This window comes from Penicillium angulare (assembly GCF_028827245.1).
Source record: "Penicillium angulare strain IBT 27051 chromosome Unknown utg000002l_segment0_segment0, whole genome shotgun sequence".
Classification (NCBI taxonomy): domain Eukaryota; kingdom Fungi; phylum Ascomycota; class Eurotiomycetes; order Eurotiales; family Aspergillaceae; genus Penicillium; species Penicillium angulare.
In genome coordinates, this window is record NW_026623161.1 from 1,393,509 (window position 1) to 2,224,392 (window position 830,884).

The 830,884-nt window shown below is 44.8% G+C and overlaps 288 protein-coding genes across 288 annotated transcripts; 155 read left to right on the forward strand and 133 right to left on the reverse strand.

The window, feature by feature from the left end:
- Positions 1-4,439: 4,439 nt before the first annotated feature.
- nsdD (GATA-type sexual development transcription factor NsdD) lies at positions 4,440-6,408 on the forward strand (the record flags this gene model as incomplete). Its single annotated transcript, XM_056918198.1, has 4 exons — positions 4,440-4,471; positions 4,540-5,407; positions 5,645-5,965; positions 6,196-6,408. The coding sequence occupies 4 exons, from the start codon at positions 4,440-4,442 to the stop codon at positions 6,406-6,408; spliced, it is 1,434 nt and encodes a 477-aa protein (XP_056783809.1).
- An 8,471-nt stretch (positions 6,409-14,879) lies between these two features.
- On the reverse strand, positions 14,880-16,791 carry N7478_001985 (uncharacterized protein; the record flags this gene model as incomplete). The annotated part of the gene is made up of 4 exons (XM_056918199.1): positions 14,880-15,472; positions 15,522-16,154; positions 16,279-16,465; positions 16,522-16,791. The coding sequence occupies 4 exons, from the start codon at positions 16,789-16,791 to the stop codon at positions 14,880-14,882; spliced, it is 1,683 nt and encodes a 560-aa protein (XP_056783810.1).
- Positions 16,792-17,915: 1,124 nt separating this feature from the next.
- Positions 17,916-18,365, reverse strand: N7478_001986 (uncharacterized protein; the record flags this gene model as incomplete). The annotated part of the gene is made up of 1 exon (XM_056918200.1): positions 17,916-18,365. One exon carries the CDS (start codon positions 18,363-18,365, stop codon positions 17,916-17,918), a length of 450 nt encoding a protein of 149 aa, XP_056783811.1.
- Positions 18,366-19,115: 750 nt separating this feature from the next.
- Positions 19,116-21,493, reverse strand: N7478_001987 (glutamate--cysteine ligase; the record flags this gene model as incomplete). The annotated part of the gene is made up of 7 exons (XM_056918201.1): positions 19,116-20,126; positions 20,202-20,787; positions 20,841-20,966; positions 21,022-21,164; positions 21,229-21,294; positions 21,355-21,427; positions 21,483-21,493. The coding sequence occupies 7 exons, from the start codon at positions 21,491-21,493 to the stop codon at positions 19,116-19,118; spliced, it is 2,016 nt and encodes a 671-aa protein (XP_056783812.1).
- Positions 21,494-22,514: 1,021 nt separating this feature from the next.
- N7478_001988 (NADH dehydrogenase [ubiquinone] 1 beta subcomplex subunit 7) lies at positions 22,515-22,969 on the reverse strand (the record flags this gene model as incomplete). Its single annotated transcript, XM_056918202.1, has 3 exons — positions 22,515-22,619; positions 22,728-22,849; positions 22,918-22,969. The coding sequence occupies 3 exons, from the start codon at positions 22,967-22,969 to the stop codon at positions 22,515-22,517; spliced, it is 279 nt and encodes a 92-aa protein (XP_056783813.1).
- A 432-nt stretch (positions 22,970-23,401) lies between these two features.
- N7478_001989 (putative APSES transcription factor) lies at positions 23,402-25,704 on the forward strand (the record flags this gene model as incomplete). The annotated part of the gene is made up of 3 exons (XM_056918203.1): positions 23,402-23,443; positions 23,555-23,741; positions 23,822-25,704. The coding sequence occupies 3 exons, from the start codon at positions 23,402-23,404 to the stop codon at positions 25,702-25,704; spliced, it is 2,112 nt and encodes a 703-aa protein (XP_056783814.1).
- Positions 25,705-28,142: 2,438 nt separating this feature from the next.
- On the forward strand, positions 28,143-30,011 carry N7478_001990 (uncharacterized protein; the record flags this gene model as incomplete). The annotated part of the gene is made up of 1 exon (XM_056918204.1): positions 28,143-30,011. The coding sequence occupies one exon, from the start codon at positions 28,143-28,145 to the stop codon at positions 30,009-30,011; it is 1,869 nt and encodes a 622-aa protein (XP_056783815.1).
- Positions 30,012-35,087: 5,076 nt separating this feature from the next.
- On the forward strand, positions 35,088-37,718 carry N7478_001991 (threonine/serine exporter family protein; the record flags this gene model as incomplete). Its single annotated transcript, XM_056918205.1, has 1 exon — positions 35,088-37,718. The coding sequence occupies one exon, from the start codon at positions 35,088-35,090 to the stop codon at positions 37,716-37,718; it is 2,631 nt and encodes an 876-aa protein (XP_056783816.1).
- A 1,160-nt stretch (positions 37,719-38,878) lies between these two features.
- On the forward strand, positions 38,879-40,207 carry N7478_001992 (uncharacterized protein; the record flags this gene model as incomplete). The annotated part of the gene is made up of 3 exons (XM_056918206.1): positions 38,879-38,986; positions 39,349-39,912; positions 40,025-40,207. 3 exons carry the CDS (start codon positions 38,879-38,881, stop codon positions 40,205-40,207), a joined length of 855 nt encoding a protein of 284 aa, XP_056783817.1.
- A 587-nt stretch (positions 40,208-40,794) lies between these two features.
- N7478_001993 (Mis12-Mtw1 family protein) lies at positions 40,795-42,873 on the reverse strand (the record flags this gene model as incomplete). Its single annotated transcript, XM_056918207.1, has 4 exons — positions 40,795-41,404; positions 41,472-41,880; positions 41,973-42,530; positions 42,672-42,873. The coding sequence occupies 4 exons, from the start codon at positions 42,871-42,873 to the stop codon at positions 40,795-40,797; spliced, it is 1,779 nt and encodes a 592-aa protein (XP_056783818.1).
- A 931-nt stretch (positions 42,874-43,804) lies between these two features.
- N7478_001994 (putative phosphatidylserine decarboxylase Psd2) lies at positions 43,805-47,567 on the reverse strand (the record flags this gene model as incomplete). The annotated part of the gene is made up of 6 exons (XM_056918208.1): positions 43,805-44,002; positions 44,080-44,831; positions 44,887-46,828; positions 46,923-47,138; positions 47,238-47,282; positions 47,421-47,567. The coding sequence occupies 6 exons, from the start codon at positions 47,565-47,567 to the stop codon at positions 43,805-43,807; spliced, it is 3,300 nt and encodes a 1,099-aa protein (XP_056783819.1).
- A 2,758-nt stretch (positions 47,568-50,325) lies between these two features.
- N7478_001995 (short chain type dehydrogenase) lies at positions 50,326-50,656 on the forward strand (the record flags this gene model as incomplete). The annotated part of the gene is made up of 2 exons (XM_056918209.1): positions 50,326-50,354; positions 50,434-50,656. The coding sequence occupies 2 exons, from the start codon at positions 50,326-50,328 to the stop codon at positions 50,654-50,656; spliced, it is 252 nt and encodes an 83-aa protein (XP_056783820.1).
- Positions 50,657-51,484: 828 nt separating this feature from the next.
- On the forward strand, positions 51,485-53,088 carry ssn3 (cyclin-dependent serine/threonine protein kinase SSN3; the record flags this gene model as incomplete). The annotated part of the gene is made up of 3 exons (XM_056918210.1): positions 51,485-51,539; positions 51,800-51,956; positions 52,020-53,088. 3 exons carry the CDS (start codon positions 51,485-51,487, stop codon positions 53,086-53,088), a joined length of 1,281 nt encoding a protein of 426 aa, XP_056783821.1.
- Positions 53,089-53,428: 340 nt separating this feature from the next.
- N7478_001997 (putative metaphase-anaphase transition protein (Mlo2)) lies at positions 53,429-55,188 on the reverse strand (the record flags this gene model as incomplete). The annotated part of the gene is made up of 4 exons (XM_056918211.1): positions 53,429-53,436; positions 53,506-54,904; positions 54,983-55,037; positions 55,103-55,188. 4 exons carry the CDS (start codon positions 55,186-55,188, stop codon positions 53,429-53,431), a joined length of 1,548 nt encoding a protein of 515 aa, XP_056783822.1.
- An 855-nt stretch (positions 55,189-56,043) lies between these two features.
- On the reverse strand, positions 56,044-57,256 carry N7478_001998 (uncharacterized protein; the record flags this gene model as incomplete). Its single annotated transcript, XM_056918212.1, has 3 exons — positions 56,044-56,524; positions 56,623-57,115; positions 57,208-57,256. 3 exons carry the CDS (start codon positions 57,254-57,256, stop codon positions 56,044-56,046), a joined length of 1,023 nt encoding a protein of 340 aa, XP_056783823.1.
- Positions 57,257-57,535: 279 nt separating this feature from the next.
- Positions 57,536-58,507, forward strand: N7478_001999 (aromatic alcohol reductase; the record flags this gene model as incomplete). The annotated part of the gene is made up of 2 exons (XM_056918213.1): positions 57,536-57,571; positions 57,632-58,507. 2 exons carry the CDS (start codon positions 57,536-57,538, stop codon positions 58,505-58,507), a joined length of 912 nt encoding a protein of 303 aa, XP_056783824.1.
- Positions 58,508-61,390: 2,883 nt separating this feature from the next.
- Positions 61,391-62,634, forward strand: N7478_002000 (uncharacterized protein; the record flags this gene model as incomplete). The annotated part of the gene is made up of 4 exons (XM_056918214.1): positions 61,391-61,576; positions 61,642-61,761; positions 61,838-62,238; positions 62,310-62,634. The coding sequence occupies 4 exons, from the start codon at positions 61,391-61,393 to the stop codon at positions 62,632-62,634; spliced, it is 1,032 nt and encodes a 343-aa protein (XP_056783825.1).
- A 1,565-nt stretch (positions 62,635-64,199) lies between these two features.
- N7478_002001 (uncharacterized protein) lies at positions 64,200-65,851 on the forward strand (the record flags this gene model as incomplete). The annotated part of the gene is made up of 8 exons (XM_056918215.1): positions 64,200-64,303; positions 64,362-64,409; positions 64,495-64,624; positions 64,703-64,746; positions 64,805-64,904; positions 64,957-65,313; positions 65,369-65,447; positions 65,502-65,851. 8 exons carry the CDS (start codon positions 64,200-64,202, stop codon positions 65,849-65,851), a joined length of 1,212 nt encoding a protein of 403 aa, XP_056783826.1.
- A 794-nt stretch (positions 65,852-66,645) lies between these two features.
- N7478_002002 (uncharacterized protein) lies at positions 66,646-68,196 on the forward strand (the record flags this gene model as incomplete). Its single annotated transcript, XM_056918216.1, has 1 exon — positions 66,646-68,196. The coding sequence occupies one exon, from the start codon at positions 66,646-66,648 to the stop codon at positions 68,194-68,196; it is 1,551 nt and encodes a 516-aa protein (XP_056783827.1).
- Positions 68,197-68,988: 792 nt separating this feature from the next.
- On the reverse strand, positions 68,989-70,131 carry N7478_002003 (uncharacterized protein; the record flags this gene model as incomplete). The annotated part of the gene is made up of 1 exon (XM_056918217.1): positions 68,989-70,131. One exon carries the CDS (start codon positions 70,129-70,131, stop codon positions 68,989-68,991), a length of 1,143 nt encoding a protein of 380 aa, XP_056783828.1.
- Positions 70,132-72,046: 1,915 nt separating this feature from the next.
- On the reverse strand, positions 72,047-73,672 carry N7478_002004 (peptidase family M28; the record flags this gene model as incomplete). The annotated part of the gene is made up of 6 exons (XM_056918218.1): positions 72,047-72,121; positions 72,174-72,345; positions 72,403-72,545; positions 72,636-73,013; positions 73,081-73,247; positions 73,306-73,672. The coding sequence occupies 6 exons, from the start codon at positions 73,670-73,672 to the stop codon at positions 72,047-72,049; spliced, it is 1,302 nt and encodes a 433-aa protein (XP_056783829.1).
- A 2,995-nt stretch (positions 73,673-76,667) lies between these two features.
- Positions 76,668-77,642, reverse strand: N7478_002005 (SDR family oxidoreductase; the record flags this gene model as incomplete). The annotated part of the gene is made up of 3 exons (XM_056918219.1): positions 76,668-77,052; positions 77,102-77,540; positions 77,600-77,642. 3 exons carry the CDS (start codon positions 77,640-77,642, stop codon positions 76,668-76,670), a joined length of 867 nt encoding a protein of 288 aa, XP_056783830.1.
- Positions 77,643-80,421: 2,779 nt separating this feature from the next.
- On the forward strand, positions 80,422-81,844 carry N7478_002006 (putative monooxygenase; the record flags this gene model as incomplete). The annotated part of the gene is made up of 2 exons (XM_056918220.1): positions 80,422-80,668; positions 80,754-81,844. 2 exons carry the CDS (start codon positions 80,422-80,424, stop codon positions 81,842-81,844), a joined length of 1,338 nt encoding a protein of 445 aa, XP_056783831.1.
- A 1,029-nt stretch (positions 81,845-82,873) lies between these two features.
- N7478_002007 (uncharacterized protein) lies at positions 82,874-84,319 on the forward strand (the record flags this gene model as incomplete). The annotated part of the gene is made up of 2 exons (XM_056918221.1): positions 82,874-82,888; positions 82,946-84,319. 2 exons carry the CDS (start codon positions 82,874-82,876, stop codon positions 84,317-84,319), a joined length of 1,389 nt encoding a protein of 462 aa, XP_056783832.1.
- A 178-nt stretch (positions 84,320-84,497) lies between these two features.
- N7478_002008 (MIF4G domain-containing protein) lies at positions 84,498-87,080 on the reverse strand (the record flags this gene model as incomplete). Its single annotated transcript, XM_056918222.1, has 1 exon — positions 84,498-87,080. The coding sequence occupies one exon, from the start codon at positions 87,078-87,080 to the stop codon at positions 84,498-84,500; it is 2,583 nt and encodes an 860-aa protein (XP_056783833.1).
- A 234-nt stretch (positions 87,081-87,314) lies between these two features.
- Positions 87,315-87,801, forward strand: N7478_002009 (signal recognition particle 14 kDa protein; the record flags this gene model as incomplete). The annotated part of the gene is made up of 2 exons (XM_056918223.1): positions 87,315-87,341; positions 87,445-87,801. The coding sequence occupies 2 exons, from the start codon at positions 87,315-87,317 to the stop codon at positions 87,799-87,801; spliced, it is 384 nt and encodes a 127-aa protein (XP_056783834.1).
- A 398-nt stretch (positions 87,802-88,199) lies between these two features.
- On the reverse strand, positions 88,200-91,478 carry N7478_002010 (uncharacterized protein; the record flags this gene model as incomplete). The annotated part of the gene is made up of 2 exons (XM_056918224.1): positions 88,200-91,133; positions 91,185-91,478. The coding sequence occupies 2 exons, from the start codon at positions 91,476-91,478 to the stop codon at positions 88,200-88,202; spliced, it is 3,228 nt and encodes a 1,075-aa protein (XP_056783835.1).
- A 2,104-nt stretch (positions 91,479-93,582) lies between these two features.
- On the forward strand, positions 93,583-95,275 carry N7478_002011 (permease of the major facilitator superfamily; the record flags this gene model as incomplete). Its single annotated transcript, XM_056918225.1, has 3 exons — positions 93,583-93,776; positions 93,848-94,134; positions 94,185-95,275. The coding sequence occupies 3 exons, from the start codon at positions 93,583-93,585 to the stop codon at positions 95,273-95,275; spliced, it is 1,572 nt and encodes a 523-aa protein (XP_056783836.1).
- A 577-nt stretch (positions 95,276-95,852) lies between these two features.
- On the forward strand, positions 95,853-97,052 carry N7478_002012 (uncharacterized protein; the record flags this gene model as incomplete). The annotated part of the gene is made up of 2 exons (XM_056918226.1): positions 95,853-96,098; positions 96,192-97,052. 2 exons carry the CDS (start codon positions 95,853-95,855, stop codon positions 97,050-97,052), a joined length of 1,107 nt encoding a protein of 368 aa, XP_056783837.1.
- A 496-nt stretch (positions 97,053-97,548) lies between these two features.
- On the reverse strand, positions 97,549-99,158 carry N7478_002013 (glycosyltransferase family 31 protein; the record flags this gene model as incomplete). The annotated part of the gene is made up of 2 exons (XM_056918227.1): positions 97,549-98,900; positions 99,077-99,158. The coding sequence occupies 2 exons, from the start codon at positions 99,156-99,158 to the stop codon at positions 97,549-97,551; spliced, it is 1,434 nt and encodes a 477-aa protein (XP_056783838.1).
- Positions 99,159-100,617: 1,459 nt separating this feature from the next.
- Positions 100,618-102,097, forward strand: N7478_002014 (acetamidase/formamidase family protein; the record flags this gene model as incomplete). Its single annotated transcript, XM_056918228.1, has 5 exons — positions 100,618-100,692; positions 100,751-100,769; positions 100,840-101,128; positions 101,180-101,456; positions 101,519-102,097. 5 exons carry the CDS (start codon positions 100,618-100,620, stop codon positions 102,095-102,097), a joined length of 1,239 nt encoding a protein of 412 aa, XP_056783839.1.
- Positions 102,098-102,190: 93 nt separating this feature from the next.
- On the reverse strand, positions 102,191-103,581 carry N7478_002015 (NAD(P)/FAD-dependent oxidoreductase; the record flags this gene model as incomplete). The annotated part of the gene is made up of 2 exons (XM_056918229.1): positions 102,191-103,320; positions 103,392-103,581. 2 exons carry the CDS (start codon positions 103,579-103,581, stop codon positions 102,191-102,193), a joined length of 1,320 nt encoding a protein of 439 aa, XP_056783840.1.
- Positions 103,582-104,139: 558 nt separating this feature from the next.
- On the forward strand, positions 104,140-106,126 carry N7478_002016 (putative MFS transporter; the record flags this gene model as incomplete). The annotated part of the gene is made up of 7 exons (XM_056918230.1): positions 104,140-104,200; positions 104,259-104,347; positions 104,398-104,760; positions 104,820-104,975; positions 105,030-105,487; positions 105,559-105,817; positions 105,881-106,126. The coding sequence occupies 7 exons, from the start codon at positions 104,140-104,142 to the stop codon at positions 106,124-106,126; spliced, it is 1,632 nt and encodes a 543-aa protein (XP_056783841.1).
- Positions 106,127-106,727: 601 nt separating this feature from the next.
- N7478_002017 (dihydrolipoyl dehydrogenase) lies at positions 106,728-108,526 on the reverse strand (the record flags this gene model as incomplete). Its single annotated transcript, XM_056918231.1, has 4 exons — positions 106,728-107,567; positions 107,630-108,112; positions 108,214-108,293; positions 108,385-108,526. 4 exons carry the CDS (start codon positions 108,524-108,526, stop codon positions 106,728-106,730), a joined length of 1,545 nt encoding a protein of 514 aa, XP_056783842.1.
- A 2,210-nt stretch (positions 108,527-110,736) lies between these two features.
- N7478_002018 (uncharacterized protein) lies at positions 110,737-111,525 on the forward strand (the record flags this gene model as incomplete). Its single annotated transcript, XM_056918232.1, has 4 exons — positions 110,737-111,033; positions 111,094-111,172; positions 111,230-111,265; positions 111,323-111,525. 4 exons carry the CDS (start codon positions 110,737-110,739, stop codon positions 111,523-111,525), a joined length of 615 nt encoding a protein of 204 aa, XP_056783843.1.
- Positions 111,526-114,501: 2,976 nt separating this feature from the next.
- N7478_002019 (uncharacterized protein) lies at positions 114,502-116,442 on the forward strand (the record flags this gene model as incomplete). Its single annotated transcript, XM_056918233.1, has 5 exons — positions 114,502-114,898; positions 114,972-115,125; positions 115,179-115,653; positions 115,706-116,032; positions 116,107-116,442. The coding sequence occupies 5 exons, from the start codon at positions 114,502-114,504 to the stop codon at positions 116,440-116,442; spliced, it is 1,689 nt and encodes a 562-aa protein (XP_056783844.1).
- A 1,043-nt stretch (positions 116,443-117,485) lies between these two features.
- On the forward strand, positions 117,486-117,965 carry N7478_002020 (MGMT family protein; the record flags this gene model as incomplete). Its single annotated transcript, XM_056918234.1, has 1 exon — positions 117,486-117,965. One exon carries the CDS (start codon positions 117,486-117,488, stop codon positions 117,963-117,965), a length of 480 nt encoding a protein of 159 aa, XP_056783845.1.
- Positions 117,966-119,174: 1,209 nt separating this feature from the next.
- On the forward strand, positions 119,175-120,343 carry N7478_002021 (uncharacterized protein; the record flags this gene model as incomplete). Its single annotated transcript, XM_056918235.1, is given in 3 exon segments — positions 119,175-119,233; positions 119,250-119,525; positions 119,773-120,343. The coding sequence occupies 3 exon segments, from the start codon at positions 119,175-119,177 to the stop codon at positions 120,341-120,343; spliced, it is 906 nt and encodes a 301-aa protein (XP_056783846.1).
- Positions 120,344-122,778: 2,435 nt separating this feature from the next.
- Positions 122,779-123,519, reverse strand: N7478_002022 (uncharacterized protein; the record flags this gene model as incomplete). The annotated part of the gene is made up of 2 exons (XM_056918236.1): positions 122,779-123,028; positions 123,119-123,519. The coding sequence occupies 2 exons, from the start codon at positions 123,517-123,519 to the stop codon at positions 122,779-122,781; spliced, it is 651 nt and encodes a 216-aa protein (XP_056783847.1).
- A 3,403-nt stretch (positions 123,520-126,922) lies between these two features.
- On the reverse strand, positions 126,923-128,922 carry N7478_002023 (CNOT2/3/5 family protein; the record flags this gene model as incomplete). The annotated part of the gene is made up of 3 exons (XM_056918237.1): positions 126,923-126,983; positions 127,099-128,594; positions 128,668-128,922. 3 exons carry the CDS (start codon positions 128,920-128,922, stop codon positions 126,923-126,925), a joined length of 1,812 nt encoding a protein of 603 aa, XP_056783848.1.
- Positions 128,923-129,468: 546 nt separating this feature from the next.
- N7478_002024 (D-aminoacyl-tRNA deacylase) lies at positions 129,469-130,343 on the forward strand (the record flags this gene model as incomplete). The annotated part of the gene is made up of 5 exons (XM_056918238.1): positions 129,469-129,475; positions 129,544-129,722; positions 129,782-129,824; positions 129,893-130,119; positions 130,203-130,343. 5 exons carry the CDS (start codon positions 129,469-129,471, stop codon positions 130,341-130,343), a joined length of 597 nt encoding a protein of 198 aa, XP_056783849.1.
- A 319-nt stretch (positions 130,344-130,662) lies between these two features.
- Positions 130,663-132,056, forward strand: N7478_002025 (uncharacterized protein; the record flags this gene model as incomplete). The annotated part of the gene is made up of 5 exons (XM_056918239.1): positions 130,663-130,675; positions 130,762-130,829; positions 130,891-130,900; positions 130,961-131,047; positions 131,116-132,056. The coding sequence occupies 5 exons, from the start codon at positions 130,663-130,665 to the stop codon at positions 132,054-132,056; spliced, it is 1,119 nt and encodes a 372-aa protein (XP_056783850.1).
- Positions 132,057-132,262: 206 nt separating this feature from the next.
- N7478_002026 (cytochrome P450) lies at positions 132,263-133,902 on the reverse strand (the record flags this gene model as incomplete). The annotated part of the gene is made up of 4 exons (XM_056918240.1): positions 132,263-132,687; positions 132,747-133,506; positions 133,686-133,802; positions 133,861-133,902. The coding sequence occupies 4 exons, from the start codon at positions 133,900-133,902 to the stop codon at positions 132,263-132,265; spliced, it is 1,344 nt and encodes a 447-aa protein (XP_056783851.1).
- Positions 133,903-134,893: 991 nt separating this feature from the next.
- On the reverse strand, positions 134,894-136,057 carry N7478_002027 (uncharacterized protein; the record flags this gene model as incomplete). Its single annotated transcript, XM_056918241.1, has 3 exons — positions 134,894-134,919; positions 134,990-135,678; positions 135,741-136,057. 3 exons carry the CDS (start codon positions 136,055-136,057, stop codon positions 134,894-134,896), a joined length of 1,032 nt encoding a protein of 343 aa, XP_056783852.1.
- Positions 136,058-137,366: 1,309 nt separating this feature from the next.
- N7478_002028 (SRPBCC domain-containing protein) lies at positions 137,367-137,944 on the forward strand (the record flags this gene model as incomplete). The annotated part of the gene is made up of 3 exons (XM_056918242.1): positions 137,367-137,420; positions 137,498-137,650; positions 137,714-137,944. The coding sequence occupies 3 exons, from the start codon at positions 137,367-137,369 to the stop codon at positions 137,942-137,944; spliced, it is 438 nt and encodes a 145-aa protein (XP_056783853.1).
- A 229-nt stretch (positions 137,945-138,173) lies between these two features.
- Positions 138,174-139,438, reverse strand: N7478_002029 (uncharacterized protein; the record flags this gene model as incomplete). Its single annotated transcript, XM_056918243.1, has 4 exons — positions 138,174-138,738; positions 138,794-138,920; positions 139,003-139,117; positions 139,175-139,438. 4 exons carry the CDS (start codon positions 139,436-139,438, stop codon positions 138,174-138,176), a joined length of 1,071 nt encoding a protein of 356 aa, XP_056783854.1.
- An 834-nt stretch (positions 139,439-140,272) lies between these two features.
- On the reverse strand, positions 140,273-142,179 carry N7478_002030 (FAD/FMN-containing isoamyl alcohol oxidase MreA-like protein; the record flags this gene model as incomplete). The annotated part of the gene is made up of 3 exons (XM_056918244.1): positions 140,273-141,262; positions 141,313-141,839; positions 141,924-142,179. The coding sequence occupies 3 exons, from the start codon at positions 142,177-142,179 to the stop codon at positions 140,273-140,275; spliced, it is 1,773 nt and encodes a 590-aa protein (XP_056783855.1).
- Positions 142,180-143,265: 1,086 nt separating this feature from the next.
- Positions 143,266-144,507, reverse strand: N7478_002031 (YncE family protein; the record flags this gene model as incomplete). Its single annotated transcript, XM_056918245.1, has 2 exons — positions 143,266-144,165; positions 144,220-144,507. The coding sequence occupies 2 exons, from the start codon at positions 144,505-144,507 to the stop codon at positions 143,266-143,268; spliced, it is 1,188 nt and encodes a 395-aa protein (XP_056783856.1).
- A 2,382-nt stretch (positions 144,508-146,889) lies between these two features.
- N7478_002032 (uncharacterized protein) lies at positions 146,890-147,177 on the forward strand (the record flags this gene model as incomplete). Its single annotated transcript, XM_056918246.1, has 1 exon — positions 146,890-147,177. One exon carries the CDS (start codon positions 146,890-146,892, stop codon positions 147,175-147,177), a length of 288 nt encoding a protein of 95 aa, XP_056783857.1.
- A 42-nt stretch (positions 147,178-147,219) lies between these two features.
- Positions 147,220-147,567, reverse strand: N7478_002033 (uncharacterized protein; the record flags this gene model as incomplete). The annotated part of the gene is made up of 1 exon (XM_056918247.1): positions 147,220-147,567. The coding sequence occupies one exon, from the start codon at positions 147,565-147,567 to the stop codon at positions 147,220-147,222; it is 348 nt and encodes a 115-aa protein (XP_056783858.1).
- Positions 147,568-149,063: 1,496 nt separating this feature from the next.
- Positions 149,064-150,385, forward strand: N7478_002034 (uncharacterized protein; the record flags this gene model as incomplete). Its single annotated transcript, XM_056918248.1, has 2 exons — positions 149,064-149,467; positions 149,518-150,385. 2 exons carry the CDS (start codon positions 149,064-149,066, stop codon positions 150,383-150,385), a joined length of 1,272 nt encoding a protein of 423 aa, XP_056783859.1.
- Positions 150,386-151,509: 1,124 nt separating this feature from the next.
- Positions 151,510-151,860, reverse strand: N7478_002035 (uncharacterized protein; the record flags this gene model as incomplete). Its single annotated transcript, XM_056918249.1, has 1 exon — positions 151,510-151,860. One exon carries the CDS (start codon positions 151,858-151,860, stop codon positions 151,510-151,512), a length of 351 nt encoding a protein of 116 aa, XP_056783860.1.
- A 313-nt stretch (positions 151,861-152,173) lies between these two features.
- Positions 152,174-153,410, forward strand: N7478_002036 (uncharacterized protein; the record flags this gene model as incomplete). Its single annotated transcript, XM_056918250.1, has 2 exons — positions 152,174-152,589; positions 152,669-153,410. The coding sequence occupies 2 exons, from the start codon at positions 152,174-152,176 to the stop codon at positions 153,408-153,410; spliced, it is 1,158 nt and encodes a 385-aa protein (XP_056783861.1).
- Positions 153,411-154,575: 1,165 nt separating this feature from the next.
- On the forward strand, positions 154,576-156,550 carry N7478_002037 (tumor suppressor protein LOH1CR12; the record flags this gene model as incomplete). The annotated part of the gene is made up of 8 exons (XM_056918251.1): positions 154,576-155,037; positions 155,086-155,114; positions 155,158-155,230; positions 155,343-155,741; positions 155,807-156,091; positions 156,150-156,233; positions 156,280-156,306; positions 156,359-156,550. 8 exons carry the CDS (start codon positions 154,576-154,578, stop codon positions 156,548-156,550), a joined length of 1,551 nt encoding a protein of 516 aa, XP_056783862.1.
- Positions 156,551-159,285: 2,735 nt separating this feature from the next.
- On the reverse strand, positions 159,286-161,610 carry N7478_002038 (phosphoribomutase PRM15; the record flags this gene model as incomplete). Its single annotated transcript, XM_056918252.1, has 10 exons — positions 159,286-159,446; positions 159,531-160,207; positions 160,260-160,549; positions 160,602-160,782; positions 160,849-160,858; positions 160,909-160,927; positions 160,990-161,309; positions 161,370-161,448; positions 161,503-161,547; positions 161,599-161,610. The coding sequence occupies 10 exons, from the start codon at positions 161,608-161,610 to the stop codon at positions 159,286-159,288; spliced, it is 1,794 nt and encodes a 597-aa protein (XP_056783863.1).
- A 448-nt stretch (positions 161,611-162,058) lies between these two features.
- N7478_002039 (fatty acid desaturase) lies at positions 162,059-163,807 on the forward strand (the record flags this gene model as incomplete). Its single annotated transcript, XM_056918253.1, has 2 exons — positions 162,059-162,261; positions 162,331-163,807. The coding sequence occupies 2 exons, from the start codon at positions 162,059-162,061 to the stop codon at positions 163,805-163,807; spliced, it is 1,680 nt and encodes a 559-aa protein (XP_056783864.1).
- A 285-nt stretch (positions 163,808-164,092) lies between these two features.
- On the reverse strand, positions 164,093-166,186 carry N7478_002040 (ASCC2 family CUE domain-containing protein; the record flags this gene model as incomplete). The annotated part of the gene is made up of 1 exon (XM_056918254.1): positions 164,093-166,186. One exon carries the CDS (start codon positions 166,184-166,186, stop codon positions 164,093-164,095), a length of 2,094 nt encoding a protein of 697 aa, XP_056783865.1.
- Positions 166,187-166,547: 361 nt separating this feature from the next.
- S10a (40S ribosomal protein uS10) lies at positions 166,548-167,147 on the forward strand (the record flags this gene model as incomplete). The annotated part of the gene is made up of 3 exons (XM_056918255.1): positions 166,548-166,589; positions 166,761-166,984; positions 167,063-167,147. The coding sequence occupies 3 exons, from the start codon at positions 166,548-166,550 to the stop codon at positions 167,145-167,147; spliced, it is 351 nt and encodes a 116-aa protein (XP_056783866.1).
- Positions 167,148-167,663: 516 nt separating this feature from the next.
- Positions 167,664-169,342, reverse strand: N7478_002042 (FG-nucleoporin nup42; the record flags this gene model as incomplete). Its single annotated transcript, XM_056918256.1, has 2 exons — positions 167,664-169,185; positions 169,245-169,342. 2 exons carry the CDS (start codon positions 169,340-169,342, stop codon positions 167,664-167,666), a joined length of 1,620 nt encoding a protein of 539 aa, XP_056783867.1.
- A 1,830-nt stretch (positions 169,343-171,172) lies between these two features.
- On the reverse strand, positions 171,173-172,243 carry N7478_002043 (ELYS family protein; the record flags this gene model as incomplete). Its single annotated transcript, XM_056918257.1, has 3 exons — positions 171,173-171,724; positions 171,800-172,029; positions 172,090-172,243. 3 exons carry the CDS (start codon positions 172,241-172,243, stop codon positions 171,173-171,175), a joined length of 936 nt encoding a protein of 311 aa, XP_056783868.1.
- A 344-nt stretch (positions 172,244-172,587) lies between these two features.
- smc4 (condensin subunit SMC4) lies at positions 172,588-177,189 on the forward strand (the record flags this gene model as incomplete). The annotated part of the gene is made up of 4 exons (XM_056918258.1): positions 172,588-176,064; positions 176,133-176,885; positions 176,961-177,038; positions 177,094-177,189. The coding sequence occupies 4 exons, from the start codon at positions 172,588-172,590 to the stop codon at positions 177,187-177,189; spliced, it is 4,404 nt and encodes a 1,467-aa protein (XP_056783869.1).
- An 830-nt stretch (positions 177,190-178,019) lies between these two features.
- N7478_002045 (GH92 family glycosyl hydrolase) lies at positions 178,020-181,006 on the forward strand (the record flags this gene model as incomplete). Its single annotated transcript, XM_056918259.1, has 10 exons — positions 178,020-178,427; positions 178,490-178,636; positions 178,694-178,814; positions 178,876-179,391; positions 179,442-179,532; positions 179,586-180,127; positions 180,188-180,276; positions 180,331-180,401; positions 180,470-180,562; positions 180,634-181,006. The coding sequence occupies 10 exons, from the start codon at positions 178,020-178,022 to the stop codon at positions 181,004-181,006; spliced, it is 2,451 nt and encodes an 816-aa protein (XP_056783870.1).
- A 710-nt stretch (positions 181,007-181,716) lies between these two features.
- On the forward strand, positions 181,717-182,189 carry N7478_002046 (uncharacterized protein; the record flags this gene model as incomplete). The annotated part of the gene is made up of 2 exons (XM_056918260.1): positions 181,717-181,719; positions 181,848-182,189. 2 exons carry the CDS (start codon positions 181,717-181,719, stop codon positions 182,187-182,189), a joined length of 345 nt encoding a protein of 114 aa, XP_056783871.1.
- A 2,014-nt stretch (positions 182,190-184,203) lies between these two features.
- On the forward strand, positions 184,204-185,358 carry N7478_002047 (glycoside hydrolase family 16 protein; the record flags this gene model as incomplete). The annotated part of the gene is made up of 2 exons (XM_056918261.1): positions 184,204-185,006; positions 185,064-185,358. The coding sequence occupies 2 exons, from the start codon at positions 184,204-184,206 to the stop codon at positions 185,356-185,358; spliced, it is 1,098 nt and encodes a 365-aa protein (XP_056783872.1).
- Positions 185,359-186,675: 1,317 nt separating this feature from the next.
- N7478_002048 (bifunctional cytochrome P450/NADPH--P450 reductase) lies at positions 186,676-190,276 on the forward strand (the record flags this gene model as incomplete). The annotated part of the gene is made up of 6 exons (XM_056918262.1): positions 186,676-186,796; positions 186,867-187,112; positions 187,175-187,615; positions 187,677-188,663; positions 188,717-189,808; positions 189,894-190,276. 6 exons carry the CDS (start codon positions 186,676-186,678, stop codon positions 190,274-190,276), a joined length of 3,270 nt encoding a protein of 1,089 aa, XP_056783873.1.
- A 4,496-nt stretch (positions 190,277-194,772) lies between these two features.
- On the forward strand, positions 194,773-197,144 carry N7478_002049 (alpha-galactosidase; the record flags this gene model as incomplete). Its single annotated transcript, XM_056918263.1, has 3 exons — positions 194,773-194,872; positions 194,931-195,537; positions 195,602-197,144. The coding sequence occupies 3 exons, from the start codon at positions 194,773-194,775 to the stop codon at positions 197,142-197,144; spliced, it is 2,250 nt and encodes a 749-aa protein (XP_056783874.1).
- A 370-nt stretch (positions 197,145-197,514) lies between these two features.
- On the reverse strand, positions 197,515-197,892 carry N7478_002050 (uncharacterized protein; the record flags this gene model as incomplete). Its single annotated transcript, XM_056918264.1, has 1 exon — positions 197,515-197,892. One exon carries the CDS (start codon positions 197,890-197,892, stop codon positions 197,515-197,517), a length of 378 nt encoding a protein of 125 aa, XP_056783875.1.
- Positions 197,893-200,167: 2,275 nt separating this feature from the next.
- On the reverse strand, positions 200,168-200,413 carry N7478_002051 (uncharacterized protein; the record flags this gene model as incomplete). The annotated part of the gene is made up of 1 exon (XM_056918265.1): positions 200,168-200,413. One exon carries the CDS (start codon positions 200,411-200,413, stop codon positions 200,168-200,170), a length of 246 nt encoding a protein of 81 aa, XP_056783876.1.
- Positions 200,414-201,435: 1,022 nt separating this feature from the next.
- Positions 201,436-202,799, reverse strand: N7478_002052 (uncharacterized protein; the record flags this gene model as incomplete). The annotated part of the gene is made up of 2 exons (XM_056918266.1): positions 201,436-202,582; positions 202,657-202,799. The coding sequence occupies 2 exons, from the start codon at positions 202,797-202,799 to the stop codon at positions 201,436-201,438; spliced, it is 1,290 nt and encodes a 429-aa protein (XP_056783877.1).
- Positions 202,800-204,309: 1,510 nt separating this feature from the next.
- On the forward strand, positions 204,310-206,229 carry N7478_002053 (GMC family oxidoreductase; the record flags this gene model as incomplete). Its single annotated transcript, XM_056918267.1, has 1 exon — positions 204,310-206,229. The coding sequence occupies one exon, from the start codon at positions 204,310-204,312 to the stop codon at positions 206,227-206,229; it is 1,920 nt and encodes a 639-aa protein (XP_056783878.1).
- A 1,396-nt stretch (positions 206,230-207,625) lies between these two features.
- N7478_002054 (peroxidase family protein) lies at positions 207,626-209,135 on the forward strand (the record flags this gene model as incomplete). Its single annotated transcript, XM_056918268.1, has 3 exons — positions 207,626-208,043; positions 208,104-208,579; positions 208,632-209,135. The coding sequence occupies 3 exons, from the start codon at positions 207,626-207,628 to the stop codon at positions 209,133-209,135; spliced, it is 1,398 nt and encodes a 465-aa protein (XP_056783879.1).
- A 2,965-nt stretch (positions 209,136-212,100) lies between these two features.
- Positions 212,101-213,177, forward strand: N7478_002055 (RTA1 domain-containing protein; the record flags this gene model as incomplete). The annotated part of the gene is made up of 2 exons (XM_056918269.1): positions 212,101-212,269; positions 212,327-213,177. 2 exons carry the CDS (start codon positions 212,101-212,103, stop codon positions 213,175-213,177), a joined length of 1,020 nt encoding a protein of 339 aa, XP_056783880.1.
- Positions 213,178-214,419: 1,242 nt separating this feature from the next.
- Positions 214,420-216,772, forward strand: N7478_002056 (Zn(II)2Cys6 transcription factor; the record flags this gene model as incomplete). The annotated part of the gene is made up of 6 exons (XM_056918270.1): positions 214,420-214,571; positions 214,652-215,542; positions 215,594-215,660; positions 215,711-215,897; positions 215,952-216,108; positions 216,163-216,772. 6 exons carry the CDS (start codon positions 214,420-214,422, stop codon positions 216,770-216,772), a joined length of 2,064 nt encoding a protein of 687 aa, XP_056783881.1.
- A 1,060-nt stretch (positions 216,773-217,832) lies between these two features.
- N7478_002057 (Zn(II)2Cys6 transcription factor domain-containing protein) lies at positions 217,833-219,032 on the forward strand (the record flags this gene model as incomplete). Its single annotated transcript, XM_056918271.1, has 2 exons — positions 217,833-217,928; positions 217,992-219,032. 2 exons carry the CDS (start codon positions 217,833-217,835, stop codon positions 219,030-219,032), a joined length of 1,137 nt encoding a protein of 378 aa, XP_056783882.1.
- Positions 219,033-219,842: 810 nt separating this feature from the next.
- On the forward strand, positions 219,843-221,393 carry N7478_002058 (uncharacterized protein; the record flags this gene model as incomplete). The annotated part of the gene is made up of 3 exons (XM_056918272.1): positions 219,843-219,976; positions 220,035-220,626; positions 220,689-221,393. 3 exons carry the CDS (start codon positions 219,843-219,845, stop codon positions 221,391-221,393), a joined length of 1,431 nt encoding a protein of 476 aa, XP_056783883.1.
- Positions 221,394-223,340: 1,947 nt separating this feature from the next.
- Positions 223,341-224,201, reverse strand: N7478_002059 (uncharacterized protein; the record flags this gene model as incomplete). Its single annotated transcript, XM_056918273.1, has 1 exon — positions 223,341-224,201. One exon carries the CDS (start codon positions 224,199-224,201, stop codon positions 223,341-223,343), a length of 861 nt encoding a protein of 286 aa, XP_056783884.1.
- Positions 224,202-224,904: 703 nt separating this feature from the next.
- On the reverse strand, positions 224,905-226,142 carry N7478_002060 (uncharacterized protein; the record flags this gene model as incomplete). The annotated part of the gene is made up of 2 exons (XM_056918274.1): positions 224,905-225,036; positions 225,129-226,142. Coding segments are annotated over 2 exons (1,146 nt in total), but the record flags the coding sequence as incomplete, so codon positions are not given.
- Positions 226,143-227,605: 1,463 nt separating this feature from the next.
- N7478_002061 (putative C6 transcription factor) lies at positions 227,606-230,410 on the reverse strand (the record flags this gene model as incomplete). The annotated part of the gene is made up of 4 exons (XM_056918275.1): positions 227,606-227,677; positions 227,777-228,192; positions 228,267-229,545; positions 229,700-230,410. The coding sequence occupies 4 exons, from the start codon at positions 230,408-230,410 to the stop codon at positions 227,606-227,608; spliced, it is 2,478 nt and encodes an 825-aa protein (XP_056783886.1).
- Positions 230,411-231,808: 1,398 nt separating this feature from the next.
- N7478_002062 (sucrase/ferredoxin-like domain-containing protein) lies at positions 231,809-232,738 on the forward strand (the record flags this gene model as incomplete). Its single annotated transcript, XM_056918276.1, has 2 exons — positions 231,809-232,096; positions 232,151-232,738. The coding sequence occupies 2 exons, from the start codon at positions 231,809-231,811 to the stop codon at positions 232,736-232,738; spliced, it is 876 nt and encodes a 291-aa protein (XP_056783887.1).
- Positions 232,739-233,020: 282 nt separating this feature from the next.
- N7478_002063 (Peptidase S12 Pab87-related C-terminal) lies at positions 233,021-234,629 on the reverse strand (the record flags this gene model as incomplete). The annotated part of the gene is made up of 2 exons (XM_056918277.1): positions 233,021-234,448; positions 234,501-234,629. 2 exons carry the CDS (start codon positions 234,627-234,629, stop codon positions 233,021-233,023), a joined length of 1,557 nt encoding a protein of 518 aa, XP_056783888.1.
- A 560-nt stretch (positions 234,630-235,189) lies between these two features.
- On the forward strand, positions 235,190-236,943 carry sld2 (the record flags this gene model as incomplete). Its single annotated transcript, XM_056918278.1, has 2 exons — positions 235,190-235,337; positions 235,436-236,943. The coding sequence occupies 2 exons, from the start codon at positions 235,190-235,192 to the stop codon at positions 236,941-236,943; spliced, it is 1,656 nt and encodes a 551-aa protein (XP_056783889.1).
- A 194-nt stretch (positions 236,944-237,137) lies between these two features.
- Positions 237,138-238,283, reverse strand: N7478_002065 (RING finger domain protein; the record flags this gene model as incomplete). The annotated part of the gene is made up of 2 exons (XM_056918279.1): positions 237,138-238,030; positions 238,082-238,283. The coding sequence occupies 2 exons, from the start codon at positions 238,281-238,283 to the stop codon at positions 237,138-237,140; spliced, it is 1,095 nt and encodes a 364-aa protein (XP_056783890.1).
- Positions 238,284-238,556: 273 nt separating this feature from the next.
- Positions 238,557-240,514, forward strand: N7478_002066 (rRNA 2'-O-methyltransferase fibrillarin-like protein; the record flags this gene model as incomplete). The annotated part of the gene is made up of 5 exons (XM_056918280.1): positions 238,557-238,713; positions 238,778-238,825; positions 238,883-239,064; positions 239,121-239,389; positions 239,446-240,514. 5 exons carry the CDS (start codon positions 238,557-238,559, stop codon positions 240,512-240,514), a joined length of 1,725 nt encoding a protein of 574 aa, XP_056783891.1.
- Positions 240,515-240,967: 453 nt separating this feature from the next.
- N7478_002067 (MFS transporter) lies at positions 240,968-242,788 on the reverse strand (the record flags this gene model as incomplete). The annotated part of the gene is made up of 3 exons (XM_056918281.1): positions 240,968-242,156; positions 242,227-242,417; positions 242,477-242,788. The coding sequence occupies 3 exons, from the start codon at positions 242,786-242,788 to the stop codon at positions 240,968-240,970; spliced, it is 1,692 nt and encodes a 563-aa protein (XP_056783892.1).
- A 485-nt stretch (positions 242,789-243,273) lies between these two features.
- N7478_002068 (DUF4246 domain-containing protein) lies at positions 243,274-245,477 on the reverse strand (the record flags this gene model as incomplete). The annotated part of the gene is made up of 5 exons (XM_056918282.1): positions 243,274-243,900; positions 243,972-245,064; positions 245,136-245,228; positions 245,294-245,352; positions 245,406-245,477. The coding sequence occupies 5 exons, from the start codon at positions 245,475-245,477 to the stop codon at positions 243,274-243,276; spliced, it is 1,944 nt and encodes a 647-aa protein (XP_056783893.1).
- A 2,957-nt stretch (positions 245,478-248,434) lies between these two features.
- Positions 248,435-249,443, reverse strand: N7478_002069 (Fig1 domain-containing protein; the record flags this gene model as incomplete). Its single annotated transcript, XM_056918283.1, has 4 exons — positions 248,435-248,813; positions 248,874-249,201; positions 249,278-249,346; positions 249,413-249,443. The coding sequence occupies 4 exons, from the start codon at positions 249,441-249,443 to the stop codon at positions 248,435-248,437; spliced, it is 807 nt and encodes a 268-aa protein (XP_056783894.1).
- A 1,050-nt stretch (positions 249,444-250,493) lies between these two features.
- On the reverse strand, positions 250,494-252,488 carry N7478_002070 (putative exonuclease; the record flags this gene model as incomplete). The annotated part of the gene is made up of 1 exon (XM_056918284.1): positions 250,494-252,488. One exon carries the CDS (start codon positions 252,486-252,488, stop codon positions 250,494-250,496), a length of 1,995 nt encoding a protein of 664 aa, XP_056783895.1.
- Positions 252,489-253,153: 665 nt separating this feature from the next.
- Positions 253,154-253,801, forward strand: N7478_002071 (translation machinery-associated protein 16; the record flags this gene model as incomplete). Its single annotated transcript, XM_056918285.1, has 3 exons — positions 253,154-253,322; positions 253,381-253,465; positions 253,519-253,801. The coding sequence occupies 3 exons, from the start codon at positions 253,154-253,156 to the stop codon at positions 253,799-253,801; spliced, it is 537 nt and encodes a 178-aa protein (XP_056783896.1).
- A 411-nt stretch (positions 253,802-254,212) lies between these two features.
- On the forward strand, positions 254,213-255,250 carry N7478_002072 (MAM33 family protein; the record flags this gene model as incomplete). The annotated part of the gene is made up of 3 exons (XM_056918286.1): positions 254,213-254,390; positions 254,507-254,687; positions 254,758-255,250. The coding sequence occupies 3 exons, from the start codon at positions 254,213-254,215 to the stop codon at positions 255,248-255,250; spliced, it is 852 nt and encodes a 283-aa protein (XP_056783897.1).
- Positions 255,251-256,314: 1,064 nt separating this feature from the next.
- On the reverse strand, positions 256,315-257,960 carry N7478_002073 (DNA primase subunit PRI1; the record flags this gene model as incomplete). The annotated part of the gene is made up of 3 exons (XM_056918287.1): positions 256,315-257,449; positions 257,513-257,704; positions 257,767-257,960. 3 exons carry the CDS (start codon positions 257,958-257,960, stop codon positions 256,315-256,317), a joined length of 1,521 nt encoding a protein of 506 aa, XP_056783898.1.
- A 1,588-nt stretch (positions 257,961-259,548) lies between these two features.
- On the forward strand, positions 259,549-260,593 carry cspA (putative cell surface protein; the record flags this gene model as incomplete). The annotated part of the gene is made up of 2 exons (XM_056918288.1): positions 259,549-259,939; positions 260,004-260,593. 2 exons carry the CDS (start codon positions 259,549-259,551, stop codon positions 260,591-260,593), a joined length of 981 nt encoding a protein of 326 aa, XP_056783899.1.
- Positions 260,594-262,895: 2,302 nt separating this feature from the next.
- N7478_002075 (threonine synthase THR4) lies at positions 262,896-264,652 on the reverse strand (the record flags this gene model as incomplete). The annotated part of the gene is made up of 3 exons (XM_056918289.1): positions 262,896-263,944; positions 264,018-264,534; positions 264,599-264,652. The coding sequence occupies 3 exons, from the start codon at positions 264,650-264,652 to the stop codon at positions 262,896-262,898; spliced, it is 1,620 nt and encodes a 539-aa protein (XP_056783900.1).
- Positions 264,653-264,915: 263 nt separating this feature from the next.
- N7478_002076 (NAD(P)-dependent alcohol dehydrogenase) lies at positions 264,916-266,148 on the reverse strand (the record flags this gene model as incomplete). The annotated part of the gene is made up of 3 exons (XM_056918290.1): positions 264,916-265,206; positions 265,273-265,881; positions 265,972-266,148. The coding sequence occupies 3 exons, from the start codon at positions 266,146-266,148 to the stop codon at positions 264,916-264,918; spliced, it is 1,077 nt and encodes a 358-aa protein (XP_056783901.1).
- Positions 266,149-267,052: 904 nt separating this feature from the next.
- On the reverse strand, positions 267,053-267,340 carry N7478_002077 (Phenol hydroxylase C-terminal dimerization; the record flags this gene model as incomplete). The annotated part of the gene is made up of 1 exon (XM_056918291.1): positions 267,053-267,340. One exon carries the CDS (start codon positions 267,338-267,340, stop codon positions 267,053-267,055), a length of 288 nt encoding a protein of 95 aa, XP_056783902.1.
- A 467-nt stretch (positions 267,341-267,807) lies between these two features.
- On the forward strand, positions 267,808-268,165 carry N7478_002078 (uncharacterized protein; the record flags this gene model as incomplete). The annotated part of the gene is made up of 2 exons (XM_056918292.1): positions 267,808-268,012; positions 268,128-268,165. The coding sequence occupies 2 exons, from the start codon at positions 267,808-267,810 to the stop codon at positions 268,163-268,165; spliced, it is 243 nt and encodes an 80-aa protein (XP_056783903.1).
- A 207-nt stretch (positions 268,166-268,372) lies between these two features.
- Positions 268,373-268,579, forward strand: N7478_002079 (uncharacterized protein; the record flags this gene model as incomplete). Its single annotated transcript, XM_056918293.1, has 1 exon — positions 268,373-268,579. One exon carries the CDS (start codon positions 268,373-268,375, stop codon positions 268,577-268,579), a length of 207 nt encoding a protein of 68 aa, XP_056783904.1.
- A 103-nt stretch (positions 268,580-268,682) lies between these two features.
- Positions 268,683-269,060, forward strand: N7478_002080 (uncharacterized protein; the record flags this gene model as incomplete). The annotated part of the gene is made up of 1 exon (XM_056918294.1): positions 268,683-269,060. The coding sequence occupies one exon, from the start codon at positions 268,683-268,685 to the stop codon at positions 269,058-269,060; it is 378 nt and encodes a 125-aa protein (XP_056783905.1).
- A 517-nt stretch (positions 269,061-269,577) lies between these two features.
- On the reverse strand, positions 269,578-272,215 carry N7478_002081 (putative AP-1 adaptor complex subunit beta; the record flags this gene model as incomplete). The annotated part of the gene is made up of 7 exons (XM_056918295.1): positions 269,578-270,037; positions 270,093-270,454; positions 270,514-271,082; positions 271,137-271,774; positions 271,840-271,971; positions 272,049-272,069; positions 272,145-272,215. 7 exons carry the CDS (start codon positions 272,213-272,215, stop codon positions 269,578-269,580), a joined length of 2,253 nt encoding a protein of 750 aa, XP_056783906.1.
- Positions 272,216-272,533: 318 nt separating this feature from the next.
- Positions 272,534-272,932, forward strand: N7478_002082 (DUF5310 domain-containing protein; the record flags this gene model as incomplete). Its single annotated transcript, XM_056918296.1, has 3 exons — positions 272,534-272,632; positions 272,712-272,789; positions 272,846-272,932. 3 exons carry the CDS (start codon positions 272,534-272,536, stop codon positions 272,930-272,932), a joined length of 264 nt encoding a protein of 87 aa, XP_056783907.1.
- Positions 272,933-273,068: 136 nt separating this feature from the next.
- Positions 273,069-274,305, reverse strand: N7478_002083 (putative transcriptional regulator; the record flags this gene model as incomplete). The annotated part of the gene is made up of 2 exons (XM_056918297.1): positions 273,069-273,911; positions 273,991-274,305. Coding segments are annotated over 2 exons (1,158 nt in total), but the record flags the coding sequence as incomplete, so codon positions are not given.
- Positions 274,306-275,662: 1,357 nt separating this feature from the next.
- N7478_002084 (uncharacterized protein) lies at positions 275,663-275,908 on the reverse strand (the record flags this gene model as incomplete). Its single annotated transcript, XM_056918298.1, has 1 exon — positions 275,663-275,908. The coding sequence occupies one exon, from the start codon at positions 275,906-275,908 to the stop codon at positions 275,663-275,665; it is 246 nt and encodes an 81-aa protein (XP_056783909.1).
- A 2,806-nt stretch (positions 275,909-278,714) lies between these two features.
- N7478_002085 (uncharacterized protein) lies at positions 278,715-281,230 on the forward strand (the record flags this gene model as incomplete). The annotated part of the gene is made up of 4 exons (XM_056918299.1): positions 278,715-279,399; positions 279,467-279,491; positions 279,557-280,120; positions 280,174-281,230. 4 exons carry the CDS (start codon positions 278,715-278,717, stop codon positions 281,228-281,230), a joined length of 2,331 nt encoding a protein of 776 aa, XP_056783910.1.
- A 23-nt stretch (positions 281,231-281,253) lies between these two features.
- Positions 281,254-282,750, reverse strand: N7478_002086 (FAD-binding oxidoreductase; the record flags this gene model as incomplete). Its single annotated transcript, XM_056918300.1, has 3 exons — positions 281,254-281,907; positions 281,979-282,224; positions 282,277-282,750. The coding sequence occupies 3 exons, from the start codon at positions 282,748-282,750 to the stop codon at positions 281,254-281,256; spliced, it is 1,374 nt and encodes a 457-aa protein (XP_056783911.1).
- Positions 282,751-283,159: 409 nt separating this feature from the next.
- N7478_002087 (uncharacterized protein) lies at positions 283,160-283,405 on the reverse strand (the record flags this gene model as incomplete). Its single annotated transcript, XM_056918301.1, has 1 exon — positions 283,160-283,405. The coding sequence occupies one exon, from the start codon at positions 283,403-283,405 to the stop codon at positions 283,160-283,162; it is 246 nt and encodes an 81-aa protein (XP_056783912.1).
- A 968-nt stretch (positions 283,406-284,373) lies between these two features.
- Positions 284,374-285,125, forward strand: N7478_002088 (flavin-linked sulfhydryl oxidase; the record flags this gene model as incomplete). Its single annotated transcript, XM_056918302.1, has 2 exons — positions 284,374-284,513; positions 284,585-285,125. The coding sequence occupies 2 exons, from the start codon at positions 284,374-284,376 to the stop codon at positions 285,123-285,125; spliced, it is 681 nt and encodes a 226-aa protein (XP_056783913.1).
- Positions 285,126-285,623: 498 nt separating this feature from the next.
- N7478_002089 (coatomer subunit alpha) lies at positions 285,624-289,696 on the reverse strand (the record flags this gene model as incomplete). The annotated part of the gene is made up of 7 exons (XM_056918303.1): positions 285,624-286,966; positions 287,043-287,638; positions 287,695-288,661; positions 288,720-289,055; positions 289,120-289,439; positions 289,511-289,560; positions 289,667-289,696. The coding sequence occupies 7 exons, from the start codon at positions 289,694-289,696 to the stop codon at positions 285,624-285,626; spliced, it is 3,642 nt and encodes a 1,213-aa protein (XP_056783914.1).
- Positions 289,697-290,589: 893 nt separating this feature from the next.
- On the forward strand, positions 290,590-291,105 carry N7478_002090 (uncharacterized protein; the record flags this gene model as incomplete). The annotated part of the gene is made up of 1 exon (XM_056918304.1): positions 290,590-291,105. One exon carries the CDS (start codon positions 290,590-290,592, stop codon positions 291,103-291,105), a length of 516 nt encoding a protein of 171 aa, XP_056783915.1.
- A 260-nt stretch (positions 291,106-291,365) lies between these two features.
- Positions 291,366-292,699, forward strand: N7478_002091 (uncharacterized protein; the record flags this gene model as incomplete). Its single annotated transcript, XM_056918305.1, has 2 exons — positions 291,366-292,282; positions 292,336-292,699. The coding sequence occupies 2 exons, from the start codon at positions 291,366-291,368 to the stop codon at positions 292,697-292,699; spliced, it is 1,281 nt and encodes a 426-aa protein (XP_056783916.1).
- A 466-nt stretch (positions 292,700-293,165) lies between these two features.
- N7478_002092 (esterase-like/phytase family protein) lies at positions 293,166-294,819 on the forward strand (the record flags this gene model as incomplete). The annotated part of the gene is made up of 3 exons (XM_056918306.1): positions 293,166-293,425; positions 293,499-294,673; positions 294,731-294,819. 3 exons carry the CDS (start codon positions 293,166-293,168, stop codon positions 294,817-294,819), a joined length of 1,524 nt encoding a protein of 507 aa, XP_056783917.1.
- Positions 294,820-295,236: 417 nt separating this feature from the next.
- Positions 295,237-296,628, reverse strand: N7478_002093 (putative tubulin-specific chaperone c; the record flags this gene model as incomplete). The annotated part of the gene is made up of 4 exons (XM_056918307.1): positions 295,237-295,440; positions 295,506-296,222; positions 296,275-296,435; positions 296,511-296,628. The coding sequence occupies 4 exons, from the start codon at positions 296,626-296,628 to the stop codon at positions 295,237-295,239; spliced, it is 1,200 nt and encodes a 399-aa protein (XP_056783918.1).
- A 1,441-nt stretch (positions 296,629-298,069) lies between these two features.
- Positions 298,070-299,876, forward strand: N7478_002094 (S53 family peptidase; the record flags this gene model as incomplete). Its single annotated transcript, XM_056918308.1, has 4 exons — positions 298,070-298,330; positions 298,385-299,370; positions 299,430-299,558; positions 299,612-299,876. 4 exons carry the CDS (start codon positions 298,070-298,072, stop codon positions 299,874-299,876), a joined length of 1,641 nt encoding a protein of 546 aa, XP_056783919.1.
- A 334-nt stretch (positions 299,877-300,210) lies between these two features.
- On the forward strand, positions 300,211-301,152 carry rpnL (proteasome regulatory particle lid subunit rpnL; the record flags this gene model as incomplete). The annotated part of the gene is made up of 2 exons (XM_056918309.1): positions 300,211-300,777; positions 300,874-301,152. The coding sequence occupies 2 exons, from the start codon at positions 300,211-300,213 to the stop codon at positions 301,150-301,152; spliced, it is 846 nt and encodes a 281-aa protein (XP_056783920.1).
- A 247-nt stretch (positions 301,153-301,399) lies between these two features.
- Positions 301,400-302,761, reverse strand: N7478_002096 (uncharacterized protein; the record flags this gene model as incomplete). Its single annotated transcript, XM_056918310.1, has 2 exons — positions 301,400-302,450; positions 302,553-302,761. The coding sequence occupies 2 exons, from the start codon at positions 302,759-302,761 to the stop codon at positions 301,400-301,402; spliced, it is 1,260 nt and encodes a 419-aa protein (XP_056783921.1).
- A 1,070-nt stretch (positions 302,762-303,831) lies between these two features.
- N7478_002097 (Major facilitator superfamily domain general substrate transporter) lies at positions 303,832-305,473 on the forward strand (the record flags this gene model as incomplete). The annotated part of the gene is made up of 2 exons (XM_056918311.1): positions 303,832-304,720; positions 304,806-305,473. The coding sequence occupies 2 exons, from the start codon at positions 303,832-303,834 to the stop codon at positions 305,471-305,473; spliced, it is 1,557 nt and encodes a 518-aa protein (XP_056783922.1).
- Positions 305,474-305,993: 520 nt separating this feature from the next.
- On the forward strand, positions 305,994-307,043 carry N7478_002098 (uncharacterized protein; the record flags this gene model as incomplete). The annotated part of the gene is made up of 1 exon (XM_056918312.1): positions 305,994-307,043. One exon carries the CDS (start codon positions 305,994-305,996, stop codon positions 307,041-307,043), a length of 1,050 nt encoding a protein of 349 aa, XP_056783923.1.
- Positions 307,044-307,932: 889 nt separating this feature from the next.
- Positions 307,933-309,540, forward strand: N7478_002099 (epoxide hydrolase family protein; the record flags this gene model as incomplete). The annotated part of the gene is made up of 7 exons (XM_056918313.1): positions 307,933-308,153; positions 308,215-308,348; positions 308,403-308,675; positions 308,737-308,992; positions 309,031-309,151; positions 309,212-309,367; positions 309,442-309,540. 7 exons carry the CDS (start codon positions 307,933-307,935, stop codon positions 309,538-309,540), a joined length of 1,260 nt encoding a protein of 419 aa, XP_056783924.1.
- Positions 309,541-310,049: 509 nt separating this feature from the next.
- On the forward strand, positions 310,050-310,433 carry N7478_002100 (uncharacterized protein; the record flags this gene model as incomplete). The annotated part of the gene is made up of 1 exon (XM_056918314.1): positions 310,050-310,433. One exon carries the CDS (start codon positions 310,050-310,052, stop codon positions 310,431-310,433), a length of 384 nt encoding a protein of 127 aa, XP_056783925.1.
- A 1,402-nt stretch (positions 310,434-311,835) lies between these two features.
- On the forward strand, positions 311,836-312,750 carry N7478_002101 (DUF1917 domain-containing protein; the record flags this gene model as incomplete). Its single annotated transcript, XM_056918315.1, has 1 exon — positions 311,836-312,750. The coding sequence occupies one exon, from the start codon at positions 311,836-311,838 to the stop codon at positions 312,748-312,750; it is 915 nt and encodes a 304-aa protein (XP_056783926.1).
- A 331-nt stretch (positions 312,751-313,081) lies between these two features.
- On the reverse strand, positions 313,082-313,942 carry N7478_002102 (COG1/VPS51 family protein; the record flags this gene model as incomplete). Its single annotated transcript, XM_056918316.1, has 1 exon — positions 313,082-313,942. One exon carries the CDS (start codon positions 313,940-313,942, stop codon positions 313,082-313,084), a length of 861 nt encoding a protein of 286 aa, XP_056783927.1.
- Positions 313,943-316,445: 2,503 nt separating this feature from the next.
- On the forward strand, positions 316,446-317,216 carry N7478_002103 (OB fold domain-containing protein; the record flags this gene model as incomplete). Its single annotated transcript, XM_056918317.1, has 1 exon — positions 316,446-317,216. The coding sequence occupies one exon, from the start codon at positions 316,446-316,448 to the stop codon at positions 317,214-317,216; it is 771 nt and encodes a 256-aa protein (XP_056783928.1).
- Positions 317,217-317,407: 191 nt separating this feature from the next.
- On the reverse strand, positions 317,408-321,821 carry N7478_002104 (SKI complex subunit tetratricopeptide repeat protein SKI3; the record flags this gene model as incomplete). Its single annotated transcript, XM_056918318.1, has 3 exons — positions 317,408-321,359; positions 321,427-321,627; positions 321,706-321,821. The coding sequence occupies 3 exons, from the start codon at positions 321,819-321,821 to the stop codon at positions 317,408-317,410; spliced, it is 4,269 nt and encodes a 1,422-aa protein (XP_056783929.1).
- A 447-nt stretch (positions 321,822-322,268) lies between these two features.
- N7478_002105 (sterylglucosidase 1) lies at positions 322,269-324,637 on the forward strand (the record flags this gene model as incomplete). Its single annotated transcript, XM_056918319.1, has 3 exons — positions 322,269-322,652; positions 322,708-323,639; positions 323,698-324,637. The coding sequence occupies 3 exons, from the start codon at positions 322,269-322,271 to the stop codon at positions 324,635-324,637; spliced, it is 2,256 nt and encodes a 751-aa protein (XP_056783930.1).
- Positions 324,638-325,721: 1,084 nt separating this feature from the next.
- Positions 325,722-329,664, forward strand: N7478_002106 (karyopherin MSN5; the record flags this gene model as incomplete). The annotated part of the gene is made up of 4 exons (XM_056918320.1): positions 325,722-326,549; positions 326,614-326,802; positions 326,864-328,868; positions 328,988-329,664. 4 exons carry the CDS (start codon positions 325,722-325,724, stop codon positions 329,662-329,664), a joined length of 3,699 nt encoding a protein of 1,232 aa, XP_056783931.1.
- A 916-nt stretch (positions 329,665-330,580) lies between these two features.
- N7478_002107 (putative NADH-ubiquinone oxidoreductase subunit GRIM-19) lies at positions 330,581-331,314 on the reverse strand (the record flags this gene model as incomplete). Its single annotated transcript, XM_056918321.1, has 4 exons — positions 330,581-330,629; positions 330,758-330,910; positions 331,043-331,149; positions 331,264-331,314. 4 exons carry the CDS (start codon positions 331,312-331,314, stop codon positions 330,581-330,583), a joined length of 360 nt encoding a protein of 119 aa, XP_056783932.1.
- Positions 331,315-331,545: 231 nt separating this feature from the next.
- Positions 331,546-332,775, forward strand: trm10 (tRNA (guanine(9)-N(1))-methyltransferase; the record flags this gene model as incomplete). The annotated part of the gene is made up of 1 exon (XM_056918322.1): positions 331,546-332,775. The coding sequence occupies one exon, from the start codon at positions 331,546-331,548 to the stop codon at positions 332,773-332,775; it is 1,230 nt and encodes a 409-aa protein (XP_056783933.1).
- A 3,237-nt stretch (positions 332,776-336,012) lies between these two features.
- On the forward strand, positions 336,013-337,235 carry N7478_002109 (pepsin-like aspartic protease; the record flags this gene model as incomplete). Its single annotated transcript, XM_056918323.1, has 2 exons — positions 336,013-336,320; positions 336,386-337,235. The coding sequence occupies 2 exons, from the start codon at positions 336,013-336,015 to the stop codon at positions 337,233-337,235; spliced, it is 1,158 nt and encodes a 385-aa protein (XP_056783934.1).
- A 593-nt stretch (positions 337,236-337,828) lies between these two features.
- Positions 337,829-338,195, reverse strand: N7478_002110 (uncharacterized protein; the record flags this gene model as incomplete). The annotated part of the gene is made up of 2 exons (XM_056918324.1): positions 337,829-337,941; positions 337,997-338,195. 2 exons carry the CDS (start codon positions 338,193-338,195, stop codon positions 337,829-337,831), a joined length of 312 nt encoding a protein of 103 aa, XP_056783935.1.
- A 1,599-nt stretch (positions 338,196-339,794) lies between these two features.
- Positions 339,795-342,361, forward strand: N7478_002111 (uncharacterized protein; the record flags this gene model as incomplete). Its single annotated transcript, XM_056918325.1, has 3 exons — positions 339,795-339,813; positions 339,917-341,481; positions 341,540-342,361. 3 exons carry the CDS (start codon positions 339,795-339,797, stop codon positions 342,359-342,361), a joined length of 2,406 nt encoding a protein of 801 aa, XP_056783936.1.
- Positions 342,362-342,707: 346 nt separating this feature from the next.
- N7478_002112 (fungal specific transcription factor domain-containing protein) lies at positions 342,708-343,832 on the reverse strand (the record flags this gene model as incomplete). Its single annotated transcript, XM_056918326.1, has 1 exon — positions 342,708-343,832. The coding sequence occupies one exon, from the start codon at positions 343,830-343,832 to the stop codon at positions 342,708-342,710; it is 1,125 nt and encodes a 374-aa protein (XP_056783937.1).
- A 249-nt stretch (positions 343,833-344,081) lies between these two features.
- N7478_002113 (fungal specific transcription factor domain-containing protein) lies at positions 344,082-344,547 on the reverse strand (the record flags this gene model as incomplete). The annotated part of the gene is made up of 2 exons (XM_056918327.1): positions 344,082-344,331; positions 344,510-344,547. The coding sequence occupies 2 exons, from the start codon at positions 344,545-344,547 to the stop codon at positions 344,082-344,084; spliced, it is 288 nt and encodes a 95-aa protein (XP_056783938.1).
- An 820-nt stretch (positions 344,548-345,367) lies between these two features.
- On the forward strand, positions 345,368-346,385 carry N7478_002114 (aromatic alcohol reductase; the record flags this gene model as incomplete). The annotated part of the gene is made up of 3 exons (XM_056918328.1): positions 345,368-345,403; positions 345,467-345,880; positions 345,933-346,385. 3 exons carry the CDS (start codon positions 345,368-345,370, stop codon positions 346,383-346,385), a joined length of 903 nt encoding a protein of 300 aa, XP_056783939.1.
- A 1,460-nt stretch (positions 346,386-347,845) lies between these two features.
- Positions 347,846-348,376, forward strand: N7478_002115 (uncharacterized protein; the record flags this gene model as incomplete). The annotated part of the gene is made up of 1 exon (XM_056918329.1): positions 347,846-348,376. One exon carries the CDS (start codon positions 347,846-347,848, stop codon positions 348,374-348,376), a length of 531 nt encoding a protein of 176 aa, XP_056783940.1.
- Positions 348,377-349,371: 995 nt separating this feature from the next.
- On the forward strand, positions 349,372-351,382 carry N7478_002116 (glycoside hydrolase family 47 protein; the record flags this gene model as incomplete). The annotated part of the gene is made up of 4 exons (XM_056918330.1): positions 349,372-349,693; positions 349,788-350,408; positions 350,465-351,156; positions 351,221-351,382. The coding sequence occupies 4 exons, from the start codon at positions 349,372-349,374 to the stop codon at positions 351,380-351,382; spliced, it is 1,797 nt and encodes a 598-aa protein (XP_056783941.1).
- A 139-nt stretch (positions 351,383-351,521) lies between these two features.
- On the reverse strand, positions 351,522-352,857 carry N7478_002117 (acetylornithine aminotransferase; the record flags this gene model as incomplete). The annotated part of the gene is made up of 2 exons (XM_056918331.1): positions 351,522-352,319; positions 352,390-352,857. The coding sequence occupies 2 exons, from the start codon at positions 352,855-352,857 to the stop codon at positions 351,522-351,524; spliced, it is 1,266 nt and encodes a 421-aa protein (XP_056783942.1).
- Positions 352,858-353,956: 1,099 nt separating this feature from the next.
- Positions 353,957-355,665, reverse strand: N7478_002118 (MFS general substrate transporter; the record flags this gene model as incomplete). The annotated part of the gene is made up of 5 exons (XM_056918332.1): positions 353,957-354,244; positions 354,297-354,384; positions 354,448-355,332; positions 355,402-355,504; positions 355,584-355,665. The coding sequence occupies 5 exons, from the start codon at positions 355,663-355,665 to the stop codon at positions 353,957-353,959; spliced, it is 1,446 nt and encodes a 481-aa protein (XP_056783943.1).
- Positions 355,666-357,962: 2,297 nt separating this feature from the next.
- Positions 357,963-359,725, forward strand: N7478_002119 (cytochrome P450; the record flags this gene model as incomplete). Its single annotated transcript, XM_056918333.1, has 5 exons — positions 357,963-358,007; positions 358,072-358,222; positions 358,275-358,744; positions 358,794-359,037; positions 359,100-359,725. The coding sequence occupies 5 exons, from the start codon at positions 357,963-357,965 to the stop codon at positions 359,723-359,725; spliced, it is 1,536 nt and encodes a 511-aa protein (XP_056783944.1).
- Positions 359,726-361,668: 1,943 nt separating this feature from the next.
- Positions 361,669-363,334, forward strand: N7478_002120 (carboxylesterase hlo; the record flags this gene model as incomplete). The annotated part of the gene is made up of 2 exons (XM_056918334.1): positions 361,669-362,240; positions 362,299-363,334. The coding sequence occupies 2 exons, from the start codon at positions 361,669-361,671 to the stop codon at positions 363,332-363,334; spliced, it is 1,608 nt and encodes a 535-aa protein (XP_056783945.1).
- A 611-nt stretch (positions 363,335-363,945) lies between these two features.
- Positions 363,946-365,151, reverse strand: N7478_002121 (putative oxidative stress response protein Oxr1; the record flags this gene model as incomplete). Its single annotated transcript, XM_056918335.1, has 2 exons — positions 363,946-364,090; positions 364,154-365,151. The coding sequence occupies 2 exons, from the start codon at positions 365,149-365,151 to the stop codon at positions 363,946-363,948; spliced, it is 1,143 nt and encodes a 380-aa protein (XP_056783946.1).
- An 868-nt stretch (positions 365,152-366,019) lies between these two features.
- On the forward strand, positions 366,020-366,373 carry N7478_002122 (uncharacterized protein; the record flags this gene model as incomplete). Its single annotated transcript, XM_056918336.1, has 2 exons — positions 366,020-366,139; positions 366,185-366,373. 2 exons carry the CDS (start codon positions 366,020-366,022, stop codon positions 366,371-366,373), a joined length of 309 nt encoding a protein of 102 aa, XP_056783947.1.
- Positions 366,374-366,597: 224 nt separating this feature from the next.
- Positions 366,598-368,248, reverse strand: N7478_002123 (putative endosome-associated ubiquitin isopeptidase (AmsH); the record flags this gene model as incomplete). Its single annotated transcript, XM_056918337.1, has 2 exons — positions 366,598-368,058; positions 368,117-368,248. 2 exons carry the CDS (start codon positions 368,246-368,248, stop codon positions 366,598-366,600), a joined length of 1,593 nt encoding a protein of 530 aa, XP_056783948.1.
- A 760-nt stretch (positions 368,249-369,008) lies between these two features.
- N7478_002124 (uncharacterized protein) lies at positions 369,009-370,926 on the forward strand (the record flags this gene model as incomplete). The annotated part of the gene is made up of 2 exons (XM_056918338.1): positions 369,009-369,138; positions 369,215-370,926. 2 exons carry the CDS (start codon positions 369,009-369,011, stop codon positions 370,924-370,926), a joined length of 1,842 nt encoding a protein of 613 aa, XP_056783949.1.
- A 1,409-nt stretch (positions 370,927-372,335) lies between these two features.
- N7478_002125 (protein kinase domain-containing protein) lies at positions 372,336-373,553 on the forward strand (the record flags this gene model as incomplete). Its single annotated transcript, XM_056918339.1, has 1 exon — positions 372,336-373,553. One exon carries the CDS (start codon positions 372,336-372,338, stop codon positions 373,551-373,553), a length of 1,218 nt encoding a protein of 405 aa, XP_056783950.1.
- Positions 373,554-374,236: 683 nt separating this feature from the next.
- Positions 374,237-374,884, reverse strand: N7478_002126 (SRPBCC domain-containing protein; the record flags this gene model as incomplete). The annotated part of the gene is made up of 1 exon (XM_056918340.1): positions 374,237-374,884. One exon carries the CDS (start codon positions 374,882-374,884, stop codon positions 374,237-374,239), a length of 648 nt encoding a protein of 215 aa, XP_056783951.1.
- Positions 374,885-375,334: 450 nt separating this feature from the next.
- Positions 375,335-377,081, reverse strand: N7478_002127 (uncharacterized protein; the record flags this gene model as incomplete). Its single annotated transcript, XM_056918341.1, has 3 exons — positions 375,335-376,732; positions 376,792-376,962; positions 377,019-377,081. 3 exons carry the CDS (start codon positions 377,079-377,081, stop codon positions 375,335-375,337), a joined length of 1,632 nt encoding a protein of 543 aa, XP_056783952.1.
- Positions 377,082-379,079: 1,998 nt separating this feature from the next.
- On the reverse strand, positions 379,080-379,607 carry N7478_002128 (uncharacterized protein; the record flags this gene model as incomplete). Its single annotated transcript, XM_056918342.1, has 1 exon — positions 379,080-379,607. One exon carries the CDS (start codon positions 379,605-379,607, stop codon positions 379,080-379,082), a length of 528 nt encoding a protein of 175 aa, XP_056783953.1.
- A 1,172-nt stretch (positions 379,608-380,779) lies between these two features.
- N7478_002129 (SDR family oxidoreductase) lies at positions 380,780-381,823 on the reverse strand (the record flags this gene model as incomplete). Its single annotated transcript, XM_056918343.1, has 1 exon — positions 380,780-381,823. One exon carries the CDS (start codon positions 381,821-381,823, stop codon positions 380,780-380,782), a length of 1,044 nt encoding a protein of 347 aa, XP_056783954.1.
- Positions 381,824-383,410: 1,587 nt separating this feature from the next.
- On the forward strand, positions 383,411-384,763 carry pgxC (putative extracellular exo-polygalacturonase; the record flags this gene model as incomplete). Its single annotated transcript, XM_056918344.1, has 1 exon — positions 383,411-384,763. One exon carries the CDS (start codon positions 383,411-383,413, stop codon positions 384,761-384,763), a length of 1,353 nt encoding a protein of 450 aa, XP_056783955.1.
- Positions 384,764-385,061: 298 nt separating this feature from the next.
- On the forward strand, positions 385,062-386,447 carry N7478_002131 (uncharacterized protein; the record flags this gene model as incomplete). The annotated part of the gene is made up of 1 exon (XM_056918345.1): positions 385,062-386,447. One exon carries the CDS (start codon positions 385,062-385,064, stop codon positions 386,445-386,447), a length of 1,386 nt encoding a protein of 461 aa, XP_056783956.1.
- Positions 386,448-387,015: 568 nt separating this feature from the next.
- N7478_002132 (Zn(II)2Cys6 transcription factor) lies at positions 387,016-388,239 on the forward strand (the record flags this gene model as incomplete). The annotated part of the gene is made up of 1 exon (XM_056918346.1): positions 387,016-388,239. One exon carries the CDS (start codon positions 387,016-387,018, stop codon positions 388,237-388,239), a length of 1,224 nt encoding a protein of 407 aa, XP_056783957.1.
- A 162-nt stretch (positions 388,240-388,401) lies between these two features.
- On the forward strand, positions 388,402-390,329 carry N7478_002133 (uncharacterized protein; the record flags this gene model as incomplete). The annotated part of the gene is made up of 6 exons (XM_056918347.1): positions 388,402-388,846; positions 388,900-389,236; positions 389,295-389,566; positions 389,616-389,791; positions 389,844-390,126; positions 390,190-390,329. 6 exons carry the CDS (start codon positions 388,402-388,404, stop codon positions 390,327-390,329), a joined length of 1,653 nt encoding a protein of 550 aa, XP_056783958.1.
- A 181-nt stretch (positions 390,330-390,510) lies between these two features.
- Positions 390,511-392,010, reverse strand: N7478_002134 (uncharacterized protein; the record flags this gene model as incomplete). Its single annotated transcript, XM_056918348.1, has 5 exons — positions 390,511-391,147; positions 391,210-391,592; positions 391,651-391,718; positions 391,774-391,810; positions 391,882-392,010. 5 exons carry the CDS (start codon positions 392,008-392,010, stop codon positions 390,511-390,513), a joined length of 1,254 nt encoding a protein of 417 aa, XP_056783959.1.
- Positions 392,011-393,404: 1,394 nt separating this feature from the next.
- On the reverse strand, positions 393,405-395,539 carry N7478_002135 (NADP-dependent isocitrate dehydrogenase; the record flags this gene model as incomplete). Its single annotated transcript, XM_056918349.1, has 6 exons — positions 393,405-394,363; positions 394,441-394,579; positions 394,644-394,677; positions 394,755-394,765; positions 394,924-394,959; positions 395,255-395,539. The coding sequence occupies 6 exons, from the start codon at positions 395,537-395,539 to the stop codon at positions 393,405-393,407; spliced, it is 1,464 nt and encodes a 487-aa protein (XP_056783960.1).
- Positions 395,540-396,796: 1,257 nt separating this feature from the next.
- Positions 396,797-400,187, reverse strand: N7478_002136 (C-1-tetrahydrofolate synthase; the record flags this gene model as incomplete). The annotated part of the gene is made up of 5 exons (XM_056918350.1): positions 396,797-396,905; positions 397,024-399,551; positions 399,610-399,647; positions 399,719-399,739; positions 399,836-400,187. The coding sequence occupies 5 exons, from the start codon at positions 400,185-400,187 to the stop codon at positions 396,797-396,799; spliced, it is 3,048 nt and encodes a 1,015-aa protein (XP_056783961.1).
- Positions 400,188-400,808: 621 nt separating this feature from the next.
- tif34 (translation initiation factor eIF3 subunit i) lies at positions 400,809-402,012 on the forward strand (the record flags this gene model as incomplete). The annotated part of the gene is made up of 4 exons (XM_056918351.1): positions 400,809-400,835; positions 400,903-401,421; positions 401,483-401,599; positions 401,653-402,012. 4 exons carry the CDS (start codon positions 400,809-400,811, stop codon positions 402,010-402,012), a joined length of 1,023 nt encoding a protein of 340 aa, XP_056783962.1.
- A 1,029-nt stretch (positions 402,013-403,041) lies between these two features.
- On the reverse strand, positions 403,042-403,593 carry mbf1 (multiprotein-bridging factor 1; the record flags this gene model as incomplete). The annotated part of the gene is made up of 2 exons (XM_056918352.1): positions 403,042-403,374; positions 403,435-403,593. The coding sequence occupies 2 exons, from the start codon at positions 403,591-403,593 to the stop codon at positions 403,042-403,044; spliced, it is 492 nt and encodes a 163-aa protein (XP_056783963.1).
- Positions 403,594-404,973: 1,380 nt separating this feature from the next.
- N7478_002139 (O-methyltransferase) lies at positions 404,974-405,870 on the forward strand (the record flags this gene model as incomplete). Its single annotated transcript, XM_056918353.1, has 3 exons — positions 404,974-405,018; positions 405,086-405,769; positions 405,826-405,870. 3 exons carry the CDS (start codon positions 404,974-404,976, stop codon positions 405,868-405,870), a joined length of 774 nt encoding a protein of 257 aa, XP_056783964.1.
- A 750-nt stretch (positions 405,871-406,620) lies between these two features.
- N7478_002140 (SH3 domain-containing protein) lies at positions 406,621-407,550 on the forward strand (the record flags this gene model as incomplete). The annotated part of the gene is made up of 4 exons (XM_056918354.1): positions 406,621-406,677; positions 406,748-407,156; positions 407,212-407,442; positions 407,495-407,550. The coding sequence occupies 4 exons, from the start codon at positions 406,621-406,623 to the stop codon at positions 407,548-407,550; spliced, it is 753 nt and encodes a 250-aa protein (XP_056783965.1).
- Positions 407,551-408,082: 532 nt separating this feature from the next.
- On the reverse strand, positions 408,083-412,004 carry N7478_002141 (WD40-repeat-containing domain protein; the record flags this gene model as incomplete). Its single annotated transcript, XM_056918355.1, is given in 4 exon segments — positions 408,083-408,193; positions 408,208-409,911; positions 409,960-411,532; positions 411,589-412,004. 4 exon segments carry the CDS (start codon positions 412,002-412,004, stop codon positions 408,083-408,085), a joined length of 3,804 nt encoding a protein of 1,267 aa, XP_056783966.1.
- An 867-nt stretch (positions 412,005-412,871) lies between these two features.
- On the forward strand, positions 412,872-416,444 carry N7478_002142 (ankyrin repeat domain-containing protein; the record flags this gene model as incomplete). The annotated part of the gene is made up of 3 exons (XM_056918356.1): positions 412,872-412,964; positions 413,087-413,606; positions 413,659-416,444. 3 exons carry the CDS (start codon positions 412,872-412,874, stop codon positions 416,442-416,444), a joined length of 3,399 nt encoding a protein of 1,132 aa, XP_056783967.1.
- Positions 416,445-417,666: 1,222 nt separating this feature from the next.
- On the forward strand, positions 417,667-418,898 carry N7478_002143 (AIM24 family protein; the record flags this gene model as incomplete). Its single annotated transcript, XM_056918357.1, has 3 exons — positions 417,667-418,207; positions 418,272-418,621; positions 418,680-418,898. Coding segments are annotated over 3 exons (1,110 nt in total), but the record flags the coding sequence as incomplete, so codon positions are not given.
- A 2,017-nt stretch (positions 418,899-420,915) lies between these two features.
- On the reverse strand, positions 420,916-422,277 carry N7478_002144 (translation initiation factor eIF2 subunit beta; the record flags this gene model as incomplete). Its single annotated transcript, XM_056918358.1, has 4 exons — positions 420,916-421,191; positions 421,254-421,871; positions 421,952-422,051; positions 422,266-422,277. 4 exons carry the CDS (start codon positions 422,275-422,277, stop codon positions 421,025-421,027), a joined length of 897 nt encoding a protein of 298 aa, XP_056783969.1. The 3' UTR covers positions 420,916-421,024.
- Positions 422,278-423,058: 781 nt separating this feature from the next.
- N7478_002145 (uncharacterized protein) lies at positions 423,059-423,485 on the forward strand (the record flags this gene model as incomplete). Its single annotated transcript, XM_056918359.1, has 2 exons — positions 423,059-423,329; positions 423,382-423,485. The coding sequence occupies 2 exons, from the start codon at positions 423,059-423,061 to the stop codon at positions 423,483-423,485; spliced, it is 375 nt and encodes a 124-aa protein (XP_056783970.1).
- A 483-nt stretch (positions 423,486-423,968) lies between these two features.
- N7478_002146 (uncharacterized protein) lies at positions 423,969-425,940 on the reverse strand (the record flags this gene model as incomplete). Its single annotated transcript, XM_056918360.1, has 3 exons — positions 423,969-425,254; positions 425,311-425,383; positions 425,434-425,940. 3 exons carry the CDS (start codon positions 425,938-425,940, stop codon positions 423,969-423,971), a joined length of 1,866 nt encoding a protein of 621 aa, XP_056783971.1.
- Positions 425,941-427,474: 1,534 nt separating this feature from the next.
- On the forward strand, positions 427,475-428,227 carry N7478_002147 (RNA recognition motif domain-containing protein; the record flags this gene model as incomplete). Its single annotated transcript, XM_056918361.1, has 4 exons — positions 427,475-427,494; positions 427,624-427,696; positions 427,770-427,876; positions 427,948-428,227. 4 exons carry the CDS (start codon positions 427,475-427,477, stop codon positions 428,225-428,227), a joined length of 480 nt encoding a protein of 159 aa, XP_056783972.1.
- A 786-nt stretch (positions 428,228-429,013) lies between these two features.
- N7478_002148 (gamma-glutamylcyclotransferase) lies at positions 429,014-430,406 on the reverse strand (the record flags this gene model as incomplete). The annotated part of the gene is made up of 5 exons (XM_056918362.1): positions 429,014-429,553; positions 429,647-429,731; positions 429,842-429,989; positions 430,156-430,187; positions 430,312-430,406. 5 exons carry the CDS (start codon positions 430,404-430,406, stop codon positions 429,014-429,016), a joined length of 900 nt encoding a protein of 299 aa, XP_056783973.1.
- An 825-nt stretch (positions 430,407-431,231) lies between these two features.
- N7478_002149 (putative short-chain dehydrogenase/reductase family protein) lies at positions 431,232-432,346 on the forward strand (the record flags this gene model as incomplete). Its single annotated transcript, XM_056918363.1, has 2 exons — positions 431,232-432,133; positions 432,220-432,346. The coding sequence occupies 2 exons, from the start codon at positions 431,232-431,234 to the stop codon at positions 432,344-432,346; spliced, it is 1,029 nt and encodes a 342-aa protein (XP_056783974.1).
- Positions 432,347-432,977: 631 nt separating this feature from the next.
- Positions 432,978-434,305, forward strand: N7478_002150 (EF-hand domain-containing protein; the record flags this gene model as incomplete). Its single annotated transcript, XM_056918364.1, has 4 exons — positions 432,978-433,018; positions 433,079-433,097; positions 433,205-434,201; positions 434,283-434,305. 4 exons carry the CDS (start codon positions 432,978-432,980, stop codon positions 434,303-434,305), a joined length of 1,080 nt encoding a protein of 359 aa, XP_056783975.1.
- Positions 434,306-435,120: 815 nt separating this feature from the next.
- Positions 435,121-435,411, reverse strand: N7478_002151 (uncharacterized protein; the record flags this gene model as incomplete). Its single annotated transcript, XM_056918365.1, has 1 exon — positions 435,121-435,411. The coding sequence occupies one exon, from the start codon at positions 435,409-435,411 to the stop codon at positions 435,121-435,123; it is 291 nt and encodes a 96-aa protein (XP_056783976.1).
- Positions 435,412-435,782: 371 nt separating this feature from the next.
- N7478_002152 (arsenic resistance protein ArsH) lies at positions 435,783-436,735 on the reverse strand (the record flags this gene model as incomplete). The annotated part of the gene is made up of 2 exons (XM_056918366.1): positions 435,783-436,190; positions 436,256-436,735. The coding sequence occupies 2 exons, from the start codon at positions 436,733-436,735 to the stop codon at positions 435,783-435,785; spliced, it is 888 nt and encodes a 295-aa protein (XP_056783977.1).
- A 991-nt stretch (positions 436,736-437,726) lies between these two features.
- On the reverse strand, positions 437,727-438,794 carry cyt19 (uncharacterized protein; the record flags this gene model as incomplete). The annotated part of the gene is made up of 5 exons (XM_056918367.1): positions 437,727-437,758; positions 437,818-437,961; positions 438,016-438,358; positions 438,419-438,523; positions 438,594-438,794. The coding sequence occupies 5 exons, from the start codon at positions 438,792-438,794 to the stop codon at positions 437,727-437,729; spliced, it is 825 nt and encodes a 274-aa protein (XP_056783978.1).
- A 1,297-nt stretch (positions 438,795-440,091) lies between these two features.
- On the forward strand, positions 440,092-440,406 carry N7478_002154 (LMWPc-domain-containing protein; the record flags this gene model as incomplete). Its single annotated transcript, XM_056918368.1, has 2 exons — positions 440,092-440,267; positions 440,370-440,406. 2 exons carry the CDS (start codon positions 440,092-440,094, stop codon positions 440,404-440,406), a joined length of 213 nt encoding a protein of 70 aa, XP_056783979.1.
- Positions 440,407-441,269: 863 nt separating this feature from the next.
- N7478_002155 (MDR family MFS transporter) lies at positions 441,270-443,304 on the forward strand (the record flags this gene model as incomplete). The annotated part of the gene is made up of 3 exons (XM_056918369.1): positions 441,270-441,557; positions 441,673-442,135; positions 442,199-443,304. The coding sequence occupies 3 exons, from the start codon at positions 441,270-441,272 to the stop codon at positions 443,302-443,304; spliced, it is 1,857 nt and encodes a 618-aa protein (XP_056783980.1).
- Positions 443,305-443,470: 166 nt separating this feature from the next.
- N7478_002156 (endonuclease/exonuclease/phosphatase family protein) lies at positions 443,471-444,529 on the reverse strand (the record flags this gene model as incomplete). Its single annotated transcript, XM_056918370.1, has 1 exon — positions 443,471-444,529. The coding sequence occupies one exon, from the start codon at positions 444,527-444,529 to the stop codon at positions 443,471-443,473; it is 1,059 nt and encodes a 352-aa protein (XP_056783981.1).
- A 438-nt stretch (positions 444,530-444,967) lies between these two features.
- On the forward strand, positions 444,968-446,864 carry N7478_002157 (MFS transporter; the record flags this gene model as incomplete). Its single annotated transcript, XM_056918371.1, has 2 exons — positions 444,968-445,538; positions 445,600-446,864. The coding sequence occupies 2 exons, from the start codon at positions 444,968-444,970 to the stop codon at positions 446,862-446,864; spliced, it is 1,836 nt and encodes a 611-aa protein (XP_056783982.1).
- Positions 446,865-447,244: 380 nt separating this feature from the next.
- On the reverse strand, positions 447,245-447,731 carry N7478_002158 (uncharacterized protein; the record flags this gene model as incomplete). Its single annotated transcript, XM_056918372.1, has 2 exons — positions 447,245-447,477; positions 447,551-447,731. The coding sequence occupies 2 exons, from the start codon at positions 447,729-447,731 to the stop codon at positions 447,245-447,247; spliced, it is 414 nt and encodes a 137-aa protein (XP_056783983.1).
- A 777-nt stretch (positions 447,732-448,508) lies between these two features.
- Positions 448,509-449,813, reverse strand: N7478_002159 (putative aminotransferase; the record flags this gene model as incomplete). The annotated part of the gene is made up of 1 exon (XM_056918373.1): positions 448,509-449,813. The coding sequence occupies one exon, from the start codon at positions 449,811-449,813 to the stop codon at positions 448,509-448,511; it is 1,305 nt and encodes a 434-aa protein (XP_056783984.1).
- Positions 449,814-450,982: 1,169 nt separating this feature from the next.
- On the forward strand, positions 450,983-451,774 carry N7478_002160 (sulfotransferase family protein; the record flags this gene model as incomplete). The annotated part of the gene is made up of 1 exon (XM_056918374.1): positions 450,983-451,774. The coding sequence occupies one exon, from the start codon at positions 450,983-450,985 to the stop codon at positions 451,772-451,774; it is 792 nt and encodes a 263-aa protein (XP_056783985.1).
- Positions 451,775-452,732: 958 nt separating this feature from the next.
- On the reverse strand, positions 452,733-453,353 carry N7478_002161 (GFA family protein; the record flags this gene model as incomplete). The annotated part of the gene is made up of 4 exons (XM_056918375.1): positions 452,733-452,983; positions 453,070-453,133; positions 453,197-453,243; positions 453,302-453,353. The coding sequence occupies 4 exons, from the start codon at positions 453,351-453,353 to the stop codon at positions 452,733-452,735; spliced, it is 414 nt and encodes a 137-aa protein (XP_056783986.1).
- Positions 453,354-456,703: 3,350 nt separating this feature from the next.
- N7478_002162 (amidase signature domain-containing protein) lies at positions 456,704-458,631 on the reverse strand (the record flags this gene model as incomplete). The annotated part of the gene is made up of 8 exons (XM_056918376.1): positions 456,704-457,115; positions 457,153-457,279; positions 457,346-457,472; positions 457,523-457,897; positions 457,950-458,009; positions 458,070-458,129; positions 458,177-458,320; positions 458,374-458,631. The coding sequence occupies 8 exons, from the start codon at positions 458,629-458,631 to the stop codon at positions 456,704-456,706; spliced, it is 1,563 nt and encodes a 520-aa protein (XP_056783987.1).
- Positions 458,632-459,184: 553 nt separating this feature from the next.
- N7478_002163 (uncharacterized protein) lies at positions 459,185-459,896 on the forward strand (the record flags this gene model as incomplete). The annotated part of the gene is made up of 4 exons (XM_056918377.1): positions 459,185-459,517; positions 459,589-459,673; positions 459,736-459,738; positions 459,793-459,896. The coding sequence occupies 4 exons, from the start codon at positions 459,185-459,187 to the stop codon at positions 459,894-459,896; spliced, it is 525 nt and encodes a 174-aa protein (XP_056783988.1).
- A 2,664-nt stretch (positions 459,897-462,560) lies between these two features.
- On the reverse strand, positions 462,561-462,971 carry N7478_002164 (uncharacterized protein; the record flags this gene model as incomplete). Its single annotated transcript, XM_056918378.1, has 1 exon — positions 462,561-462,971. The coding sequence occupies one exon, from the start codon at positions 462,969-462,971 to the stop codon at positions 462,561-462,563; it is 411 nt and encodes a 136-aa protein (XP_056783989.1).
- Positions 462,972-463,883: 912 nt separating this feature from the next.
- Positions 463,884-466,886, forward strand: N7478_002165 (tetratricopeptide repeat protein; the record flags this gene model as incomplete). The annotated part of the gene is made up of 7 exons (XM_056918379.1): positions 463,884-463,922; positions 463,976-464,177; positions 464,462-464,833; positions 464,992-465,085; positions 465,543-466,222; positions 466,423-466,588; positions 466,856-466,886. The coding sequence occupies 7 exons, from the start codon at positions 463,884-463,886 to the stop codon at positions 466,884-466,886; spliced, it is 1,584 nt and encodes a 527-aa protein (XP_056783990.1).
- Positions 466,887-467,590: 704 nt separating this feature from the next.
- N7478_002166 (uncharacterized protein) lies at positions 467,591-467,953 on the reverse strand (the record flags this gene model as incomplete). The annotated part of the gene is made up of 2 exons (XM_056918380.1): positions 467,591-467,608; positions 467,663-467,953. The coding sequence occupies 2 exons, from the start codon at positions 467,951-467,953 to the stop codon at positions 467,591-467,593; spliced, it is 309 nt and encodes a 102-aa protein (XP_056783991.1).
- A 5,105-nt stretch (positions 467,954-473,058) lies between these two features.
- Positions 473,059-473,487, reverse strand: N7478_002167 (uncharacterized protein; the record flags this gene model as incomplete). The annotated part of the gene is made up of 1 exon (XM_056918381.1): positions 473,059-473,487. One exon carries the CDS (start codon positions 473,485-473,487, stop codon positions 473,059-473,061), a length of 429 nt encoding a protein of 142 aa, XP_056783992.1.
- Positions 473,488-473,756: 269 nt separating this feature from the next.
- Positions 473,757-474,215, reverse strand: N7478_002168 (uncharacterized protein; the record flags this gene model as incomplete). The annotated part of the gene is made up of 1 exon (XM_056918382.1): positions 473,757-474,215. One exon carries the CDS (start codon positions 474,213-474,215, stop codon positions 473,757-473,759), a length of 459 nt encoding a protein of 152 aa, XP_056783993.1.
- Positions 474,216-474,653: 438 nt separating this feature from the next.
- On the reverse strand, positions 474,654-475,517 carry N7478_002169 (uncharacterized protein; the record flags this gene model as incomplete). The annotated part of the gene is made up of 1 exon (XM_056918383.1): positions 474,654-475,517. One exon carries the CDS (start codon positions 475,515-475,517, stop codon positions 474,654-474,656), a length of 864 nt encoding a protein of 287 aa, XP_056783994.1.
- Positions 475,518-475,634: 117 nt separating this feature from the next.
- On the reverse strand, positions 475,635-476,036 carry N7478_002170 (uncharacterized protein; the record flags this gene model as incomplete). The annotated part of the gene is made up of 1 exon (XM_056918384.1): positions 475,635-476,036. The coding sequence occupies one exon, from the start codon at positions 476,034-476,036 to the stop codon at positions 475,635-475,637; it is 402 nt and encodes a 133-aa protein (XP_056783995.1).
- Positions 476,037-478,964: 2,928 nt separating this feature from the next.
- Positions 478,965-479,791, forward strand: N7478_002171 (SDR family oxidoreductase; the record flags this gene model as incomplete). The annotated part of the gene is made up of 2 exons (XM_056918385.1): positions 478,965-479,539; positions 479,620-479,791. 2 exons carry the CDS (start codon positions 478,965-478,967, stop codon positions 479,789-479,791), a joined length of 747 nt encoding a protein of 248 aa, XP_056783996.1.
- Positions 479,792-481,238: 1,447 nt separating this feature from the next.
- On the reverse strand, positions 481,239-483,113 carry N7478_002172 (GIY-YIG nuclease family protein; the record flags this gene model as incomplete). Its single annotated transcript, XM_056918386.1, has 1 exon — positions 481,239-483,113. The coding sequence occupies one exon, from the start codon at positions 483,111-483,113 to the stop codon at positions 481,239-481,241; it is 1,875 nt and encodes a 624-aa protein (XP_056783997.1).
- Positions 483,114-485,289: 2,176 nt separating this feature from the next.
- N7478_002173 (uncharacterized protein) lies at positions 485,290-487,688 on the reverse strand (the record flags this gene model as incomplete). Its single annotated transcript, XM_056918387.1, has 3 exons — positions 485,290-486,659; positions 486,715-487,102; positions 487,215-487,688. 3 exons carry the CDS (start codon positions 487,686-487,688, stop codon positions 485,290-485,292), a joined length of 2,232 nt encoding a protein of 743 aa, XP_056783998.1.
- Positions 487,689-489,085: 1,397 nt separating this feature from the next.
- On the forward strand, positions 489,086-489,886 carry N7478_002174 (uncharacterized protein; the record flags this gene model as incomplete). Its single annotated transcript, XM_056918388.1, has 1 exon — positions 489,086-489,886. One exon carries the CDS (start codon positions 489,086-489,088, stop codon positions 489,884-489,886), a length of 801 nt encoding a protein of 266 aa, XP_056783999.1.
- A 1,493-nt stretch (positions 489,887-491,379) lies between these two features.
- Positions 491,380-493,415, reverse strand: rlmA (SRF-type transcription factor RlmA; the record flags this gene model as incomplete). The annotated part of the gene is made up of 3 exons (XM_056918389.1): positions 491,380-493,029; positions 493,115-493,271; positions 493,360-493,415. The coding sequence occupies 3 exons, from the start codon at positions 493,413-493,415 to the stop codon at positions 491,380-491,382; spliced, it is 1,863 nt and encodes a 620-aa protein (XP_056784000.1).
- A 2,168-nt stretch (positions 493,416-495,583) lies between these two features.
- On the forward strand, positions 495,584-499,187 carry N7478_002176 (DUF1708 domain-containing protein; the record flags this gene model as incomplete). Its single annotated transcript, XM_056918390.1, has 6 exons — positions 495,584-495,773; positions 495,902-496,059; positions 496,155-496,248; positions 496,299-496,527; positions 496,600-499,040; positions 499,114-499,187. The coding sequence occupies 6 exons, from the start codon at positions 495,584-495,586 to the stop codon at positions 499,185-499,187; spliced, it is 3,186 nt and encodes a 1,061-aa protein (XP_056784001.1).
- Positions 499,188-500,059: 872 nt separating this feature from the next.
- Positions 500,060-500,946, reverse strand: N7478_002177 (type 1 glutamine amidotransferase domain-containing protein; the record flags this gene model as incomplete). Its single annotated transcript, XM_056918391.1, has 3 exons — positions 500,060-500,448; positions 500,535-500,763; positions 500,872-500,946. 3 exons carry the CDS (start codon positions 500,944-500,946, stop codon positions 500,060-500,062), a joined length of 693 nt encoding a protein of 230 aa, XP_056784002.1.
- Positions 500,947-501,466: 520 nt separating this feature from the next.
- N7478_002178 (putative sucrose transporter) lies at positions 501,467-503,615 on the reverse strand (the record flags this gene model as incomplete). The annotated part of the gene is made up of 7 exons (XM_056918392.1): positions 501,467-502,380; positions 502,434-502,549; positions 502,616-502,805; positions 502,867-503,005; positions 503,071-503,315; positions 503,387-503,412; positions 503,518-503,615. The coding sequence occupies 7 exons, from the start codon at positions 503,613-503,615 to the stop codon at positions 501,467-501,469; spliced, it is 1,728 nt and encodes a 575-aa protein (XP_056784003.1).
- A 3,313-nt stretch (positions 503,616-506,928) lies between these two features.
- On the reverse strand, positions 506,929-508,915 carry N7478_002179 (glucose-6-phosphate dehydrogenase; the record flags this gene model as incomplete). The annotated part of the gene is made up of 8 exons (XM_056918393.1): positions 506,929-507,041; positions 507,112-507,483; positions 507,543-507,827; positions 507,884-507,968; positions 508,030-508,227; positions 508,320-508,670; positions 508,743-508,763; positions 508,826-508,915. 8 exons carry the CDS (start codon positions 508,913-508,915, stop codon positions 506,929-506,931), a joined length of 1,515 nt encoding a protein of 504 aa, XP_056784004.1.
- A 2,870-nt stretch (positions 508,916-511,785) lies between these two features.
- N7478_002180 (60S ribosomal protein eL33) lies at positions 511,786-512,654 on the forward strand (the record flags this gene model as incomplete). Its single annotated transcript, XM_056918394.1, has 5 exons — positions 511,786-511,810; positions 511,951-511,960; positions 512,174-512,227; positions 512,295-512,437; positions 512,523-512,654. The coding sequence occupies 5 exons, from the start codon at positions 511,786-511,788 to the stop codon at positions 512,618-512,620; spliced, it is 330 nt and encodes a 109-aa protein (XP_056784005.1). The 3' UTR covers positions 512,621-512,654.
- Positions 512,655-514,076: 1,422 nt separating this feature from the next.
- Positions 514,077-514,653, reverse strand: N7478_002181 (uncharacterized protein; the record flags this gene model as incomplete). Its single annotated transcript, XM_056918395.1, has 2 exons — positions 514,077-514,511; positions 514,639-514,653. 2 exons carry the CDS (start codon positions 514,651-514,653, stop codon positions 514,077-514,079), a joined length of 450 nt encoding a protein of 149 aa, XP_056784006.1.
- Positions 514,654-516,454: 1,801 nt separating this feature from the next.
- N7478_002182 (DUF2406 domain-containing protein) lies at positions 516,455-517,990 on the forward strand (the record flags this gene model as incomplete). Its single annotated transcript, XM_056918396.1, has 4 exons — positions 516,455-516,644; positions 516,831-516,908; positions 517,013-517,293; positions 517,346-517,990. 4 exons carry the CDS (start codon positions 516,455-516,457, stop codon positions 517,988-517,990), a joined length of 1,194 nt encoding a protein of 397 aa, XP_056784007.1.
- Positions 517,991-518,823: 833 nt separating this feature from the next.
- Positions 518,824-519,505, reverse strand: N7478_002183 (DUF3602 domain-containing protein; the record flags this gene model as incomplete). Its single annotated transcript, XM_056918397.1, has 5 exons — positions 518,824-518,931; positions 519,041-519,163; positions 519,242-519,311; positions 519,377-519,407; positions 519,466-519,505. The coding sequence occupies 5 exons, from the start codon at positions 519,503-519,505 to the stop codon at positions 518,824-518,826; spliced, it is 372 nt and encodes a 123-aa protein (XP_056784008.1).
- Positions 519,506-520,247: 742 nt separating this feature from the next.
- On the reverse strand, positions 520,248-521,780 carry N7478_002184 (uncharacterized protein; the record flags this gene model as incomplete). The annotated part of the gene is made up of 1 exon (XM_056918398.1): positions 520,248-521,780. The coding sequence occupies one exon, from the start codon at positions 521,778-521,780 to the stop codon at positions 520,248-520,250; it is 1,533 nt and encodes a 510-aa protein (XP_056784009.1).
- A 1,040-nt stretch (positions 521,781-522,820) lies between these two features.
- N7478_002185 (S-adenosyl-L-methionine-dependent methyltransferase) lies at positions 522,821-523,471 on the forward strand (the record flags this gene model as incomplete). Its single annotated transcript, XM_056918399.1, has 2 exons — positions 522,821-523,184; positions 523,260-523,471. 2 exons carry the CDS (start codon positions 522,821-522,823, stop codon positions 523,469-523,471), a joined length of 576 nt encoding a protein of 191 aa, XP_056784010.1.
- A 291-nt stretch (positions 523,472-523,762) lies between these two features.
- On the reverse strand, positions 523,763-524,569 carry N7478_002186 (alpha/beta hydrolase; the record flags this gene model as incomplete). The annotated part of the gene is made up of 2 exons (XM_056918400.1): positions 523,763-524,472; positions 524,533-524,569. The coding sequence occupies 2 exons, from the start codon at positions 524,567-524,569 to the stop codon at positions 523,763-523,765; spliced, it is 747 nt and encodes a 248-aa protein (XP_056784011.1).
- Positions 524,570-525,702: 1,133 nt separating this feature from the next.
- On the forward strand, positions 525,703-526,536 carry N7478_002187 (uncharacterized protein; the record flags this gene model as incomplete). The annotated part of the gene is made up of 1 exon (XM_056918401.1): positions 525,703-526,536. The coding sequence occupies one exon, from the start codon at positions 525,703-525,705 to the stop codon at positions 526,534-526,536; it is 834 nt and encodes a 277-aa protein (XP_056784012.1).
- A 549-nt stretch (positions 526,537-527,085) lies between these two features.
- N7478_002188 (putative mitochondrial phosphate carrier protein) lies at positions 527,086-528,540 on the reverse strand (the record flags this gene model as incomplete). The annotated part of the gene is made up of 6 exons (XM_056918402.1): positions 527,086-527,161; positions 527,219-527,238; positions 527,297-527,642; positions 527,715-527,968; positions 528,030-528,194; positions 528,268-528,540. 6 exons carry the CDS (start codon positions 528,538-528,540, stop codon positions 527,086-527,088), a joined length of 1,134 nt encoding a protein of 377 aa, XP_056784013.1.
- A 615-nt stretch (positions 528,541-529,155) lies between these two features.
- Positions 529,156-529,756, forward strand: N7478_002189 (putative cystathionine beta-synthase (beta-thionase); the record flags this gene model as incomplete). The annotated part of the gene is made up of 2 exons (XM_056918403.1): positions 529,156-529,251; positions 529,328-529,756. The coding sequence occupies 2 exons, from the start codon at positions 529,156-529,158 to the stop codon at positions 529,754-529,756; spliced, it is 525 nt and encodes a 174-aa protein (XP_056784014.1).
- Positions 529,757-530,215: 459 nt separating this feature from the next.
- N7478_002190 (vacuolar ATPase assembly integral membrane protein VMA21) lies at positions 530,216-530,666 on the reverse strand (the record flags this gene model as incomplete). Its single annotated transcript, XM_056918404.1, has 3 exons — positions 530,216-530,352; positions 530,420-530,511; positions 530,572-530,666. The coding sequence occupies 3 exons, from the start codon at positions 530,664-530,666 to the stop codon at positions 530,216-530,218; spliced, it is 324 nt and encodes a 107-aa protein (XP_056784015.1).
- A 1,044-nt stretch (positions 530,667-531,710) lies between these two features.
- On the reverse strand, positions 531,711-533,081 carry N7478_002191 (tRNA-dihydrouridine(20) synthase (NAD(+)); the record flags this gene model as incomplete). The annotated part of the gene is made up of 1 exon (XM_056918405.1): positions 531,711-533,081. The coding sequence occupies one exon, from the start codon at positions 533,079-533,081 to the stop codon at positions 531,711-531,713; it is 1,371 nt and encodes a 456-aa protein (XP_056784016.1).
- A 441-nt stretch (positions 533,082-533,522) lies between these two features.
- N7478_002192 (uncharacterized protein) lies at positions 533,523-534,851 on the forward strand (the record flags this gene model as incomplete). The annotated part of the gene is made up of 1 exon (XM_056918406.1): positions 533,523-534,851. The coding sequence occupies one exon, from the start codon at positions 533,523-533,525 to the stop codon at positions 534,849-534,851; it is 1,329 nt and encodes a 442-aa protein (XP_056784017.1).
- An 882-nt stretch (positions 534,852-535,733) lies between these two features.
- Positions 535,734-537,008, forward strand: ipp1 (inorganic diphosphatase IPP1; the record flags this gene model as incomplete). Its single annotated transcript, XM_056918407.1, has 3 exons — positions 535,734-536,093; positions 536,184-536,303; positions 536,436-537,008. The coding sequence occupies 3 exons, from the start codon at positions 535,734-535,736 to the stop codon at positions 537,006-537,008; spliced, it is 1,053 nt and encodes a 350-aa protein (XP_056784018.1).
- Positions 537,009-537,511: 503 nt separating this feature from the next.
- N7478_002194 (mitochondrial 54S ribosomal mL53 domain-containing protein) lies at positions 537,512-537,829 on the reverse strand (the record flags this gene model as incomplete). Its single annotated transcript, XM_056918408.1, has 1 exon — positions 537,512-537,829. One exon carries the CDS (start codon positions 537,827-537,829, stop codon positions 537,512-537,514), a length of 318 nt encoding a protein of 105 aa, XP_056784019.1.
- Positions 537,830-538,426: 597 nt separating this feature from the next.
- Positions 538,427-539,690, forward strand: N7478_002195 (putative protein transport membrane glycoprotein Sec20; the record flags this gene model as incomplete). The annotated part of the gene is made up of 3 exons (XM_056918409.1): positions 538,427-538,743; positions 538,805-539,052; positions 539,113-539,690. 3 exons carry the CDS (start codon positions 538,427-538,429, stop codon positions 539,688-539,690), a joined length of 1,143 nt encoding a protein of 380 aa, XP_056784020.1.
- Positions 539,691-540,013: 323 nt separating this feature from the next.
- N7478_002196 (replication factor C subunit 2) lies at positions 540,014-541,384 on the forward strand (the record flags this gene model as incomplete). The annotated part of the gene is made up of 4 exons (XM_056918410.1): positions 540,014-540,138; positions 540,195-540,273; positions 540,332-541,150; positions 541,220-541,384. 4 exons carry the CDS (start codon positions 540,014-540,016, stop codon positions 541,382-541,384), a joined length of 1,188 nt encoding a protein of 395 aa, XP_056784021.1.
- Positions 541,385-541,593: 209 nt separating this feature from the next.
- Positions 541,594-543,692, forward strand: N7478_002197 (GMC family oxidoreductase; the record flags this gene model as incomplete). Its single annotated transcript, XM_056918411.1, has 3 exons — positions 541,594-542,125; positions 542,179-543,393; positions 543,463-543,692. The coding sequence occupies 3 exons, from the start codon at positions 541,594-541,596 to the stop codon at positions 543,690-543,692; spliced, it is 1,977 nt and encodes a 658-aa protein (XP_056784022.1).
- A 3,012-nt stretch (positions 543,693-546,704) lies between these two features.
- On the forward strand, positions 546,705-548,433 carry N7478_002198 (sugar transporter family protein; the record flags this gene model as incomplete). The annotated part of the gene is made up of 4 exons (XM_056918412.1): positions 546,705-546,785; positions 546,836-547,009; positions 547,076-547,268; positions 547,328-548,433. The coding sequence occupies 4 exons, from the start codon at positions 546,705-546,707 to the stop codon at positions 548,431-548,433; spliced, it is 1,554 nt and encodes a 517-aa protein (XP_056784023.1).
- A 714-nt stretch (positions 548,434-549,147) lies between these two features.
- N7478_002199 (aminotransferase class I/II-fold pyridoxal phosphate-dependent enzyme) lies at positions 549,148-550,570 on the reverse strand (the record flags this gene model as incomplete). Its single annotated transcript, XM_056918413.1, has 3 exons — positions 549,148-549,534; positions 549,597-549,739; positions 549,805-550,570. 3 exons carry the CDS (start codon positions 550,568-550,570, stop codon positions 549,148-549,150), a joined length of 1,296 nt encoding a protein of 431 aa, XP_056784024.1.
- An 892-nt stretch (positions 550,571-551,462) lies between these two features.
- On the forward strand, positions 551,463-553,346 carry N7478_002200 (alpha-keto acid decarboxylase family protein; the record flags this gene model as incomplete). Its single annotated transcript, XM_056918414.1, has 1 exon — positions 551,463-553,346. One exon carries the CDS (start codon positions 551,463-551,465, stop codon positions 553,344-553,346), a length of 1,884 nt encoding a protein of 627 aa, XP_056784025.1.
- A 419-nt stretch (positions 553,347-553,765) lies between these two features.
- Positions 553,766-555,673, reverse strand: N7478_002201 (uncharacterized protein; the record flags this gene model as incomplete). Its single annotated transcript, XM_056918415.1, has 4 exons — positions 553,766-554,424; positions 554,482-554,861; positions 554,921-555,233; positions 555,295-555,673. 4 exons carry the CDS (start codon positions 555,671-555,673, stop codon positions 553,766-553,768), a joined length of 1,731 nt encoding a protein of 576 aa, XP_056784026.1.
- Positions 555,674-556,565: 892 nt separating this feature from the next.
- N7478_002202 (glutamine synthetase/guanido kinase) lies at positions 556,566-557,918 on the forward strand (the record flags this gene model as incomplete). Its single annotated transcript, XM_056918416.1, has 1 exon — positions 556,566-557,918. One exon carries the CDS (start codon positions 556,566-556,568, stop codon positions 557,916-557,918), a length of 1,353 nt encoding a protein of 450 aa, XP_056784027.1.
- Positions 557,919-559,525: 1,607 nt separating this feature from the next.
- On the reverse strand, positions 559,526-560,419 carry N7478_002203 (transporter; the record flags this gene model as incomplete). Its single annotated transcript, XM_056918417.1, has 4 exons — positions 559,526-559,687; positions 559,742-560,072; positions 560,156-560,286; positions 560,354-560,419. The coding sequence occupies 4 exons, from the start codon at positions 560,417-560,419 to the stop codon at positions 559,526-559,528; spliced, it is 690 nt and encodes a 229-aa protein (XP_056784028.1).
- A 537-nt stretch (positions 560,420-560,956) lies between these two features.
- N7478_002204 (uncharacterized protein) lies at positions 560,957-561,577 on the reverse strand (the record flags this gene model as incomplete). Its single annotated transcript, XM_056918418.1, has 2 exons — positions 560,957-561,106; positions 561,311-561,577. The coding sequence occupies 2 exons, from the start codon at positions 561,575-561,577 to the stop codon at positions 560,957-560,959; spliced, it is 417 nt and encodes a 138-aa protein (XP_056784029.1).
- A 794-nt stretch (positions 561,578-562,371) lies between these two features.
- Positions 562,372-563,790, forward strand: N7478_002205 (uncharacterized protein; the record flags this gene model as incomplete). The annotated part of the gene is made up of 1 exon (XM_056918419.1): positions 562,372-563,790. One exon carries the CDS (start codon positions 562,372-562,374, stop codon positions 563,788-563,790), a length of 1,419 nt encoding a protein of 472 aa, XP_056784030.1.
- A 1,000-nt stretch (positions 563,791-564,790) lies between these two features.
- N7478_002206 (cytochrome P450) lies at positions 564,791-566,618 on the forward strand (the record flags this gene model as incomplete). The annotated part of the gene is made up of 6 exons (XM_056918420.1): positions 564,791-565,012; positions 565,065-565,181; positions 565,248-565,347; positions 565,411-565,479; positions 565,536-566,144; positions 566,200-566,618. 6 exons carry the CDS (start codon positions 564,791-564,793, stop codon positions 566,616-566,618), a joined length of 1,536 nt encoding a protein of 511 aa, XP_056784031.1.
- Positions 566,619-567,048: 430 nt separating this feature from the next.
- Positions 567,049-567,624, forward strand: N7478_002207 (GrpB family protein; the record flags this gene model as incomplete). Its single annotated transcript, XM_056918421.1, has 1 exon — positions 567,049-567,624. The coding sequence occupies one exon, from the start codon at positions 567,049-567,051 to the stop codon at positions 567,622-567,624; it is 576 nt and encodes a 191-aa protein (XP_056784032.1).
- Positions 567,625-568,997: 1,373 nt separating this feature from the next.
- N7478_002208 (uncharacterized protein) lies at positions 568,998-569,658 on the reverse strand (the record flags this gene model as incomplete). The annotated part of the gene is made up of 2 exons (XM_056918422.1): positions 568,998-569,114; positions 569,257-569,658. 2 exons carry the CDS (start codon positions 569,656-569,658, stop codon positions 568,998-569,000), a joined length of 519 nt encoding a protein of 172 aa, XP_056784033.1.
- A 1,348-nt stretch (positions 569,659-571,006) lies between these two features.
- Positions 571,007-572,188, reverse strand: N7478_002209 (uncharacterized protein; the record flags this gene model as incomplete). The annotated part of the gene is made up of 1 exon (XM_056918423.1): positions 571,007-572,188. The coding sequence occupies one exon, from the start codon at positions 572,186-572,188 to the stop codon at positions 571,007-571,009; it is 1,182 nt and encodes a 393-aa protein (XP_056784034.1).
- A 234-nt stretch (positions 572,189-572,422) lies between these two features.
- Positions 572,423-573,439, forward strand: N7478_002210 (ATP-dependent Clp protease proteolytic subunit; the record flags this gene model as incomplete). The annotated part of the gene is made up of 4 exons (XM_056918424.1): positions 572,423-572,596; positions 572,650-572,668; positions 572,772-572,939; positions 573,042-573,439. The coding sequence occupies 4 exons, from the start codon at positions 572,423-572,425 to the stop codon at positions 573,437-573,439; spliced, it is 759 nt and encodes a 252-aa protein (XP_056784035.1).
- Positions 573,440-573,717: 278 nt separating this feature from the next.
- Positions 573,718-574,934, reverse strand: N7478_002211 (DSC4 family protein; the record flags this gene model as incomplete). Its single annotated transcript, XM_056918425.1, has 2 exons — positions 573,718-574,564; positions 574,702-574,934. The coding sequence occupies 2 exons, from the start codon at positions 574,932-574,934 to the stop codon at positions 573,718-573,720; spliced, it is 1,080 nt and encodes a 359-aa protein (XP_056784036.1).
- A 286-nt stretch (positions 574,935-575,220) lies between these two features.
- On the reverse strand, positions 575,221-576,981 carry N7478_002212 (M18 family aminopeptidase; the record flags this gene model as incomplete). Its single annotated transcript, XM_056918426.1, has 6 exons — positions 575,221-576,209; positions 576,262-576,354; positions 576,407-576,542; positions 576,618-576,719; positions 576,798-576,859; positions 576,918-576,981. The coding sequence occupies 6 exons, from the start codon at positions 576,979-576,981 to the stop codon at positions 575,221-575,223; spliced, it is 1,446 nt and encodes a 481-aa protein (XP_056784037.1).
- A 1,083-nt stretch (positions 576,982-578,064) lies between these two features.
- N7478_002213 (WD40 repeat domain-containing protein) lies at positions 578,065-580,030 on the forward strand (the record flags this gene model as incomplete). The annotated part of the gene is made up of 3 exons (XM_056918427.1): positions 578,065-578,381; positions 578,495-578,622; positions 578,682-580,030. 3 exons carry the CDS (start codon positions 578,065-578,067, stop codon positions 580,028-580,030), a joined length of 1,794 nt encoding a protein of 597 aa, XP_056784038.1.
- Positions 580,031-580,901: 871 nt separating this feature from the next.
- On the reverse strand, positions 580,902-581,927 carry pdx1 (uncharacterized protein; the record flags this gene model as incomplete). Its single annotated transcript, XM_056918428.1, has 2 exons — positions 580,902-581,725; positions 581,849-581,927. 2 exons carry the CDS (start codon positions 581,925-581,927, stop codon positions 580,902-580,904), a joined length of 903 nt encoding a protein of 300 aa, XP_056784039.1.
- Positions 581,928-582,498: 571 nt separating this feature from the next.
- N7478_002215 (uncharacterized protein) lies at positions 582,499-583,401 on the forward strand (the record flags this gene model as incomplete). The annotated part of the gene is made up of 1 exon (XM_056918429.1): positions 582,499-583,401. One exon carries the CDS (start codon positions 582,499-582,501, stop codon positions 583,399-583,401), a length of 903 nt encoding a protein of 300 aa, XP_056784040.1.
- An 820-nt stretch (positions 583,402-584,221) lies between these two features.
- Positions 584,222-588,292, forward strand: N7478_002216 (cohesin subunit SMC1; the record flags this gene model as incomplete). Its single annotated transcript, XM_056918430.1, has 6 exons — positions 584,222-584,252; positions 584,309-584,402; positions 584,460-587,421; positions 587,475-587,782; positions 587,839-588,205; positions 588,275-588,292. The coding sequence occupies 6 exons, from the start codon at positions 584,222-584,224 to the stop codon at positions 588,290-588,292; spliced, it is 3,780 nt and encodes a 1,259-aa protein (XP_056784041.1).
- A 1,454-nt stretch (positions 588,293-589,746) lies between these two features.
- Positions 589,747-591,520, forward strand: N7478_002217 (glycosyl hydrolase family 79 C-terminal domain-containing protein; the record flags this gene model as incomplete). Its single annotated transcript, XM_056918431.1, has 4 exons — positions 589,747-589,927; positions 589,987-590,086; positions 590,141-590,653; positions 590,719-591,520. 4 exons carry the CDS (start codon positions 589,747-589,749, stop codon positions 591,518-591,520), a joined length of 1,596 nt encoding a protein of 531 aa, XP_056784042.1.
- Positions 591,521-595,153: 3,633 nt separating this feature from the next.
- On the forward strand, positions 595,154-596,919 carry N7478_002218 (DUF2841 domain-containing protein; the record flags this gene model as incomplete). Its single annotated transcript, XM_056918432.1, has 5 exons — positions 595,154-595,237; positions 595,315-595,516; positions 595,581-596,093; positions 596,159-596,344; positions 596,426-596,919. 5 exons carry the CDS (start codon positions 595,154-595,156, stop codon positions 596,917-596,919), a joined length of 1,479 nt encoding a protein of 492 aa, XP_056784043.1.
- Positions 596,920-597,523: 604 nt separating this feature from the next.
- On the forward strand, positions 597,524-597,992 carry N7478_002219 (uncharacterized protein; the record flags this gene model as incomplete). The annotated part of the gene is made up of 2 exons (XM_056918433.1): positions 597,524-597,667; positions 597,783-597,992. The coding sequence occupies 2 exons, from the start codon at positions 597,524-597,526 to the stop codon at positions 597,990-597,992; spliced, it is 354 nt and encodes a 117-aa protein (XP_056784044.1).
- Positions 597,993-598,020: 28 nt separating this feature from the next.
- Positions 598,021-600,453, reverse strand: N7478_002220 (arylsulfatase; the record flags this gene model as incomplete). The annotated part of the gene is made up of 8 exons (XM_056918434.1): positions 598,021-598,771; positions 598,848-598,935; positions 598,997-599,010; positions 599,096-599,407; positions 599,484-599,660; positions 599,759-599,925; positions 600,022-600,330; positions 600,403-600,453. 8 exons carry the CDS (start codon positions 600,451-600,453, stop codon positions 598,021-598,023), a joined length of 1,869 nt encoding a protein of 622 aa, XP_056784045.1.
- A 2,904-nt stretch (positions 600,454-603,357) lies between these two features.
- On the forward strand, positions 603,358-605,087 carry N7478_002221 (glycerophosphocholine acyltransferase; the record flags this gene model as incomplete). Its single annotated transcript, XM_056918435.1, has 2 exons — positions 603,358-604,286; positions 604,346-605,087. The coding sequence occupies 2 exons, from the start codon at positions 603,358-603,360 to the stop codon at positions 605,085-605,087; spliced, it is 1,671 nt and encodes a 556-aa protein (XP_056784046.1).
- Positions 605,088-605,712: 625 nt separating this feature from the next.
- Positions 605,713-607,476, forward strand: N7478_002222 (MRS7 family protein; the record flags this gene model as incomplete). The annotated part of the gene is made up of 3 exons (XM_056918436.1): positions 605,713-605,779; positions 605,847-606,343; positions 606,415-607,476. The coding sequence occupies 3 exons, from the start codon at positions 605,713-605,715 to the stop codon at positions 607,474-607,476; spliced, it is 1,626 nt and encodes a 541-aa protein (XP_056784047.1).
- Positions 607,477-608,627: 1,151 nt separating this feature from the next.
- Positions 608,628-611,075, forward strand: N7478_002223 (NUDIX hydrolase; the record flags this gene model as incomplete). The annotated part of the gene is made up of 5 exons (XM_056918437.1): positions 608,628-608,654; positions 609,212-609,368; positions 609,453-609,479; positions 609,834-610,232; positions 610,747-611,075. The coding sequence occupies 5 exons, from the start codon at positions 608,628-608,630 to the stop codon at positions 611,073-611,075; spliced, it is 939 nt and encodes a 312-aa protein (XP_056784048.1).
- Positions 611,076-611,864: 789 nt separating this feature from the next.
- N7478_002224 (uncharacterized protein) lies at positions 611,865-613,712 on the forward strand (the record flags this gene model as incomplete). Its single annotated transcript, XM_056918438.1, has 1 exon — positions 611,865-613,712. The coding sequence occupies one exon, from the start codon at positions 611,865-611,867 to the stop codon at positions 613,710-613,712; it is 1,848 nt and encodes a 615-aa protein (XP_056784049.1).
- Positions 613,713-616,367: 2,655 nt separating this feature from the next.
- On the reverse strand, positions 616,368-618,122 carry N7478_002225 (GMC family oxidoreductase; the record flags this gene model as incomplete). Its single annotated transcript, XM_056918439.1, has 1 exon — positions 616,368-618,122. One exon carries the CDS (start codon positions 618,120-618,122, stop codon positions 616,368-616,370), a length of 1,755 nt encoding a protein of 584 aa, XP_056784050.1.
- A 1,434-nt stretch (positions 618,123-619,556) lies between these two features.
- On the forward strand, positions 619,557-621,647 carry N7478_002226 (catalase; the record flags this gene model as incomplete). The annotated part of the gene is made up of 11 exons (XM_056918440.1): positions 619,557-619,590; positions 619,643-619,772; positions 619,843-619,866; positions 619,915-620,125; positions 620,182-620,274; positions 620,335-620,342; positions 620,394-620,517; positions 620,571-620,858; positions 620,911-620,995; positions 621,058-621,486; positions 621,565-621,647. The coding sequence occupies 11 exons, from the start codon at positions 619,557-619,559 to the stop codon at positions 621,645-621,647; spliced, it is 1,509 nt and encodes a 502-aa protein (XP_056784051.1).
- A 556-nt stretch (positions 621,648-622,203) lies between these two features.
- N7478_002227 (uncharacterized protein) lies at positions 622,204-623,941 on the forward strand (the record flags this gene model as incomplete). Its single annotated transcript, XM_056918441.1, has 4 exons — positions 622,204-622,630; positions 622,716-623,020; positions 623,078-623,199; positions 623,248-623,941. The coding sequence occupies 4 exons, from the start codon at positions 622,204-622,206 to the stop codon at positions 623,939-623,941; spliced, it is 1,548 nt and encodes a 515-aa protein (XP_056784052.1).
- Positions 623,942-625,759: 1,818 nt separating this feature from the next.
- On the forward strand, positions 625,760-626,832 carry N7478_002228 (Dynamin; the record flags this gene model as incomplete). Its single annotated transcript, XM_056918442.1, has 4 exons — positions 625,760-626,067; positions 626,122-626,313; positions 626,442-626,505; positions 626,641-626,832. 4 exons carry the CDS (start codon positions 625,760-625,762, stop codon positions 626,830-626,832), a joined length of 756 nt encoding a protein of 251 aa, XP_056784053.1.
- A 405-nt stretch (positions 626,833-627,237) lies between these two features.
- Positions 627,238-630,576, forward strand: ams1 (alpha-mannosidase; the record flags this gene model as incomplete). Its single annotated transcript, XM_056918443.1, has 1 exon — positions 627,238-630,576. The coding sequence occupies one exon, from the start codon at positions 627,238-627,240 to the stop codon at positions 630,574-630,576; it is 3,339 nt and encodes a 1,112-aa protein (XP_056784054.1).
- Positions 630,577-630,867: 291 nt separating this feature from the next.
- N7478_002230 (chromatin modification-related protein EAF6/MEAF6) lies at positions 630,868-631,805 on the reverse strand (the record flags this gene model as incomplete). Its single annotated transcript, XM_056918444.1, has 3 exons — positions 630,868-631,131; positions 631,226-631,447; positions 631,608-631,805. The coding sequence occupies 3 exons, from the start codon at positions 631,803-631,805 to the stop codon at positions 630,868-630,870; spliced, it is 684 nt and encodes a 227-aa protein (XP_056784055.1).
- Positions 631,806-632,142: 337 nt separating this feature from the next.
- Positions 632,143-632,982, forward strand: N7478_002231 (low-affinity Cu transporter; the record flags this gene model as incomplete). Its single annotated transcript, XM_056918445.1, has 4 exons — positions 632,143-632,220; positions 632,281-632,482; positions 632,622-632,799; positions 632,865-632,982. The coding sequence occupies 4 exons, from the start codon at positions 632,143-632,145 to the stop codon at positions 632,980-632,982; spliced, it is 576 nt and encodes a 191-aa protein (XP_056784056.1).
- Positions 632,983-633,220: 238 nt separating this feature from the next.
- Positions 633,221-634,921, reverse strand: N7478_002232 (putative F-box and JmjC domain protein; the record flags this gene model as incomplete). The annotated part of the gene is made up of 2 exons (XM_056918446.1): positions 633,221-634,406; positions 634,635-634,921. 2 exons carry the CDS (start codon positions 634,919-634,921, stop codon positions 633,221-633,223), a joined length of 1,473 nt encoding a protein of 490 aa, XP_056784057.1.
- A 528-nt stretch (positions 634,922-635,449) lies between these two features.
- Positions 635,450-636,979, forward strand: tif1 (putative eukaryotic translation initiation factor 4; the record flags this gene model as incomplete). Its single annotated transcript, XM_056918447.1, has 4 exons — positions 635,450-635,486; positions 635,667-635,741; positions 635,830-635,898; positions 635,967-636,979. 4 exons carry the CDS (start codon positions 635,450-635,452, stop codon positions 636,977-636,979), a joined length of 1,194 nt encoding a protein of 397 aa, XP_056784058.1.
- Positions 636,980-637,590: 611 nt separating this feature from the next.
- Positions 637,591-638,553, forward strand: N7478_002234 (uncharacterized protein; the record flags this gene model as incomplete). The annotated part of the gene is made up of 1 exon (XM_056918448.1): positions 637,591-638,553. The coding sequence occupies one exon, from the start codon at positions 637,591-637,593 to the stop codon at positions 638,551-638,553; it is 963 nt and encodes a 320-aa protein (XP_056784059.1).
- Positions 638,554-640,359: 1,806 nt separating this feature from the next.
- N7478_002235 (NRPS-like enzyme) lies at positions 640,360-641,971 on the forward strand (the record flags this gene model as incomplete). Its single annotated transcript, XM_056918449.1, has 3 exons — positions 640,360-640,492; positions 640,576-640,943; positions 641,021-641,971. The coding sequence occupies 3 exons, from the start codon at positions 640,360-640,362 to the stop codon at positions 641,969-641,971; spliced, it is 1,452 nt and encodes a 483-aa protein (XP_056784060.1).
- Positions 641,972-644,005: 2,034 nt separating this feature from the next.
- Positions 644,006-644,662, forward strand: N7478_002236 (cupin domain-containing protein; the record flags this gene model as incomplete). Its single annotated transcript, XM_056918450.1, has 1 exon — positions 644,006-644,662. One exon carries the CDS (start codon positions 644,006-644,008, stop codon positions 644,660-644,662), a length of 657 nt encoding a protein of 218 aa, XP_056784061.1.
- A 340-nt stretch (positions 644,663-645,002) lies between these two features.
- Positions 645,003-646,519, reverse strand: N7478_002237 (uncharacterized protein; the record flags this gene model as incomplete). The annotated part of the gene is made up of 2 exons (XM_056918451.1): positions 645,003-645,850; positions 645,904-646,519. 2 exons carry the CDS (start codon positions 646,517-646,519, stop codon positions 645,003-645,005), a joined length of 1,464 nt encoding a protein of 487 aa, XP_056784062.1.
- Positions 646,520-647,418: 899 nt separating this feature from the next.
- On the reverse strand, positions 647,419-648,820 carry N7478_002238 (aminotransferase; the record flags this gene model as incomplete). Its single annotated transcript, XM_056918452.1, has 2 exons — positions 647,419-648,054; positions 648,110-648,820. 2 exons carry the CDS (start codon positions 648,818-648,820, stop codon positions 647,419-647,421), a joined length of 1,347 nt encoding a protein of 448 aa, XP_056784063.1.
- A 396-nt stretch (positions 648,821-649,216) lies between these two features.
- On the forward strand, positions 649,217-649,657 carry N7478_002239 (uncharacterized protein; the record flags this gene model as incomplete). Its single annotated transcript, XM_056918453.1, has 2 exons — positions 649,217-649,381; positions 649,433-649,657. The coding sequence occupies 2 exons, from the start codon at positions 649,217-649,219 to the stop codon at positions 649,655-649,657; spliced, it is 390 nt and encodes a 129-aa protein (XP_056784064.1).
- A 74-nt stretch (positions 649,658-649,731) lies between these two features.
- N7478_002240 (fungal specific transcription factor domain-containing protein) lies at positions 649,732-651,369 on the reverse strand (the record flags this gene model as incomplete). Its single annotated transcript, XM_056918454.1, has 1 exon — positions 649,732-651,369. The coding sequence occupies one exon, from the start codon at positions 651,367-651,369 to the stop codon at positions 649,732-649,734; it is 1,638 nt and encodes a 545-aa protein (XP_056784065.1).
- Positions 651,370-651,382: 13 nt separating this feature from the next.
- N7478_002241 (FAD-binding monooxygenase moxY) lies at positions 651,383-651,667 on the reverse strand (the record flags this gene model as incomplete). The annotated part of the gene is made up of 1 exon (XM_056918455.1): positions 651,383-651,667. The coding sequence occupies one exon, from the start codon at positions 651,665-651,667 to the stop codon at positions 651,383-651,385; it is 285 nt and encodes a 94-aa protein (XP_056784066.1).
- A 707-nt stretch (positions 651,668-652,374) lies between these two features.
- On the reverse strand, positions 652,375-654,582 carry N7478_002242 (flavin-containing monooxygenase; the record flags this gene model as incomplete). Its single annotated transcript, XM_056918456.1, has 9 exons — positions 652,375-652,689; positions 652,744-652,813; positions 652,869-653,117; positions 653,165-653,552; positions 653,619-653,928; positions 653,983-654,189; positions 654,248-654,268; positions 654,330-654,339; positions 654,392-654,582. 9 exons carry the CDS (start codon positions 654,580-654,582, stop codon positions 652,375-652,377), a joined length of 1,761 nt encoding a protein of 586 aa, XP_056784067.1.
- Positions 654,583-655,318: 736 nt separating this feature from the next.
- On the forward strand, positions 655,319-656,701 carry N7478_002243 (alpha-hydroxy acid oxidase; the record flags this gene model as incomplete). The annotated part of the gene is made up of 6 exons (XM_056918457.1): positions 655,319-655,403; positions 655,478-655,511; positions 655,564-655,907; positions 655,958-656,179; positions 656,242-656,495; positions 656,549-656,701. The coding sequence occupies 6 exons, from the start codon at positions 655,319-655,321 to the stop codon at positions 656,699-656,701; spliced, it is 1,092 nt and encodes a 363-aa protein (XP_056784068.1).
- A 327-nt stretch (positions 656,702-657,028) lies between these two features.
- N7478_002244 (uncharacterized protein) lies at positions 657,029-657,977 on the reverse strand (the record flags this gene model as incomplete). The annotated part of the gene is made up of 2 exons (XM_056918458.1): positions 657,029-657,272; positions 657,337-657,977. 2 exons carry the CDS (start codon positions 657,975-657,977, stop codon positions 657,029-657,031), a joined length of 885 nt encoding a protein of 294 aa, XP_056784069.1.
- A 514-nt stretch (positions 657,978-658,491) lies between these two features.
- On the forward strand, positions 658,492-659,660 carry N7478_002245 (D-mandelate dehydrogenase-like dehydrogenase; the record flags this gene model as incomplete). The annotated part of the gene is made up of 4 exons (XM_056918459.1): positions 658,492-658,581; positions 658,636-659,055; positions 659,110-659,447; positions 659,507-659,660. 4 exons carry the CDS (start codon positions 658,492-658,494, stop codon positions 659,658-659,660), a joined length of 1,002 nt encoding a protein of 333 aa, XP_056784070.1.
- A 1,069-nt stretch (positions 659,661-660,729) lies between these two features.
- Positions 660,730-661,556, forward strand: N7478_002246 (FAD-dependent oxidoreductase; the record flags this gene model as incomplete). The annotated part of the gene is made up of 2 exons (XM_056918460.1): positions 660,730-661,347; positions 661,413-661,556. Coding segments are annotated over 2 exons (762 nt in total), but the record flags the coding sequence as incomplete, so codon positions are not given.
- A 24-nt stretch (positions 661,557-661,580) lies between these two features.
- On the forward strand, positions 661,581-662,122 carry N7478_002247 (FAD-dependent oxidoreductase; the record flags this gene model as incomplete). Its single annotated transcript, XM_056918461.1, is given in 3 exon segments — positions 661,581-661,726; positions 661,813-661,878; positions 661,891-662,122. 3 exon segments carry the CDS (start codon positions 661,581-661,583, stop codon positions 662,120-662,122), a joined length of 444 nt encoding a protein of 147 aa, XP_056784072.1.
- Positions 662,123-663,614: 1,492 nt separating this feature from the next.
- On the reverse strand, positions 663,615-664,205 carry N7478_002248 (uncharacterized protein; the record flags this gene model as incomplete). Its single annotated transcript, XM_056918462.1, has 3 exons — positions 663,615-663,796; positions 663,858-663,942; positions 664,017-664,205. 3 exons carry the CDS (start codon positions 664,203-664,205, stop codon positions 663,615-663,617), a joined length of 456 nt encoding a protein of 151 aa, XP_056784073.1.
- Positions 664,206-665,487: 1,282 nt separating this feature from the next.
- N7478_002249 (uncharacterized protein) lies at positions 665,488-666,083 on the reverse strand (the record flags this gene model as incomplete). Its single annotated transcript, XM_056918463.1, has 3 exons — positions 665,488-665,598; positions 665,646-665,924; positions 665,982-666,083. 3 exons carry the CDS (start codon positions 666,081-666,083, stop codon positions 665,488-665,490), a joined length of 492 nt encoding a protein of 163 aa, XP_056784074.1.
- A 9,581-nt stretch (positions 666,084-675,664) lies between these two features.
- On the forward strand, positions 675,665-676,007 carry N7478_002250 (uncharacterized protein; the record flags this gene model as incomplete). The annotated part of the gene is given in 2 exon segments (XM_056918464.1): positions 675,665-675,793; positions 675,804-676,007. 2 exon segments carry the CDS (start codon positions 675,665-675,667, stop codon positions 676,005-676,007), a joined length of 333 nt encoding a protein of 110 aa, XP_056784075.1.
- Positions 676,008-676,291: 284 nt separating this feature from the next.
- N7478_002251 (uncharacterized protein) lies at positions 676,292-677,942 on the reverse strand (the record flags this gene model as incomplete). Its single annotated transcript, XM_056918465.1, has 4 exons — positions 676,292-676,689; positions 676,748-676,933; positions 676,995-677,375; positions 677,750-677,942. 4 exons carry the CDS (start codon positions 677,940-677,942, stop codon positions 676,292-676,294), a joined length of 1,158 nt encoding a protein of 385 aa, XP_056784076.1.
- Positions 677,943-686,998: 9,056 nt separating this feature from the next.
- N7478_002252 (nonribosomal peptide synthase) lies at positions 686,999-701,347 on the reverse strand (the record flags this gene model as incomplete). The annotated part of the gene is made up of 1 exon (XM_056918466.1): positions 686,999-701,347. One exon carries the CDS (start codon positions 701,345-701,347, stop codon positions 686,999-687,001), a length of 14,349 nt encoding a protein of 4,782 aa, XP_056784077.1.
- Positions 701,348-702,960: 1,613 nt separating this feature from the next.
- N7478_002253 (uncharacterized protein) lies at positions 702,961-704,909 on the forward strand (the record flags this gene model as incomplete). Its single annotated transcript, XM_056918467.1, has 6 exons — positions 702,961-703,176; positions 703,262-703,347; positions 703,414-703,614; positions 703,681-704,206; positions 704,268-704,343; positions 704,407-704,909. The coding sequence occupies 6 exons, from the start codon at positions 702,961-702,963 to the stop codon at positions 704,907-704,909; spliced, it is 1,608 nt and encodes a 535-aa protein (XP_056784078.1).
- A 245-nt stretch (positions 704,910-705,154) lies between these two features.
- Positions 705,155-706,548, reverse strand: N7478_002254 (indoleamine 2,3-dioxygenase; the record flags this gene model as incomplete). Its single annotated transcript, XM_056918468.1, has 2 exons — positions 705,155-706,201; positions 706,252-706,548. The coding sequence occupies 2 exons, from the start codon at positions 706,546-706,548 to the stop codon at positions 705,155-705,157; spliced, it is 1,344 nt and encodes a 447-aa protein (XP_056784079.1).
- A 2,166-nt stretch (positions 706,549-708,714) lies between these two features.
- N7478_002255 (aromatic amino acid ammonia-lyase) lies at positions 708,715-710,947 on the forward strand (the record flags this gene model as incomplete). Its single annotated transcript, XM_056918469.1, has 2 exons — positions 708,715-708,952; positions 709,011-710,947. 2 exons carry the CDS (start codon positions 708,715-708,717, stop codon positions 710,945-710,947), a joined length of 2,175 nt encoding a protein of 724 aa, XP_056784080.1.
- An 82-nt stretch (positions 710,948-711,029) lies between these two features.
- N7478_002256 (uncharacterized protein) lies at positions 711,030-712,502 on the reverse strand (the record flags this gene model as incomplete). The annotated part of the gene is made up of 3 exons (XM_056918470.1): positions 711,030-711,818; positions 711,873-712,016; positions 712,080-712,502. The coding sequence occupies 3 exons, from the start codon at positions 712,500-712,502 to the stop codon at positions 711,030-711,032; spliced, it is 1,356 nt and encodes a 451-aa protein (XP_056784081.1).
- A 22,818-nt stretch (positions 712,503-735,320) lies between these two features.
- N7478_002257 (uncharacterized protein) lies at positions 735,321-737,799 on the forward strand (the record flags this gene model as incomplete). The annotated part of the gene is given in 11 exon segments (XM_056918471.1): positions 735,321-735,524; positions 735,543-735,601; positions 735,657-735,692; positions 735,838-735,871; positions 735,965-736,094; positions 736,137-736,287; positions 736,449-736,735; positions 736,787-737,027; positions 737,132-737,204; positions 737,230-737,515; positions 737,606-737,799. Coding segments are annotated over 11 exon segments (1,695 nt in total), but the record flags the coding sequence as incomplete, so codon positions are not given.
- Positions 737,800-763,696: 25,897 nt separating this feature from the next.
- On the forward strand, positions 763,697-765,777 carry N7478_002258 (uncharacterized protein; the record flags this gene model as incomplete). Its single annotated transcript, XM_056918472.1, has 2 exons — positions 763,697-763,721; positions 763,775-765,777. The coding sequence occupies 2 exons, from the start codon at positions 763,697-763,699 to the stop codon at positions 765,775-765,777; spliced, it is 2,028 nt and encodes a 675-aa protein (XP_056784083.1).
- An 8,124-nt stretch (positions 765,778-773,901) lies between these two features.
- On the forward strand, positions 773,902-774,768 carry N7478_002259 (uncharacterized protein; the record flags this gene model as incomplete). Its single annotated transcript, XM_056918473.1, has 1 exon — positions 773,902-774,768. The coding sequence occupies one exon, from the start codon at positions 773,902-773,904 to the stop codon at positions 774,766-774,768; it is 867 nt and encodes a 288-aa protein (XP_056784084.1).
- An 830-nt stretch (positions 774,769-775,598) lies between these two features.
- N7478_002260 (uncharacterized protein) lies at positions 775,599-776,404 on the reverse strand (the record flags this gene model as incomplete). Its single annotated transcript, XM_056918474.1, has 2 exons — positions 775,599-776,192; positions 776,252-776,404. 2 exons carry the CDS (start codon positions 776,402-776,404, stop codon positions 775,599-775,601), a joined length of 747 nt encoding a protein of 248 aa, XP_056784085.1.
- A 1,591-nt stretch (positions 776,405-777,995) lies between these two features.
- N7478_002261 (uncharacterized protein) lies at positions 777,996-778,253 on the reverse strand (the record flags this gene model as incomplete). The annotated part of the gene is made up of 1 exon (XM_056918475.1): positions 777,996-778,253. One exon carries the CDS (start codon positions 778,251-778,253, stop codon positions 777,996-777,998), a length of 258 nt encoding a protein of 85 aa, XP_056784086.1.
- Positions 778,254-778,395: 142 nt separating this feature from the next.
- On the reverse strand, positions 778,396-778,822 carry N7478_002262 (uncharacterized protein; the record flags this gene model as incomplete). The annotated part of the gene is made up of 2 exons (XM_056918476.1): positions 778,396-778,764; positions 778,811-778,822. 2 exons carry the CDS (start codon positions 778,820-778,822, stop codon positions 778,396-778,398), a joined length of 381 nt encoding a protein of 126 aa, XP_056784087.1.
- Positions 778,823-782,817: 3,995 nt separating this feature from the next.
- N7478_002263 (uncharacterized protein) lies at positions 782,818-783,518 on the forward strand (the record flags this gene model as incomplete). Its single annotated transcript, XM_056918477.1, has 3 exons — positions 782,818-782,846; positions 782,961-783,090; positions 783,150-783,518. 3 exons carry the CDS (start codon positions 782,818-782,820, stop codon positions 783,516-783,518), a joined length of 528 nt encoding a protein of 175 aa, XP_056784088.1.
- Positions 783,519-784,777: 1,259 nt separating this feature from the next.
- On the reverse strand, positions 784,778-785,347 carry N7478_002264 (uncharacterized protein; the record flags this gene model as incomplete). Its single annotated transcript, XM_056918478.1, has 3 exons — positions 784,778-784,955; positions 785,008-785,025; positions 785,091-785,347. The coding sequence occupies 3 exons, from the start codon at positions 785,345-785,347 to the stop codon at positions 784,778-784,780; spliced, it is 453 nt and encodes a 150-aa protein (XP_056784089.1).
- A 1,787-nt stretch (positions 785,348-787,134) lies between these two features.
- On the forward strand, positions 787,135-787,619 carry N7478_002265 (uncharacterized protein; the record flags this gene model as incomplete). The annotated part of the gene is made up of 2 exons (XM_056918479.1): positions 787,135-787,146; positions 787,206-787,619. The coding sequence occupies 2 exons, from the start codon at positions 787,135-787,137 to the stop codon at positions 787,617-787,619; spliced, it is 426 nt and encodes a 141-aa protein (XP_056784090.1).
- A 1,010-nt stretch (positions 787,620-788,629) lies between these two features.
- On the forward strand, positions 788,630-789,058 carry N7478_002266 (uncharacterized protein; the record flags this gene model as incomplete). The annotated part of the gene is made up of 1 exon (XM_056918480.1): positions 788,630-789,058. One exon carries the CDS (start codon positions 788,630-788,632, stop codon positions 789,056-789,058), a length of 429 nt encoding a protein of 142 aa, XP_056784091.1.
- Positions 789,059-794,328: 5,270 nt separating this feature from the next.
- N7478_002267 (uncharacterized protein) lies at positions 794,329-795,845 on the forward strand (the record flags this gene model as incomplete). Its single annotated transcript, XM_056918481.1, has 3 exons — positions 794,329-794,593; positions 794,690-795,049; positions 795,133-795,845. The coding sequence occupies 3 exons, from the start codon at positions 794,329-794,331 to the stop codon at positions 795,843-795,845; spliced, it is 1,338 nt and encodes a 445-aa protein (XP_056784092.1).
- Positions 795,846-800,535: 4,690 nt separating this feature from the next.
- On the forward strand, positions 800,536-801,297 carry N7478_002268 (uncharacterized protein; the record flags this gene model as incomplete). Its single annotated transcript, XM_056918482.1, has 4 exons — positions 800,536-800,641; positions 800,696-800,825; positions 800,858-800,948; positions 800,977-801,297. 4 exons carry the CDS (start codon positions 800,536-800,538, stop codon positions 801,295-801,297), a joined length of 648 nt encoding a protein of 215 aa, XP_056784093.1.
- Positions 801,298-803,459: 2,162 nt separating this feature from the next.
- N7478_002269 (uncharacterized protein) lies at positions 803,460-803,743 on the forward strand (the record flags this gene model as incomplete). The annotated part of the gene is made up of 2 exons (XM_056918483.1): positions 803,460-803,490; positions 803,514-803,743. 2 exons carry the CDS (start codon positions 803,460-803,462, stop codon positions 803,741-803,743), a joined length of 261 nt encoding a protein of 86 aa, XP_056784094.1.
- Positions 803,744-807,264: 3,521 nt separating this feature from the next.
- On the forward strand, positions 807,265-808,155 carry N7478_002270 (ankyrin repeat domain-containing protein; the record flags this gene model as incomplete). The annotated part of the gene is made up of 1 exon (XM_056918484.1): positions 807,265-808,155. The coding sequence occupies one exon, from the start codon at positions 807,265-807,267 to the stop codon at positions 808,153-808,155; it is 891 nt and encodes a 296-aa protein (XP_056784095.1).
- An 18,478-nt stretch (positions 808,156-826,633) lies between these two features.
- On the reverse strand, positions 826,634-829,774 carry N7478_002271 (uncharacterized protein; the record flags this gene model as incomplete). The annotated part of the gene is made up of 2 exons (XM_056918485.1): positions 826,634-827,637; positions 828,400-829,774. The coding sequence occupies 2 exons, from the start codon at positions 829,772-829,774 to the stop codon at positions 826,634-826,636; spliced, it is 2,379 nt and encodes a 792-aa protein (XP_056784096.1).
- Between the last annotated feature and the right edge of the window lie 1,110 nt (positions 829,775-830,884).

The following is an 830,884-nucleotide window of genomic DNA, read 5'->3' on the forward strand; positions in this document are numbered from 1 at the left end:
TTTTGCAGGAGAAAAAAGACCCATAGGAAAAGAAAAAAGAAAGAAAAAAGAGATAAAAGAGATAAAAGAAGAAAAAAGTACTAGTAAAAGTTCATCTCGCCAAGATTCCCGGTCGTACATAACGATAACATATTATCCAGATCAACGGGATGCATATTCAGTTCCGAAGATCTAACGATTACCTTTTCTCTATTTCCATGTCCAACCATGTACTCCGTACGTGTGGACTAAGGACCAAATTTTGCGTCGCTAGTGGACGTTCAGGACCGTTGAGCCAAGCACCCGTTATGGGTCTGGGAGTCTGTGCGCCCATATGACCAGTCGTGAATGGTGCAAGAAAGCCCACCTAGGCATTCATCTGCCGATCCAGGATTTGGAAAGGTACCGTGGACATGGAGCCGAGGATCTCCGAATTAAACTAGAGCTCTTGCGACTATGCCATCTTTGTGCAGGATAACTAGCGGTAGCTTTAGGGCAGGGCCATTGGACTGGGTCGGGTCGAGGGGAGAAGGTGTAGGGGGCGGAGAAATAATAGCGAATAACGGGTATGACATACCAACGGCTGTAGAGCGGGTCCACAGGGGCCAAAGCAACGGCGTAAGGTTTTCTAACGGGGAGGGGGGGCAAGCTTGGATACTGTCTGTAGTAGGAGGGAGAGGGGGGGGAGGGGAAGTTTTCGCACTTTTTTCATTTCAGTCTTCATGATAATAATAATTGGCACTCTGTATACTGTATACTCAGCTAAAGACTCAATTTTCCATCCCTATTTTTTAAACTCCTAATAATATGTATACAACAGACAAAAACAACGGATGTTGATCCCTGCCGAAGGATTCCACGCCCCGATAAGCTTAGGATGAGGACTTGCCACGCCCCGGAATCTTGTCCTTATTCTTGTTTCTTGTTTTTCAGGTTCTTTTAATTTCCATTATCCCCCTCGCTACATACTCAGTTCCCGCTTTTCTGGCATGGCTAACCTGACACATAACTCGCTAGTGCACGCGGCCGGGAAAGGCAACCGCCACCAGCCAGAACAGATTAAATAGACATCGGGACTTGATTCGAACTCCTACGTCACTGCTCTTGATAAAAACAAATGACAAGCAATGCGATGTGATGCCCTCGGGATTTGACTTGAACTGTGGCAGCACGATCTCGCCATTTATGCCCCCGTAGCCCGATCTCGATCTAAAGCTTAAGCGGTGCACAGAACATGAAGTGCAAGCCGCAGTGAGGTCTATTTCGGAGGCTGTACTTAGAGGGGAAATAAGCACCGAGCTGAGATGCTGATGTATGATGAATGGTGAGAAAGAGAGGGGTGATACCGAGTCATTATGGATGATAATCATCCGACATAGTTATGGCTAACCGGTTTTTGATCATTATTGTTTAAGAATAAAATAAAATTAGGAGGGGAAAAAGTGAGCAATTATGAGATTGACGGTTTTTAATTCGAGATCGGGACTGGTGGGCCTTAGAATTCATCCTGATAACCTTGGATTAGATGATGCCGAGAGTGACGTCGCAAGGGATGAACTACACCAATAACCCGGATAGGTAGGCGAATAGATGTATACTGTGTGAGAATCAGTGTACAAGTAATAACAGATTAAGGGATGAGATCTATTTATCATTTTACGGTGCGGCACTGCCCGAGATCCAGCAAGGGAGAAGGCGTTGAGACCATGGAACAAGATCCAACTATTGGATCTATGCAGTAGACAGGGTTGTTCAAGCGTTTATTAACAATTATGATAATAATAATTAGTGTACTCCCAGAATGAATCCAGATCTGATTGTACATGTACCACCAACGCGGCCATTTGCATGGGCAAGTCGATCCACTTACGATTTCAAGAGGAGGGGAATGGTGTGTGACAGTGGCTTTTCTCCACACGCCCATTCCTCAGATCGGAACACAAGCGACATTCCATTCCCCCCAGTCGATTACTGCCCTGCATCTGATCGTATGAGGCTTTTTCTGCTTGATTTGTTTTCTGTTCTTCTGTTCTTTTTCTAGCCCCTTTCGCAGGATCAGGATTCTACAATCTGATCTTATGTATTCTCCCGAAAAACCCTGTTGATCGGGTTGACATCATGGCACGTATGTACATGTATACTTGTCTTCCGACCTGAATTAATAGCTTGAAGCTGCGCCCAGGGGTCTGAACACAACTAAATACCCCTACAATGAATGGATCCGAGGCTGACAAATTGCGATTTGAAGCTTTGGACTGCCAGCACCGTAGATCCGCCATGTGACACGACTTAAGCAACATTGTATCATGATGTTCGATGAGTAGGTACTGTAAATGGAGAGGGATATACTAATGGATAATGTAATAGTATTGGTAGCATGTAGTAATAACTTGAGTAAAGTAGGTACATATAGTTTAAGTTGTAGTAGTATATATAGTAGAGTTTAAGTTCAAGTTAGTTCTGTGCTCCCCAGTTCTGTGTGTTGTCTCGGTCGTTTCTGCCACTTATAGCCGTCCAGGTAATTAAAGGCTGAGACAAGATTAACTTGTGGGATGATCGAGATGGAAAAGGGGAAGACAGGCTGATTGCGCACCGAACCCGGGGTGACCTCGATTGGAGCCGGCAGTTGTACCCGTACCCATGTGTTCCTGAGCGGGGTTGTACGGGGAATAGCTGCATGGAGTATGTGAAGTCTTCAAGGGAGGTGTTAATTAATATTTCAGAATAAGATCGGATGAGTAGAGCACACTCTATGCTATTAATTAGGTAGCTAGAGTACTAAGTAGAACGGCTGATTCATTTCTCAGGATAAACTCGAGGGATGCATGAATAAGAAGCTAATTAAGTGGTTAATAATAAATCAGTAATAATCAGAATCATGATTATTTCTATTCTTCTCCAACCCCTGTCTCCACCCCGATATCCAGCAGTGATAGGTATGATCCCACCACTCCACCTGCGCCGATCCGCAGTTCGTGTATGGTAATTTGCCTCTCAGTAAAACGGGGTCATGACCGATCTGGGTAATTTATGTACGATAGTTTACGATTTGTGAGGAAATGATTATCAAGTCTGAGCGAATAATATATTAATATCATTATTACAAAATATTCCCTATTAATATATTGTATTAATATCTTATTTACTGTATGTATCTGAATGCAATCTTGATCCATCTCGATCCACTTGATTCCTCCGATGAGCGAGACGGTTGGTGAATATTCCGATCTTTATTATTTTTATATTTATATTATTTCTTATTTATTCATATTTTATATTTTAATTCTAGTCTTTATGATAATTATATTTTAATTCCTCCCCATTCTTCTGCCATTCCACTCCAGGCCCGAAAGGACGTAGCCTCGATCCCCGGGGGGATTTTGGGGATTTGCACTTTTCTGATTTGATTTGGGATTTTAGCAGTATTTTATTATTTGATTTGAATTTAAATTTATTAATCATTTATTCCTATTTATTATTTTATTATTTTTATTTAAATCCATATTTGATTTTATTATTATTATTATTTTATTTACTCTCTAGGTCAATCTTCCCCCCCCTCTCCTTCCTAGTCTTCCTATTATTACTTAACTATATATCGATCGCTGGATCGAAAATCTGACTTTTATTTAACTAAATCCTCCCACCCCCATTCCCACCTCGTGCTCATATTTGGATTGACATTCCCTGTGAATTTATATCCAAATTCCCTCCCACGCGACGCAATTCGACCCATCCCACCCCTTGCGTTCACACTTTGGCCCCTCCCCTCCAAGATCGATCTCGACATTCTCTCTATTTTCCTATTCTATTCTATTTGATTTCTCTCTCCTGGACCAACATTCATCAATTTATATTATCTTGATACTGACGCCTTACACCTTACACCTTACTCTCTCTCGTTGAGTGGGTGCCTCCGCGTTCCCGGGAACCAGATAAAACCTAAATACTGCCTATACTTCCCGATCGCATCGGACTTATCTCGCTGAACACCGCCACCCATTTCAACTTCAATCTTGGTTCACCAGACTTGGTTTTTCCCCATCCGATCTTGCCGTCGAACCTGCTCGATTTCCGCCGTTTTAGTTCTTTGAGAGAACAGAAGCTACTAGTCTTTTATCCCCGAGAAACTGTTATTTCGGCCGGTTCTCTGCCTTATTTATTTGCCCTTGCCCACCACCACCACCACCCCCGGTACCTGGTCGCAATTCTACTGGTGAAGAACAAAACAACACAAATCGACAATTCAGATCTCAGATCTCAGATCGCAAAGAGCAAAATAAATCCACGGATCGCAATTTGAATATCGGTGGAATCAATTCGATCACAGATACTGTGCTCCACCCTTTCGCACACCACCACCACACCACTCCCGTTGTTGATGAGGTCAGGAATCCAAGCGTGACACTTTTCCCCTTCGTTTTTCTCTCTCTTTCTCCTCCCCACCTCACAGTTGCGTGATGGGGTCTTTGGAAGCCGCCCCTAGGCACAGGTTGGTTTGGCTTCTTATGTCCACCTACTAGTGACTCAATGCTGACGGAACTCTTTCCTCTTTTACAGAGACCCTTTACCTGCCATCGGTTTCTTAGGCAAGGACGGTTCAGGGTATACACCCAACCACTCATCGATCGCGTCTCCCTCCCCTCTCCTATCTCCCAACAACATGTACGCCGGACAACAGTTACCTTATTCCTACGCGCCGCCTGCCACCAATGCTCCCCCTCAACCCGGATACATTTCACCACCAGAGTCGCGTCGAGTGTTGGAGGAAGAAAAGGACAAGGCTGCCTCAAGACAGTCGCTCCCATCTATACACGAAGCCCTGGGAAAAGATCCTCACCTCCCATACCCAGCACCTACCTCCGCACCACCTCAACAACCCGGCCATGCTGCGCCGCCATCACACCTCATCGGCCGACCAGGCGCAGAGGGTCCCGCCGGTCCTCCCAATCCATTCTCCAACGGCCCAGCTTCAGGATCGCTGATGCGAGAACCAACATACCCTCACCAATCTCAGCTTCAGACGGATCCATCGCGCAACAGCCTCGTCTCGGTCAATACACAAGAATCCCGAAACGCGTCGCTTCACTCCCTCAGCACCGGCAAATCGCCCACCCAGAGCGCCAAAACCGGTATCACATCAGTCTCTGGGTCACAAAATTCCGCCTACGATTACAGTGCGCCTCCATCTGCTGGGAGCGTGGCTTCTCCAAATGGCTACAGTCATTTTCCTCCTAATTATTCCTTTTCGCAACCGAGTGGCCCGTCATACCCTCCCACGTCTTACGATAATCGCCCATACATGGGAGCGCCACGTGTGGAAGAAGTCAAAGGTGGATTTGTGGGTCGTCCCATGCCTGGTCAACCTCACAGTGACTCGGTGAAACGACATCTAGAAGTCTACGATGTGGAGACATCTTTGAATGAGGTATGGATCATCTTTCCTTTTTTTTATTTTATTTAAAATTGCCTGTTTCAATTTTTGAAGATATATTTTTTATCTTCGGGGTCTATTGTGTGTGGTTTTTTTGTGTTCCATGCTCGTGTTTATTTTGCCGCTGGTGGGGGGAAACAGATGATGGGAGATTGTCATCTGTCGATCCATTCGGCGAGAATTTGTGGCGCTAGTGAATGGGTGGGCTGACAATTTGCCAAATTTGAATAGATCGTCGAGATGAGCACACGAACATTGGAATTTTCACGGCACTACGCTGCCCGGGCTCATCAAACACAACGGTCTGGACCGGTCATGGGCTCATTGCCCTCGCTCAACGAAGTGGAGGACATTCTCCATATGCAGCGTCGGAACCAAGATGCTTTGATACGGATACGGACGGCCGTGGTGAACCAGGAACAGGCACTAGCAGAAATGGCCCAACGAAAGGCCTACAAGCCCGAGGACGAACACATGGCTGGAGGATTGTACCAAGAAGACTTCAAAGGTACGGGTGGGTTCGCTGGAGCGGACTCAAAGAAACGGCGTGGAGTAAGTTTTTCCTATTTTGAAGATTATTTCCCTTCTTTACCCTTATTTCCTTGATTTTTGTGATTTTGCTTCTATTTTTTCCTCTGGAATCCCAATTTTTGGGCTCCATTTTACCCGTTTATCCCCTCCCCGTCATATTCCCCTGTCAGTGCGGTTTAATCCGTGCCCATGGTTCTCCACTTGCCCTGTCATTGAATCTGAGTGGCTAATAATATTCTTCGTTTGAATAGAAAGCGGCCCCTCCTGGTCGTTGCCACAGTTGTAACCGAGCCGAAACACCAGAATGGCGTCGGGGTCCAGATGGTGCCCGAACGCTGTGTAACGCATGTGGTTTGCACTACGCCAAGCTGACACGCAAAATGGGCGCCAACAAGGCGGCAACCCTGGGATCGAATCTGAAGCCCAAGTCGATCCTTGATTCCGCCTCTCCAACCAGTCATTAAGCTTAACTTCTTAACTTTTTCTCATGTGGCGTTGGAACAAAGGTGGGAAATAGAAACGGGAGGCAAAAAAAAAGGCGTTGAGCGGCTACTTTTTTCACCTTGATTTGATTTGTTCTGGAATTCTTCTATTATTTCTCCTCTTTTATTCCTTTTCTCTTTTTTTTGGTTCATTCCTCCTTCCCCTTTGGATCTGTTATTTTTCGTTGGTTTTCGGGGATCTCATGAAGCATACTTTGATTTTTCTATTGCCCGGCATATTTTGATCTTTGCCTCTTCCTCCATCTCTATCCTTGTCACCCCCCCCACCCACTTCTCTCCCGATGTTATTTTGTCTTGCTTCACCTTTGCGTGGACCTTCTTAATCGGTGCTCTGCTCTTATATAATACCCTCGCAGCGTTCAAGGAGCTTGGCTTCCATCAAAGCATAGATTACCCTCGTTTTTGGATATCGGATTCTTAAGGCTTATGTTTCTCTGATCTGTCAAGACTGTTCTGATCTGTTACTGTTGCTGTTTGCTTCTGTTTTATGTGGTCTATACCCAGCATTTTCGTGTGTTTTTTGAGCTCTCTTTATCATCATTGCTGCGTGTCTGAGTATGTCCCTGTGATGTGTGTATGATCTTGATCTTGATTCCTAGCATCTTCCACGGTCTATATTGAATGAACGTCGCTGAACTCTTTTTGAATTGATTTGTTTTCTTTTACCAAAATGTTAGTTCAAATAGCACTGTTATATACGACTGATTCTTCTTCGCACTTCTGATCCGATTCATTATACATACCCGTCACTCTGATTACACTGGAACTTACTTGCGGGTGGCGACTATAGTAAGAAAACCATCATCCCCATAAAACTCAACTCATATTAATTAGACCAGAACAAAAAATCAATTCATCATGCCGAGTTCCGCGATCAGAATCTAAACTTGTATACTGTACAGAGATAATCGCCACGCGAAGAATACCATGTAGTCATAGTTCCTTCGGCCGAACAACATCATCGGCAACCTCCGAGCTTCAAAATCCGGTTCGACCCAAAGATTCACTTAACCGAACCAAAAATAACCATCTAGAAGAATCTAGTACCTACTACCTAGTAGATACTACATCTACATCTACATAATACGTTCTCCTACCCTGGACTTTAACAACTCATACGACACGTGGGGTGGGAAAAAGGATAAAAGGCATCTGATATCATTATTCTTGTCCGTAGTTTGACTCGGGGCACATAGTGAGTTAAGTTAGTGGCGAAGGAGCGAAGGAAGGCAAGGCCAAGACCGGAATCCGTGGTCGTGGCTCAAGTTGTGGTCAGTTCTAACACAAAAAATGCGCTATAGAGTGTACCGGGGTGATGGGTGAACTAGTTAATATATACGTATGTTTTAGATGAATGGTTCGTTAGAGAGATCGGGTTCAGATCCAGATCACAGATCGAGATCGGGATCTAGATCGGCTATCGGGGATGATGCGATGGCGTTTTTTAAGTACAAAGTACAATGAACACTATATTGGATAATTTCAAGTTTGTTGATAGAGAAGAATGAACTTAGATTAAATAATTAATCAATATAGTATAGTGTATAGTATAAGTGAATTGATAATTATACATGCATTAGATGATATTAGACTCGCATTAAGTCTGATCATCTGAGAGGACGCACATGCACTCCATAGAGAAAAAGGTAGATTTGTACTCCGTACATGTACACAACATAACACAACACACGCTACGTGTCCATTCTGATCGCGCTATACATTATTTGAGCCAATCTCGAATAGAGACCCTTTATCTCCACACATACATGAAAATATCCCAAAAAATCAAGTTAACCAAGTTAATCAAATTCAAATCCAAATCCAAATCCCAATCCCGTTTACGGATAAGTTCCACTCATTCAAGTTCCCATCAGACTAACCTGAGTCCATACCTAGTTCAGTAGGGAGTCCCATCCAGTCCAGCGACTCAAGTCTCAAATCTCGAATTTCAATCTCAAATCAAATCTCAAAATCTGATTCAAAACGGAAAAATAAGCCCCCTCCACCGCGAATCAACTCCGCGTCCATCTCCGCGGGTCCATCGGGATTTGTCATGCCCCATGCCCCATGCCCCGTTATATTGTAGGCTTACAGGCGGGGCTTGACAGCCCGCTCGGTGGCGGACTATATGCACAACGATGGGGTAAGGTTGCTCGAGGGATCTGACCGATAAAGGAGTAGGAAGTATACTTTGGACAGGAGTGTAACCTAACTTATTGAGTAGGATAAGGACATGGGATACCCCTGTTCGGCGGGGGGGGGGGGGGGGGTCCGATCGACATGCCCACATGTAGGTATGAATCTGATTCATGTTTAAATTTTACGTAGATGCAGGCGGCGATCGGGGGTACATGACATGACAGATGGATAAGCGCTGCAAGCGTACGGAGAACCCCGAAACAATAATGTAAGTATAATTGGCACTTGAGGTAGTGTACATGTACATACATATCCAAGATACTTTGTACAGGAGCCACCATGTCATTATGTATCCATCGATTAAATCGCCATTTTAGGAAGCACGAAAACAAATTCAAATTCAAGACTAGAATTTTGGAACCCAATAATAGATACAAGATCTCTTTTCCATCCCAGAGCAAAAGCGAGAGCGAAGAGTGAACCCCTTGCCTACGCTATGATCGACAGGATTTTCATTTTCAACGACTAGGAATTGGAAATGGAAAGAACGGTGTACCTAATTGTCCCCAGAACTCGGTAAAGGATGCGCTAGTGAAGACGCGATCGATCAATGCAAGATCGATCAAGTATTTGAAATTATCTACGCTAACCTGAAGGATGCGAGGCTATCCTAATCGGTATGGTGGATACCTGTTCAAGTTCAGTTCCACAGGCATGTTCCATACACACGAATTTAAATTTTCTGTCATGGTCGTCTTTCATTATTGTTTGGGTTTGGTCTACTTTACCATCTGTGTGGTTCGTCCGTGCCGTTGCGGTGATCTATTGATCGATTTGGGGTAATGGTGTTGATTGAGTTCCAACTATCGGGGATACAGCGTTTTTGTATATTACCCGACCGAGGATTTAGGTAGATATAGACATGTAGATAGGCTCTGCGATAAACATTCCAAATATGAAGGGGAAAAGAAAGGAAAAGAAGCAAATAAAAGATCGATCTATACCTTGTTTAAGGCCCTTATCTCAGTTGTACAGCGACGCCAGCATGGCCTAAAAGGGAAGAACAAAGACTTAATCTAGCAAACGCCTGCTTAGGCAATAGAAGAAGGATTCATGTGCAGATCCACAGAGTACAACATGTCTCGGGTACTCTGTACAAGTCATGTTTTAACAGTACAAAGACAAAACAAGATATGAATTTACTCATTATTTCTTCCCAAAAACAAAGACCAATTTAGTCTTGAATTTACTTTTTCCTGACAAATCTTGCCATGTGCTCCTACCTAAGATGATCTCTTAGCCTTAACCTTTTCCAGACAGATCCATGGATTGGACCAAAACTTACCCTAATCGCGGGACCTCAAACCCAGATTTTGGAAGAAATCCATAATCGAAGTTGGCGCGGAAATAAGTGCTATAATCACGGAGTAGGCTTCACTTTTCGTTACGTTCCTATTCTTGATTATTTGTAGATACATGATTGGAAATTCAAATAGTGGACTTTCCTATCAATGGGCCTGACGTAGTGTATCGGGAATCGACGAGATCCTTCCGAGCCGCGATCTCCGTCGTTTCCGTGGCTCTGGCAATATAGCGTGGGGCAAGGTGTGAAAACGCACAATGAGCGTTAAGAGGAAATAATAGCCAGAATGAAGAGAGAAATGATAGGATCAGAAAGAAGTGTCGGGATGACTATTGTTGTTGATCTGGGGTCGATCGGATTCCTCGATGGTAATTGACGCCACGTTCGCACTTCAGGATCATGATATCCGTGCATTTTGGTGATGGCGTATATAGACTTTCATTTGTGTTTATAGGTGGCTCTAGTACTCATGTAGCGTAATCCTGTTGTATACGACCAATTTGATTAGCGCGCTGCCTGCGAAACAGAAGTACACCGAAAATGCGACCATTCAACAAAAAGTCAACAAAAGCGATCGGTATACCAAAATAAACAACAACGACAGACGAATCAACTAGGGAGTATAGTCTCCGACTCTACCAAAGAACAACATAAGGTGAAAAAGACTAAGTGGGACCAAGTGGCGAAGAAGCGGGCCTGCTACGGCACGTCACGAGTCAACTCTGCGCGTCTGTACAAGCTAACGTCGTGTAGTACATCTCGATGGTCGGCTAATATGGACTGAAAAGATTGCCGAGAGACTAAAATGCCATCAACTTCACAACTTTCACCTTTCATTTCACTCATTCATCCCCCCTAACATGAAAAAGGAAAGAGGGGCGTGAAAGAGTATCAGTTTGGAAGTACGGATCGGCCATGCGGCACACAAGCCTCGGGATCCGTGCCTATTACAGACCCTATCTGGAACTAGAGGGGTCGATTGGAGTAAGTAAGTTGGTTCGCGCGATCGTCCCAAGATTTCTATTATAGATCGTACGTCAAATTACCAGGTTCATCCTTGTTCGTGGTGAGATCTCAGGCCCACCATACAACCCCTTTTCGAGGCTGAGTATGTACCTATACGTATTTATTATAGGTCAATACGTTAAGGCTCCGAAAAGTCGGTCAAAATCTTTCATTTATCTTTATCAAGCATGAACTAAAATATCTCTAAAACAGTAACGTTTTAAAAATCAAATCCTAAAATGAAATTATCGATCATCCGAACCTTGTAGTCTTTCTCCAACTCTGTGATCCGTACACGCGGGATATCAAACGAAATGAAGATTGCAAGGGCTAAACTCCGTAGATCAATATTTTAATCGGGCTCTCGGGCCTCACATCAAACCACTCTGGGGGCGAATCGACATTCGAGGGCCGTGCGACCATGCAGTGGATCTCAAAGTTTTGTTCTGTGGACGTTCTTCTGGTCTTCTCTGCGTTAATAGTTCGCTTTTAATTCGCGAATACAGTTTAGCTGAGAATAATCTTGGAAAACCCCACTCAATGTACTTCGTAATTACCCTAACTATCTTTGTTCCCAAATGTGCCCCATACTCCCTATTGGGAACTACACGGGACGATTTGGGTACTTGCGCTCGTGCCTCGTGAAGAAACAGACGATCCTCTCCACCGGATCTACCCGTTCAATTTACCCAAACCACAGTCTGTAACCAGCTAAGACAAAGGCGTTACTAGTTCATGTTGAATAAAATGAATTTCCTAATATCCTTCCCCATGTATTCCGTGTGTTATATGTTATATTCGTATAGGACCCATAAGAACCATTAAATGAGGCATGTGTGTAGGTCACTAGAATAAAATTGCTTCGTATTCGCCTAACATTATACGCCCCTTATTTTTCCTGCATTGTAACCATACCACTGCGCGGCACTGACTCGACCTAGCCATCCTAGTTCAGATCGTGGACACCGTACCCGCATACAAGAATATAATTGGTTTTTTCGGCAGACAAGCGGGGGAACCATTGAAATCATTAGGGGGTCGGGACAGTTCGCTTACATTCAACGGTGATTCAACGACGAATCTCCGAGGCAAGATGGGTTCCCAGAACGTGACTTAGTGGCGGCTGAGGACCATGGGTCGAACAGAAACTGGGCAAAAGTCTATCTGAAAGCTAGCAGGACAGGTCCAATCGAGTGGGCTAGTGGCGCGGCGGTGGAGATGAAATCGATTTGCCGGGATCCTAGGTCGGACTATTGATTTGATTTTCCCTTTTGCGAGGCTTGGACTTGCAATCCACAGTGCGGACGGTTAAAGCATCGAGGGTGGACTGCCGCTAATGTGGGTTTGCCTCGCTGCCTTTTTTTTCTTCCATGTCTAGTTGACTTTATTTTATTTTATTTTCCTATATTTTGCTTTGTTTTTCTTTCCTGTTATGGAGTAGATGCCGTTACGCTGGTAGCGTACATGTATGAGACTACTGGAAACCGTCGTCTTTCAAGGTTGTATCGATCGTTATTTTGGGTGCGCGATTAATATTGTTAATTTCATCATAATTTCTTGAATCATCTAAATGAGCTAGTAACCCAAGACTACGGTGTATATGCAATAGTAAATGCAAGATAGCATCCTGTTTCCAACTCATGCCCCAAGGCTCCAGGTTCCGAGATCGAGCCAAGCCTTGCTATGTACTGTATTCTTCCTCCCCGACTAAAGTAGATTGAGCAATACTCATTCGTAAACCTCTACGGAGTACAGTTCCGTATGGGGTACTGCAAAGAGTGTTCTCATGGCATGCATCGTGCATGAAAGTATCCCGCGCGACCGTGATCGCCCATCTACAGTACACTGCCCTACAAAGGGTATATTCATTTTTTGATCGAATATTTTAGTTTACGTTTACGGAGCAAGTACACCGCATGTACTCTGTACAAATCCCGATGTGTCTCTGATTGGTATCCTGGTCGGGATTTGATCTTCGCGGTGCATCAATCTAGTCAATCGTTACTCCATCTAGGACTCCGCTGGCTGACGTGGGATCTTAGATCGGTTCCTAACAAACCCACGCGCAGGATGCAGGCAGTGCTGCATAGCGGTGTGAGTTCAGGTATGTTAAATATTTGTGAATGGTTGGTTTTCGACCATTTTCGACTAAATTAACACGTTTACATTATTTGGAATCAAATTCGAATTTTCTTCTTACTTTTTCTTTTTCTTTCTTTAACAGCCTCGTACTTATGTCCGATTGTGCAGTAGTCTATTTATTCCACACTAAAAATGGGCTTTCCTGGCCACGTCACTAGTGCCATCGCGATCGGGATTTCTGCGAGTCAAGGCGCCCGAATCTAGCGATGGCTGCAGATATTCCATGCAACCTTGATGAGAAGATAATGAAGAAAAAAAAATGAATGAATCAATAAATTACAATAAATTAAAAATCTTACTCTTCTTGGCTCGGTCCGTTTACCATCGGTTTATTATCCTCTTTCACCCTGAGAAGCCTGAAAATAGGGTACATACCAGAATTGTCCAGCCTCAGCTTCAATTCAACTACACACTAAAACCATCTCGGCACTTTCAGTTGATATAAGATTGAACTCCGAGCTTCCTCAGCCACTCCGTAATGGATCCTACTACCGATCCACTCAATAAGGGTTCTCAAGACGATGGGTATAAGATCCGACCACTCAATCATACTAGGCCCACCTTCTAGCAACACCCACTAGCCCCCTTTGTCTCATTGTTCCCATCGCATGGCCCCAAAAAAGCAAAGAAGCGCAACAGAACTCCAATGGTGTGCGGGGTCTCTTCTTTAAAACTATTGAATCGGGCTCCATCGGGTGCCATGGAAATAAATAGCGGTGGAAGGCAAGTCGTGCGCGAACCCCACGCGAGATCTCGATCGGCATCGGTTTTCCGATCTGCATGGATTGGGTGTTTCTGCACACGCCCAACCCGGCAAATAGTCCTGTCGTACATCATCCGGGTATTTAGAACGTCCTTTTAATTTATTATAATATGATTTTTTTTCTCTGTATTCTATTCCGTATCAAATATCTTCCTAATTAGTGATAATTAAGGGCCTTGAGAAACCGTTTTGGTGTGCCCCCGTTAGGAAGACCAAGACCAAGACAAATCCCAAGACCGAAGACCCAAGCCCCGTCTTTGGTTGCAGTTGAACTGCATTAGTTCGTCCGAGATTTGCACTCCGTAGTGGAGAACGCTTGACAAATTGAGATTGGGATTGATTGAGATATGGATCCGTTCCGGCCGGAGATGGCTGAAGTATAACTGTGTGCTATTGAATCCATGATGTTTAATATATAAATAATATATGAATTTATGGAACTTATGCTCTAAGCACTCTCTGTGTTAGATTAGTTAGATTAGAATATATTAATTCCTCGGCTTGAAAATGACTAATCTGCAATATCGAGATGGGATTCTTTCGGCCCCGTCGGATCCGAATTTTGTTGCTTTTGAATCCATGGGTTTGTCTCAAAGCCACGTTGTTCTCGCGTGGCGCTGGAACCGCCCGAGGACCGATCTTGGGTCCAATCGTGGTGGATTAATATACATTACTCCGTGGATGACTTCATATTTTGAATGAGGCTTTTATGTAGGTGCCTTGGTAGGGAAAGTTACGGAATACAGTGGATGGTATTACTTTCGTCTTGAATGTTTAATACGTAGCTCATATTTCACTCCATCATTCAAGTTCCACTCTATTAGTATGCCAGACTCCGATTAGAACCGAGAGCCTTGCCAAGGCTTACTACGCCTGGGCAGTAGTTAAGGTTGAGTGATCTCATGTACGGAGCAACATCGTGACTATATTCATACGAGGTAGCGATGGAAGAACCTGGAATGCCCCTATACACTGTAACACTCGAGGCTATTCACATCATGTTGTTACCAATCCACAAAACTATCGCCAGAAGGCTTTAGCCACCGAGTTAATATAATCGATGCCCTCCTTGCGCCATGTATCAGCCTCCATATGACTGGTCGTATTGGCGTTGAGAAAGAGGTCCACGGGCTTTTCTTTCGCATAGGCAGTCCAATGCACCGATTTGTTGACCACCCCCGAGTTAGGATTTAGATCATGAATAAAAGAGGCCCACATACTTGTCATCATCGAGCTAAGATCGTAGTACGACCGCGGAACTCCGGCGAACGGTTTCCCGTAATGGTACCCAAGTCCGTCGATATTGTTAAACACAAAAGAAACTTCCTCGAAATGTGTTGCTCCACTTATTACCGGAGTATCGGCTGAATGGACATTAAACCGATAGCAATACGCCGGTGTTGAGGTTTCCGTCCACGCCTCACACTGTCGACGCCGGTTCGCATGCATAGTGAAATCACCTGCAAAGGCACTAGTCCGTCGCCACTCATAACCCATGGAAGGAACTCGCTCATCGCCGAGAAATTCCGGGATGCCCAACGAAGGGTCATCGGGATACAACTGCAGAATTTCCTCCGCGACAGACGGTGGAGTTTGGAAATCGAATCCGCCATCTAGTCACCGACCGACCAGATATCATTCACATCGTTAGCCATTGATTACCCATGTAGAACCGAAAAGAGGTAGACATTTGTTTGAATCCAAGATACCACATACTGGTTAAATATTCATACCACTGTTCCGTAGTATTTATCCCCGTAGGACCAAATGCAGTCCCCTCATCTGTGTTACTACCAGCAAGAATCGGAACCTTAACAAATTCATGCTTGTTCAACTGGATACTGCCCCAGTTCCGAATCAAATCGCCGTCCAGCACGGGCGAGAAATTATACTCCGAGGACCCGTCAGTCCCATTCAGAACAGCGTTCAAATTATCAAAGGGCACTTCACGTAGACATTGCATTGTATCCACCTCGTTGCTGCAGTTCACGGCAGAGACAAGCTCATCATAGGTTGATTGGAATGTAGTGTAGATTTCTGGACTGGCTGCGATAGAGCCGCCAGATTCCATTATTCCAGCCCGGAAGAGCTTGTCGTCTCGTCCTCCGTACGCTGTGAGATGGTAGCCCACTGACATGGCCCCTGCGGACTCGCCCCATATCGTCACTTTGGTAGGATCGCCGCCAAAAGCTGCGATATTCTCCTGGACCCATTGTAGGGCTAATCTCTGATCACGTAGGCCAAGGTTTGTATTTCCACTGCCCCAGACCTGACTTGAACTAATCCAGCCCCAGGCTGAGAGCCTGTAGTTAAGTGTGACAGCGATGAAAGGTTTTCCTGATTTCAAGGGGTAGATCATGAGCGATGAACCTGACTAACTTCTACAATTATCAGTGACGGGAATACAATATCAACATACCAATTTGTTCTGCATTGTCCACGATTCTCGACATATTATACCGCTGATCAGCTCCGGATCCCTCATAGAATCCACCTCCATGAATCCAGACTGCAACAGGAAGCTTGGAATTCCCCGTAACAGATGAGCTACGGATGACATTGATGGTGAGACAAGCCTCGGACTGGGGATACCAGATCGAGTCGGTCTGCAGCATGCAGTGTTAGAAGTATAATCGTAACCGGACAAAATTAAAACACCCACTCCATAGCCAACACAAATATCCGAGAATTCTTTCGCATCGCGTGTGCCGTCCCAGCTCTTATTCAACGATCGCGGCACCGTAAACCGCAGATCACCAACCGGCTGCTGGGCATAAGGCATTCCCAAGAAGTAATCCTGGTCATAATGTACATTGCGTGTACCCGCATAAGTTCCATTGAGAATCTTCACAGTAGGGGCTGACTTTGAGGCAGGAGCTGCATGGGCTATCGCGCATACAGCAAGAAAGCCGATCGGAAAAGTGAGCATCATCGGAGATTTCCTACCAGACAGATATCAAGTGTGTCTCACAGATTCCAGAGATTCTCGGAGTCAGGGATCATTCGAGACCCTTGCGATGCGATGCGGGGAGCAGATTTATATGTGCTTCACCCGGGGCCTTCAGGCTAATTGCTCTGCAAAAGGCCACGCCGAATATGTGCCTGATCAGCGTTCATTTGGGTGAGAATGCTATATTGCCGCTGTATGTTGACTTAGCGGACGGAAATGAGCCGACTAAGGTTTCGTCAATTGGCCATTTCGGGACAGACGGATGTTAAATGCGGGGATCAGGGCTGGGGAAGAAGCGGGGAGCGGCGTATAAGCCCAATCAAGTTGAATAAGTATAGATTGATTAGTGGATTTATAAGCGGAGAATTCATGGACATTGATCTTGGAAGGGTCAGATTCGCGGGGAATTGGCCCTTTCCGTGCTAGAGTCTTCAGAATGTTGGTTGCTCCCGAGGTTTATCCGGGGGAAGACGAGGGAAAGAGAGAGACCTATTTGGGTTACGATCTTCACTGATTCATAACTAATTGAAAGACCGAGGCTTAAACTTGGAATAATATGGGATGTTTATTCGCAATTCTAAGCAAATATCAAATGATGGCCCTGGAATGAGCTGTTTTTACTTGGACAATTGAGGTATACAACACATCGTAGGCATTGCTTGCGAGCCAACAAAAGTGAACTACTGATGGAATACTTTCTCATACTAGGTTAGTATTTAAATGTGAGATTCTTGTTAATCAATTTTGCGTCTTAAACCATTAACCGTTTTTGGTTTGGTGGCTTGGTTTCTAAACGAAGCAACCAAAGAAACTTCCAACTTCCAACTTCCAACTTACCAAAACATTCACATTTGCAAGAGTCGTTATTCCAAGCTCCGATACTGCATCAGGAGTATAAAGCTTCGGAATAATGACATTGAAACAGCGGAATATCGAGTCACCACCTGGCTGTGCTCAAGTTGGTAGACTTAATTTAATCTTAACCCCCCCAAAAGCTCAACCAAAAGAATATAACCCACCCATACTATTACTATGTATGATCAATTTGAGCCAACAATTCTCAAAGCACCAAGAATCTCAACCTCAACCTCAAATTCAAGGCTAAACTATTCCATCTCTCTCTCCTCTCCAACAGGCCTCCTACAAGAATCCGCCAACCCAGTAACCTTCCACTCCCCATGAATTTTATGCAAAATAAACAACTCAACCCCAACATGATCAACAACCTCATTAACCTTCGCCCGAAAAGGCGCCCAGACAGCCGCTAAATTCGATCCCTCCTGTACCTTGATCTCAGGGTCCCAAATCCGTTCATGAATATCACCCTGCAGTGCTGTCATGTATTCGATGAAAAACCCAATGGTGCAGAACCGAAGAGGTGTAGGATATGGCGGGGAGAGAGACATGCCACCTGCACTGATACAGTGCTTTTCAAATTCGTGGCGGCATTTGCTGTTTAGGGCTGAGAGGAAGCCGTGTGTTACTGCTAGGATAGAGTCGATTTCAATTGAAGGGGGTGGGAAGGTAGAGCTTGAGGTTTGTATGGCCCAGCACATGGTTCCGAGTCCAAGGTTGGGGTTTAGTTCAGGTTCAGGTTATTGTTGGACAGATTTAGCTGTGGGGTGTACGGGTTTGACTTGTAGGGATCGAGGAGCTTGAGGTCAGAGATTAGAGAGAATGAGATAAGGAGAATAGAATTTACTGGTGATATATGGCAGGACAAGTCATTTATTTCTTTGATTCCAAACATTTCTCGAAGATTGCAATTATGGTTCATTTTCTGTTTTGGGTTTTTGGTGATTATTGCTTGAATAGGAATTTTGGAAATGCTTCATCTAAGAATATCTTGGATAACCTTTGATCAGGAGATGGCGCTGTAACCGTTACAATATCCCCTGGTAAATTGCATGTTGTATAACCCTGTCGCATCCTAATCAGGGTCAGATCTGACTCTTTGTAGGACAGTTAATATCGATCTCGGCTTCCAGCATGATCTAAATTAGATACTCAGGTCGAGAGCGATACAAGCCCGATATTCGTAACAGTCAGAAGACATGCATGGATCATGATGTATTGAACTCAAATTGGATTTTACCCGAAACACTGTTTCGAAAAGAAAGTAGAAGAAAAGAAAAGAAAAGAAATACTGTCATGTATCAAGTAAGTAATGCCCAAAGACGTCTGCTTCTGGCTGCTGCAATTATGTGCAAATTGAAAATCATCATCTACTAGTAAAATGTAATCGGAAACCCCTGCCACCCGGAATATTATGTATCTATATGGGTGAAGGCACGGTTTCTTCTATCTTAATTCTTTTTCCCTCGCAGAAGCTCCCATCCAAGAGCACCATTTCGACCTTCCTTTTCAGTCACCTCCTCAACTGCCTTGACAAGATCGTAGCAAATCTCTTCAGACACAACACTGTCATGATTGTAGCTTGGGTGCTTGGCTACGAACTCGCGAATCCAGCGAGCTCCAGTCCAGAGAGTGCCATCAGCTCGTTTGCGGATGAGATCTAGGTAGGTAGCAAGGAAGCATCGTGTTTCGACATCCACATTGACGCTGTTCAAATATGATTCTACCAAGGGAATGAGACCGGGGAATGTCCCATCAGAGCAGCCGTTAATAATGTCGGAGATTGTCATCAGCTCGTATTCACTTTCAACGGGGCTGAGAGAGGGAGATGAAGGTGGTGAGTTGACCGCTGAAGAATTTGCGGAGGAGAATGTGCTACCATCAGGCGACTGTTGTGCAGAGCCCTTTGGCACCCGCTGAGAGAAAGGGTCTTTGCGGAAGTAGAACTTTTCATCAAGTACAGCATTGCGAGCATGAGCAGTCTCCATGTTCTCGGTGGTGCGTTGAATGGGAATGTAAAAGTTAAGGTCGAAGCTCAAAATCGCTCGGGTGATGAGGACAATGAAGATGCTGAAAGCTGCGTTCTCAAAATCTGTAATTTGAATCTCCATGGAGCGGAACTCCACTCGCCAGCCAATGTCGTCTTTATCGGACGGAGGAGGCTTGAAGCGCATATGTTGCCAATTAGTAGACTGGAGATTCTCAAAATGATCGCCCTTGTTCAGGTCAAGTTCCTCCAGATCTTCAGAGAAGATCACTAACGGATCGCGAATAAAAAGGTGCGCAAAGTGAGTGGCTAGCAAATCATCCATGCCGCCATCCATCAATCGCTTCTTAATGTCATGATCAACAACCAAATCAGGATCGAAATATTCTTTTCGAAGTCTAGGATCTTGTGAAAGATATGTCGAATTAGAAGCATAGCGGGACTTTGGAATTCTCCATCGATCATTTTCAAGAGGCTATTCGAATGTAAGTGAAAATTCCAACTGACAACTTTTCGATGGGACCAAGGGAGGCGCAAAACAAAAACTTACAGCTTCACCAAGCTCTTCGGGCGTTCTATCATCCACTGCTCCACCGATTTGATTCCATCGAACATCCGTGTCGACTAAGAAACCCTTATAAATCGGTGTTGCAGCCGTGAGAGCCAGAAGAATCGGCCCCAATGGACTAAGCTGATCATATAATTTCCTTCCTTCGGTCATATTCTTTGCCTGGAAGGTAATCTGCAAGCAACAGCTACCCATTCCAAAAGCCATGGCATCCATATAGACATGGTCATCCTTGGCAGCGCCGTTGCGAACATCGTCATCTTCCGGCCAGAGATGCAGATCATAATTGACTGTGGGGTCTTTGAAAGGCGAAGGCGTATTCTTATCTTTGAAGACTGGCACATTCAATTCAACCTTGCGGCCTCGACGTGAGCGAATATTGGCGGCTAGGGTCGGGAATCGAATGTGTGGGTTGGCAATTTCATCTGGAACAAATTGCGAGCGCAATGCCGGACCGGAAGGAGGGTAATAAGGCTGAATGTAGTCATCCTTTGTTCCCAATCGAGGGAATGTCGTGAGAGTAATGGGAGATTCATTAGGTGCCATGTGTGCCTTAGCAACCTCTCGTCTTGAAACTAATTAGTACCCAATATAATGATCCAAGACCGAAGAAAAATATACCGCCATTTCATATTAGATTCCACTTTTAGTAGATCTTTAAATCCAATGCCCCACGGGCTTCCCGGTGTAGCTTCCAGCATAAATCGCCCGAACTCGGGGTGGAAATGCGGTGGGTCCTCGTCGTCACTGATTCGCCGTTAAGACCTGCTGTAGAGTTTGATTCACATATAAGTCCACTCACTGCTCGCCATTGCTGTCGTTGCTGCCAGAACCGGATTTCCACAGAGCCTCGTCCCTAGCAAGCGATTTCAGAATATCGGCTTGCGCCAAAGATAACCGAGCCTTCTTGGCCTCATCATCGAGAGCCACCACTAGGTATTCGACCTATTTTCCAGGAAGTCCACCGTCAGCCGCCGCCAATTCAATGTATACCGATTGTTGATCGTACTTCGTCGCCCCAAAGAAGTGCATCACGTTCCTTGCCCTTTGCTCGCCGCCAGTTCGCTAAGAGTTGCTATACACATCCCCAGTTAGAAACCAACAAGCCAACCACTTCAGACAAAGCAGCGCATACCTCAATTCCCCACTCGCGCACCTTATGCGCCTTCTTCTTGGCCTCGGGCCATTCTAGTGCAGTTCCGAGAGCACTATACAAACATGTTAATTGAGGCTTATGCGCTACCAAAGAAAGAGATCCCATACAGGAGACCCATTGTGGAGGCGTCTCGAGGTAGCAATCACCGCGAACACGTGCCGATCAAAAGCCGATGAAAGATCCCAAAGCGGTCGAGGAGTAGATATAAGGCACGCTCTGAAGGTTTGAAGTCAAAATCGCGGGGAGGCGGGATTGCGTGATAGATGCAGATATAAACAAATGAATCTCGAGAACTAAAGAAAAGTCAGACAGCATGCATGGGGCCTATTCCGGCCGATTCTTTTGAGTTCTTGCATTGAGGGGGAATTTTCGTCCGCAACGGCTTTGCCGGCGGGGCACGATCTCGGTGATAAGCCGTTGGATTTCTAAGCAATCAGGTGATGTGCATTCCTGATTACTGATACGAACTATGTATAAGGTGAGATGGAAGTTATATATGTATACCAAGGTTCTACAGGAAATGATTTTGAAGTCCGTGTTGATTTCTTCATTATTAAGATGTGGGGGGTAGGAATATCCTCGATGCTGTCTATACATGCATATGCAATTCACACCCTTGGGGCCTTGTGAGATGGGCTTACCGGCGCCACTTAACAACATTCCCTGGCATATACTACGCTCTGGCCCGCAAGACTGAGAAACGGGTTACCCTACATGACCCAGTTGGATCTGCATGCCGCTAGGACAGTCCATGTCGCACTGTAACACTCGCTGACAAATTTAATATGGTTACCGCTGGAGCCGCCCGGTAGTCTGACTGAGTTTAACTGACCAATCCTCTGAGGAATGTGTAGTCAGAGCTCGTATAGCTACTCCAATATTCCGCGGAGTTGACGAGAGTTCCACTGAAAGGACACGGGGGTACTGCTGTCATTTGTAATATGAGACAGCCATGGTCCGCATTGGAGCAAATCAAGGATAGCTGCCTCCAGATCAACACGAAAAAGGCACAGGAAAGGAAAGTGGCCCAACTCCATAAAAGGAAGTTCAAATGAGTAGTCTCAGAATATCGTCTATGTACATAACATGCTGGTTGTTCAACAGCCTTCCAGAAAAACACATCAACAAATTCGGCAAGCTTAGTTGCTACGAGCACCGTCCTTAGCGGCCCGCAGCTCGTCCATCTTGGCCACACGTTTCTTGAACTCGTCATACTGGCACTTTTCGTAGGAATGGCGCTCATCCTAAGCAAACACAATAAGAGTTAGCCAATATTCTTCTGCAGGCAACATGCGACTAAGTCGTTCAATCGTGCGCGTGCGCGGGTGGGCCTGGAACAATCAAATTCGTACCTCGCACTTCCAAGGAAGGTAGTATTCAGCTTGTCGGCAGCGGTTCAGAGGGATCAAAAGGTGTGCACATGAGTCGCGGTATTGCATAGGAAGACGAGCCTCGGACATTTCCTGACGGGTGGCTGGATTGAAGATCGCGATTAGCTTCGTGTCAAGTTTGAGACGGGAGTCAATTGGAGATCATTCGCACCGGATGTGTCCGCGAGGCCGACGGCGCTCTTGACCGACTCGATGACAGTCATTATGATAATAATTAGAGAGGTGAGGAGGTGGCGGAGGACGACAAGACGGGGTCAATTCACGGATAGGTGGACCTAGCCTTCACTTTGAGGTATCTCTAGTTTGCTCCCGATATACGGTCATGTGATTTATATATCACATGATTGGACGAGTGAATGTGGATTATGTAATACACTCCTAAAAGGGGTTAGACTCTAAAATCCACTTAACGCGGTCACGTAAAACGCGTAACTGCGACCCTAGACTCCACTCAGCAAATCGTGTCTCTACGCTCTGGACCAGGCTTGTAAATTGCGTGCAATGTGTCAAATGCTGGAACATTCTTGATCGTAATTAGCCTCGTGGACGCCCTTGATACATTTTGCACCCATAAGTGCGCGCCATCTCACAGATTCAAAGGGTATATCGGGTGCCTGTGGCTCACGACATTCACCATGGCGGGGATGGAATCGATCTATTCTGCTACCTACAGTAGTGTAAGTCCTCTTTGATGGTGTGGATTGCTGCCTGGGATAATTATTTCAATTGATGGCAAACATTGTCCTCTCTTATCTTGCATTGAAGGCGCTAATACCTCTTTCATTCAGGTGCCAGTTTATGAATTCAAGATTGAAGGAGACAGTGTCATGAGGCGAAGAGGGGATGATTGGGTCAACGCAACACATATTCTGAAGGCTGCTGGATTTGATAAGCCAGCAAGAACTAGAATTCTTGAACGAGAGGTGCAGAAGGGTGTACATGAGAAAGTACAAGGTGGCTATGGCAAATATCAAGGTGAGCTTCAAATCCAGAGCAACGAGAATCGGCGAGAATGTTTTATCACAGTATTAATTCACTAACATATTTATAACCAGGAACATGGATTCCCCTTCCAGAAGCTCGCATGCTGGCAGAGCGGAACAAAGTCCTCACGAAACTCTTACCCATCTTCGATTACACTGCTGGGGACCGGAGTCCCCCACCTGCTCCAAAGCACACTTCAGCCGCCTCAAAACCAAGAGCACCTCGCAAGTCTAACAATCGCAATCTTGCATCGGCATCAGCGCCAAAGCCAGCACCACCGCCAGCAGAAGTATTTTCTGTCATGCAACCAAATCCAACGCGGAACATGGGACCCCCAACCCTCCCTCATGAACAATATGATATGAGTACCACCTTTGATGACAACGAGTCTATTGAACAAGCCACCATTGAATCATCATCCATGGTCGCCGATGAAGATATGTTACAAATGTCTCATCACGGTGGGCGAAAGCGCAAGCGCGGCGCGAATGAACCCCACGGCATGTCTCTCACTGAGCAGGAACATATCATGTATGGAGATCAGTTATTAGACTATTTTATGACCGTGGGCGACGCGCCGCAAGCAACACGCATTCACCCACCCGATCCTCCTTCTCATTTCCAAATTGATCGGCCTATTGATGACTCTGGCAATACTGCCCTGCATTGGGCTTGCGCTATGGGTGATCTTGCGATTGTACAGGATTTACTTCGTCGAGGAGCCAACCCCAAGGCGCTGTCTGTTCATGAAGAAACCCCACTTGTTCGAGCCGTATTATTCACGAATAACTACGAGAAGCGGACTTTCCCTGCTCTTTTGGATCTGTTGTTTGATACTGTTACTTTCCGAGACTGGTTTGGAGCCACCATATTCCACCATATTGCTGAGACGACCCGAAGCAAGGGCAAGTGGAAGAGCTCCAAGTATTATTGCGAGATGCTGCTTGATAAATTATGCAAGACGGCTTCTCACGATGAGGTGGATTTACTATTGTCATGTCAAGATGACAATGGTGATACGGCCGTTCTTGTGGCTGCACGCAACGGTGCCTTCCGTCTCGTAAACATGCTTCTCACCCATTGTCCTCGAACGGGCGACCTGATGAATAAAAAGGGTGAAACTGCATCAGGCATCGCTCAACGATCTCACATTGACAACGACATCCCTCCCCCTCCATCATCAGTTACTATGGCCAATGATCACATGGATGGTGAATTAGGCACACTGCTGCCTTCAGACCGTCAATCAATTGCTCCCCCTGTCGATTCGACCGCGACCTCCGATCTTCTCTCTAAGATCGGTACCATAATGGCAGATGCGAACAAGAAACTCGCAGTCACATACGGCAACTCCAGGATGAGTCAACAAGATTCCACCGATGTTGCCAACCCAGAAGCCCTATTTGAACAGCTTGAGTCCGATCGCGGAAAGATCAAGCAACAAACAGCAGCTCTTGCAGCTAAGGAGGCTGAGTACGACTCCAGTGATATGCAGCTCGCCCGCTATGAGAAATTACGCGCTCAATACGAGTCTCTTCTCGAGCGCGTACAATACGGCCGTCTCGTTCAGCAGTTGTCGGCCACAGCCATCAAAACAGAAATCCCTGCCACGGATTCATCCACACTCAGTCAAGAGGAACTGAGCGCCCGATACCAACTTGCTCGTGAATTATGCATTGCGCAAAAGACACGACGCAACGCAGTACGCGATCTAGCTCAACAAACCGCGGATGCAGGCGTGAGTACCAAGTTCGATGTGCATCGCAAACTAGTTGCTTTGGCCACAGGGCTGAAAGAAGAGGAGCTTGACCCGATGGCGGCTGAGCTGGCCGAAACGCTCGAGTTTGAACGAATGAATGGCAAAGGTGCGTCCCCCGAGCCAGGGCATCGACAAATAACTTCCCAGATGGACTCCGCCGCGCTACCTCCTGGGGCTGTTCCCGTGGATGCCTAGAGTGATATATGTCTTTGATGCCTCTAGGCTTGTCCTCTGTAATGACTCTCCTTGATGCTACTCCTTATTATCTTGTTCTTTCTACCTCTTGGTGTGTGTCTCTTACATGACCAGCAGATACCCCTGACGCTGCGTTTCTTTTCTCATTCTGTTTTTCTTTTTGTGTGTCTCATGCCACTTTCTTTTTATCTCATCTTCTGGTTTCGTTATTATCTTCTCTGTCTTTTTTTCATGATCATTTCTCTGTTCCTATCATGATCGCCACCTGTTTGTGTGTCTCAGGCGTACTGAAGGATTTTCGGAGATGGCGGAGAAGCGGTTCCAGCCACGATGTACCGGTGTACATACATAAATTATATTTGTTTATTCCGAATCCTGCTTAGCTTGTACATGCTTGTTTACAGGTAAAAAGAGACAAAAGGGGAAACAAAATAGAAATGACATATGCATGTAATAATGGGAATATATTCAAAAAGACCAGAGTTAATTCGGCCATGGGTTGTTCTGTACATAATGATTTCGGCTGACATGGTTCAGCAGCTTGTAGATCATAATCACGCTAAGGCCCCAGTCATCTCCCCCGTATCCAAACAAACCCCATTCAAGAACGCCTCCGATGAAGAGCAGTCCCACAATGGCCGTGTCCACCGCACAAATGACATATGAAAATCTTTACTTGCATTTTCATGTTCGGAGTCCACTTGTACAATTCCACCACTAGTACCAACACAACACCTGATTTACCCCTCTCTTGCCACCAGTCCACGGAGAGCCTCCGTCAGCGGTTAAGGTGCATCGATTGGCTGCAGGAAAGAGGCTTGGCAACAACGCCGGGCGGCTCCAGGGGCATTCTGAGACGAAGAAGCGGGCATGTCGGGCGGCGCTAGCGGCCCTTAGCCAATGACACGGTGGGGGATGTGATGGGAGGTTCTGGGCTGCGAATGGGCTCATCACGCTCTGGGCGTGTATTCGTTGGTGATTGGGTGCTGGACCCCAACTTTTCATGTATCCCAGCTCCCAGTGGCTTCCAATCCCATGAGGAGAAGGTCTCAGCTCTGGTAGCTGGGGTTAAACAGGAAGCTTCATTGTCGAATCGGACATGATAGATCAAGTAGGGCTGTCTTGAACTCGTACAAATAGAGGTGAATCCCAGAGCCTGACAATAATACTGAGTATAGCCCTGGAGGTTGGAGGTTACCTGGTAACAGTATACTGTATACATATACGTTGCGGTGTCCAACCGAAGTTCGGCCTCAGGCATCAACTCCCGCGCTCCTTCCCCACTGACTTTCAATCCGCACCGTTTCCTTCTTCCCTCTCTTCCTCTCTTTCTCTCTTTACTTCTTCATCTCTCTCTTCTCTCCCCTCCCCTCTCCCTCTCCCCCCCATTCTTCTTTCTTTTTCTTCTTCTTCGCACTCTTTCATTTTCCGTCGTTGGGACCATCAAAAAAGAAAAAGATTATTTTCCATAATACCTATAAAAAAATCCCTTCCCCACCTGCAAATAGTTCCGTCCGATTCGTTCCGCCCCTGAAGAAAAAGCGTTTGCTCGTGTTTGGCCGAGATCCGAAGATTCGATTCGACTATTTTCAACCCCCAAACTTCAAACCCACACGATCTTCGAATCCCGCATTTGTCGTTCTTGCATTACCTGTGCCTGGGGCCATTTTCGTTTCGTCCTTCTTGCCACCACTGCGAATCTTACCTTATCTGGGTTTGCCTTGGCCAGCTGGTCGTGTTTCAGAATCGCCTCCAGTTTCCTCTCGATACCATTACCCGCGTCATCTCACGTCGATTTTCCCTGGGATTTGCAGAGCATCTCCCTTCTATTTTTTCTTCCCTGGTGCTCTCTGAGAGGCCTCATTTCCCCAACTACTTTCTTAATTCCATTTTCATCCATTCATATCTGCCTTCCTTTGTGCTGGATTACCCCCCGGATTCTCGGCTTCTGCTACCGAGACAAAAGAGAGAAAAAGAAACAAAAAACCGAGAAAAAACATTTCTCCAACTACTATAACATCTCCACATCGCTATTGTACAGCTTGATAATATCGTCGTCGCACTTTTGTGATCTTCGTCGAGTCTGTCCTTGACACATTTTTTTGTCCTGCATACCTTCGTTTGTGGTCCGTGACCTTACTTTTTGACTGCCTGACGAACTTCGCACTGACGGATTCCGTGATTCAAGATATCGCGTCTCCATCGAAAATCCCTTCGACTCTACTTTCACCTCATCTTCCGAAAACTTCCCTTCGGTCGATCAGTGTTCACATAGATTATCCTAATCATCTAATCCCTCGGAAAAAGCTCGAAGCTTCGTGGTTGATCCCAAGCTCGCATTTCCCGACCTCACGGATATTTTCAAAAACGCGTCTCACTTCACACTGAAGTCTTGCACATACCCTCCCTGATACCCATCTCCCTCTCCTCCGCGAAACATGAGTATGGACGCTGGCGGTCTTGCTCAAATGACGTACAACAATTCTTTCAATAATGGCAGTTCCCTCGGGGTTCCTGGCTCTGGCTTTGCTTCCCGGGGAAAAGGCTCACACATCAAGCGCTTGAGTGTTCCTCCTCAGGTCGCGACCATTGATGAGTCTCAGGCATCCACCTCGGTCGCCACCCCACGTACAAGCCGGTCGCATCTTCTCGCTGGTCTTCGCACGGCACCCCGATCTGCAACAATTCCCTCTCAACAGCAACGCACCGCTATGGACAGTCTTCGAATGCCGACCCACCGCGAGTCCGACCGTGTTCCTCAAACCGCTACGGGAGCTGGATTCCCGCAGCACACCTACGCTTCGCATAATGGATCGCATTCGCAGCAGTACCAGCACCAGCACCAGCACCAGCACCAACATCATCAGCATCAGCATCAGCATCAGAACCAGCACCAAAACCAGCATCAGCATCAGCATCAGCATCAACATCAACATCAACATCAGAGGCAGCAACGTCAGCCTCAGCATCGGAATCAGAACCAGAGCCAAAACCCGAACCGCCCCGTGTATACTATGCCGGAACAAGTGCTTGCACCCCCAATGCTTGACATTGGTGGCGGTGAGGTGATGGATGAGAACCTTTACGCGGAGCTGATGTCAACCAACCTGTTCCTTGCGGCACAGCAGCAGCGTCTTCAGCAACAGCTGATCAGCGTCACAGCTGCAGCCCAGCAATTCCAGGGTCTCAACCTGGGAATGTCTCCTCAGCAACAGCAATTGTCACAACAAATGTCGCAGCAGATGTCTCAGCTTCAGATGGCGAGTATGGGACTTTACCAGCAGCAACTTCAGCAAGGTGTTCAGCCAGTCGTGCAACCAGTTCCTGGTCAGCCTGGCCTGTACTCTGTCTTCAATCCACTTACTGGTCAGCAAAGCTACCTTATGGACAACGGCTCTCAGGATGATGGCTTGGCAGCCTACGGAGGAAACCAGTCTATCGACACACAGGTGCCTCAATTCCGTGCTGAGATTTCCCCGCCTGCAGATTCCGCTCCGTCGCAGAATTACTTCTCCCAGCCAGTCTCTCCTCCAAGTGGTTCTCCTTCCCCACCCACTGATTCATCTGCGAGCGCTTTCCGTCGCAACCACCGCAAGACTCCATCGTTCAACCCAGCTCTGAGAACCAACATTGATACAAGCAAAGCAAATGCAGGAGCCGGTCCTCGATCCGCTGTCTTCCCTCCTACCCCCGCCACTGGAACTTTCGGCCCTGGCCAGGCGCGTGCTGGAGAACACCCAATCCGTCAGCCTCGTGGCCCTCCCTCGCTTGAGGATCTTGTGGCCAAGCCGACTTCTAAGCATGAGGGAAGCCAGAACTTTGCTACCCGCCAGCGACGTCGGGCAGTCCACAACCTGGTTCGTGCTGGAATTGAGCGCCGTGGTGATACTCGCAGCTTTGGCTACAACAGTAGCGGTGGCACCAACACTCCTGCCAGTGAGAAGGAGTTCACTTTCTCGGACGGTGACGATGCAACTGTGCGTAGCGGCAGTCTCTCTAGCAAGCCTAGTCTAGGCAGCCTTCGTGCGGCTGCCAATGGCGCCATCGGCTCTGAGCGCAAGGAGAAGACCGGTCGCAAATCGCTACCTGAGAGCCCCTTCACCAGTGTCTCCCCGACAAGCGAGGATGGATATTTCTCAGCCAAGTTTGCCGAGGTTCGCGCTGAACAAGTCTCCTCTGGTGAATCTTCTCCTTCTGTGGCGGCTGTTGTTGCTGGCCAGGCGCAGGATGCCCAAGCTCCTGAGCGCCGCAAGACTCCAATGCTTGTTTTGTCCAGTGCTGAAAAGCGCAAGACTCCCCTCATGTAATGCCGACCATCATGTGACAGCGACGTATGACTTTTCTTTTTCGTTTCTTCTTCCTTGGGAGGGCTTTTTTTATCTTCATTTATTTTCATGATGCCCCCCACTCTTTCATTCTATTCCATCGGAGATTAATAAGTTTCCACGAGCCATTGGCCTTACCATTCATTTTCTTTATCCTATTATCTTCCGAGCCCATGGCACCTTGAGTAATGCCAGTCTTGATGTGGATCAGTCTCGAATGACTTCTTTCTACAGTATCTTCTTTTATTCTCTTTCACCATTTTTCCTTTCTTTTCTTAGGTGTCTATTTCTCACCGTTTCTCTACTGCTCTTCCTCACAATCTCCACTTGACTGGTGGCATTGACGAGGCCCATCCGCCTTGAGATGCAATTCAAGAATTGCATTGTCCAAGCGCTGGATTGAAGCGGCGGGCATGCCCGCCGCTCATTACTTTCACTTGTTTAATTTTGGGTCTCGGACGTACATCCGGTCATGTACATTCTACCCACGAATTCCTGTAGCCTAGGGCCCCTACTGCAATTTAAGCATGGACTCTTTACCTGGATTTATGATGTTATTAGTCTTCAGCATCAGATACGAGTGTTTCCATTCAATTCTCTACAAAGTACAACCAAACCCGTAAACCAACGTGCCAAAACGCATCCATATATCCCTATAACTACCAATAACCCAAGTAGTCTTGAAACAAAGTCTCCCAAACACGTCCCACGAAAGGCAAACCACGTGGAGCCCAAGCTCAGCAACAAGCATGGCAAGCATGCTCGATTCGATCAGATCAGATCAGATCAATCTCCCCCGACCCGGAACCCGAACCTAGGCCCTTGGAATACACATGGCATGGGTAGATAAGGTCGATCGGAGGACGGCAGGTGCATGATGCAAGATTGCCAGATTCAGCGAGAGTCTCGGGTGGGAGGTTTGGGAGATTGCCGAGTCTTATGACGACAAGGGTTCACGGGTCTTTCAATGAGCGGGAGTCGTGACTTTTCGTCACGGTTCTGTGTACCTGGTACCTGGGTTTAGATGGATAAGGTAGTGCTGCTATCCGAGTTTTAGTGAGGAGCTAGGACCAGTAGATTGTGATAGGAAATTTTCAATCTTGGGAGGACTGGGAAGCATTGCATACCTATAGATCTCTATGTAGAGCCGCAATCGCTATGTATAAATTACTGCATATGGCTGCCAAATGATTGCATACCATGGCTAATAAACAATAACGTTAGAATCATACCATGTCAAATATAACTTGGAACTGAAAGCCCTTCTTTTACGCATTCTAGAATAAAATTGATCACAATGAGAAACTTGAAACTTGAAACACTTCAGCCCAGAAAGCGAGGCATACCCAGCCTACCTGAACTGAAAGCTGAAATGGAAATGAGTAACTATACAATAGCCACTCAAACACAAAGGTAAAAAGAAAATTAAACTCCACAATTCAACAAGACTCCTTCCAATCTGGGACTCTGGTGGTAAACCTATAAAAAGCTCACGATATTCAAGGATCCACACACACCAGCCCGATGTAAAAAGCAAAAGCAAAAGCCAAAAAAAAATCTAGACAGCCCGGCCAAGACCTACATAGACCCTGCATGAAAGTAAACTTAGAACCAGCTAGGATGTCTGCCAGTGTGGATTTAGTGTACATGATATGATATTCTCGATCTCGACAGAATCTTGAAAAAGGGCTATGTACCCGCTCATATGTAAGAAGTCAACAGAAACTTTTACAATTAGAATGATGGCGTTACTAGTGCTCACTCTAATACGACCTAAGTCTAATAGTTCCAAAGGAAAAAAAAAAGAGAAAAAAAAGATGAATAGCAATAGCTGACGTGCCAATTATGCAGTTCCAGTTCGGGTTTCAGAGATATGAATAGTGTTCAAGTTGAACGTCGGAGGACTCGGAGCACTACCTACATCTACATCTGCAGGATTATGAATATAATTATAATTGTGACTTGGGTGTTTATTTATTTGGGTCGCAGATCCACGGTCTGGAATAGGGAACAGCCATGATTGAATCCATGGTTCAGAAGTACTATTAAGTTTGGGAGATACATCGGAGGAAAAGGTCCTCAATGAATCATTGACTACCTAACAGGCTGAGACTCAGGTTGTAGAAACAACCTCCAAGTTCGCAGCAACATTCTAGTTAAATACAAACATAAACATCACACAAACAACTATGATTGAAACGGAGGTCTCCATTGATTTGAAAATCCTACTTTCGTTTCCAGCTAGACCGTTGTCCAGACCCGCCAAGATATATATTATCAAGCAAGGAACGCGCGTAAGACATTACTTATCACCATGACGGGAATCCGGACCAAAGCCACAGATTAGATATTGGTCCCTGCGTCTTTCCAGGTTGAACAGACATCCTCGGTCCCCCAGCTGGCGGAGGGGCTGTGTGACATGAAAAGAGGGTGAAAGGTAACACGGGGAGGTAGCGCAGTCACATTTCTGTAGTGAAGCCGGATAGAGGGGGTGAGGGAGCTTGCGTAGAGTGTTTTAGTAGAGTTCCAGATCTCTCTACGAATATAGCTAGAAATATTAACTGAGAAAGACGAATGTATACATCAAGTTACTCCAACTTGAATGTATTTGAGTGAAACGAGAGCGAAGGTATTAAAGGTACTATACTACATACTGCCTTGTACTCAGCATGCCGAGAATACATACACAATATTGGTACCTATACTGCGAAGGCCAACATGCATTCATATCTTGCAGAACTAATCGTTCTAGCCGTTGGCCAGGTCTGGAGGAATCCAGGGCCGCGGAAAGCTTAATCTGGTCAACCTGCTTCTTGCAGCTGTCACTGGCACTTCTGGCGTCTTAGTCTTGGCTTTGGCCCTTGCTGCGGGGAGGATTGGGAAGATTGGGTAACACAATGACGCGCAAGGAGGTTCCAAGGTTGTTATATGGTACTAGCTGACATCATGAAGAGTGAGAGTCTGTATTTTTCCTCTTCCCGTTTCTCGTCTGAAAAAATAATTTACAATTTGCGAATGTAGGTCATAGATAAGCCATGGGATTTTGGGAACGGAAAGAGACAGCAGATGATGTATATTCCAAGTTTTGTAATGAGTAGATCCTGGAATTCAAATTTAAGATTTGTGGGTAAGGTGGATAGATGGATATTACTATTTGTTTATTTATCTGGGTCACGGTCAAGTATATTGTAATACTACAGTAATCGTGTCTTCAGATTGTTATTTGCAGAGCCTGCCAATCAGGTATGCGGATCCACGTATGTTCGTCCGTGGATGGATTGGCTACATTTATGCACTGTATTTATCTACTGTAGGAGGTGTCGACAGGGTGAGATTCCTTCCGATGGTGTGATTGATTTCTCTACTTATCCACCTATAGGATTGATGAGGGGCGTACGCGTATACTGTGTTCGGAACACAGTCCTGTTCCTGATGAACGAGGCGTCGTGCATGCAGAGCATGCATCACTTCCCCTGTCGGTTGATTTCCAAGGTACTATAGTACAGGGATGGAGATCGAATTCGTGTCGTTGTCGTTGTCGATGTCTACATATACTAAAGTACTTTTGTAAATACTTCATACTGCGGATCTCTAGGTACATCATGTAGACAAGCGTAAGGATTTGATCTCCTAGCGCCGGCTCCACCCAGGGATCCTAAAAACCTTCTCTCAACTACTAAGGTCGATCCCTGAAACCCTCTAATTATTCCTTTTACCACCTAACACACTACCTACCCAACAATGATCATGATTTCAGGTCTTGTCTGAACCACTTGTGACTTGTGGTACCTCATAGCCTCTGTGAAACCAGCAAATAACACTGAGCCCTTGGGACAAGGAGTTCGGATTAAACCCGCTCCTAGGTTCTTTCGCCTTACAGCTGACTTGCTCTCTAGAGTGACTGTAATTTCTGAAAAGAATTCTGGAATTCTTTCAAGATTCCGTTGATTCGGAAAGCTTCGATAAGCTAATAAGCTACAATCCAGACTGTCGATCTTACTGTGGCGATCCAAATCGAGAGTAGATATGGGTCTTCCGTCTCGGAGCATACCCGGCTAGAAGAGGCACGATTCAGAGCTGTTTCGAGTCAGGCCTGTGCACTTGACCGTGCTTCGTGACTTGTCTTGTTCGAGGCTTATGAGACTGCCAAATCCCGGCGATTTATCACTGTGGCAAAAGTAAATCAAATCTAAAAGTAATACACAAACAATAATCATAATCATAATTAAATTAAATTAAATTAAATTAAATGGGAAATCGGCACAGACGGCTTTTTCCCCCTCCAACCCAAACCTCCTCCCCGGCCACATGTACATTTGCTCCTTGCTAGTAGAGGAAAATAAATGTACGGAAAAAGGGAAAAAAGAATAAAAAAGGCTTTTTCTTCATGTGCTCAGTATGCTTTGTTATTGATATCGTAATGCACTTATTTGTTTTTTCCTAACCATGTCTCTAGCCGCGTAAGAAGAGAAGATAAAAGCATGCACGGGAGTTCGGACCTCACGATCTTTTATACTCGCCCAAATTCGCAAGGTTTCTTTCCCTCTTGCTTTTGTTCAAAGTGTACAAAATCCATCATTTTCCCGATCTCACTTGTTTAATCTCGAATGATGTTGTCTGTGACATAATTATCATTCCTGGCAGCGGGCCTTCCCTTCAAACTAGTCCCCCTGTCCCGAAACTCCCAGCGAGAGACGTATGGGATAACTCCCTTGTGGCCACCACTTACGAGCTATAGCTTGTTGCATGCTGAATTAAAAAAACAAGCTTAGAAGCAAGCTTGACCAGTCATATATCAATAGAAGCTCATGTGGGTTCTCCAAAGAGATGATCGTCCCTTATAAAGCGTGATCTCACATAACTGAAGCGTTGCCAGGCTACAATATCCTCAAAACGAGCCCTACCCGATTGATAGATAGATTCAAAACCAGACGATTGAACTTTTACGCCCACAACTTGTGACAAAAAGGCCTTTCCCCTCCTAAACAACAAAAAAATCGCCTCAGGACATATGCAGAATATAGAAACAAGAACCAAACAAAGATATACACATAACAAATGGTGGGGGGCTACTTCGAACCATTAGTCTCCCGCCCTTCAAGCGTTTCTGATACTGGGCTAGGGTCAAACGAAATATCTCCAGTGTCACGTCAAGCATCACTGCCCCTGTCTGATGATGGTTCACAGGCCCACCAGACGTATCAGGGCTCGAAGGTGAATGAAGTTGGTGCACAGGGCAGGCCTCGGAATGCAAGCATTCTGAAAACCACCAATCGTGTCAAGTTTACTCTGGATAAACCAGAGCAACATGAACCCACTATCGGAGCTACGGTCGAATCCCGACTGGATCGAAGGGGCACTGTGCTCCCTCAAAGACCACAACCCACAGCCAACATTCCATACATTCAGGAAAAAGGGTCCGTGACCTCCCATGCCGCACCATCACTGGAGGAAAGGAGCTCTGGCGCGCCATCCGATGTCACTGGCCTGACGATCGGCTACCAGACAAGCTCATCGGGAGCCGGGAGAGAGGGGGAGCAGCTCAGCTTTAGTACAAATGACAAAGGGCAGGCGATAGCTTATGCACAGGAGAGAGCTCAGCGACTGACATCTATTTTCAGTCGCGGTCCAAAACCTCCGAAAACCAGTCCTCGGTCCAGCCAGAATTCATCGATTGCTTCTCTCCCAACTGAAGTAGTCTTTCCTTCCGAAGATGGGGATGAGATCACTGTGATAAGCTTCCCTGAGAAACAACAACTATTTGACGACCTAACTGCTGATGAGGATGATGCGGATCTCGTAAATGGGCAATTTACACCGCACACGTCCGAAGCATTCAATATCGTGCGACAAATGTCCCAACGAGACTTCTCCTTCTTGACTCGCGTTCGTCCTCCGTCTCCTGGCCCTCTCTCCGGCCAAGAGACACCGACCGAGGACAGAGACTCCGAGACTTATGTCGAACGGCCCTCTCGTTACCGAGGTGGCATTCTGTCCTCCCTACTTAAACTACACGACGGAGGTAGCCACTCTAGCCAGGATAGTCGATGGAGTTATTCCAGGAAAGGAAGCTCCTCAGAGTACAGTGGACGTGGATACTCCCCTGATCCTCTCTGGAAACCACATCGACCCCGAAAGTGGTACGAGAAATCACCAAGTCGGTCGAGCAGTACCTTAAACGGCTCATCGCCCAAGACCACATCCCCCATTGCTATGCTGAAGCGATCTCGAAGCAGCGGTGCAATTGGAGGCGTAGCGCGTCGATGGGCAAAACACGACCACTTCGAAGATGAGATCCGAATTACCGTCCATATCGCTGAAATCTTGTCACGCCAAAGATACCTGACCCGGCTCTGCAGAGCCTTGATGAAATATGGCGCCCCGACTCACCGGTTGGAGGAATATATGCGGATGACTGCTCGTGTGTTGGAAATTGATGGTCAATTCTTGTACTTCCCCGGCTGCATGATTATCTCCTTTGATGATGCCTCAACGCACACCACGGAAGTCAAAGTCGTACGTGCCAGCCAAGGAGTTGACCTGGGCAGATTGGCAGATGTACACGAGATCTATAAGGAAGTGATCCATGACGTGATTGGAGTGGAGGAAGCCATTCAAAGGTTGGATGAGACGTCGAAGAGGCCTAACAAGTACCACTTGCTGCTTCAAATTGTTGCGCACGGCTGTGCGAGCGCTTCCGTGGGGCCCTTCGCATTCAACGCTCGACCAATCGACATGCCCATCTCCTTTTTACTGGGCTGTCTTCTCGGTATCTTACAACTCATCCTCTCACCAAGATCGAGTCTATACTCCAACGTGTTCGAGATCACCGCCGCTGTCTTGACTTCATTCCTGGCCCGTGCATTTGGAAGTATAAGATACCAAGGCGACCCGCTCTTCTGCTTTTCCGCCCTAGCACAGTCCTCGATAGCGCTCATATTACCAGGATATACTGTGCTTTGCGCGAGTCTGGAGCTACAGTCAGGCAGTATAATTGCTGGATCAGTGCGTATGGTATACGCAATTATATACTCCCTTTTCCTTGGCTTCGGTATCACCATCGGTACCGCTGTCTATGGTCTTTTGGACTCGCAAGCCACAGTGGCATACACTTGTCCTGCCAGCCCAATAACAAACGAGTACCTCCAAAGATTTCCATTCGTACTCCTCTTCACTATATCCCTCGCCCTCGTGAACCAGTCCAAATGGAAACAAATCCCCATTATGATGGTTATTTCCTTAACAGGCTACGTGACCAGCTACTTTAGCTCGAAGCGTTTCTACGCCAATACTCAAGTCTCGAATGCCCTCGGTGCCTTTGTCATCGGTACAATGGGTAACCTCTACAGTCGACTTCGCCATGGTCTTGCAGCTGCTGCAATGTTACCTGCCATCTGGGTTCTTGTGCCCTCCGGCCTTGCAGCGAGCGGGTCATTGATATCAGGCATCACCTCGGCAGAAGAAATGACTCGCACCCCATCTACGGTCATAACCAACGGGACTCAGGGATTTGTTGATGCAGCGAAGAATTTATCAGCTGCCGATGCACGCAATCAGAGCTACAGTACTGTCTTTGACATTGGATATGGCATGGTCCAGGTTGCTATTGGGACAACAGTAGGCCTTTTCCTAGCTGCCCTCGTTGTATACCCTCTTGGCAAGAAACGCAGTGGACTATTCAGTTTCTAGCCTACAAGTCTTGTTCCTGTTCACTTCTCATCTTCCTCAACGTTGATACCGAATACCCGAACATCTCTCCTTGGTCCCTTTTCTTCCTTGATACTCTCTTTCATTTGTTCCTTCAGCGTCTCTCGATATCATCGGGTTCCTTGGACATTTCGCATCTGCAAATTTGACACCAGATCTTCTCTTGTGTCAAATCCGCATTGTTGCCCTTAATACCTCGAACAGCAACCGAGGCGGGGGCTTGATTGCTGTTTTACTTTCTTATTGTTATTTGCCTCCTTTATTTTATTTTTTGAAATTGTTGTATGGACGTTCGGATTTACCACGCAGGAGGGAGTACAGTCACACGCTCATTATCCTTTCCCTTTCCCTCTTCCTGTTCCTTTCTCTCTCTTCATCTCTACTACTTCTATTCCCATCTTTCGTCCCTCACCGACAAAGTCTGTATCGACTCCCGCCTTATTCGGACTACATATACCCAGCTCGTCCGAACATACATAGAAGATACGAGTCTACGAGTCATGACCAAAATCATTGAGGCCCCCTTTCTCACGTATTTGATCTGATCTGATTACCTGATTACCCTTTTGAAGTTTCGTTCCCGAGTTACTAGGCTTTGTTTTGACATTTGATCCCGAGGTCTTTTTGTGCTTAAACTTACTTGTTCGTTTGAATGTGATGTTGCGGGATTATCTTTATGTTACGTGTTGGGGGTCTTCTTGTTTTTATTGCATCAATGCCCGAATCTATGGTTGTCTTGTGTATTAGACCATCAGAAACTGAGAAACTGAGAAACTTAAAGCTCTATTTCTACTGTCTACGTATCAATACCTTGTCTAGCGATGAGCCCAAGGAAAAATAATACTAAGTAGCAACAATATACGTGAACAGAATATTCAAGCCTTGACGACAAAACCTGCAGTACCTGCATATAATTGGTCCAACAAATCACTTCATGCATACTTCGCCCCAATCAGCCTCACTCAGGCTGCGGGGTCATTTCAATGTTATTAGTAGGTGCGTCTCCCACTTCTCATCTTTTTTCGACACTTCGGATACAAATTACACTCAACAAAAACAAAAACTTTATCCCAAAACAATGTCAAACAAATCCCATCTCTAACACCCACCAAGTTTAGGCTAAACATAAACCTAGCCCAAAAATGTCCTTCGGTGTCTCCGTCGGAGACTTCCTCTCCGGCGCAAACCTAGCCTACAAACTCATCCGCGCACTATCAGAATCCAACGGCTCAACCATGGAATACCAAGAAGTAATCCAAGAGCTAAGCTGCATCCAACAAACATTCTTGAATGTCGAACTCATAAACTGTCGAAAGCTCTTCAGCCAAGCAACCATGAATGCAATCGCACATATTCTAAGCTCATCAATGGATATGATGTAGAGATTTCTTCAACAAACGGGGAAATATCGAAAAAGTCTTTCTGGAAATGAGAAGTGTATAGCAACTGAGAGCTGGAGAAAAATTGGATGGGGTTTATTTCAGAAAGAGGAACTTGTTGGTTTGAGGAATACGTTGCAGTTACGATTAATTGCAGTTAATACCTTGATTACTGCAGCTAATAGGTAAGTCAACGTATCTCTTGGGTAGAATTTGAACGGTGGAACTAACAGGCAAGCCAATGCCAAAATTATTATATCACGCCGCATGCTATTGAGAAGTTCCAGACCAGCAATCTGGACTCGGAATCATTGACATCTGGATCTGGATCTGGATCTACGCCAACAAATACATCATCTGGTGTCTCAACACATAGTACACATGCAGAGGAATGCGCTTTGGAGCCTAAAGTCTTACCTCATCTCCGTGCAGTACACGAAAGCGTCCCAAATTCGAAAGAGCTCGATGAAACCCATCATCATTCCAACGTCTCAAATCCAAATATAGACTCGGAAGCACTCGCAGATCCACCATATGACGCATATGAACCACCCGATGAGCCTGTATCCACAAAATACACGTATCACGATACTAGTATTTCAGAGCCAGACCGAAATGACAACCACGAGAAAATGCAACGCAAACAAGCCGAAAGAAACGCCATCCAAGCACTAACAAAACTAGGCCTAATTAAAGAATCTGCGCAAATCAAAAGGGAGAAGATGAAACCAATCAAATTCAAAGATGCAGTGGGTCGAAAGTTTGCTTTTCCATGGGAATTATGCTGGAACTGGCAGGTGAGTTGAGATTTCTTCTTAATTTCTTTTATCTGGACTCCTTATTGTAGAGTTTATTTTGTCATATCTGGCTGAGATGAGGGCTAATTTCTATTTCTATTTCGGGCATTAGGGAATGGAAGATCTCATCAAACAGGCCTTTCTTCATATTGAAGTTATTGGTCCCCATGTAAATAAAGGACATTATGATCTTGTAGGACCTAATGGGGATATTATTCTTCCTCAAGTTTGGGATGATGTTGTTGAGCCAGATTGGACTATTACGATGCATATGTGGCCGATACCTGAAGCCTAGCCTGAGACTTCGGGTCTGGATGAATCAAAGCATTTATATCATGTTTTTGACGGAGTTGGGAGTCTTCACCTTCCACCACCAGGCTCACGACAACTAGTGTCAGAATACATACGTTTTGCCCACGTCTCTTTGCCCTGGCATCACTAATTCAGTACGGCCATCAGAAAATGATCTACTTTATGTATGATTAAGGTACAAAAGTCGAAAGATGGAAGCTGAAAAGGAATATAAAAGACAAAGAAACAGATTCAATTCATTCAATCCCGGTATATTAGAAACATCCACCAAAACTCCATGCTTGCTAAAAGTGCAACTGCAATGCAAACCCAACCAACAAGTCAACCTCAACACCTTAACCGACTATGTAGGTACCCACATCATAAATGCGCACATCCCGGCCTTGAACTAGAACAAGAAGAAAACAAGGGCATCATCGTAGACCAACTGGTCCGGTATCCCTGAGCTTAAACTCAAACTCAACTCCTCGCTCAAGTCGAGAAAAAGAAAATCGAATTAACACGAGAAAGAAACGCTGAAAGAAACACTTCAAACGGTATTATAGTAGAATCACTATACAATGTTACCCATCACCGTCTCTCAACACGACTCAACGCCCCAAGAATGATACCCAGATCTTCACGAGGCCGCTCAGGATATTTCCCTGAACGCAGTTCATCATGTTCCCCTTCAGTCTCGCCTTCAATCTCAAGACGTTGTCTCGTATTAAGCGCATCACGTTCTTCAAGACGCTCAGCGCAAATCCGAAGTATTGTTGATGAGACCGAATCGGCACTTGAACGATATAGTTCGATATCATGGATTCCTGCTGCAAAGGCATCGAGAGTTGGAGCGAGCTTTGTTGTGATTTTGGAGAGGCGGGATGAGACTGTAGAGGGGGATAGAGGGTGGTGACTTGTTGTGGATGCGGAGGGGGGTGATGTGTTGTTATTCGATTGTGATTGGGATTGGGGTTGTGACTGGTTTTTGGAGGGAGCGGAGGATAGTAAGGATGTGAGGATTGCTTGTTGGGAGGGGTCGAGAAGAGAGGAATCGATTTGGTCGTGAGGTGAAGAAGAGGATTTAGGTTGTCGTTTTGGATTGATTTTGGAGGATTTAGGAGATTCAGACGCGACATTAAGAGGTGGAATTGGTGGTTGTTTTAGAAGGCCGTTAAGAGCATGTCTCTCTTTTTGAAGTCTGCAACGAAAATATTAGCAAAGGTTCTTGTCAACAATAAACCTGAGTCCCGGATTGATCGTCATACTTTTGTATTTGCTCTTCCAATTCCTTGATCTTCTCTGTGTTTTGCACATTTCTCGGATTCGGCTTTTTAACAACCACAGTAGGTGGATTGACATCTTCACGATTAAACCAATTTGAAAGATCTGCATTTGACGAGAAATCCTTCAATAGTTCATCTTGAATAACACGAGCTATAACCATATCTGTATCAGTATCGTCACCATTGAAATAGATTTCTCCAAAGAAGAAGATCATACCTGCTAATCGCGCACTCTGATCCTCCTGGGAATATTTCGAGCCCATAGGCTTATCTCCCAACGCACGCGTCGCGCACCAAATAAGAAGTTGGCGCATTCGCCTCGGCTCAGAGAGTCCCTCATCAGCAATATGCTTATAAAAATCCGCAGTCCCAACTTCTCGATGAGGCAATGCTGAAGAAGGAAGTTAGCTCAGTACGTTTATTATTCACACTCGCATTCAAGCCCAACCCAGAAAAAGCGAAAAGACAAAGAAAGAAACTCACCATTAGATGCCCCCGAGTCAATCAAAGAACTGGCTCTCCTTCCACGCATCCCCAAGCTACTCCGTCGCCGTCCCTTCCCCTTCGCACCTCGTAATTCCTTATTGCGCTGAATAACAGGTGTATCAGCCGCAGGCAACGGTATAGTTTTACCCGCAGACGGTTCAGGAGATCTAAATCCATTCGTTTGAGTCTCAACCTTCGACCTAGCAGGCCGTCCTCGTTTCCCTTTTTTCTCATGTGTCTGCGCAGGCGATTCGTAGTTCCTTGAGCGCGTCGGTTCCGGTTCCGGATCAGTCTCTATACTCTGTACAGGCCTTTTGTTCGTTCTCCTCGGTAATTCTGTAGACTTTCCCTTTCCGTTTGACCTTGTCGCAGAATCCCCACCATTCAAATTCGCATCCTCGACTCGTTTCTTCGGTGGTCGCCCCCTTCGCGGTGTAGATTTAGGAGGCGCATTTTCCACATCAGATCCCTCCTCAGCAACGGGTTCAATAGACGGTCTCGACTTCTTTACTGGTTTTCGCGAGAATCGGAATCCCTCATCGTCTTCCTCGTAATCTGTCATAATAGCGCGATTAGTAACTGATCTGATCTGGCCCCCGTTTCCGTTTCCGTTTCAGTTTCCATTCCATGTCCTCGCGAACATGGACAAACAGAAAACAAAGAAACACCCCCCTTCGCTCGAAAAGAATCACTCACTCGCTTTACGTTTCCCCTCATGTTGATGCTGGTGTTGTGTAATATCATCTAACCCCTGTTTCGAAGCACTGAGTCGCGTAGCCGGTCTCCCGCGTCCAGATCCAGAACGCGCCGTCTGAGCATGAGCAGCCATTCTAATCGTCCCCAGCGGTTCACGGCGCTTTTCTTTCGTGATCGAAGTCGCCAAGACAGCGGTGGTCATTTCACTTGACTGACTGATCTATCTGGTAAGGTTCGCAGTCTGAGTCGGTCGGTCGACCCCACGGTAGTGAGTTGAGTTGAGAAGTGGTGAAGCGAAGGTCGAATTGCGCGTTATTCTTCACAATCGTATTAAAGTGATCGTTATCACTGAAAGAATTGTTTCGTTTTCGCGATCTTGTTTTGAATGTTTGTTGACACTGGAGCCGTCGTTTAATGGAATTACGTCGTGCTGCAGTCAACCCGCTCGGCACGTGTTGCTTCGTGGAGTCCCCAATTAGACTTGGCGAATTAGGACGTGACGTGAAGGTCGCTTGAAGAGAATGATTCAGTTGAATGCGCTGGTGAGAGGAGAGTGATTAGCCCGCAATGAAGTTGCTGCGGGCGGCAAGGAAGCGCAGAAGGTGGGTTGGAGGGATTCGGGCACGCGGTTGTTTTGGTCGGGGCGCGTGGGGCGCTAGTCCGTTTTGGGATTCCCCTCGACGGGCCGTTAACAAGGTTGGAGATAGTACTACACATACTACATATGCATGTTATTACGGGATAGTATGTTTAGTTGAGTTCTTATTTCGGTGCATTGTGATCTGATCCCAGATCTAATATTCAGTTCATTAAATTTACAGGAATTACGTACCAATCCTCACTTCAGTGTCACCTCTCGTCCATTTCGCCTCAACGGCAATGGAATGCAATGTCATTGAAAGCTGCCAGATTCTCCAACTGTGCAGATGCTAGATGAGATAAGAAAACACGCTTTGTAGTCTCGAAGCGACCAACCCAAAATTCGCACACATATAAGTATTCAACATGTTCAGAGAAAAGAAGAGAAGAAGAGAAGAAAAAGAACATCAATAAACCCATTCACAAGAACAGAAATAGGAGACTGTCACCTCGACAGTCCAAATCACACAAATCACACAGTTCCAACAATACTTTTAGTATGCTTCTGTTTCAATGGCATCTTCAACTGTCGGCAACGTGTCCATACTGTCTGGAGGTGGTTGTGTACTACCACCAATACGACGTCTGGCTTCTTGCATCTCCTCAGCAGTAATATTTTCTGCTTTCTTAGGCATATCCGGTTCATGTTGAGGGATATCCGGACTGTGACCGACAGACATGCCAACTCGGATCTATTAAAGAAAAAGTTAGCACAAATCGAACACACAAGGCAAGTAATGGCACAGGCGCAGGGGTTAGTTAATCTTACCAGTGTCTCCAAAGGTCCCTTCGAGTTATCCACCAAATCACTATCAAAATTGATAACTCCTTCCTCAAACAATACAAGAAGTGTACTACCACCGAACTTGAAGTATCCAAGCTCTTCAGCCCGGCTAACCTTCTCACCGGCCTTGCGTGTAATAACCGTACTACCAACCATCATGGCACCAACACAAACAACCATAACACGCCCATGAGACACAGAGTCAATGGGAACGAGGATTCGAACATTTTCACCATAAACATCCAGTGCCGAGCGAACGGCCATCGGATTAACCGTATAATATTCACCTTCAATAGTCTTGGGCTCGCCAACAATTCCATCAACAGGGATATGGAATCGATGGTAATCCTGAGGAGCCAATCGGAATACACCTAGAGCGCCATTTTGGTATCTTGCTGCGTCTTCTGGGTAGGCGTTTCCGAGAAGTCTCGCGATGGAGAATTCACGGCCCTTCACCCAGATACCGGTGGCTTCAGTGATTTGATCAAAGACCACTGAACGGCAGTCGGCTGGTGAGACGACGACTCTGGGATCGTCGGGAGCTGAGCATGGTCGAGCCTCGGGTTTGAGTGCACGGTAGAAGAACTCGTTGAAGTTTCGGAATTTCTCAATGGGGAGAAGAACTTCGGACATGTCTAGCTGGTGGAAGTTGATGAAGTCCTGGATTTGACTTGTAGAAGCTGGGTCATCGTACTTGTTACCCTGTTTTATACTCAAGGAGCGGAGAATGCGACGAACTAAAGAGATTGGTTAGAAAAAATGGATGTTGAGTCAAGATAAGACAAAACTTACTTCGTTTCTTCTCCATCTCCTTGCTTTTGAGACCCTTATAGAGCAGTCGAATTCCAAGACGAACATAGACACTCATGCGCTCCTCATTAATATGACCAGTAATTCGATCCTGCACAAGAATATTGGCCGAATTGGCTCCCAACTTATAACCACCGTATGAGAGTTTAGTGATAACCTTGGAATACCATTTCCTCTGGGCCTGACTCGCAGTTACAAATCCACCCATAACGAGGTTATCAACCTGTCGCCAGTCACGACTAGCACAAGTGGCGATGTGGGTAATAATATCGGCATCTGATCGTTTGGCAAATCGTGGCTGATGGCACAAGGGACATTCACGGATTTCAATAACATGCTCCTCACCTCTCTCGTCTGCAAGGTCGTCGGCCTGGATTCCTTCATCGTTCGAACTAGTCTGTTCCTGCTCCTCACTCGAGATAGTCGGCACCGCTGTTGAAGTCGTGTTAGCATTGTATTGATTGACGGTGCTGGGTTCTAAAGCGAGCTCGTCGCCGCTGGATGGCGCCTCACTGTCTTGACTGCCGACGGATGATGGACCGAGGGGTCTTCGGGGGACCGCGGCGGCGTTTTTCTTTTGTAATTTTTGGAGCGTGTCCTCGAGGGAAACTACGGCCTGATCAAAGGTCAAGTCGGCGACTTCGTCGGTTTCATTGCTGGCTCCTTTGAAGAAGCTGGAGATAGTCGATTCTTTGAGTGTTGAACCCAGGGTGTCAAGCATTGTGGTCAGCTCAACCTTATCGATGCGATCGTTGTCATCAGCATCGTATTGCTTTAACATGAGTCTCCAGAACTGTTGTCGGAGAGCGCTATAGGGCAAGTACTTGGCTTTAACAAATAATTCAGGGTTATGCTTAGCTTCCCAGCGATCCCGGTTCTTGAGGGTTAGAGGAATAGTATAAGGACGCAGACCCTCCTCATCAGCAGGAGGAATATCAAAGGGGACCGGGTTTACCGGGACTGTCGATGATACCAGAGGTACTTGCAGTGTAGTGCTGCTGTCAGTCTGGGATGCAGTTTCTTCTGGGACAGAGGTAGCTCCAGCCCTATTGACCATCTCCAGTACAGAGTTACTGGAAAGCGATGTAGCAGAGTCACGCGACTTCAAGGTGGGTCGTGACATTTTGGAAAGACTGGATGATGAGGCCGAAGAGGTGATCCGAGAATTAGGCTTGGCTGGTGGCACAATTTCTTTTTCTACAGACTCAACGAATTGATACAAACCCGTCTCAGGGTCTGCTTCTGGGGCGGCTTGAATAAGAGCCTGCAAAGGGAAACTTGCAGAGGCAACAAAATCATTACCGGAGAACTTGTCTCGGTCCATTACCGTAAAGCCAAACTTGTATGATTGTTCGTGTCGCATCACTTGGAAGACCATTTTCTCGTTGTATATAGGGTTCAGGTTGTGACGAATAACGGGGGTTCTGAGTGTTTTTCGGCCAAGGGTGGTCACAACAAAAGGGTCCATATCAAATGATGTTCGTGTCACGTTTTTCTCTGGGGGAAGATCTGTCACCCTCATGATTTCCATAAAGACAATGCCTTGCACACCCGTTCCTGCACCGGAGAATTGATAAGCTCTCGCAGCAAGAGACTTCTTCCTCAAACGAGCCAAGCGAAGCCGTCGTCGGCGTTTTTCAACAACCTCAGGCTTTGTAGGATCATCAGTCTCATCGGAAGTCTCTTCATCACGGTCAAGGTCATCGAAATCGGCCGCCGGTATCTCAATCGCATCGTCCTCGTCGCCCGCACAGACGGCCTTTTTAAACTTGCGGTATGTATCCGATGAGGAAGCGGAGGGGTTCGCAGAATCAGCCAGTGAGAACTGCATCAAGATCTCCCCGGAGACATTACTGTCCTTTTTGCTTTTCTTCTTGCTCTTGCGACTTGAGACTCGTTTTGACTTTAGGGTGTACCATGTGGGCTAAGAAGAGATTATGCGGTCAGCCATTGGAATGCACCTTGGGGATGGGAGAGTTCGTAAGGGTATTCGTAATTCTCCAGGTATAATTGCATACCTCTTTTTTGATTTGTCCATCCGAAAATATATCCTCCAGTGCGATATCGAATTCACCCAGGTAGTCCTTGCCAAAGCGGTCATGATCCCAGCAAATACATTCCAGCAGTGGGACGCCCCTAACGGGCATCTCAAACGACACGTTCCATTCCGGGTTTAACGTTTTAAATATTGTCGGTGTAGACTGGCGTCCTTCTCCTAAATTGACGACGAGATACTATAATCACAAAAAAAAAGAAGATGTTAGTCAATTCGTCTAATCCGGGGTCCCCCACAATCCACCAATGCAATACCAGGGTCCACGCAGTAAACATACCGGATCACTCGTACCACCTCGATCTTTCGCAGCAAGGTTTCGTCCCTAAGTAAATAGAAGCACGCGCCGGTCAGCCTATGTCGTCGAATTCGAATTCGGTTCCAATCTGGAGGGGTAAGGCCAGGTGTTTTGATCACAGCCTCGCGGACCACGACCGAGACGGAATTGGGGCCATTGCCTTACCCTGATGACGGTGACTTTGAGTAATAAAGGTTTTGGTTCTGTCGGGGATCTCATGGGACTTGTACTCCTACTCTGGCCGGGTGTTGAACTCGCGCTTCGTGTGGACAGGTGCGAGCTCAGTCGCTGCGGGAGCGGTAACCGGACCATGGCGGCATGTGAAGGGAAATGGCGGTGGTGGAGGAGGAGGAGGAGGAGGAGGGAGAGAGAAAAGGAAAAGAGAAAAGAAGGGGAAGTTTAGACACTAAGCCCCGGGAAATCAAAAAAGGTTTGAGCAAGCGATGAGGAGTGGCTCTGTCTAGGTTTCTTCCTTCTCCTTCTCCAGAGTCGATCCACGATCTGCTTCGGGTCGATCCCACAAGAAAAAGCCAAGACACGGTACCACAAGTACCAAGTACCACAGGGACTAAACAAGATCAGATCAACAGATCAACAGATCAACGCAGAGAGTATACAATCATGCACAGAATAATAGATAAATAAAATTGAAGTTGCCAGATAGAAATTGTGGGAAGTCAAAAACAGAGGTCCGGGAGCCAAAAGGGGAGATTAGTCTGGAGGCTACAATAGCCTGAGCCTCCGTGTCTCCGTGTCTTGCTTTCTCTCACCAACATCCAGGGTTGTCTCGAGACTCCACTCCGTTCCCCACCTTCAACAAAACTGGTGCCTACCGTGTTCTACGAAACTAGGTTCAAAAGAGAGACAGAGACAGAGCACGGTCGCTTGTGCCCCAACCATACTAGTGCATTTTTCGATGCTCTGTACACCTGGTATACATCCATGGGCACTGGTATACCACAGGGCGACAGGATCTTGCAAGGGTTATAAGGCTACGTCAAGATCGATCTTTACTTTACTACAATTCATGTAATTCATGCAAGGCGTCCATCCATCTCATACCCCGCACTACACCTGGCCATACTGGAATGCGCTATATTCACCGGGCGCACTATTGTGATGTGGCGGTCAGGATGAACAAGAATCGGAATTGATTGAATTATAATATTCCAAGATTTCATGCTTGCTTTCTCAAGATTGAGTTCAGTTCGATTTGATTTGATTCAATGCTAATCCTGTAGAGCAATGTTGGCTTTGGCTTTCTTTGTGATACTGAGTCCGAATGGCGTAACTCCATTAACATTCCACTAAGTACCACCCCTACTATACCATCCCACTATACATGGACTACTATGGAGTCAATAGATAAGCTAGATACGTCAAGGCATAGATTGATGAGATAACCATGCATGTCATCCCACTTTGGTACTGTTGACGCGTCCTCGGCACCGTTGAGGTCATAGCCCGGGGTTATAACTAGAATGTGGGTATGCCTGTCACTGCCCAGGTGGATACGTTTTCCGTCAGCACTATCCTGAGCCTTTATATGGTCAGTTATATTTTGCAGTTATTATGATCAGTTAACCATTTTAACTGTGGAATCAAGTTGCTCCCTGACTGCAGCTATAATTATCCCCAGTCAAAACCAGTATAGCCAGTATAGATCGAAACAAATAACCCCACTAAGAAGCTGTCCCGAGGTCCACCGATGCAAGCATAGATGGATAGCACGGAGATGAACCTCCGCTTTTTGAATCCATTCATTCATTTTATCCATCGCAAATTTTACACTCCAAAGTAGGACAAAATGTGCTTGTAGTTCACCCACGTTGGACGAGTGACACTCAGGCTTTTGCATCGCGGAAAGAAAGCTATTATCTACGATCTGTGATAGAATTGCCGAAACCCTAAATTTAGACCAATGGCCTTGTTGTTAAATTTGATTACGAGATATACAGGAGTATAACTTATCTCCTGGATCATTCCATATACTAGACTCATGTGACTGTGACTAGACGTTTCGGACCGAGGCAGATCTTATCATGATCTACTGAAGCTAGCTACAAGCAGCTGCTTGGACCCTGTAACTGAAAATGACCAAGACTTTAGAATAATAAGTCAGTTGGAAACTTTCAAGCAAAACAAAGAAAGAGATATTATGGCTATACGACGGAATTTCTAAGGACTTTCTGAATTATCAATGCGGTTTTAAAAGATAATTGCTCCAGTATTTGCTAGAGACCTGACTAGATAAGTTGAAGTCCTTTGTCATAGTAAAGTGAAATTAGCTATTGAATTAAGACCTTGAATCTGTAGCACTGGGGATAACCTGATGGTTGACGAAATTGAAGCTAGGATACCGGCGCGTAACTTATTCTTGGAGCGTAGATATTTGCTGCTTGTCAAATAATCCAGTTACTAAGTTAGGTGTCTGGCTCTAAGGCAGAAAACCGTCAATGAATCTTCTTATTGGGGGTAGATCCAGTGTCATAGACAATTATCTAATATTGATCTTCGTCTTGATGGTTTTGTGAAAGCCGGGTTGTTGAAGCTTTCAAGAGCTCCAAAAGATTCGAGTTATCAGTCATGCCTGGAAATTAGACAGACCCCCTGATTGACCTAATTTTTTTTTTCCGGTAACATTGCAAATTAAAATCAATTGCAAAAGATTCCAGCTATTCCACATATAGCTTGTCAGATAGAAGGATCATAGACATATTCTATGTCGCCGTTTTAGATCCATGGCTTGCCGCCGTTGTCTTGTTCAAGTTCAATTTGAAGTTGGAGAGAGATGTGGATGAGAAAAGCCAAAGACGAGATAAACTCCGTGTACATAAATCCTCCGAGCTAGACCAGTAAATGTGAATTGAGTGGTACTAGTACAAGTTGTCTTTTCAAAGTTGTTCCTTCATATGAGCTGGGGAGCACATTACTTTCCGCCCACCTAGGCAGTAATATCTACTAGCACTATGTAGTATGAATATTTCAAGTTGGTATCCGAGTACTTGCTCTGCGACCGGGGTGTGTTGCGATCAACTTTCATTCGCAGCGTGTTGGACATGATCAGAAGATGTATAATGAGTTCTTTGAGGGATTTGAGTATGTGAATCTCTGCGTTGCCGTGAATCGTGGTAGATCATGGTAGTATGCTCGAATGATTACTGATTTGTACATTTAGGCCACTTATTGCTACTGATATTGCACAGGCAGCTATTTACATGCTCCAGCAGCCGCTGAATGTGTCAGTGAAAGCAATGGATGTTGTTCCTTCAGGTATGTATTGTCGAGTCCAGGTTCTTGTCTTGTCTCGTGGTTCTAATGATGCCTTTCAGCGCAACGATCGATTAACGTTTTCGATCGAACATGGAACGAGCGAAGGGGATGTATATATGGATATTTAAGAGCCTCGAAGTAATAAGCAACATAGTGTTGCTTTTTTTTTGGATATCTTTTGTTATATGTTTCGGAGTTGCTGGAGACCTCGGCAGACTCGAAGATTGTATAAAGGCATTGTTTGCCGAGGATGTTCTCTCTTCGCTATCACTCTGTTTGAGAACTAAAGAGAGTATTAGACAACAAACATATTTTGATTAGCGACTTGATCTTATACATAAAAGTAAAAGCATCGTTGTATCTTGCATTGATCCAAATGTTGATCAATGTGTCCTGCTGATCTAATCGTCCTCGGAATCCCGCGCCTCGAATACCCGCTTGGATCGTCGGTCTCCGCCATTTCCCCCCTCTCTAACCAACGGGCACCAAGATTTGCCCCAATAACCTCCAGTGCTCCAATCCAATAAACCCACATCTCCTGATCTCCTTCCAGCGCAATCGGACCTCCGCACAACACCAATATCGCATCGTGCCACCCACCGCTGACTAAGACCGCCTCCGAGCCCCGATATATCCAAACCTCCCGTGTACGCTGTCCGAAATCGCTGTTGGTGCTTCCATATGGACCAGTGACGCTCCAATGAGCTTGACAAACCCTCCCTCTTCCGGTTCGCTCTCTGCCCGAACGAGGACGGTCGGTCAAAACTTGAAGCGGAGCTTGCAGGCTACTGTCGACGGTAATTATATATCATATCCTTTCTTGGATTCTTGCTTCGTCGCATGACTCGCCTGCTCTTCTCTCCGCCCTTTCGTCTCATTTCTCGTCTGTTTTTGAATGTGATTTGATTTGATTTGATTTCATCTGATCTGGTTCACTGTTTTATCCCTACTGCATCATGTTTGGCAAGGGCTTTCCCTTCTTGAATCCTTCCGGAGGCTTCTATCCTCGGGGTAATTTCTTTTCTTTCCTATTCAATGCCTATCTTTGGGTATTTGATCTTTGTTTGTTACTCGTTACGGAACTTTGTCTGAGTGGAACTGGAAGAGAGGGAATCCGGCATATATCTCTGGTTTGCGATCTTCATTATACAGGGCTGGTTTCCTATCCTAAAGACGCGTGCATCCGTTGATTTGTCCCCGCTGCCTTCTTTCCCCGCAACACCGTGGCGATCCGTGCAAAAAGGCTAACCTATTCATTTCTCTCTCCACAGAAGCTCTAGACGCATCACGAAGACCCGGCGCATACGTCAGCAAAGTTCGAGTCCGAGACCGGTATCATATCGTGGGATTCATCAGCAGCGGAACCTATGGACGGGTATACAAGGCGATTGGCAAAAATGGCCACAAGGGAGAATTTGCCATTAAAAAGTATGACGCCGGAGAATATAATCAGGTTTAGAACTGAAATATCTGACAAGATGCGCAACACAGATTCAAACCCGACAAGGAAGGCGAAACGATCCAATACACAGGCCTCTCACAGTCTGCCATTCGAGAAATGTCACTATGCACCGAACTGTCACACGCAAACGTCGTTCAATTGGAAGAAATCATCTTAGAGGATAAATGCATTTTCATGGTCTTCGAATACACAGAACACGACCTACTCCAAATAATCCACCACCACACCCAACCACAACGCCACGCCATCTCAGCCCCCATGGTCCGATCCATCCTCTTCCAACTACTAAACGGACTCCTATACCTCCACACAAACTGGGTCCTCCACCGCGACCTCAAACCAGCAAACATCCTAGTCACATCCAGCGGCGCAATCCGAATCGGCGATCTAGGTCTCGCCCGCCTATTCTACAAACCCCTCAACTCCCTCTTCTCAGGCGACAAAGTCGTCGTCACAATATGGTACCGAGCACCAGAACTCCTCCTCGGAAGCAGACACTACACACCAGCCGTCGACATGTGGGCAGTAGGATGTATATTTGCAGAACTCCTCTCTCTCCGCCCAATATTCAAAGGCGAAGAAGCCAAAATGGACAGCAAGAAAACCGTCCCCTTCCAACGAAACCAGATGATGAAAATTATCGAAATCCTCGGTCTTCCCCGGAAAGAAACCTGGCCTGGTCTCGCCTCCATGCCTGAATATCCTCAGCTCCAGTCTTTAGTGCTACATCGGCAACCGGCACATTTCCATCGTGGTCCTAATCTTGAGGGGTGGTATCAAAGCTGCTTGAAGAATGGTGCGTACTCTGCTTCGTCGAGTGTGGGTACACCCGGTGCAGATGGGTTTGATTTACTCTCGCGTATGCTGGAGTATGATCCTATCAAGCGAATTACGGCTGAACAAGCGTTGGAACATCCCTATTTCGCTAATGGCGGGCCTATTAGCGGAAATTGTTTTGAAGGGATTGAGAGTAAATATCCACATCGTCGTGTTACTCAGGATGATAACGATATCAGGACTGGAAGTCTTCCTGGTACTAAGCGGAGTGGGTTACCAGATGATTCAATGATGAGGGCTTCAAAGCGTCTCAAGGAATGATATGTCTCGATGCTTCGGCATTGTCATATCCCCTCTATATACCTGGCTTTTTTGAACCTCAGCCATCAGGGTGTTTCGTATTCTTGTAATTATCATAGCATCGGCGTTTGGATCAGATCTCGCAAGCTTCTACAGGTAGCTTTTCTTTTTGGAAATAAATGTACATATTTGATTTGGATTATTGTCACTAAGCGCCATAAATCATGTTCACCAGCCCAGTGCCGAATCCACAATCCCGTCATTCTAGGTTCATGACCTATCTCAGTCAAGAGAGGTGGGGAAAAAAGCGTGAAAAGAAAATAAAAAGAAGCTAGAATACATCCAGTCAAGCAGCACGTTTTCAGTAGCCTACAGCAGGGGTTAGCATCAAATATTCCCGATCAAAAGTGTCGAGTAGAATTAGTATGTCGGACTCACCATTCTGCTCGCGTCGATTATCCTCTGAATCACCACCCTCAGCCTCAGCCCGACTAGCCGCATCCTTAATACCATTCTCATCACCTCTCAATCTCTCAAAGTACCCCTTAACATCATCCGCGCTAACAGCAGTCCCAGACTCCGCAAACGGACGTAAGAAATCCTTAACTTTATCACGAAGGTGGTTATAAATCATTGCACCTTCAATAGCTTTCACACGATCAACATTGCTGAGCGCCGCCTCGCCACGTTCAAGAATACTACCCGTCCCTGTGCTACCTGGACCAGCATCCCCATCTTCAGAAAGTGGTGGTTCGTAGGTATCTTCTTCTTCACGGAGTTGTGGGTAGGGAACTAGCTTGGGAAAACATTCTGCACAGCGGCAGAAGGAGTCGAGGAATCCTTCTTTCAGGAAGAGGGAGAATGATTCAGCTGGGGCGGAAGTGGGGAGGGAGGTGTGTTTCGGTACGGTTTGAGAGGGGATGGTGGATTCAGGTTCATCTTTGGGTTGGGTTTCCTCAGAGGATTCCTGTTTCGTCGATGGTTGTTCTTCAGGGATAGATGCAAGACTTGAAGGCTCGGCTTCAGCCTTAGGAGATTCTTCCTTGGTGCGCTTTGCATTTGACTCTACGGCAAATGGCTCGCCATCAGCGTCATCTTCAGCTTTACGCTTCTTGCTGTTCTCCGGATCTTTCTTAATCTCCTGAGATGTGTCCTTCAAGCCTCCATCTTGATAGACAGGCGGCATGAAGCCCTTAGTTCCGGCATAGCGCTTCAGCCAGGGATTAGAGTCGATACACTTGAAGCAAATGAGGTGCTCGAAGTCATCCTCAGCAGGGAAACCAGGTGGCAGGGGAGTTTCATCATTCTCATCAGCGGCAGCATCACCGCCACCTAGGAGTTCTTGTTTCTTCTCACTCTCCATCTTCTTATACCAGTCCCTGGGGAGACCAATAAGACACTCAGGATGCCACCAATCTTCACCACAGCCACCTGACTCAACAGATCCAAGGCCCATGCACTGAAACATAATACCCTTCTCTTGGTTTGGGTCGTACTTTTCGCTGCAGCCACAAAATCGATTCTGGAAATTCTGGTTGTACTTGTTCCCCTTAGCGGCCTCTTGAGAGTGGACGCCCTTCTGATTTGTCTTGAGATCTTCGCGCAGTGTGCAGGGTGATGTTGCGGGCATACGGGTGGTTCCACAGTCACAGATAAAATCCCGCTTATTGAAAAGCTCTACCAGAGTGTGTTCGCCATGGCAAGCGATGGAGCAAGAGTAGCATACGGCTGCGGTTTTGTATTCTTCGTTTTCGTTTCCGGGGGGAGGATTGCAGGTTAAGCAGGCGAAGAGGATCTGGCGTAATGGGCCTAGTTCATAAGTGCATGAATCGAAAGACTGGGATCTGGTCAGTACTGCTTCAACAGATGGACGGAAAGAGTCAGGAGTCAAGAGGTAGGACAGTTTGTGACTCACGTAAGGAAGGGCTTCGCGCGCGTCTGCCTCGAGTCGCAGTTGATCCTCGAGGAAGCTATTGCAAGACGTCAGTATGTGTGTTTATGTGAGGTGAATTAAGTATGAGACAATGTGACGTACTCTTTGGCAGTCTGAGAGTTCTGCGATCCGAGACTATCGCGACGAACGCCTTCGAACTTAATCTGACTATCCTTGTTTTGCTCCATTGTGGGGTATTTGTTGTCGAGTCTTAGGATTGAAAGCTGTGTAGCTCGAGTCAAGTGAGGTTACCTCACAAGTGTGTGATGGGTCGGGACGTGAATGAGCGTTGTGACGGAATGTCTATTTCAATCGTAGTGTCAAGACAAGATTTTGGATAGCACAACACGAGTAGATTTATGTCAGACGAAACTGTCCAACGGCAATATAGACCACGTCGAACGCAAATGATGTTTGAAGGATATCGAATTCGAACAGATATCTCGCAGATTCGACAGCGAGATTCTCTGTCAACGGCAAATATGTCGGACAAATTGTTCACTGGATGTATATTTCCGGGTGTCGTATTTCAATCTAAATAGAAGCTTCTTCGAAGGAGTGTGTTTGCGATGGGAATCCTCGGATGAATCGGTCACGTCAGAGGCCGCTGGTCTGTTCAATCGGTGCAGGTTTGTTGTCACAACTCCGTTTTTGGAGAGATAACCGCAACTTTAGGAATATCGAGCCTCGTTCAAGAATCAAATGATACTATCAATGCGATTTCACGTTGATAAGAACTTGCGATGTTGGTCCAGAGTTCATGATGCGGCGAATCGCGCAAACGCGATGCGCGTTGTTTGGACTGTTTGCACTCGTGTGGGGAGCAATTAAGTTTCCCCTTTGGGTTTAGCCCGATAGCCATTCTTATACAAAGTCAAGTCAATAGATTTGATAGATTACAATCAAATATATGTCTGAATAAGAAAATATGTCTAATTTTGCATTGGTCTTAAGAATGACTCTCTAAATAATATCCCAGAGCCTTAAATATACCGATTGATTCAAGGTTGAATACTGGCGTTTACGAGGGTCTGCACATACCCTCACGCTGAATACCCATCCGAAATCCCTTTCTCAATCTCCAACCGTTGCCTCCCTCGATTAGCTTCCCACCACCACCTACTGGGCTCTTCAATGTTCTCCAAAGTGTCAGAGGGCTGAATATCCTCTTGCCAAGGCTTTTGCGCAAAGATATAGTGCACAGCTTTCACCTCTTCATCCCGCCAGATATCCGCATGCACTGTCTCCCAGCGCAATGTCTTTAAAGCATTGTAGACATAAGGAATCGCCACCCATCGGCCCTTGAATACGTCCGAGAGTAGATCTTGGTCTGGAAAGCTATACCCCTCTATGCGCGCGGTATCTTGCAGCGCAGATGTGATCTCGCTGTAGGCCTTCTCAGAGGGCGTGATGACGAGGACGCCACTATTCAATAGACCAACTCCAGATGATGGGGGAGGGGCGACTTTTTGGGCATTTTTAGGATTTTTATGCTGGGATGTGTAGGCACAGTTTTCCGGAATCCTACTCTATTCATTAGTAAAGAGCATTTGAGGCGTTGATATAGAAGCGATCAAGGGTGAACCAGGACACGAAGGCAATAAGAGAGAGATAAATCGTACCAATCATCGGGATAATGTGGCTTCTGCATTGGATTGCACGCACAAGCATGCGCAGCTGCGAAGACCCTCGTAGCAGTTCCTTTCTCTAGCTTCTCCTTAGAGTCCAACTCTATCTCCATTAACTCGTCCATATTGCGACGAACAACAATATCCGCATCAAGAAGCACCACGCGCTCATACTGCCCCAGAGAAAAGACAACCAACTTCGTCCAGGTATCAGCGAAGCGTGGGTCCTGTGTATATTCCCGTGTGCTAGCTGGCATCACAGCGGACACCAATTGCACCGGAATCCCACGTTTTCGGAGTATATCCAAGCCTTCTTCTGGGAATGCGGACGTATAAAGAGCGACAAATTGATAGCGTGAGGGTTCGTTCGGAGGCGTGTCGTTATTCGCCGCATTGGCTTTTGTATCGGGCGTTGGGTGGTAGAGAGAATGGTGGATGGTTAAGAGACCCGGGAGGTAGTTCATGTTTGTAATAAGAGAAGCCCAAACTGTTTTGCTTGTGCAATGCGTTAGCATTTGTCTCGTTTCTCTGCTGTCCTTCGTCCCCGCACACCAGGGGTATTGTGAGTTGATTACTTACCCCGCTTCGGAGGAGAAGGGGTTTGGCTTTGAGACTGTAATTGGGTCATGGTGAACGTAAATTTCGCATTCAATCTGTTCTTGAGTTCTAAACCGACTTAATGGCAATGCCTGGGTGGATTGTTGGAGTTCCCAGCGAGATGCGATATCGGGAGTTGTCCAACCTGGAATGCGTGCGGAGATAATTCCCTTGCGATTATGTGGATCCGCATTGGCCATATAAAACCCCCGCCAAAGCGGGGCAGACTGTTTCCCATTGAATTGGAGAATTCCGCTTTATCATCATTAATATTGACAGGCCAATTTCGACTGGATTTCTTGTTCTCACAATGTCTCAACCAATCAAGAATGTCATGCTCATGGGTGTGGGTATACTCTCCTTGTCGGCATCAAATCTGGCACCGTGTACTAACACAACAAAATAGGCTGGAGGTCTCTTCGGCACTGAAGTTCTGCTCGCACTTCAAAAAGAAGGCCAATTTAACTTGTCAATTCTTTCACGGAAATCTTCAAAATCAAATTTCCCGTCTAATCTGAAGGTTTATAATGTGGACGATGACTATCCGATCGACCAACTTGTTGACGCCTTCAAAGGTCAAGATGCCCTAGTTTCGACACTCCCGGGTAGACCATATACCGTTCATATACGGATGATCGATGCTGCGATTGAAGCAGGTGTTAAGAGATTCATTCCAACAGAATATGGAAACAATACATGCGCTGCAGCTGCCGAACTCGTCACACTGTACGAGGACAAGGCCAAGGTTGCCGCGTACTTGAAGAGCAAGGAAAGCACAGGGTTAACCTGGACAGCTGTTCATACCGGACAGTTTTTCGATTGGGGGCTGGAGGCTGGATGGCTCGATTACTATATTAAAGAAAAGCGGACTACGATATACGATTCTGGTGACACACAGTGGTCGACTTCGACGCTCGAAACTGCGAGTGCTGCTGTAGCTAAAGTGCTATTAAAACCAGAAGAGACTAAGAACAAGCCTATCTTTGTGGCATCGTTCACCGTGTCGCAAAATCAGGTTCTGAAGGAACTTGAGAAAGTAACTGGTACTACTTGGAATGTCCAGAGAATGTCTTCAACGGATGCGATAAAAAAGGCAGCAGGGCTTAGCGACAAGGACTATTCCGATGGCTTGAAGCTGTTGATTCTCATGCTACTTTACGCAGATAATGCGGACAGAGGAGCAAATTTTGAGAAGTTTGGATTGTCCAATGAGCTCCTTGGGCTCCAGGAAGAGAGCCTGACAGAGGTCATCGATCGAGTTGTGAAACAACAATCTTCCTAATTACGGTGGCGGTTGCTTGAGGCTTCTCTTGACCGAGGTGGTAGCTATGCCCACCATAACAAGTGCATGGGAGTGTGCTCTTCGCCCCTTCAACATAATGGGAGTTAGACTAACGGCAGTTGGCTACCCATTCTTGTATTACTACTTGCTGCCACTATTATGGCCAGTTGATTGGTTACGACCAGTAGCTCTAGTCTAGTCTGATTGATGAAACTCTTCAGGGGTACATGCATATAAGCACTAAAACACTATTACGAGGGGAGGCAAATTGTATCGTTCTTACCAGGAACGCTCATCGTAGACAGACATAGATCAGTAATATTCACCTCAGGCAGGCATGGATAAGGCGCACTCTTGGCGGGAGTGGCTTGGAGTGGAGTTGATTCCAATGTTTGATAGACTAAATAAATTCTCAAAGTTCAGCAGTTTCCCTTCAAATTCGACTTCATGTGAGATAGTGAAATTCGCTGAGTGGAATGTGATTTCTTTTGGTTCCAGACAAAACAGGATCCCCAACGCACTAGATGGACTACGACTGCAACATTGGATACATCATCCTATCAATCTCGGAATACTCTTGGAATGACACAACCCAGAAGAACGCGCACCGCAGTGAAACGGTTAGAATGATTGGTCATTGTTCAATCACATTAACGTATGTACCTGCTTTTCAGCGCCGCTTTTATTGCGGCGTAATCAACCCAAGCCAGCAGATTCCCACCTTGCAGAATAATATGTACTCACTAGGCTACTTACAGCAGGTGGTGCAATTTACCAATTTAAACGGAGTGATTTCAACAATTCTTGCTATTTACACTTTACAGATAAAAGATATTCAGTGCTTTCCCTCTGATTGGAAAGAGAGTAAGCTCCTCTAATTGGCAAGAAAGTAGGCCATGACATCACTGTATTATCGGCTTCACCGAAATTGCGGGGTGATGTTTCAAGTGTTCTCTGGTTTCCAGTTATGCATTTAAAAAAAAAACTTAATGCCAATGAACTGCTACTTATCTAGTGTTGATCATTATTTCAAAATCAAATTGTATGACACTCAAATCACAAAATGCAGCTAGATACAGTACATTCTGTCATTTAATGCTACCCATGGACCTCTTCACATAGAAATAGCATTCAATAACGCGAACGTCGAGCCGAATTCCCGGGTCTTGCGTGACTTGGCCCGAAACTTATACTTTCTAGTCATATGCAAGAGGAAACTCCTCACCAATATGAGAGGAGACCAAATTCTAAGTCTGTTCGTGCCAAGTCGGGTTCCTAGAAAAAAAGCATCAGATAACCTTGGAACCTATAAGGTTTGACCGTCTATCCTAAGACTGAGTATCTTTATCGACGACAAAGCCGTACCCATTGTGCAACCAATTTAATTCAATATGCTCCATACCCTCTATTGTAGGAAGATAACGGCACATCCGAACTGGTGGCGTACCTCCCGCGTAGGTATAACAGCAACCAAATGCAGTAATATGGACCACTTTTTAAATGAAAGTATAACTAGTTTGAATGTGGTAGCCAAAATGCGCCATATGGATATTGAGAAATTACAGGGACCAATCGGTCGCCAAGAAAAAAGATGTCGCAGATTCATTAGTACAGTATTAATCATATTCTACATACGGAAAGCCAAGTGCGGACTAAAAATAGCACATCAGCCCTGGAGGAATCGTATACAGCTTTTACGCAAGAGTTAGTAAAGAAGTACTCTAATCTCAAGCAACAGACAACAAGAGAATTTTCATGCTGTTGCAACACGGAAATGTGATATCCAGAAGGTGGGTTTTCACTACATTTCCCCAATATTATTCGAACAGGATAATCCCATGTCGGTCGGGCCGGTCGCATATTCGCTCCAAGGCTTCCCCTCTTCACATCATCCCTGCGACGACGCGGGCGTTCGATTGGGCCACTGTTCTCAGCCCATTCGCCGGCAATCCCGTTGCAGGATCCATGACAAGAAGCATTCACATTGCTGGGCGCTCAGTGATTGGAGTGAGGGGAAACAATTGCATAATTGGGGGCCTGAAGGATGGGCAAGCTTATTTGTCGTGGGTCGTCCTGCAAGGTGAAAAAGAGGTTCGAGTCTTCAGTAAAATGCAGCCAAGCCATCGCTGATTGGTGATTTTGTTCTTATCCCAAGAATGCAGGGGCCCTGAGTGGGGGCTTTTTGGGGGCCAATGACGAAATATTCCAACACGGGAAAAGAGGCTAGGTAAAAGAAACTTTTGCCTGTGAGTTAGACTATCTTCAAGGCGTAATAAGGATGGATACGAATCCTGGTACTACAGGTGATCCGACATGGGTAGGTGGGTACAAGTGGTGTTACCCAATTTAGATGGGTATCCGAGTTTTACTGAGGGGTTGGTAAACTTGATAATATGGCCCCCACGACTATTAATCTGTAGGCGCCTCTTGCAGCATAATCAAACCATAATCATCACCCTAATTTGAGCCACGTCACACGTCATCTGCGATCCGTGCGCTTCAGATTCATCATGTAGGGTTACATGACACTACAGTTGAATCCTTCGAGGTGTGCAAGTATATCGACCTTTTACAATGAATTGTGAATGAAATCAATAGTAAATCTTGGGGGAACGAAGGATGATCATTAATATTTATTCCATTTGCGTCAATGAAACCATTAATTATGGAGCATGTTGATTTTTGTCGGTATCTGGCCCCCGTAAGCAGAGCGCAGTAATATGCAGAGTGGCAACAATGTGAGCTGCTAGCCCCATCGCCCTGCAGATATGCATGACGGCTTTTATCCTATTGATCGTCAGAGCAATAACAGCTAAAACCGTGAGATCCCCATCAAGCTGGCCCGGGCTCCTTTTGGCATCTTACACCCTGCAATGCACTACAATGTCTTCTGCTCAACTTAAACAAGAAGAGTTGGCCTTATGGCCTCAAGACAGACGACCAGCAGTCTATGGTGTCTGCGCTACGATGCTCGTCTTGTCTAACACAGCGGTCCCAGGGCGTCTTTGGGCACAATATAAGATTCACAGAAAGATTTTCATCGAGGATTACTTCCTTGTCGCTGCATTAGTAAGTTAGCTGTTACCCATACATACAGTGTGGATTATGAAGGCTCATATTAACGACACTTCTAGTTATTTACCAATATTGTCAACATTACAACGATAATCGCAGGAACTAAAGGCTTGGGCTTACATACCTGGCGTGTGGTGGCTGATGATCCTTCTTATAATAATCTCGTTGGAGTGTTTGCTGTGAGTTAGAGGCCTCGATATCAGAATATCGCCTCAAGTTAAAGATACATATGCTAATGGATGATCGCTTCCACAGAGTATCTGGGTGACCGCTCTCTTCACCGGTCCATCCCTCTTCTCAACAAAGATCGCCCTTTTAACTTATTATCGTCGCCTGTTTATTGTGAACCAGACATGGATCCGGATATTTTGGTGGATCAATCTGGTATTCGCAACAATGTGGGGAATTGGTAGTACCCTTTTCTATATCTTCCAGTGCTCGCCTGTCGAATACTACTGGGCAAGAGGCAACCCAAATTCCGGCGCAACAGGCCATTGTGCCGATAGCGGATCGCTGGCCGCAGTCGCTACTCCTCAAATTCTGAGCATGGTGTCAGACTTCTTTATTCTCCTTTTGCCCATCTTGACTATTCTGGGTCTTAAGATGGACATGAAGCGCAGGCTTGGTCTAATGGCTGTATTCTCCGTGGGTTTCGTGTAAGTGATAAACCACACAATATACAATCGGGATGATCATTGAAACATGTGACTAACGCGGTTCTTTTCAGATCTTTCGGCTGTTCAGCTGCACGTATCGGAGTAGCATTGGGGGGAACTGAGATGGTCGGCGACGATACATGGTCTCTTACAATCTTTGAGATCATCAGCGCAACCGAACTCACCTCTGGCATTCTTTGTGCCTCTGCTGTGCCCATCTTCTCATATCTGCGACTTACTATTCGTGGAGCATCGACTCAAAATAGTCAATCCTCTTTCGGATTTAAGGAAATGCCTTCGCCAGTGCGTCGAAGGGATCAACATGATCCTTTAGCTTCAACAAGTGAGGAGCATCTTCGTGATGAATATACAACAAACGACAAATTAAATGTTTAATATGAATTTTGAACGATCGTGATACCATATTTTTCTTTTATCTCAATACATATGTTATGCACGAAAATACACTCATTTCATTTATATCAAAGACGAATCAATTAGTCACTTATACCTCGTATGCAATATCGTTATAGATGCAAGCTTCCTGGAGGAGATGAAAAAGGTTAAGAAAAATCCACGACAAACATCTCCAAAATATAAAATACGTGGCCAGTATTATAAGGAGGGCGGATTTTCTTAGCCTTTCATCTCCTCCAGAAAGCTTGCATCATCACTGGCCTTCTTCCATCACCCCCCTCTCCATCACGCAGGAATACCATGTAGACACAGTCTCAGTATTCTCCTCTCGCACCTTCAAAAGAAACTCTATAATACTGAGTTATATTTCGTATTGCCTCTCTTTAGGAAGCTTCTCCACGGCTCTTCGTGCCCTTTCAATGGTAAACTCTCCTCCGGCACCATCCTCTATGCTCAAAGACAGAATTGATTGCGATAGACATCTTGTTTCCGCAGAAAGCTCTACAGATGAAGCTCTGTAGATGAATCTCTGTAGATACTTTCCAATCTCATGGAATTCTTCATCATCTTATACCTTTTTGACCATAGAAGATTTCCACACCCTTGCCGGGCAGTAGAAGCAAAAGAAACAAAAAAAATGGTTCAGAACAAAGAAAAAACTGCCACCCAGGGCACCCACTCCTATCTCTCGCTTCAAATGCTGGCTGGATTTGGAATAGATTAAATAACTTGAACCCGCAACCATGACCGAAAGAATTTATTTACACATCGCCTTCTGTCAATTGCCGAACATTCCTTGGTTGAGCCTAAGTTTGTGAGGAGCCATCACCTAACCCACTATAATTTGAATCCGCCGGTAAGCATAGCGTTGAACTCTGAGGGTGCGCCCTCGCATACGACTGGCTTAGGACAAGTAGTTTAAGTACTTGTCCTGGTTTTAATGTTAGAAGGCTATTGCTTTGATCATTGGCAAAGAAAAATCCATGTGATGAAATCATTACCACGACCTGTTGACATAGATGATACAATTCGTCACGACCACTTAAAACCATATTGACAAGAATTTTCCTGCAACCCTCTGCCTCTCCCCGCATGATGCTTTTCGAGGACTTGTTTTTCCTCCGCGGTCGTGCGTTGTGATTGGTTTTATGATTTTCAACAGACCCACCGGTCAAAAAAGCCGACCAGTTATATGCCAGAAGTGCCGATCTACATGACGAAAGAACTAGTTCTGGTTCAAAGAAACATCGCGGATTTCGATCCGAAACTTTCCAGTCTTGAAAATGCACATCTTGTTATAACCTGAATTGTAGATAGCCACTTATGTCACAACGAAATCAGTCCACCTCAGCTGAATTTGTTGACTGATTGTACTACTTAAATCAGCGTATATTCGTTGAGCGCCTTCTAGAAGGCAATCTCATACCATTTGCATTTTCATACATGACTGTAGAAGCCACCTACACATAGTTTATCTTCATACAAATACCCTTCCAAAATATATATCTCTCCTAAGGCTTGAAGGCTAGCCAATCAAAACCATCATGCCCGTTCCGGATACTATTCGCCAGTCGCCGACTATGGGAGAGGAGATGGCTCAGTTCTCAGAACAGAACATAATGGGCATGAAATTCGAGACCCCTGAAAGGTTCGTTCAGTTATCATTCTATATTATAATATTATCAATGATATTTACTTGCCTGCAGGTATTACGAGCTTGAACCAGTTGGTATTGGCGTCTCTGGACTTGTATGGTATGTCACCCATAGATAGTCCGAATAATTCGGGCTTTTGCCCCCTATGAAACCCAAGAGCGTAGCTGACTAGTATATCAATCAGCTCTTCTAAAGATATGTTTACACGAAAAACGGTTGCCATTAAGAAACTGGCAGAGCCGTTCAAGTCCGCGGTCGTTGCAAAGCATATGTTTCGGGAAATAAAGTTGTTGAAGCATCTTCAACATGACAATGTTCGTTCAACTCCTCACCAGCCTCTTTATGATACTAGTACATAACTGACTTGTCATTTTCTTCAAATTTCAATGTAGATAATTCACTTGAAAGATATTTTTGTTTCGCCATCAGAAGAAATGTAAGTGCATGAAAAGCTCCCGTCGAAGAGTAATGAAGATTGCTAACATACCTTTTAGTTATTTGGTAACGGATCGTTTCGCTGTTGATCTGCACACACTCATAAGATCCAAAAAACTCGAAGATCAATTTACACAGTATTTGCTGTATCAGATCATGGTAAGTCTTGTGGAAATCCGCCTTCTCACTACTACGACTTACAGTCTATCAGCGAGGTCTAAAATATGTACATTCTGCGGGTGTCATTCACCGTGACCTGAAGCCAGGGAACATCCTTGTCAATGAAAACTGTGATCTCCAGATCTGTGATTTTGGACTGGCTCGTACTCAAAAGGCACAAATGACCGGCTACGTCGTCACGAGGTACTACCGCGCTCCTGAGATAATGCTTACTTGGCGTCGGTATGACGAGAAGGTGGACATTTGGAGTGCTGCTTGTATCTTTGCAGAGATGATAATCGGAAGGCCCCTCTTCCCTGGTAAGAACTATATTGATCAATTCAGTGTAATTACACAACTATTGGGAATGCCGCCAGAAGAAATAATGTCAAAGATAACAAATGATAATGTGCGTATAACATGCTTGATGGACACTGCGGCCATTTACTTACATACTCTTCCAGACGATGAAATTTGTCCGCTCGCTTCCAACGCGAAACCGAAAGCCTCTCTCATATTATTTCCCGAAGACTGGCCACAAAGGTATCGAAATTCATAACACGAACATATAATTTTCGATTTTACTAACTGGCCTAGCTTTGTCACTCCTTGATTCCATGCTCCAATACAATCCCAGATCACGACCCTCCGCAGCTGAAACGCTTACATCTTCATATCTTGTCCCTTACCATGACCCTACTGATGAGCCAAGTGCGCCCGAAAAATTCGATTGGAGCTTTCTGGAGTCGGAATACCCTCTTGACCTTTGGAAGTCTTTAATGTATTCTGAGATTCTAGACTTCCACAAGGGCAATGTTGGGAATGGTAATGAAGTACCTAGTAACATTGCATCATACTTAAACTCCATGGAGTTAAATCCTCCAACTAGCCCGGATATGGATAAAGAAGCTTCAGTCTCACCTAAGAATATCTCGCATTCAAATTGAATAGATCAATGAAGCAGTCCGCTCTGCGGTTTATTTAATCCCTTGAAATTGATCCCCAGCCCAGGTTTTCTGTATTAAATTTTCAACAAAGCTATAAAACTTCAGGGTGGTATTTATGTGAAATCACCCAACTTTCAAATCAGGGAAATAAAAAGCCAAGCCTTGTTTATCTACTTTGAGACTACTTCTGCCACCCTAAGTCTGAACTCGACGGTCTATCAAACCCTCCCAGACCCGTTTTCCATCAAGAAATATAATCTTTTCCCCTCATACTTAAGCGGTGCAACCCTGGAAGGAAGAATCCAGGGTCTTTTACGCTCACTAGTTCCAGGGTCCTGCGAGGCTGTAAACAAAGCTCCGGCTATGATACTGCGCCCTCTTCTCAGTGCTGATCCATGACTGGCTGCTTCCGACCCTCTACACCACAAATCTTCTCGCTAGCGGGCAGATCTTCATTAAAGGCTAAATATGTAAAAGAATCTTTGCACAATACTTAATACTCTTTCAGGTAAAAAAGCTACAAGCGCTCTAAAAAAAAGAGTGTGGATACGCCGCGCCGGCATGATGACGCGTCTTCGTCATTCAAACAGCCCTAACGCCATTAGAGATAACGACATCTCTTGGCTCTCCATACGCGCGGCCATATGCGTCCTCGGCCCTCTTAACCTGATTTAGTTAATCTTTCTCCGGGCTAGATAAAAGAATGAAAATCCCCTCTTTACTTTACTCTCATCAATATTGAATCTTCTTCATCTCAATCCTCAAGGGGAAATACAGCATTTACTCTCCTCGAAATGCGGCCCCACACCACCTTATTTACGGCCTGTTCCTTGGCCTTATCAGCAGCGGCTGGTACTACTAGCGTTGATCCCACGACGAAAAATGCCAACCATATCTTCAACGTCATTCACGATTCCATGCGACAATGGGGATCCTCATTACATCATAACGGCGTCTCCTTTTTCCTTGCTGTTGTTCCAGCGGGCACACAACTTTATCACGGTACTTCTTTGTCTTCACCTGTGAACGGGACGGAGTGGTTAGCCTTTGAGCCGGAACATTCGTTGGTGTTTGCTCGACCGCATCGAGGACCGCCTTCTCGTCAACCTGATGAAGGGGAAGATGGAGGGGAGGGACGTCATGAGGATCTTCGCCGCGACCGTCATAATCGTCGTGATGATAAATCAGATGAAGACGCAAAGGGGTATTTGCATACATATGCGGCTGCTAAGCATCTCCGTCTGTTATACATTGACGGTATGTCAGCTGCGAAGACAGATAAGGGAACTCTCGACTCGCAGGATGCGCTCCTGTTCGACAACACCATTGATATGAACCAAGATGGCAAGCCTGGCGGACCGCTTGGGGAGAGGGAGCGAGCGATAAGGGCATGTGAAATGGCTAAGGACGAATTCGCCGATCGAATCGATGGAATTCTGCGCATGGAAGCTGGATTCGAAATTATCCTGTGTGATTTCGAACGTGATTTGGTGAACGTCGAAATTGTCGAGGTTGCTTCTCAGTCTCGCGAACCGGGTAACGAACAAGGGGATGGAAAACAACGAAAGGGTCCCGGTGGTCCTGGTGGCCCTGGTGGCCCTGGTGGTCCAGATTCTGCTGGATGGGCACGCGCCGTTGCCTCTCGCTACGAAGGCATTGGAGGAGGCCGTGTGAATCTGAACTACGAGCACTTCGTCACAGCCTTCTCATACGACCTTGATCTCTTCCCTGAGGGCTCAGCTCACCCCCGTCTCAACCATCTCGCACACTCAGACCTAGAACGCATTCGCAAAGATATCACCTCGACACTCTTAACCCACGACCCCCGGGAATTCACATGGAACTGGCAAGCAACCACAGACATGATTGTCCTTCGATATAGCGATGAACTCTCCTACCTATCCTCCGACAAAATCGAAACAACCGAACAGCTTAGCAAACACATCAACAAGCTCATGGCACCATTCACCGATTTCCGAGAGCGAAACGCATCTGCCGAGGCAGAGAAATGTGCTTCCCAATTCATCCCATTCACGCTCAAAGATAAACAAGACATTCCTACCCGGGCTGTGCTTGCAGTTGCCCACAGTGTTTGCTCGACTCTTATTGAAGCTGCTGCTGAGCAGGATCTGGTATCCGCTCAGAAGGGTATCAAAAATCTCATGGCATATCTTGATTGGACTACCTGGAAAGAGTGCCGTGGGTGTCAAGACAATGAGATTTGTGCGGTGCCTATCTGGCCTATGGGGAGTATAGAAGATTATGAGCAGCCGCAGTGTAGGGATGCTTCGAATCCATATGGCAATGATGGTGAGAGTTATTGGGGGAGAGAACCTCGCCATTGAGGTCGTACTTTCGCTTTTTTCTTTCTTTTTTTTCTACTTTTTGAACATTCTTTCGGGGCATGGATAGCTAGTTTTCTTTTATTATGATACCTTGTCGTTTAAATTATTTTGCAATGAAGAATATACGAGTCGCACAGCACAAGATACCCAGCTGTGGCTCATCCATACAACATCTATGACTTCAGACAATTACATCTCCTTTAACAATAAATATAACTCCTCTCTCGCCCGCCTATACTTCCATCACCTCGCGGAATCGCTCACGTAGCGGACGTCGCAAGCACGGTGAACCACACTAAGGAAACGGCCGATTCATATATACACGCAGCCAAATAGGCACTATCTTGCGCTCCGATGAGCATTAGAGTATTTCAAGTTTCGACAAAGTGATGGCGATTTCTCGGGGTCAATTGAGTTAGTGATATATATTATACACCGCCGATGGGAATAGCTTAAGCTCCGCCACCACTGCCAGTCGCAAAATCTACTATGTACCACCTGGGCAGCCAATTTCTACAATTTATTTACGATTCAAACACATGCTCTAGGATAAATGGTGCACACATTGTTTTAAACTTTCTTGGAATGAAATGCACGCTTTCAGGTATAATAGGTACAATTGAATAGAGGACGTAAAAGAAAACTGGGAACACCTCATGTTCAGTCGTTGTGGATGCGTTAGCTCGAAAGCCACAAACAGCTCGACTTTCGAGACATATTAACAGAGGGCCCATAGAAGCGAATGATCAAGTCCCTTCGAGGGCAGTCGTCATGTAATGGGAAGCGACATGCTTAGGCGGAGGTCACAACGGTACCGACGGTCTTGGTAAGGTCACCAAGGCCGAGGGTGGAGAGAAGACCACTGACAAGGGAGGTGACCTCACCACCGAGACCCTCAACCTTGACGAGAAGAGCGGAGCCAGTAGAAGTAGCGACACCAATCAGCTGGGTGGGGTTCTCACCGAGCTCCTTGGCCTTGGAGGCGAGGGAGGAGACACCGGGAACCTCAGCGAGGACGGAGCCAGTAACGGAGGAGAGGTCGACGTTGCTCAGGAGACCCTCAGCCTTGACGAGGACGCTCTGGCCGTTAAGGCCGGTCAGAGAGAGGAGGTTGGAGGTGGCATCACGCTTAGCGCTGGAGGCAGCACCCTCGACAGTGGAGACAACAGTACCGACGGTCTTGGTGAGGTCACCGAGGCCAAGAGTAGACAGAAGACCGCCGAGAACCTCAGTGAGCTCACCACCGAGACCCTCAACCTTAACGAGAAGAGCGGAGCCAGTAGAAGTAGCGACACCAATCAGCTGGGTGGGGTTCTCACCGAGCTCCTTGGCCTTGGAGGCGAGGGAGGAGACACCGGGAACCTCAGCGAGGACGGAGCCAGTAACGGAGGAGAGGTCGACGTTGCTCAGGAGACCCTCAGCCTTGACGAGGACGTTCTGGCCGTTAAGGCCGGTCAGAGAGAGGAGGTTGGAGGTGGCATCACGCTTAGCGCTGGTGGCAGCACCCTCAACGGTGCCGACAACGGTGCCGACAACGGTGCTGACTTCGCCGAGACCAAGGGAGCTGAGGAGACCCTCAACAGTGCCGTCAAGCTCAACGAGACCGAACTCAGTTCCGCTAAGAGCAACGGTGATCAGGCCAGTGGCACCGCTGGGGGAGACAAGGTCCTTAGCGTTGGAAGCGGTGTCAACGATGGTGCCAACGGGGCTGGCGACAGATCCCAGACCAGAGCCAGTGAGAAGGCCAGCAGCCTTCTGTGTGAGCTCAACAAGCATCTTCTGGTTGGTGACACCGTGGGTAACGGTCAGGACGCTGTGGACCTCGCTGGCGACACCGCTGGTGCTGGACAGGGTGGAGGAGAGGACGTTGCTGGGGGTAGGCAGAGCAGTGGCAAGGGCTGCCATCATGGCAGAGATAGCAAAAGTGGCCTTCATTTTGATTGTAAGGAGTGACTGTGCTTGAAAAAGCGGTAATGAATGGACGGTATGAACCGGAAAAAAAGATTGACTGGAGTAAAGAACGAGATGCAAAAGCTTCTTGGGTTAAGGAAAGAGAATATGAAAGTCAATCAAGGTGTGCTGCTCTTTATACATCGCCATCACTTTCAGGGGAAATGAACTCTATCCCCCATCCATTGTCCACGGGCCTGACGTCGAGGAAGATAGTATGGTCTCCACCTCAGAATGGAGTACTCCATACACAGCCATCCATAGCCATCCAAGATGGCGGTAACCTCGAGAGTTCCAAATCAAGTTCCAATCAGGAATGGCCCTTTAATAGGGGATCCTATAAAATCAAAGAAGAGTTGCCCCACAAAGTGAGGCTAGTGGATTAAATCCCAGTTAATAGCGGAATTGAGACTCGCGGACGAGCCTGAACCCACAGTAAACTTCGAAGGAAGCCCATCATCATTAACCACTCCGCAGATCTACCTCACTGCTCCGCTCGGGGTCTGAAAGTTTGGGGGCATTTAAGTCGTTTATGGAGAAGGGATACGCCATGCGACGAATCACCGACTTCACGACTCCTTGACTCAGATTTGACCGCTTGGGCACCAAGATCCATGATAATGGTATATCCGTTATGCACTGTACGAAAGGAATCAGGGTCCAAAGGTACTTCAAACATACAGGAACGATATGTGCCACATGGTTCCCATCCAAATGCCGCACTGGGACGGTAATTTGACTCTTTTAGGCCCAAGCACACCATCCCACTGGGTTGATAAAGGCTGCAAGCCGTTTGACTGAGAGATCGACATTGGTACCTTCCTGGCCCCGCAAAAATGCACCAATAGTGTGCGGTCCTAAATGCTCAGGCGCAGACGATCTGCGGTACTGTTTACCCCAAGTAAGCTTGGCGGAAGCGTTGACCCCACAACCCGGGAAACATGAATGATGATTGCAATCAAAGTCTTTGGTTGCTAGTGAAAACTAATGTTGCTAACAACAAATAGTGCCGGACAGCGGGCCACGGTGCGTTTTTCCCGGAGTGGAGTGGATCCGCCCTACGTATTATATCCTCCCAAGTTCAAGCCCATAACCCGCCCATTGATGGCAGGATTCAGGGATTCAATCTTTGAGAGCTATTGCATCATCGATTTTTCTTCGAGGGATCTCCAATACACTAAGTATTTGCCCCAAAGATGTGGTTCATTCGACCCCCTCCACCCTCCCCGTTAGCGCAATTTTGGTTCATGAGATGTATCGATAAGTCGTTCAGGGGCTCTTGGCGGTGTGTACCTGAATGCGCCACAGCGGATAAACAGACGTCAGGCTCATTCGAAACATGAACAGGAGGTGGTGACAACCTTCTGCCGACAGGTGGAGAGCGGCAGGAACCCCCCTGAAAATCACTGGGTTTCTATTGCTGTGATGTGAATAAGCTCCGCTAATTCCTGTCAAAACCCAAATTCTGCCTAATAAAGAAACTTTACTATGGAAGTTTATAGGTGCGGGGGTTGAAATCAAACTTGGGAAGTTTCTACAGAAGGAAATACGACGTGTGGCTATGCCTGCCTTCTATGGACGAACAACCTGTGGGAGATACCTGCCGTTCACGGGTGTAGTATGAATTTCGGAGTGCCCCGTTGTTACAGGGTAGACATAAAATATCTTTAATGGACCCTGATTAATTACAAAAGTCCAGTTTCTGCAAACAGAAATTCAAAAAATTATTTACTTGCGTTCAAAGTTCTCTAGACCAGCCCAGGGGGGTAATCATTCGACAATCTCAGCTAAAGCGCCAAGCTTTGAAGCGCGCCTTGTTTTTGCTTCTTTATCTCTACAGACCTTCAATTCGACCTCGGCACGTGTGAATTTCTCATATGGCTCAAGATCCCTTAGTCTCTTAGCGCCAGGCATTATTCCAGCCTGCCTGTTCAACAACAAAGGCGAGGGCCAGCTCGGTGAACCGTGCCATGTGCTACCATTATGTTTAGCTAATGGTGGCTCAGTCAGGGGGTAAAATAACTCACATCCACAGAGAAATAGCCTGTTTCATCATCAACCCACATGGTGTCGTGGGACCCATGGACATACGGATCATACTCACCTGGGAAGTTGCCTCCAGCTAGGGGGTTTCCCTCCGACGCAAACGCAGCCGGGTAGTTTAGCTGCGTGTACGACATGTAATCAGAGCCAGCGGATCTGTTCCGTCAGTATACCCTGCATGCACAAAAAGATCCATTTTGTCGACCAACTTACGGTCCAAGGTCATAGACTTTAGCGGGAATCGAGATGTATTTTTCACTCAGATTCACCGTCCAATTCGTGAGGGCCTCATCAGCTTGAGTGGAGATGAAGCCGATAGTCTCGGTTGCGTTGCGGCTAATGTAGGCAGTCATATCCTATGAATAGTAAAACCCCTGCGTCAGCACTCTCGCGGCCAGCGGAGTCAGTGGACCCACAAAATGAGGAAGCGGTGCTACTATACTTACAAACTCCATCATAGCTCCAATTCGAGCCCCCTGCTCTTTCTTGTAACGAGCAATCGGCTGGCTGCCGAGCAAGCCGCCTTCTTCCGCGGCATACCAGTGGAACTCAACTGGGCCATTCAAGGGGGTGTATCCGCTCTCGGCCAGAATGCGGAAAGCTTCCAGAATACTCACTGTACCGGAGCAATCATCATCCGCACCGGGAGCCGGCAGCAGAGGGAAGAGATAGTTGGCGGAGTCTTGATGCGCTCCGAGAATCGTCAGTGGGGCCGAAGCATTGCGGACCTTGGGCTCAAAACGAGCAATGATAGATGACTGAAGGAAAGGATGGGTAAAGTATTCAAGCGAAATGTGAGTGCGAAATGGAGAGTCGGCGATTATCTTAATTCATATCAATCCGGTCAGCATCTATGTTGTGTCTTTATCGGTTGTTTCAAGACCACTATACCTGCGCAATATGGTTATGTAGCCACACAGAGCTCAATTCGCCATGAATATCTCCAAAGTATCGATTGTAATAGCTTGTCATATGGTGGAGCACACCTTTCATTCGCTCCTGGTCAACTTTGGGGAAAAGCGGCCGAACAAGGCTCTCATGGACCAAAGCAGGAAGATCTATCATATGGCATGTCAAAAAGACGACCCAATGAAGAGTTAGCAAGGAAACACTTACGAGGCTTTCCAGCCGCCATATCGTGGACCTGATCAGCATAGAAATCGGCATGCTCTGTAATATCTACGAATTTCTTGCCCTGTTTACGAAGCCGCAGCTTGTCTCCTTCAGTCATCCATTCTGCCTCTGCTTCACCCCCTACGCGCAAAAGACGTGGTTCGGAGAGAATAGACCGATGATCCGGACGCAAGTGGATCATCGCTGCGACTGGGTCGGAGAAAGCTTCTATCGCGTCAAGAATAGCCTTGTCAACATTGTGCTGGCCTTGCTCGTATTGTCCGCCATGTGGGGCCAGGGCCACTTGCGACTCAGTCGCCTGTGCAATGTGAGAAGTGCCTAGAAGCAGAGCCAAAATTGGTTTCAACATTGTGGATATGGCTGAAGAACTAGAATTGAAGATCGATGCAAAAAGAGAGTTGGTAAGTTGCAGCCTTGCTTCGATGTTGATGTGATGTTGTCCGTGCGGAGACCGTCGGTGCGGAGATAAGGTGAATGCGTGATAACCCGAGGAGGATCTTGGCATTCGGCGGGTAGTCAGACTAAGTATAGACGCTTTACCTGATGAGGTAGACTATTTTAGTGATAAATCAAATGCTGGGGCATCTCTTTTATAAGTCGAAGGCTGTATATAACGCAGTATGCTTGTATGTAAAATTAACCCGTTCCGCATTATTCTCTCCAATATAGCCCCGAGTCGTAAGACAGGTCTAAGGAGCGTAAACACAACTGGACCGGCGCGTTTCTCAATAAAGTATATAAAGAAGGCCCACTATCTAAGTGTCGGTACTCATCGGGTTTCCAATCGTCACCTGGAGTCCAGGCTGTCTGTGTTGTCTAACCATCTCGGATAGCTTTCTTTGAAGACCATGGCTAGAGGATGGTTTGAACAAATTTTTTATACGAATCGAGTGAAGGCGATGACTGAGGAACGATGGTTAAATTGAACTCAAACTGATTATTCTCTCTAGCGATTAAATTTGTCTTATATCTCAGTTCGCAGAGTTGCAGCGAACGTTCTGAGCGTTTTTCAATTTTTCCTTCAGAACCTCTTGCTTCTTTGATTGGCCTTTCACTAGGATACCCACCCTGAAATTGATGAAATCAAGTCAATAGTGATGAGGCTGTCTTCGCCAACTTGGTAGCACAAAAGGTATTGTAAAATTTGCTCAGAACGGCATATGGAAAATCATTGCCAATGAGGCCATATGACTCATGATGCACTTTCAAGGTTTCTTCATGTAAACGGACCCAAACAGAGCCCCTTCAGCGTTCTGGCCATCTGCCACCAAGCATATATTTTAAGTGGAGTGCTAGTAGGAGTAAACATATTGAGCGCTGTTTTGGCAGAGCTCGGCGCATGCTTCAAGTTGGGCGGAGCGGAAGGGTTGGAGCTCCATGGTGGAGTTTTTGACATATTGTAGATGGTTTTACAATTGACGTGGCAAGATGGACTATTCAAGCTACTCTTGGAGACCTACGTCATCAAACATGAATTAGACGATGTTTCTACAATCTATTTTACCTTGCAGTCTCCAAATTCTGCAATGTATGTGCCATAATTGCAATAAGGGCCACTCTCTTCCAACAGAAAATCGAACATAATATATACTACTACCTAGTGTTTCCATCCCTTTCCAGCGTAGAACGAATATTGTGCCAGGACCAGATTTAGATCGCTAGCTTTAATAAGTAGTAATAATCTTCCCCAAAAGTATGGGATCTATCATTGAAAATTATATGTTAAGGTTTGCTATCCAACGTGAGCGTTTAGGGTATCCAATGAGAATACTAGGAGCTTCGTGCCCAGTGCCGCATGATTATCGAAGATTTTACAGATTATCAGACAGTCGAAGTCTGTTTATATTTTTACAAGTTGCCGTGAGTAGAGAGCGTATCTCCATGTGACTTAGCATGTCACCTACTGCCCTATAAATATCGAGTTTATGCCCCCTCCTTCCACTTTCCCTTCCACCCATCTGAGCACTCTTACTCTTTAACCTCAAGACAATCAAATCCTATGAGCCTTTTGAATTCGCAGAAACATTTGAACCAATACTCCTACCAAAGCACCAAGGTAACAAGCAAGAGGTAAGTGGAGCAGAGACAGAAGAACCCAGCCAATGACTCCTTGACCTGCGAATTTCTCTCTCAGGGCGAATGTTCCCCTGGGTCTTGCAACGAACCTCCTACAAGAAGATATTGAAATACTCTTTACGAGTTGAACTGACTGCAGGTATGATAGATCCTGGTACTGAAGCCACCACTTCAGTGAATACATAGCCAGCACTAATCGAAGTACACAATCGAATCCCCCATCAGTCTACCGGTCCTCAAAAACACGACATGACTAGTCAACAGCGCCAAAACTACCGCATGAGCCAAGAAGAAGTTGACTCTATCGTGTCCAGATGGGCAGCGTAAACGGGGCATAATTATCTCCCACGTCCCCTTCCAGAGGAGGTACGTGAAGATATGGAGATCATCAATGATTACACTATCACCGCTACCAGGCTTCAGGGGGCCATTAAACGCCTCAGAGATACCGACACCGAAGCGAGGAAACTGATGCAACAGGCTTGCCAATTAGCCACCCAAGACCCACAGAAAATGGGTCTTTTAGGTGACTACCTCTTTCAGGCCTTTCGTGCCCAGACCGCCTTGAAGAGTTGTGAAACAGGGATCTCGTTCTTGGTTGGATACTCAAGCCTAATTTCGAAGAATCTGGATCAGCAACACCAGTAGAAGAATAGGCCGCGGCGAGGAGAAACTAAATCGGCAAGGCGCGCGGAACCAAACCAAAACCCAAATACGACAGCGAAGAGGATGAGATGGGCAAAATCTCCTAGAATGAAGGCATATCAAAGAAACCAGGGAATGGAAAGAGATTACTGTTGTCGGAATTAAAAACCTTCAAGAGAAATGGGTTTGAAGCTTTGACAGACTCTCTAACTCTTTCAGTTGGGGGGAAGCGAGTTTCCTCTTTCTCTCTTTCTTAGGTTGAGGCATTGGAATATCTTCGCTCATTGAATTAAATAGTAACTTGAAGTTTCAAGTTGATATGAAATCAAATCGAGGTAGCCAAACCAAGAAACTTGAGACAGCGGCCTGCAAGTTTCTAATTCCTAGGCATCTGGATGTGGAGGGTCGAGACTACTCGGGATTAAAAACCTGGTATCTGATGCTAACAGGAAGCCGGAAATGAGAAGGAACCTTTAACTAACTCAAGATTGAAGGTTTTTTCTTTGTCACAAAAACTAGCTTCATCGAAATAAACGAGTCGATGTCTATCTACAGATATAGCTCTATGTCTGGGTAAATCTCAACTTTGGAAAGACGCCCATACACTGGCAGAAGGTAACTTCTTATGAACACTTGGAAGTCTCTGCTTCCCAATCTCCCACCTCCTCCAATATATGCTTGATCTCCTCCCTTATATATGGAATAGTTTCAGATCCCATGAGTAGACGCGTAGGAAGTGGTCTCTCATTTTGTCGCACCACACAATCAAAAAGAACACGAGCACAGTTATCTGGATCACTCCAGGTTGTTTGAGATTGTATATATGCAACTAACTGACTGAACGCCCCGTCTGGGAGGTTATATGCCGCATGTCGAGGCGGCGAGAGGAGGCTTGACTCGGCGAAGTTCGTGCGTACTCCTCCCGGGGAAAGAGTCAAGAAGTTGATGTTCCATTCTGGGCGGACCTCCTTTGAAACGGACTTTGTAAATCCCTCCAAGGCGAATTTACTTTATCCTGTTAGTAGAAAACCCGAAGACGGAATGTTCCATCACGAACCTGGCATGATAGAAAGAATGGCCAGGTGCAGTCAAGAAGCCTCCAACGGAGGATACTTGAACTATTGTACCGCCTCTTCCCTTAGGATTGATTTCTCGAAATACCTTGAGGGCTTGTTGAGTTACGTGGACAGGACCCCAAAAATTGGTCTCTAGTTGGTGGCGAGCATCCGATTCAGTGATTGCCTCCATGTCCCCCATAAGACCATATCCAGCGTTGTTGATGACGACATATATCTCATTGAACTTTGCCAATGCCTCCGTAAAGCCATTCTCAATAGCTTGCTGGGATGTCACATCTAGCTTGATCTTCAGCACGGTAGGACAATCTGGTAGGTATGAGAGCGATGTAATATCTCGAGCGGTGGCCACAATACGATGACCGGCGCTATAAATGGCCCGCGCGAATGCTTTGCCCAAACCGGATGAACAACCAGTCACTTGTCATTTGTTAGCTACTAGTATACTGTGATGCAGAAGACCTGTCATAGAAACCTACCAAACCATACTGTTTGCTCGCCCAAACTTGTGGGGGGAGCCATTTTCACCAGCCGTGTGCAAATTCTTTTCCAAAAATGAAAGTTTTAAAGTAATCCGATTTCCATCATCTATCCCTTTATATATCCTTCTAAAAAGCACCACATCTTCGAAGCTCTCGTATGTAAGCACAGAAAAGGATAGCTACAAAGGCTTATCATTTTGGCATTCAGCCAATAAAAATGAGCGATATAATGCGCTAAACCAAAATTAGAAGGTACACTAACGAGAAAAAGTGGGACTGTGCATCGCTTATTCATGAGGCGTCTCAGTCGCCGAATTCGAGCTCTTCATCTTTTCCATGATCCGAGAGAGTTAGTGCACTTCCTATTCTAGGAGTAATTTTGAGTCCTAAAACATTCGGAAACAATGAGTCACAGGTCTGATCATTCTACTTTTGTTGTATTGACCGGGAATCCTGAACAAGGACACGGCAAGCGACTCAGCCAAATACGCTCACATACTGCCAAAAAGCAGCATCTGCGACGGGCCACCAAAACCTCAAAAAGTCATTTGAAATATGGCATACGGGAAGATACTCTGCCGAAACTTCAAGCGTCATTACAATGTATAGACCAAGGGGTTCATGTTAAAATTGTTTCCCCGCCTTTAACCTCATCACCGACGGGGTATAATAGAATGAAAAATTGTAAGTTGGATGGTCTTCAGATGGAGTATTACAAGGTTGCTAATTCATCATTTTGTCTCCAAGTTATGCATCAATACGTACTTTATAGCCACCATGTGCATCCATTTTTCTCAACGGTGATACGAGCCGCTGTTTCTCATCCAGTGCTTATGAGCTCCAAGATATTAAACGCCTCGGCCTGGGATGATCTTAGCACCCACGGCAAAATCAGTGATATGACATTACAACAGTGCAATACCACACGGATCTTATTGTCCCGAGCCTTGCAGAGCGGGAAAGATTCCCTCAGCGACGCGAACATTGCCAGTATGATAGCACTTCTGCTCTTCGACGTCAGTATCCACTGCCTTTTGATTAGCTTGAGTTAGGCTAACGGGTGGTCTCTATAGATTGTCGCGGACGATCAAAGGCTTTTCCAGTCAGATGAGCAAGGACTACAGCTTCTAGTAAATGCTCGAGGGGGAATTCAATATCTTGGATTCCAAGGTCACTTGAAAAATAGCGTCTTACTGTGAGTACGCATTAGATACATTTCTGTTTTCGATAAATCACCCTGACAATTACTCAAAAGTATTGAGGAGATGAAACATGCTTTCAGGGCTTCAAAGACGCGAGTCTTTTCACTAACTGCGAATACCCAGCCATGGCCTCTACTTGATATGTCTCTATTCAATTTCAAGACTAAAAATAATGTATCCACATTACAGAGAGATATTACGCCAATTTTCTCTGCTTTAAGTGATCTTTATGCCCTCGTGATGGGATTGAGGGAAGACTATCACTGTTATTCGACCAAATCGGATGGGAATTGCTTGTCCTCCACTGCTCCAATGATTATTAATACACAGTCTCCATTTTCAGCTTTTGACGATGAAGAGTACCCACTTTATGACGCCAGGATATCTGTTCTCCTCCGAGCAATTCAAATCTTGAAATGGTCGAGCGGAATGCCCTCCCATCCTATGGAAGACTTCCACCACGGCTTAAATGATTTGAAAAACTTCTTAATGATGACTGATCTAGTCGGATTCTGGTCAAATTTCTCTGGGGCATTAATTTGGTGTCTTATCATTGGCGTGCGATCATCTCCGGGATCTCTACGTAAATGGTTTATGATGCAAACTGCAAGGGTAACTTGTACGATGACCATGCATTATCCCGGGGCAGTTCTGAGAAGCCTTCGGTTTATTTTGGAGGGGTTGGATGGTGCCGAACGACGAATCTGTGGGGTAGATGAATCACAATGATTATGCGTACATTCAGTAGGGTTATACATTTTCACGGCTCTCATTTCTAGTCCCATGGGCATGGAGGGGACAACTGTTCCCAGCGTGGAGAATCAGCGCTACAGAATTAGAGTGTGGCGAACCCAGAAACCTAGTAATAGGTCGGCAGTTCCATTGCAATACAAGAACCAGACTTACTCCGACCAGCTCCGCAGAGTCCGGAGAAAGCGGGATGTGGGGAATGTCTGGGGCTACTAATGGCGGGGCAGACTCCAGAGATTCCAGAGAACCGCTAAGAACACAGGTAATCTTTGTACTGGACTCTGCGTAATGAGATGAGCAAAGATTTGATTATAATTATTTTAGTGTCTATTGTGTTACACTCACTAATATGCGTCTATTCAGTAGGACTGTAGTTTAGCCCTACTTCAGCCCTTTGATGCGGTTAAAATCTCTGACCGCTGATTGGCTGGGGTTGGAAGGCCGAACAATATCACAAATGCCCCAAGTTCTCACACACGCTGCTAATATTTTCTTCCGTGTAGCAATATTGCATAGCCAATGTGTGGCCACGGAAATCCACAGTCGGATAAAGTCCAACCAGGCCCATTCTCAGACGTCCAGTGGCGCGCGCTGTAGCCCACCCACCCATAGAAGGCATGTGGGGAGCTGTGGGAGAAGCGGGAAAAATCTCATCCGCCCTCGTCATGCTGAGGGTGGCCGAATGCGACGGCAAAAGCCCTCGGTGAGAGATTTTTAAATTTAAGACTCGCGTGTCGTCGACATTTACTTTAACTTTTTGCTTTTCTTCCATTTCTCCCAACCTTTTGACTCCCACTGTCTGCCTGCTTTCCTTTCGCAGCTATCTCCGCCACCTCTCCCACTATAACCCACCTTATCTCCGGCACAATGGCGAAGGCTCCTCAAGATTTGCAAATCGCCATTCTGGGCGCTGGCATGGGCGGTCTTACCTGTGCCCTTGCTCTTGCCCAGCGTGGTTTCAAGAACATTGATGTTTATGAAAATGCGCATGACCTTGGCTTCGTTGGCGCTGGTATTCAGCTTGCACCTAACATGGCGCGCGTCCTTGACGGCCTTGGTGTCTGGAAGGGCATTGAAGCCGAGGCTGTGAACATTTTAGATACATCCGTCCGTGGTATGTACAAAACACGAGACCTATCCCACTATCTATTGAAGATTCAACCCTCAAAATGTACCCGCTAACAATTGGTATTGAATAGTTGGCGCTGCTAACAGCGAGCTTGCTCACGTTGATTTGAGATACGTCGAGGAAACATATAAATACCCCCATATGGTCGGTCACCGTGCCTCTTTGGCCAACGGGCTCTACCAAGGCTGCTTGAAAGAGTCTGCTATCAAGTTCCATTTCGCTACCACCGCATCAAACGTCGACTCGTTCGGCCCCCGTCCCTCCTTCACCGCGACACCTCGCGAGGGCGAAGTCGCTTACAAGGTTGAATGCGATGTGCTCCTGGGCGCCGATGGTATTAAGAGTGAAACTCGTGAGGCCATGCTCAAGCGCCTGGGCGTCGAGGTTGGCATTAAAGATACGCAGCAGGCTGCCTACCGTATCATGATTCACAAGGACCAAATTAAGGACGACCCTGAGCTGCTCGCTTTGATTAATAGTAACACTGTGACTCGCTGGATTGGTGAGAAGCGCCATATCATCGCCTACCCTGTTTCCAACAACACCATCTATAACCTCTCTACCGCCCAGCCAGACACCAACTTCGCCGCTGCTACCAACGGCACCTACACTACTAAGGGCTCCAAGAAAGCCATGCTGGAGGTGTACTCCGACTTCTGCCCTATGGTTCAGCGCATGCTCAACCATGTCCCTGAAGGCGAGGTCTGCGAGTGGAAGCTGCGTGTTCACGACCCCATTCCTACCTGGATTTACGATCAAACCGCCCTAGTCGGTGACGCTTGCCACCCTACCCTTCCTCACTTGGCTCAGGGTGCCGCGCAGGCAATTGAGGATGGTGCTGTCATTGCCGTGGCTCTGTCCCGTCTTCCCGACACTACCCCCGAGTCTATTAACAAGGCTCTCCGCGTCTACGAGAAGGTTCGCAAGGTTCGCGCGGAGACACTCGTTGACATTGCCGCTGCCTCTGGACGTGCCTTGCACCTCGGTGATGGTGCGGCTAAGGCAGAGCGTGATCGTCAATTTGCCGAGCTTAAGAACAAGGGTGGCAAGGGCCCTGTACCAGATAGGTGGGCCGATGCTGATACCCAGCGTCAAATCTACGGCTTTGACTGCACCAAGATCACCGAGGATAACTTCACCGAGTACTTCTCTCAGATGTAAGCGGTTTTGTCTATCTTTCTTTCTCTGCATAAACTTTGGCTTGGCTGCTTTGCTATTGGCGCACGTATGTGAAACTATTGAATTTCACTTCTTGAAATGTACATCTTTTTATTTTACTTATGTATTTCAACGATCTTGACAGAAATGAGAATTTATGATGATATGTTCATTCCTCTATGAAAAATTTATGATATATTCCTGTACTAAGAGTTTTTCTCTTTTAGGGGCAGAACACCACGTGAAACTAAGTTAGCATAAATTGCAACGTTGGACGTATAAGTGTATTCGCAAGTACCACGATACATTTACGACATTTTGGTCCGAGGGGCGTGACGCGAATTCTATACGTAAATATTCTGACTATTGTATATAAATTCAAACCGTTATCTGTTGGATTTACAGCTCAGAAGATAAAAAATATTCATAAATTCACGAGTGGACCACATATTACTTAATATTTCTAGGTACCGCTCTGGTGCATTTAACTCCAAATAATTGATAGAAGAAAAAGACCATAGACGATCGTGGTCAAATTTGCCATGCTGAACAGTTGACTCTTAGAAGCCTTGCTTTCACTACCAGTAGGTGACTGATCCTCACAGCTCACTGAGCCTTGGACTTGTCGAAAGGTAGAGCTGGACACTTCAAATGGGCCTGATTGTATTGTTCTGTCAGCGAAATTGTTTTGATATGACAGAAGAACTCCCTCAATGACTTCAATCCCATCTAAATTAATTTGCGGAATCGTGGTTTCAGTGAAGGGGCCAATTTTAATGCTGCAATTGACTGCTGAACAAGTTTGACGTGAATTTATTCGAATTCGAGGGTGGAATTCTGGCAGGTATGTAATATGGTGCAAGGATAAGAGATGTATAGTTGCGCGATGGCCACTGATGATCGCCACGTTTCTTATCTCCGATCTCCGACCTGCAGCTTCCCGTCTCAACACCAAGACGCGTCCGCGACACGGCATGCGACATATTGGAGACTTCTATCCAACAAATACAGGGAGTATGCCCAGCCAAATAAATGCCTTACCCGGCTGTATGTGCCCAATTTCAAAAAGTCCACTTATCTCACGCACTCACTAATAGGTTACAGACTCCCTCACCATTCCGACTATCCCGCCGCCAACCGTCCACGCGCCGGACTGCTGGTCCCCAGTTCGCTAATTCCCCACGATTTCTGTTCTCACAAACCACACAAACGACAGATGGGGACTCAGACATAGCAGATGATGACTTTCCACCATCAACAGCACCGGTGGGACTGACACCGAGGACGCACCAAGACGACATCCCTTCTCGTTCTCGGCGTGATGTCATCGTGGACTGGGATGATGAAGATCTTCCTAGAAGTACTTGCACGCAACGAAAACCGAATAACCCGGCATGCGATATTATAGACAGCACGCCACCAGAAGCACTAGAGGGGCCGGGAATCTTCGACGCAGGCGACGAGGACAATCCCGAGGTTCATCAAGATAGCAACAAACGCCGACGCATATTGGAGGAAAATCTACCATTCCCACAAAATTTGGGAGAATCTATCGAGGAACAGTCCGAGTCATCACCAGATCGCCCGCATAATGTCGTTACCGCTCCCCCTGCCACACCCGCAGCTCATCCTCCTCCCGACGCAACGACGCAGATCTCTTCCATGCAAGCCCCAATAGGCGGCCCAGCCGGGTTAGGAACGCCAACGCCAGCCAGCACTAGAACTCCATTTCATGTCAAACCTCGGTTCATTCTATCAGCAAAAAAGCCACCTGCCAGCCAGCCGGCATTTAGAGCCGAGACCCCAGCGCCATCATACCCAGCCTCAACTCCGGCTGAAAAGCGCAAGCCGACATTTGTGCTGCCGGCGTCACCGTCACCGAAAAAACCGGTGGACGATATTCCGGCTCCTTTTTCACCTTCTTCCCGCAGTCTACGGCGTCGTGGACGGCCTCGCGCAGGCGCATCGGGCTATACGTCTGGTGGCATGGCGGCAGAGGTACGAAGCTGGGTCCTTGATATGGGATCTAAACGGGAACAAGCAAGACATACAAATGCGGAGCTTGATGAGGTTAGCAAGAGCTCCGATGAGTTTAGCCAATATGTCCTGGCTGCTCGAGTTCTTAGTGTGGCTCAGGGGAGCTTGAGCAGTTCTGGCCCACTGGCATTCATTCAAGTAGAGCGCGTGAAAGACTCATCGGGAAAAAAGGACGACTCGAATGTCCTTAATATATTGGCTATGGGAGATCCCAGGTCTAAACCACAATCATGCTCTAGATCAAGTCCGATCATGATCCAAGCTGGGGATTGGCTTGGATTTCACCGAGGTCTAGCATGGGACATGGACTTAGCAAGCCCCAGAGGATGTGAATCTACCGAAAGTATGCGGAATTTATTGCGTGATACAGATGGCATTGAGAATTGCAAACAACACTGGCTTGTAGCTATGGAGTGGGACCTTATATCCGAAGCTACTTGAGATCATGGATGTTTATGATTATGAATAATGCCAGCAATGAATAACATGCGATATGCATAAAATGATAGTATCTATACACACAATATAACTTTTTATTATTATGTTCATGACGGGTATATTCTAAATGCGAATCCAAAGTGATGAAAACAGGGAAATGTACAAGCTTATCTCGTACTGATCAGTCGCGGATCGCTTTTAGCGCGTCAATAGCCACATTGCAACCCCAACGAATCATCTTTTGGTCGCTCTCTGATTCCAAAAGATCGCTCTTGGATACTTCTTTGCGAAGGAAGAAGATAATCCCCTTGGCGATATGTGGCGTTTCCTGCACGCGCATAAAGATCTTCATAAGAGACTCCTCGTCTCTTGGGAGCTCGCTTGAAGCAGATTTGTCTTCCTTCTTTTCCTTTTTCGATTTTTTGCTCTTCTGAGACTGCTGGATGATACTGATGAAGAGTAATTCAGCGAACATCTTCGTTTTCACTTGGAGATAAGCGAAGTTAAGATTCTTAAGCACACCAAGCGTCAGAGACCCGTCCGCAATAAGCATCCCGAACATCTTGGCCAGGTTAACGGCAGCCTTCATGCTAATCCCGTTTTCCTCGTCATCGGGATCGAATTCATCCTCGTCATCCATATCGCCGCGCTCGCCCATCTTCTTGAAGATATTCCAGAGAGCGAACATGAAGGACATTTTAATACGGCGTCCCATCTCACCACAAATCCGGCGCGCGATGAGAGTGTAGTATGGGTTGTGTGCGTCTTCTTCCATTGCACAGTGAAGAAGAACACGGGGGATCTCGAACTCCTGGGCACGCTTCAATCGAAGCTTCATTAATCTGACCTGCGCATCTTGGTAGTCCGTGGCAGACATAATGGCCACGAAGATTGAGCGACGAATATCGGTATTCATACGATGAGCCCTAGCCAGATCGCCTAGGTCAGGCTCAGCTTCGCTATCATCCTCAGCTTGGGCAGCTTGTGATGGGACACCGGCCAGTTCCTTGCGGGCTGATACAAGCGGGTCCTCCTTCCAGCTGGCACCAACAAGCCACCATTTTCCCTTCTTAGAAGAGTTGAGAATATCAGCGCGTGTGATGCTGATGGGCTCCGAAGCACGGATGACGCGAGAGTTATTCAAAGATCCCAAAATCTTGCGCATCTTGGTAATATGTTCAGAGGTGATATTGGCACCAATGGCATTCTTCACCTTGTTGTTCTTGAGATCCGTAATAGTTTCAATCATAAATTTCGTGCGAACGGAGAGACGATCTTCTCCAATCTTAGCCACGGCAGGCTGGATCATGAGAACAATGTCCTTTAATGAAGATGGATCATCCTGACGAAGTTGAGGTCCGGAGTTGCGGATAACCTTGAGGAGAAGTTCTGTATTGTCTTCTGTAATGTCTGCAAGGAAGTCACGGACATAGTCAAACATCAAGGGGCTTCCGATCACATGGAAGTTGTAGAGTTGCGAGAGGAGTGAAACCAGATTGACGACTTCCTTGCCCGCGAAAGGGCCTCGTTCATCACCACCGGCATCCAGGGTTTCCACGATTTTTTGCACAACTTCAGCACCAAAGTCCATACCCATGAGTTTGTACAAAGCCGCAATGAAACCCGCGTGAAGGACCATGAATGTGTCTTGAAGCACAGCTCTTTCACAAATAAGTCCAAACAATAGATTGATTACGGTGGATGTGACATGTTGGCGTGGGTAGTCGCGGTACAGCTTTTCAAACTCGGATACGATTGAAATCATGTTGGCCTCTGAAAGCTTGTTCAATTGACCCTGAGCTTGGCGCTTCAAACGAGTGAGAGATTCGCTCTCCGAGCCCGACAGAGCTCGTAATGAGGGAGGAATATACTTCTGAGGCAAGGCGTTTTCGGTCTTGGATACAGGTGCCACATATGGATTTTCCTTTTTCTTCGGCGGAGCTTTTTCTCCCTCGTCGAAGCCCTCAAAATCGCTTCCTTCCCCGCTCTCGTCATCTTCACTGCCAAATATCTGATCGTCGAGATCATCCTCATCCTCGTTGCTATCCTCTTCACTATAATCTTTCTCCTGTTGGGCCTTGAGATTTTGGGCTTTCTGTCGCTTGCTTTGGAGCCACTCGTCCGCTTCCCGTTTTCGCTTTTTGCCCTCGTCCTCGGAGGCATCGCCCAATTCACCTAGGATGTCGTCTAACCCATCCTCGGCGAAGGCCTTGGGGAGCTTGCTTCCCTTCTTCATGCCAAGTTTCTTCTCGAGGGCAGCAATCTCAGCATCATCTTGTGCCATTTTGCTCTTGTCTTTGGCAGAGACATGGGTCGTTGATTCGTCTTCGTCGTCTTCAGGCTCGTCAAGGTCAAAATCACTTTCGTCCTCTTCCTTATCGTCATCTTCATTCAAATCGATTGACATATTATCGTCGTCTGACTCCGAGTCTTGGTGTTTTTCAGGCTGAGCCTTTTTCGTAGTTGTCTTCAGCTGAGATTTGCCCTTGGCTGCAGCCTTGGGTTCGTCATCGGATGATTTCTCATCGAGGTCAAAATCATCCGAATCCGAATCCTCCTGCTCATATCGCTGGTTGTTCTTTTTAGGGGGCCCCGTGGGCTGCTTAGACTTCTTTCCCGTTCGCTCGGCGCGGCGGCGATCTTTGCGTGTAGCAGGCCCATTTTGTCGCCGCTTCTTTTCGCCGTATGTATCGCGGATTCCTAGTTCCGATCGGAGGTCCCGAGGCAGGCAGGTTGTCTTGTGCTGAGGGCGTGGGCGACGCATTTTGACTGATCTTTGGCAAACCAAGTGTCTGGGGATTCGAGCATCAAAAAAAGACCGATAGTGAGCGGGCGGTCAGCACACTTTTTCTTCGGTGGCCTTTTCTGCCAGCCAAACCGGAAGGCGGCGAGCCCAAACCCACAGCGGAGTTTCTTCCCCCACGAGACTCTCTTCGGATTGCGTGTTGTCTTGATACAGCTATTGAATACCCCGAGCGCATCGAGAATTGATTCAAAAATGGCTCCTCATCTCAGCCATGAAGACGTATGTCTAACCCCTCCCAGTTGCACTATTCACAGGTTCCATTTGTTGGCCACGCGACCATTCCAATCCTCGAATAGTTGTGCTAATCATCTATCACCGCTAGTTCTTCTCAGCTCTCACAACCCTTCTGGAGAAGACCACTGGCAAGGCACGGGGAACAGTTCTGCTGACCCAGAAGCCTTTGCCTACCTCCGAAGCCAATGCCTCACCCTCAGTCCTTATCCGCGCCACGGATGCAAACAGCAATGCGCCAAACCCCAAATCCGCCGACAAGGGCAAGATCACCAAGGACAAATCCACAAAAGTCAAAATTGGCACAGTCGTCAAGTCAGAAGAGCTGGAGCAATTCTACACACGCTACGCTGAAATTTGCAAGACTCGCATGACTGGATTGAAGAAGCGAGATCGCAAGCGTAAGGCCAAGGCCAAGGGTGGAGCTGCGAAGACTGCCAAAGCATGAAGCTCGGATTATTTTATTGCTTTATAATGGTCTCGTGCCACTTGCGCCTTCATTCCTCTTTGCATTTCTAGGCGTTAATCGGGGGCTCTGTCTCAAAACAATCGCAATGACTATGAACGATCTATCTACTTCATTGGTGTACATATCTCCTCATAAAATTACACTGCACAATATCGAATCGTCTCATCTTTAACTCCAAGGCCAGATATCTACTTACCATCATCCTTTTTATGGACTCAAGTGGTTTCTCCTTGTCCTCCGTGCGCTATAGCCCAGGCTTTTTGCAAGTACTCAGCCCAGAAGGTGTTATCACGACAATAGAAGGTCTGGTCTAGTGGTCTTTGCTTCCAGAAAAGAGTCAAAATTCGTGCAAATTTATGAATCTATCTAACTGTATATTATACCTTCCAGGAAGTCATCCATGTGGAGATGTATCTATCAACCAAGCCGTCCAGCACCGGATTTCCAACAAGAGCCAACGAAGGGCAGTCCCTTGTGGTACTATCAGTCCTAAAGGAAAGGCCCGCTGTTTCTTCCTGCTGTGCACTCTGGCCCCCATACTTAGACTTCCAGAAATCAATCAGTTTGATACTGGGATTTGTCTCCGGGTTCTGGTCGCTCTTCGATAGTCTTTCCAGCCACTCCTGTGGACTAACAATTTCAAACTCCGGTAGAGCTGATCCTTGCTTGAGAGATGGAAGCAAATCATCTTTCCAGCTGAAAGTTAGCGGATTGACTAAGTGATAGACCAAATCAACTTCTGGTCGGAGGGAGGAGGTATTTAAAGAGATTTCCGCGATTGCCTCGGCACATTGGTCGACTGGGAGCCAACTTGGTCTTTCATTCAAGGTAGGCAATGCACCTGTTGTCAATGCGCTGCGGAACATGAGAGCTACAGCCTCTGTCTCATTCCACTGTGCACTCTTAGTATCGCCACTCAGCTGGCCAATTCTCAATACTCTAGCATGGAGACCAGCATCGCGCATAGCATTGTGAGTGATATGTTCGGTAACCAGTTTGGATCTTCCGTATCCCATTTTCTGCGCGTGGGACAGCTCTTCGATCTTCGACTCTGAAATTGATGAGGGCTTGGGGGTATTGCTGGCAGCGCTTACGCTGGAGCAGAAGAAGAAACGCGAGGGCCTCGGCAACTTCGACCGCAGACAAAAGTTGATTAGATTATAGGTACCACGGATATGTTGCTGCTCGAATGATCGTACGCCAAGATTGAAGTTGACTGCCCAAGCGCTGTGTATGATGCTTGTAGTGCACGAGAGCAAATGCTCAACTACATAGCTATCTAGACCCAGGTTCTCCTGTGACAAATCACTAGGGACTGCGTGCAGCTTTGCAGACTCTGCGTCAGCGAGAGAAATTTTCCGATCGGCCAACGCTTTCCAGAGACGAGCTCCTGCGGCCACCTGTCCAGGTGCGCGGACAAGTGCCCAAACTTCAGATACACTTGGTCGTTTCAGCAACTCTGCAATTATAAATGCTCCCAAATTTCCCGTTCCCCCTGTGACAACCACGACTTCTGTCTCTGGTTGCTTTTGGATTGTGGGATAGTGGTGGGTGAAATTCGAGTATTTGTCAATCAGTTCACGCATAGTTTGCACTTCATCCTCAGCGGCTTCAACTTCTTGACCAGTGCGAAGTTGATAGAGGTGCCGAGAAAGTGCCCTGACTGTCCCTTTCTCAAAGACGATATTTTGGGATAAGTTGTCACCTTGTTCACCGAGGTCAAGATCACGCACTATACACCTCCATGCTCGTGTGGTTTGCAGGCTATCCACTCCAGCAGAGAAAATATCGGTCTCGGCTGTCTCGAGTGGAACATCCAACTCATCCCGAAAGCAAGATAATAGCCAATCTTCCAGTTCGGGGACACTGAGTGCTAGTGTGCCCCTTCTCTGTCCAGTTCCTTCAAACCCGGCGTATGCTTTCTGTATATCATTTTCGAACTGCTGATAAACTTGAGCACGAATGCATGTTCCTTTATCGGTTTTCGCGTATGGAACATCGGCACCCTTGATGATAACCAGATCCTTAGGAATGCGGGAAAATGTTTCAGCACGAGCATTGGCTGCCTCCACAGCTGGCCAAATCCTTTCTAAAAAGTCCTCGTCGTTCAAATGAAGTGCCTTTTCAGGGGCACGGAATATGAGAGCGCCTGGCACCGTTCGCTGGAAGCCAAATACCACACATTCTCCGACAATTACCTCTTCTCGAACACGACCTTCAATTGGAATCGGCAGTACCTTCTCGCCGTTCACGAGAGTGATTCTGTCGTCAAGGCGGCTGAGATACTTATAATGGTTGCTTTTCTTCGGGTCGGGATGTCTAGTGAACAAGTCGGCAGTCCGAAAACTGTTCTCTGGATTTTTGTCGCTGAAAGGTGGTTTCGAGTTCGAAGGTCCCTTGCTTGGTAATCCATCCAAGGCAACACATTCAAAAACACCTGGTGATATTTCGTCCATTAGAGTGTAGTCTGCAACAGGGCGATGCAAGCGCATATACTGCCACTCGTTGTCACCCTCGCGTCGGAAAGAGGTCATGATTTGTCCAGTCTCCGTGGCGCCATAGTTAGCGACAAGATTGACACCCTGCGCGACTAACCTGTCTCCCAGGTCATCTGGGCAACTTGATCCACCATAAATTACAAGCTGTGGTCTGGCAAGCGCTGATATACCTTCTGGCTTTTCCGCCAGCAATTTGATCACGTATGGTACAGCACTGATTTGACGTGGCTTCGCTACCGCTAAGGCGTCGATGAGGTTTTGATACGTGATTGGCATTGAATGATTTCCAAGAAATGCCGGGGCACGGGTATAAAATGCTCGTCCTAGTTCCATCAGAGCATGCGAATGAAATAGAGGGCTGATGTTGAATAGACGCAGACCGAAGCTTTTTCTGAAGTTGGCTAGAGATTGATAATTCGTTAGAAGTATAGGCTTAGGGAAGCCCGTACTGCCGGATGAATGAAGTATCCAAGCCATCTTGTTGGTCTCCCGTGTTGGGTCCACATTCACTCTCCGAAATTGGGGACTCCTCGCGGGTCTGTTGAACCAGTCTTCACGCTGGAGAATTGGGAAGCTACCACAGCCGGGGCGGTCTTCGTCAATATCATGCACCGTTTGTTCATATTGCTTTGCAATAATGATCTGGGAGCAATCTACCATACTAAGTAGTCGTGCATATGCTGGTGCTGTAAGTCGAGTAGACAGGAATAAAACAGCATAACCTAGGCGATTCAGAGCGAAAAACGTCAAGATGACTTCGAAACTTGACCCAGCAAGCATAGCAACAACTGGTGCTTTTTCAGCCGTTGGATCCTAGAAAATATTTAGTCCAAGTTCAAGAAGTAGGTCAATTGTCAAAATTACCGCTGGTTGCAGTCCTTTGTCCATATAATAATGAACCGCAAGGTCCGTATATTGGTCCAGATCACCAGCTGTATGCTCTTCGAAGTCCGCAGACCCTCGGACTGGGTAACATATCAATGGTTTCTTTGCTTGATCTGGCTGGGCCGCGTGGGATTTGAGTAAACCATCGATTGTCATGAATTTTTCAATAGGAGGATAGCTAGCATGGAGAGTCCCGTTCAATAAGCGGGTAGCGATGTCCTCGCCTAGAGACGGCAGCGACGCTACCGTCGTCGTTGTTGTCATGGTCGCCATTGGTAATTTCGTCAGAGCTGGTTTCATTCAATCCTCAAGGGGAAAGACTCATTTAAATGAAGTTCTACGTGGAGATCTCCAACTCGCCGCCTCCTCCGAGAACCGAGAAGTGCTTTCTCGGACAATTATCCGGCGGGTGTGGCCAATGTGCCGGAAAAACCACAAAAGTGTTTTCCACCTCACTTTGGCGTGATATAACATTACAACCAGTAATAGCGGCGATCGTTTCTATTTGTCATTCTCTTTTTTAAACATAACATGCAGTTTTCTGGTGTCCATGAGTCCTTTGTGGATTTCCGGGCCTTCAATATCGCACGGAAATGCCCCACATCCACTGGCATTTCCCCGCAATGTTGAATGGGCCATACAATGCGGAGACACTGCCTAGAAGAGCCTCTAATTTTATTTCGTTCTTACTTCAAGTTTTTCTCACACAAGACCAGGTCGTTCAACTCGAACAAAATTAGTATATTCTGTTCGAATGGGAGCGTTCAGATCTCCTTGAAGACTTCAAAGTTTCATTTACGGGCTCGGAAATTCGTTCCCGTTGTAATCAGGGAACTTGAATTGATACATAGTTCTTTTTCACAGGAAATCTTATTAAATACGACTGTCCATTGTTTACACAGTGAGGGAAGGAAATAGAGTTCGTTATCCCCGAAACCGAGAAGATCTTTGTCATCGGTATAGCTCTAAGCTAGGGCTTTATAGAGATGTCTGCTATTTAGGAACTGGGGTCCGGGGCAAAGGAGAGGTGCACGTCCAGATAGATTGACTAGTAACTATTTCGACCAAGTCAAGATGGATTTGTTTGAGATATTTCAGAAAGGCATTTTGAACTCTACGGCTGCAAGGAGTGTTGTCTCTCGTTCGTGTAGCCTTTACAATGGTGGTTGTGAACGGAGAATGATCATGATTAATACTACTACGATGGGCACCAGATTAAGACGAATTCATGTAGAATTGCAAAGAAGACATCTAAAAGCAGCAAGTTATTACCCTCATCCATCAACAAATGATTGGATACTTGTGATATTATGCGGTGAAGAGTTGAGATAGTCAGACCAGGGAAATCTAAAATAAGGTTACAATCCTCCATCTAAAGAGATTATTCTTCCCGAACCTCACTGAGATATTGTGTAATGGCTGCTGGGTGCGAGCCTTTGGGCAATTCATTCTTGATTCTTCATCACCGATCTGCTGTCACGATAGGATCCTATCCTAGGTGGCGAAGAAGCCTATCTTCACTTGAATCCTAGATCATTATCTAGGGCTTGACAAGTCTAGACAAATATTGTAAAACCATGTTTGAAATTTCATCTCTTTTCAGGCGACTGTTTCCCTCATAAGCCGTTATGGCTTCCATTTATTTGTCGACGAAGTCAATTGGGGCATATTAGATAGCCAGACCATTGGCACTCAGTGATAAAAAGTGGGAATACAAAGCAGGTTGTATCAAAAATGTTAAAGTGCTCTGATAAAAGCACGGGGAGCAAGACCGAGGAAATAACTCTATCAATCAGTCTCTCTCGTGACGTACCATGATATCTATCGGAAGATATCCATTTCAAAACGGGAATTTTGTCTACACGCAGCCCAATCTCAACCTCCTGTTTTCCACCGGAGAAGCAACCGGACATCGCTCGGATATGGAAAACAATCCGGGCCCAAACCTTCCCTCGAAGATTACCCGCCCATTATGTGGTGACACAGCGATGATCTGCATAACATGCTCATCTTAGTGGCTACAACATCAGAAAATCAAGCCTCAGGATGCAAGATGACGAGCTTTCTTCACGAATTATCCACGAATGAAGCAATATGTCCACTTGGCAGGATGCAGCCTCATAGAGCATGTGCTTCATAGTATTGGCTTGACGGCTCGTCCTTCTCCACGACCCCGGCGTTTCCCCAGAATTCCCAGATTCTGTACTCTGCCCATGAATAGCTATGCCCAGAAACTCTATTCCAGCTCATTTTAGTGTGGTATGGGGGGGGGGGGGGGGGTATGCATTGCAAACTAATATAAGCTCAACCAGTGCCCTCGTGGGGTGAATGTGCAGAATACTGACCTCGCATTTGAGTGAAAAATTCTGTACTCACCATGGAGCGCGCTGGAAATACTATCTCAGACATGGAGCTGATGGGGGAGAAGGCGGAAATGACGCATGAAGAGACGGTTCACCTCGCTGAGCTGAGTACAGAGGAGAAGGTGATTGAGAAAAAGCTTCGCCGTCGCATAGACTTTTTGATTATGCCACTCGTTATTCTAGTTTATTTGATGAACTACATTGATTGGTAAGATACTCGAGAGTTTTCTCATCGGAGGTTTCAACAATCTCACGGAATCACAAGTTGCTAAGTACTAGTACTAATCACCTCACCATTCCTAGAAATAATTATGCCGCTGCAAAGCTCCAAGGGCTTGAGACCGATCTTAATTTAAACGGCCAACAATACCAGACCGGTCTTTCTATTTTATTCGTTGCCTACATCCTCATGCAAGTCCCGTCGAATCTGCTTCTGAATTACATGGGCCGACCATCAATTTACCTCGGATTCTTTGTGGTCGCATGGGGGCTTGTCTCAGCCTGCACCAGCCAGGTCAAAGGCTATGGCAGTATTGTTGCTTGTCGATTCATTTTGGGACTTGTTGGTAAGGTATTTGCCTCTCAATATCGCTTTAGATATTAACCTTCTGCTTAGAGGCACCTTTCTTTGCCGGAGTTCTATTTTATCTCTCGAAATGGTATACCCGAGGCGAACTAGCCTTTCGAATGAGTCTCTTCTACTCAGGCTCCTTGATAAGCGGCGCATTTGGTAACTTGATCGCTGCTGGAATTTTAAGTGGTCTTGCTGGTGCACGAGGAATGGCAGCATGGCAATGGCTCTATATAATTGAAGGTGCAATAACTGTCTTCATAGGCATTATCATATGCTTCATCCTACCAGACTTCCCCGATACGTGGCGAATACTTTCGCCTGAAATGCGGGCTGTTGCTGTCCGAAGACTTGCAATCGAGGCAGCCGAGGCAGATGTTGATGACCAGACCAATGCTGGTTTGAGCCAACTGAAGGGATTAAAATTGGCCTTGACCGATACTAAGACCTACGTCTTCGCCTTTGCATACATGTGCATCGCCGGAGGTGGTGGTTTTCAATATTTCTTCCCAACACTAGCAGAAACCCTAGGGTACAACAACACCATCTCCCTATTGTTGGTCGCGCCACCATATGTCTTTATGGTCTTTTATAGTCTCTTTCACAGTTGGCTATCAGATAGACTTGGTATACGTTTTTGGTTCTTCTTCTATCCCATCCCAATTACAATCATCGGATTCATTATATTCATGACAACGGACTCCTTTGGTCCTCGATATTTCTCTCTGTTCTTGATGAACTTCATATTCGCTCAGAATAGCTCTATCTTTTCTTGGTTGGCAACCTCTATGCCTCGACCGCCAGCAAAAAGAGCCGCCGCGTACGCGTTCTTTAATTCCATTGGAAATTCAGCGACTATTTGGACACCGTACACATACTATGACTCTCAAGGGCGCCATTATCCAGTTGCACTTGGAATTTGCATTGCATTGCAAGTTCTCGCAGGGCTGTCTGCTATTTTTATGTATTTCCATCTTCGTGCGCTTAACAAGCGCCAAGAGCGACTTGAGAATGAGACTGGAGAGGTGCAGCTCACTGAAAAAGAATTAAGGAGGCTTCAAATTACGGCTGAGTATGAAGGAATTGATATTGCTGCAGCTCGGCGACTGCAGAAAGGCTTCCGATATATGCTTTGATGGCAAGGAACTGGTTAAATAAAGCCTATGCTACTATGAAAGTTAAATAAAGCCTATGCTACTATGAAATGTACTACTTCTTTCGATCATACAATCCAATACTTCTATTGATTTGAAAGTTCCACCTTTCTATCCGCTACTGATACCTACTAACCTCACCGACCTACCTTGAATGACATCCCAGGTGCCATGACTCAAGTGCTGGGAATGTGTGTGATTGGGTAGAAACCTTTCGATTACCCACAACTTTTTCAGGCAACCAATCAGTGCTCGGTAAATTTCCCTGAGGGGCGGCGGCACATAAGGTGCTTGGCAATTGTTGGATGAGCCACATCTCATGAATTAATCCACTTCAAGCCCTGCTATGAGTTCATCTTACCCAAGGGACACTAGAGATTGTAAAACGCGGCGGAGAACAAGATTTGGCTGCCGCAATTGCAAACTCAGAAAGCTCAAGGTGGGTGCTCCTAGCTGTCCTGGATCGTATCTGACTGATCGAATTCTCTTGACCTCTTAGTGCGACGAAGGCAGGCCACATTGCAAGAGATGTATCTCATTTGGAGTCCTATGCAACTTCATGTCCAATGCATCCGATTTACAGCCCATTGTTGCAGACACAGGGAAGCCATTAGTGATCCCAGAGAAAACATTGCTTCGTTCCCCTATCACCAGCGCTGTCTGGACAGCTGACGAATCGACATCATTCCAATTGGATGCAAAGTGTCAAAATTTTATCACACGATATCTTGGACTAAGTCTGATCACGCAGAATGACCCTTCTATGATGAGCGTTAATCGTAAACTGTTGGAAATAGCTTTCACCGTAAGTACTCCACCACATCTACTGCCCACGCCCACGTAGCAAAAAGACATAATTATCGACTGTGTCATGCCACATCTGACTCGAAACCTTCAGTGCCCATTACTCATGCACGCCTCCCTGGCCGTGGCATTTGCATACGATCGTCATCTCAATAGCGACCCTGGCTCTCGTCGCAGTCTAGAAGAATGCTATCACGGGTCCCAAAGCATAGCTCTATTCAACAGACGATTATCAAAGCCAATAGAAGCTAAAGATAAAGATCCAATATGGGGCACAGCAGCCTCTTTAGCAATTTTGGCATTCTCATCCCTTGATACATGCACGTCAGATGAATCCTGGCCTTTAAAGCCCTCCGGATACTCTGATCTAGCATGGCTTGATATGATAAATGGTAAGATGTCGTTGTGGAATACGATAGATCCGCTACGACCGGATAGTATTTTTCACGTGATGGCGGCAAGCTTTACAGACATGTTTTCACCGTTGCCGACGATGGGTGTGGATGGAATACCAGAGGCCTTGGCTAATATGTGCCTCCTCAACGGCTCATCTACGCCGGAAAATAATGGATATTTTTCTGCTGCTCACGCGATATCACGACTTATATGTCTTCCAGATTGTGGGGTTACAGCGGGCCAGGTTCAGCTTTTTGCCAGCAGTATTCATGGTCCTTTCAGAGAATTGCTCCAGGGAAAGGATCCCGTTGCACTTATACTGCTATATATGTGGTATTGCAAAGCAGGTCGTTGTATATGGTGGATTGAGCTTAGAGCGAGAGTTGAATGTCCGTCTATTTGTAAATACTTACTGCTGTATCACGCCGAGAATACTGCTGTAAAAGATTTCCTGTCAGGAAGGATCGATACCGGAGAATGCACCTCTGGACCTGAAGGTCTTTTCGAAGACTTTTTCGAAACAAAATTGACCATGTGTTCATCTTCGAGCGGACTTTAGGCTGAGACTGGAGATGTGCAGATTCCCGGAGAAGAATTCAAGCGGGTGAGATGGGTACGACAAATTGGGACTCATTCTGCACAGACTATCGGATAAATAGTCTGCGGTTCTTTCATTCCCGCTAAGACCCGAATTCTTTTTGAATGTTTCCCCGCAAAATAGTATCTACTAGATGAAGTGAACTATTTTTTGTGACAAACCCGACGTTAGACATAGTTGCTCAATTTAGCGATGCAAGCAATATCGATATTAAATCTCTCACTGTCCACGTCAACGCCGTTTCAAACATGATGTCGTCAGATCTATTCCAATAGAACAATACATAATCATCCATAAAGCTTACTTCCACGCCACAGTACTTCGGTGGTTACAAAGTTTCTTCTACAATCTACATGAAACGCACTACCAATTAGGTTAGATAATCCTTGCTGAATTTCAAGTCAAATCTTTCTTCATAATTCATTAATGGTTGGTCTATATGCACAAAATGACACCACTAACTAGTCAGCGTCCAAACTATCTCCAGCACCTGCGGATTTTCCAAATCGTTCCCCCAATCCGGCTCACGGGCGTATATTTGCCGGACTCGATTTTTCTCCGAAACAGCTCCAATAAGTTGATACGTCAATTTTTTGTTGTCCCGCGGTCTTAAAGGCCCAATGCTAAACCCGTACTGATCATCTTCTGTCCACCGGTAATATTCCCACGTTTGTTCTATACTAGCCAGATCTTCCGGCGACATCGGAGATGAATATTTGACCAAAGAGAATCCGTTGATGAGAAACCATTCGTCGGTTAGCTTCCATCGTCGAAGTTGACATTCGTCGCCGCAGATATCGGAAATTTTGCTCATGTTGACTATGTCGACTGGGTACCAATCGGGAGATTTCCAGTGATGCACCGACAATGGAAGGGGGCGTCCGGACTCGTAAAAGCCCGACCCATCATTTGTGAGATCAAGTTGGAAAAGGCGTCGGTCCCATGTAAGCTTGGTGGTTGTGTATGTATAAACACACCAGGCAACACGTTTATCACCAGTGTCTTTGTTATCATAGCAATCATCGTAGTGGACATCAATCTCTTTCAGGAGAGGGATAGATAGAAAGACGCCTGCACCACCGTACGCCATAAATGTGAACGAGGCCATTTGCTGTAGGCTTTCAGTAGGTGCTCCGATGTAATATGGTTTTGTATGATCGTATGAAGTGAGGTCATTGACGAGTCCCTCCATAGAGGGAAAGAATGTATCGTCATCGATGATCACAGCCCATTGCGTGGTATCGTCATGCAATTCCAACAAAGTCCTCGTGAGCATGTAATATCGATCCAAAAACTCCTCCTCGCTCTCAATGATATGAAGACGAATATCCAGTTGTTCCGCATGTTGTAGGACCTCGGTTGCATTTTGAAACTCATCGGGTTCAACGATCGAGACAATCCGGGCTTTCGTACCGCTTGCCCAGCGAGAAAAGGCATCTAAAGAGCTGTCTAATCGTTCGATCGTGGTTGCGACACCGAAAATTATGTGGGAGGCATCGACAGGTGGTTTAAGTGGGGGTGCTTGGATGGTGATCGGCGGAGAACATAGAGCCTGGTCTAACCTCTCGACGTCTTCTTTTGTATCCAGTCGAATAGGATTAAATGTGGGTGGTTGGATGTCCATTCGTTCGGAGAATTCCGTAAATTCCTTCGACTGCATGACTTCGATATTCCATCGCGCATAATCTATAGTCCCGTTGTATTCCAGAGATCTTAAAAGTCCAAGATCAACATCACAATTAGACTCTTTGGGGTAGTTCACAATTTCAATAGAGGCCTGCTCTGTTCTTTGATATAGGAAGATGCATGCTAGCGAAAGCAGCACCAGAGCACCGATAAGTGACCTATATTGTGGGTATAATCGGGTCATTGCGCATGACTCGGATGATGCATGGGAAGGTAAAAGTAAAAGTCGAACCCATTTTCATGTACTATCATGAGGTTTTTGTTAGTTGCAAATTGAAACGATTTGCGCAGGAGCTTACGCGGCGAAGATGTGGAGGACCCGATTTCTGAGGGGCCAACCGAGGGCCCAAAATAATCACTGCGACGGACCACGACCCACATCGTTCGATTTATAAAGAAGTTAGTCACGCAAAATTCCGCAATTATTTCCCTATTGTTTGCATGTCTGGACCCTCGCTAGCAGCAACATCCTCGGAGAAAAACTAGGTCGAGTTCTCCCTTGAACTTTTCCAGCAAGATCCGGGGGAAATCTCACAACACCATATACATAAGCTGAGTGGATATTTTAGAATATCCCCCAAGACTATTGTATACATGATGAAGAAGGCCAAGCCTTGATAATTATAGAAACCCAGCTCGAAGTCTCTAAAATCCAGATGTTGGCTGCGTCACGCATCCACGAAGGGACTTGGCCGACCCGCACGCCAAGACATCGCACCGCGTCATTCGCCACTCTTACAGGCTAGATCATTGAAGATCGCATTGAGGGCCACATCATCCTGCCTTTCAGGGTCAATGGCGAGTCTTAGGTCAAGCCAGGCAGGCCTTCAAAACGAATGGGGTTTGCACTATTCTGTAGGCTGGGATCTGCTGCCGACTAACCTGCTAACCAATATAATCGGCTAAATACAGCGTAAATAGCCGACAACCGTGATGCTTATGTTTGGGCCCTTGTAGTGATCCATGTGAATCGTTAACTCATGCTCCTGATAATGGAAGGAAACTGCTTTTGGAGTTCAAATTATGAGGCTCAAAGACTACCCAACTTTTACTATTATAAGCACGGGCGCTGCACCACGAGCATCGGAGTTACCTCCTTCATCTTCGGTGTTCTAATCGCCTAGGAGTGTACATCGTATGTATAATGGGCTATAAATTTGGAAAATAGTATAAATTAATTTTCAGCTCGAACATTCTCAACCTTGCAAGGCTGAACTTCGAGTTGAAGTCCCCGCGCTTCGAGTCCCCACAGTTCCCGAGCTACCTCGAGTTTCATGTCATAGACTCATAGTTATACTCTCATGAAAGAAAAATGAAAGGAAAATGGAGATGATTTTCAACTTGAACTTAATCGCTTCGTAATACGTGGAAGCAACCATGGCATCGCGGTCAGGAGGAAACAAGCCAATCCCACACTATTCAACACATTGTCCCGACTATACTTGTTGAAATATGGGATAGAAAGCTTTGACCGACCGGTACTTTAGTACTTCGAGCTACGTAATACAAAGTGAGAAGGTAGTATCCATTATCAGGAAAAGTGTCCCTATCTACATCAAACGGCCAATTAAAAGTGTTAATTGCCCGGAATTGGGGTAAACGGCCGAGGGATCAAGGTTTATCTTGAAGTGATAAAGCTAGTACTATGGGGGGCTTTACCCCTCTGCGGAGAAGTGAGCCCATGCGCTTATCTCCTCCTCGTTCACTTTCCCTCAATCGATAACTCGTTTTCCTGGAAATTATATGTTGAAGACTTGCATCTAGCTTGAACAAGACCATTGACAGGATTCTCAGAAAATACGTGACAACTAGCGACTAGCTCTACTCAGCACTTATCAGTATGGGTATCAAAGGAATCCGAACAGCTTTGAAAGTCGACTTGGACAAACATGCCCGTGAACAGCCCGGCTTACATGTATGAATTCTCCTGTTTAAATACAGCTGCTTGCAGTTTATTGACTCACATTGATTAGAACCGATGGCATCCAGACAGTACGTTGAAGCCAAGCATCTCCGACAATGGAATACCCAGTTATCTGATGATGGTCTCACTTCATAACAGTTCCGGCCTGTGGCAAAATTGCCAACAATGAAGTCGTGAAGATCGAATGTCTCGATTGGACAGGCGGGCAAATCAAGAACAATGACTCCGCCGACGACATTCAGAACGTTGATCTAACCGAGATTCACTATCTTTCCGGCCCATTCGACATTGAAACTGCCGAGCCAGGCGATGTCTTAGTGGTTGAGATCCAAGATGTCCAGCCTTTCCAGGATCAACCATGGGGATTCTCTGGCATTTTTGCGAAAGAAAATGGCGGTGGCTTCTTAGATAAGCACTACCCAAAGGCGTATGTTTTCACGCCCGAAAAATAGTATAGATATTAACAGAATTAATACAGAGCAAAGGCAATCTGGGACTTTGAAGGGATCTTCTGCTCCTCCCGCCACATTCCGCACGTCAGATTTGCCGGATTGATCCATCCTGGTATTTTAGGATGTGCTCCTTCAGCGGAGGTCCTGGCCGAATGGAACCGACGAGAAGGCGAACTGATTTCCGCAAATACAGTTGAAGATCAGATTGTTGCGCAGCCACCAAACCCCACGAATGCCCATGCCGGTAGCTCTGCCGAAGATATCAAAGAAAGAGTAGCTAAGGAAGGAGCTCGAACTATCCCGGTACATAAGCTTGATCATTGTCATCTAAACGTGGTGCATAGCTAATCTAACGACTTTTATAGGGTCGCCCTGAACATGGAGGCAACTGCGATATCAAGAATCTCTCTCGGGGATCCAAAGTCTATCTCCCCGTTCACGTCCCCGGAGCGAAATTTTCAGTTGGCGATCTTCACTTCTCCCAAGGAGATGGTGAAATTTCATTCTGTGGCGCCATAGAAATGGCGGGTGAGATTACCTTGAAATTCAGCGTCATGAAAGATGGCATGGCAAAGCTTGCTATGAAATCACCCATTTTCCAAGCTGGTCCAGTCGAGCCCCAATTTGGCCCCGGGCGCTATCTTACATTCGAAGGATTCTCTGTTGATGAGAACGGTAAGCAACATTTCATGGATGCTACGGTGGCTTATAGGCAGACTTGTCTGCGTGTGATTGAATATCTGCGCCGATACGGGTATAGCGATTATCAGATTTATTTACTCCTCAGTTGCGCGCCGGTGCAGGGGCATATTGCTGGCATTGTTGATATACCTAACGCATGCACCACTCTCGGGGTACCCATGGATATCTTTGACTTTGATGTAAGGCCCGAGGCGGATATCGTTCAGAGGGATATGGGCACGTGTGCATTTACGAGTCAGTGAATTGCGGAATTGATATAGGGCCTGCCTTGTCAAACTGATTCTCGAATAAATATTCATTCAACCGAGACATTCTGTGCGTCGCCTTTATTTACCTTATTCTATCTGAGTCCACCCATCATCTTTCACATTTTGAAAGTCCATAATTTCGTTTGGCCCTCCAAACCGATTCTGCGTAGAATGCCAATCCCGATCAACTGCTATCTCAGGTCTCCACCTTACTACGTCTTTCAGTTCCTTTTGTAGTTTTCCTTCCAACGCATCCGAAATAAATCCACCAATAGTAGGCATCTGCATTGCTCCATTACCAGATCCTCCCACAGCAACGAGCAGAGAAGGATGATCAGGATGGCGATCAATCAAGAAGGCACGATCCATAGTGTCTGCATCCCAACAAATGCGCGCGAAGGCAAAAGGTCGATCAGCAAGATGCGGCATTGTATCTCTTAAGAAGTCTCTCGCTCGAGCCTCAGCCTCAAGGGGAATTTGGTGCTTAGCAAACGGCACACTTCGTACTTCCCCTCCAAAATACGTGGGTTCTTGAACAAAATTGCAATACCCAGGATGCTCATCGCAAATCTTTAGTTCATGTTTGTCCTCATCTGGCTCCATAAAAAATCCTTTCGCGATGTTGAACAGGACCGGAAGGTTTCTGTAATTGTCCGCCTCCTCTGGCGTCATCTTGATATGGGACAATGTCCAAGCAGTTGGACGTAATTGCTTCTTGAAATCTAGCAGACGATCACTTCCAGCCCCGGCGGCAAGAATTGTATGATCTGCCTTATGGGATATGCCATCCTCCGTCTGTGCACCAATAACATCGCCATTCTCATAACTCAAAGTCACAACTTTGCCAGGTGTTCCTGTGATAAAATTGACACCCAGTCTCTTAGCCTCTGTATAGGCAGAAACCATTGCTTTGCGTGCATGAATCCAGCCAGCTCCTTCCTTGCTAAACCACCCTTTCCAGCCTGGAAACTCTCCTGTGAGGACACCCGGTGGCATGGTACGACGAAAGTCGTCGGCAGTCTCAAGTAGAGTGTACTGAGCATTAGAAGAATCAATTTCGTCCTCTTTGATATGCTGAATCAGAGCAGGGGTATGGCCTGAGACGATGAAGCCGGTCTCATGAAAATATGGCTGGAAAACTAGATCCGTCTGCCAGCCCTGTAATGCTGCTCGGGTGCAAGTCGCAAAGGCGACACTGATCGGGTCAGGATTCTTATCTGTATTCATTGTCAGCTTTTATTCTTTCTAGAATGCAATTCGGTAAAATATAATGCAACATGAGACTTACTCCTCAATTCCTTGTGCTCCATAATTTTGTTTACATCATTACCGGCCGCAATGGGCGAAGGTACTGAGTAAGGGTCCAGCACCTTGACATTCTTGTATCCACGGCGAGCTAAATGGAGAGCAGTTGAACATCCCCAAGTACCAGCGCCAATGATAAGAATTGAAGAGCAATGGTCAAGTGATGGTGACATGCTGATATCCTTAGGCTCGGAACCCAAGAATGAAAGAATGATAAGTGGAAAATATGAAAAAGAATGATGGGATCCGCAGGGGTAAAATGAATACTCCCGTCAAGTTATCAAGTCAACTTCCCACTGAAGAGACTAACGGGATAAATCATTCCGACGGCTATCCGACTAGCCCGACGCTTATCAAGAGATCCATCGCGTGGACCTTCCCGCCCCCAAAAACCCGGGGTAACCAAGCTTCTCCGCACCACCCAACACGCTTGTCTTGCCAGTCCCGCAGTCTTGGCTAACTTCGGCTACAGTCCTATCTAGATGAATCGTTTGTTTTGCTGTCAGTGCTGTCGCTTGGAACTTCCATCTCATTTTACCCCTCACTGTTGCCGAAGCTATACCAGAGTCAGAATGATAGTCGTATCTGAGTCGGCTTGTTCCGACCAATCGATCCTACTTGTTCAGCCGATCACGAGTCAAAGCTCGGGTACGAGATAATGAATGATCGAGTATACATAAGGCACTTGTCCCTTGTTCTGGAGCAATGGAATTGAAGCGAGAATCGACAAAATGACTCGTTCTAATGATGATTTCCTTACCGACGTCCCTGGGACCGTTTACTTGGTTGATGGTAAGATCAATACAGCCATTCTACTATCAAGAAGGCCCTTAATTGATACCGTTTGCAGCATCCCATACACTGCGAGATGCAGCTCACGCTGGGAAGCAAGATATCATCCTCCTACCCCAGCCATCCCATTCCTTAGCTGACCCACTGGTAAGTTACCAAACGGACCTTCACCTCTCCAGCTAACTAACCAGACATAGAACTGGTCACGAGCAAAGAAGTTCTGGTCACTGTGTCTTATATCAGCGTATGCATGTATCTTTTCATTCGGCGAGAATAACACAGGCGCAAGTTGGACTTTGATCTCCGAAGACACCGGAGTTAGTATCAACAATATGAACGGTGGATCTGCACTGAACTATCTGCTTTTGGGATTTTTCAACATAATATGGATCCCCTCGGCAATGAAATTTGGTCGCAAGATTGTCTTTATTTTGAGTTTGTTGGTCCTTTGTGCGGGTAGCATATGGGGAGGACTATACCATGGTGTTGCTCAATATTTTATTTCATCGGCTCTTCAGGGAATGGGAACTGCTGCCTACCAAGCATTGATTCAACTTACGGTCAGTGTCCTGAGAAAATCCTATTTTTATGACTGTACTCATTAATTGTTCTTGTCTAGATTTTCGATGTCTTCTTCGCCCACGAACGAGGTCGTATGGTCGCGTTCTATATCTTCTTCCAGCAACTTGGATCTATTCTAGGATTGATATTAGGTGGATACATTTCGGATGGAATTGGTTGGCGTTGGTGTGCCCCAATAGTAGCCATTGCTTGTGTATGAATTCATGATGTTCCCAGACACCTTACTGCAATACACTAACATCGCCAGGGCATCTTAATACTTCTTTTCATCTTCACATTCGACGACACGATGTTCCCACGGTACCGATTTAACGGAATACCTATCATTGAATCTGCAGATACCGTAAAGCCCACGAAAAGCGACGTTGAAGCCAAGACAGACAACTCGCTCGAGAATGAGGTGTCCGAAACTGGAAGTACTACTATGGGCGAGGAAATCCCTCCTCGAACATATAGACAAAAGATAGCCTTGGTTCATTACTACGAAGACGACCATACAACATGGCTCCAATACTTCCGCCGACCATTTTACCTCTTTGCCTTTCCTAACATTGTCCTTGCTGGCATTCAATTCGCATTTGGATGCACAGCAGGTATAGTGACATTCAACACCATCTCCGAAATCATGACAGAAGCTCCTTACAATTGGAGTGCCGGATCCGCTGGCTTAATCTTCCTCGCTGCCCTTGTTGGAAACATAATTGGGTACGTATCTTCTTTTTGCACCGATCATCAGTCCTCCATGCCTAGTTCTACATTAGCTAACTTGGATGTAGTATGGGAATCGGCTCATTATCCGACTGGGTAGTCCTTGTTCTTGCAAGACGAAATAAAGGGTACAAGGAGCCCGAAATGCGACTTTGGACATATATCTTCCCATTCATCTTTGGTGGAATTGGATATTTCACTTATGGCTGGGCTGCTACGAATGGCGATCACTGGATGGCGATTGCAGTGGCGTTGTGCTGTATGATTGCTCAACAGGTGTCACTTACTAGTATGGCGACTGCGTATGCAATGGAATGTTTCGATGGGGTAAGTTGCAGATTCAGCCTAATGTTACTTTTTGATTCTAACAAGTTGATGTTTGACACTTAGATCTCTGGCGAATTAGTCGTTGTACTAGCCATTTGTTCCTCATTGATCAATTTTGCCATCTCTTATTCCGTACAACCATTTATCGATGCAACGAACTACGGTTGGACATTTACATTCTTTGGTATTCTTGTTAGTATTGCTGTGCTCATGGGTATTCCGATGATTATTTGGGGTAAGACCTGGCGTCGAAATTGCAAGGCGCGATACGAGAAGTTCTTGGCAGAGGCTGGTGCAAATGCTCACTGAAATTAAGGCTGCATGAGGGCTCAAATATTGAAATCAAAGACTGAGATTCATATCGGATAGCAAATAATGTCACATTGAAATTCTTTCCTGGGGCTTTTTGCAACGGACCTCTCGTACCGGATTTCATGTAAGACCCAAGAGGCCAGCAAGAACATCACTGGGACGGACCTTGACCAGATGTCAAACGATATAGTTCTCTACTTTAGCTCCATGTCAATTTGACATGACCACTGTCGACGCCAAAACGACTATGACGTAGACGGTATACCAAGGAGAGAGAAAATGAGCAAAAACCTGCCACTTTTGGGGTCATTGTACAGCATCATAATCATGTCAAAGCGCTCAACAGAATGGCACTTGGCGTGAAAAATGCAAAATTTGGACGGATGTTACCATATGATGAATCAAACAAAAGCTCGGCCAATTTTTGGTTCAAAAGGACTGTTTTATTTGTAGACAGAGCGAACCTAAAAGAAAATGATTACATGAAATGCTACATGTAGATTGATAGCGGGGCCAGATGGCTAGTCTAACAGTCCAAAATAAAGTAATACATGGGAACAGAGGATATCAGGAACACAACCACAAAGCGAGATTACGCTTAGAAGTGGATGGGCTTGGAGTAGGTGGCCATGGCGGCCTCCTTGAAGGCCTCAGAGAGGGTAGGGTGGGCGTGACATGTACGGGCAACATCTTCACTGGAGGCACCGTACTCAATGGCAAGGGTGGCCTCAGCGATCATCTCACCGGCGCCAGGGCCGATGATGTGGACACCGAGAATGCGGTCAGTCTCGGCATCAGCAATGAACTTAACAACACCCTCGGTGTCAAGGTTGGTCTTGGCGCGGGAGTTGGCGCTGAATGGGAAAGAACCGACGTTGTACTTAACGCCGGAGGCCTTGACCTCAGCCTCGTTCTGGCCGACCCAGGCGACCTCGGGGTGGGTATACATAACAGAGGGGATAGCAGCGTAGTTGACGTGTCCGTGGCCGGTCTTGATGTACTCAATCGCGGCGACAGCCTCCTCCTCGGCCTTGTGGGCCAGCATAGGGCCGAAGGTGACATCACCAACAACACGGATGTGAGGAACCTTGGTGCGGAACTCCTGGTCAATGACGAGACGGCCACGGTCGTCCTTGTCGATACCAACGTTCTCGATGTTAAGACCGTCGGTGTATGGGCGGCGACCAATGGCAACCAGGACAACATCGGCGTCAAGGGTCTCCTCCTTGCCACCCTTAGCGGCCTCAACGTTCAGGCTGACGGTAGCACCGCTGTCATCACCCTTGACGACCTTGGTGTTGGTCTTGAATTTAATTCCCTGCTTAGCCAGGATCTTCTGGGCCTGCTTGGCGATCTCAGCATCCATACCGGGACCACCGATCTGGCCAAGGAACTCGACAACGGTGACCTCGGCACCAAGACGGGACCAAACGGAGGCCTAAGAGAGAGAAATTGTTAGGACTAGACTTCGACTAAAATTTGAATGGAGAGTTTTCATACCATCTCAAGACCGATGATACCACCACCGATGACAACCATCTTCTTGGGGACCTCCTGCAGCTCAAGAGCACCGGTGCTGGTGATGACGCGCTTCTCGTCGATGTTTAGTCCGGGGAAAGGAGTGGACTCAGAACCAGTGGCAATCAGAATGTTCTTGCCGCGGACGGTCTGCTCACCACCGTCGAGCAGGTCAACCTTGATGGTGTTGGCATCAACAAAGGAGCCAGCACCCTTGATATAGTCAACACCGTTCTTCTTCAGAAGGAACTCAACACCCTTGGTAAGACCATCAACGGAGGTCTGCTTGGCCTTGAGCATCTGAGCAAGGTTGAGCTTGACATCGCCAACTTCGATACCGCGCTTCTTGGTGTCGTGGAGAATCTGGTGGTATAGATGGGAGTTGTTAAGGAGAGATTTTGAGGGGATACAGCCGACGTTCAAGCAAGTACCACCGAGGGTACCGCGCTTCTCGATACAAGCAGTCTACCAAGATGACCAAATTAGTTTATGTTATGATTTATGGGCCACGCTTCACTCTCAACGTCTCAATGGAAGCGTGAATGATAAGAAAGGCCAATATATACCTTCAAACCCTGTTGTCCAGCCTTGATAGCAGCGACGTAACCAGCGACACCACCACCGATGATAACCAGATCGTGGTCTCCTATTATCCGGTGAACCGGAAATCAGCAATCAAGTCCGGGAAAGACCAAAACGCAGACTGGGTAGGTTGTGAGAGGCTGGACAGCAAGAACTCACCGGAATCAGAGGCGTAGCCGCGTTTTGAGCTGCCAATCCAAAGCATTGGGGGGAGATGAATGTAGAGGAAACAGCCTTAGGGCCGCAGGCGCGGAGGCTGGCCCGCGGCGCAGCTCGGGGGAGGGCGGCGCGAAACATAATAATAAACGAAATTAAAGAAGGATTACAGGATCCGGTTGAACCTCCAACAAGAACGGCGAGGAGGGAGAAAGAAAGGGTGGGATTGCGCAAAGCACGAGTGGATATTCAAGGTACGGGAAAGAAGAACAGCTTTTGCGGTATTTTGAGATTGGCAGGGTTATGTAAGCGGATCGGGTCGACTCGGTAATGTCTGTGCCACTTTACCGGGATGACGATGCCGGTCTGTTGAGGCTTGTTGAGGCTGCAGGCGAAAAATTATATGGAGGAGTTGTATTTTTCTTGTAGTCAAGTGGGATATTTTTGTTTAATTGCAGTGAGGGCTATTGGAAAAAAGACCAAAGAACGACCACAAAAGTTCTCCGATGGATCCCCCCATATTTATACTGAAACTACGGAATAAGCCACCTGGTGTGACGGGAACCTGAGAAGGCGAAGACCTTTCCCGCTCCACCTATCCGGCAAGATCCATTCTACCCCGGGGAGACCTACTTGATCCCTAGCGCTTGTTTTTAGCGTTGAGATACAGCCCCGGGACCCAGAAGATCTCGAATATCCGCGGGTTTGTTGAGGATTGGGTCATGTTTGCCGGCACCGGCTATACTCGGCGGCTCTATCCACCTTGAAAATCTCCCCGCCTTTCTGGTTGCTCAAAGCCTTTATATGGTATATGAAGAATTGGATCATCTAGATATATCTCCAAATCTCGGAGGGCGCCGATACCTGTATGTATCCCTTGGCCATCGGCATGGGGTCATGTCGCCGACGGGTGGTCACTGATACCATATACTATAGACTGGGCAAGCAGAACATTTCAATGTACCCAACAAATTAACTGAGCTTCCAAGGTTCAGTTCCCAGGTGGCAACATTATTACAAATCCATCCAGGACATCTATCTACTCCGAGTCGGAGTTGGGATTGCGTTTCAAGTTCAAGCTGCACGTAATGGAACTCTTTGGAAAGGGCGCTTGAGGCAAACCCTGGACTCGGAACGGTTGAATGAGTGGATGGTTTGTAATGCGGGTTGTAATACTAGTGAGTTCTCAGGCCGAGGAAGATACCACTCTACTCCCGAGTGAATCTTTCAGCACATATAACCTTGTCGGTATCTTCTCAGGTAAGCCTCGATCTCGCCTCCTACCGTGGAATATCTCCACCATCTTGAGCCGAAAGGTGAGGATACGAAATAGACTCAAACTACGACATAGAATCCATGATATTGTGACCTCTGAGTGGCGGCGGTGTAATTGGCTGGATAAGCTGAACAGTAAATACAGCCTATTTTGGTGGAATGGGGTTTTCTTTATGCATTCATATCAATTACTGAAATGCCCACTGAGGCTTGCAGCTGCATTGGTGGTCTTTAAATGTAGCAGGTATTGGAATGGCACAAACGTCTGGCTGATGACCCTCGAAGCTTCACTCACCAACCCCGCTACTACAACTATTAACACTGCACATGTGGGCAAACATTATTTACATACATCATGATGATCGTCCTAAGGCATTAGACCCACCCACCCCACCCACATGTAGTCTCTGAATGCCTTCAGCCTTTTGAACACTATTATTTTTTTTTTTTATCCTCTTGGAAACTTTTTAGAATGTGATTCTCACGCTCAAATCCCCAATTTTCAGCTCTAGTCGGTGATTTTGCACACCGATTCCCGACAGCGGGACCGTTTCACCGATGGTTGCTGGGAGTGGGGGCTGTTCCTGAGAGCCTGGTCTGAGAGCCTTTTCTGACTCAATCAATCATTATTTTTAAGTAAGCGAAGACAGCGACTCCTGATTAACGTGCAAATTCGAACGACCTCAAACTCCGAAGGCATTGGATTTTAGACTGCTTTAGACAATGGCTTCATCCGGAGAATGCCGCTTCATATGGATCTAACTATCCAGACCTGACAGATACAATTTCAGTTTTTAAAAAGCTTCAATTCTGCTATGGATACAATATCGAGTAAGATAATTATCTCCGAGTCTCGGGAAATTCTTATATATAGATGAATCGAGACAAGAAAGCTTAGAAATGGCCCCTGGGTCTGCCGTGTCAGACGGAGACGGAGCACGCTACTCCCGACCGTGAGGCTATACTGACCAGATCTATGAGTATAAATACGCAACAAATTCCCTTGAATTGTTTAAATAAAACATTCTCATTTATAACATACAAAGAAGTTCCAGTCTTTCTTCAACACCATCAAAATGCCCAATCTTGCCTCTTCTCTGATCGAAGGATTCAAGGGCCGCCGCTCCATCTACGCCCTGACCAATGAATCCACAATCTCCGATGCCAGAATCGAAGAGCTTCTTTCCGAAGTCGCAATCAACACACCTAGTGCCTTTAACAGTCAAACTGCTCGGATAGTTGTGCTACTGAAAGAAGACCACGAGAAATTATGGGACATGGCTCACGACATCGCCAAAGCTACATTCCCTACTGAACTATTTGAGAAGCTTTACGCGCCTCGTACTGCTATGTTCCGAGCCGCATATGGCACAGTAAGCAAGCCCTTGGTTAATTGAACATATTCAAGGATATCATCCTAACAGTTTCATTAGGTGTTGTTCTATGAAGATCCTGCGCCTCTGCAGTCCCTCAAAGAGAAGTGGCCAATGCTCGAGAACCAACTCCCTGACTGTATGTACACAACCAAGATCAAGAGTCTTTTGACTTTCAGAACTAACATGAATGCAGGGTCTAACCATTCTAGCGGAATGCATCAATATGCCGGTAAGTTATTGCCCTCAACAATATCAATATATTCATAAAAACTAACCCTTCAAATAGCTTGGACACTCCTAGAGGCCGAGGGACTCGGATGTAGTCTCCAGCACTACAGTCCACTGATTGATGCCGGTGTCTCAGAGAAGTGGAATGTCCCAAAGGAATGGAGCCTCAAGGCACAGTTGGTATTCGGCAAGCCGACTGGGCCTCCTAAGGAAAAGACATCCGAGCCTCTCAGTACACGGTTATTCGTTCATGGAAAGTAATCAATCTTTAAATCCCGAAAAGATTCACATCGCATGTCGCATGTCGCATATAATAGATATATATGATATTCTAGATTCATTTTGTCACATAATGCTACAGATGATACTTTAGAATTCCTCTGATTTGTAACTTGAGTATTGAAAAGGCGTCGTAGTAGTGATCGGTTGCATTACCCTCAGTGATATTTGGAGCATAGATTCGGATTTCAAAGGTACTAGTCATAGCCAAGTAAATATTCATGTGCAAGGCAGCCTTAGGTCTTACATGGGATAGATGAAGCTCGCAGTTAAAGATAAGGAGAATTGGAATTGATAGGACTAAATTTGGATATAGACTAAGGCACGCAGATCGTTACCAGAATCAGAATTAAGACCAGGATAAGAGGTAGGAGCGTGACCAGTTATGAAATAGAAAAACGGGCCAGAGCAGAGGAAAGCAAGCGAAGAAGCAAAGTAGTATCGCGGAAGGAATAGAAGAAATAACATCATTCAGACAAAGAACATAAGATAAAGATACATAAGTGTTTAAGAAAATCAGCTACACATGCTAGATGTTCCATACCTCTGTTGCGACTTTGATCAGTGATTGTACCGGGATATTAACGTCAGTTTCTGGCGGAACGGGCGCACGGCGGAGTACTTCTTTCGCAAGATACATGTAGAGGTTCGGCCGGCACACAACTAACTGGCATTATTAAGCCGCTGGGAGGACGTGAAACCTCAATTTTTTGGTGTGTAACTGGCTGAAATTGGGGCTGGCCATTGCGCAGAGTTATGATCAGTTGCGAATTAATGATACTCTTGAAAGTAAGCTTCGCTCGTTCTTAGTCAACAAAAATCAGAATTACAACTTTCACCTCACCCTAGGAGTTAGCAAGCCACCAGCTAGAGTCAAGATGGAGTCTTCGCGATGATTCAGAGTATGCAACTTCCACTACAACAGAAGGCCATGTATCGTCGGTTGGGGGAGGAGTTGATGAGATCCATAGCATATGGAAGATTGAAACGGTCATTATTGATCCTTTGGAGTTCAAGATCGAACATTTCCTGTTCTGTAGGGGTTTGGTTTTGGCCGGTTTGTGGTCTCAGTGGGGTAGTAGCTGTAGGTATGATGAGGTGCCTACGATCTACCAGAATGGAGAAGGTACAAAGAACAACAAATAACAACGTTAAGGAAAAGGAAAGAAGAGAGAGAGCTATGCTACATACATGTAGTTATACTACATCAGGGATGGGCGCGATATCGTTTGGATGACGATATCGCAACACGATATCATTATCGTTATTATTATCGTATCGTAGGGCTTTTGCCTAGCGATATCATTTATCGTACGTCTTTGGTCGTGATTAAAATAATGTACTATACAAGTGCTGTGCCGTAATTATATATATCTGTACATAGTATATATATATACTAGTAAGATGGTGTATATCTATAGATATAGCTATAAAATCTCTTCGTATGATTAATAAGTATTAAGACAAATCTTGACAAAGAGGCTACCCTGGTGTTCAGGTTGGGGGGAGGCAAATATATCTTTATTCATAGGATGGGCTAGTGAATTAAAATCCGTCCATGGACGTGTGCGAGTGATTTAGGTGGACAGAGTAAAGGAACCCCATAAGAGCTATCTGCTATCTCTCATCTCTCATCTCTCATCTCTCATCTCTCATCTCTCATCTCTCATCTCTCATCTCTCATCTCTCATCTCTCATCTCTCATCTCTCATCTCTCATCTCTCATCTCTCATCTCTCATCTCTCATCTCTCATCTCTCATCTCTCATCTCTCATCTCTCATCTCTCATCTCCCATCTCTCATCTCTCATCTCCCATCTCTCATCTCCCATCTCCCATCTCTCATCTCTCCGGGTCCTATAGTACCTAGCAGTAACATATGGTGGGATGTTAGGTAGCCAAACGCATAACAATATAATTAAATTAATATAATATACCTGGTAGCCAGTCGTTCAGATTGTATACTAAATAGATCTAGATCGATCAAGCCTTACAGAATGGATTGTTTCCCTTATTTTTCTTATTTCTCCTATAGCTTGCACTCGGCATAACTCCGATCCAGCCAAATTCCATCCAAGTCTAACCCGAGAGCCTCACAGGCAAGCAAAACACTGCATGAAGATTTACTAAACAAAATAATTAAAAATAGCATCTTCCATTTATTTCCCAATTTTCTGTCATCCGCATTATCCAAAGTAACTTGCGGCTTGCCGAGTACGTGAAAGCAGTGTCATACAGTAGGGTCGCCCAATCTCCGAATGGCGGGGATCAGCCAAGCTCTTCATTGGCCACACAAGATGTCATCAATTGTGCAAACACCATGCGAATCGCCTTTCTCCCGCTGATGGACACATTCAATCCCCTCTTTCGGCCAACAAACTCCAAACTTAGGCCCACTGGACTCCTATAATGACGACGTGGAGGCACATCCAGCCCAGATCAAACCAAACCATCATCTCAGGTGGTCTTGAACCTGACCAATTTAACCGGATGAGGATCAACAAGAACGCCATACCCGGATTCAATCAGGTACAACCAATGAAAAGTACCAGATGTTTCTTCGGATTGCCGAGTTCATTCACGGCTAAAAGCCAAAGAGCTTATTCCGTCTCCGGATCCATTGTCCAGACCCGGTTTTTTCTCTCCAGATTGTGGAGATCCCCAGTCCCCAAAGTCGAAAAACCACCACGTCCCGCCGGGATGTAACCATAACTAGATCGACTTCCCACATGACTTTCTGCTGTAGGTCCAATCGCGGCCGATCCTCGTGGAGAACTTTCCTTTCCGTGCCTATGATAGTACATGGTCTTGGCTTGCTTTTAAAAGACGGCTTGCCCCGCTGATATGTCGCGCGACTTGGAGACAAGTTTCTTACCCCGCGGGCTGACATTTACCTGAGTGAACTGCTTGTGCATACTTCCCCACCATCCTTCGCAGCCACCTTTTGGAACACGTCAATATGAGTGACCGTATTCCATCATGGAATATCGTCCACAAGCTAGAGAAGCGAAAGCTCCTCGTCGCAATTAATTGCGTCGCAGCGCTATCAATTCTATTCTTCGGATACGACCAAGGAATGATGTCCGGAGTCAACAATGCAGAAGACTATATCAAGCTTATGAAATTCGGATACACGAAGATGGAAAACGGCGAAGCCACTCCTGTCGTGACAAACTCGCTCTTACAAGGTGGTATTGTCGCTGTTTATTACCTGGGCACGCTATTTGGTGGTCTATTCGGTGGATGGCTTGGAGATCGTGTCGGAAGAATCAAGACTATTGCGGCTGGTGCTATTTGGGCAATCGTGGGAGCGAGTCTGCAGTGCTCAGCTCAGAATCACGACTGGATGATATGCGGTTCGTATTGGCACTGTGAATGAATAAAGAAGTCAATAGAGGACAAGAATACTGATTTGATTTCTACATGTAGCGCGTTTTATCAACGGAATCGGTACCGGAATCCTGAACGCTATTGTTCCTGTCTGGGCAACAGAGACAGCAGAACATACGTCTCGAGGCCAGTTTATCGCTATCGAATTCACTCTGAATATTTTCGGTGTCGTGCTAGCCTATTGGCTTGAATTGTATGTTCCCTTCTACCAATCCAACAAACAGATCATTCATCTAATAACTCCAGTGGTCTCTCATTCATCGATGCCGGAAAATCCGCCTTCCGCTGGAGATTCCCCATCGCATTCCAGATTATCTTCCTCCTAGTCCTTTTCGGAGCGGTCTGGTTCTTCCCCGAATCACCAAGATGGCTCGTAAAAGTCGGTCGAGAGCAAGAAGCCCGATACATTTTACAACGTTTACGTGGAAGTAGCCCGGAAGACCGAGTCCGCGCTGAAGCAGAGTTCCTCGATATCCAAAGTATCGCCGAGATGGAGAAGACAGTTGTTCATGGAAATTCGTACCTTTCTATGCTTTTTGGATGGAAATCTGGAGATCTACATATCGGTCGTCGTGTACAGCTTGTTATCTGGTTACAAATCATGCAGGAGTGGGTTGGTATTGCGGGAGTCACAGTTTATGCACCTACTATTTTCAGTATCGCCGGTTTCGATTCGACGAAAAGTCAGTGGATTAGTGGGTTGAATAATGTTTTCTACATGGTATGTGACTTTGTCTGAACTTAAATATATTGACTGACTGACGACTGCCTAGTTCGCTACGCTTGTTTGTGTCTTTACGTTGGATCGCATCGGACGTCGATGGACATTATACTGGGGCTCGATAGTACAGGGTATCGCCATGTTTTTGGCAGGTGGTTTCTCTCGACTGGCTATCAATGCTAAGGCAGCTGGTAATACGGGACAAGCATCTTCATACGGTGCAGCTGCGGCTTCAATGATTTTCATCTTCACCTCGACATTTGGCGCAACCTGGTTAACTGTTCCATGGCTGTATCCTGCTGAAATCTTCCCACTTGCAGTTCGCGCTCGTGGAAATGCCTGGGGAGTAGTTGGATGGAGTATCGGCAATGGATGGCTGGTAAGTGTATCCCTATTTTTCTATCCCTCTCCTTTCTACTTTGGGGGAAACAGTATTAATGATAGGCTGTATAGACGCTGTTATGCCCCGTTATGTTTAATGCTATCGGTGAAAAAACACTGTACATCTTCGCTGCCAGCAACGTTATCACGATCCCGATGGTCTGGGCTCTCTACCCCGAGAGTAACCAACGTACATTGGAAGATATGGATCTTTTGTTCGCGGCTAGTACGCCTTGGGCCTGGGATGCGGAGAAGAACTTTGCTCGGCTGAAGGCTGAAAATCCCGGTATGGTGCAGGCTGTCAGTCGCAAGGGGAGTATTCTAGATCCGGAGACGGGCAAGGTATTAATGGCTGCAGCTAAGACTGATGAGAACGCTAGTGGTGTTGAACATGTAGATAACCCTTGATTTGATTTGGATAATCTGCAGCTCTTTACTAGATAGACCTAAAATGGTTATATAGACAGGGGATCGTGAACTTAAGACCATCATGAATGATCATGCTAGAATCCTGATTAAATGACAATCAATGAAATACGCTATACATTTATGAACCAGTGAAACTTAATCTGGATTCTTAATCCTGTTGAATTAACCCGCGCGTGCACATGGAGCTGCATTCAAGTTGATTTTGTACTTGTGTTTGTCCTTGAATTACTATATCTATCTCATGACTTTTTGGTAGGCAAAAAAAAGAAAAAGAAACGAACACCAACAGAGGGAATCGAATCCTCGTTTTCTAAAATTTCATACCTGGCATTACCTTGGATTTGACCAAAGTTCAAGACCAAGGACAACCAGGGCCATATGGAGTAGACGTCTTACCACTAGACCACGTCGGCGAATCTTCGGGGAAACCACGATTTCTCAGCTTAACTGTTTATCCGTGTTAGTATAGTATGGATACTAATACTAAACTAATTTCCAATAAGACTCTAAGGTTAAAGTCTCTATATTATGTGATTTTGATTGGCTATATAGGAAATATTTAGGCTGGAAAACCTGTATCCAAAATCCATTGCGACTAGCTGTAGTATAGCTGCATGGAGAGGCTGTGGCGGAGAGGGATGTTTGTCTGGTTTGCAGCCCCTCGCACTTGAGCACTTGGAGTGTGGGGGGGAGGACTCTGATTGGTCATTTCGAGAACAACGTTCCAGGCTCCAAACGTGCTGGTGACTCCTTCATCTACAAGCTATTATAAAACCCAAGAATTCGCGTCAAATAATCCAATATACTCTCCATTCTTCACACTGAACTCACCACTTCACTCGAATTTCCAACCATAATTGCCAGTAAGTTCCCGCACCGCACCGACGCGAAAAAACGCGTAAAACATATGTGCACCACTTTAACAACTCAACCAGAATACCTAAAACACCAAGAACCTACCTCAACATTTAGCTAGCCTAGCTAGTCCAGGGATCAACCACAAATCAAAAACCACAAACAAAATGAACACCCTTTCACCACAAAAAGAATCAACCTCACCCTCAAAACCAACACCACCAGAACCCAAAACACCCTCAAAGATAAAACAAAAAGAATCTCAAATTCAACAAAAATACCTCCACCGCATATCAACCCACCCAACCCTAACCCCCTACCGCCGCCGCGTCTACCGAACCCTCCTTTCCGTCCCACCAGGCCGCTGGACAACCTACTCCGCCATGGCAAAGTATCTCAATTCCAGCGCTCGAGCAGTCGGAAACGCCATGCGCACTAATCCCTTTGCGCCGGAGGTGCCGTGTCATCGGGTTCTTGCTGCGGATGGGTTTTTAGGTGGGTATAAAGGGGAGTGGAAGGTTGATGGGACTTTTCGGGATGAGAAGAGGGTGCGGCTTAGAGATGAGGGGGTGGTTTTTGAGGAGGGGCGAGCTAGGGGGGATTGTTTTATGGAGTTTCAGGAGTTGGGGGTGAAAGTGAAGAGGTGATTATGTTTAACTTGGAAATTGTGGTTTGCGGATTCAATGGTGTTTTCTGGGTGTCCAAGAGGAGGAGATTGTTGGTGTTGTGCTTGATGCCCGCTAATTTTATGACTTAATGAATATGATATTTTTCTAAGTTATTTTGGTGGCTATCTTTTATATTTACAGATTTCCATGTTTGGACCAAGGCTGATTCGGGTTATTACGTAGTAGAATTTATGGATCTTTACCCGGGTGAAAACCACCTATCCAATATTAACCATTGACAAGCTAATGCTTCAATTTTGACTATTTGACTTCAGTTATAGAGGAGATTGTTGGCCAATCGATCCCCTTGTCTAATTCTATACCTTTGCTGTCGAATCCTCGTTGGCGGCTACGTGCAGTTAAAACGATTCTATGGATATACCCGTCTCCGTATACCTAGCAACTTGAAGGCGGGAATTTCAAATGATCGACTGGGTATTAATTCTCTGCCAGTCGGCACTGGTATCCTCAAGCGACTAGGCTACTCCCACATTCAAGTTAGCCTGCATATTTCCAAGCCCAGGGGGCTCAAGTTGGTCATCAGGACTCGTATTCCAACGCAGCAACTAATGCCGACCAAGCCAAGCCACGCCGCATGATCAAGCCTTGGAGACGTCTCTGCCAATTATCGCACTGCTTTACACCGCAAACAAATTGTATGTGAAGACCTAGCGGGCAGATTATAGTCACACGGAGATACGTGGACCGAGTTAAGATACTCCCTCAACTGAGCGTGCATGGGTATATGCAAAGGCCAAATTCAGGCCATGGGACGATGATCTTTGTCCGAGGGCCAGAGCCGCATATAGCGATCGATAATCCGGCTTGTTTGAGTAAAGCCCTGGTCCTCAAGACTGGTTTCGAAATTCATAGTCTAATGAGCATAAATTCGATGGATTCCATTACTTTGACACGTTCAGCCCTTGGAGAAGTCGCTAGTATCGGAGACATTTACGAAGCACGATGCGACAAATTTATTGCGGTATCTCTTTTCCACAAGTCACCGCCGCTTTCTACCGTTACTCCTGTGGTTATTGCGACTACAAGTACTGGACCTTCAGATGCCTATGTTTTGGACTGAAAGAGTTGGAGGCATTCGAAGAATGTAACATACTCATTCTGGGTTGTAATGGCGTTTGCAATTCGACCTGGATCAATGCGCTGGTTAATTATCTCACTTATTCTACTATGGATGATGCTCTGGAGGCCGGTTCGCTGTCATGGATTATCCCATTTGCCTTCAATGTGTACGATGCTAATGAGAGGGGAGACTAAGAATGGACCAAGGTCCAAGTTGGGCTCGAGAAAAATTCCCTTCATATGGCCGGCACCAAAAACTGTGAATGAGGATGAGATGATCACATTGGAGCAAAGCAAGGCGAGCAGAAAGGAACTCGAAAAGAGCCTTAAAGCCAAAGTCAGTACAATAACTGCTAAAGATCTTTATAGGCCAAGGACTACATACAGTCGTGCGGATTGCGTGGTTTACACGGTCACCGGAGTCTTGGGTAGCGATGGAAAGAACGACCTCGAGGCGATGTACGTATCTAATTGCCACAAGCCCTGTACCTTTCAAACGTTGTAATCAGCGATGTCGGCAACTCAAAACTGCGAAGATACAATGCCATGTTTTTGGGAACATGTAAAGTTTGCAAACACGACTGCTCAACGCATCTTCATCAGTTCCATGAACAGGTAGAAGGAAGAGCCGAGGTTGACAAACCCGAGATCGTCGCGTTGCTCAACGCAAATGCCGACTTTAAAGAGCAGAAAAAAGCAGCTATAGCGGCAAAAAAGAATACGTTCATAAGCTTGAATGTGAACTTCAAGAGCTCACCTCGGCAGCAGCACAGTTCAGCAACTTCCTCAAGCGAAACGCCGTGATGACCTACAATGATGCGACGCTAGATTACATCGACCGGAACATAGAAGAGGAGAGAGATAAAATAATGGCTGGTGGAAGCAGAGACAAGTTTGAACGGTTGACTCAATATCGAAAGCAGTATCAGCAGGAGATCAGAGCTTTGGATGAGCAGATGGCCAAGGGAAAAAACAGCAAGCTTCTCGAACAGCCAGATGTTGAGAATCTAGTTCTGAAATTGCACGCGTTGCCGCATTATGGCAAGATGCTGAAGAATCTTGGGAATGTTTTTGAGGTGTATTCTTTTTGTGAGCAGCGAGAGAAATCTCATGTCATAAAATCGAAACCGCATTTCGCGAAGGGGAAAGTGCTGGTGAAAGTCCCTCAGAGTGTGCCCCTATCTAAGAAACCGTCCAACCAGGTGGCAAAAACAAGCAGCAGTGGCAGCATGGGTCTATTTGGAAAATTGCCTTTCGTAAACAGTGGGAAAAAATGATACATCATGGAATTCCAGAAGAGGTGCAGAAAAAGGGGGAGGGAAAGAAGAAAGCGCCACAAGGAAGGACCACATGGCGAAACTTTCAATAATTACTCTACAAATAATGCGACTCAAGTTGCAATTCCGGAAATAAAGGTCTCTTCCACGCTAGAAGGGTTGGAAACTTAATTCTCTACTAAAAGTATCATGAGTCAACAAGTATAATCTGCTTATCTATTCCACAATAGTCCGACCGACTCTGAGGAGCCAACTACCAACCCAAGCATGGCACTGTAATAGCTCAGCAATCAATATTGCAACATGACACGAGTCAAGAAAAATATAAAAGAGTTTTCTTCTGAAAAACAGAAAAAGAAAAATCGCTGACACCTCCACACCAACTAAGTCTCGTAGATCAATTCGTAGATCCCTAACCAAGCACACACCAACAACAATTAGTGCCACCAACCATCGGCAAACCAGAGGCGACATTGTTTCAAATGTTAGAAATTTCGACAGCTAATCACCTCCTGTCATCATCATCATAGTTTCTATTCGTAACAATAGACATTGTTTCAAACGTTCAAGCTTATTCTCGCCACGTTGATCTGTGGCGATAGCCGTTAAACGCGATACGGCGCTTCAATAAATTGGGCTTCCACCAGTGGATCTTTAGTTTACAACTACTACATTGGGAATAGAGACTAACTACTACTGTATAATCGTATATAGTACACTGACAAAAAAAACTTATTTCTCAATCCAGTAATAGGTCGTAGTTCAAAAAAAAAAAAAAGAAAAAAAACTCACCCTGGATTGTAGCCTACCATTGGGAATCCATTCTACATACGCCAGGATTTGTGGGGGACTTTCATCTCCTGTGAGTACTATTAGTAGGTCAGTAGCGGATAGACGATATCATATCATATCATATCGCATAATAAATACAACGTTCGAAAGTAAGTATCTCTCATAGTAACAGTGACATTAATATTAACGGCTAGCGCCGAAAATCGCTATGAGTTATTTCTTTCACACTAGCACCTTTCAGCAAGAACAACTAATCCCATTTTGACTGAGATTACTACTTATCGAGCGATCCACCGACCGATGCGCTGTTTGTTTCGGTGGTGGGTCTGGTCTGTGTCTGTTTGGGTTCAAAGGTGTGGAGGATCCGATGCGATCGACAGTCCCGGTAAACCATTATGCACGAGCGGCGCAGAAGGATCACACTAGGCCAGGGCAAGAGGGTAGGTCCGAGGACTAGGCGGCATCTGTGCGCGACCCTGGTCATCCTGTCTTGGCCTTGGTTTTGGACAGGTTGCAGGGTTTGTTTCTTCTTTGTTTTAGATGAATGTGCATGGTGATGGAGATGGAAATAGAACTAGAGATAGAGATGGAAATAGAAACAGAAACCAACCCACTGAAACGAAACGGACGGTCGGCACTTACTCACTTACTTTGATCACCCCACCTAATCCAATGATCGAATAAAGAAAAGAAAATCATTATCCCTGGAGTGAGCATGAACGTAGCCGTTATCCTGTGGAGCATGGGCACACCACAAGGAAGGATTCTCGACTCCCAATCTCAACCAAGCATCTAACATTCTCAAAGTTTGGCTAATATTCCTATTTCTCTTTGTGAATTTGCTTTTGCTGTTCTATGGCCAGAATCCTTGGCGACTGTCTTGGCGCATACGGAATCTGCCTTCGGTATGCGTCGGCCGAGGCTGGTTATGCAGACGTTCAGGTTGTACAGAGTGCGTGGTGTTTTAGATAGGATATGGTTCGCATGACATACGTATAAGATACCTATTTTTGTCAAGAATGCGAACCTTTTCATACAGCTTAATAATAGTTTTCGGGGTCTTGAGAGTGTCAGACAAAGTACAGTGCGGAGATCCATGTATACCTCCACAGCTACGAATAGTATTGTTCTTTTCAGATATGCAATGGTGTATTGTGTATGTTACTGGATGAACCGTAGTTCGTCTATCTGTTCTGTCTGTCCTGTCCTGTCCTGTCGTAATAGCTCTAACTCCACCGTCTAACAAAATGCGAAAAAAAAAGAGGAATGAGAAGGGTAGGTAAAAAGGCTCGTATCTTCTATACATGGAAATGTAAACCAGTGCGATCTATAACAATGACAAGAGAAGAGCGAAAAACAAAGAAAAATCGCAATGCTAATGATATCGCGCCGTGACCTAGAAGTGAAGCGACCGAATAATTGGGAAGAATGGGAGGAAATTGAAAATGAAAAGGTACAGAATACACAGGGGATGAAATGTGGTGAAGTCGAATTGAATCGTGATATCGTAAAATCGGGGGTAACATGTAGCGTGTAGCATGTAGCATGGTAGGTAATGTAATGGTAAGGTGAATGAAGATAAGATGAAGGCGTGGAAATAATTGAAAAGTGTTCGAGTTGTCGCACAAACATGGACATCCCATTTAAGCCATATCCTTGGCGGAGCGTTTCAAGGCGCGTCGAGGACGTTTCGGCACATCAAGATGGTGGTAAGAACGAAGATGCTCGACCAGGTGGTCCTGGCGGGGAAAGCCGTTGCTGCCTTTACGAGAGCAGTGTTCAACAGGACAGTTGCGAAAGACAGGGAAATGGACAGAAGTCTGGTGACGCTTTAGATCTGCGAAGCGCGTGAAGGTCTTATGGCAGTTGTCGCATCCAAAGGGCTTAGCAGGCCTAGACAAGAAAAGAAAAATGTTAGAAAATGTTCTATTCTTTGTTTTGGTTCACGGTCGCATGAGTTTGACTATACTAGACTGGACTTACTTCGAGGCAGTGGGTGGGGACTCAGGGCCCGAATCCTCGCCCGGGGCGCTGGGGAACATGCCTGCGGGAACGGGTACCTCGTCGGCCATATTCATACTTCCATAGCTACTTCCGCAGCTGCTACTCGCGGCTGGACTGGGGAGACCGGTAGCCAAAATGTTCGCATCGTAGATGGAAGGATGGACATATGGAGCGGGGGCGCTAGTGAAGCTATAGCTCATGGGCTCTGATACGAACTCCGGGGCAAACTCTGGGGTGGAGAATGGGCTGGCGGCATCTATGTCGTAGAGCTTGTCATAGACGGATGGACCGTAGAAGAAGAAATCCATGTCGCCGGGAGAAGATGAGTAGGAGCCTGAGGAGGAGTAGGAGGAATCAGGATAGTTGAAGGAGGACTGCATATCGAGTGGAGGGGCAAAGAAGGCGAAGGATGGAATTGAGACAGGAACGGCAGTCTAAATAAAAGGATTCGGAATCAGCACTCTAGTAGATCTAGAACCGAAAGAAGAAGGGGAATTTAAAAAGAATAAAAAGAATAAAAAGCAAACACGAATTAAACGAATTAAAAAAAGATGGCAAAAATGGACAGAAAAGGTCAAAATGGACCAGAATAATTCAAAATAATCCAAAAATAATAAATCACAATAATAGAATTGGATCAGCAACAGGGGAAAGACCAACCATGGTGAGACGACGGTACGAATCCTTCTCAAGCTGGCTTCCTAGTCAAGAAGTGGTAATAGCAGGTTTGGTCGTTGGGGGCGAGATGCATGGAAGGTGGAAAGGTGGAGTGCGTGAGTGTATCAAGTCTGAAGATCCGGAGTTGATTCAGAAAAGAATAGAATAAAATAAAATAGACACTTTCTATCGAAATCGAACAAAATAATAAGGTAAAAAAGAAATTAAATCCTCAAATCCAGAGGGAAAGTCTGATTCTTTTATGTCGCAACACTGCACACTAGGAACGGTGAGCCAAGAAGTAACTTCCTACTCCTCTCTCTACCTAGTGATGCAACTAGCATGAAAGGAATGAAATAAAATAAATAATAAAATAAAATACAAAATAAACGGAACCACAAAAAAGCAACTAAACACGAACTCAACTTACTCAATCCCGATACAGATCACGGGTAACAACATCACATCTCGAATCGAAAGAATGGCTTCAGCGAGAACATAACAGCAAGCACACGGTGACGCTGCACAACGACTGGTGGAGTTCCACACACAGCCCCCGCCCTCGAACAGCGTCATTAAGGAGATCAATGCGGGAATTTCTGCAAACCCACGCGGATCCTCGACCAGGTGCATTAGTCTGTTTGTTCTACCCAATCTGCGCAATGCTGACTTTTTCTCGGTGTCTCTTAGCGTGGAAAAGAACATTCCATCTTCCTTCTAGCGCGAGGCCTTAGCGTTTCTTGTTGGCTTAGCTTTTATTGGTGTCCACTGGTGGGGAGGCTGGGTACACACAACACGGACAACAAAGAAAGTACGGAGACATTAACCAGTTATGTAGAAGGAGGGTTTGACGGGGATTACATTATTGGCCGCGATAAGCTGTGGGTTGGATTTCTGGAATTTGGGAATGGTATTTAGGGATAATGCTCCGGATGGAGGAGCATTGGGTTTACTGGGTTTACGTAGTGTCATGTAAGTACAGAAGAAGATGGACAAGGGCAGGGACAAAGTACCTCACTAATACTGGCACTACCAACGCACGCTGAATACATTATGTAGCGTGAACTTGAACTTGAACATTCCAGCGGTCAGACGGGCGCTCGACCCTCCAGTACAAAAAGATGAACTAGAACCACTGGCACTACCACAATTATTATTGGATTACGATTTAATATCCATTATTTAATAATTATGAGATTTATTATTGACTCTGATTAAATTAACTCGTTTTTTTCTTTTTCTTTCGCCTCTGAATCCGAGTGTAGTCGATCTTGTCTTCTTCCGTCCTAGCCCTTTTCTGGAAGACTTCTAGCGTGTCAGCATCCTTGTTCTTTCCTTGCTCTTTGGCCCCCTCTTCTTTTTCGGTGTCGTTTGGTCGTGTTTGGCCGTTTCAGGTTTCGCTGTTGTGGCGCTCGAAGATGACTGCGTACAGCTGATAGTAAAATGTACAGAGTATATTTCGTACCTAGGTAATTCAGGTTCAAGGCAGACTAGTCTCTAGACTAGATTTTACCATATCCAATTCATTGATTATGACTAGATCACATCCATGTAGCGTATCACTCGGCACCCGCGAGCCGAAATGAAGTCACCGATCTACGATCAAGGCATAAAGTGGATCGCCAAGGAGAGCGAGCAAGGGGAGCAGTTCCCTTTTTAATCGTTTAATCCGGGGATGCGGGATCGACGGAAGAGAATAATAATAAAAATAGTAAATAAATGAAAACAAATGAGAAATCCTAGAGAGTAATAGTGTACTAGGACATGATTCATGATTGCCTACTTCCAGGACTACCTATTCACCACCGCCATAATCACCAATAAAAAAAACACAAATAACAAACAACCCACAAAAAAAAGGAGCAAAAAAAAGAAGCAAAACGCAAAACGAAGTCAAAAAAAGCAAACCCACACAGCCCCTGGAACGTAACCTTCTAGAAAACGAAACCGACAAAAAATCCCGCATCAACTAGTGGCCTAGCGCCGCCAAGACACAGCTGAGAGCAACGGGTTACCTAGTGTACTCTCGTGCTGTACTGCACTCCGTTCCTACATGTGAGGCAACTTGGCAACCTGGGGTTTAGTGGCATATGACTGGTCAATAGAGTCTGGGTATCGAGCCATTTCATGCATCGGAGTGGAGAGACGGATGCACCTTGGCAAAAGGGTACGGAGTACAGTAAAGCACTGTCGTAGCCATTCCACTTCCAGACCGATAAGTCGTGGATCCCGTCATCTGTCCCGTGCAGGGCCGAGATAAGTACACCCAGAGAGCTGCGGAGTATATGTACTGTAGTTCAGGTATTTTATTGGTAGATCGGATCGTAACTAATGTGCTGTCGGGCGAACGTGGTTATGTAAAGTGTTTTCTGTAATTCTTCCTTTCTCCGCGGGTTGGGCTGGGTTCAGGTCAGGTGGTTTATGACGGAGATTATTGGATTGTAATAGAATAGGGACATATGAATATGTGCAGTGTGGTAGAGCTTGAAGGGTTCCTATTCCACCCTCTTGGTTTGGGAGTTGACTACTGTAGGTACCGGGTACCTGAGGAAAGGGGGGTAAACCGGGCACGAATACCCCGGATCCTGCATCAGCTACTGCATCTACAGTGCATTTTAGTAGGTATTGGCATTAGCATTAGCGGTTCATGATTCATGATCTATGGTTACATTACTGTGCTTGCTTTTTCTACAATACTGTCTTTCAGGAATCAAGCTTAGAACTAAAACTCGAATCCACAATGACATCTGTAAAGCCTGGTTCAATTCGCGAACAGCCGGGGATAACTCAAAATTGCACTGAACTCCCGTGTCCCAGAGACCCATTCGTTGTGCTCGTTGCCCGATGCCGTGTTCTGGCATCCTGGAAAACAAAGGATGAAAAAAAAAAGAAATTAGACAGAAAAAAAAGACAGAGAAAAAACCAAATCGGGAATACAAAAACTCCCGAGCCTCAACCCACTCCATGACACATCTATTCCTGATTTGCGGGAAAGCAGAAGAAAAAGAAAAAAAAGAAATAGAAACAAAAGTACCCTATTCTAGCCATAGTGTGAGCGGGACGGGGAAACGCTTCCGTAAACCTGTATGGTATTCAGCGTGACTACTACGCCTCATTCAGAACGAATTATAACTCGTCCTCGAGGTATTTGTACACGAATTTGAAATCTGCCTTGCGCCGGTTCATCCTGTCGGGCAAAATAAGTTAACACGTGCCCATTTCTAGATAACAGTGTGGATCTTTGTTGGATTGAATGTGAAAAGATCGGAGTGATCGACGACTGCGCTTGAACTTGAACTTACCATGTACTCTCATAGTCGAAAAACCTGTAGGTGCCCTGCTCGTACTCCTCGGTGATATTCTTGGGCTCCTCATGTCGTTGAAACCATGTTTGGTATTGCTTGTGGAAGCGCCAGCTCTGGTTCTTGAGGGCTTTCGCGGACAGATATTGCTGATAAGAATTTTGGCGGTAATAGAACAGATAAAACAGTGTGTCCGTGTCGATCCGGCCAGTATCGTACAATCTAGGGTCATCGAAGATGGAGAGGGGCTCTTGCGGGTAGTAGAGGGGGGTGTTGTATGGATTTTGAGGCTTGTAATGCCTTGGCTTTTCCGCGTCTGTGGGATCGGGACAATGTTGCAGGGACGTGGCTAGGAGTCTTTGAACGGCTGGTGAAGGATTGGAGGAGGCTCGTTGCTTGGTCAATTCAAACGACTGTACCAGATCTTGCAAGCCTGGTGGTAAGTGGAATATTGACTCGTCGCTCTCGCCGCCTTCTGTTGTCTTTCCATTCGTTGTTGGCTCTCTGGAGGGTTCTGTCGGAGGTAGAGCAGCTGGTGATGATGTCCCCGAGAGTCCTGGCGGAGCCATCTTTGATCGGAGAGCCTGGATAGGCTCATCTAATGAAGGAGCTGTTGTAGCCGTGGGCATTTTGTGTACAGGTAGTACTGAAGTGACATTTGGTGAGGCAACAGAGGGTGCTTTTGAGACGGGGAGGGCGGCTGAAAAGGCTGGGCTTGTTCCTGGTGGTGGTGGGAGAGGCAAGATACCAACTCCGCTCTTGTCACTAGCAGCAGCTGCGGCCGCGGCGGAGGCATACTTGAGGGTCTCGCCAGGTAAACGGGTAGGAAGAGGGGCGGGCTTCATGCCTGGTGTGGTAGAGGCTGAAGTAGAAGAGAGCGTAGCGAGAACTGGCAATGGTGATTTCATCTGTGTGGACGGTCGTCTCGTTGTTGGTGGCTCTGCCTTTGGCTTGGGCTTTGGCTCTGCTGGTTCATCATCCGGAATAGACTGGGCATCTTGTGATGATAGGTGATCGTTCTCAGCGCCCATTCCAAATTGTGCCTCGACTTCCTCTCCAATTTCCAAGTCATCATACAGCGTCTCGTCCTCCCCAGAGTAATCTACATTGCCGCCTTCCTCAACGTAGTACTTGATGCTCTCCTTAAGATCCACCACCGCGTTCACTTCCAAGTTTCCATTTTGCAACGAGCGATTCAGGAATTCGAGTTTGTTGATATGCCACTTATGTCGCTCCGATACCCGCACGATGTCAGCTAATCGGTTCGCTTTGGACGTATCTTTCTTGCTCTTCTTCATTTGCGCATGCAATGTCTCCTCCTCAACCTCCATAGCCTCGATCTTCTGTTGGAGCTCATCCACCATTGACGCTAGAAAATCCGAAGCCTCCACCTTCTCCTTTTCCCTCGGATCTAATCGTGAAGCGGCTGATAGCCCCTCTTTCGAGTAAGCTTTTGTCTTCATTTCCTTCTCGACGGCCTTGAATTGCTCCATGCACTGTGATAACGTCATTAGTCGCCCGATCATTTCGAGCCATAATGCCTTGGCCAATAGTTCAATCGCAACATACCGTTTCAATCGCCTTCCGTTGTTCTAACAACGGAGCTTTATCCTTGACTTCATTGCCGGCTGCCCATGATTTGATCTGATCACGAAACCTTTGAAGCTTCTTGATTTCCCGCTTCAGGTTTTCCTCGAGCTTGTCGCGCTGCGTGGGGTTATTGGCAGTCTTGATCTTTTCGTAGATACTCTCGAACGTTTGAATCCCTTCAGAAACCTTTTTGAAGGTCTTCTCAATCTCTTGTTGTACCTTTCTGGACGCCATGGCGCACTGGGATGTGGTCTGTGGTTTGTGGACTAGGCCGTTTCCAATGACGAATCAGGCGGACTCGGTGCGGGCGGAATCCGGGGTGCAGGGCTCAGCCTATCTCGGTCAACACTGCCCAATGGGGGAAGTGAAGGAACAGTATGCTGGTCGGGGAATTCCCTGGATTCAAGAACAAGGGAGAGAGCGGATAGCATGCGGATTTGAGGATCCATTTGCTTTCGCTCTCACAGCTCCAAGTATTGCCCGGTATAGTAGGCGGTGAATATGGGCGATAATGATACCCGGGGAATGAACACCTGAATTCTAATTACTCCAGCTCATTAGCCTTCACTTACTGCTTTTATTATTGGCAGGGATTGTTTGGAATCTTCATACGCTAGTTAAGCCTTTCTAGGCTCTGGTGGTATAATTTGAAGGGGTTGAAATACTGGGTTGATTGGGTTGACGGGGGAAGGTTCGTTCAGATGGTTATCCGGTTTGTATGAGGCAATCCAGCTAATTAACGTAAGGCAAACTTAGCTTCTTCCTCACTCGTCTCACAAAATGAAGAGTACGTGCACCATTCGAAGCTCGCTTGCCTTTGGGTCAGAGGATATGTACTTACTAATATACGTGCAGTTGTTATCCAAAGAGTTAAATCGGCTTCGGTGTCCGTGGATGAGGAACTGATCTCCTCCATTGGGAAAGGACTACTTGTTTTTGCTGGTATTGGTCAAGAAGATACCGAGAAAGAAGCGGAGAACCTCGTGAACAAAGTCCTCAAGGCCAAATTCTGGCCGGACGATAATGGAGTACAGGTAAGCATATATCAGGTTCGCCCAATACTAGGTACCAAGTACTGACTGCCCCTCTCTAGTGGAAGAAAAATGTACAAGAGATCGGCGGCGAAGTGCTCTGTGGTATTTTATTCTCTCTACTCATGCTCTGCCCTTCTGGGGTTTTACTCATACGATCTTTTTCTCTTTAGTCTCCCAATTTACCCTCTATGCCAAAATGAAGAAAGGCAACAAACCCGATTTCCACGATGCAGCCAAGCCCGACGATGCCCGCAGAATCTACGATCACTTCTATAATAAGATGCGCTCTTCATACGTCCCCGAGCGCGTTAAAAACGGCGTTTTTCAAGCTATGATGGAAGTCGAATTAAAGAACGACGGGCCGGTGGGTGTTGATTATCGCAGTGAAGACGCGGCGGTATATATTGCCTTCCTGGCTTTTAAGTCCTTTTCGCGTCATGACAAAATGGAGACTAACCGGGATTTGTTTTCATTCTCTAGGTCACAATCGAGATCAATACCAATCTTCCCAAGAAAGAACCCAAAGAACCAAAGAATGACAGGACGGATAAAGATCAAGATGAGGGGGGGCCAATTAACCGGACATTTGAATTCAAACTGCCTGCGGAATTGCTCCAATGAGAAAAAAAGATTACAAGGAATGATAATTGGATTATGACCATGTATATAATATAGATCTGGGATTATACCCGTGAGCATTGAAAAGGCGTTCAACTGGATGTAAATATACATGACTGCGGCATGGAAGCTTCCTGAAGCGCCGCAGTCAAATCTTCCCCACCTTGAAATGGATCAGCTAGAGCTTCTTCCTTTTCTTTCCCCTCCTCACCTTAAAGTTGATCTTCTCTCTACCTTCCAACCTCACTTTATCTCCACTTTTTCCAGACCATCGCTTTTCCTTATCCTTTTAAGAACTCACACATTCCACTTCCTTTAAATCATGGCGGAATCTCGTACGTTTCTCAATGCGGGGTTACTGCCCCGGTCTAGCCGCCCGCAGATATTGCATGGATTTGCCGACTAACAACCCAGGCAACAGAGCGCTCCCGTGTTTTCTTCGACATTCAGATCGGTGATGAGAAACCTGCTCGCGTTGCGTTTGAGTTGGTAAGTCTTAAAATTGACTATATGGGTCTATTTGCAGCAGCTAACATACTCCTTCGCACAGTTCGACGATGGTACGATCCCGAAGCATTTGCGCCCAGTCTCATAACAGTCAACTAACACCCAGCGATTAGTCGTCCCCAAGACCGCAGACAACTTCCGTGCCCTCTGTACCGGAGAGAAGGGTATTGGCCAGCAGGGCAAGCCATTGACCTACAAAGGTACGATTTCACACTCCAAACCCCCGCAATTACCAGGCAACAGCCCACTAAATCAATGCGATAAACAGGCTCAATCTTCCACCGTGTGATCAAGCAGTTCATGATCCAGGGTGGTGACTTCACGGCATTCAACGGTACCGGCGGCGAATCGATCTACGGCGAGAAATTCCCCGACGAGAACTTCGACCTCAAGCATGACCGTCCCTTCCTTCTTTCAATGGCCAACTCCGGCCCCGGTACCAACGGCAGTCAGTTCTTCGTTACTACCGTCCCTACTCCTCACCTTGATGACAAGCACGTCGTATTCGGTGAAGTGATCAACGGCAAGAGCATCGTCCGCAAGATCGAGAACATGCAGACCTCCTCCGACAAGCCCAAGGTGGACGTTACCGTGGTGGACTGTGGTGAGCTCAAGGGCGAAGACTTTGAGAACGCCAACAAGCGTATCCAGGACGCGACTGGCGACCCATATGAGGATTTCCCCGAGGACTTCCAGGGCGAAGAGCTGACTGCGCCTCTGGCATTCAAGATCGCGTCCGACCTGAAGGGTTTCGGAAACACTGGATTCAAGAAGGGAGAGCTCGCCTTGGGTCTGGAGAAGTACCAGAAGGGTCTCCGATACCTGAACGAGTTCCCCGACCCCGGCGAGAACGACCCCAAGGAGCTGGCCGAGCAGATGAAGTCTCTCCGTTTCATCCTGCACTCCAACTCTTCCCTGTTGGCTGGCAAGCTTTCTCAATTCCGCGATGCCCAGACCTGGGCTACATATGCTCTCCAAGTTGCTGAGGCTGCTAAGGCCAAGGACGCCGATAAGGCTAAGGTTCACTACCGCCGTGCTGTTGCATACATTGGTCAGCGTGAGGAGGATGAGGCTCTCAAGGATCTGCAGACAGCTCTTAAATTCGCTCCTGGAGATGCGGCTATTACCAACGAGATCAGCAAGGTTAATGCGGCTGTCAAGGCTCGCGAGGTTAAGGATAAGGCAGCTGCTAAGAAGTTTTTCTCTTGAGCTACTTTCATAATTAAGCTCATTTTGCTTCTTTGAATACGACTCATGAATTATTTGCGGTTTCGGTTATGAAGTATCATGCATGATATAGCCATCGTGCCTTGGTATACCCTGTAGCTACCACGTCTACAAATAGTACAAAATGGATTCTATCTTCCGGTGGTAACATTTCCAAAGTCAATACCATAGCATAAAGATTCAATGCATCACAGGTCCACCTTGCTCTGACGCCTTCTAATAGAAATCATGGCAGATGGATTAGCTTGGAGACCTATTCCCCTAGGACACGGCTTTCTTGGTAATCCATCCACAAAATTGAAGTCATAGTTAAGTAGGAAATGACACATGATAATTTTGATCTGGTTCGTGGCAAAGAAACGACCCGGACATGCATGTTGTCCATATCCAAATCCGACATGCTTCTCACTCGCAGCAGCAAATTGTGTCCACTGCTCCTGCGCACCAGACTGTCGAATATTATAGAATCGATGGCCATCGAATTCTCCAGCATTATCATAGGTCCCAAAGTTTTGAGTAAACATATGATGACACGATACAATGAGAAAGGACCCTTTTGGAATGAACGTTCCCTCCGACAGGACAGTATCCTTCTCTGCATACCGCTGGAGCCCTAGTATTCACCTCATCGTCAGACGAAATCCCAATTCATAAACGACTCTAAGGACTTACCAACAATACCAGGTTTCAACCTCTGACTCTCTTTCATCACACTATCAAGCAGCTGCAACTTATACAACCCCTTCTTACTCCATCCCTCTTCACCAAGTACAGAAATAATCTCATCCCGAAGTTCCGTAACTAGTTCCTCCCGCCCACAAAGATCATATATCAACTGAGTTATCATATCAGAGGTACTAGAGATAGAAACAAAAGCAAGATTCAAATGTGTCGCGGCAGGATCATACGTGCGACCCTTCGAGCATTCTTCAAACCAGCTCATAATACCAAGATTCTCTTGAACTGATTTCTCGCCCTGAATGCGCGTCTTATCCAATACAGAATGAAAAAGAGTTCTTGTTTTCACGACACGCTTACGGAGTCGTCTTACTGCTGGCGAAAAGTGCGCGGCGAAGGGTCTTAGATTCTTCGGAACAAGATGGAGAGCTTCAGAGGCATCGGAGGCATCGACTGTATATTGGAGGATATTTTCGATCCATTCTGGGTTTTGGGAGAGCTCTTTGCCTACGAAGACTTGTGATGATAGACAGGCGACGATGTTGAGGATTGGATCTGTGAGCGAGATTTCATGCCAAACTGTTTTGTATTTGTTAGCTAGAGTAGATGTAATTGAGTAATTGAACTTGAAGTCAAAGTTGGTATGATTTTCCATACCTTTATTATCCGTGAAAGTATTCCGAACCACGGAATCCGCAATTTGAATCATAGGATCGACAATATTTCCTGTAATCAACGTCAGACGGACTCGGAGCTGGCAATATCAAAGTGTAAGGACTTACCAAGTCCCCGCGCCATTTTCGTCTTAATCGTATCTCTGAAGACCGGTCCCGTCAATGACGAGTAAGCAAATGGCTCAAAGCCAGGAATCGTGCTATGGAATTTCTTATGCCGTCAGTACACAGTTTCGACTCTAAGAATGCATTCACTCACCTTCTTGACAACAGGCTCAAAACGTAGACTTTGGTTACTGCGGATTTCATTGAGGTATTTCGGGGCGAGGAAGAATTGCGTTCCATTGTCTGTGACTAGACGAAAGCCTTTGCTTGACTGTGCAACCGTCACATTAGAATCAAAATTATTCTTCGTGAATGTGTGGTTGTTGAACTGACGGTCCGGAATCCGATTTCTCGTAGACGAGCGATATCATTGAAGAATCTTTTCTTTGCGCGGGAAAATGTAAATTCAATGGGTCTTCTGGAGTTGATTAATGGCAGGCTAGATCCATTTTGTTGAAGAAGGATGTATACTCCGAAAAGCAGGGTGCCAAGGGTCAAGATGCCTAGGTACAGGGTTACTCGGCTAAATTGGGTGAGATCTAGCTGCGAGAGTCTTGCTGCTAGCTGTGTCATCTTTTCTTATTGCTGCTCTGGACACATTGAAATAATTCAGTAGGTGGAATGGATGTTGTGAGGGGAGGGAAATGATGTGAGTGCGGAATTGTAGTAGTTTAGCACATTTGTTGAGCTAGAACTTGATGAGGCAATTCAACTGCCTCTTAATTGACTCTATGTATTCCAAATCTAATTCTTATCAAGGGAAGAAGAATCATTATATCATTCCAATTGCGAGACCCCTTATCCCTTACTTAGGCATCAATTGCTACGGTAGAAGCATCTGTTATCCGAATACAGAAACTATTGATTTTCAACGAAGCTGAATGGTGGGGCTCATTCCAATAAATTGCTTCATGGCGATCAAATCCATGATCGGCTGTCGAAGGGCGTGTTTTGTCTTTTTTAGATGGTTACTGAAATTTGGGTTGAAAGTAATTCGTCATAGATCGATTCTAATCTAGCGGTGTGGAAATCGCATGCATGATGCATTAGATTATGCAGGCCCATCCAGAGTGTGTGACGTTCCACTGCAGCTCAAAGCTAATAATGCAGCGGGAAATCAATATTGAGATCTCATTCGATCTGACCTATATTACCCGCTATATTCTCAGCTCCCCAATACTAGTATCTCGCTCTCATCTTCAAATAGACTCCATTATGACGATATTTGAACAACAATGATAATTTCATGTGATTTTTCGCGTGCGGTTCTTTCCTAGCCCCCGAAAGTGGCAAGCGTGAATTTGGCGCTTGCGCCATCTCTGTATGATCGTATGTCAACCTACCCGGTCGACCTCTGATACTCTACTGCGCCCGAAGGATATGAATGCCTAAATAAAGTCGAATAAGTTAGTGGCGCGAAGTCAAATGCCAATCGATGTATCTTGAGTCTTGACCCACAATATTCTGACGAGGAAGAAGTCCATCGCTCAGCTTCCACTAAACGTGATTTTTCCCAAAGGTTGCACTTATCATCATCATCGTACTTGTAGCTTTGAACAGCCAAGACCTTCGTTTTTGCCGGGAGGTTTTGTCCCCCGACTTTGGTATCTTTCAATGCATAATAGTATTGATCGTGCGAACGCTGATTATCATTCCACTCGCCCTTAATTTCCCAATCGTCAAGTTTGAAGGCTTCATATCCAAGTAAATCGTTTGCCTTGAACAGCCCATTTCGAATGAATTCGTAATTCAATCCACCCGGGTCGTTATAAGCATCGTAGACTCGCTTTCCATCGGTGCACCCATCAAGGCCAAGCAGAAAGGCTGGTGAGCGGGTCCCTTCTCCTAGCTGCCATGTGAAACTTGATAGAAAGTCTGCGGCCTCTTCTCGACTCATACTGCCAATTGTCGATCCAAGGGATACAATGGTCTTGGGCCGCTCCTTTAACTCAGGTCGAGTTAGCCACTTCTTGCCGTCGTCGTAAGTACCCAGCAGTCCGAAGCAGCGAACGTGGGTAAAGCAATTCTTTGGCAGGAGTGATAACGTTCTTTGCAACTCTTCCTCGGAAAGATCGAGAGCAAAATAGTCAACCTCTTTTTCTTGATGGTCTAGAGCATCCAACAAAAGTTTGATTTTGCGCAGGTTTCTGCAAAGATCAATAAGCATGGCGGAATAAAAGAGTGAAGTGGGGCCAGCATTCTATCATACCCACTGCCTAGCTCTACGAGCATACTTCCGCTTGGAATATGACTCGCAATTTCCTGGCATGATCGGCGGAGGATCTCGATCTCGTCATTTGTGAGGTAGTAGTCTGTTAAATAGGTAATCTGTTCGAAGTATCGTAGGCCCTTTTCGTTCCAGAGAAGTAAATTTGGGAGAGAAGGCTTTTCTTGACGTAGTCGATGGATACTGTATTGGAGAGACTCTGTCAGGCTCCCTTCCAATGACTCGGAGCGAATGTCAATGATTTGAGGACTAGGAGAAGAACGAAGTTTCTCTGTGATGGTTACAGTCGTTGATCCCATCTTGGTGTCTGGGCTGGTATAAAAAATTCTTGTTAGGACAAACTGGTTTGGTCGAGAAGTTAAAGGCAGAGTTTTGAAGAAAGCACGTTATTTATTTCTCCTGGAACACGGGGCTTCACTAGTTTGAAGATAACTCAATCGGCAGAGAAAGTGACTATGTTTGCTCAATCGTCATTGACGTATGCATGCAACTCAGCTCAATATTGCATCATGTGTAGGTATAGAACGTATCAATTCATATCAATCATGCAGGTATTCCGCATGTTGCACGGGAAAAAGCAAAACCAACGCTACCCAGCCAGAAAAGTGTACGCTAAACGCCATTTCTTCTCGTCTCTGCACGCATAAACGTTTCCAAATGATATTTGCTAGTGACTAGAAGCCTTGTCGATAGATAACACGGAAAATCAATTCAATAGCTGCCTACTATGCTTGAGACGCTAATGCCGGTCAAGAGTCCACGTAACATGCTGGATTACTAAGAATAGCTGGGGTGGAATAATGAGTATCCTGGAAGCTTCGACCTTTTTTAGAAAGTTTATGTTCTTCATCTTATACATAATATTGATTCTGGACCTGCAGTCTACTATGCATTCTTGGAAAGCTAATTCACAAAATTCCCAATCGACGGTCGCATTCGATGGAGAAAGATGACACTAAAACATAGTCTACGAAAAGAATTGAGATGGAGAGTTTCTTCTCTTTTCGCATCCTAGCCTATTTCTCTTTTTGTTTTTCTTGGTTATCCTAAATATTTCCATGTGCTAAAGCCCACCACATCTCATACAGGGTAAAATAAATGAATGATGGCTTAGCAACAGTAAAGCTGTGCCACTTCAACGGAATCACTAAGGGGGCAGCAATGATGTCTGAGTGGGTTTCAGGACTTTCCATAAGATTCTTTGGAAAAGTTCCAGGGTATTAGAAATTATTTTATAGTCGTCATTAGGCTCTGTCAGCCTTGATGAGTACAGTAAGCCACGGCGTAAATAGATCAATCTTGAGGACCCATTTTTCAATTATACGAAACAGCCAATCAGTAACTGGCTTCCGGCAATTTACCATCGGTCATGTTCAGCCGTTCAGAGGCTATACCCGTTTGGGTTTGTAGATAACCCCACCTACGCTCCATTTGCTCCCTAATTTCCCCAAAGAATCCATCGTATAAATATGACGGTGAAACGTTGTATGATCATTCTAAATTTCTGCTTCAATTATTATACGTTCTTCACATTCACTCACTTTTCCCAAATAGGCAGCCTGGCATCTCGTATCGCTTTGTCCCTCGACGCGAGCCATCCAGGTGATCATGATTGAAACACAGACAGAGATCAATGCATCTCCGTCTCATGTGCGAGAGGTGGTATGTCAAATTCAAGTCTATCTAGTCTTCACTGACTACTTCCAATATATCGAACATCATTCTTACTAAGAAAATAGCTCCTTGATTTCGCAAATTACCCCGAGTGGCAGACCTCAGGCCTTCTTCGTCTGCTCGAGCCAGAAGACTCAAGTAAAACATTGCCAACCTTGCAACCAGGCGACAAGATAAAATGTGACGTTGATGGAATGAAGTTCACCGCTGAAATTAAGGTTATTTTATCAAACATACCCTTTGAGCCGTCCTATCCATGGCTAATTACCTGTCACCAATAGGAAAACTCCGAGAAACTCCTCCAATGGCAAGGACCTCCTGTGATGGGCCTGATTTCTGGCTTGCATACATTTAGCTTTCAATTCTCTTCCTCTGGGGGCACATTATTTACCCATTCAGAGGAGTTTTCTGGACCAATTTCATTTCTGATGAGTCCCTTGTTACTGGGACGAAAGATGCTTGGCCAGTACCGGAGATTCAATGAAGAGTTGAAGATACAAGCAGAGAAGTAACAGCCTCACTGAGGGTCTTTCAATGGCACTCTTTCTCATTCTATGTTTGCCATGTCTATATACCGAGGCATTATTAATTTTGTTTTGTATAGAAGTATGAGAGGCTAAATGACTATCATATCCCAGAGATACATTTCAAACGCGTATTTAGATATCTCTAATGGAACGAACCTTGGGATTAGACTAACATTTTGTATCGGGCCTCTTGGGTTAGAAAACGCCAAACTCTCTACAAAATTAGCATTGCACCAAAGAGTGCAGGGACAACTGTGTAGATGGCTAGACACCAGATACCAGATGTAGTGCTCATGGGCGATACAATGTTGTTTGCAGCTCCTGAACTAGTTGAAGCGGCGTTCTTCCCAGTAGCAGTTCCAGTCCCGACATCTGTTCCAGTCGCGCCATTAGTTCCGGTCCCTCCAGTAGCCTCTGTTTGAGCTGCAGTTCCCGTCCCTGTTTCCTCCGCGTTCTTCTTGTTATATGGCACTGGGGTAATGACGGTAATATAGCTTGGAAAGATCGAGAACGTATACGGATCTGGCGCACTGGTAAGGCTTCCCGCATCGGTAGTGGTGGATAGAGGTGCTGTTCCTGGAAACCCAGATGGAAGGTCACCTGGGTTGTACCACGTCGATGCACCAGTGTCCAGGCTGAAAGACGCAACACACTCTTTAGGATCGGAAAGAATGGAACACTGATCAGAGGCGGACTCATTGTAACCAATTTGAAAGGTTTCCACCATCGTGTCGATGGCGATGAAGGAGAGGTCGTTGTGGGGGCACCATTCGATAAATCTATCATCCAGTCAATTAATATATATTCGGCAAGGTTGCCGTTAGTATTACTTACTCGGATAGGAAAGATGAATCCCAGCAGCACTGGCAACTAGCCACCTCAGAGAGAACACCATCTAAAGCATAATCCTCACAAGGTGCATTGAGGGCGTAGGTTTCGGTAAAGTTTCCCCAGATATTGCCTAGATTGCAAACTGTGTTGAAGAAATTGTTAGTGGATGAACTCCGTCATGCAAGTCGCAACATGAAGGTGTTGCTTCTTACCACATCCACCAGGCGCGTTATCCGGAGCAGGGTAATAAGGTATTTGGGATCCTTGGGTCCGATCTGCGCCAATGAGGTATTGTAGGGCTGTTTCTTGGTATGCGCATGAATAAACCTAAAATCAATCCATGTCAGAGAGGAACTTCTTGGCTGGAGGGAGCTTGTCACCTACCTCATTCCAGCAGCTGGTCAACCAACATCCAATATTCGCAGCCAACTGAACATTTCCGCAGGCCAGAACACATATGCTGTACTCATCATCTAAGCAAGTCTTTTTCGCATCATCCATGCATGTGGCGAGAGTGTTGATATTGTCTTCATAACATTTGAGGTATCCACTCGGGTCAACGCAGCCGTCGCCCTTGGAGTTCAAGTTCGATGCATCGGCGGCAACCAGAGACCAAAGCAAAGATTGTCCCAAGAGGAATAACTTCATGGCGGCCATGATTCAATTTCAAAGGGTAGAAGCCTCCTTGGGAATGAAAGAGTTCAGCCTTCAAAATGGCCAAGGGTCCTGATCAAATACATAAGCACCACCCAGGGTTTTTGTGGCTGCTTATGGTACATGACTAGTACCTGTGAGGCTGACAGATGCTCCGTTGGAAGGAAAACGCAATCTGGAGTTATTCTACAAATGGCTAACTTAACCGACTCCACCGGCAGAAAGGACCCTGTTTTCATCGATCTAACCCAATATGACTGATAATGATAATCTAGCGTGAGATATTTCCGAACGGGACTACCGTATTGGATAATCCCATTGGGCCGAAAAGCCTGTCCAGGTGGTTTCTCAATCAGTGTCCTGAATTTACTGCTACATACCCCCTAAATCCAGGAAAATACTTCCTTGGTAAACTGGTAGAGGTGGATATTTTACCCTACTCTCGGTTATTCCAACTGAATCAATGCTCCGAGCAACACCCCAAGATTCCTGGCAGGGTAGGAAGGCCTACGTGCTTCTACTATTTCATATGTAACAAGGCATATATAACATTTGAAGTATCAAACTCGTATCCTCACCCGTCAAATTGCGGGTAGGGTATTGTAGGTTTGCGGGTTTGCGGGGGCTCCAAGCTTCGTGCCGAAGCTTAGTACCCTTGATAAATAACATTTGAAATAATAATAGAGAAACTACATGTTGCGGTTATGTGAACCAAGTCAATTTTCTAAAAAGAATATATAGAATTGTTTTTATGTTCGATAATTAATTCATCATTTATGGTATATAATCATGGATTGATAAGTTAACAATTCAACCCCAGGTCTAGTATTACTTCCGGCACAAGCCCTCGTTATCCCAGTCCTCGCTACCAACACCAGTCCGCACAATAAACAGACCTTCCGGGTCCCATTTCTGCTTGATCTGACGAAGACGCGGATAGTTAGGCCCCCAGAAAGTGCTCTTCCAATCTTCATCGTACGCATCAGCCTCGTTTAGGTATGCCCCACCTTTAGGTGCAGGGTCCAGCTTCTTCAAAATAGGAACTTCAACCTGAGTTAAGTTATTTTGAATTATCTGTTGCTCTTCAAATGGCGTATCAACATCCCAACCGCGCGCGATGATGAGATGCAATTGTGTCTCGCGCCAAATAGGATGCAACGCACTGTCAAGGTCAGAGTTGGCCCATACCTGTGGTCCAACTGTCACAAGACCTTGAATTCCTTCGTAACCAATAGATGTGTTTCCGGGAATTGTCTTCAAGCTGCGCACGGCATCTGTGACCTGCTTTGGTCCATCGGCTGATTTCAATAGATCTCTTGTTATGAGACGCGAGCCAAGAATGACGGGGATACCACCTCCGTCGGGGCCTTTGAAATTCGTGGTAAATAGGGAGGTCGCCTTCGGTGTCAAAGTCGCGGTATAGTTGAATGGGGAACCAGTGATTTCACCAAGCTTCTTGATGAATGGTTTCATCAGTTTGTTCACTTTCGCCACATCTGAGTGGTTTGCGAAACCGCCCTCAGCGTAGAACATTGATACTTGCTCGCCAGATACAGTGTAATCCGGAACTAAGTAGTAGTACATTGCACCACCAGCTTCGTTGAACTCAGGAAGGAACGAGTTAAGATACTCTACTGCGTCCCAATAGGAGTCCGAGCCAAAAGCACCGCCGCCGCTGAAGGTGAACCCGACAATGGGAGGGTCAGGGAATGCTCGCACTGTTACCGAAGTGACGACACCCCATGTACCACCGCCTCCACCACGGAGAGCCCAGAATAGATCGGAGTTCTGGTATTCATTTGCAATTACATGTCGGCCCTGGTAGCATGTTAGTGTTGGGATCGCTTGTAAATGAAAATTCTACTTACATCGGCAACGACGACGTGGAATTCCAGGGCGTTATCAGAGGCCATCCCAGCAACACCGGCGAACATTGAGTGCCCACCTCCTTGGATGTATCCTCCAGCGGCACCGACACCATGGGACGATCCGCCGACAGCCATAACACCGTTCTCACCGCAGAATGTGTACATATCAAACAGCTGCACCCCAGCATCGAGCGTCACTGCAAGAGGCTCAATCTTACCCTTGCCATTGTAGCCAGCGGGTTTAAAGTTCTTGTGCAAAGTCTTGTTCTTCATAAGATGGGTGTTGATCTGCAGTGACTCCGGGGCAGTGGATCGACCTTGATAACTGTGGCCTGTGTTGCGAATAGCAAGCCGCAGATTATGTGTTCGAGCGAAGGTTACGCCGGCTTGGATATCGTGGGGGGACTCGGCTTCAATAGTGTATAAAGACACTCGTCCCTGCCCGCATGGAATTGATCTCTTAGCGTCAATGTAGCATGACTGGTTCTGTTCTGGCCACATTTCCCAGTTCGAGTATTGCACGGCAGCTATTAATCACATCATCAGAAGATATTCATGGAGAGTGGCTCAATTTCCAAAGCTTCCACAAAAGCTTGAGCTGATCAACGTACCTGGGTGATCGGCCCTCCAGATGGAACTGCTTTCGTACTCTTTTGTGACATTGCATGCCTTATAGTTGTATGCGGAGCCATGACAAACAGCTCCAACCGGCCTCAGAGTATGCAAGCGACCTTGTGTTGTTCGATTCAAGCTCTCCCATTCCCTTTCAGCTGGCCAGCAAGATTCCTCGGGACGGCAGCGACAAGAACTAGCGGATACTAGACCTGTCGAGGCCAGAATCAAAGATGAAAAAATAGCCAAACGCATCTTGGCGTATTCTCTCGACGTCGAAAAAAATATCGACCTGATTATCGTGTCAAACAAATATTAAACTGCAACTTGAACAACTGAAGGACAACATAAGCAGAGCCCAGTGCTGTCTTCTATTTAAATACCACCCACGAGGCATTGATGTATGCCCAGGATGATCAGGGGCCGGTCAGCCTTGGCACCATACATCTTGTTTCATGGGCTCTTGACCAGGCTGTCAGATTATATTCATCACGTTCCTGATTATAGGGTATTTGGATCAGCACGAGGCTTGCAGACCTTGCTTAAAGCCGTATCGCTGTTTTTAAGCGTAAAATCTTGTAACCTAGTAGCCACTCCTAGAGGCCAAAGCTCGCCAAGTGCATGTAATGTGGGCCGTGGGGGCTTGCATTTCTTCGCTGTCAGCTCAGCCTGGGGGCTCTTTTCTCATCTGAGTGGGGGCCAATACGGAAATCGATACCTAAGGGGGCGAAGTTGTGGATTCTTTCGCCTCTCGAAATGCTCTCCTAGTAACAATTTCATTTTCAAGGTTATTTGGACAAATCCGGGGTAGCTTCAATTACTCCGTAAATAGAACAGATGTGCCCGCGCCAGTCGAAATTCGGTTGAAGACGCGTGTACCTCTACAATAGTACTATTGGGTAATTTTTTACTTAACATGAGTGAGGCTAAACATCTGTCAACAGAGACATTTTGTCCTACTAAATAACAAGTATATCGTATGTTATTTATTGAGGCTATTCATTGCTTATCGCAGCATGATTTAAATAGGGATATACCGTCCTGTACCCACCCTTTGTCGCTGAACAACACAGCAGAGCAATTTTCAAGCAAGAGCCGAGAATATGTTAGACAACCCAAAGTCTTCATTCAGCTAATTTCTTGCCCTAATAAAGACAGTACCTTTTCAAGTAGGATCGTTAGTGTTCCGTATTTGAATAGGTTCATGAATGGTGGAAGGACTTGATCAATGAAATGCTAAGAGATCCTAAGAAATTCTAATGCACAGTAGTATCTCATGCGTAGAATTGACGAATGCGTACTTATCATCCTCCTTTAGCACACTCCTTTCGATTCTCAGCATTAGTAAATTGCCAATCCCTGTGACCGCTGACCACCACCCAGCTTCTCCAGCTCAAAATGCTGAATCTGCCTCCCCTCAAAAGTGTCCACCACCGTAATTGAGGCTTCAATAGTGCCGTTTCCGGGGGAAAGAGCGTAGACAAAACGACCAGCAGCTTTGAGCTCAGTAAGACCTGGGTCACCATTTCTCAAGTTCAGCGTTGTCAAAGTTTTCGAGCCATCGGGTGTGATTTCGATGAGTCTGTCGAGCGCAGCATCGGTTACAAAGACGCTTCCTCGCGCTGGAGAGTAGGCAGCCCAACATGTAGCTTGCTGGTTCGCGATGACAAGCTTGTTCTTGAGTGAGACCTTATCGTTGACAGTGTCTAAGCTAAGAACAGTTGCTCCAAAAGACGCATCCGTTATGAATAAATCGGACGTGTGGGGGATTTCAACACCACCAAATAGTACTGCTGTACCAGGCAGTGAGCTCCGGACGTCATGGCTCTGAAACACCGACGAGTGCGAATCTTGGAATGCGAGGACAGAAATGAACCCGGTGTTGTTAGTGGTCGGATTCCCCTTCACTGTGGTGACTAAACGAGTATCGCTTGCAGCAAAGAAAACTTGCGCCACAGTATTTGTTGGCCCGACAGGAGGAGTGGTTTGATTAAGTCTGAAATCAAGTACTTGTGCCATTTGCTGCAGTCCCTGTTCTGTGAACCTAGCACAGGAGACACCGGACCTGGCCCCAGTGTATCCAACACAGGCTGTTTTGCGCTTCATTGAAGCGGCCACGGTGACTGGGAATTCGCCAGGAATGGTGGCCGGCTCTCCAACCATTGATATCCTTGTAGGACTGGATGGATCGATTCTGAACATGCTCAAGGTGTTTGATCCTGCGTTGACTGCGAAGACAACCTGCGGATTGAAATGAGCTTAGGAATAATGTGATAAATTGATTAAACAACTTACATCATCGATGACAAAAACGGAACTTTGCGATGAGAGAGCATCAGACTCAGCAGGTGCGTTGGTCATTGCGTTGATGATATCGCTACCCATGCCGCCTGACAAAGTCGCAATGCCGCCATAGAGCTTGCCATCACTTCCAATTGGGATAGATATGACGGAATTTTGTTGTTCATTTGATTGAAGATAGAGCGCTTTTGCACCAGGACGAACGGGACATGCGTCTAAATTGGCGTTGGTACCGCTGGCAATGAGAGCCACGATGAGGTGAATTGGAAAGGAAAAGTGCATTTTGAGAGAACAAGTAGACCACTGATAGAAAGGGACTGGGAAGAAAAAACTAATCTAATATTTGCTTGAAATGTCGAGCATATCCAGGGCCCTTAAATAATATTCCAGAAATGAATACTAATCATACTCATCGCAAGGGATGTTCAGATTCTACCGATTTAGGAAACTTTGATTAAGTCAACAATCTACCCCTAGGTTCCATACGTCGATCTGTTCCTTTAAAACATCATCATCATCAATAATTATAATCCCGCTAGTCTGAGAAATACATAGGTCAATGCTCTCTGCCCAAGTGGTTGTAAGTGCATACAAGCTGGAGGCTAACAAGGCATGATATATAGAGTTTGAGCTAAGCCTAATTGGGCAAAATGATCAGGTCAACAATCCGCCTGATTAAGGGTCCAAAGATTAAGTCAGCAACGAGAATCAGTACTATCGGTATTGGCGAATCTCCATGTTGATTTACAATTTCACATTCTAAGGCTACTCTATCTTCCCTTCACCTTGTGGCCGACCTCAGTGACGTGAACCCAAGCTCTGCATAGGCTCCGCTCAGGCTTCTTGGCGCCTGCTCCGCACTATGAAAAAAGCGTTTACTTTTCTTCCCGGCCTTCGGTCAGACAAGCCGGATTTACAGCCAAGTAAGCAGGATAAATATTACTGCCGGGATTATTTCTAAGCTTGAGAATCACAGAAAATCCCGGGTCGGCTCTCACAAAGCGCAGAGAACAACTTCGCAAAGCTCAGCAGTAAGATACATTGTATCTCTCCTTATAATGACAGGCTTATGCTGACCCGGCAAATAGCACACATCGTCAGCGTAAGGATAAATATTTCAAAGAACTTGAAAGTGAAGTCTTGCGCTTGCGTACGAGTGAAATGGCCTTGACGCTTCAAGTTCAAGAACTTCAAAATCGTGTCGAAGCACTACAAAACACGCCAGAAAGGCAGATACCAACTTCCTCATGCATATCGCATCATAAACCCGATGTATTCGAAGACGATGAATATTCCACTAATCTAGATTTCCGGGACATCCAATTGCCAATGCATCTGTGCATTCAGAATACGCACATTGAAGAACTCACCACTCCACCAGCAGAAGCCAATAACCAAACAATTGGCTTGATGGATATTCATCAAGAGGCTCCTTCATTTACCCCTGCAACCTCTTTGGACCCTTCACCAGCAGCCAATGCCAAATCACAGAGCATAAACATGATTGACGCAGGCATGGAGTTTGTTCTAGCGTATGTGTCCCCTTGGAACAGACCATCACTCTCTATCGTATCCGCCTAAAAACCCTTGAATAGACTTGAGCATCCGTGTCGCCCCCATCTGGAACTTCACGCAGATAAACCTAATGGTCATTGCCTCCTTGCCTCTTCAATTCTCATTGATCCGCACCAACAGCAAGCTCGGTCAATTGCTGGAAACAGTGCATCCTTGGATAAAAACGCAACCGCGATATTTGCTAGACTGTTAGTCTTATCCGAAGAGCTTGTTCTTGATCATGAGATTAGCCCCACTCAAGCTTGGTGTTACATCCTCCAGCAACCGTGGGCCCATAGGCTTGATGGAAATCAGCTAAAAAGGATGAGAGTGTTGCTAATGGAAACAATCAAATGTTACGGGTAGGTTACATTCTATGGTACTGGACGAGTATACTTCATCGGAAAAGTATTGACGCGGTGATATAGGTACGGCGCTGTGATGAGGAGAGATGTTTTTAACGATTGCCTGTTTCAGATTGCGGTGGATCTTATGTAGGATTGGAAGGGTTCTTGGACAAAGAATCATACCGAGCGTCAACGTCGTAAATAGAATGAATGTGCCCGCGCCGGTCGAAATATGTTTGAAGACGCGTGCGCCTCTACAATGGCACTAGTGTGCGAGGGCAACTTTATATTTACTATTGATAAGGCTCAATATCTGTCAGCAAACATGTGGTCATACTATGCAACAAAAATCTAGTATGTTAGTATTGTATTGGGTACGTCGAACTGAAAACTTAGGTAGAATAGAATGCACAAATCATGGAGGTAGCGTAAGAAAAACCTGATAGATTGCCTATTGATATGACTAAAATTTAGTTCAATGGCCCATAAGCACCTCATGGTGGCGGGGATAAAGCACTCGGGTATCTTCTCAAACATCCGAATTGTATATGTTGCCAGGGAGAGGTTCAATCAGTCGCTCGACCAACCTTGTTCTGGTTGACTCAAACTTCTTTACTTCCTGAGTTTGTTGACGCCTTCCCGCCATGTATTTCATGACGGAGTTACGAATACCACTGGTAAATGCTGTGGTTTGTGTTCGAAAGGCAAAGTGAATGTTCGTGAGTGCTGGAAACGAGGCTTCAATGATTGATGCTAGCTCATTATGGCTTTTTCTTACCTCTTCCATGGAGTTGACAGGATTAATAGGGCTTGGTTCAAAATAACCAATAACCCAACTTTGAAGGGCAGGCAGACCCAGGTTCTTAAAACCCCTCAGAGTCGAAAGGGTAAAGACCACAGGGATGTGAAGCTTAGTAATTGTTGGACAGTGGCGGGAGAGGGAGCCAAGAGATACGGCTGGGATGACGCTGACGCCGAAAAATGGGAAATGGAGCTGCTCCAAATTCTTGAGACAGGATCCCATTTCCTCGAAGAAGTCGAGTCGTCTTGAACCTCAGTGCCAACTTCATCAAGACAAAACCCATTCTCTATCTCAAAGCTTCGGAATAGGGGATATTTTGGCAAAATCCATGAAGCTTTGTAGAGGCATCGCAAAGTCCACACTCCCGGAAAGATTAAGCTCCTCTAGCCGTGGGCATGCCAAAAGCCAGCCTAGAACTTCGCAGCGAGAGAAACCCTCATCGGCAGCGTCCTCGCGCATGTCTCCTATCCATTGTAGATGAAGTCCTTGCAGTTTCTCCAGCTTTGAGAGAATGAGCTTTGCGGACTTCTTGTCCGTTAAAATGTCGAGGAACCGAATTTGGGAAAGGGCTTGCGCGTCTGAGTATTTGGTTTGGATACGTGACATTGCTGGCCAAAGTAATGGCGAGCTGACCTCCATATTGAGCATTTCCAGGTTAGGGCGAAGTAGAAGATGTCTTTGTACATCTTCATCAATAATATCCTTCCAGCCAGAAGAAAGCTCAATGTGCGTCGGGTCTGGCAGCCTCTCCAAGCTAGGTAGGAGTTCATCCGAGGCTATCACGTCGAATTACCTGTCAGGCCCATTATCCAAATGTAAGAGCTTTAAGTTGTGGGCCCTGTCCTGAGCAGAAGTTAGCATTTCAAAGCCAATACTGATCTCACGTATTCCCCATACCTGCAATTTTTTGAAAGAACAATTATGAGTGGTGGCGGCCATACAGCTGGAGGGCAATTAAATTGTACTGAGGAAGCATTGCCATGCAATCCGTTTGCATATTGGGGATCCCGAGATCAACCAAGATTGATTTGGCCTTTGGAAAGTCTATAGTACCTTTCTCAAGCATTCGTTTTATCCTGGCCAGGTTTTTTCGCGACCCGTTATAATTTTTCTTATCGCAACAAATCGCGTTTTCCGGGTGTACCTGCACATAGATTTTGCTTGTCAGCGAACCCCTACCAGTGAGGGTGCTCTCCTCGATGTGGATCAAGGAGCTCTATGAGAAACTCACCAGTTCCGTCGTTCCTGGTTACAAGATTACAGGGATATCATGGTGCCTATGTGAGAACATATGGGATTATCCCATGTACCCCGCCAAAGCCACTGAGGTGCCCTGTTAGTTCTTTACTTCATTTCAAATAGAGATAGAACACTTCAGCATCTTTAATCCCTCTTCTGCCCTCACGAATCGCCTAAATGATGTACGCCAAGTCGTAAAACACGTCAACTACAAAGACTCGTGCATCTCTCCCGCAAGCAGGAGAGGCGCGCTCGTTCACTTCGCTCCGCTGGGTCCACTTTCGGTTCCTCGAAAGATATCATCCAATGTCTAAACTTCACCGCTCAAAAGAAAACAGTTGCTGAGGAGTTGACCTCACTGGTAATTCATTGTGTCTCTTACAGATTCAATTGTCAATCTAACTTAGTAACTTGATTCCAACTAACCTTAGCGACAGGAATTATACAACCTGTCCCTTCAATCGCAGTCAATTGTTGATAATTCCAACTTCCAAGTGTCCCCAATCAACTGTCCAAAGTCACACCAGAAACACCACTTATCAATTACGGACCGCATACCACCGAGGTCCCGTCACGGTTGAATGAACATCTTTGGCGTGTCGTTGAAAATGCGTGACTTCCGCAAAGTTTTCATCATTAAAGGATCATGAAAGCATAGTGTACCATCCTCGGTCGTGATAGCGGATTGGTACTTGATCACATGACAGACATGTCAGCCACAGCGCGAAATCAACCTATCATATACGCCATATTGCCGCCTGCGACCTATGCTGGTCTTGGCTTTTCCCCCACTTCTCCTCTTTATCCTCTTTTCTCCTTCATCTTCCTCACCATACTTTGTTCTAGATTATACCACATCACACGTGTTACGAATAGAAGCTCGACGCCAACCCGCAATGGCAGATCCTTTAAGTATAACTGCTTCGCTGTTAGCTGTGATTACAGCTGCCGTTCACTCAACGAACAAGCTCCATGAAACCATCAGACGCTTCAAAGACCGCGACAAAACATTGGCCAGACTTCAAAATGAAATTTACGATCTTGTCTCTATACTGAACTCTCTGGAAAATTTGGTTGACACTGAGGTATCAATTCTGAAGCTTCTCAAAGGCCCCATTGAGAGGTGTACCCACATATGTCGAGAGTTTGAACAATCTATGGAGACCTTTGCCCGCAAATCCAAGACAGGTTTTCGAGATTGGACTAAATTGGAGTTCATGAGAGGCGATATTCATGAATTTATGGATACGATATCTGAGTATAAATCCACGATCTCGGTCGGCTTGGGTACCATTACTATGTTTGTCAGTCCTTCTCCTATTCCTTTAAATTTCACTAATATCCCTTCAGACAAAATGCCAAAGTCTCCCAGAAAGCTCTTCAGGATTATAACGAGATGATTCAGGACACGATGTATAACCTTGAAATTCACCTACAACGAGTTGATGAGAAACTTGCGCGATTGACCACCGATACCACAACTATGTCTAACTCAACTATTGATCTTAAAGACGAAAAAGAAGTAACTAGACAATGCCTTCGTATCTGCGAAGATGCGAGTCACTATATCGAATCTTTGGCGGATCGAGAGCCGGCTCTTCTTGGCCAGGGCCAACAAAACACGGCTGAGGACAATACAAAAAATCGGTTTGAAGCACAAATGCTCACACGCCAGGCCTTGCATGAAAATCAGGATAATTTTACTACGATCATCGGTCAACTTCGAAGTCGCTTAGAACACCTTTTGTTGAAAAATGACCCCAGTGACGATAATGAGAGATCGCGTTTACTGAGTGATATCAATACTTCTAAGCAATGCTTAGAAGTCTGTAAGGTCGCAAGCGAAGTTTCCATTCGAAAGGAATACAGAATCGGGGAGGTTGTTGCAGATGGTGATAGCGATCAAGTTGTGGTGAATACTTTAGCGGATCTATTTGATATCAAGAAAGCGTTATCTCTGGGTAACTCAGCACAGCTGGTTGGTTCCATGACGGATGAAGCACTCCGAGACTTGGCCGAAAAGCGATACAACAGCCGGTTTGGAGCTTTACCTACAGCCCCTTTAGCAGGGGAGACCCAAAACTTTAGGCAGCCTCGCCCAACTTCAAAAGGCTTTGAAGAGGAAATCAGCAGGCCGAAAATGAGGTACAACCCTACTTCCAATGAAGTGAGAAAACGATCTGCGCGAGAGGAAAACGAACAGCGTACATGTCAATAAAGCTACAAAATACAAATATTGAGGTATGGCATTCATATATAAGGCTCTAAAAAAAGGTCTTTAGTGGAGGAGATCTAGGTCCAGGTGCCTTAGAAGAAATTTCAAGCGTGGATGAGCAAGTGTCGCACGATAGAAGTTCAAGTCTACCAAATAAGTGATGGCTGGCATTGCCGTTGGTTTCTTTGGGACACTTCGTCTCCACCATCTCTCGACTTTGTTCTACCAGTATGATTCAGACATGAAATACCAAAAGCAGCGAAAATGAGTCTTGGCCATGGGCATTGACGCATCACTCGTGATGCGGCTGGGTACCTCGGATCGTCGATTATTCAATTTTCGGAAGGGTTATTTCAAGTGTGGCTTGTTTGTTGGAATGGACAATCTGAAACAAAACTGATTTCGCTCGCCTGTTTCATCGGCTTGTGGCAGACACGGGACCATGGAGTCCTGACGCCTACTCATAGAGGCTGAGGGTACAGAAATAGCCTGTTTTGTTGACTAAAGGCAGCTCGGATTACTTATGAAAGCCCTCGACGTGGTGGCGGGGCTGTAAAATACAGGAATGAAAAGGCTTTCAGATTGTTAATATTAATTTTTATTCCTATACTTGGCTTGTATATAATTGCCCAAATGCACATTCGTGTCTGTTCAAATCGGGAAAGCATCCTAAAGAGGGTCAGACAGTTGGAGCGTATCTCTCGTCTTGCTGACCGGCTGACTAAGCTCTAAGTAATTTTATCGAGCACCAAAATAGCTATCTAACTGAACTAAGGGACCAGTTAAAGTCTTATAAATATTAAACGCATGTCGTTAAAATATATAGGTTCGGAGAACTTCTTATTATAAATATTATATATAATGATGATATTTAAAGTAGTATTCCACACGACGGCAGGCGGGGCGCCATATCCCAGGAGTTTATTGGTAAATTCCACCACCTAAATTGACTAGTATTGACCTTGCAACTGCCTTGAAAGTTGGACCTATAGAAATCTCTTATTTCCAGCATGCTTCTCCCCTTCTTCACGTATTTTCTTTCTGTAATATAATTCGGTTCAGTATCTATGACACATATGACAAAGATATAGAATATTGTGGTAGCATACCGAGGAAAGTTCCGAATTCTAGTCTACTGTGCGACCGGGCCCTTGAAAAAGCTTTGTCTGCTGTTGGTGATTCGGATGTTCTTTCTTCACGGTGATTCCGCTGCGGTCTTTTGAAATCTGCTGAATCGTAGTCTCGGAGGCGTCTCCAAGACATTGAGTAGCGTATGCCTTAGCCGTGACTGATCGTGCAGTCGTTAAATGTCCGTTTGCAGAGCCAACGAATTGGAACACATTCTCCTCTGCAACGACATCCTCAAAGACGTTGCGACGTTCATCTTCTTGCCTCATAGTAGGAGTGATATATTCCCCTGTGATCGTGTCGGAATAATTAACTCGGTCGCTCATGGCTCGTGGAATATTTGAGGGCATGATCCAACTTTGGGTGCGGGGTAGTTAGTTCGTGACGGTAACTAAGTTAACTAGTTAACTAGTTAACAATGACCTAATGTCTCGATGACTCATTGATGGGCCATCACGTGGGGTGTTCTATTTTAGGCCTAAAAGGTCCGAGCGGAGTGACTGCGAGTCAGCCATTGGTACGCGTTTTTCCGTTATGTCCTAAAGAGTTAGTTTAAGGAGGTTAGACCTTCGTCGAAACTGGGCAGCTAAAACGGCTCCCGAGCTGACATTCCCTGACCATTGATCCCCCTGCCCAGCCCCGCTCCATTTCATCTCTTCCAATATGGCTGAGGTTATTGGTATTGCTTCGGGCCTTGCTGGCTTAGTGTCCTTAGCTCTCGAGTCGAGCCAAACGCTATTTAGAACTGTTAAAAGCCTTCGCAACCGAGAAAAGTCTATTAGGGATCTCCGAGATGCATTGCAAGACCTTGATGAGGTGCTAAACATCCTCCGGGAATCAATTAGCGCCGCCCCGTTCCCCAACAGCGGAATCCTTGAGCGGCCCCTGGGGAGATGTTTCAAAGCATGCAATGATTTTAACGCATTGATCATAAGTTGTTCTAAACATTCGAACGACGATAGCTTCAGCATCCGAGATTGGGCAAAATTGCGTTATATGGGCGAAGACGTTGTTGGCTTTCAGACTATGATTTCAGGCTACAAATCCACGATTACTATTTTCCTTGCCTACGCCAATATGTACGTTTTTCCTTTTTGTTGTCTTGTCTTGGGGTTCGAAGAGGCGTGTTTCCCACTAGACAGTTATTGACTTTTCCAGGAATTTGACCAAAACAACGAAAAATGTCATCGACGAATACAACGAACTGGTTGCAGACACCAAATGCGATCTCGAACTTCATCTACAGTCCATTGAAAATAGATTGAAGTCATTATCCACCGGGGGTGTTTCTTTAGAAGTGGAAAAAATCAATGTTCAGATGATGGAAGAGGAAAAAGAAAGCACCCAGCATGGCCTCGAAATTTGTGATCAATTTTCTGCTTATATAGAGCAGACAAGAGCCACTTCGCTAATGAAAATGACTCGAGTTCCTACTACTTCCGAAGTGGAGCCATCGTTCATAGAGCACAACATACCTTGGTTGATCCTCGCGCAAGCCTTGAACTCTGCAGAGAAGGAGGTCATTAGTTCTAGGTTAAGGTTACTACAACATCGCCATGAGCGAGGGATTCGGCCTCAATTGTTGAATTACCGAATTGCGCCGCTACAAAACGATGAAGCAGGCGAGCAGAATGAAAGTCAAGAAGAGGCCGACAATATTAAAAAATCTCTGAACTTTTTGGATCGAATATCCCAAGAAACAAGCGAAAGCCGAACCAATCATTTCGAGGATGTAACGACTGGCGATAGAAGTACCCAACTTGTTGTGTCAACGCTAAAAGACCTTGTCTCTGCAAGACGAATCACTTCGGGATCTAACTCGCTACAAGTGTTGGGACAGATTTCTGATGACTCTCTACAGCAAATGCTGCGAGAAGGCGATAAAACCAAAGAGCGCTGAGGGAGCCCGCAAATTAAACCAAGTGTGTAAATTTTGATTCTATGGCGGTTAAAATACAATGCAGACGGTGTCGAGAGAGTGGAGCTATCGAGGGGATGAAAGGGGGCGGATCGCCTCAGACGGGTAAGCCATCTAGGAAGCTCAACTGGAGAGAGTAGATAGGTGAGGAACTCACTGGAGAAATTGGATGCGGATGGATAGATTACACTATGATGAAGTGAAATCTAGAATCAGGAGTTCAAGAAGTCTCGGGGGTCCTAACTAGGAAGCGCTTGCACAAACAATGAAAAACAAAAAAAACACACATATATCAAGTGACAGGATTCTGAAGATATCAATAATTCTGTGGAAAGCGGTAGCAGCAGCCTGAGGGGGGTCACAGTAGCCGCGGGGGGGTCGCAGTGAATTGCGGGACTTTGGGGTTTTTCAAGACCACGAAAAAACCTGCAGCCAACTATCTTTTCTTTACTAACCGGCTTAAATAAACTAGGATATAATGTTGGTTCGTTTGACTAACGGTAGTAAAAACATAGATGGTTTAAAAATATATGTATTATTTACTAGTATCTTATCTATGACTTGAAGGGCTGAAAAAATCGTGTTCTCGGAAGGTTGCGTACTGAAGAACATCTGAGAGAATTTCCGGTATGGTGCCGTCCGTTATTGCCTTCCATGACGGATGTACATGAGAAGCCTTTTGCAACCCTAATCACATGATACTCTTTCCTGACTTGGCTAGTCAAGATATATGTAACAATGTTCCGATCCTGAACAGTATAGTACCAAACGCGTATAAAACAGGAGTTGGTGGTATGGTCGTGTTTAATTACAGCTCCAAAAATAGCCCCTCAAACATAGTTCCCTCAACAAACAGTGCCCTCAAAAAATAATTCCCGCAAAACGAGTTCCCTCTCTTCCCCTCGAATGGGATCGAGAGCTTCAAATGTTGAACTTTTGCTCGGAATTGCTTTTGGGGCACGTCCAGCTGCTCTCACCCGGGAGCTTTGTTTTTGCTTTTCATCCGGCGCCGACTTGAGCTGCGCGAAAGCAGGCTGAGTGATGGTAGGCTGAGTCTTTGGCGCCCGTAAAATGTGACTCGTCCCAGCTTTATTCGGTTTTCGAGCCTTGACATTTTTCGCTCGACTTCCCTCTCTACCTCTGCTCCATGGAGGCCCTAAAGAGGTCTCGCTCACCCCCGGTGCACTCTCTCCAATGGCGGAAATCTTTTTCTACCCGTCAGACGAGTATATACCGCTTGCAGGATAGTCGTCTATGCGTGTCCACTGGGGAGTCGGTGATCGATGAATTCTTTCGCAGTTTCGAACCAGGCCTCTCTCCGCCCCGCCGGCATGAGCTGCTGCGACTTTTTCTCGAGCAGACTGGAGCGCTACATTCATTCCTAGACACTACCGGGGGTCAATATCAACCAGTAAACAGACGGGTGCTCGCCGTGGTGGACGACCGATGTGATCCTTGTTCGCAATTAACGGATATCGCAGGAAGCGTAGCTTTCCTGCCTGTCCGACCATGGGAGTCTGAGGAGTACATGAGACGGCCTCCTGAGGGCTTATATACTCAGTTTTGCGGCGTAGATGCGGAAATGCTCTACAAACATCTTAATAGGGATGTATGTTATCCTCCCTTTTATGATATGGTCTCCTACTGATCTTTACAGAGAACAGGCCGGGCAGAACGCCGAATCATGTAGGTTACCTCTTGCATCGATGAGTAATGGCTAATTAAAAAGATATCTGGTCGATATGACACCGCTAGCGTGTCTCGCCTTGATCTCAACTGTCAATTATTTTCACCTTCCCCAAGTAAGGTCATTTCTCTCCCGATACGTGGCGTTTAACTCGTACATAGGGATCTCGCAGGTATTCTTACTCTTGGAGGAGGGACTTAGTATATGATAGCTGACATTAGTTCTAGATTCGCGGTTTTACCCTGGAATTTCATCTGCCTCATTATGTCCTCCGGCGAGAGGATGATCAACTCCGTGATGATCGACTCCTTCGGAAACACCGTCGCTTTCACCTCTCCGGCCAGGATGCTATCTACGAGGTACAACTGTCCCTAGTCGTTTTCGGGGTCGATGAATTCTTCTGGACTGCCTATTTTTGCGAAGACGCGTACTTCCGAGCCAGTAATCCAATCACCGAGCACCTTAAAGATAAGGGAGATGGGCCGTCATCGGGGGCGCGGATGTCCAAGTTCCCTATCTGGGACCCCCGGTACTATTTCCTCTCCATTTTAGTCATTCGCATGGGACAAATTACGATGGAATGGGCGGTCTTGATGGATATTATCGCCGGCCAACTTGACAAGCATGTATTTACACCTGCTCCAATACCCCTTGAAATATTAATACGTACACAATCTGAATCGCTAACCAGGATAACCTATTCCTGGAAGACGACCCGTCCTTGAGGAAAACGAAAGAATATACCTGGATTTTAGTCACCTTACGACAGCTTCGCAACCTACTAGCTCAAGTAATCGCGACGCTGGTCTCCTTCGATACGAACAATTCCGTCTACTTTGACCTTGAAGCTAAGGGAGCCCTGTACGACCGGTTCCGCGAGTGCTTCGACCAGGTACGTCAACTTACCGCTGAGTTGGCTTCTACTCGGATGATTCTAGAGCAACGTATTGAAACATTAGAAAAAATGTCGGATGTTGTATGTCAGTCCTAGTTTGCTTAACCCTTCGAGGAAAGTTTCTCTAATATGTTTCTAGCTGGTGAATGCATCGTCCTTGGCAGAAAGTATCACGGCCACCCGCCAGGGAGACAATATCCGGCTTTTGACGTATATTAGTATTGTGAGTTTTTTTACTCATTAACCAAGCGTGGCTAATGAAGCATCAGATCTATCTCCCAGTGACTCTGGTGACGGTGTGTTACGCGGTTTGATTTGCAGGTTTACATACTAAGCAACTGAAATTAGGGCATCTTCAGTATGAATCAAGTCAGCGGCGAGAATGCGTGGTGGAAATACTGGCTCTGTCTCGTTTGTTTCACAGCTGGTACTATCTCCATGGCTTTCGGAGTACAAATCGTCATGTCCCGGTGGAGATGTGGACAAGGCAAGCATGTCATGGATCACTTGAATGTCGTGCAGGCAGAACATACAAGATGATTGCAGGAAGAGCAAGTTGGTTCTAGATCATACAGTTTTGGACCAGCGCCACATTGACACTGAAAAGTCAGTAGTTTTCTCAAAATGAAATAGATTTTTGCTGTCTTACACAGATATACAGGTATGCCAAATGGGACATACCATATGTCGGAGCTTGGCATTCCGCGCACTTCTCATGTTGACACTTCTCACAGGTTTTTGCATTGGCGTTGTTATATGACTTGCAGTCCTCAATGCACTGGGCATATATCAGTGCTAGACAATATGAAGGAGCTGAGGGGCTGCTTACACAATACCAATCCTTCCCTAACTCGACAGGAAGATGGAGAGAAAATATAGCCATTGGAAGGAAGTCCATAACCAAGTGATCTTCTGTAGGAAGAGTAAATATGTAAAGGGTGTAAAAAGAGTAGAGGGGTAATAGGATGAGAAAATGGGAGGGGTAAAAATCCTTTGTCTGAAGTAGACGAGGTTAATCTTGTCAAGCGTAAATAGCTTGCGATTGGTGCATCGAGTATACAGCTGCAAGTATCAATGAGTTTTCGGTCATCAATAATGCGACATATGGCTAGCAGACGCATGAAGTCCAGGCTATTACGTGTCATTGCGACTATAGTCGCATCACTAGGGCGGCTGCAAATTTCAGAAATAAGGCTGAGAGGTTCTCTTGGACAATCTCACATGCAATACCTCGACCGGATCGAAGGTCATTGTAGGCATCCCTCCCCCCTCCTAGCACATAAGATAAGCCAATGAAGTCAGCCCTCAGTAGCATCATGTGGGTATTTGGCTGACCACCGCTGTCCGCTATCGGTCGCCCCTGACCTATCTCAAGGCTGGGTGAAATCTACCTTTCATACAAGTATCAGGCGAAGGCTCGGTATTGTTACAATGTAATATCAGAACGGTATTTGACGCTGTAATATTATTCAGCTCATCAGATCATGTGATTAGGGCTTGAAATAGCATCGCATATACCTCCGCTATGGAAGGCAATAACGGATGGCAATGTATGGCTAAAGCTGTTTGAGCCATCGAGTCCGCCATGGTTGTAAGGAAGGGATGTAAACTAAAGAGTAGGTAAACTTGATACCCAGGTTTGGAATAGCTTAGAGTGACTGCGAAGCGATGGGGAAATACCAACCATGTTGCTGCCTAAGGATCCTCAGTCTTATGGATCAATCTAGATACAGATACACAGTATCCATAACAAATATCACTGTTTAAGCCCCTATGCTGTCGTTGTTCTCATTGCATCACTATTGAAAGTTTTGACTGTCTGACTGTCTTGATGCCAGAGATATTATGCACAACAGAACCAATAAGACTTAAATTGAATGATCTAGGCAGGAGGGCTTTGTTAATCATTAGACAGTGTATCATTTCAACATTTGTGGGTACCTCTTTGAGCCATAATAAAGACAGGTAGAGGAGGCCCATAAGCCCATTTTGGTCCCTCTTGATTCTTTTCCATGCTGACGGTAGCTTTCACCTTAGGACGCGGAGATCGATGGAGAAGGCAATTAACATCGCCATTATTCAGTCTATCTTTTGTATGCCCCTTGTATGGTGGGTTTGGGCTGTGAGTATGCACCGGCTCCATGGGTACAGCATGACAACCCCTGTGACCATGATGTTGCGTTGGGGGCCTTGGCTGGCATTCAAGCTTGGGCTTGTTCACTCTGCACCTGACACCGCCATTACCGATACCAGCTGTGCCTGGAATATGTCGTTGGCTATGAGGATTCTGGTACGTCATCTGCGCATGGGAGGCTGTAGTATGGGAAGGGCAAGGATGTGCATGTCGTTGCTGCTGTGTGTCTGCTCGGTTATCGATTCTGGATTTGACCCTATAAATTTAAAATCCCACATTACCCACTGCGGAAACCAAAGATTTCGCAAGACAGCACTTGTACATACGTGTGATGGCCAGAACTAGAACAGTTATGTCCCCGATAAGCCGGGTGATTCTTTCTGTCTTGCAGATTGACCGGGAGGGGATTTCGATGCTTTTCTGTGGGACCCCCTATAGACCTTGTGCTTTCATGCTCACATAGCGTACGCGAACTATTGCTCGAGTGGGATTTAGAGTGCTCATGACAGATATGGTGCTGACTGTGGGCGGTTCTCATCTCTTTCATTGGTTGGTGTGCGTGTCTTCCGCACCTGGGTCCATGAGGACAGGATGAGTAAAACATACTGTGGTCTTGAGATATACAAAATTTTGTCCCTTGGCTCGACACTCGACTTCAACGGATCATCAGGTATCCGGATAAAGAACTTTGATTTATACTTCGTTTGCACGGCAGCCAACCATCTTGGACTGACCTAGGTGTAACAGTACATGCAATTTGACCTTAGTTCTCTAAGTATCCAATCTTCGGTTCCACGAATCAAGTGGCAACTGAGCAAGATCAATGGATTGCCAACGGGGACCTGCAGGTGTAAGTTACACTGAGCTTTTGCCTGACATGTTGCCCTACGATACCAGGATCAAGTCAAGGGTAGCTACTTCAAGTTGTTTTTTCTACTTGTCATTCTATTAAATTTTTTATTCAGCTATATAAAATTTACAGTAGTACAGATAACGGTATACTAGGTGACAAATTGATATAGACTGTGGTCTGTTCCCGTTGAACGGCTACCGTCTCTCGTAATGGAAATTGAAGATGGATAGTCACAGTCGCTATTATGAGAATGCCTATCTAAGGGTTCGTTGATGGGGCTTGAAACATTTATTCCATCTCTAGGACATGGCCGGAGGACGTGAAGAGTCGACTAGCATGAGTCATAGAAGGAGTATACTTCAGCACCCATTCTTTCAGGATTGCTAAGAACGTTTCACATACAGCTTCGATGGCATTGTCACGAGAATCACCGCAGCTTTCAATGTAGACTAAAGGTGTATGTTAGTCCGATTTGATATTGGCCGCTGTGTAGCAGAGGCGCAGGTGGGGAGGATGAGAAATAGTAAACTTACACTTAACCTTGGGCTCCGTACCTGAGCCTCTAATCGTGAAACGCACTCCACCGTCTAACCAAAGTGTTAACATCTGGCTGGTGGGGTCTTCGGGTAGATCAGGCTTATGATCAGAGGATGCGGAGTCATAGCCCTCCGTCAGATCTCTCCAGCGAAGGATTTTGAATTTCCCAAGCTGCATGCCTCCGAGGAAAGGTCCGCTGCGGATTCCGCGGAACAATTCAACGGTAAGAGCCGGGTTAGGAGACCGGAAATAATTGTTCAATGTTTCGTGGTGGCCATACGTAGCGAAAAGCTGCTGAAGCTTTGCATGCGCTGTTAATCCCTGGGCTTTCCACTTGGCGTATGCCGCTAGAAAGATAGACGCAGCAGTGATTCCATCCTTATCGTAGCATACTGATGGAAACATGTAGCCAAGCGCTTCCTCATAAGCAAAGGGAACTGTCACCCCGGTAGCTTCAAGATCCCGAGCTACATTCCCCATCCATTTGAATCCCGTCAAGGTTTCTTGGAAGCGAGCACCTTCGGACACTGCCATTTTGTCGAGCATACCACTCGACACGGTTGTGGTTAGAAAGACGGCTTTAGATAAGTCTCCGTTGGTCTTCAAGGAATCAAGGATATGAGATGCGAATAGGACACCGACATGGTTCCCGGTAAACAAAAACCACTCGTCGCTTTGACTAGTTGTAAGCGAAATATCAGTATGTCAGATAGGAACAAACATACTCGACTTTTTCTGCTGCAGCGAATCGATCTGCGTCGGGGTCGTTCGCAATAATCAAGGACCTCCCCTCTTGATCTGCCGTTTGTATAGCAAGGTCAAGAGCCCCTGCTTCTTCAGGGTTGGGAAACTTAACCGTCGGGAAGTCGGGGTCCGGTTTCGTTTGCAGTGGAACAGATACGAAATTGTCTACTCCTAGTGAGTCACATAGTTCTGGAAGCACTAGGCCCCCAACGCCATGAAGCGGGGTGTACACAAATGGGCTCAGGGGTTTCCAATCTGTAACTGTGGATCTCTTTCTGGAAGTCAGCTTCTGTCCATTTGACTTTGACTTGGTGGTGACAAACCGTATATTCTTTAATATGGCTCTTATAGGGCTGAACAAGATTCTGGTACGCATCGATATGCAAATAATCACTGGGCTTTAATTCTGTCCAGGCATTGGCCCACGGCTCTAGGTTTTCACGAATTGATTGGGCTATCTCATGATCTTCGGGTCGGTTGATCTGGGCTCCGTTGCTCGAATAGCTGCAGTCAGCAGTCAGCATCTTTCTGGGACAAAGTGAGTCTCCAAGTATAATCGACAGTTCTTACACTTTGTAGCCTATTTTAAGATTAGCAATGTGTTACAGAACATATCTCACAAAAACATACCATTATCTTGTGGTGGGTTCTTGCAACCTATTTGTTAGCACTCGTTCGCTGTTTCTCCGATGCCACCCATTATCGACGTACATGACTTGCAGTCACCATAATACCCCCCGCAGCTTTAAAATAATTTATGCCGAATGGAACCATTGGAGTCGGTGAGAATTCAGTGAAGAAGTAGACAGGAATTTTCAATGTAATGAAGGCAATGGCAGCAAGCTCCGCAAATCTGCGGGAATTGTGACGAGCATCGTGACCGATAACAACACCCTGCGATGCAATCTGAGGACGTGCAGTTTTGATGTAATTCGCCAGTCCTTGGGAAGCCTGGATCACCGTCAATGAGTTCATGCAGGAGAAGCCTGCTGCCATCCGGCCCCGCAAGCCCGCGGTGCCAAATTCAATACCTAATATTGCTATTAGATCTTTGTTTCAAGAAAGCCACAGCATACTCAGAGCTAACATACGATTGCGAAGACATAGCTCTAATGCATCCACATCATTGGTGCTCTGCAAATGCTCTATTTCCGTGCGTGTTTTGGGATCCTATATCCGATTCGGTAAGACGATGATCATACCATAAGTTATCGGCTTGATTACCTGGTCCCACCTGAGCCATGTCTCAACCAGTGAGGAGATAGATTCCTATACCGGTTAGAAGTGTTCAAGTCGATGTTGTGTTCATAGAAAAATCACCTTATCAGCCATTGTGCGTATGTCTTGTCGATTCCCTCGAGGCTGTCAGTATACTCCGCAGTAAATTGCCCCCAGAAACTGCGTGCACTAGTAATAGTCAGGCACCACACGGATATAACAGAGCTCGAAGGATCAAGAGGAACCCACAGACCACGTTAAGTGTGGCGGAGTTATGATAGGTGAGCAAGTACGTAACTGGGCAAGTGTAATCACGGGAATGTCGGTAGAAGGACCGCGGCCGATCTCTCGTCTCGTGTCCCCGCTTGTTGATCCACCTCCTTGATACATTTCATTTCTGCCTTGCCCCATTGCTTTTGGACTTCTTTCGTTTCATTCTTCCAGCGACTTTGAGCGACTTGCGACAACACCATACAATGTTTTAAATTGGAACCCTCTTTTCTCTTTTGTCGCCCTGAGATTCCCCCTACGCCAACTCTCCTGCTCACCGCATCTTCCTATCATGGAGAAACCCACTCCCCGACCGGCCCGGAAGGACACTGTCTTGAGTCGCCGGTACATTGAGGGTCAAATTGCGGAGGGCAAGCATGTCATAATCTTCGAGACTCGTGTCCTAAAGGTGGATGCATTTATCAAATTCCATCCCGGTGGAGAAAAGGCAATCAAACATATGGTGGGCAGAGATGCAACAGACGAGATCAATGCGTATGCTTCCCTTTCTTGATTTGGTCCCTTCCAATCTGATATTTGCTAACAAATGTCTTTCCGCTTTAGCTTGCACTCGAGAGAAGCCCGTGATCTCATGATCAAGTACCAAATCGGCAAAATCGAAGGAATCTGGGTCAACTTTCTGCCTCCAATTCAAGGCGGCAAGTTTCGCCTCTACGCTGAAGAGACATGCTCGAGTGAGGAGGACTTGATGAGCCAAGATAACTCGAGTCAAGACGGATCGATTCCTCCTTCTCCAATCTTCGATGCCGTCGATGCCAAATCCACAACCCGCGGCAAGACATCCGCCAAAGACCCAAACACAGCCGCTTCGACACCCCCGGAGACAGAGTTACAGCATAGGCCAGCTTTTCTGGATGTTCGAACGAAAGAAGATATCATCTTCGATACCACCAAATACCCGTCATTGGACCAGGCCAACCAGGAAAGCATCAAACAAAAATACCGCGAGTTGAATACCCGATTGTTAGCCGATGGATTGTTCGACTGCAACTACTCCGCCTACGGTATTGAATGCATTCGGTATAGTTTGTTCGCTGCTCTGTTTTTTATCTTCCTCCGACTAGGATGGTGGTCAACTTCTGCGTTCTGGCTTGGTTGTCTATGGCACCAGCTTGTATTCACTGCCCATGATGCAGGTCATATGGGCATCACACACAATTTCCACGTGGACACCGTTATTGGGATTATTATTGCCGACTTTATTGGAGGCTTGAGCCTTGGGTGGTGGAAGCGGAGTCATAATGTACACCACATCGTCACTAATGAACCTGAGCATGACCCGGATATCGAGCATATGCCTTTCTTCGCTATCTCGCACCGCTTCTTCGACAGTCTCAACAGCTCGTATTATGATCGCAACATGACATTCGATGCCTTCTCAAAGGTCATGCTTAAGATCCAACACTACTCTTACTACCCTATTATGATGCTAGCCCGTTTCAATCTTTCTCGATTGAGTTGGGAATACTTGTTGAAAGGTCAAGCCCCTAAGAAGGGAATCGCCTGGTGGCATGTCTGGCTGGAACTTGCTGGCCAGATATTCTTTTGGTACTGGTATGGCTACGTCGTGCTGTATAAGACCCTCCCAGATTGGAGCGCTCGACTTGCCTTCCTGATGATCTCCCACATCATACCCTCGCCCCTGCACGTCCAGATCACCCTCTCCCACTTCGCCATGTCGACCGCTGACATGGGCGTGCACGAGTCTTTTCCCCAGAAGATGCTTCGAACCACAATGGACGTCGACTGCCCCACGTGGCTGGACTTCTTCCACGGCGGTTTGCAGTTCCAAGCTATTCACCATCTTTACCCTCGCATGCCACGCCATAACTTACGACGTGCTCAAACATACGTTCTGGAATTCTGCAAGGAGACTGGAATCCCCTACGCCATCTTTACCTTTTATGATGGAAACAAGGAGGTCATTAGTCGGTTGGGCGACGTGGCGAAGCAACTTCGCCTTATGGAGGAGTGTCGTAAGTCAATTGCTGCGGAGGGCGTCTTCTCACACCAGCACTAAGGACAGAATCTACTCAATGTTTTTCTTATAGGCGGGCCTTTTGAACATCGAAACAAATTGCATTACAACAGATAGATAGCGATGACACCTCATGAGAACCACCAGGCGTGGATCTTTTGGTAAATTAATGAATGGAATATATTTACTTTTTATGCATCTGTGCTCGATGGGAAATAAATCTATCCACAGTAAATCATCTTCGCATAAGACGCTTCGAACAACTTAAAAAAGGTCCAGAAATAACCGCTCTCAAAAATCATGCAGTCTATATCACCTTTCAAATGATTAACCAGGTAGTCCACCTCCGCGCGCAATTTTTTTCGCCCGCTGTTGTCGACGATTATGGTTAGCCCGACTAGCTTTATTCTCTTCCTTCCTCCTATTCGCCGCAGGATTACTCTGTCCCTGCTCCCCAGATGGAGCTCCGCCTCCAGCTCCACCTCCACGACCACCTCTCCCACCACGGCCGCGTCCTGCTCCAGCTCCACCTCGTCCCCTCCCTCTTCCTCCCCGCATAGCAGGACCACCAGACGACTCGCCCTCAGAATCATCATCATCCCCAGCGCGCGGCTTCCGATAAGAAGTAGATGCGAGCGAAGGTTGATTCAACGAACCTCCAGAACCATCAGCATCAACAGCAAGTCGATCTTCAAGTTTAGCGAGACGTTTTGGATCCCGCGTAAGCATAACAGCCCATCCTTCAATAGCCTCATCTATCATATTAGTCTCTCGCTTGAGCTGAGCACGGGGCTGTGAGCGACGAGTTCCAGCATCCCGGGCAAAGATCGCAGGATTAGACTTGTAAGCACGGAAGAGCACCATGTCAAGGTTCTCCGCTGCAGCACGCTGGTTTCGAGATTCGGTGTCCGCATCTGTATCCGCTGTAGCATCAACTGTACCACCGACATCTGCAGCGTCGTAGGTATCATCGCGTTCGTCGTCGTCTGAGTCAAATGCTGCCAGGGCAGAAAGAATGGCAGCCTTATTAGTTGCGTGTTGGCTGCGATCTGCTAGGACTTCGTCGGCTGTGAGATCTTCGTCTGCGCGGCCGAAGCGTAATTTGCCCTTTGCATTTTCTGAGAGGCTGAGCTCGGCGATGTCGACGTCTTCGTCGAATACGTTCTTGCGTGTCGGGATGGAAGTGAAAGTCTGTGGCGAGTGGATTGCGGGTGGTGTTGGGCGTGGGGCGAGGTCGTGAAAAGGTTCTGCCGGGGGTGGAAGTTGTTCGGAACGATCTAGACTTTGAAGTTCCGGTGATAATGAGTTGTCTAAAAGGTGTGCTATTACTGTTTCTGGGCTGTCGTTGAAGGCGTCTAAGAGGCGGACGACGAATGCGGAACCGAGGTCCGGGAAAAGATCTTGGACTTGAGAGACCAGAGACATTTTGTGTGTGTGGAGCTCGTCTGGAATTTCGAGACCGGACGATGGTTCTTTGCCTTTGTCGAGTTTCTTTTTCCTTTGGTAGCGGCGGTGGAAATGCTTTGATTCGAGCTGGTAGAGTCGCAGACTGGCAAGGAGGTCTTCTCCTCGTTTTTGAGGATGACTTTGTAGGTATTTTTCGAGTCTTTGCAGTATATCAGTGCTGCAGATAAGATCGGAAAGTATTGTAGCTTCGTTCTTCATTCTTGGTGTTCCCAATCCTGCGGCTGCCTTGAGGCTGAATAATTGATCCAATAACAATGATAGGTTTGTTGATGGTTCTTTCAGAAGAGAAATTAAGCCAAGGTAAACATTGGCGACGAGCATCCTTCGGAGTTCATCTCGAACCTTGGGTGACTGGTAGCCTTCTGCTAATGTATCCAGATAATCAGAGCCTGCCATAAGAGCATGGCCGCAAGGTGGAAGCACTGAAGCTAAGATGGTCAGACGTCGAATATCACCAATGACTCCAGGTGATGTTAATGAATTTGGCGATGAAAATCGGCCCATAATAAATGACTTTGCTTTTTCAATGCTTGACAATATCTTTTCATGATGCAGATCCCATACTTCTGATAATGACGTCTTCAATGCCACGCTTGACGGATAACAGGAACACATATTCCCCAGTAGTGTCCAGCTGAAGAGCTCCGCGTTGGAATTTGACTTGGTCAACATATATCGTCTTGTCGCGAGAAAACATAATTTCCTAATCTTTCGAGCTTTAGGTCCATGGTGTAGACCCTGATCGCCCGCCGAGGCATGTTGATAGAAAGATTCCAAGAAAGAAGCAATTGACGCGTCTTCCGCAGCAGCAACTTCAAATTTCTGGTCATCTGCAATCAACCTAATACTCAAGAGCATTACCCATGCATCCAAACAAGCATCCCAGTCCTCAGATGGGATAGTCCTCCGCACTGCGGGGGACGGTACCGGAGCAAGTGGCGGGAACTCCGCCATTGAGACAGAACTCGAAAAGGGAAAGAAAAAAAAACTGGAAGTAATTCCGAAATAAAAGTATCAATATAACAAAAGAAACCGAGCTCCGCGAAGAAAGAAGAAAACAAAGCACCTCAAATCCCTATAAGCCAAGTGTAGATTGAGGCTGCATCTGGTCCCCGACATTATGATGGATGACTCAGCATAATCACCAAATCAGGACTAGCGCCGTGATAACCGAAGTGCCAAGATTTTTCCCACTAAAAATGTTCACATTTCTCGCTCCACACCCACAATCTCCATCGGCCAGCATCACCTTACCGAACACAGTTCAGGTCTTGTTTGGCAATTAGTCTCTTCCACAAAACACAAAAAACTCAAGATGTCTTTCCAGAAGCCCGAGAAGGATTTCGGCGAGGGCCCTGTACGTGGAATCCCATTTCTTGCTGTTCTACACTATCTATGAATGGCCACCACCCTCCCCGCCGTCGCAATGGATGCGCATTCGTCGTGACGAGAGGGGGTGAACGTTCAAGGATTAGATGGCTTTGTTCTGCTATGCTCTGTTGTGTGCAATTGCTAATACCCATTATAGAAGGTCCACAAGATCCGTATCACCCTCACCTCTCGCAAGGTCGCCGCCCTCGAGAAGGTCTGCCAGGAGCTGATCGACCGTGCTCGCTCCAAGACTCTCCAGGTCAAGGGCCCCGTCCGTCTGCCCACCAAGACCCTCCAGATCTCCACCCGTAAGACCCCCAACGGTGAGGGTTCCAAGACCTGGGACAAGTTCGAGATGCGCATCCACAAGCGTCTCATTGAGTGAGTGTCCCCCATCAACGCATAATACCAGCCAGATAGCCTGGCAGTTTGGCGAGCGTCTTACTGACTTATACACAGCCTCCTCGCCCCCACTGAGGTCGTCAAGCAGATCATCATCAACATCGAGGCCGGTGTTGAGGTTGAGGTTACCATTGCCGCATAAATGCGCTACCTTGGGTAGTTGCCAAAATGGCTCAGGGAGGGTCTTGGGCTGGCTATTTGGTCTAGAACGGGCGTGGGTATCAAGGCTCATGCTCAGGATTACGAAATAGTTGGCCGTTTGCTGTGAGCCTGAGAAGGAATTCGTGGTAGATGCCCGTTATACCTGATATTTAAAAAAAAATGGAAACATCTTGAGAAAACAATATGTCTTTCTTCTTGTAGATCTTGTACTGTTCGTTTGGGTTCAAATTTGCCTTCATTGTAGTCATGCTATGGCAGTGGTAGTAAGTAAATTGCTAAGTAAGACTATGGCCCCGCTAAACTCCGAATGCGCCCATTTTGATGGAGTTCTTTCAAACTCATGCGAAGTAGTGGCCCGAAAAAAGAAAATCAAAAATCCGATGCCCGAATCCCATATCCCAGATCTCAGATCTCAGATCCCAGATCCTTTGGAAGGTCGACGATTCGGTTCAGAAGATAAAATAAAACTGCAAAAACCAAGGTAGATATGCAAGTGTTAAAAGTCGAAGCTGACCCATTCTTTCTTCGGTGGTACTGCTGGGATGATGCCATCCTTGAAGTATCCATTGTTCAGAAAGAACTGATACATCTCTTCGACTTCCGGTGTGTATTCCTGTTCTTTGCCTTGAGAGTCACGGAGAGTTGCAAGAAATGGTGGTCCATCAGGAAAGTTGATGCGAACCAGAGTCTTGTTATCTTGGGGGTGTATATAGCAGGGATATTCGTTGTCAACGTATTGCACCCGCTGGCCTTTCCACAAAACAAGGCGATTGGACATGGGGTCACGTCTTGTTTCGCCCTGCAAACGAGGGAGGGGGTTCAGTTCATTAGGATCATCGATCTGCATTAATGCAGGCGGGCCAAGATCGGCCCGCACATCTTGCGGGGCGGCTGCTTGCTGGGCGGCTGCTTGGCCAAAGGAAGCTGCAGGTTGTTGCGGTGCTCCGAATGGGTTGGCTACTGCGGGGGCGGAGGGCTGTCCAAATGGATTGGGCTGAGCCGGCTGTTGTTGAGGTTGACCGAAAGGTGTAGTTGTCTGGGAAGGTTGACCAAAGGCGCCTGTTGATGGCTGACCGAAACCAGAGGGTGCAGCATCTGGCTGTTGAGCTGATGGTTGCCCAAAACCAGAGGGTGCAGCAGCTGGTTGTTGACTTCCTACTTGTCCGAATGGAGAACCATTCGCGGGTGCAGCAGGCTGATTGGTAGTAAACGGGGAAGGATTGGCGCTCTGTTGGTTCAGGCCACCAAATGGGGAAGCCGATGCTGCTGCACCACCGAAGGGTGCTGCTGGAGCCGATGTTTGCCCAAATGCGGTTTGTCCGAACGCTGGCTGGTTGTTGGCAGCCTGGCCGAATCCCGATCCAGATTGACCAAATGCTGGCTTTCCGAATCCACTCTGTGCTCCCACATTCGAGGGTTGTCCAAAGGCTGAGGTTTGCCCCAGGGCGGATGGCTGCCCGAAACCCGAGGCTTGACCAGAAGGTTGCCCAAGGGTTGAAGGTTGCCCAAATGCTGAGGTTTGTCCCAAGGCGGATGGCTGCCCGAACCCTGATGGTTGACTAGGTGCTGCAGGTTTCCCCCAGCCAGAAGAAGCACTTCCAAATGCATTAGAGGATTGGCTTTGTGAAGGCTGGCCGAAGGCAGACTGGGCAGGTGCTGGTGATTGATTTGTATTGGCACCAGTGTTCCCAGCGACGATTTCAATACGATTTGGGTGTTCATTGGCACCATCAACGATGTATTTGACTGCCCCATTGAGATCGTTCAATGCCACATCCATCTGGCTCACAGATTCCGTCCACAAGGCTTGAGCCTCCTGGACAGCTTGGTCCATGTTGCCAGCTGCTGTAAGCTGGTAGTGACGAAGGCGCATTTCTTCCATGCTCTGTTCACGTTGGGGACCTCCAAAAAGCTGACGCGGGAGATCGCGAAGGGGCGCGTATGCAGAGAAGACCCATTCTGGGCGACCCTTTCCAGCAGTGAGGTCTAGCTTGATGTCCTCGGTCTTGATATTGTAGCTGTTGTCATCGAGTTAGTTTCACAAGGATCCCATAGAACGTTGATATTCATCACTCACTCTGCTGGCTGGTTCTGTGAACCTTGGTCTACCAAGCGTTTCACGTTAGTGATTGTGACTTCCCGATAGATGTATTTGAACTTCAAGGCTCTTTTCATGACTCTCTTGGGTGGTGAAGTGGGATTTTGGGGGTAATCATATGTAGATGTGCATATAGATGGGAAGGGTTTGGAGCAAAGAGAGAGAAGGGTTAAAGATTCTCGATCGCCGAGGGAGGGCGAGACTGAGAGAAATGAGGCATAGGCAGAAACCTAACCCGTTGCCAAATTACAAGGACAAGAAGGGAATTCACTCACTGCCAAAGCCTCCAGAAAGAGCACCGAACCGATTTCCCGACGAACCGGCTGTGGCGCGACCAGGATGCTCAAATTTGCAACCATCTAGATATTCTCAGCAACCATCGCTTCAATTATTCAGTCTCGCGTGGTGTACTTACCGCCAAACTTGCAGCGACCCTGCTGGAAGTATCGACAGATTGCCATCTCTCACCCTGTGACTGCCTTGATGATAGTTTGCGGTTGTTCAATCCTCGATGCGATCACGTGTAGCAACGGCCTCGATTGTCCGCGAGAAGTAATGTGAGTAAGGATGAGCTGGTAGCAGCTCTCAAGTTGAAAGAAGGTCAGGGTTTTTGTAGAGGAGTAAGTTCACGCGTGCCAATAAGACGTGAAGCTGTTTTTCCGAGTTCCCAGTTGAGTTCGGCTCCAGAGCTTATCGCGGGTTCCTTATCGGTTATCGGGCATCAACCGTGTAGATCTGCGCATCCATATAATGAAAGAAAATATAGATTCAAAGATAAGATAAAACGAGGATATTTGAATGGATCAAATCAGATGAATAGTTAGGAGCTTTCAATCCCATATATAAATCTGCAGTGCAGGAATACCCCTGTAGTATCGATTCCAAAGTTGTCAAACATGGTCATGGGGTCGTAGTATTACGTGAAAGTTGAAAGACTCAAGTTAATATATTTCCGGTCATGGCATCACACCCATTCTGAGACAAACCAACAACTTGAAAAGGCTGAAAGCTCAAGATTGTTTCAAATTTAGCCAATCAATAAGTTTAAGCAGTAGTACACATAATATTATAAGTAATTTTCAAATGTCACCTACCCAGTTACCTGCCAGTGGTTATATAGGAAGACTCCAGGCCTTCAAATATTATAGAACAGGCATTGTTTAATTCCAAAAAGTACTTCATTTAAAATAGTCATTTAGTAAAACGGTAGAGGTCAGTTTACTAACAAAAGTAATAAAGATAGGGGAATAGAAAGAGGGAGAAATACCTAGGTACAATGGAAGAGAAAACACACGAAGATATATAAAGATGCTCATGCTAGGCCTTTCAGAGCTCCCTTTCAGCATAAACTGGAAACGAGCTTGACACTACAGACTCCACACCTTCACAATGAGAGTATTTTTATTATTAAAATCCTGGAGCCTTTGTACTATTCATACTACTACAAGTTCAACTAACTGGTGGCAGACGTCCATAACATTGAAATGTGCCTAAACACTCCAGCTATATGATGAACTTCAAACGTTCAACTTACCCGTCTACATTTGCCTTTCCACTTGTCTTTCCACTTGGTTTTCTATCGATGTAGAGCTTGCAGTGCAGGTAGCAGTGTAATAAACGAAAAGTCTAACTATGGCCAAATGGTTTCAAAGCTGTAAGGATCGCACACTACGGGGAAGAAATTAGGATTGATATGGTGTACTATAGACTGGCCATACTTATATCCGCATGAAAGAGGGCTATATGGAAGAAAGGGAATGCAGGCAAGCATAATCATGATTAAGAATTAGCAATAATCGTTTTAAGTTTGTCCATACATCCATACATACACCCAGGAAACAGTTCAAAATAGATTCTCATCAAAGCCAAAACTCCTATCATTTATCCAATTTTATTATCATCACACATCATTCCAACAGTTGTGTATGCTGCATGCTTTCCCGTAGATCATCCCAGTTGAGGCCATCCACTTTTTTACCGCCCAAGGCCTCCAGCTCTGTTGCCAGACTATCAACCTTACCAGTTGCCAGTTGGCGCATCATGAGCGTATCTTTAGCACCAGGGAGTGTGCTAGCGGTCCCTCTGAGCAAAGTCTCTTCAAACCATACTTCCTCATCGTCATCAAGCGGCAACCCAACCAATTCCATCGCGCGCCTGCCGCGATTTTGCCCAGCCGCAGTCTTGTGAATGAATTCGACCAGCTGCAGAAAGAAGCTGTGCCGTTGGGACTCGTCGTATCTTCGTGAAAAATAGAATGCTTCGGTGACGTTGGATCGGCATAGAACTTCGAAGAACGCTCGTTGTACCTTCTCAGTAGCTAAAGGTGGCGAAGCGGTAAGATAATAGGCGATGGCAAGACTGTCGTCATGTTTGGGAAGTTGTGAGAGAGTGAGGGCGTAGAGGATTTCATCGGGGAAGGTAGGAATGAGAGAAGGTTCGGCGAGGTTCTCGATTGCGCGCTGTTGGTACAATGTTTATTAGCGAGAGCTCTTCAAGACTGCGTAGTGGCCGTAGTGACAGGCAGAGCAACATACTCGGAACTCCAGACGATCCATATTCCAAAGGCCTTCAATGAAGAGCCGGTACTTCTCTGGTAAATGACATGAGCGCGCAAATGATGCCGCCGCATCTGGCGCACTGCGACAGTCCTTGAGAATGTAATAAATCAAGGCTTGTTTGTGATGGATGTCGAGTTCGGAAGCGACGATGTGGTCAACCAGTGACTTGAGGTCCGCATTGGTCTTCGGGGGATAGACCTTGGTCACTAAATATAGCTCCGAGGTTAGATACAGGAGCTCACAATTGGTCCTCAAGCTATACGAACCTCCTTTAATGCCTAGTAATCCCAACAAGCGATCAGCGAAGAGCTGGTTCTCCAATGCGCGGCGGTTGGAGGTGATCTGCTCAATAACTTTTGCATCGTAATGATATTTCTTGTTGAAGCTGAATATGTGGTTGAAATCCTCCCATGGTGCCATGGCTGCAAGGTTCTCCAAAAGTTTAGAGTAACGTTGGATATGTATATGAGAAGAGCTCCGCAGACCTGGCGCACTTGACTTTGGAAGATGCCGTGTAATATTTGTAACGTATTTGGTAATATAAACACGCAGATTGCTACGTTGGCGGTGAATGCTATGCAGCCGCTCGTGTTGAAGGGAAAAAGGTGTGTTGTGGCAGAACAACGGAGCTAAACCTATTTGGGGCGGACGTAAACAACCCACTTTCTAAGGTTCCCGCAGCTGCTGCGTCTGTCTTTCATCATCTCATCTCTTTCCCCGCCCCTCGCGCCTATGAAGCAGACCTCCCGACTGATCTGCGCATAATGGCTTCACTTGCAAAGGGTCGGCCTTCGCGTCGCTCTGCTTCCCGAAAGAGCTATGTTGTCGAAGAAACTTCCGAATCAGAGGATGCTGGGAATGTTACGCCCACGGCTTCAACACAGACTGATGACGACGAAGATGAATCCGAAGAACAGGACTATACCCCGGTACCCAAGAAGGCGAAACGAGTGTCGCGGAGCTCTATGAAGCTCGAACCAACTACGCCTTCCACTGTGCGACCGGCGCGCAGGTCTCGGCCATCAGTCGCGGCGTCAGTCGCAGACGAATCCGACGCATCGCAGGTTACCGATACGGACGAAAATAACGAGAACGAAGAAAGAGCTAGCATTGTCTCGGTTGAGGCTGACCCCGAGTCTCCCTCCAACAATGCAGCATTGAAAAGAAAAAGTGTCGAGGCTGTGGAGGCGGACCCGAGTTCCCCCTCCACCCAGGCTGCTTTGAAAAAACATAGTATGGCTCACCCCCGCAAGAGTCGTGGCTCAATTACACCTAAACCGGCCAAGGACTCACTTCCCACTCCAGAGCCGTCCGCGTCGCCAGAGTCCGAAGTGCGGGCTCATCGGGAAAGCGTACCGCCTCTTTCCGACATCACCGAGTCCGCCGTTAACCAATCGCAATCGCCATCGAAACAACCGGAGGAGCCCAAGTCCCAGGTTTCATATATCAATCCCAACTCTACTGTGCTCGAAAAACCCATGGATATTGTAATGAAGTCAAGGAATATGGCTGCTCCCACCGTAGAGGAGCCCGCTGAGGCCAAGCCTCGAATGATCATCCAAAACTTGATTCTCACCAACTTCAAGAGTTACGCAGGAAAACAAGTTGTTGGTCCTTTCCATGCTTCATTCTCATCAGTGGTTGGACCGAACGGCTCGGGCAAGTCCAACGTTATTGATTCCCTTCTCTTTGTGTTTGGCTTCCGTGCTAGCAAGATGCGACAGGGCAAAATCTCGGCGTTGATCCACAACTCTGCTGAACACCCCAACCTACCATTCTGCGAAGTAGAGGTCCACTTTGAGCAAGTTCTCGACCTTCCTGACGGCGGCCACGAAGTCATCGAAGATTCCCAACTGATCGTCTCTCGACGCGCATTCAAGAACAACAGCAGCAAATATTATATGAACAAGAAGGAGACAAATTTCACCGCTGTCACCACCTTTCTCCGTGATCGCGGCATTGATCTCGACCACAAGCGTTTCTTAATTCTGCAGGGTGAAGTCGAGTCAATTGCTCAGATGAAAGCTAAGGCCAGCAACGAACACGACGAAGGTCTCCTTGAATATCTTGAAGATATTATTGGAACCTCCAAGTATAAGACACCGATTGATGAAGCCGCCACTGAGCTTGAGACCTTGAATGACGTCTGTGCCGAGAAGAACAACCGCGTGCAGCACGTTGAGAAGGAGAAGACTGCGCTGGTAGATAAGAAAGACAAGGCACTTGCTTATCTTCGCGACGAGAACGAACTCTCTGAGAAGCAATCCGCGCTCTATCAGATATACATTGATGAGTGTGTCGACAACGTTCGTGTGACCGAAGAGGCTATTCTTCAGATGCAAGAACTCTTGAACATGGAGCTTGAGAAGCACGAAGGAAATGAATCCGGCATCAAAGAGCTCGAGAAGCAATACAAGCGTGGTGTTCGGGAATACGAGTTGATGGAGAAAGATGTCCAAGGATTGTTGAAAGAAATGGCTAAGTACGACAAGGAATCCGTCAAGTTCGAAGAGAAAAAGAAATTCTTGGTCGGCAAGCAAAAGAAACTCGAGAAAACCATGCAGACCAGCAGGCTTGCTGCTTCTGAGTGCCAGAGCTTGGTTGAGAAGTTCACCGACGACATTGAGAGGAAATCTGGCGAGACCACTGAGCTAGAGCAGGAGATGCAAGTAGAGGAGGAGGAGTTGAACTCTATTCGTGAGAGCCTGAAAGGAAAGACCCAGGGTCTTTCAGACCAGATCTCCGCCAAGCAAAAGTCCTTAGAGCCTTGGAACGAACAGATCAACAAGAAACAATCCGCGGTTGCCGTGGCACAGAGTGAACTCGATATTTTGCGCGAGAGAAGCAACGCCGGCGCCGTCTTGCTCGAAGAGGCCCATGGCAAGATCGCTTCGATCGAAGAAACTCTACAGACTAAGCAAACTGATCTTGAAGAACGCCAAGCTCAGAAGGAGACCTTGGAAGCTGAAGTTCAAAAATTGCAGCATGATTTGAAGAAGTATGTTGCTCGCGAGCCTGAAGTTCGTGCGCATGTTTCCAGTGCTCGTCAAAAGGCCGATGAAGCACGAGCAAGTCTTGCAAGCACCCAAAATCGAGGCAGCGTTCTGACAGGATTAATGCGACTCAAGGAATCTGGTCGTATCGATGGTTTCCACGGCCGCCTCGGTAACTTGGGTACTATCGACGAGCAGTACGATGTTGCCATTTCCACCGCCTGCCCAGCTCTCGACAATATGGTAGTAGAAACAGTGGAGGTTGGTCAACACTGTATTGACTATCTTCGCAAAAATAACCTTGGCCGAGCCAACTTCATTCTCTTGGATCGCCTCCCTCGCCGTGACATGTCAACTATCTACACACCCGAGAGTGTTCCTCGTCTGTTTGATCTTGTTAAGCCCAAGGATCCAAAGTTTGCACCGGCCTTCTACAGTGTTATGCAAAACACCCTCGTTGCCAAAGATCTTGAACAAGCAAACAGAATTGCCTACGGTGCTCGTCGATGGCGTGTTGTGACATTGGACGGACAATTAATTGATGTATCAGGAACCATGAGTGGTGGCGGTACTCGTGTCGCGCGTGGTGGTATGTCTTCGAAGCAAGTCGCAGACACCACAAAAGAGCAAGTTGGCCGCCTGGAAACCGATCTGGAGGAATTGGAACGCAAGTTCCAAACATTTTCAGACAAGCAACGAAATGTCGAATCTCAAATACGCGACAAGACCGATGAAATCCCGCGCGTCGAGACCAAGATCCAAAAGATCATGATTGAGATCGATAGTGCCAAGCGCAGTCTTGCAGATGCTCAGCGACGCATCACAGAGATCAGTGCCGAGCATAAGCCATCTAAGTCTGATGAAACCCAGGCCACCGCGCTGGAGGAGCAAATTGAGGCTATCAACAATGAGATCGAAGACCTCAACAGCCAAAAGAGCGGCATTGAAGAAGAGATCCAGACCTTGCAGAGCAAGATTATGGAAGTCGGTGGTGTACGTCTGCGTGGGCAGAGAGCCAAGGTCGATGGCCTGAAAGAGCAAATCAGCCTGCTGTCTGACGAAATCTCCAACGCAGAAGTGCAGAAGTCTAAGAACGAGAAGCTTATCACTAAACACACCAAAGCTCGTGACGGGTCTGAAAAGGAGATCGGTCAGATCACTAATGATTTAGAGAAATTGGAGGCAGATGTTGAAAACCAGACGACTGAGTCTTCTGGCTGGAGAGAGAAAGCCGATGAGGCCCAAGAGGTAAGACAATCTCATGAAGTGGAGGGAGGTAGATGAGTTTGAGATACTGATGCTAACATAATTTTAAGGCTCTCGAGACGAAGAAGGAGGACTTGAAGACCCTTAAGGAGAACCTTGACCAAAAGGTGGCTGAACTCAATGAGACTCGGGCCACTGAGATCGAAATGAAAAACAAGCTAGAGGAGAACCAGAAAGCCTTGGCCGAAAACCAGAAGCGCAGCCGCTACTGGGAAGAGAAGCTCTCCAAATTGTCCTTGCAGAACGTTAGTGACTTGGGCGAAGAGCAAGAGTCTACGGAGCTCCAGACGTACACCAAGGACGAGCTTGATGCGATGAACAAGGAGTCTCTGAAAGCGGTGATCGTTACGCTGGAGGAGAAGGTTCAGAATGCCTCTGTTGATCTCGCAGTCATTGAAGAGTACCGTCGTCGATCTGCCGAGCATGAAGCCCGGTCCGCAGACTTGAACACTGCTTTAACAACCCGTGATAGTGCCAAGGCTCGCCTGGATGGCCTTCGATCCGCTCGATTGAATGGCTTCATGGAAGGATTTGGTATCATCTCCCTTCGTCTCAAGGAAATGTACCAAATGATCACCATGGGTGGTAATGCCGAATTGGAACTCGTCGACTCTTTGGATCCTTTCTCAGAGGGTATCCTTTTCTCCGTCATGCCACCCAAAAAGAGCTGGAAGAACATTGGTAACCTGTCTGGTGGTGAAAAGACATTGTCCAGTCTGGCATTGGTGTTTGCTCTGCACCACTATAAACCTACTCCGCTCTATGTCATGGACGAAATTGATGCTGCCCTTGATTTCCGAAACGTAAGTGCTCCGGCGCATCCCCATCCCCAATTCACCATCCCCCCTCCCATCAGACGCTGATACATTTTTAAACAGGTTTCTATTGTTGCCTCATACATTAAGGAGCGAACAAAGAACGCCCAATTTATTGTCATTTCTCTGAGAAACAATATGGTAAGTCACCGACAAAGAAACACTATCCGAGCTTCTCAGCTAACGCAGTATGCAGTTCGAACTTGCTTCTAGACTTGTTGGTGTTTACAAGGTCAACCATATGACCAAGAGTGTCACGATCGAGAACAGAGACTATATTGAGGGTCGGTAATGATTAGAGGATAGCTTTGCATGTTTTCTTTCCCTGTTTCCTTCAGCATCCATGGATAGGCACCTGGCTGGATAAGGTTCCTTGCTCGTTTTGATGATATCATGGGTTAGGAGTATCTGGATTTTTGAATGAACATTTTTTCTCTCCTTCAAGTTCTTTCTTTTACAGCTGGACATACACATAGATAAGCGTGGCTTTGCTAGCGCTAGCGCTAGCAACTACATCAACTCAATACTAGTAACCCACAGACTCAGATCATTCCCCGAAGCTGTCGGGCTGGAATGTACCGACCCCATGTTTAGGCTAAGCCCCAAACTATAATTCTCATTGCACTGATCATATCGATCACCAAGCTCCACGAGGCCCACTTCTCGGCTCTTTTCCATTTCATAAGCATAAGCACCCATTGACTCCAAGGTACCATCGAGTGTTACATCCGAATTTCTCCAACCCTGCCGATCAAAAATGTCATGGCGTCCACGGGTTAATTGCCCCCACGGAGCACGGATGGCCGGATTCCCAACCCAGTCTCAGTCAATATACCATGCGCATGGATGCAGGATGCGGGGTAAACCGACAATCTACTACTACCTAGGTAACAAACAATGACATATAGTAGCTTTTGCGAATCTATTCCTCTATAGGAAACGAAGAATTACTGAAATTACAAGAATTCCACCAGCCCGGCAAGGATCGGAGGTCATCGCCGCGCCGGGGAATGTATAAGAACTGAAGTTGGAAGCCGCACTCCCTTGCATGTACCCTTTCCATCAATCTCATGGTGTAAGCACATAAACACTTACCTCACCCCATAGCATAGCATATATTAAATGCTGTGGAATTCTCGGCTCCCCTGGCTAGGCCTGGGTGTGAGCCTGATTCAGCTCACTGCCACCGTACAAGCAGAAGCTGCCTCGGTAGATCGCTCACAGTATGTGAATGCCTTCATAGGCTCCGAAGGGCCGGACGGTACAGGATTCGGAGGAGGTGATATTTTTGTCGGAGGTGCACGTCCATTCGGAGTTGTTAAGGTTGGAATTGACTCGACGGCTGCGAATTGGTCTACGGCCGTGCTTAATGGTGGATGGACGCCGGATGGAAATGTTACGGGTATTAGTATGATGCATGAGAGTGGGACTGGTGGTGCACCGAAGTATGGGTTGATTGCTCAGATGCCTTTGACTTCTGTTCACTCCCCGGTTAATATACTTGATAATCAGACTTATAGTCAGCCCAGAGTGAGTTTTTGTTTGTTTGTTCGTTTGGGGAATTTGGCTAATGGATGGATGGAATAATTTAGGTTGGCGATGATGTTGCGAGTGTGGGGTATTATAAGACTCAGTTGAAGAGTGGTGTTACTGTTGAGCTTTCTGCGTCGCGTCATGCTGGTATCATGGATTATTCGTTCCCTGCTGGTGAGAAGCATGTTCTTATCGATGTTTCTCATGTGAGTTGTGACCGGATTTCACTTCTCTACCTGAAAAATACTGATCATATTACATAGTATCTCCCCGGATCGCCTGGTGATTCAGGAAGCCAGTTCTATGTCGCTGGAGAGATCCAAATCGAGGACGATGGAAAAGCTTACAGTGGATATGGCACGTACATCGGCGGATGGAACAACGGTAGGTCTATCCAGTCTTTAACTACATTTCGAAAATAAGATGTACTGACACTATTTGTAAGGCGCACCTTTTACGGTTTTCTTTTATGGAGAATTCTCCCAAGCCCCAAACCAGGCCCAGACATTCAGCGGTGTCAACACAGACCCTATCCCCAAGTACCAGAATCTAGCAGATGGAGGCATCAGTCACCCTACTTACGGCAACAAGACAAACAAGGTCACATCGGGCCCAATGAACCGCCGCCTCGGTGCACTTATGAGCTGGAACTCCGGATCTGCTTCTCATGTTGTCTCGCGCGTGGGAATTTCTTCCATCTCAACGGAAAGAGCTCGCTCTTATGTTGAGAAGGAGATTCCATCTTGGAAGTTGAATGATACTGTGACCGACGCAGTTAAGGAGTGGAACACAGATGTCTTCAACAAGGTCCAGGTAGCGCTAGACGACTCGGCAAATATGACCCATGTTAGGTTGCTATATAGCTCCTTGTACTTCATTCACTTGATGCCATCTGATCGCTCCGGCGAGAATCCACTGTGGGAGTCGGAGGAGCCTTACTGGGATGATTTCTACACTATGTGTAAGTTCGTCTTGACCCGTTGCCACGAACGCATACTGACTATCTTGCAGGGGATATTTTCCGTTGTACTGTCAGCTTCTACCATATTTTCCAACCAGAGTACTACGAGTCTATGATCCGTTCTCTAATTGACATTTGGAGGTATGTTATATTTTCATCAAGACAATGTTCCTTTACTAACAAGGCCCTTATAGACACACGGGGTATATGCCAGATGGACGATCCGGAAACTGGAACGGCCTTGTCCAGGGTGGCTCGGATTCCGATAACGTCTTAGCCGATGCATACGTTAAGGGACTTCGAGGAGCCATTAACTGGACAGATGGATACGCGGCAATGGTCAAAGATGCCGAAGTGACCCCTTATAATACCTTCGACCCTACAGATTTCACTGCAAGCACCAAGGAGGGTCGGGGTGCCTTAGACGACTGGAAAGAGCTCGGTTACGTCTCTGAGGACCGCAACACACGCTGCATTTCTCGAACTGTAGAGTACAGTCTCAACGACTTTGCTCTGAGTCAAGTTGCGAAAGGCGAAGCACCGGGTGATGTACAGAAATATCTGAACCGATCGGCTGGATGGCAAAACATTTGGGATTCAAACGTGAAGAGCTTGAACTTTACTGGCTTCTTGGCTCCTAGGCTTTCGGATGGAACTTTCAATACTTCGGATTATGACCCGCGACTATGCTTTGATTGCGAGTGGAGCTCGTATACATATGAGGGAGTTCCATGGGGTAGGTTGTCTTGATGTATCCATAAAATTTGGGATGGAAAAGCTGACTCGTTGTCTTAAGAGTACTCATTCGTGGTGCCACATGATGTTAAGACATTAATAAAGCATATGGGAGGAGCGGACGGATTTGAGTCACGTCTTGACACGATGGTAAATTACATCCAGGTCCAGGGAAGATAGTCATTCCAAGCTAACCATCGGTAGTTTAAACCAAACATGTCCATTCAGAACCTCGGTGCGAACGGTGCTGGTATCACCACATTAATGAACATTGGGTACGTGTTTAAATTATGTTTAAGTCCAAGTTAATAAGTCCTAGTACTAACCAATCATTTCTTTCCAGAAACGAGCCCGATTTCGCCACGCCTTATTTGTACAACTATATCAACAAACAGCACAAGAGTGTCGCACAGTCTCGCAGTCTCGCCAATGAATAGTAAGTTCCTCCAATGAGCTGCCAGTGTTCATCGAATCATCAGACTCATCACTAATTAAATCCGACAATAGCTTCAAGGATGCCGCTTATGGTATTCCTGGTAACAGTGACGCGGGGGCCATGAATTCGTGGCTTCTATGGCAGATGCTAGGAATCTATCCAATTGTCACGCAACCAGTATACTTGATTTCATCGCCATGGTTTCCTGATATGAACATGACAATCAATGGAAACAACACACTGCGCATTTCAGCCACTGGGCTGGATGATGGATATTTCGTGCAAAGCGTGAAGATCAATGGTAAGCAGTGGACTAAAAACTGGTTTGAGCATGACGATGTCATGACCAATGGGGGAACCATAGAGTTTGAACTTGGTAAGGATGCGAAAGGCTGGGAAAGCGGGGATGTACCTCCGTCCCCTGGCCATGTGGAGTTGAATTAATTCCAAGCTTGAGCTGAGTTCATGGCAGTTTGTCAAAGAGATTGCTAGTATGCAAGCAGAAAGTCTAAGATGCATTCCATGACAATGAATTCAATCTCAACGATGTGTCACTTTCTCTTTCTCTTGTTTTCAGTAAATTGAGCTCGTTTGCCCCGCATCTAGTAGTTAACCGCCCACTTAGCTGTGACGTGCATAATAAGTCCACGGGTACATAACAGCATGTGGGTTACCAGTCAAGCGGGAACTGGAACTGTCCAGCGCAGGATCCCTCGGCAAGAGGATTGAGTTTCCTTTGATTGATCCAGTGGCCAATGACTGTTGATAAAGCCGAAAATTTCAACAAGGATTCCAGGTTTCTTTCCTTGGACAAAGCAGATCGCTGCTTTTCAAAGCTGCCAAGAACGACGATTCTTTGACGTCAGAGCGGGATAGTAGGAGGTTGGGACAATGAAAGCGATTTAGTGCGCCATAATAAAGGAATGAGTCTTTATAAGACGTCCAAGTCTTGTCTGGAGGTTCCAAGGAAATCGTTTCCTTATTTTTTCTCGGTCGGCAATTGCGATAATTGTCCCTAACCTCGAGGATCTGACATCTTGTTAGATCGGGGTCTCCAGTATCTGCACACTTCACCATCAAAGTCTGCAGGAGGGAATTTATTATTCACAAAATCAAATATTCCATTCTGATCTAAAGAAGTGTCAATAAACAAAATGGTTAGTACATTGTTTCCATGGTGCAGTTGAGACAGTCCCAGCGGATCTGCAACCTTTGAACCACGGCTCCAATCCTCAATGGGCGATTATGATTATTCTTGATCGATGACTGATTTTCCTCAATGTAGGCTCCAATCGATTTGCGCCTCGCTGCTCGAGCATCTGGGGGCGATAGTTGTCCAAGTACGATATCCGGTGGCGCCATAGCTGGTATTGTGATCGGATCTATTGCTGGCACCCTTCTTCTCATCTGGATATGGCATGTTTGTCGACTACCCGGAGCATTTAGTGGTGGCCGTGAACCAGACGTCGGATATCGTCCCCCAGTGACTCGCACCCGAGGCCGGAGAAGAAGAAGTACTGGGTCATACGTCGATGTTGTTGAGAAACCTATCAGCACGCGCAGTTCACGGAGATACCGAGATGATGTCCGACACCCACCCAGAGTCTATGTCAGTGACCGGGTATGAAGAAATCTGAATTTACGAACTGGATGAGTTATGTTTTGGGCGCAAGAAGGTTATATCTTTTTGATGAGGGATTTCTTCTTCTTCATTGCTGTCCATGAACTTCAGGGCAGAGAAAAAGGGTATGAGGAACATAACATGCAATGTTCAATTGGACCACGAGAATCTGCACGATATGCACGAATCACGATTGGAATTACAGATTCAGCTGAATGACTCGACGATTATAAATGATTGCCTGGAATTTTTAAATAATTTAATCAAATATCCTTTAATTGGAATATGTTCTCGGTTTAGATTGCTGATCGGAGTTTGGTCTCCGCCAACTATGTACTATATCTGTATGGGTCCCGAGGTCGCGCCGACGGTGAAAAAAGTCCGAAGGGTTTTTAGGGGTAAAGTGTACCCCTTTTTCTCAGGGACCAGGACCACTTTCGCCCCGAAGCGAGCTCAGATAAAGAGTGATGACGCGGACAAAGAGTGACTAAGGGTACTTAGGGATCGCACAAAACATCCTTGTACGCCACAACAACTCGATCTCTACGAATCGAAGATGAAGGAACGAAGCTAGCGATCCATCCACGTCACGTCCAAGAGCCGGCGTAGCGACGGCGCGACGCCGCAAAGCTTCGCCTGGTCAGATTTCGGAAAGTCCGCGAATAACGGCGTGTTTGCGCGATACCCCCTTTTCAAGTGGATAGATTTTTCGCTTATGGTCCAAGATCAAAGTACCTACGTCCCTTAAATAGAGAACCTTTGAACGATGTGGGCAGGGTCCGGAAAATTTCAGGGATCTTTTTTGGGCAGAAGATCTCCACAGCTTTGGTTTACTTTCCTTTTCTGTGATTTGAGTGGGGGTTTTTAAGCGGATAATGTCCACCGGATGTCTCCGGTTCGCACCATGGAAAACAGGATCCATTTAATTCTGCAATTGAATTGAATTGAAAAAGGGGGAAATGAGGATGAGTTGTTTTTATTCTGTATTGCGCCGGGAGTCATGCATGGGAAACCTGTTTCTATTGCCCCTTGTTCCTTAGTATTTTTTGGAAAGATAAGGACTGAACTTAGCTGGTGGATATCAGCTGGGATTGCTCCTTTGCTGGTCTAGACCAAGGCTTGGCCTCGGGGTTAATTTTATGGGGTTGTACCTTTTTGTTCCTGAACCAGGTCAGAGTTTGTCGATCGTGAACTCGAGCTCGGGAAAATGCAACGAACATGTACAGATGGGGTTTATGGAGTACATGTATAAAGGTGCACAGCTTGGCAAGAAATATTATACGTTTAAAAACCATCAGGGTGTTTGGGGATACACAAAAATCAAACTGACACAAGAGGGTCAAATCAAACAGGACTGTGTGTCTCCTGATTCTGCACTTAACCGTGGGTCATGGTCCAATCGGGAATAGAAGATCGGCCAATAAGCGGGATTTCTTATAAAGTAGGCTTGGATTGTGGCTGCTCACGTCCTAAATATGGCTAGACTATGATTATAAGGGGTTTAGTCTCAGGCACGGATCCGTTTAGCTTAAACCTGGTCCAGTCTAGCTTGACAATAATCGGCGTAATCTTCATGTACTCTTTCCCCTTACTGCATAGAGAACCAGGTGCGCTTTTGGTGCGGAGTACGAGGTACCTAAAGATACGGCGCACAGGAACCAAACAAAACAAAATAAAATAAATAATGTTTTTTTGCTTTTATCAAAATGAAAGACAGGCTAGCGCAGACAAACTAGTCTATAATGCGGGCATCCACACCTGCCGTGGCGTTTCTCCCCATTTTCCCTTCGATGCATTCGTTTTCTTAATATTCTTTCCCCAATCGTTTGCTGCCTGTGGACAGTCTCTTCCACTTCCTGTCATTTTTCTATCATTTTTGGTGCGCATAGTGCACATCCACTCTTTATTGCAAAGCACATACCAACTACGAGATATTGATCTCGTATCCAATCATTTATTAGATCTGTTTCCCCGGGTAAAATATCCACGATAAGGAGAAGCAACCGAACCAGTACTCAACATGAGAAACTTCTTCGGCATCACCGCTATTGCGGCTCTGGCCAGCACCGCTGTTGCCCAGACATCTAGCAACTGTAACCCGACCAAGAAATCCTGTCCTGCCGATGCAGCACTCGGTACCGAACACACCTGGTGGTTCAATTCGACAGTCGATTCGAAAATCTGGAACATCACCGACGGCTCACTGACCTATACCGATGAAGGAGCCGAATTCACCCTCAAAGACAACACCTCCGCCCTGCTCGTCGAGTCGAACTTCTATATTTTCTTCGGACGTGTGGAGACATGGGTGAAGATGGCCAAGGGGGCTGGTATCGTCAGCAATATCATTCTGGAGTCTGACGATCTTGATGAGATCGACTGGGAATGGGTTGGATATAACACCAGCTCAGTGCAGACCAACTTCTTCGGCAAGGGTAACACCACAACATACACCCGTGGTGAGAATTTCGCTGTAGCAGACGCGGACACCGATTTCCACAACTACACCACCTGGTGGGATCAGGACAAGCTGGAATGGTGGATTGATGGCTCTCTGGCCCGAACAGTCAACTACTCCGAGTCGGACACCGTGTACGGCAAGAACTATCCCCAAACTCCTTGCCAGGTCAAGATGAGTATTTGGCCTTCCGGCTTGGAGAGCGAGTCCAACGGTACTATTGAATGGGGTGGAGGTCTAGTCGATTGGGACGATGCCCCATTCACCATGACTGTTCAGCGTATGCATGTTCAAGACTTCAGCACTGGCAAAGAGTACAAATATGGCAACATGTCTGGTGATTGGCAAAGTATTGATATCGTCTCGTGAGTACCCCTGATATTTTTCCCGCTCCAATGGAATTAAACTGACTCTTTTAATAGTGGTAACTCTTCAGTTTTGAACGAACTTAACAAGGCGCCCAAGGAAACATTGGCTGAGAAGTGGGCTGATCTCGGCGAAGGCGCCCACATTGGAGTCTACGCCGGTGCTGGCGTTGCTGGTGCTGCCATGGTTGGTGCATTCTTATGGTGGTGTTTGCGTCAACGCCGTAAGGGCCGCCTCGAACATGCCCTGGACGACACTCGATACAACAGCCAGCGCGACGATGCACAGAACTTCCAGCAAGATTGGAAAATGAGTGAATGGAGAAACAGTGGCTACAAACAAGTCAGCTAGATTGGGAACTGTCCCATTAGCAACGACACCTGATATACCCTTGACCCCTTTCTGCAAGTCGCCACGAACTTGAACAGCTTCTCGAAGTTGTTCATTTTGCGATGCGATGCCGGTATCCTAAGCATCCATCGCCATCATGATGACCTGAATCTCCACCAGGTTCACGTCCCGACCACGCGCCGTGAGCGTCTGCAATGTGGTCACGGAATCTCTTAATGACCATTTTATTCCGCCTTGACTCGTATGAACCAAGCATCTGCCCTAAATCGTTTGGGCAACCCCTTCCTGTTGATATACGTTCTTTGGTCTGTTTTTCATTTCTCGGTTCGACTCCGCTGGCGTTGTTTAGGCCTGCAGCAACCTTTTTTTGCCTTCGTTTTGCGCTAGAAAGCCATTTCATCATATACGCATGACCTGTACATATTCTTTTTGCTTTCAAAACATTGAGTCTTTCTTTCAATATTCGTTCCTCACAATGATGCAAGGGTCTGCTAACTGTAATATCCAAGAAAGGGATACATCGATCACTCAGCCGAGCTGTTCTTCTTTCGCCCCACACTATCACGTGTAGCTCGCTTGACCTGCCATACTTCACCGAGTAAAAATATTGTATTTATGTGACATTTGGGCTTAGAGGTCTATCTTGCGCGTCTTGTCAGGTTTACCTTGAATTAAGTAGCTGGCACTTCTCCCAGTCCGTTTGTAAGTACAGCTACTAACTTGTCGCAATGCATGTCAGACACCCCGCACGCTGTAAGATGTGGGGGCTAGAACAACCGCATGATTACTTTGAACACTAATTATTGGCTTGTCAGATCTTTCTCAAGATAAATTGTCCACGGGTCGGAAAACCCAATAACGATGGGGCCGTGTGGGAGATCCTTCAGTCGAACGGATATTTTTGTCCCGACTCCCGCTTGGTATTCCCGAGCCAATAAAAACTTTCTCGAGCTTCGCAGTCTCGCTGGAATGGCCGGACTTTCAATTGTGTTGGATAGGTCGGAGTTTTAGTTTACGACTTCAGTGCGAGTTAGTGATTGGCCCTTGAGAACGCCGAGGCGTCCACAGCGTCCAAACGCGAGACAAGAGCTCGACGCCCTCCACTATGATAAGCTTCAATGAATGCTAGCCTGGCCCCCATGCGCTGCAGGAAGCAGGAGTCTACAGGATTGGTGAATGCTAGACAGGATGGCGGGGTTGACCGTTTTCTCACCTTGATCAGATGGGTTTACTCGGGTGCCATGCACTACATAAAGGCTAGGCCTTGCTGATTTCTTTCTGTTCTACTTTCCTTCTACGCCATTGTATCGATTGAAAATGAGCTCAAGCAAACAGGTTCCCATTCCAGGACCCAAGGGGTTTCCCCTTCTGGGGAACATTAATGATATTGACCCGGAGCTACCGATTAAGAGTATTGAATTAATGGCGGACAGCTACGGTAAATATTGACAAGTTGAAGTTCAATGCGCCCAATGCAAATTATGATGATACTCATGACACCAATATAGGTCCGATTTTCCGACTCACCATATTAGGGGTTCCCCGAGTGTTCCTCAGTTCTCACGAACTAATAAACGAAGTTTGTGACGAGGAACGATTTACGAAAGGGGCCTCCGAGGCGCTAAAACAAATTCGAAATGGAACAAATGACGGCCTTTTCACTGCTGATTACCCCGGGGAGGAGAACTGGGCTGTGGCCCATCGAGTCCTTGTTCCTGCGTTCGGGCCACTGGCAATTCGTGGAATGTTTGATGGTAAGCCTATCTGAACGAGTAATCATATACAAAAAATCCTTTGTGCTCACTTCCGTATACAGAGATGTATGATATTGCAACTCAGCTCGTAATGAAGTGGGCGCGACAAGGTGCCAGTACCCCGATTCCAGTCGCAGATGAGTTTACCCGTTTAACACTGGATACAATTGCCCTATGTGCGATGGGGACGCGCTTCAATTCCTTCTACCACGAGGAGATGCATCCGTTTGTTGAGGCTATGTACGGCCTGTTAGCTGGATCAGGGACTCGGGCACGTCGTCCGGCGCTCCTCAACAATTTGCCCACGAGTGAAAATGCAAAGTACTGGGCTGATATCGAGTACTTGAGAAAGCTCTCGCAAGAGCTTGTTGATTCACGCAAAAACAACCCCCAAGACCAAAAAGATCTTCTCAACGCCATGATTCTAGGTCGTGATCCTCAAACTGGACAAGGTTTGACAGACGACTCGATTGTTGATAACATGATCACGTTTCTTATTGCAGGTATGAATTAATTGATCGATTAAGAGGATAGTTGATCAAGTGGCACTAATTAGTGGGACAGGCCATGAAACAACATCCGGAATGCTTTCATTTTTGTTTTATTTCCTCCTCAAAACTCCACAAGCCTACAAAAAGGCTCAGGAAGAGGTGGATCGAGTCATTGGCAAGCGGAAGATCACGGTCGACGACATGTCTAAGCTTCCCTATATTAACGCCGTGATGCGCGAAACGCTACGCCTCAGATCAACAGTCCCCATCAATGGCATTCACGCGCACCCGACAAAGAACAAGGAAGATCCAGTAACACTAGGCGGAGGGAAATATGTTCTACACAAAGATGAACAGATTCTTCTTGTGCTTTCTAAACTTCATCGTGACCCCAAGGTATGGGGTCCCGACGCAGAAGAATTCAAGCCCGAGCGAATGCTGGACGAGAACTTCGAAAAGCTTCCCAAAAATGCATGGAAGCCATTTGGTAATGGTATGCGTGGGTGCATTGGACGAGCATTTGCTTGGCAGGAAGCTTTACTTGTCGTTGCGATGCTGTTGCAGAATTTCAGTTTCCAGATGGCCAACCCCAGCTATGATCTACGTATCAAACAAACTCTCACGATTAAGCCAAAGGGGTTTGAAATGAAGGCATCCCTTCGTGCAGGCCTTGACCCCACCAAGTTAAGCATGTCATTGAGCGGCACTCCGCACGCGGTTGAGGATCCTGGATTTGCTGGTCGGGAGAGAAAGCAGAAGCCAGTGCCTATAAGCAGTGATCTCAAACCCATGCATATCTTTTATGGTAGCAATACGGGTACTTGTGAGGCGTTTGCGCGCAGATTGGCGGATGATGCTGTTGAGTATGGATTTTCGGCATCGACCAACTCTTTGGATTCGGCTATGCAGAACATTCCCAAGACTGATCCAGTTGTTTTCATTACTGCCTCCTATGAGGGACAACCGCCTGATAATGCAGCTCATTTCTTTGAGTGGTTGAGCGCACTCAAGGGCAATGATCTGGAAGGTGTCAATTATGCCGTCTTTGGCTGCGGCCATCGTAAGTACGCCTCCTGGCTCTGAATAAGTCGCACGACCTAACTCGATATGCAGATGATTGGGCTACTACCTTCCATCGTGTTCCTAAGGCAGTTAATGATATCGCTCTAGAAAATGGTGGATATAGGCTTTGTGATATTGGACTTGCCGACGCAGCCAATTCAGATATGTTCACCGATTTTGATGGCTGGGGCGAGACACAATTTTGGCCCGCCATCACAGCCAAATTCGGCGGACAACAGGATAAGTCCAGTAAAAACAAGTCATCTCTCCAAGTTGACGTGAGCTCGGGAGTTCGTGCGTCAACTTTGGGGCTCCAATTGGAGGAGGGATTCGTAGTTGAAAATCAGCTATTGACCCAACCCGGTGTCCCTATAAAGAGAATGGTCAAGTTCAAACTCCCGACCGATATGACTTATCAATGCGGAGACTATCTTGCGGTTTTACCAATAAATCCCAACCAAATCGTCCGCCGGGCTATTAAGCGCTTCAACTTGCCTTGGGATGCGATGCTTCGTATCCAGAAGCTAGTGAAGAGTACAGCACCACCAAGCATACCCCTTGACACGCCTATCACAGCCTTCTCGCTCTTTTCTACCTATGTGGAGCTCTCCCAGCCTGCGTCAAAGCGTGACCTCAATGCACTGGCAGATGCAGCTATTGAAGATGCCGAGACCCAAGCTGAATTACGCTACATCGCTTCTAGCCCAAGCCGATTCACCTCAGAGATTGTTCAGAAGCGTGTCAGCCCTCTAGATCTTCTAATGCGCTACCCAGCCATCAATATATCCATAGGAGACTTTCTCGCTATGCTTCCGCCCATGCGTGCCCGACAATACTCCGTCTCTTCCTCACCCCTCGCAGACCCTTCCGAATGCACAATCACTTTTTCCGTCCTGAATGCACCAGCTCTATCAGGTCCCTCCGACCCCAACAGCGCAGAAGCAGAGCAATACATGGGCGTCGCATCCAATTACCTCTCCGAGCTTCAACCCGGTGAACGTGCCCAAATCTCCGTCCGACCATCAAGCACTGGCTTCAAACCACCCGTTGATCTACAAACTCCGATGATAATGGCCTGTGCAGGAAGTGGTCTAGCTCCTTTCCGCGGCTTCGTCATGGATCGCGCTGAGAGAATCCGTGGACGTCAGAGCTCCCTTTCTTTCCCCTGATATCGATCCTAGTGAGCAACCAGCCAAGGCTATTCTATATGCTGGCTGCCGAACCAAAGGGCTCGATGACATCCATGCTGCCGAGCTAGCTGAATGGGCTGAAATCGGAGCTGTTGATATACGTTGGGTATACAGTCGTCCGACGGACGGTGAGAAGGGTCGCCATGTGCAGGACCTCATGCGAGAGGAAGGCGAAGAACTGGCTGCCTTGTTTGGAAAGGGAGCGAATATTTATGTCTGTGGTAGTACTAGTGTCGGCTCTGCGGTGAGAGATGTTTGCAAGGATATTGCTATCAGGAAACGCCGCGAGAGGCTTGCTAGGGTCAAGGAAACTGGGGAGCATCCGGGATCAGATGATGATCTTGATGAAGATACTGCTGCCGACAAGTTCTTCGAGCAGTTGAGGGCGAAGGAGCGGTATGCAACAGATGTTTTCACTTGATGGCTATTTGCAACCCTATTTGGTCATATTGAACTTGTATATGAATTTATGAAGTCTTCCTCACTCGGTTCATCAAAAACAAATTGAGTGAACAACAAGACTCTAGTATACTAAATTGCCCATCGAGCCACATTGGCGTCTCGCCGAAAGATTGAAACGGGTATGGCAAACTGTCTTTATAAGCAATAAGATCTACAAATTTAGTATGCTTTTGGCTCTGGATCAATTTTCAAAATGATAGCTATTTATTATATACAAAGGAAAATCGTCGTCGTTTCGTGGAATTCAAGTTTGTTCCCATCATGATCAACATTAGGGATGAAGAGAGGATGAGCCCTCTTGATTTAACATGGGAATGTGCCTGAAAAGATAATCAGTGAAACTATTTTCTCATAAAACGGAAGCGGAAAGGCATACAGTAGAGGTCATTGCAGCTAGGGTCTTCAGTGCTGGTCACCGTGCAGTATTTAACACCGTCAATAATTTGCGTCGTTTCCCTCGGGCGAAGTGGAGCGGCATTTGCTGTCATGAAAGTCATGGCTGCCAGAACGAAAAGCGTGAACTTCATGATGGTGGTTTCGAAGAGTTTAAAAATGATTTTGTCAAGTGAAGGCGTTGATATTGAGCCGAGGTATTCAAGTTATTGTAGAGTGCTGATGTATGTAGAGCTGATGGAATAAAGAAAGGGATATTGCTCGTATTTATCTTCATCAAATCGACCTCACGTCATTGCTTGAGGATTATTCTGGCAAAAATCCTACAGAGCCACGATTTAGGATTACTCACTTGATATGACCGCAATAGGGATCTAGAACAAGGGTATGAAACATGGACATGTTAAACCTTCACAGAAATTGCTTCTAACCCCCACAGACTAGTCCATACATAGCCACGTGCCTAGGGTTTAGACCTCCGAGGTACTAATTGAATGTAAGCCGTAACTAGAAGCAGCATAGCCTCGCGATGCTAGATGAAATAATCCACTTCATGACTAATATCTGTTTCGGGATCTCAATCTTGAAGATGCCCTTCCCGATATTCCCGAGAACTATCAATGGCAGTGGTAATTCGGTCATGATAAGAGCAATCATACTCATATACTGAAAGAAGCAACAGGAAAAGAAATCGGATCTCCTGAAGTCCAAGCTTTGCTAAGAAAGCTTGGCTACCGATAATTTCTCAAATGGGGCGATATTTGAAGAATCACGCCCGAACGGCCCCATGCATATTCACCAATGTCCAAATAGAACCAATTCCACGCCTATGATGTTATTGATTAAAGTCTCATGATAAAACACGTCATACTCGCTGTTCACTTCCGCCCCTGGGCAGAGTTTTTAATCTACATAGATCCCGATCCGTACGCCCTTTCTTGAAACTCTGCCCCATCGGTCACCAACGAGATATTTAGGATGAAATATTGCCTTCAGGTCATTGAATATCGGTGAAATCGAGTTTTCGACAGCCGCCATTTTAATAGATAGATCTTATTGCTGAAATCTAGTGCAATTTCCTATCTAGATAATCCGAAACGTGATATATGGTTTTATTCGGTCCCACGAGGGAATGACGAGCCACTAGAACAGCGTCAACTAGAAAAGCAAATATTAGATATAGTTTCAAGATCCACCTGTAATGAGTATTCATAAAATGTTGGCTGTAACATTCGAAAAAAGGTGTGCAGTGGAAGCAATTTTATCATTTGCGCCCTGCTCATTTTCAGCCCCAGAAGGATTCCGCCAAGCACAAAGAGCAGCCAACTGAAGTCCCGCTTCTTTATTCTATATTTCCTCTTTTATCTTCACCTTTCCTGCTTACTTACCTCATTTGAGGAGTTATCAAGAATGCCCAGTAGTTGTTCACGAATCACTACTGATTATGGGCTAAATAGTCAAAATGCTACTCTAACTTGACTAGGAGAATCATCATAGACAAACTGTGCTCACTCTAAATTGCGAGTTGTTCACTAGTAAAACAAGAAAAGCTTCATGCGGTAGTAGCATTGACTTCCTGCACAAAAAGTAAGGAGGAAAAAGCCACGGTTATCTCAAATGACGCTAACAATGATCTCATTTCTAGGCCATTAGTAATGGTATCATAGCCACCGATAGATCTTCCATGAGCTCCGCCAGATCTACCTCTCTGCTATCAGCGCATCCAGACAACAATCTTATGGGATGGCTGTGATCCTGTCGAGTTGCGATCTCCAACGCGGTAAGTCCATCTTTATAACGAGGCTCGAGGTCAATGAATGGGACCCCCAGTAAAAATTGAACGACTTGAACGACTTGAACGACTTGAACGTGTCTTAAGCGTACAGCTGTAATTATTGGTGTTTCATTCCACCTATTCCGCCGGTTCGGGTCAAAATGAGGATGTTTTGATAATGCTTCAACCTCACCTTCATACCCACATTTTATGAAAACATCAAGAGCTGTCTCGTTCAGCAGATTTGGGATATTGATATCCAAATCCTAGTGTTTGCATACAGCTGCAACTGCGAGTGCACTGCCGGCTTCCATCAAAGCCGTATCACCAAAATAGGATTTGGCATTAACATCGATATTTGGCTGCTGTAAAAGCACCTTGATCGCTCGATGATGTCCCTCTTCTGCGGCAGACATCAGGATTGTCGTACCCGCTTCCTCAGCTGGATCTGGGGTAGAGGCGTGAAGTTGGTGGTTGATATCAACGTCGAAATGTTCCAAGATTAGTTTGATGGCTCGTACATCTTCCCTCTTGACAGCATTCAACAGATCGGAAACAAGCTCTTTTGCATCCGGGAGTTGCCATCATCTCATTTTACAGTAAATAAAAATCTCTCTGTTTCCAAAAAAAAAAACGCCGCTAATCCCAGTAGACTACCGTTTACATAGCCAAATGGGGATTGTGGTTGAATATGCATGTAACAGTCTCTCACCACCGAGCCTAAGGCTTCAAGCACACCGAAGTGACCTCCGGCAATAGCTAGACATTGGCAGCTATTGAAGATGGTGCCAAACTGATTAAACGGAAATTTCCAGGGTGATTCTCTGACAGACAGATCATTCATGTATTCTTCCTAAGCATTTCCCCATGTCCCTGTTCAGCTGCACAGATGGCACCTGCGCATCTTACATCGCTCAGTATTCTCGCAAATACGAGTGGATACCCATTATATGCTCCCTCGAGCCCCAAATCTTCATTGCTTCCTGTTCGGTCATTCCAGCACCCCTCCGCTCTGATTTTCCATCAGTGAGATATTTCGAACGTGATCGACCCATGATATACAGCTTTGAATCTGCTCGAATGAAGGCATATTTGCACACTCCCCCGTTTTAATCTTTCCATTGGCTAGAATTCCATCAAAAATAGTATTAAATCCAAAGAAAGACGCTACAAGAAAAAGACGGTCGTTCGCGCTAGTATATGCTCGAAGAAAGCCCAATAGCGTTCGAAGCCTGCGACTATGAGCACCGTCAGCTGTCTTATCTTCTAGAGATACAAAGATCTAAGGGTCAAAGGAGAATATAGAGATTACAAAGAAGTAATAACTAAATATAAGACGCCTAATACTCTTGCCTAATTCTCCCTCTGAGATTTTTGCAAGGTTTAATAAGATCGGAGCAGGGGATATAGGGCTCTATGTGCATTCCTGGCTCTTTTCATGTGCTACTGCACATCTCGACTATTTCATATGCCATGAACTGATGATCTTCGACCTTTCTAGGCTGGGGCAACAAGGTGCAATTGACATCATATATCTTGTGCACTGTGCTCATCGGCAATAACTTGAATTTATAAGTAACAAGCGGCTCAGCTACTTGTCCTATACCTCTTACGTCTCATCGGTGAGCCATAAATACCATGGACCACCTCGTTTGTAGCGTTTTTTGTACAGAAACTAACATTTGAGGAGGCGTCGAAAGATGCACAACAAATCCGGGGACTCCACAGCGGGGTATCTTCGGCAATTCTCTCTCCAAGGTTTACCATCATAGGCCGCAAAGTTTCTCGAATTACCTCTTTCATCTCTCTCAAGGTAATTAAAACCGCCTAGTAGGCTCCACATCAAATTTAGCCGACCTGTTTCCCCAGCAGAATTCAAAATGCCTCATCACCAAGCACTCCACAGCTTGCAGCGGACTGTGCTCCTCCACCTTGAGCTCTTGGCTTGAGACCCTTGGCAAAATTGTCTGTGCGTGACCCAATGAGACCAATGAGACGCGCTGCTGCCACGCGATGTGGTCCCCATTTACGGATCTACAGCGCTTGTTCCGTATTTTCAGGGTGTACCCCGAGGACCTGCAATGCCTCGCCGGATGCCGTGGCCCGTGGACTGCTACATCATGCCGTCAAATGGCGGGGAGAGGTCAATGTGATTGGACCCTGACGCGGAGCTCTATCGGCGCGATTCTTCACATTCTTCATATAAAGGCATGCTGTCGCCTGGGGCTGGATTTTTATCGTGCAATCTGGATATCTTGTTCAGCTTTCTTTCGTCGCAAAAAGCCAACATGTTCCGACTTGTAAATAGGGCGACCGTGATCGCTAGCGTGGTCTCGTTCCTAGGTCACTGCCCTGTCACTGCAGCTGATCAATCCTCAAGCACAGATCGTAAGCCAGTGCTCTAGTAGTCTTTTTTTCCCGATGCTAATTGCCTGGATTTATCTAGCTATTGTTGTGGATGGAAAAACATTTGCGCTCAATGGTGATCATGTTTCCTACCGCTTCCATGTGGATAATAGTACTGGGGATTTGCTATCCGACCACTTCGGTGGCAGCGTAACGGGCCCCATTCCCACTGAGATCACAGGCGCTGTCAACGGTTGGGTTGGGAGACCAGGTCGAATTCGAAGAGAATTTCCAGACCAAGGCCGAGGAGATTTCCGTATACCCGCTATACGTATTCGGCAGACCGAAGGATATACTGTATCCGACCTTCAGTACAGGTCTCATGAGACGAAGCGTGGAAAGCCAACCTTGCCTGGTTTACCGTCGACATTTGGAGACGAAGATGATGTGTCCACACTGGTAATACATTTGTATGATGACTATAGCGATGTCGCAGCAGCTTTGTCATACTCCATTTTCCCCAAACAAGACGCAATTGTCCGGAGTGCCAGCATAAAGAACAAAGGAAAGAGCAACATTACAGTCGAGTCACTTGCAAGTTTGAGTGTCGACTTTCCATATGAAGATTTGGACATGATTAGTTTAAGAGGAGACTGGGCAAGAGAGGCTCACCGTGAACGGAGAAAGGTCGAATACGGGATTCAGAGGTACCTAAGCCTTTGACTTTTAAAAACTACAATGACTTGTTGGCTAACCCTCAATGACATTTAGTTTTGGAAGCTTAACAGGCTACGCTTCTCATCTTCATAACCCATTCGTGTCCATTGTGAACCCAGAGACCACCGAATCTTCCGGCGAGGCATGGGGTTTCTCCCTAATTTACTCAGGATCGTTCTCCGTTGAGGTCGAAAAGGGCTCACAGGGCTTCACTCGCACTATGCTCGGACTCAATCCCAGCCAATTATCTTGGAACCTTGGTCCAGGTGAGAACTTGACTTCGCCAGAATGCGTTGCTGTCTACTCGAACAATGGAATCGGAGGGATGTCTCGCTCGCTGCACCGGCTATACCGAAACCATCTTATCAAAAGCAAATTCGCAACTGCTGATCGCCCAGCATTGCTCAACAGCTGGGAGGGACTTGGTTCGACTTTCAATGAGAGTACTATCTATGAGCTAGCCCGGGAGTCAGCAGATCTAGGTATCAAAATGTTTGTTCTGGATGATGGTTGGTTCGGCGACAAGTATCCTCGAACCTCTGATACCGCAGGTCTTGGTGACTGGGTGCCCAACCCACGACGATTCCCTGAAGGTCTCGCACATGCTGTGAATAGCATCACAGATCTCAAAGCCGCTAATACATCAACGAATCTGCGATTCGGAATTTGGTTTGAGCCCGAAATGGTGAATCCCAACTCTAGCCTTTATCACGAGCATCCGGATTGGGCACTCCATGCAGGATCTTACCCTCGCACACAAACTCGAAATCAATTGGTCCTTAATGTCGCCCTTCCAGAAGTCCAGGAATTTATCATTGAGGCTGTGTCGAACATCCTCAACAGTGCGGACATTACATATGTCAAGTGGGATAACAACAGAGGAATCCATGAGATGCCCTCCCCATCGACGGATCACCAATACATGTTGGGACTGTACCGTGTTTTCGACAACCTGACAACTACATTCCCCGATGTTTTATGGGAAGGCTGTGCGTCTGGCGGTGGTCGATTTGATCCAGGTGTGCTGCAGTACTTCCCACAAATCTGGGCTTCGGATGATACCGATGCCATTGAGCGTATCACTATTCAACTCGGAACATCGCTCGCTTACCCACCAAGTGCAATGGGTGCGCATCTCTCCGCTGTTCCAAATCAACAAACCGGTCGGACAGTTCCAGTTGATTTCCGCGGCCATGTTGCAATGATGGGGGGCTCATTCGGTTTGGAGCTCGATCCGGCAAATACACCCGAGGCCGACCGGGCTGCTTTGCCTGGCCTCATTAAACTTGCAGAAAAGGTCAACCCGATAATTCTAAAGGGTGACATGTACCGATTAAGCCTACCCGAAGATTCCGACTGGCCTGCTGTACTTTTCATTTCCGAAGACAGTAGCGAGGCAGTTCTGTTCTATTTCCAACTGAACCCCAGAGTGGACCAAGCTATTCCATGGGTCAGGATGCAAGGACTGGACCCAACGGCCATGTACAGTGTTGATGACAATGCTACATACTCTGGAGCAACTCTGATGAACCTTGGCCTGCAGTTCCCATTCGATACTGAATATGGAAGCAAGGTGGTGTTCCTTGAGAAGCAGTGAGTCTACAATGTATAGAGGATTTTTATCTTAAAGAACCGAATTTTTCGAAAGAAATGAGTATTTATCTCAAGATAGAAAACAACATGCTTCAATTGCCCAAGTCTATAGCGACATGCATATGAACAGAGTCACTAACCAAATGTGCTAAGATGCAAAACATTCCAGCTCCAACGCGAAAAACTCAAAAATAAGGACAAGAAATCCATAAACATAGGAAATACAGGCCCGGGAAGTTCATGAATAGTATGAAGAATGACGACCGGCGTAATAATTCGAACTAATATAAACAGACCCTTTCTATAATTGTATGCTTCTTTCAACCCGATTCGTCGTGAAAATGACTTTTAGTCATGGCCGCATGTAGAATGATCTAGTAAGTGCGCTTGGCCGGCAGGCTGGGGGTTGGGGTGGCATCAGGGCTGATAGCGTGGGTAGCCTCAGCACGGCCCAGGTTGTTCAAGTCCTTCTGGCACTGCTTGTAGAGCTTCTCCTTTTGCTCTCCAGTCTCGCGCTCCCAGCTGTGGTAGTCCTGGTAGTAGGTGTTTTGGAGGTGCTGGACAGGAACGGGAGCGTTGGGGTCAAGGCGAGCCTTAGGCGAAGGAAGAGCGGGCGAGGCAGTGGTTGAAGGAGCGACGGTGCCCGAGGCGACAGCAGAGCTGGTAGGAGTGGGAGTCACGGTGCCAGAACCAGCTGGCAGGGCGGCGGCAGCGCCGGCAAGACCAAGAGCGAGGATGGTGAAGAAACGCATATTGAATGATTGGTGTTGTTTAGAAGAAGATTGCTGAAAAGCGTTGGAGTGGAATTGTTTTGAGTTGTGAAACTGTGAAGAGAATGTTTTGATTGTTGTTGATGAAGAATGAAAGAGACAGGATATCAGGACATCTTTATAGGTATTGCTGCCCCTGATGAAGATCATGCGTGTGGTAGATGCGCATAGTAGATTTGCATTGATTGAGATCATGATATCAATAGTTTCCCGAAAGAGTCGACTGAAACCAAACATAGAACAATGTGCCACCGTAGATCGGTTTCCAAGTCTTGGCTTGGGCAAAAGGGTATGTGGGGCAGTGTACTTGGCTTCCTTCCTTGGAGGGCTTCGAAGGCAAAGTTATGGGTAGTCATGTTGCGGCAACACATTATTGTACCTGCAGTGAGTAAGATAGTTGATCCATCGGTTTTGCTTCTTTATTCGCCCATTGTTTCTATTGCTGTTTGAGTATTCAACGCATGAATTACGATAATTGGCCCCAATAAAGTGGCGGTGCTAGTCCACGCATACAGAATCGAAACTACATAGGCCACTACTGCTTTTACTTATTTCTACTCTCAAAATTAGATTGATCGCATTAAAAAAGACACTCGAGTTGATATAACCCCCCCGCCTATTCATGCTCAGACCCGGTGGCTCCTCAGTGCAAGCCTCCAGGATTGCGGATACGGAAACTAGGAACCGGTCGATCCCTGTACGTTCGCCACTAAAGGTTGAATTTGGGGGCCAGTATCATCATGATTGTTATGGGCCATTTGCTGATTAATCGCTCATAAACATCACAATTAAAATAATGAGGGCCAATCACCGCATGAATTTGTGGATTATGCACTTAATACACCCACGGTGATCTGGGGGCATGTTTCAAAACTTTGCCTTTACGCGGCATCGCGGCGAACCCGAGACCCTGAAACAACAACTTCCCCAGTTATTCATCCGCATATGCATCCACTAAATACGTCGTCCCCTGCCGAAGAGGGTTTCAAAGTTGCAGTAACCCAAACTAGCAAAATGGAAGAGCCCTACATACTGCATAAAGATATTAGTGCGAGGCACTTTTTTTGGAGGCATGATTACCTCTCTTGGCCTGTCGCTATCGGCCTTACCATCGGGTTTATCATAATCACTCAAAATATTTCACTGTTTTCTCTAGCTTTTCGAATTTATTGTGTATTGTTAGGATTAAAATCTTGGGATGCCGAACATGACATCATAAATAGAAGAGGACAACACCAGCTAAGTAAGTGCTACACATCGGAAGACAATTTTAAGACCACATTGCACACATTGCAACGTGTTCCTGGCTTACAAACTCCACGTGTATACATTGGAAGTTATTTTTGGATATACCCCTGAGTATTGATAGCCCGTCAATATGCAGGTTCAAATTCGCATGATTAAACTTATTCAGATGATGGTTGTAACTTTCTGGTTCATCGTGGCCGAAATCCGAATGAGGAAAAAGTCCCCCACTCAGGGTCTCCCGTGGCGATGCTCGTATACGCGTACCCGTATCTCGCATTATTGCTATGCTTTTCTTTCAGCTAAAATTAATCTAGCAACACTTCTTCAGCATGGCAGTGTTTTAATGTTGCGTCTGGCACTGCATGGTGCTTTCAAAACAAAGCCGGCCTCTATGGCCATGCGCTATCACTTGCTTGCGAAAGAGAAACGACACAATAACGCTCGAGATATCCATTAAATATTTGGTATGTCGCGAAAAATAATAAATCCTGAACGGAGATCATCAAGGTATTATTTTGACAGCAAAGTGTTGTGAGTACATGAATAAAATCAAACATTTAAAATCATTCAGTCCAGAGAGCTATATACTCCGTGAATTGTGTAGATGTGGTCCTAATAAACCTCGTAAAATATCAAACTCGATCATGCCACCATATTTCAAGTTCCCTGCCATTATTTCTCAACCCAGTCCGAGTCACTAATTGGCCAACGCAGACCGCAGCCGACATATGCGAACGATGGGATCGAGTTGGATTTTCTTGTGCTCTCGAACGGCACGTTATAGACATCAGCTGGACGACTCAGGCTGTTGCCTTGCACGCTCAGCTATATATTGTGTTCCAGTGGAACCAAAAAAAGAATTATGCAAACAAAGCTCATCAAAGAAATGAATTTGAAAGGTCAGATTTCTTTCGATAGAACAAAATTCGGGCGCTTGGCGGCTGCCTCCCTCAGGACATGCGCTCGGGGGCGCTGGCGTCTATGAGTGGTATTCGCACAAGCATTGCCGTTATAGTTCGCCTCGGATACCATCATGTTCAGCAATTTTGTCGAATGCCTCGTGAAGTTGCTCATCCAGGAGTGATGCTTTGTCAGGAGAGAGTTGCTTCATCTTGGCAACGAAATCGCCAAGTTTTTCGTGATCAATTTCAGGGACCCCGTTATCACCAGCTTTGGCAAATTTTGCGAAGGGGCATTGGGCAGCAAACGATACACCAGCAGCTGCTAGAAAGACAAAAAGGTATTGAAGATTCATATTGGCAGACTTGGAAACGAACTTTGGGTGGATCAAGAAAGGACAGTTGTGTGATGGGAGAGATTGAAGGACTTGGGTTCGATCATCGACTTTTATGACCTACTTGTGTCTTCTAACTGGATAATTCGTCAAATGTTGCAATTTAATAAAATTTTACTATTTGATTTGGCTTAGAATTTGCAAGTCTGTTACTGGATGGCGTGCGAAAGATACTTCGGAGCTAAGAACAGCGAGCAACCAGCTTATCGAGATCAAGGTTTGGCTAGTGTGGATCTCTGTCTCAATGCCAAAGAACTCAAGGAAATGTGGAGTTTTGGGGATGTGGAATATATTGTTTCCAGGAAATACTGTACCTGTGCATACTGGAAAGCAATGACCCGCCCATCTAGTAGTCAAACCTCCCCCTACTAGGATGCAAAGTTGATCACGAACTAGCGATCAGTGCGCTGTATTTTCATTCAAGTCACGCCTTTCTTGAGCTGTATGACGATGTGATTTACTTCTATGATTCGGAATTCATTCTACAATTTGCTTTTTCTCTGTATTATTTCAACTCCATCCCCAATGAAGGCGTGGGTTCATCCAACTGTAGATCATCATTTATGACTGCGATCGGCGATATCCAAAAGATTCACAACACAAAACCCCTGTCACCTCATCGGGCGAATACCACAGCTCACATATGTCATCTTTAAGTTATTGTATTACAGGTATCGTGATCCTCTGTCGGCCAAAAACAGGCAGAAACAGGTTTTTCTCCGATGATCGCTATCGGCCGCCGTAGATACGGTTCTATCCATCCTTCATATGGACCATGTGTTGACAGAAGAATAATATACTGCAAGAAATAGAGATTAAGCTGACAGGAAGTTGCTAAATATAGATTCCAAATGGTAAAAACAGAAAAAGTAGAATTGAGTAGTACTCCGTATACATAAAATTGAACTCAACAGGACATTTGTTCGCGCTAAATCGAACCTTGAGCGGATTAAACCAACGTAGTTTTTTCCGCATCAATGTGATCACTTCGCGCCATAGTTTCGGTAAAACACCCGGATCAACATTCGAGCTCCAGCATTCCTTTTTGCAAGCCTTTTCATGCAATAGCGAATATGCTGTCTCCGTTTAGATAAATCATATTCCGTGCTGCTCTTCTTAGTGTAAAGCTCCCATTCCAATTGTTCATCATCATCTAGCATGTCAGACAGATCGGCGGTTTTTTCCTCCCCAAATTCAAAAGACGTTCCAAAAAGCACAGTAGTGCGACAGATTGGGTGCAACTCGGAGGATCGCCAATCGATAGACCTCCAAACTGGTTTGACCTTCCATGGAAGACGTCGCTCCTTCATGCACTCTTCCCACCACGGTTGGAAGATGCTAAGGGCGTTGCTTCCGCTGACAGCGTGCACGGGCCCCGTTGTGCCATATGCCAGGTGAGCCAACAGTCGGTCTGCCACTACATCCACTGGCACTTCATCGCTTGTTGCTTCGAGCATAGGATTAGATGCTCGCGTGGCAAGCACCATTGAGCGAGAAGGTGTCAGCATGATGGCGGCGGAGAAGAGAGTTGAGGGAGTTGATAGCGGCATGCTATATCCCTCAAAAGGGTAACTTTGAGCTGGGCCAATGATGGACGGCCTCAGTATGAGAAGTTTATCCCCAAGCTTCTTTTTCATCAAACGTTCCGTTAAGTGTTTTGCGTAGGTGTACGCATATGGAAACTGCTCAACATATTCATTGAACTGACTCGGCTCGTCTTCCTTCAGGTCATCAAGCTCCGCAAGCTCATCATCGGTAGTATCGCCATCGCCGATAGGGTAGATCTGCTCTTCGATCCTCACGTGTGGGGTGCCGCGACTTTGATATAGGTTTGCATTCGAATAAGCTGTCGAAACATACACAAATCGCTCCAAGTTGGGGCACTTGGTAGCCAGTTCGGCAAGGTTCAGGCTGGCGTAGACTATCATGTTTTTGATTTGCTTCAATGGACGTGCAAGATTGATAGTTGAGGCACTGTGGATGATAATATCCAAATCAAGCTTTAGGCCATCAAGGGCCGAATTGAAATCCATTGTTTCAATGTCCCCTTGAATGGTGAGTATGTTATCCGTGTTCAACAACGCGTCGGCTTCAGGGCCAAGCCATTCTTTCCACTTCTTTTCCAGCGAGCTGTGATGATTAAACAAAAGGTTAATACAAGCAACCGATAATTCAAAATATGGGTTATAAGAATCATAACTTACTCGCGACCTCCTCTGCAGACAATGTATATCTTGTTCGGGGCAGCCTTTGTAACAAGCCTGTATACAATCGCAGTTCCAAGGAATCCTGAGCCTCCTGTAATGAGGATGTTCTTTTTGTAGAACCTGTTCCACAAAGATGTCATATTGAAAGATCACAGATTCACTGATCACTGGAATATTGTTGGTTGATCGTCAAGAAGAGCTGATATGCAGGGTAATTTGTGTCTTGAAGGCCGATTTTATAGTATAAAGCTTGAGATGACTCCGCCTATCATTTCATAAAAACTGTCAAAATTACCGACACTCTCAATCTAGCACGAGGAAGTAAAAGATTGCGCCATATATTGAAGATCTCGAATCATATCATGAGGTCTCTGGCTTTCACGGCTTTGTCTACAGCGAATACTCGCACAATATACGACCAAGATTTGCATATTTCACGCAAGTGGCCTGGTTAGGGACTAGGATGAAGATCAGATAATTCGAGCTATATCAAAGTTTTTCTATATTTCTTACCGTGTCGATCTCGATGGCGCCACGAACTGATGTATCATTGGCATAATATCACCTCATGACCCTAGATATGCAAGGCTTGCATGAGACTAAACCCGCCGGCTTGGGACCTGAAAGACCCTCTTGTGGATTCAGAGCCTTATGAACTACCGGGGTACATTGTCGGCCGAGACCCTACATGGAATTATATGTGACATGCCTCGTAGCTACTTGAATATTGCTCAACTTGAAGCCATTACCCACGGGGTATCGGCCGAAACCCCACAGATCATTGTGATGACCTCGGACCAAAGTAAGCGCTATTATACCCCATCGCTGGATCTAGTCACCATCTTTTCATTTTTGGTATCACTTGTTTCTGTGTGAAGTATGAACCATGCAATGCAGTTGACTAGAGACATCACTGGCGATCTTCTGTGTTCCGCAGGATTCCTTCGCCTAGCACTTTATTTTCGTAGACTAGTAATTGACGACGTAAACAAGAGTCTTATGAAGAATACAGAAACAATCTCCATGCATTCCGTGCAAAGCAGACAATAAGGGTAGCTCAACCTCCATTTCCTATAAGCAGACTCTCCACGGTATTTGCGAACATTCTTGGTTAACACACACTAGGGCAGAACTATCAACTAGGAGCTTTGGCCTCTTCATAATGTGACCCAATTTTGGACAGTGGTCAAATACGAGGGGGTTTTTCAATTCGAATTTTGATTCGATGTTTATCTCTATACCCCTCCTCTCATCTACCCTTGGATCTGTGACAATATCTCTCCCCGATGGTGTCAGCCTTCGTTCATGCAGATCAAAAGCAAAGGAACGGGCCTAGTTTGAGGCTAAGAGTGACTATCGTGCCGAAGGATCATTTCAGCCGTACGTAAAAAGTTTCAGTATTGCGCACATTCGCTGGGCACATTAAGCTCAATTCGTACATCATTCTCATCACCCGCAATTGTTGCATCGAGGGTATTTCCAATTTCGATTGGAATATAGCTCAAATCATCAGATTGGGTATTATCACGCAATATAATTTAGTTTTTAGAGAAGACAATCTATCTAGGAAATACATCTATAAGTAAAGGTTCGATACCTATGATGTTGAGAATCAGATAGTACTATCAATTTATTATTTAGCTCTTCAGCATGGAGCTCTTCCATTTCATTCTTCTATCAATACTCTTTCTAGGCTCAGCGCCTACTACCCGAGCGACTGATCTTGAATACGAATATATCGTCGTGGGAAGTGGAGCTGGAGGAGGACCTTTAGCTAGTAGACTTGCTAGAGAAGGACGCAAAACTCTCCTTATCGAAGCTGGCAGTGACCAGACTGGTAACCTGAACACTTCCATCCCTGGTTACCAAGCCGTCGTTACAGAAGACAAAGCACTTCGTTGGGATATATTCGTGAATCATTATCAAGATCAGGAGCGTGCACAACGCGATCCCAAGTACACATGGGAAACGGCTCCGTATGAGTACCATGTCGGCCCAAATCCTCCTGAGGGTGCCACCCCACGCGGCATCTTGTACCCCCGTGCACAGGCCCTTGGAGGATGTACTCCCCACAACGCACTTATCTGGATCACCCCACATGAGAGTGACTGGGATAACATCGCCAACTTGACTGGTGACAAATCCTGGGACCATGAGAACATGAACCAATATCTCCAGAAAGTCTACGAATGGCTGCCTACGGAACCAACCGATCCTACAATTCTCGTGAACGATCTCGCCCTTGCTCAACACTATGTTGCTGGCGCTGCTGCTGGGGGTATTGGCCCAGATCCTCTCGACGCTGTTACAGGTCTTGTCAATCTCCTCGCAAACGATCCAAATAGCGAAATCAACCCTGCGCGCGACTCAACCCAGGGATTCTTTCAAGTACCCTTGACTATGGACTCAGGCAATCGCACAGATGTCGCCTCGTGGATCAAAGCTACCGTCGCGGACGGGTTTCCATTGGATGTTCGCACAAATGCCTTCGTGACAAAAATCATTTTCGATGAGTCTGGGGATACTCCAAAGGCCACTGGTGTAGAGTTCCAGGATGGCGAATACCTCTATCGAGCAAGTCCCCGCAATCTCAACAGCAAACCTGGCACCCCTGGCTCAGCTCGTGCCACAAAGGAGCTCATTATCTCCGCTGGTGCTTATAACACACCTCAGCTGCTGAAACTGAGCGGAATCGGCCCCAAGGAAGAGTTGGAAAAATTCAACATCTCTGTTGTGAAAGATCTCCCAGGTGTCGGTACAAACCTAATGGATCGATACGAGGTTCCAGTCAATGTTCAGCACAAGGAAGACTTCGCTATTCTCGACGGATGCACTTTCGACGCCAAGCCACATGATGAGTGCCTAAAGAAATGGGAAGACAATCCATATATTCTGGGCCAGCGAGGAGCATATGCAACCAATGGTCTCGCGGCAACTTTAGCCGTACATTCGGACTATGCCTCTGATTCGAACATTGATCTCTTTATTTTTGGGGGCCCCATCAACTTCCAGGGCTATTTCCCAGGATGGGCAGAACAGGCTGTAGCAGACCACTCACACTTCTCCTGGTACACTCTCAAAGCGCATACACGGAACCACGCTGGAACTGTCCAATTACAATCAGCAGACCCATTTGACCAGCCTTTGATTAACTTCAACTACTTCGACACGGGTACCACTACGGGTGGTGCTGACGATCTTGACGCAGGTGCAATCGTGCAAGCAATTAATATTTCCCGTCACGCGCTATCCGAGTATTATAACTATGATATTCTGGGCGGCTCGTCATTTGTGGAGCAGAACCCCGGCCAAGATGTGGATGGCGATGCTGAGCTAGAGGAGTACGTGAAAGATGTGGCGTGGGGTCACCATGCATCTTGCACAGTTCCCATTGGGGCAGATGATGATGCCAATGCGGTCTTGGACTCAGAATTCCGAGTTCGAGGTGTGCAAAACCTTCGTGTCGTTGACGCTAGCGTTTTCCCTGATATTCCTGGTGTTTTCATTACCGCTCCGATCTACATAATCAGCGAGAAAGCGGCAGATGTAATCCTAAATGGGTCTGGCTGAAATGAACATTTTACTAAATTGCTATGGCCTGCTTTTAGATAATATGATATCATGATGAAGGGGCATGACTATCCTTTGAAAGGTGATCTCCAGGGCTTAGGTTATTTGACTAGTCTTCGTGATAGATCTTGGAATACAACTGATAATCATAATGCCATTTCATTAAGTCTCCTTCATATCCAAACTTGACTCTTATCAATTCTCCTCGTTAATAAATCGGGCCATCGTCATAGCTTCTCATCCATCGTGGTTCTGAAAGGAGTCTGCTGGCCAGACCAATTTCTCTCTACCATAACTATTGAGATGAACATTTTTTCCTAATCCCATCCTTGACAAAGATAGTTAGAAATGTCAAGAAAACTTTTCTTATGCCGCAAATTTAAGCTTCGGAACTCTATTAGCCAAGGAAATAAGATGTGCTGTAATGATTGCACCACCGAACCTATCAATGATGACCATGTCATCCCAGCTATGCATTGATCGCTTCTTGGCATCCGTTCGTCAGATGAAAAAGACAAATAGCCTTGGAACTTAGCTTCGTATTCTCATAACAAGCCACTAGAAAAATCAAGTAAAAATGATCATAATAGGTCCAAGATGCATTTTGTCAAGGTGGTGGCTGCAGGATTTGCGCTAGCGCGATGATCTGCACAAAAGTTATACTCCTGTCACGCACATCTTCTGCGTTTTCAATTGCGACATCAGACCCTCGAGACCAACCCGCACCAATGCCGGAATTCGGTGAAGGGGGTAATACATGGCCCCAGGTACAAAGTCCAAAGCGAATTACAAGTTTAGCTCGATTTAATTAGGTTAACACTGCAGTATACTGCAGATCCCCACCTAAACAGTGCAATGGAACCCTCCCCCGCCCAGCACGTCGATTTGATCACGATAGAACAATCATACTGATTTTTGCGCTGAAGATAATTGGCGATCGCAAGTGTTCTCTCGCCCGAAAGACCCCTTTACCCCAGCTGTGGAGCTATCAATCTCTTCTCATCTCTGATGGTATCCAATCAGGAGTAGCTTATGGTCATCTATCTAGATTCATGCGGTCGGTCTCTAGTAAAGTTGCGCAATAAAGCTTTGTATTGTGTTCTCAATTTTCAAGATTTGCGATCGAGCGATCGCACGAGTCACAAGGCGAAGAATCTTTTAATTGTCATCGAGGCGTTCGTAGTTCTTCGTCAGGTACAGGAACGGGCGGAGATAGTTCGAAAAGGCATGACAATAGTCAGTTCTGACGCGATAGCCATTAAAAGATGCTCATAGACTCAGGAACCGGATTTTCAAAGTCTATAGTAAGACCTGTTGATGTAGTATATAAAGAGGGTATTCAGCTGTAGCATCTCTTCAGTTTGAATCACTCGTGTACTTCTCTCAAACCGTCACTATGAAGCTTTTTTTTGCCTTCACTGCCGCAGTGACTGTTGTCTCCGGCTTCCCGGTCATCGATAATCTTCCTTCTGATGTTCATCTACGGGCAGCTGAGCTGGCCACGAGGACTCTGAAAAACCTCGAGGCACAAGCCGTTCAACCACACCAACCCGTCAAGCGTCAATCGCTTCCACTTCCCTCCGATGCCTTGGGCCTCAGCCGAGCAGAGACCAACTGTGGACCTTCAATCCCTTGTCCCTACTTCGATGAAGAGGAGCAAAAGATCTCAGTAGAGGGAGAATATGCGTATGCCTCTCCAGCTCCTGATCAGATCCGAGGCCCTTGCCCCGGTCTCAACGCCGCTGCCAATCACGGCTACTTGCCTCGTTCTGGAGTTGCCACAATTGAAGAGACTGTTAGCGGTCTTAACAAGCGTAAGTACCAGGAATCATGATTCACATCAAGAACTGTCTAACGTACCATTTTTCAAATAGTTTATAACATGGGCCTCGAACTCGGTGCAGTCCTTGCCGCGTACGCAGTTATTATCGATGGTGACCTGCTCGGTGGAACATGGTCTATCGGTGGCCCTCAACAAACCGACGCTCTCGGCTCCGTCCTAGGAAACGGTCAAGGTCTATCCTATTCTCACAACAGCTATGAGGGAGATGGATCCATCGGCCGCAATGACGCGTACCTAAACGATGGGGATGCTCACTCGCTCAACATTGACAAATTCGAAGCCGTCTACGCCGTTGGTGGCAATGATACCTCTGAGGATGGACTTGATCAACGATTCACCATCGACAAGTTCCGTGCCCGGTATCAGGAGGTTCAAGAACACTCCATTGCGACCAACCCGTACTACTTCACCGGCGCTTTCTCCACTGTTGTGGTTGTACCTGCTGCGTATAACTTTGTCATTAACTTCATGTCTAACCACTCCGAGGCAGAGCCATCTGGATACTTGGTAAGACACTATACCCATAAACATGAGAGAGATAAACTCTAACAGTCAATAGGATGGATACAACTTCAAGAAGTTCTTCGGTGTGACCGGTAGCCCTGGTTCTTTCGTCTGGAACAAAGGACAGGAACGCGTCCCTGAGAACTGGTACAAGCGCCCAGCCGTTTCGCCATATGGCCTTGCCGATGTCGCACTCGACGTTGGAATCGGATACCTTGCATACCCGGACACCCTTCGCTTCGGCGGAAACACAGGATCCGTCAATTCGTTCACTGGAGTTGCTGTCAGTGACCTTACCGGCGGAGTCCTAAATGCCAAGAACCTCTTTGAGGGAGACAACTTCGCATGCTTTGTTTTTGTACTTCTTCAACAGGGCATTCCTGATTTCCTCAAGGGGCCCCTGGCGGATATCAACAACGCAACCTCCTTCTTGAAGCCATTCCTGTCTCCTATCCTGGATAAGCTTGAATGCCCTGAGCTAGGCCAGTTTGACCAGAGTTTGTTCAACGACTTCCCTGGTTACAAGTATAGCCCAACCGGTCCTGCGACCAACTATTAATCGAGGCTATTTTCCCTGTCGAAAGGTCGTCAGCCCGTTCGTTGATTTAAATGACTCTCTGGCAAGAGAATCGTTTGTATACATATAGGAGAGCTTGGAAAGAACGACATTAGGGCACAAATGTACTTAATTCATCTATTTACTTCCCATGGTTGCCCATCGGGCCATCGTTCTAATTAAACAATCTGTCTTGTTATTTTTGACTTGTCTACCAGAATTACGGGATTAACTTGCACCGCCCAACAGTTGAAACAGGAGAAGCCCCTGCATACTAGAGAGCCAATGATGTGCGAGAAATTCAAACACACTATCTTGGCCCCGACCCCCGCTTTGGCCCCCAGTGCTGCCTAGTTAATTTCTCTGAGTACCCTGCGTAGGGGTTTGTCTACCTATCGACTTTTCCGGCCACATCAGTACTCACTCAGCCTCACTTAACCCTCAGCCCTCGGGTTCTGACGACATCGGGCATCTATACTCGGCATGCGTGTCGCGTTTTTTTGGGACCGTGCTCACCAACGAGTCATTTGGAGTTTTACATCCGATTTGGTAACAGCTTCGACCGGGATACTGAACCAACACCCCGGTCGCTGCATGTAAAGACGTCATCAGGATCTCGAATTCAATTGAAAGTCTAGGGACTAATACTGGGGTGAAAAAGAGAGAAAACCGCATTTTCACTGTTTGATTAAAAATTCCAATGTTTCAGAGCAAGGATATGAAAACACATTCATGGATACACAAAATGTACGGCAATTTGATTTTTTAGTTGATGTTCATATCGCTTCAATCAAAAACTTTCTCTGTACTCAGCAGAACATTGCTTTTGGCAAATGGTATTAAATCGTGAATCGATCTGTGATATCATATAAAGCATTTTCAACACATCCCCTGCCTAGAATTGACACTCACAGGCGTATTTGCCACAGTAAACGAGCCGGCGCTAGGCATAGGGCTGAGCTGTGGGGAGATGGAGCTCAGGTATATATGCATTGGTTGAGGGATGACAGGAGATCCGTTTCTTGTGGATTTGATAATTCTTGGCTTGCTTCATACAACAGTCCTGATGTTCATTTTCTACGTGATCGCGATACTTGCCACCATTGAAACTCCGGACACTTCAATCCACCTAATCTTCTGAGTTTCCCGGATCATGATACTGATTGCTCCTAGCTCATTCAACTGTGACAGGGGTAAATTTGAGCTAATGATGTCAATCATTTATCAAAGATGTGTGTCCGGAATATATACATTCGGATCGTATATTTCAAATTTTGATTTTTTCACTGCTTTTCCACATACGTTCAGGCCAAATGAATACCATAGTCTTTGATACTATTCTATATGAAAATCATATCAACAATATGGGGATTTTTGATGTGTCCACGAGTGTTGCGATCGGCCTCCGTAATTCCATATGGAAATGTGGGTATGCGACGGGATGCTTAGCCCCCAAAACATCCCCCTGTCTATTTAGCTTGGCACCTCCTGGGCAGACATCATATTTACTGGGGTCTTCAATTAAATGACACACACATGACATGTTCAGTGCTTCATACACATCTAGATGAATAATATTAAGTCCAAGAATGATCACATCTTCTTTGTTTACTCTCTATTTCGCATGACTGATACGAAGAATCTGTACAGAGCAGATTCAACGTTGAACGGTGAAGGAACGAACAACGCGGAAATGTCGAATTCTAATTTGGCGCTTACCAGGATTGGTAGGGGATGCGGAGAGCATCCATGCAGTGCGCAAAGCCTCAATCGCGGAAGGTTCGCAAGATACCTCCGAGCGTCTATTCGTACCCGTAGATGTTCCGCAGAACAGTTGTTTAAAATGAATCCACCAAGGCTTAGCCAGTTACAATTTAACTAGATATCGCTGAATTGAGTATCGACCGCGAATTGAGATCAAGGCTGAGCGGAAAGACTGAGTTTTTTGTGTGGCTGGTGCGGAACGGGATACAGTAGCTTAAGCTTGGCTATTCTTAGACACGAAGAGAAAAGCCCACAAGCCCACTTCTCACTCTAACTTAAAATGCCCCATTGTTGCGTCCCAATCATATTCCGCCATTGCATTTCAGTCCCGTCGTCAACCCCCGCGGTCGCAAAAATTGTCATTTCGAGCCCATTCTAATGTAACGAAACGGGTGTGATAGTGCGGCAGATATCTTGGCGGCTATATTATTTTTAGTAGGTAATTACACACTCCGCATGAAGGATTTTGCTTCTGATCAACGGTTTACTTGCTCCACTGAGCATTGATCTCGCACTTGGCAATGTCGGTCTATCTCGTGCTTTCTTTGCGAAATTTACGGGCGAAAATGTTACAGGGATTGGATGCACGCATACGTAGAAGGCAATCCTGCACATGAAAATCGGATACTTCAATTCTCTTCTCTGAAGAAAACGGGTGGACTTTCTAGTAAGAAATCCCCATACCAAATTGCGGAGGTTCTGCTGACTGGAATCGTTAAGTGGTGCCTGAATCCACCGGACTGTGCTGAGGTTATTCTCGAGATACTAGCCCAAGATAGGCAAACTGTTCGACCGGATTTGAGAAACTGAGTGGTAAGGCTGGGGAAATCTCCACTTATCTAACTAGTACCAGTTAGATCATAGCAATCTCTACTTTGGTCATAAAACCGTAGATCTCGGGTACTGGTGTCTTTAATTGGGTGCGACGTGAAAAAAAAGAGGGGACCCATATCATTGCGATGGCTATGCTGTGTTTGGGGCTTGTACATTCAGCTTTGGGTCAGAGCCTCTTGGCTGTTGGGGGCCGATTCTGATGACTCTGCCTAATTTAAAAACGTCAGATTTCCGGACATGAATACTTTTTTTTTGTTCATCTTTCTCAACATCATCGCCCACACATCACACGCTATTCTCCCATCCCCATCGTGTACTCTCGTCTCGTATTCTCTTTATTCACTGACCAGCGACTACATTCACGATCACGATGGCGTCTTCCGATGCCAGTGACCCCAACCCGTACTACGACTACAAGCCTTCCAAAATCGTAGCTGCGATCTTTGCGATCCTATTCATTATCATCACACTTCCACACATCTGGAAAACATTCCGAACACGCCAATGGTTCGGTCTCACTTTTATAGTCGGTGGACTATGTAAGTTTTGCTTGGAATCGGATTTTTGGATCAGAATGTCGCTAACCTATTAATTAGTCGAGATTTTCGGTCTTGCCGCACGAGCCTATTCAAGTGAACATCTGACAAAGAAGGGGATCTACATCGTCCAGCTTCTCTTGATTCTTCTGGCACCAATTGTCTTCGCTGCCGGAGTATACATGTTCCTCGGTCGCCTGATCCGTGCTTCAGGACACCCAAAGCTCTCAATCATTCGCATCAACTGGCTTACCAAGATTTTCGTCGTCGGAGATATCTTCTGCTTCTTCATCCAAGCCGCCGGAGCTACCATGCTCACAAATGCGGACAAGTCAAGCACCATCAAGACAGCCCAGAACATCATCCTAGCTGGGTTGGGACTCCAAGTGGCTTTCTTCTGTCTCTTCCTCATTGCTGCCGTTGTCTTCCACATCCGAGTCTCCAAGCACGGTCTCTCCAAGTCTATCGACCCCTCGCTTCACTTGCAAGCCATGCTCTTTTCAATCTACGCCTGCGGTATTTTGATCACTGTTCGAAACGGCTACCGATTGGTCGAATACAAGTCTGGTGATGGCAAGGGTGGATATCTTCTGGATCACGAGTGGCCCAACTACGGTCTGGATGTTGGCCTCATGTACATCGTTATGCTCATCTCTGTGTTCTGGTACTGGGCTGATACCAAGGCCCGGTACACTGCGCCTGACAACATGAATATGGGTGCTGCTTACAAGCTTCCTGACTACGATAACAACCGTCCCTATGATACGCCTTCTTACCCTACTCAGCCTGCTGGGTACGGCAATGTTCCCCACACCGAGCCTACCGAGTACACTCATATGGCTCCTGGTGTCAACGCCCCCGGTACTGAGTACCACGGTGCTCACACTTGGGCTCCTCGACAGGAGGTTTAAGCCGACCGTGCGGATGGTTTAAAATTTGATTAAGGTGTCATGCATGGGCATCAGGAGTTAACGTGGTCTATTTTCATGAATAATTTAATGTTCTTTAACGGTTCTGGAGATATGTTTTACTATTTACGATTTTACTTTGAGCGTACAAATTTTACTTCAACTGCTTACATTTATCTGATAATTATTCCAAGTACTTTCACACCCTAAAGATCCAAGTTCATCTCCTATACCACATTCTAGTCACAGGTGTTCTTCGTATCTTCCTCTGAAGCAAAAACACACCTTGCAATAATGCCTCCGGTGTAGGTGGACATCCCGGTACATAGATATCGACAGGTACGATGCGATCAACTCCCCGCAATACACTATAACTGTAATGGTAATATCCACCTCCATTCGCGCAACTCCCCATACTAATGACCCACTTCGGGTCCGGCATTTGATCATAGAGCTGTCTCAAAGCAGGTGCCATCTTATTGGTCACAGTGCCAGCAACGAGCATAACATCCGATTGGCGTGGAGAGGCACGAAAGATGATTCCCAGTCTGTCCTGGTCGTATCTAGGCATCGATGCACCCATCATCTCGACTCCGCAGCAGGCTAGGGCAAATGTTAATGGCCATAAAGATCCCTCTCGACTCCATGCGAGGATTTGATCCGCTTTTGTTCTGTCTTATGTGAGAAATTTGACTTTGGACAAGATGGGGTGACTTACAGGATGTAGCCGAGCGATCCTGGCTTTTTATCATCCCATTTTGCAGATTTATTGCCAGGCTGGTGAGTTTTTAATTGGGTTTGGGCGGAATGGTGGGATAATTGAGAATTTGATGGCCCTGAATGATGTAGAGGAAGTGTCCATTGATGGCTATTCGCACGGGCCAGTGACGGGATCAAAGCATTGGTTGATAAACGTGTAGACAGGCTCCGTTGTAAGAGAACCTTCGATGGGGTAAACATGTTACTATCATAGGTTGTAACACTTGCAAGCGACGTATTTGGAGCTATAATTGACAATATCTTCTCTTTTTTATGAAGACCCTTTGTCCATCTCCCATAATACGTGCTTCAGATTCAACCAATGAAAACACAACAAAATCGGCGTTATGGTGGGTCCTACGTAGAGTCCAATCATGTTGTGGAAAATTCGGCGACTTCGTGGGGACGGAACACTCCTTCATCCAGTCACGGCCCGATTCCACCTCAGCAACTAACGATCCATATCACCTATTTATGAACACAAATATGCCTCGAGCGGCCCCATCCAAGGTTGCCTGTCAGAGATGTCACGAGAAAAGAGTAAAATGCGACCGGAGTGACTCGGGTGAAGGAAGACCTTGCACCCAGTGTCAGATTGCTCGCCTGAATTGCATCCCTAAAACCTCACGCCGGGGAAGGTATGTTTGTCCCAAGAAGCAGTTGATTAAAACATCTAAGACTCATCACCGTCTCATAGACATCGGAAAATTCCTTTCAGTCCAATGATTAGTCTCACCCGACCCTTTAACAATTCCCAAGTCGATGCACCAGAGAGAAATGTCCAACTACACGCGATACAAAACGGATCTGTTCAAACTCGCAGTGAGCAGACACCGCCAACCCTTGACCAACTCTTGACTACCCGAGCTCAGGCCAATGCCGTTCATGAAGGATCCATATCCACTTTTCACAATTTCCAACGCGATCCATCAGAGAGGAATGTCCAGCCTTATACCGGATCGCGGCCGATACAAAATACAACTGTCCAAGCTCGCGATGAGCAGACGCCTTACATGGTCGACCCATCGAATATAAGCTATCTTATTCGAGAGTTTGGTCACCCCCAGGAGGCTTCAAATACCGAAGGCAGGCCAATAGGGGAATACCTACACAAAGCCATGTTGGACACACTCGACCAGCCGACTGTTCAGCATATTGACAACTCCCGAAACTTTACAATCGAGCGGCTGAAGCGTCAGGGAGCATTTGATCTTCCGGCGCCAGGCATCGTTAGTCCCTTGTTGGATACATTCTTCCAACACAGTTTCCCTTCAATCCCCATTCTGGATAAATCAGAGTTCATGACAAAAATCGAAGCAAACACTTGCTCGCCACTTTTGTTGAATGCGATATTCATGGTTGCGACTATATACTGTCCTGGTTCACTTATCAGCGAGGCTGGTTTTGTTTCTCGATTCGTCGCCAGCCTTACCTTTTACCATCGTGCGAAAGATATCTATGATGCGGGATATGAGACTGATGCCATCACCGTCATCCAAGCTACATTTCTTTTATCACATTGGTGGAGCGGTCCTCTCGAGCAAAAAGACCCTTGGTATTGGCTTGGTGTGACAGCCGGGATGGCGCAAGGGATTGGAATGCATCAGATGTGAGCTGGCCCGATCGGAGGTGGCCTTTCAGATGCTAACACACTGCCCAGGAAAACATACTCGCTTCTTCATGGTCAACGCCGAGCCTTGTGGCGAAGGATATGGTGGATTGTTTATGTACGTTTATCGATGAATGATTGAGAAGCTTATTTGCTAATGTTTCATAGGCTGCGGACATCCATATGTCCATGTGTCTCGATAGAGTGCCACATGTGTCAGATAGTTTCTGTGAGATACCGACGATTACGGAGGTCGATTTAGAAGATTTGTTGGGTGAAGATTTGCAGGGAGGCATTGGCACAGTTCGTGAGCAAGTGTTGTTCGTAATAAATTATGTTCAACTTGCTAGAACAGGTATGGTCTCTTCCGCCAATCTGAATGTTGTTATCACAGTACTAACAGTTACAGTGAATGCTTCTCACCCTTGGCAAAACTCGGAACTAAACCCTTCGTTACATAAGAAATTCATCGATCGGATTTCCGAATGGTCAAAGTCATTGCCGCTAGAGCTTGCTTTTCCGACAAGCAGGAGTCCATGGGCAATGTTAACCCAGATCACCAATGAGTCTGTATTCATGCTAGCCTGTTGAAGATAACCAGATTACTAATATTTGTGTAGCTTATATCAACTTTTATCATATCGAAAGAGCCCTGGTGCTGAGCGAAGCACAAAACCTGGATCCCCAGTATATGAGATAAGCACCAGGCTCTTTCGAATATTCGAGGACTTGATGACGAGCTGCCATTTCCTTTTCATCGCTGGCCATATGTTTGTTTGTTTCTATTCCTCGTGCTTGACGTCTGTGGTAACTCATTCATTACTATACAGTTTACCAGCCACTATGGCTACACTATGTATCCACATCGCGAACGTCAGTCAAGGGGACTCCCAAGCCAGAAAGATATCCGAGCACCGGGCGAAATTCTGCATGTTCATCCTCAAGGAGTCCGAGGAGTCATGGCCGATCATTGCTTCTGTTTACCCTTTCTTCGCTTCGCTTTTCAAGCGACATTCGAATGGTGCTCAAGAAGAAGCAAGAAATCCCCAAACAAACCAGAAGAAGGACGATGCGGCTCCTGGAAGTGGACACTTATCTGGTCGGGAGGACGATTGGTTATATGAGAGACTTCTGCTAGATGACGGTCCCGCAATGAGCAATCCTTCATTTCCGTTCTGTAATCTCTTCGACATTTTTCTGACACCACCCTCTGATGATCCTACCTTGTGATGTGGATCTCCGGTTTTATGATCAAACCTCAAAAATATGGGGCTAGTTCGACTATACTGAGGACCTGCACTTTATGCGGTGGTCTTGTTCTATCTCGAAGAAAATCTTTTAATGAAGCAAAGTTTCAGGGCCTGGGCGACGGTCTAGGAGATTTCATTGATCCATGATTAGGCTCGAAAAGTGAACTATGTTACGGGTAGAGAGACCTCGCAAATAATGTTGTATTTCAACAAAAGGTTCAAATTGTTTGAAATACACAATAGAACTAGAGATACTCCGACACACTCAAGTCATCCTTATTCCCAAAACGCCACATATACTCCATGAATTCCCGCAGCCAGTTAAGAACTGGACCTTCTGGAGAAAACGACTGGCTCCAACTATCAACGGGTTTACAATTTAAAGGGCAACCACGATAAACGGCCTAAATATTGTTCCCAACAGGATCCATCAAAAACGCGCCATAATAGTTCGAATGGTAGAACTCTCTCAGTCCAGGCGCACCATTGTCCTTCGCCCCAGCTGCAATACCCGCCGCATGGAAAGCATCAACGGTCGAGCGATCTACACTTTATCATTAGATCCGATTTCTTTAGTTCAGAAGGAACTGACTTACCGCTGCAAGAAAATGCGATATGGATCTCATCTGTGCATGTGGTTTTGGACCCAATAAGCCAAAAGTCTGCTCGCTTGTAGTCTTCGACTGGCAATCCAATGCTAGTGACAAATTCACCAAATTGATCTCGGATACCATATTTTGTCAGAATGTATAGGATATGGAGCTAACTGCTTTGGCTGCCCATCGGTATTTATCTATTTGTGACTTGAGCGACATAATTCCTTTAATAAATGCTAAACTTCCTTTATCCCATTTTTATTTCAGGAATATCATAAATAAAGCTCGAAATTTGTAGAATTCGGATATAATTGCGAAACTCCTTGCGACTCGTCGTCTTTCATAAACAAAGCTGACTAAGGACGCTGGGGCGCCGTGGCGTACGGTATCCCATTCAAACTGACCTTCACAACGAGTGGGACGGGAAACACAGATACAAAGAATATGTCCCGAAATGAAGCTGCCGCTGTGTCAGGTAACCGAAAATGGCACTCAAAGTCTCGAACCGGCTGCCAAAGTTGTAAAACGCGCAAAATCAAGGTCAGTCGCTTTATTATGCTTCTCTCCGAAATAACCTCACCGGGTACTAATATTTTGCGACAGTGTGACGAAGAGCGCCCCTCCTGTAGGAATTGTCTAAAGCGTAGTCTGCAATGTGGTTTTCTCCAGAGGGTTGACCACCCTCATCCCGCCCAAGCACCAGTCAATCTACAGCTTGAGCTTCTCCATCACTACACAGTGTCAACATGCTACACACTTGCCAGCGACCCACAAGTCCGAGATGTTTTCAGAGTCCTCGTACCACAAATGGGCTTTGAGACAGATTACATCCTCAATGGTATTTTAGCGCTTTCAGCCATTCACCTAGCGCGTTTCAACCCGTCAAGACACGATGATCTCATTGAACACGCCACTGAGTATCATGCTGTATCTTTGAGTAAAGGATTACCACTAGTGTCAAACATTACGCCCCAGAACTGCAGCAGTCTATTCATTTTCGCTCTTTTAACTCTCTTTTACAATCTCGCCAGACCAAGGGGCTCTGATACTATGCTTATTCTTGAAAATGGAGTAGTTCCAGAATGGCTATACCTGCTACGGGGTATTGACGGGCTCCGCAGAGCTGAAGAAACCCTAATGAACTCTCCGGTGTGGATTATCGCTCACGAAACACAAAGATCCGAGGACTTCTGGTTAGAACACTCTCCTCAGCCTAACAAGCCGCTTGATGAGCTCGAGGCCCGCATCCGGAAGGACCTCTCAGATGAACAGCATGCACCCACTGTTTTAATTCTTATTGACGCAATTTCAAAGCTCCGGCGCAGCTATACGTTTCGCGATGATCCTAATTTCAAAAATGACGATAAGATGCGAGGGCTCTATCAGTGGCTTTTCGAAATGGGAGACGACTATTTGTGGCTGCTTAAAGGTGGGAACAACGAAGCGTTATGCGTATTAGCCTACTTTGTCGTTCTTGTTCGAGAGTTAGAGAAATGCTGGTGGATGGAAGGCTGGGCGATACATCTCATCCGACGGATCCATTCCGTTGTCAATGATAAATATAGGATTTGGATCAGATGGCCGATGGAGGAAATTGGATGGGTGCCAGAAACTCCCATGCGGCAGACTGTTGGGGATTTGTAAAGCCAAAGCTATCAATTGGTAATTGGGCTATTTGCCCCTCACTGGCAGATTTATCCTCCAAGGTGCCTCACAAAAGCACTACTTGTATATAATATTTTGGGTTTCGGGCGACAATGATTGAATAGTCGCTGGGGCTAACACAAATATAAGAATGGTAGAATTTATGGCCTCAAAGAGCCAAAACTTATTAAACATGCATTTTCAGCGAATAAGCCAATTTCAAAGTTTATCTCCATTTCCAAACTTTAATTTAAATACACAACAACTGCTAAAATGCACTTGGAGAGGAGATGCAACTTAATATGTGCCTCGAATATCAGGCATACAATTAATCTGGCCAATCGCAATACAGTTCCTGATTCATCCACAACCCAACCAATCACAATCATTGGCTGCCCGTGCCGAACCCTGGAGACGCGGCTCGGCATTGCGCAATTTTAGATCAAACTCGTCGGCTACTTGAAGAGAAAAAAATCCGGGGTTTGATAACGAAGAAAATTCAACAATAGTGACAGGTCAGTACAAATACCCTACCCTATAAAGTTATGATCTGGGCCTGAATGTCTGAGATACCATATTGCGGATCTCAAGCATCCCACTCGATTGGCTCCTTTTATCAACATTCGTGGCGCAAAAATAGATCCGATGGCGTGACAGAGTCTAACTTTACCTCCAGATCATCGTCAAGTCTTACAGCTTAAATATTCAAGCTCCGCTCGGCCGAGAGATCCTCACAGTTTCTGGATTACATTGGCTACTCTAATCTAACCTCGCTTGGTCATTTTGCTGCTCTCCTGGACGTGAGTAACCATGTCGGCTGCTAGAAGTGTAGCCGTTATCGGCGCTGGCCCTTCGGGTGCTATTACGATTGATGCATTGATGCAAGAGAAAGCGTTTGATGTTGTTCGAGTGTTTGAACGTCAAGAAAAGGCGGGTGGATGCTGGTATGCTTGCCCTTACTTTTACGTGCAAGATGGTCACATAATCTAATGTTGGGAATAGGGTCTCTAGAGCTGACGAACCACCTCGTCAGCTTGACTTTGATGGTTTGGCGGCGCGTACAGCAGATGCACCGCTGTCCATCCCGCATCAGTTGCCATGTCGTACCCCAGCAGAGACTCAAGATAGATACACGGATTCTCCTGTTTACCCAGAGCTGGAGACAAACGTGGATGCAGGCGTAATGTCTTATTCACAGGAACCAATTCCTACTATTCGCTCCAAGTGGTCTATTGATCGACATGGCCCAGAAACACCATTCAGACATCACACCGTGATTCGCCAGTATATTGAAGACCTCATTACCAAGAAAGGCTACGGTGATCTCGTTGAGTATAATACAACTGTCGAGCGTGCGATCAAAAATCCTAATACTCAAAAATGGGACCTAACCCTCCGCAAGAGAGAGCTCCACAATGGAAGCCCTTCTGATTATTGGTGGAATGAATCTTTTGATGGTCTTGTCTTGGCTTCAGGTCATTATGCTGTTCCATATATCCCTGCTATCCCAGGGTTGAAGGAATTTGCAGCTAAATACCCACGCAGCGTTGAGCACTCAAAGCATTACCGTGGACCAGCCACCTATCGAGGAAAGGTAAGGATCTCCCATCCATCTCAGTGCCTTTTCCTACTTCCCGTCTTCTAACACACAAATAGAAAGTTGTCACCGTTGGCGCATCAGTTTCCGCAGCAGACACAGCAGTCAGTTTAATAGACAGTGCTCAAACACCCATCCACGCCGTAGTGCGCGGTCGTTACAACATCTTCTTCGGAGACGAAGCATTCAAGCATCCTAAGATTCAGCGCCGAGCTCCAATCTCCCACATCACACCCGATGACCGAACAGTGCATTTTGAAGACGGAACATCCGTCAGTGAAGTCGACAATATCATCTTAGGCACAGGGTTCACCTGGACTCTACCTTTCTTGCCTCAAGTGCCCACGCGCAATAACCGAGTCCCAGATTTGTATCAGCATGTCTTCTGGCGCCATGATACCAGCCTTGCGTTCGTTGGGGCTGTAGGTGCTGGTCTGACCTTCAAGGTTTTTGAATGGCAGGCTGTGGCAGCGGCTCGTATCCTTGCGGGCAGGGGTACTCTTCCGTCATTGGCGGAGCAAGAAAATTGGGAGACGGACCGGATTGCGCAGAAAGGTGACGGGCCTGCATTTATGGTGGTCAATCCTGATTTCAAGCCGTATTTTGAAGATCTTCGGCAGATTGCAGGGGAGCCACTCGAGGGGGCACCGGGACGACGATTGCCGCCTTTTGATCAGAAATGGGTGGATGATTTCGATTCGGGCCATGAGCGTCGGAAGAGGATGTGGAGAAAGGCGAATCATGAGGCTACTAGTAGACTGTGAGGGATTTATACTGCGTTTATATGCATGTACATGTTCGTTCTGATTTACTTCTTACATATTGCATCTGGAAACAATAATCAAGAGAAGCATGATTGAGTCTACACATTGGCATTTTATAGATATTTACACATGATATTTCATCGTTCAATTCTTTCGATATCCCCTAGCGATGAGTAGATCTTGCCATTGAATAGTTCAACCCAGTTCCACGCGCCAGTGGCCTTTCACCAAAGCTACCTATATTTTCCCGAGAATGTAGTACAGTGCTCCGAGGCTAAGACTTGCTAATATAGCGCCTGAGGTGACAAAATATGTCTGCCAACTAGTGTGCTTGAATCCTTCCTCCATCATATAGATATCCACACTTTCATTTTCTCCATGAACTCGAATCGTCTCAGTGCCCACAAGATTGCATCCAAGGTGCTGATATAGCGACTTCCCCATCGAACTAGCTATCACAGTCCACATCCAGCCCCCTTTTAGAGGCTTCTTCCCGTCCCCAATCACAAAGCATGGTTGCAGCCCCACGCCGTCGAAAATCGGGGTGTGTAATAAGCCACGCAAGATGAATTTATGTTTCTCCGTATCGCGCGAAGTACTTCTCAAAGACATAGACTGTCGTCGAAGCATATGCTCTCATGTGTCCGGGATTAGCATCACGGCGCTTATCGATACCTAGACCTACAAATCACGGTCAGTATTCTGTACTTAGAATAGATTGCTGGATCAAAATAGTATAAAATAATGACTCAGTCACCCCATCATCACAAAAGCTCCTCCATAGCCCAAATAACTTCCTCTCATCGAGTCATCTTTAATATACCATCCACCTTTTCTTTTTCTCCTCTTCAGAGGTTAATTTTCAAGTTTATCGGCGTTGTGTACCGTCAACCAACCCGGCTGACTGAAGATATCGGGGATGTTAATGCTGCGAACCACTGCAGAATTACCCCTCAGACCAGCAGCGCACGCTCTTTAGACCGTATGTCAATTTAACCATCAACCACCGATACATCGCGTTCACCACTGTGTCCGACAGCATGCGTGCGGCTGAATTCATTTCAACTGAAGCCAGTGAGCCGTAGCGCCTTGGCACTTTCCCTTCTGGCAAAAAGTCCAAGTTTAAAAAGGGTCCAGGTCCCCTCATCACAAAACTCCGCATTTCCCCCTCAAATTCGAAGATTTCCACATTCAAAGAGTCGAAATCGCATCAAATACCGAATACCAAATAGCTCTCCATTCTTCCCGGTGCTACTTAACACCATCCGAGCCTCACTCAAACTTACACTCGACGATCCATCTACACCCTGCATAAGGGATCCACCACAAAAAAGATTACCCGCGTTTATCCGAATACGATCAGCACCATGGACGCAATAGTGAATCTCGCTACAAGCACAAATACAAATTCCACTCAACCGGATTACTGCTACTACTCGCGCGACAGTTTTCCCTCCCTCCCCGATACGCCAAAATACTATGCCGAGGTCCCGCTATACCAGACAGTCAAGCTAAATGACAACATGTCTGAGATTCTACAGTCGTGCTGCCATTCTGAAATATGGCTGTATTCGGACCCGAGACCTTGCACTGCGGTTTGCAACTCGACTTCGGAGAAAAAAGCGCAGGATGTCGCTTATTGTTTGAATTCGAAAGGTATTGAATATGGGGGCCATTTGAAGGATTCTGCTGGGTCGAGGGCGACTTTGCCGATGGGAATATGTACGACTTTATTGGTTGGTGGTCTGGTCTTTTCGGGGATGTTTTTATAGATGGATTTGAAGTTTTTGTACTATACTCTGCTCTGCTTTTATTGTTCGAGATACCCTTTTGAGATTTCAGATAGCAATGCGATTGATTTCAGTTTCGGTTTCAGTTTTATGAATAAAAAGTATTTCCGATTTATTTAAGTTTGGAAAGTCAAAAGAATAAGACACAAACACAACATTACCCAACAAACTGAAACTGAGTAGCGCTATCGATGCTCTCAACACGCTCCAACTCCGCATAACTACCCTTAAGAACACTGAACCGATAATAGCAAAGCCCATCATACAAAGCAAACATACTCGGCAAGCCCTTCGGCACCAAAGAAAAGCACTCATCCGGCTCAGAGCTAAATCCAACAGACCAGCATATCATGCACCTGGAGCATCTCGTAGACCTCGTATGCCGCTTACACGCCTCATCCAGGTACTCGGCAACTTCATCCTCCATCATAACAGTCAAATACTTGTTATTCCCACAAAGAATCCGCGTTTTCCCTTCATGTTTCGAGAGCTGAAAAGGCATCCCGAAATTGTACGGATTTCCCGTAAAGCACAGCTTATCTTCAAACTCCGAGGCATCACCTAGCCAAAGTGAGTCTCCGGTGATAGCGTATAACGAGAACCATTTATCAGGAAGATAGAGATCAATTCCATTCGCAGAGATAGGATTGTTTTCGTCGATGATTGGATTGGAGATTTCTGGGGGAAGAGGTACTTCGGCGTCACCGTAGTCTTCTACGGGTTCGATTTGAACTTCGACGGCTTCTTCAATGTTGTCTGTCCATTTTGCATCCTTGGTTAGGTACTGCGTGTCCTTTGAGATGTAGAATACATCATCCTCGTAGTTTGGATGGGTGGAAAGGGTCCCAATATAAGTGTTCTGATGGATTATTTGTTCTTCGTCATCGGAGAGATAAAATATAGAGCCACTGCCGTGATGAGCCCTGCGTATCTCAAAGTCATTGCCGTTATAGTTGATTGCAAGATATTGGCCGGTGACTATAAACCAGAATGACCTTGAGGGGTCTTCATTCTCCATCTTCGGAATTATTGGACGTGTTCAACCAAAAATGCGTAGCAAATTAGGCTTTTCGATGTAATTAAGAAATATGTTTGGTTGTGATTAAAGCTCAAATTGGTGAGGTGGTGGAAACGAGTGGAGACTCCGCAACTCACATCGCATCGTCGTCAGAGACGGAGAAGGCGAGGACTGGGTATAAAAGCAATGAGAGGCGGGGTTCCAAATCGCTGGAACATTCTGCGAGGAGCATCTGCCTAGCACATTGCTTCACATTAATTTGAACGCTAAATCCAATCCGTGAAAAGATCCACGGGTGCCTAAGGAAACCATTGATGAATACGAGCCAGATGGGTCTTTGATCCAGTAACGCATTGCGGACTAGCGGCGACCCGAACCTAGTCGGGGTCTCGTCAACGCCGAGGCCCGTTCATCTTCATGGAAATCGTTAGGGAGAAGGAATTAATTTGAAATCGGAAGCTTAATGGTATCTGATAAGCTAAATGCTTCCTAGGTAATCCAAATAATTCAGTCCAGAATAAAACGCCTGTACTCGAACGCTGTCTATGTGCAAAATCGCTCGAAAAGAAAATGCAAGTCTATCCACATCAAGGAATGCCAGGATAAGGCATCTTTATGCCCATATATACAGCGATAAACCTGGTAAATATTAAAGTCAGCGATCAATTTGGTTTTTTGGATGTTGTACAGTGTGAAACGTACTCATTGATATCGTCAACGCTAACCACCTCGGAACAGGCAGGATAGATCCAGCACTACTTGAGATATCAATTCCATCAAGGACGACGGGCCATCCATCGTCGTATCTCAGATAGTTCCAGCCCAGGTGAGCTTCCTAGATAGTTGTCAGCTTCACAATTCTTCAAATGTTGTATTCAGAGCCCCGTCAGGGATCAAAATCAAAATCAAAACGAAAGACCAACTCACCCCATTCCTAAACCCAACAGTCGTGTTCAAATAATGATAATATAAAATATCCGGCACCGAATCATTCCCAGCCAACACACCAAGTCCACCAGGAGCATAAACCTCCCCGTGATTCGACGCATAAACAATCGTCCCACCACCATCAAGCAACTTATCACCATGTCTATCCAAAAACGGTCCCCTCACACTCTCAGATCTTCCAACCCGAATATCATACTCGTGTCCCCTCGCCGGGAATCCCCCACGAAACTGACAACACTGCCCATGACTGAACCAAGCATAATAATACCCCTCCCGAAAACTCATCCAAGACCCTTCCTCCGGCTTCTGCTTTTGCTCCGGAATAAAAGTCAACTGTTTCGCGTCCGGCGCATCCGAATCCTGTACAGAAAGTAGATTCTCCGAAAGAGGAACCTGCCAAATATCATGCCAGAAGCTTCCGAAATTGAGATAACTTGCTCCAGTCTCGTTATCAGTGATGAAGGATGGATCAATGGCATTGGTGATATTGTATGGCCAGATATGGGAATCAGTTCCCTTCCCGGTACGTATTACTGCGCCGTGGTCTGTCCATTTTCCTCCGTTGCTGTCGAGGGAGGTGGATGTTGCGACGCCTATTGCGCTGTCTTGGGATCCAGACTGGCTGACTGAGTAGTAGCAGTAGAAAGTACCGTTTTGTTGAATGGTTGTCGGGGCCCAGGGTCTGGATCTGTTTTTCATGTCGATTATTGAGTCTTGTGAGAGGACGGTGCCGACTTGTTCCCAGGGTCCGGTGAGGTTTTGGGTGCGGAATATGGGGATGTGAAAACCCCCTTTGAAGAGGTAGTAGTAGTTTTCCCAGAGGAGGATGTTGGGGTCGTGAACGGCTATATTCCCTTTATTTGGTAGGGGTAATTGATCCGTTGTGTCGTAGACTTGGGAGGCTTTGTGAATTGGTTGTGTTGATGGAGTTGCGCCCGATAACGGGGATATCAGCATCAGCGATAAAAGCCATAGATTGGTGGTTAGATGCATTGTGGCGATAGTTGGAATTATTTTCCAATGCTGGCGATGGCTTTTTGATTAAGAAGAAGAATTTTCGTCCCTGAGTCCCTTCGATGTCGTATATACAGAAACTTGTGGTGCAAATATTATACTGCAATTCCAGCTTTTCGCAGCGTTATTTTAGAGGAGAGGGAAGAAATAGGCACCAATCGCTATCAGGAGACGAAATAAGGAATAATCAAGGCGATCAGCGCATCTTGCGCATTAATTCCGTTCAGCAATTCAATTGAGTTCAGAGAAACTTGAAGAGAAGAACGGCCGATGATAAGTTATAACTAAAAGAGAAAGTTATCACAGGATCCCTTCCACATGGTAAACAAGTAAGGGATCAGCGAAGATGAAAGAGTAAAAAGAAAAAGAGAAAGAGAAATTAAAATAAAATAAAATAAAACAATTAACACAGCCATCGAGCCTTGTCAATCACCACAGGGTCCCACGCGATCGACACTAAGCAAAAGCCAAGTGTTTTAGGGAAGTTAGGCTGCCATTTTTGGGTGGATACATGTAGCTACCGACGATCAAGTATATGATGGTGCGTGAGAAGATGTACCTCGCATGTAGTATTCACTATCACTATCCCCACTTACACAACACAGCCTGTCACGGCTCGCGCTGGACTCACGGGGTTGAGTCGAGATTTAATCAAGCAATTGAGAAAAAGTATATTGGGCTATTTTAGTGGTTACTTTGTGTTTTCTCTTCAAGTTATTTTTGTCATCTGTCTAGTCCAACCATGTCTGGTCTCTCCAGCACTCTCTTTCGCTCAAGCTTTTGGCCCCAGCTTCACTACCTCCGTTATGCTGTGCCGTCCATACTGATCCAGACCCATTGATAATTCTCAGACTCCATAGGATAACCCGGGGGCCGAAAATGTGGAACGCTCTTCAAGTTCGAAACGCTTCCTGCTCTGAGCCCCACAATAAGTACCTGGCTCAAAGAAAGTTCAGAATCGCAAGGCTCATCTATAATCAGCTAATAAGTAAAACCATACTCAAAAACTAGTGCGTCGCTTTGTTTATTTACTATTCTTGTGCTGTAGCCCCAAACCCTGAGGCTCGCTGATTTCCCCGATCGGCATACCCTTGCAGCGCAGTCATGATCGTCACTTCCGAGGTCAGATCATGATTTCATGGTGGAACCCGCCCAGAGCTTGGAATCATGTTTTTTAATTTCTCTTTCTCGATTTGGCGAGATTAATGATGGTGCTCATTGAGGCAAGTTGGCATTGGCATTATGATGAGATCATCGTCATAGATAAGATACAGAAAAGAAAAGAAAAATGTATTCAAATCAATTCTTTATGGGATATCGAGATACTGTATGTACTGTAGACAAAAAGCAAAATAGAAAATAAAAAATAAAAAATAAAAGCAACAAACCAGATCCAATGAACAATCATCATACTTCTATCATACACGCGACAATATTTCAGATTAAATCGCCGCCATCCCAGCAAGATCATCCCAATCAAATACATCCAAAAAGGGGTCAAAATCCCCGGGCGGCTAGTGAATCAAAGATCAGCATATCGTCATCAGAGTCATGGTCAGGGGTAATCTGCAATGCAAAGCTGCAGGAACAAGAATAATAAAATCACAACTTACAGTAACCCCAACGCCAAGATTTGGCGGTGGAATAATTCCATCAAGATCGGTCGGAAGAGTCGGTGCCAAACCCGGCGTAGAAAGAAAAGCAGCAACTTGATTATCTTTGAAATTGCCCATTCCCGGATTACCCAGATGTTCACAACTTGCATGTCGCTGGAATAATGTTTGCGCGAACGATAGAACTCGCTCAACTACTTGCTGCTTGTACATGGCTGCTTGTAGTGGCCAGAGTTTGGCTTTTACTAGTGCGCTGATTGTTGAGAGGAAGAAGTAGTCTTTTGCTCCTTTGACGACGAGGAGGAATCGGACTTCTAGGGCGATGAGGGCGGATTCGGTGAGTGAGAGTAGGGATTCGGGGAGGCCGGGGAGGGTTGCGAGTTGGAAGAGAGAGGATGGTGGGAAGGGGGTTGTAGCTGAGGAAGTGTAAGTTAACTGAAGAACGAGGAGGGAATCATTGAGGGGGAATATTGAAGAGGGAGGGCCGTACCTGGATGGGGATCCAATGAATGTAATACCTGGCAAACGGTAACCAAGGCTTGGATAGTGCACTCGCCAAGGACGCACAGTGACAGCAACGGCGATGTCTCGTGTAATCGGCGCTGGGTAGAAAGAATCATAACTGCCGCATCCAAACGAGACCGTGCAGATGGAGCGAATAAAGCCTCTTCGCGTGCCTCAATGGCAAAAGGAGTGTGAAGGGAGAGAAGGGTTTGCGCAAGCCTATTTTCAATCAAAGCTTTCCATAGAGTCGCCTTTTCAAATGTCGCAGGCGATGTGACATTAGGCGCGAACCATGAAGGAATCTGAGCTACTTGACGCGTCAACTCCCAGTCAAGTCGTTGGATTTCCTCATATCGACAGCTAACTCTCGGGGAATTCATGAGCGAACACACTTTCAGCCGAAGTGGAAGCGACCGACCAAGTGCAGTTTGGTAGGAGCAATCAACCGCGCTGCTTAGGGGATAACCCTCCGGAGGTTCAAGGGTAGATTCATTAAGCTCGTCGTCATTGATATTCAAAGGAAGACGGGTATCGTAGTCCGAACAGTGGATAGTCGGTGGCATACCCCTATCAAGAGCGACCTGGAGATCCAGCTCAACAATAGTGTACCAGATGCGCCGGCGCATCTCCATGTTAAAGGTAGAAATCCCGGCATATTTGCTTGGGTCTCGATGATACCCTGACATCATGGCAGACTTAACCAAATGACTGGTAGCTAGCCATGCCTGGCTGCGCTTCATACCAAAACAGTTCTGGGCGGTGATTAACAAAATGTACAGTCGTAACGTATTGATTTCTGCTCGCTTGATACGCGCATTGTTGATCCATTTCTCGGCATGTAATACCCACTCCACTGCAGTGTAGCAACGGAGAGGTTTGGTACTTTTCTCTTGGAGAAGGTCTACATCGGCGTAATTCCATGCGCAGGCAAGAACCAGCAGTAGTTGTGAGATGAACGAAGCCGATTGAATGTTAGCATTGTCTGAAGTAGCCCAGAACTCGTCGACATCCCGGAGAAAAGTTGGGACGTGGATGATACGATGTGTGGACTCGACGAAGGTCAAATACACGCGGATAAGCTCGTCAGCGACAGCTCGCGTGGGGAGCAAAGCTATTAAGGACACGGCGGTTGGGTCTGGGAATGGTTCATTGAGTGGTCTCCTTTTCCAGAGTCCTCGTTTTACTCGTTCTAGATCTGGACGAACCCTTGAGAGGATTGGGTTTGTCAAACGGATGTCCTCTGCAAAGGCCTTGATGTCGGGGAACTATAGAGTTTTGTCAGTAGCCAAACTAATTGACACTTGAGTGTATTGGACGACAGCATGAATCAAATAAAGGAGCGAAGAAGAAAAACGAGAAGAAGAAAAAAAGCAAAACAGAACAAAGGAATGAACAAGGAAAAGGAAAGGGACCCCATACCTGTGTCACTAAATTAGCATATATCCCCGATCCACTAAACCTCGTCTTCGTCTCGCGACCTCTCATCATGATCCGAGGAGACAAATCCAACTGATTAGCCGGAGTCAACGAGTCCTCAAAGCCAGCCTCATCGACATCCTCATTATCCTGCGAAGAGAAAGTAGCGTCAATCTCAGGAAAAGGACGTCTCGGCCTTTGCAAAATTCCACCTGTCGTCGCAAACGGATCCTGATTAATAGCAGCTTTAGGAGCCCCCAAAACAGTTTCTAAGAAACAATCTCTTCTCTCCTTTCCATTCCCATGTTTTCCTCGGAATGGGGGGCCATGACCATTCCCATCCGTATTGGTAGAGGCTAATGTTATGGCCGAGCCGGCAGCGGGCGCGGTTGTCGAAACAAGACTTTCCGACCGAATCGACGGCGCTCCTATCCCCGAGTCCGGGGGCGTCTGGAGAGGCTGCTGTTCAGTCCGGGGGAAAGATATAGTGGACCCTCCTCTTGTTGAACTTGCTACAGTTGTCGGTTGTTGCCAGAGAAATCCATCTTCGTAGGTACATTTTGTGGGCGCTCTGCTTTTCAGGCAACGACCGCAAGTGGGATATTCTCGGTCGCAGCGTAATTTGCGGCTGCGGCATTGGGTGCATGCCATGGTGCGACGACGCCTTTTGCGCGGCCGGTCAGGCTGTGCGCTAAAGTTGTGGACTTCTTCCATTGCAAACAATTGGTAGTATTGAGAAAACTCTGGATAAGAAGCGACAACGACCCTAAGCTTTTCTCTTTGAGAGTTTGGGCTCAAGGAAACTGGGATGGCTTGCTTGTTGCTTACGTGGTAACTATGGCCCACAGTGATTTGGTGGTCAGGCCTAATGCGGTAAGTCTGTCCGATCGCGGAGATAATTCCAGGATGAGAATCTGAATACCTTGGCAACTAAGTTGATGGTGATAGGCGAGACCCTTCTGGATTTGTTATCTATCTGTTTTTTTGTTCAAAGTGGAAAGAAAACGGAAACATCGTCCGATCTTGCTTTCGCCCCTCCTTTTCAGGGTGCCCCCTCACGGATTCTTACTATGACCCGACGATCCGAAGCTTCCGTTGTTCAGGTTGAAATCCAGGTCGGATTATGACAGTTGATCATCAGTAACTAAATTGTAAAGAGTATAAGTTTAGAGTTACTGCGCCTTCATAAATTACGACAGGACATCCACTTCTTACTTCTGAGACGGGTATATCCCCTAGGCCGCATGTAGGCTACATACATGTACTATAGATGAGCTGACAGTAATACGTGTTGAAATGCCAAATTCCCTAACACACTCCCAGGATTCTTAATATGGCGTAATGCCAGAATTCAACTTCTTGCCGACTCCCGTGATCTGGGACCACTCTTGGTGTAGATTTTTGACCTGAATCTTTATTTAAAGACTCGTATTGCATGGATATACAGATAATAAGGAAGTTAAAAAAAAAGAAATGAATATATAGCATTGCCTGGTTTCGATCCAGGGATCTCCGGGTTATGAGCCCGGCGCGTTTCCCCTACGCCACAATGCTTATTAGAAGTTAGAGATCCATTTTTTGCATTCATATCCTCATGTCAAAACCCCCTCAGCCAGTGTCATGCTCTCAACCCTTTGCACTGTGGCCCGGGGCATTGAGACGTATTTCTAGCTCATATTGTACTAGTATAGGTAGCTCGGGCCCGGGAGTAGATGTTCTACCGAGACTTGGAAGAGTCCAGTGCTCATGGGCAGCAATGATCTAATTTATAGTGTACCCTACAGTGTACTTTTGTAGCTGCTATACAGTATGTACACACCGACTAGCAAGTCCACGAAAAAGGAAGCCCAAGAAAGGAAATTATCTCCTAAATACACCCTAATATTGCGAAATGACAAGGATCTGGAGATAAGCTCAAGACACCCGGAGATCCCAATGCGCATCGGAGTTGCGTCGGGATTAACGCTTCGGGCTCGCACCTCGGAGATACAGAGACCTTCAACGCTATAACTACCAGGCAACCACAAAGTCGTAGAACTAATATTTAACAACTGAAAACCACGACAGTCCTGAACACTATCCGCCGTCTGTGTTTCTTCAAGCGCCGCAAACATGTTAAAATCACTGCTCTCATTGGGTCGCACACCAGATTATTTATTCCCGAAAGTGGAACCCAAAGAAGATGGTGATCAGTGTTTGAAGGACTGCGCAGATTGCACGATTCAGTTTCCATCGAAAGTGAAAATCGAAACTTCAAGACCTTTATATGGACAGATTAAAGAGTTTCATTCCCATGTTCTTGTGGCGACGGGACGATCAGACTGGAAGGAGAAAGTCGAGCATGAGTCCGGATCACTAATGGAGGCGTTTGATCAGTCGTCCGCAAAATCGAAACTAGGCGTATGTGAACCCTCTGTCTGATTTACTTTACGAATCTCAACTAACTGCTCTCAGCGTTATATGGTCTCTGCTTCCAATATCCAGCCAAATGACCACTCAGCAGCTGAAGATTACACAAAGCCAACAACACTGCTTATTCTCCCATCATTCACATTCGTGGACTCAGTCTCCTCATCAAAAGTGTCAGACGTAGTACACAACTTTATCGACAACCCCTCACCAGAAAACAATAACGACACCACCCTTTCAACGTCCGGACTAACATCTCGTCCCTGTGAACTGGACTATGTCATCTTATTATGCTCTCATCGACGCCGCGACGCCCGTTGTGGTATTACCGCTCCGCTCATCAAACGCGAACTCGAGCGCCATCTCCGTCCTCTAGGGCTTGATCGCGACGCAGATGATACTCGACCTGGTGGTGTGGGTATCTTCTACGTTTCGCATGTTGGTGGACACAAGTTCTCGGCGAATGTACTTGTTTATCGAAAGAAGGAGCAGCAGATGATTTGGTTAGCGCGTGTGAGACCTGAGCATTGTGAGGGGTTGGTTAAGTATACGCTTCTTCAGGGGAAGGTGGTACATCCTGAGTCGCAGCTTAGGGGTGGATTTGATCGGGCGAGGGGATTGACGAGTTGGTGAGAAAAAACGATTAAAATCAGATGTGAGGGGTTATGTTCGTTGGCTTCGATCATATTTGCATTTCTAACTGCTCTCTAGCGAGAAGCTGTGAACTTATTACATGGTATATGATTTAATACCCGATAATGTCATTGTTATATCATTCAAGTGCATGATTTGAGGTTACTATTGTACATTGAGTGGAGATGACAGGTAGAGTTGAGATGTGTAAGTAGTTCATGCCAGTGGCTGGGGAGATCCATCAAGTGCCAGTGGACAGATCAGATCCATACCGATTGAGCCTTACGACTCCTTCCTATTAAACCATATACAATCACCTCCCATAGAAGGCTCCACAGTCAAGCCTACCTTGCTCACTGTCCCCGAGTGATCGACATAGAACTCCATCGGCAAAGGCGGCAGATCACTCAGTGCCGGAGCAGTCAGCTTCCCCAGAAAGAACTCACCACTAGCGTGTGTCAAGACAATCTGAGTCTCAACCGAGCTATGAGGTATATGAGCTACCAGAATATCATCATCAAGAGTTATTGTAAAAGAAGCATCCGCAGGATGACAGTATGTACCCTGATACTTTTCCAATGGCAGAACATATGGCAGTGGTGGATCAGGTAGCATAGGCATAATAAAAGGTTTCAAAACCGATACATCTGGTTTTGGAGACATCCGCATACTTCTCTCTCCAGCCAGTTGTCCAAAATAAGTCTTCATCTTCTGTTGATGACGTGAGTCCACTGAAGGTCCTTGTAACCTGTCCAATAAATGGATTGCTAGTGTCATCGAAGCGTGTGCCGCTGTACCAGAGTTACCCATCATCACGAAGCCGAAGTGTCTCTCAGGAACAAAGAAGACTAAACTCGCAAAACCAGGCATACCACCGGAATGGGTATATACAGTCTCGCCACGGTAATTCTCCACCACCCACCCTAAAGCATATCCATGATATGGCCCGGGTAGACTGGTGTCACCGGAATTAAAATGGATTATTCTCGGCTTAGTCAAAGAGTCATGATCCCTAAGAGGGCCGTTCCGTTCAATCAACTCGCGTATCCAGTGCGAATAGTCAAGAACATTGCTAACCATCGCACCGGCTCCTGTCATCGCCTCGAAGTTCGGTGGACTCGCCAGGAAATACTGGCCACTTCCACTTGGCAGATCCTGACCCGGGACGCATATATACCCCTTCACGATCTTTTCCCGGTTTGTAGAATCCGCTTCAGCCTCTGAAACAGAGAAATAGGTTTTGTTCATCCCAAGAGGATCCCAGACCCGCCTCTTCATGAACGAGCCAAGTGTTTCGCCTGTGCGTTCTTGTAACGCGTGCGTGACGGCAACATACATGTGGCTTGAGTATTGGAACTTCGTTCGAGGTGGAGCTGTGATGGGCATGTGTCTGAGACTTCGGACGTGATCTTTGACGGTTCCATCTCGGGGCCCTAGGATGTATTTCCAGAGGTGGTCTGGTAAGCCGGAGCGGAGAGAGAGAGCATCTTCGATAGTGATGTGCTGGGTTGCATAGTCATCTGATAATACGAAGTCATCGGGAATGATAGATGATAGAGGAGTATCCCAGTCGATGGGGGAATCTGTTCCTTTGCTATCGTCAATCAACATGGACATGGAAGCAGCCGTTAAGGGTTTGGTTAGGCTTCCGACTTGAAAGCTTGCATCTGTGGTCATCAATTTATCTGGGAGTTCTGCAAACCCGTAGGCCTATCGATACAATTTTAGAACTCTGCATAGGCGAGGGCTTCGGGATCCTTACCTTTGAGTGGGTATGAGGTCCGTGGACTACACATATAGATAATCCTGGAACTTTCCATTCTTCTAAGCTTTGTGCGACAAGTGTGTCGAACTCTGCATCGAAAGGAGGACGTTCAGTGGAATTGGCCATGGCGGTTTACCGAAGACATCCACGGTGTCAGCGCGGGGTTCTGGGCTAAGTCCTACATCTGCTTATGGCTTGGACTCTCTTTATATACGCATTCCGCACAGTCCTCCGAAGACATCCAAGGTGTCAGCGCGGGGTTCTGGGCTAAGTCCTACATCTGCTTATGGCTTGGATTCTCTTTATATACGCATTCCGCACAGTCCCCCGCACAGAGTCTCTTCCCCCCTCAGGCCCCCAAGTCCGCGGGGTGGCTTAGGACAATGAATACTTCATGGCGAATGATTGAGTTTTCAAGTCAGAGCTGGCTGAGAATAGATGAAAATTTTGCACAAAATAGATAAACATCTAAAATAATCTGTTCGTTACAAGCCATGCTGTTGGCCTAACATGCAGGTAAACGAGGTTGTAGTTGATAGAGATGCCAGCATTGCATGACTGCAGTTGTACCGCGGAACTGTAATCGGCGGGCCGAACACGCGACGTCACCGCGTTTAGTGGTTTCGCGTCTTCTCAATCTTCAATCCGCGTCCTGCGTGATCTAGAACGACCACGTTCTCGCAACAATGGTCGACCAGCCCAATTCTCGCGCAGAAGTAGCAGGACAGGCTGTATCTGTTCGATCAGAACTCAAAATATGGGAAAGAGAATTTGCAGTCACTCACGAAGGAAAAAAGGCCGGTCGGGACGATATCAAGAACAACCCAGAAATCGGTACGTCTGATCTAATAAGATACTGGAAAAGACGCACATAACCATGCGACAACTTGAGAGTATCAGCAATGACTGATTTCGTCTTATTTCAAATCTAGCTGCCAAATACAAAGAATATGGCCGACTTAAAAACCTCGAAGCCGCTTTGATTCGTCGCGAAAATCGCCAACAACAAGAAGTCGATTCTCAAGCCAAGAAACGAAAACATACCTCTCCTACCGGTCCATCGCATTCATTCCATGATACTACACCCCGGAAATCAGCTAGAGGAATATTTGCGACTCCAACCAACAACCGTACAGCGAAAATTCATCCCTCGCAACTAGATCCCTACGACTCCCCCTCTACATTTCGCCGATTATTCAGTCCCAGCACTCATAAACAAGGCTTACCAGCACCCTCGCCCCTCAAAGCTGCAATTGGACCTACACCCCAGCGCGATGGAAAGGCACTTGGACTATTTGACATGCTCTCCGAATCTGGTGGAAGCAACGCAACACCATCAGCGAAAAGGCAAAAGGATGCACTAGGAGCAGGATTCCGAACACCCTCTAAACCGAAGCGCTTTGAGCCCATCGCAGAGGATCCGGAGGAAGAGGTCGAAGAACCATCATCACGACTTTCACGAACACCAGCATCCTCAACGAAGCAGTTTTATCTTGCAAATCTCTTTGCAACACCTACTACGATGCGCTATGCAGCTATGGTAGAGGGCGAAGACCAACATGTCACAAATGGAAACGCCCAGGAACCAGAAGGGCCAGTATCTAGACATTCAAACCCGTCAGAAACGCCGTCATTTCTCCGTCGCTCGAATATAGGTCGTTTCCCTCCGCCTGTTGCAAATGAGAATGGGGGTCTCAGTCCTATTGCATCACGGAAACCGACTCAATTCGCTAGTCGGGGCTTGTCTTCTTTGGTGCAGGGTCTTCGGGCTATGGAAGAGGAACGACTAGAAGATGATTGGGATGTGCTTCGTGAAATTGAAGAGGAGCAGGATATGCTCAATTTTGAAGCTATGGAGAGTCAGGCAATTGAGACAGAGTACCAGCGTCCATATAAAAAGAAGGGCCAGAAACGAACTACGAGAAAAGTCAATATGCGACCGGTTATTTCTAAACCGAAGTCTAAAACTCAAACTCAAACTACTCCTGATGTCTCTGACGAGGAGAGTGGTGATGAGGTGACTGCAGTTCTGGAAACACAGATCCAGCAAGCACCGAACGACAATGCTGCGGATGATGACCATGAAAATGATATAGCATCTCTTCATTCTATATCCGAAGCAGGCTCGGATTTCGAGGGAGATACCGACGCCGATTCCGACGGTGATCCCGAGTATGGCGAGAGCGTCAAACCGCCACCTCGACCAAAGAGTTTCTCAGAGCGAATTAAAGAGGCTGTTGCGATGGTTAAACCAGCTGCTAAGGAACAGCCAGCTGATATCACACAAAATCAGCAAGCTGGGAAGAAGCCGGAGACTGAGAAGGAAGAGAAGCAACGCCCTGCTCGGAAACTCAACCCTCAGACTCATGCGAACTATCGATCTCTGAAGATCGGGAACAGAGGTGGTGGACGTGGTCGAGGACGGTTCCGCAAGCGATGAGGACTATAGGAAACCCCTCTATAGACCATTCACGACATAACGATTGCATTAATATAGCATTGGCACCTAGGTAGTTTATCGAATAGCAATTGAATTTTTGCATTGTCTCTTCTTAAATTCATAGCTCTGCAATATTTTGACATTAACTGATTAATCATGACGGGTCTATTGGACAATAATTAGATATCACTGTTTTAGTCTGGGATATATCGATCGAGAAGATATCGGGGCGGTCTAGAATGACGGTTATATGGTCGAGATTGCAAGCGAGCTCCCCTCGATGCTGTTCCTCTTCTTGTGTCAGGTCTTGAGATCCGATCAAATAAACTTCTATCACCAGTATCGCGAGGCCGAGCGGGAGGACGAGCTGCAGGATAAGCTGGACGACTAGAGCCTCGGTCGTTCCTATTACTAGTATTCTGCGCTTGCCTAGGGTATTGCACATGGCGATCCCAATCCTCTAATGAAATGTAAGGACTTCTCAACCACGCCAACAATTCATGCAGGAAAAGCCGAGCATTGTCGCGCCCGACAAAGTCCCGTAGAAGCTCCTCAGCTTGGCCAGCACTGCCTCTAATATCAACAGTTCGCAAGATTGCAATCACGTACTCAAGCAAGAATTCGGCATTATTCGCTCTGCGTTCATCCAATCGTTGATTCCCTGGGCGAGGTACTCGATCCCGGCCACGTACCTCATCCGTCTCTGCCTCCGGGTTCAAAAAGCTAAAGACTTGTAGTTCTCTGCGAATCCACTTTCGCGCGCGCGAGACTAAAGCTTCATCACGGTTGAAATCTCCTGGTGTCACCTCACTGTATTGCGATAGGCGATTTGACCCAACCCGGAGAGAGTATAATTGGTTCTGGTAGACGTTCCGCCGGACAGCGAGAGGGTCATCCGATACCGATTGCGGATGTGGACAGGACCGTGGATGTCTTGGCCTGGCTCGTCGAGCGCCAGGGAATCTTCCACGACCTAGCGCAGAGCCTCGAGATTGTTGTCCGGATCGTTCTTCGAGTGGCACTCTGTATATTTTTGGACCTTGCGCTGCTTTCAGGTCATATTGAACAGTTGTAAGTCGAGCCTTACCTATTATATCGTCAGCCAGAGTTTAGTAATGGTATGCATAAGTGTTCGTACATAAAGGACAGCTTGGTTGTTGCTCTAGCCAGCTGAGCAGACATAAGAAGTCAAAGTTGGTATGGTTGCATGGCTTTGCGATACTTGGTTCCGTGATTGATTCCAAACAAATCACACACGGATTACCCTCGGCCTCTTCATCAGCTACCTCCCTAAGGGTCTTTTGGAGTATTTCCTGTTTAACATCCCCATCGTCTGCCATGAAGTAGAAGAAAAACTAAGATTGAATTAGTTACAGACGAAGATGCGGAGAGGCATAGATAAGAGTCCACCGCCTTCCGCGCACGGGCAGAAAAACGGTAGAGTCGCAGCTTCCTATTTCACAAGCTGCAATTTGCTCAAGCTACGTCACTTCGAACCAGCGGAAAACTCCGCTAGGAATATTTCGCAGTCGCTATTGCTTATAACCACTCGCTCGGGCTGCGCGATGAACTAATTGACTCCGATTTACTTTTCCTCTACATAACACCATTCGATGCGTTCAGCGAAAGCTGTTGTGTCCGAGAACTTCGCTCGATACGGGAGAGGGGGCGCGAACATGCCTTATAGCACCGCTACTGGATCGTCGCAGTCACATCAACATACTCTGACGGCACTTAAAAGGTGGTCCGTCGCGAGCAAGGAGCTTCCAGGTATGGATATTGGCTGGGGAGACTAATGGAAAGCGACCAAGCTCACTATATCTTTTTCTCACAGCTACCTCTCAAATTCGGGCAGTTCACGTCTACGACTTTGATAATACACGTAAGGCCAGATCACACTGTTGGATAAATGTGCCATGCTGACCTACTTTGCCCATAGTGTTCCTCAGTCCCTTACCGAACCCACAACTTTGGCATGGTAGCACCATTGGTCACCTTCAATCAGAAGCGCACTTTGCAAATGGTGGATGGTGGCATGACCCCAATATTCTTTCGGCTACAGGAAAAGGCTTGGAGGCGGAAGAGCCCTGTGCTTGGGAGGGATGGTGGAATGAAAACATTGTGAGGCTGTCGTGTTTACTCAGGAGCGAGGGGTTTTGTTCACTAACCGATGCCAGCTCCGTCTTGTGAGGTATAGCATGGAACAGAAAGATGCCCTTACAGTGCTTTTGACCGGTCGAAGCGAAGCTGGCTTTGCTGAACTCATCAAGCGCATGGTTGCCGCCCAAAAGCTTGATTTCGACATGATCAGCCTGAAACCTGAAGTTGGGCCAGATGGAAGACGCTTTCCCTCGACTGGCGCCTTCAAGCATGCTTTCCTTGAGGACCTTGTTCATACTTATGACCAGGCTGAAGAGATTCGAATCTACGAGGATCGTCCAAAGCAGTAAGTAATTGTCTACGTTCTTAGGACTTTGTATCGTCTGATTGATTCGATATCAGTGTGAAAGGATTCCGTGACCATTTTGAAGAAATGAACAGGAAACTGCAAGCAGCACATGGTCACGCATCCCGGAGACCTATCACGGCTGAGGTGATCCAGGTATCCGAGGGATCTACTTATCTTGACCCAGTAAATGAAACTGCTGAGGTGCAGCGCATGATCAACTCACACAATCTTGCTCTCCGAAGCCCATTAGGGAAGTTCAAGGCTTATCAGCGATATATGCGTATCAAACGCACGACCATCTACACTGGGTACTTAATTTCCCAAAATGACTCAAACCGCATGATTGAACAAGTGCTAAGCCCACTTGTTCCTAATGGACTTGCTGAGTCGAATGATCTTAAGTATATGGCTAACAATATCCTGATCACACCTCGTCCTGCCTCACATTCCGTTTTGGATAAGGTTGGTGGCTTTGGAAAGAAAGTAAATTGGCAGGTTACGGGGACGGCGGCCTACGAGAATAGGGTTTTCGCAGCTCGTGTCTCCCCAATTCCTGCAACAGAACAGGTTTATACTGAAAACCCAGTGCCTCTCATTGTTCTGGCTGTTCGTAAAGGGGCTCGCCCCGTTGAAGCATCCAAGATCACAAATTGGCAACCCGTCTCACCAAACCAAGCTCTAGTATTCGAGACTGAGGTTGGAGAGAAAGTCATTTTGCGTGTTGACGATGATGACAAGGCTGGCCCCCCGCGTGGACCTAAAAATTACAAAAAACGTTATCTGCAAGATCGAGAAGAACAGCATGCTCACCCCAATACGGCCTACAGTGCCAGCCACGAGAACCAATCACATAGTTTTCATCCCTACCAGCGACCTGGTGGCGATAACCGCAGTTACCACGATGACAGCGGCCCCAAGAGAGGCTCGTACCGAGGCCGAGGTCGTGGTAATGGCCGGGGACGGGGCCAAGGCACACGCGGTGGGCGCGGTGGGCGCGGTCGCGGAGCCCGTGAAGGGGGCGCAAATCCATTCTACAAATCATTGGATGATTACAGCAATGCGTATGACGGCTCATATGAAAACAAAGGTCCGAACAATGGTGGATATCCAATGGACTACTAAGGTACATAAATACCAAGTCGTGTGATGCTGGCTGTGTTTCTCTTTGTGTCTCAAGTCAATCTATGGAGGCATAAATCTCTTTGTTGCATTCGCTCAGTGCATCTGGAAGGCGCTTATCATTATGGACTAGGCGTTGATATGAAGTCATGGTTTTTGGCCTCAAAGCGCCTGCGTTTATTTTTTTTAAAACTTGGTTCATGATCATGAATACATTATGCATTATTTCCATCGATTCATTAATTCGTACTCAAGGCATTTTGTCAAGATATTTATGGTGTTTAGATGGTACATCTCTCGTTAGTTCTTTCGGAATCAAGTTTTACATCCTTGGTAATCAAACTAGAACCTTGCAGGAGCCTTCAAACTTGAGAAATTAAGAACTTTTATTCAGTGGTATTATTTAAGGGTATCGATATCAAAAACTCCACCAGAAGAATTCCCACGCATAAATGGCTAAATATCATGTCGAGCATACTTACTCGCCAACCGAATTCTCCTTCCACGGTACAACAGGATGAAAGGAAAAGGCACAAAAAGTACGGTCAAGCAGCCTAACAAAGTACAGGCCCATCCAACGCCCAAATTATGGAACATGGCCGACGCAAAAAGCGGAAACCCAGCTCCAAACGACGAACGCAAGAAATCATTCCCGGCGAGTACACTGGCAGCGTACCGCGGATACGCATGTGCCAGATAACAAAAAATGCAATTAAAAATCAAGCATCCACCCACCGCAAACAACATCGAGGCAATAATTGGCACGATCCAATGCACGCTAGCAAAGTTGCCAGTCCAGCCAAACCAAAACAATGAAATGGGTAGCGCAAAAGCACCAACACAAGCAGGCGGCATCTGCCATTCTGGCGCGATATTCCCGTCCTTGTCGAAATATTTCGATTGATATTTCCATTTCCAATAGAAGTACCCAGGGATAGTAAGGCAGCAGGTCGAGACAAGAATACCCATGAAAGCCAGTCCACTTTCACCTGGATTAAAGCCGTGAATTTCTTCAAAGATGATCGGAAATGCTTCGAACCAGATATAAAGAATACCATAGATCAGAGCGATATAAAGATTGAGCAGAAGAACAATCGGCTCAGCGAAACAAAGTTGGAAAGGTCGAACAAGCGCCTCAAAGACAACGTCTACCGGCTTGATCTCTTTGATTTCAATCTCCGATTCAGACATATACCCCGAGTTCCCTGTTATCCGTCTTACTCGTCGTGCCCGTCTTGCAAGAATATTCGGCGCAAAAGTCTCCGGCAGACCGAAAAATAGCAAGACAAAAGCAAAAGCAGACACCCACATCAACTGCCAAATTGTCCAGGTCCATCCCTTCGCGGAGGACGCGAAACCGCCGAGCATGGGACCTAAAACTGGCGCTGAGATGGCAAACATGCCCCAGACACCGATCATGTAGTCGCGGATTCTGGGACTCCAGATATCTCCCATTGATGCGGCGCCTGTTGCTAGGGCAGGAGAACCGATGAAGCCGGTTAAAATCGGAAGGCAAGAAGCATGCCGAAGTTTTTGGCGTAGATGACGCCGAAGTTGAAGAAGACGAATACGAATAGTGTCAAGACGTATGTTGGGCTTCGGCCTATCATTGGAATTTCGGATAATGGGGACCATATCATAGGCCCTAGAAGGCTTCTGTTAGATTTAAATCTTTGGAGCGTGGGGTATATAGAATTGTGAAGCCTGAGGGTGACGAACCTATTCCGTAGCCGACCACGAAAAGAGTCAAACCTAGGGTTCCTGCAACGCTACTCACGCCGAATTGAGCTTGAACGCCAGGGATACCAGGCGTATATATTGCGGAACCAACATAGATTGCAAAAGTCAAAAGCCAGATGAGGCAACTGACAAAGAACTTCTTTTTCGTGCTCCAGTTTTGAGGATTCTAGAAATCAGCATTAGCGGCTTTTCTCGTTATGGAATGTGTCAAGTACGCCATCTTACCTCCGGATCATCAGGACCACGCCAGCTTATTACAAGCGATTGCTCTGGAGCTCTAATAGTAGACACAGAAGACATCCGTCGGGTCCGAGTCGAAGCTTGAGACATGACGGTATAGATCCCGCAGGCCTCTAGATCATCCGGGCTCTCATTCTCCGTTTCTGCTGTGGAAGTTGTTGTTTCTTCTTCCTTGTTTTCGGTTTTGAGATACTCTGTCCAAACTGATGGATCTTGTTCTTCTGGATATTGCATCCATCTGTAGTGAGTAGCTAGGCGGACTAGCTTGCCGAACGCAGTGTCACGTAAGGTCTCCATGTTGGAGGTGTGGGTATATATATGTTGTAGTGTTGCAGACCTGGAGTTAAGGCGAGAATTGTAGTTTTATGAGAAGAAATGCAAAAGAGATATTTGAAGCAGCTTATATCCTAACCAGACATTTGAATTGAGTTTTATAGTTAAAGTTGCTTAGATGTAGTTAATAATTGATGATGACTTAACCACTATATCCGTATCCGGGCAAGTTCTACACCTTTATCCGTAAAGCCGAAAAACCGAAAAGCCGGATTTTGTGGCAATGGTACTATGATTGTTTGGCCTACCTAGAGGCGATTTTACAAGAAAGTTAGACTCTAGCTAGTATTTTTTGGAGTCGGGGGATTGAATTAGCTTTCAATTTTCATATCTCGAGGAAACGTCTAGAATATTCGCCCTTAAATTGCGGAATTACAGTGCTTCCAAACCTTTCCTCAGTACTATATACTGGCATGTAATCCTTCAATTTTTGACTTCACCTTTGACATCTAATGCTCACAGAGACTGAAATGACCCTCTTGAAACTGCTTGTTCTGCTTCGCTGATTTGAGGCCACGCTCTTTCATAAGCTCAAGTCGGTACGCCTTAGCTTCTTCTAAAGACATAGCCGAACAGTCCACCGTTTCCGTTTCGACCTGATTGACCTTCTGCTTTTTCGCTGGTCGATCAGAGCTCTGACTCTCGACAGGCGTCTCATTCTCAGTAGAAGTCTCCTTACTCTTCTTCCAATTCTCTTGTTGCGGCGGCACATTGGCCGAAGAAATAACGCGTCGGTGCGGATCCACTAAGAACAACGCGAGAATCTTGCGATGACCAGGCTTGGACCGATCCTCCAGCGAAAATGGACTTACGCAGTGCTGAAGCGTATTGGGGAAGGTGATGAGTCTCCCCTCCTTGGTGACCACGCTGCCGAGTTCTTGCGTCGTCAGGCAGGGGCTGTTGTTTTCCAACTCGATGGAATAGCCATATACCTGTTGCATGAATTGGTGTTGGTCTTGTTCGTATCCGAGGTCGTTCATATGATCAGTCATTCCGCGATGGCGGAAAGCAAGCGAGCTGTCGGTGATATTATCGCTATCGTAGTAGTAGATTGCTGATGCCACGATGCGTTCGTTCTGTGAGATACAAGGTAAGGTATAATTCAGTGTATCGGGGGTATGGGGAGCGGGAGATAGAATCAACTCACGAGTTGGCCCTCAATATGCCAGCTTCCACCCTCGTACTCAGGTTTCCCGGGTGTCAGCTCAATATTCGCCAACTTGACAATGACCTGCAGTTTGCGATGGCAGAAGTCTGTTCGGAAATTAATAGGCTTCACCCGGTCATTCTTTGGATCGGGGATTTTGAATTCCCCCGGCTCGGGAATTTTGACTTTGCGAGTAGCCTCATATTCTTTCTGGCGCTTGTATTGGTCTTCAATATGCTTCTGATGTTCCTGAAAGTCACCTTTTCCGTCATACTCTTCCTCCTTTTCGTCCCATTCCGGAAACTCTCCATATCCATAGCCTTCTTCCCATTCGAAATCCTTGTACGAAATTCTCTGGGGGTAATTCTTTTCAGTAAGAGATGCCTCCCACAGGGGTACAGTTCGTGAAATGATCTTTTCAATAGATTGGTATAGCGCGCGGTGCTTGACTGGGTGGGCGTTGTTGATATAGGACAAGATGCGACACTCTCCATCCTTTGAGATGTCTATGTCACATGGCATCCACTGGAATTTCATGCTCAGCATAGGTAGTTTGGGTAATCCTCTCCTGCGGCGCTTGTCACTAGAATTGACCTCAGACTCGCTATCTGGAGGAGTAGGAAGGACTTCGCCTTCCCCGATATAGTCAAGGCAGTCTTCAATGCCGAGAATCTTATCAGGGAGGACTCGCGTTTTGCCGTAGAGAACCGGGAAGAGGGATGGGTGCACGAGGTCTAGTACCTTGTCATCAGAGCCGGGGTGGTAGTCCTTCTGGTCCTCGAGAACATCCTCGAGAAGGTTCACTGCCCCTTTCAACGCATCCTGAAGCTCTTTGGAAATGGCGGTATCCGACTTAATCACATTTTCAAAGACCTCGAGATATCCGTTTTTCTCGAGACAAGATTTCTTCCACTGCAGTTCTTTGATTACCCAGTCCATCATTTTAGGCGTAACATCTTGCCCACTCTGGGCGATCTCTTCGTGCCATTTGTTGGTGATGGTCTCGTCACAGACCTTTCGTTCCCATTCGGGCTTGTCAGTGATGGTATTCATTATTTGCATCATAATGATTTCTCTCTTAACAAGGAGCTTGCTAAATGAAAGGAGAAATATTATGTCAATATGAATGAGCGCATGTAAGCTGGATGCTAGTGATCAACGCACTCAAGTCTACTATCGTGCAGATGATTCGGGTCCAGCGCGTTGTAGAAGCCCTTGGAGATGTGAGTCAAAGTGGCCCCCCTCTTCAACATTTCGCTAGACAAGATAGTATATCAGCATCGCCGCTTATCTGTAGACATCCATTGATGATCGAGACCTACTCAATACTGCTTTCAAAATCAATTGGGAACCACGACCGGCGTAGCTCGTTGATGTTTGGCTGAGCTATTAGCATTCGCTAGTGAATATGGCGTGGGATATTATAAAGCTCACAGCCGGTGCAGCATTCAAGGGCACATTGAACCCAGGCATTTGAGTTTGGAACCATTCGTGGGTAGGATCCATTGCTGAATATTGAAGCCCGGATGCTGGGATTTTGCTAAACCTTCGTAAATTGCGGCCGCGGTGGCTTTTATCTCAATTTGTCTTATATTAGCGCCCAGGCAACGATCAGGCTGCTACTGAGGTTAAATAGACCGAAGATTGGCGCGGGAGGTGATTGGTACGGGTGCTTGCCAAGAAGAAATGGTGGGGGCTATTTACTTAATTTGTATTGGCGCTGTTGAAATGGGGAGATTAGGAGCTTAAAGAAAGAGGTGCATAGTTTGAAATCTTTCGGACAAGCTAGTTATGCATGACACAGCTATTTGCCGACTTTAATACTTGGAATATGGAAGTTCTTCCTGGTCTGACGAAGGTAAAGAAGCCAATAGATAGCGGACTTTCAATATGGAGTAATTACCTACATCCATATACGAGGATACCGTGTTATGCTTCTTGATAGTTTTGATGCCCTCGAAATTGTTGGTAATCTTTGTCTTTTGAAGTCAGACTTCGCTCTTGCAGTCAGAGTGGAGTGTTCCTATGTGCGGAATGAGGAGGAAATCAGAAGTCGGAAACGAGATTCTGATCTGCAGAATATGCTGCCTGATCTCAAAAGCCAAAGCAAGACGAGCAGCAGATCTTGGATTCAAACTAAAACTAGAGAGCTAGTAGACAAACGCACTGGATCACAGGTTTCCAATGAGGTATTTTCTTGGGCATCAAATGACCCTAATTCCCTTGGAATTCAACAGCCATCTATCCTTCATTCTTCTACTTCCACCCAATTCCAAACTAGCTAATACATTGGAATGTATTGCTTCTCAGTCCCAGTTCGCCATCATTCTGAGCTTGAGCATACAAAGCTCCCCACATAGAATGGCTTGCTAAATTTTCTAGTCACGCTGGCATCCTTAGAGGAGGGGATGTCATATTTGCCCAGGTCATCTCTACACTCCTCATCCCTACTTTTATTAGCTATGCTTTATTCAAAGGAATGAGATTGGCATACTTAAAGAAGGTGCATGGAGGTAGGGGCGCCGAGCCTGCAATAGTGACGCTGGTCACCTTTTCGTCTCTGTTGTATTATCAGTACACTGGCAGATATGTGCATCAGGAGAAAGGAGTCATACGGGGAGTGCGAGTTCACACACTCATCTCCAGAAGTTGGATAATCGACACTTCCTTCATTTGAGGTTAATGTCACCTGTATATCTTGGTTAATATCAACATTCTTTTGGAGTAGCATCATTTCTTGCATACAGTTAATTGATCAGCCAAAGCAGGACTGATAGACGCAAGTAGAGTGACAGCAAAAGGGAGTGAGAATTTCATATTGAATTAGATGAATGGAATGAAGATGGAATATACAGCAGCAGGGCGAGATAATCCCTCTTCTTTATACCTCGAGTAGTATTACTTAGTACAAAAGGGAGCATAAGCAATACGTCAGGTTGCATCGGATAGTGCATTTATGGATTTTTCTTGCATTCACCGCTACTCTATGAATTCGAAATTAACCACTAGCATCAACAAAAAGTCACTTCCACATACCCAAGTACAGAAGGCTGGCAATGTACATATAGCTGAAAATATGCACATTGTCGATCTATAGAGCAAAGGCCAATGAGGATCTGACCCTTTCAATAATCATGCCGATCAATAGCTTGGCTGAAAGTCTTGTACTACGCCAAATCTGCCCTTGTTTTGAGAACGAGGTCAGATCTGGAGCTGAGCTGATTTTATGCACATCATATCCCTACTGAAATGATCGTCTCTTGGATAGCCTAATACTCATATTAAGTTGTTCATCAAAAGGCATAACTCATTCCCCGCAGACTTGAACTTGAACCTCTCTATGAGTCTATCCTATGAGCCGCTGAGAGCTGTAGGTATTTCAGGGGGATATGAACCGATGAGGTTCTTTTTTTTTCTTGGTTGGGATGAGATTCGCGAGAATCACGAAGTAATTACGGGGGACCATAGCGATCATTGGAAAAATGCCCCTCTCCCCCCGGGCCCCCTTGGCCATTGACATATAGTAGTACTAGTAGGTGGTAGATGAGCTCCGAGTCTACCACTAGTAGTACTAGTAGTGGCCGCCTACTGTTACACTACTACATACTATACTGTAAGCTCTACATTGATAGAAAGACGAGTGGAAAGACGAGTGTAAAGGCAAATGGAGGAATTTTTTTCCCCAATTGTCGTAGACTATGCTAGTAAGTTCATTCAAAAATGGGGGGTTTCCCGATGATCGTGATGGGCCCCCGTCAGTAATGTAGGCGCCACATAACCGTTGCACGAAGGAGCCTCTAAGGGCTGTAGTTATTTATAGGACATTTAAAGCTGAAGTGACTAATATAGAGGTGGATAGATAACAAAGTTGTGCTTGGCGGTTTTTCTTCTCTGATTTGCTAGTTAAGATGCATGCAGTCAAGTTTGGAGCTCATTGATGAATGATATTGAAGCCACTGGTCGGTGGTGAGTTAAGATAAAGTTTGGAAAAAGAAAAGACAAATAAGTTTTATACAGGGAAACAAACGCCTCGGCAAAAATCAAATACAAGAAAAACCACAACACCAGTTGCAAAGCTGTACAAAATAATTTGGCATTCATTCTATGTCAGATTCCACATATTGATTTGATTTGATAAGGGGAACAGCCATTTAGATCTGCTTATGACTTTTTTTTTGAGTCAAGATTATAGGCAAGAGGATCCCGATCCTCTGATATGTTCAAGAGCTCCAAATTTCCAAACCCAATTCCCCTGAGACATCGAGTCCCAGTAGTATTCCATGTAATCCATTTGGCTCCATAAGTTATTGAGCAGTGCCGTGTGTTCGTAGGTATTAATCATTTCCCATTCGTGTCGTATTGTCGGATATAAGGGGTAGTAGTCGTATGTTGTGTTGATGGTCGCGTGAAACATGGAAAATAAACAACGCAAGATAAGTAAATCGCAGAAAATATCAGTTAACTCATTCATCATCTGTTAATTGCCTGATGAGTTTGATGCTGAGAATCATAACAAGAAGGCCGATGGTTACGACCACCAAAAGAACAAAGCCGAACCAGCCAAGAACCATGGCTGATGAACCGACTCCACTCTTGACGCTTCCGTTGCCCATATCTTGGGCGATAGTACTTGCTGCGACGGACGCTGTATGTTGCCATAACACGGACACTAGGACAAATACTGAGGAAACGAAGATGAGGGCGAGTGCTGCTTGTGAAACAGGGCGAGAGGGGAAGGGCTTGACTTCAAGCTCGGAGCCAGCGTCATCGCGCTCTTCGTGCCAGCCAGGGAATGTGGCAAGCAAAATGAAACACAAGAAAGCGAGCACAACGGCCACAATACTAGTTGTTTATTAGTTACTTTGCCAAGAACTTGCATGCATATATCAGAGATAAACTTACAGGAGGTATGGGAATACTACTGCATCCTTGAAGGTCGAGGCAACCCAAATAAGATTGAGTGGGTCTTGGTCCACTGTGACAACCTCTGCTAGCGCTGTGGCATTTGCATTGCAAATGTAGGAACCGTGGTCGGGTTGAATACAGATACCGAAGTATCCGACTCGGACTTCTAGTTCAGCACCGGCCACGATATGTGCGATAGCTGTTGTGACATCAGGTTGGACTTGTGACAGGTCGAAGTCGGGTTTGTAGCTTTCATAGTAGAGCGAGATCAAGAAGATATTGGGGATTTGCGGAGATGATGAGGAACACCCGGCCAATAATAATGCTGAATGGCCATTAGTTACATTCCTGACTCGCACGGGCGTTGAAATTAGGGTCGATAGCGGATGCCTCGAACTTACACAGTAAAATAATAGCAACTGCAATGATAATCATCAACACATGGTGGTACCCGATCATGGGAACGAATCCTGCGTTCAAGTTAGTGAATCTCTTCAATGTTGACTGATTGAAATAGGAAGGTTATTATCACATACGGGCCCATCCAGCAGCAAAATCAACAGGCATTGCGTCGAACGATGGCACACAAGTTGGCCCACCTCTTTCACGTCAACAGACTCACCCCTCGGGTCCCCGAGAAGGAGGTTGTAGAATCAAGTGCAGGAGCAAAACCTGCTGCCCAGTCGAGTTGCGACGTGCTGTTTCGTAGATCGAGGATCTCTATTAACGGACGCAGCCGACGTCAAGAATGGTTGGAATGCGGAGAAAGAATGTGGGAGACGATGTATGAGAAGACTTGACACTTCTTGCGAAGGTAGATGTTGGGCTCAACGGAGTACACTAAAGTACAGTCGGAGTTTTGGCAGGTCTTTCGATTCGAATCGCACCTAAATCACAAGAGTCGAATTTGGTCAGAAATGAAGCTTCTTGCACCACCTAGTGTTTAACACAGGGGAGTTGTAGAGAGAGAGGAATGTGTAGAAGGAATGGAAAGGGGAGGAGAAAAGATCGTAGCTGTTATCCAGGAAATCCACGTCAGGCTCAATTCCACACAATTGTCAACTTGGAGGCTGGGGATGGAGACCAAGTATGGGAATCTAGGAGGCTGGGCCAACCGCCTTTGTTTACTCTCCTGCTTCCCGGGAAACCAGATTTTACCGCCTCCCAATCAGGGTAATTCTGCCAGAGATCGGGCTCATCCAGGCATCAACACTAATCCGAGAACAGACTAGCGTGGATCAGATTTACTGGTAAGTTGGCTCCACAAGCGCCACTCGTGGGTTCATCCCCAGCCTCCACAGCACTTGAGTTAATTATCTGATGCACTCGCTCCATATGTCCGTACTCCGCAATTTGGTAGGATCGGTGGCCATATCAAGGAATCCAAGCGGCCAAAAGATGAATAAGAGTAATGCACGTTTCATTCTTAGACACTAACAGTGCAAGGTCCAATAATAAAATACATATCAAATAACGCCATTTACCCCACGCCATGAACAATAAAATATTGGGATCACCGATCCATGAAAATGCACTCCACAAGTGGGTGGTTGTGTCCATTCAATACTCCTTTCCCAAGACCCGAAAATGCATAACGCCCCAAATGCTTTGACAGTATCATTTGGCGGCAAACGAAAAGTGCTTCATGTCAAATGATGAAGTTTGTCCAAAGCTGGTCGATATTTCCTCTTCCGACTCGTCGCTGTCCGGGACAATAAGATCCTCACTGCCATGAGGTGTATTGGGCTGTGTAATAGCTGGCGTCTCATCTGATTGAGACTCCGAAGAATCCGCATGTCGAAGAGAAGTTGGAAAGTTGATACTCTGAGATCGTTTAAGGGCTGATTGGCCCAGTCGCTGCAGTACAGTGAGGTGTTGGCGCTGAGGGGTCCTGCTTGGCGTCGTGACGGTATAGTTTCGAGGCGACGATGGGGATGGGCCTGTGTTACCAGATTGAATCACCGGAACTTTGGTCGCGGGGGAGCGCTGGATTGGGGACCCAGGTTTGGACCCCGACTTGAATGTGAACCTGCTTACGAGATCCGAGTTCTGTCTTTGGACGTGGTAAGTTAGAGCGTCATTGAACTTGCAGTCTTCAGAGCTCTCAGGCTGCAATAAAGAAGTTTTATTTGATACGGCGTTGCCATCAGTTTCGCTAGCTGATCCAGCCTCAACAACTTCAGACTTAATAGTTTCTTCATGCTGTTCTTTGGCTGCATTTTGAACCGGCTCAGCCTCTGGGTCAGGATTGGGAATTTGGGAGAATATGTCCTCCGCCACCTCATCTGAAAAGACATCCAATGTCGACTTTCGTGGCTTCTTCGTTCGGGAAAATTTCTGTCCACTGGGGCTAGCTTGCTCTCTAGCAGCAAAAAACCGACTTTGTACATTGGGACGGACAGGAAGAGAATCATCTTCAGCTTCTGAACACAATCGCTGCCGCTTAGTCGATTGCAAGCTCGATACTCGTTTGCTCTGAGCCAAAGGAGTATTTCGCTCGACACTTCGAATCATGGGACTAGCACCCTGGTCGGAGAAGGCCCTTACTGGAGTGGACCTAACTGTGTTAGAGCGCAAGGGTGCGGAGCTCGCTTGCCAAGACATGTTCGAATTCCTCTCCAATAGGCGCTGCTGACTGGGGGATGGGGTCAGGCTGTTTGGATCCAGCTCGGCCAGAGGCCTCCGTTTCGGGGTGAAGAACGAGTTGATCGGCTTGCTGGGCTTCAGCTCTGAAGACGAACCCAAAGTTTGACGACGACTAATGCCCAGGGGCACTTTACCTGTAGCCAACGGTTTCAACTCAATCGGCTCCTTGGTCGTTGGGTCTAGATCCCCAGAAGCGACCCCAGCCGCAATCTCTGGCTCCACATCTGCCCCAATGAAGGGCATTTCCTCAAGATTGACACCATCGGAGGGCGTCAAGGTCACAAGCCGTTTAGCGGTGGGACAAAATACCCATTGATAAAGGAAAGTGTTCTCGGCCTGTATGAAGTTCGTCAGGTAGTCCGCTGGGACCTTAAACTGTCCATCAAATTGCATCATTTTTAGAGCCTTTTCCACAGTACGATGTTTGCGAATGCTGCGGTAGGCAGTCTTCAGTCCCATCTTCGGGATATTGGCTAGGTAATCACACCCACTGAGAATACACATCCGACGAAAATCTGCGTCGCTCCAGCCAACAAGGCTGACTTCCCGACATGCTGTGAAGTCTGCGCGATTTAATTCAATGCATTCGCCATGCTGATCCAACTTTGACAGCAGACGCTTTGCACCAAACACCAACAAATCCGAATCCTCGGAAATTATCCCTTGTACAATCCCCCTCTGTTCGAGAAACACCATTTGAGGATCTGCCTCGTATGGAGCCACCACATACTGTACATTCATTTGCTTCAACTCTTCAATGAGCTGTCGGGCCATGTAGGGTGTTACGTCGACGGCTTTCTGAAATTCTTGATAGGCCTCTGGCAGTTTGCCCTTCCGCTGCAACTCCAGTCCTAAGGCCTTGCTCTCTTGACGACGGCGGTGTCGGTCTGCTTCCGTAGCCGCTTTGCTGGGAAGATTGTCGCCATCGAACACTAGGTAGGGAGTTACTCCGAAGTACAGGAGCATGCGGACTCGGTGCAGGACGAAATCAATATGTCTATTATAATGAGTATTGGTGCCATGGTGCGTTGTGGTGCTTTCGCGGGGGGTTGGATGATCTCCTACTTCCTGGTTGGCCTGTCTAGGACCAGATCCACGGAACAAGCAACTGTTCCGCGGTGCAGCCAGCCATAAGCATCTATAGCAAGTGTTTGCCCAGCAAACTTCTTTAGATGACATGGTTTTTGAATGGATTTGAGAAGACCGTGCAATCCTATCAAAGGTTGTGTTAAGCTTGAACATACCCTCCCTTTCATCGAATAAATTTACCTTTGATACCCATAGCGGCACCGAGGGTCGAGGCTCAAGCGGGTCCTCGAGATCAGTCGAAAAACAATAACATGCGGATTTTGGAAAAGTGCAAAGACCAAAAGGGAGCAATCAATGTGCAATATGGTAAGAAGAAAGGACGGACACATGAATCACCAAGTAAATACCGCCATGGCTGGTGGAATGTTTGTTCACGTTTGTTCCCCTCTCGACGCGCAGACGCGATGGGGATGATTAGGGAAGGCGGTGGTGGCGTGGTGACCGCCTGATTCTGCAGGTGCCCAAAAAAATAATTATCGAATCTAATCTTGAAGCGGTGGATGAAGATACCAACTTAATTCACCCAACGATCTCTTGCCATAATGCCTCGTACACTCCAAAAAGTACACAAGCAAATCGCTAAGAAGCGCGGTGCTGTCGACGCCCTCCATGAATTCAGCCGTGATGCTCGACGTTTGCGCCGTGCAGGCGCCCGCGACGACCGATTGATCCGCCACACTTCAGCCGTGATGAAGGCTCGTCAGCCATACAGTGAGCATGGGAATTGAATCATGATCTAGGAGAGGCAATATTCTAATAGTGATATTAGTGGAGCGAATTGAATATTTCCACGATGCTGTTCAAGCTATCGAAGAACCGTTGACCGACTCTGGATTGGCAGAGGTAGTAAATAAGTATGTGCACACCGGAGCGGGACATTGCAGTACAATCCTAACCTGACACCTAGGTGTATCAACCGAGACGCAGAGGAGATTGCCGAGCTTCATCAAGAACGCCGCAAGGGCCGCCCACCTACCCGCCGAGAGGAGGCCTTGAAACAACGGACGCAGACAGAAGAGAAGGAATTCAAGACCGGATTTTGGATGCCAGATCTTGGCGAAGAGGATGCGTTATTGAAGTTAAAGCATTGGAATGGCGAATGGACAGCCCTGAGCTCGGCCAAGTTCATTCGATTGTGTCAAGATGGAAGCAAGCAGGAATCAAGTTTTCCGCCCAAGGGAATGTCATAATTGCAAATACTCTGTTTGATCTTTGATTTTAATCTCTGTTTCTCTTCGCCACTGCTTCAAGTTGGTGTAGTTGGCGCAATATGGGATATGCATAAAAGCTTGTTTTCTCACGAAAAGTACCAGTTGATACCAGTTCTTGTCTCGATGTGATGAATATATTGAATATGAATTTTGAAACGGAACACATCAACTTAAATAAAATATAATAACAACACATAAGAATATGTAACTATTGGCTTGCCCATTGACTACAGCTCTTTCTACCAATAATGACTGCGGCAGATCTGCACCCCGAATCGGCCGGAGCCAGGGAAGGCCCGGGCTTGGCATTAACATCATCGCGCTAGCTCTCCATCTTTTTCTTCAACACGTTTCCAGTTGTCACCATCACAATTCATCCTTTGATTCATAATGTTTTCTCTCCGTGCCTTCTCTCGCTCCATCCCGCGGGTTTCCCGCTCTGTCGCGCGCACTTCGCTGCGCCCGGCTGTTCTCCCTAAGCCAGCTCTCCAGCCTTGGAAGCAGGCTTCCAAGCCCATCTACGCTGCTTTCTCTACTTCCAGCGTGTTCCGCGAGCCCGCTGCTGAGGGTAAGTTAAATTGCAATTAATCTATGCTAATACGTGATCAGCCCTAGTTGGTGTTAGCATTGTGAGCTCTGTTAGATAGATTGCTAATGTTTTGATTTTTTTTTTTTTTTGTATAGGAGATGTCGAGCTTCTGGCCAAGCTTGACGAAGAAGTCAAGCACGAGAAGGCCTCCGGTGCTGAGGATGCCAAGGAGCAAAAGGCCAGCATTGATTACACCCTGCAGGCTGGTGAATGGCAGGTTAAGGACGTCGCTGGCGAGCAGGAGGTTGTTCTGACCAAGAAGTTTGGCAACGAGAAGTATGCAGCCCAATCGTATCCAGAAACAATCGGACCATCAAATAAACTGACATTTGATTCCTCCGAACAGCATCCGCGTCACCTTCACCGTCGCCGATATTAACAACCTCTCCGAGGACCCCATGAACGACCTGACCGACGACGCTCTGTCCGATGAGGCCGACTACCAGCAGAACCAGGAGGTCCAGTCCGAGGACGACATTCTGCCCCCCACCTTCCCCGCCCGCCTGAACATTGCTGTTGAGAAGGCCAACAACGGTGCTCTCCTGATCCAGGCTGTTATCCAGGACGGTGACCTCCAGGTTGAGGAGATCTCCCACTTCAAGGATGCCGAGCTCGCCCACTCCCAGACCGCTGAGAAGGACTGGTCCCGCCAGAACCTCTACGCCGGTCCCCCTGCCGAGAACCTTGATCCTGAGCTAATTGCTTTCTGGGGTCGCTACCTCGAGGAGCGTGGTCTGAACGTCGAGTTCCAGAACATGGTCACCGATTATATTGCTTTCAAGGAGCAGAAGGAGTACGTCTCCTGGTTGGAGAATGTTCGCAAGTTCATTGCTGCTTAAACGATATATTTGTCGTTGGCTTGAACTTTTTCCTCATCATGTTCCGACTCTTTGTACCTCACCCTCTACTCCCTGACGTTTTCATCACGCGTTTCCTTGCGTTGTAATAACCCTCTTATGTGAACTGGTCTGTGTTTGGCTAGTAGCCTACCTTTTCAGATATGTACCAACAATTACAAATTAAATATAACCCCAATCCTCACCGTTGATAAATGGTGGAGAGCTTTTAAACTATATAAATGATTTATTCTTTAAAAACCACGAGCATCCAATTCATATCGTATTATGTTCCAATTTTATTCAATACCAGTACTCATCTGTTCATGGTTCATATTCCCCGATTTATATCGACGGATAAGCGTGATAATAGGTACTACTGGGTACCAACTAGTACAATGTAACCAAGAGCTTGAATACTACCTCGGGAATAACTTGAAGTCTTATACATGTAGGATCCTATCCGTGCCCTAGATATGTACGAATGTATATAAAACATGCAGAAACAAAAGACGTGCATATGTGTGCGAGAGAGGATCCGTGGATATAGCCAACAATTTGAATGGGTAAAAAGAACGCTACTATATGTAGTAGGTACTAGATCTTGCATATACTACTATGGATATGTATAACCCAAGTTTAGTACGTATAGCAAAACTCCACTACCTATATTCTTTTGCAAAAGACCTCTGGATGGTATAAACTAGGTAAGCTGTAAGGTTTACTCTAGTATGTACTAGTAGTTTCAACTTTGGAATATTCCAAGGTTGACGTGGCCCCCGCATACTACGCAGAGGCGAGAGGAGGGCCTTTAGACGAACTAGATCAATTGATGACGATGGACTGGTTTTAAATCGTATAATGATGATTGATATACTATCGATGTATGAACAGAATTGAGGATCATGCAGTAACACCTCAAAACGCCAGCGCAAGAGATCCTGCGAGCGATAACTCTGATGATAAACAGGTCTCGGTAAATGAAACAGAGAAGACGGGGCATTATGGTCATAATTCACAAGAGAACAGGTAAAGGGGCAGGATGATTCAGTTCTCCGGCGTTGAAATTAGAACTCCATTGGATCAGCTTTCACTGCTGGACCAGACTCATCCCGCTCCCGCTTGACAGTCCGTTCCTCCTTAAGCAAGTTCGCAATAAAGGTTCGGAAGAAGTCAATGTAGGGCTTCAGACTAGTCTTCTCATAGTCATGCATTTTTCGAGAACCCTTCGTGTCAGAACCATTAGCTGCACTACCCTCTACACCAGGCATGTCGACCTCCCCTGTACCTGCCGGGTGTGTCGCATCATAAGTGTCAATTTCGCCAAGTAGTTCCAGAACTGTCGGAACAGAGAGAGGATCAAATTGTTCTGCTTTCTTGGGATCGATGGGAACACAGATTCGGCCAGTACCAGGATGAATAACAAATGGACTCTTCAACAAGTGAATCATTTTCTTGCTGACTTCCGCATCAAGACGCGGGTAGGTATATTCCAATACGATATCCTGCTTTGCATCACGCAGGATACTGGTGTTCAATGTGCTGCTTTTTCCTGTTTTCGCCAAAGAATCGATATCGGCCCATTTGTTGGTACTGGGGCGATCGGGAGATGAATCCCATTTCCTGCGCAGGGCGTCGTTGAGCGATTTATCTGGAAGCAGATTGAGAAGCTTCTCCGACTGCTCAGGACTTGCGAATGTATCTTGATCGACAAGTGTTGTCTGCCCAAAGCCGTTCTTCAGAATATCCAGACTGCGATTAATGTGAGGGTGTAGAGGGCGCTTCACATTGACCTTCTTGCCACTTGAAGAGCCTCCCTTTACAAGCTCAAGATAACCAGCGATAGCCCTCCTACGATCATCTGACATGTTTCGAGCGCGGGGATCACAGACCCACGCGTGAGCACCACGACGACCGGAATAGACCCAAAGGATGTGTTCGAAGCCGAAATCCTCCCGTAACGCAGCGTCGATCACTTTAATAGCCATTGTGACGAACGCCCAACATTTGGCGCAAATGCTAGCGCCAGAGCAACATGTTCGAATATCATCGTAATCAGTCATATCAATATCGAAAACCAATTCTTTAGAGACCGGTTTCATCTGCCCCCCGCGGAGGGTCTTGCGGTCTCGGGGGTTCGTGCTGTAAACGGGACCAATTTCGAAACGGGAGGGGTTCATTCTCAAGATATCTTTCCGAAAACTGTGAAAGATGATTAGACCACACGGGCGCCGCTTTTCAATGTCAGGAATTGCACGATCTCACAGGTCTGCGGTTGGGTATGACTGGTATCGAAGATATGCATCATTCTGGAGTGTCAATGCAAACTCGCGGTTGCCAAAGTCTCGAGTGGGCACAACTCCATGGTTGAGCCATTGAAAGAGATATCGGAAGGGGAAAAGGCGCTGGTAAAAGGCGAGCATGACATCCGGATCCACGCCGGATGAAGTTGGCATCCTGTTCAATGAACTGGTAAGCGGGGAAACATCGCGTTGTAATTATGAATCCATGCAACATACGGCTCCGGTATAGGTACTGGCGAGCTCTCCATTTTGACATCCTGCGCAGGTGCGCTTGACGCCGGAAATTCTTCATCATCGTCATCGTCAAACATGTCTTCTAGTTTAACTCCATTGCCCTCTGTAGGGGCATCGGGCATGGCCTCGTCGTCATTTCGGGGCGCTGAGCCGGGGGGAGATACTGAGTGAGGCATGACTGGCACTTTTCTGAAAAAAGGCAGCGATAGAAATTGCTGTGACTACCTATAATCGATTTGGTATACTTGACATACACGGGATCGAACTCGAACAGGCAAGCCTCACGCGTCGACGCGTCGTGCCCTAAGCCCTACATCACGTGCCTTTAATCTTGCCTATTCCGGACAGCGCGTCTACTTCTCCTCCTGCAGGCGCTAACAACTACATAGTATGGCCTTTACAGCATCCAGTACCTTCACAAATTTGAATATATCTCAATAAAAAAGCTTCAGCTTCTACTATTTCCGTTTGCATCCAAATTCTCTTCAAAATCTTCTGGAGTCCCCGCCACCCGTAGACGAACTGTGTTACAAGGCCCTCGTCTTGGCCAAAGCTGCTACCCAAGAAAAGAGGCTTTACACTGGATTGATTCGTTAGTATCGTTAGGACCCATGTACCGCCAAGTACCCATCCGCTTTCGGGTAGTGGTGCAAGATCTAAAATCACTCAGTGGAACATAATGATTTTTCAAGAGTGGAGAGGACTTCTCATTCGGTGCCAACCAGGATGTTTCTGTCATCGACAATAAATCGCTGTGTCGCATCAATGGTGCATCTCATATAGCATCCATGAATCAGCTGTCTTGATTTGGCAGTTTGTTCAGCTAGCAGATCCGGGCTGAGCCAGAAATCAGCTCATGATCCACATTCCTGACCCTGGATGTCTGCGAATCACAGAGGAAGGACCGAAGCCAAACCATACGGGATCTACATTCCTCATTCCTAGGAAACGCTCCGATTAGTACCGGAAGACCCTGGCCGTTTTTGATCGCCAAGTAGAGCCCTGTCAGATGGGTGTGCATTCCAATCGCAGGATTCCAGTCCAAACCAATGTCTGCTATTGGCTTGGATGAGATCTCCTCTGCTGTCCGCGTGTAGCTTGGTGGTGAATGCCACATGTACTGTTTCCGGCTTGGTGTTGGCTTTAATATTCTGGTTTACGCCTTGCCACGACGTTGAGCCCGCCTTATGATGATATTTGGGATATGAAATTGCAACAAAATCCTGTACTAATATCTCTATCTAGGATCGGGGTTTGAAATCCTATACTTCTGCAAGACGGTGATCTTGTTGATTGGTCAACCTCGTCAATCTAAAGACTTTTTTGCGGGTCTAATTGCATTACTGCAAAGCTCTTCTTGCTTTATTTCCGCATTTGGAACTCCTGTGGAGCTTAATGGGTCTGTCAACCCAGATGATACAACAGCATGTCACGTTTGCATCCGCAGTCATTAGATAGATGCATCATGACTTGTCTGTAGCCATCAATAATTGCTCATACTATCCGTGGCTCACTGTCACCGTACCTGCTTTCAGCCAAGAACAACATCGATGTGGATCAGGTCAACCTTTTTTCTCCTGAGGATAACCATGGCAGCCATATCCGGCACAACTTGCACGATGTGTCTTGGAGCAAGCATATAAACTGCCTCCTGCTGCCTCTTCGAGAGAGTCTCTTTATTCCTCCACCGACTTCACTCGTTTGACATTTCCAAGCTTCTTTTTTTCTTTCCAAGTAAAAAAAACCCCATTTCAATCTCTCGAAATGATCCAGTCTATTGCTCTTCTGGCCCTCGCTAGCCCAGCCTTCGCTGGTGTTATGCAGGCCCGTGGTGAGGCCGCTGTCGCTCAGCCCTCCGTTGCCCACAGCGCCGACAGCTGGGGTCACTCCTGGAGCCGCCCTGCTGATGAGCATGAGTCGTGGACTACTCCTTGCGAGACCAGCACGACTCCTACCCCGGTGCACTCCACCACCCACCACTCGGAGCACACCACCACTCCTTGCGAGTCTAGCACCACCCACCACCCGGAGCACACCACCACTCACACCCCGGAGCACACCACCACTCCCTGCACCACCCCTGTGAAGCCCACCCACACCCCTAGCCACCCTGGTACCACCAAGACCATCACCATCGTGACCACCACCTGCCCTGGTAAGTCAATGCCCGACTAGAAGTATATCATACAGTCGAACAATCATTAACATGTTATCTCTAGTCACCTCGTCCACTGTTACCTCTGGCACCTCCACCTGGACTGTTCCTGTCACCCAGACCAGCACTATCACTCTCACCAAGACCACTGTCTGCACTCAGTGTGATAATGAGAAGCCTGTCACCTTCCACAACGCCACCGTCCCCGCGACTACCGTCCCTGTCGTGCAGACCTCTATCGTTGTTCCTCCCCAGTCCTCTGCTGTTGTGCCTCCTCAGTCTTCCGCTGTTGTGCCTCCCCAGTCTTCCGCTGTTGTGCCTCCCCAGTCTTCCGCTGTTGTGCCTCCTCAGTCTTCCGCTGTTGTGCCTCCTCAGTCTTCCGCTGTTGTGCCTCCCCAGTCTTCCGCTGTTGTCCCCACTCAGTCCCAGAAGCCTGCTCCTTCGGTTGAGAAGACCCAGCCCGCTACTCCTGCCGAGACTCAGCCTGCTACCCCTGAGACCCCCGAGTCTACTTCTACTCCTGAGACCCCTGAGTCTACCCCTGAGACCCCTGCCCAGCCCAGCTCCACCGGTGTCTTCACTGGTGCTGCCTCCAGCGTCAAGCCCGCTGCCGGTCTCCTGGCTGGTATCGTCGGTCTCTTCGCTTTGCTGTAAATTTCAGCTTAGCGGATGAGCGAGAGGTAGCTGTCACCTACCTACTTATAGGTGTACTCTACTCTTCTCAACTTACCTAACTTCAGTGGTTCTTAGACCTTCGTGGTGGGGGTCTTAAGGATCGAGGAGTCGGGACCTTAATTTGTTGTGCTTTACTTGCTTGGTCTACAGTGCATCGATTATAGATCCGCTTGAGCTCCGCCCATACTGGGTTAGGGCATAAAAGTTGCTTGGTCATTTCGAGATTTTTTTATCGTTTCTGATGTCCAGCTAGTGATATATGGTAATAGTAATCAATAAATAGCTGTTTTGCTTGGATCATTGCTCCTTTGTATTATTGCCTTTGACATTTCATGAAGCTATCTATCTGTACACGAATACTTCATATAATACGAATTTCTTATATTCAATCGTTTAAGTTCTGTTTGTCTTTCCGTATGTCTTCCATTTTATGTATAGATTCCAGTAGGTAAGAATAATTTATAATCTTTTACAACATATATAATGATGCGAAAATTTTACAGGTCACCTTTGACAGATTGAATGAAACACTCGTGGACGTGTCACGCGTTGACATTGCCTCAAATCACCTCACTACTTCAATGAAATGAGAGTATATAGTAGTGAGAGTGTATACTACTAGTAGTGAGAGGACTATAAAATGATAGTCTCTACCTACAGACTCTCTTTTCTCTTTCTTATCCAACCTGAACTCCAGCGTGCCTACGGACATTACTTCACCCACGCAGACACGGCTAGTACTTCAAGTTGTTCCCTATCTAATTCCCATGTCTTCCTTTTCTTACTTCCATCCCACCCCTTCCCTCGCCATTTCCACGCGTCTCTCTTACTATCTGGATCTTATCTTGATATTGATACCTGATCACTCTTGAATCTCGCCAGTCTATGGACTATGGGTGCATCATGGGTAAGCGATGTCTGATCATAAACAATGGGGTGTCTAATCTGACATATAAACAGCCAATCCGGCTAAGATAGCCCGGACGAAGTGGCACCTGCGCTGGACAGAGCTTCTTTGTAAAGATGAAGCAAGAAGATTATCACTTACCCGAATCGGTTTGGAAACCCGATCATTTAACACTGGAGAACGAAGTTTCAGAACGCAACCCTCGCTGAGCCACCAGTTCGAGATGTAGATTGACGTAATCTTTCTACTATCAGCCCCCTTGCCAACAAGCCTATGTGGGTTCGTGCAGCGGTGATTCATCAAATCGGGTACATATGTGTGGTTGCATGCGATCACTGCAGGAAGAAGTCGGGCCCTTTTGGTACATGTGTTGTCGCAATTGTATCAAAGTATGAGGAGCCGCTTGCTTATTAGGGCTCTTGCACTAATTGCGGAACCGCCTGCAATCCCTCATGTTGCTCTTTCCGAGTGGATCCCATGGCTCTACCAGCAGAGATTCTTGATCATCTTGAGGCCCTTAACAACCAACAACCGATCATTGAGTAACGAAGAGGAAATATTTCTGCCCCTGTTGCTCCTAACTTCGCCGTTCTGGCCGGATTAACGATGAAGCGCAAGAGATAGGCCATTCTGATGCCAGAAACTCAAATAATTACTCACTACAAACTCATGATCTCCATTTCGCGGGTCTTCCAAGAATTGTGCGATCTCAGATCTTACAAGTATCTGATTCTCATGCGAGCCGTCCCATCTTTGAAAGACATCTGGCTGTACCGCATACAGTACCCGTTGGTACACATCGCCCTTGGATGACCCTGATGTATGGATGAGATTTGCCGATGGGAATCATGGTCCAGCCCAGGCTGCACATCGATTTTATGCAAATTGTAGAGCGGGCTAAAGAGGACCATTTACGGATCTCCAAATTCCTCTATCCCGCCAATCCCGCTAATAAAAAAAATCCTTTCGCTGATATTTGAATATTACATCCGTTTATCTTTTTTTTTTGAGTGGGATTGGAGGCTATTATGATGCATTCAGGGATTACGGTGAAAATGGCAGCTTCGAGATAGTTTCCTCTTCTTTCTTCATTTCATGAAGAATGAAACCAGTTACTCGGTTCATTAGGATGTGGTAACTAGAAAGTATGTTTGAAACTCTTAAACCGTCCTGCTATGGTATTAAGTGAACAAATTGAAGGAGCATAGGGTACGCCTGCCAGCTGTATGCCGTAAGTCTTATGTTTATATCGCATTTTTCTTTTCATCTATTCCAGTAAGAATATTTTGTCATGTCTTTTACAACATAATGACGGAGAAATTCTACTGGTCATCTCCCAATAATGAACTTTTCATATACTCAAGCTGGTATTACTTAACGCTGGCCCTGCAGCTCCTGGTCAACCTCTGCAATAACAAGATCACGGATGCCCTCCCAGGTAGTACCAGCAGGAACATCAGTAACTCTCGTCTCGCGCTTCTCAAGACCAATGAAGTCCTCAGGAAGGATCTCCTTGAAGCTGTAGCCCTCCTTACCACTCAGAGCCAGGTCAACGGCATCAGCGAATTTGGCCGGGTGAGCGGTAGAAAGAGAGATATGGTGAACACCCGGATTACGCTGGATAGAGCGGCGCGAAGCAGCAATACCCACAGCAGTGTGGGGATCAAGAACGTAACCACCGGTCTTGGTGCTCTTGGGGGAGCTCTCGCCAGTGTTGGTGGGGAAGCAAGTGGTGAAGGTGTCGCGGATAGTAGAGATGGTCTCATCGTTACTAACACGCTCACTCTCGAACTCAGCCTTGGCAGCCTCGAGGACAGCACTGGGAACCTGGAAACCACCCTTAGACTTAAGGTCGTTAAGCCACGAGCTGACGTTTTCGCAGGCGTGTCCGCGGCGCTCCTCGGCAGTGCTACCGTTGTTAGTCTGGTAGGCGAGGAACCAGAGGAGACGCTCGAAGTTGCTGCTGACGAGAATATCCATGGCGGGGCTGTGTGTCTCCTTGACATCCTCGGCATCGGCAGGCGCACCGATAGCCTTCTTGGTGTAGTGGCCGTCGCTGCGGAAGAAGCGGTCCAGAATATCGTTCTCGTTGGTTGCAATGACGAGCTTGTCGGCGGGGAGACCCATCTGCTTGGCGAACCAACCAGCGAGGATATCGCCGAAGTTGCCGGAGGGCACCACAATGCGGAGCTTCTCCTTATTATAGCCGGGGCTCTTCTTGAGCTGGAAGTATGCGTAGAAGTAGTAGGTGATCTGGGCGAGGATACGGGCCCAATTAATAGAGTTGACGGCGGCAAGGTGGTGCTCGGCGTTCATCTTAGGGTCGGCAAACAGAGCCTTGACCGTATCTTGGCAGTTATCGAAGGTTCCCTGGACAGCCAGGTTGTGAACGTTGGCATCGCAAACAGTGATCATTTGAAGTCCTAAGTAAAAGTAGGAGAGTTAGCAAGATATGCGACTTTATGGTCTTCGCAATAATTAGGGAATTGAACCTACTCTGAATGGGGGATGTGCGGCCCTCGGGGAACAGAATGAAGACGGAGCAATCCTTCTTTCCGCGAAGACCTGAGATAGCGGCACTACCAGTGTCACCACTTGTAGCTCCGACAACAGTGAGATGCAATCGGTCCTTTCCAGTCTTGCCCTCGTTCTTGCGCACAAGGAAATATTCGAAAAGGTTGCCCAGGTAGGCTAATGCGACATCCTTGAACGCCCGTGTTTGACCGTGGAAGAGTTCGAGGAGGTGGAGTTTATTTTCGCCATCGAGATCGACGAGCGGGGTACGTTGGGGGTGGTGGAAGGTAGCGTAGGATCGGTTGATGATATCGCGCAGGTCGTCGGAGGGGATCTCGGACTCGGAAATGAAGTTGCTCTGGAGACGGAAAGCCAATTCCTCGAAGCTGAGATCAGCCCACTCGGTCTCCCACGAGTCAGGAAGAGAGGGAATCTCCTCGGGAATAAAGAGGCCACCGTCCTTGGCTAAACCCTGCAAGACGACATCCTCGAAACTCAACTGATCGCATAGTATTAGAATATTTGCCACAATGGCGGGGAGGAAAAAGTTTTCCGTGACTTACGCCGTACTCCGCACCGCGGGTGCTCAAATACTTTTGCGATAAAGTAGGTGACATTATGAAAGGGCTGTAGAGAGCCGATTGAGTGCAGATGCTTTCAAGGGAGGAAGAGAAAGTCGAAGATGAATCATCGCGATAATCTTCTATAGAGACCGGTCCCTCATTCCCCCATTTGGTTTAGCGCGGGGTGCACCTCCGAAAGCGGAGTCACGTGGATAATGATTGGCTCGCGATAATTCGTGTCTCATTTCGTCTCGTCTATGCTTCTATGCTTTCTACAATATATTGTATGTCTATATGTACATGGCCGTATCCACCATTTACTCATTGCAAAGCACGTAGCGGTAGCGCGCCTTACCATCCTCCATATCCACAATCGCCTTGTTGGCATCCTTCATGGGGATCTCCTCAATCCATGGCTCGATGCCCTTCTCAGCCACCAACTCGAACATCTCCCGAATCTCGCTCGGGCTACCGACCAGCGAGCTCTGCATGTTCAGGCGACGCATCAGGGGGCGAACGGGGGCAAAAAGACCTCCCTCCTCAGGAAGACCGACCTGAACCATAGTGCCAGCAGTTCGCAAAAGTCCAATGTACTCGACCAGAGGCATCTAACAAAAACCATCAGCATAAGAATCGCATAAAACTGCATACGGGGAAACAATCCTCAAATTTACCTTGATAGAAGAAACGGTGCAAACAATAAGATCCAGAGAGCGAGAGTGCTTAGTAGCCCAGTCCGGCTCATCATCGGTAGCAATGTAAAGATCCGCACCCATCTTAAGAGCATCCTCGCTCTTCTCCTTCTTCCGCGAGATCGCAACAACCTGATCAGCACCCATAGCCTTGGCAAGGAGCACACCAAAGTGACCCAATCCACCAAGACCAATGATACCAACGCGCTTGCCGGGTCCGCAACCGTTGTGCTTCAACGGGCTGTACAGAGTAACACCACCGCAAAGCATGGGCGCCGCAGCCGCAGAAGAAATCCCATCAGGAATCTTAATGGCGAAGTGTGAAGGAACGCGGTTATACAGCGCATAGCCACCGAATGACTTGCTACCGTTGTAGTGGGTACCGTTATAAGTGCCGATGACCTGCTTGGAGCAGTACTGCTCCAAGCCCATGGCGCATTCTTCGCAGTCACCAAAGCGGCTTTGGCAGGAGTCACTCTGGGCGCCGACGCCGACGCGATCTCCAATTTTGATGTCGGTTACCTTGGATCCAACGCGGACGGCGGTACCAACGATCTCGTGCCCGACGCAGCAAGGGTAGCTAGCAGGACGCTTTATAGAGTTAGTAACGAATACTAATGAATATAGCAATTGATTTTATTGCAAGCGATTTCAGAAAAGGAGGAAACAACGAAGACTCACCCATCCACTGCGAAGAGTGTGCAAATCCGAGCCACAGATACCACAGTGAGAAATCTTGATATCAACATCGGTCTCTTCCCATTCCTTCGGCTGGAACTCCTGCCAGACCATGTTACCCTCAGCAGAGCTGGAGTCAAGGCCCATCCAGCCCTCAAACTTATAATCTGTCTGTGCCATTGTGTATGTTGGATATGTGTACTGTTGAGATTGCACTTCACTTTTCGCGGCCGAGATAAATTTCTGGGTCGGTCCCATTTATCTTCTTCGGCAAGCCGGCTTCCTCAGGGCCCGCGCATAACCGCATGATTGGCCGCGGACGTAGATCCACTGATCCATCGGATGTTAGGTAAAGAAAAAACGGGGTTTTATCCTGAAATGTCCAAGGAGTGGTGTCAGCAATGGGTCTAATGGCGGAGTTAAAAACCTGGTAATCTCCATAGTTGAGTTTTGGTTCCTGGAGTCCTGGCCATTCTGAGTGGAGGGAAAGGCTTGATTCGAGACGCATATCCTTATTGCTCCTCTGCGTACGTATAGGCTCAGAGAGATTCTACATTATTGATAAAAAATTACAATTTTTTTTTTTTCAATCTGTTCATGTGTAATTATCCCATTTATCTATTGACCATTTTGGGTTCGAATTTCTTTCCTTGATGACCATTTGGAGTAAGAGATAGTGGCAAGTGTATGCGGCAAAATTGAATGGAGACTTGCCTCTAATAGGAAAAGTGTGGCGCCACGTGAGAAGTTTAATTAGCAATCCAATTTTTCTCTTGGATTTGTAATCATTCCTAGACCCCACCACACCGGTTACCATGGACTTCTACACCTCGGCATACATCTTCTACTTGGGCACGTTGATGTGTGAATGTGGGAAATTATCTAGGTTTTGGTGGGAAAACCTATAAAACCGCCATTTTTTTTCAATTGAGATCAGATGGACGCTATCCATGAATGATATAATTCAACTTTTGAGCTGTGTGGTCTTGGATATCGAGATACTTCATGAAGATGGCCGTGCTAAGCAGTAGAATATGTGTTTCATAGACTCGAATCTATTTCCAAGTCTAAACGTCTATGTCCGTTATGCAGCAGGGCGGATACACCGTCTCAGATAATCATCCAAACTCGCCGTATTATCAAGGCGCGCAAGAATACCAACATACCCATCAGGTCTAATTACCGCCAATGCACCCTGAATTGGGTTTACACCATAGATTTTGTATGCATCATTCGCAGCTGATCCATCGTAAAAGCGCATTTCCGCCTGTTGTTTCACAAAGGCAGGTATGTCCTCCCACTGAAAAGATCGGTGGGGATGAGGATGCAGAACTATGTGTTCAACAAGGGTGGGTGGGAATTGAGCAGACATTCTAAAAGGTTCCCGCCATCACTCCCTGGTCCCCATATGGCAAAGCTGGATCCGGCTCTTTTAATTACGATGTAATGGGTCCATGGAGAATGGGAATTCCATATCAGAATCTCAGTGGATGTGAGACCTTTGAAGTGAGTCTCCCAAGAAAAGGATGATACCCTGTCGCCAAAGATGAGGATTTGCATTTGCTGAACAATATCAAGGGACTCAACCCAGCTGAGTGGTGCTCGAGGGGCTACGCAATTGTCGATATTGACGCTCGAGGAGCTGGTCATTCCGAAGGAAATCTAATGTTCTGGGGAGAACAGGTCAGTCGCGCATCTACAGTTTGAAAACTGCTCAATACTAAGTAATTGGTAGGAGGCAACGGATATTTACGATTCGGTGGATTGGATCATTCAGCAGCCATGGTGCAATGGATCTGTAGTTATGATGTTAGTCGCGACAAATGAGTACAATGATTGATGGCCGGTGGATTTTCTAACCGAAAGATTAGGGGAAATTCCAGGCTTGCTATCTCAAAGATCAATTTTGCATCGCGATTGAATCACCCCAACGTCAAAGCTTTAGCGCCCTGGGAAGGATTGACCGATATGCACAGCCAGCAAATGTGTCGTGGTGGGATTCCAAAGGCGTCTTTTGGAGAGATGATCCTTCATGGATTTGCAGGTAAGTCGATAATGAACATTAAATATTTCTTTTCGATTTTTGGCATTAAGAAAGTCACTTATGGCGCAAATGTCGCGAGAAAAGTTCACAATAGATACTCACTACTTTTTAACAGGCCTCGGAAAGGTAGAAAACCTTGGCGCTATGGTTTAAAAACGCCCATTATGTGATGAGTACTGGGAAGAAAAGCAAATCCACCCTGAAAACATAGGCGACATCCCTCTTTATTTGACAGCCTCCTACTCGACTGGCCTTCATTGTGAAGGCTCTTTACAGACATTTGAGAGCGCGAAGAGTTCTCGCAAATGGCTACGAATTCACTCGACCCAATAATGGCATGATCTCTATAGAGTCGAAGCTATGGACGATCTGCAGCAATTCTATGATTTCTATGCAAAAGGAATCCAAAACCGATGGGAAGAAGATACACCCCCTGTTCGCCTTAGTCTTCCCGGATATGAAGATAGTTTGGCTAAAACAATTGTTGAACGCCTGGAGCAGGCATGGCCTCCAGCACGCAAAAGAACATCCGTTACTATACTGAAATTTGCGGCCGCCCCTTCGTGAAGCTATACATGTCCTGCTCTGCCAAAGAAGAATCGATGTTGTCGTTCAAATTCGCAAAATATCCTCATCTGGAGAAATGCTCGAGTATCTAAATTGGTCACCAATGTGCAAACCGCAGCCAGAAGTGCCGAATGTAAATATTGCAAAGCGACTTGGTCAGCAGGGAATGCTTCGGGCTTCGCACCGTGTTAGCCTTCGGCCGCGCCGTGACGAAGATGAGATTCCCAACTATGACCATCGAAGTCGTGAACCTATAACCCCCGGATCTGTTGTACCCCTATTAATTCCCATATGGCCCGTGGGTGTGGTATTTGAGGCTGGCGAAGGGCTCGTACTTCGAGTTTCTGGTCATGATATGTCACTTCCAGAAGTGGAATCAATGAAGTTAACAACACCCGTTGATGAGCATGAGGGAGATCATGTTGTTTACAGCGGGGGTGATCATCAGAGCTTTCTTGTGTTGCCAATTATATCCGATTGAATACTCCTTCAAGCAGGGGATCTGGAATCGTTGAAGAATTGGATGTCTAGAGAAGTAACATTCAGTCGTAGTAGCCTTACTCCCCGCAGTGAAAATGGATAATAAGTCATCTGCATAGCATGAATGTTTAGTGTAGGTACACCGCCGGAATTATATTTTTCCGGTTCCGCACCTACGCTCAGTTGTGGAAGGGGCCTATATATAGCAATAGAGAAAGCATGATAAAGCAATCCTCATGATGATATTCATACCTAGCCAATACATACGGCAGAAGAAATAAAGAGAACTCGTTCGGATCACTTTTTTCCAGAGAAGAAAAGATATACATGCGAGCCTTTTGAACTCCGGCAGGAGGATAGGAATGCGGGAAAGGAGGAAAGACGACAAATTAAACACGTAGAAGAAAAAAAGAAACCATTCTATCTCGTTCTGTTCAGATCCTCGCTTGCAAACATATGGATATAAAAAACAACCAGCCTCTACCTTTTGCTGGGAACGGTATACCCAATAACAGGATCTAAAAGAGAGACAGGATATCCTCGTTTGTCTTCTTTCCCTGGTTGTTGTTAGGTGGAGGAGATGCCGTTCCGGATAGATCGAGGCCGGAGAATCCATTCATCAAGTCATTAGCAGCTCCGCTGCCGTTGGCGCCACTTGATGAAGGCTGAGAGGGTCCAGAGTCACCGAATACTCCGAGCAAGTCGTCCAGGTTGTTGCTGGCAGGTGGGGCGGGCGATGGAGTAGCCGCAGGAACTCCGACAGCAGGAGACTGGACTCGAACTGGTGTACCAGCGAGGCCCTCTAGGCCGGACATACCGGCGTCGTTGTTTTGCGCAGATGCCGGAGCACCGCCGTCGAAATCGATGTCCAGCAGATTCTCGACGTTGTTTTGCGCTTGTGGAGCAGGGGCGGTACCGCTGACGGCGGCAGCGGCAGCGGCGGCCAGTGGGTTTTCGCGAGCATTCTCAAGTTGTTCCCTGTGAAACGAATTAGTGACTGTGGAAAGAGAAATTGGAAGATATATGGACGTACTCAATAGCGGCTCTTTGGACGGCATCCGCACCGAAGCGGCCTTGTCCAACAAATTGCTCTGGGGGCTTGTGGTAGACAGATGAGAGAGTAGAGAGCTCTTGGAGAAGGCGCTCCAAGAGAGCAGGTGGTAATGAGGCAGTAGTTGTGACAATGGCAGGCTTATCGGACAGAATGATGCTCTTTGTGGCATTCTGGTCGGCTGTGGTGGATAACAGACGCCAGTAAATATAGGCTCGGTCACGGACATCAGGGTTGTCATTTTCAGCGGTAGCGGCTTGGAGTACACGCTGGACCAGGCCTTGAGCCTTATCAGGCCGCTTGAGGAAGAGCTTCACCACCGCGGTCAAGATTTGCAGCTGGGTCTAGCGAAGTGTTAGTTTCAATATACGTCAAGTATAGGAATTTGGAGATGTAAACAAACCTGAGAGAATTCTTCATTGAAGCCCTCGACAAAACCACCCAAGATGTCGCCGGCATTGCTGATCTTCTCAGCGTATTCTCCAACAATCCAGATCAATGCAGCGCGGGCATTAGGCTCATCCAGCTCATCAATACACTGGCACAGAGTTGGGATGATGCCCTCGTAACCAGGGTACTTTCGGAAAATATCTCTAATAACCACAATAGCCTCTTGGACGACGTAATTCACCTTCAGGTTAATTAAGTCCAGCAGTGCGTTCACGGATTTCTCGCTAGCACTCTCGATCTTGATAGCAACCTGGCCAATAGCTCTCACAGCACGTCGAACGAAGTCCATATCAACTTCGACTGCGTATTCCTTCAGCTCGGCCAGGAGCTGGTCGACATTCTTGTCATTTGCTATTCGCACCATGATTTCAAGTTTTTGGAATTTCACATATGGCGGGTCATTGTATTTACAGAAGAACACACGTAGCTCCTTGTTTAGGATATCCGGTTGCTTCTGGAGTAGAAGATCGATGTTTCGCAACGCCACATATTGCACCTCGGGTGCTGAAGATACCAATGTCACTGCTATCTGTTAGCGACCAATCCCCCATCCAATAAATCGAAAATGTAGCATACCTAGTGGGGGTGCCATCTTCTTAAGATATGTCTTGGCCAACTCCGGGCCGACATATTTCATGTGCAAGAACACAACCTTGACCGCCGCAAGAACGACACTGGCATTCACGTGTTGGAATTGAGGCGCAACTCGCTCGCAAATGTGCTCCGATTCCTTCACATCGACCGCTCTGTACTCAGCAAGAGTAGAGAGAATGGTCACACGACCCCATTCCGTACACTCATTCAATGCCATCAGCATCTTGCGCAGTGTGTTGTTAGAGATTTTGAGGGCTCCGGTCTCCGGTGCTGAATGCTGAATTTCCGAAAGTGCGGTGACCGAGTTGGCTACGACCATCGGGTTGGGGTCTCCAATCATCTCCTGTAGTGACTCCAAGAATCCATTCTCGAGGCACATGCCAGGGTTTAGATCGAAAAGCTTGGCGACGCAAATTGCGGCTGTCTTGCGGACATAGGGCGACTCATCGCGGAGAGTTTTGCGCAGCGGTTCTTCCATGTAGTCCACCATCTTCTCTACCCGAATACAACCCATGGTGCGGATAGCAAGTGCTCGAATGAGGGGGTTTGGATCTTCCGAGTCCTGGACGAATGTGTTGACAGCGAGAATACAGAGGTCAGGATGGGATTTCGCGTAGTTCCTATATGATTCGAGTGGTCAGCAAACGCCGTCCCCTTTTTGGGGGAGTTCGGGCATAATGCCTACATAAGGTAGAGGTAAACCAGCTTCTTCTGTTCCAGGTCGCCGGTAGCAATGTTCTTCAGGACATCGGGGAAAAGAGCAGAAACATCTTTGCCTAGTGTCATGGCCATGATGGTTTTCTGAATAGACTCTTTCCTGTGAGGGTGTCAGCCACGCTACACTACCTCCGAATAGATCATCCATCATATCTGCGAAATTGGCGAGCCACATACCGTTCGTAAGCATACTGGGAGCTATTCCACTGGTTAGTACAATCGGAACTCCAGAATGACCAAATGGCCACCTGTACTTAGAGGGGGTATCCATACACAAGACCAGCTCGCAGTTCGAATGTCTCTCCTTTTCGGGGCACCGCGAAGGCGCCGCGGATTTTGTTCATTGCCATACTGAGAAATCAATGGCTCCCACCACGGTCGTTGTTATCCCTTCTCGGAAAATATCGTGGAATCAAGCGTGGAGGTTGGGTGGTCCAGTATTCGAGACTGCGGGGAATCGCAAGCTCTCACCGGTCGCGCGACTTCGGGGGGTGGTAGATATGGAAAGGCGATCGGAAACAAAACTTAGACCGTTCCCCCTTCTCTCGCTAAAAACATTGAATGAGATAGAGAAGAAAGAGAGAGGATTCGGGGGTGAGTAAGAGGACTGACGAGGCGGAAGAGGAGAGAAAGGGTGTCAGGGCGATCAAAAGTTGTCCACAATGGCAAATGGCGGGCTCTGGACTCTCTCCCGTCCGCTTTATGCTTTGCACCTCTGGGGTTACTTCCATTACCACCACAGCTTCCTCCTCCTTGAAAAGGTCGTCTTCTGAGCTGGACAGAAAATGGTAATCAGAACTCTTCATTCTATCATTGATTTTGAAGCTAATTCACACACAGGCTAACCTCCCTAACTTACGGCGTCTCTTCGTCGAGGCCCGAACAGAGGTCGAGGAGAACGAGTACTCCCGGACAGCAGTACACCTCCCCTTAAACCCCGTGCAAAGCTGTATTCAGTGGCTGACTACGAAAAGTTCTACAACCTAGTCCTTTTTATCTCATCTGTCGCAGTCTTCAGCTTGGCCGCTCAACGCATGAGTGGATCCAAAGCCGGCCGGTGACGCATTATGAAGTACCCATAACAATGCCTCGTGAGCTAGTTCAACAGATAAAGATACATATAATTGGTCATTGCGGGATATAATGGCTATGTGATCGTTCGAATTGTATCGTCCATACAACACTCGCCAATCGTTATCAATCGGATTCCTCACCATCGCTCTCCAGAAACGCAAGCGCCTGTCGACCGCGGGCTACGCGTCGTGGCGGAGGCGCCTCGCCATCATTCTCGCCCTCATCCCCGCTGACCGCTCCCCATTGCTTCGCACCTTGCTGGATCTGCTCCAAGTCTGCCTTAAGCTCGCGCTCGACGCGGATCTTATTGGCCTTCTCCTGGGAATATCGCCCCGTCATGCCAGCATCTTCCAGCATCCCCTTAAGGTGCTTGATCTTCGCCTTTGCAGTATCGTAAGGTGCGAGCTCTCGAAACCACATCTTCCGAATACCACATTTGAGCAGCCACCCTTGTAATCGCTTGATCTCTGCCTGGTCGGGGTCCTCCCCATCTTTGGCCTTGGGTTTGGGTGCAGGCTTCTTTTTCTCTTTGGTTGTTGACTCGGAGCTCTTCCGTTTGCGAACAGCCTTCGGTTTCGGCTCCTCATCCAGTACAACGGACATTTCGCTTTCCGAGTCTGCTTTGACGTCGTCCATCGGTGTGTCTTCCTCTTTCTGGGCGTCCGACCCCTCTGCCGAGTCAGCAGGCGCAGGCTTCGACTTCTTCTTTTTCACAGGCTCCGCTGCACGCTTCTTTGGCTTTTCAACCTCTTCCTCACTCTCGTCGCCAGTGGGTTCAGGCTCCTCATCATCGTCCTCTTTGTCCTCTTCCTCCGAAACGGGTGTTTGTGTCTTTTGTCGCTTCCTTGGCTTTGGTACACTGTCTCGCTTGGCTCGTTTGGGTGCGGCTGTCTTCTTCAACTGCGGTGAGGCAGAGGGTGATTTTGTAGGTGGCTCTTCGTCGTTGTCGGCGTTCTCCTGTGTTTCCTACAGAGATTCCCATTTAGTTCCAGGTCTAAAGAGCGATGTCCATGCCAATCGGACATCAAAATTTCTCAAATCTCACCACTTCTGCCTTGATAATTTCCTCGCTCCGCGTTTTCCAATCCCCAGTCTGTTTAAAGTAGCCCTCTGTAAGACCAAGCTTCTTCTCGACAGAAAGTCGAACTCGTTTCACTGTCAACTCCTCCATGTTTCCCGACTTGAATATCCCGGCAACTTCATCGCGTAGACCTTTTTCTAGCACCGAATCAGATGGCGTAGTGGTTGCTTCGGCTTCTGATTCAGAGTCCGATAAATTATACGTAGGTGCCATGGTATATTGTGTGGAGAGTCGGAGATGTGTCTTGTATGGCGCGTGTTCGTAAGCTTCAACGCTGAGCTAGGGTCCAATTTACGCGTAGGTAAAGGGAAAGGGGTGCAGTAGGATTGTATAATTGAATTTCAAGAAATTTGACACGTCCAGTCGCGTGGTCCTGATTGAGTTGGGAGTTGCGATTGGTGGTGAACAGCAGCAGCGATGACAAAGCTTATCGTGATCCGCGCGTTTGTTATCAAAGCCGAGCGCTTCCAGGGGTTCAACAGTCAAACTTTAATGCAACTTCTTTGAGCAATCATGATATTTTGTGATTTTAATTCTATATGGGATCCCTTTTATTTTCACCCTCGAAGTCAATCAAGACAATATTATATCCCTATATCAAGGCGAAAACCCAAGGTATACTATACAGCGTGCCATATCATATGCTCCTTCAATTTGTTCACTTAATACACTGGCATACTATCAATTGATGGCAGGACCGTGGCGCGCTAAGAGTTAGTACTACAGCCACCCCGATAAATAACCCCACTCCTTGCTAGAAGCGATCGCTTTTGAATACGCGTTTAACCTCATATTACACTACACGGCTTCCTAATGGCCTTTCAAAACATCGGTCTAGTCGTCTCTCGTAACACCTTTACTAAGGTAATTCTAGAGGCTTCAAATGTCTGATCGTAGTAGTATGTATCATATCTAAGCTCTAAGACGTATATCTACTGTATTATCAACTATTATAAGGCCCCAATCAAAGCCAATAGGAGTGTGGTTCTAATGGAACTCGGAGATGGTAAGGTGTGTAAAATTTAGTGTGGTGAGATTGCAAGGGCACACTATCGCTTTTTTTTGTAGTTTCACATGAGCAATACAATTGGTTATGCCACTCTTTTTAGAAGGAGTGGGATTCTTTAGCGGGAGTACTGTAGTACATACAGACGTAGGCACCACATACTAATAAATCGAGTAACTGGTTTCATTGTTTATGAAAAACAAGAAAGAAAGGAAAAGAAACTATATTGAAACTATCATCTGCACCCTAACCCCACCTGATTCCCATCCGCAAGATCCGTCTAGGGAAGGTCTTCGTATTGAGTTGGGAATCCGTATGAACTTATGTCTGAACGGCGTGTACGGGCGATGATAGCGTCTTTTAGCAGACTGCTATATGTAGTATAAACTCCTTTTTAACTAGATATATGGCCGTACTATAGTAAAATGAATCCTGCAGACGACCTACCGAATTCTCCTGGGGGATTTCCAAGGTTGTTTCCTGAACTGTACGGATGGGAATCACCTCTCCACGCAGAGGCTAGATAGCCTTAAGAGTCTCTGAGATACTCATTTTGCGAACTGCGTTGGAGGTGGGATGACTGGAAGAAGTGGAGGAGGATATCGAATCCTAAGTTCCTCACAACTCCGGTTAACTATAGGCTGTACATACGATTGCATACCCAGCTAGTCCCCTAGATTTGCCTTTTTGTAGGGTATCCTTTACGACAGGAGCTGCGGCTTCAATAATCTTCTTCAAGATGCCGAGGAAGCTGATGACGTGGCCCTCGAAGTAAGCGGCGACAACTAGGACAGTGAGGACGACGATAGTAACAGCGATAGCCTTTATAATAGCCTTGAAGGAAGGTATCACGAGAATGGGCACAGGGGGAGACATCGCAGCCGCAGGGGCAGGTATAGAAGCGGGCGTAGGAGTAGATATCGTGATTCCAATATCATGAAATATTGTTAGTATCAATTTCGTAGCCTCGGGGGAGCTTATGTGTCATTGAGGGGTTCGTCGGGGGATGAGGCAGCAGCGGAGATCCTTCAGTTATCTCGAGACGTGAAGAGTTAGGAATTACACACTTAGAAGGATGGGAATGGACTTACTGATTTCTGGAAGGAAAAAAAGTGCAGGAATACTGTTTTCCATATCCCCATGAAGTGCAGAATATACCAATGATGCTTCCTATATCCCTTTTCTTTGTCAGGCATTTTAGTAGTACTCGGGCTTATCATGGACTTTGCATTTTTCCAAATACCCGAAGAACGAGATGACTGCTCACGGTTGGCGAAGAAAATGTGAGTCGATGAAGACGGTTTAGAGAAAGACGTGCTCAGTAGAAAATCTGTTTCGTGGATGACTGTTCACGGTTGGCGAAGAACATGTAAGTTGATAAAGCGGGAATTGATAAAATGAGTAGACCCATAGACTCTTATATTCAACATTTGAAGTTCTGTTGAATACCCGGAGAAGAATCCAAGAAAGGAGGAGGTGAGGAACGCAGGAAATCCTGACGTATAGTGCTGTGTACTCACGATCGAAGAAAAATGAGATGAATGCTTACGGTCGGCGATGGAAGGAGTTTTCGAGACGAGAAAGACAATCGGTGGTTCAAGTAGAGTCATGCGAAATCTTTTTCTAAGGCGATGAGACAACATCTATAACTGACTTGTATGGAGTAAACGTGTGAAGCGCTAGCTCCAAGGCTCTGGAATAAAGTCATCTGCCGGTAGACAGTAATTTCGAAAAAGCATAGGTGATGGTGATGAAGAAAGAATTGGAAAAGTGAGGGAATGATGGTATAGAATAAATAAGAAAAGGAAGACAGTATAAAGATTTAATTGATGTATTGAAGGATAGTTATAGTAGAAAACAGGAAGTAATTTAGTCAGAACTAACTCTCCTCCCTTTTTTATTTCTTCTGAAGACCTCGGAAACAATATTCAAAGCGGAGGGGTGTATAGGGTTTTACATACCCTTTTGGTCCAAGATTACCTCAGGCTATCTTAAATGGCCTCTACCCAAGGCTGATCAGATAGAGTATTTGACCAAACCGTCAAGACGTACTGTTTGCCTAGATAAAATCAGATGTGTGGATGAGGTTGTCCAAGAGTACACGTAAAGATATCATGGAATTCGTGCCAACACACATCCATGGATATGAACATTTACATTCCAAGTTTCGTGCATGCTTCATCCTCCATTCTTCCTGGTTACCTTCCCCATTGCTCGCACATGTATGGATGCCACAAAGTACAGATTTGCGATCAGAAAGGACTTCGCACGCGAAGAAGTCATCGTCTTGAAAATAACAAAAAAGAACCGAGCGACTTCTACCGCCGTGATTCACAGAAAGGGAACGGTACACGCATAAAAAAATACTCCATTCGAGAGTGGGTTCCCGGAACCCCCGTCAATACTTGTCCCATCCGCAGGTGGCTCCATTGTTCGAACGCAGTCTTATAGTGGTGCCACGCAACAAGAAGAGCGGCTCAATATTCATTCGCCACATCCGCTTTGAAAAAGACTTTCCACTTGCGGCTCGCCAATCCAGTTCGATTCGGCTCGATACGGCTCATGGTGGCATAATTCCCGGGACAACGTTCTTGAGGTTTGCCCTAGCACCCGCCTTATTGGAAGCTTTGTCCGCGGTGCTGGTCACCTTAGATTCAGGTGGCTGGCTAGGTCGGGTTGACAACCTAGAGGTGCTCTGCACGACGCGCTGAAGACTTCCCACAATTGACTACGCATACGTGTTACCCCGTTTTGCTGCTGGAACAATTACGTCCAAGATAAGTTCCCCCCAAGTCCAACTGCAGTCAATGGGCCCAGAGATTCTCCGGGGCCCTTTGAATTGCCTTCGCAATGAACACCACCGCTGACTGCTCATTTAGACTCATTCAGGGAAACCGACGACTTCTACTGCGAGACTCAGGGCGTTGTTAAGTTAGATCCTTGGTATCAAGGCCGCGTGGCGCTACTTGGAGATGCCGCCTACTGCCCTTCAGCAAGTACAGGCATGGGGACTTCTATTGCTATCGTTGGTGCTTATATCCTAGCAGGAGAAATGGGAATACATTGTGCGACGCTCGATCAAGAAGAAGAGGCAGTGAATGGGTGCCACATGGAGGCATTTCAGGCTTACGATAAAAAGTTTCGGCCTTTCATGAACCAAATACAAAAAGGTGTTGGGGATCCAAGTGTTCTTGATAATATCCAGCGGGGACCTTTTACCATTGGTGCTGTACATTGGGTCGCGTGGCTGGCATCATGTCTGAGGACATATCGGCTTGGTAGGCTGTTTAGCGACGAGCATGATATTAAAGGATGGGATTTGCTAGAGTATGACAGCCTGAAGAGCTCTACTGAAGCTGACAGGGATGACAAGTTGGTTGAAGGAGAAAGATCAACACTTCTTGGTGCTTATGCAATATGGGTTGCACTTGCAGATTCAAAGCGAAATAGTTTGATTCATGCGATTCTCATTTGTTTTGTCAAATTAATGATTTGAGTTGGTGTAGGTTGAACCTAGACCCTTAAACTAGATGTGGGTCCTCTAATTACCCCGCCTGTCGTTAGCGAGAAATAAGCTCCATATCGTCAGACGCGACCTTTGCTTCAATACGCCGACCGTTTTAGAAAGTCTGAAATATACTAAATCTTGACTAGCTGCCAATTACTCTCGGAATCGGTCGTTATGGATCCAATTTCGATCGCCGGGTTGGTCCTGGAAGTCGGCCACATCGTCGCCAGCCTAATCCAGTATACAAAATCAGTACAGGGGGCAAAAACAGAAATGAGAAAACTAAGCGAGGAACTATTCGCTTTACGAGGAATTCTCGATCATCTAGCAGCACAATCATCTTCAGAGCCCCCAGCATATGAGAAGATCGAATCTGAAACCCCAACACTCTTCAATGAAGAAGTCATGAACCGGGTCCTACAAGCAACGAAAGAATTCCTCGACACTCTCATGAAAGATCTAGAGCCAGCCGAAACGACATTCAAAGGCATCAAACAGAAGCTGAAGTGGCCATTTACTCAAGAAAAGATCGAGGGTCACCTTACCAGATTAGAAAGGGTGAAATCTTGGTTGATTCTTGTTCTGACTGCGGACCATGCTGCGGTCGAAAAAGATATTCAGAGAGAAATTGGAAGTTTGGCTCGGTCTTTGACTGAAGATATGAGAATTAGAGAGCAGGAACGAGATCAGAAAGCGAATCGGGAGCTTTTCCAATGGATAGCTCCTGTTAGTCCGGCTAATTCGCATTTGCGGGCAAATGAAAAATATCAAATTGAGTCTGGGAAATGGTTTATAGGAGGACATCTGAAGCATTGGCTACGTTATGGTGATAAGAATATCTTCTTCGTGGTTGGAAAGTGTGCGTTCCCCAGTTACTTTATACCCGCTTTGGAAATCTTTTTGGATGATATCTGATAATTTGCTAGCTGGGACTGGAAAGACCACCTTGTTGTCAGTTCGTTTCGTCTCGAATGACGATATACGAAGTATCATAAGCTGACAATTAACAATATTAGCGCGCAATCTGTCGATGAACTCGTCTCAATGGCATCAAAAGACAAAACGCTCAGCTTCGCATACTTCTACTGCTCGATGAGCAATGCCGCTTCTCAAATCCCACAAAATATTCTGGGATCAATAGTAGCACAGCTATCTGGAAAGGAAGACTCAATTCTTGACAAAATACGATCAGTATACAATGACATTCCGAAGTCCCAAGCACACAAGCGACCGGTGGACATCAGTGCTCTCGAAGAAGCGATAATCCAACATGCATCTGGAAAGACCCGAGTGGTGTTCTTCATTGATGCTATTAACGAAGGTCAGGATACTAGAAGAATTGAACTCATACTGTTGAAGCTTGCTAGACTTGCCCCGAATATTCGCATTGTCGTTACTACTACTTCGACAATTGTGTTACCTCAGGAAGTTGAGATGTTAAACCTCGATGCAGCTACAATGTCAGGTGATATTAAAGCATATATAGACTACCGGCTTCAGTCTGACGATGCAATGAGGGGACTGAAGCCTGATTTTAAAAAAGAAATCCGTACAAAGCTGCTCGAAAATGCCGATGGATCGTAAGTTGAACCCCCAATTTGAACGAGAAATCCCCAAGTCTAACGACTAGCAGATTTCGCTGGACACAGCTTTCGATAGATAATCTTTGCACACAGAGAACCGCGAGATCAATGCGTGAAGCGCTGCGCAATCTTCCTGGAACTTTGCGTGAGATGTACGCCAGCACTTTAGAGAGAGTCTCAATGGAAGATCGACACTTCGTGCGCGAGGCTCTGTTCTGGCTTAGCTTTGCTCAAGATCATCTCTTTGCAAATGAACACCTGACACTTGATGTTCTCAACGAAGTAGTAGTTTTAGATGATGATTGCACGACATTAGATGAGGATATGATGCTTGTTCCTGCTCATGTTCTTCTGGATATTTGTCAAGGTCTGATCACCCAAGATCAATCCGGCTACGTTACCCTCGCGCATTCATCCATCAAAGAATTCTTAACATCGGACTGGATCAAAGGATCACACGTTAGCTACTTTAGCTTGAACCCACACACTTCAAACGCTAGAATCACCCGAAAATGCCTCGTTTACTTATGTCTTGACAACTTCAAGAGCGGATACACTTCCAGACAAGAGATCTTCCGACGAATCAAACAATACAGTTGTCTGAAATATACAGCTTTCGTTTGGCCGAAATACGCCGCAACTTCAAACCTTGGAGAGACCGAGAGGAATTTGATAAGGAAGTTCTTTGATACTCGACATCTTCCACGGCAAGGAAACTTCGGTGCCTGGATGCAGACACTTTTACCTGGGATAGATGAGCAAATCATCGCGACAACCCATCCATTATACTACGCTGCCTCGTTTGGAATGGAGGCTGTCGTAAAGATGATTCTCGAGTTCGATCCTGATGTTGATATAAATGCTGCAGGAGGGCGTGTTGGAGCTACAGCTGTCTTTGCCGCTAGTTATCGGCAACAATTCGAGACTGTGGATTTGCTTTTGCGGGCTGGGGCAGATCCGACTATTCCTGACCCTGATACAGGATTTACTGTCTTTAGTTTGTCTAAGATGTCGAAGTGGTCTGGATTGAGGGAGCCTCTATCTCGCTGGTTATCTGAAAAGGATACCAAGCTTCAAGACGAGTATCCATTGAGATTCGGGTTGTAAAATATAGACAAAGACATTCATGTTCACTCCATTTTCAAACCGAGACAGCCACAGAGCCGATTCTGGGGATCCCATTTTTGTCGGATATCGATGAGTCTTTCGCGATGATCATCTTTCCAGTACTTTGCCTTCCGAGCCCTGGGGTCTAGCTCACCAATATATGAGCCCTTTGAATATTTTTCAAGCTTTGTTATCACATAATGAACGGCAGACTGGCATCGGGGATCGTCTGATTGATCATCCCATATCGCGTACATTGAAAGCCAATAATTAGATTGCATACTGAGTGCCATATCTGGAAGGCTTCTCTGGCTTCCTGGACGCATTGATTGCAAAAGAACTAAAGATTCCTTCGTCGGTAGCGATTCAAAGGCAGGCTGAAGTACTGAAAGGTCCGTGCCATCATTCAGCCATAGATTGTCCACGTAGTACCGATGATTAGTAGGAAATGCGGGCGCCGTTATCTCTAGTTGTCGCTCCATGCTTGTTGCCTCGCAGAACCAATGAGCAACAGTCCCATCTTGATGGGAATCCTCGGCCGGTTGCAAGGCTTCGATCACCTGCTCCACACTATCTCCATATGCAACAATGGAGACCGTAACACATAGCTGATTCAAACCCGGAGGATAGCTTCCCATAACCAAAACCTCGATCTGACCGCTTGTATGGGCAGAGAACTATCTCTGAATTAGCCACTTTCATTTGACTGCGAATTGTCCGAGACCTCTGATCATTTTGCCTATATTACCTTTGGTACCCAGCTTAAAACACTCTCAAGATTGCTGATAGGATAAACGTATCCCGAAGATAGCATGCATTTCACAGTTGGCTTTGTCAAGAGATGAAAACGCGTAACAATTCCCGGAAACGCTGGTCCAGCTCCCTTAGCTGCCCAGAAAAGGTCACTGTGGTTCTGGTCATCCGCTCTAACAAGCTGCCCAGCAGCAGTGACAACATCTACGGCGATGAGCTGCTCACATGCCCATCCCCAATTCTATCATTGTTAGCACCTATCCATATAGAAAAGCATCAATAGTAGAACGTACATTGCAGTTCCAGCCCATACCTCCACCAAGAAGAAATCCTCCAAGGCCAACATCATGGCAATGCCCCACTGAACAGACCCGTCCCTTTGGAGCCAGGTAATTTACCAATTCTGTTCCCGTCACAGCAGGCGGGATGCTGACAATAGACGTATCCTCATCGAAAGTGGGTCCTTTGGACATTTCTCCCATATCTATTAGGATAGCGTCATCACGGACACTCCAGCCTGCGTAGCTATGACCGCCCGCGCGAACAGAGACCTGACATTTCAATTGATGGGCGACATTGACCACTTCTACTATTTGCTGTGCATCTTTCACAAAGGCAATTGCAATAGGATAACGTTGTGGCTTTTGAGCGTTGAATAATCTTTTGGTACGTGCGTCTTCGTAAATTGCGGGGTCGGCGTTGTCGCGCCAAATGATCTTGACTCCTGTTCCGTCAGGCTTTGTATTGCTGCTATCGCCTGACTGCATGATGAATGAAACTCCGACGGGCTTAGAATAGAAAAGTCACTTTGGGCCTTGTGGCATCATCAATGGTCGAATGTGATTGAGCAGGGGATGTGATATGGGGAACCTATTAGTGCGATAATGAGGTGCATTTCGATGTTCCGTCATTCCGATGTTCCGTCATTCCGATACTAAACTCTCTCTCCAAGCGAGATATAAGACTATATTCATATTCTTATGTTATGGTTACTCTGATATATTCAAAATCCATAAAATCCATCGTAATAGCAACGTTATTTTATTAAGAGTATAGATAAAAGCGTCCGGGAAGTATTCGCCAGCACAGTGTCTACCGAGTACTGAAGCCATACCACAATTGCTAACACGGTAGTACTTATCCGGCATATTCCCTTGATAACCAATCCGTCGACGCCTAGACGTGAACAGGGCCAAGATCAACCAGGCCAGGGAGGAGATCATCTTCGGCAATGGCATCACGCTTCAGAATTCCACCGACGGCAACACCGCCCGGAAGAACGTCTATGTTCTCTTCGGGAATTGGGTCACGCTTGATAGCGACAATATCACCAACATTCACGATCTCGTCATTGCTTGGTACCGGTGCTGCCATGGCGGAGGCGGCTAGAGAGATAGCAATGGTGATGATTGAGAAATGCATATTGAGAGATCTGTTCAATGTTAAATAAAGGTGTAACTGTAGTATCAAGGAGCTTCGTCTACATACTTCCGAATCGGATATGATCTATCAGTAGAGTATTGGATGCGACCGGAGACTAATATGCAGGAATTGAAGATCGGGAGATGCGTAAGAAGAACTTAAAGGATACGATAGCTTCTTTGTAAGTAGCCCTGGTGGATCATATTGCGAAACAATTAAGCCTATAGTAAAAGTGGGTACCGATGTCATAGACTGACTGCACTGTCACCACCAAAATGGGGATTTGGCTACTATTTTCTTTGCACGGATAGGTCAAGTCAATCAAAATGTTACATTCTTTATCTTATAAAATTCATATTTTCTATATGATGGAATTTATTGACGATCTATACCGTTAGAGGGTGATGTAATACTACCCACTTTTAATTGGCCGGAGTTGGGTCCAGTAGTAGTTCCAAGAGCGGCTATACCAGGGTCTGTCGCATCGCTTATAAAGTTGGAGATATAACAGAACTTCTGTAGAGCGAATGATAATTATTCTTGATTACCTAGTACTCTCCCACACTACACATCTTTTATACACAATTGTGTACCTATAGAAAAGGTGTTATAATATGTGGTGATATCAGGTATACACCGTACTAGTCATCTAAGCCTCTAGAATTACCCTAGTAAAAGTATTATAAGAGACGGCTAGACTAATATTTGGAAAGGCCACTGGAAGGAAGAGAATGCTCCGATACATATCGAGTCCCATGATGTATATGTATAGTAACCAATAATTATATTGTGCCAATTAGATCTAGTCGCTCCCGACAGCTGGGCGGTATACTTAAGTGTTGCTGATGCAGTAAATGTTCCTGACACCGCCGACCCACTCCGCTCCGCGCTCCGCCGATCCCGCCGCTAAATTAGAAATCAAGAAACTCACCCCAATCCAACTTACCAACATCACCACCGCACAAAAAATGGCCAACGTCTCACCAGAACAACTAGCCTCCCTACGGGGCCAATACAATCTCTTCACCCAAAAGCCAGCATCCACAGACTCTGCAGAAGAAACAAAGCCACTCCCAAAGGGCGTAGTCCTCGATAAAGATGGAAAACCGTAAGCAAAACACCATGACTCCCAATCCCACCTCAATCCACCTCAAAAGAATAAAAACTAACCTTATGCAGCTGCCGAACCTGTACCTCCGTCTCCTCCTGGCGCGCACTCACAAAACAATCGCAATCGCAATCGCAATCCCAATCCCAATCAAAACCCGATAACTCTACCTCCCCTCTCTCCTCCCCAGCAGACAAAGTGACAGTATCAACCACTGGCCTCGCCGCGCCAGCCTCAGCCTCCGCATCAACAACACCCACCGACTGTCCTCCAGACGTTGAAGAACTGGGTCGCTCAACTTGGACCCTTCTGCACTCGATGGCAGCTACGTATCCTGAAAAGGCGGATACGGCACAACAAGCCGATATGCAGGGGTTTCTGAAGTTTTTCTCGAAGTTGTACCCGTGTTGGGTTTGTGCGGATGATTTTCAGAATTGGATGGCGCATCCTAGTGGGAGGAATCAGCCGCAGCTTGGGGGGAGGAAGGAGTTTGGGTGGTGGATGTGTGAGGCGCATAATGAGGTTAATCGGAAGTTGGGGAAGAAGGAGTTTGATTGTCGGTTTTGGGAGGAGAGGTGGCGGACTGGATGGAAGGATGGGAGATGTGATTAATTGATACGTTGATTTTGTGGATGGGGTTTTCGACTATTTACTCGATTTAGGCCTGGGGGGGGGTATTGTGGTGGATTGTGTGCCATGTGCTTTCTTTTGGTTCTTTCCTCTCTACTACTGGTATTGGGCATCTCCGCACTCTGTACGATATTCGATTTGATAGACTGTATTTTATATGTATACTACATTACACCTCGATAGACTCAACAATTTTGCTTGGAAAGATCCACGGTTCCAAAGTTTACAAGGATAGATGAATACACTATGAAAAAATAGCCATTTGCATAAATTGAAAGCCGCTAAACAATTATAATCTCGGGTACAAAGACATCTAGACAGGGTGGAAAGTAGGAGATTTTGTCCCCCCAAAAAGCGCCGCCAAACACACAACTTTCTCCACGTGCAAGAAGATGAAAACGAACCCCATTTTATACCTTCATGTCAGGGAGAAGAAAGAAAAAGCTGGAGGAAAACCGTCAAAACATCATGATGCTGAATTTAGTATTGCCCAGGGACGAACAAGCGAAGGCCGCTAGCCGGGGCACCGATCTCAGTAATATCGGATATCCGGCAGACGCTGCCCTTGTATTGTGGGTGGTACTTGGCGCCAGTGAACAGGTCAGCCACGTTGGGGGATCCACTGAAGATGGGGGTGTAGGAAGCGGCGCAGATGTCGAATTCAGCGAATTGGTCAAACTCGATATCAATCGCGTCTGATGGGTTGCGTTCACACTGGGCCTTGATCTTACGGGCCTGCTCGAGAAGCTTGGCAGCTCCACCATTGGCCAGCATGCGGTTAGCGAATCCCAGGGCGGAGTTGTAGTTCTTGTTGGCGAAGGAGAACTTCATGGCAGCCATCAAGGCGAGTTGACGGTGAGCCACTTCCAGCTTGGGGATGGTGAAGTAGGCGGACAGCTCGAGGCTTCGCTTGAGACCCTCCTCCGAGTCGGTAGAGACGCCGCGACGCTCAAGTTCGATAGACATGGCGAGAATGTACTCGCGGGCAGTCTCGATAACCTTCTTGGCCTGTTCAACCTCGGCTTCGGAAGAAACAGTGTTGACGAGGAGGCCGTGCAAGATACCCTTGAAGATCCTCACACCCTCTTCCAGCTTGTTGGCCCGCATGGCAGCGTAACCTTCTTGGAGCTCAGCGCCAGCAATGGTCTCCAGATCCCGGGGAATGATGGGCAGAACCTTGCGGCTGTCTGTCTCCTCGGTTGTCCTCCGCACGTAGTTGACAAGAGGTGGCAATCCAGCGGTGGCAGGGAGATAGGTTTTAGATGCCTTGAAAACTTCGAGGAATCGGCTCTTCAGAGGTGCAAACTGCACAGCACCGACCTGTCGGTTGAGAAGCTGCATGGCAGTGTCGAAAGAGCCAGCCGCAACATGGTCAGCCGCCAGCGGGGAGTTGCGGGCCCACAAATCGGCCTCTGAGCTGCCAGCGCCAGCCTCGGCACTTTCAACATTGACGAACTCGACATCCTCCTCGACATTAACATCATCACCCATATCCCATCCAGAAGCATCTTCCTCCTCGTCACCCAAAGTATCCTGAGCAAGAGCAGCCTCTGGCTCGGCGTCATCGAACTCGAAGGCATCGCCGGCATCTTCCTCATCAGCAGCACCGACCTCTCCAAGCAGGGCCTTCTCGAATGAGGAGTGACCCGCAGCCTTGACAGGCCACTTGGACTTGAATGTTGGAACGATAGGGAGGGCTGTCTTCAGGGGTTGTTCAACGGTGGGGAGAGTGATCTGGTCTTCTGTAAGGCCACAAGCTTCCAGAATAGACTCAGCTTCTTCGGTCAAACCATTGGACTTGGCAGTGAGATACGCCAGAGGATCTAAAATTGATTAGCATATAAGTACAATAAAATAAAATAAAGAAAAATGGTAAGTTGAACAGGGGTGTGAGCGTACATTGATCAACCTCCTTGAACATCTGGATTCTGTCTTCGACGTCTCCCCGGTAGATGGCGTTCTGGAAGCGAGAAGTGAAGTCGCCACGGTGCTCGGCGATCTTCGCCATACGGGCGAGCTTCTCTTGATCACCGGTAGCCAGATACAAGAAAGAGAGCTTATCGAAGTTGCGTTGCTTCTGGTAGGTCATCTCGACAGTTTGGTGGTTACCATGGGCCAAAGCTTCAGCTCCAAGGCGGTTCCAGAAGTTGGGACGGTCCAGCTCGCGAGCCATCTCAATAGCCACTTCCAAGTTACCACACTCGAGAGCCAAGTCGAATCTCGTTTGCGGGTCTTGAACGAACTGAAGAGCGATCTCTGGGTAACCCTTCTTCTGGAGGTAAGAAATAATGCTCTGACCAACTAAGCTTGAGTTCTTAATAATTTGCAGCATTTCGTCGTAGTTGCGCTTAACCAAAGCAAGCTTGAAGCGGTACTCAGTAGGGTCAATCTCAAGAACCCGAGGCGACGCGTTTCGGTCGAGGCAGTAAACGTTGCGGCCCTTGACACGCACAAGGTACACGGTCTGGTCCAGGGTGCGAATGATTCCATTGTCACTGGAGGTAAATATCAGTATAAATTGCGTCGTAATGAAAAATAATTAGGTACCTACCCGTTCAGCAAAGAATACTTGACGTGGTTCAAGGTGGAATAGATGAGGACACCGGTATCATCCCAGGTGGCGCTCTTGATGCGAATGGTCTCATGCAAGGTGCTAACTTGTTCCAAAGTCTTGGTGACAATAGTAACATTGTGCTTGCTGAGCAGAGCACAGTAGAGACCATCATTTGACCAAACAACATATTTCACGCCGCTAACAGTAACCTCGGCAAGTTGTTTCTTCTGCTGGATATCAAAGAGAGCAACAGTTGTGGGGGTGATGAACAGAAGGCAACCAGTGCCGCCGAAGTAGATGTCAGTTGTACCAGCAGGGGGCTTAATTGTCTTGGTGGTGGAGTTGCTCAGGTCCTTGATATCAACCTGTTGGGTCGCAGGGTTGAAGACGGCGAAGCGGTTTCGGGCAACAAAGACGGCAGATGTGGCCTGGCCACGCTTAACATCGGTGGGTTCGACTGCACCGGTCGCATCGCGGGGAAGGTGAATCAACTCGTAGGTTCCACTGTCGGCGGGGGATGTGACAAGAATAGCACGCTCGGCGGGGTTGTAGGAGACGGTTCGTGGGGGAACCCATGGGGAACCAAGCTTGCGCAATGAGAGCATAGGAGGAGACTCGACATTCTTGGCAAAGTCGTATGACTTAACATGCTTCTCCTTTGTAATGTAGAAAAGCTGGTTCTGGTGAACAGCGGAAGCCGGTCGCTCGCGCTCCAGCTTGAAGACCATGACACCAGTATCGTGACCAGCAGCAAACAGGTTGATCTTGGGGTGGGCAGCAATCACCCAGAATCGGTCCACATCCCTCTTGAAAGATTGCACTGAGGTTCGCTTATTGAGATCCCATACACGAATGGTCTTGTCCTCGCCGGCGGAGAGAATGAGGTCTTGGTGAGGGTGGAAGAGGGCGGCGGAGGCGTTCTGGAAATGGCCGCGGCAGGTATCGACCTCCCAAGCCTTGGTTTCTGTAATCAATCAGCAAGTTAGACGATATGAACTTTCAGGTGAAATAAGTTGACGAACCGCTCATGCGCCAAAGCTTGATCAAGCGATCATCGCCAGCTGAGACAATCAATGGCAATGTTGGGTGGAAGGACACCCAGTTGACACCCCGATCGTGGCCCTCCAAAACGAATTTCACAATAGCGTCTGTGTTTCCGAACATATCTGCTTGGTTGGGATTGGCTCGTGCCATCTGGTCTTCGAAGGAAACCGAGGTTGGGGCTGAATGCTTCTTCCGCAGGCCGGAGATGTCCCAGATGCGGACGGACTGGTCGAGCGAGGCTGAGGCAATCAAGTCCTCTGTGGGGTGGAATTGGGCGCACATAACATAGTGGTTGTGACCGGTCATCGTGCAGACTAAATAAAACAAAAAATGTCAGCAAAGAGGCCAGCTATGAACTCCAATCCAAGCAACACTTACTCAAAGATCGGTTCTGCCAATTCCAGATTCGGATCGTCTGATCATCGGAGGCAGACAGAATCCAAGGGAGCTCTGGGTGGAAATAGACAGTGCGCACATAGTCCAAATGACCATTTAATGTGAACAGACACCTGCGTGTCTGGTAGTTCCAGACCTTGATCTTGTAGTCATCACCTCCGGACACAAACAGGGGCTGAGTAGGGTGGAAATCAACGCCGCGGACGGGGCCATCGTGTTCTTCGAATCGGTCAATGAGGGTTCCCATACGATAATCCCAAAGCTGGATGGTGGAGGAGTGAAGCGAAACAAGGATCCATGGCCTGATGAAGATGTCAGTTGGAGATTCTCCAGGTTGTGTACATGTGTAGGTGTCCCCGCGGGACAGACTGACCGTGTAGGGTGGAAGGCGATTCCCTTGGCTCTGGACGATTTGGACTCAAACTGTACAGCAGACGGAAGTTAGTAAATCCAATTGATATCAGGGAGCACTGCTGAGCGAAGTCGAGATGCTTCTTCCGCCATCGGGGAGATCGAGGGGTGTTGTTACCTTAGTGAGCATGTTTGGGGAGGACTGCATCTTGAAGAGTTGGCCGGAGCCGCACTGAGCAGTTGCAAGCTCCGCACAATTAAAGCGATGGAAGCGACAGAATCAACCAGTGCATACACTTGCCAAAGATAACAAGAGGGCAAGGCAAGGCGCAACGGTGGTTAGATACCTATGTAGCGTAGCAAGAGCAACACGGTAAACTAAACGTGGACTTATTGAGTAAGCGAATGGCGGCAGCCAATCATCTTCGCGGGCGGTGAGCGGTCAGGGGAACAGGGTCGTGACGTCGAGTCTATATACATTAAAGTGCTATTTTAGAGTGGAATATGTTTATTCGTTTTTTAATTTTTAATTTTTAGATATTCTATTTGTTATTCTACTCGTCTCAAACGACAAGTAGCTAAATCTCCATTGGTGCCGGTCGTGGTGGCTCTTAATTGGTGATCTGGGGACGGAGACATCTCCCCGCTGCTAGAAACATCTGGAACACCATGTTGCGACGATCAACCTATAAAGCCTCTTGCTTCTCCTGCACCATTCCTAATATAAAATTTTGACCGTGCGCTCGCTCTTCTAGAACACAGTTCTTTTATGTTTGCCTCCACCAAATTTCCCTTAGATGGCAAGTTTACTGAGCAATTAGTGACGTGATGTTCCGAGAACTGTGGCGCATGGAATAGATATGTCTATGGAACTCCAATTTGAAGGTACATCATCAATGAAGAGTGATCTCAAGCTTCAGACTCAGGAAGAGAGCTTTAAATATTGAACTACTTAAATTAGAGGCCTCTAGATCCAAGAAACTTCTACAACTTAGCGACATACCCGATACTACTACAACATCCGACACTCCGACAGAAGGCAGTGGATATAGTCCGAACGAGTCGGGTCCACAGATACCTATGACAGACGGTGAGCCAAAAATGGCACCAGAACAACCAACCATGAAGGTTTATCAGCCATATGATATTGAGGAGCCTGATGATGATCTCGATTTCACTGTCCGCGGGTTAGATTTATGCCTACCAGATTCGTTCGAAAGGTGGCAGCGCGATTTTGCGGACCACATGGATGATAGTACGTCTGCACTTTCTCCTGTCGCCAAGCAAGTCAGTAGTCCCCGGAGAGGTCAGAAGCGCAAGTCATCAAGTGTACCTGCTGGGTCTGGCCATTATTCCGCATCTCCATCATCTTACAGGCCTAACGCAGGGTCCAGCCTTGCCGATGAAGCATTACCAGTCCCTGGTCTGAATCCAAAGCGACGCCGAAGACGCAGCAGACTCGCTGCCGATTCTGCAAAGGTGGTTCCCGTGGTTTCACTCGACGACTTCCGAGATCCCGAGATGAATGAGGACTCAAGTTCCGACGTATGGTCGACGGATGAGAGTGCTGATACTATGCATGACTCTTCCGTGACGGACGACATGGATCTCGATTGAACACTTGAAATATCTTACAATGATATAAACAATCCTACGTTCGGTGTTCATTAATTAATTTACCATAAAATGAACACGACGCGCCATATACGTGATGTGAGCAATCGTGACGTCACGTATATCTCATGCAGTTCTAGACGCACGAGTCTGTTCTCCGCCTTTGAACAATATTAATAAATTATTGCTCGGAATTTTAGAGCTATCTACCACAATTCATCATTGCCAGCCTCAAATCTATACTTCTGAGAAGGTCTTTCATCATGGCAACACGAGCATCGGCACGTCAGGCCGCCCACAAGGCCAAGGAAGCAATTTCTGGCTTTACACAAGGTAGCGCTGGACCTGATACGGATCGACATGGCCAGGATGGATCTAGCATCAAGCGTAAAGCTGCAGCTGAAAACCAACAAAAGCCAAATAAACAGAGAGATATAGAGCAGCTGGACAAAAAGCCTGTCGACTCTGCGGGTTCATCGCGGACCCCAGTCACTGAAACAAAGCCCAATGTTGAACAGAGGGCAGCATCCGGAGGTATCCTGGGCACCAATGCCCCTGTCGATCAGTCTCCCAAACTTGCTCAAGGCATGGAAGCCGGTGTCCACAGATCGGACGAAAGAGCAAGTTCCATCTCGTCAAACATTGTGGAAAAGGGAATCATCTACTTCTTTTTCCGACCACGCGTCAATATAGATGATCCCCAAAGCATCGGTGACGTTGCTCGAAGCTTCTTCGTGCTTCGGCCTACTCCTCTCGGCGCTGAATTCAACGGCAGCCAAGGCCCGATGGACAAAGATGCCCGATGTCGCTTGTTGATGCTCCCAAAGAAGAAGTTTCCCACTTCGCCCAAGGAACGGGATATGGCATTTGTGGAGAAAGCAGGGCAATCGGTTACCGATCTCCAAGAAAAGTTTATAGCAAGCAGTACTTACCAGACGGCAACTCGTGGGGAACGTACTACCGAAGATGCTAGACCTTATGCAGAAGGTGTCTACGCGATCGTATCAGCTCAACGATCATCTCATCTTGCCTATGAATTGACTATCCCAGCCGAATTGGGTGAAATTCAACAGAACTTTGGTCTTCACCAACGTGGTGACTGGATCTTGCAATCGAAAAACCCAAAGTTTCCCGGTCCCCCTCTCGGACAGTTGCCGCAGGAGCCGCAGTATCCTGAACAGTAAGTTTTGTTTGTCTCATATTGAAGATCTTCATGTTGATCGTTTTATGCAGTGTGTTGGAAAAATTCGGAGACCTCCGATGGGTTCCACTGCAGCCAGAGTTCATCGAATATCCAAACGCCCAAATCTTAATGATCGGACAAGGAACGGATACTTTGGGAAAAGCGGCCACAGCCGAAGGAGATAAAAAGCCTGGGGAAGCGGAGCCTGGCCAGGAGATTGACAGGCTTGCTGATGAGAATGAAGAGCGAATCCATTCTCTGCAGGGTGAGTACCGCAATGCAAATTTCATCAAATTCATCATGTACAAGATTTCTCTAATACTCATATATGCAGGCAATGAAACTGTATTCCTCGATCTTGGATTAGATGCAAAAAGGTACCGCTCCCTTCCGACTACCTGGAGTAGCAGCTAGTCGATCCTGTGGAGTCGGGTTTCAGATGTTCTTCCTTCTTGTCGAATATTATGTATTTCAAAACTTTTATTATTAAATTAACTCAACACAGCTGTATCAAAAACCTTGGCAATTAACAGAACTTGAAATAAAAGTCACCCCTCCCCCACGTAGTAATGAGAGGCTATACATTCCCAGGATGGTAAGGATTATCGTCATCCGACCCCTGGATTGACGATCTGGCGTAGATTGATAACCGACGCCCGAGTCTTGGCGCAGTGTATGCACCACCAACAAATGACGATCTTCTTTTCCAGGTTTATTGCATGATCACTTGTGTTCGCGCTCTAGTTTCGTTCTGTACTATGTCGTGCGGCAGTCCTGCAGGCAAGATCGAGGAATGGATATAAAGGGTCTCAAGACCCATCCAGAGACACAACGATTGTTCACGACCGCAGGTTATTCTAAACCAAGTCTTATTTTCACAATGAGATTGATATTTGCAACTACACTACTGGCAACCGCCGCAGCCGCCAACAATGTTGTCAACGAGACTACATGTGGCGGTACGACCTATCAATATACCGGCCTAGAAGGATTTGGCTTCATCCCTTCAAATCTGACAGATAAATACGGTGATACAATTGGAGGTACTGGCAGCTCTATCGCTATTGATCAGGCTTCCTGGCAAAAGACCCCTCAAGGCGCATACTCTGGTATTCTCTTCTCAGCCCCAGATCGCGGTTGGTATGTCACAACTCCACAAAAATCATGGATTCATGAATCAACACCATCGAAGCAATAAAGCTCACAACTCCAGGAATACAAATGGCACAATCAACTATCAGAATCGTATTCAGAAGTTCCAAATTTCTCTCAAATTGGCTTCCAATGCCTCAGCCGAGAACCCATCTAAGCCAAATCTACGCCTCAAATACCTTGACACCATTCTCCTAAAAGGACCAGACGGCGAACCAGTCACCAGTCTCGACGCCGACGTCACGGGTAACCTCTCTTATCCAGGATTCCCCCCTCTCCCCGTTGCAACCTATACAGGCGATGGATTCGGAGGTTCCGGTCCAGGAGGGAGACGACTCTCCCTCGATTCAGAGGGATTAGCACTTGCATCCGACGGCGGCTTCTGGATCTCAGATGAATACGGACCCTACATCTATAAGTTCAGCTCAAAGGGTCTAATGGAACACGCTATCCAACCACCTGAAGCATTCCTACCACGTCGTAACGGTTCTCTAAGCTTTAACTCGAACACCCCGCCTATTTATGATCCTTCCGCTGTGCCTAATCCCATCAACACAGAGACTGGACGCGACAATAACCAGGGTTTTGAGGGTGTGACAATTTCCGCAGACGGAAAGACACTGTATACACTTATCCAGTCTGCGCTTGATCAGGAGGGTGGACCGAATATTCAACATACGCGCAATGCTCGTCTACTCGCTTATGACATCTCGGGTAGAACACCAGAATATGTCCATGAGTGGGTTGTTCAACTTCCGAAGTATCGTGATTACACAGAGACCGATCCAAGTAAGGAGTGGAAGATTGCAGCGCAGTCTGAGATTCACCAGCTTCCTACGGGTGACTTTCTAGTTTTAGCTCGTGACGCTGGCTTTGGTCGGGGACAGAGCGAGACTAGATCTATTTATCGACATGCGGATGTCTTTTCTGTGTTGAATACGAAGTCTGTTTCGGATATCAAGGGGCAGAAAGATTATGATACGCCTTCTGGTGCTATTGCTTCGTCTGATGGTTTTTTGAAATCGGAGATCACGCCGGCTGAGTATTGTTCTTTCGTGGACTATAATGTTAACTCTGAGCTTGCGAAATTTGGTCTTCATAACGGTGGCCTTCCGGATAGAAGTCTGTTGAATGAGAAGTGGGAAAGTCTTTCTCTTGTTCCTGTCAATCCGGGAAATGACGACAATGAATATTTCTTATTCAGTATGAGTGATAATGACTTTATGACTCAGGATGGTAAGTTTGCTGAGCATTGCCATGATTCCTCGTGAACAAATGACTGATTACTTTTAGGGCACATGAATGGTGGGAAGCTTCACTATAAGGATACATCTGGGTATAGCCTCGACAGCCAGGTTCTGGTTTTCAAGGTCCAGTTTTAAGGAACTGTCTCGGTCAACTTGCTCGAGTGTATGCCCTAGGTATACGTACCCTATACTTCTTTAACATAATTGGCAAGCAATATGTACATTTCTTTGAGTGAGAACAATGCGTATTTCATGTAAAAACCTTGAAGCATTCAGATCCTGAATTCTGACAATAATATCGCCGACGACACTGTCCTGAACATCCCTGGTTTTGATTCGATTGGGAGGAACTCGCCTCTTCTTCGACACAGTACTTCAATTTGAAGAAAGAACAACACAAGCGCTAAACACTCGATGATAAACAACCATAAGCCCATTTGTGTGATAATTTTATTAAAAATCCATTATTGAAACAGAGCGGGCCATGAATCTCGCATATCAAAGGATAGTGGTTGATAGAAAGCGCATGGAAAGAAAACCTCGAAGAACCCCCTAATCTACAAGTTTGATAGCGCGTAAAATATCGTCAAGCGACCAACCCGGCCCGCCGGGCACAATCTCCGTCCACACTTCTTCTGGAATAGCATCGCTGGGGTCTAAAAGGCTCCAATTCGGACTAGGTTCCGGCTTGATCCATTTGAAATCTTCCACTTGGCTCCATTTGTCTTCGTTATCAAAACGGTCATTGTGCAGGCACTAAAGGAGATGTTAGTTTATCACAGTTTGACGGAAAGAGGGAAATGAAACTAAAACGAGCATACATGGGCTTTGGGGATTCGGCCGAAGCGGACATTTGAGCAATCTTCGATAATGGGATTGCTGGAGCAACTCAGGTACACGTCGACATCTTTGCAATTATGCATACGGAACTGGCGGCATGAGATGACTAGGATGCTCTTCTCAAGTCCGGTGATATGTGCGGGGCCCTGAACTTGGCTGCAAACTAGAAGACTTTGTTTTATGCTCTTGACAGTCAGACTGGCGTATGGCTTTCCATTAGCAGTTGGGATTGACATATCCACAATGCAGTGTCGAAGAGAAGTGATTGATGCCGGGACGGAGGATGTGGAACCCGAAGCCGGAAGCATGATGTGTAGGCCACTGTGGTTATCCACTGAGACTGAAGAGATGCCACGAGCTGCAAAGGTCTTCGCATCTGGGGAACCTTTCCCGTCATTGATATCTGGGAAAGCCGGTGGTGCAGAGGTTGGTGCGATCTCAGGTCTTTCCAGCAGTTGTTTATCAGGCTCGTTTAATGGGGTAGAAGGGTAGTTCGGTGTGTCATTTGCTGAGGATCCGACGGAGGATGCTCCTGGGGAACGATAGCCGGGGATACTTCGACGACCTTGGGAGGCTAATGTCGCTGCGTCGTTTATAGAGATGGCGGAAGCATTCTTTTTGGTTTTGAAGCTGAATTTAGAACGGGGCTCGAAGGCTGCGCGCGTTTCGTTCAGTTTCTCTTGTAAAGCTTTGATGGCCTAAAAGATGTTAATGGAAAGCTTCTTGGTTTTTTGAAGTGGTTGTTCTTACATCGGCGTAGACTCGTTGGTCGTAAGTTGGAATGTAACTCGCAGCATCTTTAACTTCGTTGGAGAGTCGTACGATGCCAGCGAGGCAATGGTCCGTTGCGTCTGCTCGTTCCCCTCCGACAAGAGAAGTGTCAGAGAGACGGTCCATTGATTGCTGGAGAGCTGGTCATTGAGATTAAATCTTAGATGATGCCGGCGACTTCGAAGTGAGGATCGTGAGTATAGATTGAGACATACCAGTGATCTCATACTGGAAGTACCGGAAGAAGCGTTCTTTCAGCGGGATATCAGCTTTCGCAATTGTTTGGTTGTCAGCTGAAAGCCGACGGACTTGCTGTATGCCAGACTCGTCCATGACGGATGAAACCTAAGTTACAGTGAGGTTGAAAGCGTTGGGGAAACTTGACGATGAGAATATGAGGATATCACGCGGATGTTATAGTGTAGGAATGACGTCGGTTCGATATTGAGCGAATCATGCCACCCCGCACTTCAATGTTTCCGATGTATCTCGTTTTGAAAGAGATCAGAGAAAAATTGAAGTTAAGCTTCTGATCAAAGCACAAGCGGGGTTAATAGGGATCTTAGTCCACGGGTCTCGGCAAGGAACTCCTCAAGCTAAGTAAGAGCTGTCAGATGCACAATCTCCACGCACCCCGCTGATGTGCCAAAAAAGCTGACGAACCACAACTCACCCGGCCAGAATTTGCGATTCACCAATTCCGAATGAACAGACTATTCAAAGAGACCTTTATCAATTATGCAGACAGATAACTCGGCCTTGAAATGTGGGGAGTAAATCGCAGCTGCAAGACAATTTCAACACTTGCGGTGACGTCGATCATCAGCGTCGGATCTAGGGATGATCCGCGCTTAATGTCCTCAGGCCACCAGGCATTAACTTTATCCCCACACTGTACACAGCGCTACCATGATGGATATCACTTGTGCAATTTTGAGGTGCTGTTTCGTGGATATTGGTATTCTAATTGCTCAAGAAATTTCTGTTCAGGGTGCAAAGTACGGAATCGCCTGAACCTTTGATCTAAATTCATTATGAACGCCAGACAGTGTTCCAAGGTTACACCCCTGGCGATATACATTGATGACAGGATGTCAAGATCATGATTATCAATCAGACCCTTAATATGCAAAGCTGCAGATTTTTTAATATAACTAGTACCTGCTAAATTCATGATCCAGATCTCACTGCCAAATTTGGAATCAATCTTACTTACGCAATTTGTACAAGTAGTATACCAGCAATTTAAGTATAGTATTCGGATCATATACATCAGGTCAGCGGTGTTCGACACCTTACGAGTGCGACAAATTCCAAATCTTAGAAGATCTAGCCCAGAATTGTTGCGTCCTACATCATGCCATAGATATAGGTATTAGCACTAAGTGTGTGTATCTCCACCTCGGTACATACTAGTGTTGCTAATGTTTGTGATATGGGTGGCACCCGCGGGAGTAAACTGATAGTTGTGCGCCACCAGGGTTGTGATTTACTTCAATTTACCTACAATATAGACCAGACCTTTAAGAAAATCCTTCCTTTGCAGGTAGTGTGTCTTGTGCGGAAAGTCAATGTTCAGTTCGTACTGCGTATTTGAACTACGAACATTGTACAAGAAACACCCAATCGTCTTCGTGCGACACATCACCATCTCACTTGTTTCTTTGATAGCCAAAAGAAATACTAGTATATTATATAACGATCGGAATACCATTCCTGAGTAGAAATGGATATCGTGCAATATTATAAATTTTTATCAATCATTAGATACACAATGTTCTTGAAGTTTACTATCTTGAGCTTAGCAGCGTTCGCGATCGGGGGGCTTTTAGCAGACAGTACTACCTACCAACTCGTTGAGAAGCTAGAAGAGGTACCATCTGGATGGCTAAAAGGAGAGAAACCGCTATCATCGGCTCTAATAAAGTTTCGACTTGCGGTAAACTCAGCAGATCTAGCGGCCTTTGAACAGAGCGTTATTGATCTGTCCACACCGGGAAACCCTAGGTATGGCCAGTTCATGAATCTTGAACAGGTGAGACAGTTGGTAAGTCCGTCTGCAGACGTATCAAATCAAATCCTTTCCTAGTTGAATTCCGAGAACGTCTCCTCGGACTCAATTGAACTGAGTGGCAACTGGATTACTTTCCAAGCAGCCGTGTCTCAAGCCGAACGAATGTTCAAGACAGAGTTCTTCTATTATAATAGTGATACTACCGATACCAGGATCTTGCGAAATCTGGAGTATTCTGTACCTAGTCAGATTCATTCTTATATCCAATTAATTGAGCCGAGTACACGGTTCGGGGACTTTCGTCCTTTGCGCAGCGAACAAAGCCAGCCTGTCCCTGCTACCGAAGCTGATTTTTCAGCTCCATGCGGAACAGTAATCACACCAGACTGTTTAAGAGATCTTTACGGTTTATATAACACAACAGCGTATCCTGATTCTCGGAATCGATTAGGAATAGCTGGGTTCCTGGAAGAATATGGTCGACATAACGACCTGTATCATTTCCAGAAAGTATATGCGCCCAACCAGACGGATGCAAGTTTCGACGCGGTCTCTATCAATGGCGGCCAGAATGACGGAAATTCTGCTCATGAAAGCGTGGAAGCTAGCATGGATCTCCAATATTCAATTTCACTGGCCTACCACACATACACGACCTTTTACACAACTGCCGGTCGGGGTCCCTTAGTGCCCGATGGCGACCGACCAACAGCGAATGAGTCTTCGAACGAACCATATCTCGAGCAGCTTCACTATCTGACAAATCTACCCGACAGGGATCTCCCTGCTGTTATAACAATGTCATATGGTGAATCCGAGCAAAGTGTCCCGCGAGCATATGCAACGGCAACATGTAATCTCTTCGCTCAGCTCGGAGCTCGAGGGGTGTCCATAATTTTTAGTAGTGGGGATGCTGGACCTGGAGGATCATGCCAAAGTAAAGATGGGTCATATCGGGCGAAGTTTCTCCCTGGATTTCCCGCCTCTTGTCCCTTCATTACATCTGTCGGCGGAACGTATCAGATTTCACCTGAGCAGGCAATAAGTTTTTCTGGAGGCGGGTTCTCTGAATATTCTCACGGCCTTCGTATCAGGATCGACTGATCCAGAATTACATCAGTACCCATGGGCCACAGCAATGGAGAGGAATGTTTAATGCTGGTGGTAGGGGAATTCCAGATGTTGCGGCACAGGCAAATCGATTCGTGGTCCGCGATCATGGAGTATATTTAACTGTGGGAGGAACAAGGTTTGTTCGATCGCTGTTCGGTTTAACAAGTAATTATGCTGATGTTTAATTAGTGCCTCTGCACCTGTTATTGCGGGTATTGTGTCTCAGCTAAACGCAGTTCGGTTGGCACATGGGAAACCTCGAATGGGTTTTCTCAACCCGTGGTTGTATACGTTGGGGCGGACTGGATTCATGGATATAGTGGATGGGGGATCGCGAGGGTGTGCTCGATCTCCAATTCAGAATGCTGGGTGGAATGCAACTGTTGGCTGGGATCCAGTGACAGGGTTGGGAACGCCATTGTTCCGGAGTCTAGCACAGTTGACATTACTATGAAGTTTCTTCTGGAGTTGATATTAGGTAGTTTGCCACTAGCACCCTTGGTCGATGTGAAAATCTAAAACAGACAAAACAATTCAAATATCTCTCGAGTTGTATATGATGAGCGCAAAGGCAAAGTAGAACCAACTGGTCAAAATATGGCCATAGTCACGTGTGGATACGCGCTGACCGCCCACGGCAGCTCCGTCATGTCATCAAGTGCTGGGCGAATCTCGCATCACCCACAGCTTTCATACGCCTCGCCTGTCCTTGCATTTCAGTCTCCAGATTGCCTGAATTTATCCCTCTAACCCATTACGCCGCTCTCGCATAATCCATCACCCATATAATGGCCGACCTCAAGACCCTCCTGCCAGAGCTCCAGAACGCTCTCGAGCGCCGACAGCTCGACGCAGCCAATGACCTTCTCAGCAAAGCCAAGCGTGCTCTTCTCATCCAAAATGCTTTGATACCCACACCTACTACACCCCCTCAGCTCGTCGTCCTTGCCAGACAGGTCCTTGAGCTTGGAGCCCTCGCTTCTATCCGACAAACCGACGCCCAGACCTTCACAAGATACTATCAACAATTGCAGCCTTTCTACGATCTTGAGCGACACGTTGGTGGGCCAAACCAGCCAAAAGCAAAGGTGGATGTTAGCACAAGCCAGCGCAGTAAGATCACAGGATTGTACTTGTTACTTCTCCTGAGCAGTGGCGATAGCGCCAACTTCCATACCGTGCTCGAGGGATTGGTGGAGGAGGCCAGCTTGAAGGATGCTCGTGTTGAGGATGATGCATACATCAAATACCCAGTTGATCTGGAGCGAAACTTGATGGAGGGTAGCTATGATAAGGTGTGGCGGGAAACGAAGTCGGAGCGTGTGCCGGATGAGGACTTTGGATTATTCTCCAACGTGAGTGATCCCTTTGTTCTTTTGTTTTATACCTTTTGTCCGCTTGACATCGCATTATGTCTATTTGAACTCGATTGCTAATTTATCTCTTTGTAGGTTCTTATCGGTACCATTCGCAGCGAGATTGGCGACTGCTCGGAGAAAGCCTATCCCTCCCTTCCTATCTCGAACGCCAAGAACCTCCTCTTCCTAGAGTCAGAGGGTGCTGTTATTGAATTTGCCGAGCAGCGCGGCTGGATCCTACGTGATGGACGGATATACTTCCCCGTTGAGCCCGAGTCAGCTATCAGGTCCGAGAAGGATATCTTGTTGGCCAGTGGCACCGTGATCGAGAATACACTAGGCTACGCCCGGGAGCTGGAGACAATCGTTTAAAATAAAGACATTAAACGTGGCATTTCGGCAATGGATATGAATGGTTACTCTTTTATTTGTTTTTGGTCTGGTTCTGGTCCTCGGCTGCACATGTACTTGTATACCTGCTGCTTGCATTGTGAAATGATCTAGCGCTTTTATGATAATATGTCCAGCGGTCCGGTACGTGGTAAAATCATGTAGTAAAATCTGTACAACCAGAAAGCCATGAGGCTGAAGTCAGCTTGGAAACCTGCTTATCGGCCTGCTATGACTTGGCTCGCCACACGCAAAGTCGACGATCATAGAAACTACTCGACACACAAAGCAGCTCGGAAGATGCTTGAAGCGAATCCGAGTGATCCGATCTCGCGCCCTTCCAAACATCACTCGCATAGTTCATACTCTCATGTTCTGTGAATTCGGCCAGAATCTCAATATCCCATACTGGATCCTGATCCTGTTGTCTTTGGGAAACGCGTACAATTCTTGTTCCGGCATGCATACAGCTTGCCAACACTAGGAATTGTCGCTCCAAAACTCGATCTTTATCATTGGGATTGCGACTTTCTGTTGACGAAAGTAGTTGTAGTCGCCAGACACCACCACCTAAACCCTGTTCGGCCAACACATCGCCTCGTCTCGTAGCATGATAGACCCGTAAACCCTCGTCATAACTTCCTGTCAACAGTATCGGTGCATCATCTAGCATATCGACTGGGAGGGGGAGGATGGCTGTAACACCAGCAGTGTGATGACGAGATCTATCATCATGCTCGAGAAGCAGTGATTTCAGTGGCTCGTCCACTTCATCTGGCTGTTCGCTGTGGTTTTCGAAGCGGCGCGTATGGAGTGATCCGAAGTCATTTCCAGTAAACATGTAAGGTATAATATGGTCGGAGGTTGCCCCTTCATCAATAGAACGCTGTTTGATCACAGTCAGAGCAACGAACCACACCTCGATCATTTGGCAGGCTTCAAAGGAGCCCCATTCTGTAACGCTGTCCGCGTCTGAGATATCCCCTTCTGTCCCAAAGACTGCTGTTCGGCTATCTGAGAAAGTAACAGCAAATCCATCACAGTCAGGTTTAGGAAACCAACTCCGAGGGGCCCATGCGAAAAAAAGAGCCGGGATGGAGGTATCCTCGTGGACCTGCTTCGTCCAGATATGACTTATGGTTGGTTGTACTGAATCACCAGAGACACTAAACAGGGCTGCATGCCCAGTACTGCTAACAATTGCAAACTTGTTCCTCTCCCTTGGATGAAAGTGGAGATCAAAGACTGCATAGGGAAGAGCTAGTCTATGTACTAAGGATCTAAAGAATGGGGATCGTCAATTATTTGATTTCGTGCACGGAGCTCGGGGGTAAACCCGATAATCCGAAATGTGTCCGTGTCTGTGGTCTGGCTCTACTTACAGTGCATTGGTGCTCGGGTCTAACTTCCAAAGCTGCAAACTGCCTGTTTTGGTTTGCTGGATGTCTCCACTCTCATTCTTTGTTTCGGAGAGGAGGTAAGTGCCCACTAGGAAATGGTCACGGATCTCTGGACAAAATTCGAGACAGCTGGGGGGCTGGTCTAGAAACACCGTTGTCTCGGATTTTGGCCGCTGGAGAATGCTAGCCATTGTGATCTTATTGCTACCTCACCAGACCACAGGGCTCAAGTGATTATTATCCTATCCAATCTCGTGCTTGATGACACGAGGGACAGGAGGTTGAATTGGAAATTGTATGTAATTGGACCAGGTCAACCCGGGGAATTGTCTTTGGGGGTATTATTCGCAAGGGTATATAAGTATGTTGATATCACCATTGAAGCTTGCTCCGATGTCCCGGAGCTTAATGGTTGGAGGTGTTCATGTCCGTTTGTTCTGCTGTATTGTCGATCTGATGGGCAAGAAAATTTATATGGAGCAAGTTCAACATAAAGTGGGGCGGTGAATGGCCCACTTTGTTCTTGTCGAATCAAGGGACAGAAAGCATCAAAACAGCAACATCTTGAATGTATACCAGGTATGTAACTCTTTCACCCTATGTGAGCGGTTATTGAACCAAGTGAGATATTAATGTGGATAATAGAAGAAAAGAAGAATCAATTGAGACATTTATCGTCAATTTGATGTCACCTGCTATTCTTCGAGAACTCAAGCATCTTCGTGTCTCCCCAAGCTTAAGCGCGATAGTTACATAGTTCACCCGCAACCAATCAAAACACGAGGCTTCAGCCCCGGGAAGAAACCCAGGAAAACATCCATGGACACACCTAGGCACATGGATTCGAATATGCCTCTAACAGCCTCTTAGTTTCCAAGTCAACTGACAAGAATGGTAAAAACCTTGCAGATGACCTTGACTGCAGATACACCCCAAGTGCTCTGGGCCGACCCTTGTGGCGGAAAGCCCGCACTTACATTCGCCCACCTTGCGGGAATTTACACAAGCATCTCAAGAATGGAATGCAAGGCTAGACAATGGGTCCCGTTACACCCGAGCTCCGAGTTTTCTAGCAATTGAGAAATGCTTGATGGAAACTGATAGACATCGAGTGGAATATACTTAAGCTTCTTGGGATCCACGTCTCAGCTGCCTTATTACGCGTCCTCAAAGTCGATCCCGTCGATCTATGAATTGATTCAGCTTTCTGTTCCGGGAACAAAAAGCTTGGCCTGGTGATCTGAAGCCCTATTCCAAGATTATGGCTCGATTTCTTGGCCTTCGGGGCAACCGCCTAACACTCGCGGCTATCCTGGGGGTGTTGATGCCTGCGATTTTGACGGTTGGGTATAATACAGCTGTACTTGGAGGAGTTCTATCTGTGGAAAGTTTTAGACAAAGCTTCCCCGAGATCGATGTCCTTCATGCCAAGGATCCAGACCATGCATCCACGTTGGAGGGCACAGTTGTGGCTGCTTACGCTGTAGGTTCGTTTCTCGGAACCTGCTGCGTTATTTGGCTGGGTGATGTTTTGGGACGACGCTGGACTATGATGACAGGTGCCATTATCCAAGTCATTGCATACGCGTTGAATGCCACAACATGCTCGTTACCCCAATTAATTGCATCGCGTCTATTGATTGGTGTTGGGACTGGTCTGCTACTGGCAACCGCCCCTCTGTGGATCTCCGAGACATCACCGGCCAAAAAGCGTGGTTCTCACGTTGTGACAAAGGGAGCTTTCAGTGGACTGGGATGTGCGAGTGCATTATTTTTGGATTACGGGATGTCATTCAAAAAGAATACCGACATGTCATGGCGTCTCCCGTTTGGGTTTCCCGTCATTCTCTCTTTGGCAGTTGTCATATTTGCATACTTACTACCTGAATCCCCTCGCTGGCTCATCCGAAAGGCGAGAATTGCAGAAGCCAGAGAGGCCCTTGCAGCCCTCTCAGATACCGATATCCATGATGAGAGGATTGACACCACGATCAAGGAAGTTCAAAGCTCACTGGATATTGCTGTTGGAAAGTCTTCATTCAAACGATTCTTTGAGATGGGAACACATCGAACCTTCCACCGAGCTGCCCTTGCTGTTGGTGCGATGATATTTTTACAGTTGACTGGAGCTACTGTGACTACATTTTATAGTAAGTTTTGCTCATCATCATTGTTTTTTCAGCATCCGCATCAGGAAGGGAGGAGACAGAATATCATCTAACTTGTCATCTATAGCCACCGCAATCTTCGAAACCAGTCTAGGCCTCGAAGTTTCAACCGCACGACTGCTGGCTGGTGTTTATCAACTAGCAGGACCTATCGGGGCTGTCTTATGTGTTTTTGTTATCGAGAAGGCTGGACGCCGCCGTCTAATGATTGGCAGTGCACTCGGTAATGCAATCTGCTTAGCTTGCATAGCTGGTCTTGGCTCTCTATTCGACGACATCAAGGCCTCACATGCAGCCGTTTTTTTCCTTTTCCTCTTCCACTTCACCTACATCCTTGGATTTGGCGGCATACCCTATCTCTACGCATCGGAGATTGCACCTTTACATTTGCGCTCTACCATCAACTCCGTCAGCATTAGCATATCAGGTGCATTCAGTATCTTAATCGCGAATATGACTCCACTCGCTTTCAATGCGATGGGTCAAAAATACTTCCTGGTGTTCGCAGGGCTTAATGTCGCCATGACACCGGTCATTTATTTCTATTATCCGGAGACCTCGGGGCGAAGTTTGGAAGAAATCGATGACATCTTCACAGTTTCTGAAAGCGCACTGGATGCTGTTCGTGTCGCGAGGCATCTTCCCTCTTCTCCTTGTCGACAAGAAATCGTGTCGCCTATCGATCAAAAGGACAAGAATGGAACTGTTTTCAAGGAGAAAGAGCTCCAGGTTTGAGCTGAAATTTTTTATTTTGTATCTATCATTCAACGGGTTGTTTGAGATGTCCAGGAGGCTATACTTTTTGTATCTTAGTTATAGGAGCGGGATCTTCGCATGAAGCAATATACATTAGATATCTATTTTATTTAGGATTTTCTTGCCACTTTTACGTGTAAATCTATATGAGCCTGAGACATTTACTATTCGTGTGTACTACATTCTTGGGATTATCTCGTCATTAAGCGGTCTGTTGCCTAAAGCCCTGCAGCCTAAGCCGTCCATCCCTCCTACGAGTCCTACCCTTATTGGCCGATCACGTTTACTAGCTCGATCGCGAACAGAAGGTTAAGTACCAGGGGGCTCAGATGTCATCCTCGAAATCAAATTCGACTTCGACTTCATATTATCCTCGTTCGTCAACTTCTCCCTGAATATGAACGTTGTTGGCCGAAGATTCCTTCAAGCCAGACATAATCCCTTTCCTGCTTTCCCCGCCCGTCGAGCTACCTGGAGGTTTTGCGCATATCGGTCAACGATGTCGTCACAAATAAATACTGGATTCCTCCAAACCCTCGAAACGATAAATGACAAACAAGTCATCATTAGAGATAAGATATATGGTGAACACACCATAACAGAACCTGTGCTCAGCCACCTCCTCCAAAGCCCAGAGCTACTACGGCTTAGCGGTGTTTGTCAACACGGAATAACTGCACTCCTTGGCTTTGGCCCCCGGGTGACCCGCTACGAACACTCAGTAGGTGCCTTTCTACTAGTTCGAAAAGTGGGCGCTAGTGTTGAAGAACAAATTGCCGCTCTACTACACGACATAAGTCACACCAGCCTAAGCCATGTAGTCGACTATGCGCTTTCAAAGCCCGGAGAAGGAAGCTACCATGAATTCCATAAAGCGCGCTACCTGAAAACAAGCCAACTGCCTCAAATCCTCACGCAGTATGGCTTTGGCGATCTCAAAGCACTCGACGAAGAACTATTCCCGCTGGTGGAAATGCCGGCTCCCCAACTTTGCGCCGATCGGCTTGACTATTCGCTTCGTGACGCTGTCGTATTCAACAAGCTTTCTCTCGAGGAGGTACAGAGAGTCTACGAAACTCTCAAGGCAGCACCATCGCCCGATGCACCGAATCGTTTACTTGTTCTTGATGATCCACAGCTTGCGTTGGCTTATGCCCGGGCATATCTGGCGACAGATCAAGACGTCTGGTCTAATCGAGCTCATGCGAATCTCTATCTAAGAACTGGTAGTATAATTCGCGAACTAGTCGAAAGTGGCCGTGTCAAAGAGGAGGTACTTTGGATTCTTTCAGATGATGATTTCTGGGCATTGCTGCGGGAGAAAGCGACTCCTGATATTTTGCGTGAACTGGAAAGACTTGAGACAGAAAGTTTGCCCGATGAGAAACAACTGCGACTTCCGCGGGGGACGAAAATTCGGACTATTGATCCGGAAATTTGTCTAGTAGGATCATCGCAAGACAAGCCTCTTCCGTTGTCGGTTGTTCTTCCGGAGTGGGGGTTAGAGCGTCAACAGTATATCGATAGTCGAGAGTCGACGCGTGAATAGATGCACTTTCTTATGTTCATAGTCCAGAAAGATATTTTGCATTGAGATGTTCTTTTTAAATAAATCACTATTTATACTCCCCATAAAGCCCAGAAAAGTCCAATTACTTCTCAACCCGCAATATCCTAACCTCTACATTTCTGTTGCGCTTTTTTCTTTTCTTTCCCTTTTTTTTTCTTTTATAAAGTATTCAAAATAGGATGCCACAGCCTATGGGTTTGACTCTACTTTTTTTAAAAAAAAAATAATAAAAAACTAAAATACGGCCCAATCCCCTTGGACTTTATATGAGGATGCAAGATATTCAGCTTGTTAATAAACGAGCCGATTTACTTCCTCATGGAGTAGCAAGCAAAGGGTGGTGCTATTTTCGCCCTCCATGCATGCCTCAAATATACGCTGAAATAAATTTGACTACGCTCATCTCAGATCTTCTAGCGGATATATCCTGTGATATTGCATATCGATGCGAAAGGTGTAATACCCATTTTCGCATTGAAATGAAAGAAATTGAGTCTCAAATCGCTCTCGTTCTGACAAAATGGGTCTGTCTAGGCTCCAATAATAGACGGGAAGATCCTTTATGGAAGATTCACGAGCTTCATAGTGACTGGTGGCAGTCTAACAGCCCTCAAGTTCCAAGAGAAGGTTCGATTTGCCGGAAGAACTATACCCTGAGATGACCAATAGCAGAATATCCCTATTTCCCATCAGAGCACTCCACTGGCAGTGATGGTTGTGCTTACTCGGCCCGGTGAAAAGGTTCCCCGCACTAACCACATGACACGGTACAGCATCGCATCGGAGAAAATCACTCTAGGGACGAACTTTTTGTTTTAAATTGTAGATTCTACGCTGCATAATTGAAATACATAACCCTGAATGAGTTATGTCTCGGCCCTACGCTACCTTGCCCTCAACCGCAAAGGTTGAGCCAACGCCGTTCATAGTCTCCGTGCCCAAACAGCAGCTTGATGAACTTGAGACACTGATAAAACTGTCCAAGTTGGCACCGCATACCTATGAAAACTCCCAGCTTGATGCCAGATATGGAGTCACTACAGATTGGCTGGTGGCAATGAAAGACCAGTGGTTGAGATCTTACAAATGGTTCGAGAGTTTTGATAACACTCTTTTCTACATGATCCAAGAACTAACGCAGCCGTGACAGGCGAGCGTCTGAAGACCGAATTAATACTTTTCCACAGTGGACTATTGAGATTGAGGACATAAATATGCATTTCGTGGGGTTATTTTCTGAAAGGCAGGATGCTATTCCCATCTTGTTGATCCACGGGTGGCCAGGTGAGATCGCTTAATATTGGACCCCAAAAGGCCTCTCACTGATTTTGGAAATAGGGAACTTCTTGGAGTTTCTCTCCATACTTCAACTTTTTAAAGATGAATCTACACCAAGCACTTTACCGTATCATTTGATTGTCCCTTCATTGCCCGGTTACACCTTCTCGTCCGGACCACCATTGGACAGAAACTTTGGAACTCAGGACATTGCTCGTGTTCTCAACCAGCTAATGATAGGTCTTGGATTTGAAAGAGGTTATGTTGCCCAAGGAGGTGATATAGGCAGTCGAGTTGCCCGAGAGTTGGCCGTGGACTATGAAAGCTGTAAAGGTAAGAACCCCCGAGTGATCTAATATTTTCGGCATTGCTAATTTATCTGACCCATCTGAAGCTGTGCATTGTAAGTTCTTTTCGAAATACTACTTCAAGAATGAGTGCTCACGACAAAAAGTAAATGTTGTTTTCATGAGACAACCGGCCGAAGTGACGGACGACCACTTAACTGAGATCGAGAAAAGCGGTATTGAGAGAATGGCCAATTTCAGGATGCTAGGATCAGGATATGCGACTGAGCATGGCACTCGGCCTAGCACTATCGGACACGTTGTCTCAACAAGTCCTATGGCTCTCTTGGCATGGCAAGTCTCGTCTTTCAAAAACGAAAAATCATCACTAACTTTTACAGGGTTGGTGAGAAGCTTTTGGAATGGGTAGATGACCCATTGACATCAGAGCATATTCTCGAGTCAATCACTTTATACTGGCTCACTGAAACCTTTCCTCGGTCAATTTATACTTATCGACAGGTAAGCTCTGCCATCATGTGTAAAGCTATTGATTTGGCGTGATTTTAATACGTGACACAGAACTACCCCCCTCCTCCCATTCCCGGGGCCAATGATCCTCGTTGGTATATTAAGAAGCCTCTGGGTTTCTCCCACTTCCCAAAGGAACTGGCTCCTCTTCCCAGATCATGGGTAGAGACAACAGGAAATTTAGTGTTCTGGAATCAACACCACAAGGTATGATATCTAATCATTTCCCTTCCAATAATTTCTCTTCAGACACACCAGTGAGTGCTAACTCGAGCTCTCAGGGTGGTCATTTTGCTGCTCTAGAACAGCCAGAAGCACTAAAGAATGATCTCATCGATTTTGTTCAACAGGTGTGGCCAGGGATTTCAGGTGCGAAATGAATTCAAGATATCCTTCATGTCGCATGGATCGTTTGATGCTGTGCATAGAGGTGGCCTGCGGAGAAACGAGACAGCCAAACAATCAAGGTCGATTGAGATGTTATACAACTTTGTCAATCAAGCATCGATACAGCTCAATATCTCCTTAATTACAAATTCAAGCTGTTCAAGTTTGTAATTCACTGATCATCCAAATACTGTCTATACTCCAGGGCTACAACAGTCCTTGAATGAAAAACTCGATAAAGGTTTCGAGTAATAAGTGCGCTTGTACTGCGAAGACAAACCCCCACAAATACAAATACATAGACCCTACCAAGCCGCCAAGCCCGCTACGCCCCTGGTATCGGGGCCGCATCTGCGGACTGCGGAGGCGAGGAAAGGCTAGGCCAGTAAGCTCCACTACCACACAGCATGCACAGACATAAGGTATGTAAATCCACCCTGTCAGCTAGAGCACTGAGAGTAAGAGAGACTGCCTCACTCCCAAGCAGCACTCAACAGCCAGGATGGAAACTTTGACTGCAATTAATCTGCGGATTAACAAGATCGGAAATTATGAGTTCAAACAGGCTCTCAACGGACAAAGCGTCCCCCGTGGTCTTGGGCAAGAAAAGATCGGAAAATGTGTCATTCGAGGTGTCAGATATCATCCTGGATTTGGAACAGAACTGCGAGGTCTACTTCCCGAATGTCACATTGCTGAAGAGGCGCGAGGGAGCGGACACAGCGCTATATATGACGACATTATGGGCGCGTCGGTGAGATACAACGCCATGAATGATTACACCAGGGAGATTTTCGCGCCTACTGAGGGCCATCTCATCGGGGATACAGTCGTCTGTAAGTATCTTGACATTCGGTTTACGTACAAGAGAGGAACAATTGACTAGTATCGCGGAATTCATTGGGCGATGAATCAATACTGCTTTTATATCACTGAAGATATAAAACTGTGCGACGCGAACTATAATCTACCGAAGCCCACTTTTGCAATTAAAGATAAAGAGGTCTTGCCCTTACTCTATACCCCACTCCTGAATAATCTACCTACCCTCAACAAAGATCTTCTCATCTTAACAACGGCTTACTACGGTGATATCGATCGCTATGTACGTCTTCGGCGCCCAAAGCCGTTAACTTAGATCGAAGATATATGTGTGGTGAGAGGTATCTATAATAACACTATATTTGCCAAATAGTGCTCGATACAAACAGAAAAGGGATTTGAGTTCTATAAGATTCAAGCCGCCATAAGCGCTCGCTTCATAATAAATAGCAACATATCGTATATAACGCTAGACACCCCACAAATAAATCTGCCTTACTGTATTTGGTATCCGTCTATTCCTCACCAATCGGCTCTTCGAGGTTCGTTCCACCGTCAACCCAAGATAAAGCTTACTATCGCTTAAGTATATAGTATAGCAGATTACGAAGTCGTATATAATCTTCTTGATGTAGACCCCGATACAACTCTCATCGAAGTAGCTCGGGATAGGCGAAATCCATATTACGCTAAGGATTTAGAAGCTAGGATTCCTTCGCGAGGTTGTAAGGATTCACGAAGTAATACCAAGTTTGATGCGTTGCCAAGGGCAGCGATGTTTGAAAATACAGCAAGTCATTTACAGGTTAACGTGGCAGATCGGCCTCCAGCAACTTACTGGGATGGGATATCATACATAACCATATCGTCAATTTTGGTGTGCTCAATTTGAGACTGTCTGCTTCGGAGTTATTCAAGGAAAACATCCCGCATCATGGAGCGCTTGATCTCAAACACTATTACGAGCAGCTTGAATGATCATCTATGGTGCGAGCAATCTCAAAGCTTCTCTTCAATCTGCGGGCAACATTGATCTAATTTCAAAATCGAAAGTCGATGTTGTTCTCAAGCTTGAAGTGTATTCATATCCCAAGAGCAAAGTACATAGTCGTTCTGATGGTCTTTTCAAAGATCTTTCAAAAATGATTCAGATTTTTTTCTCGAAGTATAACTATCAATCCTGGAAGGTGAACAATTCCATCGAAATCCAGATAATAATAATGTATGAATGAAGGAAATCTCATTCCGACAAGCCCCCGGTGTTCGTATTCTTAGGCTTCCGTTGCTTAGGCTGCCACTATACCCCTGCTTTCAATGTTGTGGAGCGGCAGATGACATCGTCCCCCACAGTGATAAGATGGGGCTCTGGGCAACAACAAGCAACCTTCTTTCTTTCACACCTCATGAAAAAATGCCGTCCACCAATATCTCCCCAGATGAGATATTTTCAGATGAATCTAGCTTCTATGGCAAGTCTCAGATCCTTGCTCCTATTCAACTCACCATTAACATCTTACCCAGGCAGTGATAACGAGAAAGCGCGCCTTGAAAACGAAGTAGCATCCTATGACCCAGAGCCATATTGGTCATACTATCACCCAAAACTCCTCTCCACCAATCCATTTAATCTTCTGGCATCTCCAAAACCAGAATTCCCATCCCAGAGTATCTCAGATCAAGACGGAGGTGATTCATCTACACGCTTACCTCCCCATAAAGCTGGCGCCAAAGAGAGCATATCTGCCTTTCTCTCCCGTCTACCCCCCTCAATCACTCCACTCTCAACAGCAGGCCCATGGATCTGGACGCGCGGACGAGCTGCAAAAAGTCTAAGCAAGAGTTTAGAGTCTCGCGAGGAAGCCAAGTTCGTGAAAGAGGGAACCGAGCTCCTCAGTGCATTCGACGAGAAAGAAGCCGAGCTACGTGCTGTGCACGATGAATCAGGCGCGAAGACTACCTCTGGCTTGACGCGCAAACTCAATGTTGCGCGCAAAGAGCTGGAGAGCGATATTTTATCTTTGGCCCGCGGTACTGGCATTACGGCGGGGAAATGGATGTTGTTCCCCTCTGTCCAAATGGTTGACTCGACGTGGAAGACTATTGTTAAGGCGTTGGATAAGGGAGATGTATGTGCGGATGCTAAGGTCGCTACGAATGATGGATCGGATCAATCACGCTTGATCTGCGTTTACACTGAGGATTTTGGCGATAAGGATGATGTCAAGCGGGTCTTGCAGATGTTAGCTCGCGAGCAGCTCTTTAACCCTCGGGAAAGACCGATATACTACAAAGCTGACGCTTATACTTTACTTGAGATTAACGCGAAGAATCGGTGGCAGCTCAAGGCAAGCATGTACTCGAGCAAGGATTTCAGGGTGTGAAGGGGGCTAGTTGGTATTTCAATGAGTTATTGATGTGATGTAATATGACTATTATGATTAATGATGATTGCTTCTGATTTTGAGACAGATGAAATGCTGGATCTATCAATGCAATTGCTAGGGTATCTTAAAAACAAAACAATATGTGCGTTTGTAACGCCACCTGGGCACCTTTTTAGTGCAGCTCATGATACTGCAGTCATCAATGCAATATATACGATCAAGACGAACAGTTGAAGCGAATATGTCCACTACCAAACGGCACGCGCGCCATGATTGAGGTTGAGAGAGAACTGAATGCACAAGGAGCTGGGTACCTTGTTAATCACTTTCAATTCTCTTGGTTCGCCTGACCCATGGCCCTCTGGCAGGCCTCACGAACCTCAGCAACACCCTTCACCTGGCCCCAAGCATCAAGCAGTCGTTGGATCTCATTCCAGTCTTTCTCCGCTTCCTCGGTTTTCCCTTCTTTCACAAGACTCTCAAGTCGCGCCGGCGCCGCAAGCACCCATCTCACAGTCTCCTTCTGATCCTTTTTATTATCTGACACTGGCTCCTGTTCCCGGGCCTCTTTGATCCGTTTCCGCTGCTCTTCGCCCTCCTTAATCAAACCACCAGCTGTCTCCGCTACAAACGCAATAGCAGGACCTAATGTCTTTGTCATAGTCAATGGCGCACCGCGCTCATCCATGCTCTTCCGCATCTTGCCAATTGTTTCGACAGCCCGAATCAGTTTAGAGTAGTTATCGTAGACGAGCGCTTTCCGTTCTCCATCCAATGTCCGAATATCCCCAACTAGTGTGTTCTCTGCTTTCAAAATTGTGGACAAGGAAGATGTTGAGAGGAGATGGTCCACATAGCCCTGTGGATCGAAATCGGCATTGTCGAGCTCCGTCCCTGAGGCCAGAGTCGTTGGGTTGGAGATGTCTCCTGCATCAGTATTTCGGGGTACACTGGGGGATCTGAGGGCGGGTGACTCGGATCCGGGAGGCTTGAGATTGTAGTAGTCACGTAGAGCGGATCGGTTTCGTCGTGGGTTTGGTGAGATTGCTCGTGTGGGTGTTGATGCTGCACTGAGATTGGCGCTGACACCTGTGTTTATGGGTTCGAGGGATGCGCGAGAGGATGGAGGGGCAGGGGAGTGGCCACGCGAGGACGCAATGGAGGGGCGAGGAGAGGAAATTGTAGACATGGTAGATGGTCAAGCCTGAAGGTGCGTGTGTAGTCGAGAGTTGCGGAGTTCGGGGTTGCTCATGCGTGAGACCAGATCAACGGCTTAAGCGGTGGTCCGTGCTGGCTTGGTTGAGCGTAGCATATGATGGGGTATAGAGACCACATGCACCCAGGCTCAATACGTTAAAGGAATTAGTTTGATCCAGTCCTCGTTATTGCGTCCAGTGGCTTGCTTTTAACTTAAGTTGTTAGAGAATCACTATCATAATTTGAATTAGAAATCCTATAATCCATGGATTTAGAAAGAGACCCGTCACGGTTTATACATAGCCGTAACTATGAGCCTTAACTTTTTTTTTTTTGATTCAACTATCAAGTTTCCTATATATTGCTCAGCATTTTATAGTACATGTATAACAGTCTATTTTCTATGATATTAAGTTAGCACTACGTACAACAGGAACTTACACGGCGATGTTGCGAGCGATCCATTAAGAGAAACAATCAGGCACCAAGGCACCAACATACTCACTAACGTATTCGGTAAGCGAGTGACGCATGTAAGCGAGTGACGCACCCCGCCCAAAACGCGTCTATGAATTAGCACTTAATTAATTCGACCACCCATTATGCCACCAATTCGCCTCCAAACCTCGAGAAACTCAATCGAGCAAGAGGGTAGGATCTTATTAGCTATTCAGGCTATAAAGAACCAAGAAATCAGCGCTGTTCGTGAAGCAGCACGTCGTTTTAATATGTCGGAGCCGACACTTCGCCGCCGTCTCCGCGGTGTTCAAAACCGCGCGAATTCACGCGCCAACTCACATAAATTGACAGAAATCGAAGAGGAAACGCTTCGAAAATGGATCCTATTGCTTAATGATCATAGAGCAGCGCCCCGGCCGACTACCGTACGAGAAACTGCGAATATTCTTCTTAAGGCTCGCGGAACAACCCCTATTCAAACAGTCGGGGAAAAATGGGTTTATAACTTCGTAAAAAGGCATCCTGAACTATCAAACTGGTTCTCGAGGCGCTATAATTACGAACGTGCGAAGTATAAAGACCCAAAAATTATTGGTGAATGGTTTAATCTTGTTCAAAAAACTATACTTCAATACGGCATCAATCCCGACGACGTTTATAACTTTGACGAGACTAGTTTCGCGATAGGATTAACAGCGACTACAAAAGTCGTTATAAGGGCTAAATACTACAGTCAGCGATTGCTTTTACAACCCAGAAATCGTAAGTAGGTAACTATAATTAAATATACAAATACTTCAGGTTGGGTCTTATCTCTATATATAATTTTTAAAGATAAGGTTTTTATCGAATCTTAGTTCGATAACCTCCCGGATAATTAGCGATTTAAAGTAAGCCCAAATAGCTAGACTTCCGATAAAATCGGTCTTTATTAGCTTGAAAAGCTCTTTATTCTGTCGACTTCTTCGCGGTTAAAGGGTCAGTATCAACTTTTAATACTCGACGGCCACAGAAGTTATTTAACCCTGAGATTCGACGAAATCTGTGAAAAAAACGATATTATACCAATTTATATACCTATATATTCGTCACATCTTTTACAGCCTCTCGATATCGGCTATTTTATAGTATTAAAGCGCTTATACAGTCAGCTTATCGAAATAAAGATGTATCTCAGGATTAACCATATTAACAAACTTGATTTCCTTAAGATATATCCGTACGCCTAAATTAAGGCTTTTAAACCTAATACTATTAAAAACAGCTTCGGGGTAGCCGGTTTAATACCTTTTTCACCCAATTAAGTACTCTTAAAGCTTAATATTTATCTTTAAACCTCGATACCCCCGGCGAGCCAGGATAGTAAATTAAGCCGAAATTTTATACTAAAAACTCCCTATACAGAGAAAGAACTACATCGATAGGCTTTATTAATTAAAGCTTTACTTCGTACACAGTCTTATAGTCCGCCTAGCCCGTCAGATCATATATTAAACCAGCTTATAAAAGGCTTCCAACTCCAGATACAAAGTCATATTCTACAAGCGTAAGAAATCAAGGAATTACGCGCCGCCAATAAGAAGTAGAAGCAAAAGCGGACTCGGTCGACTAGGCAGATAGCTTACGAAGGCAATATCTTAGTTCAAGAAGTTCGTAAACTACGTGCGGAGCTATTTGAGGCCTAAGTAGCCCGTATCAATACCTATCGTAAGCAGGTTTCAGAGGGTTTACAGCCACCTACGCGGGGCTAGCGAGGATGTGGAATATGTAGGAAGCCAGGACATAGAAGAGAAACATGCCCAGATAGAGAAGCTAGCTAGTTAAATTAATTTAATGGCGTTTTGGTTAAGAAAAATGCATTTAAAATAGATAATGTATAGTAGGTGCGTCACTCGCTTACATGCGTCACTCGCTTACCGAATACGTTAACTTAGCGCATAGAGCTGGGTGGGCCCTATACCCCGTCGTACTACCTGAACATTGAAGCTTCAACTTCCACTTCCACTTCTATCATACCCCCAAATAATGCCCACAAAATGTCTACAAACGACCAAATCCTCACTCAAATCCAGACCTCAAAAGGCCTCTGCGTCTCCCCAACCTGGCTCAACAAATTCCTAGCCTCATCCCCCAACATCCCCGCGCCAGTACTCATTAAAACAGCTCTATTCCGCGTCCTCGCCTCTGATATCCGTGAATCACTCTCCACAAACCCAACATCCATTTTACCAGTCGATATTTCCAATCCAAACATTCGAGAAAGCAGACTCCAAGGTACAATTCCAGTGCAAGTTCTCGATATCGAAGATATAGGTTCTAGTCTCTGGAGCCAGGTTGAAGCGATTGAACGCGTGGAACGCGGCGAGGCGATTCGCGGTCGCGAGATTGTGCGTACGATTTCTGTAGGCGAGGATCAGGAGGCAGCGGAGAATGGTTCAACGGCGGGTGCAGCGGGGAATTCAAATTCGAATTCGAATGCAAATCCAAACGCGTCGGGGAGTAGTGGCGCGGGACCGCATAGATTGATTCTTCAGGATGCGGCGGGTACGAAGGCTCTTGGGATTGAGATGCAGAGGATTGAAGGTGTTACGTTGGAAAAGCTGTCTATTGGAGCGAAGTTGATGCTTCGTGGAGCGACGGTTGCACGGGGTATGATTCTTTTGGACCCTGGGTGTACGACTTTGCTTGGGGGGAGGATTGATTCGTTGGATAGACCGTGGAAGGATGGGAGAAAAGCGAGGTTATTGAGGACAATTGATGCTATGGGAGATGAGGCACCTACTAGTGGGAGTGGAAGAGGAAGATGATATACCCTCTTTCACAGACGAAAAGTTACGATCGAGAACTTATGGATATGAACATTGTACAGGTGGGTTACTTTTTTGATCATGTTCTATTTTCATTACTGTATGAAGGTATGTTCTACTGCTCGTATCTGTTGAAACTATGCATCTCGACGCGATCCGCAACAACAACTCGTTGGTAAATTCGAAACTAATCACGCGGCTGTGCTCGATAGGGTGTGATTCAATTCATCCCAGCTATCTTGTCTCCAGGGTGCAACCATGATTGACCTGAAAGCATCACTCACCATGCCAGTTTGAGCATGAGCCTTGCTGAGATCATCGGCATCAAGGCTTCCGTGAGGAGGCACGCAACGCAAAGCTCGACTGATGGCCATTTCGGCTGGGTACGCAGATTCTGAGATGTCGGAGAGCTCCATCCAGCCCTGTGGTTGGCCAGGAGCCATCATAATAGCCGATGTAGCTTCTTTGACCAGGCGTGTCTCTTCAGGAAGCGTGGCGTCTTCGTTGAATCCCTTAGCCGAGATCATAGTTAAGAGCTTGAGCAGTTTGGCTCGGCCGTGAATGTCAATGTCATCGCGGGTAACCATATTTTGCAGATCGGACTCGACGGCTTCGATCACATCCTTATCGGTTTCCACAAGGGCAATAGCTCCGAGAAGAGTAATTGCGCCAAGATGATCTGGATGGCTCTCCACACAGTCGAAAAGCTGCTGGCGAGCGACGGACTTTTCTTCCTCACCTCCCTTTGCCCACAAAACTTGAGCAAGAAGGCAAACGACATCTGGTGCGTTGTTCGCTTCTTGAAGAGCATCACGGAACATGTCGATGGCTTGATCCATTGATTTTGTGAAGTAATACGCCAGGCCAGCTGTCAGGTGAGCGGAGAGACGAAGCTTTGTGCAAGCGTCGGGGTCACTTTTCTCAACATCATCGTCGCCCGTGAGCGTCAGTGCAGTTTCTGCTTTTTCTGCCGCCCGCTCATACTCATGTCGTGCGAGGAGAACACGTGCAAAGTCTGAATTGGCCTGGGCGAATCTCACAAGCGCATCCACAGACTCTGTTTCATCGTACTCGGTTTCCATGCCCGCGCACACAGCTTCCAAGCTAGATTCGGCATCAGCAGTCTCGCCCATTCTCTCGGCCAACAAAGCCAAAAGGTGCATGAAGGGCAGGTCTGACGGATTCTGGGCACATAGTTGATGGAGAGCAAAGAAAGGCTGGATAAGTTGGGAGACCTCATTAGAAGCTGAGGGGTCAGAAAGAAGGTGGTCGAAGAGTGTGAGAGCGTATTGACGCTTAGGGATTATATCAGATGAGTGTGAAATGTCAAAGGCATGCTCATAAAGACCGCGTGTCTCTTTCAAATCCCCATAGAGAGTTTCAGCCAAGATTCCTTGCCCAACCCATGCCTGTGAGTAGTCTGGATCAGTAGACTGGGCACGAGTAAAAGCTTCATTGGCGAGTGGCGCGTCATTGTTGATGAGATATAATGCACCGAGATTAGCCCAAACTTGAGCACTTCGGTCGTTCAGGTGCAAACTTCTAACGAACGCATGCTGGGAGACTCGGGGGCTCATTCTTGCTGTGGCGACACCAAGGGCGTTCCAGAACTCTGAGTTGCCTGCCTCCAATTCAATTGCCCTCTTGAAGCATCTGATGGCCGCCTTTAAGAATTTGCTAGGCTTCTTACTCTTGCTCTTTGGGTCTGGTTGAACACCTCGGTCAGCTCGGTATTCAGCCCAGCCAAGATTGTACCATCCCGCTGCCTGTGCATGTCTGTCATGGGCAGAAACATGAATGGATCGTTTGTATGCCAAGATAGCCAGCTGGTGACATGGACTGGATGAGGTGCTGTCGTCGTTATCGGCACCATCAAGCCACTCCTGACCTATTCCGTCAACATCCGTCATGATATCTAGCGCTGCCGGATCAAGGCGCGTAGCCAGTAAAGTCTTGCAATCAGATACAGGCAACTTTTCCATCTTCTTCTTGACATACGAAAAAGTGGCACAGGCGTCACCAACTGCCTTCCATAGATTGAAAATATTGCTGCCAACTTCCACAAGCGGACGAGCCGCAAGAATAGCTTTAGCTGCACGGTCTGCGGCCTCGTTAAATAACCCTGAGTGCAGACTCTTCCATGAGCTCTCGACTAACGTCTGAAGTAAAGCAATTGTGTTGCCAATGTCATGGGGTCGTACATTCAAGACGTCTTCGTACGCAGCGATCGCAGAATCATAGTCGCCAAGCTCGCGTTTCACGTTGGCCGTCATGTATCTTGCAAACCAAACATGCTCCTTGTCTTTGCTCGACAAAGTGCTTTCCAGCTCTTGTGCGTGTTGGAAAGCCTTGGTGGCTGCAATATATCGACCGGAGTGGTGGTAGCTTTCCGCTAGACCAACCCAAGAGTGGTAGTCACCCGGCGCGACCCGCAGAGAAGCTTGGAATGAAACAATACTCTTAGAGTATTGCTGTTTGTTGATCTGCACGGTTCCAAGAGCCGCATAAGGCCAGCTATAGCCTTTGCGCTTCGACCCAGGAGCGGGCTTAGCCCTGCCAGAGTCTACTACTCGCTGTGCAACAGCTTCAACGAGGTCCCATTCTTTGACGTCCGCAAACCCGTGAGCGAGGCGTTCTGCTGCTTCAGTCTCCAGTGGAGATAATTCGAACGCTTTGTGGAAACACGCATGTGCTCTAGCCTTGTCCTTTTTGTATTCAGCGTAGAAGAAACCAAGGCTCGTATACGCCGGCGCAAAGTTCATGTTGGTTTTGATCGCTGCAAGGAAGCTGGCATAAGCACCCTTGCGGTCTTTTCTAGCCTCAACGGAAGAATCTAGCTCCCATTGACAATGCCCGATACCGTAGAGTAGCTCGGCCTTGAATGTTTTATTTTCAGGCTGTTCTTCGTTCAAACGCTCGAGGGCATCTTGGAGGCCATTGAGACCAGTTTCAAGGTCACCATTTAATGCCTTGCACCAAGCCAGTTCTCCGCGAATCTTGATATTCGAGTTATCTCGCTCTAGGGCACGCTGCAAGAATCTAATTGCATCGGGGTAATCTTCGTCCACCTTCAAGATCAACCCGACACCGAGGAGACAGGTTGTTGAGGTTTTCTTTCGCTGGAGGATCTCTTCAAAAATGGACTTTGCCTCTGGATGGTGTCTAGGAGATTGATAGTGGATCAAGGAATTGGCGAGTATGATGTTGATGGAATCGAATGTGTTCTGGAAAGGTAGGTCATAACGTCTGACGAGCTCTTTAGCGTTCAGTAGACCCTTCCGAGCCACCTCAATTGCAGTCTCATGCTCTTCGATTGAGAGATAGAGGTCAGACATAATTCGGTGGGCCAGACAAGATGTGCGGGCCGATTCAAGACCTTCAACCATGAGAATTAACCTATCGGCAGCGGCATCCTGGCTTTCAATGACCTCTAATTCCTTCTTTGCTGAAGCATTTTCTTCGTCATCATCGTCCTTTTCCTCGGCTTTTTCTTGCGGGAAAGGGGATAGTTCACTGGTCAGGAAGCCTTTCAAAACCTTGCCCAAGCCAGAATCGGGGAAGAATTCAATGTATTTTCGTACAATGGCCACGTCCCACTCAGAATAGTTTCCTAAATCATTCCATTCTAGGAATATATCCCAAGCAGCCTGGAAAGGATGTTGAATAATGATCATATCATGCGAGGCACGAATGATTTCCTTCCTTTTTGACTTCTTGAATTTAACGGGCAGAACTTCAAGCTCGTCGCATCCGCGCAGGATCAGCTTCTCCTCGTACTCTCTGCGGACCGCATCTTCATTCGACCAGTCGATAATACCTCGGTATAGATCTTCTAGTTTGCTCTTCTTGAATGCTTCTCTCTTAACCTCCTGTGTAACCTGCTCAATTCGGGCTCCCAGGCGAGTTCTTCGTTCTCCAATCTCACGATTGACGTATTCTTTCTCTTCGGATTCAGTGAGCTCGATCAGGCGGAGGTAGGTATGCGAGGGGTGAGGTAGACGTCCTTCGAGGAAGTCGTAGAGAGGATAGGTCGGTAATTGTATCTCTAAAGCTTGCTTGTATTCGACTTTCGAACCGCATTTCTTGGCGAGCTTGGTGTATCTGTCCACCATATCTTGACAACGTTCTTTTTCATCACCATCACTACAATTGGAGTTTCCCATTAGACATTCCGGATTCTCTCATAACACTGAAATTTATTATTTCATACCTTTTAGCCAATATTTGGCCATATTCGAGAACCGCTTGGCGATAGTTGTCTAGCTTCTGACTGCCCGCTCTTTCATACAGCGAAATTAACCCTTGCCAGGCAGTGCGATCGGCAGGTTTAAGCTGTGTCGCAGCTAGATAAGCTGCCTCCGACTCATCAACTTTATTTAGTTTATCGTTTGCAAGGCCGAGGAAGACATGTCTGTCGGGAATCAAGTAAAGAAAACACCGTTAGCTCCAATTAATCATGATTTCCGCGCGATTGAGTTCTTCCACGTACCCATGGTAATTTTGGGGGTCCTGCGACACCAGATTTTTAGCTTGCTCAGCTGCATCAGCGAATTTCTTCGCATCTAAAGCACTTCGAACGGCCTTGAGCGCGGCTTTGCTCGACATTGTCGTTAGGCGCTGGTTAGGAAGCGGGGGAGGTTCTCGTGTGGTGGTGGAGCATGTCCGGAAAAGCAGCTGCCGATTGCGATTGGATGTACGTCACGGCCCTTACGATCATATCAGCCGTATCAGCTACCCCGGCTTAGCTCCTTCACCTCCTCATTCCACTTCAAACACATCCTTTTGCCCTCTACTCGTTTGCCTATTCTTATTCTCATCTTCTATCCTTATTCTAAGAGAGCATACTATAGCATACGCTGGGTGTATGCCATTAGGTGGGTAGTCCTGACCGCTGATCAATGCTGGAGCTAGTTAAGAGTTAGTTAAGCTCATCTGCTAGTTATCGTGCCTCAGTTAGGTGGTCTACCATCGTCAAAGCCTAATTTTCTTCCTTCCTTTGATGTAATATCAACTTTCACTCAACACCTCGCTACCCCCCCCCCCACTATCAACATGGGGTCTTTACGTCTACACATCGATGGCAAGTCATTTCGGGACCCACAAGGCCGAGAGGTCATTATGCGAGGCATCAACGTAGCCGGCGATGCTAAATATCCTAAGAATCCCGACATTCCTTCGTTCGAATCGGATAAATTCTTCGAGGGGGATGACGTATCTTTTGTTGGAAGGCCATTTTCTCTCGAAGACTCCCATATTCATTTCAAAAAGCTGCGCAAATGGGGATACAACACGATTCGGTACATTTTCACTTGGGAAGCCATCGAACATGCAGGCCCAAATATCTATGATGAGGAGTGGATCCAATTCACCATTGAAATTCTCAGAATAGCCAAGCAGTATGAGTTTTACGTATTCATGGATCCTCATCAAGATGTGGTAAGTCGCAATAACCAGAAAAGAAGCTATGAAGCTTGACTGATTATGTATAAAGTGGTCGAGATTCTCTGGAGGATCCGGTGCGCCTATGTGGACTCTCTATGCTGCCGGATTCGACCCGAAGAACTTCAAAAGTACACAAGCAGCTCTTGTCCAAAACACTTTCGACAATCCTGCCGAGTTCCCAAAGATGATATGGAGCACGAATTATACCCGATTAGTCTGTCAAACCATGTTTACCCTGTTCTGGGCTGGGCGGGATTATGCCCCAAAAGCCATAATAGATGGTGTAAACATCCAAGATTATCTGCAACGCCATTTCATTGCTGCATGTAAATATTTGGCCGAGAAAATTCACGAGGCTGGTGATCTCGAACATGATCTTGTCATCGGATGGGAGAGTATGAATGAGCCTCATCGAGGCTTGATCGGATTTCAAGATATTTCGGTCATTCCGCCTGAGCAGCAACTACAGCTTGGTACATCACCGACAGCATTCCAGGCAATTCTTACTGGATCCGGGCGAGCCTGTGAGCAGACCACATGGGCCTTTGGTAGCTTCGGGCCATATAAAACAGGCCGAGAACTTATCGACCCAGAAGGTATCAAGGCCTGGCTATCTACGGATCATATTGATAGCGCGTACGGATGGGAAAGGGATCCGGGATGGAAACTTGATGATTGCCTCTGGGCACAACATGGAGTTTGGGATCCATCTACTGACACATTACTGCAAAAAGACTACTTCTCAAAGGTGCCAAGAACTGGGGAAAAGATGGATTATGAAAAATTCACCAATACATATTTCCTGCAACACTATCGGGCATACAGAGATGCGATACGTGAGGTATGGCCGGAATCAATTATGCTATGTCAACCTCCAGTAATGGAAGTCCCGCCGGATCTCAAGGGGTCAATTGATGATGATCCGAATATGGTTCATGCCGTTCACTTCTATGATGGCCTTACCCTGATTACCAAACATTGGTGAGTATTTCACAATCTACATTTGTATGGTATTGTAGCTCATTAACAATCCTTTTAGGAACCGACTTTATAATGTTGATGTTATCGGTGTCCTTCGTGGTAAATATTGGGCCCCGGCCTTTGCAGTCAAGGTAGGCGAAACTGCAATTCGCAACTGTCTTCGTGATCAACTGAAATTTCTCCGTGACGAAAGCTTGAAGTATATGGGCGACCATCCAATGGTGTTCACGGAAATTGGAATCCCATATGACATGGACGACAAGCACGCGTACAAGACAGGAGACTACAGCAGCCAAACGAGCGCAATGGATGCCAATCACTTTGCCTTGGAGGGAAGCACATCGAACGGATTCACGCTGTGGGTTTACGAGACAGAAAACAACCATGAGTGGGGCGATCAATGGAATGGGGAGGATCTGTCTATATTCTCGCACGATGACTTGGAACTCCCAGCAGGAGCTGCTTCCCGGTCTCTCGACCCTCAATCACCCGCTTACTCGGAAAGCTACAGTAATGGCGGCGAGCCCGAGGTTAGCCCACGCAATCTCAAGGGTGCTCTATCAGCTCCATCTATTTCTAGCGAAGAGCCCACGCAGCCGAAAGGATACCGCGCCGCAGAGGCTTATCTTCGTCCCAGCCCAATCTATGTGAACGGAACCGTGAAGGAGCACGTTTTCGATCTCAAAGGCTGCACTTTTACGATGTCCTTAATGGCTACCCAAGCGACAGCAACTGATTATCCCACGGAGATCTATCTTCCTGACTTTCATTTCCCGGATGGACAAACAGTCATCGCTGTGAGCGGAGGAAAGTGGGAGATTGACTTTCAGAAGATCCAGGGTATCAAGCTCCAACGGCTTCGGTGGTGGCATGCGGAAGGGAAACAGGATATCCAAATTGAAGGGCTGAAGCGTCAGCCTGGGGAATTTTCAAACCCTTCTGGTGAAGATGTGACTTATTTGGAACAATGTCAGCGTGGTGATTGTCTTATTATGTGATTACGATTTAGTCTGCCGCTCTATATTTTCCAATTTCATAATGAAATATCTACAATTAAGCTTCAACTTGAATAGAGTTCCCACTGGTACCTATGAATACTAGTACTAGGCACTACTAATGACTCCTAGCGCTACTTGTACTATGTACCTGGAGTATATTACTAGTACTATGATAGTTCAAATTAGTAGGTACTATGTAGTATACGGGTATTTGTTCTCCCCCACGCAATTCTCCTACTTCGAGTTGCTCTGCCGTTGGGCCATGCATATCTTCTCCGGGTCCTACTGGGTTTATATTTTGCGATAGAATTAAGCATGTATAATACCGAATTGGATTTCACATGGGTGATAGTTTTCAACCTTGGAGGTTTCAATGACTTTACAAACATTGCAGAGTATAGTAAACCGCGTCTATTGGCGCTAAAACACCTCTGAAGCGTATGGTAGATAAGATAAAGATAAACAATGACGATTGAGGGGCAGCAATCTGACAAGTCAAACAGCCAAACTAAGAATATGCATATCTATAGAAATTTTTAAAAAACATGAGCCCAATACTTAACAGACTTAGAATCTTGTGTCAAATTGCTTAAGCCCTTACGGTGTTAGGGGAGCGGTGTAGTATAGAAGAAGTATTTGAGTTGGTTAAATTCTCAGCCCGGCAAATCCCAAACTTCCGGCTTCCTTCCCGCATTGCCTGAGTCTCCATCCGTAAAAACAACTTGCCCCCACTCCTCTCTCTCCGATCTCACTTCTCAAAACGCCTTCGAACCCCCTCACAACGAGCCAATTCTCCCATTTCTCCACTGGATCCTCATACTCGAATGGCCGTTGCTGCTGTGTCCGACTGCTAAATCCCACCACGGACCCGGGTCAACGGCCATACCAGAGACCAGCCTCCCCTCAACCTCATTCCTCTAATTTATGAAAACTCGAAGTCTGGAGTCTCATCTGGATCGAAGAAATCGGAATATTTTACTCTATAACAACCATCTTCCAGTTCACCGTGATTGGAAATAAACGTCGCGCGACACCGCCCATCCATACCGTATCGATCGTGTTTACAGTCCAGTGACCCGACAAAATGGCTGCTGAGGAGTTGTCAGAGGCCGGCATGGCCGACATAATTCGAGCTCTTGAAGCTATCCATAGTCCCACCTCGTCAAACGAGCTTCGGAAAGAGGCACTCACCTTCGTGGAATCCCTTAAAGACAGCGACGCCGCAGCCCGAAACGGTTTCCTGCTCGCCTCACGCGCCGACCACGCCTATGTAGTGCGATACTTTGGCCTAACCCTGCTAGATCACGTCCTCCGCCATCTTTCCTTCTCCAATGCCGAAGCATCCGCGAACGTACGCTCCATGGTCCTACAACTAGCCGAGAACATTCGACCCGAAGATCCTAGTTACTTCCGCAACAAAATTCCACAGTTATGGTCGGAGGCTGCGAAAAAGAGCTGGGGACTGGATTGGATGGACATGGATGCGGCCCTGGTAAAATTCTGGGGTTCCTCATTGGTACACAATGAGCTGGTTCTTGCTGTCCTTGAGACTTTGTCTGAGGACGTCTTCTTCCGCGAGGATACCGTTTCTTCACTTCGAGGAAATGAACTCAATCGCGCGTTAGTGGAGATTTTTACCCCTGCTGGAATTGTTGAACAAGTGAAGTCGGAGAAAAACGCGGATCCAGTGCTGCACTCTGGCGAGGAAGGATGGCTTGTGCGGATCTGCGAGTTCCTGGATAGCTGTATCCAGAATGCTGCCAGCTCTCCGCAGGCCCGCGATTCTGCGGTGAAAGCGCTGACGACCCTTCGCTCGGCACTTTCCTGGTCAATCTACAAGGCAGTTGTGGCGTCACAAGTTGTCTCTGCAGTTTTCAGATCACTGACCTGCCAGGACGAACAGGTTCTGCTGGTGAGGAAACTTCTAAATCCAAATACCCCGAAGAGAGTCTATTTACTAAACAGATGATTTCTAGGCCGCGGTCGAGGCATTGCATGCACTTTATGGCAGGACAAATATGGGCAACGAGGAGTCCCAGGCTCTTGTCTGCCTTATTTTTGAGCCCGATTATCTCAGTACTCTCCAGAACTTGTATCAGTGGTCAGTCGTTGGGCCGGATGATGTTGACGAGCCCAAGTATTTGATTTCTAAAAAGCTTTCCGAGGTAATATTTTTTTAACACAACTACCTATTTGAATTTGTATGATAACTGACAGGTTTGCTAGATGGTCTCTTATGTTGCAGGCTGCCTCGAAGATGATCGATTGTTAAGGGACACCATGCATCGATTAGATCTCCCGACCTTTTTCAGTTTTATGGTCAAAATTATGCAACACGAGAGCTTGACCGTTTCAATCCCTGTATTGCATCTGTGGTCCAGATTACTACCAATCAATAAGATTGCTCGCTCAGAATTTGTGCTGGCGCAAACTCCGGATCTATTGAACATCTGCACCCAGAGACTGATTCGCTGGGAATCTCTGCCTGCGGATTCCGATAACCCGACTGTGCAGTTCCTCGTGGATGATATCGACACAATTCCCGAGCGCCATGCTTTTGTTGGGAACTACCGCCGCTACTGTTCATCGATTATCGAATCCATTACCACGAAACGACCCCAGGAGGCAGTAAGTGAGATTCTGAGCAGGGTCGATAATAACTTGGACAACCTTTACAACGGCTGTGAACCGTTCAGCATGCAGTCTTTCAACAAATCATCAATTCCCCTCATGCGTGCCGATGCTCAATTCGCTGTAGTAGAGGCGGTCATCAAGGGTTACCATAAATGGATTGGGGCCCACGGGAAGGCGCCACAAGAGGATGAGCAAGAGCGGAGTGCCTTAGAATATGGTGTCGAGAACTGGGCCACAAACTTGATGCAAAGGTCCTTCGACGATCCGGTTTTGAAACAGCGAGTCATAAAGCTTGTGGTTGATGTCTCTTCTCGAGCTCTTGATAACCACCCAGCCTTTGCCCTGAAGGTGCTCGAGCATATTCTCATGACGAGACTCCAGGATCATCCAGAATACCCCGCTTATTCCGAGGCTGTCAAAGAATTGCATGGCCTGGCTAGTCACGAGCTACGCCGCTTAGCCATGCGCTATGCCGACTACTTCTCCACCTTCTACGATCTGCTTGAACCAAAGATCAGAGAGATCACACAGGCTAATAAAGTTGATGATAAACTTCAGATGGAACTCATATCAATTTTGCTTATTATCATGCAGCGAGCGAACAACATAGACCCGGAGTTGCGTCATGGTCGATTGGTTTCATTCCTTCAACCAATTAGAGAAGCGTGGCAAGATGATCAGTTTTGCGCTATGGGTTCATCCTTTGCAGGATTTTGCTCTATGCTTGGATTAGAAAATGTTGGATCATACATGCAGAACAAACAGGCACATAAGATGTCTGATTGGTCTACAGTTCCTCTAGATAATGAGGGCAAACTTGTCCAAGAGGAAATGACTAAAAAATTTCAGATGCTGCCGCTCCGTGGCACCAAAACTATGCTGGCTGTATCTACAGATAAGCTGAAGAAGTCCGCACCGGCTTACGGTGTTGCCTGTAATATGTGGCATGAAATTGTTCCCCAGATCCTGCGGACTTTACTTCCTCTTCTGAGCCATGCTCATGCTTTCCACAACCCTATCAATTGGGCGGTAAGCAATGAAATGAGGGCGGTTGTTGAGCGCATCTTGACAGATCGATTTTGGCAAGCCGGCATCTCAAGTGGCAGCCGGGATGAATTCTACGCTAAAATCACTGCCTCTAAGGCAACACTGGAGGGCTTTGCGTCCTCCGTTCGTGGAAAAATCAGAGCTGTGCGCGAATCGTGTTACTCAATGCTGTTTAGTATGAGCAGAATGCGCGACCAGTTTTACGGATACCCTGAACTTCCCGGGCCTCTAGCCGAGGCACTGTTTAAAGATGCAGAGCATCTCTCTTCACATCAGTACTCGGTCTTGCTCAACATTTCCCGTTGCCTGATTGACGACTGTCCAGTGCAGTATAGAAGCCAGTTCCTTCCTCCCATGCTTTCAACTCTATTCCAAAGTATCGACCGTAAGATTACAACAGAGTGGGAAATTATCGAGCAAAGAAAGAGTGGTGGTTCAGATGGCTCCGAGGGAGATCTTACAGATGAGATGAAATCCGAGAGTGTGCTCCGCCAGCTGACCTATTCCGCTGTCATTATGGTGGCTAGCCTGTTCGACCCACAGAGAGGAGGTAAGAACACAGGCCCTTCCCGCTTGTACTCTGCATAATTTGGCTTTGCTTTCTGCTTCTCCTTTCTTTCAAAGCCGCTTCTTTGGACTTGATAAGCTAACATGCTGATTTCCTTTTAGATCCTGATAGAACAGAAACGGATCCAACTGCGCCTCCAGGTACTCCGGAGCTTTCAGAATCGATCCGCCATTTTGTAATCTCTTCAGCAGAGATATTTGAACCAGTCATGCTATTCTGCACCCACGCTCTCCGTATGCGAGACACCCGGTGCTGCAGCATCATCACTCGGGTTGTTCGATCCATCCTCCCAGACTTTGCTCCCCCTCGCGAAAATCAAACCACCCAGACTATTCGCGAATTTATTTCCTCAGATGTCCTCAAAGCATGTATCACATCGGTCCATGAACCATACTTTGTCGATATGCAAAAAGACCTGGCACAGCTCATCGCATCGATTTGGGTGTTATATGGCCCAGCAACAAACACCCCAAGGTCTATATTTCTCACGTTACCAGGCCTGACTGAAGAGAAGGTCATGCAAACGGAATCTCAGCTGCATCGTTGCCCCTCCCCACGCCAACAACGTGCATTAGTGCTTGAGCTTCTTGAATCTCTCCGGGGTGTTAGCATTGCAGAACAAGGGAAGATTCTGGGTTCTCGCGAAGAGCGCCGCAAAATCCGCTCTGCACTTCAGGAACGGTATATGACAAACGAGATGGAGGCGCAGCAGTCAAACCCTCGCGTCGATATCAACGATGGACCTGATCTTTCTGGCGTGGCTGATATGTTTGGGTAAACTCCTGGCATCATAGCTGCATCCATACCGCAATTCTTAGGCCCTCGTCAGAGATTTGCTCATGCCATCACCGAACGGCCCTCATTCATTTAGACAAGAATGTGATCATATCTTGGATACATAAGCGCCAATCCACAGCCTGCCTCTGACCTATTCAATCAGTATCAGCTTCCTACGCATGCCTTACTCTCGATACCACGCATCGCCAGTCCTACACATCTGGCTAGCAACATTCCTTCAATTTCACCTCTCATCCAACCCATAACCCACATTATTCCCCAAATAATGCAATGCTTTGGCGCTGCACCGAGTTCTGTCCCATTTATCTTTCGCTCATATGTCGCCATGCTAATCTGTTGGGTCGAGGCCATACTATTAATCTTGGCGCGTTGCAATTCTTTCTCTTGGCAGTCTGGATGTGTTGAACTTGCATCTTGAGCGCACATTTCTTGACGATTTCTCTCGCATTTACTTTGCTCGCTTGCAATCTCACGGACTACCCCGGCGGTGGCGCTTTGAGTACATTTCAATAGACTGCCTCTATACTATTAGACGGCTTCAAAACAATATGAACGTGCTCGGCACATTACATATAAAGTTCCCTGCCAGTAATTTCAACTTAGGTATCATTTCAAGAATGAAAACTGATACTACATTATGCCGTCATTTGACGACTAATAGTTGTTAGTCTTCTAAGACTTTGAACGCGTAAAAAATGATATTGCAAAACCAGACTAAACCATTCTCAAAAATGTATATCTACAGTGTTATACTCGAACACCTCGAGTTAAGTAAGACCTTCATCACTATCAAACCCCACAAATGCAGACCTTGTAGACAGAAGCAGAGACTCAATTCATCCACACACCCAACAGATAAAAGTAACAAATCATGCCAAAGTCACAGTAGACTCCGCTTATTGGGTGAGTTTACCGGGGGTATAGGCGAAAGTAGGGCGAACGAAGCTATAAACAAAATAATCAGTAAACGAACGATAAGACGAACACGAACACGCATTGGCGGTAGTTTCCAAGGGTGGAATATTGGTATCGATAGGATGGTATTTATCGATGGGAAACGAGGTGTAACGTACCGGTCAGAGTTGTAGACCTTCTGGTCGTCACCGAAGAGCTCGTTGGCACGCGCCTTGTCGGCGTAGTAGCGACGGACCTGGTCACGGTCCTCCTCAGCCTGGAGGAGGGGGGTGAGGTACAGACGGGCCCACATCTTCTCACGGGCAAGCTCACTATAGAAAACAATATCAGCGTATGTTCATTCCAAGTCAAAAGGAATTCCGTCGTAAGGAACCGATTCTCCAATTGCAATAATCGGTTCCTCTGTTCGCCGGAATGAAGGGACAGCTTAGCTCAACACGTACCGCTGCTCACGAACACCACCGAAGTATCTGTAGAAACCGTACGCCATGATCGCATGCATACCAACCATGTACACCCATGGCTTGAAGCCTCGGGCAGGGAGATTCCGCTAAATATAGAACGTTAGTCGTTGCTTGTTGCTGTAGCTGGTGCAGGTGCTGCTAGGGTGGGTGGGAGTGCTCGGCTGACGCTCGGTGGCCGTGAAATCGTATCAATTGCGTACCTTGTACTGGACTTGGGCGTAGCCCCCTGTAGGGGGCATATCCTGAGGCATAATGGCGGTTGGTGGGGGGATTGGGGTTTCTGGAGATTGTAAAGTCGAGAAACGGAGAAGTTGATCGAGTGACGGATGTCACGTGAGAGGGAACAGTAATGAGGGCTACGGGTAATTTGATTGGTTGATGTTGAGGGATGGGCTTTTTTATCCGCTTCTCGGGATCTACAGTGACAGCCCACTCTCTGAATATTTTGCTTGGATCGTGTGGTGTCAGGTCCGCTACGAATTATGGACAACGACAACGAGGAAAGACCTAGGAAATTGGCTAAGCGGGATCACGACGAGGGAGAGGATTCTGCGCATTCTGAGCTTGTGCCCGCTATGACTGGTGCTGTGAGCGCTGAACCGCAAGTTGCGGCCGTTTCGTCGATTGAAGATGCGAACAAAGAACTCGCCGAAAAACCCAATATTAATACCGATACCAATACTATTCCTGGGACGGATGGTAATGGACCTACAAACATCGAAGCGACAGACGATGGCGAGCCGAAAATGTCTAAAAACCAGCTTAAGAAGCTCCGCCGACGAGAACAATGGGAACAAGGTCGCGACAACCGGAGAGAGATACGGAAACAAAAGATGGCCGAGAAGAAAGATCGTCGAAGACAAGCGGTCGCCGAAGCCCGAGAGAAGGGTGGTGAAGAAGCCGTGAAAGCACTTCTGAAAAGCTGGGAGAAGACCAAACACGAAGACTCTCAATTACTCCCGATGTCAATCGTCATTGACTGCGGCTACGACGAATTGATGCATTACAAAGAACGAATCTCGCTAGCCAGTCAAATGACACGCTCATACTCAGACAACAGCCGCGCACGTTTCCGAACCAACCTGATGTTCAGCTCTTTCGATAAACTACTCAAAGAGCGATTCGACACTGTCCTTGTTGCTCATAAGAATTGGAAGGGGGTCAAGATTATCCAGGAAGATTTCGTACATGCTGCTGAGATCGCGAAGGAGACTATGGCTTCGCCGCGTGGTGGAAAGCTTGTTGGTCATTTTGCTGAGATGGATCGCAAGCCTGAGGATGGTGAGGTTATCTACCTTAGCAGTGATAGCGAGAATACGTTGACGGAACTTAAGCCGTACGACACCTATATTATTGGTGGTCTTGTGGATAAGAATCGACACAAGGCTATCTGCTACAAGAGCGCGTTGGAGAAGGGTGTTAAGACCGCGAAGTTGCCTATTGGTGATTATATTCAGATGGCATCTCGTCAGGTCTTGACTACCAACCATGTTGTGGAAATAATGCTTAAGTGGTTGGAGTTACGTGATTGGGGTGAGGCGTTTTTGAAGGTTCTGCCTCAGAGAAAGGGTGGGAAGTTACTAGCCAAGTCTCTTGAGGCTGGAGATGGTGGTGAGGTGGAAGACGACGACGACGATGAAGAAAATGAAGAAGATCAGATTGCGGCTGTCGAGGCCGCATTGGATGCTGAACCTGCTGCGGAAAACCTTTGAAGTGGCCAGAGAGCGAGATTATGTACAGTATGCTCTCACATCAACGAAGTAAACGGCATATCCGCATATTATTTCCTTCAGTAACTGGATTACATTCCTTGGGATCTTGTTCACCGTCTTCTTCCAAACATTCGCTTTCTAAGCTCTGATATGCTACTCATTCGCGTCCTCCGTTCATCTTCCTCGCGATTCATTTCGATCTCTTTGTTTGAATCTGGAAGGGTTCTCCTTACTATACTGTCAATGCTAGAGCCATCAGGATTCGTAAACTTGAATTCAATGACGGAAACTCGCCCCGTCAGATGTGCCTTGATGAGAGTGTTGTTCACAACTAGCGCATCACAAACTGGTCGATATTCAGAGGGAATCCAGAGAGTTCTTTCCCCCTGTAGGCTTACCCATTCGCTGTCTTGATCTATGTAAATGTCGCTATTCACAGAACATGTGTGAGGTGTAGGAATGACGGGCGAGGATTGAGCTCTGGGTGCCCCTAAATGGGAAATAAGATATGAAGAGTCGGTAGAAAATCTTATTCTATGAACCAGTCGTACCTCTTTGAAGGTTTATGGCCTAACTTGGTGATCCGCGAGTATCTGATAAAAGGCCAAGCAGCCAACGACTGTTTTTGAAAGTTTTGGAAGCTCTGGATGTATGGTTACCTATTGAACATGCTGATAGATAGTTATAGACGAGTCCCTTACATCTTTTTTATTTTTCAAACGTACGAGAGGGAGTGCAGCTGAGAGAACAATTGAACAAACTTGGGGGGGACTAAAGTGTGGACACTTAGATCTTAGATGCCACCAACAAACAACCGACGTCCAAGCGCAGTCATTAGGTAGCGGTCGAGCCTATAGACATGCAGTGATGCTAAGGCTTTTTCAAAAGCTGCCTTGACTACTACTAGTAGGACTTTTAGCCCCCGTCTATCCCGTCTTTCGCAACACTCTCGCCCAACCTCGCTCAGCCTCACCCCATCCATTTTCAATTGCTTGAATCCATGGGACTAACTAGATCATGAGACTAACTAGGGAAACATTAAATGGAAAACTCAAGGAACTGCTTGGAAGGCCGCGTATTGGCGTCCCCATCAGACTCCGTCAGTTTGCCTTGCTTGCAAGATCAACATTCTAGAAGTCGTAGAGATTGTACATACCCAACACGGCAGCTATTCTTTGAGATGGGCTACCTACAATCTACAATGTTAAAAAGAGGAAAAGGTGCAAAATACAAAGAACAGCAGCCTTAGAGAACTCAAGGAAAGGCGTACGCTGAGGCTCCTATCTAGGTGAAGCCAGCCCCTCTCGAACTAATCTAATTAGTCTGATATGAGAGCTATAAACTAAATAAATGTGCCCTAATATAGTATCTCCATATAATAGTTATACTATATCACCCCTAGCTAAGATATGGGTTGTTCATTAAATATATGGATATTAAATATTATAAACAGAAAGATACTTGAAAAGATCACTACTAGTAGTATGGACACCTGGGCAGAGAAATCTAAAGAAAGATGAATATGATGTTCAAATGTTTCAAGGGTTTACGTGCACAAGATTACAGAGAAAGACCTCAACTGAATGTATAGAATATAGAGTTATGATGACTTAACTAGATTCGTTATTCTTTCAACTCGAACCTTGGAGATAGTAGTAGTACCCTCAATCAAATTTCCTTGTTCTGGCACAATACCCACTCATACTAGTTCCATTGGGCTTCTATAATATCACTCACTAAATATGTTTCGGCAGGGGCCTGATGTGATTTGGCCAATGAGACACCATCTTGATGCGCCCGGCGCGTACATCGTTTTCTCAGTCCATGCAGCAAACATGCACGCAATAACGCCTAGATAACGCAGAATATGAAGGATTTCACCCGCAGCGCCCCAGAATTGCAAGCACATCCAACTCAGTAAGACCTTTCGGATGCTACGGATGAAAGGGATTCGCACTGGAGAACGCATCCTTCTCTCCCCGATCACACGGGGATGAGTGCTGTAAAGAAGCAATGATCTGCAGGGAACGGGCAAGCCTTCCTTCTTTCGTAACGATAAGCGGTCGGACCACGAACCTTCAATGCTTCATCGTGATGGGCTACTTGGGAAATTACCTTAGAGGGTTCAGAATTAATCTGCCCCTGAAGAATCCCTTAGCCGCAATATGCTAGAAAGATGGTCGATAAGAGCGGGGGTGGCTTGAAGGGTCGCATCAAATGTGGATCTTTCCTCACCCAAAGCTCCATATTTTGCCCATGAATACTCCGAGTACGTGCCCCCGGAGTGCCCCCGGAGGGCTTGTCTCCTGACGAGAGGACCTGCAGCCACCCCATGCAGGGTTCAGCCGAGCATATAGGGGTCCTAAATTGGGCGCGGAATTCCGTCGGGCGGCTTGTGTTGATGATGCTATCCATCTCACTTATCTGTGACTATTCCTTGTTTCTGATATGCAATTAGTGCATCTGTTTATAAGTTATCTTAGTATGATCTTCCAGAAAGGAATGTTGCGTGCAGATCATGTCGATTCGGCCTTTTCCGACACCTGCATCCAATGACAAGTTCATTTTCGATGCCGCTTGCTTCCCATCCCCACCGGCAAGGCTGTTGATAATCCTTCTTACCCTGGTGATTTTCTCGGTAGTGGAATGCCGACTGCGTTAAGGTTTTCTAGGGTTCATCTCGGTAGTCTCATGTTGATATAGAATATGGGTGATCAAATATGTGAATGTTTACGTTTAGAAGTTGAAATTACGTTGCATCTTTTTCGTATTAGTGGCCTGCAAATAAGAAGCACTGAAGGCGCAACGCCATAATTGTCTTGGTGCGCTAATCATGTCTTAGCACTAATCTTAGGGACCTAAGATGTTAGCGTCGCTCCTAGTATTGCGCCACCAATGCTGTCTTTGGCCCTCTCTCCGCACTTCTACTTGGTATCTGCCTAGTGGATAAAACATAGTCCCAAGATGACCGATGGACTCCGTGATTATGTCCTAGTTTAGAGTTCGAAGTGTGCGCTTGCGAGGTCCGGAAAATGAGAAGTTACATCGTCTTAAATCGTGCGATATTGAGTATAGTTGATACCATTGGCCATATGTGCTTATTGCGAAATAGCAGGTCGATAATAGCGAGTTGAAGAGGTATACAGAATGCTATAAATTGATTCATATTCCGCGCCAGAGATTCGATTTTCATTCCATTCAGCATCAATCTTCCCTCCAGTTATCTAAGCTGTCATCATGGTTGTCATCAACAAGGTTCTCCCCGCCCTGGCTGGCCTCGCTGCCCTTGCCTCTGCTGCGCCCACCACTGGCAAATACTCTATTAAGCAGGTCGCTCGTCCGGCTACCAAGACCACCAGCTTCGCCGCTCAGTATGCTCGTGCTCTTTCTAAGTTCGGCGCTACCGTTCCTTCTCACGTCCGAGAGGCTGTAGCAAGTGGCGTCGCTACCAACGAGCCTACAACCGATGACGAGGAGTATCTCACTCCCGTTGATGTTGGTGGCACTACTTTGCAACTTGACTTCGACACTGGCTCATCCGATCTGTAAGTCAAACATTCTCTCGAGCTCGGGTTGAACAACGTCGAATCGATGGCTAATTTATTCAAAGTTGGGTGTTCTCCACTGAGCTTCCTTCATCTGAGCAGTCAGGTCACGATGTCTATAACCCCAGCAAGAGTGGCAAGGTCCTCTCCGGCGCCACTTGGGATATCTCATACGGTGACGGCAGCTCTGCCAGCGGTAACGTCTACACAGACGACGTCACTGTCGGAGGAGTCACTGTGAGTGGCCAAGCCGTTGAGGCTGCTAAGAAGATTAGCTCCGAGTTTGTCCAAGACACCAACGATGGACTGCTTGGTCTGGCCTTTGACTCCATCAACACGGTCTCTCCCACTCCCCAGAAGACTTGGTTCTCCAACGCCCAGTCCCAGCTGGCTAAGCCCATCTTCGGTGTTGCACTGAAGCACAACGCCCCCGGTGTCTATGACTTCGGCTTTGCCGACTCCTCCAAGTACACTGGTGATCTCACCTACACTGATGTCGACAACTCTCAGGGTTTCTGGAGTTTCTCCGTTGATGGCTGGAGCGCTGGTAGCGCCTCCGGCGAGGGCTTCGATGGCATTGCTGACACTGGCACCACTCTTCTCCTTCTCGATGACTCCCTTGTTGACGACTACTACAAGGAGGTTGATGGTGCTTCCTACAGCAACACCCAGGGTGGTTATGTCTTTGACTGCTCTGCTGACCTCCCTGACTTCAGTGTTACCATCGGCAGCTACACTGCTACTGTTTCCGGAGACTTGATCAACTACGCTAGCGTTAGTAGCAGCCAGTGCATTGGTGGTATTCAGTCCAACTCAGGTATTGGTTTCTCCATCTTCGGTGATATCTTCCTCAAGAGTCAGTATGTCGTGTTCGATGCCAGTGGACCTCAGCTTGGCTTCGCTCCCCAGGCGTAAATAAACACCTCTCATGGTAATGATTGACGGAATATTATTGGTGATATGAAGAAACTTCCGCATTGAAGGGATTGAAGCTGTTTCCCCGCGGCCAAATTATGCCTTAGATTTTGAATACTATGAACACTCAAGTACAGATGAACATCAATGGAACTTGCTGCTTTCCCGGGCAAAATCTACTCTCATTCCGATCTATAAACAACAGGAAATAGATATCAACGTTAACGGCTTAATGTGCCTTATCATGGATCTATTATTGCCTAATTTTGTACATAAATGAGGCCAAAAGCCCTTAGGAAAGTGTCGTGATCACACGCAAGCTTTTCTTCTTCTTGTAAAGTTTTTGCCTGACTGTTTATGTTACTTGCACATGTGGTTCCTCTCTTCGCTTCTTCAACTTGGTTATTTCAGCTACTATTAAAACCATGCTTGGGAATAATATATTTATAAATAAATATATAAGTCAAGAGAACGATTTATGATTCAAGTTTGAGCGGAAGAAATTCCAAGTTCTTCTGTTTGAAAAGAACCAGATTTCAAGGTTCTTGCCTCAGAACAGTTACTAGTGACGCGCGTAATGCGGCTTACTAGTACTATGCTGATGCTGTCCACGCTAAAGCTTGTGACGACTTGGCTACTGCTCGTGGACGACGCACTCCAAGATCATGGTCGAAGGCCTTGACAAGGCTATTGCCAGTTGACTTCGCTGATACGAGGAAGGTCCTTCTTGATAGTGTTGCCCGTCTTATGGAGTTACTTACTGATGACGCTCTCCATCCTAATATTAAGGCTGCGTGCGTCAAGAAGAGGGGTGATGACTACGCAAAGTACAAAACCCTGCTTACTCCAGACGAGGATGAGGACCAGTGATGCGCTCTCCCGACTTTTTCGAACATTTGTGATGTTTTTCTGGCGCGTAGTATCATCGCCCAGGTCAGATGTTTGGCTGTCTGAAGCCATTACCTATTACGGAAAGAGGTTTTCAAGTGAGGTGAGGCAAGACACTTTCAATTTTTCTTCTTCTCCTTGTCAACTTCCCAGCCATTTTCAGACGGCCAATTTGTAAGTTCTGATATGGCAGGCGTGATGGGTAAGTCGTGTCTGATTATTGTCTCACTATGTACACCTGATTGCAGCGGTTCTGATATATGTATAAACATTTGGTTCTCCCACTCGCAGGGCTCAAGTTTCCCGCGCTACATGGCACCACAGAGAGATGGTTATTACAGAAGAACGGGCAAAGAGCTGCGAGGACTCTCAAAGTAGCGTGAGTCTGGTTTTTCAATGGAAATACAAAGTCTTTCTACCACATAGTCAAAGAATCGTAATTTCCATCTCCTTCAAGAGGACAAAAAACAAGTCTTTGCAGGCTCAGTGGTGTGTATTGAGTTCTGAAGGAAGACTGTAGATGGCGGCGTGCTTCATATTGAACAGTGTTGCTTGGCGAGTGTTGATTGCTACACAAGTGAAAGGCTAGGATACCTGAGGCCAGAACCCGGGTCATATGACTGTAAATATAGGGGTAAATAGCTTGGCTGTATGTAAAGCATCTGTTTATTACGTGAACACTACATGCTAGATATAGTATCTAGGGGGGCTCCACAAAGAATGCTAGGCGAGAGTGCATAAGTGTAGCTGAAACCTAGTAGTAGTTTAAGGGAACTAACTAGTCAAAAACTATTTTCACCATGGAAATCCTAGACTACAAATCGACGTAGTAGAAGCATAGAGATCGGAAGACCAAGTCTCTTATTGAGGATACGCCGCGTGATATTAATTAGTAGTTTCGATTATAGGGAGATAAAGAGTTATATATAGACATTGAAGAATATCTTTTGTATAAGCGATATACTATACAGGTAGATATACATTTCTGCGACTTTCTTTACCCCGAGATACGAATCTCCGGGTTGGGGAGTGTCTTTTTTTAACTAGTAAAAAGAGTGTTTTTACTAATAAAAATATTCAAAGAACCTTGTAATAGTACCTAATATCAATAATAAGTCTATTGCCCTTACAGCTGCCAGCAATGATCCAACACATACAGCAAAGGTTTACTATATACCTACACTTCTAGAGTATTCTGATACAGATCCTAGAGGAGTAGCGTATATCGTCAATCTTCGTTATCTAAGTAAAGGGGGGAGGTTGGGTGTGTGTATGGGCGGCGTAACATATTAGATGTAAACAAAGAATCTGGTCATGTGACCCTCACTGGGAGCTCAGTGGGGGTCCACTGACATGTGTTCACGCCCGAGGCAAGAACACATACCTTCTGCCATATATCTCAGGCATCAAGGGGAGGGAATGACATAATCAACAGCCACGACGCCACAATTCGATGACGGAGATTATTTCTATGGTGATGGCTCTTTATCTTCCTTTTCTTTTTTTTCTTTAATCTTGCCAAAGCCTCTTTTGTGACAGTGGCCCTACTTCCGTTTCTTTGACCTGGGAAGCCTCTCTTCTTATTTTATTTCCCACTCCCTCCCCTACTTCCATCGCTGTCACTTCATCTGGCCCCCATTTGTTGTTGCTTGGTAGCTGCCCCTCGCAACTATGTTTATGCTCCGAAACGGTAAGCAACTCGCGCCTACCCCGCCAAACCCCCTCCATGCCAACAAGCGTATCTCGCCACTTTCACTGATAAAACACTTGCTAACCACGTTCACTCCCTCCAGTGAGCAAATTTGTCTTCGGAGATACTTCCAAAGAGTCGATCATCGAAATCCCACAAGGCCAGCTGTATTTGGTTCGGCCTTTGTCACCCAAAGGGTACTCAGAACTGATCTTCAAAGACGCCGCGGCCACTATCCGACGAACCGGTCAAGAGTTTCAATACCAGCTCGTGATCCAGAGAGCCTATGAAGAAGGAGAGGAAGAGCTTGCCGACGACGAGGACGAACAAGGTGCAGCGGATGGTTTAGACAAAGACGAAAAGGTGTTCCTTTTGGATCAAAGTCTTCATTTTCGTTCCGAAGTTCGCGACGGATCTGTTAAGATTCTTGCCTGGGACGATCTGAGCGGAGACGAAGGTGACCTTTTCGAGTTCATTTGTGATCCTTCGGTTCCATCCGACAAAGTTGCCACCTTTGAAATTGCTGCCGTGGAGTGTCAATACGAGCGCAAGTACCGTCGCAGTGCCCAGAAAGCCACCCAACAGGAGCTTGAAGAGTTTTCCTTCCAAGAGGAGAAGCCCATCCCCTCTGCGAGCCCGATCACCTCCCCCATCTCACACTCCCGCAACCAATCTTTGACTGCTGAAGAAACAGCCGCCGAAATGGCAAAGGACGTGAAATATGCCCAGTCCAAGGGACACATCAAGTCAGTTGCATTCGATGACCAGCCCACGACCGCTCCGGCCGCTGCTGCTCAACCCGAGGCCAAAGAAGTTCTCACAAAGGAGAAGGCCGAGCTTCACCTGTTTGACTTTGCAACTGGAACTTTCGTGCTCCAGGACTCTGACATTCTTGCTACTGTTTCGGAAATTGGGAACTGGCAGTACTGGCTACAGATTACCGGTAACGAGAAGGAGTGGTTGGGTCAGGCTGTCGTGGGAGATATCAACCCTGTTTTCAACTTTGAATACCTTTCTTTCATTTTCAACCACTACGCCGAAGATGGGTCCGCGTACTCATGGCTACTACGATTCAAGGATCAGCCTTCAGAGGAACGATTCCAAGAAGGTCTGATGCAAGCTCTGTGGGAGCAGCTCAATGAAATGAAGTGGACCAAGGTCAAGGAGAACGAGCGTGAATACGTTCTGGATGCCTTCCAAGATCTGACTATGGAAGATGCCGATGACAAACCAGAGGAGGAAGAGGAAGAGGAGGAAGAGCCTGACGAGACTGACGAAGACGATGGTCAGCGCAGCGAACACTACGACAGTGACGAGGAGGAGGATGATGTCGTCACTCGCGACGAGGATGGAAACATCAACTCGCAACTGGCTGTCGGCTACAAGCATGACCGCTCATTTGTGGTTCGTGGCTCAAAGATCGGTGTCTTCAAGCACACTCCCAACAACAACCTGGAGTTCTCAACTACCATCTCGAAGGTGGAGACTCCTGGCGGCAAGCTATTTAGCCCAAAGAAGGTGATGCTGCACGCGGAGGATCAAAACTTGATTCTTCAAAACGGCGAAGATCCCAACTCTCTGTTCCGAATGGATCTGGAGTATGGTAAGGTTGTCGATGAGTGGAAGGTCCATGATGATATTTCTGTTGATACCTTCGCTCCTGAGAACGTGAGTCACCCAGGAAAGTCCAGAATTTTCCATTTCAGCCTGCTAACAACTTTCACAGAAATTCTCCCAGATGACCGGTGCCCAGCCCTTCGTCGGTGCATCCAAGAATGCACTGTACCGCATTGATCCTCGTCTTGCCGGTACTAAGCTTGTCGATTCCGATCTGAAGCAGTACGCCAGCAAGAACGATTTCTCTGCCATGGCCACCACTGAGAAGGGTTATCTCGCCGTTGCATCCAATAAGGGTGATATTCGCATGTTTGATCGTTTGGGTATCAACGCCAAGACTCATATCCCAGCTCTTGGTGAAGCTATTATTGGTCTTGACGTGTCGGCGGATGGACGCTGGGTGCTCGCAACATGCCGCACTTACCTCCTGTTGATCGACTCTATGCAGAAGGATGGCAAGAATGAAGGCAAACTTGGCTTCGAGAAGTCCTTCGCTAAGGATTCGAAGCCCCAGCCCCGTCGCCTTGGATTGCAACCTGCGCACGTCGCACAATTCCAGCACGAAACTAAGAAGCCCTTGGCATTTACCCCTGCCCGCTTCAACACTGGAGTTGACAAGGACGAGACTTCCATCATTACCGCCACCGGTCCCTTCATTATCACCTGGTCGATGAAGAAGCTTTTGGCTGGTCGTAAAGACCCCTACACCATTAAGCGCTATGGCGAAGATGTCATGGCCGATAACTTCCGTTTCGGCTCCGACAAGAACGTTATTGTTGCACTTCCTAACGAGGTCAACATGGTCGCTAAGCGCAGCTTCCAGAAACCTACCAGAGAGAGTATTGCAGGCCCTGTCACACCTAGCCGTGCACGCAGTGGCAGATTCAGCAGTCACTTGGGCCGCAATGATATCGTCAACTCTCCTTATTAATTCACTGGCTCTATGTCTGATTGCCTGCCCCTCATTTTCTCTTTTCTTATCTCACGCTTACGTTTACGGTCTATCTTCTGTATCTTCTTCTGATCTTTGTACTATTACCCATACCCCCTGTTGTTAATTTACTTCCTTTACGTCGACTTTGGCTATAGTGTAACCTTCTTTGGGCTCTCGTTGAGGTTAATCTTACACTGCTATTTTCTTTTATTCATAGCGGTTCAAGTAGGTAGCCTAGCTAAATTATAAATAACCCACAAGCAATACATGACAAGAACAACACATTAACACATTAACACATAAATATCCTATCAATTGATGTAGAGGTTGTATATGATACCTGTCAAAGCCATGATAGTTCCATGTTATGATCCATGTCTAGGACTTGGAAATAACGATCGAAAAGCGCGGTACTCCACTGACACTCTGTTCCTGTCGTTGGTACTGGGACATCCAAGGCGTCAGCATTAGGATTTGGCTCCAGTATGTTTGAAACTAGTACAGTACTAGGCAAGCCCTGTTCATTTGGCTGGACGGTGTCCGGTCTTTCTTCGCAGCTAGACCTAGGCCAAGGTGGAAATGAAGCTGGGTTTTCTTGATACATCTGCTTCCCTAACAAAGCCTGCGACCGCAAATTCTCAATCTGTCTCCACCTATTATCAAGGACGACCTCACCATGACCTTTCCAGTATTGGTAGATATCTTCCGCTGCTATCCATGCACAGTTAACCGTATCACCTGATGGAACCAGAGATAAATTGATAAAGAGATATGCCAACGCGTCCCATTCCAAATACGTCTGAAACAGCCAAAGCCATTGCTTTCCATTCTCGTAAAGACGAAGCTCCCGCGTACTCTTCAAAATATCAACGCAGGTGCGTCGAAAGCTTTCTTGGGTAATTACATGTTGATTTTCTCTTGTCGTCGGCTTCGTCACGCTCAGCTTGAGCTTCGCGAAAACTAGTCGACTAGACGTTGCCGTGATATAATCTATTGGGATGTCTAGATTGCAGAGCGACAAGATCTGGTCCTCTATTTTTGTTCGGAATCTCTCGATTTCGTCACATTTCTCCGCAACAGATAGGATAGGGTAGAAATTTTGTTGACAAAATTCGTCAGAGAATAGTATCCGGCGTACTAGAGTGCTGATTTCGTGTCGGTCAAGTGTGAATAGCATCTCTGTTCTCTCTAGGCTTGATTGGGGTATTCTTCTCATTTCTGGATGGAGACTTATGTCGTTGATGCTGCGTGGAAGTCGCGGAAGTGTGTTGGCCCAGTGCTCCTGTATATAGGGGTCTAGGCCGTTGTCCTCTGCGTTTCGGACGTCAAGAGTATACAGCTGCCACCAAATTCGACGACGCATTTCAGTCTCAAAGGGCGGGAGTATACTGTCCGAGTCCGAGTAACTATCGATTTTATGCAGACCGTTTTTACGGGCAGTGTTGATAGCGACGGAGAGTAGGTCCATTACATCCGTGCCCTTCAAGCTTTTGTCGGATCTTCCACAAATCTATGTATCCTTCATTAGCTTTCTGATTGAACCTTCAAATTGGAAGCAACCTTGATGAGACCATACGATGCATAATACGAACGCCTGTAGAGGTATCATGTCTGTCGATGTGAGGTGCATTGCTGATGCCAGGGACTTCCCCACTGTGTCTCGATATCTAGCAAGCTTAGCAGGAGTTCTTTGCGGTACGTAGACGAGAGTAGGCTGTTACCCGCTAAGAAATTCTTCTCTTTCCTTGTTATGGAATCGTTGGCATTCCTCAACCGACATGGTAATCACCGCAGAGTAGCAGATAGCATCAATAAGAGTTTTAAATTCAACACTGGCAGAGACTCGACCTGTCACAACATCCATTATTTTTTGCTGGATAGTTGGGACATGTATTATCTTCAGAACAGGATCTACTCGCTCCAGAAATGTCTGCCATAGAGAGATTATAGTTGTACTAGTTGCACAGCTAGTATGTTTAGTATTGAAAGACATATCAATGCTTGTTGGCGGGTTGATCGGATTTGTCGAGGATGTCCTGTTGAGTGGGGAAGTCGGCACATCACATTGTGTAGAGCGATCAGTTCCCTAATAGTTATGTTACTATTCAACCCTTCTGTTGAAGAAAATCTACAACATAACCTTACCTGATCATGTTGCTGCCTTTGGACGTCAGCTCCGCCATGGTTTATGAGCTGTGATGGCTCACTCAGAATTGGTAGTACTAATTGGCTGATCTGAGACAAAGTCCTCTCAAACGACTCTAAGGTACATTCAATCTTGTTAATGCGAGAGATGACATCAACGTTTAAGTTGATAGTATCTCCTCGAGCAAAACCTTTCTCCGGGGGTCTTTTAGGCGGGGGATAGCGACATTCTATTCTGACCTTCACGCAGTATGAACAGGAGGGAAAAGACTTGTCACATTTGATCTTACGTCGATGACACTCGGTACAGGATCTTCTAGATGATTCGTCTGTCTGAGCCATTTTTTGTAAGGGTCATCAAAATCAGGAATGTAATCATTTGAACTGAGCGGGGGTGCGGACGTCTGGAGGGTGGAGACCGCATTGTGGATCTCGTTTTGTCATATATCATTGGTCATAGCGGACAAGATGGATAAAATGCCCGCGGGCCGCCGTTTCCTCATTATACTAGTCAATTATAGTTCCAAATATGAATTACGCAATGATGAAATTGAAGCTTTGTAATCCCATTTTGAGAACATTTGAAGCTTCCTATTAGTTATACTATCGGGGGACCTTTTATATGGATGTCTCTGATGGTCATGTGAGCCCCTATGATCGGGTCTCTTCTATATAAGAGACCCCAGTGTCTGGCATTGGCCATCATCTCAAATAACCAACTTGAAGCAGCACCACCGCCAGCCTGCTTTTCTTCTACCTGCCAGTTATTTGCGCATATCTTTCTCTCATTCTTTCTCTCATCCTCTCCATCCGTCATTTATCCATCCTCTTTTCCAAATACACAGACAGCAAACAACAATGTCCTTCATTCTCAACAACGTTGCAATCATCGGTGTAAGTCCAACTTGAGCTTTGATATTAAAAACCGTGTATCTCTCAGTATTGACGAGATTCCAGGGTGGCGGAAACGTTGGCAAGATAGTCTTGAATGCTCTTGTTTCATCGGGGAAATTTAACATCACTGCCATCCAGCGACTCGAAAGTGAGGCAACCTTCCCACCGGGTGTCACGGCAATCAAGTCGGACTTTTCCGACTCAAGCCTCGAGCAAGCCTTCAAAGGCCAAGATGCTGTCATCTCCACCGTGGGGGCCACTGGCCTCACTGAGCAGCAAAAGTTTGTTGACGCCGCTCTGCGTGCTGGGGTCAAGCGATTCATTCCATCTGAGCTGTCAGCCAGCAGCACAGACGAGGCTGTGATCAGCCTGCTGCCGCTTTTCGGAGTGAAGAAGAACCTCATCGACTACCTCAAGAGCAAGGAGTCTGAAGGACTTTCATGGACAGGGATTGCCACGTCAGGCTTACTTGACTGGGTAAGGGAGAAAGAGATGCCTAAATATTTAACAATACTAATGCGTTGTCTAGGGCCTTTCGAATGGCTTCTTGGAGTATGATCTTCAAAACCACACTGCTGTTATCTGGGATGGTGGAGACAAGATATTCTCCGCCACTAATGAGAAGGCTCTTGGACAGTCCGTCGTTTCCGTACTGCTGGGCCCACAGGTCACCGCAAACAAGTACCTACACGTCGCGTCAGTTGAGACCTCCCAGAACGAAATCCTGTCTGCCTTGAAGAAAGAGACTGGTGCCAAGTGGACGGTCTCTCATGTGGAGACCGATGAAGTGGTTAGCGCGGCCCAAAAGAAACTTGCTGCTGGTGATTTCACAGGGGCATTTACCCTGGTCCGTGCCATGATGGTTGGAGATATTCCTGGTCTCAAGGCAAACTATATTCAGGAGACGGATCTTGCAAATGATTTGCTAGGATTGAAGTTCGAGACAGTGAAGGAAACCGTCAAGAGAGTTGTCTCACAGTAGACTCGTTTCATTAATCCATGCAATAGTCTAGCTATCATTTGAAATTGACACTCTCTAGTACTCACGCACCAAGTTAACTTGAATGATATTGGCGGCGGCTATGCTACTGGATAGGGCAGGAAGGGGTGGATGTACCTTTCCACCCAACTTGAAGCCACCATAAACCTCAATAGAAAAAAGTATGTATGTACGTGGCCAGCCACGGGTGACACTAAAACTAGCTAGTAATGGTCATTACCGTTAATTATTGGGGGGGTGGGGATAGATGTAAGGCGCCGGGTTCATGGTGGTCCTGCGCCCCAATATCTGGAGGTCATATAGTCCCAACTGAAACTGATCGCGGAAAGGTTTGTTGCCCTAGTATGAACCTTGGAAATTGATATGTCTCAGGTACCTGTCAGGCGATATGCTTCCTAACAAAGAATGATTGACTCTTTATTCTGCTGTATATCTACCTAAGTGGCTATGCATGTTTGATACTAGGCACAACTTGAATGCCTCCCTACACGGCGTTGCAATTGGAACATGTTTTTGAACTTCTTAAAATTAGCACCCAATATAGATATTAATAGGCTCGGAATAGTTCCAGAATTTGTTAATACGCGCCGCAGGCAATTTCTGATGTTCTCGGTGTTTTGATCCAATAGTTTGTCCCTGACTCACCAGTGTAGAAACACACTAGTATTGATACCATACAGTAATCCAATTCAATTCGATCAACAATCATCGCCACTTCCCCAAATTCTTGTAACATACGAATATGGAGCTGTGTTATCCCATTACCGATCCAAGCCATGGAGGCTCAGCCCCACTCTCACAAGCAGTTGTATCGATTTAGTGGTATCTGTATCGATTGACAGCCGTTGGGTCCCAAGTCCAGGACTCGCTCTGCCAGGATATAAACAAAAGGTCAGTTACTCCACTTTTTGAGCCTTCTACAGCAACATCAGATCTGAATTCACTCCAATGCCTTCAAAGATGGAACTATACGACCTCCTCATCGTTGTAGACGACACGGCTTCAATGAGCATCACAGTGGAATCTCTCAAAAAGGTTCTTCCACAAATTATTCGTCTATCTGCTCTTACAGGAGCGTTCTCTCGAGTTGGACTCTTATCATATCGAGGCTTTGACTAGCCAAAGTTTGAAAAACCTGAGGTATCTAATCCGATACACTGGTGTGGTTGGATGGACGTGCACTCCGATGATGGAGATGCGGAAGTGGATTCGGTCGACTTTGTCGAGTTTCTTAGTCCAATGTAAGGTGACACAGAGAGGGTTTTCTCAGGTGAAGCTGCAAAGACCGCTTTTGCTTTCGCATACAATCAGATGCGAGCTGATGCCAAAACGCTCATTCTCTTGTACACGGACGCTGAGCCCCACAACAATACCAAAGACTTGACATCTTCAGACGCCTTATATATCGAGCACCCCAGCGGGAGAAGAATTATTTGAAGAAGATGGAAGTTGGCGGATCTACTCAGGACTGGGCCTCGGCAGCTAATCTGCTCCATTTCGGTGAAAAGAAAGCCCAAGTCATGAGCATTCTCCGTCCTACTTCGACGCGCTCATCTTTAGGATACTACGCTTTCATGTCTCTACTTACTGAAGGTTTTTGTGTCTACCTAAAAGATGATGATCCTCGAGAAGTTGGACTCATGACGATTAACATTCTCTTGGAATGGATGGGCGCTGATGAAGACTTGCTCGTTGTTATAGGCGCTGACATGGGAAAACGATCAACAGAGCTTTCTGCAAGACTTGTGAGATTCCAATGCACTCATGGAATCGAGAAATTCACAACCGAATATGATGGAGAAGTTAGGCTAATCTTTATTGACAATCGGAGCCATCAAAAGACAAATGCCAATGTAAGACTTCTGGGTCCAACTCTCACGCCGGGATTATCAAGCAATCGTTGCAGACGCGAGATCCTGCAGTCCAAGAATTCTCAAAGCAGTGGAATTGTGACGAAGGCTATCAGAATCTAGTTATAGAGTACCTTCTGAAGATCATTCGTTCTGATATTCAAGCTCTGACAAATGGGACTATCGTGCTGAGTCTTAGCTGCAGGGCTTGGTGGTTATTATCGCTATAATGATGATCATCATGATATTGAAGTTCTTCGGTTTGCGTATGATGTATTTACTCGTGTTAAGTGATCTGCTTGCTGAGGTTGGAAATTCTATCATCTTGTTCAAGTTCTTTGTCAATGATTCAACCTAAAGTTCTCGACAACTTCAATGTCTCCCGCTACTACTAATACCTCTAAATCATTCTTCTATGGGCATGCGCAGAACTCTAGTACTACTATAGTAATAGTGATAATAGTACCTGTTTGTTTACACGTTGAAATTATTTGAGACGAAACTTTGGGTTTATATCCGAGTCTGTCTCAATATATATATTCGACGTTTCATCTATGAATAATTCAGCCAAGGTGGTAGTACATGTATTAGGTCCTATTGTTCGAGTTTGAAAAGTTCTCACCACTCCACCCGTGCCTTCACATCAATCTGAATCATATCGTTCCAACATGAGCTAGAACTGCCACAAAATTCGATCTGGGCGGCATCAGCAGTGTCAGTTCGCGCCAGAGGTTGCAGCTGTAGCCCGAATTCGCGTATGAATGAATTATGACGCCGTGGTGGGTCCTGGTTAGGTTCAGCCGCTAGAGAACGCTAAGAAGAGAATAGCGCCACGCAATCACAATTCTCTTGCTCTCAATGTTTCGAACTTTGCATTCTCGAGATCTCTCAACGCCTAGTATTTTCATAATTTGTGATTCTGAATTTGAATGTATCCGATTGCTTGATGAACAGTGAAGGGGAGCTCCCATTGTGCACTGGCGAAATCCACCCAAGTTCTCCACATCCGAGCAGAGCCCCGCCCCTGATTTCAAGGGCCACGTTCCCAACAAGAGACAAGCTACCGAACTCTCTCGGGCGCTGATCAATGTTGGCGCTTTGATGCTGGTGCCGCCACTATGTCATCAAATGAATCTTCCCAAGAAGAACGACCCCAACAAGGAGGTTCCGCTAAGAGTTCTCGCTGGCGAGGATCCCTAGGACGCAGATGGATCCAGCGGTCGGTAATAGCGGGCTTGGCCGGCTTGTCCACAAGCTTGTACATGAGCAATGTGACCGTTGCCTCGGTCCTGGACTATTCAGATTTGAATAGTATAACCCTTGACTCAACTTTGGATCATTTTCGGCCTGTTGGCAAGGATTCATATTGGAATGATGCTCGAGAGGAGGTCAAAGATGCCTTCGTTGTCAGTTGGGATGCATATGCCGAACATGCATGGGGTAAGTGATCAATTTCAGTATTAAAAGCGTAGAAGCTCTTGAAAATTGATCAATGGTACGAATGAAATCGCTAAAAGCTCGAAATGGATTTTAGGACAGGATATCTATCATCCGATTTCTATGACGGGCGAACAAATGAGTCCTACCGGCTTGGGCTGGATGATCGTTGATAGTCTGGACACATTGATGATCATGAACTTGACAGATCAACTATCGGATGCCCGCAAGTGGTTAAATCGGGGCCTCTCCTACGACCAAGATCAAGATGTGAATACATTTGAAACGACGATTCGAATGCTCGGCGGGCTTTTGTCAGCTCACTACCTCTCAACTCAACTTCCAGACGTATCATCTCGGCGGGATTATGTTTATTTGCAAAAGGCGATAGATCTTGCCGATAGACTTCTCGTTGCATATGAAACTCCCTCGGGAATTCCCTATGCCAGTGTTAACATTGGCAAGCGAGAAGGTCTGCCCTCGCATGCAGACGATGGAGCTTCGTCAACTGCAGAAGCGACCACTCTGCAGATCGAGATGAAATATTTAGCCCAGCTCACTGGCAATGAAGACTACTGGCGCAGGGCTGAAAATGTCATGAAGGTGATAGACGATCAGGCTATGCAGGATGGCTTGCTGCCTATTTTTGTGCACCCTGATTCGGGCAGATTCCAGTATCCGGAGATCCGACTTGGCAGTCGTGGAGATTCCTACTACGGTACGCCCGGAATGAATTACTTTCAAATCTAACATGCGATTGCTAAACTTTCACAGAATATCTAGTGAAGCAGTACTTGCACACGGATGGCAATGAACCGATTTACAGTGAAATGTGGGAGGAGGCACTGCAGGGTATTCAACGAAACCTTGTCACTACCACCAAACATTCAAATCTCCAAATAATCGCAGAATTGCCTCAAGGTATCGGGGGCAGACTCTCACCGAAAATGGATCATCTTGTCTGCTACCTGCCGGGCTCGATAGCGATCGGTGTTACGGAAGGAAAAACAGAAAAGGAGGCGCGCAAGTTACCGACCTGGAACGCGCAAAAGGAAGAGCAGATGAAACTTGCGAGAGAGCTCATGAAGACCTGCTGGGCAATGTATGCCGTGACAAATTCCGGGCTCTCGCCCGAAATTGCGTGGTTCGAGGCAGATGAAGCGGACCTTGTCCCATTTGCTGGGCTTAAGCCTCGACCTCGCAGCAGCAACAATGTTAAGAATTGGAAGAAAGACATTAAAATTAAGCCTCTCGACGCGCATAACTTACAGCGCCCGGAAACGGTTGAAAGTCTCTTTTTGATGTTCCGAGTAACTGAAGATCCGATTTATCGCAAATGGGGATTGGAGATTTTCAAGGCGTTCCAAAATCACACGAAGCTTGAAGGTGGAAAGGGGTATACGTCCTTAGATGATGTCACGAAGAATCCGCCAACGCAGCGGGATAACATGGAAAGTTTCTGGCTGGTAAGAATTGCTCCATCTTTAGGCAAGTCTTTCACTTCTTCTAATTGCTGATGAATTTACTCAGGCCGAGACTTTGAAATATTTCTATTTGCTCTTCTCACCCAGAGACCTTCTTCCATTGACTGAAGTGGTCTTCAATACGGAAGCCCACCCGTTCCCACGTTTAAAGCATCCAAAATTCCAAACGGGCTGGACAAGAAAAGAGCGTCCCTCATTTCCTTTCTAGTGTTATGATATACGATAGTCATAGATTCTCAAGACTGGACAAAAATTTCCATTGGCGGGAAATGAATACCTACTTTGGAGGACGACCCTCATTTTGGAGAAATATACTCCCCATCTCTGTAAATGTCTATTCGACAGGTTCATTCAGCAATAAAACGCAGAAAGCTATCCACAGCTCCAAGCAATCGATCAATCGAGGCCTCGTTGTGCATCAAATTCAAAGACATAAATCCTCTTCGCCCAATGATGATCCCATTCGCAATCAACGAGAAATAAAAGGAATTCATCAAGTCTTCCGAATTTCCCCCAGAGAAATGTACCCCGATCGCACTCCCAAACCCAGTAAACCTCAACTTATGGAAAGCGGCTTTTTGAATAAGGAGCGCCGCCTGCTCGCGAAACCTATCACCCAATGCATTCAAACGCTTCAGCTCATCTGCAGTGATTAAGTTTGCGGCAGCAACGGCAGCAGTCATTGTAAATGTATTATTATTGAAAGTTCCTGAATGCTGAAGCGCGATTGACTTGTCCGTCGAATCAAACCTGTCCATGATTGCAGCCGAACCTCCAAACGCACCAAATGGAAATCCACCACCAAGATACTTGCCAACAGTTGTCATGTCAGGTATGATATTCCAGTAACCCTGGAGTCCATGATAATGCAGACGAGATGTGACAACCTCATCGAAAATCAACACAGCGCCCGTTTCACTAGCTGCTTGGCGGAGGAAAGCGAGAAATTCTGGAGTTGCGGGATGCATACCCCCGGCACCTTGAAGAGGCTCCACTAGGATTGCCGCGAGATCCTTTATCAAAGGCTTTGTAGCGGAAATGTTGTTGTATTCTCCGATTATGAATTCATGAGGAAGGTTCATCGGATTGTCTTTCATGCCGAAGTTTATAGTTCCACCATGGTACCCGTTTTCGAAGACGAGGATCTAGCTCCAAGGGCCATTCGTCAGTGTTTATTCATATTGTCGTTTGAGAACTGGGTGAATGTTCGCTCACTTTCTTCCGCTTTGTATGCGCCAAAGCAGTTGCTAGAGCAAATGTATTTGCCTCCGTACCAGAGTTACAGAATCGGACCTTCTCCAATGATGGAATCCGGGTAGTCAATATTCGTGCCAATTCCGCTTCCTTTTCAGTGATACCACCAAGGCTGAATCCGGTGGCCAAAGCTTTTTGAACTGCGTTGTTGATAACTGGGTGTGAGTGCCCATATATGCCCGCCGAAAAGTCTGATACAAAATCTTCGAATGTCAAGTCGTCGACTGTTGTGACTGTAGCACCCTGTCCTGACTTAATCACCAATGGAAAGGGCTCAGAGACGAGAACAGAGCGCGTACTTCCGGCCGGAAGTAACTTTTTAGCCTTTTCATGGGCTTGTTTAGACAATGGGTGAATTTCTTCATATTGACTAACAAGAGTCTTGAGCTTCTGGTTGATTGAAACATCATTAATAGTTTTCGTTGCCATTATGAGTTTCAGAACGTCCCGAGGAATAGCCAGCTGGCAATTGTGCTTTTGAGAATTGGATGTTTAGGCCAAATCTTGTTGCATGAAATAGAACGCCTCTGGTTCTAACCTGCGCTTGATATATATCAGGGAGGCACGCAGAGAGACACTGAAACGAGAAGAGAAGGAATGAAAAGAATCAAGCAACGCACAGCACTGGAGATGACTTAGAGTTAAGCTAGAGTAGTGCATTGGAGGAAGATATCTTTTCTCCAATAGATCTACCCATTATGACTTGAACTGATAAGTTGAGGGGTATCGGGCGATTGCCCGCACACCCCGCACACGCACGTCCTCCAAGTTTGAAGTATGCATTCCACAATTTCTGGATGCAACTATATTGTGATTTATTAGAAAAAGAAAGACCGAATCGTACGGGTATCTCGGTTCTTAAATTTGAAATTCCCTGCAAGGATCTTCCACAAAGCAAGTTCAATCTCGCTACATATAGCACACTGCTAAGGCAGGCAATAACCGCTCCGGGGCCGCTTTCACGTGATGCCTAAAATATAAGGCCACGTAGAGACACCCATCAAGTCCTCTTAATTCAGCAATTGACCAGATTATAAAAGCTCGTCAAATCACTATGCAATCAACTGCTTTTTTTAGCAAGGGAGAATGAGCAATTACTCGCTAGAATGGAGAAGAAAAAGCAAAAAAGGACTCGGTCAAGGCAGCAGATACCCCGTGAAAGAAGTCACCTGATTTGATGCCTGTCAACATCTCTATTTCCTGTCTCCATACCTCTTCTTTCCCTCTATCTCCTCCGTTGTTTTGGTCTCGAATACATCATATGGCCCTCATCTCACATTATTCCTCTGATACCCGCAATATTATTTGAGACTAACGAATATTATATTGAATAGATGCAGACGCCTTCCCGTCTATTAAGGTATTGCTTTTCAGGATCACATATCTGATGTGCCCGTGTGTTTGTGATCAGTCCTGTCCACAAATTTGGATTTGTCACAGGGAGGTTGTCGGTTCACTCTTTTTTTTTGCCAGCCACGGATCTCTCTGTGCATGTTCATGACCATGCAACAGGTCCATGCTAATAGTCTCACGCCGAGAGACTTTGCGAGCTATTGTCTTTATGCTTTGGAACATAGCGACTTCTGGCGCGTAGCGTGGGTCCATATTTCTGGAGGACCACGGGGACAGGTGCCAGAGCTAAGAGGACAAATGCACAAAGTGAGATGGTCCAGTTGAACCCAATCCGGTTGACCATTTGAACAGTGAAAAGAGGAAAGACAGACGAAAACGTGTATCGCATAGCGACATCGACTGCAAATGAAGAGGCTCCCAATTCGGCTCCATAAACCTCATTTTTGTACAGCGGGTAGACCAGCTATGCTTTGTTAGCAACTAATACGACAGAAGTAGATAGATCAAGGACGTACCTGTGATAGCGCAAATGCTAGTCCATAGAATGCCCCAGCAATGAGCGGACAGATCCAATGAATACCTTCTCGAGCTGTCCAAGCAAGCCTATCGATTTGTATTAGTATCCTCATCCAACGTTCATGGCATTTCCCTGGAAATTTGACATACCAAAACAAGCTGATCGGCAACAGAATGCCTGCGATAGTTGCTGCGGGCAGTGAATCTTCGGGCTGTGGGTTCGAATTCTTGTCTCTTCTTTTCATAACCATTGATATGATAGGCAGTGCAAACAGACTACCAATCAGCAAAGGAGTGAATGCCAACCCGACTTGGTAAGATGAAAACCCATACACTTCCTCAAGGACGACAGGATAGGCCGCATAAAACACAAATACCACAACCTGACCCATGGTCACAATAGCCGCCGTGGGAAAGATAATTGGCTCCATGATAAGCAGCTGGAAAGGACGCGAAAAGGCAGGACCGATGCAGTGCAACAGATTACGTCTAGGCAGGTTCAACTTCTTTCTCCGAATCTCAGGTCCATATGTCTCCGGCACCGTCACCAAGGCCAGGAAACATGCACCCACCAGCATGGCTGTGAGCCAAAAGGTCCAGCGCCAGTCACGGTCTCGGACAATTGCCTCTCCCGCGGTAGGACCGACTTCACTAGCAACTGCGCCAAATATGCCGTACACAGCGAAAAGGAGACCGCCAATTCTGTCTTCGGGCATTTTCCATAGATCGTTCAACAGGCCGGAGAAAACGGTCACGGAAGGGGACCCAACTATACCGCAGATACCACGGGCGACTGCGATTGTCCGAAATTCTTGGGCTGACCCAGCGACGCATGTGAAGACCACATGAAGAAGCAGGGAGATTTTGTAGATATATTGTCTGCCAAATTCCTCTGAGAGCGCAGCGGTGCACATTGGTCCAATGACGAATCCTATCGCGTAAAACGTTATAGGGGTGAGGGCCAATGTCTCTGAAATTCGAAATTCCATCATAATACCAGGAACACTCGCGATGTAGACTGAGGTTGCGAATGTACTAATTCATCATGTTACTCAAGCCCAACTTGACTATGGCCTCATCTTGGATATATTCAAGTTGACTCACATGAAGAAATAAGAAAAGATAGCACAGAATGAAACAAACAGTTTGTATTTCTTGCTCCACTGGCGTGCGTCGGGTACCTTAATGTCCTGGTCATCGGAACCATCTTCACTGCTATTCAAAACTCCCTTTTCATTCTTTTTTCTCGCCGTTGGAAGCGACATCTCCACCAACAGTGGACGCACCATCTTCAGTACCAACAGCTGGAGTCCCAGGCATTGATTCATTGACTCCGGGCGTCCGATGCTCTTGCTCAAGATCTGCCATGTTATGTGAGGAGTTGGTCTCCGAATACCCTTGAGATTTTCCCTGTGATAAAGAGCGAATGGATAGTATAAGGAATAAAACCCGTAGGGATAATGAAGAACAGTTTAAAAAGACATGTGGGCGGTCCTACATCAGAAAAACTCTTCCAAGACCAGGGAGTATTAACTAATAATATACGTATAATACCTGGCCATGCGATTTACACACTGCAATGAACAGCTGGACTACACCCTTGTTTGTATTTAAGTATTGTATACAGTATTGATACAAGGCTATTGAATGAGTACGTGGGTTCGATTAGCGGGAAAACCGAAGATCTTTGCGAAGTTTAGATTGATCGCTTGCCTGCACAGACCCGCCGTCGGAAATGAGACAGCTCCACACGCGGCTTATGTTCAGATCCCAGATCTGCTTCGCGACTCAGATTCATCCATAAACTCGGTAAATTAAACGTAGTTGTTAACAAAAACCCCATTTATATTTCCAAAACCCATTAAGCAACCCCTTAAGAATTATGTTTTTAGGTCAAAGATGGACCTGGTGTACGTCGGGAAGGGTGGTAATTTTGCAGCTTCAAGTTGGTTCTAGAGATATCTACATAAGGTAAGTTAATATTTTATAAGCTTCGGCATAGCTCTCTCTGTTCTATTAGCCTCAACGCATAGAAAATCCGGTAATGCGGCTGAATTTTCAGATGGTGTTGCCCCGCTGATCTGGATGGAAACCATGGAACAATCCAGGAAAAATTTGCCGGTGGGGAAAGAACCGTGTGTATTGATGCGAATTTGGTTTGATATCCTTAGTTTCGATTGCCGATCTACTTCCTCTGTTCGTCAATAGCCAAGCACATTCGATTAAGGAGGCTTTGAACCTTGGGACGTTCGACCCGTTTGATTTCGGTAATCGGGTCTGCCGAAAGAGAAACGTATGCAAGATCTATCAAGTGGAGTCTCGCGAACGAGAGATGGTTCACGAGCGGGATACATCTGATTCCACAACAATCGCTACTTATTCAGCCCTTACTTTGTTTTCCACAAATAATCCAATCAATTGTGAATACAGATAGATCTGTATGGCGGTGAGACAGGTTTCATATCGTGATCTACAAGGAAGATGATATAAACTTTAATCCTTGGAAAGGGTCAAATCTGGCAGAGGGTGACATTATTCTGATACCAGAAACAACCTTGGTAAAAACAAGTCAAAATAAATATGGCGTTGAGCCACGAGTACCAAGATAATCACGTACCTTCTTGAAGAGTGAAAATTCATCTTCATTAGGGGGTTCCATGAGAGCATTGAATCATGGTACAATGCCACAGCTGAGCTCAGCCCGAATTGTGGATCTTCTGGAAAGCTCCGACCCGCAAAGACGAATCTTGGGACACGGACTTGTTCGGACTGGAAACGCGGCTCCAAACAGAAAAAAAAAAAATTTAAGAAGAGGACTAAATACAAGGATGGAAATCATCAGAAAAGGCTTTTTCCTTTTTTCTGTACGAAAGATTTCGAGTAAGAGGCCTCAATAGATACGCTGCTTGCCTGTCTTAAACAATACTATGTCTCTCCCTTTGACGCTCATAATGTGAACATTAATGAAACTTAATTTGCTCACCTTGCATATTACGCCGTTTCCTGTTTTCTAGGTTTTTCTCTCTGCAACGTTCAATCCAGCGCTCAGTCCACCTGGGTGTTGTCTAACGGGTGATTGGCAGCTTCAGGGGTATAATCGCAGCTACGTAACAGACCTGTCACTATTCACTTTGTCGATATACATATATCGGCTAATGCAAGGGCTTGGGCGATCTGCAAAATAGTTCCACCTGTAATTACGTATAATATTATGGGTGGCAAGGCCTTATACTGGATCGCGGAATTTTATATCCACATATTCTGCCCGCCTTGTTCCTAACATCGTGTTCCACCTGCTCAGATCCAAGGATTCCAGAGGTCAACAACATCTTAGCTGTATCCATATTGTCGATCTATATCTCGTCTCCATAAAATATCTTCGTAAAATCGTGTGGATTTGGTGAACAATTCTGGAACTTCGGACTTTGACCGCAGCTGTGATCCTCGATCTCACCCGAACGACGGGGTCGAATTACAAATGATACTATTGTAAGTGATTGTATTAACCACAGTGCTGGGACGAGCTAAGCTCAAGCGACGTAATGCTGACAAAATAAATGTGCGATAGCTCGATGCAATAAATTTCCTTCCAGATATTGCAAAAAGAAGATAGAGTGGTACCAACATATTCCTTCTATGCGAAGCCTGCAGAATTCAACACCACGATGTCTAAATTGATTCTAGCTGTGGCTATTGCGTCGGTCGCATGGGTAAGTTTATCAATGCATAGATCCAGAAAAAGGAAAATCTTCATATTAACCCAATCTACTATAGGCAATCGGACTCGTTATTTACCGATTATTCCTCCACCCGTTGGCGAAGTACCCAGGTCCTCGTTTGGCAGCCATCTCCAATTGGTATTCAGCTTATCATGCATGGAAAGGGGACCTGCATGTTAAAAACCGTGAATTGCATGAGAAATATGGTATACAATGCTGCTTCTCGTTATCTTCAATCAATACTGACCTGCTTTACAGGAGATATCATCCGATATGGACCAAACAGTATCGACTTTAATACGCACTCGGGGATGAACACGATCTACAGTACCCGAGCCAATGTACGGAAGACAGAGACTTATGTTGCCATGAGCGCCAGTCGAAGGACTCCTAATACCATTTCGTCCACTGATAAGACTGTTCATGGGTTCAAGCGTCGCATCATGTCCCAAGTCTTCTCCGACCAGGGGCTCAGATCTGTCGAAGACCGCTTCTTGCCAAGAATCCATGATTTTGTTGAGTTGCTTTGGGACGGCAATGGAAAGGGTACCACCACAGAGAAAGAGGATGCATGGGGAACCCCAAGAGATATGGCATTGATGTGCGGCTGGTTGGCATTTGATATTATTAGCGATCTTAGTTTCGGCGAGCATTTTAATATGTTGAAGTCGCCAGAACTACGATGGTTCCCATCGGTCATCCAGAAGCTTGCCCAAAGAGTGACAATCGTATGTTATCCTATTACTACCACGTGAGCTCTACTAATCATCCATGCAGGGCATGATCCAGCCAAAATTCTTCAATTTGAAGCTTGATCGACTGTTCATGGCATCTCAAGTCAAGGATATCTTGAATGCCGGGACATGGATTCGCGAGCGCTCGGAAGCACGAGCCTGTCTCGGCAACGACATCAAACAGAAGGATCTGCTCTACAACATGATGAATGCTACTGATCCAAAAACAGGGATGAGCTTCAATCGAAAAGACCTTTGGTTAGAATCTATCATGTTGCTCACCGCTGGTAAGCATACTTCCCATACAAAGCTTACATCAACAATGAAAGCTAAATCGTGTGAATCTTAGGCTCAGATACAACCTCTGCCGCAATGGCCAGTACATTTTTTCTTCTAGCTCACGATCCCGAAGCGCTTGCGCATTTAACAGAAGAGATTCGTGTGACATTTTCAAACGAAGATGAAATCCGTATTGGTCAGAAGCTCAACTCTTGCAAATATCTTCAAGCCTGCATCAACGAGTCTTTACGTCTCCTACCATCTGTTCCCAACTCCCCTCCTCGATTAGTCCAAGAAGGCGGGATTCAGATTGATGGTGAGTTCATTCCTCCGGGAATCACTGTCGGTACATCCATCTACACACTTCAACGGAACCCAAGATATTTCACCTCTCCTAATGAGTTCCGCCCACAACGATGGCTATCCAACCTTAAGGACGGAGAAAGTATTATGAATTCCAATAGGGAAGGATTTGTTCCTTTCAGTTACGGACCTCGGTCCTGTGTCGCATGGAGGCTCGCATGGACAGAAATGAATGTGACCCTTGCACGGACGTTTTTCCGATATGACATGAGATTGGCACCAGAAATTTCTTGCTGTGGTGGGACACGGAGAGATTGTGATTACCCGTTGAAGGGCTTTATTACGGCGGCGGTCGATGGTCCTTGGTTACAGTTCCGACCTTCTCGAAGCTAACTCACGATTGGTGAAATGCCATTAAATCATTTTGAACATAGACAAATTCAGTGATATCACATTTGTATATACCGTTGTCGCGTGGATTTTTGATAGTAATCTAGGTGATCGATTTTCTCCCTTCTTCTAACATCAGACAAAGGAAATTTAAAATAGTGTCGATGATAACACAAATGAAGACTTTTTGGAACCTCAAGCCGATACCGTACGCAAATGGAGGATTTATGACCAGTTCTTAATTAGCTCTGTAGGTCAAAATGAGATCTTGGTATAAGCGCACCTAGAGTTGAGCTGTCGCGGAACGAACTTGCTTTTAGGGTTCCGCCTTTCGATGAAGTTGAGGTGACTAGATGAAAAGACTTGTAATGCATGCTACTAGTAGTATCAAGGTCCTCAATCCTGCTATATCAATATATCAATAGTGAAAGAATTTATTGAACTGCGCAGTGTCTTGATGTTTTGAATGCTAAATTCCGGCCATGTATCTTCTGGAAAGCGAGTTCAATATCTATAAACATAGCACACGGCGTCCTCAATTGTGCTAGTGGCTCGTGGCCAAGAATCTCGAGATATAGCAACATGGCGAACGTAGTCAACATCGTATATTGCCTCATTCATATAAATATGTCTAAAGTCGGTCGGGAGGTATAGTAGGTCCTGACCACGGAAGCTTATCCAAGCCAGAACAGGCATTGAATTGAAAGTAAAGCCTCGAGGATCCATAGTATGAGGTATGCGTTGTTGCTTAGTGCTTCTGCCTTCAAGATTCTGTCTCGGACGTCGGGTGGGTGGCATCAAGCCACAAGTTAAATCAAATTCGCAATTGACATCTGAATAGGCTCCGATTTGACGAATGTTGAATAGTGGCTGAGATTAGTCGTATCAATTTTCCATATTCGAGTTGAAGCACTATCCAAGTTCTGACAGTCTCTTTCAAGTGCTTTTCAACCTTGGAACGCGGCTATACATTCCCCTTCTGATTTGTCTTATAATCGACGGGAAATCTATCTGTAAATAAAAAAGCAATAAAACTGAATTCGAAGGTAACTTTCAATCATTCAGTTCTTTTCATATCAGTTGAATATTCATTCAATTATGATTAGACCCTAGAGGGATTATAAAGGAGTGAAGGGGATACGATACAAAGATAGTGAATGAATCTTAGATTAGTAAAGCCTAGCTAAGCCTGAGAAGTCGAAATTGCGCTACCGTTGATTATCCAGTTATCCAATCGTGGAGGAAAAGAGGATTCAATGATCTACTGGGCAAAGAGACATGCAGTTTTATGCCCGGTTAATTTATCCAGCCAGTCTGGAATTGACACTTGATGCAATTTGTAGATAGTATGGAGGCCGCATTACTGTAATAAGTTATTTGGCCCGCCCGGCCCCTTCTTGCTCCTGGCTAGGGGTGGATTCCTTTCTCCGTTGTTCACGGCCAATAAAGTGGCAATGATGTCGCAAGAATGGGCTTGAAATCCTGGCCCAATAAGGTTGACGTCTACGCCCAATGCGGAATAGGTACTCTGAACACTACAATTGATTGTCTCGTCATCTCCACTGCTCGCTACTTCCTCGCTCTGGAGTGGCCTGCGGCTCCAGGGATGGGATCCGTGCTCTATTCGGCATAGCCAACCAGATCACAATGGACTGCAAATGTGGATCTCGAAATATCCGTGTCTGTGGGGCGAAGGGTCGGATGTGTCGGTCCATCAAGGCAGTGCCATCGCGCTAGCCCAAAACCACGATGAGTGCGCCGGGTGTGGAGCTCGCAAGCTGTGTGCCGTGGAGCGAAAGATCTAATTTCCTTTCTAGTTGCGCGCGGCCATTGAACAATGGTGAAGAGTGTCTACGTTAGCCGATAAGTCTGTTTAACAAAATGTTGCTTAAAGATTCCGGGGCCGCCAAAATTCAATAATAGGTCGCAGGGGTGTCTGTATAATCATGATGTTCTATCCTCTACTTGGGGTTTTATCCGCAGCAAATCTGGGACTTGCGGCCATATGGTCAAGGTCAGCCTCTCTGCCAACGGCAACGATCGACTCGGGACCTATCATTGGGACAACGACTTCGTTCCCATCTTCGACGAGGACTGTGAAGAAATTTCTGGGAATTCCCTTTGCCAAAAAGCCAGTTCGGTTTACTCCTTCAGTGGCAGTGGATGGTTGGTCCAAGCCTTACAATGCCACAACATGGGGGGTTGCATGCAACCAGGAAATCAGCCAAGCCGCGGAATTGTTCTATGAAGCGATACACCTCGGTAATCCCTTGGGAGGAGAGGGTGAAGACTGCCTCAACCTCAATGTGTTCACACCTAAATCAGCCTCACGTGGATCTTTAGCGGTGCTGGTTTGGTTTTATGGTGGCGGCAACGCGAATGGTGCCACATCTTTGCATCAATACGATGGCTCGTACTTTTCTGCAATGCAAAACGTCGTGGTGGTTTCAGTCAACTATCGGACGAATGTCTTTGGGTTTCCAGGAGGTGATGTTCCTCTGGAGCATAGAAATCTCGGGTAAGTTATCCTAACATGTTGAGCTTTCTGGAAACTAACACATGTTGTTAAACGATAGACTATTGGATCAACGACTGGCCTTACGATGGATTCAACGTAATATTGCGACTCTAGGAGGAGACCCAGACAAAGTGACTATATTTGGCGAGAGTTCTGGAGCTGCAAGTGTTGATGCATTGCTCACCTCTCCTCCCGATCCTATGTTATTTCGAGCAGCTATCATGCAGTCAGGACAGAGTTCTGTTAAGCTTGACAACGCCCCCGACGATATCGGTTACTCTGAATCATGGAAACAGCTCCTGTCGGCCACGAACTGTACTTCTAATCCTATCCGCTGTCTTCGATCAATCCCTGCTGCCAAACTGGAAGACATAGCGACGAAGAATAACTACTCTGGAGGACCCGTTGCCGACAATGGTCAGACATGGGCAACCTCTCCTCGCTATGAACGCATTATATCCAAAGAGGGAAACTCTTCCATTGCACGGGTACCCATTCTGATCGGAAATAATGCTGATGAGGACAAGCCTTTCATCATTGGAATGAATGATACATTGTCAGCTTTGTTTGAAGCTGGACTAGGCGCATATGCACCCATAATTCTCGCTGCGTACCCGATAGGCGCATCTGGTGTACACACGGAGAATGACCGAATATCATTGATTGTCAATGACTTCGAAATGAACTGTCCAATCGGCACATTTGCAAATGATTCTACCAGAGTCGGTATTCCCACTTGGCGATACTTTTTCAACGCCAGCTTTCCCAACAACGAGCTATTCCGGGGAAGTGGAGCTTACCATTCTGCAGAAATTCCTTTGATTTTTGGCACCTACCAAAGAGAGAATGTCACTTTCTTTGAGAAGGAGGTCAGCCAGGCTATGCAAAAGGCATGGGGTGACTTTGCTAAAGACCCATATTGTGGTCCAGGTTGGGATACGGTCCCTACTGTTGGTGTCTTTGGTGATGGTGTGAAAGCTGGTATGAGTGCAATTGAGAAGAAAGCCTTGAGAAATGCCTCGGCTGGGGAAATTGATTCGAGATGTCACCTATATAAGTCTATATATGCAAAGACCTTGCATGATACCTACTGATAACGGTCAGTGATGACTAGTATCATCGACGTCGCGTCCGTATTATACCATACCTATTCAAATAAACACTTTCTCTACATGTTAACACCCTCTGAGTATATTAATAAATTCCGAGATTTAAGTGAGAATAGCTTTCATTGCCATCATGATGCCTGTGAATGATAGGAAAGCATATAGTGTTTCTGAACATGAATCCTGCCAAGTTAATTTAGAGTGTAGTGAAGTATGGAACGAGTGTATGTACTTCTCATTATGCTAGAGCGGCAAGAAGTATGGCAGTTGAGACTGAGCAGAGAAAACGTTTGACCTGAACCTTTTCGTATGAGGCTATAATGACTGACGACTTCTGTTCACAGACGCATAGTTACATGGGTATTGGAAAGCAAATGCAAATAGGGAGCGATGCGTCGAGCTAGAAAATTGAAGGTCTTCCATGATAAACTGCTTCCAATTTTCCATGGGAATCATTACCCAACTACCATCGATGGCTGGCTTTTCGTTTTTTCATTTGAAATTCTCAAGGGATATCAACTTCTTGATTTTGACTGTCTTCTTTTGATAAATCACGCCCTGTTGGTGGATAGGATTTGAGTGCAGAGTACGTTGGTAGTTTATGAACCAACATACCACACCTCGACCCCCAGAATGTCAAATTTAACACCTTCATCAGACAACGGCTCATTACCAAATGTCTGACTTGGCGCACTCACGCCCTTTTCAAGGCCAGAGTCTACCCATAGGCCATAATGTCCATCACTGTATTGAGTGTTAGCAACCAGCTTCTTTTCTTAGACACATTCATATAGCCAGTCAACTTACCCGCCACCAAGACTCAAGAATCCCGTCTCACAAAACATCATATAATCATTGACACCACTGTAAGGGAACGCCTTGAAGCGAATGCGCTCGGGAGTACTCGCCCCACTCCGAGATGTGTTGATCGATGATGGCGAGGGAGGTGCCAGAGCACCCCCGCTAGCAGCAGCAAGGTTGGTCTTGATATTCAGGTTGAGATTGTGCGCAGGGTTTTCGGCCTTGGACTTAGACTTCGGATCATTGCGTATGGTACTCCAGCGACCGGCGTGAGTTGTATCCGCAGACGGAGGAGGAGGAAGACCAGCGCGTTCCAATGCCTCCTCAGATTGAAGTCCGTCACCGGGAAACGCGAGACCGAGATTAATAGGTGGAGGAAGGACGCTAGCGCGCCAAAGGAAGCATTCGCCCGTGCCGAAGAACGAGGTATCAGGGTGCGGCGCATCGGTCATATAAGCGCCAAACACGGCGCCGGTAGACGAAGCATCTCGAATAACAAGAACATAGCCCGCCCGCGGGCTACGGTGAGAGAATTCTTGGCAATTATCGTAGAGGGTAGATAGGGATGCGCCGTCGCGGTCGAGACTATAAGCTAGACGCCAGTTTTCAACGAGTTGGAGGCGGGGAGGAACGAGGAGGCGGATTTCCTCAGCTAGGGCGCGAGTGAGAAGTTGTTGTTGGAGCAGATCTGCACCTTTGGGTATTGTGAGGCTAAGAGGTGTGAGGGGTGGAGGTTGGAAGGGGGAGGCTGTTCGGCGTGGGGTGAAGACTTCTGGGGATGACCAGGAGGTGGAGGAGGGCATTTCGGAGGCGATATTAGGATCTGTTAGGCGTCTGTATAGTCCTGAGACGACGTGGCTAACAGGGTAAGAGAAGTAAGAAGCGGCGGACTGGTAGCTGTTTGTGTTGGCTGGTTTTTGCTGGGGCGTGTGAGATCCGGACTTGGTGGAGCTGGAGGTGGATGGGGTGTCGGAGGGGGTTACCCCCTGAGGTGAGGACGACATACGGACAATTCGATCTAATTGGAGATGGAAGATCTGGGGTGAAACTGCGGGGAAGATGTATGGTACATGCAGGACCGAGGACAGGGTAGATGCAATGGAGACATGGGGTGAGGATGATACAAAGTTATCGCTTATCATGTGGGGGAAGCGGCTCATAGGTGCTAACCATAAATTTGCTCCGTAGACTAGACAGTCAACATTTCAACCTTTTTGTAGGAAGAAATATGGTCCTGATTGCTTTACCATCCATCTCCTTTTAATGACCGCGGCCAAAAGTCTATCATACGTAGGAAAATACTAGTCTTTATTCAATTCTCTGTAAGTCGCGGAGGAACTGTACGTTGGGCCTTAGATCGATTTGAATTGACTTTCCAGATCATACGACAAATTGAAGTACAGCAAAGGCATACTACTAAACTGGAGGCAAATTGGAATTACTAGTATTCCGATGGATAATTTGTGAGGCTCATCGTAATACAATACTACGTTGAAAAAAGACCTTAAGAAATAAATAAACGAGCGGTAAAAGTGGATCTCAAGCTAGGTGCACATAATGCCTATTAGTGCTGCTCAAGCTACTAGTAAGTGGTCAATTCAAACTTTACCTAGAGTCTCTATTAAGTGGCAAAATTAAATATGATATTGGTTCCAAGACACCGTATACATTTAGACGGGGAGGAACAAAGCCCCGGTTTGCCTCCCACTATTAGTGACGGCACAGTGGCGGGGAGGAGTTGTATAAATTAAGATCAAGTCTACTAGCACTAGATACATGCAACATTTTCCAAATATTGATGTTCTGATAAACACATTCAATTCCTAGTATTGGAATAACTTAATCCAGGTGGTATCATCGAATTGCACAACCATGTCTACCCGGTTCTCCCAAGACGATAAGTACCGCGACGAAATCATCCAGATGGAGGATGAAAAGTACGGCGCTGGTCACCACCGCCATGTCAATCATGATTTCGACTCGAGGAGTGAGGTATGAACACAATAGCATGGAGCTCAAATTTTAAATTTTGACCAGGAAGCTGACATGGGACAGGGTCCCTACCGAGTTGCTCACCGCCAGCCCCAAGGTCGTCGTTCTCCTACAACATCAAATAAAGCGAAGGGGAGCTCGGGCTCAGCGGCGAAAAGACATGACCAGTCAAAGAATACCCGAACAACTCACCATCATCCGCAGTCCGATGTGCCCGACGTGCCTGGAGAGTGAGAAGCTTGGAAATTTATGTGGCGATTAGATGAGAGGCGCAATGTGAGGTTGTACATAGAACTAAGTCTATGGAAGCACATTGGAGTTTTAAAGAACCCTTCCACGCCATTTAAAAACTAAAATTGAAATGGAATCAAGGGTGAATAACCGTGGACTTTCTGAGAAATGTAAAATAAATTGAGGGTATCATGTTCATTTGATTGACAAAAACGATGTATCAGATATCAACGTGCATCCTTGGGTCGTAAATCGACAGTCTCATATTCTAGGCCATTAACCTCAAAGACATGCCCTGGCCGTAAAGCGCCTGTATATATATTTTGTTCGGCATGGGGATGAAACAGTCCCGTCTGTCTGCAGTTGAGAACCGTCTTCAGGCCAGGAGGATCAGTCAAGCGGAAGACACCCCAGTCCGGGTCCTTACTTGGTGCACAGACAATAGCAATACTCTCTGGGAGCATCACTTGGTACCCGGAATGGGTGTGCAAGTCTCGAGAACTCATGAAACAGGTCTGCGATGGGTGTGTGTGAATCCATCCCAGCATGATCAGATCTTCAGAGTCGCAATAGTCAAATATCGCTGATTCATTGGTAGTTTCGCAGGTGTCTGATGTAGATATTTGCTCTGGAATAATAAGCCTAGATATGAATAAGGCGTTGGAGACTAGTGTACCGCAAAGAATACCACATGTCTCTAGGTTTTGGCGGGTGTTAGAGGATGCCAGAGACAAGAAACGACCTCGGAGACTAGATGGAAGAAACACGGAGCGCAGTGGACTTCCATTCTCAAGGTAAGCTGAGGGCTTGAAAGTGTAGCTTGAGGGGTCGAGGTCGGAGGAAGTTGATGTTTCTCCATCGTTGGATGCTGGTATTTTTGCAGATGCCGACGGTGCTGGTGACACCTTGGATGGAAGCGGAGGGGGCGAACCATCGACTAATGATGCTCTCTGCGGCTCAGTACGTTCCTTTGGCGGCAAGACCGGGGGTGGTTGTCGTTGAACATTCTTGTCCAGGATCGCGATTTGGCCTGGTAGAACAGATGGCTCAAACGTTTTCTGGCGTGGGACGCTTGGATAGTTGTAAGTGGCTGATACGGCAGGAGATTCGCGTATGACAGGGTTCTGTGCATAGCGTTGGGTCTGAGGCAAAGGCTGTGTGTGATCAATGTTGGATCTTATGTTCTGAATTCGCCGGCTGAGATCATCATCGGCGGGCGGCTTATCAGTCTTGAGCGCAGTTTCCCAACCGCCCCATACACCCGCCGCTCGGCGATTATCGTCTTCATTCTTTCGTACAGTAGCTCTGCGACTGAGTTCGGATTGAGCTAAACGAACGGCTAGGTCACGGTTTTCGCCAGCTTCCAATGGTTCCGCCACGCCACTCAGAGCAGGGTCCGCTGGTCTTTGTTGTCCAAGCACTGGTGTAGGTTCCGAAGGTAACTTTCGAGAATCTCGCTCGCGCATTAATTGGGTGTGCCGTTCATATCGCTTGTTGATTCTCGGTCGCAGAACTTCTAATTTGGCGAGGTTTTTCTCGACTTCTTTCTCGGCAGCCACCAAGGCCTGTCGCGTATCGTCTTTATTGGCATCGGGATGTTTTGACAGGTTTACCAGGACCAGCTGGGCGTGTCGGAAGAGTAAGAGATAGGCTTGCTCGTCGTGGCCTTCGCGCTCGTAGATTCGGGCCTAGAGGGATTGAAATGTCAGCGGAGTTTCCAGGCAGCAAGGTCGGAAATCGACTTACCTCGCGGATCAGAGTGGCCGCAGTCCGGAGCCAATATTTGAGTGGAACACCAGGGTTGTACTCATACTCCTGGGCGGTCTTGGTAATCTGGTTCACACTTTGTGGAGGGCTCCCGCCAGTACTTGGAGCCATGATGTGAGAGGCTATGGCGGTGCGTGTTAAAGGGAAAAGTTGAAGGCAGACAGTTTAGGATTAAGAGCCCCTCTTCAAGCAGTGCGGATCAGAATGGGCATGGTTGACGCAGATTGAGTGGGGCAATCCCCGATGGCTCATACAAAGACCAGAGACAGTTGACACGAAGGCAACCGCATTCAGGCGGCCAATCTCAATGGTAAAATCAACAATGAGAAGAACCGAGCACGAGACACGGAGAGTAAGAAAGCAATGTTGCCTGGTGGGGGGAGACAATGCGGAACCAGATACGGATGATGTGAGTCTGTAAATACGGTACGGGTTTCTACCTTGTTGAACGCGGGTAGGGGACTAAAATACGCGAAATGTCATAACCCGACTCGCTCTCATCTGTAGTATATCTCAGTTTTCGAGAACTAATCTAATGTTTACATAGACAAGGACGTTAAAAATAAGCCAGGAGTGGTGGGATGAGTTCTTACAGCTTATATATCTACGCAAATGAAAAAAAATAATCCAACAGCGTTGCAAACAAAGCTCTCCACTCAACTGGCACATCTATACAGTAGATTACATCGCATGCCGACGCCGCAAAGCTCTCCGCCTCAAAACGAAGGCAGAATAACTTTCTTCACAACCGAGCTACTCTCTGTCTTTCTACCTCAAATAGCCCCATATTCGATTTGAAATGACGAGAAGTTCATGAGAAAAAGTGCCATGGCGCCCAAACTGAAGCCACACAACCTCAACCCTCTTCAACATGCCGCCAGTCAGCAAATGGACGCCGATTGCGCGATTCCCGGTCACCAAACTTATCAGCCAACATGTTAAGAAGTTTGCGGGCAAGAAGATCAATGCGCAATCAGGATATGTGAGCGAGCAGCTATGCTGTAGGTTGCTAACTTCATATACATGCTTTCTACACGATTTGTTAAAGAGACTAATATGTGAATCTGTTCTATTTAGCGCACTCACTCCAACGCCTATCTCCGTACCTCCTCCGCAACAAACCACTGGATATCATTGATCTATGGCCAGGAGATGGAGTTTGGTCCTCCCAGGTCAACGAATACCTCCAGCCCCGTCGGCATATTATGATTGAACCAGACTTAGACGCATACGGACCCTTACTCAAACCATTGGCCAAAACAAAATCATCTTTTAAGCTCGCATCTGGAAACATCTACACTACAAATTGGACCGATGTATTCAGCAAATACCTACCAGAACAATCTCCACCAGAAAAGACCTCGGGAGGCAGCTTACCCAAAAACGACACTCTATTAGTCCTCGCCAAACCACCCATCCCCAATTCGCCCAAGGACCATTACACCCCGGCACGATGGTGGGCCGCAGTCATGGAAAGCTGCATGTTACAAACAGGACTAAATGCGTACGGCAGTGTACGAATCCTGGCTACCTTCCCCCTTCTCGAAATACAATCAATCCTCCCCCGGACCGTCTTCGATCGCAAGCGCCCTGCTCTCCTAACAGAAAATGTGGCATTACATGCCTTCGAAGTGGCCAGTAGCTACGAACCTGAGCCCTGGTATAGTCTTAAAACATGGGACTCCATTCAACACAACTTCCGGCGTGTAGCCGAGAGAGCTACAACCCAAGGCGTGGAAACTCCTCTTGGTCGCGAAGGACCTGCACTAGAATTAGCGCCCGATAGCCCGAAACCCCAAAAGGGAATCCCGTATCACCCCCGGGCTCGCACAGAAGGTCACGATCATTTCATGCAAATCATTGAAAAGCACGCGAAAATGGAGGCCAAAAGTACCCCTGATGATCCTAAATTGGTTAAATCCAAACGCGACGCGAGCAGAGCTATGACGTCACTAAAATTTGACAATCACACTGCGTTGATCCGAGAAAGCTTGACTTCCGACCAGATGGCGATTGACGGGCGAATGCGAGATCTGTCTATTGCCGCTGCAGATCCCAATGTTACCGCTACCAAGCTACAGGAGCTTGATAAGGAGGTTGGGGATATGCAAAGCGCCTTGACGGAGCGGATCTCTCAAATTCACTTCCGTTTACATCGTAGCTGGGATCGGAATTTGGATGATGCTCGAATTGAAGCTCGGTCTAAGAATTTGGATGACTCCGTTCTCCTCTGGGATAAGCGACCTTTTCAGCCTCTGCATATCAAGTCCGACGAAGTGTTCCCCGGCGCGGCGCGAACATTGGTGTATTTCGAAGCTGAAGAGAAACCCGCTTCAATTTACGGACTACGCAATGTCCCTGTTGAAAAGCGCCAACAATTGATGCAGCTCTTTGAGGCATTGTCCGGTGCTTTCGGCACCCGTCACCATATGACCATTGCCGAACTGACAGATGCCATTTTCCCCGGGCGCACGGCAAATGAGCTCGTCCAGTCCATGCCCGGCCTCATTAAATACGCAGCGAAGCGACTCAAACCAAACTGTGGACCCAAGCCACTGCCCGACGGCCACACCAACCCCGAAGAGTGTTACCAAGAAAACATCGATTACGATCTAAGTGACTGCCGACTACGATGCCTCCCAGCGCAAACATTATGGGAAATCGTGCTGGAATACCAGAAGGATGCGCTGGATCTCTCATCGCTTCAATTCCTTCGACTTCTTGGGGGAACTCTGACGTCCTTTCGGGCCGGGGACTACTCCGTATACGAGGCTAAAAGTATGCGCTAGATCCACTCCAGCTCAAAGTGGCTTAGATTTACATTCGCATTCGAATTGACCTGTATCACTACGTCACCCCTGTAATCATCTTAATCCTGACTGCATCTGTTGAGCTGCAGAGAGGATCCCCCAAGATCCTTCAGCGCGTCTTTGTCGGGATGTTTCGAAACCGCCCCAGGGACATCGGGACATCTGCATTGATGTTTACGTTCGCCCGGGAAGCAAATCAAACGGTGGAGCAGAGCACGGGTCACAGGGATTGGCCCCTGGTTCCTTTAATTGGAGACCCCGATTGGCTCGGGATGAGAGATTTGTATAGACTTTGTACCAATAGATGTATAATCACACTACTAGACTAGACAAGAAAGACTACATTAAGTAGTAATCAGCTAAATGAGGTTTATTGTACTATTGTAATTCATATTACTCCTTCAAGTATAAATCTTATCTATATTTATCTCCAATCCCACCTTGACTCATCTTCATAGCTGCATATCCCACCTTTACTACCGTAGTAGCGCCGCCCCGCATCCGCCCTCAAGCCTCCTCAACCCGTTTCCTTCACTTTCCGCCCCAATGTGCATGTCTATCAATCATGTCTATGAACTAATTTCCCCAATCTTCCCGTCCTATCTCCCTATCAGATAAACCCAATCCGCCCGAATGATACAGTACCGTGCACTGGGTTCGGCCCTTTGCAGGTGACCCTTCAAAGATTACCGGCGAACCTTCCGAGTTTCTCCATGTGGTTGGATCGTTTTTTTTTCTTTAATGAGGAGCCATCCACGGTTACTACGGTCGTATTGCACGTCTGTTGAACTGGTTTGCCGATCAACTAGTTTTTCCACTGTTTTTCCCTGTCACTTGCTGGTCGAGACTGATCTATCGCCCCGTTAGTGTGGAACTGGGGCCCTTTTTTCCCTTTCTTTTTCGTCTTTTTCGTGTTTCTTCCCGCTTTTTTTCTTCTTTAATCTTCCGGCTTTTTTACGGGACCACCCCCAACTCAATTATGGAGGACTTTTTATGATTTTTTGCTCTCTAGTTGTTTTGTTTTCTTTTATTCTCCGTCAATCATATTTACTTTTCTGTTTGATTTCGCTTTGGAGAACGCGAACGTTCATATTTTCCATCCTCGCTGCATTCGTCGCCTTTTCGCCGCTTCCACGTCATACCCGTTGCCCTAATCCGTGGATTATGAGACTGGATTGACCGCGACGCGCCTAGAGTCCTTTTATCCGGTGGCGCTGCTGAAATCCAGCGATAAAACTATCACTTTCGCAAATTTGGTCTTGCATTGTGAACGACTCGATTTCTCCCATCAACATCCACCGATTATTATCCTCCGCGGCTAGCTATACACTCGGAGTGTATACCGAGGATTCCCCGACACAATCCAATCCAACATTCCATAGACCACAATGGCGACCACCTCATCACCAATGCATTTGTCGCTAGAAACAAACCACAAGACACAGCCAATCGCGATCCAAACCCCAACTTCCGGCTCAAGTCTCACGCCCCCAGTAACGCCCATCGGAAAAGAAAATGATCCAAAAAACACCCTTCCAGACCTATTAATCGGCGCAAACCCCGCAGAGACATCTGCGCTGGTCAAACGGAACAATTGCACCCCGCTCCGCTTCACAGATGAACTAGAAGTTTGTTCTGATGCGGAGGAGCGCCCTATTGAATTCGGTCGCGGCGCATGGAGTATCGTCTACAAGGCGCGCTCAAGACCTAACGCCACAGTCGCAATCGCAATCAATACGCCTCCTAGTTCGCCTACCGCCACCACCCGCGTGTACGCCATGAAATCTCCAGTGCGCCGGGATGCGCGCCCAGTTTTACAGGCCGAGGCACTCACTTTAACACGTCTGAATCTAATTCCGGGCTACGAGCGATATGTTGTTCCATTCCATGGCTATCACACTCCCACTGAGTCTTTGGTTATGTCCGCTGTTCCTTTGGCACTTTCAACATATATCGAGGACCAAGCGGATCTTATGCGGAAAAGAGGCCCTTCCACCGCTACAATGTTCGATCCTGTTCAAGGTTCAGAGCCTTGGAAGAATCTAGCATTGAAGTTGATTAGTGGTCTGGAATGGTTACACAAGACAGCAGGTATTATCCACGGTGATATTAAGCCTCATAATCTGCTCTTGCGTCCTATGTCTCCAGATGATGAACTAAGCGCTAGTATCGATGCGTTTCCGTATGAGCCGCTATTCGCAGACTTTTCCTCTGCGCTTGATATCTCCCCTGAGAACGGGCGAGATGGTAACCAGAGTTCCATGTCTGCGTTTACGCCTCCGTTTACCGCGCCGGAACTTCTATCCCTTGCTTCTTTGAAGTCAGGTGATGTAGATCCTACTCCAGCTTCGGATGTGTTTTCGCTCGCTGCCACACTTGTTGCAGCTGCCACTGGTGATCTACTGCTATATCCTGGCTCAAGCAATATGCAGCGGCTAGCGATGGCGCGGGACGGACAACGAATTTTGGAATTCACACGATGTGGTTCTAATGGGAGTCGCGTGCCGAGAAATGGGTTCGTGGAAAAATTGATTCAGCCTGCTATTTCTAAGGATCCCGCGCAACGCATTGATATTTCGGAGTGGGTGACTTTGGCGAGTGTCTGATTTGGTCGTATTGCGATTTTCATGCAGATCTATTTTTTTCATTTTTGCATTTTCTTTTACTTTTTACTTTGACTTTGCATTTTGTTTGCGATACTTTGCATCTGGGAGCATTTTTGTTTTTACTTTGTATCATTACACTCGCTTGGCATATGAGATACCCTATTAGAAAGAGCTGACAAAAAAATCACAATAAGTTGGATTTTAGAAACACGTCATATCCTGTTTCATTCTGTATACTGCATCAAGACCCGAGCTTTACACTTACCACAAGGTATTCTCAATCTTCAACCCAGAATTTGGTTTAATATTCCAGCTTGTTGGAACTACGGCCGGTACAACAATCGGAACAGCACCATATAACGACTCCCTTATTCGTCGAAGAAAAGGAGCAGCATCAGCTTTGAATCGGCCCTCAGTAGAAACTTACATTCCTCATCTGGATCTCGAGGTAAAACCATTTATCAAGGAAATCCTCGAATATGGTCACGCGGGCACAGTTGCAGTTAATCCCGTCCCGCTCGTTCAACGAAATAAATAATTGATGGTGAATCACTGTAAATGCATGATAATCATCAAATTGCGCTTTGAAATGAATGGCCACGCTTCATAAACCAACTCAACTCCAAGGCCGAAAAATCAAATCACTGAACAGATCCACTAGACCGAATAAAAGCCTCAAATTCCTAAATCTCACCATCATGACCCTCATCACCCTCAGCAAACCTCTTCAATCCCTCAATCCACAACCCAAAATTAAAATCCAATTGACTCCCATACATCCACTTCACAACATAAGCAAGATACCCAATCTGATTCTCCCAATTCCTAACCTCCGATCCCCCCTCCACAGCTCGAATCTCATGCTCCCTCTCAGCAGTCAAAAGCCACGGCGAAAAAGTATCCTTAGCCTCAAAGTCAGAGCTCCACACGATTCTACCCGGCGATCCAGCCTCTGAATTTGGAGGCTCGAATTTCGTAACGACGAGGGATGTATCTGTGAATTTCTCCTTGGGGGAGGTAGGATCCATGAGCACGTGGAAAATCATTCTTGTGCCGTTTTGGAGGATGGGCGAGAGGGTTGTTGGTGTTTCAGATAAGTCGTCACTTGTGGTTGTGATTGAGGTTATGTTTGGTTGCGCGACTATGGTCACGCGGGGGATGAACTTGTTCCATGTAGGCCATGTTGAGGTGTTTATGAGCGCGTCCCAGATTTTGGTTGGGGGTGCGGTGATGAAGGTTGAGCTGCCGATTTGGCAGATTGCGTCTTCGGCTTTGATGTTAGGCGTTGCGCGGGTTGGGTTTTTGGGGTCTGATAGGGCGTGTTCAGCCATTGTTTCTGAAGTAATGAGGTTGAGTTTATAGCTTTGCAGGGGTGTAGGATGAGTGATGTCGGCTGATAATTTATATCCGTGCGGAGTGATAACCTTGACTGATAAGGACTGGGCCCCACTAGGACGCCTAATCGCAGGGGGCCTTAGGTATTGTGCATAAAGTTTATACTTTTCTTCACAATCGATATTTATGATTGTATCAATCGTTTGATAAGGGCAAAAGATAAACACAAACTACTGCGCTTGGAATGTCATTCTAAGATAAGAAGATACCGGTGGTGAACATAATTTATTATCGTGTATATTTGCAGTGTAAGAATGGAAGAGATGAACAATCCATCTGACCAGATTACAAAATATCAACCAGAAACCCTATGACATACATCGGGCATTTTCAGGACAAATACCAAGGACGATATGAAGGTATATACCACAGCACACGTTAGGCGATTAGAACAGAGCAATAACAAAACAAGCCACACCAAGAGCCCATAGGCTACCTGCAAACGCTCTGGATCCAGAGTTAGAGTTGATTACAGAGCTAGTTGGCTGGGCGCCAGTAGCGGTAGCAGAGGTGGACGCATCGCAAGCACAGCCCGTCGATGTCATGGTGATGACTGTTGTGAAGGAAGATTTGCATGTAGGCGATGAAGCGGGAACAGCGATGACAGATGTCACAGTAGAAACGGACGTGGCACTTGTCCAGCCACCAGGTGTTCCGGCACCAGTTACCAAGCCAACCACAGTGGTAGAGGGGCCAGTGCTCGTGCTGAAACCGACACGGGGAACGGTCGCTGTGATGGAAGACCAGGTAACGGTTGTGCATGGAGGCTCAGGAACTGAGGTGGTCGGGGCAATGGTCTCGACTGGGCCGGATACATATGGCTTAGTTGGATGAAGTGGAGTGCTAGCAGGGGTGCTGGTTGGGACGAGACTGATGATATCTGGGTTCTTTGGGATATATGATGCACAGATACCGGCAAAGTATGAGAGCGCAGAGTCGGTTTCCTCTTGAGAGGAGCTCCAAGCGTGGACACAAGACTTGAACTTGGCCGTGAACTCATTTGAAGGGCAGAAGCACGCGGCATCACTGTTCGAAGTGCAATGGGGAATGTCGAGCCAAGTGTTCAAGCACTTAGGAACGATGGCAGGGCAGGGGGGAGTCTCAGGTGGCCCGGGAATGGTGGGAATTGTCACTGTTGAGGTTGTCTCCGCTGGTGGAGCAATGGTCTGAGGAGAAGACTTGACAGGTTCGGTTACCGTGGGCTCAACAGGGCACACGGTAGTTGAGGAAGTGGTGAAAGTTGTAAGTACAGTCGAATGGGCAGGGCAGTCGGTGACGGTTGAATGGCACTTCGTCACGGTAGATACGACAGTAGACCACACAGTAGAAGTTGTCATAACCGGAGGGTTGGTTGTAGGGGTTGAAATATGCACTGGAATGGATGAGGTCGGTGTCCACTCGGCGGCAGGAGTTGACATGGTGTTACCTGGGTGAGAGTGTGATGGCGAGGCGACGAGAGGGCCAGGAGGCTTTGGACCGGCACCACAGTCAAAGCCGATTTGATTCAGCTCTAGATCAACATCACCATATTGATCGAACGCGGCCAGCTGGAATTGGACTGACACCGCACCACCACACTGGTCATTGGTAACATCAGAACCACCTGGAGAAACGGACGCTACCTGGTGACAGGAGCTACCATCTGCCAGGCCATAGGTAATGATGACATCGGCCTTCCTGGAGGTTGAGAGATGGAAATTGCGAACTGAGAATGGAGCTTGCTCAGCATCGATCTGGATGGCCCAGTTGTCATCTTGTGATAGTTTTCCCTCGATACATTTGCCCTTTGTTTTGGTTAGCTCAAGAATATCTAGTTTTTGAGGGACCGGGATAAATTTCTTACCCCCGAAGCACGGCACCCTTCTTTAGCTGAAAAGCCATTGAAATTGAAGCCTTCAAAGCTCCAGTTATCTCCGTTGGCCAGCTCCGACCAGTCGAAACCCGTGTGCTGGGAGGGAGAACACGAGTTATCGGTGTTGTCCGGGCTAGGATAACAGTAGTCGGTACCCCACCACTGTAATGTCTTGGTCAGGAATGTACCATAAATCAATAGATTAGAATGATACTTACAAGGCCCTTTGGGTGGGCGAGCGCAGTAGCGCTAAAAAGCAAAATAGAACTGATAATCTTCATTTTTCAATGATTGATCAAATGAATGACTTTGGAATGAGAATTGCAAAGTTTAATGACAGACGGCAATTGAAAATCCGTATTAAAATAAATAAAAGGTAAAAATTGAGTCTCAGCGAGACGAAAGAGAGACAAGAATTCGAAATTGGCGGGCGAGGTTGTCGACTGGTTGTTGGTTGGCGAATGATTTGCAAAGATGACTGGGTTAAACAGCCCTTTTAACCTTTGTCATTCAGTTGATGCATCCCCGAAGCTACAGTGTATACGTTTGTTTATTATTGCCTTGTCAATATGGAATGAAGACAAAAGCCCCGTTGGTTAGACTACCTACCTATCATTCCCTACGCCTCATGGCAGCTCCAGGTGTTCCTCGCTAGAAATTACCTCTAAACTATACAAGATCGTGGAGGCTTTAAGAAGAATGTAACTAATTAAGTCAAATCTTGCTTCGGATGCACAAGCTCACGCCAAGTAGGGACAGGAAGACCCCCTTGGCACAACGTGCATGTGTTGGTCTCAGTCCCATTATTTAGGAACTAGAACAGATCGGGAAGTCATGAAGATGGATAGAAGAAACATTTGTAGTTCAGGAACCAATCATGGGTCTTCGGAACTTTGAGCCCATTATATTGGCAGCAGGTCCCGATCATTCCCCCCTTGACGCCCGATCATTGTATATTCTACTATATCCACATTCCAGTTTAACCCTCAAATGTGGCACTTTCTAGCTTCTATTTTGGCCGAGAGAGGTTTTAGTTCCATATCAATTTTGACGCGAGTGGGCATTTGAGATATTGCACCCGATGTTGTGTTATCATTTTATCAAGTTTGGTTCATTCGGTTCGTCCCCCTCTCCTGCTCTTTTTCATCCTTACCTACTCGAAAGGGATTCCTAATCTTAATTTACATTCTGCATCTACCTGCAATATCCTGAGATATTATTGTTTATTATTTTTATCAATAAACTTGACCCAAAGCATATTCATTATGCACTCGGTTGATAAATATCCATGTGTTATGGATAACAATAATGATAGTGTACTACAATTAGTAGATTATTATACAAATGTGCTCTCTACCTAGGTAAATCCTATCCTAAATTCATAAATGCAAGATAGACCACATTGTGAGTTGTAGTTGCTCTCGATTTCGAGATTTCGAAAGGCCGTCTTTAGTCTCTTCCGAGGTTTAAAATATCTCCGCAGGCACCTCACTAGTATACTTCTACTACTATTTACCTCCACATGAAGATACGTCGTAGGACTAGTACTAGCTAACCTTGAGTGCACGGTGCCCTGGACTCGTAATATTCAAGCTTTGGAACCCCCTTCTTGGCGGGCCTTCCAAGTTCACGGTTTTCTGGGCACCATTATGGCTGTAATTATTTGATTAGGATGATCATCTAATTTCACAATCTTGGCTCTATGTTTCAATATCCATATGCCGTTGTAAGTCATCAGTAGGTACCTAGTAATCACTTGGAGCCTTTCCTTGATTCAGCTTCTCTTGCACTATTATGACGAATAGGCACGAAGAATGTTACAGCCAAGGATATAGTTGAATTTAAAGAATTTTGGAGAATAAAGTTCAAAAACACTAGCGTCGGGCCTGCCCAGTACCCACTAGTTTGTCTGACGTACACATGTGCATGAGCCAACCCGTAGAAAACAATTATAGAATAAACATATTTTGGCGACTGGTTGATGCAATTGTTAACTTCAAGCTGCTTTTCTCCAGGAACTATGTTAGATGGACAGATGAACATTGACTAACTTTTAATTTTGCACATCTTATTTTACAATATTCATATCCGAAGTGTAAAATTGTTGTCTGTCTTACCATATTCTGCTCTTTCTTTTCAATTTTACCTATCTAATTCATTAAAAATAAGATAAATCTTTCAGATATTCCAAACTGTTTCTCAAATATGATTCCCATTCAACATTGAATCCACTGACAATTTTCCGTCCACCTTGCATCAAGATCAAAGATTGAGCCATCCTACTCGTCACCTAGAGCAGCAGCCTCTTCTTCGCGCTTAATCTGCTCTTCCAAATCATTCAATTGTCTGCGTCGCAGCTTACTAGTGTCGTGTCCATTTTTCTCAGCGTCCGCATACTCCTCTTCGTGACGTTCCAGAAGCGCATTGGTCTGGCCAATAGCATTGGCATGGCGTTTGCTGATAAGACCTTCCTCGTAATTTCGCTTTCCGTCATTACGGCAGCAGCTTTCAGGGGCGAGGTTCGCAATTTGATTACCAGTGGAGCCACAAGTGCCGGCACCGGAATCAGCCCGGCAGTAATACCATAAGCCATTAACTAAGACATTGTCGACGGAGTGAGCAGGGGAACAGCCCCAATATGTACACTCGCAAATATTGTCGCAGTAGCCCGTTGCAACGATTTTACACGAATCGTCCGCGGTGTAGACCCAGCCGTTTACGTGGAAAAAGGCATAGTTATAGCCTGGGCAGATTGCTGAAGCAAGTGGGAGGATGAATGAAAGAGACAGGATGAGCTTTGAATACATTGCGGCGAAGAAAATTTGATAGCGTGTTGTGTGAAACGACTTTCGAAGATAGTTTAAAGTGATAGTTTGGAGAGACTTAATGAGGTTGAATTATACTCGATGGATTGGTTATTGATATCGTTTATATAGTATTTCAGGGCTGCCGTGTTTGCTATATGAAGCTCGCCCGTGCAGATGGCCCCTCAGGCGTCCCACTACATATGCAGGTATACGGCATCTATCAGCAAAACAACTGGGGAAGATGCACATAATCCGACTAGGCGTGCCAGAGAATCTAATTAGGCGTACCAGAGATGCAGATGCAGGGCAATCCATGTCAGCCACATACACTATATAAGAAATTCTGATTGTAACATGCAACTATTTTGATGCATTGTGGTACCTGCCAGCAAATCGCATCCCTGTCGCAACACGCATGACCACATATGAGCTTCAGAACACTGGAATATTTCTCTTGGCGTGTACGAATGGAGAACATCATTTTCATGAAGTCGCAGCCTAGTATTCAGACCCCACGCAAGCCTTCCGAGTATCCCGTCCACAAATTATCCCAGTCGGACTGGACACATGCATTCCATCCCGCCAGATGAGTTGCTGTCGTTGAAGCCGCTTTCTAAGAATTCTCATGTATCTCCCTTGACAACCAAATGGCATATCTTGCATGTGCTGATAGTACTTAGAACATTTTGCGGATACTGATGTGATTTCAGAAGTTCAAGTGGGCATGACATTGAATTGAGTGGTGCATAAAATCACATTTCCCAATCCACAGGTGGCTGCAATATTTGCAGCAAGGCGCAATTTCCAAATCATTATTCAAGTAACTATTCCCGAGGTCATAAAGCCACCGGATGCAAGGTCACAAATGATTGCCATTTCCCTCGGCAGGTGATGAGAATATCTCCACAATCATCCCGTAGCAAGCCATTGGAATGTTCTTGGGTCTTTGTTAGACGAACGTCTGCCATTGGGTGTCTGAAACTCTTTATTGGAAACTTTGAATCATGTCAAACAATATATATTGTAAGTTCTGTACAAGATATCGCGATATTTGATAAGGGTTCCCCTGAAGGGCCATCAGCAGAGCTTTAAGGAGAAAGTGTAGGAGTCTCTCAATGAGAGCAGTGTATGGTAGGGTGGAATACTTCGGTCACTTGTAAGCAGGCCATGGACTAACTTTTGACTAGCCCCAACTGCCAAAGAGTCTCTCCCGTAGCGACCACAGCATCGACATTGGAACGCGGCGTCCATCCGAGCAGATTTTTCGCCTTATCCACAGATGCTACGACACATTGGCCCAGCATAGGGACAACCAATGCGACCGATGGATCGAAGAGTGCCATGAGTTTGATCACGAAATCGGGAATACTCCGTGTCGGACATCTCTTGGCCTTATCTCCCAAATGCTCTCGCAGGGCGAGAGAAATCTCCTTCATTTTCAATTGCGGTGGCGCCATGCAGAGAAATCTTTCTCCATTCGCCTTGGGGCTTGTCATCGCTAGCAGATGTAATCCAACTACATCTCGAACGTCCACAAATCCAAAAGGTAAGTTTGGACAACCCGGCACAGCACCATTCATCAAACGCGATATCACCTCAATCGACAACGAGGTATCTGCTGCCAGCACAGGTCCCACAACCATACAAGGATTGATAACAGCCATCTCAAGCTCACCACCTTCGTTCTTGATGAATTCCCACGCTGCGCGCTCAGCTAATGTCTTGCTTTTGGAATACGCGCTAATCCCAGGAAGTTCAAGATTCGTCCAATCTTCCTCAGTAAGCGGCTTGTTTGGATCTTGCTTGCGAGTATCTCCATGGACAGCTGCGAAAGACGAAGTTACCACGACGCGTTTGACGTGCGCGTCTCTGGCGGCGCGCAAAACGCGCAATGTACCCTCTCGAGCGGGAATAATCAGTTCGTTCTCATCCTTAGGCTCAGAGGGAGGATATGGTGACGCGACATGGAGAACGTATTTGCAGTCTTGAACAGCTTCTTTCCAGCCGTCATCTTTGGTGAGATCAGCCTCGACGAAGGAGACATCCTCTAGGTTCGTGGCTTCACCGGTACGAAGCATTTCTCGAACCTCTCCTTCGCGTTTCAGTGACCGAATGGTCGTTCGGACGCGATAACCTGCTGCAAGGCATTGGATAATGCTGTGGCTTCCGATGAAGCCTGATCCGCCAGTGACGAGAACGAGTTCCTTGCTGGTCATCGTGACGTGGCAATGGCTTCAGTGAGGCTTGATCGAATTTGTTGACGTGAGAATATAATTATTCGTCCACCAAGAAGGCTTTTACCCGAACTTAAATGAACAGGAGCTCAGACCTAGTGGAGGGACCATAACACCGGCGGGTGAAAGATCGCGCTGTATTGGTGAAGACATTGGACAAGCTCAGGGTAAAAGTGGGGGCCTTGGCATCCTTGCTCTTTAACTAGTCAGCACTATGCCCGACACGGCAACAGAATCGTTCGCACGATTGGCCGTAGGAAAATTGATTGGGCTGTGGGGGTCATGGCGCTTTATCAAGCAATTGAGATCATTTATTACTATTATTAGTGTTGATAATGCTTGAAATAATTCCCACGTCTTGATAGTAATCGATTCGTCTAATCTTACGTTGACTGGCATTTTCGCGATGTCGAGATCCACTTTCGACGCATTCCCACCCATACTTAAACCTAGGAGTGTGCTCTTCGATGAAAGGTATATTCGGTGAATTATGTAAATACATATTAAAGACCTCTTCACGCTGACGTCCATATCATTAAGGAAATTTGTTGCGTCTCATGTGCCGTGCCGTTACAACTCAACTCGTCCCAAGGCCTAAGAGCAAGTATAAATAGATGACTTGATGTCGTAAACATTGAAAGCCAATCAGTTGGCCTCTTTAAGCGGGAAAACAATGCCATATCATTTAGATAGCACTATTCAAGGAGTATGAAACTATTGAATTACTTCAAGGTAGTTGACTTCTTAGGTACCTGAGCTTGATGTCAAATAACCGACTTCCCTTAGGAAGGGCAAGTAGTGACACTTGATGTCGGCATCCATGTTAATTGGCTTCTTTTTATAAACATTTGAAGCCCATAGAATATGTTAAGAATATTCAAAACGACCTTGGAAGGAGATACATACCCATGTGTAGTGACTATAGCTTTTTCAAGATTCAACGACCCTCGCAGCAAGTTTCTTTTTCAAGGCTTTCCGATTTATAGTTTTCACATCAATTTTCGAATACCTGGATTCATTGGATCTAGACTAAGTGCTTGTTCAATCTTTTTTCCGAAATGGGCATATTCCAGAAATCTGTGGATACCAAAAAGTGGCTGGTGATCCAAGTATGCGAACTTAGTCAGGTTGTGGGGGCATTCTAAGTGCTCAGAGCACACATTAGTATTCAAGACGGAACAAATCCCATCAGCCTTATTTTTTCAGTGTCATAACATCGGCATCAATCAATTATGTGTCTTGGGGTATAGGCACAATTGCGTTCATAGATATAGCCGATCTCGGCCTGGATGCCGATCTCTTTATTCTTCCACCAATCAATGCCGGAACTCCATCCGCCAAAATGAAAGTCCGTCCATACAACGCCTTATACGAGAGCTTTCTCCACGTTTGTGGGGAATGTATTGCTCATTTACCTGGGGTTGGGGAGATGTACTTGATAATAGTCCGGGGATGTGACATGGACTGAGCGCAAGGAACTGGTTATAAAAAGGTAGGTAATGGCAGATAAGTCTGTTTGATTTCTCTTTATCTGTATATAGACATCAATACAATCTTACTGGCACAATTATGTTGCTAACAAGAGCGGTTGTTTGGACTTTTCTGTCCTCGCTTGCGTTGGGCGCCCCTGGCTCCATCAGACGATCTTCCACAAGCCGTCCACATCGTTGCGTAATCCCGTCATCGAACGGAACAGCCGACGATTCCCCGGCTGTTCAGAGAGCTTTTGCCAAATGCTCCTCCGATTCTATCATTGTGTTCCAAGAAAGCTCGAATTACAACATTTTCACACCCATAAGTGCTACCAACCTCAGTAACGTTGAGATCCAAGTGAATGGCAATCTTCATTTGCCACAGAACATAACTACTGTCCAACGCATCGTCAATGGAACAGGCGGAGACCTTTATTCCAATGGACAATATTGGTTCGAGTTCAAGGGCCCTCGAATTGACTATACTGGCTCTTCAAGGGTCAACAATGGCTGGATCAACTCCTATGGTCAAGCTTGGTGGGATGCAAACCCTGTGAATGGCACTGGTATCGACTACCGTCCCCATCTGATCAGCTTCCACACTACCGATGGCTCTTTCAATTACTTCAAGTCTCGCAAGCCCATTGCTTGGAACGTACAGTTGCAAGGTGACAATATCACTGTAGCACATGCCTTCATCGATGCCGAGTCTACTGGATCATTTCCCTTCAACACGGATGGATTCGACGTGACCGCGACCAACGTTCACATTTCGGACAGTGTGATCTATAATGGTGATGATGCCATTGCAGTTCAATCGGGATCTCACAATGTTGTTTTTGAACGGAATACTATCGGATATCAAAGCCACGGAATGAGCATTGGTTCACTCGGTGAAGACCAGACAGACTTTGCTAATGTTTCTAATATCCACTTCGAGGATGTTACGGTTATTGATGCTGTATATGGTTCTCGATTCAAGTCATGGTCTGGAGGCCAGGGTATTGCGAAGAATATCACTTGGAAGAACATCCGCGTGTACAATGTTACTTTCCCGATCTTTGTCACTCAGAGCTATACCAATCAAGGATCTTCACAGACACAGCTGGGCAATGGAGTGACTACTGGGCGCCCTAATAATGCCTCTGTCATGATGGAGAATTTTGTCTGGTCTGATTTCACAGGAACTGTCAATACATGGCGCCCGGGCGATGGCTCTTGTGTCACTGATCCTTGCTGGTATGATGATGGACTGCCGGATCTTAAGCATACCGAAGCTGTGATCATTGAGTGCAATACCAACTCTTCCTGTAAGGACTTTACACTCAGTAACATTGCTATTATCCCACAGAACCTGTCCCCTCCCACAGTGGTCTGCATGAATGCGACAGCGGAACTGAACCCACAGCTTGGATTCAGCTGCCGAAATGGGACGTTCCTTCCAAACTGAAATGTCTATAGAGAAGCTAAACAAAGTACTTAATTGGGCAATTGCTGTCGCTCTTTCTGTTTAACTGTGTTTGTTGTTGTCAACAACGGAGCACATGAGGAAGGAACATTGTACACGGAACACAACAATACAAATAGAAACCCACCACCACTTGACTTCTTCTTCCTTCTTTCTCCCCCTCTGTAGTCCATTATATTCTCTCATTTTCCGAACTGTGATCCACAATCATTGTCGAAGTCATACTTTCATTAATTCAAACTCACTGTATCTTCAACCCATTTATTGTTTTATTGTCATCATGCAGTTCCAGCCAGTCTACCCTCTTCCATTCGTTCACGCTCAGCCCCGTCCGCGTTTTTGCGTCTTTCGCCCCGGTGGTCTTTTGGCCCCGCTGATACCGGTTGACGAGCTTCCTTCTTGGCTTCAAGTTTGCAACTGGTCCCCAGATATGTTCATGGGATTACAACCTGTTTCATTGAGCTATATCCCACGAGAGGGCGAATACGACGTGATATGCCATCATTGCTCGAGCAGTGTTGACTCGCTTCATCAAAGCATCTCGGAGCGAAACGAAGAGTCCGAGTCTCCCCCGTCCTCTGCAAGTCAACCAAAGAGTTGCCCTGGTGCTTTCTTCAATTCAGCCCCAGCTGGTGGCGGCGGATCTTCTGTTGCAAAGATTCCCATGGGCTTTCCCTTCCCAGTGCTTGGTCAACCACCATTCAGCGCAACGTTGCAAAGTCCTTTACTAGGCGTTTACGGGGCCAACTTTCCGGCTATGGCATCTCAGATGCCTTCACCTTCTTCTGCACCTCCCAAGTCCCCGAACATTCCGAGATCCAGCTCCTCCAGCTCTGAGGGCCATCTTCCCGAACTCAGGGGATCCTTAGAACAAGCCTCAGCAAAGATACCAGATACACCAGCAACATCTGTGCATTCCATCTCGAATTCGCATTCGCAGAAGGGGTTTGTTGAGTCCCACTCGGGAGATATCGTGACTGATATTTCAGGCGAGATTGGTGAAATAGAGGGTAATATGACGCCTTCAACTGATGATTTGGATATCAAGATAGCTACATCGATCTCAACAACTTCGTGCTCGGTGGAAGAAACAAGCGAGAACGGTGAAGCAATGGCGGGGCTGATGAGGCCTTCAACCGATGAGGTGGGTATCAATATAGCTGAATCGATCGCAAAAACTCTGTGCTCGGTGGACGAAACAAGTGCGGCATCTGTCATATCCCTCACGGCAGCTGCTGAGCGACTCAGAGAAAGAATGAGGCCAAAGTTTCCTACGGGACAAAAGTCAAGCGACAGTTACATGCAGCGTGGGGTGAAGCCCATTGATCCACCACCTTGGCTTAAATCCAGGAACAGATCAAAATCCCTCACCTCCAGCTGCTCAAAGGGTCGGAAGGTTCCTTCTCCAGCTCACCGACGAGCGAACTTTCGTCGACGTCGTCGGGCAGACAAGACGGGTCCGAAACGGACACTTTCTAATCACTCTAAAGTGTCGAAGCGCAGTGCAACAAAGCTGGAACAGCCAAACTCATGTACAAAGCGACGCGATCGACGCGAACGCTTGGCTCAACGTCTTGTTCATGGGGGAAAGGACATGGATACAAAGAGTCGTTATTGGCATATGAAGATGATTTCAAATTGGCGACCCACGAATTCCCGGCCTTGAAATGCAATACTTGAGTTTTGCGATTGCTGCGAATTGTCTTACGTTTTATCACTGGCGTATCTCGCTTAAATACTTTTTCTCACTCGGTGTATTGCGTGAATGATTTCTTTCGTTCCACAGTATCTTGCCGGAATGATTTCTCTCACTTGGCGTCTTGATTGAGTCTTTTTTCTCGTTCGATGTCGTGTTGAATACTTTCTTTCGATCGGTGCCTTACTTGTATATTTTTTTTTCTCTTTTTGGCAGTGTCTTGTTGTTTTAACTTCGGCGTTCTCCGGCCCAGATAATTCTGTTGTTTAGTCGCTCTTTTGATCTTCCGCACGCAACGCTCATTGCCTGTTTCAAAGTTATCACGCAGTTGTGCTACAGCTGTCTTTTTAATCAACACTCGTTGACTTTTATTATCAATTTTTCCTATCAAGTTACCTTTTTCGTCAATGGTAGATAATTCCAAAGAACGCGTCGTCATCACTTCCTGGCTAGGACCAAACAGGCAACTCGTCCTCCCCGCACGCTTATCTCCCGGCGGTCCTGCTCCGAGTCCCAAATCACTCATGCAATCAAGAAAATGGCCAGCATCAAGAAGGCCCGGGGAATTCGGCATGACCGTCATTGTCATCCATGCAGAGCCGAGGGAATTAAATGCGACTTGAATCGCCCTCGCTGTCACGCCTGTCAACAAACGGGAGCAACATGCAGCTATCCGCAACGGGTGGTCTGGATGGGCGACAAGAAAGATGGCCCAACGAAAAAGACATCTCCATCCCCCACACTAAGCACCGACCAATATTTATCAGCATCTAATACAACACAGGAAAAAGTCAACGACACGCCAGTAAATCTATACGGCTTTATAGACTTACTCTCGCATTTTTACCAGGAAATTGAATCAAAGAATAAAGATCTACCAGATGAAGCTGTTAAACTGATTTCTCGTACCTTGAGCTTTGCGCACTCGCGCCTCCAGGGATCAGACAACAAGCAATCGATCCAAACGCATCTCGGCGCGTTAACAAATCTGAGCAAAGTGATCGACTCTGGACACCCCATCGCATTATTTGGGATCGCTACATTCGCCATATTTGAAGTATGTTGCGGCTCCTTCGGCCAATGGCATCGACACTTGCAAGGCGCGCGTTCGCTCTTGGATCTCCATTGTCGAAATAAAACCGAACTTGATACCCTAGTTTCCGAAATTCCGGGACTAGCAGATGTGCTGGCTTATTTAGTCTGGTTTGACTTAACGGGCGCTCTAGTCGGAGACCGAGCATTGATCTTCGATGCTTTGCATCGCCAGGTCTTGAGTCCTGCTTTCTTCGATTCGGTAGGATGCCCATCGGATACTTTTGATCTTTTAGTGGATCTAGCCAGTCGCGATATCGGAAACAACAGTTTGGATCTTAGTAGCAGAGCTATGGAACAAATATTACAACTTGATACGAGTGACTCGACAGATCGTGGGCTTTCAGCTGCTGTATACAGATGCACGGGGGCGATTGTGGCATTTGATCTTGCGGGGATCCAAAATGAAACGTTTTTGAAAACCTATACTGCGGTGTTATCAAAAATGGTTGATCGAGCATGTGATGGCATATCAAGAGTTGTTCCATCCTCGCGGTTCTACGTGCATCTAGCCTCACCAGCCTATTTGACCGGGATGCATGCAACGAAAGCACAACAATGTGACAGTCTACGAGATTATTGGCGTAACTGCCAACTGTGTGACTTCCCACGATATCCAGATGCACAGGATCAATGTGAGCGGAGATGGAGAGATAAGATGATCGTTTAATGTGCCGTTAGTAGCGCTAATTAGATTGCCTTCCTAATCCGGAAGCCTATCTATTCTTCTCCGCACTTCATATCTATGCAACCTTCTACATCGTCAACATAAATATTAGCTTCGGCCGCTTCATTCTGGATTATATCTTTTACTATTATTTATACTCGCATCATGGCAACTGCTTCTCCCGCCCCCTCTTACTTAGACCTCGCTGCTCAAAAGCGCGATCGCCAGCTTGAGCTCATCCCGCCGGAGTGGCGCTTATCTTCGGTTCCCTCGGCAGAGTCAGCCCCCAACGCTCTAGAGTATATACGAAAGTTCCTTACGGCAGAGGAGCTCATACTGACAGAAGAAACGGATATCACTGTTTTAATACGCAAACTGTCATCCGGGGAACTCTCCTCATTAACGTTGACAAAGGCTTTCGCGAAACGCGCCGCACTAGCCCACCAATTAACAACATGCTGTACCGAGATCATGTTCGAAGATGCCTTCGCTACAGCGAAAGGAATGGACGAATACCTTTCCAAAACAGGACAAGTCACTGGGCCTTTACATGGCCTCCCAGTATCCATTAAAGACTTATTCTCCGTCAAGGGTGTAGATACATCTATTGGTAAGACACCCCCTCTGATCAATTACATTACGACCCATCGCTCACTTTTACAGGATGGGTTGGCCTTACCAATAATCCGGCTCAAGCCGATAAATCTGTTGCCAGGACCCTGCGTCGTTTGGGCGCCGTGCTCTATGTGAAAACCAACCTGCCACAATCAATGATGATGTCGGATTCATATAACCATGTCTTCGGACAATGTGTTAACCCTCTCAATCGCAATTTGATTTCAGGCGGTAGTTCCGGTGGCGAGGGGTCGATTCTCGCTGCGAAAGCTAGTCCTATCGGTATTGGAACTGATCTTGGTGGATCAATTCGTATTCCTGCTGGTTTGTGTGGGTTATATGGACTTTCGCCTAGCCCCGGACGACACCCGTACGAGCGGGGAAAGTAAGTCTCCATTTATCATATGTGTTTTCTTTTTCAAAGCTGACCTATTGGCTTTTAGTCCGGGACAGGATATCATTCGTTCGGTGGCGGGGCCTATGAGCTGTAGCCTTGCCAGTATTGAGCGGTATATGGAAGTTCTTCCTTCAGCGGCATCTTGGGAACTAGACCCGCAAGTTGCTCCTGTGGCTTGGAGGGGTAGTCTGGCTTCTTTCCGGGGTAAGAGGTTGAGAATTGGATATTTGATTGATGACGGTGTTGTGAGATGTCAGCCTCCAGCTGAGCGTGCTGTGAGAGATGTTATTGATGCATTGAAAGCTGCTGGCCATGAAGGTGAGTAATAAGTTAATTCAAATCCAGACTAAGCTAACTCCTGCTACAGTATTTGAATGGGATACATCCTCGCATAAATACGCTTATGAGCTGTGGGAGAAGGCTATCTTGTCTGACGGTGGCGAGGGATGCCAGAAGAAGATTGGAATGACTGGCGAACCTTTAATCGAGGGTATGCTGGTGGGAAAGCCGGAGCATATCCTTACAACCTCGGAAACACACCAGGTATGTTAACTGAATCTTATATTATGAAGAGAAACTAACGAGTCTTGGATAGTTGAATGCCGATAAGTACACGTATGAGAGCTCGTACCTCGATCGCTGGACATCCTCTGGAATCGACGCTCTTATCATGCCTAATACCCCATGGGTCGGATATAAGCCGTGGACCTGGGTGAAGTCTAACAACTATGTTGGATACACTAGTATCTGGAACTTGGTTGGATATGCATCCTTGACTATTCCCGCCATCACTGCCTCAAAAGACAAAGATATGCCGTCTCAGGACTGGATCAGTCATGTGCCTCGTGGCCCCGGTGATAAGTTCAATAAGGAACAATGTGAGTTTGATGATATTTCAGGGACGACAACATGTCTTCAGATGTCATGCTAACATTTTCCAGATGACGTTAATTTAGTTGATGGTATGCCAGTAGGCTTACAAGTTGTTGGTGGAAGATTCGGAGAAGAGAAATGCGTTTCTGTCGCGAAAGCAATTGAGCAAGCCATGAGATGGAAAGACGGAGTTCGATCCCATCTCTGAATATTTGATGCCCATATTAGCCTCAAGATCTCTAACAGAAACTTGAATTTAAATTACAGATTTAGATAAGATATCTAGTCATGAATCGTGTCGTGTATTTGCCCCTCGAATGATATCCAGAGTGAGCAGCTAAAGTATATACAAATAGAAATAAAAATAAAATAGTAATACAGAACCCATGCTAAATAGGTGCATTCATCCTCTCCTTGTAATCAGGAAACTCAAAATCATCAAGATCCCACTCAATACTCGGATTCGTCCCTTTAGCACTAGACCCAGATCCCTCCCCCATTTCACCAAGCTCAACATCCTCCTCTTTAGAATAATCATGAGCCCAAAGCTTCGGACTAGGAACAGTAGGAACAGCAGAGTCGGACTCCATCCTCAACTCCCTAACAACTCTAATACCCGCCTCATGTCCATCTTCCTTCTCCTCATTCTCATGGTCATTCATGTCCATCTTCGCAATGCTAGCCGTATAGCTTCCAGGCCCGGAATAAAACACGCCATTGAAAAATACACCTCCGTCTGGCCCGTGTGGCGGATGATCGTATACAGATGGTTTCCTCGATCCGGTGAGAACCGTCGTGTTAGACTGGAATTTTGGAGCTGGTGAAGAATGGAGTGGCACGGGTCGGAAACATAGTGTGAAGACCCGAGATATTAGGGGATAAAGAGGTAGTAGGCAGGCGCATATGATCGAGATGTTAGTTTCGAGAGAAGACCAGACTGCTGCTTCGGAATTTGTCTTTGTGAGATCGTGTCCGTCAATCATGTGACTTAGTTGATATACACGAGCAGAGCTGGTGGCAATGACACTTAATTCTTTTGTTAGAATAGATCATAATATTAATATGATGTTTCAGGAAGGAAGGCTTACAATATTCCAACGCAGAAGACGAGGATGATCCCCACTTTTTGCTTGCGGGGAAGCTGCAGCTTCAAAACGGGTGGTAAGGGAAGAACCATTATCACGATATCACTTAGGATCTGCATGGCTGCGTTCGAATACCAAACTGGTCCTTCGGGTAGACAGTTTTTCTTGTGGATTGATCGATCGAGTGTCCAGAAATCATGGATTGGGATACAGAAGACAAAGCCGCTGATTACCATCCATAGTCCTGCGATGATAAGACATCCCATTGTGATGTATGTTGCTAACAGAAAGCGTCTCCCGGGGAAAATGCGGATGTAGAGGAATAGAGCGGAGAGTTTGGAAAGAATGAGAGAGAGGTTGTAGAATGGGACGGAAAGCCATAGGTACTGGTTTGAATGAGTATTTGGTACCTAGACCGTAATATGCATGGTGAGATATACGTACATGTAGCTGGTTGATGATAACATCATCTGGTAGGTCTTTTCTAGGGATACCGAGACCATAATTTCGTTCTGATGAGGATGATATTAGGATTTATCTTGTTTGAAGTTGAATGGGTGATCATACCGACTAGAAGGAATGCGTAGAAGAGAAGTGAGGATAACTGGGACCGTCTATTAGTGATTGGATTCTTCGACATAACATGGAAACAAGATTCATAGGTAAAGAACATACCAAAGCGCAACAGATCAATAAATCATCCTTTCCAGGACTATGCACCAGCTTAAATCGAGTCCATATTCGAAGCGCCACGAACAACGTCGCCAAGATCGTAAAGATAGTACTGATGACAACAGCACGCATATTCAACTGGTTGAACACGAGATCCCGGTGCCATCAACTGAAAAAGCTAGTAGATGATCTTCAAGATTGAAAAATAAAAAATGTGAGACGGCTGTCAGGCCATGTGCTTCAATGTGAATGTCTCTACCAATTGCATCCGTAGTATGCCCAGGTAGTATCGTCAGTCCAAATCGGTATAACCAAAGGGTGTAGGCTTAAAACTTCAATTTCAACGAATGAATTTGAAAAGAATGCTGAATTAATTTGATTTGATTTGTTTCTTTCAATCAAACTGAAGGTGTAGACAAGTGGGAGTTGAGTCCAAGTTATAAAATGCCAAGGTTAAGTTGTTAAGGCAAGACCAAACCGTCAACCCCATACATTATGTACCCACCACTCTTCAGAGCACCTTATCTTCCAAAATCCAGTTTTGCCCTCACCAATCACTCTACAATAATTCTCGCCTCAGGCCTAGACATACCCATGGGTAGAAGGACAGAATCTTCAACAATTGGTGCGTCTATCTCCCAAATCGCCGGAATAGGCTAAAGCCTAGCCCCGATTGCGTCGACGACATCATCTACTCGTTACATGTAGTCTAGACGCCGCGAAACCACAAAAGATGATTGGAGGAAGTGTCTGAGGTGGGGAATACTTTCAAAGTCATCTCTCCCCGGAAAGCCCAGGCTCTTATTCTTTCTTTTCATGTTTGACTTTCGTTTTAAGGTGCGGTCTTTGCCATTGTCGGGTCGGTAAACCCCCTTGCTTCTCGGGGATCGACGTCGGCGCCGAGGAGGTGGGTAACGGGATTACTGCTTGATCCGGTGATGGGGCTCTGAACTCGCCAATGATGCGATATTAGTTGAGATTGGGTCTTTCAATCGCTTGTGTGTGTGGAGATATAAAATTGGTGATCGTCTGGGTGGCGGGTTGAAGCTGGGCATTAGGTTTCGGGGAGGCCGATGAACTCATATCCTGATATTGGGTTTGGCGGGTTCACCCGATCTTGCGTATCTAGCATGCTCTTAATCGTTCTAGAGATGCTAAAATATGAGAGGGAAATGTCGGGAAAGAGGTTACGCGGTTCAAGTTGGGTCTGTTGGATGACGATGATGCCCAAGCGTTGCTCATTCGTTGTACTTTGAACGAATACATGACGAATATGTGCGCTCGAGGTAGTGATCTTGGTATCGGGTCCCCACTTGTATACTGTATCAATGGGAGTTACGAATTCAATTAAATATAAAACGATGTTGTAAAAGATTTTTCATGTAAAGCGATCAATTTTTATTTGTCTGACAACTGTACATGTCAACAGGTTAAACCTGGAACCCCTGGAATCTAAATCGGGGAAAAGATATCATATCAAAATGGTGCGCGTTTAAAAAGAGACATCACAAAATGGGGGAATAAATCTAAAGGTTGGCCTTGAGGTTGGCCTTCAGGCGACGCTCAACGGCGGCCATGTACTCCTTGGTGGTAACCCAGGCCTCGCGGTTCTTGCGGCCAGCAGCCAGAGCAAGATCCTTGGTCATGATACCCTCATCGTTGACGACCTGAACACAGGCACGCTCAAGCTCCTCAGCGAAGGCAACAACGTCGGGGGTGTTGTCGAGCTGACCACGCTGGACGAGACCACGGGTCCAGGCGAAGATGGAAGCAATGGGGTTGGTGGAGGTCTCGTTACCCTTCTGGTGCTCGCGGTAGTGACGGGTGACAGTGCCGTGGGCGGCCTCGGACTCGAAAGCAGAGCCATCGGGGGTGACGAGGGTGGAGGTCATAAGACCGAGAGAGCCGAAGCCCTGGGCGACGATGTCGGACTGGACATCACCGTCGTAGTTCTTAAGAGCCATAACGAAGCCACCCTCAGACTTGATCATCTGGGCGACCATGTCGTCGATGAGACGGTGCTCGTACCAGATGTTCTTGGCATCGAACTCCTTCTTGTACTCCTTGTCGAAGATCTCCTGGAAGATATCCTTGAAGCGGCCGTCGTAGCGCTTCAGGATGGTGTTCTTGGTGCTCATGTACAGAGGCAGCTCCTTGAGGAGGGCCATCTTGAAGGAAGCGTGGGCGAAGCCACGGATGGACTCATCAGTGTTGTACTGGACCTGGGTGATACCACCACCCTGGAAGTCGTAGACCTGGACCTTCTCGGGCTCACCGCCAACGGGGGTGTAGACCAGCTCGAGCTTACCGGGACCGGGGATAACACGGTCGGTAGCACGGTACTGGTCACCGAAAGCGTGACGACCAATGACAATTGGCTTGTTCCAGCCAGGGACCAGACGAGGAATGGCGGGGATGATAATGGGCTCACGGAAGACGGTACCGCCAAGGATGTTACGGATAGTTCCGTTGGGTGAGAGCCACACTGGATTGAGGGACAAAAAATTAGTTCTCTAGTACAAGTTACACAACAGGACGCACGGTAAAAAATTAAGGACTTACTCTTCTTCAGCTTGAACTCCTCAACACGGGCCTCATCGGGGGTGATGGTGGCACACTTGACACCAACACCGTACTTCTTGATGGCCTCAGCGGCATCAACGGTAACCTGGTCATCGGTCTGATCACGGTACTCAAGACCCTATTGAAGTAATTTGCGTCAGTGGAGATCTTATTCAAGGCCATTGGTTCAGTTTCGAACTTACAAGATCGTAGTACTTCAGGTCAACATCGAGGAAACTAAGAGATGTCGAGTTTAGTAAACGAACAAAGCCAAGTATGGGTCAATTGAGGGGTCCTGGCTACGCAGCACTTACGGCAGAATCAACTATAGAGAGTATTGTTAGCTTCAAATCTAGACTCTTCGAAGTGATATGATGCATCAAGTATATGCAGCTAGCTGCAGCCGGGATCCCGGTCATGCAGGTCAACGCCGCATGAGGGGTATATGTGATTGGGTTGGACGATTAAGATTCCAAAACGTACCTTTTCCCTGATTTCTTGCCAAATAATACGGGTCATCTATTCAAGATCAACACGTTAGCATATGCCAATTCCCTCCATAGGACAGCCATTGAACCATCTCCATTGGTGCTCGGCGCAGCCTCGGGTCCCCTGTGACACATTCTCATGTGTTGATAGAAGTTGCCCCGTATTTCCCCGCGTTCGAGAACACACAAGACGAAAACCGAATTGCGCCGAACGAAAAAGGCAAAGCAGGCTTGTGATACGTGCCCCGCACCAAGGAGAGTTCGGGCTATAATATATATAAAGGAAGGACAAAAGAATTGTCAACTTTGGAAGTTTTTCCACATACCTCATCACCATCCAGCTCCACCACCGGGTTCTGAACCTTGATCTTGCTTTCGATAGCCATGGTGCGGGTTTGAGTGAAGTACAACGAAGGAGTCGATCCGGACCAGCGGGTAGACGCAGAGATTCTGTTTGTGCGAGGAAGTGAGGCAGAAGAAAGAGATCTCTGGGAAGAAGAGAAGGAAGTAAAAGAGGAAGAGAGAAGACGAGTAGAAGAGAGAGGGGCAACGGGCGGAGGGGTTGCCAGGGACCGGCGCGCGAAAGCGGAACCAGACCGAAGAGCGTTCATGGTGGGAAATCGCTCGCAATTCCTTGGGTGTAGGCTATACTCGGGGAAAGGAAAAGATGTCAGCAAGAGATTCGCAAGCTCTGTTTGGTTGAGAGCACCAGGGTCGGGCAGTAGTATTGCGGCGCCGAACAGAACAGCCGAAGGGACGATATTCGGCAGAAGGGAAATGCGCGGTGGAGACGGGGTTGACCTATGCCCGCGATCGCAACGTCACCGAGTGGTAGGGAATTCCTGGGGGAGGCCGGGGGAATACGGGACAACCGGGTAGCGGGATGGGCAAAGGGTAAGTGGAATGGGGGGATTTACCGAACGAAAAAGAGGACCTCAAGGTTGAAGGGAAGAAAGGAAAAAGCCTTGTCCGGATGGGCTGCTAGGAACAAGAGATTCGCGGATGAGCAAATCAGCTAAATGAGCCAAATGCGATCTTTCCTGTTTTAACCGTTTGCCGCTAATAAGAAGCGCCGAAGCCGGAGGGAAAGGTCACGAGAAAGTCACGAGGAGGTCACGAGACTGTGGGGAACCTGAAGAAGCCGATATGGCTGTAAGTTCTAAAGATTAATAGAACAGTTTTAAAGAAAGGGAAGAGAGTTTTAGAGTAGGAAATTAATCTAGATATATCCGAAATCTTTTTCCTTCAAATCCCCCTTGGTCTTCTGACCCCTTTTATGTCACATTCACAGGTTCATAGCTTCTATACCCACAGACCCGCTAACAATACACGGTTGGGGGAGGAAGTCAAAAAAACACAAAAAAAAAGCAGCGGTTCCCGGAGTCTCGGAGGGCAACTCCGTGCTCACCGAGGCATGTCCTTGTCCAGAATATTTAGCTTGACCCCCACTTTGAATCGCCGGGAAACGTTCACCCGAATAACACGATCTACATGGTATACGCATGACGCAGCTAATTGTACGAAATGGCTGGCTTAAACGAGCAGGAATCATTAATCTTATTTTACAATTACCAAACTTCAAGGCCTCAAGAATCTGAATTAAACATAGATTCATCAATATTCCATTGAAAACTACCTTGGTAGATCCTCTCAGTCGAGTCTGGCAGTGTTGAATAATTCTCCGCTCTAAATACTATACCCGCTTGCCCGTCGGACGCCAAATTATCCTCATGTTGCTATGTGTTGAAAAATACCCCAAACCCCATGCTCGATCATGGTTATATACATCATGTATCCATTCTATCCATCCAAATAAAATAACGATGAAAGAAAATAGATTTGAAAAAAAAAGTTGAAGAAATCAAGATCTAAAACAGACCGTCGATTTCGCCGGTCTCGGTGTCAATGTCTACATTAATGTAGCCTGGGGCAGTAGGCAAGCCAGGGATCGTCTGGATGTCGGCAGCCAAAGCGTAGCTATGAGTCAAATTAGTATCCGCAGCAATAAAGTAAGGAACAAAGCATTGATGAAAAAAAAATTAAAGAGGTGGATCCTCATGGGAAAGGGAAGGTCAGATAAGATAGGAAAACTTACAGGTATCCACCACCCACAGCCAATCTGACATCCCGAATAGGCACAGTGAATCCAGTGGGTGCGCCCTTCAGAGCTGGGTCATGACTGAGCGAGTATTGTGTCTTGGCGATACAGATGGGCAGGTTGTCAAAGCCTTGCTGTGTGTAGGTGTCGACCTTCTTTTGGGCGAGCTCGCTGAACTCGACCTTGTCCGCACCGTACATGGCCTGGCCAATGCGCTCGATACGCTCCTGGATGGTACCATTCAGATCATACAGCAGCTTGAAGTCCTTGGGCTTGGAGCTGGCGGCTAGAACAGACTTAGCGAGGTCAAGAGCACCTGCTCCACCCTCGGCCCAGTGGTTGGCGGGAACGGCGTCTTCAGCACCCGCTGCGATCGCCTCCTCCCTGATGACAGCGATCTCAGCCTCAGTGTCGGTCTCGAACTTGTTAATAGCAACAACAACCGGCACACCGTACTGGCGGGCATTAGAAATGTGCTTGCGCAGGTTGACACAACCCTTGCGGAGGATGTCCACATTCTCGGTGCGGTAAATCTCATGCAGAGCCCCGCCGGGGCTGATCTCGGGACCACCACCGTGCACCTTAAGAGCGCGGACAGTAGCCACAATAACCACGGTGTCGGGAGACAGTCCCGATGATCGGCACTTGATGTTGAAGAATCGCTCACCGCCCATGGTGAAGTCGAAGCCAGCCTCAGTGACCACAAAGCCAGTCTTCGCATCGTGATCCTCATCGGGCTCGGTTCCGGCCAGCTTCAAGGCAAGCTTGTCAGCAATGACTGAGCTAGCACCGATACTAATGTTGGCGAAGGGACCGGCGTGGACCAGAACAGGAGTTCCCTCCAAACTCTGCATAAGGTTAGGCTTAATAGCATCCTTCATCAGAGCTGCCAGGGCACCACCAGCACCAATGTCGTCACAAGTGACTGGGTCACCGTTTCTGGAGGTAGCAACGACCATACGGCCCAGGCGTTCACGCATGTCATCCAGGTTGTTGGCCAGTGCAAGAATAGCCATACACTCACTAGCAACGGAGATGTCGAAGCCAGTCTCGCGAGAAAGACCCTTTTCAGTAGGTGCAGTGCCAACAGTAACACCACGCAGGTGACGGTCGTTGACGTCCAGCACACGACGCCAGGTGATGGTAGTAGGATCAATATCCAGACGGGCAAATCGGTGGATCTCATCTTCAGTGAGCTCATCGGGGTTGGTCTTATTGATACCAAGCTTTTTCAGACGACGGAACATGATAGGCTGGAACTCGCGCTTGCCCTTCTTTGCTGGTACCAGACGCTTGTAGAGAGGACCGTCCTTCTGTGTGGTTTCGTGGAACATGCGGGTTTCAATAGCAGCAGCAAGAAGGTTGTTTGCCGCGGTGATAGCGTGAATGTCACCTGTCAAGTGCAAGTTGAACTCATCCATGGGAATAACCTGACTGTAACCACCGCCGGCAGCACCACCCTTGATTCCAAAGGTTGGACCTTGACTTGGCTGACGGACATTGGCAAATGTAATGCGGTTAAGGTGAGCACCAAGAGCTTGAGTAAGACCCAGAGTAGTGGTAGATTTACCCTCGCCCAGAGGAGTAGGAGTAATACCACAAACCAGAACGTATCTTCCGTTGCGACGGTGAGACAGGCGTTCAATAACATCAAGGCTAACCTTAGCTTTAGTGTGGCCGTATGGCTCCAGCTCGTGGTGGGCAATTCCAACCTCGGAAGCGACCTGGGAGATAGGCTTGGGGTACTGGGCACGAGAGATGGCAATATCCGAGGGGACGGGGTTCTGCAAGCGGATGGGCAGAGGAGTGATACGTCTGTCCCTCTGCTTCTCAAAGTATGACTTGGTAGCGTGGACCACATTCTTCAGAAGCATAGCGACGGTCATAGGACCGACACCACCAGGGACTGGGGTAATCTGCGATGCCACCTGGAAGGCAGCATCAAAGTCGACATCACCCACCAGACGCTCGCCAGATTTCTTAGTAGCGTCAGGCTTGTAGTTGATACCAACGTCAATCACAACAGCGCCGGGCTTCAGCCACTCTCCCTTAACATACTCGGTCTTTCCAATTGCGGCAACAACGATGTCGGCGGTCTTGACAATTTCGGGGACATTGGGACTTTGAGAGTGGCAGACAGTGACAGTTGCATGGGCATTCCGAAGCAGAAAGCTAACAGGGCTGCCAACGATGTCGCTGCGGCCCAGGACAACTGCCTGCTTACCTGCTGGATCCACTCCACTGGCCTTCAGCAGCTCCATCACAGCGAGCGGGGTACAGGGGGTGAACGATGGACGGCCACCACGCTTGGCTAACTCTCCAATGTTGACAGCGCCAAATCCATCCACATCCTTCTCATCAGCGACGGCTGAGGTGATAGCATGCTCGGACATATGGCCGGGGAGGGGCAGCTGGACTAGAATACCATGGACGGCGGGGTCATTGTTGGCTCTGGTGATTTCTTGGAGAAGCTCCAGCTCAGTGCTAGTCTCGGGGACATTGATCAGAGTACAGATAATATTGGCCTAATGATTGGTCAGTCTCAATGGTAGCTCAATTGGTTATCTATTGGATCACAAGTACCTCCTGGGCGGCCTTCAGCTTCATGCGCACATAGGTACCTGGTTGTGATTAGCTATATACAGTATACTTATTGAAGTCGTAGGTATCTTCTCGGGGCGTAGTGACTCACTGGAATCCGATCGGTTGCCAACTGTATATCAAACGCATGTGTTAGCTTTTCTGACAATCCCAATTATTGCCCCTCTATCTCTTCCATTCGCCAATGATAGCTCAAGACAGTACTAACCTTGGAAAATGACCAAGTTCGGCTTGAATCTTGGGTTGGTAACTTGAATCTGCTCAATCTCAGTCTTCAAGCCCTGGCGAATGCTTTTGGCAATCGCTGTGCCGTCAATCTTAGAAGCCATGATGGTGGAACTGGAGAAGGAGCGATAAGAAGCGGCCACCGGGTTTTTAAAAGCAACGGACACGGGAGACGGAGCCGAAGCCGATAAGGAGCAAGACTTGACAGAACGGTGAGCCCCTCGTGCGGAGGAAACGGTATGGTATAAAGAAAAGCACGAAGAGGTGCGGAGACGAAAATTGGACACTCGCGCCTGAAGAGAAGGAGGACCGCGGGGTACGGCGGGGAACGCCATGAATATTATTGCTGCTTTAGGGGCAGGAACCCTCGGAGCCGATTGTCTCTTCGGAAGCCCAAAAACTTAACATATGCAGCGCAAAGAGAATATTTCGGAATAAGCAGTAGAGACTGGACTCTTTTCCTCCTCGGGTCTCTTATAGATCCCTTCACACGGTTTATTTTGCAATCCCCCCCTTTTTTCTTCTCATCCCGTTCGTGATACTTCGGGATCCGAAAGGGAGCGAGTCGTACGGGTATTGATGGCCTGAGGCATCAATTGAGTAACAATGCCAAGAAAATTGAATTTAGAGTGTATGAGTCATCACGGTCACATGATGAGGCGAGGCTCGTTCTGGTCTGATCGACCCAAATAGGCAAATCAGGGCTCAGGGCTGAGGGGCAGCGAGTCACGTGTAGATACCGGAGAAACAGATTGTGCGGAAAAGCGCGATTCGATACGGTTTGTCAGTCTTGGCGCTTGGAGGAGTGTGCGATGAAATTCACTAGTCAAAGAAAGTAACGGTTGACGAGATTGACCCCCCTCCTCCGACAATAAACACCGCCACTTTCTACTACCATCTGCGACGATTGTAGTCGACTCCATCATCTCCGGTCTTTTCGTGTCTCTCCGTTCAAAATGAGACCTATTCTGCTGTCGGGTCATGTGCGTGCGATTCTTCCCAGCAGCTCGGGTCCACAGTGAAAACTAACATACAACCCGCTACGTATAGGAACGTTCCCTCAACCAAATTCGTTTCAACAAGGATGGCGACCTCCTCTTCTCAGTTTCCAAGGATAAGAATGTGTGCGCGTGGTGGACCGCCAACGGCGAGCGTCTCGGAACGTATGCTGGCCACCAGGGTGCTATCTGGACTGTCGACGTCAGCCCCAACACTGTGATTCTTGCGACCGGTTCTGCCGACAACACCGTACGACTTTGGAACATTAAGACTGGCGAGTGTGTGAAGACTTGGGAGTTCCCAACAGCCGTGAAGCGCGTCGCCTTTTCCCCGGATGGAAGCCAGCTGTTGGCTGTGACAGAGAAGCGTATGGGTTTCTTGGGTGCGATCGCTGTTTTGGATATCGCCTACGGTGACGGCGAGGGCAACAACTTGAATGTCCAGGCCGAAGAGCCAACCTTGCGCATTACTTGCACTGAGAGTAAGGCGACTGTTGCCGGGTGGAGTTTCTTGGGCCGTTTCATTATTGCTGGACACGAAGATGGTAGCGTCAGCCAATACGACCCCAAGGTATGACTGCCATCTATATCTCATAAAGATATCACCAGCGAATATTAACATCTGTTACTAGAGCGGTGAGCAACTGGAGACCGCACAGGTCCACGAATTCGACCACCAGATCAACGACATCCAATTCTCTCCGGACCGCACCCACTTCATCACCGCCTCCAAGGATAAGTCCGCCAAGGTAAGCATCCTTACGCAGGTTCAATGCGAAACTCTCCAGCTAACAGTTGTTAGCTCCTCTCTGCCCGTAACCTCGCCATCCTCAAAACCTACATCGCCGATACTCCTCTTAACTCCGCCTCCATCACCAGCAAGAAGGACTACGTGATTCTGGGTGGTGGTCAGGCCGCTATGGATGTCACAACTACCTCTGCCCGTCAAGGTAAATTCGAGGCCCGTTTCTACCACAAGGTTTTTGAAGACGAGGTCGGCCGTGTCCGTGGTCACTTCGGTCCCCTCAACACCATCGACGTTCACCCCAACGGTACCGCATACGCCTCCGGTGGTGAGGACGGTTACGTCCGTATCCACCACTTCGATAAGGGCTACTTCGACTTCATGTACGAGGTCGAGCGGGAGCAGCTGCGCAAGTAAAGGATGAAACGCCACGAATGAACAAAAGTATAGGAGAAATAAGATGAAGAGAGAGTTGTGTGTATGTGTTTATGATGCGAATTAGACTCGAGACGTTTGCTGTTTTTATTTTTTGGCCTCTCGAGTCCGGCATACGAGATGAGATGATGACCTTTCGAGGCACGGCTTTCTCATTTCTTGATTACTACATGATCAACCGGAGTTGGTACCCCCCTTTTTTATTGTTTTGATTTAATAAAAGATGGCTTGCTTCACATTTTGAGCTCTCGAGTCATATGTTCGCTTTTATGCTTGTGAGATATTTAGGTACTTGCAAGTAGCGGATGATGTGCATATAACGAAATAGACAATACGAAGCATCGCAAATTTCAACCAGTTCAGATAAAGATGTCCAAGTCTGCCTAGTCTGCCTAGGTAATTTTACTTATTCGATACAGTACACGTTTCATGGGATTCTAGAAACTCCATGGAAGGCCAGCTATGACGCATGAGGAATAGTGATATGTCCATCATATTGGGCATCATATTTCAAGGGTAGGGAAACCTTAACGCCCATACAGTTGTTAATATACTACCGGGGTGAGTATCAATAGGCACGTCATATTTAAGCTTAAAGACAAGTACTATTTTTTATGGATGGTGTCTACTGTGGTAGTGCAAAATTTGAGCCTCATCGGATGTCGTCTTCAGTGGTTCATTGCACATACGTAAGGTCCGTGGACTACGCTGAAGAATTATCTTCAAAATCAGGGTGACTAGGTAACAATATGCGTATCTCATTCGTACATTCTTATCCAAATTCTCCCTAAGCACATTCCATGCAAGGCCAGCGCTAATCCGACCAGCAGAAAAAAATATATTCACTCTCTAGAGGAAGTAACGTATCAGGAGGAAAGGACAACAAGTTCATCACATGGCGCAACTGAAAGGCCAGGTTGAACCTCAGAAATGGATTAAAAGACGGAGCTTTTTGTCGTCCAAAGTTCATTCCGAAAACGCAGCAGTGGCGCGTTCACTTCCGATCAGAGCTTATTTTTTGGCGGGGTTGTTGTTCCTCTTGAATTGTTTCTTCTCCATTACTCCACCGATGTCATTGCCTGAGAGTTTGACTTGTAGTGTTGATTGCAGCTTGTTCAAAAGAGGACTGAATTCCGTCTTCATGAGATTCCCTGACTCGAGCAGCCCGATAATTTCCGACTTAATATTGGTCTTTGTGGCGAGCTCTCTCTGTGTCTTGAAGCCCATTTCGACGCGGCGTCTCCTAACAATATCTGCAACTTTAGGGCCGACAGTATCGATTTTGCCGGTATCGTCGGTTCGATCAACCTTGGTGAGGTGCTGGCCCTCAACTCCCTTGCCGATCTGTGGGTTGTGAGTTAGTCATTGTTCGTGAATTATATCTTAAGTTGCGGAGTAACGTACAGCGTTGCCAGTTGCGTACTTCTTCTCGGTGGAAAGGACGGCGCCAGATCGCTGGGCGGCGTTCAGGGCGGACTTGCCCTTAATTGTGGACTCGCGAGGGGCAGCACCAGCGCCGCTGTACTTGCTGCCAATCTTGGTGGTGGTTTCCCAGTCAGACATTTTGGTGGTATAAGGGGTTGTTTTGAGGTTTTGAGGGTTGGTGCGTTATTGGGTGGGGATAGAAGAAAGGGTGAATGTGAGAAAGGCTCGCGTGAGTGATGAGGTAGAAGAGTGGGATTTATACTGCACAGAAGCTTCTGGAGAGTGGGAGCGAGGGGAGTCATGCGCTAAACCCTTTACGGTTCAACGGGGCTCCTAATATTGTGGACATCGTGGTACACTTCAACTTCGCCATGGTGGTATTTCAGATCTATATTTCTCAGCAATGGAGTATTTCAACATTCTTACATGATCAATGAGTTGATCTATGGATTCACTTGGTGTTATGATGCTCATAATGAAGCGAGCTGAAGATGTCCGTATTGAAAACTTGTGATGCTCTCGCCACACCGCGAATCTCTCCACGTACATAATCAATTCTTTATATGGCTATAAATTGAGATCCTTATGTATAGGTGACCAAATTTAATATCATCTGTAGACCTCCGTGTCTTTCTTCCTTTTTGATTAACTGTTCAGATCTACTGTATGAACCGCGTGTCGAAAGGCTATGATGTCTTCGACCCACTTGATGTCATAGGTAGTCGAAGGACTATTGATATCATCGTAAAATTCAACACGGTGTTAGGAGACCCATGTAACAAAGACCCCCAAATATTGACTCAGGTGCAGGTAATACTTGGTCATTTCTATGTGACCAGAGGAGTCAGCCATCCCTACTCGACCTACTTGGGACCCCGACTTGTACCCCACCACGAGGCTGAGTGTATCGAAATATGCATGATCTTCACGAATGCCCGGGGCTGTCATAAAGTGGTGCAATCGCCCACCACTAATTTCTAGCATATATTGGCCTTGGGCTCGATTTCTCTCGCCGTGACGGTCGCCGACCTAAGTGCCAAGGTCTGTGATATATGGAATAATAACAGACATACAATCCATAATCCCATGGATTAGCAACTCAAAGGCAACCTGCTGCCTAGAATTTGAAGTTTCCCTTTTTTGTAACATTATCTAGGCTGCAGGCGATGGATCTAGCAGATATGTAGCACATACATGTACTTTTGCTCGGTGCTTGGAAGGCAGAGCCTCTGTCCACCTCGGAGATGAGAATCAATCCGCCGCCAGGATTTCCGATACGCCCGACCGGCTCGGGTATTTCCTTGCTAGGCTATGTTGCTTAACTCCCCACACCCATAAACCCCATACCTCCGAGGCCGACTATATCCATAATTTCGTAGTAAAGAATGAACTATAAAACGGCTTTCAGATAACATTCTAATCTATAGAATTCTCAGGAACAACTCTCGATTGATCACTCAGCTCTCAAAGCAAAGACAATTCAATCTTTCGCTAACATCTCATATCCAACGAAACACGATGTCGAATAAGCAGCACGGACCCGCCCCTACCAAATGGGCTCTTGTAAGTCGGATTACAACCTTGAAACCTCATAAGGGTGGTTATGAAACCCATGGTCTAACATGAACAGGACGGACGCGAGCAAGACCTGCTCCATTACGTCTACGGGCGTCCTGATATCAAGGACATTAAGGGCCAACCCAGCAAAGTTCTCTCGGCTATAGATGATTACCACAGCAAATTCAACAAGCTCATGAATATTGGCTCTGCAAAGGGTCAGCACATCGTCGATGTGATCAATGAGCGCAAGCCATCAACTATGATCGAGCTTGGCGTATATGTCGGCTACAGTGCCATCTTGTTTGGAAACGCTGTCCGATCGCAAGGTGGAAAACAATACTTCGGTATTGAGAAGAACCCCGAGATGGCAGCTGTCGCCAACCAGCTTGTCGAACTAGCAGGACTGCAAGATATAGTGCGCATTCTAGTTGGATCTAGTGACCAGGTTCTCGAGGAACTCGTTCAGGACAAAGTAGTCAGCCAGATCGAGCTGATCTTCCTCGATCACTGGCAGGACCGCTACTTGCCTGATCTATGGCTTCTTGAAGAATGGAATGTGCTGAAGCCTAATTTTTCCGTGGTTATTGCGGATAATATCATCATGCCTGGTGCGCCTGAGTACCGGAGGTGGGTCGAGGCGACTACGGCGCAGAAGAGACAGATTGTGAGTAGCGATGGAAGTGGAGCTCTTAGTCCCAACCCAGACCTGGTATATGAGACCGTTCTCAGTAAATTTGACACTGATTTTGGTCCGGTGAGTCATAGTGGCCTTATAGTATTTTCAAGGAAAAATAGCTAATAACTGTATAGGATGCTGTTACAGTCACTCGTGTTGTCGGAGAGGATAAAGCATGATCATGATTGCCTTGTGCCATAGCGGCTTAAGCCTAGCCTTGCAAGCCCTGTTTTTCAAGTAAATCACTGAATAGTAAGACTTTGTTATTGTTTTGCCTTTTCAAATGTGCCGAGGTTAAGCATCATTCAAGTTTTGTCCAGTAGTATCAGATGTAGTAGAAGGCTCTTCAATACTATGTAGCTACCCAAAGCTGCGATTTGGAGAAGGCGGTACATATATTAGTAGTAATAGAGTTATAGGCATTCAGCATCCATATAAATATCCATTCAAGTTCAAGTTAGTAGTACTAAACTAGTAATGAAATTTAAATTATAGCGTACTAGTATATATATGGGTCGTACTACTAGTAGCACTAATTATAGTACCTCAACTTTAGGGTGGCCACCTGGGCACTGCACAAAGCATTCAACTCACAAAGCCTTTTTTAAACAATTATTCATTAACAGAAGCAGTTTTGTTTCCTACCAAGGATACCACTTCAAAAAGAAAGATTGCAGAAAGGCGAAAGGAAGGCATATAAACAATCGTAGAAGTTGGGTGTTACCCCTGGGGTGCTTGGAGTCTTGGCCAACCAGGCAGATGAGACACTCTCTCCACATAGCAACCTCACATAACAGTCCGTCTTCCATTACTTCAACTTTCCCATTCGCGACCCATCTCCCCCCCAATTCCCGACACTTAACCGTCCGAAGTCACATTATCTTCACACAAACAATAAAAATTACGAACCCGAATCTCGTTCATCCATCATGGCGAGCGACTTCTCTTCTGCCATGACCACCCGGTCGCTCCGCATGGTCCGAACCGTATGCCTCCCCCACAGCACCTCAAATGAAGTCTTAGATATGGCGAGGGTCGCTAATACCAATGAATAAGGAACTGGAATTTCTCGCCGATTCCTCTGTCATCACACGCCGTCAGCTGAACTCCATACTCTCACAACTGCCCGATGAATCTGAGGCTCGTCCAATCTCCAGGAACCAGCAGGCCACGCCAGTGTCACCAGCGCCCGTGCCCCTGCCAGAACCTGTCCAGGCACAGCCTCCCCCAGCTCCATACTCGCCTCCCGTGTCGCAGATGCACAATATCTCATTCAATGAGAAAGCCCCAGTGCACAACCAATATGCCTCTCCACCCCCTCAGATGCCACCGCCAGCCTACCCTCAAGTCCCTCCCATCCTATCTGTCGCCTCAGCCCTCTACGCATACACACCGACGGACGCTGGAGATCTTGCGTTGCAGCCGAATGACCGCATTCAAGTGACCGAGCACATGAACGACGATTGTACGTTGGTTTCACTTTAGTTGGTGTTATTTACATGCTAATGATTATGCTATAGGGTGGCGCGGTCGCAACGAACGCACCGGCCTAGAGGGTATTTTCCCTCGGAGCTATGTGAATCTTATTAATGAAAAGGGCTCTGTCGTGTCTCCTCCACCAACCAACTACGGAAATATGCCCCTCGAGGTCAGCCAGGGTGGACCGTCAGCACCAGATTCAAATGATCCGAACCAGAAGAACAAGCTCGAGCAGGGTGGTAAGAAGTTCGGCAAGAAGTTAGGAAATGCTGGTATGTGTTCTCTCTTGCTTGTGCCCTAGTTTCAATGACTAATTATGAGTAGCAATCTTCGGTGCTGGTGCAACGGTTGGTTCCAATATCGTGAACAGTATTTTCTAAGTTTGCCCTTGGAATGTATCGGAGCTACTCGCGTGATAATGGTTCTTTACTGTCGCAGAAGATATTTATGCCCACATATTTCTTTTCTTTAATCATGGAAACGGCGTCAATGTATTTGCTTTTTGCTTTTGAGGGGTCAATTACGGATTATTGATCTCGTCTATGGTGATTCGAGCATCTTTGCTGATATCAAATGTACACATTGCGACAGTCGAAACACCACCTTGCTTTTAGGTAGCTGTTTCAGCAAATGACAACTTTGATATACCTCAACTCGCTCATGACAAGCTGAGAATCAATAGTCGTAGACTTCCCTGAGTCTGGTCTGTGGAACCGGAATCCTGAAAGCAATAGCTGCTTGGCAATAATGCCAATGCCCTTCAAGATCATAATGCAGGGTAGGTGTCATGCCTTCTACGATAGGAACAGCCTGGATATTTCTTTTACCAAAAAAGCTTGAGCATAGGTCTGTTACATTATACCGGAAAAGAACTGAAGATTATGAATGGGATAGAATCATTTACCCTCATAGCTATGGATTGAAATCGATGAAGGAAACCAATCCAGATGAATGGCCTAGAGCTACCAATTTTCCATTCGCGGCTATTGTTGAGAAACGAAGCTCGGGGGGAGCCACAGTGCCCTTTGGTCGTTTACCGTAATCCATTGCGTTTGCTCAGTAGAGACTTCCCGACTCGTGCAGCTTGATTTAGAAACAGACTTTTCAGTTCCGGACTGAATATCGAGAACGCCATATGTGGTGATTAGACACGAACCGTCCCGAGAAAACTCGAGATCCATGCCTTCATCAGACTCAGAAACGAAGGCCTCTTCCAGTTCAATGATCTGTTGGAGTATCCCTGTTGCGGTGTTATAAAGACGTATTGCGACATCCCCACAATCACACGCCAGTAGTCGACCGTCAGGTGAAAATGCAAGCGAATCAATGCAATATACATTTGGCTCAATTACATGCCGCAGTAAGCCTGTACCTGTTGATAGGTCCCAAACACGCACTGTGTAATCCACGGAGCCAGAGGCTAATAGCTGACCATCGGCTGAAAATGCTACTGAGATAACGTCATCTGAATGGCCTTCAAGTGTCTGCTGCAGCTTGTTTGTCGGTAAATCCCACAGGCTCACTTTGTGGCCATATGAGCCAGTCGCTATCAATTGAGTGCTAGGTGAGATGGCTATTGACCAAACTGATTCTACAAGGTAATGCGAGTGACGCTCGAGAGGCACAGTGTCTATCGATAAGTCCCAGAGCCGAATGGCGGCATCACTGCAGCAAGACGCTAGAAGTCGACCACTAGGTGAGAAGGCCAAATATGTAGAGGAATGTGTCTTGCTCTCGAGCATCTGTCGCAGAGTGCCCGTCGATACGTCCCAGATCCTTATTTTCAGATCAGAAGAAGCAGATGCTAATAACTGACCACAGGGTGAGAACGCCACATATCCCACATCAAGAATATGACCTTTGAGAACCCTCTGGAGCACAGTTGGATTTTTCGATACATCCCAGATATATATAGTGTCGCCCGAAGAAGACGCTAGTAGCTGGCTATCGGGTGAGAAGCTTATCGATGTAACTTCTGTTTCTCCATGATCAAGGATTTGCACATATTCTGTCATCCCCGTCGAGAGATCCCAAAGGCGTACTGTTTTATCGCGGGAGCCGGAGGCTAGGAATCGGCTATTCGGCGAAAAGGCTACTGAGGAAACTTCATTCGAGTGGCCTTCAAGGAGGAAGAGTTCCCCAGTTGATATGTTCCAAACCCTCACTGTATTATCCGCGCCAGACGCCAATAGCTCGTTATCGGGTGAGAAGGCCACAGCAGAAGAATAGCTTTCAACTGATTGATCTTCGACATGGTCCTCAAGTATCTTTTCTAGTGTGCCTGTGAGAACATCCCATAGCCGCACTTTGTGCTCTATAGAGCCAGACGCGAGCAGCCGGCCATCGGGTGAGAATGCCACTGACAGAAAGGTCTCCGAAGGGCATTCGAATGTTTGTCGGAGCTTTCCCGTCGATGCATCCCAAACACGGACTGCGTAGTCCCATCCAGATGCCAATAGTCGACCATCAGGCGAAAATTCCACCGACCCAACTCCAGTTGCTGGATTTTGCGGGGCTTCAAGTGTCTGTAATTCCGCACCCCACCCTTCACTTTCAGGTAGACGGTACTTCCAATCAGGAAGATCTGCATCGAACTGCTTCCGGACAATTGAGTTTCGAGGCGCAAATATAAGCCCTGAATAGTAAATCTGGAGAGGCGCTCTATCAGCTATCTGGCTGTTCTTGAAAATAAAGCGTTTCGCGTCTTGCAGAAAGTGAGATAGGGTAGAATATGCGGTGTCCTATGCTCGTTAGCCGAGAAGATGTAGAAGAAACTTTTTAGAACGCACTTTGAAAATCAATTGCAGAAGATTGACCATCTCTATCATATCTGGTGCAAGCCCTTGTAGACTCATTGCTTCCATCCAGTGTAGAAAGTGGTCCTGCAGGAAGGACAATATGAGATCCATTACAGAATCTGCGGTCATTATTTCACTCTGTTCAAGATGGTATACCCAGTGCTGGCAGGCGTAATTCAACTCCGGTGGAAAAATTTGATGTAGGAACTGGGAATCAATGTCTGTTCTTTCTGTGCCTGCTTCCAAGTCGCACATGTTTCTTTTCAAATGATTTCGCATAACTTGGAGGCAACGAAGAGCAATCTCTCTATGCTTTTCTGGCTCATTCACTCGGAACTCGCTCTTCGATTGAACCAAGAAGTCTCGGAAAGAGAGATGAAGAGTTCTGACAGGTAGATCCGGGTCTTTGGGTACATTGAGCACAGACTGAAAGGAATCTAAATGATTGATAATGACATCAGGCTCAATATTAAGGAAACGTGAAAGTGTATTCACTGAGAATGGAGTATCCAAAAGAATAATGGTTCCAATGATCCCATAGAATTCCTGTAACAGTTCTTGTTTATCTTCATCGTCTTGGTCATCGACCAATTGCCTCAGAATTGGGAGATAAGTTTTGTCCATTTTAGTGACATAGTGAGTTTGGTCTTGGAGGAGCTCTTTTAGCCGCCTCATAGGTTCACGCTTTGAGTTTTCAATGTAGCGGCACATAGTAGCGGCAGAGATAAACAATGGAATCGATATTGAAACCATGCTCTGTATGACTTCGTAGTCAGGCCATTCCATGGCAACATTCCTGTCGGCTCTAATTTTCGCGAATTGGTCAATCAGGAATAAACGTATGTCGTGTTCTGTCACCTCTTCGGATATCTCATGGAGTGCTATATCTTGGTAGATATGGTCTCCAAGATCTGAGAATCCAAGGCGAGTAGGTAGCTCCGGTCTGCTTGTCATGAACACTTTGACACAGACCTTATGTGCGTCTTGTAGGAGCGAAAACAGACGAACTATGGTGCGGATATCGTTATTATGGTCACACTCGTCTAAAGCATCGACTACAACCACAACCAATTGGGATGATTGGCAAGTCTTGTCAAACTCGAGTAATGGCTGAAGAATCAGTTTGTCAAATTGATCGCCAAGCGACTTTGAACCAATCTCCGGGTCTTTGCGAATTGCCTTCTGCACGCCTGGGCCTAACCCAGGAATTTGAAGAACAAGTTGCTTGATGAGCGTTGGAAAGAGTTTCTTGGCGTTTCCCCTGTCCTTTTCTCCTCTTTTGAAGAAGAAACTTGCACCCAAGCGGTTATTGTCTTTGAGTGCCTTTGCTATTGTCCGGGATACGGTGGACTTTCCTGTCCCAGCCATGCCACTCAACAAGAAGATGATTTTTTGCTTCCGGCACGGTAGCATTGTCCATTCCATGATATCCTTGAGAAGCTCAGTCCTTGTGCCTTGAAGGCATTCTTCTTCCTCTCGATCGGAGAAGGAGCCATACTCAGCCTCGGCTGCAACCTCTAGCTTGCTAAGATCCGTATTTTGAGCATTATCAAGGATCAAGGATCTGTTCACCGATGAGCCAAAGATAAAAAACAAGGCAAGTTAAAGGGGATGACCTACGTCTGATCAACCTGCAATGATAGCACAAATGATGTTTTATATCCCTCAAGTCGCTGAATGAGTCCCTCTACCTCTAGACGCTTTAAGGGCCACTTCAAGGATCGCAGCCCAAATTTCCTCATCAGGCTCTTTCCTTTCCCTGCACCTAGCTTTTTCTCCAAATCCTGAAGATCACAGAGACACTTTTTAATGCTGTCAGCCAGGCGCGAAGAGGTTTGAAGAGCATTCTTGCCATCTTGAAGAAATTTCTGAAGATCTTGAACTATACTTTGAAGATCGGTGACTGCATAGTGTAAAGCAAGAATATCGTCTCGAGCATTGTGGACTTCTATGATGTAGCCTCCAACCACCTTTGCCACAGCCCCAGCAATTTGAACGATTGCGACCGCATTGGCTATACTACCAATTACTTCCATTCGGAGCAACAAGAGAACGTCAATACATCAATATTGTCTCTCCTGAAATGGAAGGAGGGTCACCAAATCCAAAGCAATGACTCAACCTTGTCGACCAGATCACCTTCGATAAGAAGCAAAGGAGGGGAAATGGGGTATGATCTGGTATGCACAATTCGTACTAATTTCTAAGCTAGCCTCCTGGTGGTGGGGGCCAGAACGAGGAGGGGAGTATGAAAATCCGAAGGTGATCTGCACTGTGTAGGACTCGCCTCCTCCACACCCCCCCCCTCAAGCAAAAGAGGGATTTAAATCTAAGCGGCTATTCCGGAGTATCGCATCAAACTACTTTGGTGAAGACCAATCCTGCTACCGAATATCTGGTATTTCGAAAGCGGCGACAAGGCAAAGTGCAGGCCTGCATCGCCCAATCGATCAAGCCACACAATACGCTAGCAAACAGTCCTTTCCTGAAAATGACCTTGTGCACGGCAATCATAAGCAAACCACAGAAGCACTTTGGCATTCGACGCATATGATTTATGGAAAGAGCAAATCTAGACCCACCAAGTGTGCCGCTGGAGCATGCGGGCCGAAACTACTGGCGTAGTGACAAGATTAGTACTTCCCGCAGTGCGGCGCTTACACGCTGCACGAAGTACTCTAGTGGTTTCAAGATTGCACAAGAATAGGACCGTGCTGTGACTGTGACTAGCCGGCGAACAAACCATTTTGGACCAAATTTGGGAAGCGTTAGCACCGTCTCCACTTTGAGGCTGACAAGCGCTTAGTGAAGAATTATAAGAAGAGCCTTAGAGGCCGTGCTATGATAACAAACGAACTATAGTGTTTAAACTAACGATTATTATGTGATACTGATATGCTATTATGAATCTTACGTTACTGTTAATATTGGGTCTTGTTCCTTTTGTTTTGGCTGATGATTGGGAGGATTTTACGAATAACCTTGCGACGGACTTGGTAAGTAAAAATTTTGAGACTTGAGAAAAAAACAAACTCTGTTTGAAGACGAAGAAGATTTAGTTTCTTAGAGGCCGAACTGGAGGATGTTGTTAAATATAGGCTAATACTTGACCCCAAAGGCCCCCTTAATTACCTTGTTCGGCGAACGTCTTACAAAACAATTCCTCTCCGAATCGATTAGCATATTAGACAATGTCATTTTCGCTCTTTCGCCACTCGGAGTATTGACTGCGGTTGTCTCCGTTATTCGAATATGCGGTAGTTCATCCCTTCGAGCATTTGTCGGTCGGGCGCAAGAAGGGCCCGCTGAAGCCGAAGGTGAACTTTTACCATGCGTTTCAGAATCGACAGCCGAATTATTCAACGATGGAGGAATTTCTCGAGTATTCGGACGCCCTCGTATCGTGGAGGTTGTCGCATGGGAAGAGGGGTCGACAACCAAGATTGGAACTCTGCGCGACGCGATTCGAGAAGGCGCGTGGTCTGTCAAAGGATCCGAGTCTCGCTCTGAGAAGACCGATGAGGTTGTTTCGATGCTAGAGCTGGACATTCCGAATTTGTCCTTGAATAAAGGGATCAAGCAAGTAGACCAGCTCTGGTTCTACGCGGCTGCTATACTGGGCGCCCTGCTGCAGATAGGTACGTTTGGCGACTGAAAGTTTGGGGATTCAAGAGACTGACAAAACAATAGGTGTCTTGATATATGCTGCCTTGACAGTTTTTGTGTTCCCCGATTCGTTCAAAGTGGATGACGGCGCTGTTGACAGTTATGCATTCCCATTGTATGTAATCGGGACCACATTCTTATTCATGGGGATGTTTTATTGCGCTGTGATTATCGAGCGGTCATCGAAAGAATATTACATCAAGCCAAACAAACCAAGCAAGTTGTACTGGCTTCAACCAGGAGAACAGACTGTTGGAGATCAGGTCTTCAATTCATTTCTCGCAGTCAAGGAAGAAGGCCAGTCATCCATGACATACATCAAGTCCAAGAGAGTTCAAAAATATGATGGCCGATTTGTCGAGGTCTATTCAACTATATTTCTCACGCTAATGGGATTCATATTTCAATTTATTGGCGAAAGAGGCCTTCATGCATCTGTCATCTTAGCCCAGCTGGGGTCCACTTTCATCATGTCGGTGTTGCGAACTTGTCTCCGAACAGAGAGGATGAAGCCAGAAGAAAATAAGTTGAGAGAAGAAAGAGACCTAGTATCGTACAAGCAACAAGAGCTTGACGCTTTTGCCTTTTACCTTGAAGGAATTGATTCTTTTAGCCTGGTCACTTCCCCAATTCTTTCCAACGTCAACTCAAATGGATATGTCAGTCAATCAAATGATTCTATGGTACAGCGAGTGCTTCGAACAAGAGCACGACTGGCAGAACTTACGAGTAAGTCGGATGATACTAGTTGGGACGATATTCCAATACGCAAAATGGCACAATCCCTTGCCCGGACAATTGAAACGACAATGGACATCATGTCCAGCTGGGGAATGGAGTTCAAAGATCACTTTGAATTTCCTCTCGCATTTGAGGCTACTCCCTCGTCAACGAAGACGTCTCCTGCTGACCTCGGATCATGGTCTATTGAGCTCACGAGAGGCAATGACGTGCTTAGATGGCGAGTGGATACAAACAAACTGGAAGCGATCATCGGTCTCTGGGCCTGGTCATTATACAGATCAAAAAATGAATGGCGCGAACCGCTTTATAGGATGGTTGGCATCAATCAAGCGCAGGCGGGCCAAGCAGAAAACTACCTCGACTTTCAAAAATGGATATTCCGGCAAACCGAGGCGAAGCTCGTGCCGGCAAAATTAGTGGATGAACCGAAGCGTTTATTTGGGTTTAATCCAAACATATTCCCGAGCGACAGTGAAGTTCTGGCTGTGAAGACTGAAAACAATCTCGAAAAGATGATAGCTCAAGATATTTATATCAGATTCTTGAAAAGTGTCTTCTCAACCATGAACAGTCTTGGGGGAGATGTTGATGTTATTCCAGGTCTCCAAAACCCCTGGGTAGCTCAAAGTACCCGAATTAATGATTTGGTTCAGTGCTTTGAGAACTGTCATATGGGGTCAAGAGAGGATGCGCTGGTTTGCATTATTCCTTCTCTAAAGCAAAGCAACATATTACCAGACCTCGCAGCAGACTGCCCTCACATAAGGAAGAGAATTGAAAATCATAGACGAAGTGGAGATTGGGCCAGCGCCTTTTCCATCCTGAATTGGATGTGCTGTCGGTCAGAAGGATCTGAATTTGAAAGATCTGTTTACGTTCTCGGTTATCTCTGCCGGCGGGCGATGCTCAGCAACAATAAAGCAGTCCGCGAGGAGGGATTCAATCAAGTATGTGTCCTGCTGGGGCCAGATGTGAGATATTCATTCTTCCAAACTCAGAACCAATCAAATTTTTTGAACTGGGTTATCTCACCATCACGAGATTTGTGGTGGCAGGTGTTTGGTTGGCAGCTTGGTTGGATCTCTTGGCAAATTTCGGTCGAGAATGGAGGTATGCATTGGATTCAAGCGAAGCTTGGATCTTTTGGTATATCTGAATGTCTAAAGACTCTAGAGGCTTCTCCTTTGGACCTGGAAGATACAGTTAAGGGTATCACTGCTATGAAAGACTGGCTTGCAACAAAACAAGTGGAATCCAAGCGCCAAATCATGGATAATGACGAGGAAATAGGATTTGAGTGGGCAGTGAAAACAAAGCAATTTGCTCTTGTGCATTGGTTCCTGCTTTATTATATCGAACTCGGAGACGATTCCCCATCCTTGATCGCTGTTGTATGGTTCTGGGCAGCGAAATACCAAGTCGATTGGGCCATTCAGATGTTGCATCGCCATGGAGCAGATATAAATTCAACCAACCCAGATGGCCATACCGCATTGTCAATTTGTATTGACTTTGCGGGATTTGAAGCCATAGAGCTTTTGCTTATCAATGGAGCGAACCCGGATGGCAATGACAAAGCCCCTGATGGTCGGCCCATTCTCATAGCAGCCTACAGTGGCAATATACGGCTTTTGGATACTTTGATTCGCCATGGTGCAGATATTGAGATAACCGATCGTATGGGGCTCACAGCATTGCGTTATGCCTGCGACAATAACCAGCCGATTGCAGCTCGTTTCCTTTTGTCGAATGGCGCAGAAATTGATACTACAGATGCACGAACACATACTACGCCCTTGGGATTTGCAATTACCAATGAGAGATTTGAATTGATTAAAGTACTCCTAGAATTTGGGCCAAACTTGAATATACAAGATTCCCACGGTCACACTCCCCTAATGCGTGCGGTAGCCGGTCAGTCAGCTAGAATCATGGGCCTGCTGTTAGAAAAGGGTACAGACATCACAGCCATGGATCACAGAGGACAAGATGCGCTGGCTATGGCGAGAGAAAACCAGTTTGTGGAGGGAGTCCAAATTCTGGAGTTGTGGATGAATCATTCCTAATTGACGAATAAGTGACAATTACTGAATTCTGTTGAAGGTAGAGACCATAATGAAATTTGACATCTCCTGATCCTTAAACTAATGAACTGTACTGCGTAAGGACTTAAACAAAGCAAACAGCGTCTGGCAGTGTCAAGCAAACTTGAACCATGCAGCCGTGGGCATCGATAATAATACACGGGGCATATAGTTGAGGCCAATCAGGGAAAGCATGTGGGCCAAGCAGTACCCCGCCAATGAACGGCTTGGCTGCAGGAATGCCATCGGATCAGCAGAAGTTATGAATGGCCCTGGAGGAGTTGATATATTTTTGATCTTCCTATTATAGATCGATTGCGGCAGATCTTTAGTGAGAAGGCTTTGTGGGCGGCAAAACATTCAACTGTCGCTTCGTATAGGTTTGTTTCTGTTCATGTCGGTTTGTCTTATCCCACTTTTGGCTTCCGTATCCTGCTTGGCTGCATGTCGAGCGGCCAATCACATTCGTGGGCCCACATGATGGAGCATTGGCCAGCCGGCCCATCATGTCGCTCAGATGGAGCCTGTAAGCGCCCGGCTGGGATGATCATGCAGTAGTCAAGTGTGATTGAGGAACTACCAATCCAATTCGTTCGAGCAAGCAGTCACGTTCCTCACAACTAATAATCCTAAGGTTCCTAATAATAGGCTTGGAGCTCCCTGTGCGGAGTTGCGAGCTTTTTTTTCTTTTCCTTCTCTTCTTCTAAGTAACTCGCTTCTTCTTTTCTTCTCTCTTCGCAGATCCGTGATAATTCATTGCAATTTTGAGCTGGTCCTCAACTGTCGATCGATTCATCAACGAAATTTTGTTTTATCTCATTGCTCATTGTTGCTAACAGCAAAGCGGCATTTATCAATACGTTTTTTACCCCACAATCCTTTTTAAGGAAATTGTACGCTTCTTCTTGCGATGGTTTGGGTACATTCACATTCTAACGACTGATTAGGAGATACTTTTCTTAATCGCTGCAAAGAGATTACATCTCACACCGTCAAAATGCCCTTTTGGGAACGAAAACCATCCCAATCAAATATCGTTGCCCCCGCTCCGACAAATGGTAAGCCGAGCTTTCCAGCTTCTCAGTCTATCTTTAATGCTAATAAGTTTCTTATGACAACAGCCCAGACGAGTATGTTCCGTTGCAATTTAGAGCCAGGAGAATGTTTTAACTCATAATATACAGTATTTGCTCCACCTCCAAAGGCATCTTTTGCGCAGTCGCCTCCTCCACAGGCAGCCCCTGCTCCGGCATATTCTCCACCTCCTCCACAGGCAATACCTCAACGGCCCTACACTCCACCAGAACAAGCATCTCCACCCTCTAATACCAACACATCACCGCCGAACTTTAGCCGAGGCGCTCCCCTAGCCCAACCAAGTGCCATCAATACTGTATTTCAAGCACCTCCCACGTCAGCTAGTCCACCTGCAGTCAGCCCGCCACCAGGCAATGGCTTTCCCCAGGAAAAGGCACCATACTACCAGCAAAATGCTGCCGCATTTCAGCAGAATGCTGCTATCTCAATTCAGAGACCAGTCTCCAAATCTCCTCCACCGTCAATGAATCCAATGGCCAGAATGCCGGGAGGAGCCCCGTCATACGGAGAATTCAAGGGTGCCACCTCAACATCCACCGACAACGTGGGTACATTCAACGGGGGAAGCTACAGAATAAGTCACCGCGATTCAAACTCTCTATTGACAGTTCAATTGGCCATGGGTGCCCCGCTCGTGGCTAAGCCAGGTATGACAATAATTTTATATATGGTTCTTTGCCGCAAGAAAGCTTTACTGATGTATATCTTCAGGTGCCATGCTTGGAATGTCCCCAACTATGACACTTCGCGGTGTGACGCACTTGACTTGGAAAAAGCTTGCGGCTAGAGGAGGAATAGGCATGTCTCATTACACTGGACCCGGGGAACTTCTCCTTGCACCATCTGTACTGGGTGACCTCATGGTCCTTCCAATACAAGAGGGGAAGGCGTGGACAATTGGAAGAGATGCTTTCTTAGCCCATACAGCTGCCGTGGAGCATGAGTACACCTTCCAGAGTCTCACAAAGGCGATGTTCTCCGGCGAAGGCCTCTTCGTATACCAAATAACTGGAAATGGACTGCTCTGGATGCAAAGTTTTGGGTCCATCATTAAGAAAGATGTCAGTTATGCTTCAAAGGAAACCCGATTTTATGTGCTAACTCGTTCGAAATCTACAGCTAGCTGATGGAGAGAAATATTATGTTGACAATGGCTATCTCGTTGCTTGGAATTGCGACTATAAGCTTGAACGCATTGCATCTGGTGGCCTGTTGTCATCGTACTCCTCAGGTGAAGGCCTCGCCTGTAAGTTCGAAGGACCTGGAACAGTCTATTTCCAGACACGAAACGTCAACACCTTTGCTATGCAAATGAAGATTAGCACAGCTAGTGGTTAAGAGATTTATGATGCTTTTTATCTGCAAGGGGCAAGATTCGTTAGGGCTCTGAAAATCATATCACCATTTTGGGTTGGGTCAAGTTATTGCACTTCCTTGTTTTTGATGCTGGCGTTTTCCGATTATACGATACGAATGGGTCTACTCTTCTATAGCCCTGGTATTTGAAATATTACTGGGATATGATCTTGCGCGGTGTGTACTTAGTTCAAACTGCAATTTCCCGGCTCGGATGAGGCCACTTTTGTTTTCTTGACAGGTTGATCAACGATTATATTTATATAAATTGATATTTCTACTTCTAAATGGTACCTGGGTCCCCTTTTACCCGAGAAATTACGTGAGAATTTTGAATCCCTATAGAAATTCACAGAATACTGTACCGCGATTGCGTTGAACACGGAAGCGATGCACCTTATTTTACTATCTGTATCTATGTTAGATCGGCTCGTTTTGCCTCAGCTTATTTTTGCTTGGGCTGGATTAATTTGGTAATACAGGACCGCCAAAAACGCGTGGAAAGCCTTCCATCAGCCCTACTGCGGCTGGACAAGAGACTTTTTACGTGTAAAATTGAATAAGGTATACCTTTCTAAATTTTCTTTTAGTGGATTTCCTTGTATTAAGTCTCAGGGTAGTATTAGGAGGAGGGTCTCTTCAGAAATAGTATAAATCATCAAGCTTCCAATAGTAGTTCAGGCGACCAAAACATGGGGCACAGTTTACTACTAGATCATGAATGTACATCCTTGCTTAAACAAGGAGAATTACTAGTATCCTTGAATGTACACAGGATTTCATTTAAGAACGCCTAGAATAGTTGAATCCATACTCCCTAGATCGTGGTAAGTGGCGGGTGATTGATCCCACGAACACACGATCGAACGCCCCGTCAGGAATGGTTCATGCTGGTCAAGCAAAGCAATGCTCATCAAACACAGGTCTCAGCGTGTTGGGTAACCTTTCTTACAATGTAAACGTGACTGCGCCAACCGTTTCATTTGGATCAGAGTTCAAGCTCAGAGCTGTGGAATGACGAGCCTATGGCCAAATTATCTCCATGCCACGCGATGGAAGTCCCATCACCAGCCGGCTTATTTTGGGATAAACAAATAAATGGTACCTTGACCAGAGACAATAATACAAACAACTTTTATCGCTGGTGCTTGAATCATACGTCGATCGAGGTTCGATGGGAGAATCCTGCATTGATGCAGATCTATGAGAATCAAAGCTTCACTGACACTATAGGAGCTTCTAACAACACGTCCACCAACATAGTTGGCACAAACTTGATCGACCTTCCAAACAAAGACGAGTAGGTTTATATTTACATCGTTATTGATGAAAAGTCGCCAGGAGGACATCCAATTCACCTACACGGTCACGATTTCTATATCATCGCCCAGGGTGATCAAGGGGCAAGCTTCAACGGGACTTTGTCACTCAAGAACCCCCCTCGACGAGATGCAGCCTTTATAAGATGGTTTCATATTTGGTTGTTGCATTCAAGACTGATAATCCGGGTATTTGGTTGATGTATTGTCATATTAGGTGGCACTCTCGAGGAGGGATTCGCACTTCAGTTCCTCGAGCAAAAGAGCGAAATTCCCAAGCTTATTGATTACGACATCTTAAGTAATACTTGTGCTGAGTGGATTGATACTCTAAGAAGAACAATGTAACTGAGTACTACGAGTCGGGTGTCTGAGCACTTCATCTATGTTGGCGCGAGTTTTTGTTTTTACCATGTCACTGGCTTTCCTTCAATACGATCTAGATCGCATGAGTATGAGTTGATCGAAAGTTCTTTTTGGGTCAGCTCCCGATCATTTGTCCATGGGTATGCGTTTCCTTTTATCTAGAGAACCCGGGGCATTACATGTAGAAATTGAGGCCACCTGCAACTTCATATAACAAAGAGTTAGTGGTCATATCAGTCCGATTCATGACAAACTATTTCTATCCTTCAAATCGTTTCCTCATCTCGGCCCCAACGGTAGAAAGATACAATGCCGGGGTCTAATTTTTCACCGACCACAATCCCATTTCGTGACACGCCATAAAGAAGAGAAAATAAAATAACTCCCTCCTCCACAATATGCCAAATCCAGTTGCTAACTCGCTTAACCAGTACGCTTGCGGCGACCGACTTGTCCACGGAAACCAGTCTTGATAGCCGCGACGGAACGGCGGGATCCGCAAGAGTTGCAAGTGATGAAGTACAGACGGTTCTCACCCTTGTTGAGCTCGGTGTCGGGGCTGCGGCAGGTCTTGCATGTAACGTACTCGACTAAAAATGTGTTAGAATAGTTAAGCTATTTCAATGCTTACTGCAGATGTAAAATAACATACCGATATATGACCTAAGGACGGACTCGATTTGTCGCTGGACGAAACGACCCTTAATAACCAGACGACGGCTGCCGTCGACACTGCCGCTAGTACCCAACTCAGCGAAGAGGAACTGCGTAACGTGGTCTTCGGAACGCTTCATGCGCTTGCAGATATCGGCAATGTTGGCGAAGACGGTACGACGGTTACCCTCACGCAAACACTGGGGAGGGGGAATCTTGTAGGACTTGGTTCCGCTGGACAAGAGGTCGGGGTGGTGGCTCTGGATGAGGGAGAAGAATCGAGAGACGAGAAGAGAGTAGGGGATGGTTTGGGTGGCATCGTGGGCCCAGATACCGGTGCCGGCCTCTGGGTCACCCTCAGGAATAACTTCTTCAGCGGCTTCCTCGCCAGCCTCCTCGGAAACACCAGCCTCAGCGAGCTTAGCCTCGAAGTCGCCGGCGTCGACCTTCCTGGCCTTAGAAGGCTTCTTCTTCTTTTTCAGGGCGGAGGGATCGAACTCGCCGTCGGCTGCGGGGGCTTCCTCGCCATCGGCCTCGGCATCCTTGGAAGACTTCTTAGTCTTCTTCTTCTTAGATAGACCCTTGAACATGTCGGTGACCTCGTCGACTTCCTTGTCTAGATTTTGATTCTATGTTAGCGGGTCCGGGATCAAAGACGAGTGGAACCGAAATTGAGCGAATGGAATCGTTGCGTACCGGCAGGCTGGTCGGCTGGGGGGGCCTCTGTGACTTGACCGTTGGTGTCCATGATGACTGAACCTTCGCTGAAGGCAACGGATTTGCGCTGCTTTTGTTCCTAGTGGAAATCCACCGCAAATTAGTGACCGGCGAAAAAATATATAATTAGGCGTAAAGAAGCTGTCGGGGAGAGTTTTCCAACGGGGGAATGGTCTTGGGCCCAACTGAATAAGTAGTGGCGTGCACGACTATCGTTGGTGTTGACCGAGGGGTATTGTGCAGGCTTAAAAGAAAATGTGGGTGCGGTAAAAACGAAATCAGGTGTGACATACGGCTTCCGCCATGTTGGGTGGTTTTAAGAGTCGCTTCGGTCAACCGCCGGCGTATTTTGGACGAGAATGAGGAGTTTCGGGGATCTCGGAGTGTCGAACAGGTGGATAATATCCAATTTGACGCTGAATCTGATATCTCAATATTCAAGAGGCGAGAGTCTGTTATCGCGGGACAACCACGTGACCTTCTCTAGTGAGTCACAGTCACGTGTGATACCATACTGAAGAGTGCTGCATCAATTGATCAACAATATACCTTTGTGAAAGGATGTAGGAGAATTTTGAGTGTGGAGAATTATCGAAGATTTGCCTTTACTCCCTCAATTCAAATATGCAACATTGATTCTCTCAACTTGAGAACATGCATGTCAGTATCCTGTTTCAGACACCACTATGTAGATAGATAGTGTGGTAGGGCGAACCCATAAAAGCCGGCATAAGATTAGATTTATAAAACTCCATGTATGTTTTGAGCAGCGTTGATTTGCATTCAAGTTCATGATCACCGACAATAGACCATTATCACACTCAATTGAACATGTACATGAGTCAGTCGTGGATTTTATACATAGATCATGAAGCCCCACATGATGGCTTAGCCGAATCAGAGGACGCTTACGTAAATCTTGCACGACCGCGGCGTTGACCCGCAACGCTCAACACTCGGTATCAACATCATCTACCGACAGCAAGCAAATGCTTTGATCACCAGCAGGGCAGCAGGCAGGCAACTGCTCCTTGAATCTATATTCCGCCATACCCATCATATCAAAGTCTCAAAATACCCGCAACCATGTCCTCCGCCTCACCTCCGCCGTCAAATCCCTCCTTCTCCATGTCCGCATACATGGTTCCCTCCAACAACCACTCATACGATTCTGACGATGAGATCGAGTCTCTTCCCTCCGAATCTACCACAGACTCCGATCTCGAAACTCTCTCAGATGACTCCTCCGATGCCGAGGCGGAATGGAGGGAAAGCATTGAACAATTGGAGTTGCTGTTGACCATGGTGCTTGTGCCTTTCATTGGCAAGTATATGGGGCGAAAATGCGCATATTGGAGTATGTTGATCTGCTGTTGAGATGGGTGGACTTTGCTAATGAGTATTTTTAGGTTGGACGCGATTCATGCAGTGGAATTACCCTGTTGAGGTTGTGGTGCGGAGCCCGGGGATCTTCAAAGGCATCGGTGCTATCGAGGCGGCTGCGAGCCTTTAATACCATACATCGTTCTTTTTCTCTGTCTTTTTGTCCTTTCTGTGTTTCGCATACATGGCGTTAAAAGAATGGCTGTTGTTGACTCGATCGGATAAAAGCGCAGCTCGGGTTTTCATTTATCTGAAATGCCTCTATCAAGGCATTGGATACATGTCACTGTTTCTATCTGGTCTTTTATGTTAATAGTGCTTTACTATCTAGATCGTTCTATACCCGAATAACTCATTTCACAATACTCTTCCCAGGGCGACTAGCTATTGATGTATTTGTGCTCAAATCTCAAGTCCACTTTCCTCGCATGTTTCCTCTACAAACACCTTGATCGAAAAGTGCACAGTTATTTATGGGTTCAATTAATCTTACATATAAGCGACCCAACTGTCATTATTGATGTAATAATGTACATGGAGGAGCAAGCGTAAATTTATACATGGAGTATGATGAAGAAAGGCGATGAAGCGGTTCGAAGATTTCGATCAGCCATCAATACAACCTATTCTGGCGCCAGAATCCAGGCGGAAGGGTGTTGGGAGCCGGACCATGGGTGGCCGCTGATTGTACGTCGGAATGTCTCGGAATTGATAGGAGACTGAATACATCCTCCCCTAGAAGTTGAGGTAGAAATTCCAGATTCTCAGCTTTCTCGCACATTTTGGATTGCCCTTCAGCGCCCCCACGGTCCCTCTCGCCTAGTAGTAGAGCGTGTTCAGCCGACACGGCTCCAGGTGGCTCGTTCACGGGAAATGCAGCAAGCAAATCTTCAGTAGTCCACTCGAACTCCTTCCAGGCGTCATCATCTTGAAACGCGAGCGGATAATTTTCCATGTCGTGGCTTATTTCCACCAGAAGGTCGGCATCTATGGAGGCGGAAGCAGTATATTCATGCCTATTTCCTAGGCTCACGTCAGGCTCCAACCCATGCTGCATAAACCGTTTGGTAGACTCTGGAAAGGACGAGGTGTCTCTTTGGTCATGAACTGTCTGAATAAATTCCGCTGTATTCTCCACGGCGCCGTCTGAGACGTGGAAGGATTTTACGTGCCCAACGGGATGTGGTTTCAGATCTGTCGAGTAGTTGGGAGCAGTTCCTTCTTCTGGACTTCTTTGGGTCTCCGTAAAACGTCTGTTTCCAATCCTTTGGGGTATTTCTTTTAGCAATTGATCATCAACTTGAAAATTCTGGTTTGTTTCACATTGCCAAAATGACTTGCGCTCTCGCAACAACTTTTGCAGCTCGTCAAGATCACAATAAGGTGTGGCCGGAACTCGTTCGACAGAGCAATCAGCGATCTCAGTTGATAGGAGACCCTTTAAAAGCAGCACTTCCAATTCATGACCGGTTTCCGATTTGTCATGGTGTGTATCAGACCATGTGTAGGGGATTGATGATTGGGCATCGTCGACGGGATCTTGCACCTGTCGCTTCGATTGTGGGAGTGTGTCTTTTGGGTTTTTGCAGGTAGCCGGGGCTAGTAATTCGACTCCAATTCGGGAAGACGGCATTGCTTTGTATGCATCGTTCGACGTCTCTCTCGCCCTGGATTCTGGATCATTTTCCTTTGGGGGCAGAACGGTTTCCACCTCGACTTCCTTAAGGGGCTCTGCAAATGTATATTTCTGACTCTTCTCCTGTCGAATGTGACCTTTCTTCCTTCGTTTCACTGTTTTTCTGTCTGCATCGTTAACCGTCGGCATATGGATGTGTCTTGTCACAGGCACTCCTTGATTCATAGAAAGCTCATTTGCCAAACCCCCGGAACCAGATAATTCTAAAGTGTGTCAGACGTTCTTCATCTAACACTAGTATAAATCGAACCAAACTCACTGCCATCTCGTAGTATGACCGGACTTGAAGCCTTCCCCTTGTTGAATATCCCCACATTCATATTGCTGCGCAGCTTTGAAGGGCATTAGACAGCCGAAAGCTATATCGTGAGCTGGTACTCACGGTCAATCTTTCCCGAGCAACATTCGATGCGTGGAATTCATCATTCATGTTATGCCACCTACTTGGCCGTTTCCGCTTTCTTGTGCGGAATTTCGAAGACGACTGCTGCTGATTTCCAACAGTAGAGCCCTTATACTCATAGAAATCCTCTCGTGTCTTGTGGCGAGGTCTGCGCTGGAAGGTGTCTTCTCTCTTGCGTTTTTTGCCCTTCGGTAGTAGATCTAGGCCTTCCTCAACCCCCATGAGCCCTTCTTGTGTCCTTCTGTCGTCAACCGCAGTAGTGCCATGGCCGGGGTCCTTGGTCGTAGCTTGATAAATCTTCGCAGCGATCGTGAAGTCTTCAACGAGGCCGGGTGCGTCGAGTGCGACTCTGTCGTCTATGCGGCGAGGGCCGGAGGTTTGTTGTTCGTTGAATTTTGTGTTTTGAACAAGCAAATCTTGCGGGAAATTCAAATCATTCGTAACATTCGCAAGCCATTCATGGATTAAATCATTACCAGGATCCATCGGGTATCAGTTCCGGCAAACAAGCCGACTTGCTGAACTTGTAGCGAAAAGCATGAAAGTTGGCTCAGAGAAGCTCAGGTGACTTGTGAGGTATGGGTGTACGCTTTGCTGCTAGTAAGGGAAGTCACGACCCTGAACCACCAAGTTTCTCGTCCTCCATATGTACCGGCCATCTCCTTCACAACTTCAACCTAACATCTCTTCATCACTGTCACCGCGATGCATATAGTATATACGGCCAAGCCACTTTTGAGACAACCACGATGTTTATCACAATTCCATCGCGTGAAATGGTATTTACTTATTTTCTCCGCTAACTGAATTCCTCCCCGGCCTTTCTTCCCCCCGTCAGCTGTTAACCTTTTTATCAGACTTCGAAGCCGGGTGTCCATTCGATCCATGCGCTGATCGTCTCTTCCAGTCTCCGGAGTCCTTCCGGCGGACGGCCCAAGCGGTATGTGGGTCCAGCCGCCCCTCTACCTCGCATAGCGTGGATTGGATGTGGATGATCAATGCGGTCGGACTGGAGCCCAAATTAGTTTGACAAAGGCCAAGCCCCTCGAGGGACTTTCTGCAGGCTGCATATTTTTGGGGCCAGACCACATCTTCAGCCAAGTATGGTCACGGGTTGACAATGCATATACGCACATCTCGCAAGTGCATGAAGACTGTGAGGTACAATCTGTACCTAAATTCAGTGAGACGGGTGCGCGTTCCACGGATACAAGTGCGTGGAGAACCCCGCCCAAGCCGCGAATCGCACCCAGGGTTCTTCGCAGTCGACCACGCGCTCCTTCGTGCCTTCGAAACCAGTCCAAATATAGAGAACTGCGATTCCTGCGTAACTATGCCTCTGCAACCGTTGTAGATCCAGCCCTGATTTCATTCTCTTTCACCGCATGAAACCAGGGCAGAAATAGACCAAAAAACCGGCTCTGGCCGTTTCCCGATACTAGGCTAGCGTGTCCCCTCCTTCTTCAATCTTCCTAGGTCCAGCCTCGGGTGACATCTGATTGACGGAGCGGAAAAAAGGAAGAGTGTCCGCTAGTCCCGAGAATCAAATGATTTACAAGGTTTAGTCTGGTGGGACTTTGTCTCTTTGAAGGAGGGAGGGGAATTAGCCCCCCACCTTGTCCTTGCATTATTCTCCTCTCTGTTTGCCCAACCTCTCTTTCTTACTGGTCCTTGCCCTCCAGAGAGTGCTAGATAAAAGACAAAAACTCCACCAAAAACAGAATAACCAGTCAGCAATATAACCTAATCTGTGACTGCTATTGGCGCCAGTCCAACTGGGAATTTTCCCAAGGATGTGGAAGCCCTAAAGCAGTGTGATTGTTACACGGATTTGACGGCTGACTCGTTTCGCAACCACTAGGATCTCCCTGCCCCGTTGCACTCGGCACAACCTTTCATCGTTTTCTTCTCTGCCTTCCGTTGAGTTGCCTCTAGTCGACTTTTCCTTCCAAGCAAACCAATCTAGTTGCAGTTGCGGTTTCTTTGACCCCTTTCCGACGTTTCGCAAACTGAGATCATAATGTCTAAGCTCTTCGTTCAGTACGTCTGTTTTTACGCTTTCTGTGCGCTGTTTTTCATTCCCGCTTTTTCATTTCACTTTCTGTCTCCGTGTGTCAAATTATCTGCTGTTATACATAGTAGGCTAACTATAATTGAAATGATTTAAAGCGGCCTGTCCTGGCATACTAATGATGATACTCTCCGTGAGGGATTCCAACAGTTCGGCGAGATTCAGGAAGCTGTTAGTATTCGTCACTTTCCCGGCAAATCAATACTCTGCTATGCGCGATGTAATCTCACTAAAGACCTCTCAGACCGTTGTCAAGGATCGTGCAACTTTGCGCAGTCGTGGATTTGGATTTGTTCGCTTCGCTACCGATGCCGAGGCTGACGCTGCGATGAATGCAATGAATAACGTGGAGTATGATTGTTTGAGGGATCTTCCCTCGTTACTTCATGTTTGAAAACACTTGGACTTACCCTTTTGAATAGATTCGACGGCCGAGTTATCCGTGTCGACAAGGCATTTGACCGTCCAGACCGCCAGAACCGACCCGACGGCGGCTTCCAGGGTCGTGGTGGATACAACCAACAGCCCGGTAGTGGATACCAGGGTGGCGGCTTTGGAGGCGGCGGCGGTGGTGGTTACAACCGCGGCGGTTATGGCGGCGGTTATAACAACTATGGAAATGGTGGTGGAGGTGGTGGTGCTGGCTACGGTGGTGGATACGGCGGCGGCTATGGTAAAGATCTCTCTCGTTTACAATTCTGATTCAACAACAACTTTAGGTAATAACATTTTATATAGGTGGCGGTCCTAATGCAGGATATGGGGGTGGCGCCGGTAAGCTTGGAGATACCTCTCCAACGGAAAATCTACGCGAACAGCATATTAATTTTCTATTTACAGGCTTCCGCAACAACCAACCCCCAGCTCCAGAGGGAAACTAAGGCTGCAAAATTTCCCATATACCCCCATTGACGTCTTTCTCTGCACACGCAAAATGTTCTTCGACTGCTCTTTCTTTTGGACAAAAAAGGATTTGACGAAATACGTCGGAATGAGATTTCATGCAATGTGGACCGGCCCTTAGAGGCTGCTGAATTATGCAATGACTGACAGCTTTAATCATTTGTGTTAATGGAGAATTTGTTGAAGGTAGAAGAGATTTGTTTCTGGACATTAATTTGCTTTTTCTTATTTCCTATCTATGATTGTTTCGTCTTTTCTACATCCGTCATGGGGCGTGCTGTCTGTATCAGGGTAGGATTTAGGATGTAGGATAGCCTTTTGATATGACACCAAAACAGCGCTTTCAATGAACACAACAGATTTGCGATTTGATTCAAGATGCTTTGATGCCAATTTGGACCTTAAAGCTTAAACTTCAAGTTCAATAGTTGGGTATTTCGTATTTCTCCTCTTCAATTTATCAGCAACCATACATCTCCCAACTTTATGTACTCTAATCTTCGAACTCTATGTCCCCCAACCAGTAAAAGAGCCCACATGGAACTCAACCCCCAGGTCTAAGGCCCACTGAAACCTTCAAACCTTCTACTCAATAGACCCCCTTCTCTCCCCCTCAGGCTCCCCAGCCAAATTCCTCTCAACCTCCCTCTCCGCCTCCTCCTCCTCCCTCTCAGCTAAACTCCTAGCCTCAATCCCCTTGACCCTCCTCACAAGATCCGTAACATGCACATCCGCACTCCCAAGCCCAATCCCCTCAAGCGCCTTCTCCAATAAGAAAAGATACTCCGTGTTCTTCCCGCTAGCTCCATGCCCCGCACTGATTACCTGCGCCACATCCTGCGGCTCGCGACGAGCATATTCACGCAGGAATTGCGGATTGCTAGGCTGTCCAATATACACCATGCAAGTTGATGATTGAGCAGAGACAGAAAGGTCTGTGATGGTTTCTGGTCCAGATTCAGATCCAGATGCTGAGACGGGGTAAAAGGGTGTGAAATGGGCACTGTATCCGTCTACTTCTCGCTCGTCGAGGTAATCATGTACTTCTTCTGCATGCGAAGCGGGGATATGATATGCTGCGCCCCATACCTTTGTGGATGCTGATTCGGATTCGGTTTTTGCGAGCTGCTGCGTGTTAGTGTCGGAAATAGAACAGAACAGAACAGAACAGAACAGCTTCGTTACAAAAGACTGGACTGTGAGTGTATGTGTAAATACCGGATCATCTAGCGTTTTCCAAAACTCCCGCTCAATAACCGTGACTACTCGACCTGGTTGCTCGGGAGTTCCGCGGTGATCGGTACTAAAATAGATCCAGTATTAGCTGATTCCTATAAGGATCTAGTAACGCAATGCAAATTAAATACAAAGACAGACTATTTAGGCTAGTCTGCTCCGAGGCATGGTGCATACCTAGCCTGATTAAAAACGCCACGGCTATTGTCAGCTGGCTTGTTCCGGGTGGTGATTGCTGTTTTTGGGTTCCCGGGGAAATTCAAGTTGCTTTCCGGTTTATTCTTGGGATTCAACCCCGATTCAAGTGTAGAGATCATGATCTTACCTGCCAGAAACGTCGGACGTAGCCACTAATGTAGCCGGGGACTCGTTGGTCTATGTGGCATTATTAACATGTACGTTTATGATCTGGAGCTGTCTCCAGGGCTGATCTGGTATGGGGTATTCCAGAATTCCAACTTGTCTCAGTATTAGTAGGTGTTGTCACATACCGTAGTGTGGGGGTGGCTTCCAAATTAAGCTCCTGTCATTTATTTAGCGAGTTGTTTTTAACAAGAGACAGAGTGTATAAATGAAATCGAACTATATCTCCCGACACTTGGTACCTAGTGGTAGTGGTTGTGAAGGGCCTGGTGGTATGTACTTACCCGTATCCAAATACCCAGAGATCCCCTTTAGGAAAATGAGTCTTCCACGTTCGTCCATTAGGATGGACCTGGTGTCCCTGCAAGCTTGCTGCCATCTTCAAGTTGATCTTGTTCAATCCGGTACGTATTTCTAAGTGGGGTTGATTGAATCAGACGGTGTGTTCAAGTTTTAGAGAACGTAATTTCCAGCTTTGAAACCCAATCAAGCCGGATGTGGGAGTATTCTGTATTCACTGGTACCAGGATACAGTTCAGTGAATGAAAATGGAGATAGCAGGTTTTATGTACTTTAGTTGGCGTATACAACTTGGCGATCTGTGGGCATCTCGCTGAGAAATCGAAGGTGTGTTTGCAGTGTTTGCTCGCGGCTCGCCATTTCTCTGTGGATGAGATCTTAGCTGTCACCTCGGGAGACATGGGGTCGGGGGGGGTATTATTAATGAGCTTGATTTGGTATTCCGGTAAATACCTAATTTGGATGATGGACTGAATAACTCATTATTAATTGAGTTGAATAGATATGCTGATTCAAGTCATTAGATGTTTGATGCACTGAATACAAAGCTTATAGATCGAGCATCGACACCTGATTTTTGAAATGCTGAGCCCATTGAAACTGAAAACGGAACTATAGTGGAATTCAATGAGTTATAGTGTCTCATTTGTGCGAATTAGGTCTGTCAAGACATTTAGTATTTCGTCAGGCACATTGAATTGTCCTGATGTCGCTCAAGATATAGAACATTGTCCTTGATTGGCCAATTCTGACAGCTTACATGACTCAGCATGCTGACATAATATTTCAATCCGTCTCCACATGCAATATCGCTCGAAACAAACAGGAGAATTGATATCTACATCCAACATCAAACATATCCAATCAACTGTCTCTTACCGGGATATCCTGGTAACCATCCACCATGGCAGGCCTATTCCGACTTCTGAAAATGCAATACACCCCTCCCACAGATCCCCGTGGAATCTCCCTCGCCGGCAAAACCGTCCTATTAACAGGCGCAACATCCGGTCTAGGCTACGAAGCAGCAATCAAATACATGAATCTCGGCGTGGACTCCCTAATAATCGGAAGCCGAAGTCTAGAGAGGGGAAATAGCACAAAAATCAAACTTGAACAGCTCACCAATCGACCCGGCGTCGTGCAAATATGGGAACTGGAAATGAACAGTTTTCAGAGCGTGAAGAATTTCGCAGCTCGCGCGAATGAGTTACCCAGATTAGATATTGCGTTGCTAAATGCTGGTCTTTGGAATCGGGATTATACGATTTCACCTCAGTCTGATGGGGAAGGGTGGGAGGAAGTTCTTCAAGTTAATGTTCTTTCGACTTCTTTGTTGGCGCTGCTGCTTTTGCCGAAATTGAGGGCGTCTGGTGCTCATTATGATTCTGAACCGGGGCATTTAAGTGTTGTTTCGAGTCAGCAGTTTGTGAGAGTTAAGGCTGAGAGTCTACGTACGGACTCGGAAGAATCACTGTTGGAACATCTCAATTCTCCGGAGAGGTTTCAGGGCCCGAAACAATACGGTATCTCGAAGTTACTAGTCGAGTATGTGATGAAGACTATTGCCAATGGGGTTCGAAGAGAAGATGGTTCATTGCCTGTTATTGTCAATACTATTAGTCCCGGGTTGTGTCAGACTTCTCTCGGTCGGCAGTATGATCGGTTCTATGAGCGATGGATTGTTTGGTTGTTGCATCGGTTATTTGCGAGGACTTCCGAGGCTGGCAGTCGGTCTTTGGTTAGTGGGACGCTTCAGGGCGCGGAGTCGCAGGGTAAATGCTGGCGAAGTGATGGGTATCTTGAGTATGTATCACTATGTCCATTTCCATGTCTACGTTTATGCTGAGATCAGTTTCCGCCTGCGTTTTATGCTGACCAATTCTATCTAGTGAGTCTAAAGCGCTTACCAACGGATCAGAAGGGAAGGAGTTTCAAGCCAAGGCTTGGAAGGAGATTGTGGGGTTATTAGAGAGCCAAGCGAAGGAAGTGCGTGATATTCTTGTATTTGAGGATTAGCCTTGTTTAGCTCGTATTCGTGTATAAGTACGGGATTGTACACCTGGGCATGGGTGTGGAGTTAATTTGATTGGACCACCTGTTATGGATATGGCTATGGGGATAGGGAGTGTGGAGCCAGCATAATATGCGAGTCAATAGGACCAGGGTTAAGGTGGAAGCAAGAACTAAATGGTGCTATTAAACTATGCTAAACCATGCAGAGATTAGGCGTCAGGTTATAGCACCAACCTAACTGGAAATGGACCGTAAGGCTGAGCTATTACATCCAATGGGGAACAGGGAACACAGCTTCATAGCTTCATAGCTCGTATTTTCTACTTGTTTAGTGGCTTTTTAGTGGTTTCTGGTGGGGATCAGGCAAGTGTTGCGACGCTGACTTTTTCTCTCTGGGCAAAGAACAACCACCGCCCCACGGCTCCGCTTTGACAAGAACACAACCCTCCTGGTATTTCTTGAGCATAAACTCTTTTCCCTCGCTTCTCCTTTTTTCACTCTCTGGATTTTGCACCTCTTTCGTTGGGATTATATCCCCTTTTACTATACACATCTCCCCTCAATCTCTTGTCAGGGCGAGATATCCTCGCCCTTTGACACGCGTCCTCACTTCGTGCCTCATTGCGTCACCAAAATGGCTTACAATAAAAGTTACAACCCGGACGCGCTGCCAGCGTAAGTCCAAGCTCGAAGACAAGATCAACGATGCCAATCGCTAATTTTCTACTTAAACAGCCATGCCGAACCAGAGCAGGTAAGAACAATGAATATGGACTTGGATCCAAATCAGAATCCGAATCCGAATCCTAGGCATTAACATAACTCAATGTAATGAATGCGCCGACTAACCATCAATCCCAGGTTGCGCAAATGATTGGATCAATGCAGGTTGGAAAACCACCAGGTCCATCCCCAAGTCCACTTCCATCTCAAAATCCAAATCAACGACCTCTTCCATCCCAAAAACAAAAACCATTACCTTCTCGCCCGCCCGTTCAACCTCAACCGGGCCCTCCAACCAGTGGCGTCCCCCCTCGCGTTCCTGTTGCTAGTGCTCCCCCGCAGCACAACCCATACGTCGCTCCTACCCCGCGACCAGAACCTCTCGCCTCCCAGTCTTATAACGGTCGCTCGTCCACTCAGCCTCATCCCACACCTACTCCAAACCAATACCCACCAAACCAATATCCCCCGCAAAACCAGCGGCCGCACCCTTTACACCCCTCCCCTCCACCCCAAAACTACGGTTACGGTCCACCACCACAACAGCCTCGCAATCGACCACCGCCTCAATCTCGACCTCCCCAATCACCCAACCCCCCACCACTACCAATCCCCAGCGATGATCCCCAACAACTATTTCCGCTATTCCGCGCCGCGAACTCATCTCACTCCGGCGCATTAACCGAACACGAACTCGGTTCTGCACTAGTAAACGGGGACTATACATCTTTCCATCCTCGAACAGTGAAGATGATGATTCGCATGTTTGATCGCGACGGAAATGGCATAATCAACTTTGATGAGTTTGTGTCATTGTGGAAATATCTAGCTGCATGGCGCGAGCTATTTGATCGATTTGACGAAGATCGCAGCGGGCGCATCAGTCTGAATGAGTTTGAAAATGCGCTGGTCGCATTTGGATATCGGTTAAGTCCGAAATTTGTCTCGGTGCTTTTCTCTATCTTTGAGAGTAAGACTAGACAGTTGAATGCGCCGCCGCGGAGTCCGAGTGGGATGAGCTTTGATCTATTTGTGCAGGCTTGTATTACGTTGAAGAGGATGACGGATGTGTTTAAGCGATATGATGATGATCGGGATGGGTATATTACTGTGAGCTTTGAGGAGTTCTTGACCGGTACGTTTCAATACTTAACATATAGCCTTGGGGGCACTATATGTACTTCAAGACAACAGACTGACTGACATGGTTTTATAGAAATTCTTCAACTCCAGGATTAGAGGAATACGAGATATCTGATGATATCCATATGCTCTGTATTTATTGCATTTGAGGGCTCTTTTATACATGGACTGGTCTTGGATTGTTTTCTTTTGTCTCTTCTCTTTTCTTGTTTTCGCTTGATTGCCCTTTCATTATACCCCTTTCCCCAACTGTTTCCACGATAGAATCACTTGAATTTTGAAACTGGGTTTATTTCATGCATGATGGGATCTATGTTTCACCCGCAAAAAGAAAATATGTTTACATGCGTCTGGTGAATATAGGTAGATCATTCCCAATTGATATCCGTTTTCGGCGTTTACTGCCCATAGAGTGCTCAAGTTTGCATTGCGTCATTGTCATAGCTTAACCTGTAATTGAGCGGTTCAGAGCTTAACGATCTGATATTCTGTTTCGTTTCAGGTTTAGATTTGCTTTTTCTAATTTCTTGTGATTGTCTACTATGAATTTAAGTTTCTGTGGGCGGACTTATGAGGCTGCCGCCCACAGCGCCATCGCATCAGGAATTAAATTCAATATTTCGGAGATTTATGTATAACATACTAACTTTATTATCTAGGGATAACTTAGAAATATCTAAGAATGTGGAGTCAAAGTCTGTTCTGATACAGCATAGTATAGCAGTAGTATTCATATGATCTTACTAGTATATACTAGGTTCTAGTGATTAGACTGTCCAGTCTGTCATACAGAACACACTGGTAGTAAGAACCGCATCTTGGCTGTGAGTCCACGGCAGACGCGCCAATCTCTATGCTGTAATACCCGGACCTGTGAATTAGTACATCCGGTTAGTCTTGCCTAGTTTGGGTTAGCGCCCCAATACTATATTTTGTAAGCTCTCTTGTTGCGCCGGTATAAAAACCTCGCCCTGCCCTTTCGACCTTTTGTCCCTCTCTTTCCTTTCCTTCCACTCCTCTATCTTGCACTCGTCGCCACCCCCTTCTTTCCCCTCTCGCCCCCACCGACCATTGCACGCACTGCCCCTTTCATTCACCGGATATGCTGCTCGATCTGACCCCAAGCCTTGTTCTCGCTCCTTGACCTGAAGTGGCAGCTGCGCAGGGTTAGAACTACCGGATGATTCAGCCCGCAGCAGCATAGTGTCACTATCTCCCCATGGAATGGCTGCGGCATGCTACGAAGCTATCTAGGTCAACCTTGAGCCTTGTGCGCCTCTGATTCCGCAGGCCTCCTGCAAATTGCTATCCTAGCATCGACGGCGCCTGCCCCGCTACATCCACCCCATCTCAGGTTACATTGGCGGGTGACAGCAAAGAGAAATCTCCACTGATTATGACAGGTTGGCGCGAATATTGTCCGCTACGATCGAAGGCCAGAAAAAAAAGGGTTGAGGACATCTGGGTGTTGTTGAACAAATCTAACTTATTCACATGCAGTGAAGTACATAGCCTAGAGCCTGACCTCTTCAATGCCACACGGCATATAACAATGGACACATCCACTACTAAGCTAGAGTTGTGTCGCTCGAGCCAGCCTCAGCTTTTCTTCCTTGGCCCTTTTCTCTTCCCGCTCACTGAACCGATCACCAAAAAGTTCTAAGTGAGGCCGCATGAGGAAGGTGTATTTTACAAACTCCTCCATGCAATCCACCAGTCGGTCCCGGTTACCACTAGGCATCATCCTCTGATCTCCCGGTTGACCCTCGTCGGGGAAATGTGTATACGCTTTCGGGATCGAAGATTGATTCGCAATAGTGAACATGCGCATCCACCGACCGAGAAGACGCAGAGAGTTGACGGCATTGAACGATTGCGAGCCGCCGCACACCTGCGCAATGGCGAGGGTCCGGCCTTGCGTCGGACGCACACTCCCGGTAGTCAGCGGGATCCAGTCGATCTGATTTTTGAAGACGGCGGTCTGTGGATGGTCAGTAATAAGCTACCAGGCATTTTTGGGGCGGGGGGAGGGGAAGAAATGCTCACTAGGTTCCCATGTTGTTCGGGGGATACCCAAACATGCCCGTCGCTCCAACTGCTAAGCTCTCGGAGCTCCTGCACCTTGGGATGGCCGTACTCGGTATCATTCTTCACTGGTAACCCCTCGGGATTAAACACACGCACGTCACACCCCAGATGGAAGAGAATCCTGCTGGCTTCCAGAGCCACCAGGCGAGAGTAGGATCTCCGACGTAGGCTGCCGTATAATACCAGCATCTTTAGACGGTTGTTTGGTTTTTGCAGTTCCTGCGCTGCCAAGCCCATGGCGGTTGTTAACTCCAAGGTACTGACCCAGTCCTCGGCCGCGTCGTCGAGAATGAAGGGGCGGTATTTTTGACGGATCTCGTGGTCATCCTCGCTCTGTGGTATAGCCAGAGATGGGTGTTCCGGGTATTGTATGCTCTCATGCCCAGTGACGAAGTCGGGAACAGTTGGCCCCGGCTGGGCAACCGCGGGATGCGCCATGGTGGTGTATCTGTAGGGCGACAGACTAGCCACTGAGTTGATGACCGGGGTAATTTTGCGTGCTAAGGGAATTCGAAAAGGAGCAATCATCAGGGGATTTTATATATTTTTTATGCGGATCTGGCGATAGCAGTTCTGATTGACAAATGCCTTATTTATAGATTCGAACAAATTCTAGATGGCCAGATCGGGGCGACTGAAACGCGGCGAGTAGATGTCATCCGCAGGTGTTGATTGGCTGGTGAACACGGAAAATTCTCAAACGGGTTAAGTGGATTTGGTTCTCGGCACTAAGCCTTGCTTAATGGCAGAGAGTTCAAGAATACTTAAGAGCACAAACAGCGGATATTTATCTTCCTACGTCGAGCTCGGAAGCTGTGTTAGTGGCACGATCGCACTCGAGGCAATCTCCCTGACTAAATACAGTGGACCCCGGGGGATAGAGTCCATCAAACTACGAGCACAACGATTCGTCACCTGAGAGAACGGCTACGGATCCTACTTCGTCGACTTCGATTTCGATTCCAGTTACTTATCAACAGATGGCTATATCCGACAGCCAAATTTCCGACGGGGACTCGGAGTTGGGTGTTCTGTTTGACTCTCCTACTCCTGATACTTCAACGTTACAACCACCCAGCAGGCACCAGGACTCCAGGCAATCAGGACAATGTACCCCGTGTGAAACTGCAGCCAGTATCATTTCATATATACGAAGTTACCCCGACACGCAGGATGTGCGATCAGAACTAGGGTGTCAGTCGAGCGCTAGCTGCATGGTAAAAAACATGGACATCTTCCGGCTGCTAAATGAATGATCACGCGATGAAATATTTAATTGATATTGAACTGGGCTAAATCTCACGGTCACCCCTTTGTACATACTCATCGTGAACCTATGGGGACTGCGCTTGTCCGAGCCATGCAATGCAAGGGCGTTCTCACCAAATTGGATTCTAGCCTCTCCATGACAGTTTTTAAGCAAAGTTATCTAAACCTTGATAGCATAGATCTGAAACGAGCCTGGAAAAATTGTCAATAGCGCAATCAAGCTTGAGTCAGGATGGAGGGTAATAACTGACCAACCCACTCATTAAAGTCTAACTCTGCAACATCACTCGTAGTCTCTTTCTTCGGACCCACACTGCTGCAGCAGGAGCTCTGAGACAAATACGATGACTGCTTGTAAAGATTCAGGTCCGACTTCGCATCAACGATGAGCACACCTACCGGCAGGTTAGTACAAAAAACTCAGGTGCCTTTGATAGCTGTATATTTACTGTCGAATCCGGCCTGCTCAAGATACTCCTCATACCTCGCAATCTCACTCGCACCGGCAACACACCCAACATACAGCGCCATGTTCTTAGTAATGTGGCCCGGGAGCGGCTTTCGGGCCAGAATATCACTGATGGCAACCCTTCCGCCCGGCTTTAGTAAGCGAGCAATCTCTTTAAAGACGGCCGGTTTATCGGTCGCTGGGACGAGGTTAACGACACAATTACTAATGATGCAGTCGACGCTGGAGTCGGGCAGTGGCACGGAATTGATAGTTGCTTCAATAAACTTGGCGTTGGAGACTCCCGCCTTCTGCGTATTTTTCTCGGCGAGTTCGATCATGCTCTGTGTCTACTATCAATCCTGGTCTCTATAGAGGAAAGAACTCGAGCTCGAATCACTTACCTTTGTCATGTCAACACCGATTGCCTGCCCATTGACCCCGACTTTACGGGCCGCCAGGAGGACATCAATGCCACTGCCGCTGCCAAGGTCCAGAATTGTCTCACCCTATATACTCGAAGGTTAGTATTTTCCATTCGTCACCGTCGTGCGAAGATACCAGTTAAGCACAACAGACTTCTTTCATATTGGCAAACCCCACTGGATTTCCACAGCTTAATCCGAGGTTGGTCCTCTCTGGCAGCGAACTGAGATCTTCCGCACTGTAACCAAAGGCCCTGGCGATCTGCTCTTCTTTCTCGTGCTGCTGAGTAGTGTAACTCTGCTTGGCGATGTCACCATAGCGGGACTGGACAAGATTGTAGGTATCGTTGGACATGTTGTAGATATTTCCAACTAGATAACACCAAAAAGCCTCAAGGGGATATTGTTGATTGATTTAGACTGAATGGGTCTCTCGTGGCTGAGACTGGCAGGATGATAAGTTTTTCGAGTGCAGACGGGAGATATCCGTGCTTTATCTTCACATACGGAGGAATGATCGGCCGTTTTTATTATCGATTGAATGTAAGCCTTGAGCTCTACAGTACGCTCGTTACTGGGTGAATTGTTTATCGTTGGTATGTCACCCACTTGGGCACGGACTATGGAGGGGAGAAAGTGTCCGGGGTAGTATGTCATCACATTTGGAGTGGATCCCGCCAATCCAAGTGGTTTTACCAATACAACGTAACGTGAGATCTGGAGATGCTTGTGGTATTCATATCTAGCACCAGCAGGTAAGGGTGTAAAATAGTAAGGGAAAACCGAAAAACATCCTACGAATCTCAACAGACAAACGTACTCGTTTGTACCTGATATTCTGTTTTGAGGTTAAATTGATGTGCTACTGTGCTACTCTACAGTATCGTACAGTCATGCTAAGGCGCTGTAGTTCTGATATCGTCAAGGTGGGCAATTTTGTATGACGACCAATCACATCAGATGAGTGACAGTTTGCTGGTATTGACCAATAATAACGAAGCCATGACTTACTGCCATTGCTCTAGATTTGTGATTTGTCAGTATGAAAATGGAGCAATTCTTCACCGAAATTTCGACCAGTCACAGTGTTAAAGTGACATACAGATTGCTGTCAATCTTATAGGCCCAGAAATATGTCAGTGTCAAAGCAATCTTCAAAGACGATAGCCTATCATCCTGTCGGTCTTATAATAAAGCAGGCCGCCAGCTGCCAGTCTAGATTTGCCAAGTGCTAAAAACCTCAACGCATCATTGATATAACGAGACGATGATGTCGACTCTAAAAGCATTGTAGGCTCTATTCTAGGTGTGATATCGTATGCACTGCGACTATACCTTACGAAAAACCCCCGTCAAATGGTCTTATATTGTGGGCCAAGTCCGAGTCATTCATAAGAATGTTCTAGATTAACGTTGAAGATGTTCCTTTGTAAAGCCAACACGTGATATATAAACTTCGACAACAGCCTCCTTTTGCCTCTTGCTTATAGAAAGGCATCCCTAATATTTCTCCATAGCATATCCTAGGGGCATTCACTCTTCACACCCACCAAGTTCTGCGATCGTGATAATCTCACCCCTCTCGAGGTCACTGGCACAATCAAGAAGCTATTCCACAACGAGCTCACCATCGATCACTCAAGACATATACGATGGCCAATAAACCCAGCGTCTTATTCGTCTGCGTCCACAATGCCGGTCGCTCCCAAATGGCCGCCGGCTACCTGAGCCACCTTGCCGGCGACACCATTGAGGTCCGTTCCGCCGGATCGGTCCCAGTCTACTCCATCAACCCTGTCGTCCTCGAGGCCATGCTCGAAGAAGGTGGGTATGCCCATTAGCAAACCCGCGTAATATCCGTCTCCATAGATTACTTTACTGTACATCCCTAATATGAGATTCTCACAAGCTACTATAGCTCTTAAATTAGATCGTTACGCGCGGTAACTGCATCTGGCTCTATTTGATCTGATGCTGATCTCCTTTTCTCGGACCGATTATAGCGCCACTCCCGCTACCAGGTGACACTCGTACGACATATATCTGCGCGGCAACTGTAAATTCGTTGCTTTGTAACCTGCCTGGTACATCATATGAAACGAGTAGAATTATGATCTACATCTTCTATTCTAGCATACTCTGCTTGAGTTCACTCTTTGAATAGTAGATACAATACCACTGTAAAAAGCCATGTTCTATCACGGAGATAAAAGTCGAAGCCGAGTGGAGTTTGCACCCGTTATCGCTGGACCCACCAGACCCCCTTACTTCAACACGAGGTATGACTCTATACCGCACACGCATGCCGAACAGCCTGAATAGCCGAATGCATCTATGGGAGCCTAATGACAATCAGATCCGAAAACAAACAAACACACACATCACAAAACAGAATTAAATCGACCCCAATAGTGGAGTCTTGCTTACTGTAGGATCTACCCTGTACACATAGATCGAGTGTATGTAAGTCTAGCTCGGTCTCGGTCTTTCGGCGCTCCCAAACTCCCGGAAACTCAGAGACCCACTTCTTGCTCTGGTTAACTCCGATCGTTTTTTCTTCACCTCTTTCTTCTTTTCTTTTAAAGGAGTCCAGAGCCCGATCATGCTGAGTTCGAGTTCTTTGTGAAATTATTCTGCGAGCAGTGAGTCGAGTCAAAGAACGGATCGGTGAGCTGAGTTGCGACCGCGCGTGCTATATACGAATCTCCGAATCGTCGACGTAATCTTGGAGAATTCCCCGATAGCTGCGATCGTCTGACTGCGCCGTTATTCAAATACGGACACTTTGACCTGAAAGCTCACTGCTATATTCTGATAATATCGTACAAAAATGTCGACAGAACATCATCAGAATGCCTCAAGTGGCACAAGTGTTATCTCAAAGGAGTTCTCTGAAAAGGCTCCCGTGGAGACCCCGCAGGACCATGAGCATGCATTCGAGGCACAGACCCCTCACGATACTACCGAACCGGAACCTGAAGCTGGCGCGGATATAGATGCCGAAGCTGAGAACAATGCTATAGAGAGGAAAGAGTCCGGCGCACCGCTGGATAGAACACCGTCTCAGGCACAGAAAATGGGCAAGAAGAAGATCATCCTGGTTATGACTGCTCTTTGTGTAAGCTATACGCTCTCGTTCCTTTCTTATACTACCCCATTCTCGACCTAGGTCTTGGCTTGGAAATGCGCATTTCATTTCGTCCATTCCAGAACTATACTCATTGTCTTCTTAGATGGCCCTATTCCTAGCAGCCCTAGACATGACAATCATCTCCACAGCCCTCCCCACAATCGCCGATAAATTCCACGCCTCAGAAAGTGGCTACTCGTGGATCGCCTCTTCATACCTTCTCGCCAATGCCGCCTGTATCCCGCTCTGGGGCAAGGTTTCCGATATCTGGGGCCGCAAATACATCATCTTGCTAGCGAACACGATCTTCCTGATTGGCAGTTTGATCTGTGCCCTGGCTCAGAATCTTCCTATGATTATTGCTGGACGTGCAGTTCAGGGTGTTGGCGGTGGTGGCATTATTATTCTTGCGAATATTAGTGTTTCGGATTTGTTTAGTATGAGGGAGCGTCCGATGTATTATGGGCTTTTTGGAGCTACGTGGGCTGTTGCGGGTGGGTTGGGACCGATTATTGGGGGTGCTTTTACGACGGATGTTACATGGAGGTGGTGCTTTTATTTGAATTGTGAGTTTGTTATCTATCGATCCCTCTTGTGGTTGAGGTTGAGTTTGGCTAATCTTTATATAGTGCCCATCGGTGGTATTTCATTGGTGATCCTCGTTCTTTTCTTGAATATTGAATCGCCCAAGACTCCTCTCCTCGCTGGTCTGCGCACAATCGACTGGCTCGGTACCCTGACTATCATCGGAGGAACTCTAATGTTCCTCTTTGGTCTCGAGTTCGGCGGTGTCAACTACCCCTGGGCCTCAGCTACAGTCGTCTGTCTGATCGTCTTCGGCGTCGTAGTCTGGGTCCTCGCCGGGATAGCAGAGTGGAAGATCGCAAAATACCCCATCATCCCATCCCGAATCTTCGGCCAATGGAACAACATCCTCTGCTTTATCGTCTGCTTCTGTCACGGCTTCGTCTTCATCTCCGGAACATACTACCTCCCCCTCTACTTCCAGACTGTGCTTCTCGCCTCCCCCATCCTCAGTGGCGTCTACGTTCTCCCCATGGTCCTGGGACTATCATTCGTCTCCGCGATTGTCGGTGTCCTGATGAAGAAAACGGGCCGTTATCGCGAATTTATCTCCGCTGGTCTTCTCTTCATGACGCTAGGATGGGGTCTACTCATCGATCTCAAGCCATATGCCTCCTGGTCCCGCATTATCATTTATCAGCTTATCGGTGGTATTGGAGTTGGTCCTAACTTCCAAGCGCCACTGGTAGCTTTACAATCTAATATTCGTCCTGCTGATATGGCTACCGCAACTGCTACTTTCGGTTTCGTTCGCCAATTGTCTACTTCTATCTCTGTTGTGCTTGGCACAGTCGTCTACCAGAATATTATGAGCCAGCAGGCTGGCAAATTGACAGCTTCCATTGGAGCAGAGCTTACGAAGGAGATCTCCACTTCGTTCGCGGGCTCTTCAAAGGCTCTTATCCAGAGCCTTAGTGAGTCTCAGCGTAAGGTTGTGTTGGAGTCTTTTACCTTCGCGCTGAGCAGAATGTGGATCCTTTATACTGTTGTCGCCGGTGTGGGATTCATTGCTTCTTTGTTCATTCGCCACACTGAGCTGAGCAAGACGCATACTGTTCAGAAGACAGGTCTTGCTGAACAAGAACGCGCCCGTCAAGAACTAATTGATTCTCAACGGAAGGCGGAAGGTAAGCCTGAAACTGAGGTTTAGGCTTGGCTTTCTTTCTTTGTTCGGATTTAAACATACATTTACTTGCTATATGTGAATACTTAATCTTCTTGTACTTAATTATTAGTTATCTCTACGAATCGTCTCTACGGAAACGTGCTACGAAGAAAAGTTATGCAGTCTAATTGAAAGATGCCGAATACATTAATCACAAAACTTCAAGTTCCACTTCAGCCATAACCCCCAAATGATCCGTAACCCACGGCTTCTCAAATCCCAACTCCACTAATTCATTTCCTTTCTCCTCCGGACCCTCAAGAAGAACATCATACCCAAACCTCCCAAACCTAGATACCCCAACACAACCGCAAAAATAAACCTTATCCATTCTAGAACACCCGAATTTCGCTCTCAACTCCGTAGCAGCCTGTTGTCCCCACGTAAATCCATCGTCTGTATCTTCCTCCCCACCTAGCTCAAGAAATGCATCTTTCAAATTATTATCACCATGTACATGTAACGTTCTATCAAAGTGCTGAATAGCATTGAAGTCTCCAGCAACTATACCTGCATCAACAGATGTATCATGCAAATGGCGTGCTATTATATTCATCTGCTCCGGTCGAAAAGGAGGTTCAAAAGCCATAGACTCAAGATGAGAAGTGCAGAGTCGGATCTTGATCTTTTTATTCAGAGCCAACGAGACATCGATATCCACGAAGAGAGCATCGCGATCCATACGCGTCTTCAAATAATGGACCCGGAATACATTCCTTATCACCAGACATAAGTCGATAAGCATGATAGTTCCGTAGTGTGTCGTAGCCCAGTTTGTGGTGTCGAGATCGGTTATATGGAACCGTTCCTGGATCCAGGGTGTATTTTTAATTATCTCTAGATCAGACGGAAGGCATTCTTGGAGATATATAACTGTTGCTGCGTTTGAGGTGTCTGGGTTGGAACTTATCAGGGTGTTTAGGTGGGATAAGGCTGTTTTCATCCGGGCTTCTGGGAAGGGAAGCATGAAGTCGATGTTCCAGGAGTAGAGAGCGATTTTGGTAATGTTGGTATTTTGCTCATTTTTATTTTTATTGTACATGCTTGTGTCCGTGGATGTAGATGGAGATGGAGATTTGATGATCCAGGATGAGCTCTTAGGATCAAAGGCGTGATAGGACTGGTTATATGGTTCATCGGGTATCCAGGGAACTGAGGACTTTCTTAACGCCGCGCTGTCTGCGATAGCCTTGGAGATGATGGCATCCATGATAAATGTACGGAATTCCTTCTTGAAAAAAATCCAAGTTGGTCGAGAAGTCTAGAGTGCAGTTGAACCGGTTTGAAGGGCGTGGATGATGATGGTAAACCGGAGCTCGGGATATGGTGGGGTTTACCCGATTATCAGCCCAGAACTATCACAACTTTTTGCGCAATAGACCCACCATTACGCAGATCCGGTAAAATGGCTCCGCTTATCCGTTCAACACAATGGAATGGATTTTTCAGTATCCACAGCTCCTATCTTTTCAATTGCCAAGTCTGCGTCTGCTTTTCTTCTCCTTGCCATCGCCTCCCTCGTGTTCAAATGAGCTGGTATACCCTCTAAAATCTGAAAATTGCGTCAATTATCGCGGCATAAGTCCGTTAGACAGCAGGGGGAAGGTTTTTGTCTTGTCTTGACAGGATCCACACAGCAGGTGCGAAAATGCAGTCATATCTGCAGTATCGGCGATTGGGAAGTGCCGTTAGTAAACAGCTGGCGGATTTTTCGGTGGATGATTATGAGAAGGAACAAGCACAGTACCATTATCAACAACAGCAACAGCAAGATGGTACTTCGGCTCCAAGCCAAGAACTTAAAGCTCAGAATGAAACTTCGGGGTCCTCGAGCGATTCAGAATCCGGTGATGAGTCTGCGACGAAGGATTTGAGGTCTAGCCAGGAGCAAGATATAGCTGGATCCAACGGGTTTTTGGCGAAGAGTCATACGCGAAAATCCGAGAAAACAGCGATTGCATACTCGCTTCCTGGTGTTACTGTTCGTGATATTGATGATGCGACGGATTTGCCTCGTCGAGTCTTTATTGTGGCTTGGGATGGTGTGAATGATCCTCAGCATCCGCGGAACTGGAGTATGGCCGCTCGCTTGTGGGCGACGTTCAACGTTTCTCTACTCGCCTTCATTGTTACGGCTGCTTCGTCTATTAATTCGGGCATTCTACCTCAGAATAATGCTGCTTATGGTGTCGGTGATGTTGTTGGATCTCTAGTGGATGGTAATTACTTATCCCTTTCTATTTTCTCATCTCAAATGTACAAAACTAACCTCTACAACAGGTCTCTACCTTATTGGCTTCGCACTCGGCTCTCTATTCAGTGGTCCACTCTCCGAAATCATGGGTCGCAATCTAGTCTACGCAGGTTCTCTAATCATCTTCATGATCTTCGTCATGGGCGCAGCTCTAGCTCCCAACATCGGCGCCCAGCTCGCATTCCGCTTTCTATCCGGTTTCTTCGGCTGTCCACCCCTAACCTGCGCAGGCGGCACAATCGCCGACCTATGGAATCCACTTGAAAAAACCTTCGCCTTCCCATTTTACGCCTTCATCTCCTTCGGAGGCCCTGTTCTCGGACCCGTAATAGCATCCTACATGGGCCAAACAGGTGTTCTATCCTGGCGCTGGAGCGCATGGATCATACTCATCGGTTCCGGCGCTGTCTTCTTCCTAATAGTCCTCTTTCAACCGGAGACATACGCCCCACTCCTACTCCAATGGAAAGGAAAACAGCTCCGCAAAATAACAGGAGACAAGCGATTCCGATCAGAGATGGATCTTCAGAAAATCGCCCTTTTCACTCGCATCGGCGGAGCCATGAAGCGACAATTCCTAATCACCATCCATGAACCTATCATCCTCCTTATATCCCTCTACATGACAGTATTGTACATTGTTCTCTTCACTTTCTTCGACGGATACACCTACATCTTCACAGATACCTATAATCTCTCCCAAGGAATGACAAACATAATCTGGGTAGCGATGTACATCGGTATCTCTATCTCAGCTCTCCTCGTCTTACCCATCTACTCCAAAACCAAGAAAGATTTCACTTCCGCCGCGAAAGCAGTCAATAGGCCCGACCCATCAGTTGACAGCCACGCATTAGATAACGTGCCCACTGAACCTGAAATCAGACTCTGGTTCGCTATCGTCGGCGCACCATTTATTCCTATCTCGTTATTCTGGATGGGATGGACAGATTACTCTTCTGTCTCGATGTGGTCGCCTATTATTGCGTCGGCGGCTTTTGGGTTCGGAACTATTTGCGTCTTTATCAGTTCGTATATGTATGTCATTGATTCTTATGATATTTATGCGGCGTCGGCGCTGGGATTTATGACTGTTTCGAGGTATTTGGCTGCGGGGGGGATGACGGTTGTGGGAATGCCGTTTTATAAGAATTTGGGGGTTCATTGGACTTTGACTGTCTTGGGGTGCATTAGTGCTGTGATGGTTCCCGTGCCTTATGTTTTTTATAAGTTTGGGCCTGTTATTAGACGGTGGAGTAAGTATGCTGTTACGAATGAGGTTGCTGTTTAGGGTTTGCTTGGCCCTGCTTCCATTTGAAGTTGGGGAAATGGTTGAGAATGGGAATGATATCATATTATACATAGACTGTAAACTGCGCTTTATAGATAGACTGCTCTTTTACTAATAGAAATTTCATATAATAATGCCATGTCATTTCATTCCGGACGCTGCATTTTTCTTCTCTTATTAATTCAATCGTAGTGTAAACATCTTGATTCAGATAGTGAGGGTGAAACTAATGCATGGAAGTAAGCATTATGTACTAAAAGCGATCCATGCAGAATGTATATATTAAGAGACAAGGCATCGATTGATGCAAAATGACTATTTAAGCAAGGTACAACGACAAAATGCGAACCATAACATGATCCCATGTATTCAGGGCCAATCTAGAGACCAGATGGCAAACCGCTGTTGGACCAGGTAATATCCTGAGTGGTACCAACAGTATTGATGTCAATGATAGTCCAAGCCGAATCATTATCTGCCGGATCAACGACGAAAGTGCCAGTACCCGCGCCTCCATATGGGGAATAGTACAAGAAGATGCCTGGGGGCATGTTTGATGCGCCTGCGGGTCCAGCAACAGCCACGGGGTAAGCGCTTGAGGAAGTGTCGGTGCCTAAAACAATTATATAGGTATCAGTATTGCTGATCTGCGCTTTCATGCTACTTAATTAATGTTTATTACTCACCGATGTCTGAGCAGGAGTTGGTGTCGGCGTGGTATATGCCGATTGGGCTCGAGGTACCTGACCACCCGGCGAAGTTTTCCACAGTGACAACGCAGTTTGTGCCGTCTAGACTATGGAGGAGAACGGTGCTGGCAAAGGCGGAGCTAGCGAAGAGGGCCGCGAGGGAAGCTTGGAAACGCATTTTGAAAGAGTGACGGAGTTGGTTGTTAAAGAGCGAATGAATGTTTCCGAGAATTAGGTATTACTTGGAAGTAGAGGTGTTTACAGAGCATTGAGGAATGGTTGGGTCGATATTTGTAGACCTTTTCTCATGACCCCTATACTCCTGACTTTAATGAAGCCTGAATCCTTGCAGGTCAATAAATATCTTGATTGGACTTTGATCCTTTTTGGGGCCATCGGACTTTGCAGCGGTTTGGTTTTGTTGTGGGCTCGGGCAATTTCCTCTGTTCGGTAGATTTGAACGCTGATCGAAATTATGGTGCTTAGAAATCTGGCCTGGGTAATGAGGCCAATGTTTTATGCAGCGGAATGAACTTTTGTAGAGTCGTGTATAACATTGAGATTAGGCGACCGCTAAGTGTGAATTAAGGTTTCAAGTGCGAGGAGCTCGGCAGACTTGTATACTTACATTGGGGCCAAAAGATCCCGAACTCAGGAGAAGATTAAGGAGTATGCAGTAATTCGTATGTATATTTTCGATTGATTTCAACACGTTCAAATCGAAATTCAAGGTTTAATGGGTCAGCTGCAGGTGCAAGAAACGTGGAGAATCTATGTCTAGCGTGCTTATGAGGCTGGATGGTGTCACTATCCACCCCACATCAATCCACCGTCAACTTCGACGTCAAACTTTATTCTTGAACATACGTTGACCTATTCTGTGCTCTTCATCCATTCATATGTGTATGATGTACTATATTCTGTTGAACATTATACACATATCTACCTGGCTCGTCTAAACAATCTCGTCCTGCAAAGCCGCGACAATCCTCTCAAGCGCTAGAACCAGATACTCCTTCGACTGGGTGAACACAATTCTGAACCATCCATCCTTCTCTGATCCAAACAACGCACCACTAGCCAAGAAAACTTTGTGCTTCAACAAGAGATCCATCACCTTATCTCCGACACTATCATTGTCGGAGACACTAGGATGAAGTTCACGATATCTCTTCCCTAGGTCAACCCACACGAAGAATGCCGCATTAGCCCCGGGCGCATATGTAATGCCGTGCTCTCTGAGGAAATCAACAGTAAAAGCATACGACTGAGATAGCCTTCTCTGGCTCTCCTGGATATATGCATCCATGAAAGTCGAGTCATCGAAAAGCGTTGCCATCAGATGATCAGCCAGTCCAGATGGAGTTGTGTAGAGTGATGCACCCCTCAGCGCGGAGTGCAAATCCTCATTCACCTGAGAGATAATAACACCCATTCGAAGACCATTCGCTCCAAAATCCTTACTCACGCCCCAAAGAACATGGACGAGGCGAGGATCAATAATCCCATTCAAATCGATGGAGAGTGCAGACTCAAACTTCACTGGTGGCGGGTACTCATCAACAGTATTCTCCCACACAGATAAGGCATAGATCTCATCGCTGATCAAATGAATCTGGTACTTCTGGCAAAAGCGCATCAACTCGATGAGCACTTCTCGTGAATAACACCGGCCAAGTGGATTATGTGGATGACACAGCATCAGCGATCGAACTTTCTTCCCGGTTTCTTCCTGGAAGTTCAACAGAGCTGTTTCATATTTGGCGACTCCTTCCAGACTTAAGGGATCACATTCCTCAAAGCTAACAGGGACAACTGTCGCTCTCGGTCGTGTCATCATATCAGGTATAAAGGTGCCGTAGTACGGTCTTCCAAGCAAGATTCCCTCACCGGGATCAGTGAAGGCCCACGACACATGCTCGATAGCAGGTGAAACGCCATTTGTGACGACCAGATGATCAGCATTCAGCGGAGTGAACGGCTTCAATTGTCGATTAAGAAAGCCAGCCATGGAAGCTCGGAGTCGATTGGATCCGCTATTTCCATCATTGTATGTGAGGTATTGGGCTGGGAGCTCTAATTTGTTATTCAGGAATGTGAGGAGCTCATTATGCATGAGCGAGTTTTCCGCGACCCCAACGTTGACAAAGCCGTTGGGATTTGTGGAGGCGCACCATGCGTCGCTTAATACATCCCATATTGGGGTTTGTGAAGCTTCTTCTGCGGCATCTTGTGCCCTGCGGGATATTAGATGCTGCATCCTGATGCTGGATGGGTTAATATTCAAGTTCCTTGTCGCTTCTTTTCTTGGTGGTGCTGAGCTTGAGTGGGTGGGTATTTCCGTTTTCGGATTTTCAACTCGTTTTAAGGAGCTTCCCAAGGTTAGAGATGGAGTATATCTCGATTTCCAAGGTTCCTTTCCTTATCGTCTTGGGAATGTTCACGGATAGCAATGGTTAGTAATCCAGCACGATGATCATGGAGCTCTGGAACTTTATACTGAAATAGGTGCGGAGTAAGGCGGGGGATTTTACATGAGTCTCTGTACCTGTCCATATTACGGCTACCGTCGGTTTTCTCTCTCTTTATTTTCCGAGTCCAAGCTATTGTTCAAATCGAGATGAAATCGGCCATACTGAGTACCAAGAATAGACTATAATATTGCCTTGCCAAAACAACATCCACCGGAATACGTGCGGCCGAGCGGAAGTTAGTCATCTTCAAGCTGGACATAACCTATTTTGGATCTAGCCTTATCTTTATGTTCACGTTCACCTATAGTATCTCCGGTGATTTTTGCGAATTTCCATTCCGTTCGCTTTTTCACTCTCGATTTCATGCACCTCACAGCATGGCTTATCACGCACTGACTTACTTTCGTGCCGATCTTGCGGTTACAACCGGTTTCATCAAAGGCCGAACTGTGGGTCACGCCTTTTACTGATATCTCGGTATGAGTTTTTGTACAAACACCGTTTAGGAGGTATCGGGCGCAGAGATAACCATTGCAGGACTTTAGCATATCTGTAGAACTATATGATGATCGCCAGTCCTATCTAATATGCGGCTGCATGTCATCGGCCCACTACAACCCACACCTCTACTAGAAGCTCACACACGTATGACAGACATGTCGCACATGTTCTGCGTATCAGCGCATCAACCACGCGGTTTTAGGATCATTTAACATAGCACTACAGAAAAAAAAGGTTATCGTCTTATTTTCTCTGTTTCCAATGATCTTACTACTCGATAATCACAAATTCATAACTCGTATAGCTTACTTACCTTGGCAGTAAGCACTAGCAATAAAATAAGCCCCATCCAAATTTAAGGCTCTCAAAAATTTTCTTCTATCTCATTTTCTAAAAAAAAAACCTCATACCTCCCTCAAAATTGCATATCCAATTCACATCCCAACACATCAACATGACTCAACCCGAACCTGCACAAGTTGAGCCCCCAGGCCTAAAAATAATAAACGCCTCTCTCTTCCGCAGCGGCACAAAATCAATGGCCCGCGCGTACAAAATTCTAGGATTCAACGCACACCATGGCCTCTTAGAATCAGTAACCGACACTCCATGGTCCTACCTGCTCTCCGCAGCAGAAGCAGCATGGCACTCCCCCAACTCTCCAATACCAACACCCCTAACACGCTCCGACTGGGACAAAATCTGGGCCCAACACAACGTTTCAACAGACCTTGGCTCCCCGTTCAGCCTAGAACTAATAAAGATCTACCCATCCGCAAAGGTAGTAATTGTGCAACGTGACTTCGAAACATGGTGGCCAAGTTACCGTCGCGAAGTCCTAGACCGCGTGATGATTGAGCCCTGGGCAACTATCAATTCTTTCATTGGAGATATGATCCGTCTACCTGCTGTGCGGGCTATGAGAAAGATTCATCTTGGATTCTTTGGTGCGAATGATAGAGACCAAATTCTTCTTAATGCGCGGAGAAGATACGAGGCATTTTATGACGAAATTAGGGATGTTGTTCCAGCTGAGAGGAAACTAGAGTATAAACTCGGTGAAGGGTGGGAGCCTTTGTGTGAGTTTCTGGGTGTACCTGTACCTGATGTGCCTTTTCCGAGGGAAAATGATGCTTCGGATCATGGGGATGAGGTGAAAAAGAGATATAAGCTTATATATGGGGCTCTGGGGAAGATACTTGTTCCTGTTTTGGCGGGTGTGGGTGTTTGGTGGTATTTAAGTTGATTGAAACTTGAATGTTTTTTGGGAGGAGGAAAGAGCCGGTGTGTCTGAGTGTGAGTGATCCCGGTGATATGAAATATCCGGCTTGATGAAAAGATCTCCAGGTACCTACCTATTCGAGTACCGTTACTCCCAATCTATATGCCCGAGAACAGTACAAATAAGTTTTAGAGCACTAATAAAGTGAAGAAAAGAAACTTTACTGAACTAAAGCCCATTTTTACTTTACTGGGAAAAAACTAAAACTCAAGCTCCAAGGAACTTTATTGGAGGTAAACTCTCAGCATAGGTAAATCTGAGAGTATACAGGATATAAGTGAACCAGACGATAGAGTAGTACTATAGCAACCCAATACCGAGGTCGTCACAGTTGTCATCGAGTTTACAATACAGATAGGCCAGTTAGCCCTATCAGGATAAAGAAGAACTTGAACAAGGTATTAAATGAATACAGTATAGTACTACTATTCATGCAATCGAATATCATATAATACGTATAGTCAACAGCCTGAGCCTGAGTGCAGCGCACTCAACCTTGGGGCTCCATGTGACCTAAGGTTGTGAGACTTGGAAGCCTAAGAACTAAATGAATAAATACAAAAATGACAAAATAAATAAGAAGAAGCAACAGAATGGGTTCATCTGGGTTACTAAAGCCAGGAGTTCACTGTGACCTCAGTCTTTTTCTGGTTCAAATGCACATGTTCAGTACCAAATTCACTCAATTCACTCGTGCTAGTTTGTTGTCTTGAGGCTTTGTGTCGCTTGTAGAAGTAGAACAGAGAACCGGCAATAAGAATTTGAAGTACTCGGAGATCAGACCATCGGCAAGCCACACTTCACCTGTCTTTATAAGTTCATGCCATCATCAAGATGATGAACAAGACTGAACTTTTAAGCTTTGTTATGAGAGCCTCAGGTATTGCCAATTCAACTGCTACTGACATTGAGTTCACTACATTTAACCGAACATAGGCTCCTGCTTAGCACCCTCCACAGAAGCAAGATAAGTAGGTCTGTCCTTGACGTAGAACTCAATATCGACCTTGCCGTTCATGTTGGTTTCTTTGTTATCCAAACCTCCAGCCTTGAGGCAGGTCATATCGGGCATGACCTCTAGCTCAGTGTAAAGGCTTGAACCGCAGTTAGAGCAGAAGAAATGCTTGTTGATCTTTCCGCTGTTGCCGACTGCGTCGTAGGACGATGGGGTTCCTGAAAGCATCAGTATTGATGATATTGAGTGGGTATAAGATACATAAATGCAATTTGTATCTGCCAGGGTAGGAAAAGAAACTCACCCTTTGTCACCTTGACGCTAGAGCGAGGGACAACGGCATTGGACGTGAAGGCACTGCCGGACCACTGGGAATGTTAGTTCCAAGATTGTTTCATTCAACTACTGTCTCGGGTACATGGATGATTTACCTTCTGACAATCAGTGCAGTGGCACAGAGCGGCGAGGTACTTATCCACTGTGTGAAGTTAGTAAATATATTTCATAATCGCAATTCAAATAATTGAAAGTCCTACCATCAGCAGAGTAGTGGACACCTCCACACATGCAGCTACCAGTAATTGCCATTGTTATAGATGGGTGCAGGTAGGAATGGGAAATAAAGTTGATCCTGGTGTACCTTGTGGGAATCGATTGAATTGAAAATATGCAAAGAATGCGGGGGGTCACCCCGCTTATCATGACGTTTTATAGTTTCGGTGATAGAAATTTCGGCGTCTGAGACATGCCGTGTTGTTCGGTCTCTGGCGTTTTCACCCCACTTCAAGTTGTTTTTCAAGAGGTTAGTGTTACTGTAGCGCTCATAGTGCCAGTTACAGCGGGGCTAAGAATGGTAAAAAACAATAAATTTATCTTGTGGGCCTCCGTTAACCATGCAACACGTCCGACTTCGCATCGTGGAAGTTGAAATTTGAGTCATTAGGGGGTAAGGTCCCTTAACTAACAAGTAGAATATAGACCACTATCCAGAACGGCATACTCAATGGTTATGACTTTTAATAGGAGTTTCAATTTTGCTAGCTATAATTACAGAGGCCTACCCAATCAGCTCGTACAACAACTCTTCGCATGTGCTTCGTACCATGTCCGTGCTCAACCAACAATTAAGCGGAGGACGGAGAGCTTTTTTTTTTGCTCGAGTCTACCGCGTCCCATATTGTTTGAAGTTGGAATTTCGGGCAATTTTCAATTGTTTCAATTGGAATATATCTGGCCTTTCTAGACGGACTCTGTGGTTTTAATAAAAAAAAAATGTTAGATCTCATTGACTGCGGGCCGCTGTTTCCTCCACCTCCACCTTCCAAACTTGGGGTAGCAAGGGGCTTAGCTGGTGAGCCCCACCAATACTGCATACAGTACTGTCTGCCCCTCCTACCCCGTCACACTCACCATGTCAACTGGCAAGATACAGGTGGAAGCTGCAAGGAGGTCGATGACAGGCCTCATGCACTAACAGCCGACCTAGTCATGGAACATTTAACTAGTCGTTACATTCCAAACAAGCATCATTAGCCGGCAGGCAAGTTGAAAGCTGGACGGGGTTTGATCGACGATTTTACAGGATTCAGCTTGATGAGAAACGTCAGGTGACTTTGGATAAAGAGTAACCTAAGTAGGATAGAGGGCTTACATCTAAATATTTTAAGATTATATTATGAATTCAGAATTGTTACAAATCACTTTTATCACCTAATTTCATTTAGATAAAGGGAGGTAATATAAGTAGAAGTTAACTATATGTTACCTATTAGTATTAACTATCTCGTTGGTAAGCACAAAATACTAAATGTGGTAAAATATTAGCCTAGTGTCTTTATTAGAGACTTTTTTAGCTCTTATCCTCCTCTTTTTATCTTGTTATCTATATCTTATAATATACAGCTATTACTCGGGCTTCTAGTCCAGTATTTGGATTAACGGTCACCTAAGATCTATTCCTCTAAGCCGTGGATTCGTAAACCTCCCCTGTGCGAGCTGAATTAAAGCAATATAATAGTATGGAGGCACTGGTTTGAACTCTTGCTCGATCAGGTAAGTTCTCCTAATATTCATAATAGCCTCGACACTATAACTAGGTCATTAAGATAGTAAGATCGTTTGGGGATAGGCTATCTTTGTCTGTTTCCTTCTCTGAAAGTCTGATCTTCCTCTTTAACTCTCCTAGAATGAACTGCGGGTATGTCAGACACTATAGTTTTTTTTAAGCTAAATATAAGCGGTTTAAACCTCTCTAAGCGTTGTGGATATATCCTCGGGGAATTCAAAATCCTTTTCATTCTTTATAGTGGCTTCGAAATCCCTACGGAATCCCTGAAGTGTTTCAAATGTGGGTATCGTGTTTACTTGACTATGTATTTCGTGGGAAATTTATTGATAAAAGCCTTGTATGTCTGAACATCGGGAGGGTTTACTGCCTGTGGGTGCTGAGTGAGGAACCTATATAGGCCGATCAATGACTCGCCTTTCTGCTGCCGCCGTGGCTGTGACTTGCGCATTAAAAAGTTTTAAGGGGTTGCTGTACTTCTTTGCTGTTCGCGGCAAGATCTCCTGTTTTATTTTGGTGTTATTATGTTCTGAAAAGTCTACTGTATAGCCTATACAGTTTAATGTTGGATTATGTGTCGAACTCCGCAGGAGAAGATTACCACCTTTCCTATTACAGATTGATGATTCAGCGCGTGTTTAGATCCTATATTACTGTTTTTGTATGTAAAGCACACGTAAGCGTACATATGGGCTAACTATACAACTAGCCTGTACGAATCAGGCAGGATCGCTCAACTCGATCCAGCACTCAGAGAAAACAACCCTCTTGCGATGGGATCCATGTTATACTAGTCCATACACGATTCGTTCCGATCCGACATTATGGTCTGTGTATATTTGCTGTCTGCTACACTAGATTGTGGGTATGTGAAAAGAAAAAAGCCTAATCTGTCTGCGGCGATTCCACCCATGACCATTCTGTCCAAAATGTTAAAAGATACAGTTTTCTGTCTAGGGTGAATATTCAGGTGAAGAAAATTTAGGTGGGTGAAGGTCCGCCCGGCTTGCCCTGAAGAGGGCTGAATAGAGTAGCGAGCCGCCCACGCCCGAACCGTGGGCGCTAGGTGACCACAGTCATACAAATACTGCTCTAAGATTATGCTCACCTAGCGCTGACGGATCAGGCGTGGGCGGCTCGCCACTCTATCCCGTCCCCTCCAGGGTGCTTCGAGCCCATATTGACCTACCTGAATATTCCACGCCTGAATACTGTGTGGAAAAATCGGTACGTTTTCCCACTGGCGCTCTTTAAAAGTTCATAGTTCTATAAGTGAGTTCTCCCTTCTTTATCCTCCGGGATACATATAGTTACAGTATATACCATATATAAATGGTAATTAGCTGAAAGTGCAACAGTTAGTACAGGGCTCATACAACAAAATAGAGATTATGCTGATCGAGGCATTAGTTAAAATTGGCTAAACAACTAGAATCACTAAAGCGGTAAGGGTTATTAAAGAGGGAAGAAATAGTCTTACAAAACCTAAGGGGGGCTCCTTCAAAAATAAAGGACAGCTATTAACTACTATGTTTAGTAGGCTGATAGAAGTTAGATAAGTAGTAAATTGATGATGAGGGGATGAACATCTCAGCCAACTAAGCTATCTAATGGAAATAGGCCGGCCTCCGATCAAAGGTAACAAGTTTAGAATTTTATTCGATTGAGAGAGGAACATTGAATGGACAGTCTATTCCTATCATCCCAGAGGAGATGAACATTTTGAATGCGTAGATAGAGCTGCCAGTGCTAGAGGTGTCTTGGGTACTTCTTATCATTCTAAATTCTGACCTCCGAGCTCCGCCCTTCCTCATACCCATTTTGTTTTATTCCCGATATATTCATGTACCTCCGTTCGCTATCTACACAGAGGCTACATATTCGACCACGTAGCTTCTTTTGGCCAATCTACCAACATTGGAGGAGGTTGGTGTGCATTTGGAAATGTTTCTTCCCAAGCACTCATCACTTCCAAAATGCGATCTTCCTCCTGATCTAGCCCAATAATATTAAGGCCAAACGCACGGCCGTTGAAATCCGCATATCCAAGGGGTATCGTCGCGACCGGGTACCCTGCGATAGACGCGACAGTTGCAATACGAGCATCTGCCGGTCCCATGATCACATTGATCCCATTTTCATTGATAGACTTCTTAATAGCCGCCCTTGTTAAATCTCTGGTTTTTTTCAAGCTTACTTCATAGTGCTCATCAGTCATATTGTTATCCAGAGACGCGATGAGGACATCTTGATTCGAGTGATCTTTATCAAAGTTAGATATGGTGCTGTTTACCATGTTTCATGAAAGCGAAACCCCTCAACCTACCAGGTGGGAGCTCAAGAGCAGGATTCTTCGCATTGAAGTCAACTAAATCTTTCAGGGATTTGACTCTGTGCGGATTGTCTAAGGCAGAGAGAAATTCGCTAATCTCACTCTGAAAATCATGGCCTAGGCATGTGTTAGTGACATAGTCCACAATTTTAGGGGATCTTCCTCTGACTCTGCCTCTCTTACCTATGAAATCATCAATATTAGTTCCGCCCTGTTCAAGAATCTCCGCAAGGGAAATGAGATGCGCGTTTTTGACCACTTGGGCACCTTGCTCTTCCACCATTTCAACGGCTTGATTGATCTCTTTCAACTAGCGTGGAGTTAATGGAAGCTAGAGTCTTTCAAGGTAGAACAGCTTACAGTCTGCTGGAGAAAGCCATCATTCGGTTCCACGACGAAATCCGCAGGTTGCCACAACATTGGATCCACAAGCCCAACTTTGATGTTTTTCCAGGACTTCGTGAGAGAAGACTTGAAATCTCGTCCAGGGACAAGAGTGTCGAGAAGGTTAGCAAGATCCTCCGTTGTTTTAGCCGCGCCACCAATAGAATCGAACGGCTTGGACAAAGGTTGTACCCCATATGTACTTATTGTTCCCACTGTCAGCTTGAGTCCGTAGAGAGCTGCCCTTGTACTTGGCTGTACTAATGATCCATCAGTCTCTGTGCCTACCATGAGAGGGGCGAATCCTGCTGCGACGCCGACAGCTGGACCAGAGGTTGAGCCACATGGTGTCTACGATCATATCAGATATATTGGTGACCTCGTTGATAGAAGAGATTCTTACACTGTGTCCCAAAAATGTCGCATTGGGAAGAACCCCTCCTCGAACATAGGGTGACTGAGTCTACGCCTCTTGTCAGTCCAAAAACTTAAACTTGGTGCAATGTATCGTGGTTCGTGATACCTGGCCACCTAACGCAGACCAGCCAGCAGTGATCAAACTCCCTTTATTTCCACCCCATTCCTTGTCCATGTTAGCGTTTGTCGTATTGAAATCATTGTCACACTCACAGACATGTTCCCTTTCCCAATGATAACCGCTCCAGCGGCCAGTAAAATGTCGATAACTTCGGCATTTCGGGGTGCTTTTGCCCCCCTTAAAGCAAACGAGCCGCAGGTAGTGTCCATATTGAGGCTCGGTGTCCAAAACACGTCCTAGATTCTTTCAGAAAATGCAGCTGAGTGGGGGCAGTTTTTACTCAGCCAACCTTAACCAGTACGGGAATCCCATGAAGCGGACCACGCAAGCCCTTTTCTGCTCTTTCCACATCAAGCTGTTCCGCGAGGTGAAGGAGCTCAGCCCGCGGTGCGGTCGTAATCACTGCATTTAGCTTAAGTCCATTTGTATTGTGGGCTTCAATTTGCTCCAAGTACAGCTTGACCAGATCCGTACTGCTGTACTCTCCAGCGACTAGCAGCTTCTGAAGATCAGCGGCACTTGCTGTCAATATGTTAATATCGTTCATCTTTTGTGTTGTGGTGCACTTCGGGCTTCCGCGCGACAGTCCAAAAAACGAATATAACACTGAAAATGGTCTCGTCCACATAAAAGACCTGAGGATGCTAAAGGTTTGTTGAATGTTAGGGCAAGATAGGTTCAAGTGTACCGTCACAAGTAACGCGATGATAAAAAAAATCGATATCTTCCATTTAAACCTCAACATTTCCCTAGAATGGTTGCGGCCTTAAGAGCGGGGTATAATCGTGTTGGAAAGCGGGTGACCTAATTTATTACTAGTGAAGGATGCGGCCAAGCTGGTTAAGGGCCACCTTTGGCAGAGCAGGATTTTGATTGCACCTAGATGAATGGTTCTGTCACACGCCTGAAATTACGTGACGAAACACGTTATCATCAGCGTAATCTCTGATTTTGTGTTCATTTTTCTGTGCAGCGCTCTACCATGCCAATCAAGATTTTGAATCTCACCCCTTTCTCAATATTCTTTATTAGTAGAATCTTCCTTTTCATCCCATTTCACCTAGATGAATCTAGCTTACAAATTTCATTGCAACTGCGAAATGGTTTGTTTTTCAACGTACTTGGATTTTATTGCAGACTCACCAATTTTCGAAGTTGAAAAGCCCTACACCGTGATTCGAGATACAAACCATGCAGGCAAAAGCAGAAAACTTTCCAACATCGCTTGGAGTGCCGTCGATGTCACTATAAATGACGTACGAGACCACACACAAGAATTCTCCCTCGAGAAGTCGGGATTTCAGATCGTAAATCATGCCTCTCAGGCTCTTCCGATCACTGATATCTCCAAGATGGAAGATTATTTGACAGAGACCAAAACCTATCTGAAAAGCCTTTTGGGGGCGGAGCATGTGGTGTCTTACGACTGTAAGGTATGTTTAGTTGATAGTGATCAACTCATGCTATTATAAAATTAAAATACATTAACATGAATATGAGACAGATAAGGAAGAATCAAGCATATGAAACACCCACAGTCGATATCGGCGATCCATTGCTTCCCAACCTTCCACCAGTAGGGCTGCACGGTATGTAAACATGGCTTCAGGTCCTTTGTCCCACTGTTATGATCCGCTGACCTTTTTTGTAGTTGGTATGTTTTGTTTGAACTTGAAAGGCTCAAAAAACTAAGTTTCAAACCTCCCAGACAGCTCTTTCGATTTCGCGCCCAGAATCATCCAGAATAGACTCAACGACGAAGAGCGGGCACGATACCTCACTTCTCAGTATCGATTCCGTATTATCAAGTAAGGATTAGCACCATACTGGAAGAACTTCTTGCTCATTATTTCCAGTACTTGGAGACCCCTTATTCCCAAAATTGAGGATCGGCCTCTGGCATTCTGTGATTTTCGATCAGTGAGCCCAAGTGATTTGATTCCAACTGATCGAGTGTTTCCCGATCAAGTCACTGAGAATTACTACATACGTCATAATCCAAAGCAGCGATACTACTGGCTCTCCAGTCAAACTATGAATGAACTTGTTTTGATGGTTCAATTCGATTCTCTTTCTGGTTCTCATGCCCGATGTATGATCAAGTCCCGAACCACCCAGCTCCAACATTTTGAATATAGATTTATCTAACATGCCAAGTTTTTAATCAGACTGTCCACATGTTTCATTTCATAATCCTTTGGCCAGACCAAATTCGTTGCCAAGACAAAGTGTTGAGACAAGGTCAATAATAATAAGCAAGAAATGACCACTACTTATTTGTACAAACCAGTTAGCCGTGTGAGGGTTTGGGACATTGGAAAGGTATCTGTGGATATTTCCTACTTTGGGAGTTGATTTATTATCATGAATTGGGACATGAAGATATTCAAACGTTCTGGCTCCCAAGAGAAATCACCCTAAGATACCAAAGCTTGTCTCTTTCTAAGTTCTTTGAATAGTGAACTTTTGTCTCAGCTTTTTTGACCGCTCTAAATTCTACGTGAAGCTTTTATCAAATGGTTTCCTAGGATGCATCGTTATTCACGCCTACATGTTTCTTCCTGTAGTTCCTCGACAGCAACATTGTTTAGAACTCAAAGTTTGAATATAACCAGAGCTTCTATCCCCCATAGGAATTTGCACGTCTCACCTGCTCTTTCTCTCTCTCTTTCTCTCTCCCTTCGTCTTAGATGAACAGATCCAGATACCTTATCAGTCCAGTCATTCTTGGATTTTGGCGAGAAAGCTTGCCAATAACGGGGGAAAAAAGAAAGACAAAACCTCAATACAAACCTGCTTAGTAGCTATCAAACACACCAAAACTATGAAAAATGAACAGAAACTTGGTAGGTGGTGGTGGGTAGGAGAGAGAGCGTGAGGGTGGTTGGTGATATCACACCGCTGGAATGCCAGAGGCACCTCGCTAAATTTCACTTACAACACTCTCTGCTCCAACAGTGACGCTCCGGCGTAGAGTCCTACATTTTACGCCATGAATACACCAGAAAATCGACCCAGTAGTCTAAGGACTTCCAATATCGAATTCCTCCTACCCTAGGTAATCACATCAATAATCAAGGGCTTTAGGCCGCGAGTATTTTTGGAGAATGGAATTGTGTTGGAATTCATTTTATGTATTGTTTTGACTGTACCATTGTAATAAGAATCCTACTATGTGTTAATTCGAGCATTACAATTAGTCTGTTTGAGGCTGAGGTCCACGCTAGGACGAAGCCAACTGACCATTAATGGCATCACGCTGCATGCAGCTGAAGTTACACCGCATTCCTTTATGACGGCATTAGCTATGCAAGCGCACTCACATCAGCTTACTGAAGTTGACTCATGCGATACACGATAGTATTCCGGATGGTTCGTGTAAGTTTATAATTGGTTACCCACCCCAGAAAAAGCAAACAACCCAGCCACCACATGTATATAGCTTTGTTTAATACGAGCATTTGATTGCTATATCGCTCTTGAGATATTCCATGTATATGTCATATGCCTTCACAACTATAGTTGATAAGCCATCAAAATTGGACGGTAGCTGCGGTTAAGAGTCCTCTATGGAGGTAGACGCATTATGGAGAGAGGCGGCCATCTAGGACTGGATGTACCCATGACTCGGCCTAACAAGTACGAAGCAACCCAACTTGGACTTATGCTCATATCGAATGAGGGATTACGTGACAAGATAATCATTATAATCATTACCAAGCCTTTCTTCTAGATTTGGTTTGGGAGACTGTATCTTATACAAAATTGGTGTTTGGTAGACAAGAAAATCCAGTATCCTACTACTATTGCCCTATGTTCACTTATTCTGCTTCTTCCTATCCCAGCACTTGAGATATTCCAGGATTCAATGATCTCGCTTTGCTCGCATTACTCCACGTCATGTATATGCACCTGCTCTGAGCTCTGAAATCGGTTGGCTGGTGGTCAACTGATCATCCTATTTGCGTGAGCACCTGATATCATCAAGTCAAGGGCCGAAATCTGGAGAATCAAACAAAGTGCGGGGTAAATAGCTCACCCAATGAATGCGACCTCTAACTAAATGGATGAGGCTACAACTACGAAGCGCATATCCGAGGCTGGAAAGCCTGGCCGAGAGTTGATCGGCGGGGTCAGACGTCGGACGCGCCATTTAGTGAAGTGACATTAGATGACGAACGAACAAATATAATTCCTACGAGAAAAAAGTGGCAATTTGAAAAGAAAAGAAAAACAATATTTCGATTTGTCTCTGGGACACAACCAGATGTTAAGGAGTTGCCCCTCTGGGCACGGCACGTTGAGACAACCAAAAACAACCAGAAGCCCAATTTCCAACAAAAAACCAGCAGAAAAATCAAGCCCGCGTTGCGCGGATTCTGTTGCTTCGTACTAATCATGTACCTCGAGCATTCCTGGGGATAAGGGTTTAGCAGCCGAATGTATCAGGGGCTTTTGTTTTCACGAACCTACCCATTAAGTGGAGCCGGTACCATTGTCAATCAGCTCTTCCACAAAAACGGTTACCCGCTTCCAGGCACGGCCGACAATATTCCACTTGGCTGGCTCATATTCTTCGGTAGGCCCGAGGCCATCCTCGACCCAAGGTTGTCGTTTGTTGGATGAAGGAGGATATCCTTCGCGATCCATATCACCCCAATCCATTGAGCTTGACGCGGAGTCAGAATTATCAACTCCAGTATTTTCCGTAGTCAGCACAGGATGGGAGGAAGTGGGAGATGCCATGTTGTTTGAAGTTGGAGGATAATAAGCGTAGTAGGTGTAGGTGATAGTTCGGTAGTTTTCAGGTCTTAGGGGAGAATGAGCACTATCTTTACCATGTCCTGCTTCTCTAAGATATTCATCGACAGGACGCAAAGTGGTCATCCTTTTATATTTGCATCTCCAGACTGTCGGTCTCATGCCTCACTTTACATTCGTATATATGATAGGTGGGCGAGTCATTGTCTACATTCAATTTGCCGAGCGGCATTAAAAGAAAAGGGGAAAAATGGAAAGAAAAAACAAAAAGGAGGAACGTGATCAAAATGAAGCAAACAAACAAAGAAATTAATATGCAGCAGGATTTCAAATGGTTGGTCTCAACTTGAACTGCTGCATGGAGGTGCATCCAGTTAGCCAATCACACGGGGTATGTGTGGGAGGCCTTAGCACTTGAGCAAACCCTTGTTTTTTTCACCCGGGTGAAATTCGAGCCCCTCTTCTCTCACCTGGGCATTCGCCAAGGCACCCAACCATATTCCACCATATTTTGTCTGCCGAGAGGTCCACTGTAAATCGAACACGTTCAGCCTCGCTTTTTGACTTGACGAAGTGGCATATTTCCATGTTACTTCCGTTGAGTATGGGGAACGGGGAGCGAGCCCCTTCAGTTCGTGCCAGTGGGCACTCAAGCATAGAGACACCTGGAACATCGGCAGGTGTCAGCGATTTAGGAGTAGCAGGTTCAAGCGTTGGGGAGTGAGTTGTTTAATTCAACTTCTCTGGCGCTGGTTATACTGATGTTTGAACCTTACTAGCGAGAGCTCATTGTTGATCCAATGGCGTGAAGCGCAACAGAGATGCTATGCCAATCTCGCACTGAGAGATAGAGAGAAGAAAAGAATCCTGTCATTTGCAAGACCTAAAGATTTATTGGACGATATTGAATGCGATGAACGGTTCCGCAACCATGCTGTGCTGCGAAGTCATCTAGCAGCTTCTATAACGCCTTTCTTACATAAACTGGCTGATCACTTTGGAATTCTGGTAGCGATGTTACCTTCGCGATCCATCACAATGAACCTTTTGCTCGGTTGCATATATTTTGCGCTGAAGGTATGGTCGTCAGATCTTCTCTTTCGCTAAATAGAATGTTAATGAGTTTACAGGGCGCTTCAGAGGAAGTCAAGATTTTTGAAAAAATGGCGGAGATCACCAGATTAATGAAAGAAAAACTTCAAGCTTTCTCAAGTTCCATACCCCCAGGTATTTCCTGCCAGTCGGAACTGGAAGAGGTCATTGGTGAGGCATTGTTGGATATGTTTATTGCCCTGATAGAATTCTGGGCTGATGCGATGGAGTTTCTTAGAGGTATGTCATGACCATGAGATAGTGTGAAGGCATACGGATTATTGGTGTCATTCGACTAGACCAAATTCAACAGAAGGATTGTAGCTGAGCATTTTCAATAGGCCCCTACTTGATGGCAAATCTATCTCGAAGGTGGCCTCCCCTGCAGCGAAAGTTCAATATAACTATGAGGCGACTACATGACTCGGTCGACAGAATGCAAAGCTTCGTGCAAAACTCGTGGCGGCACAACTCGGATGCAGTCAGGCATCAGAATGAAAGTTTTCTGACTATGATGAATCTAGAAGAAGAAAGCCAGACATCATTTCCGTGCTATATTCTCGATGCTTGTAACCAGCTCTTCGGTGGGCGAGAACAAGAGCTTGGTGGAATCATGAAGCATTTGACGGCAGAGGATGCAGCCCAAAATCTCAACATATATGTCATCCATGGCTTAGGGGGAACGGGCAAAAGTTCCTTGGCACTCGCATATGCACATGAAAGTCAAAAGGCAAGAACCTACGATGCGATATTTTGGGTCCATGCGTACTCAGCTCCCGCCTTTCGAGAGTCGTTTGATGAGATAGCAGTTCGCTTGGACTTTCCTCGTGCGTCAAAAAAGGGCGAAAACATAAATAACAATGTCAACCTGGTCAAAAATTGGCTCGCTAAGACAAGTAAGCCATTCCTCACCTGGGCAATGACTTGCTCATCATGGCGACTAATGAGAACTATACAGAAAAGCGTTGGCTACTTATTTATGATAACGTTGAACAGGCTAGCGAGCTTAATGAATTCTTCCCCCCTCTCATGGGTCTATGATAATAACAACTAGATATCCAACTATCGCACCCCGGTCTCGCGGCAGAACAGCGCGATGTTTGTTGGGAGGACTGGGCGAACAAGAAGCACAGGCCCTTTTTGATCGAGTGCGTAGTTTCGAGCACCCAAGCGCCAATCCCCAGGCCGAAAACGAAGAAAAAAAAGTGGTCCTGGATCAACTTGGGGGACTCGCTCTTGGAATCGTTCAGATGGCGTCTTACATTGGGAGAAGACGACTGACAATCAAAGCATTCTTAGCTGATTACAATAAGATGTCAGCCCGGATTGACGATAAGAGAGACGATCTCACGGACTATCCACATAGCCTGTCAACCGTTTGGGAGATGCACTTTGTGGAAATGAGGGAAAATCATCCGCGGGCCAGTCTGTTACTAAGTATTTTTGCCATTCTCAGTCCATCCGCAATCCCCATAAAGATTCTTGTCCCAGAAGAGGCATGTGCAGGGGGATACGTGCCTTTCTGCAGTGAGGAAGATAGAGACGAGTTAGTATAGCATAGCGTGCCTATTTGAAATTTACTTATATGATTAACCTCATCTCCAGGGTCGAAGAAGCCATCGATCGTCTAATGGAACGCTCCTTGGTTCAGAGGGAAGGTGAAAATATTTCTCTGCACCGGCTGGTACAACAGGCTTTCAGACGAAGCAACTTTAAATACAGACCTGAGGCCAGACAGGAGGCTTACAATGCTGCTGTCACATTACTCAACTACTATTTCCCCAAGATGGGGGGTGCTAGCTCTCTTTATGACCAATGGGCTACTTGCGAGGAGCTGTTGAATCATTCTCTTGCATTAGCTGATCTTGTTCTAAATGACCGAACGCACAAAAAATCATTCGAATCATCCCCAGAGTTGGAGGAGCTACTTAAAAACTCAGCTTGGTATCAGTATGAGATTGGGGCGCTTCGAGAGAGTCAGCAACTGCTAAAGATCGCCATGAATATATGCAGGGATAAATCGAGTCTTCTATATGCACAGCTGTGCAACAATCTAGGTGTGATTTATTTTGACTGGAACGACCTGTTTGAGTGCAAAAAGCATCTCCAAGAGTGCCTCAGCATCCGCGTGTCTCTTCTGGAGCCGAATCATATCGAGCTTGCTAATATTTACAGCAACCTGGCGGGAATGCATGCCGCAGATGGAAACTTGGATGAAGCTTTGCGCCTCTACACCATGTGCGACGACATCAGGTCCCAGACTCCGACTGAGGGGTATTACTACCGTGGGTTAACTCTCATGTGTATTGGCAGGGTTCACCTTCTCCAAAGAAGGTTTGAGCTTGCAGAGAGTTTCTTTCATAGATCCGAGAAATTCATTGTTGACGGGCCAAAAATTTTGATGACCCTGTAAGTTTTGTCACGTCTTGAGCTGTCATGAGGACTAGAGCTGATGCGAAAATATGAAGTCTGCTTTTTGCGATAGGGAATTTGGAACTAGCGCGAGACAACACGACTCGGGCAACGCAAAAGTTCGAGGATGCTGATACCCAGAAACTGGACAGCGCCCCAAAAGCTCAGCTTCTCAAATGTGCCATTCAGTACAAGATTGGGTTCTGCAAAGCAAAACTCGGACAGTTTCACGAAGCAATGTATGTTCATTTTGACGGGGCACTAGTTTTCAACCCCGCTCACATACTACTTGTATTATTGTCACAGAGAAAACTTTGATTGCGCCCTTATTATTGCGAAATATCGACAGGCACCAGGTCATATTGCTCGTATCCTTCATCAAAAATCCTTGGCAATACAAAAGTGTGAAAATACTACATCCGAAGAGCTTCAAAGGGCAAGGGAAATGGCTATTCAAGCAAGCTTACATAAGGCAAATCTTTCACAATGTCCTACCATTGAATCAGAGGTGGCAGAAAGCGATTCCAGCTTCGATAGGTTGGTTTCCCTCTATCACTGGTAGCTATGAGGGCACCATTCATAAGGTTTGTTTTCTATTCATTCTGTTGTTTTCCATTCATTCTATTTTCCATTCATTCTTTTGAAGAAGCGTGTAAGGCTGACGGAGCTGCAGCCAGTGTCATGTTAATAAATATGATAGCTTTTATCAAAAATCGACTAAATCGCATTTTTACATGTGTGTCGTGCGGTAATAGTAATACTGGACGCCCCCTAGTAGTAGTATCTCCAAGCAGAATAGTCTGGTGACCACATGGTCCTCAACATGGTATATCCACTCCAAGGATATAAAATTCCATTTCCGCCGTCTCCACTCAAATAATAGCTTGTACAGCCACCTACTCTAGTATGCCACACTCGCTTTTCGAGTTCTGTTTGAGCCGCAGTATCATAGTCTCTTTCATAGCGTTTTCTCACTTCAACTGCCTGAATTGCACCTTTGAAAATCCTGTCCATCATCAACAATACTAAGGCCACCGAATTCTCGATAGAAAAGAGTGCCGATGTGTGGGCAAAAGAGGAATTCGGTCCGTAGATGAAGAACAGGTTGGGAAAACCGGATACAGCTATTGATTGATACGCTGACATTCTTCCGGCCGACATATGTTCCCAATGTTCTTGAATCGTAAATCCGCCCTTTCCGATGATATCAATCGCAAAGTTTCCTGTTGCGAACCCCGTGGCTAGTACCTTTCATCGGCCTGAGTTAGAAGAGAAGGTTTTCCAGATACTACGTTCGATCGTATTACACTTACAATTACGTCGGCAAGATACTCACTACCATTTTCAGTGATGACGGAATTCTCAGTGATGCTGCAAATCCTTTCATTGGAAAGATGCACATTCTCGTCTCCAAGCACTTTCAGGTATCCCGAATCTAGCACAATGCGCTTGCACCCCATCTCATACCGTGGTGTAAGAAGATGCCAATACTGTTTGGGAGCAGTTTGTCGAACGTGGATTTTGGATCTTCTCTGGGCACGTCGTCGTCGAGAGATTGCGTTATTAGAGTCCGTTTTGTATGTTAAAAATCTATATTCCGACATAAGGAAAACCATCCAGCGAAATATCCAGTACAAGAAAGGGAGACAAGACCAAGTCCACTTCAAGAAATGGGGAATACTGGGATTGGCCGATCGAACATATGTCTGTGGCGTACGGATGAACTGATATACGTTGGCTGATTCCTTGGCGATTTCTGGAATGAGTTGTGAGGCGGAGCCTATCTTTCTATTAGCCTGGCATCGGAGCGTATGTACTAGGGCACAGTACAGCCATTTCCAATCACGACGATGTTCTTGTCTTTGAGATCAACTGTCTCATCCCATCTGGCTGTGTGCATAACAGGTCCGGTAAACAAATCCCTCCCCTCTATTTCATCTGCCATGGAAGGTGTGGAAAAAATGCCAGTAGCGGATATCAGAACCTGGCATTGTACTTGATGAAAAGCCCCGGTCCTCCTATTATTGCAGTTGACTTGCCAAGTCAGAGAATCTTCAACCCATCGAGAGGAAGTTACTTCAGTATCAAACTGAATGTTGGGGAGAATGTCAAATTCTTTCGCTATCTCACGCATATACTGCAGTATCTCATGTTGACGGGGGTACCACTTGGTATACCGTTTATTGGGGGCGAATGACAGGCTATACAAGGCGCCTGGTACATCCACACCACACCCTGGATCTAGAAACCCTTAGAAGAAATTACAAAATGGCGCGGAAGAGTTCTGGAGGACTGTACAGGTATTATCCCTCCAGGTACCCCCAAGTGAACTAGATTTCTCAATAATTGTGAATCTCTTGAATGAATGCTGTCGCTTCAGCTGAATCGCCATTGTTAGCCCAGAGAATCCGGAGCCAATGATAACGACATCTTGGAAAACCATGTGCTCCATAGTCAGCGTCTAAATTTCAACGCCTAACTCAAAGTGAGGAAATGGAGAGTGGCCGTTATGGCAGAGAATGAAGACGATTGCAAAAGGAGACGAAGGAAATCTGCAGTGCCTGCGCCATCGCCCGGGTTATGAAAGCGAAACGGTACGCTTACCTACGCCAACAACATCAGTTAGGCAAGATCCAATCATGCCATGCCACAAACCGAGGCGCCGTGGCTTATGCATGGTTCGCCACTGGGACATGCATTAGCGCCCAGCCCCGCTGGAGGACTGTCCCCGACCTCGAGCCTTGTCAGCAAACAAGCCGAGCATTTTGCACACCCCTTATCCCAAGACGCCCCGGCGGGAACTTAAGAAGAGTTTCATTCAACTGCCATATCCGGTCCTGGATAATACTAATAGGGCCTACTGAAGATGAAAAAAACAGCCATTCGATCTTCCGCTGGAAATCAACCCGTGCCACCACAATTTGGTTTTGAGCGTATAAAAGATGGGCTTAGAAAGTGTATGGAGGTATTCAGGGTAAGCCATATTGGGATCACTGTGAGAAAATTAAATTCCTGATCATATTTTTCAAAGATTCCTGGCCCCGGAAATTCGATATCAGACCTCGAAAAAGGCATACAACATCCTCGGGACCTCCAAGAAAATACTAAAACCAACTTGAATCCTCTTCAAAAAGCCAGGGAGAATTACCTGTTGACTGTCGCGGCCGATAGCAGTATTTTTGTGGCGTCTGAAGATGAAGGTCTTTTTAGTTGGCCCCTGAAGCAACTAGAAGCTGATTTCTTAAAAATACCCCAGAAATTTGCGCAACTTGTTGATAAATCCAACAATCCGCCAGTGGGAGTGGAAAATTTGACAAGGTTTTATGCTATTTCCACCTGTATCGCCGGTATGCTTTTCTCTAAGCAACATGTTCAACTTGATCAAATTCTAGATGAACTTCGAGTACAAGACCTGATTTGGTTCGAAGATGACAGTCAGAACCAAGCGCGCCAGTTGATTTTTATTCTCCTTGGAATCATCACAAAACTCTTTGAGCCGGACTTCCAACCAAAAGAGGATCATTTTGCCATGAGCTTGCCAATGTCTGTCGGTTATCGTTCAACGCAACTGCGATCATTTCTTTGGAAAACACCCCTCGTCCCACTGGAAGCAGATGTAGGCTCTGTAGCAGACCTGCTCAGGCATTTTAGCCGAGGGGATTCCCCCATCTCGAGAATGCATATACCAAAAAGTCCTTCAGAGCAACCATCATTTCGTGTGGCTGATTCAACAACATTGAAGGGGCCCAATCTCACGTATCATACTCTACATCAGCTCGTTGGAATCACCATAACCTGGGTTGACTCTCTCTGTATGCACTTAACATTCGACCGAAAGACAAAATCACTGCGGCTCTTTCGCTATCCATCCTTCTGTGCCATGTTACTCTCCGGATCTGACTCCAATCAGACGTTTCTCTGTCGGTATGTATTCTCATTTTGTCGATTCAAGCACTCCTGTTTGAGACCCGGGCGCTAAAACCGAACAGAACTTTTCAGAGCTACCTTGACGAGCAAATAAGGCTTACGCGTACCGATTCCGAGCTTTCTCCGCCCATGAAACTTGAATCGGGCGACTATTTCCGGGAGCTGATTTTCTCTTATCGGCTTATATTCGGTCAAGATTCTAAATCTTGGAACAAAGCTCAATCTACAATTCCGGATACTTTATCAGATATAAAGCAAGAAGACTTCAAGGATACGTGTCCAGAAGCGCGAAAATGGTCATGGCAAGAGAGCTGGAATCTGAGGAGACTATTTCCAAGGCAGCACGTTCCCGCTGGAAATGCGCAAGGCAGCCAAGTTGCAGACCCTTTGATAGCTCGTCTTTGCTTCCGAGATTGGCGTGAAGAGCCGTTGTACGATCAACTTGACGCTCCTAATCTCCGGATATCGTATTCGGCTGCCACCGACTTTCCCTACTTTGGAAGTAGACTTATTGAGTTACAGGAATACGTATTGACGGAATGCCCTGATGGTTGGAAGATGTTATGGTATGACAGGCGAGATAAATATCGTTTTTGGGTGTTGTGGGTTGCACTAATTCTTGGACTGGTGACCATTTTACTCGCTGTGATCCAAGTCATCCTCGCATGCCTTCAGGTATGGACCCCTGGCTGATAATATGAAAGACTTTATACATATGTAGCTTTCCTTCTTTCATCTAAACTTCTTATAATTTTTCATCTTCTCACAAATTTGTACAAGTACTAGTAGTAGTATGTAGTCGAGGACTTCGAATACCTTGACTCAATGCCACATATGTATCCTTTACCACTATTATCTTTATGCAATAAGGGTGATTCAACCCTATAAAGGTCATTTATGTATTTCTTATTTCTTATGTATAACTTGTATGAGCACATACGGTCCTAGGTTCTTTATATTGATATTTGTATAATATGCTTCCTCTGAGCTTTGTCTGTTCAAGTTCACCTTAACTTAAGTCTATATCAAGCCTTAATACATTCCTATTCAGTATATGATTGTCTACATCAAACGTAATTGAGCCAGAAATACATCGTTCCATTGCCAGGTTTTACTGATGGGGCTAAATACAAATCCTATATCTCAATATAGCCTATATCTATTTGATAAGATATGACCTATAGTTTACATGAAATTGAATACCATCTGCTGAAATTCCAAATAAGAATCTAAGTCTTTTGAGATGTTCTCCATTTTGTCGGGATTCGGATCAAACTTACATGTATGGTGTAGCAGTGTTCAAATCCGCGAGTAAGATAGTAGCCTTGAATAGAGGTGGTTTCCAGGTATACTGATGCCTGATATGTATCACAGTAACAGTAAATAAAGTGACCGTCAACACTATAAGAGCAAGAAGCAAGATCATTCACAGCCACCACACATGAACATAGGATTGTACGTCCAAGCCATCTCATCAAAAGTTCCACCCTTGTGAGCTTGTCTGACTTGTTCGCCGCTTTTGCTGCCGGACTTGTGCATATATTCTTCACCGCATATCCGAAGAAAAGCAGAACTGTATTTCCGCAGGAAAGAAAATGGTTGTGTCTGATGATTGATAATCACGTAGGTTCTTACCACCCACCAGATCTGTATCTCTCACACCTACTTAGCTTCTCTCCTTAATCAAGCCTTGCCTATAATTCACTTCTAGTACATTAAAAGCCCTACACCCTGTTCTTGAACAGGTATCTATACCTTAGTTCCCTTTTATCCTTTTCCAAGGCTTCTGAGATCAATCCCCCGGGCGCGATAAGCGGGTTATCAAAAGGTGAGGCATGAGGTCTCAGACTAACCTGCCTGTTGCTCATGTCGTAGATAACCTCACCTCTCCTCTCCCCTTTTCCAGTTTTCTACGCGCCCTATGTCTTAGCGTGATAATTCTCTGGCAAAATAGTCCAAAAGAGATAAAGAATACATGACGGTCGGTAAACATCTGAGCGTAAAGACCAAAAACCTGTAAAAGAAATTATACAGCAGCATGTCTAAGGTCGTGGTCACCTCGCGCCCACAGTTCGGGCATGGGCGGCTCGCAGCTTTATTTAGGGCACTCAAGGCAGATATTCAGCCAATATAGCAAAAGGTACATTCCTATCATGACCAAAAAAGCTACAACAACGATGGCTTAGGTAGTTGAAGATATCTGAGATATGGGGCAATGTTCTCTCCTCGAAGTCCTTAGGCCTTGTCATCAACTTCGTTGATACAAGCATCTATTGAAGATGCTTGTTGTTGTTTTTTCCTTCCTCGTCAAGGTCACGGCACTGGGTCGAGCTACGCAATGGTTTTCTTCTCATTCTACCTGATATACATTTTATCTTAGTGCAGAAAATGAAGACCGAAGACAACCTAGTAAGCACTGGACATAATAAATGGCCATATATGCAGTAGATGCAGTAGATGCAGTATCGTGCGTATTTTATTGGGTTGATAACCCATTTCAATGTCGTTTTGTTATGAATATGGTGCTCCGATGGCCCTGCGAAGCTACTAAAGCCTGGCCCTGGGCAGCCTTATTAACTCAACCCGGCCATCGTTTAAATGGGAAATTAAGCTGACACATTTTCGCATCTGTATAGGGCTATAGGTATAAATTGGAACCCACGATATTCTATCCTACTAGAACACAAAATTAATGACATACAACATCTTTACCTTCTACCTTGCAACATGTCGGAGTCGGATTAGAATCACTGCTGAAACCATTTTGTTCCATGGCATGGTTCTAATGTGCCTGGTTTCGCCTTTCCTCCAGGGACAACTTCAGTTCCTCTTTATCGGCAATTTCGTTTCTTTGGGCCGCTTGAATCAAATTGTCCGTGACTGGGATCCTCTGGTACTTCAAAAACCCCACAATGGTATTTATGCTGCACCGTTCCACAACGATCTCTATCACCCGTCGAGTTTCAGGAATGTCAGGGTACTCAACTAACAGGCAGCAGTGTGTTATGAATCTGTCAAATTCATAATTCTTCTGGTTTTCCCCATCAAATGGATAATCTTCCAGCATCGAATCCGTCATCTTTGAGCCCGTCTTTTTGAGATGGGCCTTCAAAATGAAGGCTCTGCATTCGAAACATACATCAGTATCTCCCCAAGCCTCCTGCCAAAACTTAGCAACAAATGCTTCCGACTTTTGCTCAAGAAGCCACATTGTGAGTTTTGGTTTCTTATTTTTTGACCGCGGCTCGAATAATCCTCTCGGTAATCTCAACTGGTCCCCAACGGTGGATGATAACTTCAATTGCTCCCCGACCTCCTTCTGACCTTGTTGCGCCTACCAATATATCCTCGGTAATTTGCAGAGTATTTCCCTTGACACCCATCATTAGACGAATCGAAGAAGGATCCGCCGCAGCCAAAGTGAGGGCTTTCTCTATAACAGGTACGTCAGGCTTCCGCGATAGCAAGATTTCCAAGCAGTCAAAAATTGCCTGCCATTGCTTCAACCAGCTTTTTATCAACTTCCAAGAAATCCCGTTCAAGTAGAGTCTGAACCACATTTCCTGAGTCATATCGTTCTTCAGAAATCCGCCTAACCATTTTTTCAATTGGCAGATGCTTGTCCTGACGATCTAAAAGCCATATCATGACATCTTTATTTGCGCAAGCTTCTTCAAATACTGTGTCTGTCAGTTGGACGTCAGGTGTACTGCGAGTAAGGATTTTAAGCATCTCAAGTCTGGTCCTTTGATTTTGAGCAGCTGCGATGAGAATTTTCCCTGTGACCGGAAGCGGATCCTGGCTGATTTGGGCTAGATAGCTGATTAAGGAAGATCCTGACACCATGTTTGCGGCGGCGGAGCGGACCAAGGTCTCCGTAATAGGGATATCAAAACCTCCATCATCCATCAAAATTTTCAGTACCGTCTCATCTTTCATAGAGACAATAGTTCGTAACAACTTGTCACCCAAGGGTAGAAAAATCCGGTAGCCTCAGTAGGATCTTCATGATAGGCCCTCCTTCAAGAGGATTGTAAAACATCCAGGCTATGAGATCTTCACTCAGTAGCAAATATGAAGTTGCTGCAGAAAAAAGTCAAGGAATTCTAGCCCTGTGACTCCGTTTTTTGTTGCAGAGAGAAGTATTTCCTCGCTGACCTCTACTCCAGGTTCTCTGTAGGGCCAAAGCAATCGTAACATCCTAGAATCTCTACTAAGGCAAGCGCCTCCTATAATATCCTCCGTCACTTGGATATCCTCTTTCCTATACTGCAGTAGAAGCTTCATTGTCTTTTCGTCTCCCTTCCTCGCAAGTTGGCAAATGACATCGTTGGGGATTGGCAATTCCTTGGGTCGTTCCGCAGCCAAGAACTCGATTTATTTCAATATTGGGCTGACCATATCTTGAGTGAGTGAGAGACTTTTGCTCAAAAGCAAAATTAAAACATCTAATTGGCCATGCTGAGCAGCTTCAGTCAATGAATTTTTTTCCCATGGCCAATTGGGTGGCTGGAAAGATAGTAAAGCATCCGCGCCTTGCGTAAACAATATGTTCACTGTCTTAATCAGACTCATACGAGATGCCCTATAAATGGGAGGATCGCATTCTTGAAGTACTCTCACCCAGAGGCTCTCGTCTTGGTACTCATTAATGTCGGCAGCTCGCACCCGATTCAAGTAGATGTTTGGTTCAGTAAAGAGATGATCAATCTTCGCTTGTAAGCCTGGAATAGCTTGATCGACGTCTCCCAATGCAGCCAGGTGGGTATCCCAGTAACTGGCCGCGTACATAAACGAGGCCTGATTCACTGCTTCTTCTCGCGTCAGAAATTCAGTCTGCTCAAGAATACAATCTACTGTTCTTTCCGCGAGATATATCTGTCCATCGATGGCCGAGAATTGGCATGGATGATGCGAGCCATTTTCATCTGAAATGACAAGTAATTCCTGCACCGAGAAATGGGCCGTCTGCACCTTATCACCAGACCTGCTAACAAGAGATATTGTGCAGATTTTGATGATTGACTCAGGATATCCTAATCCCACCATATCGGCAACCGTCTTCAGATCAAGACGCACAGGTGAGAGACAAATAGTAGTGAATGTTCGCCGCGCTAGTGACACATCTCTATCCTTGATACGATCAAATATCCTTCGATAAGTTTTCTCCAGATGAGGTGGGACCTTCTTAAGAGCGTCTTTGATATGTTCCTCCGTGTAGCACTCTTCGACTTCAATCATTTGCAACTCCGCCCAGCAGAAACGCCTGGTCAATAATAAATCAGTAAGCCATCATCTAGTTAGCTAAGACAAATCACCTACCGCTCTTCGAAGCTCAGCAATTTATCAATGATCATTTTACGGGTGTTGGGCTTTCATTTGCTCAGAGGGCCCTCCGCAATGGACCTGTGAAACAAATGTCTTAACATCCTCCGCCAGGTGGGCTTCCAGATCAAGCTTAGAGGACTTTGCCAATTTCTGCTCAATGTCGTATTCGCGCCGGCGAGTTGCTAGGATATGTACTTTATCCTTATGTCGCTCAAGCAGACCCATAAGAAGTGCTAGAAGCGATCTTCGTTCTTTGGTGTGGGTAGCTTCCGGGCACTCATCCAGGGCATCAAAAACCAGGTAAACACTACCCTCAATGTTGCATATTATATCATGCACTACACCGGTAAGTACTTTAGAATCTGGTTGGTCTCCTGAAAGCTCATAATCTTCCCAAAGCTTTGTTATTGGTGAAGCAGCGGTGATCGGCATAGCTGTCTGATTAGCGATCTGGTCATCGCATCCACGCTTTGGGTTTCCTTGGTGCCAAACTCAAAGTACCAGTAGGCAAGACGCTTGGAAGGATCTAGTCTGCAATCCTCCTGGATATCGGATATGGCCGTAGAGCTAAATCGGGTTAGAATTCATTATCATTTCCGGGGAGGTCGATGAACATACCAAAGAACGGATTTACCACAGCCGGCTATTACACTGGCTAACCGTCTACTGGTATCAAGCAAGGAGGAAAATGTTCACTCACTAGTTTCTGGTAGCCAGAATACATTACCAGGGGCTGTTCTCCAGCCATTGTACTCAGGCGATTCAAGAAGCCAATCACCAGTGTCTCCCGTTCGTTTATCCTGCAAATATAATTGACGAGCGAAGTAAGGAGCTGTCGATAGCCAGGCCATTGTTGTCTTCTCTTCCCTGGCTGTAACATTATTGTCAAGAAAATCCACTGGGAACATATAAAAGAAAGAATTCTTACAGAAGAATTTGAAGGCCATAGACTTCACAGATTCTAATATTTCATCCGTCTTCGCGAGATGGGCCGCATCCTTTCGGTCCTCTATAAGCCACCATTAGTTATCACTATCTTTCGGAATGAGAGCCGAATGAAACCTCACTGAATTTTGCGGCCAAATCGGTCCACTGCGCCACGTTTTGCTTTTCGGCCTCGACAACTTGCTTCAGCTGGTCTAGCGGTGTATCAGTAAGTGCCACGAGGCTGTTCAGGATGCTCACTTAGGTGAAATTAGCCAGGCTCATTTTGGGATTGGGAACGGATTCGTGGAATTCATAAGCTTACTTGCTTCGTTTTCCTTCCGCGCCTTTGCTACCTCAGCTGTAAAGTTAAGGATCGCTGAATAGATCTTAAGAAGGGCCTCGTCGACATATTGATCACTTCCGACGCCCTGGTTTCGATAGTTTGTATCGATCAATGCGTAATAGGCGATTGTTTCTGCCAGATAGGCCGATGCACCGAAAATGGCATCGCGACGGTCTAACCTGTTTTGGACAATCTGGGGTTTGTAGGAGAATCAGTCCGGACCGCAAGTCAAATTCTGGGAGAAAGTCTTACACCCATTCCAAAGGAAATGATCATCCAGGCAGATGATGCTATTATTTTCATTAATATCACATCTTGCAATGGATTATGCGAAAGACCTTCCGTGGCCCGTCGGATCAAAAGACACGGCTGTCGAGATCACGTTGCCAGCCTTCTTTCCTGCGCCGATGATTTTCTCCATCGAATCACGCACGTTGATATCATCACCATCCTTGCGAGGAATTCTGAGTCCTCCTTTCTTCCACTCCTTGTATTTGGCCGTTGTGTCTTCGATGACAGTCGATTGCAGCCGTAGGTGAAATGTCACCTGAAGATATGTACTTCTGGCAGGTTGGAGGTAATTTGTTGAATGCTTCGTCCCACAGATCACGTTGGGACAATTCCTCATGAGCTATATCTGGTTTCTCCTGAGCCACGTCTAATTTTTCCCGAGCTACATCTGTTGATGAAGTCTCTTTTTTTGTACTTACCGGTACATTTTGTGTGGTCTTTACAGAGCGTAAATGAGCGGGTCTGACTGGACTGTCTTGAGTATCGTCAGTCTTATCACCTTTTCTGCAGCAGAGTGAGCGCAAATTTCCCATATAATAGTGCACTGCTTCTGATCAATTCAAAGTCAACGCGTGTTGGGCTTTGAGGCTCAATGGGTGATAGAATCAGGAAGAACTGCAAAAGTCTGCGAAAGTCTGAGTAAAATCATTGTACGAAGTAGAGCTGGTAATAATGACATTGTCAAAGAAGTACTATACCCCACCATTTTTCTTCGACTTTTCAACCCTTTTGCTTTCATTTCTTCGTCCACCAGATTCTGCCCCAAGGAAGAGAGTTAAATAGAGCGAAAGTGAAAATGAATGCTCTAGGGTGGTTGATGAAGGAATGCATTGTTTGGCTTGCTTGCAAGTTCTAAACAACTAATAGTTAGCCCATACAATATCATATTACAACAGATACTTTTATTTTTTTATTTACGATTGTACGGAGTATTACAACTCACCCTGTCAATTGCACATTCATCCATCTCACCCTATTCTCACCGGGGCAGCAGCCAGCGTACTGTTAGAAGTACTAATGCATCTCTGATGTACTTCCGTTTTAAAATAACCTATATTTTCTACTCTCCGGCCGCTAGCGGGTACATACGAGCATAGGGTGTAGAGTAGTATGGCGGGTGACCACATGCGAATCCTGACTGTTGTATGCTTTTGTCTTTCTAATGTACTCGTGTTTTTTGAATTGGTGAAGGGAAATTCCCTTACAGTTCTTGCCTTTCAAGCGCTAATATAATTGGCTTCCTTACTAGGCGCGATCCGATCTTTAAGAGCCCCCGAGGTCATTTTATCTTGAGACTCATCTATTATAATTGAAGAAATAGTCACCTTAGGCCAGTATCTGGTGCTTTTTGGGCGCCCGCAAATGTGTACCGGGATGAATATGGCGAACGCGGAGATCTATCCAAACGTCTGCATTACCAGCTCCTTATTTGACACCAAGAACTCCTTAAACTTGGTCAACTTGATCCCAAACTCACCTTACAGATCCAACGGGTTGAACTTATCCACATGTGCATAAATTCCAGATTGGGTTAATTGAAATTTACCTACATACGCCCTCCAGGGATCTATGTCTTTTAGCTACCCCTCTCCTATTATTTGACCAATAGCAGGTAAATCTTGTCAGCGTAATGGCGTTATTAGAAATCACCTACTACCATTAGAAATCAAACTTCATAGTTCCAAGGTTTTTATCAATCATCTATCACCTACTTTGGGCGAATTTAAGTGGCCCCTAATGGAGTTCCAACTTCGCCATCTCTATCGCAAACAAGTTGACCAATAACCACCATAGCTACTATGACCAACACTGTCTATCTAATTACGGGTGCTAGCCGTGGAATTGGCCGTGGCCTCGTCGAAAAATTCCTCGCCCGTCCAAATATCACCGTTATCGCGGCTGTTCGTGACCCCGCTGGTGCTTCATCCCAATCGCTGCAGTCTCTCTCCAAGGGCGAGTCTTCGCATCTCATCACTGTAAAGGTTGAATCCACCTCTCCAACCGACCCAGAAGCTGCTATGGAGACCCTGATCAATAAACATGGCATTGATCACCTGGATGTGGTCATTGCCAACGCCTGTATCAGCGAGGACTTCTCGACTGTGCATGAAGTGCCCATTCCTGTGTTACGCAAACACATCGAGGTAAACGGTTTTGGCCCCATATATCTCTACCAAGCCATCTATCCGCTGCTTAAGAAAAGCGAGAAGCCCACTTTTGTCGGAATTGGTAGTCCGCTGGGTAGCATCGGTGGCATGGAACAGCGCCCATACTCATGTGCGGCGTACGGCCCCAGCAAAGCAATACTTCACTGGATCGTGCGTAAGATTCATTTTGAGAACGAGGAGTTTGTGAGTTTTATTGCGGATCCTGGGTATGTGACTGCTTTCCCTCCTCATTTCAACTCTTCCGTTTATTAAACAATCGGTCTTACATATAATAACATATTTGCAGCTTCCCCCAGACTGACATGGGCAATGCTGGCGCCAAAGCTGTCGGCCTTGAGAAGGCCTTTCAGACGGTTGAGGAGAGCGTCAGCGGTATTGTGAAGGCGATTGACGAAGGAACTCGAGAGTCAGTTGGTGCCCAGCTGCGCATTTGGGATGGCTCCCAGTTCCCTTGGTGAAAACATATTGGAGCTTTTGGTTTTGTATTCCCATCCAGGATCTAAACATTAGAATATCTCTCTTGCTTCTGGCTAGTTTCCTCGGACTTTCAGCAGTCCTGATGTCTTGATCACGTAATATTGGTGCCAATATTAGCAAATATCGCGTTGCTGGGTGATCAGGGATGCTACTCTCACCCACAAGGTTCCCCGAAGACCCTCCTTGCCAAAGACATCAAGATTATTTAGTAAATGCTTCTCAAGGCCTATCGGTAAGGCTGCGCGAGAATCTATTCCTAGCATAGGATTCTTGACCGACACTTGGGAGCCCGATATAAGCTTCTTGTTCGTCATATTCTTCAACTCCTCACCTTCATTCTGATCGACAGTGATTTCGGAGAGGGGTAGCAAGGTTACGGAGGTAGTAGACGGAAAACATATAAGGAGCGTGAGGAAGGGAATCCCTAGTAGGGCGACTGGCATTACTGTAAAAAATTGCCGGCAGAAGACGGTTTTGTGCCTATCTATATATCTGGATGTAGTCTTTTCAGAGAGGGCTTCCCTTTCTCTTCCTTTCCTAACTTCGATTTCATTCATTCTTGATACTTTTTTTTTCCTAGTAAGAAATAGATCCATTCTTACAATAATAGTCGCCAAATCCCTTAAATTCTTAGTCAGCGGCTTTTTTGGCCTGATTCCTGCAAAGATTGTAACCGCCTGTCACCGCCCTTACACCGTCATGTAAACCACCTAGTTAATTAACTTAATGAGTGTAAGTTTACATCACCGTGCAGTAAACGGGTACACAAGTCCAACAAGATTGGAATTCGCGACAACCTGTGAAGAAATAAAAGTTCTATATCATGGCGATCCATTTTGTCTATAATTGAAGGAGAATGTGGGATCAGTCTGTGTAACTTGCATACTCCACAACTAGGTATAGACGCGGGTGAGGAAGAGGAGAACGAGCCCAGTATTCACGATGACCACGATGGTTATAATATTGAGCAAACATGAACTGAAGATGAGGATGAATATAAAAGTAAATTATTGGTCTGGTTTAAGGCAATTTGTGGAGTTAACTTCCACAAATAATGTATCGACTAATGGCTAGAAATAGCCTATGCTCCTGCTTGCCTAGTATGTAGAAGTAGTTGGAAACACTGAATGTATACGTAGGACAAAGTCTATTTCTTTGATTATTTACTTACCAACTCAAGAACTTGATGTTATTTAGTCCAATTATTTGAGCATTGTAATAACCCGAGGGGAAAGCCGCAGATCTCCGGGCTAAAGATGCGACAAGTCCCGCAAGATGTACATCTCCTTCTGATCTGATATTCAATGAAAGATCTTTTGGCAATGTTGCGATGAGAGATTTAAATCAGTCTATATATAAGTGGCCATGACAATTCGAGACAAAAGGCGGTCTATACCACTCTTCCTAGCTTTCCTCTCACAAAGCACTTTAAAGCGAATGTCGAGGGCGAGGGCGAGGGCGAGAGCGCTTCTTTTCTTTGACAGCAGGCAAGCATGGAATTGAACAATATATCCCTGTGCGACACAGCTTATCTATATTTTTCTTTTCCTCACTTCTCAGAATCCACTGCTCGTTGCCATCTTTCATCTGCTTCTCATATGGCAGTGTATTAATCCAAGCGGACCACTTGCGGACAACCCCTATTGCAATATCCTTGGGGACCTCAAACCACTCCCGGTGTGATTTAGAACAACCAGGGCATTTTTTCTCGATTTTTCTGAAACGAATCAATTCCAGATGTACCAGAGCTTCAACGCGCGATACGTGTGGAACCTGTTGTAAATCGGATATCTTCTCGTCGCTGTTCTTCACCGGTTCCGGAAAAAAAACTTCCATAGTTTTTTTGCACTGTTTATTCCATTGCTTTAGACGGCAGGGTACGTTTCCGGACCGCCCAATTTTCAAATGGCCGAAGTTTCCGCGTTGCCAGAAAATGTACATCGAGCCCTGATATTTGAGATCGCTTGGTCCGAGAGGCCTGGTTAGCAGTATTGCAAGCTCTTCAGATGTTGTTCCCGAAAAGCTTTTACTGATGTAAGGGTCGAATTCTTGGATGGGGTTGATCATAAGCGGTTCTACTTGTACAACTTTGCTCGCTGTGGGTTGCAGGAAGGAGGACAGTGATGGTTGAGACAGTGTCGCCCGCTCTAACAGACGAACCCAGCGAATAAGAGCCCATAAACGTTCATTTTTCACTAGGAAAATAGATTCATAATCATGGATGCTTGAGAGCTCTTGGAACTCTTCTTTCCAGACTTGAATCTCTTTAAATGCGACCTTTCGATGTGAATCACAGAAAACTACTTCTATCAGATCTTGAGTTGCATGTAGAAGTTCGTTTGGTTTCAAGGCGGCCAGGCTTTGGAGTTGCGCTGAAATAGATCTAATAGGAAGATGACGTTTGCATCTCTTGCCCTGAATTGTCCAAGCTGGGCATCTCCTGCTATCCTCCCCTAAGTGCTGGATCAATTCAAGCGGTATAATTTTGCGGAGCGACTTTGTAACCGCGCCCACCTCTTTCAGACCTTGACGAGAAAGGGCCGGTTCAAGCACAGCCAATGAAACAGCATCTTGATTGGCTTCTCGCTTCATTTCGTTGTGTGGCGAAGAATTCTTTTTGTGTCCATGATACAATTTCTCGCCAGCTCCGTTTGCCACAGCTTGCAACTGTTCGTTATATTTAGCGACAGTTCTTTGTGTGCTTGAAGCCTGCTCCGACCTGAGATCCTGCTTGGGAGCAGAAATTTGCCGTGCTTCAGGATCATGATAAATTCTTTTGGGATCAGAGAACTCTGCGTTGATCTCATTACTGGTTGGCAATTTCCATAACGTAGAAGTCGTCTGCCGAAAGCGCTTAGTTTTACTTGATCTGAAGCAAACAGAAAGCAAGCTAATATCCATCGGTGATGAAGCCGTCAGAGCAATAAATTGGCTGGTTTCATCAGGGGGTTTGCCGAAATGGGATCTTTTATTTTGTTTCCCCTTGATTTTCGAAGAAAAGATATCCACATGAGGTGGGTCGAAGCGTGTTTGAATTTTGGTAATATTGACGCCAGCTTCATTTCTGCGTCTAGAAATCGAGTTGGCTGAGGCCTTGCTAGAATTTGTGAGAAGGAGGGCGGCGTATTTCGTATCGGCTGGTTTTATTTTCATCGTGTCCAGCTGAACGAGGGCATTCTCTTGTAATGTGACCGGCTTCTGCTTTTCAAACGCTATCTCGCAATTACCGTGCTTTTTGCAATCGCCGGTACTCGAGAAGAGTATCCCGGCGGGGTGGGTTGCTTGGCTGTGTGGAGTAGGCATTATTCAAACACTATACCACATACAGGAGCGAGCAAATTTTCGAGACTCTGATCTGTGCCACTTTGGAGACTGCTTTGTGTTTCTTGCAAGCTAATGTAAGGGAAAAGCGTGGTCATCAATTCATCATGGACGAAGCTCGGGGACTCGGGCAGTATTTCTAATTTCGGTTCGAAGGAGCGGCATCCATGTTGGCTCCTAGTTCGCGTCGTGGCGCTCCAAAGGGTGGTGGAGACTGGCTGCCTCCATTCTTTGGGGCGCAGTTGATTGCTCAGGAATGTTTCGGTTCGCACCGCACCGTACCGTAACTGCCCCCTCTCACAAACCGGTTCGACACACGATCTTCTCTCGAGGGCTCCGGAATTAGGTCACAAGAAGATGCATATGAATTCGCGATACATTGATACTCTCCAAATGAATGGGCCCTTCCTAAATAGTAGTTACCACACATGTATTGGCTCCAGCTGGCCGGAGGCACCTTTACTTCATGCCTGTAACGGTTTGCGGATTCCAAGATGCCTAGTGCGTTAGCTCGGAGGGTCAATGCAACCATCTCGCGAATCACTCTGTTCAGTCTATTCAAGCAACCATAAAGTATGGCTGAATCACTATCACATATTTCATGATGGTACACTAGTGCAATGATATTAAGAAACCGAAGACACGAAATCCAAATGCTCTTCAATTTCAGGTGCACCAAATTTCAAATGTGTCTGAAATCTTGAGCGTTGAATATTGAACAAACCTGAGAATTGAAAGAGTCAAGATTTATAAATCAATACTATTCAAAGAGGAAGATAAATAGATGACGAAAAAGAACTCAGGATCTCAGAATATTCTTCTCCGCCTGATAGTGCGCTCTGTTAACCTTGGAATTTTAGATACCGCCGTACCCCTCAGCCTCGCTAGGAGAATACCCCGCCGACAGATAAAAAAAGATCCGCTAGCAGCAGCCAGTTTTGCAAGGATACGTGCCTAGCGGAGATGTGTTGACAATCACAAATGACTGACATAAATGTCCCTTTTCATTGACTTATATTTAAAGATTTATCGACAATAGTTATGTATATACTGTTGCTTTTCAACCAATTATAAAGCCAGACATGGATTTAAGAAGATTAGCTTTGAATGAGACTTGTGGTTCACCAATTTATCGGGCATCTGTTTTGAACAATTGATGAACTTCTTAGCTATACTTTTCTATTAGTCACACGCTATCACAATAAGTACTATGACTCGCTTACGGCGAGGACTCACTTTGAAAGCCCGTTAACAATCTTCATTCTGGTAAAGTCTGACATGTTAAAATGTCAGTTATTCACATAAAGGATTGTGTGCTACTTGCCCGCTACCAGTTTCTCTCTTTCATCATTCCAAAATTCTATAGGGATCAAATATTCAACACCAATACCGCAGAAAGCTTTGAATGCTCTGCCGTGGTTACTATTCCAAGCTTCATGAAGCCCCCGCATAACGAAAAAATGGTGAGGTGTCTCAGTATCCAGATTGCTCTGGACAGAGAGACTTATACAGGATAGGACTGACACAATCCCAATTCAAGTATAACTTTTCAATGACTATGGATTACCATAGGACCCACCTGTCAATGTAAGAAAGTCATCATTTGAATGAGCCATTAATATTGCTGTGGGCCCCTTTACTCTTCAGACGAGACGTGTGATGTTACTAGCATGGCCCGCAATGTCATTTTCCCATCAGCAAATTGGTAGTCTAAATATTTGAATTTCTGACCGAATACCAGCACCGGGAATTTAAACAGATATGACATTCCAACTTGAACCCGGAATGGGCGGTTGATCGGGGTCATTATTCGCATAGTCAGTATTCTCCATGCGAAAAGTCGTCGTATGACATGCAATTTCAGTTATTTTATGTTTCGAAAAAAGAATAAAGGAACCGCATTATCATTGGAATAGCGGTTATCAAGCCAAATACTAGAAAACATGGGTCCCAGAAACCAGATGAGTGTCTCAAGGGACAGAAAACAGCAATTCCGATGCAGACTATTATGGCCATAATGCCATGCAGTAGTGAAACTACCCACTTATTACATACAAACACAACAAGAAAGGTGGGACGCATCTGGGCCCATCACATGTCACTGTAAAGAACAACCCCACTTCTCCTCGGATTCATTTCTAATAATACTCGGCTACAGCTAGGATAGAAAAAACCTTCGCGATTGTGACTTGTGATCGTCAAGGAAAACTCCAGACTCAATAATTTGAGTAAGTTCTTTCACACAGTGAGGATTTGATGTTGAAAGAAATGAAGCCATGTGAGTCTGCCATGGTCCTGCTATGTAGCTCGGAAGTTGCAAGCCATGCACATTCGATTCTTCGAGAAATTGTGTCAATAGCCTCTCGAGATCCGATATCAACAATTTCTCTTCATCTTGGATCTCTTCTATTTCTTCTGATTCAATCTTTCTATACTCATGAAAGCAAGTATGTGTGATATCCAAGCTTTTGAATGTGATGAAACGAAGTATACCAACACTCAAATAACTCTTGAAGCGTTCATCATGCTCAGGCTTGAATTTTGAGTGCGAGAGAACAACTCTCAAAAACTCGGCAAAGAGCTGGATAAGCTTGGCTTCAGTCTCATGGTCAATTCGTGTGGGCAAAAGTCCGCTTAAAAGAGTCGTTAGTGGAGAGCATCCGTTCAGAGAACAGGCACATTCGCAATCATCTCGACTATTGTCGGATAGAACTGTATTCAATAAGGCCTTTGAAGGTTCACTCAAAGAATTAATCTTCGAGTGTTCCTCGTCTTTCATGCAGTATAAAATTGTGCCCACACTATTTGCTATGTCATGCAAGGCCGATCCAAATGGCTTTTGGTGATAGATATCAGCACCTTTGCTGATCAACCAGTTAGTCTTTTGTAGAAAAACTTCCAAATCACAGGGTGGTGTGTTTCTCCAGATATTTGTCAGACACGTCTGGTTGTCATCATCGATATCATCAACGCCTCGGAAGCCGGCACTCCATAATCGGTCCGCCAAATCAAGATTGACACCGACACAGTCAAAGACTGACCACTTAAAACGCTCCAGGAGACCTTCCAAATCCACAGATGTGACTGCAAGTAGTGTATACGCTTCATAAGCATAGGTATTGAGCAGACTTTGGGATTCGATGCGTAATTGATCTTGGGCACTTCTCGTCAAGTTTGCCTCCGCAAGTGCCTGTAACCGCTTTCTACGATCAATGAACTCGCTAACAATTAGATCAACAATGACCTGGTTGGGATGAAAACTTGCGATTGCAAGCTCTTTGTTTCCAATAAAGCACTTGTGGTCATTCACCAGTATCTTTACGCTCTCCTCGCAATTCGCTTCGCATGCGGCTTTAAGAGCGTCTTCGGTTGGTGCATGACCAGATTCAAGAATCAGGGCTAAACCCTCCCCCCAACGAGTGTACGATTCAATCAATCGATGGAAATCGATCCCTTTTCTTAATTGTGCTGCCAAAAGTTTCTTCGATTTGTACACAAGAGGCTGTAATTCTTCTGGGAGATCGATGTCTTGATTCAGTTTAGCATCACATTCTTTCGGGTCGCTTTTTTTGGGTGCAATTACCTTGGATCCCTTTCTCATCGGCAATTCTCCAAATAAGGCGGAAGCTAAAGTCTTCGAACAAATTATCAGTCCTACGTCCATCTACTCTCCAACCCATGTACAAAGGGTTGAAAGTGTTCTCTCGATGCCTCCAATCAAGGGCTTCTCGGGTCATGTATCCCCCAGCTTCCAGTAAGTCTGAACAGATATCAATCGTTATCTGCTGCTTTTCCAGATTGCTGCTTTCATGCCCAAAACAATCGATCATGCTATCGGCAGGAGTTTCACCGCGGTAATTCGCACGGTCCGGAGAGAGACCCGCTTGTAAAAGGCTTTTGATAAATGAACGCCACATAAGCCGTGAACGTGTATCCCAGTTAGAACTGTAAGTTTGCCAGCCAGTGACTACCTGTTGTAGTGGTGGTTAATACAAGACATTCAATTAAAAGACTTAGATGTTCCAGCGCCAGAGTAATTCTATGGGTGGAAGCTTAAGGCATCCATGGCAAATTGATACTCACATGTAGAATAGTATCGCCGCTTTGAAGAGCATCCGACTTTGATGCTTTGCCTGCACGAAAGGCTTCAAATAGAGCCTTCCAAGTAGTTTGGATTACAGTAGAGACATCTTGCGACTTGAACCTCTCCTTTGCACCGTGAAGGGCGCTGAATATCTCTGAATTTATAGGCACAATTGCACGGAATTCAAGTTTAGGGCTGATCGAGAATCCTCCTGCTCCGATTGTGCTTGAAAACGATGTTTCAAGGAAAATCCGCAGAACCCATCTGCAAAATATTTGGCGATGGAGCAAAGTCATGACGGTTTTGCTTTCTTTGTGAAGCTCACATCCGCCAGTACGAGCTGTACCAGCGTTGCGCGCTCTTTCGCAGAATTTCGTGCCACATGAGCATTTTGTTCGGCGCCGATTCCACTGAGAAACAATGACGGTCCCCTGACTATGCGAATCTTCATCCACAAGTCGTTGATGCTCCATTGCCGATTGGAGTAGGTCTGGTGTGAGAGCTAGGCCAGCTTTATTGCCGGACTTATCACTTTGCTAAGTTTAAGTAAAATAGTAAGTAGCAGCTCAAGGATGGAATTCTTGGAGATCTAGATCAGGGGGTATAGCTATACCATTCGTTTAAGATGATTTTCAAGTATTTCTAGTCTATGCTCAATACTAATGCCGCGCTGATCAGACCTTTGAGCCACAAGTAACATTTGACTGGTATCGAGGGCGCTCGATGCTGAGTATGTGAGGACCATGTCTGTTTGCTTCTGAGAGATAGCCAACATAGCCCTTGGAATTTCCAATTAGTAATGAAATGATTCATTTCTCTTCTAGTTTAAACTCACATATTCAGTATTTGCAGTGAGGTATTGAGATGAGCTTGCAGCCAGCTCACCGTTTCCAAAAGTGTTATCAGTGTATCGCGTTTGAAAGGATACAGTATCCTATTGATCCGGACTTTGGACCCCAAAAAGCCTGTGCTTGTGCTTTTGCACTCATTCAGCATTTTATATAATCTTTCTAGTCCTTCTTGACAATTAAAGATGGAATCGAGTGCGACTGTTGCTGATTGAGCCGTCAGAGGAGATGAAAAAACTTGCGCGTTAGCGAGTACAGATTTTAACGCCTTCAACATGCCGTCAAAACTTGTTATATGGTTGGAGACATCGTAAATTTGTTCATCATACGCTTTGAATGGCCCGTAATAAGCCAGTAGGCCCTGGCAGACTGAGAGGCCAAGCGAGATAACGCCTACCGCGCTCCCAGCGACAGAAAATGGATCACCCATGTATAATGATAATTAGTGTCTTCGAAGAAATTCCATTAGATAGACAAAGTTAAGAATCTGGAGGCTACCATATGGTCTATGTTGAAATTTGTGGAGTAAAGAGCAGGCGGCTCAAGGTGGAAGGAAGCCTAATCGCCGATGACCAGCCTACGAGGGGTAACTAGGCAATACATGTATAGGCGGTGTGTGATGGGGACGCTATTGGGCATTAATTTTGGCTATTCATTCTTAATAGCCACGGTAGCTACCTTATACTTTAATTCGACCGAATCTATGCAGAAAATAGTATTATACCGCTTTTTATGCCAGCGTATTCCTTGTATCTACTATAGCCGCTTGATATTGGGTGTTTTGCTTCGTTCAAACGCACATATGGTCGCTTTGTGGGCGACCTTGCCCGATCTGGCTATAACATTAGGAAAGCTTGACTTTCTTGTAGTTAGTTAGTTAACTAGTTAAGTAAATGAGCGCAAGTTTACATCATCGTGGAGTAAACGGGTACCCAAGTCCAAGAAGATTGGAATTCGTGATTTTTCCTTTGGCAAAGGAAAGTTTTACCCGACAACTTGTGAAGAAATTAAAGTTCTATATCATGGCGATCCATTTTGTCTATAATGGACTAGGAAACTTTTTAAATGTCTTAAGGGACCAAAAGCTTTGCGCCGAGCAGGCCGGATCCGATTTATTGGTATTTTCAAAAGTCGAGCATGACTTCCTACGTCGCCACGAAGCTATGATAGAACGAGAAAAGATTCGAATACTTGAGTATGCGCCAGATAAACAACAACTCATCCTCAAGATGCCAATACGTGCTATCTTTGTTGCCCAGGGAGTGACCTTCAGATATTTGACACAGCAAATGATGAAGATCGGAATGAAAGATGACGACTGGATGCTTCTTAACGGAGGCGATTTTAAACTTGAAAACGGGTGTACTGTCGAGCCAGACCTGGCCCTCTATCCAATGGCAGGTAAAAAAAGGCAGTCATTGTTTCCGCATATCGTCTTTGAGATTGGAATTTCGCAATCAGTCGAAGAGTTAAGAAGCCGTGCAGACGATTATATCCGGTATTCTAAAGGAAAGATCAATGCAGTAATTTGTTTATATGCGCCACAAAACCAAAGTTACATCAGCTGGGTAGTGTATAAGGCCTTTAGACAACCTGATCAGGACCAGGCTTTTGAGTCAGTAATTTGGGGTCGTGGTTTAATCACGTTCTATAAAGATGATCACAGTGGGCAGTACGGTCTACCAGCCACTATTACCACTACGGGGCCAATAATCATTCCTATCGGAAAGGTTCCTCCAGGCACCCCAGATGAACTCGAGTTGATTGAAGAAGGCCTCGTCGAAATCACTGAAAAGTTTATTTTGAGGCGCTGGCGGGGGTAACTAAAGATTAGACCCTCTCTTCTTTGGAATGGCTGCGAGGTGGGGGAATAAAAAAGGACGATAGACTGGATGTGCGCCCTGGGGCTGATATTTACATATTCCCCTGGGCTCTGTCGAGTGAGAGTGGGAATGGAGTGTCTGTCCACCTTGGGATGAGAATTCTCACCCGCTCTCCCCCCGTTCTCTATTTTCCACACCCTGTGGTCGTATATACTAGGAGAGTGTTACATGTTAAAGTCTAACTCTACCTAGGCATATCAGATTCAGGATTATTTCATCCCGATTCTTGCGTAAAATATCTGAACCGGTAAGGAGAAGATAAAACTGCGAATAGGATTTCTATAGATAGTCCACTACACCTTTTCTTGAATGTATGACATAAATTGATTAGCGCGGTGATCCAGATGTATAGAGAATCCTTACTGCGCCCGACGGAAAAGAGTACCCGAGCCCAGAGTATTTTGTAGTGATTGGATCTGTAGGGTAGAAATGAGTATAGAAAGAGTAAGGCCACGTCAGCGCTTCAGGCATGTGCAGGAGGGTTCAGGTGTAAAATAGTGGCGTTCATGGCATTCAGGTGAAGGGGCTTAATTGACTGAAGAGTAGGGCGGCAAGGGCACTAAACCCAACGAATCCAAAAAAACGGGTGAACAAAAAACATACAACAGTCAGGATTCGCATGTGGTCACCCACCATACTACTAACTGACCGGCGTGTGGCTTGAGTACGGCTGAGCGGACGGGAAGCCCTATTTTCCACACCCTGTGGTCGTATGTGCTAGGAGAGTGTTACAAGTGAACCATACTAGTAGTCCTAATTTGACATAAATATTCCCAGATTATTGTGAAAGGCAGCGAGGCAGTTATATACACATACGCTACAACTCGTATTGAGCTACATGGAATTTTCATGTTATATTCCACCTGGGCAAGGTTGATCCGAATTGTAGATTTTCGATTTTAGGATTGTGATATTCCTTTTATGTTTATGAACACCATGAATACCCTACAGTGAAACTGAATTATGTCAAATGAATATTCATCAAATGTTGTCAGTATATACGCCGTATATCATCGCAAAAAACAAACGCCATGTAACCAAATCAAACCATAGATAGAAAATTCAATGTAAAGTAAAAGAAAGTAAAAGAAAGGAAGGAACATAATATATCAGTCGTATGACATACGAGTATCAATATCCAGTATCCAATTCAATATCCAAACAAGAAAGAAATATCGTAGAGAATGAGAAAGTAGCAAAAGGAAAAAGAGAATGGAAAAGAAGAGGTATAAAACTGGGGTATCAGAGCAGAAGAATCCTAGACTCAAACCGATCGTGGAGGAAATATGAGGATTGGGGTTAGGAAAGGGATCAGGGTAGAAGGGAAGGAAAGTATAGACAAGTGGTAGAGTAAGAGATATGAAGATAGGAATGACGGGTATAAACTAGGATATCAAAAGCGGATGTGACAGGATATGTAATGAAATGAACAATCAAGGCTTATGCTTTTTATTCACCGTCTCCTCATCCGGCGACCCATCATCAGGATAATCCCTCTTCTTATCCTGCTCATCCTCTCTCCCGAAACCCGGTCCATTCCCAACCGCCGGCGTAGGAAACGTCAACGGACTAGGAAGCAGACTCGAGTCAGGGCCCGAACGACCGAAACCCCACTCTGGAAAAAAGCTAGAAGGTGAAGGTAGTAAAGCATCAGAGACAAATCGGCTCGGTAGCGCAGAGATAGGCGTTTCAATATTATTGTTTCCGTTTCCAGCTCCGGCCCCGGTTCCATTCGTTGCGGATGTTGAGCCGTTATATCCACCACCTTGTGATTGGGGAGGTGGTGGGCGCGCGAATGGATTCGGTGGTCCTTGTGCGCCGGCGGAAAGGATTGCTCCTGCTGATGGGGAGGGTGGGGGGAGAACGACTCCGCTTCCATTAGGTGGGTGGTCTGCTTTTGCTGGGGTGGATTTGTTGGCTGAGTCGCGGGATGAATCTCCTTCTGCGGTGTCGCCTGTTACACTTCCGACTTCGGAGCTTTCAGATGGGATTTGAACTTTCAGTTGGGGTCTTTTGGAGGGGAGTTGGCCGCTGTTTGTACGTTGGAGGGGTTGGATATCTGGACCTGGACCCGTTCCCGTTCCCGTTCCTGAGTGTATAGAGAGAGGTTGAATGTCCGGGGCTGAGGAAATAGATTGTGTCCGGTTTAGATTGAGGGCGTTCATTTGAGCCATTCTTGCTGCGGATTCTTCGTGGGACATTTGGTTTTGGTTCATCCGATGCTGGTCGTACATTGAGCCTCCTCTGAAATGTTGAGCTAAGACTGAACCACGGTCGTCGATTGGGGTGAAGATACTCCGGGACTTGGACATGGATTTTGGTTGAGGTGGGGATTGGCTGTGTTCTGGCTTTAGGTGACCACCTGACGTATTATCGTTGTTTTCGCGTTCTTGATTTTCCGGAGGGTATGCTGGGGGCATTGAGCCTCGGTTTCCTCCTTGATCGGACATGTATGCTTGGGAGACTTGTTGGACTGGTGCGTGAGAGCCTGGAGGCATACCCATTTGCTGTGAGGCCACGGCGTGTGCATGTTGGAAGTGCTGATGCTGCGGGTGTTGCTGTTGATGCTGCTGCGGATGCTGTTGAGGCATCTGTTGAGGCGGGAGACCGTGCGGGTGAGCGATTCCTTGTGGTGGTGTTCCTTGGGGAACGGGTGGAGGGTGAGCGAATTGTCCGAATTGACCGGGACGAGGCTGATTCATGGCACCGTGAACGTTTGGATTGTACATTGATGGGTTGGGCATGTAGAATCCATTCGGGGGACCGGGAGGCGGTGGCGTGGCGTGTTGATGGGGACCGAGATTTGAGCTGACGCGACGAATATGATTTCTAGATGAAGGACGAGAAGCCTGAGACTGTGGGGTACCATGTCGTGTTGGGAGATTGTTCGGGACGGGAGGAGATGCAGATGGAGCGTGGTTTATATGCTGGAAACCGGGTTGCTGATGCAGAAGAGGGGGCGCGCCGGGATGGTTTTGGGTAATTTGCATATCCTCGGGCGCAGGTGTATGATCTTCATCGTCGTCGTCTTCTTCATTTTTGTTAAAATCTTCTAGGCCTTTGTGTTCACGGACACCATTGAACTAGAGGAAGAGAAATAATGTTAGCGAGGTTCGAATTTTCTTGTCACGGGCGATTAGAAAGAATGAAATCACGGTCGCTACTTACATATTGGAAGCGATGAATACACTCGGGCATATCGCATGACGAGTAATCATAGAGTTTTTTATTTTGACCAAAGATAATAACTGCGACGTCGACGGAACAAAGAACGGCCAGCTCGTGCGCCTTCTTGAAGAGACCGGCCTTTCGCTTTAGGAATGTACTGTCGTGAGGATGAATGTTAGCGGAGATTCTAGATTAACAAGGAACTTGAACTTGAAAGACTGCAGTGAAATGTATCTGTAACTTACACAGAGCGATTGCGATCATCCTTGATAGGTTTAATCTCGATCTTCCGGCGACCCATTTTGAAGAGATTATATTTGACTCCGGCGCGTAAGCCTATGTAAGACAAAAAGGAGTCGCCACGTCAGAATGCCGCAGACGACAATCCACGGCGACTTCAAGGTCGCGATGCGACAACAAGAATCTGAATCAAGTCGGCGATGTAGCTATCGCGAGTCGGAGTTCACGGTAAGTCACACCGATGCTAAATCCAGGCTGGTATGTGCGGTCGCGCTCAGCGGGTCGCGACGATTTAAGGTGTCGAGGTCAAGGTCTCAAGTGGACTCGACGCTCGACCAGCTTGGAAGGAATAGGGCGATACCAATAATGGTAAGTGGGAGGGGGGAGGGTTTAGATATAAGCAGTCGAAATAGTAGGATGGGATGGAGCCCTCGATAAATAGAGGGGGCTGATAGTTCGATGCAGAAAAGGTTGATTCTAAAGATAGAACACGAACAAAAGGAAAAAAGGGCGCAAGAATAGCTGAGTCAGGCACAAAGGTGGCCTGAGGCAAACAGGCAAAACCGGATTAGGGCTATTAATAGTCATCACAGTGGAGTCGGGCTGCAGGATTGATTGGATGTCACATCGGGAATGATCAGGGTCGCGGCTAGAGAGAGTACTAGAGTACGTCTAGATCAGTTCAGCTGGGGATAGTGGGATAGTGGGATATGTCATTGCTGGATGGACCCATATGGCCTAAGCTTGATCCTGATGTCTTAATCAACTTAATGTATCGAAGGACATAAGCATAAATCTAGGAGGCATAAATGGCCTGTATACATCTGGGGTACACTCTCGAGTCTACAGTCACTTCTTTGTCCATTGTCTGAAACTGCCACCTCCTGAGTGTATTGAATGGGTGAATGGGAAGTATAAATCATATATTATTATCCATATATTATATATAGCGCGTGATAACTCTCCCTTGAACACTTTGATGCTGAACTCTTTGATGCTATTCGCAGTGAAACAAATGAAACAACAGAGACAAACCGGACAAAGCGTCTATGCTGGATTCTGATTGGTTCCTGGTTCTGCCACATCTGACCTCCTTCTGGCCCAATAGGGAAGGCTCGACCGTACTAGGCTAGACCTGGGGGACCTGGGGGCACCTGCCTAACACTCTCACTATGTAACTACAGTGTATGTACTGTATAGATCGATAGCTCCAATTCCAAATCATTAATCTTATACATCTCATGTCTCTCGCCTGTCATCTGTCATCTGTCATCTGTCACTGTCACTGTCACTGTCACTACTTAAGACCTGTTAACCTCGGATTCCACAAAGTCAATTCTGGAGATGATGATCGCCATCGGTATCATCCACTCTCCGCACCACAATTTTGTATAGACCCTATCAATTCAGTTCAATTCAATTCTTCGAGCTATGACTATTTGCTTAGAGTCCCTGTCTATAGTCTAAAGGAATCATTAGCCATCTGATCATATTAAAAGATACACGAAACATCTCCGAAACAAGACCAACCCAGGTTCAGTTCAGGACAACAAAGAGGGGCCCGGTCTCGACCCAAGACCCAACGGTTAGTGTGATCCCGTTTTTTTTTCCTCGCCCACTGGCACTTTTTACCCCTGAGATCGGATCTTGAACGCTGCCAGTGCTCCATTCTACCGTTTCTCTCTTTTCCTTCTTTTTGTCCTTGTTGCTCTGATCTTGTTCGATCTGATCTGATCTGATCTCTTTGTATTGATCTGTATCTGTACAGTGCTTCTCGATCCGAGCACGCTAGCTGCAGCTACAATTACACATACAATCAGATACATCAGACCCAGAGCACAGACTACGACCTAGCATATCCTTTCCTTTACTTTCATCTTCTCTCTTTTTATTTTTTCCCTATCTTTTTTCTTCTCTTCTATTCAATCTCTCACCAGCCTATCCCGGCGCTGCAGGACATCCCGGGCTCATCTAACATTTGAACCTTTGCTAAATATTCGTCGCTCTTCACCGTTCGTCCTGTCCCGTCTTCTACCGCCCGCTCAATTCCAAAACCTCCGCTAATCTAATGCGACTCGGCAGACGCAGATCTTCAACCAAAAAAAATAAAAAATACACAACCGAATCCACCCCCTCTCGGACACGCGTGCCTAGCACACCCGCCCTGCCATTCCCCGCGGTCGCGTGAATCCATCCAATCCCTCCAGGGCTCCTTCATCTACCGTGAATATGTCGTTCTTTTCTCGAGTCTTCCGGAGTAAAGACTCCACCGCGACCAAAAAACAATCAAAACCCGTTGTCGCGACTGACCCCGTCCCCGCAAAGCCCAAATGGACAGATGCCTGGACACGAACAGAGGTGGCCCCCGAAGAAGTCCAGGATTTGATTCGAGGTTGTGCGCAGGAGTTAAAAGCTAGAGGTACGTATCAAGAGGGGAACCAATTTCAATTCAATTCTATTCTATTCAATCAAATCCCAGTCCCAACCATGTGGTGGCACAGATCCCACGCGCATTCTTTCGGATTGCTAATCATTCATCTAATTTAGCTCTCGACACTCCATTCTTGCTCCTGCCTTTCCGTCCTAGCTCCGATCCGAGTGCCGCCCGTACTTTTGTGAGGAATTATTTCAACCAATCCTTTGATCAGGGGCGCCCTGTTAGTGGTGATGGATTGATACAGGAGTTGCGACTCAATGAGCCTATGGTAAGACTGAGAACTGCCAGGAAATATAATATATAATATATAATCTGGATTTATGGGAGAGTTTAAACTAATTTTGTCTTTTTTTCTCCTTGCAGGTTCTGTGCAGTGTGTTAAAATGGTGTTGGAGTCGATTGCCCGGCGGTGTGGTTACATGGGAAGCATATGAATTATTCAAGGTTGGCGAACAAGGTATGTTTATTCGGCTCTAAACTCAATGGCACATGCTTACTTTAGAAAAGATTCGGATTTGGCCCGCGATGCTTTCTCAACTTTTATTCCTATCAGTGTCGACTCCGATGCTCGCACGAAGATCATTTTTGATTTCTTCGACCTTTTGGCTGCCATTGCCGCGCATGGTAAATCAAATGGTCTCGGTGGTCGCAAGCTTTCTCGCTATGCAGGTTGGTGGGCATTTGACCACCACGACACCGGTAATGGCTTTGAAGCCTCGTATAAAAATTGGGCCGCGTAAGAAAATCTATCTGGGCTATAACTTGTTTGAAGATGCTTTTTTTTCTGACTCTTGATTTGATCTTATAGTGCCGCCGATGCGACAAGCCACTTATTCTTTGCTTACCTTCGTTCGTTAACCCCCGATGTATCCCGCGGTGTCACCGGTATTTCGTCTCTGCCTATTTCGCTCCAAACACTCGTCGAAGCAACCGAGTACCCACCGGAAACTCCAACGCTTCTTCAAGTTACCACCACTAAAGTTGTTATGATTGTTGATACTGTCTCGCCTACACCTTTCTCTCTGCTGCGTCGCGCAAAGAACTTTGAATACCGAGACGACCACTGGCATCTTCAGGAATTCGCCAACTACGAAGACCCTATTAAAGCCCTGACGGACGAGTGCTTGCGTGTGTTGAAGTGTATCTCCTCCACTAATGAGTCTAGCGTATCGAGCTCGAAACAGTCAACTAGCTTGCGGGATGCTTCATGGTCCCGATTTGAGGACATTGGATTTGGTGGTGCCATTGAATCTGACCAGGAGGATGAGGAGAAGAGACAACCCCCGTCTACTGCGAAGGAAGCTACCCCGAGCATGTATAATGCGCCGCAATCGCAAAATGGAGATCTGGGACGTCCTACCACCCCATCCTGGGCGGACTTCATGTCCTCTGGTTTCTCAGAGGAAGCCACCCTAAAGCACCATGTTGGCCCCTTGCTCTTGCCCCCAGACAAGGTTTTGCCCCCTATTGCTGCCACTCGTGGACAGAGCTCTCAGTCGCACAAACGTACCTTGGATGCTGAGCCTTCGCTTGAGCCAGCTGAGCTTGCTAGCATTAACTCCTTGGACTTGGATGACTCCTTCTGGTGGGTTTGGATTACCAGTTTGTCAGGCGATGAGCCTTCAACCCGCAAGGCTGTGTTCGGACGATGCGCCCTCGTTGAGACCGTTATCCGCAATACCAAATGGTTGGTTCTTGAAGAGCAGGTTAAGGGAGCTGCTCCCGAGCCAGAGGCCGGTGCACAAATCGTTGAGAAGAAGCGCTTTTTCAGCTTCGGTAGTCGTAAGGGAACAACTAAGCTTGGTCGCCGAAAGTCATCTGCTAGAAAGGTGAACTCGGTCGAAGATTCCTACAAGCGACCTAACAACCAAGCTCCACAGAGCAAGACCAGTATTGGGCCTGATCAACATAAGCGAATCCAGGCTGCGGCAGCTGCCCTTCAGAAGAGACAACGCGAACAGGAGGCCGAGGCGAATTACCCCGGGCCCAACGCACGCGCTGATGCCCGCTCGACTAAGACTAACTCGGTCATGACTCTTCAGCCTGCTATTGTGAATGAGGCTTCCTCGGCTATGAAGTGGGCTAGCAACTATGATAAGAATGCTTTCCGCTCTGCTTATCTGAGGGATACCCGTGCTGGAACTGGTGCTGTTTCTGAGGATGGTACCGCTACCGAGCCCGCTTCTGAGTCTGTGGCAGAAAAGAAGACAGAGGCTCCTCTTGCTCCTCTTCCTCCTAGTACGACAAAGAATGCGCCCCCTCCACCTCCTAAGGATACCGCTGCGGATGTAACTCCCCTGCCACCATCGCCTGAGCCTGCTAAGAAGACTTTGGAGAAGATTGATCTTGAGGAGGACAAGGAGAATGTCAAGCTTCCCGAGGCCATCCTTGTTGAGCAGCCCACTGGGCTTGAGGTTCCACAACAGCTAGCCGAGGAAAGCAACAAGAAGCCCAAGAAGAAGGCCGGTAACACCGGCTTCAAGAGCATGTTTGGAACTAGCAAGAAGAACAAGGATCAGCAGGCCCAGGCACAAGCTCCTATCAAGACTCCTACTAAGGAAACCTCCTCCAACTCAGCAGTTGCAGCTGCCCGTGCTGCCCTCGAAGCAAAGGCAAAGGCAGCCAATGAAATTCCTCCTAAGAGCTCACCTCCCAAGGCAGCACTGAAGAAGAAGCCCGTCCCAGGAACACAGACACCCGTGTCCAAGCCTTCCACTCCAGCTCAAGAGCCCGAGAAGTCAGCTACACCCCAGACACAGCAGACCGAAGAGCAGCAGGAGCAGGAGCAGGAGCAGGAGCAGGAGCAGGAGCAGGAGCAAGAAGCTCCCCGGCAACCCACTCAGATTGTCGGAAGCGGCAGCCCACCCCAGACCCGCCGTGGCGTTGAATACGACGCCCTGTCGCGCGTGGACACAAACGAACGTGATGCCGCAGACCAAGAGTTCTCCAAATTCGACCAAGGTCCCTTGATGGACCAGCCTGCCTTTGTCCCCGAGGAAGATGGTCCAGTTACTCCCAATCCTGCGACAGAGCCTGAAATTGAAGTCGAAGTTCCTCGCACCCCGACAAACGGCCACGAGGAGAAGGTCGAGAATATCAGCCCTGTAAATGAGACTAGTCCTCAAAACTCTTCTACGGATCGATGGGCGCAGATCCGCGAGAACGCAGCTAAGCGTGTTGCTGAGGAACCCGAGACTCGCACTAGCCAGTCAGAGCGTACTGATGAGGGAGACACCAGCGGTGAAGAAAGTAAGTCATTGCTATATTAAACACCATTTATCCAATCCAATTGATCACATTGCTAATCCCATTCTTTTTCTAGCTATCGAAGCTCGTGTCGCTCGTATCAAGGCTCGCGTCGCAGAACTCACCGGTAACACCGAGGGTGCTCGCTAATCTGATCTGACAACACCCACTCAACAACAATTACTATTTCATATGTGTCAACCTTAACCTTCACCATATTATCACTTTAATTGTATCTTCGAGCCCAATCTCAAGATCCGATTCGATTTGATTCATTGGCTCTCTGCATCCTGCTAGCCTAGCCTTTCTGCTCCGTGTTTGCTCGACCGCGAATGCTGCACATGCCATACGAATAACGGAATCTTTGGCTGTGAAATATCTATTTATTGTTCATTTCTTTCTATCTGTTTCTGATCTCAGTCCCACCTTGTTTCCTTCTCGTCTCTTCTTCTTCTTTCTTTCTCTTCCTTTCTATTCCTATTCCGGCTTTGAGTCAAGCCGGCTGGACTGGACAGATATCCCATTTCATTTGATACTCTTTTATTTTCTCTTTTCTTTTGATCTGATCTAATCTGATTCGATTCGATTCGATCTGTTGATATTTATTCCCAAATTTGGTTCCGTTGATCTCGATCTATCTCTGTTGTCTTGTTCAACCTCTGCTGTCTTGTTCTGTTTTGCTCTATTCCCCTTTCGCTACTGAATTCCCCAAGCCGATTCAGCTTCAGCTCAGCTTGCTAAATACGAATCGCTTTGTTATCTACCATATTATTACTGTGGTAGTTTAGTCTTAAAATCTAGTTCCAGTTTCAAGCATATTATTGAACTTGTTCAATTACTCAACTCAACTAAATCGTTCCAAGATAGTCTCAACCAAGTAAAAAAACTAATCCATGTATCTCGGTGTTTATTACATTAAACCAACCCAACACCACACCACACCACATATCAAATCCCACCTCATTACAACCTCCCTCATACATCCATCCACCCCAAAAAACCACAAAAAACCAACAAAAACCCTAAGCCCCCAGAACTTTCAATATCTCCTCCGCAGTAGCCCCCGCACTCCCCGGATTCTGCCCCATAACAATCCAACCCCCATATGAACTCTTCTCCCTAACAACCTTAACCCCCCAATCCTCAGCTGCCTTGACATAGTTTCCTCCCGAGACTCTTCCAAGTTCATCCTCCAACATAAAAGGCATCGCAGCTGATAATCCCACGGCATCTTCTTCTGCATTTGAAAAGCCTGTTACTTCTTTTCCGGAAATGAGTGGGACCCCGGTGTTGTCTTGTGTATATAGGAATACGCATGGTGCGTGGCAGACTGCTGATATGAGCTTCTTTTTGGAGGCGAAGGATTCTATCAGAGATATTGAGGTTGGGTTTTTGGTTAGGTCGAACATTGCTAGTTTTAAATGATGGGATTGTTAGTTTGTTTGTTTTATTCGGTCTTTGTGGATTGATGTACTATAAAGGGTAGGGTAAGCATACGACCATGACCCCCAACATAAAAGATAGCATCGAAATCCTTCTCATTCATATCTGAAAGTTTCTTCGTATCACTCCAAATAAATTCTTTCGATAGAAAGTCCTTGCAGACGGGATCTTCGGAGAACATCTTCACTGAGCCCGGATCTAGGGGTGCTTTTCCGCCTTTTGGAGAGGCGACTGTTATGGTTGTTTTTTTGTGTAGTTTTTCGTAGGGATGAGCTAGTTCGGGCTGTTCGGTTTTTTCAAGGATTAGGATTTATGGTGCCAGTGGATTTGAGTAGTTTTTTTCTCTGGGTGTTTGCGTAAGCTTGCAAGGTAAGGAAGATTCAAAGCTTACTAGGTACCAGCCTGTTGGACCGACGCCGGGGATTTCGTCGTGGGATGTTAGGACTACGAGGATTTTTGGGGGCATTTTGATAATTCCGAGTGGGATGGAAGGCAATATTGATTTTTGATTATTGTAATTGTAATGGATGGAATTGAATTGGAATTGAAATGTATGAAAGGATTGAAGTGGTGGGAATTAAGCTATAGAGTTTATGTAGATCATGCTTGCGTCACTGGATGACCCACTTGTTGTGGTCTTGTCATTGTGATTTATCCCATACTTTAGATAGATGTAGTCTCAAGGAATAAAACCAGCTGCTTAGGTATTATGTTTTACACGATATGCCTCAATAAAGAAAGTCGGGTCATTAGAATTAATATATGAGTCGTCAGTATATGCACGCATCGCCAACATGCCAATGAAAGCACGATGCATCCAGTAAAATACAAGTAGTCAATATAAACACGCTCAAGGTCTATAATAGATACAGCTTTCTGAACTGCTTGCTTCCCTTCTTTCATTTTCATTTTCACCTTCTGCTTCCAAGGTTCCAGGTTCCAGTTTTCAAGGTTCTACCCGCTTCAAGCTCTCAGGTCAAGTCAACCTATAACACGTATCGTAAACGTCTCGTCGCCTCAGCAGCAACAAGTGCACTCAACGCTCCAATAAAAAGACAAATGGCAATAGCGTTCGGCCGATCTTTATCAAGATTCATCCACTGTGTATCGGGTTCACGATCCTTATCCGGTTCCGCACCAGGCTCAAGAAGAGTAAATACAATCCAACTGATGAATGTCCCAACGAATTGCGGCAGAGTGGTGTAAACATTCAAAACGCCGAGATAGATCCCTGCCAGCTCACCAGTAGAAGGGATATTAGAATTCAGAGAAGACTGATCCTCCTCGTCTGAATCGTAATCATTATCTGAATCCCGATGGTTCAGACGTAGAACTTCTAGCTCAGTATCTACGGCAGGTGTATTGCGCAAACTGGCTGATGTTATCATCGTCACGCCGGAACGGGTTGATGAAGCTGCTATTCCTGGTGCAGCGGCCGCATTCATGGTTAACTTGTTGATTTCCACGCCCATGAATGCGAAGGGAGCCCAGCTGCTAATAGCCCAGGGGATACCGCAGATAGCGACGAGATAGGTTGCGAATGCGCGGGAGTGTGCGAGCGGGGCGAAGATCATTGTTGCGGCGAACATGATTTGGGAGATGAACCAGGCTGTTTGGAGATCGGGGCGGACTTTTGTGAGGGATTTTAAGAAGCTGGCTATTCCTGGTGGGGGGCGGGGGGTGAAGCGGGAGCGTTTCATTTCGGGGGATGTTACGCAGAAGGGGAGGAGGACGGAGGAGAAGAAGGTGATTGATGAGAAGACCACGAGGGATAGACTGCCTACTCGACCGACTTCGCCGAGCATGTCGGTTGACTTAGCTAGGTCGTCTTTTGGTACTTCGTATCGGAAGTAGGTCTCGCCTACCCATGTTGTGCTGTAGAAGAGGAATGGGAACCAGCCTGTTCTGGGTTAGTTACGTTTTGTTATTGGATTGGTTTGGTGTTGTTCATACCGATCCAGGCCCAGAATTGAGCCCAGCAGATAGCCTGGATGCGCGGTGGGAGTTCCATGGTAGTTTTGAATAGTTGGGAAATCACTTGGATTGCTCCAACATTTCCTTCAGAGTCCCTGTAATTCATGTTAGTGCTCTGTCTAGATTTGGGATATACCAGCGCGGACTAGAATATTATTTACCTCGGCGAGATAAGGACACGCTCTTTCACAGAGTACGAGGTCACTGCAACAGCCGCAACCAAAGAAAATGCCGCAATAACAGTCATCTGCTTAAACTGTGTATCTCCAAGAAGACTCCCAAAGATACTCACGGTATCAATAGAACCCACCACATAACTAATCAATTGGCCAATAGCAGACATTCGACCCGCTAGAAACTGTCAGCATTGTTCAAGCCCTCGGCTGAAAGGACATTTGAAGAATTAACCCACCCCAAGCAGATCCACCTTGTTGCAACGGAATCGGTAATGTATCCACAATCAAACTGCGACAACACGCTTGCACAACATTAATCGAGAAATCCACCGCATATATACTCGAAACGGCCAATGCAATAGTAACATTTTTAGCCTGTAAAGGTTAGTCAAGCCAGCACAAAGCAATAACTTTCTTCCTCCAATCTGATCTGATCTTACCTTCTCAGGATCCTTAACAAACATATTCACAATCTCAGCCGTCCACCCAAGAATAACAAGACAAAACGCCACAACAAAAGATCCGACAATCATGAACGGTCTTCGTCGGCCCCATTTCGATCGTGATCGATCTGCAATAACACCAATAAGAGGCTGGATAATCAATCCAGAGAGCGGTCCAGCAATCCACACCAATGATGTTTTCGACTTTGTTAGTCCGAGTTGGAGCAGGTAGGGTGTACAATCTGAAATGAGTACTAGTTAGTTTCTTATTTTCATAACCTTATTATAGTCCCTGGTAAATTCCAAAACTCACATGTCATCTCAGTACCCCATGTAAATCTAGAAAAAGAAACATGTCAGTCAGAACCATACTAGCATACAGACTAGCTAGCTAGTATAACCCTCATCGAATACCAGCAGCAGGAATAGGGGTTTCAAACGCACTGTAGTCCCACCAAACTAAACGTCAGAAGCATCATGCGCATCGACTCCGACTTCCCCTTGATAGAGGGGGTACCCGCCCATCGAGCAGTCTGCGGCATCCTTACGCGCGCACTAGCATACGTTCAGCTCAGCTAGCTCAGCTCCCCGCGCAAAAGTCAGCCGAGCTATACTATTCTGCTCAGAGGTCCAATCGGCTATATCGTATGCGTATGGGTCGGCGAAATAATCCGGGGTCAGGGTCTTCTGATCGTCGGCTTCTCCGACTAGGGTCGGGATGGAGTATCGCGGCAGGATGAGCTTGGCTCTACCTGTTTACTGGGTTGGGTCGCTCGGGTATAGATTCGAATAGGAGGTTTGAATTTGTTGGCTTTGTGTTTAAGCCGATTTTGTGGAGACGGACGGAGGCACGAGGCACGAGTACGAGGTAGAGGTACGCCGATCAGGGTCGAGGGGTCCAGTCCGTGATGGTGAGGGTGAGGGTGAAGTGTGAAGTTGACGTGAGTTGTGTATGCCTTCAGCCTTGTGAGGTTGTATGTGATCCAGTCAATGGCGAGTGTGGTGTTGGTGTTAGTGATCAAGACTATTGTCTGTCTTGTCCGTGCTTGTGTTTCTGGGGCGCGGGCGCGGAGCGGCAGGAGAGAAAAAAGGACTTGGTCGGAGCGTTCTGCGGGCCCCCGGCCGCCTTATCTGGATAGGGATCGGGGTTTCATGACAGCTGGATAATGTTGAATATTGTTTGATTTATCATTTCTCGCAGATGGGATTAGTCAATCTAGTGAATTGATTTTCACTGTAGTAAATGCTTAAGTTGTGTTCTTTCAAGATTTACATTCTCTGGCCTTCACCGTGACTGTTAAGACCTCAGCTTAATGCAAGGGGAGTAGTATGTGTGGAGCTGGTTGGTGCATCCGCTGAGTAATGTGTAGTTCCATTTATAGAACGAAATGAAATTGGGCGTACGTGGACTTAGGGACTGAGCTATAATTAAGCGAATTAGTAGTATACTACGGATAGCGACGGAGTCAGTCGAGATGACCACGAGGCACACTACCGCATCGTGCAATTCGTCAGACTACATGGGGAGTGCACTAGAGTCCACAATTACGTATAACGTAATTCACCACTGAGCGAGCCGTCCCGGTCGGGCGAGCCGACCCAACCAAAACGCGTCAATTAATTAGACCTATCTTCTTCAACCAACCACTATGCCACCAATTCGCTCTCAAAATCGTTCAAAATTGATTGAACAAGAAGGTCGTATCTTGCTTGCTATCCAAGCTATTAAAAAGCAGGAAAAGTTGTCAATTACCGAAGCAGCACGCATATACAATATCCCTAGAACAACGCTCCAGCACCGGCTCAGCGGACGAGAAAACCGCGTCGAATTTCGCGCAACCTCCTTTAAATTGACTGAACTTGAGGAGAATTCGCTTAAAGAATGGGTGATATCTATGGATACACGCGGAGCAGCACCACGACCTTCTATAGTCCAAGAAATGGCTAATCTCTTACTCGCCACACGTGGAACTACCCCGATCCAAACTGTCGGCAAAAATTGGGTCGCAAAATACGTTAAACGACACCCAGAGCTCGATACAAGGTTCTCAAGACGCTATAATTATAAGCGCGTAAAGTGTGAAGACCCAAAGATCATTATGGAATGGTTTAACCTGGTTCAAAAGACGATCTTAAAGTATGGGATCCATAAAGATGACATCTATAACTTTGATGAGACGGGGTTCGCGATGGGCTTAACTGCAACCGCAAAAGTCGTTACGAGAGCAGAATATTATGGTCGACGCTCTCTTTTACAGCCTGGAAATCGTGAATGGGTTACTGCGATTGAGTGTACAGGCGCGTCTGGATATAGCCTTCCTCCAATGGTTATCTTTAAGGCAAAATTATTTACGAAAGGCTGGGCTCAAGAGTTAAAGCTTCCGGGCGACTGGCAATTCCAGGTTAGTCCGAATGGATGGACCTCGGACGAGATCGGGCTTCACTGGCTTAAAAAGGTCTTTATCCCATCAACTTCCTCGAGGTTAAAGGGGATATATCGACTCCTAGTTCTAGATGGTCATGGAAGCCATCTAACCCCAAAATTCGACGAAATTTGCTCTGAAAATCGAATTATTCCGATCTGCATGCCACCGCACTCATCACATCTTTTACAACCTCTAGATGTAGGTTGTTTTGCTGTCTTAAAGCGTGCATACGGAAAGTGTGTCGAGAATGTGATGCGGTCGGGTCAGAACCATATCGATAAATTAGACTTCTTAGACGCCTTTCCGGACGCTCGAATCGAAGCTTATAAAGCAGAAACGATCAAAAATAGCTTCTCAGCAACCGGTTTAGTTCCATATGATCCAAATCGGGTTATTTCAAAGCTCAATATTCAGCTCCGGACGCCTACACCACCACCATCTCGAGGTAGCCAAAGTGGCCAAAGCAGCATATATCAGACACCTTCGAATCATAAGCAGCTCCAGAAGCATGAAATTTCAATCAAAAAGCTCTTAAAAGCACGCTCTAAGAGCCCACCAAGCCCGCTGCTTTCTCATATAGATCGGGTGCTTAAATCGGCTCAAATCTATATGCATAATCACGCTCTTATGACTCAAGATATAAAGCTTTTACGGGCTAGAGTGGAGAAAAAAGAGTCAAAAAAGGCACGTTCTAAGCTCCGGATAGCAGCTCCAGAAGGCATATCTGTCGCTGAGCTTCGAGAATTAGCTCAAAATGATGAAAATGGTCAAATTGTAGCTCCATCTGACCAGCCAACCGGTCAAGCAGAAGCACAAGAACGACGACCTAGGGCGCCACCAAGATGCTCTGAGTGCAATATCCAGGGTCATAAGAGAACGCATTGTCCAAAATTGATTAAATAGCTTAAATATTTAATATTACGTTTTTCGGGTGAATTATGCTGGTTTGAATTAATTGAAGTTGATGGGGCGGCTCGCCCGACCGGGACGGCTCGCTCAGTGGTGAATTACGTTACTCAGTCACCTGCTATTACAAAAACTACAAAGAACATACTCCATGCACTCAATGCAATTACAGACAGAATCATGCATGCAAGAAACTCAAGATTATCTTGATCCCGAAAATACACACAAACTCCATGAGAACGACAAAACGACCCAGGTAAAAAGTAAAAACTAGAAATAAATGGAAAGAAAAGAAAAGCTTGAAATGTTTGCATGACGTCTTTCATTGTTCAACTTCAGCCTCCATAATAGCGTCAGGAGTCGAGTCCGAAACAGATCGCGACGCGACTCCTGCCAGCCCGGCTGGCTAGCTGCGCCAACAGAAGTTAAGTTGGGAAATCAAATAATGGATTTTGTTCGTTTTCATCTTCATAGTCCACCCGTATCGTCGTAAACAGTATCAGTATCAGCATCATCCCTCCGTTTACAGACGGTTAGGGGTTGTGTTGGTCACTGGCCACTGGTAACCAGCGGCATCACTGAACTTGTAACCGTATGAAGCGGTGAAATCATCGAGGACGGCAGGGCCACGGGAGCCTTAGTAAGATAGACAGTTAGCAGGTTTATTCGGATTATATCGGTGGTGGTTCAGACGGGTGAAACATACCGTAGGGGTACTCCATGGGGATGATCTCCTTGTTGTCATCCAGGTAGTGCAGGAGTGGGGTAAAGATGCGCCAACTGGCGTCCAGTTCGTCATCACGGACAAAGTTGGAGTGGTCGCCCTTGAAGGCGTCGAGGATCAGAGACTCATAGGCCTCGGGGATCTTAAGGTCGGAGAAGCGGCGACGGTAGGTCAAGTCCAGCTCGGTCACAACCGTCTGCATGGACAGACCGGGCAGCTTGGAGTTCATCTTAATGTAGACGGACTCGTTGGGCTGAACACGGATGACAAGCTCGTTACGGGGGATATCCTTGAAGATACCGGAAGTGACATCGCGGAATTGAATGCGAACCTCGGTCTTCTGCTCGTTAAGGGCTGAATAAAACTGGTCAGTATCGTGATAAGAGATCGGGGATATTCTAGAGTGATAATACCTTTACCGGCCTTCAGGATGAAGGGGACACCATCCCAACGCTCGTTCTTAATGTAGGCAACCAGGGCTGTGAAGGTAGGGCAGCGGGAGTCCTTGGGAACAGTGTCGTCCTCCAGGTATCCGGGCTTGCTGCCATCGAGAGATCGGCCGTACTGGCCAATGATGACGTTCTTGGGCTCAATCGCATCCATCGCACGCAGAACACGGACCTTCTCGTCACGGATATCCTCGGAGGAGAAAGAGATAGGGCGCTCCATAGCAAGCAGAGTAAGAACCTGCAGAAGATCTGGGAATTGTCAGTATGGTCCGCTTTAATTTTCTTCTCAATTGAATGGAACATACGGTTCTGCATAACATCGCGGATGATACCGAACTCATCGAAGTAACCTCCACGGCCCTCGGTACCGAAAGGCTCCTTAAATGTGATCTGCGAGAAATAGTTAAAATCAATTGGTCGCAAAGATTATTATGTTCAATCAATCGCATACCTGTACGTTGTCGATGTGGTGACGGTTCCATGTAGCGTTGAAGAACTCATTGCCGAATCGCAGGATAAGGATATTCTTAACCATCTCCTTACCCAGGTAGTGGTCGATGCGGAAGATCTCCTCCTCCTTCCAGTTAGGGTCCAGAGCCTTCTGGAGGTCGCGCGAGCTCTGCAGATCCTTGCCGAAGGGCTTCTCGACCTATAGTGGGGAAGCGGGGTGTTAGCAAGGGGATCAAGAGTGGAAATCTTGGCTATTGCCTCGGCAAAACATGGTTTCCTGTGAACACTTACGATAATACGGGCCAAGCCAGACTTAGGGTAGCAGTTGCGCTTCAATTGCTCGGAGACAGTGATGAAGACACTAGGAGGCAGGGCCATGTAGAAAACACGGTTCTGCTCCTTTGATTGGCGACCCTTCTCAACCTCCTCGAGGTGCTTGTTAAGGTTGATGAACGAGTCATCCTGGTCGTATTGGCCAGAGATGTAGGTGCATAGGCTGCAGAACTGGTCTAATTGCTCCTCGATCTCCTTTGTGGGAATCTTGATGTAGGAACGCACACGCTTCAAGTATTCGTCGTGGTCCATTTTTGTCCGCGCATATCCGACGATCTTAATATCCTTAGGGAGGAACTTGTTGCGGAACTGATTAAAGGGTTAGTCACGACCGTTCGTGTTTCTCTTTTTTTTCAATTCGAGTCGCGTCAATCAACATACCAGGCCGAACAAAGCGGGGAACTGGAATCATCAGTTAGCTTTTTCGGAGCTTCCGGAGATAATCTGGCTGAGTAGGCACGAACCGTCTTCTTTTTTGCGAGATCACCGGACGCACCGAGCACCACAATAATGGTGTCATCTTTCAATTCGATGGTGCTGGAATGGGTCGCCATTGTCAGTCGTGGAACGGATGAGGGATTGAGAAGCGCAAATTTTGCAGTGGATAACAGCCGATGGAGGGGTTTGAGCGGGGAGGGGGCAGAAAGGAGAGTAAAGGGACAAGGTAAAGCGATTTCGAAAAAGCCTTCAAGGATGAAAAAAAAGGAATCAAATTCTCGAAGCTCGAAAAGAAGACCAGAACTGGCGCTTCAAATGACAATTGTTCGATGCGGTCGATATTGAGGTGTTGCCGGTAGCGCAGCCGGAGTGAGAGAGAGGAGGGGGAGTGTGATGTCAGAGACAGTGAAGGCGGGCTAAGTAACTTACCCAGCAGACTGGCGCTCATCGGTCTGGGAGATCAAGCTGGCCATCTTTCCACACGCAACTGGGTATAATTGTATATAACGGAAACACGAAGAAAAAAAAAGCAAAGATTATGAGGGATAAGGAGAAAAGAAAAGAAAAAAGATGAGATGTTGGGAGGAAATCGAGAACCCAGGTGTTCCGGCGGAGCAGGTACTTTTTAATGGATGAGCTTCCATAGTGGGGCGGTTTTTGGCTGGTTTAGTATTTTATTACATGGGCTATTACAGTGGGAGATGCGGGTTTCGGGGCCATGACGATCCTGTAGCCATTTCCTATTTGTAGTATTTCTTCAATTTCCTATATAAGTATCACAGCATACCTCGTGGGAGATTCGATCTGTGCCTACTCAGCTGGGGTTCTATACAGTTATCTATAGTACCGGGCCTCTCTTAACTCCGCATTCTCAAGGATTTTTGTTTCTTTTTCTTATTTTACAATATATATGCGAATAACCTTGAACATTTATAGTTATTGATTTGTCTATATGTATTTTATTTGATTTTATTGATTTAATTTTCTATTTCTTCTTCTTCTTTTCCCCTCACCGATAAGCCCTGGGCCACGCCAACACTTGAGCTTACTGGGGGCGTTTTCCCCCCTCAACAAGCTATGTATGCACAGTACAGTATGAATCAGACCAACTCAACCCCAGGATTATTCAAGCCGAAGCTGACAAAAAAAAGAAAAAAAAATTACACATCTCAAACAGTGTTACGAGAAGCAAAGGGTCATCTGATACTATGTAAGCCCCCTCTATATACATCAGTGACTAATTAAATTACTACATGATCACCTGCCCGGACATCGGAGGTCTGGCAAACAGCCTGAATGGCAGTGTGGAGTACGGGAGACCGTCATCATACAATACAAACTGAATAATCCAGACTGAAACCACCGTTACCTAAAATATTGTGCGGTCAGCGATGCAAGGAATACCGAATTTTTTGTTTCTTGCGATTGCGACATCAGGGTTGGCATAGTCAAGATTACCCTATCAGACCGGTGGAACATGGGTTGCAGAGGTGTCACAACTCCACTTGAGTTTATTACTCGCAGAATCTTTGATCAGATACATTCCAGCTATGTACTAATACTACATTATATTTGGATGTATAATTTTGTCCTTTCCCCTGCTTGTTCCATTCATTGTGCTGTACTGCGTACAATTATTTTAGCCTTAAGTTGACTCGTTGTAATTCGTGTTTCATGAACTGGTATGGTATTCTCTGCCTTGATAAGAAAGCCTCCCCGGTGACCGAAATCGTGGAGCAGACTGATCGACACATTTGTCATCTCTCATACCAGACGGATTCTATTTTCCCGGGAGTCGCAGTAACTCCGGGGCATTGGCCCGATCTAAGCGCTCGGTCCAGTGAGTGCCGCATTCGGACGATATTAACCGTGGTGATGATACGGTACCTTGATCCTAGGCACAGATATTACATGGGCATAGCATAGAATTTCATATTGGGGGAATTTAAAGTATTTATGCTCCAGGGCCGGGGTACTATGTACATACTTCCAGTAGATTCTACACTGTAGATTATAGATGACATCAATTGATAGCACATAGCCCGCTTTTATTATGAAACTCCTGTAATCTATCGTAACATTTATGATCGACTCGTACGAAAGGCTTAACAAAATCGCCCCGAGGTCCTGGTCCTGATTCTTGCAGAGTCAAGCCAACAGACGGGATGGTGGGGCAGAAATTGAATGATGGATAGGTTTCCCAATCAGTACGCTCGGTCTGTGGCACGCCGGAGTAGTGATATCCGTCATGGTATATATGCATGGAAGGGATGTGGAACACCCAAATCCTGGTTTGATACGCCAGCGTGACCTGTAAAGTATGCACATGGTGGGAAAGGTTTTCAATAGCCGATCAACATTATAACCGTTCATCTTAACTGCCTTCAGTACTAAATTTCAGGACTTCTACTAGAAGAAAACTAGGTTAAGGTACAGTGTCGTCATGGTGAAGTTTGTCAGCGATATGCATCCAGGCCCGAACTGGACAAGCCGAGCCGGACTACTGTAGCCCGAGCTGGCGCCGGCTGGGACCTGGCAGTATCAAGTCAAGCTTCAGATGTCCTTGTAACCTTGGAGGCTGGGAAAGCGGTGGGCATCGACACCTGGGCATAGACACCTATCGTTGACACCTGGATAATCAGGTCACTAACAAATTCCCGCGAGAGTCATGTGACCGAGCTTCAAAAAATGACTCAGCAAAGGGTTCCTCGGGTCCGGAGAAACAGATAGTGCGGTGAATCAGATGGATGGATCCAGAATCCCCAAATCGGCCTAGTGTGTGGTATCACGGGATCTCGCTTACCCTGTCGCTAAGATCCTAATCGGGACTAGGGCGAAAGTCAGCCACCACACCTTGCAAATTGATTGTGCGCTCGACTCTATCGAAGCGACGACAACCACGACAACCGGCAACGACTTCTGATCTCTTGCGGGTCATTTCTTCGACTTCTCTTCCTTGCCCGCTGCTCAGAGAAACGCCGTCAACATGCCTTCGGAACAAGGTCACCGCCGTGAGTGCGCCCTCAGCCAGGAACACCCGTTATCTGTTCACCTCGAATCCGTTCATAGAGACCGATCGGGGCGCATCAGGATGGGAATCAACCACCAGAACTTGGAATTTGAAAATACTAACATATCTTCTTCTCTCTAGTCTATGTTAAGTAAGTTTTCAAATCACCTCTCCGCCGTCGCGTTAGACATGCATGCACACAAAATCCGAATGTGGTTCGATCAGCAAGGAATATGGAAATTTGATGGAAATGGGATACCACGATCGCACAACACTATCCACGTCTACAACCACACAACCCTTCATACACACACAACGCATACGATATCAGCCGAGAAATATATATTAATACGGAATTTTTTAGGGGTCGCCACCTGAGCTACCAGCGCTCTAAGCACGCCACAAACCCCAACACCAGGTACTTATCCCTCTCCGCGCGATCAAGATATCGAAATGAGTGAATGGAAATTGATTTTATGATACAGCTTGGTCAAGATTGAGGGCGTTGAGGACCCCAAGGCTGCTCAGTTCTACCTGGGCAAGAAGGTCGCTTTCGTCTACCGGGCTAAGCGTGAGGTCCGTGGCTCCAACATCCGGGTGATCTGGGGCAAGGTCACCCGCCCTCACGGTATGTTCATCTCCATCTCTACGAGTCGACAAGAAATTCCCTTTTCCGGAGACTCATCCAAATGATCAAATCTAACATCTCCTAGGCAACTCCGGTGTTGTGCGCGCCAAGTTCCGCAACAACCTTCCCCCCAAGTCCTTCGGTGCCACCGTCCGCGTCATGCTCTACCCCTCTTCCATCTAAACGGCATATGTGTATCTAGTGGGCGATTCCCTTTTCTTCGCGCAGACAAAACGGTCGGTCAGGCAAGGAAAAGTGTCGACGGAACGAGCCGATGTTGATTTGAGGTGATGGGAGTTGGCGGTTTGATAACGATATTCGTGGGAGAAGGCAGGGCCCATATCCAAGCCCTACGAATCAAAAAATAACTATTTTTACAACGTTTCACTTTTGTGTCGGTTTCCTGGACGAATGAGATCAGATCAGGTCCTCCGTTTTGGGGCATCACATTCTCCTTATTTCTTCTATTGGTATACTGGCACTGGCGCATGCATGATACCTTCTTGCGTCGTCCTCTTCTCCCGTGTATTCGACCTACACACCAAACAAATTCCATACCATCAGCAGATTGGTTAATCGATCGATATCTTTTTCTACTGGGCCCCCTGTTTGGAGCTAGAAGAATTGCATTTTCCCTTTGCTTTGGCTACTCCACCATGGCATGTCTTTGTTTTGGAAGAAAAAATATATCCACCCATTGCGACTTATCTGCGGATACTTAAAAGTTTAATTGTCCTTGTAGATCTTCCGTTGTAGTTTTTGAACTGTCTGGAATCTGTAGCCGCCCAACTAGGACATTATACCAGCCACATGGTTGGGCATTCTTACATCTACACTTGTTGTGTATGTGCTTTTCGCCTGATGCTTGTATGTCTCGTCTTGTTTGGGCTACATCTATTGCTTGAGATCATTTTTCCTTTGGGGTTCCTCGACCCATCCGGCAATCGATAAATAGATCTACATCAAGTAGCCCTGGAGTGAGAGGAACCTCGCAACCATTCATCTAGCCACCAGCAATCCAAACCTGTTCCAGTCAGGCTCTGTGAAATATGAAAAAAAGAAACTACTCAGCCTTGAGAACATACTCAGTTCGACCAAGCTAGTAGTTATCTAATCTCATTGCAATTATTTTAATCACTCGGCGATATAGAGCCAACCACTCGATTATGGAACATCCCAATTGATCAGAATTCAATTTGTAGTAAAGATTTGAGACGACTCAATAGTGCAATAGGTTTAATGTTTCTTTTCTTCCAAGGTTTTCGAGAAAAGAAAAAATTGGGTGTTTGAGGTCTTATTTCTCGCAGATTGGCAATATATATTGAAGATCTCCGCACGTGAATCTCACAGTCTGGAACGAGAATAACTCTTTAAATGTTTTAATTAATATTAAAGTAACGTGAATCAAACGAAGAATAAGAATATATATCTCGGGCTAATATAGAATACTTATCCAATTTATTTTGGTTGATCTAGGACTGATTATCAAAATCGGGATAAATAGGCCACCACAACGCCAAGAGTGGAGTGCTTTATCAGTTTTGATACCCGAAGCTTCAAGTTCAAGTTCAGGTGTTGAAGTCAGAGGCACCTTGGTTGATGATTACGCATTTCAAGTTAATACTCAAGAAGAAAAAACTTAGAACGTGATAATTCCAAATGGCTCCTCCGGCCACGCCTTGCGACACCATATTTTGAGCTTGCGCAATAACTCTTGTGGAATTTCCAGATTGACGGCTTCGTCGGGACTTATTTCCTCAAGAATCCATACAATATCGCAGCATAGCCAGGTGATATTCGAATTCACAAGTTTGAGTTTGCGTAGTCGAGTGTTAGCCTCGATGTTCTGAGGCTTTTGGAAGAAGTATTCTTCGAAGTGGGTATCTAGCGATATAAGAAGCTCTGCCAATTGCTCTTTGAGGTATGTACGCTCCCATCTGCTGTTGATCTTGTTTTCTGTATTTTTCCTTTTTGCGATCGTCTGGCATTCAACTCTCAACTTCTTCATCCAGGGCTCTTCAGTCCAGTCCTGTCTCCAAAGAGCGAATGCCTTTGTAAATTCTAGAAGCAGACGCTGTTTGAAGCTGGTCAATAGGAATATCTAGGTACTCCAATTGGATGATGATTATTACTGTATCAATGAGCTGAAGAAATTGATTTCAGCGAATATTGGTTTTCTAGTGCAGAACTTTTGGTAATACATCCAGTTTTGACATCGGTGGATGTGCGGGGCTTCATCTGACAATAATATCATGATGATGGTCAGACTTTACGTGACAATACTTCAATGTTAATAGAGTGTGTTAATGAAGAGGGGGCCAATGATAATAAATGTTGTCAACATTTGGCTCTCTAGCCGCCGAGCTATAATGCAGGGGGGTTCGAATATACAAATTTTGGATATGCAAGAGGATTGATTGGTATCTGGATGATGTGTCATAGTAGGCCTCATTTTTGGATTGAAATGATCTTCAGAGGTTATGATGAAATCTGGTTGGTCCCAATTTTTGTGGGAATCGATACCACGACTTGAGCAGGACGTGAGAGCCTCAGGATCCTTATATCGAGGGCTCGAATGCCCTGTTCGGTTTCTGGGTGTGCTAAAGTGTTTCTAGTAGTCCTGTGGATGTTGTGAGTCTTCTGCGAGAGTATAATGGAATTATGCAGTGCGCGTATCTTATCGCTAAGCATGACTCGGGCTAAAAATACATGCAAAGTGGGACCGCATCTCCGGTCTCCAGTCTGCTCTATCCGCGAATCCACCCAATTGGAAGAGAGCGGGTGGCCATGCATCACACGCTCTGGTTAGGTTTTTCTTCTTTTTTCTTCTTTTTCTTCTGGTTTTTTTCTGGGTTGGAGTGGGAGGATCTGAGGGATCACGAGGGAAATGTCTCAGAAGTTAATGGGAGGAGGAAGAGGAAGCACTGTAAGATTGAATTCTATGGGATGATAGAATGTACATACTGGCGTATAAATGATCTACTCTGAGCATTCTAATTGAGTTATCGTCACAGTTTAATTTAATTCAATGCAGGCAGAACCCCAGAATTCCCGGTTCTCATGTAACTTGGTCCCTGGAGGCGTCTTTGTCCTTTGGATCGAGACTAGGTGGACACTAAGGAAGAACATCACCAATCGCGTCCACGCAACATCCGGGCTGTGTTCCCTGGGACACCAGGCACTGTGTGCCCAAGCGAAATGGAGAATGGAGAGGGAAAAAGAAAAAGCAGAAGCGGAATAAATCTAGGATCTACGAAGTAGTACAATCTGCAGTGTTCAAAGCGCTGAACACGATATGTGACCCACTTTGCACGAAAAAAAGAAGCTTGCGCGGCCTCGACAAACCACTACTAGAACTACCCAGAGCCCCAGATACCGCCACTGCCTAACTGAAGGTCCTCAAGGCCTAAGAATAATTCCTATTGCGTGGCGTTCGTCGTCAACCACAGACCGAGGGTAAAAAGAAGAGGAAAAAACTCTCTGGTCCTCATTTTGACTTTTTTGTGCACTTGTATATAAGACGTTGTGTCTCCCGTGATAAAACGGTGTGCAACTCCACTCTCTGTCTCTCTCGCTCCTCCCATACACCTTCTCTCTTCCTCGCCGTCCTCACCACAAGGGTTAAAAAAAAAGAAATAAAGCACAACACAGACACGCTTAGACTAGTCTTTTTTTTTTTTTGTTTTTCGTGGTATTCTCTCTCCTCTTTTCTCCACCTGTCACTCCCATTTTCATCCACCATCAACCCGGCATCAATCCTAGCTTGTTCTCAATCACCAAATTCAAAAACTAGCGTCTAGACAACCGGTTTTAGCGTCTCATCTTGCACTAATCGAACTCGCACCGGCCCTTTAAGAGGCCTGAAATCTGTCTTGGCAGTGCCCACACTTGATATTCAACCGATCCACAACACCCACCAAAGCTCGAGCAGATCACACCCCGTTTCAGATTTGCCCCCAGTTGCCTTGATCTCTCTCGGCCGCTAAGAAAGAAACGGTCGACCCGCCCTTAAATAAGATGGCTGCCCCCCAACAACCGGCTGAGACTCCTCGCCGGAATCGTGGATTCAGCGTGAAATCAGACAACTCTCGTCGTACCAGTACTTCCGGTCATAAGAGTCATCATTCTGAGTCTTCGGAAGAGAAGGCTCGTCGCAATTTACATACCAAGGCCGATCCGACAGTCGCTATGAACGAGTTACAACCCAGTATGTTTTTTTTTGTTCGCTTTCAATTCTCAATTTCGGTCTCCGCTTCTTTCTTATTGCTCCTTCTCCACACCTGTGGCTGGCACATTGCGGTCGCGGTCACGATTGCGATTGTGGTTACAGTTGCGGTCGCATTGAAACAGTTCTCCTTCCTGTTCATAGTAACTAATTCATTCGTTCATCTAGTGGCCGTCGCGCTGGAAGCGTCCAATCTAGGCTCATTGAGAGATATACAACATAAGGACCAGTTTGGAAACCCGATCGGTTCGTTTTTCTTTCCTCCCTTTCTCTTTCGAAACAATTCAACCACGTTTTTGACGCCTGTCAGCAATGGAATTCGGCTCTTGCTAACCCTTGCTTGTCTATAGTTGATCCCGACTGGTCAAACCCCACTCGTGCACGTTTCGAACGCCCCCTAGATACCATTCGATCATTCGAGGCAGCGATTTACGGTACATATAAGTCTCAACGCCCGAATTCATATGCCCGAACAGGTTCGTTGCGCTCATTCCTGACGACCCCGGTCAACCCGACCCAGGGGACCCAGGCTGATTTTGATTTTGACTTTTTTTTTCAACAGAGGATGCAGCGTCACAAATGGGTGCAGCTTCACAAATGGGAGACTTCAGTCGACGAACAAGTTATTACGGTGAGTTTTCACCTCCCTTTTGTCCAAACAAGAAAACAACAATGAAAAGCAGTTACTAATTCTCGTCTCTATCCCTTTAGGCCCACAGGCAAACATGAACCGCGGATACAGTGAACAGAGCGCCAACTACGGTCGCGGTACCCAATCTCGTCCAGACAGCGTTATCGACTACGGCGCAAGCTCAAGCCAAGCACAGCCACAGACACCCGATAGCCATTACCCCTACAACCAGAGCGGAGGAGGTCAGCGCCGACCGCGACACGCTGCCCGTGCCTCAAACGACCAAGCCTTCTACGGTAGCGGCGGCAATAGCAATGCACAGAACACTTCCACTCAACAACAGAACTACCACCGCTCCAACGATAACGTTACCGCCAACTCTGGATCGGCCGCATCTACAGATCCGTATGGCCAATCGACCGATCCCAGCTCAATGAATAGCTCAATGGACCAGTTGCAGCAGCAGGCTCTGCATCAACAGCGTCTTGACGAGCGTGCGCAGGCAGAATACGGATTCCAGGGTTTTGGAGGTGGTCCCAACTTCAATGCGAGCGGGATGCCGGTAGCTCCGGTGCCAGCTGCGGGTTCGAGTTATGGACAGTCGCAGCCGCAGCAAGGTAAAGCGAATGCGATTCGCAAGCCGGTGAATAATGAGAAGCGGAAGAGTTGGCTTAAGCGACGGTTCAGCAAGGATTAGATCCTAGATCCTAGATCCTGCTACCTGTTTCTGACTATTCTTTGAAATCATTTGCCTTTCGTTGATCGACTGCAATCTGCAATTATGGACGTGTATCACCATCCCTTGGCGTTGTGTTTTCTTTTCCTGCCTTTGTCTGTTTGTGTTTGTGTTTCTGTTCTTATGCACATTTGATGTGATATGTGGCCATTTCTTTCCTTTCCTTTCCTTCCTGTCGCTTGCTCGCTTCTACTTATGCATGGTTTAATGCCCGTTATGATACATGGACCACGAGGGTAAGGGGCTGGATTTCCTCTGCGGTGTTCGTCTTCATTTATTTGTTTCTTCGTTTACTATTCACATTCCCATTTCAGTTCAAGTCCCCATTATTCATTCTGCGTACATGCTAGCTTCTCCTGCTCTGCTCTACTTTACTTCACCTTACGTACATACGTTACTTTTGACTGTCATTATGGCGAAGATACCGACTTCAAGCCCTTTGTACCATGTATTCTGGCATGGATTCGATTGATTCGATACAGTACACTAAATCAATACTATAGGATTGTACAGGAAATCTATCTGTCAAAATATGATTTATACCAATCCTATTCAAGAATTTTCATCCGTAGGATAATAATAGGACCAACAAAAGCAAATCCAGTAGCAATAACGATGATATTAACAAAAACAAAAGGGAATCAATAACATAACATAAAAATATCAGATAACAATATCACTTCCTCCACCATCACCATCTCCACTCCACTCAGATCCACAGCTCGATCCACATACACCCACTGATCTATTAATCAATCCGATCCCTTCCTTGAACCTTGTTTGGAAGGAATAGATTATTTCTTCCCAAACAACTTATTCTTCAATCGATCGGCCAACCCCTCATGCGCAACCTTTTTCTCCTTACTAGCCGCATCAAGATGCACATTTCCCTGTCCACCACGCTAACAACACAAAACACAAAGTCAGTATTATTTTATTTATTAATTCCTTCACACACCACTCGGCTCATGGTTCTGGTTGTAAATTGTAAATTGCAAATGGCAATCTTACCCCAACATGATAATTCTCATCAGTTGAATCCCGAACTGCAAGTTCGGGAATCATCTCCGCATCGTGCGGGACTTTCGAAGTTGGACGAACCATTGGGGAACCGATATTTCCTGCGCCGCCGCGCTGTAGAATGAGTAGTCTGATTAGTTTGAATTTCCCTTTTTTTCTTCTTTCTTTTATGGGTGGTAGGGTAGGCCGTACACCAGCAGAGTATGCGCCATCGCCTTGGTCGCCGTAGTTTCCTTCGCGGACAATTTCACCATCAATGTACCTAATTTAGTCAGTGATAAGTAACAAGCAGCCTAGGTACATATGAAATATATGAGCTTGACGTACTGCGTTGGGTCGTGTCCGATATTACCTTGGCCTGGATGTAGAATTAGTATATAGCGAAGCATCTAGTAGTTTGAGTGATGGATCTGTACCTCCGCGACCATGCGAGACGACGGGTGCTTCCTCGGGCATTTTCTGTACTTGGATCATGATGTTAGTTCGAACATGCGATGGAGTCTTTATTCTTATCGAGATTCAAGAGCTCACGATAAGATGCAGGTACCCGCTAAATCGATAAGACTGGATACTGAATTTGTACTTATGAGATTGAAATAAAGACCGAACTGGACTGAACTGGACTGAGTAAGTTAGGAGTTCAGTTGGAGTGTAGGTGGGAGATGAGATACTGAAAGAAAGAATGTCGTTTATCGGGGCTTATCGGTTATATACGAGTTATCGGGATCGAGGCTCAGACTCGACTTAGAATGGTTAAGTATGTTAGAGCACTGGATCGGGATCGCACCAAGTGTTGTGCTGTGCCAAGGTGCTTAGTTTTCTATCTTCCACCGACTTAATGTTAGTGTTAGTGTTACTCGTAGTTGGTTGGTGACGTGCGATAAGATAAGTGGTGGTTATTGGTTGATTGTGTGACTAATTCTGTTACTGATAAGGATTCATCTCTACATCTACGCACTAGTTTGTGTATAGTAGGTAGCGGTACGATCGGTTGGATTTCGTGATTGATTAATAAATAGAGTGATTGAAGACTATTAATTATAGGGTGTGCTCAATATTGATCTGATCTGATCGTAGTTACCAGTAATTAGGTAGTATGGATGAGTCTATGTACTCTAGATGTCTTGGCGCGCTCTTTCCGTATCGGGCTCATCTCTTGCCGCCTTTGACCGACGATAATAAATCGAGAAGACAAAACTCATAGAAGAGGGACCAATGATCCAGGCTTCAAAATTAAAAAGCCACAACGCTTCGCAGCACCCAGTCTATTGCGTGCCTTCTTCGGAAGCGTTAGGACGCCCTCCACACACACAAAGAGACTCAGCTTCTTTAAATTGGGCAGCTTTATGTCTCGGGAACCTGCAAGATCCTCCACCAAATGCGAGATGCATTCCAGATCCTCATCCTCAAACGCGTTGAGACGCAATTTGACCTCTTCAATGGATGCGGGTAATATCTCGACCAGCTTTGGAAAAACCGCCTCACCAGTATAATCAAATTCATCAAGATAATCCGTATATTGCATACTCTTGTCATACTGTGTACCGCACAGCATGTCCACATCCATTTCCAGCACCGCCAATTTCTCAAACCGCGTCATATCCGTAAGCACGACTTCCGGCCCTTCTGGCCATTGCGAGGGATCGTCTACCACAACAGATAACTCCTTGAGATTATTTGCGCAAACATCCTGCACTGTATCCAAAAATGCGGCCGGGTTCCAATCAAACCCACAGCCGTGCCATTTGGTCTCATGGGAGAACTCGAAGATCTCCAAGTTTGGAATTCGCGATAGGAGCTTCTCTAGCTCCTTACATCCAGCTACGGATGTCTTGAAGACGAGTTTTCGTAGATTTGTGCTATAACAATTCACTATTGGCTCGAAGGCAATTCCGGTGTATCCGTCATCGAAAAATATCATACTGGTTAAGAAGACTTCTGAGACGGACTCAATCGCCAGGAACGGAGCATACACGGTCATCGAACACTTCTCCTCGTAGCCACTGTCAAAACATGGTTGTATAGTAGACAGTTTTGAAAGCGGTGCATGGGGAAATTGCTTGGGACGATTCGCCCAGTGGGTGATTCTCTTGAGAACAGACCATGAGTGGTTCGAGTGGTCTGGAATAACGGAGCGATAAAAAGAGTCATAAGTAGGGTTCAGATCATCCCACGATGGACGTAAGGCCAAACTTTGCACTTGCGATAATAAAGTTAGGAGAAAAATGTCGGCGTCGATTAGAGAAAATTGGATTCCTCCCATCCAATCATCCGGGTTGCAACCAACATCATGGATGATGGGAGAGGCGCGAACCAAGTCCTTGAGCGTCTCAGGGATCTCTAGTCTAAGCAAGTTATGTACATCTTCGTCTTTATGGTCTCCGTGGCCGGTCAAATCAATGGATTGGATGTAATCTGGTACAGAAGGATCTTGTGCGATGTGTTCCAATAGCGCCCGCGTGGTAGTGATGCAGATTCCTGTTTGCTGGGTAATTTCATCCCATGATTCACCCGATTCGGATTGAGTTGTGCTTCCAGGCGGTTTTTCCAACTTGCGCGAGAAGTGAAAGTTGCGAAACCTTTTGCGTCGAAGATTATACTGCGATTGGAAACGGGCGCTGGCTGCAAAGGTCGTCTTGCATGACAGGGCGGTGGCCTCGAAGCCAACGGGGATCGTGTAATGTATAATATGCAAAAGAAGTTCTGGGGGAAGGTCAAGTAAAGAGCGCATTTTGGATGTGTATGTGGATGTGGGTGTGGTGCGGAGATGAGATGTGAGGTATGAAGTGATCAAGAATTTGGAGTGAAATCTGGCTCATTGGTTTTTTGGGGTCGAAATCGGTGGGGTTCGATTGCCTGATCGCCTTTATGTTTTATGAGATATGCCATGCATTCTCAGTGGGTTTGATTCGACTGCCAATGCTTTTCAATGTTCCAAGAGTGGCTAGGATCGAGGCGCTTAGTCTGTGCTTGTTTACGCTTACTTCTGCTCAAATAGGGATTTTCTACCCTTAACGCGGTCCCGTAAGCGCTGGTTAGAGACGCGATTGAGCAATTTGGGGCGTGTTTTCTATCTCTCATTTTTCCTTTTCTCGCGTCTGTTGCTGCTTGGATTCAGTACTCAATTTATTGGGTTTGTATGGCCATTTTGGGGGTCCTGGGGGAAGATTTCAAAGTAATGCCTGTAGATTGACTTCATTGCCATTTCTTGGGCTCGGCCTTGGCGAGGCTAGCTCCTTAGATCGGTTGCTCTTTGAAGAAATCATGTTCCTGCCATACCACCTTCAATAACTTATATTTGTTTGTAACTTCTTTCAATGTAGGCTCCATTTTACCAAGGTCTTGATTGAAGAAAAAAAATATCTGGATATTGACCTGCGAGTCGAATAGAGTGGTGGCCCCTACTCCCTCCCACGTCGACTACAATAGCGTCATGAGGTAATTTGCCGAAGTTAAAGAAATCTTCAATTGGAGTCTGCGCTGACCGATGGAAATATCTTTCCATTGCGCTATCGAACCCCCTAACTCGCTCCTTATCAACCGTGTGGTAGTACTGATAAAAGGATTGAGTGGCTATGAAGTTAGTAAGAGCCATACTAGTATCCAGTGAACCGTATAAGCTACATACTCTGGAAAGCCGTGTTACGTATGTTGAATTTATCACTGATATTGCCGATCTAGGTTCGTGGTTTAGCTCCGGCCGTTCTAAAACCACCGGAATTCCTCAGAAAAACGAGCTATCTGATTCCCGAGGATCATTTTGCTGGGCCAATGCAGTATACGTATAACACAAAGCTAACAACATTTGAATGGCTAGCTTCTGTTGTTGCTGTACACGAGCGCTTCCATGCATTTGTGGAACATGTTCGAGAGAACCGGCCTTTTTGGGTTGACTGGTATCCTGTCCAGAGCAGAATTCTGGACGGCTCTGCCGGTGAATCAAGTCACCCACTTGTTATGGATATTGGTGCCGGAAGCGGGCGCGATATGTTGGCCTTCAGCAAGAAGTTCCCCGACGCAGCTGGAAGGGTTATTATACAAGGCCTTCCATCCGTGTTTGATGATGTCCATTACCATGACCTAGGCTTGAGAAGATTGGATACGATGTCTTCTCTCCTCAGCCGATCAAAGGTAAGTTTGTTGACGAGCCTAGATTCCCTGTATCAATCAATCCAACTTGAGAGGTAAAACTTCTAACACATGATAACAGGAGCTCGTACTTATTTCCTTAAATTTGTCTTACACGAATTCTCCGATCAGAATTGCATCGAGAAAAAAAACACTATTCCAGCTATGGAGAAGGGCCACTCCAAAATTCTCATTGGGAAGTACATTCTCTCAGATGAGAATGCGGGCTTGTTCAATTCAATGGTGGATCTCATTTTGATGGTCTTTGCCCCTGGTACTCTCCGCACGAAGTAGAGATGGATCGGGATCCTTGAATCGGTGGGCCTGACCGTTAACACGATTTCCACCCTGATGGCGATGAGCCATCGATTATTGAGGCAGAACTAGTATAAAGCTTTCAGCTCAGCTTTATATCGATTCTCAAGTCTAACGGACTGTCTTCGGGGTTAGCTTCATAGGTCTTCAGATTTTCGGTATAAAATTTTGTTTCTGAGTTGATTTATGCATATCATCGTACTTTATAACACATTGCAGAAATTTGACATAAATAAAAGGAGAGAAATTAAATTGTGTCATTTAATCCATCTATGCGGCAATCTTCCTCTTGATATACATGATTATCGCATCCGTATACACCTGCGTAGTCGGCACGGTATGGCCACCCGGGTGAATCAAAACTTTCTCCTCTTCATTCCCCAAACTAGCATCAATAAGCGTGCGACTCCTTTTATCATAAACAATATCATCCAATCTCCCATTAACGTGCAGCAACGAAGTTATAGGTGGAGAATAATATGCCTTGTATCGTGGACTCAGTCCCGCAAATCCACAGCAGCTAATCGAGAACTTAATAGGGTGAACATCCTCAAAAGCTGCGGGGAAAGGTATTCCCCCGCTCTCCTTTTCAACCTCCTCGAACCTCACTCTCCTGCCTGGCTCAAGCATGCTTGAAATCAATCCAGTTAGGAATCCACCTTGAGAATATCCTATCACACCCGCGAATGGCCCTTCTGCCTTCATCAAATCGCCAAGTCGTGTTAGGCCCTGATCTAGTCCCGGAAACTCTTCGTCGTCGGGGACTTTGTAAAACCAGCCATAACCGGGGTCAGTCCCTGGGATGTAGCGTGCCCAGTCTGTAGGTCTGAGCCTCCAGGTGCCTGTTGGGAAGAAGAGCTCTAGGCCTCCTGGGTATAGTGGGTGGTGGTTGGGGGCAGGCGCAGCAGGAAAGGCTTCTTGGAGAGCTTTTTCTAGGCCTGATATATCGGCACGAAATGATTCCCCGGTCTCGGTGTACCCTGTTTTGTTTCAGATTACGATGAGTAAGTGACTTATTTGATTTCAAATTTATAAAATACCGTGAATCATTAGAATCTTCAGTTTTACGCCAACCATTGCTTCGTTTGCCCTGGTGGTGGTTTCCGAAAGAGAGTAGAAATCTGACTTCAGATTATATACTTGAAGAACACTGACAGTTGCAATGACTTACGAAGAAAGGAACAAAAGTTTTGATTCAATCAAACAGCATATGTATCCGAGTCTTAGTGTGCCCGCAATTCGCGTCGCCCCCGCAGATAAGCATCCAAATAGATTCCCCACTGGCTTCCTAAGCGTATCTTTCAATCTCCACGGCGATGAATTTACAAATTCAAATTCAAATCCATTCAAATCAAAGTGGTGTTTGTCAACTTTTCAACGTCAAATACTTTATCCGCCCAGGCATGATACATCAAAACTACCATGGTCCCGTCATCGGCCTCACCATCGCTTCGGAGCTGCAACACCGACTACTGACCGCATTTGTCACGATTGCACCGAAATCTTGCTAGATAGCCTAACAGTCTTGCACTCCCGTCAGACACGGTTTGTCTCTTGCTTCTCATTCATCCCGCATGTAGCGCAGTCTCGTCGCCGCTCGCCAGTCATGACTGCGAAGGCTGACTCTCGTAAAGAGTCCCAGTCAATGAAGTGGTCATAATAGAAGGCCCAAGGGACTACAATAAAAACAGCTGCAGTTACGAGGGGAAAGGGAGCAAATCCGAGGCAATAAAAGGGATAGGAGCTGCAGAGGAGGAACGCCTGATCGGCAATTCAGTGGTATCATTGGATGGCTCAAGTATTCATATTTGCCCCTCATGGGTAACCTGCAAGCTTGATTTCATTACATGACTCAATTTACTGGATGCGGTGACCTGCTCCAGTCTATATGTCCAATAGTCACAGCCCTACGGTGAATTGGAGTATAGTGGGCCTTAGGCGCCCCGAATGAAGCAAATGCGACCCTGGAATGGGCTCAATGATTAGGAATGTTGATCACCTATGAAGTGGGCTCTGAAAGAGAGATGTTAGACTCGAAAAATACCGCGGAATTACCATTATGGTGATTCACTCGGCTGGCCTGAAGTGGCTGGCGCTTCCATTGAATCATGTATAAATTCTGTTTTGTCCATCGAGTAACTTGAATTCCTTATAAACTATCAATAACCAAGGGAAAGCGTCATCAGAAACCATTTCAAAGTTTATCCAAGATGCATTTGACTACTCTAATGTCTCTCGTGATCCCCATGGCGATACTCGGAATATCGACCCTTCAAGGCGCAGCAGCGAAGTGCTCAGATGGCCTTGTGAACGTTGTCTTCAACACCGGTCACGGTGGCTATACTGAACAGCGATGGAAACAGATCCACTCCGCTTCCAACTGGCTCACGTTCGATTTCGGGCTTGGAGACAAACAAATTCCAATGCTAGGCAACACCAATACGTCTGTTCAGCACGCTATTGATGTGGTCAACGGCCCAAATCCACCAGATTTCATGCTCACGTTCAACGAACCCGACAATAAGTATGGCTCGAGCCCGAGAAAAGCCATATTGCATCCTGAGGAAGCCGCCAATCTTATTGCACCATTGTTGAAGAAGCGAGGAAACCATACAAAGTTCATCGCACCCGTGCCGGCTTTCGATAACCTCAACTGGCTTCCTGAGTTCTATGGAAATTGCAGTTGCCAAGACGACTTCTCGGCATATAATGTCCATATCTATAATAAGACTGTCGAGGAAGCCAAGATTCGAATCAACGATTTCCATCAGAAGTGGAACGACAAGCCTTTGTGGATTACTGAAATTGCTCCGGGTCAATATACAGGAGCTTGTCCGAATCCTATTCCCTGGGACCATACAACTAAGTCCATGCAAGATATATATGCTTGGGGGCAGGAGACTGAATGGATTCATAAGATATTTTGGAACTCGGCTAATGAGATCAACTGTACTGATACGAATGTGGCTGCTTCGTTTCTGCTTGATTTTAATAATAACTCAACACCGCTCTTGGATCCTTTCAATGAGTTGAATTGTTCTTGAAGTTATCTGCATCTGTCTATACTGGACGCCATTTAAAACCAGGCTATGCCACTTTCTGTTGAATGACTTTCACTTCTGTGGTCTATCTTCGGGCGTTGGGGCTTTTCATGAGGTCCTACTCTATCTATTTGAGCAAGGATAGTTCAAATGTTCCTGGCATCGTTCGTTCGCTCTTTTGGTCTTCTTTGAATGAACTATTTCGTTTCATCTCGTTCGTTCGGTTGATTCCCATTAGTATATTAGCTCCATTTTTGTATTTAACGCCATACTGTATCGAATTGCTATCACGGTAGCAGTTCCGCGTTGTTCACATAACCCGATGGTGAGAATAGGATTGTAAAACACGTTACTATTGGTCTTAATTAGGAACAAGACTAGGTAGAAGATCATTGGCAGTCGGCAATCAGCGAGACAATCGGCATGAATAAAGCGGTGGAACGATGTAATCTCGAATTGAATATTCACACCTACGGAAAAACTTATCTCAAATAACAAACCTCAAACATGTAGTATAGAAGCGAAAAAATAGCCAAGTAATCTTGACTTAATCTACTGGGCCTTCTTCTTTTCTTCGCCACCTCCACCAGTAGTAGGCAGACCCATGAAGATCTTGAACGAATCGTAGCTAAAACTTGGTTAGTTTGGAGTCGCAGACAAAAGGCAAACACATAGGAGCGCATACATCATCCATTGGAGACCAGTCTACAGAATAGTTAGTACTCATTCTTCATCAATGAATTCGGATATACTGAAAACGTACCAAAGTTCCAACCATAACGATACGGACAGGCAGACCATTCCACAACCCACGGAAGCCAATATCACCATAGATACGGCTCATTGCGGTACCGAATGCCTCGCCAGCCAGGCGGTTAGCGTTCAATTTACTCACCATAACGTCGGCAGGATGAGACACGGCAGCACAGAGGATACCAGCCAGATAACCACCAGAGAAAGCAACGGCAGTCTGGGCACCCTTGCCGTAGTCGGACTTCTGACCGGGGAGATTATGGTAGATCATTTCCACAATTGTCTCGAATGAGGCGAACTTCATCATTGTGTAGGGGATCTGACGGCCCCAAAGTGGGTAGAGACCCTTGTACAGACTGATAATACAGTCAATGGTTAATTGCTTTTTGTGTAGAATTGGAAGGGAAATAATCTTCCCGGAAGCTTACCCGGCAAACCCTTCCTTCGCCACAACACCAGAGATACCACTAAAGGTTCCCTTGATATCAGGTGGAATAGTAGTTTGCATTCGAACCTTGATCGACTCGAATGGGCAAAGTGCCAAATCGGCGATCAACTCCGCGGAAGCACTGGCAACCAGGTAAAGGGAGGTCTTGTACTTGGTGGCGCGTTCTTGCCCAGCCAGATCGGCGTAGAATTTCTTGAAGAACTCATATCCACCATACTTGAATGCACCTTGGGCCTGGAGAAAATATCAGATGATGTTTGGTGAGTTCCTGAATTAGTTAGTAGCGACTGCTTACGCTGTATCCGAAGAAGGTAGGTCCCCAACCGGTGAAGACACCACGGAGGCCTTCGCCAACACGAATCTTACTGTATGCCTGCAAGTTACTGGTGTAGAGCTTCGAATCGACTTGGCGGCGACATTTGATTAGATCCAATGGGGTGACGGCAGTGTGAGTCAGACCCTATAGATGATCAGGTTAGTAAATAACGTTACAAGACAAAACCAGGTGCGGATATTATTGGAAGGATACTAACACAAGCGAGCGTGCCTCCAGCGATACAGGCAGCATAGTACTTGGCACTCCAAGGTTCGATATGGCCAGCCTTCTGCTGAGCTTTCTGGCTAGCAGCTTCAAACTCATTACCCGCAGTCTTTTTCACTTCATCAATGGCACTCCAGGCCGAAAAAGGTTCACGGCGGCTGGAGCTCATAGGCTGCTCTCCGCCGAACTGCTCTTGGATCCCCAGTCTACCCAGTGGGTGACGGGCAGCCAAAACATTGACAATTGAGTCCGAGGGATTCATCATGCACTGTTTACTGTGATCACGATCAATATACGGATGTGGGTAAGAAGAGTGGAGCCATGGCTGTCCGAATGCAGCGATCTTGCTGAATCGAGAATGGCGGGTCCACTTTTGTAGAGGGCTGTTATAAACGTACCGATTGAGAAGATGATGGAAAGAAATAGAGAACGAAAACTGTTCTATTAAATGAAATCTGAGGTGACTCACAAGGTGGAACAGGATTGATCGTAGGATCACGATGGCAAGAATAGGTTTAAGGCGAAGGAATGGATGTCAGAAAGATGACGTAGGAAGTAGGAATTGAGGGTCTTGGCACGGGATTAAGAGGAAAAGCGCCGATTTTGATCAAAAAGCTCGGGTTGTCATGGTTCACGGTCTTATTCGAAGTGTTGCGACTCCATTATTTTGATCCAGTCAGATATACACATCAGAAAAGATCATCAGGATCTACTTTGCAGCTTTATTGTTCTCAATTCCTCAATTGCTCATTTTGTGCTGCTGTCACGAACCGCTGCTCCCTTCCCCACTCTCTTCACTGAAACATTACCGGAAAACCCAGGCCCGAAATCCGACACTCAACCTTCAACCTTCGAGCCTCTCAACCATATACAACCAAAAATGACATCCTACATGACAGGCAGCGAGGCTTTTGCCCGCGAAGCCCAACAACCATCCTCCACAGCCCCCTCAGTATGGGCAGACAAATACCGCGGGGTGAGTCTACTACCCCTCAGTTCACACCCTTCAACAAATAAAAGAACCACGCTAAATACCTCCATGATATCTACAGGCCACCATCGAGGACCTTGACCCTCCCCCAGCCCTCTCCGTTTCCCCCAATTCCCCCGTCTCCGCCGCTCTCATGGCCGCCTACGAGCGTGACTACACCCACCTCACCGTTATTTCTGCCCAGCGATCCCTACTCGGCTACCTCAGCATTCCCAGACTCAAGGAACTGATTCACAACGGCACTGTTAAGGAATCCGATCCCGTCTCTACAGCCATGCAACGCTTTAACCGCAAACGCGGCATTTACAAGGTCATCACCATGGAAACACCCCTAGAAGAGCTGGAGCAGTTTTTCCACAGCGAGACCGGTCCCAACGGCGATCCGCGCGAGAAGCACGCATTTGCCGTTGTTACAGATGCAGGACGTAAATTCGTGCTTGGTGTAGCTACGAAGGGGGATCTGGAGGAATTCGTCAAGCGACGACCTTGATCTGATTTTTTCTTTCGGTGTTTGTGTGGCGAGTCGGTTTAGCTTGGGATAGTTCAATCCTCGAGCGCTTGTGAAGCATACTGGCGTCCCTAGTGAATAATTTTGGGCATTAAATAGTACTTTTTCTACTTGCTGTGGTAGTGAAAGCCCCTTCAACATGACAAGGGCATTTTTAACATTTGTCGAGTGGAGGTCTAGAGATTGACTCAGTCGGTTGATGGCTAGACCCGGGCTGTGAAGATTTTATGTTTCTTATGATATCCAAATGACAATCAGAAGCCTTGTACTTTTTGCGTGGGATCCTCTAGGCAGTCCAGTCCAGTTAAATAAATATCTGGTAGATGGGGGAAAGAATCTGATTTCGGTTCATGAATTGATCGTAGCTCCTGCAACGCCTGAGATGAAAACAAATTTCGCACGAGTACAAGTCAAGTAGCTGATCAATGAAATCGTAAGCAGTTATTGCGCTTTCTTGGACTTGGACTTCTCAGCCTCTATCCGGTCTGATTGGTCTTCTTTCCAAGCAACGTAGATATAGGCGAATAAGACCACGTTAGCCGTAATGGCTGCTGTGATTCCGGCCCAAGTCGCATTTCCTATGTATCGAGTTAGATATACTCAAATATTTCATTGGCAATAATTTGTTTCGTGTTTTCATCTTACCTCCAAAAACCAAGTTCACTGTCAGAAAGTACATGCCAATTGGGGCAAACAGCATAGCTACTGTGAAACCCAGGAGCTTGTAGATGACATCGCTGTAGATAAACATGTTAGCACGATGGATAGTCAATTCAGTTGAAAAGTTAAGTACATACGCTGGGACGACTGGCGTCACGTCGGAGTCGGTTGGCTCCTGTGGTAACTTGGCCGCAGCATCGGCGTAGCTCTGGTGGGGTCGACGGGCAGACATTGTTGTAGAATTAGGGTTGATTTAAGAAGCTGATGGAACTGGTTCCAGGGCCCTGTTATGTTTGAAAGCCTTAGGATATCCAATGGGGCTGTAGACTTGTTAAGGTTGTGTTTTGTTAGAGTGACTAAGCTATAATGTGGAGAAGCCCGTGGACTAAGGCCGGATCGCGGAGAGCTGTTGTCGGCCTCCCGCCTGCAAGATTTCTTACTAATTTCCCAAAACGTTGAAAACTTCAAGTCGACTTGGTCTCCAACTTGCTTCTTGCGTCATCAAATGGACACTTTGGCGGAGTGGTTCAGATCTTTCACGTGACTCCCCATACTATTACTAATAAACTCACAGCGCGTATGGCTGCTACATCCAACGATTAGTTGCTACTGTATTCCTTTGGAGGCGAGAGTTCTCCCTACAGCATCATTTAAGGTGATTCAAAGTCTTCGGTACTTAAACTTTTACTCTTTATGATAACACCTGGGCATTTGGTTTTGCCCAGGTGCTGTTGAACGGTTCCAAGGTTTTAACCGTCTTTTTGGATGCATGTTCATGGGCATATCGAATAGTATATATCTCCAAGTTACTATAGTACCAACTTCAAGTTGGCGCTTACCTAGTACAGTAGTACTGTACCCTCAAAAGTTCATTTAATATATGGTAAGTAGGTATATTTGCATATAACTTTAGTTGAATTTTATTTTAGATATCCATGGATGTGCCTAGGCTTTGGCCAATATCAGACTTTCACGTAGTAGTATTTGGAAGAAAATGCACAAACTTCAAGTTGAAGACAAGTCACAGTTTCCACAGTTCTGATCTAGGTCGTTTTGAAGACAGGTGAGCTATTAAAAAACAAATTATAATCTTTGTGACAATCACAAGTATATCCTTGTGGGAATCTATGAACAGGAGAGGAGTCGCGACCCCTCAAAATGCAGAATGACAGGATTCGATCGAATCCAGGAAACCAGGCTATGCAAAAACAAAACGAAAATAAGAGGAAACTCAGCACGAGTCAGATGACCACATACGAATATCCCATGAGCCGAATCATGCCGCTACTTCCGTCTTCTGAGCAACCTCTGTCGCAGGAAGAGAGGCATCGACAATATCCTCACCGGAGCCGAGGTTCATCTTAGATGGCTCTGGGATACCAAGGGTGCGAATCGGACCACCAGCGCGCGGTGTAGAGATAGACTTCGATCTAGCACCAGCACCACCAGCCGCACGAGCAGTCTCATTATTCTCCATCGCGTTCTGAACCGCCGGAGAACGAACCCTTTCGTCCTGCGCCGGAGTCTCCTCCCACTTCGCCGACAATCCAAGGACCTCGTCAACAGACACAGCCGAAGGAATGAGATCATCAAATTTCAACGCCCGACACGTATCAACGTACGTCTTGGCCATCTTCGCAGTCTTGAACTCCTTGTTCTTTCCTGGAATAAGCATGTTAAGCAAGTACTTGGTATTTCCAAAGCGGTTCTCGCCCTCAATACAATACTTCATGTACTCATACACAACATCCCGCCACGGCAAAAGACCACCTTCCGCTTCAGAGCGGAAACAGGACGAATTGGCCTCGGCAGACGTAGCTATCATGGCGCCGTCTACGCCGAATTCCTTCATCAGCTCGAGTCCCTGGTCGCGACTGGTTACGTCTCCGTTCATGACGCATGGGATTCCAGCCTCATGACATAACTCCGCGACCATACGGAGCTGGTCTCTTATCGCACGCTCACGGGGTCGCATAGGAGTTGTACGACAATGAACTGTTAAGCCGGTGATACCAGTCCGCACAAGTCGAGAAACAAGAGCATGTGTTTCCTCCGGTTTGGCCAGAATGCGAATTTTAACCGAGATACCGATTTGGAAAGGCTTGCCCACTTCTTTAACTAGTGCTTCGAGAATTGAGACGAGTTTGTCTGGTGTGCGGAGAAGTGCTGCGCCCATTCCACCACTTGTACTGAATGGTTTTGGGCAGCCGGAGTTCACGTCGATGCCGGAGACATCAGCTGCTACCATGCGGGCGGCTTCAACGGCGAGTTTAGGATCAGCGGTACCCATTTGGAAAATGAGGCGGCCCTTTTCGCGGACCGGGTCGATGCGGTATAGGACTGATTCTTTTGTTTCGGGGTCTGGGCGCCCGCCGTTTGAGGGGGTTCGGGTGAATTCGATAGTGCCGTTGCGGGGGTTTATGCGTCTGTTACAGCCGATTAAGGAGCGATCGATTGTTTCGGGACCCCAGACGAGATCTGCGCCGTATCGAAGGGCTAGGAGTCGAGATGGTAGCTCGCCGGAGCGCACCATTGGGGCGAGTACAATTTTGTTGCGGTAGTCGACGCCATTTGGGGGGATGGGGACGCGGGAAACAGATGTTTGCCTCTGGATTGGTGGGATGGTAGGGGTATTGAGGGCGGACATGATGGTTGATCGGAGACTTCGAAGAAATCTGGTCATACTATGGCATATCGAGGCGGGGTTGTTGGAGGGTCGTTATTATTATTTTTTTCTGGGTTTTTTTGTCATCGGGCAACTCCGATTTGCCTTGATCCATGTTTCTTGGATATCACGTGGAGATAAACGATTAGATAAGCGACTGGAAAATGATAACTTAGTTAACTAACTGATTATCCGTGCCAGGGACACTAGACCGCTACCGCTAACTGACTAGGTAACATTTGAAGATGGTGTCCACTTAGTCAGCATGGGCCGCGGCCCACTTTGGATCAATGGAAATAATTGCGTCATTCTCAGACTTGCAACACTTTCATGGGGTCGGAGCTTTCAACATCATCATCAACCTGAACTACCCTAGGCCTGTATACACTGGAGAGTCTGTAAATGGCAGCATCGAATCTCAGTATGGCGGGCTATTTGCCGGGATGCTTTACCGAGGAAGAGATACAATGCCTTGAAGAAAATGCCATTTTTCCTCCTGATCCTCATAGATCACAGGGAAAACGAAAGATCTCCGCTACTCTGATAGCTTCAACTCCAAGTTCAAATACATCAATCTCATCTTCAGCAAGCACTACATCAGTCCGAACTTGGAATTTCAACCCTTCAACCATCTCTACAAATATCCCGACTGACAAAGAAAGTATCGAAGTTCTGGAATACATTGGCTTTGAGCCAGCTACAGCTCTCGATATTTTTCAGCGTTACACCAGTCGCCCCGAGCCTGATGATTGCCCTGACGATCTTTTAAGTTATGTGCATGGGCAAATTTCAGATTTGAAAGGGGAAACTTCCCATGAAGCATTAGCACGGGTAGGGATCAACACACAGATCCAATCTGCGATTGCGGACCCCATGTTTAGTGATATACTATGGACACGAGATCTACATTTCTGGGTGAAAGATACTCTAGATACAAACCTTGCCAGTCTCCGCAACCAGCACGGCCTAATCAAACGTCATGCAGGCAGGCTTATTGCCCATAAAAACAAGCGAAAACGGCGTCGTGTACAGGGCTCCTTCTCTACAGAAGAGGAAAGCACTGAACAGATACACCAACCAGTCGCAACAATAAACATGACCTCTGAGGATTTCCACCTCCCGCCTACTTGCACTACCATCGTTGACGGTGACATTCCCCTTCTACCCGATCACATTGCCTTGTATAAAGGCAAGGCACACGGAGAAATGCGGAGCTCACGCCAGCTGATTTCATCCGATGGAACTATCAATCTTTCATCGCTATACTCCCCTCCTGGTGGAGACTTTAACTCCATGGGGAATGCTCAGTACTGGACACCGGACAAAGAAATAGCTGAAAAATACCGGCAATGGACAGCTTTACGCTGCCCTCAAAGTGATACATGCCTGCTAACCATTCAAGTTCCTAAAGAGTTCATTGAAACTCTGGATATCATCGAAATCTGGTTCTCAGGTCACTGGAAGGAATTAGTATGGCACTGTCGTCAGCAACTACATTTGTCGGCGCAATTCAACTCTACCTACGAGGTGGATTTGATAAAAGGCCATATCTGCGCCGGCCAAACAGAAGATCTCACTCAAATCACAGCAAACAACATCCACACTTTTATTACTCGAGACAAACTTCTCCAATCCAGAAGTACCGGTAAACCAGGTATACAATGGGCCTTCCAGTGTCCTGCATCAATAATTCGTCTCCAGGAACAAATCAGCGGGAAAATGCACCTTGATATATTTGCAGCAACTAACTAGTTAAGCCACTAACTAGTTATTATAGTTTACCTAACTTTATCAAGAAATAGTTAGAAAAAATTATTCGTCTTCATGCCTGAATACCTAGGTGTCTGTTATGTTAGTTAACTAACTATTACGTGATTGCCATTGTCTTTCTGTCTACGGATGATTCTCCCCTGTCTCCACCCATTCCCAACATCAAACACCAATAAACAAACGTGGCTGGTTCCTGCCAAGGTTTCTATGCGATTTGCCACTTGCTCTGGGATTAAGGGAAGAATTTTCACACGGCAGAAACCTTGATGATGGTCAATTCCATGTTGAGGTCATGGCAATATGTCAACTTTAATTTTCTGAACTATCCTATCCCAGTTAGCCCTGGCAGCTGTCGTTGAGTTCGGGGTACAGTGTACAGCTGCATGTACATGGTGTGTAAGGGGTATGAGGCACGAGACTCTCCACAATAGCTAGAATCATACATTTGATCATAGTCAAGATATCGAATTACTTCATACATGTAAATATCTATGTTTGCGTATATTGTACAATACTCTATATAACCCGTCAGGATTCTAATTTTTCGGAGTTGGACCCGGTCGATTGCCGAAGAGACAGACCAAAGATCGGCAGGATTGTCTACGCAAGGAAAAAGAAAATAAAAATTATTGGAAAAAAAGAAGAAAAAAAAAGGGCAAAACCGACCAACACATCAACTCAATCCGAGACCCATTTTGACCCCTGGGATGCCATCCAGGCCACGCAAACCACCACGGAACCTGAAGTGAACGAGGCCAACTCGCCCCGGAAGAGCTGATCATTGCCCATAATATTGGGTTTCCTTGTTTTATTTCTGAATTTCTACGTTTTATAATTTAATAATTCCCATTCTCAAGTTGCCCAATGGCACTGGCCCGTCCTCCCTTGGCCCGACTAGGATTCTGTGCCTCCACCGCCTGCCGTCGTGTCTGGCGCACATCAGCGACACTGGCTCCCCCCACTTACAAAGCCCCTCCCTCCTTTTCTTCCCCTCCTCTTTCTCGAGCCGCTCTCATCTCTAGGCATTTCTCCTCATCATCTCCCACCATGTCTTATACCGTCCGCAAGATCGCTCAGCCTTACACGCTCGAGCACCGTGTCTACGTCGAGAAGGATGGCGTGCCCGTCTCGCCTTTCCACGACATCCCCCTCTATGCCAACAAGGAGGAGACTATCCTGAACATGGTCGTTGAGATCCCTCGCTGGACCAATGCCAAGCAGGAGGTACGAATTGCGCCTATACCCGCTTCTATTCAGAATAAGCATCATCAATTGTCAACAAAATACTGATTGCGATTTCCAATTGATTTCTAGATCTCCAAGGATGAGTTCCTCAACCCCATTAAGCAGGACACCAAGAAGGGCAAGCTCCGCTTCGTTCGCAACTGCTTCCCCCACAAGGGTTACCTCTGGAACTACGGTGCCTTCCCCCGCGTAAGTTGGGAATCCTACGTGTATATCTATATATCTGTATCTGCATTACCCCTCCACCCTCCATGGTGGGGTAAACAAGAAAACAGAAATGAACGAAAGAACGTTGTAACTAACATATATACTTCCCTATAGACCTGGGAGGACCCTAACAGCGTTCACGTCGAGACCAAGGCCAAGGGTGACGACGACCCTCTTGACGTTTGCGAGATCGGTGAGCTTGTCGGCTACCCCGGTCAGGTCAAGCAGGTCAAGGTTCTGGGTGTCATGGCCCTGATTGACGAGGAGGAGACCGACTGGAAGATCATCGTCATTGACGTTAAAGACCCTCTGGCCGATAAGCTTCACGACATTGAGGACGTTGAGCGTCACCTCCCTGGTCTTTTGCGCGCCACCAACGAGTGGTTCCGTATTTACAAGATCCCCGACGGAAAGCCCGAGAACCAGTTTGCTTTCTCCGGCGAGTGCAAGAACAAGAAGTACGCCGAGGAGGTCATCCACGAGTGCTCCGATGCCTGGGAGAAGCTTATTACCGGCAAGACTGCCCCCGGCGAGATCAGCCTGGCTAACGTCGAGGCTCCCGAGGGTACTGCCAACCGTGCCGACCAGGCTCAGCTTGCTAAGATCCCTGCCAACCAGGAGATTGCTCCTGCTCCTATCGATGGTACCATTGACAAGTGGTTCTTCATCTCCGGCGCTGCTGTTTAAACCAGTCGTCTTACGATGCTAAAAAACGATTAAAATTAAACATGACTACGTGCCGTTGATGCGGCGGCGGATATATTCGAAGCATTGAATGCTCTTCTATCTCTCTCCCTGTCTCCCATTGTTGTTACCTATCATCCCCTTCACCCACCCTCTCCATCTGTTCTGTCCCGTTTCACCATTGTTTTCTTCTCTACTTTGCTTCTGTAGAGACGGACTTTTGCTGGATATAATCTTAATCCACCTAGCTGAAAGGAAAAGGGAACCTAGACGGTCCTGGTTGATTGTTGAGCGATTCTCAATAGGTATATATCTGTAGAGGTATAATATGCAAGGTTTCTAGAATGGTAGATAACCAACACCAAGTACACAGAGAATAATCTCGGAAATGGACATTAGGAAGATACAAAACTCTCCCATCACAGCGCCAATAGTAAAACAACCCAAATGCTATAATACATGAAATAGTGTCTCTAGCAAACACGAAGATATACCAGATGCTATGCCTAGCTCTTCAGACTAGCCTCGCGCTCCAGTTGTCGACCAACTCGTGAGATCTCCTCAACTACATCACCAATCTTCATTCCACGTTTTCCAACCTCTAGAGTCAATTCCTTTCCACCCTTGAAGCCGACGGTCATGACGGGTTGCTCTGTGGAGGCGCGGGGCAGTTGCTTAACCTTGATATCGATGTGAGTTGGGCTACCGGCGGCGGTGTTGGGAGTGCGCAGTAGAGAAAGGAATAGACGGCATGGTCTAGAGGCGTGGGAGAAGGGATTGAAGGTTGTGCGGAAGGTGGTGATTGTGCTGATTGGGATAGGCATGGTTGCGGTTGAAGATTGGGTGTGGTTTGAGGGATTCAATGGAGGTTCGGGATCGGAAAAAATGTATTTATAAATTTTCACTATTCAAAGTGTTAGATCAATAGTCGCGATAGATTAAATTGTGCTTAATCCGGAACATACCTGATTGGATTCGATCTGGGGTTGATCCCGAAGTTTTTTTTTTCTCTCGCCGCGGTGCGCTTTTGGTTCAAGCGTTGCGTGTAGAAGGCAGTATTCCGATGTAGAGGAGCGAAGCGGGAAATTGAGAAAGCTGGATTTACCAGATTCTCTTGAGCGTAGACAGGCAATTGGGAGCGTTGGCTTAAAGTCCTAGCGGATTGATATGGAGGAGGGAGTTGAGGAAAGTCCTCTGTTTGCATTCTAAGCAAACACATCAATAGCGACGTATCGGCCACCTCGCGACCAACTCAACCTCACACCTTGGTATCAGTCACAAACTGACTTGTATCCTACGAGAAACTGCAAGAGACTTTCTACTGCTATATATTAGCGACATCTTACAACAAATTATCGCCACAACTTACGTTGGGCTGTCTTGCGAACACATCCAACCCATCCATTCACCCCATACCAAACATGTCCACCATAGCTACCCTTCAGGCTCGACTGAAGGAGCTATCAACTACACTAGGCCAGATCCGGCCCTCAATTGATAAACTCCGCAACTTCACACCCGCCGAGAAGGGCGATGAGGAGCGTGTCGAGCTCGGCGCGGAGATCCATGCAGGCCTGAAAGATACCGAGGATGAACTGGAGCTATTACGGATTGAAGTTGAGGCTCTTGACTCTGGCTCGGATAATAGGAGGAAACACTCTATAGCGAGCGGGGAGAAAGATGCAGAGAAAGAGCGTGTTGTGATGATGACCGGACGACTAGCGAATGATATTAAAAAGTGAGTAACAATGTTCCTATGTTTCTGAGTGGGAAAATCGTTTACTTATAAGTAATTTTAGGGCTCGGGGAGATTTTCGAAATGCACAATTAAATGCTAAGCGACAGAGTGAGCTTACTAGACGGAAGGAGCGAGAATTACTGCTTTCGAGATCTCAGCCATCTGAGCGTCAGGGGCGACCTTCTGAGAAGCTTACACAGGATGATTTGGTTCTCAATGCGTCGAATGATGTGACGGCTGCTTTGCGCAGAACACATCACTTGATGCAGACTGAGTTGTCTCGAAGCCAGTTTGCACAAGAAACTCTCCGTATGTTATGTTATAACTATATGATTTCCCCTTATTTCACATACTGATAAATTCGGACAGAACAATCAACTGCCGCCATATCTTCTCTCTCCGAATCATATACCAGCCTCGATACTCTCCTCGCTTCATCACGCACCCTAGCCAACTCTCTTCTTCGCTCCCAAAAGTCCGATACGTGGTATCTCGAGACTGCGTTTTATATCCTTCTCGTGACGATTGCGTGGTTAGTATTTAGGCGAATTCTCTACGGACCGCTTTGGTGGATGGTCTGGCTGCCGTTCCAATTTGCTTTCCGTGTTCTTTTTGCGGCTACGGGTATTGTTGGTATTTCGGGCAGTAAAGCGGTGCAGTCTTCGTTTAGTGCCATTGCTGCGGATGTTTCAACTGCTATTCTGGAGAACGCGGTGCCAACCACGACAGCGGCAGGTGTGCCTGTTCACAGTGATCAGGTCTCAGAAGAGGAGGAAGATCGACTCATCGATAAAATTGGGAAGATGGTTGAAGAGGGAGAAGAGCAGGAAGATAGAACTCTCGATGAGATATTGGCTGAGGAGAAGCAGAAGGAGGAAAAAGCTCCTCGAAATCCTAAGAAGCGTATGATGGAGGGAGAGCGAGATGTTATGCGGGAGGAACTTTAGATTCCCAAGCATATACTAGCAAATTATAGTAATGATACACATGTCAGTCATAATAGATACTGTACAAAGACGGGCATTTAGGCCAATTGACTCTTCACTAACAAAGCGAGCTCATCTATAGCCACAACAGTCGGGCTCAACAGCTTAGAGTATATTTACGCCCTATTATTGGCTGGTGCTCTTAAGTGCCATTCGCATCACGTGGAGACGCGTTCCATCCACCGCGCATGGCGGCCGCATCTTCCTACAATTCCGTCTTCCAAACCAATTATTTCCAGGACCTCCAAAGCCGTTTCGCTTTATAAATAAGCGAATACATAATTATGGCTTCTACATTTTTCAATAACAAAGCTCGCGCCGCGGCCGCAGCTACAGCGAGCAGCTCCAAAGCTAAGGCTGGCGACAAGAAAGAAGAAAATACGCGATTGCAACCCTGGGTTGAGAAATAGTATGCCTTAATTCCAACAGCACAATATCTCTCTACTCAAATCTAATTGGAAACAGTCGACCCAAGACCCTGGACGATGTCGCTGCCCAAGACCACACCACTAAAGTTCTCCAACGCACTCTCAATGCTTCCAACGTACGTCACTGCATCTCTTCAAAGAAATCCCCAACATTCATTCTAATACAATTCAAAGCTCCCCCACATGCTCTACTACGGCCCCCCAGGAACAGGTAAAACATCTACAATTCTCGCCCTCGCCAAATCCCTCTTCGGCCCCGCGCTCTACCGTTCCCGTATCCTTGAACTGAACGCCTCCGACGAGCGAGGCATCGGAATCGTCCGTGACAAAGTCAAAAACTTCGCCCGTGCACAACTCTCCCAACCAACAGGTCTAGATGCAGAGTACCGAAAACAATACCCCTGTCCCCCATTCAAGATCATTATCCTTGATGAGGCAGATAGTATGACACAAGACGCGCAGTCTGCCCTGCGCCGTACAATGGAAACATACAGTCGTATCACCCGATTCTGTCTCGTGTGTAACTATGTTACTCGCATTATTGAGCCGTTGGCTAGTCGGTGCAGCAAGTTTCGTTTCAAGTCGCTTGATAATTCGGCGGCTGGGGCGAGATTGGAGGGTATTGCGTCGGCGGAGGATTTGAAATTGGAGGATGGAGTCATTGATACGCTTATTAAGTGTGCGGAGGGTGATTTGCGTCGTGCTATTACTTATTTGCAGAGTGCGGCGAGATTGGTTGGGGCGCAGAATGGGAAGGGCGCTGGAGCTGGAGCTGGTGATGGGGATGAGGATATGTTGGATGTTGGGGCTGCGGGGTCTGGTGCTATTACGGTTAAGAGTATTAAGGAGATTGCTGGAGTTGTACCAGAAAGTATTGTTGATGAGATTGTTGAGGCTATGCAGCCGAATAACTCGTCGGCGTATGCGGGTGTTTCTAAGGTCATCACGAACCTTGTAGCTGATGGGTGGAGTGCTACACAGGTTATTGGTCAGGTATGTTTTGTTTTCTCCTGTTGTTGTTCTTATATTTGATTTGGTGAAAATTCGCTAACTGGATCCTAGCTATATCGTCGTGTTGTTTTCAGTGAAACTATCCCGGATCAGCAGAAGAACAAGATCGTGCTTGCATTTTCGGAAATGGACAAGCGACTTGTTGATGGAGCTGACGAGCACCTTTCTGTCCTTGATCTGACGCTGCGTATAGCTGGAATCCTACGCGGTGCCTAGTTCCTTGTTATCTTCTAAAAAGCTGAGTAAGAAAGGCGTTGGATTGCATTTGTGCTGCTGGCCGAGGCGTTTTGTATCTACTTGAAGTACAATTGATTTGAATGAAGATGATTACGATACCCTAACATTGGACATGTTATTTATCCATGTGGAATTTCCGGCAACCTATCTCGTACCGTCGCTTCCCTGCACCTGGCTACTCACATGGCATGCCGAACGTAATCCAGGGGAACGGCGACATTCCGATTGTCCTCCCCCAGCAACGCCCTAGCGGGAGCCTCATGGGACATGGTAAGTATTTCCTGCCTAACCCCTCCCAACTGTTGTACAAAAGGGTCTCTCTCGTGTCGGGTCCTGAATTCTTCCTTCCTCACCATATCCACCCCCCATTAACAGAAATGATCGTCAAATCGATTACGCTGGGGATCATCTGGCTTGGGGCAGTTGCAGCGAAGAAACATGAGGCACCCGCGCGATATGACTTTGTTATTGTGGGCGGAGGAACGAGTGGGTTAGTTGTTGCTAACAGATTGTCAGAGAAACCAGATATCACCGTCGCGGTCATCGAAGCTGGAGATTCGGTTTTCAATAACCCAAATGTGACGACAGTAACGGGATACGGATTAGCCTTCGACTCGGATATTGACTGGGCCTACCAGACTGTGAATCAGACTTATGCTGATGGCAGAAAGCAGACGATGCGAGCTGGAAAGGCTATCGGTGGTACAAGTACTATTAACGGTAAGATGCTTTTCCCTCGTATACAGGGTTATGTCTCCCACTAATCCAAATAGGAATGTCATATACTCGCGCCCAAGATGTACAGATTGATGTTTGGGAGGCAGTTGGGAACAAAGGCTGGAACTGGAACACCTTGTTTCCATACTATAAGAAATCGGAGCACTTTCAAATCCCCACGGCGGAACAGGTCGATCATGGCGCCGACTATTACAGTTCCTATCATGGAACATCTGGACCCCTTAAAGTCGGCTGGCCATATCTCATGACGAATAGCAGTCTGGTACCCGCCATCGACCAAACAATGCGACAACTAGACGTATCTTATAACCGCGATGTCAACGGAGGGCAAATGGTCGGATTCACAGTTCACCCTGATACCATCGATAGAGAGGCGAATATTCGTGAAGATGCCGCGAGAGCATATTATTGGCCTTACGAAGCTAGACCAAATCTAAAGATCATCACAAACACTTACGCAAACAAGATACTTTGGTCTGACGACAAGCACGGAGACGCCGTTGCAACTGGAGTGGAGGTCACAAGCGTCAATGGAACCGAAACGATATATGCTTCGAAAGAAGTGATTCTGTCAGCGGGATCGCTCAAGTCCCCCATCATTCTGGAGTTATCTGGCATCGGAAACCCCGATATTCTCAGCAAGTACGACATCCCGGTGAAGGTCAACAATACCGCCGTCGGCGAAAACTTGCAAGACCAAACAAACAACGGGTTATCATATCAAGGACGGGAGTTCTACACCGGCACAGCTACCTTCTCTGCACTCCCATCAGCTCAACAGTTATACGGAGACAAAGTATCTGACGTTGCGTCCGCTATAAATTCAACCCTTGCAGATTACGCGAAGGCAGTCGCTAATTTCTCAAACGGCGCCGTCAAAGAGAGCAATGTTCTATCTGCACTCCAGATTCAATGGGATTTGATGTTCAAATCCGACATCCCGTTCGCAGAGATTGTTTTCGTGCCTATCCCAAAAACATTCTTATCAGAATACTGGACTCTTCTCCCGTTTTCAAGAGGAAACATCCATATCCAGTCGTCGAATCCTACCAAACCAGCTTTTATCAACCCTAATTACTTCATGTTCGAACAGGACCTCACCTCCCAGGCTGATGTCGCTCAATTCATTCGAAAAATCTTCCACACGGCGCCTCTGAGTGATGTTGTCACCGACGAAAATGAGCCCGGTCTAGACCTCTTAACTGACAATGCGACTGAATCTGCGTGGAAAGACTGGGTCAAGTCAAGCTGTATGTAATCCTGATCTACTTACCGGTCTAATTATTTGGATTCAAACAATACTGATGACTTCCTTACAGATCGGTCAAATTTTCATCCTGTTGGCACTGCGAGTATGATGCCCAGGGATAAAGGTGGTGTGGTAAACGCCCAGCTCAAGGTCTATGGGACAAAGAATGTTCGCGTGATTGATGCTTCGATCGTGCCGTTTCAACTGTGTGGCCATCTGACTAGTACCCTGTACGCGGTGGCGGAGAGGGCTTCGGATTTGATCAAGAATTCATATACTGCATATCGAACGTTTAGTTAATTGGAGGATTACAGTTTCTTCGAGTATATAAAGCTTACACACATATACGCGATTGGAAATGCGAACTATGCAGACAACCATTCCATCAATACATGACATCTGGCGTTCCCCAAGATGAGAAGCAGGCTTGTTTACCATTCGGAAACAAGGTAGAAAATCATGTTTGCCTACGTATCATCACAAGCATACACCCGGTTCATTGGTAACACTTGAAATAATAGCTACCATACCTCAACCTTGGAAGCTTGGAAGCCGTCGGAATTTTATGATCATTTATTTGTAACATAGTAGTAGAGCTAGGCTCTAGAGATCCGCGATCCCAACATTTACTCCAAACACCGAAAACTTCCAAGGTTGAGTGTGGGCAAAGTATAAATAAGTTTAAGGACGCTAGTGTGATCTCCTCCCATCCAGCGATACCGTGACGCCTTCAAGTTTCTGTCATCTTCCCCAACAGCCAAGTCTCATTACGGGACAACCTTGAATCTACCTAGTCGTGTTCATCATGTTGAAACTACAACTTGTAGTGTTATCTCTATTATTCCTAGTTCTACAGACCACCGCGCAGTATGAAGAGGTATTTCCCACGGTCCCTCGCGTTTTCACCTCCGAGAGGCCTATCGAATGATACGGAATGGATCTTTCATTAAATGGGGGTTGTACAAATTTTGAATCAAGGGACATATAATGAGTCAGCTACCCGTTTTCGCCATTTTGAGACTCAATTTAAAATGTTGACCCTCTCTGGAGTTGCCGTAGCGTTGGCTCGATCCATATCCCCTGCAAAGCACCCTCGGGTAAGAAAAATATGTGTACACTTTACAGGTATGAATAATGGCGCAAAGATAATTGAATCTTGCTAAGCAATAAAACAGTGGGATAAACTGCCGAGAGGAGATAGTTGCCTTCGATCACACGCATGAAGGGTTATTTCAAGCAGAAAGCTCAGATCGAGAGAAGTCTTATGCTGGTGGCCTTGTGCGGAGTGTTCGATGTCAGGTCGTTGATCAGTCCCTCTCGGTAGCTAATACTAACGGCCATATCTCGACTGAAGATCAGGTAGAATGTCCTGGCGATAGCTGTAAAAACAAGTTTACTTGCGAATTCTATCATGTTGCGTCGGAGTGTGTATCTGGGAGGTGCAAGAGGACTGGAATTAGAAGAATTTACCATGGATCGGATGTGTCCTAGTTAGGATAGTAGGCAGTTTCAATTCAAAATTCCGAGAATAAGTGTTTTGAGCGCGAGCATTGTATTTCATCCAATTTCACGCAACGCAGGAGCTGGCCAAGACGGAGATACGCCGATATACGTACACACATTGGCCTTTGGCCTTTTGATACGGATTATACTCCTCTCCTCAGTCTTGGCTGAAAATACGAGTATAGGATAATATGACGTGACCTTCAACCTAAGATACAGGTTGAGAAAGGTCGATACAGCGTGGCTCCGCATCAGAACTTTATTATAAACTTATATAAATTGAGCATCGCAAGATCTTCAAGTTGTAAGTGTATTTGTTTACTATTTGTGAGATTGGGCGTTAGAGGTCTGGTCTATGCAACTATCATATGAATGAATTTTTTACACCCAATTCCGGATACAGCAGTAGACCATTGGCTTCAATTGGTAGAAAAAACCAAGGTACAGTCAAATTATCGAGCCTGCGGGTTGCAAATACAGCCATGTATAGGCCAGAGGAGCTCCGGATCTAGAAACTAACGCCCAATCTCTGCCCTGCGATGATGTTGGAATATGTTGGTATCCATATCCGTTGGGATCAACAGCTTCCTGCGTAATGATGCTGTTTATTTTACCAACGGATATCTCTTTCGCCAATAAAAACGGCGGATAAGTGGCCGCACGTCATCTCTTGGAAAATCTGCTTGGTCTACAAGGTATCGCCCTGCCATCCCCTCTGCTCGATAAAAATCCGCCCGTAATTCCTTAGCTACTCATAGGAGGGTCGCTGGGCACCCCCACACCCCCAGCCATGTCACGGTAGTGGCGTAGCTCCGCGTTAAATCCATTATGAATTTATGCTATACGCTCCTACGTCGCGAATTCGGTATTTGCGTTGCACACTCCTATATCGCGTGTCATTATTAAATGACGTCGCTTCAGCGTTGAATAGTCCTACGTCCATGTATTAATTAACTCTAGTTTAATTGTTGGGTCATAAATTGATGACGACGCGTAGCAAAAGGAGATGTAAACAATGAACAATAAAGGTATTCAGAGAAAATTGTGGCATAGTCTTGCACATGCACTTGTGTGCTACCAAAATTTTGAACATTGAATATTGAACATTTTGCACTGGTTAGGGGGGTTTTAATAGATATGAAGTCGTTTCTTACTCAAATCATCCAGGAAGCGACCGAGACGGAGATACACCGATATGCACACATTGGCCTCGCGATGCGGATTATAGTCCGCTCCTCAGTCTTGGCTAATAATACGAGCGTAGATAGATATTACTTGCCTTTTTCATCCAATATACGGCACTGGAACATATTAAGATTCGATACCTACAGGGGCTTCGAATCAGAATACTTTGTTAACTAATCCATGTTGATCATCACCAGTGAGAATACCTAGTATTGAAGCGATGGAAGCATTTTTAATGACTTGGTGTTGAAGCATTTTCCTTCTATCTCCTCCAATAACCCATCAGAATCAGGAAATAAAGGTCTTACTATCTTATTTTTAAGCTTCAGGATTGAGGTCTTCAACCCGTGGGCGTCATGAATGGGTGGGGAACGCGGGGAAACGCGGGGGAAAAGGCATCAAAATGGCAAGATCCTCAATGCAAAGCCCTTGGCAGTCGCACGTCCAAGGATTTATGTAGTCTGTGCTGACAAGAGCCCTCAGAAATTTTCAAATGAGATGTGTGACCCTTGATACCCTCGAGGTATAAAGCTAGATTGTTTACCCCAGCAACCATTTCTAGATAGTACAGTCTTTGTCGCCACCAGAAAATTAAAAATTACCGCCTTCATTATGAGAAATCGTATGGCAGCTGGCTGGTTTTACTCGCCTAGTCAGATTTCTCGATATCTTTCAACGCGTATTACGAGTCTCAAGCCACCCAAGGTTGGTATAGTGACGCATCCGATGACACGTTGCTAATATTGGATATACAGAACAAGCTCAGAAATCCTTATGCCGTTCTGCGGGAGCTTACATCTCATCAATGGCTCATGTTCGCTGCTGGGTTTCTCGGTTGGACCTGGGATTCCTTTGACTTTTTTTCGGTGTCTATGACGATCACTGAGATTTCGGAGGCCTTTGATGTGTCTTATTCGGATGTCTCTTGGGTAAGATAACACCCGTATAATGAACTAAGCTGGAAGCCTCCTCTCGATAGCTAACATTTCCGCTAGGGTATGACTGTTACACTCATGCTGAGATCAGCGGGCGCCATTGTTTTCGGAATTTTTGCTGATCGGTATGGGCGCAAATGGCCCATGATCATCAACTTGGGCCTTTTTATCGTTCTGGAACTTTGTTCGGGATTTTGCAATACGTTACCGCAATTCCTGGGCGTACGAGCCCTATACGGAATAGCCATGGGAGGTAAGCATGAGCATATAGCTTCCAAAAGCAAATCGATAACCGTTAGTTATGACAAATAGGACTTTTCGGCCCTGCTGCTGCTACTGCCCTCGAAGATCTCCCATACGAAGCCCGGGGTATTTTATCTGGTCTATTTGAAATGGGCTACGCGACAGGATATTTACTCGCTGCCGCTTTTTATCGTGCCCTTGTCCCCACTACCTCTCACGGATGGAGAAGTCTTTTCTGGTTTGGGGCAGCTCCACCAGTACTCATAATCATATTCCGGTGGTATCTACCAGAAACGAACCACTTTCAAGTCATGAAAGCAGAACGCGAGGCCCGAGCCAACGCTGTAGGCAATGATGGCTCTGCAGGTGGAAGTAGCTTTCGTATCTTTGTCCGAGATTTAATTCGCGATCTCCGGGAAAACTGGGTACTCTTCGTATACCTTGTTGTCTTGATGGTTGGCTTCAATTCTTGCTCGCATGGTAGTCAAGACTTTTACGCGACTTTCTTAAAAGATCAGGCAGATGTCGACGCGACAGACACGACGGTCATCATAATTGTCGGTCAAATCGGTGCACTCTTTGGAGGGTGCATTCTCGGGTATATTAGTACATTCTTTGGGCGCCGACTAACCATGCTGGTATGCTGTCTATTTGGCGGCGCTATCATCCCCGCTTATATCCTGCCGCGCTCCATGTCCTTAGCCGCCAGTGCTTTCTTCCAACAGTTCTTCGTAGGAGGGGTCTGGGGACCAATACCCATCCATCTACTCGAGCTTTCGCCTGTCACATTACGCTCTTTCGTGGTTGGACTGACCTACCAGCTCGGTAATCTTGGATCGTCTGCTTCGGCAACTATTCAATCGATCATCGGCGAGCGGTATCCACTACCTGCAAGTGCAGATGGCGAGAAGCGGTTTGATTATGGGAAGGTCATTGCGATATTTATGGGTGCAGTGTGGGCTTTTATCTTTATCTTCCTTCTCTTGGGGCCGCAAATGTCTCAAGAGGAGCGGGACGAAGAGGCTGACGCGGCTTTGCTCTTAGAGCGTTTGCGAGCGGAAGGTCTTAGTTTGAAGGAAATTGGTCAAAGAAGTGCTCTTGGTAAAGAGCTAGATGATGCTTATACTGGGAATCAAGTTGATAAAGCAGAGGCCGCACACATCGAGGGTGTGTAGGTAGCGATGGAACAACTTGAGCCTATCGATCCATCTTTTCAATGATTACTACATAGTCGGTCGATTGTTTCAAATCAGATTGAATACGCATGTTTACCTAAAAAAGCTTGCCAAACAGCGGGCATTCGCAAACCGGCAATCTCTGGAAACTTTATTGTGCCGGAGGCAAAAAAGTACTGTAGCCCAGAGCAGACCATAGTGATCGCAACAATGCCTCTCGTGAAGAATCCACCAAGGGAGAACAGGCAAACTCAGCAAACCAGGAGTTACCGGATGTCCATATCCACGGGTGCAAAATAGCCGTGTTAGGACGATCAGATGAAGGGAAATGAATTGAAGAGTAGGGCGGCAAGACGGGAATCCCGAACAAGTCAAAAAAGTGGACCCGGATATCTACGAGCCGCAAGGATTCCCGTGTGGGGTACGTTGAGACAATAGCGCCCAATTGACTACCAGGAAATATACCAAGAAAATATAATTGATAGCTAGCTTAAGCTCTCCATCCTTTTTGTAAAATTATTCTGTATTCATGTTAATTTCTTGGTTATGAACGAGAAGGAGAGAATGAATACTGAGATAGACCTTGGGACTATGCGATTAAACTAGCACTCTTGAGAAATATTTGAATGTAGAAGTAATTGAAATATACAAAAACTAGATGCCTCGTGTGGAAGAACATCACTAAGGTTTTTCAAGTGCATGATGGTGAACAAATCATAGACGCGCCCGGGTCTCGTATGATGACGAATTTTCTTCCAACTCATTGGATGCCCATTCAATGATAGTCTTCACTAGACTCGTTATTTGGGCCTTGGTATTATCGACATGAATCACGACTCGGACTCTTTCAGCATCCCTGGGAACTGCAGGAAACCTTGCCGAATGCACCAGGAAGCCATTTTGGAATAGTTTGTTACGAAGGTCAACGCACCTTCTCTCTCGTGTGACCAAAGGAACAATGGGCGCGAGAAATGAAGAACTCTTCCAATCTTTGCTTGAAGTAAGTTTGAGACAACCTTTGTCTTTTATTTGGGGCCATTCCGGGGATTCCTCTAAGAGGCCATAAAAGTATCGGACATTTTCCTGGAGGCTTCGTCGTCGCTTTGCAGCAAATAACAATCATTAGCACAGAGAACATCAAACTTAGATTATTCCTAACTCACAAAATCTCCATCAGTGCCAGTGACAACATTGTACGCCGATTTAACTGTGGCCGCTAGGAGAAACCCAGGAGCCGCTGTAAAGATAAACATGCGTGCAAAATTCACCAGCATCCTTTTGATCAGTGGATCACATAAAACAATGGCTAAAATTGGTCATAGTTATTAGCAACTTGAATTTGCTTTGAGATAGCCGCAAGAATTGCCTGACCTCCAGAGGCGCCATGTGCCTTCCCGACCACCTGAAGTCGAACAGCATATTCATTTTCTAGTCCCAACTCGTTGATAAGGCCGGCGCCATTCGGGCCCAAAAGTCCATTCGAATGAGCCTCATCAACGATCAAGACATAGTTTCCAAGTGGCAGACACTTCTTAACCACATCGACGATCTCCTGTGCGGGAGCAATATCGCCATCCATGCCATAAATCGACTCAATGGCGACGAACACCGTTCGGTTACCCGAGTTGATATCAGGTGAGTCCTTTTTCACCTTCTCAACGACTTGTTGGAGAGACAAGACACTATTGTGGACAAACGGTTTAAGAATCGAGGCCCGCGTTGCCTTGATACCATCATGGATACTGGCATGAACCAACGCGTCATAAATGATGGCATCACCATCGCGTGGAAGTGTTCCAAAGATAGCACAGTTTGCAGTGTATCCGGTGGTAAAGAAGAGACCATCTGGAGCTTTATGGACTTGACAAAGATGTTTTTCAACTTCAGCAAGATATGGAGTCCCCTCATTAACACGACTACCACAGGCTCCTATCTCAAAGTCTGGATTTCTTGCGAGTTCGCGGAAGAGCTCTTCGCGTAAAGCCCCAGAAGAGACCATTGAGAGAGTGTCATTGCTGGCGAAGTCAATCACCTCTTTTTTGTCAACTGCGGGCGCCAATGAGAATGTTTGACCCGTTTGCTGACGCCTGATCAAAGCATTGTGAAGGCCTTCTTCGAATGCGCGAGGGAGACCCATCGTCGTTGAATATAGTTATGGGCAGCTAAGTTGTGCTCAACTACCACTTGATCATATAGATTACGGTCATTTTATAGGAATGTGTCCCTCTTCGATGGTGGCATAGCATGTGGACCCTTGTCCTCCGTTGTGATACATCACCCCAAGCCTAGCATATTCAGAGTGAACTGCGAGATTTAGGGGGCTGGAGTGAAAATAGCAACCTGACAAAAAAGCATGTGCAGAATGAAATAGATTGCTGTTTCGGCGGTGAATCGCAAGGTCGCGCACCTTGCAGAAATGCAGAACGGGAATCAATAATTTCTCTAGACACATGTTCAGCTCAGCCACCACTTCAAGAAGAATCTGGGAAATAATCAACGACTGTCTGAGAAATTTAGTGGGCTGGAGAAAGCGAACAGGTATTCGAACCCTTTGAGTTTGGGAATCTGCATGGGCTTTTGCAGTTAACTCACCGCCAGTTATCCCAGACGGAGCAGGCATCGCCCTAACCAAGGAGCTCGGCTGGAAAGTGGAACCGGCGGAGCTGCATCGTGCATGCATACGTGACACGATTCAAGTTGACCTGCATATTATTGCATAAGTAAAAGGATGAATAATAACACCATAGAAAATAAAATCGATCGGTATTTGGTAAACCGATGCATTCATGCATGTATCAAGGACTACGGATTTTTCCAAACTTTGCTGTGCAACGATCAACCTAGTAAGAGTATGGTACTGATACACGCAATATACATTGGAAACGATGTCATTATGTGGCGCGGAAATGATCCTGTATAAATTAAGATTCGGAGAGAAGACTAGTCCTATCTTAAGTACGATCCGTGAAGACCGAGTATCTTGTCTGTACACTTGACACGGTGAAAGCCATCTCAACTCATTATTTAGGATGGATTCCATATTTTCAAAGCCCCAAAGCCTTAATATATCCGTTGGTGATGTGTCTCCATCAACTGCATCTACGTCTAGTCGCCATGGGGACACCGACACACAGTTATCAAGTGATGACGGCTGGGGCAGTCCATGCTCAGCAAACACGGTACCCTTGACCACCTATCTATTTACGAGGCTTCGTCAAATGGGAATTCGCGCTGTCCATGGAGTACCTGGCGACTTCAGTCTTACATCTTTGGACTATATCCGGACCGCGGGACTACAATGGGCAGGCAACTCAGCCGAGCTACACGCGGGCTACGCCGCAGATGGGTATGCACGGATCAAGGGAATAGGTGCTCTCATGACAGTGTTTGGCGTGGGAGAATTATCGGCCATCAATGCTGTTGCTGGATCTTACGCCGAAAAGGTCCCCGTTGTTCACATTGTTGGAACAACCCCCACAAAAGCGCAGGACAACCACCTCATCATGCATCATTCTCTAGGAGATGGAAATCATCGTGTCTATGCAGAGATCTACAAAAACTTCACTTGCGCCCAAGTCAATCTCCGGGACGCAAAAACGAGCCCAATGCTCATTGACATGGCATTGCGGAGATGCGTTGAGGAGAGTCGCCCGGTTTACATTGAGCTTCCATTCGATAAGGTCGACGAGCCTGTATCCGCATCGGAGTTGAGTCAGCCTTTGATGAGAAACACCAAGCCTATGAATGATCCTAAGCTGGAAAATCTTCTTGTAAATGACATTTTGCGAAGAATCTATGAATCTCGACAGCCCGTTATTATCGTGGATGGCTTTGCGGGGAGATATGGCATCGTAGAAGTGGTCAATCAATTTCTAGAAGCCACCGGTATCTTTGCTGTATCTCCGCCTTTTGGACAGGGAATCATCAAAGAGAGTTATGCTCACTATTGTGGTGTTTTTACTGGCCCCGCAGGCTCCAAGGAACTCATGGATTGGTTCGAAAAGTGTGATCTCGTCATACACGTTGCTCCTTTGAAGTCCGACTCGAACACATGTTCCTACAAATCTTTGACGCCAACAGAAATAACCATTGAGTTGGACGAAAAAGCTATATCGGTGTTTGGGGCGAAGTATTTTGACCTCAATTTGAAGTCTGTTCTTGAATCACTTCTCCGCTCAGTGGTACCATCTCGTCTACCGCCCAAAGGATGCCTTGGGTGCCTACAGCATCTGGTAAAAAGGCCCTCACGATTGTCAGTTTCTGACTGTGAATCGATTGATCAAGCTCGTTTTTGGCCTTTTATGTCGGATTTTCTCCGACCGAGCGATATCTTGATCGCCGACATTGGCACATCATGGAGTGGTACAGGGTCAATGACTCTTCCATCTGATATTACTGTTATCAAATCAGGAATATGGTTTTCTATCGGCTATGCACTGGGCGCTTGCGTTGGCGCTGCGCATGCACAAAAGGAGTTGATACAGGAAGGCAAGCAAGACCAAGGTCGTGTCATTCTGTTTGAAGGTGATGGTAGTCTCCAAGTCACCGCTCAAGCAATCAGCGATATTATCAAAAACAAATTGGATGTTACAATCTTTGTCATCAACAACGCGGGGTATACCATTGAACGACTTATTCATGGGAAACACGCGGAATATAATGATGTTCAGTCATGGAATTACACCCAAGCTGCCAAGTTTTTCGGAGCTCCAGAGAACGACCCTGACTATCCTGTTTTCTCAAAGCAGGTATTCAACTGGGGAGAGCTCAGTGAAACTTTGACAGCACCACAACTTGTCGCTGGGAGAGGGTTCGCTCTAGTTGAAGTGATGATGGACGCACAGGATGCTCCAAAAGTTTTATCCACTTTCTTGAATATCGTCAAAGGTATCCCACCGTCAAAAGAAGCTTAGACCGTTTATGTTCATATTTACCATTTGGTGAGGGGAGGTGTAGTAGCTATTCTCGGATTTAAACTGCTCGATCCTATGATGTTCAATTTTTTACTTTACTTTTAACCTGTGGAACTTTTGCATTTCCTCTGTTTTCTCTCACATCTTCTCAGGAAATTTCACGTGTAGATTAACTGGTGCCTTCTCATCAGAATATAATCTCAAATTAATAGTTATGACCCTCATCCTCTTATTATCAATACTGTAATCACGACACAGGTATATTCATCTAATTTAAGACTTGTTCTAGTGCCGCTGTTACTACTAGGCAGATAAATAGACCAGACTGTCAAAACCTTGAAAGTTGAATTACCGAAAAATACATTGGGGTTTTCACTAAAAGAATTTTGCTCTAGCAGATTAAAAAACGAAAGTTTGCTTCACAATTTTGAATTCCGCAACATTCGAGTGCCGATAGCCATTAGATCAACCTTTCTTATCTTCCCACTTCCAGTCTTCGGGAAGTCATCTGGTACACCCCCAAATCCCATGTAGAAGATCCATGTGGGCACCTTATGTCGTCCAAGTGTCTGCCTCACCCATTCTTGGACTTCCTTCGTCGACAAATGCTGTTCACCATTAGATGGCTGCAGGAATGCAGCCACTGCCTGCCCATATTTTGCGTCCTTGACTCCCACAACGGCAGCCATTGAGATTGCTGGGTGTGAGTTGAGTCGCTCTTCGATTTCAGCAGGATATATGTTTTCCCCTCCTCGAATGATGATATCCTTTATACGACCAGTGATGCGGCATTGCCCATTCTCGTCCATTATGGCTTCATCACCAGTGTGCATCCAAACAATATTATCACGGGGGTCGAATTGCATAGCCTCGTTCGTCTTTTCGGGATTTCGGTAATAACCCTGTTGGAGAAGATAACCGCCAATGCATAATTCACCCGGCGTGCCAATTGGGACAGTCTGCCTATCATGCCCTTGAATTTTGGCGATGGTATGGGGTAGTATTTGCAGCCACGTTCCGGTGGGATCTACCTGAGGGCCCGTGCCTACATAGCTGAGAGGTGAGGTTTCGGTCATACCTGTTGTAACGCTATTAGCAAAATTGGAAGTGAGTTGAAGTCAAGGCTTCTGTTTACCATAACCAATTCCCAAGTCTTTGATCCCAAATTCCTGCTGAAGCTTTCTCAGAAGTGTTGGAGATACTGGTGCCCCTCCAAGGGTCCCGGTTCTCAAGGGTGGTGGCTTGATATCACGCTGCTCATATGACTCTAGTATCGCCGCAAATATTGTCGGGACAGTGTGAACTCCAGTACAATTTTCGGATAGAAGGATATCGGCCGTTGCCTTGGCCTCGAACATAGGGCAGGGCAATACAAGCGTGGATCCATGAGTCAAGCATCCTATCAGACCCAGGACTAACCCAGCTGCATGAAAAAGTGGAACTGGACAGCAGATGATATCTTTCTGGACAAGCCCAATCCGATCTCCAATCAAAAATCCATTGTTGATCACGTTACTACATGTGTAAATTAGCTCAGTTCTCCTGAATTCAAGGTATGTTTGATGGGAACGCACGAATGGGAGAGCATTGCTATTTTTGGGGTACCGGTGGTTCCACTGGTAAACTGAAAGTTGCATGTTTTGTCTGCAGTAACCTCGACCTCTATAGAATTGACTTTTTCCATCGGAACTTCAAGCCCTTCATGGAGGAAAGTCTCGTACGTCTTATAGGGGGATTTAGCAGAAGTGGAGCTCAGAATAACGACTAATTGTCGTAACTCGGGCAGCTCGCCAGCTCCGTCACATCCAATGATGCTCTGCAAGTGTGCAATATTGGAGGACTGGCTGTGCTTGCCGAGGGATTCGCTTATGAACAACATAGAAGAACCTAAAAAACTCTGGTCAGCTTCGGGGCCATACTAATTTTTGAAAGGCAAGCTACAGCGTACCCGTAGAGGACAAAGCACTCTTGATCTCATCTACAGTATAGGAAGTATTCAAGAGGACTGCGATGGCTCCGATGCGCGTTGCCGCCAAGAATACTTCAACATACTCTGCGACATTGCCCGCAAAGAGGCCAATTCTGTCACCAACATGAATTCCCGAAGCAATAAGAGCTCTACTTAATAGTTGAGTGCGCTCATTCAACTCCTGATAAGTAGCCCGATATGCTGAATTAGGCACTATAAGTGCATTGTCGTTTGGAAATTGGATGGCCTGGCGCTGGAGTATATATCCGATAGTTGATGACTGGAGCGCTGGCTCCGAGGGGCCACGAAAGAAGGATAGAGTCTCTTTCGAACTTGGAATGATGCTTTCACGATCCATACTTCTCAATTCGCAATTCTCAATTCTCAATTCTTGTGAAGACTAATGAAAATTTGAATGTTTGAAAAAGCGGCGAAAGTACTTGCGTTGTTCAGAAGATTCCCAGCGTTGGCTCTGTAGATCCAAGTACAACATAAACTTTCCGCTAGCCACATTTGCTTCCTAGCTGAAGATTACGATCTTTGTATTTTGATACACATTAAAACAGTGTTTCATGACCCACGGGGAATTAAAATTACTAGTATTTTTGTTGCATGATTGAGCAAGGGACTTGGGCCTTCCGTTAGGTAATTAATTTTGAAGTTTCTCTCCAAATTGATTCGCTCGGTGGACGCAGGTAATACAGTACCTATATTTCATATGCAGTGTAACATTGCACAGCATATGCATACAAGCTGTACGATCACGTAGTACATAGCATCTTGCCTCGAGCAAATGTTGAATGAAGTTTGTTTGTGCGGCTGAGCTCTGTTTTGCAAGATCTGGCTTCCCGACAGATCGACTATTTGTTCAATCGATAGTTTGGATCTGATACATCGCAAAGAAAAAATGAAAGAATGAAAAGGAAAAAAAAATGGGCAAAATTAAACTGACCAGCTACCGTATATTCGGTATCTTCACGAATAGGTGCATGCATATCAGTATTTTGTGATTGATTATACATGTCAATGACGATTTCAAATTGTATCGTCAAAACTCTCAATACAATAATATGTACAAATGAATTATGTGTAAGTAAAGGAGAATCAGCCCGCAAATTGTCAGTCAATTTACTCCTAGGTGCCAACCTCGCCATTTTTGAACTCTGCCTCTTGAGTGATTCATCATGGGCTCCATTGGTACTTCTCAAGCTGAGCCTCATGTAGCCCATACGTGCAGCGCAATATTCAAGATGAATGAAACCTGGAAAGAAATTAAGGCTCTCAGTAAGGATGTGGAGTTTGTGTGGATGCAGTTCATCCCATTTCATGGCGCAATGCGAGTGAGAATGATTCCGATCTCGGAATTTGCCAGAATGGTTGAGAATGGGCAGACAATCAGCATCGCAGGAGTTACAACACACGCTCTACGAAACGATCATATCGCAAAGGGCGCAAGAGCAACAAGCGCAATTCACCTTGTTCCTGATATCGCGACCGCATCTCGTTCCCCGCGGCGTGCAGACTCCCATCGGCTCGAGATCTTTGCCCGGTTTGCTAGAGAGGACGGGAGTCCAATTCCCGAGTGTCCCCGCGACAAGATCACGACCCTTACTCGCACCCTTCACGATCAATATGGCGTGTACATTCTTGTGGGATACGAAATTGAGGTGATTTTTTTGAAACCCGAAGCGATCACCAGCAGCTCTGATGCAAAAGCCCCAATCTCCAACCATTGTTGGTCGGCAGTCAGTTCAGACGTCCGATCAGTGCTGCCCTTGGTGGAGGATGTTGTAAGAGCACTACATCGATGCGAAATTTCAGTTCAACAATACCACGCTGAAGCCACACCGGGTCAATGGGAGTTTGTTCTTCCCCCTCGACCGCCACTTGAGGCAGTAGATACATTGATTCGAGCACGAGAGGCCATCGGATTGATTGCTGAGCAACACGGCTTCCGTGCAACTCTACATCCTCGACCATATACCGACCAGGCGGGGACAGGGGCTCATGTTCATCTGTCAGTCAACTCAGTTCAATCCAGGGACTTGGATGAAAAAGATCAATCTATGCAAACCTGCAAAATCGACCCATTCTTTGCCGGCATCATCAATCACTTCTGTTCTTTAATGGCATTTTGTCTGCCACTCGATGAAAGCTATGCTCGCGTTGCCTCGGGAATTTGGAGTGGTGGGGAATTTGTTTCGTGGGGGTGGCAGAACAGAGAAACCCCATTACGGCGCATCGCGCAAAACCGGTTCGAGCTGAAATTGCATTGTGGGATGGCGAACCCGTATGTATCCATGGCAGGGCTTTTGGCAGCTGGACTTGATGGCCTTCAAAGGGGAATGACTTTGACTGCAGGAGACTGCCAAGAAGTTCCATCTGAGATGACATTGGAAGAGCGTGAAAAGTTGGGTATTGTCGCTATGATCCCACGAAGCTTGAATGAAAGTCTCGAATTTCTCAAAAATGACAAAGCGCTCTCTGAAGTCTTAGGGTGTGAATATGTTAACACCTATGCCTCGGTGGCTGAGGAATGGAATAACCATGTGTTAGGAATGGAGCTTAAATGTCGTCGGAAGTGGCTCTTGGAGAATTATTGAGCATAGCTACCCAACGCAGTGCATTTTAGATAAGCGTCAGAAACTAGGAGACGCAGTTCATGTGACATTATTAGATGACGACTACATATGAAATATGTCACGTTATGTATGAAGACCATGTACCTTCTCAAGGTTCTCACTGGGCACTAGATAAACGACCATGGAACATCGCTAACTGGAGTCCTTCAAGTCTACTACAACTTGTAGACTTCAGGTCGAAGAGAACGATGACAAATGTGGTAGCAGAAAATTACTATTCATTAAGAGAGCACCCGTTGGTTCATGATCAGACGTTCAGGGGAGCATGTAAGCTCAATTCTTCATGGAAAGAAAATTTCCTACGATGAATTTCTCTCTCTACCATAATTTGCCATATTGACCGATAATCATGCTGAGATAAGTCCTATGTTGATTTAGGTTATCGATCAATATGTGATGAGACATACGCAGAGCTGCAAGCTATCTAGACATGGCCAGGTAAATAAGGAATGGTACGAAGTTCTCTTATGGGAAAATATGCAATATTGGAAATTTTATCACCACTAGCTCTGTGGCAATTCTCCTTCGAGATACATTGTAGTATTGATAGATCACATTTGCCATTTCTGTGTAGACCGCCACAAACCGGACCTTTTAAGCGTCCGGAAGAATAGGCCGCGGGATCAGCGCATTCAGGCCGAATGATCTCATATATGCATTCTCTATAGAGTTCTGAAGGACTAGCCATGAACGAGACCATGATCCACTACGTAAAGTGCCATTGGCAACTGAAGATTGACCTACTCTTGCATAATTCTTCTTCGCTGCAAGGCAAAATCACCTTACTTCAAAGCCCCTGATAGATAGCAATGGCCTAATCCGGATTACATATGGTGGGTTAAAATGGCATAGTCCATGTTGGATATAACATTCGACTAAAAAGCTTATGGCACTGCCACACAAGCACTACCTAGTGCGCAGGGAACAGAAACGAGGGAAGAAGACACTGTATTCTCACTGCGTGTGGTGGTGGACCCTACGGCTATCTAAACTAGGCGGATGGCGGGCAGAATGCACCGCCGGCAGCACCGCCGCGCATGACTGCATCAGCCTCCTATGGCATCAAAAGCCTACCTAGTTGGCGGTTCTAGATAGTTACTGGATTTATAGCTACAGTCCAATCAGTATGCTAGTATGTACTACCAAAGATGCGGAAGTGCTAAGGATAACTTCAAAGTTTGACCGTGGAAAAAGATACATAGTGCAGCTCGTGTAAGAAAAGCAGATTTGAACATTAGAGATCAGGCGAAGACGCATGGCCCATTACACAAAGAAAGATCTTAAGGGTAGTATTTTCCAACCGTTTCTTTCGAACGTTAGTCGGTTCTGATACCAGATTAATATTGGAACAGAAGTAAGTGCCTCGTCCGCTGACAATCGCAAATATGAAACATAGAAATGAGGCCCAGTTATGACAAGAATGTTATAAATGAGAGAGGCGAACTGAATCTAGCAACAAAAAACCACCAAAACAGCTGTATCTCATTTCCATCTTACTCAATAGACATATCTTCTCGTCGCCCTTCAAAAAGGATGAAAAGACCCAGACTCATTGAACATAATGCTGATTAGATAGTCAGTGCGCTGTACTCCAGGAAAGAAAGTTTGATGATGATGTGCTTACCAGGGACGACTGGAAAACTCTTCAGGAATGCGGATCGAACGATGCCTTGCATTGCGGCTGGAAGTGTAGCTGCAAACCTACTGTTCTCAAGCAACCTTTGAATTGCCTGCAGCAAACAGTTTAGAGAAGATTACAAGCCTTCGGGGGCAAAATGACTCACTTTTTGTGCTTGAGGGCCGTCTCCGAATGATTCCAAGAGATGACCGCGGAATAGCTTGAGGAGTAGGCCTGCCGGATATGCATTACCAATGATGGTACCGATTTGCTGACATACATGGTATGAGGTGATGATACTGGCCGATTTTCCTGCGCTTCGGCTTGCTAGAGCAATATATTGAGATGAGGAAGTACCACCAAGTCCGATACAAAGCAGTAAGGTATAAATAACCTCCCAACGCAAGTAGACGTAACGCCAACGGAAGAAGATAAGGACGGAGCCAGTGAGGGCGACGAAGGCGGAAACCAGAGAGGGGATTTTGCATTTCTTGAACCTGTAATAACACAAGTCGTTAGAGAATATCGCTCGAGCATTTCATCTGGCGAAAGCTTGACAAATCAGCTCAGCATGGCATACCGTTGGACGAAGAATGCAGCTCCGAAAGACCCCGACAATCCTCCTATAGCGCAAATAACGAGAGGAAGACTCGCTGCAGCGTTTGTGGCATTCTCGGTATAGATGAAAAAGCCACTGATATTGGAGGCAATCTGGTATGTAGCAAAGAGAACGATTAACTTTCAGTGGACGTCAAACGATAGATAGGATGGAGCATACAGTAAACTGGCAAATGTTCGTCAGAATCTGCCCGAGACAAATCAGACCAACCCCATCTTTGACCATATTCCTAACGGGAAAGACTGGCGGCTTGTTTGTGAAAAGCTCAGCAACTACTAGCAAAACTAGTAGGGCGATGAATCCCACCCCAGTTGCAATCTTTAGAGGTAGCTGCTCATTACTAGGGCTCTGAAGCAGATATAAGCCATAGACCCCGCAGCATATGCTGCTTAATTGAAGTATATATCCCAGATAGTCGATATTTGACAGTGCCGCGAACCAAGTCTGGTCTGGATTGGACATATCCCTTGGAGAGTCGGATTGAAGTCTGATTGCTGCGGTCAACATGCATAAGAGCGCGAGTGGAGATTGGATGAAGAATGACCTATATCATTTTATGAGCACGGGGTTAATATAAGACCTTCGGCTTGCGAGGTTGGAAGGTAGAAGGGCAAATACCAACGCCACCCAATGATGTCTGTTAAAAAGCCGCCTAGTGGAGCACCACAGCTCACACCAAGCGTCATTCCAATATTTAGATAGTTCCGAAAAATTACAACTTGCGAGATGGTGGTAGTATCTGTGGTGTTGTGATTGCGTGAGCTACTGCAGTTCCAGAGTGTATATTTCAAGTCGGATAGTATAATAAACGTACTGTTCAGGAGAATTGAAACAGTATCGACCATTCCAGCCCCGCCCAAGCTTGTAATGAACCTCCCTACAAGGACTACTTGGATTGTAGGTCCGCACCCCCTAGTTTAATTAGTTGAATAGTGTCCAGTAATATTCGGGCCTCGGGTACGCACGTAATGATGCAACCGACAGCAAAGGTGCAATATGCAAATATGAGCATGTTTTTGCATCCATACATGTCAATAAGATTTCCATACTTTGGCCAGTAAGCGAAACATTAGTCCACAAGTCTTCAAAGTGTTAAAAACGTCATCGAGCACATACCAGCGGTAAAATCATGCTATATCCCATAGCATATGATGTGAGAAGCCAAGACCCAAGCGGCAATGCATTGAATGTAGAGGCGATATGCTCATGGGTTGATGTAACGAATGACTCGCAGGTCATCGATATGAAAACACCAATCACAAGTGCTAGAAATGTGATCGTGTCCATTCTCCCCTCTGTGTTTGAGGTTTTTGTTTGGCAATCCGTAAGAGCATTTTGCTCGTCGTTTGTTTCCTGCCTTAGCAGGGGTCGCTCCTCATCCATAGCAAGGATTTTGAGATTGTGATAAAAAAAAATATAAAAGCGTTGCTACAAGCTGTATGGAACCCCGATGAAATGTGTTAGATTGAGTTGAAAAAGGATCCCGGCTGCTGGAAGGATTCACAGGTGGTGGCCAGTGTATGGGATAAATGGGTTCTTACCGCCTTCGTGGGATTATAGAGGACGGAAAAAGAAAGAATGACGCGTGCGTCAATATGTGAATGAGTTTCTGAGTTCATGTTGGGCTTCGTGCGGCTGAGGTTTCACAAAAATAAATGTCTAGTGGGTCCTCGCTCGATGTATTGTTCGGCTTTTGGCGATCTATTCGCTGATCATGCAAGGTAGAAGATCTGTACACCCGATGAGATCCACTTGACGCCCATACAGTAGATTCATTCCATTTGTTTCAGCTAATTAGGTCCGATTAACCCTTACTTATTTTCGTTCGACTGACTTCTCCGGTTTTCATCCCCTCCCACACTATTAGTTCTGGTGTCTTTCATTATTTTCGGCTGCATGTAAGATCGTATTTTAATTCCATAGATCGAGATAGTATCCTATCTTGTGTACAAGGAATTGATTAATGTCAAATAGCCTAAATCAATGGAATGAAAACAAAAGCAAGGCTGCAATCTTTTTACCACTCATTTTGGACTTGTACTCCAGGGATCATGCTCTCGTGTCTTTTAAAAGTGATAAATTAAGGAATCCGCCCAGCGCTGCATCAACGTGCAGGCCAAACAAATTAGAAACGCCACCCAACAATTTTCATCGATCATAATATTGGGAAGATAATAATGTGTTCATTCGACCCAGTCCCTCTTACACCCCTTGATCAAACACTGCCTTCTACTACCACCGTCAGCTTTCTACTTTTTTTCCAGCCTGAAGACATCAACAGTGCATTACAAGTTGCCCGATCTGGATGGGAACAGTTGGTTCATCGTCTTCCTCTACTGGCAGGAAATGTTGCGAATCAATCAGTGGAGGGGCAAAAAAAGGAAAGGAGATTTATTGTTCCCGCGAATTGTCCTCCAACAGTCGATGAGTTGGTCGAGATACGATATCAACCGCTCAAGCTAGCAGACATAGACAGTCGTGAGGCGGAGGGACGACTGGTCGCGTCTCTCAGGTCCTCAGAAGCGCAAGCTGTTTCCCGGGTCGTTTTGAATGTCATGAAAAATGGGATTGTTTTTTGTTTGACCTGGAGTCACGGAGTTTTTGACGGCAATGGTGCGTCGCTGCTTGTGGAGATGCTTGCAGATATTTGCCAGGGAAATGTTTCTCACTCAAAAACGAGCCACACCATTGAAGTTAAACTACGCAAGATGATCTCTAATCTACATCGCCCATCACAAGATTGCCTAAGAGATTTTTCTGACCTGTTGACGAGTGGCGAAGAAGAAGAGGAGAACTTAGATCCGGAGAGAAGTCTCGTCAATCATTCATTCCCTTTGTCATCGGCACGCCTTTACCTTCTCAGGGAGTCCTGCGACACATTTCTTCGCCAATGGAGTTCTTTAAATCAGGAAAAAAGTCCTCCATCCCTCACCACGAATGACATCTTGACATCCGCAGTAGCACTTTGCGTTACAAGATCCCGGAACAAAGGAACCCAGGCACCTCAAGTATTAACAACTGTTGATTTTGGGATGTCTGTTGATGTCCGTAAGCATCTGGGCATATCAACTGGTGATGGGCAACAATACCTAGGAAATACTTTTGTCACCATTGCAGTTCATGCAGATCTACCACCGACACAAAAAGACTCGGGACGAAATCGACATCAACTTGGGAATGGCATTGAAATGACGGACTTCTCTCTGATAACGTACTTAGCATCGCAAGTACGGCACAAGCTCTCCGCGATTAATAGAGCACATGTTAGCTCCCTGGTTTCATACTTAAGAGAGACCATAGCTAATCGCCAGGTCTTTTTCGAGACTTGGGGTATGACCTTTAGCTCCGTTCGGCATTTACCTCTCCATTCCCTTGACTTTGGGGGGAAGCTTGGTAGAGTCAGGGATTTCAAGGACTACAAATCGGACAGTGATGGCAGTGTTTACGTTCAAGCAAAGCGACCGGATTTCAGTCAAAAGGTCGGGGAAGGACAAGTGCAGCTTTTGATCACGTTGAATACTGTGGATATGAATATTTTTATGAAAGATCCTTTGATTGCCTGGCTACAAGGTCTCCCTCGCAATAGTCGATTATGAGAATCATCATGAGATGCTTCCAAGAGAAGACGTGACAAATGTTAACAGTGGAATCTTACAGATATTTCATCAACGCAATAGTATAATAATGAACTATTGATACTCATAACGCCTGCCCCTGGGGTTTAAATAGGCAAATATCACTAGTAATCATAACTAACCACGAAGTAGATACCTTGGTCACGGAGCATTTCTAAACCCAGGAAAAAAGTACACTTACGACAAGAGCTCGAATACCCTCCCAGTTTCTCTCACTTCAAATTCCTAGCTTATTTTTAGCCCTAGTATAAACACATTTTCCAACTCAGATACACATTCACAAGACACTTTACATGTGGGTCTTCGTACCGCAGAGCTGAGAAGTTACGCTCATGTAGTGGAACTCTGAACATAAACACCGACGCTAGTGATTATTTACCAAAGCCGATTATTTGGAATTTGTGAGATATTTCTTGGATTTTAAGGTCTTGTGTTTTGGATATAGACCCTTACTATACACGTATTTTACTTGTATGCTCTGCAGTCAGTACGCATTATCCTTGCATTATTACCCTTGCACACTTGTACAAGACCCTGAGACAATGGCTGTCTGAATTGTGGATTTTCTTTGCATCGCATATGCAATATATCTACTTTGATGGAATATGTATAGAGAAATGCAATGTATCATTGTCCCTGGCATCATATACCCGAGAAGATGGAATACCACTATCACCGTGTGTATGTATCTGACCGACAGCTCTGTATAACAGTAAACACTGTTTTGTTTTTGTTTTTTCGTTCTTATTTTTTACACTGGGACGATCGATCCAATACTAGATTTGCTTCTTTCTGTAGAAAGCGTCTTGCAGGTTCATAAAAGTGGGCCTATCCCTTGTGCGCCAAGCTGACGCCACTACAAGCTTTGGGCCAAAGTCACACTATATTATTTGTTGAGATTCTGCAAATCGTAAGACGAACTATTTTCTGTCGCTTGATTCTTTCCTAAGATTAAGTAAAAATGGCGCTCGGATTTGAGTACGATGTCGAAATACCCCGGGGCAGGCTTTTGATTGGTTCTGTTATCTTTCTGCTGATTGTGAATGAGATTTACAAGAGACACAAGAACCCATCTCGAATTCCGTATGAGAACGGCCGAAAATGGTACGAAATTGGAACTGGCAAGGCGTTCGAGCGATTTACAGCAGATCCGGGAGGCTTGGTCCAATCTGGGCTGGAGAAGGTGAGTAATGATTATCTAGATCATGGCATTGATACTTAGTTATTTCGAACAGTATCAAAGAGCGTTCTATCTGTTTACAGATCTTGGATTTCAGCTCGTTTTATCACCGAGCTATAGCGATGTTCTACGTAACGATGACCGCCTTCACCTAGGCAAAGCTCTCGGAGAGGTAAACAGCCAGGCTTAGCCGAGCATTTGAAGGTTAGCAGTGGTCTATATATTAACAAAACGATAGGATTTTATGGCAGATGTACCCGGCTTTGGGCCTATGGCCTTAACAGCTGCGGACGATAAGATCGTTCCGAAAGCTGTCAAAATGATGACACGTTCATTGGGTAGGTTTACCTGTCTTTGGATCTGCGGCTTCTTTATTTTCGTTGCTCATCGTCATAATCCAGGAAATCTCATCAAGCCGCTCGTCTCAGAGGCAGAACATGCCCTTGAAAGAAATTGGACCAACTCTTCAGGTACAATGTTATCAAAAGACATCAGTTTCTTATGATCCATGCTTACTGTGTTACAGACTGGCATCAACCGCCTCTTGGTAGCAGCCTCTGCCGTATTGTTGCCCAAGTGGAGTCCAGGATTTTGCTCAATGACGACCTTTGTCGCGATCCAGCTTGGCTGAACATTGTTGAAGAAATATCAGTCGCTATGCCTCTCGCTGCTCGACACCTCCGCCCTTGGCCGGCCTTTCTAAGGAGTAAAATATCATGGTTTTTACCGTCGTTTCACAGCCTTCAAGCTAAACTTCAAAAAGTCAATGAAATTCTCAAACCACTTCTTGATAGAGCCCAGGCTAGAGGTACCATGTTATCACAAGAGAAGAAACCTGATGGAGCTCGACGAGAATTTAGTACAGTCGAATGGTTTTTTGATGCGCTCAACGGTTCTCCAAGTGGTATCGGGGCGGCACAAATCGCGATCACAGTTCCTTCCCTTGATGCCATGGCTATGGCGATTTCTAATGTGCTTTGCGATCTTTCCACTCGTCCAGATCTCATCCAGGCACTGCGAAGTGAAATCATAGAAGTTATCGGGAAGGAAGGGCTGACCAAGCCATCATTACAAAAGCTCGAACTCATGGACAGCGTATTGAAAGAGTCTCAGAGAATGACACCAGTCAGCTACAGTACGTGAATCCATATAAAGCCTAATTGTCTCACTCTAGCTAACAGCCTCCACAGTTAGTATGCAGCGGAAAGCCTTGGAGAAGATTGTGCTTCCTGACGGGTTGATTATACCTAAAGGAACTTATCTCATGGTCGGAGCCACGCACATGAGAAGTCCATCCGTCTGGCCTGATGGTGAGAACTTTGACGGATATCGTTTTCTCAAACTCCGACAAAATAGTAAAGAGGCATCTTATCTATATACTCAGACCAGCTCGAAGCATATGGGATTTGGGCATGGAAAGCAAGCCTGCCCTGGACGTTTCTTTGCGGAATGCCAAATAAAGGTCATTATGGTGAATATCTTACTCAAATATGAGTTCAAAATCACGGTGCCCAAAGAAGGTCGGAATATTATGTTTGGGCATCATATCGCGCCCCATCCCAATATTGAAATTGATGTGAGAAGGCGACAAGAGGAAATAACCTTTTGAGCAATGCAGGGAAAGAAGAGGTTTCAAGGATCTGACGATACGCGTACAGTTTCATTGCAATTAGCTGGAATATTTATTTTTACCATTTATCCTGACAAAGCTCCATACCAGTACATGTAATTACCTTTTTAATTTTTCCAGTATTATTTTAAAGTAGCACCTTTCCTCTTCCCATTTAAGCAATAGGCCGCCTAATCTGCGGGGTTCGTCAGCGATCATATTCTGAGTCATCGCAAAGGGAGAAACGATAATGTTCGCCATTTTGAACGCGTTAGTAACTATAGTTCGTCAAAGAGATACACTCGCTCTAACACTACGTCATTGAGGTATCTATACAAAGATCCGTCAGTTCACAGCCCTTTGCTTACCTAGAGCTCGCCTCCTCTTACTTCAATCAGGTCAAATCAGGTCCAATCAGCTCTCCTCAGATATGAAGGTTTCCATTCAACCCTATGACCCCGAGTGGCCAAAGAAATTCGTCGAAAGAAAAGACCACCTACTGCAGATTCTCAAGGGCGTACCGATCGTTTCAATAGAGCATGTGGGGAGTACATCTATCCCATCACTTCCAGCCAAACCTGTGATTGACATCGACATCATAATACCCGGCTCCTCGCTGCAGACTGCACGAGACGCGCTCACAAAAGCGGGTTATGGAGACATTGGAGAGTTGGGTATCCCCGAACGCTTTGTATTTCGTCAGCCGGGGTATGGAAGGTTCGATGCGGCTCATGGTGCGGGAAGAGATGGCGAATTTCGCTACAACACCTATGTTGTCATTGAAGGATGTGAATCGCTGAGAAACCATCTTGATATCAAAAGAATACTACTGGAGGATCATGATCTGCGCGAGGAGTACGCATTGGTGAAGACGAAGCTGGCGGATACTGACTTTGAAGATATCGACCAATATACTACCGGGAAGACGGTGGTTCTTTGTAAGGTACTACGGAAGGCTGGGTGGAGTGATGAAGAACTGGAGTCGGTCATGAAAGTAAACTCATAAGAGATTTATTTATGTTCTTTCGTTGATGCTTATATTTTAATGCCAATCGACATAGTCTGAGCAGCGTCTCAAACTCCAGATAAGAAGATCCCTTTTTGAAATATAAATATGATTTCGCATTCTATAGTCGACATCCATCTATGAGCGGCTTTAGAACATAGCCACATATCGATTTGCGCAATACATCATCATTCCAATCATAGCCTGCCGCGCCCCCGGGACTCGTGGCAAAGTTGCATTCCACGCATCTCTTTACAACGTCCTAATAATCGGGCATAAGATGATCAGTACTTAGATCAGCCCATTTGGATACCACATCATATCGAGACCCTAAGCTGTCATAGAGTGGAATCTGAGCCTCCGTAGCGAAAGATTCTATAGTTTGCCCTTGCCAAAGTTCCAACAAAAGTATCCCAAGCTCTAACATAGTTCGCCTGACGGGACAACATGTAGAGTCGATGATATTGGTGCCAAATTTTTGAGTAAAGAATGCCTTTAATATCTGTAGTTTTGAGCTTTCCGGTGCAACAAAAAGCTTCTCGCTCGTTAATGGTTGGGCCGGCCATTGGGTAGCTCGAATTGCATCACAGATGATACTACAGTTAAGGCTAGTGACGATCTTTGCATCAAGGGCGTTTTCTGCGTCTTGAGAATTCTACCAATTGAGGATAAGCTGGATAGATCTGATGTAGGTCCAGGCGTATGGCTGACCATTGATGTGGAAGGGTAGCATAGATATCCCCTAGAGAGACATAATTGCCGGCTCGAGCGTAGTCCCTCCTGGCAAAGATTCGACACTCTTTTTGGCTCGGTTTCATTCATTGTGAGATTTTCCGGAAGCTGAAAGGCAACTCCTGCTTTGTCTTTCTTCTTCCTGGCCTCGGCAGCTGTAGAAATCACGGTGGGGATTCTTTCCGAGACATCAGTTCAGATGAATGATTCTCATAATTGCTTTAGATTTATGGAAGTGTAAGTATTCTCCTTCTAAAATAGCTAAGTTGTATTGTATATATAAGCTTACCTGTTCATACACAACGTAGCTTTTTCTTCTATGATTTTAATCTCTGTTGCGAGTTATGATGCTGGCAATGCCGGGCCGAAAACGAGTGTAAAGGCCAAACCGTCATTTTTGGTCAAAATATTTCTTTTAGTCAACTCCGACCTGTGTTGAAGAAAAATATGACCTTCGTGCTCAGCATGACAGTTCCCCGCATATCCCATACATATTGCAGCGTGCAGGTGATTTGCGTGTTGGGAGACTTTATCGAAAGCATTCGTAATCTCTGTGACAGTTCTGGATACCGACGGAAGGGCCACCTCATTATGCGAGTCTATATGGCGACGTATTCGTCCGAAGTGAATTGTCTCAGTATTCAGTTCATTGATTTGAAACTCCAGGTCATCTTTTGCCAGACTGAATTGATCCGTCTTCCAAATTCGTATAACCCGTTTTTTGGAGGATTCGCTTTGATAAGTGTTGAAAGCCCTGCCTATTGGAAGTAGGTAAAATAATGAATATGTCAGTTGACTGATCTCAATTATATTTGGAAAGATATACCATAATCAACATTTTGAAGATAGGAAGGCCCAAATGTGTAGTAGGCCCTAGTCAACGGTTCAAGTCATACGTACCTGACTGTCCGAATATAATCCAGTGAGACTCTTCGCGATGGCCATCAGCATAGTTGTGCACCGACCCAGTGCGGTGATATAGGGTGTATACCAGTCTCCTAGGCATTCTTCGACTTCTTGTACAAGCGCCTGGTTGTTGAAAAGCTCATTCAATGAAGAGTCTGGCTGGTTGAGAAACCTATCAATCTTGTCATCTTCGAGAAAAGCCCCTTTTAATATCAAATACAGATCTCCTTTGACGAAACAATGCTGCTCGTTAAGGCTGCGAGTTAGCTCATTGACGAGCTCCTCCTTTTGTCTCGCGTATCTCAGTCGACGGCTAGTATTTTTGTATTTCTTAAGAGCCGATATGATCAGAGGTATTGCACCTAGTTCAACACCTACAACATCGAAGCCGCTCATGATAACTCATCAAATTTCGGAGTGTCTCGAATAATAACGATATCAGCGTTGGTTGAATGTTCAGCCCCGCAGATGATTTCTCCCCGCAGCTCCCTTTTGCGGTTTAGGCTGATGCATCCCACTTCTGACAAGATGCTCTCCTCGTGGTTCTTTAATTTCATGCTTCAAGCTCAGCTCAGTGTACTAAGGTCAGGAAAGCTCCATAAATATGACTTTGGAGGAACTAGGTAGGGGTATAAACCATACATTCAGTGCCATCGTAGGTCCCACAGAGTCATCCACAACCGCGATCCAAAATGAGCAACAACGATTCCAGCTTTGGGGACAGAACCTCGGCCTGTATCATCGTGGTCACAGCTCCCTTGACTATCGCTTCAGGAATTCTCCTCTGCTATTCAATTATGCTCTAGGGCTTCTCCGTGATCTCAACAAGATACTTCAACGATGTTAGTATTCCTCCAATCAAACTTCCCTTTGCTCTACCTAACATATTTCAATTTATCAAGTTGAAGCTTTGCTCAAAGAAGAGATAAAAGGACACAAAAATATAGATAACACTTCAGGTCTTCAAAATTAGGCATACGACCCTACTTCATCCGACGAAGATGATTCAGAGGATGATCTAGCTTCATGTCAAGTGGAGCCTCTCGGGCAGGTACTCTCGAACAATATCGTCTCGATAATCGATAGATTATATCGGCTTGCGTTCAAAATACGCAATCCTGCAATGAGAAATAATAATCTCGTTTGATTTCTTTTACTAAAGTTACTAAGATATTTCAATTCCCTTTATCTAATTATAAGATTTATCTTTGATAACCAGTTTATGTTCTAGTTTAATCATCATGTAATATATAGCGATCCATCCATAATATTTTCTTTTCATTGGAGCCTCCGGTGAATGTTCCCTTTAAGGAAGTTCCTTATCAGCCTCCGCGCCAAAAGCCATATGGTGGTCGAAGTAGAAGCTCCCAGAGTCAGCTTATTCAAGTTTGGTACTGTTGTGCATGTTTGTTTGGGCCATTCAATGGAATCCTGTACAGCGAATGCGTCAGTTGTAAAAATATGCGCTGCAGTTATTGCTCGGTCGAGTCTGGCGCAGATTGAGCTCTTTTACTTCTCCATTCATCTTTTAAAAGATTTATCAAAGCAGAGCAGGTATAAATTCCTTTTCTTTTTTATGATATTACTTGCATGTTGTCTCGATGCGACATTCCCCCATTTATGCGTTTTCCCAATAATTTTGAGAGATTTTAACATAATGCACATTGATTTTTGAAAGCGTGGGGTATAATGTCTGATAAAGAGTTATTTGCATTGTTCCAATATAGATTCTTAGCTTAGATTCTTAGCGCTTTATCTTCATCAAACGCTCCATCTCCCTATCTTCTGTGCTATACCGTTTCAATTTCCACAAAGACATCATCAAATCCATAACAGCCTTATTATTAGGTCTGAAAAACAGCGCTGTCTCCTGAAAGTGCGGGACCGTCTCTCTTAGCTCCACCAATTCCGACTCCGATAAAAGCACCGATAAATCAAATACCGGTACACCTCTTTCAATCTGAGGCAAGTCGACCGAGTCCGGAAACTTCGCATCCTTCCCCTGATTGATTCCATTTTGTGACAAGCCAAGAAGAATAACAGCACCGCATTCCATGCCATCAATTGGCGCTAGCCTCCCCAGTCCCTCCAAAAGACCAGAGTGTGAATACTCTTCCAGCCCAATAACACTCCAAACACCATTAGCAGCACCAAGCACATTCGATTTTTGACAAGCGCTCACAAGCCGAGTACTCAGATCACGTCTCATACGTCGGAGCACATACTGCGGCATATCATCTAACCAGTTCATATGCCCTTCTTCGCGCTTCGTCACAGGTCCCTGCGGATGTTTCCATCGGAAAGGCACGAGTCGAAAAACAGGTGGTCGTCTGCCGCGCTGCGTACCCAGTGGTTCTACCAAAGCTCGTAGAGATGAAATAAGATTCGTCATATGGTATACAAGGTTGCGGTTGGATTTTGTTTTCATGACTGATCCCGATACAGGATGTGGCGCTGCGTTTGGAGTCGGAGCCTGAGCTTCGCTCGTTGAGGGTGCTTTTTTCAAAAAGTCTTTCAGGTAATTTACCGGTAGTATGAAGAGTTCTTCGGTATTTGGTTTTCGGACTAGTCCCCATTCTCCCATTAGAGAGCGTGGTATTCGTGCGCTTGTGAGCGCGCATGATCGGATTGGCGAGGCTAGAGCTTGGGCCCAGGGGTTTTTGGAAAGGGGTTCTGGACCTTCAAGTTTCGGATCGAGTTTTATGTCGGTTTTTCGGCCTGTTTGTCGGCGGGGATGTGTGACGAAGGGTGATTGTGGGAGTTGTTGTGATGGGGAGCTTGTGGTTTTGTCTTCGTTCTGGTTTTTGTAGGTTGAGCTGGAAAAGCTGCGGCGGGTCGGTTGTATGGCTTGGGATGGATTCAGGACCTGTTGGAATACACGCAGGCGCCATGTCCCATATGGGATTTGGTGATTGGCGCATTGCATGATGGTAATTGATTGTTTGAAAGGGAGAAGTTGATTTTGTCGTTCAGATTAATGTTTCCCCGTAATGGGACACTGCACCAATCAGAACTCGGGATTTGCGGAGTTAGAGCCAGCTCCAGCCATCTTATATCTTATCTTAGCGTCTGACTCTATCTGCCAGCTCCATTCTTCCGCATCACCTCATAGCTTTCAAGCTTGCTTCACTTCAGCATTCACATTTCTACTATCGACAATATGATGATGCGCGGAGCACCTCTCACCCAGCGGTTTGGTCGCTTGACATTTCGCTCTGTTTTACCGACTGTCTCGTACAATAATGGCGCCCGGGTATTCTCAACTACCCAGCCTGACATGCACTTCACTCCCCCGCGCGGAGCAAGTCCAATGCCGTTCATAACCGAGACTGTGGTATGTTTCATTCTAAACTATTATGATCTGAATCGGTTCTAACATACTCTTAGGCTGGAGGTTGGCACACTTGTACGTCGCCATTGCATCGAAACCCCCATTCTCCAACTCCAATCTAAACTCGAGCCAAATCAAATCAATCCAAACCAATCCGCTTACTAACTGTTTAAAATAGACGACATATTCTCCAAACTCCTCAAAGAACGCATCGTCTGCCTAAACGGTGAAGTAGACCAAATGATGTCTTCCTCAATCGTCGCCCAACTCCTCTTCCTCGAAGCCGACAACCCCAAAAAACCAATCCACCTCTACATCAATTCCCCCGGCGGCTCCGTCACAGCTGGTATGTACTTATTTGCTCACATTACACCCATCCTTCAACCCCCAGCAAACACTTGGAAGCTATAAGCTATAGGTTCAATCCAACTAACTATACATTCAACAGGCCTAGCAATCTACGACACAATGACCTATATCTCCGCCCCCGTAAGCACAATCTGCATCGGCCAAGCAGCATCAATGGGCTCTCTCCTCCTTGCAGCCGGTGCACCTGGAAAACGCTTCTCCCTCCCACACTCATCTATCATGATCCATCAGCCTTCGGGTGGATATCATGGACAAGCAACTGATATTGCGATTCATGCGAAGGAGATTCTTCGGATCCGGAGCCAGCTTAATAAGATTTATATGGATCATTTGAATGGGCCGAAGAAGATGAGTTTGGATGATATTGAGAAGTTGATGGAGAGGGATTATTTTATGGGGGCTGATGAGGCGAAGGAGATGGGGATTATTGATGAGATTCTTACGAGGAGGACGAAGGATGCGGATTCTAAGGTTTGAGTCGGTTTGACTTGATTTGGGTCCCTATGAATGTAGATCTAGAGTTGAGCTACCAGAGAGCTGTTTGCAGTTGTTGATGGTTGATACCCGGTTTTGTATTAGGGATCATATCCGCAGATATCATGATTTCACCCATACTACTACTTTCACATTACATGTACCTGTAGACCAGATCGGATCATGTATAGTCTTATGTATCTAATGTATTCATCCAGTTCGGTAACCAGCACCGAGCTAGCATGACGATGTCATCACATGCAACTAAAGTACATCCAATCCTATTGATTGACCCGTACAAAACGCCCATTCGCCCCAACCTGTAACCCGAAACGCTGTCGCAGAAACGTAGCTGTCTCCGGCGAGGGCGAGTACCCCGTCGGTCGTTGCGGTGTAGTAGAGTACGCCCATTGATCGCGTATAGTGCTGAAAATCCCCATGTCCATGATAACAGCAAGTCCTGATGCAAAAGAGTCGAGGGGGTGATTGTCTCTGCCGGATGTGCTGTCGCCGGGGTCGGCGAGGAGAGAAACTCGTTCATCATTTATGTCGTCGTCGTCTATTGATATGACGGGTGGTGTTGTGGAGGTTGGTGAGTTTGATGTCTCGGGCTCTTCTGTTCCGCGGACTATGCCTCGTTCTTCTGCGTCGTGGTCTTGTCCCTCGTTATTTGTGTTCGTGTTTGTGTCCGTTTGAGTCGTTTCTCCATTGGTATTTGTATTTGGATTTGGATCTGTATTCGTTGAATCGGTATTTGCGTTTGTGCTTGGAGTTGTAGTTGGAGGGGTTGGAGGAGAGATTATCGCGGCAGTTTTTACACGCTCGATGATTAGTCCTAGCATTATGAAATCGACGAGGAAGATTAAGATGTCGAATGCTAGAAGTCGAAAGGTAGAGACGGGTAGTTGTCCGATGAAATCGATAAATAAACCACCATGTAAATAGCCGCGCGTGGCTTCTGTTCCCTCGGGCTGAATAATGAATGCATGGACGAACATGCAGAATAGGTTACTGGCAATGATGGCGGACACGAAGGGTTGATTGCGTGTTGGATCGAAGGGGGGCGCTTTCGGCGTGAAGAATATCAATTCTACTATGGCGCGTAGGGCGAATAGCATAACAGAGCAGCTAGATGATTACCACGTGTTAACCGATTGCTATGCAAGCTTGTGGTGGTTGTGTCTAGCTAGGCTATTGCTGATTGCTGACGGCGCATTCGCCGGATGGGATAAGAAGAAGCGAGGCAACCACAATAAGAAACTTACTCCATATAATATAATGCAGATAGTTCACAGTATATCAGAATATCGAGATCGCGAAGTAATCGGTCGATGGAAGCTATCTTCGCTGTAGACTGGGCTTTCCTTACGCGGGTGCGATCCTGGGCGCTGAGCGGGCCCGCGCCGATAGACGCATCGCTGTCCTCATCGTCGTTGAAGGATAGACCGGATACATCGGCGATGTGCTCTGCATCGCGGAAAGCATCGACGTCGCTCATAGAGGGTCATGGGGCATGGACGGTGTTCTGCAATCGGGTGTCCAGGGCTGTCGTTGATAAGAGAAGTGTGGAGTTCCGTCATTGTAAAGGAGGCGCGGATCTATCTCGGGCCGACCACGTGCGGGTTACGGGGTTACGGGGTTACTTCGACATAAGTACGATTAGTTTACATAAACTCGGTTAATTTATCAGAGAGAATAAGCTCTATTTTAAATGCATCTCTTTATTATCTATGTGGATGCTCTTATAGGTCTTTATGCTGAATACATATACGTGGATAAGCTGCTTAGTCCACAAAGATCTTGGGAGCGAGTTCGGAGTAGTGCTCGAAGAACCCAGTAAAGAGACGGATGGCGTGGTCAACATCATAAGTACCGCCGGTCTCACGAATACTGTGCATGCTCAGCTGGGGGTTACCCAGATCCAAGGTACGGGTACCCAGAGCAGCGGACAGCATGGGGCCAATGGTGCTGCCGCAGCTTGAGTCGTTACGGACGACGAATAGCTGCAGAGGGACGGGGCGGCTTTCCTGCTCGCCCTTCTTGCGGGCAATCTCCTGGAGGAGGACGATACCGGGGGAGTTGGTGGCGTAACGGGCATTGGCGTTAATCTTGATCACACATCCCTTGTTCATGAATGGTTTGTGGTCAGGCTCGTACTTGGCAGAGTAGTTAGGGTTGACGGAGTGAGCCATATCGGCAGAGACCAGGAAGGAGGTGGAGAGGGTCTGCTCGTAGGCTGTAGAGACGTCCTCAGATGAGGAGGCGGATGATGGAAGCACGGACAAGCGGCGAATGATGGAAGGGAGGATGTTTGAGTCGGCACCCTGGGCTGTGCGGCTACCAATCTCTTCGTGGTCGAACAAGGCGATGAGACGGATGGCTTCCTCATTCTGAAGGGACTGCTCTGTGGGGGCTGACTCGGTGAGAGCAGCAGTGGCACAGTAAGAGCTGTTCAAGTTGTCCAGACGAGGGGAGAAGATGAACTCCTCGCTCAGTCCACCAAGGCAGGACTTCTGGGTGTCGAAGAGGATAAGTTCAAAGTCCAAGATATCCTCGGGCTTGACCTTAGCCTCGGCAGCGATAAGCTCAACGAAGTTGGAGTGGTGGCGCTGAGTAACGGATTTCAAAGGAGCGTATTCATCCTCGGGAGCCTCGTTAGTCTGGTTGAGTTGGTCGGCAATCAGACCAGCAATGGGGAACAGCTGAGTCTCCTTGTTGAAGGAGAAGTTCTCCTGGCGGTCCAAGTGGATAGCCAGAGTGGGAATACGGAGAACTGCGAAAGGTCAGTTGATTTCAAATCTTTGAGTTGTAATAATAAAACGTACTGGGACGGTCAACCTTGACCAGCTTTTGGACAATAGACCCATCGCTAGCACGAGTCATCACGCGGCCGGCGACACCGAGATCACGATCGAACCCTGTACTTGTTAGTTGGTGATTTTCTTGTCCAAGTAAAAAAGGTATACATACAGGTGTGCCAAATGCCACCACCGTAAGCCTCAACACCGACCTGGATAAAACCTTCACCCTGTTTCTTGCTGACAGGCTTCACCCGCAAGACCGGAGAGTCGGTGTGGGCACCAATCATGGCGATGGAGTTACCCGGCTGCAGTGAATCCCGTCAGCCACTGTATCTCTAGTGGTCTGTGTTCTGTTATATTCTTCAGATATAGATGCTTACCTTCCATTTTTGACCAATCGCGAAAGCGATCAGGGTAGTGGTGTTGCGAGTCAAATAATAGCGACCACCAGGCTTGCAGGTGGAGGCCCAAGATTCTTTTTCCTACACACGGGGTGAGCTTGGGTCTATTCCAAACAAGCTTTTCATACATCGATTGGGGTTGTGGGGAATCGTAAGTACCTTGATTTCCTGGAATCCAGCCTTGGCAAGAAGGTCCTTCGAAGATTGGACGGCATGAAAGGCTAGACCCTGTCAGTTTCCTTTGATCATTCCATCATCAGAATTAGAAATGTAGCATACGAGTAGGGGAAGCGTTCACGTAATCCAGGAATTCCTGGGCAGGGACTTTAGAGGCTTGAGCCATGGTTGAAATTGAACGAGGATGAAGACTACGACCCAAGATAGAGAGAACAGAAGAGCGCATAGTAGAGTCGATGTTGTGGGGATGTGTCAAGTGCGGGCAAGGTTTTCCCGTTGGCGGTGACAGTTCGCGCATAGATACGGATAACAGGGACTAATGAGGGGGAAGTTACACTTGCTAGTTTCGAGTTGATCAGAGGCAACAAATACGCATAATTCTCCGAGCTAGGCTGAATTGATTGGTAGAGAAAGGAACAAAGATATGCGTATCCATCACGGTATGGTCCAAGCTCTCTCTGTGCGCGTCCAGAGCGCGTGAACGCGCGCAGCTGGCATAGGTTTCAGCCTTGGGTTCGCGTCTGTTTCCCTCAGATCCCCACTCTCAGCCTATGACATATTCCAATGAACCATCTGTGACACGCGTAGACTGTGCAGCAAAACAAGAGGGAGGGGAACTATCATCACAAAAAGCACATGGGGGAGTTCAGGTACATCCCCGCCCCTCCCTCCTAGTCTGTCAGGATGGATTCCCGACCGAACTGAAATTGTTAATCTTGGAAATGACGGGATGGAATTAAATAGAGTAGATCTATAACGGAAGAGAAGAGCCGACGATCATAGTGGATCATTAATATTGAGCATAGCTAGTAGGGAAGTTGTTCATGTCTTGAATTCAGAAACAACATGATTGCCCCGTCCCAATCCGGTATAGCGTACCCGACGCGTGACCCAGAGAGGGATGAACTCAAGTCGCCCTTGGATACGGGAGAATCATCTCTGGCTTCCTCTTAGTTCCTTTATTCGAATTCTCCCTTTGTCTTGAATGCCCTTTCATTCTAAATTTGTGGCGACCTGGGTGGTTGTCAAAGACTGAAACTGACTTTGTCTTATTCCCGACTTGTTCGACAAGATCTGGATCGGAGTCTTTGAAACCACTGTATCCCCAAATCAACAAAGCACAATCGCACCTCAAATAACACCCTCTCACCCACGATTCACCATTATCGCAATCTTATCGCATGCCAACCATTATTTTTCATCATATACAGTGCAATCTGCATCTGGGCCCTGAGGATCAGCCGCCAACATGGGGGACCGACCTCAGGACACCGACGCAGGTGTGAAGAGCGGGCGATCAGCAACAGGAAAAGCAACCACTCGGTCACAAGCTGCGAATTTTGTTTCGCCCCCCGGATCCAAAACACCACCGAGTATGCCGAGCAAGAGAACAATCTTATATCCGGATAATACGGGCAATCAGCCTCGTGAATTGGAGGGGTCGGAGCCGGTAGATTCGGTCGCGCTGACCAAGGCGCTAAAGGATTTCGAGGGTGCTGGACGACAGAGGGAAATCACACCAGGAACAAGTCCGTGTCGAAAGAGACAACGGGTCTATGGCGATCGGTAAGTTCAAAGGCCCACTTGGCCCTCACGGAAATGCGATCCGTGATGGTGATAAAGCCTATATTTCCTATATTTGAAATGGACAGAGAACCTGAAACTGATTTGTCTCCTAGTTTCATTCCAAATCGTGATGGACAAGATCTTCAAGCAACGTATAGTTTGCTTCATGAGGATGGATGTCCGTCCACACCATCAAAGACAAAGAGACGAGCCCCTCACTCAGAGCTTCATTTCCAGAAGAGTTCGTACCCCAGTCAAGTGATCGCATAAGGAACATTTTTACTGACCTGCCCTGTGTAGCTGAGGAGGCAAATCGAACATTCTCGCGTGTGTTGCGAAGCGAGCTGTTTGGGAATACAGTTCCTCAGCCCGATCTCCTTTCAACAATATCCGACCCTTTAATTGGATTGAGTGGCATCAACGACAAAACAAGATCACATACACCACCTTCCCTTCTTTCCGCCAACCTTCCGCCCGCCAGTATCACCCCTTCAACCCCACACAAGAACCTTTTCAATTATGGCCCAAGTCGGCCCGGATCTAATCATCCGACACCTTCGAAAACTCCCCGAAGTGCCCATGGTCCGAATCTCGATGTCCGTTCTGAACTTTACAGTTTGTCACCTATTCGATACGATAGTGCGCGAATCCTTGAAACTCCACGCAAGCAACCCCGATACGTGAACAAGGTGCCTTACAAGGTCCTTGATGCTCCAGATCTCCAGGATGACTTCTACCTCAACCTTGTGGATTGGGGCAGCAGTAATGTTTTGGGCGTGGGTTTAGCCAATTCAGTCTACATGTGGAACTCTCAATCTGGACGAGTCACCAAGCTTTGTGAGCTCAAGGATGATACAGTAACCAGTGTCAATTGGATACAAAGAGGTACTCATCTTGCCATCGGAACAGGCAAGGGATTAGTACAGATCTGGGATGCCGAACACTGTCGCCGGTTACGCACAATGATCGGCCATACGAATCGTGTTGGTGCTCTAGCATGGAATGACCACATTCTCACCTCAGGATCTCGCGATCGCCTCATTTACCATCGTGATGTCCGTTCTCCGGATCAATACATCCGGAAGTTATCTGGCCACAAGCAGGAGGTCTGCGGTTTGAAATGGAACACTGAGGATGGACAGTTAGCATCTGGTGGCAACGACAACAAGTTGATGGTTTGGGACAAGCTGAATGAGACTCCCTTGTATCGCTTTTCGGATCATTGTGCCGCTGTGAAAGCCATTGCATGGTCGCCTCACCAACATCATCTGCTTGCATCAGGTGGGGGTACCGCAGATCGTACAATCAAGTTCTGGAATACATCAACTGGATCGATGATCAAAGAAGTGGACACTGGAAGTCAGGTCTGCAACCTTTCATGGTCCAAAACTTCAGATGAGATTATTAGTACCCACGGATACAGCCAGAATCAGATTGTCATCTGGAAGTATCCTCGTATGGAGCAGATTGTCTCACTTACAGGCCACACGTTCCGTGTATTGTACCTCGCAATGAGTCCCGATGGTCAAACGGTTGTGACGGGTGCCGGTGATGAGACGCTCCGATTCTGGAAGATCTTCGACAAACGAGCTACAAGAGAGTCACGACGAGAAGGCAGCAAATTGTCAGAATGGGGCACCATTCGCTAAATCTGTCGACTACTCTTACCTGTCCTTGTTCTTCATCTCGCTTTTGCCCTGCATTTTTCATCTGCATACCACACGGAGTTCTTGGTCTTAGGTGTTGATCCTTGGGGGTCGAAATTATCATTGCATGGTGTCAGGGAATTTCAAGTTGTCTTAAAACTTATGCATCGGCATCCACGACATTTCATCCTCATTTTCAACCCAGATTTTCGGTTTCTACATCAGTGGATATAGGAAGATACCCAGGCACTGCCCATCTTTCTATTCCTTTCCCCTATTTTCCTTCTCAGTATGAAGCTGACTGTTTTTTTTCTTCTTCTTTTTTCGTCCTTTTTTTCCTCTTTTACTTTTATGCTTCTTCTATCTGGCGCACCTTCCTCTTTCCTCGAGTCCAAGCGTGGCGCTCATGGTGTTTCAACTGGGTCGCCGATATTCGGCTTTGCGTCGGCGTGGATGGTCTTTTTTTCTTTGCAACTTGCGTGCACATTGATGATGATATGACCCTTCTCTGTTCCCCTTCTTCACCTACTTCATTATTTGCGCTTTCTTACTTGCGGTTTGATCTAATCTTCTCATACAATCGGTCCGGCGCGGCGATTGCACCATGCTAGGATGAAACCAAGGGTATCTAGAACTGAATCTGAAACATAACATTCTCATCGTCTTCCAATATTAAATACATAAATATAGATTGAGTATGACTTGAGCCAGGTAGGAATGTATGGGAATCAACACAGTATGCAAATGAAAAGCGCCGACCAAGGCGGTATCAAATTATCTATGCTACACTAGATACAAAACCCTTTAACACGGGAAACATATAGGAAAAGGGTCCACGAGGGGAGAATTTATCAAAATAGAAAAACGCAAAAGTTTAGAGCACCAAGCGTGCAGGCTCAACCTGCAAAAGGGTCTTAATGCGCTCCAGGAACGCCTTCGCGCGCACCTTCTCATCAACAGGAACAGTCAAACTGAACACATTCGACGCACCACCAACATCCTCCTCAAAATCCTCAAAAGCAACACCAGCACTCGCAACCTTCTTACCAGGCTTCGCGCTCAGGACATCAATAATGTCCTCAACCGCCTCACGACGAGAAGAAACCGAAGCCTGAGCCGCCTCCTCAAAGGCATTCAACTCAGGAATATAATCTCCTCGAGAGAACGTCACCGGCTCCCCGCCGAGAATCTCGTCAAAGAGTTCATCAACGGAAGCCTTCTCGTTCTTCGACCGCGGCAAAGCATCATTCGCAAGATCAGTAGCCACAGCCAAGAACTTAGATACGGGAACCGTAACACCCATGTTCTTTTGCAGTTTCCGCTGAGCAGAAAGAACAGCGGCCAGGGAGATTGAAATTGCCACTGAGGTTGTGGGGATTGGCTTAGCGAGGATTTCTTCATTGATGGGGGCGGGTGCCTCGACTGGTGCGGCTGGTGCTGGGGCGGCGATCTTGATGTTGCTTAGGTCCAAGGTTGTTAGCCTCGCGAGCTGTGCGGCTTGAGTTGCTGGGTACTCGGTTGCGATTTTGCCTAGGTAGGCTAGGACATCGCCTTTCAGGAGACGGCCCTTGGGTCCTGAGGCAGGGATCTTGGAGACTTCCGATTCGGAGATGTTGGTCGTGTGAAGCAGCTGGGCAACGGAGGGGTAGAGAGGGTAGGCGGGGTTCTGAGTTTGAGGGGCGGAAGAAGATTGCATGCCTGTAAAATAACAATGTTAGCCAGTCTTTCATTTCTGGTTGCGGAGCCTTCAGAAGCGCGGCGATTCAATTCCGAAGACATGAAGCTTGATCGCTGCGCTTTACTTCCGGCGGAACAACTCACGCTTGCAGAGGTGAATAACGCGAGGCTGACGACGGGCGAACATCGCCGGCACCTGGGTAATTGGAATTCGGGCAGCCATTTTAATTATGCAACCTGTTGGTATGAATTCTCGGGTGAAGCTCGTGAGATATTCACGCTAGTTTACGTAGCGGAGACGTAGTTGGAGTATATCGCAAGTGGCCGGAGTAGCTGGAATGTCGGCAGAGATGGACACGATCAACCAAGAGCCCACCACCGCGTCGAGCCGCGCTAGATCCGGTGATAAATAGTTTAATTGATTTGTTTGGAGGTTGTGAGATTGAAAGTTGACGGTGCTTCGATGTTGAGGGCGTTGGGACCCTTCACCGGCTCCCGGGTCGGGAACATTTTTCTGCCGCTATAGCTGTTTTCGCTTTGGTGGTTTTCCGAGGAGAACAACGCTACTGTGTTAGCTAGGTACGGTTGGTGAATAGGGTGAGTTCTTTCCTTGAGTGCATTATTTTCAATTGCTTTGACTTGTGCTTTTTGTGGTTATATGTTTGGTTTGGAGTCTGGTTCTATTCGTATTACTAGCTTCTGCGAACATAATGGTGTTACAGTCTTAGAGATAAATGTGGACTGACCCTGCTATCAACAGAAACCGAAACCGAACCAAAACCAACATCTACATAATGGCCACCAGAACACATTCTTTCCGGACACTTTGGCAGTCTTGCGCCGGACCCTCAGCGCGAAATACCTATCAGACTATTCCGGCCTCCTCATGGCGCACTTTCGTTACGAGCGCCCCGCGTACAGCCCGGGGTCCAGCGAAGCCCTCTCCTCGGACTCCTCCGAAGTCCTCCGCCGCGCAACCAAGAATCCCAGCCGGATCAATTGGTAGATTAGCGCTCAAGGTCGCGAAGGAAGGCGACGTCGTCCTCTACCAATCACGTTCTCATCGCGCATTCATCATAAGCGCATACGGTCTATCAGCATTCTGTTTCGCATACGCCGCCTTCAACGGGTACGATGTGCTTGGCGATTCCAAATTCGATCGTCCTGTCTGGCAAAAGGCCATGTTTGGCGGTATCTGTGTCATGATGAGTGCTATGGGAACAGTTATTCTGGCTCGAACAGGAAACCTAGTCAATACCATTACGGCTATCAAGTCCAGCAGTAATCAGACTAAGATCCGGTTGAATGTCCGACATGCAGTTCCCTTTATGAAGCCCATGCAGTTTGAGGCTTTGCCGTCTGATATATATATCCATCGCCGATTGGTTGTTTCGGAGCAATCGAGGGCGCGATTCGAGAGTGATCGGTTGAAGCTTGGTTCTGTGGATGAAGCATCGTCGCCGCAGCCGTTTTCTATGATGGCGCCGGCTAGAGCTATGAGCCAGGGTATTTGGAGATTGTTTATGTGTATGCGACAGGTTTTTACTCAAGAAGACACTATTTTGTTGGGTATTAAGACTCCCAAGCTTAGGGTTGTTCGTGTGGATTCTAATGGGTCTCTCTCTGAGGACTTTTTGGCCCTTGGGAATCCTGTGAAGAATGTGCGTGCTTTGGGCAATGAGGGTAGCTCGTCTTAAAATACTGTACTTTTCCTCCGATGGTCTGCCAGGATTATTTCTGGGACTTTCAAATGTTTCTATACTGTATATATACACACTGTAAAACCAATGAGCATACTTTGTTTTCTTCAATACTAGGATTTATACTCAGCTCTAGGAGCATCAATTCCTGCGTTCATTTGCTTGAAAATGGTTCAATTGATAATTGGAACTGATTTATTCGAGGCTTCCAAGGTTAATGTTTTCAGTCAACTGCGCTGGGGCCGCAAGGAACATTTTCAGTCATAGGCTTAAATTCATGCTTCAGAGGCACGACTAAACAAGCGAAACATGCTTAAATAGGTAGATTTACTGATATATATGAATGGAACACTGGCCTGGTCATTTTAATATGTTTTTCTTTGAATTGGAGTAATTCGCAGGTGAGATAAATGCCTTTTTCATTTCTAAATTTCCACACATACCCAGCGGAATATATACTTCAACTTTATAGACATACAGCTTGATGCTCACCTGGACATTGCGCAGATATGATCTAACACACGCCCTGATCAGCCCAACTATGCTTAGAAGACCAATTCCAGAAAATTCTACTTTTATATTATCTATTTAGTCCAAAAATCTTACATCTCAAGTTCACAATTTATCGTAAGTTTAGTGATGGGCCACGTGATTGACCCGGCTACCTGGCGCGTCGGGGTTGACGCGCGATTCCCCATATCGCGCCCCTCCCAATCTTTTGTCACCAGTCAATCATTCAGCTTGGCCATTAAACCACAACGCGTTCAGTCTCAGTATCTGAGCGTGTGGCTTCCCCAGGAAGCGGCTGCTTTGCACCATGGGCAAACTCATTCGCCTCGAACTTTTCAGTATGTACTGCCCCGTACCATACCGTGCTGCGCAGATCTGTTAACCTCGCTCGTAGATTTCAAGTCCTACAAGGGACACCACACGCTCCTTTTTGGAGATGCCTACTTCACTTCAATCATTGGCCCCAATGGGTCTGGCAAGTCAAACTCGTAAGAGAACCCACGCCTTATACCAATCTTATAGATGTCAATACTAACCTGCACTAGGATGGATGCGATCTCGTTCGTATTAGGAATTAAATCATCCCACCTTCGATCGACAAACCTCAAAGATCTTGTTTACCGTGGCCGAGTCCTGCGAACGTCGAAAGTTGATGGGGAGCCCCCCGCCAATGGAGAGAACGGCGAAGAAGATAACGACGCCGACAATGTGGATGCGTCTCAGGATGCCAATGAACTGCATGACCCAAAGAGCGCCTGGGTCATGGCTGTCTACGAAGATGACGCAGGCGAGGAACAGCAATGGCGTCGTTCCATCACCAGCCAGGGCGTTAGCGAGTATCGAATCAACAACAAGATCGTGACTGCTCAACAATACAATGAAGCTCTGGAGGAGGAGAATATTCTGATTCGTGCGCGCAACTTTCTTGTCTTCCAAGGAGACGTCGAGGCTATTGCATCTCAGTCACCGAGAGACCTCACCCGTCTGATCGAACAAATCTCTGGCTCATTGGAATACAAGGCCGACTACGAGAAGTTGAAAGCAGAGGCGGAGGAAGCTGCCGAGCAGCAAACTGTTCAGCTCAATCGTCGACGAGGTATCAACTCCGAAGTTAAGCAGTACCAGGAGCAGAAGCGTGAAGCTGAGAACTATGCAAAGAAGGCCGAGGAGCGCGATCAGGCTGTCATCACTCACATTTTGTGGAAGCTTTTCCACTTCCAGCGCCTTATTGATGAGTCTAGCGCCGACATTCAAAAACATCAGGATGAGCTCAAGGAATACCGTCGTGGTGTTGAGAAATATGAGCAAAATGTCGAGGACGCCAAGAAAGACCATGCTCGTGTCGGTAGGGACGTTGGCAAGGCCGAAAAGAACATCACCAAGAAAGAGAAGGATATTGAAGAATTGAATAACTCATTGGTTCCCGTCAACGAGAAAGTGGAAATCACCGAAAAGAAGGTTGAACGCTATGCATCCAAAATCGATGAAATTGGAAAAGAGCGTGAGGCTTATACGAATGGCGCCAAAAAGCTCGAGAAAGATCTGAAGCTTGTTGAGAAGGCTCAATCGCAATGGGAGGCCGAGTGGCAGAAGACTATGAGCAAGCAAGGCACGCAACTCAGCGAGGCTGACCAGCAAGAGTACCACAAATTAAGAGAAGAAGTTAGCAAGCGCTCTTCTGCAGATCAGTTGAACCTGGATAATCTGCGAAGGCAGAGGAAGACAGAGGCTGAAGCTGTAAACAGCCTTAAGGGCAAATTTGAAAACACTGAATGGCAGCTTAACAACCATGAGTCTGAAGCCCAGAACATGAATGAACGCAATACTACATTAAATGATTCGATCAAGGTCACATCTAAGGATATTGATCGAAAGAAGAAGGAGCTGAACAGTTTGCAGTCAGAGCGCTTGAAAGTTTCGCAGATGAGGACAGAACTCGAAGAGAAGCTTCAGGTTGTTCTTAGAAAGCTGCTTGAAGCCGATGATGGCAAGAAGCAGAATGAGCGCGAAATTCGTGCTAAAGAACTTATCTCAACTCTCAAGCGAATCTTTCCTGGTGTCAAGGGCCGCGTGAGCGATTTGTGCCGCCCCAAGCAGCGGAAGTATGCTGAAGCGGTCAGCACCGTCCTGGGTCGCCATTTTGACGCTATTGTTGTGGATAATGAGAAGACTGCCAAGGAGTGTATTCAGCATCTTCGTGACCAGCGCGCTGGCCAAGCAACCTTCATCCCCTTGGAAACTATCCAGGTGAAGGCCTTCAATTCACACCTCAAGGGTATGCACCGAAATATGCGCCCTGCTATCGAGACTGTTGATTATGATGAGTCAGTATCGCGTGCTATTAGCTATGCCTGCGGGAATTCCATTGTGTGTGATGATTTAGCTACTGCCAAACATCTTTGCTATGAGCGAAACGTTGATGCGAAGGCTGTTACCCTTGATGGTACTGTGATTCACAAGGGTGGTCTTATGACTGGTGGTAAAGGTCCCCAGCAAAACGCCTCCAAGCGATGGGACGATTCTGAAGTCGAGAATCTCTACAAACTTAAGGAGAAGCTCATGAATGGCCTTGCGAACCTTCCGAAGAGCCATCGCCGTGGCTCGGAAGAAGAGACATTGCAGGGTGAGCTTGTTGGTCTTGAGCAGCGCCTGAAATATTTCAAGGAAGAGTTGAAAGCGCTTGAAAGAAACCTTAAGAGCAAGCATAGCGAACTGGACTTTGTCAAGCGTCAATTGGAAGACCTGCGACCTAAATACACTGAACGAAAGGAAAACCTCGACGAGCTGGATGAGACCATCGAGACCTCCCAATCATCAGTCAGCGAAGTTGAAGATGAGATCTATCGTCAATTCTGCAAACGACTTGGATACGAGGACATTCGTGAATACGAGGCACAGCAAGGATCTTTACAAGAGGAAGCTGCACAGAAGAAGCTTGAGTTCACAACCCAGAAGAGCCGTATCGAGAACCAGTTAAGCTTTGAAAAGCAGCGAATTCAATCATCGGTCGACCGTGTCAGCGGTCTTGAGGCGCAATACGAGCGTGACATGGCTCTGATTGAAGAGCTGAAGGGTCAACAGGATGAAATCCGAAACAAGTTAGACGAGCTTGCTGCCGAACTCGAGCTTCTGCGCGAGAATCTTGAAAAACAGAAGGAGATCTATGGACAGTCTGCAGAAAACCTGGCTGAGCAGCGTAGGGAGCTCCAGAAACGCAGCAAGCACGTTGAGGTGGAACTGAAGAACGTCACTGCTCTTGAAGCTGAGATACAGCGGAACTCTTCTAGCCGTTACACTCTTCTCCGACGCTGCAAACTGGAAGATATCGACATTCCGTTGACCAATTCCTCTAAGTCGCTCGACAAACTCCCCATCGACGATTTGGTACAGGGTGCTGATCCAGATGCTATGGATGTGGACGAGGCCGAGGAGCTTGATGATACCCCTGTTGTTCAAGATTACGGCATCGAGGTTGACTTTGACTCACTTGGAGAGACACTGAAAGAGGTATGCATATGTATGGAATTCCCGCAAACTAGAAATACTAACTTTATCCTTAGGAGTCCGACGATAAGCTTGAAGAAGAATTGTCAGAAAAGATTCGCCTTATTTCTGCAGAGCTCGAGAAAATGGCACCTAATACGAAGGCCTTGGAGCGCCTTGAGAGTGTTGAAAACAAGCTTCGCAGTACCGAACAAGACTTTGAAGATGCACGAAAGCAAGCAAGGAGGGCAAAGGATGGCTTTGAGGGTATCATGAAGAAGCGCTCAGATCTATTCAACAAGGCTTTCACGCATATTTCAGAGCAAATTGGCCCGATCTACCGAGAATTGACACGAAGTACCAACTACCCACTGGGTGGACAGGCGTAAGTTCTGATAGTATCTCCATTAACGGTGGTTAGTCCTAACATTCTTCCTGCAGATACCTTGACATCGAGGATTCGGACGAGCCATACCTCGATGGTATCAAATATCATGCCATGCCCCCGCTCAAACGTTTCCGCGACATGGAGCATTTGTCCGGTGGTGAGAAGACTATGGCAGCGCTTGCTCTCCTATTTGCCATCCACTCATATCAACCGTCCCCATTCTTCGTGCTGGACGAGGTTGACGCGGCTCTCGACAACACCAATGTTGCCCGCATTGCGAACTACATACATGATCACGCGGCCCCTGGCATGCAATTCATCGTTATCAGTTTGAAGACAGGACTGTTCCAGAACAGTGAAGCATTAGTTGGAATCTACAGAGATCAAGTCGAAAACAGTAGTAAATCTCTTACTCTTGATGTGAGTTCACCTTCCTACCTACACGTCCTACCTACAAGATGATCATAAACTAATCTGGTGCCCATTTAGCTCCGCAAATATACTTAATCTCTTACCAGAGATTTGAGACGGATTTACGATGGTCTGGTTATTTTTATCTTTCTTTGTTCTGTGTAGATTATTCTTAACAGCGCCGGCTTGCTATGATTATGTGGATAGCCGATTAGGGTGTTTACCTGCTTATGGGCGATTGTCGCTGCTGTTAATAGATACCATGTTTTTATGCGCGGTTAACAAGCGACGCTTCTGCTTTCTTTTCTTAACATGATGACCATTCCAATCTATGACCGCGTGTCGCATTAGCCCCCTCGGACCTGCCTATGAATGATACAGACTGGTACAATAGTATCGTGTTATAAATGCTCATGGTGTGTAGTAATTACTCCCTAAGTTGAGGTATTTTCGTCCAGTCCCTGCGCTGTCAATTCGCTCTCTTTCCGCCTGAACGAAAGTCTTGAGGACGTTCCAGCTGCGTTAAAGTATTGTTTCCCACAGACAACCCAGGGGGAATTTCGAATAAAGATCTAGTTTTAGTGTACGTCTTGTTGTTTCGGGGTAAAGAAGGAATACTATGGGAGAAAAGCACCAATTAATGATCGCAAAGACTGCTCAGAGTTAGTGTTTGTTTGTATGTCTGTTATATGAGGCCAACTTACTGAGGTAAAAGCGACAGAGCAGATTATTGACCCCAAAGGCCAGACAACTGGACGGAAAGTGATTATGTGACTGAATGGTTATCGGGTGTACGTTTCTGATAGCTCCATTTTTGGAAAGTCGATAAGTATTTTCCAGCTATCTGAGAAGTAAATATTTCATGACTTTCAAGGTTAAATTATTGATCTTTGTTCTGTGTGACAGTTCATGATGAAGCAACAAAATGCGGGATAAAGACAGATCAAATGACATCTAGAATCAATAAGGAAGTATGTATACATTATGGATATACTAATGAAATAACTCTGGAATACTTCAAGACTGCTGGCTCAATGCATTTCAATAAGTATCAAAGTGTATATCGGCACTTCTTATGAAGACATAATGAATGCATAATGTAGATCCCCTACTAAATAGACCCATGCTTACTCCGTAGAGAAAAGGAGCTAGCCTGATTTCACTTTTGTTGATTTCAGTTAATTAGGTTATTGACGTCTTCGACAATAGCCGATATTTGATAAAGTACAGCAACGATCGTCACCCCACAGCCGAGGATGTAACCCCCGCATTATTGGGAGATGTAAGTAATCTAAAAAATCTGCCGATGATTTGACTGGAATTGACCGCGTCACTCAAAACTACGTTGTGCAGGCAAACTCCCGTCATGGGCGGCTTTTGATGATCCGTGCCACTTTGACGTTCAATTACCTACTTCACGCGACGTCGGCAACTCCAATAACATAAATAGGGTCAATATACACGAGTTTTCAGTATGTAGAGACAGAATAGCAAGAACAAAACCAAGAAATACTGAGCGATTGTAGTTTTATTAGAACTGCTCATCCGCCATGCTTCTTTCTTTGCTTCTCGGGCCTACCTTAGTGGCCGCTGGCCCAACGGTCACTACTAGAGACAGCTCTAGCTCAGCTGTTTCTGTCAGTGAAATTGTGCCGAAGGACGCAGCTGCCGCAGTTTTGCGCCCGTTTGTATCATTTTCGATTGAGTTCTCCTCCTTCCCAGATTTTGCAGGTTAGTATACTGTGTCGCCAGGACCTCTTAGACCATGAAGTAACCAATCTTTCTCACAGGCAACTCATCTCAACCAAATACGTTCTCAAATCAGCTCTTAGACAACCTTGCCAACCTCCAAGGTGTTAAGCCTTACATTCGAGTTGGCGGAAATACACAGTAAGTGACACAATGCAGAATAAAAATCCCAATGCCCTACTAACACGATAATAGGGACTTTGCATTATATGACCCCCACTTGAAAACTGGAATCAACGGCACCGTCGTCCCAAGTGTATCGGAGGATTACCCATCAATCATTTCCATTGGCCCTTCATTCTTTGAATCATATGCAACATGGCCAGACACCAAATTCAGTTTCGGATTTGACATGGGCCAAAACGGTACCAAGGCCATGAATACGCTACTTGGTACTGCTCCTCTCGCATGCAAGGCTCTTGCAAATGGGAAGCTGGCCTATTGGGAGATGGGAAACGAGCCAGATTTGTTCACTGGTGACAAACGGCCAGATAACTGGACAGAAAGTGATTATGTGACTGAATGGTTGTCTAAGTCTCAACTTGTTAAGCGTCAAATTGCCAAAGCGTGCCCTGAATTGGCGAAGGATGAGGGAATCAAGTTCATCGCTCCTTCATTTGCTGGAATCTCTAACGATCTGGACGCGGTGACGACTTGGGAAGATGGACTTGACGAGCATCATGATATCGAACTGAATTCGATGCATAAGTGAGTCTGACTTTGACGTGTCCCCCTTCTTTCATCTTCAATGTTCTGACAATCTCTTATTAAAGCTATATCGGTGGTGCTGATCAGCCGGGTGTTACTCTTGCCAAGACACTGATGAACCATACATCTACTGTCGCCAGTGTCCAGCAACATGTGAATCTATCAAGTGTCCTCAACGAAAAAGGCCTCACCAAGAATATCCCCTACATCCTAGGAGAAACCAATTCACTCTACCACCAAGGCAAACCCGGGTTATCGAACTCCTTCGGCGCCGCGCTCTGGGGCGTCGACTTCAATCTGTACTGCGCATCGCAGAATATCCGCCGAACCCACATGCACCAAGGAACAGATTACAGATATGCATCCTGGCAGCCTATCCAAACAAACAAAACCACCGTCGGCACCAAAGCCCCCTACTACGGAAATGTTATGGTCGCTGCAATGCTCGGTGGGGATGACAGCAACAGAAACGCAGATGTACAGGTCGTGAACCTTCCAATGGCCGAGGAGACAGATGCCGCGTACGCTGCGTATGTGGACGGAAACTTAAGCCGGATTGCCGTGGTAAATATGGTGGAGTATAATTACACAGGGGCAGAGACTGAGGAGACTCGTCCTGTGGCGAAATATTCGTTCCTTTTGCCCGGGACTAAGGAGAAAACGTTATCGGTGCAGCGACTGATGGCTAACGGGAGTGATGCAATTACGGGTATCTCTTGGGATGGCTGGTCATATAATTACGAATTGAAGGGTGGTGAACCCGTTCGATTGGGTAATGTTACTATTGGAGAGAGTGTATCTGTGGACTCGAAGGGGGTGGTGGAGCTCAAAGTTCCTTACTCGAGCGGTGTTATCTTGAACGTGTAGTTCAAGTACCAATTTGGGACTAGGATCTACTTTTGCATGTATTTTGAGAAAGAAGTACTTTATGATCTTTGCCGGAGTTAAGATATCCAAATTAGTAGTAGATTGAATTAAGTTATCTGAGCTCGAAATTGGATGCTATTTACGGAGTATGTAGTGCTAACTTTAGCATCGTGATGTTACTAAGAAACCACTAACAAGCCGTGCTGATCTCGGGGACCGACAAGATCCCTGAAGAAAAGAAAGTGATCACCAAAGATCTTTCGCCTTCCTACAGCACGGATACCATCTCCTAAATGCATCACGAATCACGGAACGCCCATTCCGCATCATAATCAACCTCATCAAATCCCGGCCCAATCCCGATCCCAAACCCCACGTACAACCCCTAGCTGTCTGTACACGCCACAACACTGCACCTTCACCGCAAATATATTCCAAAAAAATCGGATAAACTGGACAAAGCTGCTAAAACGGAACCCCCGAAAACACACTACTGTAGGCTTAGCATCGAGGCCCCCACACCCGAACAACAAAACAGTGAACTACTGTGATAATATCCCTCAGTTGCGCCCAGTCTAGTCTAAGAACAGAACGGACGATCATCCCCAGCACCGATTACCCGGTCATGTACCCTGTACCCGGATCCAGTGTTCTGCACGAAGCTCGGGAGGGTAACACATGATCCTTAGGTGCATTTAAACTCGTACTTTTGGCATTCCCTTTAGATGCCTGTGGGGGACAAGGAAGGGTCTTCCGGTCCCAGTTCCAAGGCACCAGGGTTCCGCTAGGTGCATTCAGCTGTGGTACCTACTGTACATACGAAATGCGATCGCGAAATATTTTTTTTCTTAATTTTTTTTTTTGCTTTTTGCTTTCCGTTCTTCGACCCATACGCAAGGGGCTTCTTTACGCCACTTTCGTAAGTGTGGGAAAATTGAGGTGGAAGCATACACGGATTGGAGGGTCAATGCGGGTGGGATCAGAAGACCAACCTTTTTTTCTGGCATGGATCGGTGCGGATAGAAGATGGAAGGATTTGGATCCGGGTACCGTTTTGACCTCTTGCCAAGGTGAGGCTGGATGGGTTATTCATGATCAACTTGAATCTATCAGTTTGTACTACTTGGGGGAACTGAGGAACTCCCGAAAGTCTATTAAGTATCTACTTTTATTCTTCGTTTCAATGTTCCTTTATGTGCACTTGGAAGAATTCCTGATATTCAATTTCAATATGTCCCTTTGTTCCTTTGCATCCAGCTATTTATGGCCTAGAACACTCGTTCTTGCTATGACGAGCGCATGGGGGAAAAGCAAATAATAGGCCATGGGTATATTTTCCGTTGTTGCACAAAGACAGTCCGGTTCTAAATAGTCGCTTAATCCCAAGCGGACGAGTGGATAGATAGGAAAAACAACGAGAAAGCAGATATGCTGGGGAGAATGAATGTAGTACCATGATGCACTTTATTTCCGATCCCAGTAATATTATTATAATTCGCATCGACTCGACAATTCGAATTCGCGATGTGCAGCTTCCCCACCTACTGGAAGTTCAGTGTCGATCCGGGAAAAAGGGAATTGATCCTAATGGGTAAGCTCGATGCTCAGTTCCCCTGTTCTTTCTTTATCGCTCATGTTCAACTCAACGCCGTTAGTTTTTCGGGCATAGTTCGGTTTTTTCCCCTGTACATGTACATATTCATGTGCCTAGTGCCGGTCGATAGGAAGAAGAAATATGCCAATGAACGGGTTATTATGTAGATATTTGTCATTTTGAATCCTTTAACCATGACAGGAAAAAAAAATGAAATCAGAAGAAAAATAGAATCGTTCGAGGATGCAATTCGTTATTCTCACCATCATGCGGGTCTTGGTGATGAGGGACAAACACAGCATCCATTTCATTACTCATTAGATACTCCACTATTCTGTACGAAGTGGGCTTCATGAGTAATTAGTGTACTTAGTATGCAGTATCCTATTTGGGCTTCTTGGAACCCAACCCACCACCCACTTGACCCGTAGTTCCGCGGCTCGAAATAAGCTCAAGATTCGATGGTTGCTTTCATCAACTTTGAAGACAAAAATTATCTGCCAATGACTTTGGGAGTCTAGAGCCGCTTGGGCCTTTGAATTGCCGGGGCTGACTGTCGAAACGCACTGTCGCGTTTTGACTGCTCGGTTGGCTGAATCTTCGAGATCCGTGCACGGATGATCGTATTGCATTGACCTAGTCTAAAATTGAGACTTAGTATTAGTGTTGCTGTTAGCCTAGCTTGTGGGTATAGACTAGCCTCCGTACTTAGTCTTAGTTTAGTCTTAGTCCCAGACCATGCGCGGTTCAGCCTGAGTCCTCTGCCAGCGTACCTGAACAGGAGATGATCGCTTATCTTTTAAGGAAAGTCTTTGAGGTAGACACTTTCCCCTGGGTTGCATGGCTTGCAGCGGATGAATTCACGAGCACCCGGGTCGTGGCTGAAGCCCTACGAGTTAACGCACCAATCAGGTATGGATCGGCCGTTTGATAATCGATGTTCATTTTTTGGACCCAGTCTAGCTGGATCGATCACTGATTACTCCCCATGATTGGTGAGATAAAGGCTTCCCCGATAAAACTATTGGGTTATCACCGATGGGCTACAGAATCATTGCTTCTGTTAAGCTACGGGAGATATTTCCAAGATTAAATAGCCATTTGAAATCTTCAACTTGACATGGATGATCCACTTGTTGGTAGTACCGTCCCATCATCCCAAATCCCATTATTTTATTCAGAACTTTTCTCGAGTCAGAACCCCAACTAAATCACTTAGGTGTATTATGTGCCACACACACACACATCCAAAACTTAGCATGTCACATCGTCTGTGGCTAGTATCGTACTTAGGGCAGGATCGACAACAGTCGAAACTAAGTTTGAGGATTCCGGATCCCCCGTTGCAAACCATGGATTCTCGGCTCTCACATGCGACCAATAAACGTCGAAACAAAAATAATTAATTTTTATCCTACTAAATATACTGCTGTCAGTGCGCTCGGCCTGGAACCCACACGATCAATCTGAGGGGCATTGTATCTGTATGATGACGATCCGATCGTGAGATGCAGGACCAGAGATCGATGGAGACGCCGTATTGCCACCAACAAAGCTGCGGATGCTTTGGGCTCCGCAGATATTCCTTTTTTCCTTGCATTAGCTGGCGCCAGACCCAAAGTCCAAACTCCAGGGAATATCGGTGTCTGCTAGATACTTCGCCTTTTTTACCAAAGTACGATCCAGGTCTCTCCATATTGATGGCAATTATAATAATTACTCGGACGCCCTCCTAGTGCCTCCGGATTCTATACCCGTCGCAGATAGCCGTTTTCCCGTTCAATTTTACCTTCAGTCTGATTTGATTTTACTATCACTATTGCTCTTGGAAAGAAAGAAAGCAGGTCTTTCCTGCTCATTTTAGTTCGAGCTATTCCACCCGTCTGTCCTGTGCAGTGTATACGAAATAATCTCGCCCTTTCCTGCACGTAACTGAACTGAACTACTTGACCTGGATTTTATTTTCGGAACACATTTCAATTCACCGACCACGAGTTTCAAGTGAGGGACTTTGCATTATCATTATCATAAGTTGCGCGATGGACTTGAATAGTCCCCATTTACGCGCGGGGGAATCCCTTGAGCGCAGACATTCTGATACGTCGTTGCCGCAGTCACATATGGTAAGTACTGATCAATATTCACCCTTGCACTTCACTACCAGTGGACAATGATGATTATATACTCACATCTTTCACAGGCTGTCACATCCAACAACCAAGTAGGAAACTTGGACTTCCCCCATCCACACTTTGCAGTCATCTACCTCGACTACAATGGGAAACTTCAAGTGGAAGCTTCACCCTCTATCGCGGGGTGCGGTGGTGCTATCTTCACGCCGGACGTGACAGATAGATTCATGGAGATGGCAGTGCCAAATCCCCAACCAATGCAATTCCATAGTAAGTACTCCTACCTACATCCAATACATACTACACACTTGAACAGTAATACTTACCTCTACAGATCCACCCCCCTCACCATGGGGCATGCATCCAAATCCAAATGCAAACCAAACCCCACCACATCCAAACCCACACACCTGGCCACGCTACGGCCAAACGCGACCCGCCCCCGAATTAATACCATGCGAATTTCAATCGCACCAAACGCGCCGAAAACGCCGCGACATGAAACGTCTCGGCACTGGCATGGGAGCTGGCATGTCCCACCCACGTCCAAAATCATCCTCACCCCCTCCAACGCCTCCACCAGGCCGAAGCGCATTTAAAATTGGCGACAGTGCTGCAGTGCGAAGATATATCGAGAAAGCATTCGAGGACTTTCAGCAGTTGAATTGTAGGGTTATTGCGAAGTCGTGGATTAAACTTGTGGAGCCGAGGAAGCAGGTTCATTTTCCGTATAATGGGCGGAAGGTCATTGCGGGTGTTTCGCAGCGTGTGGATCCTGAACTTACGAAGCCGGGTTGGTGGCCTGATGGGGTTTTGCATCGGGAGCCGGATCATTTGTTGAAGCGTGGTGAGTAGGATTATCTAATCGAGTTGTTTTTGTTGGTTTGATTGACTAAATGTGGTTGGCTATAGATCGGTTGCGTCTGCTGGTTCATATTTTGTGTGAACTGAGAGAGAGTAATGGGGTTAGTGCGGATAAGCTTCGTGAAGCTGGACAGGATGTGAGAAGGCAGATTAGTCCTGCGAACCGGTTACAGGTTCTTGATGAGATTTATTTCGTGCGACAGATGGAGGAACGGTATCTTGATGGAGAGATTGGTATGTACCATTTACCACTTACCCATTACCCATAACTTTAACTTTTCACAAGGGTATATATCTAACTATAATTCCAAACAGATGGGAGCACAGTAATCCAAGTGGTTCATACTCATCTCCCCGAAGCAAATTTCCACGACGAAGAGCTCACTCCCGCGGGCATACATTCGGCCCCTGTCATGAAAATCGACGAAGAAGATCTTGATGATCAGGATCTCGGCGATAGCCACGGATCAGGACCACACGGATCACTACTCGATGAGAATGAGCAGTTAGTATCATTCTCCAGTCATCATCACGGTTTACCCTTGTCACCCGCAACCAGCGAGTCAAGCGGACCACATAGTCCGACAACTACTGGATTCGGGGGTCATCACATGGGTATGATGGCTAGTATGATTCCGCATGAATCTCCGATTGATTCAAAGCCTGTGCCTGTCTCTGTGCCTCTTCCCGTTCCTACTGTTCCTGGTCACGGTGGTGGGTATTATGCGCCGTTTAGTGCGGCTGAGAAGAATACGGGGTATTGGGGTGAGATGCCAGTGACTCATGGGATGAATCAATTTGGGTATTGATATTTAATTTTAACGTTGGCCCCTGGACCCTTTTTCTTTCTAGTTCTTTTTTCTTCTGGTCATTTTCTTATTTTTGCCGACACAATTTACCTGGATCGCAATTGGAATTGCATGCAATTTGGAGCGAACACGGTGAACTTGAACATTTAGATATATACGATATGGTGCTGTTAGTAATAAATATCATGCTAATATAACTGGATGCGTCCATACATTGATAACGTTGAATCTTAAACTGTTCAAGTTCCTGACGAGTGACATCGCTTCTCCCGTACACGTGGAAAGCTCCACTGGACTACGCGGTCACTTCGTACCATCCATCAATTGATCTCGCCTTTTTACGCGAGAAATTGCGCTTTAATACGGGACTGACCCCCTGACCCAGATGCAAAAATTTAAAAAAGAATCATCCTCCTCACTCACCCATTCACTCATTCACCCTCGTTCACCACAACTTTGAACTTCTCACAAATTGCGCCGATCAGCAGTAAACAGCTGTACTGTACTGTACTGACTACCCGTCCCCGACCGCCCCACTTGATCACTGTACGTCCCAATCAGATTCCTCTCAGAGAACAGACACTGATCAGCTACAGTATACACTATGGCTGCCGCTGCCGCTGCGATTTACTCTGAAATGGCCCCGGTCATGGGCGTTGTTTTCGCAGGCCTGGTGTACTTTGGAATTGGACTTCATCGGTATGCGAAGTTCAATAAGGCGCAACGGGTGGTGTTTCACATTGGCCTTGTGTGTTACCTGCTTGGTCTGTGTTTGTTTGTTGCGACGACGATGTTGAGGTTGGCGGGGTGTCAAGATGTGAGGACTTATTTATGAGACCTCAATACCTTGAGCTTGATATCAGGTATTGATACCGTTTGATATTATGGTTATTTTACCTCTGCGACCGACGGGGAATTCGGGAATTCGGGAGCCTGAAACAGTTGAAGGCAACGACATTATTGGAAGATCATGGACTCAAGCATCTTCCGTAAAGCTTATATTATCCTACTGCCTGGAATACGAGGACCCAGACCCAGACACAGACACCAGCAGCATTCAACCACAGACCTAGGCATTTCATTTCATCACGCCATATCCATCTACACCACACATTCACCAGCCCTCGCTCCAAGCCATGACTTCTGCAACTCAACCTCATCCTCCCACAACTCAGGAGCATCCTCAATTCCCAATCCAGGATCAAATGCATTCTCCCCCCAAACAACCCCACACTCATTCACATATTCCTCCCAACACCCAATAAGCTCCTTCAGCTTTTCAGGCTCCTCACCCGCCAAATTCACATTCTCCCCCGGGTCCTCAACAACATTAAACAGTTCCCAGCCTTCACCATTAACTTCCCCGACTCCCCCATTAGCCTTGGCAATGTGAACGATTTTCCAATCTCCTTTCCGCATGGCCGCACGGGCAAATAGTTCCCATCCAATGGGTTCGGAGGAGGAATGGATGTTCCAGAGTTCACCGGTGCCGTTAACGTCTTCTGCTTTTTCTTCCTTACAGAAGAATGGAACCCATGATTTACCGCGGATTGCGTGGACGTTTCTTCCGCGGAAAGTGGTCATTTTCTGGACCACGGGACTCTTCTCCAGAGCTCGGGTATTCTCTTGTTCGAATACTAGTGGGAGGGAGATATTTGCTAGATCCAGGAATGTGGGGAGATAGTCCATTACTGTGCTGAAGGAGCGATTGAATGAACCTGGTGTGAATGATCGGTGGAATGTGTCTTTTGGTGGTTTCACCACGCAGGGAACGAGGATTCCGCCTTGAGATGGGAATCCCTTGAAGAGTCGGGATGGCGCTGTTGAGGCTTGAGCCCATAGTGGTCCGAGCCTGAGATGGTTCACTGTTAGATTCATCATCCGTCTATCAATCCATCTTATGGGGTGGATGTAATATGTACACGTACCAGGTGAATGAGTTATAGGACCCGATATTCTCATATGAATTGTCGTAGTGTTCATGGATGGCCCGTTTGATATTATCACCCATCACAGCTGCGAATAATTAGTCTTGCACAATACATTAATAAACTTAATCATTAGCAACACAACTCACGTCTAGCTTCCAATCTATAAGAAAGAACTTGTTAGATCGATACCCCAATTTTGGATTCTCAGCTTCAAGTTTGGCTTGGCCTGATTTGGATAAACTCACGCTGCTCCCTCAGCCCCATTATCACTCATAAAGACAATGAAAGTATTATCATACTCCCCCGTCTCTTTCAAATGGCTGATAATCTTCCCAACATTGAAATCCATCGTATCAATCATCCCAGCATAAGTCTCCATAGCACGACTCGAGCACCTTCGCTCTTCAGCCGTGAACTCATCCCATTCACCCACGTCCTGTGTTGTGGTTTCCATCTGATGCGGAACAACAGATTCGTCAATAATACCAAGATTAACGAGCTGTCTTAGTCTGCGCTCGCGAAGAGCATATGGTCCGTCGTCGTAGATACCCTTGTACCTGGGAAATATTAGCTCAACTCAGCAGAACTGATATTGAATATTCAATATTCAATATTCAAGTATAGTAGCCATACTTATCACGCTTATCCTTAGAGCATTGCAACGGCCAATGAGGCGCAGTATAAGGCAGAAAAGCAAAGAAAGGCTTATCCTTCTCCGTTGAAGAGCGCCCGTTAAGATATCCAATCAATTGATTGGTATAATAATCGGTTGAATAGAAGCCTTCCGGGTCTTCATTCTTATTCGGAGTCCTAGTAGGCACGTCAGTATCATTTTCACTAGTATCATGATCTCATATGCAACGCCGCAGTACAATGCCGCAGTAGCTTGGAAGCAGATTAGAACTCACACATCAACTTTAACTCCCCCCTCTGTATGAATCGGTGATCCACCCATAGGAAATCTCTCCTGCACAGGCTCCCATGCATAATGATTGCAACAACCCGGAAGCATAGCGAAGGCCTTTTGAAATCCTCTCTCTGAAGGACCTTGACTAGCACGAAGTCCTAAATGCCACTATTGACACCACACCCCACCAGTACATATTAGCCTTCATCTTCATCTTCTCTTCAATCCCTCGCTCAAATCGTCAGCCCCCGGTAAAAATCTCACCTTCCCAGAAATAGCCGTAAAATACCCATTATCTCCAAGTATCTCAGGTAAAGTCGCAACATCACTGTTCAGATATCCCTCATACCCTGCCTTCCCATTCCATCGCTTTCCACCCTTCTCACTTGCCCGACTCTCAATTAGACATCCTAATCCGCCAAGATGCGCATCTGTGCCGCTCATTAACATCGCGCGGGTGGGTGAACATGCTGCTGCGGTGTGGTGGTTTAGCATTCGGATTCCTTCTGATGAGAGCTTGTCTATGTTTGGTGTTTCGATCTCGCCGCCGAAGCAGCCTATGTCGGAGAAACCCTGTTTTTTCCCTTCTGTTAGATGGATGGACGTATGATTTGAGATGGGTGGTAAATAAAGTGGGGGACGAACTAGGTCATCGGCTAGGATGAAGAGGAAATTTGGTCGCTTTTTTTCTGTCATTGTGAAACTGAAGCTGGTCGAAGCTATAGTTGGCTCTATGGTGCTTTATTAAGCGCAAAGTATAAGAAGAAAAGAATACAGTATGCGCAATTGGTGAAGGATGTACTTGAAATAAAAGAAGATGTCCATGCTTTAATGTACGTATTCGAGCGGCTCAAGCATACTCCGCCCCACTTAATCTATTGTAAAGCATCCGACTTGTTATCATATCGGAGAGTGCCGCCGGTTTAATTGGTGATGTGTTGATCTTGATGTGGATGTGGGTCTTTTAGGATGATTTGCTCGGCAAATCAGCGAGTGTTATCAATGCGTTTGGCCGGTTTTTCTTCCGTGCTTTTGTGGAGAAATGATGAATTAGGTTTCGTGAGGTCGTAAATAATTCGAAGAATTGTGCTCGTATATTCAGATTTCCATGAAGAAGGTTCGCTTAAGGTATAGATGGGAAAATTTTCAAGTACACAAAAAAGTACTGGATTTAGATATTGTTCGTAGGAAAGGCTTGGAGTTTGATGACATGGAATGATGCTTTTTATGGATATTTCCACTAGGTATTATGTTGTGGCTATGGTTATTGTCGCTTGGAGGAACCAAATGACACAACAGCCACAAACTTCAAGCATCTTTCATTAAACTAACTTGAGTTCCAGTATTCTATTCATAATCGTACATGTTCCGCATTAAACACTAGGCATGTCGGGTCATCGTGGCAACATGCATCCTCCATCCTCCATATCAACGTCAGAATTGTCATCTTGTACATGATCAGTCCCAGACAAAGTCCGACTCCTCTGGTCACTCACACATTCGAAATCTTCCAGAAAGTTTCAAAGAAACAAAGAGCTACGAAATAGTCTATTTGCCTCCTAGTCATCGAAAACCTTCTTCAAAGGACGGAACTTTGTCGGTTTTTCTCAAAAAGCTTGAAGGTTGAGTCTCGTGACGAGATAGCGTATAGACCCTTCAAGTTCTTAGCACTAGGAAAAGCTGAGTGGAGACAATTGATATGTCTTGAACGGAGCGGTCCACAGTTTCGTTCTCCAGTATTATATTCTCCAGTGACGATCAGATCCAGGATTGTGATATCCGGTCCTAGTTTCTTACCATAGTCTACCATAGAGACTTTAACCTTGTCAGCCCTTAAGTACGGGTGTTGTGCATGTAGCTTGGTCATTGAATCTCTGTACAGTCGCTCCTCGGTATAGGAGAATGCTGAGATAGAAATTTCACTAGGCTGATAAGGGAACGGATGGCTCTTGCTATGTCGTTGATTGAGAAGTTTCGCTACTAGGGACTTGACAGCTTCAACAATCTCATGGGTTGAGATTGGTTTGACCTTAACAAATGATTTTCCATGATCTTTTGAAAACGAACTTTGTCCCATAAATCGAATATGACAATTTTAGTCTCCATGTAAAAATGACGCTTGTTGAATCGATTAAGCGCCAGTGCGCGGGGATCGGGTCCCGGTTATTGCGTCACTTCATTCATATTATTCGATATTAGGAACTTGTTGTCCTTGGAAGCAGAAATCGGAAATAGAAGTATGATATTCCCGTCGACTGAGAATAGAATGTGCGATAGAGAGGAGAATGTGACACCGGGTGTACTGCCAGTGAGATATTAAAAGGGAAAGAACGTGAAGTGAGAGAAGCAAGTCGGCTCACCTCGATGACCTCGGGACGCAATATCTATCCTCCTGGGCCCTTGATATCTATATACTAGAGTATCTAGTACTAGTATAGCTCACAGCCTTCAAGATTCTTCAAGTTGCTAGTAGGAGAGTCATTGTCTAGTCTAATTCTAAGAAAGCTGTCTGGAATGATCAACGTATACGAAGATAATCATGAAGCTTTCACTTGAGTCCCTGGATCTCAGAGAATGATATATGAAATATACTTATAAAGGACTCGCAGGTGCGACTCGGAGGTGTTGGCGCTGATTGTTCAACTTATCGATGCTGTGCATCGTATCTGGATATGGGAGTGAGAATCCTGAGGCAGCGGGATGGTTGACATTACTTCACCACCTTGCTCCCTCTCCCTCTCCGACCCCCTGCTCGGCTTCGTTATTCCCCTTGAATGGTACTAAGTAGTTTGATTCTAAATCAATTTACTGCGCCGGTAGCAATGCCTAGCTTAGTTTGAGGGTTTGTTTGTTGAATCAAAGAGTTGTGCTAGCCTTGTACAATGCGTAGCTATGGTTGTGGGTTGGACTGGTATCCATGTAGTATCATTGATGTGCATAGAAATTTACAGATTGTATCGGTGAACTGGATGGCAATTGGATATTATATACACCCTTGAAGCAATATTTGAAGGCATGATTAGACCCGCAGCTTTGTTACCGGCCCAGTAAGAATAGAATAAAAACGGGTATTTAACTACCAAGCCTCGTAGCATTAACGAGAATTCGGGAGCTGCAGAGGAAGGAGGGAGGAGAGTTGCACGTAGCCAAGAGTAGAGTGGAAAAGATGACCGTTTTAGGCGAAACAAACAAACAGCACAAACAGCTAGTAAACAAAGCGGGATCGGCGTGATCCAGTTAAGCTTCGTCATTGGGTCATTGGGGGAAAACAAGCTCAAACCAACCAGCGGTCAACACATCCGCACACCTCCCAACATCAACTTCCTGCTGGTTCTTCGGTCGAGACGTGGTCAGCGACAAGAACTTCAGGCTTTGACTGTGCTTGATCTGCCCGCATTCAGTATCCAAACTTGCCAACCATATCCCTGCTTCCGTCCCCGCTTCTCTCCACGTGAACCGTGGTCGTGATTCTCCTCTCCGATAAGGCAAGTCGCGCGCATCTCGTTCTTTTTTTGGGGGACCCGATAAGAAAGGGTCGCTCCCTCGCTCGTGAGGGGGTGGCTCGAAGTTTGCAAATATACTGTTCTCTTTTGAGCTACTATGGGTATGCTAACATTTGCCCGTTTCCTTAGACGGCCTTACCCTTCCTTTCGGGACGGTCCTACTATATTCTCCTTCCAACAACAGTTTCTGATGGAGGAGTCGAGCGCCACCCACCACCGAGGATCAGACTCGGTGATCGCGCCGGAATCTCTGGCATCGACCCCGGGTCCTGATGAGTTGGATAACCCGTTCTTGGAGGAGTTCGCTGATGGCGATGACTTCTACTCGCCTTCTGGTTCACCGGGCAAGCTGTCACGGAACGGGTCTTTCTCCAATAGCAGCTCGTATCAAGAGGACTGGGAGACATTTCCGCCTCTGGACAAGTTGACTATCTTTGATCTTCTTGATAATATCCAGCTCACGCAGCGTTTGGAGAAATGGCAACAAACCATCAATATGCAGAAGGAAAAGGTCCGCCTGCAGCGTGAGAAGCTGAAGTCAAGGGGTCTGAATGCCAGGGAGCGTGTCGTGGGAGAGCTCAAACGCCGAGTCCCAACAGCCGACGAGCAGCTCATCAAATACCGTCAGCGCATGAAGACAGGTGTTGAGAGGTTGGGTAAACAGTGGAACAAGACGGCTACTGTGACTCTTCGCGAGAAGGCATCTTTCATCGCTGGTGTCCTCAATATCTTTATCAGCGGCTACCTGATCGGTGCCGTCCCCCAGTACTTCTATCTCTGGTTCACTGCTCAGCTGGTATACTTCATGCCTATTCGGTGGTATACCTACCATGCCAAGGGTTATCACTACTTCTTGGCCGATCTCTGTTACTTTGTCAACCTGCTGTGTATGTTGAGCTTGTGGGTCTTCCCAGGTTCGAAGCGTTTGTTCCTGGGAACGTTCTGTTTGACCTTTGGCAATAACGCGGCAGCGATTGCCATGTGGCGAAACTCGTTGGTCTTCCACAGTATGGACAAGGTAGTCAGGTATGTGCATTCAAGGACCCGAGTCACTCATCGTATAGCCAACTGATTCTCGTTTCTAGTCTTTTTATCCATATTATGCCGCCTGTCACTTTGCACTGTATTGTTCACATGACTCCAGTCGACATGCTCAAGGAAAGGTTTCCTGCGGTTCATGCCATCAAATTCAGTCAACCGGGTGATCCTGAGCACTATTCACTGTGGGCTATGATTATTTGGTCTACTGTCCCATATATAGCCTGGCAGCTTTGTTACCACTTCATGATCACCGTACGTCGCGCGGAACAGATTGCCGCAGGACGTCCGACCAGCTTTACCTGGCTTCGCAAGTCATACGCCAAGGCCTGGATTGGTAAAATAGTTCTCAGCCTCCCAGAGGTCTTGCAGGAACCAGCATTTATGTTGATCCAGTACAGCTTTGCGCTTTCAACTATGATTCCGTGCCCTCTCTGGTTCTGGTACCGATGGGCCAGTGCCATTTACATCTCCGCTCTATTCGTCTGGAGTATTCATAATGGTGCGACCTACTATATTGATGTCTTCGGCAAACGGTTCCAGAAAGAACTGGAGCAACTGAAGAAGGATGTTGCGCGGTGGCAAAGCTCTCCCGAGGGTGCAACTAGTCCCTTTATGTTTCCGGATACGCCTGCCACGGTCGCTGCCGATGGTTCAAAGAGCCTAGCTTCTCTTGAGAAGCGAAACAGTGTTGATCGGATCCCTCTTTTAGATCCCAGCAGCGCCGCTTCCACTGCTTACAATGATTCCTCTCGAGACAACCAGTCTGAGATCCGCGAGAGAAACTAGATGCTAGGGCTTTATACTTTCTTTAATTATTCATGATACCCCTGGCGCGTACCTAGTTTTATTTTTCTGTTGTTTTTGTCATGTGCACACCCGTTTTGTGTTCTGTCCATAGCCACAGCGTTCCGATCTATCCTTCTTTTTCGCCACCGTGTTTTGAGATCTGCTTGATTTTTCCGAACTACCCAGCGTTAAATATTTTATGTTTGAAGGAATAATGAGACCAATGTACACACTATACATAAACAAGATATTCAATTGTTAAAATCCGTCTGTGGTCGGAAAACTAAAGAAACACAAAGAATCCATACGGGGTCTCAACACTGCCGACGAAGGCTGAGAGGGACTACTGTGGGCCAATCAGTCTCACATCATTTTTATCTCCGTCTAGACCTCCGAAGCCGCTTTCGGTCACGTGAATAAACGTGATGGCCGGCAGCGTCGCCATCATGATTCTTGCCAACCTACACAAATCAATATCATCAATATTTTGTGTCTGTTCATCTGGTTATCAATCTCAATATTGTCTTGACTCGAGTCGATTTTCTCTCCTTGTCGTTGCGCCCTCCGCAACTCCCTGCTCGATAGATCGGGCCTTTTCCCTTTTTACGCCCCAACATTTCCGCAAATGTCCGCCACAATGAGATCTGCTCAACTGATCCGCAATACCTCCGCACTGCGACCAACATTAGCGGGTAAGATATATCGCAATATTCAAATCTCATATGGAAACATATATTGATCTTCTTTTGCGTTGAATAGCTCGTACCCGTGCCAGTGCCCTTGGCCCAGCTTCTATCGCTACGGCGAACAGCCTTCTCCGAAATGGACGCGGCCTCCCTTCCCATGTTACTGCTCTTGCGATCTTGATTCCTCAGCGTGGCTATGCCACTGAGCAATCTACCAACAACTCCTCTCAGTCATACCCTCCCCCTGGCTTCAATGCCGAGCAAGCGAAGAAGTCCCTTCCCCAAGACCAGGCGCAATCGTCGCAAACAGTCGCCAAGGCTGCGAAACCCGAGACCGTTGAGCCCTCCAAGACAAAGGCGGCTAACAAGGCCGTTGCTGCTGATTCTCAGAAGGGTCTAGCTGAGGAGAAGAAGGATGCGAAGAAGCTTACAATTGGTCAAAAGATCAAGAAGGAGGTCCAGCACTACTGGGATGGTACCAAGCTTTTGGCTACAGAGGTTAAAATTAGTACCCGATTGGCTGTCAAGATGGCCGGAGGCTACGAGCTCAGTCGTCGTGAGCACCGCCAGGTAAGTTTGAAAGAAACTGAATTTTTTTGGATAAGCGCATTGAAACTAATTTTGAATCTTTGATATAATAGCTCCAACGTACAACCAAGGACTTGGGTCGCTTGGTCCCTTTCTCCGTTTTCCTTATCGTTCCATTCGCCGAATTGCTCCTCCCCATCGCTCTTAAGATCTTCCCCAACCTTTTGCCCAGCACCTACGAAGGCCAGAAGGCCCGTGAGACCAAGGCTTTGAACCTGAGCTCCACCCGCAAGGAGGTTTCCAGCTTCCTGCGAAACACATTGCGCGAGACCGGCTTGCCCTTGACAGCTGCTACTGTTAAGAACGACGAGTTCACCGACTTCTTCCGCAAGATCCGTACTACGGGCGAAGCCCCCTCTACCGAGGATGTCATCAAGGTCTGCAAGATCTTCAAGGACGACCTTACCCTCGATAACTTGTCGCGTCCTCAACTCGTCGCTATCTGTCGCTACATGAACCTTAACTCATTCGGCACTGACGCCATGCTCCGTTACAACATCCGTCACCGCATGCGCCAGATCAAGCGTGATGATCGCGCTATCTTCTACGAGGGCGTTGACTCTCTATCCGTTCCAGAGCTTCAGATGGCTAGTGCCTCCCGTGGTATTCGCACACATGGCGTTTCCCCTGCTCGTCTCCGTGAGGATATCACCATGTGGCTTGATCTGCGTCTTCAGAACGGCGTCCCCTCTACTCTCTTGGTTCTCAGCAATGCCTACATGTACACCCAGGGTGGCAAGGAGTCCGACATGGCTTCTCAGATTGATGCTCTGAAGTCTGTTCTCTCTAGTATCCCCGAGGAGCTGTTCCACGAGATCGAGCTCGAGGTCCACAACGCCGAGGGCGCTGCTACCAACAAGCAGCGTCTGGAGGTTATTAAGGAGCAGGAAGAGCTTATCGAGGAGGAGAGCGAGCAGAACAATGGAAACGAGGGTGTTGCTCCTGCTCCTAAGGATATTGAAGACATTGACGAGAAGGAGGAGGCTCGTGCCGAGGCTTCTTCTAAGGGCAATGGTGCTGAGAAGCAATCTGCTGAAGCTACTGAGGCTGCTAGCGAGGGCGCCAAGGCTGAGCAGTCTGTTGAGAAGGCCGAGAAGAAGAGCGAAAGCTCGTAGGTCTCATTTTCATCTTCATGAATGACTGATTCGATTCGTTTGCACTGCGTTTGATTCTGGGATTGTTTAATAACATATAGATTCTTTTTGTATCACCTTTCATATTCTCTTCGGTTCTTCCCTGTCTTACCTCCGCGTTATGTTACATAGATCTCCCTCCTTCTCTTTCTCTACCTCTCCCTCTCATCCTTCTCTCTCATTCTCATTCTCATTCTCCATCTCCTACCCCTTGCTTATTTGTCCGATCTCTACGTCTCTCGCTGTTTATCCCCTGGGTCATACCCTCTTTTCTTCTGTTATCTGTCTGGCATGTAAAGCCTTTGCAAACTCCCTCGCAGGACCGACTGATGTTGGAAAATACTGGAAAATCCAGCTTGACGTGGCGTTCGAACAGAAAAAAGCCATGTATTGATAGACAAATCCAAATCAAATCAAATCCAATGATGTATTCTGATCCTTTCCTGTTTCCAAAATTAAATATCCTCAAACCTAATTACTACCAAGGATACTATCAATAGCATCTTACACTAAACATAAGAATTAGACCCTGAAAATCGATCATGATCGACCGCTTGTACCTAGTGTATGGAATACACATTTCAACATCGAACAAGCCCCGACCGATCGCCCCAATCCAACTTGTCCAAGTTCCCCGTGATCGATTGTACATCCATACCTATCATTAGTCACCGCGACCGCGGCGGGTGCCGCCCCCAACCTCGGCAACATCAAACCCCCAAGATCCGAAACAACCATGCCCTTCCTGCCCCCGCAATCAATCCACAAGTATATCCCAGTCATAAGGGGCGTTACCTCTCTAGGAACTCTGCATTCCTCCCGTCTCACCTACAGTAATCCCTTCTTACTTCTGATTGGTTTCTGTCTCGATACATACCCAACCTCGTTCTAGAACATCCTTTTCTTTTGTATACATCCATTCAAAGTTCACTCTGCTAGTCGCACTTACTACCTATACCTGGGGCTCAGGTATTATTATGTGGAGACGTGCATTGACGGTTCCTTCCATTTCGATTTGCCACCGGTTCAGCCTCAGCGCCAATCGCTGCTTAGCTTCGATTTCTCGTTCTCGTTCTGGACCTCACAGGGAAGAGAGAAGTGGGAGATTTGAAAGAGTCCGCGCTTCTTCTACTATGGCTCCACTCAATAAGACTTCATTGGTATGTGAACTATACTATACTGTGATATACTTGTGATTTGTGATTTTGTGCTTCAGGAGTCAAGTTTGTGTGTTTGTTAGGATAGGTATTCATTTCCATCCTGGATGGAGTACTGAGCTTGTCTGCGAGTACCCGGCACTATGCAAGACGTGCAGAATCAAGCCGCTAGTCTGTCGATGACCAATTGGCTTGACTGGCTTTTCTCATCTTCAATGGTTCATCCATACCGGTGCTATGAGAATTTGACTTTCTGTCTCATGCATCTTGTAGCGGGTGTCCGTCCTGTCCCCGCATACACCTGGGCACCAATATCGTGATCATGATCATCGGTGTGGTGTGTTATGATGATTTTGCCATGTGCAAACCCAAAGCCAAATTCAAGACCCAATCCGGATGGACATCCCCCGAAATAAAACAGGCTGAAACACACTTTCTACCGCGTGGCAGACGAATGAGACATAAACATAAACAAAGACATGGCGTGACATGACACGCGACACAATAAGAATAAGAGCGGAAGCGAGAAGAAAAAAAAGTACTGATATCTATTATTATAGGAAGCTATCGAGCGACTCCGAAACTATGTTCCTCCACCAACTGCATACGGGGATCTACCGCTTTCTAGACGAGCGGCAGTTTTGTTGCTGCTTTATGCCGACTCGAAAGGGGATCTGAGGATTGTTATTACGATTCGGGCAAAGACATTGAGTTCGTGTATGTATCTCTTTCTTTTTGGAGGTTGGCTCCGAATGGGTCGGCTTTGCTTTGATGTGTTTGATTCAGCTGATGTTTGTTTAGTTGCGGGTGATGCGGCTTTGCCTGGTGGTGAGTTTTTTTTTTTTTTTTTTTTTTTTTTTTCATCGTGGGTGATGGCGACTTGGAAAGACTTGCAGAAAAGATGCAGCAAAATGAATGTCCAGAGAAACAAAGTCAGAAGAAGGGATCGGCAAGAAATATTTCACCATTAGACACCCCTGCCTAGTTGTGGTGACTTGTCTCAGTGGCTCCGGGGAAGAATCAGAGAAAGAAAAAGAAGGAAAAAAAGCAAAGAACAAAACAAACTGCAGTGCACTATGCAACGGTTGAGTTCTGACTGGACCCACTCCCATCCCCGACCATATAATATCCGATACTATGAAGTGAGCCCTGCTAACGGAAATGTTTGATTGCGATTCCCAGGCCGAGCAGACGCATTATCAGAGACGCCGTTCCAGACGGCACGTCGCGAAGCATGGGAAGAGATCGGACTCCCCGGCATCGATCAATTACTCCCTCGTCCATTCACAGTCGAGCATCTCTGCGAGTTACCGGCAAGTCTTGCCAGGACCGAGCTAGTGGTAAGACCCTGCGTGGCTTTGCTGCATGCATTTAATCCGGAGACTGGCGAGAATGCGGATCCCGAAGTTTCGCTCATTCCGAAGCTGGATGCGAGGGAAGTGGCTGCCGTATTTACGGCGCCGTTCCATAATTTCTTGTCTATGAGAGACGAGGAGAAGAATCTGGAACCAGAATCAGGTTCGACTTCAAGGTCGGCTACGACAGATCACAATCATAGCCATGAGTCGGAGTGGTATCGTGGTTCGTGGAGTTCGTGGCACAATACTAATTGGCGTAGTATGTCTCTCTTTTTTCCTTTCTCTTTTGGCTCGATGTTTGATTGTTGTCTTTCTTCCATCCCTGCGCTTGTTTCTGCGCCCCCTTTCTTCACGGAATGCCCCCTTTCCGTCGGCAGGATGTCATTCTCGTGATGAACAATAGCCACATGGCATGGAAGTAGCGTAGAGTTGCCGTCAGGCTACCGGTACCGAGCAAGGATCCACTATACTGCCCCCCCCCCCCATCTTTGATGCCATATTTGGGCCAATGGGTTGATACCAGTCTAGAAAGGAGACAGAACATGTCACACTAGGCCATGTTTTTACCCCTTCATAGTGGGTCAACTCACAGGTCACACGGGGACGAACCATGTCTTTGCTTGTGGGTTTGATCTACCTGGTTTATTTTTATTTTATTTTTATTTTTTACTTTTACTGTTCTTTTTTTGATCTTTCCCCCCGAGCTCGCCCCGCTAACGCATGTTGATCGAAACTAGTGCATCAATTTTTTGTCCGCGCCAATAACCGGGTCGTGAAGCCTTCGCCCCGTGGCAAGCCAGAACAACAAGAAGCGGTGGATCAACTTGTGGCGCAAGAAGAGACCGGACAGGTCCAACGGTATCGGGTGTTCGGGATGACAGCGCGAATCATTGTCGACGCCGCAAGATTAGCATATCAAGAGGAACCAGAGTTCGAGCATAATAGCCATTTTGGGGACGAGAGATTGATCGCCAATCTACGGCGTCTAGGCCGACTGAGTGAGAATCGACGAACCTCAGATCAATTAACTAGGGAGACGATGGAGAAGGCATCCAAACTTAGTTAGTTTTTCGTTGCAAGTACACTGCACATGTACCTGTACATATGAAATATTACTCGATTAAGCTTAGGTCTTATGCAAACCTCCACTCTTGCATCCACCATAGTGTGGTGTAGTCATTGGGGCCGAAAACCTTGCGTTGCCGTCATCAGGCTTAGTGGATCATCTCGGTTGGATTGCCAACGATCTGTTTTTTGGGCTTGAGGGGAGGTTAGAGGGCTTATGGGAGTCATGTTTTACTGTTTGAGTATCTCTACGAATCAGTATTATAGATCTAGATGATTATTATGGATTGGCTTGGGAAATGGGTGAGATGGGGTCGTCGTTCTTTGCCCCCAGTATACCTTGTCCATGACTCTATGAATATGACACTACCATAACCACATTTAGTGATAACTGGCCCCCTTGGCGAATCCTTCTCTTGAATTTGTTTTAGAATCATTATTATTTTTTCCCTTTCCACCGGTAACATCCCCACTCCACCTCATGGACATCAGCGAGACCAAAAATATCCCTTGCGGCCCCTCGCGTTGCAGCCGTCCGTGCACGAATGACGCTCAACCTGCCGATCGCTGCAATAGATAATCGGGCCTAACTCCTCTTTTAATTCATGGCTTCTTCCCCCCTCTTCTCTCAGCTAAGATAAAAAAGAAGACGAAAGACTTCAAATCCTTCCTCATGTTACCCTGGATGTGATCTATCTATCCGAAGGAAAAAAGAAGCGAAGAAGAAGAGTGACAAGAGGCTTACTTCCTATACCCAATCACCATATATTATCTTTGTTCTTTGAATGCAATGTCGTCGTCCACTCTGAATCGACGAACAGCTCCTCCTCCTCGACACTCTGCTTCCCTCGAAGGCCTGGAAAAGGTCGTCCCACCACGGATGATGTCTTTTACAGCCCATCGCTCCGAAATCTTCCACAAACCCACTCTCCACAATAAATCTTCTATGGGCGCTGACACCCTCAACACACCGAGCGAATATTCCGTCATGTACAGCGACTCGAGCGAGACAGCAAGTACTGGCGATGACAGCAGCTTTGGTACACCGAATGATCCCGATACTAGGAGTTATCCCATCTTGGTCCGAACGGGCTCTGATGACTTTACAGGCTTGATCGACCTACCCGCCACTGAAGATCACCTAAAGGGTAGCCCGCCAAGTTCTCCACTTCCCTTCATCCACCCATTATCTATCACCGGCCGCTCGGAGGAGCCTCTGAAGCCACCACCAAGCCCGTTCAACCTCGATCTTTCGACTAGTATTTTCGGCACTGCGGCTCCAAGAAAAGGAGCTGCTAATCCTCTTAAAACTTCTGATGACGATGAAGAATACGAGGATTTGAATTTCGAGGTGGATGAGTTCCACCATTCAACAATGTATAGTGGGTATAACTCGGGCGCATCGAGCCCCACCGCGTCCTCTCCTACATCTGACTATGAGAGAACCCACGACTCAACGGCCTCAAGCCCGATCGAGGAGGATTGTGATGCTTCCTCAATCATCCTCGGTACATCGGCTCACTACGGACGTCCTCTACAATGGTCCGATAACCGAGTGGATTCCGCACACGCTAGTCATTACTTCCGGGAAAAGAAATGGGATTACTTCCCTGAGTTGGCAACACCACAGGACAGTGGCCGCAGCAGCCCAACTTCTAGCAAGAAAGGAAAGGGAGCTCGCCTGAATGTCAGTGGTAAACAATCGAAGTGGTACTCCATTCAGCCTTCCAAGAAACAATCTGGTGTCCGCGACTCGTTCATGAACTATATGCAAAAACTTTCGCATAACAGCAAAGAGGAGAAGGAGAAAGAGGAGGAAAACGAGAAGCTCCAGCTCCAGCCACAACCACAGCCGATCGATGTTCCTCGAGTACACGCTCGCCGGTTTACCAGTCCCTTGGGCCCTCTAAATGCACACCCTACCGATTTAATTCCCGAGGATGAGGAGGAAACACAGGAACTTGATGAGTTCCACGCTCAATTGAAGGCTACCTCCACTTCTAGCTCTATTTCCTCATACGAAAAGCCACGTGAGTCGCCTCAGACCCCTCGCGACAGGAAGTCAGCATTCCCCTCGTCGACCTCTCGCAAGCACGGTTCCGTCTCTTGGCAATTGCCTGCGAAGAACAAAATGCGCAGTTCGCAACCCCCGCCCGCGCTATCTGCCCAGCCCCGATCAGCAATGAAGAAGTCTTCGCTCCCTTCGGCAATGAGGCAATCCCAGCCTCCCCCGCCCGTGAGGCAATCTACAGCACCAATGCCTGATACTCGCAGAAGCAACACCGTTAGCTGGCAGCTTCCTGCGAAGAGTAAGCTGCGCAACTCTGAGCCTCCCCCATTGCCCTCATTCAGATCGAACAGAGGATCTCAGTCTATGGTGCCTAGCTCCCGACCTGTCTATTCCAAGACTCCTAGACCCCAGGCCCAGGGCCAACAGTCTAAAACACCTCTTGCAAGCAAGCGATCAACCCTCTCCGCGTTCACTGCGAAGAAGAAGCTCAGCTCCGAAGATGCCGCTGAGCGTCGCCGTGAAGAGATTCGATCACGAATTAAACTTATTGGCTCCGTCAACCCACACCTTTGCAAGCCGCAGAAGGATCCCTGGTCACCTCATACCAACGGACCTTCTCCTTTTTAATTTTTTGATTTATTGATTCCCCTATCACCTTTATTGATGTTTACATGATTTGAATTTTCTTCGTTTATGATACTCCCCAGACAGCTCTACACGTCTCATGTTCTATACCTTGCCTACTGACTCATTACTATATACAATGTCTTTCTTTTGTTCATTCTTCTCATTCCTATTCCGCTTAAGCGACTTTTCGTTCTAGCCTGCTGTGCCTTTTCTGTTCTGACTGAGCCGGACTCGGTAGAACCACCATTGAAAAGAATGTATAGTCGTATTTTCAATACACAAACATATCTGTTATCATTTCTGATCGTGATACTTGTGCCTGTACTATTAAACCAAAGCCAAATTCTATCACTGTTGACAATCTATCTGCTATTGACCTGGACACTCCAAGAAAACATCCACAACCACAACCATGTAGCCCTTCGAATGAATACACCCGACTTGCATCCAGGCCGGCCCAATTCCATACCCACCTGCACTTACACACACAGTTCCCCCCAGCTTTCTCCGATCATACCCTTACCTAGGCTACCTGCGCTACGCCCCATATCAAAATTCCCGCACTGAATTCCACCTACAGACTAGGCTCGGCGACTCCATAAAAGTGGCAAACGTCACATATGAGGATCCTTCGGGTTCAGTGGCAATGGTACTGCAGCTATGAAGGATGAAGGAGGGTCTCAAGCCCACAAGAAAGTACACAATCACAACCACTCTCACATATAGGCTAACAACAGAACAATATACAACACCAAAAACAGAGACATTCTCAGAGGCCTTAAAAGCTACATACATACAGGATATACAATATTCAAAAATTACCTACATCATATGCCAAAATTGACGCACGCCAAGCTTTAAACCGACTGCACTACATGCAGTACATATGTCAAGCAACGAAACTCAATCACCAGTCGGAGAATTCCGCCCTGTGTAAACTCTTCCAGACCTCCGGAGTACATCCAACTCCGGTAGTGCTTTCGACGTCTGAGAATGAGCTCCACGTGCCTCGATCTACATTGTACATCGAAGAATTGACTAAATTTGTGTTCTGACATTGCCACCGATGTACATGTACATCTTGGTTTCGATGAGCTTGGCCCCGATGTACAGGTACATAGGATCAATGATCAACAGGGCAGGGGTTAAAATAATCCCCTATAAGGTTAGTCGAGTGGGTACGCAGGGAATAGTGGATGTTGGTCCATCCATTCTTCATTATGTTTTGAGTTTTTGAAACGAATTTTCTAAAGACTTCCATGCTCCACCTTCATTGATGGATTTAGCCGATTGACAGTTGGCCACTGTCGTTGAATCGTCGATCGAGACGTTAATGATCGTCTGAGCTTTCAGCTTTCAGACTTTTGTAGTGGAGTCGAGCTCGAGTGCGAGGGGGATCTCCGTTCAAAATACTGGGTCCATGGATTTGAATTCGAGATTGATTGTCATATTGGTTGAGCCGCAAATAGAACATCGTGACTTATATGCTACATCGATATCTACACTCCTGTACACGCCGAATCTCTTACTTTCCAATGCAAGTTCGCATTTGAATATCAGACACAGTCATGCTCTTCTGTTGGTGAGGTTTATATCCAGCCTCCTGCGTCATTTGGTAGATACCAAGACATTATTCAGGGCTGATGAAAAATTCTTCACGTTTCATCTATTCCCAAGTTCATGCTAAGACATGTATCTCAAATCATGTGCTTAGCCATGTGGACAGGGTAGCTTGAAAGCTACATTTACAGTTAGCTTGTGGGGCGGCAATTTTTAAAGCTTTCCTATTTGGGAACTCGTACTAATAACGCGCTAAACTATTAAAGGTTATGAAAAATCTCTCCACGTGGGGGATTCTTGGGGATTGATTCATTTGCCGCCGAAGAAACTCCGGGCTTTTTGGTGTGAATGGTTGGGGGCCAGTGGCGGTGGGCTGCGCTAGCCTAGCCTGCCGCGAGATTAGTGGGGTGGAAGGCCTGATTATGGGCGGGGTAGGTATTTGCGCACCCTGAGATTGATTGGAATGGGTATTGTGATTAGTTAGTATATTGGATGCTGAAAATAGGAGTTTTTGCGAGAGGTGAATGCTTGGATTTCATAGTTCTTGTTTAAACGGTTGTCAAGTACTGGGGCATCGTCGTTGCTATCATTGCAATTGTGAGAGCCAATTCAATTGCGACTATAGGAATAGACCAAATGAGTTCAATTTGGTTAGGTACATTATTTAGTTAACTGCTATTTAGATGGATGAAATTCGCACCAGATGTGAAGACCTTTACTGGCGTGACTTTTTCTTAAGCTCCATATGAAATTTAGCATTTCCGGTTCCGGACTAAAAGTTCCATCAAGAGACTAGATATGAAGAGGAAATCATTTGTTGCCGAATAAAAACTTGCACGCGATTAATTAGTTTATGAGTCTTCATGGCTAGAGTATTTATTTTGAAAAACTTGTGGGTTATCTGCACATTCAAGTCATGCATCATGTAAATTACTAACTACCAGTCCATTGTGGAAATAGCTGAGTGGAATCATATATACAACCCCTCGTTCAGTTTTCCTTGATGTCTTTCATTGCTAGCCCGAAGATTTCCCAGTCTAGAAAAAGAAAGAAAAAAAGGGCGACCGACTTGAAAGGGCTGGAAAGAATGCCAGTCTAGTGGTAGAGGTCTCCATGGTCACCCTTGATAGCATCGGCACCCTTCTCTGCCACCATATAGACTGAGTTCTGAATGCGACAGTCAGGAATAACAGGGATAACGGAGGCATCAATAACACGCAGGCCCTTTATTCCGTGGACCTTTAGACCCGCATCTACCACACCTTGCTGGATATCCTTGGAGAGCCTGGCAGTACCACAAGGGTGGAAAGATGTTTGGGAGCGATCTAGCACTGTTCTTTTCATGGCTTCGTCGTCGTCAAGAGGCATATCCCATGGATAATCATCCACAATGATGTCCTTAAACCCTTCACCATTCCTGAGAACATCATATGCAAACCTGATACCCTCACGGATGGCAATAATATCAAGATCGTTCTCGAAATAGTTCAAGTTGATATTAGCTTGCTGCAGAGGGTTTGTACTGTTGAGGGTGACTTCTCCGCCCTCGGAGACAGGTCGAACAAGATCCACCATGACCGTCATATAACTACCTTTGTTTGGATGCGGGAAATGCCACTGGAAGGCACTGCCAAAGATAGGGAGGAAGTCAAGCTCGAAATGGGGCTGGCCATATGGACAGAACGGATCAAGCCCACCATTGGCAGCCTTTGCCTCAAGATACTCAGGAGACTTTTCTAGGTATTTATCGATACGAGGAAAACCAATCAGTTCGAGGAAAGATGACCCCATTGGGCCTTGATGACGATTTCCCTTAGAATAGGCTTCCAGAACCTTGGTCTGTAGTGGACCCTTTCTCAAGACTTGGCTGTCCATTGAGAAATCGTCTTTCAGACGAAGAGCAAATGGAACACCAGGGTGATCTAACAGATGCTGTCCAACATGGGGTGAATCAACAATCACCGGGATATTATGCTTGTCCAACTCTGGCGCCGGCCCGATACCGCTGAGCATCAAAAGCTTAGGGGTTTCGAAGACACCTTCAGAGACGATAACTTCACGAGAAGCATAGAAATTCAGCTCCTGCCCAGAGGCGGCAATCACAGTAACACCCTTCGCAATGGGAGTGGTATCAGCATCATTGATAATAAGCTGTTTCGAGTGAACCTCAGCAAGTATAGTAATATTTGGCTTATCCACAACTGCTAGGAAGCTCCCCGAGCGACGGCCCTTATAAATAGTGTTGACACTATGAGCTAGGCCCCGCATCTCTCCATCGTATATGTTTTCCGTGAGAGGCTCACCGGTAGATAGCCATGCTTTAGTGAGGAGATCACGAAAGCCCTTCATCTCCGGGATAAGGTCGGCATGGGCGATTGGAATTGGGCCACCGGCGCCAATCTTCTTAAGCTCTGGAGGATAAAGACCCGCGTCATCGTGATAAGTTACACTTTTTCGCAGATAGGGAACGAGTGGATCCCAAGTCCACTCTTTCCCACCGTATTCTTCCCACATATCAAAGGTACCCTTTGAACCAGGCACCCAAGAGAAGTAATTCAAGGATGAGCTACCACCAAGAGCCTTTCCACGCGTGTTAGGCTTCTCAATGCGCTCGTAGTCTTCGCGCTTGACTATGGTAGTTTTGTAGGCCCAATCGTACTTGCTGCCACGCAGATCCATCGCATGAGCGGGGGTCCGAATTTCCTCATTATCCTTGGAGGTTCCGATACCAGCTTCGACGACGAGAATTCTGACATTGGGGTTTTCTGCAAGGCGAGAAGCGACGATGTTGCCTGCCGTACCACCGCCGACCACAATAAAGTCAAAGAGGGCACCGTCTTGAACAGACATGATTGCGAAGGAGGCCTTTCGAAATGCGATTTCAAATTGAAGTTGAACTCAGATAATTTAGGAAGGTCAAGATCAAACGAGCTTTTTATAGTGACACTGCTCGCTCACATTGTGGAACCTAGAGCGATTAATGATGCCCTTGTGTCCCACTTTACGAGCGTGCTGACCTGTACTTTCAAGCAAATCCAAAAATTCAATATGATACAGAGTCCGATGATCACGGCTCCATTATGCTGGTCTCATATCGCGTCTTGATACAATGCGCTACCATTGGTCTAATAGTATTTCCCTTTCAGTCTTAAAGACACTTCATCTCATATCATGTTTTGTTTAGGTCACTAAACCCGAGCAAGGGCATACTACCGTGATGGGACCAAACAATGCTCATGATTTATAATGATTAGCACAATTCGCCCTCGGTCACCTCGGCGAGAGAAAGCGAAAGTGCGCTAGTTGCCTCTCTCTTAAAAAAATGTTTTATCTGACATTAATGCATTTGATAGGGCAATTTTGATAGGACTCTATCGCTTGTGGGGCCCCTTCTAAGCTTCCAGGATTCCCCACCAATAAAGCCGAATTTGGTAATAGTATCTGGCCAATCATATCACATATCCATGGCGTGGTCTGCAGTCCCAACCGTTGATGCTATTTGTTTCTTCTGATTATCGCAATATCTCTTTATTGCGCGTTCAGATCAGTTTGATTTTGAAGGACTGGTTCTCGTCGCTACTCTAGCACCTCTCATAACCGCGTAGCCAATCTAGGCCCATATTGAAGGGCTGGTCTGGGGAGCCCGAGATAAATCCACAGTGATTCTTTGAAGCTGGCATCGAGTGTAATATGAGTTATCACTGCCAGCGGTAGATTTAAAATAAGAGTTGCAAAATTAGCTGATTGGTCTAGACCGCAGCGGTTCCTTGAAGGAATTAGCCTGAATCAGCAATACCGTTTTACCCCTCTGCCTCCCAAATTTTGACCAACGTACATTAGTTTCATGTACCAGAGTCCAATTATAGCCCAATATGATGGTATTTCCAATCTCCGGAAATTGCGATTTCTGTGCTCTCAAAATTTGATAGTGGTAATTGGCCGATCCGATACCTTTCACGAAGCGGTAATCATTCGATTCCGAATTAGTTAGTACTACCGTTTGAGACAGTTTCTTCCGGTACTTCGCAATTGAACCAGTGGATTCTGATGTCTCACCTCATGTGGAGTTAGATGTATAGCTGTCTGTCTCAAGCTCCGATAAGTGTAAGTGTAATACTAAGAATCAAGTCAAGATATCGCTATCTCACCACAGTACGGCATACTAGGTTTTCAGAATGGAGGCTATAAAGAGTTGGTCGCCCACGCGAAGTCAAGATAACAGCTGTAAATATTCACTTCGGTATATTTCGATTGCCTTATAATCATTGTCAAAACTTTCGAATCATGGCAGACGATAAGTATTATACTTTGGCAGAGGGTATAAGACTTTCTCGATATTCTCTCTGCATCCCCAGGCTGATAATTGTTAGGTTGCCCTTTCGCAAACAATGCATCGGCTGTCCTGATGCGTGGAAAACAAGGAAGTGGGCTCGGCTTGCTTCAGGATACTCAGCTTATCGAGACCTTGGCTCATTTCTCTCGCGAGAGAATCCCAGAGAGGTAAATAACCCGACGGATCAATAATATTTTTTGAAGTAGCTACGGGGTGCTGATGCTGAAGTTTGCGAAGGGTCGTTCATGCCAAAGCTGTCGGGTAAGCCAACAACGTCCTTTTGAGGATTATCTTGTTAAATGTTTGTAGATCCTATGGGGAATTCGAAGCCACCCGCGACTGTTCCGACTTCACCAGCGCCAGCTTTCTCAACAAGGTCGGAAAGAAGACGCCAGTACTCCAGCGCGTATCAACTGTTGGGCCCGAGTCTGGATCTGCTGATACTTCTCGTGATGTGCACGGATGGGCCATGAAGTTCTACACCGATGAGGGAAACCAGGATTTTGTTTTCAACAATACTGTATGTCGTTTCTTTCTTTTGTTCTTCTCATGTTTCTCTAATATCTGTTAAATTAGCCCGTTTTCTTTATTCGCGACCCACTCAAGTTTCCTTCTTTGAATCGCTCTCATAAGCGACATCCTCAAACGCATCTTCCCGACGCAAACATGGCAAGTCTTCCTGGATTCTCTTCCTGATACATGAAAATACAAAACTAATCAGTTTTGCAGTTCTGGGAGTATGTGAGATTCTCGAGTTCCGATTGTTTACCAGACTAATCATCCTATAGCTTCCATGTCGGCAACCCTGAGGGTATCCATCAACTTCTGATACTGTTCAGTGACCGTGGCACCCCAAAGTCGGTTCGCTATATGCATTCATACAGTGGACATACATATAAGTTCACCAAACCAGTAGGCAACCAACACTACCATTTACCAAAGCATTCAACTAACTTGTAACTTAGGATGGTTCTTTTAAATATGCTAAAATTCACGTGAAAACACAGCAAGGAGTGGAGAACCTCTCTTCTCAAGAAGCTACCAGAATAGCCGGAGAGGACCCTGATTTCATGATTCGTGACATGTTTGAGGCAATTGAGAGAGGTGAATATCCAACATGGAATATCTATGTCCAACTGATGAGCCCCGAGGAAGCCGAGAATTACAAGTGGAACATCTTCGACATGACCAAGGTTTGGTCGCACACGGAATTTCCTCTGCAGCAGATCGGCCGTCTTACCATGAACCGCAACGTAAGTCTTCATTAGTCCCTAATTTTTGGTTGCGGTTATTGACTTGTAACAGCCGCAAAACTATTTCGCCGACATCGAGCAGGCTGCATTCTCACCCTCGACGATGGTGCCTGGCATCGCTGCCTCCGCCGATCCAGGTAAGTCGGAAAGCCAAAGAATCACTCTTCACAAATCATCCCAATAGGCTAACTCTTCCAAGTGCTGCAAGCAAGACTATTCGCGTATCCAGATGCAGCCCGCTACCGCCTTGGCGTCAACTACCAGCAACTCCCAACCAACGCAGCGAAAGCGCAAGTCTACTGTCCTTTTCAGCGTGACGGAGCCATGAGATTTGACGATAATTACGGTGGTGACCCAAACTATGTTGGCTCCTGGATCAAGCCCACCAAGTTCTACCAAGACGCGAAGGGGATTAGAGCCTCTGCACTGGCCCTACACACCGATCATGAAAAGTGGGTGGGAGAGGTCTCCGCTTACACAAGCGAGATCACAGACGACGATTTTGTTCAGCCTGCAGCCTTGTGGGAGGTCCTTGGGCGCGTTTCTGGTCAACAAGATAGAGTTATTGAAAACCTTGTCGGTAGTCTTACGGGTGTCAAGTACCCTGAGTTGCGTAGGGCTGTCTATAGTAAGTTTTATTAATAGTCATAACGTTGCGCCTTCGGCGACGTTGTCCATTGAAGAATGAGACTAACCTCGATTATAGGCCTCTTTGGACGTGTCAATAATAATCTCGGGTTCATGTTGCAGGAGCGTACTGAAGCAGTGATCAAGACTGTCCAGAATTAGGAAGAAGGATCTGCATATAGTCCATCGGACTCCGAAACTGGCTGCCGTACAGAAATAATAGGATTGACAATTTTAGTGATTATCTTCCAAGGTTACAATACGTGTATTCCAATATGTAGTATAATATCTCCAATTTATTATAATAGATATTCAAACGCCCCCTCAAATATAATCTGCCGCTATGGTTGCTATCCTCCAATGCTGCAAGTATAGAGCAATAAAATACATTCCATTGTACTAGTACCATTGAATTACGAGAGTATTTTATCCGCCAATCAAATCTTGCTTTGTCCGATAATCGCGTTATAGGCCTCCGTATCAAAACCGGCGAAACGTCGCCTAGACCTCGGGGCTTGCCCCACCCTGGGCCGAATGTACCCTTTGGCGTGCCTCTGTTGAGCTCACCATTAGCTTTTTTACAGGTTGGCGGGTCGGGTTTGATTGGCCATTTTAACATGTGGTGAGCATCTCACCTGCATCTCGGCATCACTCAGTACTTTTTTGCTACTACACATTTCTTCAAGAAGCCACTAGGGTCCCTTAGCCAGAATTGGACATGTCTCCGCGGGCTTTCGGCCCCTCCAGTGGAAGAGGAACTAGGTCAGGAACATCCCAATTCACTTTTGTGGGAGAGAACAATCAGTCGGAAGCGCGGAGCCATGCGATGAGACAGCACTGGAAGGGTAGACATAGGCAGAACCGGGAGTCGAAAACATCACATCAGAAAGCAGCATCTTTGCCGCGACCTTTACTGCCACAGGTAACGAATGTCGTAGACGAGGGGAGGTCGCTGGGGCTACACCGAGATAGCGATAGAGATGCGAGATCGGATAGGGAGGTGGTCGGTGATAAACCTCAACGGGCTGGTATCCCAGCCCAGCTGATGTGCGGCATGAGCTATGCTCTTTCGAGCTCGCGGCCTGACCCGTTCCAGACGTGTCCTGTGCATTTGACAAGTCAGCATCAGAAACTCCTCTATCACTGTGCGTATTTGGCGTTCTTTTAAGCTGAAAATATGGGCTACGTGTATTTGTCAAAGAGCTTTTGCTTACTTTACACCTCATACAGGGATAGGCACGCATGCGGCTATGATGTTCGAAGACTTAAACGTCACCGAATTTAATCCCATGAGAGACGTTTGGTTCCCATTGGACCTGTCGAATGCTTCGTCTTTCAACTGCATCATGGCACATTCAGCCGCGCACTTGGCTCATTTGTACGGTGGCACTCTTCCCCGACGAGGAACGAATTCTTCTGATGCCCTGAGTTACAAGATTGAAGCTCTTAGGATACTACGGCTCTGGCTTAGTGATCCGGAGACAGAACTGTGTGACGATGCCTTTGCAGCTGTTGTTCGATTGCTCACGTTTGAGGTAGGGGTTTCTAGTCCGAGTCTTGATTTGGAAGTCGACTGATTAGCTTTGTCTTAGCGATATTGGGGTACTGTGAAAGACTGGAAAACCCATCGTGATGGCTTACAAAGGATGATCAATGCCAAAGGTGGAGTCGAGGCATTGCATGGCAACTGGCGTTTAGAGCTTGTGGTTTACCTGTGGGTGCATATTTGAACCGAATAGAGATTACCATACTGACTTCGTAGGGTGTCATTAATGTCGCGACCGTCATGGCTCGAGTCCACAAATAATCTTGATCGTATCTCGCACCGGCCTTTATCAACCCCAGTTACGCCGCACACACATCCTCTCGACATTCAGAAGATCCGCTGCCTTTGGCTGATATCATTTATCCAGGACATGAGAACTTTCATGGGATCGTTTTACTCCACAGGGCTTTCTGGTTACCCTACGGCACATGCGGCAGTTGAGCTTCTACGTCAAAACTTTCAAGAATCCGCTGAGGCATCTTTGTCTACAGATACGAACGTCATGGAGTGGGAAGAGGATATGCTCAGTTGTCTCTTCTCTCTCAGCGTGCTGATACAAGACTCGATATCTGACTTATACGATGGCGCGTCAGCAACAGTCACTGGACCAAGCATGATGAACGGACTAGAGGTCTGCCTACGGTCTTCACACCACATGTGGATGGGATCGGTCTACAACTTGCGCATCGTCCTATTTGAAAGCCTTGCCACGCTTTTCGAGGATGGAGACTCCAAAATGAATTACGTTACGGACCTGGTGCAAGTTCTAGGCACATTGAGTTTGCAAGCACGTCAGGGTGTCGAAAGGTGTCTCCTCAATCTTCTGAACAGCCTTGGAAACAACAATATCTTAGTAATAGATGATTGTTGGACGCCAGATTCACTTTTGTCTTCTATGCACGGACATTAATGCGGCGTGTACAGTTGTGTCGTGTCATGTGTTGAGACTTTCAATTTGTCTCACTTCGTTATTTGATCATGGCGTAAGTCAACGCATCGGACAAAGAAAATGATGTCAGGAACTGTACATATGGCTTACTGTGCGGGTTGAAATTATCTCTGGATCAGGCCATAACCAAGTAGCTAAGAAGTATTGTACACAAAAAATGAATCTATTCAGAACATCGGCAACGGAGCCATGCCAATAACTCAAGAAATTGCGCATGTTTGTACTTGCCCAAAGGCTTCGCCAGATCATCCGCAGCTTGCTCATTTGTCTCAGCTTTTGGGAAGCAGAAATGACCATGTGTAAGGTGGCGACGAATGTGATGGTGTCGAATGTCGACATAATTGTTACGCTGGTGAAATTGAAGGTTCATATAGACTCGGAGGTCTATGGAACCTGAGGAGACGAGGGTGAGCTCTATACCATATTCATGAAATATGGTTAGTGTTGGACGAGGGGATGAGTGATAGGATCCCACTCTTGTTTGTCAGTGATTGTATGCTGACTCCCAGGAGATACCTATAGCTCACGGAGATATCCGGGTGCAATCGATTGCGGTTTCTTTGAAGTGCCTGATTGAGTGGAATTTCTTTCTTGTTACTAGAGGGGCGAGGAGGAGGCAGATTTGTCGTTATCCTATGTGGGTAACAATGCTTTGGGCATTGTTCCGAACCATAAGGCTGAAGATGAGTTTCCTTCTCTCAAGTTCTGGTGATGGAGTAGGATGACACGTGACACGGTTACAGACATCTAGTGAGAGATGAGCACCATAGTAGATAGGCCCACCGATCAAACATCAAGTTCAGGTTTGATTGTTCAACTTGTGGACATCGGCTTTACCATTCTTTTACTCCTTACCTCTCACATGTCCTAGCAGCGACTCCTTTTCATTCATTTATACACTCTGTTTATCTTTTGTATTATCCTGTCATTGCACAACATCTCCAACAGTCTGTTTGTCAAAGTAAATGATATGAATAATTTGATGTTATGTTGATCGTGTAAAATAACCCTTTCGACTCGTAAGAGCATATTCTAGATAGAACTTCATTTATATATCACAAACAATACTTCAAAAGGAATCTTCAATGGCTACTAGGTTCTAACACACCCATCTTCAATAAGTTAAAATAGGTCGTAATAATAGAGTACTAAGTCCGCTGAGGATGCCAGAAAGTTTAGAGAGGAAGCCATACTGCATTTGGTTTGAAGCCGCATGTAAGGACTGATGCATACACAACTATTCAGCCCGCGAATAGGAACTTAGAAAAGTTTCAGGTGGATTAACGATAATTAAAGCCGTATTCTATCCATAGCTGTTTCTTCCTAGATATCGTTTCGTATGAAGCGTCTAACCGTATTAGTTACACCCCAGGCCCCGTTTGGGGTCGGAGCCTGGCATCCGAAACCGCGTTTGGACAACGTGGACAAATACATTATTTGAATTTCTATTTCTGCCTTAAAATCACTATGAGAAAACATTAAAACTCAATTTGTGGTCTTAAACAAAGACTGATCCTTTTTTGATCTCTTAGAATAACTCCGTCCCCATAATGGGCGTTTCCGCCCATAACCCTATATAAGGAATTAGTACATCTCCAGCTCTCCACCCCTCTTCATCTCTCTTTTTTCTTCGCAACGAATCTATTGGGTCTTTTAGAACCTTCTAAATATTTCAAAGATTGTTTATCACACACTTATGGATCAAGCGATATTTTCACAGACCGTACCCTAAGACTGGCAACTATAGCTGCGACTCGAAACACCAAATTCTCCGAAGACATGGCTATCCGAGGACATGAGTACTCATTCCACGTTGACTCAAAGGATGCCGATGACGAATCAGCCTCCGACAAGGAGAGTAGTGGCAGTCCTGTTCGTAAAATATCTAGTCGAAAAGACCAAGGGCATGGTGACATCGAGGAGATTCTTCATGGCCCCATTGATGTGGAACATCCACGCTGGGATGAAACCTTCAAAAATGACATTCACAAATGGATCGAAAGGCTTCATGAAGATTCAAGGGGATTCGAAATTGGCACTTTCAACTATTCAATACTTCCCACGCTGATGAAAGAGCAGAGCGTTAAGTGACCAGCCATAGCACAAGGCTACATAAGTGACATGATCAGTATGATTCATAGGTTTATCCAACAGGCTTTAGAAGCCGTCTGCAAAGATAGAAGCATTGCTTTGGGCATAAAAGCCCACCTGATGGATGACCTAATGTTCAGATATCGAGAGTCTATTGTACATGTTGATTTTCTTTTGAAAATCGAACGCGATGGTACCCCGATGACTTTCAATCACTATCTCAATGACAATCTTCAAAACTGGTGAGTTTATCTTCTGGAGGCCTAGACTTCTTGTTGTCTTCCTTATTGTCTTCGTGTCGTCTTCCTGTTTCTTTCTGTCTCTTTCTGTTTCCTCTTAAGTTTATGAAGCTAATTGTACTATCTAATAGTCGACAAAAACGGGTGACCTCTACAGTTACCCCGATGATTGTCAGTTCCCTCCCAAATGTGAAGGTAGTTAGACTGAGTGACCTGACGTAACAAAACCACATGAGCAATGAAAAGCATGCGGCCCTTGAGATTCATGATACTCTACATTCCTACTACAAAGTCGCCCGGAAAAGGTTCGTTGACGCCATATGTATGCAGGCAGCAGATTATCATTTGGTGACTGGTCCGATGGCACCTATGAATTTGCTCTCTGCATCCTGGGTTAATAGTCTTTCGAATGAGAAACCGGCAGAAATAGCAGGGGAGGACCCGGGAACTCAACAAAAGCGACGTCGACTTGGGAAGGAGATTGATGATCTTGAAGCAGGAAAGAAGGTTCTTTCGTCTTAATTTGAATAGTACTGCTGTTATCAATGGAAGTTGGGTACTAGTTAATGTGCGTGGATGAATCTGAAATGGCCATCTATATGATGGCTGGAAATAAATAGCTCCGAATGATTTTGTAAGTCGATTCCATATCATAATATCACCCTTGTTTGGTAGTGATATGGTAAATAGTTTATGTAGCAGGCAAACTTGGTCACTGCCTTGATTGGGGCTGGTGTCACCTTCCCCGCCTTATTGAGCTCCACATTCCTCGTTGCTCCGCAACTCCGCATTTGGAACTGAGCTCCTTGTGTTTCATTCCATTTCACTCTCAAACTTGAATTCTTACAGTCTGACTTTACGCACTTCCATTAACACACTCATCTCTTCCACTGACGTTTCGAATCCACCTTGAGAACCATCGTCACCATGGGTGGAGAAGCCCCGCATATCGTCCCCACTCCAGCTACGAAGACCCTCCCTGTACTAGCGGAGCGACCGGTCGGCCAGCGTATCACGAAAATCTACACCGATCGATTGAAGCAGTTCACAGCAAAGGGCCAATATGAAGGCCAGAACCTCGTTTCCAAATATTTCGAAGCTGTCAACTCCGATGAGGACCATGTCAAGCTCTCCGTGTATTCCGTCCCCGACCAGCAGCGACCGACTTTCGAGGAAGCGACGTCGCATGAATTTAAGCCAACTCGAATCGGCGAATCATTTGGACCTAGTTGGTCGACGCATTGGTTCCGTATCAAGCTCACTGTACCGGAGGATATGCGCCACAAGGAACGACTAGAATTTCACTGGGATGCAAACAATGAGGGATTGGTGTGGACAGAGGACGGTCGGCCATTACAGGGTCTGACTGGTGGCGGCGAGAGAGTTGAATGGATCATTCCCGATGAATGGCGCGATGGGAAAGAGCATACATTCTATATAGAGATGGCCTGCAATGGCATGTTTGGCAACGCCCCCGGAGGCGACTCTATCCAGCCACCAAGACCAGACAAGTCGTATCAACTCAACACAGCACGAATTACTGCCGTCAATCTTGCGGCTCGAGCCCTCTATTACGATTTCTGGATTATTGGAGATGCTGCTCGTGAATTTCCTGGGGATTCGTGGGAGGCACATGAGGCCAATATTATCGGCAATTCCATGATCGATGTTTTCATTGCGGGCAATGGAAGCCAGGAGTCTATTCTCGAGGCTCGGAAGATCGGCCAAAAATATCTTGGAGACAAAGTTGACTCTGCAGACGTCTATAAGGCAGACACCGATCCATATGTTTATGCTATCGGCCATTGCCACATTGATACCTGCTGGTTATGGCCTTGGGCAGAGACGAAGCGGAAGGTCGCACGTTCGTGGTCAAACCAATGCGATCTGATGGACCGGTACCCGGAGCATCGATTCACTTGCTCCCAAGCCCAGCAATTCAAATGGCTGCAACAATACTACCCGACTGTATTCGACCGCGTCAAGCGTTGGGTGCGTAAGGGCCATTTCCAACCGATCGGTGGTAGCTGGGTTGAGCATGACACCAACATGCCCAGTGGCGAATCTCTAGTGAGACAGTTCCTCTATGGTCAACGATTCTTTGAAAGCCATTTTGGAAGTCGCTGCACTACATTCTGGCTGCCAGATACATTCGGGTACTCGACTCAAATCCCTCAGATCTGCCGTCTTGCTGGAATGAGTCGGTTCTTTACCCAAAAGCTGAGCTGGAACAACATTAACAACTTCCCCCACACGACCTTCCAGTGGGTAGCCCTTGATGGTAGTCAAGTGCTGTGCCACATGGCGCCTGCTGAGACATATACCGCAGAAGCCCATTTTGGGGATCTCAAGCGCAGTGTCACACAACACAAGTCTTTGGATACGGATAAATCCTCTCTGCTCGTTTTTGGAAAGGGTGATGGAGGTGGTGGTCCTACTTTCGAACACCTGGAAAAGCTCCGTCGCTGCCGTGGTCTTTCGGACAAAGTTGGCACCCTACCACGAGTCAAAATGGGTGATTCGGTCGATGACTTCTTTGACAAGTTAGAGAACAACGCAGCCAACGGCACGGAGTTTGCAACCTGGTATGGCGAGCTATACTTCGAGCTTCACCGTGGTACATACACTACCCAGGCAAACAACAAACGCAATAATCGAAAGTCGGAATTCCTGCTCCGGGAAATCGAGCTATTGGCTACCTTGGCTACTGTTCGTGGAACAGATAAAGGCTACAAGTACCCCAAGAAGGAGATTGATGAAATGTGGGAGGGTACACTCCTTTGTCAATTCCATGACTGTCTACCCGGGAGCTCAATCGAGATGTGTTACGATGACTCCGACAAGCTTTATGCGGAGATTTTTAAGACTGGCTCACAAGTGCGTCAGGATGCTCTTACTGCACTGGGAATAAATATCCGTGCAGGCAACCAAGATTTGGTGGCCCTCAACACACTTCCCTGGCCTCGTTCCGAAGTTGTCAAGATTCCTGGGCCTATCATTACCTCGAATGGGTCAGAGTATGTCATGGTCAATGGGCCAACCGGAGTTGTTCCATGCAATCAAGTCGACTTCAAGACCACAAACGCGGTGACTATTAGTCAAACAGAGCCTGGAGTTTTCCGTCTTAACAATGGCAAGCTTCGAGTCGATGTCCAGGACGGTGTCATCACTTCGCTCTTCGACGTTGAGGCGAAGAGAGAAGTGCTCGCAAAGGGTGGGAAGGCTGGCCAACTAGTCATCTTCGATGATAAACCTCTCTACTGGCAAGCCTGGGATGTTGAAGTCTTCCACCTCGAGTCGCGCAAGGAACTCCCTCGCGGCAAAACCGTTATTGCAGAAAACGATCCTCACCGAGTGAGCCTGGTGACAGAAACTAAGATCAGTGACAAGAGCTGGGTTAAGACTACTATCAGCCTTGCTGCTTCTGTTTCATCTGAGCCATCATTTGTTGAATTCGAAAGCGAGGTTGAATGGCAAGAGACGATGAAGTTCCTCAAGGTGGAGTTCCCAGTGGATGTTACCAACACTGAGGCATCATACGAAACCCAGTATGGTATCGTTCGTCGTCCAACCCACTATAACACAAGGTATGTCTATTCTACACCATTTGCCATCCGCGATACTAATAAAAACTTCTTCAGCTGGGATATGGCCAAGTTTGAAGTTTGTTGCCACAAATGGGCTGATCTCTCCGAGAATGGCTATGGTGTTTCGATCCTCAACGACTCCAAGTATGGCTTCGCTACATGTGGCAATCTCATGCGTCTTTCATTGCTCCGTGCACCTAAGGCTCCGGACGCCCATGCGGATATGGGCCGCCATAGCATTCGATATGCTATCCTTCCCCACTCCGGTGCTCTTGATGAGCGGACAGTTCGCGCAGGATATAACTTCAACCACCCACTTGCTGTTGAACAAGCTAGTTCACAACTTTCAGCAGCCCATGCGGCCTTTAAGAGTGTTTCTATCAAGGATACCTCCTCTATTATTCTGGATGTTGTCAAGCGTGGCGAGGACGATGAAGATGTTTCTACTGGTGGTATTCCCGCCCGTCAAGGTAAGAGTGTTATTTTGCGCGCTTATGAGTCCCTGGGTGGTAAGGCTCGGACATCTATCCAAAGTACTCTGCCAGTCAAGCGCGTCTGGAAGTGCAATGTCCTCGAAGATGACGAGGATGAACTGGAGTTCTCAAAGGCAGACGGGGGTATCGTGGTTGACATTGAATTGAGGGCGTTTGAGATTGCTACTTTCCGATTGCAGCTGTGATAATGTTATGTCACATATCCGTGCAATAGCTAGCAGTTACAGTACCTAGTACTCCACTATGAAATATATTATGAGCTTGTAAAAACAAGTTCCCTTCATCTAAGCTCCCAATTAATACATGGTATTCAACGCGGCGTCGTCTTTGATTCGTGATGTACATGATGCGCAAGTAAATCGAGAACCCATTTTATGCGCCGCTTCCCACAACTCCAGTAAACATGATATAATCTCCATCCAGAACTCCATACCTAAAGACGCCATATAATAACTCTCAATAGACAGCGACAAATCCTAGTCCCGCCCATAACTAATCTTCATCCGCTTAGCAGCAGACGGTTTATCCTCATCAGAAACCTCTTCCGTCTGATTCTTCCCCTTTGTATTTTTCGACCCCCCACCACTAGACTTCTTCTTATTCTTAGAGGATCCCGATGAATTCTTAGCTGATGCTGATGCTTCTCCATTGATTTTGGGAGGAATAGTTCCGCCAGTCGTAGATGTTGGCGTCGCGGCGTGTGAAGGGGTAGACTGAACTGATGAGGGACCGGGGGAATCCTAGAGCCGTAGTAATAGTAATCAGTAATTGCACTTGTACTTGCAGGGTAAATTATGATGCGTCATTTGAAGCGCAAGGTGAAGGCTAGCGTACCATCATGTAACTTGCAGAACTTCGGGAGAAGACTCGATCTGAATCCGTGACATTTGCTTTTCGGCGCGCTACCCCGGATCCAAGACTAAGTCCTGATGCACCGAGGGTAGATGCATTTGCTGATCCCTTAATATAGTTGTCGAATCCTTTAATAATGTTTCCTGCTGTTGTTTCTTCGAGGTATGATTGTTCGAAACGAAAGATTTGTTCTTCGAGTTGGGCCTATCAAATAGAAGGCTGTTAGTATCGCTTCTATTTTGGTGCTGTATAATCTCGCTGAGAAGGGCTGAGAAGTGAAAAGACGAAAACTCGCTCTGGTCTTCCTCGATTCTTTTCTTTGACTTCTTCAAGGCGCGTCCGCGACACAGACAAAGTCACATACCATGCTCTTATCCATCAATCGCTTCTTAGCCAATGTATCCCTAAGCTCTCGTCGCAGCTTCTCATAATACGGTATACCGCGATTGGCCGCGCTCTGCTCATTCGGCGCATTCGGAGCCCCTGCTGTTGAGCCGCTTGTTGGCGGCGCGGGCGTACCGGTCGTAGGCGCTGTTGTTGGGGCGGAGGCAGTTTCCGCCATCGTGGGAACAGAAGAGAATGGAAGTAAAGATCGCTGTGGTTTTATTTGAGTTGGTGTACCACGTGAGAGAACGCTGGGCTTGGAAAGACGAGTGTGCAGCGAATTGAATGCGGGCTTGCTTGGTTTGGACGGATGAAGCTGGTTGGACATGCCGAGATCTTATCGGGGTTGTTTGCACTGTTTGTTAATGATGCTCATATCGTCTCACGATCCCGCTTCATGTTTACTTTCCGAGAACTAGTATCGGTACTTTTCTTCAAATTCTTTGACTTAGAAGATACTTTCGTTTGAACTTGGTCTACTTCTTTGATTCACTTGGAAAAATTCTAGCTTCAGTATGGATCACTCGATGCATATGGGCCATGGTATGGGCCATGGCGATATGGATATGGGTGAAGGTCAATGCAACATGAACGTGAGCGTCGACTGCCAGACATCTTGAAACGGCTCATTGAAATAACATCTCTTCTGCTAGATGATCTTTACCTGGTCCTCCGAGAACCTTTGCATCATTTTCCGCCAGTGGCGCATTACAGGCCCGCTTTCCTTCTTCTTCTCGCTCATCCTTATCGTTCTCCTCACGGCGGGTTACGAGGGTATTCGCAATATTACCCGGAAATACGAATCAGCACACACACGACGCATCAATGCTTTCGCTGGAAGATCATCAACTGGAGGTAAGTTCCACCTTATAACATGAGCTACGCACTTATACTGGTCCCGTTTCATGAGTTACATTGGTATGGGGGTTTGGTGGATAGTAAATACATTCATACAACTGCTTGAGTGAGCTTTTGTTGATGTCTTGCTCTGCAGATGATACCGACCCATCCATCGCCAATGTTACCGCCGAGACTGCTGGATTGCCTATCAATCACGACGAGAGCTCACGATTACTTGTAGGAAGGGATAATCAGGCTGCTGTTATTCGCCGAGGGAAGATTACTATGGCTGCCTTGTATGCCATTCAGGTCTTTTACAGCTTTTTTATCATGTGAGTTTCGCACCTGAGATGCTACATATGGCGTTGATTGGTACTAATGGCCTCTTACATTGTAGGCTTCTCTTCATGACTTACAACGGCACGGTTATGATCGCTGTTGCTGTTGGTGCTTTCGTAGGTTACCTCGCTTTCGCGGATGGGGCTCCTGCTACCAAGTCGGTTGCTTGCCACTAAGCCTTAATGTGGTGATTGCGGTTATTATGGCGTTCAACAGGTCTTTCCAGAATTTGAGCATTTAATACGTGAATTTTATTTTATGTCGCTATGATGCTGCTTTCATCAATTATTAGCGGCCACCTGGGGCTCCGGGTATCACGAAGTTGAGCTTCAAATGTACTATCTTAAGATATTCGCTCAACGGGGCTTTCCCTGCTGGCCGCTATGATTCTTCGTATATGTCGTATGTAGTAACTTATGGGACTTCAACATCACTCCCATCATCTCCAAATCCAAAGCTGAATCCCCCGGTTTCTTGCTCTTTGGAATCTCCAGTTGTTCCATGGACAATATCGTCCCATTTACGTTTCTTTCCCTCTGCTCGCTTCTGTAGTTCTTCTTGCGCTTCTTCCAAAAGCTCGGGGTGTGCGCTTTGCATTCCATCGACAAACCTCTGGTATGGGTCATCCACATTCTTCTTGAACCCAGAGACTTGGTCAGCCTTGTTAGATAAGAAGTCAAGCGCCGCGGTGAGATGAGCCCGGGGAATGAAATTTTGTGTAATGGCAATAGATGGTTCAAGGTTGACGACCAGATGCCACCACCCAGATGGGACATGTAGAATTTCACCCCCTTCGCAGATTCCCTCCATACAGCCTGCGGTCCGTCGCGCCTCAGCATGGAATGTAAGCAACCACTCCGCAATGCTAAGTGGAGAGGTAACCTCGCTCTGGTCATCCGAGACAAAGACTCCAGGCGGTGGTTCTCTTGTCTCGCCAGATGGGAACATAATCCAATATTTAGGTCCCCTCAACACCGCATTCCATGCACTCGTGGCATTCGGATCTTTATGGAACTTGCTCCCCGACCGCTCTGGCCCAACAATCAACCACTGATGATCGGGTCTGTTGTCGCTGAGCACTGAGAAGAAGTCCTCTGCAAAGCACGCTGGCGGCCAATATGCAGCATCGGGTGTCTCAGTCGATGATCCAACTGCAAGTCCCATTTTTGAAACAAAGTTGCGGTCAAATAAGTAGAGCGGACTTTCGTCCGCATTGTCGGCCATGTAGTCGCCATAAGTGCGTAGAGACCAGTTCACAGCTTCAGCGCGGAATTCTTCAGGTCCATACTTTGAGAGTAGGGTTCCGACTGTCCAGTTTTTGTAGACTGGCCACTCTTTGACTGGGTCGGAGAGGATGAAGGGGCGGTCAGCCCATTTTTCATGGAACTCTTCGGGGGAGAGATCGGGTAATCGAGGAATTTGGTTGCGCGTTGGAATATTACAGACGTATGGTTCCAATTTGATGTGTGCGCAGTTGAATGGGCGGTAAAGTGCGTCTGAGTAGAGATTTGAACAGTCCACTTGAGGCACCTTTGTTTGTGGTAGGTTGAGATATGTTGACCGCCATGTACCTCGCCATGTGAATGATTCCGGTGGTGAGCTTCATAAATATTAGCAAGGTTCCATAGTTATAAGTATATTTTTACAGTATGGGCGGTGCATGTCAAGAAGAAAAAGGTTTCAAGTTCAAAGTTCTAACATGATATGTATTGAGACTTCAAGATACATGTATAGAACTATTGAGCCCGACCATCCCGAACACCGAACAACAAACAACAAACGCCAATTTATGCTACATCCGCAATAAACAAGGACGTACTCTTCTTACCTAACGAATAGAGTCTTCCATAAATCCTCAGCACGGGTAAATGCATAAAATGCCTTGCATGTTCGCCCAATACCCAGTAGATCGCGTCCATTTAGGTATTCAAATATTAATAGGATTAGCTCGTCGGGTAGAAGCTGCCATGTTCCGATAGCGGAGCGAAGATTTGAAGTAGCAAGCAGCGCATTGCCACTTGGTTTGACGCCCAAAGGGTGGCTTGGAATAGCCTCAACGTCTTGATCCTCCTCCAGGGCAAGTGGGTAACTCGGTAGCGTGGTGATGTCAGGCATGCTGGATATATTAGGGCTTCAAAGGCTTTTTTTTTCTGCCCGAGGTGCCCCACAGCGAAATTGGATGATGAAAAGATGTGAGACTAGGCAAACCACAAACGGTAAATCAAACGAACGAATAAAGAACAATCCGCCTAGAAGAGTAAACAGGGCCAAGAACAATCATAGCAACAATGAAGAAGTTGAAGTTTCAACTCGCTTGAACCATAGCGGGAGGACCCACATTAGGCAAGCGGTCAACCCACCAGTGAAAAAAAAAAATAGCGTCGCAAATTGGGTGTTCGGGACGGTCGATTTTTTTCTTCCTTCTCTTTTTCTTCCCTCTTTCTCCCCCCATTCACTGATTTTCATATCAACCACATTCACTCATAGTATCTCATCGCTCTTCTATATTTGAAGGGCCTTAGATACTCGTTTCGACTTCTGCGAACTCAACCCCACAGGGCCGTTCGCTTAAAACTCATCACCCCACTATCCCCGATCACAGCGTTCAGTTGCTTGTGATCACCCCTCTTACCAACCGCCAATATGTCGAACGATAAGGGTCTCGAGGACCTCCCCGAGGGTATGAGATACTCCCACTCCTATTTCCCATACGACTTCGCCCTCTCAGCGTTTCTTTCCTCCCTTGAGGGGATATTGTGAACGGTTGAGCAGAAAGAAAAAATCCCTGCGGGTGGCGATGTGTGATGGAAAAAAATTTCGACTAGATGAACCAAGGCTGACCTGGATATCTACACAATAGGAACCATCGAGTCCAACTACGATGAGATCACCGACTCCTTCGATTCCATGGACCTGAAGGCTGAGCTGCTTCGCGGTATGTGAAATCAACCCCTCTCCAGATCCCCAGACCCTCGTGCAAGTGGGTGGGGCCCATGCAGAAAATTTACTGACTTTCTATTCAGGTGTCTACGCCTACGGTTTCGAGCGTCCCTCTGCTATTCAGCAGCGCGCCATCATGCCCATCATCAAGGGTAAGCATTTCTCCAATTTTCGGTTGAGATCCCAATATTACAGACCCGCTGACAATCTCATGATACAGGTAACGATGTTATCGCTCAGGCCCAGTCCGGTACCGGTAAGACCGCTACCTTCTCCATCTCCGCTCTCCAGAAGATCGACACCTCTGTCAAGGCCTGCCAGGCTCTGATTCTTGCTCCCACCCGTGAGCTGGCTCAGCAGATCCAGAAGGTCGTTGTTGCCATTGGTGACTTCATGCAGCTGGAGTGCCACGCCTGTATCGGTGGTACCAACGTCCGTGAGGACATGACCGCTCTCCGTGAGGGTCCCCACATCGTTGTCGGTACCCCCGGCCGTGTCCAGGACATGATCCAGCGCCGTGTCCTGCGCACTGATTCCATGAAGCTCTTCATCCTCGACGAGGCCGATGAGATGCTTTCCCGTGGTTTCACCGAGCAGATCTACGACATCTTCCAGCTTCTGCCCCAGTCTACCCAGGTCACTCTTCTGTCCGCTACCATGCCCCAGGACGTCCTCGAGGTCACCACCAAGTTCATGCGTGACCCCGTCCGTATCCTGGTCAAGAAGCAGGAGCTTACCCTTGAGGGTATCAAGCAGTTCTATATCGCCGTCGAGAAGGAGGAGTGGAAGCTCGACACCCTCTCCGATCTCTACGAGACCGTCACTATCACCCAGGCCGTCATCTTCTGCAACACCCGCCGAAAGGTCGACTGGCTCACCGACAAGCTCACTGCCCGTGACTTCACTGTCTCCGCCATGCACGGTGACATGGAGCAGGGTCAGCGTGATGTTATCATGAAGGAGTTCCGTTCCGGTTCTTCTCGTGTCCTGATCGCCACCGACCTTCTGGCCCGTGGTATCGATGTCCAGCAGGTTTCCCTGGTCATCAACTATGATCTCCCCGCCAACCGTGAGAACTACATTCACCGTATCGGTCGTGGTGGTCGTTTCGGTCGTAAGGGTGTTGCCATCAACTTCGTCACCGCCGACGATGTTCGCATGCTGCGTGAGATCGAGCAGTTCTACAGCACCCAGGTTGAGGAGATGCCCATGAACGTTGCTGACCTCATCTAAAAACCTTCACCTCCCCCCCTTGATGTCTTGATGCGGATTACGATTGCAGAACCTGCGCAAAAAGTTGGCTTCCTCTGCTCCTTGACATCTCCGCTCCGCAGTCGCTAGTTGGTTTGGCCGAGGTCAATCACCCGGCTTCTGCTATGGTTTTCTATGTCCCCTGCACTTACGGAGATGTGACATGTTAGTGCGTTATTTTCCAGTCACGGTTTTCTTTTACTCGCATTTTTTCCCTCTTAGTTTCCTTTGTATCTAGCTCGCCCTGTGTTGGTTAAGAATGCCGCCGTTATCGTACTTAATCTCATAGATCCGGGCCAAAATGTGACTTGTTTCCTCACGGTGTTCTTCTTTGTCCTTGGTAATGCTACTTGACACGAGTAATCGAATTGAAAAAGATCAAGATTCCAAGTTTTAACTCCTTTGCTCCACAGCTGTTAGTCGTGCTGATCGTGCTATGGTACGTTCTCTCACTTACCCCCATACACGTCGAGGCCCGGGGTTATTTATCCTCACCGTCGTCTTTCACTTTACCCTGCTCACTGCTCCCCCCTACATATGAAAACTCGAGCTTATCCTTCACCTTGATTTATTCATTCCCCTAAATCCCAAGCATGGAGCATTCATCGCCAACTTCGTCCCGCCCAAACCCCAATCCTGCTCAACTCCTATGGAGTTACGAGCGCCTGCGAACCAACAGAGCTCTTACTACCGCGCTCGTTGACGCCAAAGGCACCTACGATGAATCTGTCGAGTTAGTGAACTGCCTATCGAAATCTTTACAAGAATGTATCATCATAATATCAGCCATCACCACATTCAACAACCAAGCATCAAACCCTCCTGCCTCTCAAGACTACCAAATTGTCCTAAAACGTCTATCAAAACGCGCACTCGAATCACTGAGAGCGTACGCCACCTTACCAGCCTACAGAAGCAAAACCCTCAGCCAATGTGTCGCTGAACTCGAGTGTCTCTGCAATGACCCCGATGTAAGACCAAGCAGCCCCGAGCCAACAGATACCGAAATCAACGAAATTATCGCGGAATCCATGTGGACACCTAAACCTACTATCACTCTAACATCCAGTGAACGAGACACCCCCGTCAAGTCTGAATCAGAATCCACATCCGAATTAGCTGGACAGCCAGTCACAGAGTATTTCCCACTCATGAAGCAAGGGGACCACTCCCTCGAGAAATACTTTGAGGCAGTGAGAAAAATTTACATATCGCACTGTAAACAGGTCGAATCCAATCGCTTGCTTCCTCATTTTATCCAGTCCTTTATCTATGGGTTAAATGAGAAGATCTATCGTCGTCGAATTATTCATGCGCTGAGGAAGGAAGGCTGGACCTGGGCTCCGTTCGAGAACATGGTTGAGTTTATTATTTTGGAGGAGGAATACTTTAAACACCAGGATCATGCGGTTCAGCATCGGATGGAGGATGGGTCTGTCATTCTGCCTGATGGGAGTAGGCTGGATCAGTTCATTGAACTTCTGCCTATTACGGAGCAGGATTTGACTGAGTCTGAGAAAGAGGATGAGTCTATGGAAGAGGAAGAGGAGTCGTGAGTCTGTTCTTGCTGGGAGAAGTTTGTTGAAAGAAGAAAGGATTATCACATCACGTTTGACATTTTTGTGCCTTGAGTCAGTTAGTCACAGTTGAATGTAAGTATGTGCTGGTTTATTTGCTCTATATGTAGTATGTAGTACTATAACTTGAAGTACGGGGGACAATAGGTAGTGATCATCGGGGAAAACTCCCTTGGCCGAGGCCGATGACATATTCTAGGTAGATGTCCTCCGAGTCTACTGCCTATCTACAATGTATTAACCGTCTACTACTATTACACCCGTTACTACATGCTAAGTTGAACTACCTGTACCATAAGCCCTACGTGGATAGAAGACTAAGTGGAAAGACAAGTCAAAAGATAACCCAAAAGACAACCGGAAAGAGATATGGCGAGAATCCGGTGTGCTTTCAAGTTATGCACTCACTACCCACTAGCAGGTGGTGAGATGTCGAGGTATAGGGTTCATAATGATGTCAACTGCGGGATATAACTAATATGAAATGCACAAGAAGGCCGCAGGTCGATTTGAAATTTTCAACGACGAGATTTCTACTGTTTCATTCCAAATTGAAAGACATTCATATCTACCAACCATTCTTAAGTCCCCATCTTTTGGACAATATCTGAGAAGCTATACCGCAACGACTTGGAGGAGAAGCCTCTATCTTTCTTCAAGTTTATTCCGCCCCTTAATTCACAATATGGAATCTGCCTGGCTAGACGTTTTGGATCACCAGTGGTTCAGTCGTGTTGCTATTTCTGTGAGAAATACTAGAATTGCGACAAATTTGGTCTTTGGAGGAATGGGAAGGATTGCTACTAGGAGGCGTGAGGATATATTGCGAAGACGGAGTTTGTCGCTACTAAAAGAGGAGGGAGAGAAATAAGAAAAAAAGAAGAAAAAAAAAGAAGCAGAAGACAAGGCAAACGAGGAAAGCAAATTGAAAATCTCGGAGACATTTACTGACCACGCGTGATGTGAAAGCTCCGAACGGGAATGCTGGTTGGTCTAGAAACTTGGGTACGAGCAGTGACATCCTTTTGGTGCGATTGTTATCATAATGATATGGAGGGTGGTTAGTGGACATTTTCAAGGTTGGCAAGGGACCTGCGCGAAGTTTTCACCTTTCATATTTACTACACCCCAAGTATTAAAGTTTTACGTTACCTACAACCTTGGAGCCTTGGAAGGATTTGCTTACAAGTACCTGGGTCAGTGGGGGCGATCGTGGGCAGAATCAAGTAGGTAAAGCGAACGAATATGTAGATTACAGCTGTCGCACTTGAGATGATCCACCTGGCATCTGGCTAGTTAATTCAAGTAACGAGTTCTCACCGCCATTACATACTTTATTTTAATTTAGGCACGCATCGGTTACTCTTTATGGAGTGGAGAAGCTTCGGGGCTGAACCACAAGGCTTGGTTACTGATCTTGGAAGCGTCCAATAAGTTCATTCGCTCGCACTCCACCTCGGTAGTCATTACATAGACTAGCCCTATACAGGCAAATCGATACTTTCTTGGTATTAGGTACGCTCATTTTGGCCCCATCAGCAAGGATGTACTGAATAGACGCGCGAATCCTGATACGATCCCACTAATTCCAGTGCGAGATATTCTGACATGAGCCATCCGGGGAAAAGCTACGCTGGCATCATGGATTCTGACAGGTACTTAACAGTGGCTCATCTAGCGAGATTTTAACGAAAAAAAGACCGTCGTCGATTAGTATTCTCAACTCAATCGACTGAGCTAATAAATATTAAATTCGTTTTGAAAACTTGCTTCGAGTGGAACACCATGGGTCACGAGATTGATCTGGAAATGCAGCAAGGTCTCACCAAGCTGATCCCGACGATTCTCGACGAGCTGGCGTCCAATGACCCGGAAAGACTCTATGGCGAGCTGCCAATCTCTCCCACTGGATATGAATGTGGGTTTTGGAAAATCACATTTCGCAGACTTGCCAATGCTGTTAATGGTACTGCGAAGTGGTTAGTTGATACTCTTGGCGAGGGCGAAAATCCGAGACGGTCGCTTTTATTGGACCTAATGACATGAGCCATATTGTCCTGACTATCGCAGCTATCAAGACCGGCTATACTTGTTTGCTCGTAGCACCCAACTACGGAACTATTGGTCAAGCTAAGCTGATACAAGCAACGAGCTGTAAACATCTCTTGGTCTCACCTTTAGCAGATATTGAGAAGCGAGATGCGATTGTCGCTGAATATGGAAGCTTGACATCATGGACACTTCCGCGTATTGCTGATTTCTTCGATGTTCTTCACGAATCCCCTTATACCAAGAATTATGAAGAAGTTAAGCACGAGCCCTTGGTTTTATTCCATACCTCTGGCACCTCGGGGTGTCCAAAGCCGATTGTATATACCCATGAGAAGATATTTTTATCAAAGGTCGCATTCTCAGTGTAATGCCTGCATTTCATATAGGATTTCAGGTTTCTAGTTTGATCTGTGCATTTTATACTGGCAGTGTCATTGTCTTCCCACCAGCATTGATGCCCATAAGCCTGAAAGCAGCAGTCCATGTCACGGAATACCGCCCGGTTGACTGTATCTCATTCATACCAGCCAACATAGAAGAGCTCGCGACCAATATGGAGCTTCAAGATGCCCTTGCGGGGAGGAATGTCCACACACTCTACTGGGGAGGTGCTCCATTGTCTCAACATGCCGGTGACACGGTCATAAATCGTGGCTTCAACATCCAAACAAGTGTCGGTAGCACCGAAACAGGAATGTGGTATCCAATTCGCCGTACTGCATATTGGGGCTCTTACCCCTGGAATGGCATGTGCTTTCATCCCGATAATGGTATAGAGTTCCGGCCTGTGACGGAGGACCTATATGCTGCCATCTGGGTGAAGAACAAGGATCCTGAGAGAGTTCAGCCAGTATTTGCTCTATTCCCCACTGAAACGGAGTTCGACGCAGGCGATCTCTTCCGCCATGTTTCCGGATCAGGCAAAGACAGTGTATGGTCATGGTATGGCCGGCAAGATGATCTGCTGGTTTTTAGATCGGGCGGCAAGTGGCATCCAGCGGCTGCACAGCGACGGATAATGACAGATCATCGTGATCTGTTTGATCAGGTTCTCATTTTTGTATCTGAGTTTAAACACGTGGCTGTACTGGTGGAGCCATCTGCTACCCTTCGTAACAAGATTGAAATAGCAAAGCAGAATGGTGGCGAGGAAGCTGTTCAAAAAGTGCGTGACTTAGTGCTTGATAGAATTTGGCCGACCATGGAGGATTTGGATCGAAATGCCCCTTTGATAATTTCATTTGACCGAAGCCGGATTATTTTCACTGAGTGTCCAATGCCTCGCACAGCGAAGGGAACGGTGCAGCGCAAGGCGGCTTTGCAGGAATATGAAAGCCGGATATAGTCCACAAAGGCCTAGAGGGACAATACTATTAGTACATTTATTTATTGATTGAAAGGGAATATACTACTAATACTACTATAGCATCATGTTTTATCTTTAGAACTTGATTTATATTTCTAAGGTCAACTTTAAGGGACTCTGTGAGGTCTCTAAGAGGAGAGACAGTCACTTTGTGCGGCTCGAGCTGTAGCTGAAGATTAGATATCAGCAAAGGGAAATCCGATATTTCATGGACTTAAATCAGTCGTTGTGGCTTCTCTGATAGACGGTTCTAGTCTATAACACCTATAGAGCACACAAGTAGGTTTAATTCGGCGTCCTCCATCACGAACTTGAGATAGCCCCGACGTTGATTGCGATGGTAAGGAGAGGGATACTAATCAGGAGGAATGATAAGCCAGAAGGAAGATAAACTAGAGAGAGAGAGAGAGAGAGAGAGAGAGAGAGAGAGAGACTTAGAGGAGCACAATTGAAGTAGATACTTAGACAGCAACACAGAGGGAATACCAACCTAGCCTCAGATGGGTATGGCTTTTGGTCTATTGCGTGGCAATAGCCTGATAAGTGCGTCGCTTCCAACCTATGAATCGATAAACTACGTGGAGATAGAAAGACACGATGTATCGGAGTGCGTGGGCTTTTCGCCCTGGAGAGACAGAAGGTAATAAAGAGAAGTGAAAGAGATAGCCGGCTGGCTGAAGAAAACAAAGAACGCCATGCATAGAGAAAAGGAGATAACGAGAGGCCGTTGCCTTAGCGGGTGCAGATCTTGGAGTGGAACTTGGTAACCCAGAGAAGTTCTACAAAGGCCATCGGGCCGAGGGATCGCAGGTATGTAAGTGCCTCCCCTCGGGAGGATGGAGGGTAGGCAGGACTATTGGGCCAGAGGTGGATATACTCTGGGCTTTTAGCCCTGTTGCATAAACGTTTGATCTTCTAGGAGAGACTATTATATAGGTTCCCTTATAATCATGTGATGTCACATAGACCGAGTCTCTTACTAAATAAGAGACCCAATTGCAAGGTTCTTTGCCATGGTGTTTTTCTTCCTCTCTCCCATGCGTTGCATACGCATGTGTCTATCAATATCTATATCGCTTATTTGATGAATCGAGCCTGGGGCCATAGCACTACAGTAGGGGTTCTTTGCAAAACAGATGGTATTCTCTGCTGCTTTTTACAAGTGAAGCTTGACACACAAACCACAGTGGGTGTTATGAGACGGGTATTGGAAATAACCGGGGAAAAAACATCATTGCCCCAAGTCCTTGGCTGTTGACGGCTGGCAGAACATTTGAATAACGATAGCTGTGATATACTACTAACAATGGACCCTTTCAGATCCCTGGGATATCGACAAGTTTCCAAGGAAGCTGAGCGTCAACTTTGAATCCTACTGGGAGGTAATAGTCTTCTCTTTCTAAATGAACGTACTAGTTTAATCTAAAGTACTTGGAGAAAAGGACATTTATCCGTTTGTCTTTCCACCTGTCTTTCCACCTGTCTTTCCACCTGTTTTTCTACCTGTTTTTCTACTTCGTTTTCCATCTATGTAGAGCTTACAGTACAGGTCGTGGTCTAATATAGGTTAAAGACTATCTATCTATGGAGAAGGGGATTTCCTGATGGTCGCTATTGTCCCCCGTAGTGGTCCCGGGAGTTGCCAGTGAAGCCCCGGGTACAGCCGCAGTCCATGACTTTCAAAAACGGGAACCACAGCTTAACTCGGGCCGGGCCGACATGAAACAAAGTCCCGACCTCTCTAAGTCAATCTCCACTTATGGAACATTGGTTAGATTGCTGACTTGAAATGATCGAACTAGGTCAGAAAAATGCAAGGCGTGTGGGTGTCTTTTGCGATATAACAACGACACCTCCTGCCCAAAAACGGGGCACCAATAGCTAGATCACAAACGAATCTTCATTTCTAGCGATAGAAAGCCAATCTGCCGCACCAAGAAAAAAATCGTCGCCTTTAAGCTTCAAGTTCATTGATACTCTCAAGATCGGCTCTCAGTGCATCAAACCAACACCATGACAAAAGTAAACAAATACTTCCTGCCACCAACGGCACTGATTCCCAACTCCCCTCGGCCACTCCTTCATTATCCAGGCTACTTCAAAACCAAAGATAACGGAAGCGCACGAGATGCACACGTAACATTTCTTCAAAATGGCTGGGAAACACAATGGGTCTTCCGATACGGCCAGACGCAGCGTTCACACTATCATTCCGGCGTACATGAATGCATGGCCGTGCTTTCAGGCACCGCCACTATCCGGTTCGGTGTCGCAGATACCTCAGAGGACATGGATGAGAATACGCTTGGGGATAAGAAGGAACAAGGTGGAATTGAGCTGGAGGCAAAGGCTGGTGATGTCTTTGTACTACCCGCCGGTACGGCACATAAGACATACAACACCCAGCCGTCTGCCTCGTTCACCCTTTTAACGCCCGGCGATGGACATCATATTGCTGGGGGTGATGTGGTAAAAGCGTTAGAGGAGACGGATAATAGACTCTCCGGGTTTACCATGATTGGGGCGTACCCGATAGAAAACGCAGGTTGGAACTCTCAGAGGGGAGGGGAGGATACGGGCGCATATGAACGAGTTTGGAACGTTCCGAAGCCCAGCGCTGATCCAGTTCTGGGAAACTCGTCAGAGGGACTGCAAGGGTTGTGGGATTAGAAGCGTAAAAGAAGTCTCTTGTCCATGCGGCGTGCATACTAGATACTTTAATTCGTTCCAACAAGTGATAACTCATTGATTCAATTCAGTCTTGTGGCCAGGCATGAGTAGAATACACAAATATCTCGTCAGTAAATCTTGGGAAAATTGAATCCCCAAAGGGCTATCATTGAATAAATCACATTATTAATGGAGAAGGAAGTTTGGAAATTGTAGATTTGCAAGTAATTTATTCTTGATCTCATGCTCAGGGGCATTTATGTACGAATGAGCAAGCGAGCAACGTAATATTCAAAAGACCTCCCAGATTCCATGTGTGTCAAATTTCGACCAAAGCCATCTAGAAGAGGCTATTATCGGCACAGGTGAAAGGGCCGTCAATGCCGCTATCAGGATTATTAAATAAATCAATAAGTGAATCAATAGACGCATACATTCCCGCTGTATTCAATAAAGCGCCCATTATAACAAGGCCCCAACTCAGAAAAGCTAGAAAGATCATTCTCTTGCTTGAGAATTGCTCCTTCCAATTAAGATGAAGCCAGAATGCCCCGGGAAATCCAAAAGAGAACCACGCGACGAATAACGCCGAGGAGACCGCAATTATGGAATTGAAAACGGGAATGGCGTTGGCGAGGATAAAAACAAGTATCCAGTAGAAAGTAGTTAGTCCGATCCAAGATGTCCAAGACTTAAAGCTGTTCATGGTCATTTGGTCTGGGCACTTTAATACATGGCACATCACAACAGTGAAGAGATACTTGATTCCAGCATGGCCGTAGAATAGACCGGTCGCGAAGAGGGTCAAGAGGAGAATGCCATATGCGATCTTGGCGCAGAGGATAGGAGCGGTTCCAATGGCTGGGGAGGTAACATAATCTCCTGCGAGACCGTAGATAGCGCCTCCAGTGATGAGGTACATGGGTATGGCGAATGCCTGAAGAATGACGAGTGAGGGCACATATTCCCTGTTGGGGTCTTTCATCTCGGCCATGATCATGAGGAAGGCTTGCCGTCCACCGAAAGCATAACAGACGCTAAGAAATGCAGTAAAGCCGTCTTGAAATGAGGGAGTCGCCCAGAGTTTGATCTCTCTGTTCCAACCCACAGGTGCTGTTTGTGGCTTGTCGACAGCCAGGGAAATAATGACGATGAATATTGGAACAACAATACCAATCGTTGCGGGCCCTGTATACTCATTAGTCTACATCAATTTGCGAAGTCTATAGCGCAGATCTTACATGAAAAATACGCGACGAAATTCATAGTCCGTGGAATGCACAAGATGTAGCATACAAGACAGGCGAACCCGATGAAAGCTACTGTGCACATGCTATGTCCAGTAAGTGTGTTCAGGGCAACACTCATGCCCAGCGTAGCTGAAGAGCAGGCAAGACTCAGATTTATGATTAGTCCGACGCCGCCGATCGCAGCAAGGAAATTTCCACTGAGAACTCGTAGGGCGTCGGGAAGGTTGTCAATGTGAGGGTATCGGCGCCAGTAAAGCAACGTAACGTAGGCAGTCCATGTTGATAGGGCGCCAACACCGAGAATGGCGAGAAATCCCGGGATGAGTCCAATTTTCTGAAAGACGGATGGCAGAGAGAGAATTCCAATGCCGACTTCTGTGTGGATGAGGACGATGGCGGCCTTCCATTTGCCAAGAACACGGAATTGTTCGCCGCCAGCAGCGGCAGCGGCCCCGAACACCCCAACAGCCGTAGCATCGATTTCATTTATGACCTGACCAACCTGCTGACTGGCCGTCTCCGTGTCGACTCTTTCGACATCAGAACTAGGCATTCCATGTTTGCTGTCCTTTGTTCCGAGTTTGTCTTGAAAGGCGGGCGCAGACATTCTTCCTTGAAAATCTCAATAACTGACAAGTGCGTAGGCTGAGCTGGGCCTTGTGAGATGACGAGTAACCTGCTTGATGTTGCGTCAATTTTCTTGGATATGGACATCTGTATGATATAGGTGGATGTATGTCTACTGAGCAGAGACATGCTTTGACTCCAGCTTCTAGGGCTAATCTGGCCGGCTATCAGTGGGTCGGATGGATCCGAGTTGGCGCTATCAACAAGCGGCCTTGGGCCTCAGATAGCTCCGACCCGGGGCATGTAAGAGGCGAATATGAAGAACAGTAATGATAAGGGGTAACAGCATTTGGGCAAAAGGGCGATTGGAGCTTCGTAGGATCAGACATGATTTCGTATTTACTGGGACCTTCGCATTATCTCAATCGATGACAGCATCACCGTCGCAGTGCGATGCAATGATTGCGGTTCTACATGGCTGAACCAATAACCCAACTACATTTTTAGCAAGTGGTGGAATCCAGTGGTGGAGAGGCTTCTGGCTCATATGGATCGTCCCGATGGGTCATAAGATAAGGAGTGCGGGGATGCGCTCTCGGGCCCCGCAAGACATTGTGGGAGACAAGCCGTTCTGCGACAGAACGTATTAAGCTGTTTATAGTACGTTAATGGTAACTTGAAGTTTAAAAATGGGCTAAGGGCATCTGGATCGATAACTAGAACCGAAAAAGTGAATGCGATAACAAATTGGAAGAATTTTATTGGAGATTTTGACCAGTCAGCAATCAAAATACACCACAGAGAGCCTGAGGTCATAGGGACTACTAGTACTTTGTGAATTTATTCCCGATTCAAGTTTGAAGAATGTAATTGATTCGAAGCAGATGACTAGTCAATTTAATCTTGAGATGAATTCACTAGAAACAAGTCCGCTAGAGTCTATTCAATGTTTTGACCGGGAAAATGTACTAGTTTATGATGCCTAGAACAGAATGCCTTAACAGCCTGTACAAAAGCCTCCATTGCATTCGCCTCCATAGCTAGGTTCAAAGCGATACTTCCGCGCTGATGAATCCAAAATCCCGCCTCCATCATTTCCAGCCAGAAAAGCTTCTTGAGGTCCACATCTTCATGAGGAGCATAATCATCTTTTGCCCGGATTTGGGCCGAGGTCAGGCCGGGCTTAGTGCAATGAATACACATTAATGAGCCTACCCCCGTTACCGTAAATTTAGTTCCCTCAAAAATGTCCAGAAGCTCTGCTCTAAAGTTATCGCCGTTTTTGTTGAATTGAATAGCGACATCTGGGGTGAAGACTTCGGCCAACCCAGTATAGCCAGCATTCAGCATGAGAGTATTGTTCTGGAAAGTTCCGGAGTGAGACAGCGATCCTTGTTTTCGGGGATCGTAAACGGCCATAATATCTTTTCGTCCTCCAAATGCACCGAATGGCATGCCGCCACCGAGGTACTTTCCTAGAGTCTTCAAGTCGGGTTTCTCTTCTATAGTAGCTGCCATGCCGCCTGGATGGAGCCGCGAAGTCATGACTTCATCAAGAATAAACACTGCAGCGGCCTAAAATTCGTCAGCACAGAGCATACTCGCACTTTGAAGAAGATGCTAGACTGACCTTGAGCGTCTGTTCCCGAATGGCTCGCAAGAACTTTCTGGATGCAGGAATTCCTCCACCTGATCCCTGCATGCCTTCGACTAGGACAGCAGCAATATCATCATGCGTATTGAAAACCTCGTTCAGTGCATCGGGGTCATTGTATTGTGACAAGATCCAATCGTGCGGATCCACATTATTCGGTGCAATTCCGAGCCCAAAAGCCAAAACACTTCCATGGTATCCACCTCTGAAAACCACAACTTTTCTCTTACCAGTAAATTCCCTGGCAGCGGCAAGAGCATGTATGTTTGCTTCCGTGCCCGAGTTCGCAAAGCGCAGTGAATCCAGATCAAATCGGGAACAAAGAAGATCTGCATACTTCTTTTCGTATATGTTGGTCGCCCCGAGGCTCAATCCAATGTCAGACAAGACGCCTGTCATGGCTTTCTTTATTTTAGGACTTGAGTGTCCATAAAGACCGGCTGTCAATTCTCCCACGAAATCAAGGTACTCGTGTCCGTCTAGGTCGTAGAGCTTAGTTCCTTCACCACAAACCATGACGACGGGGAATGGTGCAGTATGCAGCAAGGTTCTGGTGTTGCCGCCAGGCATGCTGTCGATAGCGGCTTCATGGTGCTCAAGTGACTTGGGATTGCGCGCTTGAAAACGTCGGATAGCCTCTTCCACCTTGGCCTCACAGCTGGATGGAGATAAATGTAAAGTAGCCATTTCAGACACAGATAGTATCAAAGGACGTTGTATGTGTGTAAATTCGATGTTGTCTTTCCAAGTGCACTGAATCCGTAAAAACTTATATGGCTTTTTTCCTCTTTCTTCTTTCCAAAAAGAAAATAATAAAACAACAAGAAGTTCAATTCAATTCATTTCAAAAGAAAGTAGTTCAAATGATGTATCTCCATTTGTGATAAAGAAGAAGGTATTATCGGACTCATGTTGTGCGGTTTTGCAGTAGGGTCTAGTATAGGGGCAACGTTCGGCTCGACCCGAGTATACCACGGTCGGACTTCCGACACTGAATTGAGCATAAAAAGTTTGATTTCGTCATTGAAAACTACAGAGAAATTATTCAATCATTTAACATACTTTCAGAACTCTTATCCTCCAATGGCTAGCTCCGAGCGTCAGGCAGTAGTGACCAAGGAGGCACCTGGCCCCTACCCAGCCCTCTCCCAGGCTGTGGTTCACAACGGTTTGGTCTTCTGCTCAGGATCAATTGGAATGGATCCAGCCACAAATACTATTGCTGAAGGAACAATCGCCGAACGTACAGTCAGTACAACTGTGAATTTTCTTGAATCTTTACTATGCTGACTTTCTTAGACACAAGCCCTTACAAACCTGAGCAAGGTTTTACAAGCTGCAGGTTCAGGATCAGATAAGGTCCTCAAGGTCATGATTTATGTGACCAGTATGGATGATGTTCCACTCATGAATGAAGCATACAACAAATTCTTCGCTGAGCCGAGACCGGCAAGGGCCTGCATATGCGTCAAGGCGCTGGCCCGGGGAACCGATGTTGAGATGGAATGCACTGGATTCATTTGATTCCATCGCTAGAAGAAGGGAAAGAGAGTATATAGTGCGATGTATCGAAACAGTAATTCAACAGAAAACATCGTTCAAATCATATCCATAAGAAGCTGTTCGCTAGAGTAACACATCCCCACTTCTGCTAAGCTCATAAAATAATCTGAAACCTGATCAGCCTGCAATGAGGACAATACTGGACCACCTCTAGGTGATCCATTTAGCCCCTTCTCCATGTCCACAAGCATTGACTGTAGTGCATCAGAGAGCATTTCAAAGATGTCACGATAAGGAGCCACCGCAGCCCAGCGTTCAGCCATCATAGCCAGAACCATCACGCAGGATGTACACGTGGAAGATACTTTGTCACGTCGTATAGCATTTCGTGCCTCTGAACTGTTCCACAAGCAGTGAATATAAGTAATTCCCGCGAGGAAAAGTACATGCAGAGCTCCCCATGTATCATTGAGTCGTTGGCTCACGTATAGAGATCGGTAGAGTTCAATTATCGATTGTGAGGATGAAGCACAATCCAGAAGAACGGAAAAGTCGTCGCATACGTTAACAGGTGACTCAGGTCTGGAGCTTCGTTGACTAACAACCAAGCGACTGCGATGAAGGAGCAAAACCGAATGGTGATACATCAAGTTATACCATTCTGTGCTTGCGAATGCATTATTCACGGCCCGGCCCTGTTGTAATTGATCTGGAGCAGTTTCCATCCATCTTCGAAGCTCAACCTTAAATCCTCCTGTTAATCCGTTGATTCCATAGGATGGTGAGCCATGTGTCTGGGGGTAGATCTGATTCTGCATTCGAGCCCAAATCCTGCGAAGCTTTATGGTATGTAGGGCTGTTGAAACGATAGTTGGTGACTCTGTGCTCGAGGATCGGGGCTGACAACGAATGCCAGTGGAAGTAATATTCTCATCGTCCAAGTCAAGGAAGAGGTCAACATCAATATCGGAGTCCATGATACCAACCGGGCGGCCTAAAGTGACTGCACATGCCCTGTCGAGATTGTATGCACACCAGAATACCCGTCGTCTTAGCTGAGTCTTCAGTGGGTTCGACTCCATTTTCATCCACGGAATGTCTCTGTGAAGACCTAGTTCGATGCATTGTCGAACGGCGATACCGGAGAGCGACCATATTGATACCCCGATAGGCGATTTTAATGAGTACATGGCGCAACAAAGTAGGGCTTGAATGGTTTCCAAATCGTTCAGTTGAAGGACATGCTCAAACAGCTCTTCCCCAGCGGCATAGAGGCCCTCAGGTAAGCTAGCCCCCGCAAATGGCCCAGTGAGAGCACCCACGGCAGCGACCATATACACAAAATAAGATTGTACGGGATCCGGCGCAAGCCCGTTTTCACACGCGGTCATTACTTCGTCTTCGTACCTAAGAAAAGTTGGCCAGTGCAGAAATGGATACGGTGGGTGTACATTCTCGAAATACGAATTGGTGAGTATTCTTGTAGCCGATCGGTCAGGCAAGGGGGCGGGAACTGGACGAGGACGGTTCGAGACATAAGGGTGGGTCACTCCACTCATTACAAGACCTGGCATGCGAAACTGGGCTCCTCGTAGCTGGGCGGAGAAGAGCTTAGTAAACGAGTATGCCGAAGAAGACCCAAAATAATGAGGTTCGCCTCCAGCGGCTCGAAGGCAGAGCATCTCCAAGGGCGAGGGTCCATCTTCAGCCTCCTTTATCACCTCATTGCCCATATTTTGAGTGTCATTATATCTGCATCTTTTTAGCTTGAGGGTCGGGGATGGCATGTGTACCACGTAATACATACTCCGAAGTAGCTGACACTTGGCCAGGGGTCATCTCCGTTATCTCATGCGTGATTTCGGGTGGATCCTGCGTGCTACTGATTGGCTCTAAGTCCCTCTCTCTCGTCGGGGCTGCCTCCAAAGTACTTTCCAGTTGTGCCAGTCGCTGCTCCAGTGCTTCGACGTAACCACGAGGATACTGTCGCTTTGTCGATGGATCTTCGATTATGCAGGCTATGAAGATCATTTTTCAGCTATACAGTATTTCTCGAATGCGATTCTCACATCTAGCTTGGGCATAACTGACTTCTTGATCCTTTGACACAATTCCCACAAGAAGGTGCTCTACCATCACACTGCAAAAGAAATATTAGCCTTATTTCCTAATTCGCTGTAAGAAATCTACGGCTCACTTTCTGTTTCTTTTGCTGGCAAGCAAGGCAAGCAACACGGGCCCGCTTAGCGTGAGTCCGTGGTGGCAAAGATGTAGACATTTCAAACGGCGAGATCGTAATTTTGCATCAATTATGGTGTATCAAGGATCGGGGTTAATTTGCGCTGCCTTTGACGACCATATGGTAAATTGAGGGACACAAAAACCTAGTTTTAGCTTCCTTATTTAAACTGACGCATAAACGATTGTGCCTCCTGTGTAGATCCACTTTCCCCGCACCGCAAATCCATACACTAGACCAATTAAGCCTGGGCCTTGCGATTAGTGTTGAGAAGTTATGATAAGGACGCAATCTCGACTGCTACAAGGCTGTAATCTTCCGGAACCCAACTGCCCGCCACAATCTCGTGGAGTGTTTCCGAGATGTATCTGAGTGGAAATTCAAGCGATACGTTGATAATTTGGGTAAATCCAGAGTCAAATTGAAAGTTATGTGAATTTCCTATCTATGGGTTGTCATCTCGCTTTGAAGCTAAATCAACCCCCCTCTTTGACATCATTTACAGGCGCACGGTCGCCCCAAAATTTCCCCTTTTCGGCGTCTTTCGAATCTTGCTATCGCCTGGCCTAGTATTGGCCCGAACGGGGGGTTTGTCAAAAGTGTCCAAATACCCCGTCGTGGAAATATTCAACTCTTGAGCCATTATCATCCCGTTACCCATCCATGCCAAGCTATCGATTTTATCTGTGTCATTTGACGCATAATCGAAATCCTCAAATCTGGGATGCGCTAGTGTTGCTCGTTGATGAACAGCGGAGCCCGGCCAATAGCCCAGCATCCTGCCATTTGATGTCCGCTTCGCCCAGTTATTACACTGGGTCAACATCGTCAGCGGTCGCGTCCACTGTAAAATAATTATATTACTTACCGTGAAAGCGAAAGTGGTCTTTTCAAAATATCTGTCCACCTGTTTCTTGAAAGCTGCAACGGCGGAATCTCTGGTCGAAGTTGTCAGTCAATGGATAAATGGAAATCTGGGTTTCAGAAACAAACTTTGGTTTCATCCACTTCAGGTTCTCGCGTTGCAATTTGAGGATACATTTGATCATATACTCGCAAGTTACTTCGCTCATTTGAATTGTGGAACCCGCTCCCGGCGCCCCATTAGGCCCCACAAAAAAGAAGCAATTAGGCATATTCGGCGGACAAAGGGACATATAAGCGCCAGGCTCGTCCTGCCATTGTTCGCCTAGCGAGATGCCATCCTTGCCATATATAGGGGTATCATCGAGAGACAATGATCTGCAAAGGTCAGTTTCGGATGTAAGGAGAATGGGTGAAATGCATACGTGTCAAACCCCGTGGCGCAAATGATAGCATCCACCTCTCTATGTACGCCGTCGTCGTCGATAAGACCAGTGGTGTCGGCTTTCTGGACACCCTTCGGGATGAAGTTGAGGTTGTCTTCCATCAATGCTTCGAGATACTTCGGACCAGGAGACACCCGACGGCAAAGTATGGGGTAGTCTGGTTTCAGAGATTCAAATATTTCTGGTTTCTTCGCAAGTCTGCGTAGCATAGAATCCTCAGTAGCCTTGGAGAAAGACTTATGCATATCTGAACCTACCCAGTGAACCAGCTGGAACTTATTGACAAAGTCTTCAACTTGGTGACGATAGCTCAATTGTGCCTTTGGATCGTGGGCGAATTCCTCCTGTTCCTCCAGTGAGTGAGGAACTATGTCCAGGGTCAGTATCTAAACATTTCGAGATGTAACTCACGACAGCTTCAGTTGAAACTTACAGTTATGGATATCAGATTTTCCCTTTCTAGGATCGGCGGCAACATAACCGGCTGGAGATATCCATGCCTGTCCTCTAACATAGTGATCCATATATTTCACCTTAGGAAGAATTGCAGGTACTAGCTGGACGGCCGTAGCTCCATAGCCAAGCACAGCAACTCGTTTTCCTGTGGGATCGAAATTCTCATCCCAGTTGGCACTGTGTATCAAGTCACCTTTGAAGTCGTGCAAGCCAGGAACTTTCGGCCACATCCATTTATTCAAGTTGCCCGTGGCCTTGACAAATACGTCACAATAATCTTTGAACTCCTAGTTCAGAGGTTAGTACTTTGATTAGACTATTTACTCTTTTAGTGTGCTCACCATGTTATCGGCGATTCGCAACATTGTCACCTCCCATTTGGCCCTATCCTCTAACCACCTGGCGGACTTGAAAACATGTCGGAATTTGACCAAAGATCTCATGTCATACTTCTCGGCAACATTTTTGAAGTAACGACCGATCTCTGGTCCCGGGGAAAAGAAATGTGACCAATACGGATTATTCTCGAATGTGTATTGAAATGAAACCTTCACATGTCTCAATCAGCCTTGAATAATCATTGAATTTCAATCGTGTAGAACTTACAGATGGAACATCTAGCAAGGGCTGATATGTCAGTTTATTCACATAACGCATTTAAGCTAGACGCATTCCTACCACAAGTCACTCCGGGGTACCTGTTGCACTGTTAGTAACTGCATCTCTATCCATGTAATATTTCACACTTACCGGTTCTCGAGCCAAACACCGCCTACTTCCTCGTTCTTGTCGTATATCACTAGATCAAGGTTTGGAATTCTTTGTCGAAACCGAATTCCGCACAGAATTCCGGACATTCCAGCACCGATGCAGATAACCTTCATCGGCCGCGCATAGTCTACAGGGACCTCCCATGACTTTGGACAGCCTGTGGATTCCATAGCTGGCAACGAAGTGAATCTTCTAAATGTAATTGTGAAGTAAAATTGTGAAATACGATATAACCGCAGAATAAAAGTACCACACAAAATTATATAGACATGGAAGTAGAACACTTCAATTTACACACCATCGGAGCATGCCGTTGTAGGATACGGAGCAGCCCTTGGCATGTGTGGACATCTGACCACTCCAAAGATGTTACGATAAGAGAAACCTACGAAGAAGTTCAACAGGCATTAGGGTAGCTCCCTCGTATCAAAAGTCTGCCAGTGATCCAAAAGAAACGGAAAAAACATTTCAAGGTTGTTGTATTGACAGAAATGAGCCAATAGAGGGCCACCGGATCGACCCAGACTGCCAAGGCTCGGCGCCAGTCGCACCTGTCTTAGTAGGTCGGGTGGAGCCGACTGCACTTGGAGATCCTTTTGATCGTGACTTTGGTCAGAGTCGCGAAACTAGCGTGTTCTCGCATTATGAGTCTTTTTTTCAGTCCCGAAGCACCGGGCCAGCCCTGGAGTGTCTCCGACGTCGGCAGAGTAGCACCTGCATGTTGACCGACCTAGCAAAATCATGTATCGGCATCGCGGTATATTTCTCCACGTTTACTACGATAAAATACCTGTTATTCCAGTCGATCGAACTTCCGACGTTGTAGCCCTCTAAGACGTTCAATTTTGCATCATCTGGGCTCTTCATCTGCACATCTTTCAATTCTCATCTTTTACCGTTGCCAAAATGCCAGCTACAAATTCGGAAGACATACTCACCATCGCAGAGCTGAAGGAAGCAGCTGCTGCCAAGTTGGACCCCGTTGCGAGAGGTATGAAAGCTGATCGTCATCATGATCACGAAAGCAAATAAACTGAATGAAAAGCGCTGACACGCAATGCTTAGGATATTTCAACAATGGAGCCATGGACATGTTGACGTACGTTCTCAGAATGAAGAGCTCGTGCGTTTCATTGCTGATCGGGAAGCAGACTCCAAGACAATGAGAAGGCATATGACAAATTCAAAATTCGCCAACGCATTCTTGTAGATGTCGCTGATGTTGACACAACGACAACCATCTTTGGCTCGAAGGTTTCCTTGCCCCTCGCATTTGCCCCCGCCGCGATGCATGGGTTGGCTCATCCCGACGCGGAGAAAGGAACATCGAGAGCAGCGGCCGCCAAAAATATCCCCATGGGCCTTTCGACATATTCCACGACGTCTTTAGAAGATGTCATTAAGGAGCGTGGTGATAAAACTAATCCTTACGTTTTTCAATTGAGTCTCCCCAAAGATCGCTCACTGCCATTGGGCTGGATCAAACGAGCCGAAGGTAAGCGATCCTGTCAGATGTGATCATGCAGTGGCCCTAACCTTTTCTAGAATCCGGGTACAAGGCCCTTGTCCTTACTGTTGATGCACCAGTTCTCGGCCGCCGTCTTGGTGAGCTTAGAAATAAAGTACAGCTGCCAAGCAACATGAATCTTCCCAATCTTGGAGGGGTTCGTTCTCATCATAACCCCGGTCGAGATGCCAGTAATTCGTGGGCATCGGCGATTCCATGGGTCAAAGCTAACACAAAGCTTGAAATTTGGCTCAAGGGTAGTAAGTTATGCTTTCAAGGTTAAAGATATACAACACAATAGAAATAAGCTTACATGAGGCAGTATACTGCGCTGAGGATGTGTTACTGGCAATTAAATACGGACTGGATGGAGTGATCGTTTCCAATCACGGCGGCCGACAGTTGGACGGCGCTGCAGCTACAATTGATGTTCTTCCTGAATGTGCAGCTGCTGCTAAGGGGAGGATCAAGATCGGTATCGATGGCGGAATTAGACGGGGGACCGATATTTTCAAAGCATTGGCTTTGGGTGCGGATTGCTGTTTCATCGGGCGCATTCCTATCTGGGGGTTGGCTGTATGTACAGCACGTCTTCTAATTATATGTGGCCAGAAGTTAACAGATCTTAGTATAACGGAGAGGAGGGTGTCAAGTTGGCGGTCGATATTCTAGAACAGGAACTGAGAACAACTATGGCGCTGGCTGGTTGCTCCTCACTTAAGGAGATCTCGCGTCATCATTTATCGGTGTTGGGCAGCAATGGGCTTCTTTCTAAGCTTTAGATCTTGAGTAGTGTTTGAATTTCAAGCATAATCTACAATATTTGAAAAAAGACGTTCCTCAGGCTCTATTCATCTTTCCGGTGATATTTCTAGTTGTCTTTCCACTTGGCTTTCTATCTCTGGCCAACGGGGGTTCTTTCCCGATGATCACCATTGTGCCCCGTAAGTGAACTTACTCAGATTTGAAATCTATGAAATTTATGAGTGCAAAGATAGATGTGGTCAATTGTACGTAGAGAATAGTTTACTGAGCTAGTAGGTGAATGCCATAGATCATTTATATTAGTTATTTTGCAGAATGTACTATCAACACTAATTCGAGTTGTCTCAATTCAAGAAATCACCACCAGTTTCATGCAGCAACAGATCGTACTCCGGTTTAAATTGCATGAACATGACTGCTGGTGAGCCTGATCTTTCCTTTGTAAACTTGGCCTCCTCGTCGCCCACAAACTTCTTTGGGAGCCCATTCGCAGCAGCGGCCTCGGCGAGTAGTTGAGCCTGACAGGCTTGTTCCAGGGCAATGAAAAAAGCTGCTGCCTCGTCAACAGTACTGCCACAGGTAAGGATGCTAAGGAGCGCGTTAATAACAGAAATTTATAGATAGTCAAGCTGTTGAATGTTTGAATACTTACCCGTGGTTCTGTAGAATTACATTCTTGTGCTTCGGGCCCAAGGCCCTAGCGATGTTCTCCCCCTCCTCCTTTGCGAGGACTACTCCACCAAATCCTTCATATACAGAAAGATCATCGTAGAACATGCAACAGTCCTGATTCAACATCTCAATAGGTCGCCCAAAGGCAGACCAAGCCCGGCCATACGGCGAATGACAATGCGCAGCCGCATTGACATCTGGCCTGGCTTTGTGAAGAGCGGCATGAATCAAAAATCCAGATGTGTTCACCTTGTGCTTCGTCTCGGTAAGAGGTACTCCATCCTCATTAACCAGGATCAGGTCACTGACTTTGAGGAGTTTGAAGTGCACAGCGTAGGGGTTGATCCAGAAACAATCAGGTTGGACTGGATCACGAAGACTGATGTGTCCACCAGCACCATCATTGTAGCCGAACTTGCCGAATAGGCGAAAAGCACCCACTAGATGTTCTTTGGCCCACTTGCGCTCGGCTTCTTGATCTGTAAATGTGGGGATGCTGTGGACCTTGCTGATGAGATCCGGAAACTGGCTGGGCTTAGATTGCACCGGGCGAGAAACCGTAATTGGCTTCGCTACAGCTGAAACAACGGCCTCGCTCGTGGTGGTAGTTGTAGAGGACATGCTGGTGATAGCATCTAGTTCAACAAGTGAAACTGTGTACAAAGCCAAAATGTTGTGTGCTGAGAGGGTGGTAATATAGGCCCTTGTCAGTTTCGGCTAAGGAGGCGCGATTAATCGATTAATCGAATGACCCGAAGAAAGTATTTGAGTTTATAAGAGACCCGCCAAAGATCTAAAGGTGGGGGTTCTGTCGTTACTTGACTGCAAAGATACCGGTCACGCGAGTCGGGTCCAGCCGAGCGTGCACTACGGAGGGAATGCCGGCCTGGACCGGGACCGCGGGGCTCTCACGCGGTCGCAGATAGGCACTGATATGGGCGAGCCCCGCTGGAGAGTGCGGGGCGGATTCAACCCTCGGGCGCAGCCGATTCTGTGCCCAGCTCACCAGCTGAATCACAACATGACGGACGAAGGGATAAGAGACCCCCCCCCTGCGAGAAAATTTATTAGAAAAAAACGCAATGAACTGTCTTGCATAGTCTCAAACTCTTCGGTTAACAATCTAGCAGCGACAATGGGAAAGCCAAAGGTCTTATCGCTGGGCTCACCTTCATGGGCAGGCGAGGCCTTCTTACAAAACTTCAATAACACCTGTGACATCCATGTATGTGCCTTGAATATACCTGGAGATATCCGATCATACTAAACTCAATAATAGGTTCTCCAACCAAGTGGTCGAAATGGCACTGTTCAAGCGATCGCGGATGCTCGAAAATCAAATGGCCCATTTGATGCCGTTTTAATCCTGATGGGAAATGGCGCCTATGAGAGATTCGATAAGGAGCTCTTAGGGCCATTAGTTCCCGAGCTTAAGGTCGTGGGATCGGTGAACGCAGGCTATAGCGAATTTGATCTGGATTGGTTCAACGAGAACAAGATATTTGTAACTAAGACCATCGATGCAGTGGCTGAGCCCACCGCTGATATTGCTATTTTCCTCATGCTCGCCGCGCTCAGAGATACATCTCGTTTGGAGTCGGAAATCCGGAGTGGAGGCTGGAGAGGTGATATAAAGGCGCCACTTCTGGATCCAAACGGCAAAACGCTTGGAATCATAGGCATGGGCAAAATCGGGCGGGTAAGACTCCACCTTCACACTTGATACTCCAATATACTGACGAGATGAATTCAGCATGTTGCACGGAAGGCAAATGCATTCGGTATGAATGTGCAATATCATAACAGAAAGCCGTTATCAGCAGAGATGGAGCAAAGCCTTTCGGCCAAATACAGTTCGAGCATTGAAGAACTTTTGCAAATTTCGGACGTCATTTCACTCAACTGCCCTCTGACTCCGCAGACAAGAGGCTTAATCGGACCCGAAGAGTTCGCAATGATGAAAGACGGAGTTGTTCTCGTCAACACAGCTCGAGGCGCTGTTGTTGATGAAAATGCTTTTATTCAAGCTTTGGAAAGCGGCAAAGTCGCTAGAGCTGGCTTGGATGTATTTGACGGCGAACCCAGGGTGAAGTACGTATACCTCTCATCATTTCAAATTCCAGAGAAGCACAAACTCACACTTTGAACAGTGATTATTTTCGTAAGAGCACACGATGCGTAGTTCAACCTCATATGGGATCCTGGACAGACGTTGCCTGGCGGAATGCATACCAAGAAGCTATGAATAATGTCACCTCTGTCTTCACATCAGGAAAGGCAATCTCCCCTGTCAACTCTTTCTAGGCGTGATGAGGTCTAAGACGACTGGACTTTATAAGCAAAACGAGCATGAGCATAGTCGCGGGGTCGTTTACTATTAAGAGCCCTGGAGTAAAGATTCGAAGAATTTCTGGTTCTGTGTATGAGATCGAAATGAGGCGCAGTCCGAACGTTCTTTACAGACTGAAGAATCGATTTCTCGACAAAAGTGCGAGTGAAAACATGCGCCGTTGGCCTCCTAACTGTTCATGCCATGGAGAAGACGCATATCATTTATTCTATGCGAGATGAGCATACTAAATCGTCCTGTGTTCGGCATACTTCAGAGTGTATATTCGACGAATGTCCATAATTCAGGCAAATAAAAATCTTGGCTTATCGCCTCAGGCTACTCATCGCACAGATGTGCATTGCATGTAACGATCCAGAAGTAGTCAGAAACTTGAAGGTCATTCAGATGGAAATCACTTATCATATCTATGCGAATTTACCGCGAATTTATCCCGGTAAATTGATAAATTCAGCAAGTCGAATCCTGTACTCGGCGTTTTGATGCCAAGATTGCTGCCTGCACTCATTTGGGTGGTGAAATTTATGAGATTCAACAGTCGGCTTTGGAACTTATGCACGGGTGCCTGAATAAGTGGGGACCTTAACGCCCGGTCAAGATGAGGAATAGCGTTGAACCCCCCTCCCTTTTTCTGCTGTATGCGCATATATCCATACCAGTACTACTTGCTGGTCCTACTATTGGCTCCTCCACGTATAAAATCATTTTACCTCCCACTATCTCTCATTCGAGGCTCACTACAGCCGTCATCATTCCTGTTCTTTTCTTGCGTCTAGCAACAGGCTTCTCTTCGCAAAATGACCAAAACTCAATTCGAACATGATAGGATATCACCTCCTAGGTCATAGTTATTGAAGGTGGTTATTGTTTGTCTTGGAATTGGAGGTATTGCGGCGGCAGTTGAGTGTCACCAAAGAGGACCTACCGTGATGGGATTTGAGAAAACTGCAGGCAGGACGGCCGTAGTAAAACGAAAAGCCGAGAGCACAAAGTGGTCATCACGGCTAATAGTGAATTCTAGGTGACAGCTTTGGGATAGGATCCAATGCAGCATTGGTGTTTGATCAATGGGGCGGGGGCAGTGTTGCCGAGGCGCTGGACCGAGACCGTGGCGTGGCGGAAGAGATGGTCATATACGATGAAAATGTTGACCTGGTAGCCAAGTCAGAAGTTGCTGGTTTTAGCCCCGGGGGTGGTTATGGTTACTTAAGGTGGCGCTATCATGCTGCTCGAGCTATCGAATGCCACGCGCAAAGCCTGGGACTTGATCTGCGCTACGGGGTCCGGGTAGAGGAATACTGGGAGGATGACAACAAAGCTGGTATCGTTGTGGACGGCAGCCGCATAGCTGCTGATTGCGTGATTGCTGCGGACGGCGTCCATAGCCGAGGAAGATCTGCAATTAAAGGAAATACTGTCACCCTTCAAGATACAGGAAATGTGGCGTTCCGGGATGGATTCGAAAGTGGAAGCCTTCGACATGAACCTACGACTCAATGGCTCTTTGAAGGTGTTGAAGAAAAGGACAAGCTCCTCGAATTTATCGGCAGGAATGTGTTGGTTATGATTGGATCGGGGAGAAATGGCGGAGATGTGTACTGGGGGTGTATCTTGAAGGAAAGACATAACTACCTGGCCTTCGTCTAACTTTCTGCGCATCAGCTAACTTATTTCTGCAGAGCAATGACCCACGGTAAACGGCACAGTATGAACCTGCGGGTATGGATGAGGCACTACGTCAGATCAGCCATTGGCCAGTGTACGACAAAGTCGGGACAGTAATTGGCAAAATACCCGAGGGCACCTCCTATAAATATTGTCTCTTTGTTTCAGATCCAATTGATGAATAGGTATCTCCTAAATAGAGAATGATAATGCTTGGAGATGCTGCCCATCCAATGGTACCCACTCTGGGTCAAGGTGCGGTTCAAGCCGTTGGAGATTCCGCGGTAGTAGCGATATGCCTCCAACTTTGCGCCGGTGATGTTCCAAACGGGCTAAGGGCGGCACAACCACTTAGGTGAGTTGCAAATGTCTGGGGTCTACCCAATTTGCCGTTTCATTTCTTCATCTTTTCTTTCTCAATGTTAACCAATCATACAATAGAGCCACAAGGGCTACCTTGATACAGAGAGCAGGCGTGGAGCTCTTAACTGCTGTCCATGTCAATGGGTAAAACGACAGACCACCATCCACAATACCATATTGGATCTATCTGCATGACTGCCAGCGACATGGGTATCAAGAGTACGGCAAAGTATTTCAGTCACTGAAGGCCGGTGTGCCCTATCTGCCGACCAACATTCCCACTGGTTCCACCTGGAACGTGGGCCATGAGGTCGAGCTAGGACCAAAGCTTAGGGCATTCAAGGAAGCTCTTAAAGCCCGGGGCGATACAATTACGGCGCTCCCCTAGTGATGTGGCTACATATCATGATATCGCAGTTCTAAGTAGCGCAAGAGAATGCCCGATCTGCAATTGGACAACAAATGCAGTGGCGAAGACCAGTCTTTAGCTAATATTATGGATGTCCCTTAGACGGAATGAAGCGCATATATAGCCTACTGGGTATACCAATCAGGCGAATGCTAGTATCTCGAGCTAATGGCAGTACAGAGATCATACAAATACACAGTACCAACAGTATCTAATTCCGATCGGTAGCCTTAGCTAGTATGGGGCCATTCTACTCTATCTGATATACGTAGCGTTCTATACCCTAACTAACCTAACCAGTGTACTCTCTGGTTACACCTAATACCTACTGCGGCTTTTCCATTCCTATATTGCCTAATTCTTGCAGCCCAATGGCTCGTACCCCAAGTTTATAATGTTCGCCGCGAACAATAACCAGAACGATGCCCGCTAACCGACCGTCAACTCATCCAGCTGGTTTTGCCCCACGTCAGTGTGGTGGTGCTGAGAGTGGAGTTCAATTGTTGCTCAAATCACCACTCATGATTCTACTTATATTACCACCTGACCCTTCGGTCAAATGAGTCAAGCTGAATCAATTATTGTCTCTTCAATGGCCTTTTAAAATGGGTGTTGACTCCACCTGCGCATCTCCACCAGATAGCCTGAGGCTTCCCAATGGCTGGCTGCATATGTACAGTCCCCACCAGGTCTCTTTTCATTGGTTGAATCAATTAGATACTGGAAGACGCTGGATCTTTTGGAAGTTGAGTATGTGGTATTGAAGAGCGATATTATTGCATTAATTATCTCTGCAGTCTTCTACAAACTCGGTTTGGTGAACATATCATGATTTCATTTTATCTGGCCCCAATGCCAAGCCCTTAGCGCACCTTGTAACTTGATCATCTGCGGGGTAACTTGTTCCCTTCTCATCCTATACGGCATGTCCCGGTCATCTTAATGAGTGCTCTTTTAGGCCAAAGAACTTCAGATACCACTGCATGTTCTGCAAACAACAGCCTTGATAGACAAGTGACTTCAGGTACGATTTTTGACAGTTCAATGGTAATTGATCAAAATTGGAAACTTCTCATTAGCTAATATCTACTAACCAGGTGCATACTTCGTTGGTGGCTTTGCTGCCACTGAAAGACGATCATGTGGGGGTTTTGCTTATTTTTTTTTCCAAATGTGGGACGCCATTACTGCACGGGAAGCAGGGTTCCTCCCACTTCTCCGCTCCATGATTGCCACTGAACTTTAGCATACCAATAATGATTTGTTGTTGTGTGATGTGTATATTTCTTTTCATTGATAATTATTCTTTCCAAATCCTCAACGTGTTACTAGTGTCACGGCATCTATGTCCCATTACCAAAAAACCAGATGTTCATGAAGCAACTGGCAATGGGTTCAGACATGAACAAGAAAACAACGAGATAAACTCATAGCCTTACTACATCATGATTATGGGGTGAAGGTCAAATGGCTACTGACACAGGTCCGCGGTGAGAGTGACAGGCTGAGGGCATCCATAGACCTTCTTATGAGCTGGGGTGCTGTAGCAGCTGGGATCATCAGCGGCACAGTCAAAGACCTCACAGCCTTCGCCGGGGCTTAGCGAGTTGGCGCTCGCGGCGAATGGGTTGCCCCACTCGGTGCTCAATTCATCTGTAAGAGGAGTATAATTAATAGGGAGATTCTGGCTTAAGGCTAAATTTGATGCACTTACAGTATGCGTAGTCGGGGTTGGATGAGAACGAATAGCCAAAGAAGAGAGGTGTAGTCAGGGTCTTTGTCTTGGAAATCTTAACAGTCTATACAGTTCATCTCTAGTCAGTTTCGCTTGCCATGTGTCATTGAGAGACCTATCTAGGAAAGCATAACATACCGAGCCAGACTTCTTGAACTTCTCAGAGAAAGTTCCCCCCTTTGCGACTGTGGTTAGAGGACCAGGGGCGCTGCCGTCGTAAGGGAACGACTGCACATAGACGGTGGAAGCACAGTGGTTGTGCACAACGGCATTCTGGGCCGAGGCCAGGCCAATGAAGGCACCAAGTGCAAGCAGAGAAAGCTTCATCGTCGAGTTTATTTATTTTGGGTTTGCAATAGAATATTTGATTGCCTGTTTTCTCTCTTCAAGAAAGGGAATTAGAGGTCTTCATATAGTCCCCCAGCTCAGACCCCATACTTCTACCGATGATATACCGATGAACACACATAGGGTCCACGGGTACTCAAGCAGACCCTGGATTTAAGACATGGTATCCATTCTATGTCTTGGATTGTCAGACCACCGCCTTGGGGTCCATCCCGCGCCCAATCAGAACGAGTGGCAGGTGAGACATACATATACTCCGCATCAAACACATCGCATCGGGTAGCGTTACATCTACTAGTACCCCATAAACACGCCAATCCCTCAATATTAGCTAAACCCCAGCGTTTGTGAATAGTAGCTGTAAATTTGGGTCAAACCATGACTTCAGCGGTGTGCGAAATTTCTCAAAATCATGTAATCCTTTTGTTAAATGTTGAAGATTGAAGATTCAGCCAGTTTCTGCGCTGGTAACCCGCATCGCGGTGCTGTACGGGTCATCTAACCTTATAATTCTGATCTGTCACCGGACACCAAATCTTAAAGTCGAGCTCACATACAAGGAAGGACAGTAGAGCTTAAATGGAGAATAATTTCTTTCTTTTTGAATCAACATGCTTTTCTTCGGCTGACTCCTATCAAAAGTCTCAACCCAGTCATTGTCGTCGGCCTACCTGGCTCAGGCTCGTATAGACCCACCTGGGCGAGCTCGTATTTCTTAATGACTTGACATTTCTGCAGGCGAGAAGATGGATCGGATTCTGAGCGTAGGTTACGAGTGTAAGGACGCTACTCCTGTCAAAAACTCAAAAGTTTGATGCCTTGGCAGATAGAGAAAACTGGAATTTGAATAACTTGAAAGCAGCAACGTGTGTTATCTTGAGAACTAGTGACGTATCATAATCTGACTACTAGTAGTATTATATATCCAAGGATATATCCGGCATTCTATTTCCATAGAAACTTGAACTCATAGCTTTTATCAAAAAGCCGTGAGCAAAGCCCTTGTATTTCTTGGTAACGTATAAATGTCCTTGATGCGGACATTGAACCCGGCGAGAATGCGCTGCATACGTTTGTCCGATCTTTCCGCACTCACCATCCATCATATTGAAGAGCCAGATTGGCCATGTGGAATGCCATGGCCCATGCTTCTCGTCTGCCCAGAAGTTTCATTTGCAATCCATATAGGAAATTCGAAGTCTGCGTACGTTAGAAGCCAATTCCTTATGTGGTATTTTAATATTCAAGGATGAAGAGTCGGTCATACTTCGGTGGAGGAAGATTTGAAACACACTGTCGTGTATTCTGAACTTTCTTCCTTAGGAATTAACAATATGCGAATATGCGTCACTCCGGTCTGGTAGTTTAGAATCTTGTCAGAGATTGGATACTTGAGTGATAGGTCAAAGGTGTTCTTACATCATGCATACTCTGATTTGGCGCCTGATAGTATTCAAGATTTCCACCAAAAAGGCATATCTCGAGCATCCGGCCTGCTTCTCCAATTCCTCCTCCAGCCTTACAATAAGCTGAAACACCAATATCAGGTGGTGTAAACGTTCTCCCATGGTTAAGGAACGTGATGAGTAGGTGATCTCCAACTTCATGAGCCAAAATGGTGGCAATAAGAAAATGGAATCTCCAGAAGGCTGCAGCGGTCTCGTGGACTCTACCGGCGTTGATCATGTCGTATAATTTCTGGTATTATGTTAACTGCTTGGGCCTAGTTGAGACTGATTAAGCGGATTTACTTACAAACGCATTGAGAAAAAGAAACTGCTCACGAGGGTCAAATTGCTCGTAGGTGCCACTCCACTCTTTTCTTTCGTGTTTCCCCAGATCGTCAGGTTTTGCCATCATTTCGTCAATAATAATGGCTGGGAATCTATGGGAGATCTTGCGAAGGAAAAGATCAATAAAGTGCTGAGTAACGAGCAATGGAATTTTTCCTTGTCGTACTCTAGCCAAGGGCTGCAAGAGCTTGACGCCCATGTGATTTACTCAGGAATTCAATAACAAGCCTCGAGGAGTATGTGAGATATGTGTATTCTCTAGACCCAGGCTTGTGCTCATGAAGAACCGTGGGAGGGGTGCGAGTCATGACCATAAAATTCGGAAATGTTGAATGTTAAATCTTGGAATGATGATTTGCTTGAAGGAAGGAATAGGTATTTTTACATCTCAAGTTCAAGTTCATCCATCCCATACGCCATCACTTTATATCTTGAACACAACCCTTCGTCCAACGCCCCTTTGAGATTAATCCCAGTCAAACTAATCTATAAAAGCGCGCGACTATATGATACATGCCTAGTGTTTGAGCATCAGCGACTCGCCGTGATGTCTATTTTAATCATGGTCGTTTCTAGTCGGCACTATTAGCATTGGCTTTTAGCCGCAGGAACTGAGGGCTAAGAATAGCAATGAAAGCAGAAATTAGCGCCAATTTTTTTTCAGTAGATAACGACCACCGAGGGTCTAGTTACTGTTGGGTTTGAAAGAGCGGGAAATGAAGTCCATATGAGATAGACCATTAGGTGTGCATCTCATCTGTCAAACTGGCAGCCTATTATTTGCGATATAGGTATTTTGAAGCATGGGAATAGCAGCGCGATATTACAGGCTTGGGAGCTATTGGCCTCCAGTTCGCGATATTACCAACCTTACCGCCGAACCTAAGGCGCTCATGTTCTTTCCGCCAATGTGCCTGAACGCATTCGCGCGGAGCCAGTGGTAAGAGCACCTGTTATGGGGCGTCCAAGTCTTCACTGATCTCTCGTCGAAAGTTTTAGATCCCTCTTGTCAATCTAAAGCCCTTTATTCAGACCAAACCCTTTGACTATGAAACGAACGATGACGACCACGAGCTTGGAATAGAAACACCATCTGACGCCAATATTGAGTCAGGTGAACATCAGCAAGTTCCGGAGATATTCTCTTCTATCTACCAAAAGGATCTCTCATGGACCGGAAAAATCCCTGGGCCTATTCACTTAGATGTTCACAATATGGAAAAATTCTTTGCATTCTGTATGATGAAAGGAATTCCATATCAGTTGGCGAGAGACAAGAATATGCAATAGTATTTTTGCGTTCATCCAGACTTCTGGCACAACATTTACTGGTGTCACTGTCAATGCCTATTGCCCTCAATTTCTCGGTCTCTTTGTGTCGTTCCAGGGCTCTGATACAAAGGCCACCGCAAGAAGCGACAGTGCATTCAAGATGACTGGATTCAACTCTCAAAGGGACTACAACTGCAAGGCCGACCATGAGGGTGAGAAATGTATCACAACGAATGTGTGACAGTTTGCTGGTATATACATGGTCCTATAAAATGTATACTACCTGCGAAGCCCATCAAACTGTTAGTTTTGCAAAAACGTTCCTAGAGACTTGGTATCATGGAGATGTACACTTTTGTATATAACAAGTAGGGAGGCATCCCATAGATGGCATCCTTAACATAATGTTAACCTGTTGAAAATTTTGCGATGAACGCAGACACCCTCTCTAACCATAGAATCACAGCTATTCTTCATCATTATAGTCCATAATGCATTCATCAAGCAACAATCGCTAATTCCAAGGCCATTATTCAAGACTACATGCTACCCACGGGGAAGATTTGATAATGCAGTACACAGAGCTTAATATGTATTCCTTGTATAATCATAGTAGTGTATACTAGGTGTAAAGTCTCATCCTTAACCCCAGTTTCACTTAATCGCGAAGACGATCTATATACTTAGTGTAAGAACCAGAAAACAGAAGAACTTTTATACAATTTAACTAAAGTATCAAAGATGAGGAAAAAGGAAAGAGGGAAGTTAGGCTTCTATATATTATTATATAGGAGAATCAGACAGGTATAGGATCATATAATCTATTATATGACCCCGTAACCTTACAACCTCGATATTAGTATTAACTTAATATCGGTTTGTTATATTACCCCTCCCTCTAAAAAAAGCCTAGTCTTTAGGCTTTAGCTATTAGAATATTATTACTTTTATTATTATTAATAAATTTATCCTCCTCTACTACCTTAAGCTATATAGATAGATATATAGAAGGTCCTAGCTTATTAGGATATTAAATATAGAATTCTTTTAATTTCTCTAGTATATTCTTAAAGTTATCTATAGGGTACTATTTAGTATCCTTATTTCTGATCTAAGATACTTAATATTGTAGATATCGATAATATATATAAGAATCTTTAATCTTATTAATCTTATAAGTCTTCTTCTTATTAATAATAATTAGTAGTATTATATCTAGGATCTATCTAATAAAAGGCTCTATATATATTATAGGATATAGTTTATCTAATAAGAAGATAAAGTATACCTTTATAGAGTCTAATAGCTTTAAATACTACAAATTACCTTCTTTTTTTATGATTTTAAATAGTCTATATTACTAATTAGATAACTTCCTACTTTATCTTCCTATCTTCTAAATATATATAGTAATAATGTAATGGTTACTAAGTTGTCAGGCTAGAGACCTGTGACTAGGCAAGGATATCGGATGGTAGAGATCAAATAGAACAGTTGATATACAGAACTGATTCTTGCAGGACAAGAATCGTAGCTATGGTTCGTGCGTTTTAATATTGCTAGAGCTTGCTAGGGCTTAGGACAGTCATGTATTAGCAGGTGTATCGTGGTAGATTCGCTTGCGGAGCGGCTATGAATCGTACCCGAATCGTACCCGAAGGGATTCAGGAATCCCGTGACAAATAAAGACTAACTAACTGACTCTAAATTTATCCTTATAGTATTATATATCTATATATCTTTTCTAACTTACTTATATAACTCCTATTGTTTCCTAAGTATTATCCTATATATTCTTTATATTATTAGTAATATCTCTTACCTACTATATATCCCTAGAGAAGATAGCTAAGATATCTAATACCTAATTAAAGATTATTCTAGGATTAAATCTATATTCTATAAAGAAAGATAATTATTCTATACTAGCCTAGGGAAATATAGTAGTAATATAGTCTATTAATAGAAGATATTTAAACTAATTATCTTAATAGAAGTTTATATAGATCTATAATTATTAAGTTATTTATTTATTTATAATTTTATTTTAGTTATCTATCTAAATATAGTAAACTATTAATAACTTTCTTTTAATATCTAGAATATATATTAATTCTATCTAGAATTTAGATATAAACTAAGATCTCTAATCTAATATAATTATATCTAGAATATCTAACTAAGGGAGAATCTCTTAAATAAATAGATATACTATCTCTTTTATATTAATAGTTTTATAGTATAGAATTAATACTTATTATTTTAATAGATAATTAATAAATACTAAAACTATATTATATCTATATTTATTCTTAGGGAAAGATTAGAAATCTATTAAAAGGTATTTATCTAAATAAAGAGAGATTAGAAATAGTTATAATAGTTTAGGGATTTTATTCTATTAATACTTTATATATTTATATATTAAGTAGTTATTAATATATTATTTTATATTAGCTATATATCTAATCTAGTAATAATAATTCTTAACTAATCTTAGTATCTAGTTATATCTAGAATATACTATATATAATTACTAATAGATTTTATCTAAGAGCCTTACTTATAGATCTCTATTATTAGGGATTACTAGATATTCTTTAAAGAGTAATAGATTATTCTTAACTATCTATTAGGATTCTTTCTTATTTAAAATCTTTATCCTATAATTATTAAGAGAAATATATACTTAATTAGCTAAGAAAGTATATTCTACTATAGTTAGTAAGATATTAAGATCTATTAGTATAAGAGATAACTCTATTAAAATATATAGCTCTACTATTTTAGTTAAGAAGATTAAGGACTATTTATCTCTTTACTTAAGCTTCTTCTTATAAGATAGAGTATTAGTAATAATATTTATTTTATTAGATTAATATCTAATGATAAAGTAGAATTAAGAAAGGAGTTTATTTTAGTATATCTATCTAAAGCTAAGTATCTTTTTTATTATAAAGTATTATAAGATATAGTAATATATATAAATATTAAACCTATTATTCTATTATAATCCTTTTAATTCCGGATACTATTTATTTAATATATATATAATAGTAAATAACTCTTAATCTAGAATACTATAATTCTATTTTACTAAGTCTATTAATTTTAAGAAGAAGACTATAGACCTTTATAGATTATTTTTATTTACTTATTAAGAAAGAACTATATCTATATATCCTTCTAATATATTAGTTTTAATCTTTATTTTTAGATCTAGTTTATAATATTAAAGAACTAAAACTTCTATTAGTCTTTTTTTAATCTCTTTAAATATTATTTAATAACTAGTATCCTATTAAAAGATAATATCTTTCTATATTAAGAGATATAAAGACTATATAATATAGTTATAATCCTTAATAAATCTTTAATAGAAATTACTAAATCTTAAGAAGGATTATATATTTTTAATTATCCCTAATTATTACTAATTCTATATAATTTTAACTTTCTAGGGATTAACTTCTAGACTTTCTATATTAATAAAGAATCCTAAGAATTTAGTATAAGTTATATAGAACTTATATTTCTTTAGAGAGACTTATAAACTAGTATTAATTAATTACTATAGTACTTTATTTATATATTTAATATATTCCTTTAGTAAGTTATTATAAATTAAGATATTATCTATATATATTATATAAAAGTTATTAAGATATTCTACTAATATTATATTAATAAAATACTAAAATATAGTAAGGGTATTAATAAGTCTAAATAATATTACTTCATATTTAAATATTCTATATTATATCTAAAAGATTATTAAATCCTCTAAGTCTATATATATCTAGATATAGTAGAATCCTTATTAGATATTTAGTTTTATAAAGATCTTTATATCTACTACTTATTATAATAGCTTATTAATTAATAGAATAGGATATTTATCTTTCTTAGTAATAGTATTTAGTCTTTAGTAATTAATATAGAAGTATATCTTTCTATTAGGTATCCTAACTATTAGAATAGGTAATATAAAGGATATAAAACTTAGCTTAATAAAGCTAAGATAGAGCTTCTTAATAATATACTTCTTATAGACTTTTAGCTTTTTAAAAGATTACTTATAGAGAGGGTAGTATCCTAGATTAAAGATACTATCTATCTAAATAATATAATTAGTACTATCCTACTATAGTAGTATACTATTTAACTCTAGTTTAGAAAATACTTATACTAAGTAATAGTATACTATTAGTATCTTCTTCTTAATCTCTATAACCTCTTCTTATAGAGATATCTTTTTAATAATATAATTAATCTTATAAAGTAAAGTTATAAAGATCTCTATATCTTCCTTCTTTATATATTAATAGAATCCTATTACTCTTATTATTATAATCTTAGAGAGAAAAAAGATAGAATAATATCTTCTTAGACTATTTTAAGAGTAATTCGATACTAGTTAAAGCCTTATCTATCTTTATTTATAATTCTTAGTAGTTATACTATTATTTAGTTAAGTAACTATATTTTAATTAAAACTCTAGAGACTTTTCTTAAGATATAGACTCTTTAGATATAGAAATAAGGTTATTTAGCTAAATAAGCCTATTATTATAATAGTTTATTAAGATATAGTATTATATAAACTAGTTCTAATCTAAGATTATATAATATTAACCTAGATCTATAATTAAGAAAGACAGCCTAGTTATCTTCTATTTATCTATTATTAAATTTAATTATACTTTATAGATAATAGGCTTATTTTTATATTTATTAAAGTCCTATAGGATTATTAGAACCAAAAGATAATAGTTTTTTAATCTAAACTTTTCTAAAGATATAATAAATACTATATCTATATATATAAATCTAGTAGTTCTAGTATTATTTAATACTAATATAAAATAAGAATATTTATTAAAGACTATCTTTATCTTAAGTATAAATTTCTTATTTATAGATATATTTTCTATATTTAACTTAAAGATTAATATCTCTCTACTTATTAAGAAGACTAATAATAAGCCTAATCTTTTCCTATCTTAGTATTTACTTCTAGCTCTATTACTTTAGTTATAATAGGAGTCTTTCTAATTATAGCCTTAGCTATAAGATAAACTATATAAATAGGATAATCTTTACTATAATAGTCTTATTTATTATACTTATAATAATATCCTTCCTTTTACTATCTTTAGAGTTTAGCTATATCTAACTTTAAGTATAAGATAGCTAAAGAGAACTAGTTAGAAAGATCTATAATAGGCTTTATATTCTATATATTCTATATCCTATTAATATTATTAGTAATATTAATAATAGTAGCTATAGCTATAATAGCCTTTATAACCTTTATCTACTAGATATTAATATCTATAATCTCTAGGATAAATATAATATAATAAGCCTTCTCTATATAGTCTAGGAAGGTAATACTAATCTTTAAGACCTTTCTAATAAGCTTATATTATAACTTAGGGATTAACTTCTAATAGAAAAGTTTTATATATTTCTTATAGAGAATAATAGTATTATTAGCCAATTAAGTAAATTTAATAAGGAAGACTATAAATTTCTTTATTTCCTTTATATAAAGCTTCTTAAAATTAAATTTAGTATAATCCTAATAGACTAGATCTCTATAGATCTACTCTAGATAGTCTAAGATATTATTACTATTATTAAGAGTATTATTATTATTATTATTTAGAAGAGATATAATCTAATTATATACAACTTTAGTTAATCAACTTATTATATAGGTCTTATATAGATTAGGGATTAAGAAATAATCTATATTTATATATAGCTTTAATTCTATAGTAATATACTAACTATAGAACTTTATATTAGATCTACTTCTATTAGTAAATAATAGAGAGTTAGTAAACTTATAGATCCTTACTTTAGTTCTTTTAGATACTAGTACCTCTAGTTAGGAAATATTATATATATTATTAAGAGCCTATTAAAGTTTATCTCTCTCTTATTTAGCTTCTTAAAGCTACTAGAGATATTACTTTAAAAGATCTTAAAACTAAATAATATCTATATAATTCTATTTATAGATATTAATCTTTTTATAAGTTATATTTAGTTTATCTACTATATCTTCCTAAATATTAAATAAATATCTATATTAGTATAGATCCTCCTATAGGTACTCCTATAGATCCTTAAGTTAACTAAACTTAATAAAGCTATTCTCTAGATCTAGTTTAAGAAGATCTAGATAGATAAAGATAAATAATCTCTAATTTTTCTTTAAGCTTAGAGGATTAAGCTTCTCTATATTATTAGATTATCTATAACTACTATTACTATTAGTAGATTCTTTAGATTTAGTTCTATATATTAATATTTTACCGATAGTAGGGGTTTTATAAACTATAGTAATTCATTTATTTATATAATATAAAATAGATAAGATATAATCTAATTAGCTAAAATATATTTCTAAATAGATATAGATCTATACAGCTTTAAATAATATAAAATAATCTTTAATGCAATATAAGAACCAGAAAACAGAAGAACTTTTGTATAATTTAACTAAAGTATTAAAAATAAGGAAAAAGGAAAGAGGGGAGTTAGGCTTCTATACATTATTATATAGGAGAATCAGACGGATATAGGATCATATAATCCGTCATATAATCCCGCAACCTCGCAACCTTAACATTAGCATCAACTCGGCATCGGTTCGTTACACTTAGAGAGATTAGAACTTCTGGTACAGAAAATTAAATTACGTAAGAAATAATGCATAGATCCCACACTAAAATAAAAAATTGTCGGACTTGAAGAAGACGTCTTTGAGATTGATGGTGATCAGGAGAGTCAAAAAGTTAATCACGTATATCTCTGCACATCCTCTCCATGAAAGACCCTAGGGTCTGGGAGCATGATTTGGAGGGACAGAGCTGCCCTTATCTTCAGCCTTCATATTACTAGATATGACAGTGCAACACAGTTGATATACTAAATCAAACACTGGGGTATTAATTGAATATTTTCGAGTCATTTAAATAAAAAGAATGTGTTTCCTACCTATATCCATAAATTATTTCACTTATATTCCGAGTTAGGGGATCGTAGATAAAAAGAATCATATTGTTTAAGAACAGTAAAGGACTTTACAGGAGACAGTTAATAAACTTCTAAGGTTGCTGGGGGCCACAGTCGGATTATATATACCAGAGCGTCTCTCCAGGTTACTACGTGTTTAACCGCCCTTTGGACACAAAACCAAAAATGCCGCGAGAAAGTAATCGGCCCGTTCCCCACTAATACAGCAAGATAGAGCCTTATTGGCTGAACTGGATAGGGTTTCACCTCATCGATTTCCTCGTTTGATAATTGACTACAGTATGACAAGTTTATTGTGATCGATTGTCTAACACATCTCTGCCGTTGAGGCCGTTTCCACGGTTGTAATGATCAAGCATGAAATGAATCGACCACCATTTTAGGAAAGGGAAAGAAGAGAGAGAGCTATGCTACATACATGTAGGCGGATGCCACTCTCCAGGCCAATCATCTGATTGGTCTAGATCCGAGAGTGGGTCAAACCGCACAAACGTGCAGACATTGCAAACATACCCGTCCCGGTCTCCTCCATGTAGTTATACTACAAGAAAGAAGTGAGGAAGGCTCCTATACGCTATCGTACAAGAGAACGGACAGGTTGTAGATTATATAGTCCCGTTATATAGTTAACCAGCTAACTTACTAATTCCACAATCTCAACATCAGCTCAACATCAGTATTAACTCGATATCGGTTTGTTATAATATCTCCACCTCTAAAAAAATTTAGCCTCTAGGCTTTAGCATATATAAGAAACTATTCTTATTACTCTTATTATTATCAATAAATTTATTCTCCTCTACCGCTTTGAGCTAAACTAGTAGATATACTAAAGGTCCTAATTTATTAAGATATCAATGATAGAATTCTTTTAATTTCTCTAGTATATTCATAAAATTAATAGTAGAGTACTAATTAATATCCTTATTTCTAATCTAAGATATTTAATATTATAAGTATCAATGATATATATAAGAATCTTTAATCATATTAATCTTATAAGGTGTATGTTACGAAGCCATTGAGTGAGAGACCTAGGTAAAGGGCTATATGTAATGAGCCTACTCCAGTGGAGAGTCGAGTCTTTGCTATGTTCTTGTATGCGCTCCTAGTTCTAGTGTACTGTAGGATCTGTGAATAAACGATCTACCTTCTCAGGCAAGTTGACGGGCCACAAGGAGATAGCTCCCAAGGCATGGATGTATACAAACACCCGTCGACGAGCCGGGCTTTGCGCCCAAGGCATTCCCCAGCTCGGGCCAGTACATCGAACAACTACACTGGTACGATCGCCTATTGGATGTGCTACTAGGCGACGACGAAATGCAGCTGCGCAACCGCATGGCTATGACCTGTTCGTCCTGCCGACTGGTCAACGGCCAAGCACCACCGGGCACCAAGAAACCAGAGGAACTCGGTCGCTGGCGTTATGGAGCTGCGGAGCATAGAATGGTGTTGAAAGCGAGACCACTCAGATGCTATCAAGCTTGCGTCATGGGTCCGTCGCAGAGGGATCTTGGGAACGGGGCCCAGTGTTGAAGCGGAACCACAACAGCAGGAGGTTGAGAATGCTGGAGATTTGACTCCGCCGACCGAGGAAGAGCAGAGCATTGACTCGGAGAGTTCGGTTAGGGTGGAGGTGACAGAGAAACAGGAAGAGCCCTAGGCGAAGCCTGTGCGCCGGTCCACACGTGGCAAGGCGAAGCAGTAAATAGCTTTTGTACATATAATTCCGGTTGACCTTGCGAATTGGAAGTTCTTTCGTGTCGCTGGCTCACTATTGCTGTATCATTAGATATGTCTCAAATTGAATGCTCCCTGGAACCAAGAACGTTCTGCAATATCCATGGATATCGTAGTATGTGGGCTGATAGGATGATAATTATAGTATTTTGTAAGCCCCCTAATTATATACAGGAAAAGAAATTCTATCTGGCGGTGATATACATATTAAACCCTGTCATGGGGTAGATGAGCTTCTTCCGGGGTATGTTCGAGATGCATTGATGCAGTACCCGAAGATGAACCAGCTTCATAGCTCAACCTCACCTCCGTCGTCTTCATAATTCCACCTTCCTCGCCAAGATTCTCCTCGCTATCTTTTCCTTCCAAAACGCTCACCAAGTTCTGAGCCATATTTCGTACCTGTGGTTTGGAGTAGGCGTAGGAATGTAACTCCGTAGATCGACCATGTTGGTTTGTATTGGTTTGGCCAAGGGTAGATTTGGCGGAGGTCAAGAGACGGTGGAAGACGATCATGAGGAGAGGTCGGATAGGAGGGATGCAGCCGACGATGAAGACGACCCATTTCTCGGTTTCGTTGAGGATGATGAGTTGGGCCATGTAATCTGAGAGTTGTTAGTGTCCGTGGACATACATATCGACAATTTTTGGGTTGACACCTACAGGTTACGTCTTCTGTTTCTGCGATCACTCGTAGAGTTGTGGTTTTCACGATCGCACAGACGCATGCTGCAACTCCTAGACCCATCAAGACGCAAAGACCAATTTTCACTCTGCGATTGAGTCGCACATTCCAGAAGAACATGACTGGGTATAGGGCGAGGACCATATCGCACACTGCGGAATAACCTAGACAAGGATCTGATCAGTGCTGCTCAAAATCATGCTGAGTAGGTAGGTATATACTCACTGCCTTGGAAATATGCAACCTGTTGATTCCGGGTTCTCCCATCACAGTTTCCTGGCAGTTCTCCGTTCCATAGCTTCGCGCTAGGGTCGCATTGTGTCCAGATGAGGGCAATGGTGATAAAATTGACGACCAGATTGCTAAGACCAACACCCCATAAGAAGATGACTTTCTTCCGACTTTCAAGACCGTGAATCTGTTGTAGAAATGCGACGATGGCCAGTTTTCCGGTCGCCGTGGCGATGATCCCTAGGGTCTGGTTGATCCAATTGTATTTGATCGCGTAGGTGATTTCAGTATCCGTGAGATCGGCTTTATGAGCGCCGAGTCCGGAATTGACACCAAGAGCCAGGAATACCGATCCGATCAAGCCAATGATCTGCACTGTGAGTTAGTTTATGCGTGCGAGATAGAACGTGGAGGGGAATGACATACAAATGTGACGAGACTGAGGTATAGATCGCTCCGGATGTGACGAGTAATCCGCCAAGTCGTATAGACACGGGCTATTAAGAGAAAGAGCGCAACGCTGCCTTCAATGATTGTCAAAATCACCAGGCCTTTGCCATTACTAGCCAAAGCCGCCTCTGCGCCTGAATGAGCCATACTCCCTTCCAGAAAAGAGTGAAATGCCAAAGCAGATTGTCCATAGGAAAGGAGGATGGAGAGAAAGAAAAGCACCTTTGGGCTCTCGACTTAAATAATAGGAGAGTTTCTCCACGCGTCTCCAACGGAGTCTCGTTGAACTCTCCACGAACCCTGGATGGGGAATTCTCCGCGAATGATGGAACGGGAGAAACTGGGGTCACCGAAGTCCACCGCGTTGGGTTTAAGGTTGAACTTCTGGGCTTGCATCTCTGCCTCGTGTGTGGCTTGTACCTGCAGGGAGGCAAATCTTCGAATTTGTGAACTACCGAGAAGATGAGACTTGTGACCGTGCGCGGACCACATCTCGCTCGTCCTGAGATCGATTTCCAGTCCTAGCTTGGTGGTTGACTGGTTGACTAAATTGGGGGGGTTGTGCTTGACTGGTCCCTGTGGGGGAAATGATCTTCGAGCCAGAGATGAACATCCGTGGAACGATCGTGTTCGGTTCTGTGTCTCTTGCTGTTCTGTGTTGCATTCAGCGATGCCCCGAATTCTTGTCCAATCGGTCGCATGGAGACGTGACTGGGGTTTCTGTCCAATCATAGGCTGATCCTCTTCTCCACTTTGTCTGCTCCCCGCATTTCGCTACAAGCCCGGTGAAGGCGCCTCCATATTCTTTCGTTAAATGGCTTATCTCCAGACGCCATAACGATGCGAATATGGCAGATTATGTATACGAGGGCTAATTGCTTAGTTGCGCGCTATCCCCTTTCCCCGCGCCAATGCCCTTATTTGAAATAAATGTACGGGGGCACTTGGCCTCCCCGCATTGCATTTGGAGAAGGCCCATATCTGGATCTTTGGTGGAAATTGTGGACTCAACACTCTCTGTTTCGCTTTCCATTCTGGAAACATTTTGATTTCCATGAACAAGGCTGATGTGGCTCATCAATTAGACTTTGCATTTGATCCAACCAACTGATTACCCCCCCCCCCCCCCCCCTGATCACAAATAACAGTGAGTGAACTTGGCTGGGGGACCCTGACCCAAGATCCTATCGCACATGAACACAGCGCGCACGTTCTGATAAATGAATCTTCTCTCTATGATTTTCAGGTACCGACTTGCCGTCGGCTAATGGCTACACTGATTGCCAGTCCCCGAGTTAGCCGAGTTGTCTTCATCTTGTGAGGCTGATGCAATGGGTTCGCCCCTGAGCCATTCGGGGGTTGATACCTGCATCATCGGCCTTGTCATATTGGACTAGTATATTGTAAACTTAGTGTTTGTATATTTGCCGCCGGTATATGAAACCTTCTATGCACTGACGAAGTTTTTGAATTCCTGAATGATGCACTTTATAGCAGAGACTAACATATACGACCACAGGGTGTGGAGAACAGGGCTTCCCGTCCGCTCAGCCGTACTGCGCAAGTCTTGGCTTCTTCAGTTCCTATAGGAGATGAAAACTGGTCCCTAGCACCACGCAGAGGTGCTTGCACATTGCTAGAGGGGCTTGGTTTCGCAGCTGTCTCCTGTGGATCCTCTTGGTGATATAGTTTTCCTTGTGGAGAACTTATTAACACAGTGGTCTTCTGCGGAGAACTTGGTAATACAGCGGTCTCCTGCAGAGAACTTGTTGATATAGTGGCCTCCTACAGGTCTTAATTATTATTACAATATCCCCCTGCGGAGTTCATTTAGTAACGTAATACCCCCTTTCGAGGATCTTTGGTGACGTAGGTCCTAGGCTGTAGGGTGTATTTGTTCTCAACAGCACCCTCCTTCGAGGATCTTTAGTAATATAGATCCTAGGCTATAGAGAACTTATTAATATAGTAGTCTCCTACAAAGAACATATTAATATAGCAGTCTCCTGCGGGTCTTAATTATTATTATAGTGTTCTCTTGTAGAGTTTACTTAGTAATGTAATATCCCCCTACGAAATACTATTCTTATATTACTAGGCTTAAGTTGATAATAGCTATTATTACAGAAACCTTTGGCCTAAAGGTCTAAGATAGTATATTGTAACTATAATATATAAAGAAAGAGAAATATATTAGGGGAGGAGTTTGCTTTTATAGACTTCAGCTATATTTTCTTATAGATACTAGTAGTATAAGTTTCTTACTAAAAATAGTTTTAGTAGTCAATATATCTCCCAGTCCTATAACATAAGCTAGAAGATACTGTAGAGTAGATTACTAATTATATTATAATAGATAGCACTAGAACTATATATTCTATCTAGATATATAGTATTCCTAACTTATAGAGAGTATTAATTAAATCATAAAACGTCACAGGATTCCTGAATCCCCTTAGGTACAACTTAGGTACGATTTATAGCTACTCTGTAGATAAATCTATCTTAATATACCTACTTATATATAATAGTCTTAAGCCCTAATAATATAAAAATATATAAATAATAGTTACAATTCTTATTCTTTAAGGATTAATCTATATATTAACTATTCTATTTGATCTCTACTATCTAATATTCTTATTTAGTCATAGGTCTTTAGCTTAATAACTAAGTAACTATTATAATTTTAATTTTTCTCTTTTAACTATTGAGATCTTAGGGTGCGAACGGGCATATATTACTAAGTTAGGGGAAATAATAGTTAATATATATATACTAGTTAAATAAACATAGTAAATAGATAGGGCCTAATTATATATAATCAGCTGACTGTAATAGATAGCAATAGATATAGATATAGATGTTACTATATATAAACAAACGTAACAGATCGTAATATATAAAATATATAGGGAGAATTAGGTAAAAATATCTTAAATTCTATTAAGAATATTTATTAAAAAATATATAAAAATATATAAAAATATATTTAATATATTAAGAAGTTAAAGTATTTAGATATTATCCTTATAAAGAATTTCAGGCCTTTTCTATATCTTATAAACTATTTATAAAATTAAGTATAAACTTTATTATTGTCACGGTGTGGATCCTCATACGAGAGGATCCCTGTTCCTATTATCACGTGACCCCTAAGACTATCAGAACTTCCTATTCCTGTTTGATGTAGCTCTTTAAGCTACGTCTTGGTTAACCTTCTATCCTATAGCCTATCTATAATATAACTACTTCTAATCCCTTACTTACTATATAAGCCAGTCTACTAGCTCCTAATATATAACTATCTACTATATCCTAATACTATATAGCTTCTACCCCTATATTAGGAGTTAGACTACCTATTAACTATAGACTAGCTACTAGAGCCTATAGAGGCTCTCCTACTATTGTTTCTATCTAAAAACCTTAAAACCTATACTAAATACTATAATATAAACCCTAAAGCCTAGTTTATATACTATAAATAAATATATAAGTATCCTAAGAAGATTAGAAAACTAATCTATCTATACTATTAATAATACTATACTATTTAATAAGAGATCATCTACCTAATCTAGGAAATCGCCTAGATTAAAGAAGAACTTATATAAATTTATAATAAACTATCTAGGAAAAATAATATTTTTAAGTACTAAGAAAGAAAACTAGTATAAGCTTAAGAAAACCTCCTAGAATATATCTATAAACTAGAATCTATCTACTAAGAGTATAATTAAGCCTTAATAACTATTACTCTTACTATAAATACTTCTTATATAAGTCTAGTTCCTAAAGTATTTACTAAAAGATTATTAACTCTAGTATTAGGAATATCTTTACTATCTGATTCCTATACTACCTACTTCTCTATCCTTTCTAAATATCTCCTAGACCCTTATATATTTAATAAAGATTATAAGAACCTCTACTAATTTATATTCTAGATTTAAGAAAAGTTAATTATAAACCTTAATTAATTTCTAATCCTAATAAGCTAAATATTATATATAATAAGTTAGCTTAAAGGAATCTTATATATCTAGATCTTACTATATATCTAGAATAGAAGTTATATTCTATCTAACTATAGAGAAATCCTAAGTATTCTCGAAAATACTTTTAGTAATCCTAATTATATAAGTAATACTTAAGATAAACTCTTCTAATTCCGATAGACTAATAAGGAATTTAATTAGTTCTTTACTAAATTCTAATATCTTATATTTAAAGAAGAAATATCTAAGAAAACCCTACTTATACTACTAGAATAAGCTATTAACTAAGAACTTTATAGAATATTTCTCTATAATAAGCTCCTAACTTATAAATACTACTAGTTTATAGCTTTCCTCTAAAAGCTTAAAAACTAATATATATACTATAATAGAGTAATCTAACCTCCTACTATATAACTAGTACTAATATAAATATAAGTTTATAACTTATTCCCTACTTAGAATAATTATCTAGACTTTTATATAGTAAAGAATAGTTCTCCTACCTTAATATCTATATCTATTTCTAATCCTATAGATCTAACTTTAAACTATCTAATTTATTAAGATTATGGTAAATACTTCTACTATAAAGCTAAAGACTATTTTATATAAGACTATCTATATCCTAATTAATATCTTATATAAATATACTCTACTTATATAGAAAGATCTACTTCCCTAGAATATTAGTATACTATCTTACTAGAATAATACTTCTAATCCTTATTATCTAGCTGCTCCTTATATAATAAACTACTAAAAGAAGTAAGCCTAGTCTAAACTATAACTAGACTAATATAATCTATATAATCTATCTATCTACTACTATTACTTAAAGAACTACTATTAATAAAGAAATCTAATACTCTAATCTAATTATATTACTAATTACCCTAAACTAAAATAAGAAAGAAATCCTGATATATATAATGATTAATAGTAATACTGAAGAAGAGTATTTTATTAATATTAACTAGGCTAAAAAATATAGTCTTATATAAGAATCCTTAAAGAATCTAATCTAACTAGAAGGCTTTAATAGCTAAGAATCTAAAAGTAGGTAGATAATCTACTTTATATAAATAAAGATAACTACTAATAAGTACTAAAAAAAAACTAAGTTCTTAGTTATTTAACTTATATACTACCTAATTATCCTTAGACTATCTTAACTTAAGATCTATAATCTAAAAGTCTAGTTTACTACTTATATAGTTAAGTTTAATAGTATATATTACTAGAAGAACTATAATATTGCTATATAAAGCCTAAAGATCTATACTATATATAAAATTCCTCTAAAAGCCTATCTTTACAATTAACTAGACTAATCTATCTACCTAAGGTCCTAAGATATTAAAGCTATAAGCTTAAATACCTATATAGTATATACTAAAAGCTAAAAGAGCTATTAACTCTTTACTATAATAATTAAAGATATTAAAACTACTCTAAATAAGAAACCTAAAGAAGAGAACCCTACTAATTATCTACTTACTGAATTTCGAGACTATACTAATATATTCTCTCTAAAAGAAGCTAATAAACTATCCCTATACTACTTATATAACTATAATATATAACTAGTAGAAGATAAGATACTACTATTTAGACCTTTCTATACTATATCTTATATAGAGCTTACTATCCTAAAGGACTAGATTATAGAGAACCTAAAGAAAGGGTTTATTTATCTAAGTTTATCTTTTACTACCTTATCTATACTATTTATTTATAAACCTAGTAGTAGTCTATAATTCTATATAGACTACTATATCCTAAATATAATTATAGTTAAAGACCATTATTTACTATCCCTAATAAAAGAGACTCTAAATAACCTAAAAAGAATAAAATTCTTTATAAAAGTTAATATTATATTAGTATTTAATAATCTCTATATAAAGATTAGGTAGGAATATCTTATAGTATTTTATATAAGACTTAGACTCTTTAAATCTCTTATAATACTATTTAGACTTATTAGAGCTTTTATAATCTTCTAAAGGTTTATTAATAACTCTCTCTATAACTACCTAAACCTATTCTATACTATATACCTAGATAATATCCTAATCTATAGTTATATAAAAGCTAAGTATATTAAATATATATAAAAAGTCCTATAATAACTCTATAAAGCTAATCTATTTATAAAACTATCTAAATATAAATTCTATATATATAAAATAAAATTCTTAGGAATTATTATTAGATAAGATAGCCTTTATATAGATCTAAAAAAGATTTATATAATTATTAAGTAGAAAACCCTAACCTACCTTACTAATATATAAGCCTTCCTAGGATTTATAAACTTCTACTAATAGTTTATCTAAGATTTTTCGAAACTAACTATATAACTAGTCTATCTAACTAAGAAAAGTATTATCTTTATCTAGAATCTTACCTACTAGAAAGTATTTAAAATATTAAAGTCTACTTTTATATCTACTCCTATCCTAACCCCTTTTAATTAGATAAAGAATATAATACTTAAAACTAATATTTTTAACTATATCTCTACTAAAGTAATCTTATAGTATAATAACTAGAATATTCTTTACCCTATTATATTTTTCTCTAAGAAGTACTCTATAATAAAGTATAATTATAAAATCTATAATAAAGAACTACTTATAATTATATAATATTTTAAAGAATAATATCTAGAATTAGAGAGAACAAACTTCCTAATCTCTATAATTACTAACTACTAAAACCTAAAGTATTTTATAATAATAAAGCTTTTAAACTAATAATAAGCCTAATAATCTAAGTTTCTATCCTAGTTTAATTTTAAGATTATCTACTACCTTAGATAATAAGGTATTAAGCCTAATACCCTAACCAGAAGATTAGAAGATCTTCCTAAAAAAGAAGATAAATAACTCCGATACTAAAGCTATATAATCCTAAAAAGAAAGAACTTAGATAACTAGATTTAAGATAATCTAAATATTAATACTATAATTATATAATAATCTAAATTAACTTTACTAGAGTATAATATTAAATCTAAACTAACTCTACTAGAGTATAAACTAATCTCTAAGAGACCCTAAAAGTCTTTAAGATTTATTAATAATATTATATATAAACTACCTATTGCTCTAAAGGAAGTCTTTAATAAGATATATAAAAGAGATAGAGAGCTTTAATTAATCCTAGAAGCCCTAGACCTAAATTAACCCTAATACCTAAAGATTATACTTACTAAATATATATAAAGTAGAAATTACCTCTTATTTAGAGACTAACTCTATATCTCTAATAATAAAAACCTAAAAAATAAGCTTATATAACTTTACTATAAAACCCCTACTACTAGATACCCTAGATATTTAAAAATATATAAACTAATCTTCTAAGAGTACTACTAGCCTAGAATCTACTAGTATATTACTTACTAGACCTAAAACTATTATATCTATTAAAGGATTACCCTATCCTAAGAAGTCTAATAAGAAGTTCTCTATTCCTTATCTATACTTATATAACCCTAGTAAGATATCTTAATAGACTTTATTATATATCTATTAGAAAGTAATAGATTTAATACTATCCTAGTAGTAGTAGACTAACTTATAAAGATAAGATATTTTATATTCTACTATAAAACCTATAATATTAGGGAAGTCTTCTGATTATATACCTAATATATCTAGAAGTTATATAGCTTATCTTATATAATTATATCTAATTATAGACCCTAATTTATATTAAAACTCTAGAGATACTTAATCTAATATTTATAAATTATAAACCTACTATTAACTATATACTACCCTAAGACTAATAATTAAACTAAATAAATAAATATAATCTTAGAATAATATCTATAAGTATATATTTTATATCTATAAGATAACTAATTAGAATAGTTTCTACTAGTTAAATTTATTTTAAACTCTAGTAAATCTAAGACTACTAAAGTTTCCCTATTCTTTACTAACTTTAGATTCTATCTAACCCTAGGATTTAAGTCTATATAACTAGATCCTTATCTATTTATTACTATCCTAGATACTAAGAAGATTACTATATAAATAAAAGATATTACTAAGTTTATATAGAATAAGATAATATCTATCTAAGTCTATTATAAAGAATCTATAAACTAATACTATTAGTCTATTTAGAATTACTAAGTTAAACAACTAGTTTAGCTTAGTATCTAAAATATTAAGACTCTTTACCTATAGAAGAAACTTAATTAGAAGAACCTTAGTCTATTTAAGATTCTTAAGACTATAGGTTTATATACCTACTATCTAGAACTTCCGCCTAGAATAAAGATCTACTCTATTTTTAATATAAACTTACTTTATTCTATCTCAAATAATCCTCTCCTAATATAAAGATAATCTTCTCTATTTCTAATTGAAGTAAAGGTCTTAAAGAATAGGTTATTAAAGATATTCTAGACTCTAGATAAAAACAATAAGATTATATAAAATCTTACTTAAAGTATACTATAAAATAGTTAGATTACAATAACCCTACAAAAGAGCCTATTAAATATTTAGAGAATATTAGAGAGATTATAAATAACTTCTACTAAAGATACTTATTAAAACCTAGTCTAACCTAAGTACTATCTTAGTCTTATAAAACTTAGCTCTAAAGAGAAGGGTAATATTATAGTATAGATCCTTATATAAGAGGATCCCTATTCCTATTATTATATAACCCCTAAGACTATTAGAACTTCCTATTCCTATTTGATATAGCTCTTTAAGCTACGTCTTGGTCAACCTTCTATCCTATAGCCTATTTATAATATAACTACTTCTGATCCCCTACTTACTGTATAAGCCAGCCTACTAACTCCTAATATATAACTACCTGCCACACCCTGACAATTATAAGACTTCTAATTATAATCTTTAAAAAAAATATAATATAATTCTAATAATTATTTATTAACTTATAAAACTCTTTTAATTCTTTTCTATATTAATAATAATATCTATAAAAGATCTTACTTAACTCTTTTTTAATTAAATTAAATTTAAATATAGAAACTTAAAGAGAATTATCTTTAATTAAAAACTTATTTTTATAAATAGATTCTAATTATAACTTTATTATTATTCTAAAAATGAACTATAGTTCTTTATTATATTATATTCCTAAACTAATAGATAAATAAAAAGACTTAATTAGATTTTAGAAGATTATCTTAGATATTTTATTAACAAAAAATAATTAAACTAGATTTAACTTCTTAAAATAGTATAATTTATATATAATAATACTATTAATATATTAATCAATAAGATTCTTTTTTATATATTACCTAGGTATAACCCTAACTTCTAAATCTAAACTTTTAATAAAATATTTAAGAAGAAGATTCTTAATACTATTTAGACACCTTGTAGATGTGCAGCACCTTATAAGTTATCTATATATACAAAATCTGGAAGGACAGGAAAAGTTTGTGAAGTGAACATCAGTTATAAAAGAGCAGACAACATTCTATAACCAAGTCTTTGATGAATCCCATTTCCCTCCTTGACAGAATGGTTAGCACACAATCTACGTCGCGTGATTAGCTCGCCCATTAGCAATTGGATGCAATAGGGTACAAAGCCTGTCCAGCACGTCTCTCATGATTTCGGCCCGATGCGCTCCCCCAGTCACGGTGACGTTGAGTGACTCGCCTGATGGTTTGGCTATGATTTCAACTTCCCCCGTATCATAGCCTTCCGGAAGCTCCAAGAAGTCGAGCCGGCTTTGGCTTCCGTTCAAACTTATGGTAGGTCGATCGTTGACGGCCTGATAGTGAACAGTGAAGGCAAATTGCGTCATGCGTGGGTCTGTCTCGGCTTTGCCGAGGCCTGTTGTCTGATATGGCAGACTTCTCGCGTACTGTTCATGCACAACTTGTTGGGCAAACTTGAGGGATATATCATCCTCTTGGAAGTTGACTCTCACAGGCACAAAATTGACACACGGGCCTAAGACTTCCTGTAAAGCTTCTTCGAGGACAGCGCGACCAGTAATGAGTCGGCCGAAAACAACGTCCGACGTCGCAGTCACTCCCGCAATCACACACGCACATGCGGCTGTGAATGCCGTGGCGAGTGTCATATCGCTGTGTGGAATAGAAAAGCATATATCCCTGGTACAAGATACCTTGGGAATAGCTTCGCCCTGTGTAAAAGTTGACGATCCTTGGGGTGCAGGGATCGGTGTCATCGGCGCATCTTGTAAGACTGACTGCCAGAAATGATCTGAGCTTTCGATGTGCATCATGCTTTGGTCGATGAAGTTCATGAATTGAGGAGGGTCGGTTCGCATTTCTCCTCGGAGGGCAGAAGAAAGGTAGCTTAGGAGATATTGCAGACTCATGCCGTCATACTGAGCGTGTGAAAGTCGTAAGGCCAATCTTCTCTCGCCTGCTGACGTGGCGATGATGAGGAATTTTGTGAAGCAAGTGCCAAGTATCGCATGCTCTTTGAAGTCCTCCAAGCACACGTTTCTAGTGATGTCCTCGATATCTCCATCGTGCTCCTCGATACTGTAGCTGTGCTGTTGCTCTCGCGGCACCTTTTGCAGATATCGATCTTGATCCCGGAAGAAGACAGTGCGAAGTATATCGAATTGATTCCACAAGACTTTGCACATGTTGACAATTTGCGGTGTCGGTATGTGAGAAGGAAGAGTCAATAAACAATAATTCCACCACTGTTTATCTTCCCGTAATGCACCTTCGATACACCTCGTCTGGAAAGCAGTGGTCGGCCTCCCGAGCATGGCTTTTGCATGGTCATCTCTAGAGTTGGCTTCCTCACCACGGATATCAAGTGCTGCGTTTCCATTGCACCCGGAGATTACCTTTCCGGCTACAGACGTTTCCACGAGTGTTGCCAGGTCACAGAGTCGTGGATGCGTGAAGACATCCTGAATTTTCAATGGTAGGTCAATATTGTTTGCTTCTCGAACCAGACGCATTGCGATGATGGAATCTCCACCAAGCTGGAAGAAACTGTCCTCTGATCCAATTGAGTCTGGAGCAACGTGGAGAATAGAGGCCCAGACTTCTTGCAATTGCCGTTCTAGCGGAGTGGAAGGCTTCTTTCGATTATGTTGCCCGGCGCTCAACGCGACCAATTGCTCAAGTGTCATGCTTTGACCGTATCTTCGCAGATCTGTCCGGTTGCGTTTGCCTGTGACTGTGGCCGGCATGACTGGCATTGGAATATAAGCGTTCGGTATCATATACAGAGGAAGATCTTGTCGAAGTCTCGACTCAATTCCCATTGTTATACGCTGCACGGTGGCAATGAGATCTGACTCGGAAAGTGTAGCTGCGTCTGAAGGACAGATGAAGGCAAGAAGAATGGGATTCTCGTTTCCGCTTGGACACACAACGTCGACCACAGCTTCTATATCGCCGTATGCGGAGAGATGCTTCTGAAGATGACTCTCGATGTCTCTGAGTTCGACCCGCTGACCGCGAATCTTGAGTTGAGTATCTCTGCGGCCAACAAATCTCAGACTGCCATCCCAATCATAACGGACCAGGTCTCCGGTCTTATAGACCCGCCCGGTGCGACCTTCATGTCCGTTCTTGCGCTGGAGCAGCCACGGAGGGCGTTCAATGAATGCACTGGCGGTTTTGGCGGGATCTGAAAGGTATCCAGAACCGACAATCGGCCCTTCGATCACGAGCTCGCCAACAGCACCGATCGCACACAGATCTTGGTTGTCATCTGCACGTACGATCCATGTGTTGCTACCGACCGCTTTACCGATCCGAGGCTCACCATTATCCGTAATTTTAAGCTCTTGGATTGTGCTCACAGGTGTGCATTCAGCGGGGCCGTAAGTATTCAGCATGATTCGTCGATCGGCCCATCTTTTTACATCGGCTTGCGAGACAGGTTCGCCAATCAGACTCATTGTTCGAAGTCCAGGAACGGCCTCAGGGTTAATAGTCCGAGCCACCGTTGGTGTCAAGTGAGCATAATTGGCCCCGAGATCTTGTATCGATTGGGCGATATTTCCTCTCCGATCAGATTCGCTAGGGATGCACAAACACGCTCCAGCTGTAAGCGTCTGGATAAAATTGGACCAGGCGACATCGAATGCATACGAAACAAAGTCGTAAACCCGGGAAGTGGGAACGATCCCCAGGGAAGGCTGTTGATGTTGAATCGCGCTGCTGAAGTTTTGATGTGTGATAAGTGCTCCTTTGGGGAGACCCGTGCTGCCGGAGGTGAATACGACGTACAACAGATCAGAAGGTTGGACGATGGGTAATAATGTGGAAGGCAAGTTCGGAAGCTGAGATAATTGATCCGCATCGACAACCAACACTTTTGTTTCGGCAATTCGGCTAGCTAGCTCTTTGTTCCCAGTTGACGATACTATGACTAGAGGTTGAACCTGCTGAGTGATAGCCAGTAGTCGCTGTTCAGGAATGGTTGTATCCAGTACCACGGATGCAGCTCCCGCTTTCATGACTGCAAGTTGTGCGACTGGAGTCCAAACTGACTTTTCAAAGCAGAGGGGAACAATTGAACCTTGGCCTACGCCTAAGCTGCATAGTCGATGGGCGAGGCGAGTTGATAGGTCATCAAGTTCAACGTACGTGAGACTGCCGTTCCAAGCGTTTATAGCCAATGTTGTCGGATCACTACATTTGACGATCTTCCAAATCAAGTCATGCACACACGTAGCTGCTGTCTCGGGCACGCTTGCATTCCACTGCCAAATTTCTTGTCGATCAGATGGACCTGTAGTACAAATGTCACCTAGTTTGACCGCGGGCTTCGACTTGCATAGCGAGCGGATGATGTGCTCAAATTGCCGTTGAATACGCTGCAACTGCGGTTCCTTAATGACGTGGGTGTCTGCGACGAGACTCAGAGTTAAATCATCTTCACCCAGGTCACAGGAAAGTTGCAGTGCATAACTGCTGAACGCAGCGTTGATGTCGTCGGAGTTTGCCACCTTCTCGTCACCTAGAGAATACTGGAAGAGCTCTCTATCTCGTTTCGCATCTTCTGCCAAACTCCTTGGTTGGATCAGCAATAGTGTTTGGAATTGACAGGCTCGCTCGGTATAGTTGTTGATGCGACGAAGTTTTTGCAGACCAATTTGCTCGAATTCCATTGACTCCACGGCTTGCTTTTGGACTCTGCGGAGTAAGTCTCCAATTGTCTCTTGCTTCTTGAGGACTACGCGGACTGGAATTGTTGCAATCGTAGGGCCAACCATTTGCTCGATACCCTGGACGACTTGACGACCCATGACCGTGATTCCGAACAATGCCTCGTTCACCCCAGTGTACTCAGCAGTCAGTATCGACCATGCTGCCCGAACTATCGTTGATGGGGTAATGTCGCCCCTGGGCCAACTGATATTGGAGATCACACTTGTGATGCTCTTGTCCGCCAGTGGCTCGTAGGATGCATTGGGTAGTGACGGGAATGAAGCTGCTTCAACGCCTGACAGTAGCTCCTTCCAAAATGATTCACATCGTGTCATGTCGAGATCAGCAAGATGTTTTGCAAAGAATTGAAACGGTGGTGAGTGTCCAAGTGGCTCCCCTCGGTATACCTTTTCCAATCGATTGATCACAAGAGACCGAGACCAGCCATCATAGAGAGCATGATGCACTCTCCAGATGAAGAACCGGCGCTTGGTTCCTTTTTCGATGACTATACCTTGCGAATTCAAGGGTAGACCAAGTCCCATTTCCACCTCAGGATGGTCAACAATATCGCTGTTGGTCCATTCTTCAGCAATTTTAGTAATCACCTGGACGAGACCCTGGCCGGGTAAATCGATGATGCGAGTTCTCAGGATGGGTGTAGCGTGAAGCACTTCAGTCCATGCCTGACGGAAGTGATTCAAGTCAACGGAGGTCTGCAGCTCGAGGGTGTAACAAGCAGTAAAGGCGCCAGCACGTTTTGCTGTTATTGCTATTAGGCCTTCTTGCATCGGTGTACACGGGAAGATGTCTTCGATATGTTCGGGTTCCACCTTGCAGAGTCGGGCTGCATGAGCTTGAACACTCTCCTCGTAGATACCGCGTGATAATAAAGAAAATGGTAAGATTTCGGAGCTGGCAACCACCACTTCGCTTGCCATTGCAGCCAGATCCTCCAACCTCGGGTTTTTAAAGATGTCGGAAACTGTGACGGACAGACCATGCTCTCGCGCTATACTAGCCAGACTCATTGCGCTGACAGAATCCCCTCCAACTCGGAAGAAGCTGTCATCAGATCCAATGCTTTGAGCGTTGATATCGAGCACTTGTGACCATAACTGCTGAAAACGGATCTGTGTTTTGTCGACTGGTTGCCGCTTGACATCTCGCTCGGGACTAAGTGCTGAAAGCTGCTCAAGAGTATAGAGCTCACCTATCCTACGCAAGGAATTCCTGTCGATCTTCCCGGTTGCCGTAGTTGGAATTTGAGCCACTGGAACGTAGAAATTCGGCACCATGTATGCGGGTAGTGAGCTCGTAAGCTGTTGCAACAGCCCAGGAACGACCTGGTTTGCCACAGAGCGTAGATCATTTTCCGAGAGATTGTCTGTAGATTCAACGTGAATGAAAGCAACTAGTGTTGGATTCTTGCTTTCTGCCGGTATCAGCACGTCTGCGAAGCCAGAAATTGTATGTTGTTGTGGTGTGGTTGATTGTGAATTCGTGGCAAGGCCCTTGCGCATATGACTCTCGATTTCGTTAAGCTCGACTCGCTGCCCACGAATTTTGACCTGCGAGTCCTTCCGGCCAACGAAAAGAATGTTTCCGTCCGACGTGTAGCGGACAAGATCGCCAGTCTTATAAAGTCGGGCATTCTGTTTCAGCCACGGTGGGTTGGAAACAAAGGCTTTGGAGGTACTGAGTGCGTCCGAATGATATCCTTTACTCACGATCGGTCCATCAATTACAAGTTCGCCAACTGCTCCGATAGGTGCAAGGTCCTGTGAAGAGTGTTGTGGTCGCAAAATCCAAAAATTTGCACCCATGCCCTTGCCAATCACCAATGGCCCTTCATCTAGGCTTACGATTTCGGCACAGCTACTCAACGGTGTACATTCAGTGGGTCCGTACATGTTCAGAACTTTGACTCCGAATCGCGTCCATTGATCTTTGTCAGATTTGAGCATTGGCTCTCCGACCAGTCCCACGCATTCCAGGCTCGGCACCTGAGATGGATCCAGCATTCGTGCCACCGTGGGTGTAAGATGAACATAGTTTGCCTGCAAAGTACGAATCGACTCTGCGAGTCGGTTCCGACGGTCTGCCTCACTTGGAACACACAGGCAGGCACCAGCTGCTAGCGTGAACAGAAGTTCCAACCAGATGCCATCCCAACCATTGGAAACGAATTCGTAAACCCGGGAGGTTTCTGTGATGCCAAGCCGTTGCGGCTGATACTTAATTGCGCTGCTGAACTGACGGTGGGATACTACCACTCCCTTTGGCCGACCGGTACTGCCTGACGTGAACGCAATGTACAAATCATCATCAGGTGTTATGGCTGGGTGTCGATAATTCTCCGGGGGGCTTGGCAATTCCGCCAGACTGCTGTCATCCAACAAGACTACCTTCTCAGTAGTGAGGCTGCTTGCAAGCTCCCCACAGCCCGACGAAGACACGAGGAGTTTGGGATGGACTGTCTCAATGATGGACCGTAATCTATTTGCGGGAAGACTTGAATCCAAAGTGACACCGGTACCACCAGCCTTGACAACAGCAAGCATGGTTATCGACATCCATTTTGACTTTTCAAAGAGTATAGGAACAGCGGCTCCTCGTTTAACACCGAAAGTAACCAAATTATAAGCTAATTTAGTGGATAGCGTTTCCAATTCGGCGTATGTGAAGTCCCCATCCCAGGCACAAATGGCCTTTGCGGATGAGTTCCAATGTGACTGCGGTTCAAGAAGCTCCAGAACGCACTGATGCACTGGTGGCCAGGGCTTCGAATTCCAGCTTCCAATCTCAGCGCGATCATGAGCGCTGATAGTCTCAAGATCCGCGACTTTAGATCCGCCCCGCTCTAGCGAGCATATCTGTCGAAGAATATGTTCGAACTGGAAAGCCATTCGACGCAGTTGAGTCTGATCAATAATTGTAGAGTCGGTAATAAACTCTGCTGTTACACCATCATCCATGATATTGCAGACAACTTGAAGGGCATAAGTGTTGAAGGCTGTGTTGTCATTGTCTTTGTTGAGAGCCTCCTCGGCGTGTATGGAATGCTCAAACAATTGGAGCGACGGGTCATTTGAAGATGGTCCAGGTTGAACAACCAAAAGAGTTTGGAATTGACAAGCTTGTTCAGCGTCTTTGCTTATTCTTCGAAGGCGCTTTAGACCAATCTGTTCGAACGGCATAATGTCAATCCCTTGTTTCTGAATGCTGCGAAGGAGCTCATCGATGCTCTGCTCCATATTGAGCTTTGTGCGGATTGGAACAGTCGTAATCGTTGGCCCTGTTATACGGTCAATCGACTCAACAGGGGCTTGTCGACCAATAACCGTAGCACCAAAGACCACCTCGCTAGCGGCGCTATATTCTCCGATGAGAATAGTCAAGGTTGCACGCAAGATTGTTGAAGCTGTGATGTTGCTTTCCCTGGGCCAATTTATGCCAGTAACATTGTGTGGGAGATTTGTATCCGCACGCAGCTGATGTGTGGGCCATGTCACTGCCGGCCATGATGGTGCTTCCAAGCCTTGGAGCATGCCTTCCCAAAAGGCAATTGTGGTAACTTCATCGGATTTCTGTAAATATGAAATGAAGTTTTGGAAAGGCGGAGAGGGTACAAGAACATGTCCATTGTAGGCTTGAGCAAGGTCTTCCATCAAAAGCGGTATCGACCAGCCGTCGTAAAGGGCGTGGTGAATGGTCCAGAAAAAATACTTGCGACCTGACTCTTCGTCTTCCACGAGATCGTTATGGATGAGTGGATTACCGAGACCAATGTGCCTGACTCCTTTGGTCTTTTCAGCCTCATCTGAGGTCTTGAAATGGCTCCAACAAATGGAATTTTTGAGAGTAACTTGCACGAGGCCATGGCCAGAAAGCTCAATGATCCTTGTCCTTAAGATTGAATGACTGTCGTAAACAGACTCCCAAGCACTCTTGAAACGAGAAAGTTCGGTGTCCGAACGCAACTCTAAAGTGAAACATGCAGTATAGTCACCGGCACGTTTTGCAGTTTGTGCTAGTAAAGCTTCTTGTAGCGACGTGCAAGGGAACACATCTTGTATTTGCGAGGCCGGAACGTCGCATAAGATAGCTGCACGCTTGGATAACTCTATGACATCTTCATTGGTGGTGAGTAGCGAGAATGGTTCGATCTTGGAGCTGGAGCCTTCTTGGGCCATTGTATTGACCGACGTAGCCAAGTCACACAACACTGGCCTTGAGAATATATCGGCCACTGAAAACGACAGCCCCTGTTTCTTTGCAGAAGTGACAAGTCGCATCGCAGAGATTGAATCTCCACCGACTTGTAGAAAGCTGTCATTGGCACCAATTCGGATTGGGTCAATTTTCAATACAGCGGCCCAAAGTTTCTGGAGTTGTCGCTCGATCTTTGTAGTTGGCGGCTGTCGCTCGTGGTCTGAGGCGCTGTGTGAATTTAGTTCCTCAAAGGTCATAGAGGAACCCAAGTCGCGCAGTTTCCGTCGATCTAACTTCCCTGTCGGTGTTTTGGGAATTTCCTCTAGAGGGATGAATGCACTCGGTATCATGTACCCGGGCACTTTTGTTCTTAGAGCAGCAGTCCACGCAGTCATGGCGTCCTTTATCTTGACAGCATCTCCAACAGTACGAGAGAAGCTTGCCAAAGTCACAAAAGCGGCGAGTAGTTTCTTGTCCTCTTTCGCAGGAGATATTATCTCACACGCGAGCTGAACATCACTGTGTGCACCAATGACATCGTACAGATTTTGTTCGACGTCTACGAGCTCAAAGCGCTGCCCGTTGAGCTTGACTTGAGCATCTTTCCGTGCTACAAAATCCAGCGTTCCATCCTCTTTGTACCTCAAGAGATCGCCAGTTTTGTACAAGCGGTGATGCGAGCGTTCCGGTTCGGGATCTCTTCGTAAAAGCCAACTTGGAGGATCAATGAAGACAGTGTCGGATAATTTCTTGTTGCCAAAATAGCCTTCCCCAACTAAAGGGCCTTCGATCAGAGCCTCGCCTATCGCGCCCACAGATGAGAGTTTGTTGTGATCCCGAGGATCAACCAGCCATATGTTGACGCCTGCGCCACGCCCAAGACTGGGGGCGATGGTGGAGTTTGGATCGCAAGATGCTATCGCAATTGGTGGAACACATTCTGCAGGCCCATAAACGCTGATAATGTGGTCGACTCGGCCCTTCCACCTCGACACATCTGCAGCGGTTACTGGCTCTCCACCCATGACTAGATGCTTTAAACCTGGGACATGTTCCGGATCGATCAGCCGAGCGGATGAAGGAGTAATGGCCAGCGAATTAGATCGGAGACTCTCGAAGGAACCAGCCAAGTCGTTCATACGATCATCCTCAGAGGGCACACATAAACAACCTCCAGCCGCGAAGGTACGGAGTACGTCATGCCAAAAGACATCAAAACTGTGAGAGACAAAGTTGTAAGTCCTCGCACTAGCTGAATAGCGTAGACCTGCCTGGTGCTGGATAGCGCTGCTGAAACCTCTGTGTGTCATCACTGCCCCCTTTGGAGTCCCTGTACTGCCAGAGGTGAAAACGATATAGATCGGGTCTGACGAGCTGACTGTGGGTAGGGTACTGAGCTTCAGCGATGGTGAGATCTGCTCTGCAAGAGATGCATCGACAGTCAGGACGGGTGCGGAGGTAAGCCTACCGGCAAGCTCCTTCTGTCTTGCTGAGGCTAAGATAAGATGAGGGGATAGCTGAGAAACGATGGATTGCAACCGCTGTTCTGGAAAAGTACAATCCAAAGTAACAGAGGCTCCGCCGGCCTTCATCACACCCAACATAGCCACAGGCGTCCACTTTGACTTTTCAAAAGCCAGGGGTACAAATTTTCCTCCCTGGCCACCAAGACCTCGATCAACTAATTGGTAAGCCAGTCTCGTAGAAAGGCACTCAAGCTCTGTATACGTGAATTGGCCATCCCAAGCACAGACAGCAGCGGCTTCGGGCTGTTCAAGGACAACATGAGAGATTAACTCATGCATGCATCTTGAATCGGTCTCAGGGATCTTTTCGTTCCATCGCCAGACGTATTCTAAGTCCTGGGGACTTAAAAAGTCGAGGTCCGCAAGCCGCCTTTCGTGATTCTCTGGGACGCATAACTGACGAATTGCTTGCTCAAACGTATAGCAAAACTTCTGAGCTTTGTTGGATGATATGATTTCGGAGTCGTATGACACATGACAGAGCAGCTCATCATCAGCCAGTGTACATTCTATCATCAGTGCGTAAGTACGGAGCGTTTCAGCTTCGCTGAATGGTTTCTTGGAAGTTCCGTCCTTGCCGGCTGGTTCAAACAGTGCTTCTTCAACGTTTGCTTGTGTCTTTGGTTGTACGACAAGCAATGTTTGGAACTGGCATGCTTGCTCAGCGCTAGCTCCAAGCAGTCGTATCCGGTGTAGGCCGAACTGTTCAACAGCTGTCAACTGAATTGCTTGATCCTGGACTCGTTGCAGGAATCGGATTATGGTTTCTTTTTCTTGTGAAGTGACGCGGACTGGAACTGTCGCTATCGTTGGCCCAACAACTTCTTCGATCCCAGGCATATTCATCTGACGTCCCGAAGAAATGGATCCAAATAATGCCTCACAGAGACCCGTGTACTGCATTATTGCAATAGATAGGGCCGCGCGTATTGTTGTTGAAGCTGTAATCCCCGTGCGTGGCCATTTTACCCCTGAAATGTTATGGGTTATCACGCTGTTACTGTCGGATTGGGAGTTTGTCGAGGAAATTGACGGAAAAGGCGGTGCATCCAGCCCATGTAAATACTCTTTCCACGTCTGCTCTGCAGAGTCGTGCACCATGTCAATCCTGACTCGCTTGACAAAGTTTTGGAACGGGATGATTGCGGGCAGCGATTGACCTCGATAAAGCTGCTGTACTCTTTGAATCATCAAATTAATGGACCAGCCATCGTATAAGGAATGGTGTATTGTCCAAATGAAGAAATTCCGCTGGATTTTATTATCTCTGATCAATTCATATCGCACGAGTGGCGTTCCCAGGCCGACACCAATGGCCTGCTTCGCTCTGAGATGTTCATCCAGATCAGACTCTCTGGTCTCCCAAACAACTTCTTCATCAATCACCACTTGCACGAGACCGTGATCTCCTAGATCCGCAATACGTGTCCGTAAAATTGGGGTGGCCACTACCATTTGAGACCACGCGTTGCGAAATCGTCCGATGTCGATTGAATTCCTCAAACGCAGCACAAATCGTGCAACGTAGTCTCCCTCCATGCGAGTACTCAGCGCCATGAGTCCCTCTTGCAAAGGTGTACACGGGAAGCAATCTAGGATTAGATCGTGTGAAATGCCACACGTAGCAACGGCATGGCTACGTATGTCTGCGGAGCTTATTCCTGGCCCAAACATTGAGAAAGGGAGAGTAGTGCCCGGGAGGTCTGATGCTGATGTCGCAATCTCAGTGGCTAGAGTTGCAAGGCCAGCAATAGTAGGCTTTTGGAAGATATCCGAACCTGTGATTGATAGGCCCTCACGTCGCGCAGCACTGACTAGCCGTATAGCAGAGATAGAGTCGCCACCAAGCCTGAAAAAATTGTCGTCTAGGTTCAGCCTCTCAGAGCTTTTCTGCAAGGTGTATGCCCAAGCTGCTTGCAGACGAAGCTCAGTCGTCGTTGTAGGCGCTCTCCGTCCAGCTTCTTCGAACTTGTTGCCAAGCGAGGTAAGTTCTTCCAAGGTCATAAAAGACCCAATTGCATTTAACTTCTTTCGGTCTGTTTTACCAGTAGCACCCATTGGCATACTTGGTAGAGCCACATAAGCTGCAGGAATCATATAAGATGGAACGCGCTCTTGCAGTGTTTCTGTGGCCCGGGATACACGAGCATCAAGTTTATCGTGGACAGTGTTGACATCAGTCACGGAAGTGCTGATGAAGGCTGTCAAAACTTTGTTTTCACCACCTTTGGGCAAAATGAGCGCAACAATGACACTTATCTCGCCCTCTTGGACATTTAATGCATTCCGCACATGATGTTCAATATCAGCAAGCTCTACGCGCTGCCCCCGCACCTTCACCTGTGCATCCTTTCTCTTGACGTATTTCAATGAACCGTTTGGATTATACCGCACCAGATCACCAGTCTTGTAGAGGCGCCCAGTTCTGCCGGAATGACCAGGCCCACCACTCAGCAGCCATGCAGGATTCTCAATGAAGGCAGCTGCCGTCTTCTCACAGTCGCCAAAGTAGCCAGCACCAACGAGTGGTCCTTCAAGCCACAATTCACCCAATGAGCCAATGACTGCCAGCTTGTCGGGATTCTCAGGCTGCGTTACCCAGGGATTCAGCCCTCTTCCCCAACCAATTTCATTTGACAGCTTGGATGGTTCTGAGACGTAATCGTAGATGTGACTCTTGGGTGTACACTCGGCAGGCCCATATGTATTTATAGCCCCCTGTAAATGACCCCAGCGGATAGCATCCTGAGCAAGAACTGGCTCGCCACAAAATACAAGGTGTCTAAGTGAAGGCACCTCACTGGGTTCAATCAAACGTGAGATAGATGAAGTAAAATCGGCATATGTCACGCCGTAGCGACGTATTGATGCTGCAATATCTCCACGACGCTCCTCTTCGCTCGGCACACAGAGACAGGCTCCCACAATCAGTGTAGATAGTACGTTGAACCACGAAATGTCGAACGCATATGACGCATAGTCAAAGACCCTGTCTTCGGGTTTCACGCGGAGAGGTCCGCGTTGGTGGAGAATGGCAGAACTGAAATTAGAATGTCTGATCATAGCGCCTTTTGGAGTACCGGTACTTCCAGACGTGAATACTATGTAGACCAGGTCCGATGGGTCGACCGTAGGCAAACGAGTGTTCAATCGTATACCCTTGGCCTGTAAAAAGTATGTCTCGAGGATAATCACGTTCGTACGGTCGCCTGCCAGCCGTTCCGCTATCGATTTGTTTGCGATCGAGGATAGAAGAACCTTTCCTGAGACTTGACAAGCAATTCGCTGTAAGTGGGCTTCTGGCTGAGTGGTGTCCATAGTAACACAAACTCCGCCTGCTTTCATTACTCCTTGGATTGAAACAGATGTCCACATGGATTTTTCGAAGCATAATGGCACAATCGTACCTCGCTCAACACCCTGACTGACTAGGTAGTGAGCCAAGTCAGTAGACATCTGGGCAAGTTCTCCATATGTAAGCTTGCCATCCCAAGCACAGATAGCAGGAGCATCAGGCTGACTACGAGCTGTTCGTGATATTAATTCATGTACACAGTCGTCGGCCCTCTGAGGGACTGTCTCATTCCAGGTCCAAATGCGCTCCAAATCGTTCGGTCCTGTCCAGTCAATATCTGATAGCTTGACAGCAGCATTAATTGGATCGCAAAGTTGTCGGAGGACATGCTCGAGCTGACGTTGGAGAGAGCTCGCTTCATCGCGGCTGATTATGCGGGAGTCGAATGTGAGCATGCAATCCAGACCACAGGCTAGCAATCTGATTTGGACCTTCAAAGCGAAAGTTGTGAATAGTGGCGCATTTTGGGCATTGTCAGTGGCAGAGAAATCCTCTAGAGAGCTTGGGTCGAATGGTCCATCTGTTGGATTCAAGTACTCTTCTTGTAGATTAACTTCGACAAGAGTCTGAAATCCGCAAGCCCTCTCCGCATCGGTGCTGATCTTTCGAATTCTTTGTAGTCCGTAATGTTCCACGGTGGCTAGCTCTGCTGCTGACTGTTGTAGTCTGCATACAAACTCCGTGACAGTGATTTCCTTGGCAATATCTACTCTCAATGGTATAGTGGCCATAGTAGGACCAGTCGTGCTCTCAATACCAACGAAGTTGGCTTGCCGCCCAAAAGTAGTCACTCCAAAGACTGCTTCATCTGTAACAGCGTGCTGGCCCATGAGAACAGCCCATGCCGCCCAGACCATCGGCATTGTCTGGGTGCCAGCTTCACGCGACCATGGGAGGTCTTTGAAAAGGCAAGATACCGTTTGATCCGCTTTTGGGCGATATTTGATGCTCGGAAGTTGGGGGTACATTGGTGCTTCGTTGCCACTCAGGTGCTTTTTCCATATCTGTTCTGCGGAACAGACTTCCATCTCTCTGATATGCTTCACAAAATTCTGGAATGGAGCTGAAGCAGCTGGATCTTTTCCCAAATAAACATCGTTCACCCTTTTCAAAAGCAGTGGCACCGAACAGAAATCGTAAAGCGCATGGTGCATTGTCCAGACGAAAAAGCGCTGCTTGCGTTTGTGATCATCTACAAGCGCGAACCTAGCTAGAGGAGACCCTGTGCTTGTAGTTCGCTGTTTGTCATGGCGCAGATATTCATCGAGGTCATTCGCTGTCGCCCACATGAATGGCTCGTCTATTATGGCCTGTACCAGGCCCTCGTCGGCAAGATCAACTATCCGGGTTCTTAAGATCGGCGTCGACGCATAAACATGGCTCAAAGTGGTTCGGAGGGCGAGGTCACTGACTTCTGGGCGCAAAAGTAACTTGTATCGTGCGACATAGTAGCCTGGCAGATGCGCGCTCAAAGCTAGGAGACCCTCCTGAAGAGGTGTGCATGGAAAGGCGTCTTCGATCTGCGAGGACTGTACACCACAGGAAACTGCTATCTTTTGGGATATGTCGGCAACGCTGAGTTTGTTGCGGTTGTCAAGTAAGGAAAATCTATCAGCACAATATTGCATACCCGACTCGGAGTCGGTATGTCCCGGTCGCTTCTCTTTGTCCAAAATGTTAGTGTTTTGTCTTTGCTTGTTTATTCTCCGCTAAATGAGTAATCTTCGCGTACCAGGACTATTATCGAACTTATTATGATCGAGAATCATGGTGATATTGCTGCAAGCAATGGGAATTTTGAACGTAATGTATCTTCAAGGGCAAGAAGCTTCCTATGGGGTTGGGAGGAAGCTATAAACATAGGATCAAGCTACTAGATGTCCCGATCAGTCATAGATATACTAACCAAGTGCTCTAGCCTGGGATCCACTCCGGACCAGATACTAGAGTCAACTTTTTGAATCGCTCTCGATTACTTAAAACATCATGATGCAAATGTACTTAATCTAGTATGGGACTAACAGTCAATGGCATGTATGGTGCCTAGGTGGGACTTAGTATTATTCGATATGCTAACCTGAATTGATGTCATGCATTATTGTATTTCATCTAGCGGATCTTCAGATATTGTTCATGCTCCTGTTAACTTGGTTCATGTATCTTTTTTTTTTCGCGTGTGTATTTTATTTTATTCTACGTAGTCCGAAGTATTGACCATTCATAGGATCATGATAATCAATTGGTGTGCGTCCACAGTTACTCACCACTGGTAGGACGTTGATCGCGGCTTCCAACTTGAAGGCTCGTGTGTATTAAATGGCACCATTAATTGATGAACAAGTGCAGGGGCTTCAGGTGCCACCGTGCATAAAGAACTGGTACTAATTGATTAAGGATTGCAATATTATACTAGTGGTAACCTTGGAACCTGGCCACGGAGAGGATTCTTCTTCGTTTAGGAATTTAGTGATAACTGGTCCGTGATGTTACATTTCGCTTATGAGCAATCGCGCACTCTGTTAATAGCTCCTTCGCGCCGGTGATTCCTTTGCGCTGAACGCTCCTTTATGCGTGTATGTATTGCAGAGTGGATTATTTAAGGAGTATCGCCCCGGAGTCCGTACGGGTCCCGAGCTCTCTCCTCCCCGGGCCTCGGGGAGGTTACTAGATTGGCGACGCTTTTAGAGTTTCCGTTTTTCCACTAGTAAACAATTTCACAGATAAAACATCGTATTTTACTATCTAGTGCACACTAGTTCCACAATTCACACCCTACATTCCTTACCCATGATATTAGGGGGGTTATTAGGGCCATTAGGGTCCATTAGAATGATTATAATAAAGGGTGGTTAGTTAGGTGTTGGACTTAGAATTTTCTGAGCTGGAGGTTGTTTTGATGGTAACTCTGTACTGGTATTGTAACCCTAACCTTTTTACAGACTAGTGGATTTCAGTCAAATGAAAAAGCGTCGCCAATTTAGTAACCTCCCCGGGAGCCTCGCAGCCCTGGAGGCAGACATGCGTGCACCCGTCTGATTTTACCCAAGCCATCTTTTCATCTCGCAATATTGCATGCGTATCGCTTCCTCTTGTGAGAGCAAGCAGCGCTCAACCTCAGCCCAATATACTCAACGAAGTCGCCGAACGTCCTTGTTTATCCGAATCGAGCTGCGTGATACCGACTTTGTGACTGAATAACCTCCATTGCGACCGAGCATAATTTGGCAGATCGGCTACAACAATGGAGTTGGCGGACCTTCATAGATCCGATGATGAGATCTCCCGGCCAGAGTCGAAACCGACGCAAGAGGCTGACGTTGCGCATTCAGGAAAGGAGGTTGGCCCTGACAAGGAGACTGCATCCAGCTCAAATTCTCAGACACCCCCGACTCTCCACGGCATCCAGTTGATCGGTCTATTATTATGTCTGTTTCTTGGTAACTTTACTATTGGATTTGTAGGTCTTCTAGTTGTACAGAAAGAAAAATTGCATCTCGCAAGCCATCAAAAAATAAGGATATAATTAACAAGACTTGTTGTAGGACAGCAGTTGCATTGGCACCCTTCTTGTGGTTCTTACCGATGACTTTAACGCTCTTGAAGATATCGGTTGGTACCAAACGACATAGTGAGTACTGAACACAAAAGCGTCATCATTTAATCTCGGACTGCTAGGCTAATTCTGCTCAACAAGCTTATTGACTTTATGTGCGCCTATCTTGGTCATGGGCCGACTCTACACCTTCTACTCCATGAAGACGCTTTATGCTCTCTCCTTCACCGTCTTCGTCGCCGGGTCTATTCTTACTGCTGCCTCACCTACATCTACCGCCTTCATCTTAGGTCGCGCGGTTAGCGGTCTCGGTGCATCGGGAATAAACGCTGGCATGTACATGTTAGTATTAAGCACGATGAACTGATTCGGCTGCTCTCAAGAACCGAGTGCTAACTTACAGCACAGTATTCTTGCGCGTACCGTTCCACTTAAGATTCGACCCACCATATTTGGCATATGCGGCGCCGTAGAGTGCGCGGCGCTCGCTTTTGGGCCCTTGATCAGTGGATCAATTGCTTATGGTGACAGTTGGAGGATCAACTTCTGGATTATTGTGGGTCTGGGAACCGCTGTTGCTTTAGGCGTGATCGTCACTTCAGGTCGTCTGAGTCAGAATGCGGACGACAAACAACTTGGTGTCAGTCAAAGGTTGAAGGGCCTCGACTGGTATGGGCTAGTCACACAGCTTCCTATGACTATCTGCTTGATTCTGTGTCTACAATGGGCTGGTACGACATACAAGTGGTCGAATTGGAGAATCATCGTCTTACTCGCCCTAACCGGCGTGCTTGCTATTCTGTTCTTTGTAGCTGAGCGTATCGGGGGCAAAACAAGCATGATCTCCTTGCCACTACTACGACAGCGAAATGTCGCCTTCAGCTGTGTGGTTGGCTTTTGCAACTTTGCCGCTTTGTGGATCCTCGACAACTATGTAAGTTTCATTGAGAACTATCCACCTTATCACTGCGGGCTTGCTGCTAATGGACCAGTAGCTCCCACTGTATTTCCAAGTAGTGCGCGGAGCAGATACCCTGGGTTCAGGTCTGATGTATCTACCGACCACGCTAAGTATGTCCATCTGCGCGCTGGCAAGTGGACCCTTTACATCGAAACTTAGCTATATCAATCCAGCGTTACTTCTTGGCAGTGTGCTGAGTGTGGCTGGAGCAGCTCTGATGACCACATTTGAACCCCATACGTCTGCAGGACGATGGATAGGTTACCAAATAATTTACGGTACCGGTGTTGGAATGGCATTCCAGCCTCCATTCATCGCCCTGCAAATTGTTCTTGAGCAATCACTTGTTCCTGCAGGTTTGGTGCTGTTGAACTTTGTGCAGATGCTCGGTGGTATCATATTTTTATCCATCTCGCAAAATATATTCCTGGACAAGCTGGCAAGCATTCTAACGAAAAACATCCCGAATTTGGACGCGGCCACTGTCAAGCAAAATGGTGCAAGTGGACTTCAGGGCTTCGTGCCTGCTGAATATCAACCGGAGATCATACTGGCCTATAATTCTGCTATCATTGACATATTGTACATCGCGCTTGGATTGGTTAGTGTTGGTCTGATAGCTGCTCTCGGCTTTGAGTGGAGGCCAATCGAGAAGGACGATGAGAAGAACGATTGAATTTAAAATTCATGTATTGCTATCCCCAATTCTTAGACTGGCGAGATAATTCTGCACCTTTAGAAAATCACCCAATGTGTCTTACTGTATGTCCGGTGTGTTTTAAGAGCGTCCTGTAATCAATCAAGGAGAAATTCCAACATTTTCGTTGCTACCACAGCATAACTACAAATAAGCGATCAACATAAGCTCAGCCACAAAGATGATAACATCCATCAATACTAAAAATGAGTCGGCAAGGAACCCTAAGCGTACGAGGAGCAGGTCTCATCGCGGATCTGTTTGAGGAACGGAAGGAGATCTGTACCCCCTGTCCCACGCACAGCAAATTCAATCTTCTTATGGCTCAAATTTGTGGTGGTGGTGCCCCCAGACTGAGTATTCGTGTCGATATGTATTTGTCTTGGCTTGTAAGCTCCCTGTTGTCTCCTCGCATTACGATAGCTGTTCGGGTTCTGCTGAAGGATGTAGCTATTTGTTATCTTCAAATGCACGTCCCGGAATCTCACCAGAGCACCGATACAAGCATTATATGAGTTGATGAGCTGCTCGTGATCTCGGTTCATCTCAACAAAGGCTCGAATATTGGCAACTTTCGCAAAGTGGATTAGGAATCGACGATGAGGATCAGGCATGTAGTCCCGCATGCTTGCCACGAATTCGGACTCTTCCTCGGGGACCGAATCAGAGATTCCTTTTACTTCACTGTTCCTGAGCCCGTGTGCATGGATTCTGGTGGGGTGATGTCTGACACCCAAAGCGAGGTCAATGAGTTGAATCAGACTGGACTGAGCATTCGATCCTCCAGAAAAACGAGCCGGTTGTATTGGATGTGTTCCATTATTAAAATATACCCCACTAGGCAGTTTTGGATTTCCTTTGCTACCGGCAAGAAATACACGGATTTTGTTGTAGAAGAAGTGTGGATCGCAGTTCTCATAAATGCGTTGCGTCAATGCGCATATATCTTGGATGCCCTCAAGTATACTGAGAAGTTGGGTAGCAACGGCATTGATCTCATTTTCTCGCACATAACGGACTGCATCCAAGACGGCTCGGACTAGTGGACCACCTCGAGCCTCAATAGCTACCGAGACAAGGTAGAACCAGCTTTCGTCAATCGCACCTGTGAAGGTAATTTGAGTTGCCAGATTATCGATACGATAAAGTGGTTCCATATCCTGTGCAACTCTATAATTCCATAGAACTAATCCGGCATAGGTCGCAACAGGAGGCATATCCAGTGACTCGCAGAGAAACAAGAGCGGGCTCGATACTGATTCCGGGATAATCTAGAGTAAGAGTCAGTCGCAGGATTCAAATAACATTATTTCCATCATACCTCTGCCGGCTCTTCGCCTCCCCAAATGTACGCATGGCAAATAAAGCCCAGTATCGAGTATGCTTTTCTTCGTTGCGATGTTGTCTCGAGATGCTGGCAACTCAGGACTGGAAGCCCGTCAACGACGCTCCGTATTTGATCTTGCATGATCAAATCCTGTAAGTGCTGGGTAACTTGTATCCATGGCAGGTAGGATGGGTGCAAATTGGTCTCTTCAGATACAATTTCGGGTAGAAACCCGGTTCTGGGAGACACATCGTATGCCTCAAGTATAGGTAGTTCAATGTCAGAAGCCATCTTGGGTTGGAATGTATTTCTGAGATGTGAATTCGCTCGTGGTTGCACGGAATTTTTCACAGGAATTGAAAACAATCGCATACACAAAATCTGCCAAGAGATTCCTTAGGTCACAGCAATGGCTGAATATGATTCATCTATATGTGCGAGAACGCACTAGCGAGTCTCGCGAAGCTTGTCAGCCCATTTGAGCTCGAATGGTGCGTGTCTGATTGTGAATTGTTACAAGGAAGTAGTTTCGGTACTTTTATCTATCTGGAATTTTTATGTCCAATGAAAAACAGTACGGCTTAGGAAAGGGGGCGATGTCTTCGCACGAAACATGAGCATCGCGAAGGATCCGTCCGCGCGAAGGATTCGTCCGCGCAGAACATCATTTATAACATCTTTGGGAGCCTGATGGCAAAGAAACGCTGTTTTATATTGATATCCCGCACGGGTAACATCCGGGATCCAGCACAGCTCAGTGGTACCGCATTCGGCCTTAACCCCGATCATGGGTCAGAATCGCCATTATCAATGGGCTAAGATGGCACTAAAGTCTCTCAGATAGGAGAAAAAGACAAGACGAGAATGCATACCAGCGCAATAATAGTGTCTTGTGAGTATCAGCGTAGTGTCGTATGACTCCATCAACGCAGTTTGCCTTCCCCTCGAATACCTTCATTGCCCCTTGTATTGTCTAAAGACTCGAGAAAGCACGGCCCACAAACGTATTGCACAGTATCATAAAAGAGTGAATTCCCGAGTCTAGCTTAGTATGGTAATTTATATACAAATGTGTGATTAGCTAAGTCATCGCGGCATGCAACATTTGAAGCGAGCAAGCTGGTAATGACACTAGCTTGTACAAGGTATTGATGGACCCACTAATACTCGACATAAAGTCCTCACCTTCATTTTTCATTCCTAATACCGGAAGATACCCACTTGATCGACAAAACCTTCATCGTTCTATGTCGTGAAATATTTCATTCTGCAAAGTTACCACTAGTGTGTTAGCTCTTCCTAGGTGCTCTCGCCCTAGAAATGAGGATTCTCGTCACCGTCGAAACCACGGCTTTTCGCGAGGTTGCTAGGGATTCTGATGGGATTTGCTGCTACATTTCAGTCACAGAATTACATGCATTGCTTAACATACTTCCTGTCGGTATGTGGATATCCACCAGGGACTTGTCAGTCACCACGTCGTGGTAATTCTTGTTGGTAGTAGGACCACATCATCACAGCATTAAACCCGCGAGATTCTGTACCTGCTATCAATTTAGACTCGGGTTGCTAGGGGAACGCCAGATCAGAGGTATGATGCAATGCTTGAGAATAGAAGTTGGTGCTGTCTCTGCACATGTGTTATGTGAAGCCCGGTGACTCGTAGGAAATTCGTAATCTTTCCTCGACGTCAGAAAGAACGGGGATTCAAAGGACCTTATTGTCTCGTATTTTACATATTTTAGCTAGCTATTGAGAGCTTCAAGTCGGCGAAGCGTCCAAAATTGACATACGCACTAGCATGTTCAAGTTGTAGGTATTGTACACGGCGACCCACACATCCTATGATGTGATAAACACATATTCTACTGGTAAAGACAAGTGGTTTTGTCGCATATTACGGTACGAGTCACTAGAAACTAACAATATGAGAGCTTCGGCCTTTGAGGACTTATTGAATGATTGGAACTGTTCGTCCGATTAGTCAATTAGCAGACATCAATGCAAAATGTAATACATATCACTCCAGATATCATCTACACCTATTCACATGATGGGCTTATCTTTCTCTGTACAGGAGGACGTGGTGTGTTGAATGTGTGGTGTTTCGGAGTGAGAGAAGGCGATACTATGTGAGAAGGAGAACTAGGTGGTCTACCCCACTAGTCTCAAGACCCTTGCATGTTATGCAGGATTCAAAAGCGAGAAGGATTCGACAGCGCAAAGGAGCCACTGGCGCTACCTTATCAATCCAAATAAGGCATAGTGGTATTGAACTATACATAGGGTAAATCCAGGATTCAACTCATCTGTCGATAACACATGTACACGGATGTAGTGGAACATATAATGAGTGAACTTGTTCTCGCTGTGTCAATTCTTTCTCATTCTGGTTAGCCTTTTGCCAATAGAAGCATAATCCAGCTACGTCCTGAGGGCCGAGATTCATCGCCCATCATGTCTCAGAGCTCTGAACACTTCCTGACCGCAAAGAACTTGTGGAAAAGAGCTCAGGGTCTAAAAGGTAGCAGCAATGTGACCATCACCGGAAAGGACCTCGACATCGCCACTGTCTTTGCAGTCTCACAAGGAGGTTGCCAGCCCTTTCTTACCGAGGACGAACCCACGTGCGCACGCATTCACGAAAGTGTGAAACAATTGAACGATTACCTCCAGAAAGGCCATACCGTCTATGGTAAGGAATTCCTCGCGTTCTGGGACATAAGATGAACAGACATATTGACACTCATTAGGAGTCACTACAGGATTCGGTGGAAGTGCCGATTCCAGAACAAAAGAGGTACACAAGCTGCAAACTTCTCTACTCCAGCTTACGCAAAGCGGAGTCATACTTTCATCTGACCAAGTTGTAAATGATGGAGTCTCCGAACATCGTTCCGAGCTGACATCGATGCCCATGTCCTGGGTCAGAGCAGCGATGTTGGTGAGATGCAACGCAACTGCTCGGGGCCATTCTGCAGTCACCATGAATGTCCTACAGGCCATCTTGAGACTTCTTCGACATGACATTGTTCCAATGGTGCCGCTGAAAGGATCTGTCTCTGCGTCGGGCGATCTAATGCCCCTTGCATTCATAGCTGGTGCTATTGAAGGCAACCCAGACATCAAGGTTTGCCAGCGACAAGGCGAATCTCTCAAGATCCTCTCTGCGGAAGCAGCTCTGGCGCAACATCAAATCCCGAAAATGAACTTTGGTCCGAAAGAAGCTTTGGGTCTTGTCAATGGCACGGCCTCGTCGGCCGGTCTGGCTGCAATAGTTATGTATGAGGCACATCATGTGGCTACACTATCACAAGCCTTCACGGCAATGGCAGTGGAGGCAATGCTTGGAAACTCGGAGAGCTTCCATCCATTTATTAGCGAGGCACGACCCCACCCCGGTCAAATCGAAGTCAGCCGTAATATCTTAGCGATGCTGCAGGGCTCCTATCTGGCAAAGGGCATTCGCAACAGTAAAGACTATGCCCCGGAAGGACTTTTCCAGGATCGATATGCGCTCAGGAGTACACCTCAATGGATTGGACCGCAACTGGAGGATCTTCTCTCTGCCAACCAACAAATCACCGTTGAGTTGAATTCGTCGGCTGACAATCCTATAGTCGATGCCGATGCCCAGGAGGTGTACTACGGTGCGAACTTCCAGGCTGCAGCAGTAACTTCCGCCATGGAAAAGACGCGCCTCGCATTACAGATGCTCGGAAAGCTTTTCTTTGCTCAATCGACCGAGCTCATCGATGCTAATCTGAACAATGGTCTGCCGGCAAATCTTTGCGCTGACAACCCCAGTCTTTCCTTCACTATGAAGGGTGTCGACATCAACATGGCAGCTTACATGTCCGAGCTAGGGTTCCTAGCCAATCCAGTGAGCAACCACGTACAATCCGCTGAGATGGGCAATCAATCGATCAATTCACTTGCTCTACTGTCGTCTCGCATGACCACGAAAGCTGTGGAACTAGTGTCCCTAATGGGCGCCACTTGTCTCTACGTCGGCTGCCAGGCGTTGGATCTTCGAGTCATGCAAATCGAATATCTTGATGAACTGTACTCAACCTTGCAAAATGATATGGGATCTTTCTTCGCCTCCAGCCTGGAATCGAAAGGAATCGAGTCATACAAGGTGCAACTTCGAAAGCATCTTACATCTTGTTGGCGAGCATCTTCCCGTCTAGATGATGCCGAGCGTTTCAACGCAGTCGCTGATGGTGCTGTCCTCTCTTTGCTGCACGTTTTAAAAGACTCCGATCATGTTCTTTCTGAGTCAGGGGCGTTAAGCTTGCTGCCACCATGGAGATCGAATGTTGAAAGCAAAGCGGCCAGCATCTACAAGGCCACCTTCCATCGGTTCTGTGCAAAACAGACCACAGAACAGTATCTTGGAGTCGGGTCTCAAGCGCTCTACCGCATGGTCAGGAGAGAGCTCGCCGTACCATTTCATCAGGGCCTGGGTGAACACCCGGGTTCGGAAGATACTGTCATATACGGCGAGAATGTGAGACCAAGAAAGATTATTGGCAACTGGATTGCTACGATTTATGAATCCATTCTTGATGGGAGGATGAACCATGCGTTATACGGTGCTCCACTGGATGTAGGCAATGGTGTTCACGCTGCGAATGGCAACGGCGTGCACAGGTTCAAGACAAAACAACGGAAACAATTATGGTAAAGTGAAGCCGATAAGATGCACATGAACAAGATACTTTATAATGTTTTTTTTTTCAGTCTGGACCGTTTACCTATCAATAAGCTCAATCTAAAGAAGAATGCTCGCAGGACTCGTTTGGACTTTGAAGAACATGCAAATAAATATTTGACGCAATCATTCTTGACCATTCTGTAAACCATCTGCTGCTTTGACTCATGGAACGCAGCTGCGTTGGGGTGATCATGGCGTCGTTTTGCCCGCTGCAGGATGCTAAAGTTAACTCCTCGAGCTCGCTCTCCAGGCATGATGATGCTGCTAACATAGCGCCGTGCATTCCCATTGTGGCGGATGGCAAATGCATTGATAAAGGTATAGACCCAATGACGCTCATGACATACGCTGCGCTGCTACACATATCCTCAGAAGTGCGAGTTGGGCAGTTATGGCAACAGAGGACAAGCTCTTCAAATCCAACTTCAGAGGTGTTCCAAAGCTTTCGGAAAACAGCACTTTGAATGCGACAAATAACCAGCCGAAGTATATGTAGCTTAGCACTGTTCCATAAATCTTGTAACGCGGTCAAGTATTCATCATCTTTCTCTTGTCCGTCAGCATAGATCAGAATGCTATCTTGGTCATACCTAAGGGAATTCCACCTTGGGCGGGTGGTGGTCTTTTGCTTGTATGTGAGATCCTGCTGAAGGGTATGAGCAGTCTGGAGGAAGACTTGGTCAAGATCGCCGCGGTGATACTGCCGGTACAGGACAATGACTCTAGTCTCAAGAACTGCAAGCTGATCATGGGCATGGTATAAGACGTCTCTGCCCATCGCCTGACTGCCCAGAATGAGAAAGTAAGGAGGTACCACACTGTTACAGAATGCGACGTCAAGCTGATTAGATATCAGTCAGTATTGCAAGACACGATGTCTAACAGATCCACTCACAATGATTTCTCTCGCTTTTCGAAATATCACGCGTCCAACCTTCGTCTGAACCTGTTTCAAACTGCGTGCCTGTACGAGACTGATTGCTGCTTGGATATGGATCATCCAGCTGCGACTTGAACCCCCTTCTGCCCAATAGTACCGCTAATCCGAATCATCAGCGACTGAACTACGTTGTCGATATTGTGCACATGCGCTACTACGTACCTCATATGTATAGAGAAGCAATGTGATTACCAGTACTGTATCGTCCGCAACCTGCCAGCCTCGCTGTATCGCTTCGCGACTCGAAGTTAAGGCAGCTCCATAGGTACATGCAGCTTGCTTAGGATCCACTGGCAGTTGTGGCACGAATGTTTGGAGCCTGCAGGCAGCAATTAGACCCCGGATGAGCCCGTGATCGACAAAGTAATGTAGAATATCGGACCAATCTCCCAGGGATCTCGGGTGGTCATGATTCGTCTTGTCGGACTTCTTTGTGACGGATTGTCTTGGATGTTGGTTGGTTGAATTTGAAGCATTGCCAAGCTGGTCGTAGTAAGCAATACTTTCCCCAGATTGATTGCCAAGTTCTCCCCTATAGCATGCCTGCGATAGCCGGAGACACCTCCCACAGACCGGAGACTGCATATCGCATCCCTTCTTGGCGCGCCTGAGCCCTTGTCAATAAAACGCTTGGTCCATTTATTGCTTTGACTAACACCGACCTGCACCCGCTACATCCAGCACTTCTTCGCCCTGACGGAGCTTGACACATTTTCTGGGCGAACATACCAACTGCGGCGAGTGGAATGTTCTTACTATTGTATGAGGAAGCCATAATCGAAACTTCTGTGTATTAGAGGCTCCCTTGATATAAGAAGTAGAGTATTCTCCACATATACGGCAAATATGAGTCCCCTAATCGGCAAGATCATAACATTGTTTATCGGTATGAAATGCAAGACACATTGCGTCAATTTGCGTCAATGACCCCTATCAGCTTGGCATTCTACAAATCCGTCTCTCCGACGGTTTCCGGGTTCTAGATTGGCTTCAAGCGGGGCTGCCCCTGCAGAATGTTACATTCAACAAGACGCCTACCACTTCGGACAGGATTCCCCTCCCAGGAAGAGAATCCTGTCCTATAAAAGTCCTTCGTCCCTTCCAATTGCGAGGTCTCCAGACAGGTGGCGCAGAGGGAGCACTGCACATATGGAGCACTGCACAAATGAGGTACCGAGTGCGAGGTGCTTCTGCTGCAAGCGAACGAAACATTTGAAGTTGAACGTACCGATATTTGATGAAAAACGTGCTAGTACTAGAGTGGCGAGGGAAAAATATATTCCAATTGGCCGTCTACAAAAAAGCTGAGCATGGAATATTCTCACCGACTCCGTACCCACGGTCAACATTCATTCAATATTATATCAGCAAGATAATACATTACTATCTATTTTTTTGATGGGCTACTAGCCGACACTAAGAAAAATGAAGCTTTTTCAAATAAAACCTTCCCCTTTCCCCCTTTTTTCTTTATTTCTTTCCTCATTTTTCTTTTAAAACCTTCTATCCTCTTTTCTACCGGTCGCGTCTAATTAAAACTTTAGTAAAATAAAGGTCCTGATTTATTACAAATATTAATATTTTTTTAAAAAAACTTTCTTTGTAAATTGTTCAAAATTTAATCAAAGAAGGGAGAAGATAGAGAAGAAAGAACCTTAGAAGGGGAGGGTAAATAATACTAAGGCTCTACTAACTAAGGCTGTATCTAGCCTGTTCTATCTATATAATTAAGACTACCCCCGGTATAATAAAAATGGATAATTTAGTTATCCATATACTCCGTAGTATAAATCGTACCCACATGTGCACGATCAATATTGAATGTTGATCGTGGGTACGGATCTGGAACATATATTTAATCCGGGTGGGTACCCAAGTTAATTAGTATAACCCGCATGCGAAGTAAATAATCGTGCTTGGACATCAGAAGATTACTGAGTAAATTTTTAAGACCATTGAAGGAAAATTAATTGTCACAATACTATATAAGAGAATAATCTTTTAAATATGTGTAGATTAGTGTTAATAGGAAAGGTAGGTAAAGGAGGTTAGGACCTCAGAAGGATTACTCTATACGGAGGTCTATTTCAAAAGTTCGCATAGATACTTGAGTCAAATTGGCAATCTCCTCTGTTGATGTGCCTGTAGCTTTCAGAGCAATAATAATTGCTCGGTCGCCTTCTTTAGACGCTATCCTGGGTAGATACTAGTAGTGGGGGAATGAAGTAGACCTAGTACTTATCTGCCCTACGGGTCTAAGATCAGGAACCTCTATCCGTACCTTAGAGGGTTAGGGTCTAATCTCACTAACCCTGATCTTAACCCTAACCCTCTAAGGGTTCCTTGAGGGTCACCTATATCGACCCTTATTAACCCTTAAATATATAATTTCTCCGTGCCTTTCCTATTTCAGATGTATAAATTTGATGATTTAGCTTCTTAAAATACTGTTATTTACAGCTGTTCTAGTATACCTCTAAATTCTTCTTATTTTTTACTATAAAAGCTTTTAAAATATAAAGAAATTGAATTGTAAGTTAATATTTTATATATTATTACCTTAGGTTTTTTAGTATTGACTAGAAATATCTTGTAAAAGGTTAGTTTTAATAGATATTATAGAATACTTATAGTATAGTAGTTAAAATATATTTCTAAAGTAGACTAATAGTAGTATACTTGTATAATAAGAAATATATCTTTTTATTTTTAATACTTATTTAGTATTAAATATAAAGTTATCTTAGGTAATTAACTAAGTAGAGTCTTGTTTTATTTTTTACTAATTTGGCTTATCTCTAATTACTTTAGATCTTGTACGAAAGAAGGTTGAAAATCTAGATTATTGGACTTTAATGTTTTCTATTAGAAAAAAGATAATATAACTTAAGGGTCGATAAGAGTGATCCTTACCGACCCTTAGGGTAACCCTTACTAACCTTTAGGGTAATCCTTATCAATCCTTAGGGTAACCTTTTTTATTTGTATATATCCTCTATACTAGCTAATTGGATAAGATAACCTTAGTATAAGTAGATAAAAAGATAATCTATTAACTTTATATCCTCTTACGACTAGAGTAAACTAATTTCCCTTGTATAATAGCTTTTTTTTATTTACTTTTTATAAGTCCTCTTTCTTAGTAACTATATAAACTATCTATAAAGTATATCTTAACTCTCAGATAGATATCTCTCTTTAATAGCTAAAGAGATTAGACTAGAAGATCTCTTATACCTTATATTAGACAATATTATTTTCTTAAGTTTATTTTTATTTAGTTAACCTTTATTTAATATAATACTTAATAATTCTTCTATTCCTTAACTACTAGTATCCTAGGTACTAGAAAACCTTTAGCAAATTAAACCTAACTAGATTAATAAATATCTATTATATAAAGTAAATATAAGTAAGGAATTTGTGGAGTAGTAGCTTTAAACTAACTATAGGAGGAAAAGGTGAATTAATTAGGATAGAAGATATTATATAACCTGTTAGGAAGGTTTTGATTAAGTGGCTAATACAAAAGATAGAAAGCTAGGTATAATATATAAATAATGCTGTATAGTTCTTAAATATCTAGCGTTAGTATATTCTAGTATTTTATTAATAAATAAATATCTTAAAGGGCTATAATACTAGTAAGGAATAAGTAAACTAAGTATCTAAAAACTACTTATATAAGCTATATATATAATTAAGATATCTCTCTATCTAGAACTAACTAATAGATAATCTATTAGGATTAGAGGATATCTATCTAAGTATTCATATAGAGTACTTAGGAATAGAAGCTTCTAAATCTAGTTATAGTATTATATTTACCTTTCCTATTCCTTAAGTATCAAGAGTTCTATAATCTTATCTTATATATATAACTAGCCCCTATAATACTAACTATTCCTTCTAGGAAGATAATCTATATAAGGCTTTATAAATTTGTTACTAAAAACTAAACAACTACTCTCCAAAGCCTATTACTAGATATAAAGCTATCCCTAGTACTTAATTACTAGATGTTACTATTCTAGTAAGTATTTATAGCGATAATAGTATATTTCTTTAATTAGAACTAGGACTATTGTAAAGTCCTTCTTAGGTTTAAGCTGCTTTCTAATATATATTTAGGGATTAACCTTAGTAAGATTATTGTATAGACTCTATAATAGTATTAAATCCTTAATCAAGTGTTTGCAATTATAATAGATAATACATCTAATAATACTACACTTATAGCTATTATTAATAATATAATATAGGCTCTAAAGCTTAATAATAAGTCTATAATTATCTAAGTCCCTTATATTATATATATAATTCAACTTAGTCTAAATGATCTACTTAGGAAGATAAAGGCTTTACTAAAGAATAATACCATAGAGCTTAAGTAGAAAGAGGATTACATATAAGCCCTACGTGCTTGATAGTAGAAGTAAGAGATTATTAATATACTAAATAAGGTTAGTTCTCTTATTTTCTAGTTATACAATAACTATATTTATATCTATATTTTTAAGGTTTGTAGTCTTGCTGTATATATTAACACAAGCCCTCAACGCTGTGACGCTTTCTATAATCTTTAACCCAACAAGCTAAAGCTTATGCCTATCCAGGATGTATAAATACAATGGAATTCAATGTATCTTATGCTTTGCTGGGCTAAGAGACTCTAAGTGACGTTTAATATATTCTACTTATAGTATAATCAGCCTTATTTTGTACTAAACACCAAGGAGTGGCGATAAATTAATTATCTACTGTTTATCCTATAGCCCTTCTTTAAATATACAACTATTGTTTATACAACTAAAGATATAAGTATTCATTTAGTCTTTAGTTTCTATAATAAGCTTTTTGATCATCTTAAAAATTCAATCCGTCAACTCTGATGAAAGAAGGTACCTTAGAAGCAGTTAATACTTTCCTTGCTTAAGGCTATATAAGAGAAGCTATTAAAATACTACACTATAATAGATAGAATAGAAAGCGATCTCTATATAATTAGTATAATCCTAGCACTAGTAAACAAGCTCCAGTTCTTCTTAACTAAGGACTAGAAGTCTAATGATCTAGAGAAGGACTATAAAAGGATCTATTACAGTAGTCTTAAGTCTCTCTTTACCTTGTATAAGGAGAAATATCCGGAAGAAAGGCTATAATCGGATATAATATTATTAATAACAATAATAATAGATACTAATCTACTATTTGAAAACTTATATACGTCACTACCTCTATAACAGAATAAGCTTATGAGGTACCTTAAAAGTTGTATATACTCTCTTCTCTTCTTACTATATAATACTAACTCTTTCTTTTAGTAACTATACAAGGCTTTCCTCAGGTCTTTTAGAAAGACTATAAATACAAGTTTCCTATATTTGTAAGCCTTACCTAGGATATTATATTAATCCCAGCAACTAGGGCAGGAGTAGAGTATCTTTTTAACTTTGCTTAGGATATCTACCATTATCGATAAGGGTCTTTAAAGCTAAAGTCTATCTAGGATATTATACTTTAGATATATATAATAAGATTTGATCTCTAAGAGTAGAAATGGCTTATACTATAGGAGTATCTTTTATACTAAGAGATCGTAGCTATAATAGAGGCTAATGAAATACGGGACGAATCGTTTGATCTGATTAGTGATACTAAGGAAGAGATAGAGGATATAGTATATAAGGTAGAGGGTATATAGCCCCTAAACGTATAGTTCCTTCTATAGTCTTATATAATAATACTTAACCTTGAAGATAGAGAGACTATAGATTATAATAAGTATAATAAGTATAATAACGATAATAACCTAAACCCTTCTTTACCTAATACTTAGTAGTATATATCTAGTAGAAAGTATAAGTACTTAAAGCTACTTAAGGGCTATATATTTAGATCTTAATAATTAACCGGCCCCACAATTTTTCTTTCACAAAAATAATGAACCCTCGCTTACGAGGGTCCGCCACCCATATGGAACAGATCACCCATATGGAACATTTTTGCTAAATCGTACTACAACTACTATTTACCACACCACCATATAGTTAATTAATTAACTAAAAATAATAAACAAATCAATCAGCCATTTTAATATTAGAATACAAAATCAAGTTAATTTCCCCGGCGTTTTTTGGCTCTTCCATGCTTCCTAATTTCAACCAATATCTTCTTCCACTTCCGCTTCGTCTTTTCTTGATCGGCTTTTTCAGTCAATTTATATTCTTTTAGCTTCATTTCTTTGATCTGGCTTGAATTGATAATACCAGTGATTTGCGTATAACGGCGAGAAGCATCATATCTAGCGTGACGTGCTCCCATAATAGCTTGTGTAGAATCGAATTCCCGTTGCAGTTGGACAGCCAACATTGCCTGAGTCTCAGCACCCTTTACAAGCTTTGCTAGCCCTTCTTTAAAACGTTGAGTAGTAGGATCATATTGATTAATACGATCGCTAATTCTTCGAACTCTCTCAGCGGTTTTTGGGGTGCTAAACTCAGTATTTTGTGAGTTAACTGATGGTGTATCTTCCCGGGATATATTATCATAATATGGATCGTACGAATCCAATTCATCGGTAATAAGCTTAGAATTAATTGGCCAAAGGCCAGTTAATCTAAACCCAAGCTTGATTGTATGTGGCCGGAAGGTTTTGCGTCTGATTTCACTGATTGAATGTAGGAATTCATCCTTTGAAAATTTACGGCATCCAGTCATTGTAGCCGCCTCAACTGCCTCACTATGCCAGTGTTTATATACACTAAACACTCCAACATCGAGAGGTTGTAGTATATGGCTAGTATGTGAGAGTAAGAAGAATAGAATGATATCATTCTTCTCACAAAATTCAACAAATTGACGCGTTAAATGTGATCCAAAACGATCGCATAAAACTAGCCTCTTTTTCCCAATGGTACGAGAAATTGTCCATTTATGAAACAGCTGAATCCATTGATATGCTAATGTATCATTGATATAGCCAGTATCAGTTATAGCAAGATGCTCGTCGTCTTCAATTTTATCAAACCAACGTAGTAATGCTTGTTTAGCGCTTAGAATAATCAGCGGTGGGCATGTAAAGCCATCAGCCGAAACAGCCTCTAAAACAGTGACAGACTCGCGATTGGTAACTGAGCCATTAAATAGCTTCTTTTTTGGATGTCTTGTGATAATAAATTGATCGCGACCGACGCCAATTTGGAAGCCAGTTTCGTCAAAATTGTAGATATCTTGTTGACAGATGCCATATTTAGCCACTATACGTTGATAGTCTTGAAACCATCTCTCTATAACGGATTTATCCAGTGCAGTAGCTCTTTCAACATCAAGAGCTCGCCGACGTCGTATATAGTACTCAGGATACCGTTTAAGAAAACGCTTTAGCCAATGGTCGCCAATTTGTGGGGGATCTGTGGTGGTGTCGGTATGATCTTCTTCCAGAATTGAATCGGCAGCAATAGCAATTTGACGGCGATTTATTGATGCTCCGACCGCATCAAAATAATCAATATATTCACATAAAGCCTTCTCCTGTGCAATACTAAGCTTCCGGCCATTAGGTTGTCGTTGGAAAAGCGATTTTCCACCTTGCCAGCGCCGACGAAGACGGCCTTCAGGAACCGCGAATTCTCGCGCAGTCTTCCTAATATTAGGCTTAGATTGCTCAGAGAGAGACTCTATTGCCAGCTGAATCTGGTTCTCTATATCTTTATTGGTTTTAGGCATTGTTGGTGGTGTGGTAGATGATAATAGTGGTTGTGGTAAGATTTAGAAAAAATGTTCCATATGGGTGATCTGTTCCATATGGGTGGCGGACCCTCGTAAGCGAGGGTTCATTATTTTTGTGAAAGAAAAATTGTGGGGCCGGTTACTATACTATTTAATTCTATATATTCTATATTATTATTTATATGATAAAAAATATAATTTTCTTATGATTTTATCTTTTAATCCTTAATCCTTTACTCTTCTACTATATTAAAAGTTACAAATAAATATACAGAAATCCTCTCTAAATCAACATAATTTATGTATTATAAGCAAGTTATGTTTTCTACCTGTTTGTCTTGTTTGGGGACCCTGAGGTTCACCTACGGGTAACCCTCTTGAGGGTTGGACGTCTAGGTGAATGACCCTCAGGGTTAATAACTTAGTCGCTTATCTACCTGCAGGGCGGGTCGGGTGGAGGGTCCGGAGGATTACCCGCAGGTGAGGGCCAGGTCTAGAATGAAGGCATCGAGAGAGGGGTAGAAGAGTAAGTGATATTATAATCACATATAGCCAGCTAGTAATTTAGGAAAAAGCAATTAAGACAGAACTTTTGAAATGGGCCTCCGTATACACTGGCCGAATCTAGAGCAGCAATAACACTGGCTGATTTTTATCTCCCGATGGCCTACTTCAATTATGGGGGCAAGTGGAATTCTTGGATCAAAGGCCGATTGAGCTAAGCTCAAATACCGAAAGCTGGCTCAGGTCAAGCGATGATCTCTATTCAACGCCATGTGGCTCCGTTAGGACAGAGTTCCCTCTCCCATCTCAGGATGGATTCTGGAGTAAAACCGCGGCCGTTCTAAAAATAGTAACACGATGGGAAAATTGTGCTACAACAAAGAAAAAGGTGGTCATTCCGGCGAGGATTTCTGATTATGAGATGGAGCATTATTGTAAGAACCAGAAAACAGAAGAACTTTCGTACGATTTAACTAAAGTATTAAAGATGAGGAAAAAGGAAAGAGGGGAGGTAGGCTCCCACGCGTTATTATATAGGAGAATCGGACGGGTGGGGGATTATGTGATCTGTTATATGATCCCGTAACCTTGTAATCGTATTAACTCGGTATCGGTTCGTTATATTACCTCCCCCTCCGAAAAAAGCCTAGTCTTTAGGCTTTAGCTATTGGAATATTATTACTCTTATTATTATTAATAAATTTATCCTTTAGTAGATGTATAGAAGGCCCTGGCTTATTAGGGTATTAAGTATAGAATTCTTTTAATTTCTCTGGTGTATTCTTAAAGTTGTCTATAGGATACTATTTAGTATCTTTGTTTCTAATCTAAGATACCCAATATTATAAGTGTTAATAGTATATATAAGAATCTTTAATCTTATTAACTTTATAAGCTTCTTTCTTATTAATAATAATTAATAGTGTTATATCTAGGATCTATCTAATAAGAGGCTTTATATATATCATAGGATATAGCTTATCTAGTAAGAAGATAAGATATATCTTTATTGAATCTAGTAGTTGTAAATACTATAAATTACTTTCTTTTTTTATGATTTCGAATAGTCTATATTACTAATTAAATAGCTTCTAACTCTATCTTCTTATCTTCTAGATATATATAGTAATAAAGATAAGCTGGCTAACTCTAAATTTATCCTTATAGTATTATATATCTATATATTATTTTTAATTTACTTATATAACTCCTATTACTTTATAAGTATTATCCTATATATTCTTTATATTATTAGTAATATGTCACGGGATTCCTGAATCCCTTCGGGTACGATTCGGGTACGATTCATAGCCGCTCCGCGGGCGAATCTACCACGATACACCCGCTAATACATGACTGCCCTAAGCCCTAGCAAGCTCTAGCAATATTAAAACACACGAACAATCACTACGATTCTTGTCCTGCAAGAATCAGTTCTGTATATCAACTGTTCTATTTGATCTCTACCATCCGATATCCTTGCCTAGTCACAGGTCTCTAGCCTGACAACTTAGTAACCATTACATAATATCCTTTGCTTATTATATATTCTTAGAAAAGATAGCTAGGGTGTCTAATATCTAATTAAAGATTATCCTAGGATTAAACCTATACTCTATAAAGAAAAGTAATTATTCTATATTAGCTTAGGGAAGTATAGTAGTAGTATAGTCTATTAGTAGGAGATATTTAGATTAATTATCTTAATAGAAGTTTATATAGACCTATAACTATTAAGCTATCTATTTATTTATAATTTTACTTTGGCTATCTGTCTAAGTATAGTAAGTTGTTGATAGCTTCTTTTTAATATCTAGAATATATATTAATTCTATCTAGAATTTAGATATAAACTTAGGTCCCTGATCTAATATAATTATATCTAGAACGTCTGACTAAGGGGGAATCTCTTAGATAAATAGATATATTATCTCTTTTATATTGATAGTTTTATAGTAAAATGTTTATATCTAACCTATAGGAGTAATTATAATCTAGTAGATTATATTTAGGGTAGGGTACTTAAGTATAGGGAAATAAAAGTAGGTCAGGGTTTATTATATTAAATATTCAGTAGTAGACTACAATTATATTTTGGATTTATATAAGACTTAAAGTTTTATATATTTTATATTTATAGTTTAAGTATCTTCTATTTTAATTTTAAATTATTTAGAGTAATAGAAAGAGTGAGATAAATTTACCCAATTCTCCCTGTATATTTCATATATTACGATCTGTTACGTTCGTTTATATATAGCAACATCTATATCTATATCTATTACTATCTATCTACAGTTATCTGATCGCATGTGATCAGATATATCTATTTGCTATATTTGTTTACTAGTATATATATATTAACTATCGTTTCCCCTAACTTAGTAATATATATCTATTCGCACCTAAAAGATCTCATATAGTAGCATTACTTTAAAGATAGTATCTTTTATAGTCTATCAAGCGCTGTTAGGGGTGTAATATAAATATCTATACAACCCTAGAAAAAACGATTCGAAAGGCGACAAGATCCGCCGAAGGGGTCTTAATATAGTAATAGTATATAGAAGCTTAATATTATATATATAGCTTTTATCTAAGGGAATTTAGAAGCTAAAGTTTATAGGATAAACATAAACTACTATAATCGGATAGTCAAGACTCTAAGTATAGATAAGATATAGTAAATCCTATAGATCTATATACGTTAGTACTTCATTTTTAAGCTATTATATCGTATTATATTAACTATATTGTTTTAGGATATCCTTCTAAGTAAAACTAGAGACTAGTAGTCAAGAACTATAATATAGTTGTCTCTAAGGGAAGTAAAAAGATAAATATAATAAGAACTTAATATCTTTAGAAGAACTTTACTATAAAGAAAAGAAGAGTTAGTATATTTAATTTTACTAAAGAAAAGACTAGAATATATTAACTATAATAGATAATCATTATCTATATAAAATTACTAATAATAGATTAAAAGATCACTAGTAAGCTCTACCTATAGATAAGTAAACTATATATATACTTTTTATCCTTCTATTAGCACTTATAGAGACTTATATAAATATATAAAGTACTAATAGTAACCTAATAGCTATATCTAAAATTATTATTTAGACTACTACTATATTTAAATATAAATATATAGGATAAGAAGTACTATAAGCTATTTAGTATAATATAATATTTAATACTATTTGTACCTAGTTAAGTATATTAACTACTAAATAGGTATTAATAAAGAGTATCTATACAATTAATAAATATAATAGCTAAATTTAGGACAATACTATACAAAAGTATCTCTATAACTATAAACACTACTTTTATAAGATTATATAGTTTACTAGAGTATAACCAGAAGAATACAATAAGATAATTTAAGCTAATAAAGCTTTTAAAAGAAGAGTAGCTTAGTTTTAGAAATATTATAAGTAATATATTATAGTTATAGATCTTAATTAAGAAGTTTATATATTTATAATATATAGGGTATAGATTAAATATAAGTTCTTAGAATATCTTAGTAAAGAAAAATAATAAGACTATGTAATGGTTACTAAGTTGTCAGGCTAGAGACCTGTGACTAGGCAAGGATATTAGATGGTAGAGATCAAATAGAATAGTTGATATATAGAACTGATTCTTGCAGGACAAGAATCGTAGTGATTGTTCGTACGTTTTAATATTGCTAAAGCTTACTAGGGCTTAGGGCAGTTATATATTAGCAGGTATATCGTGGTAGATTCGCCCACAGAGCGGCTATAAATCATACCTGAATTATACCCGAAGGGATTCAGGAATCCTATAATAATTTATTCTCTCCTTTTAATGATAGTCGACTCAACTATCTGTACAACTTGTATTTAATTGGGTAATTTATATCTAGTAGTGTTATATTAAATAAAGATTCTAGGACCAATACTACCTTAGGTGTCTTTATATATAGATATAAATAAAGTAATATAGGTTCTTTAATATCTTTTGAGATAAGAGCTTCTTTCCTATCCTTTTAACTCTTATCTTTTTCCTTTTCTTGGTTTTTAATTCTTGATTTTCTATCTTCTTACTCTCTACTTTTATCTTATTTTATTTTAATATATCTAAGGCTGCTGCTTCTAGTGTTTTTAGTAATCCTCCTTGCCGTAGCAGTTGTTATATGACTAGAGATAAAGGTCAGGCTAGAGGTAGAGATAATAGTAATAGTAATAGAGATAATAGGATTAATAGGAGTGATAGGAGTATTACTAATACTTCTACTAGCTTATGCCCTCTTTATGATCAAATTACTTACCCTTTCTTTATGTTCTATATTAGATATATCACTAAAATAGCTCTTCATCCTCCTAAGGATACTATTCCTAAGATCCGTTATAACTAGGATTATATAAACTTAATTACTTATACTTTATATAAAGAGTATAGTAAAAATTGCTTTTAGATAAGGTTCTTCTCTAAGTTATATTTGATTTGGTACTAATTTATCTTAGATATCTTATAGAATTTATAGTAATTTATATTAGCTTTAGTTAATTCTTAACTAGATATATAAAATTCAAAGCAGTAATACTACTATAATAGTTATTAGTAGTACTATATCTACTTAAGATAAGAAAAGTAAAGCTATAGCTATAGGGAGGTCTACTTATCTCCTAGTATCTTTTCGAAAGATAATCTCTATTCATCTTTCTGGTTATAAGCTCTATTTTGATTTATAGAATATAGACTAAGCTATAGGAGTATATACTATATTTATTACTAAGTAATAAAAGGAGTTAAATATTAAGGCTAGTTTATCTCCTACTTAGTCTCCTTACCATCCTAATAATCTTTTATATCTATAGATTAGTAATATTAGTTTCACTCTCTAGTAGAGCAGTATTTAATCCTTCTTTATAGAGATTATAGTAGGGTATTAATATGATATAACTCCGATTAGAGTTGCTTTAACTCTAGCTATAATAGTAATAGTTACTAATATCGAGACGCTTACAGCTTAGTATAAAATTCTATAGTAATTTATTATTTTTATCTTACTTATCCTCCCCTTTTTTTAACTAAACGACCTTATCCAGTATGGCTTTTCTTTATCTAGTATTGATTTAAAGATGATTCAAGGGGGTTTTAGGGGGTTTTCAGTATTATTAAGATACTATTTTATAAGCTTAGTTTTTCTTAAATAAAGCTATTATATCTCTTATATTTTCTAAGTATTCTGCTGGTTCTTATTAATTATATTCTAAGGGCTATCCTATCTATTTTATATAGTAATATAATACTTTATCGAAGACTCTTTTATCTTGAATCTTTTTAACTTCCTATTCTTTTTTGTCTTTAAGTTCTAGTATTAGTATTTATAAGTTATTATTATTTTAGCTATTCTATAGTTTAAGAAGAGAGATAGAGAAGATATTATATAATCTTAAGTATTTTTCTAGTAATACAATACAATAAGCCTAGGCACCAATTTTTATAAGAATATAAAAGGACCTGATTTAATAAGGGGATAGCTTCTTTTCTTTAGTTTTAAAGTAGAGATTCTTTATTAAAAGGGATATAAGGATTCTTACTTTAAAGTCCTTTAGCTTATAATTTTTGTTATAGGATCTTTATTATATTTCTTATATAATTTAAAGCTTATTTATAGTCTCTTTATAGATATTCTAGAGATAATTTACTTATTCTTTAATATTAGGAATCTCTTTCTTAAGTATTTTATTAGGAGTTCAGATTTAGAAATTAGGGTTATACCTAAGTAATATATAAAAAAGGATCTTATTAGTTAATATATTAATAGTATTATTATATATAAATTATATTATCTTAAGGAGTTAAGCCTAGTTTAACTATTTCTTATTAATAAAATATCTAAGATAATCTTCTAAAACCTAGTTAAGTCTTTTTATTTATTTATTAGTTTAGAGATAGAATATAATAGAGAACTATAGTTTAATCTTAGAATAGTAATAGAGTTATAATTAGAACTTATTTATAAAGATAGGTCTTTGATTAGAGATAATCTTCTCTAGGTTTCTATATTTAAGTTTAATTTAATTAAAGAAGAGTTTAATAAGATCTCTTATAGATATTATTATTAATATAGGGAGAAATTAAGAAAATTTTATAAGTTAATAGATAATTACTAGGATTATATTATACTTCCTTCTTTTAAAGATTATAATTAGAAGTCTTATAATAAAGTCTATATTTAGTTTTATAAATAGTCTATAAAGTATAAGAAGGGGTTAGAGTTCTTTATAGAAATAATATTTAGGTATTTTAACTTCTTAATATATTAGATATATTTTAATATATTCTTATATATCCTTTAGTAAGTATTCCTAATAGAATTTCCTTTTTAGAAGTTCTTCTATATATATTCTTCTAAAATATCCTATAAGTTACTTATTATAATAGAGCTTAATTAGTTTTTATCTTAGATTTTTAATAATAGGGATATAGAGATATTCTTTATAATATAAAAGTTTCTTAGAGTTAATATTTTAATACTTTTCTTATAGAATATCTTTTTAAGTTATATTAATTCTCTTCTAGACTATCTTATCCTTATCTTAGAGTTTTTTAATTAATAATTTTAGTTCTCTTAGGAATTTATCTATAAGTAGATCTTTATTTATAATTATAGTAACTACTATTTAAGGGGATATAAATTAAAAGTAACTTAAAACCTTATAATATATTATATTATAGCCTTAACTTAGGAAAAACTTAGTTATATTATAGCCCTAACTTAAGAAAACTTCTTTATTATCCCTTAGATCTAAATAATTAGCTTTACTAGACTTATTTATAGTCTTCTTTAGATCCTTCTGATCTATAGGGGTAGTAGTATTATTTTAAATCTAGTTTAGCTCTAACTCTAGGTTACTAGCTAAGCTATTTATAGTTAGGGAAGAGGATAGTAATAGACTTTTATAGACTAATATAGTTATAATTATTAATCCTTACTCCCCTTTACTTTCCTCTCTAGATAGTATTATATTAGTAATAAACTATTATACTTTTATAAACAATTCGGTTATAATTCTCTTATAAATCGGCTTTAATATCTTCTTTATAAACAGAGGTTTCTCTTCTCCTAGAATATAGGATAACCTATCTGTAGGATTAGTCTTTCTTAAGTAGTAATATATTATAAAGTTAAATAGAGTAAGGGAAAGATACTAATATACTTATCTTTTATTAATCTTAGGTTAATCTATAAATAACTTTAGGTTATAGTAATCTATTAGAACCTTAATCTAATATCAACTTTCTTTAAAGTATTAACGCTAGTATTTAAATAAGTAAATAATTATAAATAGCTCTTAATCTAGTATTACGTAATTCTATTCTATAGGTAAGAATTTCTTTAACCAGAAAGTAATTAAATACTATATCCTTTAATTATCTAGTTGTGAAAGGATTCCGCTTATTCTAAAACCTAAAGTATTAGTTTTAAGCTAAATAAATCTCTCTAGATTAAAGTATTATAGAAGAAATATAGTTGAAAAGGTATTAATAAGGTCCTGAAATACTTTCAATTTGCAGTCGTTTAGCTTAATATTCTTTGGTTTTTCCTATCTTTACTTCTCTTAAGAAGCTTTATAAGTAGTAGTATAATTAAAAAGTAATTTTCAATAAACCTTTAATAGAAGTTATAGAATCCTAGGAAGACTTAAATCTCCCTATAGGATATAGACTACTTCTATTCCTAGATAGTTTAAACTTGTTCTAGGTCTATAGAGATATTGTTTTAACTAATAATAAAACTAAGGAATTCAACTTATTCTTTATAGAATTAATATTTAGAGGCTTTTATAAATAACTATATTTCTCTTAACCTTTTAAGTATAAGACAAAGGTATTCTATATATTCTTTATAGGTTCTAGAGAAGATAAGAATATTATCTAAATATATAATATAAATAATATTAAGAAGGCTATAAAGCGTAGTATAGATATAGCTTTAAAATATTATAGGTATATTAGTAAGACCAAATAGTATAACTATATATTTAAAATAACTATATCTTATACAAAAAGCTATCTTCCATTCTTCTCCTTCTCAAATATGAATTCGATAGTATATATCTTATATATTAATTTTACTAAGGAATTAAGCCTTAGAAAGACAGTTAAGAATCTCTGAAATAAGGAGTAGAAGGTATCGATTTTTAATTAAAATCTTATTCAGACCTTAATAATTAATATAAAGCTATAGCCCTCTATCCTTTTTAGATATAAATAGGATAAGTATACCAGCTAGGCTCTTTAATAGTCTAATTTAACTATTTATTAAGTTTTCGTTAAGATACTTCTATAACTCTATAAGTTCTATCTATAAGAGGAGATAGATTAGACTATATAAAGATAATATATCTTCTTTAAGTTTAATTAAGTAGTCAGTCTCTTTTCATAGTAGTATAATTTTAGAGTTCTATACCTTAAATATATCCTAGAATACTAGTAATTCAAGAGGGATTTAATCTTAACTTACTATTAATTTATCTTCTTCTTCTTCTAAGAGAAGCTAGACTTCTTCTAGGGTTTTAATAACTATAAAAATATAGACTTAGTTCCTATATACTTTTATAAACTAGTAAGACTTTAACCATTCTATTGTTTTTCTATTATATTTAAACTACTATTACTTCTACTATAGGGCTAATATAATTTATATTTCTTAGATAGTTATATTTAATAATAATACTAGTAATCCTAATAGACGGGGATCTCTATTGACTATAATATAGGGATATAAAAACTTTTGCTTAGTTCCTCGAGAGTTATATATAGTAATTAGAATAGTCTATATACTATAGATAGGGGTATCTTATTAATCTACTACTTCTAGGATAGGGATATTATACTTAGCTTAATTAAAGTAGTATTTCTAAATAAATTTATAACTAATAAGATCTACCTCTATATAGGTATTAATATCTATATATATCTTAATATTATTTTAGATATAAATTAGGATATAAAGATAGATAACCGTTCCTACTTAAGACTAAGAGTTAGAATTTATAGAAGTTAATTCAACCTTAGTACTTTTCCTAAGTCTCTTAACTAAGTATTATTATAGTAATACTAAGGTCTTAAATAAGCTTCCTAGATCTTTATCCCTAGGACTTATAGCAGTAGATAATATTTATTTATCTAGTAATCTAGTTTACTACAATTAAAACAACTATTTAAAGGAGTTCTAGTAGATAGATTAGATAGATTAGATAGGTTAATCCCTTTAATAAGTATATTATTTAGATTATTCTTATTCTAAGAGAGAAATAATTAAGGTTTACCTCTAAATTAAGAGGGGTTTAGATATAACTTAGAATTATTATAATTTAGATTAGATCTAGAACTATAAGGACCTTTTAAATATAGATTCCTAGGACTCTTTTAGTCTTATTCTATACTATTAGACTAGTTTAGGAATAAGTTATTAGATTATAGGTGTTTCAAGCTCGAATTTGAATTATTAATAAATAGATTATATTTATATATCTTTGTTTTTGTAAATTCCTAGGTACTCTATACTTTTTCTACCTATTATACTTAAGTCTTAGAAGAAACCTTTATATATTAGTAAATATATAGTATTAACCATAACTATAGTTTTAATATATAGTAGTATATTTACTTATCCTAGGAGACCTAAGGAAGATAATATTCTAGATCTATAAGATAGTAGTAAAAGGCTTTTAGTTCCTTATCAGTTTATTAATAATAATACTCTATCTTATTACTAACTTCTTTAGTAAAGGTATTTTTATTATATATTAAGATAAAAGTCTATTCCTTAAAACATTCCCAGCTACTAAAGTAATTATTATTATTATCTTTAAGATATCTCTTCTTTATAGTCTAGTTGTTTTTATAGTTAGAGTTAAGATATTTAACTCCTATAAGAATCTTTATCTTTTTATTCTTATAGACCCTAGGATTACCTCAAAAAATATATCTAAGCTATAAGAGTTAATTTACTTATTCTTAAAGATTAAACAATTTCTTAAACTTATTAACCTTAAAACCCTCTACTTTCTTATATATTTTAATCTTAGTTCCTCTATAAGCTATAGATAGATTATCTAAGAAAGCCCTAGTATTAATTCTAGAGACTTAAATAGAGAGCTCTTTAAGATAAATATAAATCGTAAGGAACTCTTCTAGATATTCTAGTTTATATCTCTTCTTTTCTAGGGTATTTGTAGTAACACTTCTAGGTCTACTAATACTTTTAGTTATAAGATCACTAATAATTTCTCTAATCTAGTCTAGACCAGATTTAGCTAGGTTTGTATACTAATCTAGGACTAATTCAATCTTAGGTTATCTAATAATAAAAAAAAAAGGCGTAGCAGGCTCAGATCAAATGCTATTGTAAGAGGATATAGGGTTTCAGCGTATAGAGAGTACTATTATCAATCCTTAGGTAGTTAAAAGAGAAGAATCAGAATTATAATAATTACTAAGTTATTAGACTAGAGACCTATAACTAGGTAAGAATATTAGATAGTAGAGATCAAATAGAATAGTTAATATATAGAACTAATTCTTACAGGATAAGAATCGTAGCTATTGTTCGTGTGTTTTAATATTACTAGAGCTTAATAGGGCTTAGGGCAGTTATACATTAGCGGGTATATCGTGGTAGATTCGCCCGTAGAGCAGTCATAAATCGTACTTGAATCGTACCTGAAGGGATTCAGGAATCCCGTAACAGACTACTTCTAGAAGTGTTATTAAGAAGATTATATCTTTATTAAATATATAATAGATCTCTAAGAGACTATAATTAAATATAAAATTAAGATATTAGAGACTATTCTTATTTAATTCCTATAGAAGGATATAAAAATATAGTTATAGAAGTATTAGACAGAGGACTAAAATCACTTAATAAGACTTATAAAGATAATTAAGTATTTTATATAGTTTAAATAAGAAGCTATAATCACTAGCTATCTAGAAAAGAAGAATAGAAGTAGTAATCTATATAGCAACTAGTATAATCCTAATATAATAGACTTAGATATTCTTAAATCTATAAATAAATTAAAGGATAACTAATAGAAAGAAACTTAGATATATTTTAATTATAATAAGAAAGGATATATTAAATAGAATTACCAATCGCCTAAGAAAAGTTAGAATAGAGATTCTAGATATACTAAGAAATTAAAAAACTAAGGATAGCTAAAATAACTAAAGCTTTTATTAGCTATATAAAAAAGGCTTCGAAATTACTAGTATATATAGATCTAGATCTATTAGATCTAGCGTTAGTAGTTCTTACTATCCTAGTTATTTTATAGAAGCTAGAGAATATAGAAAAGTATAAAAAGAAAGCTAAACTTACTAATATTAAGATAGATCTCTATACTATAGGAGATTTCTTATTATACTATAAAGTTTTAGTATATAGCTAAAATAGAAATATAGCTATTTATACCTTACTTAATTATAGTACTTCCTATATCTTTATTTCTATTAACTTCCTTAAGAAAAATTATTTATATCCTAATTGTTATAAAATAAGCTTAGATATATATATTTAAATATCTAATAGAGAGAGGCTTATTATAAGATTAAAGATTTAACTCCTAATAGCTCTTAGAAGCTAGTATATAACTATTTTAATATAGATATTTAATTTACTAGAATATAAACTTATCCTTAAGTAGGATTTCCTAAAGTATTAGAACCCTAAGATCTATTAGAAAATATCTATTATAAAGATTTATAATTATAGCTAGATATATATTATATAAGCTAATAATTAATATAGATATATCTTAAATAATAATAACCTATAGCTAAATTTGATATTAGCTAAATAAGTATAAAAAGAACTAAAGTATAAGTCTATATAAGGAGTATTATATATTATATATCTAGAGGTAATAAAAGAGTTTAAAGTACCTAAGTTATCTAGGATTTCTATATATAGGGACCTAAAGATTTATACTATCCTAATAGGATATAAAGATATCTTTAGGGTAATATTATTATAAGAGTTACTGCTAGAATAGGTTATCTTATATAATATATATATTAGAGATACTATATCTATTAATATTAATTTATATATATTATCTAAATAAAAGCTATAAGAATAAGTAAAATAAGTATCTGAACTATTAGAAAAGGGTCTGATTTAACTATCTATAAGTACTTAGGGATTCCCTATAATATTTATTATAAAACTGAATAGTAGCTAGAGGATATATATAGATTATTATATATTAAATAGACTAATATTAAAAAATAGTTATCTACTATTGTAAATTTAAGATCTACTTAATTATATAGATACTACTAAGATTATATTTAAGATAGATTTAATATCTAGGTACTAGTAGGTTTAAATAAGAGTATAGTTGATTGAAAAGACTACTTTTAATATAATATAGGGAAAATATAAGTAGATTATAATACTATTTAGACTATATAATATACCTATTACTTTCTAGTCTATTATAAATAATATATTAAGATCTTTTCTTAGTTGATTTATTGTAGTTTACTTAGATAATATTCTTATTTTCTTGAAAACTATAGAAGAATACTATAAGTATCTTAAAAAAGTATTGGCTATACTAAGGGAATATTAGTTATATACTATACTAAGAAAATATAAGATTACTACTGAATATATTAAGTTCTATAGGTTTTATATAGAAGAAGGATAAGTCTTAGTAATATTAGTAAAGATTAATATAATTATATTATAGCTAAGGCCTATAAATATATATAAAGTCTAGTAATTCTTAGGACTTATAATATATTACTAATAGTTTATTAAGGATTTTACTAGAATCTATATACTTTTATATAAATTATTAAAAGAGCCTGATAAGTAGCTCTAAAAAGATAAGCTTTGTCTAATTTTGTGGTTAGTAGTATATAAAAGGGCTTTTAAATAACTAAAATACTTTATTACTACTACTTCTATATTAATCTAACCTAATCTAATAAAACTATTTATAATTAAGACTAATATATCTAAATAGGCTATTAGGATAGTCCTAAACTAAATAGATAAGAATAGAAAACTCTATTCTATAACCTTTAATAGTTATAAGCTTTCTAGTGTAGAATTAAATTATCCTATATATAAAAAGGAGTTATTAGCTATTAAAGAAGCTTTATATCTATAGGATTATTATCTAGAAAACAATATAAAAATAACTATTATAACTAATTACTAGGGTTTATAGTATTTATAAATATTATTAATCTATAATAAGCAGCTTACTTACTAGGTTATAGAGTATTAAGAGTATAATCTAAAGATTTAGTATTAGAAAGGTAAAGAGATAATTATCCCTAATATTATTAGTAGGAGGCTGGATTTTATTAGTAAAGACTCTATAAATATATTATTCCCTCTGATTTAGGATACTACTCTTACTGTAATTTCGACTATAGTAGAACAGATAGTTATAAAAGTCCTAGAAAAAGATTAGTTAGTAGTTATAGAAAAGTATTTAGATTTAGGAATACTCTCTATTAATAAGAAGCTTATAAGAGTTGTGGAAAAGTTTGCTCTAAACTTATTATACTATAATATAAAGTTACTAATAAAATCTATAAGTATAACTTATTGTTAGTTAATCTTTGTCTATAAAGATAAGGTTTATATATCTTATTTAGAATCTCTCTTTTATAGAGAACTATTATTATATCTCTATAAGGAGTTTAGTTATTTAGAACACCTAGGTCTAAATAAAGTTATTTATCTATAAGTATAGTAGCTTAATATAAAAAGAGATATAGAAGATATTATAAGATCATACTCTAAATACTAAATCAGTCGGAATCTTTAAAAAGGATTAGAATAAAAGGTAGCTTAATATATAGTAGAGAATAGTATCTATCTATTTAAATAGTAGAGTATTAACCTAATTAGATATCTTCTTTATATATCTAATAGTAATCGCTAGATTATTACTATAATTAATTATACTACTGGCTAAGTTATTATATAAGCTATTCTAGAAGCTATAGAAGAAGCTTTAGGTTAATTTATATATAATTAGATCTTTATAAATTATAGTATACTAAGAGAAATAATTATTAATAATAGCTAGAATCTATTAGCCAGGGTAGTAAGATACTATATCTAGCTTCTTAGTACCTAATATTAAATAACTACTCTATACTACCTATATATAAATAAGAAGATAGAAAACTTTAATAGATTATTAGGCTAAATACTAATAAAATATTTAATAAACAAACTAACGAAGTTATAGGATCTTTACTTAATATAGACTATTTTTATTATATATATATATAAATATAATATAATAAGGTTTAGCCTATTTTATTTAGTATATAGTAAGTAACTATAAATACCTAGTAATAATAATAATATAATAGTAATATAACCTTTTATAGAAAGATTAGATATATTATAGAACTTAAATAATATATAAATAAAGATAAATAAATTATTATTAAATTATATAATTAAGAAGGGTTATATTTATAATAGTAAAGTTATAAAAACTAGCTTCTAGAAGGATAACTAGATATTAATATATAACAAAAGTAGGAAGAAATTTAAAAGTAATTAGTTTAGACTATATTATATTCTAGTAGTCTATATCCTTAGAATATATACTTTAGTAGAGTTATCTAACTATATACTTTAAAATCTTATAAATAGATTAAGATTCTTAGAAATAAGAGTAGATAACCTAAAGTTACTCTATTTAACGATGTGACGGTTAGCGGACGGCCAGAAGTGGCTACATTTGGCGCCGTTTTAAGAGTCCTGCTAACCGGCGTCGGTCTTAGCACAACATGATCCCGTTCCACGGCCCAGAATATTACCTCCACGCACACTGTTTTTGTTTATATCCCTTTCGATTCACGGGGCACAATAAAGCCAGAAATAGCTTCCTCCAGCACCACCATATTCTTTGAAGTTCTACCCGATTATTTGATACCATTCGATTTAAAAAGCCCGAAAATCCTATCCATTTCAAACTTCGACCCCCCAGAATTCGTTTCTTCTTCCTCTTCCCCGAAATCGTATGCAACAACTTGTGCCCGTTTTTATTCCTTTCTCAACCTCTACCATTAAGATCTCCCACAGCTTTACCTTTTTGAATCACTATATCTTATTTCCGATCGATAGGATCTACTAAGAGCGACGATGATTACCTGAGCGACACCAGCTCCAATCCGAGCACAGTTTTTTCCGATCGCAAGTCCGAAACTACGTCAGATAGTGAACTTAATATAGATAAAGACTCTGACGACAATACCATATTCAATTATTTCAACTTCGATAAGGGCCAGCTCCCTCCTGGACACTATTTAGCCGAAGCGGAAATACTGAATGTATCTCGGCTTCAATAGGAGCAATACAGCAATAAAACCCAGGAGAAAGTCGACGAGACCGTTAAGCACTGGGATAGGTATATAAGGTTTCAATCCCAGTAATATAGCAACTTACTAAGAGTTGTTATACAGATATTACAAGCACATCAGCATCGATCCTATAAGATAGTAGGAATTAGTATCTAACTCTAATAAAACAATCCAGTTCTTATATAGCTTTTTTGGTTGGCGATATAACATTCAGCACAAGAAAAATAGACGTCACTATCCGGGAATTCGATATAAGAGCTCTCTAGAGACTTTCTGGAAATAGTGGTATCTTACTCTCAAGTAACGAAGGGAGTCAGGTCTCATCAAAGAAACGATTATCAAGATCCAAGACATAAGTACTTAAGTAAACAAGCCTTATATAAGGAGTAAATTTAGTTGACTATGATTAGATAATTACTATTATAGCCGAGAAAAAAGGCCTTGAGCTAACACAACGACCCAAGAAGAACATATTTATTGAAGACATTGCCGAATTCGCCCATATACTTTTGACAACCACCAAGACCACTTTTACATATAGTTAGCAGCAGATTCAGATACTTCTTTATATTCAACTTACAGCTATCACTACAAGCCGCCCAAGCGCTCTCCTTAGCCTCCGCTATTACAACCTCGTTCTGACGTTAATTCACAATCTAGAAGACAGCCGCCCACGTCTTTTCATGTACCTAACCCCTGAATTTACAAAGAAATTTCTTGGGAAAAAAGCGCCGTAAGTACATAATTTAGAAAAATTTGTAGAGAATATTAGCTAATCTGGAAATTTAGCAATCAGTTCAAAATTCCAGAAATCATTTTTAATCCAACTCTTATACTCAGCCCACATATATATATACTCAGCATACTTTTCTATATCTAAGACTTTAAGATAAGATCAACAACCGGACCGGTAATAGACTACCCTAAAAATCTTTACCATCTTCAGATATTAGATGGTTTAGGCCAGCAGCAATTACTTATCAAAGAAGAACTTCTAGACAAGTTTATATTCTACCAGATAACTCAGCATACTACAGGCTTCCGTATCGCCTTAGAGAACACAATAACAGTATCCTTTCTACGTTTCCGTATACGACGGGTAGGCCAAATATTAGGCATAGAAGACATTATAAAACCATACTATCTCCGATATGCGGGAGCAAAAGCTTTTAATAAAAGTAGTACATAATTTTAAAGCCTACCATCTAGTCCATGACTAATATACCCTACAGAAGAAGTAACTAATACCCTTCAGAACGTGATATTACAACACACTGATATTCACACTTTCATTCGATATTACAAGGTAGATATTAATATTGATATCCAAGGTATTATACAGCAAATAGGGTCACAAACCACGTTAATACGATTTGCTTATTCATTAAGTACATCGATCAATCCCAATCGACCCTATAGACTCTTAACTAAAGAGTCACAATCCCTCAATAAGCTTCCTATTATCCGTACAAAGTAGGAGATGGCTTATGAAAGCAAGAAAAAATAGGAAGATCGACATGCTAAATACAATAGCGCTGATCATATATATAAAACCGCTTATAGCGATTTAAAGGAAGAGCTACTTCCCAAGACTTAGCGCACTCTACTACAAGAACTCATAAAACTTCAAGACCAAGCACTAGCGGCAAAGTTAAAGGCAAACAGAGCTTAATAGAAGCTTCACAATAAAAAGCAACACCAGAGAAACCAGCGAAACCGTAAGAATTTAGAACACTATAAGAGTAAGCAGCCAGTAATTAACCTTAAGCGACAACTCCAGGGCAAGCTTATCGATTCAAAGGTTATCAGGGCGATTAAGAACATGAAGTTTATATCTCCGGAATTCATAATAGTTATCAAGACTATTATAACTATGCCTAGTATGACTATTGAGGCCGAATATCAATACCGAATCAATACAATAAACACTATAACTGCTTTTTATGGCGTAGAGGAGGGCCGTCCTACTCCTTGCCCTATCTAATCTCTTCATCGATCCACATCGAATAACGACCTCTGTCCCCCCACAGTAAAACAATAAAGGTATTTAGAGAAAGATAAGATTGAGGTTAGTCTCCGCCAAGCTATTGATTCTATACAAATCAAACACCCCAAAGACCAACCTACAATCTGCTTTCTTTATATCGGTAATCCTCTTCTACCACCGAAAGTCCGGCTGCAAAACCATACGACTCCTAGCTTACTTACAAGACATTTTATACAAAGATATATAAACCCCCCTTAGCCGATTAAAGACATAACTTATAATATCTATAAGAATGAGTCACTAGGACATAAATTTTCGCTTATAAATCATACACAAAATACCTACGGAACGGTTATACAAGGCTCTACTCTCGAGCAACTTGCAGCAGAATTCAATCAGTCAAACTTTTCTCCACAGATTTTCGACACTAGAAACTTCACCTAGGATTATTATCCTTATAAGCCTATATATCCAATATAAATTATTCAATAGACATAAGACACCTTATCACCTGTTTCAAAAGTTTTTTTATATTATCTTAAGAGGAAAGGGAAAAGGCTTAAGAAGAATGTTTCTTTTTTAAATTTACTAATTTTTATTGTCCGTACTAGGGAGCTATACAGGGTTTTCTCTTCTAATAATCTACATCCTCTCCTTCTTATATTTATATATACATTCTAATTTTTTTGTATAATGTTGTAAGAGAACAATAAAACAAATAGGATTAACCTACCTCTAATTTTACCTAAGAGCAGTACTAGATTCAATAAGTACTATACTATACCTATAGACTTTATGAGTACCGAGGCAGATTAAGACAAAGACTAACTTCTATAAAGTATATACTATTTCCCGTGAATTAGATTATAACTGAGGCTACACTTCAAAATTTAAATTAATAGAATTTTTCTTAGAGTAAGCGCCATTAGTCTAGGGGTTGGAGGGTGCTTAGAGGGTACTAAGAGGATGCTTATAGGATGCTTAGGGGTCGCTCAGGGGGTGCTCAGGGGGTGCTCAGGGGTCGCTCAGGGGGTGCTCAGGGGATGCTCAGGGGATGCTCAGGGGGTGCTTATGGCACTTTAATTCTTATGAAATTTATAATTTAGTCCGACTTATTCACTACTGTGCTTTCCCACAAGGTCTAAATTGTCTGAACTACTGCATTGATATTACACAAACTTCTTGATATTTATGCTTCAAGTGTTCTTTAACAGACTTTTCTTTCCGCCTCGGATACTTTTTATTATACTACTGGTAAACCTTCTGTTCGAGCTTTATTAGAAAAACTATACACAGCCATTAATCATGTTTCAAGGCAAATCAAGTTGCGGTGAATGTTTGGTAGAAAAACAAATAGTCTTTTTGTAGACTTGGTACAGTGGTTTCGATATGTAAAAGATAAGAGACATGAGCTGACCACAACAAGCCTAATCCATTGTCGTTATAATCAATGAAGATACAGCTTTAACCTATAAATATTTATGATACACGGACAAGGGTAAGAGGCCGAGGAAGAAATGTCTTGGCTCTCGAGAATCCGTCGCTTACTGATCTTTTATGTATTAGATATGTAAATAGGTTCTACTGTGCCTTATAGATGTATTCAACCAAGCAGTTCATAACACTTACTTCTATTTCCAAATTAGATTATTATATATTTTCCTCTTCGTCCACGATTTCTGGACTTGGCGTTTGTGACATTCTTGTTAGCCCAGCTTTGAAGTATTCTCAAACTTCAAAGACTAAGTTATCTCTATAAGGGTCATACGATAGCCTCTCACAAAAATTTAACTTAACTCCATATCATCTATAAATATACGGGAAAATATTTATCCACAGAAGCAAAAGATTTTCTAGATTGGATCAGGCCATGGCTAGCTCATGATCTTTCATATTTCATAGGTAAATATGCTTTATAGTATGGAGGATAGGACTTCTCTCTCTATTTAACACTAAGAGGCCATTTATATTGCTGTCCCGTTCGTCCACGTCTACTGAACTATATCTTTTATTGATCTTAGTATATAAACTTAAACGAAGGAGGCCTTAGTTCTAAATAAATAATACCTTCCCTAATCAAGAATACCGAAAAGCTCTCCATCAGTGTAATACTATCCGCTTAAATAAATAGAAAACTAATTTCCAAATCGTATAGTTACACCAAGAATAACTTTATCACCCTATTTAATCTCTCTAGTTACATTTTGTGCCTCATTTTAAAGGTATATATATACTCCTAGGTACCTTTTTGCAAGAAGCAGAACCGTAGAGGTTATACAACTAATATAGAGACCCATTGCAAGGTTCCTAATAGCATATAGTTTATCATACTTAATCTAAAAGATCAAATCAGTATCTAAGTTACCAGAATAAGGGGTAATATACACACTTTTGATACCGGCACGACTTCAGGAGTTTAAAAGTTAAAATAGCACCTAACTTAGATACAATCCCTAACAAATAAAGATATATATACAGTATTATAGCAATTGAATTGGATTTAAAACCTAGTCTAGGCTTAAAACCCAATTCTATGTTGATTACTAGAAGAGAAGGATAATTAGAATCATTATCTAGAGAGAGCTCTTGTCAAACAAATTTCGGGGGATCGATTCTAACCGATAAACTAATAAGTACTATAATTGATCTCTATAAAAAAGATAGAACATCCTATTAGTATTAGATTATGATTCCTGGAGGTACCTTCTATACACTTCAATCCTTAATTTATAGCAATAAGCGACTATTAGACAGACTATTAAGCACTATTCAGGAAGACTAATCTATACCAACTAGTAAAATTATAGCTTAATCTCAAAAAATTTATTGAAAACACTTATTCCTTATAGAAGATAGTATAACCCTTAATTACTTGCTATTTCTAAGTAGCTTACATACTTATACTCAAAGTATTAATTTTAGTACCACACCTTCACTCAGTCCCACTATCCAAATTTAGATTAATCAACAACTATAATATTCGCCTATACGCCTTTAGGCCTTAGACACCTTTTTTAGTAGCTTTCACATCAAGAAATCCAAAGCAAAACTCTATCTTCCTACTCGGGCCTCTATACTAGAATATATATAAACAAAATACAGTAGTTGTAGATAAACAAAAGCTACAAGAATTTTTTTTTATAGAGATAGAGCAAAAACATAATATCTTAATATCGGAGATAGCTAGCGAATTTCCATTTCAAGGGATTATCATTAATTAACTTATAATCTCATAACCAAACGTAATATTGAAAACGGTTATGTCGGTTATAGTATATACTTTATAGAGATAGATAATATACCAACTAAGACCGCAACAAAGTACTTCGATAACTAAGTAAAAATATTATATTAAATATCATTTATCTCAACAAAATTGCAGTTTGACAGGTTACTGTTCATAATTCTAAAAATTAGAAACAGATAGAGACTATATACAGTCATATAAAGATAACCATATCTTATAGTTTATATAGAGATAGCTAGCCATTTTCTAAGGCGCCAATAAATTAGTAAATCTATACCTTACCTACATAGAACAATAAATTTAGTGACTTATAGCAAGGAGTCTAAGAAATTCGTAGGTAGGTTTTTTAACTAAAATATAGTCAGGTCAGTCATAAACTTAGAAAACAGCATTAACCTTACTAGCGATTAACAAAGCACTGAAAAATTAATATTCATCTTATTTTAATACAGACACTTTCAATAATTAAAAGTATTTACTAGTATACTCACTATCGACAAAATACATTTTCTAGAGCTATTTAAAACTTATATTTAGTTAGAGATTCTAGTTTACTACTTTTCCCAAAAATCAGCTTTGCGTCTTCTTTTCTTATTATACTTTGAAGACTACAGTTTATTAAAAATAACTGTATCGCCTATTAATAATATTTAAGTCCCTAGAAATAACTAGTAATCCCTCTTTATATTTACTTTATCCCAGTTCCAATAGAAGATTATATCGCTAGAAATAATTTCGCTAAAGATCAAGTTTGATAAAGAAAGTATTTAAATATAGTAAAATGTACGACACCGATATATACCTCGGAATTCACCTTCAGGAAACCGGTCAAATCTATTAGTTTTTAGTAGATACTATTAGCTTCTAGACCTTTCTTTACTCTTAAGTAGTATATAGTAATTATAAATTTAGAGGATTATTAAATTAACTATTAAGGACTTACTTTTCCTACTGCTAAACTTTCTTACTAACTAAGACCTAAAGACCTTAAGTAAAAGACTAATAGATATACCCGATAAAAAATTTTCTTTCGACAAAACTGAAAAATAGTCGATATAACTTTACAAAATTAATATTATAATCTATAATCTATAAGACCAGAGTTTCATATAGAAAGAGATAGAAGATTTTTATATCCTAAAATAATCTATATTAGAGGGGAGTGAAATAAAAGAACTCTAATATATATATAAATTGACTTTCAATAGTATTCTTATACATAGTAAGAATTCTATAATTTCTCGCAAATTATAAAATCAAAGCATATACTATTTATTACTTATATTCCAATCACCACCCCCTTAGCGACGTGCAGGTTATCAGGATGAAATCTTATTACCGTCAAATATTGCGGCCTACCTCAATTTTCTATTACATATACCCTTCCAGAAATTATAAATAAGACCAATAACTACAATCCAATCAGAACTACCTCCGTTCGAATATAAATATACCAGTAAGAAGGTAACTCTACCAACCTAATTATAACTATTTCACATATAAGATTTCTACTTATTATACCAATAAATACTTATTCTGTTAAACTGCTCGAAAAAGCCGATATAGACTTTGATTTTGATGCTTTAGCGACCCAAGCCAATAGCCTCTCTATAAAATCATCCCATAAATATGATAGTACATATACTCAAGTCACCCATCATACAAATTAAGCGAATCATCCACACTAACGTAGTAAATCGAAGATCATCATAGGCTGCCCCAAAGGTCTCTATCTTCTATATCTCTATAGAATAGAAGATATAACCTCTATATTAATTATAAGATAGGAAAACCTGTAGAATATATATAAGCAGGCGATCGCCTATAAAATTATAGGGTTAGTAGTTCTTGCCTTACGATATTCTTGCCTATTCTATCTAGTAGCTATTTACGACTACCTAAACCAAGATACTTATTATTTAATTAAGAGGTTTAGGAGACTTAACTATTTAAATATTCTTTTAATCTAAGAATACTATATATATACTAATATTTTATACACTCTGGTTGATAACTTACTACTAGTGCTTTTATATATAGTATCTTATCTAGTTATTTATCCTACTAAGATAGAACTAGTATCTCTAATAGTATAAGTAAGTTTCTATACCCTCCTCTAGGAAGCTTTTACTAATAATAAAGATCCTTAATAGTATTTATTACTTAAGTATATCTAGATTAACCTATCTAAGTTTTTTATATATAAATATTCTTTTTAGTATAAACAGAGTTATTAAAATAAATAAGACCAACCTACTTTTCTATATATAGTCTAAGCTTATATAAATTTTAGGCTCTTTAGAGGCTTATTTCAATTATATCTTAGACTAAGCAGAGATTATATATACCACAACACTTTTATCTATAACTATATAGCTTATATAAAAATACAACAAATCCGAAAACTCTATAGGAATCGATAATCTACGTCACTGGCCAGTAGACTTAAATACTATTGGGTTTCTTTCTACGACTACGGCAAGGGAATCTCTAGTATCGCTAAAAAAGGTAAGAAGTCTAGAAACTAAGCCTATTTAAGATATTTGCTTACAAAAACTAGCATCCTCTTATTACCTCTATAAATTTTCTACCGGCTACTCTTATCACACTCATAAGGGCTGTTATACTTTCTGGTCAGGTGATACACACAATTTTCGAATGACGATGGTCTATACTACAATTTACACAAGCCTCAGGCTGAATTTTACACATATCGCTTAGCACACAGTATATAAGGACCTACTATCAGTATAATCTTTAAAATTAAACAAAACCGTTGAATATTCAAACTTATTGTAGCAATCTCTTTAATATAGCAAGATATAATTGTATAACTGAGTTGTTTAGGATCCCAAGGCGGCCTTCTTATTTCACTTATATTTATTTAGTCACACTAGGGGTTAAGAGTACTTGTCTGCATCCGGGAAAACAATTCTACCAGGATCAATACATAATTACTATTTATTACCATACAGCAAAGCAATCGGCTTTGGAAGCCGCCGAAAGCCAGACATCTGGGGGCCTCAATGATTCAACTTCGTCCGCGCCCTCTCCGTCTGTTTATAATCAGGCGTAAAGGCGAAAATCAATTCTCCTTAGGAGAAATAAGTCACGACACGACAATAACGATTCCATAGGTGTGGATCGTCATGGTATAGTACGTGCCGATCAGAAAAGAGAGCCATGAAAAGGGTGTTTTACACGTGATGTGGGTCTATAAGTTAGTTGGTAGGGCATTTGACCAGGAATCCAGTGGGGGTCACTCTACCTATAAACTAAAAGGTAAGCGTGTATATTAATATTCTACGTCAGACGCTAGAGCAATAATATTTCGCTTGGGTAGCCAGCCTTAAGATAGTCTATTATAAAAATTATGAAAAATGTCATACTTGATTGCTCTATCTATGGTGTGTAGCTTTATCAAAAACATCGCGAAGCAGAAGCCCGACGGTATATAAATCTCTAAGTATTTGAAAGTAGTCGGGGGGAACAAGATATATCTACTGAAATTAGTCTTAGAAAATAAGGTGGTGTCTAGTTTCTCTTACCTGGCCGATCCCAAGAGATATCGGGAGGATCAATCTACATCGACCTCCTGATATATCGCAAGTTGTCCAATAATTAGGAAGTATCGTTTAAAGCATTCGTCGGCGACGAAAGAGATGCGGAGAGCCACGATAAGGATATCCGCTGGCGGCTGGTACTCTGGTATACAGCTGCCCTACAGACTACCCGTGGGGACTTAGATGTATATATAATAGCGAGGCAGCGTTTTAGCTGCCTTAGCACTCTTGCAAAAACCATAAGAAGACTCAAATATCCCAGGATTTGGAAAGCAGGATCTGGCAATCTGTCTTTCTAAAGACTTCCTTATCCCCTTCTTCTAGTAATACCGGAGGATTACAAAGTTATCAACCAGTCTCGTTACCTGTATAATCACACTATACCGGGCTCGTCACCTATACAATTAGACCTACAGGGCTTGTCTACCTTATTAATCTTAGACACTTCAGCGATTAGTAGGTACCTCTATATGGTGCTGAAGACTAGTACCCAAACCTCTTAGTAGAGAAACTAAGACCAGCCAGATAGAAGATTTTAATATGAAACCTACTTAGCTAATAGTTAATATAATAGTATAAAATATACTATAAGAAATAAATCCTAGATACTATAACCTTAAATCAACTCCATTCGAATTTAATCTATAGCCACTAGAAGACCGAACTAGATGGTCAAATAATACTATAGTTATATTTAAGCGTTACTTTATTAACCGCTCCAGACCTTAAATCCACATTAACACCTCAGAAATTATCCCAGTTGCGACTCAGAAATTAAGTTTAAGATTACACTATTAACGACTAAGTCAATTCCCTAGACTCAGTTTTATATCACTTTATCTTCTCCCTTTTCTAGTCCCACACTAGCAGAAATATCGATATTAAATCAGGAAGAGAACTTAATAGTATAGTAGTAAAAGAGTTTCTTTCCTCGAATCTATAATCCAGCTAATATACTTATATTGATCTATTGCCGCATTGGATCACCTACCAACTAGTAGTAGATGCTTCTAGAAATAGCCAATATAATGAAGAATATCTTGAGTATACTCCCAGCTACTTTGCCGCTTTCTATAAGCTTTCTATTGCTTCTCTCAAGTTACCCTAGCAATGGTTAGACTCTTGCAGTAATTACTATTCATTATATGCTTACACATTGCCTATAGAGCTATTAGTCTATAGTATATATATCTGCGTGGAGACATTTATCCTTTTCCACATATTAGTATTTAAACCGCTACAGGACTATAAGCAAGATTACCCAATTAACATACAGTACTAGTGTAACTTAAATAACCAGTTAGTAAATAATTATTACAGGTTTAAATTATATTGTTCAAAAACAGCAATTAACTGTTCTTGGAGATATAAGAATAATACCTTCCTATTCACTAGTAGGTTTCGTCTTGTATGTGCTAGATTTTATAATATTCACCAGCACGAGCTCTAGTTAGGCATCTAAAGAATACTCTTCCTAATTCTTAGGTGTTCCTTTACTATATAAAAATAACGAACAAAAGCTACCCTTATTAATATTAGTTAATGTAATTAACAACTAGGAAATCCTAAGCGGTCTACAATTAGACCTACAACTAGACCCACTTAATCAATTATTTATCATCAGGCTATAAACCTACCTGTAAAATAAGTAATAAACAGGGTTATATAGTACAAATCTATTCCTATCGGTAAATAACCGTTTTAAGGCTTAGTTGCTAGCTGCTCTAGTCCTATTTACTAGATTTAATGATTTTTCTCTTCTTACTTCCTCTTCCTTAGCATTAGTCTTCTCATCAAACGAGAACAAGGTTACTACAGACCGTTCCAACTCAACATCCTATACGAGAAATAATATCTGTAAATAATTTCAAAGTATTATTTAGGAGTCTTAAGTTTCTATCAGTCCTAGCAGAATTAGCTTAAATAGAATATAAAGATCTAACCGTAGCTATAAAAAAGATTTGGCCTGAACTATAGATCGCGCCAGGGCCAGTTAGTTACAGTTCGAACAGGTAATTCAAGTAGCCTCAAAGTCTTATACAATACTCTTAGATTTTAAGGGTTTAGAGGTATGATTTAGAGAATTCAGTACTCTAGGGCTCATAGTAGTAGAGCAGCAATCATCATAGCATATAAATAGATCAATTCTTAACTTAGTTTATTACCATACAGTATATCATATAAGACATCACTACCTTTCTGTACTTTCAAGAAATCGTAATCCAAGTAGTTTATCTATTGTAATACTTTCCCAGCCATTCATATAGGATAGCCTAATTAATCAAGTTATTAAGAGTCTTGATTTGATATAATACATACCTTATCTCAAGCTAGGAGAACCTCAACTACACTCCACAAGAAAAATCAAATTAAGTAGAAATATACAGAAGCAGCCTGGCATTGTTATATTAGATATTATTCTCCGACCACGTTTCAATATCTATAATCGTTAGCCAGTTTATCAAATACTAGAAGTACATTAACAACTCATCAATCATAAGACTTAGTAGGCTCTTATAACAGGATTTTACTTCTATATTCCAAGAAGCCCGATCAGATGCTCAAAACCATTTAATTAACTCTTTTGTGCAGGCACAAGATTCGGGTAGGTCAGGAAATATAGATCCACCGCCTTCCAGCTAACCTAGTTCTTAACCACGTTGACCAACATTCAAGCCATTATATTCCTATTATTAGTCATAGTATAGTATTAAGCCACTAATCAGATCAGAACTTAGGCGAATAGTGCTCATTAATATAAAAAATATATCAGTTCATAAAGAGGTATGCATTTATATTTCGTTCAATTGGTATCGTAACTCATAAACCAAATTATAACCCACCGGTTGCAAACAGTCAAGGCTTGGAGAGGAATATGACCATTTTGAATATTTATAAATATCTCTGATACTGTACTGATTCAATAGAAATAAATAAAGGGTCCTATATAACTAAAAGTGATGGTATCATAGTCTTATCTCTATCTATCTTATCTTCTAGTTACCTGTACCCTTATACTTAGATCCCATGGCAGTAGGCAGAAAATACAATCTATATTTGCATTTCGTTACTATATTAACCATTCTTTATTCCAATTGATGAAGCATAAAGCACTAAATATGCTCCTGAATAAATAAACATTTCTCTCTAGATAGCCGGACTTCCCTATTCCACTAATGACATCTTAAATATAAACGTTATAATATTCTGGAAACGAACTGCATGCTCAAACTACAAAGGCTCTCACTTTATAAAAATTACAGAAAAATTCTTGAACCATTATGGCTTAGTTTCCGAAGTGAAACCTGCCTTCACCTCTGAATTCGCCCACTTACATTCCATTATTCTCACCTCTAAACGTCACACTCATCCTACCTTGCCTATAATTCCCTAAAAGTCGTTTTAAAACTTCATATTAATACTTAGCCTTAAGTGCTACCTTTTGAACGTGATGATATAAGCCTCTGCTGTGTATATACTGGATGCCTGAATCGAGAATCCGCTGTTGTTAAACACGATGATGCCTAAAAGAGTATCTGTCAGCTATTATCTTGTGCTTTCGGAAAACTGGTACAGTGGCGACCAGTAACCGGCCCCATAATTTTTCTTTCACAAAAATAATGAACCCTCGCTTACGAGGGTCCGCCACCCATATAGAACAGATCACCCAAATAGAACATTTTTGCTAAATCGTATATTGACTTGAACTTTCATACACTTCAAACATTCAAGAAGTCTTCTAAATCCCCCTGACAAAGTGCTTTGCAAAAGCGAGCGCGTAAATATTCCTTGCTAGACTAAGCCCAGAGTTAGCAGTCCCTCAACCATATTTTAAATAAATATGGCTTACCATTGAGATATAAAATTTGTAAAATTGGAAGCAAGAAAATGGAAAGAGTACAAACGGTACTGCATAAGCAATTCTGGAGCGAGGCTACAGCTGGTTTTATACTAGACCCTACTGTATGAGGATTGACCGTATAAAATATAAACCGTTATAAGGCTGGGCTATAATCTATTTCCACCGCCCCGCTAGGCTTATTATTATATCAAGGATAGGTATTATATCTTCTGGGATCCAAACCCTAGATCCTAGGAGTAATCTAATACCGCAATCTATACGACCAATTCATTTAGTAAGTCGGCGGGGACACTAGTATGTGGCTACGTTTAGATCTACTGCTATTTTCATAAGCTTCTCGAAAATGCTAGTGGGAGATCTATAATAATATGATAATTTTAGAGAGCGGCTGGAATATCTCTATATATGGTCTGCTTGACTTGGCCTTGATAGATAATCTACCTGATTAAGAAGTGATGGTGGCGACAGTCCATCTAAGAGCGGCGGATTGATCCTGGGATTATATATAGTCCCAAGAGACACAAGGTTCGGCTAATTAATCAGTAAAGAGGTATATTTACGGTACAGGAGTGAACCCTATATCGCACTAGTATAAATTTAATAGTCCTGTGCGAAATATAAAGTGAAGGAACCCTGCCTTCTGGAATGTGACTAAGAGCCAGATATAGTTTTATTCTGGTCTATCCTATTTGCTCGTTGCTTATTATTCTATTTCGATAATATAGATTCTTTTACCGCTGACAGGCGTCAGTACTATGGTAAAGATTTTTATTTTATTGTTACTTCAATTACTAACCTATAATGTTGAAGAAGAGATTGGTGTAACTCTTTACAGTCATACTAATTAGAATTTATACTATTCGCTTAAGCCTAAGTCAAAGGCACACTCAAATATATTAGTTTCCAAATATACTATTGTATTATATGGCCCCTCTATTAGTCTTGCCGAGGTCCTTAAAGTTTACTCCAAGGAGATAGATCTAGATAGCTCTGATGTTAGTATTAAGGCTATAACTACTCCAGAATTCTAGGACGCTTTAAAAGAAAGGTAGCTGACCCCGTCAGACAAGGGTAAAGGTCTTTCTCTAAATTCTATAAACCCACCTACTGAATTAGTAATTGCTGAGGTTTAAGTAAACGACCATATCAAGCAGAAATCATCGAATTATTTATACTCAAGTCTTAGGAGTTTCGATAGTACAAGAATACTTCCAGAGAGATACCCAATTTTATCTTATAATAACAATAAAGTTAACAAGAGCATAAAAGATAACCAAAGAGATATATTAATCAGACAAGCCTTTTCAAATAGTATATTGACCGGCTACAGATTACAAAGCCAAGAAAGGCTTAAGGAAAGATGTTTCTCCCTACTGAAAGCAGGTTACTTTTAACAGTCCTATTAGAATAACGTTCCATAATTCTATAGTTTCGAAAACAAAGAGCAAAGCTCATTCTTTTACCAATAAAAGTAATCTCGATAATATATTAACAAAAAAGCGTAAGTCCTTACCTAAGGGTATCTAATATAAGCCCAGAAGATCAAAAAGACTAAGAGAAAATACTAGGTCCTAGGTAAGGTACTCAAATTATATTCAATAGCTAGAAGCAGCATTCTTAAAGACTAAGCAATAAGAATATTACCGATAAGAGTCCAACACAGTGAGATTCGTAGATTTCTGCCTTCCGTTTAATAAACTTTTCTACTTTGTACTACTACCATAGGATCTGAGTTTGTACCTATTAAGCCAGTACTATAAATATACGTTTTTTGTTTCTTGCTTAAAATATAAGCTCAGCTAGATAAGCGTAAACCCGGTCGCTTCCCGTAGATAAAGTTAAATGTTAAAATATACACTAAATCCTGAGCAAACTGTTTTCAATTAGTCATTTCGATATTTTATTGGCCGGAAAATTATCTATTGCTGAAATAAGTTTTCCTAGAGCCTACACAAGGTGTATTTAGGACTGGATTTAGTATAGTTAAGGCAAAAGCTAAGGTAGCGAACGAAAAACAATGATTCTCACGCTAGTATAGTTACCTACTGGGCGGTTAGTTATTAATAGAAATATTATTAAGCATACCAGGAACGCGATACACCTCCACACCGAAATGGTCTTATTAGTGAGTAACATGAATATATTTAAACATTTATTCAACTAGTTGTCCTATAAGGCTGGGCCTTATGGCGCATAGTAAAGCCTTATTGTTTTAAAAGGGTAAGGCTATACGTCAGCAGCCTGGCTAGGACTATTTTGAAATTAAACGTCTGCGCTTAAAGCGTATGCCGCCAACCGATACTTAACTGTATTATACCTACTAAGCCGGGTCTAAGGCTTTGGTAAATATCTAGGTCATTGCTAATAAATCCATATCGCCCTATATGTATGTTATCACAGATGAGTCTATATCTTATATACTTTTTAGAAATCTGTGGTATATTTGTCTTTACTGGCTTTTGTGGTTATACTTTGTCAATTTCTCGATGTTTGGAATAGTCGATACGCCGGCCTTCTCAATCAGCGGATAGAACATACATGGAATCAGTAATGCAGAGAGATTTCCTGATTCTAAAGCCCTACTCATCGCTCATCTAGCTAAGCAAGCTAACAGTAACTACGGAGGAATATGGCTACATAAGAGTCCAAAAATATTCTATACAGAGCCATTTAGTTTCATCGCTGGTCGTTTCTCCGACAGGCTAATCAAAGATATACAAAGGCTAGTAGATCAGCCTTAGGAAGAGCATCTAAAAAACCGAAAGTGCAAGGACAAGAAAATCCCTCGGCCTATAAATACCTTTATGCTATATCGGACGGCTTATATAGAAGCGATCAAGACAATATTCAGCACGCAGGCTCATCAGGATATCTCCCACATTACTAGCCTAAGTTGGCGCAGCGAATCACCCGAAGTCCATCAATATTATATAGCATTAGCCAACGTGGAGCGGGGGCGACACGCGGCCACATTTCCCACATACAAGTCGTTATATATTGCTTAAAGAGGAGTTTCTAACAAAGAAACTCTCAAAAGCATGAAATTAAGCAAAAAAGGGGGCCTTTCAATTCGTACCAAGAAGGACATACAACCAACAGAGCCTCACAGCCCAGATACTGACTCCAGAGAGGAGCTTTTCTGCACCTATAATGCAAATTTGCTATACCAGACGCCCGGATCCGACAATATAACAGCTCAATGGAGTCCCCATCCGGCAGCTCGAGATTCTTCCACAAATAGCGTTATTCGGCTGGAAGCTTTGTCTAAAGATTTTACCGAGATGAACTCTTCGTATCATATCCAGCCTTTTGATTGCGAGGTGTTGGGTCTACAGGGATCCGCTGAACAAGAACATTATAATATGGCCGAAAACTTGACTTCAACTATCATGGAGTCTACCGCATTCTGCCGTAGGATAGAGATGGATTTTGATTTGTATTACTATGATATTTAACAAATCAAATATGAGAAGCCATTGAAATTCAGTCGACATTCCTACAGAAAGAGATAGTACCCTTCAAGCCTTCTTCGGCGCGACCATGCCAATCGTAGATCCCAGAATACGCAGGAAAGCCTCCTAGGAGCTCTCAAGCTCCCAGAATGTCATCTGTTGACTCCCAGAATGGGCCCAATATGTTCCTAGAACTGCACACATTTGGGTAGTCTTGGTGGCTGCTCCTTGAGGAAAACCAGTCCGCTCACGATCACGCCCCTTATAAAATACTGATATGCCATGCCCTGGAGCATGAGACTCATCCTCAAATTCGCTTCCACCTCCGATTATATTAATCCTTTCGCCCAATTTATAAACATAACCATGGATCAGTCAATGGTATGGAACCCATGCAATTTTCGAGCTGGACTCCGGACCAGGGGAACAGCACGTTATTTGCCGTGGGACAACAAAGCCAGGAGCACGCTGCAAGAACACAATTACGAGACGCGGCTGGAAGCAGGGGCTGCAGGGGCTGCAGGAATTGCGTACTCTTGCGGAAAATCCGTTGAACCTGGTCGACCTTCAATCTACACTGGTTTCTATAGCAAAGAGTTTCTTATGCAACAGATAGCATCGGCATTGGCAGAGCCAGGCAGATGACCTTGGGAAGGAATGGTTCAAATCGGCGCAGCGGAGTCAGCATCCTTTACACATGAACCAGCAACGATTGTCCTCGCATCTAGAAGCAGAAACGCCATATCGGTCAGCTCCGGCTCGCAGGCGCACTGCCAGCCGGCCAGAGCAGAACATACAGCAGCCTTCAGCCAGACGCGAGCTCATTGGCCAGATGTCTCTTGTCGAAGATCAACCGACTACGTCTATCCAACCAGGCACAAATTCAGTAACTTCAACAAGCCAAGGTCGGTTCATTACCGCAGCGATGCTGCGAGGGTGCCGGGTTCCTTGGCAGATAACTGGTTATTCTCGTGGAATCATGTTATTAGAATCAACGCATTTTGTTCTGAATCAATTTTAATTACTCTCACGATGATGCCGTTCCATGTTTCTTTGTACGCCTTCTCAAGATTACTGATGCGACAATTTTTGCCTGGCGACACTGTAGAAGACTTGACTCCACATTCTAGCAGCTAGGAGGGGAAATAAATTGATAAGAGATAAAACTGTTTGTTTTATCCATCACTGAATTGAATCTCTATGCACATCTTCGAAATTCGGAATCCCATTCAAAATCATTATATCCGCAATCACATTGCAATGCTATGAGAAATCAGTATCGTGCTATAGGTTCGAGACACAACGGGATATACAAACCAAACACATGGATTCGTTCGACCTGACTTGCGCCAGTTAGTTCTTTTTCTGGTAAACAAAAGCCGGTTCGAGTTGCTTCCTTCTCGGAAGTATCTCTAGGTTCCTTCCAAAGAGGGAGGCTCCTTGTTGTCTGTAGCAAGGGCGAATTAAAGCTCAAGCGTAAATCCCTAAGCGAGGGACAATAACTGGTTGTCCATTATAAGAGAATAATTATATCGTAGGTTGGAATCGTGAAGTGATAAAAGCTATTACAGGTAAAGAGTCTCTTATATTACTGGGTCAACATAGTCAAGTCACCTGTGGAGGAGCAGAAATCAATAAGCATAAAGGTCATCCACACTACTTGCCTAATAATTAATCATTTTTATTCTTAATTTATGGGACGCATATTTTTTTAGGAGCAAATACTATATTCCTAGGAGTCAAAGAGTCTCTGGCGCCATCAGTGATAGCCCCATCCCTAATAAAACACCCAGCTCCCTCATAAAGGGCCTAGGTATAGGTTCAGTCGCCTACTAATACTTTTCAGCACCCCTAGTTTTCAAATGATTTCTTCCCATCTAGCTCATTCACTACTATCCACCCTGTCACTAGCTATGAGCTTGGTTCGGCTGTGTCAAATTTGCTGGGATCCCATAGTTGGTCATCACTATTGGATAGTAGATTTGGCACTGGCTAGTTTGTTATGTAGTTGTCAAATTACACATGTTAGACTGGTCTAGAGTTTAGCTAGTCCAACATGGCAACAAATTTTACTTGGAACTACTGCCGCTATTCCTTCGCTGCAAACAGTAAGACACTGAATTCTTTGCCAGATTTCCCAAGCTAATCAAATCTGAAGTACCTACGTATTGGGTTTACACAGCAGCAGCTAACAACAATAAAACGGAACCTGGTGATTTTAAACATCCTTCTTGCGGTCTTTTCGAGCCTCGCAAAAGTTTCGATAACGATGATAGGCGTTTTCCTTTCGCCTTCGCTGCTTCTGGTTAAGCTTTACATCCTCTTTATGGACTACCTTGCAGTGGCTGGGTGGCACTGGTGACTGACCGGTCAGACAGTATCTGGCTCTCTGACTCGTTTGCAAGTGCGATATGCAGCATACTACGTCTCGATATTAGCAATAATATTACTGGCCATTGCTATCATGGGTACTATTTGGGTATCCTGACTATGGGGGCTTGAGGTGAGGTCAGCTACAACACAGAACTTGAGGGCTCCAAGCTAACACAAGCAGTTTCAAATCTTAATTATAATTATCTGGGCTGTGGCTGTACAACATATCATGATATAGATAGGTTTTCCGGTATAGCGAATCATTGCAGCCATCACATTCAAGTAGTACTCTCTGGACTCTTTCCCCCAATAGTTACTTCAGCAATCTAACTTCATAATCTCTAGGTAGTACCAGCAGCGCTCTTATGCTATTTTAATGCAATATCATAACCAACGAAAAAGAGAAGGTGGTAGAAGCTGGGCAATACTACACCATTTTACCGTTTATCTTCATTTATTCAAGAACTTCAAACCTCAAAAGAACAAAAGAAAAGTTTTTAGATTCCTCAAATCGATATGCAAGAATTAACAGGCTGTTCTTACACAATCAACCCTTACTTAATTACATAAATCTTAAGCAACTTTTGTTTCTTTAAATATTGAATATTTCAAATAATTTTGGGGGTGCTTGAATAGCATTGAACGTCTCAACGCCCCGGTGAAAAATCCTTGAGAAGCATATCATCAAACAAAAAATATGTACCAACAATGACCGAAACAGCAATGAATGCTGAACAGAAGACATCTTTCGTAGTCAACATCTTTTAAAACGTATTTTTGTTTCTCTTTGGCTTTCAAACAGGCCACTAGAGATAATGAGCGACGAGAAACCCACAATCCCACGCAATGAAACTTCCGAAACAGCATTAAAAATATCTGATACTTATAGGCCACCTGGTCCAATAACTGGAAACCTATATCGACCAAATCCAAAACAAATATCTTTTATGCCGTTTGTCATTTTATCAGAGGCTCTGAAATTCGATGAACATTATTCTTTGGGAAAGCGGCAGCCAGACTAAAAACGTCAGAGATGCTCATTCAACGCGAAATCATACTATACCAGTGAATATTGAAGATGAAGATAGACCAAAAACAGATTTCGAACAATAGCTGCAGGAAAAGAAGACAGAACTTCATCACTCACTGTACCTAGGTCAATACAAAGACCAGATCGTCCCCGACGGTCATTGTGGTAGACTCTTCAAGTCACACTACACTGGCTTTACATACATTAATTTACCTCCAGGTTATTCTTTCATCTACTCCCGATCACTTTGCGATAGCTCTACAAGAAGTTTCTTGGGATTCAGGGGAGAGGCAATATCTCTCATTACAATTTTGCTCCTCTTCACTCTCATTCTACACTTTAAGAGCCAAATATTTTCTAGAAAGACAGTACTTTCAACATCAACATTCAGTAAGATAGAAAACGAGTGATCCTTCCTAGACATAGACTAACGTCAGATTAGAGTCATAGTAAATAAGTGCAGCTATTTCGCTGGGAGTATCTAACGGTGAATCTAACCTATAATTTAGTCCATGATCTTTCGTATCAAACTTTCTTAATCCGTGAACATTCTACTAAGTTTTACTGCTGCTCTTCACTACCTTCTAATCAATGATCTCATCTTATAGGATCATATTGTACATATTTATTAATGGGAGCCATACTTTTGTATTCTTAGATTTTACCGCCTTGTTATCCACCTTATTGAGACACTCCGAATTCATTAGGAAGTAGTTTTATTAGGGTTACCGCACATGATATCTACACTGACATTACTAAGGGCTTCTTACCCCTCTCACAGCTATCTCATAGAAATCAGCTTCTTGCCTCCATAGCTAGCCCTTCATCCCTCACGTAGTCAAGACTCACTTTTGCCCCTCCCACCTTCCCTCTGTATATAGAAGCCACTACAATACAGACACATTACCTCCCTGTAAAGGGAGCGCAGACGGGCCCCATCTAACGCTTCTGGTCTACGACCACAGCGCCAGGTAACCCATTACGGCCAAACCATAATCTCTATCCTTTCCATCTTAACTACATAAGATCACCAATAAAAATATATTTACCCCATTTTTCTATGAGAACAGATGCTAGCCCCTCCATTCACAATTTCTGAGTTAGTTTTCCAGAGTGTTTCTCCACCGCAAAGATACTACATCCTAGCGCTTTCAACAATTAAGAAATAGATTCCATTTTTTGGGTTCTATAACTTATAACTATAAATTCTATAATCTATTCAATAGTTCATAATCATAATTCATATTACATAGTTACACTTGCAACTTACAGACCAGGGACCAGAACTTACTTATAACACCCCCGAAATTCTCAGATGCACATTCGAAAAGCTTATTGACGAAGTAATGATTATTCAGAACATCATTAATCTATCGATCGACCACGCGTAGGTCCCAAGTAATTCTATTATCTTCACAATTTTTAGGTGGTTCTTCACCACATAAAACTAAAGAACAAAATCTAGTGTTCTTAATATTAGTCAACGCGGTTGACAACCGGGCAGTCCTAAGCGGCCCCACAACTGGGCCCACAACTAGACCCACTTGAATCGATCGTTTATCATCAGGCTACAAAACCACCCGTCAAACAGGCACCAAACAGGCTTACACAGTACAAACCCGCTCCTATCGGTAAGCAACCCTTTTAAGGCTCAATTGCCAGTCATCCTAGCCTGGTTTAATCAATTCAACGATTTTGCTCTTCTTACTTCCGCTTCCCTCTAGCATTTATCTTCTTGTCAAGAGAGAGCGAGGTCACTATAGACCGTTTTAACTCAACGTCCTTTTAGCCGCATAATAATTGATATTTAGAAAATTACCGAAGAGCTATTCCAACTTAATCAATATGAATGGCACGGTGGACAACGTGATCTCTGAAACCCTGGATGATTTTGATTTTTTTGAGGCCAGTGCACAGCTCACTCAGGAACTGCACCAACACGGATTTGCAGAAGCAAACAAAGAGTCAAAGCCTCGACGAAACATTACCTTCGGCATCACCTCCGATTATATTAGCGACTGGGACAGTAAAGCTGCATTCCGAGGGTTATATCACTAGTGCGTCACCTTGCCACCGTAATGGATGCTCTGCTAACACACGGCAGGAAGGATGCGATTTTGGAAACCAGCCGCTTGCAAAGGCAGGATTTTCGGCCAATGTTGAAAGAAACACGTGGTATCATTTTCGTAATTGTTCCAGAAACATCCTCTGATGGGCACATGCAACAAGCCCTCGGGTTCATCAGGTACGACAAAAGACCTGGTCGTGTAACATTAACGAATCCAAGTGCACATTTACCATTTGAAGCACTAGATCTCGGTTGGACCCCCAAATTAGAAAGAATCACCACAATGGGCGGTCACGGCGAGGGCCTCAAGCTGGCTGCTCTGGCTCTGAGTCGAGATGGGTATAGGATACGGATTACAGCCAACCGATGCAATTGGGTTTTCTCAATAAAAGGGTCACGAAACCACCGCTTGCACTGGAAAGTACGACCATCTTTGAGGTATGAGCCATCTGACATAGCGGATCCTGCCGTGGAGATGGCTCAGTTGCAAACCCGCATTACGCGGGACGTTTCTGTAATTATTGGGCCTATCAATGCTATCCGTGAACGCGGCGTGTCTCTAGAGACATTTCTCGACTGGTTACAGGTCACGATAGACATTCGTGGGGTATCCTATCCCTCGAGGGTTGAAACACCCAACGGCGATATTATCTTGGATCAGAATTACGCTAACCAAATCTACCTCAACGGTATACTCACGCGCTCCGATTGCAAAGGCTACAAGCTGGGCTATAATTTCACTCAGGGGAGAGTGGAATGTAGTAGAGAATGGCTAGCTCATAAGCATAAGGAGGCGAACTTCGTTCGACATATATAGGAATCTACGTTAAATATGCACGGAAAAGAGCTTCTCCCAATCTATATAAGCCTTCTTCTGTATGACCCTAAGTCTGCAGATGTTGCAATGGCTGATCACCTGCTAGAGCCGTCGACCAAACGTCTTATCTAGCATTATCTTCTTCAACGATCAGCAAACAAAGAGTTCTTCTACGATAAGAGATCTTCTCCGCAGGTAAGCCTCATCATATGCTAGGCTGTCAGAGCATGTATAGCTCTTCCGGATGCCACGAGCCACATTCAAGTAACTTTTGTGCGAATTCCACAAGAGGCGATTAATATGCACTTCGACCGGCAGAATGACATCTTGAAGATCAATGAACGGTGGCTTAACTTTGTAAGCTACACAAAAGATCGTCATGCCGTGATTGGTTCCCTATGGATATGTCTAGGCCAGAAGCGCCCTTTCTTTGTGTCTATATTATCAAAGAGCTGATACTTCTGGCCGTCAGATCTATTTTCTAGATGTCCCCTCCTTTGATAGTAACTAAAAGACGGTATTTACAGCAAATTAGACGCATTCTGCGGCATATGCCTCATAGTATTGAATTAATACCAATACAAGTAAGCGGACTACTAGTTACCTGGGAAGACAATGAAATCCAGTCCTTCCAAAAGCATTGCTCGAATGTAACGGAATTCTATGTTGTACTTTACGTGGAAACGTACGAAAACGAAAGGCTTCGTCTGCTGCGCGATAACAAAGGTATAGTAATAAATTGAGGCCCTTGGCCAATTTAGATAATTCTAATTGACTTGTATACAGTTACTGATATTGATCTACCTGCACTATGTGGGTGCAATCACCAGCTCGTCCCTGGGAATAAAAGATCTTACGAATTTTTGAATCTAGATTTTTCCAAAAGGTATTTTGCTATGATTGTGCTGAATGTTAATTAAGCCGCTTATAGATTACCGTCAGAGTTGGTCTATCTTGGTATATAATTGAAAAGTGCTATTGAGCGAATATCATCCAATACTGCACATTTTTCGTCAGTAAGGCCATTTCCTGAACATCTGAAGGAAAATAGTATATATATATGAATAGTTAATCGGAGTCTTGGCATCGACAGTGATCCAGGGTACAACTTGTATCTCCCTTTCAGTATACATAAAACATTCCACTTTAATAAATATAAAGCCCATCATGGTTTGTCGTCTTTGATGCTATTTCTGCTGTTGGGTAGCTCTTGCAGTGTGCGGCAATAAACTACTGTAACGCCTCGGCGAAGTTCAATATGGCCTAGGTCGACCTCACCCTGAGACGGTATCTGATCTACCTCGCCTCTTTTTTGAGCCACCCAGTATTTCTAATACGCTTCTTAAAGCTTCATCTAGCTTCTCGCTTTATGAAATTGCCGCCTTCGCTCATTTACTATTTAGCAGTACACCAGTATGTGAGTAGCTATTCCCACTATAGACGCACGATTGCCTAAAGTACAGTTCCAAGAACTATATCCCGTAAAATAGCTTTCGAACCTATTTGTACCTCTATATTTTATGAAATGCGTTTACCTCGCTGAGTATTTGTGTCTACAATCGTATATCCTCAAGTACTGGCCTGCTTTTTCGGTGTATATCGATTGCTAGTTCATAGAAAGATCCAGGGAGAAAAGTAGATTGATATTCGTATTGAACACTGGACAGGGGAAGATATGGTCCATATTTCACAGTCATACCACACTCCTGCCCATTTCCAGCCCCCTTAACGAATGCGAAATGTCTTTGCGCTCCCTAACGGTGCTTCGAAACCCCATCGGTCAAACCGCTCAGCTCTACTGCCGAGTAAATGTTCCACTCTTCGAGTACGCTCAGAAGGCTATAGCAAGTTCTCTTAAGCCCTTATTCGAATACATGTAGATGAGCTACCTAGTCGTTCTGGCGACGGCTGAGATAGTTCCCTTCGTTGTGAAGCTCAGTATTTTCGGCCCGAAGTACCTGGTTCGCACTTTCAAGTCATACGGTCTCCATATACTTTGATAAGCCGGACTCCTATACTCGTCGAAAAAGTCCTAATAGACATACCTTCTAAGAAGCGAGCTTGGGATCGGCTCATTCGAGTTGCTCTAGTATCTCTAAAATTGGTCTAAAGGGGTCCACAGTCAAAACATCCCCTTCATCAATAATCTAATAATACATTAGCGGCATCCTGTGATCAAGTAGGAGACTTACTATCTATAAGGGTGAACTGTACGCCGGCTCAGTCTCGTCAGGTACCAGTATTGCTGTAGAAGATTCTTACAATAGTGAGACTGGCTTTATCTGTTCGTCCATGATGATCAATGATTGTAATGATACAAGTGTCTTCTAGAGGACTACTAAAGTCTTATACTTTTCTTAGCCCAAGAGTTAATTATATTGTACTTCTCCTAACTGAGGAGATTATTACAACAAACTAGAGTACCATAGAGGTCTACAGTAAGAGACGCCTTAATTCATTCGGTCCTTCATCTGTTGCTTCGAAAAATACCGCTAAGAAAAGAGAATTTACGGTCGACAGCGGTTGTTGGATGGTCTACAAGGCCCTAGTTGAGTGATTAATTTGTTTCCTGCTATTCTTGTGGGTTTGCTAGTACTTAGTACTATAACAAACGATAAGAGCCTACCGCAATATAATAACCAGTTTTTTGCATTCTATCTTTTATATCGTAGCGTTCAAAGATGCTACTATAAAGGCCCTTAATCATGAATATGAGTTTACATCAGTACTGAATGAGCCTATGTTTGAATGAAATCTTTGCTCTCACGCTGAAATATTGGAAGTCTAAATGCTATATTTTACCTTACTGCGATCGAGTTGGGCTCCTACGAGTATCGTTGGAAATCTACGTCGGAAAATCTGATCTTGGTACATAATAAAGAAGTTATTCAATACTATCTCTTAGTCTATCGAGAAAGACCTCTGTCTTAATGCTGTTGTGCTAGTAGTGATCCCTAGTTAAATCACTATTGCCCTAGCTCCCAGTATTACCATCGGTGCGCCATAGGACGTAGTCGCCGCATCCAGTTCTTTCGCACAATTTCTTGTTCAAGTGTGACCCACGCTCGTTGAGATTTCCCGATGCCTTCCTTCGTACGCAATGGTGTTTAGCCTTTAAGAGAGTAATACTCTTAGCGGAAATGGAGTTGCAGGATAGGCTTCTGATACTCGCCCGGCTACTTGTTCGTAGAGAGGCGGTTAGTAGGTTGGCTCTTACGAGACCGGCAGGGCTTGGAGACATCAGCTAGTAACAGTATCGTATCAGATGCAGCTTACGCACTTCGGCAGCCTGATCTGCAGTAAGGATAAGCCATTTTATAGATTTAAGAAACTTAGAGTCATGGATCAATCCCCGTATACAAACAGAAGTATTTGTACCGCGATTATAATGAAGGCTGCAATCATTCGCTATTAATTATTCTTGCTAGCGATATATAAGGATATTGTGGAAGAAGAGTCTTCCTCTGAATGGCAACTGTGAAATATTATGTAATAGCGGTAGTTACTATTGAATGCGATAATATTTTCCTGCTCGAACCTGAATTTGTTTAGGAAGTCTAGCGATTCTAGAGGTACTGTCGGCAGACCCTGCTCTTTGTCTACTTGACTATTAATTCACTATCCTAGTCAGAGAACAATACTTTACGAGTTATTTTATATATATAACAGATATTTAAACGGTGGTCAAAAGCATTCACCAAGAATAAAAAGCTAATAAACGTCGATATACCATCCAATCCCACTTCATATAGGTTTAGATCTATCTAGCAGATATACAGTTATTCAACAGGTCCTCTAACCTATAGAGAATAGTTAAGATATTCCGCTATAATTTCTAAAGGTAGAGCATATCTTTTATAAAGAATGGCCTTCTAGCTCAAATCTACTTATAAAGTTCGTATATAACACAATCATACCTCAAATAAGTAATAACAAACATACCCTATTGCGAAAACAATACCGGGAGGCCCTTACAGCCCATATCGGTTCATTAATTCAATTCTATCTAATACAATTTCGGTCCTAACGTTTCTAGATAAGTAATTAGGCCTTATTATCGCCCCCGGTGAGATTCGCCTGAAGCCACAGCCCGAAGATAGATATACCTAGTCCATAACACCAGAGAAAGCTTACTTATTGGATACAAGTCTAAGTAACGGTAATATACAGTTTTATTAGATAATCTACAAGGAAATTGGGCGTTCGCTCGAAGCCGTCTTGCTGCCGTAGGAAGTTCAGCCGGATCTGTATAATCTCTCACCGGTAGGTCTTAATTACTTACTTATCGGTTATTAGGGTTTTAAAAGTGCTTATAGGGCCAGCAGACACCCAAGGGCTCTAGAGATAGCGGTTCCTTTACGGCAAAGATTTATGATCTGGAAAGCGCTAAGTATAATCTTTACCTTGACCTGGATTGCGCTCGCGCTGATCTAGAGGAGTATTATAGTGAAAAAGTTAGCTTACAAGTCAGGATCGACAAGCTTTAAAAGGAGATCACTACTGCTGTGTCCTGGGTTGCGCAGTTAGAGAGTGATTTAGCCTGAGTAAGGAAGTGCATTGCCACAACCATGGAGCTATTACAGGTATATTATCGATAGGATACGGGCGTTACATCTAAAGGAAATACCGAGCCAGGAGATCTTACGTTGGGAGTAACAGAGGCCGTAGAGTTATTATGAAGCAAGACAGGCACATGAACCGTTAGCCTTGGCTTTTACGCGACCAGAAATTACATCGCGGTAGGGTAACTTGTCTGAGTCGGACGTTTACGCGGCTGCACAACAACCCGTTGGTCAGCGATGACGAGGCTGTTTGTGTCGGAATTACTGAGTGGAGAACATGGATGCACCAATAGAATGTCAACGTGTCTGATTTGTGTATAGCAAGCCCGTAGCAATTTAGGTGGGCAAAAATAATGACTAATACTTCGGATCTATAGTATTTCCTTCTTCCGAGATCCATTGCTGCTGTTCCGACAGTTTGTTTGTTTGTCTGTTTGCTTTGTTGAGCGCGGCGGCTTTGCGGATATAGAAGTCGCGTCCAATGAGGGTGTGGAGCTTGTGGGTCGGTACCAGCCTTTGTCACAATATGAATATGTACATGTATATAAGTGTATGTCCTCTTAATTGCTTGAATATGTATATGTTAGGATTTCTAAGATGTATCTACTAGGCTTAGCGAATACAAACAAACAAACAATTCATTAACGCCCGGCGGCTGAGCCGAAAGGGCAACTATCACTAATCTTCTTAGCGAATACAGTAGCTTGCAAAATCGCCTTTCGCTTTTACACTTTCTTTGTTTTCTAAATGCAGTTGCCAAGGCCACACTAACCGTAATGGGTTAGACCTAGCTCATTCGTTGATGCGGGCCGGTGCTTAGGCCATACACCCCATCACTCCTCATGCCTTAGGCTGATGGCAAGGTGTCTCTGCGGCCGCATTCATCCATCGTTACCCCTCCCCGTCCCTGATTCTGTTGAATGGCCGAGTCTACAGGCTACGGACACTTATGAAGCCAAGCGATATACTTCTATTCCTGCCCATTCATTCTTGCATTCGTGGCGGCGGCAGCGGCAGCTTATGCCAGACATTGCTTTTCCATATGCCCATTGAAGAATTGAAAGCCGATCCACGTAGCGAGCATGACGTCCGCAATATCTTTTGGGAGTTCAAATTTGGGGGCCCAAATAGGCGTGAGCCACGGCCCTGTCACTTACCACTTCCACGCGCCTATTACAGGAATGAACGAGACAGAAAATCAGCCTCGTAGGTCAATAGAAGCCCCAAGTACGATATTAGATACCCTAATACTCTCCAAGATGATCAGTTTGCAGTCCGCTATGTCATTCCGCCTTTGGAAAATCGACACTTTACTGGTCGTGAATCCACGCTGGATGAGCTTAAGGAGAAGCTATTTCTGGAACCGAATACGAAAAAACTAGCGCTATTTGGACTAGGTGGCATCGGCAAAACCCAAGTTACTCTTCAGCTTGCCCGCTGGGTGAGGGAGCATATACCAGACTGCTCAATTTTCTGGGCTCCTGCCCTGAGTCTCGAGAGTTTTGAGCAGGCTTGTTCGCAAATCGCGAAAGAGCTGCAAATCCCTCAGAATGCAGACGGTGAAAGTGCGATGGAATCAGTACAGCGACAGCTAAACTCTAATAAAGCTGGAAGGTGGCTTTTCATTGTCGATAATGCCGATGACGTGGACTTGCTTTTCGATAAGCTTGATCAGTACTTCCCTGCTAGTAACAACGGCGTCACTTTGCTCACTACTCGTTCCCGCGAGGTGGCACTGTCATTCGCAGGAAGGGACATAGTTGAGCTCCAAAAGATGACAACGGAGGAAGGGATTGCTTTTCTTACTAAGATTGTAGGAGAAGACTCGCTTTGTGACCATAACTCCACTATACAATTATTAGAGGAGCTAAACTTCCTACCCCTAGCTATTGTACAGGCAGCTTACTACATTTGTCGAAATAGTGGAACAGCCACACAATATCTTCAGCTTATGCATAAAACCGAAAAAGATCGGATGCGTCTAGCGAGCAGGGAGTTCCACGATAGCACTCGCTATCGTAGACTGGCAAACGCGGTGGCCACCACATGGCTTATCTCCTTTAATCAGATTCAGTTCTCTGATCCATCTGCTGCTGATTTATTAGGATTTATAGCTTACCTTGAGCCAAAGGGAATCCCGCGATCGATTCTCCCCACCCTTGATTCAGAAGAGGAGATGGAGTTTTCAATTGGTACACTGTGTAGCTATGGATTTCTCACCAGGAGGGATAATGAAAATATGTTTGATGTACATAGCCTGGTACAGCTATCAACCCGAATGTGGATAACAGACGCACGAAAGACAAAACAGATTATCGCGATCTTAACGCAATATATGGACAAGCGTTTTCCATCTGATGAATACACAAATCGTGACACATGGAGAATATACTTACCACATGCTCTTGAAATTCTCAGAAGAGAGGAAAGTCAAGATATGGGTGAGAGGTATACCTTACTTTCCAAAGTTGGGAAATGCATTCTAGCCGACGGCCGAGCGAAAGAAGCAGTTACTATTTTGGGAAATGTGTGTGCATGGAATGAAAGCCACTATGATGAAGAACAATGTGATCGACTGGCATCTCAGCACGAACTCGCACGGGCATACCAATCTAACGGGCAGTTTAAGCAAGCAGTGGAGCTACTTGAGCATGTAGTTGACGTACGAGAGAGAACGCTCGATAAAGAACATCCTGATCGACTGGCATCTCAGCACGAACTCGCACGGGTATATCAATCCAATGGGCAGATCAAGCAGGCCGTGGAGCTACTTGAGTATGTGGTTGTGGTGCAAGAGAGAACACTTGATGAAGAACATCCCGCGCGACTAGCGTCTCAGCACGAACTCGCACGGGCGTATCAATCCAACGGGCAGATCAAGCAAGTAGTAGAGCTACTTGAGCATGTAGTCGAGATACGAGAGAGAACTCTCGATGAAGAACATCCTGATCGACTGGCATCTCAGCACGAACTCGCACGGGTATATCAATCCAATGGGCAGATCAAGCAGGCCGTGGAGCTACTTGAGTATGTGGTTGTGGTGCAAGAGAGAACACTTGATGAAGAACATCCCGCGCGACTAGCGTCTCAGCACGAACTCGCACGGGCGTATCAATCCAACGGGCAGATCAAGCAGGCTGTAGAGCTACTTGAGCACATGGTCAAGGTGGAAGAGAGAACACTTGATGAAGAACATCCTGATCGACTAGCGTCTCAGCGTGCGCTTCAAGGCGCAAACCAGTCGACCAAAGCTCTTCCCTGAACAACTTTGCTGTTCAAGTTCTCGTCAAACAGCATTATCTTGTTGTTATCTATACCTTGTGTCAGCACACACATTAAATAATACAACAGTAGTGATTTGAGTAACCCTGAAACAAACAACGTGACGGCCTGTTTCAATACCATGTAATATATCGATACAGAAATAGATAGTATACTAACCGTATACGGTTAGGGGAATCTTGGCAGTGGAGATTGACAAAGAAAGAGTGAAAGCAAAACGCAAGGCGATTTTGCAAGCTACTGTAAGTCGAATGTCCTAATTAACGGGCTTAATGAAGATCCTTATTTTTGGCATCTTTACAGAAAATGCCGTGGCAAAACCAGGGCAGTCAGAGATATATTTCTCAGATTACTACGAATGTCACCATCTGCGAACATGACACCGGGTTTTAGATGCAGAATATTTCGACTCAATTTCCCCTAGCAATAAAGACCCGCGATCAGACCCTTCATTAGATCCCAAATCCCGAGATAAATTGAAGCCACGCCCAGGCATCTCTTTCGAGCCAGGGCGATCATGTTGAGTTGGTGAGTGAGGATTCCCGCCAACCTATTGAGGGACTCCACAACTCGTGTCATATTGGACTACCAGATTCTTTGTTTACGAACGAGCAGAGAAAGACTCGATTCTGTGAAAAGCAGTCTTGTTGACCACGGTTACAAGCATTTCCAACGAAAGCTTCGTTGGTTCGAGATGTGCTTGCGTGGAAGGATCGGGGATCGTAGCGGCAGGGGCAGCATTGGTGTCGCATGCATCGGACGCGGGTCTCAGCGTGGATGGGCACGATAAGCCTAGCGATCTGTCCCACGGATTGTCATCCACCCACACCGTACAAGGTCGTTTATGGCCTCCGTTTCCTGAAAACATGATTTGGAGGGAAATTTGCCTACCAGTGAATGCAGGATTTCTCGTTCTTATAGCTTGACTGCTCTGACGGCCAGGCGAAGTAACAGTCGATTAGAAGGACGTAAAAACGAGACAACCGAATTCCAATGGCCAACAGCGCCTCGAACCTGCTGGGCCATGCATGGTGCAGCGTTTTTACGCCCATCGCATAGACAAAGGGCATTATGAAATTGCAGTCAAATTTTGCGGGCCCGTTGGACAACCGGATCCCAGGGTCCTAACCAACTGAGAAACCGCTTTGGCCATCGGGTCCATATCTGAAGATAAGATCAGCACTCGCAAATGAAGGCAGATTATCGGAAGCCCGATGTGGCGGTTGCTAAAGCGGATGTCCCTTCTCTGGAGTCAAATTGAACGCATCGCCGAGTCGTAGATGCTGTTCTTCCGAACAACCGCTTATGCGGTAGCGTAGGTCTAGGGACTTATTTTTGGATTGTAGGAGGTACTGTAATCAAGGAAAAGGCAATGAGAATCAACTCTAAAACAAAATGGATGTATATGACTTATGCGAAACGGCTCTTCACAGTGGCTCAACTTTGTGAGGTAGACAAGGCCCAGTCGATCCACCAGCTTTTTTTACCTGGCGTCCAATCTGTTGCGGGATAAGATTCTTCTTCGTAGTTATGGAAGAAAACTGATGGCCGCATAAAATATAAAATACAGGGCATATAGAGTTGCTGGCATAGACCAACTGTCTTCTACCACAGTCGCTTTAATCAGTGGAAGGAACCTCTGTAATGTGATTCACATTCCGCCAGTGCCTGCTAAACGTGAAGACAGTTGAAGATACATCAAGGTCCCATGTATATAAATACCCTGTTCTTCGCCAGAATTTCTTGTTGTAGAGAACATCAATGGCAGCGTTGTCTTGCCCACAAATATCGGACAGAGGGTCCTAACCACCCGGCAGATGCGTCTCCACCCCACCCCGGCCGATATCCACTGGCGAATAACAAAGCGGTGCTTTGTTTCCAAGGGCTTAGCTTACAGTGAGTTGAGTCCCACAATGGACAGAATACTTGTACATTGTGAGTAAGGTAAGGCTATCATAACTATATCATCAGAGCCTTCGCTGACTTCTGGTTCTTAGTCGTTCTCACGGCAACTCGAGCCAGGGACAATAATCTTCATGTGCAGCCTCGGATTTCCTCTATGCTAGTTTCATGAATGGATTGGGTTTCTTCCACGAGCCACGGGTCCAATCTGGGACGGCACGAACTGACAACCAATGATCTTTCTTGTTATGAGATAGCTGCCCCCTCAATCATTTGGCGCAGTGACTGCGCAAATCTTTTGACAGGGTTCCCCTCTCCGATTGCGATGACCATTTATGGCGCCGTATACGAATATAGCCATATGCCAGTTGGCGTCATTGACCTACGCGATAAAGAAGTGTGCTCACCCGCACCCATCGAGCCATCATGGTGGATCTCAAACGGCGCAGATCCCGTTCCTGATCGCCTGAGGCACAGTGGCAAAGAAATCATTCTCAAAAAGCCCAACCCAGCAATTTGAGGGTCTGAGAGGTGAACCAAAAAGTAAGCTTGCGGCGGCGGGGATCATCCTGTGATTTCCCCGAAACCAATTTTCTAGATACTAACTGCATATAGCTAGGCAGACGGAAGGAGCTTGACCACACTAAAGATGCAACCGCACTGACGCGTCTCATTGCCTTGATTAACTCCTTGTTCATGGAGGAGACTCCAAGGCCCACTGTCATGACATCGTGATTTTTTGATCAATAAGGTTCATGTAATAGGGAGGAAATGTCAAGATGCGCCAAAATACATCAAATTCCGCAGAACTACAGCGCATGATTCTATAAGCCATCATGAATCAGTCACGGGGTCGAGGTTTCCTCGTACAAAAAGTTGTGTTTTCGAATTTTGTCGGCAGGGAAAAGCGGCCCCAAGGGGCTATCTGTCAACCACCAATCAAGTACGGGTGCTCAACTCAACAGGTTTCCAGACATGATCGCTAGAGGATTCACGTATGTGTTCTGTCTACTAAAACGTTTCGTTGGATATTACCCTAATTTGCGTTCCAGAGCCTGTATAACAGAATCAGTCCTCCAAAAGCTTCGATCAGACCCTTTGATTGATCGTATCACACCTGATAGCTCCAACTAAGCTCGGCGTTGGCTCGTCCCTTGATACCTAAATAGCCTAGCATTCTATTGCTTCGCATAACCTTATTCTACTACAATAACGACATCACTCGTGGCTACCTAATCACATTGACCTTTGTGTTGGCTCTCTATATACTATACATAACAAAAGGAACTCATCCATAGATCGGGCCCTTTACCGCACAATTGATCTGAAATTCCATTGTACTTACAGACCGGGTCTGCTCCGAGCGACTCGTTATTCTCATTTGAAGGGTTCAATGTAACAAACAATAAGCCGTAGCTTTCCTACTGTCGGCTCCCTGTGTCCTTGGTAGACCTCGAGCTGTGGACCTAGGTCTACAGCCAGAAGGATTCGGCCCCAAAGCACATGCTGTAAGGCTTGGTGCCGAAGGCTACAACCATCCCACCACAGCTTTCAAACATCAGGCCAACGCATCCACTTGTGCCAAGGCCGCTATGGACCTCAATCGTCAGACTCCCTTACAGTGGCTTTTCAACAAGCAGCGTAGGCCTGATACGAAATTTCGGCCACCTAGACGCGAAATGTTCATCCTTCAGGCTATACGCGCATTCCATACGTGGGGCCAAAGTAAGTCACCTTACAATATCATCTCAGCTAAGAAATAGCGCCAAGGCACCCTTTCAAATAGCATGGTTGAGATTGAACACCTTGGAGCAATAGAATGTCTCAGGAGCTCACACGGAAATTATGAGGCCCTTGGGAACATTGCAATGCATTTACTCTAAGCTTATACTTGTTCTATGCTTCTATCAAGCGCAGAAAAAGTCGGTCAAAATCCTTGTGGTGGCCATAGACCGCGCTGCTGAATGCTTCAAAATTGATGCCCTTTTATCTTTTGAGGGTGATTTATTCTGGACTCGGCATTCAACTTCTCCACCGGGGCCGTTTATCTCTACCCTACCCTCAAAACGTGAGCGGCGTCATTGTTCTAACTCGGAATACCACATCTGAGCCCAGGAAACCAACAGCTGCCTCCAGGAGATGTGTTGGGCTATAATGTTTTACTAGCTTAGGGTAGGAATAACCTACGTGCTATTGTACAGGTCCTCATATACCCAGCCGATCTAGGAAACCTATTATACGTCGATGGTCGATATAGTACCCGCTAGGCTTTGTATCTACTTATCATCGCCCATCTAGAACGTAAGCCCGGTCAGCATGCCAGTGGTCCTAAGGGCGTTTATTATCCTTGTGGTAGTTATTAAGTGCGGTAGAAATAGATATAAACTGCGGGCTATAGTAATGAAATATTGAAGCTATCTACGGCGAGCAGTGATATATACAAGCCGACAATACAAATGTAGACAGCAGAATATTCACCGCTCTAACATCGCTGTATGTCCGTATATCTGATTGGCTGGTCGTACCTCCCCACTACATAATCAAAATCTCCGATTAAGAAAGGCTATCTAAACCGAGCGGCTAACCGTTCGTGCCCCTTATAACTTTCTCGGCTCACGACTTAAGAGCTCCGCGCTTACTTTTTCCGGACTATACCTTTAGCTATCTTCGATATACTATACAAGGTCACCAGCGTGGTATTATATTTAACAATAGGTATTCTTATTACTTACACTAGATACGACTGACTAAGTATTCTAACTATACTGCTTCTACCTAGAAACAATAACCGGAAACTAGATATAGGGTTAATCAAAAAATTCTAAGTAAATTTCTCTAATATTATAAAAAGTACCTCTAAATTAAATATACCTGATTGGTGTATATATCCTTTATTCTATTCTTAGTCTTAACTTTTATTACTTTATATCTACTATCTATCGTAAATTTTAGTTATAGCTATAGACTAATATCTCCCCTACTATAGCTATATAGACCTATTAATCCTAAAGACTTACAATATAATACTATTTAAGTAACACCCAAACTCTATTTTACCTCCTTTCTAAATAACTAGTCTCTTCCCTATTTAAGTATAAATTAAAACTATAATAAAAGTTTAAATACCTTTAATATAGGGCTCTATAACTTAACTAGAGATTTATATACTCTAACCCTATAATCTAAGCTATTAATACCTAAGATATTTCTAGATCAGTACATAAGTATAGTTACTCTATTATATAAAAATAAGTTTCTAAAAGCCACTGATCTATTCAATCTATAATATCTTATACTAATAGCTTAAGATATCTCTTATAGAAGCCCACTATCTATATACTAACCTAATACTCTCGTTTAGCCTAATAGAGTAGATAGTATATATAATAGATCTAGTAGGGAATTATCTATCGGAAATCTAGCTCTTAATATATAGACTATATCTAGGGTTATAGATAGGAAGAGCTTCCTAGAAGTTAAGAAATTAATAGTTAGTAACAATACTAAGTATACTCTTATATTAGATTTTTATATTATAAAACCTCTAATTCATAAGCTTATAGTTTCCAATATTAAGTCTTATTTAATATACTAACTGTAATAATCCAAAATCCTAATAATATTCCTATAACTTACTTAAATAAGGATTAAATATACTCCTTATCTATTATTAATTCAAAGTTCCTTCTAGCGTAGACCAGACTAATACATTACCAAACCTTAATTCATATTACCTTTAATATAATAAAGTATATATTAAATCCCAACTCTTATTAGAGCCTCTAGAAGGCTAGCTCGATATATAATATATTATATAAAAGCCATAATTTAAATATAGTAAAGCTTATTAATCTAGATTAGTATAAAGGTTAATCCTATAACTTCTATATAGAAAAAGCTTCCCTAGATAAGTTTACTATTAAATAATTTATAAATATATTAAGTATATCAACTTATACACTTAGGATCCGATTCAACTTTCTCTTAATAGATTTCAACTATTCTAAAGGAGTTAAAAGATCTCCTCTAAGACTTTTTACTAAAACAAAAACTATTACTCTAGGTATCCCTAAGCTCAATTACTATAAAATAAAAATATTCCGCAACCACAGGGTAGAACGCAAAATATTTACTAATATTTCTTAACTTAAAAGAGTAATTAAGAGACATAAGATAGACTATCTTAAAGCTTTAAGTAGAGATAAGAATCTTAGTAAGCAAAAATATAGCAATTAGTCTATTATTAATATAAATAATATAGATACTAAAGATAAATAAATAGCATACCTACAAAACAATTTAGATACAGAGTTAGTAGAAATACATAGGGTATTCTTATCTAATCGTTCTATTAATAAATTCTATCTACCTAACAATATTAAGAATAACCCTGATTTATTCCTAATTAAACTATTAGATAAAGGAATATAGGTTCTACCCTCTATACCCTAACCAGCTCTTAATAATTTAATATTATCCTCTATATTAGACAATAGATCTAGGGATCTAACACAAAGTCTAACAAATCACTATATACCTAAATCTATAGGGAAGATTACTATATATAATATCTTATTAGTTAAGGATAAAAGCCCTACTAGAAGCAATATTCCCTCTAAATATATATTTACAAAATAAAAGATCCCTACAGATCACTTAGTTCCTACAAAAAATAAAGATATAGATAAGAAGTTAGAATCTAGAGATAAATATAAGTTTCTCTATCCTAATACTTAAGCTACTTCTCACTAAGAAACTAATAATATATTTCTATATCTGCTTTTAGAATAATAAAGAGAGACTAGATAATTTCTATACTATATTATTTTTAATAGAACGCACTATATAAAACTTAAAGATAAAAATTTCACAAAAGCAAAATTTTAGTCTAGATCTTAAAGTCAAGCTATTCTAAGTTAAAGAAAACGATCTAAAAATATAGATTAATAATAATATTGTTGAGTAGATTCCTAACAACCAGGCTATATCAGCTAAGATTTCTCAACATCTAGTCTTAGATAATAGCACTAAAGATAAAGAAGTATCTAGAACTATTAAAATTAAACTACACTATTAGATATAGCCAATAATTTTCGGGCAATACTTTGCTTATTAGCAAAATAGCACAGAGTTAACCAGTTCATTTCCGGTACTTTGAGCCTCTAATAATCAGGATAAAATTCCCGACGGGCTGGCCCTAAGCGACTTAAGGATAAAGCCAGAACCTCAAAATAAAACAAATAATCGTCGGCCAACTCAATCCTAAGGAAGCGTATATAGTATTACATAGGATGGATGAATTTAATACTGTCCAAACTACTACATGTATAGATAATATACATATGTCACATATTTTGTGAATGGGACCATTTTTCTCTCAAAAGTTTGGCTACATTTTCATACCCAAAATCCTCCGCATATTCAAGGTAAATGTATAAGGTTGATTCCCCTTTGATTAGGTCTGTTCGCATGTTCGACATTCTATGTAATACCGTAATACCAGAACCTAGCTTCACTTCTCAGTTTTATATAAGCGAGATTCTATTATGAGATTAATCCAAATAAAAGTGATGTTCAAGTTTTTGAGATGTACGAAACAAAATTAGGGGGAATTATGGATCTTTTTCGACAATTGAGTTCATTGTGCTCTACCCTTGCTACATAGAATACCTTTCGTCACCTAGCGGAACCAAATAGTAACAAGTTTACCTTGGGAAATTCAAAGAAAAAGTTGAAAGAAATCAGAATAAATCTTACTTCGATCGCGTCCATGCAAAGAAGCGTTCTGAAATTTTCCAAAAGGAACCTAATGCCCGTCAGTGAGGAATTTAGTTACAGACCACTCAAGCGAAGTAAGAAATTGAGTTTGGAAGCAAAATGAGAGAGGCGAAGGCACACGTAGTATTGCCTTGACCTGTATTTTGGTCTATTACAGTAGCTTGCAAAAATGTCAATAGCTCATGTACATACCTCAGTGATCATTGTCAGGGCAAGTGCTCCGAATGAAATTCTCGGCCCCAGGTACGTCAATATTGATGAGCCAAATCTTAGGATAAAGAAACACGACTGAAAAAAAAAACCCCCCCAATATCTCCCAATCAAGATAAAAGATAAGAAATTGGTTTCGATAGGGAGGGGTTAGCCTTTTTGCGATGTCCCAGGAACTCTACAAATGCGCACCTAAGATCAAAATTTTCATGCCATGTGTACCTTCTTCGATTGTAAGCTCTATACTGCTGATTTCTCTGGCCGTATTGAATGGACCTTCTATGGTATTTCCCAGAATACTGTCGCTGCTGCAAGGGCATTCGAGATGACCCATAATCAGATCTCGATCTGGGCTTGTGAGTACAAAGGAGGTTCGCCATCAACCAGTTATCGTCTCGGCATCGCAGATGGCCTTGTGGCTATGGCGAACCGAGAGAAAAACAAGGAGCTACAAGCAGCAAAGCGCAAAGAACTGGAGAACTTTGTTGTGAAAATTGGAGAAGTTGAACAGCCTCGTCAACCTTCGCCATCTCTCATGCCTACTCCGTCCACATCTTCGGCCGACAGACTCTCTCCCTTCTGCCAAGAAGACGAGTCAATGGAAGATGTAGATAACTGCTCTGATGGTGAATTTGACATGAACGATGGGTTTGAGCTCGAATTTGGCCTCCAGATGGACTTTAGTGCCAAAGATATTGAAGTCATTGATTTATGTGACGATGACGATGAAATCATCAACAAACTGACGAAACGAGATTCAGAGATTATTAATCTCGACGACATTCCGGAGTTCAAGGAGGAGCCAGATACAGAGCCAGACCTCAGCGCTGCCCCAGAGGTTCCCGTGAAATTGGAGATTGATGCCCAGTCTATCATTGATGTCTCTCCGTGGGAATCAAGCATGCAGCTTGTTCAGTTCCAGCAAACAGCAGATCAGGTTGCGACTGATTATTTGGCCGAGCAAGGTATCAAGCTAGGCCGTTCTAAGCGCAGGAAACCCGCAGCCATTCGAGATGGTGATGCTTACCGCGAGGGTCAGCGGGATAGTCTGAAGGTTGATCGTAATCAAAAGATTGGTTGAGTATCGATTGGAGAGAGATCTTGTAAATGTCATTTGAGCACAAAGGATGATTCTTTCTGAAGGGAAGCAATAAATATTTCATCTCTCAATTTGTGTCGCGATCAGTGCAACTCCGCGTGGTTTGTTGATTCTTCCTACCGCCACCAGCGCAATTCGCCCTCAAAAGTGCAGCCTAGATGCATTCTGTACGAGAAATTCATTTGAACTATGGCAAGCCTGATGAGTGAGTGAATATCGTTATGAGCAATAGTACGCCATTTTTGAGTTATAGTCCAATAGTATTGAGCGCTTTTGGCAAAAAGTACAGACGTGCCAAACTCATATTCTGTCAAAGCATCCAAAGCGATTACACTAAGTGGGAGAAATTTAGAGCTCGGAACATAACTTTCATGGTATACCTGATGAGACGTTGCGTGAACTCAACCAGAGCCCATGTTTCATCCACATAACCTTTAGGACTGTAATTTGAGATCGTCTTCCCGAATGGAGGATCCCAGCCGAGAAATCACATACTTCAGCCTGACAGTAGAACCGGCAATTTTCCCACAGTAAGTCTCGCATCTGGGAGTACATTGATCAACTAAGAGAAGTATGACCTGCAAATACTCGAAATAACGGACGTATTGTTACAAGGCTCCCAGCAGTAACTCCTAGGCTGGCCTCGACATTGGACCATATTGAAATTTGTGTTGTTGCATCTGGTACCTTCATTCAATAACAGAAGCCAAAAGAGGCATTTTTCACTTACAAAGAAAGTCCAGTTCCTTCGCATAATGAAGAAAGGGTATGCGCACGATGACGGCAGCACTCGCTCTGACAAGTGTGTCAAGTCAATAATTGGATTGTGAAAAGGCAGATGAGACGAACATTCCGGCTATACTTAATATCCCCGATACAGCAACCTTGGCTCGGCGATCCATTTGGAGCCTCCAGATTAAGTATATGGGAAAAATTGTAAGAATGAAATCGCATGTGACGGTCACTCCGCTGTACATATACACGATGCCGAGGAGGATGTTGATGTCGAGACAATGCCCAGTTTCCGGATAATGATTCCAATAGTATGGAACTGGACGGCATTGGAAAACGGAGAAGAATAGAAAAACAGTCCCGACCGCAGTTGAGAATATGATTACTCCGTACAGAATAGCCAAGTGAGTACGACCAATCGTAAGTCGAATTATAGTCAAGGCAATAGATATCCTGGCGATTGTGACTGTAAATGCGTAAAGGATCTGCCCTAACCACCAAAACTTGTCGTACGACACCAGGTAAATAGTGAATCTCAACTTTGAACAGCTGCAATCACTTACCAACAAACCACGTCGTATGTCCTCTCGGTGCTGAGCTAGATAGGCTGGAGTCTTCCCCATGCCATATACGGCACCCACAATCCCACAGGTGGCAAATCCGATATTAAATATCTGTACTATTATTAGAAAACATAAGAGTGATAATGCCCAGATTCCCTTTTATAACCTACAATCGCTGCAACCATCAAAGCATCATCATACCCAAATGCCTTGACTATTTTCAATCGAACGAAACACCGAAGAGAGACAGCGACCAGCGAGATATTCAAAAAGATTGCGGTAGTGATAATAATTGAATCACTCCCTCCATAGCCCATGGCCATGATATAAGTGGCATCTAGGGGCGTTGATCGAAGACTATCGAAGGGTGCCGGACATAGTAGCTTTCCATGACGTGTAGTCGATTACATAACCGTTAAGGGAAACTGTCGGAAAAGTGGAGGTCTATTTTACTAGCGTCATCATTTTTCATTCCTTAGGCATAAACTGCTGAATCAGCACACTCAACCCCCTTATTTTGCAAATCATCCTGTATTTAGAATAACACATCTCAAGTACTGTTTAATGATCCCGTTTGGTCTATCTCCGTACTAATGCGTACAGCTTTCTTCGGAATCGATAGAAACTTTATAGGAATATGCCTTCTTAGCTACTGCTGCTATGAATGGCTGATATGGTTCCTTTTCTTTCTGATCTGTACTAAGATGAGAATCAATGAAATGCATCTAAGGGCGACTACATAAATCAAAAATACCCATAAAGATGAGGATTTAACTCTTCCTTTTCCGCAGCAGTAAGCTGGGTCCCATTCCCACTCCACCAACCTGTACATACAGATCTACACAAATTACGCCCTGTTTGCGGATCCCGTGCTGCTGAGTCAGATATGCGAAGTGCAGCCTCAGATACCCCATCTCTCAGATACACTCTCCGCCAGTTGGAGATCGCCGCCATCGTTGACGTTGCGTGGGAATGGAATTTTTAACTTCGCAAAGGTCATTTCAGTGTATTTTCGCTAAAATCCTGCGGTGGCTCATCCTCCCCCACGCCCGCCGGTATTGTTACCATGGCCACGCAAACGGAGACGATCCAGCCACCAAAAGCACCCCTGGAGATGACGTTCAGATGCGAAGATTGGCAGATGGCTCCTATTTAAGAGCAGAGAATCAGGAAGTCCTCGAAGACCACCTTCAGAAATATTGGAAGAACTAATTTGATCACCGAATCTTATCTGCAATTAATCCGTAGTTGATTATATTTATTTGTAGTATCTTTTGTAGCTATTTTAATAGTCCATTAATTACCTACATTGACACCTTGCTGAGTTGTTGTGGACTTCAATGGGTCCCACTGATGGTACAGAGGAGAAACATGAGGAAGCATTTTCATATCAAGGGTTCAGGCTGTGGAGATTGTATGGCATCACTTTGTTGTTCTTGGTGTGTCTTGGTACAGCAAGAAAAAACAGTCCAAATTTCGAGCTGGATCAGGGCAAGGATATAACCAGGTCGAAAGCATGGAGTTTTCCAGACGTCATGAACTGTGAAGTTGCAACGTCAGCTAATCCGTGGGAAGAGACATGTTTCTATAAGTATTTTCAGTCTGAAGACGAGCCTCGAGGGACATATCGATAAATCTATCAAAAGGAACACAGCACCACTTGAGATGTTCAATGCTCCATTCATACGTGTAAATTCGTAGCCTTGCCCATATCATCCAATTAGCGACATTTATTTTGCTAGTACGAATATCGTTGGCTCGAAGGCAAGGTTATTTTCCGGATTCGTGTTGTATGTAGGGACAGGTATTTCAAGGTCAGACGCATCAAAAGAGTAACAATTCGATGCTACCCAACGGAGGTTTATGCACTATCCGATTTATCTCACGATTCAACTGCTCCACAACAATTGCAATTTAGCCTTCCTTAGAATCATATTTTTGCTTGATTAGCATCTGAGTATTTCCGGATTCGTCAATACTAGTCCGCGGAGTTCGAAAGTCTTCTAGCGATGGAGCGCTTGACCGTCGCGTGCGTCCATTCTCAATGTCAGAGTCGAGAACCCAAGAGCTCTCTTCCGCGCCTCTTGCGTTACCAGACAAGCAAGAATCCAGCGCTCGTGCTAGTGCGTAGGCTAGCCCCTGGGTTCGAGAAGAAGGTTTGGGGTCTTCCATGGAATCTATGTTTGAAATTTTTTGTGGAGGTCCGTACGTTCAAGTATCGGGCATGCAGGTTTAATTATATATGCAGTGTCGTTCATATTTATATCCGACGTCAAAGAAGGAGTGAAGAAAATAAAACATTCAAGTAACTTACTTACTCTGGCCCCTGCTGATCTGCAGAATCGCTAGGAGGTGTAGGTTCACTCCTAGTATCGTTGCTATCGGGTCCCTTTTCGGCATTTTCATCTATCTCCTTTTGGACAACATCCAATATGGCTTTCAATGACTCCGGCTGCTGGCCATTCTGCAACACCCCGCGTTCCTTTAGCAAGTGGTCCACCATATTTCCTAGCTTATGACTACTTTCGTAAAAGATTTCCGCTAGCCGGGCGACCTGGTCTAGTTCCAGGGTCGTTTGCTTCAACGTCTGCTCTGCAGTCGCCAGACTTTCTTCCAGCTTGGCCTGAGCTCGTTCGGCTCGAAGTGTTCTCGTATCAAGCCTTGCTAGCATTCGAAGAACGTCCTATTTTTGATGAGCACGAGGTATTGATATTAAAGGGTGAACTCACTGCTGTATCCATGTTGATAATAATGGCGAGGAGCTCTTTACTTCTCTCTTTGCCGGTGATAAGCTATCTCTTTTTGTTTGGCGGGGGTACTGTAGGCCAAATCTTTTTCGTAGCTTTGGTCAGATCTTTGTATTCTATTTAAGCAGATTTTGCCGGGGCTGATAGAGAATTGAGGCTCCCGTATTATATTTCGTTATTGCTAACGGAATTTGCCTCTCGCGAAGGACGTTGAGGCGATACGGTCTATAGTGGCCTTACTTTTACTTGACAGGAAGACCAATACTAGGGGAAGAGGACGCAAGAAGACAAAAATCGTTGAATTGAGTAAATGGGGCTAGGACGGCTGGCACTAGAGCTTGAAAATAATTGCTCACTGATAGGAATGGATTTGTACCTTGTAAACCCGTTTGTTGCTCGTTTCACGAGTAGTTTTGTAGCCTGATGATAAACGATTGATTAAGTAGGTCCAGTTGTGGGTCTAGTTGCGGGCCGCTTAGGATTACTTAGTTATTAACTGCGTTGACTAATATTAATAAGAGTAGCTTTTATTTGCTATTTTCGTGTGGTGAAGAACCGTCTAAGGATTGGGAAGAGTATTCTTTAGATGCCTATCTAGAGCTTGTGCTAGTGGATACTGTGAAATCTAGTACGTACGAGGCGAAACCTACTAGTAAATAGGAAGGTATTGTTCTTATACCTTTAAGAACGGTTAACTGCTATTTTTGAATAATATAATTTAAGCCTGTAATAATTGTTTACTGATCGGTTATTTGAGTTGTACTAGTACTGTAGGGTAATTGGGTAATCTTACTTAAGGTCCTATAGCAATTAAAATACTAACTTATGGAAAAGGATTAATATCTATACGCAGATATATATACTATATACTAGTAGCTTTATAAGTAATGTATAAGTATATAATAGAATAGTGATTACTATAAGAGCCTAACTACTACTGGAGTAGTTTAAGAGAAGCAATAGAAAGCTTGTGATAAGCGGCAAAATAGCTAGGAGTATACTTAAGGTATTCTTTACTATATTTACTATTTCTAGAAGTATCTACTACTAGTTGGTGATTGCTAAGTTCTCTCCCTGATTCGACATCGACTTTCTTACAGGTGTAGTACCAAAGGATGAAGAAAATATATCATACAAAAATGAGTCTAGGAAACTGACTCAATTGGTGGTAGCCTATTCTTAATGCTCAAATACGACTATTACTTAACCATCTTATTCGGTCTTTTTTTGTGGCTACTAACTGAACTCGAATAGAGCTAATTTGCGCTTACATTATCCAGGATTTATTTCTCGGAGTATAATTTATACTATTGTATTAACTATTAGCTAAGTAGATTTCATATTAAAATCCTCTATCTGGTAGGCCTTAGTTTCCCCACTGAGAGGTTTGGGTACTAGTCTTTAGTACTATGTAGAGGTGTCTACTAATCGCTGAAGTATCTGAGATTAATAAGGTAGATAAGCCCTATAAGTCTAATTGTATAGGTAATAAGCCTGATGTAGTCTGATTAGAAAGGTAACGAGACTAGTATAGTGTGATATTAAAGAGGTTACTAGCCCTCGCTGTACAATTTTATAAGATAACAAACCCGAAGGGAGTAGTAGCCCTCTCTGTGTAATTTTATAAGGTGACAAATACGAAGGGAGTAGTAGTCCTCTCTATGTAATTTTATAGGTAACGAGCCTAATGTAGTCTGATTAGAAAGGTGATAAGACTAGTGTAGTGTGATATTAAAGAGGTCACTAGCCCTCACTATATAATTTTATAAGGTGACGAACCTGAAGGGAGTAGTAGCCCTCTCTGTGCAATTTTATAAGATGACGAACCCGAAGGGAGTAGTAGCCCTCTCTATATAATTATATAGGTGATAAGCCCGATGTAGTCTGATTGGAAAGGTGACGAAACTAGTGTAGTATGATATTAAAGAGGTCACCAGCCCTTATTGTGCAATTATTCAAGTAACGAGCCCGGTTGATGACTTTGTACTCCTCCGGTATCACTAGGAGGAGGGGATAAAGGAAGTCTTTAGAAAGACAGATTGCCAGATCCTGCTTTCTAAACCCTGGGACATTTGAGTCTTCTTATAGTTTTTAGTTTTTATAAGAGCACCAAGGTAGCTAAATCCCCCAACCCCCGACTTATAACTAAAAAAGGAAATCCGATGTTGATCATATAACTACGTAAAACTAGATTCACTTGGGAGTAGTTTGAAAGCTATAGGCTTTCACCGGGTGTACTAAGTATAATTAAAACTACTAAAAGTACTCAAAAAGCTGATTTATTAGGTTTAAATAGCTTTGTCTAAGTTTGAAGATATAACAAAGTGGACAGACCTAAAGCTATAATCTATAACTGTATAAGTTATATGAACTCTACTGGACCTCTTAATACCCTAGTGGCCTCTTTATCTACTGCTGAAGCAGCTTGGCGGCAGACAACAGGCCAGCATATATATCGCCTAAAAGACCTGAGATAAATACTTTCTATATAGCAAGTGCTTTCTGGCTCTCCTGTTGTTGTTTTCGAAGTATATTAAGCTAAGTTGTTATCTCATGGTTCTCCTGCTGTAATCTATGTATAATAGTGCAAACGCTAGGGTCAGTCATAGGATCTCTCTGCTATTAGTATTTATTGGCTTAAGGTAAGGCGTCCTTATATCCCCTAGAAGACAGGCTTATATTCTTAGAATTGTTAAGTGGTTCAAATTCCAATGTTTGACCGGCTTGTAAAAAAAAGATTAGTTATAGTCTTTTTTCTGAATAGTTATGACCTATCTATAGAGCTAATCTATTTATTAACTACGGATATCGATAGAATCTTTTTTATTGAAGACGATTAGAAGCTGAACCATTGTACTAGGCCGGGAGAGCAGATAAATTTCACCTTCTTGAAGCAGGAGAATTTGCTTTACTATATGGATGTGGTATACTTAGTCAAGCTATTCGGAATTTTGTGTAGAAACGGTTTTCCTTGTTGGTGTAGAAATAGTTATAATATAAAGAAGGAACAAGTAGAATGTTCTTTTGCTTTACTTTCCTAATAGAGGTGAATGGACCTAATCTAACTATCGGCCAATCTCTAATCTTAATCTTATACTAGACTGAGGAATTATAGGTTTAATTCAGTGTAAATTAATTTATTACCAATTTGCGCTAGCCTATTATATACAGAAAATAAATAAATTCCGCCTCGAAAGGGGTAAAACATTATAAGTTTCGACAATAGGTGAATAATAGTTTGTTTTTTAGTCTATGTAGGTCTTCTAATCAAAGCACCCAAAAGGTCCGTATAATACTTCTGAAAAAGCTTTGCTCTCTACTAGGAGTAGAGTTTAGAGTCAAATTAAATTAATTGTCCCTAAAGTAATTAACTTATAGATCAGTTGTTCTCGCTGAATCGTATGTACACATTGTTTTTGAGGCACAAGAAGTAATTTAAGTAGTCTCCTATTTAGTGGCCATACCCTTAGCCTATTACTGGTTTGGTTAGGAAGTATAAGAGCTTTCCTTACTACACCACTCCTGTACAATACGTTTCAGGGAGCAGTAGCAGTAGGAACCATTTATAGTAGGCCGGTGTACTTGATATCTAGACCAAGCCGTAAGCTCTACTATAGGGAGAAAGGCAGTTATTCCCATGGTTCGACCACAGTAGTATGCCCATACCTCAATTACAGTCACATGACACGTAGGACCCAAGCCTCTCAATGAGATTGGTTGGTAGGATTTTGACGACCGGTTATGAGCAAAACGGAGCTGATTGCAGAGGGGATCTTCGTCGAAAAACGATACCTCGTATTTTTTTTTTTTTTTCTAAAAAAAAACAAAAAACCAAAAACACCAAAAACAAAAGAGAAATACGGGCCTGTCTTTCTTATAAATGCCCGTGGCTTGGTATCGGTCAACTAACAGTTTAATTGACAGGGATCATGAACGATCCTTCACTAGCTTTTAGATTTGACACACGGGGATAAACGGCGTTGAACTCAATGGGTCTTCGTGTTGGACTTGTACTAGCGTCATACTGGCTACGCGCCCTCTTATATAAAGCTAGATTTGTCCACTGATGCGGTTAAGTAAAGACACCTGCTCAGCTCCGCTATCCTTTCACTGACTTCAAGAGCTCTTATAGCATAGTCAGCTGTGTGACAAACCCCGGTCAGACCGGAAGTAGTGGGAAGACGGATGTAGGAGCAAAGAAGCTGAGCAGTGATTCTGGCCGAGTTTCGAAATTGACGAACCCGAAGCGAAAGTCTTCACAGGTATAGGTAGGCCTTCTGTTCAGTTACTATCTAGACTACTGCTGACAATCTGTGCCTAGGCATTCGTCTCAAATACTAAGAAAGAGGCTATGATTGAGCCGACAGAGGACCCTTCATGGGAGGAGGTATACCGGAACTGTCTGGATATGCTCGATGAGGCCGACCAAGACACCCGCCACCTGAATGCGACCTTCGGCAAAGAGAGGCATAAAGCCTCGAATTCCATACAGAAGCTGCGTACGGAACTACAGCAAGCCACCGCGGACAAGGAACAGACTGAGAGGCGTTGCGGGGAGCTCGAGAATAAGGTCGCACAGTTAAAGCAACAGAATAAGACTTCAATTGCCCGCTCTCAGGACCAAGTGCCGTGGACTAAGGTTCAATCCATCCTCGACGGAATCCGTACCAATATCCTCGCCACTGCCTAGGGCGTCTCGGAGAACAAGTCTATGCTGGAGAACAGACAATATTCCACGTTTTTACCAGGATCCGATATGTTTCAAGACCACCCTGTGAGTCAGATAGCGCCATCTATAGGTATGGGCCCCTATACGCTGCCAAGCGCACCTATGACGTTGCCGGGGGCAGGGTGGTTTAGCAATGGGCTTATACCAAACCAGCCGAATATGTCCACTACCGCACCACATGGTGCGCAGGCTTCATGATGTTCTGTAGCCAAAGACGTCCTTTAATGTTATTTAGCTAAGTATCTAAGCATAATTTATTATACACTTCATCCTGAGATCCTCCGAGTAAAGCAGCCGCGTGGGCTGGTGATCGCGTGTAGATCGCGTACAGTGCGCGCTAAGAGCTGCACGTAAGAACACAACAATTATCTTAGGTGAGCTTAGCCTACTTCCGCAACCACGCCTGCACTTAGTCCCTCGCCTAGCCCCTATAGCGATTACTCTTCCGAAAATCATACCTATCATAACTAAATTTGATCAAGACGGGTCGGGGAGGACCGCGGTAAAACTCCAAGCTTAGGCTTATACTGTTGATCTAGTGGGGTTCGAACCCGAGTCATTTTATTTCAGGGGGAGGTTACTTCCGACGAATGGAAAAAATTTAATCAGACAGCCAATGAAAAAATTCGCATGCATCTCCGACCACGTTATGAGCGAAATCTGGTTTCCGATTGCTGGATCCAGAGCCGATCGCGCTCGTTCGGTATGATCGCGAAATTCTCCGTGAAGGAAGTAAAGGGGAAGTGGGAGATTACATCTACGTAGCTACTCACCTCTGCACCGCAATAGGAAATGAGATAATCAAATACGTCTTGTATTGATGGAGAAGGAAAACAAATAGAGGCCAGCCGACCAACCTTGGAGAGCAGGATAGATCAGAAACAAATCGGAAATGAGCAGCGACTTCCCCGGTGAGCCGTGGAACTTTCAACGGTCCGGACCTTCGGCCAAGACGGCTCCTGAATGTGTCCGAGCTGACATTTGATCTGCGTTGGGGGGCTGACCACATCTAGTCTAGCTCGAACCTCAGTAGGGGGATCTAGTCCAAGGTGCTCCATAAAATGCCCGATTGGATCAACGATCTGCACCCTAGTGGTATGGCGGTGGAGAAAAATGGTGAAAGCTTCTTCGAACTCGAGTTGCGGAAGCCTCGGGAATGCATGAGAGCCCATGGTTTTCTTTGATACGTTCATTACCTAAGATATTTTGATTACATACGTTTATGCCAGGGGCTTGGCCCGTGCAAGGCGGCTACCGCTGCGAGCACCGCTTTTCCCTTTTTCATCCCCGATCCCCAAATACTTTTGCCATCCCTGTAGTGTATCCTCAATGTTCCGGATAGCCACCTTCAAATTCTCCACGTCTTGTTGAGTGCTTTCTACCGATTCCGTCATACGTCTGGTTGATTTTAGCAAGTCTCCTCTGTTTTTGTAAAGCATGGTTCGCCTACAGTAGTCTTTTGTCCACGCTAGGAGGCCGTCAGTTGAGATTCAGGAAGTATCAGTAAAAGCAGGGTCAATCCAAAGCACGTACTCCGCAGCACATTTTAGGAGGACTTTGACAGTCTCGTCATCAGACACGGTTTCCATCTCTTCGTTCGGAGGCCCTTCCTCGTCTGCTTCGCTCTCCATTGGAACATCGTCTTCGCTATTATTGTCACCATCCACTGAGCTTGACGGGCTCCAGATTGTCTTTTTCCTTTGAGGGCGAGGGGGTGCCAGACTCTGACAAAGGCGTTCCCTGTAACTCTTTGAGCCGATTTGTGGGGATGAGTTCTGACCGGAAGGCATTTTCAATTGCAGTGCCAGATAAGTGAAAAAAAGCGACGATGGACGTGAGACTGCAGAGATGAGAGTAAAGTGCCACCTTATTATAGATGAAAGCATCCCCTGTGGAGTATTTGTGAGATGGCCTCGTAGAAAACAGCTATCTATGGCTTGGTGAGTGGAATTGGCGTGGAGAACAATTGTTCCACTTAGCAGAGGCAGACGCAATGATGGCTCTAACAGTGCAGCTAGAGATATGTCTTCCAAACGTTGCCGTTTTATCCTGATTTTTCATTTTTCCCCCTTTGTATTTTTTTTAAGCTCATAACTTCAACTCCAGTAAATTTTCATGCAAATAGTCATAAAAGTAGGGACCTTTTAGGAAACGTGTATAGACAAGGGCGTGTGGACTTGCGTCTAAGACGGTCAACCACCGGAGGGTGTTAATCAAACATGAAAAATAACGGTTAAAGCCCCTATTTGCCGCATTGAAAACTTTTTTTTTCTTTCTCACCTAGAATTAGCCTCTCAGTCCAAGATAAGACCCACATGAACGGTCCATAGCGTTCGTGTTTCACCATGTTGCCCATCATTTTCGGAGAGAGTATTAGAGGCAAGGCGTGAGATAAACTTTGGATTTACTCATTTGTCTGTGATACCATCTCACTAGTCCACAAACACGCATTGGAAATAATTGAACGGGCCGTTTAACCATAACGAAAAGCCATGTTGCTTGACCGAGCTATAGAAATTCCCGTCACTCCCAGTCAGCGAACAGCGGTCGTCATCAATATTTTTTTGCCAGCCAATTCTTTTTGAGAGGTTTGGATCCCACGTATCGTGTGACCATATGTGAGACATGCACATGCTACCGTGGTTGAATCATGGGAATGATCGCCTTCCGCCCCATGGTGGAGCTCACGGCTCGGTCCAGGTATCGAGTATACACGGCCCACGGCAAACAAATTCTTCTTGCTACTGCTCTCTTAAAACGTGTTACAGGAGAATGGTAAAGCGAGCAAAATCCTGTGCCTCCTAGCCGAGTCAGCAATGGGCCAATGGCATGACCTCTGAACCTACAAAAGACTACTTGAACTGGTCCTTGTGCCCCGAGAACAATATGTGCACACGATTTAGCCGAGACAATTGATCTGCAAGTGGACGACTTCAGGAATGATTAGTTTCCGCTCTAACTTACTCCGGTGGGGTGGGGAAGATTTTTTAGAGGTGTTAGGTCCTCTTGGGGTGCTCTGATTGGAAGACCCACGCAAGCTCAAAGTCGACCCATGGTTCATCCTTGGTTGAGACTCTGGAGATATTTTACCCCTTTTTATTTGTCCTGTGTTTTTATGGTTGCAGGTTGACGCATGGATTAATGGGTGTCGATTTTTACACTATGTAATTTCGGTTTAGCGTTGGATTAAGATCCGAGATTGGGCGATGGTCGGAGAAAGCATATTCGCCCTCATCGAGCAAAAATAAGCGAAAGAACGTTCTACGCCTTTCTCCATGTCAACTCCCTACTTTTCATTTGATTGATCATTTCCTTTCGTCAAATTGAGGTATTTACATCGATTCAAGCATCATCCCCAAACTTGAAAAGGTGTTACTGCTTATACGGCAATATAATCTTTTTCTATTTTCTCCTGTCAACCAGCATGCCTAAGGTGACAGACACTGTCCAGAATTCGAATATGCCTACTCGAATGCTTCAAGCCCGAGCAGAGACAGGCGAATCTAGAATCCAGAGGCTTCATCCTCATCGTTCTACAGCCGGTCGTCCGCACCTTCATATCTCCCGGGGCACCCAAATGAATGCCATGGTATGTTGCTTCGGCCGATCAAATTGTTCTTAACTAATTATGCCGGTTTCGGTTAATAGTCGCCAACCCGGCGCGTGAGGTGGTCATCCCTGCACAAGAGAGACCCCAATTTTGGGATTGTTCACGCGAACTGTATCAAGTTTATCCGGATCGTCGACGAGCGCCAGCGACAACTGAAGTTACGTCTCGAGAAGCAGCAACAGACGGCGATCGATGTGGCGCAAATGTTTGAGCTTGAGCGTGCCCAGCTAAAAGCAAAGATTCGACGGTTAAGCCTGGAAAACCAAGCAGTGCTCGACGAGTTTCGTAAAGTTAGAGAACAGGTGGCTAGCTTGCAGCAGCAGCTGGATGGAGCCAACACCGATGTGCAGAATCGTATCATCCGCAAAGAGCTCGAGCAGGCCATACATTTTACTCTGTCGTCCGTGATTCAAACAGTGGCTAGAATCATCGGCGAATCTCAGATCGAGTAGAGGCTTGGATTGAGTGGAAAGCTGCGTGAGATCTCAAAATTTTGAGACGTTGCGTCCCAGGATGAGTCCAAGGATTTCGTATAGGTTATGTTAGAGACTGACATGATGTATATACGATAAGTGGAGGATGTGGACCCACATAGCTTATCTGGGTTCCCCTGAACGCGAGGAAGCTCTCTCTCTTTTGTTTCCTCGCGCTACGTCTTGTATCTAGAGTTGACTATAGCTTTCTTAATATTGATTATTCTTTGGAAGACACGTTCCTCATTCAACGATACGTGAGACCCTCACAGGTTACTTCCCCATTCCACTGACAACGTGTCTCTTTTCATACGGCGAGTTGGATCGGCGAGAAAAGTTTCTTTGAATCTCGAGTTGGTATCAAGTGATATAATCCACAAAAAAAAGCAACAGCAGTCGCATGCTATTTGTATTTGTTTTGTAAGATCCTTTAAGTGCCTAAAATGACTTTCTTAATTTGGATATCAAGAGGTACAATCTCGCCGAGCAAGCAGTCAACTCAAGATTGTCGAAGTGTTACGGGAAAGAGGTGTGTTTACTTGATTGTTCTCACTAGCTTATCTATAAAGCGAATGAGTTTGGTGCATGGTGTCAAATTCCTGTGATAGTCCGAGTTCCAGTCTAAATTTCCGACGTCTCTATCTCGCACCCCAGCGTCTTAGGCAAAGGTGGATAAAAACGAGTTTTGTTTTCCGTTAAGATAATCGCACCCCGACTGATCTATTCATATGCACTTAAAGCCCCTTCTCCGAAGCCCTCGCAGAGCCCGAGGCGGGATTGCTGGTGGAGACCAAGGTGATTCCTTTAATATGCAAGTGCTTTTGACTAATTTAGTCTTTCCCATCGTTAGTGCGACCGCGTTCAAATGGCAAAATTCAATCTCGCTTTCTAATTGCTGATCCCAAGTCCCTTTTTGTTCCTCCCTTACACGGTGGTGGCTTTCACTCACCTCTTCGCACCCCAACATTACGCTCCTACCTTCGGTCAACATGCCGCGCACGACGGTGGTTTTTGTCACCAGTACCAAAAGTGCAGGCGCCGTCACTCTCACCACTACTGAATCATCCATTACATCCAAGCCTTCTATCTCTGGCACTTTAAGCAATACATTTAATGAATCAACAACGTCATCTGAGGGGACAGAGTCAACCAGGACACACGGGCTTTCTGCGAGCGCTTCCGCTGGCATTGGTCTTGGAACGGCACTGGGAGTGCTTTTGCTTGCGCTAGTTGCTGTTTACATCTATTGGCGCCGGCGAAAGAAGCTTGTGCGGAAGGTCAACCAAGAGGTTCCAGTATTACCGGAGCTTGGAACTAATTCTCAGAAGTATGAATTATCGGCTGCAAGTTCAAGCCAAGCGGAGCTTGATGCCGATAAACAAAATCATCATAACGCCATTATGCAAGAATTGGATTAGTTTGATTTCATCGCACCCATGACTTGACTTTATATGTCATCATACTACACGGTATATCTCATACTCCGCAAACTGTGGTGAGGCTTGATGGTCAATGTAATTGAACTCTTTTGTACAGATCAGTGAGCCTCACCAATAAGCGAGCGAAGATACTGTAAGGAGGAAGTAAAGAACCAGCGAAATAAGAAGACTAAGAAGGTCCAAATAACTTTTTGGCAGGATTATGAGCAAAAAATCCACATCGACGGGTACGACATACAGTATGTCTGCAGTGGCACCGATCACCAAATCGAGCCGGATTAGATTGAGCACCGCACTTAAATATCTAGCTTAAGAGCGTATCTTTGAACATCGAAAGTTGGCCTTTGACTAAGCACAAGCATGTCATCTAGTATCAATTTCTCCTACGAATACTTACCCTCGAGCCCTATCCATAGAGGCAAAGTGTAGTTTTTGGCCACGTAGTATAAGAACCGCATATATTGGAGGGCCTCAGTTAAGTGTCAGCTGCGCCAAGGAACTATGGCTACTAATGCCCCACTCATCGGTCTATCAAGACATGGTTGGTGTTTATGAGTCAAGCCAATCTTGAAAATGATAGCTTATGTCTCAACATAGCAACTACGTGCGCAAACAAGTGCGCGAAAGTTGTCCTTTGAATTTGCCTCTGGCACCAGATGATTGACTAGAAGCCGATTTGAAAAATATGCTACAAATGGTACCCATAACGATAACAAGTACACTGGCCTTAGCTCAGTACAGGAGCTTTTGGCCAAGCTGATGCAAAATGAGTTCAAGAAATACCGTTGAGAACTTGATGTGATGGTTGCAATTTCGATTAAATGGGGCGGCTTTGTCGGCAGAGTAGTTATGCCATTATGGCTTGCCATATTGGGCCCAAAGAGGACGCTAAAAATAAGTCTCGATATTCAACGGTTTCAACACTGACTAGGTCTTTCTGTGCTGTATGCGAGCAAAGTGCGAAGAATTCAGCCCAAGGCTTTTGCAAAATCATGGTATAGACCATTGTCATTCAAAAATCGTATATATCACCTGACCAGAAAGTATAACAGACCTCGTGAGTGTGATAAAAGCAGCCGGTGGAAAATATATAGAGGTGATGAGAGGGTGCTATTTCCCGTAAGCAATTACCTCAGATAAGCTTAGTTTCTAAACTTCTTACCTTTTTTAGTGACCCTAAAGGTTCCCTTGCCGTAGTTATAGAAAAAAACCCAACAGCATTTAAGTCAGCTGGTTATTGACGTAAATTATCGATTCCCACTAAGTTTTCGGATTTATTGTATTTTTATATAAGCTGTATTATTATAGATAAAAGCTTAACGGTATATATAGTCTCTACTTAGTCTAAGATATAGTTTATATAAACCTCTAAACAACCTAAATTTCTATAAGCTTAGTCTATATATAGAAGATTAGGTTAAGCTTACCTATTTTAACGATCCTATTCATATTGAGCAGAATGTCCAAATATACAAAAGTTAGGTAGGCTAATCTATATATACTTAAATAAGAAATACTATTAAGGATCTTTATTATTAGTTAATATTCTTAGAACGGGGTTAAGAGACTTACCTGTACTATAAGAGATACTAGTTCTATCTCAGTAGAATAAATATTCGGATAAGATATTATATATATAAGCACTAGTAGCAAGTTATTAATAAAAGTATATAATATATTAGTATATATATAGTATTCTTAGACGAAGAGGATATTCGAATAATTAAGTCTCCCAAACCTCTTAATTAGATAATAAACATCTTACTTCAGGTAGCGGTGAATAGCCACTAGGCGGGATAGGTAGGAATATTGTAAGACAAGAACCACTGACCCTGTAATATCACAGGTGATTACCTGTCTATAAGTGTCCTATAGGTACTCCTACCTAACAATCAATACAGAGGCAATATCTTTTATTCTACATAGATAGGGAAGATAAAGACCTTTAGGGCGGCCTGTAATAATCTTCGGTTTACTATATCGATGTAGATAATTAGCTCGATTTGTATAATGGGTGGATCAAGTAGATGTACCATCATATTCATAGAAGGATTTTCCAGAGAGCTAATTAGCTTAGGCCGTCAAAGAATCGAAATCAAATTCCATATCGGCTTTTCTAGGCATTTTGACAGAATCATTCATTAGTTCAATAAGTGGGAATCTCATACAAAATAGATATAATCAGGTCGTTAGGGTCACCTTCTTACTGATTATTTATATTCGCAAGGAGTTAGTTCTGATTGGATTGTAGTCACTGGTTATTTTTAGAAGATCTAGAAGGGCACATACAAGAGAAAATTAAGGCAGGCCGCAAGATTTAAGGGTAACAAGTCTTTACCATAATAACTAAAACATATATCTCTAAGAGGATAGCGATTCGAATAGGAGTGATTAAATAATATAACCTTTAATTTTGTCATTTGCGAGAAATTCCAGAAGTAATACTGTGCATAAAAAAAAAGACTAAAGATCAACCTTTATAAGAGTTCTCTTATTTTACTCTACTCCAATATAGATCATTTCAGAATAGAAAAAAACTTCTATCTCTTTATATATAAAATTCTTATCTTATAAATTCTAGATTATAAAATTAATTTCGCGAATACAGAGTGACTATTTTTTAGATTTATCGAATGAAAACTTCTTGCCGGGTATATCCATTAGCCTCCTGCTCAAGCTCTTTAGGTCTCGACTAGCGAGAAAATTCGGCGGTGGGAAAAACAAGCCCTAAAAGATCAATTAAGTACTCGTCTAAATTCATAAGGGCTACGTACTACTTATAAATGAAAAAAGGTCCAGAAGCCGGCGGTATCTACTAAAAACCAGCAAATTTAACCGGTTTGGCGGAGGCGAATTCCGAGGCACACATCGGCGTCGCACATTTTACTATATTCAAATGCTTTCTTCATCAAACTTGATCTTCAACGAAGTTGTTTCTGGCGAAATAATCTCCTATTGGAATTGGGGTTAAGCAACCGTGAAGGAGGATCACTGGCCATTCCAGAAACTTAAATTTTATCAACAGGCGACACTATTGTTCTTCAATAAACTGCAGTCCTCAAAAGGAAGAAGTCCTAAAGCCGATCTTCAGGAGAAGTAGAATACCAAAACCTCTGACCAATTGCAGTTTTTAAATAACTTAAGAAAATGCATCCTGTCGATAGTGAGTATGCCAGCAAGCAAATTAATCATTGAGGATTCCTGAATTAGAACAGGATGGATGAATGTTGATTTTTCAGAGTGCTTTTTTAACCATCAGTATGGTCAATACCCGGATTTTCAAGTTCATGACCGACCTAAAGTTTCCAAAAACGCCACCACCAATTTCCCAGACTCACCGTTGTAGATCACCAGATTCCTTGTTCTATGTAGACGGAGCATCGGTTCACCAGTTTATTGGAGATGTTAAAACCATACGAGAAGAGTATCCTTCACTAAAATTTTTGTTTTATGTTATCTGTGTCTAAGTAAACGGCGGGATGGGCTTATTTTCACACGGCCGCATACGGTCTGTGTGTGTTTTTGATCTTCAAATTTACGAAAAAAAAAACTGTCAAACAGCAATTTTGTAGAAATTAATGCATTTGGCACAAAAATTTCACTTGATCATCGAAGTACTTTTTTTGCGGTCTTGGCACATTATCCCGCTCCGCAGAGCCAGCATACTATGACCGACACAACCGTCTTCAACATCACATTCGGTTGCAAGATCATGGGGAAGCATTGGTATAATGACTTGAACCAGGGCGTTGCTGGTTATTTTCAATATCGAGGCATTCTTTCTTCGCTTTGTCTTCACCCATTTCTATTTTCTCTATCGCAGCTTTAGTCTGTCCACAACTATCTTGCCCGCGTATATTCAGCGCATGATCCCGAGTAGGAAGACACTGTTTGGCCTCAGAAGCCTTCACGTGAAAGCGACAAAGAAACACGCCTGATACTTAAATGCCCATGGAAATCCAGTTAGCATCCTCCGTAAAAGGGAAGATTTTGAAGTTTTTGGTTTGTCTAAATCTGATAGCGGAACTGAGCGGAAGCGTGGCAATAAAATTAATTTGAGTATAAGAATGCAAGCCACTCAGAAGTGGCAAGTAATTGAGACTGGCCCCATTCTCGCCCACGAGTAAGTTTTTTGATGAAGATTGTTAGATCAAGTCATAAATTTGCTAATTGGTACCGACCAGTCTTCCCGAATGGTGCCCAACAATCTGCCCGACAGTAGCTCGGCGCTACAAATCGAGGATTGAAATTTATAGGAAATGGCTCCGGGAAGCGCAATCTAAGACCGGCAGGATGTTCCATCTCCGGTATGGAGATCAATCTCAGTACCTGACAGTATATCGGACAGAATGGATCCCCCCCCCCTGTATGTTCGCCAAAAGCCCTCCCCAGATAACGATTCTAATCATCCTGCTAGTGATCAAGCCAGGACTAGGTTTCAAGCCGGAACCAATTGCTATGATATCCTTAGTTGTCAAGGATTGCATCAAATTCAGGGGTGCTGTTTTGACTTCCAAACTCCTGAAGGCATCTATTTCTGCCAACTTAGACGTTGATTTTTTTTAGATCGAGTTTGGCGAACTATATGCTCTCAGGAACCCTGCAACGGGCCTCTACGTGAGTTGCACCGCCTCCTCGGTTCCGCTTCCTGCAAAAAAAAACATCCTGGAGCATATGTGTATCTTCAGAATGAGACACAAAATGCAACTGGAGAGGTCAAACATGGTGATACCGTTGTTCTTGGTGTAACTGCAAAGTCTGGAGATAGTTTTTCTATTCATTTGAGCAAATGGCATGCCACTGATGGGATGCTTTTAGGCTTTACTGGTTCTGATTATAGCAGAAAGGGCATTAGTCATTTGGAATAACGACCTCCCTTGCTACAGTTCAAATTGACATACTAAGATCAGAAAAAGACATAGTTCAGCAGACAAGGGGGAATAAGACTGAGGTCTAAATGGTTCCCCGATGATGAATCGAGGGGGAAGCTCTATCTTTCCATAGTTTAAACAAAAACTTTACTCATGGAATATGAAATATCATGGGCTAGCTGAGACCCAGTCTAATCTTAGAAATCTCCTTCTTTTAAAGTTAAATATTAATCGCGACATAGTATCTCGAGGGGCCTTTCCCGGCCGAGCGCAAAATCCCCCCGACGATCCAAGGACAAGAACACTTTGGATGTAGATGTCTTCTGTGTGATCTACCGGCATCACTGGGTCCATTCGCGGTTCTTTCGACATGGAAGTATGATCGTCCAATTTGCTACAGTACAGCTATGGTCTGCTATTACTGGGACTCGCCCCGGCGTCTTGCTATCACGAAATATTTCTCTGCCTGGTGAATCGTCGTCTATGGGCAAGCGCAAACGAGCTCATACCTTCCAAAGTGATCTTCCGAAGTACATATCCTTGAAAGATCTTCCCGAATCCGTCTGCTATCGCGATATTGAACTTTTCTACCTGAAAGACTGTCAGAGCAAACGTGATGTTCTCTGTGCTATCATAGAGTTTCGTAATCTAAAAGGTCGACCGGAGGGTGCTGACGGGTAGGAGAACCCCTCTTCTATATATCTATGCGCTATATACGAAATGCTGATGCTCACACTAGAACCAAATTCTTTATGTATGGTGATTAACCATCTAGTATATTGCCCTATTGCTCAGATAATCTTGTTTGCTTTCCGCGATGGAGTGTTTGTCAATACTGATCTCACACCTGAGCTTATTTGGCGGCTGCGAGTTCCTAAACATCAATCCTCCCTTCTCCTCCGGTGGAAGCCCGAAGTCCTCAATATACCTCTCTTGCGACGCTTTGAGCGCACTCCGTATGGTTATGAACTTCATGGCTCTCTAGCGATGACTTACGAATCAAGTCGGCAGGCTCTAAAAGAACTGGGTCGAGATGCTAGATTTGAAGACGACATCGGACATTATAATTTTCGCTGTTGGACGGCAAACGACGTTAATCGTAAGTTATTTGCGCACTAAATTTACGAAAACCACAACATCGTAGAAACAAGAAGTTCCACCGAGGCTAATAAGCAGAATTAGCCAATTTCACCAGTCAGGAGCGGCAAAGAGTGCTTGGTCAGTCTGGCGATGCTGTTTTTGAAAAGCATTACCAATCGCAATTTATTGGACGCGATCTCCAGCATGTTGTTCTTCTTCGACCGTCCCAGGAAGGGTTACTCCGCTCTGCCGGGAGTATGCTCAGGAAAAGGGATCTTAATGCTCCATCCGAGCTCACCGAAACGCATAAACGTGCTATTTGCCAACATCCGGATATTCTGCAGCTTCGACGAGAGAAGAGAGAACTCAGAGCGGAAATGATATCCTTGGCAGGTAGTATCAAAAATGCCCGGGAGCCCTTCCCGCATCTCTACCAAAAGCATGAGAATGTCAAAAAAGAAATCTCTAAACTCCGAAAGAGGCTAGCAACTGACACGAGAAAGGCAGCTAGGAAAGATCATTTCCAAAATGCGCCCGTACTAGAAGTGGACAGACAGATAAAGCAACTTCTCGACGAGTCCGATGAAGTCTCTGACGATGAAAACACTGATAATGAAAGCTGGGAATTCCCTGTTCCTGATTATGTTTTTGCCGAACGGGCACGCTTGGTGGAAAACTTCTATGGGCCCGATGTAGAGAGCTTTGACGAGGGACAAACTACTCGCTCGACGTATCCAGGTTACCAAGGATATGGTTGTATTGATTCAGTTGAACGAGCCGAGCAGGCGTGGCAATCGAGTCAATTGGGATGTTGATGATGAAGATGAATTGCTCGATCAGTCAGAAGAATTGCTGTGCCTCGAAGAAGACACTATGGAATGTCCAACGAATGTATGCATCATTTGCTGTGGTCTATCCCGCCAATCGGTATCGAATCCTCCTCCGCATAAATTCCCCAACAACCGACAGGACTCTCTTCGTCGCCACTTAATTGACATGCATCTGACCCATGCACGCAACGGAATAAGCTGTAGTTGGGAAAGCTGTCGCAACGTCCCTCAGTTCAGCGATATCACCAAATTTTTGGCCCATGCTTCTACTGAACATTCATATAATATCAAAATCAAGTTATGTCATCTCCCACAGGTATCACCAATTAACTATAGCGACGTTTCATCCAGAGAAGTGTCTTTGGAGATGGAGAATCGACAAAAGGCCGAGACTCCCGCCTCCTCCGTCGACCTTGTGCTGAAAATATTGATCCGCGCCTTTTGGAGGCACCCCCTCTTCCCATTACGATGGCTTTGCCCAGTCAATCAGATACTGAATTCCTCTCTTGCTCTGGTGGATCACCAGTTAAAGATGTTTCTCCCAACTCAGCCGAAACTCCAATCAGACGATCGACGAGGAGCATGGCAAAGGTGGCAGAACACACACCTGCGCAAGAATCGGAGTTTTAAACTCAGCATATGAAGCCCTCATCTCGGAAAACCCGTCATACAGAAAAGCCACAATGTGGAGAAATAGAAGAGAATAAGGGACTGAACAGCATGAAAGCTTCCAAAGGGCCTCCGCTGCGTCGATCAAAACGATTGCGAGCTTATTCAATTTAGCATTATAATCTTTTGATAATTGGAGTTTATGGTTCTAAAATCTGCCTTATTTAGTGTCGAGAGTATCGCAATCATTCTTATGCAGTAATGCTTCGTGGATCAGTATACAAAGTTTTGCATATGAGATAGGTACTTTGCGATTCTACGCATTACCTCTGAATTTTTAATGTACAATTTTACGATTTGTCTGTCCTACATGAGATGCACTTGCGGGGGCATGCCAAGTGTGTCCTGGCCTTCGAACATAAGCGTCAGATTCTTTTTGTCCGATCTTAAGAGGCCCTCGCGCCTCTTTTTTTTCTTTCTCTTTTTGGACACAATTGGCAGAGTCATAGTTGGGTTGGTAACCAACTTATTAAAGCTTTAGTTATTTGTCGCGATTATTTAGAGCTACCGGAAAAGAATTCCATCGTAGTTGTTTCGGTCTTTTGATTGATGGGTCATGAAAAAATCGGCTGCGTTTCTCTTTTACTCATCTCAATATACCTATCTACTTTCCTGCCTTTCTTTACGAGAGCAAATAATTTCCATGAAATTGTATAGCGAGATTAATGACAACACTAGGCTTTAGTAGTCACTTACGTGGCCACAGAGGATTCCAGTCCCAATTGGTAACGTGTTGCTTTTGGTATCGAATTCTGCAACTAGCTGCACAGGCACTTTCTCGTTGCAGACCGGGCCGCTGACTATTTCCTAAGAGGTAGAATACTTTCCTCGGCGTGCTTCTTTTTGATTCTCAGGACTATGCTGTATATAGATTTTTCCTGACGCGAAGTCTCCCTGATTGGTACCAGGTGGATCAAACCCCCAGAATTCCGTTGCTGTCCAGTTTTCTGGGTATTTGAGGATGATTTCTGAGGAATGGCTCCCGAGGCTTGGCATAGTATGAGTCTTAGTTTCGTCAAGAGATAGCTTCGTCTTTACTCGGTGGTAGAGGCTTCTTTCACAGGCACTATAATTGCTCCTCGTAATCTGTTCTTTCTTTCGGTCTTCCGTATGCTTTGTTGGAGAGACGGGATCAAAACCAAAATCATTGGCTCTATTGTTTTCAGACGGGTGCTCCATCAAAAACTTATTGATTTTAATACTTGTAATGAAATGGCAGATTTCTACTAGGTATATATATTGCTAAAATGTAAGTCGTTGTGACGATTTACGTTAGCGTGATATATTGACGAAGTATTATGGTGAGGCAAAAAGGCTGTCAATTGGCTGGAGCTTGCGGCCGTTTAATGGGGGTGAAGCCGGCTTTTTTCTTCTATATTTTGGTGAGCCATCAGATGCCTTGAGGCCCTTGGCACATAAGGAGAAATAACTTTTTCCTTTGGGTCCTCAGATGTTTTGGAAGACTGAAGTTATCTAATTCTTCTACGGTCTATTCTGCTGACACTTAGTGTATACATTGTGTAAATTGAGCAGCACTTAAAGTTGTAATGCCATATGAACAGCGTCTTGGAGTGTCCCTCAACTTACTGCGCCTATCTAATTTATGATCTGCGCTAAGGTTTTGGTAGTGAAACTAGAAAATAATGGTTGAATGTGTATAACGATCAAGCCGATTTCGAGTGTGGCGCTGGGCTATAGTTGTATTGGACTATCTTATTAAAGTGTACCTTCTATGTCGTGATTATTTAGAGCTACTGGAATAGAGCCCTATTGTGATTGTTTCGGCCTTTTGAGTGATTGAGTGATGGGTTATAATAAAATAGGCTGTATTCCTCCCTTTAGTCATCTCTGTATACCTATTTACTTTTCCTGCCTTTTATCACGTGGGCAAATCAATATTATGGAAATGTATAGCAAGATCAATAACAGAACTTAAGACTAAGGAAGTCTTTGGTAATCACTACGTGGCTAGAGGGGATTCTAGTCCTAATTGATTATGTGTCTGTTGTAAAATGGTTGTTTGGGAGATGTGAATATCCTCTCTGGTTGACGCTTTAGCCCGAATTTCCTGGGTACCGTAGACCGTAGTCTCCGGTCCCAGCTGAATAGCGGACCGCCAACTTTCATCATTTATGATTCCTAGTACGATAGTGTTTTAAGCTCTAGTTTCCATGACTTACAAAAATGTCCAGACAGAGAAACAAAAACACGATGACGTAAAAAGAAAATCAAAATGCAAATGAGGAATTGGATGTAGCTGTTTGTGCTCTAATCGGACGACTCTGGTTGGCCGAGGACGGTCTAAGTTATATAATCCGTTCTTGGCAATGACTAAGGACCAATCAGATCTCTTGGAAGGTGTTCCGCGAATTAAATGAGAGATGTGCTCTAAACCCCGCAGCTTTGTGAAGTATTCTTTGTTGGCTTTTTGAAATATTAAGATCTAATGGCTACCACAATCGCCTCGAAACCTATCCTGTTGTCGAGGCTTTTGAAGTTTCTAGATCAAACATTTACAGTGCGGAAATGTCGGCTAAGGTTCCTATTCTACGCTTGTGACGCGAAAGGCGAGAAAGAGTTGCTGGGCGTGTTAGCTGGGCTTGCTAATCTTGCTGAGATCGTAAAAGTAAATGCGATGGGAGCAGGCCAGCCTGCTTACAGTGCTGTGCTTAAGACATGAATCATTGCTTTTATCCTGAAAGGAAAGAAGTTCGACTGGAAAATGAACTTGGATTGATGCGGAAAGAAATCGAGAGTTATTGGGAATTGCTTGAGGATATTTCTTAAGGACTTAAGGGGCCTATAGCCGACCGAGTTGCTAAGGCTCTTAAAGTATGTTTAGGTGCTTGTAAGGGGGTAATATCAATATGTGAGTAGGTTAATATAGATATTGATAGAAGCTAAAGCAAGCAAAGAAAAAGGGGAGTGATAGAAGATCTTCTAGCACATTCTTGTTGTCCCTCGCTTCCTAGGGGCAGATCTCTGCCGTGGACGAAGATTTCGATCGAAGTGAAAAGAGCAGAGCGACTGGATATATTGGATAAAACTCTGAAGTTGTGTGGATGCAGCGGTTGGACTTACAATCTTCGAAGTAGAGGGACAAGGAAATGACTCCAAGTTTGACTTCATAGTTCTAGTACCTAATTGACGGTTCAATCGTATCGATGAATTATTACCTGGACTATCAGAGTATACTAGAACCAGACAAGACTAATGCTGTTGTTTTGCCACCAAAAGTATTAGTAGATATGTTATTACGGGTTTATTTAGAGAAGGTTTATATCTTATTGCCAATCATTCGACCGGATCTTTTTGTTGCTTAGTATAATTGCTGCTACTCGGAGGGAAAAAACCCTGGTAGGAAATGGTTGGCTGTCTTTAATATGATATTAGCCATCGCTTATGCTTTGAGCTGACTTTCTATACTGGAAATGCCGCAGGGGGCCGATGAAAACCTGTTTACTGTGCGAGCTAGATCTCTCAGTCTTTCAGAAAATATTCTTTATGACCATGATGGTCTGTAGCAAGTGCAGGCCGAAGCGCTCATGGCCTTTCTCTTCTTAATTCAGTTGTAGATAAATAGGTATGTCGTTCTCATTACCCTCAGAAGGACGCTCTTCATTTTATTGGATCTTAACAACCTCTTAGGTCATGGAACATGATTGGTACTGTCTTATGTTCAGACATCGCGCTAGGGCTTAATCTTGATAAAAGGATCAACGGGCTTGACGTCAAATTAGGAGAAGCGCGGAAGCAGCTGTGGTGGTCGATTTTCCGCTTAGAAAATCATCTTTTTGTCATGACTGGGAGAGTTTCTTGTCTTGGAACTAATTCTTGCTCCGTACCTCCGCCAATTCTTAATCTAGGTCTGGATATTGCGGTCCCCGACATCGCTTAGCCTATCAATAAGCTCCAGTGGACGATATATATGGGTAAGGAGCAAATGGATTCTTAAGGGACGCTTATAAACTCTTTAGCGCCCTCCTAGTCTCTCTACTTTTTCTATATGGTGGATCTGGCTTTGATTGCCTATAATATCACAAATAAAATATATGTGATCGACAGCTTGCGGGTAGGTTGGGGTAGGGTTGAAAGCTGTATTGCTTTTTATAGTAAGAAGCTAGATTATTGGGTATCGACTATATACCCCTCCTTCTCTTTTTAAGGTAGTCGAATCAGCCTGCTAGTGAGCAGGTCACCAATTCAATTTTCTCTCGCTCTAAATTACTATAGTACTCACATTGTGCTCAATCGACTGTGCCTTAACAGTCCTGCTTTTGAAAAGAAGAATGGCTTGTGGGGTTCTAGCGAATGATTTGCGGATACAGTCGTCCTAAGCTATCTTTGGGCCTTCCTGGCTGTTATTGCACTACTGCTAGACCAGCCGGATCTGGCTTGGTGCTACCAGATCCCGTAGTGGTGGGGTTTACTCTATGTTCTTACACAGGCCAATGTTATTTTATTTCTTAATATTTTAATTGGTCCGGTGCCAACGAGATTGGAAGAAATCGTATTTCCTATTGACTCGGTAGGTCTACTTTGGGCTGGGGTGAAAAAGGGTCTTTCCTGGCTCTACTGTTTGGGAAGTACTTCAGAGGCTGCTCGACGGGCTTTCCAATTTTTCAATAGTTGTATTAAATGTATGGCCCTGAGTAAGAACCTCAAGCTAGAAGGTATACCTTCAACAATCGAATTATCTCAAACTTCTCGGGATCTGAAATTCCTATGGTTTCGAAATTTATATGAAGGAAACGCAGCGTCGCTTTAGTAAGAAGTTGAGGTTATATATAATCTAGGATATTTAAAGCCGATGGGTTCTCTTAGTGACTCTGGTAGAGAAGGTGCTATACTATTTCAAGACTTTTAGGGGGTGTAATATTTACTGATGCTAAGGGCTTCTGAATTGCTGGATACTGATAGAAAAGTGTGCGAGCTTATTGCGAATCCTGATGTAGCTATGGAAGATATCTTGTTTGCTATGGCGGCTTTCAAGGTATAATTGTACTTTCGTATTCCGAGCTAGTGAGTTTAATGAGTAAGTATATACACAAGAGACTCAAAAAGTTTGTACAAAAACGTTGTATTGAATGCCAGCTAAAATGACTTGACTCCCTTGGGTTATTTTCTGGAGAGATTCGGTACTCTTCAGACTATAATACCGTCTACGGTATTCCCGGGCCCGAACAAAATATATGGCTGGATTATTCTAGAGTTACTGGGGCCCTCAACTTGATGAGGGTATCAGCTCCTGGAGGTGAATCTAATGTTTGTCTCCAGTGGGAGTTAATTGATGGATAGAGTGAAGAAACTGGTTGCCGCTAAGCTGATTAAAGAAGCTGGTGCGCATCTATTATAAATACAGTCAACTCTCAGTTATTGCACACCGACTTATTGCACACTCCCGCGTATGAGACACAGTTTGCTTGGATGGACCTACTTTTTTGATTTTATATACAAATCTCCCGCTTATTTCACACTTACCTTTTCACACAACTTTTCAGCTGAGTCATCTGCTTAGTTATCAATATCGACCAATCAGAATGTCTGAAAAGCCTGATCTTCTACTCTTACTATGCGTCAGACCGGCCATACAAGCTGCCCTGCCACTACCAAAACGTAGCTGATTGGGTATATCAGACATACAGAAGCAGGCATTATGTGCCTTTTGGTCTAATTCCAACCCTAAACCGACCCAATCTGTATGTGTAGATTGGTTTCAGTCCCAATTTAACCGTAAGATTAATCGTATATCGGTCTCAAGAATTCTTTCGTCCCAATATGAATATCTTGATACAGGGCCTACAGGGTCAAATATGTGTGCTTCCTCATCTTTTTGGCCTATATTAGACCAAAAGCTCTCTGATTGGGCTATCGGGCATATCAATGGTGGTTATCTAATCACTGGCTCTTTAATTTAGATCAAAGTAAACGAGTTTTGGTCTTGAATCCCTGAATATTAAAATTAATAAAAACCTGCTTTCTCGGAAGGTTGGCTTACACGCTTCAAAAACCGATATAATCTACGATATTATACTTTCTATGGAGAAGCTGCTTCGGTCCCATCTTCTATTCATGATGAGATGAAAGGGATTCGTCTGATATGCGATCAATATGAACTATCTGAGATATACAATATGGACGAAACTGGCCTATTCTGGTGATAAATGCTAAATGGGGGTCTTTCTGATAGAAAAATTGCCAGAAAAAAGAAAGATAAGACTCGAATCTCTCTTATTGTAACAACAAATGCAGATGGTTCAGACCGAATGCCTTTATGGTTAATTGGAAGAGCAAAAATACCATGTGCTCTCTGGGGAGTTAACCTCCAAAATTTGGGATGTGTCTGGCGTTCGAATAAGAAAGCGTGGATGCGTTAAGATATTATGGTAGAGTGGTTATGTGCTTTTTATAGGCATATTCCTTTACATAAGAAAGCATTGCTATTTTTAGATAATGCTTCTCTATACATTGCTGGCCTAAAGTCTGCCCCGCCACCTGCCTGTATCAGGGTTCTTTTTTTCCCAGTAAATACAACATCTATTTATTAACCGTTGGATCAAGGAATCATTCAAAATTTAAAACACTATTATCGGAAGAAATGGATGAGATGGATGATTGCTATTATTGATCAAGGTCTTGACCTATATGTTCGGATGAATATCTCCTATACGCTATTTTGGATCACTCAGGTTTGGAAGAGCTCAGTATCAGATCAAACAATCAAGAATTGTTTTATTAAAAGCTCTTTGATTCGTCTGAACTCTAAAGATCAGACTAAAACTGATTCTGAACTATATCCTCCAACTTCTGAGCCAGGGTTGACTAGTGAGATTCAAACTCTATATAATGAAGCAATTGAGAAGCTTGGTTATAATGATATTATACTATTTGATCAATTCTTAAATCCAATAGAGGAAGATATTGTTGAAGATGAGACCGATGGGCAAGATGAGACCGATGGGTAAGATATATATATTGATGTAGAGAGCTCGGAAGTACAAGATATTGAAGAAAACGGGCTACTACTAGAGATATTATCTAATTCTGAGGTTATGGTTTATCTGCAGGGCATATTACTATGGGCTGGAAGCAAAGAAAAGAGCACATCTGACTATATACGTCAGATTGAGAGCTTAATCAGTGATTTTAGTCGAATTCAGATGGAAGAGAAGCGTCAGGTGACCATGGAGGATATGGGATGGAAGCTTAAATAGGCAATAGGGCTTAGGGCTAGCTGACTAATTGATTATATAATTCTGGGCTTCTCCGAGGGTCCACGGTTTTTACTCTTAAAGTGCTTCTAAACTATCTAAGGTTATGCTAAAGTCGAATAGCCCTGTCTGTTGAATATGCGAGAAGCTAAGCTTTGTGTTACGGTCCTACCGGGGCTAAGTCTAACTTTTGGACTAACGAGAGCCAATCAGTTCTACGTTCAACATAGAGCTACGAAGTTATGTGCAGGATCCGGTACCTAAGGATCCCCAGGCACCGGGACTTGAAAACACTTCGGAAAAGGAGCTATAAATGGCCTCCTACTAACCGCTATAACCTATACCTCTAGATAATTGTGCATTCCCGAATCATATGACTACCTACTCCCGATCTACCCCAGGAGTATACGGGGAGTCACTACAGGAGTATACGGAGGACTAGGATATATAAGGATAGTCATTACTATCATGTATTTAGTTCTTTGTGTTCAATTTTTATTATTATACTTGGATTACTGCTTCTAGCAATATAGTTTGTAACTTAGTTTACCCTTATTATTGCCCTAGTTATATTTCGGTCTGACTTTCTTAAACGCGACTTAAATCCAATTAATAGTTCGTCCCTGATAAACTATTGAGAGCCCTCCTTCTGCACAACCTTTGTAAGTATAGTCAAAGCCTACTAATGGTATGGCGGCCTACGGTACAATCGCGTTTAGGGTATACAATTCGCTTGGATGGACCTACTTTTCTTGATTTTTACATATAAAACGTTCACTTACGGTAAATTCATCTTGGTACACCCCTTTTTATCCTATCTTTGCTGAGTTATTCGCTTGGTTAGCTAAATCAACTAATCAGAATATCTAAAACCTCTGATCTTCTATCTCTGCTATGTATTAGATCAGCTACTAAGGCATCTTCTGTACTACTATCACCAAAATATACCCGATTAGGCATATCAGATGCCTAGAAGCAGGCATTACGTGCCTTTTGGACCAATACTTGTCCAAAACTGATACAATCTGCTTGCGCAGCTTGGTTCGAGTCCTAATTTGATCATAAGATTAGTTGTGTATCGGTCTCAAGAATTGTTTTATCCCGATATGATTATCTTGATATATAGTCTAATAGGGCTAGTATGCGAAATTCTTTATTATTCTGGCCTATTCTAGACGAAAGGCTATCTAATTGGGTTAGTGGGTATATTAATAACAGGCTTCCAATCATAGGCTCTTTGATCTAGACTAAGGCAAATGAGCTTTGGTCCTGTATCCTAGAATATCAAAATTAACAAAAACCTGCTTTTTTAGATGGATGGCTTGCTCGCTTTAAAAAGCGGTATAATATTCGATATTATACCTTCTATGGAGAAGCTGCTTCGGTCCTATCTTCTATATATGATCAGATGAAAGAGATTTGTATAATATGTGACCAATATGAACCATCTGAGATATATAATATGGATGAAACTGGCCTATTTTGGCGATAAATGCTAAATGGGGGTCTCTCTGATAGAAAAATTGCTGGAAAAAAGAAAGATAAGACTCGAATCTCTCTTGTTGTAATAATAAATGCAGATGGTTTAGACCGAATGCCTTTATGGGTGATTGGAATAGCAAAAACCCCTTGTGCGCTCCGGGGATATGATTTCTGGGGTTTGGGCTGTATATGGCGCTGGAATAAGAAGGCTTGGATGTGTTAAGATATTATGAAGGAGTGGTTATGTGCTTTTTATATATGTATTCCTATACATAAGAAAGTATTGTTACTTCTTGATAATACTTCTCTGTATATTGCTGGTCTTAAGAAAGCCCCGCCACCAAACTATATTAAGGTCCTATTTTTCCTAGTAAATGCAACCTTAATTTACTAGCCTTTGGACTAGGGAATCATCTAAAATATTAAGCATCATTATTGGAAGAAATGGATGAGATGGATGATTGCTATTATTGATCGAGGTCTTGACCTAAAAGTTCGGATGAATATCTCCTATACGCTGTTTTGGATTACTTAGGTTTGGAAGAGCTTAGTATCAGATGAAATAATCAAGAATTGTTTTATTAAGAGTTCTTTGATTCGTCCAAAGCAGAAGGATAAGACCGAAAGCAGAGATAGGACCGAAGTCAATTCTCAGCCATTTTTAGAGCCAGGGCTTAGTGATGAGATCAAAGCTTTGTATAATAAATCAATTGAGAGGCTTGGCTGTGATGATATTATACCATTTGATCAATTCTTGAATCCAATAGAGGAAGATATTGTTGAAAATGAGACTGATAGCCAAGATGAGACCGATGGCCAAGATATATATATTGATGCGGAGAGCTTAGAAGCATAAGATCTTGAAGAAAACGGGCCACCACCAGAGATATTATCTAATTCTGAGGTCATGGCTTATATACAGAGTATATTACTATGGGCTGGAAGTAAAGAAATGATCACATTAGACGATATACGTCAGATTGAGAGCTTAATCAGTGTTTTCAGCCGAATTCAGGATGTAGAAAAGCGTCAGGTGACCTTGGAAGATATGGGATGGAAGCCTAAATAGGCAATAGGGCTTAGGGCTATATAGTTTTAATATTATGTCATCATTCATAAACGGTACAATCCATTTACAGTATATAGTTTACTTGGGATGGGAGGGTGTACCGTTAGTGGGCTTTGACTGTATCCCTATAGGTCTGAGCCCGTGTAAGGCTTTAAGGCAACGGTACGACTGCGGAATACACTTGAGGTACGTATAGACCAAAGGACTGTGTCTACTTACTGTATAGCAGGACCAGCTTGTAACAATAAGCTAAGGATAGTATTAGAATATTACAGTAAGAGTTATTGGTAGTATTATAAGAAAAATGATAGCTGCCTATATCTTGTCAGCTATATATATATCTCATAGTTAAGCTAAAAATACCTAATACAGTCAACTCTTACTTATTGCATACCCTTCTATCCAAGGAAAATTGTGTATAATGGGCGGGAGGTGCAATGATGAGAGAATGATGTAATTAATCAGTCAGATAACCCTAAGCCCTATTGCCTATTTAAGCTTGTATCCTATATCCTCTAAGGTCACCTGACGCTTCTCGTCGGTCTGAGCTTCAGTTTCGGTCTTATCTAGATGAAAGATCAGTAAGTTTGAGCATTCTGATTGGTCGATATAAATGACTAAGCGGATGACTCAGCTGAAAAGTTGTGTGAAAAGGTGAGTGTGAAATAAGCGGGAGATTTGTATATAAAATCAAAAAAGTGGGTCTATCCAAGCAAACTGTGTCTCATACGCGGGAGTGTGCAATAAGTCGGTGTGCAATAAATGAGAGTTGACTGTATATACTACAAATACTACTGTTCGATACCATGGCAATACCCGGCAGCTTTCTTTATCTCCCGCCAGAAATATTACTTTCCATTTTAATGTTTCTTAAGCCCTATGACCAACTTTCTCTCCTATATGCCATCCCCGACCTTACAGAACTCTTCACCTATCACCATCTTCTATTCAAGATAGAAATGGTGATACCATTATGCATATTGTCGCCCAAATGGATGAGAGAGAACTTTCTCGACGTCTTCTAACATGTGAACTTGCACACGTCAATTCTCAAAATTATTACGGCCAAACCCCACTATTTTGCGCAGCCATATATGGCAACGAATTTATAGTGAGGGAACTAGCGAACCGCAATGATCTGGGGGCAAATCTGGAAGACCATAAAGGCCGAACGGCATTGTCAATAGCAGCTTGGCATGGGCATGAATGCATAGTAAGAGCATTACTGCGGAGAAAGGATATAGATTTAAAGAAAAGGGATATTTATGGCTATTGTGCCCTTTTAAAAGCGGCTGTGCAAGGTCACTGTGGTGTGGTAAAACTATTGTTGCGCCATCACGATGTGATACTGGACGTAAATAACAATGATGACCGCTCCCCGCTTATCTGGGCAGCGGTACAAGGACATCATGACATACTTCATATACTGATGGAAACAAAAGCTGCTCAAGTAGACCTGAAAGATCGATTCCATCGCACAGCACTATCTTACGCTGCGATGCAGGGGCATGTTGATGTGGTGAGAACGCTGCTAGATTGTGGCGAGGTTGAGGCAGACTCAATCGACGAGAGCGGCCGAGCACCACTTTCCTGGGCAGCAGGAAAGGGACATCACGACTTGGTCAGGCTACTGGTAGAGAGGAAGGATGTTCCAGCGGACTTGAAGGACAACCATCAACGTATAGCACTTCTCTATGCTGCTCTGTGTGGCCATTCTCACGTGGTGAGGACACTGTTAAAGCGCGACGATGTTGAGCCAGACTTTAAAGACAGTGATGGCCGGACACCGGCTTTTTGGGCATCCGCACAAGGGAACATGTCTGTAGTAGCACTATTGAAGAAGGAAGCTGTTCGTGATACATAGGTGGTAAAGAGAGATATTAACGTTTGACCGCATACCCACATCGACAGACCCAAGATAGATATGCGAACAAATCAGTTGTTGGCCTCGAAGAAATGCAAAATCGGCGTCATTAATTTGCACTCGTTTAATTATGATGGACTCCATTGCCAAGGCGCTAGGCCGTCAACTGAATGCATATCAGTTAGTTAGCTATGCGTGCGAGCATCCTGAAGGTATGTTTTTTATATTTATTTTTACTCCGCCTTAACTTATTATTACTATGCTCGGAGCCTCCTAGATCTAGTTAGAAAGAGGTCACAAGAAAATCATAGGGGCCGGCATTGACACCTTCAAACTACGCCAAGCTTCTGCAGATATTTTCGACTGTAAGTCCGCTGTATTCGGCTTTCTTCAGCCACCAAGTAATTCAATATTTATATATAGCAGTCAGTCCAACAATTTTTGGTTTTTTACCTTCGATCTGAGTATTATTATTTGATTGATCTTCTTAAACAAGTTATTCGTTCGATATGGCTTATGGATAATATCGTCCATACTAGCGTCCAACATCTCTATTTGTTGAGTCGCCCTCACATTTGCAGTGACCCCAAGGATAGGGGTATTCTCTCTACCAAGGTTGCGGATTGCTATAGTCGCAGACTTTCCATCTATAACGGGCATTTCTTGATCCATGAGAATACAGTCAAATTCATTACGTTGGACAGTATCCAACGCCTCCTGGCCGTTCGTCGCCTCCGAAACATGATATCCTAAGGACTGCAGCTTCCGGGAAATAATTTGTTGATTAATGTTATTATCCTCTACGACGAGAATATGTCGATTTTCCTTTGTGTCGGATTTCATGCTAATCGGTTCGTACGCTCCTGGACTGTTCGTGGGTTCGTCTAGATCAGGGTACAAAATTTGGTGGTTGCTCGCGGAAGGCTCATTAGGCTTAGTCTAGTAGACCAGTTTCGAAGTATGTCTGTATTTATCGTCACTCGTAGCCTCCGGGGAGATTTCCGGAATGTGAGTAATAATGGGATTCTCGGGAATTTCGGGAGATTTCGTCCGGTTTTTGATCCCGGTGACCTTGTTGCCCATTGCTTGGATCCCACTATATAACTGGTTAATTTCGGATTCGTCGTAATTGGGCGGATCGAGACTAGATGGCTTAATGTCCCGCCGGACCTTAAAGAAGAAGCTAAATGTGCTTTCTTTCCCTTTCCTTGAGCTTATGCTGATTTCTCTACTGTAAAGGTGGCAGAGCTTTCTGCTTATATTGAGGCCAAGACCTGAGCCACTGTAAACGCTCTCAGTCCTAGGTGTTGCTTGGTTAAAGTGCTCAAAGAGCCGCTTTTGAGCTTGGTTACTAATACCAATCCCGGTATTCTTCACAGCAACCATCACATACGCGACTGGGCTATCTCCCTACTTAGATATAGTAGTGGCATCCAAGCGATATGCACTTTCGTCAGATTCAAAAAATACTACATTAGGAGGATAAGATGGCGGTCACTCCGTAGAGGCACCTATTGAGACTCCGATCTCTTGCTTACTATCTATTTTGGTAGTGAATTTGATAGCATTAGAAACCAGATTGATAAGAACCTGGCCTATCCGGCCGAGATCGGCTAACACCCACTCAATCCTATAATCTGCGTAAGAAGTGTTAAGTTTATATTCAATTTAAATATCTTACTTGCGAAGCTGTGGCCGAAATATAGATAATGTCTATACCAAGTATCGTTTTAGTTGATCTCTTCGCGGTGATAAGGTCAATATTAATACATCTAGTTTCGAGAATGTAAGGACATCATCGACAATCTTCTTTTGATGTGCAATGTAGAGACTGATTGTTTCTGTTGCTTATGTAATATCTGCTACAGGTATCTAACTACTTTCTTTGTCCTTCACGGCTTTAAGTATATTCTCTGTACAATAAAGAATAGTAGAAAGAGGATTTTGGACTTCATGATTGATCATATCAATAAATCGTTCCTGTTGTTTTTTACGCTATTACACTTCTCGTGCAATTTCCACTTGAAACAGCTCAGCTGTCTTTTCTTGGGTAATATCTACGATAGTACAAATAAAGCTGCTACCGTTTAGATTAAGCCGGTACAAATCAATATTATCTAAGGGAGCTAATATCAGAACATACCAGAGAGAGATTTGGTTGTGAGTGCGGAACTCGATGTGTAAAGTATACTTAGAGCATGAGGTCTTAAGATAAGCAGTAGCTATGTGGTCGTAATCTTCTAGGTGGATAGATTTTGACCAGCAGTTAAATGATCTAGCACTGCAGCAGGTTATGAGCTCCCGGAAACGCCGGTTCACCATGATTGACTCGTTATTTTGATTAAGAAATACAACCCCGGTCGGTAATATATCAGTAAGCTCTTGTGCAGAGAGATTCAAATTGGGCACCGCAGCCATATTTATCCTATATGTGCCGTTGATGGTGAACCTCTAGCTTTCAAAAGAGAAGTAATATGGAGTCAGTGAGCACGTCTTGGCTGCCAGCTGAGAGATAATCGGTAGAGTAAATTGATCAGGGACAGTACAATCCACCTTAAAAGGTGTGGTTTTGAGTGTAAGCGTTTCGTTGCTTGTTTTGGTTTATATTTGAAAGACGAACAGCTATCTCTCTCTCGGCAGCAGATATACCCGGCTTGAATTGGGCGGCCATAAAATGACGTTATCGATATTTTTCTTTTAGCGCGGAATAACATTTTCCCTTGATTCTCCTGTAAATATCTTATCGCCAGCCGTCGAAAGTGGCTTGATTAGAAGGAACAAAGAAGAAAAGCACAACACAACCATTTTGGGTCCACTACACAGTAAAGACTAGTAGTTTGGACAGTATTAAATTCATCCATCCCATGTAATACTATATACGCTTCCTTAGAATTGAGTTGACTGACGATTATTTATTTAATTTTGAGGTTCTGGCTTTATCCTTAAGTCGCTTAGGGCCAGCCCGTCAGGAATTTCATCCTGATTATTAGAGGCTCAAAGTACTAGAAATGAACTAGTTAACTCTATACTATTTTGTTGATAAGTAAAGTATTGCCCGAAAATTATTGGCTATATCTAACAGTATAGTTTGACTTCGATAATTCTAGATACTTCTTTATCTTTAGTACTATTATCTAAGACTAGACGCTAAGAAATCTCTATCGATATGGTCTGCTTATTAGGAATCTACTTAATAACATCATTATTAATCTATATCTTTAGGCTGTTTTCTTTGACTTGAAATAGCTTAACTTTAAGATCTAGACTAAGATTTTACTTTTATAAAATTTTCGTCTTTAAGTTATATATAGTATACTTCGTTAAAAATAATATAGTATAGAAATCATCCAGTCGCTCTTTACTATTCTAAAAGTAGATATAGAAATATATTATTAGTTTCTTAGTAAGAAGTAATTTAAAGATTAGAATAGAGAAACTTATATTTATCTCTAAATTTTAACTTCCTATTTATATCTTCGCTTTTTATAGGAACTAAGTAATCTATAAAGATCTTTTACTCTATAAATATATATTTAGAGGGAATATTACTTCTAGTAAGGCTTTTATCCTTAACTAATAAGATATTATATATAGTAATCCCCCTAGTAGATTTAGATATATAGTAATTTACTAGACTTTATATTAGATCCCTAGACCTACTATCTAATATAGAAAGTAGTATTAAATTATTAAAAACTAACTAAGATATAGAGGGTAGAACTTATATTCCTTTATCTAATAGTTAGATTAGGAATAAATTAGGGTTATCCTTAATATTACTAAATAGATAGAATTTATTAATAGAATAATTAGATAAGAATACCCTATATATTTCTACTAAATCTATATCTAAATTATTTTATAGATATACTATTTATTCATCTCTAATATCTATATTATTTATATTAACAATAAACTAACTACTATATTTTCGCTTATTAAGATTCTTATCTCTACTTAGAGTTTTAAGATAATCTATCTTATACCTCTTAATTACTCTTTTAAATTAAGAAACATCAGTAAATATTTTACGTTCTACACCGTAGTTATAGAATACTTTTACTTTATAATAGCTAAGCTTAGGGATACCTAGAGTAATAGTTTCTATCTTAGTAAAAAGTCTAAGAGGAGATCCCTTAACTTCCTTAGAATAGCTAAAATCTATTAAAAGAAAGTTAAATCAGATCCTAAGTGTATAAGCTAATATATCTAATATATTTATAAACTATATAATAGTAAACCTATCTAGAGAAACTCTTTCTATATAGAAGTTATAGACTTAACCTTTATACTAACCTAGATTAACTAGCTCTACTATATTTAAATTATAGTTTTTATATAATATATTATATATTAAGCTGGCCTTCTAAAGACTCTAACAAGAGTTAGGTTTTAATATATACTCTATTATATTAAAGATAATACAAATTAAGGTTTAGTAATATATTAATCTAGTCTACATTAGAAAGAACTTCGAATCAATAATAGATAATAAGTATATTTAATTTTTATTTAAGTAAGTTATTAGGATATCGTTTAGATTTTAGATTATTATAGTTAGTATATTAAATAAGACTTAATACTAAAAACTATAAGTCTATAAATTAGAGGTTCTCTAATATAAAAATCTAATATAAAAGTATACCTAGTATTATTACCGACTATTAATTTTCTAACTTCTAGGAAGCTCTTCCTATCCACAACCTTAGAAATAGTCTTTCCATTAAGAGCTAGATTTCCAATAGATATTTCCCTACTAGATCCACTATATATACTATATACTCCATTAAGCTAAATAAAAGCACTAGGTTAGTATATAACTAGTATATTTCCCTAAGAGACATCTTAAGCTATTAGTATAAGATATTATAGATCAAATAGATTAGTAGCTTTCAGGAACTTATTTTTATATAATAAAGTAACTATATTTATATACTAATCTAGAAGTATATTAAACGTTAATAATCTAGATTGTAGGGTTAGAGTATATAAATTGCTAACTAAGCTATAAAGCCCTATATTAAAGGTATTTAAACTCTTATTATAGCTTTAATTTATATTTAAATAGAGAAGAGATTAGTCATCTAGAAAAGGAGTAAAATAAAGTTCTAGTATTACCTAAATAGTATTATACTATAAGTCTTTAGGATTAATAGGTCTATATAGCTACAATAGGAGAGATATTAATCTATTACTATAACTAGAATTTAAGATAAATAATTAATATAAAGTAGTAAAAGCTGAGGCTAAGAATAGAATAATAGATATATATACCAATTAGGTATATTTAATTCAGAAGTAGTTTTTATAATATTAAAGAAATTTGCTTAGAATTTCTTAATCAACCCTATATCTGGTTTTTGGTTATTATTTCTGGGTAGAAGAAATATAGTTAGAATACTTAGTCAATCGTATCTAGTGCAGATAATAAAAATACCTATTACTAAATATAATACTATGCTGGCGATCTTGTATAGCATACTGAAGATAGCTAAAGGTATGGTCCGGAAAAAGCAAGCGCGAGGCTCTTGAGTCGTGATTAATCGGAGATTTTGATTATATCGCTAATATAGTGGGGAGGCACAACCAGCTAATCATATATACGGACATATAGCGGTAATAGAGCAGTAAATATTCTGCCATCTACATTTGTAATATCTGCTCGCCGTAGATAACTAGCTTCAATATTTCATTACTATAGCCCACCGCAGCTTATATCTGTTCCCACCGCATTTAATAACTACCACAAGGATAATAAACGCCTTAGGACCACTAGCGTACTGACTAAGCTTACGTTCTAGATAGGCGATAATAAATAGATACAAAGCCTAGCGGGTACTATATCGACTATCGATATATAATTAGTTTCCTAGATCGGTTGGGTAGACGAGAACCTATACAATAGTATATCAGGTTATCCCTACTCTAAGCTAGTAAAACACTATAGCCGTATACAGTTCCTGGAGGCAGCTGTTGGTTTCCTGGGCTCAGATATAATATTCCAAGTTAGAACAATAACGCGGCTCACGTTTTGAGGCTAGGGTAGAGATAAATGGGCTTAGTGGAGAAGTTAAATACCAATTCCAGAATAAATCACCATCAAAGATAAAAGGGCAGGCATCAATTTTAGAGCATTCAGTAGCGCGGTCTATGGCCACCACAAGGATCTTAACCGACTTTTTCTGCGCGTGATAGAAGCATAGAATAAGTATAAGCTTAAACTAAATGCATTGCAATTTTCCCAGGGGCCTCATAATTTCTGTAAGCTCCTGAGACTTTATATTACCCCAAGGTGTTCAATCTTAATCATACTATGGGAGTCCAATAATTAAGGTCTATAGCGGCCTTAATATAAGTGGCGTTAGCCTAATGTTTAAGAGCTGTGGTGGGATGGTTGTAGCCTTCAGCACCAAGCCTTAAAGTAGGTGCTTTAGGGCCGAATCCTTCTGGCTGTAGACCTAGCTCCACAGCTCGAAGTCTACTAAGGATACAGAGAGCTGACAGTAGGAAAGCTATAGCTTATTATTTGTTACCTTATACTCTTAAATAAGAATAACCAGTCGCTTGGAGCAGACCCAGCCTGTAGGTACAATAGAATTACAGATTAATTATACGGTAAAAGGCCCGATCTATATATAAGTTTCTTTTTGTTATTTATAGTATATAGAGAACCAATATAAAGATCGATATAATTAGGTAGCCACAAGTAATATTCTTATTGTAGTAAAATAAGGTTATATAAAGCAATAGAATACTAGGCTATTTGGGTATTAAAAGACGAGCCAACGCCGAGCTTAGTTAGAGTTATCAGGTGTGATACGATTAATTAAAGGGTCTGATTGAAGCTTTTGGAGGACTGATTCTGTTATATAAGCTCTAGAACGCAAATTAGGGTAACATCCAACGAAATGTTTTAGTAGACAGAATATATATGTGAATCCTCTAGCGATTATGTCTGGAAACCTGTTGATTATAGTTCTACTATCTGCGTCAATCTATACGATGTAGGTATTGATCTGCTCAGTGGTCGCTGAGTCTTGGAAGGTTATCTGTCTTTGTTAGTGGGTATCGTAAGAGGCGGAGATGAATTCAGTTACAATGTAATTCATATCCATTCTGTCGGGCATGTGGTTAGCGTAGACTTTTCACTGAATGGAAGAAAAAAGGCTCAGGTTGCAGATTATTTCTTGATGGTGATTAAGCTTAGTAACTATTGACGTCATAATGACGTCATCATAAAGAGAACTACATTGCCAACAATTGGAGACATGTTAAGTTAACTTATATTATCTTGATGTATTTCTAGTAATCTATATTAAGGTAAGGCGTAAACAATTGTTTTTTCTATTTCCATTTATTTCCAAAACGGCCACTTTATGTATAATACGGTACTTTACAGTCCTACCTCACTGCGCCTCCATACCCCGATCTCCACCCTTCACAACACCACTATCTGAGATCTGCCAGAATTCCCGCGCAATATGGCACCAAGACTATCCCCATCTAAACTACATCTTATCAGTGATATGATACAAAGCCAGTCTTTAACCCTTTCTCAAATGGCCGAGGCAGCAGAATGCAGCGAGCAGACGATCAAAAATATCCGCAGAAACTTGCGACTGTTTGGACACGTCCATGCTCCCCCAACCCGTGTCGGTCGGAGACGAAGCCTAACACCACTGATGCTAGAAGCGCTCCGTGACCACTTGCTGGAAAAGCCAGGTCTGTATCTTGAGGAGATGGCTATCTTTCTATAGGGTGAATTCTAGATGCTAGCAACCACCTCGAGTATGGAGGGCCCTAGTATCCCAAGGCCGGTCCAAAAAGACCCCCTGACAGAGTGCTAAAGAGCAGAGTGCCGAATTACGAGAGATCTATCTTCTTGATCTCTCCGAGTTTGCATCGTATCACCTTGTTTATATTAATGAATCTGGATGTGATAAACGAATCGGGTTCAGACGGACAGGCTGGTCACCACTCGGTATAGCACCACAACAGGTGTCACAATTCCATCGCGACGAACGATATCAAATCCTGCCGGCGTATACTCAGGACGGTATCGTGCTCTCTCAGGTCTTCCGCGGCTCAACGGACAAATATTCTCCATAAAACTCCGGGCAATTCCGAGCTTAATCCCTTTGCCGACGAAGAATTCTGGGTTTTGATCCTTGTAAATATATTAAAGTTCAAAGCCATCTTACAGCGTTATATAACACACTTGTCGAAATCCAACTTTAAGGGTATCATGGGTTACATTCGATACAAGCCACTCACCGTATTCTTTAACAGCTACGTCTTTGAGCCCGGGAATCTTAAATGGACCCACATCTCTCAGCCCCGCGGATGCATTATGTGAGCTAGTAGCCAGTTCAGTAGGATGGGACAGGTGAACATTGATGTTAATAGGTAGGTACAGCGATGCATAGAAACAGTTTTCATTACTTATTTGAGGCATAATTGCATCATACACAAGATTTGCCATTAGATTTGAGCTGGAAGGCCATTATTTCCCCAAAGGATTACAGTGAGTGGATCGGATCAAGATAAGTAGAAAATAGAGTGCTAGATTTGCAAATTCAGCGAAATCTGACCAGCCGGTCAAGTAGAGGAAAACCGGACGGGCACGCTTGCTTTCTGCTGTAAGACCTCTGAAGATAGCAACCGTTTATAGCTGTTCCACTGGCTTTCTCTTTCACCACCGTCTCCTTTAATCACCCCTTTAGGGGCCGATTGTCCCTTCGTGTTCGCGCATTGAGACGGGGGAGCTACGTTTGTGGGTAAATTGCTTTCTAGGTCTAACAATATCCGCATCTTGGGATTTCCTTACCTGAGAAATTTTCACCGCTAGACACACTTCCATCCTGTTCATCCCATTCATCCCGCCCAACATTGTTGAATCATTCGATTTTTGTGGGTCCGAGGTAAACGATTCAGGTAGGTCACACCGTCTTCGAGCCAACCTGGTTCTTAACCGCTTTGACCAACGTTGAAGCCTCTCTTCCCATCGTTGGCTTTAGGGCGGTGATGGACCACCAACCAGATCAGATCTTGGGCGACTGCTGCTCATATATTGGAAGACTCAAGTCAATTCATCGAGGAGGTCATGTCGTTTAGGTTTTGGCTTAACAGTCCGACTGATATCGTGAGCCTGTCTCACTAGGACCGCAGCGGTCGCGAGCGGTGGAGCTTGGAAAGGAATTTGACCATTTTGAATGCTCATGGATAACTACCAATGGATATCTGCAAAATATCTTCGAATACGAATTAGAGGAAGATGAGTATAGGGTTTTGTTGAGCTAAAAGTGATGGTATCATGGTCTTGACCGTCTTCTGAGAGGTGGAGATTCCACCTCTGACATCTTTTAGTTATCCGTTGGATCCCGGGGCAGTCAGCAGAAAATATGCTCGATATTTGCATTTCGTTATTAAGCGTACTTTGATTTATTTGATGAAACAGAAAGGACTGAACGTGCTAACAATATCTCAAACATAAACGCCAAAATGTTCTTCGAATCGAACCTCATGATTAAGCTGCAAAGGCTCTCACTTGATATACAGTAGAACCCTCGAAATATTATAGCTTAATTTCTCAAGTGAAACATGCCTTCACCTCTGAATTCGCCCACTTGGACTCCATTATTCTCACCTCCAAAGGTTACACTCATCCTACCCTGCCCACAATGCCCTAAAAGTCCTTTCAAAACCTCGCAGTAATACCAGGCCCTGAATGCTACCTTTTGAACGTGATGATGTGAGCCTCTGTTCCGTATGTGCTGGATTCCTGAATCGAGAATCCGCAGTTGCTCAACGCCATCATGCCTAAAAGAGTATCTGGTCAGCCATTATCTTGTGCCTTTCGGAAAAGTTGTACATGTATGCGTACGATAGGAATGCATTTTGTGCTTGTTGAAGAGCCAAAATGCAGATTTCCATCTCTTTGAAGATCATTGCGCTTTCTTGGGGTGGCTCTGAGCTGAAACAGCTTTCAATCTTGCGAAATACCGTTTGGTATAATTCCAAGAGCAAAAGAAAATTACAAATCATGCCATCTCTCAGACGGACTATTCCTTGCGTCTCAAATCTTTCAAAAAGCTGTCCAAGGTTTCCCAGATCTGACTCCAGTTGAGGGTTTGAATTGCGGAGATGAGCCCTCAAATTTGGGATTAAGGCCTTCGCTCCACGTATAATGTCTTCACCGCTAGGTCTGGCGTGAAAACGACTCCCTCTGTTCATGAGCAAATCTTCCCACCCAGAAGGTGTGAATATGTTTGAATGGGGGCTGACTGATGTGGTCACGCTGCCTAACTATAGTCGGGCCCGGACCCGGGGGGGGGGTCTCTGCGTTAAGAAGTCTTGGCAAGGGGGGGGGGTCTGAGTGGGTCTCTAGAATAAGTGGGTCTAAGACGGACCCCCCTCCTAAATCTCTAATCTTTGAGATATTATGATCGCTCTTTTTGGAAGTTTTATAATTAGGCTGTGATCTATTATATTATTAAAAAATATAATAAGATATAGAAATATAAAGGGTAGACCCTAGCTAGTTTGTATTTCAAGAATTCAGTTTTGATGGGGGATGATAAACCGAGTGGGCGCGGATAGGCTATTCCCTTTTAGGATTTCTTATTAAAGATAAGATAAGAGAGATAAGACTATCTAACTCTAATTACCCTAATATAAATACTTTAGTATATTAGACTAGTATTTTATTAGTTTAATAGTAAAGATATTATAATAAAAATTATATCTTCTAGTAGAGAAGCCTAGCTATAGACAGCTAAGTTAGTTAGCTATATAAGCCAATTGACTAGCTAAGCTAGTTTGTTAGTTAATTAGTTAGCCTAGTAAGCTGAACAGAAGAGTAGACTAATATATAGTTTAGCTTAGATTAATTAGTACAACTAGCTAAGCTAGTATACTAGTTAACCACCCTAATCAGTTAGCTAGTTAGCTAGTTAGCCAGTTAGCCAATTAGTCAGTTAGCCAGTTAGCTAGTTAGCCAGTTAGCCAGTTAGCCAGTTAGTTAGTAAGCTAGTAAGCCAGTAAGCCAGTAAGCTAGTAAGCTAGTAAACCAGTTAACTAAATAAACTAGTAAACTAGTTAGCTAGTTAGCTGGTTAGCTATTTAGTTAGTTAACTAAGTAAGCCGAATAACGGAGTAGACCAAAATATAGAGTAAGCCTAGCCCACTAAGTCTAATATAGCTTAGCTTAGATATACTAGTTGATTTAATATAGCTTAGCTTAATTAGGCCTAGTCAGTTTAATACGATTCGGCTTATACTAGTCCAGTTAGTTTGATACGATTAGGCTTATACTAGCCTAGTCAGTTTGATATGATTCGGTTTAGATACACTAGTTGGTTTGATTTGGATAGGCCTAGTTGATTTGATATAGCTCGGCTTGGTTAGGACCAGTCAGTTTGATACGATCCGGCTTCGTTAGGCCTAATCAGTTTGATACGATTCGGCTTAGATGGGCCCAGTCAGTTTGATATGATTTGGTTTAAATACACCAGTTGATTTGATATAGATGGGCTTAGTTGGTTTGGTATGGCTTAGTTTAGATGCGCCAGTTGGTTTAATATAGATGAACCCAGTTGATTTGATATGGCTCGGCTTAGTTGGGCCTAGTTAGTTTAATACTATTCGGCTTGGTTGGGCCTAGTCAGTTTGATATGATTTGGTTTAGATGCGCCAGTTGGTTTGATATGGTTCAGCTTAGTTGGTCTGATATAGCTGAGCTTGGATGCGCCAGTTGATTTGATACGATTCAGCTTAGATAGGCCTAGTCAGTTTGATATGGTTCGGCTTGGATGGGCCCAATCAGTTTGATACGATTTAGCTTAGATAGGCCTAGTCAGTTTGATACGATTCGGCTTGGTTGGGCCTAATTAGTTTGGCACGATTCGGCTTGGTTGGGCTTAGTTAGTTTGATATAATTCGGTTTAGATGCGCCAGTTGGTTTAATATGGTTCAGCTTAGTTGGTCTGATATAGCTGAGCTTGGATGCGCCAGTTGATTTGATACGATTCGGCTTGGATGGGCCTAATCAGTTTGGTACGATTCGGCTTGGTTGGGCCCAATCAGTTTGGCACAATTCGGCTTGGTTGGGCCTAGTCAGTTTGATACGATTCGGCTTAGATAGGCCTAGTCAGTTTGATACGATTCGGCTTGGTTGGGCCCAATCAGTTTGGCACGATTTGGCTTGGTTGGGCCTAGTCAGTTTGATATGATTCGGTTTAGATGCGCCAGTTGGTTTGATATGGTTCAGCTTAGTTGGTCTGATATAGCTGAGCTTGGATGCGCCAGTTGATTTGATACGATTCGGCTTGGATGGGCCTAATCAGTTTGGCACGATTCGGCTTGGTTGGGCCTAGTCAGTTTGATATGATTCGATTTAGATACGCCAGTTGGTTTGATCTAGATAGGCCCAGTTGATTTGATATGATTCGATTTAGATGCGCCAGTTGGTTTGGTATGGATGGGCCTAATCAGATTGATACGATTCGGCTTGGTTCGGCTTGGTTGGGCCTAGTCAGTTTAATATGATTTGGTTTAGATGCGCCAGTTGGTTTGGTATGGATAGGCCTAATTAGATTGATACGATTCGGCTTGGTTCGGCTTGGTTAGGCCCAGTCAGTTTGATATGATTTGGTTTAGATGCGCCAGTTGGTTTGATATGGTTCAGCTTAGTTGGTTTGGTATACCTCGGCTTGGATGGGCCCAGTCAGTTTGATACGATTCGGCTTGGATAGCCCTAGTCCGTTTGATATAGCTCGGCTTACACCGGCCCATTTAATTCAATTTAGTTTGATTTAGCTAGCCTTCTCCTATTAAGCTCTATAATAATCATATAAAACCCAAAATTGGACCGTTAGATAGAGAAAATCCATGGCTATCCAGCTATAATAAAATCATTGTATAAGATATATAGCAAAACTAGTAAAACTCCAAATTAATCCAAATTATTACTCTATGCCCATATCGCTCCAAAATTCCTTAGCAAAACCATAAAAAACCTATACCCCAGCTACCATCTCTGTATCCAATCTCTATATCTGCTCTCTAAATCTAGTAGGCGTCCATTCCTTAGGCACCCATTCCCCGTTTAGGCTTGGATCTATTACATCAGCCTCTGTATTTTCTTCTATTATTTTAGAAGATAACACCCAAAATACTAGTGCGAGCTCTGATGAAAAACAGCCTTTATCAGTAGACAAAGCCCCTTTACATAGCCTAGTAGGCAGATAGCAGTTAAAACAACAGCTATCTTCCTAACTATAGTCGGGCCCAACACCCCCCCCCCCTGTTCCGCATTAACAAGTCTTGGCAAGGGGGGGGGTGTTGAGTGGGTCTTTAGAAAAAGTGGGTCAAACCCAACAGCCCCTCCCAAATCTTTAATTTTTGAGATATTCTTATCGGGGTTTTTTTAAAATTGGTAATTAAAGTCTAAATTATTGTAATATTAAATAATATTCTACAATATACTAGTATAAGAGTAAGACTCTAGTTGATTTAGAATTAGGGAATTCAGTTTTGATAGGGGATGATAAAGCTAGTCGCTGCGGGTAGGCTATCCCCTTTTTAGCTATTTTATCTTATCTTTAATAAAAGAGATAAGATTATTGAACCCTAATTACCCTAGAGTAACTACTTTAAAAGATTAGACTAGAACTATAGTAGTTTAATAATAAAGATATTGTAATAAAAATCATATATTCTAGTAAAGACACCTAGCTATAGTTAGCTAAGCTACTAGGCTAAATAAAATATATTACTAAGTAAGCTAGTTAGCTAGTAGGCTAGTTATACTAGTTAGCTAGTTAATTAGTAAGTCTAGTAGCAACTGAACCTGTTAGCTAGTTGGCTAGTTAAGCTAGTAAATTAAATAGCTAAATAAGCCAGTAAGCTGGATAGCTAAGCAACTTAATTAGCTAGTTAAGCTAATTAGCGAGTTAGATAGGTATATCTGGTTTAAAATAGTTCGGCTTAGATAGACTTAGTTATTTTAATATAGCTTAGTTTAGATAGGCCTAGTTGGTTTAGTATAGTTCGGCTTAGATAGGTCTAGTTGATTTGATATAGTTTAATTTAGATGTGCTAGTTGGTTTAATATAGATCGGCCTAGTTGATTTGGTATAGTTTAAATAAGATGTGCTAGTTGATTTGATATAGATAGGTCTAGTTAGTTTAATATAGCTTGGTTTCAATAGGTCTAGTTGATTTAGTATGGTTTGGCTTGGACGGGCCTAGTTAGTTTGGTATAGTTTAATTTAGATGCGCCAGTTGGTTTAATATAGATTGCCTTAGATGCGCTAGTTAGTTTAATATAGATAGGCCTAGTTGATTTAGTATAGTTCAAATAAGATATGCTAATTAATTTAATATAGATAGGCCCAGTCAGTTTAATATAGCTTAGTTTCGATAGGCCTAGTTGATTTGGTATGGTTTGGCTTAGATAGGCCTACTTAGTTTAGTATAGTTCAGCTTAGACGGGCTTAGTTAATTTAGTATAGTTCGGCTTAGACGGGCCTAGTCGATCTAGTATAGTTTAATTTAGATACGCCAGTTGGTTTAATATATATAGGCCTAGTTGATTTGGTATAATTTAGATTATATACGCTAGTTGATTTGATATAGATAGGCCCAGTTGATTTGGTATAATTTAGATTATATACGCCAGTTGATTTGATATGGTTCGGCTTAGACGGGCCTAGTTGATCTAGTATGGTTCGGCTTGGACGGGCTTAGTTGATCTAGTATAGTTCGGCTTAGACGGGCTCAGTTGATTTAATATAGATTATCTTAGATACGCCAGTTGGTTTAATATATATAGGCCTAGTTGATTTGGTATAATTTAGATTATATACGCCAGTTGATTTGATATAGATAGGCCCAGTTGATTTGGTATAATTTAGATTATATACGCCAGTTGATTTGATATGGTTCGGCTTAGACGGACCTAGTTGGTTTGGTATAGTTCTGCTTGGACGGGCTCAGTTGATTTAGTATAGTTCAGATTAGATACGCCAGTTGGTTTGATATAATTTAGCTTCGATAGGCCTAGTTGATTTGATATAGTTCAGCTTACACAGGCCTAGTTGATTTAGTATAGTTCGGCTTGGACGGGCTCAGTTGATTTGGTATAGTTCAGATTAGATGTGCCAGTTGGTTTAATATATATGGGCCTAGTTGATTTGGTTTAATTCAGATTATATATACTAGTTGATTTGATATAGATAGGCTCAGTTGATTTGATATAATTCAGATTAGATACGCCAGTTGGTTTGATATAGTTTAGCTTCGATAGGCCTAGTTGATTTGATATAGTTCGGCTTACACAGGCCTAGTTGATTTAGTATAGTTCGGCTTGGACGGGCTCAGTTGATTTGGTATAGTTCAGATTAGATGTGCCAGTTGGTTTAATATATATGGGCCTAGTTGATTTGGTTTAATTCAGATTATATATACCAGTTGATTTGATATAGATGGGCCCAGTTGATTTGATATGGTTTGGCTTAGACAGGCCTAGTTAGTTTAGTATAGTTCAGCTTAGACGGGCTTAGTTAATTTAGTATGGTTCGGCTTAGACGGGCCTAATCGATCTGGTATAGTTTAATTTAGATACGCCAGTTGGTTTAATATATATAGGCCTAGTTGAATTGGTTTAATTCAGATTACATATACCAGTTGATTTAATATAGATGGGCCCAGTTGATTTGCTATTGTTCGGCTTGAACGAGCCTAATTGGTTTGGTATGGTTCGGCTTGGACGGGCTCAGTTGATTTAGTATGGTTCGGCTAGGACGGGCCTAGTTGATTTGATATGGTTCGGCTTGCACGGGCCTAGTTGATTTGGTATAGTTCGGCTTGGACGGGCTCAGTTGATTTGATATGGTTCGGCTTAGTCTGGCCTAGTCAGTTTGATATTGCTCGGTTTAGATACGCCAGTTGGTTTGATACGGCTCAGCTTGGATAGGCCCAGTTGGTTTGGTATAGCTCGGCTTGGAAAGCCCCTGTTGGTTTGATGTGGCTCGGCTTGGATAGGCCTAGTCAATTTGATATCGTTCGGCTTGGATGGGCTTGCCGTATTTAGCTCTATACTAATCCTATAAACTCCCAAATTAGACCGTTCGATAGAGAAAATTTACAGCTATCCAGCTATAATAAAACAGTTATATAAAAAATATAGTAAAACTAGTAAAACTGCAGATTCATCCAAATTATCACTCCATACCCATATCACTCCAAAATTCCTTGGCAAAACTATAAAAAAACCATACGCCGGCTACCATCTCTGTATCTAATCTCCATATCTGCTCTCTAAACCTAGTTGGCGTCCATTCCTTAGGCACCCAATCCCCGTTTAGGCTTGGATCTGTTATATCAGCCTCTGCATTTTCTTCTATTATTTTAGAAGATAATACCCAAAATGCTGCTATAAGCTCTGGTGAAAAACATCCTGTTTCAGTAGACAAAGCTCCTTTGCATAGCCTAGTAGGCAGATAGCAGTCAAAACAACAGCTATCTTCCTCTGGATAGACCATAGCCCTTAGCCTCTCAGCCTGTTGTTTATAGCCTGTCCTATAGTAGTAACAGCTAGTAAAACAGTGTGCAGAAGCTTCATCTCTCGGCTGTTCTGTCTGATATATAGCTATATTTAAATATTAGCAAACAGATATATAGATATATAGATATATATTTATATATATATATATAAAGAGAGAGAGAGTTGTAACTTACTATACTATCCTAGCCAGCATATAAAACATCTCTCCTCGGTCCAGTATTTTACCGCTCTAGCAAAAAAGGCCATATCGTTGTTATATTGCCTTTCCACTGCTCTCACCCTTTGGGATTGGCTAGTCAGGGTAGCAAATCGGCTAGCACAGAGATCGCATAGAGCCCAGCTAGGCTCACAATGCTCTAGGGTTTGGCTATCAAATACCCGAGCTATAACTCTCCGCCGGCAGATATCTTCATACAGATATTGCTGAAAATAAATTTGCTCAGCAGGGCCATTTGAAGATATATATCTTCCAGAGCTAGACGGAATTAGGCAATAAGCCCATGCAGATAGATTAGGTGATCTCCCAGCTCGGCCAGATTCCTGTATAAAACTAGTAATCTCGTATCGGCCAGGCTTAAAATGGATTACAAGATCCACATCTGGGAAATCATAGCCAGCTCCGATACCACTAGTAGCCAATAAAATTGGACCCTCGGCTCTGAAATAGGCTAATTGGGCTAATTTCTCTTCCTCAGATAGATCAGAATGGAATCTAGCTGCCTGAGGCTCTAAGGCCTGATATAGCTGATCAACTATAGCCTTTGTACGGCAGAACACAATAGTCTTCCTCCCGGTATAGCTAAGCCGATTAGCCCTAAAAGCCTTCATCCACTGTATCAGATAGCCAGCGTAATTCTCTGGCTTTAGCAAGGCCGGTAAACTCTCCACCCCATAGGCTATATTCTTCAAAATTAGGCTCTCTCTGATAATATATGGCTTAGATTGCAAGCCTAGCATCCCTGTAAGCTCAGCTTCTAGATAGCCCGGTAAGGTAGCCGAGGCAAAGATCATTGGAACCGGCAAAGCTAGGGTATGCCAAACCCGTTTCATAATAGGCCTATAGCTCTGCGAGAGTGGGATTAAATGGCATTCATCCCATATTAGCCTAGCTAGCCGTTGCTGATTGATTAGATAGCTAGCCATCTCGTAGAATTTAGGGTATACAATATACTCGATTTGGACAAGAATCAGCCGAGATTCCGGATCGAGACCCTTATAGCCGATAGCAGGCTCCCATACCGTTGGCCTTAGCCCTAAGGCCTTAGCTTTAGCTAGGATATCTAGCTTCAAAGATATCAACGGTATAATCAATATCGTTATCTGATTAGGCAATATACTAGCCCCAAAGAGGAATAGGGTAGTTTTACCAGATGCGGTTGGTAAGATAAGATAGAGATATGGAATTTGCTTTATTATAGCATAAAAAGCTTCCTGTTGGCCAGAGCTCCGAAAAACAGCAGTATTATCACTAAGGAATTCCCTAAGCATCTGCGTTAGGGTACCCCTATCGATATAGCTGCTATCTAGCAAAGGCGAGTATACTAGGCTGCGTATACGCTGACTGGCATCCAGATCTGGCTGATAGAGCCCAGTTGGCTGGCTAGGCCCGGCTGGCTGAGAGAGCCCGGCTGGCTGAGAGAGCCCGGCTGGCTGAGAGAGCCCGGTAGGCTGAGAGAGCCCGGTAGGCTGAGAGAGCCCGGCAGGCTGAGAGAGCCCGGCAGGCTGAGAGAGCCCGGCTGGCTGAGAGAGCCCAGTTGGCTGAGAGAGCCCAGTTGGCTGAGAGAGCCCAGTTGGCTGAGAGAGCCCAGTTGGCTGAGAGAGCCCAGTTGGCTGGCTAGGCCCAGTTGGCTCTGAGAGAGTGCCTGGCTGGCTGGAATATAGATTGCTATATAAGTTTAAAAACTCATAGAACTAGCCTAGGCTAACCTGTTTGGTAGGCCTGACTGCCCCTAAACGGATAGGGTAGTGATATTGTACAACCGGCCTCTCTAGGGGTAGTAAAACAAGCTCTGGAAGACTAGAAGAGGCTAGCTGGGCTTGGGCTTCGGCCTTGGGCTTCACAGATTGCCTATTATAGAACAGTGAGCCTAATATAAGCTGATCAGCTGATATACCCAAATAGGTATGCCATTGTTGACTAAAGCTAATCAAAGCTGTTTGGATATCTGCTCTGATACCCTGGAAGCTTGCTATATTTCGGCCATATACAGCTAAGCCGGTTCCACGAGAATGGTTCATCTGTTCGGCTCCAAGGCCTTCCACATCTAGCCTATCTGTACCCAAATCGGCCAGCGGATCGGCTAGACCAAGCCCATAACGGATAAAGCCTTGCATTAGATGCCGCCAGACCTTTATATTGATCCGCTGAGCAATCAATTCTGAGCTCATACTCTTCAGTGTATGTGAGAGTATCTTAGAAGAGAACGGCTGAGCTGTCCGGTAATCATAGAATAGTATAAAATAGGCCTCAGGCAGCCGCTTATGCAGCCAGATCAGCAAGCCCTCTTCAAATGGCCTAATATAGGCCAGATAGGCTAAAAGTAGCCACGAGATTGATTGTGGTAAGGCCCGTACAGCGTCTTTCTCTTGGCCATTTCGGCTAAAGGTCTTCGAATAGGCTAGCCGGATTAGGAAGATATGGTTCACTGGATCTAGGAATAAATTCCGCTGGTTGGTAGCTGTATTTTGCCAGATCACCTGATTTATCTCTGTACCTCTAGCCGGTGCACCGCTAGCTATATGGGTTAGGGTTAGAAGGCCCTTTAGCCAGTTGCTGCTAGTCTCTAGATAGCCTAGAACCTTAGACCGGGAGAGCTCTATATCAGGTCTATCTTCGGCTGCTATCTCCTTAGTCCAGGCTGGGGTAGCCAAAGCCTTCTGAAGTAAGAAATCAGATGGCTGGCCAGCTAGATAGACTGACAGAAAAGACCATTGATTTGTCATATTTCCTATATCTTCGAAGCTGGCAGCCTTGGAGAGAGATAGAGAAGATTGGGCCTAGATAGATAGATAGATATATATTAGTAAATATAGTAAGATATAGAGATATAGCTAGATATAGATATATATATATCATACTCGTTAGGGTTGTTAACTTACCGCTTGAAAATTTGTAAATTCCAGAAATAGATCATTTGATAAAGCTAGGGCAAGCTAATTTATACCTTTAGCTAGGAAGACCCTTAGATCTTGCTGCGAGAGAGTAATATGTTGATACCGAAGGGTATAGGGAGCCAGGCTATATATCTTGCCTAGCGAGGTGCTAGATTTCGATATAGCAAAGCCTAGGGCACGTAAGATCAATATATACCCTAACGGAGTCTCCGATTGTGCAATAAACTATTGGTGCATCCAAGATCTAGTATAACTAGCCATAGATTGATCAATAGCTAAATCAGTAAAGATATCTGTATATAGCCAATATAGTATAATCAACTGGTAGCATTTGATAATCGCTGAGTAAGAATGGGTGATTTGGTCCAACGGTTTAAAGCAATCACGTTGATAGTTCCGGCTAAAACAGGCTAGGAATGCATAGAGTGGGATATCTTGTCTATCTCTAGCCTCACATTCAGCTAGAGAGAGGGCTAGCTCAATTACTAAGCCTACACCCTTAGAGATCTGTTTATTATCTAAGCTAGCTTGCGGTAGTATCGGTAGAGTATCGTTATCGGAACTGGCTGTATCGGAGCCTGTATCGGAGCCTGTATCAGATAGATCATTAGGCTGGAAGGAAGCTGGCTGATAGGCAGCTAGGCTCTCGGATGGAGGTGGCAAAGCCTGTAAAAAGTGATCTAGGCTTGCTAGGCCAGCTAGCTGCCGCGGTTGTAGAGTATAAAGACCCTGATAGCTTGCAGGGCCGCCGCCATCGATAGAGAGATAAGAACGTAGTAAAAATTGAATTAAAGCCTGAAAAATCAGGCTATATTTCTTGATGGAGGCCTTATTTTGTAGACCCCGTAGCGGACGTAATGTAGCCTGGGTAGCGGGGTCTAGGCTAAAGGAATTCAGAGCCGCTCGGGTCTGTGGAGAGGCTGTTTGAATATAGCTATTCCCTAGAGAAATCAGCTGATATATAATAGCGGAGAGCCAGATCATCTGCTCCGGGCTCTGTAGGGTAAATAGGGTCTCTAGCTCAGCAGCATCCCGGCCAGCTAGATAGGCTGGATACTGGCTATCTGTGAAAAAGCCCCTAGCCTCGTAGGTCTCATCAAGGGGTTGGATTACCCTAGATTGTTTAAGAGAGCTCCGTAGATTAGCCAGGCTAGCTAAAAACTGGGTAGGGAGAGCTTGTTGGGTTGGCTGGCTGAGCCCGGTTAGCTGGCTAGGCCTGGTAGGCTGAGAGAGCCCAGTTGGCTGGCTGAGCCCGGCTGGCTGGCTAGGCCCGGCTGGCTGGCTAGACCCGGCTGGCTGAGAGAACCCAGTTGGCTGAGAGAGCCCGGTTGGCTGAGAGAGCCCGGTTAGCTGAGAGAGCGCAGTTGGCTGAGAGAGCGCAGCTGGCTGGCTAGGCCCAACTAGCTGAGACAGAGTAGCTATCTTTAGCCGCTGGCCTGGGCTAGGGACCGAGCCTGAGAGAGAGAGCTCTCTAGATCTCTTGCGAGTGAGAGTAGTAGGCAAAGATAGCCTAGGCTCGGTAACACGAAAAAGATAGGCTGAGCCCTCTAAGGCTTGGATCGGGCATATAGTAGCTTCTGCATCCTGAGCTGTATAGCCTGTAATCCTATGGCTCTCACGTAGATGGTCACGGGATCTACGCTGGCTCAGATGGAGAGATTTGCATAGTTTGCATTGATAGCCGTTTTGTGGTAGTTTAAGTGTCGGTAGCGGCGGAATAGGCTGAATTTCCAAGATCAGATGGTGGCTAGTAGCCAAAGATAGCAGCCGATAGCTAGCTAGATCAGCCTCGGTAAGAGACAGATTGTGGTGGAACTTGATTACATGATCAAGAATTTTAGTCTCATATAGTGCTTGCTGGTGTGTAGCACAGGCTATTAGACCGTACTGGGGATAATACACCAGATAAGGCGGTAGGGGTGGTAGGATAGAAGACATAATATCAATCAAGATTGGTAGATAGTAAAGATATATATCTTCAAAAAGGTAGCTAATGGTAGGTGAGGAAGTAGAAAGGATAAGAGAGATATATTTGGTAAAGAGGTAGTGTAAATAAGGTTTAGGGGGTGGCTGGGTGTGGGGTGGCAGCTAGATGTGGGGCGGTGGCTAAGATAGCCAATTAGCCCGTAAGCCTGTAAGCCAATTAACCAGTTAGCTAGTTAGCCAGTTAGCCAATTAGCCGGCGGTAGTCATAGAGCGCAATAGTCATAGAGCCCAGTAACCAGTAAGCCCGGTAGCTAGTAAGCCCGGTAGCTAGTACGCCCGGTAGCTAGTAAGCCCGGTAGATAGTTAGCCAGTTAGCCAGTAAGCCAGTGAGCCAAATAGCTAAGCAAACCAGACGGCTAAGCATACCAGATAGCTAAAGCCAGTTAGCTAGTTAGCCAGCTGCGCCAGTTAGCCGATAAGCCAGTAAAGCCGCTAGCTAGTAAGCCTGTTAGCCACTGAGCCAGACAGCTAAGGCAGACAGCTAAGCAAGCCAGCTGCGCCAGTTAGCCAATTGGGCCAGTAGTCATAGAGCCCGGTAGCTGGTTGGTCAGTTGGCTAGTAAACCAAGTAAAGCAGTTAGCTCGTTAGCCAGTTAGTCAGTGAGCGGGGTAGGCATAGAGCCCGGTAGCTAGTTAGCCAGTAAGACCGGTAGCTAGTAAGGGCGGTAGGCATGGAGCCCGGTGGGTAGTTAGCCAGTTAGTCAGTGAGACGGCGCGTTTGCTATTAAGCATATTAGCCAGTAAGCCAATTAGGCGGTTAGGGTGATAGCTAAGCAAGCTGAGTAGCACGGCTATATCAATGTAACGGCTATGACAATATCACCGCTAGATATATATTAGTAGTATATCAGGAGATTTATATATAGATTATAGAGATGAATCTTATGGTAAATTATATCTAGTATCAAGATATGTAGTTCAAGGGTTAGGGTGGTTAGGGTGGTTAGGGTGGTTAGGGTGGTTAGGGTGGTTAGGGTGGTTAGGGTGGTTAGGGTGGTTAGGGTGGTTAGGGTGGTTAGGGGGGTGGTTAGGGTGGTTAGGGTGGTTAGGGTGGTTAGGGTGG